Below are 962,343 nucleotides of genomic sequence, written 5' to 3' on the forward strand. Positions count from 1 at the left end.
GAGTGAGAAATTCATTGCACGGGGAAAGTACACAGAGGGCTCTTTTCACAAACGCGTTGAGAATCGTCAAGATGGTGGGATGTGGAGAAAAAAGGGGGCCAGAGGTGGAGGGAGGGGTGAAAAAAAGGATTTATCTTATATCCAATGTCTTTATCAATCTTGGAAGGATTTTCTGGATGACAAAAAATAACGTGGGCCGTGAGAAAGCCTTAAGAACATCATTCTGGATGGAGGGGGACTGGAAGGGAGGTTTTTTGTCTTTTTATTTGGGACAATATGTACCAGGGTATTATCGTTGTCCGCTTGAATTCTTGAAATAACAAGGGACATTCTCGAGATTCGTGCGCTGATGATAGGGGCGAGGAACTCAATTCGCGACTGCTCTTTCTGACCCTCTTTAGGGGATTATTTATTTGGTTTTTTTAGGCGTGCGATGCGGGGTTTTAATTATTTTTCCGGGGATGGAGTTGAGAATTTTCCCAGTTTAATTGAGGAATTTTGGGAGCTCTGGATGGAGTCTTTAAGATTTTACTCCTTTTTTTATACCGGTTTCCTAGTTTTAAAGCAGACATTTTACACTGGCCAGTCTGCTCGTCGTTTTCGACCCTCCGCGAGTGAGAAAAAGGGCCTTTGATAAGACCCCGAAAACGGGGATGATATTCTGTTTCTCTATTTGACATTCCATCTCTCGTAGAAATAATTTTTTCTAAGAAATTCATCGAGAAATTCAATAAGTGATATCCTGGGGGTTCATCCACCATTAGCAGTCTGATATATCCTGAGTTTAGTTTATCTTAAGTGTGCATACTGAAGGCTGTTAAATAGGGTTCCACCAAGGCCATGTGTATGATGGTATTAATTAATGGGACTGATATAGCACTCTTCAAGCCTTTACAACATTAGAGTCGCTTCATTAAATTTTATGCAGGAGCATCGAAGGTGAGAGCACAGCGTACACCATCTCCCCTGATAACGCGTTCACATATGATCGAATGTGGCACAGAATAATGAACGATTAGCAGTTAATTGACGGTCACATCGACATCCATTAAGTCATAATGCGATGATCTAGTGAGAATTTTCATGTGAAACCGCGACATCAACTCAATCGGTCCACTTTAGTTTCAGTTTATTGCGGACTGCAAGACCATTTGATATACTCTTATTAGTTATCAATCATTATTGAAAGCTCAATTATACAAATTACTGTTATATAAGCACATGAACCGTCAATTTAACAGTAAATGGAGCGGTGAAGGAGTAAATAACAACCGGAGCTTGCGGTGTTCACAATTCTCTTGCTGTTTTTTCAAAAAATCGATGAATTTACAGCAAAATTTCTCACCCCCTTATTCTTATTCCTATTGAAATATGGGAGTATTGCATTTACCCGTCATTTTTCGTACCGAATATGAAAATTTTCTCCCTTCTTTTTTCCTCGTGTAACATCCTCCCTGAAATCCCGTGGATATTTTCCGAACGAATTCAGTGATCGGGGTAAGATGAATGAACCCCATACTCAATGGCATTTTGAATATATCTCTGAACACATCGAGTTCAAGCGTCAATCATTTTACTCCTCTTAACCCCACACAGACTGAATATTCGATAAAAATGGCGTATCTTCTCCGTAATTTTGAAATGGGGTTGAGAAAATGTGAACGAATTTTTTTCCGATCGTCCTATAATCATTATCTGGCTTCTCGCATAAAGTCGTGATAATTCTGTCCCTTATCAATTGTCTTTCTGATATCGTCATTCCCACTTACCGGGAGCCCTTGACACCACGGAAAATAATTCCAAAGCTTCGGGTCTCGTTCAATCGAAAATAATCGAATCGAAGTTTCTTAAAAAAAAAGTTACATCTCAGAATAAGACGAGCGCTTCGAAGCCCAAGTTTAGTTGCACTCTTGACCTCTTCCGCGATACCATACCCAGCACCAAAGTAGACGATATTGCATCTCCTTTTTATTTCCTCGCATTTTCTCTCCGTTTGACGAATACTTGGATTGTGGGACTTTTTTCTCGTATCACCAAGTGCTTCTGTGGATAACAAACACTACAGAATATTTTATACATGCGGTGGAGGGAGAATACGAAATATAATAAAAAAGGCCAACGCGAAAGGGCCCTCGACAGCTGAGTTCACATATTCACGTACTGCAAAACATCAACGTGTTTTAAGTGGGTTACTAGCGCTTTCTCAGTTACATTTTGTTCGACATCAACTCCACTACGTTAAAAAAGCGGGATAAAGTGCACGGGTGACTCCTTCAAATGGACCAACACCTGTGTACAAACAAACGTCGTCGAGAAATGTCTATTTTATAATTCTGACACGAAACTTTGAACTTGAGTTATGAAGTAATGAGGATATTTCTGGCTTTGAAGCACTTGGGTATGATGTGAGCTTTACAGAATTGGTGATCTCGTATGTGTGATTGAGGATTCTGTTCACAATGTTGGATAGAAGTTGAAGCATAGAATTGAATTATTCGGGAAAAGGGATGAGGTGAGTCAACTGTGGTGGAGATGGTGTCTGGACGTTCGGACGATTTTGGCTGGGGGAAGCATTTCATCGGGGCGCTCGTTATTGGGGTGAACCCGACAAATTCTAGCACTAAGGCACTTTGGTGATTACACGGAAATTACACCGTCATTTTTCTCTTCCTGAAATCCTCGTGAAAATTTGGAATTTAGCCAGGAGAAATAATTTCATTTTGGGAGTTATGAAACTCTGGTATTGAGGCGGGTTAAATAATTTTTCAGTCAAATTAGAAAATTCAAAAGTTGAATCACTTCAATTCGCCCGTTGGAGAGGGGATTTTTTTTTAATGAAGCGAAAATTTCATGGACGATAAAATCCATTGTTCATTAATAAAACCATAATCTAGAAACTTTTCCCTGAAGTTTATCAACTTCTCCCCTTAGCGCTGTTTTCTCCCTAAAATCGGAAAATGAGGCACAAAATGATGAGCTCAGATGAGGTATTCTTTCGGAAAAATTCTTACGATACAGGAGACATCGGATCATTTAATCATTTCATTAGTTCTCATATGAGAGCTGCGGTATATTGACAATTCCATACTGAATAATGGCGACCAAGGATTTTTTAATACTCTTAATTGTGTCGGGATTGAATGCTGATCGACAAATTTTATGATGCTCTTGATAATTCACGAAAAATTCCTATTTGAAAGGACAATGATGAAATTGACAATGAAGATCCACAGACTAATCTGCTCACAACGAGCTCGACGTGTTATTGTGTTGAGAAATATCGAAAAATTATTATTCAACGATATATTTAATGAAAAGCTTCTGAATTATGGCAAAATAAACAATGATCTGTACTCGTGTTTCGAGATTCAACAATTGCCGTCGTGTTAATACAATAAATTCTTGAAAAACCCTGGGTGACGATATTTTCCTCACAGGGTAATCAATCTGGGGTTAATGAAAATTCGCATTTTCCATTCCAACACCAGAAAAGCATTTCGCTGGAGTAAAAATAGCCAAAATCCTCGAATATCCTTCATTTGCATTCAATGCCACTCTCCTGAAATTTACTACTCGGCAGTTCCTAAATTTCCCGTCTCCATTTTTACATTACATTCAAAGCCCGATAAATGGAGACATGAGAAAATACTGTAAATATGCAAAAAAATTTAAATACCGTCTGGATAATATTCAGTGCCACCCTAAATATAAAATTTTATGTTTCAGAAAAATCCGGCTAATTACGATGACCAATAATTCAACATGACCCGAATAAGCCCCGAGGAGCTCCTCAAAATCATTCTTCTCTCAAGTGCCTGAACAACTTCGCTAGGAAAAAAGAACCCCATCCATAAATTAAATTTGATGATCAATTTCCCTGCACATATTGATTCCACGAAAATTTATATTTTCACTTCTATGCACTGTCACGTGTGTCTGTAGGGCAAATGCATTGTCACGGAGTCAGACCGATCGATATAGGTAGGAAAAACCCGAGTCTCTCCAGCTGAATCTGCCGCACCTATATTTTTCAAACCCTCCAATGCCTTCACAATCTCCCCTAACAGCATCATTGTACCAATGTTGACACTCATGGCCCCTGAAAATGAGTATTTAATTTTTATAAAAATAAGGGGAAAGAATCCTCTCAACTATTGTCACCATCAATGAGATGTAAAATTAACGTAAAAATTCTAAAACTGTAACACAAAAAAGAAAATGTAATAAAATTTCAGAGATAACAGAATCTCTGGACAATCCAATGCAATTTCTATTTACGATCACATTTTTGGGGTAAATGGCTGCTCTCGTTATCCAGAGGCCCAAGTATTTCCGCTTTCTTCCCTCTGCAGTCGTTTAATATTACCATTTCCATTATACAACTGAGAATCTCTTTCCGGGAGGGAGTCTTCGCTATAATAACATTTTCATCCTTTTAGCATTGGTGAATTGCAACTACTCAAAGTAAGTAATAATGAAATTGTAGGAAATTCTCATTGAATTCATTCGTTAACGGTAATCGAATTAACATTTCAACAATTATTTTTATTTTTCAGTGGCTGTGTTTGAGTGTTAAGTGTTTTCCGAAATTGGACAATTTGATGTTTTATGCTGGCGACCTAATTATAGCCGAGCATGTCCTTGCTGTTTCACAGAGGCTGCGCTTTCGGTGGCCAGTTATTGACCTCGATGATACGCAATTATTCACCGAGCTGAGGTGCACGTATCTTTGGTTATTTCTGAATTAACTCATTATCTGCAGCATTGGGGCTTCTAACTTATGATTACACCGTATGTGTGATAAAGTTATCGCCCCGGAGGAGTAATATTCAATGAAAGCTACGTTAATTCCGTAATTCCGGAGTGAAATGTAGTCCGGGAGAATTTTACGGAATTATTACGGATTTTTTTTGGAGCGTTTCGTAATTTTTACTGAATGTTTATCTCTCTGGCTGCGTAGAGGGCACTTTTTTGGTAAATAGTCACGTCTACCCTGACATTTTGGAAAAATTAATATATCATTCTTGATTGTATTTCGTGTTGTCATAATAAAAGTTTCAGATAATTACAAATCATTGGGTGTCTTTAAATTCCTGTAAATTGTGTAGGCTGATGAACTATTGACGAATGCATCTTGATATACTCGAACTGATCGATTTAGCAGCTATAAATAAATCTTCCCATCTCTGTGTAATGCAGTCAGTGGTAGCAACACTGTAATTTTCGTCGAGTTCCAATATCATTAGTACTGCACACAGAGAGAAATATTCAGTAATAATTACAATTCACATTTCGCGTCGTCTGTAATGGAGAATTGCATTCCGCTCATTTTCACAATAATGGAAGCGTAGAAATAAAAAAATACTCAGTTATTTTCCCGGCGCAGGATGCCTTTTATTCAACGTCAGTTTCCGTAAGAGATCATTCCAAAATTGGAATTTTTTTAGAGAAAGAATGACGGATTGGCTGATCCTTTGAATATTTACTGCGCTCTTCGAGTTAAATCGGTTCTCATAATGAAGAAGAACACTCGAGTGGTGACTTGACACTGTTCAATGCATATATCAGTATTGGAAGTCTCTTATACCCTAACAATTGAATTAATTCCGATGATCGACGTAAATATCGAGTGGAGTTGGGAATTCGACTGCTCATGCACATTTGACATTCTATTAAATTCTGAGACATTACACTTCCAAGTCCATATTTAACTCATGAAGACGATATCTTGTTTATTAAAAACTCAATGTACTCTAGGGTCGAGAATATTCATGTTGAATGGAAAATTTAAGAATATTTTGGAATCAGAGACATCTAAAATATTCAGTATAAATAATGAATGAGTTAATATTCACAGTTATAAATGCCTAAAATTATAACCAGCATCTTTACTAATTTAAACTGAAATTATATCTCTAAGGTCACCAGTTGAAATCACTATATTATTCGCATAAAAAGGCGACGAAGACGTCAATATTTAACTTAAAATTTAATCCACAATTTCCAGCCGAAGAAGTTGACTATTTTACAGGTAATTATAGCGCGGCTATTTCGTTATAACCATAACCTGAACGTTCCAGTCGATTATCAATTAACATCACATTTATAATGTGCCTTAACTTGATCTAGAAAGTACGTTCCAACAATTGCAAAAGACGATTTTCCATAGGAAATTTATCTTCAGATATTTGTGTGGAGGCACGTTTCCATCTCTTTGCAATTAAATACTGAATGATCCAAATTATTAAAAATTACCGTTCACTTCTCGTTAGTAGTCCCCGTCCCATTAAACTCCCAACACCATCATAAACAATTCCATGCTCACCCAGACTGAATCCCCAATTATCACCGAAAATCCCGGAAAGCATCAACAATAGTGGAGATTGAGAGATCAACGTCCCTCTATAAATATCATTTCCGACATTCCCAGAATGTTGAAAAATAACGTTGACGTACGAAAAACGATCCGCGTCTTTAATCTCCATTTAACGTAGCCCGAGGTTTCCCCAAAGATAGATAAGAAAAAATTGAACTCGGTCTCACTGTAATATCTATATACAGAGCCAGATCAATAACACGTATAGAAGGATCCTCGCAGTTACACCATAAAAAAAAACAGAGATAAAACAAACGAAATGCCCCCTATGCGGTTTCATATACAATGTTTATATAAAACAGCCTCTCCATTAAATCGTTTATGATGACAATATACACAACGATTCCGTGAATTTTCACAGTTTTATGTGTATTTACTTTCACACTTTTATATTTTGGATGGCGAGTTTCGTCGGTTTAATTGTGCACATTTCTCGTGAGCTACGGTAAAAAAAACAAGTCAGGATTCAAGTACACATGGAAAATAATAGTCGATGTGTAAATGACATTCACAAATGAAGAGTCAGTGAATTAAAGCCGTGGAATTAGTCTACGCTGTCAATCTGGATTTTAATCCCTTTTATTGAGTTTTAGCTCGACTAGTCCATTAACGTACGTGACGATAAGAGGAAACAAAGGGGACATTGATCAATTGTAATTCGTTTAGTTCGTATCGAGCATGACCAAACTGTTATTCTGCATTGAGATACACAATAGATAGGGAAAGGACTGGAGAGACTGAACACCGGGCATCAAACATACGGAGTAACGAATTTTCTCGGGGACAAAAGCCTCTCTGTACACGTGTAGTTGGATCTCATTTATTTCGTTGAAAACATTTCGAACAACAGTGGATTGTGTTGGAGCTATCTATTATCCCATTCTCTCGAAATATCGGGGATAAATACTGAATCTGTCGTTTGTGAGATAACAGTGAGATGGCGGAATCCACGGGATCAGCCCTGGTGTGAGGGGTGAGGTGGGTGAAATGGGAGGTAAAGAGGGAGTGAGTCTGTAAATTCTGAGGAATGTACGAGGGTTGTTTTGGGGTTGAAGGGAGGATCAGGGAAAATGTCGTGGATGAATCAATTATTTAGGTCTGGGGGTCAACATTTAGGGGATTGAGTGGTGTTCGAAGACAATATCATACCATTTGCTTCTGCAGGGGAGAAAGTTTTCAGGGTAAAAGTTCTCATGATTTTTTGTTGAATCACTCGGGAGATTTATGTATAGGACATGATTTTTGGTAAACCAATAAGGATGGTTTATTTGGATTGTATAAATGGATTTAGCTCGTAATAAAGTTTCCATCCCCATGAGTTTGATTTTTGTTTGGGCTCGGGCACGAATCGAGTAGTTTTCTGAAAATCGAAAAAATATCCGGAAAAATATTTTATCGTACAAAAGAGGATTTTCCGGTTCCATAGAACAACCCTATTGACGTGGGACAATTCCTTATTCATTTCGTATCCAGATTTTGTCAAATAGATGATCATTTGTTTTGTAGGAAGGGGTGGAATTATCGAACACGAATATTAATCCAATAAAACGGAAAATTTTACAGGAAAAAATCTCTTCTGCACTCTCCACCGAGACCAGAATGACACGATGGGAATTTATACTTCGTCGATTACATAACAGCCTCCTAATATAATTTCCTCTCATTACATATTTTTAGTCTTTCATTACCATCAATTAACGGACCCGAAATGGAAGTACGTCTCGTAAAGAAGTCATTACCGGAGAATTTCCCAAAGAGTAAAAATCTCCAATAATTCCCAACAGCGCTAACAATAATATATTAACTGACATGTGTTACGGTCCGATGATTAACCCAGAGCCTTCCAAGATAGCCATTCATTATCATTGAATTTCGTTTCGAATAATGAATCGTCAGAGCACCCCGAGAGCCAAAGCCCCGTCTCCCGTAAATAAATGTTACTCCACTCACCCAGCGATTTATTTACAGTTGTCGATTTTCCTCTCAATCATATTCCCCCCGATTTAATGTGGATCTCTCCGTGTCCCTAAGGTTCTCAAAATTCTCCAATGAAACATATACATTGCATAAGTTCCAACTGATGTTATTCATCGTATTACGGATTCAATTTCCCGTTCCATCGTTTTCGCTCAATGTATCACTGATTGCATTGCTGCCAACGGATGTTCCATTGTGATACATCAACGTATTATTCGTTCCACTTCCTCTTTGCCTCTTCCCCTCTCTTCCTTCCCACCCCCTTCTCCTCTACCGCCATTACCCCTTTGATTCCCCTTTACGTTTTCACCCTTTGTGTACATTCCTCTCTCGCTCATTCCCTGTAGCTCTTTCTCTCTCGGTCTGTATCCACTTTTGGGTATGTATTGCCTTTTCCCCTTTTGCATTTCGATTCCGGTCAATGCATTATCGATTTCCAACCTTACTACGTCATTGTTTCCGCTCAATTGAATAAACCAACCACTTTAACATATCGTGGAGTTTTAAGAGGATCGTGCAGGGGTGGGTGGAGAGGTGGTGGAGATGTTGGAGAAGATGTGGAGAAATGGGGGGATTAAAAAAATATGTTAATGCTATCGGTTGAACGGATTTCTTTATCAAATTTCACGGAGTAAGCTGGATTTTTTATTCATGAAGTGGATCGTAGGGAAATACTGTGTAATATAATCAATTTCGGTGGTTAGAGAATTGAGGTGCGGTTGTTGGATTTTTATTTGGCCAATATGCCATCGGTTCGAGGGGTTTAACCGGTGAAATTGGGGAATTGGGGGGAGGGGATGATTGGGCCAGGGTTGAGGTGAGTTCAACCCGTTTTATGGGGGTTTCATGTCACGACATTATGAGAAAATCAATCTGATTCGTGGGACATTCACTTTACAGCATCCCACCAGAGAGATGATCCAGTGAGATGATAAAATTAGATCTGTTGAAAAGTATATCAAGTATTTAATGATAAATGAGGCAACTGTCACGTTGAGTAGATGGTTATTCTCATTAGTTGGGGGGACGAGTTAAGGTTATAATTACTAACAGCTTAACTGGAGAATGACGTTGGTTAATAAGTTACATGGCATTGGGTATGGAATTGGTGATGTGGTGTGCCTGTTACAAGAATAGGGAGTGACTAGGAATCCATTCGGGAACTCACTACCAATGGAGTACCAGGAATAGGCAGTGACAACGAGTCCATTCAGGTGGCTGCCTTTGGAAGTGGTAGAAATGAAGGAAAGAAATTCATGTCGCGGAAAGGTGAGTTCATATGACTTTTGTTGGACGATCTTCAACGTCTACTTGTTGTACCTTCTTCACTAGTCATATTGCAACAGTTTGCAACTTTCTCTTTACTTGTACTTTGGGTAAATAATAATTTCTGAGCAATATATCACATGAAAATGTTCTGCTGAAAAGCCCCCGGCGACCAACAGCTGTACGTTCTGAGGTGGACTCGCAACGTATATCGTTGAAAAATTCCCAAGTGGAAAGTCCCGAGTGGGGTCAGACGACTCCTGGGTACAAATCAAGATTTTAGTCAGCAAAAAAAATTATTTTATTTTATCGAAATTGGGGAAAATATAGAGTAATAGATACAGAGAGATGTAGAGTGTTTTTTCGAGTTTTTTCTTCAGTGGTTTGATTGACAAATTTGTGGTGGGCGTTCGACACCAAATATGTGAAGTCCTTTTGAAAATTGATGGTGGGTTTTTCTATCATTGAACCGATTGGAGAACTACCTCTCAATTTTCTTCAATTTTTTTCGATCGTTCAGGCGACGAATGAATTTTATTGAAATTCAAAACTTTATTCGAATTGAAAGTCTCCTCACGTATTGCCAAAGCGCAACGAACGAATTTTATTTTATCCGATTTTTATCTCTCTTTCCTTCAGATAAACTCGTTTTCCTCTGAAATATACCCATTAAATATTTTTTCTCGAAAAAAAATTCCAGTTAAACATTTTTATATGATATAAATTTGTTTTTTGAGTCGACAATCAGGACAAAGATTGGGGAGCCATGAAAGAGCCTCACCAGACTCCAAAATTCCCTGATAATTCAATTCCATGCCCTAAAGATCGATTCAAATCAAAGTGCTGGCATCTGAACAGCTTCTCAAGAAAAAAGTTAGTATCATCGGATTCCGAATATTGCTTTCCCCTTTGAATAAGGTACTCTCTCCCTTCCAGATATATCCACATACCGTAAGGGAAAGACAATAGCAACAGGAATGTGAGAAGCGAACAAAAGTAACGTTGGAAAAAGACATTGGGAAAAATATAGTCCCCGAAGACTCGGGAAAGGCACTCCCCTGGCATTAAATAAATCTCGATGAAACGCACATAGTCGGCTTTGGAGAAGAAAAAATAAAGAGAATTCCGAACCAAAACAAAGCAAGAAAAAAAAAAACCAACTAACAACGAACGAAGAGTAGCCGAGATGAGAGGAACCTCTTGTTGCTTTTTCGTCTGACTGGACTCTTTTTTATTTTTTTCCCCTTTTTTTTTCATTTTTCGCCAACCCCCGCGCGCTCTCTCAACCAAAAACCCAGGCAAGCAACCAACAAACCACCAACTTTTCAATTTCTTGCCTTGGGCTTTACCCTTTTGCCACTCCTACACTCAGAGAATATCTTCAAACGAGGAAACTTTTTTACTTCTCCATCCTTCTCCATCTCCCCCCCCCTCCCCTCTCCTTGCGATTTGGCTCACTCACTCTAGATTTGTTACTCGTTTCGGTACACAATTTTTTTTTACCTCGTTTTTTTCCCGGTAGCGCATGCGCAAACAAAATGTAATTGTAAAGAGCCTTTTTCTGGGATGAAAAAAACACTGACCCCTTGAGTTTGCATTTTATTTACTTTGGGTGGTTTTGTTTTCGTTTTCTTGTTTGGCTAGGTTTCTGGATTTTTTGTAACGGCGGTATTTATACGGGTTTTGATGCGTGTGGCGGGGAGGAATGTCAAGGGAGTTTTTTCGGCGGAAGCAATACTTTGAATTAAAATGTGTTGAGAGTGGTTTTCATTACATTAATAATTTCTCAGAGTTGGGACGGGGAAAAGAGAGATTTGGGTGTACGAGTGAATATTTTTTATCGGTTCAATTGAACACACTCACTATAAAATTATTGATTTTTAATGTTGACGAAATCATTCATTACCACAGCAATCGAGTAAATAAAATCGACCCGTTGATGGAAAAAACGCTGATGCTCTCGACTTTGCATTTCATCTATATATTTTAATGTCTTTTTTCCCCCATTTTCATTTCTATTTTGCCTCCCCCAACTTTATTTATGCAGTTTTTCCTGCATGAATTTACGGTCAGCTATTCTCTCTCCGTTCGTCGAATAAATATGCAATATTCATTTTTTTTTTTCGTTTGTTTTGGAAAATTCGTGGAATTTTTTTTTCTCCCCCCTGAAATTTCGTATTCGTTGAATCACGGTGGATGAAAAAAGTTTTACGCGAGGTGGGAGGCAGGTGAGGGTGAGGTGTGTGGAAAAATGGGCAACAGAATTGAGGAAAAAATCGAGTAAAGGCCCATTTGTCTGTCAACTCCTGTGACCCATCAAGTGACGCAGATTTAACGTCTGTATATTTGTAAATTCAGTCTGACAGGGCATTCCGGGTGGAGGTTTTTGTACCGCCTCTTTGAAAACCCCTTTTATTGCTTGACAACGCTGAGCACGCTCCACCACACGACTTCCGGTTTGTACACTCATACGACGTGCCAGTTTATCAAAACGACAGTGGAATAAATACAATCATTTTTGGGGAGACGACTGGCGGAAAATGTTTGTGAATGAAAACGAGTTGAGTGATTTTTTTCACCGGTGTCTGCCATGGACTACATTTGGCGATGTAACCCAGTTATTACACAATTATATGAATATCGACCAATCATCCCCTCGCATTTTTACCTGACAGGTTTAACCGAGGGGATGTTTATTGCCGAAATAAATGATAAGAAAAAATTTCTCGGTCATTCACTTCAACTGGCGAAATCATGAGAACGGATTTTCATTATCGGAACAGCTCTCCATTAAACTTGTAAAAGTGACACTGAAACGAGTAAAAAATATCCAATTGAAGTTTTGCACGTCATTCAAGAATATTTGTGTTACCCATCAACGACTTTGTTTAATCGCTCCGAAAAATTTGATTATACAAACAACAATTCATTATATTTTCATGTATTGTCGTCCAGAATTCGGAATTGTTTTGTATTGTCCAGGAAACATTCGAGGAAGTACAACAAATAGATAAATAAAAATGTCAGTAATGGATGAGTAGTATGTGATTGTAGATTGAAAAAAATACAAAACAAACTGTTGATTCTGTTCGCTTACTCAGAACAATTCATTGATTGTCAGGTGATTTGCTTTGAAGTGGTAAAATATATCCGGAATTTGATCAACAATTACTGGCGAGTGTAAATAATTACTCAATGTCGAATTTTTGTGCAACGCTTATCGATTTTCCTCCCTGGACTGTGTACAGTAAATTTTCGCTTTGGTCCGTTTTCGTGTCATTCGCATCGTTGCCAAAAAAATACAGTACAGGTGTGGAAAATTTTATTGTACAGAGAATCATACGTTTGCTTTCACACATGAAGAGGAATTCCCTGAAAAAATCGTGTCGACACGGGAAAAACGGTGAAAAGTGCCGCACAGAGAGAATATAAAATTGAAAATTACTATGGGAGGAGAGGAATCGAGAACAATATCAGGAAAACTTGAAAATTTAATATTTTCACCAAGTAAGTGTCATATGAGATTGATTTGTTCCATTCAACACAGAAATTTTAAAAAATCTTAAAAAATGTGGAATAAAAAAATTTCCTACTCAATTTTTTTCTAAATGAGTTGAAATGTTGTACTATGTCTACACTATTCTATAGTAAACCCAAACTATTTTCTTTTCCATTGCCGAAGTGCTCATAAAAAAATCGAAACGAAAAAGAAAATGATTGAATGAAAATTTAATTAATGTGAATGCATTGGAGTGAACAATACCGACATTGGAGACAAAAGAAAGATTTAATTTCATGAAGTAATTAGCGTAGAAATGAATGAAAACTGCCACACGCACTCACACACCTGCATCCATAGAAGTGCAATCTAAAAATTCCATTTTTTGATGTTTGCGTGTCATAATGCATCACTATACGGCAATAAATCCAAAACTCGAATTTGGGAGACTACAAAGCTTTTATGTGAAATCAATATCGCAGTTTTTACGGAACTTTCATTATTGTATCCCCCGATGTTTATATCAACAAAGGATTTAATTGTTTTAATGTGACTTGTGACTGATTTCCGAAAGAACTTTTGATAAATGTTATCAGAAAAGATATTATAACAAATTATTCGCTAATGTTGGTCAAGACAAGAGTTTCATCCACTCATAACATTACTAATTTTATTAACAAACAGGAACAGACAACAAAATATTGATCTTGAATTATAGAAATATTTTTTAAAATACTTTGCATTTATAAAAATACTAATAAATAGTTAAATGTCTGGTAAGCAATAATCACAAAAGAATTTGAGGTAGATTTGGCTGCGATATTGGGGGGAGGGGGATAATTTAATAAAAGCCACATTAAATGGTACTTGAAAAAAGAGCATAAATGCATGTCATATAAAACAAGTGATAAAAACTTAATTGTTCAAACGTCAATTTATTCAACTTCGAACAATTCTATTATTTATTTTAAGAGAGTCTCGATCAGACGTTTTTTTAATGACAAAATATAAAAATCGTTAAATTCAATGCCTTCCATTCACACCCATGTAAAATATCCCTGTTTTGGAACCACGATTTCTTCCAAAAAACGTACCATTTCGCGCTTACGTGACTGTCTTATGTTGCTAACGATATCATAATTTTTCGTGATAAAGATCACAATTATCCACTTGGTTTTATTGGCCCCTCACGCATAGGGTCGATGCATGGTATTGACCCGTGCGAATGTGACCGTTGGTTATCACACTTGGTAATTTTGCAAATCCATGAAAAATAGCTGAATCATTTCTCAAAAAATACATATATCTCAGATCGTAAATAATTTCAAAAATATTAAAGTTCTGTCTCTTGAAAACCGATGAATAATAAATATTGTAAATAATTATTATCCTCCTATTAATTCAATTTTTCGCATTATTATCAAACAACTACTATTAGGGTGATTACTACAGGAAAAAATTGTTATACTCGTTCCCCATTGGTCGGCAGTTCTAACGCCTAACTCGATACCAGTAGAAATTAATGGCGCACCCTGGGGTGCCAGTGGTGCTAGTCAGACAAACGAAATTAGAAATTGGATGTCTCTATACTCAATTAGATATCAGTTATTTGATGTTCTATTTATTAGAATCAGTTGAATTTAAATTCTATTGACCGTATGATCTCCTTCGTAACAGAAGGACCCGTTACTGAAGAGTCAAATTTTATTTGGCTCGAAAATTATATTTCGCATGATAAAATATTTGTCAACAATTTTCAAAATTTGTAAAATTCCAATAATGAACGTACTCAGCATTAAATGACTTTTTCAGCTCGCCGAAGTGAATACTTTCTCACTCTAATATAAGTGAAATAATCCTCAGAATTTTGTCCCAGCTCTCTTGAAATTGTTTTTCTATTCAGTCCCACGATCCAGTTGAACCGGAATGGTTTATTCAGATGAAGTGGAGTGGGAAGGAGGGGGAGTTTTCACTTCTGATGAGTAAGTGCTTGGGCCATCGGAGCGTGAGAGATGCACAAGGGCAATAGTCTGGCCAATAACGGGGCATATTCACTCGAAGATGCTCTCTCCACTCACCAGTAGCTCTCGGCAGTAGTAAAATCCGAACAAGTGCCGCCGGAACGAGTCGCAATTTTTATCATTCAGAGATAATTAGTTTTCGAGTATAATTGACGCTGTAAAATACAAATTACTCGGAGGGGGAGGGAGGAGATGAAAGCATGAAAAACCTCATCGACCCTCATTATTCCTCTTCTTTTCTAACAATTAAAACTTTTCAATGGAAAGAACAAAAATGGGAGGAAGAATAAAAAATCCAGCGAATACACATATAAATTTCAGAAAAAAATAGAAGAATATCAAGTGAAGGACATGAAGGTAGAGAGGAAATATAACGCAGAGTTGAATGTGTAATTATTCTGAACTAAATAATGGAATATGCAAGTTTGAAATTTCCTCGTATCATAAACCATTGCCTTTAACTATTGGATTGAATTCGATGAATAAAAATTTTTTACAAATCCGGAAGAACATCGAGAAATGGAATCAGTGAGCAGATAATCGAGAAAAAATCACAAGAGCCAATAACAAAAATTGGAAAATTGATGGAACATTTGAAAAATTATGAACGATATTATAAGGCTCCAGAAATAGAAACAGAAAACAGGAGAAATCGTAGGAAAGTATCAAAGGGGCAAAAAAACAGAAATGAAAAATCGAAGGACCATCTGCGAACTGAATGAACGATCTCATGAGTGTCTGTCGTAAACGTCGAAGAGCCTTGAAAAAAGTATCCATCAAAACTCGACCTTCTATCCAGCAATCAAAACCATCATGAGACTCAAAAATTGAGGAGAAAAGTCTACATATGAAGATAAAAACTTGACTTAGCTTGAGAGAAAATTACGTACAAAGCCGACAAAATCAGACATGAAATGAATATTCACCCAAGCAAACATAACAATTAACATTTTAACGAAAAACTTGAGTCAATGACAGAATAAAACACCCGATTAAAAAACTATTCACCACAACATAAACCTGTAAAAAATATACCAAAAAATGAAAGACGTCATAAGTGTCCGTCATAAACGTCGAAAACGTTAAAGAATAATAAATCAAAATTCCCCTACGTCGCCCCAAAAGCCCCGAAATAACCTCCCCCATCTCCATAAAAATCCTCATAGACAAATTTCCCCCATTAACTCCCCTGATAAATGTATTTCCCCGTTGAGCCCTCCGGCGTGTCACATTACCTGGCAGTAGCCCATATCCTCCGAAAAGATGAGGGAAAGGTCGAGTCATAAAACCGGAGAGAAAAATGGCAAGTTCCCAACTCCCACCCCCGAGGTAAAAAAACATCTACCCCCAAAAATTTCCAGCCCCCAAAAAACCATCGTCATTTTCCCACCAAAATTCATCCAAAGCATCATCGCAAGCAGTACCTAGTACCTCAACCACCTAGGGGTACCCCATATCTAAAAGCCCCCGTCGACGGTTTTGCCGGGTGGCGGTGTAGAAACGCCGCTTTGAAAATCGATAGTGGCGCGTACGCGTACGGCCAATCGCCACGACCTTTCGGCACGTCCACGTACGGACCCAACTCTGGACCTCTGGCTCTGTATATGTCCGAATCCTCATCCACATCCTCACCCCCCTGCCCCTGGCATCGCCGCATTCTCACCCCTCCCTTTGCCCCTCGGGGAGGGATGGGAAAAAAAAATACGCGTGCTAAATCGCAAAATAAAATTGTCGCGAAATACCTGGGAATTAATACTAATCTCATATGCTGGATTTTGCCATGAGGAACATCCTTCCCTCACCTCCACCCCCACCCCCCTCGTTCATCCACCCCCGGCCCCCTCCTGCGCTTGACGTGAAATAAAATTAAAATGCGCATGCGTGCGGAGGGCGATAGCCCGCGTGTGCCAAAGAAGCATTTTCTCGTCAGTTTGAGTCCGTCGGTTGTAGCGCTAGCGCGAGGAGAGAACTCAGTGGGAAAAAAAAAAGAAAAAAGTAGAGGAGAAATAAAAAAAAAAGTTGCACCGATGCTGGCGGCTGGTTGGCCCACCTGAGGAAATATAAGCCGTTGTGGACTAGCGAGACAGACAGGGAGGGATTGAGGGAGATAGGGACGAGAAGAGGTAAAGGAACGCTCGTGCTGTGAGAGAGTGAGGATGATCCAAAGAAAGATGGAGATAAAAAGGGCTGTGGGTGGTGGGAGGGGTGGGAGGCGGGTGGGTGGAGGGCGCGGGGGGTTTATATAGCTGTGCAGCGCCACGGGATTCGCATCAGGTTGGGAGAGGATACGAGAGGAAAAGCCGCGCGTCAAAGTGTAGTTGTGCCGCCCTCGTCCGCGTGTGTATAGAAAAGAGAGGTAGTTTGTGAGAAGAAGATAGGAGTGTGTAATACTGTTCGGGGCACGCGCAGATAACAGGAGAGACTCCAACATACCTCGCACAGGGCCAGTAGTTCCTTTGACGTACCTTTCGTTTACCGGATCGCTAAACTAATTCATTTTTCTCTCCCACCGGTGTTGAAAAAAAAAAGGATAAGAGGGATTAATAACATTTTTAGTTTTAGAAAAAATAATAAATCCGAGAGTGAATGAATGGGGGAAAACGAACACGAAAGAGGGGAATAGTACATCAACTTAATATTCTCACCGGCTGTTCGATAATTTTTCATTCAATTTGCTTTTCGAATTCTGATCATTTATGAAGGCAAATTGGGATTCTTTGCACTCGAGTGTTGGCTCTGGTGTGTGAACGGGAGTGTCAGGGTTTGTATTTCAATGACATCAATTAGCATTCGGTACTCACACGATGATGTAATGCTGATGATTTTAAATCGAAAGCGGAAAAGTGATTTCATTATTTACAATCGAAAATTTAATCGATACTCGTGGTTTTTTTCCATCGATTCAGGGACTATCCCCCAATTTTGCACCCTCCCAAATCAAATTATTTAGATTAATCATCATCAAAATTCCCCCATAACAGTCCTCTCAAAACCAGGAACTCCCGACTCGCTTCCTCCGAGTCTATTGCCACTTATTGATTTCCACGAGGTTCGCGTTTTAAACCCCCCTTTCATCCCCCTTCGCTGGTGAAAATTTTCAGGAAAACCCCCGGGGTTTCACAATCCATCGATCTTTCACAAGTGCAGCACCAAGTGAATTCAAAATCATCATAACTCACCCTCACTCCGTCGAAAAACATTTCCAACCCCCAATGACTCGATTTTCCATGAAAACAAATCAATGCAAAAATCAATAGCCACAGCTGTCACAACGCGATTCTAATTGAATACGAAAACAATTCCCATAAATTACCAGGACATCCCCCGTTCCTCATTACCCCTCCCACCATCATCCATAAAGATAATTAATGACGGGGCGAAAGGGGTCGTGGCGGCGCCCTTATTTTTTCTTCTCACAGTTATTTCCCCCCCCTCCCCCACCCCCGTTGTATTCTCAAACCTGTCCTATCCCACATACCACCCACCCGTCTCCCACACATCCCCTATTTTTTTTTTTTTTTTTATCCACTAGCCCTTTCTACCCGTACATCGTCGAGGCTTATTCCAACGCTCTCCTTCGGTCGAGTGGCTTCCACCGCTGGAGGTACCACCGAATTGTATGGGAAAAGAGGAGGAGAGAATAGATAGAGAGAAAGAGAAGGAGGATAAAGAAAAAACCCAAGCCCCCGAGAGTGGGTGAGATCAGATCGATCGATCGACCTAAGCCTACTTGAGTTTTCCTAACCTAAGAATACACTGAGGGGCAGGGGGGGAGGAGGAGGAGGAGGGTCTGAAGTGGTGGGTGTTGGAGTGGGGTGAAGTGGCTTGCGGGGAATATATACAGTGGATGGGGATGGAAGGGGGTAAAACTAACCCATTCCGCCCTTCTTCAACTCCTTGCATCAAAAACCAACCGCCTCCCTTCCCCCGCCCAGACCCACTACACTCACTCTATCCCTCACCCCCTACCCCACCGACATCTCAGCGTTTTCCGGACGAAATAGTGAGGGCTCGGTATATACAACGAGCTGAAACACCCGATGACTTCATACACGTATATCTAATCCGGTGAGAGGGATAGGGGTGATGGGGGAGGCTTCTCAACAATCATTAACTCAGGACGATGGTATTATCACGAAACGTGCACCGTGAACGGTTTATCGGATCACTGCATAATTGATTCGTCAAAAGTTGAAACACGCTTGTGTTTGTGAGGGGAAGGGGGATGATATCGATATTTTCTCGTCGTAAATTTAGATCGCTAAATTTGGGGGTTGAAACGGTGGGCTGGGGGGGGGGGTAGGGGGGTAGGGAGGGAAGGGTGTGTGAGTTTATTTTTGGGGTGGGGAACGGGTAATTGCGGTGGAGGTGGGGAAACTGAGGGGATGAATATTTAGAATTTCTGATCGTCGGCGTGGGGAATTGGTTGCGAAAGTGGTGATCGGGTTGAGAAGGGAAAGGGGAAAAGGCCGGGATGGGCAGACGAGCTTTTTAATGGGGGCGTCTGAATCATTTTATTTTGTGTTGTTATTTGGTTTATTGCATTTAAATTTTTATTTTCTTCTATTTTCAATTTTTTTTCTGCTGATAATGGGAATGTTCTGGAGAGATTTCGAGGCAAACTCGTGGGGAAATTACTGGAGTATGGGATTCATATGATAATGCAATGTTTAGTTGATGGTTATTAGTAAAAATCAAAAAATTGGAGGGACCAATTGCGCGCCCCGCTTGAGGATAATTATTATTGTTATTCTATGGAAAACTAAAAAATTTGGTAATGGGGGAGTTATCTCCGCAATAATGAGGAGGTCGAAGGGGTAAAAGCTGAGAGCTTTTTTGAGTCCAAGAGGATACTCCGTGAAAATGCTCTCTGATGATTTCTCGTAGACCCACTCATTAGCGAGATAATCCCCAGCGAAGTGGAATGATTCCAGTGGGATAGAAGATTTATGTTGATCATGTAATTATCCCGAAAATCCATCATCTTATGGGAAGCAATATAACGGAGGACCTCTATTATACACCTAGAGGAATGTATGATAAAATTATTTTATCGATTTAGTACAGCTTATGAAAGCTTATCATGAGTATTCGGAAAATGTTCCTGGCGATCAAAAAATTCTTTAGAAGATCTGGGAAAGACAGTTTTATTTATACATTTGTTTGCAAGAGGATCACGTGTTTCTCCTCGATTGTCCATCAGCGTAGTATTGTTGAGGTAAAATTTCCGTCATGGGATATTGGACGAGGATATCCTGATCAGTGTGACATACGTCACACCCTATTCTAAAATTATCTCTGGGCAGAATCAGTTGTGTAACCTTTCCCAAAACCCCCTCGTTATGAAAATCAATTTTCCATCTTCTCGGAATCCCTGCTATCACTATTAATAACCAAGTCATTCTTCCATATTTCGCGATAGCCTCAAGAATTTTCAACTTTTTCAAGAGGATCTCGAGAAAAGTTTTCGTGACATTACCTTCTGCATCAATCAATCTCAACACTTTCAATAACTAAGTCACTCTTCGAAAATTTTGTTAAGACTGTCCGACTACTTTTGCTATTTTTTCCCCAGTGAGTGGCTTTGATACTTTTGTAGGTGAACGTGGAAAATGATTTTGAAAAAAAAAACTGCAATTGGAAGTGCGGAACTCACCTACCAAATGAGTCTCTTGATATCTCTCCTCCATCTCCTCATAACTCCGATAAATTCCCATCATTCCTAAAATCAATTCCTCACGAGTACCAAACAAGCAAATCCACTCCAACAGAATGAATTCTTCTCAGTAGTCGAGTGTGTCAAGGCGGATCATATTTATTTCCCGTGGGGGAATCGGATTTGGGGAAGAAAGAATAATGTGATAAATGATATATATTTCGTCTTTTAATGGTCAAAAAGGAGTTTGTGAAATTTAATTTCCGGTTGAAAGAGAACAAAATATATGTAAAAAATGCGAGGAATTTTTAGGAGGGAAATTGAATTTCGTTCACTACATTTTTTTGGATAGAATAATGTGAATGAATGCGCTGTAGCAATATCGAGAAAGCCATCTGAACGAAACGACAGGACATAAAGCTGTTTCATTCCCATTTACCTTTCAAAAAGCATTCGGTGGAGCCATTTTGGCTTGGAGCATGTTTCTACATACATATTTATGTATTGCTTCACATACTGTACATCCATATTTTCATTTTACTTGTTCTGGTTTTGCAGGTGAAGCCAACAGATGATGGTTAATTGACAGAGTAGATTCTCAATAGGAATGGCAACGTATAGCTCAGTATATTTGGGCATCTGGGGTGTGTTTATACTCATTTTGATTCAAGGTATATCAATTTGTTGTCGTGCACTTAGTGAATCCTGTCAATTTTTCACGTGAACTCAACACTGACTTTATTGAATATTTATTTTTACAGAATCGAGACCTGTCAGCTGGGAGGAGTGGTGGACGTACGATGGTATTTCAGGTAAATTCGCTAATTTGATTATTATCGACGGAATAGTTCTATTTAAAAATTCAGGGGTTAATGAGATTCTCCTAATTTCGGAGGAATCGAATGATCAGTTTTCGTTATTTAGTTACCCGAATCGATAGAGAAGATTGACATAGAATAAGATACTATTTTTTATTAATGCTGGAAAATGACAGGGGGAGGAATTTCGAGGAAAAATTCGCGGTTTGACACGGGGAACAGGCCCTGTATCAGAATTATCGATCGTTAAAAGTGTTCCTGCAAATTACATTACGTAAAAACAAATTTCCGCTCGGTAATTTCTTGATTATTATCTGATGAATTATGGCTTGAAAAATTCCGAGGTTGATGAGATTTTGGTAAGTTCGGAGAATTGCAATATCGAGGTTTTATTATTTTACGTCGAAAATTGGTATGACGGGTGGATATGGAAGGGGATATCCTTCAATATTTTTATGAATCCTTAAGGGTCATAAGAGCTGCGGAAATTCGGGAAAAATTTCGCAGGTGAGCCAATAAAATTTTAAATGCCAGCACCAGAATTGTTCGTAGAAATTTCTCTCTGCGTATGTGAAATTTCAGCTTTTCGTGAGTACAAATAAACAGTAAAACTGTATTTTATTGTATCGGCTGTACCACAACAATCGATAGTTGAAAGACCTCGTGCAAAGTGGTCTACCGGAGCGGGAATTGCACTCAAGCCACCTGATGTTGGATCAGAAATGGATCAGTTTGTAATCAAGTGCAACTGAGCAAATGAAACCTGATCAAGACGTGATCAAAGACTGATCCAGTGATTCTGGGGCTACGCGGCCTGAGATCACTTTGATAAAATTCGGATCTGTGTGCGAGTGTGTGAGTGTGTGTGTGGTCACCTTGATTTGAATTTGAGTAGAATTTCGGAGATAAATCGGGCCAGATTCAGACGTCAATTTGGGCCGGGCGCTTTCAAATAAAAAATAAAAGATGGGGATTTGATGACTGATCTCAATCTGATCATGGCGTCACTTGTTTGAAGAGAGACGTCTTGAGGGTCAAATGTGAGGGAAGATGAGAGGATATTTGGGGTTGAGCTTGTAAAGAGGGAGAATTTTTTTAAGACGGTGGAATTTTTAACAGAAAAGTAGAAAAATCTTCGCTATCTCACTGACTTTTTTTTTTTTTATTGTAAACTCTACTCACAGACAATATTTTTGGGACTTTATTTTCACTCGGGACTACGCAGCTCTCACGTAATTTTTATTGAACCTATTTCTCTCTCTAATTAAATTCGGATTTAAAATGGCGATAAATATTTAATCAGGGACCAATCGATTCACATCATCAGAGTTTGATGCGAAGTCAGGGTTGACCTGATCAAATCCTGATTGGAATCCCATCAAAATTTCCACTCGAGTATGCCGGATAAATACCCCTAAACATGAATCACCACAGCACTAAAAATTAAAAAGACTAGTCCCCGCCCACCGGTCGTTGAATTATTATCAGAAAAAATATCGATTAAAAACTTCAGAGGCCGATGAGATTTTACTAATTCCAGAGGAATGCCATATTGACTTTTTGTTATTCAATTACGCAAATTGGTCGAGCGGATCGATACGGAATGAGATATTTTTTAATGAATGCGGAAGAATCAGGAAACCACAGTGAAATCGTCAGGCGTTGGAGATACGGTAATTAAATTGTATAATATAAGTTTGAAGCGAAATAAAAGTGTGGAGAGCTCGAGAGTTCGAGACGTTGGAAGCTTGAAAAACGACACACAGTTAACAAATTAATAATTGCATTTTCTGTAAATGGAGGAGAGCAATTTCTGAGGGAAATTATCGTGCAGAGATGACAACCAGATAAGGAAGACAAATCAATGCTAATTATCGCTTTTGATCGTTCGATTATTCTCAGTCGATGATGGAAATCGTTTTGTGTCTTCAACAGAAAAGAAATGTAATAAACAATGAGGTTTTTATTTTTCAGGTCCCGCCTTTTGGGGCTTGATAAATCCAGAGTGGTCTCTGTGTAATAAAGGCCGCAGACAGTCACCAGTGAATCTCGAGCCGAAAAGACTTTTGTACGATCGAAATCTCCAGCCCCTTCAGCTCGATAAACACCGAGTCTCCGGTGTCCTATCGAATACAGGCCACGGTGTTGTATTTGCAGTAAACTACAACGACACTCGACATCCGGTCAACATCACCGGTGGACCCCTGAGTTATCGATATCAATTTCACGAAATTCATTTGCACTACGGAATGAAAAATGACATTGGGAGTGAGCACACGGTGGACGGTTATAACTTCCCCGCCGAGGTAACCCCGGATTTTTGTCATCTTTCTGATCTATATTTTCATGTCAGTGGTGGAGATGTGAGGGGATGGAGAACCATAACAAAAATTCTATCAAAAATACAGACTTCGAAATTGTTCGATGAGAACTCGAGTAAACACAGTTGTAATAATAGTTCAATACAATTTGAGAGTCAATACACTTTGACAATTGATTACTTTTGGTCAGTTAAGAAACTAGTTTTCAAAATGTTTAACTGAAAACTTTCATCCAACTGCCTCACGTATGCGAAATCAAAAAATTAGTCACTGAGTATTTTCCCCGAAGTTTTATAAAAAGTTTCCAAATTCCAAATTTATTATCTCGTTGAGGTGTAGATAGATTTTGTGGAACCCTCACTGATTAGATTTTTTAATTTTGATGTTTTTAATTATCTTTAGCCACTAAATGGGGCTCGAAGTCACACATTGTTTCAGGTTTTACCATTTAATGTTTTCTATTCTGTTCAATTCTCATTATCATGACATTATTCAATTTCATGAAAGGTGACAAAGGTAGTTACTCAGTTTGAAAGATTATGTGAATGTAAACAGGTAAAATACTGGTGATGTACTGGGTCGATGGATAGATCGATACGCGAAATCCTGTGATCATATTGGGTTACGTATGGAATTACCAAGGCGTGATGGGTTGTACGTACACATCTGTATAGTAACTATAGTTGTACACAACAATGTGAAACCCGACACTTTATGTGCATCCATACGCATATATGATATAAATTTCATTCCGACAAAAGCTGATATCTCGAGAATAATTAGGCTTCCGAAAAATGACGTAACTTACTACAGATTACTTACGGAGTGTTCCAAATTTTTACCGGACGTTCTGTAATTTTAAATTTTTTTTATTCTCCTTTGCGCCTTTTTGTATCGCATATAAATGCAGGAATTACGTTCCGCCTCAAGCACCTCCACTTCTTAAATTTAAGGGAGAGATTCGTTACTCTGGTGCCATCCACCCCTCCCCAAAACTGACATGAATGAAGAAATCTTCACCTTATAACTCAAAAAATAATAATTCCCACAGATTCAAATATTTGGCTTCAATTCCCATCTGTACAATAACTTCTCAGACGCCCTCAACCGACCCCAGGGAATAGTAGCAGTGTCTCTTCTACTCCAAGTACGTGTCCAATCTCCATTTTAATCTTTCACGTGAGATCAAACGAGAAACCTCTGGGTTACTAAAAATCTCGCGATAAGACACGAAAGATACACATTGAGAGATGAGAAGGGCGGGAAATGAAATCTCTAAATTTAATGGAATCATTTTTTCTTTTTCATCCCTTAGGTGGGAGATCTGTCTAACCCAGCCCTGAGACTTTTCACTGACAAACTCAACCACATTCAATACGCAGGTAAAGTATAACATTCAGCTACTAGATTATTCAACAGTAATTCGAGTTACCGAATATCGATGAAATTTCACTGGATAATTGTCGAATTTCCCAAATTCATTTGGCCTCAGTCTATCGAAAGAATATTTCAATTAAATATCTGATTTTCACTTTAGCTCGAGCAACTGAAATTATTGAATCCGATAAAATTTACTGGAGAATTATGGAATGGAAAAGTCGAACGTTTTTTTCCCTGGGGTAAATCTCCCCTTAACAGCACATGAAATAATAATTTTCCAAAGATAATGATCTACAAGAGAGGTCTTTTGAAATGTCCTCGTTACATCAGTCCTTATCCTGATCATTAAAAAATTAACGAAAAGACTTATCAAACACGAGATCTTTATTAATCACGTGATTATTTTGGAAATGAGCAATCCCACTTAAAGACTCATGATTATCTTGAAAATGAGTAATTTCATTTTAAAAAGTCACGGAACAATGTTTTATGGCTCGTAAATTTTCCGCAAAAAGCTCTCGCTCTAAAATGCGACAAACAGTCCCCTCCTTCGTACAAATGAGGAGATCCTTTGAAGTAGTTTTTTTTGCAATTTAATAGCACCTGAATTGTAATAAATATCAACAATGGAATCATAAAATCTACAAAGATTGTCCGAATAAGGATCACAACTATGAGATTAAGGATTACATGGGGTCATTAATATAAAAATAATTATTTTCATCGATTCTTAAAAAAATCAGTTCATTCCATTTTAAAATTATCATATCTTATCTTATCTTCAATAATTACCGAATGCAGTCCTAATCATCTCTGTTGACCCCGAAATAATAGGAGAACTCATTCTCTCGTTAACGCTCTGTTTCTCCGAATTTTCATTTGCGCAAAAATCGAAAAAACCCTCGGCAGTCGTCGCACCCCAAAATAAAGGGTGACACGTGGAAATTGATAATTATACTCCGCCCGTTAGACACGACACAATCAATCTGTTTTTGTCACATGTTATGTTACGTGTAAAATTGCATAGGTAAGTCAACTGGAATTCAGCATTTTGCTGTGCTAGAACTACTGCCGGACACGAAGCATTACATGACATACGAGGGCTCCACCACAATGCCAGCGTGTCACGAGACAACAACGTGGATTATTCTCAACAAACCAATATACATAACAAAGCAGCAGGTGAGAATGTACTTAGTATCGACATTTAATCGGCTATTTATTTTTCCAAACCACTTCCTCACTCAATTCAAAAACCATCTAAAAAAAAAATAATGTAACGTCTGAGTGTTATTCGTGCACGAAAAAGTCGTGTCACGAATAACATTAGAGAGAATTCCATGGCAATTACCTTGAGTACTGTGCGGGGGAAACTGACGACACGCAATCTCAATATCTTTACACTTAATCATTGCTTATTTCCATATTTCTCACTTGTCGCTTGTGAATGGGATTTGGTCGTTGTGATGCTTTTATCAATAAATAGGTCAATAAACGTAATTTAGAAAATTATAATGAAAGTTGAAAATACTTGGAGTGAGGGGGGAGGAGGGGGGTGTTACGATTATTAACTTGTAGAAGATCTGGGGGAGAGAACGATTGTCCGCAGGATTTTTGAAACGTTATAATAATAATGTTGATGACTGTGTGGGTATTTTTTCAATTTTCAGCTCATGGCATTGAGAACACTTGTACAAGGGGATGCTGAACATTCGAAAGGGCCTCTTGGTAATAATTTTAGACCTACGCAACCACTCCACCATCGTCCGGTGCGAACAAACATCAACTTCAATGTCCAGGTAAGCGATTGAATCACGATTGATGATGTTTTAGTAGACGTCACGTTTGATTTGTTGCTTTCATGATTTTTCAGGACCCGAAGAAGTGTCCAACCTCGTACCGTGATATCTACTATAAAGGTAAATGAATGAATCTCCAGTTTCTAATTTTCCACCCTTAGGGGTGGAAATTTTTATATATTTCTAGATTTATCTAAATCAGACGCACAAAAAATCTATTGTCAGTGTAGAAAGTTATCCGGTAATACGATGGTATGAACTAACTCATAGTTTCAGATTTACTGTTAAGGTAATTACTAAAGTTTACATGTTACAAGTTGGAGTATTTCGACATTAATTAAATCGTAGCCTGGTTTCTATAAATGAATTTAGCCTCTTTGAGACATCATACTTATTTAGTTGAGGTGCAGGTGGAGATGTACGGGATATGTCGTCTTCCGCTTTCCTTTTAAAAGCAATTTTAAGAAATTTAAACTTAGAAGGTGTTCATATAAATTCAGAGTGTAGTGAGACACTTGTTTAAAGTATCAAGGCTCACCAGCACTTAGCATTCCCCAGGGTATGCGACGAGGGCACAGCTGGTATATATGAGCGCCGCAAAAATTTAAAAAAATGATTTTTGACCCCTCCGGGGTCATCCCTTTCAAGTTGATCCCCTAATGATAACCCAAATTCCTTATTGCTTCATAATTTTTACTGAATATTTTTCGCCGTCCGGATGGTAGAAGGGGATGATGTGCAAAATACCCATTCGGAAGTAAATTGCTAATTGAACGGAAGTTATCTGAACTGAATAAATGGCTTCACGCAAATAGCTCATAATAATGAGTTTATTTCGAGTAAAACTCGACATTCACGCGCGCTTTTACTCACTATAAATTATTTTTAAATATACCAAATGTTCCCCAGGTGCAAATAAAAAATTTATTCAAGTATTCGGTAAGCAGGGGTTGGGGGAGAGATTCCAGGATTTCCAACAACGAGTGGGGTTGATATAAAAAATATGCTGACTAAGAGAATGGAGGGTCGAAATAGTCTAAAAGTTTGTTTACGTCATACTGAAGGGCCCTTATATTTGTTAGGTATGAAGTCATTATTTAAAGGGGTTGTCTCGCTCATTCTGATTAACAATTCCGATAACTCACGTGAATAGAAACACTAATATTATCTTTTATTTATTTGTTAAAATCTGATTTTCATTTCATTTCATTTCTTTTTTTGACTCTAAATTGTTCTCGGAGAATTCCCATTTAACCCAAAAATTTCCGGCGCCAGCACTGGAATTTTCTATGAGAATTTTTCTTATAAAATTTCTCCCCGCAAAAATGTCCCTCAACATTTTCCCTAGCGCTCATTCCCAAGATAATTGCACAATTACCGGGAAATTCCCCTTCTCCGCAGATTTCCGTTCACTTCCAAACGCTCCGTTAACGACCGATGTCAGCGTAAAATCATCAAGACAAAATTCTCAACTAAACCCCTCGTTACCCAGATAATTCAACAATTCAAGCTCTCCCTTAAAAAAAATTCTCCCCAACCGCACCCCAGACGCACAGGTGCATTTACCTTCGCCTCCCACACTCCTCAAACACTGACTTATTGAATTTCACAATTTTCAGCAAACAGTTGGGAATAGCCTGGCTGAACCACGAAATCTGCTTTCTCCATTCGAACTCCGCAGTACTACGCTTTTCCACGATGGGATTTGGAACATTGCTGTATAAAAAAAAAACCTTGACATATCAACGCGCGCGACGACACGTGGTGGAAAAATACCGCGAGAAGTGAAGTAAGATGTTGAACAAAAATACTAACTAAAGAAGATAAAAGTAAAAGAAAAAAGTAAAAAAAAATAATAATGTAACAGAAGAAAACAAAATCGCGCCACCGTAAGGTCAAAACTGCTTCGTTGTAAAACTCATTAGACGTGAATTGCCAAGTATGTTTTCAGTAAAGAAACAAACCAACAAAGAAAATGAAAAATAAACAATTATACTTAATAACAATGAGAAAAGCAAAACACAGAAACACATACACCATAAATTATAGTTACTCATAGTTAAGGACTAAAAATGAAAACTTATGGTAAGAGTATATTATACAATTATAAAGGATAAACTCATGAAAGCTATGACTATCGTGGCCTGGATGGGTGAGATTGCGACTTATGTATAAAAATTTAAAACAAAGAGGAAGTGAATTTTAAGAAAGAAACAAAAAAAATAACCCACACACATAACACGTACGCGCGTGTGCATATATGATTATCAATTGCAAAGTTTATACTATATTCTTGTAATAAAAATGCGAAAAATGTAAAAAATACTGTAATTCTATCTTTCCCTCAATCAATTTGAATATTTATTTTTATATTAATTGAGGTTGGCTGATGTATTATTCCTTTAATTGATTTCGATTGGTGTAATTTATCTACTGAATTATTTATACTATACAAGCTATATTACATTCACACAAAAAATCTGAACTTGAATTGCTCTTTGATCAATGTAATTTGCAAACAATTATGGAAGGGACTAAGAATAAGTGCAGAAGTTTCTTTTTTGCAAGTACTTTCTCCAAAATAACTCGGAGACATCACTCATCGGATTCTAATTACGTTTCAGTTTATTAAAATGTCCGCAATTAAAAAGGACGATTATCCTTTACAGTGAGACATCTCGAATTACGCCACACGTTTCGCCCTGATAATTCTAAACTAATTTAATGTGTATATCTTCCATTTTGGGGAAATGTGTGGCGTCAAGGAAAAAAATTAATAGAGCCATCGTGTGAATTAACTCGAAAATTCTAACACTCAAAAATTAAATACTCATGAGCCAACGGAGAAAGATTGATAATTACAAAATGCAGATCCTGAAAATAAAGAACAGCTCATGAAGAGCAGAACAAACAAATAAAAAAGATTTTGACAATTCTGAGTAAATGATTCAATAATCATTTTCGCATTCTCATTCTGCAAAAGTTCATTGAAAAATATAATTAGATTTTTTTTTCAAATAAATTAAATCATCTCAGTAATTGAGATACTTAACTCATCCAAGGAATTCATTAAACAAGTGATTGGGACAGCTCAGCAGGTAAGTGCCACAAAATCAGTCAAAATGCTTAACCCATCTAACGATTTTTCAGGGAGAGGGCGAAAAAAATATTCCCACCCTACTCATGAATTCAAACACGAGTAAGCATTCAACTTCGACGATTTGCCTGTTGCACTAAACGAAAATCCCCGAAATCTACCTGACGAAATCAGGGGATCCTCTGACGTCTCAAACCAATACGTACTTGATCCTTTTTATTCTGAATTTTTCATCACCGAGGGGTGGGAGTTATGTAGCTCAAGAGAAAGAGGGTATTGCTCTCAATGGGGTCGAACACCTTCAACCGATCGATCGCTGATATTTTCGATAGATAGTACTGCGTCAAATTCATTTCCCTTAAGAATTAATCCCCCAGGAATGGGGCGAATTTTACTACAGTCATTCCATCAAAGAAAATTGAACTAAAACTTTTTTCCATTATTCTCAAATTGTGAATCCGATGAGAGAAAATTGGTGTAATGTTTCCGAAAAGGGGGAATGGAAATTTTATGATTTTCCGATAATTTGTGAATTATATAGAAGTTTCTCTTCAGTTTTATGATATTTTCATCCAAAATATCATTCGATTGTTTCCATTATTATATACATTTCGTATATCTCATGTTTATATGTATATTAATCAACAAGAGACATGCGGTAATGTACTTTTTTACCTAGTGACCGAAAATGGGCAAGTTGTTTTCGATTTTAAAAATGGTAAATTCCTCTTGAAATTACCATTTGTTCCACAGAAATTGTTGGTATTTATCAGAGAAAGATATGTACCAACTTCATAAAATATTCACGTCATGAAACTGGAGACTCATGTAATTCTCCAGTAGAACGGATGTATTTACCCGAAAGACATATAAATGTCTCACTGAGTGTACGTTTGCCTAAGTAACTATCCGTAATTAACGAGGAAGAAAATAAAAGTTATTTCAACCGTAAAATACGATGTTTTTTCCGTAAATTACGCGAAAGTAAATTACGTTTCTATTAAAATTGTAATTTATGATTTCTTAAGCATAAAATACGCTTAAGCCGTAACTCACATTTATATTTTGACCGTGAAATGAACCTTTTTGAAGCTTAACAATCGATTTTTGCTGGAAAAAAAGCCATCACACATCATATTGGTGTTAAGCGTAAATTGCGTTTAGCGGATCGTAAATTACGCTTAGCTAGACGTAAAATTTACGCTGAGGAAAAAATACTTTTACCGTGGAATTATTTCGTTGGAATAAGCATTTATTTTATTGAGAATGTATTTCACCTCTCAGTCATTTTAAGGCGGTCCACATCTCCCAAATGTTGCTGATCTTTTCGAGTAATCTGCGTAAATAAATCGTGTTCTAGCGATTTTTTGGGAATAAAAAAGGAGAAATGTCAAACGTTGAGTAAATTCTTCGTTTTATCACCAGATCAAATTCCAAAATTGTCGCGTAATTTATTCCGAAAAACAAAAACTTAACATAAACTCCTAATTTATTACATCTTCAGAGATAAAAAGTCACAATCAATAAGTGAGAGCCCCCGATAATTCGTTCATCGATCGCTAATCCTCCGACTGAAGTCTTTCATTGTAAAAAATCCCTGATAACCCATCCGCTTCACTATCAATTCCTCCCCCGCCCCTAACAGAAGCTCTAAAACGCTGAACGGCATTTATTCCTCCCAAAAAACATGCACTCAAGACCGACTTTATTTTACGGTAATTTCATGGTACGAAGGATATAAAAATTCCCCTCACACCCCTTCGCCGACGGAAAAGAAGTGGGGGATATCCCGCACTCTCCGAGGGGATGGATTTCATTGAACGGTTGGGAACACGCCAGTGCTGCCACACCGGTGGAATATTTCTCCAGTGATTCCCTACCTTCCTGGGGTGTCCAACAGAGAGGGAAGAAGGACTCTCATGTTGCTCCAGGTCTCCCTCCGCCGCGGAAAAAAGAGAGGGAATGAGTGAGTGAAGCCAGTGGTTTTGGTTGCCTCGTCTACTCGCTGCGGCAAATCTGCAGGTCCAGTGCTGTCACGTTGTTCCTTTGTTTCACCCGACTTTAACATCAGTTTTCAAAACACAATTCCCGGTATTTCATCTCTCAATAATCACCATATCCATTGATATCAGTTGATAATTTACCCCAATAAATTAGGGAGAAATTTCAATGACAAAAATAGTGATATCGAGTGGACAAATATGGGGCGCTGCACCCGGCCTGGATTAGGGTGTCAGTCGCGCGTCCTCCGATGAATTTGGCCCACAGAGAAGAGCTATTTCTCCGCATAAAATTGTGATTTTGAGTTTCAAGATAATTCTTACCATCAACAAAATGGAGTTTATCGATTGCCGTGGGAATTTCGTGATTTTGCCGAGGGATATTCGGAGTAATTATCGACATTTCCGGGGGGTTGATACGGGGGAGATGGGACGAGTGAACGAATTTGTGGGGGAATTTTTTTATCAGTGATTATTACCAGGACAAATACGAGGGGGAGAGTGATTAGAATACGGACGGAAGAGAAAACTGTTGATTGAATTTTTTTTTGTACAATTTCATTTGATACTTTGACCAATGGATGGAGGTGGACCATTGTGCGGGATTGGCGCATTGGAGGCAAGTTGATTTTTATGGTTGAGAATAGAACACTTGACATCCTTTTGACGTCAGTCATTGGGAGTACTGTATTGACGATTGTGCAATAGTGATAGAATCTAGTTATGGAGCAAACACGTATAAACCACCCACCCACACGAGAACGACACAGTGTTCCACAGTCAGTACCAGATTTCATGTGAAATCGATAGCGAGGGCACATTGATATTTCGTGGCCAATGTCGCTTCATTTTTTATCGCCGATTCAGTTTTTTTTTTATTTGACAGAAAACACTGAGCAAATTGAAAACATCAAGTTGCTCATCATCTTTGGGATTTTTTTTATGTCACGTCGGGGATAAATAATGATGAAGGGGAGGTTTCTAATGCCAGCGTCGTCTTTACCAAAATTGAACTATTATTTTTTATTAAATAATTGGAGGTCTATACACCGGGTTTAATAGGTGGTTACTATGTGATTTTATTAGCTAAATTAATTAATACTTTGAATCATTTTTTTTCACTGATTTTAACATCATTCTGTGATCTCGTTATTTTTCATTGAAACGTTTGTGATCATGTGCTTGAATGACATATTATATTTATATTGCAGTTTATCATTTTTACAACTCCGAATATAATAACATATAAATTGCCGATTCAAGTATTCGATTGTTATTGTGCATGGAATTTTTTTGGTTATTTTTTTGCAGATGAAATTACCATTGAAATTTCTCTCACAAATAACAGTTTTATGTACCAGATATATAGCTGCTAAGTTTTATTATACATTTTATTATACATTACCAGATAATATGATCTATATCTTCCGGGGGATATCCACACTCACATGGAATGGGCACCATGTGTTCTGGTCTGTGAGGAATTCAGTAGGGAAGTGGTAAAACGATTTAAGGGGACGCACCGGTGAAATTTCAGCCTTTCCTGAGCCTTAGGACCCATTGAATAGTTTTTTACTTGATATACGGTATAATACGCGAATAAGTAAAAAAAGCGAGAACAAAACCAGAGAATTTTGGTAAATAAATCTTTGAATTTGACACTGAATGCTATTTAGGCGGGAAAAAATAATCAAATTGCATTTGATATCGAGCATTAGACATCCAAAATGTTCTCTCCACGTAATGATTACTGTACTATCATCAAAGGCGAGATGATTCACTCAATCATCTCCCCTCCGCAAATTGAAAATCCCCGAAAGCCCTATGGACCCATGAAAACGATGCCCTCATCATTCAGCAAATAATCAAAATCAATAAACCAGACCGAAAGAAAATAATCGGTTCTGCACGGTTTGTTGGAGTTCCCCCGAACATAAAAGCGATGTATGGCCAGCAACTTTTAATTTATCACCTGGATCAAGCCGTGGGGTTCGCGAGGGCGGGCATAAAGGGGTGATCAGGTGGCTGGAGGAGGGTGGTGAACAGAGGGGGAGGAGAACGCGGGTAGATATTTTTTGCGTGTCCTACAAACTCGTAGCCACAAGCTGCCAGCAATACCGCGGTGATCGATGCGCCAGAGGCTGTTACTGAGGTCCTCTTTTCCCGTCTTTGTCGCACTTCAGCCAGTGACAGACTCCACTTCAGCATTGAGATTTGTATGGCGATTAGCTCTTTGAAACAACGCCACCCCTCTCGGTAGTGCAATGCACCCTCTTCATTCTCTTTTTTTATCCTCCACTTATCACTCCCACCCCTTCTTCCCCATCAAACCAGTGACACGAGCATATTGCCATCCGAGTCATCACATTTCTGTTGAGGAGGTTCTCATCGGAGGGAAGATGGCATCAAATTAGTGGGGTAGTCCGGACACCTTGTTACCATGTCATTTTTTTTTTACGTCAATTTTTTTTTTTCACTTTGTTTTCAATTTTTTTCGTGAAGAGGTGACAGCGCAAGGGCCAATGGAAGATATTTTTTATAAACATTCCAGTACGAGTACCGTAAAAATGTCCCTAAAATTTCGGTATCTCGAATTGAGGTATCTAAACTATTGTCAAATGCTTTGAGATAACATTTTACCTCAGTCGTTAAGCATCTCGTTATTAATCCAATTTAATTAAATAACTCGAAAGCTAATTGTTGATCCGGCATTGTATTTGAAATCGAATGCACGCAATTGTGTCCTTGTTAGTTTGATTATCCGTTAGCGCGACAGATAATTTTATTTTATTCGGAATAATAACCTTCGCGCTTTTAATTGGCGTTTGTGAGTTATTGGTTCATCACACTCTTTCAATTTATATCATTTCATCCGCTCTAAATCGCCTGAAAATCCACCTTTGAATCGTCTCACTTTGGCGGTATATCTGATTGATATTTCTAAAAGATTTAATTATTACACTGCGTATGATTCTACCGAAACCCTCCTCATTATTTTCTAAATTTGAGATTCTCTTGTGTGAATTGTTACAAAGAAATATCAGATATCCCATCATAGCATATATTTTTGACAAAAATATTTTTTTTCGCTACTGATTCTCGGCCGGTTCGTTACACGTCTTTATCAGAATTGCGTTTTTTCATTGATATAAATTAGTTTGCACTAGTTGTATGTTTTGATTTACTCACGAAAGTTTCGCTGATAATCCAGTTTCCGGATATGTTTTTTTTCTTCCTAATTAAAAACTTCCCCAGCTTTAATGAGTGTTGCCTACTTTGTGGGAAAATATAATTCTAGTTATCGCAATTTGAAACTTTTAAGCGTGAAAAAATCGAGCGAACGGAGTGATTAACACCTCTGTTTCATTTTCAGACTGAGGATCCATGCGTGAGGACCGAGAGGAAGTTAATAAAATGGTTAGAAATGTGAAATGCGATACTTCAGTGGAAAAAGTTGAATTTTTCGTTGATGAACTCCGATAATGACGGCTGGATTGAGGATGGTACAATGAAAGCACGGATTAAACTGCGAGCTGATGTTGATGAGGGTCTGAAAGAGAGAGAGAAGACTGTGGGATTCATCAAACACACTGGGCACAATTAAAGTAAGTTGAATAATAAATGAGAACGAATCTCTACCTTCGATGTCAGCAGTTGAAATGAAAATTTTACCTCTATAAAATATCAATTGGAAGAGCTTTCCTACGGCTTTGTATATTTATTTAAGTTCATTATACCACTGACAGGGCGAACGGATTGTCAAATAGTAATGTTGCCGTTGCTGACCTATAATTTTCCCCTCGGAAAAACTACTGACCTTAATCGGTCAACGGCAACAACACCACTATTTTCCACAAGTTGTTTCCTTTCAATAGAGTTCAAGGAGATCCGTCAGCCCGCGCTATCCATTGTTAGTTCCTCATAACATCACCTATTACCAAAATATTTCAAGTATCATCAACAATGTGGTCCAAATACCACATTCTCTGTAGACTGATTGATCGCTTCACCTCCACGGTAATTCTGCCAAAGCCGTAAAGCGGCTATTCTCACAAACAATTATGTAACTAACAAAGAACCTCTCCTGACACCATCCGTAAACTTCCAACTCTCCAAACTTAATCAGCCAACTTCTCACCCTCATCATCACAAGAACTCATCATCAATTTTGCCCGCAGGTTTGGTGTTATGTTAGAGTCAGTAGTTCATCGTCTCCGAGGGCGTCATTTGCTCGCCCTCCTGCTGATAATATCCGCCCAAATTTTCCTGATACACTCAGCAGCCTTTCCAGACTGGACAGATTGTCCCGCAGTATGTCGTTGTCGTTGGACATCAGGAAAAAAATCGGCATTCTGTCCAGATGCGGGTCTCACCTCCCTCCCAGCCTCCCTCGATCCGGAGATGCAGGTGCTCGACCTCTCCGGTAACCAAATACCCGCATTGCAAGCCGAGATATTCAAGCGGGCTGGCCTCGTAAACCTTCAAAAGGTTTTCCTCCGCAATGCTGGCATCCATGAGATTCATCCAGACGCCTTCAGAGATATGAGAATTCTCGTGGAAGTTGATCTCTCCGACAACCACGTGACAAGCCTCGAACCAAACACCTTTCTTGGTAACGAGAGACTACGAATCTTGACCCTATCCGGAAATCCATTGAAAAGATTGAAATCCCGACAATTTCCGGAGCTCGGACACTTGAGAAATCTCGAGTTACAGCGATGTGGATTAACAGAAATCCATGGATTAGCTTTCACCGGTTTAACAGGCCTCGAATCTCTAAAACTGGATAACAATCAGCTCTTGTATCTCGAGTCAAGAACGCTATCAGTCCTCCCAAGCCTGAAGACCTTGACACTGGACCACAACAAGTGGTCCTGCGATTGCAGACTCAAGTCCTTCCGCAGTTGGTTGATTCCCGAGACCCCTCGCAAGCTCTACTCAGTCTCCCAAATCTGCAGCGGTCCCCCCCGGCTCCAAAAGCGCCGCTGGGAAGACACAAAACCAACGGAGTTCGCTTGCTCACCAGAAGTCCAACTCTTCGCCAGCAAAGTCCAGGAGGAGGTGAATGGAAACTTGAGTCTCTCCTGCTCAGTCTCCGGTGATCCAGAGCCCGAGCTCTGGTGGTTGTTCAATGGCTCACCCATAAACCTCACTCGTCCCGACAACCCAACCAGCAGCATCATCGTCACATCCAACTCCAATTTTTACAGATCTTCCGAGAGCGATGTTCCCAGAAAATGGAGCAACATTACGATCTACAATACAAGTGACTCCGACGCTGGCGAGTATTCCTGTCACGCGAAAAATCTAGCTGGTGCTGACCACGAAACTGTCAACATTGTGGTACCAAGAGTACTCACTGCCCCAACTCTATCCCAAACGGACAATTGGTTGTTATGGGTCAGTTTAGCTGGTGGTGGAGCTGTCGCACTGTGTGCGTTCATCCTGGCAGTTCTTCTGACCGTCTGCCTGTGCGGCAACTCGAGAAGACGAAGCAGAAGGGAAAAAGTCAAGCTGCAGGGAAGCACCAGCTTCGGCGATCAGGAGAAAAAGTTGTTGGATCTGTCTGTCACAACGACAACCCCAAACACCAATGACAGGGGCAGTGGTCAGGGTAGCCTTGCTGACACTTCCTGCAGCCCTGGAGACCTTGAACTTGCTGAAAGAGCTTCCATATGTGATGCTGCCACTGTCACAGTCGAGAGACTGAGACCTGACTGCGGCATTCAGACTGTCAGAACTGTTAACTGTCCAGCTGGCTTCCTACCACCACCACCCGAATTCACCGGTGGGGGTGTCCTTCCTTCCGGAATATTCGGTAATATATTCATATCGGTGTCAATGCCACAGGATGCTGAGAGGTGTTATCCTGATTTGCTGGACATTCCGGTTCATGCACCGGCGATCATTGATAAGTGTCATGTTTCGAGTGCATTGCCAACTGGATCAATTATATCCAGTTTTGCTACTTTACCGAGGAGAACTCTCAGGGCGGATAGTGGCTCACAGTATGATAACATGGGGCCACGTGTCACAGCTACTGGTAGCTCGACATTCTCATTGACCGATGATTTGAGGCTGTCGCCACCACCACCACCGCCGTGTTTTATTAAACCACCGATTGAATTTGTCTCGTTGTAAGGAGCGGAAGTGATTATGGAGGTCCTTGTGTGTTTGCTACTGTATGGGGTTTATAAGTATTTGAAACGAGACTCTATGTGGGTGTGAATATCACATGAAATTGGAGAATCCTGTGTACGAGAATGAAGAACAAGGTTGATAAAAGGCACACGTGGAGCTTCCAATCAACTTTGCCCCGTGAATTCATTTAAAAATTTAATTTTCATAGTCATATCGTTCAAACATATGAATTTTCGTTCAATGGATATTTTCCCCAAGTATAAGATATGCCATGATAAGGAAGACCTCTGGGTGAAATGGGTTTACAGGATTCTTCAATGCGTGATTATTGTGAATCTGGTGGGTTGTGTGGATGTATGTCTTCCTCAGTCGCAAGGAATATTTTGTTGTTATTGAGGAGTGAATGGGTAATTAACGGTGTCCAGTGGAATAATGTCAAGAGATTGAAAGGAACATCTGGAAGTGCGGGAGGGAAAATATCGAGGATAGGAGATTTTGGGAAAACACAGCAGGAGAATATTTCATAAATCATGTGCCAATTTTTTTCAGAATTACATTGAGGAAAAAATGAAAATTATATTCAGCAAATTTCGACGATATCGGTCCAATAAAAAAGTTATCAATTCATTCATTAAAAAAATTTCCTGTGAGAAATTACTGATGTAAGAAGACACAGAAAAAGACCCGACAACCCCCGTCACTCATCAATTTACAACAACAAATATTTCAGTGCGAAGTAGTCCCTTTAATTAGATCAATCTACTGATAAATTTCATCATATTGTAAATATTTCATGGATTAAAAAATACCTTTCTTCGTACTCTCACGTATTGCAAAAAAGAGAAAACATTAATAATACAATTTAAAGTATAATATTAAGGTTACCAGCAGAGATAAATTTGTGAGGTAATTTTAGATAAATCATCGGAACAATTAATAATTTAATTACTGGTTTTTTCCAATGTATCTTGTTCCATCTCCTTCATCTCACCCTTATCCTCTTCCCTATCCGTCAGAGCACATACTCACAGAAAACACACGAGGTGTATCATTAGTTTGTTAACACTACCTATGTAAATATTTGTTATGATATACCATAACGTATAAAAGGATAAATGAGATGAAAAAAAAATTTCAAAATGAATTAATGGTAATTTGCGTAGTAAATGAACAATCTTACGTGCCAGAATATTAAGTGCGTAATTAAGTGAAACATCAGTAAAATCGGTATTTATTATGAACGCTTTGTCAATTAATAAAATGATTGAAATTTTATCTTACAATTTGTTCATTTTTGTTAATTTTTTTTATCGATTTAAAATCAGGGTCTCCAGAGGTTGGAGAATCTAGGAAGATATCAACTTTCAATATTTTTTATTTATATTTTTTTTTACTTTTTTCTTTCAATTAAATTTTCTTATGCTTCTTTTTTTATTTATTCAATTTGTCTATTTGTCATTATTTATTCCCTGGGATAGCTGTCTCCCATCGTGATCTCTTGTGTCTCCTTTCTTCTATCGTTATTTCCTACATCGTGTCCTATTAACGGGAGTGATCCCCAGATGATCGGGGGTAGTTGTGCAGCAATTGGCGCTCCATCTTTTGATAATCTAGAATTTTATATTTTATTCATTTTCTAGTGAAATAAAGTACTTAACTTGGCGGATACGCTACCGCGCATCGTAATATATTTTGTACTTCCGACATTTTAATGAAGAATTAAAATAGCGTAGCGTAATATTGATTTTTATTAAATTCAATAAATCGTGATTGACTTTAACATTGCTTTAATGTTGATAGCCAACATGGCCCCAACCCTGGCAACCAACCTTGCATTGGAATAAAATCACTAACCTCGAGGTGTGACAATGAATATCCCAGCATTATCCATCTCATTTTCACACTGAGATCGCTGTTGATTTTTTCTCGGTCCATATCTCAGATTATCGACCCAAATTCCGTTACCCAGTCGCTTGTAGAAGTCCTCATCGAAATTTCCTAAATTGAAACGTCAATCATTTGATAATTACGAATATTCAGTGAAATCTCAGAGGAGTTTCCAGAAAAACTTGAAATTTTCCTCAATATGTTCTCATTAAATCGACTTCGCCATTTTTTTACCAAACGGAGAGACTAATAATTGTTTAAAAATGACGGAGGAACCAGTAAAATATTCTTCCGTAATTTTTATTGAATCGCTTCTCTCCAGACGGTAAATTTCGTAACACATCACTTCACAAGTAATTATCATCAACAGATCATCGAAATGTCCTTACGCTGGTCATTAAAATCCAGCGGATTGTCCGATCCCTGCCGATGATTCTTGACTTCTCCATCAGACTCCGGATATTTCAAATCATCGGTTAGTGCTGATGGCCCGGATCGTCCGACACGAGGATATTGCACGAGCCCGGCAACTCCATCCGGTCGTCCAAAACTGCCCATACCCGCGTTTCGTCCGATTCGCGGTTGTGCGAGAATTCCAGCAGCTCTTCGTTCATTGAATTTAGCGATCAAGTCGTTAATCCTTGCGCCCCCTGAACACACGCATTATCTAATAACATTTGTACTCGACTTGCTCCGTAAAAAATATCATAATAATAATTTTGGTATCTCTCCTAGAATTCGAGATATTCACAAAAAAACTGGTCAATAATGAAGAGTAACTTATTAAATATTTCCATTTCGACTAAGTTTTATTTTGTTCATTTATATTAATCGGCAGAGATAATTCTCTTCATTGATTATAACATAATCCTCTTCATCTAATATTGTATCTCGCGAATTAAGAAAAAGATGCAAAAAGAACTCGGGCCAGTAAAATTGAATAAATGAAACTGAGAAGCTTAAAAGGGCAGAGAACAAAATTAATTCAAGATGACGTACAATAAATTACAAGTGAATGAATAGACCCAATTCATCATCTAAGTAATAAATAATCTTCCCCCCAAGTATCATAAACTTGAAAGAAAACTTACGGTTGAGTGATGTACCAAAGACGAGAAAAATTAGCACAGTGAAGCGAAGATGATATTTCATTTCAGGAGTGATTTTTTAAAATAACAACAATTAATCTATTTATCTTCCCGAATCGCAGTGACTCAGCTGAAAAGATGAATTGTAAAGAGAGAATAACCGCGGATGAGTAATCGAACCGCCGGTTCTGGAGGAAAAAAGACGTTTGTATTATCTTCGCTTTCAAAATTTATGGTTCCACTGGCTGCGAGGAAGACGAAAATGTGGGATGTTCACGGTGTCCTAGCGATCGCGATACTGGATGCCGAATAATTCCCGCCGAAGGATTTTATACCTTCAGCAGGGTACAACGGGTGAGTTGCGCATCCTCCCTCGCCATTACAAAATTTTCCCGCTCCCCCTTGCTTTCCGAGCTAGTCTTCTCCTTACTTCTTCATTTCATCCACGCCGCCACCCACCTGGAGCTTGATGCCTCGCAGGAGCCCCCACCGCCCCCATTTGCGAAGAATGATGTATTTTAGCATCGGCTTTGCTGTTCAATTAATTTGGCAGGCAGAAAAGAAACAATTTATTCGCCGAGAAAAAAGCCGATCCCTGGTAATTGTTTTCTTTTGTGCAAGTGCAAGTGTTGTATTGGATAGATCGTGAATTTCCATTTTTTTTAATTAGAATAACTAAATTAGTGGCGAAGTGGGGGAACGAGATAAGTTGAATAATCTCTGAGTAATATCTCTGAATCTAAAAGAGATTTTTACATTTTTACGTTTGAGGAAGAATCATCGGAAGATCTTCGGAAGATCTCACCTAGTGAACGAACGGAAATTTTTCCAGATCTTTGGATGATAATTTTTGTTTAAAGATACGTTAGATCTTCCGAATATCTTTCCATGGTTCTTATTATTGTACTGATATCTCAAATGCTCGGTAAATTTATCCACCAATTAATTTGGCTAGAGATATTGTTGATTGAAAAATGCTCTGGCTTATTTTGAACTCACTGATCATTAGAGTCAGGGATGCGGATTGCTGGAGAAAAGCAGCTTTCAGTCACGTGGAAATAGAGGTCGTCCGATCGGAGGGCTAATCATGTTGAAGAGAACGGGAAGAAATTCCCATCAAGATTTTTTTGATTGAAGTATTGATCTCTCCAACTATTTTTCTTTTATATAAAACACGGTTCAATGAATTCTGCATGAGACTGGAGCCAAGAATAATGAAGGGGTAAGTAGCTTTCTTCAAGGAATAATTTCTTAAAAGTGAAGGAGATACAGTTGCATGGCAGTAATACAATTGTTGTCTTATTCGAGCACTAATTCCATTTTTCCACTCAATTTCATTCAATGTGGTCAATGAAGATGTTAATGGCAACATTCATTAAATATGTTCCTCAAACTTCCCTGCAAACCAATAAATTTTAGAGCTGTCAGGGCATTACTTCTGAATATTTCACTATTTTTTTGAAACAAAAGTTTTTTCTCTTCGTAGATATCAGTGTCGCCGTCTTTTACATTCAAATGAATTGGAATTACGAGGGTAACATACATAAACCGAATGAACATTGAATCGCACATAAATTACTCATTTCCCAGAATGAGCTTCTAAGCTGCATTGATTTTCTCGCCCTACTGTGTGTGAATTAATTTAGAGAGTTCGTTCATTGGAGCGTCAGAGAAATTCATTTGCTATAATGTAAATTTACCCAATATTAAGTTCTGCTTGGAATCGAAAAATAAAATTGTCTACAAATGAGTTGATCTTCGTCGCGCAATAATTACCTTAGAGGATATTTTTTTCACGTGAGGACATGGTAGGAATGCGGTAATGAATCAATAATTTACGCTGAATATGCAGTAATATGTGCTTCATTTTAGTTTTTCGTGGAGGAGTTTTTTCCATTTAATGTAGTGTTGAACAATAAAATGTTCCCAAAGGGGATCTCATGAAAAAAGTTAACATAACATCAGAATCAACCAAGTTTTTTGATTCACGTCCATGGTACCTCTGTCGAATCGACAACACAATGCCCATTCACGCACATTTTTCCAATGTCACAGTACGAACCATCGATAGAGTGATTGTAGCGACCCCACGTGCACGCCTTCACCTCTGGGATATCACAATATACTCGGCAATTTGGATTGTTTCTGTTACATTCCTCGTATTCCTCGCACTTGTCAGGTGATTCATGTGTTGGTATTTTCCCCGCAAGATATACCGGCAAGAAGTCTCTTTCTTTCGGTTTTTCGGTCAAGCAAAATGGCCTCAACCTGCAAAAAAAAATCCATAAATTTTCTAGATCAAATATGATTGGCTGTAGGGGGTATGCCTCTGTGTCCCACTTTCGTGTCCCAATTTTAAAAAATAAATTCTCATTAATAGAAATACGTTTCGGTTTTTATAGTATAATATAATTTTAAGCTTACTTCAAAAATCCCCGGAAACTTGCCACACTAATATTAGACCAGATTACATTGTTCGTTACAAATGAACTGGGCCCCATTACATAGCCATCAAAATCATCATGTCGCATACCAAATCTAGAAAAAAATGTAAAAACATTTTATACATTTCTTCTTTTTCACTTAGATAAACGATCGCCTTTAGACGTCATTTTTCGATGGAATCAATAATTTAATGTTAAATAACTTGATTTTTCCATACGTACAAGTGACCGATTTCATGTGCAGTGGCTGTGATGGAATGAAATAAGGTATCGTCCGAAACGAGAGCGACTTGTTGAACGGTTTTTTCGCAAATGGTGCATGCACCGACATATACTCCCACCCCTCCAAACATAACAATTCAATTCACAAGTTAGAAATACTAAATAATACAAATAATGAGAAAATATTTAGCATTCTATAGTCTTACCCCCAGCATACGCATCCAAAGGACAATATGCTGTATCTGTAGTCTCATTCCACGCATATCCACATATCTGTTTTCTGAAATGGGAAATAATCAAAAATTGACATATTCTAGAGGCACTATTTTATAAAATGACCTATAAAGTATTGAATTACTTACTTTGTCAGTGTCACTAATAAATCGTAGCTATCATATGAAATATCGTCATTCCGCGCATACCAGTATTCTGAAGCCAACACTAATGAATTAGCGTCAGACAGTGGTTGGCCAGGGGGACTTTGCATGTACTCCAGTGCGTTGCCATCCTACATCAATCAAACAATCGTAAGAAAGTGCACACAAACGACTTTTTAAACTATTCCCGAAATCTAAAACATTATTTGACAAAGTGTTGAAAAATTCTACGTTGTTCAAATCAATCTCACCTTAGCTAGCACTATACCAACGACATTCAGTCTGATCTGGGGATTCTTGAACAATCTGAATGGTAAGTCGACGTTGTTCCAAAATCCCAGCATATAAGTGATTATCTCGGTATCATTTTTGTTGAATGCCACGTCATAAGTATCATCAACAACAACCAGTACTCGAGGATATAGAGTTTCAGGGCGTAAGGGACATTTGGAGAAAATATCTTTCGCCATTCGTCGACAGGTGCCACATACTCCGGCTTCATTCTCAGGGATCATTGAGAGATCCCCGCAGTAGTCGACGCATCTCCTGTGATTTATAGAGCAATTACCAACGATTCTGCCTAGTGCATGGAGCTTTTTCTCGGGCCGTGAGTATGTGTCGTCTATTACCGATCCTGAAACATTGATAAATCATGAAAGTTATCAATAATAAAAGAGGAACTAAAACTTACCCCCTAGCCACGGACAATGATGTTCGCCGACCGGTACAGCTGGCTTTTCGTCAGCATCACGTTCAGGGATCGGTGTAGTCTCCGAAGCTGTTGTTGTTTCACTCTAAATTGCATTAACAAATAATATTCACGAATTACGCATTTTGATGATTGATCAGAGAGATTTCAAGTTCTATCCTATTTATGAAAGCACATAAATGTAGTAGGTACATAAGACATTTGCTAACTTTATGCGTAAGACTTGTTCCTCATTGGTCAACATGCTCGAGGCAAGGAATTCAATTATTTTGTTAATGGGCGTACAATATTTAGGTACATGTGTTTAAATATGTGGAGGCCCCAGTGGTGTATTCAGATGAATGTGTTCTATGAGTAATTGACTAATGAATCATTCAATCGTGATGGAATGTTTATCACTCAATGTCATGTGTTTTCTGTTTTACTTACTTGAGCCTGGGTCGTATCATTTCTTCGACGAGGCGACAGTGCCATTGCCTTTGGCAATAATAGGGATCCTTCTATTACTTCTCCCACCTATGAAAACATATCAACCGCATAAATAATTTTCGAAATATGTCAAATAAGGAAACAGCTTGGGATAATGCTTACAGTAGAATATTTAGTTAGAATTGGGCCGGAATTTCCCGATAGCAGCGAGTAAATTGGAGTGTTTTTTGAAAAGAGATAGGTGTCTTTCAGCCACATTTCCACGTTTTCTACAGAATTATCTAAGTATAGTCCCCTATAAGGCTTCGCTGGTACATTGTCAAAGTTTGGCCACTGAATCGTTGCCGGAAAGCTCAGGTCGTCATCTGCAGTTTCGGTTATTAATAATACAAAATGAAGTTATGAATAAAAAACATTGGAATCATTTTGCCAAATATTGTATGGGATTCAGTGGCTTTTTAGTACCTATATGTCAGGGGGGAGGGGGCACAATGCAATGTCCCATATTTAAATGATCATTTTCAACTTTACCGTAGTCATAATCTGTAACGGCCTCCGTTGTTTCCTCCGTTTCAGTGGTGACCATAGGCTCAGGTGTCTACAATTATAGGAAGGTATACCAGCATTTTATACACTTTAATTGTATTAACGAAAAAATAAAGCGTTGATAATTTATCGTTTATCATTAATTCATCACGCTAATTCATACATACGGTTTCTAATGGAACCCCATTCGCCACATAAAGGACGGCAAAGCTCCAAAGTAGCGATGCGAAACCTAAAAAATATGTTACCTCGTGTGAATTCTACTCTATTTTAACTTAAATGTTAAGGAGGAAGAAAATTCTATGTGTAAAAGATATACAGCTGCGTACAAACCTCGCATCTTTAGTTGATTGAGTTCGTTCTTCCAAATCTCACCAGCAACTGTCAAACAATCGCACCTGCTTCATTATAAAGGGGAGCTTCGATCACTCGTCGAAATTTGCAGGAGAAATAATTTCATGTGAATCATTAATGATCAGTGCTATCGTTATCAGGTCTGTTACAATTCGTCGTTCGTATGTCCATTGAAAAAATATTAAAATGTTGAAGGCCATTAGAATTCCTTTACAATCTTGTACCAGCCCACTGCCAGGTACCGGTCGCGTAAGGCGTGTATTTATTATAAAATAAAAATTAATGCATGCAAAGCATATATTAGTTCATCAGGCGTCTAATCTGCTGAAAACTAAAGAAGGATTTCAATGATTTATTCAAAGTACCGGATATGCAAATATGTATCCTTTATTCTACTCGTTCATGGAGGATTTCAATTTAACACAATGTTGAACCCTAAAATGGTCCCTAAAGTGAATCTCATTTAAGAATAAACATAATATGCCAATTCATGGAGTCATTTGATTCACATCAACGGGGCTACAGTCGGATCGTCAACGCATTTTCCATTTAAGCAAATTTTTTCGGTTGCACATGTTGATCCATCAGCAGCAGAGTAGAACTCTTTGGCGCAATGGCCCCTAGTACCGTATTTACACTTTAAGGACCGGCAGATTGAAGCGTCTATGTGACAGGCCCCGAGTGCTCTGTTTCTATGGCATTGCTCCTGAACGTCCAGAATTTTCCCAGGAAGATATACCGGCAGAATTTCTCGCCTGTCCATTTTATTGTTGAAGCAGGTTGGGTTCTCACTGCGAAAATAGGGTCAAACATTTCTTATCTCAAATTTTATCAATTTCCAGGCTACGCCGCTGATTTTTTCATCGGCTTCACGTGGACGAGTAAATGTGCACACGGCATTTTATTATGCATTCAAACCGGTGGAATCTGATCGCCATCATTATCTGACAGCGTTCAGGTACTCGGCAAACACAAATATTCAATAAAAACTCCATATCTCTTCCGCAATTTCGGAGCGAAATGCGAATAAAGATAATTTCTCGGAACTGATATGGACTTTTTTATGCAGTATCCCATAATTGTTATCGGAATGTTCCTTAAAAAGTTGTCACTCTACCACTAACTTTTCTTAGTCATGATAAATTCACTAGCTAATTTATGTTGTAACTTTCAAATATAAATTTTCCTTAACACGTATACAAAGTGAGGTGATTAGAACTTACTCGAGGAAAATTTGGAAATCTCGCAAACTGCAATTGGACCATAATGACTGATGTTCCGATAGACTGTCATCAGACGCCATTACGTACTCATTATCGAAGGAGCATCCATTTTCCCCGTTAATGCTGTCATGGTCAATACCAAATCTGAAAAAAATGATTAGAACGTTTTAAATTACTTTTTTATTCTGTGAAAGAAAACGATTATTCTCAATTGCCATCTTCAGTATGTCCGACTATAAAATCTGGACTAGCCTTGTCTATACATACGTATGACCAATTTTATGAGCCGCTGTCCTAATTCCCCTGAATTCGGCGTTGTCGTTAACGATAGCTAATTTTAAAAGACGATCATCGGAAGCCGCGCATGCTCCGCTCGATTCTCCAACCCCTTCAATCATAACGAAACAATTAAACTCCCAAGATAGAGACTCCATATGATCAAAATACAGAGAGAATATTTAGCTTTTTATATTTTTACCTTCAGAGAGATGTCGACAATATTTTCCCTTCGTGAAAGCAGAGGAAGCAAACTCACATAAATAGTTTCTGAAATTTGGAATAATTAAAAATTGGTGGAGATTGGAGAGTTGTTCATCACTGGAAGGAATCTGAATATTGCATTGCAGAACAACTGGTAAAGGATTGAATTATCTTACGATGTCATTGTCACAATCACATCGTAGCTGTCAATTGGAATATTAGCGTTCCGCGCATACCAATAGTGTCCACCTTGGTTCATTGCATCATCAATATCTACCCTCTGGCTAGAACGAGTTTTCATGTAATGCAGTGCCTCGGTATCCTATGTCAATGGAATAATTATCATAAGTTGCCTATTGATAGAAGAGAAAGTGTTGAAAATTCTTATCAACTGACAGTTGCAGAACACTTCCCACTTATTGATATTACGAATTCAGCATTTGATTTAGAAATAATGGCAGGAAATTTCATTTCAAATGTATTATTCCAAAGTCTAGAGAACTTTGGTGATTATGAGGATGACTTGGGTGATTATTTTTGCTGCAATGTTCTCACCTTAGTTAACACAATACCCACGATATTCATTCTGATCTTGGGATTCTCGAAAAATCTGTATTTCAAATCTACACCGTTCCAAAATCCCAGCAGGTAAGTGATGATGTCACTATCTCTTTTATTGAATTTTACGTAATAACTGTAATCAACGACGACCAATAGTCGAGGATATATAGTGCCAGGCCTCAAAGGACATTGAGAGAAGATATTGCTGGCCAGTCGCCGACAGACGCCACATTCTCCATCTGCATTCTCATCGATCATCGAAAGATCACCGCACTGATCAATGCATTCCCTATGATGCCTCGAGCATTCACCGACTCCTTGCCTTCCCGTCGATGCTGAAATATTTATGAATTATGGAAGTGATGAACAGCAGGCAAGAAAGTGGCTGCCTTGAACCAATTTCCAAAACGTACATAAATCAGAAGATTCATCACTCGTGGAAGGGTGTACGGTCGTCAGTTCGTCTGTAAGAGGTTCAGGAGTCCATGGGATTCCCCGAATTTTCGAGGAAACGCTTTCAGTCTAAATTTCATATCCCACGGATTTCAGTTATCAATGAATTCGTTATCAATGTAATGTGCTTCGTCTGTTTTACTTACTCCTGCCGAGCTGTTATCCCTTTCCTGACTAGATAATAGTACTGCACCCTTTTCGAAGTCTTTGGATCCTTCCAAGACTTCCACCAGCTATCCCACCATTATTACATTGTAAAATGAGTTTCGAAAAATAGAAAATGAGGAAGCAGCTTGGAATGATCTTTACCGTAGAATATTTTGTTATAATTGGACCGGAGTCTCCCGACACTAGTGAGTAAATTGGGGTGTCTTGTTTAAACAGACTGCTGTCTGTCAGCCATAGTGCAATGTTTTCTTCAGAAGTATCTAGGTACATTCCGGTGGCAGCATCCGCCGATCGGCTCTCAAAATTTGGCCATTGAATTGAGGGGGCTAGCGTAGAGCCCTCTTCTGAATCACCTGTTCTCAAAAATTACGATAAAGATTACAGGTCTTATTCTCACTTGGGAATTATGAAACTTCCGCGTAATTTTTATAGTAATTTTTGGACGTGCAAGAAAAACAGACTATAGTACTAGACAATGTTCTTTATTTACCGTCTTTCCCTGATTCGATAACGAATTCCACGGTGTCAGTGGTTGTTACATCCTCACTTATCTAGAATTATTGGAATTTGCAAAACAGTTGGCATAATCGATACATGAACGGCTGGATAATTTGTAAATGTTTCAAGGGATAACTTGTAGACTGTTCCCGACGGATTGAGTGTAAGAAAAGTACGAATTTGTGGTGATTGATGTACTTACTCCTTCTGAGTGGACCCCATTCGCCATATAAAGGGCAGCGAAGACCCAAATTAACAACTTAAAATCTGAAAGACATGTTCCCTGGCGTTAATCTTCATTTTTAAAAACAATTTGAACCATTCTTAATACTCCTTAGAATTCTAACGCTTCACAATCAAAGTATAGTTGCGTGATCCCGTACTTGTTGCAGTGGCCCCAGCGTTGATTGTACCGAACAATTATTTGAGGGATATACAACTGTGTACATACCTTGCATCTTCGATTGAATCAGTTCTCTTGCCCAATTACCGGCAACTGTCGAAAAATCACATCTGCTGGCATATAAATACCGGCTATTCTTGATAAGTTATTGAAATTTCAAGGGAAAAGTATTATGCAACTCAATGTTACTCATCACAGCAGAATACTATTTCTATCATTTCGTATTGATTCCTAATACTCATTACGTCCATTAAAACTCTATTAAAATTCAGAAGTCCATTAGAATTCCATTATAATCAATTAAGCGACTAAACAACTGCCCAATACTGGCCGCCTGATAATCAAAATAAAAAGTATACAACCTACATTTTCCATTTCATCTTTATATTTTCATTTTACATGAAAGCTATTACACAGGGTTAATGACTCGTGTATTTTTTTCAAAACTTAATTATCCAAATATTCTTTGTCCATTGTTAGTGAGAAAATATTAAATACTTCAATATTTAGACTCAAACGAACCTCCATAATAGCATAATAGTAGCATAATTACTAAATATCTCAGTATTTAATTATTAACATTTACTAAATATTTCCATTATTGTCCAATCTAACAATTCTCTCCTACTCCTTGTGGAGAACACCTCTGACTGCGTACTTGTACATCTCAGAATTGATTTTTCTTAATCTCTCAATTTCCGCTCTACTCTCGCTCAATTTCTTTTCCATTTCCCCATTCCCATGGCCCTCTCCACTCTCTTCAAAGAACTCCTGCGGATTAAGTAAATCGTCCTCCCCATGTTTTACAATCGCGAGGATATCATTGGCTCCCTCGTTATCAATCCTCTGCAGAGGTTTCACGAGAACTTTTGGATTCAGAAGGTTGACATCAAAATTCGAGTGGTGAGGGACCAGTAAGACATTGGTGATCCCGCCTTTGTGCTGAATGCTCCTGATAATCTGACGACTAGGAATATTCCAGATGTTGACCGTACCGTCAGCGCCGCCAGAGACAAGGGTGACGCAATCGATGGAGACTGATAGATTCGTGATTCCATTAGTGTGCCCCTTGAAAGTGTTTCCTTTTTCCTCTTTATCGCCTGGGACATGATGTTCTTGTCCTCGCGGTGGATTCCTCAAGTCAAATTGTCTGATGTGTCCATTGGTGCAGCCCACGAACATGTTGCATTCTCGTTTGTCTAGACAGACTGACGTCAGAGGTACGTCGAAGACCAAAGTCAGCAGTTGCACCTGTTGAGATCAGAGATTATATACTTTTTTGGCAAGTGAAGTACAGTCGGAAAGTTTGTTAAAAGTTAACTCACCCCAGAATTGGCGTCATAAATCCTCGCAGTTCGATCCAATGACACCGTGACAACTCTACACCTAGCTCCAAAGGCCCCAAAATAAATGCCCTTGACAGCGAGAGTGTGATCAGAGAATCCATGCAGAGGATTAGCTTCCTTGTAATTATTGATAACCCTTGCCACTGAATAAACAAAGACGAGACCGTCCTGTCCTCCGCTGGCCAGATGTGAGCTATCCAGCGAGAATTTGAGGCAGGTGACTGTCTGGTAATGACGAGCAAGAGTTCTCAGGAGCCTCCCCGTTGACGTCTGCCAGATGAAAACCTTTTCATCGACTGAAGCTGCTATGTACGTACCACAGGACGTGCAGGACATGGCGGAGACCTTACCTGGTGTTGTCAATCGAAGATTGGAGAGGGGAACCTGAGAATTCACAGGCCAGATATGGATCCTGGGCTTTGTGGCATCAGCTGCGAGAAGGTAGCTGACGTTCAGGAGTTGCATAGCGTTCGAGGCCAGAGGTGAGGCATTTCTGAACTGCGATAGCATAGATCCTGTCAAAGGATCCCACATTGCGGCACTCCAGGATTCCCCAGACGTGTCTGAGGTTAATAAAACTTCTCTGGTCTCTTTCATTTCTATTATTTATCACGAATACCTCTAGTTTACAGTTTTACGGAGAATGATTTGAGGTTAGGTTACTGAATTGTTGTTGTTTTTTTAAGGTTAGGTCACGTCTTTCTGACGTTAGGACGCGGAAATCGAGCTATTATTACATTCCATTTTGGGTTGAATCACTTTTAGAGGGTCGTTGAAGCTTTTTGCAAGTTTATGACGACTCATTCAAGTCATCTCACGATTTTATTGGTAATTCGTAATTTTTTTTTTGATTTCTTGTTGATCGACCAACACTAGCTTCTCCCAAACCCACGTGCGTAAAAAAATAACATGTGGAAACAGACTAAATGCGCAAGCGCAAGCAGCAGAAAAAAATACATTCGTACATAGATAGCCACAGGGAATTGCTCTTCACACAATCAACTAATTCTGTTGTTTGCATTAAGTTTAGGCCGCTTTGTGCTGAGCTTAAAATGTTACATTAGTTTTGCATTTATTTTTAAATAAATAATGTGAGTAGTGTCCTCTGTGTGCCACAAGGAGAACATATATACCGTACACAGCGCCCTGTACGGCGTCTCGACGTACTTGCCGACTGTTCTGACCTACGAGGTTAAACTATAGTAGAGGTGCACATCACTATTACTGGTACCCCCGGCGCTGGGTGGCACCACGGTACGATTTTGGCGGTCGATTTGGTCGACTTAATACAAACGATAGAACTAATTTTTGTGCTGGAATTAATTTCCATAGAATTGAACTGACAGAACTAATTTTTTTTTTAATTGTGATAAGCATTAAAGAAAACTTTGATTGAATTTCTCAAAAAATCGTCTATTATTTAATACTTTTTTTATAGGTTTCATTGAAATGGTCACTTACCTCTACATTGTCCAAAACGAATTACCGAAGCCCTCTGATAATCCCAAAAAAATATCGATAAGACTTTCCAACTATCTCACGATTATGGAACTAAACGACCTTGAGGCGTAGAGGTCAATTCAAATGCCTGGATCGGACAAACATCTTCCGATCCGGCCGTCCATTGAAAATGGCGCAGATGGTGAGGTGTAGAATTGGCTTCTTATCATTGAAATCCCTCAAAACTCCAGTGTCACGGATCATACTCCCCGAGAAATACCAAAGATTATGTTTTCACACGAGTTGGCTATTGAATGGTGAGTCGATAATGACATCCTGTTCTCTTGCATCGCCATGAGCACAATTGAGAGGTTAGAATTGTTATTGGAGCAATCATAGTCACAAACTGTTCACTATTCTCTCAAAAAATACTTGAACACTTTATCGCATGTGTTTTTAATCTCTCCAACATCTTCCTCCACTTCATAACCAGTAGAAAGTCTATTGTTTTGAAAATACATTTGTTATGCAACCAATTGTCAAAACGTTGAGCTCCATGTCATTGGGTCAGTTGGACGCTGATAGATGAATGAAAATGTGATTGATAATTTTCCAGTCAAGGGGAAGGAGGTGCTTATGCCCTCGCTCTCTCCTACGATGGAGACAGGGACAATCGTCAAGTGGATGAAGAAGGAGGGTGACCCTATTCAGCCTGGAGATGCCCTAGCAGACATACAGACTGATAAAGCTGTGATGACATTTGAAATGGACGACGAAGGAACATTGGCGAAAATCCTGGTACCCGAAGGCACGAAGGATATCAAAGTGGGAACTCTTATTGCTCTGACTGTCGAGGCAGATGAAGATTGGAAGTCTGTGGAGATGCCGGTAGGGGCAGGGGCACCTGAGGCACCTCCTGCAGCTCCTGCTGGGAGCAGTGGGCCTGTAGAAACCGAGGCAGAACCACCTACTGGCCAGTATGTCTCGAATTTCAATATTTGACGTTTTGTCTTCTGATTTTCATTGGGTCTACGGTGATGAGGTTTTTTTCATTTTTAGAGTGAATGTTGCTATGCCTGCTTTGTCACCAACCATGACATCAGGGACGATTGTCAAATGGCTGAAGAAAGAGGGGGATGAGATATCTCCTGGTGATGCTATTGCCGATATTCAAACGGACAAGGCTGTTATGACGTTTGAAATGGATGAGGAAGCAGTTCTGGCTAAAATTTTGGTAAGCACGGAGTAAATTAACGAAGGGAGTACATACTGGGAAAGTTGAAGAACACAAAGTAAATAATATCTACATATTTTGGAGATATATTTTACATTCAATGGTTGGAGATTTTCAAATCGTTCTCCCATTCACGTTAAAAAAAATAGAATTCGATGTCCAAAATCAAAAAAAAATCAACATTCTGCCGCAATATCCGTCACCCTTTGCTCTCCCCAGGTGGAGGAAGGCTCTCAAGTAGAAGTCGGCCAGCTGATAGCAGTGACAGTAGAAAGAGGAATGGATCCGAAAGCAATCGTCGTCCCGACAGCGACGAAGCCGTCTGCAAAACCCTCCGCCGCCTCTCCAAAACCGTCCTCAACCCCCTCATCAGCCCCGTCAGCGGCCCCCGCTGGTGACAAGCCACCCCCAAGTGGCCAAGTCTATGGATTAGCTGTGAAACGACTGCTCGAGGAGTACGGTCTCAGTTCAGGGTCTGTCAAAGGCACTGGCAGGCCGAATCGTCTGCTCAAGAGTGACGTCCTTGGTTATATTCAACAGAATAACATCCAGAGAGTCGACCCGGGAGCTGCACCAGCCCCTGCCAAAGCCGGAGCTCCCAGTGCTCCTTCAGCACAGTCCAGGGTCACAGCTCCTCGAAAATCTGGGCCATCTACCTACCGGGATGTGGAGATATCTAATATCAGGGCTGTTATCGCTAAAAGACTTGGGGAATCCAAGGTAATTTCTTCGGTTTATCATTGATAAGTCCAATCATTGAGTAGACTCATAGAATCAGATAATAGTTAAAAGGTTGCATAAGGCCGACTGCTTGAGTGATTACTTAGTTGCTTTATTGATTGGTCAAATGAATTAATCATTGAGTCATTTTTCAAAATTTATTTAATTTGATCATTTCAATTTATCTATTACATTTTTTAGCGGGGTATTCCTCATTCCTACGCAACAGTTGATGTTAGAATCGACAAACTCAATGAAGTTCGTGAAACGCTCAAAGGAGAAGGCATCAAAGTGTCAGTCAACGATTTTGTCACGAAAGCTGTGGCTTATGCTCTCCTGCAGTGCCCTGACATTAATTCTTTGTACAAAAATGGACAGGTAAGGGTAGCAGCTCCTTTGAAAATGTTAGAAGGTAGTCCTAGAAGAACAACTCACTCCTTTCGCTGAAAATTGGTTTTTAGATAGTGAGGGTGCAGAACGTCGATGTGTCTGTTGCTGTATCAACACCCGCAGGTCTCATCACGCCGATTGTGTTCGATGCCGCCAGCAAAAGTCTCAGTGATATTTCTAGTGACATCAGAACTCTTGCTGGAAAGGCGAGAGAGGGAACCCTGAAGCCTAATGAATTCCAGGGAGGGACTTTCACGTGAGTATTTTCATGTGATATTTTTTGTGGTATTTATTGGAAAATTTCAGAGAACATTTAATTAAGAATAAATCAGCAAAGCACTGAGAAGAATGTTTTTTCTATTTTGCAAAAATTTAATTTAATGTTTGTTTCAGGATATCAAACTTAGGAATGTTTGGAATAAAAGAGTTCTCAGCCATAATAAATCCCCCACAGACTGCGATCCTCGCTGTTGGAACTGGCCGTGAAGTACTGGGCAAGTAATTTAATGAGTTTCAAAAATCCTCATTGCAATTTGCTAATTATCAATCATGTATTATGAATTTCCAAAGTGTATATTTTACTTATCAATATTTAATTTAATGCTGGTCACAGTCGTCGATACGTCGGGTGAGAGAGCAACAGAAGGAGACATTGGTAAGAGATTAAATGACAAGTATTTGCACACTGATAAATTCATAATACATGAGTAATGGCACTTGGCTGAGGGCAGAAGCTATCGATGATCATTCGAAATGTTTGATGGATTGTTTTAACATTTTTTCATAGACACGACACTTAGAAAAGCGTCGGTAATGAGTGCAACACTGTCGTATGATAGTCGAGCTATCGATGAGGATCAGGCGGGAGACTTCCTGGCAGTTCTTAAATCAATTCTGGAAGATCCAGCTCTGCTGACTGTTGCGAGGGGCCAGCAAGCTATGAGACACAGACGTTAAACGTCAGTATTTCCAAACGTCGGAAATAATTCCTAAAAATTTCAGTGGGACTTTTCACAAAATTTCGAACAGTCTATGATGAATTTTGATGTATCATTCTATTTCAGACACATTTAAGTGGACTCGGGAGATACTGCCACATATGATCTTACCGATGAGCCAACCACAGAGATCATTATCCAAAGAACACGATTATGAGAATAACAACCTCAAGGGTTCAGGGAAATGGTTGAATAAATAAAACCACCGATTCTACGAAATGCGATGAAAAATCGAAAATATCAGAATAAAATGTTCTCATTCAACGATCTATGATTAATTTGCGCACTAGGTCCATACTGAATGATATCTAGTTGAATTGCTGTATAAAAATTAATTAATTGGGCAAATGGTGTTCATTTCTTCACTGATGTGATGAACGAGCAATTAGAGTGAAATCATTGGCTGCGTCAATGTAACTGTAAATAAAATATTTATTGACCCATAACCTTGTACGAATTTTCTCTCATTGGCACTTCCATTAGGTACCTGGAGCAGGCTCAGCCTACTTTATTTTTATCATTATTATTATTTTATCTTGTATTTTTCTTTCATCGTACATCACTTTTCGCTGTATTCCATCGTTGGTCAACTTATAAGAGGATTTCCCTAGCCAGGGGTTCAACAGATGGTGTCTGAATTTTTTTCCTCTTGTGGACATATCAGTAGTTCTGATAACATATCACTGAACGGAATTTGAAGTTTACTCTGATATCAGCATAGTCTTGAATTTTTTCGCCGCCGAAAGACAAAAATTATCTAATTTACATTCCAATTGATCTCGATTTTTTTGCAATTTATTTTAAAATATTTTACCACCAAAAAGTAAAAAAATGAAAATAACATGTTAAGGAGTGAAAAAAAAATTTATTGTATTCCGTAATTTTCTTTCAAATTATTGAAATACAGAATAAAGAAAAAAATTTCAAATTCACAAAAAATAGTCAGCGCCTCCTGTTATATTCAATGACTTGAGAATGGAAATCTGTTGCTTATCTCTTTCGTGGGATTGATTCACACGTCAGATGCCATTACCGTGTGTTTTATACGTCACAGAACGTATCCAGTGAGGAAGAGCATTGTATTGCATTCCAATTGAATATCTGTCCACGTTCATTACTTCCTTTTGCGAATTATTTTTAGCACCTCTCCGTTCTCTTCTGAACGACCCCAACGAATCTGATATTATCTCTAGGACGATAATGATTTTCTGGGAATTCATTGATAATGATTATCAAAACACATTTTTATATCAGTAAAATTTCGATAGAATTCAATACAAATGATCTCATACATATATACATACAATTTTAGGTAGTTACATACATAATGGTATTCAAAGTTGAGCAATATAGTGATGCTCTAGGCACGAGGGTCACGATGGAATATATTTTCGATAAAAATTTCTCTCAAAAACATTTGTTCGATATTTATATAGAAAAATACAGTCGATATGTTGCATTTGGTCCTTTCATCGCATTTAATACTCTGAATTAATACAAACATAATTCCTTAATTTGGATGGAAGCTTTAATCTCGTGAGGTCAAATGGACACTCGAAGTTTTTTTCATGAAATAAATCGTGAAATAGTTGTATTTTTGGTTGATAAAAGAATTATAAATGAGAAGCACTGTAATTGGTAATTCATAATAGAATTATTAATTCACTCAGTTCGAGGAGACTCATAAAAAATCAAGTGTGCATTTTAATGCAAGCCCTTCATTTAACTCATGTCGAATAAGAAATCGGGCTTTTTTCGAATAAGAAAAAAGTCATGTATCCCGGGAACCTCTGGAGACCGCACTTGTGCTAAAATATCCTTAAAATTATTTCAATAATCGCAAGACTTACTCAATGTCTACAATATTGTTTCAATATTTTATAATTGCCCACATATCGAGCCCCTCATTGACTCACAGTATCCATCCACATATGATTCACAAAAACAGATAATTAAAAATATTTATGCGAATGAATTAAACACGACGACGACATGTGAAATAAGTTTTTCAAAGACAACCTTTCAACCACCCACATAAAAAAATCTAAAATACTTTTTGCAATTGTATCTGTGCGACCTCTATGAGTCTCCTGAGACTGGACAATTCGGCGCAATTGTCCAGGAAAGGATGAGCCAGGAGTTCATCAGCAGTGGCTCGTTCTTCGACATTTACTGCTAGACAGCGTTCCAAAAAATTTTGAAATGCGGCACTGAGTGTATGCCATCGAGGTATCGATGGCTTGCCAATGGCAGCAATTAGATAGAGCGCTCTAAGTGGTGTCTCCTTCAAATAAGGCGGCTCACCCTCGATCATCTCAATAGCCATAATCCCAAGTGACCAGATATCAACCTTCTTGCCATACTGCTTCCTGGTGACGACCTCGGGTGCCATCCAGTAGGGAGTGCCTACCATAGTTTGTCTCTTCTCATCGCCGTCTATATTAGCACAAAATCCAAAGTCCGTAACTTTAACAGCACCATTCTTTCCCAACAAAACATTATCTGATTTGATGTCCCTGTGAATAATTCCCTTGGAGTGTAAAAAACTTATGGCCTTGAGAACTTCCCGACATACAGCAGCTATCTGCGCCTCCTTCATGATGGTCTCAGTGACAACATCAGTGAGTGGCCCTCCCTGGAGTAATTCCATAATAACCCAGAGATGATCACCAACGAGATAGGCATCCAAAAAATTCACCAAATTCGGATGATGGAATTCCTTCAGTACTTTGATCTCCATCAGTATGAGATCCTTCCTTGATTGTTTGGTCAGATCAATGTCCTTGATGGCAACCTTATCGTTATTCACGAGATCAGTCGCTATGAACACAACCCCAGAGGCACCAACTCCAACTTCCCTGCTACGTTCAAACCTTCGATTGGGATCTCCACACTGACAGATGCTTCTCAACTTCTCGTAGACCTCCTCATCGCTCATCTTGCCCTCTGACGAATCGGTTTTCCTTCTGAGGATTGGGCTCTCGCTGGGTGTGCTCGCCGCATTGTCCTTCATCAGGCTCTCAGCATTGAGAGTGTAGGAGTTGAGATCCTCCAGAATCTCTGTCAGAGTCTTTTCTGTTCGCTCCTGCTGCACCTGCTGGTGCTTCCTGGGGGCGGGTTTCGGTGGTTTATTCTGCTTGGGAGGGAGCTCCGGCAGCCGTTGGCTGTCCGTTGAACTCGCTGATGTTGATCCATCAGAATCACCAGACTGGTACTTCTTCTTGGCCAGGATTTTATCGATCTCTTGCCTCTCCTCCTCTATAAAATCCTCGGTCACAAATGGCTTGAACAGCTCCTGCTGGGGTTTCTTCTTTCTCGAATAATTGTAGAACGTGATAGCGTGCAAAGCCGCTGCGGGATGGGTATCCTGCTCATGTTTCGTTATCTGGGAATTCAATTGACGAATCCAAGAGTCCGGTAGGCCCTCCAATTTACCGGTTTCCGCATTTTTTATAACGTGAAATTTGTGCGCTACGTCCGTTGGCAGACCTATCTCACCGATGCTCTGATCGGTGTGGGTTTTCTTCTTTGAGAAGAATTTTGATATGCTGAGGCTCATTTTTCACTAGAATTTCTCACTTTTTAGTCTCGGTTTTTTTTTCTATTTTCACTTTCCCCGTTCCGGCTGGACTTTCTGAGGCACTACAATCTTCGCCGATTGTGGTTATCTTCAAGATGTACGATTGTTACCCTTGAACACACCCATTACTTCTCGCAGACGATTTTTTAAAACTCGTTTCACTGTTTCACGATCATCGAATTTGGGGGATTTTCAATAACTCACTTTTCACGCCCATTGACTGTCCTTTTCTCACTGCATTCAATTATTGATATCGATAGCAAGGAATAGCCTCTGGGGCGTTACATACTTGGTAATACTCAGTGTGTCCGCTTTTTCAATTGGTACACGAGTAATATCAACGAATTCAATGAAGGAGAGGGCTCATACTAGCTCGGAACACCAACAAACCCCTGGGGGTAACTCCTCTATTGTTATTTCCTCTTCTCACTTCTTTCATTGGACAGTTCTTTTTTATTCTTCTTATCGGTTCAACTCGCATGGAAATGAGCACAACACGAACACAAAGCAATACTGAACACACGAGTAATGCAACAAGCTCTTGGCTGACTGTTTTGCCAAGTGGGCGAAATGGGAAACAAGCGCGGCGGGGAGGCCGCCATCTTATGGAGGAATCATGAGTCATCGACGAATGATTCATCATCATTTTTCGGTTTATGTCATGTGTAGCGATGAGTTGAGGCTCTTGGAAGGATAATTAAAGTTAATTAGTTGGGAGTTTTATTCAATGTCGTGAGAGATTAGATAAGTGGGGGAAGAGTTACTACTTTATCGGCAGAGGGTTAGGAACTCTGGAGGGCGGGAAGGTTGCCGTCTGTTTGAAAATGGGGGGTAGGGAATGTGAAGTTCAAGGGGCAGGTTGATCCGTAATTTTATTGAATTTAATTGGTAAGTGAATTTTATTCTGTTTACAATATTTAGGGGACTTATTTGAAGAGAGAAATTATTTTTATTCCAGTGTTGAATAGATGATTTTTATGGTGTAAGTTTACAATAATTTTCAGTACAATAGTGAATTTCATTTCGCCTCAATTCCCCGTATTTATGCAAAATTCCCGCCGACGTTTTGTCCCGAATAATAATGCGCTGATTCAAGAGGATGGAATAAAAGCGGAGTAATGAACAAAGACGGAAGAATTGTTTCGTCGGGTGGTATCAAGGTGACGGAGATGACGATTTGACATGCAGACGTGCGCTCATCGTCAATGACACGCGGTTCTATATAACAATCGAACTGACAAGATGTGGTCCTTAGTTCATACTCAGCTGTCTCAACGCTCACCGGGAGTTCCCCCGCTGGTAGCCCGTTGAAAGTTGAAAATTTTTTCATTGTCTGTTGACATTCCTGATGGCCGACGATTAGTTATACTTACCGCGATAAGGAGCGAATTCGTTAACGCACTGTTATCGCCGTGTCCAGTTGTCGCTAAAGGAAGCCTTTGAGAACAAGTTTCGCGCAGTTGGATTCTTTGAAAGTTCACAGGTGCATCTTCAATCTCGCATTGACGTAAACTAGAAAGAGAGAGAGAAAGAGAAATGAGACAAACAATTGTGTAAATTCAGGCGTTTCTTTTGTTCAAAGCAATTTATATGAAAGATATGAGACGTTCTGGAAAGACTTTGATATTTTGAGCGAGAAATTCACGAAAAAGGTCAAAAATTTCGGGTGAATTCACCTCTTTGTATTTAACGGTAATTTTTTAATAATAGAGAATACATTTTTTTTTTAATTCGAAGCAGGAAGTGCGCTTGAAATTCATGGATAAAATTTCGAATGCTCTTGACATAGTGGACGACCTTGACATTAAGAAAAAAAAAATTGAACATCCGCGAAATTCAGTGGATAATTATCCGGAAGGAAGAGAATCTGAAATCCCTGTAATTTTTGAAAATTCCATTCTGACTGAAAGGCTCATAAAATTATGGTGCAATATCATAAATCATCGAGTTAGTATCATTTCGCTGGGCCCCACCAACACCGCGAGGATCGATCTGACAAAGCTATTCTCATTCTTATTCCCAAGAAAAGGAGAGAATTTTATAAATAACGAAGGACGATGCGAAAAGTCCTGAGCACGGTGGGGTGATGACTAAGGGATAGAGTGGCTTATCTGTTTTCACTGGGCATTGGACGCTAGTGGCTGGAGACCTGCAGATGCAGTGACAGTTTTGGATGTTCACTCAGACATTTTTTAAAATTCAAAAATAATTTTCCAAATCTCCAGTGCTCCATTTTGGAATTTTTCGGGTGTTCATTATGGAGAAAAAAAGGGTTTATATGATGTTGGTATTAACGTTAATGCCCTATCGAGTGTTATCCCTCTCGTTCCTGCGCGAATTAATTTTTCCCCGAGCACCAGAGTTAAATAGAGTACGGGCCCATACCGAGGGCCGATCTTTTGACCGAGACTATGCAGTGCTTGACTTTGTAAGTATCGATTACAATCTCAGTGATCTTAATTGCCATGCGAGGAGGATAATTAATGGCTGTTACGTGACAGGGTTAATTAAAAAATATTGAAAGGAATATTTGCTTGCCAGCCATATGTCACTCCGTTTCAGTAATTTATATGATTTTTTGGAATTCGTGATGGTGCATTCAGTGATTTCGATAGGAGACGAGTCATAAATAAAAAATTACGTGACTTTTCCATAATTTCAGATGTGAAATTTGGTAGGAAAATATTTTGGCAAATTGTCACGTAATTTTTTTCCGGAAAAGATCGGTAAACATCGTAGACGTCCACAGAAACTTGACAGATATTTCGAGAAATTTTCGGTTTTGACAGGACTGTAATTTATCTCTAATTTATCAGTCTCAATTACTCCACAATTTTTTAGGAAAATGTTTTCTTTATAATAGTTGACTCCTAAAAAAATTATTTCAAAATTCTGGACTTCAACGCTTTCGCAAATCAATCACTAAACTCAAATGATAATAAATTCAGATAATCGCGACTCTAGTCACGCTCCACTATCACCACTAGCAAATGATTGATTTCTAAAAATCAGGGACATGTTCCTGAAATTCAAGTGAAAAATCTCCGTCTGAATGAGACTGACCAAGTTCTTCAATTTCGCGTTAGAGATCAATCGGTACGACTAGATCAAGGATAACCAGTTCAATGTAGGCAAATGTCAATCTCGTTACATTTGCGCATTGTACCTGCACTTTATTAATTTATAATCATCACATTACGTTCGCGGGGCGATCATTTACTAGCGGAACAAAAAAATCTGTTTACACAGTCGTAAACATTATCCAATTATTTTTATGCGAGACGGGACTCGTGACAAAGTACGGCTACCCTGCGGAGGAGCACAAGATCGTCACCAGGGATGGGTACAACCTGCGAGTGCACAGGATCCCTGGCAGCCCGACATCGCCCCCCAGAGCTGGCAAGACCGTTGTTTTTCTCCAGCACGGAGTTTTCGGCTCATCGGACCACTGGGTCCTCATGGGGCCGAACAAAGATCTCGGTAGGAAATTTATTTGAAATATATATTTCCTCCATTCCCGAACCTGTTCTCACAATTTTTTTGGTCCTTGAGACTTCCTTCGAATTTTTATTAATCCGGGTTTCTCTGCATCGGTTTTCCTTGTTGATGTAATTTTGCATGTCATCGTATGATGCAATATTCAAATATAATATAATAAAGCTATTTTTTTCTGTTCATTTAAATTGATTTTTTGGAAATGAATTTTGGAATGATATAAAATGAGTAATTCATGCGCATCATATTATTCCTGCATTACAATGACAAAAAACTACTTATTCGAGAAGAAAAACCTAAATAGAGATTCCACGTCCGAGACTGGGGAAAAAAGTCATCGTCGATTTGTTCGATCCATATAAAGGATCATTACGAGTGGATCAAGTAGTTCTGGTCGCTTTCGAAATAATTATTTCCCTTGGAACTATTCAATTAATGTCAACAAAAAATTTAATTTCATACAAGAACAGTAATTCAATAGAAAAAAAGTTGATTCTAACTAAACTTGTTTGTTTGGATTGATTTTTAAAATAATTCCCTTGAAGCCTCTGGTCAAACTAAAGCCTCTCCCTGGGCGCAAGGGCTTTTAGATTGACCCCGAGAGATCATTATCCTCATGAAAGCAAAAATCCAGTCAATTTGATTGACAAGTTCACGTCAAGGCAAATGGGCTTCACCTTGGCTCGTTAATTTTGATTCTCTAGAGTTCTGTACCTGAAAATATCTCATATTAACATTCAGTTTAGTGATTCACGGATGATGGATCTAACTGTGCATTGCGTACTGAAAAAAACAATGAGATATTTATTGAATGATTATACTAAGAATGGGAACACACGAACCTTGGGAGGCTTAATCTCTGCATCTCCATTTCCTTTCACAGCATTCATGCTGGCTGATGGGGGATATGACGTGTGGATGGGCAATGTCAGGGGCAACACCTACAGCAGGGCTCATGAGGAATTGTCACCCTTGGACGAGCAGTTCTGGCAGTTCAGGTGAAATAGTACCTTCAACTCTAGCTCTCAGGGATATTCAATTAATTAGCAATCAACTAAATTAATATAGTCCCTATATTCTGCGGATAAATTCAGATGAATATATTTTCTACAGTCGGGTGACATTTCAAGGACTCATTCCTCCTCGAGGTGGATAAATCCAATCGATTTTTCTAATCACAAGAGATGTCGCGTTACGTTTTTCATACAAATTCTTCAGATTTTCAAGTGAATGATTTTCTGTGAATAACTCTAGTAGCAATAACTTGCGTAATCCATGTGCATTTGACAATAACAGCACATTTGCTCTATTTTCGTTATTGTCACTGATTTGTCTCTTAGAAACAATTAGATTTTGTTATTCCCTGGTTTCAAGAATCTATGGTGCAATTTACTGTGCAGCTACCATGAAATGTCGGTTTACGATCTGCCAGCTATGATAGATTACGCACTGGAGGTGTCCGGTGAGAAGGCGGTCCATTATGTGGGACATTCCATGGGTACAACCATGACCTACGTACTTCTATCAATGATGCCGGAGTACAATGAGAAAATTAAATTGTCGGTGAGTTTGGCACCGGTTGCCCTGTGGAAGGTTCACCCCATCATACCGATGGCCGTGCTGATGGACAGCAACTTCAATTTCCTGAAGGTATTGGACATACCTTGAATTAATTGACGAACAAATTTTGACCGGAATTATCAAAAAAACAAAAAACCTGAGGCGGTTTTTTCACTTTTTCTGCGAAAAAAGGGAGATTCCGTTATTTATGCGAATTCCATTGTTTATAATCCCCGGGATTTTTTGAATGTGCCGAATAAATTTATTAGTGATGACGTGGATAACAAGAGACTAATTTTCAGGGTCTTCTGGATATGAATAAAATCGCGGAAATATTTCCGCAAACTACTAACAACGCGAGATTGGCCAGGGGATTCTGCAGTGATGGCTCTGTTACTCAATCGGTTTGCCTGACGTTAATGTCCATACTTTCAGGACATGATCCCTATCAACTCAACTCTGTGAGTAGATTTTTCATCTCATTTACGCGTAATTCTTCCCGAATCTTCTTGTTTCCCTCGAGTTCTCTGATTCCAATTATAATTCTGAAAATCAAATTTTCCAGACGCTTTTGCCGTACTATTTTGCGTACTTCCCCGCCGGTGCATCGACGCGAACATTATACCATTATGCGCAGAATATAAGAACAGGTAAATAATAGATAATGAATTGCAATGAACTGAAAAAAATCAAAACAACAGGGACTTGTCCGAAATAATTCTTCCACTTAAGTGGAATTCGCTCGCTCTTCGATTGAATTTTTCCATTGAAAATTTCTAAACGAACCGATTAATTTTTACCTCAGGTGCTTTCGAGCAATACGATCACGGTTACATCCAGAATTTCAAATTCTACGGGAAGAAACGACCCCCGTCCTACGATGTAAAGAAAATAACAGCCCCATTTGCGTTGATCTACGGTGCTAATGACCCATTGACCAGAGAAGAGGTAGGCAAATTAAATTGCCAGTTCTCCAGTGCTCGGTTTAATTAATTGAATGGAAAAATACTTGCAGAATATCAATGAGCTTGCGAGACGACTGCAAAATGTTGTGACAGTGGAGAAGGTGCCGTACAAGTACTTCAATCATCTTGACTTTATATGGGCGCAAGACGCTAAAGAACTTTTGTACAATCGAATAATGGAGTTACTTGAAATGTATTGAAGCGACGAACGACTGATATTTTTATTTCCAGGTGTAAATAAATTGTGTACGTAATTTATGGCTTCCAGTCATTACAGCTGTTTGTTCATCACTCATCACTGGAGATATAATTTAATTTACGTCACTTTACCACTTGTCTTTAGAATTGTGAAAAAAATTGCGAAAAATTGGACTTATAATTTTCTTCATTCACTCCGCTCCTTTTTTTTTTGATAAATTTTATTGTAAACAATTGCAGTCTTTTGTGGTACTTCCTGGGAAGACGCGCGATAGAAAAAAATCTGTGCAATTATTAGTGACTAGTCACTTATGTTGTTTGCTCGCCACTCGAGAAACCATTAATTTTTATTAATTCATCGAAGTCAGAAAATGCATTCCTCTGATGTAACAGATTTCCACTTGGCGAACTTCAGTCGAAAAGCATAATTGTTTAGATTAATTAGTTGACGGAAAAACCCCAAGAGTTGTTAACAGGCTGCAGCATATCCTGAGACGTTCTATTCACCGTTCGAAAAAAAAAATCGCAAGGACAATTTTTTTTTTAAATATTGGCTAAAAAACAGGATAATAAGTGCGCACAAAAATTCCCATTACCGACAGTTTTGCGCCGGACATTAGTGCTTCGCATAAGACAAGGCATTATCCTTTGTTATAATCCTTCACTCTACGCAATTGTTTAATAATCTATCGCTCCAAAAACCGCTCATCTCCAATAATATTCAGAGGAAAAAAATCTTCGTCAAATAAAGATCTAAATTGAGTCATCGATTTTTGTTCTGTTCAAAATTTTCGAATCGAGCCTCTACTGGCCGATCTCTGAACGTCTCCGGAAGTTATCAACAGTTGATAAGATCCAATACTGCATCACCAAGATATTTTATTAAGTAAAACTATCAGGTGATTGAAAAAACTAAATATCTAAAACTAAAAAAATAATAGTAGCGCACCAATAAAATAAATTCCATAAATTTAGCGCGGGAATTAGCGACCTCTATGAAACAATTCAAACTAGTAATGACCTTACAACGACTCAAGCAAAGTTGTATCGCAAGAAATAATGAGATAAATGTACTACCTGCACAATTCAACAAAAAAAAATAAGACATGCGGGAGGCCAATCGGCAGCAGCTGCTGAGGAGTTAAAAAAACCCAGGAGAGGGGTTCGTGAACGGAGGGAAAGGCTCGAGTCAGGGCCGAGAGTGAGGGAATACATCAGAATGTAAGTGTGATTGTTAGTAACAAGAGTTCAGTGCGGTCCAATGACTCGTGCAAGTGGGTGTGGGTGTATTTGCGTTTGACAGTCGCTCGTGTCATGAGCCAGCTTGTTTTTGTTAATTTCTATCGTTTTTCTTAAGTAAAACGGCCTTGCTCATGGTTTTAACAAACAACTGCAGTGCATCAGCACAATATTCACTCGTACGTTCATTGAGTTTCTTGCATAAGTGACTTCTTCACGCGCTGCATCACCTATTCATTGTCTCAGTCATTCGGTCAATCAGAAGTAGCAACATACGGTGGTATGACACGCGCCGAACTTTGTGGATGCGACGAATCACCTGTGGAGCCAATTCATTATATATATCGTAGCGTTAGAAAAAGAAATTACAATTTATGGATACATTCTGCTCCAAATTTTCTAGAATTCCAAATTTTTGCGCTGAATAAAGACAAAAGTTATCCGATTTAAATATTATCTTGAATTTTTTAATATTTTTTGTTATATGTTCTATGAATATACATTAATATATTCATATTTATTTATATTTATTTATATTTAGATTTACTCGGAATTTTGTTTTGCCGAAAAAAGCGATGGATGCGACGAATTATAAACATTTAAAACACATTCAGATTTAGTGAGATGTTGTTCTAATTTTTTAAATATTTTAATATTGAAGAATGAAATTGGGAGGGAAAATTTAGACGCGTTTTGAGTATTTCTTTCTCCATATTCCTTTGGAAACTGAATTTCATCTCAGTGGAGCATTGGGATGAGTGTTGTTGATAGCGCACTGGGGAATCGTTCGGATTTTTAAAAAGATAACGGTACACTCCGAGGGAAACGAGAGTAGATTGTTCGCTCGTTGAATTCTCAGTCATAAAGAAACTTCGGTGTGAGTGGGCGCGTGGAAATCATTCGATTTCTTTATTAATTATCGCTTCGAGTTCCAGTCGACACAAATGACCGACTTGTTCTCTCAATTTTTCCCTCATTTACTGTGACCTCCATCGACACTGTGAGTACATTGAAACAACACGTGGCTCAGAATTCCTCCGCATTTGATAAGAATGAGCCAGGGGCGCATAAATCATCGGCATCATCGATTTGTTATTAATGATAATCGTGATGTTGGAATAATCGTGACTGATTAATTCGTTTACCAAAGCACTTTGCGGTTTCCCATGTCATTCCAGTTCATGTATTATGAGAGACCTGTCCATACATTCGCTCTGGCTATTTGATGAGACTGTACTCAGAAAACGTTGATTGTGCATTTGTTAATTCATTATCGCGTCTCCCATTAATCTCGCTTCATAGGTAACGGAAATAGAATATTCGGAAGATGCAACCGCGATTTGGAGGACTGAGGAGCACACGATTTCGATTATTTTTAATTTAATGAATTAAAATAAACGAGTGATCAGCAGAATTAATTAATTAATTAATTAATTAAACGAAGAGATCGTTATTGTCATTGATTCAGGCATTAAACATAAATATAATAATAATTGAATTTTGAATAAATAATAGTAAAATTATTGAATTTTGGTCAATGTTTTTCAGAAATGGACTGACAATGGCCAATGAATTACTCAGATGACGAATACTCTGGTGGAAATTGTACCTTGGAGCCTCATCATTAACCCGTGGTCATGATATTTTTCTTTTCACGCAAATGTGATACATATGCATGATCGGAAAACTGTGTCGGACTTCCGTCGTGGGGATTTAAAGACTAGGGAGTTGTAGCTTTTATTACGATGGAGTGCTTAAGAAAAGTACTTCCGAAGAGGTGAATACCATTACAAAAATCATTAATTTTTTATTTAAATCTTCACTTGATGTATCGTTGACAGAGATGACTGAGTGATAATGTTTCAGGGGGCCGAGGCCGATAGACAGCGATCTAGAGAGCCCTCAGGAGCAAAGAGAAAGATGGAAGAGCGTGTACATAATTTATTTCACAATGTTTCTCATGTCCCTCGGGTTCAGCATAATTCTGACAGGGGTCTGGCCATATTTGGATGGTGTAAGTTTTGTTGAACAAATTTTGTTACAACGTAGCAATAGAAAAAGTTATGGGAGCTGGATTGTCTTGTACAAGTGATAACAAGTTATTCATTGAAACGATAGTTTTCAAATTTAATTGAGTGTCGTATTACACTGGAGTTTTGAATTATTTAAAATTCAAAGATAAGATATCTGTGGAGAGATATCGGAGAATTTCGATACCAAAATTTTCCTGATATCTACTCGTTTTCGAGGGATAATTAAACCACAATTTAATGTTTCAATTGAATTTTCCTCAGCGATTTTTAATTTCAACCGACGAAAGTTCTCGAACGATGGAAATGATAAAACATTTAAAAATGATACCAGAACTATCAGTAAAATTTTTTAACATTGAATGTGGGGTTTTTCAGTTAGATCCAACAGCTGGAAAGAAATTTATGGGGTACGTTGTTGCAGCAAATCCACTTGGGCAAATGTTATTTTCACCGTTGGTCGGTTGGTGGGGAAATAAAAGAGGCTCTGTGCGATTACCATTGCTCGTAACTCTTGCACTTTTTGTTGCATCCTCTGCTGTTTATAGTTCGCTACAGATCATTCCAGGATCACCAAAAGTGTGGATGATTGTGGCCAGGTTTGGGGTGGGCGTTAGTTCCGGTAAGTTATAACCCTTTCCACTCGAAAAAAAAAATGCATTCGATAAGAGGGGAAAAAAATTGAATTGACTGGGCTTTTCGCTTGATTTGCAGCGAATATTGCTGTCACGAGGTCGTATCTTTCGGCAGCAACAACAGTAGCTGAGAGAACTCAGGCAGTTTCCATGGTATCTCTTGCTCAGGTGACTGGATTTTTTAATTTTTTAAAAAGCTCCACGAAATAAAAAAATATTTCAGCGTTAGATACTTTATCAGTGGAAAGCATTAATTATAGCCTGATGGGCGTGTATAAAAATTTATGATAAGTGTAGTTGACTTTAAAAAAAACTTCTCTATCGTGCGGACCTTGGAATATAAGAATATTAAACATAATTTTTTACGGGAATTATTTATGCAACTCAGGTCTTGGGGTTCGTAGTTGGGCCTGCACTTCAAGCTGCAGTTACCCCACTCGGTAAGGAAGGTTTCACACTGATGGGATTGCCGATAAACATGTACACGGCGGCCGGGTGGATAAATGTGTTCCTGGGAATCATAAATTTCGCCCTATTCTTGCCGCAATTTTTTAAGGAGCGAAAAATTGCGGCACGAGAGGCTATGAAGGACCAAGGAAAGGCGACTGGTAAAGGAATATAATTAATTTCACTTTGGGAAATGCGGAGAATTTTATTTTTACCGTCATTCGGACTTCCCTTGTTGATTGCAGAGAAAGAAGCGTGGAAAGCTATCAAACCAGATTATGTGGGAGCTTGGAGTCTGATCGCCGCTTTTGGAATTCTAGTCTACAATTTTGTTTTATTAGAAACGTAAGTAAAGGGAAATTCTCGGGGATTTTTCAGACTTTCCCTGAATTGTCAGGGGAACCGCAGTGTTATCTGTGAAATCGCTACATCCCTGTAAAAATTATTCTCTTCATCAGGCTCGGAACGCCGCTGATACTAGATAACTTTGGATGGTCCAAGAAAGACGCAGTTAGTACAATGGGGTTGATGATGAGCGTCGGTGCAGTATTCGCGTGCATTGCATTTGTGCTGATAGGGCCATTGTGTAGGAGGTACAGACAAAAATTAATTGATTATAAAATTTGTCCTGAGATTTTTCGAGATAATTAAAAAAATTCCCAAATAATTTTCGACTTTCAGGTTCGACGAACGGAGGGTGTTGATCTGGGGCGGATTCTTCTTGATGCTAGTGGGGAGGATAATCATGGTTCCATGGGGAAAAGAAACTCCAATAATTGCGGAACTAGACCGTGAGTAACTCTACGATCCTATTGATTTTTTTTTTTGGGGAAAAAACTTGATACAAGTAACGATGCACCCCTGAATATTTTTTTTCTGACTATACTCTGCAATATTGACCCTTCCTTATGTCTCCCTCAGCGATTACAAACACAACCACCACTGTAAATGGCACCGAAATTGTTGGATGCCCAGCAACTCAAGAGTGGTGTCGTTACACCCCCATGATGACTCCTGTCCAATATATGATTGGCTACGGTTTCACGACCATCGGCTATCCCATAGGGGTGACCCTGAGTCAAACGATATTCAGTAAAATTCTGGGTCCACGTCCTCAGGGCGTTTGGATGGGAATGCTAACTGGCACCGGTTGTGCCTCTCGTGTTCTGGGTCCAGTGTTCGTTGGCCATGTCTACACTGTCTGGGGGACTTATCACACATTCGGAATAACGGGAATAACATTAATTGTGGGGATAGTATGGCTGATCTGCGTTGACAAGCACTTAATTTCGAAAGCATCAGAATTAAAAGAGGAAATGAATAAAAATGGAACTGTTGAGGTGGAGGTACCACTTGTGAAGCCGGAGGGTCAGTCCAAGGAAATTGAAATGCAGAACTTGAATGAGAGTACTGTGCACGAGAAAGACTGATGTTATTTTATATTTTGTTGAAAATACGATTAGAAAGAACATGTACGTAATTATTTTTTAGAATTTCATCGCGTTGAGACAATATGAGAGCCATATTTTTGTAATTGATAAGTGAATATGAAGTGTTTTTTAATGATAATTTTTCTTATAACTGCGAACGAAACGAAATAAGGAATATGTACATAACTATTTTTTTAGAATTTTATAAGATGAAGTGCGACTATGAGCGATATTTTTCTATCTTTAATAGAGTGATTAAAAATCTTATCAATCGTTGTGGGATGAATATAAAATTTTGGTGGTTAAATATACGAGCAATTATGATGAACATGTGTTTCTCTTCAACCAACAAAATATTTTCGATTTTATTAACCTGAATGCAGTTGGTGCTATTGCCAAGAACGTGACAGCACACTGAAGACTTGAAATTAATTTTTCGTCTTGAATCTCTGGGAAACGCTGGAAATTCGGAAGAAAATTAGAAAGTCATCTCGGGGAGTTCTTCTGCGCTTGTGGGTCGTCTAGAATTCTTCATTTTCGTTCGATTATGGATCTCCATTTTTTAGGTGGGATAACAGTCTGCTCTGTTACTCAATCTCGAATTCTTGACTCAAACCACTCACACACGGATAATTTTTCTTGACGCATGAGCTGGACATGCCTAACATGTCACATCAGAAATTCATCAAGTTCAAGGTTCCATATTGAACACGTGAACAGATATCCCAGATAAATGACGTGTTTTATTGGGATAACAATCTTTATTTGAAATGTATCTATTAATATCATAAGTATTTTCTTTGAAACTTTTAAACTGATATTTATATTTATGGAAATTAATGAATTTTATGGAGTAAATAATTCATTCGATTCGAACGAATTCTTCAATCAGCATTTAAAACGTTAAATGAATAAAAATTTAGGTTGAAATTTCACGGAATTTCCTTATTTTGACCTTAAAATTTTATGACTAAACTGAAGGAATATAAATTTCAATTTAATGACTCCATAAAAATTGAAAAAAATAAGGCTAAAATATATCATTTTGAAAAATTGAAATTTTTAAGACACCAACGAGATACTCGATTTCATACTCATGATAAAAATGGACAATCATCGAAAGTGGAAAACTGCGGATGTTGTTATGACCGAGCGATGCGTATACAGACGAACCCTTCCCTTCACACTCCAAGAAGAACGCCCGGTTTTTTTTTCTATTGGAAAGGTAACTATGCGAAACCGCCTGATATCATCATCCGCTGTTGCGTTTTTCGCCAGTGATAGAGATGACCATAGCACTATTTTTCATCCTTCTGACTTCTCTCTTCTGACTAACATCCCCAGAATATCGAGGTGACGTCGCGCACACGAGAGTTTTATGCCAAACCCAGCAGGTTCACTGAAATCATTCCACAAAAAGATCTGCGCAGTTTAATTTTTCCACTCGATAGCTCCGTTGATGATGAACAATACATAGTAGAATATTCAATGGAGATTAGGCAAAAAAATGTCTTGCAAATTCGCCACAATTTTAATGACATTGTTTTTTGTTTCCGTCACGAAGCTCCTCCGACTCTATGAATTATTCCGTCCTCCAGTCAAACAGGATTTGCTTTCGCACAAAGATTTATTACTATTTCCATCATTATTATTATTACAAAATCATAAACATTGGGTAATAATTCTTCATCGCTCGATCCAGAGTTTTTGCGGAAAACACCGCAAGTGTACGTAATAAGTCATCTGATAGTATCAAATATCCCATGATATACTTCATAACTGATAATATATGCGCACGATAGTTCTTTTGGGGCTATCGAAACATTGAAAAATAGTGGACTAAGTTTGACTGGGAGTTGCTATCAAAATTCAGAGAAGGAAAAAAACGGAAATTCGGATGATAGATTTGAATTGGGAGGAAGTGAACGGTAGAATCTTCAACGGACGGGCCTTGAATCCCCACTTGCAGGTGTCCACACGCAGAGCTAAGGTTGTCCCTCTTCTTGGCCAACGGAATAGATTTCCCGGACAAGTATCAGTTAAACATTAGCTGGCGAATAGATAGGTTCACCCTTCGGACCCACAATGCGGGTCGGCTCGACATTTTTCGTGATTTTTGGTGAGTTGCAATTGATTTCAAATAAATATTTCGGGGATTTTTATCAAATAGTCAAGTGATCTAACGGGAACTTCAGGAATTTTTGGGTTTTCTGGAATGTTTAACAGAATTCCAATTCAAATAACAGTAGTTTTATGGAATTTTGAATTGACATCTGGTTTTAAATAAACTTTCCAAATTAGTTTGAATTTTCCGTCATTTGAAGCTTCGAAAATATATTTAGCGCAATTTCTATTGACAATGCGATGAAATTCTTTTTAAATCGAATCCAAGTGCTGAGTTTTAAATTGCGTAGAATTTTCAATTGGCGTAAATTCAAAAAATATATTCGTTTTCGTCGTCCCCCAATTATTCCACGAAATATTAAGTCTCCACTACAAAATTTTATTCGAAATCCCGTGGAACCGAATCGATAAATTAAAAAATATTCCCCCTGGAATTCGTGAATTCCCCCCAGGTCTTCTCCAGTTAACGCCGGCCGAGATCAACGAATTCCCCGACGAACATTCAATAACCCACATAGACGTGCAAAGATTGCGGCCAAGAAGTTGGAAGTCCCATCAATCGAGTGATGCAGGTGATATCGAGGGAGCATTTAAGATCCAGTGGACAGGAAATGGTGATTTTCGAGAGCACCATCAAGTGCCACAGTCGAGTCTCGAGACGGAATTGCCACCATGGGACTCCCAGCTCCAAACAGTCCAGGAGGACTCAATAGATGCAGACCGATCATCGCCTTCACCAGTGCTCCAGCCGCCATTTGAATTCTACTCCTCATCGATCCACAATTTTGCCAACGAGGATACGAGCCCAGAGTCGCCGAATGAGTCGAGCTCATCTGAGCAAAGTTCGACGATAAAGACATTGAGAATCTACGAAATAACAAAAACAAATTCATCATGGGGATATCGTAAGGAGAATGCACTGACAACTGGACGTTCATTCGCAATATCGGATCCAAGCAGTGAGACAAAGTCCTTCGACTCGTTGAGATCAGCTATTAGAAAAAAAAATACCACGAGATTGAACGGTGCCAATCGTACCAATGATAGTGGTGGGAATGATGGCCGAGCTAATGGACTGAATGACAGATCGGATGGAATAATACCCAGGACAAATGTAATAAGAGCCAATCCTGGGAAAGCCAATGCACTCAGGGGCAACCGCAAATATCAGTCTAGAGTTGGCAGTGACGAAACGTCTGTGAGAAGGAGCAGTTGGGGGAATACGTTTAGACACAATTGGAGGAGACCGGTTAGTCGGGCCAATCACTTCAGGTTCAGTGGTCAGTACTTTAATATCTATCATTATCGGGGAATTAAACGAATTATGATCATTGAATTAGCTGCACCTCGGGAAGTGCGCAATTTTATCGAAACTCTTTTTCGTAGCCCTTCTCCTTTTTGATGAAACAGTCAATCGAAGGTAATTAGAGCAAATGAATTTTATAATAACAGATTAACTGGATAATTTAATTGATTAACTTTGGACCGAATGAAAAATTTGTGGAGCCACCAAAATTCGGTCACATCGGGGCAAAAATATAATTCCATAAATTGAGGGAAACTATTCATCACAGGGTATAGCTAACAAAGGGGCGAAATAAAGATGAATCATGATAGATAGGCCTGCGGGTCATTTCGATCAACAATCGAATGAACTGACGAGCCAGATGTGAATGTGGGTACCAACGTTGGATTAATATAGCCTCTTCCTATTATTACACTTACGCTCTTTCACCGGCTAATAGATTCCGGTGAGAAAGTCGGCGCTGTGCCGGGGGTCCCCGGTCGTGATTACCCAGTGAACCAGGAGCACACCCACCATGAGCTACAAAACGTTGAGGGCAGGTTCCCATGCCCCAAAGATCCTGCCAAACATTTCTATCGCGCGGATCGCGCGTCTCGCTGTCAGGTAATGACGATATATTTATTGACATCATCAGACGTTCTTCTACGACCTTCCTATTGTTTATGACAATGTAGAATAATTTTCCCACGCGAAGGAAAAGGAAAATCGTATTTAACTCATTCACATGATTTCATTTTTTCAGATATTTTACGTGTGTTTTGGTGGAGAGACCGGAGTTCCAATGGTCTGTCCGAACGGAACCCTCTTCAACCAGGAAATTCAAGTTTGCGATTGGTGGTTCAACGTCGTATGTTGATTAATCGTAAGGAGACTCCATCGTATCCCTATCAAAAACAGCAGAATTATTCTCCAGAAAAATTGAGTCAAAAAAACTCAGGACTATTCCCCATTTTTCATCCCCTTTAATCGCCTTATTTATTCGACAAAAATTGGAAATTATTTTTCGCATGTGTTGATCCAATAAACTCATGAGCGAATATTTCAACGAACATTTTCGCGTCTCCGCAATAAATAAAAGACCGAAAATTTCATACCGAAGGGAGCACTTGCCCCACCGCTGTGGAGGGCTATAAAAAAATCCCCCAATATTTTTTTTGATTCATTAGCACAACCCCAAGGATTTCAAAACCGTTTCCCCCAACGCATTCGAAAATCCTATCTCTGGAGATGTTACGCGCTGGCGGTACAGCAGAGGGGGTTAATCTTGTATTTTGCTCCTCCGACTTTAACAACGCTTTGACTTTCTTTCCTACCACCCACTGGCGTTCGTAATCCCCTATATGTGAATATCTATAATGCATAGTTCAACATCAGCAATGCATTCCCCTGTTTGTCATGGGGGTTTGCGTTGACTGGGTACTCGGGGAAGGGTCGAAATTTCCAGACGAGGGGGCGGCTTATTTTTGGGGGGGATAACAAAGTGGTTTACTATATCTGACTGGCGATATCGCTTCAAATAACGGGGGCTTGAGAGTGTAACATGAGTGAGTCACGCCTAAACGGCATTGCAAATAGCAGAAGGCACGCAGGGCGGCTATTTAGTTACGAATAGACATTTTTCGGATGAGATAAGACACTGGGGGCATTCGTACTTTGCAGATTTGATACTATCGTGCGGGATTGTCTCACCCATGAGATAAGAATTGGTGTGGAGCAATTTTATAAAGTCAGTTGAGAAGGGATGAAATATAGGGGGGAGGAGGAAGGTTCTGATACTGAGGAAAAATTCGGTTGTGAAGTTGTAAAATGAAGTACATTAACTTATATTCACTTTGTTTTCTAATAAAATACTAGATTTTTAGATATTTATCAAAAACGAAAGCTGAAGATAAGTTTACTTATCTCGTTTTACAACTTCAGTACAGAATTAATCCTTCTTAAAAATTTTATTTTTCTTGAAAACAAAATTAAATTGCATTTTACGCTTTGTTGGAGTGGTCGCCTATTTGTTTTTGTATGTCATCATTGTTCTGGTGAGCTGTTTTATTAAATATTGTTTTATGTTTTTCATCTTTAAATGACATGAATGTGTGGAAACAAGACAAAGGGAATGACTATAAAAAAAATGCGTGTAATATTGACTAGATGTTCTTTTAGAAAGGGAGCTCCCCTAGCAGCTTCTGAAGAATAACAATGTACAGGATATGATGAAGAAAAAAAACATCCCCAGTTTAATAAAGTTGAGCGGATGCATTGACTCTTCGACAGCGGCTTCTTTATGACGAACCATGCAAAATTGATTGCCAATATGTGACAGATGATTTTGGGAAAAAAAAGTAGGAAATTTAGTCAGTCATAAAGTACGAGTGTTGCATATTGATGATGAGAGCAGATATATTTTTTGAGATCTTCAATTGGGGTAGACTGAGATTCATTGGGGGTTGTCTCCAGAGATAACGTGGTTATACCAAGTTTCTGGATTATTGAAGTCACCATTATGTATGACACGATCGAAAAAAAGGCATTATCGAAGCGATAATATGGCTGTAGAATTGTCAAGAGGATATAAAATATTTAACATTTTATTCCATGAAGATTTAACTCAATTTTCCATTTAGGGAAGATTTACAAAACCTTTTTGGAAGAAGTTCATTTTTTAGAGACACGTCAAAAATTATTGAGAATTTAATTTTTTTTTAATTACAGTCGTCATCCATAAAATAATAAAGAAAAAAAATAATTATAGTGATCATTAAAATTCATTAATTATCATGTTATGACTTATAAATAATCATCGCATCAGCACAAGAAAATTCGAGTACCTCCTCACACCTGAACTGCGTTATGTAAAAAAAAACTCACAAATTTTTCACTGAAAAATTTATTAACCTTCACTAATCTTCACAAATCAATTCTTCAAAGTCTGGAATCGTCAATCAGCCACTTTAATTTTTTTCACCCTCGACTTGGACTTCTTCTTAATCATGCCCTTCGTCAAAACCCCAGCAAGTGGATCTCGTGGTTTTAGTCCCGTGGGAAAAGGGACAGTGGTACTCTCCCCCTCGACTTTCAGAGAGGCCTTGGCAACCGCTGTGAGTCTCCTCCTCATAGTTATACTCCCCGAAGGCTTGATATTAACAATTTTGAAGGGTTTCTCTTCCTTCCCCGTCCCGAAGACACAGCTCAGGCAATCAGAAGAGTCGTGACTGGTCACTTGGTACTTCTCCTCTCCAATCTTCAACTTGGTCTTGTCCCCCAGGCGCAAGACCTGTCCCCTCAGCTCCCGAGGATCCACCGACTTCGGGATCTCGATAATCCAGAGCTCGTCCTCGGGGTCCACATCCTGAAGTGTGTAGGTATGCCTGGACGAATCCACCGTCACCTCCTCCATCGCCACAAACTCCTGGAGATTGTGGGGCCTGTCCACGACCTTCATGGAGTCATTTGCTTGCTGCTCAGGCTGCCACCCCGTTGATAAAAATGAATGGGCAGTGGGTGGGCTCTCATCACTTCTCTCCCTCTCAGGCCTCTTGAGGATGCTTTTGCGAATGGGATTCTGCTCCTGGAGCGGAGTACTCGTTGCTTTCACTGCTCCTGTGTTTATCGTTATTGACTTACGACTCCGTTTGTCCTTTGGTTTTGGCGTATTGCTGGCTGTGTCCTCCATCAACACCATGGATCGGTTCAGAGCTGTGTTTATCTGGGTCAATTTGTCCGCTGCATTACTCCTCACCATCGTTTAATTTTTTTTATATTCTAATTGTTATCATTGAAACTCACGTGTGTCACAAGGGTCTCGAGAGGTTATGGTTTTTCGAGGAAAGTGAGTTTTACCGACGGGGAGTGGATTCGCGAGACGACATACAGATGGCACCAGAATGGAATCTTGTTGCGATTGGGGGAGGCTCGACGAGGCGGAGGTTTCCCCAAATTTTTAATTAGTCAATTAATGTTGAGGAGGACCCCTCGACACCGAGTAATTTCCACCGGGGAAATTCTCTATATTTTTTCTGTTAAATATTTTGGAAAAATCCAGTAGAATATCCCAGGAAAATCGCTACGTTTTGTCGTAATTGTTTATAGTGCGAGTGAATTCTTTCTCTTTCTCAGTAATCGTTGATCAAAATGAAATTGAAACCAATTACCCGATAATTCCTGCCACCTGGTCTGCAGTATTTGCTATTCATATGATAAGACGAAACCCCTGGATACTTCAATTATCAAGAATATTGCTAACAGCTGAGAAGTGGGCTCAGTGTCGCAGTGTCCTATTACCCATTACCCCGTGCAACAGCAAAATTCGATATCTTTCACGGAATAATGGTATAGCTTGTATCAGAGTAATCACAGATTAAGGTTTAATCAGAGGAGGCTTACACAAACTACCACTGCCCCCCTGAATCGAATTTTAACAATACAAACAGTTCAGCGAGGTAATTGAGCGATACTTGGAAAATCAATTAACGTGAGAGGTAATCAAATTGACGGAGCCATGTTAATTAACTGTTACAATTTATTGTGGCGAGAGGGGATATGCAAACAATGTGAGATTGCATCTGTGATTAATTACGTTGGTCTGGACAATTCATTGGCGTAATAACCAATAAATAATTCGGTTTCTTTGCTCGGCTGCTTCGTAAAAGTTTATTTATTCAATTAATTTTTTTAAATTTCCACTACTAGTTCATTTTCTCAATGGACGCTGGATCAATTTTCCATCCATTTTCTTTTACTCAGATTGTCATTAGTGTCATGTCTGAATGTCATCGTCAGTTCGTCTCTGTATTTTTTCATGTCCATTATCTAATGAGTCCATCTCATTCAAGGATGTTATTCTTTGATGGGAATGAGCCTGCGGCTGAGCAGTACCAATCACTCTCAGTGAGAAGTCAATGAGTTTTGTGCGGCAAAGTCTGTCTACAATGTCATTACTCCTCGAGGTAACATTGACAGAAAAAGGTGGAATATGGCTTGATTCTCCTCTTTGTGCCGTTTCAAATGAAGACTGAATTCAATTCTCTTCGTCTTGGGATGAATATTATTACAGAGTGGTATGTACTTTTGGCTCATGTTCCTTTTGCCTGCGCAGTTTCCAATTAACGGGTGAACATTCTAATTAAACACTTCTGCCATTGGAAGGGGGCAAAAAGTTTTCATCAAGTTTCTGTTAGCATGTGGGAGAAATTAAATCTAATCGAATGAAGCTCGTTGAAATTTTTGAATTCTTTTCGAGAGCATTAATTTGCGAGAGGACAAATACTGTGGGGTTCGTACGTTTCATTATCGTCAAAGAGAAAATGAAAAGGTTACTGCAGAGGCCATTGAATATTTTTAGATGTTTCCTGTACCTAATGGAAAAATTTAATTGAATTAATAATAGTGTAATGGTGAGTGTATCGTTAATAATAACAGCAATTAGTAATATTATTGTTACTGTCAATGAAAAAATTCCACTAATTTTCTCGTCAAAATGTGATTTTAAGGACAATATTTCCTTGGAGTCCAGTAAAAACGTCATTTTCCTGAGGGAATTCCTGAGATCTGAAGGAATCTTATCTCGTAATTTTTTTCCATTGTCTCAGACCCCAGAATATCCCGTACAAATTGAATAAATATTTTCACGGTCATTAAATATTACATTACCGCCTCGCGTTTCAGGACCTACTTCACTCCAATGGTAAATCATGATCTCCATTAAACTGTCGTTAGTTCGGCACTTAAATTGTGATTAAAGGTTTCATTCCTCAGCGGTTAGTCACGCATTTTCATTCACACAATAGTCAAACTCTTTTGCTGTTATGGAGCCTTACGATCTGTATCTCGAGATCACTGAATTCAACATGTCCAACAAGTTGTTTTATTATTTATCCGCGGATATTGAGTGAGCGGTTTATGATTGAAAATTAACCACCTAATTTATTCATTTTCGATTACTCCCAGGACATCCCCTTATTTGCCTGTCGAAAGATGAAAATTTATCGCCGGTTATAATGAGAGGGTTACAATGTAAATATTTAACTTCAAAATATGATAGAAAGTGAAATAAAAAAGTTGGACGAGATGAACCGTTAGAGAAAAAGGTCGGGGGCTATTGAAGCGCCGAAAAATTCCTCTCTCACTATTCAGCGCGTTTTTTTTTCTCATGAGGAGGTGGAATAATTTAGCGACTGTGAGCGAGACTTCTGCACTAGTCATGCTGTCCCCTGTTAACAAATCGTTTGGGTAATTTAAAAAATCATAATTCAATAATAGAATGTCTGAAACCAGACAAAAATGTCAGTTGCAAATCGATATCGGTCAATAGTTTTATTGCATCGAGTAAAATCGGAATGAGGCAAAAAATAATAAGTGAGGTACTCATCACATCAGTCCCAGGACTGACCCCGTGGCAGTCACGACCCAAACGAGGGAGAAATCTGAGGTAATTTGGGGATGCCCCGGCGTAATTGGATCAATTATTGTCGAGACAAAGTGTCCCCACCACTAGAATGCAAATTCCGGACGCCGCCTGTTGCGCTTCGGGCTACTTACTCTGTACGCATTCCATCAACGGGTCGTTTCATTCTGTGTATATACATCCCGGCATTTTCCCTGCGGCTAATTATTTCGCTCGACGGGGTAACGATTGAACAATCTTGAGTTTGAATTTTTATAAAGTTGTAGATGAATAAATACACGGGAAGGTTTAACCAGTAATTTTAAGCGTTGACATTTTTCACGGGTTCATGAAGTTTTATGGATCTACACCCACGAGTTGACATTGTTGAAATAAAATTGATATTTCAGCGACATTTTATTATTTATCTCCACATTTGAAAATTTAAGTCTCTCGAGCACTCTCACCACAAAAATTATTTTATTTGGGTGAAATATTTCCTTTTTATTTGCAAATGAATTCGACAGCATTCCCTCGATTGAATAATTCATTGACATTAAAAAAAACTTGTGTTTATTTTACCCCAGTCGCCCCCTCATGCGGAATCGATTGCCAAATGTCCTATTTGTCAGTCGCCATTCAAGAATAAATCCCCGAGAGGTGAATTAAAAACATAGTTCGGGGATAAATAAAGGATGCGATCGTGCCACGAACACCGGATGCGGCTGGAAATATAAATAATAATTTCCATCTTCACGTCAGACACGATCTGAACCATCCGCTGTTAACTTCTCAAGCAATTTTTAATTAGTTTGTCGCGAGATTTTCTCATTATGTTACTAGCAAACCTGCCGGAAAAAAAAAGGGATGAAAACACTCTGGGAAACCAGAAAGGACTGGGGAGGGTTTCCATTAATGTACTTTTACGTGAAACTTTCTTAATTCAATGAAAAACTTATTCCATCTCTTCATATCCGTGTGCCAGTAGATGGACCGAAGCGTTTATCAAGATTCCAAGAGGGACAGGGTGGCCCTGGGGGGGGAGGCGAAAAGGGACACAGGAGGAAAAAGTTTTTCCAACGTCTTATATAAGTCGGTGAAACCCAAATGCTTCTGACTGCATATTTTTACGAAGTAGAGCAAAGGCACTGTGCATTTCTCTATTATAATTGAAGGAAGAAAAAATGCTCGACGATAATAACAGCATTTTTTTCTTTCCCTTCGAAAGTGGGGAAGACAATTCCGTCGTGATGAAACGAAGACACTTCATTAATTATTCAAAGTTATGAATATTTCAAAACAATCTGCCAACCACCGCCCCCTTCGCCCCATTCTGTTGTCATTTGTACAATTATTAATTGTGTTTTTAATTCTGAAGAGCTAAATCGATTTAGACATAATTGTCTCGGCATAACCCCGAGAATAGACAACTTAAAAATGCACCAAAGAATTCTCATCAAGCACAGCTCCCTCGAGCTTTCATCATTGATATGCTCATCTGTTACTCGATATTGGCTCAGCGATAATTATTTTTATCTCAACTACGTGCTACGATGGCACGTGTTCATGACTAATTCCCGTATTGATTTACCATTGTTCGTGGATGTAAAAATATTCCTGACTCTCGAAACGATTATCGCATTTCCTCTCGACTCATGTATTTTCCATTGACTTATGGGATACAAGCGAGCGAAATGTGATTAGCGACACTGTTCATCACATCCATATAAACCAGTAATACAGTTTCATTATAAATCCCCGATTATCTATCTCCGTCTTCGCCTCCGCCTGTCGTTATGATCCTTGTTAGCCGAGCTTTTATCATTATCCTGAAAGCCATGTTTAACGGAATTACAACCGAGATTTTTTTATTCCAGAATTTTATTTTTCACTCTAGTCTGGGGTGCAGCGAGCAACCGAATTTCAGGTACAATTACATTTACGATGTTCGTTATTTTCTATTTCCCCTCGTTATCAAATGTTTCGGATACAAAATTTCTCTTTGTTGCATTTTTTTTGGAATCTCCATATCCTGTACTAGGAACAAATTAAATTCCGATGGAGCTTCCCTAAAAAATCGAAAATCGCTGGAATTTGTCCTCGGGATAATTCACTCGTGAGTTGATTCAAACAGGTGTAAGAGCCGAAATTTTTCATCGAAGGAAGAGTCAACAATGTATTGTGTCTCGTTAACCAGCTGGCATCGTCAATTTCCTCACAATTAACTGCCTACCGGGTGTATAGGTGTGTGACCATTGACTCGTGATCAGGTCTCGAATAAAATATGCCTCGAGGTGAAAAACGCACGTGCGCTAGGTATGGACCGCACACCAGGATCGAATATGAAGCCCGCACCCGCTGTGCTCACTGGATCGTCACACCGATGACTTTCAGCCCCTTCACCCCCTCGTCTTCACCCTCCCAACGGGGCGTGCGCATGTGGCGGTCGGAATGTTTCTCCGGTTTTGGTATTTCAGCGGTATCATACCCTCGCCTCCTCTCCGCCCTTTTTTTTTTATTCCCGAAGAAAAGATGGGATAAAGCGGGTGGAGTCCATTCTGCTTCGGTAACGGTCAGACCAGCGTAACCACACGACTCGTTTATACCTCGGGCGTAAATGCAACTTGTATTGATGCATCTCTGGCTATATTTCTCTCTCTTCAGTCGATGCGCCTCTTTCTCCAGCGAATCTTCTCCTGACGTGCATTTTCCTCAAACTCCATCTCTTTGCCTTTTCAGTTTACGAATGGAAGACGTCATCCCTTTTTCGTGTACTAGTTCACTATTTATTCGAGTTGAAAATACTTCCGGTTTATTTTTTACACTTTTGCATTTTTATTTCAGGAGCGCGATGTCGTATCATCGATTATTGAATCTGCTGCATTTTAGTTTTTTTTATTGTTAGAGTTATGCTCTCGAGAATGGGGACAAACGAGTTTTTAAATGCAGAGTATTTGGAAAAATTGTCATTCTCGAATAAAATTGTTAAAAACAATTTTCTCGAGAAGAAAGAGAATCATTTTATTAAAAAATTCCGTTGTATTTTGAAATATAAAATATGGAAATAATTATTTATGATGAAAATTCATAATCGAGATGAGATGACACCGGATTTTGATAAGTCGATGTCTCAGGAATATATCCATATCCACCCCCATGAACAGAGGATGCAACTCCGTCTGCCATGGAAGACGAGGGAACTGTACTTGCCGCATCCTCCCCGGACCTGATAGAAGTTATTATAGGCTTGGAGTCACTCTCCAGAGGTTTTGCCATGTATTGTTGATAGCTGGGAATTGAAGAGGGTCCTGGGGCGATTTCCTGCGGATGTTCAACATGAGTCGACGTCGTTGGCAATTCTAATTTCACTTGAACGTTGCTCCAGGTGTCAGGTTGGGCATTCATCATTTTCACTCTCTGCGCTTTTTTACGGTTCGAGCAAACTTTGTTCACGTGCCTCACGAAGGCCTTTGTGGGGAGGATTGAACCCAATCTCATATTTACCAAATCTGGGAATGATATTCATCGGTTTTATTTGTTGGTAAAAATGAAGTCAAAATTATTGATAAGACCAAATAAAACTAGCCCATTAATTAGTGGAGTAAAGTGGACACTTGTGATTAGAAATATTCCGGATAAAGTGGAATTGTTGACGAAACAGAATTTCATTTTTCGGTTGAAAGAACAATTTCTTCTGTCTGTAATGACCCAATGCTCCTCTCAGTGGATAAATCTATGTTTGATTTATCAATATTTGACAGGGAATTCAAGTATCCATTTTACACCACCCGCCCCTCTCTAATTCTCGCAAAAGGGACCATTAAATTCACAGACTCATGGTATTAACGTACCGTAAATGGCACGATAGACAGCAGGATCGATGCCCTGCGCACCTCTGCTACCCTTAGCCGACAGGTGTGCTAATTGTTTACCATAAATTTGCACTAGTATATCAGTCGTTAGTTTCTTCCAATCCAGTCGATCCTGGCACCGATGAAATATTGCCGCTATCGTCATTGGAGGTAGAAATCCCTCGAGACTAGACTGCAGATCCATCTATTTTTGGAAAGGGACATTCAAATATTGAGTTGATTTGAATTGAACAATGGACAGTCTGTGCATATGAAATTGACTTTTCCGCATTTGATTGAAGTACGGAAACAGCCTCTATGAAATATTTCAAATCAAGTGGTGGGGAATTTTGTTCATTACCGGCTCGGGATCAATGATTGCAATGGGATCCGGTTCTGGCTCTTCAATAATTGTTTCCTGATGTCGGGAGGTCTTCTGTTGTTTCTTGTACGATAGCTCCATCAATGGAAGGAGTTTGCGGATAAATTTTATATTGTCTGGTGTCACTAAAAAATTACGACCACTGTTATTGCTGGAAGAAACATTCTCATTTATGAATAGTTTGTTTTTGTCAATTTTTTATATGTAAATTCGAGGTCTTAACAGTCCCTCTCACGTTTCAAAATGTTTTCTAACTGTTTGGAATGGAGAATGAAGTCTAGACGTCGAGGAATTTCAAGAGAAAAATAATTGTTAAGTTAAAAGAATCGTAAGGATATTTGCGATTTTTTAAGGATGAATATACCAGAGGAAAGTAAGGCTTTCACTGCTCTCAAGGCCTCCTCATCATCACTGTCATCTTGATTCTCATCATCTGACTCTTCTGAGCTCGAATCACTGCTGGATGAATCATCAGAATCGCTAGATTCATCAATGTGTTTGCACTTCTTCCGCTTCCCAGACTTTTTCTTCCTCTTTTTAGACTCTTTCTGTTTCAGTTTTTTCCCTAATTCGGATTTTTTTGTTGTTATCTTCGGGGGCTTGCCAGCTGTCATTTGCATTATTATTCCCGTATCCGGGTCTACCTGGATGTTATGCAAGTTCACTCTATTTTCTGGAATGAATATGAGGTGTGAAAAGTCAACTTCGAGGCGATAGCAGAAATAAAATTGCAACAAATTGACTCGAACGATTAATCAGGATATCGATTACTGACAAGATTAGAAATCAATCATCATCAGTATTGTAATTTTAGTTATCAATTTTTAATGAGAACAGAGGGTTCAGATGTATCACGACATTTACTCAGAACCGAAATTCAATTTTTAAAATTTCAAACAGCCGTTTCGCGCGCCTTTGCATTAAAGGAGACCATTCATTGGCTCTTCGTGTATCTACCACTGTGAACATGCATCTGTCCCAACTCAAGGCTTCTCTCGTTCCTGTCCCCCCGTGCATTGCAAACCAGTTTCATAAATGCTTCGGAATCAGCTGATTCACCCGACAGTGCTGCCGTTTAAGTACAAAATCCATTCTCCAAATCACCGATTCAAGTTATCCCATTGTTTATACAAAAATATTTATCCATACTTACGCTCAATTTTCACAATTTTCGCCAGACGAGCTTCGGATACACCAGACAACAAGTGGCGACACTTTAAATTCACAACAGCATTTTCACGACGATATTTCTCGGGTATCAATTCGCACTTGAGTATTTCCGTTCTTTTCGCCATAATCCAATGGACGAGGGCAAATCCTTTTCCCATTTTTTATGACTTTTTGAGGGCTTTCCACGGATTCGTTTTAATTCGGGATTTTTTTTTCGGATTGAGCTCAATGCGCAGGTAATTGCGTGGTGGCCTTGTGAGAGCCACAAGGCCGAATAGGTTTCAAGTAGGACAAAGACTTGGTAACACTGTGTGCGCCGTAAAACCTGCGTAGCAGCTGCCACCTCATCCCCACCCGTCTATCGACCGATGTAGGTACATTAGGGTTTCAGAAGGCTGCTAGTACCGACCTGGTGGCAGTTTAGGGTACTACCAATTTGTTATAAATAATTACCACCAATGAAGTAAAATATATTGCAATTTGTAGGGCTTAAATTTAAGCTCATTAAGGGCTTCATCGTCTTTAATTGAGTGGCAGAACAAAATTATGTGGTCCCCCAAATTTTTATTGTTCAATTTGAAGATAGATTTATCAATAAATGTCGGCAAGGAAATTCAGTGATAGAAATATTTTGATTTATTCATTTCGTTTTCCTGTTTATTAAGTTCATGTTGTTACCGGCTGTCAAAAACCTTGTCATGATATGTGTGGGTTCCTTTACGTTCCTGACTGCATGTCTCAGGTGTTATAGATGAACGGATAAACATGTCAAAATAAAATACCCACGTTTTTCCTTCAATAAAAAAATTCTTAATTCATTAGAAAATATTATAGATTCAATAATCTAGTAGAATCTCTCATAAGTTATACATACTGTCAAATATTATAACGTCGTGATAAGTTATACAAAATCACTGTTGTATATAAGGTGTACCTCTAGGCGACATTTGACAGTGGGAACACTTCCGGAGTTCCCGATTGGTCAGACGCATGATAACTTATGGGAGGGTCGACCGCGTTTCCAAGGGTATAGGATGATCTTTAGCTGAGTCTATCAAACCCACGAGAAGTGAACGAAAAATCGAGATTATCCAGATATGCTAAATGCATCGGGGGAATAAAATTAGTGACAAAGTGCCACAAATAAATAGTAAAGTAAATTAATGTACGCTCAACTGAGTTTTCTATATTTATTTTCTCACCGGCAGGGGAATTTCCGTCGTTTCCACTTCCGTTTAGAGTCATTAAAACCCGATTAGTCACTTGTTTAGACTAAAGCCGGCGCCGCCAGGCTATCACCCGCGCATGTTTACGAAAGCGTATCAAAGACTTCTTCGTATGAAGTTTTTATTAAAAAATTCTCGAATATGAAATTTCAAACATCTCACAGAAAGACATGTTATAGCGAGTGTTCAAGGCGTCGAGTGACTTCGTTACTAACTCGCATTGTCAGAAGTATAAATTTAAAGACGATAAATAATTTCAATTAATGCCCGACAACGCAAGATGGCACCGCGATGGCAACTCCGAACACGACGGTATCGTCACCTCGCGTTTTGAAATGTCCCTCAAAAATATTTCTCCTCTTCGAATGGCCTTCACGTCACTTCCTCCGATTTCTACAAAGTGAATAATTTTTTTAAGCCATTCTAAAAAAAAGTCCCTCTATTTTTGACGGATAATTTCTGGCGCAAAGTTTACCTCGTGATTCAATACTCGAGATTCTTATCAAATTGTCATGAACTGGCCAGTGAAATACGAGGGCGATTACGGCAACTCCCTGCATCGGCATTTACTTTAACAAATTCAAGCTGAATCGCAGGCGATTTTCCCAGGAATTACACGGAAGAGGGACGATTCTTGAATTTCAAGAGATCACATTTAATTCACCAACGGCCACTTCGGTATTCAGCATAGAGTCTCAAGACTCTTCACGATCAATTTCCAATAGCTCTCCGCTATCTCCTCCACGCCCTGGTACATATGCAAGCGAAAACCCCGGATATCTTTTTCTCCGTGTTTCCAGAGGGCCAGTGATATTTACTCTGAAAATTCTCTCTCCCTTTCTCCCCCTACCCCACCGATCCTCGCTGGTGAATTAATTATGCCGCAAGGAAGATTGCCCGACGAATCGGATTCTCCACGTTTCCGCACTACATTCAGGGTAACATGACTGCGATTGATTTCTCTCCATTCACTGATTACTTCACTCAACTGTTACGAATATCGGAGAAATTTGAAAAATCAATTTCAATTATTGTTTCATTGAATTACAAATTTTTTTGCTGGAATATTCATTCCCAATTTCGGACTAATTGAAACAATTTATTTGAGACTCGTGGGTAATTTATTCGGCACTCGATGTCGTAAAATCAAATAAGTGTAATTAAGGTGAACTTATTTTTCACTGTTCAACGTAGGGAACATTTAATTTTAATAATGGTTCGCCAGTGATTGCAATTAAACTGAGGAGTCGTTATTTTCATATTGCATTAACGTTAAAAGCTCGTAGTTGATGTTTCAGTTTGAATGCATTATTTTTCGGAGGTCATGAATTTAACAGTCGCATTGAGAGATCATTAAAATGCATAAAGTCATTATCTTCTGAAATTGAATAACGAAAAGCTCGTCAATAATCTCAGAATGCTGGATAATTTTAGCTGAATGGCGATGGATTACTTGAAACTTGTCGTTGAAATTGCCTGAACATTAAAAAAATAACCGACACCAATAAATTCGAGCCCCACGAATTGTTAAAAAAAAATTTTATCGCTCCGAAAAATGAAAAATGTGTTCCTCCATTCACATCCCCAATTTTCCGGGTGTGATGTGACACAGCGATCGTTGGAAATAACCTCGGGATTTGATCTATGCTGTTGCATAAAAAAAGGGACCAGCCCTTCACTTTTATAATCTTATAGGATTAACGTTTATGACTATAACGGCAATGGCACGAGGCAGTTCGTTGAAGAGCAAGCTCGTTACTTCCACAAACAACGGCCCTAATATTATACCTCCTCTTCGTTATTTTTTTTTTTTTTACCGAAGAGACTTTATAATTAGAATAAAATACACGCCTTTTTTATATCGAGGGGATATAAAGAGGAGCGAGCAATGATTTCGAATGGGCCTGACCAACAGTTGGTGTAATTGTGGCCATTTCTCTCTAGAAAATGAGGAGCTTCCGTTCTATTAGCCGTCTCATGATATACATCTGAATTTACAATTGTGAAGATTATCTAGAAGGAATTCCGTGGACCTTAGAAATTGAATACCGGTAGTTTAGATCAACCAGACAAGATTTAATGGCCAGCGATAAATCGAAATAAATCACTAACTATGGATCTGAATTTATGAGAAGAAGAGAAAAATGATCGAACAATTATAGTCACTATAATTACAACACGAGTCGCAATGGCCGTAATAATGAAATTATTTATTTACTTGCCATCGCCGTATTTTCTATCCTACTTTTAAAATTTCATCAAAAATTATAATGAAACTGATAAATGAGTGGACGTAAATATGGGATAAATAAAAAAATTGGCGAGAAAGAATCGAATGCTTCCGAAGCAAAACAATTCTCATCAACAGTAAAAAAATCGAAATAAATCATGAGCCACACACGTACATGAATAAAATAAAAAACGAATCAAAATTTATGAGTACGAAAAGTCCCCCGAGAGACTCCCTCAACTTTTCTGTCCCGTTATCTACCCGTGTATTGCCTCGTTGCCGAGTATTTTGCCAAGAATCTCACGAGAAAGCCGGGCTCCTCGAGCAGTAGTGTTTCTTCTCATCTTTCACATAATTTATAACTTTCAACCGAGAGACCCTCGTTTCTGTTACATTAAAGAGGGGCTTCTCGCCCAAGCACAGAAGTCTTCATTGTTCATGCACGAATCCATCAGTGCGATATGTACTCCCGTGTCGGTGGGAATCATCATTTTGAATCGTAATTGAGTTGTTATGATTTCTTATAGGATCATGCGATAGCCCATACCACGTCCGCGTGAAAAAAATGATTATGGTTTGTGTTTGTTGTGTGATTTGCGGTTGCACCGGGAAACTAAAATGGCGTGTGATAACCCAACATCCTGGGGACACGTGCCAAATTATCAATTTTTACTTCCCCCCCGAATAATATTTTTTTCCTGCGGAAATTACGACAGTCCGATGAATGAAGACACACACTACTCAATAGGAAGACCGGCGGCTCATGTAATTCTTGGTAGAACCCATGTATTTGCCCGAAAGACATGAGTCCATCTCACGAAAACAATTACTACTACGAAAATTATAATGTTCTGGTGGAAACACTGTTTTTCATCGGCGAGTAAATTGATTTAACACGACATCTCTTCAGGGCAGCCTCACTTAGTGTCTAATGCTGTGAATTAAGACATCCTGAAGACACTACTTTTGACAGTAAAATAACACGTCATAATGATAAAAAAATAATGACAGTTTGTTTTCTCGAAAATAAAGAAACGACAGGAAGTGCCTCGTGATATAGTCTGTATTTCCCTGGTTTTATCGAGCGGAGTCACGAAATGAAAATAAAAGCGTTGCATTTTTATTCTCTCAGACATATTTTTACCCTGGACCGCTCGAGGGAGCATTTCCCCTTTGTGAGATGGAGCTTTTTACGAATGCGTCAGTCTTCTTCAAAGTATGACGGAATAGCGGAGCCTTGGAAATGGAAAAATCCTGGCCAAGTAAATAGAGACCACGGATTATCTATTTTCTCGCTCAACTGGGCACCTTGACCTCTGGAAAATACTTGAATTCATCGTGGCATACCTTCAGAATGCGAACGAGATGGTTAGTGATGTCTCGGTTGTGTCCCCGGGTGGACACGTACGGACACAGGTCAGTCACGCGAGTCCTGTGCCCGGAAGAGCTTGCTTTTTTTGACATTTCACGAGGGCCAATGGGGGTAGAAAAAAAGCTCTCTCGACATTTATGCACTGTCGTGCCGTTCTCGAGATGTAAAATATAACGAATGCGGTGGGGACGAGAAATATGGGAGGTTATGAAAAAAATAATGTCTGCTTTGCGAGACTGAATGTTTAGAGGGGAATTTTCTTTTCTGGGAGATGTCGTGTCTTCAATTGCCGGAGAATTTCATATTGAATTCTAGGAAACGATGCGCTTCTTGAGAAAATAATTCACTGGGAAAATCATTAAATTTTACGTGAATTCAAATTTTTCAGGAGCAAATTGTCGCGTTCTCTCTAATTTTCCCCTAATGCATCATTATCTCGTAATTTATTCCATGTCATCATTATTTCAAACAAGGAGAATTCCTCGTAAATGACGAACATTGCCCTCGATTCCCGCACACCTTAATTAAGGGAAAAACATTCACTGGCATGAAAAATGTGATAGACTAAAATTTTAACAAACCAGCTCATCATTTCTTCCGAGCGAAGTCACGGAGACCCCGGAGAAGCTGAAGATTGGGGTCAGAAATAAGAGAAGTGAGTCTGTGGGCGTGGAAATATATCCACATTGTATTTCACCTGCATTATGCAATCCTCATAACGTAACAAAAATATGAGAGACAAAAAAATCATGTTTTTGGAGAAGGTACATGGTGTCCGATGCTCCCCAGCGTGGAATGCCAGATGAAAATTGTTCGGCTAGTCGAATGGAAAGGAAAACAGGAAAATATATAAACGTCATTACGTTAACCACTGACCACAAAGAACTTCCAGAAGCCAGTTGTTGGTAGAAAAAGCGTTTCTTGTAGGGGGGGACCAAAATGTAGGTGGAGAAGAGAGAGGAAGAAAAATTGTTGAACTGATCGTGGTAATAAGATACTGAATGTCTATCGAGTGAAGATCGAAACACGCCTCTTGGATATTTTCGTAGGCGTGAAAGCGACTCGTTGTGTCGTTAGTTAGGGACAAAATCGATTCTCAGCCGAGGAAGTTTCAAAGTTTAACGAGAAAAGCAACGAAACTCGTTGAAGAAGGTTACCTTGTTTAATTTCTCATTTGATTTCACCTCTTCGGTGAATATTTTTTATTTTATTTTCCATTTGTCTGGAGTTAACTCGGTACTGTTTGCCATTAAAGAGATAGTGAGATACGGATTTTATAAAATGAGGAAATGAAAAGGAAAAAATCAACAATGGAGTGCAACAATGGAGTGGAGAGGAGACCAATATGACTTGGCAGCGGAGCTGGCTTCATCCCCTGCAGTTTTTCCATTTATGTTCGACCAAACATTGTACCTGGGTCACCGGGCCGAGGGGCTTGGCGTGCTGTGAACTTTTGAAAAACTATTTTTCACGGCTATAATTCACTTTTCGATTTTTTTCCCCGCTTTGGCTTCTTGATTTTTGTGGGAATTGATGAGATAACGCGGGGAGCTTGGGACAAGCGTAGAGACATTGATTGCGGTATTGAGATTGGAATGTTATTTATTCGATATTTTTATAATAATAATCGGTGATGGTTGACATGCGGAGAGAAATTTTTGAGAGAGATTCTGGCACAAGTGCCGGCAGAAATCACAGAAAATTCTAGTGCTGTTGGAGTAAACTTTCTCAAAATTCTTGGTAAAATTTCAGATTTCCGTGAAGGTCAGCACTTTCGGCCCTTTTACTCTGCTTCAATTTTCCAGAGAAAATTCTGCCTGTGTATTAAACATGACCTCCTGAAGAGGTAAATAATCTTTGACTTTACCAGAATTTAGACAATTAAATTTCCCGTTAAATTTCCCTGTCACTGAACAAAAAGATATTTAGTACGAGAAATTTTGAAAAAACATTTCTCACAGACATGATTCCCCTTTCGATTTCATTTCCTCTGAATTATTTATTTATGTGGACATTGACGAAATAAGAAGAATGTAGGAGAACCCACGGAGAAGTTTCCCAGAATATTTAACAACAATTAATTTAGATAGAATTTCAATATATGAGGAGGTCACATGAGAAGGACCTATTTTGGAGGTATTCTCCGATAATCTTGATCAAATTCCTCACATTGTTGGACTGGAGTGACCCAAACCGGGTGGAAGAAAAATAATGTAATATTGGTTAAAACGTTAGATGCCTCGAGGGAATGCACGTCAACGTGTTTTGTTACTGAAATATCAATATTTGACTTTCAATTTATGGGCGACAAAAAATTTAATCGACAGTCATATTCTTCACTGTAAACAAGCAGGGAAATTTATTATCAAAATTATCCTACCGATCTACACAAGTGTATCATGAGTCGTTGTTTCCTCATTTCGATTTCGAAATTCCCGAAAAATCACACTCAATTCAAAAGAATATTTTTTAAAACAAAATTAAGTGTTGAAACATTCCCAAACTAATAATAATTACCGACTAGAATAACAACCGACTTAAGCAGAAATAAAAGCGATTATCAAAAAAAAATTATCTCAATTCATTGTCCCCCTCTGAGCGTAACTCAATGGAACAAATCGTTAGTCCGAAAAAATGAGTTTTCGGTAATTATTTAACCACCACAAGTGGTTTAATCTCGACCCACAGATAACGGTATTTTTTTTATACCCATCAAATTGACTCAGACCCCAATCGTTTAGTATTTACTCCTCTGAACGAGTCTAAGCACATACTACGAGAGGGAAAAAAAAAATTACCAACACGTGGGATAACGACTGCGGGCGATCAAGAGTACACGCCTGCAGATCGAGTCTGGTTCTCCTCCGTAATAAAAAAAAAAGCATAAATAAGCATCGTGTACACGGGTAATATAAACGATAAACTGAATTTTGCTGATGAGGAGAGACAGTGGTGGGCTTTGTTCGGAAATTCGAGAGATTATGTTTCGTTCGAGCGATTGAAAAATCTCACGATTCTCGATCGCATGTACCAATCATCGTGACAAATTAAATGAAAAAAAATTGTCAGAGGCAACAAAGAAACAGGGGGAGATGGAAATGAGGGCGCAAAATAAAAATTTCACGAGAAAATGGGAAAAATCTACTAAAATTGTTAATCCGTCCCGAGCTGTACGAGTTCAGGTAACGCAGGTAAAACAATTCCTGATAATTCACCCGATCATAGGTTCCCTGTTCGCCCTTAAATCGCATCATCCTTACGAACTTCCAATATTTAATCGCGTATCGCCTCGCCAACGCTCCCCAAATGTAAAACCCAATGAAATCGATATTTCAAAAAGCCTTCGTGTCCCAATAATAGGATTTCCCGACAAAAATCTACCGCAGGTATTGTGTCATAGGTACCTTATCCTCGAATCCCCCCACAATGATCCAGGTAGGTGGCTCACACACGCCAGGTTCCACAGGGCATTTGGCAGATTGCATTCAACATCGATACTTTGTGGATTCAATGACAATGCACCCCCTCCCCATACCTCCTGAAGTATCAACACGAGGCGCATTTGTACACTCCATAAACGTTTCCCCCACCGCGATCTCGATGCACAATAAAAAAAAAAAAAATACAATCTCTCTCAGGGGAAAAAGAAGAGAATAGTTGGGTCCGTCCCATCAATACTGGTATATTGTCAAAATATTGCTGCCGATCTATTCCTCAAGGTAGACAGTGGCTTTTGTCAAAGCCTTATGCCCTTAGGTGACTTTCCCAGTCGATTCACCATACATGAGAATGGAAAAAAGACCACCGGGACACTTCTCCAGTTGCCCCTGTACCCCAGTCCATCCGTCGTCTTCGTTCTTCCGAATCTTTTCTCCACGATTTTTCTGTAATTTTTTTTTCCCCCCTCCAGTTCTTACTAGATACTGCGGTTTTGGTAGTCACTGTGGTTTCAAAGAGGCCCGGGCCAGGGCTACGATCAATGGATCACCAACCTCGAGGCGAATTCTGACTCTTTTATTCCATTTACGGTTTTCAGGATGAAATGCCCGGTTTTTGATGAAACGGGGGATGGTTTATGTCAATCGGAGATGAAAAATCTTCGAGCGCGTGCGCTGGACATGTCTTCGAGGGACGAAGATGTCGTTGGATACAGCGGGGAGAAGAAAATTTTATTATTCTGGAAAATGTTATTATTTTTAGTTAATTACGTGTTGGTGCCTTAGTCGGGGCTGTGGTCATGTCGTCAGGTAAATGTTTCAGGAAAATTTTGAGGAATTTGGTGGGGACTAGGGGGAAAAATTGAATCTCCAGTGAAAGTTAGATATTTCATTCCGTCAAACGAAATTCAGTGTCACTCTTCTCAGAAATACCTAATGCCAATGAGACTCCATATTCTGCTAGACATTTCTCTACCTCTCGTTCTTTATCCCCGACTGTCAAACTTGTATCCAACTCCTGAAATTCCTCTTAAGCGTCAAGTGTCCACTTCACCCCCCCGGCCACCTCTCGAGACCCCAATTATCACCGACTCTTGAATTTACACACCGAGGAATTTCTGCATTTACACATTAAACATTGTCCATCGTTGAAAAATGGACAAAGAATTTTTTTTCCTCCCATTCCAATACAACTCCCTCCAACTGTGAAATTCAATTCACCCCTCTGTCTCCCCCTCCAGCAATCGATTCGTGATATCACATTCATTCAGTGCACCATAGCCGTTCGTCCGTGTTCAGTCATCCGTTAAACGTTATGCTTATTATTTCACCGAGTAAACAATTTAAAAAAAACATTTACATTTCCCCCTGAAAATTCTATCACCTCTTGTACAATTGAACATGTCTGTGCGCACTTACACGTGAGAGAGCGCGGTAAAGCGGTGGTAATGCCCACGAAACTGAACAAATCCGGATAAAAAGTATTGGTAGGTTGGGAGTGCGAGTAAAATCTCTCGGACAAGATTCATCCGTTGATGCAAGAGAGATACGTGAAAGCCACGAGTAGAAGTTGATTTGGAATTTGCTGGTTTCTCCCCTACTCACGGGGCCCCAACAAAAACGCCGCTCGTTCGATGGACTTATGGACGAGGGGTAGAACGTGAGTGGTGCGGGGTAAAGAGTCGAGATGGTAAAGTTCTTTCGTCGATGCACCAGCAAAAGGTGCCGCTAATATTTTCCACCATCTTTGAGATGCTCACTTGAATCCACAAACAGTTGAGGATAGCCAAGTACTTTGGCTATTTTTTACTCAGTGAAATACTCGTCTACTCTGGCCTCAGTCGAACACGAGAGCTTTCATTTGACCTCCATTTGACCCCAATTTTTTTACGTTATCGCAGTGATTTTGTCGATATTGGAGAGTCGAAAAAAGAGCGACAAAAGTGGATTCTGGGGGAAAATGGAGAAAACATTTGCAAAATTATATATTTTTTTTCGTATGTGCAGTTACTGTGATGAATTTTAGACACCAGAAAAGCTGATTTTCATGAAATTATTGTACAATCCATTTTTTAAAGGGAAAATACCTGGATATCCTTGAAGGCATGGGAAATAATTCCTCTGGCGTTGAACTTTCAGATCTAAATACCATTAAAATAATACTGCAAGAGGATTCCCACTGTCCACTTCTCCAGAAAAGTCGTACGGCTCAAGAGCTTTGTCTAGTAATCCCGTTATTGCTCCCAAAAAATCTAAATCACCATTTGATTTACGGATGGAGGATAAGACTCTTCAAAATGAGAGGCGTCTTTTGTGACGAATCTCGAGAGCGCCAGAGGCAAATGGCTCCAATCTCCACCACATAAAATGAAGAGATAACGTTAAAATCAACGTTTATTGCTTATTGGAATTATTTACTACGTATTATTTATTCACATAAACCAGCACAAACCAAACGCGTATTTTTTCGTGGAGGTCCCTCAGAAGGGGAGTCTCCCAAAATTTCTAGTTTCACCTGAAAATCCAGAGACTCCAGGAATGTCAAGGAAAAATTATAATTATAATTAATTAAAATATGAGACCTTTGCACACGACAATTGAACATTTTAACCTTTAAAAAACTGGCGAAATGTATTACTCCCAATTTTCGTAGTGGTTTTTTTTGAACAAGTATTTTTTTTTACCTCTCTTCTCATAGCAATCAACTCCCTAGCCGGGGTAATTGCCAACGATCACTTGAAGGCCGCTTGATGTGTGGTCGGGGGCGCCGCCGAGATTCCACAACGACTCTTGAGTGCATTGGCAAAAGTTTTACAAGAGCCCGAGCGAAACAAGCTCGAGCACAAGGAAGGGAAGGAGAAAAACCTCCAATTTATACAAGTCAAAATCGATTACTCGGTTTTACTCAATAACGACGGAGAAGGGGGATAACGAGGGGAGAGGGGAGGGGAAGGGGTGTAGGGGGGAATGATTAAAATGACTGCAGGAGCATTTTGAGTGTGGCCTACTCGGTTGAAATGTTTATGGTCACAAGTAGGCCATTAATCTGTTCTCAACGCTTTACCAGTCCTGTTCTCTCAAACTCGGTGTTTATCTAACGCCATCAACGGGTCAGGCTGGTGTGCATTAACCGTTAGATCTGGATTTTTTTTGTGCGGTACATTTGAGAAGAGGAGTTATTCAACGGGTGAAGAATGAGGTCGGGGAAGGTACCTAGATTGATCGAATATGTTGTTCAATTAAGAAAATAAATACGAATCTTCAGTTATCAATTTTGTGAGATCAATTGCGTGAGAGGGATTTTTTAAAAAGACGAATACTCGTCGTCAGTTGAATTAGACTCGACGTTGGGCACTGAAATTTAGAGTTTGAATAGATGTGATAAGAGTCTGACGAAATCATTTTAGAAAATTGATCGTTTACTGATAGAAAATGCTCATAATTTTTGGAAATTCTGATGTATCAATTGATCTGTATAGAAGTCCGGTCACCTCATAATAAATAAACTTTAAAAATATTTTTTTTCTGTTCTTAACAATACATACATTTACTATAAATCATGGATTCGGCCTGGTAATTTTCACGAGGCACATTTGAACCTGAGCAACAGGTTATATCACCGAACGAGGCGTTAACGAGTGCGCGTCACTCTTATTTCCTCCCGGCGTTCCAGCGATTTCGGGAACGTTAATGGAGGCAAAAAGCATATAGAGAGCACGTGTTCATCCATCAGAGGGCATAACAGTGCTAATTGTCTCCACTCGAGGAATTCAAGTTGGTTCAATGAGTCTGTTTCAAGCGAACGAAAAAACTTACAATGCTATGCGTCAGTGAGAGCCAAAGAAATAGAAGGGGTTGGGGGGGAGGGAGGATGGCGAATTATAAGAAGAGCGGGTTCGAGGACGAATAGTGGTGGTGGCTCGGGCATTTTGTGTTTATGACGAGAAGAAAGTTTTTCAGTCACTGCTGACGCGAGGGGAAGGCAAAGGGCTGGGGGAGGGGGACAATAAAAAATGATGGGACTAAAGTGGCTGGTAAAATAAAAATAATGAAGAAAAATAGAGAGAAAAAAGGTGACTCTGATTCGCAAAGCTTCTCGACAGTCCGTAAAATTGCTTTATGGTTCATCGAACACAAGGAAAACGGCTCTCTGGGCACGCTCGAGGGAACACCACCACTGGACTCGCCCTGTCTGGCGAACCACTGCTAACCTGCTTCACCGCAACTCTACGAATTACTCATGATATTGTATCGTGTGTATGTTGCTTTTTCTGATGATGTTTCCACTCTCGGCTCTGTCTGTTGTTGCTCCGGGTTATTCTTTTTTTCCCCGGTGGCATTATCGTTCAGTTCGTGCTGAAGGCACATCTGCTTTGCGCTTCTTACGCTGTCGAAAAAAAATTGCGAGAAACGGCGTTTTGATTGAAGAATTTTATCGAGTTCCTGATGAAATATTTTTTAGGAAAAATTGTACGAAAGTTACGGAGTTATCAGGGAGCGGACAGTAATTTTTTGCGGAATTTTTGTAGACACTTTCTGGTCAGAAACTTTTGCTTATCGCAAAATTATGAAATACTGTAGGTTTTACCGGAGGATAAAAATTCTTGGGTGTCTTTAAATTTTAATTGACCGTTCGATAATTAACGCTTGTGGTATTTCTAGTGATATCCACCCACAATCCCAAATTCACTGGCTCCCGGACTATCAGACTCTGTCTTGTAAATTATTAGGTCGCCCATCAGTTTTTGACATAATTCTCCGGTATTTTTGTGGCCTGTCGCTTATCCCATATCAAACATATCCAGCTTGTGGATTCACTTGGTGTTTGTCTCGCGCATTAGGGGTATTATAAACCCCAAAACTGGCCCACCTCATCTGCATGAACGTGTGACATACGGCAGACACGGGGATCGCACGACCCGTCTGTCCTCTGTGTGGTGCATCTGCCTCCTCTTCGGCTTTTATCTTCCTTTATTTTTTTTTTTCTTTCTTCTACCCCGTGCCCTGGCAAAAACCCTCCGGGGCACATCATGTAGCGCCACGCTTCAACGAGCAAAAGAACTCGAACTACGTAACTCTACACCCCGAGGACAAAATCGAGATTCAGCTGCAGTCCACAACTGTACGAGACATTGGAAAAAAAATCATCTGGATCATTGTGATGAAGGAATTCCGGGGAGTTGGAAACTGGTGAATATATTCGAGTGCCATCGGGCACTCGATAGAGTGGGCCTGAAAACTCGGAGAAAAGGGTCCGGTAAAAATCGGAATTCTAGATATGGGGCTTAACCTGATGTAAATGAATTGTTGAATATTTTCCACTAAAATCGGAGATAAAAATCCATCGCTGTTCCTTAAATACTTTTCCCAAAAATTCCCTCAACTTTGTCAAACAATGTCTCCACAGTTCAACTCTTCCATCACTGAACTTCAGACTTTTCCCCCAATATTATTCACAACTTTCTCATCTCCAAAAGCGCATCACCTGCGGCATAAATTAATACCGAATTAATCTGCAATGACTGACGCCAAAGTTCTCAACTCAAGAGCATCGATCCCTTCACAATCGTTTCGACAAAATCAAACCAATCGTCGTGCAGATTTTCCCCTGAAATTGATTCAACACGACCCTATTTAACCGGACAATACCCGTCAAACCCGCGATTTGTTTTTCCGCAAACCCACAGCACAATTGTTTTTTCCCACCGTGGTATATATTTTTTCGTCCAACTATATTGTTATTCTTGATTGAAAAAACGTTTCAATTTTTTTTTCTCAACGTAAATTGAATTTCATGCGTATCAATAACTCGTTTGAAACACCACATCGAAACGTTTAATTTGAAAAGTCACGATAACGGATCCTTCCAGCAATTGTCGAAGGACACACACACTTTCCCTTCAATCACGCGCTCTTTTGACCCGGCTATCAACAAATACTAGCATCACCCACTCTCCTTTTCACCCACTTTCCTAACCATGACAATTTTTTTCTCTCTCTTAGAGTCAGGAGAATGCATTGGATTTGATGGATGGACGCCAATGACATCACCTGAAGCCCCCGAAAATCGTTTCAAATGGGAAAATAGTATTTTTAATCGACGCCAAACAGCCGAGTTTGGGAGGATGAACTGACAAAAATTATCAGCCCTCAGGATCATTAAAGCCTCTGTCAACGGCAGGGCATCCGCATATCCCACGAAACATCGATCGCTATCATTTCATAAACACACACAACTGTTTGAGATCGAAGAGATTGATAAATACATATGGCCATTGTCGTTGGATATCGCTTTCACATCAAATCCACCCGAAAACTCGATAAAGTGTAACAATACCGTTTTTGACCGTTTCTGGAAAGCATTGGAATCAGGAAATAGTATCAATTTCTCGTTACTATTGTGAAATGAGACGGATGTACCGAGGTTATTTTGTCAAGCCTCGAGGGAGGTAGGGATGCGGTAAAATAACTATTTCCGCCCGAGAAATACGTGCTGCAGGTAGATAATATACCGCAGGAGCCAAGAAATTGAAGATATTTCACCAGAGACCTATTAAAATTCGAAAATTCAAAGATAGTAAATTCAAAAAGAAAAAAATTTCGTTTTACCCCAACCGCCGAACATTCTTACCGACTGAGCAAATGAATACCACCGAAATTCACTTTCACATTCAACAAAAACACCCCCCAATCTCCTCACGTAATATTAACATTTATTTTTGGGGAAAGATCTCGGTGAGATACTGAGGAACCAACAATTTCTGCATCTTTATTTATGGAACATCGATGTGGAAGTAATTGGCTATCGGATCGTTTCACTGGGTCAACAGTGTCGACATGCATTCCCAGGTGACATTGCTAAGAATCCCCAAACAACCTCCGAGTGAAAATCAAAGGCCGTCCCGGCTGGACCTCGTGACAAGGGTCTCAAAAGCTTCATTGTTTCGGATAGCACTTCATGCACAGTGATTTGTATCGAAGGGTGTACGAGGAGCGTGCAATCCACAATGTTTGAAATCGAGTAATACGAGAACTGGTAAATCCACAATCTCCAGTGCTTCGTGGATATTGTCGTGCACAATCTGGCACAGGTATATGCTGAAAGCTGATCAGTGAGGAGGCATTGTTGGGATATGTACTGTATAGTGTGTGTGTTCACCGTGTGCATTCAATCGGCGGATGCAAGGTGTTGCTAAACCCGAAACCAAATGACCCAGGCCAGTGTTCACGTTGATTTGAGAGGTAATCAGGCGAACAATCAGAATGTGAAACAATCGCTGTCGATCATTGGGCAATTGCTGAGTATGTGAAACGGATATAACCGACTAATTCCGAGTATATCAGATTGAGACAAAGGGGCGCTGAGGTTTTAATCAGGTTATGTACTGGGGTGATAGAGGAGTTTGAGAAATGGAATCAGCAAAAATTGGTAATTTTTGGATTTGCAAATGCTGCGACGGAGTGAGAGAGGGATAAGAATATGGGAGAGTGAGAAGATCGACTCTCGAGACGTAAAGGACCTATATAACTGTGGAATCCGAAGGAGGCGGTACCTGGACCGTTGATTCTTCACCGGTTGATGCCTCGTCTGGCCCAGCCCGAACTCTCGTATTTTAGCCTTCAGGGCGACTTTTTAGAGTTGAGGCCCGTCCGACCGATTGCCCTCTCTCGATTCATCGCTTTCTTTCTCTCTCACCCTCTGTGTTTACACAGGCCCTAACCGCATCGCTTGAGGGATGACATCGGGGCCTTCTACTAGATTCCGAGTCGAAGGCACGCATCGACTCGCATTTCAGCCCCACATGTGTATACGGACGGGTAAAAAATGTTCTGGTGGATGGAATCTAACGTTCGATCTGGAAATGTAGATTTTTTTTTTCTGAGTCATCGCTGGGTGAGGATCTTGAAGGACGTCGAGAGTTTTTCATTTATTACAACGAGAGAAATAGTTTATGGGGAATTTATTTTATTTCGATGGGAAATTTCTCTGGAGTGTTCAATATTTGAATTGATTTTGGTTAATTTTTTAATGTAGAAGTAAAATAGCCAGAAATTGAGGGACGTCGCACCCTAGTCGAGCGACAGTCTTGAGATATGTCCTCGAGTTCCAGGAAATCGCCACCCTGACATCCCCGAGTCGCTGATGATTGCCAGAAACTCGACGGGATATCGAAATATCTCGACTGAACCCGGGCGAGTCAGCGAGGCGACAGATGCGTTAGTGGTATTTTTCGCGACAATAGACATAATGCAGCCACGTTTTATTCTCGTTCACACCTTCGGTATTTTATACCCCAACGTTTGTAAACATTGAAAATGGTCGAACAGTCAGTAGGGGACGCCAGCCCTCGAAAGGGCCACCTATATATCCGGTATCTTGTGGGCTCGTGAACACATACCTTTAAGAGAGTTGATTGATGGAGTCACAACGAACATAGAATGCTCATTTTGGTGATTTTGAGGTTGGGGTGGTATTTTGGTAAATTGTCCGAGTTCCCAGATGCTCACTTTTGTCCACCTTTCGACTGACGTAAATTCTATTTTCTCAATTTATGGGATTAAAAAAATTTCGAGTTCATTTACCACGAAAAATATTCGTTGAAAATCATCCCCTTCATACCCGACTCTAAATTCCAAGTTTATCGTGAGTTAATCCAGACGATAAGACAGGAAATGAGTGGATCAAGAATTTATGAAATACCTCTCAAGAAATATTGCCCATATTCCGAGCTCCTTTTTTTCCATAATACTCCTGTCGAGTACATTAAGAATGATTGAGTCCCTCCCCCTAAAAAAAATCTGATACCATGTGTAAGCGTTGAATGTGTCTGATTAGATTAAAGGGTCCATGAAAGGGAAAAAAAGCCAATTCACATCCCTAAGTCCACCTAATAACCCCTGAAATAAAAATTCATGAAGTGGTATGGGAAGAGTGACGCTGTAGCTCTCACCAGGGGGGGAAAAATGATGTACCAGTGATAAACGCCGATGCAGAAGTAATTTGCTGGATGATAAAATATTCAAGGGCGGTGGGATGTCGGGTGTACGTGGACAGAGGAGTAGCAGAGGGAAAAGGAGAAGAATAGAATGTGTAGGGTTGGTGGCCGCAGTGGTTTTGAAAGCAACCACCCAATGGTAAATGGTAGGGTCACTGTAACGGGCGACGCCACAAAGGATACACCATGTGGCAGGTTGTTTCGCGGTAGACTGAATGAGCCTGATTAGATGGAAGGGTCGTCAATGGGGTTCTACTGAAAAATAGCCAATAGGGTTGTTGAGATACAGAGAGCGACTCTTCACGAAATATTATCGAGAGTCAGGACATGGGGAGGAATGAGATGACGGCGAAATTTTTTTCATCCCCCGTGATGTTAATGGATAAAAAATTTCGAAATATTTATTTCATCGTCTATATTAATCGTAAACTAAATTCATCGCGTTTTTATAATATAATTCAAGTTCGTTTGTTAACTTTTTCCCGACTAAAAGTCCACTTTAGAATTATCAAATGCCTCGAGTAATTTGTACCGAACTATTTTCTCGTTGTACATCGGCTCACCCCTCCCCTGTATCTCGCCTCAGTTCAACGTTACATAAGTGATAAACTGACGTTGAGTCGCGGCGATACCGGGTACAAACAATCGTTCATTGTCCGAACGAATGGAAGAATGAACGGAAAATTGAAGAACGGAAATACATCGTGAATAAATTATTGTAAGCAATAAATAACAATGATGATCAGTGATTTCCCGGAAATTATAAGCGATAGTCGAAACATAAGCTCTGATTAATTAATGTCAACATTGGCGAGAGGGGGTGGCATGTGCTTGCAGAGGACTACAATGGAGGTAACTATACCGCAACCCCTTTTATCCCCTTTCATATTTCGTACCAAGTACATAAAAGGTGGCGGGTGTCTGTTATAATGCGCGCATTGAATCGCCAACTGTTTGCAAATTATGCCGGCTATCCCCCAGTGGTTCTCCCCGACGTAGTGCCCCCCTATTTTCACCTTTTCACTGACAACTTTTAATGTCCCATCACCCCCTGCCACGGAACTCCATTTCTCCGCTGTCATTTAATGGCTGTACGCCCCTTTTATTCGTCACGGATGCCACCGAGTCCATTTTACCCGGGAGTTGACATATTTAATCAATATTATGACCTTATTAATGTGATCCAGTAGTCACCATATGTCTGGATGTGGGGGTTCCAGATCTTCCCTATATGTTTTGAATTTGAAATTTTGGTTTATGGCGGATTGTAAATCTCGTCAGTTGCGGGGAGAATTTATTGCCGGGATTTCTCCGCGTCTTCTCGATTCCGGAAGGGTTTTAGGTTTTTCTAGTCGACCTTTGGACTTCTGGGGGCGACCATAAATGCGGGTTTGCATAAAAAAAATTTTTTTTGAAGGATTTGCCGGTTCAGTTTGGAGGAGAGAAATTTCTTCATCGAGTTGTAAAACCCGGTGAGGGGGATTTGATGCCGGAGAAATTGTTCTATTCGAAAATTTACGCGATTGCGGAAGGTTTCAGGGGAATCTTATCTTTTTAGTGCCGAGGCTAATGTGTTTGGAAATAGTGAAATTTTTACCGAGCGCAAGAAGTTGGGGCATTTGTAGTTCATTCGTTGGATGTTTTGGAGAGAATAATTATTTCAGGCATCGGGTTCATGGTAATGAGCCCACAGTTATGAATAATTAGCAGGAAAGGGTCCCTAAGGGCTATTTAATGATTTAAAAAATGATAAAATGTCAGATTAGAGGGAGATTTTTATAAAATCGTGACAGGAAAATTTACGGAAATATCGAGTTAGACGCAAAGATTTGAAATTTTCTCTCGAAACTTTACGCTTCAGCGGAACCATAAATGCGGGTTTATATAAAAAAAACTAGAAGGATCCGTCGACTTTATGGGGTTGGCAAAAATTCCCATAGAGTTGTAAAATCCTGAGTTCCGGTAGAGTTGACATTCCCCTCCCGTCTATTCGTAAATTCACACGATTGCGAAATATTCGATTCCCTGAATGGAGCTCATCACCTTAATTGCCGTGGCTAATGTACCGTGGAATCTAAGAATTTTTATGATGCACAAAAATTCCTGGAGTTTATAGTTCACTTCCTACACTCGAAAATCTTTAAAATATGTTTTGGTGGCTTTGACAAAAGCTAACAGTGAAAAGACGACTCTCTCTCGACATTTACAACCCCCATAAAACCCAATTTTTTTTTCATTCAAAATTTTTGTCAACCAAAAGTGTCATTGAGGCCCCGAAAATCCGGTGGATTTACAACACCCGGAGAGTTAACAATTTCGGATATTTGAGACCTCAATTCCAGAAGGCAGAAACAGGGATTATTTTTTGCTCTCCATTGACAGTCTGAAGAAAATCTTGAAACGTGGAAAATCCCCTGGCCGGAAGGATTGGGTTTCCTATTTTTTTTTTGCTGGTGTAAACCCTTTGAGATGTTTTTACACCGAGAAACACTCGGCTTTTGGAATCAGGTATATAGTGCGAGTTAGGGCGACCTGAGCCGCACCGGCCCTGAAACGGGAAAGTGAAAATGCAAAAAAAAAAATGTAACTGTTCCGGGGGCTATTTTGACACATTTTGTGCCGTCACCGGGGGGTTTTTAGCCGCGTGGATCAGCGGGATATCGTACTGGTCACAGTGGGTCTTTGTAGGTGGCCATATAGCCGTTTTGTTCCCCAGGTTTGGCACAACTAAAACTCAAACTTGTGACTCGGAGACCGCGCTATGCAGATCATCAGCTCTCTCGCAGTCGTGATTCTTTGTTTTCGGCTTGCGGTTTAGAATGACAGTCAAATTATATTTGCGCACGGCGCAGATATTCTTGACAAAAAAATTTTGGAATCCGCAAGTCACTGGGATTGTTCTTGAGAGGATGTGGGCGGGGACAGGTACGCTGGCATTTTACTTGCGGTTCTTTTGTTTTAGGGACAGTGAATATTGGTTGTGAATTCATTGGAGGATAGGCGAGAGTGGATCGTCATTTTTCAGGGAACAATAGCCTCATCGAGAACTAAATTAAGAGCCTGGGAGACAGTTCATCAATTAGTTTTATTATTTTATGGAAAAGAAAAATCTCTAAAAAAAATTCCGCTTCAATTTCGGTAAAATTTCCCTTAACGACAGAATATTTATATTGACTATTGCTCTCCTTCTAGATCCCTCAAAATTACATAATTTCCAATTTCCCCAGAACCTAAATTATTTTACGGTCTGTTATTCAAGCTGTTATTATTACGGTTGTGCTCTTGAAGAGCAGTTTTCATGAAATAATAAATTAGTTTACCACCGAGCGGAACTATTGAGATGTTTGACATTTTTATGATTTTTTTATTCTCCTCATACCCCCCAGAGTGGCCCTACGGTATTATCCCCGAAGACTTTGTGACTCCTGGGGGCCCCTAACGAATCTTGCAACACCCGGACGAGGAGTGTCCTTGCGCAAACAAAGCGAGAAGGTTTGCATTGCTTGCGGAAGTTGCGAAAAATGAAGTTAAAATAGACAGATATATGAGCTGGTCACATTGTCGAGGACACCAATGGGTCTACCAATGATGGAGAATGACGAAGGTAAAAACAAACGATAATTTCACTTAATCGCAATTAGGATGGCTGAGTCAAGAGGACACTGTAATTGTGGAGTACTAATGCAATACAAAATTACACTCAATCATGAGGAATCCTAGGAGATTCTGAAGCTGAAGGAACGCTTGTAGCCACTCTACACGGTATATTCTCTCTTTTCGTAATGACATTTTGATGGCCAGTCATTATATTCAGAGGCCTCTGGCACCGTAATCAGTCCTTTGGATTCCCAACGTTTTCGTACAGACACATATCCGTCAAAACCGGATTTTCTTTTTGCTGAAAATAAAATCCCCGAGTTTTTGAAAGATAATGAAAAAATTACCAAAATTCTACTGCATGTGTGGATGTGGAGAACATATAATTGAATAATGGTAGGAAGAGAAGGGAAAAATCAATGAAAAAGACATGATCACAGGGCCAAAGAGCAGCCAATAGGAACCAAAAACACGTGAAACAAATGGGCGACAAAACTCCATCAGTCCCATCATTTTTTTTCTCACATAAAAAATTTCAACCGCACAATTTACCGATAAATAATCAATTACTCCTGACAAACCAGCATTTCCGCCAATTTTCCACTCCCCCTACTATCACATTTAATTCTCCGGACATTTATTTAGCACCGACGGCCACAACACGCAAAAAAAAAAAATCACCGACCCGAAGAAATTCAATGAAATGTTTGGTGAATAGAAGATGAAGATAAGAAATTTTCAATGCAGTATAAATTCAATGAACCCATAAAAGTCTCTGGTATGGGAAAACTCTCGGAAGATTTTCCACGAACTCATCTCCCCTCTCCCTCAACCACCACTTCCCCTCGTTCTCTTCAAAAAGATACGTGATATCACGCGTGCAATAAATCAGGTGATTCCATCGAGGCAGGAAGTTGCCCCCCCCCCTCCTGCCCCTCTTCATCCTCAACATTTTCTAATGAAAATCAATTCCGCAAGAATCGCTATAAATCGAATTGAGAGTAAGTTTGAAAGCCCCAGACTCCGTGTATACACGTAGACAGAATATATACACTGTTTGAAGCCGTGTTATCTGATAGATTTTGCCTTGCGGCCAGGGAATCACTTATCCACCGTCGTCTGCACCGCAAAATCGTGAATTGGGTAATCTCATTTGGACGAGTGGAATATTGGCACAAGGGGGATTCTCAAATATCCGTAAACTATTTCTGGAAATTCTCGTTTCAGGAAATTCACGATTCTGACTAACTGGGTTATACCAGTTTCCATGGTGCACTGTGATTGTCAATATTGCGTTATTATTTGGATGGAAAAAGGGCATGTAATTCGATGTGGTGGACGATAAAGTCAGATTTCATAGTCATCGGAGCTGTAGGATGGTGGATTAAACAATACGTTAACATGAAGGGGAAAGTTGAAAATTTTTAAACGTCAAAACGACCTCGAGGCCGACTGTTGGGAATTTGACAGACACTTTCGTCATTTTTTGATGGATGAATTTATCGGGTTTATGAGGAAATCATTTTTACGGTGCGGATTTTATTGGTATTGGTATTTAGTGTCGAAGTAAATGGATTATTGAATTTTTCAATTGATTACAATTCGATTTTTTGATGATCGAGTGATTGCTGAAGTGGGATTTTCAATGATATGAACTTGGATTCAATTTAAAGTGAAATTATTGAATGAAAAGAATGAGGAAATCGATTCAATTCAAGTCATCTTTTCACATCTTTTTGCAAATAAAATGTACAAACACTTTCAACCAAAAACCCAGTCTCCCTCCCCTCCTGAACCTCAGAGATAAGAGGTGCGTCCGAATGTCGATTAGAGAGTTCCAGAAGGGTCAATCCGGATGTGGTGCCCTTCCGGTCTTGACCAAAACCCGAGAGAGCATGTGGTCACCCGAAGAAAGTGCTCGCCGACATTCAGACGACACTTACCGGCACTCTCTGTTCCAAGACTACACTATTACTGGAGAATTTCGTGTTCTTCCTTATAACCAGGACAAGAGGATGTTCATGGGGTACATACTCTACACCCTCTGCTCTGTACAGTGAATATCTGCTATCGGGATCGGTTTTGGTTTGTTATATATTTTTTTCCTCACTCGAGGAAAACGTCTTTCCTAAATTGGATTGGAGGTATTATTGGAATAGTGTAACCTCCAGGGTGAAACATGGAACGATTCCAGCCCCCCTCCCATCCCTCTCGCCGCCAAGGAGTGGGTATGCAAGACAGAAGATAAAAGCCAGCACCATTTTACGATTCTCATTCATTTCAATCTACATGGATACAGCAACCGTGTACGTACGTATTGTACTGCGTTGAATTAATCTTTCAGAGGGGGATAAGAGGTATATGTAGGTGTAGAGGTGCTCAATAATTCCCACCACTACACCTACATATTGAGTAATTTTTTAGTTTGATTAAGATGCGGTGGAAAATTGGGGAGTTCGAGCTGTCAAGACCATAATTTTTTTCGAATCTAGAATTTTACCGGTTTCTCCGACGGTAAAAATTGCCTCAGGATTTTTTATTTGGGTAGAATTATTGAAAATGCAAATTTAGCAGCTGATCCGTTCTATTGTATATAAATAATCCTGAAAAAATATTTTTTTTTAATGGAAAAAAATCTGATAATCCGAAAATCGCGAGGAAGAGTTCTCATTGACGAATGTTCTTCGGTAAAAATATTGAGAATATTGAAAATTTATGATAAAATTCAATGGCCTCGATGAGTTTTACCCTCCCAAAATTTTCCACACCGTCGACTGAGGATTTAATGACTGAAAATCTCGAAAAACATTGAAAACTTTGATGTCCTCTCGGATTTCCTCAAACTAAATCCATTATTCATGCACAGTATCCCCTTCTGCGCTTCATAAATATTGAATTCGTCACTCTCACTCCAAAATCATTTGTTTACGGAAGCAGAGCATGAAAAAAAAAAAAGATGAGCGATTCAAACAACGATGTACAGGACGGTATATCGTTATTTATGTGATGAAAAAAATAGCAGCCGTGAATTAATGGTTTTTGGGCGTTGACTGCCACATGCCAGCAAACATAAACAAATTCAATACGTTTTCACCGTACCTTCCAGATTTCAAAACCGAAACGAATGTCGCCCTTCTGTCCCACCGAAAACACCACCCTTCTGTCGATTCGCGTGAGAAGACGTACCGCATTTTTCCGTTTCTCTTTTATGCCTGTAATACCTTGCCTGCACATCTTATTCTTTTTGTATGTTTTTAAATTGATTCTGCAGGCTTGAATCTCGCCTCAAGCTGTTATATGGGGGTCACGGACCTTATGGAGTTGGAAAACTTGGGTGCACGATGCACCCTATAAAGGAGAAAATTCTTTAAGAAAATATAGGACTTTAGTTACGCTTTTTATCCCAGCTCGGGGGGTTTTCGGAGGATTCTTGCGGGCTCTTTAATAATATTCGAAGAATACGAATTCGGGGGAAGGAATTTAAGGAGAAAAAGTAAACATTGGATAGACTTACTTCCCTAGGGGTACACCGTTGAAGATTTCTGAGGTTTCCAGCCATTGAAAACAGTTTCATGAAAAAATTAACGGTGGCTGGGACCGTCAATTCTATCAAGGAGTAATCCTTGAATTTTTCATAGTTAATTTTGCAAGAAAAATTATTAAATTCAAACGTTTCGATTTTTAAATAAATGAAGACTGGCAGCTCCAACATTCTTTACTTTTAATCATTTTTTTTGGTCATTGTTTTGGAGACTTGGAAATGTTTTCAATAAAATTCCCAACCTCCGCTAATTTAATCGTAATTCCAGGGGATTTAATTCACCTGCTGCGTTAATTTTTCATGCATGCACATACTTATTCATTCACTCACCAGCAAGATGCAACCAAGATCGTCCAATTCGCCCCGAGTGGAAGGAGAAATATGGGAACAAGAGGGAAGAGGAAAATAAAAGGGTTATTCGTGTTCTCGTTAGCACGCACGCGTTCCTCATGCATTCTTGGATTGAAAGGAAACCGGGGGAATCCCACGAGACGACCACGTGTACCACGCGATGTTTTGCAGAGCGAAAACTCCAGGGGCGGTCGTACACAAGGCGGTCTTATGATCGGTTAAAGCTCCGCCTGGTGCACGCCTTCATTTTCTTTGACTTACCTGCAACAGAATGAAAAAAAAAAACTAACATGAGAATTAAATTGGAGCGATGAAAAACTAGCTGATGTCGATGAGCTGTCGCTCGAGGGTCTCGCGAGCTCGAGCTAACGCTCCGGTAATTCTGCAATCTCGACTTTTAATAATTAGAAAAGAAAATGTTACTGTACTTTATTTTATCGCTGGTGGGAATTCATAAATTATTCAGCTGATAAAACGTGTTAAATATTTTTACCTGAAATTTCACTCTTTTGGGATGTTAAAAAATTTAAAGCAGATTTTGTTGAAACAGTGGGGTAAAATCTGTCACCAACAATTACCCCAGTAATTGTCCCCTCGCTGCAGGTTTCCCTCAACAATTCTCAACGACTAACAACTCAAATTAGCCCGTTAATTGATGAAAAAAGGTAGTTAGCCAAGATACACATGCGATTACCCCTGCGATGTTCTATAATGTGTTCAACGATATGTGCAAAATTCCACAGCCCGACATTTGTACCTCTAGCACTGGGCCACAATGTTTATAACCCGGGATATAATACTCACAGTGGTTTTATTATACTTATACTTTCAACTCAACGAAGAAGTCCGTTCGGTGAACTTGTCTGACCTCTCGACCGGCCAACGACGTAGACGCTGAGGTACGCGTGAATTTTTTAATAGGCCAAGAGAGCTACGAAACTCCACGGACAACACAAACTCCTGGTCAGTATCTAGCAACGGTCAAACAGTGTAGAGACTTGGAACCGCATACATCAAGGTACCTTCCAACGCTTTTTCATTAAATCTGCATAACGATGCATGTCACTTAGGCAAATTGCCCCCGAGGCCTGTTCTACCCTTTGTTTGGATTTCCCGTGGCTACCCTAATTGGATTTCTTTTTTTTTCCCCCTCTCTTAACAACTTTTTCGTCTTCCTATTTCGTTCTTACTTCAACGTTTACCACTGGAAGAAGTAAAATTTTTTCCCCCCCTCGCTGTGTAACTTTACTCGGAGTTTTTAATTACTCGTGTTGCACGGTGTAACTGCTCCTGAATAATATCAATTTTTTTTTACATTTTTTTCCTGTTTCTCAATGTGCATAGGGCGGAGGGGCGGAGGGGGGTATTGTTCAACGGGAACTTGAAAAGTGGAGCATATTAAAGTGGATGGGCATTTATGAAACCACTCTTAATATTAAATAATCATTAACTTTCAATTAGGTGGAAGTGCGATGGATTAATAAAATATAATCAGAGTATCGATGTACAGGAGAAAATAATGAAATTCGCTAATGGGGGTTTTATTATTTGATGAGGAGTTGAGGTCGAGGGATGCAGGAGGAGCCATTGGGATTGTTTTTTATGAATGACAATCAGCTATTCAGCATTCAATTTTGATTGATATCAATGCGGAGGAATTTAGCCGGAGGACGCAAACAGTGAAAATTTAATTTTCTTCTATTTTTCAGGGTGAAATGGAATTGCAGCATCTGGCAGATGTGACATCAAGGAAAATCGTAATTTATCCAAATTGAAGGTAAATCGTTTAATTTGATTGATGAAAATTTTACCAAGTTACAGTATCTAATTTTTATTTCATTTTATAATGTTATTTATCATGAAAAATGTAAAACAACGTAGAGAGAGTATTTTTTATGCATGAAAATCCTTCGTTTGAAATGAATTATTCATTCTACGCAGTTAAAAACATTTCGGTCAGATTGTTAGAGTGAAAAACAAATTGAAAAAAATATTTAATTCGAAAGTGGCTTCTTCTAAATATCAGAATGGCATTTTTGATATGAAAATCGCCATCAATGGATCTATGATCGTTGAAATTAGCCAGTCCCAAAGGTCACGAAACCCTCACATTGGAAAAAATTATTAAAAATCAAAAGTTGCAAGATCATTGGCCAACAGTGGTACCGTTGTGTCAGGGGCTAGTACAATCATTCCTCGACCCAATAAAAATACAATCGGATGGACAGAATAGGGGTCACGACAGAGAGCAACGATTCTACCGCAGAATGATGCCAGCGGTGACAGGAAATGATTTCTCCGCATTAAAAAAAAAAAGAACACTCCACCGAAAGATCGGAGTGCTGTAGCGAATTTTTTATCGACGCGTCGGCTCGCTGGTCACACAAAGAAAGTTGAGATAGTGGTGTATGCTAGACCAAAAGGTGGAGGGGACGTGGGGGGAAACGAACGGGATGCGTGCACGCGCACGCCTCTCTGTGCTTTATCATCGTGTCGCACACGCTCCGGTTGTCTCTCCGTTCGTGCGACGATACAGGCAGATGCAGGACTTCATTGGCTTTAATTCTCCTCTGACCGAGCCATGAGAATTTATCTCTCTCACTCTGACGACCCACAATTGTCGTTAGGTCATCTGGATAAATCTCGTTTCAATGTTCATTTTTCTTCGCTATTTTATCCGGTAAATGTAACTTGATAGGTTTGAGGAGAAATCAGCGAATCGCGTGCCAGATGTTTGAATTATATAATTTTTGCAGAAATATTTGATTTGTCATTTTCAGGCGATTTCCAGAAAACTTCTGGTTCCAATAATTTTCCAATTAGTTTGAAAATTAGAGTCCACTTATTGTGTGGAGAAAAAAAATGACGGAACACTCCGGAAAAATTTCCGATAATTTCCAGATAATTTTTATTGAACATTTCTCTTCGTGCGGAAAGTCAAAAGAAACCATTTTCCTCGAAATAATTACTCAACGAGATGTGCCATTCGTCACCCACATTTCTTGGAATATCTGTGAGTGATAAGAATCAATTCATTGTGCGTAATTACAGTCTGAAATCATTGATAACAAAAAAACTGAAACATCGCGGTATTCCACATAAAACCGGTTGATTCAGCGTTAAAATGCCTCAATGTTTTATACGTAGTATCTTTGACATCTATCTAAACACACCGCTGTTTGACTCGTGTGTGCTCGGAACTGACATTCAGATCGATAACACGATATCCGGCATATTATCATCGCCCAGAAATACATCAATGCGGACAAGACATCGGACAACGAAAAAAAAAAAGAGGGAAAAGAAAAATTGCGGCGACAATGGAGGAGATCTGAGTTTGCACTTAACAGTTCAGAGAAGTGGAGAATTCCGGCCACCAATTACTCAATCATTTTTTATTATTCATGTCGTGGATTTTGGATGGAAAAAAAAAATGACTCACAAAGTAGATACCGCGGTGTGTCGCGTGACGGATTGACTATGTGGGCCAGTGGCTTTTGTTCAGAACCCACTAAAAATCCAGGCTGGTCTTTTGTCAAGTCAAGTAATCCCAGGAAATATTTCACAACCGATGGACAAGGGAAGAATTCAATTGAGTGGAATGAAAAATTCTAACTAAATTGCGAAAGGAATGACAATTGTTCGAAAGTTGATATTCAGGCGAATTTATTCTGTTCCGAAGAAGGGGATTAATCGAATATATTTTTACGAATTGTATTTTTACTAATTTTCAACATTTGACGCACAAAAAAATGAATTGACAGCTGTGAATTCAAAAAAACTACACGTCTCCCAGAAAATTTATGAACCCAGTCACCCCTTCAGTCCAAAACTGTCCTCCCTCCGGGGTTAAACATCAAGAAAAAAAAATCATCAATAGCATAACAGCACATGCCCCCCAAAATGTCCCAAATTTATACCCCAAAAATAGGCGTAAACCTCTATCATAATTTCTCTCATCCAGCGAGCGCTCTTTCGAATGTCTTCAGTCTCGTCTTTTGGCATTGACTAAATCTTTGTCGTTGGCCCACTGTCTGGCCTCTCCTCAAGTTAATTCGCTGCCAGCTTGCCAACGCCAACCCTCTCCTACCCCCCTCACAACCCTGACAAATTATTCTGCCTACGAAGCAGAAAGAGAGTTGTTGGTTAAATGCGCCGTTGGCCACCTCTACCACCATCAACATCATTCTCCATCTCTTCTCCACTCTCTGTTCTACATCATCATGTTTGAGCGTTCCTTTTCCCTCCCTCTCTCCCCCTCCACCAACCCCCCCTCTCGGCCTCCACTACCCTCCTTTTTTATTCCAGAGTATCGCGCTTAGCTCTTCGCGTTTGCCACCCATGAAAAATTGATCCCATGTCGGCGGCTCGTAAATACTTAATGAAGTGTGGGAACTCGGTTGACCGTGTGGCTCTCCATGCGGGGATTCCGAAGAGTTGAAGACACGTTTCGATCGACAGCATCAAATTCACCAGATGCGATCGACACGTGCCTCCCGGTGCATGTGCATATTTTCCGATTATTTCTTTCATCCGGGCTATTCGTATATCTGATGGTGGGTTTAGTGAATTTTTTACAGAACGTGGGACATGGTGATAGCTTTAAAAATACTCTACTGGAGTTTTGCGAATATTTTTGTCATTGTTGGATGGAAAAAATTCATGATAACAGCTCTTGCGGTGATATTTTCTATTTGAAGAATTAATGCGTCGGTGGAAAATGGAATTTCAGCTGACGATTTTCAATGATTAAAATGTTTTCGATCAGTTGATGTGTTCGAGAATTTATTTTTTTCTCGGTCTAATAAAATTAAAGAAGGGTGGCAATAATTTTGTGATTAAAATGAGAAAATAAATTTTAATGAGGAAATATTCTTCGTGAGAATATCAGCTCCGAGCGTTGGAATAATTCTTATTATGTATTCATCAGAAGAAAGTAATTTCGGCAGTCCGCAGGAAACTGTTACAAAGTACTTACGTCTTTAACAACATTTATCATGTAAAAAAAATCACTACGCCATTTTATTTAAACCTAGTCCTCCCTTTTCACTATTTTTAGAAATTACAATTTTACACTCAACAATTCTATAAATACACGTATACGTCAGTGGTGTAGGTCGCGGATTTACCGCGTCTTATACCCGCAAGAATTTGTCCAATTAAGTATAGGAATGTGTAGGAACTTAATTGAGCGAATATCCCAATGAAGAGAACAATTTCCCGGGATGAAAGCGCCAGACGCTTATCTCAATAATTTCACTCCTCCTTTTTTTTCACAGCTTGGAGTGAAGTTTTTTCCCCCCCTCGGTATATTTTCGAGAGAATAATGTGAGAAAATGTTGTACGGTTAAAATCTCGACTGCAGGGGTGATGATGAGTGGATGTTACTACCACCTAAGGATCACACTGAGTCCTTGAGCCATCTGCTGGCCATCCGTGCCGCTTGGTACGTTACGAGGCCATAACACTGTAACTCCTCGAGATGCGTTATCCAATTCAAAAAAACACCGACATCTCGGCATTTGTACCGCACACGTGGGACCCCAGTTACACAGTAAAAGTGTGAAAAGCCTTTGGAGAGGGTCCCCGATAAGGAGATTAACACGAGAAACAAGAGTTGGAAAAAAATTTTAGAGCTTCGACTCGAAATTACTGATGTTGGAGTGGTAAACATAATGAGTCAATGTTTGATTGGTCTATGTTAACCTGTGCTGAGGAACACCTCGACTATTATTACTGATTTATTCATTTCAGTTCTTTCGACATTCGGCTGAACAAAATAAATAAGATAATTCTTTACCGAGGAATTGCTCTGTTGAAATATTTTTTTTTTCTCCAAGTCACTCATCAGGAGCTCTCGAGCTGCTAAATTCGAAAACTTCACAATTTTCCCTCTAAATCTCGATCAGTGTGACTCAAAAGAAGAACTTCTCCATCATTTGCGATTAAAAATACCTCAAATCGTTGATTTTTATCACCAAAAAAAAATTATTCTCTGAGCAATAGTTCCCCCCATGATGAGGATATTTTCATCGTATCTCAACGGTGATATTTTATCACCAAACTGCAGCGAATCAACCGTAAATTCCTAGGCCTTCTCCGTCGATTAGTAAATGTCTACATCGAAATAATAAATTGCCGGTTAAAATTTATTGTCTTGATTTTTCGGAGAATTGACTATTCGACTTGAAGATTCCTGAGACGCGTGCGGGTCATCTTGTTAAAGGTTTCTCGCAGAAACCAATGAATAAAGGGAAGAGAGAAGGACCAGACTGCAGGTATACAAGAAACCCGTGAAACAAAGTGAAAAAAAAAAACATCAACTGAAACTAAAAAAGTGAAAGAAATAAGGAGGTAGAGAAGGTGGAGGCGGATAGAAGGCCACACGAAAATACACGTGTGTATTGGCCTGACTGATTTATCGTTTCTCGTCGTTGAATCGTCGATCGTTGGGACGATAGCGAGGGGGAGGACCAGGAGACGATGCAGGACATAACAGAAGAAAAGAGGTGGATGAGGGGACTGAGGGGAAGAGAGCTTCCCCAGGCGCGTTGGGATGATCGAGAGGCCGCCGCCGATGCCGCAGCACAAACAGACGTGCTCAGACGTTGACGGGTACATCCACTCGAATCGCGATCAGGATGGGCTACAGAAGGAGTCGCATTAGCCTGATAGTTTCACGTTTTCGATTGGTTGAACACTGAATATTTCAAGACCCTACGTTTTTACCCCCTTTAAAATTTCCAATTTAATTTTTTTCTTCTTCTTTCTGGTGCCATTTTAAGAATAAAAAAGTTCAGATTTAATGCACTGCATTTAGTAATAATTTATATGTAATTTACTTGATTAGTCCATTAATTTAATTCCTCGATACTCTTCCAATCATTGAACCTCCACCAATAATTTCTCACACCCTCTGGATACCCCTTTACCCCTCGCGATCGGGTAAACGCACCTTCTAACCCCCGATTATCCCTCAAATAAATGAAATTCGTGTATGCAGCCACGAGTGAAGTAACCGCAATAAAAACACGTGGTTCGGATGCTTTTAAACGCACAAAGTGCACATACGCCAACAAGTCTACAATGGAAAAGGAGTTGGGGCTGTTTACCTAGTAAGTAGCGTTGTCAGTCAGCCGGTTCGTCGCGTTTCCCCCTCGGGCGCAAAAGCCCCTGTAACATCAAGCTAACCTGTCCCCCCCCCCCTCTATACATACCCATTGCCCGTGGGCTCTGAAGCAGCGGAACGAGTGATACAAGATGCAGGGCTGCATCCCGTGGGACAGTTACCACTGGAGGGGGAGAGAATGCACTGTGCAGTACACACATACACCCATATACACTGGGAGGGGATGAGCCCAAGTGGTGGAGGGGATAGAATTCGAACGGAGCGCAGAACCCGCTGGTAGTTTGACTGGTAAGTCAGTCGTCCAACGTCTCTCACCGGAGGCAGTTGTGAACAAATTTTAATAACAACTTTTTTTTCAACACGCGCGCAACAATCACCGTTGACTCTTAAAACCGGTAATAATGATTGAGCAAGCGACAGCAACAAAGTTCGCCCCAGTTGTAATCGAATATTAACAAAGAGTAAAAAGTTTGAACAATAGTAAGTGATAAAGTGAAATAATAAAAATGACTGTGAGTGCATGACGAAAGAGGATATACTGTCAGTGTAATTTTGTTTGCCGTAACTCGCCAGATAATTTTGAATAAATAAAAGCAATGGAGGTGCGTATTATAGTGTGGCTGACACTGCTGTCAATGTCAACGGTATTGTCACGGAGTATAACGAGTTTGGAAGCACCTCGTGGCTGCGAATGGAGGAAAGACTTTAATTCGGAGAAACAGAGCTTACTCTGTAGACTGAGAACCATAGCCAATGCCGTTGAACTAATTGGTAATTTATCGGCAATTCAGGCGGAATCTGTAACATCACTGATTCTCGAGTGCAATGATGCACTATTTTTTGAATCGCAGATTGAAGATCCCAGGGATTTTTTTACACCACTGAAACATCTACAAGAGCTGACTATTGAACGGTGTAAAATACGGTATTTGCCAGCGGGTGCATTTGCATCGGCCCGTAATTTACGGAGTCTCACTATAAGAACCCACAACAATGACTGGTCTGGTATGTCAATGGAGATCAATCGCGATGCACTCAGGGGGCTCGATAGACTACGCAATCTGGATCTTGGTGATAATAATGTGTGGTCATTGCCGACGGAACTGTTGTGCGCTGTGCCAGATCTAGTGAGTTTGAATCTAACGCGCAACAAGTTACAGGATGTTTTGTCACTCGATTTTTCCCAACCATTGTCAGTGTGTACACCTAAACTCGAAGTACTTGAACTTAGTGATAATGATTTGAATTCACTGTCCAACAGTTCATTCAGAGGCCTTGGAAAATTGAAGAGTCTCATGTTACAGGACAATGACATAGGATACATTGCCGATCATGCGTTAGCTGGATTATCGGATTTAACGAGATTAAATTTATCGAATAATAAACTTGTTGCACTGCCCCCGGATTTATTCTCGGATACACGTGAATTACGTGAACTCTTGCTGAGTAATAATTTACTGGATGTACTTGGGCCCGGATTGCTGGATAATTTGGATAAACTCCAGTCACTGGATCTCAGTAAAAATAATTTAACGAGTTATTGGGTGAATCGTGATACATTTTCTCGACTTGTGAGACTCGTAATTCTGGATTTGTCGTCCAATAATCTCACTAAAATAAGCAACAACGTGTTTAAGGGACTTTCTAGCCTTCAAATATTGTCCGTGGAGCACAATAAGATCGACACACTGGGTGATGGTTGCTTCAGTTCACTCAGGAATTTACATTCTTTGACTCTCTCGCACAATCGAATTTCACGTTTTGAGCCCGGTCACACGGTGGGTCTTGGCTCCCTCATACAGTTCTTCTTGGATGGTAATAAGCTCCACAATGTGCATCGTCATGCCTTTGTTAATGCCACAAGCTTACAAGAGCTCTCCATGAGCGGAAATTCATTTACCGATGTGCCGGAGGCGATACGTGAACTGCGCGTTTTAAAAACCCTCGATCTTGGCAACAACAGAATATCGAAAATCACTAGGGAGTCATTTGCTGGTCTTGATGAACTGTACGGACTACGTCTTGTTGATAATAAACTTGAGAATGTCACCAGAGAGGCATTTTCAAGTTTACCGGAGCTACAAGTACTGAATCTCGCCAGCAATTCAATAAGACACGTTGAACAAAGTGCATTCTCGAGTAATCCAAAATTACGTGCCATAAGACTCGATGATAATCAGTTGACTGAGATACGTGGGGCATTCACAAGTCTCAGTACTCTTCAGTTGCTCAATGTTTCGGATAATAAATTACTGTGGTTCGACTACAGTCATTTACCACCGAGTCTCGAGTGGCTGGACATACACAACAATCAGATCAGTGAATTGGGAAATTTTTACATGGTCCAGGGAAATCTTCGGATCAAAATGCTGGACGCTAGTTACAATCTCATCACTGAAGTATCTGATTCAAGTATACCCGATGGCATTGAAACACTCCGACTTAATAACAATAGAATACGTAGTGTTTCACCGGGTACATTTTTGCGAAAAACCAGTCTTGAGAAGGTTATTCTCTATGGTAATGAGATCAAGCACATTGATATTGCAGCATTGGCTATTCAGGAGGTGCCTGTTGAGCGTAATTTGCCAGAATTTCACATTGGTGATAATCCATTTTTGTGTGATTGCTCGATGGAGTGGTTACCCAAGATCAATGAGCAACCACGACCTCGAGAATATCCGAGGGTTATGGATCTTGATGCTGTAACGTGTGACATGGTACACATAAGGGCAACACCAAAACGTCCACTATTATCATTGAGAGCTAAGGACTTTCTCTGTCGTTACGAGGCACACTGTTTTGCACTGTGTCATTGTTGTGATTTTGATGCTTGTGATTGTGAAATGACATGTCCTGATAATTGCTCGTGCTATCATGACCACAGTTGGTCGAGTAATGTCGTTGATTGCTCCAATGGTGGTTATAAAAATGTGCCAGAGAGAATTCCCATGGATGCTACAGAAATATATCTTGATGGAAATGATCTTGGGGATTTGGGTAGTCACGTTTTTATTGGAAAACGACGACTCGAGGTATTGTATTTGAATAACAGTGCCATTTCCGCTCTCCATAATCGAACATTCAATGGTGCACCAGCATTACGTGTTTTACATCTTGAGGGTAATGCCCTACGAGAACTTCGTGGATTTGAGTTCGATCAACTGGAAACACTATCTGAACTGTATCTGGATCACAATGCTATTGCTGAAGTTGGCAATACGACTTTTAATAAAATGAAGAGTCTGGAAGTGTTGAGATTGGATAGCAATAGAATTGTCGATTTCCGTCCATGGGAAGCATTGGCTGGTACTGGGGCTGGTGCTAGAGTTGCACTTGAGGGTAATGCGTGGAACTGTGATTGCAGTAATACAGCTAAATTGCGATCTTGGCTGGGACAGCACGATGGTGATGCTGAGAAAATGTATTGCCGAGATGGAACTGAAACACTTGCCCAGGCACTACGCCGCTGTGGTGATCCATCGACCGAGGCTGTCTCCAGAGGTATACCAGATACAAATCTCACGGGTGGTAACTTTGTACCACTACTGGCTGGTGCACTTGTTGTGGTCATTGTCATTTGCCTGGTGGTTGCACTTGCTTTTGCATTCAGGCAAGATGTACGTCTGTGGATGCACTCAAAGTACGGCCTCAGACTTGGTAAAGTTGTAAATCCACCAGATGAAGAGCGTGACAGACTCTACGATGGCTATATCATCTACAATGAGAGAGATCAGGACTTTGTCTCAGGATGTTTGTCAGCTGAATTGGAGCAATCGGGCTTGAGTTTGTGCCTTCATTATCGTGATTTACCACCATCGAGATATCAGGAGGCATTACCACCAGCTGCAGCAGCAGCGAGGCGCATTGTGTTGATATTTTCACCGGTATTTTTCGCCAATGAGTGGCAGCATCCGGAATTTCGTGCTGCCCTTCGTTGTGTCCTTGATACTATTAGACCGAGCTCAAGGAGGCGCAGGGTTGTCATTCTTATGGCAACCGAAGCACCACGTAATCAGGATACCGAGCTTCAACTACTGCTTCAAACCTGCGAGGTCATCACATGGAGTGACAAGCGTTTCTGGGAAAAACTGAGATTCGCTATGCCAGATCCAGCGGACAAAAGGCGAGATGGAAAGAAGATCAATGGTGACAGATGTGGTGTGAGGGTACCGGCGCGTTACACAGCCGCACCCTCAGCACCAGCGGACCTATGGGCCAAACCAAATGGACTTTTGGTCGCTCCGGTTCATCATGCACCCACGCCAACCCCCACGCAGTCAACCTACGTTAGTTCCGCATCAAGCAGAACTGAGGACGAGGACAGCGGTGCTGAGCATCAACATCACGGTGGCTACAGTGCCCTTCACACTGCCAATGGTAGACCAGCAAGTCTTTCATCACGTGGTAGCCATCTTTACAGTACGATACCAGAACCACCATTGTCACAGGGGCATATTGGTGGTGTTGGTGGTATGCCTGTTAATCCTCGTACTTATTTCGTGTAGCTTACATCCGTGTATTTAAAGATATATCGTAAAATGTCGCCCAGATTGCTTTCATCAAATTTTATCCCTTCTCGTTTCTTCACTAAAACTCCCACGTGTTTGTACATAAGACATTTTTTTTTTCGTTTAAATATGTAAGGATGGAAGATGAAAATTTATTGTGAGGAAGTGCGGAGGGAGAGTTCTCTGGACGTTTCGTGTGAACCCTATTTTTCTAGGGTTACTCTGACTAAGACTGGATATGAATGGAATGCGAGGAGTTGTGTATGGTAATTGAATTGCAGTGAGAAGCGTGTAATTATTGGCTGTCAGGCGAGGGACAGACGTGAGTTACGAACTCGATGACGGTTAAGTCCGTGCATAAAGACTTATAGCAAACATTGATAATTTTTATATTGATTTCTATGTCTCTCTTTATTTATCTTAAAATACCACCAGTAGTTCCTTGAACTTGTTCGCATTAAACATTTTCCATGTTGATTTTTATATTGTTCGGTATGGGAAATAGAAAAAAAAATGTAAACAAGACTCACGTAATTTGAGGCAAAACTAGCGTCACGTTACCTCATTCTGTCCAATTGCCGACTGTGGCTTTTCTCGTGTCTGAGAAGCCACCCAACGCTTATTAGTCCATAAGTAAAGAAACCTCTGTAAATAATGTATCTACTTTTGTATATAGAACGAGAAAGAAAAACAATACAACGGGTTTGTTTGAGACAAATCTCCAAGGGCCCATCCTATAAATGTTCGTATTAATTATTTCTTAGAAATGAAAACTGTGAAAAAAAAATCCAAGATAAAAAACAAAAACTTAAACTTGTATTCTATTGTTGTAAATAGTGTTTCACGCGACGCATTTTATTCACCTGTTATACTAAATTAATTCATGATCGAGAGAGAAGAACCACTGAACGAATTTTTTTTCTAATAAAATGAGAAGAAAAAAGACTACGAATTATTGAAAATGGAAAACATATGTGTCTCGTCAATCTTTTTCGAAATACCTATTCCCATGGCATCGTTCACCACTGATAAAATCTACAAAATTGCTTTCACTTTCGAGGAGAAACTTGTACATTGTTCTTCGACGTTTCCATGAAGAAATCCATTGACAATAGTATTGTTCGTGTTTTATCTATTGGTATTTTCGCTGGATCTGGGTGAGTTGGAAAAAAAAGAATCATCGTGTTCCGGTTACATGCTAACAGGTAGCAAACTGCAGTGGCTTCTTTTCCTACCACATCGATCCTAGATTTTGTACTCCAACCAGTGTAGTTGTTTCTATAGCCAACAGTTCAACTATCGTTTGGTACAGTCATCACGTACATACTTATCTTTTGCTTCGCTTTCGATAACCACATTCTGGTCACTCCAACGTATGCTGTATGTCGCATATACAGTACATTTGATGCGAGCATCGAATCGAATATTTCCAACTGATCATGAGAAGTTGGTTGTGCCTGTCTGTGGACATTTTGTAGCTCATCATTCAGGTGGAAAGGAGAGAATTGGTTAAACGTGGTAAGAATTATTAGTCAGTACTTCACTCGATTATACTCTACTCTTGTGCACGAGGTGTCCCACAACTTTACAATTTTTCAATTTATTACCGTCAATTGGTCATTCGTTATTTTCATTGTTTGTACGATACCAATTTCAGATGATGTCAATTCATATGCCACTCCTCTATTGACAGTGAATTGGAGGGGGGGGGGAGGTGTTTCATTGTTATATGATCTTTATCAGTCTAGTCATAAAATTTGGCGGCGAGGTGATATCATGAGGTGTATTAAAATTTTTTCAGCCATCAGTCCTTGATGACGAACAATTAAATTATTTTACCAAGGTATCTTATCAGATTGTAGTCCGAAAATATCCTATGACGATAACTGTCAATATGACTCGCAAAGATGTAAAAACCTTTAATGAAAAAAAAGTAGAGCTTACTGGAGTTTATTTACAACCAAAAATTTTCATTCCCCCAATTAAGTCACGCTCATCAAGTCTCATTAGCCATGATCCACTTCATCTCCGAGTTTTCCAACTTTGGTTCCACCAACAGCACCATTTAAAAACTAACGTAAAACTAAGAATATCCCAGCGCGCCGAGCGACCATAACGATGATATCCCCGACAGCTAGAGATAAAAAGCTATGCAGACGTTAATTACCCAAATCGATGGGGCCCTGGAACCGAGGATAATTGCTTTTAAATGGATCACTCCTCAAAGCTGAAAAGTTCCCTTAAAAAGTGTCCTACTCAATGACGAGGTTAAACTAGATTAAAACATTTTCAGAATATCTTCAAACTTTTACAAGATCTTCTCCCAGCCCTGCAGAGGCTTATTCTCCAACACACATTATCATGTTCCACTCAATTGGATTTTCTTGGACATTAAGTCTAAGCCCCTCCCCCCCCCTCCCCCCATCAGTTTTATCCACCATTATGATGTAAATTTCCCAGATGGATTACGCTGTTCACTGCATGACCAATAACACGAGCGATAATTTGTTGGATCCCTGTCAGTCTGAATGGCCTCGTCGAAGTAAAGAGATAGAAAAATGTATGACAGACCGGGAGAAAAATATTTCTTTGAATCGTGGAAAATTCTCGTCAGCGAATTTCTGTACATTCAGTCGTCAAAATGCTCGCCGAGCCACGTAATTTTTTACATTTATTTTTCATCCCTTTCAGGTCTGATTTTCTACAGAAAACATATACGGCTGAGTATGCCAAATTCTCGTACAGATATCCCATGCTCTTCGGTATCATCGTTTTTTGATATAAAAAGAAAATAATATCACCCAGCATAAACGAAGAGGCGTCTCGTGGTCTTCCAGTGATATTCCAGGATGCCCATGATGCCATACCAGTATCAAAATCCCCCTCCTTGGGATTCGCCTGGTAGTGCGGATTCCATCTTCGGCTCGTTTCATTTCAACAAAAACTGAGGGAAAGGGGCAGTGGATGGAGAAAAACGAAAAATTGAGTTTAAATCCCTGGCGTTGGTATGGGAACGTTTGGTATCTCTTGGATTTTAAAGGGGAGGAGGAAGGGGCTCAGTTGGAATTCAAGAGACAGGATGAGATGAAGAAACACTACTCAACGTATTGCCTTGGATGATCTGTACTAAAGAAATACACATTGACTTTTGGAATTGAATAATCGCTGCGTGAGTGGATGAAAATTTTCACCTTGTTAGGTCGTTTCTGGGATGTGATTGGAGGTGAAAAAAAAATGAGGTGGGGGAATTAATTGAAAGAAATTTGAGGGGCTACATGTAGAAATGACGAGTGAAGATTTTAACAGATAGCGATAGAAATTCAAGGAGGGGAATTCGATAAATTTTTTTTTTATCATAAAAATGTCGAATACGTGTGTAAAAATCATCTTGCGTAGTGACCATCAGTGAATGAAGCGATGAAATGAACTAATTGAAAGAAATGTGATGCTGTCTGAAAGGTCTCGAGGCCTCGAAACAATTTGAAAAAGTGAAAGATACTGCTCTGTCTGTCGAACGGCAAACTAATTGCCCTGGCTACCATCTCGATAAGTTCGTACACCTCCAGTCTAACACAAAACCCGTTAGAATCAATTATAATGATGACGTGCCATAATGCGTCAAAACAATGTGTTACGGCCAATCAAAAAGCCTTTCCAATGCGAGCGATAAGTGTTAGTAGATTATTTTCCCCTCAACGTGATGAATGATTTCCGTTCAATAATTTGTATTTTATTTTTATCCAGTTATTTATTTTGTACTCTGATGAAGATTGAATTCATTTACAATTTATGGAACCAAAAACACCTCTGATAAATTGAAATATCACATTTTCGTGATGTTTAAAATACCGGAGTGGTCTATTTTGCCATGAATTATCGTTTTTCAGGTGTGCTTCGATTTCCATTAAATTCGAGAGCTGTTTGACCATGTGGATAATTTATTTATCGCTGAATAAATTTACTGGGCTCTGAGAGGGTGCAGTAGGTACTTCACTCGAATATTTATGTTTCAATGATTTAAATTTTGGTCACACTAAATAGAAAATATAATGAAAAAAAAAACAGACATTACATTTTGTGGACGCAATTGACTCCGCATTTTGTTGTCTGTGAAAATTTTTCCCCAGTGAAATTATATCGTTCACTAAATGCCGCGAGGTAAAGCACAATTTTTCAACAATATTGACGCAAAGGCTCTGGAATAACAATTAAATGCACTGAATTATTCATGCGTCTGCAGGGTAACGAGATTCATATTTTCAATAATCATAGTCTGGCCATTTCATAAACATGTCTGCTGAATACTTGAGGCGGTATTGGAGGTTTAGATAGCAGATTTTACTGAAAAATTGAAAAGGAGGAATAATTGATGAGCCTCAGAATGATCTGTCGCGTCTGTGAATTAGTTGCTTCTAAGTTCAGGCCAGGTCATGTGTCTGGTGAATCAATGATGCAAGCTGAATGAACAGCCGTCTCCTTATTGGCCGGGAATTCACCCGGGATTTGGTCCAACTGACCATTCGACGGGGAAAAACTATTTTCGTTAGATGTTGATGGCGCATGAGGATCCATTCGATTTCGTAAAATAGCTCCAATAAAGTGGAATATCGCCATCGCAATAATACGTTCCCCCGGGAAATTTTTCAAGACTAATCCGAAAGTATTACAAATTAGACAATCGCCTCCGTTATTTTTATCCGGAGTCCCAGTGAAAAATTTAATTTATTTTTATCAATGAATAGAATCTTTCAATGAAAATAGGGAGTAACAACACGGATGCGTTTGAGAAAGTGACCCTAAATGTCCCACTCCGGGTCATCGCACAAACAATGAATAATCCTAAACACTCTGAAGAAGATGAGAGACCCGAGAGAAAGAAGAAACAAATAAATAATATGCAGGAATTTGTCTGACAGGCGGCATCACTCTTCAAACGCAACCAGAAAGCGACTGAGAAAAGAAAGAATGAGCGTGGGTTGTGGTATAGAAAATTGGTGTGCTGCGTGCAGCATGAAACAAATTCTTACTATTCCGCTAGGAACAATGTTCCATCCTCCCTTCCTCTCTCCCTCCCCCATTCGTATGCAGATTCTCACCGGCAATGTGTGTGTATGTGTGTGTATGTATGTACCTGACTCATGAAATCAGTTGGGATAAAAAGCTACGTAAATGGTGGAATATTGAACGAATACGTGAAACTTTAAACCCATGCAGTCGGGCTCGATACATCACCAAGTCACCCAAAATAATGTGAGATTGAAAAAAAAAACTGAGGGACAATGTCTCATCATCACAATCGATTTAGGTTCGGGTGTCCAATTTTCATTCAACTATTTCTTTTTTCATCTTCCGGTGGGAATAAAAAAAAATATATACTGGCGAGAGAATTTCCCCGGATTGGTTTCAAGCTTGAAAAGTTTCTTGTGTTTCAGGGTTAAAAATTTATGTGTAAAATTTTCTATGCACATTTTTATCACACTGGAGTGCTACTGGAATTTCAAGAATTTTTCCATTAAAATGCAAAGCCTTATCCATGAACCAATAAAGGGGTTCAATTACGGTTTAATTATTTCGTGAAAATGAAATATGATTTCGGAAATAGTTTTGTATTTCTCAATAAAAATATGAGAAATGTCGGGTGACTGATAGCACCAAAGAATAGATTAACATCAGGTCTCGTGTCCAAACAATCTATGTTTCAATATACAATTATTATTATATTTTATATTTATTAGATTAGTATTAAAATATTCGAATGATAAGTTAATGCTCCGAAATTTCCTAATTGTTTCTCTCCAAAGTGATTAGTCAACTGTGCATGAAATTTCAATTTTCATCCACCACTTACAACATCGAACGAAACATTCAATGAAATGTTGAATATTATCGTGAATTAATCATACATCCAGTGAGAAATCCAAATTTCCGATGAGTCATTCTGTTTTTTTTTTATTTGTTCGTGTCATACATACACAAGCCGACAGGCCAGCATTGAATTAAAAATTCAAACCAAGAAATAACCAAACACGCGTTCACATTAGCTTAACAAATGCTCGAAGAAAATACAAAGAGGTAAATTGAAAGGACAAGTTATTAAAATGAATTTAAAACCGACATCATTCAGAGATGACAATGGTAGATACTAGTGACGGGATGAGGAGGAAGTTTTTGTGGCGAGGGAAACAGTGAAAAGGCCAGCAGTGGACGAGCAACCCTTGACTAATCCGTGTTCGTTTCGCTGGATCACGAGGGAGAAGGGGGATATACGAGGAAAAAAAAAAGCATGTGGCTGGTATGATACTGCTCTTGGAACTAAAATCTCACAGCAAAGGGCTTTCCACGGGTGAGTGGGTTGTCTGAAGAATCGAATGTACTGGTCTTTATTTCGCTAATTGACCGGCATTGAGCCTTTTTGATTTAGAATGTTTCGTTAGGGTCTCTTGTGAGGTTAATTTTCCGGGGGAGTAAATATATATCACTGATCGAGAATATTTTTATCCCGGAAATTCCCTCATTTAGAATATACAGACTCGAGCTAATGACAACGAAAATATTTCAATTACAAGAAATAAATTCATTGGCACCGATGAAAATTCCCATTAGAATTTCGATAAAGTTCACTTAATTAAAATAAATTATTCCCCCGAATTTAACATTCTGAAAGTCCAGTGTTCATTAATTCGAGAATGTTTGGTTTTTTAAATGAAACAGATAAGGAATTATTTATGGTCCCCAACGATTAGTTTGTATCCATTTTGAAGTGATTATAGTGTACTACATGATAAGAATACGGGTTTTTCATACGATCCACCGAGCCATGGGTTATCAGGGGCCTCGGCAAGTGTATTTCAAAATGTTTTGGGGATAATTGCTGAAGAAACTCGAGATTCACACGATAAACCCAACAAAACATTCGCAAATGGTACAGAACTTTTACCATCTTTCCATATACGCGAAAGAGCTGTCTGACATGATGGATTTCAACGAAAATTCTTATCCTGACGAATATCAAACTGAGATAGACGCGGGATAATTTAATTAGCCACCAATTGGGGAATGAAATTTCACTCGTGCAACCCTGTAACGTGTTCTGCTTGTTTAACATGTTTTCTAGAAATATTACCTCCGAGACTTAACGCTAGTCAAACACGTTGAAAACTGGATGATTATTAGAGACGAAGCATACACCGGAGTCTCATCGTTGCTGAACTATACATCTTCCTGGAAACTTCTCGTACGCATCGAATCGGCAAATTTTCCCGGGGCCTCAGCGTCACGCCAAATTTTACTTGGTCTTGCCAGGTAACTAGGGATACTCCTAAGTACTTTAGCTGTTTCAGTTGAAAAAGCAAATTCAATTCACTTTTTCAACGAGACCCAATAAAATTGGGAAGTTGTTTTTTATTTATTTAGTCGAGCGAGAGATTCTGCTTTTATAACGAGGAAATCTACTTGATTTTTTATTGAAGCGAAAATCGGAGGAATATATTTCTCGGTTTCGGTAATTTATTTATCGCATTCTGAATTTTCAGTTGATAAAAAATCGCCCGGACAATTTTTTGAGCAACGACTGAATATCGGAATGGGAATTTATAGTTTCAGGGTAGTACCAATCGCCTTCACAAATTTTGCGGGGTGATACAGGAACCATCAAGGCGGAATGATTTATCGGTTCAATTGATCGTGCCTATCGTTATTAATTTCAGCCAATTATTTCTAGACCATTGGAGCAACGAGGGACAGCATTATGGCCTTTTTCAATCCTCGACCTCAATAGTATCACTTATTTATTAAATTATTTACCTTCGATAATATATTAAAAAGTCTAGAATAAAAAATTCTGGACTTGAAAAAAATTGAATCTATTATTAAAGTCAAATTGACTATTCAGATCAATTCTCCAGATAAATTGACTATTGATTTTAAAGACTGCGGTGCTGCTTCGACTTTATATTCGCACATAAAAATTCCGGAAATGTCTCAACTCCCGAAAAATTAAAAAACCGATGAGTGAAGTTGTGTGGAAATTTTGGTGGAAAAACATAATGTTGAGAAACATTGAATTAACAATGTCTGACATATTTCAAGATCAACGGGGAATTAATTCTCCACGGATCTCCCGGCTTCTTCAGACCCTGAACAACCAAACTGCTGGCCCAGAACTTTAAACTCTGTATAAAACAATATTCGACTTACCCCCAAAAAGTTGTTTGGCTCCCGGTGCGGCCCTTGGAGTCGGCATACTTCAGAGTAAAATCCCCTGAAAAAGAAAAAAAAAACGGGGAAGTTATATAGTTACAATCCTACTCGTGTGGTGTGTGGGCTATTGTGGACTACAGGAGGTATTCAGATCTTTCAGGCTCGGCAATAGGGATTTTTCTGTGTGTGGGAAAAACGGGGTCGATTCGTCAAGGATAACGTTAAACACGTGCAGAGATCTGTGACGAATGCAACCGGATACTGTCTTATGACGTGTCTTGGGGATTCCTCAACCACCCGCGATACACGCATTGTTCATTTTCCAAAGTGAACAATCAATTTTTGTTCTCGATGAACGAGCATATGGTTGAATTTGCTTTTGACAGATTTAATTGAAAAATCACTCTGAACAGACAGAAAAATCCGTAAAGAATTATCCCTCATTTTAAAATATTTACCAAAAATCATTTTCAAAAATGCAACAAGTCCAATAAACTATCACATCTCCATTGTCCTGAATAATTTTACATTCTCATTCCACTGGACCGTCAACCCTAGCCCTACCCCCAAATACCCAGACCTAAAAAATTCCTAAAAGAAATAATAATAATTACACTAAAATATCTCCGGCTATCGCCATCAAAAAACTAACAGAACAAACGAGTTTTTAATTAATTTCAGTGGAAAAAAAAGTGTTAATTAATTGACTAATTGAAGGGGAGTATCGCAATCAGAATATAATAGCAGAGATGGAATCTCTTTTATTATTTTTTTTTTTTTCAAAGATCATGGAAACAACGGTGGTAAATATAAAAGGTGCATGCACCAGCGGGTGTGTTTGCCGTATAAAAACCATGCGTTATGGGTACGCATATTAAAATAATAGAGCTGGGAAAAGCACTCCTCCTCCTCCCCCCCCCCCGTGTAGGATTATATAGTCATGAGTTTATCGGTAAAAGCACGACAGGCCGCACCGCGAGTGCAACATGAACAAGGTACCCCTGGCAATTAGTTTAATGTCGGTATATACTAGAGGTAAAAATATAAACCAAATGTATCAAGAGAGATGGGCCAGTAAATTCTATTCCTGCTAATGAATTATTGAACTGCATTGAGCTTTTTTTTTCATCGACAAAGGCTTCGATTTCCCCGAATTTATTTATTATGTTGAAAATTTTGGGACATTACCGCTCACTGATTATTATCTGGCTCAGTCACTTTTCCTTTCACGGTGCGCATCATTTCATTTCGAATGTGGGATGACAGATGCGCTGGGGAGGGAAATGGATCAATTTGGATTTCCTCGCACGAGTGATTAATCAATCGGGACGGGAAATGACCGTGACATTCAGATAGATATAAACAGTCTGGTTGACTAATTCAAGCTGATCATTCTGTTTTGCTGACTAGTTGGCTCCAGCCAATCAACGAGAAAATTTGAAGGCGGCGGGACATGGCACCGAAAAATATAACAATCTCGATTTATGGTTTGTATTGTATTGTAAAGTATTGCAAAGAATCGTAAAATAATTTAATAAATGAATAGTTGATGCAATATCAAACTGAATTGAATTTTCAATACGGAAAATTCAACTGCATCTATTGTGGCAAGTTCCAAAAAATTCTAAAGTGTAATTTCTCATAAATCATAAAATAGGGAAAAAGAAAATACGGAAAACATCCCTGTTGTGTATTCAAATGAAGCCCTTCCGAAGGTAAAGTACGTCTGAAAGATTGCATCATCTTCATTCTATTTGCACCCCTGAATCATCCGAAATAAGGTGCTATTCCCCGGGAATATCCAGACCTGATAAATTTTCGTTACCCAAAGATTACGTGGGTAAAAAGAAATTCAATAAGTATATTGGTATGCTCCGATATAACTCAAAAACTTTTTAATCAATTACCTCGGAGTGATGCAACTTGATAATGTTGAACTTTTTCGCAACTCAACCACGAGCTTCCACGATATACTCGTTCATTTTTCACAAACAAATATCATGCAATATAGGAAGGAAAAACCGGCTAAATTGGTAGGAGGTAAAAGTTTTCAGCGTCTGGAGATACCGAGGGGTTGGAAAGGGAGGAGGAGATAAAATACATGATCCCGAGTGAAGAAAGTAAAAGAAGAAACTCACCCAGGATATATGATATTTATACGACTTTATATGACTCCGTGAATTTGAGTTTATCGGCAAATGCTCGGAAATTTGTGAGGGAAAAGCGTGAGCATTCGCTTGAGCTCATTTGTCATGATTAACGTCTGGGTTGGACGGTGCAGCCGGTGACCAGGACCACCCCGGATGGCACCCCTATCCATTAACGGCAATTAAATCAAAACCGACGCATTCACTTGGACTATATATTTCCAAAGCCAACATTATGGGGGGATGGCATTCGTGAGTATGAGTTCTGTTTACGAAAATTGTGGATTACGAGACACACCGGGAAATTATCATCAGTTGGAAAATTTGAAAATTTACACTGTTGTTTCATTGAAGGTGTAAGTGATTGTTTGCTGGGAATTGGCGGAATTGACTGTTGGGATGGGTAGTTGTGTGTCTTCGGGCGAGACTAATTGATTTGTAAATAGGGTAATTAGGGATGTCCCTCAATGGGGTATGGATCGTTTGATTTTTCGGGGAGGAGATGTGGTTCATGAATCGCGATCACGAGCGAAAAAAATGCCATTTTTTTTATCGCAAATATATTTAAACAGATAAATGATAATTCAATGAGAGATATCTTTATGGTTCGCTACCTTGAAAACTTGAATTTTCAATATTATGAGTTTGAATTTACATCGAAACGAAAATATTTTCCGAAATAATTCTAATTCCCTCTGAAAATTCAGGAAGACATACATTTTCATTAACAAAATGTACGTTTATAACCGTTATGGAACTTCAATAATTATCAATCAATCTATAAGATTCTCAAAATTCGCGAGAAAGCCCCAAAAAGAATTTTTTCACTCCATCGAATGCCCTGAGGATATTAAAAAAATGAGTGAGAAGGTGGGTGTTTTGCGCTCAGTGCGGGCCCGCTCATAAATCGAATATCAGGGCCTCCAGTCAAGTAGGCGGGCAAAAATACCCGAGAAACATACACTCCAGAAGAAGGCAAAACGTCGCGCCGAGGAGCACACGCAGTAAACGTGCGGGTGGTCTCCCCCGCGGCATCACTTCGACTTCTGGCCACGAGGGGCCCCGGAAAAAGGGGAGAGAAAAATTTCACCATGTGAACAGCCTTCGTCGTTTCCTTCAATGTGATCTCCCCTTCATTTCCCTCCATCCCGTCCTTTATCCTCCTCGTAAGTTATCCAGTTATACGATGGAATACAAAATTGGATCGTCACGCTCTTGTCAGAGGCAATCGCGCGCCTCACCACGGACAATCGTCACGCTTTCATTCCCCTCTACTCATCTTTTCATCCACAGTACAATTTCTTTTTCAATCCTTTCAACGTACAGCTCTTGGTAAATTGCCCTGGATACCTATGTCAATTCTCACACTTTCATATTTATCACTTGCCCGTTGAAATTCAACTGTTCTCAAAGAAATGCCTTAAGAATACATCGAACGATATTTTAACGAACAATTTGTGTTTATTAAGTAAATAAAAGTATTGGAGAATCATCAGGGATCAAGTAGACCGTCGATGAGTCGATGAGTCGATGACTCGATGACTCGAAAAGGCCAGTGACTGATGCCATGAAAGCGGGAGAAATTATTTTTTTAGAAAATGTGTGCACAGGTGATTGGGCGGATTGATGAATTTTTCCAAAATCGAGAGATGGAGGTAAATTATAAACGTGGGGGGAAGGGGGGTTGGAATGAGGGAGAGGGTACAAACAGGTGGTTGAAGTTGAGGAGAAAAATGGGAAAGACGAGCGACAGAAAAAAGAAATTTTAATTTAAAAAAATTCAAAAAACAAATTATAGCCACTAGAATGGAAATTCCGTTTTACCCCATGTCTCATTCTAATGTAGTTGAGAACATGCACGGACAGGGATGGAGCATTAGTCCTCGGTGTCGAGCCGGGTGGTCGTAAAAACGGTCAAAGCCCCGACTGAAACGTCGCTTCCGGATAAGTTGGATATCCGATCCTCATTTTCCATTTCCATACGAGACATTTCGGATGTCACCGATTGGTTCCTAAAATTCCCCCCACCCAGTCACTCCTCCCAGTCGCCGCTAGCAACGGATAAACACACCCAGGAATTATTTCCTGCTCGTTAACATGCCCTTATTTAACGAATCGTTGACTAAAATAGCATATCCTGTGGTTGGTCAGCATTGAATACACGAAAATAGTGAAATGCAAATGACGGCTGTATTCTGAAACGATTGAGCACAGATATAAACCGATGAAATCCATCCTCGATGGCTGTAAAATAATTGGAATTATAACTGATCCTGAATATAATGGCAGGTGCATTAGCCGATTCCGAAAGCGTAGAGGGTTGTTCAACGCTCTGACATTACTTAATTAAAGCCCTGAATTATTCACCGAAAATGTTCACTGAACAGTTGTTTTGGGGGGATAATGGAATATTAACAAACCACAGTGGCTGTCTAGAGGTCTACGAAATTTAATATAAACAGATTGGAATGTTATTTCTCAGATGGGAGCTTTGTATCAAAATTCTACAGCACATTTGGATTACTTTCGTAATTAAATTATTAATGTTGTGATGAATCTTGTTTTAATTAATAAGGTACATTAGTTACACCAGTGAATAGCATTTTGGTATTATTCACACGTTTGCGAGAAAATTTATTTAATTTTCCCGAAATATTAAAATTCCATATTTTTTTCGTCCCAAAGAAAAATAAATTTCCTTTCTCTAAAAATACATCCACAAACATGTAATTTATTTTTTTTTCAAACACGACAATCCACTGAATCAATTAGGACACCACCAGACATCATCATCAATCAGTAATTAAAAAATTCCTGAGCTCTCTCATAATTTATCAGAGAAAAAGTACCGGATTGTCCCGACAAATGTCTCTCGTTTCAATCAATGAGCTTTTTTAATATCCTCGTCCCCTGAAAATGGGAATTCCATTATTCTCATCCTCGATATTCTTTTATTACCAAACAAATTGTCAATAAATCCCGCGAAAATTGCAATTTCTCCGTTCGACTGAATTTTACGAGAGACAATTTCCATTTAAAGTTCAAGGACCATATTTACTTGGTGACTTAAATCGATAAAATGGATAAGGAGAGACTGGTGAGATGCGTTAGTTTTTTTTTTTATTTTTCTTATTTCTCCAGCAACAAATCAATGGGGCAAATAAATCGAGTTAAGGAAGATAAAGAGCTATCGACGTATGAGCTCTGACGAAATCGAAAAAAATGCATTGGTACAGGGATCGAGAGAATCCACTTGGAATTGCAATAGCCAGTGAAAGAGCTTTAACTCGAGATACCTAAAATGATTTATATACTCCCATATTTTCGTCAAGGTATACTTCGACATAACGTAATAACGTTTGCCAAAGAGGATGTGTGTATGTACAAGAGGGCGAACAGATTATTCCAACACCCAATTTACAGTTGAATAAATTATGGAATGTGAAATGGTTGAATTATAAAACAATCTTGTTATAACGAACGAGCCTGTCACAGACCGCCATTTCTTATGGCTCTGGGCTTTTCTCTTTTCTTGGTCTCGTGCGAGGGTATACCGTATCGCATCATTGAAATGCCAAGTGGACAATTGAGATTCATAGCTATGATGTCATCGATGTGAGTATGGCTTGTGGGTTGAATTGAATTTAATGTACTTAGTAAATGCATATATCATTCTAGGAAATTGTACATTAGTTGCGGGAGAATTTATCCTCGCGTCGTAAATAATAGAAATTAATATTCTGCGGTGGTAATGTCGTTTGGAAATTGTAATTATTCGATGCAATTGAATTTTTTAACGATGATGAGAATGACGAGGGAATTATTTGTTGATTAACTGAGTGGCTGGAGCTTTATGATTAATGGATTGCTTTTTTAAAATCGTTACTGTCGCGCGAGTCATCGCAGAGTTTTCCAATTTTTTTTACGTTTTCAGGATTTTTAGATAATTTTGTGAAGACTTTACCATACGATTTTTTTATAAATGAGTGAAAATGAAAATTCAGATTGTCAAATATGGAAAGAAAAAATAATGTTTGTCGTTGGAATAAAATAAAAAAGGAATATGTTCCTGAATTCCTATCATTATTTCCAGCTAATTCATTCAGATTCTTCGGCAGAGATGAAACGCTAGCGCAGCAATATTTTGTCATTCAGATGGGAATTCCCAAGTTGGAAAAGGGGAAACCATACGTTAACAATAGCACCACACTAAACTCATTGGTTATGTGTTGTGTCGGTGCGCTTGCGCATCCGGGCCTATTCACTCCCTCGATAAAGGCTTGAAATGCGTGTCCTTACAGAACGTATCGGTATTCCGGTGCGGGTACTTGGCAAATATGTGTACAGAAGTTCCTGTTGACCACGCTGAAGGCAAGCACAGATCAGCATCGTATGGCACCTGTGACCCAGCTGAGTGTAACCCTCCCTTGCCAACTAAAACCCCAATTTCATTCCCAAAGAGAATTTGTGATTTCGGCCCGCAGTTGCTGTATATGTATATGCTAACTTAGTCGGTGATGCTTAACTGGAATTGTTGATGAGACAAACAAAGCTTGTTTATTAGGTACATGGAATACATAATTTATATTCACTTCGGCTTGGGATATTCCCGAATTAAATGTGCATTGGAAATATCAGTTTGTTGGTCTTCGAAATTAAATGCAGGGAAATTTCTAGTGTTTTGAATCGATTGCTTATGCGGAGAGAAATATTCCGTAATAATTAGGGAACTCCCAGTTCGCTCAATGATTTTTATGATTTGCGAATTTTTTTGCCCGTGAAATTTTCGATTTTGTCTAGAATAACATGGAATTTTCGATTTCTTTGTTTATCGGTGACGAGGGATTTTCCACTGGAATTATCCAATTTTGGAATTATCCAAGTGGATGATTTTGCTGAAAATTCCCTCGAGACATAAAAATCATTAAAAATCACAAACGACACTGAACAGGAATGATCACGCACGTTCAATGAACAACTCCACAGCGGACAATTGGGATTAAAGGGTCAAATGATTGGCCAATAAGCAGGAGAGTCTCGAGAATCTTGAGTCCCTTTACTCTTCTCTCATTAAAGGTTCGTATCACGAAGAGGCCATGGGTTTCAATTCCTCCCAGTTCAGCAACGATTTATGAAACGTAATTACATGGAATCAGCTGGTATGCAATCACCAGTAAACATGATGATTACTTTCATCAGAGAATTACAAAGGAGTGCTCACGCTTTTTTTCGTGAATGTTGGGCTTGTTCAATTAAAAGGCCATTTGATTGGAGTTATTAAACATAACTCTAACGCATGACGTTCAATTGAAATGGAATCGTAAAAAAATAAATATATTATTTACTTCCTCCAGTGCATTTCAACGTGCACCACTTGAAAATGCACAATGGAAATTATTTCAATTCAAAAGGTTACAAACGAACCACTAGAATATCATCCCTAGAATTAATTCTAGACATCAAGTATCAATCATCTTGTGTGCTCAGTTATTCTACCGAGAAAATATCCTGGTGATGTTGAAGTGTGTCTGTCTATCAAACGTCTCATCACCAGACAAACAAATGGCTGATATTCAAAATTTCCGTCATCACGAAGTTATTGAATAAGACAATCGAGCATTTTTACGTCTCCCAAATTCTTCACTAAATAATTTATCTAGATTTCCATTCGTTCTCTTCCTTTCTAATAAAAATTCCCAGAAAATTATTCCCATCACGCGGATCATTCCGTAATTCTGACAATATTTCTCTTTCTATACTTCACCCCCCAAATATCGCACACAGCAAAAAATCATCGACTGAATTAATAACTGGAAATTTCCGGCAAGTCAAGTTGATTGAAACGAAAAAAATCCCATGAAAATGTAAAAGACCGTTGAAAATTAACGGAGCCGTGTAAATTAATTAACACTCTAGGGTTCCTGGTGCAGCACAAGCTCGCTAAACTTCATCAATGCACCCCCGAAGACTCGCTGATGCACCAAAAACTCCCTGGGCTGTGTAGCCAAACCAAATAGGTAGAAGACAGAACGGAAGGATGAACGTTGGAAAACTTGGGGGCAGTCTGCCATATTTTATTACTTAACCGTCATGCCCACAAGGTTACTCCGTCGGTTACACACAGAATTGATGCCCGTTGGGCAATCTATCATTACGCTGTACAAGCTGGGAATATCAACCGAGTTGTCTCTCAGCATCTTTTCACCGCAACATTATCTCTTCCTCTGATTCCTCAATTTTCTTTTTCATGATGTTTTTTCTTGCTGTCGGCTCATTCTCTACAGCAGGAAATGATGGAAGACACCTAGAGTCCACATTCTTAAGATGGTGAGTGGAAGTTTGTTTGCACACCGAGTTGACTTTATTTATTGCGGTCGTTTTGTAGGGATTGGCTCTTTGGGAAACGGGTACTCTGGATTATTGCACTCGGACTAGGGGGAAAAATGTAAATCTTGATATGTCGGATATTTCGATGTTTACTGTGGTCAAAATATTTTGGATGATCCAATGCATCATTTTGGGACTTTTCGGGGTGTTACCGGAATTGGATAAATGGCCCGAAGCTTGTTAAATATATAGGAATATTTTTCAAATTTATATGCGACGAAAATTGGTGAGCGTTTGCACTCATCATCAGCTAGTGATTTACGAATTTGATTCGTATCACTGGATATTCGTTTATACATTAAAAAACGCTAATGATTTTCTTTATTTTGAGATATGGGAAGGAATGTGGGACTGAGTCTTTCGATTTTTTTCTCCCGCGAAAAAATAAATCAATAAATTTCCGATAACATTTTTTTTTTCGTAAAATATTCATCCCCTTCTCCATTGCGTCTGGGGCATCCCAAGACCAGCCATCTTGTGGGTTATTAGCGCCACCCAATCCCTCAGACACCAATGAGAAACAAATATACCTTTGGAATACGCAATAGGAACATTCTATTGTTGCTTTGAGTTGTGCTCAAGCACTCTAGCGTATCTCCTGAGGGAATAAATCACAAAAGCTAAAGGCTGTCATGGTTGGCTCACGAGTGGCGCGACGGACAGCACGAGACACTGTCGGGAATGAGTGTTTGAGCGCGCGGGTTCGTGGGATGCACACTCGAGCATACAGTATTCCCCTCTCGTTTCACTGTTCCTCAGCAATCTACCCAGACTGTTGAACCCCCCTCAAGAGTCTTCCAACGTCGGACAGCAGACGACTAAGGTCAAACATAACACGCTGCGCCGAGTGCATTATGTTTGATCAAGTGGATTTGGCTCGGACTGAGAACAACCCTCTGGGCCGGATTCAATTCACTTAGTATTTCCCTTTAGTTCGGGCTTACCCTCAATCTTGGGGCTCAATGCTGTGTCAATGGATGTTTTTGTCGTTCAACGAGGATGAAATATTATTCTCAAATTTGGGATGAAAGAATTTTCATTCTTACTGAGGGATTTTTTTTGCTTGATTAACTCACGAAATATTGGGAACTTAAATTCTGCTTCCACGAAAAATTGCCGAGAATTTTGTCATTGAAATGTCCCATTGTGACGGAGAATCAATGCAAAAATATTCCATTCGAATTTAGAGAAATTACTTTGTTATTTTATTAATTTGTTTGAAGAAAATAAAAATATTTATGATTTTCAACAATTGTGTACGCAACTACCGCCCGTTAGTTTAAACTTTATGCCCTTTATTTGATATTTACCGACTACTCGAGATCGAAATTATTGTTTGTCTTGTTCACCGATATTTTTCAGTTTATTTCCATATTTTATTTTTCATGTTTGGCCCCCACTCGTTCTCTTGTTTACTCTTGATCTTGTTCTGAATGAGAAAAGAGTTGTGGACGCCCAAGGGACGGGAGTTCCATTCCCTCCTCTGTTCCGTGTTATTAACGAGATACCCGAAAATTGGGCGAGTATAAGGGGGAGGGTGTGTTCTAATTTGCCGACGGTTGGAGCTCGAGAGTGCGCGTGCGTACGAGTAGATTATTATGCGAAAAAGATCAAACAACCGCCGGTTGTATTTGCAAAAATGATGGAGAGGATGAGTGAATAAATGAAGATGGAAATTACCGAAGGTTCAACGGACTGAGTTAATTCAATTGGGTTGTACTTGATGAGACGAGCGTGCAATCAATCGCGTGGATAAATACACATTGCAATTGGTCTCGATGCATGACTAAAGGAAAGTGATTAGATTTCATTGAAAAGGGGGAAGTCAATGTCAATAAACGACTTATCATCGATTATTATTTCGATCAAACTCTCCCCTCCCAGTCTAATGTGTAGCGGACGCTCGGATCGTGTTCATCCCTTATTCAACTTTAGGCTCAAGTTTTCTTGAATTTACTTTTTTTTTTTGTCTCCATTCGCATAATTTTATCGCCAACCGGATCCGGGGGCTACCCTATAATTATGCCGAACCTAGTTGAGAGGCAAATGGCTCCGATGCAGCCCTCATAATCCCAAAATGGTTTTAATAAGATCGGCTGTGCTACGTTGCACACAGGGACCAATATAATTTTTGGGAAAATTGAGTGACTCGGGAGTTTTTCATTTCTGTTCCCGTGATAATGATATTTTTTCATAATTATGTTGTAACGAGAAAAATGTAATTCAGTAAAAATGTAAATGACAGTTCAGAATTTTCCACCATTTTTTACATTAGAGTCATGAATATATTAGTTAATTACGCTCTCCAGATACTCATCAACTGGCTTCATCCCGTTCCTACATGAAAAATAAATGTCTCCAAGAGCCATTGAACCCGTTCAACTTCCATTATTCAATTTTTTTAACGTTCCGCCATCTTGTTAACATTTCCGCGTAAAAAGATCCCCGAGTAATCTCAATTTTTTAAAGCACAGAAGAGGGTTTCGCATCGTTTATCCCTCAATTACCATCATCAGTCCCCATTTGTACGATATTTTGACAAGCGAGAGTAGCTTCCACATTTCCCCAAGCCCACCACTTAATTCCACTCGCAAAAGAAGATGACCAACAACTCGTGCAATTTTTTTTCCCTCCCCTTGGGTTGCATTTGAGGCCGAAAAACGAGGCTAAATGACACCCTGTCAATTGGTGAATTGGGAGGTCCACTGTTTTGTCCATGTCCAATGGCCTAACGAGTATTGGTGGAGGCAAGTGGGCATTATGCCCGGAATTTAGCCGGAGTCAGTTCCAATTTAATTGTTGAAAGTAAAATAGAGCACCTGCCCGAATGTGCAAGGGGCCTTAACAAGTCAGCAATAACACTGGGTCCCCCCCTCCAATACCCTGCCCACCTCACTCTCGCATTTTTTTTCTTTTCCTTCTCCCTTCTTTCCCCTTCGGTTAACTTTTCGACTTCGACCTGTTGCCCACCCCTCCTACTCCTCTCGTATTCCTCCTCCTCATCATCCTCCTCCTCTTCTCCATCTCTTCATCACTCGACTTTTTCTTGTTGTACATTCGATGTCTTACGTTCGCGCTGTCTCACTTCACCCTCGTCTCGCCGCCTCGTACCTGATTATATGTTAGATTTATAAACGAGGGGCTATCCGAGCCAGCGGACAGGTGCTTCCGTACCGGGGGTTTACCCCGGCCTGAAAGCGCGCGCCGATCTGAAAACTAAAATTCAAACGTCCACTCTAATTTCGTCATAACCACGACGCAACCCTTTTTCACGGCGATGACTCTATAACTATGAACGTGTGAAAAAGCTCCCGGCGATCTCCGCATGCCTGTTTGTTTTACCTGGAGGATTTTTTAGCCTCTTTGGGCCTCTCCCGCCAATCACCGAGAGATATATTCAGTAAAAATTACGATGGTGAGAATAGACGTCTGGTTGTGCAGAATTTTTTGATTTTACAACATTCCTCATGATTAATTTAGATTTTTTTTCTCTGGAAATATTTTTTAAAAGACCTGGTAGTGAGGGGGTGGAATTGAGGGGATTGAATTCCTATTCATTGGGAGAATGACCTCTGAAATTGAAACTCTGGGCCTATGGTTTCTTCCAGTTCAATAGTGGGCATTCTTGGGACTCGATGGTGTCCAGGGGAGACTGTTTTTAATGGTCGTAAAATTTTTGAAAACTCTTAGCCGGTGTTGGGAGTAGATGGAAAATTTTATTACACCGGGTATTTTGATAGAAGAACAGAGGATTTTTAATGGAGAACTAGAAATTTTTTTAGTTCTAATGGGGTTTTTACGGGCCCGGAAAAATTCCAACCAGTGCGAAAACATTCTTCGAGAACATGGACATTTCGACTTGGAGGGGGAAGAATCCTTAGATTTTTATGTCTCACTAAATATTCAGGGAACACGTAATTTTGTTGGTAGACAATCTCCATAATTTTCTAAATAAAATTCCGTATTTTCATCACAATTATTTGACGTTTCCGTGGATCTGTCGAAATACAAAATTTTTTTCTCTCTCTAATTCACTATATCTACCACTTCTCAAGTGAAATAACAAGCAGATTCATTGAAAACTCAACTGCTCATTTCGTTTGATCTCCACAAATTCTCAAGACGAGCCTCTGCGTTTAAGTAATTGGAATCCACGGATTTGTGATTAGTTAAATTGAAATTGAAATGAAAATACAGCTGTGAAAGGGGAAGAGGACAGGAGAATGGAATTTCACGGTATCAGACAATTTTGAGGCACTTTAATTTCGAGCATCATCTCAAGGAGAAAGAAATACGGTAGCAGTATTGGTCCTTGACGGGATAAACGAGGCGCATAACCCGTGGATATATACGAGCCCAGGGGGATTTTTCGAGATTAGTGTTTACCCTGGCCGGCGACCGAATGTCCGGCTAAGATACCAGACATCGCCTAGATTACATGCACTGAAGAAGATGAAATATTATAACATAAAAATCTGGAACGTTGAATTACACCATTTCTCTTGGATTTTCCCCACGTCTTTATAAATTAGTCAATCTTTCGTTGTTTACACATAGGCACCACCAACCCCGCTCCCCCCCTCCCCTCATCCGCACCCCCGACATTCCAGTTACTTCCAAACACCCCCCATTTCCCCCCAACCCTCTGGACTGCGAAAAATTTTCCCACTATCTTCCACCGATAGGATGACTCAACCGTCGGAAGTCCCGGGGGTCTCCCACCCTCTTCCTCCCTGATATCTCGTTTTGTCCTCTTCCACCCCCTCTCACAAGACACCTAATTGCACGTTCCACGTCCGGAGATAGCTTAGCAAAGTGGAGGTTATACGAAAAACTCCCAAGTAAATGAACTCCACGTCAATCTGTCTTACCGCAATCCTCTTTTTTCCTCATATTTCTTATTTACTTTTTGTACCCCCCCTCCCTCAACCCCCCTTATCACCATGAATAGCATGAGCACTGGGTGGGGAATGAACGCGTGCCCCCGATAGAGGGAAACGGGGCGGTCTGAAGAGACCAGGGGGAGGAGACCCAGGTCTTGTGGAACAAGTAAAGGAGTGCGTGAGAATGCTATCAAGCTCTACCTCTTTTTCCCCTTTTTCATGGTCTCTCTTTATCCCTCCTCCCCCTCCCCAAACCCACCGGCCCACCACCCTCTTGTTCTCTTCTCTTTGGTGCTCAAGGGGAAGAAGAAGGGGGGACCACACCGTGAGAGACCACCGTGTGTGCGTAGTGGCTCTTTCGGTATACAATCCACTTGACTTGAGACTCACATTGGCCCTGATTCCCCTCAACTCCTTCATAACCAATACTCCATGATCAAACATTGGTGTTTAGTAACCATACATAATAACTGAGACTCTTGAAGATGCTTTGGTTATTTATTTATTTATTTTTTGAGGCTCGAGGATTGATGGCAAATCAAATTCCCCGAGGCGGCCGTTTAACTCGGAGTTACGTTGTTTTCAGGGTGAATGAGTATCATCAGAGTGAAGAGGATGCTGGAGGATTGCGGTACCAGGGAGGGCCAATTGCAAAAGCTCGAGGTGAATTGTGGAGAGATCGGATTACTGGTGTATATCGACAATACTCGGCTCATGATAATTTCAAGTTTTTTTTTGGGTTTGGAGTGGGAGGGGTTCATTGAATAAATGAGGTATTGGAATTTTTGATGATGGCAGTGGCTGATGGGTCAGGCCAAGTATATTCTGCCATGTCAATATGGAGATTGATATTCCGGTTTACATAGTTTTAGTGATGGGGAAAATAAACTCAGGATAAATTCATTAATAAAATTTTTCCTTCCAGAAATCCTTGGAAATCGGAATAATTTTCATCCCCTCATGTTTCACCCAAGTCAAACATCTAGATTAAATCCCGAGTTTGGCACAGGGCCCAAGGACACTCGGTGGAAACTATCCCAATTTTTTTATGTCAGAAATGCTCACGATTTGTTGCCAAAGAATTGTGGCAATGTGTTGCAAAACTACTAATGCATAATTTCCCATTTTTCACCGACTGAAGTGACTTCGAATGTAGGAGTGGCGAGGAGTCATTTGACGTTATAACAGCAGTCGAAACGACTAACACGTGAAGATGTCCTCCACCACTAGATAGATAATCATCTTGGCGACGGGAAAAATCGTTGTCGCTGTGTCTGCCAAGAATTGCGTGTGCAAGTGTAATACCTTATTTTTCATCCATTTTTTTTTTGCATTATAGCATAAATTGCGGGAACGTAAAAAGGGAAGGCCTACGGTAACGGCCACTTTGCTCTTATTTATTCGAGACGAGAGCACTTCCCCAGACGTAGAACTGTCTTGACACCCGCAAGAAATTCACCCTCACCATTTCACTTGGACAAGATATAGATCTACCCAACCAACACCGAAACAGAATAATCTTGAAGATCACAATTTGCTGATATGAAAATTGGACTGCAAAAACCAACAAGCGGTTATCTGATTCTACTTTCGGAATAACACCATTCAATCAGGATTTCGTTGGTGGCTACTTGCGAAAAATTTATCGATCATTTTAGGAGATAATTCTAGTCGACGAGTTCACACATTCGGAAGCCACTTGTGGAAAAAATTATTCATTAAAACCATTCATTAACTATTTCTCTATAAATATTTTTAAAATCTCCAAAACTAAAAAACATATTAATTTAAAATTCCCTCTGGTCTTCACGGAAATTTCAATCGACAATTACCAATTCGAAGTTTGCACTCGGAAGTTAGAAGTTTAATGAAATAACCTTCAAGAGCACTTCGTAACGACCGACCGTGGGATTAAGATCAATTATCGATTATTCCCTGGAACTAGTGGAAAGTATTCATCCCCCAAATCTCCGACCACATCTCCAATCTCCTAGAAATGATTCAACCGTTCTAACTCCCTTTTTCCGGCGCCGAATGACTCAAATTCACCACAACCGTTTGTTTATGCAAATGGACGCCCAGATCGGACGAAGTTTCACGTGATGCAGCAATCCCGACTTCTGGATTTCACCGAACAGCTCGTCAAACATTTGGAATAATGAATGGGCACGCGATTTTGAAATATCGTGATCGAGTAGCTCAGAATACATATTTACGATCTTAAATTTATTAATTGGTGAGGAAGGAGAATAGTAAAAGCGAAATTTTTAAAATTACTAACCACAACCGATGGGAAAGAGGGTAATCAAAAACGAAATTCATGGTAATTGGTGCGTTCTCTCATTCCCTATTACGACATTCAAAAAATCGTGCCAACTGTCCCCGACCCTTCTATTTGCTGAGGGCGATGGGGTAAAACAGACACTTCTAATTTTTCAAAGATATTCATTCCCCTGAAATATTCTCATCAATTGATTTGATTCATGACAAAAGAGAATAATTGAATTGTTCACTAAGAAAATAGACTATTTGATTTTAAATAAAAGTCAAAGGGCCTTTTTTATTGTTTTTCTCTGAGTGTAACCTCGTGATCGAGCAGCTCATAATAGACATTTCCGATCTTGAATTTATTAATTGGAAAGAAAGGCGCCCAACAAGAGCAAAATCAATAGAATGACTAACCACAACCAGTGGGAAATAGGGTAGTCAGGGACGAAATGCACGGTAATTGGTTGATCCTCTCTTTCTCTATTGCAGCATTTGAAAAGAAAAAAAATGATACTGGGTGCCTCTGAGATAATGCATCCATCGAGGGGGAATAGAGAGAGAAGTACCATAATAGCGTCGTCACGAACTCCAACACGCCATCACACAAAACGAGACTGTGTTTGAACGTTAAACCAAGTCAAGAAAAGCCTCGTGGGCCCTTCTCTTTATAAATTCAAGCATATACACTCGCTGCATCGGTTTAGCGAGGTACTTTTGCCATGGCTTGATGTTTTGATGCATAAAACGAATGAAAGGCATCACGAAGTCCGGGTTACACTCGAAACATGAAACGACAACCCGTCATTACCCTCGTGGCTTTTTTTTTTTTTTTTCGTCTCTCTTGTTGCTGGTTTTCAATGGGTGCGAAAGGGAGAGAGAGAGAAAAATCGTGTTTTTCATTATCGATCAGTGAAATAAATTTCTCTTCTGGTTTGCGGACACTGGCATTTTCACTTCGTCACATCATTTGCGGGGAAAGACACGACGTGAGTGAATTATTTGAGATGGAGTGTCGAAGTATTGGGGCAATTTTTGATTTACGACGAAAGGGGGAAAAATATTGTAAATTACAGAATTTTAGAAGATATTTTTCAATTACGGATTGTTGGAAAATAATGGGGGAAATGAAAATACTATTCCCTCCAGAATGTCCTCAATCCACAGGAGCCTAAAGACAATTAAACCCGGAAAACCATTAGAACTCGTTGATAAAAAAAAAAACTACTCCCGTGCAAAAAGATCAATCCCAATGACTATTTAAACCCATTCCAACTTTTCCCGAATCACGTACCACCTGGGGGCACAGTGAACACAGCTCCGGGAGTAGCGAGACTGTTTGATTTCCTGCGGGAAATTTAAGTCGTTGAATTTTGAATTTTTCCAGCCGCAGGTCTCGGAATTACAAATTTTCGTGGTTGTTTCGTTGAGCTTTTAGGGATTGAACCGAAGGTAGGACCATTAATTTCAGAATTGCATGAATAAATGAACGATCCCCTAACAAGGAGATTGGAGCAGTTCAAATATCCGTCTTCATTCGCAAAATCACGAAATATTTCATTTTTTCGTGATTTAATACGTCAAACGATAAACGAGAATTGTCTCAGATTTTCGACTGATTTATCCTTTCATCCCCTATTCCTCATATTTCCCCTGACGATAGAGCACCTCTTTACGTATCCCAAGTATAAATAAACCGTCTGAGATTCGCTGATTGTTGTGTACAGGTGCATCCGTGTATTACCGGCGGCAAGACATTTCGTTCCATGTTTCACCGAGTTTACTACAGGTGGTCGTATCTCGTCGGAAACTTTGCTGATGGTGTATTAGGCACGTTCAGTAAACACCACAGCGAGAGAGGTTATCGTGGTTATTTTTATGCTACCACCCCGGCCTTTGCCATCTTCACTGGTGAGAATTGATTTTACCTCGTTATAGTCCCTTTAAATTACCTCACTTTCATTTTTACCCTGTTCCAGTTCCATAAGCAGATCTTTATTATCATCAGGTATTGTTTCCTACGGTCAATATTCCCAATCAACAACTGATTAATTAAATCAATCGATCATATTCACCGAAATTCGGTACCTAACCCTTGATCCCAAGACGCTATAAAGTTCGCGAATAATCGACGGGGAAATCTCCGGGCCCTTTAACGTGTTTTTATAGTAAAATCTCCACATCTCACCCCTCTAACTGCACCCTCCTCTCGCGCTTATCAAATCATTGTGATTATCGTATCCTTAAACATCCCAGATATCAGTAAAAAATCATGGCGTCATCAGAGGTACCACGAGGAACCGGAAAAGAGCCGTAACAACAATTTTTTAAATTATGATTAGTTTACATCGCTTTGATTGGTTTAAACAATTCCGCGATGAACCCCGATTGTTAACCAAAAATCCGTCAATACTTCAAGTCGCTCTCGACCCCCATTAATTCCCCAAAAAATCCACCCCCCAAAAATACCCTGTCAGGGCAATAAAAGTCCCACTATCGGCCCTTAACCCCTGCCCAATCTGGACACCCCATATAAAACTCCAACGAGAGATTTCCTCTATCTCTTAAACATCGTGTCCCTCAGCACACATATGCAACCACCTCAAGACCCACCTTTTTTTCACTCCCCCTTCCCATTAGATACACCATTGGTACCACAGCTGACTTGCACGGCGGTCCATAAAGCGATAAATCGTGCTAAACTCACAGCTCAGTACAATGTGGTTCAACTGGCACTTAATGATGCCCTACGAAAGCCCTTACCTCCACCTCACCTCATCCCATCTCCTCCTCATCCCTCCTTTCTTTCTCGCAAAATTCCCAATGATCTTTGTTTCTCTCACTTCAACTCTTCCCCACACCGTAAGGACAAAAAAAAAACTTATTTTCTCTGTTACTTTTCTCCTTCATCCTTTATAACCCTCCACTTTTTCCCTGTCCTGTGTGTGTCCGATGGAGAAGGAATTTCTAGACTCTTTTATTGTCTGCATCCACCGACAACTTCTCCTGCCCTCGAGGGATATAACAAAAGCCAGTTCGTGCCATCTCTCCCCCTTCCACCCTCCCACTTCAGCTTTATTTATTTTTGTACTTGGTTTTTTTTTTTCTTTTTCCTTTTATTCCATTTCTTTTACCTCTGCTTCTCCGTTGTGCACTTCTTTTTCTTCTTCATTGAATTAACGCGCATATCTAATTCGAGTATCGAGAACACGAGGGGGCCCACTGGGTGTATTTTTCAACGTTTATGCCATATCTGTGCACGGGGTATAATATTCTACCCTCGGCGATTTAATCGTTAGCGTGTACCCTTTTTTGACTCTTGGCTTTTGCCATCAGTTGTTGCTTTATATATATAGTTTTTTTTTTTTCATTTTTATTTCTCTCTTCACGTGGACTTTGAACAAAGGAATTTCTAAGTGGATGAGAATGAGGTGGAATATTTATATGGAAAAAAGGGAAAATAAAAGTATGGATGAAGGAGGGGGATGGGGGATGCTTTTTTTGTAAAATCTTGCCAGTGTGCACTGGAGCTGAATGAATTTATCTTTTTTTTTTCTACGGTATGAAATTCATTCTCAGAGAATTTGCGTTCAATTTCACCGGGATTTTTGATGAATTAATCATAGTCGGAATAACATCGTAATCAGTAGGAAATTCGCGCGTGAAAATACCACAGACAACATTCCGAGGTAGTTGGAGGGAACATCATAATTCACTGCAGACAACAACGAGTTGTACCGATCACGGAAAAGCAGTCATACGGTTCCTTATACCACGATGTCTCCCCCCGACCCCCCCCCCACCACTATCCAGTCCCCCCCCTAATTCCCCTCTCCGCGCCTCTTTGTTCTTTAGTATCGTCCCTGGAGGGATAAATTCTCCTAATAAAGGACGAGACAGGGTCGGGATCAGTGGGGGTAAAGGGGGGCAGGGAGGCAGAGAATATCTATAGCGCAGTAGCGCCTCGTTATCCGTTGCTGTGTGTACAACACAGCGTGTTTCGCAGCGTTTTGAGCACGGCACGGTATCGCTAAAGGCCGATAAATCTCGAGGTAAGAGAGGACCCGGTGAGGGCGCGACTGAATCCGATCTCGTGTGGCCTCTTCTTGCACTAGGGGCCAACATACACAGGTTATTCTTGCATGGCCACGTCACGGGAATCATAATTCATATTTGTTGAGAAAGACTTTTTCACGTGGTTGATTTAATGAGGATTTTTGAGAAAAAAAAGAATTTGATTTTTGAAATGGAAAGATTCAAATAATTTCTGAAAAAACTGGGACAAATGCTGACATTACGATTTAAATTATCCGATTGGGTATAGTTTTAATTAAACAGATGATTTAATTATTTTTACTGATCAGTTCCTCTAGCGCAGAATGATGAACTTGATAAAAAAAATTCCGTGATTTTTCAATTATTTTTCAACAGACGAATTGTTTGACCCCAGTCACCGAGCAGAGCCTGTATTTTTATCCAGAGTACGTGAGAAATTTTCTGCTGCACTTGTTGTTCACAGCTACCTCTGAGGTACACCAGGATTACGATTATAACCCGGTGAACTGCGGGTGGCTCTCCCTTTTTTCCTCATGATTTTTTTTTTTCTCAATTTTCAAAACTCCTCATCTTTATATAACCTCTCTACGTCGTGATGGGAGCCTCTTCCTCTTGCGAATCAGTGTCCATCTTAATTATCACCCTCGTGTACCCTCTGCAGAGAGAGAGAGAGTGACTTTTTTTTTTTTTAATACCGGTTCCCCCATGACTCTCTACCCACGGGGGACATGAGGCTGGATATTTTGCGATACGATATATCACCATAGGCACGTGATGTGTATTATAGAGATTTCACGAGATTCAGGGGGGAAAATTGCTGGGTTCAGTGGCAAGTTGGGTGGTCGGGGGGGTCATTCAGATGATTTTTCGTGGGTCAGCCCTGACTCGACTTGTAATTAAAGATAGATTTCACTTTTTGACGAATGAGATTCGTTAATTGTTATCATTCGGCAGGTGATCTTTCGGTGATTTATCGTCACTCTCATTCGGCCATTATAGCTTATAATTAATCTTTAATAATCGAGCAATTATTACATCACTGTCGCCAGATTAATGTCGTCACTGGATAACATCGAATTTATGTATTCACTATCATCATTTTAGTTCTATTTTTATTTTCAAAAATTGACTACCAATTCCATTATTAATGATCTAATTAAGCTGAATATTTATCTCCATTTTCACGTCCTACGACATGACTAATTGACCCATCCGCGTGAATTGTAGACGTATTAGTTATCGTTATTCATCAGTAACATTGACTTTCACGCGTGAAATCATCAGATTTATTCGATCATCCGATACATCCGTATTAAGCAACTCCCCATAATTGTTTCTTCATATCAACATTTTCGTGGCTCATGTGGAAAGACAGGAGATACTGCCAATTTGTCAAGACCAAGACGGAATTTTAATCGGCTTAGATTTATTAATGACTTGTTTTTTTTTTTCTTTCGGAGAAAATTTTTAGCGAGGTGTGTCCCACCAAAGATAATGATAGATATATGAGGGAGCACCCGTAGGCCTTCCGTTTCGTGAGTTCACTCACTCATGATCTGTCTCTCTCTCTCTCCTCCCCCCCTCCCCGCGGTCCCCACTACCTTGTTTGCCATAAACGATTTGCCAGCATAAGTGTAGCATACACAAATACAGTGAGTATGAAACGTTGATGTTGATAAGCGGTTTTATTACGGCCAATCATCAGACTCCACGGTCCCTTATATTGATCAATGGATGACTGTTGTTGTCTCTGTCGTTGGTCGGAGGATACGGTATCGTGGCTGTAATGCTGTCTGACAATATGACCGTCGGTATGACTTCAATGCTTCAAGAACTATTACATGAGGACAATTGGCTTGAGATTGTGCTCAATGGAAAGTTTTATTTTATCGAAAATGATTGGCGAACAATTGTTTGTATTTTGATAGGTAGGTAATTCATTAAAAGTGAACTGGGCTTGAGTAAATTCTCAGTTTTATAACCCAAGAGTCTAAGAAAAATATTAAAGAGACCTGGAGTGCTCAGTTCAACTATTTTTTAATATTTGATAGAAATAGGAGCGATTTATCTGAAGATATTCTGGAATTTTCAATTAGTTAGAAGCATTGCAGTAGTTTATTTTAAAAAATCTATCTTCTCCAAAAAAATAAAGACTACCATTTTTCTTTTTTTCAATAAAATTCAATATCACTTCTCTCAACTTTCTCGGTTATTTTCCCGCACCCCGTCTCGCCGCTATCCCAACGATTTTCAACCATATAATTGTCTAAATTTCAGGACCCACCAGCCGACACACACAACATGTATGGATTCACCTCGTTAATCTATGATGACCATAATGGATCAGCTGACGACCGACTAATAGAACGAAAATATTAATGTAAAAATACTGGAAGCATCCGGGTTTATTCTCCCAAAGTGAGTTCCGTTCGTTGAATCATTATTCGTAAGGCTGAGCCAACGAATAAACATGAGAAAATTATTAACCCGACAAATGCATGAAAAACGAAAAAAGAAAAAACCAAAGTGCCTCTATAATCATAAAAAAATGGCGTACAGTAATTTTCGAGTTAATATCTTAATTTGAATGTTAAATGAACGTCATTAAAGAGTAAATAACGAACAAAAATTGTGTATATGAGATTTTTAGTGGGATATATTAAAGGATACACGGGGGTGATTAAGAGCGTACGTTCGAAACTTCATAAAGACCAGTTTCCGGTCGCCGAGTGTGTGTATTAAATGTGGGTAAAGAGGGACCTGGTCTCGTTGAAGTAGGAGGAGATTTTATAAAGGTATTTTTTTTTCAATTTTTTTTTTTTTCAAGTCGTTATATACAACATGAGGAATGATTGAAGGCGGTGTGGTCGCTTTAGCTGGAGCGTGATCGCGATAAAGTCTCTGTTGGCTGCACGAGAGGCCAACCACCAAGAAGTGAAGACTCTCTTTGCCCATTGCCCTTTTACACAGCCACCTTGCTGAGGCCCTCTTCTTCACGACTTTTAGTCTCTACGTGTACGAGTGGACCCCCCCCCCAACCCCTTCCCATTTATTCTTATTTATTACTTCGTCTTTGGATTGCTACCACTTCCGGTCTCGGGTAATCATTTTTCTCGGAGCTAGTTATCGTGATGCTAATGTACATGCGCTAACGTATTTCGGTTTGGAGGGTTTGTTTTTTGTGCAGCGGGTTGAGATAGCAATCGTCAACGCCCAGTGATGAAATATTCAAATGGGAAAATGGAAATAAATTATAGGATTTTCGAAGGATGGAGAAGGGGACTTTTTCACTTTTTGAAGGTGAGAGGAGGAAAGGGAAATTTAATATTATTTATGTTTTGTGCAACTGAGCTATCGATTTCATTCTACTAAATTTTATGAACATATAAAAATTTGGGGGGTTGTACGTATATTATGGAATTAATCTAGTTAATTAAATTTTTTTTGTGGGCATCGGGGTAGCAAACCGGAAAATATTTATTAGTTACTCTGACAAACTCCTCAATGTTTTATAAATAATTTTCTGCCCTTCCAATATTTATTCCTCTCACTAATTTATTTTTTTCGGCTGTTTTTATTCCCCTGTCAAAAATCAATGAGGCCAAACGAAAAAAAAAAAAAATTAAGCAAGACCATTGAAATTCTCAAGTCGTGGGCGTACATGTATAATTATTCGAAATGACTTGCATCTGAGCAGTCAACACCATTCAAAGTGGCAAGATGTTAACCCACGCCCTCTCCTCGAAACTTCTCAAGGAATAGAATGAGGCCTTCCGTCACGCCAGTGTGTCACTGTAGTTGTCAACGACGCGTGCCACAATTCGCGGCTATTGGAGATGACTTACCTTCAAATTATGACCTCTGTTACTTCAAGACCCACCCATAATTTTCGTACTACACAGCAATAAGTCGTGCGCACTCCACTGAGACTTATCATTATGCCAATTTTCGAGTTTACGAGTCTTCCCTTAATTTCTCTCACAGGGCCATGCCTAACGAGCCTTGCTTAATTCAAAACCCATTGTGTCTAACCGATTGTTTTTTCTTTCTCTTTGTACTTCCTGATCCAATTAGACCTGACTTTGGTGGAATTATATTCTTAGAAGTTGAAGGAACTGGGAAGTTGACGGAGCCAATGGGAAATATTCAGAAGAATAAAATATTTCCCTTTCTTCCCTTGACCGTGATATTAAAAACTCTCCATAAATTTGAAAATTACAAACGGAGAGCTCCATAATTATTCCGAATGGGAATTTCCACAAAATTACGAATGAAAATACATTTGTTTAATTTTTTTTCCCTGTCCCTTTGCGGAAAAAATTCAGTGGGCACATAATAAAAATAATTGAAAAAACGGAGTTGGCAATACGGAACAGTAGTCCGACACTTCATCCGAGTGTTTCGTTGTCACGCTAGCAAAGGGGAGGGGGTGGTGAAAAATGGGGGGAAGAGCCGGTGAGTGCGATAGTCCGGGATGCATTCATTATTATATGCACCAGAGAGCATCCTCTTTACGCCAAGAGAATTGCATTTAATTATTTGCACCATGCCCTTTTGCGTACTCAATGCGATACCGACTTCCCTCGAGACGAAATGTCCCGGTTTGTATATCTCATGCTAATTTACCTTCATACTGAGACTGGGTTATTAATAAAAACTACGTTCTCCATGTCAAGAGGAAGAGAGTGAGAGTTGAGAAGTAGAGACACGTGTGTTGAAAATTATCAATAGTCAAATATTTTTTAGAATAAAAAATCATTCCAACCCTTCCCCCAGCAAGTACTCTCGTCCCTTTCCTCATGTAGACAGCTCCGGGAATAGTACATTCAGAAAGACAATAAATTCATAACTCCATCAATATAAATTTACGATGGAATTTGCTAAAATAGTCGATGAATTTCCTAGAATTCAGCCCCGGGGTACTGCTTAATTAGTCGTCTGAATAATAGCCTACGACGTTTCTTATTCGGGAATAACTCGGAAAATGGTAATGCCCGGGGTGGTGTGGGATGATGGGGGTAAGGGAGTAGATGGTATAAGTTGTGCAAAGGGGCGCTCGCGATTTAGCTCGAAATATCAGATGCATTCCCGTCGTGCTTTGCATTAATGCGACCGCGACAGGTTTAAGCCACAGTGATAAGCTCCACCGAGGAGTGATATTCTAAATTTATGATTCACCGGCGCCTACACAATACCCACAAACCGTTTCTCCACTTGTTCAATGCTGTGTTCCTGCAGCAATGTATATTCCCTCTCTCTCTCTCTCCCTCATTCTGTTTCCCCCTGGTGACTTCGGTGCTCTCATTTTCGTCACCACATAAATTTACCCTAATCTCGCCGACAGTACGAGAAATGTTCATATGCATTACGCATGCAAGAACCAATGGATTTTTGGAAATTTCCGGGGGGATGAGAGCACTCGAGGGAAATTCAATTATTTACTTGAATATTTTTACATTCGTCTGAACAATATTTTGAGACTATCATTAATTGAAAAAGAATTACTGAGCACATTGTTCCATTCAAAAGAACAATTGATTGTTCCTTTCATACCCCAACGTCTCCATTAATTTAAAAAATGGGAATAATGTGCCCAACAATGTGGCCTCTAAAATTTCCGTTAATTGCAGTCTGTGTCAGGTGAAGGGAAAAATTTTTTTTTCACCCCCGTTTACATTATTTTTCTCGAGCATCGACGGTCAGTCGTTCGTGCGTTATCGAAAAAATAAAAAGGCCAACTCCCGCCATTTTCATCGGCCATAAATGAGTGGGAAAAAAGGAGGCGGAGAAGAAATCAAAAGATTAGTGGTGGGAGTGAAAAAAAGTCGGAGAATAATACGGAAAAGTTAAAGAGCCATACCATTGGCATACTCCAGGCCGGCCCGTTAAGGCTATCGTGTCACCAAAAGAAATATCGCGATACGGTATTGTGGCACATGAGACCCGGTGAACCTGTGTCACGCGAATAACGAAGAAAAAAAAAAAAGCAGTCCAGGGGCTCGCGTTATTTCTCGTTATTATGATTGCCAGTGAGTTTTACGAAGTCACTTTAAATATTATACCCGCACATTGGTGACGACAGTCGAAAGCGTTTGCGAGTTACGCCGCTGGCAATTTTCTAACTACTTAATTTAATGACTAATTATTTGAACGACATTATAAACCACCCTGAGATGGGGAAAATTTTATACCTCGCGAGGGGTATAAACATTACGAACAAACAGATGAACCAAGTATAATAGAAAATTTGAGGTAATTTTACGTATTCTGGATTATCCTCTGGGCTATCAACTTCGGTCAAACCTTAGATATTTTTAAGGTATGAATTTTAATGGAAAGCAGAATAGCCCGAGGGATAAAATAGACTACGAAGATACCGGATGATTTAATTTATTTCTTTTGTTGAAGAAAATGTAGTCGGAAATTACTACTCAACTCACTACAAAATACCAGAGTTTTTCCAATATTATTTATGCACAGAGAGATTTTACCGAAGAATGGAAAATTAAAAATATTTCCAGCAAAGTATTTTCTTGAAATGACATCAAAAGAAATTCCGTTTGACACTTCCTGAAGTGGTACCACCGGGAGATGAGTATAGTCTTTCAGTGAAAAATTTACGTAGCAAGGTACCCGTGAGGGAAAAAAGAAAGCACAAGAGAGGGTGTTGGGTGGAGAGATGAGGGGGGAAATAAATAAAAACATTACCGTGGAAAAAGGAAGAGAGCACTTTTTCCCTCCCTTGTGACTTCGGATGGTACAGTGGCGGCTGACAAAATACACCGGCAATATCCGAGAATAGAATTCAAATATCTCCCGGACCCCTTTTACTAGTTGAGTCCCCCTCTACCGTTGAATAATACCGAGTGGTGAGAATGCCAGGTGTTTTGGCGTCTCTCTTGCATCCGTTTTTCGACGATGCTGCATTGAACTGATCATTCAGGACACGATCTACGTCGTGTCTTTCACGTGGTGCCCATGAGTATACCGGGTTTTACCCCCCCCCCCCCTCAGTAGATTTTCAGTTTTATTTTTCTTTCAAAAACGGAAATGATCCTTTCGAGCTGTAAAAACATCAGGGGCTTCCTCGAATTTATTTAATTATAAAAAAAATAATTAAGAAAAATCTATTGTGTAAACTACGTCGTGAAAAAATATATCTCCAATTAAATAAAGTGCCTTTTCTATTCGATAATTAAAAATTCTCTCTGATTGTAAAAATACAGAAGATGAATTCCTTCGTCTGGATCCTTCATAATTGCTTTCTACACTTGAAAAAAAAATTAAAAGCCTCTCACTTTGATCAAGTTAATATTTATTCCACAGACGAGAATATCAGAAAGATAAGAATTAAAAGTATAGTCTCTTCAATTATTCGCAATGCTTTTTGTAGCGTCTGAAAGCTTGAATTAATTTTTCTGTATCCCTTTTTTCCGGGGCTGACGTAAACTAAGATTATTCACTGTATGTCCACGAGCACTTCCTTCCTGGATTAGTGGTAGTAGTTTTCTACTATTCTATAATTTATCGTGAAAGGACATTCGTATTTTCAACTAAGATCGCGACTTGTTGAAACGAAAATAATTCTAAAAATACTAAAATTCATTCATTGAACTTTCGAACAAATTAATCTGAGAATAATTAATACCCAACAATTGAATATCCCCGATGATTTCGTAATTTCGATATAAATACACCGCATTCATAATCACCAATTGATTGTTCTCAGTCAAAACAATTCAACTCTGGCTTAATATAATCCAAAATCCGATGAATACGTAAAATCAATTTGATATGTAAATGATAAATTTAAAGTGAAAATTGAATATTTAAAAATGTCGTCAAAGATATGTTTGCGGCTGATGATTGCAGAGGCAAATGAATGATAAACAATGATTAAAATATCTACGAGGTCTCATTGGAAATGACGTAAAATTGGTAAATAAATCAAGATAAACAGCATGAATTTTACACACGCGTATCAACGCTGGATAAATTCAATTAACTATTGAAATAACATCAGCTGGGAATTGGGTATTGAGGGAAATGGGGAAATGATAAATTCAGGTTTGTGGAGGGGAAAAAAAACGAGGTGAGGATTTTTCCTGACTGTGCTTGGTGTTGCTGGAGCCTTGTGAGCCTAGGGTACCAAGCAGGAAAGCAACTAACTTATGTATACTGTGCACGAGGGCTTGCGGAAGTGGCCTACCGGGCTAAAGCCACGATAGTCCTGGGGGACGTGGAGACACTCTCTTTTGAAGACGGTAAAAAATTAAAAAATTCCACTGCCTGTACCTCGTTAACGATTGGAATTAATATTTTTTTTAATGACTTTATCATGAACACATGGAAATTTCCACGTAAAAATTCCCGAGAGTAACGAATGCCCTTCTAAAATTAATTTGATATAATTATGTTCTTAGATGAGTTGCTCCCTTGAGCGTGACTCCTAACCTAAATTTGAGAAAAAAAAATCCCAATGTCATTCATCAAATATTCGTGACTATTCTGCGACGAAAAGTATGCGATTTTATAAAAATAAATGAAAACTACTCTCCCTAAACGAGAATTGACGTTAAATGGTGATGTGCGTGTAGACTAGCGTAAGCATTTGGGTGTGGGTAGATTGGCCCTGGGGATTTTGATACCGATAAAGGTACCCCAACGGACGTTCTAGAGTTTATATCCTCCACCGGCCACTCTACCCTCCTGACATGTCCCAAACATCAGCACAATAAAACAAAGTTTCCAGGGGGTCTTGATTTACGAGCTTGCCAAGTGATTTGCCATCGAGTGTCTGCGTGTGAATTCGACGACAGACCAATTTGGCCCCATTGTAGATATTTTCCACATGCGACCATTTGCACGGTTTGAGAGCTTTTGAAATATCACCTGATTTGCGATAATGAGGTGATAAGTGTTTCACTGATGTAAGAAAAATTATTCCATTTGTTTCAATGAAACGTGGTCATTAAGTAAAGTAATTAAACCTTTCAAAATAAATTCTCAAAATTATCTGTGATAAATAAATAAAATGCCCCCTGATTTGCAATGCTACAATTTTTTTTTGTAAAATCAAATGTCACTCTCGAAAATCACTGGCCACCTGTCCCAAAAATTTCACTTCCTTCCTAACACATGACTCAAATCTCCTTAACGACAGATAAACCACTAAATCTCTCCTCAAAATTCTCGTCCCCGATTCACCCGGAATGTTCAAGTTCAAAAACAATATCATTCGTGGAATAAGAAAATCCCACAGATCAGTGTTACAAGTCTTTCCGGAAATAGTCTCACATTCGATGTCAGCCAGACTGCTGACACACAGTTCTCACTCACCCTCTCTCTCACCCCCTCATCTCTCAACTTCAATGTTACGCGAGCTCAGTGAAGCCATTTATCTCTCGCGCAAATCCGCTCTCACCCACATGAGACCGGGGGAAATGCGAGAGCCAGCTCTCCTCCACCTCCTTGTATCCACCCCACGTACCACGAAGATGAGATGCTACGGTGCGTGCACCTTTAGTGGATTAAGCCATCCGAATGACGGGAAACTTATGTACTACATCCGTAACGATGTAACGGCCCTTCTCGCCCTCACCGTGTCAAGTACCCGCGCACTCACACTTCTCAGAAGATTTAATCCACGCGCTTTAACCAACAACCTCCCTCGTACCACTCAACTTTCCCTCCTCATCTCCCTCTCTTGACTTGCCATCATGGCTTTGCACTTTATTTACGAGGGGCTATCAAGAAACTTCAACTTTCGAGGAGCTCAGGAGGTGGAGGGAATTTACAAATTATTCCCCCCACGGTGATTCTCAATTTCATACTGTGAATATTATGACGTTTATAATTTTGGTTGTGTGAGGGACTTCAGATGTTGAAGGCTTTCATTCTGGAGATTATAATGGAATGACGGAATTTGAACTGCAATTTTGTGATTCGTTTTCAATGAATTTATGACGCTAAATTGGTGGACAATTTTTAATAAAAATATATAAATTACTCATATCCTGAGAAACTTTGTGACCGATTTTCATATAATATTTGTCAACCACTTAATTGAATTTTATTTTCAATCGTCCTTTCCTTCCACCCACTCGGACATTTGACTTGTAATGTTTTTTCTCATATCCCCAAAGCGATTTCGTCCTAGAGTATTTTCCAATAAAGATAAAAGACGTAAAAATAAGCCTCGAATCTACGACGAGACTCGAGAGAACAGGCATTCTCAGCTCTTAATTCAAGTGAATTCCCCCTCACCCTCGAGTGCGTTGTAAAAACGAAAATAAATCTCAGATTCCTCGGTCGACCGGAAAATTAAGGCCCCTTTAAAATTCCTCCTCAACCCATTCCTCCCACTTTTTTTTTTTCATTTTTTTTTTTTTCACAAACTCCTTGGACAGGGCTCTGTGTCACGCCACCCACTAACTTATTCACATTTTCAACCCCGAGAGTCTCCAACTGGTAATGAATAATCCGATTATAATCACAGCTCACCTCTCTTTGTGTGTATTAATTGGACTCATTAATTACGCTCTTTTTTCCAGCCTTTATGGATTTAGCATAATGCTCCGTGCCAAGTTAAGTCTCTAATGATCGTCGCCGGTTCGCGAATCACTTATACCGTCCCTCATCCCTTTCAATCCTCACTCAGTCCCATTCCTTTCTCATTCTTATCACGACAATTCCATGGATCATTATATCTTATTTATCCGAATAATATTAAAAGTCTCGCTCTCTCGAGCTTTTAATTCATCAAAGACGCGTCATTATCGACTCCATTTACCTCTCCATTCGTTCAATTCTCATCGGATTTCTTTATTTATTTCACATCTGCCTCGTGCCCTCCCATCAGTGAGAGTCGATAACGAGTTTGCGCTATCCGGGATAAAAATGTTTTGTTTGACTTTTAATGAAACTCTTGAGCACACGATGAAAGTTTTCATTAAAATATTGCTTCACCCAGGAGATTTTTTTTTTTTCAACCTACTTTGACAAATATATTTTCAAAGGACAGAAAAGTTCGGAAAGTTGAAGGGAGGAAAAAAAAAAAGAGGTGAAATCGTTCTCTTGAGGTGGGCTATGAGGGTTCGGTGACAGTCAATTGACCCCTTAGTTCAGGGGAAGTTTTTGTTTCAATATGTTGAAGAGAGCTTTTTTGCTAGTTACGACTGCGGAAAAATCATCGGAAAAATTGCGGTACAGTGATGCCAACCATTTCGAAGTTTTCAGTGTAAATACCTAACCAAATTGACCCCCCCCCCTCCCCCAAGCCCTTGGAAATTCGATGATCCCACCAAAAGACGGTGTCAAATTACAAAGGACACACTACCGAGTCCCCCAATTTTTTCTCCACTCACCATTCACGGACGTCCTAACCCCGGGGAATGTCACCCAATGGGACATAGAACGAGAACAACAAGGGCCTCGTTCATTAGAACTACGCACCTTTTGTTCGTTTTGAATTACAAAAAAAAGAGGGACGACGGTAAAAAATTAAACGAGATCCCATTACTATTGAAAAAATATTGGAGAAACTCATGCTGAAGATTGTCAACCTACCTAGACATACAAATTGCCTGATTTACCCTTCGAGGTTGAACTGGGTATACGGAAATTCGAGGGGCCCTTCGCGATGGATAGGAACACGAGGAGAAATGAAATATGAAGAATTGAATGAGACACAACGCGGTTAATAATTCGGGCGCGTGGTACCTCTGAATGAAGTTGGGAGGATTTCATTGATTCGTGGTGACACCATCAATTCAGAAGGACAACAAGTAGTAATTAGGAGGATCCAGAGAAAAAAAATGAAGAATGATTGAGAAATTGAATGGAAATTCGTGTAATTTAATCGAGGGGTTTTCTCAAATTTTTTAAAAGTTTCTCTTGACCTTTTTCTGCAGGGAATTACTGGCAAAAAATTATTCAATTTATTTCAATAAACTGAGTACCAACAAGAGTTAATTCAGAAGAAAATTTTTCAACTCTTCCATTCACTCGAATGCACAAACGAGAATTTCAACAGTTTCCGACAAGTAGCTCTCCTAAAGAGAAATACACACTGTTGGCGTTTATATGGTTTTGGTCAAAGCACAACGATTGTTGAGTATATGAGGTACACAAGGGGGTTAAGCCATTGCCCCAAGGGCAGCAGGTATACCTGCTTAGTAAATGTAACGGATTTACGTTTGAAATGCCCTCTAACCAGCTACCGTTGTATAATATCTGCTTTCGTCTCCATTGTCTAAGTGGGAGGGCACCGCACATGTGCTCCGTTGACAAAGAGAATTCTCTCAAAAGGCTGGAAGAAACTCAAAAGAAATAAAAAAAAAAAAATTTATGAAACCATGTTGAATTATTCCGGATGAATTTTGAAATATCGTTGATCCTCATTGCTAACCCTCAGTGTCTCATTAATATTCAATTCCACGATTTTCCCTTTCTCCATTCATACACTAACCCTTTTGTTCGTAATGCCAATGAGAGGTTTGGGTGGCTTTTGAATCCGGATGCTTATACTTGTTCACGTGATTCGAATAATCACATGTGGTTTCTCGGACCTACCAGGGTGTCACTTGATCGCATTTATTTACGAAACTTATGATGAAATTATCCCTCAATACTGGGGTCAATTATTCACCCAAATATCTCTGATATTTCCACGAAATTTGCCTTTGAAAATGCAAAATATTTCGACTAATCAATGAAACATTTTCTCCAATTAACATGTACCTGAACATTTTAATTTTACAAAATAATTCTTTGAATCCTCGGAAACCCTTAATTCCCACTTCCCCCCAAGATCGTCTAAATTCAAGACCAAATTACAAATTCATTTCCGGTTGAAAAAAAAAACCATCTCATTACCCCAATCCCTCACTATTTCCGTACCGAATCCTCCGTACGAATGAAAGACAATTACACAACACAATTACATGATTTATGACCCCAACTTTCAAAAACAGGTGGTTGTTGAATTAGTATTGTTTACCCCTTCTCTCCGCCCACCTCATTAATTACAATGGTAAATTAAACAGACGCCTTGGTAACAGGGACTAGAAGGAATTGGTGAAGAAAAGAGAGGGGCGAGGAGGGGAGAGGGGGCTAGTGGTATAGGGGACCGAGGAATTCCGGACGAAAATTGGGACTTTGTGAAAGTACAGGTGACGTATCTGGGGAGCCCTTGATACTGAGTTCATACCCACCATCCTGAGGTAATCCCCAAACGCGTATCCATGTATATACACACAACTACATGTGCAACACACCGCTACCCCTCCCCCTCTCCTCCTCCACCATCACACACACACAGAAGCACGACTTTGCAAAACTTGTTATCGCTGTAACAAAGACGGTAACTCAACAGAGTTTCCCAATTTCATTGCTCAAACTAGTTGCAAACGTGGATTCTAATGTTCGCGTATATTTGTCAACGGCAGTTGGTAGACCTCGGTAAATTTATAAATAAATAATCAAAAAAAAAATTGGTTGTTTGTTGAGCTTCGATAGAGATAAACTTTTCATTCAGTTTCACGTGTGAGAGAGGGAATTTTATGTTCATTAAATGGCTTCGGCTTTTCCGAACTCCGGCATTTATACGACTGCAAACTACCCCGACTGCATCCACCTAAAGGATCATTCGGAGTCAACTTTTAAAAAATAAAACGTATAAAGTAATACGATCAAAGTAAAACTTTACAGACTCTGCATACGAAGTGATGATATTCACAACAGGTACAAAACTGTATGTCCATGTAAATGATGACCCGCAGTTGGGGAATTCAAAGTAGGATACCAGAAAATTGCTGTGAAATATTCGGAATCTACGGTTCAACTCTCAATGAAATTTTGCTACCTCTCCCCCCCTCCCAGGTCCCATCGAATTCTTAACCAAAATAAAATTATTTAAAACAAATGTGGACGAAAAGGATTTTTCGATTATTTTTTTTCTCACTGATATTCCAACAATTTTATAACCCGCCCCTGGCGATGACGTAAGTCAACCCAGTCATTCGCATTCGTCATTAAAAAATGATGAGGATCCTGTTCAAGTGTCCATTGACCGTTGGATCCCACGATAAATATGGAGTTACCATCGCAAAGAGAAGAATAAAATGACAAAAAAGGAAGCGACTGCGAAGAAAGTACGCGCTATTTGTCCCACCATTTACATCAATACAAACTGGAATAAAAACGTTGAACGGCGAGAAACATGTCCACTCGTGAATCATGAAGAGGCCGTGGGGCATACTTAACACTTTGAATAGGCTGTATAAAAAAAATCTAAAGTGACGAGTCGTGTGGTCTCATCACCCCTTGGACGTAGGAGAAGCATCGTGTCGTCTCTTTGCCCCAGATATTGTGTCCCATGGGCTATTATACGTCATCGTTCTCTCAGTGCCCCGAGTAATGAGCACCGTAATAATGGCTTCCAAGCTCTTTTTCTTTTATTTTCACCGTCGTATCTTTTTTTTATTCATTCCTCACGAAATGACAATTTCACTGATTCCCTGGGCTCTTTCAAGATTTATTATCGAGTCTTGGTTTTTGTTTTCTCTCTTTTTCGCTCTTTCGACCTATTTCTGACTGTCTTTGAAGCTCATTGATGCACACAGCAGACGATAACGACAAATCAACTGTTGTTTAGTTTTTTTCATCTATTTCCCTTCAATTTTTCACGTGGTCTCATGAGAAAAATGAGAATCCCCATCGTTGAACGAGAAAGGCATGACCATAAAATCTGGGAGTAGTGGAGATTCAGTAATAGAGACAACGTGTCAAATGGAATGCCAAAGACAATTTTCTATTTTAAAAAATTTCGAAAGCTGAATACCACAAGTTTCATATATTTTTTCATTAATTCGTGAAAAATCGATTCTCTCAAAATCCATTTCCGAGGCTGATATTTTTTCTATAATCCCCTGACCCATTTATAAAAGTCTTTGAAACTTTTTGACCCACGCGAATGACGACAACAACAGTCTGACTCTTGTCTACGCAATTTCATCCCCTTGAATTTTATTTATTATACGAACTGATGAGAGAAATGGGAATCTCTACCGTGGAATGAGAAAGGGATGATCATAAAATCAGGGAGCGATAGAAATACCGGGAAAAAAAATAACGCGTCAGATATCAGAATGCAAAAGCCAACGTTCCCCAACCCTTTTAAAAAAATTCCAAAACCCAAATACCAGAATTTATTGCTTTCTTCCACTTAATCACAAATTCTGAACTGAATATCTCTCACGACCTGGTACACCATTTTACCCGGAGCACCTCATCGATTTCAAACCGTGACTCATCGATTTTACACGTCCTCGTCATTGTTGCTGGAAAAGGAGGTAGAGGTGAAGCCATGCAATTATTATCGTTCGTGCGAAAGACACCGAATGAATTCGTTAAAGTTCATTCAACCACTTTAGAGCATCGTCGGGCATTTCAATACGTTTTATGATCATCGCTAGTTTTTTTTTTATACATTTTATTCCCTTCCCAGAAGGCATTGACGCATCGTCATTTCTATTATGATGACTTTTTCAAGTACTTTTTTCACCCTCTGATTTTATTTTCCACAGCCAAATGGAATGGAAAAGACTGGGAAGATCGCCAAGTTGCTCAAGCTTCAACAATGAAAACGTTATGCATTAGCATTTTTATCTTTCCTTTTTCAGGATAAAGAAAACTATCTCGACCTCCGACGATCGTGCAAATGCTATCTACTTTGCAATACTACTCACGCGTCATATGCTAATTTCCGGAGTTGGATGGTACGTGAAATTTTTCTATGTTTATTTCATGTTTAAATTACGTCTGTCGTATCACTTTTGAGGTTGAAAATCAGATATATATTGTAATATATTTTCAATTGTTCATTGTTTATCTTCACCAAAATTCGTTGCAATTTTCCGCGTAAAATTGCAACTGGTCATCGCCATTCTAAACTGACATTCAGCCACTTATTGACCTCTTGCATAGTCAATGATAATTTACATAAATAATAAGGCATTTGTTTACGATTTTGAGTGTCTCGTGGGGTGAAAATATCCGAATGAAAATATTTTTCGGATTCTTACTACATTTACGGCAAATTCTTCTGCATTGCGAATTTTAACACGACCCCCCTCCCCCCTCCCTTCCCCTGGTGCATTGACATGGCCTCAATTGCGATCGTTCATAACCTCAGTAGCATTTTCCAAAAGACCAAAAATAAAAAGAAACGAATGTGAAAATTTATTGAACCTATTCAGGCCACCGGAGGTCACTCTCAATTTGATTTTTTACAACATTTTTTTAACTCCGAAAATTGTGTACCGAGCAATTTCGAGATCAGGCAAATCCTCATTTTTTTATCACTCGCAAGCGCAACTTTTAACGACCAACAGCACAACATCATTAAACCTCTTAATTTAAAGAGGGATTCTATGTCATCATTCTCGCACGATACTCCACAACATATCCACCATAAAGATACACAACGAGGATACAGCAGTATTAGTGCTAAAGAGACAAAAATTTTCGAGCCAACGGTACCTGTGCCCTTCCTCTAAACCAGGAAAAAAAAGGCAAAATGGTTCAAAGAAAAGAAAAATAATCCAATAATAAACCTTGTATTTATGGAAGACCAACTCAGCAGGCGACGAATCCTCATCATTCTCAGCACGTAAACCCCTACGCACAGTTGAAATTCTAGTCTCGCATACGAAGAATGAAAACACCAAAAAGCTGAAAGAACAAGAGAACAAAATCAATAAATAAAAATAAAAAATAAAAACTAAAAACATGGTAACGACAAGGAGGAAAACGAGAACGGCAAATTGCGACTCTGTCGAAATTATCGCTTGACTAGATCGGATGAGAAAGAATGCGACACAATTGTTGGATGAAGACCGGACCCCAGGTTGAAGCTGTACCTCCCTTATACCTTTCATTGGCTCGTCGGTTTGCCCGTGGTACAGATAACATCTTCGGGATGTCGGTGTTGTATACAATCACGAAGAGGTAAAAAAAAAATATATATATATATATCCACCTTCCTCCCTCCCCATGTGGACAAGAGCAGCAAAATTCATACGTACAGCCCATGTACAATCCACCTTCCCCCCTTAAAAGTTTAAGAAAAACACACACCCTAGGAGTTCTCGACAATGTATGGTGATATATATAAATTCACTCAAGTACATCAGGGCCATTCGAAATAAATTGTCATTCGATACTCTGAGAATTCTATTTTGGAGCGCACATTGCTCTGGTGTATTCACTTGGTTGACATGAGTAGGTATACATTCTTTATTTTTCTTTTTCGAGTAGAACTTGTGATCGGATCAGGGCCACTGTCTCTATGTACCATCGATTGTATCAAATGTATACGTGAGCAATGTACGAAATAACGGAAACGCCTGTGGGAAGACAATCCCGAATGGCTCCATCAAAGGAAATAATCTTCGACAATGATACTTTGTGACGTATTGAATTCTTTGGATTTCGTTTTCCTACGACGGCTGAATTTTCCAGTATTTTACGGAATTGAAGGGTGGGGTGGATACTTGATTGGCAGAAAGGTTGTGCAGTAAAGACTGAGGGCTTCAATGTGGATTAATTTAAGATATTAGATTGAAAATTGTGACCTTGCGAACAAAATCTGAAGTGAGACGAGAAAAGAATTCAGTTCTGAATGTTCAGATGACTCCTCCCATCATCAACAAACAACTCTCATGATTTTCTAAACTAGTTTTTCGTGTAATCGTCACATAAAAAGGAGAGGGAACACTATTTTCTGAGACTGAGGGTGTTCCATCACCTCGATGAGGGGTAGAAGGTATATGAATTCACGAATGGTAACCGAGCGTTGACGAAAAGCTCCTCTGTAATTTACTCAGGTACCTTTCCACCCCTCGACAAAGACTTCACGTGAAAATTATCGTAGTACAGTCTCCGCGGTGAGAGCTTTTCAAGATGGCTACATTTCTCAAAGTCGTTCTAAGAATTTCATCACCAACTTCATGATTGGACTTTAATTAAAGTTCCAGCATGACGATTTCAATTTCATCCTGGTCTGTTCCCCTCTACATTTTTCATGCTTTTGTACAGAGCTAATATATAATCACTAAAAAACTAATCTAAATTACCCCGACTCAATTTTCCGAATTCTTCCCCAAAATTTTCCGATCCTCATCCTACACTTTATTTTACACAATAGAAAAGAAATATTGAATTATTATTTTATTCAATCTCTTCAAAATCAACTCTACAAACCACAAAACAGGAAACTCATTTTCCTTTTCTCACCGACATAAAAAGTAAATAATATTTATTTGAACGAATTTGTAAAGCTACAAGGGGGCAGGTGTCGACGCCAGGCATTAGCAAAAGTTGTGCGTTTAGGACTGTACACTCATCATTTCCGCGGTTCTCCAACAAATGAAGAATAAAAGATGGAAAAAGGAAAAAGAGAGAGAGAGAGATTCTGTCCTATATAAATACCACCAGAGTTTCTCGGCTGCGGGGGCCCTGTGAAAACACTTCTTTTAACATTGGGAGGGTGAGACGACTCGATTATACGACGTTTAAGCAACGAATATTTTTCCGGCGCATTGCCCCCCCCCCTTCCCTCCCCCCAACCCCCCTTTTATATCCTGGATTTTCATTCTTCTCAGACACAGAGAGTACTTTCAAGCGCACTCTATCCGTTTCCCCCTCAATATATCCTCCCAACCTCTCCCTCCATTTCTGTGTCTCTCTCATTTTCTCATTCTCCTTCGAAAAAATGTACAAGAAAATTCCACAGCGAGGGGTTTAAATCGAGCGGATTATAAACCAACCGAGTCAACTCATCTACTTCGGAGGCTATTACTCGAAAAAAATTTCAAGCAGTATTTGTAATTGCAAATTCCTGGACAGATATTCAAGTGCATCGAGTAAAGAAAACGATCGCTTAATCATAAAATTCAAGACGACAATATTATTAGACATCTTCCAGAAAATGTTAATCAATTTTTACTGGGACTGAGGATTGACGATATCCTTTGAATTCCAGTGTAGTATAAAAATAATAAAAAATCGCCAGAGTAACCACAAATATCAGCCAAAAGTTTCAGTAATGTCCCCAAGACTCTATCCCTCCGTGTACCTTGCAATAATGAAAAGTAATAATTTCTTCTTTCCCAGGAATGCATCTGTTACTCCCAAGGAAAAAACGAGCCTATCCACTCCCATGAAACTGTCAGGCTCGTCATCAATGGCACTTGGTCGCGAATTTGTTCAGATGCACTCTCGCCACACAGTGAAAAACAAATATTTGCTCCTTTCGTGTTTCAGGTAGGTGGCAGGAGATCGAAGGAGATACAGAGTGAGTGAGAAAGAGAGAGACATAAATATATCGGTAGAAGGAGAGATCGAATCCCCGAAGGGAAAGAGGAGCACGCCTGAAGGATCTTTCGAGAAAATTACTTACAATTGGTTCTACCCGTCTTAGACGAGTAAATATACACACAGAAAATACCTATCTACTGTGTACCACTTCACGTCTGTGGATTTCTTTGTTCATTCCATGAAAACGAAATAAAGATAACGAGAATTGGTTCTCGTAATATTCCGCGGATACTACAGTTACGAATCAATTCCGAAAACTCACGTTTTCCGAGAGGAGATAAAACAATTGTTATTTTTCTTTATCGAAATTTTTTTTTGTTGAGAAAGGGGAGAGAGATGCATTGATTGCTGGGAGATTTTTTTATGAGTCAACGGAAGTCTGTCAAGAATATTGATCCACATGACGAGGTGAGTTGGATAAAAATTGTAAAGAATTTTGCGACAATATTTCATCGATTGTAGAATCAAAAGAAATATTTCGTCGTCTCAAGAGAATAATTATTGATCAGAAAGAAAATTCTCAGTGTACGAGAGGTAATCGAAGAGTGAAATTGTAATTGACTCAAAGCTACTTTCTGCAAAGTATATTTTACCATCTACACCGACAGGGACCGAAAAGTGAATCCCACTCGGCGACTACTTGACCTGTTTGGCAATTTTTCACCAACTTTTTTTCTACCGTGCACCAATATCCTAATAGATTCGTCAAATTATTCCACTCTGCGCCCTTTATTATCCCAACGGTATTTCTGACCCTCGGCTCATTGACTCGTTAATAATCAGCCATCGGGATGATTCGATATCCTTCCCCTCTGACAAATTAAATTCTGGAATTGCTTCTGCTGTGATTAAAGATATCAATCGATGAGACTAGAAAATCCGTAATTGGAACTCTCAGTTTATGATTTCAGGTTGAAAATTGGATGGGTATTGGAGGTTGAAAAAAAAAATATATATACTCTTCGAGACATTGACTTCCAACGTCCGCACCTTTTGACGTCACGGTCTACCGAGAATCTTCGGTTATTAAAGTCTGGGGGCCACGGGCCAATCCTTTCGGGTAATAAGATATTTTATTGAACGAGAGAAAGAGAGATAAATGGAGTACGGGGTGAGGGGATACCGATGGCATCATAAATCGCAGGTGTGGTTAATTTTTGTTCCCTGAGAAGGTGTTGAGGTAGTCAATGAAGCTGAAAAGGAGGGCTTTAACCAAGTCGATTATGGGAAATGGAGCCAACGGGAAATGAGAAAAATTTTGCGTCGAGATTAGAAAGTCTCACGATTACAAACTTTTTTTTATTTTATTCCTTTTTTTTCGTGTATCAAAAATAGCGCACGCGTGTATAGATCACTTCAACTTGATAAGTGAATAGTTTAATATGAATAAAATTAAATTATCGAAATCTAAAGCAATCAATTCCAACCAATTACGACACGCGATGAAAATATCAACGAGAGAAAACGCTAAATTCCCCGGGAAATTAATTTTTTTTCCTGCAGCACCAATCAACGCCTAATAAATTCAAAAAATGAATAAATGAATACATAAATAAATAAATCAATCAATCAATTGCCGCTTCAAACCTGAAAAACCCGGAAAATATAATTGGAATATCGTTGTACCAAACAGACACCTGAAACTATTCCTCCAATTTTTCCACAACCTAATAGCCCAGAAGAAAGTGTCCGAGTGATTAATCTCCGATGACAGGGGATTCCCGACAACAAGTTCCATATGTCCAGTCTCCCGGTGTCATTCAACTTATCCACCCGAGACTGGCTCTCCCCCTGAGGCGGCCTTTGCCATACTCCAAATGAGTCAAAGCTTCTTTGGGGAGACCAGGGGGTGTGCTCCAGCCTATTCTCAACATAAAAAACTCGAAACATTTCCGTCTCATGGCTCAAAATATTTTTTTTACTCCACCAACTGATAACTGAAGAAGCTCAAGCCCTTATCCCTCATCTATCCACCTTCTAATGAATCGAATACAGTTTAAATGACTAAGAAGCGGATTAAACTGAAGACTGAACTGTTATAATTAATCCAACTGACTTATGAGTCTATGTAGATGAAATTGATGCACGTAAAAGCAGTGCATCCCATTGGGCCCCGGGTGTATTTGAAAGCCAACACGTTCTCAGTGCCCGCAAAGCCCAATGGAATGAGCCACCAGTGGCGAAAAAGGTGTGGGGTGAAGACGAGGTAAAAGGCAAAGACAGGAGGAGAATTGGTATGGATCAAGGGTGCAGTGGAAAAAGCAATGATCACTGACCTGGACTATTCAACCACCACCACCACCCCCCTCCTACCCCCCTCTCACTCTCATATGTCTGGCCATTTCCCTGAGGGGATCATGCAGCCGGTGTGGAACCTCTTTGGGCTGTTACGCAGCCGCCGGGTGAAACGCTTCTTGTAACGCCCCAAGTTCCGGAGCCGTTGTTACGGTAAGATAAAAGAGAATAAAAATATTGAAGAAAATAAAAGCTCCAGGGAGAATTCACCGGAGAAAAGATGTTTTGCGTTTGCTCCTGTGTTTCATCTCTTGTCCATTGGACATCATCCACTGTCTCTTGATTGATTGAAGGGTAATAATATGATATTCACTGGAAATACGCCCCCCCCCCCTCCAATGCGTTTTAATTTAATTTTTTAAGGCATAAAAAAACGTCATGATAAAAAATGGGTTTTATCAGAAACGTTTTATCCAAAAGTAAAATGTACAATGGATGTGCTTCACCTCATTATATGGTAAATTTACTGGGGAAAAGGGAAAGAAGATTACGATATTCTATTTCTATTCCCTGTGATGTATCCATAATAATGAAAACAGGTGAATAAAATGCCGCAGGTCCATGTGGAGTTGGCAAGCGATAACGTTAAAACACCCCGGAGATAAGCCCCAAGGGCTGAATGTGTAGACATACCATAATCAGAGTTTGGGTAACCGCAACAGTGAAAACAAAACAGTGAAAATTTATCCAATAGAATACGAATGATTTTCCATGTCTGGGATATATAGTATTCTTTACCAGGTATAGAGAATTGCGGTTCTAGGGTGTCGGTCTTCTTCAGTTCTTTATGGCTCTGTATACAGTTTCTTTTTGGATGATAGCACTGGTAGATAAGAGGGTGAGTGGTAACGTGTGAAGCAGCTGTGAGAGACTCTAGTTCTTTTCGGTTACCATAAGTTTATCTCGAATCATATATTTTCATGGCAATCGTTCCGGGTATTCTTAATCCCAGTGTTTCCATATGTCTAACCAAATTTTGGTCATAAAAAAAAAGGTGGGGACAAGTGAATGAAAAACCGGAAAATAGATATTGGACTGTTAGACATTTCTTGAAACACCATGGAATATTATCCATTGGAAAAACAGTGAAATAATTGATTAATTGGGAAAATAGTTTTCAGAATTTTAACTGACAGCGAAGCACGAGGGGAATTGAAGACGTGGTGAGAAGATCTTGGTTTTTGGGGTAAATTACTGACAGTTCCGTAATTATTAGAATATTTTTACGGGAATTCTGTCTACTTTCAGGGAGAAATGGAATGGTAATTTACAGTTCTGTTAGATTTTTCCACGAAATTCTGAATTTTTAATGCCAAAATGGTCTGAAATATCAGTTACTGCGTAAATGTCAGACAAAATTGTTCAACAGTCCAAGTAAAGGTTGGAGAAGCGTCAGAAATAAAGACAAACGTCAGGTAAAATATGGAGAACTACAAAAAAAGAAAATCCACCCAGAGATTCTCGGAGGGAATTTAAATTTTTAAGTGACAAATCTCGTTTAAAATTGATCGAACAATTTTTTCTCGCTTCTTCCCTTAATTTTTTTTTCCATCATTTTCAATTTAATCTCAGAGATTGAAAGATGATGAATGACGCAACGACTTCGATTTATCAGGAGGCGATTTGAGGATACAGTATATCGAGGTAGTGTAAACGAGAGAGACGATGGATAATAGAAAAGAGATAAATGTAACAAGAGAATCCCGAGGATGTCCATCCAATTTTGGTCGTTAGAAGAGTTCTCGTCTTCTATCCAGTATTGGATGGTGGCTGTGATGCCGATAACGAGACGTTGGCCGGAAACTGGCTACACGTGTTCATATTTATCTCTCACTCACTCATTTTTGACAGCCGGCATTTCCATTCATTTTACTATTCTCAATATTTCACAGAGTTATTGTTAATCGTTTATACAATATTATTTTTTTCAACACGAGGGGTTTCAATCGGTCTGGAACAACAATATTCTGACGGCTTAATAGCTCCTCAGACTTTCAGGCGACTAATTTCGAGGAGCCAAAAAACAGGGTAAAAAAAATCTCTAATTCTAGAGTTTGTTTTTTGGCGTGACATAAATGACAATGACATGTTTCAAGATTTATTGATGTACCTCAATTCGTGAGCCTCCCTCGACATTAAAAAATAATTCTACTATTTTGATTCATTCTTTCTAGAACAAAAATACCACAAGAAAAAAAAAACCGTGGAATTGATGGGCGCAATAAAGAAACAACTAATCTATTCCGAAACAAGCCATGAAATGAAAAATGTCTTCCGAAAAATTTCTCTAATTTTAAATCATGTTTTTCTGTTTGACATGAAACAACATGTTCGTAAATCTGTTAATGCCAGTGAAGACTAAATAATTTTGTAATCGTAATAAATATGTTCATCAAATCTCGCCTGTTTTACGGATTTATAGTCTCTTATTCCCCCACCACTGGCTAAATTTGAAGTAGAATGAGAACAAGTTGAACGTTGAAATAAAATCCGTGAAGCTGAAGAAAGAATTATCTCTAATCTAAGAGGAAAAACACCGGAGAATCGTTAAAACTTTCCTATAAAACAGCCAAAGAAAAAACACTCGAAATTCTCCCATAAAATCCAGCAATTCCATTCTCGATATATCGAGAATGTTGTCAGAGGACAGTTAAACCCTTGTTCCAAAGAGTGCTATGAAAACTTGGTCAAAAAAAAAAAATTTCCAAAAAATCACGACAACATCATGTCCCTGTAGACGATTTTTCGAAGTCACGAAAAAATCGAAGAATGAAAAACTCAACGTAAATGTACAACAGTTGGTTCTCCTTCGGATTTAGTGCTCCTCCGGAAGACGTAGAAGACCCTAAACCATTTTCTGTGACTTTTACTAGCCTCCTCATTTCCTTACGACTTGAAAAAAACCCCACAGATGAAGAAAAAAAAATGAAAACTCCACGGGGAGATAGGGGAAAAAAAATGTCCACCGGGAGTTCATCGTGGTGGTGAATTTATAACGATCTGCCGTTAGCTCCTGACTTTTTTTTTCCAACGATACGCAGTGTTTTTATAATGCACACCACGTGGACTGGGTGCAACTCCTGGCAAGATCGTGCATCGATAAGGAGCCGGCCTTAGGCCTCCACGTCGTTTAAATGCGTTTAGAGGTCCCCAGAGGGCAATTCGCTGTGCTGCGGAATTCAATGTCTATTCATAATCACCTTAAACACTTCCTCTTTTTTTTATGGACACGGTGGAAAATTCTATTCACGATGGTGCGGGTGAAAAAAAATTCTGGAAAAATTACATCACCGCACGAAGGTTTTGTTGTACGAACTAATAATTATAACGAAGCGTTTTATCATGCACGACCGGTCATCTGGCCGATAGAGTGGCGGAAAATTCCTTAAAAATTCAGTTGGACTAGAATACGATTAAAATTTCCCAAATATCATCGGGAGTATCAATCAAAAATTTGTGTAAATGGATTTTTTCACCGTATATGCAAAAATTGAAAAGAATAAAACAGTTCTGTCTCCCGTTGGAACCACTTTTCTGCTTTAGATAATCCCTAACGATGAGTTTCCACCTGCGTTTACATATTTTCCGTTCTACAAGAACCTCATACCCCCAACTATCATAAATAAACCCACTCCCTCCCCCCTTCAATCCTCTTTTTCCACCCAAGTAGAAAACGATCATGTTTCCCCGAAAATCCAAAAAGCTTTAAATACTTCTTAATAATCAATTAAGTCCAGTTAATTGAGTATTATGGATCGTTTCGAATAAATTAACTACCTGTAACGGTCATTGAATCCTAGTGGAGTGTTTATAGCCCTGAATTATGGCCTCGTTAGGAAATGCCTGGGCAGAATGAGTCGACACAATTAAATTGAAAATTTACTTCACTCGAGGTAATTTTTCCCCTCATGTTTGAATAATTTTCCAGGCAACATTGGCCGATAAATATCGTTTTGTACCGCCAAAAAGAACAATACACGAAGAATTTCGATGTAAAAAAAAGGAACAGACTTTCGACATGAGATCCTCCCATAAGGTCAAAAACTAAAAACGGCCTTCAAAAAGTTCTACGCCACGCCTAGCTTATTTTCTAACCCCGCAGACGAATGTTGATCTCATGGATGGCGCTCCCTTTACCCCTGCTCCACCCATAAATGTTTCTAATTACAGGCCGCTTCGTTTCCCTTTCCCCCCATCGTCTAGCTCTCCTGTTTTAGTCCCAAAAATATGAGCTCTAGACGGGCGAAACAAGGAAGTTTTTCAAAAGAGGTGGGGCACAACGGGAATTATCGATTTTTTATAGGTTAATCCAGCTGACGTTGTGTGCCATGCCTTTTATTTTACGATACTTCTCCAGTTTCTCTAGCTTTCCCAATACTCTCAACAACGAGCGAGGTTATTTTCATACAGTCACCCATTGTGGGATTCCGTTGGTTCTTCAATATTCCGAATACTCTAGTGCGTTGACACCGTTTAATATTTTTCTATTCAGTTTGTGAACGAATTAGTCACGATTTCGAGAGACTAACGATGTCAAGAATAAAAATTTACTCGTTACCTGAAGCTTTCTAATGTTTTCATTATGAAAAATTGTTGGAGCACTATTGACTTTTGATCAGTACCAGATATAGAAGAAATCTGGACTCCCTGAATATTCCCCAGAAGATATCTCCACATTAATGACTTTGCATTCACATCATACCACAACTTCCATCAATTCATCCCCCATTTTTGCATTTTTCTTCACACAAAATCGATCCTCGAAGATAAAATATTAATTATCAACTGTCAGTCAGCGTTCTTCTGGACGAGGTGTATGATTGACGTTCCTGGTGAGACTTTGGTTATCAGTACTTAGTTCACTTCGAAACAGGTGATGAGCGCAGTCCTGTATGCTCCACCATGCAATTAAAGATAAAGGCGTCTAGGCGCCTCTCATTCGCCATTGCCCTCTTTTTCATTTTGTTTTTTTTTTCTTCCGACATTCAGTTCTTTAACCACCAGCTTCTAAAAGCCCCTGTAACCTGCCATCACAGCCTCGTAACAGCAACAAGGAAGACTCCCGGGGCGGAGAACCTCTTCCACGATGTATTCGACAGCCAACAAAATTTGAATTATTATTATTAACCTCTCCTTTTTTTTTCAAGGCTCTCTCTTCTTTATTCTCGTCAATCACTTTTATTTCCAGACACGTGCCTCATTACTGGGATAGTTGAAAAGCGCAACCGAAAGCCCATTGTTTGTTTATGGATTTTATTTATGAGATGATGAAGAATGAGAGTTGCTGTGGGTGGAGTTCTTGTTGTGTATCGAAAACAGTCTAGGTTCCATTATTTTATGTTTCCCTTTCCCTCCCACTGGACTGAGAGGATGAGAGGAAATATTACAGGACACTATCGAAGTTCTAGTGAGGCGCCAGTCAAGTCGTTTAAAAACTTTTCACTTTTTCATTTAATTTCACTAGTTGAGTTGCTCACAATTTTCTTCAGCTTGCTTCAACCAACGAAATTTGTGGATGAATGCACACAAGCTCTTCTCGATGGACAACAGTCCCTCGTAATCCCCTCATTGATAGATCCTTTATAATCTGCGAATGGTGGAACGACAGGGATCGTGAAGAAATCATTGTGCGAATAATTATTTAAGAAGGCGCTCGCAACGGGAGAAAAAGTTTTTCTTTGAAAAAAAATTTAAGACTATTTTCCGAGCGATTCTTCCCCAGGAATGTGATGTTGTAAGTCTCAATTGTCTCCTGCCAGTCAAAAGTAAAAAATGTAGTTGTCGTGAACAGAAAAATGAAGTTCCCAAAAATCTCCAAAATATTTTATGATTTAAATAAATAGTAATCCATGATTTTTAACCATGAAAACTTATTTTCCTTCTTGATTAACAGGAGATAATTATGACTTTAAAAAATCAGGCTAATGAGGAAAGAATCGCCCCAGAAAAATGGTACTTAAAACTTTTTTCTTTGAAAAATGGGAAAAAAATTCCCAGGGTCACGCTCCCCTTGAATCTAACACTCGATATTTTTCAGTCAAAATAAATCGTGCAGTTGTCTGTCGTCCTTTCAATGTTTTATTCCATGTTCCTGTCGACTTCAGTTATCACTAGTGTCCCCTCATCATTCAATGACTGATGAAACAGAAGTTTGTTGTTCGTAGAATCATTAATGCCCTCGCGCCAGGGCTTCATCTCCTGTTTCTACTCAATTTCAGACCCTCAGCCAGCTGTGTCACGTTCTGACTGTAGTAGCTCAAGCACGAATGACTAACCTCAGCTACATTCTTACACCCTCAAATCCTCATGCCAAAGCTCTGCACCATCCCTGTCCCCCGTTGTCTCTCTCTCTCCCTCGCCGATGATTTTTGGAAAACAGCTGGGCACCGGCTTCGAGGGGGCACACGATGAAATTGATGCCACACAGCCGTTCATTATGTCCTCGGAGTTTACCTCGTTAGGAATATTTTCTAGAGGGTGAAATTATAGGGCCATGGGACCCAGTTAGCACCGGAAACATTTGTTTTTCATTTGATTGTTATGATGAATGTTTGGGTGACGATTATTGCATTGGAAGAGTCGTGAGATTATGGGGGACTTGATGAGCTTTAGCTCCTTCTGAACCCCATTTCGTGAGAGACCCCGTTATCGGACCAAGAAGAGTTCACTGCACAGTTCACAGACCATCCACAATGTTTTTTTCGGTAGAATGATATTTAATTTTCATTGAAATGTTTAAAAGTGTCGACGTGATCGAGAAAAACGTTATTTATCGGCCAATGTTGCTTTAATTCCCTTGGAATTAATTTTTTTAAATGATTTTCTAATTTTCTTATTAGAAAATATTCGTCTCCTGTTGCCACCTGACTCGGTGGGCTCAGGATGAAGATTCGGTAGTTTTAATTGAAAAAATTGTTTTTCGTAGTATTTTCATCGCAATCATGCACAACGATTTGTGCATTATCATGCACAATCGTTATTTACCAACTAGAACCTTATGTAAATAAATATTATAAAATTTTTAATGTACCTGTTGCTCTTTGATGGTGACGCTGCATCGTAGATGTTAACACTTCACTTTAACACTTATTGTCACCACATCCACTCACATATCAATTGTTTTCTTAACGATGTCCCGCATTCTTTCTATCGAAATTCACGTTTTTATAATTCTTTGGCGAATTTACCATGGGATTAACGTGAAAAAATCCAATGTTTTTTCATTTCGCCATTATTTATTAGCTCACGAAGTTTCAAAGTGGTGAGAAAATTTCCCTGCTTCCTTTCTAAATTAATAAAAAATACCAAACTAGAAAATAATGTATGAAATTATCTCACCACCATAAACGGGAGCCATAAAACAATGGCAAAACGCAAAAATCCATTTTTCTGCGTTAATCCGATCCATAATCGTCCAGAGAATCGCAAAAAAGCGTGAATTTTGGCTAAAAGGCTGCTGGAGACCCTTAATACTCCCCATAACTCGATAAAATATCGATAAATACCACGATTAACACGGAAAACAGTTACCCTCGAAATACACAAAAAAATGCGACACAATGCACGGTGGCCATTACACTGTTTTGGCGGGATAACGCTTCCCGAGGGGTCACGTGATCAGCATAATTTCTCTACCCAGCAAACAATAGGTGGGCCAATCGCTATAGCAACCGTTGTTCTCTGGGTAATTACAGATAAAATAATTTTTAGATTTCTAAGAAACTTACAGTACGCCGTGTTGTTACGATGCCCTCGGATCGGATTTCATAAAAATCAAAAAATTATGGTGTCTATAACTAGAAATTAATTATCAGGTAATTTTGTCACGCGAAGCCTGCGGGAAATCGCGCTAAATGCGCAATTGCGTCGTGAAAATGCTCCCTCCTCCTCCCCCCACCCATGGCTGCCGGCCGGCTACTTGATTCCGTACCGTAACTTCCAATCGATGTATTCGAATGATTCTACTTATTCTTTTTGATTGATAATTGCTGACGAGAGAGTTTAGCAATGTTCTCAAAGGAATCTATCAGAAAATAACGCTTATCACCAAAAAAACACGATCAACACAACGCGTTCACACTTGCACGACACAATGCTCGCGGAGCCTCGACCACTCGATGCCGCCATCTTGCATTCCTCGCGCCAACTAGGAACAACGGCGGTCAACACGATAAATATATTATTTCACAAAAGATTGAAAATACATTTTTCTAAAGACAAATTAATTACAATAAAAATAATTAAATCGAAGAAAATCCACAATTGGATCGAAATGCCGAGTTTATTCACTCCAATTAGTCACCGGTAATTCACTTCCTGCTCTACCGACGTCCGATCAAAATTTTTTATTTTCGAAATTTTATCACGTGACAAAAATGTGTAAATATGTAATTCATTTGACATTCGTTTCACATTGTTCTTCTAATTGCGAATGAAAATCTAAATGGAGCGATCGATGAGACCTCAGTGAATGAAAAATGAATCGTCGAAAAGTTGAAAAGTGGTGATAAATATAACCAGTAGTACGTGCTCATCACCAAATCCAGCTACATTCTCATCTTCATAGGTGAATCTAACCTCTCCCAGGTATCCCCAGTAGACATCAATTAAATTTATCCCCTAATCGTGGCGTACACTGACATAAAAATGAGGAGTCGAAGTAATTCAGGTGTTCGTCTGGACTACTACCAGCGAGTGGTCCAGAAAATAATAATGAATTACCAGAACCCAGTGACAGGGTTGTTCCCAGCAAGCAGTGACATTGATCATGCCTGGATAAGGGACAATATTTACTGCATCCTGGCTGTTTGGGGTCTGTCAATGGCGTACAAAAAAATTGCCGACGTCGATGAGGACCGAGCCAAGACGTACGAGCTGGAGCAGAGCTGTGTCAAGCTAATGAGAGGGCTGCTGATGGCGATGATGCAGCAGAAGGAGAAGGTCGAGAAATTTAAGATAACTCAGAATCCCCTGGACGCCCTTCACGCCAAGTACAGCTCAGCCACTGGACAATCAGTGGTGGGTGACAACGAATGGGGACACCTGCAGATCGACGCTGTGTCCCTGTACCTCCTGATCCTGGCGCAGATGACAGCCTCAGGACTGCAGATTGTCTTCAACCTCGACGAGGTTGCATTTATCCAGAATCTTGTCTTCTACATTGAGTCTGCGTACTGCACACCAGACTATGGGATATGGGAACGAGGAGACAAGACAAATCATGGTCTTCCAGAGCTAAATGCCAGCAGCATTGGCATGGCCAAGGCTGCGATGGAGGCGATGAATGAAATTGATCTTTTTGGGGCACGTGGTGGACCCACATCAGTCATCCATGTTCTCGCTGATGAGGCGCAGAAGTGTCAGGCTGTCCTCCAGTCAATGCTCCCGAGAGAGAGCAACTCCAAAGAACTTGACAGTGGATTGCTCTCGATCATCAGTTTTCCAGCTTTTGCGGTCGACGAACCCAATTTAATTCAACTAACGAGGGATGCCATCACCAAGAAGCTACAGGGCAAGTACGGCTGCAAAAGGTTTTTGAGGGATGGTTACAGAACACCCAGAGAAGATCCTAATAGACTCTACTATGAACCCTGGGAGCTCAGGATGTTTGAGAATATCGAGTGCGAGTGGCCTCTCTTCTTCTCATATCTCATTCTTGACTACTGCTTTCAAGGGAATAAGGAACTCGTCGCCGAGTACACTCAGGCCCTCGAGGATATCATGGTGAAGTCAGAGGATGGGATGAAACTTGTGCCGGAATTGTATGCAGTGGCGCAGGTGAATGTTGCTGCCGAGTATGCTGAGCCTGGGAGCCAGCCCAGGGAGGCTTTGGGAAGGTGCCCATTCAAGTGGGCGCAGTCACTCTATATTCTGGGAAAACTCCTGCAGGAGGGCTTCCTCGCTGTTGGCGAACTTGATCCGCTCAACAGGAGGCTGTGCAGTGAGAAGAAACCGGATGTTGTTGTCCAGGTGAAGAATAAGTTGATAAAACTATTTATTGCGATTTATCAGATGGTTATTAATTTGGAGGGTTGATTTCCAGGTTGTTATCCTTGCTGAAGATGCTGAGATTAGAGAAAAAATTGCACAACACGATATTCATGTTCAAACAATTGCTGAAGTCGCACCAATCGAAGTACAACCTGCGAAAGTACTGAGTCATTTATACACGTATTTAGGTAAGAATTACTGATTCCTATTCAAAGGTATTGTCCAATGAGTGGTATTAGTAATTATCGTAATACCTAATAATCATTTTGCTGAGTCCATCATGAAATATTCTCAAATAAACGTTTCGTGGTGCATTGTATGTTTTCAGGACGCAATAAGAAACTCGGCTTATCAGGACGAAAATCTCGAGACGTCGGAATTCTCAGTACAAGTAAACTGTACTCCCTCCACGATCGAATATTTGCCTTCACTCCACAGGTAATACAATCATAATTAGATATTAAATTCAATCAATTCGAAACTCTCATCGTCAATGGCAAAGCGCTCTAATTCTCTGGTGTATGTCAACTGTGTTATCAAAAAACAAATTCCCCCGTTGATATTAGTTAACAGATATGACTCGCTTCTACATCGCATCGGATTACGAGCTTATGATCGACATATTCAAAGGTGAAATTAATTTCTTGAAGTCTAGCTGGCAGAATATGTTAGGTCGTCCACTCGTGGTCATGCCACTCAAGAACATTCATCTAGGTAATTTGTTAAGATTGGATTTAATTATTTTCCCTTGGGTTTTTCTGCAGTTTTCGATGCAATTTAATAACATGAACATTAACATTGTCACTTCAATCCCAAGTTTGACCTCTCCTTTTCATCTTTTTATTCATCGTGATAACACTCATTCGCTTGCACGAGGTTCACATTTAAAATAGACAGACGTTTCTTCTTGAAAATTTTTTCATATTTCATTGCAACATTTTATGGACTTATATTAAAATTATTCAGCATGAAAGGGAAAAAATCATGGGCTTAGTGTTCATAAAAGATAAATGTAGCCCCATAGTCCAGGAGAATTGAAACATCGTGGGCAGTTGAGTAGTTTTTTGACCAATGTGACATCAAATTCGCTTCAGATGAAAAAACATTTTAAAAGATCATATTCGACTAAAAATTCAATGGAATGAAATTTTTTAGAGGTAATTTTCATAGAACAAATTTGAAAGGTATTATTTTTTAAATAAAATTTGGAACGTCCCTTGTAATTTCACTGCAGCTCAAATGTAACAGATATTTTTTAAAATTGTACCGAAAATTTCAGGCAAAAATTTTAAACAATGATCAATTAAATTCAAGATGATGAGTTTCGAGATATTTTTCCCAGGATATTTAGTCGTGTGTGTGTGTGCGTTATTTTTATGTGCATGATAGAACTTTGACGCTGATGAATTCTACGTGACGAATGACGCTGCCTTCCTCGCCGATACGTTTACCACCAATCTGGCCTTTCTCGGCATCAACTGGAAGCAAATGCTGGGAAGACCAACAGTGACACTCGTTGCTACCCATAATCACCTAGGTATGCCAAAACGAGGACTCATTACCTCTGGCAAAACCAGATCCACTAATGTATTAATATCTTTGAAGCTTCCCGCTGCATTTTTTTTTTCAATTAACAAAAGCCTCAAGATTCGTCGATTTTTCTCATCATTGAGTGTCTCTCATGGGTTGTAGATCAGGGAAAAATACCACTGGCCATGATTACCACGATGAAGAAGCTGAAGAGTGGATATATCAATGGAACTCGAGTTTCTTTGGGGAATATGAACGATTTTCTCAGCACCTCTTGTATAACGAACTTGAGCTTCTTGGGGAGTTCTGAGGATGGACGGCCGGATAAATTGAATCCTCAGGTAAATTCAGACTTTTCCATTACATTTAATCAATATATTAAAAAATACAGAATAGAAAACTCGAATCTAATTTTTTCCCCCCGAATCAGGTCCACCAATACCTAGAGGAACACCTCATGCGTGCCTTGCCTCACAGAGCAGGCCTCCTGCGAGGTCCAGGCGTCCGCACAGGTAAAAACTTACGTCGGAGGATGTCAGTTAAGGGGGCAATTAAAAAAACCAGGTCCATCGCAGTCGAACGTAAGTTTAAGACAACACAACAGCATGATTTGTAGTTGATCCATTACTGTTGGAATGATAGCATGTTGCCTGGACATTAGCCAATGACTAATCTGGATAACTAACTCATTTGCCATGTACCTGCAGCGGCAGTTCCTATCATTCTTCAAGAGCGTAAGTCCATTGAATGAATCATTCAATAAAATGAATCTAATCTAGGTTATTCCGCTCTAACATCTAGATTTCAATTTAATTGAAAATATGTGCGTTAAATTCTGGGTTAATCGGATTAATTATTTTTTCAAGTACATTAATTATTGGACCCATTGAAATTAATTTTCAGCTGAAATTTTGGGAATGGCAGGGGAAGATCGAAGACCCTCAGTCGTGCTGGCAACGAATCCCTTCATCGAAGTCACCGACACGGGTTCATTGTCACCAACTTCGCCAGTCAATATCCGGACAAATCGGACGCCCTCGCCGACCGAGGAAGTTATGCCCTGGAAGACGTCCCCAAAGCCATTGAGGAACAGAAATCCGTCAGAGACACAATACGCTGATACTGAAGTTGAAGAACTCATGGCGATGCTCAGGGAGACTGAGAGTCTCGAAGAGCAGGGTGATATCTTACAATATCTGGTAATAGTCACATTCACGACTAAAAGGGCCCCTTTGATTCATAAAAATTGTGTTCTTCATAAACTCTGCACTGATCAAAGATCCCTCTTGGCATTGCATGCAAAACGAATTTGATATGAACTGACTTTTCAAATCCCACAAAAAATTCTAGTTCAATCCATAGCAATAGATTTTCAGTTCAGTTTATTTAAAAGTTAAAAAATACTTGAAAACTGAAAATTTGGGCGATTTTTGATTGAATGTCGAAGTAGCTCTAAACTTCATTCAATGTTCAATCCTATTAATCTCCATTTCTTTCAATTCCTCCCACCATAATTCCAAAATTTATTAACAATTCAATTTTGAATCCAATGGACCTCCCCACCACTAGAAATCGGTACGTAACCATAAACTCAATATCCACAAAATCCCCGCCACCCTCTAACCACTAATGTCCCTTCAGGTTGACTCCCAGGGTCTCCAATTCCAAACAGGAATGATAGAAAACGGCCATCCCGTTCTGGTGAAAGATCTCCTGAAATCCCTCTACGAGCGAGCTTGCCAGCAAAAAATGTGGGGAATAGTTCGTCATACAGCAGGAATGTTGGGAAAGCGAGTTGAGGATCTAGCAAAAGCAGTGACTGATCTTCTGGTACGTCAGAAGCAAGTGACAGTGGGTATGCCACCAGTCAACGAGCACACGATAGTCGCACCCCTTCCCGAGAATGAACTACGAGCCCTCATTCACTTGGCTTATGGAGATGATGAGAGTACAGCAATGCTTACCCAGGAGTTGCTGGTGTATCTGGCGATGTTCATCAGAACAGAACCTCAACTCTTCCACGAGATGTTGCGACTCAGGGTTGGCTTGATAATCCAAGTAATGGCAACAGAACTGTCCAGAACGTTAATTTGCACTGGTGAGGAAGCTTCAGAGCATCTGCTGAATCTCTCCCCCTTTGAAATGAAGAATCTTCTCCATCACATTATGAGTGGCAAGGAATTTGCCATCAGCAGTGTGGGACGTGGAAATTTCTCAGTTATCTCTTGCAAATCCACGCGATTCAGTAAGAAGTCGCAGATAGGTGGACTTCTGAATGTCGATCAAACTGATGGCAATGAAATGGAACCTGACAGACAGGGCCAGTGGCTGAGGAGGAGGAGACTCGATGGAGCTCTCAACAGGGTCCCTCGAGACTTTTATCCGAGAGTCTGGCAGGTACTCGAGCGCTGCCAGGGACTCGTTATCGAAGGAAAACTTCTGCCCCAGAATTTGACGCAGGAGATGACCTCGGGGGAACTCAAGTTCGCCCTGGCTGTTGAGACTGTTCTCAATACTATTCCACAGCCTGAGTACAGGCAGCTCATTGTGGAGGCACTCATGGTACTGACTTTGGTTACTGAGTACAATGTGGTGGCTTCGCTTGGGGGACTCATTGCTGTGGAACATCTGGTGCACAAGGCCAATGCTATCTTCCTGGAGGACCAGGTGAGGATCATTGTTTCATCATTGTATTAAAATTTTGAGTGAACAGGTCAAAATACATTAAATATTCCTCGACAGATGAAAATTGATGGTGATGCCACACTTTGCTGTGCCAAACCCAAGGAACACCGTGAAACAACCCCCCTGGGGACGCTCCTGTGCGGTGGAGCTGCATATATTTGTCAACATTTTTACGACAGTGCACCAAGTGGTAGCTATGGTACAATGACGTACATAACAAGGGCCATCGCATCATTACTCAATTTTTTGCCCAAAGACGGGGACCTCGAGTGCAGTATTTCGTGAACATTTAGTTGAATTATCAATTAATCGTTAGAACAATTTATTTAGATCAATTTTTGCCGACTAATTCTGTTGTTAAAAAAATCATGTTTTGGGTGTAATTTGTTTATTATTTGGGATTCTTACTGCATAAAATCAGTATGAATAGATTGTTGATTTAATTATCAAACTGGTTTTAATTTTAGTTCGTTCGCTATTGTTTATTTACATTGGAGATGCAGAGCTTCATCACTCTGTCTTTGGGGTTTTTGAGAATGGATTAATCTTGGAGATCCACGAGTCACTGCAGGAAAAAAAAAATGAGTGACGATCAGTTGGAATAATGAATATTTATGAATCTAAAAATTTTTATTTACCTTGGTCGTTCAACTTCTGCATCAACAGCCTCTGCAACTTTAGCTGCTTTCAGTTCAGCAATTAATTCAGATCTATACCTAATCTTGAATGGCTCTGGCTCCAGAGTAGGTGCCTTCAATGCTATGAATTTCTTCACCGCATCCTTCCAGGACAAACCATACCACTCAATTTCCTCTCTCGTGTACTGGAATATATTTTTAAAATGACTTTATAAATTTGTGATTATATTTAGCCATTTATTCATTAGAATCTTACCGATAAGAATATTCTCCTACATTAAACTTAGAAATTTTGATCGAGTGAGTGCCGACTGACATTTTATTTCGACATGGCGACGAAATCTGGGTAATTAATCCGAACGATCAATAAGATTCTAATATTAAAGGTCAAAAAAATTAAATCCTCACCGCCGACAGATAGTCTTTATATGTGTTGTAAACTTCTTCACGCTTTTCAGGATCGTTTGGATACAGCGTCTTATCAGCCAATGCTATCAAAATTTCTCTCTTGAGTTTGACAGCTAATAGTGATCTCAAGTCGCAGGCCGGTGTCTACAGTAAACATTTAATATCATTTTGTGAGTAATAATGATGAAAGTTCATCGGTGTCTTGGAAAATACCTTCAGCAGATAATGATCGAAGCCATAATTTTCATGAATCAAATCAATAGTTCTCGTTGTCACAGTGGTCTTCATGTGTTTATCCAACACCTCGCTATAAACAACGGAATTTCTAAGCTTGGGCACCCAGAACTTGGCTACTCTCCTGCAGTATTTTCCCTTCTTGCGGAAGCCCTGGACAATTCCCTCACCACCCCAAAGTCCATAATCGAATTGTTTGGGGTACTTTAGAGGGAGAGGAATGTTCTGGACTGGCAACCTATGGATTCATAAATCATTCATAACTATTGAGCGAATGATGGAGTCGAGTCGAGTCGAGTGGAGATTGTTGAGGATCCTTACACAGTCTGACGATTTTCATCCCATTTATACTTTCCCTCCTCCGGGATGTAATGAATTGCTGTGGGCCTCTGGAGCTTCCACTCGCGCCAGAATTTTCTATACGCCTCTGGTAATTCAGCACCGACGCCTCTTTGCCAGCGGTTAGGTTTTGGGAAGTAGTACAACGGCTGAAAATATGCCAGGAAAATACTAGAAAAATAATCGGCTTGAGAGGTCTACACGAGGGTATAGTTTCATTGTTGATTCTAACTTAACTTTCTTGACAAATTAGTTATTTGATAATTTCTTCTTGGAGGTAATGCAAATATCCTTTGACTCAATTTCTTCGAAATTCCACAATGTTCAATGAACTCACAGATAGGTTAGATTCGTGTATCTCCAAGAATAAATTATAGTTAACACGTCAATGTGTTTACAATCGCATAAAGATTCGCTGACGATACTTACATTTGGTAATTTGGTGACTGACATGCCGATGTTGTTGCGGATAATCCAGTCAAATAAACAATAAACTGTCCAACCCTTCACAAAATACCCAATACAATGGTCGATTCCTGTCCTGCGCAGTGGGCAATCTCGCTACCGGAAGTACAAGGGTCTCGTCTTTCAGAGATTATAGGGGAGATTTCTGACGCTTATGGAGCGCCTGTTGGTAAGGCATTGACAGAGAGTACGTGACATGCCCTTCGGGCCAGTCCATTTCCGATTATGCTGGGGGAATCGTTTACAGTTCAATAATTTATTTGTTCACAAATTGGCTAGTAGAAAATGTGACACACAGATCACCGCTTACAAATACCCCGTCGTCATAAGGCTTGCGTCGGCGACATACAGAGGTCGCTAGGTGCCGTTCGTCAGAGTTACCGACGGTCGAGCTTCCACAGCCCCCACGCCTACAGGGTATCTTATACGCAGTTCATTCCGCTCAAAGCAATCACCCGACGACTGACCGTCGTAAGACTGCGGACTCTACTTCAAAGCAGCCGGAGTCAACAAACATTAATTACCACCACTCCTCGTCGGTTGTCTGCCTACGAATCCGTGAAGAGAAGTAATCACGGATTAGGCTCCGAAAAAACCGGGCGTTCCCCCCAACGAATGCAGATTCGTGGCAAGAAAACTCGAGAAATGGTGAGAAAGACTGTACATTATATTCTCCATTTTATGATCCTGACTGCATCCGGTATCAGGAGTCAAATTTTTCAGGACCTAAAGCCTTAATTTACTCCTTTAAAAATCCACTTCCTCTGCCATTGCGTCTCTATTGCGTCTAATTTTGTCTCATGCGAATAAACCACTGGAAGACAAGAAAATTATCGAACAATAATTTAGTTCACCCCAGCCACTGATCGTGGTTTTATTCTGAGTCGAAACTGCCCCTCACTAAATTCAGATTGTTCTCGTCAAGTGAGGACTTATTCCGTCTTAATTGGCCCCCCCCAGGTGCCAATAAAATCCTGAGAGTCGATACAGGTAGAAAGAAAAATAAAAATTGCATTTCCATCGGCTCCTGGAACCAGGGCCTCGTAGGCAGTCCGAGAACTTCCTCAATTTATTCTTAAATAAATAAGGAAGGGCGCAGTAATTGAACATGGTGGATTTATGAAGATGGCCGATTATTTCATTGCCATAATCGGTGGGTTTTTATTCGATTAGTGGGCACATGAAGAACTTTCTTGAGTGGCGGTACATGCAAAACAGCAACGCCGCGGCCGCGGTGGCGTTGGACACTAGTGGAAACAAGTGCGAGTGCAAGCAACTCAAAACGTAAATAAAAACACAAAAACACCCGTCAAGGTAATCAGAATAAACGAGACAGTATTTTCAATCCAATCGGAATTTGTCCAAACTCAGTGTTCAATAATCTCCATCGGAAAAAAAGTGGCGGGTACAATTGCGCCGGTCTCCTGCCAACGTCGAGAGTAACCCATAACCATCAATTACTCCCTCCGAAAGCCAAATAAAACCGAATAACCCAGTGTGCAAAAAACATCAGTAGGTAGTCGTCGAAACAGGCGGTGATCGGAAGAGGTGTTAAATCGTCCACTGGCGTATGAGCCAACACAAGCCCTCTAGAGACGTTAAATTAAAACAAACGTTAAGTATAGACGTGAAATGCCAACAGAAAAGTACAGGCTTTCTCTTTTCACCGAGTGCCTCAACATGCACTGTGTAATCACGATGATTTCTTGGTGATTTTTTAATCTTAATAAACCCCTTGGAGCCACCCAAACAACTCCACCCATTCCCTTCGCACCTTTTCAATGTTTTCTTTGGGCACATCTCTGGGAGTTCAATAGCCAGTGAATTTATTTCTCCTCTGATCCAGAGAGGTTTACCACAACGGTTGAGATTTTTTATTCTGGATAAGGTAATTGTTGCAGTTGAGTTATCAAATTTCTTTAGTTTGTTCAATCGAACAGTGCAGGGAGAGAAATATTCAGTGAAAATTACGAAACAAAAGTTCAATGAGATTCAATTTTTCTGGTCAATTATTTCTTGGAGTGACTCAAGTAAAGATATTGTAATTTTTCATAAAAAATTCAGACAAAAATTACGGCGAATCCCTCCGACATTTGGGATCAAATTTTTGGAATTCTTATTGAATATTTCTCTCTGTGTGCAGAATACATCGGATTTTTCCTCTCTAAAATCGTGGAAAAATTTGCGTGAATGATTGATGACAAAAAATCTCAAGATTTTGTACTTGAAATTTCTACCAGTGTAGTAGCCATTCGTAGAAGGGTCCAACCCTCGAAGTATTCACGATCGATATGCGTATAAATTAGCATTTAAGGCGTGAATCGACTCTCCGATCTTCCACTGGATGCGAGCCCTCGAAAAACACTTTAGCCGGCACCTCAAAAGCCTCCGAAAACTCCGCCTAAAAGCAACACTATCGTAGAAGTTTATACTGGGCCCATTCACCACGATGAATATCGAGAAACATCTACCAAAAATCTTCGAGGTATCTCAGCCTTCTCAATATTACCGACGTAACGAGAAAGCCCTACCGAAACGAGCGATTACAAATCGGATACCCTGGGATTCTCAGAATATTTTCGCTGGATGCTAAATTGAAGGAAAAAATTACCAACATTTCTGACCCAAAGCCGGGGTGGAATGAGACTGGACTACTTAGCACGTGGCAGTATATTTTATCACAACACCCTCGTGTGGGCGTGAAAGGGGCAATTTCGCACAGTGAAAGTAATATATCAGATGGCGATTATCCCGGGGGTTATCATCGAATTATCGTTGAAACGAGGGAAAAAGGGTATTGGGAGAGGTGATTTTTTTTGGGCAGCGGGAGCTGTCTTCCTCGAGCATCTGGCTTCTGCTCTGATTCATGGCAGCCAAATAGGCCGGTCGGGCGCTTTCATGATCGCTAAACGATGGAAATTGGGTTAGAAGGAGTCATCCATTTACTGCCCCTAAGACAGCTCACAATCAGAATTATCAAACGCTGCTTTCGGGTTATTTAAAATGCCGTAAATATTCCGCCAATTGTGCATGTCCTTTGGCAGTAGAGGGGTTCATGAAAATATATGTGAAAGTATATACATGAGTGCCTATCTTTATATATCTTTATAATTCACGACCCGAAGGGAGTAAGTTATCGTTACTAATCCGCAAATCGAAACAAAATTTATATTTGTAATCGAAATTTTAACGAACGAACGATAAATGTAGCTATATTTTTGTTGATTAAATTAGATCAATTCCAGATGCTTTCTAATATATTTTTGGCAATATAATTTTTTCCAGATGGCGGGACGTAGTGGAACGTGGAATATTGTTATTTCATGCGCTGTCTCTCTCGTACAAATTTTCATGAATAATGGATGAAGTGGAGTGTGTCCATTCCTTTTCTAAGGCACCAGACCAACGTAAATCGGAGGATTTGTAAGGCACCTGGGCAACAGCAGTGTTAACTACATCCTAACGCCAACTTTGGAGTGTGTAAAGAAAGGTGAGAAGAAGAGAGAAAATTTGAATCTGTTAAAGGATAATATACACTGTGAATACGGGAGTTCTGTAGTTGAGGCGGCGCAAGAACCTGTTGTAAACGACCAATTGTATTTAGATATCTTCGGCCTCTGCTTGACCACTTTTTTTTACTTCGTGAGGCATGTCAAAGAGTGCTACTGTGTCAATATGCAGTGGCACTGGAAAAAAATCGTGGCTTTGACTTTTAAATAAGAACACACGCGAGCTTTGGCATTGCAGTGTCAAGGAACAGGAAGGAGATGTACACTTGAATGACTGTCGTAAACATTTCTCTTCTTCGCTTGACTAAAAATCATTATTTTCGGGTACATTGTTCAATGCCCTGCAGATCAGTATTTGTGAAACTGCTTTTGATGGGGAGATGGACTTTTATTTTCGGGAGAAAAATGTCATTATTTAATTAATTTTCTAACTACGGGTGGGAACATAATTAGTGGTTTGAATTATCACCTGCGCGGAAGCGTGGTTAAATAACTGGTTGTCTACATTCTCTAGAGTTGCACACTTGGTGGAGAACGATCTAATGTCACAAGATGATTTGTTGAGTTTAAAAAAATATCACGTATCTGGGTTTGATTGAATGGTAGAAAATTACTTCTGCAACTTACCTAATCTATCTAATAGCTCACGAAGTTTTCTGCTGGTGTGATAATTTTCATGTCTTTTGCTACCGTTTTGTGATTCTTGTCATTAAATAATGACAAAACGGAAAAACATTATATTTTTTCACACCCCAGAATGTATTTTAGAATTTTTTTCTAAGTATTCTGTTATTTTGACAGAATATTTCTTTGCACTTGGGCTGTAAATAACACGTCGGTCACGAGAATTCACTTTTGTGACATTAAGTCGTTCTCTCAATCCATTACAAATTGCGATTAAGCATTCACGCAGCCCTGAATAACGATATTATCATCGTCGGTCCCACCAGAGAGCATTATTCCCAATGAATCTCCACGGGGAGTGATCGCAGACGGTTCCGGCAATAGCCGCCGACAGCGGCATCGTCAGTATTCTGAAGTTAATGTCTGTGTAGTTGAGGGATGCTAGGAGGAAGTTGGGCATTCTGTCGGAGATTATCCAGACCATTCCCCGTCGTATCTGGAATTTAATTAGCGAATAAAGAGAAACAATGGAGTTAGGAGATTTGTGACGTGGTATCTGTCCATTGATTGATTCTATTGACTTACTTTGACATCCGCTGGGAAGATGAGGGCTTCGTCGTGACGAGCGATTAGCGCGTGATTAGCTGGTGAATAGGGGAGGAGGGAGTTCCAACAGCCGACGGCATTCTGATCGACGAGATTGAATATTTGAAGGCCGTTCTCGTCCATCACTTCGGATGTTGAATGGCCCATGAATCTCTCGGCAAGGGGCTGACGTCGATAGGTATTAATAGAGTGAACGATGTGAAGACATATTTTATATATCTCATCGCATAGATTGGGCCAATCAAAAATATTGTTTGATGGATTTTCCCAATTATATTACCATTAAGTCTATGAAATTACCTGGAACTCGTGATAGCTATCGAGAGCAAGATCGGGATCCCTCAGGATTCTTGTGGACACAGCGAACTCTCGATTACTACTCAAGGGATGAAAGAACAGGGTTCTGAAGCCATCCAGGGCAATGGGTGATAAGCTCATTCCAAATATACCCTCCTCACCCCACTGAAAGTTGAGCCCACCAACGTTGTAATCACCAGCCAGTGGATCTGGCATAAAGTAGCTGTGCGTGACTCGCCAAGACGTGTTATTCTCCCAGGAGTAGACTATCAGACCGTAGCCCAGTTCGTCTGACATGTAGGCGAAAGCATCGTCGCAACCGTCTTTGCCGAGATCAACAGCAATATTCGCGATGAAAGTGTTCTGGAGAGTACGAGATACGTGCGTGAAGGTGAAATGCCCCCTCTCAGTGCACCTCGTCATCATTATTTATATTCGCGTGAATTTTCAGTAAGAAAAACATTGGCATTATCGAACGAGTGATTCTAATTACAATTGTCTCGAATAATTTACGGGGGAAAAAAACTGAAAAAAATCAAAGGGTCAAACCTTGACCAAAAATTTATCCGATTGGAGTGAAATCTCACTAATAACAATTTAACATTATTGTTATCATCGGGCTCTTTCTCTGTGGATTAATTATAATCCTTCCATTATGGTCTCAACCCAATGTCCCCCAGACATTCTCAGGAATCACGTCGCTAACTTTATCAACGAATTATTCCCATAAAAATCACCAGCTCATACCATATTAATATCATCTGGTCTCAGCTTGTACTGTCTGAGTATCTTGTCAGTTGTGAGATCAAATACATTAAGCGTATATGGACAAGCCTGCACAGTAGTATTTCCAATGCCAATGGTACCAGTGTCCAGTACCCAAAGTCTGTCGCACTCATCTGCATGAATTCTATAACACATACAAATCGGTCATAAAATCAAACTAACAGCATTGCTCCAGGGGTTACAAGTACACAAAACAGTATACTATATCTCATATCGTTTAATCAACGCATATTTGCATATAATTCTCTCACCTGTACGCTGTTGTAAGGCCACTGCCACAATCACCAGCTTTGTTCTGCGCCCAGTTTGGATAGGGCGATAGCTTTGGTGATCCACCACGATTGGTATCCAGTGATATGTAATTCAAGGTTGCTGGTATACCTGCAGCAGTTTACACCTTTTGTATTGGATTTTTTTTTTTGGCTTTTTCATGTCTTGTCGTGAAATACTGGTGCCATAAAGTTCAGTTTATTGGTAATCCTAAATTGCGTCAATTGTGGTTGAAAAAAAATTTGTTGACATTGCCTGCTTGGGTTGGGGTATCAACCGGATACGGACATTTTCACGCGATGGTAAATGTCACATCTCAATCGTATAAACTCGTTCTCACACGTGTGTTTAAGGATCATTAAATTTTTAAGGATCTATGCGTCATCGGAAACGCGGAATTAAGACATTCTCCTTGCTACGGGGCTGGTTTAATGCATAAGTTTAAATGAAAACAATGTTACCGGGTAGTTGGGTAAATTTGGAATTGCGAGAGACTTGATAATACTGTAATTATGCTAATTGTTTGGGAAATTGGAGTTTTGGTAATTATGAGGGGGAATTGAATTTTGTGGTGGGAATTGTTTAATTAATTTTTGGCTTTCAGGGAAGATTGAAGTGGAGGTGTGCGGTGGGAGAAGAATCCACTCGCGAATTTTTTTTTTCGTAGAAAGTGGAGATTTATTGCAGCACTCGGGATCGTAAAATCAATTAATTATCATTGATTTTATGGGAAGAGCCGCTACTGTCGTTAGAAATTTCTGTTAGGTTTCTCTTCGAAATTATGCTTGATTCGACTAATTCATTTGGAAAAGAGAAGTTTTTCACACTGGGGAAAAACTTTAGGAAAAATTACGTGACGAAACGTGAAAGCGAGAGGAAATGCTCTTTTGGGAATTTCGCGTGAGACTTTCTGCGAATGGGGAACGATGCATCGCAATTAAATTAAATAGGGCTATTTTTACGTCATTACTGTGATTATAATGGAAAGTATTCAACAGAAAAAATTTTAGTAATTTAAATGGAAGAATTCCTACGGAAAATATTCCAGCAGAGGGAGTTATATAATGAAAAAATTGGTTGAAAATGATTTTTTGGGGACAAAAAACCGTAAATAAATTCCCCAGAAAATCATTGGAATTTTGTAGAAAATTTCTTGACTTTGACTATGATTTTTTTGCTGCGAACGGTTATAAAGAAAATTGGGGAATAAAGCGAAGTATTTTTCATCGGTTTATGTAGAATGAATACATAAATTGCACCTGATAACTTAATTTACACCCAGAGGGTATGATTCTTCTACCCACACATCCCTCAGATGTGCACCGGCGCTCAAGTTTTTAAGAGCAGTTTATTTTTACGCTCGAGCATCACCATGAACCGAAAAAAAAATTTTTTCATCGTTGTTGTTCGTTTTATTCGGACAGAGTCGTAAAGGGTGGCTACATGCACAGGTGTAAAAAAATGTCACGTAACTGGAGGACACTTTGGGTTCTTGTTGGTGGAAAAAAACTTGTTCCTGGCCTTCCGACGACACAATCGTAATGCTTATCGACCCACAACAGTGCACTCATTTCTTCGGATCATCTCGTTCTTGAAAATTTGTTATTCATGAAAATTGTAGAACATTCGAAACTTTTCGCGTCGGTGTTTTTATCGTTTTATTATAAGTACCAGAGTTTTGTTAAATTGATCTGTAGAATATAATTTCTTGTATTACACCTGAGGTGAAAATACTCGGAAATTAATGGGAAATAATTCCGATTTGCAAGTGAAAAAATTGACAACTTTCATCACTGTCACAGACTTCAGGACCATTTTTCTCGAAATATCATATGCATATACACCACATTAAATAATATTTTGTTTCTCATTTACGTTGCAGGTATCTCTACTGGCTGTTTCTCCCAGCGAAAAATCTACCAAACTTCACGAGACTGACTTCATCTTCCCCTCGACGACCGTCACACCATGTCCCGCAAATTTTATGCTGAATTTTCGCCTAAATTCGTAAGTTTCCTTCTCACATTACACTCTAACGTCACACACCATCAATCTGCATCAGAAATTCAATAACCCAAAAAAACAAGTCGCCGAAAAAACTCCCCCAAAAAATCTGAACGGCAGAAAAACTGCAGGCGGCCCGTAAAAAAAAAAGATGAACCGACATAAAAAAAAAACATTCACCTTCGAGTTGAATAAAACCCCCATTCACACGAATTGGCGAATTCACAGGGCAGCGATGGTGGCATTCATTTCGTTTCACCCGGGCGACAAGAATTTTTTCGGCATTTCTTCGTACATCCATTTTTTTTTCTCCCTCTCGTCTCGCCAAGAGCCGGAAGTCTCCCAGACGAGATTCAAGAGTTTCGTACCCCCTCCCCCTCCCCCCAGAGTACATGAACTACAGTAGTAAAGGTCCAAGAAGGACCATTTCCGTTTCACCGTCTCATCTCCACCTTTTCGAATTTTTTTACATTCATCATAGCACATTCCCCCTTTCCACCCCAGCCCCCCAGCCCCTCTGCATCTGTAATCACCCACTGCTCGGTTTTTCTGCTGCGTTCACGCACTCGAAGGATTTGAATTAGAGAATAAAATGGGTGGGTGAAAGAGAAAAAAAAACGGGAAGAATTAGATTGGATAATGAGACTGACCATTCTTCCACCTTGGTACGGTAACGAAGAGTTTGTTCCGCCAAATTTCGATGCCGACAGGAAGCCCATTCTGGGGTATATAGTCACCGCTGGCAAGAGCAGCGTCGCGGCTCAATTGATCTGGATATGCCCAGTCCAACATATTCCACGAATATCGTTCGAGTATTGGTGCACGCCCAAAATTAGCGCCCCATCCATTTCCCTTTGAATCACTGACACCGTATTGCCCCAGTGACAATGTCCAGGCGGGCTTGAGACACAGGGAAATGAATAATATTACATGTGGTATATAATTCATGATTGATTTGTGGACGGTAACGCGGAGGGACGACAACTGAATTCAGAAGGTGCGCGAGGTGTATTTATGGGAGATTTTCGACCCCACGGTTTAATGGCAAATCTAGACCGCTGTTGGGTTGGGGAGTCAGCTGGGAGAAATTGCAATGGTGAAACGTGCACGGGGGAGATAGAGTTTATGGGGGGAGGTTCATTCTCCAGAAAATGTACTGAAGGTATCGTGGAGTTGGTCTTTCACTCGTGTGGTTTTTTTTCCAGTGTTCAATGCACTTTGTGTGGTGGGTTGTTTGGATTTTCAACTCAAGGTTGAAATAATTTGGTGGTGGAATTGGAAATGTGAAGGTGATAGATTGATAGCCTCGGAAAGACCGATGTGAAAAATTATTTGATTAGAATTTCTTCAGATTGAAACGAAAATTATTGACAGGGAATTTTTATTGATCCTGGTATTGATAAATCGGTCAATTTTCTTCGCGAAAAATTCCAGTGTAATTTGCATGTGGAGAAACGATCGAAATAATTTTTATCCCTCATTGTTTCAGCAATCGGACAAACATTGCTCAAACATAAAGTGTCTGCTTCTCCCTCCCACAATTAAATAAATTATTAATTACACATAATGTGGTAATTATACTCTCGGGTGGAATCAATTCGTTGAGTAACTGGGAATGGAAAAAGAATCAATTGATCTCAAATTGATAGAAAAAGAGGGAAGGTGAATTGAAAGGATTGATTACGATGGGGAACGCACGAGAATCGCGGAAGGATAATTATTTCAATTATCGAGAGAGGCTTGGGTAGCCCGTCGGGATAATCAGGGGCGTGCACTGTACACATGACTCGCGAGTCTACATGCGTGGACCCCCACGTTGTGAATATTTCCACACTAACTCTCTGGACTCGTCATGTATCACAGACTCTATGTGATTCCCTTCCACCTCTTAACAATGAATTAAATGCGACGTCATTTGAGGTAGAGAGATATTTTCAACCGCATAATTCCATTTCCACAGATGTAACTGGCACTTTCTCGCTTTCATGTGTTGAATGTTATAAATAATGTGGGATTTTACTCGGGGAAATGTAGAGCACAAGATTTCAATTTTTGAGGGTAAATTTGAAAGTGTAAATGGTTGTTTACACCTCTTGTTATTAAAAAAAGTAAAATATTTTTCGTGGAATAGAAAAAATTGAATTCAATCACGATAAAAATACAAATCATTTATTGTAATGATACACTTGTTAAGAACAATTGAAAGAATTCGATTACAAATTTAGATTTCATTATTTATACCTTTTTTATATCAATCAGACATGTCGTCACAAGCATGTGGGGGTGGAGGATCAATGAATAAATATCGATACTATAAATTTCTCAATTGGGGTGGATAAATTCCATGTATTAACGATTAGGTTAATCGTATTGATAAACCAGCAGCATGTTTCACATTATGTCATTACGCTTTTCGTTATCCGATGGTTGAACTGCGCGAATTGACAGGCATTACTTGCACAAGGGGATTTTTTGCACAAAAAAGGGGGAGAAGGTGATGCGAATTAGGAATTCATAATTAAAAAAGTCGCAGAGTTATAAAATAATTATAAATTGAATTTTATGAATGGGAAACACATGAGATGGGTTTAAATATATTTCTCGCGTATTTCTCACTCCAGCGAATTTATCAATTTCAATTAATTAATTGAAACCCCCGAAAGAGGGAGAAGCAAACAAAAAATACCTGGTGCGTGATTTACCCACCATAAAAGGTTATCCAAGTGGAAATTATTAAATCTCATACCTTTGAAAGTAGAACGTTGTCACAGCACTGCGCAACGTACAATTCGTCTTGATTAAATTTTCTTCATATATCCCTCGATAATTGAATTTTTCATGTTTGAAAAATGTTCTAATTGGCACTCACAGCCACCGAATCCCGAAGACATATATTTATTGTGAAATTCATCGGTGCTATACTCCATTATTTCACGATAAGAATTATCGAAAATTCGTGATATTGATTTAAATGTGAAAAAGGTAGGAAATAAATATTACCGCCGTCAATCAGGGTGCATTGTCCAACCAATTAGCCCAGAAAGTGGGTTTTCCGCCTCAAGACAACATCGTAAATTGTCTGTATATTTTTTGCTTGTCACTGGTAACGATATACAACTCTTATGGATCAAAATTACATGTAAAAACTACACTGGAATTACACATACATTTTAGATGATAGTGAAAGCAGTAATTTGTCGGAATGATGGCTGATTGAACGTTCAAATGATTCGGAATCCTCAATCAATTTCTCCGTTGATCGATACGGAATAACCTGGAAATCATTATCCCCTTTGGTGCGTGGTAATGTCGACGGATTTGCGATCTCTTTTGATTTTCTACCATAGGCACTGCTTCCTTCCGACGATTGTCTACAATTTATGGTTGTCATTGTATGATGGGTATTTAGGAGGCAACGGGACAACCTTTGTTTTTCTTTTACCGAGGAAGTTGGAAAAATATGGAAGAAATTGAAATCGTTATATCATTACAACTTTCTCGTTAAGAGGTGATGACAGTGCGTGAAACATTAGCACGCTTTTGCCCCTATTTATCCAGCTCAATCGAAAGTTCGTGACGTGTGATACCTTTTTGTTCGGTGTGTGAATAAATATTCATTCGGTTTAATTGTGTTCATTAGTAGGAACATCAGGTTTTTGTACGTGGATGAGGATGTGAATTCCTTGGGGGTTTTAGCATGAAAAAGAGGGCAAAAATTTGTAATAAAAAAAAATTAATGCTCATGCGGAGAAGGTAGGAAATTTTTCGTATTAGACGCTGGGACTCTCGCAACGGGTGGAGAAAGTCGATCCCTTGCGTTCGTGTAATTAGGTATGTGGACGTGACAGAGAGGTAAAAATGCGTATGTTATGCACTGGAATATCTCGGTGGAAGAATTTCCAGAGTAATTTGCGAAGTTTGCGTGAAGCTTTGGTGAAGTTTATTTAATCGGGAGGGAATGGTATTAAATTTTCGAAATTATGGATCAACAGATCAAATATTTTTATCGTCTTGTAATTATTTTCATTAATTAAAATTTGAATGATTTATGTGTATGTGTTGTGGTTAAAAGAGGGGTAGGTTTGCATCGGTCAGACGAAATTCGTAAATTTTTTATAATCGGTCAGGTGACTGAGTTGATGGGATGACGTGATAAATTATATTATTTAAATACGAACAAGAAACAAAGTAACACTAAGTACCCCCCATGCTGGGTAACAAGTGTATGAATAACGCAAAAGAGAAACATTTCCTCTATCACTTCTCTTATTTTCGTGATTACTGATATCTTATCTTATAAAGAAACTGACAGAATGATTAGACGTTGATATGAAAGGTGTAATACGACAGCCGTGAATACGGTGTGAGCTATAATTCACGTGTCAACCCTAGGGGTGTGTTCACCACGACTGTTTAGCCTATAAACTCAACAGTCAGGGCTCATAACCGGGCCCTGTTTTGAAGAGTGAATATCAAATCGACCTCACCTGGAATTTGTTCAATTCATCGAACGAATTCACAGCATTTACCTCACTATCAGTCCTCAAGGATCATCCAATTGGAAATATTAGACATTGCATGACAATCTTACGTACCTGTTGACAGTATCGTCGTGACATTTTTTCGCAATCGAATTGAGATATAAGTTTGCCCGCACGCAGGCGAAATCTCAAGCGTGACTGCAATTTTTTTTATAATCAGTATTCGGCACGAGAGATAAATCTGCGGATAAATTTAAAATTTTGCAATGAGCTTAAATTATCCAATGAGGGCGTGTGATTTCCAGAGTCGTTACAAATATTTTTATATATATTAATACCACCGCAAAGTTATGGACTTATAACTGGAAAATCCAGGCGACAAGTTCCGAGGTTTTTTTAGTGTATCAGCAAGTCAATCAAAGGAGTAAAAAAAAATTAATTAAATCCTGGTGGAACCTCCAGTGTTATTCCGTCAATTAAATCGTCAGAAATCGCCCCGTTGATGCTTGACATCTTCTTCAGGGCATGTTTTCTTGCACAAGCCGCGAAGAGGCCATTCAAATTCCAAGACTCCATTCAAGTCTTTATGTCTTAATAGTCATTACGGTCACCTTGAAATTGATGTCGGGGAGTTCGTCGTGATGCAGAACTAGTTATCACACATTTATCGAAGGACGCACCAGTATTCGAAGCGTAGAATCATTCAGACAGCTTGGACCTCACAAAGACAACCGGCTTCGTACGTTGATGGAGGTTCATTGATTCACGTTGTGAGGAAAAACCGGCTCTCTTCATCGTTGGAAAAAAATGTTATGCTATCGTTCGGTAGGTGACTGGGTCGGTGCGGAAACGTGGTCAGATATAAAAATTGCAATGCCGCTGTTACATATTTTTTTGATCGATGTTACTACACTCTTCTTATTTTACGGCTGAAATTCGTCGACATGTGCCTGGCGTAATTAGACAGCTGTTCGAAAGTGGTATTTTCATTGTGTAATTATTATTTCGCATTATTTTTATTTTTCAACTTTCAATGAATTATTATATCATTTAACCGGTCCATCGTTATGGGGCAAAATTTATATTTTCAACAGTGAATTGAAAATTGTTGAAATGGTCCAATTTAAATATTTATTATCATATTATCGCATCATGGTATCGACTACTTTATGGTATTGGGACCGAAAACTGAGACTTACCCGAGCGGAGCGGGGTCTGAATCGCGTTTTACTGCTTCTAACGACATAAAATCCTTTACGATAAATTCTGTTAATAATAATTGCTGTGGTGGTTAATGATGAGTGACGGTATGTGTGATTGAATTGCTAGATGGTGTCCTAATCACAGATATTTTTTTTTTCTTTCAGCTTTGGAAAGTGGAATATACCAGAATGGAGTCCGTCAAAAATCGTCGACCCGTTCTGGCAGCTCCAACGAATACCTGACAACAAATGCCCACCGATTGTACCGTAAGTCACACTAAATCCTCTATCATTATCGGCCATTTCAAATGATCAATTACCGGATACATTTCGCGTACCTGTTACCTTAACCCAGCGTTTGATTGCAACTTATCCCCCTGTCATGCATGATAATCCCCCAGCGCGTTCATTATCAGTCTCTCCAAGGCGTATGATTACAGAACTTCTTACTTCGTAATTTCGAAAAAGAAGTCATTGAATCGTGTCGTTACACGTGCTTTCCTTTTATGTTTGCACATTCGCGAGGATTAAACACGTTATCCTTGCCTCCCTTGATTGCATTCATCGTCGACGATTAAGCAATTGAATCCAAATCGATGGGTTGTTTTTGATGGCCATGCAATCAGAATCGAGTCCACATAATTACCGTACAACAGAATCCCATCAAGGGACGTGCAGCCAGGAATTTTCATGTCAATTTCGATGTGGTGGTGTGCAACAACGAACCGTGAAAATTATGGGATCATGTACTCGCGAATTTTATCGCGAATTTTCAGGATATCAGGCATCAAATTTCGATTATCGATAGAAGTGAAAATTCGATTTTATTCCTGATCGACCTTACTTCATGAGCATCTACCGTGGAGCTCTCATTATCATCAAAATACAACCAAACGATCACACCAATAGAAATAATAAATAAATATTCCGTTTTTTGCGGAATTTGGGGAGAAAGTGCGATTGTAGAAAATTCTACGCAATTTTCCGGACGTTTTTCCGTATCTTTCGTAATTATTATTTAAATCCTTTGATAAAGCAGACGATACTGTCGTGTAAAATCCCAATCGAGTTCCGTAATTTTTACCGAATATTTATCTCCGTGCACTTGCTATCTCTCGATCACAAACTGTCTCGTTTACTTTAATTATTTTTCCAAAATTGATTCTCATTAATTTCCTTTTTTTTTTCGATTCGTTGATTCATCTGGGCACGTGTTTTCACATCTCTCGGGGGGGAACATGAGCTCTTGTGCCCCTCCGCGCGTACGGTGGCACGCGCATGGATGTCCATCCGGGTGGGGGGAAGCCGTTTCTGGTTTATAACCTCGGGGGTATTTTTTTGCACAATCCTCTGGACTGTGATGCAAAGGAGGGGCAGAGGGGGAAGGGAATCAGGACTATCAGGCTCTCAGCATCCCAGACAGCATCGCGCTTCGGGATGATTCTAACGTGGCAGCCAGTATGAGAAAGCACCAGAAGGGGCTTCCTACGGGTTGTATTTTATTCGGGTTAATTTTCTTTTATTTTTTCTCCTGCACTCTCTGCACTTGGGATATGCATGCGATCGCCGAATTGGTGGGATCAGTCGGGAGGTAGGCAGAGGGTGATGCAGGGGGAATGGCCAAGACGAGGGCAGGTGCACAAGTTTCATTTGGTGTTTCAAACAGCGAGACTCTGGCTCGCGGCTTCCACACGACTACTATACGGCCACTGCAACTTCGCCACGCGTCTCCTGGAGTCTAGGGGCTTTTATCGTTTGGGGGAGAGTGAATTTTCGGTTTGGGGAATTTGATTATCTTAGTGAAGACATCACGACGGACCACCGAGACGAATCAATTTTCGCTTGGGGATTTTTCGGAATGTTTAAATGTTTTACGATTATTGGCAAGGGTAGGACTTTCAACCGTAACAGGTATCCGATGTTTATGGATTTCTATTTAGCCGGGAAATTTCCAAGAATTTTGTTTTTTTCATTTTCAAGGCAAAAATAAGGAGAACAGAGAATTCAAAAATCGTTGCATGGAATTTTTTCATTTATGAACTGGATTAAATACATTTTTTTTTTTTGGTAACTTGACGTAACCCATTATGTCATAATTTTTACGAATTTAGATCGTTTGAAGTAATATTGAAATCGTGATTTTCCATTGCTGATTAATATTCGAGTTTTTTTCAAATAAAATAATCCCTCAAGCAGTTGAGAAAAGTTCTAGTATTCTCCCACCATCACCAGCTAAAACTTCGGCCATCACCACTTCAAGAGCCTAAAGAAACGAAGTTTATCGGCTTCAAAAAGGTGGTGGAATGTCGTCGGTTGAAAATGTGACTTTGAACGAATTTAAAAAACCGAATGATGACAAAAAAAAAAGGGGGAAAAAAATATGGCAGAGAGGTAGAGCCCAGGAGACGAATGAAAAATTTGAGTCGGTAGAAGCGGTGCACAGGTGCACGGGCTAACGAGTGGCCCTCCTGGTCCTCCCTTCGTTTCATCTTGTGCGAGCGAAAAAGATGGACAGACGATAAATAAAAAAAAGCGTACAAGGTGACGGTGGTTGGAAAAAAAAAAAACTTAGATATTTGAAGATAAAAAACACAAGGGAAAATGAGGGCCGGGCGTTGGAGGCACGAGCGATGCGAAGGGGGTGAGAATGAGTCGAAATTATCATCAAGCCACTCTCGATCTGCTCATGATGGAGGATGATGTAAAAAGTGTTTTCGATTTGCTGAGAATGAGCTGAGACGTTAGTCAGAGGCGTCAATATCATCATCAGGGGCATCATATGCAATTGCTCCTGGGGCCGGCTGATGTATGATCGAGGATATCGTGTGTGTATTATAACTCACCACCAAATGTAGAATGAAAATGAGGGAGTATTGATATCGATGGAGGATGGGAGACTGAAGAGAAAAATAAAATAACGGAGGATAAAAATAAATCGAAAAATAAAGCAATTCAAGATGAAAATTATACGTTTGCCGGTGCTGGGCCCCTAGAATTATTCTCCATGGGAGAAAATAGAGGAATAAAATGTGAAACATCAGTCCACTCATCGCTGAGCACATTTTTTAGGTGAGGTGGCTTTATTAAGCTTCACCTTCTCTCGCAGACAATTTTTGACAATCATTCGATATTTTTTATCTATTTTCTTACTGGAAAATCATTGCTGCACATTGCTGAGTAAAATGATCTAAGAAAAATCATGTGCGTTGGAATATTGCATCGGTTGATTACAATCAATAATTTTAATCAGACATATTTTTTTATACGATTCAAATGAGGCATTAGGATGGGTGTTAGTCGTTCCAATTTCTATACTCCAATTTCTTGGAAATATTGACATATAATCCATAAATTATCTATAAATTACAATCTAGGAGCCACAAATGTCGCTGGCAAACTTATAAAAATGTTCGTTAGACTAGAATTCCGTCATCTATTCGTTAAACCGTCGCTCGTGACCACATCAATGGTTATTCAGGACGCGATTTTAATGCTTCTGTTGGTTCTTGAATTATAAAATATCGTGGCAATGAATGAATTCCCCGAGACGGAATATGGCACAGCTAATTAAGCTAAGATCGTCCCCTTTTTTCTTCAATATACTTCTCCCTCAAGTGGCGGAGGCTTTTTGAAACGACTTCATTAGACTAGCCATAAAATTCATCCTCTTCAGTTGTGAAATGTGTTGCCGGCTGGCTGTATCAAGGGACAGGTGCCCTCTTGTCATAGCTCGTAGATCAAGAACCTTTCGGCTTTGCTGATGGTATACGCGTGCCGGCCATCACGGAAAAACGTTAGGTATGTCGTTGAAATTGCGATTACTTTGCATGCAAGAGAGGGAACAAACAGAAATGTTTTAGCGAGTGATGAAATTGCCAACTGTTGTTTGAAAAAAAAAAATCCATCTGCTGAGTTATAATTTTTGCATTTCTAGGCCGAGAATTATTTTAATTAACGCTATTACACCCGGGGGAATTAAATCATATGCGAATTATTTAATGAATTGATTCAAGGATTTTAAGAATCGTGGAATTTTGTGAGAAATATCCGACGACTGGAAAGTATGTTGGGGTGAAAAGTCAAGGGGATATCAATAGTCAAGTGTAGATACATAAAGTCATGTATTTTTTTTTGCATTAAAAAAATATTATAGTTTTTAAATGGATTTGGAGGAGTTCTCTTTTGGTTGAAGATTTTCGTGAATAATATAATTCCCAGTGAAGACCAATATTTTTGATAAAAAAAAATCTAGAGGTTGGAAGAAATTTTGAACACGAAAGACCCCGAAACTCGCGAAGATAATTTTGTTTATCTTTTATTATTTTGACAGGAAGCACTCGGGCTTCCCACGTATGTTTATATTCTTAAACTTCACGCGATTCTCGAAGCCCCTAATTTGTGGTTTAGATTTCTAAGACTCAAAATCTCCACATGCACCCGAATTAAAAACAAACCGCGAAAAATCGAATAATGAAGCGATCTGGGTCCTCGGAATTGGCTTAAAAAAAATTCAGTGTAACGATTTTTAAAGCCTCCACCCCTTTATCCCTTATTCTATCAAATATATTGCCTGAATTTTTCCAAGAGCCAACTTCGCCCAAAAAAAGAAAATTTCTGCGCCTTCTGAATGGACTGAGAAAGTGTTTGTCCAAAAAAAAAGTGTTTACTCGAGAAAAAAAAAATCTCTCTCCCCCCCGAGAGTCCCCCCGTAGCTTGGGCGTGAGACATTCAACGCACGGAACCGCGAAAGTTATGATGGAAGAGAGTGCGATGACCAGGAGAGTTCGCTGTTCTCCACACGGGACAGAATATGGGAAACGACGGTGAGAAGAAGTGTAGAGTATATAATATACGAGATGAGAAAACTGGAGGTGGCCCCGATGGCCATTAGGCGGCAGCTCAACGGGAGAGAGAAACATCGAGGATCTAAAAACCACCACGGACCCCTCACTTACCTTAATTATTTCCACGTGACTCGTCGAAAAATCTCACGTGGGCCATCTAATTAACACTAATTTCAAAAACTTAACGAATACTAATTTTTATCTAGACCTGGGGTATAAATCGTCCGCCACGCGCACGTCGAATTTCCAAATAAACCCACGAGACAGAAAAATCCCCGGAAAATTTCCCATCCAAATGACATTCAATTCAATCCGACATTAATTATTATATTTTACAATTAATCAATTGGCCATTTTTTCACCACATTGATTATCCAGACTTCACCCCTTTGCCGTGAAATATTCGAGGCTCCCCTAGACACCCAAATATCGCGTAACGCAATATTTAAATCCCCCTTTAGCTGACCCACCTCAGATTTTGATAAATCAAATATGTAATTGGATCTTGCATACATATCACTCGCATGTTCACCTGTAATTTTTCTCCCGAGCCCTCCGGTGGCTGTACACCCCCCGCTACACCCTCACCCCCTCTCACCCCACCGCCCCTAAAATCATGCTCCACGGATATTTATAACATCGTTTCTTGCTCCACTTTAGGCATATCTTCGTGACGCCTTTGAAGCACAAGTACACTCATGCATCTCCTTAATCCCAACTACACGGGGCATGTTTGAGCGGAAAAAAAAAAATAATCACAAAAACCACCGCTGGTCCTTCTTTGAGTATAAAAAAGTAAGCCGGAGGGCGAGTGGGCACGAGAAACATGTAGCGTTGGGAGTCAGAAGTGGCCAGTGCTTGAGAAAATAAAAATAAAGATAAAATAAGAAAAAACCGCGAGGGCGCGATGCGGGATAATTATGCAAAATAAATAAAGGCACGTGCACATTCTCACCGCCCTCGGTGCCTCTCCCTGGCTCATCCTCTTCTTGGTCTACCCGTACCAACGTATGCTCTACTCTTCTCGACAATTTTTGTTACTCCCATTTTTCACTCATAAGCGAGGGGGAGAGTGCACGCAATTTTTTATTTTTTTTTTTTAACGAGAGACCTGGCAATTACCAATCTCACGCGGTAGGTAGATAGGGGAAGAAAATTTTTCGTTACTTTTTATCTCATACTGTAGCAATGCATCCTCAATCTTGTATAACTCGTCTCGCACGCCCGTGAAACACCCTGAGGGGTAGGGGGAGGGAGAGCAATGAAGTGAAAGAGGTAAAAAATATATCGTTTCTACTCGGGATTCGCAGAGAGAGAAAATATATTCGGTCTCGACCCCTCTTTTTTATTATTGGTCTCCACTTCATTTTCGAGATGAGGTTATCTGTGTTTGTATTTCGTCCAGCCCCTCATCTGATATAAAAAGTGCACTTACGCAGCGAGAATGTAAAATTAAGATTCGTGGGGGGAGGACTTTGAATCTGATGAATTTTTACCACACCGCATACGATATACGAAAAGATTATATATTGCACATTTTTATTTCTCGTTATTTCTTAATGTACTCTATTAAATTATTAATTTCCCGGAAAGGGGCTTTTTCCACATGATTTTCCCCTGCATCAGTGTTTTTTTTTTTTTTTCATTTTCTCTGTCAGTGAACAGGGAATGTGAGAAAGCGGGTGTAGTAGTGGTGGAGATATTGATAATTCTCCGATTGACGTAATGAATGATAAAAAACTCACCGGGATTATGATCGAAATTGCTTGTTGTGGTACTCGTAATTAGAACCAGGACGTTTATGAAGCGAAAGAGTTGGTAATTGAGAATCGAAGTAGTCTCGAAGTGGGTCATAAATCGTAAAGGAGAATCAATTCACATATCATTAGATATTTTTTACCATTCCCTATCAAGGCTGAGCCTATCACTTTATTATTTATCTCGTTATTTACCGAAGACGGAAACTTTCACTGTCAATATCTTACGTATTAATCTGTTGTTATTTTTCGTTCGGATGTACATGAATTTTTTATTGACGAGATCGAACGCGCGTGCTATGGGCCCGCTCTCTCGTCTGCTCGTACTCCTTCATCTCCTGGATCTTGCGCTTATGGTCATTCGAGATTTCGAGATATTTCGATATTTCGTTTCCTTTCTCCCTTTTTACTAGAGGATTCATTGGCATTCGCTCGATCACTGATTGAACATCAGTAAGTGATTGGGTAATTTCGTTTGTTAATCATTAACTGGAGGTAATCGGGAAACAAATTTTGAAAAATAAAAGACTAGTCGGGGGCCTCGTATTGACGTAAATGACCGGAATGATTCGTGCCGTCGAATGATGAGGAAGGAGTTGTGCAAATGTACCAATAAAACACGCCTTACGGAATTGCATTTCCAGTAGAAAGTTCACCACTTTTGCCTCGAGAATATCTCACATGCCGGATGCATTTGCGTGCACGTCATGTCCCACCTTCAGCCCAATCATTATCCAGTGAATTTGTGCTTAATTCTTTGAGTTTTCGGTGAATATTCTCTGATCAGTGATCACGCTTGCTGCCAGCTATTTGTTCACTCTCATTTTCTCGTGTTCAATGCCACATGATAAATGCCGATGAAGGCTTTGGAAATTTTTCATTCCATGAAATGAATTTTTAAATTAATGTTCGAACCAACTCCCGTGAATATACGAAAGTGATTTCTTTTTATTTTTGATGTATTCTATTTTTTGCAATTTTTTTTTGTCGGAGAAAGCACAAAAAATTGTCTAGGAAGCCATTTAACTCCGAGACTATCTAATTTTCTAATGCAGACTAACAGTTCTGGAGGGAATGGTTGAGAATAATAACAAGTTTCTATTCTCCCTCAAAGTGGCTGGCTTAATTAATTCCTTCGCAAATTACGCAACCGTTGGGCTCTCGAGGTCTGCAGAGGCGGTGAACTGGTCGCCAAATTCCATGTCATTTTGAGGTAGAGAAGAAAAGAAACCTGGGAGACGGCTAATCGATTTCCTCGGACGACCAGTGGCCTCGGTCAAATACATCCCGCAATTTTTGTAACCTGGTCATTGAGTGTTGGCGCACGCCTCAGTGACCACTCGACTGCCGTTGTTCATGCAGAGGACAGCGGGCGTACGCCCTAGATATATCGGTGTTAGGGTGTACAGGGGCTCAGGACAAAATTCATGGCTTTCGCGGAGGACTAAATGACAGGGAGCTGGACAGCCGCGATTAGGGGAATCTTTGAGGAAAAAAAGGGGAGGTGGACAAGGGCGCCAATGGAATTTGCACGATGCCCTGTTGAATTCCGGGAAAATTAACGGTCTGGCGAAAAGCAAACGCGGAAGTGTTGATTTTATTGCCGCCAATGGCTCCCAAAAATATTTCAACGTCACCCATTCTCCTTTGTCCGCAGGGGGAGGAAAGTGGTTAAAATTGTCCCGATGGACGGCACGACAATTACGGAATTAAATGTAATTGCGCTTTATTGTCGTGAATTAAAAAATGTCGGATAGTATTTGATTTTTTCGTTTTAATTCGAATGCGTTCACTGGGTCAAAATTATTATTTTACGTATCACATTTATTTCGGGTAAATAAATTCCTAAAGTTTCAGGTAAATCGATTATTCCGAGAGGAATTTAAACTGAACTTTTTTAAAGCGCTTCTTTAAATAATTTATTTCAAAAATTTTATTCAACTTTCGTAGGTGAAACACTCGCGATAAACTTTCGCTGGATATTGATCTCCCGATAATTTTTATTTATTGATATAAATTCAGGATTTTCTGAAGTGGGCCTGGTGCAACCGGGCCTATACTCATTTCCAATGAAAATATCGTTGCAGCGAAAAAATGAAATGGTTTTTTTAATGAGTCATCATTTTATTCACTCATATTTATCTGAAGTTTGTTGCCCAGGTAATTTTCAATAAGTACACATTGAGCTTGAAAGTTTATTAAGCAACAAACGGTTATAAATTTTTTTGAATAAATTTATCTCATCGTCTACATTTTTCTATCATCCACACACAGAAAATATCCCGGAAATGTATTCGGCCACACGTACACATACACACATTTTTGTCACCGTACAATTTACTACGTTAAACTGAATTGAGTTCTTGAATTTAGATATGAAATCGCGGGAGAAATTTGAATGTCAGCATTAAAAAAAAAATAACACGATTTTGCTCTTAAAATTCCTCACGAAATTCCGGAATTTTTCAAGCATATGAATTTCCATAATCCAAACGCTTGAGTTTGCGTATCGTATTTCGTTGTTAACGACATCTCTACATTTGTAGCTGCGGTGTATGCACATGGCGTTAACATAAATCCATATCATGTGCACATATTGGGTCTGAACGGGTGGGGAAAGAGAATATTATGCCAGTGCAAGGACAGTGGAACAACTTCTGTTTATGTTCAGCACGGGATCACACCTACGGGCTATCGTTGAATTTTTTTTTTTTCGGAAATAATCGATATGTACCGGTTTAATAAAATTGTGGGAATGAAAAATTTGGCGTGCCACGATCGGGTTAAATTAACTGGGATATATGAGTGGGTAACAGTGTTATGCTGGGGACTATAGGGGGGAGAGGGCTTAAGTTTAATAATTATTCATGCGCACTTGGAGTTAATAGCAAATTACTGATTCATAATGAGAACGATATTTTACTTTCTGGCGGGGGGTCAGCAAATTATTGCTGACGGAGGGAAAAATAATTCTGATAAAAATAGGGAAATTGTGTGTGTCAGACCGGTAAATTTATCGCTACTAGCAATATCTAAATTTCGAAAAACGTTTTGTTGATAATAAAATATGTCTCAATAAAGCAAAAATTTTTTATGAATTTTAAATAACCGCAGAAATGTTTGTTTTCGTATGATCATAGGACGTCACTAATTTCACAAGCGATAATATGCACTCACCACTGACAAGTACCAATAAACGTTAAACTAATGACATATGAAATTACTTGTCAATGAGTAGAAAGCGTTCTATTAGCTCATGCTGACTACCCGCAAATATTTGCAATTAAAACTGTAATTAAATTCCACCTTTTACTACTGGTGTCACGAGTTTCCTGATTCTCTCATCGTAAATTCATTCCCATCGACTTTCTTCATACTCGGGTTAAGCATCATGCGTATCATGACGATGATGCAATGATACACACGCGTAAATTCCAAAGCCACGCCATGATCGATCTGGCCGATAGTCTGTCGGCTCGAATCTTACGAGCACTGGAGCGCGCCAAACCGGATAACGAAGTGGAGCCGATGGGTTTTAAAAGACCACACACTATCGCCTTCAGCAGTTTTTACATTTTTTTCGCCGCAAGGGAAACTTTTTTTTTGATAAACATACTTCGATGTAGCGAGGGAAAAATTTGTTTGAATTGTGTAAACGTTACACCGAAGAAATCGTTGATATATTGTCAACAAAAAATCCCATAATTCAACGTACAAGACATTGTTTCAAGGGCGTTTTCCCCTGAAAATTGATTTTTGATTATAGACTAGGCTATTGACGACTCGTCAATCATGGGATTGGCGATACAGGGTGGAGAAGTGGTCCCCAAGGGGGTGGAGATCGGTTCACAAATCGCTCCGGAGTTGTTTTTAAATATCTGAGATGCACCTGTAACAGGCTCTCATCGTACCCCCAAATTTACCCTCCCAGTGACACATCGCTCGAGTTTTTCCCGCCTCAGGTTCATAATTTTCACGTTCCTCCGTCTCGTAATTGAATGTTTGAATTTTTTTTTTTCAAAATCCCCCGGGACGATGAATTCTTTCTTAAATGTTTTTTCTCCTCGCATAAATCACTGATCGATTTTCATTCCGATAAGATATTCTAATTAACGTGAATGCTCCACTCGTCACAATACTTTCATTCCGTGTAAAATTAAAAATTCATTCGACTTTCGTTTTGCCAATAAAAGGAAGCGCCGGAATTTGCTGGTAAAATTTGGCTTGCAAAGTGAGTCTTGGTATCAAAGAAGGTCCTGTTCCTTTTCGGACAAGTACGGAGAAAGGAAAAGAGCGGCTTGTTGTATTGAGGATGGTTTCGCCGTGAAGGGGTGGGTGTTTCGAAAACCAAAGGTAGAATTCAAAAGAGAAATAAAAGTATGTAAAAATGGATTTGAAAAAAAAAAAAAAATCCCTCGGGAGGAGGAGAAGAGAAAAGTGGAGAATGAGAGAAGCTGGTGGTGCAGTTGATGCAGCTGAGAGAGAGAGAGAGAGAGACTGAGTGTGCGCCGTCAGTTCGGTTGCCTCGCGGCCGCCCGCGGCAGCTTGGCAGCGACTAAATGATTTACCAAACAATAAATCCTTGCGAAGATACGATCGGACTCGGCAAACGGCCGAAGCCTGGGAACGTTATACGATGGGACCGCTTACTCCTTCAATACTCGCGATGTACCTGCCTCTCGGTACTTCTACGGACTACAGGGCTGTTATAAAGCTGTGTTGTTACACATGTGAAGAGGGAATTCGCATTTGACATCATTATGGCTTGGATTTTGGCCCATCAGCGAGGGCACTTCCGCGGGGTTGCTGAGGGCTCGGTGGTTGTTAACATGTGCCAACATATTTTTTTATGATTTTATGAATCAATGAAAAACAACGAAGTTAGTTTTAGGGATGTGCTGCGCCGTTGATCGACTGGATTTATTCAAAATAGAGATTATTTTTTTGAACGAGTACAGGGGGAGAAAAATTGTTTAAAAATCACGCGCGCGTATTTTTAGTGTCGGAAAAAGTGGGGAACGTTCAGGGAAGAAATGTGTAACTGTTCCGTAATCAAAAAAAAAATTCTTTTTCCATCAATTCCAAGATTTTCCGAAATTCCAGCGGATTTGGGGTGCGATAAAATTTTCCGAACGTTCCTCCCGAAAATTCCGACAAATGTTTTCAACAGTAACTCGGATGATTGGAAAAATAATTCAGACATCATCGATTTACTTTTCTCAATCGTTAAAATCTCATAAAAACCCATTCCCACCGAGACCTCACAATTCTCCTCTTTTTCCTCCCCCATGAATAAAAAAAAGTGCAGAGCCATTCGCGTATACGTACTGGAACTTCACAAAGCGTATTATGTACAAAGGCGTAAAGCGAAATGGGAGCGAGATATCCGACAGGGCTATTGCGGATGAATGGAGGAGAAGAGGGCTGGGTTGTGCGTCGGCAATGGCCCATAGTAGAAATCCCAGGACGATGAGGATGAGGAAGAAAGAGGTATCCAGGAAGGAGGATGGTGGAGGTGGACCTGCCCCGAGCTCTTCCAGATCCCATGGAGGCAAGTAATAAGAATGATAAAAGAGAGCAAAGTGAGAGAGAAAGAGAGGTAGGGAGAGACGAGTGATCCGGGGCGCAGGCACGCTGAGGGCGCGGTTTTACTATAGACGCCGCGAACGTACGGCAACCGACCAAACTTGATTTAATGCCTCCGGACTTTGGCGAGTTGGAGTGCTCTTTTCTATACTCGCCATCTCCTGCCTTTGTACGGAGAAGATACTTTTAACGCTCATTCATTCGTTGCAGGGGACGCTCAGCTCATTATATTATTTTATTTTCGGGTATTTTCCTCATTAAAAATTTTTTTTCCCTTTTTTCCATGAAATTACAAAAATCAACAATTATCATTTGTTCACTATTGAATCACTACTTCGAGGCCAAGTCAAAAAAAATCCCCCCCCCCTCCCATAAAAAAAAATAATGCTGAATATGTGGATGAATTTATTTCTTTGATCTCGATGTTTTCCTTCTGTTGACCTCAACTAATTTTATTTAACCACTCACCCATGAATGGATTTCCATCAGCAATGCCTAGAAATGTCCACCCAACAATAAACCACTTCGTGACAGCAGTAAAAGAGAGATACTCGACAGAAATTTTAGCACAATGGACCGTACAATCGTTCGAAAGTGTTAGGCCCTGTTTGAAACGTGTTTTCGGCACGCGCGGTGTCCTTTAGCGTGCGCGCGACACTTTTCTCACCCAGCGGTGAGGAGGGGGGAAAAGATCTGTCGTGGAATAGAAAACGTGAAAAAAAAAAACTGGTAAGGCCCGGTAAATGCGTCTAATCATGCTGGTAATCGCTCTCAGACCGACTGAATTCTCCAGCGATGCGGAAGAGGATGAGAATCCAAATTAACTCGAGTCGAACGGCCTCTTCATCTCGGCATGTCGCCCGTAGTGAAACATTCAGCATTGAATGAAAAAAAAAATCTCTGTCGTGGCATTTGAATTTGAGCTTAGGGTTCATTAGATGAGGCCCCACTGCGATGCAAAAGCCCCCGTTGAATTCACCCATTTTAGATGACGAGAGATTGGCGACTAGTCTCGTAATCTAGTTTTAATAGTTCTTAATCCCTAACGCCAGTTTTTTGAAATACTCGAGGAGCACTTTTCACCGACCAGTTCTCGCTGGTCATCCTGAAAATGACCCTTAATTTCTTCTCATTCGCATCGTTTTTTTTTGTCACACCCAAGGGGCAGTGGTCCGGAATCTGAGCGACAAAAAAAGGTGCCGGAAACGTATATTTTACCCAGCACGTTATTTCTACTATTCCAACGAAAGCGAGCGCCATTGTTCGGTAACAATGGCTGACTAGCTGGCAGTTTTTGCGATTGGACAGTCGCTCGATTTATTTTCAACGTCGTAACCCCCACATTTTTCATTCTCACGTTGACTTTGTGTCCCTCAGATTGTTAGGGTAATGAATGAAGAGGAAAATTCGGTGCTCGGGGGGAGGAGGACGTCCCAGCGAGTCACTGCAACCGAATGGATTTCCAAAAATTTTTTTGAGCTCTTCCCCATTGCGGAAAAATTCTCTGACAATCTGATTCACTGTTGAAAATTTTCACTTGAATTTTTTCAACGAAACCAGCAATTTTCTCATTAAAGAGAAGATAATGAATTCCCGAGATTAGAAATTATCGATTCTTTCCGCATCGCCTGAGAGAAAAAAAATCAAAATGTAATTTTTGGAGATCCATTTCCATTGCCAGCACTGCGCCACGTCTCTAGAAAATATTTCCAAGTCATCCCCACAAGCGATGGAGATGATTTACAAAGACATGAATCTTAAAAATATTTTTTTATCAGCTCTCGACTTCTGTTTGCATTCAATAGTCAAACGAATCATTTCCCGTGAGTAAAAAAAACAAACAACCGAGTCATTGTTTATGAAGGCCTTTTGTGCCTCCCCATTGTACAAAAAATAAGAGATCGACTGATGAAACAAGGCAGGGTGAAATTAAACCAGAAGCATACACGAATGTAAACGATACATGGATACCCGGGGAGCGATTAATATCCCGCTGCCACCCACCGTCCAACATTTTTTTTTTCTAAAAGAAGTGAAATTAGTTCCACTTCTCAATCATTGACCACTGGGGCTTCAATGGAAAATTGTGGATTTTCCAGGGGGGCGCGATATCCGAGACAAATCGGAGAGAAAGAGATGGTCGAGGCCCTCATTTCGATCCAAACATTTCACCAAATCCAAACATGAAAACTCAAACGAATATCGGAATCGATTAAAATCCCATTTCCGTACTTCTCCTTCCTTTTCGCGGGAATCAAAATTCCCCAAAAATTCCTGAATGCGAAGTCTTCATTAATTTAACGATTCAATCACCTCCGGATCAGCCAAAAAAAAAATGAAATATATTGCCTCCGTGCAATGAGTTATTTATAATTTTGCCCAACCGTCTCAGGTTAAAACGAAGAGGGCCTTAATTTTCTCATCCCCCTCATTACGCGTAATCCCACTGACCGGTTCCCCGATTTTCCACGGCTTCCCCTCCCCCATATTGCCATCGAACCCCGAAGATTCCTCACCACCAGTACTCGAAGACACCTAACGAGGCATACACAAGTGATGAGGATAATTCCGCACTGGCCAAACGCGACTTCCACCTTGCGCTCTTCCTCGTCGTTACGCATAACTGCCCGAAATTTCAGAGCAAATGTTCCGCGTGAGGCCACAGGCGATTGCCTCATGGTCCCCGATAAAGGAGCCCTTCCACCCCGAATGGACTCATGTAGTTACTCGCGTATTCACTCGGTGCCTCGTTGATCATATCACGACGAGACGCGAGTGTTCACTTATCAAAGAACCGTTTTGCTTTGCGCGAGTGGCGCGAGTCATGACAATAACGAAGGGACAGAAAAAAAAAGAGAGAGAGAGAGGTAATACTGAGTGAGCGCGAGAGGGCGGCACTTGATCATTTATCAACAGTGGCACTGGAGTCCCGCTATGCATGTGGATAGGGCCCTATAAATGATGAATGTTGCGTGAAGTTGTTTTACATCGTAATGCACTGGCAGAAAAAAAATATTAAATTTCATGGACAGCTGTCTCCCAATTAATTAAATTACCACATACCCAGTAATTTTTTTTTGATTTTTTTCCATTCCCAGAACAATAATTTCAATATTTTTGGCATCCTCTGGATAATACTTAGTAATTTAATAATTAATTGGGAGTGATCTCCGCCTTTCGCGACTCGACCATCGGCATCCCCTCATTTTTTTTTTCTTCGTCTCGTGGCCCACTCGCATCAAACCGTATCGAAATCCCGCGCCCCATTCGATCCACCGTCACCCGATGCTACCGGGAGAGGTTCACCCTAACGATATTCCATCACACCCCGGAATTTAGAAGAGAAATTGGTAGGGGAAGTATATATTTCGAATTTCGCTACGGCATTTTCACTTCCTGGTGGTCCTTCAGACAGAAGTTACCTTATGGACGTTAAATTCGTTGTTCCTGATCAGGGAGAGTTATTGGAGAGGAAATACTCTCGAGATTTTTCCACACTTTTCGAAAAAAATCCCACGCATTTGGGATTTTCCCGGACCCCTCGTCCCATCGTGCCTCCACGAGGACAGAATTCGTGTGAGCTCCGGGATTTTCCCTAGCGATTTCTCCCCACATAATTAATTAAATCAGTTATCACCAAAAAAATGTAGAAACAAAAAATTCACCATTTTCCCACGCGATTCTCCATCCCTTCCTCTCGCGTCCAGTTTCATCCTCTGAATCACCGCATCCCCCATTCGTCGTTTCCTCCTCAATGACCGACTGTAAAAAAAAACCCCACCTCCCAACAACCAAAAGGTAAATAAGAATGAAAACTACGCGCACATACTCAGTAGGAGATTGTACATAACCTCATCCTTTTATTTATTTACATTTTTAGTTTTATTCCCGGGGGTATTGCGGTCTTGAATCGAGTCAAGCCCCCTCGGATGGTATTTATCAACGTCCGGGATACGAATCAGCGAGGCTTCATTTACAAGACAAAGCTGATGCCGTGGTGGCCAAGGCTCAATCCCTCTGATTCTCATTCTCCCACTCTCTTTGCATTTGGACCTCACAGTTGAATTCAAACATTTAGCATCCAACAACCAACAACTCCCATCCATCCCTCCTCCGTCGTTCCAGTTGTTCCACCTCCCACCCGGGAGCTCATATAAACTTCCAAAGAGGTAGAATAATAAAAAAGAAAGAAAAATAAATAAAAGGGCCTCCTCCATGCGCCATTCGAAGAGTTTAAATCGTATATAAGGGAATAAAAAAACCTCCACCCACACGGAAAGAGGAGAAGGACTTAATTCGAACTGATCGGCAGATCCCATCGAAACACACTCGAAGAGATATTCGGTTTCCGAGACAATCGCTCGGGTCTTGGCGGAACGGCGTCTTAATTAGTAAAACTTCGGATCCATTGGGTATTGATGATCGTGAACCACCGGGAGAGACATCTCCTCAGCTGATTCTTCAGTGTCTTTGGAGCTTCCTTACAATCGAGGAGAATCCCACACCGGGTGGTGGGGGGTTGGGGGGTAGTTCATTCGAATTTAATTTATTTCGAGCAAATAAATCGGAGATTTTTCAGGTGCCCTGATGAGTGCCATTGTTAATGAATTCCGAAACATTTGGTAATTTATTACGACTCGATAATCAATGTTCATTGATTTTTATTACCAACGATAATTTTTTAGAAGATTTCACATTTTCGTTCTGGCTCTTTAATCGTATGGTCCGCAATTTCTCTCAATCTTCGGGTGGAATGAGAGTCAGAGGAGCATAAAAGAAATCGTAAAATAAAATTGATTGGTTCATTTAGATCGAAGGTAGGAGGACATGGAACAGATAGCTGGGAGATTAAAGGGATTTACACGGCGTTCTTTTTCCTATAATTAGTTAATCTTTATCGATTTATGAGTTTTTCCTGGGGCTGGAATTGCTGAGGCTATCGGAGGGACGCGTTTGTACCAGTGTTATCAGCTCTGAGTGCCGTAAAATTCGAGATTAGAATTGACTAGGGGAGACGGAAATGAAGCGATGATGACGGTAAAAAAGAGGAGCCAACACTCGTCGAGGACGAATACTATTTTTCATCGATCGGCGCGGTAAAGTATCGACTCCCTGGAGATATATCGGGAGGATAAGGTCGGCGTTAGCTGCTTACAGGGGCAAGTTTTAACCGAACCGAGTTAATCTATGTGCCTAGCACCTCGAGCGCACCTCTTAGGGCCCGTTAACAAGCCAGATTCCTCACTGATATAGTTTTAAATCTGTTGGGACTAGTCCTGCGGTTAATGAGAGCTGTGCCCTGTGGATACTGGTGCACAATCACTACCACCATCGGTGCATTTTGCCCGATCGGTCTTCCTCCCGGAGGTGGTGATTTTTTTTTTAAGATTTTTGGCGATTCACGAAACCGATTTGCAATCGATATCGCTCGTTGCTACGATTTTTTATCAGAATAATCGGAAATTCGAGCCCACGAGTTCATTACTAGTTTCAAACGATAAAATAAATTTTTATGGACACATTTGTTTAGTTGAATGTCATTTATTTGATTGAAAAAACTTTCCTGTTATGAAAGTTGATCTGAAGTGTTTAAACGAGTTTATTTATTATTACTGGTTAATTTATTACTGTTGGAAGCCCTCATATTAAGGGGGAACAGGTGTTTACACCGAATACATTAAAGGGATTGCGTAACATTAATAAAGCCAAATTGATTCCTCACGTACGATAATAGAAATGAAGTGAAATGATGATAAATTATGAGTGTCGCACTAATATTTACATAGTTCCATAAAATAGTTATTCGATTAAATTGACGTTTTACCGACAGTCAAAAAAATTGGGTGATTTTTTCAATAAATTTTTTTATTTGTTTCTCATGAGAAAAAAAATTCCAAGTGCGATTCAAAAATCACTAAGACTACTGTATACATCTTACCAGTTTAAAAGCTTCCCGAAAATCCTGTTCACTACACCTTTACCATCTGTGTAAAAATAATTGTCACAACATTCTTGGGTTCAAGTAATTCGTAATAAACTGCAAAAGGTATTCGGATATTCCCAATAAGGTGTGGATCTTTCCTTTCGAAATTTTTTTCCTCCGAATTATTTCTTCATTGAACACATTCTTGATCACGAACAGGAATTTACCTAACGTCATTGGCATTTGCAATGTCCTCAATGTAAATTTAATTTATGGTTCAATCGCTCCCATCGTCCCTCATTAATTTATCACAATAAAAAATTCATTTAAATTCAGACCATTGAATGACGTGAAGCACTTGTAGTCGAATTGTTAAATAAAATTTACTGTTCCCTTTTTCGGCAATTTTGTCAACAACAGCAGGAATTTTCCTCCACTTCAGTCAATGGTCTCATCTCTTTTTAACCGGAGGTAAAGTAAGTGTTAATGGTGCGTGTGAGATGAAAGAAAAATGCAAAAAAAAAAGTAGAATCAGCGATGAGGGGGGGGAGGGGGGAGGCAAGTTTGAAGTGCTCTCGAGGCAATGTCGAAGGCGTGTGGATTAATTAACGCCCTTGGCCACAACTTCCCGAGAAATCTTCAGTCTTGATCGGTTTTTCGTTCACAACTTGATGCAAATAAATACCCCCCTCCACCCCCTGCCCCACTGGGTGAGTTATTTATGTTGTACGTATCGCGCAATGGGTGACGATGGCTCTCGTCCCAACTGGTCCACTGAGAGAGTAGTACCATGGGACATTGAAGGGAAGGAGGCTGAAATATATTGATGCACCATTGAGAATGTTTTTTGGACTCGAATGGATAAAGTGAAACGAGCGGTGGCGGGAGTGAGGCACGCGCGAGATTCCCCCGCTGTTCGACGCTACATACGTCTTCCTTTGTCTTTGTCTTACACGTGGATGATGAGGAGGATGGTGAAACTATCTCGAGAGACACTTGGAGCAGGTGTATATGAAAAAACTACAGGTGCCACGATGTACACAGACACACTAATACTAGGGACTTCTGCCAATGGTCGAATGTACTTTGAGGGCAACTATATAGGTACACGCGCCGAGGGGTGTGTGTATGAATAAAAAATCACTTTGTGGTGTGTCAGGTGTACTTGGCTTGATAAACTTATTCTATCTGGATAATCTAACGTTGGCGACGATGTATCGAAATTTATCGAAATTGGTGGGACCATAAGTTTGGGGGAATGACGAAATATTTTAGAAAATACGTTTTAGGGAGAGACAAATACGCGAACAGTTGGGAACAGCGATCCGGCAGTTCAGGACAATTACTGGAGCGATTGCGAAAAAGTTCGGTAATTTTTCGGGTTTTTTACTCTGAGGGTAACACCGCACTTGGGAATAATAAGTAATTGGAAAAATTTTTGCGTTATTAGATAAAATTCCGGAATATTTTAGGGGTTCGATGATTTTTATCGAGTTTTCGTTTGAATTTTTTGAAGTAATGAATTTTCTGTCGCTTAATGAATGATTATCCATTCTTGGAAAATCAATTTTCGGGATTTTGAATTTTTTTCGACTAGGAAATGATGTCTGGACAGTTCCCACGGTGAGAAAAAAAGCGGGGGCGGAAAGAGAGATCACTTTAACGACGCACTGAAAAACCCTTCGGTTCATAATCGCTCTTGACTTATTTCGCGCTGAAGAGAAATCCATCATTTTTTTTTAGTGAGAATGCAGAGTGGACGGGAATATAAAGTTTGACGGGTGAATACAGGTTTTCACTGTGGAATTCCAGAGGTGGGACGTCTGATTCATAGAGAATATTTTTTTCCCTAAAATGGAAATTAAACTATAATCAAATATTACAAATAGATGAAGAGCCCTAATAACAGTTCGATAATTTGAAAAACTCATTTTTCAATGCACTAAGAAAATCCAATCTGACAATTGTCCGTATTTGACCAGGAAAATTGACTAAATAATTAATAACAACATGGAAATAGTTCAAACGTTAATTTTTTAATTACTCTCTTCTGAACCGACTGGTCGAGGGTTCGCTCTGCACATCGTAATATGCGATTAGTCGATGGTATCTCTAAGCCCGACGCCTGAAATGGAATCGCTGTGATCTTAAAAATTCACCCTCGACCCACTCTTCCCCCACCCCCCACCCACCCATTAATATCGGGTACTTTTATTTTTGTTGGCCGCTCTGGTTATTCCTAGTAGCCCTCCTCTTTTTTCCGGCTTCATCTCTTCGTCCTACACTAGTCCCACTTTCACACTCTCCTGCGGCGCAAAAAGTCGACCCATCATCGTTTTTCAATTAAAACTTTTCGCGCTCGTTATTAACAAGGTAGATTGAATGTATGATAATGGGAATGATGAGTTGAAATTGTGGTGAATATTTACGACCTCAATATATTGTTTTTATCAATATTGGAGGGGATTTTTTTTCTTCATCACTTTCATTTCATACATTAATAATCATAATCGCGATTTATTCTAAAAATTTTATCAATAATCAAATTAATTCATTTCGTCTAAAATATTAATAATATCGAGAGTGATAATTAGTAGTTAATTTTACATCTCTCGTGGATCGCTGTTCGAGTTGTATTTTTAAAAAATTATTTCCATTCAATTTTTCCCTCTGTAAATAAAAATCCAAGTTCATGTACTAATGCGACAGGTCACTGACGGGTGGAATAAAAAACCCGGATATGTTTGCTCCCCTCTCTATTCAATCGTCGAGGCGTGAATTTTTCATTAGAGATCTCCAAGTCCCCTCCCCCCCACCCTTACCCCCAACAATAGGGTTTGAGAATTTTGATGCTCGCATTATGGCAGAAAAAAACCTGCGAGCGCTGAAAAAGGGTTGAGTGTAAGAAGGAGCCAAGAAGGTTTGGGAAATTTTTTTCCTCAATGGGCTAGAGGATGGGGATGAAGAATGAAGCCTGGGAAAAATGAAGGGGTCGCCATCGTATTCATCAGTTTTTCAGGGTTTCGATGTTTGCCATTCGAGTACCTGTGCATTGGATGAGTCTGGGAGGAGTTTGAAAACTTTCTTGTCAATGGAAATCAGAGACTGGAAAGGAGTTGCCTGGACTCAATGGAGTCCTTGCAATTCTCCTCATCTGGGTGTATTCAATGTCGTTTGAAAACTGGTCAATAGCTGCATTGATATCAGAATAACACCCGAAAAATACAATTTTAGTTCAAGATTTGTTTGTCATTCTTTTTCAGAATTTTATCTTGAAGATTCTGAAATGAAATTGTCAAAATTATTTGGAAGGCACAAATGCATGAGTCCGTGCAATTTTGGAAAATTGATTTTGTCTTTGACGCGATTCGATCAACAATTATGATGATCGATACCTCATGGATTTACCCCCAACGTGGAGACAATAGCAGGGAAATCTAGTAGATTACTTTCTCCAGCATAAATTTCTACGAAACCCAGGTGTATCCCAAGTGTACGGTAGCTCGTGATTGTTCACTCATCAGATAGCGAAAAACTGCGTGTCCTATGCTCACAACACAAAGGTATACAAATTGCCACCTCTGGTGGGACAATGCGACATCGACGGGATGTTGTAAGGCACGCGGTAGCAGACTCCCCTGCGCGGCTGTGGGAAGACTCCCCTGGGATGCGTCGAGACGATTAAACCAAGTTTATCATACCGGAAAGTGAGATGATAATCTGTCATTTTTTATGGGGTCTTTTATGCCATTTGATTTATCCTCCAAATTGAAGAAAAAAAATTTCTATTGTTACATGTTTACCAATATTTTCTATTATTCACCGGACAAAAATATCCGAAGTCAACACAACAAGGCAAAATTATCAAATTGAAAAAATCGAACGAAAAAAAAAATACTCGATGAACATAATACAATAAAAATATTAATATTTTTTCTATGAATTTTTTCCACATTTTCAAAATACATATTTACTGTTTTAACACACTTCACCCAATATTGAGCTGGCAAACCCCTAATATAAAATAGCGGCTCTCAAAAATTTACCAAAAATCATGTTACGTCACTCGAACTCTCGAAGCGTTCTGAAAGGGTGCGGTATTCCCATTGAAAAGCAAATACTTGGTCCGAATGACTTTGAAAAATCGTCAGTCACTCTCCGAAAAATATTTCGAGACGAGAAAAAATTCAAAGGGAATTTCCCCGAAATTTCCCGGACTTTTGCCAGGAATTGTTGCGTGTCAATAGTGTCCTCCCCCCTTCACCAGACCATCTTGAATGAGTCTAGAGCACTTCATGAACCATGTAATATGCCAATAACCAAAGACCAACGAGTCTTCGCTCACTGGTAGTATATATTCTACAAAACGGCCGGCCCTACACTCAGTTTTTCAGAGCGGTATGTTTTCTCTGAAATACCACTCCATTACGGGCATTATGGTCATCCCGAGGATTGCATCGATACGAATAAGTTGGCAGTGGCTCACTCAAGCAGCAATAATGCGGCAAAGTGGAAACTCGAGGAGCCGTGAAATCGATTTCTGTCGATCGGATTTTCGTTCATGTTAGATTATACATTTTTTTTTTCTTCGTTGAGTTGCGTGTGGGCACAGTGTGTCCAGGGATTGGTGACATCTGTGTGGCACTGAGCCAGTGGATAGAACCGATCTTCTATGGATTTTGCGCACCGACTGATCGCCAGTCCACTCGGGGAGATTTTTTTAATGGGATTTTTTTTTCTCCTCGTGAAAGCCACTAATTCACCGCAGCTGGTTTTATAAGCGTTCGAGGTGCATTTGCACGCTGTTCCTGTGATAGGACGATAACAATCGTGGCTCGTGGACTTTTCACGGATTATCCATAGATTTTTGGTGATAAATTTCTGTTCAACGGTTGACAAAAAAAATAAAGAAAAAAATTTTGTTAGAGAGTGACATTTTGTTTGGACAGAATTAAATTGTAAAATATCAAATTTTACCCGGAAATCAAAAAGACTGTTCTGTATATTTATTATAAAATTTATTCCTTACATCGAGAAAACTATTCAGGTCATGATAATGAAATGAAAGAGCCTCAAAAATCCCCAGGATCAACGGCTCGTAAATTCAAAGAAAGCGGTAATCCTGACCAATAATCTTTACCTGAATAAACCACTGCGTTATTCACCCCAACGAGATCCTGTAATTAACTGTAATATCGACACAACGGCGAATAAAAGGGTTTCCCTAACCATATGTAGTGTTAATGGGTGAGATCACACGCGGGGGGCGCCAGTGTGTCCGGCACATCATGGGATACCGCGTATTATTATATCGTGGGCGTTGAAACTACATAAATCAATTCACGTCGATGCGTTATTGGATGTGTTCTATCCCTTTGTCCGTCTGTTCACCGGTGATTAGCGTCTGCTAGAAGTGTTAAAAGACGGGCCAGATGTTGGCGCACCTCTTCGCCTTCGATGATTCGTCGTTATTTCTTTTATTTATCGATTGGTGCGTCGAACAAAACAAATTTTGGTCGCGTGGCGCGTAATCCACCCTCGTACAATTGATCCCTGATTGCGGGTTAAAGGGTTTTCCACCCCGTGGACTTGTGTCACTCGTTGACTTTGATAGGTCCATTATTTTTTTCGAACTGTTAAATTTGAAAAAGAAGGTGTATCCATTGGTCTAATGGTCTTTTATTTTTCTTATAAGCAGTTTTTAACGTTAGGTAACTCACATGCCAGATATCATGGCACAGCTGTTCGCTCGCGGGGGCGCATCTGCGCACACCCAACATCATCCACTCCACCCTTAGTGGGTGAGAGTGAAAATGCGCCGTACATTTTCGGCGCCACATTTCTTTGTTTTGCCTCGGCATTTTTTTTTATGTTTGGAATCGTTAAGTTCGAAGGTATCGCGCGAGGATCTTCACTGTGGGCTATTAGAGAGAGGGGAGATCGATTGATCGATACGGGGGCTTTAAGGAGATAGAGGGGAACTCTGGAAATTTTGGGAAGTACTTTGGTCTGATTTTATGGAGGCTGCAGGGAGAATTTTTTTTAGAAAAAATTCTATTGGCCGCAAAATATTCTAGTGGTGTTTATTCTCTTCAAAAAGGGGTGGATACTGTTTGGAGAAATGTGATACTAGAAATTTTACTCAGCTATGAAAATAACGGAATTGCGTAAGAGTTTGCTTTGGAGGTGAGAAAAAGAGCTCGAGTGGCGGAAAAGCAAATGCAGTTTCTTGGAATCGACGTGCAATATTTATCACGAATGCTCACTTCTTCAACAAAATTTTCACTTTTTAATTACTAAACTTCCCAATTAAGGCGTAAAATTTCATTAAAAAAATTCACTTCAACACGAACGTTCTGAGAGCCGTCGGATTTCGATAGTTTTATTGAATTTCATTAGTCGGTAACGAGTGTTATTCAACTGCTGAATTTATTAACATCGAAATACAGCATAAATCGTTCGCCAACTGGGCAAAACAGTGACGGTATAAACGTTGTCAGAGGAGCTTTACAATATTTCTATGAATGAGCCTTGGCATCGGAGTATTCGTGTATCAATCACAATAAATCGATAGTATTGCCAGCTACTTACACAATGTACAGCGATCCTTGAGAGTGGGACTATAATGCACAACAAAAGCCCAATCAACTGATGGGACAATGGTTGCAGATGAAACGAAGGTCGTAAAATGGGGTCATAAGACGTCGGAGAAAACACGTTGACGATCGGCTGAGGTCAGAGGAGTATTCGAACTATAGGGGAATTCAATTTCTTTTTTTTTTTCCTTTGGTACTCACCGAGTCTGTCCTAAATAAATCGATGTAGACCGAGGACTTTTAGTCGGCTACAAATATTGTCGCATCAATTAAGCCACCGGCATTTTTTTTCTTCCCCCTATTTTATTGTGCTGCGATGTGTGCACAGGCAGCTTCAAAGCGCCAGCTTAAAGTGAAGACAGTCAGGGGGAGGGGGGTGACTGTGGGAAAAGTCCAGGGTAGTCCACTCTCGAGGCGCCATTTACTCAGAGTCCACTGAAAAATCTGTTTTTCGTCGCGGTGACAAAAATTTTAAGTCTCATGTTTCCCCTTGACCAGTTGCCTTTGACATTACTTTAGTTGTTCTCATGTGTCCCCTTCCGTTTGCTTTCAAATGCATCGGCAAATGGGGCTGAAGACTCCGAGGACTTCCGTTGGAAGGGACAGTAGTGTGTTTATGGACATGAAGTTTAATGGATCTCTGGGGATGGGCTCGGTGGAGGAGTGGACGAATACAGAGTCAATCATTTTTTTGTTTTCGAGGCGAGAGCGGTCGGGGTGGGGTGGAGTAGTTAAATTGGGAACACTTTGGACTAGTGACGGGTTTATGGGGTTGTAAGAAATAAATAAAATTGTGAGTGTCATTAACGACGCACGGGGTGTGATATTTAATAAAAATTACCTGTCACGAATTTTTAGGAAAATATTTCACCGTTTCGTGAAATTGTGTTGAAGATCCGTACGAGGAATTTACAAAAATAGAGATTTAATGTATGGATTACACTTCAGAAAATCGGAATTCATAAAAATGCGAGGAAATGGGAATATAATTTCTTGAGATTGGAAAAATTTTTTTTTTCATTCACTAAAAATGGGTAAAAAACGAAAATAAATTTGTTGACGACGTCCAGATCCGGAAGGGCCAATGAAAAAATAAAATCCCCGAACACTCGGTCGGTATCATTTTTTTGAGCTGTGCCACGCGACTTGGCATCCTCAGTCTCAGCTTACGACCTCGTAAATCCGAGTCTCGTACTTTCAGGCCCAACTCCCCTGCGGCACATCACTCCAAGTCGTTATAACACGAAAAATTTCAGTCGGTTAGAAACGAGGAGGTTACGTTTTGTAATGTGCGCACAGACCCACCTCGTAAACTATCCTCAAAATTCGAGGTGGTTGAAGGAGGGGAGAAACTTTCGTGTTCACACCACAGGGGTCCACATGCAAGCAGTGGGCCTTTCATTTGACAATTGTTTCCGGATTATCTGTTCAATGTGTAGTCGTTTAGTTCCGCGGATTTATCGATGACATATCCTCTGAAAAGTCGGTAAAAAAATTATTGGAAAGAATTAATGCTCCGAGGAACGCGTTCTGGAACTTCCAATCCATTCCATGTGTTCCGAATAATCTCTGAAATTTGTTTCTACAGATAGGACATTTTTTTACGGATTTCATCGTCAGGGAGAACGAAGAACAAATAGGAAATCGGTGTTTTATTTCCCATTACATTTTTTTTTCATAAATTGACAATATTTTATTAGATAACACCCGAATTCCCTTCAGTGTGAAGTAGAATTTTATTTATTTTAGTCTACATAAAATTGAATTTTAGTAAAAAAAATTTCTCCACGTCTTTGTACCCCATAAAATCGAAAACTTGAATTTTAATGCTTTCACAGCATCAATCTGAAAGCAAAAACCTTAAAAAAACGACGTATAACGGTTCTACCTGCTTTGCGACCTGCGTATTATATTTTCCTCCCCCTCTAAAATCCACGCATTTGGAGCACAGGATTTTTCCCTCTGCCATATCAATTCAACGACTTTCCTACCTGCTCCCAAGCAAGTCCCTGCGTCACAATGCAAAGGCACATTCACAATCGCCCTCTCGGCATAAAAAGAAGAAAAAAAGGAGAAAAACAGAGCGCGCGAGAGACGAGGAAAACGCACGAGCTCGTTGAGAATAAAAAGGAAAAAAAAATGTGATCGAGCAAGTAAAAATGAAATACACCGGGTGTGATGAGAAACTGGATCTAGGACTCGACTACGAACTGGCTCGTGACCCATTTTTTTTTTCTTCATCGAAGTCTTGGAGATTCGTAAGGGCACCCTTTATAGGGCCCAACCCTCGGGGGTTGGGTAACCCAAATTTTTCGGGGGCCTCTTTCTAGTTTAGTTTGTTTCGGGCCTCAGGTAAGATGAGCCGAGGCTGGAGAGGGACAGTGAGCACATCGAGGCTTGGAAAATAATTTCTCGAGTTGAAATCAGGGGTCTTGTCATTCTATATGCGCGACCGGCGCACGACTCGGTGGATGGAAAAGACGGAACAATGGACTGGATGAAATACTGAAAAAAAAATCGGTCCCAATTCAATGATGATTTTCCTACCTGCGGAGAATTTTTTATCAGCAATTCTGGACGGGAGTTTAATTATTCCGGCTTTTTATCGGCCCTCGAATTTACATCGGGGGTTTTGGGGCAGCTAAATGGGGTGAATTTCTGCACCGTAATTTCTCGATCATTTATTCAGTTTTTTTTCCAGGGGTCTAAATTGTGAGAAAATGTTGCAACGTTTATTCAGATTTTTTTTTTGAAATTTTTTCGGGGCATGGTGATTTTTTATTTACATTTTTGAGAACGGTTAATTCCTTTTCATATGGAAATTTCAAAGAAGAGAAGAATCAATTTGAAATTTGGGGGATATTTCAAGAATTTTTCGGAATTCTCCGATTTGAGGCCCTTTTGCGGTTCTGAAATTTTCAAATTCACCAGTTTGTCAATAATTTTTATACACACGTCCGAGCACAGGGACAAAACCCATAATTCCCTTCACCTCATTTGATTTTACCTCCCCTCGTTCCACCCCCGTCAGCAGTCGAAAAAAATATTTAAAAAACTATTGCATACAACTTTCAAAGCCGCCGCCCACTCCCAGAGTATCAATTTCTCCTCGTCCTCATTGTTTACATTCTCATCACACCCAATTACATACTCCCACAATGGCCGATTATCTCCTCCGACAAATCCGCACAGTATAAGTTTCCGATTTCCCTCGCGTCCACCGCAATTTTCCCCTAATCCCCAACACTCCTGCTAATCCCCATTCCCCAGTTGCGCATTTTTTTTTCCCGTAACACGATCCATCAAAACATTCCCCAAACACCAGTTGCATTCATTCTCTCCGCAAATCCGTAAACTGCCCAGCTGAGCTATCTTCACACTCGATGAAGAGATCGTAAATTTTCCCCTCGACAAAAAAAAAAACCTGGAAAAAAGAGGAATCAAGCACAAGCTCCCCATAATCGTTGGTGGAGTACTGGCAGAGCGTTGAAAAAAAAAAATAATAATTTTGAGAAACAGCTCTTCGAGGTAAGCAATCAGAGATGATTTGAGCGATCATAACGAGGCCGACACGTGAGGGGATACGAAATTGTAACTCTTGACTCTACGCACGAGATGGCCCACGTTACGTGGTAATAAGGGTTTCAGGGTATATGATGTTACGAGGACAACAAAAAAAAAAAAGAGCCGAGTGAAAAAGAGAAAAATCGAGAGGACGAGACGAAGCCCCGAGTGATGGTGCATAACTCGTGGTAAAAATAATGAGAGGTAGGGGGTAGGGTACGATAAGGTACTCGTTGTATTTACGCGACTCGTTGTCGTTGGCACCTGAAGAATTCGTGCTGGAGTTTAATCCCTTTTACATGAGTGGAAAAGGAGGGAGATGAGGCGAGTACTTGGAGGCAAGTCACCCGGATAATTTGAAAGTGATCCGATCTCCCTGCTGACCAGCTGCCTGCCTTACGCGTAAAATATTCAAGAACTGGTCCCACCAACCTCACCAACTCCCGCTGTTTGTCCCTTACACGTGAGGTAACCGGTGATGAAAAAAATAAATAATTAAAATTATTAGGGACGTTTTTTGGGGGAAATTGGCTGATTTTTCGCTGGTCGATCTAGGCGACACGATATTCGGAGCTAATTAATGACTCATAACTCATGGTATTTCGTCGTGTAATGGGGTATCTCATTAGTTTGGGCTTCTGATTATTATTAATAGCCATTTTATAACGCTTTTATTAGACGACGAGGTGGAAGTAAACGAAGAAAACCCCGGAATAATTAACAATGTCAATAAAGTGGCGGTTAGCTAATGGATTCCGAGTTGGTTCCTGGAAATTGTCCCTGGAATTTGGATTTTTGCTTAGGAAGTCGGTTATGGGAGCTGGAGAGATGACGGTTTTAGTGGATTTTTGATTGGGATGTCTCTGAGGTGATCTAAACGCCAATTCACTCAAAGTTTAAACTATTTATCGATTTATAATGCCTCTACAGCTGTTTTTCGATTTTTTATTCTCACATTATTAGTCTCAGACTGTTTATCAATTTCTAGTAATTTCACCGTTCGAGTTAAACTCACACATTCGAATTTAAAATGATGTAATCGATTTGGGCCCTCACATTCTTTCCATTTCCGCATTGTTTCCGCGGTAGAAATGAAATATTTCAAAAGGTCAATAACTCCCTTCGAATTCGTGCATTGTAATGGACACATGAATGACTGAAAAAAGGAAAATAATGGTAAATCGTCGTGCATGTAATCATCAATTTCGGGTAATAGCCACTGGCAATTGTCTGGCCACACAGGCGTCGAGAAGGGGAATTTCGCAGAAGCGTTGAACGTATCTCTCGTGATGAAGTGAATTAAAGAGGCACAGCTTGAAGAGATATAGGAACGTGGAGGAAAAAATTGTGGTCCTCGTTTGTTAAACTTCTGGGCCTCAAATAGCTTTATTCCCTCAATTTTCGCGGGAATAAAAATTTAATCGCTGATTAGCACTCAGAGAGAGAGAGAGAGAGAAATATTCAATATTAATTACTTATATTGAGTCTTATTCCGTTTCTAACTATTAATCTACAATAATTATTTTTATTTAAGCAACAAAGACTGTTTAGATTATTATTTGTTTATTTAATTTGGTTTGGTGGGGGAAAGTGTAATGGAGTGACTTCATGCAACAGCAATAAAAAAAAGTCTTTGGGTTGGCATCGTCCATCGGTTAATTAATTAAAAAATGAAAATCAAATGATAAAAGTAGTTGAAATTTGCCCAGACTGGCTGTAATTATGGGACAGACATGAGGCCCTCAGTATATCTCAGTGAATACTTTAAACTCTTACATCCTGTGACATGGAAACTCCACAGAGCAGATTAATTACCGCATTCCAACTCGGGGCCAATAGTGATTATCAATTAATTTCACCTGCATCCAGGTGTTTCATTTCAACTGGATCTCGTTCAATGTATTCACTGGCTACTGGATCGAATCAAGGCCAAATTTTCCCAACAATATTTCCAATCATTATCACGTCATCAATATCAATTATCGATTGACGTCTATTAAAATGACTTTCAGTCAATCTTTCACCGTGCGAGTGGATTAATGAGATTTAATGAATTCTCTTTAACGAGTTTGTTTTTGACTGGTCCGATTAATAGGGTGTAAATCATTCGGACACGAATTTTAATTTGAAATCCTCTTAATTGAGTTCTCATGTTAATGATTCTATTGGGCTTCGAATTTATTCCCGCGTTGTTTACCTTCGATTGTAAATTTCGTTATGTGGAGAGAGATACTACATAAAATTTTCTCTGGACCGTGAAATGAAGGCCTCAATTTTGCACGCGTTTTGTAAATTTTTTTCAGATATAAAATATTCTGATAACAAATATTCTACGAAATTAAATTCAAATTTACATTAATGAGATGGAAATTTGATTTAGTGAGTTTGAATAAATCATGTCACAGCGAATTTTTAAATTTTCGAACTTCTCTATTAAGTTTTATTGATTAATTCTTGCTGGCTACCCCCATTGCAAATATTATTATTTCGTCAATGTATAACCAAGTATCTCTCGACTCCTCTGTTATTACTGCACTTGAGACTCCCTCAATCTCAACAGGGTAAATAGAAAAAATAAAGGTGAACCCATTCACCATCTCGAGAACGTCACTCCACCGTACGAATCCATTTGTCCGTCTACTGGTCCACCTGGATCCATCAATTGGCAACCCTTTCGTCTATTCTTCACCGCGCCACCCTCACCCGTCACCGACAGCCTCTAGAATAGTCGAATTCAGATCAATGGATTTTTTTCCCCTCATTTTTCTTTTATTCAACTCCTTCCATTTCGAGAATTCGAATTGCACGGTTGGAATCGCCCGCCGGAGGAGTGAAAAATCGTGGAAAGCGTGGATTTTTCCATTCTAATGTTTTGTGAAAAATGAGGCCCCGGGTCATGACATTTTTTTTTTTTCATCCTTTGAATATTCATTTTCCTTTCATGCGCAGCGGTAATTTTAACCGCTGGGAGAGCGAAATTCATGGGGTGAATTAACTCGGGTATATCACCGCCTAATTCTCGAACACCAATCGCTCCTGGTGGGATCTCCCGGGCGGATTCAGCGGGTGAGCGACTCGCAGGATCACTGTTTTTAGAGCGATATACATTTTTTTTTTCACTCTGGACTCTCGGGGATTTACACTGTGGCGCCTGCAAAGACATTAGTTCTCGACCGAGTTCCTGTGTCGAGTGTAACTGACGGCTTTCCCGGGGTGTTTTGCATACATTTGATGAGGATTTACTGTCGTCGGGGGTTGATTAATTGCTTGTGAGAGATACGCCCCGTTGTGACACTATTTTCGGCGGCTTTTGTCACATGTCGACGCTTTTCCTTCATCTGATTAAGTTGATTGATCGTTTCAAAATATTCTCAGCTTGATAGCTCATTTGAAATAGAAGAATTATTGACTGAATTTTAATATTCCCTGTTCTAGAAAATTTATATATTTTTTTAATACAAAGAAAATACTTTGAATTGGGCCAACTCATGTAAGAGACAATTTTGTCTCAATTCAATCTCATTTCCACTGGAGTAAAAAATTATTTCGTCCTCCAACCGTTACTTTACCTCACCACTAAAAGCTTTCACACATTCCCCCGAAAAAAATAAAGATTTGACACGCTCGACAGCTAAAACTTGTGTAAAAAATTGCGTCAAAAAAAAAACTCGACAGAAGATGGATGCCAAAACGAAAAAAAAAGGGAATAGAGTTTCCCTCATTCGCTAAAGCTAAAAAACTCCCCATTTTTTACCTCGACCCCGGGGATCAGGTAGAATCCCCCGAAACCACGAGAAAGGGCGGAAAAGCGACAGAATAAAAAAAGAGTTTCATAAAAAAAAAATGAAAACCCAAACGCTTCCTTAGCAGCTGAGTGTGATCGAGCAATCTCGTGAAAATCCTTGTTTTTTCTCCCTATCTGATGAATCCGAACATCCTCGAAAATTCAAACCAACATTTCTCCACATATCGATGCAATCAGTCCCTCGAAAACTTTCCAAACCATTCGAAGATCCCGTCAACTCTGCAATCCGTCGCTTCCGGAAAAAAAATAACATTCCCGGGTCTCATCCTCATTTGCCATTCCCTTCAGAGTAGCACCATCCCCATAACTCCATGTAATATCCATCGTCACTTCAAATCTCCAATCACCGAAAGTGGAAACCCTGTGAAAAATTTCTCGAAAACTCGGGGGGGAAAAAATATGGGACCAGAAAATATGTTGAAAAGCCCATTACAGATAAGAATCCGCTACAGTTCATCAATGTCTCCACTTCTTCTGCTTCTCATTCACAACTGCATCCTAAGATCTCCGCGGACACCTAATGTATGCACTTGAGATTTCCTGATTTTCTGGAAAAAGGGAAATCCTTTTACTTCCAACACTCCCTCGGTCGCGCCAGGAGTGTCGCGCCAGTCAATTGATTATTTTTCCATTTTCCCTCCATTAAAGTCTCAGCAAAATTTCGAAAAAAATTGACATCACATTTCGAACTGTCTCAAACCCCTGCCAATGATAATATCCCCTAAAGTATCATAGTCAGCTGGATTTTCAAATTTTTATTCCGGCATTCCCGGTCGTGTATATCGCACCGGCCCCCGCGTTATGAGAAGCCCTTTATCTCTCTCACCGAAAGGGAGAACCCATCATAATCCAATAATCGTCCAAGTCTACCGATTACCCAGCCGCGCGTGCGCCAACAAAAAGATAGACGATGACAAGACCAAAATACACCCCCAGAAGTCCCCGAATGTCCACAGTCCCGGGGCTTTTCCTCGTCGCCAGAGTGTCGCGTGGGCCGATAACTCATCTATTTGCTCACGTTCCCAGCAGCAAAAGGCACTTGAGACGAGTGCAGAAGGTGAAGACAGTGAATTGGATCGTTGTTGGCACGTTCCTCAGTCTGACGAAAAAAAAAAATCAACAGGAAACGCTCCCCACACCCCACCTTATCGCCCACGTTATCCGGCATTCGGTATCGCTCACTATATAAACACAGAGACCCCTAGAATCGACTTATCATCGAGTTTATCCCTCTGGTAAAATTTTTTGTCTGAATTTTCCGCGACGAATTCCGGTAATTTTTATCCCACGTGAAAATTCCGGGAAATTCAGGGCATTTCCGTAATTTATCTCCGCAAAATTGTTGCTAGATATTTCAGAGATTATAACATTACTATTGGGAAGTGCCATTTATTTTACGACAATCGCATTCTCCCGATTTTGTCCACGTGCCCCTCCCCCGATTGAATAAAAAAAAGCCCCCGAATACCTCAGCTCGGATGCACCGAGAGGAGAATAAACTCCTTAACGAGTCGTCACGCAATGTCCTGGCGAATGCTGGGCACGCGATTTGCCGAAGATCAAAGACAACGATTGGTTATTAAACGAAGGAAATTGAGAGAGTCCAACCTCACTCGTGGTAATGAAAATAAAGAAGTGAGAGGGAACGAGAAAATTTTGAGGGAATAAATGGAGTAAATAAGTACCTCATTGGTGTTACGTTGCATTCACATGAGATGCAAATGAGGAGGAAGAGAGGAGACCGTTCAGGGTACATGCATATGTGCATCAGATGGCAACTGTGGCTGGTAGACTGGCATAAAGTTGGCGTTACGCCTGGCTAAGATGGATGAACAATAATTATTACATCACGAGGTTTTTTAATTTCACCTGTTGTCTCTTGACGGTTGGAAATTGCTCAATTAATGACTCCGATTAATTAAAAAATACCGGAGCAATTTTTCGTACGTCCACCGCTCGCAGAGCGAAATTGATTGTCAATGGGAGAATTAATTATTTTGGCTGTATTATTGAGTAATTATCTGTAATGATGGATCAGGGTAAATTATATACATAATTTATGAATAATTATGAGGCTGTCATTAGTCAGTCATAATCGCGGAGGTTTAATTTTGGTGCTCGTCGGTCAGTTGCAGATGATAAGAATTTAACTGGCCATTAAAAATATTGCGAGCTTGAGTGAATAAATACAGTGACACGAGGATAATGATTTTCCTGGAATGCAGACACCTTGTCTCAATGCCACATGCTAAACAGGATAGTGATACACCAATGATGCCGCCACTGTTGTTAATATCCTTCTGCAACGATTTATTTTTCACCGTCTACTTATGTACACGCTTTGAATTCAGGGAACACATCTTGTGTTGCGTTATTGGGTATTCGTCGCGTGGTGAGTGCAAACGGGAAAGGCCCCGGGGGGAGATGAGGATTTTCCTTTTTCCTGAAAATTAGTAAATCTCACACGCGTACGACTGGTGGACGGGGGCTCGGTTGGGGCAGATGACCGATGGGACGCGGGTTTGAATGTGAAACAGGGGATGCGGATGACTTGATGTACGGTAGCGGATTTTAATCTGTAATGGGTCTTTCGACATTTTTAGTGATCATATTTTTCATTGTTTTGGGACGTTTCCACGAGAGCCCGTGAAAAATGTCTGATGAACAATTGATATTTGCAATTAAAATTGATGTTAGAACACAGGAAAGGAATTTTTGAATTGGTTCATTTTATATTTAAAAAAATGTAAACAAATGTCTCGTGCAGGGATGTTACAGAAAAATTTTTAATCACTCCGACCACTTCTCAGCACTTAATTATGAATTATCTTGATCCTGTCATAAACTAGCGGCTGTCGCATCTCTGAAAACCGATGAAGATAAAACTTCGAGAGCAAACAAAACAAGAAATATCGGGGGATATCTGTGGGGATGTTGGAGTGATCGTGAGCATAAATAAAATCAAAATAAAGAAAGTTGGTATTTATGAGGCAAATTGGATGGAGATTAATTGACAATGCATAAATTGAGTCATTGCATCCCACTCGTGGTTTCAAATTAAATTACGAGACTGGGTTTTTCAATGCCGAAGTCGGGGTAAATTTTTTTTTTTTTTTCAATTTTTAGTCTTCGGTTTGGGAGTTGTCGAAATTAGTTCGCAGATTGGAATCGTGTCATTACTGGAGCTGGAACTGCCCATTTATTTACAAGGCTCCCACGCGTTTTAAGGGCAAATCCCCATTGGGTTTCTCTGTTCTCCACGGTGTGCGTGAGAACTGGCAATAACGATCCAACACCTACGCCATATGCGGTGTGTTCGGGGATCGGTACTTTAAGCCGAATGTCATGCTTGGGTAGCGCGTGAATACAAGATTTTGTGCGTTAACGATACGTTTAAGATTGTTAGTTGGTAATTGACGAAATGTTAATGTGGGAAATAAAATGTTCGGTAGACGAGAAATGAAAATTTGTGAGCTCGAAGAGCAAGCGATCTATTTTCATGATTTCGGGATGATCTTCGATGGAGATTTTTTGGGAGCCACTCGAGCGATTCCTGGCCCGTGTCCGAACAATCTCTGGACCCCCACGAATGATTATTTTACGGATGAACGGAGCGTTCGATACCCCCCCAAGTTACACGGATTTTACTGCCGGTTGTGGAGGGAAAAAAAAATTATTCCGAGGTGCTGTTATAAACCCAGCCTTTTACCTCAAGCAGGAAAACAATTTTTTAGGTTTTTTACTTACGAGAGCTGCGGCAATGGTTTAAATGAACGTTTTTGGGATTTTCGGTTTATGGGGGAGATAATTGATTGGGGAATTTAACATCTAGACGCGGAAAATTAGGGGAGTAGATGAACTAATCTAAATTGATTACTGAAATTAAATTAAGAAATTGAATAGAGTTTTTTTTAATTAGGAAAGTAGCTACAGAGATAATCGACTTTTGCGAAGTTTCGTGTTATCCTGAGGTAATTCATTCGTCATATTGTCACGTGCCACCACAATTCCCTATTGCTTACTTCATACCCAATTGCCCAGCCTCATTAGTTATTATCAAATATTCCCTGTAATTTTAGTAGAATCGACTCGACCAATGAAAATATCCGGTCATTATCCCAAAACATTGAACTTGGCACGCGTTTCCCGTGACAGATTCTCAGGGTTTTCATACAACAGACAATGAGAGCCACCGGTTCTATCGTAGCTCGTGGATTGTCGCTCGAGCAAAACGATCACCTGCCTTCACGCTGGAGTGGTGACTTGTAAATCACTCCACCAAAACCCAGTGGTACGTGCTGGCTTCAATCACGAATTGAGGAACGTGAAAATAAAAGGGGGGTCGGGGGGAAAGGGGTGAACTGAAAAAAAGAGTGAAACAATGACTGAGTCAAGTGGGTTGAGTTGCATGGGGGATCTCATGGGGGGGTATATTTGCTGGATTATTTCTTCTTGAGACGCTCGAGTCTCGTTATAAAACTCAACGTGCGGTTTGGCCTTTTATTTCCCCCGAGGCCAATGATGCTTCTTAGTTTGTCACGCTTCAATGAAAAATAATTCACGCTCGGGGATAGCGGGGTTATGCTTCGATTCTCCCGTTCGCCAATGTTGATTTCTCAACATCACCCGCGGATTAAGTATTTAAATACTTCCTGGAAATTATCATGTTGACGTGTGTGTGAAAATAGATTCGGGTGGAGCATTCGGGGATGGAAATTCGTCGGGGGAATGTCAGGGCCGGGGTCTCCGAGATATGACGATAGAAAAAAAAAATTGAATCGATTATATTTTATAGTTGATGTAGTTAATTATACTATTATTAATCGATTTACGGTTTTGGATTTTTTGTGTTCACAAGGCCATCGCGGATCATGTTTGTGATATCCTCTAAGTAGTAAAAAAAAAATTATTCTCTCCACCTTTGGAAACCAGTACATTTTCAGTTTAACTTTTTCGAAGAATCTTCAATTCTTACTCCAATTTTTTTTTCACCCCACTACTATTATTATTCCTCATTATCTCATCCTGTAATTATACTAAAAAATTGCGTTAACAAGCTATAAACCTAAGAAACAGTTGAACAGTGTAAAATATATCGCGGGTATTTCGCACAACTGAAGCATTCGTCCTTGACATCGGCCCCCTTCGACACATTATTTTCGTAACTTGGCTCTCGGTTGCAGCGGTACAACACATTGAAACAGAGGAAAAAATAAGGGCTCGAGAGAGTTGCAGGTACAGTTCGAGGAGAACGGGGGCAGAGCAGCGCGGCTGTTGCTGCTGGTTTTTTTTTTTCATTTTCACCAATTTCTTTTGTCGGTGTTTTATATATCCCCGAGTGTTATACACGCGTGCTGCACGTGCCCAAACCATGCAGACGTGACTCGTGCTGGACGCCAGTGTTATACTTATGGAGAAATTTTTTTCTCGGTTTTCTTGTTGAGGGGAGAAGCTAAGTTGAGTGTTGTAAAAATTCGAGACTTTTTAATTTGTAATAAATTTCAATTTTTATATTTTTCATTGGCTGTAAACAGAGGCATCGATATTGACCAATAGCCGTTGAATTCATTGGTCCCAAATATTTTTAACTCCAATGATTTGAAATTTTTCATGGGAAAAAAGGGGATAATCCACGGAAATCATCAAAAAAATATTTGGACTTGAAAAAAATTAAAAAATAGAAGATAATGAGATTCAAATATTAATTCAAATATTTCTGCAATTCTTTGTCTTATCCCCAGGATACGGTGAACATATTCACTCGTACATTGTGTCGCAGTAAAATGATTTTATGACTTCCAATAAAATGTATACGAATTGTACAACCGAAGAGAACACACCAATTGTCCTTTACCACACCATGTGCGTCGATATTGTATTCGAAATTTTATCTCTCGGTGCTGTCGCATAATGAAAAACCTACCCAACATATTCAATACCCCATCCCTCATGCCGCCCTGTCGATATTTTCGTACAATAAAATACCGGTTAAAGTGCACCGTTGATATGATACCGTTCAAACCCAGCGCACAACTGAATACTCTGGGGCGGAATTTTTTTGTTGTTGTTGGATCGATCGTAAAATCCAATAATGCATTTTTCGTGCACTTGGTTGATTCGTTACACACTACAGGATATCATGAACCATGAGGATCAATCGGAACAAGAGTTTTTACGCCTATCGAGCATCAAAACATATGCTATACGTTCCACATAATTTTTTCAATCTATATCACCCTAATGTTATCAATAATTTCGATCAAATCCAATCCCCTTTTTTCCAATTAACAACATTTATTATTTGTTAAACCCTTTTCTCGTAGATCCTCCCCAAAATGCGAAGCTCTTCATTAAAAAAATAATTGACTTCCAAAATGATTATCAACTACTAATTAAAAATGAATTCAATCCTCCACAACTTAAAAACCTTGTAAACCAAAATCTCCCTCCCCACGAGGCGTAATAACCCTCGGTTCTTAACCACCCAAAAACCCCAAAACCCATAAAAATCGCTGGCCCACCCCTCATTAAATTACCATACATCCCATGATAATTCCCGGCAAACACCGCGAAAAGCCCACTGGTGGAATGATAACTGGCCTCCCCAGGATGTTAACGACCATGCCACCTCCATTTTTGGTAAGTCGATTGAAAACCACCACGAGATACCGATAAACGGCTGCGAATTACCCTTAAGACGTTCACCCGCCTCTTACAAATTTTTCCCCACCATTTTTTTTTTTTTATTCTCACCATGCCGGGTCCTCACCCATTGCTTTTACGATTCTCCTCCCTCCCTCCACCCATCGTACTTGGTTGCCACAGCCAAGTATCGCGTACCCAAGTTTATAATGAAAGGATATGGGCTTCTGCCAACTACTCGGCTACAACTCGACGAAGAATGAGAGGCACCATGCGATAATGAAAGCGTTGGAAGCACTCGATACTTCAACGTACCGACTACTCCATTGCCAAGTAATTTGAGACATATACGGGAGCAAGTGGGATATCGATGGATTATGGGGCCAAGTGCGAGAAGGGAAATAACCTTCGTGAATTTCTCGTGAGGTGTGCTCTTGGAAGCTTGCACGCACACTATTTTGTCCATTAAGAAATGGAAAATATAATAATAATGACGGTGAAGGGCTTTGAAAGGCTGAATTCGCATTGGATTATCGCGGGAATAGGTAGAGGGGTGCGGTAGGGGAGGGGGATAGTAATAGCTCGGTCTATGGGAGCCCCGTGGGCCGTTAAATTGCACCGTAAAACCGCAACAATTTTACTCCCATGGTACTCACACTACGGACCCATAAGCCAACCGAACGCTAGACGATATATCTCATACATGAGTTCATAAATGACGGAGTTGAGGCATTTGACCCACACGTCTATCGCTCTTTCGGTATTCTCATCATTATTTCATGGTTTAGGTTGTTTATCTCGTGTTTTGGCATTTTCTGGCTCGAGAGCTCGCGGCCATTTATTTTTATCGACGTCAGTGCCTGGTTTGCGGATTGTTGATGACTCTGTGGTTTTTGCGGTTTCAATTCTTGTGGGGTGTCGAGCTGCGCGGGTTCGGGCGTATGACATTCTTTCGAAAATCAATTCAAAACAAGCGGGGGAGAGTGAGACGATGTTTGAAAATCGATATTGAAATAATTGGAGTTGAGATGACATTTTTGGAATTGAATTTTTTGGTGTATTTGGGTGAATGGAATATTTTCCCATGAATTTTGTTTTGATTTGTCAAATGAGGAACGCAATTAGTCATTTTGGAGAATGGTTCCCCTTGATGATCCAATTATTCCCCCTCCTCCCACGTCATTTGTAATCACGTAATAGAATTCACTCGTGAGAATGAAATTTTAGGAAAAAATATTTGAAAAACCGTTGTGGAGACCATATGCTCTCACATCGTTATTGAATTCAGTTGTCACCGCGTCGGGGTATCACGGGATTGCGTGGGGTTGACCCTCTAATTACGGCCCCTGAAATCACCCCCAGCATTGATATATCACCAATGGAGGGTGGCTAAAGAGGTACGGGTGCTAGGTGGTACCATGTCAGGACAGAAAACTTTGAAATAAAGAGTTGTAGTTTACCATGTAACGTGGGAATTATTCTGTCGTATCAATTCCTCATCTACTGGCTTAATCGCCGGATACCACATTGTGTCCACCAATAAAATCCATTATTATTCTATGAAAGCTCTCTACAACCCTCTTCATAAATCCTGTCCATAAAACCTGAAATTGGCGATTTTTTACGTATAAAAAAAAAAATATAATTCATAATTTTATAGAAAAATAATATCTGAAAAATTATGAAATTGTCAAGTGTTCACTAACCCTCAATTCTAATTGGTCACTTCATCAAGTGGAGGCTTCCTTCCAAAAAACCACAAATTTGATGACCAGAATTCTGAAATCATACCCCAAATATCGATTTATCCCCAAACGTCATTATTTCACTCGATAAAAAATAGAAAGTGAATCGTAAAAATTGCACCAATCTCTCCACCCTCTCCCCCTACTCCCCGATAAACCCACCCTTCACATGTGCCAAAAAAACAGGAGCAAAAAAAATTGATACAAGTGGTTACCGCCACAATAGCCAGTCCCAACAAAGGAGCGGAAGTTTTCTCGTTTTTCGGGTCCATCTGAAGATGATGATTTTGTTTTGACACGAGCCCGGCTGGTGGTCGAGCCTCCATTTTCCAAAGTAACCACTCTCAAATAGAAAGCGTGTGTTCCCATAGACACCAATATCCGGTGCTCAGTAAAGGGTTGATATTCACAACGCTATAGATCATCACGACCGAACAGATCTCCCCTCAGGATTTTTTTCATAATCTTTTTTTTACAAAGAAACATTTTTTTTGACATTTTCACGCATATCAAAATTCCGGCAATTCATCTCGAGAAATATCCACATATGCAGCATCCCTGAATTTCCAGAAATGCGAGAATCGGGGCCCTATCGGGGGGGAGGGAGATGGAAATGGAGATGAGGGCGCGTGCCCGCATCACCTGCACTCGCCGGTTGGAATCTCAGTGGAAAAGCGCGCGGGTGGAAACACACGACAGCAGCTGCTGGCGCTTTTCCATCTCTCATTTCTGATGCCCGATGTCTTATTCAAATAAAGTATCTCTCCCCCTCCCCCGCCCTTAGGAAGGGGTATGAATATATATACAGTTCTCATGACGGTCACGATGCTTTTTGTATGTACCTCAGGCGCAAAGAATAAACCGAGATGATTTCGCCTTTTTGAAGGAAAAAAAAAGGGTTATCCATTATTCCACTCTCGTGCCTCTCGCAGAACGAATGCAGACATCTGCCAATGATCGTTACCGTAGATTTTTCCCCCATTTCATTTTTATCCCTTTCTATCCATCAAATTCGCACGTCCATCTGTGATGACAATCGGCGTATGTGCACTGGGCTTTTTCTCCATTTTTTTTTTCCCCCGGGGGTTTTTGGTTTTGTCGGGGCATGTGTGCACAGTGTAGCGTTATGTGACAGGTAAAAGTTCGGGGAAAGGGGTAGAGAGTGCGGAAACGCGTGCTATGGCGCACCTGGCCCACCCCCGCGTGCACTTCCTCCGGGGTGAACTGGGGGGATAGATAGATGGTACCCGAGGAGAATTGTGTGCGAAGGGATATACGGGCCCATTGGTGTTGGTCAGTGATAGAGGGATTTTTCAACTTGTTGACATTGAGGGAAAAAACACCCGGATTTTTTTTTGTTTGTCGTGAGGATATTGAAGGTATGGTTTACTGTTTGGTACAGGCAATACTGCAATTGCAATAATTTCTGGGCATTTAATTTGTTGATTAAATTAGAGTGAGATTAATCGTTCGACTTAATTGCCTCTTCATTTATTTATTAATATGTGTAAAGGTTTGATTTATGTTGAAAGGGATTTTTTGGAATTGAACAATTACTTGATGGATTCCAAAATAAAATGGGATTTAAAATAGCGAGTGTTGGAAAAAAATCAAATAAATTCCTGTACATTAAAAAAAGTCCAGGGATATGAGTGCAACAAGAGGGATAAAATCCCGATACCCGTGGATATGCAACCACCTGCAGAGGGCAGGTGATGCGGAGTGTAATCAGGACAGGGCGCCAACCTCTGTCGTGCCACCCCCTTCTTCCTGTTCGCGCTATCCGGGAAAAAAAATATTCAAGGGTGAAAGCTCTTACCTCTCACTCTACTCCCCCACTGTCCACTTATGTCCTGTCCCTGGGGTTATGTCGCGCCTCGTCTCCGGTAACCATGATAAGGATAATTTCCAAGTTCACCAGGGACCGGGTGATAATCTGCAAACATATCGTCGATGGAATTGTCTGGAAATTTTATCATTTTCTTATTCACCTGAAGAACGAGGGGAAGATGAAGTATCGAGTGAATTAAAAGACATTTTGAAAAATATCGTACATGTAATTGGCAAGGTGTTGGATGAAACGAGAAATTCCACAATAAAAAATAGTAAGCAGATGTGAAAATCGAGGTGTAAAATGAACGATAAGAGGAGAAATAAAATGCAGCAGGTTGACTTGGTGGGCCGTTAAGCCGTGTGTCTTGGTGTAGGCCAGTGGGTACCATCGGTACCCGCATCCCATTGCCCCGTGAGGATGAGCAAATAGAGGAGTTTTATATTCCAAGTACCTTGAGCCATTGCAGACAGTATACTAACCCAGAGAGCGAATCAGACAAAAGGGAATAAAAGCGCAGGCAGGATGTGTCCCCACAGGTAATTCCCAAGTGCGTACACCGTGTTTAACAATTTCTTTTTTTTCTATCTCTCCTCAGCCTGTTTATGGGCTTTTTACTCAGCACGATACATGTGCCCAGCGACCGGTCTAGCCGCAGTGTCTAGCTCCAGTCTGGTGCACTCGCTTTTTTTTTTTATTGTCTGCGAAGATCGAGTTGATCGGGATCCACCGTATCTGATATCTCTGTAAGGAGGCGTGAGCCATTATCGATTTGCGCAACGATCTGCACTTTTATCGTGGCTTAATGCCGAGGGTGTTATTGCGGTGGTAAGTGCTTATTTGGTGTCCCCTGGAGTTGGGGGGGAATCCGAGAGCGGGTAATTCTGGGATTTCAATTTTTTTTCCTCGTCGAGGTACAAATTGGATAATTCTAGATCAATTGGGAATCAATGTAGTGTGTTCGTTGATGGATTTGCGGGGAAAACCGGATTTTTTTTCCCGGGAGAAGTACATTTTTTGTCAAATCTGACGAGAATCTCGTTGTCGACGCCACTTCAATTAATTAAAAGTCCATAAATAGATTTTTTTTAAATCATCGATGGATTTTTATGGCTTCCGGAGCACAGAGACTGTCTCGCCAGACAGGAAACGAGCTGTACTTCAACTTCAACGACACATCAATGTCATTTTTTGTCTTCAATCTTGACGATGAATTTGATAAAGTTGTTTCAAGTGTAACATCTTTTTAAGGAGGCGTCAGCCATTATGGGCTTGTGCGACGATTCCAGCTTTTATTACAGCTTATTTCCACGTGAAAAAGACAGGTAAGGGGTGTTATAGCGCCTCTCCCTACTTATCTGGTGTTCTTTGAAGTTGATGCGCCATTGAGACGCTATAATTACGGACTTTTCTCGTTTTATTATTTTTCCAAGAACAAAAATACTGACATTCCATCATCAATTATGAATCAATGTCACGTGCTCATGTTGCGGAATCACAGCTCACTCAAAGAATCAGCAGGTGAATTACCATCGGTTTGAAATAATTTTCCTTCGAGGCCGGTAAACATATTATCTGAAAATTAAATGATTATTGGGCCGGCAAAAAAAATAAATTCATTAACCCCTGACGATTTTAATTAGAGAAGAGAATTTTTCGGACTTCTCCGGGGGGACAAAGTGATAGGATACGAATGAAATTTTAAATTCGCGTCATTTGAAAAAACCCGTTTATCTGATCCCATTTTTATTACAAGGCTGAAACGACGATCGACGAACGGAAAAGAAAGGGAGGAGAAACAGCCCCTGAGGGCGTCTTTATAATTGTTTTGGGCTTATCAGCAATACGAGAGTATCTCTCCAGGCCAGTAGTTTCCCGACGTCAGCTGGATATTTCTAAATTTTTGATTCGCCGGGGAAAAAAAAAATATAAATTTAAACTTCAGTGACGTATCAATGCCACGGGCCCATGTAATGTAATTACAGTTCACTTACAGAAGCAGCAGGTGAATTATCATCGCTTCAAACCAATTTTTTCTCAAGGTTATTCAGGAGATGAAGTGCAACTGACAAGTATTTGCAATAACTGATAATGACGATAATGAACAAAGACTGATGATAGCGATAATGAAGTAACTATTGACATGGCAGTGTATTCACATTGAGGGGGGATGATTTAATACTCGAAAAATTCATCATTCTCGGGTATGAAAAGGTGGATGTGGGTATAGGGGCACCCCGTGGGCCATCTTCAACGTTAAACTGGCTGTTTCTCTCTTTCTCTCGGCGGGGCAGGTGCTTGGATCACATGAGTGTTTCGCGGCCGCGGCGTTGAGCCCTTATACCTCTACCGAGTGTATATAAACCATGAGGACGTTAAAGGAGTCGAGTCGAGAAAGAAGTACCCAATACATCTGCTCTCACTCGGCGGGTCGTCCAGCAACGTGCGCTGTTGTCGTTGCCAGGTACCTCCCTCTCCCTCACCACCGCTGACGCTGGGCCCCACGTTATGGGGACTCATGCGGAGGGAGGAGTGGGACTTGAGCCACGCGCCAACCCTCCCCACTACTTGCCACCATCGTACGTGCGTCCCGACGCGCGTGTCCTAAGCGCGACGCGGAGACACTTGATAAGAGATCGAGTTACGAAACTAGGTGGGATAATCGGATTAGTTTAGCCGGATTTAATGATGTGGTGATACCTCTTCACGTCGTTGATTCAATCTTCGAGTATTGGTTGGGATTGAATGGCTGCTGGGTTAAACAAAAAAATGAAATTTCGTTGATTGTTGACTGTTAATTGTCAAAATAGTGATATCGAATGGGATTTAAGGAAAAATACGTCAGGAACTTTGAGATTTTATTGTTCCATTCCTGTCAAGGATTTTTTGTTTTTATTTTTTGATGATTTCCAGTGAAACATCAGCCGCAATTTTACACTAGAGTTTTTGGAATATTTATATTATTATGTTTTTCAAGACTGACAGCTGCACAAAATAGTTTTTTTCTCTCACAAAAGAAACGTAATCAATCCAAAGTTCACTTTTTCATTGAAAAAATCGAAATTTTGGAATCGGAGCGTCTCCATTTCTTACCCACCCGCGAAACGAAATGAATGTCTCGTTACCAAGCCCCAGAATCGCCTTTGACTATCCTGAATCCACGAAACTGGGGTATACAAATGATGAAATATAATAATGTGGTTCCACCCTCGTTGCGCATTATTCCTACCCTGCATTATATTCGCGAGTTTCTTGAACGAAAACCGCCTTTTAATTCCAACATGCGAGGACTTATCCAGTCCGTAGGAGCGTGGGCTTATTATTTGCATTGACGAGGAACAATTCTCCAAGTGAACTGGAGAAAACTGAGGTATACACTCGATACCCGGTGCTCCATCTGCGCCGGGAAGCCAGGTTTCTCATTCATCTCTTGCCTCTCTCACTGTTCAATTTTTTTTTTCGCTTGTTCTTACAGTCACCGGGTATCTTTTGCCCGGTAGCTGGGTTACCTCGACACCGCCAAAATGCCGGTGAGTTATAGTCGAGGAAGTTGCCTCCAAATACCTTGAGGATATGCACGCGTCTCGACGTTGATACACGGCGTGTGCCAAGTGGCGAGAGTCGTCTCGTGATGAGAGAATGTTAAATTCGAAGGTTTGTTTCTTATCAGGAAAATCCTGAGGACATCAACACACTATTAAGCTCTGGGTATTACTCACCCCCGGGCGGGTGATCATGTCCTTTTCTAGTCGGCCGATTGCTAAAAAAATAGCGATTAATTATCGCGAAGGTGAGACTCTCGCCCCCGTACTATTAAACGACGATAAACCGCGGAATTATCATCAGTTACTCCAGAGTAAACAAATTAATTGCTATAAAATAATCAACGTTCATCTCGTGCGCGAGCCACCGTACCCCATTAACCACTTATAAAATATCCAGGAAAAGTGCATTTTATTGGTATAGGTGAGCCGTAGTTTCGCGTTAATGAGTCTTGGCGCGCGCCACAACAGTGATGTTGTATTGGTATAAAAACGTAAGACACATAAAGCCAGTATATACACACTTGTGTTATGCATAAGGCCCCTCGAGACCAGCAGCTGCAGCTGCCCCGTGTGCCACGCGCCCTCCGCCACTCTTGCGCACCGTAGTCCCCGGGGACTACTCCCCTCGATACAAAATTTTGCAAGTTAGGTCCACTGGGCCCTCTCCCTCGCACCTCACCCTCTCTCCCTTGGTCCCGAAAAAAAACAAAACGAATTACTTCACCGTACACGAGTATTAGTGCAAGAGACTGTCACACAGATTCGTCACATTAGTGTGTGTCGCGATTGTGTTGGTTACCTTTCGGTTTTACTTCGGCGATGGACCACCGGACTCGTCACCTGTAGTCCTCTTGCTGGTGCCCACAGACTCCAACTCGACACCTCTCCCTTCACCGTTTCACTTAAAATCCCTCTCCACTGGTTCATTTGCCGTTCCCTCATTCCGGACTGAATTGATTCTCAAAAATTTCACGAGAACGCATTTTACGCACATGGATGTCGCTGGAAGATCGTTTATTCCGATAATATAAAAATCGAATGTCATCATTGCACGAGTCCAACTGGTCCTCTCATTACTTCGTGTACTTTTTTATTTATTTTATTTTATTTTATTTTTTAATCCCCCTCTTCTTCTTTACTGGAGAAAAGGACGAGTTCTGGATTCATATTTCCAACGAGTACGCACCTGCCTACTAGTGTGCGCTCGTTTTTCGGGGGCTGTTACGTCAGTGTATGAGGCCCTGGAAAGGTGCAGTGGATGCGAAAGTTTGGTGGGATGTTTTTGGTTTTTTCATTGGTGGAGAGAGAGGTGATTAAAAATACCAATTGAGGGGATCTGTGAGAAGGGAATTAATGAGTTGAGTTGTGGTGGATTTTGTGGAGTTCTTCTCTGCGTATCCAGGTCTGCCGCAATATTGGATGTTTCCCTTGAAGACCTTTGTCGAAGGGAATTCAATTCATTTGCAAAGATGAATGAAAGTCTTCGACAAAGAAAATTCACGTAATTTGTTGAAAAATTTTTTAAAACCATTTCAATGACGTGAATTGAAAAAAATCACAATTTCCATTTTTGCTCCATTTTACCCCGAGATTGCGGCAGATACAGCTGATTGGGAGTTATTCTCAGCGACAGCTGTACGATCCCATAACTCATGAGGCCCGCATCGGACGTATGTCCTCGGTATCCTTGACAAAACAATCGAAAACCGGGTAAAATTGGAAAAAAATTTTGAAAATTGATGAAGCCGACGTTTGATCAATTTATATTTTTTTTTCAATCACTATAAATAAACAAATAAGTGGTTCACCTGCAGATTCTCCTCGGTCTTTCATTTTTTCGTTATTCCGTCGATCCTGTCAAGTGTCGGCAATGTGTAATGCCCGTTGACGAGTTTGAGAATTAAAGGGGCGGGAATTTTTTTCACAAGACAGTGGGTTCAAAGCTAAGGGACATTAAGGAGGCGCGGAAAAATTAGTGAAAGGAGGAAGTTTATGGGAGACGGCAGAAGAACGCAAAGAATCTCCCCAATGATGCCAAAAAATTCGGAGATTTTGTGGGAGGGAGACAGAGAAGATGGACAAGAGGCAGTTGACCGACAAAGAGAGGTAAATGACGGGGGAAGGGAGATTGCGAAGATAGGAACCACTTCGGGGCCCGAAAGATGTCTTACGGTAGTCCCTCATCCATCCCCTCTATTCTTACTCGTGATTTTTTCAGGGATCGTTAATTACCCCGGTGCTCCCAATCATAATTATCCCCCTGGCGAGTTAATAAGTCAAAACGATTATGGAATTGGGAGAGCGAGAGAGATCGAGGGAAGAGAGCGGCTGGCAATCAAAGACATTTTGCCCTTCGTCATCATCTTTTGGATTTTTTTTTTTTCGTAGAAATGTGCTTTGCTCATTGATTCATCAGGGTAAAAGCTTTTTGCATCGATTTCTACCGATTTCATCGATAAAACGACGTCAAATTATAGAGATATTTACTTGAATTATTAATACTTTATTATGAATTTCAATTTAAGGGAGAGTGGAGGTAAAAAGATCAATGATAAAAAATGGACTTGCATTTAAAAAAAATTTCGCAATTTCCGGATCGGAATTACCATCATTTAAATTTTTATTCAATTCACCAAATTACCAATCTCATTATACGAAAATTATCCACGCAAAGGACTTAAATTTTTCCTATAGTTTACTCCACCCGTAGATTATTAAATGATTGTTGATAAGATTGATACGATATCAAATGATTAATATGCAATTTTGCGAGACGCACGCGATATAATTAAAATTGAAATTGATTGGTTTCACGAGATGGATTTACTGATAAGCCCGGTAATTGGTTGGAATAAAACGACAGTCAACCTTCACCTCAATGGTCAGAATAACCAAAAATACTGGTGATTTTTTATTCACGGCGGTGTCTCTATCTCCCGTGGCTCCACCGCCGCAAAATCATCCGTGAAATCTCCTTCCGCCCCCAGGAATCACTAAAAGGGTGCACGAATACCCCCGGAATCTTATCTTATCCAGGAAAACCAGAACCTGAGACTGATTTGGCTCCCACAATACGCCTCTTTGATAGGTAGTCGTGATGCCGACAAAAAGAGTCCCTCCAATTTTTCCCAGCGGATCCATTTCGTGAACTGGAACTTGGGGAAAGTGGAAACGAATGAACCCTTTCAGCTGAAGAGCTGCAATTAAAATTCATTCAGGTGTAAAAGTTTGAGACTGAAATTCAGTAAAACTCCAGAAAGGATTGCATTTCTCCCCCAAAAAAAATCTTCTGCACCCAATACACCCAACAATTATTTACTCACTAATCAATCGATATTTTCATGTCATCAATAATTTTATTTCAATAGACTTTTCCTAAATACTTCATAACCAAAAATCGTAAATTGAAAAAAGGGATTGTCAGTTCCATCAGCTTGTATTCACCCCAAATTACATAATTAAGGTTCCGTTCATTAATTAAATCATTAATTCATCCCTCTCATATATCTCTGACCCGCAATGAAGTGCCATAAATATCCCCAATCAAAAGGAACAAAATATTCCAGCTAAATAACTAAAGACCGATCCCGGGGAGAATTCAGCGGTTGATTTTTAAGTGCAGTTCCTACCACCCGTCATTAATCGTGCCTTTACAACCCCTTACCGTTTCCCAGCGATAGCCATCTCCCGGGAATTCGGAAAACGCTCCCCAAAGAGCCTCACCCAGAGGAAAAATAAAAAAAAAAATCACCCAAGCACGAGATCTCGACCTGTCCGCATAACTGGTCAAGAATTCTATTCCAATAATCGCCGCTGGAATTCCACACGTTTGACTTCTTCAAAACCTCTTTCCAAAACATCAAGCGTCGCAGCATAAAGCGCGTGTTCGCGTTGATAACTCTGTTTCTCGGGTGGTCCTCGATCACCATACGCCGATGAACACGAGAAGGGGGCAGGGGGGACGGTGAGAAGAGAAAAAGATAATGGAAACAAACCTTTTAAAAGAGACGAGCAAAAATTAAAGCAACTTCCGCTGTGCGAAAGAACCAGATCCTGGTCATTAAAAACACCGCGCGGGCCCCAGACTCCGGACTTTTATTGAAATGAATAACAAGTCCTGGTGAAGGATAAGACGATTAAAAAAAAATTAATCCAAGAGAAAGACGCCCAATTTCGAGGGGGATATAGCTTTAATTGAAAGCAATATTCTCATCTTTATCAAAACCGACAGAGCGCATCTCATTAGCTGTTATTTATCAGAGTTAATCCGCCGGAGAAATGAGGGCGCTCGTCGACTAGTCCGAAAAAAGTGTAGGTGAACATCAGCGATGGAAAGAGGCACAAGGGTAATTTATTCATTGTCAGATGCGGGCGCGTAATTAATAAAATTTCAAATTAACAACACAGTCCTCAATTACTCGGATGAGAGAGAAAAAAAAAAGCGTCAAGGCTGCGTCTCTCCTCTGATTGGAAATAAAAGTGCTGAGCCGACATTCTTGGGAGGTGCGCGTGCCCGGGTAATGATGAAGAGGACGTGTGAGAGTGAAAATGAAATGGTGAGAGAGAGAGAAAAAAAAGCGAAATATTGAGGCAATGAATAAGATTTTCAAAAAGGTTGCATTGAGACCCCCGGGGTATTGTCCTTGACCCAGACGCAAGCCTTGACATCCCGCATCGCACAGCGGTTTTGACTGGTTCGCGTTTAATCCCGAGATTACTCCAGACGTGGGGGTTGAATTACACCTCTCGATTCTTAAATGCAAATTAATGACGCGAGGGAGTGAGGAAAACATTCGATAAGAAAAACGACAGTCTCGAGGCTTTTACGAGGTATTAATCTTGGAGGAGCGTTTGAATGCTGTTGTTACTGGTGGTAATGAAATTTATCTCTCGAGTACCTGGTGTACACCCTGAAACCGCCAAAGAGCTATTCATCAGGACTTTTTTTTTGCGGTGATGGCCCATTACGTCTTGAGATCCCTCAAGTATCACCCGAAATCGGCCTCTAGCTGTTGACAGGAAGTCGTAAACATTGCGAAAATAAATAGTTTCATTGATAATCTGTGCAGCGGAGGTTCAACAAGTGTTTTGGAGTTTTTTTTTCTCAGTGTTTACTTGACCGAAAGACACTCGGCTTTGAGAAATATATTTTTCGCTTTCATTCAGCATCTCCTGGCTTGAAAATTGTGAGGAAAAATATTTCTTGAGATGTAGCAAAATTAAATGAACGACAATTGAATTTTTTTATTTCAACTTACGACAATTTTCCTCCATTTTCCAGCAAATTCCATTTCTGCGACCCTTGGAAGGAGCACTTCGTGGAGATACGCCCGTACGCTCCCAAATCTCCGTCGAAATTCCTTCCCGTTCATTCCCAGGAAGTCGTAAAAATAGCAAAAATGAATAGTTTCATTGATAACCTCGAGATTGGAGATTCAGCAAGTGTTTTCAGACACTTGTGGATTTTTTTTTCTGAACCTCTCAGGTTTACTGGTGTTGCCCCAGGCTTTGGTGGCGAACCTTGACTCCCACCTCATTGAAACTCGATTTTTTTTTCGAGGAAACCCGACAAACATGGCCGTGCTGGGGTCTCTTTCATCGATCGATAGAGTAATCTCTCGGTTGAAGTTTGTCTTCGATAAGGGGCTCTTGAAACTCCACATCCTACCGGTATGAATGGATGCGTTGTCGGTCTTGGGGAATCAACGACTAAAGACTACATGGCTTTGTTCATAAAACCTAGGTAAAAAAATACTCCGGAGTCTGATAAATTAATTCCGTATACCGAGACAAATATTCACCAAAAATTACGACATTTTCCTCGAAGTCTACCAATATTCTGGCACAAATTACACTAATGTCACTCGAATTTTATGATCCCATCCGCTACGTGAACTGCGAATTCCGTAATTTTTACGGAGCATTGTTCTCCCCGGAGAAGACTGAAAAATTCTTAAACCCAAAAACATTAAACAGAGGATCCATAAAAGTGACAAAAAATACCAAAGGTTCTCTCATGATCCGAGATATTCCTCAAAATCTCAATTCCGAGGTGAATTGGCTCATCTCTTACCACATCTCTCCTGAAATAAATTGTTGATAAAAAAATCTAAGGAATTTGACATTTTCTATCGGATGCGGACAATTTCGACGCCGAAACCTCGGATTCTCCGGAGAAAAAAAATCGGAGGTGTTCAGTCAAGCGTTTACCTTTTGAAAAAAAAAATATATTCCAAGGATTCCCCTGGGGTCGAGTACAATAAAAAGTCAGATCACGAAACATTCTGGAAATGAAGACCCTTTCTCCATCCCGGAACCCAATGAAAAATGATTCCCGAGCACTTGTAAATGTTGAAACTCCTGAAACCATTCTCCCGATGATGTGTGAAAGTCATTAATCGTAGTTGCAACACGATGCGGCAAATTGAGAATAGGACAACGCATTACGATGACTCTCGAGGTCTTCATTAACTCCATTATTCCCTCCATTCTCACCATTATATATTTCTTTTATTATTCTTTTTATCTCACCAAATTGAACGTTAAATTGCAGACATCCACTGGGCATCGTGGATGGATCAATAATTAATCAGGACGTGATCAAGCAACAGTGGGAAAATAAAAGTGGTGAGACTCAGCGGTGGAGGCCGACAAGGTCGCTGACTGGACCATGTATCAGGCACCACTGGTGGATACATTATGGGGTCGCTCTCCGAGACGATGGGTGAGTACACAGCACGTGCGCTTGTTTTTCCTGCATGGGGGAGAGGTGTATCGTTAATCAGTATGGGTGCCAATGCGATGAAGCTGTACAATTATTATGCACCTCGGGTGTATCAAGTGATACATGCAGCGGGGATTAACGTGAAGATTGCAGACAGGGAGCTGTCGAAATTACGATTACCGATTATCTTGGCTTCCAGGGGGATTCTGCTATTTCTATCCCATCTTTTACACGTGAGGGAATTTTTCCGGAGAATTCCAGTGCGAAAACTGGAAAAAGTCCCAATTACTCTGATCCAACAAAATCCAATACTTCCACCAGCACAGTTGATACTTATAAATAAACACCAACAACACCACTAAACTGCGTGATAAATAACTATCATTATACTGCAACTTTGTGCTTAACAACGAGAAGACGTTAAAACTAGTTGATCCTTTGTCATTTAAAAGCCGAGAAAAAAAAAGCGTAAAAAAGGGGACAATGTGATACAACGAAGGCCAAGATCAAGTTTTGTTCGCACGACATTCAGCCAACCTGCGAGGAGGAACGACATTTCATGTATACCGAGGGGGGGCGAACATATGTTACACGTATTGGACACCCCATGTAGCAAACCCACATGGCTTTACTCGATTCACTGGCTGTACAGGCATTTAGAGTATGCACAGGGCTGAGCTGCTGTGCCTTGTTCTCCTTATTCTCCCCCATATATTTTTTTACTCCAGACATTTGCGCCCCATGTACTGAGAGCAGCTAACCTGCGCCCCCCCCCCTCTGCACCACCACTCAACAGATGTGTTTCGTATGTGACATGTGCAAATCGATATTTTGGGGTTAAACTGAGTGTAACAGGTATTCCAGTGTCTCACGAGGCGACACCCGGTGGTTCTATTTGCATGGAAACAGCTGATTGTCAGAAGTGTTGAGCCAGTCGATGGCTTTCCCCTGTTTCACATGGAGAACTCCCGATAATTTTAATTGTCGCTGTAATTTTTAATCAATTAAATGGCGAGTGAAAAAAATTATATTTTATTTTATAATTTTTCTCTCTTTCTTTGAAATAGAAAATAGAAAAAAGTATTTCGCATAATGTTGTCCATTACATTATGTTGTTATCCAATTATCGATATATATTGGTAGTCTATCGGGAATAAAACACTTTTTTCAGTAGCGGACTAGAATTTGTTTTTTTTCCGTATATTTTTTTTAACAACGAAAATCACACAATGCTCCACTTATCGCTGGAAACAACGAATTTACTCATTTAAGGCAACAAACAGAGTGGCAAAAAAACTCATTAAGATGAGGATGCAATGAGCGAGCACTTTCACCTACCGTAAAAAAAAGGGGAGGGACCACGTGTTACATATCGATGAGAAATCCATTTCGATCGTTTTGCGGTGAATGCGTGGGTATCATCGATACGGCCTCAATGTACATGGTGTACGTGCGTCAATTATCCGCCGGTTTTTCAAAGCCGCAGACCTCGTGCACTCCTCAGGGCGGGAGGGAGGGGAGGGAGGAGGAAAAGTTTTTGAAGTGAGAATAAGCGGCGAGGGACACAATCGTTTGGAGAATGAAAAAAAACTAAAAATAAATTGTTTCAAAAGAAAAAGTTTGTTAATTCTTAAATTACCGTCGAGATTGATTGAATTTATTACGAATTCAAATTATCGGTTGTTTTTATTGAATGAAATTTTGGTTTTGCAATATTTTTAATTAAATATCTACAGTTATTTATCGTAGAATATTTTTCATTGAATAAAACAGAAGTCCAAAGAGCCAAAATAAATCGAACATCGTACACACGATCATCAATTCCAATGAGCCCTCGTTCGTTGAAATGATCGACGTTCGACTGGTCAAAACCACCCCATTAAGATTCTAATCTCCATGATCAGGATTGCGGATTGGGTCCTGTGGGGATATATACGGCTGTTTTTGAGACACACGTGGCCCCGAGGGCAGCCTGAACAGTGCAACTTGGTGCCTCGTGGCCCAGCTCTTCACCATCTCTTTGTCCTTTCCCTCGGACTCGTACCCACAACAGCACATCCTTCCGGCTATCCACGGCTGAAATTTTGATAATAAAAAAAGGAGCTCTGTTGTGATACAGCAACGAGGAGGAGCTAGGGAGAAGAGAGCTCGGAATATTTTTAAACGGGAGTTTTGCACACGCGGTCTCATGGCGGCGAGCGCATCGCTCATCTCGCCACTCGGATGGTAATTAATTTCATGATAATTACCACAGTGGAGAGAGGCCCGAGATGGTGGTTGTTCTCTCGGTGCCGTTGTCTCACTCTAATTCACCTTCTGGCAATTGTAATTATTAGTATTAATTGTAGGCATTGGGGAGAAGGGCTAATGCACCAATTAATGTCCTCTACCGTTAAGAGTAAATGCACATCGAGGGTAGACGACTGTAATTTTTGGCGATCGATAATAACAGATTGTTTATTTTATTTCGTTAATTTTTGCTGATTAATTTGATGGTTAGATTCAAAAGTTCGATCACATGGAGGAGAAATATTAATTAATTATTTTATTCCGGTGGATTAATAAAGAGAAATGACAATATAAAAATTTATATTCTCATGTTATGATTTCTTTACTCATAAATAATTTAACAATTAGTATTTCTCCTATTGGAAATTCTTTCGGTGGTTGATTGACATTGAACACTGTTTCGCATGCAATTCCTTGGATATTTTTTACTGTTTAGATTGTGAATTTCACAAAGGAGGGATTTTAGTTTTGTAATCCCTCTGGATTTTCCACTTCCACTCGATAATTCTTGAAGGGCCTTTGCAACCGCCATCCACTAGTTTATTGTCCAAGCAGGGTACGCCAGCAGGGAATTAACGAAGCTCGAGGAATCCAACACCTTTGGGATATAGTTGCCATTAAGGGCACGTTCTGTTTTTGTCGATTCGGTGGATAGTCCGGGTTGCACCCCATGACGGACTCAACTTCTCGTAAAACTACTCAGTTGTATCTGTTTTAAACTTCAAATGCTTGACACAAACTTACCACCCGGGGGTTCAACTGTCACGGCCCCTTCCGACAAGTGTAACAGGGGTGAAGTACTAAATATTCAGCATAAACAAGTGGGGTTGATAATGGATCGGTAGGGAATTTAAATGCACAACATAACTCTTTCCGGTTGAGTCAAAAAATACAAATAAATAACGTTATTTCGGTCTGACTTAGGGGGTGGTTTTTTTAAATTTATGCAGAAAGTGTTTTCACTTTTCTTTTCAATTTGCCGCAGGATTTACGGACTTTTTGGGATATTTTTAGAGAAGAAGGTACGGGGACCTTTTTTGGGACTCCTCGCAGCGTAACAAATTCTTAACCGCAACGAACAGGTACTATTGTACATTTTGGCGAAGGTACGACACTCTCTCCGCATTTACATCGCTCCCTTCCATCCCCATCGTTGTAAAACTCGTGTAAAATTAGTGTAGTTTGGGGTAGATTTTTCTAAAATGTAAAATCATTTATTTTTGATGTTGAAAATTGTGAATCTCAGTAATTCTTTAAAAAAATATTTTCATTGTGCGATCACTCGCACCCCTTTGTCTACTATTGTCGTCGGGAGTCGTAACTGCTAAGACATTTCATCCACCGTTAAGAATCCCATAAATAAATGGTGATCGCGTATTGCCGATAAAACTTCTTCTCAGACGCCAATGTCGCCTCGTGTCTGACCGAACGTCTGTCTGTTTTAGCATCGCGACGAATCGCCGGCTGTCACGATCATGACTGCTCCATTGGCTCCTTGCCCCATTCCCCGATAAAAATAAGTAAAAAAAATAAATAATTCAAGTTAGATACACGAAGAGAGACAGCTGAAACAATGGTAAAATGAAACAGAGAGAAATAAACAGAGAAATTCAACGAGACAATTCGCTTCTCGGGGGGACTACCTGTTTCCACGATCGGTTTGTTCTTTTGCCATTGAGAAGTGCCATCCGATTTATTGCCACGTACCGATAGGCGGTGTTCTCTTTGGTCCCCAAAAACACGTTGCCAGCCCCATATATAGCGCCGTGAATGCAATCGAAAACAAGAGGGGAATAAAATCGAAGGGAATAATATACAAATGAAGGAAAATAAAGTGCTTACGAATTCCGGACGATTGTTGGCCTCACTCGCGGCATTTTTTCACATCAATCCCCCTCTATCCCCATATCTTCCCGGAAACTTCAGTACAACTGACCCCCAATATTCATATCATAACAATTAACTAAAATCATGGAACGATTTTTCACTGAAATTTAAAATTTCATGATTTTTCAACCCCTAAATCGCATTCCATACCACTGTCCGGAAAATCGACAGTCAACAGTGGATAAAATTTTCATTTCTAGTAGTTAATTAACCCGTCCTAATACCTAGTACTCAATCCCCTTAAAAATTCACTAAAGACCAGCCTAAAAAATACAAATAATTTCAAACAAACATCAAATTGAGAATAACATCAACGAAAAAATTGAGGAGTCACCGGTTACTTTCGCCGTGACAACCTACGCAATGAGTGCACTCTTCTTTTTTATTTTTACGATACAGAGAAGGGAACAGGGCATACCTGTTCCCCCCCTCCTCCTCCTCATCCTCCTCCCCCTTCCAATACGTATGTGATGGTGGCCAAAGTCGTTCGGCAGCCGGTACACCAATACACATCCAAAATATACGGATGTATAAAAAACGAAGCTAGTGGATGGGATGGCGCGCGAGCCGAGAGTATATATCGGAGATGCTCGCACGAACGCACGCGGTGTGCGCCCCGAGGCCGAATAAAATGTTGTGGAGGGGAAGGTCGGTGGCTGTGGTACGGCGCGCGCCAGGAGTCCAGGGAAGGGAGAACGGCTCGCGTCTCAGCTTCCCCCTTCGTATGTATGTATGTGTGTTACATGGTGAGCCATCATCCCCACCCACCACCATTGCACTGCACCTCGTACCCCCTCGAGGAGTATCAAAAAAATATTTTTCGTCCTTGTCTGTACATGGCTCCAGGCAATTCTCCAGCACAGACTCCTTTTTTTTCCATTCTCCGTCTCCGTTGCACGGTAACTGTTCAAATTTCGTTGCTTCACTGCCAGTGGGGATGATGCCGACTATGGACAGTGTTTCTCACATTGGGGAAGTAATTGTTGACTTGCAATTAATTTTTTCCATTAATTTTTCAAACTTGAAAATTAATTAAATCCGAAAATGCCGCTGGAAATTTTTTTTATTGGTAAAATCAATTGCTGTTGCTATTTTTATTGGGGGTATTGGGGATGATTTAATGTAATTTTATGTTGGAGAATTTTTTGGAGTTTATAGTTTTGGAGAATATAATTTTGGTAGAAAAAAAGTGGAAAAAGAGGTCGATAATTTTGTTGAAAAGATGAGAATCTCGATTCCTCTCAAAGGGCCCCTGTGCTTCCATCTCCAGCCCAAAGCCACGAGAAGAGTGAGAAAGAGTGAGAAGATGTTGCTGTAGGAGGGGCAAAGAAGAGGAATACAGTGCAGAGAAACGATATGAGGAAAGAGGGGGATGTGCCACAGGGTTTTTCTCCTCTTTCTCTCTTCAGTCCATACTACGGAGGGATGGAGAAGGGGGAGAGGGGATATGGCAGAGGGTTTAGGGCCCCGATGGAGTATGGGACCCCATGGTGGGGATGCGGCGCGTGCCCGACTGGCTTATATAAGGCCCCGTACCCTCCTCAGCAAGGCATTTCGGGAGCCAGAATCGTACAGTGAGCATCGAGGGTGCGCAAAACCACAGGTTTTTGGTACCTAAATATTTCAAAACAAACGTGTTTCGTTGAGTTCTATTAATTGTTGTTAACAACGTAAAAAATCGTACTAGCATCATCACAATTATCGCCTAACTTGTCGCTCGTGTCTAATAATCGCCGTTGAAGTTGTCAATTTAATCGTCGAAACGTTCGATACCGCGGGTTGATAAGACCAGATAACTGTGTAATGACCTTAGTGGGAGCTAACGACGAAAATACATTACCAATGATGTTGGGGGTACAGCAGCATCACCACCACAGTGGTTTACATACAAACAATATCACCAACAACACCGGCATCAATGTCCAACGTGGTAACGTGATTGTCTCGACAGTTGGTGTTACAACAAATGACTTGAAGATTCAGAATTGCAAGAGGAGCAAAGTGTACCAGGCAACCCCATATGGAACAGTACCACATCAGCCAGCATCAGTGGCACGTAGAAATGCAAGGGAGAGAAATCGAGTTAAACAAGTAAACAATGGATTTGCAACATTACGCCAGCACATACCCCAGAGTGTGGCACAGGCACTTGGTGGTAATACAGCTGGTACACACGGTGGTACCAGAGCTGGATCAAAGAAATTATCAAAAGTTGAGACCCTGAAGATGGCAGTTGAATACATAAGAAGTCTCCAACGTTTGTTGGACGACGATAGCTCGGACACAAGCAGTGCACCATCAACATCACCATCACCAGTGTCATCAAATTGTGGATCAACATCGAGAATTGATATGCACACAAATGAGCTGCATTCACCGCATGTTACGGATATACATCGACAACATCTTAGGCAGAATCCAAGCCCGTCGTCCTTCGTACCAGCGCCATGCTCCGAGGCATCCAGTTCACCGACCCCGAGTTTCATCTCCGAAACATCGTCCGCTGGTAGTCAGGGATATGGTAGTACATCAACAGCACTGTATCCATCCCACAACGATAGCTATGATAATTATGGTCCAATGAGTCCTGAGGATGAGGAGTTACTTGATGTCATCACCTGGTGGCAGCAGAGCCAATGAGAACCGAATATTCACGCTCCATCGAGCGTCGTCGATGATTCTCCAGGTTTGTAGCTATTATCAGTGATCAGTTATGTTGGACATGTTGGATGTGATAATCCATTGCATGATTCGGTTTAATGTCTGACCATTGTGGAGAGTTAGCGCGATTTTTGGGGGTATCCAGGACGCTTGAAAGACGTTCCTTCAGCTAGAATTTGTGACCTTGGCGTAGCTCACAATGGAAGCAGTGAGAGACCCCTCGTTGAAAAATATATATCCCCGTTGGGGTTCCTCCGTGCCATTCAAATCGCAGACTCCATTCAGCATTAAACCTCTCCTTCTCGCGATTGAACCCTCGGGATTTTTCGCTTTTGTTGGGGAGTTCTTTCATTTAACAAGACCCGGCCACTCGTTCCTTCTTCTTCATTATTTTCGTATTATTTTTGTCGCCAATCGAGGAAATTTATGTACTCTACCAATTACCGTAATAATATCGGTAATTATTTCAATGATTTTTCAATTAATTATTCGCCGAGTGGTTTTAGCCAGTTGTGTCGCGCGATATTGTTGATTATATTCATAACTTAATGCTCAGACGTACATTTTATGCAACAAGTATCCTTGCACTTCGCTCCTCGATACGCATCATCAGAAAAAAAAACCTAAAAATCCCGAGGACAATTTCGTCTCACGCGGTGCGTTTAACCTGAATGCGTCTTTCAGGATATACCAGTCCCCCCCCTTCTTTGTCGGTTTTTGAACCGGTATACACAATTCCTACCTCTCCTCTCCCCTCCGCCCCTCGCGCGTTAAAAAAAACCCGCCCTTACCTGAGAAATCATCCCCTCGTGTATTTTTTCATTCCACTCCCTTTTTTCTCCGTCTCTCTTCGCATTCATACCTGCAAGAGCTGATATACGAGGCATTGAACCCCGGTGAAAACGCGTTCCACCGAATCCTCGGTGAATTAAATTCACCCGTAGATGAATAATGAGACATTACTTTGCACCCAGACACTCGGCCATCTCTCCACAAACGTAATGAATTTAATCAATGAATTTATTAACCCTTTTCTTATTTTTTTTTTCTTGATAACAGAATTGTCTTTGGAGATGTCACTGACGGGGCTGAACCAGGTGGAGGTTAAACAAAATTCACTCGGGCTGTTCCATCAACTGTGATCTAGTCATGTACACTCTGTACAACAACCTCTATGTGCTTAACAAGAAGGGAAATAAAAAATGAGGGAGATGACGGGAGGTGCCTCGATACCCTGCTGAGAATATACCTTCCAACATTCACCAACTTTTTAGTTGAACTCGTTGAAACACCGAGTTTACGAGTCGTCGACAAATTTTTGTCCGTACAAGAATATTTTTTAACGAATTCAAAAAGAGACTATGTACATAAATTTTTTTTTAATTCTATAAATATTGTATATTACGTTAATGTTAAGATATTTTACGGAATTTAAATTGTAAGATAGAGCAGAGAGATAGAGCGGATGAACGAGTAGAATTATATCGATTCATGGATTTGCCGAAGGCAGTGAATAATAAATATTAATTCACTCGAAATTCCAATTCGCTCAGTTATTTATGAATGAATCGTTTATTTTAGTGAATCAGTTTCTCAATTCGTCGATGAAAAATTGAATCTTCATTAATTCGACTGAAATGCCAGTGCCTTATGTATGATTTTGTAATTTTATCGGCTGATAAAATCGTTAAATATATGAAATAATTTTATTCGAAGTATCGAAAATTGTCGACGATATTTTTACAAACCTTGAAATATCCCAGTCCTACGGCCCCTTTGGTCAGAGATTTTTCCTGGAGTGATGATTCTCCACGGCTCAGGTCTTTTGTGCGAAAATCACTGGTGTATCCTTGAATCTCTGGGCTGTGGCACTCAGTAGGGCGACAGTATATGGACCTTTGAGGTGCCCCAGGTAAACGGTGGGAGTCAAGTGTCTACGGCCAGAGAAATTTGGGAGAAAAAATCTTAAACTGCAGGAATATAACATCGTGTTTCTACAAATGAACCGTGTAACGCCGAGTGCTACAGGTGCAATTAAAATTTTCCTGGGAAGTGGTCAAAGCGCATGGTTTATTATGTCCAATGGGACAAGTGGGTGTTTGAGGGATTCACTTTAATAGCGAGGTGGACAGTTGTCATTCCTGGGCTCAACCTTTTTTTTCGAAGCTGAGAATAAAATCATTTCAAGGGACACCGAGCTGACCCAGGGTTTTAGGACAATAATTTGATTATTCGGGGTGCGTGCGAAGTGTTCTTATCGTGGGATATATTTTATCATATTAAATATTTTTGATTTGAATTTTTCAATTTTTTTCATACTAAAAACGATAGACAGTTCAGCTGCGAGGTGGTAAAGCGAGATGAGTTCATTTCTCATTGAGGAGAGTCTTTGAGAAATTTCTCCGAATCTAAGACAGATAGCGAAATTTTTGTCATAACATTTATTATAGTACTCGATTTACGCTACAAAAAAGGTTATAATAAAGGTTTTGCTATCTTCTCTAGATTTCGAGATATTCATTCGAGAAGAACTAGTCTATAGTGAACAGTGAGTTGTCTCGTTTGAGCATTCAGATACTGAATTATTCAAATCATATCCTCGAATTGTCATAAGCAGGAATTAATCAGGGTTTAAAAAATTAATAATAATACTCTCGTGACTCTCCCCGACAGCTATCAACTCCAATTTGTTTATATAAGAACAGAGAATATGCGAGTGAATTCAATATAAATCAATACTTGTATTTATCCATGCAAAACGCTCTTCGTCGCATGCAAATAGCCACATAAATTCCGGAGAAATACAGAAGCAATTAATATCACAAGAAGGTGGGGTAAAATGGTGGATTTATTACGATGACTAGGGGAGGCCAAAGCAGAACAGAACAGGAAAAGAGGATACTCGACACGCTTTACTTGATTACGCTGCGAGTTGATGACCGTAACTCCTAGCAGATCTCCTTGAAGTTTTCGTTATGACAAAAACTTTATTGGTGGAGAATTCAAATACCGCCACCCTCATTCTGTCATAAATAAAGTGCCCATTCCACTTGCAAAAGGAACGAAGGAATTTGTCAGAGTGCACATTTTAATTGCAGCGAATAATAATGCACACGTATTTTCGCGATTTCATCACTTGTTTATTCACAATAATTTCGGTTTTTATTTTCTCCATAATGGTTCTTTGATTCTCAATGTTGCAAGATGGGTAAAGTCGAATGTTTATTGCTGTTATACTTGAATACATCGCGTGGAACGAAGAAGTCAGGTGCACACAGGTTGTTTTCGAATATTCCTCAGGAAGTGGTGAAGATTTTTATTAATTCTTTTCATTCGTGACTCAAGTATTTATATTATTTTCATTTATAATGAATGGAGGTAATTCGAAAACTTATCAATTAAATAATCAAATAAATTTATTAGTTTATCGATTCAATTTGTGAATGAAACATTATTGGAGTTATGGGACACCCAGTGAAATGGCTATTTCCTAGGTCATGTGATAATGGAAATATCAAATGATTGGAAAATTCTGATTTTGGAAAATATTTGATGGAACAACGAGGTGGCCACTCATCTTTGTACATTGCCAATTGTCAAGTGGACAGGTAATTTCCACTTGTCTCAGAGGGATTACACGTTGAGTTTGGGATACTTACCTAGCTGAGCAGTTTATTTATGGACCATCCCAGTGAATGGGCAAATTTTCACGAGGATACTACAAATCCTGAAGTGGTGGTTGTGAGAGGACGAGTGCAAAAAAATACAGCCTCAGATACTCTGTACACCTGACTCACTGAAAGTCAGGTAAATCTTGGGTAAATGGGACAAACCCTCAGTGGGAATAGTGTATATTTTACCGTCTTGAAATCCGCTCAATTGTCCTTAAGTTTAACGGTACAACTCTGAGGGGTATCCTGAGGAGCCTCTCGCTAACGAAAATTTGTAGATTTTGGGCGAGAGTGAATGGGACACTTTACACTGGGATGAATCGATAAATTGCCGTTCCTGTGGATAGATATGAATTGTGAAATAGATGGGGGCTTGAGGGGAGTATCATCGGTTGAGCCCAGGTAGACGGATGGGGTTACTAACCTACCGTAAAAGGACCACAGTGTTGAGAGAATTTTCATCGGTAAATGTGACATTCTTCATTTCGAGAAACTGCGGAAGGTTTTCATTGATGAATTATTCCAGGAGGAAACTTCAAAGGACTTTTTTCAGGGCAGGAGGGGAGACGAATGATCGCTACGATGACTTGCGAATGACGCGAATGTTGGAATTACACGGGTGAGAGGAGATACATTTTTCAAATTTGTGGGAACGGTCGCAGAATAATTTCATTTTGTTCGGGAAATTTTTGCTTCAGCACTAGTAACAATTGAAGTATTTAAATTCCCTTGTATTTTTATTAATTAATAGTTTGTTCAGTTACGTGGAAATGAATTTTGCCCGTCATGTGAATTTGTGATTTTAATCCACCTGTTTCCATTCGCTCTCGTTACTGTTTTTCTGATCTTTCCTGTTGTTGTAAACCTCCGCAAACGAGATGTTTTTTCAAAGATACCGATCCTAGTGCCCATTGAGAAATGGACCGGAAGGGACCGGATTTAGATGTCGAAAAATCCGATGAAGAAACGGAATCGTTGGCCCATCAACTCGCCCTGAATTTTTCGTCGCGTTGATCTCGTTTGTTCTCCTCGCCGGGTTTGCGGTTCCATCACCCCCTTGGGGATCTTTTTTTCTTTTACCGAAGAAAGAATATGGAAAAAAAAAACTTGTGGAGGCACGTCAGCTCGCGATTACCGTGAATTTCGACCGGTTATTTACTCAAAAACCACAAGGACATTGACAGGGATAATGGCGGGAGGGGGACAGGCATCCCTCGTCAGTGCGGGGACATCGGATCGTTAACGATTTTTTGGCGGTGGACGGAGATATAACGTGCCATCCCTAAAACGTTTTTCCAGGCTCAACAATTTTCTAAGTCCACTCTATACTTATGTAGTTTCGACGTCATTTTCAAACTGACCCCAGAATTTTTTAAATTACAAAATTGCGAGGGAATTTTCACGAGTTGTGCGATACCTGATGATGACATTTGTTATGAGACGAGTGACGTGGACTATTTTAGGACGGGAATAAATAATTTGAATTATCTCATTAATCTGTTGGAGATATCCCACCAATTTAAATGACAGAAAATCCCTAATAATGAAAAAAAATCTTTTGATAATAAATTCCATCCCGTCTTATCTTTAATTTCCATTTTTTTTCGCTCGTTTAAAATCAAATTCATAAAAGGAGTAAAAGCAGTGTTTGGTCAGGCCCTAATTTTCTACTCCCATTGTGACAAATTTTGCCAAAAAACTTGTTTCCCTTCCATAAGAATAAAATATTAACCGAACTCTTTAATGAATTCCCCCCAAAAAAAGCCACGTTGAGGGAGATGAAAGAGAGAGTGCAAGAAAAAGAAGCCGGTGGAATAAGAAAAAAAGATGAAAAAAGTGGGGGATCAAGGAACGCGCCAGCCACGCGCGACCGTTGAAATCTCGGAGCAAGCCATGTCAGTAGCTTCCCCTACTTCTCCATCTTCCCCCCTAATTTTTTTTCCTGTCTCCATACCCTTGAAGAACCGCTCCTCCATTCACCCGTTCTAACGTCGATTTTTCACTTTCCTAGATGTCACATTATCTCACGAAACCCGTCAGCGTGCGAACGAGTGTGGAAGGTCGTGCTGTACAAACATCGCTCTCATCCCGATCTCGGGACAAATTTCGCACTTAGCTCGAGGGTAAAATGTGCGAGCACTTTATCAATTTTTTAATCAATCCGGGGTATTTTTCATCAGTCGTTCACTTACACTTTGTCCTTCCCTCAAATGATCATGAAATTGTTTATGTAAAATAAAAAGTGGGAAAATCCAATTGCAGTCGGATTATCCTGCCTCGATATTCGTCGTCAATAACCAAAAATTCCCAATCAAATTAAAAATCTGGGGACCGGACGTCATTTCGTTCGCGAATTTCTTTTCGTCCAGGAAAAAAAAATTTCTCTGTCGAGACGGTCCCAGACTGCGTCCCACCTGAAGCAGAGTAGAATATCCCCGAGGATGACGTTCATGCGTACTAACAGGAAACCGAGGAACACAGATAAACGGCAAGTCGAAGCGACGTTTTAATGGGAGCCCGGATCCGAGGGAACGAGTCTATAATGTATTCCACAGCCGCTGCTCTTGATCCTCGCGTTTTTTCCCCCCTCTACCCCCTGATTTTTTTTCTCGCATTTTCATTATTCCCCATGCCCCGGCGTTCGCGAAGCAATGAGAATTGCCCTCCAACATCTTCTGTTTCTCATTTTTCTACTCTTTTCATTTCACCGGGAGTCGCCACTTGAAGCACTCGCGACGCGCGTAACTGAAAACGAGGGAGAGAGGCTGGAACGAGACTACTTAGGCCCATGTGGGATAATTAGAAGCGAGTTTCTTCTTTCACTGTCTCCACCCTTGCCGGAATTCACTGACCGGACCCCATCAGTGCCACGGCCGTGCACATCGCCGACTTTGTTCCGTTACTCGTCTCTCTCTCTTTCCTCTCGGTGCTTTTTTCAAAAGTCGTATTTTTTTCGCTTTTTTCGAGGACTTCGTCTCGATACATGAATGGACCGGACGACACCCCGTGTCTCGCTGGCGACTCGCCGCGGTAATTAGCTCGCACAGGTCCCTTAATGAGGCGCTTCGCTCAAGGTTAAGTGTCTGCAGAGTCATGCAAATATTATTTGCGGCGAGAGTCTAAGCGTTTCGGGGAGAGCAACGCGGAATGGGGATATTGAATTAGTTCGTTAATTGCGGGAGTAATTACCGTAAAATTAGCCGATTATGGGGAGGGTGATTGTTGGGTGGGCCGATGAATTGAGATATTTTCGTTAATCATTGTTGGGAAATTTTTCCCACCGAATTCCCAGAAAATAATTCAATTCGAATTCACGTATTTGACGAGATTTTCTGAATTTCAGGAAAATAAAAATGAATACAATTCTTTTTATTGTTTTATGGGGTTCATAACACCTTCTGATTATTGAAGTCACGTGATGATACTTGAGAACACCAATATGAGCCACTCATTCCGAAATTTATGATTTTTGTCCCTGGGGAGCCATCATTTTTTATTTTTTATCGTATTATTGAGAGTCGAGTGTTTATTCGTAAAAGGTTTTCCCAAGTTTTCCGGACTTTTATGGACATTTTTCTTGTCAATAAAAGGTCAGGAACCTCACAGCCATGAGCGGACTGAATGGGCCGGAAATTTAAGATGGAAATTCTTCCTATTCTCAAGTTTTCGCGTTTATGAAAGAAGACGAGGGTAACGGCGGGTGGTCACGGTGAATGAGATGTTCCAACACCGCTGAATTTTCTTTTTTCTCACTTCATCGGCGGACTACGAACGCGTCAATGGCGTTTCCCCTCGTCTGAATACGAAGCCTATGGTGGTTGGCCTCGCGCGAAGAGTTGCGGGTGGTCCCCGTGGTAACACGGGAGGAAAATCGTATATTTGGATGGTGAGAGAGCAAAAGGGAAATTGATTTCAGCGGATACCCGATTTTCAGTGAATGGATCGGCTCCGATCGCGTTAATTTAGTGAAAATCTTTCGTTCAACGACTGAAAGATCTGGAGACGAAAAAATTTACGTCGCCCCGGACGCCAAATCTCAGTCAGAAAATATTTCTAATTAGTAGATGAGTTTGAAATAGAGATTTCACATTTGGAAAATCCAAAGGGGAATGTCATTTTCGTGAGTGACTCATCATCGGTCATATTCACTGTCTCTCGTCGTGTCTGCATACACAAATTTTGACACGATGGACTGTGGGTGGGCCGAAGATGTCCTCCGATTGGAAATGAAACCTGGTGATGCGAGACCGCAAAAAAGATGGGAGCAACGATATTATTTGACCACCAGCTGGGGAATGTCCAGGATCACAACGGGTAGGCGTCTATCCACCTTTTTTTTAAATCTACATTTCGATGTGTATGTGGGCCTTGTGTTCTTCTCGCCCGGTGACGTTTTACGACATTTTCGCTTGGAAATTATGAGACAGGGGTGAATCGGTAATCTCACCGTGATCGCTAGCTAAATGGCTTATTTTGTAGCTAAATTTCCGGGTGGTATTGGGTACAAAAAATTGATTGAACTTATTTATTGGACTTTAAAAGATGTCGACGAGAATTTTAACAATTTCATTGCCATTGGAACATGGGAATGGCGTGTTTACATATTTTTTTGTCATCCAAATTGGCGATTTGACTCATTGAGTACCCCGAAGAAGTTGAATAACTCAGCGAGTGGGGATTGAAAAAGAGCGGCTAAATATTTTGGGGAGTTTCAAGAACTACTGGAGATCGAATCGTGCTTTGTTGAGTATTTCTAATTGAATTTCGTTAATTGGAAATGGGAGCGGTGATTTAAATTCCTAGGAGATGTGGGAAATTGACTAAAATCTTGATGTTTATTAGATGCATTGCAATTTTTCTAGTACAATTACGTAACGCAGGAAAATCTGAATGCAAATGACGGTTAAGAAGTCATCTTTTACGCTTTCTGAAGCACTTGGCACTTGAAATTGAAGCGTAAATTACGCTGAAAATCGCTGTAAATTGCGATTAAGCTAGACATAAATTTTTAGCTCACAACAGAAAAAACCCACCCGTAAATTACATTTAGCCCGCCATAAAGACCACTCATCAGAATATAATTGACATTTAAATTTTTCGCGCGCTCTTCCTCAATCTATAATTCCATTAAAATCGTTTCCTGAGATTTTTATAAATAGAAATCAATTAAATAAACAACGAAAAATAAATTCAAATTTAGTATTCAACGAAAAATAAATTTTAAAGCATAAATTAACCCCCGAATTTTCCCGGAGATCAAAAATTATTTCCCCTCGAATTTTCAAAACAGATAAATATTGCGGGAGAATCTCTTGATTACCTGTGCGATAGCTCAGGGAATGGGGCATCCGAATGATGAGTTACCCCCGGAAAAATTAAAATACAACGCCACCCTTATACTTGTTCACGGTCTCCCACTTTTGTATGTTCTCGGCTGAATTTTATTCCCTCCACTGGAGAAAAAAAAACTGATCATCATCCTTTCGCGCTCGAGATTAAAATCTCGTGTGTCTCGAGGAGAGTTGGTCAGCGGTCTAACCGATGCAGAAGCAACGGTTTCACGCTAAGGGAGGTCGATCCCTGCGGGATGCAATCCCTTTCCCAGTGTTTCATCTTTCGTTGCCGTAGGGAGGGCGAGGGGTGGAGGGCCATCAGCAACTGGAGCATTAATCTAGAGAAAGTCTTGAGCGCAAACTGACCGTTCCCTTTACATTAAACGTCCCTAAAGTTCAGTGAGATATTTCGACGGTGAGATCGAGATAATGCGATGTGAGGACCCCCTGAAGCTGCATACACCGGTGGTCACCCTCGACTTCTTTACTCGTTGGCGAAGATTTTTTGGTGTAATTTAGCTATAAAAGAATTTCGGGTAAATTCCTTCGACGGGGTATCGTATTTTTGAAGATCAACAATTATCATCTACCGGCAATACGAACTATTATTATTTGTTATTATGTTAAATGAGCTCTCTTATAAATGGCGCATTCTCCATTACGGAAGAATTACCATATTTGTGCAAAAAAATTGAGGAATCATCATCATTCATCAGAGACCAATAAATTATGCATCGAAAATCGCGAACTCTGATATTTTCCATTTGAACGTCAACCGGTTTTTCCTCACCGCAGCTCGGGCCGACAACATAATTACGGATGATCCCCATACAGAAGGATATTCCCCGGGTGGTCTCCGTCACTGTTACATTATACACGTATTTTTTTCCCCCCTGAACTGATAAAATAACCCGAAAAATGATTATGGCAATCAAAACTCGCTTGATCATTCGGGGAAAAAAAATGAAATAAAATCCTCCCATTTGACGATGAGAGCCAGAGCGATCATCGTCACGAGGTACCTCTCACACTGGCGATGTAATCTTTTTGGCATTTCTACCATCGAGAGATCTCCAGGGTAGATGCATACGTGCGATTTTTACCTCGACCGGTGATTTTAAAACGACTCATTTAAAATTCCCCTGCCCTAACGAACTCATCCACCGAACGTCTCCATTAAATTATGGTGAGTTGCCCCTGGGGACCCTTGATCTACCCAGAATCACACTGTGATCGGTATCGATGACCTACCCAGGGCACCCGGAACAAATTGGAAAGACAAACCTCGGTTTACATCCAACTCGTCCAGGGACCTGCAGTATTTCATGTTCGTTTCCTCACCTTTTTCTTCCAATAAACAGCGCGCGTGGAGCGTGTTCCCCAAAATTTGCCATTCGCCTGAAACGAATCTGGAAACACGACGTGGAACATAAATTCCGCGGGATCTACCGATTTCATTATCTCAAAAGAATATCATAATGTAAACTGGGATATAAAAAAAAATAAAAATGAAGAATAGAACGAAAGAGAGGGAGAAGGAAAATTTTCTATTTTTACGACTACGATCCACGTGAAATAATGTGGATATTTAATGAAAAATTCTTAATTTTTTATGCACACACACAAAATTAATTGCAAAATTATTTCATTCGAGGGAGAAATGCTGGAAAAAAAACGTAATAATAGGAGTTGCATTTTGGGTAATGGGAATTTACCGAGAGCTTAATAAAATATTAGTCGATGTCAAGTCCCAAAAGATATAATGAGTAATTCATAAATAATTTATAAAGACATTTTTTATTTCTGTCCGCTCTCGATCATCGATGCAAAGTAACTTAATTCGAATGGTCAAGAGTGAATGGTCGAAGTGGGGACCGAGAGGACCGGGTCGCGTGGTGAGGGATCATGAGTGGCTCGTTTTTCTCGTCTCATTCGAGTTGTTGCATACATACATATAATAAGAAAGAGTCCCTCGGTGTAGACCCCACCAGGCGAGATAACGAAGACATCGAGAAGACACTTCCCCGGCGTTATACGACTCACTGCGAGCACTCTCACGCGCTCCCATCCACCCGGGTAATCTCGACCAAGTTGTATATATACACTGGCTGACGTTTTATATACGGACTAACTGGCGAGGGATATGATAATCGGTGAATACGTGAGCCAGGCGCGAAGAGGGCTTTTTGTACAAGAGCGCAAGGTGAATTAAGAGTGAGGGAGAAAGAGAGATATGTCGATGAACACGCCTACTCGTTGAATATACAACGATCCGCATAGTCAGGAACCTAACGAACCAAATGTCTTGGTCAAGTTCCTAAAGCCACTTTCATTCCAATATTTATCGCATTAACATTGGGTATAATGCAGTCAGGGGGAGCACAGGTGTGTGGGTGAATGGGGAGGGGAGAGTGCAGGGGGGGGGGGGAAAGAATTTTTTTTGTCAATATATTTTTCATTTCGATCAATCGAACCCTCGCAGGCCTGACCTCATTATCCGGATAGTCCGCAATTGAGTCTCACAAATGGCGACTATTGCGGGGTTGAGTGCGCCAAAATGGATCGACGGGGCAAAATGAACTGACTCTGAAGTCTGAACGAAGACCAAAGGACAGTATTGAGTCCCAGCGAAGGGCAGAAATGTCGACTCGGGAACTCCCTAATTCACATTGTCTCCATAAACCCGAGTTGACGACCTCATATTGCGCAATGTCCCTTGGAAAAAAATAAAATAAAATTGTCTACCCTCAATACACTTCCTCCAATGTTTCATTCTGCTGTTCACCCCCGTCGCGGTGTAGCATACAAGAACTGGTACAGTAACGACTCCAACCGAGCCATTGTCTGTCGCCGGGAGGTGCACATACTACGCCCCGTTTTTCCAACGCGAGAGGAAGCATTCATTGTCCAGGAGAGGATGCAGCACTCGTGAATGGCTGGGGTATCTCGTTTAACTTCAATTACCGGTCCTTCCCTTTCACCTTCCCTTCATGCATCACGGGGTATCTCTCTTCAGCTACTCCGGGACACTGCACGACGTCTCATACAGGGAATTGTACCTAGGGGGCGCAGTATCGTCCTCATTCTCTCTTTATCCTCTGCTTTTTGCATTGTTCGGGGAGGACGAAGAGGGAGAGAGAGAGAGATCGTGGTCTTTACACGGTGGCTTACCTGCTCAGCTCGTTAGATTCTCTTTTGGACACCAGACCGCTGTACCCTCAACCGCATCACAAAGTTCAAGAGCAGGAGAGAATGGATCTTTCCCATTCGTGTTTTTCTTTTTTTTTCTCACTTTTTGGGGGCCAACAACATCAGCTTCGCACTCAACTTCGTCATAAAAAAATGTGGGATTTTTGAACTCAAGTGAGGAGAGATGGGAAAAGAATTGAGTGAATTTTCTGGAAAATGAAATATTTTATCAGTGAGATATTTAATTTGTCAATGATAACGACAAAAATCAGGGGCTCACGCGAGATCGAGACTGGTCTTGGCTCTATTACATAATCAATACTATTAATTATGAATAAAGTTCCTGGGAGCTGATGACACCAACAAAAATATTTACAAGTAAACACGGAAGAGATATTTTTAATTAAATATTTTTTCTCGCATTAGTTCATTATTTCAACTCCCCGGAAATCCCTTGCTCCTCCATCCCATCAAATTTTCCCACCGTATCCGGTGTTTAACGAAGGGATGAGCCCACATATTACATCTAATCGTCCCTCAGCCTCATCGATGAGGCTAAAAAAAATCTGTGACGTTGCGAAGAAAAATTGAGAGGTGAAAAAAAACAGTAGGCGCTGACGGTACTGTACCCAATCGATAGTAATCACGGGCCACTGATATTAAACGTGCCAAGAAAGATGGTTAGAACGATTAAACGGATATTGAGGGAGTGACCCGGACCACCTGGTGAAATCCCTCCCGGGTTAGGGTTGATGCGTGCCACAAAAAAAATGATGAAACAGGCCCCCGGGGGCCCCTATTTTTTCATGAGTCCCCGAGAGAAAAAAAATATTCTAAAACAATGTTCATTAGGAAAAAAATCCATTCGGGGAGGTAAGAGTAAACTTTTTGTTTTATTAGTATTTTTTTTTCTCACTCGATAGAAATCGAAAATTGCCCAGGGGGTGAAGATCCTCTTTCGAGTACCAGATAAAACGTGAGAAATAGGGAGCTGCACTCAAGAGGCAGGAAGTGACTTTAAATATTTGAACGAGGGCCCATTTCCACTGGCACAAAGCTCCGTTAATTTCTCGAAGATCCTCTCTCCACTAAAATATCTTTTTTCTTTCACCATTTCCGGATGACAATCAGATGTTACGGAGAATCTGTCGTCTGATGGGGATGACGGAGTGTAATAATGGTAAGGAGATATTTTTCCTAATGTTGCTTCACAAAAAAAAAATGAAGATCCTGAACAAGGCAGCGGTGAGTCTCATGCAGAGGTTAATAAGCAAGCAATCTACCCTGGGACGAGCCTCTAATGCTCCCCTAAATATACAGAACGTGATTGGGATGGGGAGCGTTATGAAAAAAATGAGGGATAGAGAAAAAGTTTATGGAGCTTGTGGCAATGCTCGTGGGGAGTGAGTTTGATTAGTTCCACTATAATTTTGGGCCTTAATGCGAGTGATCTGGGACCATTTCGCCAGCTATTTTTGTAATTAATCCAATTCATTCGTCACATCAGATACGTAATGAAGAATTTGGTCGGTCATTCGGTTGATTTGCTCGAGAATGGGCTGAACTAATAACTTGGCAATTATTTTTTTTTCAAGGAAATGAAATAATAAAAACAAATTCATTTCATTATTTTCTTCAGGGAACACCAATATATCTTGATTAAATTATAATGTAAAAATGTTTGGATAAACTTTTCACTGGAAATTTCGACGTTGGAATTAAAAATTTGGAGTTGAAATGAAAATGGAAAAAATTAAATTAAAATTCTTTGACGTTTGTCCCGTGTCAAATGTCCGGAACTCCATCCCTCCCATCCTCCCCGAATTGAAAGGGAACCGCAGTAGATCATAGACATGATCAATGATATTTCTCCCCGAGAAATCATTGGCACGGGTGGAGCGTATCTCGAGTAAATCGTCTCCCCCATTGTTGTCATCCACATCCCCAGCTAACTCACCAAGAAAAGGGGGCGTGAATGGTTTCGCAAGTGGGCACACTGGGGTGTGTGTGGTGCCAACGATTCAGCATGTTGAAATGCCACTGATGCGCCAAAAAAATAAAATCCCATAAAATGCACTTCTGTTCCACGTGAAAGCCCCCATAAGGTAAAATGTCATGGAGACCAGGGCCTAATGCCATCGTCTCCTATTCAAGATACTGACCGCAAGAAATATCGTGCAGTGATTTCTCCGAAGGTTACAACCAAAACGTATCCTCTTGCTTCATTTTTCCAATGGTCAGGCTCTTTTATCCACTTTACCCCCACTGCATCCCCCATCTCCTATTTTTTTTTTATTCTTCGATGTGACAATGGGCCTGTGTCGAAGAGAATTGGAGCCAGTGAATGGTTGACGGTCAATGCCGAGGCGTGAGACCCCGGGGGAGAATATGGAATTGTCCAAGTGAAAATGCGAGACTCCGGGTGAATGGAATGAAAGAATGCCATCCAAACGAGCCACTGTTAGACAAGACCAGAATCAGTAGAGAGAAAAAAAAATGTAAAAAGATATACACGATTTAGTTTCGTGGGCCCAATGGCAAGTATGCATCTCTCGTGGAACAACAAACCCGAGGAAATTTCTACTGAATTGCATTGCGATGCTTCTGTGTATCTTTTCCATCACCCGAAGCCTCTCCAGCACTTGCGATAATATTTTCCTAGGGGTCCCGACCGAGCTCGAGACTAGGGTGCACCCCGAGCCGGATCACTTCAACTATTACCCAGATTTTTCAACTGCGGATTAACCGAAAAATCCCTTGCACTGAGGGGGAGGGTGAAAAAAAATCGGTAGATTTGGTGAATAAAATTTTTTCTCATCGCCCAGTTTTTTCGAATAATCCTCAGAGGGATTATTCATTTGATTTGAGGGTTGGTGGGAAATCCTCTTGGGAAAATGGCTCAATAAAAATATTTTCATTGCTTCAATAAATAAAAATTTATCTCAGAAAAAAAATTCCCAGCACTTTTAATATTTTATTCAACAATAAAAATATAATTTTCAAGATGAAATTCGATAAACGATTGTTTATTTACTCCAGACTCCTCAATTAAAAAGAACATTGATATTAAAGAATCTCGAAATGACGAGCAGAGGGTAAAAAGAAGAAAAGAGCACGTGCGCGTGTCTAAATCGCCAAGACGCACGCCAAGGCCCACGAGCCAAGGCTCGAAGGTGGTACCCAAAAGAGAGACCAAAGGGTCCCCTCAGAAATACCCAGAGAGCGAGAGAGACAGCCGAGTATCTGGTGTAGATCCAACTGATGCAGAAAGCTGAATGCACGAGGTCCACCTGCAATTACGTGAAGGAGAAGCTGCACTTGATGCGGATCTAACGTTCATCGGTGAATGCCCATTCCCCGGTGCCTCTCTCTTATTCTCCCGGCTCGGCTCCTGGACAATCACCCCGAATAAACCAGGACAGGTTTTTGGCATCGCCAGTTATTAATATGAGCGAGAGGGAGAGCTCAACAGACAGAGAAATGAATTCAAACCCTGTGGGATGCAACCGTGTGGTCCAGTGATTTTTTTTATTGGCCCTCGCCAATATCGCGTGCACTCCACATTTTTTTTTTACTATCCGAAAGGGGATAGATAATCAGCGTTACTCGAGCCTCCTTATCATCGTGGTTTTGCATTAATTCCACGCCGTTATAAACGTAAATGAGTACTCTGTCGGTATCTTTCACTCGTAATAAAAAGAAAATCGCAAAAAAGATTTGAGATATCTTATTTTGCACGGCTTAACCGAGACACAAGTTTATTCTCAATTTGGAGGTAAGTTTGGGGTGAGGTTTAATGGCATGGAAAATCGTGTTGAATTTATGGATTAATTATCGAAGTTTATTCGAGGACATGTTTACTGGGAGTGGGCGATTGTTTAATTGAAAAGAGAAGATGTTTCGGGGGGAGGTCTGATGACGTCGATTTGCATTAATGGGTTTATGTTTCGTGGATTTACAGTCGTGCACTGGCACTCGAAATTAATTGAGATTTTTTTTCCGAGTACTGCTAGGAAATTTGGAAAATATTGTTGAATGACGCATGATGAGATGCCTATTTTATATCGCGCTTGCCATTTTCCTCGGTCGGGTTCCTTATCACTATCGCTGAGGTGGAAGCAATTATTGCCACTTCGTCAAGGGGACAGTACTTGCAAAAGAGTCATAAAAAATACAAAGTATTTTCCGTTTATGAAGAATTTTATGTTCGTAAAAACTGATGCCGCGATTAACGTATCAAGCATTTCGCGGATCTACGATAAATCATTTGTCATAATTAAACGATCTCGATACAGTGGTTTGCATCCTTAGCTGCTTGCACATAGTCCTGGTCCTTCCAAAGGCACTTGTGAAACATCGCCGATTGGTCGCATCCTTTCACCTCATCACCAACTGCAAAGCAAATTATGCGCGATTTTTTGGGCGTCAGTACGAAATGGCGCGGAAAAATTATAAAATCTGTTTTTTTTCGAAAAATTTACTTTCTGAGAAGCAACGAGAGGCTGCTTTGTCTAAAGCTTCCTGCAATGGCGCTCCGTCAACCAATTTTCGGAAAACGTTGCGGATTATATCCTCCGAAAGTTCTCCAGCGTCATTCAACTGAAATGTATTCCATTAAAAAATTAAAAAAATATATCTACACAAACGTAATTTTTTTGCTGATATATATTTTGCACTCACCACGTGGATTTCGTCATGCGTGCACCGCCAAAAGCATTCATCGTCCATATCCACTGCATTCCAAATTTAAAATAAAATAAATAAATACCGTAACAATAGCGGTATCAACGATACTTACTCTCCTTTTGACATTCTTCTTTAGCGTCCCGCCATTCTTGACTGACCGTGCAGTCGTCCGGAGAACAACTCACTCCACCCACCACCAAAATTAATAAAAGCTGATGAATGCCGCTCATTTTTAACGTCAATATGTCAATCGAGGAGTCGTCTGTCTTGACCAAGTGTGACTCCAGAATTTCCCTCACATCGCACCCCAGGAGCTGCGCCATTATACGAACCAATTACCGATAGTCCATATCTATCGCTATTATCGTTTCGCGCGAGCTATTAACATTCTAACGATACAATGTATCGAACTTCTTCATAACTCAACTTCAGTCCTTTTATTTTTTAAAAATTCTCTCTAATTCACGATCGCCAATTTTTCCAAAGAACCTCTCTCCTTCAATAACTCCAAAATAAACCCCACCTCTGCACGCAGAACATTTCCCCGTCCGAAATCCCAGCCATAAATACACCTCATTGACCATCCACATAAAAAAAAAACCCATCCCGTTACATTCCGTTTACTCATCCCCGGGTGTCGCGAATTGTGAATCGTGCGTATCCCATCTCTCCCGCGTTCATCGTGGAAAAAGGTGGGGGTACTACGTTACCGGTACCTCACAAAGGTTCTTTTCTTCACCGGTGAGAAAAACGAGAGTGTATACTTGCACGTTCACCAAAAAAAAAAAAAAAAAACACCTCCCCAAAATAAGTGTGTAAACCGAGTTGCGGGCCAAATGTGGACCCAGTTTCAAATTAAAAACCAAGTGCGTGTGCGTATACAGCGCTCGCGAGAAGGTTGAAAACGAAGAAAAGAAGAGGGGCCCCCCAGTGGCCCCATGGCCCAGGAACCTACAAACCCCATCGTTTTCTTGGTCCCAATCGTGCTCCAAAAGTCGAGCAACCGTCTCCTCTTTCATTCCTCCATTTTTTTTTTATTCCAATTCCCTTCCATCCATTTAACTCTTTCATTTCTCCTCTCCCTTCCCCTCCCCCCTTCCTCCCTCTCCCCCCTTTTTTTTATCCACCAACTTCTTCACATCATCATATGCCTCATTTTCTTACTCGAAATTTTGGCGTCTCCGTTGCCGCTGGTGGAGGCAACATCGCCCTGTCCTTGTTACACTGAATATACCCGTAAACAATGCCGCGAAGCGTGTATAACGAGCCCTTTGGCTTCCACGAGAAAACATAGGGAACTCTCTCCTGCTCCTGGGTATATTATACGCACGCCGCGTCTCCCCGTTGGGCCACGGGAATGAGGTACCAGTAGTGGAGAAGTACGATAAAACCTCCGCTGCTGGTTTCCAATCCTCCTCGGTCTCACCCCATCGACCAAATAACAGGAGGAGTTGTATTCCACTAAATTGCTCGTTACAATCCATTTTTCGGCCCCTTCGAAATTTGAATGAATCTGCGATACAATTTTTTTGGCAATTTCGGGGAATACAGTCGGAGCGAATTGATTTTTGCAAATCCGTTAGGTCGTTAAGGTGATGCGATTGGGGCCGCGGGAGTTGGGGAAAGAAGGGACTTTATGGGGGAGATTGGGGGAATTGGAACTGTTGGGTTTTTTGGATTTGTTGCTCTGGCTTTTTGGGCCGACACGAGACGCTAAGAGCTAATGATTCCGGCTGCGTATGGGGATTTTCAGGATGTGTTACATTGAGTGAAAAAGATTTTGGGATTTTACAGTTATTAGTTAAGTTAAGTTAAGTTAAGTTAAGTTCGACTCCGCAGAATTTTCGTTAATTAGATTTCACTCCGGAATTACTGAAGGAATCGTAATTTTTATCGAATATTTCTCTCTGTGCTCCCCAGGTCCATCTCCCGGCCGATCTTTCATTGTAATTTTTTTCATGTACATAATGGGAAATACAGCAGCAAAGTAATTACGATGCGCAACTAATTACCAATTCATCGACGTTTAAGTAATAATGTCAACAGGCTCCATTAATTTGTTTTATCCTCATTTCAATATCACCCATGGCGAGGCCCTCCCGGTTTTTTTCCCCGGTAAATCGCAATTACCCGTCCTGTTTTCTCCTCATTCTCAGCCGTCGACTCTTGAATGTTTTTTAATTTGCCATTTATCGATTATTGGTTATAACCCAGCTGGAGCAAAAAAAAAGCCGAGTGAACCAATTCCAAACGAGATCTCTCCGATGTGCGTTTTGTCGTCACGTGGATTTTTATACTCGAGTGATTGTACTGTACGTTAGTGTTACGATTGTACGTAGTACACTCGATACCGTTCCTGGGGTACTCACGTACGATGGGCTGCATTAATGCACGCCACCGACTCGTTTCAAAACACTGGATTCACCAGCACCAAGTATGGGGCATTACGTCGGTTCACTTCGCTAATTCGAGGGAGATTTTTTATTATTTTGGGGTCCTGCGGACGACTCCCGGTGGTTAACAATTCAGGCGTAAACTTATTTAATTTTTCATTGGAAAACCTTCGACAAATGGACAATCGCGAACGTCGCGGGGGTCCCTAATTTCGAGTACACTTACAAGAGTCGATTTAACGAGAGAAAAGGGTCCGACTGCGAGAGCTGGGGGAATAAAATACACGAGAAATATCTTGATTGAAATTTTGAATTGAATTTTGGAATTTTTTCCTGCAAAAAAAATCTTCATGGGAGTCTTGAAAGTCACGGAAAACGCGAAACGCAAAATTTGAACTTTCCCCAGGTTCAATCGCTCATTAATAATACCTACAATATTTGCACGGATGAATCGCGTGCCCAGAGCGCATGCGCCAACGTGATATTGCCACGCGACCGACGTGTGCACCTCCTCAACTCTCCCTCAACCAGCTCAACATATCTCAAGACACTTTCTCTCCCCATCTCTCTTCCTCATCCAACAGTATATAACTGTCCTCATCACGTGTTGTTTTATTTTTTCAGCCCAACGTCGAGGCAAATGCATTCCCCCATATTGCCCCCACCGTCCCCTGGGTGCCCTGGTCATTCCGGTGTGAAAGAAGGAGGAAGAGAGTCTTCGGTTACTTCTGGTGCTTCCAAGTGCAACATCTCGAGTTGCCAGGTTCCCACCGTGCCACCCATATCCCATCAGTACTCCCACCAGCATCCATTGCCAGGGGCTACTGCACATGTGGTGATGTACAGCTCCAACATTTCTAACTGCCTCCTCATTCTCTTACAACTTCAGCAGTATTTTTTTTAACGCTCCTCTTTCGCTCAACCTGTTCCCTCGGTTAAAAGTTTATCTCGAGTTATTTATCTGGGGGTAGAGAACATCGACGTCATTTGAATTGAGATTTTTTGATAATTTTGCCAAATGGTTATGCTGCTGGAGAGTTTAAAATGTGTGTCTGACATTTTCGGAACAATTCTACTGAAATTCCAGAACATCTTGTCATGAGCTGTCAATGAGAGATGAGATGAAACAGTCCCTTTTAGGCAATTTATCGCGTTTTACCACTAGCAAAGTCGCAAATTAAAAAATTCCACTTTCAATTTTTTTGTTTAACAAAACGTGTAATTTTCTGGTACCCTTCGTTCACTTTTTTCTCTCGGTCTAGATGACTTTTAGTCATTTCTGGGAATATTCCCGGGGGTTTTTGTGGAAGACTTGAATACAACTTCTTGAGCACATGTGGAACCTGTTGAGAAGGGGAATAAAGGACTCACCTCGTAGGCCATCCAAAAGGTGTCACGATAATCGCGGATTGCTGATGTTTCATCCGTGAACGGGTGAGTGAAAGCCAAAAGGAACAGAGGATGAGTAACAATGGTGGGTGAAAAGCCTGGAAGGTGGAAAAGTAGTTGTAATCTCCCTCAGAAGAGCTATCTTCACATTTGACGCTGTAATCTCCCAGTTTTCATTGTGACACTTCCCTTAAAATTTTTTTGTTCGAGATTCCTTCTATCTGAATTATCGGAAGGTATGCGCTCGACTTTTGATGGAATTGGGTCGCAAATTGCGGAGTTTTTTTTGGGGGGGAAAAGCTGACAGGTAAAGGGATCAGGCGATTCTGATCAAACTGCGGGATTTCCGGTGAAATGCGGAAAAAAAATGTTCGGGAATCAATTTGAGGTAATATAGAAACCTTGGAGTGAGTATAACAATTTTTTTGTTGTCTGAGGATATTGCAGTACCGAGAATTTTTTTTATACAAATTCTTTCCACCAAAAATTCCCCCTTTTTACCAGAAGAATTTCGTTCACAAAAAAATCCAATTATATGATATGTCTCTCGCAGTTGAAATATATTTTTTTCAGCCCAATAATTTTTTAAATTCAATTCAATAAATGGTACTTCAAATCAAAAAGGCTCCCGACGAATCTTCCGAATGAAAATCCGTAGATTATAAGCCCCAGGTTCTGAGGAATTCCCATTATCTCAAAAACAGAAAAACATTCCCCCCTTGAGTAACTACTCACAATTAAAGACTCCCTCTTCCAATTTCCCTTATCAAATGAAAAATTCTCTGTTTTTAAGTACCCGAACAATCCAACAGATCCCAACACTTGTCCCCCAGACGTGTGTAAGGGCCTGTCCCGAAAAACACGAGGAAAAAAAAAATCACGAGATATGAAAAAAAAATCAAGCAAAATAAAGAAGACGAAGAACGTGCCTCAGCTCATGCACACACACGTAGCCATGCAGTATGTGTATCGGTCCAGCTCACACACATCGGGCCACCTCCACCTCCTCCTCATGTACCTCAGACGAGATGAGAATGACCGGGGGCAGCGCACGCGAGTCCATAATGATACACCTCTCGCTGAGGAAAGGAAGAGTTTTGATGAGTCCGCGCCACAATGTACGTGGAAAAATTCCACCTACAATAAACGGGAAAATACTTAATCCATTTTTATCCCGTCAACCCCCTGAGGAAAGATAATGACTAATATCAAGTACCAAGGAAGATACCATGGAACGAAAAACTGGCGATAATGACATCAAATCGATCTATTTCACTAATTAATAAGCAACGATATATTTTTTAAAAATAAATTATTCAATCTTGTCAGTCTTTGAAGACATTTGAAGAAGTTTTGATGTCGTATTTAGTCCACCACAGCCAACCATCAGTCTGCAACTCGAAAGAAAAAGCATTTCTCCCCTTTTTTTTAAGCTAATCCCTGAAATAAAATAAAAAATTCCCCATTTTATTATGATTTTCCGTGATTTTTCTCTCCACCTCATCCCCGGGTCTTTCATTCTCCCATCGCTACGGACGAATTAATCCCCGTACGCCGGGAAAGACCTAAAATAGAACCCGTCAGTTTAGAATCCCTCGGATCCTTGGATTTTCACAGAGTAACATTTCCCCCCACGTGGATTCATCATCTCGACAAAGGAGCTCGTGACACACGCTCCATCGAGACGTCCCGGTATATCCGAGAGGGGTTAGTGCATCGTACAAACGTAAAAACGAAACAAGATGATTTTTTCAAACGATAAGTTTTGCTGTGTCTTGTATTCTCTCCGTGGGGGTAGATGCCATCTACCGAAGTAACGCGATCTTGATAATAACACCCCGCTGTTGGACAATTTGACAACGGATTCGTCTTCAGACGTTCTTTTAGTCTCACCTACTGTTATAACTCGTATTATGTTTGGGTTGTAAAAAATATCAAAATTGCTCGTTGCTGAGGGGGTGGGACGACCGAGGGGGAGGAATAAAGGAATTGATAAATCAACTTTTACGTGGATCTGAACAAGGGACAAGAGGCAGTAATTTATACGGAGGATAATTCAGTAAAAAATTTCGAAATCGAATTCGCTCCTCGATTGTGAAAGGGCGTAGGGACACGGAGAGAAATTTCTAAGAAAAATCGACACAGGAAATTTTATCAAGTTAAACGTGAATTTTTCCCGAACTTATACCATCACTTATATCATACCATCGCTCTTAGATATCGAGATAACTCGTACAGTGAAAATTATCGAGTATTCCAAGAGAATAAAATTTACAAATAAATTCAACCGGGATTTACCGACTGGGGTATCTCTCCGCAGTGAGAGCCCTCGCCCGTGACTTCTCGGAACTTCCGTTAAATCTGAATGAAACCTCCCAATTAGATCGCTGGACTACATGCCCTCAAATGCCAATAAATCCCAGTTCTCGAGCACTAAAAAAAAATGAATGCGTATTTATCCGACCACCGAAAGTCCCCGGCTAATGAAGTTATTTCGTATACAGTCCACTGTCCCGAGTTTAATAATCGATTAGGTAATTCCAAAGGGACTCGAGATGAAAACGAGGCCCGAAGAGGAGTGATCACGAGTGTAACTCAATTAGGGAGAAATAAAATGACCAGTGGAGATGGTCAGACGCCGCCGAAACGTCGTAATCAAGCACCGCTCGATTAATCTCTCGCCCATTTCATTCTCAACGTGCAACACACACAGGTAACTCGAGGTCATCATCTCCGTCGATTTTTTTCTCACTCTTTACAGCTGAATTAAACGAGGTACAAACACACGCACTTGTTTTATCTCCAAAGTGGGCTACTCTCGAAATTGCATTTTCCATCATCAAACAACAGTCAACCACGTCGTTAACACGATAAATATATTTTTTTACTGTATAATTTTTACTTCGCTGACAAACAAGACAGAGCGAGTGAAAACATTTTTTTTTCTCTTCAGAATTCTGGAGAACCGGGGAAATAATAGGAAATCGCGCCTGCGATGTGTAATTCCATAAACTATATTTATTAATTTAAAACTTTTGAAGCTTCGGCGTAATTTTAGTCGGCGAACCATCATAAGTTTGAGTCTGGAAATTAAAATTAATAATCTGCCCACACTTTTGGGAAAAATACGTGGAGTAACGGGGCTGAGAGCAATCTCTTCGTTATCGTGATTTTTTCTTCTCCCTTTCAGGAGAAAAAAATAAACCGAAAGTTTGGCGGAAAGAATAAAAAATTGGCGGCGATGGGGGGAGGATCATCCGGAGCATAAAGGGATCAAGAGAGTAGCCGCCGGTGGAGACGTAAAATTCAAAACGATGGAGCTGTAAAATCGTAAGGTACGAGCAACTATCTCCTGTACTTGGGATGAGAATATTATTTTTGGGAAACCGGTCGCCACGCGCTCCCAGGGTGGCTTCCCAGTTGATTGTCCCCTCCAGCTTCAGAGTAATTACTATTTGCTATCAATATCGTATTCAGATGGCTCTGAGGCTGGAGGCCAGGGCCGATCATAACTTCTGGAGAGAAGGAGAGGGACAATCTGACAAAAAATTGCGATCTCGGTGACTTCTAATGTGATTCTACATATTGAAACTAGAGGAAAGGGTAAGGAAAATGATTGAAAATATCGGCCCGACATTGGGGAATGGGTGGCAGGAAGTTCTGAGAAAATTCCCATATTCCTCTTTTTTATGATCCCATTTATTTCTCAATAATTTTTTTATACTGCTATTTTTTGCTCAGTTTGTCCCTTCATTCGCTGGCTTTTAACTCGCTGCTCTCGTTCGTTTCATGTATCTCGGCTGATTTTTGTTCTTTCTGTTGACTTTTAGTTGAAAACTCTTTCACTCGGTGAGGATGTGAAATCGTAAAGAGAAGAAGCGACAACGATCCGGGCTGGTAACGACGAGCGTTACGACCGAGCGGCGCTGTGTTACCCGGAGCTTTTTATGAAATTATAAAGTCATAAAATCAAGCTACTTTACGTTCCCTTTGATTTCTTTCCTTTTTTTTGCCGATTTTTTTTTTCCTACTTTTTGTGGGATATTAAATGTGAATGGTAATTTGAATGGGTTTTGATGGCTTTATATTTAGAGTTGAAACAAAAAATAGGCTTTTATGGTGGAAAAATTTGTGAATGAGCACTCTAGGTGAAGAACAATTCACATGAAAATGTCATGAAATATTTATTGGAAATGCTATCAGTTTTTCAATATTTTTTTCACCTAAAAATCCCAGGAATTGATTTTAATGAGAACTGCATGATAATTCTTTAACAAAATTGATTTTTCTGTTTTAGAATGCGATCGGTAAGATACACATTCGGTATTTATAATACTTCGTCGTGTATCACCGCAATAACCCATACAATTTGGAATGCCTTCTGATCAAAGACCGTCAGCGATAAGATGAAGATGTAGGAAAGGGCAATTTGTTATCCCGCCTACGTTTAAACTAATTACCCAGCGAGGGACTGGTAAAAACAAGAAACACGAAACTGAGGTAATACGAAACAAACGGGGGAGACGTTGGGAAGCCATAAATAATTGAGTGTCGCAGGGAGAATTTTTATCGGTTACAATCGATCCTCCAGAGAGTATCCACTCCACATTAATCGCCTCGGTGTTATCGGAGGCGTTTTGCACCGGCAAAATTCTCCTCTCGGTTTTTAACTCAACACCGAATGTACGTTAACGAGTTGCGGAGCACATACTCGGTAATAATGCCCAGCAGACTCCAATCGCAGGTTACAATGTTTTCCCGTCGTGTTACTCGCTACACAACTACTCATCTCCTCTCTACGTCCACTCGGGCAATTCTGTTTATTTCTTTGATGCAATGCGACGATAAAAAGGGAAATTAATTATTCTAAAAAATGTTAAAGATTAGAAACTTTGATTTCAAACCTGGAGGTTCTTTTGGTCTTGAAATTTGTACTTTGAAAAGAATAAAATGAGTGAGGAAAATATAATTTGGCTAATTACTTGAGAGAAATATTGGTTTTGGTAAGTAAATACTAATGATTAAGGGATTGTAATAGAGAATGAATAAATGGTTTTCTAAAGTAATTGAATATTTGTCAAAAATATTTTTTTGTCCATTTATTTTCCCTGCAAACATCAAGAAAACATACGATATCCTCTTGTGCGTGTTAACCACCGTCATTCAACCGCGAAAAACTAATTACCCAAGATTTTAATTAACTCACCATCAGTAATTAAATTAAATTGAAATACTTTTTGAATTCACCCGAGTACATGGCCGAATGCGACCATTCCCCCGACAGTGAGAGGTAAAGAAATATAACTGGGAGGAGCATATAATACGGTTCAAGCGTTCACACGTCATTCTCCTGTCCTCTTGAATCGAGAAAACGATAGATCTTGCCGCCTGGTTTAATCGTCCGGATATCTCGCGAGGAGATGGAAAAACGAGTGATCAAAATCGAGGCGCCGTGTGTATGTGCCCTGTGAATATCCATTACCTTAATTTTTCGGCCCTTAATTTTTTCGGTGACAATTTCAGTCGTAAAACATCGGGAACCAAATGGCTTCCAAATTTGCGCTGATCCAGCTGATTTTATCTGACTCGATTCTGCGTTTGTCGTTAACGAAACACATTTTTCTTCATGAAATTATTTTTAGGATCAAATAATTAGCTAGGGGGAGGGCAATTACATAAATTGAAGTATTAATTATTTTATTTGTTGGTTGTGGAGCCATTCGTGAGTCACGATCCGCAAGTTTTAATTGAAATTTACAAGGTTTACAAGGTTCTTAGATGTGTGTCATTTTTCACGCCTCAGTACTCGAGTCCACCACAACTCTATTAATTTTGTAAAATTAATTTCAACAATTGCGGGCAAATGTTCGGATCTCTGAAGACAGGTCTTCTTTGTCTTTCAGTAACGGAACATCTGTTCATATTTAGAATAAAAAAATTATTCAATGTGAATGATAATTGTATTCGGTTAATTCAAATGAGGCATTCCATCACATCCAAAAAAATTTGAAAACGTCTTCCTAGTTTTCCCCAGTTGATCTGATATCATCACCCTCAACTTCTCATCCCCACCGTTAAGAAAACGTTAATTTCCATCTCCCAATGCCTTTGCAGGATGGAATAACGACTGTCAGGGCGGGGCATTGTAAATTAATGAATTAATTATTTTATCAGTAATCTCGCAATTGCTTTGTGGTGGTGAAACTGTTAAAATCGACTCCTTTAAAAGAGAAAGGAGTCATAACTCCCTGTGACATCTTTTTTTTCTTAAATCTCCCCGTTGAGATAAGACAAAACCATTTTCGTGCCACGTGCCATCCCCTTGTGTCCCTCAACTCTCGTTATCGTATGCAACTCGTCAAGGTATCTCTCAGGGACTCGAAGGTGATGGATAAAGACGGTAAGATGCCAGTGTCCAGCTAAGGAAGTGGGACACGTTGTGTCGTTGCACCTGTCGGTGTCGGTGCGATGGGCAAGGTGTCCACAGGTTACTCACATATACTAATATATAAAATTGTTCATATACGCGCACGCGCCAAACTGAATGCCGATCAAGTGCCGATAGTGGACTAATGAGTTATGGGCACGCCAGTGGATCGAGGGGAGAGGTAAATGCGATCATACTTTGAGTTTTAACGGATATGAAGACACGCAGATGTAAAAATAATATAATTTTAGTTTCTGCGGGAAGTTTTCACTTCAGTTTTTGCGAGAAAATTCATTCGACGATTTTCAACGATTAAAGAAGGACGAGACTCATTTTTAATTCAGAGTCTCGTTGGGTATCTCAGACTGAAAAAATGAACATTAATTTTTCAATCTAAATTGGAGTGTATTTCGTTCCGGTGAAGTGAACATGAATAATTGTTAATGAGGGTTTCTACGCGTACGCACTGGGAATTAATATTCTGTCAATTAAATTGCTCGCGGAATTCAATAATTTTTTTCCTGGAAGTTCAAACCCTGAATTTTCCTGATTGAAGTCATTCATTTTAATATTGCTCCATCGATTAATTCAATAACTGCGTATCGGCGAAACGACGAAAAATTGTTAGTATCGATGGCGAATACCCGAAAGCCGGTGTGCATCGTCAATAACTCGCTCCCGATCGTGTATTTCTTACCCTCCCCTCGCCGTCAAAACCCTCAATTAGAACGAAATTCGGAAGTGAATGGGATGAGACGGGGCCGTTTGCCCGAGTAACTGGGGGACGATGAAGAAGCACCAAATCTCCACCCCAAAAACCGATAGAAGACCAGAGGAGAATTTGATCGGTGAATTCTCATCCTCAGACTCATGAAGAGGTCGTGCACCTGCTGTTCGCACGCCACTCCTAACCCGTTCGTTTGTTGTACTCGGCCCTTCGATCGGAAAAAATATCAACTTTTCTCATCTCAACGTTTGTTAAAATCATTAACGAATTTTATCACCGAAGACAATTGAAATACTTTAGAATAATTCCATGCAACTAATAATGTTGGGAGGTGAATGTGAAACGTGGGATGAAAAGTTCATAATTTCTTGGGCAACATAATTTTTTACGGATAATTAAAGAGAAACATTCGCGCGATCTTCGGCCGATAATGAAGACTCCGGAAGTTTCGAAAATTTTCATGTACCAATTCGGGACGAAACAAGGACCAGAATCTACATCGTCGCTATCTCTACATCATGTCATCATGCAAATCGCCTTCAATTTTTCATCGCACTCGCTTTCACGTAATAAAGAGAAAAAAATACACGACGGCAATTAAGACAGAACATTATTATTCACGATTGAGTGAGCAAAAGTTACAGCTCGAATTGAATCGAACCAGGGCATACTGGAATATTTTTATCCTCAAAATTTAATTGTTATGAATATAAATTATTCCGTATGAAGATTAAACTTTCTTTTTAGGATAAAGGGGCTCTCCACTCCCTCCAACTGCAATTTGTTACATTTTGGGGAGTTGCAAAACATCTACATGAATTAAAAAGATATATCCTCTCACGTGGACATCACCACCTCGAATGTACTCATTTAAACATCAATGCGAGAGGTTTATTTTCAATTTAATTGGGTTCGCCCGAGTTGCCACTTTCACTTGGAAAAAGCTGTAAATTCCCAACTGAATCGAGCAACATAATTTTAGAAATAGTTTAATAAAAATTTCCCAAAGTTGTCTGATCCTCAACTGAGAACAAAAGTCGAATAAGAATTACGAATCGCGTTATGTTCGTCAACAATTGCGACAATTGTTATCGAATATTTCTCCCCCTTCGGGATTATCTCAAAGCCCCCAGAAAAACGCAACATGAATTGCGTTAGTTACACACGTGTTCCAAAAAAAAAAATCAACAACTCTACGCATAAAACTCTCTTTTCTCTGTTTCGGTACACGCCGCTCGTTTTTTATCCATCCGAAATATAATTGGCGGTGCGATGCACCTGTCTCCCCACTCTCCAGCCCTCAAGGAGCAGCCGCACGCCTAACCCCCCTTTTTATTTTCCACCTTTCCCCCCCCTCGAGCTGGCGCTCGTCTTCGCGTATACACACAGTGTTTTTGATCAGAAACTGCTCGGACGCGTGCCGCACCGAGCAACATCTCCACCTCCTCCAGGTCGACTCATATCATCGGCAAAAACATTCGTGGAAAAACAGGTGAAAGCCGCGTCAAGGCTGCAGCACATCCCGAGGTCGTTAAAAAATTGGAGGGATTGGTCACTGGTGAATAGGGTGACATCATCATTACAAGATGTTCGGTTTTTTAGTTTAATTTTATTTTAAACAACGAATGGAGTGAACTCCGGGAAAAATTACTCTGAGAATTTCTCCCTCAACTGTCAAACAATTTTGGATTAATTTTGTATTTCCATCGCAGGACATCCACCTCTCCTCAAATTTTATTTATCACTGAAAATTTATTTTATCCATATGTGTCCACAGCTATGTAAACGACGGATTCCTCTGGGAACAAACGGATGTCCCCCTGATGTGTCTCCCACCGAATCCGATACTCAAACAGTTGTCCATTGAAATACGGTAGCGTGAGGAGCCCCGTGGGATGTCTCTACTATGTTTACCTCTAACTGTGAGCCGTTAAATATACAGATATATTTTTTTCAATCGTGAGATTCGAATTTTTCAGGCTCACACCTGATAAATCATCGTTACTCCTGAACGTCATGGTGACTACTGAAAAATCCTGAGTCATTCGTCCGAAGATTATCGAAAAATCGACCGAAAAAATCGCGAGAGCTGAAATAAATGATCGAGTGACACGTGCATGGAGCAAATAACCCTGCACACTTGTCCACCCCCTTCCCCCTGGTATCACCCGGATTTTACGATGCCATGCAGGGTGAATAAAAAATCGACTAAAGAGACCGGAGATATTCTCCCATAAAAAATGTGAAGTCAAGCGAGTATCGTAAAGTGAACTTACGCATTTTCCTATTTCACGTTCCCATTATTCCAGGTCGTTGTCTCGTGATCCCAACGTCCCATGTCTTGAGGACTACCCCTCCCTATCTTGTTCCCTTACCGGTCTATTTTACCGGCGACCGCAAACCGCTGTTGCGCAAGAAATCGTGAACGACGTAGCGTGTAAAAGAAGAGGGCGAACCCGAGGAATAGAGAAGAGCCATTCGATGAAAAGGAGATGGATCGTCGAGAAATGGGTATCGGCATGACACGATCGATCCTGTAACAATGCTCATTCTTCTTTTTCTTCTTCTTCTTCTTTTCGTCGCTGGAATCTCCGATCGTAAGGAAAAATAAATCTCCATATCTGACGCGGCGAATAGTTGGCGTTTTCCCCCGCTCCACACACACCCCTCTGGGGGGGGAGGGAAACTTGAATGGAGCTCAAAGGAAACCCGATGATTTCTTTGCGGGGATGAAAGGAGCTCCTGGACGAGGGTGGAACCATCAAAGAACGGAGAATTTTTTTAAGAAATATCGGAAGGGCCCCGTGGCACGGGGACCGGGTCGAATTGTCCTGTTGTACATTTATTGCTTTCGTGGAGTTTAATATTTTTCGACGCACTGCGCCACCCATTCGGCCGATAATAAAATTTATTATTAAGAGTTTTTCGGAGAAACTGACGGGGGAGGAAAAGGGGGGTGGGAAATAACGGAATAGGCGCTGTTGTTGTCGTACTTGGATTATTTATATTTTATACCGCAGTCTCGAAAAAATTGGGACACATTAGACGTTTCATTTGGATATTTCAAAAGAGTTTAGTTTTAACTCTTTTCGGGCACCCTAGAAATGCCAATGGTAGCACTTCCTACGTATCCCTATGGTTTTTGTCTCGATAGATCACGGGAACTCTCCTATTCATCAAAATGCGTAAGCACGAAAGCCCTCGCCTCGCCTCGTCGCATCCCAATCATAATCCCAATTTGCATCAACACTAAAAACCAAGAGTGACTGTTCCAGGGATAAAAAAAAATATTTTCGAAATAACAGACTGAGAAGATCGCATACGCCGGGGAAATATTCAGTTCAATCGAGAAACCTGACTGCTGGGCCCCCGGGTTTTTCGGGCATTCAGGTGGCATATGTCGAGTCTGCCAAGCGTATGTCGAGGGGGGTAAGCACACCCAGTGGCACTATGAAGTGAAAAAAAAAACTTGGAGTATTGGACCGTGATCCAGCATAGCTCCACTCATCTCGCATATTCGCCCGGGCGAGTCGCCCAGTGGTTGTCATTTTTAATCACCAAAAAATTTTCATTAATTAGGAGGAATTCCCGAATGCCCCGATTATCCTCATTCATCATAAGCTGAGATTTTCGGGCTCGTTACGACCGATTGAATTATCTTCCACAAAGGGACACCGCTTGGTTGACGTGGCAGGGGTTGGAGATGCCGGGGTATCATACCATGAAATTATTGATGAAACAAAAATTCGATCGTATATAATGATAAAAATTGAAATAACCGACTCGTCCGATCCCCCTCGGCTATTTTATTTCCTCCCGTTTTTTTATCTTTTCTCTGGTGAAAGGGTACACTCGATGAATAGATACTGAATAAGGACTCGCGGATGTGTTCGTGGATAGGGGAGGAATACTTTAATAATGCGAACAAAAAACACTTTACTCGCGGGATTTTTAGAACGATTGAGAGTCACCGGGAATTGTCGTACGTGAGTTTCTCTTCTCTGATCTTTTTGAAATATTTCGAGGGGTACCCGGGGCCTTCAACCCCTCCCCGTGGACGCACGAGCCCGGGTGCATTGAACAGAGAGAATAGAAGAGACGGAGAAAGTGGAGAGGGAAAAAAATACATAAAGAGGGGGATTTTATGTGTTGAAACGAGTGCTCGGGGCACACGGGGTCGTAGCCATTTTTGCGAACAAAAGAAATATCGTCGCATGCCAGACCCCATCGCACCTTTTATTTCCCTTGGATTCAACCCCTGAATAAAACTCACCGTTCAACTGCGCGCGCAAGGTTGCCGTATCTCGAGGAATTTTTGAGTTTTTCCCCCGGGGGAGAGTGACCCCTCATGCAATTTTTCATTTTTATTCGTCAAAGCATTATTTTGTATTAGACATACAAGTGTTTGCCATACGATGTGATGGATCGTTTGGTATTTTCAGGGGTGTGTTCTCCAAGGGGAAATTTCATTAATATTGAAAGGCGATGGGACTTTCTCTGGTGAAAAAATTTTTAAACTATTTTTAAAAATATTTTTGCTTTATTATCATGGTTTTTTTTATTATTATCAATTGTGAACCGATCTACGTAATTTATTCTATTCGTGGAATCGGGAATTGCGAGTGGAATATGCAGTTCAACTGCTTGGGGAAGGTTGTTATTTGTGGAATGAAGTAATGCAGATTTTTCGGTTGACGTAAAACTGAACACAAATGGTCGATGGTTTGCGTTTAGTGACGGTAATAAAATTCACTGGAAACTGAGCTGGGTTATGAGCAATTCAATCTCAATGGCCTCTACTTGGAACCTGTGCCTAGGAAAATAATTTTTTGTAATCGAACAGTAATCGTTTTTTGGATTTTTATTACTTCTTTCAATCGATTTACTCAAAATGAGGAATTTTCTTATTGACAAAAATCTGTATATTTTTATATTCTTTGAAAAAGAATTTCGAAAGTGTGGGGTACCACCAGTCAGTGAAATCAGGATGATTTGAACTTTCTAGAATCGTTCTGGTGTAAGTTCTAATGGATTCTCTTTTATTTTCCCACGTGTTGAAAATAAAATTCGGAGAACAGTTGCAGGGAGTAAAGATAGGTCGAGGCCTGGAGGTACAACAAGTGGCGGAGGGTGGCCCACAAATGCAACTGGAGAGAAATGGTTGTGTACGAGAGGAGAATAATTGAGAAATGAAGAGAAATGCACTTGGGTCCACGTGGGGAACTTGTTCAGTGTTAAAATGAAATAAAATAAAACAGAGAGTGCGAGGGAGCGAGAGAAATGATGGAAAAAAAAAATATACGAGAGAAAATTTTGAAGGGTACGCCGGGGGCTCCCTCGAGGGGACCAGAGTGTGGATAAAAATTGGGGGAGCGTAACGAAGGGGGAAAACAGGAGGTCAAAAACCATCTGCCCGCATACGTTATCCCCCCGCACGGGGCGACACTGGCGTGTGCGCTCGTGCGTTAGTGCATATTGCACATGTAAAGGGAAAACCACTCGGTTGGATACACCAGAAACACTGGCAAATCGAAAAAAATCGGCCGCCGTGGGCGTAACCACTGCCCGAGACACTTACGCACATTTCAACCCCCTGAAAATAATGAACCCTCCGAGTGCGGAAGACAATGTTGTTCCTGTAATTACAGAGACGACGGGCTAATGGGGATTTTTTTTTCGATACAATTATCGAGGGAAATGTCGTGGAACGTAAACACTGGCTTAATCATTCTGAAACAATTAAGATTAATGAGTTCATTGATTTAACGAAAATTCGACGGACGGGACAAGACGATATTAAATTAATTCTGAAATCACGTTTCGGTCTCACCTCGAATTTTCGACGACGAAGATCGAGGTCAGGTCTCGATTTCGAGTGCAGTACTAAATTGGAAAATCCTCTGCAAGTTGGAAAGTCGATACTTCCCGAAGAAAAAAAATTCCCGAAAAATTCAAAGTCAAAATTCCAGACCCACTTGATAAATGGAAAATCCACCCAATCTGGGCCTGCCAAATGGGCTTTCCCTTTAACTTATTTGACGCTCCAAGGTCGTCGACAATTACGGTATTGTCGGTGTCTATATCTGCCTATGAAAGAGTGCGAGAGAGACTTTTTGAATTCAGCTCCAAACACTAACTGTACCCCAATAGAGTGGTATGAAAGGGGCAGCTGCTGTTTCATGTATACACTCTCTTCTCCATCACATGCACACGAGGGCACACGACTCACTCTCCATCTCCCTGGAACTCATATTCACCTTGATCTGTCCCTCTCGCACTGTTGCACGTTAGCTCCTGGTCTTCTGCCTCGTGTTTTCCGTACACCCCGTGTTCCCCGGGCACAGCCACACCTGTCCTCGTCTTCAATGTGCTCAGCGCAAGTTGAAGAAGGACACAACAGCCACGCTCCAGCCACGCGACTCTCTCCTACCCTCCCTCCCTCCCCCTTTCCTGAAAAAATGGAAAATCATTGAAAAAAAGTATCAGAATTTTTTTTTTCTCTTCCCCCAAAAAATGCAGGAGAAATTCTCGTTCGATATCAGGCGGAATTTCAGAAAGTCAACAAACCGGAATCTTGAAATGGTGTTTACACCCATTCCATGCATTTCTGGAGGCATTTTTTTCCACGTTTCCAGCACATTGGTACCATCCGGCGAAGAGTCATACAATTTTTTTTCTTCGAGGGGTTATAAAAAATGGAGGATCAGAGGTCGTTGGATGAGTGAGTCAATGGCTGTCGTCCCGGCGCCACCGAAATTCTTTGAGTATTCTCTCATCCTATCCAAGAGAGTTTTTTTCGGTAGTTTTATGGCGTCAAGGAGTGACACATAAATACAGGGAAAATGTAGTTTTGGCGGTGATAAAAAATCTACTCAATCTGTTAGAGAATAGCTGATGAAAAATTGCTAATTTGTCAAGATTTATTCATTTTCACCCCCTAAAATCTGCCTTCAACCGGCCCTTGCGTAGAGGGTAAAGACAGTGATTTTTTTCATAAGTGAAACAGATTGTCATTCATAACTACCCTCCGAGTATTTAAAAAAATGTTCAGATCAAATTCGAATTCAGAATATTCTGCATTCATCTGCATTCATTTCCCAAATTCCCTCTGCGATATAAATCAACAATTGACCTCCAGAAAAAAATTGTTGACTTGTACGATTAAACCCCCTCTCCCCCCGAAAATCATGCCATTCAACCCCCCACAAATGCAAAGCCTCGAATAAAAAAAATAAAATAAAGAAATGCGATTTGCGCACGTGCTCGTAGCGCTCAAAAAATATCCCAGTGGTATCGTTTCTCAATGGGATTTGCAATAAGGCTCTCATACGATCGGGTATAATTTAGTACATTGTGTTGCGGGGGGTCGCATAACGACACGCTGAAGCGAGTACGACGCGTCAATTTGACAGACGACACACAGTGAGTGACAGAGAGATGTATATCAGGAGCAAAAATAAAAAGAGAAAATGATGAAGGGGAGTAGAATTACCTTTTTCGAGATTGAATAGAGAGGCACCTACGACACGAACTCCTAGGGTTTTAGAGTGAGACGGGTATGCCCTGTGTGTATGTGTACATAAGCTCTCCGTGGATGGTGTCTAACAGAAATGCGTAGGCATTGGTCTTGCACACGTGCACGGGCACGCGCCCCAACAAAGGACCCGCACCGGCATCCACCCTCCCTCTCCTTTCCGTTTTTACCCCTCAGGCTCCCCAGATCGCCACCCCCCTTTATTTCTATTCACCCAAAAAGCTTTCCCATGCGACATTACGATGGCCCTTCGACTCCATCGGCATGTACATTATATTTCACCGTTTGGTCGATTAACTTTTTTATTCTTCACTATTACTTCTAGTCACTGGCCCCTAAAATTTTTCATCTGTACTTTTCGACACGAATTTTATAATTGTAAAATTGTAAATCAAGCAAAAACCTTCTCCTGCTACAGAAAACCTCCAAAAAAAAAATACAAATTCCATAATTTTCCATAATTTTCAGCTGGAAAATTTATCGTCGGCAATTTTTAATTTAATATTTAAATAAAATATAGGGTAAAACCATTTTCTCGTGGGATTAACACTCGACAGGGGGAGTGGGTGACAAGGGAAATAGAAGACAAATTTTTCCGGAATACTGGAAGTTTATGTATCCCTTGAAAAATTCTGGAAAGAGATTTAGTTTGAATTACTGTCACCGTAATAAGTCTCTCGGGGCTCTCACCACGATTCGGGGTTCATTTGACCCGATAGATAAAGTTCAGTCTGTTAAGACCGGAAAAAAAATCATGGCGTTTTGCATGTGGGAGAATGCGTAGCCCCACCGAGTGGCCAGCACGTGGTATTGGTTAGGATGAGATATTAACGGCCTTGCGGTGATTTATGAAATCGTCGTCGGGTATCACACGTGTTCATCTCCCTCACGCCGCCCGTGAACGCCTTTCTTTCAACTTTCATCGGTCGGTTTTTTTCTCTCAACGTCATTCGTGTCGATCCATTACTCATACATCACTTTACGCGTTTGCTTCCTCATTTCCTTTTTTTACTTCCACCTCTTTGGGGAGGGAAACAGGGAACGGTGTACGGTTTTTCCACTGGCATAATTATAACGAGGGGTGAAAATCAACTCAAGTGGGACTGAAAAATTCTGAATACTGGAAATTTACCGGGGCAGACGTGCGAGAGAATTTGAAAAAATAATATCTATGAGACACATGACATCTGTGCATGATCTCCCAGGAAAACCCCAAATCCACAATATCACCCCAATAATCCCAAAAAATCCCGCGACTGGTGTTTTTCGTAACGTCAAAAATCCCCTTCTCCCATTCTGTCAAAAACTGGGAGTATCCGGAGTCCGGTTATACCAGAAAGACGGAAAACCTACCCGAGGCACGTCTGAGTGTCATCATTCCACTTTTTGCGCACTCCACAAATTCCATATTATAAATTCGGTCGAGCCCTACTTTATATCAGACACAACCCCGATGTCCCAAATTTCGGCTTAGGTATATGTATACATCGGTTCCCTTTTCAATTTCTCACTCTCCATCGCGTCCAAAACTCCGGGCTTTTTCGAATGTTAATCGTAGGGGTGAAATTTTGATTTATGCACATCCTACCCCTCAGTCCCATCCCCATTGTCCCCTCGATGCTGATCTAATTAAAAAAAAAGGTTTGAAAATGAAAAGAGGAAGACCACATTATCGCAATGGCTCAGTGAATAAATTCTCGTTGAACCAGTTGCACCAGGCGAATATTCCTGATTTCATTTTGATCGTCCCTGAAAAACTCGTTCGAGTGTTTCGCTCTCTCTATTGTGATTTTTCTCTCGCTGAGAGTCGTTGCAGTTCGATTTATGGGTGAATAAATCTTTATAATCTTGTGTACTCTGTCGGTATTTTTTCTTAATTTAATAGACACTGTGATAGGATTAAAAAAATAATTGAAAATAATTCCAACTCCCCCGATACTTCGAAAACCGTTCAAACCATGAAAACTCAGTCATTAAAATAGAAAAGTCGCAAGCCCACAAATTAAATAAATACCCTAAACTACTAGAACCATTAAGAGACATAAGGTGGAAATGTTGCTCCCACGAAAAGCTGTAAAATCCATATTTTCCCACATCCACGCCCCCTAAACTCCCCCCATTAACACTCTGTTTCGCAACTCGCCAGCGTTCATTTTCCATCAATCGAAGAAAGCCGCCTCCGAGTGGTGTAAATTTTCCCCTCGGTAAATAACCACCGAGAGAAGAAGAAAAAAAACTGCATCAAACACACGTACAACACCGGAACTCATCTCCTACCTCAAGCCCTCTCTATCTCCGCCCCGAAACACGAAACTTCCGTGGCACACGGAATATTCCCTCCCCCCCGCCCATTTCGCGTTCGCTTTTACAAAGACCGAAATATAAAATAATGAATATGATGCATCGAGATTCACATGATATTTCTCGCCCATATTCCATCATATTTCATCCGTCGATATATTTCTTTATATCGATGAAAAAAAAAAATCATTGAGATCGAACACCTGGGGATCATCCTCCGGGATTTTATCGACAACGAAAAATCTTTTATAAACCCGTTGAATAGTCGTCTCTCTATTATCAATATAAATTCATTTATTCGTCTCGTATGTAATTAGAGTGCGGTAGGAGATCCCAGATGAATGAAATCCACTGGAATTAAACGTTTGGCGAATACCGTCCAGGGGTTGGGAATAAAAGATAAGGGGCTGATTCGTGCATGAAAAAATATGCAAATTGCAAAACACACGTTTTTATTTCACTCGTTTTCTTTTTTATCCCCGCTGAGCATCACCAGTAATCTTCGATCGATCCTTCCCGTAACAACCGACGAGATTTACCCAAACAAAATCTAAACTCCTCTCAACCCTTCGGGTATGATTTTTATTCTGCCCTTACTCCACGCGGGTGAACTGTCGAATTTATTTTACCGACTCGATGATAGCGGTGGAAAATATCGGGACGACAGTGGATATCACTGGGTCCCACTGGGCCCCACTGGGATATTTATTTATTTTTTCGGGAGAATAAAACCAAAGGCTTGAGGCAGTACTCATTTTACGGAGGACTGCAACTCCATGATTTGTTCTCCAGGGGTTTTCGGAGATGTTCCTGAGGCATGTTGTGATGTTGTTTATTCTAAAAACAATGTTTTGATTATATCTGGAAGGATTAATGCCCGGGAACGGCGGATAAGGATACTTATCCCTGCACTTTCGAGGGAACAACGAGAGAATCTTATCGATACCAATTTTCATGTCGCAGCTGTGTTAAAATCAATTGGGGGCATTGGAAACCGATGGAAAATCCGACCCAATGAACTAATTGGCTTCCAATGAGGACCACCCGATCAAACCTAATTACCATTTTAATCCATAAAAAAATCTTAATATCTCCCCTCGATAATTCTCTCCCACCAGATTCACCTCAGCGCACCAGGAGAAGCGAACTTTCCATGTTCGCCATATGGCTCGCGCCGAATGGGCCACACCACCCCGAATAGTTCCGGAGATGATCGTCGATGTGACAGAGAGAGCACCCCAGAGCTGAATGAGGAACCTCCAAATGTTAGACCGAGACAGCATCCCGTCCCTTTTAGTATGTGCACACAAGGGGGCTGGTATAGTTGGTCGGCGCGTGCTCGAAATCCCCCACCACCTATTCCTCCACAAGCCGTCCTTCCCCTAAAGTACAAACTCCGCACTTCTGTTATAACTTCGAATGTGTGCGTATACGAAAAACCCAACGCCATGGCACAACCTAAACCATCACTCCTATCGGATGTGTAAGAAGGAGCTCATTCCGAATGCGAACGCCATGCGGCGCGTAGCACGCGACGTGTGTTTAAAACATTGAAGTTGTTCCGATAATTTTATCCCCCCGAAAAAGTGAAAAAGCTCCTGGAGAATTAATGTGACAAAGGAAAAAAAAATTGTGAATTAATTAGTGCTTCCAAAGTCGTAGGAGTGTTGACCCGCGATTTCTAGTGAATTATCGTATTCAAAAGTCGACGACGGCTGAAACGAGTGACGAGTGATCTCATGAGGGCACTCAACGGCGCCCGAGTGACAATTGACATCCAGCATTTTACCAAGTTAGAATGAGGAGACAAGGCAGCAGTGATAATTACATGCATTGAATAAATATAAACAATTAGTGACTGTCGAGAACGCGATTGATCACAACTCGCTGAAGTCACATGAAATTCGCGACAAATCGATTGATGTACTGACAATCGTTTGATCACTCAGTGACGCTGTTTTTCCATTGTCATAATTCTCCCGGTTTTTTTTTTACTGCTCGTTCTATTACTCCCGACGTGCGTCGGAGCGTTTTATTTATAAAGCCCGGGGCATCAATTAGATTTGTCCTCGAGTGGTATTAGACTCGATGAGAATAATCGAGAAGTTTTCACCAACGGAATAAGTGGAGTTTATAGTTCTTTTGGCCTGAGTTTTAATCATCCCTGTCACCGCTGAAAATGACGACCATGGGGGTGACTGTGTACTGCAATAGGGTGCAACTGAACGGTGGAGATCAGGAGCAATTGATGTTGCTGAGAACTCTGCAGGACAACGAGAGCAATATCCTTGGAAATCAGCAGCATTTGATTGTCCAGAAGGGCATGAACAACAATTCGAATATTAACTCGAGTGTACTACCCCCCTACGACCCCACTAGACTGAAAAAACACGGCAAAAACGGCCAACCGCCGCCGGTTGCAGTTGCTAAGCGAAATGCGAGGGAGAGAAATCGAGTTAAACAAGTTAATAATGGCTTTGCAACCCTCAGACAACACATACCCAATCACATTGCCGCTGGCTATGGTGATAGGGGTAAAAAATTGTCCAAAGTCGAGACACTCAGAATGGCCGTTGAATATATACGGGGGTTGCAGAGACTACTCGCCGAGGCCGATGGTCTCGAGTACGATCCCAATGTGGCTATTGGAAATAATGTCCCATCACCCAGTAGCAGTATCGTCTCCTCGAGTCACAATGGCTCCGGGGAGAGACTTGCCCTTGAGGATGAGGTCAATGCTGAAGAGGATGATGGGGACAACCAACACGACGACGAGGAAGAGGATACCAAAAGAATTACTTTATTGACTCGGTGAGAATATCACATTCATCGATTCATTATTTCCCCCCGAAATTTATAAATAATTCTCACCATTTTTTTTACGAGGATTAAACACTGAAAAAACTACCCCAATTTTTCAGGAGATCAGTATCGTTCCCTAGCATACGCCGATGGTTAAAAAAAAAAGAAGATATTATTTATAAAATTCGTTTCACCCCGTTTTACCCTCCGTTAACAGTCTGACGTGTTTTTTACACGCTTCTTTCCACTCTCGAATTATAACTTGGCCCCAAATTAATTCACCGTTCTGGCCCTTTGGGTTCTCTCTCAAGAGACCTCTCCCCCCCTCTCACTGGTGCTGGATTCGCATATAACAAACGTGCGAGTGAAAAAAAAATAATCCTAAAGGAGGGTCTCTATCTCGGTTGTTGTACCGCGGGGTGGGATCAGTGCCACGAGAATGTAAAAGTCCCCAATGGCAAAAGCCCAGCATAATCATATTTTGTTCATGCATTAATTCTTTTCTGCCTCATTCTTTCATTTCACAATTTTTTTTTATCCTCTCGGCTTTTTTTCACCTCTACTTCTGGTGTTGTCCTCTCTCCACTCGACACAGAGGGCGAGATTTATGATAGACAATGTACAGGGACCTGTCTTGCCCCCTCTCATGAGACTGAAACCGAGACTCGTTAGAATTAAAATGTACCAGACCGAAGAAGGGAAATAAACGGACAAGAAGCAGTGATTAATTCTGACAATTAACGACTTTCTCACTAATCTAGATTTTTTTTCATTGAAGATTGTCTCCGAATCCTGCGACGACATCGATGTCTCCGAACGACTACTATCAGTCCACCGGCGACGAGGAGAATTTGGAGCCAGGAGTCCTTCAACGTACCACCAACATCAATCAGACATTTTCAAGGCTCTCCCCAACTTCCCTTGCATCACCTCAAACGGAATATTACACCCAGAACGAGGAGAATCTTGAGCCAAGAATAGTATCACCGTACAGTGGTGCTGGTGACAGTGAAGAGGGTGGTACTATTTATGCCGCCAGTCCTGAGGGATTTTCGGGTGCTCTTTACTACAAACAGGAGATCACGGAGACTGGGGAGTTCATGGATGTTGTTAGCTGGTGGGAACAGGAACAGGGAAGACTGGTGCATCACACTCAGCCACATGCCCAACGGCTTGCCCATGTCTGATACAACTCAAGAGAACCGGTAAGTCCCGGTTTTATTCTTCTCCTTTATCCTCTGGTTTTATTTATTGCAAATACATTGGCCCCCGGGGTAACGAATGGGGGTGATGTGAGAAAATGAGAGCGTTGATTTTATTTTCTTTTCAAAACGACTGTCTGCTTTTTGAAAATAAATTTGTCGATCATCGTCGAGGGAGTTGCTGGCTGACAGTGTCAGTGATGAGTACTTGGCACTGGTCTATGACGAGCGGATGGGTGACACGTGAGCCTGGTCTCCTTGTGGGAGGTGTAAAGGGGAAGACACCGAGTGGAAACTCGTGTTAACCGAATGTTTCTAATGGACACGTGGCGAGAGGCATCGTTGATGCTAAAATAAACTGCCACTGAGACCACTTGCAGAGGAAGCGCTTTGGCGGTAGTTATTTTTTCCATGAATTGCGGTGATGGGGTTATTGTTAATTTGAGGGCTGTGGATATGCGGGAAACTTTGCGTGATAATACTCCAGGGAAATTTCGAATAGCGGAGTTTTTCCTGCGCAAAAAATAATTAAATAAAATCCATAGGACCAAAGTTCTGCAGATAACACAGTTCCTCATGACTAAAAAATTACTTCCGGTGTAAATTGATGTCCTTGAAGGATGAAAAATGGATCCGACACAACACGTACCCATCAGAATTCATAAGAAACAGGGCGAAGACCCAACTTGTCCCCCGCAAACTGTCAAATCTTCGACGAACTCTTTAAATCTCCCTCTCGAGTTCTATTTCATCGCCATATGTTCATTTGTCTCACCACAAATGCCCTGAAATCCAAAGAATTGTACGAAACATCTGAATCAATGGCAAATTCCTCCTGACCTTGAAAATCCTTTGAACCTGAAATGCGAATTGCCGTGTGCGAAGGGAATGGGAATAGAAACGGAAGGATAAAGTACACCACACCGGCCAAAACCTCCGCCATGTGCCCGGAAATGGTGCGTCGAGATGTCTCTCATGGATCTCCTTCTCTCTTTCATATTTCTCATTGGAGCAATACCATGACCCCCCGAATCATGTGGTTTTCGCTTCTTCCTCTTTCTCTCTATTATTCCCCCGTCTTCCGTTTTGCGTGGCCCAACAACTGCCCCCGTGAGACTAATGCCTGGATGTTTATGAAAGGATAGGGTCAAAATTATTCACTCGATCAATCGAAATGCTCCCATATGGACGCCCGGATGAATGGAAAATCATTCTATTACCGACTCCTTATGAATTTTAAATAGCTCTCTCTTTGTTTCAGGAATTTTTTTTTCAATTTCTCCTCTCTCTCCCTCTAGCTCCTCGCATTTCGGGGGTGGGGCCGGGGGGTGAGAAGGCGCAGACAAAACCTCCAAGACTGTGTCGCACTCGTACGCCCCTACTCTGGGGACCGCAAATTACGACTGGCCGTATATATACTCCGCAAATAGAATCGTGGTTTTCTTTAGAAATATAAATGCCATGGTAGTTGGTAACGTTTGAAATGTTTTCCACCCGAGTGTGTGTTAGATGTATAATATTGGTTCTCGGAGGCAGAGACGGGGGAAAAAAAATAAAAGCCAGGGTAGAATACCAAGCCAAGAGTGGTTTTGTGCCATATGGACGGCATTGCGATACAACCAAAAGTCGGACGTCAGCGGTGCTTACCATATGCTACGATGGTGCTGGAGAGCAACAGACGGGAGACTCCTTCGGTTTTTGTATTTCTTCTTTTCGAATTTTGAGAGGAAGATTCTGGTCAATGGCATGATGAGGTTTCGATTCGTGGAGGTGAAGATCAAACTGCATTGAAAATAAATTATTACGGGGAGAAGGTGTTCTGGAACGAGCCCGAAAATTTGGAATTCATAAGACAATTGTTGTTGACGTTGAATGGAAACGTTGAACTGATATTAATGAAATCATTTCACTTTCTTGGAAACGAATTTCCCTGCTCTTTGTCTCACAAAATGGAGGTATTCATCATTATGCTGGTAATGTTTATTGATAAGATAGTCGAAGTAACGTTCGTGACATGCGGGCATCCACCAGCATAACATTCGGATTCACAACTCTTTCCTTTTGTGTTCCTAAACACTTTAACATTGAACTCGTCAATTTTTTTTCCTCCGTCAGTTTTTCCGTTGGCACGACCACTGTAATCTTCTTACGAGCATTTCTCATCCTCTGAATGGAATAAAGAGGGCCATCCACATCCCGCATGACCCAAAGCGCAATATCGAGTGAAGCGAGGGGTAAAAGAAAAAAATTAATGTCAGCGACACATCGCGTACATTTGAGCTCGAGTCAGGGGCTAAGAAAGGAATTTATTAAATTAATTTGCCGCGTCGACGCATCTCGTAAACTCCGTAGATGACCTCACTTTATAATTGTCATGAATTGACTCGACTGAGACGGTTGGCTTCCTTTTTGTCAGCCTCGTGAGACCATCTAAAATACTCAGAAATATCAGTTATGGAAAAAAAAATGTGACAGTCCACCTGAAATAATTTATTTTTCCCTCCCAACTCAGCCGAAGAACTTCCCCCCCGAGCTTGTCCCTCTCGATCACCATTAAAGTCGCGATATCATTACTCTTCTCCTCGCTATCTCCCCAAAAATTAGTCGGCACACGTTTGTGCCAGAGTCCTTGCGACCCAGAGCCCTCCAAAACGACGAGTGAAGCACTCTGATAAGCCGAAACTACCAGATGGGAAACTCCCATCCTCGTGTAACCGACACTCTCGAGGTGCCTCTCCCAAGCCCTCAAAAGCTCTTCAGTCAAAAGTGCATCCTCAAGATATGTCACTTTATCTCCTCATCCCCGCCTCCAATTGCTTTCATCATTCGCCGGGTTTCGAGCAGAAAAATTTACATTTTGAAGAGTATATAATTGAAAATTTGTTCAACTCATCTAATCAAGGACAAACGTTTCGAGGTAATATACATAATATATTACGAACTCGATATAAATTATCATGGGGTCCATACAGAAAATTAACAAAATGTTTAACACTGCAATTACTCATTTCCATTCCTGCGAATGAATAGTACAAAATGTTGATTTAAAACTGCCTCGGCCTCAGAAATTCCCACGACCTCCGTATCCCCTCGATTCATCGCAGTAGCATATGCGAAAAAATAGTATTTCTCGTCTTCCATGCGTTGGTAAGTCCCTGGCCTGGATTTAATTTTCCCCATATTTCAGGTAAAAAGCCCTCTATCCCGTCTTGAACTATAGATTGCTCCTGTACACACACGTGGGGAGAGAAATGTACGAAGAGTACTGGGTATTGATGTAGCTGGCTGGGACAATGGATCGACTGAACAATGAGTGAAAGGAGGAGGATTTATCCTTCAAAATGTATCTTTTCTACTCTCCGGAAGGACACACTCCCCGTGCGCATCTACCGTAGGGGAAAGGAGATATCGAAATTACAGTAAAAAGGGAGAAATTATTTTTGGGGTGAAAAATCGTAGGAAGTGAAATGTTCTGAGATTTTTCGATGGCGGATACATAACGGTTTCGCTTCCCCTTGGAAAAAAGGAAACCCTGATTTCTTGTGCCCATTGGAGACCTCCCCCCGGATCCCTCTTTCTCTCTCTCTCTGGGATTTCCCATATGGCTTCGATTCGCCTTGAGAATTTATTACCTTTCTAAAGCAACAGAGGGAGGAAAAAAAATATTAGGCATTAGTGAAAGTAAAAAATTAAATGGGCCTGACATGACTAACGAGAAACATTTGTTATATTTTTCCAGAGGATCCTGATCTCACCAAGATTTAGTCAATCACTGGGAGAAGATTAAAACTCAATGTTGAGACTACAGTACTTACTTCAGCTGGGGGAATTTGTGTATCTATTGGCCATCTCTGGAAGGTTTATTGTCAGTGAAAATGTCGTTGAGGCGAGTGCCTTTGAGATGTGATGGTAGTGGTAGAGATACATATGATGGGTTTAATGTAACCGCTGGGTAATGCGAAGCTTTTACATTTCAATGAGACTTCAATTCTGTGCCTTACGATGTAAGTTCAATCTCTTTTTCCAGTTAAATTTATATAGAATATATGTATACATGTGTATATTAAGAATTTGGGATACGAGAATTTTGAGAGATCATTGTTTTTTTCATTAAAAATGAGCCAAAAGTCGATATTTGTAGGGTTATTTAAATATATAATATGAGAGTGTCGTTTTGTGTGATTTGAATACAGCGGACTCTTAGTGCCTTGCGCAATGATTTGCGTTCCGCTTGATATGTATTTTTGTAGTACAACGATTACGACAATATCAGCGAAGATGCGTCACCGATGGAAAATATGTATACGAATAAAAGGGGGAACTAATTAGCGGGCAATGCTGAAAATTTAAGAATGAAAACGGTCTTAGTGGTACAATGTACTTATGCTTGCTCAAAATGTGCATTTCACGTCCGCAATAATTTCTCTGTTTTCTCTGTGAATATTCAACGATTGATTATTGATACAGATTTTAAATCTTGTGGATGACGCTTCAAAATCTTCGTGAGACACAATCAAAAATTGTATATACCAGTGCCTTAAATTGATTAAGAGAATTAATTACGTCGAGACTATTTTTTGTACTTGTAATTTTTGTCAATTTTGAATATTTAAAATACATTTATACTATTTATGATGATATCTGTGTAATTATTTCTATGGGTTCACCTGCTCACTCGTGTATTTGAGGGGGGAAGGTGAGTGCGCGTGTGTATGCGAATCAATTCTATTCCAGAAAGTATTTCCGTATTTTTAAACAATTTGTGGAAATCTTAATGATTTGCGCAATTATTCAAATAAAATCCCTAGTCATCAATGCCACGAGATAAATTAATAATTCACGGCTATTCACATTTTTCCTGTTTAAGAATTAATACACTCGATTCCACATTATTCTAATTCCTTCTTTTATCTATCTTTAATGCCCTTGTTTATCTTTAATGAGGAAATGGGGCGGGGTCGGCGACGTATAAAAAATGTTTAGGTAATCAAAATAAATTCGTTAGTGTTCCTACCCGATGAAAATTGGTTATGCCTGGGCGATAATCCAGCCACCCCCTTCACCCGTTGTTTTACCAATTTTTTTTTCTACATTTCTGCGGTGCACGAGGGTCGATTTCCGGTTAGACTCCTGCAGGGGGTAACACCACGATTGCCACGTCACTTCCGTTTGTCGAGTATTTCCGGCCGTTAGACAGCGACGTTTACTGACCTGCAATCTAACTGCCACCCCCTCACTCATATTCCACCCCATTTGAGGGACAGCACAAATGCAATCGATCCTCGAAATTCTATATTCAACGGGAAAATGACCGGTAATTTCCGAGTTTTTTTTTCTTTCGTGTCCATTTACATTGAATCGTTTTGTTTGTTTTTTTTTTATTTCTCCATGATGGAGACGTGACTAAAACAAATTGCAAAGAGATTGATTGATATACTGTATCGACCTCTCCGGGTAATCCACCGGATGCCCGTCAATTTTGAAAATAAATGAGATTCTGAATAGACAATCAGCTGTACAGTGGTGACCCCGTCACTTTTTGAAAATTACGGGTATATTGACCTTCGCCAAATTTTTCATCGATCTTGTATTTCATACCCGAAGAAATGAGGAAGTATGACTGGTTCATAATTGAGGTTCACTGAATAATTCAGGGGACTGAAAACAGCGAGAATGATACGATCGGAATAGACTACCAACAACAACGTCTACTTACCTACTGCAATGAAGACACTAGTGACCTAATCACACACAATTAATTATGATGCGAAGTCACTCTCGAATGAGTAAACCTGAGTGATGAGCAACTCCTGTGACAGTGATTTTTGGAATGTAAAAATATGGAGGAATATGAGAGCGACTTTTAAAATGTGAGGTCGAGTCAAGAGAAGTTCAGGCAGAAAATTCAATCGTTTATCAATAAAATTATTGGCGTCTTCTGACGGTCATGTTTGAATGTAAATATATTGAAGTATTAGGATACCTCTAGCCTTCATCAAGTCATATGAACCGATGACAGACAATCGTGTAAATAAACTTTAACTTAGACGACACACTTCTTTTCCTGACAATGTAATTACTCATTCGCCATCGTAAAATCGTCAATTTTTCCTATATTTTCGTTGGATTGAGCCGACACAGTGAAATTTGCGATGCAAAATGAATTCGTCGAGGGGCAAGGTTATTGCATACGTAAAAATTATACATATGGAATATTTTCGCAGACATACCGCGGTTATAAAAGTATCAAACAGATTCGAAAAAATTGCATTGTGCGTCGTGAACTCGGAGGGGTGACAAGTTGATAAAGTTTTGAATAACTGACGATTAACTAACGATTTCATCATCAACACTGGATAGCCAAAGTTCATTATCACCCCCCGAAAGAATCAAGAGACAGAGACGAGTCTGTCGTTGTTGCTCATTAGTGTACAAAGTTTTTCATAGTGTTTTTTATGCAATTAAAAAATGGATGCAGTACCTATTGCTGCTACCTCGTCCTACTTTACGGGCCTCTTTTACCCCCTTGTCTTCATCATCGCTGGTCTCTGGGCAATCCACTGGTACATCGAGAACTTGAGAATTGTGCGGATGGGTAACAAGCTCCCAGGTAAGTCAAAGCGGTCGGATGAAACTAGTGAAAACCTGGTGACATTCTCTCATTAAAATTAAGCAATCGCGATCAGCACGTAAGCTCATTAAATATGACGATGACTTCGCTGAATCATGAAGTGGAGGGTGAGAGTGTACCGTCATTTCCCCTGATATTAGGAAGGGATTAAAAATATCAATAATTCAAGGTCTCACCTTCTGTGAATTTAGGACCAAAAACTGTTCCTTTCTTTGGAAATGCTCTCCTCGCCTTTGGCGTTGCTCCGAAAGATGTGATGAGTGAGGTGATGAAGTACGTCCACTACGGTAGAGTTATCAGGGCTTTTCTGGGTACGAAATTAATTGTCTTTCTGATGGATCCGAGGGACGTTGAAATTATTCTTGGAAGTCACGTACATCTTGACAAGTCGGAAGAGTACAGGTACCGGTTAAATTTAGGGACTATTCCTTGGAGTTGGGTAATAATTTGGAGTTTGTGATTAATGATGTTTGTTGTAATTCACCAGATTCTTCAAGCCGTGGCTTGGCGAGGGTCTTCTCATCAGCACTGGTGAGAAGTGGAGGGCACACAGGAAAATAATCGCACCCACATTCCATCTCAATGTACTTAAAACCTTTGTCCCACTGTTTTACGAGAATAGCCTTGATTTGGTCAATAGACTGAAGTTGGAGGTTGGGAAGAAGTTTGATATTCATGATTATTTGTCAGCTGTGACTGTTGATATTCTCCTGGACACAGCCATGGGCGTGCGGGGGGGAAAGAGAGAAAAGACTGGATTCGATTATGCGATGGCTGTAATGAAGTACGAACTTCAGTTTTTACAAAATTATTTGAAGAACCAAATGGTTGTTTGATGGATGGATTTTCTTCTCAACAGGTTGTGTAATATCGTTCATCAAAGGCAGTACAATTTTATGCTTCGTATGGACCCAGTTTTCAAGTGGTCGAAGTTCGCTACTAAGCAGGAAAAACTCCTCAGCATTATCCATGGACTGACCAGAGGAATTATGGACAAAAGGAAAATGGATTATGCGGAAAAGGGAGAGGAGGCTTATCCCGAGGAGCTCAGACGAGGCAACACCATCGATGCGACAATGAAGGAACAGATTAAATCATCGAAGATGAGATATGTGAGGGATGATCTGGATGAGATCGATGAAAATGATGTCGGTTAGAGAAGTATTTATTAATTCCTGAGATATTATTTACACGAGGTGATTCGTTAACTGAACTCAAGAGACTGGAAAATGATTTTGTCACTTTCCGGTGATGCGTTAAAGGATTTTTTTGTTCCAGGCGAGAAGAGACGCTTGGCCTTCTTGGATCTCATGCTAGAGCTCTCGAGGAATGGAGCCAACATGAGCGAAGATGAGGTGCGAGAGGAGGTCGACACCATCATGTTCGAGGTTACTTGATATTCGATTACTTTTTCCTTTAATGAAGAGTCTGATTAATTTTTTCTAATGGTCCTCTATTTCCAGGGTCACGACACCACCGCTGCTGGCTCCAGCTTTACTCTCTGCGTCTTGGGCATCCATCAGGACATTCAGGTAATTCAAGATAAATTTATTTTAATGTTTTCAAGTAGGCAATTATGTCGCTCCGGTCATTCGCCTTTTTTAATCCAGCGAACACCATTTTCGTTCCTGGAACTGATTTCTTCGGCTGCTCGAGATATTCATCCAAAGTTGATTCATTCCAAGTCGCTCCTTTCTTCTTCATTGCGTCGGAGTAATTGAAACCAGTGGTGGCTATCATCGAGAAATCGAAGAATCTCATTGCTTCAGTTTGATTTTTTTATTATTTGTACGTAAAGTAGAATCACGAGAAGACTGAGAAAATTATTAACACGAAGTCAATGAAAAATAGACAACATTTATTGGATCACTCACTTCCAGCGGTCCTCCCTATAACACCAAATAAATTGGGCCCAATTTTATGCTTGCCGCCTGAAACAATCGTATGACAAGTCGCACACATCTTGACGAATAATTTCTGTCCATTCGCAGCATCGCCCATTTTTCTCTTTCAAAATTTAACCTCGTCCCATCAACTAGCAAATTTTCACCATCAACATTCTTTTATTTCATCCAACCTGAAAAAAGAAAGCTCAACAATTTCTCCTCAACAGGAACGTGTTATGGAGGAATTGGACAGTATATTCAAGGGATCGGATCGTCCCTGCACCTTTCAAGATACCCTTGAGATGAAGTACTTGGAGCGAGTGATTATGGAATCATTGAGAATGTTCCCGCCTGTCCCAGCAATCGCCCGACACCTCAACGAGGACGTCAAGCTTGGTAATGATATCAATAATAATAAAATCACTCTCGCACTTCTATATTTCACTCATAAATGAGAATAATCTGAATAATTATTACATTTAATTATTTCAGCGTCCGGTGATTATGTACTGCCGCGAGGTACCACAGTGATTATTGCACAATACCAGATACATCGTCTTGAGGAGTACTATCCGAATCCCGAGGTGTTCGATCCGGACAGATTTTTGCCGGAAAATACACAGAGCAGACATTATTATGCTTATGTTCCCTTCAGCGCTGGACCAAGGTAATTAAAGAAAATTCAAGTATTCTTTTTTTTCTACAAAAATTAAGCTCATTATTTTTTATTTATAATTTTTGTACATCTCTTTGGTCACATAACGCATATTCAGATTAAAATGGTGATTATTTCTTAACTCAACAAAATGATAAAATTGGAAAATCGAAAACTTACAGCTAGTGAAAAGAGGTCATCGTGACCTGACTATAATGGATGGATAGAATCTGTGGTTTTCATAAATAAAATGTTGAAAAATTAGGAAGGATAATTGAATAATTAATTAGTTTACATTTACGTTTAGATCCTGCGTCGGTCGTAAATACGCAATGTTGAAGCTGAAAGTACTCCTCTCTACAATACTGAGACACTACAAAATTCTCTCCGATCTGACTGAAGCGGATTTCCGGCTACAATTGGACATAATCCTCAAACGCGCAGATGGCTTTCCAATCTGGATCGAGCCACGAGCAAAAACCACGACTTCTATGTAAATGTTCATGATTGAAAATAATAAATTCTTAATGTTAGATTACGGAATTGGGTTTCTCTTGTTTTCTTTTATTCCGATAGTAAGCTGCCAATTCTATTCCCCATGGGAGAATAAACGCACAATTCAGGGCTATTAGAGCCAGCTGGCATACGGCAAAACTGCCCGTCGAGTCCTTGATGATACCTGCAAAGTTGTCGATTGAAATGAATTTTTTTCGTTCTATGTGATAGATAAATTTAAATAAATAATGTAGAGGAGTAATGAAAATTTCTCTTGTATTTTCCCTGAAGCAAAGACCATTTCATCGAATATGACCGATCATTTTTCATATATAAAATGAAGCAAATAATTAATTTGTAAAGCAATAGAAATAAATTTATTCGACCTACCGAAAATGGGATTTGTTATAACAAATGTCACTCCACTGACCAGCGAGTAGATTCCATAGCAAGCGGCATATTTGTGAACAGGATAATTTTCAACTACTACTAGTGATTGAGGAACAAATATAAAAACCCTAACAGCTCCAATTAGCGCCATAGACACCATGATCCCCATTAGGGTTGACTCTAGGTTGAAATACGCTGAGAAATTAATGAAAAATCAAATTAATTTAGCATAAAGCATCGGCGGTGTAACACTCAGCTGATTTTGTCTTTTCTCACCAATTTTAACGACTGCCATAGCTATCATGGCTAAAAACACTAATATTTTAGCCCTGCATTTGATGAAAATCGTCATTATCGTTAGAACAATTTTAGCAACCAACTCAGCGGCGCAAGAGATGGCCACAACATATGAAGCATCCCCAGTTGTGTATCCTCTGTTGAACATTGCCAAGGGCAACAATGAGGAGAATATTATGTCGCTAGAGATGGCACAACTCAGGCCCAAACACATAATGATGAAGGTACAGTCTTTCAGGATCGAAAAGTCAAACAGGTCGAGCATCGTTTCTCTAGAAAAGCCAGCGCAATTACAAGAAATTGTTTATTAAATTTCTAGGACGATTACTGAGAAGAATTCCAACTTTAGTTGATGTGAAAAAATGGAATGCTGTTGAGATAAAATTTCTGGGGATTTTAAACAATTTTTGCAGAAGTTCGGAAATAATTTCAGCAGTTAAATTTTTTTTCTTGAGGATTTTTTCCCTCGGGGGAGTTCGGATGGAAATAAAATCTTATTTTGTAATTGTTAATGCTGTTTTAAATTAATATCTTACATAAATCCCTGGTCTCCTTGATATTGGACCCTCCCATTCGTCTCGGCAATCAGACACTCCTTCTCTTTGACCATCGCTCCAGCCTTTTCGGTCTGAAAACCAGTCGCAGTTTTCACCGAATGTTTCTTTCGCAACTGCATTTCCGCCAGTGCAACCCCAAGGTTGCCTATGCTAGAACTGGGGGATGAGAGGACTGAGGGTCCCCGCATTGACGTTCTCGAGATCGAGTTTACTCGTGACCTGGGGTCTCTTATCAGTGCAACATCAGAACTCGATGCAACTTTTGCCTGAAAACGAATTTATTCAGAAAAGTGAGACACTGTTGAGGTGTCTAAATGGAAGATAACAGTGACATTTCCATTTAATTTCAAGAACATAAAAAAAATTATTTATTTTCTCTCTGGAAAGACTGAGTACCTTCAAGGTATCAGCGAGAACTGTGTGATTCCTTGAGCCTTCCGGAAGATTTCCGAGACTGCTCCATCGGCTGTGTTCAGTGCTTAATTTCTTCTCGTCAATCATTGAAGCTTTTGCATTAATTTCAATGTCTCTAGAGGATTCCCTCACTGGAGTTTTTTCGTGGGAGGATTTTTTCCGCATTTCCGCTCGCCTCTCGGCAAGGACCTCATTAGGATCCCTGAGGTACCATTCAACGGGATGCATTAGCATCATTCCGAAAACGCTGTGAAAACTTATGGCACCGGCTAGAGCTATTGTGCCTAAAAGTGTCCAAATATTATTTTACGGTTGATAAATGCATCAATTAATAATTCCGACAATAAAATTTTTCATTTTCCTGGACTGGGAAAAATAATAATTACAAAAAATAAATATCTACCGGGCGATAAGTTACGTAAATTTATCACGTAATTTCGACATTTTATTTCCTCAAAAGATCTAAAAATAAGAGCACAGATCTTCCGTACCTCGATACCCAAAGACTGGCATCATTTCCCCAATCATGATGGGATACAGAACGCCAAACAAGCTCATAATAATTTGGCTGGCGCTCATCACCTAAATTACAGATAAAATAACTGTGAAAACACTAGAAAAGCCTCAATATAAATCGAGACCTATAAAAATAAAGTTGAATTTTTACGGTGGCTCGTCTCTTGACAAAATATGCGTTGAAATTTGACTGACAGATCGTAGCCATAATGCCTAAGCCAATACCCTGAGCAAAGAAGGTAATTCCCAACTGATAAACATCCACTACCACAGCGGGGATCGTTGAAAAAACGGAGAATACCAGAGCACCGGAGATACCAATCAAACGCATTGGGAATTTTTTCAGTAATACGTTTGTGCAGAGCCCTGGGGACATTTCAGTCAATTAAATTAAGAATATTTTACTCGTGCGAGATAATTAATATTTTTCTACCTGATAATGACCAGCTTATTGTCCATATCATGTTGAGGATTGTCATCCATGCTCCAGGGGAGCCACTTGACTCCAACAATTCTCCGAACATTATGGGAATACAGGGAACAGTACTGAACATCACTGTCTGCGCAGGATTTTTTTCTTTGGTTAATTGACATTTTTTGAAAGGAATTTATTAAATGCACTATAAAATAAAATTCAGTTTTCGTCGAGATAGTTTTTCTTGGTGGACAATTCCACTGCAAAATTGTGCGTATCAGTCACGTCAATGTTTTCAATATAAATATAAAAATTTAAATAAAATGAATATTCCATGGAGAACATCCATAGAGTTCGATTTTATCTATTCAGAGATTATCTACGGAAATTCCTGGTTAGAAATTTTTTACATTCTTTTCTAAAGAGGAACAAAATACCCAGAAAAAATGGGAAATTTCTTATTCATAAATTGAAAATTTGCAATAGAAGTTCAATAAAGTATTTTCCAGTTCATGCTGACATTCAAAATCGAATTATCCTTTTTTTATTGGTCTGTCTCAGTTATTTATTTATTACTCACAAAAGTGACTGTCATTCCCACCGCAACCATCCACCCCCAGCCACCCTCTGGTGCCAGATCCTCTTGCGTCAACATCGGCTCATCATCGCTAGCTTTAGCGGTCATCAACTCACTCTTCAGTATTTTTCTCAAACTGTGTCGTCGCAACATCTCCTCGGGAGCATCGAATTCTCCATTACCAATGCTGTTGGCCATTGCCCACACCCGAGCTTGAATTGTCACTCAAACGTAAATAGTCACTGGGCTCCCATTCACTAATTCGAATGGTAATGAAATGACAATCTCTCCGCATTCAGCTCCGCGCTGAACATGAACACTCAACGTAAGGTAAATCACACGACTTGACAATTGACTAAACACAGTTCTTATCATATGTTGGGAGATTCTTGAGTCTCATTCTTTCTCGCTTTTTATTTGCTGATGGTATTATTGCTATCGGGATACCGAGAGGAAGACATTACTGTCAATCAAAAATTCCGATGTTACTTAACCGGTCGAAATCACTTCAGAAGGTGCAATTCGTTAAATTTAAACAGATCGACAATAATTAATGTCTGTCCAACAGTCAAAGGATAAATATTGGATACGTATTTTTGTTCCAAATGCAGACGAATTTATTTAATAAACTCTGTCCCCCCTTAACGATCAAAAGATCCCTCTGAATATACACAACAATCAAAATTGAGAAACAATTTTTTTCACTCGCAGCCAGACGTCAGATCATGGGTTCGTCTCAGAGTAAATCGCCTTCCGTCAAATTTGAATTTTCCCGCCAGTAAATCGACTCCCCAGAAGCCAATTAATTTCTCAGATTAATTTAAAATTCTAAGATTAATTCCCCAGTCTAAATTACGCACTTATGAATGATTCAAATTAGACACAAATTTAATTCAATAAATACACTTATTTCTGTACGTCAATAGGGTAAAGACTAATTAAGTTATTTTTTTGTTGCTGAATCTCTCTTCCAGAACTTCCTGATGAGTTCCATCCCCCAAGGGACAATGAGAAAGCAATTCGTGGCGATTAGGAATAATTGGCAGACTTTGAAGCTGCCCGTCATGTCCTTAACGAAACCTATCGACAAGTGTTTATTATCTTTAACAAGTCCTTATCAATGAATAAAAATTTCTATCAAAGTGCCTACCGAAGAGAGGGCCACCTGCGATCATAATGAATCCGCTGATTAATGAGAATATCCCATAGCAAGCTGCGTATTTCTCTACCGGGTGGTTCTCGACGATGACCAAGGGTTGTGGTACATACAACCAGGACCTCACTGTCCCTATCAGCACCGTCGACACCAGTATCCCCGTAAGTGTATTTTCCAGATGAAAATATGCTGTAAATAAATCGCTGATGAAGAGCCACTTCTATTTTTAAACAATAATTTAAATATTTTGTATCTCTAGTGATTCCCCAGGGAAGAGAGAAACCGCGATTGTTCAGAGGGCTCCTCAAAGATCACAGTTATCAATGAATAGCACAGTTTTCTTACCAATTTTGACTCCAGCCATTGCAATGGTCGCAAAAAAAAATATCGTCTTAGCTCGAGCCTTCACGAACAGTGTGAACACCACCAGTATTATCCTGGAGACCAATTCAGCAGTGGCCCCTACAGTGATTGTCATAGAAGTGTCAGCAGTCTTGTAGCCACCCTCCAACATAGCCAGGGGTAGCAAAGAGGAGAACGTGAAATCACTCACAAATACAAAACTCATTCCCAAGCTCATGATCATGAATGTTCGGTCTTTGAGGAGTGACAGTTCGAGCAGTTCAGACAGCATTTTCCTGAAAAATATTCCATACCAGAATTATCAGATGACGATCATACGAGTGAAGATAAAATCCGGAGTCTGCTGATCCTCTTACAGAGTTGAAAATTCTTCACGTTGAATTTTATTTTGATTCTTCTCCTTTGCTATCAGATCCCTTTCCTCCTCCAGTTTCTGCTCAGTCTTGTCATCGTGGTAGTCACTGATGTGCTTTGGTGGATGTTCCGTGCGTTGTTTGACATCCGCCAGAGCACCTGCGATGCTACCAATGCTGGAAGCCGATGTTGCTGAGAAGGTCTGCTGGAGCGGTAGCTTTGGCCTTCCAGAACCGGATTTTGAGCGCGGCCGGAAGTGTCCACCTTCGCCTGCAGAGTATGTTCTCTCTGCTTGTTCCTTAATATTTAATTTTCATAGTGAATATTTTTTATCCAGAGGGTAGGAAAAAAGAGGACGTACATCACAATGGATTTAACTGATAAAAAAAAATTGTAGTTCCAACAAATCATTTTTTAAAGACTTTTAAATAAATTATTGATGTTCAACTACCTTCAGGGTTTCTATTAAAATCGATGAATGATGTTGACCAGATTCCTTACACCTGAGATTCTCCAAACTGTACCATCTCCCGGTTTCCAGGCTCAAATTAATGTCCCCTAACGTACATCGTCGATCCTTCACCATCGAATGATTAAACTTATCACTGATACCAGAATCGTGAGAAAAATTTTCTGCCCGTCGCTGTCGTCTCTCCTCCCGCACCTCCTGGGGATCCCTCAGGTGCCACTCGACCGGGTGCATCAGCATCATTCCGAGAATGCTATTGAGACTCATCCCACCGACAAGAGCGGCAGTTCCTTTTAATTAATAATTTTCTTTATTATTAAATTCATAAGTTGCGAGACATTTCACTCGGTTCTGTTCAGTTCAAATCGATACCTCGAAATCCGTACGTCTCCATCATACGCCCTATCCAAATTGGATAAACTATCGATCCAATGCCAACCACCACTTGTGCTGCACTCATTACCTGGAGTGACAATGAAATTAAAATATTTTTAATGTTCTTGAATCCACAAGTGGTATGGGATCTCATTAAAAAAATTAAAAACTTACAATTGCTCTCTTTTTAACAAAATAAGCATAGAAATTGGCATTTAAAATTGTGTAAACAAAGCCGGCACCGGCTCCCTGAACAAAAGAAATGACAGCCATCTCATAAACATGAGTGACAAATGCCAACATGACATTGGGAACGGAGAACAACACAGCCCCCACAATACCGATACTCCTCATCGGATACTTTTTTAGTAGAACATTCGTCAGAAGCCCTAAATAACATTAGAAACATTTTTAGATTAACAAATCCCCAACAATTCTCCCTTCCGCATCATATGAGTTTGTTTATGGATTCAACGGAATTACCATGAGGATGGAGTAGATAAGACAGCGTTGTTGATTCAAATACTAGAGACCTTGTCTCGCTAATGTGAGGGTTATGAAGTTTAATAAAATGAAGTAAATAGGAATTCTTACCTGAGAATGAATAACTGATCATGAATACGGAATTGAGAAGTGTCATGACTGAGCCACCTTGGCCTGTTGACTCGAAAAATTCTCCAAACATAATAGCGAAGCATGGTGTTGAGCCAAACACCGTCACCTATTTCAAATTTTATTTTATGTGTTTACATGGGTCCAAAAAAAATGAAACTTCGTGCAAGAGCTGCCAGTAAGTTTCATATCAGTGACATTGAATTTAATTTACGCCGAAAAACAAATTAATTGTAATTTAAATTTACTGCGTCCGAGCGATCGTTCGGAATTTATCAAAGATTTTTACGATTTTTTAGTTATTTTATAATAACGAATGACTTCGCAGTGCCGTTGAATTCTGAAGCACTCGGAGTATTATCACTGACTAATTGAACAAAAATTTTCGGCATCAATTTATATTCGATGAATGACCGATAGAAAAAGTGGAACAATTTAATTGTTATTAACGAGCCTTCCGAATTGCTGATACCATTCTCGAATCATCAACGAATGATTTTTGTAGCTGAGAGGTCTCTTCGATACCACCGAAATCAGTCTAACAGCTTCCGTGAAAGTGAAAAGCCGTAAATAACATAATGAAATATAAAATGGAGTCTGTCATTCCCAGAAGTGTCAATTTTTGTTAATTAGTCATGAGTGTCTTTAAAAGTCTTTATATCGCCCATATTTCGTGGACAATTTTCCGAGATAACTTCTCTTTTCTCGATTGCACTGAAAATCGATAAAACCAAATGGGATGAGCATGATTATCGCAGTGCTATCAGTGTATTACGTTGATTCTGTGAGACCTACTTTTGCCATTGACCGTTATCATCTCAGATAGATAATTTTTCAGTGGAAAACAAATTGATGACAGGCGCATATCAAAACAAATCATTTTTCGCCGCGCGACGTGATCAAAAAAACAAAATGTCTGACTTTCCACTGATCTATAATTTCCATAATTGGCATGTGTAGAATTAAATACCAGATAAAATGAAACGTTGACTTTCTAATGCTTATTGACAATTCACAAAAAAACTTGAAATAGATAATCTGGTTCATCAAATGACAATGATAATTTCCCTCTTCAGTTCTACTCCGCAATAAAACTGTTGTATCACATTTAATTGTGATTGAAATTTGGTAAATTTATCACAAATTAAAAACAAAATGACAAAATAATTTACGAAAAAGTGTTTTTTTTAATTTCGTAAATTTTGCAAATTGAACTTCTCACGATTAATTCCCCGGAATCGAAATGAACTGAATAATTCCTTACAAGAACGAGAATCATCGCTAGTGCCACCATCCACCCCCATCCCCCATCAGGCGCCAGATCCTCGAGTGTCAGCTTCCCATCGTCATCACCCCCAAAATCCACATTTTTCCGTACCTTCTCCGGATTTCTGTTCTTCTGTTTATTGACATAATCTTCAGCACTTGCCGAAGATACTTCTACCATATTCACGCTCACAATATTTTGCCGACTTCCACAAAATAACTTAATGTTCTGATTTACATTCAACAACGGGCAAACCACCAGTCGATAATGACTCTGATTTCCACTTTGAGTCAATAGACATAGACTGATAATGAGAAGTCAGTACCTTAAGTATTATGGATGTACACTGTTGCGAGTGCGATGGGTAAGGTATGATGTGTGAATGATGGCGTTAGACGATTGACACGGATGGTGCCTTATCTGAGTGGTTGATATTTTAGGCGCTTGCTGGGTATTTGTTTCTTTTCACTGGCAGGATGAATTATTGCTATCATTTATGATCACTGAGCGTATCGTCAAGGGTGATGAGGTATCCTAAACATTCCACGCTTGGGTTTACAATTCATTGTTTTGTGTGATTCAATGATCAAGCAATAGTTTCACGCATTGTAAGTGGTTCATACGTTAGATAATTTTAATTAATGAGTTAAATGGGCTGCGACAGGCCTCAGCCTTCTGTCGACTAGAATTTTCGGGACTTTCGACGGGGGGAAGACACAATTACAATATTCCTTCATTATAATAATTATTTTATTATCTCATTAATACTTTGAATCGTGCATTAACTTCTTATGAATCAATATTAATTTTATTGTTCAGTTTATGTGTGAAAGGCATGTATAATACATGATTATAAACTATATAATTTATGTCGCAAAAAAAATTTTTACTTAAAAAAAAACTATTCAAAGTGGAAGAATCAGAAAAATTTTGTCAATAAAAAATTGAGATTAAACGAAGTGCAATGGAGAGAAATGTTCTTTTATTATATGTTCGACATAATTCCAATATCACTTCACTTTAAATTCATCATCTTTATCTATTAATCCCCCTGCGTTAGTGCTGAAAGTACCTCCAAGCTTCACTTGATACTCTTTCTGCTCACAAAGCAGTAAACATCCGAACAGTAGCCTCCGAGCTTGTTTCCGTATAAATGCTCATGTGACTCATTAAAACATTGTGATACTCAATGCCATTAGGATTCCGTTACTATAGTGGAACATCGTCGTGATAGACAAGAGTAAAAATTTTCCATCAATAACATTTTCCTGAAATTCAGAGAAAAATATTTATTTTCCGGGTTGCGGTATCTCGGCGTTTACAGGTAAAAAATCCTGGGAATCGCTCAGTCTAGGAATAACGTCCAGTCAACTCGAGACAAAAGAAAAATAATAATAAAAATTGCAGGGCATTTTGGAAAAATTGCGCGACAGATTTTTAAATTTCTCTGTCACATTTGGCTCCAAAATTACGAAGAGAAAACATAATTTATATTGACTATTGACCTTCGTGTATTGATCAAATCATTCCCCTCTATTAATTGTTGTATATATTTGGATTCATATAGTTCAAATATAATCACAAAAAGAATGAAATAAATAAATAAATTTTACTCTGGGTTTCTCCAATTGAAAAATTTATGAAAATATATATGAGATATATTTTTTCAATATAAATTATTCCGTCTGTGTTATTTTAATTAGCCCCTCATCTGAGGAGTTATCGACCCCGTGACATCTCGATAAACCCCCTAAAGTCAATCCCGATTGTCCCATGACCCAGAAAGTCCCGGTGGTCTAACCGTACCATATGTTAATGAAACCAGGAATTCCATAAACGTAATCATTGATAAGGTATCGTTGCTAATGATGGATTCTAGGTGATAAGTGGGCTCGACACTCGCGAGCCAGCATTCGATTACTCGGATTTGTTCATCGTGAATGACAGGAGGATCTTCACAACCTCCTCGCCATTCGATTTTTTCCCCGACACTCTGGCAGTCGATATAACGCGCTACCGGGGGAATTCATGTTGTCAGTGCGCGTGAAATTGTGAAATTCTGACGTTCAAACATGAAGAGAAAGAAGGAGACCGGAAGTGAGGACAAACCGGAGGCACCAGACGGTGGCTGGGGATGGTTTGCGTGCTTGGGAAGCAGCTTAATTACGGTAATTCATTCGATCTGTCTCAATAGTTCGAATGTTCGCAGAGACAAGGGTTTTGATTTTTGGGAGATGTCACTGATGTCCATTGACATCACCACTCATTATCAGGGATTTTTTAGTGAGTCACATTCGGTAAAAATGACGAAAGACTTCACTTCATTTTCAATTGACAATTTTCTCCTTTTTTCTGGTAATTTGTAGTGGATTTTATTATCAAACTGCGGTAATTGACTCAGTGATAATGAGGGTCAATTTATGTACTGCCAAATGTCATGAATTATTTTGAAAAATCATAAATAATTAATGACTAATTTCCGCAAATCAACAACATACCGGAAAATCAAACCGTTTTTTCTCTGCACTCACTTCATTACGTTGGAAAATGGATAAAATTTTTGCTGTGAAATTGTAGCTCTCGTTGAGGTCCTTGGACCCCTCGTTTGGACTTATCTTCGATGACCTTCTCACTGACCTCAAGATTGATTCGACCAAAGCCTCTGTCATTCTCAGTGTCTTGGACGCATTTTGCAATTTTTCAGGTGATTTCATTCTGCCATGACTCATATACAAAAAAATCCATTCTCATTACATAAATTCAAATTTGTTTATACTCTTCAGGATTATTTGTTGGACCTCTACTCACTAGATACTCATTTCGAACAGTGGCAGCATTCGGATGCAGCCTCTCCTGTGCTGGCTTGATGCTCACAGCATTCGCCAGTAGCTTCTTACATATTGTAATTACCTACAGTATTCTGACAGGTGAGAAATCTTTTTTTCCCTGACAAGGTTGTGATTCAACCCATCATCAAGTTATTAATTATCAATCCTTTGTTCAAAGGCGTTGGAACTGGTTTAGCTGTTGCAGCCTCATTTGTAGCGCTTAATTCGTATTTTTCTAAGAAACGCGGACAAGCCGTGAGTTTTTCCTCTGCTGGAACGGCACTCGCTATGATGGTAGTTCCACAAGTGAGTTAAGACATAAATAATACGATAAATATAAATATTTACGATGTGTACAATTATTTATATATTTTTTACATCATGTTTTCCATTGCGAAGGATTACAAGTTGATATTTCCACATCTTGTCGATCTAATATACCGCGGGCAATTGTTAATAAAAAATGTTTTTAGGCAGCACATTTTCTCCTCGGTTTGTACCAATTTCGCGGAACAATGTTAATCATTGGAGCGTGGTCAATGCACTCAATCGTTGGCGCCTGTTTACTGCGACCACTGATACCAAAAAAATCCCCGAGAAAAATGCCAATCATTAAGGTAGGCTTTCCGATTGCAGAGAATTTTATCAGTTCTTATCAGTAAAAGTGACAAAAAAGCGATCGACGCACACGTCGATTAATCTCATCATTTCATTAAGCAAAACTACTCTGTGTAATAGGTACTAGACAGAGATCACGTGGATCCGGAAAAAAAAGCGATCGAGGGTGAGGCATTGCTGGTCAAGCAATCAAATCAAATTGATGAGAGTCACGAGAGGCAGGAGAATGTAACTTCACCGTTCTGCAATGGGGACGAGGAGTCGAAGAAGACTGACAATTTTTTTCGAAAGTTGAGGGCACGCAACGAATATTTCAAAGTTGTTACCGATTTGTTCGATATCGATCTCCTGAAGAATTACTCTTATCTCAATGTTATTTTCGGACTGAGTTTGTTTAATATCGCTGAATCAAATTTCAAGTTGATGACACCATTTTTCCTCAGAAAACAAGTTGGTGAGATTTTTTTAAAATTTTTTCACCCACTAATTAATTTAATATCTCTTTATGTTGCATTCTTGAGTCAAAATTGAATTTTTGATACCAATTTTCACGTGGGGGACTCCTTCTTCAACTTCTCAATTTATTAAACGTTTAAGGATACATTAGATATTCAATATTGCCTGGATAGTCATCTACTGAAATATTTTTTATTAAGGACTGACCGAAGCTGAAGTCGCATTTTGTCTGTCTCTGATGGCGTTCACGGACATCGTAGCCCGACTGATTTTACCAGTGGTCTATGATAGGCTGGGCTTCAAGAAACGTCGCCTCTTCTGGATCAATGCTCTTTTTGTTGCAATGGGCCGCTCCAGTGAGTCTACGACAAGCATTTGTCATCCATTCGTAATACGACTCTCACAATCAAACAATACACCCCATTTATCCACAAGCTCAAATATTTGATTGTGTATTATCATCCTCGAGGCTCTCCCCCATAATTGACTCTTTCCTTTCCAGTTCTGGCTGAAATGTCACAGGGCATATTATTGTTTGTCGTGTTAGTCATCAATGGGTTCATTCGTGGTGCTGCCATTCAGAATCTCCAGTTGTCAGTGTCGGAGACTTGTTCGCTGAAGAGTTTACCGTATGCTTACGGGCTTTTTATGGTGTCCAAGGGCACTTTCTCACTTTGTTTCAGTCCTCTCATCGGTGAGTTGAAATTAGATATTTAAATTGTATTTTATGTGCGAAATTTCAATTTTTACGGACCCTTTTTCCGCAGGATATGTGAGAGATTACAGCGACAGTTACAGAATTTGCCTCCACGCAATGAGCATCCTCATCATCATATGCTTCATCACCTGGGGCGTTGAATTTTTTTTGAAAGCCATTCGTAAAAATTCGAATAAAGTACCTGAAGAAATTAAAATTCAAAGCAATTGAACGAGGAATAATTGCCGGGAATTATTCTCTCGTGCACACAGGTGAAATAATTTGATAGGAAATTATATTCCGGAAAAAATTACGGAAAAATAATTCATTTTTATTGAATTTATTCTCTCCGTCTAGCAAAATCTAGAATTTTTAAAAATATTATATTATTAAACCGTCTATTAGTTTTTTATATGCTCTAGTTAGTAGGGAGCTCGATGCGAAAAGCTACTTAAAACTTGCACAATTAATAAATCATATTATAATACTCGTTCATTGCTAGTGATTACTTTAATTAATTAGCGAAGATGTACATTTTTACGAACGAAAATATAATAATGGGCTGTGTCATTGGTGCGCCGTCCTGATACTACTGTAAATACAATTAATGTCAATATCAATTAAACAGATTGTACATAAACTTTTTAATGATTAAAGTGACACTGTTCGTAAAAATTTAATTTTGTCAGTTAATTCCGGGAGTCAAAAATGTCCATAAATTTTATTAGAAATTCGAATACCAGATTTTCTCCAGATATTTATTTTGTTTTTATACATAAAATATTCTTTTAAAAATTTTCATGAATGTTAAGGTTTCGAATACGATTCATTAGTCGCATAAGTTCTCCGCTCGATTACTACCATCAATTTAGCTAATGCAGAATAATCCCTCACCTCAGTTAATACAAAATCTAAAGGTAATTGTTTTTTTACTATTTGAAAATTACGCGAATACATGCATAAAAAAACTATCAACTGAATAATAATGTTTTTATAGAATATGAAGACTACAGTGGTAATTACGAAACCTGTTTCGCACAGATTTCTCATTTAATTTACTTTATTATTGCTAGCAGTATAGAATGTTATGAATTCCTCCAAGCTCTGTCCAACTATTGCTTAAAAGTGAGAGAATGCGTATTCGCAGTGGTGTAAATATTCAAAGACATACGGTCATGAAGGTGAACATATGTTATTATCACGAGCATTGTTCCCAGTGAAGTTGCTATCCCCATAAATAATTTATTTATTTCTGCACATGCTAAATGACATCTCAAGCAACGATTTATTATTTTCTACTAATGAATATTATTTTATTCTCTAATAAGAACAAGTCATAGTTGCAGATGTTATCTAAATAAAAATTGGTCCCATATTAAGATTATTTAAGATAATTTTTACTTTTAATTGAAAATATCAATAAATCAGTTCTCAAATAAATATTATAATTCATTCATTTAAGAGTACAACTGCCCTGCACGATCCGCCACAATATTATTATTATCAGATATCGATTTTTCCCCCAGATTAGAAATTTTAATGAGTATGGGATAACCAGAAAATGAACAATTGTTATAATGGACATTTTTCACGTCAAGAGACCGGCCAATATCACAATGATTAATCGCATTGAAGCCTTCGATTGCTGTTCCACTTCTGATAAGTCGAATCCAGCGAATGAGTCTTTAATTCTCTTCATTATGTTCAGTGCTTCAATGCCTTCATTAAAATTGTAATATAACAGTGAATATGTTACCTACATCCTGATCACTGAGGTTCAGAAAATAATTCCTCGCGCCTTTTTCCAATGACCCTGAAACCTGGTTTGCTACACTTGAAACCAGAAAACGCGCTTACCACGTCATAGTTTGGGTGTGAACTTGTTGGGATATCGCGCAATGCAGGAGTGGATAAACTCTCAAACCGCTGTCCAGTTGCTAATGTTCTTCCGTTGGTGGTCTATCGTGCAAGAGTGAGCATATCCCCGTGCAATGGGTGCCATGACGACCGAAGGTGACAATGTTAAAGACAAGGGAAAGAAAAGTACAGGAGAAGAGCTCAATACATTGACAGATGATTTTGTGGCGCCTGATGGGGGTTGGGGGTGTATTGTTGTACTTGCCGCTGGTTTTTCCAACGTGAGTGATACTCTCGTTAAATAATCAGACTCAAATGTTTCAGAGATTGTGAATTTATATTTTATTCGTTCTATATTCTTCCCGTGAAGCTTTGCGTGCTGGCTACAATACAAAATTTCAGCCTGATATTTAGGGACAAATTAGACCAACTTGGAATTACACCAACGGAAACAACGACCATTCTTAATGCTCATCTTGGTTTAACAGCTCTGATTGGTAAGTGCTAATTCACTATCTGCGTTTCACTTCTGCTGGCATCAAATCAATTCCACTTTCACTGGATTTGTACACGCGGTGCGTTTAGTTGGAGGGAAAATGTTTATTTTATTTGACGCATTAGTGGTGTAATAATTTGAAAGTGGTCGGTTGAGGGAAATAAATATCGAGGGGCCTAATAGGGAATTGCCTTGAATGACTAAAATTAACTGATGTGAACGAAAAAAATTAATTATTGACTCCCAATGAATAATTATGAAAACTCATTGCTGTCAAGGCAAATCAAAAGAGCAATATTCGCGATATTGATCAATGTTGGCCTAGCCTCGGCTCATGTGACTCTTCTGACCCGGCACCTCTTGCGAGAGATTCGAGAGCATAATCGAATAATGTCAGATAAACACGATCAGTTAATTTCCAATAAATATTTGATATCGATCAGCGGGGTTTGAGTGCACTCTGGTCTCTTTTTGCTGGAACAATGGAACGATTGACAACTCATTCACAAAATTACTTGGTCATCATCCCGTCAATTCGATGATGTAAATCAGTCCAAAAAATTGGCGCTGTGACTTTCTCCCTAACAGGCGCATGCCAAAATCGAGCCAAACACGAAAGCCCTGGGGCTATTGCTGTTTCATCGTTAAAAACTTTTTTTACGCTTAATTTTGAAAGCAGCAGGGGCCACGCAATCATCTCATTTCGTCATTAGCACGATCCGGTACTTTTATTTATGCTTTTTCCTCTGCATCTGCTAATAGTCGATGTCTCTGACAAAGCCACCTGGATGCGTGGCAATTTGAACCTTTCAAATTTTTTATTTATTAGATATACATACTCTTTCCACTAGTCTTCAAGATTATAGCTCATCTGAGCACTTGTACTGAGACTCCGACAAAGTTAATTATCCCGGTGATGGTCAGAAACTGATTTTCAAATCATCGACGTAAATATTCGTAAAAAAATACCAACTTCGTTGCAGTCACAGCCAGTTTTCTAAACAAAGACTAGAGATTTTTTAAATTATTAATCGACACAGTCAGACAGTTCCTTCCTTTCATTAATCATCTGACACATCATCCACTCGTAAACAAACTCATCAATTCTATAATCAATTATTTTCCATTATTTGCAAATGGCTCAGACTGATAGCAAATATTTCTAGTCATCATTCCCAATAAAATCTAGGTCGATCATTATCGAAAATCCTCACTCATCTTCAGTATTGTTAATCGAACCAAGTGCTTCTCGTTGATCGCCTACGTATCAAGTTGCATCACCAGTCACGGGATTATCTGCACAACAAGTATGCTAATTCTCACAATGCCGATTGATCCGATGTATTAGCGATCAGCTGTTGCCCACTCGATACGGAGGGAATCAATAAAAAACTGACCCTGAGCAGGCCAACTCATTATCTCTAATTGGAATTTCCAGGGGTTTTCTCATAGTCCGTTTATTTTCTGGGTTCTCTAGGTCTAGCGAATGGACCTCTCTTCAAGAAATTCAGCTTCAGGCAGTTGGCTCTGTGTGGGACAATTCTCTGTTCATCAGCGACGATACTGCTCTCTACAGCCAAGACATTCTATGAGATTCTCATTTATCTTGCTGTCTTCCACGGTGACAAATCAATTTTATTTATTTTCAAGTTATCGATTGATCGTGGCTATTTTTACCGAGTTTATCTAGCAAATGACATTTCATTCGTGAGAAAAATCGCTATCGATCGGTCTTGATAGATGTTGATCATTAAAATAGTGGTAATTTCTCAAGGACAATTCGAGACTTGTAAACTTTGAATTTGCGATTATTGAAAGCTGACTGGGAGTGTCAGTTGCTAATGGTCATTTGTAATTTCATATTCTGCGTTAGAGGGATTCCCTCAATGATAACTAGCGTTGGAATGCGATTGAGTGTTGGGTGGAAAAAAATACTTTGAATATTTCTAATTATTCGTTGACAATGTGCAGCTACTGGATCGGGAATATCAATGTCATCGAATGCTCTGGCTCTAAATACATACTTCAAGAAGAAAAGGAGGTTGGCAGTGGGCCTCAGCTGGACATGTACCGGCCTTGGACCCATCATTATGCCCCATGTAAAGTCACAGATGTTCAAACGATGACAGGAATCATCGATGCCGGTTATGATATTATGATTTTTCATTTCACAGATAATTACAGCTCTGATGCCCATATTCGGTGTCCCTGGGACTCTTTTGATTTTGGGTGGATTTGCAACCCACTCAATTGCTTGCTCTCTTTTACTTCATCCAGTTGCATGGCATGCCAAGAAAATTAATGCTATGGACGAACTGCGGGCTGAAGTAATCAAAGTATGTCGAGTCCTTCATTTTAGAGATAAAAAATTCAATGAAAAGTATGAAATTAATTGGATGGAATTAAAAGCCATTGGATAATTACAAATTAAGTGAAATAAAATTTTTCAAAACTGTTACGGAATTCCCTCGCAGTGTACCGTAATTTTTGCTTGAGTTTTCTGTACAAAATTACGAAACTGCCACTTAAATTCTCTGAGGCACTTTCGTAATCTCTGTATGTGCTAAATTGTCTAATATTTACATGGCTAAGCGAAATGTAAATTCTACTTTTTATTCAGGAAAAAAACGACGCAACCTTAAATAATGGTACGCGAAAGGATGTGAAAGCTCTATCGGTTGAGAACTTGAAGGAAAAATTATCGACAATTGCTGATGATCGTCAGGGATTTGGAAGTCAATACCTGTATTACGATGATGAAGAAGAGGGTGCGGCGGGTATCGATGTCGAAGGTGGAACTCCCATGATGTCGCGCGCCAACGATGGGTGGTAAATTAACAAATTAATATAACAAGGAGAAGAGACGTTTAGAAAAACATATTTAAAAATTAGTATACGTTAATTTACGATTATCCACGGAGAGGAATTCCCTGAAAAAATTTTGGTCTGACATTTCTGAAAAGATTTCACAGAAAATCAAGAAAAAATGGCGACCAAGCCAATAAAATGTCTTGTGCGAAGACAGAGCCAGAACTTTTCTTAATAATTTCTCTCCGCATTTTTCTCTCGTTCTTCTCAGGTTCTCAAAGAAAAATTCATCTACGATATCCCTCACCTCAAATCGCACAGTGAAGCATGAAAATCCCCAAGTGCGTTTACGAAACAAGTCGTTCAGTTTGAGCAGACCAGCGAGCATAACAGCATTGAGTCAAGGCCACTCTCTCAGAAATATTGCCAAGTAAAATAATTCCAAAAGCATTACCCAATCTTCAACTACAATCTCTCATGTCTATAAAATATTTATCAATCAGGGGCGTTAACGAGAGTGACAGCAAACGGCGAAAGCTATCTAATCAGATATCTGGAGCTACACCGCTGATAATCGTGAAGGAATCCTGCGAATCCACAAATTCCAACGAAAATAATTGCAAAACTGATGACTGTGAAAAATGCCAATTGGAAGGAGCTGCGAAGGAGCCTGTGGAGGTGAGAGAGTCCGGTAAGGGAGTTCTCGGTTTGCAAGAGGCCATCTCCACTCGCAAACGAGTAATTGAGGGAAAATTATTATTTTCTATTGCAGGAGCTTTCCCCTTCGCGCTTCAAACGCTTCATCCACGCTGTCGTCATCTTCTTCGATCTCAGCCTCCTGCGGGATAAGATCTTCGTTAATTTGATGCTGGGATTGAATTTTGCAAATTTTACGGAAATTAATTTTGCCCTTATCACTCCGTTCATTCTGGGTGATTATGGACTTACGATTAATCAGGTGGCTATGTTCATGTCGATACTGGCTGGGGTTGACATGACTGCCAGGGTTTTCATATCCTTCTTGGCTGCCAAGATTGGATTCAGCAATCGAACTTTCTTTCTCATTGGCGTTGCTTTCATGTCGTCAGGAAGACTGAGTAAGTTTTAATCACGAAACGTTGACCCATATACAGTCTCTAATTTAACGGTCATTAGTTGAATTCGGTTTGTCTTAAACTCTTGGATTTTTTCATAATATTTTACATTAAATATCTCAATAAAAAAATCACAGAACAATCAAGTTCCATCGGAGTTTGGTCATTGAATATTTTTTAAGAGAGAAGAAGAAGAAAATGAAATGAATGATAATGGGAATGTTTCAATGTTCTCGGATTATTGATGATTATACTTTGATTAATTAATTCCAGTTCTCGCACATACACTGGACTACACAGTAATCCTGCTGGTAGCAGTGTTAGTCGGCTTCGGAAAGAGCTTAAGAACGATCTTCATAGCACTAGTAATTCCCGCTCATGTACCATTATCTCGGCTACCAGCAGCCACAGGACTACAGTTAGTGACAAGTGGTCTAATTTCCATCAGTTTTGGTCCCCTCGTAGGGCAAATCAGAGTCCTCCTGGGAAGCTATGCCATGCTTCTGCATATTCTGAATATCTTTCCCTACTTGGTCATCATATCCTGGACTCTAGAAGCGTGGATTACATCGAGAAGAGGGAAAAGAACCGGAGATGAGTTAAACCCTGAAGTTTAATAATTTTTTTCACTATAATTCTTAATTTACTTAAGTTAAAAAATCCATATCACGCCCAAGAAAATCATTTATGTGAATTGAACACAATTTATTTGATTCAAAAAGTCGATATTCACTTCAAATAAATTAATTTTCTGACGGAAGTGACGTTGTGCATTTGAATTTTGAATTTAAGCAGATGAATTATCAAGTTCGTTATGAAATGTATTATTTCTTAGTTAATAAATCTAATTTCCCACATAAAATAGGAATAAAAATTTTTTTTCGTCGTTTTCTCGGAACTCAGTCACTAACAAAGTGGATGAAAATTATTAGTGATCACTCCCCAATAATTAATTAATTCTAAATCAATAAGTTATAAATTTCTGAGTGTAAGATCTTTAGTCGCGTTACCGTATTATTCTCGTCGTTTGTAGAACTGTTGAATCACTAAAAAACTTGAATATTAACCAGGAATCTTGACGAGTTAAGCACTACAAACACCCGAGGCATTATTAGTATCTCATTGATTAGATAAAAAAAACACTGTTCCGTATCTACCCATAACGGTACACCATTTCTCCCTCTCTCTCTCACTCTCCTCGACGGTTTCGTGGTTCGTTACCATATGAACCACCGAAGATCTCCGGCGTTCCATTCTCGAATGACAAGTCCATGTGATCTTTTATTGGCCGGAAACAGTGACTGAGAGATACGTAAGAAAGGCATCAGGCACCGAGCTGTGTCGGGCAATTAGTAGTGGGGAACTTTAGTTACTCCACGTTGTGCGTTTGACACACATTCGACGGATGTGCTCGTGTTAAATTTAAAAAATGTTGTGTTTTGCGGTGAAATAAATTGTCTTCAATGATTGACAGTACTCGTCTGTTATCACTTTTACAAATAATCATAGGAATTTGTGGAGATTTTGCTTGCGTGTCAGTTTAATTTTAACATAGGTTTGTTGCTTTTAACATGAGTGGAGAAAGGAGTGGAAGAAGAGGTCATGGGAATAAGAGAGAAAGTGAGAAATTCATTCCACCTGATGGTGGGTGGGGGTGGATGGTGGTTCTGGGATATGCATTGAATAATGTAAGTTTATTTATTTATTAAATTCCATTTGGGAGCTAGGGGGGCAATTCTTTTATCGTTTTGTCGCTTTGATTGTGGCGAGTGATAGAATGATTAAAGTTCAAAAGTACAAAAAACGTCAATTTAATCTGATTTTACCATCAAATTTCTAAAATTAAAAGGGACCTTTGTAGCTTCAATTTTTTTAATGAAAATTGTCAGAAAATTTATTGGAATTAATTTGTTGTAATTCTGGATAAGACGATTGACCAAATCCCTTCCTCTCTTTTCAGCTAGTGATGGTACCTTTGATAACAGGAATGGGACTGATCTTCAAAGATCTCTTCAAAAACCTGCACTTTGCGGATCGCGATGCATCGATCATCATGAGTATAAATATGTCCTTCGGAATGCTCATGGGTTTGACGCATGGCCCACTTCTGAGAATGTTTGGGTACAGAAAAATTGCACTCGCTGGATCAATCATGTTTGTTTCCGGCCTCATGATGACCGCAATATCCTACAAATTTACGCACTTCATAGTTTCTCATGGATTCATAACATGTAAGATTTTTTTTCAGTGAAAAATCTGCACAGATTATTTAAATATATGAAATGTCGACTGGGAAGTACATGAAATTTCCCCGTATTAAATATTTCTTTGATAAATTCTTCCTCGGGGTACATATGAGCAGAACTTGAAAGGGTTATTTTTTTTTTAAGCATTTGGAATCAGTTTAACGATGGCCGCCTTTTCTCTGGCGTTGAACACATACTTTTTGGAGAAAAGAGGTCCTGCTGTGGCTCTGGCAATGACGATAACTGGCCTGGGGCCAATAATAATGCCTCAAATAATTACAATTTTAGCAGACAATTATCCAACGCAGGTAAATACCCTTCTGACTGACGAACATCGATTCAAAGCGTTTCGAAATTAATTAATTATTCGAATTCCTTCGTCCCCTCTGCCCTTTCTCATCTTTTCAAAAATGAATATATCGATTTCGCATATTCCACTTTTGCACATCAGGTGATATTCGTTAAAATCACGTTTAATCGAATGACGTCGAGTGCTTATCAATGTGGGGCTTGTTTGGCTGCTCAAATACTCTCGAAATGTCTCGCATTCGTTTACATTGAAAAACATGGCTGTCCGATTGATGAAAACACAATTTTAACGATACACTCCAGACAACCGCGGCAACTGATAAGCGAGTGCACTGACACATAGTACATTAATATTTATATATTCTCGTTTCAGCACGCGATATTTATTCTTGGTGCGATAGGTCTGCACACAGTCGTGGCGTCTCTACTGCTTCAGCCGGTAAAGTGGCACTCAAAACGCACGAGATCCAAAAATGACACAGGTGAATCATTTGTAGGAATTATTATCAATATATTCTCAAATGGTTGTCAACATTTTTCCAGACAAATATCAGCTGCTTTTATTTTTTAGATGTTTTTTATCTTCACTGAGGAAAAAATATAATTATGTCAATTATACTTTGTCGATCAATGACGTCCCCGTAATTTTCATTTCAAAATTCTCATTAAATTCTCTTGACAAATATATTTTATTGACAGAATTATATTTTTCTCAGTGTTGACCACTGTTTTTTTATTCTTTTTCAATTGCATTGTCCTCGCAGATGCGGAACGAGAACTTGTCACTATCAATAATCTCAAGCCTGATTCAGTTATAACCGAGAAGTTCGAACGCAAAAGAACAATTTCCGTGTCAAGTGTGAATGGAGATCCTCACAACTCCGATCTTCAGAAGCTAGAGGTCACAGAGGAGACGAAGAAAACCCAAGTGATTTACGTTCGACGTGACTCTGGTAATTATTGCCATTCAATTACTTCTCTTTCTCCCTGCATTAATCTGATGTAATTAACGTGATGGAATAAATGAAGCCATGATTACCAGTCCCATCTCTGCGTAATGGAAATCCCAGCATTCGGCATTTTCAGTCCGTTCAGAATGTCCAATGTGCGCAGCCGGAGGGAAGTAGAACGAGCCGTCATCCGCAGAAATGGTCGAGTACAGGTCAGCCTCATCAGGGATTTTTGGAAATTCCGAGTCACTCAGAATTTTTAATTAATCGGAATCTAACAGTATAAATTTTCATTTAGGAATAAACCTCAATGCCACGATCAGTGGCAGCTGTCCCATGCTACTCGATGAGCCACTATTTTCTCATGCGATAACACCTCCCCCCAAATCAGTTGCGGAAAATGAAGAAAATTTGGACAAAAATGCTGAGGACGAAAAGAAAAATGATAATGACATTCACACAAATGGATTTTCCTCCTCAAATGTCAATACGACGGAACCGCACATCGTGTGGGTACTATAATATTAATTGAGCTGTATTAAAAAAAATTCAGACCCATTTTAGTTAACGACAGTCATAAAACAGACATTGAATTTATAAACATTTTTTTCATCTAGATCTTCCAACAAAAAGGAAACATTGACATCCAAAGGCGGTTGCTGTTCCTGTCTGAGTAAAATCGTCAAATTCTTCGATCTGACACTTCTCTGTGATCCCATCTACGTCAACATAATGTTGGGCATGTCGATAGCAACATTTGCAGAGATAAATTTCGCCATCCTCCTGCCATTCATATTAGAAGACATAAAATTTGAAACGAGCCAATCGGCAGCTGTGATGACGACAACAGCAGCTATTGACCTCCTGATGCGCAGTGTTGCTCCATTTGTGGGACAACGAGTACGTCAGACACCCAGAGTGATGTACCTGATCAGTCTAGCTATGCTGATTGGCAGTAGATCAAGTACTGTGACCGTGTTAATTAAATATCCAGACGTATTTTCAGTCCTTCAGATGCACTAATCTACTTTTGTTAATAATTTTAACCATTTCAGTTCTCGTTTATGCAAATAGTTTCACAGCGATGATCGTAATGGCAGTTGGAATTGGATTCGCCAAGGGATTCAGATCAGTTTTCATGACTCTGATTGTACCGAATTACATTCCGATTGAGAGACTGGCTGATGCTGTTGGCATTCAGATGGTAGTTAATGGGCTTGTGCTCATGATTCTGGGACCACTGATAGGTAAATTCCACCAGAATTCCATCAATATTTTCCATTTCGTCTGTTATGAAATTGCTGAACATTTTTTTTATCAATGACCTTTTGTAATTGCGTGCAGGTATCATCCGTGAATTGCGAGGAAGTTACGATTTGTGTATAGTCCTGATAAACAGCATGACAGCGCTCACAATAATCATGTGGAGCCTGGAGGCGCTGGTAATCCGAATGTTCAAGGGCCGTCGAAAAAACGATAAGGATTACCAAGAAGTTGCACTAGCCGAATAAATTAAATACTCATCGCAAAAATTATGAAACTCAACTTTGAACGAAAATATATTCTGTACAGAGAGGAAAGAAAAACAATGATCATGTCTTCATTTTGACATAAAACTCTTTGTACTAACAATGGAGTTAAAATTTCTCCTATCGTGTAAACGTCACTCCCTCATTAAGGTCACGTCCTTGTTTGGTCTCCTTGTCCCTGAAATGGATCGCTAATTATTCAACCGTTGTTATCTCGTTATGGAGTCAGTGTCGTATAATCATCGTTAGTACAGTTGAACCTTAGACAATAGAATGAATTTTCCCGAATACTTCCGGTATCCAGTGGTTTCACACAACTCAGTGTCAGCCAGTCTCGTTTCGAAAAAACCTCATCGACCCCAAAAATATCAGAGAATTCCTCCCATTATCGTCAATTTTTTCTCACCCCCAGTTTCATGGCTTCCGCTGTATCGATGAAATTTCAATGATGGGGTCATACGCTGCAGCACTGGGGGTCATAGTACATGAAAGTTGGAGCATCGGGTTAAATGGTATCCCGTATTTTTTTGCAGGTCAGAGGACATTTATCCCTTTCACCTGTTCAATCTTATTCCCAATTCACGTACTCATTCTCTTGGATTGAATACGAGACACGTCTGGGGCAGGTTGGACATCATCCAAAATGAATTTGCGAAATCGGGGGAAAGCCCACCAAAATCATCATCTCGACTCACGTATTTCGGATTTGTAACAAATGTTGGGACAAGTCTCGTTTGTGAATTCCATTTGAGACGATTTCACGTTCACTTTCCCATTTTCGGAGAAATTTATCGAGAAAATACCACCGGTTAAAACACGAATTGATTCTTTATTCTAGACGTGAGTCGCACAGACCCCACTTACGTACAACACTGGCCGTGGCTGGATCGACAGAGTCAATAGAGAATGTGTAATGATATTGTTCGTAAATGTACTTTTCTTCAAGAATCGTGAGATGAAAAAATTTCCATTGACTCTGTATCTAACCGTCTTGAGCTTTCAAATACTAGAATTAATTTTAATGATAATTATTTAGATTAGTTCAGTGTTCTGGATGCACATGGCGCGATGGGGAGAATTGTTTATAAATATTTTAGCAGTCTATTGAATTCGCGCACATGATGACCTTTGCACTTTTGTTGTTTGAATACTTCGTCATTGTCTCGTGTGTGACACCTGAAAAGAACAAAAAATTATCAGTTTTATTGAATTTCATAGGGAAACAGTCTCTTCTAGCTCTTTTAATAAATAACTATTAAATTACCTTCGAGTGACCTGAGTAGAGAATCGGCGTTTTTGGGGAAGTCGTAGTTCTATTGGAGGCTGCGTAGTCCTCGTGCTCCATTATTCCCCAGAGAGGAAGTGTTGCAGGTCCGGTTGATGCGACTGCCAGGTTATTCACCGCCTCTGGAAGAACCTGATATGCCCTCTCGATTGATGCAAACTGCCTTTTCGATTTACTCTCACCCTGAAATTTGTCTGTTGTCAACTTGGCTTTGGACTTCGACGGCTTCACCGCTGGCTGGGGCGTAACTATGTACACACGTTCCTTACTGACTGGAGAAATTGAGACCGGAAGTTGCTCCCATGAGAGATCCTCAGAGCTCGATGGAGACACTGACGAGGGCTTTGGGGATGAGGCTTCAGAATTCTCTGACGAGGAGACCTGAACAGCAATTTTTGAACGAAAAAAAATAAAATAATCTTGTCAAGATCACTTGTAACTTTGATTCATCCCCAATATGATAAATAAATCAGTGCTTTATCACTGGAGTCTTTAATAATTATCGCCCCTGTCACTTACACGAACGTGGGGGACCTCGACTCTGCTACTGGCCGAGCCCTCGTGCTCCAGATCATTGAAGCTGAAACCATTCAAAATATTTCCAAAGGCCTTCTCGGCCTCCCTGATAGTGACAACTGGTTCAGTCGTGGTGAAGTACTCCTCTGGAATTTTTTTTGACTGCTGGAGCCGATGTGGAGAACTGGGAACAGTGCTGGCTGTCGTTCCCTTGGAGTATTCCTACAGCGAAAAGGAGAAAAGCGGATGAGAAAACTTCTCGCTTTTGTCGTGGGTCATGAGCATAGGTAAGAGTCACTTTGCAAATATCCGTGCCACATCTGAAGCCTCATTTTTCTTCGTTTCAACGCTTCGTGGATTATTATAGCCAAACAATGTCACGTGTAAAAATGCATTTTCACACGTTGAATTAATGAATGTTTGTTAAGTGAATTATGCGTAAAGATTAAATTCCAGGGTTAATTATTATTATCTCATCTGTGAGAAAGAGAAACATGGTGAGGTAAATTATGAGTGTTTCCTGTATCGCTTTGAAACTCAACTAATTTCATAAATCCAATTATTTTCTTTCATTTTCTCCTGCGAACCCCGAAGAGATTTTTAATTACAATTCAATGCTGGACTCACTTGGATCGTCCAGTTGTCGATATTTTTTTGAAGCCTCAAGGGATCGATCGAGGTGTTAGTCTTGCTGAAGGCAAAGGGTCGCGTGAGTTTTTTCAACTTCGGAAGACTCTGCAAAGTCTGAAGAATATGAGACCTCTCCTCTTCGGTTATTTCTAGCGACTCCTTGGAGCGATCTCGAACGGACAAAACTGGAACTTTTCGAGGCTGGAGTCTCCCGGAATCTGTCCAAGTGATCGGGCTGTGGTGAAAAGGAATGGGAGTGTATTGAGAGGTGTAAGGAATTATTATCTGCACCTGTGAACAATCAGGACTAATTATTATCACCACATACCAATAAAAATAAATAAATATTAAAATCATTTTTTGTCTGATTCAACACGGAAATGTCTACTGTGCCTAACGACATTTCCAACTCCGCAAAAAAATATACCGACCTGTTTATTCCTTTTACCCCCTTGCTGCTGATCCTTCATATTCCTGGCAGTTCCGGAGGAGTGGGTAAACCCGGCGCCTTGGTGAATATCCTTAGGATCAATCCAGGGTGTTCCCTCCTGCTGTTCCCTCTGGAAATTCCTGTAAGACTTCATGATGGCCTCGAACAGAGGTTCCTCAGTTGTACTCTGGTTCCCCTCCTCCACACCCCCCGTCTCATCAGTCCCCTCACGAGGCTGTTCAGTCGTCGTAATCCTCTGTCCAAATTCCGAATTATTCGCCGACTGTCTCAGCACCTCCAGCAGCAGAGACGTGGTGTTATCATCCAGCTTCACCCGTTCAGCACTTCCTACAACTCCTCCCCTCTCAAGAACAACTTCCCCGCTCTCCCCCTGGGGGTGACCCTTCCCGGATGTCTGAATCGTTGCAGAAACCTCGACGTCTCTATCACCGGTTGTCGGCCAGGTTGTGTTGATACCGTACGTTCCGTCGGCATTCTGAAGGATCACTGGGGCTTCCTCCGCTTCTCGAGAGGAATTAGATGTCTCACAGTCAACAGTGTCCTCCGATAAATCGATGACAGGAGATTGCTGGATGTGAATGATGTGCTTGCCATCGGAGGACACCTTCGTCCCGAGTTCAGTGGGCTGATTGATAGCTGATTTATGATGCTCAGTGGCACTTGAACCCGGGCCCTGATGCTGACGAGGATCCACAACTGGAGGCAGTGACACAGAGGCCGTTTGATGCTCAACAGGTTGATGATCAGTTGGTCCATACCCGGGGTTGAAGGAGTCGGAATCAACGGGTTCCCCTGGAGGACTGGGTGGGACATTTGAATGTTCGGGGCCTGATGCAGTCTCCGCACCAGGTGGAAGAACATCTACGTAATCTCCACCCGTGTGGGAGGGACCCGATGGTGGGACCTGGGAATTGGCGGACTCTGGGGGGACATCTGCAGGGGTGGCCTCTCCGAATCCATATGCTGCATTACTCCTGAGTTGTTCGTTATGATCTGTTGCCGCTGGTGCTGAGTCCCAAGCAGCCGCTTTGAAGAGTGGAGGCATCGCCCCGGGGTAGAGGTGGGGATTTGGAATAGGTCCGGTCAGAGGAAACGGAAAGTCCGTGTTGAAGGTGTTGGAGATCTGCTGGGGAAGATCCGGGGGCGGTGCGGGCGGACGCTCCCAACCGAAATCCGGAATTTTCACCTCCTGGGATGGGGAGGGGACGTGGTAGTTGTTGGGGGCTGAGAGGTCCTGGTGGGGCTCATTCAGAGAAATTGCCGGTGCTCCTTCGGCGTATCTGGTGTTCAGGCTGAGGCCGTTGATCAGGGGGATCCAGGGGACTGTGTCGCAGGGGTGACAGTTGGTGCCAGACAGGGGTGGCAGCTGGGAGTGAACGGCCTTCGGGGAGGGCCCGTGGGGCAGCTGTTGAGGTGATTGACTGCAGGGGAAAGATCAGGGAGGAATTAGTATGGTTTCAGGTAATTTTGGAATTTGTTTATATTTTTAAAAATCTCTTCTTGTGTGTTCGAGTGTGATCAGAGGGTTGATTCAATTGTGATGCCATGGGGTGAGTATTTTATTTATTTTTTAAAATTAGGGATCATTTATTATTTTACAAAACACTACTCTCCAAATGAATCAGTATTTTCCCTCCGTATTTCACTGGCGAGGAATTAATATGCTTTCTACATGAATATAACAGAATTGATGAAGCGTTTTCATTCCATTCAAGTGTAGAAAGTAGCACTTCAAAAAGACATATTTCGATTGATCATCATTAGCATACGTGTGAAATTTCCATAATGTAATGGTACTTAATGATTCTCCGTGTGAGATAAACAGTCCCAATCACGCGATTTAATTATCTGTTGATGTGCAATCAAACTAGAAAATAGAGGGGTTAATTACGTGTCAATGGGTGGCACTTGTGGAGGTCCATAAGTTTCATGTTGCACTGAAGCTTGAAATCCAGGATGAGTGAGCTGGGGGGTGGGCGCTGCTGGTGGTGGTGGAGAGCCCCCGCTCCAGGGATTGAACCACCCCATGAACCTCGCAAAAAATCCTGGTGATTCGGGGAGCGGTGGGGGGGTTGAGTTCAAAATCTTCCCCTGACGAAATGGCGGTTGATGGGGAAATTGGGGGGGACGATTTCTTTGGAGTGGCGGGGGTGGCGGTGCGAGGAATTCACTGAGAGCCGCTGCTCTTCTGCGGTGGTGTCGGGGTGCTGGGGGTCGTGGGCCATTGCTCCTAGCCAGTGCCGTGCAGGATATACATACGAGCAGGATCAAGCACGACAGGCTCTAAAAAAAATACATTGTCAACTTGTGATTATTTACATCGAAAAAATAAATAATTTTGTCGGCCAAATATTTGTCTGACAAAAATTTAATGCGAGCGTCGTCCTATAATTGCATTTTTCCCCTTAAAATGTCTCATCCCGGTCCCTCAACAACGGAATCACCAAATTTCATTAAAAGCCTCTCTCAATTAGTCACAAATAATTAATTGCGATCATAAAATAGTCCGACAATTCATTCTCAATGAATAAACGCAGAAACAACTCAGACCCCTAATGAAATTATTTATGAACCCATTCCCGTCGACTTTATCTCCTTCATGATTAACCCCGACAATATAAAACTCGTAAAGCCCGTGCGCTCATCACAAGAGAAGTGCCCCTAATCGTCCAATCAATACCCACAATTTTTCCTCTAGTTTTCTCACTTCCCCCGTGTCCCTGAAACTGGATAATAATCTGATCCTGGGAGACAATGCTCACGCGATTTCTCTTCGTCGTGGAAACATGTGTGCTGTCACACGCGTGCGAAAGCCCGCGTAATATGACCGGAATACCGCCGGGAAGCCGAGAGTATAATACTTGTTCTTTCCGCTAATGAAGTAGCTCATTCTGAGCCTATGGGATTCCCCAGTGGAATCCTTTCACGTTAATGTGGAAAATTGATAGAAACGCGTAATTACGTTCAATCACATTGACGCAATTATCCTTTTTGCACGTCAATTTTAATGTAATTTCCTTTCCAATTGTTTGCGTGTCATAAATATTGGAAAATTATTTCTGAGATATGTTGCTACCCCAAATCATTGCCAATTTAAACAATAAAATACAGTGTCAAATAAATGTAAAAATTTCTCACGTCTTAAATTGACAAATTAACGCACAAGAATTTTTTTTCATTTCATTTCTTCAATTTTTAATAATTTCCTGTTTAATGTTACGCTATCCCTCTATGTTTATCCTTTCAAACCGTCAAATTGGTAAAATCTGCAGGATTATACCGCAGATCCTGTCAATCCCTTTCCCATGATCTAGAATCCGTCATTAATGTGTGCCATCACAGCCTCAAGTCACCGAAAATGAAAGAATCCTCTCCCTCTCCGATTCTGTCCCCAATCCTCTCCGTCCACTAACATATGCTCCAACTCTCTAGACACCACTCACCTCCCAGAAGATACTCTAACACCTCCCAATTCCCTCGACCATGCGTGAACCCTGTCGCCTCTCGATCGGTAATGTTGACAGTGCAAAAACATGGAATAAAATGTGTTGACTAGTTGCGTTTATAAATAGCATGAGGCTAATGCGCCGTGTGAATAATAAAAGTAGACGGTCGAGTAGTCGCTGTGGCACACAAGAGTGCAGTCAATGGCACGATGAGGATAATAGGTACGAGTGACGGTTTACGAGGAGGAGGAAGTGGGTCGACTCGTGAGAATCTCTTCGTTGGGCCTGAGAAGACGCCCCCATAAGCAATCTTACGTTCTGCTGATCACTGTTGTACAGTGTTGAAAATTCTTTGAAATTTCAATGAGAATATGACAGTAATTTTCGTAAAAAAACATTTGATTTAAGATAAAAATTATGATGAATGTGTTCCAGGTGAAGTGCCAGGAAATTTACTATTTTTCAACAGATAATTCATAATGATCTGGTCCAGGTATATTTTTCTTTATTTTTCCCAACCGTCTGTGCTTTCTAATTGCAGATAATATTTCAAAATAATAAATTTTCAGTGAACGATATAAGTAAACCATGTAAATTAAAAATTACAAGGCAGCAGTCGCATTAGAAACTCCGTTTGTAAGTAAATAAAATTTACGTGAAGGATTAACGTGGAGTAATGATTGGAATTGGTGATAAATAGGAGTTTTGCGTAATAATGTTGCTAATAAATTCCCAAACTCCTTGAACCACGTCGCCATATGCATAAGATCGCGGCCACAGGAGTAAACAGAGCACGTGGGGAATCCCATAAAAATTAAAAATTAAAACCACTCAACAACGTCACGAGTAATTACAATATAAATCCACCCGCCAGTGCCAGTAGTTCGAGTTTTAATTTTTCACGGCATTTTCCCCTTCGGGCGCGGGAGAAAAGCCCGGAGACAAAGAAACGGAGGGAAATACTTGTGGAGAATCGGATGGAACAATAATGAGCGGTAAATTTATCGTGCGATCGTCGTTGCGGTGTTTACTCGAAGTTGTCACGAACGGAAATACACGGTGAATGGCTGTTCCCTCTTTTCTTCACTTTCTTACGTTTTATACTCGTCTTCCGGCACCTTTATGCGAATATACTCGCCGGTAGTCTCGCTCGAGACGCGCCATCGGGACCCTAAGACCCGGATTCAGTCCCAAACCCGTTCACATAATTCATAAAATTAACGAGTTCATACGATTCGATGTACGATTCAATGTCTAACACAGACAAAGTTCCTGGCAAAACTGTTGGTCGGTAATTACTAGTTGTTCTACTTTGTTCATTTCCTTCTCGTATTTTATTTGAAAAAATAGTATGAAACCAGTGTTTAGCCAGAATATGAATCATTCTTTCATATTCATTTCTCAGTTTTATGGGTTGAGCATGACTTTTGTTGAGTGAAAAGCCAGTTTTTGTTTACTTTTTGTTGAAATTTCCAAACACTACGGCTACTTCATAATTTTCATTTCGCACGGGATAATTACGTTTTTGCATGAAAGTTATTCACGTTGATTAAGAAGTTATTGCCAATTAAAAGAATCCGAGAGAGAACTTTCATCACCAGATCTTTATTTTCACTCATCTGTAACAATAATGAGGACGTTTGATTTGTTTAATGTTAGAACAGTGAGCATCTGCAAATAGTTCCACTGTTTTACCCCTTCATTCCTGAAATTCCAGCTGAGTAGAGTCCTCATTATCACTGCCTGATTGAACTTAATCTCCAATTTCGAAACGAGGATTTAAAAACGGAGAAATCCAGACTTCCGACGCGTCTTCCTCGTGTCATTTTCAAACAATAAAAAAATTCAAGAGCTCCAGTTTAATTTATCGCATTAGGTTCGCACGTATTCCAATACTCTCCCTAAATTGTCAACCGTAGGGAAAAAAAAAATTCAGATCAAGGGCTCGAACTCAGACAAAAATCGAAATTGAACCGCTCCGATGTGAAATAAAAGAACGAACGCTGAAATCGTTACGGTTTTGGGTTAATGATATAAACGATCACTCACGAGCCCAATCACTGTGAATGTATGAGTTGAGTTGTCTGAAATGGTTGAGTGAGACGAACGTGCCAGCAATTTGTGGCAAATATGGACAATGGCGGACAAGAGGAGCAGAGCAGTGGAGCGAAGGCGGTAAGACACATGGAAGTCCTTCGGTACCACTGCCAACCTGGTTAATGTAGGTAAGTGGGCCTGTGGGGATTACGAGTCGAAGTACCGTGTGTTCCTACGACCCAGGATGCTCCGGAAGATGCTGTATCATCACTGGCAACGTACGTCACCACGCGCTTTCTGTAAACGTTCGCGAGATTGTGAGCTCGAGTGATTTTTCAAATTCCTCAGTCCAATAAAAAAAATTATTGAGTATTAATTGCTCATGAAAAAAGTAGAGAAGAATACAATTGGGGGGGGGGGAGAGGGATAGGATATCAATTTGTTTCTTTCAATTTTGACGCATTTTTGTTTTTTTTTTTAAATGAATAATTGCAAAGGATCGGCTTATGGGAAAACTGGTTTTACCACTCTCGATGATATCGATAGAAAGAGCGTACGGTTTAACGGAGACAAATCAGCGGTTTCTGGTTATCATCTGGAACAGTTGGTGCACTATCTCGGTGCTTCTGCGATTATTCATCAATAACAGAGTGACTGGAAGTCGTGAGTGATCCGACGATAGTATTCGTTGATTTCTCCAGGGAGATTGAGAAAGTCGGGGTTGCATTGTGTGGTGATTTTAATTCCATATTATCGATACATAATTCGATATTGGATGGATTAATTAATTATTCATGAACGTTCGCTTTCCTCCGATGAAATCGAAGAAATTATTTCTCGTGATGAAAAGCGGAATGAATTGGGAGGGGGAATTTTTAGAAATATAATTTATAATTCTCCAAGGTTTGGATAATTATGGAAATAAACACGAGGTGAGTAGATTATATACATCGTTGGATTAAATGGAAACTGAGTCTCAATACATAATATAAGTGCGAGGATGTTAGTTTAAAAAAAAAAATTATTAAGTTCGCAAAGAGCGACTGAAGCCCTTGAAATTTGACACACGTTGAAATTACTCATTAGTGTCGTGGGATGAGCCCAAATTAGTCGCTGAAGCACTGACTTTAAGAGGTCATCTAACGGCTTAAAACCGAAACTATCGTACCCGACATCCCAGGACAAGACAATGGACACTGAAGTCGGTGAGAAAATCGTAATCGAGAGGGTGCGAAATGGTTGAATAAGAGAAACTCTATTTATTCCCACAGATGAGAGGAAATAATTTTTTTTAATTTTAAGGTCCACGATTCAGGTCGACAGTAAAAATGAAAAGCGTCTTCTGGGGGAAATTAAAACGCTGAATGATGAATAAAAATACGGGTAATCCATGAGATATCAAAGTGGAACAGTCCCTGCAGTGAAATGAGGTGCTGAAAATTTCCATTTTCAAATTTTTTTTATGACAAAATGAAAGCGATTCCACTGACATTACAATTTCTATTTGTTGATAGAATAATTTCAATAATTCACAAGGCCTGCCCACACGGAAAAATTTATTGTTTATCGATATATAAAAAAAATTGAGCTGGCCCCCATCAAGTGTTTTGTCAAAAATATGAAATGTACGTCTCAGATATTAAAAAAAAATTATTCCAACTACGTAAATAGCAATGTTTAACACTTAACTCTGTTGTTCTTGTTATTGTAAAAAATTTTGAATTCCAAGACTCTCTGGAGTGTGAAAAGATCATCCAAAGAGGCTGCCGAAGAAAAGCTACATCATTCTCAATGACTTTGGCGATTCCAAGTCATAAAAACGTCTAAATAATTTTTCCCTCAACAATACTCTCTCACATTATCGCTCCAACAATCTCCGAGCTTTCATATCACTTCTCTGTCATATGTAAAATCTCAAATGGTCTAACTACAAACCATAGACTTAAAACTCTCAACAATTTACCGTCTCACGTGGTAGAAACTCAATGGAGTGCATCGTAAAATCTTGCATGCACGCCTAAACGTTTTCAGTCGAAGGTCTTTTCTCATTTTCGAAAAGAACGGGTTTCGCCTATAAAAATCTCAAAGTGATATTTTCACTCACCCATTTATCAAAAATAAAAAAAGAGAGACCGGATTGTGTATGAGTGACTTTTGAATTTGAAAAATTGTGTGTGACAGTCTTCGGTGTCTGTATCATTTTACAGTGAATATATTTGCAAGACATTCAATCTCGTTATTAGCATGACAAACTAGCCCGACCGCAGACCGGAATCGAGTTTCCTTAATTAATCGATTGAACCACCAAACTCCTTTCCCTGTGCACTTGACCATGAATTTAAAAACCACATGTCATTCAACTTTGTTGGAGTCATTTAATGTTACGTAAAAGTGGCGAGATCATTGTGGTATTTAGATCTGCGGTTGCGATAGATTAGGGGGTGGGAATCGATAGGGATCGCAATATCGAATTGACTGAGCTGCTGAGTATTGTCGAGGGGCGATTATCAATGATCGGAAGTCGAGTAAAAAGCGAAAAACTTGTAAATTAAATATTTATAAAATAAAGTCGACAATTAAATCGTAAATTGATCGAGTGGATTGAGGGGATGATTTGCATTGGATAATTAAATATTTATGAAATTACTCACAAATCGAAGGTACATCTCTCAACAATTTCCCTCAAGTAGCATCCCACCCTTTGCACACAAAAAATTATTCCAAACACCCGGGTAAATCACAACAGCAACAGCAGGGAACAGAAAATAAATCACTCCCTCCGCAAAACACGAATAAAAGAAAATTTATTCCACCATAAATTGTGAACCCATATCCATCACACAATTATCCTAAACACAGAACAATTTATTTATCACTGTTGTTTTACTGAACACGGAAGAGACGATGTGCACTTGACCAGGGTCAAAGAGAGAGTCCATTGGCGCACACAGTGCCCGGGTGACTTATATCCACAAGGCCTCATGCCTTGCATCCACCTCCTGGGACCATGAGCGCAGTAGTTGGGGACTGCTGATGCCTTTCCACTTTGTATACATTGGGGACTTGAGCCACTCAGGTAGAGGTGAGCGACTGTGTGGGTGAGCATTCCGATATTTTTTTTTTTTCGGAGTTACTCGAGGAGATGAGTCGCATTTTTTTGGAGGAGAACAATAGGACTACCTGCTAACCTGAGTATTACCTGCGGAACTGATGGCTCTTGGGATAAGGGAAACGTACACACTTTCAGTTTTAGACCCACATCGTGACTGGCTTTTATTCCAGGTCCTAACGACTTTTTAAATATTTTTGGGTTTTATCTGGTTCAATCGTATGACAGTTTACGGAGAAATGTGGTTTGATTCAGTTATTATTGTTTAGTGGAAATTTCTCCTTTTATTTCGATTTTTCTTTAAAATTTTTACTTATTCATGTTCCACAGATTTTGTTATATCAGTTGTCATTTAAAAAATTTTATTTTTATTAATTAATACAAATTTTTCTGACGTCACTTTTTTGACACTGACGAATGAGTCTGCATTCCCTCGAAAATCATAGAATACCTGCTGAGCCCTTTTTGGTACCTTGATGGATCCTGAGAAAAATCCACCCTCCAATGTATATTTTCCCTGTTCTCATGAAAGACAGCTGTCAAAGGTGGAGAAGTCCTGGAATATTTCAAAGATCTTTGAAAAATCTGAGATTAAAAAACCAACGAATTCTCATAAGTTTTCTAATCGGTGCCAGTAGAATTCCGTACTCGTCAATAGAATATCAATGGCATTTTGTCCAAGTGATGTTGCAACGAGTCTGTGGAAACTTTTTATTTAAAAGCGCGATGCATCGTCCCGCAGTCGAGAAACTGCCATAATTTATCAGTGACTTGCACTGGCTGGCGTTCAGTTTAGACTTGGCCAGTCTATCGTGCGTCCTTTCAATGATCCTCATGCTTCCTGTGCATAATTTCGGGGGAGGGAGGAACAGAAGGAAATCGAGGGTGAATCCACGGAATACAAAATGGCCTTGCAGAAAGCGACGTGAAAGTCCATATAACTGGGTTTAACGGCCGTGCGTGATGTCTTTTCTGTTTGATGTTCGATATTCCATGGGATATCTCAAACTGAAATGACACTGGAACTGTTCGCAAAGAATATTTTAGTTTCAAAGAAAGTCTTACTCTTTGAAATTCATCGTTCCAGGAAGTCGTGAATTCATTCCTTGCGATTCTATGGACAGCATGAAAATATAAAAAATTCTATATTTTATCTTGTCTTACAAGATATATAATTTTTTAAATATATTTCCCTCCCTCTGAAACGATTGTCATATGCGATCGTCTCTCCTCTTTATAACTATTCTTTTATCTTATTTTTAACTCTTTTTTTGCCTAAAATTCTTTTACTCTGGTGATGGGAAGTTTCCATATTGTTTTCTCCTGCCTCCTGCCTTTTTCAGAATGATATTATCCAGGGTAATGTGGAGGTATCTTCATCGTATACCGAAGGTAACGGTGAGAAGTGAACTGCGCCAATAAAACTGTATTTACGTTTTATCTCACTGATAAGGTCATGAAGCTATAAATATTCTAGAACAAGCCATCGTAATTTCCATTTTATTCATCCCGTAAGAATCAGTTTCAGGGAATTTATTGGAAAATATAATGGATCGTAAATCATAACTTACAGTTTGTTGCATTGGAATTATGATCCCCAGTTCTGAGAAGTGAAATTTACGGTGGGAAAAAGTGAATTGAGAGATGCATCAAACTGATCAAATTGGGCGGGTTTACGAGGGTTTTCCTGCCATTGGATTTTCAAGGTTGAGTTCAAGGTATAATGAAAGTCATCAGTTGACTGATTCTGACGTTCCTAGGAGTCTAATAAATATGCCACTGCACAGATCTCTTCAAATATACGTCAACGTCGTGATCAGCAACAACTCGGTATAAATTCAGTCGCAGTGATGCACATGAAGGCATCACGAGAAGTGAATTAACATTAAAAAATGAAGTTTTTTGGGTTCCATTGGAAGATACTCCACATTGTAGTATTATTTCTGGCCACCAGACCTCAAGTAATTACCCAAAGTGTCTCTTCTCCAGCGACGGAGGCGACAGACCCTCCGTCAAGTCCAACTGCTTCAGGTATTTCCAGCCAACAGGATATGATTTTTATTTATCTTATTTATTCCTCAACAACAAAAATTGTTCTTTTCTTTTCAAAGTGACTGTTTCCCCGTCAACCAGTAGTTCACCCATAACAACAACTACACTGGCGACTACAACAATAACAACAATAGGAACTACCCCTGCCTCTCTCTGCTTGGGACCAGGTCGTTTCCAAAACACCACTGACACAACCTGCAGGAGTTACGTCCTCTGCAGTCTGAACAGCGATAGAACCGCCTTCATCGCATACCCTCTGAAGTGTCCAAAAGATTATCTCTTCAAGCCCTTAGTCGCCACATGTGTGAGACCTACCCTATACACATGTTCAATAAAAAAATGAATCTCCAATGTGACCAGATTGATACAATTTTTTCTGTTAATTCTACCTAAACCTCTCCAGCGAATGATAAAAATTATCCATTTGAAGTTATTTATTCATCATTGTAAATATATATTCCCCCCGAAAAATCCTACGTTACGTTACAGAATGGAACAGATAATATTTAGACAAAAGAAATGCGAAGTCAATGATTGATTTATCGATCTAGACAACTTCGGAATTTTCAAGCACAACTAACTCCGTGAAGCTTCGGATATGTCCTCCATCTGAAGCTTCTCTAACTCTCTCATTGGACCACTGACTGATGGCCTCTCTATCCCCAGCACCTGCACTCCTTCGGGATCTCCTATGATCAGTCCTTTCCGTCCCGAAATTCGACGTCTTCGTCGGCACAACATCTCCAGTCTTCCCAACAACATCCCCACTACCACTTCTTGAAAGCTGGGATTTGATTTCCTTCAACCCCGTGGAGATATCAGCCCTAATGTCCGGAAGACACTGCTCCAGAATTTCCTGCTTCTCCGAAACGTTCTGAGACGCTGTAACCGGTAAACTCCGACTCCTGCGAGTCGCGTTGGGTTCCTCCGCTGAGTCTACGTAGCTCCAGATGATCGGGGACATTCCCTCGAAGGCCGAGCACTTCAGCAAGTCCCTTATGACCCCCAGATCGCTGACGGTGTGATTGAGAGCGTCTAGCAGATCCATGTACGTCCGGTTCTTGTGATTCAACGCCACTTCCTTCTTCAGGTTGACGAGGGTCTCCCTGTTGTCATTCTCATCGATCCTGTCCAGTACAACTTGGAGCTTCAAAGCATAACGCGGCTTGTGAACTGACTGCGCTTCTGTCCAGAGAGTTGTTGGAAATGTAGTCCTGATGGCAACTGGAACTGTCACGTTGTCACCCAGAAGAATCTCTTCTTCAGGTGACGTTGACTCTGTTTGCGTTGAAACCTCAAGGTCCTTCGGCTCCTCTGATGGTGTACTATCTCCCAAGACAGGCTGATCTTCTGATTGAGGGGGTGCTGATGTCACAGTTGCACTGGAGGTCGACCTTGTGGGACCACACGTCCCCATGGAGCGGTCACAAACAAGTTCCTCAGGGACTAGTGTCATCTTCGTTTTGTCTCCATCGATGTCAACAGTTGGAGGAGTCGTCTCTGATGTGTCTGGTGACGTTTCTGATGGTCTAGTTGTTGTACTGACAGACTTCAGGGCATTGCACGTACCGGCGATCAAGCAGTCCACCGAGATCGAAGAAACTTCATCAGAGACTGTCTCTTCGACAGGTGCTCCAGTGACAGTGTTCAAGGAAGGTCCCACTTTTACTTCCACTTGGATCAAGGAATTACCCGATATGTCCAGTCTCTCGTAGATGTTTTTCGTTATGAACGATCCCACCCCACATCTGATTGTTTTTTCCTCGATCACCGTGACGTTGCCCTCGTCGTCAATTATCTGGAACTGGGTATCTTTACTCTTTCGTGTGTCGCTTGCAAAGTACTCTTGGAAGGGTGATCCGGCGGCTTCTTCCTGGGTCGTGGGATAGACTTCTCCCTCGGCTCTGGGGCACCACAAGTATTCGTCCGGAATCAGAACCGAATTTTCAAATGTAATCGTGTACTCGCGAAGGACCAGTCGTTTTGGTGGACTCGTGGAGTTGTCTTCCTTTGTGGTGACGGTCTCGATCCAGCAGAGGGTCAATTCATTCTGCGAGTGGAGGGTTGTTCTGTGCTTTGGTTTTGCTGATGAATTTGTGGATGGAAAGCTCAAGCTGTAGAGCTGATTCTTGTCTGAGGAGCCGTTGCTGCATTGATCTTCTTTTGGAAGGGTCGAAGGGTCTTTCAACTCTTCTGATTTTAGTGGGAAATCTGGTGTTGTTTTTGGAAGATCCGTCAGCCTCGGAGATTCAGTTGATGTGTTAGAGTCTTCTGATACTTTTGGAGGTTCTTCCGATGACTTCGGAGGAACGGCTGTTGTTTTCGTAGGTTCGGGGGTCGCAGTCTCTGTCACTCGTTCCAGATGTTCTGTACTTGTTTTTGGAGAATCTTCCTGTGCTTTCGACACTTCTTTTACCGCTTTCGATGGCCCTATTATTATTTCCGGAGACTGCGTTGATAGTTCTGGAGATTCTTCTGGTGATTCTGGATGATCTGCTACCAATTTTGGAACTCCAGTTGTCGTTTCTGTATTTTCTGAAGATTCCACGGACTCTTTCGACGGATGTTTGGTCTTCGCCAATTCTTTTTCCAATTTTTCCATGATGTCTGGAACATCATCAGAATAATCCGGAACCTGGGGCGTGTCCGTGACTTGGAAAGTATTTATATTCTCATTCCAATGCCTGTTTCCCCTTTTCTCGGAGTAATCAGTGTCACTAGTAGCACCACTGGTGGCTTCATCCCTCACAGGACCTTTTGATTTTGGCGGGTCAAATGATCCCCATACATCGCGGTTATCGTGGACGTTGACGGTCTCCCTGTAACGCTCGGGGGTCTTTTCGTTAGATCTGCGAGAAAGTTTACGCGTCTGCAATGATTTAGTGCCAGGACGACTCTTGTCATTCTTCCCATCGTTTTCCGCAATTGACTTCTCCAGAGAATTGACAGATATGTCGACGTCTGTCGAGGACATTCGCGTCACTGGAGCCGATGGATATTCGTAGTTGTCGCTTTCCTCCAGGTCGTAATCATATTGAGGAATCTAATCTCGGAAAATATTTATTTAATAGAAATTTTGAATTTGTATTTTTTTATTTTTGGGTTTGAAGAAATTTTCTGTACCTCCGGTATCCTCCGCCCGTGATAGGGACCCGCGTGAGCGAATCCACAAGAAGCCTACGGAAATAATAAAAAAAATCCGTACTGAGATTAATAGCCATTATTTTCTCCTCCTTTTTTCGGAATTATAGCTCCGACGTGATTTTAAGGGCATTCGGCCGAGGCTCACGCACGAATATCTCATCGCCGGTTACGATCAATTGAAAATTCACGAGCGCACGCGCCTCCCGTGCAATTCCACGCGAGGACCATAAATATGGAAGTTTCAGCTACCGATACGTACATTGGAAAAAAATAATGATGCCGGGGGTAATCATCGTGATTCTGATAACGGCCACAGCGCGATTTAATTTCACGACGATAAGAAGTGCTTGTGGTATGAAATGCGCTAATTCAAAAACATAAAGAATCAGGTGACACATTGTGAAACGGAAATCATTGATTTTTCCAGCGATTTTATTGCTGAGTTTTAATAATCTGTTATTCGATTACGTTAGGTCGATAATTTTATGATTGCAGGGAATTTTTTATACATATTTTCAGTTCCAGGAACATATCACCTGTTTTAGAGAATTTATCACTAATTACTCGCGATGAAATTGATAGTTTTATGAAAAATTAACGACACCAGCACTAAATTCCAAAAAATTTCGTGTGGAAAGTCTTCAAATTCTAAACATTGTAATTTTATTACATGTAAAATTTAATTAAAGTTCAAATACAAAAAAAAATATGGGGGAATGCGCATTGGTTAAAAATTTTTCAATTTTTCATTCCAAATCGCAAGATTTAGTTTCTGACAATTCGTCCCGGGGTTATTTTATTTATATTTCCATAAATGAGGGATTAAAATTCAGAGGTAATTCATCGCGGTAATAATTAATCTGTATTTTACCGACGCCAGTGGGTCATGAAAATTGTGGAGCAATGGATTCCCAAACTAAAATAAAATTGCGGCTTACCACAATAATTAAAAGAATTGCAGACGACATTCCACTGCAATAAAATTTCCTCCCCAAGTTTCCCGTGGATCGTCTCTCGCTATACAAAATTTCTCAGCTCTCTTCTTCACTTCTGTCCAATTATCTCAGTCTGAACTCTCGTTTTTTTTTATTAATTCTCTGGTAGCCCAGTCGCAGCCTCCAAACGACGAGAACTGCGTGAAAGCGCGTCTCGCACGTTGATAAAGTGCAGAATTACGGGAGGCTGAGAGCTGAATTCTCTTTTGCGAGTCTTAATACTCCTGATCCCCACCATTTGGCTTTTCATATGCTATTAAACCCACGCCTGTGAATTGGAAGACCTATGACATTGTGAATTTTTAATTTTCGCCCCTTCATTTTCAGCTGTTAAGATTGTGATAATTATATGGTACCGGAGGCGGTGAGAGTGGGCTAAATACGACAGAATAGAAACGATTGGAATTGGGGTACCGGGTATTTTCAATTCGTGAGGTCGATTTTTTAAAAATTGTTCTTCACCGATCCCTTTGCGATAAAACCGGCTAGTGGCGCTGAACCCGCAGCCATCCTGGCCATTACTCAAATACACTAATCACTGACGATAGTATGCAATAATAAGCCCGATACGAGATGAATGGTGTGTGCGTGTGCACACAGCGAATCTTTGGAGGCAGTTAACCGTGATAGGGTGAACTCTTTACCAATATCTCGGGTGAAAGGAATTCATTCTGTTATGAAGTTCTCGCCACTGGTGAATTTTTCTGGGAGACAGTCTTGTTGTGACCGGCAACGAGACACAGTCGGGGCAGAAGAGATTGTTGAGATTGTGCGAAAAAAATTGACTCCTGTCTCCATCGGAGAGAAAGAGTCCAACAGAGAAGAATCTTTCCACATATAGTTGGAGGAATTGCGAATAAAATTGTTGTCATCATGTGGATTATTTCTGCAATTCTCATTGTTTGTGTGATTAAAGTTCTCATGGATTGGTACAGACCCAAAAATTTTCCCCCAGGTAATTCACATTTTCCGACTGTTCCTCAGGAAAAAGAAAATTTTGAAAATTCCAATTGCGTGATTTTCCAGGACCTCGTGGATTACCATTTGTTGGGAATATTCTGGACGTTCGGAATTTGGTAAAACAAACTGGTTCCCATGGAATCGCGTGGTGTCAGTTGGCAGAGCAATATGGCCCAGTCGTGGGACTACGTTTGGGCCTGGCAGATCCGCTGATCATCGTTTCCGGCCGGGAGGCCGTTATGGAGATGCTAAGCCGACAGGAGTTCGACGGCAGGCCAAATGGCTTCATATTTGCTCACAGAACTATGGGGGAGAGACGAGGGGTCCTATTTACTGATGGAAAAATTTGGAATGATCAGCGAAGGTAGGGAAAAAAAATATATATCCGCAGAAAATTGAAAATTGAATCGACCACATGAACTGACTTATGATTTCTCAGATTCTCTCTGAGAAATTTGAAGGACTTTGGATGGGGGACTCAGACCATGGAGGAACTGATATTGGAGGATGCGATGAACCTGGTAAAAGTCATCGCCGAAGCAGCAAATAATGGAGTCATCGAGAATTTAAGCCAATTCACGTCTTTAGCTGTTCTCAATAGCCTCTGGTCTTTGATTGGTGGCTTAAGGTAGTGCATTCGCTTATTTTTGGAAAGCGATGTGTAGATTCAAAGACGAATAATTTGTACCAAAAAATCTATACCACTTCACTGAACCAACTCAGAAGCGGAGGAGTTCAATTAAAAAATTTTATGCATTTCAATTTTTAGTTTACACGGGATGATTTTTTTTACTGTAATTATTCGTCTTTATACATCAAAGCATTCAGAAGCATGTGAAAGCACGTGGACAGATGGATTTTATTCACCCAGACAGAACGATTAATATTCCGTATGCAATGAAGGTACGATATATCAAAAGGCGACCCAAAATTAGTAGAAACCCTAAAGATGCTGAATGCGGCTGTGAAAGAATCCAGTGTCTCCGGGGGTTTGCTGAATCATCTCCCATTTCTGAGGCACATAGCACCCCAATTCTCGGGTTACAAAGCCATTACGGAAAGACTGCGTCTTATGTGGTCATTCTTTGCTGTAAGAATTGTTCAAAGAAAATCTCGAAACATCTAACTCGCTTTCATCCATCAATAGTTAGAAGAAGGCTTTTTTTAAGGATGAGGTAAGGTCACACAAAGAGACACGTCAATCCGGGGTTCACAGGGACTTGATCGATGTGTATCTGGAGGAAATCGAGGCGAGACACGGGGACCCCAACTCGACGTTCAACGGTAAAATTTCCGAATTAAATTTTACAGTTTACTTTGTAAGTCATTTATTTTATTTTTCATTGGTAAATGGTAATATATAGTCCACTGGGCCTTTTACAATTTTTTTGCGATATGAGAGGTAATTATTCTCTCACTCGAACGGACAACAAGTGAAGAAATATTGTAACAGGTCCTTATATTTTTCTAATGAGCTGGCAACTTATTTTCTGCTTTAGAAATGCAACTCGTGGCTCTCATAAAAGACATCTTCAGTGCAGGAGTCGATACAACGACCAATAGCATCGGTTTCGCCATCGGATATCTGGCGATTATACCGGAAGTGCAAGATAAAGTGCAGGAGGAGTTGGATAGAGTATTGGGAAGAGAAAATTTACCATCAGTAGCCGCTCGGCCCTCGTAAGACATTTCCCGTTCCTTCCTACGGGGAGAAAAATTCCTAGTTTGTACGGAAATTCTTCCCCGAACTTCTGGGAAAATTTCCCAGTCTAATTACTCTAGCACTTGCCCTAGTTATCTTCACGAAAATTCTTAGTGTAAAAGAAATTAAAAACTATTAGTTGCGAAAAGTTCTACTGTGAAGGTAAATTTTCAAGGAATGTCTGGAACAATTTCTAGTACCGGAATTTTTCCCTGAGTTTTCTCTTCGTGCACTTCCACTATTGAGGAGAGAGAATTGCGGAATTGTTTGCAATTCTCTTTCGAAATTTCGCTTGAGGGGGTAATTGGAATTTCAGGCTGCCTTATATGAATGCAACACTCGCGGAAGTTCTGCGATTGGCAAATATTGGGCCGACTTCGATTCCACACAGAGCTGTCGCTGACACTCAGCTCAAGGGCTACAATATCAAGAAGGATTCTATGATTCTAGCGAATTTAATGAGTGTCCACAAGGATAAGGATCACTGGGGAGATCCCGACGTGTTTAGGCCGGAGAGATTTATCGATGAAAATAATCAATTCATTGCTGATCCTTGGGTTGTGCCTTTCGGGGCAGGTTGGTAAAATTTCATGGCTCATTTCATAATTCCAATTAAAAATTTATCATTTTTTATGTCTCTGAGAACTTCCGACGAATAAATATTAAATATCCATTTCTCACTCTAGGTCGGAGAAAATGTTTGGGCGAAGGTCTAGCGAGAAATAGTCACTTCCTCTTTGTCTCGTGTTTACTTCAGAAATTCAAATTTTCACTCCCTCCGGGTCACAGAGCACCTCCAATGCAAGGAATGGACGGTTTCACACTCTCTCCCCCTATTTTTGATATCATCGTAACTCCCAGACCATTATAGCACTCAAACTTGTATATTTTATTTATTTTTAGGATTGTTACAAGAATCAAATAAAAATGTTGTTTTCATACGAATCAATGCCTCAATGCTAATAAAACTCTCAGGAACCCCCCACAAACAATTCACCATTAGAACCACTCCACAAAGTGTTCTCATCTTTATTTCAAATACAATAATATAATTCAAAAAATCGATCTTTGTACAACGGCGGCAATTGAAGCCCCAATATTCAACAAGGAATGTACAAAAATGCATCTAAACGTTTTGAAAAATAAAACACTGAAGGTATAAAACATTCACCTCTCTGACACTCCTTGCACGACCGGCTTAGCCCTGAATCTTCTCCTGGAGGAGTTTCTCAAGTTTCCTCATATCGACGGCGAACTTACGGATGCCATCACTGAGCTTGTCAGTGGCCATCTGGTCCTCATTCAGAAGCCATCTGAATTGCGCCTCTTTGAGGCTAATCTTCTGCAAATCGCACTTTTTAGCTGTCTCCACACTCAGTGCTTTCTTCAGGGGTTCCTGGCTCTTCTCGAGCTCCTCCAGGAGCTTCGGACTGATTGTCAAGAAGTCACAGCCAGCCAGCTCTTTGATTTCACCAATGTTGCGGAAGGATGCGCCCATGACGACTGTTTTGTACCCAAATTTCTTGTAGTAGTTGTAGATTTTTGTTACTGATATGACTCCGGGGTCTTCTTTTGATTCATATGCCTTCTTGTCTGTGTTTGCCACGTACCTAGAATGAAATTCCATCGTTTTTTAATTAATTCTTCAAGTAAAGTGAAGGATTAACTCACCAATCAAGGATACGTCCGACGAATGGTGAAATCAAAGTGACACCAGCCTCAGCACAAGCGACTGCTTGAGCGAAATTAAAAAGGAGTGTCAAATTGCAGTGAATCCCATACTTTTCCTCCAATTCCCTGAATAAGACAACCACACAGAACATGAGTAAATAGCATAATTGACAGGATAATTCGACTGGCTGCAATGGTACGAGTTCCTTACTTAGCCGCCTGGATGCCCTCCCAGGTAGATGCGAGCTTGATCAGAATCCTCTCCTTGCTAATTCCTGCCTCCTCGTACAGAGAAATCAACTTCTTGGCCTTCTCGATACTGGCTTCTTTGTCGAATGACAGTCGGGCATCTACTTCAGTCGAGACCCTCCCTGGGATTATGTTCAGAATCTCCTGACCGAAGAGGACGCAGGTCATGTCCATGGCAGCCTCCACTTGCTCAGCGAGAGTGCTATAAACAATCAGGATATCCAATCGATTGACTATCTATTTTATTAACATTTTTTCAATGAGAAAATTTCTCTCGCCGTCCAATTCCAAGGTTTTACTGAAGGTTTCTACATTCCTCAGCTCGTACCTTCTACAGAAACCGTTTCGTAGTGGAACGACAATTTCATGATTTCTCAGGTTCTCGTGAGTATCGACTCTCCTGTTCGCATTCATCGATCGATCGACCCAGGCAGAATGACCTGATCTAATCTCGTCGCTCTACTAGTGAATAATTTATTTGAAAACTACAATACCTTCCTGTTTTCTTTCCATATTGAACGGCCTTATCTAACAAATGAGCATATTTCTTCTGATTAGCGGCAGCCAGTATGAGTGAGGGATTTGTCGTGGCATCAGTCGGCTTAAATTGTTCCATAGCTGAAAAAAAAAGTGCATTTCATTACTTTGTTTTTCGTCAAGTGAAGGTTATCCCCTGTCTCGGACAAATCGCGTGTCCTCCGTCATCAATAAATTTTGCAATCGTCAGTTCGTCATGCGATGACATTACGGCTAATAGAAAAAACATAAGCAATTCAAATTAAACTAAATTTCATGGATTATTCCAATTTGAAAACTGTTCTGGATTTCCAATAATTATTGCACAATTAATTATTATCAATATTGCACAAATGACCTTTACAAAAATTGTAAAATTAATTCTAGTCGTCTATGAAGAAATGGATAGATTAAGGAAAGTTTAAATTATATTTTTCGGTCTAATGAGTGACTCCGAGGTGGCTCCATTATGCTGAATCATTCAAATTTGGCGGGTGACCATTTAAAATAACTCGATCAAGCGCATGGCGCTTGCAGTAATAATCGAACCGCAAAAAATCATAGCTCACGATCGAATGATCGTAAATAAAAAAAACATCGAGAAGTAAAAACGATACGTTGAAGGTCACCTCCCGCTCACGATAAAGCGTCAATGATAATCACCTTCGCCTATGACCCGTATCACTCGGCATTTCCCGCTCGAGAAAGCCAACAAAAATTTGAAGAATAGTCCCAAAACATTGTTATTTACCTTGAAAATCACCGGTATCAGCGACAACAGTTGTCAGTGATTTAAGTTGCTCCAAAGAATTGCTCATTTTCGCTTTTTTACACACTGGAGTAGTCATTTTTTGTGCGTCCTAACTCGTGTTCACGATCAAACTCACGCTATCGGCTGACTAGCACTGCATCGGCCTCGGCTGAGAAAATGGAAATAGAAGAAACCACGAGATACTTCAGTACTACCAACGTCCAAATAAATTCGAGGTCACTCCACTATCTACTTCCCCCCCGGGAGATTTTCAAACGGGAATTTAAAAGAATATGAGTGACAAAGTGAAAGGAAATGTGATTTTATTCAATGCCTTCAATAGTTCATACAAAATTAATCTTAAGTGCAATCGTGATAGTGTGTGGGACATTCCATCTCCAATAAGTCACCGAAACTGTTGAATTTCTGATCGAAATGATACAGCAATGAATCATTATTTTTACAATTTTAATACTTTGGGTTTTAAGTCTAAATTTGGGTGAATACCTAGTAACTATTGAGTACACGTCATCAGAGGTTCACGATGTAGAATCCCCTCGTCATTCAGTCAGTCGATTGCTCCGAGGAATTGGCAAATAAACTAAATAAGAAATGGAAATGATAAAAATTTTTCCCCCTCGGAATATACCATTTTTCAATAATTATTATACACGAATTCTAGTCTAAAAGTCTGTGAAAAATAGTCGGGTACATAATGCCTGTGACAACTTATTTATCTCATTATTATGCAAACGAATAAGTCCCGCGTTTACGCCAATAACCCATTATTGAATATAAAATATTGAGATAACTAAGTTGAATGGAATGTCCCATGTAATCGAGCCTAAGACCCATTGGAATGAACACCAGAAATACGCGGACCTAAAACCATAATTATTCTCACACAGATGGCCCATTCACTCACTCGTATAAAAATATTACACTGTGAAATTTCAACCTCCACAATAAAACATTAAATTTCACTGCACCGCATGTCTTAATAAAATATTATAAATTTTCTTTCATCTCTTGTCTATCTCCTCAACGTCTTGTAATACCATACTTTCGTAGTTGATTAACAAATATAAAATTTCCCTCAAATAAACAGAATTATTCATCTCAAATTTTCTCCAACAACGTATGCCTATCAATGATTTGTTTTGGCTTAGGCTGATGACTGTACATGAAAATAGAGCAAATAACGAGCACAGCGCCCGATGCAAATTGAAATGTGAGTTTAAAATTGAACAAATAAATTGACGCAATGCAGGAGATAATGATAGCTAGAGATGTGGCGAAACCTTTGAGTATGTTATCAGCGTGTTTGACTACCATTGCGACAATAAGTCCACCACCTGCTTGTAGGACAACCAAATAAGTGACGAACCAGTCATAGCCAAAGAAAAAGCCCTGCTTCACTATAACATCACGATCTGTCACGCAACAACTGATTAATCCAATTGGCACTGACAATAAACTCAACTGTACGTTTCTCATCCAAAGGGAGATGTCAGAACCTTTGAGGATTTTTTCGAAATATATTCCGGCAAAACCCGAGAGAAAACAGGCTATCAGCGCTGCTGAGAAGCCCAGAATACGATTCTGCTCGATTCCAGATGCAACCTTGGTGGGACCACTGTCGGCCAACTGAACGAGGACAACTCCTATCAGCAGTACGATTAATGCACTCCATTGAATTCTCAGAAGAGATCTCCGGAGAATTACGACAGCGAAGAAGGCTGTTGTCAAGATTTTCAACTGATAAGTTACCTAGAAATGCAAAGGAAGTGATGAGATCATTAGAATGTCCACTGAATTCCATTCTCAGTGAAAAAAAAACTTTGCAAGTCAAAATAAAAAATAGGATGAATATACCTGGTAGGTTGCTGCATCTAAATTCGATGCTGACAGGTACAGAAGATTGTTTTGCACTAAATAAACGAACGAAGGTACACAAACTTTGAGAGTATCAAGTGGTTCTTTTACAATCGTCGAATGCAGCACATTGATGAATTTTCGTAGACTCCCTTCTTCGAAAAACACTATGACGAGGCATGTGACACACTTCACAACTTCTGACATTACCACAGCTGGAATGAGAATATTGTCAATAAGATATGGCTGTTGACACAGCTTTGGATGGCCCAAAAAATTCAAAGGGTTTATATCCAAATAAAGAAAGAAGGAATTTTTAAATGTGACTGGTGGATAATTACCAGTGGATGCGAGGAACATATCACCAGATCTGGTCCTGGCGTATCGCATGCTGAGACCCACCAATGCATTTTGTAGCGTCAGAGTGACCAAGCTGATGTACTTCAGCGTCTGGGCATTGGCTTAAAAAAATGATAATTTAATTATCGGGAGTGAAGTCCTTTGTGTAGTGGTTCATAAATATTCCCTGAAGTATTTGATCTCTATGAAACCATAAAAAACTTGGAAACATTGTAAGAATATAATTTTTTAATTATTCTTCATAAATGTCTGAGAGTTTTTTGGAACTCATGGGCTACGGAGAATTGAATAGCTATTACAAATAGCTTCAGACAATGAAAATCATAAAACTACTTAAGATTCCATTTGATAGATTATAGCCAGCCGTTAATGATTGTTTAATTGCCTTCGAACTGATATCTATGATGAAGCTTTCGTACTCGTCAACTATTGCCTCTTCCCTGCTCCATAAAATCAATTGAATTCAACTGAGCAGTTGAATAAATTCAATTCGACTAAAAATAAAGTAAATTACAAGGTAATACTCACTGTTCTGATGCTTATTCATTTTGTCACAAATCTCTCAGTCTTACTAAAGTTGAGTGATCCTTCTGCTCCTCGAGACTTTCTAATTACATCATTTCTGAAGACCGCACGACATGAAAACAATTTTTTCAATATACAGATTGTAAATTTATTATTTTTGCTTGAAGTTGTGATTGAGACATATTGACTTAAAAATCGAGCTCTATTTTGATGACCTGTGCTCTATATGCTGAGAGAAAAATTATTCACGATTTCATTCTATCATTGATATTTATTTTTCTTGCATTGATCAATTCTGAGTGATGAATTGCGATGTTAATCGATATTCTAGCCGGTCCATGTTGCCCCACACATTCGAGGAATTTAATTCTCGCCGACGTACACATTTCTCAGTGGCATAAAAACCCAGTTAATAACTAATTTTACCGGTCAAATATGACAGTCATGAGATTCATAGGTTATGGCACATTCCAACGTGATGATAAATATGTATTCAATTTATTTACACTCACTTTTTGAAAAATTACTCGGTTAAATATCCACGTTGACAGGGGATCAACAACCAGGCAGTGTCTTGCGGAGTAACCAATCAACATTGACTCCAATATGTCGAAGCATAATGTCACATGTACCATAAAACTTCTGGTGAGGTGGCGATTGGAGGGGACATGAAGATTCGTATGTATTTAGCCGACAGGTATTACCTGCAGGGTATGAGGGTTTCGTCCGTGGTACACAGAGGTCAGTAGCTAGTCAACGTAAAAATGGCGGCTGCCTGCAGAGTCCGGCATGCGATAAAATTAGGAAAATTGTTTTCCAAGTCCATTAACTACAGCCACAGACTTGGAATCCTTGAAAGCCGACTGCTACGATCACCAGGTACGCGAATTTCGCAGGTTCATTCACTGTTAACGAACATCAACAATAATCTGTACAAAGACGAAGTCGTGTTTGAGGTTAACCATGCATATACTCGTAGGACTGTCGTCGTTATCGTTGAGAAATGCGAGATTCCTGTCCTCCCAAGCTGCTCCTGAGAGTGCCACAGACGTGGAGTACCATAACATTGTCAAAAACACCGAAAAACCGACAGGTGAAAGTGCACAACATGAGTTCCAATCAGAGACTCGAATGCTCTTGGAAATCGTCGCAAAATCCTTGTATTCCGATAAAGAGGTGTTTGTTCGTGAATTGATATCCAACGCCAGTGATGCCCTCGAGAAATTACGATACCTCAGGCTGAGTAAGAATTTATCCCCTGAGGAAGGTGGAGACAGAGAGCTGGAGATCCACATCGTAACTGACAAACAGAATCGGACATTGACAATTCAAGACACAGGAATTGGAATGACTCGAGAGGAGTTGGTGTCTAACCTGGGGACTATTGCACGATCTGGCTCGAAGGTACAGTTGTTTGGAGGATACTGAACAACGGTTTCCGTTCTTCATTTAATTATTTCCATTTAACACAGGCGTTCCTGGAACAGTTGAAGGAAAAACAGGCAGCAGGAGACTCTGCCAGTATCATTGGACAATTTGGAGTGGGATTTTACAGTGCATTCATGGTTGCTGACAAGGTTGAAGTATTCACAAAGTCTTATGAACAGAATGTCGAAGGTCTCCACTGGTCCTCTTCTGGGTGATTATTGATTATTGTTTTTTTTTGTTAATCCAAATATCAGGTTTGTGAAGGACGTATTTCATTCACAGGGCCGGCACTTACGATATATCTCAAGCAGATGGGGTTCAGCCAGGGACTAAAATCGTGATGCACCTGAAAGCCGACTCTAGGGAGTTCAGTGATGAAGAAACTATTAACCGTAAGAATCTAGTTCTTCATTAGGAATAAGCGTCAATAATTTTTCTGGAATTATTTATTACGTCCACTTATGCATTAATCCACTCCTTCCTTGATCATTCCACTCCAGGGATCATCAAGAAGTACAGCAACTTTGTGGGCAGTCCAATCTATGTGAATGGCAAACGTGTGAATGTAATCCAGCCAATTTGGATGCTTGATCCGAAGGAAGTGACAGCCGAGCAGCACGCCGAATTTTATCGCTTCATTTCAAACTCATACGATGCACCTAGATTTATCCTTCATTACACTGCTGACGTGCCTCTGAGTATTAGAGCACTGTTGTACTTCCCAGATGATAAGCCAGGGCTTTTTGAGCTCAGCAGAGATACATCAGTTGGGATATCTCTCTACAGCAGGAAAGTTTTAATCAAAAGCAAGGCTGATAATCTGTTACCAAAATGGTTGCGTTTCGTCAAAGGAGTTGTTGATTCCGAGGATATTCCCCTGAATTTGAGTCGTGAATTATTGCAAAATAGTGCTCTCATCAGTAAATTGAGGGCTGTTCTAACAGCAAGAATTTTGAAATATCTCAACGAAAGGTCGACGAAACAACCGGACGAATATAATGAATTTTACAAGGACTATGGACTATTCTTGAAGGAGGGAATTGTCACTAGTCATGATCAAAGCGAAAAAGAAGCCATTGGCAAACTCCTCCGATTCGAGTCGTCGGCGAAGCCAGCTGGAGAGCTGGTCAGCTTGCCCAAGTACTCCGAGGGGCTCTCACAAGATCAGAAACATATTTATTACCTGTCTGCTCCGAGTCGAACACTAGCAGAGCAATCCCCTTACTACGAGTCCTTCAAAAAACGAAATTATGAGGTCCTCTTCTGCTATGAGCCATACGACGAATTAGTTCTCATGCAATTGGGTCGTTTTGGCTCTCGTTCGCTCACATCAGTGGAAAAAGAAATGAGGGATGATGTGGAGTCTACGAAGGAGAGCACAATCGATGCGATAAATAAACAGGAAGTCGATACTCTCCTCGGTTATATGAAGAGCGTCCTCTCGAAGAAGGCGTCTGAGGTAAGAACGACAAATCGTCTTGAATCTCATCCCTGTGTCATCACAGTCCAGGACATGGCAAGTGCCAGACACTTCATCAGGACCCAGAGCCATCAGCTAAATGAGGAAACGAGGTATAATCTACTCCAGCCACGTCTCGAGATCAATCTCAATCATCCAATCATCAAGAAACTGACGACGCTGATTGATTCAGACCCTAAATTGGCCGAACTATTGACCCAACAGGTAATTTCATACATTTCAAAAAACCGCAGACTATTTTCATTTAAATATTTTTTATGTAGCTCTTCACGGCTGCTATGGTGGGAGCTGGACTCGTTGAAGACCCAAGAATCCTGCTGACATCCATGAACGAGTTATTGACAAAGGCATTGGAGAAGCACTAATTATTCGTCTTCATTTAGGTGAACATCTCATGTGAAAATGTAAGGGGATTCTGTTCTGTATATAAGTGTATTAAATAAATGGCGAATTTACTGGTCAGTAGTGAGTGTTTATTTTTATTGGCCTCAATATTTTTGTTCTGGAAAACGATGGGGCAAATTAACGTTTTATCATTTTTTTTGCGAATGAACTGAGCGCTACCAAAAATTGTACTACAAAAATTCGGTTAGCTCTCGTAGACTCGGGAATATCGGTCAAAAACTGGGCTGAGATGGGCGTCTCTGATCTCCCAGTGGACCAAGCAGTAATTGTCGAAACATTTTTCCACCTACATTGCGTTCCCGGCGTAACTCTGACTTTCTCTTTGATATTTCTCTCCACCTTTTTTTTTCAACCTTTATTTCTCTTTTTTCCCCGGAATTATACCGGCCATTACTTAAGCCGTTAATTTGTCGGTGATGATGTGGCCAGGGTTAAAAAAAAAGGGAGAAGGAAAAAAAGGCGCAATATAAAAAGTACAAGATCCTTTGTGCTCTCGTATTCCAGACTACCGACGATAAATTGTAACGCCGACTAAAACATTCTTGATTTCACGGGCAATTAACTCGTCGTGTCAGTGCTCCAGAGGGTGCGAGAAACAACTGATGCTCAAACGAGCTTCAGTCCAGAATTATTATTACTGTATATTTTATTCTCCTGGTTTTTTTGCTATCCGTTTCGAATTTCCACGCCGCTGATCATCTGACGTACATTCCGCCGAGTAAAAGTGTCATCAACTGTCGTTTCAGTTCGTTTTAGTCGGTAACTCGATGTGAAACCTTTTCGAGGTACTGGTGGAGTTTAATAAAGAAAATAAAGGACCACGACTGGATGTGCAACAAAGGGTACAATCTTTTGGGCATGACCACAGGGGACAGGTGTAATTTTTTTTCACGCTCAAGGTGAACCACCGGCCACCTGTTTCACCAGGAGAATCCTTTATTTCGGAGAAGTTTTTCAGGTGCACTGGGATAAAAAATTCGTTTATTTATGTTTTTATCTCAAAGGGTATTTCTCCTTCCTATTACCATTACGGTTTTATGGGCGCCTCTCGGAGTCATCATCTGATTGACATTTTTTTTATTTTGTGAGAGTCCCTGGAGCAATCGATAACATCCGGTTTACGCCCCGTCAATCACAAAATCAAAAAATCGAAAAAGATGAGGGAAAAATTCCAATTCAGTTAATAAATTCTGCATCGAAGGGTCAAAAAATTATCATAAATCTTTCTGTGTTTGAATATCTACGTAAAAGATGGATAAAAAAAATCCCGAGTCCGATAGAAAATTATTTCTCTCAGAGAATGCAAATAGAATGCAATTATGATCGTCCATGTCTCCTTCCCCCGAAAATCCCCTATCACCCAACCAGAATAATACCATGGGAAAACTACCGAAGGGGATGAGTGAGTTAACTCAATTCCAGCGGCAAAGTGACTATCCTTTGACTCCAACATACGACATTTGGCCTTGCACGAAGTATTCCTGAAACGAAGCGCACCGTTACGTGAATCCTGGCGAAATACAGCCGCTGGTGTATCAGTTTCGCTCGTTTGGTTGGCACATCGGTCTAACGGTTCAATGGGTATCGACAAGGCGAAACTCCAGCGATGCCTCATCCACAGTTATACAATTCTGCTTGTGCACATGATGAATGGAAACGAGACGGCGAATGTCGTCCCGAGAGGGAGAGAAAGACTTTCACCCGTTATCAAAGCAACGACATGTATATTCATTTAATTACGTTTGCATTGTGCACATATGCACGTACCGCAGCGATTATTATCGCATTTGAGAACGAGATATGATGAAGACACACGCTCAACTCCTGCCAAGCCCTCGCCTGGGATGCATTTAAATATTTCATGGTATCGGGCTTTGGATCGGAAATAAATGAACATACGAGGACTGAAAATCGCCCACTAACGAGAGACCCTGATAGGCAGCGCTGGATGCTGTTGAGACGATTATTTACGTACCGGAAAAAATTACAGACAATTTAAATCACTGCTATAAGAGCCGGTATCACTTATGGAATGTATTCTTATCATAAAAAATGAAGTCAAGGGTTTTATCCTGATACAATAATTTTGAGGGATTTTACGGAAAAAATGAAGACCCAATTATTTAGTTGGAGCAGCCTTAAAAAATTTAGAAGCTTGATAAACAAAAGTCCCAGATATTTAACAGCATTCTCTTGAATTTATAGAGAATCTCTGTTGTCGCATCAGAAATATAATTTTCCCGCAGCACCATAATATCAATAATTATCAGTATCTGCAATAAACGTCCAGCGCTCCCAGAATTTTATCAGCCTAATTATTCAATTACCCACCAATAAAAAAACCTCAACTCGGCATAATTGAGTCATATCACCCCATTATCCTTATTTTCTGTTTTAATCTCGTGATTTCCCCGCTGACAATAATCATCGCCCGAAAAAACCGTCACCTCCGTATTTACCTCCCCCTGCAAGCGCTGATTAATCCCCCTGAAAAATCACAGCTACATTTAATTACTTCGGGCATTAAACCATCGACGTAATCCCCTGCAATATTCACATCCCCCAATAAGCTAATAACCCATTGTCGGGGAATTAATTTCAAAAAAATTACTCAACCGACGTATTTCCGAGGGACGAAAGGGTTTAGGGTGATTCCATTAAAATATTCACATCAATTTTCAGTAAAAATTTACTAATACCCCGTACTATAGCCCACTTTTCACACCCACATTATTATTATATATTTTGCGAATACCCAGGGTGAGGGAGATTGTTCCGTGCGGCGATGCAAACCTCCGTGGTATTTCGATTTTACGCCTATTCGAGATATTTATGCGTCGGCCATATATTGACCGAAAATATGACGGTGAGAACGACGTACTCATACGGGGGTGGCTCTTCGCCAGTCGGTATTTGGAGCGGGCAGGAAGGGGTAGCAACTGAACTGTGAGTGCATGTGGGTAGGAGGGAAAAACCGATTTGTCGTGCGTCATGCAAATGAAAGGGATTTTTTTTTTCAGTTTTGGTTGTGTAATTTTTTTTATCCCCCTTTTTCACCCACGATTTTCATCCCCAAAACGCCTATATCGTCGATTACCGCATCTCTCCATTAATAACAAATCGGTTTGGGGTGGGATTTCGTCTATTCGTTCAGTAGGAAATCGTGAAAGAATTGCAAATTCTTTTGGGATGGGGTTTTGCGGAGTTATTGGCGGGTTAGGACCGTAGGATCGGTTTGGGGTTGTTTTCGGGGAAATGTGGAGGTGTACTCCGGTAGGTTGGGGGTTGTAATACATTTGTGGTCGAGGGAGAGGGGGTTTTGTCTGTTCGATGAGGGATAAATGGGGTAAGAGGTATAACTAAGTAGTTTGGACTCGTGTCACGTCAGACGGTCAACGTCACGCCGAATACTGGGGGTGGGGCAACACGTGCATTTTATCGTTTGACCCTTTTCAAGTAATGTGCGGGGGAGGGCTTGAGGGGGTTTATGAATTCCATGATTGCATGATACATTTATGGATGAGGAGGAAAATTTTTCGAGTGGAGATGAATTTTTTTCGCGATCATCGAACGTGTCTTCATTTTATTTCTTTAATCAACGTCTCTGCAGGTGATTGAAATTTTTTTATAAAAATCTCGCCGCTCGTGGCGTTTGTCTTCTTCCACCACGAGCCCTAATTAAAAAATCTGAAGTCACCAGATCCGATATTTGACAGTTAAATCTTGCCGTCAGGTCGTATATGGCGCAGTAACGACATTTATTGAGGATGTAGAACAATGCGGAATCGTTTCAACGATCAGCATGGCCAACTGTTATTGCCGTCGTTACTGTCGCTGATCTCTCCCTCTCCTGCCACTGCACCTTCATGATCAACTTCATGCATTCCCTCCCCTTCCCCTACCCCCTAACTGTGCACCGGCGACATAATGGCTGAGAGTATCTGGCTACCACTCCTTCAAGTGCACAATCAACAGAGTAAAATAGTTATTGATAATAGATTAATGGTAACACTATATCTCCTGTAACTTTCAGGACTTAATGCCCCAGCACGTAATTGTATCCTTGCGCCATGATCGTAAATGGGGGCCTCGGAAATAACTCAACAGCTGAGGAGAATTGGATCTTTCGGTTAAAGTTTACCGATCATAAAATCTGGTGGTCTCATTATTTTTTGTATCGCCCTCGATCCCCTTTTTTTCCCCTCAACTCGTTTTGATTTTTTTTTTTTCATTGGAAACCCTGGTACGAGTCGAGTGCATTTTAATGCCCCTCAAGTTTGTTACTTTGGAGAGTATTTTATGGGGTTGGGGATAATAATTTCGTAACGATCTTAGACATGTGGAGGCGCTGTAAAGCCGCGAAGATTGCTAGGCGAAGAATATTACGGGTTAATATTGACAATCAGTGGTCCACCTGCGTTCGGTATTAAGGCTATGCCAGCTCTCGGAAAATTTTTATTCGTGGGAAACATTCCTTTGGTCTTACGGGTGATACCTGGGTGACGTGGAGGCCTGAACTTTTGGGAATATTTTTTTATATTTGAACTTTTTAAAAGGGGATTTTTTGTGATTATAGATTTTCTCATTGAGTATCAAAAACATTTATACAATCGCTTTTTAAAAATTTTATTTATAAGGATTTTGTGAAATATAATTCTCGTAAGAGATTATTAATTATTGAAATTAATAGAGTGATGGGTTTTTCAATTTTTTGCTTAAAAACCCATAAATCAGTTTATGAAAATTTTCTGCATTTGTAAGAAATAGAAAGCGCTCGATGCTCAAGGCCCAGTATTTGCAAATAATGAGCGTGACCTTGGAGAATGGTGCGATCGATTGTATAACCATAATAAGTCGAGATTCAATTCGCATAATTGGAAGAATTAGAGAGCTGATCGGGATAATCAACAGATCTTGATGAATGTTATTTTCAGTATTTTCAAAGCTGTGATTGTGATTGATCGTTATTAATGATACATCATCACTCGTTCGATTGATTGATGTTCATCCAGATTCACAGATGTTACAGATATTGCCACAATAAATGTAGCAATAAATAAACAGTAACCGTTTACAGAACCCAATAATTTCAACCAAAAAGAGGTTTTAATTAATCAAATTAATGAATTGACCAGTTTGATGTGCCTCTCAATCATAATAACATATTAACAAATATTGGTATTTGTAGAGGAATAATTAAAAGGGAATTCCTGGGGATGACAGCGGTACCATTGGCATTTTGTCCCGACAAAAAAAAATCACAAACGAAGTTACAAGAATGACTCCCAACCCCTGGCTTTCAGGGCAATATTGACATGTTGACTACAGGGAAATTCCGAGGAATACATCACCCGAGAATCGAATATTAAATTCTACCACGGTCACTGGTCAAAGAGCCCAGGCAATGCCGACTCGCTGTCCATCTAATGGACATTTTCAGCGCTGATATAAAGCCCTCATCGGTGGGAATCCCTATTCCCTTCTGCTATGACGAAATATATTCACAGAAGCGAAGTGAACTTCCTATACTTTTAAAGTTTTATAATTCAACGACTTGAATTTTCCAATTTTTATTTCTTTTGCTAAATGGAGTCGAAGAGCTTCGAACGCCCATTTCATTCACTACAAAATCATTGATTTATTATAGTATTTCTATTATTTATAATATTGTTAAAATTATTTTGCTCATACGGTGAAATAGATCGATTTTAACCAAATTAATCACCCGAAAAACGTGAATTCCTTCCGTCAGTCATTTTTTTTTGTGTTTCACGTGCGGTCAAGCAAAATTTCCAATCTGATTTGCCATCCCACCCTCATTCCTCTCTGTTATGAAAAGCCACCAGGAAAAATTTGCATTTGAAAATTATCCGCACTGTTCCCCCTGGCCGTCTCTGGATTCATCAGAAAAATATATAAATCCGCTCTCCCGAGGATACATCACGCCAATCCGGCATTGATTCCCTATTTTTTCGCTGATATTTGATGAGCTCACAATGGAGAATAAATAATTGATGAGTTCTCCAGTGATTGCACATTAATATCCATGTTTATCTCCGGCAATTTCATCCGACTCTATTTGACAGGATATTTCTATTACTCGATTCATTCCTCAATCAGCTCCTCACGAAAAGGTTAGAGATCATTAACTGTACATGCTGGCTATGTACCAGCATTACCCAGTATTTTCTCAACCGGAAAAAATGGAAAAACCCCATTCAGGTACATCGTAATTCTCGTTTTTCCATCAGCGGCTGACGAAAATCCGACTGTCGTCAATATTATTGACCAGCCATCGAGGCTGATTCGAATTATTTTTTTATTCTAAAAAGATAATTCGAACAAACATTAAAAGTTCCAAATTTTACTTTAATTACTTTACTTTTAATTAAAGAATATTTTGACTATTTGGCATTCCCTAAAAAATCAGACCTGTCATTGTGCCTCGATCATCCCCCGGACATTAACTAGCGAATGAATTTTTTAATTAACTCCAAAATTGTAAATTAAATTATTTCTTATCGAAATTAAATTTTATCCGGTCGAGTTCAGCTGTTGTTTCAGTGCTACACCACAAAAGCCGAAACCCAGAGTTTTGATCGTCTTGTAAACCCATTAAGCAACCATTGGGACTGAGCCAGTGGTATACAGCTCGCATCCATGAATACATCTCTTTCGCTGTTCATATGAATTACCTTTTGACTATAACATAATAATTCTCGTAGCCTCTTTTGTGCTCAACTGTGTGTATTATGGCAGCATTTGAAAATTTAGTATTGGGCTTTAACGGTCCGACTGGTGGGCCACGCGTATGTGCTCCAGCACGTGGAATTATGGCAATTCCAAGCCCTGGAGTAACTGGATCTGGTGTTCTCTCCAAGTGGAACAAAGCCGTGGGGCACTCAGCAATACAACGAAAAGCTCAGGCACCGCAGGGGCGAAATTCAGGCGGTTGTAAAATCCATTGCACTGCAACGACCTTCCACCCCCGCCACTACCATCTTCTCACCCAGTAACTTCTGTTATAACTGTGAATTTGGAGTTTATACGCGTGATAATTGCAGTGCGTTTTCGGGGCGGGTCGAGGGGCTGTTATGACTTGCATTTTATTGCTATTTTGGTAGGAATTTTTGGACTGGTCAGAGCAGCTTTATAGCGATGCCCTCAGGCATGTAGGTCATCTCAGGTAAATTAAACATTCCCATTTCTAAATTAGAGATTTAATCTGTTTAATTTTTCTACTGGATTTTATTTCCAAGACTTTTTTTATGTCGTTAGAATTATCATTTGCATTGATTACATCAATTTTTTAGTTCTGATCTCAATTTTATGTAGACTGAAGGTTTATGTACTTTGGTAATTTTTATGTACCTCGAAGATATGAACTATCGCAATAATTTGAAAGTTCTCTGAACTCTAGTTTTCAATTGTATCTGTCACCGTGTTCTGCTCTCTTGTCTCAAGAATAAAGTTCTAATTTGCGAGTTGTCCTTTTCCATGTACTTTCTCGCAGGTTACTCATGTACTGGTTGAATTAACGAAGTATCCTATCTCTCCCGTCTCGTTCAGGACAGTTTCGAATTGTTGTATCGCCGATAAATGCAGAAAACGTGAAGTTTGTTACGTACATAAGACACGTTTTCGCATTTCGGTGCTTCACCATTTGCAATGGCGATAAAGACTATTCAACAAAGTTCGTGACGAAGAGGATGAGTTACTCGAGACAAGTTTTACTTGTGCTGGGAGCCAGTGTGCGCATTCAACTAATAAACTGTGTCGTTTCGATTCATTGTCAGTCGGTTCTATCTATAAATAGTCCGGTGATTTATCAAACTTGCCCCGCTGCACGGATGTAGGAGTGGATGGAGAAGACTCCGGGGGGGTAAAAATGCTGGGAGAATGTCCACGGGGGTGTCACATTAAGAGGGTAAAATAAAAAGTTTGAAATAAAAATCTACAGTGCTTTCAAGTACAGAAATGCATTACGTGTTATTCACATGAAGTAGCCAGTGGTGTAATTTTTTTTTTCCAACCCCCGTAAAAGTTTTGAGCCCCGGAAACTGATCCTTTTTTCTCTGCTCACACCACCGCTAAGCCCATCCGGTGAATGAGTGCTTTCAAGCACTATTGCAATTCCATTTGTATCTTTTTGGGATTCATTTTTTAAAAATAGGAATCCTTCGGGTCTTCTAGTTAGTTTTGATTCGAAATGGAATTTGTGGGGAATTTTATATGTTCAGGTGGGTAATTTTGAGCTTGCAAGTCTTCATATAATCCTTTAATAGAAGCACATCAATCTTTCTACTCGAAATTTCAGACTTTTTGGGTTAAGACGACTAATTTTTTCAAAAAATTAGTCAAAAAATAATTATTCAATTTCATTCACCCCAGGTTCGTCATTGAATTTTCGTTCTCCAGAAATCGCGAAAAATGTTCACTCGTCAGTGAAAAAATTCCCATAATATTTCTCCTTAACAAACAATAAAAGACATTCTCATTAATGAAAGAATAACTCATTATCGTAAACAAAATAAAAATTTGAAAGACTTGTTGTTCCCCATTTGTTACTTCGTGCTGCCTTTTGTATAAAAAAATATTTCAGTTCATCATCTCTCCGTTATCTTATTCTCTGAACACGAAAGCTTCGCCGTCTATTGTTCCACGAGGAACGAAGAACCTCATTGTTCCTCAGGAAATGTATGAAATAATCACGAACATGTGGACAAAGTGCAATTAAATTTTTCGCTTTGTTAACTGATACATTTTCTCAAGCCGACCGGAAGCTTTTCGAACCCTCCGCCAAACTCCTTGAGCTTGTTTGAAGAAATAACGCCCCTCAGCCGAGATTGCCACGCGAGAGCAAACGACCCAGCTCCTAATTACAATCCTTCCTTCAGACCTTGTGTATTATGCCCAGTGCAACATGAAATCTTTATCCGCTGAACTGAATATTTTTATTATGAACCTGGCGCTGCCGTTATCCGCAGTAATTACAATTACGGTAATAACGTCTCTCACATCTTCGATAACCGATCTCAGAGGGTGGACTACGGGATGCGATCCTACTGTCAGGGTCAAGTATTTCCACTGGTAACCGATGATTTACCCGATAATTTACAAAGATTATTTATTGACTATTTGCATTCTCCAATCTTGATCGAAACCTGAGCTTTCATTCCTCGAAAAATTTAGGGATTTCTTTGTGGTTTTAATTATTTCACTTTATCATATTCTTCCTAGGCGGGACGAAATATGGACAATGGCATCGGACACGTGAAAAAAAAATCGAGGAATCAGCTGCAAAGGGAAATACCCATTCGATTGGTTTCCCCTGCAAGTACCACAGAAAGCTGCCCATAGAGCCACTGAATACAGCTTCCGGCAGTGTTCTAGAATATTGTATTACGTTTAATGTCGATGCCTTGAGCTTGAGTTTGCCAGTGTACAGTGGTGGGGCCTCTCTCACTTTAATCGAGTTTCGTATTACAACACTTGGATCCATTTACTTCAGGTATCTTGCACTACTGTGTGTCGTCTCGTTTTCCAAAGTATCCGGCGTAAATCCTAGCGCAGATTGAAATTTCCAGGGATCGCGTGGAGCGTCTTTCCTGGGAACATGGGTTCTCGATGTTAATATTACAGTGAGGGGCATTACCTGGCGGAGTCCTGGCGATTGTACGATATTTTGTGGTGGAGAAAGGTGTAATTGTGAGATTATCCAGTAGAGACGACGTGTGTTCGGTTATTTATTCAATTACAGGGTTGAAAATTCATAACTGTTTGTGTAACTAAAAATGTTTAACTGAAAAGTCCATTACAAATTGCAATAAATTTAGTTTCCAATTTTAGGGAAATTTCTGTCCAATTATATTCTGAATGTTAATCAAAATGGAGATATTTAATTGTTAACTGTCGAAACTATTTACACATTTATTCATTTATTTATTCTATCCAACTTTATCGGGTTCTCACGACTGTTTTTTTCAAGGAATTCGGGGATCACAGGGATTCGATTCGCGACGGTGTCTTCCTCATGAAACGCGAATTTCCGCGTATCAAACTGGGAAGGAAAAATAGGTCAACTAATTACATAGCGCGCTCATGCTGCTCATCCGACTATGTATTTTTTAATAAATTTACGGATATCCACGCGTTGGGGGCGAAGCTCCGATGAAATCCAGGGAATTATTGGATCAACCTGGGGCAACACGAGGCGGATGAGTTTACATTGAAATACTTTTTACCCCCGGCGTCATTTTTTTTTATCACTTTTTGATTCGGTGGATCGTGTCTACCGTGAGTGATAAAGTGCTTCTTTACTGTTTACTTAACTTCGTTTAAAAACGAAAAGTATATCCGTGTCGATGATTTTTTTCTGCAAAATACTTTTCCATTTAAATATTGCGACCACAAAGAAAAACCCACTGATGTAAATTTTTTTAGTAAACAAAAGAAAGTGATTCATTTTGCATAAACAACTGGTGCGCGCAGAGAAGTGGTTTATATGAATTAAACAAATTTTGTTACCTGGAAAAAATAATTTTATTCGATGCAGAAATTTCGGAAAAATGGGGAAAATTCATTTGGGAAATTGATCTGCTTTTTATTAAATATTTACTGCGATAGTCCGGTGGAAATTTATTATTTAAACAAAGGAAGCGCATCCCCATGGAATGTAGGTCGAGTTGCGTGGTTTCTCCGGTCGGCGATGAAAAACCGGCGGTAGAAAAACTAATAATGGAAGAAGTACACGAGATTGCCAGCAATTCCGGGGGACAAAAATTCTATCAACAATCATGCGGTACAATCGCACGCGTCCATAACAGCGAGATGATGCCGCAATTGGTTAGCGGGGCCTGAGTGTATGCCGAGATAAACTCAGCGGAGGATATGGGGTGAGGGGATGGTGGGGAGGGATGGAAAATGATATTCGCAGACTGTTGTCCGTGCAGAATGTGCGGACAAAAGCAAAAAGCGTTGTGGGCATCCAGTGGAGGCCTGTTTGGCTCGATCGATTTGCCCGAGGTGAAAGAAACCTGTCAAAGAGCGCACGGCATTCACCACAACACTATCCTCCTGGATAAATTAATCAAGAGTTCTTCCTTTCCAAGCGCATCAATTGCAAATTTTACTGGGGTTGGCCGCGGTAAAAGTGAGATAAATTATATATTCTCGGAGGTATGATTGCGTGAAGTAGCGAGCGATGATGATGTATCAAATGATGGGGAGCAAAATCAATTAAACAAAGTTTCTTGGTATCAGGGGGAGGGGGATATTTGATAGATGTGTACGCTGCGATGAAAGAGTAATGGTCCCGATGGGATTGATACGTTCGTATCTAATTACTTTTTTTTGTCGTCAGTGATTGACATCGGGGAACGTAATTCATTTTTCAGTGGGAAATTATGGGATTTAAATCCAGGAAAACCCGGGGCATTCAACAATTTTTCTATCACGGGACATTTTTTTTATTATTTTAATGAGGACCGAAGCACTCACACGGACGAAACATTTGATTTCTCAATTGGAATGAAAAACAATGTACCAATTACGGTGCTCAATGGGAATATTTCTCCTCCATTTCCTCCTCCATCAGTGGATGCCACCAATTTTTCAGTCGAATCAATTAACGAAATGAGTTCCTTCGGGAGAAAATAATTGTCGCGGTGGATAAAAAAAAAATTCAACACGACTGGCTGGCATCTGTGGGTCATCCCGCCGAGTCTCGATGGCCTCCTTCGGAGCTTTTATGTTCACAAGAAAATACGTCGTAATAACGAAGATCGAGCGTAGTCACTCGGCACGTAAAGTCCACGACAACTACAACGACTGGTGTTCAAACGCACTCCGGTGCACCAAAGCCTCCGCAGAGTTGTGTTACGAACGCCTCGAATGCAATTAGGCCCAGTCGTAAATCTTCCCAGTGGCGTATCATTTTGTCCCGAGTAGAGATTAGGCATGACGCGCTCGTTGCAGTTGGAATTTGCATAACGGTCAAGCCGAGGGTTACCTCTTCTCACGGCGTGTCAACCCCAATAACGAGCGGGAAAATTCAAGAGGGAGTTGAATTCAATTTCAAGAATTTGATGGTAAACAATTTTTCGATTCAACTGAATTTTCCCCGATTTGTTGATAAATAATTTTTTCCATTTTTCATAGAATCAAAAATTGATACAACAGAAGTGAATTCCCTCAATAATTTCCCTTTCATCAATAATAATCATAATTGTGCTCGCAGTGGAAGAATTTATGGACGCGAAGACGCCGTCGACTTTTGTTGAATTTTCTTTTTCATTAGTTATCTTGTTATATCCACCGTCAGTAGCCTACCCGAGTAAACTCCAGTGGAGTCAACTTTTCCAAGGGGTTGCAACGACTTGATAATTCAAAAACCATTAACTCTATTCAAATACTGACGGTGAAGTTACACGCTCACAGTCCGTCCTGTCCCCCGTACTCTCTCACTTCAAACTCTCTAATGAATATGAAACGAAGGGATTCGCTTGAGCCATTAAGTCGACTCCACCCTGGGCCATACCCCAGTGAGAATCAAACTCAAAGAGTTACTGAATGACTCACTATTGTGGCAGAATAATTCTCAAGTTTGTTTAAGGTTTTCCCGAAGTAATTCTGTTGATCTTTGAATTGAAAAATAACGGACAGATGAGGGAGCGGCGAAATGTTGCGGTAAAAAATACAAAATTTCACCAGAAATCTTGACCTTTCGTTCCGGCAATTTTTATTGAATTTTTTTTTCCCTGCACACTGGGACAATCATCGTGAAAAGAAAAATCGACCCTCACTCCTGTCAACGCCTGGCGGTGAAAAATGAGAGGAGATTTAATACGTACTGGAGTTTGGGGTAAGTATGAAGAGTAAAATATTTCTTATGAAAAAAGTAGTATAAAACTGTGCGGAGTCACCGGGTTAGATGTGGCCCCGGTGCTATGCAGTTCTCATTATCTCGGACCGTTTTAATCTTCGCCCGACGGAGGCGAGAGACTTGTAAACACCGAGGAGATGGAAAAACCTGGGCACAAACTCATAGAAATGAAATGAGACCATAAATTATGCACTCCCATTTTTTTTTTTTTGGTATTGAAAATAAATTACGGAAAAAGTAATTTTCGTGAATTGGAAACGGATATTATTTTTTCAGGAGAACAATTATGGGAGATTGAGGTCATCAAATGAAGTGCGAACAGAGGGTGAGGAGAGTAAAGTTGTCCAATTGTTTGTAAATATAATTTATTCTCAATAAAATTTATCAAAATTTCGTGTGAACCACTGGCGACTGACAGCGTTGCCTTTTACCCTGAAATTACAGAAATAATTCGCAATAAAAAAATCATTAATCAATAGTTTTCTAATAAAAACAGAATAATCATTAAGAGGACTCCTTCACCGGTACCCCGAGCGCAATATCCTCACTTTGTGATTCTTTCCACTCTGTCATCTCGCACGATAATACCAGGATTCTCTCTTGGAAATAGAGCCTCTTAAACTTCATTTCTCAGTGACATAAACTTGAATCGTAATTAATACGCTTGAACCTCTCGGAGGAAGTGTCTACAGGGGATCAAAGAGAGCCCTGGAGAACGTTGAGAGGGGAGGAAGAGGGGCCGCCGAGGTGGAAGTAGAATCGTGTTGCCTCGGAGCGCATACACGTCGTGGATAAAATAGTCTTATCGACTTGGCCCCAATGGTATCTAATGACGAAGAAATCAATTATTTTACTATAACGGTATTGGCGAGACCGGGAAGAAAAGAGGAAGCGTATAAATGGGGATAGCGATGATGGAGATCGGGGGTAAAAGACTGGAATGGTTTGAAAAAAAAAAAAAACGTCCAGTCAATACAGCCTTACATTGGAAAACTAGTCTTCGAGTTTCAAAACGAGTCTGCAGCTGTGTGCGTTATATTCTATTCACACTGCAGTTGAATAAATCACTTTGGTATCGGTGAACGTGTGCAACGTATTAGCGGAACAACCTGCATTTCTCTTCGGGATTATGGGTTCAAACAAATGGATTATGAGGAGTTGGGATGACTGGTGCAGGTGCAGATCAAAGGATCGAGGGGGAGGGAAATGTTAGTGTTATTTGGTTTTGAGTTTTTTTGCAGAGACCTGAGGTCATCAGTCGGTGATACAGAAGAAAATATGCACCGACACTTGTGATATTGTTTTATGGGATTGTGCAATAAATATAAAAATACAAAATAAAAATTTAAAATTCCGGGAAATCTCGGATTATTGATGGAGTCCCGGTGGCATTGACGTGTCACATCACGTTTTCCCAATAACTCGACTACTGTTTCACGGCACTATCGCGTACCCTCGTGACGTATCGTCGAACAAACTTCATCCCTAACCGGCGAACTCGTGTGTCGCTCCTTTGAAATAGTCGACAGGAGTCTCTCGAGGTGAAGCATCCACTTCCCCGGGGGGAATTGTTTTCGGCAGACAACCCCCACTCGTCGCGGCCGTGTGCTTGGAAGCGTAGAGGGCTGAACTCCCTCGCATCACGAAACTTTGTCTTGCCACTCTTCTCCGAACTCTGCCATCGTGATAATTGATGACAAGGTCAAGATCGTTGAATTTCACTCCATCGATCCCAGGTTATTAACGATTGAATTTGAGTCGTATTAATTCACGACTTGGGAAAGTCCGGGGAAGCCCCCGGGGAACAGTTATCAGCGGAAAATCCCGACTCCTCGTTCTCACGTGCACCCGGACGTGTGGTACAGAGTGAACTACCTCAAATCCTGAAAGTTTGACTTTGCCCTGTTCTCCAAACTCCATCACGATAATTGATGGATAGGTCAAGATCAGTCATAGCCCAGTTGTATTTACGATGTTACATACTCGTGAAAGTTTCGTCAACCATGGAGAACCATTAAGTTTTCATTGAGACATTGCCCAGCTGCCCTAGTACCGTTTTGTGATGTAATATGCATATGCATACTCCGAGTTAATTGCCTAGCAAATATAGCCCGTATATGCACCTCGCTCACCAAGGTGAGGTACGCCGGTTAAACAGCCATTCTGTGTGCATTCGTGGGTTTAAATGTGTACTCTGAAGGTTCAGGAAAAAAAAAATCGGGAGAATATTACTTCCGCAGTGACGGCGCGATAAACAAGACAGGAGCGATTGATTTAGATTGAGATGATTCATTGAATGGAGATGATTCGGTTTTAATCACTCGGCTTTCGATATTTTTTTCTGTGCAGACTCCAAGATCGGATGATTACATTTTTTTATGGTGGAAGAAATATGGGAGAAAGGATGGTCTGTGCTTGGAACGGGAATAGTTGTTCTGAGGTTGAGAATTTCCGGCTATTGATTTAAGAGTTTCCTCCCGGATGTTACTTTTAATTTAGAGATAATTTGGCTTTTAATTAAATTTTATGAGCCGAGAATTTTTATCGGAGGACTGCCGCGATGGAATTTTAACGAATTTTGGGATTGAAAATTCTGGATTTGAGAGGTAAATTATTCAATCAATTGATTCCCCCTGATTTCAATAAATTAATCAATAGAATGAATTTTATATTTTTTTTTTCAATTGTCGTGGAATATTGACAAGAAAAAAATTATTTTTGAGGGAAAAAAATCATAATCACAAATCATTGGTCATTTATTGCCCAAAACAGTTAATCCCCTCCCCCCCCTTTGAAAAGCGTAATAAACTCCAGCAATCCAAGGAATATGAAAATTAAAATTCACCGAGTTTAGTACACGTACCGAGATTTAAATGTCATCCACTAAAATTCTCGAATGATATTCGGCATAAAACTTTCTCTACTTGGGGCGACGGTCTCTCCTGGTGTGTGTCGTACAAAACGTGGTGCACGAGGAAACGGTATATCTGGCCAACTATTAATCTTCATCCACTGGCAGGAAAGTTGAGGGAACTCGTATTCCGTCACACTGCAGAGTTTTCGGTGGCGGTATAGTGGTGAGGGAGAACTACATGGGCATGTGTATAACTGCATCTCTGTTATGAATTCAAAGCACGTTAATGGATCACCAGCCAAATGACTGGGTAACTGTATGCGATCGTCTCTCGCGAGGCAATTCAGTCCGGTGATATTGCACTTTGTGTTTCTACCGCTCGGTGATTCAGAAAGCTCAATCATTTTTATCCACAAGTCAATTTATTCGGATTTGTCGAGATATTGTTATGATTTTCGGAGATAACAGGTGACAAATGGCGACTCTAATATTCACTGATGTGATGAGGAAGAAATTAATTCTTGTCTGAGTGTGATATTCAATTTGATTTATTATTTTCATTTGAAATATCAATATTTAGGGTAAATAACGGTGAATGCATCCGAAGTTTAACATATGACGGAATTGAAAAATATTATTCTCGACTTGTTTCGTAATGTTTTGAATTTTTAAGTGAAAATTTTCAAGGACTTTCGCCCGAAATTCCCCCGGAAAGCCCGGCCATTGCTGTAATGGCGTGACAGAGGGAACGGGGGAACTAAAGAGGGTTTGAAGAAATGAGGAAAAAAAATAGACCGATAAAATCAGGTTTCTCGCGAGAAATTCACCCTCGGGTGAATTAAGCTGCACTTGGGCGTGCACCAGATATGCGAGAGCTGATAGGGGGGACTGGCCGATTATGGCTCTTTGACTCCGCAGGAGATAGCAGTCGTGAGTAAAAAAGGAGTTTGCGTACGGTGGCTATTGTAATGAGAGAATAATCAGGTATTTAATATGGGCGGTGGCTGGTGCTTTATTTTTTTTTTTCATCTCGAAATAACGATTAATTTTTTTTTCATGCTGTGGTGGGACAGGAAACTGCTCACTTGATTTAAATTCGAGTGTCATTATTTTTCGATTATGTGGGATGAAGACATTATTCTGAAATTATACGAATTGTTGTTTTTTTTGGGGATTTGTTGGCACTTTTTTCGAGAAATTAAATTTATTGGAGATTAAATATTTATCTTGATTTCATAATAATTGTTTATGGGAAATTATTAAAAAATCCTGAGATTCTCTTTCTCACGATTTGTCAAAAAATTATATTAATTGAAGCTGCATATTTTAGCTTTATTTTCGAATAATTAATTATGGAAAATTCCATCGTCCTGTCAACTGAAAAATTGTAACCTTCTCTTCTCCCACTGATAACAGCAATATTCATTGTGAAGAACAATAATTAAGGCTTTCATCATCAAAGAGATCGATCGCCTGCACTCAGAGTCGTCTCGCCTCTGCGACAATGAAGAGAGACCCTGGGATACCGGGGTTAATTTATGAAGGTCACAGCGAGTGTCGGTGACAACTATTAATTATTCCAGGTGGCGAGGCGCCAATGTACACCCAGCGTATCTCCTCCAGGTCCTCTGATGACACACTCATCGCAAGTTCGACTTTTGTTTCCCGACAAATACCAAATATCCCGGGAGAGCTAGTGTTTGCTTCCACCTCCTAGACTAACATCAATGCACACATCCGCCTGCGCGGGTATTTATTTTGGTGGTATTTGCATTTTAAATAAACATCAATTAATTTTTTATCCCCCAGGGGTAATTGAAATAAAGTCTCGCGTTCGATAAACTTTGAAAAAACGTGGGGGACATTGAGGGAAACGACAGAACACATTTTACGTCAAGGAAGGACCAACATTCTGGTTGGAACTCAACAAAATCCACAAAAAAATAATAACAAAAAGAAAGAGTAAGAGTAAGCACAGTGTACTCAAGGAGAAGGTGTATAAGCTCCCTGTTTTGTGGAGACAAACAATGAAAGGAGAGTGTATCTCCTCGTTTCTGAAGATGCTGGATTACTCAGTTTCCACTGTAAACTGTCGGTCACGATGAAAACGGAAGGAGAATGAAGGAAAAAAAAGGGTTTACCTCTGCTAGGGCAGACCCAGATTTGAGCTCTCTGTGCACAACAGTGGCATTTATTCGTGAGCTATTTCACTCATCCGGCCATCCACCACTCATTTTTTTCATCCAGTTCTCGTAAAAAAAAATAAACGCGAAAAGAAAAATTGTCATACCCCAATTTCATCGTGTGACTGTCGTTTCATAGACTGAAACGATTTTCAAGATGAGAATTCCAGTCTCACAACTAGAAAATCCATATTTTTTATATCAATCAATTTTTCCTTCTGCTGAACTCCACGTTATTTAATAGTAAATAAAATAATTGATAATTAAGGCTTCGTCCTCCCATTCAGTAAATGATTCCAAGTCTCCTCCACTACTTTTAGAATAAAAATTACAATTTTTAATTTCTTCCTCCACCTGTTTTCCCTCACCTTCATCAACTTCAGTATTTACTAATACAGAACTAAGACGTAATAATGTTTGAACCGGTTTTAATAGCCACATCCTCACGAATTTATCGGTGGCTCGCGACCCGTGTCTTTACGGCCCCATAAAGTGCTGGAGTTTGTACTGGCGTTTAACTACAATTATGTTTTTTGAGGTTAAAAGGGCCTGTCCGATAAAAAATCACGGGAGAAAATTCATTCCGTTTGTACCGGTAATAAAAAAAATACCGATTTCGTTGGAGACACGGGCAAATGTGAGCCATGAAATTTTTAAAAATGAATTGGCCCCATGGCTGTTTGTACGATATAAAAAGATAAATGAGACAATTTTTTTTTTTCGAATCGAGCGCAATTAATTCATCGACATGCATAACGCAAGGCTGGGAATGCATTGGGCGAGAGGGGCTTGTGTATTTTGGCTGACACGTTGTGGAGAGGGGAGAGGGAGGGGGGCGAGGAGGAACTTGACTATATTTTATCGTAAATAACGCACATGCGGTTCGTTTTGCTTCGAACGTTGATTAAAAGTACCGTCCGACCGATGAAAATTATTAGTGCTGTCCCGAGAGTCTAATAACTTGGCTACCCACCAGTGCCACCTCCTCCTTTGTCATGATCTCGGTGATGATTCCAATGGGCGAATATGGTAATAACATTAATGGATAATTGATGAACTGAATAAACATGTGGGGGAATGCATTCAGTGAAATTCAAAATTAATTCATTCGGTTGATTGATCTGGCTCGCCTGGACGTCGCAATAAATTATGATAATATGAAATAAAATATTAATTAAATAGAAGCAGTAATGATAATAAATGAATACATAGTTCAAATTAATTTAATCTAATTGCATTACATGGGATTTTTTTTTAATTTGTGTTATTAACTCAGTAACAAAGTGGTGAAACCAGATGATGGGGCGGGCTATCGATGAGTCGAGTTTTTGCGTGATATCTCCGAATCTAAGGGAGATAGGAAAATTTGTAGGATGACCTTTGTTGTAGCACTCGATTCGTTCTGTAAAAAAGGTTTAATGAAAATTTTGGTACCTTCCCTGGATTTGGAGATATTGAGGAAGAGCAAACGTTTTGGGTATTTCGATGCCGATATTTGAATTGGAATTAATTGAAGTGGATATCACGAATATTATTTCATCTCGTGTCGTTTTTATTAAAATATCTTGTAACAATTTGATATGCAGAGATTCTCTCATAATGTGACACTGCGGTTTTATTAATTTCGAGTCAGTCGCTTCAAACGGAATGAATGATGTGGAGCGAGATGATTGACGATGGAGTGGCTCGAAGCTTTGTACGAGTGCAGTTATTAGGGATAAACGGCCAATAAGTGCTCTCCGATTCAATTTTTTTTTTCATTTTACAATGCATATCGATAAGTCATTGCATCCGGTGAAAGTGACGGTAATGAATACGCGAACGAGTGGAGAATGATTATCGCGAAAAGTGGTGCAGATTTTTATTTTTTTCATTTTCTTGCAATCTTGACATCACTTCATAACATTTAATTAATTAACTTATTTTTAATTTTCCATTCTCACGGGCGGAGGCTCCAAAGGCTGACACTGAAGATTAAAAATCCCTTATCACTGAAATCGTCTTTTAAATAAAGTTAAATATAAATATTTTAGTTGCCTTTTCGCTGAAAAATCCGAAAGTTGAATCTCGCGATTTATCGTTCGGTGTCACATCAGACCTGGGAATTCAGCCGCGACTACCGTTCAGCATATGGTGAGTATTAAAACCTCACGTTTTCACGCGCACGGTGTAACCAACGAAAAGAATTTAATTAAGAACTCGTCCGTGTGATTCGTTAATTCGCTTGCGCACTGTAAAATCCGGTTCGAACCTTGTTTTCGCGTGTCCTTCGGTAGTTTATAACGAGACAAAATCTTGGTGGACAGGATTTCTGAAGGATTCCGAGACTTTCCAACCATTTCGTCATACCGTGAAAATCATAACAATTATTCAAGATTAAAATTCTTCGATTGTTTTTAATGTCTCATATTACACAAGACGGTTTACGAGATGTGCCTCGAGGACACCTGTGATTATCCAAATGGGTCAGCATTTACGTTAATTTTTTTTCTCTTAATTATCACGAGTGAGCGAAGCAAAAACTCTCTCTGAAAATCTTCAAAAATAATTTTATCAATGAAGAATTACTACTCAATTAATTAATAACATTTTGAGGCGGTGATTGAAGAAATCTCCTGAATCTATTGACACCAATCACACATAATACTTCTCCACAAAAAATATAGTATTAGAACTAACGAAAATAAATGTTATTCACAAGTTAACAAATATTTTTACGGAGAATAAAATCCACAACTCTTGATTTATTTATCGGAGTGCAACATCATCCACAAAACAATATTTCCAATGAATGTCATATATCACAAGGGGGTTAAAATTTTCACGCTCTGCGTGCGAGATTTCAGTATGATCGAATTACGATTATGTGATTGGCACACACCATCGGAGGATCGGAGTAAATCCCAGGGACATTGATTCACGGATCACGTATGGGGCTCAATTGGTTCGCGACTTGAGCTAATGACGAGAACCGTTGCTGCACACACGCAACACAAATGCTATTTCACCTAGTCCCCCTCCGCCCCCCCCCAGTCAACCCCTACACATACTCGGGAATTTCAATTCGCGGTGGTAAATCCAGGTGAGAGGAGGTAGCGTGCACGTACGGGAAAAGGGAGCCGTCATAGTGGCTGCGCGGATGGCAGTGGGCAAAGAGGGGGACGGGGGGGATATATATATGTACAGAGGGGGTCGTGGCAATCGTGCTAATTGCCACTGAAACTCGGGGGAAATCGAGATTTCCGTAGGTGCTCACTGCCACATTCCCCCAAACTGTTTGCAACGGGACGACACACGCCTGGGGAGATTAAGGCCCGGAACGCTAATGTCCTTGTGGATCAGTGATTTTTAACAATTCAGGGTTTCTATAAATACTGAATAGGGATCTGGTCTATTTGTAATCGCATTGAACTCGGGATAATGCAGAGATCGGGGAAATAACTTCTGGGGGAACGAGAAAATTCATTTTTCCTTCCAAAAAACTCAGTGAACTTGTCCATAAAAAAAAATCAGTGAAAATGATATATTGTTCAAAAATTCACAAACAGAGGCATTTTAAGTAGTTATTGCAATTAAAAACAACATCAATGGCCCTTTGATCCCCTAAAATGAAAACTTGAATTGCAAAAGAAAATCCCTCTAATTCTGATTTCCAAAATGTAAATGTCTCCCATAACGCTCACCCACCCGTCCTATCTTCCTCACAACCCTAATCGCCCTTACCCCTTAACAATACATTTCCCCGTTTTATCATCCCCGTAGAATGAACATACCCGAAGCCATGAAACCAAGTGACGTCGTACAATTCCAAGTTCCACGCCATTTCCACTCCCGCACGCGTACAATGTAGTTTATGCGCAACGAAGAAAATGCCAAGGTACCTGTCTCAGGGTTTACTACAACTAGACAACTACCACTGCCACCCTCCTGCCCCCCCCTACCGCTCCCTATCCACCCACAATCCCTGTCAAATGCACATACACCAATGACGAACCAGCAGAGCCATCACGAACGTAAAAGCCCACGCTGGTCTCCTTTCATCGCAAGCTACCTTGCAGAAATTACCGTTCCACAATATTCCCCCTCGCCCTCCCCCTTCCCCCTCTACCCTCCTGAATTTTTTTTACCTCTCCCCGGGTTTTTATTTTTTTTTTCTCACTTCCTCCCTCCTCACCCGCCGCCGTAAAACACCTTTACGATCCTCTCCCTGGGATTATGCAGAGAGCGTTGGCCAACGTAGGCCCAGTCCACCGACGGACGACATTCTTGAAAGGATGGGGCTGGGGTGAGGGGGGGCACTTATTGCATTGGCCGTAAGCCATACAGCCCTTGAGTTCGGTTACACGTCTCCAACGAAACTTTTAGCCTTTCAACGCTTCACTTACACCCTTGAGCTTTTTTTTACCCTTAAAACCCTCGTTATTAAGATAAAAAAGTCTCGTACAGAGGGAGGTAACACACATTTTAGTAAACAACCCCTAATTGGTTAGCGATTAAAGTTTAATTTGGAAAAAGCTCCCGGAAAAGTTTCACAATATTGGGGGCGGGGGGAGGGGGTAATGGAGGATATTTTCTGTTTAGGTTTTTTTAGGCTCGTGGGGGGAGATATACGGTGGGATAAGCTTTCCTCGTGAAAAAAAAGGGGCTGACTCTCGTTCACGATTCATTTCTGAGTAACATGTGCCACGAATGACTCTATCCCAGCGAGTAATCTCTTGAACGCATGCTGAAAGCCTGAGGAACACGGGGCTGTGGGTGTGGACAGACATTTTCTCTGGAGCATTGATCGCCGGTGGGTGGTTGAATCGAAATGATCACACAGGGTGCACGTGCTGGGGGTATCTTGTCTCGGTGTATTTTTCAGGATTTTTTCTTCGAAGATTGTGAGAGAGGAGGGGAATATGAAAAGCCGATTCTATTTAGAAGATTTTAAGTAGAAAATTTATTACAAATTAATTTTTACATTAATTTATTCTAGAACATGGAGACAATTTTTTCGGTAAAAGTCCAGTACAAGTACTGTAAAAGTGACAATGAATTTTTTGGGAGTAAAATTACCGGGAACAGCACTGGTATTTTCTCAGGCTGTGGTAATTTCTAGAAAAATTCCTTCTCAAATGATTTTTTTTCACTGTCGTTGTAAATATTTTTCAATAAATTAATTGAATATCATCATCCGATACAGTCATAGCTTGATAGATTCTTATGCATAACAGCCATTGTGGAGTAATTCATGGATTTCAATTCCCGATATTTCCGGAGCTAACAATTTTTCCAATAAATCCGCGCAGCGCGGTCTTGATAATTTTCTGACACTGACTGAACAGGTTTGCTCGCACTCTTCTCTGGTTTCAAAGTTGTTTTCATCGGGTATTATGCAGCCGCTATCTTTGACGCATGCTCTTTTATTGGAGTCGTAATACCACAAGTCAAAGTCCAGTCTATTACACAAAAGACTTCGTGACCGCAAGCAGATTGGGTCTGTGAGGAGAGAAGAAAAATTAGCGAAAATCCAATTGAATTCCACAGCAAATAACACACTAAACATTAATAAATAATTTATAGCAAAAAATTGATTGCCTTTTGTGATTCCCAAGCTGATCATTGACTAATAAAGACATTCGATTTTGCCCCGCTAGCCCCTTCTGCGTAATTAAATGCAATTCTGACGGTATTTCATATGTTTAAAAGCGCAAAAATCCCATAAAAAAATTAAATAATAATATTCTCACTCTGAGCTGGGCCTGCTAATATCCCTTGACAGGCAACAAGTAGAAGTACAACTATAGGGCCCAACATGATGCAGTTATACAGAAAATGCTACTAAACTTCCCAAAAATTCCCGTTCCTATTTATATACTGAACCTGGAGACTAGTTCTTCCTATATTTTTCGGCTGTCACTTGTGTAAAGACAGGTGCGACAGACTATGCGCATGAACTGGATCATTCATTAGAATTTTTAAATTTTATTTACTGATGAGCGAATAATATTTTATCTGCAATCAAAGGGGGACAAGTGAATTGTTTAACCACGGCTTTTACGACCCTTTGGCTCTGCGATAAACTGTTAATTTCATTAATTTTGAAACAATGTTTAACGATTGGTTTGCGATGAACATCTGTATCAATCTTTTGATATACTTATTAGACACCGTTATTAGACGTACAATAGATACTAGACGCGATCTATTGTGATCGTTTGGTGAAACCAAAAACACATGTGTCATCACTAGGTGGAAAGATACCGTAATTGGATTTTATTGTGTCTTTTCAATGAACCGTCACATTTTTCAATAACAAAGTGCGTGCAAAAAATTTTAACTGCTAATTTTATATTTATTATTTCCGCGAAATTTGGCTCGCGAGGACGTGCAACTGATCGTCGCTCGAATGTCTCCAGTCAATTTTATTTTTATTTTTAAATTACCGCATGAAAAAGGGTTTTGTAAATTTAATTTCGCGGATATATGGGGGATTACTGTCTCGTCATCCTTTAAAACTTGAATTATTTCCCCGCGAATACGAAAAAGGGGGAAAATGAAATGAAAGGAGAGCGAAAAAGAAATCAATGTGGGAAAGGAAAATACAACTGATAACGGGGCATTCCGAAAGGCGGATAATATTGGCAATAATGCCGTGACTCGAACGACGTCAACATTGGATATAAGCTAAATGAGATTCGCCAATCTCCACCGATATATCGGCGAAGCTGGATTACATCTGGAAATAAATATTTCATAAGTTTCATAAGTCTCGACTACGATATTGGAATTGTTGAATTATTCCTCTCTTCGATTCTTACCGGCGGCTCGACAATTATTTCCGCAGAATATAACGATGCAAAAACTGATCAGTCCCTTCTTAAGTACCCGAAGGACATAATACACCGAAAATTACCTAGAAAATTTACAAAAAAGCGACCAGTGATGTATTTTCACTAGAAAAAAAAATTCGCAAAATTTAATCCCTCGCAAAATTTGTGTTTTCAATAATTCGGGGTAAAAGACACCAGTTTACATGCGTCTGGTGGGTTATGACCGTTATGACCCCACTCGGAAAACCGGTTGAGGGTTAACGACATGAGTGTCGCTGCGCGAGAGAAGGGCTCGGGCGCAAAGTAGCCGCCCCCGGTGATTTAAAGCTCCTGCAAAGTAGGCAAAGTCCATTCACTGCATCCAAATATCTCATAAATCAACGGCTCGGATATACCTTGCTTACATGCATAATATCTCCCCCTCTCCCCCCCCCCCTCCCTCGACATAATTACCACCCAACCTTTTCGCCTCACTCATTGCCCGGTATGCTTTCTATTACCGAGGGATTATGGGACAAGTTGTTGTGCCAATATATTCACACCATCTGCCTTCGACAATCATCGAGTGTCTTGTTTACGATAGCCATCGTTTGTTTCATTGCTAATCTCATGGTGTGCGATAGGGGGACGATTAACCTTTCAGGACGGTGCGGGAGCTGTCAGTCTGTGATTTATTCTGGCGCTTGAATTGCCGAGATTTTGAAGATGATTGAGGAGAATATTTACCGTTGATAGCGATTAAAAAGTCTCTAAGGGCCGGTGGGATTTTTAAGACGATAGAGGTGAGTGTTTAAGACTGTTCCTTCTAATTAATTTAATTCATCAATTAAATAATTCATTTTTACGAGTAGTAAAAAATTTCACGGGCAATTTCATGCACTAATTTATTTAATTTTCAACCGTTGCAAATACTGACATATACATAACATTGTTAGTTAAGTTCTGATTTTTAAACCACTCACAATCCGTTTTGTTCCACCGTCAAATCCTGACAGTCTCCGTTTTTCATATTCACGATTGTGAAATGTGGGGAAAAGGGCACATTTCACTGTAGAAATTCATCAAAAATTCTATTATTTCATTTTTATTTTTTACCTTCTGCCCTTTCATTCCATTCCGAACCGATCGAGGCACATGTCTGACGAACAGTGGAACGTTTTCCCCGGGTTTACAGTAGAAACTGCCCGGAATTGATCAGACGACACTTGCATTCGTAGGAACCCGATAAAATTGCTGTTACCGTCTTCATCTGTTTATGGGATATGTATACGTGCTATTGCCGAATAGCCACTCGTGTTATAAGCAGTATACGGCTGATCGAAACGACGTGGAGCCGAAATGGCTGTCCTCCTCTGGAGGAATTTTATTATCCCAGTGTTACTGAGCTGGGCCTTTGAATTTTTCAATTTCCTCCGCAAGTACATCTGGAATTCGAAATCGTCCACCGCCTTAATCCCTTGATGGTGTTAATATTGAAGGTGGCGAGGGTGTAGCGAAATACTTCAAGTAAAAAAGTAAAAAGTTATCCGGGTCAACTCCATCAACTCCAGCAGAGATCGTAAGCTCGTGGTTCCAACCGAAAAATTGATATTTAAAAGCAAAAAAAAATATATAAAATATATCCTTATATTTTTAATAATAATAACGATACGATAATTGAAATGTGATCGTATCAATTCTTCCGATAAATAATAATTTACGAAATCCAGTAATTTTTTTATGGAACGAATTATTAATGAGGGACAATATTTTCGTACGAATTCCTCGGCTCTTGTTCAGTTAACAATTTTTAAGGGAATCAATATCACTGATTTAATTTAAAGAATTTTTCATGCAACTACTAGTTTTATTTACCCTATGGTCATCATACTTTCCGGAACTTTACGCTCATGCATGCGCTACTGAGTACTTGTTGAACTGCCTGGAAGCTCGTATTCTTTGTGGCCGGCGGTTTTCTTTGGAGGTTCACGGGGCACCACGGTGGTAATATCGCGAGTACCCTACGTGATGCGTTAAAGCAATTCTACACTGAATACGTATGTTCCGGGTGTATTCGTTTACGGCCCGAGGAAGAATTTTAAACCCTCGTTGAAATAAAAAAAAATCAGTGATGAAGGATGAAGAAGCAGGAGGAATTTGTTTCTGGAGGCAAATTCATAATTTAACCTGAATTGTTGGCGAGAATTTTGAAATGTGCAAATAGAGCATGTTTATTTGTGTATTTCAGTTCGATATGTAAACATAAAAAATAAAAATCGCAGGAATATCATGTGGCACCGAGTACACCTCAAGTATAATGGAATCTCCTGGACAAATCGTTGAAATTTCAGCTGGGTCCATTTATCAGGAGTAGTTGAGCCTCAGTCAGGACGAGACTTCAATGGGTTACGAAACGCACGTGGGAGAGATGAGGTGGAGAGTCAGGTTGACTGGCTATATGCATTCAGCATTGAGCTGGAAGATTGCAATCTTTCGCTGGGGTTGGAATTCACCGTAACATTATCACTCCTCAGTGTCTTGAATAGTTCGTGGATTTTATAGATTCTGTTTTATGGCGATGGTTATTTTTCCTCTCTCCTTATTTTTGCCGCAGCACCGACGGAAGTGAATTTCTAACGTTAATGCCCATCGAATACATCACAGCGACGAGAGAACATTTTATTCCCTCGTATAATTGATTTTACAAACGTTTAATTGGACTGTGTGCGCAGCACTCGATCGCATTTGTAGATCTTCCCGAGCGTCAGCTACTGTTTTCCGTTCACTTTATGCACGGGTTTGTGTATTTTATTGGAAACGGCAGTCTTAATTATGCAATTGATGCGTTACACGGTGGCAACGCGTGTATGGAGAGACGATTAAGGGAATCAAATGACTCTTGATCTGCAGAGGGAAATTTTAACAAAATAAAAACGGAAAAAAATAGAATCCGCAGGAGAAATTTCGTATGTTAGAAACAATAATAACAAATGTCACTAATATAACTGTGATATATGATAATTAATGAGGGAGTATTTTATATGGAATACGGTTTGAACCCAGAAGTAGATATTGGGACAGTCGCAACGATCCGGTCATTGACGGTACGCAAAGTTGGATTTGAATTAATCAGCGCGGGAAGAACTGCAGAGTCGAAGCCAATGGTTACAGGAGCATTCGGAGGCACGACTTTTCGACAGTTTGCTGACTCACACTTCCTCTATAAGTCGACGAATCCTTGGGTATTCATGGGAGAAGAAAACGCCGAGGGGGACTCAAGGAATTCAGGGCATTTGCGAAATTTTCAAGATCTTACACAACGACACGAATCCTATTCCGTCTTTAAACACTGTCGAACTTTTTATTTGATGACTGCGTTTGAATTTGTGATGTTGAGGATGTGAGACGTCATTTTATTGAGCCGGTGATGATAACAAAATTTTTCATAATCAAACGGAATGAAAATTTACTGAGAAAAACAAACTGAACAAGTCGTCGAAATATCGTAACCCCGATAAACTTCGGGTGTTGTTTAACAAGACCACAATTCCCGACTGTGGTACATACTGCTAATTTCCTTATCACCGGTACTTACTCGTTGAAACGTCCCACACGATGATTTAAAGGTAAAACCGTCCGGCCTCGTTCATGTCAGGTGGTCATTAATTAAAGCCGCAATCGCCCCCGCTGACTATATTCAACGCGCGAGGGGGGGGAGGTGAAGAGGGGCGGGGGTTTTCTCCTAAGGTGCAATAATTTAGACGGCAGAAGGGATTAGGGGTGAGGTTAAGAGGCAGTAGTCGTGGATGGGGTGTGGGTAAAGGTGGGAGGGGGAGGGGGGTTGGGTGGAGTGAGGGTGAGGGGGGTTTGGCTATACGTGAATCGATTTGAGATACTTTGCTGACGTTGCCCTCGATTATAAATTATTCCTCGGCTAGCCCCATCGCTGATGTCGACGCTGCACTTTCCTCCATAACTCGATGTTAATCAATTAAACTTTTAATCCTTAAAGTCGAGTGATTGAGGATGCTAAAGATTGCGATCTCAATGAATTATTAGGTTGAAAGGGAGACGACAGGACGATACTGATGACTCCGAGGAACTCACGTAGAACCATCCACTGTAACTTTAGATTGGAGTTGGGGTGTCATTTCATTCTGGACAGCATCACCTGGGTCACCACGTCGACGTCTAACAATTCCTTGGTACGGACAGTCTCATCAACACCTTTTGCTCCCGGTAGACTCGGCAAAAGTTTTCCTCTTGTCTCACCTGTAACGACTGTTCTTCCGACGTCGGTGAGCTGAGGGAAGAATGGATGGAGGTGGGAAAAAAAATATAATCGGAGGAGCATGTGGACAGAATGGTTAAGCTGAGAAGGAACTTTCGAGTTTTTTTTTACTGGGGGTTTAATATTTTAGGGATGTGCAGGGCGTAACGAGGGTTACAGACCTAATTTTTATTTATTGACGACGGAGTAGGGAATTTTTACTTTGAGGAGGGAGGGAATTTGTTAGAATTTTGTTTACGCTGGTCTGAAAGTTGGGATGAAATCTTAATGTCGGAAAAATCATTTGCCTTTCGGGGGTTCCGTTGGTCGAGGGTTTTTTCGGCGCATTCGTAGTGACACTTTACTGGGCGATAGGTCATGCCAGGAAAAAAATACTGGAAGGGCACTGTGCCGGCTGAAAAGGAACTTTGAACTTTCCAGCTCGACCTCACCAGGATATGGACGAATGTACATTAAATAATATGTTTTACATATTTCATGGAGGGACTGCTACCACTGATATTTCGACAAGAACCGGAGGAAGTGAATAATTTCCATACATTTTTTGTGCGAGGAGAATGTGAGCCGCACTCTCCCTTCACTAGGGGAGCGTTTAATATTTAGACACTCGTGGGCCTAAAATTTCCGGATTTGCAGTTAAAATGTACTGCGAGGATTCACCTACACTTGCATTGGTGGACCGTAATCCTAAAATAATTCTAAGGTGACATAAAAAATAATTATTATTAATAAAAAAATGATAATTACTTGTCGATTTTTTTCTCTTCAGAAAATCTTCGTTTCCCCAAATGCATTCAAAAATTACTGATATTTCAAGCATGACAAATGTTTTTGATGATAATGAACATCAGATGTGCTCAATCATTCATTCAACACTCATCACATTTGCAAAATTATTAATTATCAATTATGAACATGAAAAAAAACAGGGACTGTGGAAAATATCCCCGCGACATTGTAAATTGTCTCGTTATACAGAACATGTTTTAATTACCCCGTTGAATTCATGTTTAATAATGCCAGTACAAGCCATTAGCGAATATCCCGGGATCAATATCACGTGTTACATATGGCCATTGAACTCTCACAACTTCGTTATTCGGTGTATTTTTCTGCTCATTCAACTGGAAAATAAATGGAAATGTGCGCCGAGAGAAAAATTGACGAAAAATTACGAGAAATGGGAAGTGAGCGCATTATAAAGAGAAAAATTGAGGGGAATTTTTCAAAATAAAATTGGTAATGCGATCCCATGGGGGATGGTCCACAGCTAAATAAATCCTATTTATTAAAATGAAAATACACATTTACTGACAGATTTCGTTGAACAGACCAGAATTTTCAGGTATTTTTCCGGAATAATTAAGGAAATCACATCATTTTTAATAACAAAAGTCCTTGAAGTTTCACATTTTTCCCTTTGATTCCAAGCGAAAATTCCTGGAATTTATTTCTCTCTTTCATTACCTCAAATGTCCCGTCATTTTCCTCCAATTTTTTTCTCCCTCAGGATTTTCCGATCACCACGGATATCCCGGCAGCGCACATTGGGCTTCACATGGCGCCGTGAGCCGTGTGCAACATGAAACGCCGTATAATCCGAGTATAATTGCCCAGCACCTTGTGCACGGTTACCCAGTGACAAAGAGATGCAGAGACGGGGATGTAAGGAGGTAGACACTAGCAGCTGTTATTAGGATAATTATATGTCACTACTGGAATCGTTGCTTGAGCTTCTGCTGTCTGGTGTATCATTCACCAGAATCCGAGAAATTCTCGCTTCCCTCCAGTACTCGCTATTTCGCATTTCCTTTATTTTTCAACATCTGGATATTCTCACATCCGTTTATCGTTTTTTTAACGCACAGGATGAAATTGTTAGACACTCGCATTGAATGTTTGACCCCCCAGAAAATTTATTCCCTCAATTTTCCAAATAATTATGAAAAAAAATCAGAGTCCGAAGATGTGGGGCTCGATGTCGTGATTTTCCAGTGTCAAATCAGACAAAAATTACCGCATTATCAATTGAATAATGAATAACAATATTAATTTAATTGAATGGGGTATAGTGTCATGTAATGTCAAGTCTAGATTCGATCAAGTCAAAGGAGATTGGCAATGAGAAACGTTACCTACATTTTTTAATAGAGGACATTTCCCTCCGCCGACACATGCTCACATAAAGATTAATGCGACCGACTGGGGTTGCAGTAAACCTGAAGAATACCCGCGGGAAAGATGGCTATCACCCTGATGCCTGGGCCCTGGAAAACAATGACACAGGTGTGAGAGAGTAAATCGTCCTGTCAACGCTTCGCGCCAGTGACAGATCGGCCGACCCCCGGGGATGATCGGTGATCCTCCCGGTTTCGTACACCAACATTGCACCTGAAAAAATGATCACTCCAAGCGAAGGTAACACCGCTTGGCTCACAGAGACGATATGCCACCTGAATTAATGATGCCCACCCAGCTAATTCATCCCTGGAATCCAATAGGGTAAAAACCCGTGAACCCGGGGGATGTATTCGCGATGATGCGGGGAGATGAGCATCACCATCGCTGAAAGGATGTATTCCAGTGTGGATTTCCTCCCTCTAACGCGATGGTATGCCGACGGCATCGGTGCACACCGGGGTGAGCGGCCAGAATCGCCGGGGCTCATAAATCATAACGACATAATAACTCTGAACGTGTTCGCAAGAGCCACACGGCGCCTCCAGCCCGGCCAGTTAAAAGGGACCCGTGATTATTACCACGATGGGCATAAACACTCTTTCTCACGGAGCAATATGTTATGGTACGTAAGGAGTTGATGATCTAGTCGGTGAAGAGGATATCTGGGGCAGGAGGTTGATTAGGTGATGGATTTTTTGGGTGAGATTGGGTGCGGTAAAAAATATGAACATTTGAAGGTCTTCCAGAAACGTCTGAACGATTTTTTAATTTCACTTTCCCCTCGATGGACAAATTTTGTTAACATAATTTCCCAGGGAAATTAGGAATTTTCTTCATCAAAAACAAAATTAAATGTAAAATTCAACAAAAATAATGAACTTGTGACGTTCTGAACTGGATTTTTAATTGAAATGCACTAATTATTTTGACATTATGGAGCGCAACCTCAATTTTGAAAGACCATTGTGGGTTAAAAAAATTTTTTGAGTATTTTACAGCACCTGATTGATTTGATTTATTTTCTACTATTATTTACTTTGAAACTCGCTATTGAATTCCCCCATTTCACGATTATCATCGTGTGGGAATACGAATTTCCGCGGAGTTATGTTTGTTCACCATTCGCCAGTACTCATAAATTTCAATAAATTTTTAATGATACCCGTAGATGTTGCGATTAGTCCCCCCCCTCCCTCGTACATGGTGCAGGCACAGCCAATCGCCAATATGCGGATGTAAGGAGATCGTGATGACTGAAGGTTTCGCGTTCCACTTTGGCCTCAACCAACAGGCAATATTGGTATAACAGTCTTGTACGACTGATTTGGTTTAACCATAGATGCGGTGAAGAGGCATCTTCCCCGTTTCGTTTTCTTATCTGACCAGTCCAATCCTTTTCAATTTCCCCATTCCCGATACAATGAGGCACGGGTAAATAATAGATATGCTCCCACGAGTCGTCGGCTCCTATCGTGTCATTACAGTGTAGCTTTCACCCATTGGGATTTCTATTGAAAATCACGGTATAATGTGTAAGTACTATCATCCTTGGGCCTCTTCACCTCGATACATTCGCCTCTTTGGAATGATTTTTCCATTTATGTGGAGACCAGTGCTAAATTGTGGGTTTCAGCAATAAAATTGATTTGGCTGAGAGATAAATTATGCGGCCGTTTAATTTCTCCTGAATTTCCCCTAAATCATGTCCTCAAAAAAATGTATTCATCATTTACACTCCATAATCAATTCTATTATATAAACAATCGAACCGGACTTTAATTTCTCCTGTTTTTCCCTCGAAGTTCGGAATTTCCTGCGCCATAATATCCCGAACATCACAATTTTCATTACACTTCCTCCACCTCTCCCCGATAAATCAATAAAAATTTCCCGGCCCGTAGCCACAGCTCCTCATTCCAGTCTGTTGATTCGTTAAAACGAGATCATCCCACCGCAATCACCACTCAAAAGTCCGCGCGGGCAATCCCCGGATGTTGGGAGTTGCTGGAAACCAATGCAATGTTGTAAGGATTCTGCATACACCCAACACTCGTCGATACGTCCGGCGCCAGTTCCATCTCCTGCCCCCGCTGACCCTCATCGGGCGCCGTACGATGGATCTCCCATACGAGTACAACCACTGGACCCTGTTAGATCATGAGATCCCCCAAAGACGTTACGTGTCGTCAGCATGCCATCCTCCCAGGCATTACCAACTGCAGTTACGAATGTATCGGGCTTCGGGAAGTTGGTAACCGAGGGACTGACGGTGTACGAAGAGAGAGAGGGGGAATTAATTATGATCGTTAGCGCCGACAGGACTCGACCGGGCCACGCCCATGAATTACATGCCACTGTTGAGATTGGATCGATCGGCAAATAGGATATGTGGATCGATTCCTGTCTAGTGGGGATCATTAAAGAGATGGACAGCGGGATGATGCACTCCAGGTGTTGGAAAATAAACGATTCAACTGGGTGGAGGAAGAGAAATGGATTGTAAGTGGTATTAGAGGTCGCTAGAAGGGGGAGGGTGGGGGATTGTAACGGGAAAGAGTGGCATTTTCATAGTAATGTTTATCGCACGTGGAAAAAATATTTTAAATAAAATATTTCGTTGTGTTGGATCCAACGAGAATAATACACAATCAGAGAATGGGATTAAAAAGCGAATGGAACACACGCAAAGTTGGCTCGCGCCACTATAACGTTTCTATCGGGCGAACTTCCTCTCTAGGGAGATAAGGGCCAGCCCAGCAGGTATACGTATCTATTTACAAGCGTGTAATGCGATCCCTTCCATGCTGTTCGCCTGCTACAGACGGAGATGGAGACAGGGAAGAGAATGGTGTAAAAAATGAATGGACGAAGGGGCAAGGGGGAGGGAAAAAAATGATTGGGAAGGAGAAGGCGAGGGAATGATCGTTGGCCACGCTGATGCAAGATAAATGGTCGCCGATCGAACAGCCTGCACAACTCAACGCTCTCGACTAGGTACAATGCGAATCGACCTGTCTCCATCCACTCCATTTATAATATTTCAGGCATCATCTTGTTTTGCCGGGATCATAGTAATATCGGGGTGACGTTGACTGCAGGGAACGGGGGGATAATTCAGGGATGATTTGCCGTTGTAAAGGGGATTTTTCTCGAGTACGATGAAAAATGGGAGAGAGATAAGTTTGATAATGATGAAAAAAATGGTACGGTTTGCGCTGAAGGTATTTTTTTTCTTCCTGTGAAGTTTCATGTTTTTTTACTGGGATTTTTGGTAAAAAAATTGATGGAATTTTGATCTTCGAATATTTAAAAAAGGTAAATTACCCTATTGGAATGAATTCCAGTATTTTTTAAGGCAATTCCGGTTTTTTTAAGGTAAGTAAATGTCTTTTAATGATAATTGTAAAAATTATCAGTCATTAATTCTATGTAGTTGGGTTTTTGTCCCACCAGTGCCCGAACTTTGCTCATCTTTCAGCCCTTTTCATCAGCCTATCGGGACTGAGAGAAAGAAAAGGGCAATTAATTCCCGAAACATTCCCCCGAAAGCCGGGAAAAAAATTGAAATCCCGAAATGACTGAAATGGTACATTCTTTTTTCTTATCTCTCGCCGATTGGTTTAAATCGTGATCCATCGCACTTGATAATGCACACCGCGTACACACAGTGTGTGTACGCTGTTATGTGCACGCTCGGCGGTCCCTTGCACAAATTACAGACTTCGTTAGAAATCCCGGTTATCGTATTGGGCGATCTACACCGCTGGAGCCCTCGTAAAAAACAATTCGGATTTGTAACTGAGTCCATGTGTGTGTGAGTATGCGCCTTTGCTTATCGTGGACCGCTCTCCGTGGCGCAGGTTAAGTTACGTACTTTCATATGTATCCATACTGCACTTTTAAACTTCAACCGGAGAAGCAAATAAAACGGGAAAATTTGAGTTCAAGCTGTTCCAGAAAAATGCGGGCAGCGGGAAACTCCGCGGATTGGAGCCTCCATTGTTCTTGGGGTCTCGGGGGGTCACAGAGAAATGTAATACTCGCTGAACAGAGTGCATTAGATGCGATGATTGAAGGCAGATCGAGATTAGAGGGGTTAGACGAGTGAGCTCGGTGTTTTGCGAAATCTAACGGATAAAAATGAAATTTGAGAGAAATTATTTGAGTTGTCGATGATGGGAGTTCGACGTTAGTTTCGAATAAATACATTTTTCAATTTTTTATGGACATAAATAATGAATAGACTGAGTACTCCTGCCATGGCTCAAGAAATTAAGATATTGAGAATTTTTGGTGATTTTCATTTCAATAAAATCTGAATTCTGAATAAAAAATCGTCCAATTGAATTCAATTAAAGTGACTGCTTTTATTGGTTTCATTTAATTGGATAATAATTTATCCCGTGACAATAAATTCAATGAAATCCATAAATTTCCGTTCAATCATTGCCCAAAAATTCCTAAAAACTCGTAAATTTCATTGTTTTCCTTTGAAATCACTCAACCCGCCGCCCACCGGCAATTAAAGCCGAGATATCCATTAAATCAGAATTTTTCCACCACCGGGATCGTCCGTACCAGCGCAGCCTTCAATCGAATAAACTTCCTCTGCATGTGCCCACCGAAAAAATTTTGAAAGCCCATCCGAATCTCCCTGGCACGTCAGCCTCCCGAGCATAATTCACAATGAATATCTCTTTAAATCGCGGGGAAGCGTAAAAGGCCGCCTGCACCCGCACACCATATTCGCTTTAACAAACGCAGAATGTACCTCGGCGCATACACTTTATAATACCCCCAGCCTCCTTCAATCTCTCGAGTCTCATGGGGTGTCGTCTCCCGTCCAGGGTAACAACGTGACTTATCCTGAGGCGCGTGTACGCCCTTTCCTGACATACACTTGAGGAGCAGAGAGGACGCGAAGTGATCCTCGATGTTATTATTATTTTTTTTTTCATTTGTCAGTCGCGTGAGTGACGCTTGACACGAGACGTGTAATTTTAATGGAAAAAATGTTAAATCCAGCGGATTTATTCTGTTTATTTGAATTATTCTCCTTTGTTACTGGTAACACAGCCGGAATATAATACACATTATTATTAAAACGCAAAGGCTCAACGCTGGCAGTGAGCCCGGTCTCTGTGCTTGGGTTAAAATAAATAAATAGCACTGGCCACCCGCCATTGCAGTGGAGACAATCCTATTCTCCCAACCTCTTCGTCCTCTCCAGGGGGAGGGGAAGTGGGTCGACGATGGAGAGGGGTTGGCTATTGCACCGTGTGCGTACCCCGCATGCTTTAATCCTGATGAAAAAAAAAAATGTTGAATGTGAAGCCAAAACAACGGGAAAAAATTACTCGGCTGTGCGAATGTCCACTCTTCCGTTGTGAGATTTGAGTGTATAAAATAAAAGTTGATGAATCCATTGGTGACAAATGCTTATTTCCAGCGTTTTCATGCGGAGTCGTGCGTGAACATGCCGCGAAAAATTTTATCCCACTGTTTTTTTTATATTTGAAATTCAAATGGCCGGGGAATTAAGTGGAGTTTGTCCCAGTGGGACTAATTCGTTTCAATTGAGTTCATTTATGCGAATAATTAGGCGATCCGATTCCGGCGATGATTTTTTTTTTATTCAAAATTCATAAACGCGGGTGAGGGGATTTGAGGGCAACGGCCCAGGGGGTGGATCAATTTGTTTATTGGGGTTTCAATTTGTTTGAAGCGTTCGTCGGTATTCTGAGATGGGGAAATCTTGATATTTATGGTTTTTCATTCGGTAAAAAAATATTATTTGCTGGGGTGATTGCTCGATAATTAATTGATTAACTTCAGATCTTTGATTACATGATTAAATTGCCAAACTGTGCAGATAATTTTTATCTTCATGTACAAATACATAACAGAAAAATTATTCCTGTGAGGCTCAAGTACTCGAAATAATCCAGAACAATTGCACGACCCGCGGCTCATCACTAACCCGTCGACTAACGATGATTTTCAACAAGCCCCAGGTATTCCCCGGAGTGTAAACTGGAAATGACGGTATAAAGAATGATCTACCTTCAGCGAAAAATTGTAAATGTGCAGTAGATTACGTTGCCCCTGTACAGCACCAAGAGGAACAGAATAAAGAGCTGTAAAATAAGCCGGTGAGGGCATAAAACTGACAAAAAAAAAAGACGTACATCCCGGTGTCCCAAGCACAAAAAACTAATTATATTAAATGACGCAAAATTGCACAGGTGGGAGTCGGGGATCACGTGCTCTGGGGCTCGAGTCCACGAGGAAGAGAATAAATAAAATACCCAGGGCCAAATCTCTCCAGAAAGGAAAGACTAAATGGAAAACAAATCTCCAAAGGTACAATACTATTACTCCATGAATATTAACAAGAATTGTTGGGACGCGTTTTGAGTGCGGGATGCGCCATTTCCGGAAGAATATCAATGTAATAATTTCAAAGATGGCGATAAAGAATATTATGCAAATGCGTAGCTCGGAAAACGCTGCCAGAGGTAAAATGCTGGTATTAGATGTTACAGAATGGCTATTTGCACGGTGAAGATTGTCGTGAGATGGGGAGAAAAATGTTTCATCACACTTTTTCTTATTCTTAGCTCACGCAAATATCCATTATTCTTGGAAATAGCTACTCGTCCGGATATTCGACTATATCACGAGAAACAATGTTTTTCCCCCATTCAAGCAAACAATTTGATGATTTGACGCAACGATTACTGCGATTTCCTTTTATCAATCAAGAAACGGATCTCCCCGCGGGCCCAAAAATTAATTCTAATGTTCACATTTATCATTATCATATTTATGGTGTACTAGTAATGTGTTCTCCCCATAAAATATCCTCCCAGACAGGAAATATTTTCCCCAGTAAAAATTGTCCTATCGTGTTTCTCAAATCATCCAACTAAATCATAAAATCATTCATACATTTTCAATTTCTCTCAAACACCCCGCACTCACCTCTCCGACAATAAATAACTCGTGTTGATAAAACACGATGAAAAAAAGTCCGTCTGATGTCTTCATAAAGAACCCGAAGTGACGTTGAACTTGATAATGGCTTTGACATGACGATATTTCAATTCCGTATATGAGCGTCTTGGAATCCACCTCTCGTCCGTTGCACTCGAGGCGGTTAAGGGGATGGCTCTCGTATGCAGCCAGGCTTACACATAGGTAATCCTTTCCCCCGAATGACGATGAAATACGCCAACCGTTAAACTGCCTCTCGCTCTCCTCCCTCGTTAAGAAAACCCGCCCTTAATTCTTCAAAGCATTAAACCTCAACCTTATGGCCCCCCCTTTCTACCTCCTCCCCCTTTATCCCCTTACTCCACCACCCCACGACCCTCTCATTTCGGTTGCTTCAGACTCAACACTCACAGTCAAACGTCTTTTACCAAATTCAATGTAATTTCACCGAGAGAAATGAGACAACTCAACGTCAAACATTTTCCTTTTATCATCAGTTGTTACCTTTTATCTTCTTCGCTTTTTTATCACAGCGGTTCAGCGGTTGTGAGTACACATGACCTAAATCAGTGCAACATAGGAAGAGAAAAAAACAAATAAATAGTCCTACTGCATCGCCCGGGTGGTGTGCAGGGGGCGAACGGGAGGAGGGGGGAGAGAAGTTTCTTATAGTGCGGTTGGGCTATCTCACACGGGGGTTCAGTCAGGGGTCGATCCACACGGCCACAAATAAGAGATAAAGCCAGCCACGGCACCTAACTATCTACGATCTGGACCTACCCTATCTAGACCAGAGCCACCGATGGATAAGACTCACTGGCGCGCAAGGGAAAAGCCCTCTTCCTCCAATCGTTCAACATTGGGGAGATTGAATTATCACCTTCGATCGGGCGCACGTAATTCGGGAGGCTTTTTCAACATTTATCAATCGTATACGGGTTATCGGCGACGTTTCGGATTTCTTTATTCTGAATTCGGTGAGGCGAAGGGTTTATGTGGATGAGGAACACTTTATATTTTGAAATTTAATTTTTCAGTGGGAAAAACCCGGTGGTTTCGTGCTTTCGATGATGAGGAAATTGAAATTTCATGAATGAGGGGAGACATCGGAAATTTTTTTAATTAAAAATTGATCATTTAGAGATTTTTTATTTATGTTTGGGGATGTTTTCATTCTTTTATGGTACTGCAATTAATAGTTGCGTTTATCATTAACTCCGGAGTGGTCTCCATTCCTTAGTTTCAATTCAATTTAATTATGAAGTCCGATTAAAATTCAATTAAATTTTTCGTTGGTTAAACCGGAGTTGCAACAGTTCGAGGGAAAAACTCGGTTGCCGAGGCAGAGCAGGAATTTTCCCAACTGCTTTAATGAAACAAATTCTTCGGATTGAAGTGGTGGCGGTGGAGAAAATGAAAAAAATTTGAATTAAGACCAGTGGCTTCAGTCCACTAAAGCCTCAACTTTATCGAACTACCTTGAGGAGATAAACAAATGATAATTGGCCTCACCTGAAAGTCCTCTACAACCGCAGTCGGACTTTATCGATGTAATTTCGTGTAAAATGCACCGGTGAATTAGCTCGGTGTACGCTAATCCTAATAGGTTTATAATTGCATTTAAATGTAGTGGCGATTAGCTGAAAATCATTTACCCGTATATTATCCCACAGTGGTTGAGGCACTCCGTTAGCTACATACGTAAATGTCGATGGTATACAAGTATAAACTCCCCCTTCTATATCAGACAACTGGTTACCCCTTGCTGTATATTCATGTCTGGGCCTGCAATTATCGTCCTGCCGTTACCACCTGCGTGCAAGTGGGAGTTGGAGCACCTGCTGCTGTGATAATACGGCACACGCATTTTATCCTTGTAATGGGGGTAGTGAGGCCAAGTGGACCCTTGGGATGTGCTTTCTGTTGAGAAAGGTTATTTTTATTATCGAGATTATTTTTTTCATTCGCTGCGGCAAATTTATGCAACGGTGCGGCTGAGTCTTATCAACTCGTTTTTATTCAAATCCGGTAATGAGTTGGTTACTCGAATTTCTTCCCGTTCATTGGCATCGAAGATTGGACGGAAAAATTATTTAATCATTCGGTTACATTATTCTGCAGACGTGAATGTAAAATTGTAGATATGTAGGTGGAGTTCTGCTTCACTCTTGGATTTATTGGAATATATTTTGATGCTTGAACCGTAAATTTTTAGTTTCATTCGTGAAATACGTCGGAAGATGTGTTGCCAAACTTCAGTGGTTTGTTTTCGGCTCGAAATTGGATATGGATATGGTGGCGTTAATTTTCGCGTGCATTAACATTGATTTAACTGTCGTTAGTTTAACCCTCATCCCCCACGCCACGAAGACCCATAACAATTAAAACTTTGTGCATTGCTTTGCTGGGAGTTTGGAGCTGTAAGCACCTACTCTGTAACGAATGATGATATACGTCTATGTACAGAGAAAAAAAATTAACATTCAGATTTAACGTTTTGAGGGGGGAAATTTTTGGAGTTGTGGTGATGCAGTTTGAGAGCTTAATGATATTTAATATTGTTATAGCCTGGCATTCGTGCGATAAAAGTGGGTCAGAATTTATTATTTTGACTTTCATACGAAAAGTTTGTAAAAATTTAATTTCTGAAGAAATAAAAAGTGAGATCAGTTTTTTATAACGAGATAAAATTACGAAAGGTTTAACTAGTCCATTGACTATTCTATTTTATTTGATGAATTTTTTCCGCAAATAAAATTTAATGCTTTGATTCTAAAAATCATGAATGAATTATTTTTATAGTTAATAAAAGTTTAATTTAGTCGGACAGTCCTCGAAGAGATAAAAAATTACAGAATATATTTATCAGAATAGTCCGGCGCTGCGATGAATTTTAATGACAAGAAAATTTTCAAAAAAATATTTGATACCGTAAAAAAATTAATAAAAATGGCCGCTAGTGTTGGCACTGCCTGGCGCAGTAAATCGATCAATCAATTCCAATTTATCCTTCAAAATTTATTCTTCCGGTAAAAAAATCCGTTGACAATTGCCTGGCAGTTAAAATTACCATAGAAGTTTCTTCAGTTTCATTTGAATAATTTCCCCACCGAAAATAATTAGATATTAATTCACCAATTTCTCGCGGCACCTCTTCAGTTCCTAACTAGTTATTCCCTCGTCGTTTCCTCTCTCAGATTTTCGCGGATAAAATGAACAAACCGGGGGGAGCTCGACGTGCATCGTCTCCGAAAATCGTTCGTTAGATTTTATCGTTCTCAACACAAGGCGAGTAACGAAAGGAAAATCACGAAAAACCAATGTACGAAAACTGTTCGTATCGATTTGTCGTACAAATTTTCATCTACGTGTTGTGCTTTGGCAAGTCACAACAATAGGGTACGTCGAAGTCAGCGGAGAGGGAATGCGGACAGGTGGGGAAATATAGGGAGGATATGATGGCGAGAAAGGCAGAGACGGAGAGAAATATCTCCGATACGAAATACAATATTGGTGGGGGGGTGGGGTGGATAACACCTAGTCCACTAACCTCGTAGCCGAAGAGGGAGGAGGCGTTGGGCCTCGAGAGACGTACGACCAAATCGAATAAATCAAATGCCACAACAATAGCGTGAAAACATTCGCCGTTGGCTTGTATCGGCATTCTACCATTTTGTTTATTGAATGCAAATTCAGTAAATAGATTTCTATATCGGATTCGTTAAATATTACGTGGGGAATCGGTGTATCGCACCCCGGGGGGGCAATATCAAACGGGGATATATATTTTTTTTTAATCGTAGCGATTATTTTTTCACGATATTCCAGTCCATCAGGTATTGTTGTTGGGGAAGTGCTTGCTAATTTACGAGTTTGCAAAGACAGCCATTTCATCCTTTGATATACTGTACAATATCATATCATGGTACACGATTCGCCCTCGGGTACAGTCTCAGGATGAACGGGGTGAGGGGGAGAAGGGGGCGGAGATGGAAAAGTGAAACGTTTCACGCGATGTTGCCTCGTCACCTTGGCTGGAGATTGGCGAGTGTATGAGTGTCGATAAATTTTAATTGAAAATAGGGTAAAGAGGGGAGAATGAAAGGAAGGAAATCAATTGTTATTTTAGGAAGAAGCATTGAAAATATACTTAAAGAGAAAAAAAAATTGCTGCGGTTTTCTTTCGACTTTAGAAAAAAATTTTCCATTACTCATTTGGAAATCGTGAAAATGCACTGGATTTTTTTTTAATCGTTAAATTATCTTTTTACTTCGTCCTTGAACGTTCATAGAAGTAATTTAGTGGTGAAATTCCATATTCCGTAGTGAAATCTGATGTTTTCCGATTTTTTCTTCATCACTTTCCTGAAAATTACTCAATTAAATTATTCAATTTTTTCCAACGATGATCGGTTACCGCAAATTATCCTATCAAAATTGATTGATTTTGGCGTGTGATGCATGCGCCTGAGTCTCGAAATCTAGAGTTCACGCTATCACTCATTTGTGTGCTGTCATTAATCAATATCCCCGTTGTCTGCATGGTTTCATTCGCGAGATGCAATTTGCAGTGCAGGAAGTGAAGGAAAACATGAGGTCGTTATTGTAATTGAAGAATCGCGGGGTGACTGTTACTTCAGCACTAATCAATGGGAAAATGCACGAAGCTATCGATCAATTCATCTTTGATGACTCCAACGTTGTCTTGATGCATTCAACCGCCATGAATTGGCTATTTTCAGAGGACCGCAATGATTATTCACGTCTTTGCGAGTGTCAATTCTCCTCGATAGTCACCTCACAGGTGATAGAGATTTCTCTCTTTTGTTGTGGATTATTCTGCGTGACTGAACTGCTGAAATTTTTTTTTTCTGCTTCTTGATGTCTTTCCTTAATTTATTTTTAATGACATTAGAAAAAATCGGAGCTGCAAATATCCGTTTAATTTTTTAAAAAATGTACTCTCACCTGTATCATCCACCATTTTCTATGTGGCACGCTACATTGAGCAGGCAAAATCCCCAAAATGCAACGGTCAATTGCCCAGGATGCCAGCCATGAATGCAGATGGCAAAAGCACAATTAATAACTTTTTTAACAACCATTGTTGTCCCGATCATTGGCAATTACTCGCTCCATTTGGCTGGTGAAGCGATAATGTTTCACGTCTTTAGGAAATTCTGAGTGCTCACTGGAGCGTGCAAACGTCACCCAGATGATCCCGAGAATTTACAGGGTGGCCACCCCTCCCGAGTTGAGCAAGAGGACTCGGGTGAGAAGGGAGTTGGCCACCCCCATCTCCTGCGTGTGATGCATTCGTGTGATGGCACACAGAATGCGTGCCATACCATGAGCACATTGGAAGTATATTGAACTTTGTGGTATGCTGTTTGTGCTTGGTATGGGCGTGGTATTGCCTCTGCACCGCACACTGATCCATGGGGTTTTCAACTTGAGGGAGATATTGGGTGATAATGGGAAAACGCTAATATGGTGGATCACTTTGTCAACCGGGAATTATGACGCACAAATGACATTTCAGCCGGGGCCGAGGGTCCGCCGGGAGTCGCGCAGCGAATTTTTAGGAAAAAAAAGTGCTGACACATAAATTTTATTGAGGAAAAGGGGAATTTAACCCACATTTCTGTCAAAGTTGCACTTTTCCATCGACAAAATCCAAGATCTCGCTCCCAGTTCCGATGATTTTATTCTCAATTTATCCTTCGATTTCCAATTAATTCAAATCAATTCCCGTCTTTCAGTCCGCCCAACCCACCATTACTCTCCCAGAAATTACACTGGCCAACTCCACCAAATCCAATGGAATTTCATCAAACAAATTTTTCTTCCTAAATTCTAACCACTGAAGTATTGTTTACCACTCCCTAACTCCGTCTATTTGATCTGGTTTCGATTAGTTTGGTAAAATTAATTGAACATGTGGTAAATTCGATTCTCACTGCCCTGGAATATAATGAAGTAGTTAACTATGAATATCGCATTGCATATTGGTACTGCTGTGTCCCCCGTAGCATCAATAAACGATCCATGTAAACGTACGGAAGGAACTCACTCGAAATCACGAGGCAATTTTCACCAACAGTTTAGTTCAATGATCAACCGTGAACGCCATTCAGCCCTGATACCCATACAACTACCCTTAATACCTCGTGTGTGGAGGGGATGCAATTTTCAAACTTGGACAGTGCACGCAATCGTTATGTGCACTCAATCGATGAATAAACACGACTAGTTTTCGGAATGAGAAGGCATATTGAGCTTTCATGAATGCTGTTTGAGTTTTAAAATTCATTAGTGGACTTTGACCATCGTTCAGAGAGCTTTCGATAAAATTGTATCGTTTGATTCCCCGAGCATAACCAAAATCCCACGATCTATATTGCCCTCCGTTGGGCTGTAACTTTATCAGCGCTTCCACTGGGAGCTTCCCGGGGTTGTTGGGGGGGCCGGGGGAGGACGAGGAGAGGGGGAATCAATCCTTTGGCTCGGAGTTTGTCTACCTAAATTTCGTGAATAGGTTCCCGAGTATTTCCACAACTCAGTCAGTGAAATTTTAACTCGAGATTTTTTCCACTTCGACTCAGTTACAACGGGATTTGCCATTTACGGGGGATAAGAAAATTTCTAAATTGAAAATTATTAATTAATTGCCGTAACGGGCCAACGTCGTCTATCAGGTTGGAACGGAATTCCGGTGTCTCCTCAAAGACACCGCGAGCGAAGCATTCCGGGATGTCGAATGAAAATACCGAGAATATTTTTCTTGGTCATTTTTCATATCTTCAATTTTGGTGGGTCACAAATTTTGGGAAAATTGATGGTCAGTCGTGGCGAGACAGGAGATTTGTGTTCCCGAATGGGCTCTAGGGGATATTTCACAGGTGGACTGTTGCGGGAAATAAAAGTTTTAATAATTGGATCTCGAAATTTTCGAAATTTTTTATGTAAAATCACTTGTGTAGGAGCTATGGATTATCCCGAAAGACTTGACTAACAATTTCCCTTTTCCATCCTCGGATAAAATAAAAGTGCAGAACTCTTTAGAACGAAATCCACGAAATCGGATATTCCCCGAGTCCATACATCGCCCCCATTGAAAATCCCCATGGATGCTGGTCTGCGGTTTCCAATCGCGAATGGCCAACCAACTTGCATTACCATCGACGTATGTATCGCAAAATGCCCACAAAGAACGCAAAGCACCGTCGAAAATAGGTGGGCAATGAGTAACAGTGTTGGAGATTTGCAATGACCGCATGTTCCACAGTATCCAGTCGAACGCCTGGGAAACAAGGGATGAAAGCTCACCCCATACTTGTCAAACGTAAAATACATACCCAATGTTGGAATTGAAAACGGCATTTATTTAAATAGCAATATTGGAGGTAATTTCCATAATTGAAATTGCGGTTTCACTGATCATTTTCTGCAATAGAGTCATGACCAATGATGTATTTATTCATTCACATTTTATTTTCAGTGTACACACGATGCAAATAGCCGGTTATTTTAAAATCCCGGAGAATATGGAATCAAAATCCACTTACTGGAGGAGGTGTGTTATTTACATTGCGGTTTGGTATCGACAATTGCTGATTTTATCGACAGGAAGATGGAATTAGGTGGAGAAAACTGCAAATGTTTGTGAGTTTCATTGAAAAAAAAACGATTTCAATAAAAAGAACACAGAGGTGAGATGGACATCTTGAATAGTCGAAGATTGATAAGCACAGTCGGTGTTTCCGGAGGATTTCAACCGTGACTTCGAGTCGCAGATGCGCCGAGGGGGTGCGAGAGGGGACAAATGGGAAAATCACACCGTTATGCGACCCAGGACGCGCCACGACGCATCGTTCCCTCGCATTTGATTCGATTATCCCGGGCGGTCGATAATAGTTACGACATCTACAGCCCCACTCGAGCGTCGGACGAGGGGAAGACTGTGGATGTACACACGTTACGAAACTGATACTTGCCACTCGTGCTACTGTCTAATTAGCCGTTTGACCGCACATCTCACCGACGATGGAGATTCCCAAATAACCCACTTGTCCCGTTGCATGGGCGCTGACTAATTTGGCTTATCTCGGGAGATTGTCGGGGAATGGGCACAATTCAAACGGGGAGTTGTTTTGATTCTGAATGAGGTGATTACTTTTGTTAATTGATTTTCCCGTCAACTTAGTCGCTGATAGCAGTTCGGTTTTTATTTATTTGAAGAGGCTCCCGAGAGAAATGGGAATATTTAGTGGTGATTAACGTTGAATTTTTGTGATAACTGATCATTAATATTTCGGAAATAATTAATGTGATTTTATTGATAATCTGTTTGACGTGTGGTGAAGAATTTTAGGGAGTGGAATATCCGTCAGAATGTTTTAATAGCGCAATCAGGAAATCATTCATGTTTTTTGTCCACATTGGAACGATGAAAAACAAATCAAAAGCCCGGAGCCCGTGTGTTGTTGAGTCTAGATACATTTGACCATTGAGATCGATTGATGGCTGAAAGTATACCCAGTGGGTAACATTTTGCACTGGCCGTGGGCCAGTGTTCATACAATGGCTCTCCAGCTTAATCATCGTGCCTCTGACCGTAATTTGGCAAATGCCAATGTTTGATGTATAGAAATCACCGGTGAATGGGTCTCTTCGAGGCATAAATCTACCAATCGCTGTACAGATGGGCACATCTGTATGTATCTCATTGTCTGGACCATCATTAAGGAGGAAAATAGAATGGGGGAGGAGACAGACGGTGTTTGGAGGTCTAGGGGGACACCTGGTGAACTATCACAATTTTTTAAAATATCCTCTGAGCCGCAAAAAACATACATTTTTGTTTTTTGCAGCAGGACGATGAAAATTATTCTTTAAATAATGGTTTTATGTGTTTTTTAATGTCCCATGCAATCGTTGGAATATTTCCTGAAATTTTAACTCCCAGAAATGTTATTGAAGAACAAGAAATTGCAATTTAAAAATTAATTGAAGGATTTTCAACCGTATTAAAAATTTTACGAGCTTTCCCAGAATATTTGACGCTTTAATTTAACATTCTCAGGAATCCTCGTGCGTTTTCATTCACTCAAATCGTTTAAATAATTGTTTTATAGCTTACCATGAATTTCTTCCCGAAATTAATAAGTTTCTTACTTTCACGTTATTCAATCATAATTAAATTTTCGGTTTAATGGATGGAGCACGGGAAGTGAGGCTGAAAAATAAACGGTAAACCGCTTGTGGTATTGAATCTAAAAAATTGCCCGTTGACATGAGACACAAGCGGGCAACGAATTTTTATCTCCCCGTGTTGCCGAAAGGATAAAAAAAGAAACTAATGGAAATGACAAAATAAGAAAAGAGAGTGAGGGATAAAAAATTGAGGAAACTGAAATGCTTGAAATTCTCAACGGCGAGCATCAAAGGATTACACTTGCGAATGTATGACGCTGACAATCCTTTGTTAATGTCCGTAATTCCTTGTATTCCATGGGCCATCATTTATTAAGGTTCCTCCACTCGGTACCTCCTCGGAGCTCTTACGAATACTCCCGACGGGTAATTTGTTTGAAATTCTGTCGGGGCGATCAGCAGATGTGTAACGACTTGATTAATATGGAATTGTTTGGGTGAAAGTTGAGGGTATAAATAACGAGAGAGATTATATGAAGTGGGATTATTCAATAAGTCGAACTGACGAATCATATTCGTTACTCATTGATTGAACTGTTGAGTGCGAAAACGTTGTTTTATTATTATTATTGAAAGAATCAGGCGGATAGAAAATCAAATAATTCAGACTTTCTGAGCACTACGACACACAAATGCCTTCGTAGAACAATCGACTCAGCAGTAGTTTTGATCCAGATGAAAATTCAATCGCAATTAGTGCGTGTTCATGCACCTCATACGAGCGTTCATTTCATCTTCTGGGGATGGGTGGAGCTGCTGGTGAATCTCCATGAAATTTAATCTGTGGTGCGCATGTAAATAAATACTCGATCGAACTATATGATGCAGAGTGAATTTTACACATAATTGTAAAAATACGAGCTTCGTGCTCATGTAATAAGCAATTTCATCGTAAACTGTTGAATTTCCAATGCATTGGCGATTGGATTAATTAGTGTTTTTGTGTAATTTGAAGAATATATCCAACATGCCCCATCATCCGTAATTTTCCATTATAAAAAATTATTCGGAACGCAAGTACGCGGATGATAATTTATCTCGAATAAATCGAACTGACCTAGTAATTCTCGACGTAATTCAAAATGTGCGGTCAATATTACTCAATATTATAAATGAAACCACACCCGAGATAATCATAAAATCATTGATCTTTGTCGGGGCATTGGGAATATTTCTGGGAATTCGCGTAAAATTCAATCATTCGAAATTTGGAAAAATATTCGCACAACATAATGGACACCTCAAGACCACTTACCAATTTATTTAATATATGAAAATTATTTATACAGTAAAATAATTTATATAATAATTTTATCATTAATTGTTGATTAGTTCTTAGAGGTCTTTCGACCCATAAAAAAAGACAATTTTGTATGAATGTCAACCGAACAGGCGTTTCTTAATCGAAACAAATTCTCATTTTAATTGGACGTTTGTTAATATTTCAAAGTTGTTTACAAAAGGTGTGGGAAATTCAGACATTCGTTTCCTCTCTGAAATCTCGTAATACCGCGCGCCTTCATTCATAACAACTTTATTTGACGCGAGTTAATTTACACCTCTTGGTTACAGCAAATGTCATCACCATTGTAATTCATTCAGCGAAAACCGATAAATGCTGACGACTGCGTCCATTAATTTTGACTTAATTGGAAGCTACGGACCACCTTAGAGTGGCAGAATTTCTGTATTATTTGTTAAATAAATTTTAGGCCCCACGCGAATAACCTGGCAATCGGTCACGACTAAAATAAACTATTTTTAAATTCAGTAGTAATATAGTAATGGTAATGCAATTAGTGAATAATATTAATTTCATAATTTTCGGGATCAATTACACAGGCTAGAGGCCCTGGACATTCACTGGAATGTCTTCCACCTACATGAATGGAATTTCGAATTAATCTTCAATTATTTAGGACCAGGAAAGTTGATTAATGAACCACCTAATGTCTCAGTGCGGCAACGCCCATTTCACGGGTCACTCTAGGGTCCCACAGTTGAGGAATTTCTAACGGGCCCAATTTTTGAACGTGTAATTTGCCCGGACCATAACTGGGACTCGGTCCACCATACCAGCATCCACGGTGGTCCCTTTGTTCTCAGTCCAACCGCGGAAATCAAATAATAGAATAAATATTGCAATATCGATGAATTTTCGGCTGATGGCATTCGATATTGACGAGTTAAAAATAAAAATAACAGTAAAATATTCTGCACATAAATCCAGAGAATTTAATTAATTAACTTGATTGGACATTGATTAACTCCAAATAATGGCATAAAAATTTCGGCCCGAACTTGAAAAATATAACAAATTTAGTGGATTATGGCGGAGGTACTCCGGGGCGTAAGGTGAGCGTCATGATCCTCGAAAGTTTTCGGAAGGGCGCTCGAGCGTAATCGAACATTTCGAGTTTGTGGCGGCACCAGAGGTGAGTCCGTGAAGAGCTCCTCACCCATTTCCCGATCGACCTCGAATCCTCCAAGAGTCGCACTGCCCCTCCCCCGGCTCCTCAAACGCCTTAAACACCGCTCACCTCCCGGCCATTCCCAGTCGATCATTCCACAAATATAAAAAAGGCAGACTTCCGATTCCGATAAACAACGAAAAAAGATCCTCGCAATTAACTCTCAAATTATTAACAATGGGGATGACTAAACAATGCGAGACTGAAAAATATATATTATAATTGTAAAATAATATATCAGCCTTCAAAGAAAATGTTAGCAAATATTTTTGTATGAAATTTCCATTTTTGTGTGTAATTATTAAATATTTAAGCCCATGAAAAATGCAAGAACAATCATCTAATAAAAAAAGTTGAATTTTTCTACGGACATTGAAACAATAATTTTTCCATTATTGTTATTATCTCTTCAAGAACACGAGTTCCGAAGACATCCGTCGAACAGTGGCACCAAATGTCTCAAAATCGTCCCCGCATAAGACAAAAATAAATAAACCCCGCAGAGACAGAAACCGGAAGTTAATTCTTTATGAACTCAAATCCTTTTTTTACGATCTCTCCAGCACACAGCGATGACTGGAGATTTGCGAGGTTAAGCCAGGCTGAATCTCTGGAGGAGTCTTATCTGGTGAAGTGGAAGAACGACGTGCGGACAGGATCGAGGGACTCGTGGAAAAAGGCTCAGTTTAGTTTGTCGTGTGCATACGAGCGCTCCGCTTACTGGCAGGTAGTCCGGGGGTGGGGGGAGCGCGACGCCTTCGTACTCATTGGCCGCGGGAGGCAGGGGGGGGATAGGCTAAGCGCTCACTCGGCAGCCGCGCGACGCGTTAGTTTCGGCTTGCCGCTCCAACTGAACGGTCGAAGTTTCCGCGCTCGTCTGTTTCTTCCACGTGGAGGATTACACTTCGGTTTTTTTTTCCGGTATCAGTGGCATCTCGCGTTGCTCAGATAACTCCGTTATGGAAGTTTCTATTTACGTAATAAACGCATGTCGAGGTTAACGGGGATGATAAGTGATGAGCCATGTGTTTCTGTGAGTCTGAATAGCGATTGAACCGAGTTGTGTTGGAAGAACCAAGCGCTTACAGCGGCTCAGTGAGAGGCTTTCGTTCAGTGTAGTTTTTTCATTTTAGTTTTGTGAACAGTGAAGTATTTATTTTTCAAGCTGGTTTTTTGTTTGTTTACGTTGAATAAGTGGATTATTTTATTATTATTGGATTATTCGAGATTCGAGAGCTGCCGTGGAGGACGCACATGAGGTTAGCATTTTTAACTTTTTTTTTATTGTCAGCGGTGATTGTTTGTGTGACTTTCTTCGAGACCCTGTGGAGGGTTTTCTATTCGCGTTTGCGGGGATACGCCAATCTCGGTGGATTCGTTTACGTTAGCCGCATTGGCCATTGGAAGGGGAACGAAGATAAAAGAGAGAATCGTAAAACGCTCGTACAATTTTGGTTTGTTTATTTTGTTTATGGTGATTGGGAATTTTCCCTTTTTTTCACGTCGCGGTGGTAAATTGTCGGACCAACACGTGGGGGGTCGACGCTCGTAAAAACAAACTCGCGCGTTGCGCGAGGATTTTCTATCGCGTCGGGGAGATTATTGGGGGTTTTGAAAGATTTTCTGGGCAAAATTTTGGTTCAGTTATTTTTGCAGCGATTTTCTTACCACAAGGGGAGGATTAAATGAATTTAAAGCGAATATTTCGAGCTATTCGACTCGGCCAACTGCCGGCTGACCTCGGTGTTTGTTTACTTTCCGTCAGTTCTGAGAAAACTGAAATACTGGAAGAACAGGGCGAGCTAATTTTCACGAGAACAAAGAATTTGAATAGAAAGAAGAATATTCGATGTATTCATTCGAAACATCTCTTTAAAATTCTGGGATATCACTGAATTTCGAGTCAAACCGGAAATTTTATAATTTTCTAATCGGTACATCGCCTTCGCTGCCACTTTACGAACAATTCATTGTTAACTATCCTTGAAATTTCCTTTTTTTATTTAAAAGCGAAACCCAGAAAAAAATACCAATTTCCAATTGTTCTAACAATTACGGTTATAAATAATAAAAAAATAGAGAAGCTGAATTGATCCAATGAAAATCAATATTTCATCAATTTTTTATTCCGGCGAGAAGATATCTCGAATAAAAATTATGTTGACTACTTAAAAATATATCTTTCTCGGAAATAATGAATGAGCACATATCAGAATGATCAAAACCTCCGTACATGAATGAATAGAATCAGGTAGAATCGAACGGAATGCGACGGAATGGTAATGGATAGTGCGTTATCAATTTCAAACGGTTCACCCGGATTAAACGTGAGTTATATTACATCGGTGTTTAGAGTTACTGGGTGATACGGATTTGCTGTATGTATTGGGCTGAGTCTGTCCTAACCTATTTGTTCGTAACTATAGGGTTATGCAGTGGAGGACAACTGTAGAGGGGAGGGAATAATTAAATCGCAGTTCACTCCTCACTGGCTAACCACCATGGGATAATAATCGTCCCGCTTTGGGATGTAATGACGTTGACGATAACCTCAGTCTCGGGTAAACCGGTTTACTGTCCCTCTTTCGTGATTTTTTTTTTCCGCTTGTTTCCATGAAATACATTCACTCAACCGGGAATTTCGGCGTTCAGTGGATACAATTGAGTTTGTTGAGAGAATAGGATTCATTGTTTACGAGGAAATAGGAGATGGAAAATTGAGTTTTTTTTGTTTTGTTTAGGGGTGTATGGGGTTCATTTAGTTTTCGTAATTTTGGTATTCACTGTCAACTTGGTTTAATTTATTGCTTCAATGTGGAGATGATATACAACCGACGGGTTTGTTCCTGTTTCTATTGCTACTCGTCCGTCCTTGGATTTTTTCAATTTGTCCTTTAAAGGTGAACATTAGTCCGTTAGCTTAGAAGTGATTTAATGGTTCCGGCTTTCTCATTCGTCTACAGAACCATAATAACCCTTAATTTTTTGTGGAGAAATTTGTTTCTGTTTGTTTAGGGAATTGAATTGTTTATTTCTCTTCGGTTAATCTCCAAACCACTTCATCAATTATTTTGGTGTGAACAAAAATTTGAAAGAATACTCGTCTTGTGTTTATTTGAGTTATGCTTTACAAAATTGTACTTTTTTACTTCTACGAGTTTGTTATCAAATCAGCTGATTGTCAACTGACGTGAAGACGTACGGGTGTTTTAAAGTTCGTTGCATCTGTCCCCTATCCAGGAATAAAATGGAAACAAATTATTTTTCGTTCACCAACGGAATTGCCTTCATTTAGTTCTCATAATTCCCCTATTCCCTGTCACTTTCATTCAATTCATGTGTCGAAAATGGAGACGAGGCGCGTCTGGGGTGTTTCTTTCCGTAACTTTACGCTCTATTTTTACGACTGAACAACGAATTCTCCAGGTTTTATTTATTTTTTTTCCCTTGGTCGTCTGAACTCAATGGATATCTCCAAGTCTTTGTCGAGGGTTTCGGAGAAATACGGAATAGCCATCGACGATTGGTTGTTCGATTCATTCAATGATGAAAGTATTCGGAAAAAATATATACGAGTTGGGTATATCGTCCTAATTTCCCATGGACATCGGCCTGCGTTGGGAATTTCCCCGGAGGTAAAAAGATGGAGGAATATAAAAAATATGGATTACTATATATTCACTCTATTCTCACTCCATCCTCAGCGGTCCAGGGGGAAATACGGAATAAATATGATGGTGGGATTGGGTCAGGAAAATACAATGACTTTGTGCCAATGATATTTGCATTTTTTTCAATTTTTTACATTCGTATTTAATGCGAATTTTCTGGTCGAAATTTTTGTCTGTTCAATTATTAGATGGAAAAATTGAATTGTTAGTCACAAGTCATAGAATAATTCTTGATCAATCATTAGTTATTTATTAATCATTATCACTTATTCTTCATTAATTAAAAATTCAAGTTGATAGACATTAATAGTCGTTATGAATAAATTATTTGAAACATGACAGTTAAATAATTGCTCCAATTAATTTAACTTCCATAACATTTTCTTTACAACGAATTATTTTCCCTGTTTTCTTCTCTGCGTGATCACCTGTGAGCGAGACCCGTCAGTCCACTGTAGTTAACGGTGTTAATTACCCACCAACGATTACAAGGGCGACAGGTGGTCAGCATAACTTTATGTTGAAAATAAAGGGAAAAAAAGGTCCTCAACAAATCGTTACAAACAAAAATCGACAGTTGCTTGAGGAAGATGTATTGGTTACGAAAAATAATGAAAAATTGAGAGTAACTGGTGGATAAATGCGTCAATGAATAAACATTCGATGAGAGTAATTACGTGACCGATGAGAGTGGCATGCAATTCATCATGCGCGATGAATTTTTCATCACTTACGTTGATTTTTCATAGTCTGCGGCTCGTAAATGTTCAAACGTGACCATAAAAACGGGGGCTTGTTGAACGGGGGGGTGAGGGGGATGGGAACAGCTGCACTCTCGTGCTTTACACTCAGTGGACATCCTGCTGATCCTGCAGGATCATCTGATCGAATGGCGGTGAATGAAATTTCTCTCGTGTTACATCAATTTGAATGGGTCTAGGGCTTGAAAATTTCATGAATTTTATTTTATTTTTCTAGAGGAGTAATACGGTATTTTTTAAAATTAAAGTCATTATCTTTATATAATAATTTAAAATATTATCAATTTATTTACTATTTCGTGAATGAATATATTCCTTGAGTTAAATTATCTCACCGAAAAGCATAGAATGTTGGATACTCAGCTTTCGGTTGAAAATTAAAATAATTCGAGTTCACAAATGTTTCACTAAAGTTTAATATTTCATAATTTTTCCCCTTTAAATTAAATTCAACAATACTCTACTGAGGACTACTATCCAACTGTTCATGAATTTTCAATTTTTCACCAACATCGTATATGAGAGAATGAAAATTCCAATGAAAATAAAAGTTTTACTCTCCAGTTGTTGTCCATAACGTGGCCAAAAAAGTCGTTATGAAATAAAAGAATGAAAAACAATGGTTTTAATAAAAGTTGAAGATATTACTGAGGGGTTAGGAGCTACTGTTGAGCGTTAAACCAGTTGGTATGCATGACCCAAGTGCAAGCACGAATACTCTACCATCGTCGTGAACTGTAAACACTTCAAATCGCTTGAGTTTGCTTTATAACGCGTTGTGCGTATTACCAGCCAGTATAACCGGGAAAACACCTATCGTCTTGCGCGTGAACTCGCGAGACAAGTAGAGCATGAAAAAGTCGGGGTAGATACGAATGGATAAGACCAACAATTGAGACAGAGGGTGAAGAAATTTTTTTTATTTAATTCTGAATAAATGAAAAATCTATTCGCTAATTTTACGAGATTTTTTTTTTTTTTACCATCATCTTGATTGGCATTGTTACTTCACCCATTTTTTCTTTGCGATGTATCGAGGTCATTGGATAATAATTACGAGACTTTCGTTTTGCTGAAGGAATGTGTGAGCATTTAAAAAATTGTATTTAATTTAATGGGACTTGGACAGAAGAGGGGGGGGGGGGGGAATGCACAGAGATGGGGGGAGAGAACATATGAAAGAGGAATTTTAAATTCAGGCAGTACGAGCGGTATTTACACGATGCTCTCAGGCCCGTTATGCAAGAATTGAGGGTAACGCAAAAATGTCCTGATGCGCAAACTTACGATTAGCCGAGAATCTGCGCATCTCTTGTTTATTCTTACCAAGTGTCATTTACTTTATCGTGACTTTTAATGGTTAATAATATTTCTTTTTATCTTCATCTGCATATCTTTCTCACTTTTGCTGAGAATTTTGTTTTTCTTTTTTTTTATTAATCCCATTGCACTTTGAAGTTTAACCGAGCATTTTCCCAGACGTCTTCTCGTAAAATAAACAATCCAGGTGTAAAAATACTTGGGCGCCTGAGGAATTCGTTGACATTTCATTTTTTTTTTTCTTTTTATGAGTTTTTATTGTTAACTCATAAAACAGGAGGTCTTTCATTTCATTTCTTGATTTTTTATTTTTCGTCCTGGGGCCCCAGAGAGAGGGGGAAAAATTCTGGCAGGTATGCCAAGGCCTACAAGCCGGCGAATGAACATGAGGGGGAGAGAACGACTGTTTGAGTGAGATTCGTATGTTTTTCATAACTACCTGGGCGCCCCTGTTGGGCATTCTCCTCCAGGCAATGTCGGACCCCTGTTTCTCTCTTTCTATTGCTCTCGAGGTCTCCTCCATTGTTCTATTGCCCCTATAGTCCGTTGCTCGCACTGGACGGTGTTGAATTTCATCCGCTGAAGAGCGAAGTTATTAACCCACGGAAAACAACAGGCTACAGCCGGATAGTTATGATAAACTAATTCGAAGCGAACCGTAGAGTTGAAAAATTGGTCTGAATTTTTCTTCTACTCTTTATTTATTTTTTTAACGAAACTTCCGGGATTTTTTTGTTATTGTGCAGTCGCAAATCGAAGCTGAAATATCCTTTCGTAATTATTGATCACAATTTATTCTCTTATTATTCCAATTAATGAAAATAACTGAATAAATAACGATTAAAATTTTCTTGAACTTCGTTATTGCGGAGTAAAGTTATTAACATTTGAAGTATGAGGCTAGAAATAATTTGATACTAAACAAGCTCTGGTATGCAAGGGTCGGCCATGGATTTAATAGACATACCACCGTACGAGCTGCCTGCGGTCTCGGTCAGTAACAGGTCTCGACGTGCAGGACTAGGGTATATAGGCATGAATCCACCTCCATTCACCTGGAGGGCCTGCAATGTTGGGAACAAAGCGGTCCTTGAAAATTCCTACTGCTGGGTATATTTTGTGGGATATCAGATTTTTTTTGTAGAATTACTTGGGCTTTGCATAATTATCGAATAATTATATTTCCTGTCGATGGTATTAATCGACAGCTCAATGAAGAAAACCATTTAATATTCCCTTCGATGATTAATCGACGAGGTCTCATACAGATGACTGATAACATCCGTCATTTGTTCACGATTCATTTTCTAGGCTGATTAATTATCCTGTCATTTAATTAAAGATTATGTTCGTATTGATCAGTGCAATGGAATTAGCTGCTCGGTATTTTTTTATTTATTTCATTAATAGTTAATCAACTTTATTCGTTTATTCGCGTTAGGAATTCTAGGATTTTATAATAGAATTATTCAGTACCAATTATAGTCTAATGAATGTCTAAGTCTATGGTAGGCAAAATAGTTCGGTAACGAAAAATGTTGATATGGTTTTTGTGATAGAGGATATTAGGGTAATATTTTTTTTATATATTTTTTTTCTTTGAATAATCCTTTTAATGTAGTGGATAGCCGTATAATAATTCAGGGATCTCAACAAGTGTTTTTGCTGGGTTATGGTCTAACTAAGGACGGTTAACTCTCATTGTTTTGACAGCTAATTTTCCGTGTCTATGGGTTTCGCGTTCGCCGTTTAGCATATGCATTTCATATTCTGGGTGAGGGTTGTGTTGACGTCAGATTCGTTAGACCAGTGGGTAAACTACGGGTAGCTGACATGTCCGAGGAAAAATATTACAGCTACACTAGAAAAAAAAAATTAACACCACAGGCTCACTTTTGATAAAAGAAAGAAAACGAAAAAAATTTGGAAAAACTCCTTGATATATAAACGAGAATAAATTTCTGAAAATCAATGACACGTCTGGGAGAGTTAAACGATCTTTTTTTTTACAAAAAAATACTCTTGACAAAATCCAGTGGCTTTTTCAAAATTGTATGAACTTTTAAAAAATCGTTACACTGATTTATCTTTGAATTGAGTCTTATTCTCACACCCAAGTGACTCCTCCAGCAATCTATCGTGTACTAAATGTCCGTTTGGCGATTCGCCCGACACAGCTCTTACCAAAACAAGAGTAAAGAACAAGCTCGTGGAGAGGAGATCTCAAGTAAAAGAAGAGAGGGGTGGGTGAATCGTGTACAATTGGAATTGTGTAGAAGCATTGGTACGCCCAGTGCATCGGTAATAATCGGACGATTTCGAGTGAACTGTTTTTCCCTCTTTTGACGATCAAAGCAGTTGTTTCTTCCTGGCATACATCCAGCCACACCAACGATGGTACTCCATGCGTTTCTAATATTTTTTTTTTTTTCTTCATTCGATCATTGAGCTGGGTATAATCTTCGAGATAACTGGTCTAGCGTGAATAATATCGTAGAGGCTTGATATGGTACAGGAAATTGTTGGATTGAATTGGAGACAATGGGGATGTACGCGAGATTATGTCTGTTAATTTCAGAGTCTAGTTGAATTATTCTTTGGTTTGTTGGGTGTTATTTTTAGCTGTTGTTACTGTAATTTTCATTCGGTGTAGATTTTTATTTATTTCACTGTGAGATGATCGTTACAATTTTTTTATATTAACTTTATTGAAATTTCTAAACAAAAAAATCCTAATGGAATTTATTTTTCGTTATTGATGCTTTTTCCGGTGAAGTTTACCAGATTAAGTTTTGATTTATCAAACAAAATCCCACCACTCAATATTCCCAAAGTTATTACACTGAAAATATCCTTTAAAAAACTACTCAAAGCCCCGGAAAACCATTTTTCCCTCTCACCATAATAAAATGAAAACAACGAGTCTCTGTAACACACTGTGAAGCTCTGGATAGACGTAACGAATGGTATGCCTATACCCGACGTTACTTGTGACGATCGCCGGAGGCGAGCAAATACCCTTTCTCCCTCCCCCCCCCCCTCCTCCTCCTGTGAAGGAGAAAATAGTTGAGGACAGACGACAGTGGGAAAAGAAATAAAATAGTACCTTTGAAGTTTGAACGTCAGCTCGATATTCTTTCACCGACGATGAGGACCATTAAAGTCAGGACTTCGTCCATCGACTTTTGTCGAAAGGATTTTTTTTTTTCACCCCCTCCCGTTATAGAACAAAACGAGTGCAATATCAGAGTATTTATTCATCGGAAAAATCGGTTGAGACAGAATGAAAATTCTTTAAGGGAGAAAGTGGGCGGAAAATGGATTGTTGGGTGGGATAGCGACGGTGAGACATAAAGGAACAATAAAGTGAGCACGGGGGGGAGGGTGGAGGGATTTAAAAAAAATAATAATAACCTACGGTGGATAGGAATGAAGCCGTTGAAGGGCCTGAGGTGTATGAGACTCGGATGAAATCGCCTCCACACTTGGTGTACTTGTATATGACAGTTATATATAAAACGTGAAGACGTAACTGTACGTACTCGAGCCTCCGTGAATATAAATGAGACTAACGAGCTCTGTAATGCCGGTAATGACGCTAGATTGCCACAGTACTTTGCTCTAGTATTGCTGTTATATCCAACGGTCAACCTCAGTGTTGATCCACAGATTCCACACACGTGCTGTCACACTCTCGGTTTAAATTCAATGTATATGTTGCATGTACATTCAAAAGCCGAGAGCATCTCTTACACGAGTTTTGTAAAGAATACTTTTTAAAAAATTTTTTTTATTGTTTTCCCGAGTTTTCATTATACGCTGTAGGTCTTGGCTGTTTCATTTCCGCTGTCTCGCGCTCTGGTGGGCTCAGGTTACTTTTGGAATAGAGTTGTTTACTCGTTTTTATTCAAATTCTGCAGTATCGATTTACTCCGGTACTCGGTGGAGAGAAGATTTCTAAGTATTTTGTGTGCTCTTATGCTGCTGTGAATGGGGGAATTTAATATTTTTTTTTTGTGCGGGAACTACGGCGCCGGGGAACGATTACCTTTGGACTCTATCGGTTACTTCATTCTTGAGATAGTGGATGATGTCACGCATGAAACTGATCATTTTTTCAAATTATTTAGGAGAAATTACGGAATCATTTATGTAATGATGAATTTTTATAGAGGTGGGGAAATATTTCTAGTCTTTGAAGCACAATTAAATTTTTTATTTTGTTGAAAATATTGATTTATTGAATTTTTTGACAATGCAGTTGACGTAAAACTGAAGAAAATCCCTGGATCTAATATTGATGGATTTAATAACAAAGAATTTTGAAGATAATATCGATCGTTATTCTAGCCAATGAAATGCCTGTAATATCATCCCAGGGATTGGTGAAGAGTGAGTTTGAATTGGAGTGGGCAAAGGGATGAAGTGAAAAAAGATTAGGGACGGGATCACAGCCATTCAGGGGTACCTTTTCAGCTTCTCGATGGAATTCAATGGGTCACGTTTACTTGAGAATAAAAAATCAAAGATCAAGAGTTGCACCTTTTAAAGAAAAATTCACGTCCCTCTTTATGCGCCCAGTAATCACCGCATTTCAATTCTTTATCTTCATCTTTTTAGTTATTTTCTCGCTGGAGTTTGTGGCGAAGTGAAGGAATAACTGAGTACCGATAGTCTCTAAAAAATACTTTCATTGAAATTTTTCTCATCTATTGTTCTGCAGTGAAAAAAAAAAAAAAGGAAAAAAGAAAACCTGAATTACGTGAGATCTAAAAATACATTCACCTTCGTACCCAGTACCAACCATATACGTAACTGGATCTAGGTAAAAAGAGAACAAATACATCCATTGAGATCTCCTCACTGGTAATATTTTATATGCTCAAACAAACTTTCATTTTTCGCGTGTAAACTTGTAAACGTGTGTCTTCCCGCAAACATTTTTCCGTCATTTTTTTTTTATGATGTATAATAAAAATTGACGTTGAGTCGACGCTTTTTTTTGTCGTGTGGGGTGGGGTAGGAGGGCAGCTGGGAGAGACATTCCGGCGCTTTCTAGGAATATCGACAAAGTAAATTTCTCGTGAATTGATAGTAAAACTGACAATACAGAGTATCGCATGGAATTTCCATTTTTTTTTCCTCTAGTGGGTGGTAGAGGGGAGGGGGAATGGGAAATATCTACTTGTCAGCAAAAAGGTATCGATTCGATATGGCAGCGATAAAATATCGGCGTAAAAGCGAATAATATTCATTCCACCAGATGGAATTGATAACACCAATAAAGAGAACATTACGGTTGGGGTGACAAATTAAAATGACAGTTTATCCGCTATGAAATCTCGTTGGTGTACTCTTGTTCCCTCCTCCTCCACCACGTCGTTCATTTGACCTTGAGCAAATAATTCACGATGGTTTTCAATGAAAATATTGACGAGAGAAAAAATGGCTCAAAGTGATTGGACAAACACTGGTAGAGCGAACGATAAGAGTATGTGTTTGTACGTAAAATTATAGATGGCTATTGAGGGGTTAAAAAGTGGGTGTATACACACGGCATTTGTGTGTTCTTACGGACCACCACGTACCGTATTATGGAAGCTTATTAACGTACTAGCAGATGTGCCCCTCGTTTACATTAATCCCAACTGCATATTCAAAGTTTAATTTAACATTAACGCACGACTGCATTTGTCTTTTGCCAAAGGGAGAACTCTATATATATCAAGCCATACGACTAGTTATTTTTGGTGTGATTTTTTGAGTAAAGTTTGTTGGAAATTTGAATTGCCCTGGTTGTTCACCGTAATTGCAATTTCATCACGTGATAAAATATTTCAAACGATGAGTTTCGGTTCAATTATTTCATAAAAATTTATGGAAATCGAAGAAAGGGATGTAAATGTTTTTTTTTAGTAGAATTTTTTTTCGAAGAATAAAAAATACGGTTTATAAGGGAATAAAATTAACCTCGGGGTCGATTGCATCTCGACACTGAGTTCCTCATTTTCTTTGATAACCTCGCAAGTCTTCCATTAGAAGTCCGACAAAGTTCTTCGACCTCATCGGTCGATCCACGAATAAATTGAAAAAAAAATGTATATTAGTTTCCAGGGAAGGGAAAAATTACATCTCTCGGGAGATGGAAAATAATAAAATTACTCAATAGACCGATAGATCTTCGTGGATTGAATAGGTTCGACAAATTATTAAACCGACAAAGGGAAATATTTTTCATTTGTACTCGAATAGTCCAGCGCGTTGAAGTGCTTCAGCTGTAGACCACCGAATTACGCAGAACCAATAATTTTCCCCTTGTTCCCATTTTATGCACCCCTATAATTTCCTCCTGTGGCCTGTTCCAAGCATTTTCCATTGTAGTCAATTTACCCGACCCTCGTGAAGGTCATGCACAGACATATTTTTCTCCCTTTTCCTCCCTTTTATCCGTGGCAAAATCGTCGTTCAGTTGCAACTGCAGACCGGTTGTCTTTTACGGGATGCGGGGGAGGGTGTTGGGTTTATGGCCTGCGACCCTATCCTCTATTGGGACACGAGCCAATGCACCTTTACAGGGTGAGGGGATGGAGTAGAACGAATGGGAAGGGAAGCTTTCCAGTTGCTGGATGATGATTCACCCCCTCTCGCAGGGGCTGTAAACAACACTCTGCATTCTGTCCAAAGATCATATTCCACCCTCCAAGCCAGATCAATATGGGGTGGCCAACAGATTTATTAATTTGTCAAAAATTTTTCTTCACTTTCTTTTTTTATGAGACTAAGGGTAACTATTTTTTTTTTATCATCAAAGCGCAGGAATAATTCCATTTCATCCAAATTCACAGACGATTAGAAATAAAATTTAAAAGTTAAATACATTCCAAAATTATTTTACAGTTCAATTTTGTATCTCTTATTCTTTCGTTCTCCTATTTTTTATTCTGTGCAATGCTGGAGGGCGTCTATATCCAGAACATTATTATTCCTGCGTTAAAATAGGCTCATGGAATAGAATTCATGAGAGACAAAAAATTATGTTTACTCTCGATGAGATAAATTCACTCAGTCAAAAATAATCACAGTTTTCCGGTTCAACGAAATCCGATACTATTTTAGATAGAACATTTGAGTCAGCCCTATCATCTCGAATTAAGTTTACAATGCAAGTACCACGTGACAGCCAGCATGTGCGAAATATATTTTTAGATATTATCATCTTCGTATGGTTATGTCTCCATTCGTTGTGTTGGTCACTGGAGATATTGTATTACCGTCGCCAAAGACTCGTTACTCAGCAATATCCGGCGCCGGTAATATTGTCGTTTGTGCAAACGTCTTATCTTATCATTCCCCATAGGATATTTTTTTTTTATCAGTCTTGCTGTTAGTCGTCTTGAGCAATGGATTTGAAGTTTTCATGAGTTGAAAAATAATCTTCTCCTGTTGTATCTCTCTCTCTCTCTCTCTCTCTCTCTCTCTCTCACTCTCTCTCTCTCTCTCTCTCTCTCTCTCTCGATGTATCAGACTAAAAGGGAAAGTCATCAGAAGTTTTGGTGAAAAGTTTGTAAGGAGCATGCTCTCATTTAATCCAAATTGTTCAAGAGATTACACTTCAACTATCTTTGAGTTCCAATTTCCTGATCCACCATTCACCTGTCAGCTGTACTTACCCAAGGGTCAACAAAAAGTTTACCAACACGTTGTTTAACCATTGCAAAAACATGATCCAACAGATTGAATATTACAATACCAGCAAATTACACTGGTACAACTAGATTCAATCAGAGTTGATGGATTTGGGCCTCACTAATGGATAGATTATCTTGAAACATTTGAATGTACTCAACTCCAGGTGTACATCATTCTGTTGCTGAAAGTAATGGTGATGAACTTGTCGGATAAGAATACAACGCATCTGGACCCCTATTTTGAATGAGAAAGATTAATCTCTGAATGTGCGTGTAAAATTCCCATTCTGGAATTTGATTTTTAAAGTTTTGTTTGTGAAAAATGTTTTTTTCGTGTGTAGTTGTTACTGATGGTTGTATCAGAGTGTAAGTCAAAGACATCAAAAGTTTTGGTGAAAAGTTGTGTGAAATATTCTTACAATTTAAGCCAAAGTGTTCACAAGATCACACTTCAACTATCTTTGAGTACCAATTTCATGATCAAACATTTACCTGTCAGTTGGGTTCTTGTGAGGGAGGGGGAGGGGGGTCGAACAAAAAGTTTGCCGACATGTTGTTTAACCGTTGGAAATATGATCTACTAAATTGGGTTGTACAATACAAGGGAATTGCTTTGATACAACTGGACTCAATAAAAGCTGATGGATTTGGGGCTCGATAATAGGAAGATTATCTTGAAAAATTTTGATGTACACAACACCAGGTGAATAACATTGTGTTGGTGAATGTAATGGAGATGGACTTGTTGGATAAAGGTGCAACACAGCTGGACCCCTATTCCAAGAGGTAGATTGATCTTAGAATGTACGTGTAAACCCACATTTTCGGAGTTGCTGGCTTTTATCGTATGATGACGTGGACAAATGTCAAGATGTCAGACATGATAGACGTGAGAATTCCATCGTGTTTGGAGAAAGAATGATGAAATTTATATTTTCTGATTTTTTTTTTTTCTTTGCGAGTTGAAGTACAAGTTGGGACCTCTCACGTGTTGACTGTTGGTAGTTGTAATACCTCGATCTACTGGTTTTAATACTGTCCAGAGGGAAAATTTATCAGACCTCACGTCCTCATCAAACCAGTCCTTGACCGTCGTATACACCTGACGCTCGGATTACAGCAACAGAAAGTGACATTTTCTCATTCCCTCGGTGATGACTTGTCAAAGTATTCGCACATTTTCGAATAGAGGTGAAAAACATTGAGATTAAAAATTGCCGATAACTAATGTAACCGTCTATAATGATTATTAAATTATTAAATCGATTTTCGTGGAGGGAATTTTAAATCGTTCTCTTTATGTCTCATTCATCGCTCTCGAATAATCTACATGACAAAGAACAAAAACACGAAGGCCATTTCGTATTCTCTGAATTGAATGTTGAACTCAAATCCTGAAATCGTGGATTTATAAAAGGAGAATCAGTGGGCGAGGACAGCGCTACTACCTATGAGGTAGGCGTAAAGGAAATAAAAATGTGGGAGTGAGAAGGTGAGGTAGAGGTAGAGGAAAAAGCCCAGAAAACTCGTGGAATTGATGTGTGCATGCATAAAATATATTGAACGCAGAAAACGCAGTCTCCACGCATACTGCATACGAGGACATAATCTGAGAGTCACTGGGGGTCGGTTTTATTCATGAGCCAGAGACGTGGGTCCTCCTCTTGCATCCCCCTATATTCAGGAATACCCCTTGCTTGGCCTTCTCCATAATAGTGCCATCTATTATTTATATGGAGAAGGTTATCGGAAAACCTCGAGGACTATCCGGCAATGGAGGTGGAATAAAATTACACCATTGGCTATTACGATCGCGTCCGGAATTGGATGATAATTTCATCATTGATTATACATTGTGGTGAATGATGATGACGTGAGAATTTACTTCATCATTATTTCATGGTAATTTCGCTTGTTGAGAGTGATTTTATTGATGAGAATATTTCGCGTAACGGTGACAAAAATTAATGTATAATTTTTTTACTGTTAAACAATATTCGAATGACATGAATAATTATCGAAATTGTTAATGTCATGAGAATTTTTTTTGTCGTTTGTGGAATTAATGACATTTACGGTGGGGAAATAATTTAACACGTGCGGAAGTGCTATTGAGGAAATTCGGTAAATAATGAAATTAAAAAATTAACGTTGAAAATATCAAAGGGATTTACCGCCTCTCGGAACAGCCGACACATTCCACTGCTATCGTTACTTCGTCTACCCTAAATTAAGAGACCAAGTTACGAACACATCCCTGAAAATGATATCATCTGCGGTACAGGGTGACTGGGTTAATCCGCATTCGATGGTTTAAGCTCGTCAGGGAGATTTTGAAGTTGATAACAAAACCGTAGCTTTTGACGAGGGAACGAGAATGAGTCGGTCTTTTAGTAGGTATGTGTGAAAAGAAAAAAAAAAACCCCCCAAAGCCTTCTGTGGAAAATGAACTGGTCAAACAGGAAAAGTTGTCGTGGCTCTGGGTATGGGATGATTACCGCTGGGAATTAAACTTTATCACTCAGAAAATAACCAATGAGAATCGCTCTTTCTTGGTTTTATATCTCTCAACATTTGACGTTTCCATTAAATTTTTTCCGATAAAATGCACAATTTTATAATTATTTTTGCGTTATTACGGCTTCAGCTTAACAAATCTCTTTTCTTATCAACAAAAAATATTCTCCAACTTTGTAATATTTTTTTTAACGCTTCACATTTCCGTTGCAAAATCCAACTAAAAGTTGTAAAAGTGTTTTTGTTTGTTTTTTTGTTTTCAAATGAAAAATAAAACTGAATGAGTGCCTCGTTTAAATTTTCATTCCCAGGAGAGGTTGAATATCTTCTTCACAACCCCATGAATAAGCGAAATTAATTTATCTAACAACTCTGTGATTTTTCCCCCAGCGAAATGAATTATCCCTCTCTCATGTTGTTGCAAAATCTAGAGGGCGTCACCAGGGTGGGGGGTGGAAGGGGGGATGTACGCTCGCTTATTGCGTATTAAAGTGAGTGAGTTACGTTATGGTGTACGTTTAGGGGTAAAATTTACCCCTCATTCTGAGTACCCTCCCCCTTGTATCGTTCCCATGATACAGAAAACTGTATACACATTGAGAGGTGTAGAAGTGCGTTATGTTCCACTAGGGTAAATGTCTTGGTGGTTGAGTTCACTTTGGTATTTGTCGCCGCACACCCGGTATTTTTCAACGTACGAAAAACCGCATTGCGCGATTTTCACTCGTTCTTACGTCTCGTTGAATCTTTACCCCTCGCCCTCCCCCTCCCTCTCCGCACTACCCCACTGTTTTCTCCATTGTATACTAACGATCCCTATGGCTCTTTCTCCACTGTGTCCCGGAGAATGCTGAATGTGAGACGCAAAAGAGTAAAAAATGAAAATGGAGTTTCATAAATCGTGGGGCTTCTTTGAGAGATGGGGAGAATGAGACGGAGAGAGGGGGAAAAAAACTGAGGACTTTAGTTTCGTGATCCTGATACTTGATTCTCATCATTAGCCCATGTTCTTGTTTCTCCAACTGGAAAGATTCCTGATGCTTAAGATGGTTTTTAATATAAAAATGAAACTGTATTCTTGAGGTTAAAGGGGAACAAAGAAAATTCCGGGGACTTGAGCTTTGAAGATATTCTTGACTAATTATAATCTTGAAATACATTTCTTTTATGTTTGAGAGGAATCATTAAAACTATTAAAGTAACTTATTTAATGTATGAATTAAATTTAATAAATTGAATTTATTTTTTAAACTAAATTTTACTTTAAATCCGTCGTTTCATGTTGAAATATTTAAAAATCTCGGTTGCATCGTGAAAAATACTGTCAACGTGATTTATGAACCAACAATTACTCTTATTTATCGTTCCCCAAAACTTTTATGCACCGAAGTCAATATATTCTGTTCATTGTCAGTCACATGTTGTAACGTTTAATATACCGGTATGCATATGCACAAAATTGTCTTGACTATAGTTGGTCGTTCTATGGGTTTACTTAACGTGTCTACCGCCACCTTAACTTTGTCTTGGAGTTTTCTTCATGGGTAAAATGCCTCGTATCCAGCATTTGTTAGAGGCATTACATGGAGCGCACACATATATTCTACTCCCGGTTACAAACCCAACGTACCAATATAATGGCCTCTCGAAGGCTGACGGCACATCTACCCTGTACTGGCTTTTGCTTCTGACCTTCCCCCCTTCATGGTGGGTCACGTGTGTATACTTACACAAACTCACCTTGAAATTCACGGTGTATTCGTAGCGCCAGTGGTGCAATTATAACACCTACAACATTGTTAAAAAAAAAAATTGTGCATGATTTATGGGAGTTTGGGGGAGATAACAGACTATCCACCATTTGAATCACATAAAGTGGAGATTTTTTTTTTTCACTTGAAGAATTTTTTTATTTATTTATTTTAGACAACTACGTGTAAAAGTAAGGGTATTAACTATATAAAAAACATTAATCAACGTTTTATTAGGCAGAAACTATAATTTTTTTTCAACGTAAAAACTAGCTCACTTGAATTTTCAGTAAAAATACAAATAATTAGAAAATAAAAATTCAAATTTCCCACACAAACCCTAAAGTCCACCATCATCGACATAACAATACTCTCTATTTCCCTCATAAAAATACCATTCAAATAATTACAATAACCCAGTACCAGGAACTCGGTAGAAGTCGTCTCTTCATTTTTCGAATTTCCAAGAAAACATTGAGATTGCAATAAACATTACAAGTAACCTCAACCGTATACGCATTCCGCCCTTGAGCGGTAATTCAATCTCGTCACGGATCAACTGTTCCACATATACTTGCACATATCGTATTGGCCCTGTATTTCCATTACGTGGCACCCACAGTATGGGCCTTCCTTTTCCACTGCACCACATGTTTCTTCTTCCTCGTTGCCGACGGGAAGCCCCCGTTTTCCTCCTTCATCCTGTCCTCTCTCTTCGTCCTCTTCATCGCCCCCTCCTCTCCCACCTCCTCTCTCTCTCTCTCACTACCTCAGCGAGGGTCTCAGAACAATGCCCGGGCCTTCGAGAGGGTACCCTTCCACCATTTTTATCCCTCCCTTTCACCTACCCCTCTCACCAATGCTTCAGACTCTCGTACTCACTGAGATATGCTCGTTGCACCTCTTCGTGACTGCACCTCGAGTACATACGTATATATACGCGTGCACATTGCTCCAAGTTCCTCAATTTCGCCTCTTGGCATGAAAATACCAGCCACTCGGAAAATGATTCTTTACGATGGGGGTCTATAAGCCTCTCTCGCTACATATATACGTAACGAGCAAATTATCGTTATTTTCAACGGCTATTCAACTGCGAGGTATTTCTATATGATATTCTCTCTCTCCCTCTCTCTTTATACGCTGGTTTTTATTTTGGGTCAAGATTTTTATTACTTGTTATTATTGTGAATATCTCCTTCGTCCGGTAATCCCGGCAATGAGAGGTGAATTAAATTCTATGGATTTTTGTTGAATGGGGGAGGGGAAAAAATGTAAATTAAATAAAATAAAATCGTTTCATGGTTATCTTAGGTATTTTATGTACAATTTGGTACAGTTTCGTAGAGATGAGATGGATTTTTCTGGAGTTTAGGGCTCATTGTTCTACTCAGAATTTTATTATTAACATCATTTCTTGTGATGTCTGCATTCTTCGATTAGATTTTTCGCTTGAAAAATATCAAGTGGAAATTGTTCTCTTCAATTCATGGATAATTTCACCTGCTGGAGATAATTTGGAGAGTGAAATTTGCGAAAAAAAATGTGAATTCCATGTCACGGGCTTCGCGTTGTTTGCTTATGGGAGGAGGAGTAGGAGGGGGGGCAGTACCTCCAGACGCAGCGTTGCAAAATACACGAAGAAGATCGCAACAAACTTGTACACGCGCTAGGGCACTCTACTCTTTCTCTGTGTGTATACACTTACCACATCTCTGTATTCCCTGGCTCTATACGTCAGACCGACACGGGCGTAAATCCACGCGCTCTCGAGACGCTGGAGTTATTTACAGAGTGGATAACCCACGCCGTAAAGCGCTCCTGGCGCGCCGAGTGGCCAGTGTAAAGCCGAGGTAACGAGGGCTACATATTCGTGTTTTTCTCCTTCGATGGGTGATGAAAAAAAAAAACCAAAAAAAAATATATATTGTAAAAATCAACAGAAAAAATTGCTGTGATCCCACGCGTTTAAGGGCCCATAAGACTTTTAGTATTATTTGTATTTCATCGATCGTTCAATGGATGGTAAGAGGGAATAAATGTTCGAGTGTCTAATAAAATTGAATATTTTTATCTTCCTTTCCTTTACGGTAAAGAATTGTAATTTGACATTCATTAGGCTAGCTGGGGAATTTTTAAATTGCCTCAAATAGCCTCGGGTATATTTTCATTGGAGAAACAGGAGAAGAAATTAACAGAGAGTTTCTGGTATTTTTTTTTTCCAACTGGTAGCGTATCTGGGTGAAAATTACCTGGGTGGGTGATTCTGTACTTGCTCAGCGTTGCTTCATTTATCTTGGGGTGAATAAATTTTGGAGATAATTCTTAATTTTATTTTTTATCCCTTTTTTTTTTCATTGCTGGAAATAGAAAATTCAATCATCGAAAAAATTGCGTTTCCAAACGGTTCAGACTAGGGAATCAGGTTGAGGCAATTGATTAACAAATTAAATTCTTCATTAGTCGTTCAGAAGAAAAAAATACTGTTCACGTGTATTCATCTGGAATCGTAGTATCCACCAGAAATATATATCTCCGTTGCCACTGATAACAGCACGTCAGATAGCGGTGAGTGAGATAGAGAGGGACACCCTTTGAAAATAAAACGATTGAAATGGTGTATTTCTGTGGCAGCTCTAAGCTCACTCGTCTCGGTCTACTCAGAATCCTCAACTTCCGGTTGGATAAACTTTTTCACTCGGATTATCGAGAATCGTCAGTGAGGTGGATAGTGTAAATATATAAATAGGAAAATGGTACCAAGGAACAACTCGTGGACTCACTCAATGTTCAGGGGTATGAGGTGGACAGGCGGGGGAGGGGTGAAGAGGGGGCCAGATATGTCAGTTGCAGCTCAACATTGCCAGGGAGTGACATGGGCGCGGGTTGCGACCGTTAAAACGGGAATGAAAATTCTCCGGCTCCATGAAGTTGCTCCATCATTTCATTTTCATAAATGAATTGCTTTTTTCTTTTCTCATACGTACGTCAAATGAGGCGGTTTAATTATAAGAAATTCTAATGAACTTGTCTCGTCCAGATTTCTTAATTCTTGGCCTCCGGGAGGGGGAGGGGGGGGAGGAGAAGAAGGAAGAGACAGACCGGAGATTGTCGGATAATATTTGTGTATGAGGGACGTCTGGGTGGAACGATCGATGGAGGATCGTCAGAGGTTAATTGACACTGACGACGGGAGGATATCGTCGGCAACTGCTGCACAGTGGGGAATTAAAACTGACACGTCTGCGTCATTGTAAAATTGGTTAGACGGAGGAACGTTGAATAGATGAGAATATTTGGGCTAATTCCAGGGAGAGGAAATTAAATTTGAAAATTAATTTTTTTTTTGAGTTATTAATATCAATCGATTGAGGCAATTTAAATTTTAAGCCTCAACTTCCCACTCAGGCGTTTAGAATTTTCAGGTTTAGAATTTCTTTATTATTGTTCTCGATGCAGATTACAGATTTTTATAATGATAGATTTTTTAAGAATAATTTATACAATTAAGATTGAAAGTTATCGATGAATTTCCAATTTTTCCAACATCAGCTGACATTTCAACTCAATTAACTCGAAAATATTCTGTCCACTATTTGTCAGAACAGATGATAGAATTGACGTCACCTTTAGAATTAGAATAATTTGAAAAAAAAAAGTTAAACATTTGCATCATTTGGGTGACGATTGGCTCTCGAAAAGCCACACTTTCACTAGCTTTTACTCATGTTTAATCGGCCAATGTGAGCGAGAGCGTGGGATGTTTAGACAGGCGGTAACGTAAATAACGTTGACTAACTGGTGATAGAGAGGGATAAAATAGAGGTGAACAACTGATGTGAGTATGGGTGCTTATCGATAGTAACTAAATAATCCATGGATATGTGAGTTGACTTCATTGCAACAGAAAAGTTCACAATGGAATTCGATCAAACGATTTATTACGACACGATGGCTCCACATTTCCGTAACTCTCCTGAGGTTAAATGATCGAAAGATGGCTCGATTGTATTCTACAGTAGTTGCATTTGGGGTGGGTGGAATGGGGGGGGGGGATAGTCGCCCAAGGGGGGTATAGGAGGTAGAATGGGTGGTGAGGGGGTTACTGAACATCACCGTGGGCACTATTGGCCGGACAGGCCGGAAACGTGGCACGAATTGAATTCCACTTTGGTCGACGCTGTCCGTGAAGCAGACCGTAAAGTGCAATGGGGCGTTTGCGAGTCTACGGGGTGGTGTGTACGCGCGTGCTGCACTATCGTTTGGCTTCTTCTCGTACCTCTAACCCATTGATCGATGTTTCCCCTATTGTTGCATCAAGGGGAAAGGAAAAAAGCCAGTGGGGATTTTTATCTTGCGGAGTGATGGCCAATTGTTTCTTTTTTTTTTAACCACATTTCTCACAAAAATTGATAATAATTTTTTGTATGATAAAAACAAATTGTCCTCGTTCGATCTTGTCAAGATGAGGAACGAAAAAAAAATCACTTCTGTAAATTGCATTATAGAACTGATACTTTACGACAAATTTTTTCATTCTGAATATTCCCTGGAAATGGCCCTTTTATTCAAATCCATCCCAATTGCACATTGTCGGTGGGGGAGGTGATAGGGGGTAGGGTAGGATAGAGGGGGAAGAGAGAATTAAATTTGAAACGCAAAAGGAGGAGAGATGCTATTTATTGGAAAACAATAATGGGGAAAAAAAATGACGTAATGTTGAATTGAATGCAGTTGGTGGGATGTAAGCGATCGGTGTGCGTATGGGTACATCGTATCCAGGGACGAATCAAATACTGAAAGCATAGCGTTGGCCCTCGTCACCCAGGAACAATAGTCGACTGGTTTACGGTCCCCCGCAAATTTACATGACAACGCTCCAAGGCGTTTGATCCCATTGCGAGAACTGTGAGAGGTGATATGGTGTCTCTCCATCCTACTCTCACACTACTCCAATGCTAATTAATCGCTTTAACGAGTAATGCTCTCGAACAAATGGATCCCCCCTAGTCAATAGGTCCATTTCCTACCGACTATTTGTTTCGTATTGTGATGAGGATAAAAAAATCATTTGGCGATTTTACTGCGATTGTGTGATGGGATAATAAACAAATTGAAATGTCTTCATAAAATTTGTGGTGATAATTAGGAGATTAATTATTAAGGGGAACGAAACCTCAGTTCAGAATTTTGGATTATAATTCGTATTTGTGGAAGAATGAAATTATAAAAAATTGTGAGGGGAAGGAGGTTCTGTTTTCACTTAATGTTAATTTCCCTCATAATTATATAATACTATTTAATAATGGTTTGAAGCAAAATTTTACATTTTTCACTGACAAAGGATCTTATGGGAAATATTATGAAATCATTTCACACGGAAAAATTGATTATAGAGATAAGAATGAATCGTAAAAATTCATGAATTTTGTTCGCTCTTCTTTCAATAAAATCCCCGGAAATGTCGTAACTCTTATTTTTATCAGGCTCGCGAATTTCTCCCGGTGTCATCAAGAACCCGAGTAAAAAGCAATTTTTTAATGAACGAGAAGAGTAAAAAAATGAAGAAACAAACTATTGTTATTCCGTTTGCGTTTTAAGAGCCTTACACAGTGTCTCTGGTACCGAGATGTCGCGCGATGACTAAGATTTCTCGGGAATTACGGTAGGAACGCGACGATACACCCCGTCTACCACTCTGGAATTCCCCTTGTTGCGCTGCAAAAAAAAAATAAATAAAAAAATTGTACATAACGCAATTCGTCCGTCGCTCTTGTGTATTCATTCGTGTTTACGTAGAGTATCTTATGTACATGAAAACCGTTGGTGTATGACTCACGCGATAATTTTATGTGACTGAGTGTAAATGAAAAATTTAACTGTGAATTTATCCAGTTCACGATGTTTTATTAAATTTTTTTTATTCCATTTCTTCTCACTGACGGGAAATTTCAACGGATGAGAATCGCCGGTTGTCAAGGGGGCACATCTTGCACTCGTTGAAATTAAATTTTCTTTCTTGAAGGAATTAAAATAGAACAAGGGTGGAAGGGGGGGGAAAAAAAATTATTAAGTTTGCCATTTTGTCATGAATGAAGATCAGAAAGTGAAAGGATGTTCGTGACTCGGCAATGTCCGGGGGCTTAATTATCCGGGCTTGTCGTTGAATTAATTAAAGCAACGCAGAATTATTTAAATTCTCGACAGGTTGAGAAGTTTTCACGGGGACATATTCAGTTCAGAATAATTATGTTATCATTCGAATTGAATTGGGACGGCTCATTGGTATTTTCCAAGTTTACTAGTGCATTAGGAATGGAATGGGAAAATTTCTGTGCTAATGAAAAATTAAGAAATGTGGAGGCAATTAGAGACACTGCATGTATCCTAAGTCAATTCCCCTACCCCTTTGGAAAGTGTACTAATTGGTGTCTCCGTCGTTATCTGATATCCAGCGGAACCCGGTGGAGATCCCCCAGGTGAGACGGGAATGAGGGTAAAAGCTCATCTCTCCTTCCACAGTCATGACAGAATCATTTTCATAAAGAATACTCCTTGGGGTATATTTACGCTACTCTTGTTACCGTCAACTTTCGTTACTTTTAATTCACACCAACTGTGGTTATATTTCATCCAGTTAAGACGAATTTATGGGATCATCCCTTAACCTTTTTATCATTCTTATCTCTCGGGGGATGACGCGAGCATTATTTTTTACTCAGATGCATTTACTTCTGAATAACGCACAATTATTCTCCTATAATTATCGACTATTTCGCGAAAAAATCTCCACTCATACCTGAAAAATATTTCTTCTCTATTGGAACAACAAGGGATCCTAAATTTTTTATAACAAAATTTCTTAAAATTTCACAAGATCTAAAACACGAAAAAAAAATTTTTTTCTCGCACAAGTGTATGGTAAACACAAACGATGAATTTCAAACACCTGAAATATAAAACAGCTGCTTGTATTACACTGCAGGTCACTCCGTGGCCTGCATCATCTCCTCGAATAGAATTTTCGAAAGTGAAGACAAATGTCCAATGAATGATGGAAAATGTATTCCCATCGTGTATCCATTCTCAACGTGCAAACTGGGGACGATAATGGTGGGCTGCATAATTTCTGAATGCCTTTGAGTCACGAGAGAGTTGCAACGATGCTTTGAAATTTAAATCTACTACGTTATATTTTTTTTTTCACTCTCTCTCTCTCTCCCTCACGAATATCGATGGCCCTTCGAGCAAGTAACTTACGTCCATGACGATAACTCGTCACTGGAGCATTATCCAGTGACATGAAGCGTCAGTATTGAATTTCCAATGCCTCTACTCTCTGTTCCTTCATCCTGCCCTTCCCCCCCTAACACCTTCAACCAATTCTCGATGAGCACTGTGTGCATGGAGAATTATCAGGCTGTTTCGAAATTACCCTGGTCATATCTGCTCATGCGGTTGAAAAGCTGCACTCTGATACTCGCCAATGGCGAAACACAAAGGACTATTGTAAACTGGAATGCTGGATTACTACCGTATCAAATTAGCATTGGATTAGCCGAGTTACTTCGGTTGTCTGGTTGTAAAGGATTGAGCATTGTGGTTTTCGATGGAAACTCGGACTTTCGGTGACCGAGGAGAGGGGAGAATATCGGATGAAAATTATCATTTGAATTGGAAATTTTTAGGGGATTAATCAGTGGGTTTATTATTTTTGGAATTATTTCATCGTTATTTCCTGGTAATAATTTTTATGGTGGTAGGAAAGAGAAGAAATATTTAATTTGAAGGATCTTAATGATAGGGATGATATTTGCAAGTTCTGGAAATTTTTTTAAATAACAAATGTGACAATTCATGAAAAAATTTCTGATTTTTTCCTTTTCACTCCCATAAAAATTGCGGGAAAAATAATTTTTTATAAAGAATTACGTGAATAGTACCGTAATATTTACTGTAAATATCTCTTCGTGGATGAAAATAATAGCTGATAATATCCGTATCTCATATCCTCTCGAAGCAGACCGTGAAATTCCAAAATCAGGGAACCAGTAGACTTTATTAAACCTCCACCTCCTGAGTGTGCATTTACATCGTCCTCTCATCGTAGATGCTCGTAGGATGTGTAGGTGTCGTACATGGCACTTGAGTCTGCACAAACGGCTGTTATCTATGGGTGAGTTCCGGGCGTCCAGCTGTGCCAGTTACTATATGTGCAGGATGGAACCCCCTGTTGAGAAACGACATTTGACCATATAGGGTTGGAAGCTCGTGGTTACTCGATTTACTTCGTCCATGAACAACTGCTCTGATATCACAACTGACGGGTCAGACATATCAGCCTGGAATTTCATCGTAATTCTGTAAACAATTCTGGAGGATTGAGATTACAGTTGTGAATGATAATGTCGGATGACATATTGGAACGATGATAGAAGAAAAAATTTAGGGTGGAGTTGATTTTGATTCAGGGAATGTAATTAATGTAATTGTCGAAGATTGAGTTACAAAACTTTCGGGGATTTTCCTTTTAAAAAATTAAAAACTTTACTTGTTAATGATTTCAGAAATTCTTTCATTTTTTTTTATTTAATTACATGATGGTACATTACAAAATTATTTGATATTTTACTTAATTCATTTCACAAAAGAAATAATTAAATATAATGACAACAATCCGACAAATGCAGACCACAAATTTTCGTAAAAATTCTCACTCACTAGATGTCTTGCTAGCCTTGAAACATTCCTCGTATCAATCTTCGTCAATCTCTTCGATGTAAGACTCCCGAAGAGGTGGAGGAAGGGGGTTTATCATGAGGGGGTAAAGAAATTCTGGAAAACAGTGCACGCGAGAGGGGAATAGGATTTAACCAGAGAAGTCCTTTCGTAACTTGTTATCGTTGGGTGGGAGCTAATGGAAATTGCATTCTTACCATTCGTCTTGTACCTGAAGGCGTGCTTGAGCCTTTGGCACGCATATGTGCGTGATCCTTGGGCGTTTGTGCTTCGATAAATGTACCTCTAGGTGGTACAGATACATTGAAAAATCGTCTCGTCGTTCATCCAATGGAATTAAATATTTTTAACAATTTTTCAACCTCTGTATTCAACTCATCCGTTGAGATACACGTGTGGAATTTTAAATTTAATTATTCTGTTTACCAGTTTGTTGGTGAATTATTAACATTCCGTAACCACAAATTTATAACTTGCTACAGCTGCCACAGCAACACGTAAATACGAGTTTATTACGTGTCAGCGGTACGACAGGTTCACTACGTTTGCCTGGACCAGTAGTCCAGTTATTAGATTGGAGAACTGTACAATGTAACAATAGCATTTACCACTCTTCAACCGCAATTAATAATCAACATCATATAATTAATCTGATGTCTACGGGGGTATTACAGAGCGTTTGTAATATTGATAGTGTTATTGACCAGTGATGGAAAATTACCGAGTGCCTGTTGACAAATTCGAATGTATTCATGAATTTCAACAACAGTTTGTTGGTATTGGGGGGGAGGAGGGCAAGGGGTTTAGAAAAATATGATCAACGCTCGGTGAATACCACAATGGTCAATATAATTTTCAGGGAGGATATTTGGGTTTCCATGTTGTTTGGAACGATTTATGAAAGATTCATTGGGTTTGAGGGAAATTGATGGCTATTCTCCCAAAAAGCCACTTTGCCGGCTCAAATATTTGATAATTACCTTTCAATTAATTTATCCTCAAAATTATCTCTCATTGCGGCAAAATGGTAAGCAAAAACCATGTACCAATGGCGAAAAATATTGACATTTGCTAATTTAAAATTATTTGATATTCCATTGGTAATTAATTCAACTTCACGTCAGATACTGCACTCAATTGAGATCAATAAGAATTCAAGTATTTTCTCTTGATACCGATCTCAAAGGGGCGACACGAATCATCCCATACATGACGTCAGCGATTAGATAATTTACATCTGAAACTCCCACGTGCTGTTGCTCTGATAAAGTTTTCAAAGCAGTCCCCTCGGAAAAGCGGACCATTAGATTTTTCGTACGCGTTGTCACGTCTATCGGACCTCGACAGAGGGGAATTTCGTCACACCAAATTACCTCCGCTCAACCTGAAATCGATATAACCCCCCCCCCCCCTCACCGCCCCGCGCGATCGCATTTATAATATGTTAATGATCAATATTTTGTGGAACTTTGTTTGATACGTAACACATCGTGTTGCTGGCGGGCGTGGTCGATTTTATTTGAACGCTAGATCTTTATAGTGTGATTACATGAAGTGAAAACTTTAGAAATATAAAATATAAGTTACAGATATCTGAGTATCGGTTACAGTTTGATAGAGACTGCACTAGTACTTCCGGAGATTAAATTTGTTAATTAAATTGCGTGAGGAAGACACCGTGAGAAGAAAACAGAATAGAAAAGTTCAGACTATTTTTTATTAGTTGTTCATGAATAAATAATTAATAGTGTTTGGTCTATTAATTATTTATGGGAGATGCTCATAATCTAGAAAAAATGTAATTTCAAAATTATTTTATGAATTTTGTTTTGTAAACGTAAAATTTAGAATTTAATTTCTTTCAATCTCTGAACTATTTTGAAATAATTTAATTAAGTTGATGGAGTTTTTTTTATTAAAGTAGAAAACAATCAGAATATATTACTAAAAGTAAGACTTGATCACGGACTGTGGAATGCACAAAGCAATGCATCAATCAAATTTACCATCACTGAAATTCAAACCTCAACGCAATTGCCGTCCCTCCAATATTCGTATTGGCATTTCGATGTGTCATCCTTAATGAAACCTACGCTAATGCATCATGGTTGTCAAGCTATGGCAATATTCGCACACAGCCTCCTAGCCTCTTCAGCCTCTAACCCAATGTATGATACTCGGTAACAACGCTTTGGACTCCCTTGTGGAATGAGCCACGAAACTGGAAAGTTATGGTGGCACACGGGAAGGACTCAAGTAACAACGTCACTGGTGATATTAGCTCTGGTTATGTAATACCCTTTGCCGTGAATTTGGTGTTTAATTTTGAGGGCATTGTGGATCATTCATCGTCACAATTCAATTATCCCACTCCCTGTCTGATGTTTAAAGACCAAAATCCCTGAATTTTTTATTTTCCAAACTGAGAAATTTAATATTCTCTTCCACCTTATTTTTAACAGCCATTACACATTATTATTCCTACTAGTATTCACTCAGCCTATTTATTTATATATTTTTTAAACTGTAAATTTTTAATTGAAAGATAAATCTCAATTAAATTAAAAAAAAAAATACAAATAAAATCCTTCGAAATATTTTATATTATCTCAGAGCGAACAGGTTTACTCAATTGCCATCACATCCTGAACTTCTCAAGTCGCATCCTGTAGCTAATGAATGACCAATGAGCCACTAATTAATTCTTCAAACTTCTCGGAAAATTTAAATCATCGTAATTATCATTTAGTCGTTGATTAATTAATAATACGAATAATTAATCATTCTCGTATTGTTTTTCATTCGGCACTAAAAATAAATAAGTCCTGAGGACTTGGAGATGCCGGCTCACCGGGAGATTCCCCTTGCAATTTAATCCAATATTTATCCTCTCAAATAATAAAATGAACTGCAGCTGAAGTTTGTACGGTGAGAGTGAGAGAGAGAGAGAGAGATAGTGAGTAGTATAAGTCTGGATTTTGCATCGAGGCTACTCCACACCGTGAATCCGTACCTGTGTATACTGTAACGATCACCGCGGGGGCCAAGGTTTCCGGTGAAAGGGCGAGGGTAAGCAAATAAGGCGCCTTCGCAACTTGCGAACAATATCTTCCAAGATGCCGCAACCCTCCCGGCAACAGCTAAAACTTATACTCTCAGTGTCTTCCTGGAAAATTGGCCAAGTTCTTCTTTATTTTATCTTTTTTACTCTTTGCCTTTTTATGCATTAAGTTATATTCGCTCCATATTATCCTCCCCCCTCACCCCACCGTCTTACTGGTCGTTCGATGCAAGATCTTCGGTGGTTTCTTTCAAAAGACTCTCTCGGTGTTGTTTTCTCATTGGTTGTAGATTCTCATTGCAGATAATGGAATAAAACGAGATATAAAATTTCGACCTGAAACAAGACAAGACCCTAATTATCTACCAAATACTTGGGGAAGGGGGAGGGGGGATTTAATTGACGTTAGGAGAATATTTGACATTGCGAATCATCAGGGTTTTTAGAATCGCATTATCACAAGTACTTTTTTTTTTTAATTTATATTTTGCGTAAATTATTTAACTCGGAAAATTATGGCTCGATTTGATTAGCAAAATCATTAAATAAATCTCTTAAATTTTTAATTTTTGTAATGATAATAGTTCTCGAGGGTTAAAATATTAACCGCAGATGAAATAAACATTTAATTATGTGGTGACTTTAATATTGACAAAATCAGATTCGCGATGTTGTTATGGTCATCCTGACTTCCGCTTCTGTAATCGACTTCAGTTTCAGACTGCGACGTATCTACCAAGTTTTTCAGTTTCGTGGGGTCGACAAGAGGGGTTGGAAGGGGGTAGGAAGGGGTGTCACTTGAGAAGGACTTTGTCCCCTTTCCACTTTCAAGACAGGAGGAAAACGACGGGAAGTGTTCTTATTACCAAGTCCCATCGCCCTGTTCAACGCTGAAATCTTCCCTCGAATCTCATCTTGGCTCCTTAACACCGAGACACCGGCTTCACTGAAGTCGTTGAGTGTCCGTGAGAAATTCACCAAGCTAATGTCTTCGTTATATATCTGAAAGTAAATTGGACCGAGATGACGATTAAACTTGCTCTCAATCCGGTGTCAATTGTCACTCGATGATGAGAACGATGGAAAATTCATTGTTCGTTGACACTTCGACGGAATCTTATTGATTTGGGGGGGGGGGGGATTCTCGTGTTTTCTTGTCGGTCTGGTTGGGGAGAGGAAGGGGAGGAATGCTAATTGATGGTGAATTAAATTGAGGAAATGACGGTTGTGAGACGATAAAAATACTCGTCACGAGGAATCTACAGCTGTTTCGCTGCAATTTCCGCCGTCCCACGTGTCCTGGATCTACACCCACGTATTTTTTACTGATAGTTATTGATGTAAACTGATGCTAGGGGTGTTGACAGGTATCCCTGGGTGATATATTGGAGAAGGGGTATTTAAGAAGTCGTGAATTTCAAAAAAAATTCTGGAAAGTTTGGAATTTTTTGAAGGATGAGGTGAATTATTCGGTGAAAGTTCTGATACTTGAGGGACAGTCCTACTAAAATAACTCAAATTATTTATCTATTAATTAATGTGATTATTGATCTAATCCCCATATCATCTACACCTCTCGTGGAAGAAAATAATTTAATTGATGTCCTTTGGCATTATTTACCAAATTCAAAGTCATAACTCGTTTTAACGATCGGGTAATGAGAGATTATGTGCATTAGCTTTTTCTCTTGGTTTTTACGATCGTTAAATTCGTGGTTGTTCACTGATATACCTGTGTACTTTAACGATTCTTTAAAGTGGTACATAATAAAAGTGAGACAAAAGGGAAAATAGGGCGAAAAAAAAAATTGAGTAAGTAGGTAAGGAATAAAACAAGTTGAGGAATAATTTGCTTTGAGACAGAAAGAAAAGCCGTGAGTTGTAAAGCACTGGTACCTGGGGGATTTGGGGGATGGGGATAAGTATCGTAGCACTTCCGCCAGTCCCTTGTTAATCCGTCCAGGTGTTTCTGGGACACTGAGAAATTGCAAGTGAGACCGATCCCTAACTTGCGAAGACGGTATACTTTGGGGGGTATTACCTCAGGTAAACACAACGACTGGTCTTGAGCGAAATTGGTCGGGGTATAAATGCTTATTTACCGAGTAAAGCTCCCGTAACTTTGACAAGTTCTGGAAAAGTACAGCGTCCCGAGATTTTTCTCCCAGTTGAGAGTGAATTTCAAGTTTTATATGAAAAGATTTTTTTTTAACCGAATGGAGCTGCATTCTGATTTAATGTGGGGTTATTTTCACATGACAAATGCAAAAGTGGTTGTGTTGTTAGAAAAATAAAATACCTCTCCATAGACAGTTAAGGGAATCATAAAAATAATCATAAAAACCTCATGAAATTCCGAATTTCCGTGAAAGTCCAATGGATTTTCACAGTTCGAAGCTGAAGAGAAAGAAAATTTTCACAACTTTCTCCACATCTCCATCAAAATTACCACAAAAATCTCCCTTTTAAAAATAAAATCATTAAATAAGCAGAACCCTTTCCCCCCAAAAAAAACAGCTTTTCGAAATGATGACTCTGAAAATCTCAAGTATAATTGTACCAGAAGGCATTGGCCCTGAGTGGTACTGGTAAATCATATCTAATCAGTGAGTACAAGTACCGAGGGCCCGCTGACTCTGGAGTACCAAGCCTGTACACACCCTGAGACACCAAGAAGATTCAAGATAACACCACGATACCAAGGCAAACCGTGTGTGCTTATCAATGGCCCCTCTCTACCCGCCAGTCACCAAACACCGGATGAACGTTAAATTATTTATTTTTCAAATGTCTCTTATCGCGATTGGGTGTGTGCAATAGGGCATAAATGGAGGTACATCTGCCATTCATATTACTTCGTCTGTGATTTTTATTTTGTCCAGTGTGTTGGAGTACTCGTAGATGAAATTTGAAAAAAAAACAAAATTTTTCTGATGTACAATTGCCAGGGAATGGAAAAGAGAGGTGGAGAGAAACTTTTCAGCTGTCCCCAGTGGGTCGGCTTTTTCCCTCTGTCGGTGTGGATAGAGAGGCAACGAGGGGCGGGGGGGGCGTAGGGTGAGAGGTTCACCCAGTGTTGCACACGCGGAAACGAATTCCCCAGCTTCTACCAACGATACAATGGAATACCCATAGTGAACAAGAACCTGCGAATGAAAGAAATGCGGGAGTAACAGCTGGTTGTGACTTTCCAGGTTTTTCCTGTAGATGGGTAAAGGGCTTTTCCAGCTTCTCGTGAGTACGCCAGTGAAATGTGTGTCTAGATTTTTCAAGTACTTGCAAAGTGAATTGAGTACTACTAGAGGGTGAATGCATTCTTGAATAGTAATCGATGAGATGAGGAGATTCAAGGGCGAGTGAGAGACATGAGAAATTCAATTTATTCATCGAACTGAGGAGACCTTAAATGAAGTTGATTGATCGTTCGATCGTGATTAGGCAATCGTATGGTATCGTGACGTGGTGATTTAGATTTTTAAGAGTTTACGGGTAGTTTCATGGGAATGTCTCAGCCAGTTTAAATTGCCAATTAAATTTTAAATTGAGTTTAAATTACATTTAATTGAAATAAACAAATCTAAGCAAACACCTCTCCTCCCTCTCTCCCTCCTCCTTATCAACATAATTCACGAGGTCTTCTCCATTTTTACTGATATTCATTATTAAATTTTTTATATTTAAAGTCAAAGAACTCAATTTTCACGATTAGGTATCATTGGCCCCAAGCGATTCATCATCCTGAAAAGACAAAAACTGTCTGGTTACCGTGCCCCTGCGGCCCACGGGGAGGTGGGGAGGGGAGGAGAAACAGATCTACATCAAAGCCCGTGAATTTCATATACGATACCCAGAGTAAAGTTCGAATTGACTGTACCATACACCGAGAAATACCGTCAATGGCAGCTGGCCATACCTTTGTAATGCTCCTCCCTCCTGCCAAGCAGTTTTCGTACTTCTCCAGATCGATTTTAAACTTTAAATTAAATGCACTGAAGACGAGACCAGTGGAATTTCCCGGAAATAAAGAGAAAGAGGTAGAGGAAGAGGGTGGGTAAAGTGCAGAATGGTTTGTTTGATACCGGTGAATTGGTGTACCACAAACACTCGTGAACCTTGGCTTACTAATTCCAAAGTACCTGAGGGTAAGGGGGGGAGGGAGGGAGGAAGAGAGGGAGTTTATTAAAATGTGCTGCGATCGGCGTAGTCCGGTGATGCGTGAAAAATTAATTACATCGAGAGCAGTGAAGTGTTTCACAGCAACACCCATCGATAATTTGACGGTTCAGTCGCTTATAGACATTTATGAGAGGGGTGAGATAGGGAGGGGGTCGCAATTTTGTAATCACAACTCTCTGTAATTAATTGATCCTCGTGCGGGGAATCTGGCGGTGACGACGAAGCAAAAACAAAGTTTTGGGGAGTTTTAGGGGGAAATGCGTTCCTCGTATGCCATAAATAATTAATATATTATTATAATATGGTATCGTTAGGGTGATCATCTAAATTGTTCGTATGTTACCAAAAAAATTCTTTATCTTGATGGCGATGATATGTAGATAATGTGAAGTTGCAGTTTGTTGAGCCCCATTGAAGGGTTTGAACAATTCTGATTTTCTAATCACAACGTTTCGTAATTAATTGATCATGGTCCATGGGGTCTGGTCGAACTAAGCAAAAACTAACTTCTGGGGAATTTACGTTCAATGAAAAGTTTGGTGGTGATGGTGGTAGCAAGAGTAACCTAATACCCGGGTAGTTCCAGGGAGTTGGAGAAGGGATAGTATTTATGAACATGGGGTGGATGATATGTATGGTACATCTCACCTTGGATGATTCGTACGTGTTACTCGTGGAGAGTTGGCGTTAGTAAATCATAGGTAGTAACAAGCCGAGGAGAATATATGGTAACGGAGGACATCCAATAAATCGAAGGGGTGAATCGGCTTTGTGGAAGTGTATTCGTTCAGGTACTTTGGTACATGAACGTCTGCGACATTAATCTGTGAGGCATATGGTCGTCTTATCGTATATGACGAGATTATTCGAATTTATGCGGAAAAAGCGATTTTTACTCCAGCACTGATGCAACAGCTTTGTATATTTTTCATGATCAGGGGTGGGTGAATATACACTGATGCTTGGTTCATACTTGGGTGGATTTCTCGATCGTCTTTATCGTTGAGTTTTATCTTATTTCTTTTTCTGATTTTTTTTTTTCAATCGAAGAGGAGTGTTTATGTATTTTATATTAGACTTTGCCTCCTGTTTGCTTCACTCCTCCTTAATCTTCTGAGGTACATTCAGACACTCGTATTATGGAAAATAAAATTGCTGGAACGATTCATCTCTTATTGAAATATTGAAATATTTATTGCTCATAACCAAGATATTCTGGTTTTCAATAAATTTTTGTATTGATCGTCAGTTGTAATTTTTTTCTGAGAGAAAATAATTGTAGTAATAATTTTATTTTTCTTTAGTGATAATATTTTGACTACCCAATTTCGGGTTGTTATATAAATATTTGTTAGACCTCTGCTATTCTCGTACAGTAAAATACCGCATCAAATGATTTTTTTTTATTCGTGTACGTTTTAAATAATTCCATGTCCCCATGATTTCCATATAAATCTACACAGATGCGTCTGAACACACTAGAAAAATAGAGATAAAAATTTCCTTCCAAAAGTCCCATCTGGATCAGACTTAGGGTCACAATCCGAATCGGGGGCGCCTCATGAATTTTTAAACCTCCTTATTTTTTATTCTGCATAGACATTTCACATTATAGTCCACCGAATTACCAGCAATATCATTAGTCAGGTTAGAATTTTTTTTTTCTCCGTCTGAATACAAAAATGTTCGCGTTATTGTCTTTTACATTTGCCATCCGTGTCCGGTCTCAATTAACCTTATAACTAATTCCACATTTTTTTTTGTCTGTTGCAGGTAAGGCAGTACTGAATAGCCATGTAATTGCGTGTGAGAGACCACCAGTTATGGACAATAGTATGTATGTATGTATGTATATATGTGTGCGACGCCGCCTTGAGTCTACCTCGATCCTATCCATAATCGCATTTGTGATAAGAAGTAGGGAAAATTCACAGAGTCTCGGGTATTATGATGGCGCTCACAGGGGTTTATTGTGACGTATTGCCTTGATATAATACACATAGGTAACAAGGTCTCGATGTATTCTGGAATAATGGCCTGATTCACGCTTGGTCTATCTTTTGCGAATGTTTAAATTCCTGAGACTCCCCGTTTCGTGATAAATAGCATTCACTGGCCGCCGTTAACGCCGCTACGATGTGAATTGAAAAGCCAAAGGTATGAGTGTACACATTTGTGGGTGTGTATGAGTGACTGTCTGTGGGGAGTCAGGGTCTCTTCACACCGACAATCGTGATTAATAGGGGATAATATTGTGCAAACATGGCAGTATATAGCCCTCGAGGGATTTCACGGGAGAATTTTAATAAAATTGACAATAATTGCACCACTCGGGTAATTGATATTTCCAGTGATTTAAATCACTGAATTTATATTACAATTTCAAAATTATTTATTCATTTTTTTTCACAATTTTATAGACAATAATTTTCTTTTGTTCGCGTTATCTTTCCATTTTACTCTCGCAGTTGAAAAAAAATTGAATACCGTAATAAATCTTCGGGGGATAATATAAAAATTATGAAATTGCAAATTATGCGGAGTTTGAGGTGCAATTTTCATACTTTTCATGAATTGCACAAGTTCAAAAAATATTTAATGCAACGTCACATTAATTAATAGAAAATATTCAAACATTATGGCGCCATTAGCTCTCTAAAAATCGTGAAAAAAATGTTAGTGCAATTTGTTTCGAATTATTGAACGATTGATCCACCGATGATACCTTCTCCGTCCCGAAAATATGACATGACTCTATCGATAAAAATATCTGAGGAAGGATGACTATGAGACTGGTACAGCGTTACAGCGGATATTACGTTGCTCCTGGTGGATGGAAAAGGTCCGTTAACTGTACCAAGAAGATATTCTGCCGAGCTGGATCAGTCTAACGTCTCGACCTCGTCCGGATATTTTTATTCCATTAACGTCTCCATCCTGGTAAAATTCACCCTCCCCAAGTTTTGCACCGAAAACCTGACATTCACCGTTGATATCTCCTCGAAACTGCTCTCGGTCTACCCTCTTTCCTCCTGTCCATTAATCAACGGATAAATGAACCAGTGCTTTTGTGGGTGGACAGGGATGTGGATGGGGAGGGTGGGAGGGGGAGGGGAGGTCAGGAGGAAAAAAAAAAGCTCTCGCTAATATTGACTGTTGCATATTACTCAGCTGGTACTCCCTAAACTACTGAATTTTTCATCTCCACCCTCGTGAATTTCGTGGGAGTGACGTCAATTTGTTGTCTAGATTGCGGAAATTGTTAACAATGAAGGTATATTCGAATATATGGGGTAGTTTATTCAGTCAGACTCTGTGGCTCCGGACTTGCAATTCGTCAGTGCAACCGCAACAATGCATCCTTGTCCGTTGATTAGATGGGCTCCACAAGATAGGAAAGTGCACATATATTTTACCCAGTTATTTTCATTTATATATTTTTTTTTTTTACAAATCTGACAGGCACAATTTCACTCTTGTGTCGTCATTCGTCTGCACTGAAATACTCTTTTCCCAGTACTGGACCTTCAGTCTTATTAAATTTTTTTTTTTTTTTTTTGCACCTTCAAAGGAGGTATAACAGGATGAGATACTAGCTACCATTTGGCTGTAATGATTCTTGTTATACCTTCGATATACCTTGGAAAACCGTTTCCAGGTTATTTTGCTGAGGCACTCTGACACACATTCTGGCCCCGAGGGGGTGAATGCAATGATTGGACAGGACTCGATGAGAGACGACTTGGTGGCCTGTACCAAGTGCACAACATACCTGCTGTGTGCAAAGAGTAGCCTGTTGGGCGTCGCACGTATACTAGGGAGTTAACAGGAGGGATTGGGGGAGGAGGGGGTGGAGGGGCGAGGGGGTGAGGAGGAGGTAAAAAGCAGGGTTACACCCGTCAAACCAGTTTTATCGACTACTTCCTTTGGGATGTACGATGAAACAGGTAGAAGACGGCAGAAAATACAGACGCGCCGTTGGCAACGCTGGTCACCTTGTCCAGTCACTGTACAGGAGGGTGAAGTAAAATGGAAGGGTGATGGCAAAATAGTTTGAAAGAAAAAAAGAATTTTCTTCATTCTAAATTTTTTTTTATCTCATGGAGAATACGCGGAATGAAATTTTGGGTAAAAATTAGAAGTTTAGAGGGGGAAGGGTAGTTTTATCGCAAAAATTAGCCTCTGAAATGTAATTTTTTTTAACAAAAGTTGATGTAAAAAGTGGTTGATTGTCATTTCGTTCCACGTATCGGCCTCTAGGAGTCGAATTTTGATTGAAAATTTCGTTCCATGTAGTGTTCGAGTTGAATTAAGAGGAAAGCTCGAGGGAATTTCAAGTTTTTCTGCGCCTGAAAAAACAGTTTTCCTCATTCCAAGGAGAAGTGAATTTTTTTTTGTAGTTCCCGGAGTTCCATAAGGTCGAGAGTTCTTTGAATTTCTCGAATATCTCATGAAATCGTAAAAATTTGCAATTATTTATGGAGCTATGGAATTATCAGAGCGAGGCCTATAGAATTTTTACACGAGAACATAGGGTTGTCATCCCTGACAATATATCAACTGACCTTGACCAGTGATGCCTTATCCGGCATTACTCATGCCCTTTGACTCCCCCTGTAGTTGATGGAGTGTCCCTTGCTGATTTGAATTTTCTTTTTCCCGGTACATCGTGTTTGTTGGAAAGACGAATGAATCCGGTGGGGACATCCATGTACCCTCTCTTAGAGGATTCTTCATCTTTGTGATGGACAAAATGCACTGAGAGTCGACGAGTCGATCTACTTGATGCAGACCCTGTCTCGTTTTTATTCTGGGGATTCTTTTCAGAGCTTTTGTTGGTCAACCCTCGGTCTCGTGGGGAGAACGAAGTCGGGGTATTTTGAAAATTTACGCAACTGCATCCATGGTGTTGAGTCATTTACGATGGTGATGAGATTCCACCCATGATGGGCTTGTTTACTTTGGAATATTTCTTGAGTACTTCAGTTTATAGGGGGAGGCCAGGAAAATGAGATCCCTTTATTTTTGGTTTATTTTTCTCTGACGTAAATCGTAAATATTGGTCGAGAGTAAACTGTCAGAATGTTAAATATATACAAACTTTCATTGACGAATGGAAAATCTGAAATAGATATTTTGTCCCCGAATATTGAATTTCTATTTATCGCTTAACGCAAATTCACAGTTGTGCAATGCAATATGAACACGCTGGAGATATGATTGATGGCTTTCGTCGCTAGCAAACGCACAATCGATTGTGTAATACACTTGGTGTGCAGATATTTCAGGATGTCAATCATGATATTGAACGGATAACACACCTTTATCATACCCACAGCACTTCTGTCTTCTTTTTCCACTCTATACTTGACTGATGGGTGTTTTGAAGGCCCCTTTACTCCTCCTGGCAATCAGCTCTGTGTCTTTGATTGCAGAGCTGATGTTTTCTATTGATGTTGAACCGCTGACGTTGATTACACTGTCTGCTGTGTTTGTGACGGTTAATGCGTCAATCCTAAGTATCAACCTTTCATTATTAGTACTCAGGTGTTATTATTAACGTCTGGATAATTTTTTTTTTCCCCCGAGAACTTTGCAGAATATCGTGATTTCTTCAGATGTTTTTTCGTTGTAACGATGTAATCATGACTTTCCTAATAATTTTCGCAATTTATAAAATTTATTAGCATTATACGCACATAAAGGGACTGAAATGTCTGGATAATTTTTCTACTAATTTTTTTATATGTCCAAAAAATCCTGGAAATATTTTTTTTTTCTCTAACAGTCAATGGATCAGACATTTGCTCATGATAATGATAACACTTTTAATAAATTCACCAGTCAAGAGGATTAATGAGAATTATTCTGACACACAATAATTCGAACGCCTGATGAATGACGTTAACAATTGTAATTTCAAAAAGCTGAAAAATTGTAGAAAAATATTTTCACTTCCACCTGTCTATCCCCTCCAGCGTAATCCTGGCTGTTCCAATCTAATCGATTCTTCCACTATGGTGAAGCCGATATAAACACACCAGCGGGTACGAATGCCCACCGAAAGAATTGAAATTCACACGCCGTGATATGTGAGCATAATGAGAGCCAATGGCGACGTGATTGTCTGGACGGGTTAATGAGCCGCAGGCGTCACTATATTATACTCCTCTCCTTCATCATCATCATTCCCACTCCCTATCCATTGCCCTCCCACTCTTCCTTCTGGTCTTCTGTCCATGGGTTCCGTTTATAAACCCCTGTGTACTTCACCACTTAAAGGCGATTTTCATTTGCCTGACTTACCGTGGAGAGGTATCTTGAATCGATCGACTTTAGCCTGTCTCGTGGACATCCATGGCTCGAGCCAGTGAGACTGGATGACTCATTGTCAACGATGCGGAATGACGAAAGACCGGTTTTCAGCGACACTTGAAAAACATACGATCAGACGAGACCTCGAATTTTTAATTCTCTCAATTTCGTATCAACATTGAGAGAAAGACATGAATTTGGTTTAGACAAAAAAAAAATGAAAAATATTTTTACCTCTAGTTTTCTACAAAAATATTAGTAACAATTTACTTCTCAGTCCAATTTTATTTCTTAAAGTTTGAAAATAATTGTTTATGATGAGGTAAAACGTTGGAGATTAATTTGCAATCAGTTTTTTAATTTTTTGAATGAAAAGGGTCACCCACAACTCTCCATAAAATTGAAAAATATCTGGTCGTCGGGGCTGATTAATTTGTGACTTCACATGATGACTCATCGCACTGTTAAAATTCAAAGTTTATTGGGGCAGTGGTGGCGTAAATTTGAATGCGATATTTTTGGGGCGAGTGCGTTGACAAACTCTATACTAGAGTCACAACAATTCATCCGAAACTCATATTCTTCATATGTAAATTAATTCCTCTCGTATTACGGTTGGCAAATAACTTTTAATCATGTTCCTAACTAGAATGAAACTCTATGTGAGTGAGAATACAACGATGGGTATTTGTTTTTTACTCCGATTTGTGGGAAATCACATTAACATTCTATTTCACATGCACTGCACTTCAAAAGTCCATTACAAGTTCAATCGTGCCGGGACAATATGACTCGGAAAATTTTGTGCATAAATAGTGATGAAGAGGTACAAATTAACAAACAGAGAAGCTGGGTAAACATTGAAATTAAATTTTACGTGACTAGTGATGATTACAAAAAATTGATCCAAAATTCAGCCAAAAAATTTCTATAATCCAATGGGCACATTACACGTGACATCTATTAGACACTTAATTAACAATTTAGTAAATTACGCATTTTTTTTTAACTGCTGCTATTAGGTTCAGTACAACTTGTTTTGCAATTTTTCTTCAAATCTCTCTTCACTCAAAAAAAAAAAATCTGTAAAATTGGTATAAATGAATGAATGTTCTTTCGGTTGGGGGAATCGCGTGAGAATTGTTGTAATGAACGCATGCGCCACTACCTGACGGTAACTCTGACCCGGGGTATGGGTAAATAAATGTTTACGTTACCGGTGCGGTGCACTGATTAAATTCAATTGGGTTTGGTACCCTCTACACCCTCTCTCCTACTCTCTTCAGTTCGTAATAACGCGATATGTAAATCGCGGTCGTGTCGTCTAACCGCGCTGCACTCTACCAGCAATTCTCATCCTTTCTCTCTCTATTCTGGATCAAAATCACCGGCATTGCTTTTCCAAACCGTACAACAACGTTGTACCCGCACTAGGGTGTAGTTGGCACGGTTGCGTTAAGGCAAAGGGAGGCTTTAATTTCGAGGAGGCTGTCGTTTCAAATTACTGTCAGTGAAAATACTCCAGTGAGACCCTTTAGCCGCATTCCAAATAGCTAGGGTGGTATTCAAATGAAAATTTTCCACCTTGGTGCAATGTTAATTTACATTGTATTTGGACTAATGCTGGCCGACAAAATGGATTTTACAAAAATGATAATTGCCACCGACTTCTGTAACGTGATGAATTATTCAAAAGAATTTTTTTCCAATTGTTCAGTAATCGATGAATTTGCATAGTTTTTTATCTTTTTCTTTTTATCAATGTAAAACGTAACAGTTATTAAAAAGAATTTGCTGAATTTTATGTCGATTCTGACAGTTTCATTGGCCTTTTAGGGGTGACTTAAGACGACTTGGATTATGGGAAATAAATGATTATCACTTATTAAATGCCTCTTTAATTAATTTTATTAAATGGAAGAAGACACGTCTTTTCTTGATGATTTTCCGAGGAAAAACCTCTGGCTGGGGGTCGAAAAAATCATTTTTTTCGACGCCCAGTCTTATTGGCCTTTACGGGGTGATTCCAGATGACTTTGAATCTGGCAAAAGTCAATTGACAACTCTCGTTGTCAGTGAAAACCGCCAGTTTTTCCTATATTCAATTTAATCTCGATTTACTTGTTGATTAACCCCCCAACTCTTCGTCCATTCGTCATTTCCTCTCATTGAAATAAATTAGCAAACGAAATTTGTTGAATTTAATTAGAATATCGGTAGTTTTTAATTACCCACAGGTTGATTTAGTGGCAGTCTGGGCAAACGTTATTTTCGCGAGTGAATAATTTAGAGAGCGAGCCGGGCAACACAAACACGACGATACAAAGATCGAATCAATCGATCGATCTCGTACGTAAGAACTTGTCAGACTCGTTTTCATCGGGGCATGAGTCATTTTGCCGATGGGGTTGAGAGGGGTGGGGAAGGGAATGATGCCAGACTAGCATTTTTCAAGTGCCTTCCGGGCACCTCTGTTGGTTTTCGTACGTGAAATGTGCACTTCATCGTTCATTTCGAAGTTTCTGGAATATTCAAACTATTCAGTCGGTATTTTGTAAACTTCGGAGTAATGGGAAATATCGTGCTTCTCCATATTTACGAGAATATGAGTAATGGAAGAAGTGTGCCCAGACACGAGAAATTTTCGCAATGGGAACATTTTCAAACATGTGACAACAATATTGTGCAGAATTACAATAATTTATATTCACTTCACATATTAAATTTGCTATTCGAATTAATTTTTCAAAATTATTCCTCTCAACTGAATGTTTAATTAGACAAATGTATAAATATTTCATTAATTTGTGGAAAACCCTTTGATCGTAAAATTTAATTGCGTTCGTTGAAATTAAATATAATTAACATTGAATTAAATTAAGTTAACTTATTCGTAATCCAAGAGTATTATTAATTCCATCCTCACCAATTTCAGGAAATCATCGCCCTTTTTTAGTAATGAATTATTGAATTTGAAATTAAATATTCAACATTCCCTAATTATTCCATCTTCCAAAACAAAATCTTACAGAAACGAATAGAAACAATATTAACACTAATTAATGCTCACCATCAAATAACTGATGGTAAATCCCTTGAAATTGGGAATAGATATCTGCGAATGAAAAAAATCTCCATAAATGATGTTACAATTGAGTTATTGGGAGACTGTAACGAGCGTACGAACATTCTCCAAGATTTACAAGTTTTCTTGCCCCCATCTTTTTCCAATGGGTCACAATTCCAGGGATATGGAGCTACTGATCATGGTCCCCTGTGATATTCTGGAGTAAAAAAAAACATTACCAAGGAAAAAGAATTACCACAGGGCACCTGGTATCCTGGTGCAATTAACCCTCGAGCGTTGGCAGTTTGCCTGGGTTTTGTACGACTGGCCAGCGACATTTAAAGACAACTCTGTTCGGTTTTTTTTTTCTCTTGCTCTACTCCAAACCAATCGTAAACAATCTCCTATACTTGACAGACACACTGCGGTGTTATCTGGTGTTGGGGGAGGGGTGTGGGGGGTATGGAATTGGCATGAAAAACTCATGGCAGACGTGTGGGTGTCACCTCGCAGTCTCAGGCGACAAGTGAAAGCGTCGCAATGGGTTAATTCCATGCAAAACCGATTAAACTCGCGACATTTTTTCATTTTCAAATCCCACATAATTCCGTGGATTTGAATCCTTATAATTTTTCGGATTATCCCCGCATTTGTATCCTTTGCGCAATCACTTATGGAATAATAGAATAATTAATTCCACTGAGCTATTTTTTTTTTAATTGAGTTCACTGGTCTGGAATTCAAATCACTTCATTCATTTCATATAATATTATTTGATTAGATTAATTCCGGTGAATATATTTAGTATTAAACTTTGTTTCGAAATTTATAGAGTCATTTTCTCACTATAAATAAGGAAAAATCATGGTGAATCGTCTCCAACGGCATCAAAAACATTTGAATTCACTGGAGATGCGTAATTATGGGCGCGTTGTTGGCCGCGAATGCACCTGCCGCTGAGAGATGTTTCCCAGCATCTTTCTCCTCCTCTTCCAGTTGTATTTCTTCGTTCGCCTTTGTACGCCTTCTCTCGTCGATCGCCCTCTGATGGCACATAGACATGTACACTCAATCTCATTCTGTCCTTTTCTTTCTCACCATTCACACCGATTAACCCACTCTGTCGTTCACCTCCTCTCCTCACCCGTACCCAGTACTTGGTGGTTTTGCTTTTTCCATCTCTCTTTTCACCTCGTCTTTTATATACTGGCTGTATCCAAGAGTCCGAGAGAGGCAATGCACCGTCCAGAGAACATTGACCTGTGTTTGCCTCTTCGTGCCTTCTTGTGGTTGAGATAGCCCTTAACCGCCTCTCCCTTTTACCATTTTACTTGCTCGTTCCGTACTCATCGCGGCGAGTTTGCAATTGTATTCTTCACTGTGGGTTATTTCGTTTTCTCGAGATGCGACCGGTTGAATATTCGAAATATGGAGACGATAAAGAATCACTGAATATGATTTTTTATTATTTTATTTTATTTTTCATTGACAATTTCATGGAGAGTGATTTTTTATAAAAATTATCTCTTTTTCTTTCTCCTACATCTTTCTATTTAATATATTTATTTGTATAAATGATTAATTTGTTTTTGAAAAATTGAAAGAGCAGTGTCGAAGTGACACTCAACACTCCCACACATCAGCAATTAAAATTCTCAGTACCGGTGATTGGAAATAGCCTAGAAATGGCACAATTCTTTAGCGAGTGCATATCAAACTTCCCCTCCCCCTATAATCTAATGCCATTGTTCTCAGTGGCACATTGAGGCGCGCGTGAATAAAATTGGGTCAAGTAGCAATTAACCTCCTCCATGACAGGGGAGGGTGACTGTACTTATGGCCAAGCCTTCCGATGCACCGAACTGAAGGAGACGAAGTCTTGACGAGTCTCGTGTACGAGAAATCGGCGAGGGAGAAATGATGATGACACGGGAATTTCCAGTAATGGTTGGGGGAAAATACAAGGGAGGAAAAAAAAAAAAAAAACTATAGTGAGTAGAGAGTGTCAGACTGGCTGGGACAGATGCATACACTTGTGAAAATAATTACAAAGAAACATACGTCGTGTGTGTGTCGGTTGGTGGAATGAAAATTTTTCACATGGCAAAATGGAGACTTGTGATTAAAATCTTTTTTTTCCATTACGAGCACTTTTTTTTTTATTATTCTACATGATAGATGTCTAACGGCTGAGGAATGCAGATGTAGTACTCGGAAAAAACTACTATGGATGTATTCACATTGCTAGTGTCTGAGTAATTTTTTCAAATATTCCGTATTTCTGCTGATGCGGAAAGGAAAAAAAAAATATTTACCGAAGCCTTTCCCTTCTTTTCCTGGAGAATTGGTGAGCGTCAGGATTGGAGGAGGATTAAAGCTGGATATGGCTGGAGATACAACTGATGGCCATTGGACAAGCACGAGCGAGTACAGGAAAACAATGGGGCAAAATCATGTACACGAATGGATAATCTTTTACCAGTTTTCATGTACAATTGCGTCACGTACGGGCATCGGGTGCCTTATGAACATCTATGAAAAGAATCCTTGTTCACTGACTTGAACACGCCTTCGGAAGTCCCCCGTGTACGAGGAGCAATGGGAGTAACACAAGAGTTCATGAGTACAAACGTCCGTTTGGCGCCGCTTGTCAATACGGTGGACACACCTTGGAATATAAATATTCATTTGAGACAGGTGGATGACTGGAGGTAGACAATTTTTTTTTCATTTAGATTCGTGACATTGTCGGTAGAGGCGAGTGATTATTCCAAACATGTAGATTTTTTTCCCTCCGGATTTTTAATTTCTATGGATTTTTTTATTCCATACAAAAGGGCCCACCACTGAATAAAACTTCAATAAGAATCGATTCATCATTCGTTTGCATCGTTCCGTATATTATTGAACTTCTTGAAGAGACGAAAAAATAATTCGGTTGAAAATAAATCGTGAAATGAGAGCGATACTTTGAAAATTTACTCATTCAGTTTTCCATGAATATTGACATGCAAAAATTCACATCACTCGGTCTATTACATTCAGTCTCCATTTGGAATTTGTGTTTGAAAAATATAACCCCAGAAATGTCTGTCAATAATCACAAAAAGAAACAAAAGGTTAACGGTGCATTGCCGTCATAAGCTGAAGACATGCAATGTTACTCCGGCCATTGCATTCACATGGATAAACTTAACTGAGTCTGTGTGTGTCGTTCAACTTTCAAGTTCCAATCAAGATTGATTGCACGAGATGAATTGGAATTTGCCTCGCCAAATACCATCGTCACACCCCGCACACCCTCTCATCTATATATAAACATTGAAGAGCCATCGTGAAGTATATTCTGAATCTCCCTCATTCTAGATTTTGATGATCCTCGTTGAGAGACCAAAGGTTTTTAACGATCCACCTCCTTCACCATTTCTTTTTTTTTTTTTAAATTCATCTGCGAATCTTCCTAGTAATCGCTGGAATTCATTGCTTCTCAATTTCTTCTGTACCCTCTCCCCCATCTCTTTTCCATTCGGCACAGACTGCTGATGCTCGATTCAAATTCGTTAGCAGTCGATTTTCCATTCCCAGTTGTGAAGCATGTTCTTCATTCCTCTTGATGCCAAGCGTAGCGTAGCTAAGCAGGTTAAGCCCTGGAAGCTGAGGTGCCTGAGAAATTTCCATGACTCTCGCCCCGATGAATTCACCCAAAAGAGAATGAAAAAAAAAATAATAAAAAAAAAAATCCCCGTTATCACGAAACTCCACATTTTCCCTTTATCATATGCAAACTAAAATCAGAATTCTATTCGCACCAGGCAAGTGAAATAACTGTGTCACAACCATCAGACAAGTTTCCTCATCTCAGTTGAAAATAAACAAAAGTTGTTGGGGACCCAATTCCTAGACATTTATCAATAGCCTGAATATCATCAGAAAACTGCATAATAGATATTCATCTGACTACCCTGATGAAGTATAACACAACAGTGTTGATGCATATGGAGCATACTTGCAGCCGGTCTCTCGATATTTCATTGTTCTCTGGGCTTTCAGTCTGGCTCACGTATCCGGTGAAAACCTACAGTTTAGAACCCACCGACGTTATGCTGTTACAGTTCCTACTCACTCAGCCATTTGATGGTACAAAGTCATTTGTGAGTGAGAGCAGTACAACTGTAACCGTTCTGACGCCCCCTCATCCCTCTTTCTCCTACACTCATCCCCCCCACCCTTCCATCAAACCGACAGTATTATACATCACAAACGTCTGTAATGCTGCCTCGTCGGCTACTCGGTGGGATCAATGGACGTTCAGTGACAATACACCATCGTCTGCTCAGTTTGTAACAGTGGTGTTGTCAGTACTTGCCACGAAAATCGATCTTCACTCAGCGTTCAACGACTTGGATGTATCCTGCTGATATGCTTCAACCAAACCATCGTGTGTATTATGAAACGACTTTTATTGTGCATGAAAATGTGGTACAATGTTTCAGTGTCTTTCCATCACACCATCAGAAATACTGGTGAACTACTACTTTTAAATTACCCCATTACTGGCTTTACGATGTACTTCATGGACTTGTAACAATGAACTGAAATTCGATCAATCATGATTTTTGATGGACACCGAAATATCAGGTCCACTAAATTTCTGATACGAGCCAATTAATCTAACAAGCTATTAGTGGATAAATGAAGAAAAATATAAAGGCAACTGTAGCTTTGGTCTGATGTGTTATTGGCACATGTATTATATTATGAAACTATCAAGCTGTTGTACAACACCCATAATCGTCATACAGATGTTTCCAACATCTGCAAGGATAGAAAGTACAAAAATATTTGTCAAAGCATGTCTGACGTTTATTGAAAATGTTATACTGTTTGTGCTGTACCAATCAGTGTCAGAGTGCAACAGTATTGCGATGTCGTACAGTTGAATCAATAGAGACAGGTATATTTGTCAGTTACTGTTGTACATATGACGTTATATGCTCCATAATCGTGCGTTTAGTGTATGGGCCAGGCTCTTGGTACACTGTGTGATCAAACATAGATTTGTGTTTGTAGTACCATTCACCTCCATCTCGTCCGACAAATCTGTCTAAATGGATGAGTCCAATAATACATTTTCTGATTGTCTCTAATACACTGGATAACTGAGATATCATACAATAATATAATCCAACTTCACCCAGTTTTGGGTGATGAAAATGGTGATTGTTGAGGTAGAAATACTCATCAAACTGTTGCTAAACTGAATACGTCAATTTTACCATCTCACTTGGGTTGTTCAAACTGGCCAAAATCCACCTTCGAACTTTGCTCTTAGCTCACTCCAAAGAAGATTACCTCCCAGTGCACATTTACCGAGAATTTGATGGAAGTTTTGAGTTTATGTTTGTCGTTCAACTCTTCTCTTTAGTCAGCACCAGTTCTCGAATATTTTTCGACTAACGGTTGCTCAAGTTTTATGAGTAATTGAGTTATCATGATAATTACACTGACAGCAAATATCAGTGTCCTTGTGGTTGCTCTGGTGTTTCATATTTATTTGTTCAATCGTTTTTAATGAGAACAAGATAAGACCGGCCATTAGTTATCTCATTGATAATACAATTATTTATGAGCATTCGATTTAATTCGAGGGATGAACTAATCATGATTTTCACTCGACTTTATTATGTGTCCTCCCTTCAATCGTTTCTCCCCGATGGAATTAATGAGCCGATGAAATCGTGAATATACGAAGGCGACGACTTTCTCGCGGATAAGAGGCGAATCCTGTGTGCGCAGGAGCATAAATATTCATTACCAGAGAAATGTATGTTCAATCAGGGGTTTTCAGTCACGTGGTGAGAGAGAGAGATCTTACTTTCCATGGAAAATTGTCTATTTTCCGGCTCGGGTGGAGTAAAAATAAGGGTGAATGGAGAGGGGATGAGTGAAAAAGATAGAGATGGGAGATTGTACCATGTGAACGCTCGTAAATTGGTCCGTTTAATTAAAGCCTTGGTTCGAATAGAGACAAGGATTGTGGAGAGAAGAGCTGGAACATTGCAAAATGTCAATATCAAAATCGGATTCTCTATGGGTGGTAGGGTGAAAGGGGTAGGGGGAGGGAAATTTCGTGCTGTGATTTGCTCCTCTATGTGTAGAAAATTGCACATTAGTCTGTGTGACCGCATATCCACCTTCGTTATCCTGCGGATGTGATGGAGTGAAAACAGTGATGATAAACTCTATTTTCGTACACATGATTGGAGAATACGTTTCACGGATGATGGATTTGTCAGGTAAATTGGCACAACAAACTTTGATGTGCTTTATTGTTGAGTATGATTTTGTTGTAATGATATGGGATGATTTATAAGATGTAATTTATGCGGGATGTAAATATATGGTGGCATAATGGAGGCAATTCGAAATATTTGGGACATTGAGTTGTATCAAAAAACGCTTGGGCACACACGGCATTAGCATAATCGTACCACTCCACGCGTATTGAAGATGCCATGATTCTTGGCACCCTTTTCTCCTTGCCACAGTATTTTTCATGCTGAAGAATTATTATTACGAGCTGTTTGGTTGTAGCCAGACATCAGCAGAATTTTGAATATCCACTTCGGAAAAATCAATAACTGAGAAGTTATAAGTTGTGGTTGGAGAAAAAAAAGGCGTAACCTGCTGTTTGAATTATCTTAAAGAACCTGTGGGCACAAACAGTAAGTTTGGTGCCCCAGTTCTCCGAGGTAAAAGTAATTTCGTCTGTAAATCAATACCTCATTCTGAATATTCAAAGTTTTTCAAGTTGAAACGAAAATTAAACAAACCCCCAGGAGTAATTCCTTGAAATCTAACAGACAAAAAAGGTAAATTTAGTTCAGATTGTCCTTTCCCTTACTCTCAATTCTGAAATAATGAATTTACGACTCGAGGCCTCAAAAGTTTAATTTTCCCAAGTTTCTCCAACTGCTTGAACACTCAGTTATAAGAAATTCTGGGTAAAGTGTTACATCAAGTGGATTTTCACTACTGAAAATCTCCTTTTTCACATCTATATAAGACACTGGCAACACAGTTGTGATTAATTTTACCTGCAATCCAATTTTCTCCTTGTATTACGAATTCCTCGCGTGAACACGAAAAGTACTGCACCAGTTAGGGAATATACCATCCGGATATTCAGAGCGTGTTTGGCCAAACGAGACTCACTGAGGTGGAAGAAAGAAAGTTTTGAGGGTCGAAAAGTTGGAACGAAGTCAGAGGACATTAGGGCGTATACCTGTTCCCTTCTTATTTCCCTTATTCTTCCAAGAGTCAAGTGTTCCATAGCCATCCAATGAACACCTGCACGCGATGTTCACGTATATCCAACACGCCAATTCTCACTGTGTATTCAAGAATTCTTGAGAATAATTTATGATAAGAAAAAATATTTATTTCACGAGCAATTATATTTGCCGTGTATTCATCGTGATGATGGGATGATTCGTACGTTGGATGAGTTGGTGTATATTCACAGCGTCACATTCGTTGAATTTGCCATCTATTAAATATGGACCCTCGGATTATCCTGGAACCTTTTGGGAGGCCTCGCTTTTCAACTATTGTGTATCTCGCGCACGCGGAAACCGGTTAAATATTCAACGCACGCCCGCAGCTGCCGCTCTCACCTCCCCTTGTCCTCGCTTATCATGTTTTTGAAAGAAAAAAAAAATAAATAAAAAAATATCACACATTGAATGCACACGCGCATCCCCCTGGCGTATAATATTATTGTTATTTTGAGAGATAGTTTCACGGTTAAAAATTCAGTTGTAAATTTGTCGACTATTACCGGAGGTAATTCAAGCTGGAGTTAATTTTCACGGTATATTAATTATTCAATGTTTCGTGTTATTAATTTTAAATTTCACGGGTTTATGGAAACTTTGTTTGAAATTCAACAGCTACGGATTTCTCATTTGTCCGAGTGCGATGGGAGGAGGAGAATGAGGGGGAGGGTTAACATCTGACCATAAACTTTGCTTTAACCGTAACCGTGTGTAACATATTTTAGGGCTAAAACAAAAATACAGAGGTTAAAGGAAGAGCCACTCAAAGCTTAAACTCTCACTGTTGCCCCTCACTGAGGTTAGTGCACCTCCCTTTATCACAATCATATTTATATTTCACTCTCGACTGTGGCTTCAACAGGTGTGTGTCTACCCTCTTAACTCATACAGATACAACATCCATTCTTATGATGTAAACGTTTGAGATGCGATGGTTAGATTCGACTTAAGGCAATCGTTGTCATAAATATACTACCATCAAGCGGAGAAAAAAAAAATGGTAGAGAATGATTTTATTGAGCTGGAAATGACATCCATAAATAATGAGAGAATAAGGAGACTTTTCTTCCTTCGTGACAATGAAAAATAAACCATGAAAATGCCATCGTAGTCTCTCGGATTAAATGAATTGACTTGAAATTCACGGGTAACAATACCTATGGATAAAACGAGGTGGAATCTTTACGGCTTCACGACAATTGAATTTTCCAACGATTAATTGCTTCAATACGTCTATTCAGGATGATGACAAGGGGCGACTGGTCGTCTTTCGTTGAATTCCAAAACCAATTGTGTTCGCTCCTGAATAACATTCGAAGAAAATTGCCGGTGAGATTGAATGAAAAAGAATGGTCACTATCGTCAGACCGAGTGATTTAATTCTTTCTTCAGTTTCATCGGGCAGTTGGATAATTCCGAGCTTTTCTTTTTTTTTTAGAAGGGGGGGGGGAGGGAGGAGCTCATCGAGAGAGGCTGTACGTGAGCCTGCACCGTAGGTATGAAAGTGCAGTTCTGGGCCACTCGTAATTTACTGCTGACCCAGTTCCAACAGTAGATAAAAGCCTAGACATAAAGAGACGGTTAAAATGAAAAAAAAAAAATCACCTTGAAAATTATCAATTTGGAGATTTGGTAGAAAAAAATCTGATTTTCAAATTCCAGTTCTCTTTATGCATTCAAAAACCATTGAAACGTGGAGTAAACGATATGGGGAGGGAGGGGGAGGAGGAGAGGGAGAGCCTTGAACGCGCGAGGACACGCCGATCGTGCACTTACTCGTTCCATGTTCCACGAGTTAACGATCGCCGTAAAATATCGAAGCTCCCGTGTAACTCGTTTTCAGCCGACAGTCTCTCCTCATTCTCCATCTCTCTCTTCTCTATACCAGCAGTCCAGCTGCTGTGCACTCCTCCAATACCCCTACTATCCGAGTGGTTCTGTGCTAAATCGATTTATGGTTAAACAACAGAAAGAAACGAATGAGAAACTGAGAGAGGAGAAAAAAAAAAAGGAAAGATGAAACGAATTACCAAGCTCTCGAATCTGTCTGATTCACAGCGCCTGCAACAGAATTCAATGTAAGGGAATAAAAAATTGTTGGTGGTATAAAATCATGAGTCACTTTGGAAGCTTCTTTTCTTGAGAGAAAGCTCGTTGAGAAGCAATTACTCGAGAAATAGGCAAAGACGATTATCGGAAATTGCTGACGGGGATTTTGGGCTGAGGGGGGCGGGGAGGTGGAAAAAAAGGATAGAATGCATGTTTGCCAATTGGCGGAATTATGTAATGAAAGTTCACTAGGGCAAAATGTGATCGGTCAATCTGTTGAATAGACAAATGTGTGGAATTATACAGATATTGATAGACTAATGCAACTTGAATGATACAAGTCTGTGAATTTTATCGTATCCCTTTCGTGATTCGTTTCATTCATTAAACTCCCAGCGATTAATAATCTCGATGGATTTAATCGCTTTTCAGCGTCAGAGATTAGATGAAATGGGAGGGTAGAAAACTACTGCGATTACGCCAATTACTTGAGTCTCACGAACATATGCGAAACAAATCACTACATTAGGCGACATAAAAACCTGTTCGATAACGAACATTCCAAATGTGCCTGTCGCATTAGAGTGATAACGGCATTTGAACACTATCATTTACAGATATTTTTGTTCTTGTTATCGTTTCAGGTGAAAAGCCACGGAGGGTGGATAGAAAAGTCAGTGAGAAGGTGGTACTGAAGGAGGCGCATGGAGAGGATGAGCTAGCAACATGTGGAGGATGGAGTGGCGTGGCTTGTCTGCCTGGTCATGGATGTGGCTATGGCTGTGGTTTATAGCAGCCATACTCGGTTCAGCGTCTTCCGGTGGACATACATCATCAACACCACCACCGATAAACAGTCCTGTCGGTACATCAGTGTCCCAGGGATTGATAACTCAGGATTTTCATTTCACAAAACCCCTCTACAATGTTTCAATATCAGAGAATTCAATTGGCAAGACTTATGTCATGCCGGAAAATAAAATGGGAATACAGTTGTCATCATCGGCACTTGGATATATCGATATTAAATACAGAATAGTGGGTGGTGATCGTGATAAATTTTTCAAAGCTGAAGAACGTACAGTCGGTGATTTTTGTTTTCTCTTGATACGGACACGCACTGGTAATGTTGATGTTTTAAATCGTGAGCGTAAAGATCGTTATGTACTCGAAGTGCGTGCAACAACAGCGTTGAAAGACATTAGAAATAAGCAAACAGTACTTGAGACTGAAACAACAGTTGTTGTTACCGTATTGGATACAAATGACCTCAACCCATTATTTTTTCCAACTGAGTACAAAGAAACCGTGACAGAGGACACACCATTGCACCGAAGTATACTCAGGGTAGCAGCTGAGGATGCTGATCTAGGAAGAAATGGTGAAATATATTACAGCTTTGCGGAGGAGACTGAGCAGTTTGCTGTACATCCAGTCAGTGGGGTCATCACGCTCACCAGGCCACTGAGGTCAGATTTTATTATCATTTTACATTATCCAATGGCCATGTTGGTTAACTTGGTCGATGGTAGAAATTAGTCGTACCAGTAGGAAGTCCATGTTAAATATATCTTCCCTTAACTCGTCTATAATAACGTTAAATATTCAAGAATTACCATAGGATACATGACATGACTCTCAACTTGTTAATTTTTATTCACATGATAATAATTTGTTCCGCAGGTATGCTGAGAGAGCAATTCATGAGCTGGTGGTGTTTGCTGAGGACAGAGGTGCACTGTTCCGTGGAGTTGGTAAGAATCGTGCCAGTACAGCGAGGGTCACAATCAGGGTACAGCAGGTAAATCTTTATGCACCTGAGATATATGTGAATCATCTACCAGATATTGTGGAGAATTCAAATGCCGATGTATATGCAATTGTGCGTGTTGTTGATCGTGATGAGGGTGTACATGGTCAAATAGCGAGTTTGGATATTGTTGGAGGTGATCCAAATGGTCACTTCAGAATAAGGCCAGGACAAAGACCTGGTGAATACAGTATCGAAATACTTCATCTCTTGGACCGAGAGACAGCACGTCAGGGTTACAATCTATCACTGCGGGCCATTGACAGGGGTACACCTCAGCGTTTCAGTCACAAAATCGTGCCAGTTCATCTCACTGACGTTAACGACAATGCACCAGTATTCAGTCGTAAGATATACGATGTTAGTGTACCAGAAACAGCGCCAGTTAATACACCAGTTATCAAGCTTAAAGTTACGGATGCTGATGAGGGTAAAAATGCACTGGTATCGTTGGAAATTGTTGGTGGTAATGAGGGTGGTGAATTTTATGTTAATGCCGATACTGGTATGTTATATACTGCTGTATCACTTGATGCTGAAACTAAAGCCTTGTATACACTAACAGTATCAGCAGTTGATCAGGGAAATACTGGAACAAGGAAGCAATCATCAGCTAAAGTTAAGATTAACGTTATCGATGCTAATGACAACGATCCAACATTTGACGAGACAGAAATGACCATTGAAATGGATGAGAATAAACCAGCTGGAACAACTGTTGTTAAAGTAACCGCTAAAGATAAAGATTCTGGTGAAAATGCATACATATCTTACTCCATTGATAACATCGATGGTGTACCATTTGAAATTGATCCATTCACTGGTATTATTAAATTAAAACAGCTCATTGACTATGAAACAATGAAACGTGATTACGTATTGGCAGTTAGAGCCAGTGATTGGGGATTACCATACAGACGACAAACGGAGATGCAGTTGCGTATCAAAATTCGCGATGTCAATGACAATCGTCCCCAGTTTGAGAAGATCGATTGCCTGGTGCGTGTGCCACGTTATGTTTCAATTGGTTCAGAAATTATTACAGTATCAGCGATTGACCTCGATGCTGGCAACATCATTCATTATCGTTTGGAATCCACCAACGAGGACACATGTTTTTCACTCGATCCATCTACCGGTGTACTCTCAGTTGTTTGTGATCTCACCGATGTCACTGTCAATGATATGTTTGTCAATGTAACAGCTACAGATGGCACACACTTTGCTGATGTCAATGTCATTCATGTTCAATTGGTTAATGCCAAGAGAAATCTTGTTGCACAGGGAAAAGTACTTGATAATACCACTGCTGCAAGATGCACTGATACTGGTGTTGCTAAACGTCTTGCTGAAGCTATTGCCAGTGCCAAGAAAAATGATCAACATTCTCATGATGATACACAGTCCCTTACACCAAGACGATACGGTGGTAATGTTCATGCACCAGAATTCATTGATTTTCCAAATGAAATTAAAGTCAATGAGTCAGTTAAACTTGGTACAACACTCGTGAAAATACGCGCCAAAGATCGTGATCTAGATTACAATGGTAAACTCGTATACGGTATATCAAGTGGTGATAGAGACTCAGTATTCGGTATTGATCAGGAAACTGGTGATATAAATATCATCGGCTACTTGGATCGCGAGAGAGAAAGTGAATACTTTCTCAATATCAGTGTCTATGATCTCGGTAAACCACAAAAATCATCATCACGAATGTTACCAATTACAGTGCTAGATGTTAATGACAACGCTCCCAAGTTCGAGAAACCATTAGCCAGTTTCAAGATATCAGAAAATGCTATTAATGGTACACAGGTATTTCGTGCTAATGCAACTGATGCTGATCTTGGTGAAAATTCACGAGTGACTTACTCCCTGGTGACTGAAACTAAGGACTTTAAAGTTGATTCATTAACTGGTGTTCTCAGTGTTTTTGGAAAATTGGATCGCGAAAGACAGGAAATTTATGAACTAAGAATTCGGGCTAGTGACAATGGTGGACACAATGGTGATTTACCCTCACTTTATTCCGATGCTTTGGTCCGTGTTACGGTTGATGATATCAATGATAATCCACCAAAATTTGCACTATCAAGTTATTCAGTCAAGATACGGGAAGATGTTCCTGTATGGTGTGTTGTTGCTGTTGTCGAGGCAACTGATCCAGACGAGGGTTCTGGTGGTGAAATTGAATATTTCCTGTCCGATGCTATGGACAGTGAGGGTTATTTCAAGGTTGATCGTGTTTCTGGTACTGTACGTACAGCTCAACATCTTGATTTTGAACAACGTCAGGTACACACACTCACTATTATCGCCAAGGATCGTGGTGAGCCATCATTGTCAAGTGAAACAATGCTCATTATTGAAGTTGTTGACGTTAATGAAAATCTTCAAACACCGGTGTTCGATGATTTAATTGTGTCCGCGAGTGTTTTTGAGAATCAACCAGTTGGTACATTAGTGACAAGTGTTCGTGCTAAAGATGGTGATCCACCGGGTGCTGATTCAAAAATTGGATACACCGTACGAGGTGGAGATGGCATTGGACTTTTCACAATCGACGATGACGGTGAGTCATTATTACATTTTAATATCCATTATTTCTTTACTACTCAACGTCTTTGATAATAGTGCGCTTATCCGGCAAATATTGCCCCCCCCCCTCCCGCCGCCCTATTTTTTCATCTCTTCGCTTCGCTGTGACGTGTGAAAGCCCTTTCTTATTCCCTTCCTTTCACCAACGACCGGAGAAAATGCCCGTCACTCCTCTTAATGACTGCAAGGATGCATATTATAAAAAAAAAAATTCTGCATCCCTTTTTGCATAGAAATACCCTGTGCCAGAGCTGCTTAAATTATACGATCTTTGAAGCAAATTTTTGAATAGATGACGCACACACAAGAACTCCGGTATCAGTGGGGGTAGGTATTTGGGGAAAAAAAAAACGTGATTTCAATTTTTGTGTCGCTCACTAATGGTCATCGAGGAATAATGGGCCTTCGGAGAATACACGAACGATAAATTTTATCAGGCTGACGCCTCGATACCCCAGTCGTACATTTCAAGCGATAAAGCATGGGTTGAAAAAAAAAATGGCAAAAAAGGGGGTGGGAGGGCCCGGGTATATTTGAAAAACTAAAAAAATAGAGAGGTCCACGTAGAGAATGAGTGGACGAATGGAGGCGACGTAGACCACTAGCCCATCGTCCGCGAATCGGTCACCTCCGAGGGCGCATTTTTTTTTTTTTTGACTCCCTCTCTCTTTCTGTCCAATAGTTCACCGAAACCGTCGGCTCTGTCCACCGACGTTTGTTAGGAATACGTGGGTGTATAACAGCACATTTCAAAATATACAGGTATATCCGTGAAATATTGATCTTCCGTCGTGGAAAAATAATACATTGTCAGTTTGGTATGCATATTCAAACGAGCCTAAATATTCATAAGTCACTCGTGTATTATAGGGAACATATCGGTAACAGCTACACCCCCAGTACTCCACTACACCTCTTCACCCCGTTCCCTGTGTTGTACTCGCTTTGGTTACAAACTCCCTTCGTCGTTGCCCCTCCTGACTTTTATCCCTCTTCCTGGTTCTCTCTCACTTTGTGCAGCGGTATCCAATGGACTGGTGGGGATCCCTACGTACCTGTTCTCGTTAATTTACTTCACTTAGCTTAATCACCAAGATCTCCCGTTAGACTCAAACCCAATGAATCATTCATGAACCGTGAAAAAGACCTGTTTAATGCCGCAAATCGTCACGGAAATGCCGTAAGTCTTTTCAGTTTTTTTATTTCTCAATTCAATTTAAATCCTTTAATTTTCCACCTGAGAATTGAGGACTTCTCTGGGTGAATTTTCAACAGGTCAATTCAATTAATTAATGTATTGATTAATATACTCGACTGCTAATAAAATTCAATTCATTCTGGATAAAATGGACTGAGAAAAAACATTTTTTCGCAAAGCATTGATATTCTTTTATGCCTCGAATCGCATTTGGATCGCGTGGGAACCACCAAAATATATCAGATGAGATCAGAAAGCGTAACTTCCTAGTGAAAAAAAATTTTTTTCTCTGTTGTAATCGGCATTTATCGGTGGATATTTTTTATGGAAAAATTTGTACAATCGTTCATGGGCTCTTCATTCACCATTTACGACATTGAATTGAAATCCGTTTGAGCCACTGGCTCCTTTGTGCACCGTGTGTCAGCATCCACAACCCCATCGCATCATATCCCTCGGGGGAGTCGTATCGGACGCCGACAATCCTCCATTCCCCCCTCTCTTCTGGTGCTGCTCCACCATTGTATCCATTGAATTTCTTTCATTCTAACGTGTCTCAGAATCGTTACGTGATAGGCATTCACTATTCAACGCTTAACATCTATATTCGGTGTTATCGCACACATTTTCCAGCGGTTGAGCGGAAAATATCGAACGTCACGAAACGATTCATTTTCTCTCACCAACAATTTTTGGGATATTAACGAATGAAAAATATTGGGAGGCGTTGGGATGGGATAATTGCTTACTGACTCGAATAATAAATAAATCATTAGTAGCACGCGAAAAAAAATTGCTCGTTCGGGAATAAACCGCTTGATTAGGGCTTCAATTCTGTGGGAAATGAAAAAAAAAAGTACAGGTACTTGGTACTGTAATGGCGTGATAATTGCGAGTATACAGAGGTCTCTGAAATAAAAATGACAATGTGGTAAAAAAAAAAGTACTCAATACGTATTTCAACCTCAAGCCCTCTCCCCCCAGCCAAATGCATGGATTCTAATGGACCGTGAATCCGTTGCACGAGGGGAAAAAAACATTCCACGACAATAATGTTGCCAATCAATAAAAGAAGAAGCATAAAAATGAAAAAAAAAATATACAGCTCCAGGGAGAAGGTGAACACGAGGCAATATCGCTGTGCGGAAGTAGCACTATAACAGCAACTTCACAATGTTCAGAAAGAAAAAACACGAGAACGTAAAAACGAATATAAAAGTTAAGTGCAGTGTAATTGGCTTCTTCGGGGGCAATTCCAATTGTAAATCCATTAACATACGAGAAATAGATATTATTCAATTTTTGTTGAATCGATGATGTATTTTTCAGTTGAAAAAATCATGATATTCATAAACATCTTTGAACTTTCGTGTTTCTTGGAAAAATTAGTAATGAATAGATCCATATTTCATGGAACAATGAATATTCATGTTAAGTTGTTCTGAGAATGTAGAGTTCCCTTGTAATTTCCTGACGTGTCATAATTTTATGTTGAAAACTGAATATGTATGATTTCGTAAATCGAGAAAGTCATAAATGTCTTGAATATATCTCGAAATATTTCAATACTAAATTATCAACATCAGTGGCGAATCGAAATTGTCAAATGGAAGTCCTGATGTCGTTCCACTCTGTATTAAACTTGTGCTCGAGTCGAAGACTAAACATAAACATTATCCCACCCACTGCTGTGAACTGTATGCCACGTGCTCCCCTCACCCCAGAGACCTCGCCGAGGTAAGGGAGGAAAAGAAAAACGTACACTTTGCCCTCCTCACTTCGCCTCTCGCACCGTAAACTCAATTATTTACCGAGTTTACTCGTTGTAGATTCTCGCTTTCTCCAGTGTCTGAGTGAATAACTATGTGTTTCACATCAGCATTAACACGATGAAAAATTCACCCCGTGATATCATCGTGTCACTGAAATTTCACGTCATCCCCCTGGAGCCGTTTCATTTCACAGAAATTAAATTGGAAAACTCAATATTATTTTCATCAATGACCTCCCTATTTTCCAATCCCCCACCAACTAGTCAATCTACCATATCCCTCACGCTAATCATCCCCCAGTTAACCCTAAAATCCCGGAAAAAATCCCCAACAGTCACAGTCCTGTTGACACAAACTCTCAATTCCCCCTGAGGACTCCCCCTAAACACGATTCTACCCAAATATCCACCGTTGAATCCACACCTAGACGTAACTTAAGTCCTCTTGATCCCCAAACCTCATCCCAAAACATCCCCTGTAAATCTCAACATCGAAGACGATCGTGGTTTTTGGGCGTTAAATGCATGAACACCTCTTCACCGTAAAACCGACTACGAACATCGCACCACCATATCTCATGAATGCAATTCACATTGTCTTGGATTACATGTGAGCCCGTGTGTGTCGAGGGGCCTCTCTCATTTTGTACGTGACGTCACTTCCGCCGCCCCCGCCGTTCTGCCTCCATTACTGCAGAAAACCGGTATCACCTTTTAGTAAATTCCAGTCGAGTCGCGTAGGCAGTAATTTTTTATTACTCAATATCGAGGGGGGGGGAGGAGGAGGAGGAGGGTTGAAATAAAAGTGAGATATAGGCAGTGAGACACGGAGAGAGAGTCTGTATGTGTAAGGAAAGTGGAGACACTTGAAAATATTTATAAAAATGGCTGAATGGAGGGAAAGAGGAACAAAAAAAAAGTTTTTTTTTTTTTCAGACAGTTGGAAGTCTTTTGAAAGGCCGCAGTGATCGTTGAAGCGTGAATTAAATACGAGCCACTCTCTAGGGCATCCCTCCACCCCCCCCCCTTCCCTCTGGCTCTCTGTAACGTCGCCAAAGTGAAGTATCAGGGCAGATAAAGCCACATAGGGTCGAACCAACTCGCGTAGGGAATGTGTGGGAATGTGTGTTTGGCAATCGTGCTCGTGCAAAAGTTCAATCTCAAACGATATCAGAATTGGTATGTATGTGTATGTGTGCATCTTGAATCGACGGACCGGAAACTCAACTGTAGGAAAACACCACTTTTATCGCTCGAGAAGAGAGTGAGAGGCCTCGGCGTTTCTGATGGCGGAGAAAATACGGTGTGAATACTGCAAGAGCCAGGGAAAAGCTTCTTCCAAGACGAATGTACTTTTATCAGGCGAGAAGCATTTGCAAAAGAAGTGAAATAGAAAAAAAAAATAAAAATAATCGGTGAATTGAAATTTTCCAAGGGGTAAACTACGATATTCCGGGCTTTATATTTTTCATCCCCTCACGATCTCTCTTGTCATCTTGGTGTACCTCATATCAATTTTAATGGTTGCGTCGTGCTTGTCAGGGGGTAAATTCACGAGTGGATGAGGGGCTGGAAAATGAAGGAGGAAGGGAAAAAAAATGAAGGGTCTGTAGGGGTAAGGGGGGAATCCGGGACACATCCGTGAGTCACGGAAGTCCATAGAAGACGGAAAAAGAAACCCTTGGGTTCCTGCGGGCGTCTCTAGAGCGACTACCCGGATCCGATATGCCATACAGGTTCGTGGAACGATCGACGAACCGGTTTTAAATGCGTTCACTAACATCTACACAGGCTCACACGTGTCTATTCATGGTGGATGAAAATGTGAGGGTTGAGATAGAGCTCTTCCTTTTATTTTCTTCACATTTTTTTTTATTCAGTCCCAGACGAAGGTAATGCTGTGGTAAATTCTTCTACCTTCTTGCCAAACGCCGCAATCATTCTTTCGTCGTAAGAAGATCGGAAAGTATTTCATCGTGACCTGCGCACTATCAGGGCTATTTTTCGGGTCTTCCTGGGGTATTTGTTGTATTCACAAGTCCACCGAATTCACATAAAAATTATGCGTCGAATAGCAAATCATTTACTGTTGGAAAGAAATGAAAAAATCGGTAGAAAAATCAGTTGAAAATTCCTGAAATTATTTCGTGGATTTCCACAACTTTTTTATGAACCAGTTAAAGTGAAATATACTTTCTAATCTGGATGTGAAAGACCGAAAGGTCATACATTCCTGGATAAAACAATCTCCCAAGAGTTTGTTAATTTTTCAACCGCTGGATGTTACTAAACAGTTAACGCAGTTTATCAAATACTCCGGTAATTTCTTCTGATTTTTTCTTTCTTGGAATCCGATCAAATGTCTCGAATTTCATGAATTTTATTCGGCATAACCAATCAGTCTACCGTACTCCTCACTTCGAAAATATGTTTGGTACACCATCTGCATTATCCAGCAGTCCTGAAAACCTAGTAAACTGTTATAGAGCTGTGATGCCACTTCTGGCATTCGCTTTACCGCATGAACGCGTGAGAAATACCGTCGGTGTTCAAAAGTCTGGAGTTATATATCATCTGTGGATGATAGCATGAAAAATCATATTCAATGCGTGCATTCAAATGCAACCAAAAGCTCAGCATATCATTTTCCAGTCTGTCATTTTCCTAACCCCAACCACCCTTGGTTACTATTTTAAATATTATTTTTAATTGATCATTTGCGCACCTCATTACGTCCATTAGAATTGCTAATAACGAGAGATTGATATATTTATCAATCACTGGGTAGAGATATTTTTTTTTACAACCACTGTCGGCGTACCACTGGCCATAGTTAGTGGTTGGCAATGGACAATTGGGATGAGTTTATCTTTGGAATATCAGGCACAACTGGCCGAGGGGAAATAACGCTCACCGATAATTGTTATTTCCCAATTAACGATCTAGATGGACGCAGGTGAACATTTACGCTGACATTCGGGAATATTTATCCTCCAGCTGGGGATATATCTGGTGTAGTCGTACTATTATCGATCAGTTAAAATTCAAGTATTTGTTGTACTTGTTTTTTTACGACTAGAATAAATGTGGGAATTTCCCACAAATTTCACGCACCAGAACTAGACTTTTTTCGGAAATTTCTCGGGGAATACTATCGATTCCCTTCGATTCGAGCATTTCCAATCCATGTTTTTCACCGATTACTACGATTATCATTCGCTCGGTATCATTATCCTCCATTGTATTCACACTATAAACAACGTATAAGCCCTTTCGAATATCGTGGTGCAATCACCAATCATTTGTAAATAGAGATAAAACGCTGGAATTTCAGCAATTCACGGGTACATTCGCGAAACTAAAAGGGATTTCGAATGGTCCTGGGTACATTGGCCAAGTGGAGCCACTTGTGATCACTTGTAAGCGAAGTATTATTGAGTTTGATATCAAAAGCTTGTCATCGCTCCGCGATATCAAGTGCAAACGCTTGATAACTTCGATAATGTCACACGAGTATTAAACATTGTTGAATTCCTATCGATATGTGGAATTTCAAAATTAAGATAAATATCTCCAATTTATTGAAAAAATAATAATTCTGATAATTTTGTATTTTATTTCAACCCCTGAATATAGGGTACACTGAGAAAAATTTTTTTTTCAATCGGTTACAATTCTAATGAAGTTCGAATTGCACAACAACAAACAACAATTCGAATTCAACAATTTCATTTCAATTGTTCAATTGTTCGAATTGAACAATTTTTTGTCTCCGTGTATTGAATAAATATAACCTCTCCCCAGTTCAGTGTAATACTTTAAAATTATATTTCCATCGATTATAACTTCAGCTATAAAATATAACACATTAAATGGTGCGTCTGGTGCAATAACCGCCATTAGAAGCACTACATTCTCATCGACCCACATCATCAACCGACAAGAAAATCCCCCTAATGGTTCCCTCCTTGCAAATAAATGACTCCTTACTGGGCTCTTATTTCCTCTCGAAAGTGGATTGCCTCCCATACCCCTACATGACTCCTAAACACCCCTAAATTTTATCCTCTCATTGGTCACACCGTTCTCCCTTGTACCTCGAATATTTATTGAATCAACGCGGGGATAACCCGCATGTTCCAGGGGGAGGACTACATCCACCACGCCCTCTTCGAATTCGTCTCCTCTTCTCTCGCCCTCCCCCCTCAGCATCTTAGTAGCATCACTCGTGTCGGTCGGTTTTGCGGATTTTCCAAGGGATGGGGTGGACTGGGGGTGGAGTTGGCACTGGATAGTTACCTCAGAATTGGTATGCCAGCATGAACCAACACTCGTGAGGCTATATAACAGTATATTCAACCAACAATGCTCACTCTCTACTCACCACTCACTCCTCCTCATGTAGGGAGAACGCGTGTTAAGGTGTACTGTAGCAGGGCGTATGTAACGATACATACTTCACTCTCTCGATGCTGCTAGTCCGGACGGTTGAAACGAGTTGTAGAGGCGTCTCGGGGAGATGGCATTCGTACACTCTCTATCTTTCTCACTCGGTTATTCCAGTGCTAACACTGTTGGCCATGAACGAGCACCAGAGGCGAATGGGCTAGTGCTATTTCCCCGTTAGCGGGGTTTCGCGCTCACACTGAGAAACATTACGGAAATGCTTTCGAGTTATAGTGCCGGCTTAACGTAGAGGGTAAAATCGAGAGATGGCATTGACCACCCGAGAAGTCGTGATTAAAATTTTTTTTTTGGGGGAATTATTGAGGCGAAATTGGGGAATTGTGGTTGTGATTGTTTTCGGTGATTGGGGGAGAGGGAGGACTGGGAGGTTTGATTTTTTGAGAGGTTTTTATTTTTTATTTTGGTGTTTGTGGAGGGGAGGTTTTGATTTTCTACATTTTGCGGATATTTGGAGTTAGGAAATTTAATTATGACTGGGGTGGAGTAATAATATTGTTGGGGATCAGATTTAATGTAAATGTTGACTGGAATTGAGAGTAATTGGGTGACGAATTTGAAGAATTTGGATATTTTTAATCAATGAAATATTTCGAAATTTTTAAACAATGAGGGGAAAAAGGTGAGGTGCGGTAGTGAGTACTGGAGTGTCGATTTGTAGTAACAATTTATTGCAAAATTGGGATAAACTCGATGGAACGATTGTCTAAACCGTTGTTCATTTTCCACAGATAGGATTTCTCGTCGGCCTACGGAATTTTGAAACAAAATGGTGGAATAGTGGGTTTTGTGGTAGAGAAAATTAGTGCTTTTGGGATTATTGTGAAACACCATTGTATAATTCTCCCCTCATCATCGAGTAATAGGTCATTTACCCACTTCAGCTTCAAGTTAGTAATGGATATTGTTATTTTCGTTATTACCCTGGTCGATGGGGTTAGTTCTGTTGGAAACCCAACTTGAGTAAATGTTTAGGTTTCCACTGGGGGTAGATGTTCAGCGATAATTTACCAGAATTATTTAAAGGGGACCGCTCGTCATTTATCAAATTCGGCCTTTCGGTGATGTATCGTGGGACTGGGAGAAGAAATTGGTTACGGTCAGATGGACGTTCTAAATTATTTTCGAATTCTGGGAGAAATTCGGAGCAAGTCACCACCAAAAAATGGTCTCGGCAAAGTCAAGACACAAATAAAAATATTTTTCCAACAACTGCGATATTAAAATTTTAATTCCTGTTGATGTTATCGTAATCATTCCATCGACATTTTCATTTCTCAAACTCATCGATTTGTTGATCCAAATCGTTAATTTCCTCTCATTTCCAGTGGTTGAATTTTCCGGTATCTGGTGTATTCTCCACAACTCCAGTGGTATTTCAGTAATTCAAACTGACGTCAACCTGTCGACCCACCCAGGACGAATCACCCCGCAGAGGTGTTCATTCGTTCTACATTTCTATCGCAGATATCCAGACAGAGAGAATGAAGTAGGAACTATATATCCGCTGAAAACACTTTCGACACTCCAAGCGAGTCAGAGTGAATTGAAGATTTTTATCGTTTCACGATCTTGCGATGAAAAAAACATCCCTTTGTATTGTCTCTTGCTCCTCTATTTCTTAGAATTTTTGACCTTTTTTTCCCACTCCGGCGCTGAAGGTGAATCCTACCCGAGAATATTACCTACCTCGGTGCATCCTCGACTTTTCTTCGTCTCTGACGTACGAATCTTTTAAAGGAAAAAAACTTGTTTTTTTTTTCTCCCCCATCTCTGGCACAGCCAACTGGAATCCAACGATTCCACCGGGTTCCATAAATAAATTCGCATTTGGATTTATGGTGTCCGTGGAAGTTGGAGGATCTACTCAGTTCCTATGTCAAAGTATCGACGAGTTATGGTCGGGCACAGGAGTTTGGTACATCATTCGTGTAGTTAAAGTTTGAACCTATTTTTCAATCCATCATTTTTTTGTTCTTTACATATCTCCGATGACACCAATGACCCCTTTGTAGAGCTTTCATTTTCATGTTGTCGGGGTCATATAATTTTTTTTGTCGCTATCGAGGTCCATTTTATATTTCCAACACCACATACCACGGAAATCCCAACCACTCAGTCTTCAACCAAGTGGGCAATTTCACCCTAACTGCATATGGGATTCCAACTTATGTCTTATTTCTTCGTTCTCTAACGTCGTCGCTACTATTTTCTTTGAATCGGTGGTGATAAAGACCGCATTCTACCCTTTTATAACAAAATCGAAGTAGAAATTACCGTGATAAACTTAATATTTTTTCAAATTGAAAATTCAAACAATTTTTCTGGAATTTCCAACGATTTCATAATTGAAAAATTAAATTTTTCTTTTTTAAACGTGTCACGTCATGGTTAACGTCATTTGTTAACCTCCATTGCTAAAAATCTCCGTTTCCATCTCCAATAATCCACCGCTTCCTCCCCAAATCCCCTCACCCATCAGGTTAACTCGTCCCATCCCCGGCACCTGCACCTGATCTCCGATCTGCCAACCTCAGTTCACTTTCCTCACAAAGTTCAATCTCACCAGAGGCCGCTGCGAGCAAAAAAAAAATTACACTCAAAGCCATTAATGTTAATGAAAAGTTGCTCGGATAGGAAATTTTCCGGTCCTTTACTTTTTAAATGGAGGAATGAGAGCCTTTCATCCGAGAAGACTTTCTTTGGACTCCCCCCACTGCTCCCTGTCTTCCGGCACTTGAATTCAATTATATCGGCTTGCGTACGTCAAAGAGTAAAACACCCGGTAAGGTGTGTTGAATGCTCTTACTATGGGATATGAGCTCCAATGCCTCGAGGTGAAGTGAGTATGCAAATGCCCCGATAGGATTGGGGGAGGAAGGGGGAGGAGGGGTGCGCATTGATATGCAGGTGGGACACATCGACGCGAGAAGACTGGAAATGTAACTTGGACTTGTCTTTTTTTTTTTTATTAAAAGAACCAGAATCATTGTGTATAAACTTGAATGCCTAAATATTCCCGCGCATTCGAGATTACCCGACGAAATGCGAAGTAATTACTTCAAGAAGAGCCCTGAATTTTTGAAAAAATAATATCTCACTTATGTCAGTGGAGTAATTGTTATCTACTTATAACTGGAATTTTTCCCTAGTCATAACTTCGCGTTTGCCCTTTAACAAAATTTCACAAAAGTGAGACAATATTTATTCTCATCAGAATAATATTTCTCAAACGAAACGGAAATCATCTATTTACTTGAAAAAAATTCTAAAAATTAAGGGTTAGGAAGTAGACATTTGGGTAATATTTACCAAAAATCTCTCTTCATCAATCTCTACTAATTTTAATTAGGAGAGCAACCGTTAGGCCGTCTTAACAGCCCCTTTTACGGGACTCTTCATTACTCCCTCGTCACCGCTGAAGTTTAATCATTATCCAGGCGACAATAATAAGCTGTAAATGGAGTTATTGACGGTCGCTAATGATGCTTCGATATTCAATAGTATAAATTCAAAGGAGTTGAAAAGTTGGACTGAAGAAAATGCCGCTGAGAGCCTCCATTGGTGGGCTATCGCGATTTATCACGCGGATACGACATCGAGACGGAAAACGAATTATTCCCGAGAGCCGATGCGGGCACGTCTACTTTTACTTATGGTAAAATCTACAGCAGTCGGTGTTGGTGATGCTGCGATAGGATTTTTTCAATAAAAAAAATATAGGATATACACAAAAGAAATGAAAACCAATGTGTGTCAACGGCCGGATGAATTTAGAGCCGAGCTCTACTGTGGTTTATAGCCTGAGTTATGACGCCGTAGATCAAGTGTTTCCAGTAGTGCATATTTTGAAATATGCGTAATCAGGGGCGATGATTTATCGGGGCGATCGACCCGGTCTATATGTTGGCCCGCCGCTGGCATTTGTTCGGATCGAAAGTTTGTTTCAACTTTTTTAACGATTTCTCTTGCTCCTCGATTTTTTTCCCCAGCGCTGTTTCATTGAATACCGCATGGGGGGGGGGGGGGTGGGAGAGGAGGGGAGGGACATCAAAGGGCTGTAAAACTCCACGGGTGCCGACCCCGGGGAAGACTTGGAAACGATTAAAGTGTCATGGCGACTGCGAGCGGCACTTTAATTGAGCTTTCAAACGTTTTGCACAGTGTATCGATTGATTCGAGGGCTCAAGTCACTGGTGGTGAAAGGCGGAAGGGGAGACACGGTTAATTAGGACCACTGGGTGGATTAACGCGACACTGTGACACCGGTAAAGTTCATTAGATCCTTATTTTTGTGAGGTTTAATTATGGAGATGGGATTTTACAACAGAATTGGAGAATTATTTTTGCGGAATTTAAATTTCTGGTATCGCCGTTTTTAATTAATTTATTTTTATTTTTTTGAGAACTATTGATTTTTTGAACATGAGGGATTAAACCTTGATTCGATTGTTCCATTATTTGATTCAATGTTTTAGGTCTTTTGGAATTTTTAAAATAATTTCTCCGTCTTTTTTGCCGAATAGTCACCTCTGTGCGTTGACAACAACAGTTTAATGAAAGAAAATTATCATTTAATATTTAAAAATCGGTAAAACCATTTCAATACTTTGAGACTCAGACTTTCCTCCCCAACGCCCATTTTAAAACACGTGTTCTGAATGCACCTCTTGAGGTCCATTGCATCAGAAAATTCCCTCAACATTCCTCAGCGATTCTGTTCTCTCCACTGAAGAGGAAATTAAATGCCTCGCGGTGTTTCATTGTCACGTGTTGCGTTTTGATGTCAGACTGATAAAGCAACATCCCTCCACGTAACGGATACCTCCCCCTGGAGACATTGCCCGTTGCGAAACAATTCCCAGGAATGTCTGGTGTTCGTCTTCACGCGAATTCAAACGATCATTGACGACACTGATAAGTGATTCACGAAGGTAATGGCCCAGACAACTCTTCCCCAAGGGTTTTTCACCCTTCTTTACGGTCCAGAAGGTATCTACTCCCCCATTTCATCCCTCTACCCCCGGTCAGACGGGGAAAATCCATTGTTCCTCAATCCACGTAGCGTCAGTATCGGAATTCACCTGGCACGAAATTTCATATCTAGAGGAGCTGACGCCCGCGCCACCCCCTCGTATTTCTCGGTATTGGCAGAGAAAAAAATTTTTTTTTTCCTTTCAATGGAAGTATTTGATACCAACGAGCAATTTCAATAAAAATTTGCAATTTCCGATCGTGGAAAAGCCATTAAAAAAAAACTAGCGTATTTTTTTATCGATCTATTGAAATATTTCCACATGAGAATTCAACAATTTTTAAATTCCTTCGGCAAAGAATTTTGATGCGCCATTGAATTTTGATAATTATTGCCGGCTACTGATTATCCTCTCAAGGTCATCCACATCACGATAAGAACGAGTCCAAGTTTATGAATAAATTCCCAAACCCTCTTACCCAAACCATTGTTTCTCATCTGTTCCCTTTTCCCTGTAATTCTTCGTCTTTTCACGAAACACCAATTTTTGAATCTCGAAATCTCCGACAGCATCCCCTCCTCGCGGATCAACATTTGTTTTATGCTAATGCCACGCGAATCTCCAGGCAATATTCCCGAATGGCGAGCCGTATCGTGAGAGAACAATGGCTCGATAGAGGGTGGGGTTTTTAAGGAAAACCGCTGGAGAATACGCGTCAATGATTTTTATGATTCTTCGAATTATTTGCCAAGTTCTCTCGTGTCTATCGAGGCGTTGGATAATTCACCGGTAATTCATACAGCTCGAGGCGCTTTTTTGTGGGCCGAGTGTATGGGAAATGGATGGAATTGGAAAATATTGTTCTGGGCTGGGTACATTGAATTTCTAGTTGACGCTTGACAGGTGATTTAACGCTGGAAAAAGGTGCGCTGGAGAAATTCTGGGGAACAATGGGTTGAATAACGACGAGTGAAACCTTGGACAGGAAAATAATATCGATAGTTTTTTATTACTGACCTTTGGAGACTTGAGATACTTCAATTTATAGTTTTTTTTTGCGAATTTGACGGCTGTCTGTGGTGCAATGGATGCAACTGATGTGAAATCATTTGTTTTTTGCCTTTTGCGAATAGTTCGATTGACTCCAGGGGAGAAATCAAAACAGTCGTGAAACTCCTGGGGTTTTTTTTATCGCTGTCATCGGTGGGGTGCGGGGGCGAGTGGGGTTCACTCGTGCCACATTTTATGCGATTGTACGGCGAATCGTCAGCGATGGGGTATGTTTTACACTGCGGAAACGCGAAAAAGCCGGATTTTAGTTTCGAAAAAGAGGATAAAAGTTCCGGGGAAAAATCGTGAGTGGGAGGGCATTGACGGACTAGTGCGTTACCGAGTGACTCCAGGACTATGATCTACACTACCGGGTGGCCAATGCGGTGATCATTCGTTGAGATAGTTTGCGAATGAATGGAGTGCACAGTTGATGCATAGTAGTGTTGAAAAAATATAACGAAAGGATTTCGGAATTTTCGATTCTCTGGATCGGCAGAATTGTTGAGCGCTTGAATAACAGATCGATGTGGGGGAATTTGGAGAATTTACGGGAATTTGGAGCGATGAAAAATTTAAATATTTTGAGTCGTCAATATTTTAATCAATTTGTGGACCATCCCCGTAGTTTTAAATAAATATATGAGGTTTTTTAGTAGAAAAACCAAACTATAAATTCAACAGTTAGTCGACTAATTAAATATCACGTTGAAATCGTTTCAACGAAAGAGGAAATTTCTCAGACCACTCGGACATCTTTAATTCATCATAGACGATATTTGCCCCCTCTCCACAATTCAATGTATTCACAGAATAAATCCACTGAGTCTCGAAGTCACCCACCCCTCCACCCCCTCCAAAGCCAGGTGTATTTTAATGGAGATAATGGAGATTATAGCGATGCAAGTTTGATGTTCTCCATTATTCTCATCGCCAGTCTTTACATTCCTGTTTTGTCAAGTACAAGAATGCCTTGAGGCAATCGATCAAGCGTCAATGCAAAAGCCCAACTGCTAAAGACTCCGATAGTGCTCGAGTATTTTTAACAAGGCAACAGAGCCGATGTATCGATTCCCCTACTACTGCCCCAATTACTAGAAAATCCTCTTTGATCTTTCTTGGCGTCGATAAGCTGATAATAATCCAGTGGTAGAAGAAAAATAAAATCTCACTGAAGAGGTCCTTGGAATTTTTTTCCTGTACATTTCTTTGATAACAGCACGAACGAAAATAATTCGATAGAAAAATACGTGAAATATTTCATAATTCAAAGATATCAATAAAGATCAAGTAAAAATTACGCAACTCACTGGATATTATTTACAGATGATTTCGTATTTTTTTACTAGACATTTCACCATTTTTATTAAATCTTTTTTCTTCGTGAGGTGAATATTGTACCCTCTCATTCGCGGCGACATTTTTCTTCCACCCCCTTTATATCGGCTTTGTTCCATGTCTCGTATATAATAGAGCAACAAACCCTCTTTTCAAGGAACTAGTACACCTCTCGGTGTTCGTTTCTTTTGACCCCATTTCCGTTCTCTCAGTTTCCGATTTCTACATTTTTTTACCCCCCCCCCCTGTCCCGCCCCCTGTCCTCGTTATAACTTCACTCCAGATGCTTTCAATACTTCTACCACATTTATGCAGAAGTTGATGTCACATTATCAGAGGTTTTTTTCTTCTTCTCTCGACTGCTTCACTCCTTTTATATTTTCCGGTGGCTTGACATTTCATCTTGCAGCTTACCACGCATCGTAAAATATCCGGTTTATTCATGCAGTTATAGCAACTGTTGTTACCGGGCATTGTTGATGACACGCGATTGCTTTCTAACTTTTGTATAGTTGGACGGATACGAGGGGGTCAGGGGGAGAGGATCAACCAGATGGTGGAGATCCTCAGAATATGAACAAAAATATTTTCAATCGTTTGATGATAATTCCGGGCTCAGACCCCTCTCCTCTCCACAGTAATTTCCCTGGAATTCTTTCCATAAAATTAAATAGTGTAAAACTACCGGAAATCATTTGTCGTGTGATTTTAAAATTCTAAACTCCTCTTCTAAAATAAAATTCTCATGATTCACCCATCGACACACAATAGAATTCCAACAAAAATAATTAACCTGCCGTACAAAGGTCTCGTAATTTACCCCAACTAATGGCATTACTTAAACTTGAAAAGACGATGGCAGTCGATTCGTCGTTAATTCACCCCCTCATAATTCTCTATTTCACGAGTAATCAGCGGTAGGTCATTTCCGAAGTCTCCAATGGCTTCACCATTATGTTTTTTTTTAACCCACTACAAATGCCCGGGCATATTCCTCCCCTCACCCCCCATTCTCGTCAATAAATCCCGGATTCTCCGAAGAATTCAGTGGCTTTCATCGTCTCGGCGTGATGAAAAGTGATTCGAGCAGTCCCGCGGAAAATCTGTTTATCGTCGCAACCACAGCTTCAACGAGAATCTTAAAACTTTCAGCGTTGCTTGAATTAAATGCCACCCTGGGTAATACAGGCTTCTACGGTTAAATCAGGTTAAATGAAAATACCGCTGTCACTGAATATAAAGTGAGACTCAGTGTGTTAACTCTTCATTAAAATAATATATGAGTACGTAACAGTGCTTCATTTGAATTATCCTCCCCCCCCCCACTCACCCCACGACCCCATCCCCCCTCTCATAATTACGCCTGAAAATAAGTTCACTGCATAATTAATTCATTGGACTGTGTTTTAATACAAAAGTAGTTATATTTATATTTTTTTTTATTTCGTCGTTCGAATTTTACTACTTGGCAATTACCCGAACCAATTCACTCGCACATTTTTTTTTCCTCTCTCTCTCTCTCTATCTCTCAGCATTAGTTAATACTTTATCCATCCTGAACATGAAGTCAGTCACGGCTAGATGAAAATATACAGCTTAATTAAACTCCGCTTGGTGCATAAAAGAATTTTAATATTTTAGTAGCAGTTAATTTGAATATCAAGACAGTCGTAAACCTGAAATCATAAATTTCGTCACAGTTATGTGTCAAACTATCTCCTCATATCTACGCCTGCCACCCAGGTAGGAAATGCCAATGTCCACGAAACGGGCCAGGTCTGGCACGAGACTGGCTTGCCAGATCTGGGCCACCAAGCTTGGCCCGAGGCATGGCCAGACCGGCAAAGAGCATGGCTTGCCAGGCTTGGGTCACTAAGCTTGGCCCGTGGTATGGCCAGACTGGCAAAGAGCACGGTTTGCCGGGCTTGGGCAACCACGCTTGACCCGAGGTATGGCCAGACTGGTAAAGAGCATGGCTTGCCAGGCTTGGGTCACCAAGCTTGCCCCGAGACATGGCCAGGCAGACAAGGGGCATGGTTTGCCAGGCTTGGGTCCCATATGGAACAGCATTCCAAAAATTGAATTCTCATGGGGAATGTTCCTTCACTAAATTTTTCGTCCTTTGATTCTCCTTCTTCCGAAGGTACCATTATTTCTTCTGAACATACTATTTCAGGGGAAAATATGCGTGGATATCACCGTATACCACACATTCTATGACAACAGCCCGTAAGATGGCGTGTTGAGTAGTCTGATTGTGGCAGTAGACATGAGTGTCGTGTGCGGCAATTTATTATTTTAATATTACTCTTTTACTATTGTAATATGTCTCAGAGTTCATATTCACGGGTTAAAAAATACAGACATTTTCATCAACTGAAGAAAAAAGAATCTGTAAACGTAGAAGGCGCTAAAGAAAAAACTCCGGATTACAGTGAACGCAATAATGCCGATGAGGAAGAGGTTAGTTTGCCAACAGCCAATGAAATAACTATCCGTAGTGGATCTATTGTGGATCAAATTAGTGGAGATGTCGATGTTCGACATCTCGATGATAATGCTAGTGCTTGTGGTGATAGTTGGTCGGGTGGTGATGGTGATTGTGGCTCGTATAAGCATCTTAATGATTGCATCAGTGAATCCAATAGCAGCGTTGGAGACAGGGATGAACCAATTCTTGGGGGTTTATAGTTGATAATACTTCATTTTTCCGGGATAAATGGAATTGTAAAATCACTGTGTTAATATGACTCCATTAGTTCATTTTCGTAATTGTATTAGTTGTGATATTCTTGATAAAAGGTACGATTAATAGGAAAAGTTTATATTATCAATATATTTTTATCGCGAGGCGTTTCATTGGGCAGAATATATATTAATATATGAATATTGTTTAGTATTCGGCTGTCATTGAAGTATTAATTATATTTATTATATTTCTCCTGGCGAGGTCGGAAATCCAGAAGATGGAAATAACAATTGGAAAATGTGATGTATCTTAGCATAATAAAGTATTTTCTATGTCATTTCCTCATAAGTTAGATCACGGGAATAAATATCCGTTGTTGGTTCAGGGATTAAATATTATGTCCAAAAGTTTAAAGGGAAAAATAATAAGTGGATTTTTAATTTTTAAGAAAAATTCTAATGAAAGTAATTTCAGCCATTGAGAGCTGTTTTCAGTATTTGGTGATTCAAGTCAAATAATATTTATAAGGTTGAAGTTTCACAATCGGACTGCGTCCATATTCCCCAAAGATTTCAAATTTAAGGGTTGAAATTAATTAGTTATATGTAATCCTATCCAAGACTTTTTTATATTTCTAAGTTTGTTTGAAAGAGTGAATATAATAAGCAATATTATATAGAACTAGCACACAATCAATGCAACTAAATATCATTCTGTGTTCCGGAGTTGCAGATGGAGAAGACATTATTGTAAAAAAAGGACGTCTTTCCGAGATGAAAAAATAATTCTTATCAGGATAATTCGTATCAGCAATTGTCTATGGATATAAGAATTAATTCTTATCATCCATAGCGGAATAAATTATCCATAATATTGCTATTATAATGACTGTTTTCATGCTTGAATTGAAGCACGATAATTTATCAATTCTAAACTACTAATTTAAAAAATAACATTGGTGCGTTATTTTGTTGGATATTTTGTTAATACAATCTTCGAATTCTGAAGACTGACTGCTAATATTATTAGATTGTAAGAGAGAGTTTATTAAGACTTAATATGGTATGTCGTATTAAATTTCGGATTCAAATGATCTACGTAGATTATTTATTTTAAAAGCGGATGAAAATAATCCACAAAAGATTTTTCTACAATTTATACCTGCAATCATTTTTTTGAGTTTTCATATTCTGTTCGCGGAAAAATCTCATAGTTGTGATTATCTTTCATGAAAATTGGAGATACAAACACTGCATATCTTTAACTGTTCAACCAAAATCGGATGAAAACATGTACTATGTCGATAGGAGGAAAAAAGTTTTTGATTGGCTGAGTTTTTTTGTCAATAGATTTAATAAATTTAAATATAAGTTTTGTCACATAATAAAACTGTTTTCTGTATAATGTTGAAGGTAATAAATACATGTCTGCTTATCAGATATACCGTTCATATATTTATTGGTGATTCTGAACCCAATACAGGCAACGGTTGGAGCCTGGCCACAGCTCTGGTCGTAAATCTGGGCCAATTTCGGGCCGAATGGTCAGCCCAGAATGCGGCCAAAGTTCGGCAATAGGTCTGGGCCAATTTCGGGCCGAATGGTAAGCCCAGAGTGCGGCCAAAGTTCGGCAACAGGCCTGGGCCAATTTCGGGCCGAATGGTAAGCCCAGAGTGCGGCCAAAGTACGGCGACCGAAGTCTGGCCAAAGTTCGGTCCCAGGCCTGGCCCCGTGTTATCATCCCAGGGTCTAGCCAAGTTCGGCGCGAGTTTGGCTGGAGCCCGGGTGCCGAGCTACGGCAGCTCGGCGGCCGTGCTTGTACCAAGGTTGGCCCATTCGTTTTTTCCTACCTGGGCAGTTGGAATTGTTTCGCCAATGGTTTTCACTCCGCACTGACTGTATGAAACGAATCAAATCGGTGTAAGTGTGAAGGGGTGGCGGGGAGGGGGGGGGGGGTAAGAGGGGACGATTGAGGGACTTGGGAGTTCTAGGCGCAAGGTAGCCCCAGTGCTGGTGTGATTAAGCGATCCGAGGCAAACACTATTAATTCAACGGGTTCAGCTTCAACGAAGCTTGCCACCTCCTCTACGACTGGTCCACGGATGAATGAGAATATGCACAGCTATACCGTTGACGGTAAACGTACGCGGTAACAGAATGATTAATCTTACGAAAATGTTGGGGGAATATTTGTGGCTTGAGACAAACACGAGTTAAGGTTTTATTTCGAGTCGAGGAGTGCTCAGGATTTTTTTATTTATGGGGACAATTGTGTGGATGTGTCGCATTTGTCAGGTGTTCTGGGGGAAAATTGGGGAGAGTAGGGAAAAAAAATCAGGAGACATTATCGTGCCCGCAGGGGTCAATTGGTCAGTTTGGACTGAACCAGGAAAATTCAGGATTTTTTCCTGTATTGAAATTAGACGGAAAATGTTGGAAATCTATCAGCGAGTGATCAACATAGTTGTAGATACACATGATTCCCACAACCGGAAGTCATTAATTGTTTGGTGGGCTCGGGGTAGACAACGTCACACAGGCAATGGCAAGGAATGCAATTAAGTCGAGTTATCATCGCCTCGACGAGTTCGTTATAGCGTCGCGGACACGTCTCGTTACCTCACGCCAAAACCCGTCCAATGGCCCGTTTCAGGGAGCGTGTGTACCAAACAACTCTCAACTGAAATTATCTCGATCGTGTAAATTATTAAAGGCTAAATTACATACCGCGAGTCAAATTTCCGAGGGATCTGTCGCCAGTGGTTTTTTTCCCCTCCGTCAATGCGTGTAATGAGATTTACTCTTGTCGGATAATAATAAAATCTGGTTTATTTACTCCAGTTTTTTTTTTCTGTCAAAGGTATCGACATCACTCGGGTGTTGGTAATTAAAATTATGAAGATCGTTTGTCGTGAGTGGTGAGTGGGAGACGGAAATCGCAGTCATGCGACGAATTCTCGAACTACAGTTATCAGATGTTTCACTGTCACAGCAACATTTCAATTTTCATTCGTGTGAACAGTTTCTACATGTGATTTTTGAGAAATAAAACCACTCGAAGTTGCAATTAAAATGATAAAATCCCTGATACTTGTTAATGTTAAATAAAAATACGGGAGTGAGAGGGAGAGGGAGAGAGAGATCAGAATGAAGTCCCCCGGGTGCTTTGCACTTATCACAAGTGGAATTAACTGAACATGGAACGTGGTGTGGCGCCAGTGTCGTGGCCCAGGGTCTACACCATTGATGATTGTGGAATGTCACGCGAGAAGCAGGAGAAACTCTCAACGGTACAATATTTCCTGGTTGACAAGGAGGGGTTGGATTTTTTTTTCTGCGTGACAACGTCTGTGGTTTGGTTTCAATCCCAGTTGAGGGATCATTTTAGGAAATGACCCGGTGTTCAGGGCCAACTATAGGCCTTGTACGAAAACCTAGACACTCTCATACCATCCAAGGTCTTTTATCATCATCTATCACCAATTTTTCCGATTCCAAAAACCGCGGAAAAATCCAGGAAATTTGTAAAAATCGTGGGGAAGTTCAGGGAGGTTCTGAACACCTCTAGAGAGATCAGGGATTTTTTTTTTTAATCAGGGGATTGTCAGGTGCATGGAGGGTATGCAATACACCCTAGATGACGTAAATTTATTAAAGTTCACTCACAAAATCGCGAGACAGTCGTTTACAATTTTTTCCCAACTACCAGACTTGACGAAAAAATAAAATTCACAGGACTCAAAGGGCTATTTCTAAAACATCTTCGGGTGGCCGATCTCCTTTGTACCCGTCTCTGATGGCACAAGCTAATTACTATCTTCTGGTTGTTGCAAAATGCCATCGTTCGACGACAAAAAGCGAGACTTCATTAGACGACTATTAATAAACCTGATCTAACACCACTTGGAAATAACAAACGCCTCGTATAAACTTCCACGCATGTCACTCACCCCCCTCCAGCTCTCCCCCTTCACCCCCTGACTTATTTGAAGAGTTATAATTAGCTTCTCACTGACCTGTCAGATATTCCCCTCGTTCTGGATGAAATTTAATTCGCGAAAATTCACCGATGAAGTTATTTCATGGAGATGACGTTTTTTCACGGTTATTTAGTAAATTATTCTGTTAATGTCCATCAATTTATCCACGGTACAGAGGGAACGACGTGCTACGATACAATGAGTTTATCGGTAAATTCCCGTCGGAAGAAACGGTATCGAATATTCGTGCGTTGTAAATCGCATTCGTTTCGGTGCAATGTGTGTCCGATCGACAATATTTTTCTCACTCGCAATTATTAGCTTTCCGTACGCCTGGAAACGATTAACCCCGTTACGTGTCGAGACTATCGTATGACTGGCTCTCATTATATTCCCTGGAAAATGGTTTTGTGATTTAAAATATTGAGGGGGGTATGAGGGAGGTAAAAAAAGGGGTGAATGGGAACTTCATTGGCAGTTGAAAGTTGCCATTTCATTATGAAGATGGTACCGAGGGGAGGCTGAAATTATCGGTCGGGTTTCCAGGGGTTATACTCTGATGTTCACTCAAACATTGAACGTGACGAGCCTGCCGAACACTCCGTGACACAACACGTCAGTCTACTCTCAGGGACACGATAAAACTTCATTATGAATTCGTCGTATTTCCATAAAAGCGATTAACATTCGTACGTTTGGCGATTGAATAATTAGAGGAGATCTAGTTAATTAGTATACTCCATCGGTCATGAGAGAGAATGGGGGATGTGGAGTAATCGGAAATGGGTCGGTATTTAGATAGATAAAATGACAGGTTGGAAATTGGGGCATTTTGGTCCACGTCCGGAATGTATGTATGTGCCTGTTGCAGGAATAGATTATAAATTATCGTCAATTTTTGAACCGGATTTTTTTTTACCTACGTCAAGTACAAATTGGAGAGAAAATTGAAAGTCTGAAACAGTTTGATGACTCCGGTCTAGAAATATTGGAGCAAAATCGATGATAAAAGAATATAAAACCTTCAATTTTTTTTTTCAATATCCATCTCCCGTTGATTTCACATTTTTTTTGACAGAAATAAAACATATGTATTTCAATTGTGAAGTCACTATCGGAGTAACGAAGGTGCATCGAACCGTGGGCCTTCCCCAGTTGGAGCGCTTTTCATTTTCGTTTCGTACGAATCACAAAGCTTTACTCAATTTGTATTGAGCTACCAACACCCATTCTCTCGAGCTCATGTATTTGCCATTCATTCTCCCCTCTATTCTCCCACCCCCTCGTTTCCCTTCTTCGTTACATGCGAAATTCTTTCTTCTACTTGCCAATGCTTTTTTACTCTACCGGTTTTTGCATTGAGCCGATGGAGTAGGGAATTCAATGTTGGTACAACGTTTTTAATTTCAATTTTTTTTTTATTGTAGAGAGAGATATTTTTTACACGTTCACTCATGCCAAACGCCTGATTGCAGCGCACATATCCCCGTGGAAACAGCGAAAATAAATAATTGACGTTTGTTTTATGTAAATTGTAATGGAGTGTTTTTTTTTTTCGCTGTCGGATATAAAAATTTTATGTCCAACGGGCGGTTGGAGTATAGGGAGTCTGTAATGAACTGCAGATCGTGAAATTTGAGTTCGTTGAAGATGCGTTTGGCGCTATAACGGTTCAATATGATTGAAGAAGAAATCGGGACAAAAACTATTTCCCGATTGCGGACAATTTTCCGGGAAATTAGAATTTTACTGATAAAATTACTTGAGATTCACTGCGAATTAATTATGCTATTGTGAAACAATTATGGTACTCTCCTGATTTCAATCGCGGTATTAAATTAATTTCATTAATGCAATTTAAATTACTTTAATATTCCCTTATCGAGTGAATATTAATTGACATCATCGAAACAGTAAATTGCCCATCATCTAATTAATTAATTTCCCTCCAATGAATTTGATTCACTCCACCAATAATTTTAGACAGCGAAACCCATTGAATTTTCATTGAACCTTTAAATTTTCAACTGATTAAAAATGAAAAAGTAAACCGCGACTGATTAATTATATCCACTTTCTCTCATTCATCAACCGATGTAAAACAATTTCAGAATAAACGAAACATTTTTTATTCGCGGATGAGCCAGTTTTCCCCCACGTTCTCCATTTCTTCCAGAGACTGATTTTTTTTCTGTCAACGTAATGCGATGATTTCCAATTCAATTCCTCATTATTGAAGAAACCCATCGCCTCGAACAATTCAAATGCCCCCTTTGTCTTTCTATTTCGATATATCCATGATCGATCCAACTTCTTGATATGCATGAACCGTCTTGTACTCTTAGAGACAAACTTACCCTACCTCCCTCCCTCGTTGGATCAACGTCGGGGAAAGGTAATGGTACTGTAGTGTGTGCATAGCAAACAGTTCTCCGGCGATGTTGGCAATCACGTATGCCTCCACAGCCGCCCAGCCAAAGCCCAGAGTTACCAGCGGAGCCAGTAAATAAAAGGACTTCATGGATGCACTCTTCACCGGCGTTGACAATGAATCCTCCTCGGGCTGTGGTGTGCGCGTTAAAATGAAAAAAAAAAGTCATGAAAAAATACGACTTGAGCGCACCCGGTGGAAGTGCTGCGGTCCAACTCCATTTGTTCCCCCTGTCCCTCACTCTTCTCACCAAATTTCCGAGGCCTTCGTTTCCATTCCCTGAAAATTGCTCGATGGGAAGTGAAAAATTTACGCGCCCATCCAGAGGGAAAAAAAAACGACATCGAAACGTCAAACCGCGTTCCAAAGTCATACGACTGATTGAATCAATAATTCGGGTGGCCATTTCGAATATTTGGCATTCCTCATTCTGGTACAAAAAGCCAATTGAAAGAGCATTTTCATCAACGATCAATCCATGGAATTTCATGGATTGAACATACAATGAGAAGTACGTGAGTCGTTACAATTATTATAAATTGTTTAAATTGTTATATTATTTTTTCCAGAGACGGATTATGAAGCGATAAATTCAGTTTTTATTCCCTTAAAATTCAATTTTTTGAATCTCATGAATTTACTTTGACAATTGTCTCATTCAATTAATTTATTACACACTATTTCATTATTTATATCAGACAATTTTATAAGTAACATTCACTTGAGCTCATTCATCTCATTCACACGGTGGCACATGTAAGAATGATGGAGTGTTAAAAAGAAATTTGTTGCTTCAGATAAAAATGTCGGAAAAGTCCATAATTTTTATCGAATATTTCTCCTCATGTTGCCAGTGTTGGAAGGCTTTTCCTCCACCGCAGTCGGCCCTTTCCCTTCCTGAAATCCCCGAGTACTAGACATTCTGGTATACATCGCGGAATTGCTGTTAGCACACCGCAGCTCAATGTCGGAGGAACTTGGCAACTGGTCCCTGAGAGGAGGCATTTCCATTCATTCGCGTGTGCCCGACGTCTTATGCTCTTTTCCCGTGAATGGGATCTTCGGCCGTGGGCGAGCGAGGTCCGAAGAGAACAGCCACTCACTCGGGGGGCCACTCTCACCAAGAGCCGGATTCACATATTTTTTTTTTCTTCATCTCTATCTCACTCCCTCAATTTGCTCTTTTTTTGTGAGTGAATGAATTTACGCCCTCCTGTCATGTCTTTTCACGCTCAACGCTGTCTTGCTTGTTTTGTCTTTACGTCAAATACCGTTTGCCTTGTCTCGGTGATTTTCAGGTCGTCTAATGTCTTCTGAAAGGACACGGTTCCATTCACTAAATCGCGAATTTTTAAGCCCCTTTCAACTCGTCATTTGCAATTCTATTGTTTTCTCTTTTTGACGCCATTGCCGCGAGTTTTTTTCCCCCTGTGATTGAATATGTAAAAGGAAAATGGAGTTTGGAATGAATTTTTGGCGACACTGGAATTCCCAAATGGAGAAAAATGATCCGTAAAAATTACGGAAAAAATACGCCAGTTTTATTGAATATTCCCTTTCCCCGAGTGGACATGTACCTATTTATTATTCATGAATTCCTTGTAAATTCGGAAAATAGTTGGCATTGGCTGAAACGTATTTGATACTTTGGAAATCAATTTTTCAACGGTAGTGAAATATTCTCATCAAAAGTTGCCAAGTTTTTTCACAAAGTTTGGGAGCCTCTCGTGTTACAATGGCCTGAGGATATCCATCTCTCGGGAGAGCAAGGGCATCAGGAGATGTTTCGTTGTAAAGGATCGAGAGGATGTCCGGGAGCTGGGCGACCAGGGACCCAGCCGCTCGTAATACCGACTCCTCTGTTTGTTCCGTGAAGCCAGCCCTGTAATGAAACCTCCGGGGAACAACGCCTCCGGATACCTGCGGCCAAACGCCAATGTCACACTGTCTATCAGCCACTCACCGAGTGAATCGTAATTACGTCGTTTTATCCAAGTTTCGGGAATTGTTGTGAGAACTGGTGTTAACTGTTGCGTATATGTTTGGCACGTTTATTCACTAGTTTTGGCGAATTTGACCGTTGACCGGTGGACTTTCCAAGGGTAGGAAATTGATAGTCGTTAAGGAGTTGGAAAAAAAATTTGGTTTTTGGTGATTTCCTGAAGCAATTTGTTATTTCAAATTTATCAAGCAACAATTTCTTGTTATTTGTGAGCGAATATCCATTCGTCTGGCGCTCTGCAATTTTTAATTCAATTACTTATTCGATAGAACGTAAAATTCTCTTTTTTCCTTTTTAAATCGAATTCAACTGTCCATGAAATTTAATTTTCTCGTCTAATAATGCAATTGTAAACCACCCGGGGAACACAACTGCGTGGAAATTACCTCGAAACTCCCGGCGATTGTTACTTCCACGGACTGCAATCGTGAAGTGAACAGTAATTTAATTAAAAAATACTTGTGAATATTTTTCGAAGTTACCCTTCATTACGATAAAACATTCCACAAGATTTTTACAACGAACGGGTAATTTCATGCCCCACTTCATCACAAATTCACTCTTCAAATATCTATTTTTCCTGCAATAATTTTTTTTTTCCTGCTCTCCTCATTCTGAACGTCCCTATTTCAACCACCTCACGACCAAGTGATGTCTCATAAAATAATGAAACCCTTGAACTATAACCCCCGAGTACTTAAACGACTGTGTCATTGTATTTTTCAATATTTCACTCGCTGATATCCGACTTAACATGACCCTCTCCAGCACCACCGGCTGTAGAATATCTGGGTAATGTCATCGGGGACTTTTTTTTTTTTTCTGCTGGCACCTGGTCGTATACTCAGGATACCTCGGTATGCAGATCTCGTGTTCACAGATGGATTTAAGTACCGCGTAATTCAGAGCGCTCGTCTAGCATCTCCACAACCCTCGGCCTCTCTTCCGCCAAACCAAATGTCTATTTTCCCGCCTGTACCCTCTTCCACCCCCTGACTCACTCCACTATTGCCTGTTTTATCGTCACCCTCTTTGAGTCATGCCGTTGAGGATGAGTACGAGACGACCCTTTTTCCACACTCACGCACACGTAACGAAACTGTTGTACATTATGGGCCATCATTTGCGGGATTTTCTCGTCTCGAGCAGTTACAGGGTATCAGTGGGATACGGATATATACTCGTGTGTATTTTGTATCGCTCGACGAAGCGGCAAATAACATTGCTCGTGACACGTTTCCAACTAGCCAAGCGATGCTTGTATGACAAGCTTTCTGATCCTTGAAATTTAAGTCTCGAACAGATACTGGTAATGACCTAAAATAGGGAAATGAGGGTCGCAAAAAGAGATTTTTTTTACGGAAAAATTACGGAACGTTCCATACCTTTCGGGCAATTTTTACAGAATTTTTCTCTCATTGTTGAAGTAAATATTTTTTCACCGAAATTTTTCTTTACTTTTGAAACAATTATTCAATTGTTTTTGACTATCATTTGGATTTTGTTGGAGCAACTCGAAATCCTTCTGCTGAAAGTAAGAAGCCCTGTTACAAAGTTAATTATAACTCATCAAAAAATTTAAACTCCGACATAAGTCGGAACTTCCGTAAATGAAAACTTTCGATCGAAACTCAAGATATTCAAGGGGAAAAGGGTGTGATGATCAGACAGGAGAGACGAGAGATCCAGTAATAACAGCTAATCACAGCATTCCTTCACGAAATAATTTACTTTGAGGGAAAATCATTATTCTGACAAACTAGATATTTCCGAATTGAGGATAAATTTCTTGCGTAACCCTTTGTTACCACTCCTCCACGACATCGAGCAAGTGCTCCGTCAAAATCCAAATTTTTTTAATGGAATGACGCGACACATGCGGTACAGGGTAACCGCAAGACTAGTCAGCAACATTCCACCGAGATTCTAAAGTCTGAACTTGGAAACTGAGGTTGAAACTCCACTCGCAAGACATCATCCCTCCTCATCCAACTTTTTCAACTCGATTTTGTCGAGTTACCGCACTAAGCGACTAACAACATGTGTGCCGTCATGCACAGTTAATTCGTGTTATTAACGCTCCCAAATCGATCAAATTTCACCCCCTAACATGCCAAAAAAAAATTAATTCCACCTCAAGAACGTTCTTCACCCTTTCCGCAAAAAATCACGTCTTTATTTTCATTTCTCCGGCAGATTTACGATGCCTTAACGTGCGAAAAAATATGAACTTTCTTTGTTGGATCATTATTTGATAAACTAAACAATTTCCACTGCAATGCAAATAAAAATAATCGCACCACCTCTCACGCCCAAATGCGCAGTCGAGCCCTTCTAAATTAACAAAATATAATTATCCTACCCCTATTTCTTATTTTTTATTTATTTAACTCACCTAAACCCAACGCCACACCATTTTCTCACCCATGAGACAATAAAAAAACGAACAAACGTATTTCATCCCGTCAATCCGATCGATACTCTACCAGAAAAATAAAGAACCGTGAAATTGGGGTAGAAGGGTGTCGAATATGCTTAAGGGCGTTCAGTCTCAATCTTTTTATGATGAAGAAATGGGTCTTCGGAGTGGTTGCATTCAAAGAAATTTCGTCTGGCGCATGAGTCAATATACGCGCTGGAGACAGTTCTGGCAATCCCATGAGATTACATTTGGAGAGCTTTGACGATACCCCAGTGAAATCCATTTCTATTTCCTCACTCCTTCAGCCTCACTGGAGATCTTTATCTTTTCCATTCCAATTCGAGTTATTGGCATGCCACTGGCATTAATAGAGACGACTTAGCAAGACGAATTGAGTTAAACTCGATGGTAATAATCTCGGATTAACCGAGCCAATTGCGTATTGGTGGATGCCATAATCCAAAACCAGGGACATGATCGTGTCATTATTATTGCAATTCTCGAGTTATTGGAGGAGAAGATGATATCCAACCACCTTCAAAGCAATGTATTAATGACATGTGCCGTGATTGGAGATTTCTGAGTAGCTTTTGCTCGTTGTACTTTGATCAATGTATTCGTAATATCCCGGGAGTGGTGAAGTGGCGTGAGAATATTGGCGCATCGTTGGGCTTTGGTATTCCGGGCTGGTTGATGCCTGAGCTTGCGGGAGGAGATAAATCGTAAGAAGATTGTGCAGTTAGGGGCGTAGTTGAATGGTTGGGAGGAAATTAACCGGATGAAATCGGTCACCCGGGTGGAGAAAAACAGTCGAGAATAATTACCAAATTTTGGGGAATGTAGAGTTGAATATAATCAAAGGAATGGGCGTTGATAGTTGACGAATAGTGAAAGTCAGACCAAACAAAGTTTAAAATTTACATTCGCTAGATATTAATGAGTGAACGGACAAATCAAGAATTTTAATTAGTCGAAATAGACTAGTTTTAGGGGAAAAGAGTTTTTTCCACGATAATTGGACTTATATCGTTAGAAACGAATTTTCATGGAGTGAAAAAATTACATTCCACTACAGAAAATAGTCTCAAAGGTTCTCCACTGTTCTCAAGTGCTTTTTCGTCCACTTTGAATTTTTAGTTTCTTCAAAACTCCAAACAACTCGGAAGTGAGTGATAAATAAAAAAGTGCTTTGTAAAAATTCAAAGGTAAGCTTTAACTTACCAGTGAAGGAACGTAATACGAATGATGACAGGTGGATTTAAAGAAAAGAAGAAAAGGCTTGTTCTTCTTTGTGTCGTCTATCCAGCTGTGTTTGCCACACGCTATTCTCCCAGAGAAATTAACTGCTCTCTTTACACGCTTGGTATTCCACTCTGAGCTTGTATGCACGGACGAAAAATACATTTCCCTGGGTGCCAAGCACAATGTCGACAAACACCACAAACCACGTTAGTTGTGGTTGTCTCCGGGAGTAAATGAAGATATTTTGGCAGAAAGGGTGGAAATTTTTTCAACCATCTTGGAGACAAGTTCACAAGGTTAATCATCTGTGCAATTACCGTAGAATTCGGTGGAAAACATCTTCACACAATTTTCCCAAAATTTTTATTTTTTTTTCCCCTCGGAAAATGATAGAGAATTTTCATTAAATTTTTCTGTCCTTCAACTCGTTAAAAATTCTTGCAATCAGACACTCGGTATTCAACCAGATCTCCGGCATCACCAGCCGTCCCGAGGAGCCCAGAAGATGTCCACAACTCCACAAACTAGAAAAGTCCTAATTGCCGTACAATATAGCAGCCGAGGGAAGAAAATTTTAGACGATAGAAAAAAAAAGTTGTGAAGCCAGTTCATAAAGAAGGCATACTCGGATAATAAAGTACTCTAGTTTCTGGACGTGGTGTCTCCAAAGTACCATGAAGAACGAGAAATGAGCTCTACCCACAGTTACCCCGAGCGGGTGTGACACGATGGATTAACGATCCACAGGCTGTTCTGGGAAAGCGGGAAAAAAAAAAACTTTTAATTTATGCCGTAGAGGCGTCCGAACCAGAGTGTGCGGTATAGACACTGGGGATATTCAACCGTGGTACCTCTTTCTGCACTTGTTAAGACTAGGGTTTGTACCTGATACAAAGCATTGTCCTAACAAAAGTGCTCTGGTTTCTTCCTCTCAGTTGGCTGTTGTTGTTACCCAACTCTGGAGGGCCGAAAATAAACGACAAGTCGGAAAACAAGAGACGAAGAATTACCGGAAACTGGTGAGGTGCGTTTATACCTCGACATTGTACTCTCAATTTTATTCTGTGAATGCTATTTTTTATATTTTTCATGAATGCTGTATTGTCCTCGTTCAGCGTCAATTAAACCATTTATCTCGAGAGAGGGAAATTTAATACTCGAATGATTGATGCGATAAAAGTGCAAAACAAATATGTTTTTCGTCCGGTAATTTCTACCCAAACTGCGACATCTAGCAGACGTGAAATTAATGCTCAGCATCGCAAAATAAATTTTCTTTAATTGAGAGTAATTTTTTATTTCAATTCCCACTCGGAATCGGGAAAAATCACTAGTATACGAACGTGGTAAATTGTGCTAGGGATTATTATAAAAAAATTCCTCAGCGTTTGTGATTAAATTCTCCTCGACGATGACCCCTTGTCCAGTAAAATACCCCACGATTTATCCATCCCCAGTGCGAGCTCCAATCGACGATTAGAAAAAAATTTGAACTGATGTGCTATTGGCGGGGAAAACTGATTGTCCTCCTGGGCTTGAATGTCACGATATAATCTACCCGACTGTATCATTTCCGTGTCGATCATAATGCATTTAATGTCACCCCGAAAGTGCAATATATCAATAAGTGACACGACCGCTGTCGACAGTCACCAGGACTACTGTCCGCTACTCGATTGACCCGACACCGGTGGCCCACACTCCTTCCAATCCGCAACTGCAGTTCGCGAAGTTCATTCAAGGGAATATGAATTAATCGGATTTCATAATTCAGTGGTGGTTGGGACGCAGGCGTGGGCCGTTGAGTGTTGTTTCAACTCATAAAAGTGTCTTAGAATAGATGATTACGTTGGCGATCGATACGAGTAATTGACGCATGATATTAACCCCACGGGGTTAATCATTAGCATTTCTGGGCTAATCGATTGGACCTCCGCTGAGCAGTGGGTACCAATACCATTTTCTGCCATCTCACTGCTCATACGGACTCATTAGGGAGTCTCTTTCGCTAATTATCCTGATGGGAGATGCCCCTCCGCACGAACAGAAAAATAATTACATCTTGTTCGACATTTCTGACGTGAGATCTGGAAAATAGCGCGATTTTTCCGGCTCAGAGCATAATTATTTTGAAAATTCTACGTAGCTTTGACGATGGAATAAATTACGATGGAAATTAGTTGAAATTTTTTAAATACGGACGAAGTCAATGATAATAATTAAACGTTCCTTACTCATGGCAAATGTTCTCGTGACTTCCATGATTTCTGGAACCCTAATTACCTGTCATTCTGGCGAATTTTAAATAAAATTAGGACAATTGTTATCTCAGGAACAAATGTCATAACTAATTTTGTCAATCGATTTGGCACTTGACAATATAAGAAGGTAAAAAAATGAAAATTTTCCACGAACTTTACGCGAAAATTGAATTCTTTCCACGACGTGTTTTCTCCTGGAACCCCTCGCATCACTCGACTGGAAACCATCCAGAATCATTCGATATTGGGTTAAAGCTAGTGGATTTATTTGCATTGAGTGCAGGTAGCTCGAGTACATTCACTCAATTGTAAAAATCCATTCCCAATGTTCTCCTTGAATGATAATCGCAGTAACAAGACTAGACCGATTGTCAATTACCCTTTAGCTGTCAGGTAGAATTTTTTTCAATTTATAACAACAACATATTTTTATAAATTGTAAAGAAAAGCTTCAATTGTTAATGAGTCAGCATTTGTCCAATTTTTAATTCATAAAAAATCCAATGAAATTTATTCCTCAATTTCCACGATTAATCGGAAAATTCAAACTATCAAAATTTTAATTTCTTGTAATTACAAAAAAAATCTTTGAATGTCAAATAAATTACAAAAGCGGACAGGATGTACTCAGGATTGATTAGCGGCTCACAACTCGTTCACATCTTTCACCTGATCCTGAAAATTCATTGACAGCCAGTGTGTTACCGTTTGTTTTATCACTCGCGGATGAATGCTCACACGCATTGTCAGCATTTTTGATAAATTCGTCTCCATCAAAATATACACAGAGTGGATCTGACATTGTACACATGCACAGGTATCTTGATGTGTACATTTTGATGTAGCAATGGGCGAATGGAAACACCACCGCTCGTCTGTCGTATTCGCTGGGCGTCACCTGCCAAATTACACATAACAACGGATATCGATGGTACACGCGAATGTTATCGCATCAGCTTGGCTAGACGGTGAAAATACAGTTGTACCACCAACACACTGAGTTTTCCCGAAAACGAGCACGATTGTTGCATTTCAACGTGAATCTCTTGAATTTTTGACATTGAGTGAATAGTGGGAAATTGGTATTTTCATAGGTGAATAAACTATTCCCAGATTTTATCGGGAGAGCCATTTTTTACGGTTCCAGACAAATAATAAATTATCGACGAAGCGATTTTTCAAAAATCTCCTCCTCACTGCACATGAAAATTTTCGAAAATCCTTTCTCTTTTATGATTTTCCCCTAAATATTTCTAACAAAATCTCTTTTACACTTGCACTCGCATTCCCAATAAATTACCCAGTAAATCCTGAATGTTCCAATTCAACAATGAATTATTTTCTCATTACAATCGACATATTACACCGCCGTTCCCGCGAAATTCAAAATTGCTAAATTTTCTTCCCAATTTTTCCCCCAAAAAAATCTCGACGACCGAGTGAACGTTCTAACGTGTCTCGCTGGTGAAAGTGTACCATATTTATGACTGATAATTCATGGGGATAGGTTTCCGTTCAAGATGACGAAGACAGTGTCTTCACGTCCCACGGGGGACGCCTACAAGAGAATACTGAAACCTTGGCAGTGTTTCGCGTCTCCAGGGAGCACAGACTGTCACATGATCACATAGGTAGAATACACACCATATCACGTCCTCCACCGACAGTTTCACCCTGCATTGCAATTTCTGGGGACCACCTCAGTGTGCATTATACGGTACAGCATATCGCTCAACTCAAGTGATACTAACCTTCGTATTCTACGCGCAGCACACAAGCAATCTGTACCGCAGAATGTATTTATTGTCATGTCATTATTTCATCTCAATGAGATTTATTTGATGCATATCCCGGTGCTTTTTCCACTCCAAATGTTTCACTTTTTTCCCCCCGCCTCCTCCATCCTCCACCCCAAGGTACAGCGGTCCCAAACTCGATTTGCTGGTGTTGTAAAGCACTTTCCAATAACAGGTCATAAGTCACAGTTCAACTACGCACATATACACGCGAAATTTCGGTATTATCGTGAACTAATCGTTCAGATATGGTGTGCCAGAAAATGACAACGACCATAGTGTTGGAACGATATATGATGTGATACAAATGGCGTAGGGGTAGTCCATTAATCTAACGCCTTGTGGACTTTATCGAGAATTGAATCCTTATGAAATAGTACCGAGAGTGGTTAAAAAATTTATCTATATTTCTCAGGTTAAATAATGGAAAATCATTCAAAATATTGTTTGCAATATCGCTGTGAATTTTAATATTTGCACTGACAGTGGATTTTTTATTATGTTCCCATGAAGCTGTGGGGTTAGACTCCATAAAAATTCTAAGAAAAATTGCGAATTTTCGAGTAAACAAAAAAATTGAGTTATGGGGAATTTAATAATATTCATGGCTATAACATTTTTACTGCTGGTACTGCAAAAATTATTCGGAGAAGCGTAAATTTTTCCAGATTGCTGGGAAATTTCAGGAAAATCCCCAGGAGTTTGACATCAACGCAGGATTTTTTTTCCAGCTCCGCAATTATTATTACTGCGAGTAGTTTAATTAGATGTAGTGAAAACCGTTGACTGTCGTGAATTAATCGCGTTGTAATGATAAACATGATAATCAATGAACTTTTCGCAAAATGAAAATGAATATTCCCGTCAACTACGGAGACCGCACACCGTCACTAACCTTCACCAGACTATATTTACGAACTAATGACTGTCGACTCGTTAATTAAAAGTGAAAACACCCGTAAAAACGTTACTTCCATCAGCTTTCATTAGTCCTCCGTTAAAAATAATGAAATTTGTATGAAATAGTGTCATCTCTCGTATCTCAACCGAGCATATACAAGAATAAAACTGGACCGCGCCCACGAGTCCAGCATTAATCCAGCGCTATAACCCACTCCAAAACCTCACTCCGTGCAATTAAAAGGTTAAGCGAGGGTTAATTGCATTGACCCTTGCTACATACGATGGCCACAACCACTGGCAAATTATTTCATCTCCGAGGTGCTTGAAATTCGATGGTCCACGTTGTTACAACGACATTCATACCGAGAATACTTGCTGACTACCTGCAAATCGCCCATCTCCATGGGAATAAATTAACAATTTATTTTTCCTGGGCTTCAATTTCCGGGAATTTATCGCAAGTATTTGCCGTTGAGCCTTTGCCACTGCGCAGACGAATAATCACCCGTTGGTTCACGAATATTGCGATAATTTTGCTTAATTGCCTCTTCGTTATTTACGTCTCGTACACCCGGGGGTTTCAGGGCAAAATTTTTTTTTTCTTTCACTCGTTTTTGGCCCGCGAAGAAAAACCCAAAAAACGCAAACAATCTGCTGTAGTGACGGCGAGGTCAAATTGACTGATACTCCTTCGTCTCTCTGTTCTCGTCTCCTCTATTTTTGGTGTTAGGGGGGGGATGAAAAAAAAAACTAATGCAACCCGTCGATTCCATGCCCGATTGCTTGTTCACTAATTGGACTCTTTTTCTGTTCTGTCAGAGCAAAAAATCTCACAGACTGCAGTACAGTGAATTACGAGTTGTTAGAGCAGAGATTTTTCATGTTTTTTGAGAGAAAAAAAAAGGGAAATTGAGGGCGAGGAGGGGTAAGCAAATTATTAGAGCGAGGGGATTTTATTCTTCGCAGACAATGAACTTTTCTCTTATTTGTACTGTAATCGGCCTCTCTCGGATGAACATTCCTTCATTCATTCTTTTCATGAAGACATAATAAAGATTTATATTAAGACGATTTTTTCCGTTGGGAAGATGTGAAGGATATCAACGTCAAGTTTAATAATGTCTCCTTTTTATCCTTTGGAATATTGTTCTGTAAGTGGGGGAGATCGTGAAATGGAAGGGAAAATTCAATGGAAATTACCGGGAATGATGGAACGCAAAAATTACACTTTGAAATGAACTGGGAGAGAAAGTGACTTTGCACAATTAACGTTAAAAAAAAACATTAATTAGTTAATTGGGAATTAGTGTTGCATTAATGAGGATTAATCGAACAGTTGGGGAGTGTGTACAGAATATTTTTTAGGGTACGAATTTTCGTCCGGCTAAATGTCTTATGAATTCCGAAATTATTGAATCTTCCTCAAATTTACTGATCTTAACTCCCCTTCAATGGACCGTTTTGGTCACATTGTGGTGTTCGACGGTAAAGTTGGCGTAAATCCAAATGTATGCAGCCCCTCCTGCTGAGAATACTTGTACCAGTGAACGTATACCGAGCACTTCTTCTTCGTCCTCCTCTGTCACAATTTTTTTTTTTGCAAATCCCAGGGTAAAGCACGAGTGCTTCGGTTTTTACGAGGACCGTGATGGTTGCTCGTAAAATTTGCGGAATCACTGTGCCACATACCTCATATTTACTCCGCATATACTTCACGGATGTTACAAAATTACAAAATCGATAGCTACGCGGAATTCATTTGGGCGAATTGAATGGTGTTAACTGGATTCTTCGGACAATCCATTTCCACGCTCATCAGACTGAGGAAATTGATGCAATCGCGTGAACAATTACGATGAAAATCATTCTGGGAAATTTCAATGGTTCGGTAAAAGCCGAAAAATAGAGGAAATTTTTGTTCCTTTTTTTGTAAACGTTAAAAAATAAAAATACAAAATGATTCATGAAATGAAAATTTCAATCTGTAATTTGTTATTTCATGAATAAATCTCCTGAAAATTCCGATAAATTCTCTGTTAATTAACATTACTAATAATTTTAATTAATTGATAGTTATTGACTCGGATTACTAATCAAAAAATTTCACACATAACAGAGTTTCTTTCTCCACTTCTGGATAAATTTTTCGTCTCATTTTAAATGTGCAAACAAATTTCAAATTATGAAAATCATCCTTTCACAACCTCTTCTCCAACGGACAAACACCGTCGAAAGTTTACCCTCAATCATTTTCAAAAATATGTTTCCAGCTTTGTGGTAAGTTTTCAAAGAGATCTGCAGAAGTACGTCTACGAGGCCCACCCGTCGTGCACCTAGTGCACATATAAACGAGCGAAGAAGGAAGAGGGGACAGGGGGGAGGAGGGAGGAGGAGGATAAGGGGGGAGGGGTATATAGTAGTAGCAGACGCTTTTAAGTTGCCCGTAATTTCCAGGAATAAAGTTATAGCTTCAGTGAACGCGTACCCGTGGGTCGCCGCAAACTTTCCTAACTTATGACCCAAACGTGGTGCGTCCTGTACAGCATTCCGCGTCTCTCGCCCGCGATTCCTCGCGTTTTTTACATGAAAACCGTGGGCGCATTCCGGTTTCACCGGATAGAGTGTACGTGAAACTCGGGAAAATATGCCTAATGCGATTTATTCACTCTATGATAGTTTCAAAGTCTCAGTAACATTGCAATTTCATTGAATCTGGGCAATTTATTTTATCATTCTAACGAGTTTCCATTCATTTTCTGTTGCAGGTGAGTAAACGTCGGCTGATACAGCGCATGAGTGATAAGTAGATCTCTAATTTACGCTTAACAAATAATAAAATCGATTGAATGTGTGAAACGGAAAAAAAATGCCGTTCTGTCGGTCAAATTATTTCGGACAATTAAATGGCCGAAATTGCCAGTTCAAGCGCCACTTTTGATTCTTATTAGTGGACTATTTGATTGAGAGAGAAATAGCTCAATTAAAATTGCATGAAGGTCCCATAATTCCCAAGTGAGACTGAAAGTCCGATAAAAATTATGGAGGAACCGTAAAAAGTCCGGGATGATAAATATTTTTTTCACAGTGAAAAATTTTTTATTCTCTGAATTCTACTTCGCGAAAAAGTGGGGCAACAATTTCGTTGTTTATCCCGTTATTTTAACTGAATATTTTCCTCGGTGTTGAATTTTTCAACGGTGTAAATTTCTGCCAATTTTCGGAAAATATTATCCATCAAAACTTTTCAACATTTGACGTAAAAAAATTCTCGTATTTCATGAATCTTTTGTACACTCCCTCACGAATATTCAGTCCCTCACGAGACACTGCGGTAGTTACCGGTGAAGACCAGACAATTCAAATGTTTTATTCGAATTCCGAGGATTTTCTCCTGGGAATTTTCAACATAAACAGTCAACATTGCAGTTGTGACGGTGTCTGAATAATGGCAGACCAAGCAAGTGTAATTGTTGCGCAATTATCCGAAGTGAATTGAAAATAAACTCCCGAAACGAGGTCTAAAGGGAATTACAGTCCCTCAACTTCGCGGATAGTAACCCTGCACTAGCCCATTTTCGTTTGTTTTTTTTTGTTTTTTTTTGTATAATCTCTTGGAAATAATGCTGCCTTCGTGCGGGTCTCGCGCGTCTGCATAGGAGAACAAAGTACCGATCGTTAAGCCGAAACGAGCGGAAGTTGGCTAGATTGGGTTTATTGCTCGGGATGGACGAAAGGGAGAGGCGGGCCCATAATTTCCAGGAAACATCGCGGGGAATGCGCCTCTCGAGACTTACTATACGCTATAGTTTGATGCATCTTTCGTACTGATCAATGTTCTGCAATAATGGAGGAGGGGTTTGCGAGAAAGTACGTGTTACCGATTTATGCCGAGCTGCGTTCGAAAAAAAAATCCTGCGGGTTTTGCTGACCTTTAGGAGATTACCTGAGACCGAATAAACGCTCCCCTAGTGATAAAAATTCAAATTCAGTAGAAGAGAATTTTTTTCTGTTGCAAAATCTAAAATTATCTTTATTTATTTTGGTACGTTAATCGATTCTGAGTGAATCTCTTTCCACAAAATTACTCAGTCGGCGGAAAAATATACGGAATATTTCTCTTCGTCCATTTTTCATTGATTCTTTCATAAAGTCTGTGAATTTTTATTCGCTAAACTCCTTGAATTTTCCGGAAAATTGTGATGTGATAAAATTCCGAAAAAAGTGTAATGCCAGTTAAAAACTTTGAACTCATCTCGTTGGCCCTACAGTAATGTATATTTACGACTGAATGTCTAGTACCAGCGAATCGGTCTTTCATTATTGGAAAGAGCTATTTCATGGCTTACTTCGTCATGTTAACAGAAAAAAACGGGCTGGGTTGTAAAAGAACTTGCAGAGAATAAAAAGTCACTCGACGAAGCAATTCGCGATTGAGAGTGTGGCGCGTATCAGTTGAAGAAAAAGCATAAAATTCTTTTCAATGAGACCTTACTCCAATTCGCATTGATAGCCCGTAAGTACACAGTTGAGGGCCATAAATTTTTCGCTGGAAAAAAAAAAAAGAAAAAGAAAAGCCCGGGGGAAATGATTGCACCGAAGTCACAAATGTCATGGGAGGGCGCGGGAAAAAGTGGGAAATATAAGGGCGCCCTCCTAATTTGAATTATTGCTGTGGGACGATGTTGGCACACGTCTATGGGCCGACGACGGCAAGAAGCCGATTACCACCCCCCGAGACGTGGCGGCGTGAATTATTTCTGAGGGCAAGAAAAACATTGTTGGCGAGGACATGTGTACTGTTCGTATGCATTACGATGTTGCAAAAGTAGGGCGAAATGGGGTGGGAAAAACGGAGAATAATATATTTACTTGGGAGTAAAAATTGAGAGTCAAAGTATTGAATGATTCTTCATGCTAAAGCGATAATTTTTATTATTTTCCATTTGTTTAATACCGTTTTATTGCATTTTGCATTAATCACATTTTCATTTCACTGGAATCACAGGAAATTCGGTGATTGTAAATTTATAATTTTCCAATAATTAAAAATTCGCGAATATATACAGAACAATTTAATTAAAATTAATAACGTCTATCAATTTTCCCATAAACTAACAGTATTTAATTTCCAACAGAATTTTTTTTTCTAATGGAACCCAAATATAATTAAAAATCCCGCAAAATTGGATTTTCCTGAAATTCAATTTTTTCTCCCGCATTAATGTAATAAAATCACTCGAAAAATCGGGAAATCTCCCCGATATGTATCGACAGCGATTTAAAACAGGGAGAAATCCCCCGTCCTAAGATCGAAAGGTCCTGAAAAATTCCTCGGCCACGAGACAATGCATCGACTAAAGAACTACGAGTTTCGTAATTCACGTCCTCAATCAACAATGATCTAAACCCCCGATGTGACAATGCCTCATGATGGAAGACTGACACGAGCACGTAAACCCATCGGTATAAATCACGATTATAGTTGGGTATGCAGTGGCTGTCATACGGCAGTGTGCAAGGTTTGTTCACCGAGTCTGGCCCGATATTGCGTTCGTCTGTGGTGGCCCTCTTAACCTGATTTATCGATGCCCATGATGCAATCCGGAATTTATCATTGCTTCGCTGTCTTGGAGCAGGTGTCGCTCCCTCCCTGGATTTCCGGTTAGATGTTCCACAAGGAGCGGCTCCCTCCTTCACACCATCTTCCCCATCAGTATTTTTAATCGATGCATTACGAAAAAAATTATTTTTCAAAACCCGAAAAATTAATCTCCCCATAATTTAATTTTTTTTGCCAACGTCACATTGTTCCGAACAAGAAAGACTTTGTAAAAAAAATTATTAACTATTTTAAAATAATTACTGTGCAATAGCATTCACTTAAGCAAACCAAAGCCCCATAAATCCCCGTAGACCTCCTATATTTACCGAGAGACACATAAAAATGTCTTACGAGAGCAATTACTGCTCCGGAAATTATGATGTTTTGGTGGAAGCAACCTTTATCGTCCACAACTAAATTGACTCAATACGACACTGGGTTTCCTCCCCGTAACATATAATTTTCCAGAAGAACAATTTTTTGTCTCCTCAGTGCACTCCACACCGACTGTCTGACTACTGATGGCTCTTAGTTCGGCCTCTCCTGTGTCATCCATTAAGTTGAAACAAAAATAGCGAAACGTGGAATAGTTCAAAGGGCTTTAAACTCACTGGACGAGCCTCTTTCATACCTGAATTTTCATTTTGTTAATGTATAGTTTCAACAAATAGGACAAGTATGCACGTACCATAGAATGCCAAGCCAAGCTTTTCCTCCAACTCTCCAGTGTGCAGTTGCAAACATTCCAACTTGTTGATCCGACATTCCCTGAATGGCGTATAACCCTTCGTCGTTTGAAATCCCCGAGTCATTCTGGGGCCCTCTCTCTCCCTCTCCGCGTGCTTTTCAACGTTTCCCCGATTTTTTTTTTATCACAAAATGTGAAAATCCCTGACGAACTTGTCAGTACTTCATTCCGGGTCAATGGACGAGCGTACGGGGACTCGTTAATTTAATTAATGCCTGAAGTTTGGTAATTTTTTTTTCCACTGTTTATTTTCGATACTCGCGGATGAATTTCGAAGGGTAGCTTCAATATTGGCACAGCGAATCGCGGAAGAATGAATTCGGAGATGGAAAATAAATGGCAAGAGGCCGAGGAGAGCTCTCGAAGACTCAATAACTTAGTTGAATTGGAGTTACTTCAGGAGCAGTAAAATTTTCGAGTGGACAAATATTGAAGGTTACGGCGCCGTTCGATCATTTTCTAGTACAATGCATTTATGGAGCTATAAAGTTTATTGGTTGTAAAATTCATTCATTCGTGTGTGAATTTTTATTGACCAATTTCGCAATTTTCGTCTCGGTTATTAAGTCAATGTTTACGAAGGGATGAAGAAATATTTTATTGCACGATACGGTGGGGTATTTTTTGGTGATCTTATTCATCGGCTGTTGACGATACAATTTTCCCTTGAATTTTAATTTTTCAACGATTGAATTTATTTTATTTATTCAGTCAATCCATTGCTGATTGTATTCCAATATATCGCACCTCCACCCCCTTCACCGTAGGATAAATCAGTGATTTATTCGATTTATCGGTTGAAAATACTGGTCCGAAAGACGGGGAATCGATTTCACGTCTGTCTGATGCCTACGTGCACTGCCCTTTCGATTGTGCTGGATCTCGTTGGGCCTCAGGGGCCTCAGGGGGAACAGTGCACGTATAAGGTTCAACCGAGAAACCCGAGCACAAATCTCATAGGGGATTTCACCGAGTCACCGAGTCTTGAACGATAGTACAACCGAGTCTAAACACGATTCTGTCCTTTAACATTCTGCTTTTCAACGCCTCCGAGATTTATATCAAAACGAATAATATAAAACAATATAAAACACGTGAATTAACCTATTTCTACTGCAAGCAACTCTGGGAACAGGTTGCTGAATAAACACGTCTGGTGAATTTTTTTTCCCCCTCCCCCGGAGTCGTGGAGCACCTTCTCTAGTTGATTTTGAAACCGTCTGGGGAGTGCTGTGTTTGTGGAACTCCTAATATTTTTTTTTCATCCACCATCGTCTACGTGACCTTTTGCAATTTTCGAGTGATTAATACTCGTCGCAGAGTCTCCTTCATTTATCTCAACAGAACATGCCGCATGCGTTGAATTTTTTAATAATTTTTTCACTGATATTAATGAATTTCAAAGATTATAATCAACGGATAGGACACGTCCACTTATTGATAAGAACCGGGATACGTATTTTTAAAAATGAAACTCGGTGAACACTTGTCTTGATCGAGAGAAAGAAACAATTAAATTTCAAACTGTTGACCTTTACGAACGTGCAATTCACTTAATTTCAGGTTTAATTAAATAGATATTTAATATCACTTTCTCTCATTTCCTTCTAAACTTGTAAAAATCGTAAACAACATCGGGAGGATAAAAGATGTGGGAAAATTTTCGGAAATAAATGACAAAAATAAATTCAATAATTTCATGTTCGCTGGACTCGCGATATTTTATCAACTTGAATCAACTTATCCCGACAAGTTTATCCTCCACGAGAGTCCCAATTTTTCTGGAGTCTCCGCTTTACTTCGAAAAAAGAGGGAACACTCCAGAGCTTTCCCTGGAAGAGTGAAAATAATTTTAGGTTCAATTGAGCGTGGCATTTCACATAAAGACAGGGGGTGCGACTTAGGTGGACAAGGGAGAGGGGGCGGTGTCGTCTGACAAACCGTTTCACAATTCAACCGGACATGGGTGAAAGGAGTTGAGGCGAGAGAGGTCCTCTTCCATGATAGAGAGTGTGGTGCAGTGCAGTCCCGAGTGCAATCCTGAAACAGGAATTGCTCGGCAAATAACTCTTCGTCCGGTACCTATATCCCCTGAGCGAACTACTGGGGTGTTTTCACCCCCTTCTCACGGACCTCGTTGCCGTCCCCAGCAACTACCGTTCGTTTTGTTTTCGTCTATTTTTATTTGCACTCCTTCAGGACAAACCACCAACGATTTCACCCTCTCGCCTCTCCATCTCTATCTTTGGTCTCATCTACTTGAAACCGCCCATCGTAGTGAGGGTTTCAGGGCTCTATTATCTCTGGTGACGCCTTTATCCACCGGCCCTGGGTGGCTACATGTGTTGTCGAGGCGGAGGTTGACTTCTCGGAGGATTGCCTTGATGATGGGACTTTGGAATTGGGTCGGGATGAATGTCAATTTTTACCGCTGTTAGGGGAGGGAAGAGCATTCTAGGGAACGAGGAAAAATACTGTCAGCAAAAATTGAATTTCCTTTGACCATTTTTTTATTGTTTCAGGGGGGTGTAGCCCATGTTTGTGGGGGGAGGGTATTTACAACACATCATTTTTTTGTTTTATTCCGAGGACAGTTGACTGTCAATTTTTGGGGCAGTGCTTCCTCTCATTTTTCGAATGAAATTCACTCTCCAATGGAATTCTCACCCTTCGAATATGAAAAATTATTGTGACATTAAAAACTCTTCACATTGACTGATTGCTGACACTATCATTGCTCGTCGTTCTCACGATTCCGTAAAATTTATAACGGTACAGTTGGAAAAACGACAAGCATGCGGAGGCTCAAGCAGGAATTTTCCATTTTTCCTCCTCAAAGCTCAGGAAATGCTACATTTGCTGATGGCACAGTCTCACAATTGTTGTTTTTCTCCAGCGGCTGGATCTGTAAAGTAATCTATGATAATTTTTTCCCCGCATTACCCAGACGCCTGATGGAACCGGAATGTCACTCACCGATGCAATTAAATAGCAGAAATTGCCGCTGAATCAGGCAATAAATTTTCACCGCCGCGGACGTCAATTTCCTCTATTCAGTCCGGATGTGTATCAATGCCAAAGCCGATCAAAAATACTAAAAAATTCCTCACCTGAAGTCTTAAGATGCCTCAATGTCGCATCGTAATTTCCTTGAATTCTCCGTAAAATCAAAAATTTCGGCGCTTCCTCAAAATTTTTACCCCTCTCAACAATATACGAAGAGAAAAATTATTCGAAAAAAAAAATCATTTTCTGGAATGTTTTGGATTTATTCCTGAAAGTTCCCATGTAAATAAGTGGGTACCTCCTCCGTCATTTTTACCGAATACTGTCTTGACTGAGAGATTACTTAACAGGTGCGTAATTTTTCAAGAATTTTTCTCTCCCTGTGGAATTTTCCGGGGTAAAATCACGCGAAAATTAGAGAATGGAGAAATATACAAAGGGAGACTTCAGGTTTATGACGCGCAAGCTACTGCGGGACGCGTGTTGACACCTAGCACTCCTACCCCCCCTTTCTCCCAACAGTTATTACAAACTCGACAGGGTAATATCGGCTTTGATAGGCGCGTGTCATGGTTACAGAACAATAGCCCCACCAGACTAATATACATTCCCCCATTGCAGTCAGTTCGTTTGAAGTAAGTACGAGTTATGGATTTATGTAAAGTTCATTCGGATTACAACAATAACTTGTAAATCTGCGATAGTGCGATAAATTAACATTTGTGAGTTTTGAAAAAAACAGTGATTTCGTTGGTCGTTCAGGGGGTTACGTGACTTGTGAGTTGAAATCGCGTGAGCTCCGGGAGATATACCAAGAGGAATAAAACACGTCCAGAGAGACTTTGAACAGCGGAGTAGACAGGTATGAAAAAAGGGCCCGAGATGAGGTCTAACCGGAGGGCATTCCCTCTTGATTATTTTTTACGACTGATTCCTTTGAAAATTTCTCAAAAATTAGTAAAAAACCCCATTCGTCAAAGAACATTTATTTTATCACACCAGATACTCGAGTATTCCCCAATTAAAAATCAACTAATCTCAATATATTTACAAACATCCATTTTCATATTTTTTTTTAATTAAAAAATTAAATTTTTTATGGTAAAATTACATTCGCTTGAAATTGACTTTTAACGTCGTGAAGTAGAGAACAAACTTTCGCCCTTTGACAGTGATTTTTCGAATAAATTAACGACCCATTACCCGATGCCTTTCGTAGCCCTCGGTAAACCCATTATCCTCCGAATCCCTTCGTCGCTTTGTGTCCCGGTTATTGTTGTTCTACGTTTTGTCGAGAATTCTAATGATCCTCGGATAGAGTCCAAACGATTGTTTTCGACATTCCACTGAAAATAACCCTGGCCCCTGTTCAAGATCAAAGCCCGCGGTGGGAAGAATTCTAACGCGACTCCTTTTGTTTTCCATTACCTCTCTGTCATTTTTCCCTTTTTTTACCCGTCTGGAACATTCCGTAGGGCTCCTCCAGGCTTTACTCAGCATCAATTCAGTGGCTAATTTACCCTTCCAGCGTTTGTAGCCCAGACTGAGGACCAACAGTGATTCATTGTTTCTCCTTCTCGTCATTTCTTTTTCCTCCACGACGAGTGGGAAATAACATGACGTAACTGTCTGATGAGCTTGACAATTCGTTTCCTCTTGTACTTATTTTTCTTCCCAACCGATGGACAATAACTCGACTCCAGGGATTTTTTATTTTACGAGAATGTGAGCACTAGGATTTTTTCACTCATCTCCGGGCATTTGATTGCAATTCACTGATTTTATTCGCTCAATGAACTCGTGAAAAAATTAAAATTCCTCAAGTTTTATTGAAAATGTCACGTGCCCCCAATTTACAACTCAGAGAAAACATTCTCCCGTATCTATGGGACTCACCTCATTCCCTCACTAATGCCCCACCGACAACGCTAATTTATTCGTGCCCCTTCGTGGCAGACTAGTGCGTCTTGGCGTCAGTAGACGTTTAAAATTCGAAAAGGGAATAAACGTTTGACTCGATTCCCACGCGGATGATTCACAAACTGCACCCCTGCTAATTGGCAAATCATGAAAAAAAATCTCGACCGCTTTACCTCAATGCCACTGCAAAAATGTCCAATTAATAATTCGTCTGTTCATTTGAATGTGTGAAAAATCATCGGGCAGATGTCCATTGACGTCTCCATATCTCGTTTTCCTGAGATATGGAGACGAGAGATATATAATAGCCCAGTGTCCCTAATTAATCAACCCCCATGTAAATCCCAGGGACCTAAATACATCGAGACAATTAAAAATTAATTATTCTCCTGTGAATTTAATTTTAATTTAATTTATTTAATGAACGGACAAAAGCCGGTAAATTCACGATTTAAAGACGCGAAAAGGAAACCGAGTGGAACCGTCGGCCCTGCACTGGGGCTGACGTGCAAAATGTGCACATGCAAACGCTGAGAGGAATGTTCGAGGGCGCGTGGGCGCCTCCGTCCCCCCCCCCCCCTCTCTCCTCGTCCACCATGGACAGAGACATTGCAATGGGCAAAGAGGTTAAACAGCTCAACCCCGCGCGAGGTCTCAGCCCAGGTCAAATGCCTAAATTGCCGCGTCACACGAGCCAGGGACTTCACTTGGTGAAGACACATGGGTAAGACTTGTGGCGTTTATCTGAGTGTGGTATTAAAGAGCTCTTCGGCGAGGAGGTGAGGAGGTCGGACTGACGGCCCTCCCACCGTCCCTACGCCCTTCTGAATCTCGATTATGAAAGATCAGAGGGAGAAATGCTTGTTAGAGAGGATGGACATGACCTTGGAGTTGTTTTTCATTTTGAGAAGTAAAGAATTCGAGTGGAGTTTATTAATTTGTAATTTTTTTATTCTCGTGGGATAATTCAATTTAATTTTTCAGTTTCGACTGAACCCGCGATATCGGGAGACCCGGGTTCGATTCCCCGCTGAGCTAAAGCGGAAATTTTCTCTCTCTAATTTTAATTCTCTTCGAATTTTTCTTTTTTTTGTTTTTTTTTATTGTATGAATTTTTAAATTGTATAGATTTAAAAAATTCATGTGAAAATTAATATTCTGAAATTCTAAATGATTTCTTTACTGCAGGCAATCGGTTCTCCTCTATCCTGCAATTTTAACTCCAAAACCACCGCAAAAGTTATCATTAAGGAGGTTTCATAAATAATTTCCCCCCGCGATATGAATCACACGGGGAAGGGGGGAAAAAATCACCTCGATATTATAGAAAGGTGTTTTTCCAAGAAGTCGATACAGCGTGGCAGTTGCTCTCCTCGTTATGATATAAAACAACAGGGAGAGAAATGTTGTGTTACCACAAGGATAGTTTCACTCCTGCCCCCGGGAGCGTGTGGCACGTTTTATTACAGCCAACGGGCGCGCGAGAGTTGTAGATCGTAGACGAACGGGGACGAAGAGAGACCAAATGTATACGGTAAATCAATGGTCTGGTGCCCTCGTTCACTCTCAGCACATCAGACATACACATATTCCTCGGTGTATTATATACCCGGGATGAACGGTTTGTGCTCCGAGGATATCTCTAATGCAACCGGGATCGGATCTTCGCGCACGGGGACATCCGGTGAAAAAGATTTTGAAACTTCATGTGGAGGACTCGTGACATGTGCCGATTGTCACTTTTCAATGGCTTTTGACGTCAACTTGACGCACGATAAGTGACATCGTCGAGGTTCATCAGCATTTATCGAAATTTTTGAGGGCTCTCCGTTGAAATCGATTGAATGTCCGCAGGACGCGACAAAAAATGGGAAGTTAAGTCATGTTAAGACGATGTTAAGGAATAGTCCCTTGTTGCGATTGTTAATTGGGAATTAAATAGAATCTAAAAGTTTCTAAAAGTGACTGTGAATTTTTCTTTTCAAAAAAAAATCGAGGGACGATGATCCTCTTACAATCCTGAAATTTAAAGTTCACGATTTGAAGGGATTGGCATGAATTATGGGCATAATTTTTTATCAACTTGACGAGATAATTCAAGAGACTTCAATCTGAAGTGCATACAATCACTCGAACGTAAATCGAGTGATTTCCGGAGTAAAGTTGTTTCAAACTGACAGTCCTCGACCTCTTCACTTTTCTCTTTCTCCTTCAACTCCACCAACTTCCCCAGCACCCCTTTCTTGCAACATTGAATAATGCATAGACGAGAGTCTGGTAAGCCAATAATTTAATGCTATATATAATGCCAGAGGAGCATAAAGTTGCCGAATCGAGGGAAAATCTCGGCCCGAATCCTCGGTATTTTACATAGAATACTATCAGTAGATGGGAACAGTGGAAATTCATGGGATTCTACCTGTAAAACCTGAAAACCTCATTTTCACCTACTTCACCTGGATAACAATTAAACATTGTGTCATAATACGACTAATCAGACGCTGATAATAATTAACCATTTTCTCGTTGGCTACCTGTATTTACGAGTGAGTGGATAATTGAAGACAGGAGACTGGCTTTCACGTCATTAATCAGCCGCACTGGGGATTTTAAACAAAAAAATAGCCAAGTCGTGCCTCTTCGTGGCTTTCCCTTCGCAATTAATTTTTTATATCCTGATATTTCACTCTTTTTGTTCAACTCGACACCTTTTTTTTTGACTCACTTCTGTCATTCAGAATTTCGCGAAAATTTGACGATGTAAAATAAAAAGAAATTTATTGCTCGGTTTATTTATTGACTCTCACTGTATTCACGCTGATTATTGGAATTTTTGGCCGAAATTATAGTGCCCTTGAAATTTAACGGAATTTTTAAATTGAAAATCTGGAATTTTGCGAAATATCAGTGGACCACTGTTTTTTTTCGTTCATAAACCTGCAAATATATTTCGTATCTGTTGGACAACAATGTTAACCAATTTAATATTAACCGTTGCGTTGTGCCACCAGTTCGTTGTTTATTGGATAATTTTATTTAAAAAAAGAATCGGCCCAAACTATTTCCAATCCCCATGATTTAATCGATTCTCTATTTCTAATTTTCTATTTAAATCTGAACGGAGAGAAAAATTATTGAAAAATTACGTGTCTGAATAACGTGCCTGAAACCAGTAAAAAAATGCGTAACTGCTTCGTAATTATTACAGAGATTTCTAGTTTTGAAATCAATGATTTTGAAAAAAAATATATAAAGCCTATCAATGGGAAAAATTCTCAGTAGTAATACCCCAAGACCTTCAAAATTATCGGATATTTCCCGAGAGTTTCGTTGCGTAGCAACGAGAGGGATAAGGTTCGCAGGTTAAAAAACCCGAGCGCGAAGCGCGAGGGTTTTTCTGCGAATCTTATCCCGATCGGTGCTACGCAGGGAAACTGGAGGGAAATATCCGATTAATTTTGAAGGTCGAGGGGTATTTGGCTGGATTATTTTTTTCATTCCAATTTCAAACAATTAAATGTGTGGCATTTCACGTCATATAGTATGGTTGTTCACTCGTAGTCGTGGCTTCTCCAGCGTATATTTTTTGTCTGCACAAAATGCAGAGAATTATTTCCAAATTGTGGCTTTTGTCTTCACTGTATTATTAGGAACATTTTTAAAAATTTTTTGATCAATAATCTCCAAGGATTCCCGTCCAAATCTGCTCATGTCGAGGTAAAGTCTTTGAACTTGATTTTTTGTAATGACAGTTTTGGGGTTTGAAACGCGTACAAATTGTTTATCGGATATTTTCATTGCTTAGCAACAAACAGGGAAATATCCGAAAAATATCCGAAGTAAAACTCTCTTACTTGTACCACGTGACGGGAAATGCCACCATTTGATTGGTTGAAATTGGGATGAAAAAAATAATCAAGAAAAAATTCTAGAAATTCAAATATAAATATTCGTGTCATCCAGACGCCTCTACAGGTGCACGACGCCACAGTAATGTGAACGGAAAAGAGAACAATCGGCCTCCTCCCCACCGAAAAGACCGAAAGGGAAGTCACCCAGGGGAGGAAAGAGGTCGTCGGCCAAGAGGTGACATAAAAAGAAAAGACGGAATATTAAAAAAATGCGAGGCAAGATGTTTTCCATAGAAATAGTCTTCCTGAACGTATAATATTTTTTATATCGATGATCTATTTAATAATCCTAATAACTATCAATCCATCTTCTGTTACAGGTAAGTGCACATCAACTGATGCATTTTCCGGGAGGAATCCATATTCGTTCGGTATGACAGTAGTATGCACCCCCCTGAATGTCGGTAAGAAATTTTCCTAGTGCCACCAGAGGTGTCTTTCCGCGAAATATGAAATTCTTGACACAAAAGGATGTGCAGAATGAACGCGGGTGTGACTGTGTGAGTGCAGTAGATGCCTGTGACACAGTATACTCTTGTCTAGAGTGGATGAAGCTCCACGTAAGATGGAAGTGATGAAAATTCACGAGACAGACGTGGGGTGATGCGGTGAAAATACATTATCAAAGACTCGCGTCACGTCACCGCTGCGTAATCTGAAAAATTGAGGGGTAAACATGGGTGTGAGTTTGGGCCTCATCAGGCCGCCCCGGGAATAATTAAAATCCATTGAATTAAGGATGAGATTGTCATAATTGTACGAGTCCCAGGGCCATTGGAGAATCGAAGATTAGTTGTCTCTTTGACTAGCACTGGGTCAATGGTGGATGTACGTATGTGCGGGTGTGCACGTGTCGTTGTGGGTGGGCGGACAAATTGACACGCGCACACGATCAGACATTGTGTTCAGCGATATATGGAACGGTGGAAATCGTCCAGTTGGATGTGAACGACGATTTGCCGGATTAGCTCGACCACTCGGGAATTGAATCTCTTTACGGGCCCCTGAGGAAATCGGTACACATTTATCGTGACAGAATCGAAATGCTGCGAGAAAAATTACGCGTTTTTTTTATTTACAACTTTCACATCTTGTTTTCATGATCGCTGGATAACAATATCAATTTACACAGTTTTATTTCCACGTACGGTAGTGGGAATTTTTTTTATGAGTCTCCACTGGCGCGAAGAGAGATATCCAATGAAAATCATTTGTTTCTCCGCAATTTTTACGTTAAATTACGGAATCAACTGCCAGTGAATTAAAAATATTCATTTTCATTGAAAATTCACTCTCCCGCGAGTCTGGTTTTTTTTATAAACAATTCCTTCCCATAAATCACGATTTTTCATCGCAAATCCAAAGGTCAGGAGAGTTCGCACAAATTTTCTTGAAGCCCGTATAACTATTCTCCCCGTCTCATTCTTATTCACCGATTATCCGAATGTGGGAAACGTCAAGACTCATACGGCTGGGCCCAGGTGCTTCTCTACTCCCTTTGAAATTAGCAATAACACATATACGCAAAAGTAACCATACACGGGATGAAAGGCAAACTCGCTGGTCCCCGGTGACTCTTCTGTATGGTGGAAACGTAGGTGTACTGCCGGGGTTAATTACCCGCAGCGTTATACTCGTTCTCCACGCGTTTCCATGAGTAATGGATCCCGCGCGTTTCATCGGCCAACCGGAAGATCGCTCTCGGGACTCGAATAATCCTTTTTTTTTTCCCTCTCATTTCTAGTTTTTATTTTCATTTCCATCATTTCACATTTTTCCACCAATGAACCAACGACTCATTTATCACACGCGCTATTTCCCCTCAAACTCATACCCACGAATGCTATTTCACTGGTGGTTAAACCGCTAAGAGCAAGGATAAACTCGGGGAATAATTTTGTTTTTAATGATATAACGATAAGTGACAGAGCGTTAATCTATTGCCCAGGGGGAATTACAAGTTATAACCGACTATCCAGCGCAACCGAGAAACTCATGCGTTGAGCCTAACGGCCATACGTTGTAGTTGACTTTGACAGGGAATTTCATGCTAACGAGTTAAATTAATGAGGATGTGTGGGGATAATTACCATTGCCATGTGATCCGGAATTTTTAGACTCCAGGAATCAATCAGTTGATTAGGAAAATTATCGTCGAGTCTCGTTATCGAAGATTGAAATTTCCAAACGGTTTTTAGGATTTTTTTTCACGTCGTTTGTACCGTTAGAAGATAAAAATGGAGTTCCATGGAGTTATTCAATTTTTTATCTTCTTGTCTGCTTTCACAATTAGATGGTTGAATTATTGGGATTCATTTTTTATGTGGCAGTTGAAGAGATTGTGGATCCGATTTGTCTTCGTTTTTTGGGTATGATCACGTTGAAATCCCGGATTTTGTTGAGTTTTTTGATTATTTTTTGGATTTTTTAATGAGGAAATTGGGTGACATTCCCAATACTGCGGTTTGATTTCTCCTCAATTTCTTGGAAAGTAATCCCTTTTCATTCCCCGATGTTTTCTCGGTATATTCGCGAAACGTAGAGCCCAATCGACTTTTTCCAATCTCATAACTTCCAATAATGGCGCGGCACTGGCCGAAAAACCCAATGAGAAACCGGAGACGATGAGCTTTCGATGGAAGTAAGAAACAATCACGAAGGACGACCAATATAGCCAGTTAAAGTTCACTCGGCAAATAATTTTTTCCCGGGGATTATGGTCTGTTTAGTTTCACCACGTCTTTGTAACCATCCCCAGGTTACAATTGAAATTGACATTTATTACATTTCGCATGTGCACCTTCATATCGGATTTATAAAATGGCGGGGAGCGCTTAAAATAACGCGAAAGCCTCTCTCAATTTCCCCCCTCTCCCTCGATTTCCAACGATTCCCATTTTCCTCGGTTTACCCAAACGCCTTTGTACACCCACAAAGTGAAAATACGTATGATCAAACCGGAAATTCGAAAAATGTCACTGCAAACACAGACCAGAACTCGGGATATTTATTTATTTTTTATTTATTTTTTTTCCCCACTTCTGTGTACCGACGTACACTCATTTTTCGTGCTATTTCCCTCTGAAATTTCGCCGTCGAATCCACCCCATACCACAATTTTTATGTACACTATCGTACTACCAGCCATGTCAGGGTGCATTCGCAGTTTTCCACTAGTTCATCCCCACCTCTCGAAAGAAACATCAGTAGGAAATGCGGTAGCACGTCATTGCCGCACCATTTTTTTTTCCTCTTCGAGGGCAAATTTCTTCAGGATGAATTTTCATGTTCACGAACCAGGAATTTCTTTTTGCCGTTTCCTCAATTTTGAAATTTTTATTTGCGGGAGAATTCAAGCTGCTTTATCCTCTCCCTTAATTTCCAGCCGCTGTTACTCCTTCATCTTTATTCATTCATTATTTACATATCTTTGCTCTTGATACATAGAGTCATTTTGCATATCCAGTAATATCGAATAGAAAATTTTAATAAATAATGAATCTCTAGGTAATGGGGAATAAAAAAAGGGGCAACATAAACGCACTTTTACTTGCAATAAAATACTGCACATAAGGCAAATATTTAAGGCATATATATGCTTAGATTGTAGAATATTAACAATACATATTTGCTATAAAAAATATATCTCTAATGATTATAAATAATGTCTCACTTACGCTACCTTTTACATTAATTCTTATTTACCCTCATCAAACCAATATTTCTCAAACAAAAAATCAAACTGCATACTAATACCTAAAAAATCAAAGAAAATACACGTTTACCCACTACCCAGGGGCAATTTTAACCAAAAATATCTCCGTGTGTGGTCATCCCCCTATAAATGGCACTCAAACCACAAACGAGAATCGATAAATCCCATAAGCTCTACACTAGTATCGCGTGCCGTCGGGTCGTCAAGGTGTCCGCATTATTCTCGAAAAATCTCCCTCATCCTCCCCCATCAGCTCATCACGCCCCTTTTTTTTACCGAGATAAGTGCCGAAGACGGCCTCGAGGAAATAGTATTCACCACCAGTTGCAAATTTTCAAGGAGCAATAAAATTAATTGTAGACCGCGTACATTATTCCCCATCTTGAGAGGTATTTTTCCTCTCCCTCTGCCTGTACTCCCCCGTCATTCCAACCCTCACAATTTTCTCAGGGAGCCACTGCCCACGTATGTACCTCAACTGCCCCCCAACCCCCTCCCATTCACCCACCTCCCCCTCCTTATTCCTCTCTCTGTGGCATTCTGCGATTATTTAAATGAACAGTTTACCATAACTGCTCTCACATTGTTTCTGGTTCCTCGTATTCCCCTACTTCATCTTTATAACCTCCACCGCACGTTCGCGCTATTAAACGCAACCCCTCCTGTCTCCTCGCAACCCCTCCCCATCCATCCACCATCCCACCTATTTTCCGAGTGTATGTCTCGTGCACCAATTTTAAACGTTCGCGATTTCCATACGCTCATCGTCCGTTTCATTCGCACTCGGCAGGCGTGGCCAAGTATTTCACACTTTGGCTTCCCTCCAACATTTTCTTTTGTCTGATTATTTTTCTCTCTCACCCCACCTCGTGTCTCGGTCATAATTATTGTCGTTTTTTAATCGACAGAGAGTTCCATTGGGGGAGATATATTATTTCCAGAGTTATTGTGCGGCGGGAGAAATTCGATAGAATTTACTGGACAAAATCACGTCTGGAAATCACGAAAGGAAATTTTGGGGAAAAATTGGGCGTCTGGAGGGCCAAACGAGGTCAAGTGTTGTGGGAAATTTTAAAGTTGGAAGACGAATTTTTGGGATGAAAGTGACGTTTGCTCCGCGTGTCGCACTCTGGAGGTAGAATTTTGACCGCGATTTTTTTTTCGTGTGGGTGAAGGAAAATTTTTGCGAATATCAAACGCGAATTGAGGCAGTGGATAGACATGAATTATCGTAGCGTTTGGGTGTGTGTATTTTCTCGAATTTGGCTATCGGTTACACTCGGTGTAATTGATATTTATATGAATTTAATGTGCAGGGGAAATTGCTGATGGCTATTAACGATTTCAGATGGGACTTGATATACGCAAATATATGAATCGAGTGCGTTCGGAGTAACTGCATATTTGCAACAAATAAATTCATTAGTAACGTTTGCTTTGCATTAACATCGCTGGTGCGATGAATGGGTGAGGTTATTTTAACGTGTTAATTATCGGGTGCATTGATTATGATGCACACATGATATAATGACGGAAAAAATAATGGGTTCTGTTGAAAATTACCCTGTGCAATTATTAAGCAAATTGCGGCCCTTGATCTTCGTAAATTTTCGCCTCAGCTTTTCCGGAAAAATTCTCGAGTCAAGAACCATTCATTATGAGAATTTTAATTTTCTCAGCATAACGTGGATCACATAATTAGTTGTAAAAAGGATGCTATGACTTCGGATCCCCGAGAAATTGAAATAAACGTTGAAAGTAGAAAGAGTACGAGTTACGCGCGGCGGATGAAAAAACGTTGCGAGCCGGTGGGAACTGAGACTAGTCCAAACAAAGCCGTGGCCCTGGAAGACCGCGAAACTTAACACCGCGTGGAATTTTAAGGGGGCCTAGAGGTCTCAAAGAGCCCGAAGAATTTAAAGGAATGCAGGCAAATGGAAGCCAAGAAAATTCATTTCTCATTAAAAGTCAAAAAAGCCCAAAAATTACGGAAATGCGCATTAAATTTCAAATTATGGTGAATGCAGTACAAAAATTTGGATTAAATACTTGAAAAAAAAATACATTTGTCTCTGAAATTTTATAGTGAAGATTAATTCCCGAAGAATTGAAATTCCATTGACATTTAAATCACATTTTTCTTTATTGGAAAACTCCAATTTTTCAATATTTTAAATGAACGAAATAAAAAAAGACATTTACTTTCCAAATTTCATCAATTTCCACAGATCAATTAATTTAAAAATTCCGAACGCCGAATTTTTCCATAAAATGGCAAATACTCACTAACAATATTCCTCCAAACCATAAAAAAATGTCAGAGAAATGCATTGGAAATTCCCCACCAAAAAAAATTTGAATACCCCACTCTCGCTAGGCAAACCCCTAAAAAATACATCGAGTGGAGCTTTTACTCGTTAATGTCGTACGAGCTCTCCATGTTTTCGCTGTGTTCTCACGTTTTTTTATTAGAAACCCGAGAACCGGTATATTTCATGCGAAAAACAGATAACGACGAGCGGCAATTCGATGGAAAGAGGGAGGAGAGGATATGAGGATGGCTTCGCGGTCTCTCAGTCCAAGGGGCATAATACTCACTGTCAGAAGCGCCTTTGTTTTATTCCGTACACCCAGTCCGTTAGGAAACTCGGTACGATAGCTATTGTACGCTGGTTGTATTCATAAGTGTGTTTTACACAACGTCAACTCAACATTGTTAAAATCAAAGGAGCTCCGGAGAATCGTACGTTACGTTTCAACGAAAAAAAACTATTTATTTTCAATCATTCGCTATTTTTACCGTTGAATTTTTTGGAAAATCTTCGATGGACTATTCAAGGGCGGAGAAGTGAAAGGAGAAAATTGCGGGGAGTTGTATTTTTCTATTGATTCTCCCATAAACCACCAGACAAATTTATATTTAAACGGGCACTAGAGGAGTAAAGAACGGCGGTGAAACTCGCTCGCAGGAGTATATGAGATTTTTTTTTTCAACGAAGCTGTGTTTAAACCTGCATTAAAGCGAATCTAATCATTTTGTCGTAAAACCGAGTTTAATTTTGCAATTACGCTTTCCTTTTAACGAGGTTTAAAAAAAAAGGGGGGGGGCGGAGGGAGAGGGGGGCAAATAATCAAGTTTTTAGAGAGCTTTTTACTCACGCAGAAAGTGTCATTCTCCGTGAGCTGTGCGTACCCTTAATTTCTCAGTCGGGAGAATATTTGGGTTGAGGTGATGGACTAATCGATTCCACCGATGCTTCGAGAGTTTATGGGACTTTAATGGAGTTGATTTTCTCATAGATCTGTTTACATCACTGCCTGATGCAGAGTTCATCACGTTTTGTTGTGAAGTGATTTGTGGAGTGGGTTTTTTTATTCATTACAAATTTCTCACCCGACTGGGACTTTTTTGGTATTTAAAGTATTTAATGCCTTTTAAATTGAAATCGCAGTCCGAATCGTGTGTAGAATTGCTCATTTGTCATTGGAATCCAACTAAATCGAGGGCTTTTGCGTCGAGCCTTCGTTGAACTCTCAATGACAGCTGGAATTTTCAAATTTATTGTGATAATTGAACATTTCACTCAACTGGATGTTCAATAAACTGAGAATTTACAGTGATAGTTCCCTGTGCTTGACAATTTTCAATAATTTCCGATGTCCGATAAATCTAAACCAGAGTTTTCACTGAATATTATTGACAACCGCAACAGGAAAATTATGTTTATATTCATCACTAGAAATTTTGTTAAAAATTAAAAGGTACGTTTTATTTTTAAGAGTGTAAATGTCGTGGTGCGATAATGTGCCATTTAATTTTCGGTAAATCCTCTTTACATCACTGCCAGTCATTTTTTTCGATTGCAATCGGGCAGGGCTTCCCGAGAATTCAGTTACAAATGTCCAGAGAATTCAGTTGAGTCGCGGAAACTAAAAAAAATCGGATTTATCTCGGAAGTCGAGTGATTCTATGGTCTACCGAGTCCGACCCAAAGCCCCATGTGTGCAGAGCGAGTTATGAGCTTCAAACTGTGCGTAAAATCATTCGCACAATTTTCCCCCTTTTGTCATCTTTTTTTTTCGTCGCGTCTCCTCCCTGAAGTCTGGTGTTTCCCCGTAAAAAAAATAATTAGCCCTCGCCAATGTGTGAGGGACCCCCGGTGCCGTCTACATTCGCATAAAAAAAAAACTGTGTTGAGTTGGAAAATAAAAGGGCCGTCGGAGGCAACAAAGCGAGGCGCACGTACAGGTCGAATATACACGAGAATGTAATAATTATCCCCAGGTATTGTCGGATCAATTTCAAAAGCCACACGCGTTCGTAATGATCAACTGCTCACCCCTTGGGCACTTTAATTGATGAAGTCATTAAAAACTAATAGCACTCGGCAAAATTCTCAATTCACGAATCATCGAAACAATAAATTAACTTCCCAATGAAATCAGCACGCGAATAATCCCCCGCAACACTTTCAACACCATCAACTCGAGGACTTCATCCTCATTGGATGAACTAATCGCATAAACTGAGACCAACCTTCCCTCCCTCTCTATTTCAACGAGAGCCCTGAGAAATCGTGATGATACGCAACTGTCGGTTGGAATTTGCGCTTTAATCCCGAATGGCCGAGGGTACGAGATAGGGAGAAGTAGAAATTAAACATCAGACATCTGGCGTTTTATCGAGGTTTCTGACTCTCAATGAATTTATTGCTGCGTGAGCCCTTTTAAAGCTGAATTTCCGCAATTAATCGTTTTCCCTCCCCTTCGTCCCTGCATTCTTATCATGGACCAAGTGCACCGTAAAAATTATAAAATCATTCCAAAATTATTTAACCCAACGAGAAATTAAAAAAACGATCAATTTGTCATTCCGTAATTTTTATCGGAATTTTCTGTAAACAATACCATCCCCTAAACATTCTATTCCATTCCGTAATGTTACTAAATATGTCTCATTTGTGCCAGGAAAATTATGACGTAAAGGCTGTCGTGTATTCACAAATTTCCTCGGAAAAATGATGGAAATCTCCCCCCCCCCTCCCCGTACGGTAACGAGGCCATTTCGGGGATTACGATATCTCCAATACGTTAATTCCCCTTGAAATTGTTTGCGCGACATCGTAGGTAGCCTCACACAGAAAATATTATATTAGAGACTACAGATCCCATGAATAACACCCCTCGATTCTTAATACCCCTTCTCTCACCCCCTCCAGCTGCCTTTATCCCACCACTTATTGAAGTCACGAACGATGAAATTGCCTGCTGGGTTCCATATGCAAGCATTGAAAATGTTTTTCACCCTATCCACTTGAAAAGCTCGCGACACCAGAAAAAGGCATACATTCACATACTCAAACGTTATCACGAATGTGAATCACAGATTAAGTCAAGTGGGTGCATGTGCCACACTGTCGCGAAAACCGGCAAATGTTCAAAAAGACTATTTCCATGGAAAACATCTTGCCTCTCGCTTTTTTATATTCCGTCTTTTCTTTTTATGTCACCTCTTGGCCGACGACCTTTTCCCTCCCCCGGGGTGACTTCCATTTCGGTCTTTTCGGCGCGGAAAAGGCCGATTGTTCTCTTTTCCGGTCACATTACTATGGAGTACACCTGTGGAGGTGTCTGGGTGCCACAAATAGTTCCATTTGAATTACTAAAATTTTTTTCTGACAATTTTGAAAATCTCTACGAAAAGAATTTTTGGATTGAAATTAAAACTCTAGAGGGTGAAACGTGGAACGACATGACGATCAACTACTTTTTGGGTCAATTGTTTTTTTTTGGAAAAATTAGACGAGAGGCAATTTTTTTTTCATAAAATTAATCTTCATCCCTTCATTCGCCCCTTCAGGAACAGTTTTTCCCAGCATTTTTCCACTGAATTTTCCCCAGTTTGTCTGGAACGTTTTGGAAATTTTCCTGAACATTCACTAAAAAGTGCATAACTATTCCGTAATTTCTATTTAATATTTTGACTGACAGATTATGAAACGATCACGTAATTTTTAAAGAATTTTTCTCTCCGTACAATGATACCGTCAATTCCAGAATTTCTCTTCCTTTGTGGAATCCTTTGTCGCAAAGATGTTCGAGGCCATTCGCATCTCGCTCTTCCGTGTAGTCGAGTGAGGTGGAGGCTGACCGGTTGGTACTGAAACGAAAGAAAAAAAAACTTTTAATGGCCACAGCGTGGGCAGCGAGCGGAAACGTTGGTGCGGCGCCTCCCTTTAATTACGCTCTCTCTCAGGAAGGCGGTTGCGTTATACACTCGCACATTGAAAGGAAAAAGGAAGGCAGGAGACAATAATAATGCCAAGGGGAGGAGAGGCCAAAGGATACGACAGAGGAGTTTCGCGCCTTTTACGTTTGTTCACCAGAAATATGGTTTTGTCACATTGATCACGGGTTCTAACCGTAACGAGAGAGCTGCCAAGTTTCACGTTCATTTGTTTAAAGAAACTGGAAAATGATTAATTGCTGGGGTTCAGTCATTCCTTTGACCTGTCAATCCCTTCCCCCGTGGATTTTTCACCCCCAGTGGACGCACCCGGCAATTGGAAAATTTGATTTGACTGAATTTCTAGTGAACTTTGGAATTAAAGTTGGTAAAAATATTACATTACACACTGTCAGTTAAAACTTGAAATCCAATCAATATCTGGATTTATTAGGTTTCCAAAGAAAGCTCATTTGAATAAATTCGTTCGTCGAATGAATCCACTCGTCGCGGATATACTCCATGAATATGAATGATTAAGCTCAATGGCATTGCCAGCAATTCTTTTTGTTATGTTCCAAAAAGTTAGTCTAACAAAGTTTTTCCGTCACGGAATTCCTTCGGTAGCTGAAAATAAAAGAAAAAATCAAATGAGAGTCGAATCGCTATTTCCAACTGCGAAGTTCAGTATTAGAAAATTTATTGAAATAATGGTGAAAGATTAATAAAACGTAATTAATAATTTATTTGTAATTTACATAAGTAAATAAGGTTTTGTTTTAGAGATGAAAAATTTGGAAAAATTCACGTTTAGCACAGGGTAGGGTAATTTTTACCCCACACTCGGTCTCTCTATCGAAATCTTTCGGGGTTTGAGGGATTGAGAATCTCGATAAATTCGAAACGCGCCCCGTTCCTCCCCCTGTGCATTGAAACTTGTGGAAATAAGAGCTAAAATTCCCTGGGAAATGCACCCCCGAACATGAGACATCCGTTTTCATTTGCGGGGCATTTGAATTAGGTGGAATCTTCTCTGAACATTTCTCTCCAAACATTCCCTCGTATTTCAGCCCTCGAATATCCCCCAACAGTCCGGATTATCCCCTCATTGAGACGCACGTACGCGAGACACTCTGAATGGGCTTTTTCCACTTGAAGTAGATACCGCTTTTACGAGTCAGACGAGCCCAACTCGAGAGTAATTAATTAAGTGGAATATTTCTTCAGTAACACTAATTATTATTTGCCGGTGTCACTTTGAAGGAGATTTCTTTTCATAAGTGAAAGAACATATTTTTTTTTTCTTCATCCCTACTATTTTTTTTCGTTACTGCGAATGTAATTGAGAGAAGGTAATCAGCCGTGAGGACGAGATGTCGCTAATTTGCTCACTGAAATAGAAGGAGTGAACTTGTCTGGGTATGTGCGGAGGAGGGGGGGGGGGCTGGGCTTTGGGGGTATTCGAGGGAAAAAGCAGCTGGTGAAAGCGTCTACGTTGGTTTCCAAAGATTGAGCTGCTCCAGTGGAAAAATAAGAGTGAGGAAAAACCGTGAGGAAGGCTTTTGGTGGATGAATGCAGAAAAGAACTGGTGGAGAAGAGTGAGAGGGCTGAGGAGGAAATAAAAGACTTCGGTCACACCAACAGCCGACATTTTGACTCCTCACTATCTGAAGTACAGCCAAGAGAACTCGGGGAAAATTAATTTGCTTGGGTGGGGAAGACGGCTGGGAGGGAGGAGGGCTCGGTATTAATTAAAAGTTCATCTAAAAATTTCATGTACGATATAGCTCGTTTTTCTTTCTGTTGGATGGTTGATTATCATTTCAGGGATAATAATCTAATGAGCAAACTTTATTTTCATTACCAGCGTAACATCGGCTTCACTGGGCGCTTTCGTTATTATGGAGATATGCTAATTAATGCTCTCGTGGTAATTTTTGTGAGGATAAACAGAATTGAAATTGCGGGGTGGGGCGGGGGTCGTTGGAATGATGGGAGGAACTTGGGGTGAGGGAGACTGAGGGGGGGGGGAGAAAAAAATTTCGGTTATTATCGCGTTCATTCCGCTGGATTGTGTTATGTGGCGCACTGTTAACTGAAAATTGAAATTTCGGGGACAATTGAGTAGTTATTCTCGGGAGAGTGACGGCGAGCTCGATCGAGGGGGAAAAATTATTTAGCATTCGAAACACCGGGGCTTCTCTACGGGAATTTTCCATCAGAACATGAATATTCAGGAACAAAGTACTCTAAATTTATCGTAATTAACGATTAAAGGGAAAATTTGAGGGAATTTTTTTAGTCGCGAATTTTTTATTATTCAAATATTGAATTAAAGTTAACAGTTGAATTTTGTAATCTATATTTTGAGGAAATATTTGCAGAATCGAGGAACCAAAATCACGCATTTTCCAACAAAACCTCCCCCATATTTTTCTAGAAAAAATAAATTCATAATTTACAGAAAATTCAACAATGCAGCACTCAATTCAAACCCACAAATTACACAAATGTCCACCCCCTTCGAGAGATAGTTTATTACCGAAAAACCCTAGTGACTAAACTGAATGACACATCAATTAATTCTCTCACCCCACGAAAAAAAAAATCGATTTAAAAGGAAGACGCCAATAACGAGATAGAGTCGACCCATTCGGATTTATTTGCGGTCATCTCTTTGACATTCGCCCAGCGAATCGAAAAAATGTCCAGCGATACTTTTTAAAAACCCTCCTCCCCAATCATGCAAAAAATTCAGCAATGGAAATAGAAACAGCTGGCGTTAAAAGAGGACAATTTATGAAATTCACGCGGTCGTTCGTGAAATAGCAAATGTTTCTGTTGAAATCGACACATCATACATACATGAATGAAGAGAGGAGAAAAATCACAGCGTTTAACCCCCCGAGGGATGTGCACACCATCATGCGCTCACGCATGTGAATTCTCGGGATAAAAAAAAAGTAAAAATTCCATTAACGATTTTGTACACGAGTACTTTATTGAATCACGATCAACCGTACATTTGGGTTTTCACTCACCCCTGTATAACACGATTTATATCTTTCTCGGTGTGCTCACGCTTGGTTGCATATGCCGTTCCATTGTCAGATGCTCTTCGCGGATTCACCTACACATCGATTCCCCACAATAAAATTTCGATAGTGGGGGAAAGAGGGAATTGAAAATAATGCGAAAAAAAAACAACAATGAAATGGAGTGCTCTCTGTGTATCCTTTGTAGATGAAAATGTAGTTTATTGACTAGATTTTCGGGTATTTATAGTTGGCAAGGGGGGTGGGAGGAAGGGAGAGAAAGAGAGAGCTACCATAGTATTATACCTCAGTTTGGAATGAAAGTCGGCAAATATACACGGAAAACTACCGTTGAAATGCGATTACTGAGGCAGAATGTGCACACAGCTTTCTGAATATGATGTTGTTTCATACATTGTGAAATCATACGAGTCGCTGAGTTCCCAGAGAAGTGGTGAAAAAATCACAGCTCTCCAAAGTAATTCTGATTCGTGAATATTAATTAAATTTTTATTTTCACAATTCCAACAATATTCTTCACGATTTTTTTTCACCGAATAATTCAACTATAAACAATAGCGTTCGGGGAGTTTTTCATGGAATATTGATCGAATTTCCTGAAAATTTTATACATTTTCGTTGATTGCTTCCTGCGAATAAATAAATAATAATTAAAAGCTGTATTTGGCGTTGCCAAAAAGCCCAATATCGCTGGAACCATTTGCACAAATAGTTTTGGTTAATTCACCACTGGAGCACCGAAGAAATAACCCACCCACCCCCCACCTTCCCACCCCCTCTCACGGATTACTGCACAAGTCGAGAAAGTTCGTAATCCTTCGCCAGCCGCAAACTAAATGCATAAGTAAATTCAATACTTTGCCCCAACGAAATTTCCGGGGAAGAGTCGTTTCTAAGATGCAATTCACCGCATTCACCTCACTCCCTAGTGCACACACACACACACACACGTATTACACAGAGTCACTGATTATAAGGTAAATTATAATATAGGGGGCAGCGGCGAAAGCCCCAAACGAGAAATGAACAATGCAACGGGAGTGAGTGAATGCACGATGAATAAAATCTCAAAGGGTTTGTCTGCTGACTTTCCAGGATAGTTGGCTTGTACCTTGGCTCCTCTACTTGGCATACTAGCTAACATTCTGTGTGATCCAACTAACCCTCCGGTGGAATAGTTGAGTCAAGTGTAGAGGCAGTGTGTGGATAGTAGCATCGTCAAGGCCCCGGCAAAGTTCAGCATCACCTGCGGGAGGGAAATTGAGTTGTTGGCAATGGCTCGGGTTATGCTACTAGCTGCAATCAGTGCTTTTGATGCATCAATTATTCAAATTAATTATTGACAAACCAGTGATCCTATTTGTATCGCAAAATATCGAATTGTAAAACAGAGAAAATTTCAAATCGATTGCAATTGTCTGTAATAAATTGAAATTATTTGGGGACTTGGAACTGGTCGTTTTGACAGTTGAATTTTAGTTCTGTAATGCGGCCCAGGTAATAATTGATTGAATTAATTGAGTTGTTAACTGAAATTTCACGAGCATTTTGATTGAAATAACTCTGAAATTGTGAGTTTATTTTAGAAATTTTCAAGACTCCAACTCTACCGCAAGCTCATGAATAATTCGTTCTTCATTTCTTCGGAAAGCCACGAAAACGCATTCTCAATCCCAGCGAGTTATTTCCCCGGATCTCAAATAATGCAAAAACGATAAATAACCAAACAATCTTGACAAAACCCGGGGAAATAACTTCTTACATCCCATTTCCCCTCGACCAATCCCATACTCTCAATTGTTCGTGCTCAGATCTCCTAAATTTAAAAGCACAAGCACATAAGGACAAATTTCTGATAAAAATTACCTGTTATCATTTCCTTATTTCTACCCCAACATTCCTAAAAATTAATAACAACAATCAAATATTCTGAGTCTCTCTAACTCATCGCATTACATCCCCCCTCCCCCAACCGGCAATTTTTCTCCATTACTTCCCCTCTAAATACGGAAACAATGACTCACGACGCCTTTTTACACAACATTAGAAAAAATTTCCCCCCATGCATTTGCTGTCCAAACACCCCTTCCTCATGCGCAGCCCCTTCTCATAATATTTTTTAATTAAACGACGATTTAATTAAACAATTTAATTAAATCCCCGTAGTGTATTTCACCTCTCTCCCTTGAAATACCCGCGGAGTACCGCACACTTCGTCTGAGGAAAACAATGGTCCCTCCCATACCCCCCCCATCGAAATTTTCCCCGCAAGCCCTTATCAAAAAAAAAAAAAAAAACAAAAAATCGCTTGTTTGCCAGCAGTTAGGTTATGGCTGGCCGCTGAAAGCATCGACGGCAGATTGCGGCATTTTATAAAATCCTACAGGGCGGAGATACATTGGATAGTCGAGATCGTGGGGGTGGCAGTGGTGGGGGCAAGGGTGGTTCCAGCGGTTGGCGCGTTGCTGACCGCGTGTTCACCAGAGTTGAAAAGATGAAAGGTCTGGCTACCGCTGCACACACCCCAGGATGTTACAAGAAAATAACTGTGGGGTTTTGGTCAAGCTATAGGGATGAATGTGTGTGCCACGAATAGCTTTGTGTGTGCACCAACCAGCCAAATGGCTTGGTTTATGTACAAGTGGTGGGTACCCCCTGGTGAGGGGGGGGGGGGGATATGATCGTCGCTGGATCCCTAGATTTCCTGGCCAGGAGGTCTCGCTCAAGACCCTGCTATTACACGTTCTCCACCCATTCGCATTTTTTTTTTCACCCTTCCATCCCTTCCTGGGGACCTCTTGTCGTCGGTGTGCCCGGACAAACCACCGAAGGGACCATCTAATTTCATTAAAAAGCTTTGATGCTGCCACCAGTCGCGTTCAGAAGAGCCGCGAGCAAACGAAATCTCGTGGTTTATATTTTTCGCCTTTAGAATAATGAGTAAAATGTCCACTGCTAACGCTTGAGTTATCACAGAAAAAGCGCAGTGGAAAGAACACAGGGGTAGGTGGGGAAAAAAAGGTGGTGGGGGGGGGAGGAGTGAGGAAGGAGCGGGAGAATTAGACAAAAGGGGAGAAATTAATGCTGGAATATAATTTTACGGGAGGCCTCCGGGTCATCCTGGTGTCACTGCTGGTCTTGGCGGAAGGGTTAGGGGGTGGTGGGGGTGGAGGTCAGTGGAAAAGAATATGAGTGTTACCGGGCGAAACCAAACGACGCACTGCGGGGAGACAGTTGGCAAAATAACGGGAACAAAAATTGGGGGTATCTCTGGGGAAATTTCATTTTGGGGGTTTAGTGTGTGTTGGCCGACGGGGTGGGTTGTAAAGTTCGATGGTGGGAAGTAATGACATTGTACGCACGCAGGGAACCGTAGCCCTCGTAAAAATAGTGAAATACATAAATGGTACAGTGGGAGTGGGGCTTCGACATAGCCACGCAGTGGAATCTTATTTAATGGCTGGACACGGGGGTAGGGGGTAGGGGGTTGGGGTGTATGCCCATGTTTTATTGCTTCTATTGTATCAGAAGAAAGATAAAACGCAGGGAAATTTAGTGTCTAAATTTTTTAGAGAGATTTCAAAATATTTTTCTATTGAAAATTCATCACACGTGAATTTCAGTTCTTTATTTTGTTTAAAATATGGAAAAAATCGTGAAAATTTTCGCTGACAACTGAAGTAGAAAATAAATCGGGTAATTTAGTTGAAAATTGTCGCGGTTAAAAATCGTTTCACCTGCTAATTAATTTGGAAATAAAAAATGAAAAATTTAGTAGGCGAATTGCCTCGGGCGTTCATTATGTGAGATCTCATCAGCTGAATTATCCACTAATCACAGCGCGACCCAATTTCCCCAGAAGATAACGCTGCTAATCTCAGTTACAATTGTTTTCCACTTTTATCGGACTCGACTTAACAGCAGCGAACAACCACCGGTATCATAAACCTCAACAGTGCCCTCGGTGATAGTGGCAAGGGGCTTCTTCCCAGGACAATACAGGTATATTTTGGATTAAAGTATCCAATTGCACTTGTGGACTTTCAATATCCGCCTGTGGTCCCGAGTAATCCCCCCCCTCCCCCTTCCTCTCTTGCCCCGCATACACACACATTACTCAGATGTAACCCGATATCCAGCCCCCAGATTTTTACATACCCCATGCACAGATGTAGTAAACTGAGAATATATGCCCGGGCGTCGTCGAATCCGCTGCCAAAAATTCTTCCTACGCAGCGTTCCATTGCTTTATTGGCATATTTAATTGACCGTCCTCCGTACTCGTTAAGTATTTCATAAATTAAACAAATTAATTACCTAATGAAACTTCTTGCAGTTTTTATTTTCATTTCGTAACAAACGAAGTCATTAAAAATGAAGTCTTCATGCACAAAGAGGAAATTCTTTAATAAATTACGTGTCTGTTCTATAATCTGTCAGTCACAATGGTACTCGGTCAAAATTATGGAAGGAACAGATCTCGGATATTTTTATGGCGTAAAAAAATTGAAAAGAAAAATCATAAAATTTTCCTGAAAATATTTTTAATTCTTTGAAAATCCCTTGAAGCTTTAGGCCGATTGGCCACCTGCCCGGGGCATAATCCAAACAGCCGAATATTTTTCATTCACAACAATGTGTATTGCACGCACACGAATGCCAGATGGTGATTATTCCGGGCTCCAGTGCTCCAGTCTTGGGAATAATTCCAAAACCGGTCAACATTGATTCACCTAATGTATTGCAAGTGCCCTACAGTACCAATTTACTCGGTTATATCCAACAGCACTTTAATTTGTTTCAGAATGAATGAATAGGGGGGGGGGTCAGAAGGCCCCCTCCCCCCTGGACACCCTATTTTTTCTCAAAACACAATGACCCGTGACTTTGTACTCCAATAATGGAGAGCTGGGCTTACTTGTTTGCCAAAGCTCCAGCACGGTGGGCATTTGTGCATTTCTCGCACGTGGCTTTACTATTCTTCTATCCGTTAACCCCTCACCCCACCACCCCAGCAACGCTCCTGAATGAAAAGCTTTATTCACGGTATTTATCCAACCACTTATTGCACGGTACCCACGAATTTCGGGACTAGAATGCGGGAGAGATTAATCATTTTGTCTTGTTTTTCCCTTTTTCCCCTTTTCGAGGTTCACCAACGTCACGTTTTCCTGGCTCTCTGTATGACTGACGGCTGGGAGCTCATCTCTTTTGCTCGGGTAAAAAGTAAAACGCCACTTTAATGTCGTTGTAAAGCCCCCCCTGGCCGAGAAGACTTGGGGCATTTCCAACTGGGGGCTGAACAATATATGAGAAGTCTTTCTGGCTGAAGTAACTGAAAAATTTCTGGGGGATTTTGGGAAGAATTTCAGTTGAAGCCACGAGCTGAGACTGGAACGGGGAGGAAAGAAGTTGATGAGTATTGAATTGTTGAAAATATTTTTTTTCTGCAATTGTCGGTTCGGTAAATTCCATATATTTTTCAAACTAAATAATTTCTTTATTCAGGGACTTCACTGCGAAAATTTTCTCCCAAATTTACTACCCTCATATAAGACTCGAAACTACCCCTCTCCCCGGTCTCCGCATATCCCCACAATTTATTAAACTAAAGTATCATTAATATTTTTTCAACAGTCACACAAAGTCAGAACGTAGCAATAAAATTACCGTGATACACTCATCGTAAAGTTATTTCTCACATCTCCTGACGTCACGAGTGGAGAGAAACGGCATCTATAAAGGGTGTGTTACGTTTGATATGCAAATAGTCCGCTGTATACCCTCAGCGAGCTTGGCATGAAGCTGGGGGATTCTCCAAGAGTAGCTTGGCACCTTCATTGTAATTATTTTACATCTTTCATCCCCCCAGTCTCAGTCCCTCCTCTCCTCTCTCCTCCTCCTCCTCCTCCTCCTCCCCCACTTCCGGGCCCTTCTAGAGCTGACGCCTGTTTGAATTTGATCGTTGACACAGCCTCTCACCTCGGCATTCCCCCCGGGGTTCGTGTGTCACCTGAGGCATCCCCGGGGCTTTAATATTTTTTCTTGTCTCCAGAAATAACAAAATAAGGGGCGCACTCCTCAAAACACATTTCTCAATTCAATTTCACTTTTCTGTCGAGGGGATAGAGATACACTCGCGTGTATTGGGTATAAAAAAAAAAATTTTTCACGCCGAGTGATATCTTTTAAATGCGGGTTTTAACGAAATTGAAATTGAAAAATTGGAGGGAGATGGCATCGACTTAATTACATTTTTTACTCACGTTCATTATATAATCAATATTCAGGGGCGTTGCACGAATGCTGGAATGATTAAGCCGTATTAATTTCATTAGTCGTTCATCAAATAATGAAAATGTTTTTGCACACACTACGGAAATATTCCCATTTATTTCGATTAATTGGATGGAGCATTAAACCCACATTATCGGGATAATTCTGTTACTAATACCATCAGCTTGTTAATTAAGTCCGGTATTATTTAATATTATACCCAATTATGAGAGAAAAAATGGAGGGTGATATTTTTACAGAAGGAAAAATGGGAGAATCGTCGTTTTCGTTGAAGAAATATTTGATTTTTACGGTAACTCTCGACAATATCATCAACGTTATTCCATCTCGATATTTATTCTCTTTTATGCAAACAAAGAATTTTATTCTACAGGCGAAATTTCATGCATTAGTTCGGAAATAATTCATGCTCTCTGGCAGCCAAATATAAAAGAAGAAACGCACGCACAAGACCCGGAAGAAGATAATTCCGGGGGAGTTTTTTTTTTATCGGCAAAACTTAACGTCAAATTCTCGGTAGTTTAAAGGACAAATCTATTTATATTCCCGGGAACCGGAAGGGGTGCGGGCTCTAGCCCCTCGCTCAAATGGCCCTTGAGCAGTGGCTCCATCGTCGGTGGAGGGAGAGGGGGACAAAGGCGAGTTTTCCGTTAGCTCAGAGCTTCGGGTGGTAGTTAGGTAACGTGAGTATGGAAGGAATGGAATCTCGTCACGGACCGGATACGAGAGGACGCGGAAGGAGCCAAGCTCGGGGAATAGTACACGACCAAGGCGGATCCCAGGGACCCTCAACGTCGACATAACTCCAGGGTTTAAAAGCTTTTTGGTTTTTATCAACCTCCGGGCTTCATTTGACGGCCCTTCGTTGAGAGAATCCCTTGATTCGCAAATGTTTATGTAATTAAAATGCATTTTAATGTAATTAAAATGTATTTGGAATAGACAAATTTTGTTTCAAAAGAATTTTTTTTAAAGATATTGTTTGAATTTTATAAAACTTAACTTTTTGAAGGTGAAAATTTTCAATCATTTGATGTATAAAATCAATTTTTCCTTGTTAATTCCTTGAACTTAACAATTTCACCTGTTTTATCACCATCAGCAGGTGAAAATTATGGGCAACAAACTTCGCAAATCAGTGGATTAAGGGAGGGGTTTAATACAAGAAAAACAGTACCACCAGGTCCGGCGGGGAGGGGTGGAGGAGGTGAAAAAAAACGATGAAATGTGGGGGAAAAAAATTGAAACTTTTTCTCTGCACAACCGATTACCGCGATACAGAGGGCAAGTAAACCGCGGTCTGTACTTAATGCTCATGCACATAGCCAACATTGCAGATATATAATAGTTAAAGTTGTAGGTGGATTTATGCAGGCGATTCGATCGCTCTCCCGTGTGCACAGAGTCGCACACATGGTTATATCACAACAGCAACTATTTATCCAATGCTCTAGTGCATCGAGAAATTATTTATAGGCCACGGATATTTCCTACTGCGAGTTATTAATCCATGGTAAATGCTTCCCATCGAATTATGTATTTAACGTGTGAAAGTTTCATTCAAATTAGGTAACGCTATGTGAACACTGGGATCTATGGAATTTTAAAGGGGATATTTAATAATGCAAACCTTCATACTCCAGTCACATCAATTTTATTGTTTATGGGACGACTGTCAATAAAGTAGTCAGTTTAAGTTCATGCAATTAAAATAAAGTCACGCCTGAGCATTAGCGTCATTCTGAATTTATTTTTTTCTCACAGCGACAGCGTCTATTTCAAAAGGCTCTTTCATCGGGTTTTAAAAATTGAAAAGCGAATTTTTTTAATCGTTTTACAATGGAACACTCCACGTTAATTACAACAAACATTTTTTTAGATTTAATTAATAATTTACACAAATTTCTCGTTTTTTTCGACAACTCCCGTCAAATTTTACTCAAATTAACGTTCGAAAAATTTCGGAAAAAATTTGCTCTAAGAATTTTTTATGAGGGAATAAAAAATGAGACTCGATAACACGTCATCTGTCAGTACGAAAAATTTCCGGTAAAAATTGCAACGCGTCATCTCCATCCAATGCAGAACGCCAATCCTCTACTCAAATTCATCGCACAATAACATTTTTACAACCACTCTATAGATGTAGCACAAGGTGTTTATCGTTGATAAAACAAAGATCGAATAGTTGACGGCGGCGTTTCATCAGTAATCTCCGGGATCGTGTGAGTCGTAAAGCCAGCTTTCCTGATCCATCCCAACCCCACGAGGTATAAGTTGTGTTTGGAGTTTACCTGAGAATCAAGTTCAGCCAGGGCGGAATCAGAGCAGACTTAGCCGTCTACTCATAAAACAGCATCAAACTGGCATGAAAGTCACCCATCCCGCCGTAACGAAAGCTTTTTACATCTCCATAACTCTCTCGTGTTCCATTCCAACGTAATTAAAACCGACTAGTCAATATTCAAAAGTTGGGAGGGAACAAAAAATTATAATACCGTGAAATCGATATGCGATGTAGCGCGAGGAAATACAAATTTCCAATGAAGAACTCTAAACTGCCTCTAACAATACTTGAAGAAGAAACTCTCCGGGAACTTGGAATCTTGGCGGTGGGGGATGGAAAACTTTTTGGAAAAAAAAGGGCAATACTCATGTGTACCAAACATATGATGTGATTATCGTATTATAAAGAAAAGAATAGAAAAGGAAGTAACGAAAACTGAAAAGCTGGAGTTTTCAAAGAGGATAAAAACTTTTTCAACGACGAGTTTTCAAACTGATTTCATTTATCTTCAACGTGTCTGTTCTATGTAAGAACCAGCCGATAACTATTCCATGTCATTGCTGGGGGTGCCATCGGTATATCCATCCGTGAATCTCCTGTCGCAACTAATTTACGATAAAGCCGGCGCACGGAAAAGATGCGAATTTGCGGCGATAAATCGTTCATAATAACAATATAAAATTTTCCTCTGACATATCCGGGGGAAATTTTCATTTATTTCCGTCGACAATTTATAATTTCGTTCCAAATTATGTAACGGGGGAAATAAAAAATTTTTTGTGTCCGCATATTCGGGGTTTTTGATATCATTGACCTACCCCCACGTCACACCCTCTCCTCACAATCAAATAGCACTATCAACTGATAAAGAAACCTTCTGGTATTGACACGTTGCATTCCTCAAATTTTCCCCGACAAATTTCTCCCCAAACTTTTTAATTTTTCTCTCCGCGTAATAATCCCGTCATTAGACTCGTTGGAATAAAACTGCCGAGAGGATGAGAGTGGAAGTTACGAGTGGGGGACGACTGAAGGCCGTGAAATTAGTCCATTTTGCACACCGACCACTTTTTTTTCCCCTCCCGCTACAGTCATTATATCGAACTCTCCCAAATATTTCCTACACACGATTTTAAACCATTCACGCCGCCGGCTGTGCGCAAAAACCAGTGATGGAGTCGGTGGTTTTTTTTACTCTCGGGTTTATTAGCACAAATTGCTGGCGTAATAGTTGACATTACATTACGGTATTTCTGGGAAAAATTTCAGCTGTTGAATTCGGCGGAATCAATTTCTCCATTCGCGCATCATTTTTTGCGATATTTTTCAATTAACGAACAAAGACGACCTGCTAATGACATGTGATACACTTTTATGGAATGGTAGGGTGATTTTGACCGGAAATTTCTCTCCCCATTGACTTATAAAAAATCAGGACAATAGGAGGAATAATCTGAGTGAGATAAGAACAATTTTGTTCTCTTCAAGACTCGCGAAATACCAAAAATCATTAATGCAGTAGGAGAAAGAGTATTAATTAATTGCATTGTTCATCTGTTCCAGGAAATATTAAAACAAAAGCAGTCCTCGACGTGGAATCGAAAAATGGATATTGGTTGACTGTTTACGCTCAGGATCACGGCGTCGTACCCCTCAGCTCCCAACTTCAGGTGGGTTATTAAAATTTTACCAAAATAAATGAGTTTTCTGCAATGGAATAGCTTCATTTTAAATGGAATAATAACCGTGTGCAGTGGGGCTTCCAGCCATTGAAATGAAATAAATTAAATACACCTTTCCAATTGTTACGTTATTTGAACAGAATAATTGTTTTATACGGCTTCTCATTTAATTGAAAAACCCTTCTCCACCCGATTTTAACAGGTTTACGTGGAGGTACTCGATGAGAATGATAACACACCTCTGACCGAATATCCGGTTTACTATCCGTCTGTTCCGGAAAATTCACCCGCCGGTGTCAGTGTACTCCACATAAAGGCCTTCGATCGCGATGTCTCACCCCAAGAATTTTCATTCTCCATAACCAGCGGCAATCCCGAGGGCTACTTTCTCATCAACTCGACAACTGGTAAGTCTCTTAATCTCTTAACCTCATTCTACGGGGGTGGAAATATTTCCTTTTCACCCGGGGGTAATGAAAAATTTGTAACCCCGCCCTTCGACACCTCGGGGAATTTTGACGTTCCGCAAATGTTTGAGAATATTCATGCGTATAATGGAAAAATTTTTGTGGTAAGTTTTTTCAACTTAATTGAGTTAATAAAGATTCTAATGTACGAAGATAAATGCTCGGTAAAAATGACGAAACACTCCGGGAAAATGAATTTATTCTACTTCATCAATTTTAATCCAATTGAGGAAAAAATTTTTCAAGAGATTTTTGTTCCCAATAACTTGATTATTATGAAATATTTCCCAGGGTGGGACTGAAATAAAAATGGCCATGTTTAACCAGAAATATCCAAGACAATTTCAATAAAAAACAATGGGCGAAGTACTTGATTATCCCCCAACTCGTTCAAAAGAAACATCAAAAAGTCATGCCCTCTCATGAATGGAAATTGATGGCGCCAGTTAGCCGGTGCTTTCGGGAATGATTTCATTATTTTTAGAATGGTAGGAGGGTGTGCGGTGGTATTTTTTCCAATGGGGTATGGGCAATCGAGCGCGAATTTCATCTTTCATGTCCGATGACCTTTTAAAAACGGTAGAGAGAGGTGCACGGCTTTACTGGCGTGCTGCACGCTATCCTCTCGACGCAAATCAAGTACATTGAGTGTGTTGGAATGCATTTGCGGATTGGAAAATTTTACAGTTTATTGTGTTGCCCTATCTCATTACTTTTATCGTTATTTACATTTATGGGAGAATTCCGAGAAACGGAGAGGGATTAGTTTCTGTAATTTAAGGGCCTATTTGTTATTCATTCACACTCGCCACACGGAAATAAATTTTGGATAAAAATTAGACCTCAGGAGGGGGAAACGTGGCATAATGGGAGCGGGGGAGGGGGCATAATGACAATCAACCACTTTTTGTGTCAAGTTTTGTTGGTAAAATCAGACCTGGGCGGTTAATTTCTGTCATAAACCTGGAGATGTAATTTTTACCTAAAATTTCCTTCCGCCCAGACATCTCCTATTAAAAATTTCACTTTTATAAATAACAAATTATACTGATAATTAATGAATGAAAAATATCACTTCGTGAATACCTCCACAACGTGGGAATTAAATTTTAACTTCCATTGACGAGCAAAAAAAGATCTGTTTCACCCCAACGGTTGTTAACAAACGAATAAAAACCTCTCAACGGCTCTCAATATTTTCCCAATTAAAATAAAAAAATCGTGACTTTCAATTAATCCTCAATGATCAACCATTCCAATGGAATTACATCCTGATAATTAACGGAAAGATAACACTCGCCCGGTGGAAATACCCAACACATTGCACGAATACTTCGCCGTTGAGTCTCACTCGACATTGATCAGAGAAGAGCGGAATACTCATCGAAGGGGTTATTACACTTCGATCCGCGAATACCTGTCTATCCGGGGCATAATGCACGCCCGGGAACCCCTGAAAAGAGATTCCAATTCACTCTCCCCGTACACCCACAAGCACAACAATCCAAGGGTCTCAAACTGCAAATTATTCCGCGACTGGTGTTCCACGGTGTCTCATCCCCAAAATTCCTCGTTGATAAGAGAAAAAATATTAATCAAGGAATTGCGGGGTAAAAAGCGATCCCCTGTCATCATTATTATATTCATAAAATGAACGGGGAAAAATCCGATGCGGGGAGAATATTGCATGAGAATGTGGGACATGGCACTCTTCGGAAATATGAGAACGAGAAGGGAAAATGGAAAATGCTTTCCTTTGAGTGTTTTCCGCGGACCGAAAAATGCATGATTTCGACGTCATAATTCACAACGTTTGTGCAATTTCTCGGGCGGGTCTATTGTATTTTTCTGAGAAGGGGAGATATGCTTATCTGACAATTTTGCGATATTAAAAATTTAGAACTGAAGTTTGTCCCACAATTTTTTTATTCGATGCGATATAAATAATGATTTTCTTCAGAAGAAGAAAACATTTCGAAAAATCGAAGGGAAAGGGATTTCGGCCGAACGAGGGATGAAATAACAATCAACCCCTTTGTAGGTCACGTGGGGATGCACCTCATACCCTCCCCACTGCAACCCCTGTCGATTCCGAATTAAAATTAAATATTTCCTGCGCTATGATTGACAATAAAAAATTAATAAAAATGTGGTATCGCAACATCTTGATATTTCGAAACATCTCCCTATAATTTTCGTTATTTTCTAACAACCCCTCCATCACCCATCACGATAGAATGTAGGGATTCATTCTCGATGCAAATTGTTCACCTCATAGTTTTCCTCACACACCTTCAAACGCAAAAAAAATCCCTCCGAAGACCATTTCCCACGCCCTATTTTCTCTCTGCATATTTTATTTCTCAACTCCCACCCCCACACCCTCCAATCCCGTTGTTTTCAATCACAAGCGTACGAAGCAGATGGGTCGTTTGAGATGGGTATTTGGCCGATATGGTTTTCGCTGTTCGTGTGTCATGAACACAGAGTGAGCGCGAGTATGACCAGCCCTGAAGGGCGCGACAGAGGTAGACGTACATTCGAGAAAAGGTAAAAGAGGGGATTCCAACATCTGGCTATGGGAAACAACGCGAAATCGACGAGAAAATCCGATTTTAGTGACGATAAAACGAAATCTCGTTATTACGACCAAACGCGAACAAATCCGTGTGACCCTCCGCCCCCCTTTACTCCTTCTCCCCCTCCCCAGTTCCTCTTTTCATAGTTGGAATAGTGAATGCGGGATTCGCGCACGTCCGCCCAACCGTCTGCCCTTTGCCCTGCGTTAAATCGACCCTGGAAAGCTCGTACTATACATTTTTACCGTAAAACGATCCAACTAGAATGAAAAAGAAACCGCTGACGCCACTGTTCCAGGCGCCAATCGAGGAAAACACCCCCTCAGCCCTCTGGTGTATGATGGAGTGCCCATGACACGCCTTCCCGTCGTTTGAAGGGTTTCATCCATCAATTCTTTATTATGAAAATGCTGTTTGCCTTCAGATGAATTGGATTTATGGAAATTTTACATCTGTACTGACCAGCATTTGACAATTAAAAACAATTAATTCTCTCTCTTCACTCAAAACCCCCGAAATTTTCCTCAGAATAAAAAATAGAACTAGAAAACTCCCCTATTTTCAATTAAAAAAAACATAAAAATTTCCTCCATTTCGTTCATATTTTATCATTTTCTTTTCGTTCCCCTGGAATCTCTCTATTTTCTAATTGTAGATTTTCCCTGACATTTTACCCTTTCATTGTTAGATAATCACCGTTTGACGACGCCAGCAATAAACAAAATTTATTTGTCAACTTTGAATAAAATTGAGTACAGATGTTGTTACCTGCCATTTTACTTGTCTCCCAGAAGATGAAACGATGGGAATCGAGTGTCGCATTAGTTCGCAATGACTTTCTTTCATAAATTACTCAGAGGTAAACTTCCGCGATGTTATGGTACATCTGTATCTGCAGATGTTGAAATGTTCTTTCGTGCAGCATCCGGCGATGATGTAGACCAACTTCCCGTCTCACTTTTTCCCACAGAGACCTCGACAACTTTTTGATATCGCGTTATTAGTCCACAGACGTTTGAATAACTGATGTCTGGGGTATTGACACCGTCGCACGATTGGTCAGGAAGGGGGAGGAAGGGATGGGGGGAGGGGGGAGGGGAACTTTGCCAATTGCCAGGTAAACACGAGGTCTCCGTTATTCCGAGAGAAGTGCAATAATATTTGCCGAGTTTAGGGGGCGGTAGGGGGGAGGGAAATCGCGTGCTCTCCACATGCACTGACATGATGGCTCGGTTAATCCTGGAGTCAGTTGAATTCCCAATCTCCAGGCCCATTCCCCCGGCCAAACTAGTCCTAAAGTTAGTTTATTAATTTGAATGGTTGCTAATGGTCACGTCATGTTTCCAGGTCTGATCACAACCAGTGGAAGAAAACTCGATCGTGAGAATCAAGCTGAGCACGTGCTGGAGGTATGTAACTGATAAATGAATAATAATTACAGGACTTTCCGAGGTGATTGGAATTTATCGCGAGTGATTAATTATTCGGCTTGAGATATTTCATTGGTATATTTGTCGTGAGATAAAATTATGAGTGATGATAATTTTGTAATATTTATTTATTTTTTAAATTAACTAAAAATGTGGATAATTATTATTTCATTTGGTGGTTGGGTTCGTAGTTGTCTCATACCCTATTTATAAATTAAATTGAAAATATAGGGGGATTTATTATTTTAATTGTCCTTGAACATGATCAAGTGAATTCCTCGGAGTTCTTCTCTTCAGAAAATCAGATATTTAGTAAAATGAAAAATTGATTGATTGATGAATATTCAGTTTAAAGTTCTGCGCAACTCAATCACCTTCAAGAGTAATAATATTCTCATCAGCGAAAGGTAATTAAGTTCCTCTGGAACGACTCAATCCAAGGAACATCATTTTTGATAAATAAATACTTCTCTCAAGTAGATGAATATTTAACGGAGGTAATTGTTTTTGTCAGTGTGTAATCAATGAATTATCAAGACCGATTCATTCCGATTTTTCCCCTCTATGAAGTTTTATTCGATTTAACAGAGAAGCGTCTCTATGGATTCCCCGGGAACTGGCACAGAGCACTCGATATTTCGTAAAGTCATTAACAAGTCAGTCACCTATTTGATAATTGAGGTTTAAAGTCCCGGAGGGAATTGAGGTGAACTAAAAGGGCATATATGCGAAGCCATGTGAATATAATACGGCCATTGACGTCGAGGATATAGTTGTAGGCATAACGCCGGGGGTTGGGCGTTAGCTCATGTCGCACCGGAAGTACTATCGCCGACGTTGTGACAACGGGGGGTTTCGTTGATACAATTACCAACGGGGTGTCTTCACTATCCTCCTGCTCTGATACACACTCACGTGCGTATATACCGGTGGGTGTGTATCTTAAAGCTGAGGAAATTTCCTCCCTCTTTCCGTGACTTCCGCATTAACTTGGGGTGGTTGGGGAGAAGTATCAGTGAAGCACTCACCTAACGTGCCACTTGGAACTCGGTGAGTTGCACCTTTATACGATGCAACATGCATTATGCCATGCACCACCTGCTAAAGTGCTAACTACATGTGAGCAACGATTATGACGTGTGCAGGGAAATTAGTTTTATTGAGGCAAATGTCATGATTTGTTGGAGATGAGCGACAGGGAGAGAAGAGAATTTTTTGATAAAAATTGAAGGGTCAATGACATTTAAAATTATGCAGTGATGAAAAAAATAATAGAAATATATTAAAAATAATAAAAAATCATAATTGATAATCTTCGTATTCGTTTTGGGGACAGAAGACCCCGACTTATCCAGCAAATCCGAATGTCCTATTCCTCTAAGCGCTTCCGAAATAATCTCCACTTCTTGAAACATTTTATTCGTTTTATTACTAGTTCCTTCAACCATAAAAATAGCAATAAAATTTTTTAACGACCAATAAATACCGTTGAAACAACGCAAACGATGATATCAGAATTCACAACATTTTTAGTAACTCCGAATGACAGGATAATTGAATACACCACTTTGAGCTACTAAATTGCCCGTTAACTAACCCAGAGCGACACCTAGGCAGTTATAAATAATTAGGGAGTTTAAAGATGAGGATGAGAATTTACATGGAATTAAAGTTATCTCGGGTATTACCCAGCGGCATACTTAGCCGCGAGTTAAATAAACGAGAAATTGAATTTGTCTGCGGTTCGTGGATAACTGGGTAGTTAATAAGACGAGATATTTTCATCAGTCTGTAAATTTCATTCACTCAACTATTTTTCTCCCTGCACTCTGTACTCCACCCTCTCAATATTGCGGAAATACCGAGAAAATGAGAAAGAAAATCGCATCTTCCCGGGCACACACGGTAGGGAGATTGAAAAGTAAAATGTATGAGGGGCGAGGGTGAGGGAATGTTGAATGTGAGGATAGAAGAGTTGAGGCTCTTCTTTTCGTCACAGTGACGGAAGTGGATGAAATCAGTCCCCGGAGCTGTCGGGGTGGAGGAAGGGTGTGTCTCAAGATGGTTATACAGGGATTTTCAAGGGAATACGTAGATTCAGACTTTGAAAGTGCCACCGCTGACAGAGATGAGATACTTTTACCCGAACTTACTTTAAATATTGAAAGTCATAAAGCAAAGGAGTGGGGGAATGACACATTTTTGGCGGATGGAAAATTGAAATTTTTTTTGGCGCAGTTTCAAATAATAATTTGACCAAATATCGAGTAGATCGTAATTCAAAATTTTTATTTTCACTCGGACGTCTGTAAATTCTGCAAAAAATTTTGACACGAATTTGAAAAAAAATTGACGTCTCTAGAAATAAAAATTAAACAATTATTGTTCTTGACATATTGTTTTCGTCAGACTAGAGATTTCCGTAAACTCAACCTCATTTTTTTTTCTCTCATAATATAGTTAGAGTTTTAATTTATTAATTGGATTAAGCTCGGGGAAATAAAATAACAAGCGCACCATCTCACGGTGTAAATTAATATATGCGCATCACGAAATACGGTTAAAAGAGTATAAAAGTTCACGGGAAAAATGGCGGGTGGGTGGAAGTTGAGTCTTAATCGAGGTGACTTGGTACCCAACTTACCCCATACATAAGTTCTACCTCTCGACACCCTCAAACAGGGGGCGAGGGGGGAGGGTGGGTGAGTACCAGTTGATCAGAAAAGTTTTCTCGCGATGAAAACGATTCCCCGAGCGTTGCGACAGAATCCCTGATACTCGATACAAGATGGCGCACGTGAATTTTCCACTCAGTATTTTTTATCTCTCCTTTCCTCCCTTATTTTTCCTGTTCTCCACCGGCGCAAGAGGTTGAGGCGATCCTGGGCATAAATAGAACGGCGGAGGAGGGCTGTTGTGCCGGATCATTTTAAGGGGAAAAGCCCTCAGGCCCTCTTTCCACCCCTCCCCAGCTGTACATACTCTCCTGAGTATACGCTCATGGAAATTGGATTGCAGAAATGGCTTCTACGTAACGTTATACAGGGCGCTTGACCCTAGCGAGGTGAGAAGTATATTATCGGAGATAATGGTAATGATACGGGGTAAAATAGTCTCCGGTGGGATCAATTGTTGCGAATTCTCAGAGCTATGTCTTTGTGGAGGAACATTCGACGATCTACTTCACTTAGAATTTCAAATTTCCTGGTAAAAGACTTTCGCTTGCTTTCTTTTTTATTTCCTCAAAATAAAAAAAATATTAATGAACAAATTAGGAATTTTATCAAAGGATTATAATCTTCCTCTCATTGACAATATTTGAAGAAAAATTTCCACCGGAATTCTTCGAAATTTTCGTCAAAATGTCAAGTTACCCAAAAAAATAAAGAATAAAAATTTCTTGAATAATTACCGCCCCTCTAAAAATTGCAAAACAGTTATGCAACTTTCTATGAATTTTCAGGAAAAAATATGGCACCTCCCTAATTATTACTGATTTTTTTTTTTGACTAATTAATTTTTAAAGAATTTTTTTCTTCATGAAAAATATTTCGTGCAGATCTTTTCGATGCTTCTAACCCTCGAAATATCAATCTCAATGAAGAAAATGGCGGTTCTGCATAATGACGAGATCCTGAACTCCCCCGTTAATTGTCCATAAAACCAAATAAAATACCCCGGCATTCAGGGATCTCATTACCCCCATATTTATCCATCCCACGGTCATTTTCATAACACGCATATCACAGAGGGTAACGAGCGCTAAATTTTCCGGCATCCACCGTATGTGTTAAGTTTAAAGAGAAAGAAAGGGTGACTTCGGTGTGCCGAGAGGTAGTCGAGATAGAACTTAAATACACCGAGGTGGGGTAAAGTGGAAAAGCCAACAGTAGAAGTACCGCGGATGTACCCGTAATCCTTCCTAGGAACGAAGCGTGACGCAGGTTCACTACTCAACCCTTACCACCCTACCCCACACCCCTTATCTTCTTTCATCGTCTGGCTGTGTGCACTGGGATCTGACGCGAACTCAGTACAACTAGTGGTGGTGGTAGGGCAAGAAATATAGGTGCAACTTTATGCACCACTAGCTAACCACCGGGGCCTTTTACCCGGAGTCTTATTAATCGGCGCCTATTTTTCAAACATTCTTCCTGGATACCGACGTGCATATTTCAGAGACGCCACCAGGCGTTTCCAACTCCATTTCTTGAATATTAATGCTAGGGTCTCCTGGTTATACTTCACGAAACCCTTAAAAGCATCACCGCCGGTTCATCGGGTTTTCTTTCATTACTTTCACACAGGGAAAAAATCGCACAGTAATTGGGGGTGTTTTCTGTCGAGATGATATTTGCAATGGAATATCTGCCCTGTAAAGGGTCCGCATCCCTTAATAAACAGGCAGAAAACATTTTTCGAAAAAAAATCGACGTTCATAGGGCGAAATGGGGAAACGGGGGTCAGTTTTATCGCAAAAATTATATGGGAACAAATTTTAAGTGAAAATCAGACCTCCAGGGGGAAGGGAGGGATGAAGATCGGTTTTGTGATAAGAACGATCCGCCAAAGTCAAATTTTTCTAATAAAACTTGACCCAAAAGTATTTGATTGTCATTTTACCCCGGGTTCGCCCTCTAGAGGTCTATTTTTTATCAAAATTTATTTCTGCGCAGCCTGGAATCCTAATTTTTATCGACTCTATTCAAAGCCAATAATCTCTTGTTGAATATTACATCGATCCATATTGACCAGAATATCGTCCGAGGTTACGCGAATCGATAATCGGCACGTCCACACGACCAACTGAATATCGTTCGCGTCCATTACGTTGGTAAATCCGAGCTGTGCACCCCCAATCCCTCGTCAGTTACTTATGAAAAATCTCTCTCCCTGTATTCTAAATGCTTCGTAATCAATGAATCAGTATGAAACTACCAACTGCCCCGTCATCAACCAAATGGGCAAATAATTCACTGGAAATATTTATGATTCACCTCGACGGTTTACGCAACCGTAGTGAACATTTATGTAAACCTCTCTCCACCGAGTATTTGCATCCAACAATTTTTCCACCTCACGGTGAGTCCCTCCCCCGGGAATATTTCCATTTGCCCTTAAAATTTCAAATATGCCTCGGCTGTTACTTAGCCTCCTGGACGCATCCTACATCAAAAAAGCATCGCGTGCCCGAGATTATATGCATCCCACTTGCGTGAAGGAAAAACGCAAACTGAGAGAAGCTACCCCTACCGTAGTCGCAATCGCGATCACGTTACGCCTTTAATTTACAACGATTTTTCTTGCCAACTTCAACGTGTATAATTTTTCCTTGTTCCTTAGATTTTTTTATTATTTTTTTTTTGCAATGGTACCGGCAAAAAGTCTTGTGTATGTATCTCGACGGCCATCGTGAAACGACGGGTGTGCAGGACCTAGAGGCTATTCCCCTTGTACTCGGCTCTCTCTCCTTCGTGTGGGGACATAACGTTTATCTATAACCGCTTCAAATGGCATGCTTAGTCGACGGTAAGCGTTTTCCGATTCCTTCCGTGGTGCACGGCCAACCCCCCCGGGCCAACCCCATTGTTGGGAACACAAAAAAAAAAATTTTACGTCTTTGCACCCTCTGGTGTACTTGAAAAACCGTACGCACCGGGATTTCAAATGTCGGTGAATTGAGATTGAGGTGGTGATTGAAATTTTTATCGGCCGATTACAAGCCATGGGCAAGCCGGTAGTCCTCGATAATGGGGTGGATAGGCGACAGGGCTTCCTTCCGCTCAATAATTGAATGAAGGACGAGAGCAATGGACAAATACCGGGGGAAATGAGTTTCATCGGGTCTCGCTTGAGTCAGCTTTTTATCCCAGAATTTCTCTCTCTTTCTCTCCTTCAGAAATTCGGTTTTTCATTTCCCGGAGAAGAAATGAAACAAAGAAATTGGAGAGCATTGAAATAGGGGGGGAATTAATTTCACAAATTGAGAATATTGTTCTGCCTTCGAGGGTTATTCTTAGTGGATGAGAAATAGGGGGATGATTTGGGATTGTAAATTGTGTTGTCATCATAAAGTTCAAAGGGAGAAGTTCATAATGCGATTGTTGATTGCATATATATTTTTTTTATTTCAAATTTGTTTGAAATGGAATGGAAAGAAAATGCAGGATTATTTGCTCAATTATTTATAGTTGAAAATGGGGGCCGGTATTTTTTGCTGATAAAGATATTAACAATATTATGCCAATAAATGTTCGGTAAAAATTAATTTGCCAGGAGAATATTGAAATGGTGATGAGAGGGGAGGGAGGAGGAATTATCATTATATGGATCATTGCTGGGAGAAAGGGGGGTGGTTCAATGCATAACGAGGCACTTCAATTAATCGAAATGAAGGTATTAAAGTTAATTTTAAGATTATGGGATGTAATACATTAAACCACAAGCATCAGTTGGTAACAGCGTATTCACGGTTAAATCCTCCCGCACGTTGTCGTTAATGATGTGATCAAGTCAGGCAAAACGGTTTAATCTACCGCTCTACTTCTCAAATGCTCCCTGGAGATTTTGGAGATGTTCAGAACGACATTGGGTAAAAGTTTAAGCCCAAGCCGGCTCAAGCCTCCCGTATCGGCTCAACTTTCCAGCGTCGTATATAACGAAGACTAATACGCTCTCTGCATGAAGTTTCGGGGGGTGGAGGTGAGGGTGATCACCCTCTGTCTACTTGCCCAATGTACCCATCACGACAAACCATACCGCAGAAAGCACCCACCATGGAGAATAGACACTGGGATAAAACCGAGTTTGGTAGCCCTAATTTAGTGCAGGTGTTACACCGGCTGAGTGACGGCCCTCGTACGGCGAGGGCTCCTAGGAGACACTTCTAAATTTACGTCGTGGTCTACGATTCACGTTAGACTCTGATTCAACTGGGAATTGCCACTGGGATGTGTCAAGAAATAATTCCCCTCCGGAAAATTCTTTTCACGTAATACTTATCGGCCTCACGAACGAACAATGTCAATCACCCAAGGGTTTCCCTCCGAAATGTCTCTCCTGACACCCAGCAATTTTCATATCAATTGATTTTGCAATTGGGAAGAATTATTTATTCCTCAGAAAACAATTTTGATTGTCATTCGATGTATTTTTCAACCCCAAACAATCCCTGATAATTAAACCCACACGATTTATTTGATTTCAGGTGACTGTTAGAGATGATGGAATACCCCCCCTCTCCTCAACAACTCGAGTTGTTGTTCAAGTGGAAGATATCAACGATCATGGTCCGGAATTTGAGCAGAAGTTTTACACTGTTCGTATACCAGCCACGTCCGACATCGATAAGCCACTCTTTCAGGTACAAATTTTCATTTTCCAACTGGTATCATAAAAATTTGTCATTTTCTCAGTTCGTAGTTACAAGTTTTTGGGATTTTGGATTTATTGATTTTCTTTTACTCAAACTCACGTGCTACATACAGCCATGAAATTAACAGCCGAGTGATTCTCATGCATATCATAGCAACATTGGGTATAAAAAGCCTCTAGCCCTTCATTTTTCCAAAGACCCTTGATGGTGTGATGACCCTTCCATAGTAACGAACATTGATGTGGATTTGAAACAGTAGCTTTTGCTTTCCCCTCGCCTCTCATAAAAAAAAGCGTACAATAAAAGTGGATCCATAACCACCCACTGCCCCGAGCATTTCCTGTGTACAATATTACCTCCAAAAAAAAAAACATTAATTCATCGTGTACAAATGGAAGTTCCCATAAACGCACAAATTAATATGCACATTAAAACACGCTAGTTTTATGTTCACGGTAATACCACGTTATCACGTTAAAATCAATGGCAGTTAGTATTTTATTAGAGTCCATTAATCCAGCGTATTCATCACAATGATAGATGTCATAAAAATTAACGAATAGAGCATCAAACCAAAAATATTCTGAAAGACCAAACGTTGAAAAAAGTTGAAAAAAAAACTTTTTATTATGAAAGGCAGAAGGTTAAAAAGCCGTAACTCTTGATTTCCCGACAGAAATCGAAGAACCGCTCGAGGGCATACGACCTATCGAGTGATAGCGATACATTGCTCGAGAATGGAACATGGGAGACGTATAGCCCCGACACCCTATCTGGAGATCGTGTCTTCAGGGTAAGAGAAATGCATAAAGAGAAAGAAAAATAAATTATCGGTACATGCGGCACGTCATTATAAAATCAATCATTACAAAAATACTGATTATGTTTACAAGTAAATAACAATGAGAGAATATCGTATAATTCTATGTGGACGATTTAAAATCATCTGACGGCTGAACAAGTGCGCTTCAATTGTTCATTAATTAATTAATTTATTCATTCATCAAACGTTTCATGCCCGTGACTATTCGAGATATTTAAACAGAGGAAAATAACTTGACTAAAAATCATCAACAATAGTGTCCAGTTAAAAATTCCTCTGTGTAATAATCTCATGAGTAAATTTAATGTTCCCAACGCTGTTTTTAATACTCCATTAACCTTCTGGCATGTGAAATGAATATATACCCCGGGGGGAATTCATCTAAACATTGATTTTAAACTCAATTATCATGACAATAATGATAACTCTGGTCTGCATGATTGCATCTCACCCCAGAAGGTTGATATAAAAATTCATAGCACCGTCTACATTGTTGCACGTAATTGAATGTTGAATTTGGCTGGGTATGATTGGCATTAAATCACTGCCAGCCATCTCTCGTTGCACACAATCTTATCTCGTACAAATCGAAATGATTCAGTTGACACAAAATCCCAGTCCCATGTTATATCCCGGCATCCATCCAATGTGAATTTTCTTGTTTGTATGTACGTGTAACTCTTTATACGCCTGCTGGTTATAACCGTGCCCAAGAAACCCCGTCGTTGTTCAGTGTCAAAATGATAAGATCAAATGTCGCATGGCAAGCACACATTACTTTGATTTTTTTCCCTCCTCCTCAACCCCCTTCTACCTCTTTGCCAGCTCTCGCCTTCTCCTTTACCTCTCTGATTTATCATTTTTCTTTCATCAATTTTAGTTTGCCTTCCAGACCACTTTGCCCCCAGTGTCAGTGAGAGACCTCCAGGCTTTCGATTTATCTTTTAACGCTCAAAGAGCATGCTGAATGTGAATGCAATGCTTAATATACATTTTAATGAATATATCTTTGTGAAAGATATTAATACATGATTTACTAAATGCTGGTGAAGATATATCCGGGGGGGATATAAATTAATGACGAATTAACAAACAATTTTACAGCTAAATCAGTCATCAAGTTAATTTACATTCTGTGATTAAGTGGAGTGAGGAGATTAATGGACTTGCTGAAGTATTATTAACTTGGTGAATGTACCACTCTCACCAACGTTCATCAGAGTTATTTCACTACCGTGTAAAGATAACAGTTATCTCTCTCTCTTTCTCACTTCGGTTAACTACAGAATTCCGTAATAACTTGTACTCAATATTTTTAATGACAACAATTTATTCTGACAGGTCCTCGCCAATGACAGAGATGTCGGTGACAATGGAAAGATAACATACAGTATCAAGGGCGGTAGGAACAAGGGAAAGTTCAGGATTCATCCAACAACGGGAATGGTCTACTCCCAGAAGGGCTTCGAAGTTGGACAGGAGTACGAGATGCTGGTAAGCCACAAAAATCTACCCATCACATTTACCCCCTCTCGCCCCCCCCTTTTTTTTTACTGAATAATGACGCACTGTTTAAGATACGAGCGGCTGACAACGGTGAACCACAGAGGAGTCATCAGACTCGAGTCTCGGTGCAGGTTGTTGAGGCGCCAAAAGAATCCGAGTATGCTCCAGTCTTCAAGACAAACAATCAAACTGCTGCGGTGACAGAGAGCGATGAAGTTGGTTTTCTAGTGGCACTTGTTCAAGCAACAGACAAAGACGGCGATACCCTGTGGTACGATATCGTCGATGGTGACAAGAGAGATGAATTTTTCATTGGCCGTGACAATGGAAACGTATTATTAGCAAGAAAACTCGACTGGGAGACCCAGAATTTTTACAATTTGACAGTATCCGTGACTGATGGTGTGTTTACCGCAAAAACTCAGTTATTAGTAACAGTGATTGACATAAATGATCATCGTCCCGAGTTCTCAGAGAGTACGTATAGGGTTGAAATATCGGAGAATGTTGAGAAGGGTGAGAGAGTTCTCCAGCTCCATGCGACTGACAGGGATGAGGATAAAAAGGTATTTTACAGCCTCCATGCCGCCCAGAATCAGCAATCACTCGAGATATTTCACGTTGACTCAATAACTGGTACAATTACCCTCAATGATTATTTGGATCGTGAAGCCATTGAGGAGCACATACTCACAGTTATGGTCAGGGATCAGGGTACACCGGCTAAAAGAAATTATGCCAAAGTTGTTGTCACTGTTCACGATCACAATGATCATGTACCTGAGTTTATAAACGAAATAATTCAGGGCAAAGTTTACGAGACATCGCCGATTGGCACAGCTGTTGTACAGATCTGTGCTATTGATCGTGACAGAGGTGACAATGCTAGAATCACGTATTCCATTACATCCGGAAATGTTGGTAATGTATTTTCGATTGATCCTGACTTGGGTATAGTGAGGGTCGCACGTGATCTGGATCTCAGTGTCACTGCTGAGTATATTTTACTTGTGAAAGCAACGGATCATGGCTCACCACCACTAACAAATACTGTACCAGTTGATGTTGTTGTCACAATGGCTGACAATGCACCACCGAGATTTTTACAGCGTGAACTTGCTGCTGAAATTTATGAGAATCAACAGACTGGTACTTATGTTAAACATGTGGAAGCTAGAAGTACATCGTCTTTACAATTTGAGATAACTAGTGGTAACAAGGACGACATGTTCTTCGTGAATCCGAGTACTGGTGTTATAACAACGAAGAATCGATTGGATTACGAGAGAATTAAATTCTATAATCTGACTATTTCTGCAACAAATATGGCAGGTGCATCAGCAATGTGCAGTGTTATTGTTCATGTTTTGGATAGAAATGACAATCCACCCAAGTTCCTTCAGGCCATTTACAACGGCCAGATCAGCGAAGGCGCCAGTATCGGATCACTCGTCCTGACTAATTCAAGCTCACCCCTGGTTATCAAAGCCGAAGACGCTGACTCGGAATTAAATGCTCTACTCAGCTACGATATCGTGGAGGATCTGCCGAGGAAGTATTTCCATATTGACTCGAGTACAGGTGCTATAAGGACGATTATGATGTTGGACCACGAGACTATTCCCAATTTTGAGTTTCACGTCAAGGTCTCGGACTTGGGAAAGCCAAAATTATCGTCAGAAACCACTGCCAAAGTAATGATTACTGTCACTGACGTCAATGATTGTCCACCAAAATTCTCACAGACAAATTACAGTGCCACTGTTCTTCTACCGACTTACAGAAATGTCAAAGTTATTCAGGTGCACGCGGTGGATCCGGACAGTACCAAGGAGCCCCTGAGGTACGACGTAATAGATGGTAACAAGAACCAAACGTTTGAAATTGACTCCCAGAATGGTGTCATCACCATCAACGAACCCGACAGAATGAAGAAATTCTATCTTCTTCATGTACGTGTCTCGGACGACAAATACTCGGGTGTTGCACAAGTCTCCATTAATGTAGAGCAATCGGAAAATTCCGGTCTCGTGTTTCAACGTAACATCTACGAAGGGACAATAGAGGAGAATTCGACCAAAATAATGACCGTTGCCGTTGTTAATGTACTTGGCTCGGCATTGAACGAGCATATAATCTTCAGCATTCTCAATCCAACTGATATGTTTGAAATTGGCAGAACATCGGGGGCAATAAGAACAACTGGCAAACGCTTTGACAGAGAAACAACTGATCATTGTGAGCTCATTGTTGAGGCCATGAGTCCTGCACTAGATCGAGAAAAACCGAGGGTGGCACACGTCATAGTCAATGTTACCATTGTCGACATTAACGACAATTGCCCCATGTTCGTGAATCTTCCGTATTATGCAGTTGTTTCGGTTGATGCGCAGAAAGGGAGTGTCATCACGAAGGTAAGATAATTACACTTGTGAAAATTGAGTGAATTATTTTCCTCACCGCATGCAATGTTAATACTTAATTTCGCTCCTCATGTTTATCACGTGCCGAACCGTAAATCGATTCTCACGGAGTAAAATCTGAAGAAGAAACTTTAAAATATCGTTAAGGAAACAATCCTTATCTCTCTAAGTCCTGATATCCGTTCATTTTTTGGCCCAATTTATTCCCAGGGTGGGGTGTTATTGAAACTACTGTGACAATCCCCAATCTCCCCTCTAAAACTTTACTAATAAAACTTGGATCCGCGCCTAGGTCCACGCAATCGATATGGATAGCGGTGACAATGGCGAAGTGAGATACGAACTGAAGAAGGGTCACGGTGAACTCTTCAAGGTATCCCGGAAAACTGGTGAAATATCACTGAAACAGAATTTGGAGGGTCATAATCGAGAGTATCAGTTGACAATAGCTGCATATGACGGTGGTAAGTGCTTGACAAATTTATCACTGCTTTATCAATCGTCGAAGTCATTCATTTCACTCAGTAATTTTTTTCTTACCTTCCAAGGCCTGACACCTTGTTCCATCGAGGTACCAGTCAATGTTAAAGTGATTGATCGATCAATGCCAACATTCGACAAACAGTTCTACACGGACGATGTCTTTGAGAATATCGAGGTTGACACACCACTCTCACTGTCTATTCAAGCAAAGTCAGATCTCGATCGCAAACTTATCTACAGCATCACGAAGGGCAACGACTTCGAGGAGTTTGCCCTCAACTTTAACACTGGTGAGTGATAATCATATTGCAGATCAATTTAGAGATTATGAGACTGTATTTCCCTTCTGTCCTCGAATTCTTATCCACCCCCAGCTGCCCCCCCCCCCCAAAACCCATTAAAATAAATGCTTGACAAGTTTCGAAATTAAAGTATTGTTGTATCTACCTGTTTCGCAGCCCCCGACAATAACAATGGTCCCTGTGAGTATAAAAAAAAACAACAGACTCGTTAAATCAGCCTGCTATATGTGTTGCTGTAAATTTTATTTAGCTGTCGCCATCTATTACGCACAAATGACCTTTTTTTTTTATCTCAAAAAATTGAGAAGTTTGTTTTTATCAGGCACGCTATTTTATTTTATTTCTCTCTTTATAACAGCCCTCATTAACTACCATCAGCGTCACTAATATCCGTAGATAATCATCCACCATTGTGCATGCAAATGATTTTCGCATTAAGATGGGTACATAAATATCCTAAATTCAATTTTTCAATATATTTTTTTTTTTCACAAATGAACATCCAGAGGCGGTATTCACAGCTTTTGTGGTACAAAATTGTCGCTTTATTTGATCAATGCCTGGAAATTTCATGGAGTTTTATATTTTTCATTGGAGTGCATAAACACAAGATATTTGAGCACTCATGTAAATCCATTCCATTCACGGACCTCTCATTGTTTGTACAAAATACACCATACATATATCCAATCCCCTTTTCATCCATATTCGATAGTAAAAATATATACTCACATAGGCATTCATTAGTGCATTCAAAATGAACGAAAAGACCGACAATTCAATGGTCATTCACTGCTTACCTTTTCGGGTTTACAATGTGCTTTTCTTCCCAATCTCCGAAATAGGTACAATCTACGTTGTGGATGAGTTGGATTACGAGCTAAAGAAACAGTATGAACTAACAGTACGTGCTACAGACAGTGTATCGGGTGTTTACGCCGAAGTACTTGTCAGTATTCTCGTTCAGGATGTCAACGATTGCCCACCAGAGTTTACACAAGACTCGTATAACATATCAGTCTCGGAGGCAGCACCTTTTGGCACTTCAATTCTCACTGTCAGCACGAGAGACAACGACACTGGTAATAAGTCTATAAAAATACCTAATGTCTGAACAATAAATTTTCTATCGATTCTGAAATAATCCTTCGTAGTTGATAAATGTGGTTTTTTAGACGCGTGAAATCTGAATATTTGTTTTTCCCGTATCCTTGAAATGTCGATTATTTTTTATCATCAATTCCAACCGATTTCAAACCCAACCGAGAGATCATTTACCCATGAAATTAAATTCCCCCTTAATTTCTAATTACAGGCATCAATCAGGAGGTCGTTTATGCGATACAAAACGATACATTAAACAGCAACGATCTATTCCACATTGATCCAAAGGAGGGTGTACTCCTCCTAAAGAGATCACTCGACCATGAAACTCATGATTCTCATCACTTCACGGTAATTGCAACAGACCGTGGCATTCCCCCCCTCTCAAGCACTGCACATGTCTGGATCACTGTCATCGACATGAACGACAATCCCCCAAAATTCGAGCAGCCGTCGTACACGTGTTCACTGTCAGAGGATGCTGAACGCGGTCAATTTGTGACAGTTGTGACAGCAAGTGATCCAGATTTTGTCGATGAGAAGTTAACGTACACTATTGTTGGTGGCAATGAACAACAGACTTACAGTATTGATCAGACAACGGGAATCATAACGTTGATCAATATGCAGAACTTTGGTGATCAGAAATTGACAATGCTGAATGTATCGGTAACTGATGGCGTTTACACGAGTTTTACACGCGTTAAAATTGAAATACTACCAGCTAACAGGCACAATCCCAAATTTGCAAATCCTCTGATTGAGATCACAGTTATGGAAAATCAATTACCAGGAAGATTAGTTACCACTGTCCTCGCCACAGACGAAGATTTTGGCGATTATGGCCACGTGGTTTACTCAATTCCCTCAGCGATGATGCGCGATATATTCGACATTAATCGAGTTACGGGGGAGATTATGACGAAGAAGAAGTTGGATAGAGAGACAAAAAAATTCTACGAAATTCCAGTCATGGCGACTGACGACGGGGGACGATCAGGATTCGTCATTGTTAGAGTCAAAGTAGGGGATGAGAATGACAATCCTCCCGTATTTTTGCTCCGCGAGTACAAGACATCTGTACACAGCAATGTATCGAAAAATGTACCATTCGCCAAGGTGAAGGCACAGGATGTCGACGACGAGGAGTCGGCGAAGATCGAGTACTCGATTTACGAGCCCCAGAATTCAGAGATGAAGAAACTATTCGGAGTCGATCCAGACACAGGAGCTGTTTTTCTCCTGAAGAATGCAGCACCTCTGGAGAATCAATTGTTTGAATTTTTCATTCGTGCAACGGACAAGGGTATTAAGCCCCACCATGCAGACGTTCCCTTCAGTGTCTACGTAATGAGCCCTGTGGATGTACCACCTCTGTTCGAATGGAAGGAGGACAAGTTTTTTATATCCGAGGCATCACCGATAGGCACACCAATAACTCGTCTCAAAACATTGACAAATAATACCGTAAACTACAGAATTCTATCCGGTGATGATCAGACTCAGGAATTTGCCATAAACAAACAGGGACAAATAACACTGGTTAGAAATCTAGATCGAGAGCTGAAGGATAATCACTTGATTGCTGTACTAGCGGAAACCGATTCGAGTCCACCATTAACAGCCCTAGCGGAAATATCTCTCCAAGTGCTCGACGAGAACGATCATGCACCGAAGTTTGAGAGCAATCCTTACACAGTTACTCTTGCTGAAAACATCGAGGAAGGAACGTCAATTATCAAAGTCATAGCGCACGACGAGGATTTGGGAAATAATGGTGAAGTGAGGTACTCATTTGGCACTGACATCGGTGAATTGGCAAATGTATTTACAGTGGATGCTTACACCGGATGGATATCGACACTCGTACAACTCGACAAAGAAAAACAACCAGAATTTAAATTTCAGGTTGTTGCCACGGACAACGGTAATCCAAAACACTTTGCCAGAACATCGGTGCACGTCAAGTTGAAGGATTATAATGACAATTCACCGGCATTTGTGAATGATAGGTACGAGGCAACAGTCAAGGAAGATGCACTTCCTGGTACTGTTGTGGTTAAACTAGTGACGGTTGACAAAGATATTGATCTGTCCACGCCCGTTGAGTTTTACATCACCGGAGGAGATCCCCGATCTCAGTTTCAAGTGAGGGCAACTGGCGAAGTTTATGTGGCTAAGGCATTGGACAGAGAGACAATTGATAGATACGAATTGAGTGTTATTGGTACTGATGGAAAATTTGTATTCGATACCAAAGTTATAGTCCAAGTACTGGACGTTAATGACAATCCTCCGTATTGTCTGAGATACAGATACCGAGAAATTCTATCGGAGGGATCCCATCCGGGTACTTATGTACTGACTGTTCTTGCCACCGATTATGATGACGAGTCTAATGCAAAACTTCGGTTCTATCTGACAGACGACAACAATGGCAATCACAACGATAAATTCTCACTGGATAAGGACACTGGAGTACTCAAGACAATTGGACAATTGGATAGAGAGAGTCAGTCCAAATATTCCCTCACGGCACACGTACAGGACCGTGATAAATCCTACTGGGAGTGTTCATCGCAATTGGAAATTATTATCTCCGATCTCAATGATAATGCACCGCGATTCACAATGTCTTCCTACAGTACAGCACTTCCTGAGGACGTTAAAGTTGGTACACTCGTTACTAAAGTACACGCCACCGACGACGATATCGGTATCAATCGTAAAGTTAGGTATGAATTTGTGGATTCAGCGAATGGACACTTCTTGATCACGTCGGACAGTGGTATTGTGACACTGGCTAAACCCCTGGACAGAGAGACCAAAGAGATGTACAATTTAACAGTTAAAGCACTGGATCAGGGAACACCTCAGTTGTTCAGTACCGCAATATTAATTGTTAATGTTCAGGATATAAACGACAATCCCCCTGAGTTTGTTACCAAATTGTATTTCGCTAGTGTTCCTGAAATCGATCAAGTTGGCACTGAAGTGGCGCGAGTTATGGCTGTGTCGAAGGATACTGGTGTTAACGCCATGGTTTACTACTCAATAGTGGGCGGTAACGAGCATAAAAAGTTTCATATTGACAATAACACTGGTATTATATCCATTGCTGAGCAACTGGATTACGAGAGAGCTCGTGATTATTTTCTAACAATACAGGCGATTGATGGTGGCATACCACCACTTAGAAACTACGCAACAGTCAATATTACCGTGACTGATTGCAACGACAATGCACCAAATTTTAATCAACTGTCGTATCGTTCTGCGGTGAGAGAAGACGCCAAAGTTGGGGATGAAGTTACAAGAGTATCTGCCCACGATCTGGATAGCAATGAAAATGGTAATATCTCATATTCCATTGAACGGGGAGATCGGTTGAAACAATTTAAAATAGACAAACGCACGGGAATTATAACGGTCTCTGGTGAATTGGATCGTGAAGCAATATCTGGTTATGATCTAGAGGTGCATGCCAGAGACGGTGGTCAGCCTACACTTGAAACATCAGTCATCGTTAATATCGAAATAACTGATGCTAATGACAATCCACCATTGTTCAGTGAACTAAATTACACAGCTGTTGTGCAAGAGGATAAAAAATTAGGTCATACTATTCTTAAATTTGTGGTTACTGATGCTGATATTGCCCCCAATGGTGAACCATATACGTTTGATTTTCGCTCGGGGAATGAGGGTGACGCCTTCAGACTCGAGCAGGATGGAACTCTAAGGACAGCTATGAAATTTAATAGCCGAGTCAAGGATCGATATTTACTGCACATAAGGGTATTTGATAATGGCAGTCAGCCGTTGTACTCCGACGCATGGGTTTTAGTGAAGATAATCGAAGAGTCGCAATATCCACCGGTAATAATACCCCTCGATATCATGATAAATTCATACATTGATCAGTATCCCGGTGGTGTTATCGGACGAGTACATGCCAGTGATAGAGATCAATATGACACGCTTCATTACAGTTTAATTCCATCAGCCAGCAACGCCGATCTCTTCCAGATTGACAAGGAAGATGGAACACTGAGAGCATCACCAATGCCCGATGTCGGCGAGTATCGTATCAATGTCAGTGTTTCGGATGGTAAATTTCATTCCCACGCAATCGTCAAAGTAGACGTCGAACTCATCTCCCAGGAGATGCTCGACAATTCGGTGATTATAAGATTCCGCGACGTCAGCCCGGAGGATTTTATATTCAGTCATCGAAAGGGTTTCCTCCGGACCGTTAGGCATGCCATGAATTGCCGTCTCAAGGACATTGTTATCATTGGGGTGCAGGCCTCCACGGACGACAACGTAAATGTGATAAAGTCCCGAACGGTGCGTCAGGTCATTCACAATGATCTCGACCTACTCTTCGCTGTACGTAAATCAAATCCACTGCTCGGTGGGCCCGGTTACTACACCTCCGAGAGCGTACGCGAGGCTCTTAATCAGCATGTTGAGGAGCTCGAGTCGACGAAACTTGTGGTAGAGGAAATAGTGAGATTCAAGTGTAACAAGGGCCAGTGTATTTACGGCGAGTGTCACGAGAGGATAGTACTCGATCAGGGCGAGATAACACCGATATCCAGTGAGATTATGAGCTTTGTATCACCCAAACACAAACACAAAATCGAGTGCACATGCAAGGAGGGTTATGCTGGTGATCATTGTCAGATTGTTGTTAATGAGTGCGCACGTGATCCGTGTCAATCCTTCAAAGTTTGCACTCCCGATTCATCCGCCGTGGGTTATTCCTGCCTCTGTCCCGAGGGCTTTGCAGGGCCTACCTGCGACATCGATATGTCCAAGTGTCACGACGAGTCGTGTTATGTACCGAGAAATCCGATATCCTTCGGTGGCAAGAGTTATGCACGTTATAAAATCGATAAAGCCCAGATAAGACAGACAATTGAGGATCGTTTGAGCCTATCCCTGAGGGTGAGAACTGTCCAGCCAACTGGTAATCTCATGTATGCCTCGGGGAAGATCGATTACAATATCTTGGAGATTGTCAATGGAGCTGCACAGTATAAATTTGATTTGGGCAGTGGTGAGGGACTCGTGAGAGTCACCAGTGTTTTCATCAGTGATGGACAGTGGCATGAGATACAACTGGAGCGTGAAAGTAATTCGGCCCGACTCACTGTCGATGGTAAACACGTTGCCCATGGCTCGGCTCCTGGTATCAATGACATTCTGAATTTACAATCTGACGATTTGTATCTTGGTGCTGAGGTACGCAAGCATCCATCAATTCTGGGCTTTGAGGATGTTCAGAGGGGCTTTGTTGGATGTATGGATGACGTAAAGATATCAAAAGTACCAGTGCCCATGCACATGAGTGGAGCAAGCAGTGTTGCTGTACTCAAACGTTTTGCCAACGTTGAATTCAATTGTGATACTGCTACGATACTCATTCCACCTGGAATATGTGGCTCACAGCCCTGTCAGAATGGTGGAACCTGTAGAGAGACGGATGGTGACACATATGAATGCCAGTGTCACGGTAGATTCACGGGTTTAGCTTGTGAAATCGATACTGATCCGTGTGCATCATCGCCTTGTCTATATGGTGGACGATGTAAGCCACTGCCGGAAGGTGGTGATTACTCGTGTGATTGTGTTGGGCCGAGTTTGTCTGGTAAACGATGTGAATTTGGTAGATACTGCAGTCCAAATCCATGTATTCATGGGGGAATATGTGAGGAGGGTAACAGTGGGCCTATTTGCAAGTGTCAAGCATTCACTGGCGAAAGATGTGAGACCGATATCGATGAGTGTGAGAATAATCCGTGCAGCAGTGGTGGTATTTGTGTCAATGAGATTGGAAGTTACAGGTGTATATGTCCCCCTAATATGACAGGAATAAATTGCCTGAGTCCTGTTTTCTCCACATCAAGTATCTCGGAGCACTTTAACATCACCAGGGAACAGCTGATGTGGATTGGAATTGCCCTCGTTGCCAATATCTTTCTCATCATCATCGTCTTCATCACGTACAGGAAAATCCGGAATAAGAGGAGCAGAGCGAGGGCTAATAACATCAATAATGAGACGAGAAAACAGATTGTCTTGAATTCAGCGAGAACTAACGATCACGAGTTCAAGCGAAGCTCCAAATTGAGCAATTTGGAGGTCATACAGGTGATTATATGAATTTTAAATCATCATTGTGTGTCTAGAATTGTTTCGAGCATGTAATATCATCCATAATCATTGTCGCAGGATGCAGCTCGAGTCGTTTTAGTTGCAAATTATTCTTTGCTTTTTGTCGATTTATATTTTTCATCATTTTTCACAGACAATTTCTCTTCATTTCTTCAGTTTTTACTCTCTGATGATGGAGTTTGTGTGATTTGGTTTTTTGTTTCTAATATTTTTACAGAGAGAACCTCCCCAATGCCCTCCCCGACCCGCATCCTATACCCCAAGCTCCAACAACGAGCCAACGGCATACAGCAATTCAGCAGCAGTCGCTCTCAATAATCTCGATACACTGCGTAGTTATGGGAGCGCTGGGGATGAGTTAGAAAATTTTCCCCCCGATTATTTGAGAAATCTCAATCGAAGTACCCCAGTGCCCAATCCAACCCTTACACTAGCTAATCCAGTGGGTGGAAATGCAACTGGAGGTGATACGGATAGCCTTCACAAGCCATCTTGGCAGGAACAGATGCAGCTTGCATCGTTTATCACCGATACAGCTAAAATTAAAAATGGTAAGTAGAGTGATACATGAAAAAAAAATGTGATGAATAAACAATAATACGAGAGAAATTATACAAATGTACTAATCAACATTCTAGATTAATTTTTCACGAATACGCGGCTTCTTATTATACTTTTTTAATTTTGCTTGCGGCATGCATCGATCGTAGCTTTTCATTTCACTTTCATTTCATTCTGAAGAAATGTCATTCGTTCATCTCGCAGTATTATCTCAAGACAATTTTTTCAACATTTTATTCTCCATCTGAGATTATTCATTAAGTCTTATGTGCCTGGGTGTGGCAACAAGTACATTATTAACAATTAGGTGTGTCGTGTGTGTACTAACAGACCTGAAACGAGCGAGCCCAGTGGTACCAGAGCTGACCACTGGAGGACTTCTACTAAATTCAACACGACGGATACCTCACGGAGGTGGCACTTCAGTAGCTTCCCTATCGTCTGTTGAGGATGATCCTCGTATTGTCGGTGGTAAGTGGACCAAATGCAGAATGAAAACGTTTGGAAAATAAATGATCAACGGGGGAGATGAGTAGAAGGGCTTTTGTACTATTGCGCACATCGGTCGCTTTGCCTGTCGTTATCCAATGGATTCTGTGATTTTTTTTCTATCACTGTCTACTCAACTGTGCAATCTTTCTCTCTTTTTTTCTGTATATGCTGGCATGATTTTTGAGTGTTGGTGTACAGTTGGTCTGTTCAATTCGTTCTAGGGTATCACTGGGACTGCTCAGACTGGGTCAGGCCGAGTCAGAATCCTCTTCCTAATATCACAGAGGTACCTGGCAGCGAAGTTCCAGACTCGTCGAGCTTCCACAGCAATGAGAGTAACGAGTCCAATACTCATCAGCTACCGTCGAGTGAGTTGAGAAAAAAATAATACGAAAAAAATAAATAATTATTGATCTTTGTCGTCAAGCCTCATTGCCGACTGTATAATTTTTTTAATCGGTTTTTTTCCAAGGGAAATAAACCCTTCGACTGAATCATTATCTTATTCTTCCACCAGTGCATGGTCCAGTAGATCCAACCCGTGACATCTCAACTCTCAACGAAGACCAAGAATCAGAATACATCGGCGATTCAGAATGCGGTACAGAATTTTCCGAGCACTATAACTGCCCCGAAACACAACGACTTAATCCACTGGACAGTGGTGGTGAGGGTGAATACAAATACAAGGACACAGAGAGCTACCTCAGGCATCCAAACTCGTATCTACCACATTACAATATACACACGGACACGGAGAACGAGATTAATCCGCTCAATGGCCGCCTTAGTACACTGGAATCTGACGAGGAAGAAGACGACGTAGTGCCTTACGGTTTTCCAAGCATAAGACGTAACAGATGTAAAGGCGATGAGACAGACGAGATGGGCTCTGTCATAACAACACTCGAGGAGAGAAATTCACTGCTCGGTGGTACGAGTAACAGCGATCTGTCCACAAATCTCTGTGAAATTGATGACTCAGAGTATGAGATTAATGAGCAGAAGAGCAATGGACGTATCTGGTTATCAGGTAATGGTGTTACACAAACATCTGTGTGACAATTGCTAGTGTTTCATAGAAATATTCATAACACTATTGATTACATCGTGATGATGAAAATTTTTTCATCAGAGATTGTATTCGTCAATATGCAATTTTGTAAATATCAAATTTGATAATGACTGTAGGGTAGATTTATTATTGCTGGGCAGCTACTTCATGAGAGACTGAATTATTGAAACGACTCAATATACTGCCGATTAAACTCCCAAATTCATTTTTAACATTAATATTTTTTTCATGAAAACTGCGTGAGTTATTTTCCATGAGTGAGGAGGTACCGACACGTACTTAAACACGATAAAAATTTTGTTTATTCGGCTGTCGATGTGGAATCATTCGTTATTCAAAGGAAAAAAAATTCCATAGACCAATGACTATTGTTTAGTGTAACTATTGGTAATTTATTATTCTCTAGTTATTTTTCTGTTTTGGTGGATAACAAATTCAATGCAACGTGAATGGCAATTCCAATGGGGCGGGAAATTAGTACGAATATGGTGACTTTAATTGTATTTTTGCTAACAATTAACTTGACTTTATTTTCGATTGTGTGTAAATGAACCGATGGACTACTTAAACTATTACCAATAACAGAGTGAATAATTGGATTATTTATAGTGTAGTTATGCTTATAACTTGAATATATAATGAGAAAAATAATATGAGAGATGTGAGGAAAAAAACGCACCCGTTCTGTGCGATTGAACACGAGTTGATAGTTTGAAAGATATAAATAATGAGAGTAAATAAAAATATTTTTACTGTGATGATAATAATGTTTATACGATTATTGAAGAGGAAACTGAATATAACTTGTATCATAATAGTAATCGTAAAGCGTTAAGGTATTGCAAGGTTTTATATATTATAATAAAAAGGGCAAAAATCTAAATATCATGAAGCATCTAATAATTACACTATTACTGTCAAATTGACAATGAGTTCCTTCCAATATCAATTTTTTAATCATTACCCTTTACTAGCTGCCAGTGATATATTCATTATTGTTACATTATCGACCACGTTACTTCGAAAAAGAAAATCATTTATTAATGTACTTGTTCGATAAGACTGCATTGCAATCATTCTCTTAATTTTTCACATTTTTTATATCACTGCACCATCTGATGAATGAACGAACAAATGTCAACGTTGAACTGCCAATATTTTAAATGCCATAAAATAATGAGTTAAACACTGACTCCGTAGGCTACAATTTTTCTAATGCCCTTTTTTTATCGAAATATCGTTTTGCATAAGAGTAGGTGTAATTATTTCCCTAGGGGCAGCTTTAATTTCCTTCTCTCGAAGAGAGAATTCATGCGGTTTCAGACAGATATTTTTATTAACAATATTTTATGTTTCTACTTGATAGAAAAATCCGCTGAGAAGTAATGAATCTACCGGGTGGCAAGGGGAGGGAATGAGGGGTTGCATAATTGTGAAAACCGCATTAACATTAATCATAACAATGAGCAGGGTGAATTTTTATGTTGACCAATGTAGAGATGAGGTGAAATATGGTGTAGAGATGTTAATAGTCCGATGGTAAATGAGTAAAGTGCATGACCGTGCCTCTCTAACTGATTTTGCAGAGTGACACAGCAATTGTGGATGCAATTGAAACTCTAGATAATTTATTCTATATTAGAATGTGGCGAGGTGGGTGACAAGAAAAGAGAGAGAGTTGTATAGTTCTTATTTAACTGAGAAAATTATTGTATCAACGAGTCTGTCTGAACTGTGGAAAAATTCAGTGCCCAGTTGTGCGGTCAGATTTAATGAGAATAACATAAATTATTGTCAGAACGTGTTCGAGGATTATTATTTTGAGTGATTATATTGTGACGAATTGTTAAAAGAGAAAAAGTCTTCAGAATCATCTCACTTCCGAGGTATGAGTGAATGTGCCTCATATTCATTAATGAAAGAGTCGATGCTGTGCATTCTCGCTGTTTTCCAATGGTTTTGACAAATCATATAATCCCTGTTTCATGAATCACAACTTTTTTTATCGCATCGACTTGATCTATCATCTCATGGAATGTATTTATCATAAAGTCATTAGATTATGAACATGAATGGCAACAAAAATGGGTACAACTACTGAATACTCCTATTAATCATTCCGAGATAGACCTGAACATAGGATACATATCGATATTGAAAAATAATGAGAATGGAGATGAGGAATGTCAGTGAAGTTTCATTGTTTATTAAGGCTCTAAATTAATTTGTACAATATCAGACTATTGTAATAAACAAAGTGAATCTTGCCTATAGTGGGTGTTTTATTGATGGACTAAAGGTATTTAATGTTCCCCTGAACAATCAGAGAATTACGCATTTTTAATTTTTTTAAATTTCATATTCTAAAGTCGATTTTTCCGTTTTTCGCGTTTTTCTCGGCTCCTGGGCCTCCTAGAGCAAAACGGGCCCGGATTTGGGATCATACCGTTTCTCCTCCCCCCGCATGCTTGCCTTCCCTTCGCATGGTAAAGCAAATAAGGCATTGCCCGGAGAACGAGGTAATGCCTTACCGACAGGCACCTTCACCATCGTAGTTCATGCGCCACCGCTACTAACTTTTGCGGTGACCGCTCCATAGGCGTAGCAATCCCCTATACTCTTTGTCACTACTGCAAATGTTCTCAAGTGATATTCTATCAAGAAATTAATTAATAAAATTAACTGCATTGTTATTTAATTTTCAAAAAAGAATGAAATTCCCGCGTAAACTCCGTTTCCTAATTCGTCCAATCGGACCGCGTCTCTCCCCGCAGTCGTCCGCCATCTTGCCACGCCGCTTCGTGGAAACGCGACTCTAAATCAGGGAATAACGCCCGCAACTAAATGTTGCGTGAAACTGTTATTATTACGTAATTCCAAAAAAACAAAGTACAAAGTACTTCCCCATAATTCACCCCCCAATCGTTCATTATCACCTCACCAGTTGGAATCGCCCAAAAACAAAGATAACTCAGTCGTTTCCAATCGACAATGGAAATCGGCGTGATTACACCGAAGGTTATGCCGAACTAGCCAGAACACCGTAAAAGTCCACGACAATTGCCTCTCCCCTAGGTTGAAAAAAAAACGACGCTATGTGAAGCCCTGCAGATGCTTCTCCCCCAATCAATGAGTAAACTCCAGTGTCACAGCGAGAAAACTGCAAAATCATTGAAACCCCAAGGACAATATCAAGGTTAAAATTCTCCAAAATTCAATCAAACGTTTTGCCGGGCTACAGTGAAGCCCCCCCATCCCCCTTCTCGACTTCCGCCGGAACATAACCAAGTCCATAACACCCATTTGTGATTTGTCAGTGTGTGCAGTGGTAAATGATCACGTGATCGAAGTGATCGACTTCATCGCGTTCAGTGGCCACGAGGTTTTCTGTGGGTTGAAACATTTGATAAAAAAAAAATTGTGTGTATCTACGGTGATTTAATAGTCGTGGGTGTTTTTACAAAACAGTGTATTCACCTTCAATAATTGAATTATTGTACATTAGTGTGAAAAATGCCATCGAGCAATCCATTGCCACCAAAAGAGAATGCATTGTTTAAGCGAATTTTGGTGAGTAACCAAGCCAATGAAAATACATGTTTTTACACATCGCCCCACTCTCTCCAACACCATTGAAAAAATCCCGGTGTTCGGGGCATATTTGTGAAGGTCTAATGATGAAGCACTTCTATGGCTACAGATACAAAATAACATTTATGATTATTAATTTATTTGCAGAATAGTTCATCAAACTTTGAGAGAGAGAGATGCTTTTCAATTCTTAACCTAAATCATTAGCCTTCATACGTGAATCTTAATTCAATGATTGATGCTTGAGGTTTGAACACTGGGTTATCACCTTCAGACTGTTGTTGTGATGATTTTACATGGTTGTTTACTTTATTAGTAACTATGAAGCCCTATTTTCAGTACAAGAAGTGAATTAGGGGAAAAAATTGCCCTAAATCTTGTAGGAACTATTCTCGCCCTATATAACCTAGCTTCGGCATCCCGAAGTCTCCCACGAACTTTATTCCACGTCATGAATGATTATTCATGATGAATAACCAACTGAAATGCTCAACGAAGTGAGATTGAACATTTCGTTGAAGAAACAAATGAAAAATTGATGGTTGACTTGTAATTTTCTCGGGATTGACATAATTTCTACCCCTAACCTCTTAATTCCCATTTCTGAAGTATAAAAATACTGATTAATCGAGAATTTCAATTACAGAGATGCTACGAGCACAAACAGTACAAAAATGGGTTGAAATTTGCAAAGCAGATTCTGTCAAATCCAAAATTCGCAGAGCATGGGGAGACCCTGGCGATGAAGGGACTCACCCTCAATTGCTTAGGTAGAAAAGAGGAGGCTTATGATCATGTACGCAGGGGCTTGAGAAATGACCTACAGTCACACGTTTGTTGGCACGTCTACGGATTGCTACAGAGATCCGATAAGAAATACGATGAGGCCATCAAGTGTTATCGTAATGCACTCAAGTGGGATAAGGATAATTTACAGATCCTGAGGGATTTGTCGTTGCTTCAAATACAAATGAGGGATCTTGATGGTTATAAGGTAATTTTACATGTGTTTCAAAATATTTATTGATTGAAAAATAACTGGAATAAATATTGAACATAGTTTTACAAGTCGAGATTTTTCTGAGTTAGTGAAAAAATGGAACAATCAAACAAAAATTAGAAAAACAACTTCATCATAAATTCCAGGACACTAGATACCAGTTATTTATGCTCCGACCGACCCAGAGAGCCTCGTGGATCGGCTTCGCAATATCATATCACCTCCTGAAGGATTACGAGACAGCCTTGAAGATCCTGGACACGTTCCGTGACTCCCCAATGATCTGCTACGACTACGAGCACAGTGAGCTCCTACTGTACCAAAACCTGGTGATCCAGGAGTCAGGTGACAGTGAAGCTGCTCTCAAGCATTTGGACAAATACAGCGATCAAATATGTGACAAAATCACTGTAAAGGAGACGTACGGAAAACTCCGTCTGGAGCTAGCCCAGTACGCTGAGGCTGTCCAGGTGTACAAGGATCTTCTGACGATAAATCCGGAGAATACGAGTTACTATGCTAAACTGGCTGAAGCCGAGCAGCACGAGAAGCCCGAGGATACCCTCGAGATGCTCCAAAGATACGAAGAACTGTTTCCACGTGCACTAGCACCAAGAAGACTGCAATTAAACTACGCGAGTGGTGAACAATTCAAGAAATTAGTCGATCAATATTTACGAAGGAGTTTGCACAAAGGTGTACCACCACTGTTTGTCAATTTACGATCACTGTACACGGATCAGCAAAAAGTTGATACAATACAGTCACTCCTGCAGGAGTACAAAGCAGCATTGAACAAACATGGACACTTCAGTGACGCCGAGGAGGACAATCCACGTGAACCGGCATCAGCATTACTGTGGACATATTACTATCTTGCACAGCATTATGATTACCTGGGTGATCATGAGAAAGCACTCTATGACATTGATGCTGCATTGTCACATACACCCACTCTCATTGAACTTTTTGTTACCAAAGGACGCATTTACAAACACGCTGGCAATGTACAGGATGCATACAAGTGGCTTGATGAGGCTCAGGAGCTCGACACTGCCGATCGGTATATCAATTCCAAGTGTGCCAAGTACATGCTGCGTGCTAATTTAATTAAGGAGGCCGAGGAAACGTGTGGGAAATTTACCCGAGAGGGGGTACCACCTATGGAGAATCTTAATGAAATGCAGTGCATGTGGATACAGACTGAGGCTGCCAATGCTTATCAGAGATTGGGAAAGTATGGAGATGCCTTGAAAAAATGCCATGAAGTTGACAGAGTAAGTTCTTTCATTTTCCTTTGAAATTCAAACTATTTTATTATTTTTTTTAATGTCTAATTAATTAATATATTAATTCCTTTGAAACTGAGATATATTATTTTTCTAAATTTTTATTTTGCAGCATTTTTCGGAGATAATCGAAGATCAATTTGACTTCCACACGTACTGCATGAGGAAAATGACACTTCGCTCGTACATTGGCCTTCTGAGGTTAGAGGATGTACTTCGTTCACATCCATTCTACTTCAAAGCTGCCAAATGTGCAATAGACGTTTACCTCCGACTCCACGACAATCCTCTGCCCGACCCCACGCAGATCCAGGAAATCGACACCGGTGAGTAATTCAATTATTTCGTTATTTCCCCGAAGAGTTCGAATAGTACTCTCGTGGGCTCTTATTTTCGTGAGCGTCAAGGTGGTACGTGCCGAGTTAAAAATAGTTATGGAGACAACGTGCAGTGGATACGTGTCCTGTCCAAGTTTAAACCATGACACAGAAATGCGATCACATTTTGGATTAAGGGGATGAAAATAATTTCCGTTGCCTTCCACTGTGGTTTATTCTCGAGTAAATACGTGTTTATTTATTCAGGACATTGAGTCTTACATCGATTTAATTCTACTTACACTCAATAACGAAGAGAAAATAAGCAAGGACTCGAGCCTTTTAGATTTAAAACTTGGGAACATCGGTATTTCCTAAATTTTATATGGACAGCTATATATTTTTAAAGTAACTCGATGGAAGACATCGAGACGAATATTTTCTTACAAAGAAAAAATTCAATTTAATAGATAATTTTCGCGATATTTGACAGTTTAGTTTTATTTCCAGTTTAATAGCGAAATATTGGAGAATTACGAAAATTCCCAAAATTTTCTCATTAGAAATTTCAGGTTTTTAGCGATTATTTTAGCCTCTTCCGGATCGAAGATTTATAAATAAAAATCCCAGAATTTACGCGCACATACAAAAGTACATACAGACATTTTCTAAGTCGTGTCCAAGTAAAATTACAGAATCACAAAATCTATGGATTACAAGAATTCCATTTGGAAGTCTAAGAAAACAAATTGAATACAAATTTACAACGGCGAGCTTTAATTAATCATGAAATACCATAGTGGGACATAAATATTTTTACCCCTACAGTTGCGTCACATGTGTGCCTCGTATTATAAACGTAAAATCTAGGAAAAAAATCATTAATCACAGACGATACAAACACACAGGAGACAATGGGTATACTTCAACTGAAAATGGTTCCTTTATTCACTAATCATTAATCAATCGGTTATTCATAATTAAATTAGGTCATATTTACATGAATAAATACAAAGGGTGACGAAACATAATCCAGAGCAATTTGCTGATACAGCAGTCGCGTATGACACAGATTAATATGAAATTCATTGAAAAAACCATAGTATGGCATGTCTTCACTGTCAATCGAGTTATTCTCCCATCTTGACAGTTGAAAAACACCTAGATTTTTTTTTTCCTTCAGAATTCAGTGGATAAATGATGAAACAAGATAATTTATCTGACGAATTGACAAAAAAATTCAAGAGTTATTCTTTTTATATAGAGACACGAAGAAATCCATAAAAACTAGTCTTGAATTGTTTATCTCGTTTCTACACTTCTCGACTGATTGATTTTCTCAAAATTTTCATAAGAAACTCAAACCTTCCATTCTCAACCATTCCTAGACCCTCGTCCCTGTCTCGCTGAGGCGAATGAATTGCCCCCCTGTCTCCGCGATATAGCATGAGGCGTTAGAAAATAAAAATGACCTCCATCACCAGGTAATCTGTAAGAGAAATAAGAGCTCGGTTTACCCTGTCCTGCCTGATCATTGTTCACTGGATCAATGAACTCGGCGTCAGGATTGATGGGCGGTCTAGGATCCCGATAATTAACAGCAGTGTCACCACTTAGTGGTACCAGCCTGGTTGGAAACACTCTTTGTCTCTCTCTCTTGTCATCAAGGGGAACCAAACGAGTGGGTCCAGTGGGCTCTCGAAAATCCTCCCCAAAATCTTCCACCGGAATGTACTGTCTGATAGGTTTGGAAACCTTGAACCTATCGATCTCCTGCTCCCACTCGTTGTCTTTAGGTCCATATGCAGGTGAAAATTCAGCGTCAGGATTGATGGTTGGCCTGCTGTATGGGTAATTAAGGGTGGGTTCAGCGGTCTCACGAATTTCTCCACTGAACTCATCCACTGGGATGTACGGTCTGATGGGCTCGGAAGGCTTGAACCTCTCGATCAGCTGCTCCCTATCATTTGCCTTTTTGGGGCCATATCCGGGCAAAAATTCGGCGTCGGGATTCATGGGAGGCAGGGGCTCCTGGTAATTGACCCTCGTGTCACCCTCCAGTGAGAATGGCTTGTGCGTTTGACCTCCATAATGTACCTCGACTCTAGGGTTAGTGTGGGTTTTCTGTCTTTCATCGAATGAATTCGTTGAAACGGAATTAACAGTTGAGTAATTTGGTCTCTCAGTTACACTAGTCTTTCCGTAAATTGGTGTCGTTGTTTTCACTCTGTCTCGGTTTATTTTCCTACCGAAATTAGTGAAGTACTCCCTGGTAACGTCATCCAACAGCCTCTCATCCTGCTTAGTGTAATAAGCGTGCTGTGGATTTGGTGTTGTATCAACGATATTTGATCTAATCGTTGTTGTGGGATAACTAGGAGCTCTCATTCTGTAATGAGTTCGTTCTGGTTGTAATCTCTGCTCGGGTACGACCTCTGTGTTATAATCGTTATACTGGGGATCCACGTCCTCAATCTCCTCCTGCCACTCGTTAAACGTAACTTGTTTTCCTGGTTGTACTTCCTGGAGAGGTTTGTACAATTCTTTTTGTCTACCTCGTTGAGCATAATCTGCTGCTTCAAAACTGTACTGATAAACTGGTTTTGGTTTCAATTGTTGTTGATTATATCTCTTTGGAGGTGGTGTTATGAAGAAGGTGTTGAGATTCAATTTGGGACGATCGGTGATGTTTTTGAAGAAGACAGGGGAATTCGTTAGCATTCGCTGGGATTGGGATCTCGGTGAGACTGGAATAGTTGCAGATTCGTCTGTATCTGGGTATTGATATCTAGGAGGTGATGTCCTCATCACTTGTTCGATGACTTCTATCTCCACTTGATACTGGGCTGGTGGTCGGTGACTGGTGTCCACTTGATAGTACGGTTTCTTCGTCTCGGCTTCAGTCGCATAGTCAACAGCTCGTGTAGTCGTCTCCTGGAAGTAGATCGGGGTTGAGGTCGTACCAGACACATCGTCAGTCGCTTCCTCGTAGAAGTAGTAAGACGCTGAACTTGGAACTGATGGTGGAATCTTTCGAGCTTTCGTCCTTTTTCTGGATATATCAACAGCTTCGTCAATCGGTGATGGTGATGTACCGTAGTAGGCGACTATCGGAGATTTCAATGCAGAACCAGTCCAACGGGGCTTCTCAGTCTCACCTTCTGTACTCGTCTCGATAACCTGATTCGTTACTATCGGTCTCACTGTGCTTATTTCCGATATCTCTAATGTGCTTACTTTGTTAGGAGCTGATGTTGTCACTTCTACATATGGGAGAACCTGTTTTGATGGATTTGTAGTTTCCGTGGAGGAGCTCGTGGTATTTTTCAGCTTGAACTTGTTGAGAGGTTTCATGGTAAATGGTCTTGGCTCTTTAGTTGATGATGTGCTTGAACTTGATATGAATTTATGTGGTTTTGGATGGGATTTTCGGTGGAGATGGGCCGGTGGTTTTGATGTTGTAGTTGGACGTTTTGGATATTTAGTTATGTGAGATTTTGTTGTTTTCTTCTCCTCCAGTTGGGAGAAGAAGTCTGGGGGCGGTGGAAGGATTATTCCAGGGACTAGGGGACCTGGGGGAACAGCTGTTGAATTGTCCTGATTGTATTTGAAGCTGTAGGGAGGGGGATAGTAGATTGATTGATCGTCATCGTCGTAGTCTGATTGGTTACCAGGAGGCGGAAGGAAGACAGCCCCTGGGGGTAGTGATGGAAAAAATGGGCCGACAATTCCTCCCAATGAGAGACCTGATTTTGTCTTTCTATCGGTCTGGGGATTTTCCTTGGTTGTGTCGTTACGATCAGTGTAGAAAATCGTTTCGTTCGGTGAAATGAGTCCGTCAAACCATTGGGGCTTGTCGGTGTCGTTCGAACCTAGGACTGTTACTGGACCCCCTTCATTTAATTGGATCGGAAATGGCGGTGGAACTTGCGGCGATGATGGAATCTTGACCTGCCTTTTAGGCGCTTGGAAGTCATCGATCGGCGACCAGCCCCGCAAATCACCCGATGGTTGCTCTGTCTCATGCTCCGGAAAGTTTCCACCACGAAGCACCAGGACATGATTCTCCGCCAGCCAAATTTCATCCTCATCGAGACCACCCAGATTCTTCGACGTGTCCTTTGGGACTTCTGGATTGGATAGATAGCTCAGGATTCCTGGGCGCTTTGATTTTTTTGGGTATATTTCATCCTGAATCAGCCCGTATTTACCCTCCTTCACTTGCTGGGCCAGTGTCTTCTTCTCGTCGTCATCATCGTGGGGCTTCCTGTTCTCCTTTCCGTTGCCTGCTGAGGAGAGAATCAGGCCGTCATCCCATTGCGCCTCGTCCTCTTCTCGCGATGATGGAGTTGTCGTTATCTTCATGTGACCCCCCATTAGACTGGCGGCTCTCTGGTCCGGACTGTTGGTTACTTCGTTGGTGAGGATTGTGGAGAGTCTCACTGGGGCGCCATTTGGGTGCCCTCGAATCTCCCGGAGTGGCCGAGCAGCGTCGGATGACATTGCGTAGGCTGATAAAACCGCCAAGTAGACTAGGACAAGCTTCGGAGAAGCTTGCATCTGGAAGGAGAGAGGCGAGACCATTAGGAGAAATTCTTGATTGGTTTTCATGTACGGGAGATTAGGCACAACATTCGTCCCATTAGGAATGATGGATCCTGTGATTAGATAAAAATACTTCTAACACTCGGGTATATAATTTATTGAATTTTGATAGACGGGCGTCATTAGATACATGAAAGTTGGAAGGGACTTGAATTATCTAACGAGAGGAAAAACATTATCTGAATTTCAGATAAATAAGGCCCTGAACATCTCCATTTAATTATTTTATTTAGTTGGTTTTAAAATTTTTTTTTCTTTGTGAAATTTAGACATTTGTTTTTGCTGTTTGTGGATTGACCATTCAATCTCATTTCACGTCAATCAGTATTTACGGTAGCCGAGGAGAAATAAATCTTCATTAGTTTCAGAAAAAATATTCACCGCATAATTTGCAACGCAACATTTTGTCTCACGTGTCGTTGACTGTAAATTTATCTCAGTGATGAGTGACATGGGAAGAAAAAAAAAATATATGCTCCTTGGCATGTCACTCCCAGCTCGTTAATATCGATCATTTCAACATCTGTTTCTTATCGTTTCATTATAGATCTCAATCACAAACATAGTTTGACACATCAATGGTGAAAAAGTCTATCATAATTTATGAAATATCGAAAAATTTCTCTCCACCAGTTCATTACATTTCATCACACCAACATGAATTCAATTAATTTTTTTAATTGAACATTTAATTGATGAAATATCGGTCTTCCCTCTACCCCACCGTTTCTACGATAAATCTATCGATGTAGATCATTTTTGTCGATGATTCAGGCACTCATTGATCCATGATAACGGAATGTAACGTATAGAACAGCCACGCCTTTCGCCAGCCGGTGAACGTTTCTACCAGACATTCACAGGTCACTGGGAGGTATGGACCAACGTCGTCTGTTGGGTGGCTGAGGGTGGGGTGGGTAACGGGGAAGGTAGGGGAGTTAGCATAATGACGTTTGAGTATTTCAGTCTGAAAATTTCAAACCCATGAGATACCTGCAGGCGTGTTTGCACGTTTCTACGTGGGTCTATGTTTCGTGAGATGCATTAGACTAGAGGCAGTGATGTTTGCTATGGTTATTCGAGATACCGTATCACGGAAGTTGAATGGTCTCAATGAACGGCATTAATGTTTATTTGCCCTGGCTTCAGTTAACGTTAAATTGAATGCACAACGTCAAAATTGTGGATCAGAAATTAACGGAATAACTAATGAGAGAATTTTAATGGTCACGTAGTCTCTACTAATGAGGGCTTTCATTAATTTGTAAGATTGTGGGGGAGGAGCTGGTGATTGATTAGTGATGGGGATGGAAATTTGTTGCATCAGAACTTGAGTAACTTTGTTTTTTTAGTTAGAAAATTTTTTCACTCCATTTTTTCCAATCCGGGGAAATCGTGAAAATAAATCGTTGAAAACGTTCAAGTTGTGGTTAATTAATCTGGGAAATTCTTTGGAAAATTATCAGCAGACAATTGGCAAATAAATCAATGGTGGATTATTTTTTGTCTGGAAAAATATTACATTACACGGGGAGAACAGTTGATAAATAAAGCAGTAAAATCCCGAGTGAGGAAAATTAGATACGAGATCAGGCACGTGACTCTGCCACGTTTTCACCACCTTTCCCACCGCGTGAGGTCCCTTCAAGGACACCATGTACTTTTCCAATTCACATTTAACAATCATGGAGGAAGTCAAATGTTAAAGATTGATATGAAAAAAAAATATAGCGAAGCAGATCAAACCAGTCATAACTCAATAACTACAATCAACGAGTCGATGTTATTAAAAATAATCGCAACACTCGATCGATTGTACTTCCGGGGGTGTTTTCATTTTATCTCAATGACGATGGAAATTCTCTCGCACTTTCTCGGATGTACAACACACCTTTAATTTGAGTTTGGCTATTATTTCCGTATGTCCGCCCCTCATCTTTCTACCTCCTCCCCTGACCCCTCTTGGGAGTGTCAGGGTATTTTTCTTTATCAGTTTAAAAAGGAGGAACTGCTATTCTAATAACTTTCCAGTTGAATTCGACATACGCCGCTGGCATTTTTTCCCACGGGAATGGGAATTGCTTTCGGAAGAGCACTTGCATGTTTTCGCAAACATTGACATGAACTTTGTCCTCACCTCCCGGTCCAAAAAGAAAAAAAAAAACACGAACACGTGAGTACGTGGAATTTAAATGAGGAAGTGAGAATACGTGGAAAAAAAAAGGAATTATAAAAATGGGTTTTTAGGTGACTCTGGGGATATTCACGGTTCGTTTCACTTTTCCCATTTTGTCCACCCGCGGGGTCCAATCTCGGGACTGTCTCACGCGAGTTAGTGTGGTCCCAGTTAAAAGTATGTGCTCGGGGCGTGTTTGCTGGGTAGAAAAATAAAAATTGTTCATTGCAAAATCAGAATTGGTGGTTGGAATTGGGTTGGTCGGATTTAACAGAATTACTGTGTTTTTTTTATTGACTCAATGGACGTATGAACAATAAAATGTGGAAGGGAAAATACGTTGGAAATTGCTCTCGAATTTGTGGGAATTTTTATTGCAATCAATTTTCCTTTATTCCAACTGTCGAGGCAAATCAATTCCATTCAATAAAATTCCCTTAATTTTTTTTTCAACATGAACATGTGGAGCACTGGACATCTATTGTTACATTCGATCTTTCGTCATTTTTTTTCTCACTTCGTCAACGAAATCAATTCCTATTGATTCAAGATCAGTATTGTCCATTTCCATGGTTCATTTCTTAATGTCTTTCAATGATTGAGCGTATAATCGGTTAAATGCGATCACTTTTTTTTTTCGACTCCATTGTTCACTGTCCGTTTTAATCACTTCTAATAAATCCCTCGGGGGCGTATCCTTGGACCTTGCACTCTATTCGTTGCTGAGAAGACGGAAAAAATGAATGATAGTCAGGGAAAATAGAGGAGAAAAAGAACGAGACTGATTTATATGATCGGGACAGGAGCACATGAGAGTGAAAGGCCAGCGTGACCCAGGGTGTGTCTGGACAGTTTCAACACTTTTCACTTGCGCTACAATTTTTTTTTCTCCACACCCCCCCTCCCCTCCCCTCTCTCCTCCCCCTTTTGTACTCTACCCGCTTTTTGACATTAATTCTGGGATCTCTCCCACTTCACCCTCAACAAACTAACGATGAGATTATACCTATTATGGGCATGTGGAGCGTGGAAGCGAGTGACGAAAAATATTTGTTAGGTTTTACAACAAAATTTCCATTTCTAATGGTCAATAATTCCTGTACATTTTGTTACGCATAAATTGGGTGTTGCGAGTGAGTTATGTGGCTTTGAGAGCCCGACTGGTTTTCAATAGTAAATGGAGTTTACGAAATACTTCACTTCGTCTATTTATTTTTAAATTCTCATATTTGAGGGAAATACAACTGTCAAATTATGAAAAATTACGTCGAATGAAATTGTTTTTCGAAGAAAGTGAATTTTTTTCTTTTACGATCGTTGTAAAATGAATATAAATATATTTAGAATCTAGTAGTGGATCTGAAGAATGGATGGACCACCTACAACAGTTTTTTTTATCGAACCATTAAATAAGATCAGACTTAAATCGAGACGATAGTCCTAAACAGGCTCAGAAGATTTAAATACAATTTAAGATGTTGAAGAGTGAATTCAATGGCAAACGACATGATTCCTGGCAATTTTGTAATTTTATTTTCGACTTTCGTGTCTGTAACTACTTCCACCACTTAAATTCCACCTGTTATCGAGCTCTCATGTGATGATCAACCTGGTGAATCACGAGGGACTAATTGCACTGTTAATTACCCATATATCAGAATTTCAGTATCACGACCACGGAATTATGTCATCGTTTCGATTAAATCTGGCTAAATATATTTTTCTTCCCCTCAAATAATATTTCGTAAGCAGAAAATTAATCGGCGATGACGTAGGTTTGTTTGAAAAAAAAAAAATCAGTAAATGTCTCCACGTTGAGCCAAAAATAATTCTCTGTCTCGTGTGAATTTACAGATTTTTTTATACTCAACTTCATTGTGGAACTTGCAATAAATTAAACTGGAGGGCATTTACTTTCCTTGGCTAATCACCCATAACGGAAAATGCTCCAGCAGTTGTTGAAAATAACGACAAGTACAGGGGATTTAAAAGCCTCAATCAGGAATACTCCGTTACGGATGATTGAATATTGAAATTCAATCGATTTGTAAATTTCACATTCATTCTTCTAAATGCCTAGGCAATTGATATTCTCATTTCCGTTAGCATTTCAAGTGGAAAAAAATATCCTCAAATAGGATAAATCCAGTACCTTGTGTTTGACATTAAACTTTTAATGGAAATATCGTATGAATTGAGGGAAATAAGGATGATGAACCCAAGTGAATAAACTTGTAATCTTTATCACCAAGTTGAGTGCTTACATGTACTTTCGGACATCGTTGTGATCAGCATTTAGAAAATTTACACTCACCCATTCTACTCTTATATCATTGTTTATTGTATAACTTTCCCCACTCGATACACCTGATGCTACACTTTCTAGGTGGGTAACATGAGTCAACGACTAACGCGTCGTAAAAATATTAAGTTCCGTTTAAGGTACTTCCTATTGTAAGAACAAACTTGCGCAGTTGTTGGTGAAGTCACTTTTTATCAAATATCGAATATCAAATATGTTGTTCCGTTACTATTACGCAATAATCTCAAAATGATTAATTGATGTCGTCAATCTGGCATTAATAATTGATCCCTAATGACCAATGAAATTCACCAACAAAATTATCTCCTCTCCATAATCATTTGTACAACTTCTTCAACGTATAATCAGCGAAGCCACGGCTGACAATTGAGGTGTATTTCCCCTTGAAATATGAATGAAAAAAATTAACTACTAGACAATGGAGATGAAAAAAAAAATACCAACAATTCCAGCGTCAATTACTTGGAATAAACTTGTGGAGATGATGGAGTTGAATACCTTGGCATTGACCGGGTCTCACCAGCGCACTTTGACTTGCATAATGTGCTCGTCTTGTTTCATCCAGCGTGATAGTCCCCCACCTCAGGGTTCACCACATTCACCTCTTCTTCCTTCATTTGACTCACTCACTCTCACTTTCAATTGATCTGTCTCTGTTCAACTTCTCACTTCAATCACTCGACATACACCAAGATATCTCCAACCATCTCAAGCTGATGAGGCGAGTGGCCACTTGAACTCGAGTTAACAATCCAATTGCCACTTGCCAATCACTCAAACTCAATTATTCGAGTTATGTTTATGCAACTGTTGTTGTATTGAGAGGGAGTAATCATTGTTTTTGCATAATTTCAACGATTTCCCGGAATTTAAATGCAGTCGAGGTATTTCTGGGAATATTTCTGGAGATAGTGAGGCCAGAGGAATGAGAATTAAATTGCATTTTTTTTTCTTTTGCACGAAATATTTCAATATCTTCATATCTCAGATGCTGAGGAAGACCTTGAGAATTGATGGCACCTAGGGATTCACGTGGGTGGCTCACCATAGTTTATACCGATCATTAAGATTGTTTCATGCAAATGGGAATGAAAATGGAGTAGCATCGAAACCGGTTTTGATCAGTTGGTTTTTATCGAGACAAATTCTTATTTTATTTTTATTTCGGTTGATTTTTCATTGGATAGGGGACAGGCACAACAGGCTAGACAAGGTTAACGGCCCAATTTCTACTTCAGAGTAATTATTCCCCACCTTGCAATCGAACACTTACATTCCACAGGGCATTGCTAATGGAATGGGCTTTTGTCGACATATGTGTTTCTCATGTATTTCGTAAATCACATTCGCTAGATCATGTGAATAGCTCTATTAAACATTGTCGAGTCTACGTGACATTGTCAAGTTTTGTTTGACTAGTCGGTCTCGCCGTTTCCTTTCGCTAAAAATTTCCATTGACAGGATTGTTTTACTTGATCAATTGGAGAAGTCGAACGATGACAGGGCTTGTGATGTGATTTTATCAGAAATAATTTTTTAACTCCATTGTTATTTATCTGGATTAAATAATCAGTTAGTGAACTGATTAATTAAGAGCCATTAAATGATGGAGTAAAAATTTCAATTTAATTGATCAGATTAATTGATTTGTAGTCAAGCAGTGCTGGGTTACTTTTTTTCCCCTGAAAAAATTTGCCGCAGCATTTCTTTGATTCTTTCACTCAATTGATTCGTGACTTTGAAGGAATTCCGTGTTTTCCTCTCCATATCTGGCCTTCGTGATTTTTTTCTGGCGTGTTGCAACGAGCAACTACTGTAATTTTCACTCGGATGTTAATTCCACGAGTGTGCGACTGTACTCTGACAATAATGTAAAAATTAATGAAGAGGAGAGGGGGATTTTTTAAAAATTGTCTTGGTGAGGTGAAAGAACGGATTTTTACAAAATCTCGGTTCGTGTTTGGATGAAGAATAATATGGGAAAGCCAGTGGTGATAATCAGAGAAGAATGCAACATTGGATAGAGCCGAGGTTTTGCCGATTCCGTAAGATGTGAATGAACCTTTGACTATTCTTTTGTAGCACTGATAATCATAGAAATGATTTTCTACTCAGGAATTCGCATGCAGAGGAATAATTATTCCATAAATGTTTTTTTTCTACTTCATAAAATTTACCGTAAAAAAAAAGTCTCCCGACACTTTAGCCTCATAAATTACGTGATATCGGCAAAAGTAAAGTGTGAAGAAAAATTTTAATTCGTCTCCTTCAGAGGAATTTTCACTTCAAACTCTTCGTAAAATCCAATCGATGGTAAAATCATTTGCTTATCTCTTTACGACGATCGACATTTTCACGACATTTCTCATAAATATTCTTCAACTGAGACATGTGTTGATTGCTCTCAAATCCATTTTTTAAAATTCGCTAACGATTTTATTCATGATCCTGAGATTGACATAAATGCCACAATGAAATTTATAGTTTTGTTCCTCAATTGATACCGCCAGTTAAATTCACCATAGACACATTCCCACGCTCGCACTGACCCCCGTGGTTGGCCTGCAATGATTTAACAACCAACGACGAATGTCTCTCTATCCTCCAATCAAAACACTAAATTCACTGGGTAAGCATGAACTCAATGATACACCTCTAATGCATTTTGCGGTGGAGGTCGGAGCCAAGGTTTTATCGTTTCTCGCCTCTGTTCGCCTCGCCCTCAACGATAACCATAGCAACATTTATTATTATTACTAACCAGATACAACAGTTAAAGATCATTTACTTGGCTTTTTCATCTGATTGGTGAGTGTCGGGTTTTGAAGGAAAACTGGATTATTGTGTGCTAATTCTCATAACGCTGATTATAATTGCCAATGCTAGGAGAAAGATTAATAGAAAAAAATCCTAGACAAGTCTTATTGAATATCTCGACAATTACCGGGAATAAAAATAATTTTGCAGATTAATTAATTTTCACTGCATTCATCGTTGAAGATTTTCCCGCGAAAAATGTCGAAGTTATTTTTTACAAATTGATTCCCATCAATTCTTCACAAAAGCTGAATCACGCGAAGGCGATTGATACATAGGACTTGAATAGAATGAACACAATAGATTTTTTTTTTGTTCATAAAGAACAAATAAGAGACCGTGCGTGGACTTTCACTGTTTCGGAGAATGAAAAAATGAATTATGTAAGATTATGAATAACTGCTAACTTCCCCAGAAGCGCAATAATTCACTCTTCGAGTTTTTATTATTTTTTTTTTGTCACTCCCCCACCCGGATTTTCCGGTTTTAAACTGTCGAGAGGGTAATTATCGGGGGAATTAAAAGACTCATACATTCCTCGCAATCGTCTTCCTTTTAATCCTCAATTCTAGTCAGTTTTATCACAAATTATCCCCACTGGACAGTGTAATTGAAACAGGAGCGATTCTCGAGGAGAGTTAATGGTATAATTACTCGAGCGTCTGTTGTTGAATGACAATCAAAGGGGATATGGTGAATCGAGAGAAAAAACATGGATAATCACACGGATGGATGCAATTTGTACTCTATCTTCATTAAGTGGCTCGACAGGTGGTCTCACATGATTAAAAATAAATAGACTCGTACGAGAAAATTATTTTTGACCTCAAAGAAATTCATTTGGAATTGCAAATTAATTCTGCGGTTATCGAATACTCGAAATGAGATGGTGGGGAATTTTTTGGAATTAGTATTTTGGAAATATATATAGTAAAGACTTCGATAATATTTTTTCAACTTTCCGAAATATTTGTGGAACAATTACCAGCACTTCAAAGAACAATTGCCGGTACAATTACGATAACTTCGACATAATGCGTTGCAATTATTTACGTTTTATATTTTAGATCATTTCAAAAGCATAAAATTAGATTTTTACAGTCATTTTGATGATCTCATTAGTGATAGTAAATATTCATACCTCAGGTCTAAAAATAAATTCTTTAAAATCCCATTGAATTGTTTTTTTTTTCTTCTCGTTGTAATATTCAAGAATTTTACAATTGCAAGAGCCGTTTCCGTTTGTCCGAGTTATTCAGAATAGTCACTATGAAGTGAATTCAATTACACCGTCCACTTACCCTCTCCCTTTCATTCAAAGAAAAAAAAATTGCCGACAAGAGGGAAAGCATTGTGGGTAACTCACGACAGATGCAAATGAACAAGTCTCATTAAGAATGTTCAATCCTATTGATCATGAGTAATTAAATACGTGAATTTATCGAGATAAACAGACAAATGCGCGAAGCTGTTGGACGGAAGTCGGAGGGGAGGAAATTTGAAAAATGACTTTTCGCAATTGGTCCAGTTGTCTAATGGCAGCCGGAAATCAGGGATATTATTTTAACGAGGTGTACTAGAGATCGATCGACTCTGCAAATGTCTATTTTTTTTTTTATTTCCGTTACTTGTGGAGATATACGTGTACACGCGGTTAAATGTTCCTGATGTATCGTGAAAGCATTTTCCAATAGGCGCAACGACGACGCGTGCAGACTAAATGTTCAACTTCCGGCTGTGGACACGGAGATTATTTCAACAATATCGATAAACAACAGCTCTCTGGATTTTTTCATTAAAAAACGATTTTTCGCCGATTTTTCTGGATGAAACGATAAAAAAACTTCGAGAATTTCCATTTAAAAATTGGTTCCCTCGATACTTTCCTTAATCGAGTTATTTTCAAAATCAATTTCGATTAGAAAAACCATCACTGACATTTCTAGTCACCCATTTAATTCCCCTGAAAAAAATAAAACCCGAACTAAAACTAATAAATAAAAAAATATATCCAAAACTTGAGAAATTCACTCACGATTGATTGATCGATCGGTATCTGAACTGATCGATGGTATACCATCAGCTTGGGTCCCAGTGACCGATCACTTTAGTAAAAAAAAAAAATCCAAAATAATTTCCACTGACAGAAATTCCCTCGTACACGAGACAATTGTTACACCGGAGCTGATCCTCGGGGATTGTTTCTTCCTCGACTCGCTTCCATGATGCAACTGGTCAAGCGCAAAGATGCACCCACTACACTGGGTCTCTTCCACCGGCCCATGCGCAATCTCTACCTCCCCCAAGTCTCGTACAATCACATACACACGCACGTAAGGGAGAAAGAGGGGGAGAAGAGGAAAAACCAGGAGAAACAACGGATTTAAATGATTCTCCTCTTCTCTATATTTCGAGAGTGGACTCCACCAGCCCGACAAGTTCCTCGAGTTTGACTGAGTCGTGATACTCCGCGTGTTCTCCCGGTCTCCAGCTACCCCACCTCTCCCCTACCCCATTTCTATTCACATGATGTACCCCTTCCAGTTTGAGGAAAAGTCACGGCTCACACTAGACCCCAGCAAGTGCATTAATGATTTGTTTATTTTTATTGCTGACACACTGGAGGCTTTTTGGGTTAAAAAATTTTTTCCCACCAAATGAAAGCTCAACAGCTCAGACAAAAAAAATAATAGTTTTCAAGGCTCACGAGTGTTGGGAGCGGGAACATCAATTTATTTAATTCCTGACAGTTATAATTAGACTAATGTCATTGAGGGATCAATCAGCTGGCTTTTCATCAGCTGTCGAATATTTCAATAATCAATCTTCCCATTATATCTTGAAAAATAACACGTTTGGACGTAACTGATTAATGACTTTGTTTACAAGCCGTAAATATCCCATAAAAAATTATTTAACAATTGTTTGCAAACTCACCAGCTTCAGATATGAAGAAAATAATGAATACCTCGACGATTTCTCCCCCGTATCCGGTGCACCACAATTTTCGGTTCAGATACTATTAATAAAATCGTAAACAGTCAATATCACTTGTCCACTTGAAGCCAAATGCTTATTACCATGAGGCATTAACGTCAGTCGTAATGAATTTATCGGTTGGTAGAAAGTTGGTTGGGATATTCGAACACCAAATAAATGATTCTATTCCAGTAGTTCATCAATAATCGAGAGCGACGATCAATGCATAATTTTAATTAATGAGGATAGCACTGGATCGACGATTTGCAGTGAAATTGTCTCAGTCAAATTTCATGTATCAATGAAGAAATCACGAGATCGTTTAACTTAAAATACGTGTTTTCTGGCTGAATGGTGTTACGATAGTGCGACAGGAATAACTGGTATCCATCAATCAGTCTCACCACGCACATCAATGAATCACATCTGTGAATAGAAAATTCATTCATTGCGCTGCATCTCTCGAAGGACATAACCAAAACCCACACCTCCAGTGTGAATACTAAAAAAACTATTGGATCGATTGATTCCTATTTTCCGAGAAAGGCAACTCCTATCGTATGGAATTTCATTTACTTAGGATTCTTGGTATTTTCACATTGAATGGATGATTGACGTTCGTGGAAAAGTCGTTTGATGGCAACATATATTCTCTGTCTAAGAGGAAACTGAAAATTTTATGGAAAATTGGTTTCAAATATCACTCAAATTAATAAGTCCTCGATGAAAATTGTTATTCAATCCTGGGGTTCTCTGAATGATGGGATAAAATTCCACTTCCTCACTGTTGTCAGTATTTTCACGACAGAAGTGTTGAAAAAATATTCATTAATGCTAAATCCATCCTGCTAATTATTTTCTTTTGTAGAGATTATTTATTTCTCGACTTCCAGCTAGTGAATTGATGGAGAATCAGTTGGGATCGCGATCGGGATAAATTATTGGGCGCTTCCACGGGGATAAATGAGTATTTCGAATGGACCTGGAGGGAAAATCGATAGACAGATTAAATAAGGGAACATTGACACTGACAGTCCGTTGCATCCAGATTTAAAAGAATCCTCAGTAATTCCCAACGATGACGAGGTGGTTGACGCAGAGCTCTGGAAATTCTAGCTGAAGATTCTAGGAATCAATTTTCATTAATATTTTTTGCACAGATCCCTCGGATGGGAGAATTCAGCGGGGAATTCTACTTTGGTGGTAACGTTCGTTCATCTTGTGAGTATCAACAAGGTGAGCTGAGTCATCAGCAAGGTCGTAATGATCCTCCAATCTCAATTGGGTGTTCCTCGAAAATCAAAGATGAGAATCCAGCACAGTCACCATGTCGTCTACGTCCTGTGTTTATTTTCAGATTATGCGTATCCATTTTGGCGCAAATTCAGATTTTTTTATTCAGTTAGTGAAACCCCTGGGGGTATTTTTAATCGTGAATTGATTTTTCGGAGATTGCTGAGTAACCAAATGAACTCCACAGGGAAAATCAGACTTATAATTTCGTAGATGTTCTCTAAATATTTTTTCATTCACGAAAAAGCGTCTGATGAAGATGATGAAAATTAAATTTTACTCACCTGAACTCTGAAATATATTCTCGTACAAAAATATGCTCGTGAGACATCGTAAAAGGAGATTGAATTTAAAATGACACAGCTAGAAGAAAAATCTTCTCTCCGGATATCCGATTTTCTATAAAAATTCCATTTCCTCTCGATTCTCCAGTTTTTCACATGCAAAGTGCTCTCCTCCACTATCTGATAATCAATATTCTCTCAGGGATGGATACAAAGTATGTGTATTCACCAAAGACTAACAAAAAAGAAAAATTATGTCGTAGAACGTGAACATTTGTATTCCACTAAATGGATTTTGCTTAAATATTCACTGAAGTCGAGAATTTCAATTTTAAATGGCTTTTCCTCGTGGTCCTCTGGGATTTTTTTTTTCTGGTTGATGAATGAGTGAAAGCGCCGTGACAAATTCATAGCAAGGTGAAGGATCAGACGTTCACCCATTGTCTTCCCAGTCAGCGATGAAGAAAATGCAGTTTTTATTCCCTCCCCCGGCCCTCCCCTCGTCGCCAGTTAATTTTTTTCCTCAACACTACTCTTTAATTCGTCTCCAAGAGCAGTCGGTTGAGTTAATGCACTTAGTAATTAAGTGAATCTCAGCCATTCTCTTCGTGTGTATGAAACACCCATTGTGTTCAATTTGATATCCATTATAAAGGGACTCAGCCTTGCGAGTAATTCACACTTGCCGAGAGTGCAAGTGAAAAGACCAAAGTCATTTAGTATTTTTTTTTTTTATCTTCATGTGTTGTCTTTCTTCCTGTTAATTCAATGGTGAGAGAATTCCGGGGATTTTTTTTATTAAATGCGGGATTAATTAGAAAGAGCCGGGGGAATTGGAGAATCAGAGCGGGCAAATTTTCAAGATCATGGATTTTCAACGGTTCTTACTATCTGACGATCTCGATGTTATCCTGTGGCAAATGGTGTCTAGACCACAAGCTAGGGAAATTTCGCTCTCACCTGGAAAGGATTGAGGGAACTGTTGAATGGTTTTTTTATATTCAATCGGCGGAGTTCATGGAAATCAGTGGCTGGAGGATTTTTTATTCACGTAAATTCAATAGTTGGGAATCGCGGTAGCGTGTCGGTCAAGGATTTTTTCTGATCTGACTGACCGGAGTTGTGGAGGAGGAAATTAGTACCTTCAGGACTTGTATGAGTGTAATTCGGCGGTCGAACATTATTTTTGCGATGGAGCTAATCAAAATGGATATTTTGATTAGCTCCATGAAACGTTATCATAAACGAATAGTTTTTTAAGGATCATATTAATAGTTCCTGATAAAAATCATATTCCCATTATTTTTCTTAACAGTAATGGAGCTAAATGTGGTTTTTATTGCCTCTATATTGGATAATGCCAACAACATCAATTTTCATTACTCATATAATCACATATTCTAACAAACACCACTTCCTGTTTTGCTCTCCCAATAATATAGCCCCACCTTTCCGGCGACCCTTAGAAACCTTTTTTTATCGTAATTTCTGTCACTGAAAAATCTTTTTCTACAGAATGAAAAACAACTAACTGATACCACCGCATAAATAAATTATTCAAAATAATGCCATTAAAAATCAATACCTTCCGGTAACAAATGCATTTTCTGAGAGTCTATTCACATGATAAATTAATTTTTTAAATAAAAAAAAAATATTTAAACCGACTGAGCACTTCGCTACTGAATTCTCTAATTGACCGGCGCTACTTCCGCAATTTAACATCTCCTCAGCACAATGCAGTGTACGCATTTATCAAAATGAATCTCATTTATCCACTTTCCACGACTTTCCTCAACCTCTGTCTCTCCAACACTCATCCCATCCCACACCTCCCTCCTCCTCCCCCCCTCATCGTCATTAGAAATTTCAATCGGATCGACATTAGGTATTCCCCGCACCAGTTTCATGTCTCTTTTCCGTGCAATGACCTTGTACTCCATACATCCCACCGAGAACGCTATTCGCAATCTAAAATCAAAGGGAAAAAAAAAAACTGATGAAATGAAAGAGTTTCAGCGCATTACTATGGAACTCTTTCACATGGGGAAAGTGTCGCTCTGATAATGGTCGTACATACTCATCAGCGGGTGTAATAAAACCAACGGTACAACAATCACAAGTCAATGGGACAAATAAATGAGATTATTTATTGGAACATGAAAATAGAAATTCATGACTTCATAAATACTCAAATGTCTTCTTGATCGTGAGAGCTAACGTAATTTATCGATTATTTTATTATAGATTTATTATATATTTTCATTTGATTGCCTTATTGACGAAATTCTCGTCGACGCTCTCATTACCGTTGTCTTGGTGACGATGTCAATTTTATTTTTGCACGCGTGACCAACTTGAGTGGAAATAAAAAATAAGAAAAATGGTGAAAAGAAAAAATATGGGGGAAGATAACATTTCAAATAATTCACCGGATGTTTTGATCTCGAGACGTTGATTGAGTAGTTTCACCAATGTATCCCTCATTATCTTGGTGTTATTATTTTTATTATTTTATTTCACCAATCACAGACATTTGCCATTCGGTGTAACTTATCCCCTCAATCATCGTGAGATTTTTTTTCCTCGTGATTTTTATTATTTTTAGACTCATTAGGTTTTTTAATCCAACGGTGATTGTTAGAAAGGTATTTTCCCACTGATGATTAACGAAAACTTATGCTCTCTACGTCTTCTTTGCCTGTTTCACCGATGATAATCACCAATTCCGTTCTCATTATTTTTCCGATTTTTTATGTCGTCGGTTATTTGCAAAATTCTGCGGACAATTTTCATGAACGGTATTTCTACTCGAACGATCGTCAATCGATTCCTGCCGGATCATTCAACGCAGTTTCCACTCAAACTTGAGCATTTTTTTTTTATTTGAACGATTACAATTTTTCCTTCGGAAGCAAAAATACTCAGCTGAGTAAATAAAAGTCAGGGGATTTTTCCGGTTACAATATTGTTCCCAGGACAGATCGGTTACTGCTCCGACGTTGCCCTCGGGGTTGCTAACACAATCGACAAACACCAGTGAGTACTTATCTCCTTCATCGGTTTCCAACGCAATAAATTTGTTCGTCATTGTTGACAATTGATGGCCCCCAGGTCCATCCAGTTGGTCCGTCTCAAGATCAGGGAATCTCACGGAAGGTCAGAAATAACGTGATAAAACTGGGTAAATGAAAGACTACGTCCTTGGTGATTCCGGATCTTGGGTTTGCTTTATTTCACCAGAATTCTCAGGGCATAATTAAATTTTATTGCGTCGAAAAATTACTCTTCAATTATTCACTCATTTTTAGTACTTTGGAGGAGTTAAAAACAGCTCTGACCAAATTTTACGAGCGAGAAATTTTGGTTTTTCATGAATAAAAAAAAAAGGGGTTGGGATTTCATGAATTTAAAAAATTCAGTTGAATTTATTAATCTCCTTATTACTCATTAACTTAATTACATTTAATTTTAATATCTCCTTCACTGTCCAACCGAATAATAAATCAACGATAATATCTTTTTCCACGAGGCATTAAAAAACATTCTGGAGTTAAAATTATCCATAAAAATATATCTCATAAATACAATAATTGCATAATCACCCCCTTGCATACCCTATTTGTTTGTGTATTATCCACATTACCCCTATAGACAATTTATTTAGCTAACAATCGCCACCACACACGAATTATCATGGGAATTTAGCATTCCATGGCTGTCGTGCACTCTACATTTACCAAAAGTTCCCCTTTCCATCGATACAGTATGCAATTCTGGCATCATAATATACCTTTCCTTATTCTCCTACTCAGTTATGCCACGCCTTTTAGCCGTGCACTTTGTGGCCCCGGTAACACACGCTTTTTGTTGTACACACCCTTCACTGTATCCCCCCTCCTCCTCTTCCCCCTGCCTGCCACCCACCCCCTTCCAGATAACTCCAGACAACACTGATACACAGAGTTATAAACTCCAATGGATCCAGGAGACAAACTAAACGTGGGCGAGGAATATCGTGCCAGATCGAGAAACGATGCACTCAATTCCAGATCTCGACAAAGCAACCGCTTTAAACGATCGTTGTAGTATTTTTTTTTTTTCGAATTTTTACTCCACTTTCTTTCGGTATTTTTTCATGTTCTGCGATTTTTCACTCAGTGCTCGATAAACCCTTCTAAATACCGTAATTGGGGATTGCGATATGTTAGAAGTCGTTCAATGCCGCCTCTGATAATTGCCTGAGAAGTTTAGTTGTGTTGGATTTTATCGGTAATTGTATTGAAAGAGTGGTTGTGATTTTTTGGGATTTTGGGGATTATTTGAAGGGATTAGGAAGGGATTGAGGGAAATTAGAGAGAAGTTTTATTGAATTAAAAATATCCAGAAATTTTTCCACTCAAAAATATTTATCTGATATGATATTGTTGGAGTGGTTGTGGGTTTCCGGGATTTTGGGGATTATTTGGGGGATTACGAGGGATTATCGTATGTACTGGAGGGTAATTAAAATTTATGTGGAACTTGTGAATTTTTTTATTGAACAGAACTCTCTGCACATAATTTAGAAATAATTTCTCAATTCATCTCTCGTTCCACATTAATTTTTTATTCTTATACCAGGTTTCTAAATTACTATTTTTATTGATCTCCGACATCTGGAGAAATTGATACATCGATTGTCCCCGATCGTTCTCCTCTTATGGAATTTACCCACCATGACAACCACTTTTGATCCTTTTGGTGGATTTTAAACTGATGTATTTCTTTGTGCAGTTCAAAGTTTCAAGAGAAAATGTTTGTTACACCAGCAATACCCGGAGACTCGTTAGTGCAAACTGTCATCTTCATTCTCATATACTCTCGTTTTCAACTTTCCTACACGGCTCATTTACGAACTGCAGTTTTCTCCGGTTTACCCAGCTCGGTCATCCGCTGCAAATCATTATACATTATTTCCTTATATTTTTTTTCTCAAAATCATAAACAGAGTCTGCGGCCAGTTAAATTCTGTTGGCGATCCACCCGAGAGATTTTTAATGATAGTAATCGTTGGTGGACTCGTTAATTTGTGAAATTAATAATTAAATTATACATTCCCTTTCCTTTCACGAGTGCTGGTGAACTAGAAAATCGAAATGAGATTTTTCATTTAATTTTCTTCGACGTTTTAATCCCCTCATTTACCCCATACAAAATTATCGCGAATTGTTTCATTAATTAATATTTATCTGGACATAAGCCTTCATTCGTCATCTCCACGGGAATGATATGAAAATTGACAGATCGTTAATATTATCATTCCTTTGAATACCGAGAACTGCATCATCATCAATTTAATAAATTCCCCAGTTCCATATGCAATATGACGTAGCAATGTATTTTTAAAATTATTCTTGTGCTCCGTTAATCAATTAAATAGGTGAATAACGTATGAATGAAAATGGCAAATATCCAGCCGACTGTCGCAATTGTAAGCAGTATCGATTAACTAGATGTTCCTAATGAGAATCTGTTACAATGCATCACTGCTAACATGAGAATTCTCCCTCCCATTCTCGGTTATGTTGCACTTCTGCTCCTCCGCGATAAAAATAAAAACGTGACCGTTATTTTCACGGACGATGTTGCAAAACAGAAGTGGTGCACTTTTGCAGTTGTTGTGGGTGAATTGCAAGTACCATCGCAAATCGTACAAAGGAAAATTGTTGTGGTTGAAGGTGACGTGGGCCTTATCTCATTGCACGACCGCAACAATTACATGCGGGTGTTTGTATCGTACAATGTAGTTAATGGCCACTCCAATTCAATCCATAATGCAATTTATTTGTCTCAATGAATTAATTAGGAGCGAAAAAATTTTTTTTTTAATTAATCAAGAGCTATCAAATACGGAGAGCCATTTTTTTTTAATATACAGAGATATATCTTAAGGTGACTCCGTTTATTTAAAAAAAATTATTTCATGATATAATTAGAAGAATGAAATTAACGAAGGCGTAACAAAGAAACCGATACCTACGATTATAATTACGTAAACAATTGTGTTAATAAAAATGATAAGTGGCGCGTGATCCCACGCGAATAATCTTTAAACTATATTCAAATATTCTAATACCATCGTTCACGTTATTTCAATCCTTCAAACAAACCAATAGAATTTTCTCACGCAAATGACGTAATCCCGGAGCCGATAAAGTAAATCAGGAAATGGTTAGCACTCCCTCGCAAATACTAAACAAAAAACACAGTTGCATATTTGTTTTTTTTTTTATTTCTAAATTTAGCGAACTATCGCCCACACGTTCCCATAATTGATTAATTAATCCACGGAAAATAATGCCTATTTCGTTAATTCTACCATTCACCAATGACGCATCACCAGCGAAAATTCCGAACAAAGCGATGCCGGTGGGTTTTATTAGTCTCAGCAATAAATTCCCCTGCATCGTAATTACGATCATTAATTAATTATGTAGCAGTCACCTCAGAACTGGACGTCATTACGTCGCTACGGTATCTCCGGTGAAGTGCCCCCGGGCGTTTATCAGCGGTGACCGGACGACTTCCGCTTAATCCGCGCACGTGATGATAATTAATAACAATTGCAATGTGCAATTATTAATTGTTACGGGAATTCCCGAGCGATATTACTCAATAAAATTAAATTTTCTGATGCAACGGAGAATATCGTACTCCGTTCGATATATTAGTCATTATTTTCTTCCAATGTCGGCTCACCGATGGCTCAAGGTTGGCGCAACGTTGGCCTGATGTTGGCTGGCAGTATACTGGCGCTAATAAATTGGAAAAAAATATTGTACCATATGAAAGTGAGAGCAATAGCTGACTGGTAATGCAATTACGATTACATCTGCATTTCAGATTTAATCCACTTGTGTTCTACTTTGCGCTTCACTAGAGTTTATGCTTTTGTAATTACAAACGATGGCCCTCCGTGGCTTTGACAGTCGCCGGTCAAAGGCTGAGTGGGTCATTAAAATCATCTTTTCGATTTTTTTTCATGATCCTTCTTCTCCTGGTGGTTAATTACCGCAATTGACACCTTGTGAATTTTTACGGCCTTGTCCGGTGAATAATTTGTTGATGCAGATTCTCGTATTTTGCAAGCTTCAATTATATTATTTCGCTAGTCACCTTGGATTTTAACCGAAAATTATGTTTACTAATGAGGTAGACAGACGACCGGGGGAATGAATTTTGGTTGAAGGCTTTACTCTCGCCGCATTATTCTGAAGATGATTTTGCAGTTTCTGAGAACTATTGTATATTTTCTGACGCTTAAATCAATTAATGGGAAATCATTCATTTGAAAATTTTATTCATCGGGGAACGTTGGTCGCTTCTTCATATATTTATTATAAGTGATTTCACTTCGTAATAAATGCTCACTCATAGCAAGAATGTCTCTTCATTGACGTCAATCTGCTTCTCTCACAGTGAATGCATTTGCAGTTATTCATTTTTCACGTGAACAACTAATTCTATCGACAGTTCTAATATGACATCAGTTCTCTACCTGATCAATACAAGTCAACACATTGATCTCGTTCACCGTAAATCACTGGATTATCGATTGATCCTCCTGTTTTCATCTCGCAAATGCCGGAATTAATTTGACGGTTGAAGTTCAGATTTATGCGAGCGCTAATCACCGGGTATAATTTACAATCATTAATTATTTATTATATCGAAGGTGTCAGTTTAAGTCAGTTAAAGTTTAGATTAAAATTTAAACGCTCAATTCGCGTCTCGTTTAATTCATTCTGCTCCAGAATAAATGTCCAATCATATCAAGAGTGTCTCTTCATTGACGTCAATTCACTTCTCTCCCGTTGAATGCAGTTTATTCATTTTTCATTTGAACGAATAATCCAATCAACAATTCAAATATGACATCAGGTCTCTACCTGTCCCTAGAAATGAAAGACTCCACGATTAGAAGTCAATCAGGGAATTGATCTCGTCCACCGTTTGTTCACTGTAAAAGGTGCCATTGCGCAATTCACCAACGACTCACTGAAAGAAAAACCAAAACAAACCAGGGGAAAAAAAAAAGGTCGAAGTCACCTGGAAAAAGAAAGAGATCACATGGGTGCATGCGGGGACAGATTGAAGGTGTGGTCGACGATACAGCCGGTAACTGCGGTTTGTTTCGACCTGGGTGACTCCGCCCGCAGGACATTATGCGGAAGAAAGAAAAAAAAAAAAGGAAAGTTTAAAAAAATGAGAAATAACTTCTTTGATGTGGGACAATTGGTTGCGTTGGTTGGTTATTCAAAGCGTTAAATGTCACTTGAACATTCAGAACTCGATCATGAGAAATTTTTGAATTGAAAATGAGAGGAAAATTGACGGGGAAAATTGCAGGATTTATTTTTCTTTCTGAAAATTATCGGACGCAGGGGGGAATTGGGGAGACACCATAAATATCATAAATGCGCCCTCCAGTCTTCCGGATTGACTCGGGGATTCATTGCGCAATGAAAGTACATTGTATTCAGTCAATTGTTGGGTTACAAGGGGTTGAGAGGGGGATGAGATTAGCATAGAGTGCGATTATATGCGTATGCACTGTAACCAGGGCGTATTTACTCGGTAATCTGGCATTCACGCAAGCTAATGCTTGCACCGCCCCGTTGACCGCACATTCCACGGGTTTTATGAATTACCAATGGAAATGAAAAATCTTATCAATGCTCAGGATACCAATCCAGGATTAATAATCCAATGAGATTCGTTATTTGTTGGTAATTATTAAATGCTCACATTAGTCTAGTCTGGAACTGCATTCTTACACGAACGGGATTGTAATGAGGTATTGTAAATACCGGGGTTAATTAATTTCGCTTGATTTATTTTGATCGGGGGAATTCATATTTAATTACAGATTTCATCTTGATGTAATGGATATTTCATTTTTCTTGTCTTAATGGGCATACAATTATTTCAGTCATTAATTCTTTCCTGGTAACTTAATAAGATTTTTATCCAAACAACGAAAGTGTTTGGGTTGCCTAGAGGTAATTTCCTCGCAGTTCCTGACACATACGACGAAACCTCACTCGAAATGATTTTAAATATTCGTCAATGTATTTAAAGTATAACTTTGCTGACTAACGATGATTTGTATAAATTGCTTCATATATAGACACCGGACTTTGTCTGACTCATTCTCAATTCAAAGTTATCGATGGTCTAAGGAATTATAATTAATTTTTCATTTTTTATTCTTTGCGGGAAATTGAAACTAAAAAGATCTCCAAAATCGATCATTGTTTATTGCCCAATAATAACAATCTGCATAACAGGCATAGAATACCATAATAGCCTAGAAATGTACAATATCGATGTTTCTATTATAGATTTTTTTCGGTCAATTTTTACGAACGAAAATGTTATTGCTCATAAACAACGGAGATTGAGTTCAATTGCTCTCATTTTCGTAACATTTTACGCACCAATCGGATAAATCCTCTGAGCATTTTCTCCCACTGTATTTACGTAATAAAAAAATTACCTAGGAAGAGCTGAGTACTGGAATTCACTGGAGTATTGTATGAAGTGCATAAGTCCTTCAACTGAAGTGCAATGAATGCCCGAATTCACGGAGCATGGTCAGTAGTGAAGAGTGGTTTATATATTTTTTTTCCAACGGTATCACACTGGGAATATTGTCTTGCGCAATAATTGGAAAGTGAAGGAACCTAAATTATCATGTTATAATTTCTTTTTACGTATTAATGACTGTAGTAATTAAAATCGTTGATGCTCAGTGAACAGCGTGAATTTATTAACGCAATAATTTACGTATCGTTTGCTACAATTTTCTGAATTTTTTCCCTCTGGGAAGTTTACACAGGACTTGAAAAAATTCAGTGTAATTTCTCTTTGAAAAAATTTAGGACACCTTGGGAAGGAAAATTCTTTACGGAATCTCTTTTCTTCCCGGGATATTGCCCGAGTAATCTCCGTACGAATTTTAAAGTCATTTCTTGGAGCATTGAATTATGGGAATAATTATACATTTTTGAGCGGAACGAGAGGTTTCAGTATAAACTTTCAAGAAAGCTGTTCTCAAATTTGTTTAATTTTTCTTAAACCCCTCATTGGTTTGTTCATCTGTCTCTACAATCGAATAAAATTGATATTTGCTCGATCGAGAAGGTTTGTACGAATTATCAAAAATATTATTTCACTCTAGTTGCACTGAATGGCACGTGAATTGTCTGTGTACACGTGACACGTGTTAAAACACTTGTGAATTGCCTGTTTATCTTCAAAAATAAAAACCATTTAGATCGATTCTACAAAGCTTCAGATAAAGATCTTACGAAGTACATTTGAAACAAATAAAATTGTAATTGAGACGTCATAATAATTGAACATCAGTCAGTGTTGAGGTATAACTGGCGGTTCTGACGCATATCCACAGCGTTCACTGCAACCGAGTGTTGTCAATAGGATCCTCGGTTAGATCCACAGATTCTGATTTGATGCCGACGAAGTTAAACGGCTCCACTAGCTGGAATGCCGGCGCTTCAGTCTCCTCTTTTATCTCAGGCTGATCATCTAGAGCTAGGGGATCTACCTCTTTAACTGGTACTTCTCTTCTAATTTCACTGGAGCTCGTTGCAGGGCAGGGTGATATGTATGCAGCGGCAAATTTTGAAGTCGCTTGACAGGAGAAAAATCTGGGATATACACCCTCTCTCAACCTCTTACGACATCCCGTCATTTTCCATTCCATGTAATTCTCCAAATCTTCGTCTAGCTGTTAGATGGAGTGCAAAAAAAGTCTTTGAATACTCCGAATTTTTGTTAGCCCACTCCACGATGTCAGGACCGTTTCAAGAGCATTTACACGATTTACCTTTTGCAAAATTGACAATTATTGAACGGGTTATTTCTTCAAGATTTTTTGTAACGTCATTTCGTGATTGATTTGGTATTTTAATAGTATTGAAAAAATTGAGAGTGATGTCATTGAAATAATTGGCAGATTCGATTCAGAATTAAATAATTAGGGAACTTGAGGTGTTCATATTGTTAAAAAACCAAGTAAATGATGAAATGTCCAATGTTTAGAATATTGGTATTGAAAAAATTGAGAGGGGAATCGAGGGTGTATTTAATTATCTAAAAATATAAAGTATTTTAAATGAGCAATGGTACTAACAACAGGTATAGCTCCACGTTTGAGTCGTCTCTTCCCTGGATATAAATCCTGCAAATTTGAATAATCAACCGGCTGTCTGTAGCAATCGGGAAAACCTATTCTCACGTAACTTACCTGGTAGATGACATTTCCCTTTCCATCATTAACAGTGAAACCGAAATCAATACTTCTGAAGTGTCTTCCGCAGATGATAAATGTGTTAGTTACACGTAGGTTAGGATACACTTTACGAATTTCAATGATCCACTTCTCCCGAGCAATACAATTACTGGGTAATTTAAAGACGGTCTCGTTGGGTCCTGCTGGACAGTTTGGAATTCTACACTTGCGCATCATAAACGTTGTTCAATTACTAAATCCCCAAATTACGATATTTATTTTATTCTAATAGCGTTTAACATTTTCCTGGGGTTTTGACAATGTGAATTCTCGTGGATCAATTGGTGTGGGTAGGAATGATTTAGAGACACAACGGTAGGTGGCAGGACTGCATGAGGAAGTTTCTCACGAAAGTACCTCATGCTGACATATCCTTTGTCGGTCATATCTCCATAAATCATCGAAATTTCATCAAAATAATTCATTTCAATTTTTCAATGACATTACTCGCAATTATTCATAATTTAAGACCTTGAGGCTTAAATATTCTGCAGTTGGAATGACAGTTACCATTGGAGTTGATAATTGAATTCGATTTTTTTTTCGGGTGAAGAGACAATTGAGAAATTTTAATTCTCAGGCATTTTGGTCGAGAAGAGCTCAGATCGTTCAAACTAATTATTTGGCCTTAGAAAAATTTTGATTGAACATTTCTGCTCAGATGGTAATTGCCTTTGGGGTTACATGGCCAATTAAAAATAATTGTAACGTATGTCTGGGGGGAAAAACATAATCAATCCCGAGGATTGCATTAATTTCTGTAAAAATTATACTCACTTTGAAGTGATCCTCGCAAATAGCACTACTTAACCTCAATTTGCCAGTGTAAGCAGCTGCGATACACCAGAGCCTCCGAATTTCCGCGGATTTAGGAACACTTACGAATATTTTATGGGGTGTTTTTATTGTCGTATTTTTACAATTTGGTACAAAGCAATATTTATACGTCGGTGTTTTTATTTTCTTCTTTTCTTTTGACATTTTTGGAGAAATACAGAGCCGAGTATTTCCGCGAAGATCAGCTGTTGAACTGGTGGCGCCACTTGGCAAAAGCGTGTGGTGTAGTGACATCATAAGCTTTCGCGGGAGTTTCAAGCATTGAAAAATTCTTAATCCATCAGTAAGGGCTTCCTCGTGGGTTTTTATCGATAAAAAAATATACCATTGAAGTCGTAAACTGGGGGAAAACTCAATAGAAATGAGAGATCATAGAAATTTTCATCATAAACTTTCCCGTCAGCTGGAATACAAGTCACAGAAATATTATTCAACTCTCGTGGAATTTAATAACGGTACGTGAATCACACCATCACGTATAAGACGTGTTTCAAACCTGAATAGCTTACGTTTTCTCATAAACGAACGATATCCGTTTCATGATAGTCAGCACTGGGTCTGGCATGAAGGTTTTAAAGAATAGAATGTTTTGCGAAACACCCTGCGCTCAATTATCCAGCGGTATTGTCGCTGGTTCTGGATTAAAGTTGACCTTCGACTGGCAACTGCCTGCGGGAATGAAAAAAAAAAATGAATAAAACCCATTGTCTATTATGAAATTCCCAGTGATCAGCGTTTCTCAACAAAAAAGACGAACATCAAAAAGTCGATATGATTTTAAAAAATATTTTTTACTATTTAATTTCATAGTATTTATTTCATTTCCATTGAACTCTTGGCAATGACCTCAATACAATTTTATCTAGTTCCATTTTTATTTATTTATTTTTGTTTGCAAGAAAAATCCCTCCCGAATAAATTGTTTCTAATTATTTTATAAAATTAATGAAGACTTTATTTCTCTGAATGACAGAAAATTTGGCGCCATCGGAGCTGAAGAAAATGAGGAACAAGCAGCGCAAACAACGCAGGAAGGCCGAGCTTGAGAGGCAGCAGGCAGCCCACGCCCAGGAGAAGAGGGAACAGCACAATAAATCCCGACAACAGGCCGATCCTGACTTTGAGCAGCCAACGTTAGATGAATTGATACCCGAGAAACTTGAGAGGGTGAGTAATTCATGGAACACCCCCGCCTGGGTTTTTAGTCGAGTAAGACAAAGCGATGTGGTCTATAACTGTCGTTTACTTTATCTACCAGGTTGAGGATCCACTGGAGCAGGCGATCAAGTTTCTGCAACCCCTGCAGAATCTTGCCGCCGATCGAATAGAGACTCATTTGATGGCGTTTGAAATCTACTATCGCAAAGGTAACGATGTGCATTTATCTTTATTTCGAAAAAAAGTTTTGAAAGTATTGGAACCAAGTTCAGCAGTTTCATTTAACTTATTCAACAACTATAGGGAGACTTTTACCGAGAAATTTATAAAGATAATTGAACTGAAGAATTCTTAACGAATTTTTATCAGTTTCATTTAATTCGCGATGGAATTAACACGAACATAATTAATGCACTTCCAAATCAAATGAATTATCGTTTCGTGAATAGAAAAAAAATTGAATTTTGTTTCATTCAGGTCGAACTCTTCTGATGCTTCAATCAATAAAACGTGCGCATCGCTTGGACTCCAGTAACCCCGACCTCCACTCCTGTCTGGTGCGTTTTCTCCGGCACACAGCTGCCTCCCCCCTCGAGGGTCCAGTAGCCGAAGTTGTGCAGCACCAAACCCGCGAGATCTACCCCAATTCTGATGCAGTGCAATTCAACATCGAATTCCTCCAGAAAAACAAGACCTCCCTTCCTCACCTCCTCCAAGGCGCCAGAATGCTGTACCTCCTGGATCCCACATCTCAGTGGAAAGCTCTCTCACTCGCCACCGGCATCGACGACCTCACTGGGGTCACTCTGCCAATCTGCACGAGGGTGCTGGAAGCCCTTAGAGCCAATGATTTTGGCCCCTGTGATGCAGCGATAGACGACTACATGAACAAGTGTCACAAACGTTTTCCCTATGCAACTGCATTCAGACCACCAGAGGCTAAGCCACCAGTTCAGCTTAATGCAGCACTCAATCGTCAGGACAAGGAGAACTCAATTAAGAACTGATCGTCCATCACGATTAATCAACAATAATTAGCAAAAACCGAATAAGAATCAAGATTAAATAACTCAAACCACCGGATGGATGAAATAATTAACAAGATTTTCTTCCCTCTGGACAAAAATTAAAATGTGCATGAAACGTTTGTGGGGATGAGCCTAGGGGTGCTCCACCTGCCTGAGGAAAGGGAGGAGGGGAATTTAGAGCTGCTGGATAATGGATTTTAAGTGCGGATTATAGTGATCATATTGGAATAGTGTCGATAATCGAACGAAGAAAGTTGATGAAGATATGATGAGGAACAATCTTTATGAAATTAGACAACGCGGGGGGTCTTGGGGGTCGTTTATGGAATTTTTAATGTAATAGCAAGGACTTCAGGTATGTTCACTTGATAAGGTACGTGATAATGATGCACTTGGGGATAGGGGAGGGACGAGAATGCTTGTGAGTGGACTTGAAGTGCGCATTTGAAAGGTTTAAATAAAATGAAAATTATAAATACAGTATAATGTAAGACTCTTACGTTTCATACGCTCTGTCATCATTAAAGTGAAGTATCAACCGATTTATTGATAAATAGTCCATTAATTAAGAGGGAGGGGGAGTGAAAATTCATCAACGATTGCCTAGTACTGGGCACTCTACTGTGTAGAGTCACTGTGGAATTTATTTTATCATCGATGTGTCCTTCATCAGTCATTATGGACTTAAGATTGTGTAATTAATTTTTGTGTCATTAAATGGATGAGAATGGTTTGTTCATTTATTAAAACTTCATGGAGGTGAAAATTTTTGGGTGTTTTTTTTTCGAGAATCTGTCGATTTTTGTAGGATGAGTGCTGAAACACGTTGGTAGGAACTTTTTATAAATTTTCACTTCATTGATCTTCACGTCATTCATATGGTCAGTCAACATAAACAATGTTTAATTTTTATTCTGCCTTTGGGTCTTCGTGATGAGTGCTCAATTCAGTGATGTCTGCGATCTACATAGACTTACGTATTAACTTATACAGTTGAAGACAATTGGTTGTGATTTTTCTTTTTTTTTAGAAATTCTACAGTTGTCATTGTATCATAATCACTCATTAATTGAACTAACAATCATCAATCTTGCGATGGACGAAGGAATGCAGCTGCGGGGAAAAATGTATCATGAGATCTTTGAGAGAATTTTTGTAATAAATCTCATCGACAGACTCTTTCCAAACTCTTCGGGATGAAATGTGGCAGAGTAATTGCTACAGAGTCCCACGATATTTCTGCATCAATAATTAATAAATTTTTAGATAAATAATACGAGCGAAATCATTGTGATTCGAAAGATACTGTATGAATTCATTCGATAAAAGTGTGAACTATTCGCGATAAAAGTAATTTTGTACAGAAATATAATTAACAGAGGAGGAAAAAAAAATAATAATTGTATAGTAGTAATCATCCAGTCTTCACGGAAAAATCCATTACTTCAGCATTGAAAATCTAAATAAATTGTCGTTTCATGAATTTTTCATACATTAGGGAGTACAATAAATAAACTGTCTAATTATAGTAAATTCAAAAAATATCTTTTCTCATTTTTATTTCGAATTTCATCTCCAGTTAAATATCATTCATCCCTTCAATATTATCGTTCAAATGATAGCTGAACGATATGTGATAAAAACTGATAAAAAAATTTTGTATCTCAGACGAAGATATAAATAACGAATAAAAATAGACAAATATTCACCTAATTATCTCCCAATGACCAAATAATCGTCACGAGAATATTATAAATACAACAGGACTTTTGCCAAATGATAACTTCCTTGATTAATGCCAACCCGAAATATTTGTAAAATTCCTATTTATGATTTAATGCACCCTGGTAAATGTAGTTGCCTTGTCACTTATCTTAAATTGTACAAAACAACGCGTCCAATAAAGAATATAACGACTAAAGTACCATGATTTATCAATTCGTCAACGAACAATATAAATATTATTTAGTTATTTTCTCTATTATGGAATATTATGTTTTAGGTCAAATTTTTTGGTCTGCCCCTCAATCATCACTAAAATCGTTATAAAAACCTTCCTCTACATGATTGAATTCTCAATTCTTTTTCCTCTAAGTCTGGACGTCATCAATGTGGCTTTTTTACTGGCGTCTCGGGTAACTGACTCTGTGTACTCCAATCAATCTGCTTGAAGTTGATGGTGATTTGCTCACTCTTTGGTATGAATTGTCTATAATAATTCAATTACAAAGAATTTTTTCATTTCGAAAAATGAATTTTTGGAAGTCCTTTGGCAACTTCATCTCGAATTTTGATTTACGTATTTATTTAGGCTTTTCTCACCTGTACTCGACCTTAGCTGCGTCTAGCATCATCTTGGAGGCGGTATTTTTCGTCTTTCCGTTGTTCTTATCAGACATGTAAATGATTTTTTTAATTCCCGATTGAATTATTATTTTTGCGCACTCGTTGCAGGGAAACAACCCCACGTATATTGTGCAATTCCTCACGTCGCCAGAATTTTTATTCATGATTGCATTCATTTCTGCATGGCAGACTGCAAAAGTAAATTTGTAGGGGTGTGGAAAAAAATTTTTTATCACAAACGGAGCACAGAAAATGATGGGCTGTCTAGAGCCTCTCGAAAAATTATAATCAAACTGATGTCCGGCACAGGAGCAGTTGAATATAAAATAAAAACACATGAACAATCTATGACGTACCAAATAAAAATTTAGAGTCCAGTTTGTCCTCACTGTGTTTATTCCAGGAGAATCCATCATCATTGCAGCCTCTGGGCATTCCATTGTATCCAACAGCAACAATTCTGTTCATGTCATCAACAATGCATGCCCCCACCTGTGTGTCTGGATCTTTGCTTCTCTGGGCCGAGAGGAGGGCAATGCCCATGAAATACTCATCCCAGGAGATCACGTCAGTTCTGGCGTTCTTCCGTTTTCTGGAATTTGCAAATTTAGCTGATGACATTCAGCACCTTCTTAGTTTAATTATTGTTCACTCACCGAGTTGATGGAGATGCTTCTATTTCGATGTTATCCATTTTCAACTGTGACTATTCCCTGAATAGTCAATATCAATCAAAACACTGTGACGAGACCTTGCAGTCAATATAAAATCGAGGAAAATAAATTGGCAGTGATAGTGAATACTCCAGTGAGTTCTGGAGTTCTTATTGCGCCGTCAGAAGTCTAGGGACGGATAGATTATTATTATTACTATTAACATGATATTCAGCAGTGATTGCGCATGCGTGAACTATTATTCTGTCCATTTAAAAATTGTCCGTTATTCCTTTGCATTATTTTCCACTGCGTTATTCGTAGAAACTCTATCCTTAATTATCATTTATAATTTTCATTACAAAAATTATTATGAAACAATGAGTTTATCATGATGTAATGTAGTGTAATCTCCTCAATGCTCATTATTTTATTGAACCAAATGTGATTGTCCTCCTTTAGTTCCGACTCATAATTATTATAAACTAATTGGAATTTATTTATGAATCTATTGATGAGGTACAACACGATATAATGAGCTTTGTAATTCACAAAACGATACGAGGAATTTCTTTACCGACGAGTAAATATGGCGCCTATCAGTACATAAATTCCTCGCTCGATTGTAGTTCCAGGAATGCCCATTAGGGGGCCAGAGGATTCTCCCACCGTCATTTTCCCAACTGTGTATCACATAACCCCAGATGCCCCCTCCCTTACAGCCCCTCCATGAATTTTCGACGCTTTTCGTTTGACAGATTGGAGTTGCGCGCGCGGGCGCGCTGCACCATCATTCCACGTGAATTTTTTTGTTGTTTCTTGTACGTGAATGCCGGTCATACCACCGATAACAATTGTTTATGCAGAGTCGTTAACAACAGTAGTGTGCATGGTAAGTACGTGAAAATAATTCTAAAATCGGCCATTTTTACTGGCCATGTTTTTTTTTTAACGAGGACTTTTGCATTCTTTTTTTTTTTCGCCTCTTCGTCCTCACCGGATTCTTTTTATTTTCATTGCTGGCAGTGTTGTGTCTCTCGCTGGACGAGAGAAGCTACTGGACAGAACAATATGGTTTTATCGTTGGTGTATTCATCATCACCACGGAAGTGATGATAAACACATCCTGGATAACCACAAACTATTTATACGCCTTCTCGTTTCTGTTTCCCTTGGAAGATTGTTTTCGATAATTTTTTTTTTCTTCAACTCCCTGCATTTCTCTGGTGAGATGGATACCACAAGCCAGTGTTGTGTTTCTCATTTTGTTGCTTTTTAGTTGTTTTATGGGCCATTTTGTTTTTTTCGGTGAGACTAGGTATTAAAAAAAAATCTTCAGAATGCCGGTTTGTGCTTATTCTCCGAGACCACAAGGTATTTTAATAGCTCATAAAGTTCTCAACATTTTTTATTATTTAAACAGACGAGGAATTAATTTCATTGGCAATGAAATTCGTCGGTTTAGTCTGTACAAAGCATCACTTGATGCTAATTTCATATTAATACTGTAATTTTTCCTCTCATTATCAGTCCAATATTTGTTTACAGTTTCATCCCCACCTAACCTCAAACCCAATGAATCCCCTGGATTTGATAACAAACGCGGAGTAATTTATTCCGATAGGATTATCGTTTAATAGTCATACACGTTAATTGCTTTTTTTTTCGATAATAAATCCGGATTTCAATCCGCAAGGGGGAATCGAATGGCCTACACCACTACCAGTGCAGTATAAAACAGAACAAAACAAGTCGATAAAACAGTTATCCAATGATTTTGATTTATTGAAAATAGAACAGCCGAGTGAAAGATGTCAAAAATGTAAATTAAAATTTTTTTTATCTATTTTTTAGGCAGGGTATTCTCCGGTATGGCGGGGAAGGACGGGAAGGTGGAGTCGAAGGGTGATATTGTGAGACAGGGATTTATGGTGAAGCGTTCGCAAAATAAAAAACGCTTCACACCAATAAACTACAAACAACGATGGTTCGTACTGACACGTCGTTACCTCGTCTACTACGACAATGACAGTGAGGTAAATTGATTTTTGTTCTTCGTTCAATGTCTTTTGGATTTTTAAATTTAACACAAGAGAAAATTGGGAGAACAGCACAGGATCTCGTTTAAGTGGTTGGCATTATCCCATTAAAAACAAGTAAGGGGTTCCATTTTGCCCCACTGGCCCCTGAATGAAAAAAAACTGTCTCAGTTATTTATTTAGTCAATTAAAATACAAAGACTACAGATTCTTCCATTAGAATTAGTACCAGAGGTACTAATTTTAACTGTAACTGGAGCAACAAATTATGAACAATCCTCAAGACAAATCCAATGTGAGCTCTTCTCTCTGTTTTCCGCCTATAAAAATAAAATACTAACAAAAACGAATAAATATGTCAGAAGCATTATCATTCGCGTAATGTCTTCAGTCGTTCCTGGATAAATTTTATTACGTACGTCCTTGAGAATATGCGAAAGCTCTGTACGAACGTGAAAATGTTAATTGAATGTGTGGAGCCCAAGGAAACTGTCACGGCAATTCATGTCTCTTTATCGTTGGTAAGCCCATTTGGTGGTTTAGCACGCAAGCGCAGATTGATAGCAACCCCCTTTCTTTCGGCACAATCTCCACCATCCCCTCCGTTATTCTGCACATCCTGGCACATCTCCGGATTCACGAGTTCAGTTGGTTAGCCGTAGCCGCCGACGAATCGACTTGTCGTATGCGCGTTCAAGTCATCCATCGAGCGATCCAAGTTATTGAGAGAAAACGTTTGATTATTCGATTGAAAATTTTATGATAAATCGTTGAAAGCACTACGAGACTATTCAAATTCAACGATCCACTAATATTTACCACTGACTGGGCTCGAAGGGGGAGGACGGGATTGTTCAAGATCGCGACTGTTATTGGGGGTGAGGGACTTGATCTCTTGAATGAAATGTCTGAGGGATGATGAATAAAAATAAATAAAGCCAACAACAAAAGTGTTCACAGACGCGCGGGCGCACGTTCACGATCGATCTACGGGCGATCCCGGTTGTTCCACTCATGACAAACCTGCTTCCCAGATACGCTCGGTCCATTACAGCCACTGTCGTTCATCAGATTCAAGAGCCACCGCTGATCCCGACTCCCTCACCTCACAGCATTATTTTTTTTAATAATAAAAAAAATTGCTCCTCTCATAGTTGAATGAATCTATAAACTTCTTACGAGCTTTTCTCTCCTCATTGTCAGACTTTGACAAATGAGTTTGCAAGTTATTTAAGTTTAGAAGGGAAAAAGTTGAACGCTGGGGGACGGGAGAAAGCTTGAACAATCCACGTGGAACGTTGAGTAAAATTGATCGTCGCGTCGATTTTAACGAGTGCCGTTTTTCGTCTGAATTTGAAAGAAGAAGCCTCCGAGAGGAGAGATAAAACAGTGCGATTGTAATTCAAGTTGGACAACGTGGAGGTAAGCAACAGAAGGTGCAGGCGGGGTGGAAAAAAAAAGATGTTTAGAGAGGAGAGAATGGGTGGAAAAAAATAGACGAAAAGCTTTATTCATTTTTTTTTCACCCTCCGGTTGGACGAGTTTACTTTGACTTTCTTTGTTTTGAAAAAAACGTTGTATTTTTCGCCCCTTTTGTCATACCCCTCTGGTTTAAAATGAAAAATAATAAAAAAAATGATATGGATACAGGAGAGAATAAAAACTCACTGGGGTAAATGAAGGTGAAGAGTGCAGTAGCAAAAAATTCTTTGAAAAAAGATTTATCCGGTTAATTGCTGGATGCGTGTCTTTGAATATTAAATGTTGATGAAGAGGAGTGGAAAAAATATCGTAACTGACCAGAACTCGCGTCGTTGCATTTTTGCGAGGGATTTAGCCACAGTATTTTCAGACTTCATACCTCACACCTGTGTTGACCCGTTTTTAATAGGATTTGGGTGAATGGAAATGCATCTGTGTGCTGGGAAATTGCAAATCAAAATTATAAATTCATGGGATAAATTGAATTTCAAAATATGCTTTCGAATGTTTTTATTAAAATTGGAAAATACTCTGGAATATTTTGTGATAAGCCCAGAGAACATCCGGATGACAGAGAATAATTTTTGATGATATTGTGAGAATGGGAAAAACTGGAATATTTTAATTGAAAAATGGAAGATGTTTTGGAAATCAGCCGATAAAAACGGCTCTTCCATTTTTCACATACAAATCAGTCAAAATTAATTGGTTTTGCCTGCTTTCGGGAGAAATTTTCCAGTCCTTCCTGCCACATCTCTCGTGTCGGTCACTCTCGTCAATTTCCCGATCACGAGAAAATTATAATTAAATTGTTTAACACCTATTGACCTATCGCACTGCCCTGTTGATTGTTTGAATTTTTAATAAAATTTGCGTTCAGGGAAATATTCATGTAAATTCGGAAATCACAAATTTAATTGAATTCCAACTTATTGGAAATTATACATAATTAATTCACGAAAGAAATTGCTAAATTTGGGGTTTTCTGGGTAATGTCATGAGGGTTGAAAAGCCAGAAAAATTTAAATCGAAATCCAGCGGAGGATCTATTCTACATCAGCGGTTTTCCAGCCACCACAACATGAAATTTTATCAGATAGTGAATTTCCATCGATTTGTCAATCCCGAAACATTCAAAATGAATCACCTACTTTTAGAAGAAATTTTCCTGTCCTTTCCATTACACCTCTGGTGTCGTTCGATCTCGTCGATTCCCCAAACAACGGAAAATTGTCCTTGAATTGTACAGCACTGATTGAATTTTCCTAGTGCATTGTTGATTTTTTTTTTTGTTCACAAATACGTTCTATTATTCCCTCCTTTTTTTCCAGCGACGAAAGGAACGGGGTCGCATTGCCATTGAGAACGTGCACGTGGTGGAAACGGCTACCCTAGGCAACGTTGGTGGTGGCGTCGGCGACGTGGCTGCCGGAAGTGAAGCGGGTTCAGGGGGTGGTGGCGGTGGTGGCATACCCCCTGGCCTGCCATTTCAAGTTGGCTATCGTGAGGCAGGTCAGGAGTATACTCTTTATCTACTCGCGGCACGTGAGCAGGACCGAGCCGAGTGGATTCGTGCACTACGTGCAGGTAAGGAGGGACTTTTCTTCACGCCTCGATGGCCCATTCAACGCGTAGCCCCTTTTGTCATTCCATTCATTCGTTATTCCTTCGATATTCCATTCTGGTTTTCACCCTTATTCAGCCAGGACGTACCCGTTTTTTGTGGGCCAGTCATTGCGAAGGAAATTGGAAATCGAACACGTCTTTTTTTAGGTTTTAGGACGCGAGGTGGAGATGCAAAGATGGAATAACATTAATTTGCAATTGAGTTTTAGTTCTGCGGCTTTCGAGGCCATGAATTATATTTTTGCCTTCCGGATGGACATTTTTTCGCGAGTTACGTTTGTATTTAATGTCAAATAGAACAATCCGATGCAAAAGATTCCCAAATTGCGAAAATTCTAGGCAGTATTTTTCGAATAAATTTGGCTCTCGTTAGAATCAACATTCACAATGAAAAACAATACGAAACATGTAACATTTGGAAAATTTCGGGGGCGGACCAAACCAAACAGAATATCCTTAATCGACAAATGAAGCCCCGGGGTCCCTCAGTCAATAGTTTCAGAAGTGTTTGTGCAGCCTATCGAATGGAAAAACCTTCCAAAGTTTAATTTGACCTCAAAGGTTCAACGAAATTTCACGTACACTCGGCATCAGTGAATTTTTTTTTTGTCAATCGCTTCGGTATAGAATAGGAATTTTTATCATTTTTTTCCTTCTACCCGATTGATCAAAAGCTCTCCCGGTTGCACACACTGCTCTTGATTTTCATAAAAAAACGGGTAATGGAAAAAATGGACGCTGCCACATAGGAAAAAATAGCGTATGAGCAGAAATAGAATCGAGAGAAATTGTGCCGGTAAATTTTTACAGTCGTACACACCGCCGAGCTCTGGCAATTCACCGTACACAGTTCGAATAATGGAGTTTCGGTGCATACTAGAGTTTCGTTTGAATTTCCGGATGGGAAACGCGTCACGGAGTATTACACGACGTAGAACTGCATCCCCCTAAGTGAAACCGAGTCACTGTAGTACATTTGAATACTAAAGTGAATATTGTGATTTTTATCGGTTGACAGGACCTTTTGAGCTTGATATTTCACTGAGAAATAACTCCAATGATACGTAAATTATTATCAGATGCTAATAGGGAGCACTTTGCATTCCAGAACGAGGCAAAACGTGGAATGCTAATGCAAGGATATTGCATTAATTGTTTAGTTTGTTTTTCAAACCTGTGCCCTTCATGGTATTTATTTTTAGTTTTTAAACGGAATTGAATATCAGATAAGAATGTAATTTTCGCTGGTGCGAGAACTTTTAGCTACGGTGGTAGTTCTCGGTTGGAAAAATTGTTGTAGAGGAACAAAGTAAATATCGGGATTTTTATGACAAATAATATAAATGCTCCGATGTTGCGTCAATTGTTATCAGGGGCATATGGGCGACATTTTGCTGCATTCCGGAGGATAGGAAATGGGCGTTTGAAGAAGAGAAAAAATATTGTAGTGAAACGAGATTCCGTAATTAAATGAATGTTCGGTAATAGAATTTAATGGGGAAAAATGGAGCGATTGAAACTTTGGTGGACTGAAAACGAGATAAAAGAATAATAAGGAAAGAGACGATCGCGCATGAAGTTGATTTGGACGAGAGGAAAAGGGCAAATACCTAATAATATTTGAACAAGAGCTCCGACAGTCCACAAAAATATTGTGATTTTCGTTGGAATTCGATTGTTTTTTATGGGATGCAAATAGCGGATATTTTGTAGGAAAAAATTCTCAAACAAAAATAGATACTTTAAATTCTCGGAGAGTTAATTTGTAAAACTGTTTTAATTATTCGGTTTCAAAAAATATTTTATATCCTTGTGAATTCCAAATTTGCGGGTAAAATCTTTATTCTTTATTTTGTTTATTATTGTAATATTTTGAAGTAGAACTTTTATGTTCCACAAAAATAATGTGATTTCCGGTAGAGCTCGAGGACTTTTTCTAGACCGTTGGGTTAGTTTTTAACAAAAGTTTTTCACTGTAGAACACTAAAACGAATATCAGGATTTTTATGCCAGAAATAAAGGAAGAAACCGCTTCAATGCTTCGTAAATTATTATCAAATGCAAACAGTGGGGGCTGAATAAGCGACAATTTCGGAATAATCCATTGTAAGTTGAGCGGTCGACTTTGAAATTGACTGTTCACCCAGTTTAAATGAAAATTCAACTTTTTATTGATGTTTATGCAGCTCTGAAGTTCTCACCTTTAATTTTCCTTGACCCTTTTTTTTTCCTCATGAATTCAACCGCAAGAACATTAAATGCACTTTTAATGGGAGGGTAACATATAACATTTTTTTATCCAGCATTCTGTGAATTTAATTTGTGTCACAGGGTGTTTGGGGAAGATGAAAGATTTGATTTAGAGGCAAAAGTCCTGAGGGATTAAGAAAATTGCCGTACTTTTTATTCCCACTCTTCCTCCGTGTTTTTTTTTTCCTCGACTTCCTTCACTCGTTTTCTACTATCCCTGGGCTAATGCATATGAAAAAGAGAATCGCAAATCACGACTGAGGACCACCCCGAGGAGCTTACCTAAAAGTGCAATGTTAATGTGGACTTCGTGAGTGCACACTGCCATCATCTAGAGTTGTGGAAAAGTAATTACAAAGTTAATTAGACTCGACGGATTAGATTAAGAAAAACATAACTGCAGGGACTACTGGCTCACTACCTACTCTTTTCATCGCGAGAATGAGAAAAAAAAATATATGGCAAAACTGAATGGAGGGAAAAACACTATAGAGAATGAAGAAAAAAAAAATACATGACCAGAAGATAGATACTGAGAAGATAATTGGGAAGCGGAATATACTCCTGGCCGCCGGAAATACGGAGTTATTATATCCACCGAATGAAAAACGACTTGAAATGAATTAATTTATGTGAGCTTAATTATCAGAGCGAACAAAAAGGAAAGTATATAGCTGACAGACGTTCCATTTCTTCCCCTCGTCCATGAATTCAATGTAAAAAAAAAAAAATTGCCATTGAGAGCAAAAACTTTTGCTCAACACCATCAAAGATTCAACTTCATTTTCACAAAAGTTTGATTACACCGTAGGTCGATGGTTGGGCAGAAAAAAAAAAGTGGAGAAAAACTTTTGAAATTCAGTTGAGAATGGGAATAAAGTGGAGTGCAAATTCACCGGGTCAATTGAATCTCTAAAAATTGCAACAACGACCCGTTCGAGTCAATAATAACCAGTGTGAGGAAAAAAGTGGAGCATTATGCGAACGTCAGGTGCTTGGTTCTTCTATTTCTGACAGGATTGAAGACAGAACGGAAGTGTCAGTGGGATATCTATCATGACCAGTATTGGGAATTGTGGCCGAGGGAGAGCCTGTCAAGCCCTCCCCCCGATAACCAACGTAATTCAACTCCTGCCAATGAAGATCAAATCCCATTTTTTTTTTCTCCTCCTCTTGTGTCTTTACCAGGCTGATATTAGAGACCGATAGTGAAACAAAAGTACCTCAACGGGACGTAATAAGGAAAAAAGTGAATAAAAATAAACGGAATTGAAAAATGGAAGTGAAAAGAATAACAGTTGCGTTATCAGGTCGGCGAACACGCTAATGATAAACGGCACTACGTGGGTGTACTGTTGATGACGTCCTTCAAGACGAGTAAAAAGGTGTTCAACAGAGACTGAGTGGGGGAAATAAAAAGTGTCCACAAAGTTGAGGAAAAACTTGGTGGCTCTTATTCGTCGCATATTTTTGTGCTGCGTACACGAGAGTTACCGAGGTTTTTCAATTTATCAACGGAACAATGCGAGAAAGCGAATGGAAATAGGGGGGCGGAAGAAAAATTATCGAAGTAAAAAATTCAGTTTTGCAGGGGAATTGCATTAATCATTGATTAACGAGGAGACTATATTTTTCTCCAACACGTCCCAATTTTTTTTCTACATTCTGAAGGGCTTTTAAGCAGAACCAGAAATTAATAATGTTCTCCCTATATTTGGGAGCACAATTATCATTTTTTATTCAGATTAAAAATTTACTTTCTCCGTTGATGAGTCCTCCAAAACCAGAGAAATGATATTCCAACAAATATTTTCCCCTTCACATAATTTCTTACAATTTTTTTTTCGCATCATTTGTGGACCGTGAAAACCCATTTCACCTGGACAATGTTACCGCACGACAGTTTTTACGCCACCGTAACGAGACACCCCCAACGAAGTTACTGCATTTCCGTTTGTCAGTGGTGTTGTGCTTTGCGTATTGAATAGAAAAAACGAGTGATGAGAGACAGAGTGAGTGAAGGAGTGAAAAAAAAAGAAGAGAAATAAGCTAAAATATACAGGAGTACTCTTCGCCATGGAAGTGAACTCGAATGAGTAAAGAGGAACAAGCTTTGATGTGTCACTGCTGGCGAAAGGGAATGAGAGAGAGATGGAGTGGATTCAGGAAAATAACGATAGTGTCGGAAAGCATCGCAAATTATCCTGAAAGGCTCACTAGATATTATCCGTCGAGTTTTTCATTTTTATTTTCCACTACGTCAAGGACACTCATTCAAGCATCACAAGTCATTTGGAAGAAAAATTTTCCATCTTCAGTGAATGCCTCGAGGATTATTCCTATATTTTGTTAAAACTACGTTTAGATTCGATTCAATTTTCACGAGTTGATCTTTTGCAACGCATTTATGATGAATTGAGTAATAAAGTTCTGAGAGTCAGTTACGAGAAAAGCGAACATTCTGGTGATAAAATGCTGTTTCTTCTCTTGCATAAATTTATCCAGCCCAGAGTTGTAACTTTTTTTTTTACAAGGGCTAACAGTATAACATGCACCAACTGGTTTTTCCAGCATTCATTAGGGAATATAAAGCACAATGGGCAATTTCATAATTCACTGGTTCAAATGAAAAATTCAATTGTCATTGAAATGCATATTGTTGAATTTATGACTACTGTTGTTTGCAGTTTGCAGTGAAAATCCAGGCCTCTCTGGTAGATATCACGCTGGCCTCTGGAGCGGAAAACGCTGGTCCTGCTGTCGTCTGTCAACTCGGAGCGCTGAGGGCTGTGATACCTGCAGCTCGTGGTCATCGAAGCCACCGTCTAGTAACTCGACAAATTCCACAAACGCCTCACCATCAATTAACACAATAACCAACGCTTCTGGAGGTGAGGCAGATAGACGAATTCAACAGCAGCCGACAACGACAATAACAGCAACTACAATTACATCAACTACTAGTACAACTGGTAGTGCTGCTGAAACTAACAACAATCCAGTAGTTCAGTCCCAGGCACGCTCGACAATTGGTTCGTACACAATTCAATTAAATTCTTGTTTAATTCTGTCAATTGTTTTCACACTCTCCCCCCCCTGGCATTCATCTCTCTATTGGTTTGTCGGGATTTTTCTGCAGCTTTTCACGTCAATCAATTAGTTGACTCCACCGAGCGGATTTTTTTTTTCATTTTCTGGTGTTTCATTTTTTTTAAACATCAACTGAACGAGAGAAAATTACTGCCCAATCGCATGGGGATTAAACGGACATTAACTAAGACGCTCGGTTGAGCATAATTGCAGATAATAATTGGTAATTTGATAACGGGGCTCTGTTAAATCAGTCTTGCCCCTGGGTACCTGTAAATTTGAGTATTCGATGCAGCCACCAAACGAGTCGCATCGATAATTAACTGATAGCCTGTGAATTATGATGAATATATATGTGTATATATGTTTCTCAATTCCATGAAAATCCAAGGGTACCACTGGAAAATTGTCTACTGTCGACAGTTCCAATATTGTCACTGTGATAAATCGATTTTCCACGGGATCTGACATAACCCCCCCTGGGGGCATTCCGACAAAAAAAAAATCATCCCCATCCAATGTGAATTATCCTTTACTCTCTCTTTTTGCTATTGCGAGAGAAAGAGCTGGATCAAAGCGAGTATCTAACGATGTTAGGGGAAATTTTTTTTTCTCTCTCTCGCAAGTGGCTACCAAAACGTGAAACTGACAGAGCCGACGTGCTGCCCGTATTCCTTTTCGATCAGCATGTCCTCAAAGGGTGAGGGGGGTGATGGGAGAGACAAAAAAATGAACTTGGGAGGGAGGGAGGAAATAGAATAGGGGTAAAAAAAGGGAGAAGCCATCTGGGAAATTGCGGAAATTTAAACGAGGTCAATGGACTGGGGAAAATGAATCGTCACTGCATAAATTTTAACCATTTAACTTTTGTTCTTGCATGAGGACATTAAAGCCATTTAGCAAAGTTGAGCAACTTTTATTTTCTTTCTATATTTTTCTGCTTTTTCTTTTGGACTCTCATCCCTTCGTTGCAGAGTTTTACACTCCTGGGAGTCTCATGTTGAGATGCTACCTTGCCAGACGTTTCAAACTCCACCCCCTTCCCCATTTCCGTTTTTTTTTTTATTCAACTTTGACACAATGCCGATTCTTGGGAGGATAGGAATGAGCCCCTCACGACGGCAATGTGACGTTTTGAATTCTTTCTTTCTCGGTATTTGGAGAAATTCAGTGGTAAATCGTTTCCGTCAATGGCTCCGTTAAAAAATATGAGTGCAGAAAAAAATATTACAAAGCATGAGCGAAAAACAACGACGATAATGCTCGAGAAGTGAGTGTACCGTGGCTTTCTCGTATAAAATATGGGAATGTCAGAACACATAAATCCCTGACATTTTTTTTTATTCCACGTTTTTTTATTGATCGATAGTGCACGCGAGCAGAAAATATTTATGTGAAACATCGTGTTTGGTGGACGATTGACGATAACACGGTTAGCAATTTTATATTCCAGGTCAAGTGAATGGGAAGAGAGAGAGAGATAAAAAAAAAATCAGCTAATAATTTACGAAAGCTTCTCATTATTTTCACAATATTGGAGTGAATATTTTTCATGAATTCGCCACCACTGGGGAATAATGTTAAACACCTCGGGGGGCGCGTTTATATTCATTGACCCGTGAATATGTTAATCTCGTGTTCACGTTGAAGTGTTCTTTCGTGAAGCTCCTAGCACACGAGTTCTTGAACAATTTTCAACTCGGCTTTATTGCCAGAAAATCATTGGCTTTCGTATATCGAGGACTGAAAATTCTCCAATAAGTCTTTAAAGTTTTTCGATTCGTCATCTTGTCCTATGAATCACTCATTTTTTAATTGTCGTATTGGTTATCGTCTGCCACCATCTTTCGTCCCTTCGAACTTATCTCGGAATGGGAAAAATGAAATTGCAATTTTTGAAATCCTCTCTGGAACAGTCTATGAAAAGTTTTCAGTCGAGCAGAGAAAAAAAAAACTTGTCATTGCTTCCTTTATTTTCATCTCTTTTTCCTCTAGAGTTGAGTTGGTTCAGAGGAGTGATGCAAGGATGGGACGTAAAAGAGAGTGGAAGTTGGCTGGGATAGCCTGACGACGATGGAGAAGTAGAGTTGAGGTTTCAAAAGTTCCAGATCTCGAATATTCGAGGGGAAAAGACATTGCCGTAAGATACTCGAACGGATGGATACGATGAATTATGATAATAAATTCCGAAAGAACGAGGGGTTGGCAGAAGGGACGAGAGTTCTCGAGAGGAAATGTGACAAAATGAAAACTAATAAATTAAGACGTAGTTTGAGACTTTGATTAAATCCATTGAAAAATGTTGAAAGAAAAAGCAAGGAGTGAGAGAGGGAGAGGGGGGAGGGGGAGAAAAAAAAATGAGAACTTCAGTGAAAGAGTTTCTTTTCATTGTGAAAGTAATCTCTGGCAAAATCCAATCGTAGAGGCTTCTTGGACTCTCATGAAAAGCTCTGCAATTGTCCCTTGTATCCGCGTGAGTCTGGAGGATGGTGAATCTGAAGAAGGCTCCTCTCTGCTGATGAAAGACCCCTCTTCCAAGATATACATAGAGAAGTATCTTGATCGATTTATCTACAGACGAGTGAATCGCTGACGAATAATATAACCACCGTCTGCAACAATTCTCACTGTTTGAAAATTTCAGCCAACTCCACTAGTCTGTCTCATGCCAAGTTGTAATCACCATAATACTATTGAATGATACCATGAATTAGAGTTGAAATTTGACAAGCGGAGAAATCCCAAGATCCTACAGCATTTCATAATTGAATATATAAACTCAACAACAGTTAATTAGCTGAATCAGCAAAGTAAGGAACAGTGTTCACTGGAACACATGAGATTGTTAAATGATAGTGACCCAATTGCTACGTGATTAACCATGACGTTGCATTCATCCTAGAATTTGTCCCTGAGGCGTGTCTGTCCAAGTGCAAGACACGAATCCTCGGCAGTCGGGTGGATTTGTAATGAACAAACCCATTGAGACTGCGTGGCAGTTGATCTCAAGGTATTTTCAATGAGCTCAGCTACGATCGAACGTACACTAATTTACACTGACAACGCTGATACGTCCGAATACATTGGAGTCATTAGTGTTGATACAAGTTGCTTTGATCATCCACCTGCCTCACTCACTACCCTACAAATACAAATTTCTCTGTCTAGGTGTTGGTATCTTATTGCCTTACACTCTGTCAACCGACGACTGCTTTGATGTTGGAAAATCCTGATTCCAGATTAACTACCAGACCATCGCTGTCTGGAGATCAACATTATTATTCGATAAAAAAACTAATAATGCTGTCCTCATCAAAACAATTTTTATCCACAAAAAATCGATACTTCATTCCCTGAAATAAAATCGAAATCTGGATCGGTGAATCTCAGTGTTCAGTTCAATTAAATTCATCCACTATTGGCCCACCCCCAATCAATTATATTTTCGTTTAACTTTGGCAAATTATAATTTTTTTTTCCATTGAACACTTCACATCAAATCACCCACATTTCATACGTCTATCTCTGGGCTAACGGCTGGTGGGTGCTCTTGTGGTCTTTGTATCCCGCAAAGTATCTCCTCGACGAGCTACGTCCGACCTTACCCCATTCGGTCCTAGACCTCGTTAAAACTTGATGCATGCTCCACTCACAGAGTTGCCCCTCTCTTCCTTCACTCACCTCACTCTCTCCCTTTTCGGGCTCGTCTCGTGTCTTCACTCAGCTTCGTTTCTCTTTTTCTCTTTGCCTAGCTGGTTTTTTCTTTCATCCTTTTCTCCACTGGTGGTTTTTTTTTTTATTTCTTCACCATTCCGTTAATAGAAGCCAGGGCTTTCTCAACTCCGTATGAGAAGCCGAGATTTCTGATGTGAGGCTGAATTAAATTTCAATTATGCACATTCGCGTTATTATTAAAATTCTACTTTATGATTTTTCTCAACTTGTGAATTAAACTCGGTAAAGAGGAGGTAATTAAATTGAATTTTTCAGTTTCATGGGGCAGCGTTGGGAGTCTCGTTAGTATTTATTTGCTTCACCTTTTCAAAGGAACTCTCCATTCCTCCTCAATTACATTAATTCGTGTTTACTGTAGAATTTGAATTACTTTTTCACTCTCGCTGTTACTGGGCAAAGAAACTCTTCATTTATAAAAGTACACATTTATCATAGTTCGCATAGAAATGACGTATAGAGCAGACTTTAATGCATCTCTTCAATATTCAGTTGACTGTTGTTATTTTCTTCTTCAAAGACTGGTCAACCCCAAACAGAGAAACTTAGAAGGAGAGAAGAGACAACATTGTTGCATATCCACTCGAGGATTTAATAAGCAACTCCATGTAACATCCAGTTGTGAAGTTGGAAGAGTCCCTCGGGGGTATAACCAGAGATCTTTGTCGTATACGACTCCATATAAAGGTGGCTTAGACCCAGATTTATCATTGTGTTCACCTTACTCCACAGCTAACCCACTAAACTCCCGAAGAAAATACCAATTTCTTTCTTTTTAACCCCCTCCAGTTATTTAATCTTCTTTTTACTTTATATGGCCGAACCATATCCTGCTTTACTGCCTCCTGAGAAAAACAAATATCTATTATTATCCCCCCGGGTTCTATAACTTCTCGAGAATGACAAATAATTCAGGAAAAGGGAATGACAAAAACCGCATTCACTTGTACATTACAGTGGCTGCAGATGAAAATTAAAGAGGCGGAAGTTTGAGATATATTTTGTGGCTTGACATGATGTTTTACTCATTGTTTATGTATATATATTTTTTTTTTAGTCTGTTGTTCTGGTAAGGGGTACAAATTCAAAATACCACAGGCACATGGTTTCTCAAACTATTTCGAATGGCTTCTGCTTAATGGGATTTAACTTTTCCCGAGTTTAGTGAGCTTTATTTAACGAACTACGTACAATAGAAGACCAGGATATCCAACTTGAGGATTGGCAATGACAGTATAGGTGTTGGCAAACGCTGAATGGCTATTGGATTCAGAACTTTGCTTTAAAGACTTTCGAGTTTACTGTACAGATGGGTAAGAGTGAGGAGCTAGAAGCGTTTCAATATATTCTCACTGTTCAACGAGAAGTTTCATTGCCAACGTATCTGGATTTAAACGATCGAATTCCGTTTTCTCACTTACTCCATTTGCAATCTTAAATTCACGGGGGAAAATTTTACTTGAGTCAATGAATTTTCCCGGGGTAACAATGCCCCCTCGTTAGACGTTGAAGTGAATCAGCTGGTTTGAATTAGGTTTAAATTGTAGTTTTAGCTTCAGTTGACAGTGATAATTGGACGATTGCGTTCTCGTTGAAGTATTTCACTCCATAAATGATAAGAAGATGGAGATAAGTTGTTCTTCATCTTCCGGAGGAACGGGTACATAAATTTTTTTATTAAAAAACTTACTCATTCTTCTGATAAATGATTCAGCTTGAAGCTGACTCTTTGAAGTATTTAAAACTGTAATTTAACGCAAGGATTACATCGACTCGAAAGTAACTCAGGATTTAATTACTCGACGCCATTGAATCCCATCAGCTTGTTATTTGATTTTGTTCTTCACCAGAAAATCGTCACCGTCAATCCAATTACGATAAATTTTATTATCATTCTCAGGGCGAAATAAACTGGTTAGTGATGCTAATGCAATTATGAAAATCCAATCAGTTGGCTATGTTTGTTCATTGGAAAAACATGAGTCCTTTGAAACAACTGTGGGATGTGCACCTGCGTATACACTGTCCTTTCATCTGGGCACCTGATTAACCTGAACATGTGACGAAAAGTTTGTCACAGAAACTCCAGAGGATTTGACTAAAAACTTTTGATTCTAGTTGACTGTGACATTTACAGGGTTTGATAAGTAAATTCACAGATACGTATGTATCAAGTACAGTTTCATGTACAAATACACATGTAAAGTACATCCCCCAGGAGTTTTCTACCTCCGGAACTGGCCGAGACACACTAGTCAACATCCAAGGTTGCTACCACATAACTCTTGCCTCAGCGACACATTCCATAGTCACTTTGCTATCCGTTGAGACACAAACCGTATTTCACCACTACACGAGGAGAGAGAGTTTTGCTTATGGCGTAGTACAATATGGTTGGAAGATGGATTTCTATCACATTTATGGATTATCCAGGGAGAGGTATTCTCCATAAAAATGGATGTAAAATATTCTGAAGCAGGAAAATACCAGGGGACTATGCAACTCCTCTTTGTACTAAAAATTTTATTACCAATGTTGTTGTACGTCCAATTAAGGGATCGTGTTTTTCATATTGAAATTTCACAACTAAATTCAATGCGAAGGTAATTTACATCGAGCCTCAGCAGGATCTAGCATAACAGCACTCGGTGTAAACATCAAAAAGTCGAAAAAAATTCAGAATTGTCGACGAAGTCGTGCACTTGTGCGTTGAACAAGAGATTGTCCGTTTAAAAAAATTGAAACAATATTTACTGGAACAAAGGATGACAGAGAAATTCACTAAAAATTTCATCACCAATTTGGTAGCATGTATCCAATTAAGGGATCACGTATTTCCGTTGAATTTCCGTGTCTCCATTATTGAAATTTATCCACTGCATTGAAAGAGTGCAATTTTTATGACATGATAATAAATGTTCTATTCTAATTGTACATAATGCAGTGTACACCTGCATTGGAGCTGTTTGCAGTTGAAATAAATGATCGAGGAATAGAGTAAAAGCTATGGAAATGGTTAATGTTTAAACCGTGCGTTGCTTTCACGTTAATCATCTATGTGTTATGCCTTGAATCGTGTACATATTTACATGGCACAAACACATATGTCGGCCAAAGACCGGCTTCTCTGAGGGGAACTGGCTCGGTCAGTGAGCTGCCAAGTGAGGAGATGGCTGAAGAAGGATATACAAACGTAGCAGTGAGTGTATGTACACTGACAAGGCACGATAATGAAGAGCTCGGTGGATCAAAGTGATGTGAATTCATAATAATGCATGTGGTGTATATGTTAATGGTGATTGGAGGTGGATTAATAACAGTGAGCTGCTCGGGGAAGGCCATTTCGGGCTTGTTGAGAAGCGCCAAATTGTGGTGAAGCATGAGGGAACGTGAATTTATGAAGCTCTTTGGATGTCGGTGGTCCTTCTGGAAGTTCGCTGTGGGACTTGCTGCAGGTAATTGCACAGTTCGCTGGACAATTCTGATGGAGGGACTTTCTTTGCCTCAATAAACGACAAATTCCAGTTGACTGGAATTCATCAGATTTGGAGGAGCGTTGTTGAAATTAAATTCACCGATTCAATTGAAATATTCAATCTTGTTTCAGTTCACCGTCCGGGATTTTTTTTCACTGCTTTATCGTTTTATCGAGATTTCGGGGAATTTTATTTCACGGAAACTGCGAATTTCATGTCAATCGCTTCGTAAAGATCATAAATATGCGAAAAATCGTTGAAAAAACATTCTTGAAATTGCGAGTGAGGGAAAATTCATAAAAAGTTTAAATAAATGAAAAAATATCGTCATTCTGCTCTAAAATTTGGATTCAATCAAATTCTTGGAATTTCCCATGGAATGAAGTTCATGAGCAAAGTTACTGTTTCAAATCTAACATCGTCAACAATAACAATCAATATTAGTTGTTCCACTCGCTCCATCATCGAGAGGGAAAAATAACTCAAAAAGAAAATTCTTCAGACGCAATTTAATTGCCGAACCACGTGGATGTCCTTAAACTCTGAGCCATTAGAAATATCAGAAAAGTGTCGATATACGTCATGAGATGTGTACCTCGAGCTTTTCATTTCTAGTTATTTCTTCAGTTTCTCACTGGTAAACGATTTTTCACAAAAGTTTTCGACACTCGATGGATCTAATAAACGGAAGTTGGAGGTTGTAGAGTGGCAATTGCACTGGGATATTCGTGGGAATCACTGGGATAATTATCGATTATTGGATTGCGAATGCTGGTGAGTTGTGTAGGTGGATTTTCATCAGGTGGTTATGGTGGTTACCATGTAGATTGTGAACAGTGGCAGGTGGAGGCCCACGAAAAAAAAAATTATTTTTGCCAAAACTGTATTTAATTGTATTTAATTATTATCAAGGAGGACCCATGTAGGTTCAAGTTACACTAATACCATTACTCTAGAAGATGTGAATTTTCTACATGACCCTGAATGAACTCCATCAATAATTATTTAGCTTTTATAAATTTCTGATTTTTTTGAGGGAAAAATTTCAATGAATCAATGGTCAGGATTATTGCAGGAGTTCACTCAAAGTTATAAATAAGATGATCATTAAATTTAATTAGAGTTAGGGAGCTAGGGAGATATTTGGCAAAAATAATTATTTTTTCTCAGCGCAGTCACAATTATCCTGCAGTATCGTTTGAAATTCATCGATAAACATTGAAAAATAGCCAGATGAACAGTGGAAAACTGGAGTTCAAGTATCGAACATTGTATTGGGAAGCTCTACATATATCTGGACGATATGAATCCCTCTCGTTGTCATTCGCTACCCTGAGTCTGATTTTATGAAGCGTTTATGGATAATATACTGTTGCCACGTGTATACGCGCCTGTTTCGTGGATGACTTCAACGGGGATCCATCACCCTGTGGTTTCATTGGCTATTCAATATCCGGCTCGGTGTAGTTGGTCACTGTTATTATAAATTGATGCCCCCAGCTTCAGTCGATTATTGGATATTGGATATTTGCTCGGCCATTTCGTGGAACAAATGATATTTCCAGGGTGTTCTGTTGGATATTTCGAATGGGTGGAGTGATAAAATAGGATTTTTTTCAACGAGACGAGGTAGTTCGTGACTGGTGAGGAAGATGTTACTCAGTCTCATTACATTGAGAATCACTCGCAACAGCCCATTCACTGCGTTCATATATTTTTTTATGGGATCGTATTTGGGAATAAGTGCTTTGCACTCGGGGAAAATGATTTTCCGGCCAATATTTTCACCGTATTATGCTGACACTGTGTATCATCAATCACGAATTATATCCAGTGCATCTCTTCCTCAAAGACGTGAGTATACGTTCCAGGGATTAAGGTCACCCATGCACTAATATACCATAGTGTATGTTCAGGAGACTGTGTAATCTCATCTCATCAATTTCAGGAAGAATTTTCATGGTGTTAAGGGGGATAATACGCTAGGTTGAACCAAGACCCAATTCCATATTCAATACCAAGATAAATATTCAGTAAACGCAATGGAATTATTCGCATAATCCCTCGTAGGAAATTATTCTTCGGTTATTTGTAGGTGGAGGACAGATATTCTGGAAAAATTACGGAAATCTGTCGCATCGGTGATTACAGAATCCACTGGAAAACTTTACGTGACGGTAATGGCATTTTCCACACGCGATTGAGATTAAAATTACGGAACGGTCGGGAATAATTACGTGAAAGTTCCATAACATTTCCTGCGACTTGTTAATTTTTACGGAATAAATCTTAGAATTTACGTAGTGGCTCGGATATTTTCAGTTCTACCTCACATTATTTATTGAACTTAATTTTGTTCAGAGATTACGGCTAGAAACTTAATAATTTTCATATTTTTTTCTGGTGATTTTTATTGAATTTTGTTTCATTTATCTACTATTTTACAATTTCACCGATGAAAGTTTTCGTCGCAATGGCCCCCCGATCGATATCCATCAATTATTCAGATGCATTAAAACGTATTGCAAATATGTTCTGACGTTGAAATATTGGTTTACTCGTGTGTGCTCCATGAGGCATATCAATTAGTATTTAATATCCATTGGCAAACGACTTTCTGTGATCAATAGCTCGGTGAAATTCGTTTTGTTCGCCATGGGGGCTCTATCTACAATACCGAGATAAAACAATTAACAATATTCTGTTGTTTTTAACATCGGTAATTGTCGAAATTGGCTAATTGGCGTGAATGCACATTAAATAATTATTTCAAAAAAAATCCATCGATCTTTAGTTACAATATGATACGAAAAAAAAAGTCTTGACTGAAATCTCGTCCTTTTTCAATTCAAAACGAAAGTGTATCCACGAAGTGTCGAAATACAGACGTAATTTCTCTCTGGGGCGCTCATTTTTCACGAGATCCCGCGGTTGATTCTCACTTAAAGAACTTGTAAAACTTGCAACTCCTATACAAGATACAAATACATACACCTGTTTCACACAGACACTTGGGTGTTAAGGACCTTTGATTTTTATTTGTGCCTCTTTTCTTTACGTCTTAACGGCCGGACGACCTCGCCCTCTTTTTCTTTTTTTTTTTATTCGCCTTCTTTTTTTTTAATGGTTTTTAAACTCCCCCAGGCTGGTGTTGGCAACCTGGAGCAAAAGATCAGACTTTTTTGCCTAGTAAAACTGCCCAACCAAACTCATAAATAAAAGGAAAACTGTCTAGCGTGATTGGCCCTGCGGCCACTTTGCTCAATTTTTTATGCTCGTGCTGGCTTTTTTTTTTCTTCTTCATGCCATCGTCAGCATCAACGAATCTGATGGGATGAAAGGTTCAAGCTATTTAAAATGAGAAGAAAATCAATTCTTCATTAGCATTGTTCGATGATAAATTGGATAAAAAGAGGGTAAATTTTCATTGAATTTTTTTAGTCTCAATTAGCGAGTGTTCCATTAACCGAACAAAAGTGAATTAAATTCTATGTTTTCCTTTGACATTAACAATCCTGTGTGAAATGCCGTACATCTATTCATTTAACAACATCGCTAATACTCATTGCATTGTGAAGAAAAAAGGATGAAGGGACTTGTGCAATGATAAAAGTAAATGAAAATTGCAACAAAATTAGCGGTGAGGTTTTTGTTGAAGCGAGGTCGCTGGTTATGGCCTGGGAGAAGATAATGAGCTGGGCCGAGCCCCTGAGCACAACAGTGCACAAGAGCCAATGTTTCAGTTGATGCCGCGCCTCAGGAACTCATTGGCCCAAATATATATAACAACCTAATGCCTTATCCATTCTCGCCTCACCGCCCTCACTGTCATGTCATTTTCAACCAGTGACACCAACACAGCTATTCTGGGTGGAATCGAAAAGGACCCCCTGGGCGTACATTTAGAATTTCACTTGAGTCAACGACACAACAAAATTCACAATATGCTGGGAAATACTGGTGGTCTTGGAGAAATTCAATTCATCGAGAATATCGCATTGTTGTTGCCAGTGATGTTATTCAGAAAACGGTACATTTTCCACAAAAATCCAGGCCAGACAATTCAATGGGTTTCACCACTTGATAAATACATTTGTACTGAAAAATTCCCTGGAAATAGCTGTTGAACATTCTACCGATGTGATTTGTTATCATTCAGAGTGTTATTTAATACGTCTCATTAATCCAGAAATGATTGGAGTTGTACAGCAGGTTCAATGTGGAATGTTTTTAAAAAAACTATGTGAATTGCTCCGGATATTCACAATTTACGATTGTACATTAATGACGAAAGGTTTTTCCATAAATTTCCTGTCAATGGGCGAGTGAAAAAGGGGTAACGGGAAAAATATCCAAAGTTGGATACAGGGTAAACGTTGTAAAAGAGGTTTTTAAACGCGATTCGATAGTCCTGGCACGACCACCACCAACACCAGCCAGGGCCATTTCAGGAGTGTGTGCTTGGTGCTTTTCTCGATGCTCGCGCAGGCGATAAATTGGTCTCCCTTGAATTTTACCCAGGGATCGCTGCTATTCCAGCTATATGTCGTGCACTGTAGATGCGATATAAAACGTCGAAACTCGATAGCTCACTCCTATCCATGCTTTTATGAATTGCTTCGGAATATCGTGTATTTTGAGGGTGTAATCTCGCAGCGACTTTTTTCATTAGTTTTTGCCTGGTTATGAGACAATGGAAGGAAAAAAAAAAAGAATAGTTCGATGCACGAAGCTCGAGTTTATGAGCAATTGGGGATTATAAGTTTTCTGCTATTTGCTACATTATGTCATTCAGAGGGTTTAAGGGGCCCTTGGTGTGGGTTATTACACGTCAGTTATACTCGAACTTTAGTCGAACATTTGTCGATGATTTTTTTCCATTTCAACGGAAACTAGTCGAGTGATAAAACGAAATGGAAATGATCAAATCTGTTTTTTTAACTCGTTACCTGTTGAATTATTCCGATGATGAGTTATTTCAGGGGAAAATGTCAAGGGACCGTGTTTCATCGAAAATTTATTTCACAGTGAGAAAGGTCTGATAACTTTTACTCGTAAAATCACTCATTCTCCGCATAAAATTATGATTACAAAATGGGTTAAGTTCAGTTTGACATTAAAAGTTACACCACTTCACTACTGAATTTGCAAAATAATGGGAGTTTAATATTTTTGTTTTTAATTACTGTTATGTATTAACGTTTTTCATTATCTATCGTATTCAGTTCATCACTCAACGCTCTCTCGGGAGTGAAATAAATCAATTCACGATTGCATATAGAGTGCCCCCGGTACTCCAGCGTAAATATTAAATCGCAAATTCAATTAATCTATTCTCCATTCGCTATTATTGCGAAGATTTCATGAATTGTGGTACCATGTAATTGAGGTGAAAATTGTCGATGTAATCATTAACGATGGTTTTCCCTTCGTGTAATTCAACCATTGACGATTGAAAAAAAAATCTCCCTCAATTACTCATGAAAATTATCATCACGAGGGAGTTTAATTATCGAATATGAACTCATCGACAAATTAACAGAATGTTGAATTTTCCAGCTTTATCAATCGCCCTTCCATCTCATCAGCCTCTCAGACAATGAAAAAAAGAAAATTCCTCTTGAGTGCATCGTAATATCTTCAATTCATAAAGAATCCTCATCGCTGTACACCAGTCTTTTCAATCTCAGCTTTAATAAAAGCATTCTTCCAGAAATACGGACTCCTCTATCACAGGGAATCGTACAGCAGAGTGAAGTTGACAGTCCCCCAGTTCCCAACGAAGAAGAACATTCAGCTCTGCTCACCTCTCCCTCTTTCTCTCTCTCCTCTAACATTTAAAATTGTTTCTGGCAATTTATCTCAGCATAAAGACAGCATCATCACAAAAAGAAAAATACTGTCCCCCTTAATAGTTACACTCGTGAAACATTTTCCCCACTTCGCTATCTCCCTAGTTAAACCCGTTAGTCAGTCTCTCTCCATCTCTCTCCCACTCTCGTCTCTGTTCCCCAGGCCAAGATACCGATGCTATTACCTAGGGTCGATGAATATACCAGTGAAAATATCAGTCACGACTTTTATTCTCCATCGTAGGGTGGGAGTACCAGGGGGACAGGGTATCCAAGATGTTTTCATCCTTTTTCAAACCTCTCACCCCCTCACCCTGGCTCAGCATTCATTTTTATTTCTCCTGTTGTAGTTTGCATTATACGTGAGGGAAGAGAGGGCCTGGTGCAATGGATACTCTCGGGGCTTCAGTATTCCTGCCTCTCCTTTCCCTTCTCTTTTTTTCTCTCCATGAAAATAAAAAGAAGAGGAAAAAAAAATGTATAAATGCTCTTTCGACATTTAAAACCCAAGACAATCACAAGTGAATTGCAAGTGACGTTTTGCAAACAGGCTTCAACATTCCAATCCCGTACTCCAGAGACTCTTCCGTGTTGTCTCCGAAGGTACATTCTTTTTTCCATTCCTCGTCAGTTGGCGATTTTTTTATTCCACGAGTTTAGTGGAAAAATACTTGATATCAAGGTATGTGTCAATGGCACAATGTCGATATTGCCACGTGAAAAAAAAATTATTATTCTCATGGTGATGAGTATTTTTATTTTAACCAGTGGATACATCGGATGGAGTGTATTTTATCAATTTCCAGCCGGTGATAAAATTTCAATCGTCTCTTTAACGAGGTGGGGAAGTTCATCGATTGAGGAAACTCTTTTAACATTAAGTCTGATTATATTCTATTATTAAAAGCCTTTGGAAAGTAACATCTAGCCAGGTATATCCACGATAGAAGGTGAAACTTGGCTCCGACGAGGATAAATATCATGTGGAAGGGGAGAAAGAGCTGTGGAGAACAAGCTTGAAGAGTGGTGGAGGTGAAAAAAAAAAAGCCGGTGGAAGGACTTGAATTGAAACGATACGAGAGGGGGAAGGGACAAACTGTAAGACTGGTGTCGAGTTGGTTTCAGTGGTCGACGGCTGCTAGTGGTACCTAGACGTCGGCCAAACACTTGTTCATTCCGGGTGATACGTCAGTTTCATTTCCAAGTTCATCCCTGTTATCTTCTAATCGGTTATTGAATCATTGGATAGCCAAGTGGAAAGTGAGTTATACCCGAAGCTGAAGGGCCTCGGAGGAAGGACGGGTGAAATTCTGTTGATATTACTTGTGTAAATTTGAGTGGTTATCGAGGTGTAAAGCCCGAGGAAATTACAAATATGATGGTTATAAGTGCCCTCAAGCAGGTTGCCAATGCTGCCACCAATGCTGTACACTCGGCTACCGGTACTCATGGACACGTCACTTCCGGTAAAATATTGTACCATTTCCTCTCCACTTGGTTCAGTTTGTTCTTTAATTTTTATTTTATTTATTTCAAGTATTTTTTTGATACTTCATATACCGTTGCATCTGTCGAAACAATTTCTGGGGGAGGGGGAGGGGGTATTAAATTGCCCGGGTGTCGATTGCAATGGAGACCGTAATGAAAGAAAACACGCGGATGAAATAAAATGAAAAATATCAGTGAATTGATGATAGCACTTGTGCGCCTGAAGTTTTCTCCAAATTATGTGGGGTGGGGGTAATATAATCAATACATTAGTTTCCAGGGTTTATTATTCCGTGGATATTTTCCGAAAATTCCCTCGATCAAAGGGATCCAGTCAGTGGGTGGGTGGGAGTGAAAATGTTGAAACAAATTGATTACATTCTCCCGATGTTGTTTCGGATAATTCAAAATTTTCAGGCTTTACGGGTGTGTAGCTTTTGGTATCACTATGCATTGAGTTTTCAAACTGGAATGAATACCCAGTAGTGTACCCTTTGCCATCTCCCTATAGGGGGGTAATTGTCAGGATGCATGGAGCTCGGTTAGTTTGCCCTACGTACAGAGCAATCACGAAATGTCACAGCTGTTTGTTGCAAAAGTGAATGGAAAGTGACGGGGATTCCCAAAACATGGTGACATTCACTTTTTTACGGTATTACCATTTTTTTTTTTTTTCATTCGTTATTTCATTCTCCGGTCATTTTTATAACCGCACTCTGGTGTTATGGGGAGCTGTTGCGTGAGGTCATTGTTCGAATGATCATTCTTCGCGGTCTGATAAAAAAAACAATTCGTGCCGGTCGGAAAATGAGATGGAGAAATAGGAAGCGGGAGAGATGAATGTACTTTTCCAGGAATTTTAGCATTTTTGCGATAAAATGTCGTCGTCAGTCGTTGGTAATTGAAAGTAGAAATTGTTCTGAACTTTAGCGAAAGAAAAATAACTGAAAATTCATGGAAATTCCTGGAATTTCGGAAATTTTTAAAGAAAATCGACTGTTCTAGCTATTTTGGGAGAGTTTAATGTACTCTCCAATATTCTTCGGTTCTCTATATTTTCCGTTGCCTCTAATTTTGATTTTTTCTTCGAGTCATTGACGTGTTTCCATCTGTAAGTCATTAATCATCCGAACGTAAAAGCAAATGGCAGCTGAGGAGCCTGACAAGCGAGGCGTCCTGGCACATCAACTCAGTATGCTGTTTCACCAGGGTTTAGGCGGGGGCGGTTACATTGAAACTCCTTGCGCAAGCCACAACTTTGCTATGTAATCCCCTTGGTTTCATGCAGTGGGCGAAACCCACAAACTCGCTGAAAGAACGGGAGGAGCAGAGACGAATAAAATAAAAAAATAACCACCGACTCGTGTTTTGATTTTGACATTCAAACGCAATTGAAAAATTAAATAATAATTACTCCGATCATGGGGCTCACACCTCTCCCCTCCTCCGCCTCCTCGCATGTACCAATTAACCGAAATTAATGATCTTCATTTGAATTCACCGCGAAATATTCAATTGAAATGTACAACTGTACAGTTTTACCCAACTTCCCCTCGGAAAATATTAAATATTACCCAACGGCCGTATGAATATTCCGCGCAATATTATTTCAATAAGGACTTGTCAGCGAAATTCCATTATAAATTTATTGCCAACGTAAATAATAACGGTGTATTTAATCATCGAGCTGATTGCTGTCTTTATGGTTAATGATAATGTATAAATATTGGGTGGCGTTGATTATTGCGAATTATTCCCGTCGGTGGGTGCAACAGGACCTTTCCATGCTCTCCTCCCCAGGTACATCTGGTAACATCTGGACTAATAGGAATCGATGCACACGGATGACAGTATTCCCAACACTGTTGCTCCGGGTATTGTAATTTATATTCGGTCACGGCTGGCTGAGTCCGATGTTGCTCGTAAGACCCATACGTCTGCATAAATTTTTTTTTTTCTTAAACGTGTGGCAAGTATAACGGTAAAACTCTCTCTGGCAAGGTCGAGAACGACTGTCTTGGTAGAAGTGCTCAGCACTCGGTGTTCACTTGGCTGTATCAGATGTTGCGTTTTTTTAAACATTTTTTTTTACTCACATTTTTGCGACTTTTTAGGTCCCATTCTTTCATGTGACATAAAAACTGTACTATCGAAAAATGAAAAATACCGCTTTCCGCGGTTTTACTTCGTCCTACCGTTATATGGTGCCTTGGAACTGCTCTTTTATGAAGGATGTGATTTTCCATTTTGTGAAAGGGTGACGGGGAATAGCTGGGAGAGGGCTTCGTAATTATGATGAAATGAGATGACGCCGCAAAGGAGAAAACATCGCCGGATTGAAGATAATGTTATTAATTCAAGATGTTTTTTGAGAGATAATTTTATTCTCAATTTTTTGTGGACTAGTTTTTTTTAATGACTTGGAAATTGTACTGTCGATCAATGAGAAATACTGGTTTACGCACTCGTTACACTCCGGTTTATGGAAGAGAGACGGGAAATATGAAAGGAATAACCGGCGGGGTTCACTAATAATTATGAAATTATTATGATTTCGCGGCGCAGGTTTCGTACGATTGTTGAAGTCGTTTTCTCGTCGGGTGAGTGGGACAGGGGGTAGGTTCCATTAACCCGTGAGGGCTGGGAAGGGCCGGAATAAAAAAATATATCCTCTACCTACTTCAAAATCGTATCCAACAATAAGCTGTGACGTCAGAAGATGTGAAAAGCTGTATAAATTCTGGTCTCCTCCAGTTTATCCAGCGTCTTTTTAAATTAAAATTTTATTGAATTTTTACGTGACATTTTTCCACGTGACATGGGAACTACTATCGAAAAATGAAAACTGCGGGTTTTCCGCTTTTTCATGGACCCATTGCTCTCCTGAAATGGCTCTTTTATGAAGGATGTGGTTTTCCATTTTATGAAAGAGACGCGGAATATAAAAGCAAGTGGACAGGGCTTAATAACCCTGAGGAAACGAGACGATTTCGCACAGAAGAAAACACTAGTGAATTCAAAAAAAAAAAATCTTGTAAATTCAGTCTTTTTCTGGCCCAGAATACGACACCATTCAGGACCAAGAGAATAGGGAGATGGTCTTCCTTCGAATCGTGAATTTTTAGTAATTTCATTTCATTGAATTCGCTCGTTCTCCACTTTATTCACTCGCTCCGTTTCATCCAAAGAGCCCATTCTGTGAAGCAAAAAAAAAATTGCGATCCAATTGTACGGATATCATAGCATAGGCTTGCGATAGTCTAAAAACTTCAACATCTGCCGATATATCGGATCCCGGAATATATCTCCGAATGCTCCACCTGTACCCGAGGAATTTACATCACTCACTTGTCGACACATATCGTACTACCTTTGTAATATTGAAGATATCAGTCCTGATACGCTACGATTCGCTCCTATTTCCAGTTTCGCGAATTCACGTTATAGTCGACTAACATCTCGAATGGATTTCACATGACTTCCTGATCAATAGCTTCCGCACTCCGTTATTTAGTGCGTCGTCATTATTTTTGTTAATTAAAAAATCCTCACCCCTTCCTCTTTCATCCCAAAATGGAGTTATGCTCCATGGTTACTCTGTTTGCTTGAATATTTGATCATTTGCGTCATTCGACAATTGTGTGCAGTGTTACATTTCCCCTTTGTTTGATCGTCAGATATATTTTCGTGTATCAATATTTATTGGACCGCCCACAAGGAAAAATATCCCTGGGAAATATTTGAAATATTTTCTTTCTTCGGGGGACCGGTGATGGTGAGCTTCACGGACTTGAAACAATTTTTATAAATAAATAAATGAATAGATTGTCCTCCGAGTGTTGGAGACTCCCAGGAGATAATTCAAAGATTTTTTTTTAACGCGGAATAAGCACCGAAAGGGGGAAATTGTCTTTGTCATGGGCTTGCGTCACTGATCCATTGTTTCAATCTTCCATTTTGTCCCATGGTAACGTGAATCCACTACCAATCACATTAATAAGACATTCAATATGACGACGAATGGCGGAAAGTTGCCGCGGGGGCATAAAAATTTTCATCATTCAACTCTCAACTTTTACGGCTCTCTCAAAATTTGATCGAGTTCAATTCACTGAAATTCAGTTTCTCATCGCAGTTAAGCACTTTCAATGGCCCTCACCGGCTTCAATTACAGCTGATATATTCATCGAATGATATATTCAATGGCTTCCCAAGTAACTTGAACCATTATCGTCAATTTTAATGCGTGATAATGAACTTGGAATGAGGATGTTGATTCATGAGAATTTCTTTAAAGAGGAACAACGGTTTTAATGTTATGTCACAGACACGATGCACAGTAATTATGCCCTTCCCTCCTCGCCCCTCTCTCTTCAGCAATTACATCACACTGATCAAGCCGACATTCCTTTATCGGAATCAAATGGTTTTCCACAACAAACATGGGAACCTTGACAACAATAAATAATGGAACAAGACAAATGCAAGAATTTCATCCACAAAAGGTCGTTTCCTTCTTTACAATTCCAACACCTTTGGTACATTATCATTATTCAACACTTGTATTTTACATCAAGGACATTGGACATCGGCCTATCTTTTAACATGGCCAAACATCACGGGCACAACGCTACGTGGATCGTTGAATTCCACCTGTAATCACCAAGTACAAACGATTATCTCCGATCACCTGTGAGCAGTGACGTTGAAACATGTTTCCATATCAATGAGCCTATCAGTAATCCCTTAAGCCTGAAATATACCTCGTAAATAAATACCGAAATATCCGAATTCTCCACTGGATGAACAATTATTCAATTGCTGATCTGATGATGAACTACACTGTGGGCGAGTCAGGGGGAGAGTACACGGTATAAAGAAATTGCTGACGTTGCAACAAACGTTGTATCGAAGGGACCAACAAAAAAATTTCTCCCTTCCCCGAGATGAGCTCTGGATGATCCCAGATATAATGGAAAAGACTGGGGGGAGGAATTTTCTTCTGCAACCCCCATCCCCCCCTTTTGGGGCTTCGATCGGTGCTCTCTGGCTTGTTGCCAAAGACTGGCTATTACTAAATCCATCGAGAGGATGAACCATCACCTTGATGTGGTATTGGATGGTGTTGGTAGCTCCATTGACAGTCAGCCAAATCGTCAGCCGTCTCTGGACCCCGTCCCACCCCTCCTTACTTTCCAATTCACACCGACTTCAATGGCTGCAAAAATGCCCACGAATGCTTAATGAAACGTTGGTAAATCCCTGCCACCCTCTCATCCCCTTTGGCACGGGTATTCTCAAGATTATCCTTCAGAGATGAGATTTCTTCACACCCTCGGAGCACCCGGAACTCGGGATTGTGCATTTTTGCTGTTGTTGTTGCTCGGCGGATTTAATAAAATGGTAATGTTGTCGTCATTATGAAATACATTGGCATTGGTGGGTACAGAGTTGGAGTAAAAAAAGAAATATATGATAAGTTTTTCATTCAGTGGACTGTACTGGGGGAGTTCCTGCGTTTTGAGCACATCTCCGATATTCTGCTATTGAATTATTCAGAAACGAAATGTCTCTCGGAAATGTGGAGAGAGAATGAAGTGAGGTGAAACTCCTCGGCTACAACTTTGTTCCTACGATCCACTAAATTTGTAGCAAATCCACGGTTTTTCGTATCTAAAAATGTATCTCGGGTCTTCTTTAACGCAGGAGTTGGGTGGATTCCCGGAAAAAAATGATTTTATCAATTTTTTTGAAGAAATTTATGGCAGACTGAGGAAGTCTTCGGAAGATTTGTACAAATATTTTTGAAAGATCATTTTGAATGTTTAAAATATATAAAGTGAATTGAAGAGAGGATAGTAAAGTATGTAAATGGAGTATTTAACAAAATTATGTTTTTACCTAATAGTCAGGTACTCGACTGTATTTATTTTCCCTCAGGGAATTTATTTTTTTGTACTGAAGGGCCATCCATTACACCATTTAACTCGATAACGTCTATTAGCAAATATATATTGACGTTGATTTGGACAGTTTTAAAGTCGAGATTTTAGAACGATTTCAGGCCGTGGGATGGAATGGATGCGTTGGAGTAGTCGAGAGGGCACTTGTGGAGCACAAATTGCAACCCAATAATGACAAAGTGATCGAGTTTTGTCGTGTTTGCAGATCGATTACCGCCCATGTAGCCGTGATATCCCAGTAAATAACGCGTTTTGTTCAATCTCTCCCATTTCTCTTGCTTCGTTCACTCTCGACTTGTGCGGGAGAATCCTGAGATTGTTTCTCAGGAGCAATAACTCTCTGGGTCACATCACACCTTCGATTTTCCACTGGTGTAACATTTTTATCTGAAATTCTGATTAAACGATCCTTTGAATTTGGAGCGAGCGCGGACTGTCAGATTTTCGTTGAATATTCTTGCGAAATTATTCCGGGAAACAGAAGTTTCTCGGGTGCGTTGTTACATCATATCGTGAAATTGCGAGAAAAATTTTACATTTCCCCAACAATTTCACATGAATATTCTTCACGAGAATGTTGCAATAATCATGGAAAATTTTCCTCTATCGGTGGATAATTAACAATGATAACTTTGAAATTTTGAAAATTCCCATGAATTTAAAGGGCATCTTCTGTGAAAATTATCACAAACTTCGTAATTGTACTCAACAATTTTAATTAGTTAGAAACCCTCGCACTGTCTTCCACTTTCTCGAAGGAAATTGCAGATGTTCACGGAAACAACGTTATTCTCGAATTGCAATCGACTCTAACTGGTCATTTTCTTCCTCTTTTCAACTTAACAAGGAGAGCCCACTTCACCAGATGCCCATCGTTCATCATTGGCTTCTTTTTTTTTTTCAGTTCTTTTAATCGCAACTGCTGTACAGGTCCTGTTGCCCCTTCTGTTTCTCCGTGTGCTTTATACTTTTCGTTTTCCTTTCACCTTTATTGCCTCCACTGGAAAACGTTTCCTTTTATTTCCACTCGACATTTCACAGAGTTTTAATCTTTCTTTTATGTTTACCTGTTCTTTATTCAATCCTGTCTTTTCATCAGTGATAGCCCACCATTCATGGGAGAAGTTTATGAAACAGCTGAAGACAGCTTTGTGCTTTGGAGAAGAATGGAATTTTATATTCTGCTTGATATCGTGGATTAAGCTGGGGCCAATAGCCGATTATTAGGAATTCCCAGAGTCTCGTGGGTTTCAGAGGACTGGAAAATTTGGATTTTCAGATATCTGGCACCCAAATCTTGGACATTTACTAGACGAAAGATTTTTTATTTGTTGTTTTTTCAATTCTGTCCCTAGTGTTTTTGCTGGAAATAAATTATATCATTCAGTTCTGGAGATTTCATTGCATATTTGGTTCGGATAATGGTTTTCCTGGGTAAATTCCGGAAAATTAGCGACGTATGCCTGGAAATCAACAAGACATTCCGGAAAATCAAGACTTTTTTCCTCTCTACTGATTGACTATCACTCGTCCCCCTTTTTGTGCTGGTAGGGGCTGGAGATAAGGAAGTGATCAGTAGAAACGTTGACTTGGATATTCAATATTTGCATAATTTCTCGGGTACCCTTATCTCCCGGTTCAACAAAAAACGAAGTTTGTTGAATTGATTGCTCGTGTTTTAGTGAGTTACAACGTGCAATGAACGAGGCATTCACAGTTAAAGTTTAAACAATCATGTAGAACGTATAATTTTTTAATATTTTCCAAAAAATGGTCTTTTATGTGTTTACTAATTCCGAGAGCTGGTAGATAAGCTGAAAGCTGATTTTTATCATACACCGGAAATATCTTTGGAATTCTGAAGAAATAGAGAAACTATTCTTCACATGCTGAACTATTGAATATAAATTCTATTTCGTTCGTCTCTCCTACAAAAAAATGGGGATAGGAGCGAGGAAGGTCACTGACCTGTCCGATAAACTTCACGAAAGTAAAGCCATTTTTTTTTTCTCTCACTTCCTTCACTTTTCCATGTTGTGTCTGATAGTCCACGTTTCCAGTACATTTTAGGGCGATTCTCGTGTGACTTTTTGTGGAAATAAAATTCTGTGTAGGTGTGTGGAAAGAGTCAGACGAATAAAAAAAAATTCCTCTAAAAAAAAGAGATCATGCTGCGATCACGTGCTGGAATACGTGCGAGACCGTTACTCCATGTGGCCTTTTTCCAGAAATTCCTAGAAATGTTTTTTTGTGTCAAACAAATTCCACGTGATAGGGCTTCTAAAATTTTTCATTGACCGGTCGACTAGTATCGGTGGTATTGCGGATTTTGTCCGGAGAAAAAAAGCCGAGGGAAGTCCTTCCCACGCACGTCATCTCCATTTTCCTCGTGTTCAATTTTATTTATTGTGGGATATCTCAGGATCGAAGGGAGATATGGAATTTTTATGAGGACCTCTTTTGGATATCGCAATGTGCCTCGCCAAAAGCTCAGAAAAAAAATCGTTCTTAAGCTTGCTGATCTCGAGGCATTCAACAATAACGGGTTTTTCGAGTGAAATAGTGTTAGTTTGTCTGACCACTTTGGCAGGGAACGAGTTCATTTCAACACTCAGTAGTTAAATATTGATAATTGTTCTCGTATCTTTGGTCGCCCTCTGCATGCACGAACCACATCAATTCAGTAGTTGAGAGCTAAAATAATTTAACTCGCTATCACTCTGTCGGCATTTCGTTGGGTAGCCGTAAATTGCCGGGGGACAGCTATAATTTCCTCTTTTTTTACTTAAGTACGGGGGCGAACATCCATTTTTAATTTTATCTATATTTAAGCACAATTTTAAATGAGATGCAAATTTTCCGCAGATTTTCACTGTTATTTTTGAAAAAATACAAATATACATATATTTAATACATTACCATACATGAATATAACATGACATAAATAGTTTTTTTATATGCTAATTCTTCCCATTCCATTCTATAATTTTTCTACCAGATAAATTCGTTTATACTCCTGTACTTGCATATCAATCATCAAAGCTTTATAATTCAGCGCAACCACCAAGTAATGAGTCCCTTGCAGAATTCAATTTGTCACTCGTACACTTTCAGGCTTTTTTTTCCATTTTATTTCGGCTAATTATCATTAATTTTTAATTCCATCTCTGGATGAGAGTTTACGGCTCTGGAAATGTATTTATGCACATTATGCTTTGCTGAGAAGTTGACCTGTTTTTTTTTTCAACCCAAGCTCGTTCCAACTACTGACGAACGAGTGTGTACCTACGAAAATGCTGGGCAACACCAATTGCCCAATGACCTGCATTTTACTCGTTGAAGCAGTGAAATTTTTTTATTCCACATTTTTGTTACCTTTTTTCACGTTCGTTTAAAGCCCAGTTTTTGTCTGAAAATCCAATTGAGTCACTCCTGCATTTTTTTCCTCCTTTTTTTTTGGTCTATTTTTTCCCCCAACCTCTTGTGTCTACATTCCTCTTTGCTCTAGCTGTTGAATAACAATAATAAATCCTGGAATGGATTAAATTTCATCGTGTGCCTGGAGAAAATATTGGATTATTATGATCATCGGCGAGAACATTCTTATTCTCTCCCGGAAATGGAATTGGAATGAATGTCTCAATGAGATTGTGATTTATGGATGGGACGAGTTGAATGATAAAATTCAGGGCTTTAATCAGAATGGAGCTGCCTCAATATCCAGAGCAGAATCAGCCATACTGAGAAATTCTGTTGGACGTTTCCAGGGGTTGGAAAAGGGATAACGGGCTTAATTCACATGGTAATACAAGTTTCGAGGACTTGGAAGTACTCCAGGACTGAGCTCCTAGGCCAGCAATTTGATATAAAACCGTGACCCACCGACCCCATCATCGATGTGACTTTGATACACAAAAAATTGTGTGAAAAATTGTCAATTTATATTTCAATCCCATCAGCAATGAATAAAAACGAAATAACACCCACCTCTCACAGAAATTGAAACAATATTTCTCCATGAATGTCCAGAAATTGGACCCTCATTGTTGAAATCACTTGGAGCGTATCCCAGCAAAAGCAAAAACATCCCCTCGAAAATTCTCACTGCTTGAAACTTCAAAGCGTCTCGAAAAAATTTAATTTCTCGCTTTCATCCCGAATGGAAAGAGAAGAAAAAAAAAATAAAATTCTCACCTTTTAGTTTTCTTGTTCCCCGTGGTAGAGTAACAAGAGAGAAATGGACAATTGATTTATCTCAGTGTTGAAAACTTCATTTTCGTGTGGGTGTCCGCACGTTTAGTTGAATTAGGTGATCTCGTACACTGGCCTCGACCACCATGAGGAAATTCACTTGGACAGGGCCCTCATCCACTATTTAATGCATTTATTCTATCTCGATATAGTTCACATTGTTCAGCCATTGTGTCAGTGAGTTATATTAGCTCAGGGTATGTGCTCAGTGGATGTACATGGCCAACATGATTGCCTGAATGCCAAGATAACGGTGTTGGTACGGGGTGGGAGGACAGGAATGAGAAAAAAATTATGCATTGAAAAGTAGAGAAAATGGAAACTGCTTGAAAGATATGTTAATCCGCTTATGGCTTTAGATGTACTGGTGCGCCAGCTAAAATCTTTTATTTCCTGGGACGAGCAAGATAAAGAGGTATTTAGCTAATCGGCTTTAGCACTCGGCACATATTTTTTTTTTGTTAATCAGTGTAACAGTGTTTGGGGAAATAACGAAGGGGATTTTTCTTGGATCAGACAACTGTCAATAACTAACTCCACACGAGGAACAGATTCGCCTGGAATCCAGTGGAAAATGCCCATTTCACACAATGAATGCTGATCTATCAGCGCTTTCAATACGAATGGATTTATGTTCACTGGGGGATAAATGAACGGCCTGTCAATTGAGTTTGATAATAACAATGTTACGAGAGAGGAGAATTATTTTCGATTAGATGATGGTGGAATAGGTCTGGAAAAAATTGATATTTGGGGGGTTTTCAGGTGGCAAATGCAAAATTCTGGGTGACTGGAGGCTGGCGAGGTCATTTGAATGTATCACGACTATGAATAATCGATTGGTACGAGATTAATTGTCTCCTGCTGGCCTTGTTAAATAGCGGTAAAAATTCCGGCTGAAAACGTTCTAGATATGAATTTGATGGATTAATTAACTGAGTAGAATTTATTACTATTTACGAAATACTGAATTAATGAGTACGATGAAAATTGTGACCTCAAAACCGGAGCATTTGACCATTTCAACAAAGTCAATTCCCATATTTCACTTGGTGATCCCAAAATTTAAATCTTCGAAGAAACACGACTAGATGAATCGTCCATTTTGCTAGTAATTTCGCCCTTTCCATAATTAAAAATACCTCCTAATTAATATCCCATCGAATCCATTTCAACCAAAAATATCAACCTCAACAGCTCATATATCTGACGTCATTATTTGCATCAGGACAATGGCAATTAGAATGCACACTGCGACTGGCTGATATTTGTACAGTTCCAATGAAACTCTCATTAGGTACAAATTGATGGTCAGTGAATTTGCCATGGTTAATTCATCCGAACTTTCCAAGTTGAAACTTTAAACTGAGTCACATGGATTGATGTGTACACACGGAATGGAGGGAACTTGGAATTCACTGGGTACATTCAAAGTAGGTATTGAAACACAGTGGGGGAGATTGGCCGTTTCTGAAATCGATGTGGTATCGAACCCTCGCCCTCTCATCTCCCCTTGTCCATCGTACACACACAAGGAACCCTGTGGTTCCGTATCCAAGCTATCTATCTCTACCCTCTGGTTGCGACCAATTACCCGTAATCCTATCGAATATACAATTCGCGGACACGATGGCTGTGCACTGATAACCGAGGCATCGAATGACCAACCCTGACCCATAGATATAACCGTTGTACACATGGGCCAGTGCCTCAACCAATTGCTCATCTTATCATGTTGTAAGCAAGCCCCCAATGTGTAATTTCATCACTTCCATTTGGCCTGTCTGATCGAGGGAAAACATTGTCTCGTTGGGAAATCTCAGGGTTCGATGATTTATACGGTAAAAATAATCTGACCAATTAACTGATGCACGAAACTCCTGAGAAATATTTCTTATATAATCACAGGTACAGCATGCTCATCCATCCATCATTCAATAGTGTGGTTGGGCTCATTCCACTGGAGTTTGTGGGAATTTTCTTCAAACTGGTGGAGCCCAGGCACTGACGATGGATTTTAATAATATTTCAGGGTTTGTAAATAGTTAATAGTGGATGAATGGAACCGCTATAATTGCACGACTCGGCTGAATGTCTGCAATGAAGTGGAGCTGCAATTACCAGTGACTATTCTGGCATCATTTACGTGAGAAAATGTTTCAGAACTCGCCAGTCTCATGACAAATTCAAAATGTAATCTTCAAAGTAACCAATTTGGTAATGCCTCTGGCTCCTGGTGAATTTCACTCGACAATGGCAAGTTCTTGATCGATTTGTGGGTTCAGCCACAACATTGACTCCTTCATCCATCATTCAGCAGGTGCTTTGGTTTCATTATTCAGGAACTTGGGGGATTTCCTTTTATTTTTTAAGCCTGACTTCGATGGGATTAAAAATTCTAATGAAATTCACTGATAACATCAGTCAGCTGGACTTGGCCAGACTCTTAATTAATTCACGAGATAATCTTTCGAAAGAACTGGTTTGGTAATTCTCTCTTCTCTCAGCTAAATTTTCCTCCATAATTTTCATTTTTCAACTGAGACCCTCTGCATAATTTTTTTAATTTGTTGCTAATATATCCGGTGTAATTAGTCACACTTGGAGTCTGTAATTGAGCAGAAGGAGCACTGCCTCCAACAAATATCCTTCCACCATCATCTTCAGAAGCAAATGCTTCAGAACCTCCTGATCTCATGACAAATTCAGAACATAATCTTCAAAGTAACCAATTTGTTAATGCACCCCTTGGCCAGTGAATTTTCCAGCACAATCTTCAATTCTTGATTGATCTTGTGTACATTGTAGCAACATAGACTTCTTCATCCATCATTCAACAGCTGCCTTATTTCCAGTACTCAGAACATGTTAGAATTCTTATTGTTTTCCTCCACGATTTAAGACCATAAAAAATTCTACCGACATTTCAGTGTTTGTTAATTGGTAATTACCACTCTAATGTATCACTCCATTAGTAATTACCACTCCAATAAATTCTCAATATCATCTCCCAATTAGCTGTTTCATTGTAAACATCATTTTTTCATTTCAAATGCAAATTGAAGAATTTTTTAGTCTCGACATTTGAATAAATTAATTATACGTGTGAATGAATTCGATTACAAAAGCGACACCCACCCAAACATAATAATAAGTAATGATTGCCATCGAAGTTTCAAAATTGAAAATTATTTATTGCCTCCCAAATGAGCCCCATGTCCCCAACCCCACCCCACACTTTATCTATCACTTCTCAGTCCCTTCTCTTCCATCACTCAAAAAACTTCTGGAATTTTATTGAAAAATACCCCGGAAGTTCATTTTCTGGCTCCCCGACCCGAAAGTGCGGTCTTCCCGGCGCGATTTCGCTCCGGGAACAAGGCCTTTTGTGGCCCGCGTTACCCATATGTTTTTTCTGGCTCCCCGACCCGAAAGTGCGGTCTTCCCGAGGACTGTTGCGAGGACTGTACACAAATGTGACAGGTTCTCTGTTAGAATATAGCCTCAGTTTTCTGAGAATTAATTTTATGATTTAGTTTTACTAACATGCATCACGAACCTGAAAATATTTGATATTAATTCAGTAATTATTTGATGGATTAACGTCATTGTTTCGTTCGACTCTACTTGAATTCCAATGAATTTAAGTTCTAAACGAGAACATTTGGTTAAGTACATGATGCACCTCATGAAGTACATGATATTCCCATTGTTTGAAGAATGTAAAATGAAATTGAAATTATGTACGCGCATTAATTTAACCAATATCTGCAAGAGAATTTTCAGTCCCTGAACGACGTATAAGATTGTAACAAAGACATATCATAAAGAAAAATGAGAAAAAAAAATATTAGTAAAATTGCCTGACAATTTTACTAATATTTTTTTAGTATTTCTCGATGTGATTGTGATAAGGAGAATAATTAGCAAAATAAATGAAAAAATCATATATATTTATAAATAGTCATTTTCTGGATTTCACTTTTTCTGCAGCAATTATAGGAAATTTTTTGAATGCAATTCTCACTTTTCGCCCGCCCCGACCAGCAAAACCTCGGCTTCGCCTCGGTTTTGCAAAAGTCGGGCGGGCTCCCATTGATTGTGTTACCACTTATTAAATATTAAGATATTTATGGTCTACCGCACTTTCGGGTGGGGAGCAAGAAAAATAGTATACGACACACGGCCAGGAAGTCGGATTCACTGGCGTACGTGCTATGCGGGCCTCGGCTTCGCCTCGGCCCTCTATCACGCACGCCAGGAAATCCAACTTTCTGGCCTTGTGTCGTAATATACTATTTAAAATAATGAAAATCTCCAAGAATGCTGCTGGCTGGTGCATGAGCATAAAAAGAAACAATTTAAAAAGAAGAAGAAACTCATACCGTTAGTCAGCGTGCTGAACCGAGGGGTGGCTTTGAGGGTCGCATTGATTTTGTCTAGACAGGGTGGAGACTGGCCCCCGCGACGTATCGTCCCTGTCGCTTTGGCACACTCGACGCGCGCCCACCATACCGGCTACCACCCGGCTAAAGTCTTCCACATCCCCTATTTTTCCTTAAATTTTAATAACCAAACTGTGAATAATAAATTCTCATCATCATGTGACACTCCCAGACAATTATTTTGTGTTGTCAGGGAATTGTGATAGGTGTGAAATTGTAAATTTTCATCATGGAATGGATTACAATCTAGTGGCTGCTGAGTAAGTTTTTACCGAATAACAGGCCATTATCATAAATTTCCAATATCAACCGAGAAATTTGAATATCCCTCGGGTAACTGATACATCCATTATTGATTCAATTTAATGAATCCAGGTACGAATTTTTGAGTTTATTTTTGGGGACAGTTTGTGATATCTAGTACGAAAGTATTTGTGAAATTGATATTTCGTCAGTTGCATAGAACTACAGTAACAATCTCGTTATCTCATTTCCCTTCTTTTCATCAGCATTTTCTTCGGTTTTTCTCTGCCTTCCCTCCCCCTCACCCCCGCGATCCCCGGTTCCATCCCCGTGGCACTGCACCGTCCTCGGTACCTAGTTTTCATTATGATTATCGATAACGTTGTTTATTCTTTATAAAGGATGACAACGACAGGAACGGATGCACTGTCTCCATTATTTCCCCCAGTCATTCACCCATAGCTCAGCTCCTGAGTAGCAAAGGAGCGGCTTTTACATTTTTTTTTTTTTGTTGGTCTCCTTCCTCTGCTTTTTTCAGTACTTTTTTTTTCACTTCCGCCCGGGAGTGTCCCAGTACCTTTTTCCACCTTTCCGGTTCTCAACGCTTCTCACCCGCTGAGATGCACTCAAATGTCCTCTTCCAACTCCCTTGTTACTCATTTTTTTTTCTTCGTTTGTTATTAGCCAAGCGAGCGAGACAATCAGGGATATTATCATATTTGAATGGGAAAATTTATTCTGGTGATTTTGAGGGAGTTTCTTTCGTTGGTCTTGGGGTTCGTTGAACTCATATCAATTTTATCGCTATTGTGAATGTTTCAGGTGCGCCCTCGACGCCGATAATGCCGGGCGGGACGCCTGGGACGCCCTCCTCAAAAGCTAAGGTAAACTTTTCACTACGTTGAATATTATTTTTCACTAATGGAAAGAGAAGGTATTTTCACTGGGTACATCGAAGGTAGTTGTCCAATTATCTCACGAAAATAGAATGAAAATATAACTGTGCGGTAATCCAAGTGATGTTGGGAGTTTCAATTACTATTTCCCGGAAATTTGTTTGAAAAAATATTCGTTAGTCCGTGGTATTTTTAATTCAAAGAGAAATTAACGAGGATAAAGTGGATGGTGTGCTTGATCTATTTGTTAATTTTGTTTGAGAAAACACATTCTCGATGAATTCAGATTTTTTTTTAATATATGTTTAGTTCATTAATATTAATTTTCATTCGCCCTTGAGAATGATATTGCCATGTTCAGGCGGAATTTCTCGACAGTTATTTGATGAAAATATTAATTAACTCCGATTTTTTTATAATTTAAGGAGAAATTGATGCTGAGGACTAAAGTTGTCGTTGCACTCTATCCATTTAGGGCGATCGAGGGTGGTGACTTGTCACTGGAGAAGGTAAATATACCGGTGTATGTCCAGAAAATGGGGATTGCTATGTGCGTGTAATAGAACCCGAGTGGAGTAGTGAAAAAAAAAATGTTAAAGAGAAATGAAAAAAAAAATGAGAGACAGCAAAGCAAACCCGTGTGTTGAAAGCAACGTCGTTTGATATCAGTATTAAATTTTCAGGGCGCCGAATACGAGGTTCTCGACGACTCTCAGGAGCACTGGTGGAAGGTCAAGGATGAGCACGGGTACGGTTCTTTCATGAAACATTTTCTTGATGAATTTTCTTCCTTAATAAACAGGGAATTTTTTTTTAACTGTCTGAACATTTTCGTTTCATTTTGGCGAATAGATCCATTGGGTATATACCGAGTAACTACGTTAAAGAGAAGGAACTACTGGGACTGCAGAAGTATGAGTGAGTATCTTTTCATCATAAAGCCCGTGCTTTGCACGTCAAAGAGATCCGATCTGATCTCGAGATTTTATTTATAAAATCCAATGAAAGCCCCTCGCACTGAATACCAATACCAATTTTACCTTCAGCGTAAGCCCCTGTTTCCTCACGTTTTTTACCCATTATTTACACTTCAATGTTTTTCTTTTTAGGGTCGAAATATTTTTCATTCAATTCTCTACGAATGCAGGCATTAGTTTAATGAACGTTGAATGTTATTACTTTTTAGGAAAAAATCAGAAGAGTGGTATTTTTCATTTGTACATTGTCGACGATAAGTTCAAGGCTTTTTCACGAAAGTACTGCACTCGGTTTATCTCAATTAATCTCAGTACACTGTAATTAATAATTTTCTCCGTACAACACCGTGAAATTTGTGATATTTTACCAGCACATCCTCGACGAAAAGTCCCATTTTTTATGAATATGATACATTAATTCAACGAATATTAATTTTTACCGATTGGAAGCCCAATCGCTTTCAATAGTACTATATTTAGCTTATCTTGATTGATCTCCATTCCCTATAATTAATAATTCTCTCCGTAAAATCCGCGAAATTAATGATATTCACATTCTCGATGAAAATAATCACATTTTTCTCACGCATGTGATACATTAATTTGATGAAAATCGTGGGCGTTTTCAATGCACATCCAACTCATCTCAATTAATCTCAATTCCCTGCAATTCACAATTTTCCCCTTTAAATAAACGTGAAATTTGTAACATTTCACTTGCACATCCTCGACGAAAAGTTTAAAGTTCACAAGTGTACATCATTTTTTCGTAGAATAGAAAAATAGAGTGAGTAATCATGCAATGTATTACAGATGGTATGTGGGTGATATGTCACGGCAACGTGCCGAGTCTCTCCTGAAGCAGGAGGACAAAGAGGGTTGCTTCGTCGTTCGCAATTCATCCACCAAGGGCCTCTACACACTCTCACTCTACACTAAAGTGTGAGTAGTTACATTCGTTCTTTCTTTTTTTTTTATCCAGTCTTCCCTTCAAAACTTGAAGCATAAAAAAAAAGTGGAAAAAAAGCAGTTCTTGCATGGTGGGTTTATTACCGTGGTTGGAGAACTGCGGATGCTGTGAAATATTTATCATGCTTTTACGAGGGCCTCTCCAGTGCCAAACACACGTCACTGAAAATGAATAAAACGAGCAGTCGAAATGTTTCATGAATTTCCTTCCCTCCTTTTTTTTGTTTAAAACTCTCAACATTCCTCTCCCCCTTCGCTCCCACCCTCTCACTGTTTCACTCGTATTTTGATTATTCACATTTTTTTTCGACAGGCCCCATCCACACGTCAAGCACTATCACATCAAACAAAATACACGTGGTGAATTTTATCTGTCGGAGAAACACTGCTGTGGATCCATTCCTGATCTTGTGAATTATCATCGTCACAACAGCGGTGGTCTAGCGAGTCGTTTGAAAACTAGCCCCTGTGATCGACCAGTACCACCCACTGCTGGTCTCAGTCATGGTAAGGCTCACCAAAGCATGATGTCTCACATGATTCACTTTTTTATTGCCAGCCCTCTGATCAACGAGTTTAACACATTTTTTTTCTCTCTCCCCCCTATCGGATCTCTGTAATTCCCGGAACGACAATTTATCTTCCACTTTGATACCCCCTCCCTTGGATTTAAAATTTCTTCCTAAGATCCCGATGCGATAGCATTTCCCTGAAATTGGGATTCTTCTGCACAGCAACTTTTACGGCTTGGAGAAGCCGGGGAATTTCAATTTTCCATTGTACTTGGAAATTTTTTCTAGGGATTCTCAGATATAGTTTAAGCTCCATGTCTGCTAGAATTTTTTATTTGCATAAAGAGGCTTTAGACGCAAGTTTCTCAGTGGATAACATGTCATACAGATAAATGGGAGATTGATCCAGCTGAGCTTCTTCTACTGGAGGAACTTGGCTCTGGGCAATTTGGTGTAGTTAGACGTGGAAAATGGCGGGGCTCCATCGATGTCGCAGTTAAGATGATGAAGGAGGGCACCATGTCTGAGGATGATTTTATTGAAGAGGCTAAAGTCATGACGTAAGTCGAATCGAATAAATCGAAATTTATTGTCGCTAGTACTTGGACCAATACAACGGAACTTCAAAAAGTTTCTATATCTGCCATTATTTGGATTCAAAAGCCGATTTCAATTTACAAATTTGGCGAATAACATCGGAGAAATATATTTTTATCAAAAAAAAAACGAAAAGTCAATGTGGTATTCAAAACAGACGTGAAATTGGTCGACTGTTCAATTCGACAATTGGAAGTACTTTGATTTTGCGATTGGAATAGTTTTCCACCAACGATAGCAACAAATGTATATCTTTCCTCCATATCTAAACTCCAGGAAACTCCAGAACGGAAACCTAGTCCAGCTTTACGGAGTTTGCAGTAAAGATCGACCGATATACATAGTAACAGAGTACATGAAACACGGCTCCCTGCTGAACTACCTCCGTCGACACGAGGCCTCATTGTCGTCGAACGTTGGTCTCCTACTCGACATGTGCATACAGGTAAAGGAATAAAAGATAAATTTGTCCAGGGGATGATGATAAAAAGTAGCGTTAATTATCGTGGTATTTGTCGCAGGTTTGCAAGGGAATGGCATATCTCGAGAGGCACAACTACATACATCGTGATTTAGCAGCTCGCAATTGTCTCGTTGGCTCTGAGAATGTCGTTAAAGTTGCTGATTTTGGCTTGGCTAGGTATGTCCTCGATGATCAATACACGAGCAGCGGTGGAACAAAATTTCCGATAAAGTGGGCGCCACCGGAAGTGCTGAATTATACACGATTCAGTTCAAAGTCCGATGTCTGGGCATACGGTGTACTAATGTGGGAGGTATTCACGTGCGGCAAAATGCCCTACGGTCGTCTTAAGAATACGGAGGTTGTTGAGAGAGTTCAGCGGGGCATTATTCTCGAGAAACCTAAGGCATGCTACAAGGAAGTTTATGAGGTAAATGTTATGAATGTTTTAGGATCTTCTGGAGATTCTTGGAACTTGTATTCATAAGTTGACAACTATGAAAAACAAAATTCAACAAAAGCAATTATCGATATTTCTTTCCCGAGGGAATGAATTATTTATTGAACATTTCTACTTTATTTTGCTGAAATACTGAGTCCTCGGTAATAAAATTACTTAAAACGTTAAATAATTTCCCAAAACTACCGGGAGTTTCAGGGAAAATTTTCTAACAGTGGCACATTCTGTTCTACACCTCACCATTCAATTAAATCGCGGGGAAACTCAATGCAATTGCTCTCAGAGTCACTCGGCTGATGAGGGAGTGCTGGACGCAACGGTTCTAAGTACAGCCCATTAAGAGTAATTTCAAGTATTGAAGAAAGAGAGCATTTCACGTGTGAAATGAGATTGAATGGTGAGGTGGTAAAACGCGGTGAGTACACTTAACTTAACAATAAATAAATTTTTAATGAGTATCTTGGCATCCGTGGGAGAGGAAAATTTTCATGGCCCTTTTAAAGCAGTTCCATGAAAATTCTGGTACCTCTTCAATCACAAGGGATTGGAGGAAAATTGCAGACTCTTGGAATACTCGAGAGTAGCTCCTTCATCGATGTCTAGGAACTGCTCGACAAATATTTATGGCACACTAGGGAAAACAATTTTGGGAAAGGACTTTTTTATGATCGATTCCACTCCGAACTCGAGAGCGGTTCAATCTGAAACATGTGTTGAAATTTAGAGAAAAACCGTCCTCCAGTCATAAACTCCTTTAAATTCCTGAGTAGGGGTTTTTCTGTATTATAGCTCAGTCTTTCAACCCCTGTCCTATAGAACAGCCACGCCTTCCTCGCGCCAAAATAAAACCATCTTCTCCAAGAAATATTTCGTCCTTCAGTACATTTATTCATCAAATACAGATGAAAGTCTCTCTCGCCCTCACTTTTACCCAAAACTTTCCAAAAAAATGACCCCTATTTTTTTTCTCACCCCCAGGTTATGAGAAAATGCTGGGCTCACTGTCCCGAAGTGCGACCCTCCTTCCGAGTCCTCAAGGAGCAGCTGATAAACGTATCTCAGGGCTTAATTAATGATTGACTCAACCTTCTGCGGTGTTTGCGCCTCTCCTCATCACCAACAGGACGCACAATATTACCACCAAAATCACCGTCACTCGGACGCTCACCCTCAATAGTACCATCTCTAAGTTCATCATACAATTCATCAACTCTGCCAGTACGTGGCAAAGATAAAATACGTGAACCAGCATCATTACCAAATTCAATTGATTTTTTACATTTGTCATCGACGATACCAGTTGTCACTGGTAAATTAAAAAAAAACGAGGGTTCACCATCACCGAGCAAAGCTGGCAGTAAAAATGCTAGTCAACCATCCTCGAGTGGATCGTCGAATGTCTGTGAAATATGTAGTTCGTATGGTCATCCGTGGATTGAAATATGCAATGCCATTAGAGCTACCCGGGGCAAATGATTTGCATTCTTCGATACTTGAGGATCTGTCGCTGTCATTTACTCATCACTCGTTGTATTCATCGTATCGTCGTTATTTTTAATCTATCGTTTGATTGTTTTGAATCTCTTTTTTTTTCACTCTCTCTATCTCTATTTCGACATCCCACGATTATCGAATTACCACTGGTGGTACTCACTCGTGTCTGACATCTCATTAACTCACAATTCATCGCGGAAATACACATTCACGCATTATCAGGGGAAAAAGGCCAGAATTCACCGCTTATGGAAGTTACATGCAACGAAAAAATGTTAATTAATGAACGTAACAAGAGAAAGGAAAAAACAAAGGAAGGTTTAATCAATTGCGTCCATACAGCTACATTTTTTATGACAACTTCCTGAGTATGCAAAAACCTCACAGAAGGGATTAAAAAAATGAGAAGTACGCACGAATCGTGCATTCACAATTAATATTTTAAGAGAATAAAAAATTTACCTCATTTTCTAGGGTAAAAATCAGTAATTGCGCATATTGCGCCTGGTTAAGAATCAAAAAATGACGAATGTATTTTCATTTTGTCATCAAGGGATGCAGATGAAATACTTTCATTATCGAGCTCAATTTATTTCGGTAGTGAAGTGACGGCTGATGACAAAATTATTCAAATAAATTCATGAATAAATCACTTCACTGCTGATTTCTACTCTTCCTTTGCATTTTAACAACGAATGACAAATCTTGAAAGTCGTATAACTCAATAATTCTTCGTTTTTTTTTTAATTTAAAAAATGCACCAATAGCACTTGGACTCGCCTTGTGAGTAGACACTCATTGAAGCTCACTGGAAATCATCGTTCCTCTCGAAACATCTCAATTCATAAAACTTAATATTAATGACTCAATGGAAAATAATAAAAAAAAATAATAATATTTGACTAGTGTAAACGGTAAATCGAGTGAAAGAAAAATGACAAACCATAAATTTAGATTTTTGCCTTACTGAGAGTGTGAGACAATTTTTCGACAATTTCCACGGTAATACATTTGTAAATACTCAGCATGAGGAGACCTTCCGCGTCACACACGATGGGTACTGATAATTTTTTTCGTTCTATTATCAATAATTCTAAGATTATTTTCTCCTCAATTTCCCGATGAATTATGAAAACATAAATCGATGAATCTCAAATGAAAAATTGATGTTAGCTCACTCACAATAGCGATGAGATTGATAGTAAAATTATTAGACCAATCAACGTGTTGTTTATTGAAATTTTCAAAAATGTTTTTAAAGTTGTAAACATTGAGGATTATACGATTTTTAATCGTTTTTTATAGATTTAATATTTGGTTGGAGTAATTGAAAATTATTGAGATTTAATGTCGAGTAATTTTGTTAGATTAATGATACAAGGATTGAGTGGTTTTAACGTTAGTGTGTCCCTGAGATTAATCGAAACATAAGAATTTTTGCATTTTCAACAGTTGCATGATAGCAATGATGTTTATGCGTGTCAATGGAAAAAATGAAATAAACAACATTTGTAATACGGACCCTGTAAAGACAATATAATTATGTATGCAAGTCTTCAGACCATAAAACGTATTTTACAAAATTCCAGCGAAGAAAAAATAATGGAAAAAAAAATATATGAAGAACTAGTCCTCATTAACGATAGGAGAACATCCATTGGATAATTACCGAGACTGCTCCACGTGTCCCCTTCCCAACCATTACTCCTGAAAAAAAAAAAACAACAACAACCCTCTAACCACTTCTTGCATATCTCTTCCTCGCGTATGTGTCTCGACGAATTACTGTAATCCAATAGTTATTATCAATTATTAATGAATTAACAAGATATTAGAATAAAACCAGATGCATTATTTTCATGCATTTTATAGACACCTAGATGTAATAGATATTTTTTTCCTCCGTCGGCTGTACACGTATTATAATGTATACAATTTATTATATGACAAACAATGCAATTCAACATGATTTCTAGATGAAAATGGAATAAAAAAAGTGATAAGAAATCAAATGTGCGTTTGATTACATTTTTCTGCAGCTCCCACATTTGTTTATCAGCCTGTATTAATTTATTTTGTAAAGAGGAGGTGATATCTGTTTTATTATTTTTAAGTTTTGAAGCAATGGAAGGAATTCACGTGATTTTTCATTGAATGGGCCTTATTTTATTTATTTAGAAAAGAAAATAAATATTGCAATATTAATAATTTATTAGTGACTAGTTTTTTCCAACTTCGCAATGGCACCGCCTTTTCACTCAGTCGATAACAAAGGGGCCTTAAATGTGATTACATTTTATTCTCCACTTATTTCCACAGAATAAAATCCAATCACAATCAAAAATCCGAGGATTAATGACATAATTGCTTCAGTGATTCCTCTGTGAAAAAAAAAGAAACTGAAAAAAGTAAAAATAACTTGTGATTGGTGAACGACGTTACCCCTGGGATTTCCCATTGGCGGAGGTGCCCTGCACTGCTTCTCACATTATTCCCAACCTGTCTGGTTCTCCATCCCAATCCGGCTCTGAAAACGTCAGCTAGCCACGGCACCATACCTTTACCGTAATAAATCACTCGGGCCCATATTGTGTGACAAATAGTATCCCATCATCAGGACATTGTTGCAAGAATACCAGTGCAGAAGTGATCCATCGTTCGGTGCTAATCCATTGTTGAAATAAAGACAGAGTGGGGATTTTGGGGAACGTGGAAGGTAGAACATGGCAACCCTCTGATGACGTTTATACTCATCCGAAGGTTTTTTACAATCGAGGAAGAACACAGGAACAAATGTTCTTCATTAATACAACTGGCAGTTGACCAGTACAATTGATATTGTTCATCAAATATTCAAGTCATTTTTTGTTAACTCGTTGATTATTTGTCGTCGACAACAGTGAGTGGAATTTCTGCAAACATGATGAACATGTGGAAAGTGCGGGAACTCATGGACAAGGCGTGAGTTTCGAATTTATTTATTTATAACGTTATGTCCACCTTTAACCTCTCGCCCTTTGGGCCCAACATTATTTCATTTTTTTTGGATTTCAGGACTAATGTAGTCATGAACTACACTGAGACTGAAGCCAAAGTTCGAGAAGCTACCAATGATGATGCCTGGGGACCCACTGGTAATTGTTACACAGGAATTTTTGTAATCAGTCTTATCAAATAATTTTCAACAACAGACGATGAATTTCTGGGTCTTTCAAACGACCATGAAAACGTTCATGTGTTGAGTTTAATCGCCTACAAAGTCCATAAATATCTTATCTCAATGCTCGTTTACCCAGTGTTACCTGGATTGAAAGAAAAAAAAATTATTTCTGGATGTAAACTTCAAGAAGAATAATATTCACGATGAGTGTCAATATTTCAGCGCTCATTTTGGTTAACGTGCAAAGGAAAGTGCTGGGAACTGATCCCGCCCTCTCGCTCACTCTATGCTTTACAGTAATTTGCTTAATGAACATGAGAAAAAAGTAATTGAAGAGATAAAAATCAATTTCTGTTCTCGTTTTGTTTCGCTTCGATCGCACCTGGGGGGGAAGTGGGAGGGGGATAATGTATCGGCTTGTTTTCATGCACAAATGTATGTATCATTGACAGGTGCTATGATGCAAGAACTCGCCCAAGCGACATTCACGTACGAACAGTTTCCCGATGTTATGTCAATGCTTTGGAAAAGGATGTTGCAAGAGAATAAACGTAATTGGCGGCGTACGTACAAGGTAATAACCCCTCTGTGCCACCAAACTTGTTTTCGTTCGTTAAAAAAAATCTCCAGTACTTGAATTGTACAAAATTGAATATTGGGACCTCACTTTGCATATACTTCAGACTTTTTTGGAAACGAAGTGACATTTGTTTATTTATTGCTGCGATGTTCACTGCCCTATCGATTGATTATTCGTGGTATAATCATACACTTGGCTGTTAACGAATTTTTATATTTTTGGGTTCTATTATGATAAAGTTCAATAAGTAGAGTAAAAGTCAACAATTTTGTTTTAATTTTGCTCCTCTGTTTTTAAGGTTAGAAATATAAAAAAACATTCGATTAAAGAAGTGCCATTTCCCCCCACTCTCTCCTCATTATTTTGAAAGATTTATGATTTCCACATAATTCAATTGCGATTTATTGAGCCGTAAAAATTAGCCAGTTAATAGCCACGTAATAACCACGAAGTTCTGAGGCTCCCAGATCACCCGGGCAATTGTGCTGACGTAAATATTTTTAAATCTCTCTCGAAAGTTGATTCTATACACAAAAAACACAAAAAGTTTGATTCAATGTAGTAACACTTTTCCCTATCCTTTTGTTTAATTATTATTATCTGTATTCGAACAAATTAATGCCATCAATTCGACTACTGGAGAATTCTGGAGATTGCCCTGCTCGTAAAGTTCCCCTAAATAATAAACAATAATTTCAGGCTCTCCTCTTATTAAACTACCTCGTCCGAAACGGTTCTGAGCGCGTCGTAACCTCCTCACGTGAGCACATTTACGACCTCCGTTCCTTGGAAAATTACACGTACATTGACGAAATTGGCAAGGACCAGGGTATAAACGTTAGGCACAAAGTTCGTGAATTGATAGACTTTATTCAGGACGACGATAAACTTCGTGACGAGCGAAAAAAGGCAAAAAAGAACAAAGACAAGTACGTCGGGATGTCGAGTGATGCGATGGGAATGAATTTCGGTGGTACAGATCGATGGTCGGACAATCCAAAGTGGACAAAACCAACGACCGAGGGGTACAACGACTGGGAACGAGATACTCGGGGTCGTGGGGGCTTCGACGATGCTAACAACAGTGACGACGGGGAACGGGAGGACTCGGACAACGACAATCAGAGTCCAAAGAAGAGTGTCAAAGATATCAAGGAATCTCCCTTGGACAAACTCGAGAAGCTCTCAGTGGGGAACAGCAACTCTCCTCGAAGAAATGCTAGTCGTCCTGTGAAGAAGGTGGACCTGGGTGCTGCTGCCAATTATGGCAAAGATCAGAGTGCCAACAGTGATATTATCCAGGGGAATCTGATATCATCACCCATCAAGAATCAACCGAAGAAGAACAACGACATCTTGAATGATTTGTTCGACTCCAGCAACGACAATAGCAGAACAGCCATCGATAACGACGACGATTTCAATCCCAGGGAGAGTGACTACACTCCTGTTGCCAGTCAGAATGTCGCCAATGCAAATTTTGGTGACTTCACCAGTGCTTTTGGAGGTAGTAAGCAGGATAATGACGATCAATTTGCTGATTTCACCAGTGCTTTCAGTTCTGGGGTGACGATAGGGGGAAATGATAATAATTGGATTGGGGGTGGTACTGGAGTGGGGGGAAGACTGGATTCCTTGCAGAGTAATCAGGAGGGCTTGAGTGGGCAATCGAATACCGAAGATTTGATGGCTGGCAGTGGGCTGAGTGGGAATTTCATGAGCAGTGGACCTGCGGGACTGACGAATCAACCAGGTGCCACTAGGACTAATGGGAATAATAATACCGGTGAGGGGTTGATCGATTGGTTATGGTGAAGCTCAAGGAGGGGCTCTTGTTATCGGGATCTTTTTTTTCAGGGACTATGAGTGCTGACTTGCTGACTGATTTTGGTGGCTTCAACGCTTTCAATGCCAATTCCCAAATTGGAAATAATCCTAACTTTTTCAATGTAGCGAGTAATAATCAACCTGCGAGTGAGTTTTTCTTTTCATCTTTTTTGTGGTTTAACGAAATCATTGCACAGTAATCCTAGAATCATCAAGACCTCTCCTGACGAACCCATTTGCCTTTCAGGCACTGGCCTGCTAGCACCAACTCCAGTGAACACCAGAACACCTGGAGGACCGGCTGAAACGCCAACGACGCAAGTAGGTTCAACCTGGGCAGGAGCAGGACTCAAGATCGACCTTGATAATCTCCTGGGGAGCAAGTCAAAATCAAGTGGCCCTGCCCCCAGCATGAATCAGCTAGCTACCAACAGCCCCCAACATCAGCCTCGACCACTTGGTAAAGAATAGCAAGAATACCCCAACTTTTAGTTGCATGTCATCCACCGAAAGCCGCTTAATTCATCACTCCATCTAACTCATATGGTTATTACGTTCTCTTGACAGAGGATATTGTTTCAGCTCCCAGTATGAACATCGGCCCCCCGGTGCTGCAGTCCCCAGGTCCAACTAGCACCAATTTCTTTCCAACTTTTCCCTGAGATATCCACATCACAATGTCAGCAAGTCATGTAAAATGATGGATCAGACTGCAAAATTGTGAGTTTATTTATACCCCATCTTCGATATTTTTCCATTTTTTGGAAATTATGCAGCTGAACTAACATTAACAATTTTGCAACTGAGGAGAAACTCAAGATGCTTACGTAATAATATGAGACGTGATAAAAGGTTCAAGAATAGCTTTAGATATTTTTCAAGTCCGGTTGCACTGAATTGTCACCCTCACCTGTTCGTTTACATTCTGTATTTATGTACATAAATATGGCAGTAAATAATTTGGTGCAACCAGTCCAGTAGACCAACCACTGGTGCAACAATTTAATGCAACCAAGCGTCACCTGATAATTGATATTACTCCAGCGTTCTCCTCAGTTGCATCTTTTATTAGAAACATTTGACCTCAGTGTAATGATGGAAGAGTCTGTGAAAGGAGTTCGTTAAGATTTTCGGAGTTAAGTGTGAATGAATAAATAGCCAAATGTCATTTTTTATAAACGAAAATGTGAGAACAATCCATCACGTGGAGATGTCTTTCAATGAACGATAACGATGTGAACGAAAAAAACAATGTTGTTACATACATATATACTATTAATATACATGGATATATATAACATAGGTCTTACAATTAGTCGCTGTTGTACTACGCGACACAGAATAATTGACAATACGTGCTTCCCCATCACGAATTAAATTTTTGCACTGAGAGAAGAATTGGAGAGATTAGGAAATAGTTGTATGGAGGAGTGCATAAACGTGCACAACGATGGTGATCTCTGTGATCGAGAATCATGTGTGTAGGTGATCTGTGAGTGATCATTTGGGAATATATCGATAGGACGATTATAAATACTTAAATTTGCTGTCTCAGCACAAGAAAATGCGTCAGGGTCGAGATGATTCATTTTTATCCCAAAGATTCTTCTCTAATCAGTGAACGTGCATTTTAATGGAAAAAATAGGTTGAAAATTTATAATCGAATGAATGAATTTCTGGAGAATCATAATACAATGGCAATGAATTTTAATCGAGTTGTGAAGAGGCGCATATCTATAACGATGATCCTTAACATCTGTCACTATTAACGAAGATAATTATTAGCTGTTAAAATACTAACATAGGTGATAAACGTAATCAGTACTTGCAGTAAATTTTATAGAGCAAATGAGAGAAACGAACTTATTTTTCAAAAGTGAAGTTGCTCGAAAATTTTACGATATTTTCCTCCTCGAGATGACTAAATTCATGATAATGTGTTCGCTGGTACCTCACGAAAGAGTGAAACGTAATCATTCCAAAATTGATGATGAATAGAGTGTAATATATTGTAAAAAGAAGGGACGAGGAAATTATTTATCAGAATGTAACTGTCATTTATTGAAGAATTGGAACATATCCATCCTCTGATTCGAGTTCCCTTGGTTCAATAACTGCCGTTATTTGATATTATGTGCTCACAATTTATTAATTGAATCTGGTTCACTTCCATGTTGATTCTCCTGCCAATAAATTTACGTTTCCATTCCTCATTTCTTCAGTTCATTAAGGCGCATATGTTCGAAATTCAAATCCACTAATTGAGGGAATAATATTAATTGATCCATTCAATGGAATATTATTAGCAAATTTGTTTGGTTTTTTTCGTTGGTTAAATCAGCAAAACCGTTCATTTCACTGTACACTCCCCCCGGTCTCTTAATTTCCGTCTAATTCTGCATTTACAAAGTGCAAATGTTGCAAGATTCTTGATAGTATTAAGATGTAAACAAAAACATGTAAATAAATGCGCAGGATAAAGGGTGGTGCATGGCACACACGAGTGAATCACATGTGACACAGACGTTGAAACATAAAATTGAGGAAAATTTAATGATTGTGTCAATTTGTTTTTAAGATTAGAAAAAGAAAGTAGTAATAATTCTGCGTATTCTTGATAGTTCCTCTAGCCAAGGTGATTAACGAGAAAAAAGTACGAATATGTTTCTCCTCTTTCGTTAATGAATTGAACCGAACGATTATTATCGAAGTTGATTATGTGTATTCCTCTATCACTGTACATAGTATGAATGTTATAACGAGAAAGGGAATCATTGTGAATATTCGTACGAATCAGTGGTGAACATGCAACGATTAGCATGATTTTCCTCAATTGTACAATTACATTAAGAAAAGAAATACAAATTAATAATCATTAAAGGAATTTTATTTTTTCGTATCAATTGATGAAGACATTCTGTTTATATCATTGTATTCAATTTTATGGTTGTAGTTATGTTGTCGATAGTTTTTATTTTTTTTTTCTCATTAAAAATGCTCATTGGTGCTGGTGTTAAATGTCGTTTCATTTTATTTTCACCCTGAACTCCAGAACATTCACTTTTCTCGTAGAATAATAAAAAAAAAATCTGATTAACTGTTTATTATTTATTTATTAAATCTCCCCCAACCTCGGAGCGAGAAAAAAGTTATAATTACAAACTATATTTTTTACCGGAATCGAAGGAATAATTGAAGTCTTGTTTTCCACTTGCCTGTCAAGGTCTGTCTATTGTATTAATAAAGTCAAGAAATACCACGAAAGACAATTTTTTTATCGCAAAAAAAAATAACCACGAATTTTATAAAACCTCAATCAACTCCCCACGAAGGAAAAAAAAATTACTCAGTAATGCTCTTGGACTTTTTCTTCTTTTTCTTCTTGGGAGGTGCGCCGTCCGCCTCACCATTGGCCTCAACCTCTCCATTTGCCTCTCCAGCCCCGTTTGCCTCGCCATTAACCTCTCCATTTGTCTCCTCATTCTTCCTCTTCTTCGCCTTCTTCTTCTTCTTCTTGATGGACTCATCAGCCTCTGCAGTCTTCTCCTCCTCTGCCCCGACAATAATTGCAGCTTCCTCCAGTGCCTCCTTCATAACATCGATATTCTTCTTCGGAATATCCCCAGTTTCGTAAAACTTGAGTCTGTCCTCCACCTGTTGTCTGAGTTTCTCCCCAAACACAGTCGTCGGAATATCCGTGAAGCAATCGATTCTCGATGCAATCGAGCATTTATTCGCAAGATACCTGGATATCCTACCCTTGTTCTTCGTCCCCGCTCTGCCAATGAAAGTGGAGTGAAAGAGGAGTCCATATTTCGGAGTGTTTCCCTTGGTCTTGAGAGCCCTGAACAGCGCCTTCTCCGCCCCCAATATCTGCACAGTGGACGCCGGATATTTTGCTAGATTCGTCAACGATCCAGCGTGTGCAATCAGTCGAGCTCCAACCTGATCTCCAATCAGAGTCGCCAGATTTGGTGCCACTCCACTCATCTTCGTTCTGAGGTACTCAGCCAGCTGTTTTCGATAGTCAGCAAGGGCAATCACTCGCCCAGCGAACATATCGATGTTCAGGAGATCCACGGCCGATATATCCATTCCCATGGACGTTTTCGAGGCTGCTATGATCGCCTGGGCCCTTCCACTGTCCATCACAATCTCCTCGAGAGCCTCCAATTTGTCCTCGTTCAATTCCTTCCGGTCTTTTATCAGTTTCACGGCTTTAGCGTAGGTGTAATTCTCAGGGATAATTTTAACGAGCTCTGGGAAGTGATAGCTGTACCACTCACGGATCCTCATGCTGAAGGTGTTGACGTCCTTGTCCAGTTGATCCAAAAGGGCGATACTCTGAATTATCATGTTGTCGACACGATTGACGTTGAATTTGACTTTAGCTCGAGAGTAGCTGTGGCCAAGTCCCAATTGGGCGACCCCGGATGTCTGGGCTGTCAGGCCCTTCACCAAGTGGTGGAAGTGGAAACGAATCCCTCGAATTATCTCAGGAACTGCCCCTGTGTGGTCACATTTTATGTTCAGGGCCTCGGTTATACTGGCACCGAGCTTTGGGTCAGAGACTCCAAGGACGTACTTGGATTTCTTCTCGGATTTAGGAATGCAGGTGTCCAGGAAGAGCTTCAGGTCCTCGGGGACTATGCCCTCGGAGATGCTGTTGATGCTTTCTAACGCTGCGAGGGCGGTTTTGAAGGGAGAGAAGCCAGTTAACTTCACGATGGCGTTGAAACGAGACAGATCGGTCACTGATGCCTCCACCTGGGGGAGGAGCATACCGATTTCCTCGAATTCTTTTACGCCGAACACTGCATAGCCTGCAGCGTGCTCGTAGAGGATGAACAGCTTCGGCTGAAATTATTTAAATTTATAGAATTTTTTTGTTTTTAAATATTCGTGGAATATTTGTAAAAGAGGAATCTAAATCAATTGTTCAAATATTTGGATGGGAATCACCACTAAAGGTGAAAATATTTTTTAATAAATATGAAAAATAAAATATAGACAACAATATTCTCTTTGTTAAGGGATTGTGATTAAAAAAATGTTACGCAGAAAATTTGTTTTAAAATTCTATTCCCTCGAAGTTATTCTCTCTACTTCTGAATGATACAAAAAATCTGCATCCTTTCAGTACTGCGCATTTTACAATGTAAACAAACAATTGACTACGTCAAATATTCGTTATTAATTCCCCAACAATAATCATAGACGATAAATTAATCCAATGAATGAAAAAGGCGAAAGACTGCGTTTGAATTATTAGATTTGTTGTGATAATTGAGACACACTTAGTCCCTTAACCTCTCTACATGTGCACCACAATAAACTATTCTTTCATTATCAGAATAAATTTACAAATATGTACTCACCATGATGAAGGACTCTCCACACACTCAAGAGTAATAAAAAAATATGTATTTCACTCCGAAATTACAGCATTTGTTTGTTACCAATCAGACAAAATATTCACCAAGCACGTGAAGGTACACATGGGTCTGGTGTGCGTATCGGAAGTACCACGTGCCCCCTGAGAATCAAAATGTCCGCCACTTCACTTCCTCTCAAACCATCTGGTTTGCCATACCGACTGAGTGTTGTCCACTTAAAAATCAACTACGCATGCCCAACCCAGCTGGCACTGCGACAAAATTTGAACGTCAATCAATATGGCGGCTGTTGCCAGGAGCAGAATCCTTGCAGTTACAACCAACGTCAAATGTTTCAGTATATTATTCTGTTTACACGAGTGACAAGTTCGCCGAAGTGTGTGGCAGTTGACAATCCCAGGTATTTAATTGTATTACGAATGTTAAAAAATTAATTATGCATGACAATAGTGAGTTGTGAATCCGCCTAGTTCCTCGCAAGTCTTATGTCAAGTACTTGTACCATTGGATTTATTGTTCCCGCCCATTACAGTGAGCCTACGGCCTTCGATACAATTGTCGCGATTTGAGGACCTCTGTTTTTTTCACCCTAATTTATTCGGAGCACCCCCAGGCATCTGCGATTGTTTTCGCGCAAATGCTTTCACCGATGTAACAACAGTTGATACATTGTTTGGATCTCCTGTGAGAGGCAATAGCATGTGAGATAGATCTTTTCATTCTGGGAATGATTATTTTCGGCATCAAATTGAAATGTAATGAAAATCAGGGGCGAGTATTCAAGTTAAAACTAGATCCACCTGAGCTCTGAAAAGGGGCATATCGAGATGGTGAAAAGGGTCTCAATTAGTTGGTCCCAAGATGGGAAGGTCTATCGATGAGGCAGCAAGGCCACAGGGATCTTTATGACATAAAATTCCAGGGAAACAGGAAAATGATGTTAAGAGCTCGACTCAATGTGAATTGTCAACATTCTGGTGTTACATGAGATTCATTCAATGAAAACGATAAAGAAATATCAGTGAATAATGCCCAAGGACAAATAAAAATATTAATGTGTAAGTGCATGATTTCAATTCAATCATGTTGAAAAAACAAATGGTTGTAGCTAACAATTTTCTCTTTCTAGTGCTTGAAAAATGCACTTTATCAGTCGGAAGAGATCCTAATGCAGATTCGACAATGAAAAAGTAGAAAAATGACAACTTGAGACTAAGGTAATGCTGTTAAAACGGTTGTTGGAATGTGAAAATGATTTTTGAATACCCATCTGATTTTTCAGGACGATAACCCAGAAATTCAGTCATATTTTCAAGATGATATTCTATGGTTTTCGTCGAAATTTTCTTATCATCTCGTTAAGTCGAAGATTCGTTAATGACATTTATCATTAGAGAGCTTTTCTCGAAAAATAGGAAATGAATTCCTTTGAATTCAACCAGAATGACTTTTCCTTTATCATTAAGTTCTTCATTTGTTATTAAATATATGTTTCAACGAACGATGAAAGAAATCCATCGCTATTTCAAAATGCAGCGCAATGAACAAAATTTGGAACTCGGATCACCCATTTTTCTTTTCAATTTATACATTTATTTATTCGCGACAAATCAATAAGTAGAAAACTCGATGTTTTATCGACACCTCAAGACACCCTCCTGAAGATATAGAATGAAAAGGGGAATGATTTGTGTTATTTCTCTTTATTCCTCGAATTTATATACAATTTACCGTCACTGCACGGAAGATAAAATAAAACTTCAACGATATTTCAAAACTCAACCCTGAAGATATGGAATGATAGGGGAGCAAAATTCAATCTCCAATTCACCCTGAAGACGCAATATTTCGCATCTGTCGAACAGCAGCAACGACACGAGCATTACACCCTGAGCATCCAGACTGATAGTCCTCCGGTGATAACCTGAGTAACGTCGACATCTGCTGAAGATTCTCGGACAGAGAGAGCCCCAGCTCCTCGAGGACATTGCCCAGATAATCTGCAAAACAGACATATAAACCAAGACAAACCTAAAATTTACTCAACAGAAATTAATCATCATGAAGATTTTTACCAATATCAGTGGCAAGTTGTTTGCAAGCTCCAGAATTCAGTTCACAAATTCCCAGCGCCTGATCCTGGAACATCTGACAAGTTTCCTTGGCAACGATACCCAGGAGAGTCCCAGTGAATCCCCCCTCGGTGGTTCCCTGGGTGTACTGAGCATCAGCAGCCCTGAGGGCATGCACCAGACTGGGATTATCCCTGAGGAGAAATGGCTCCAGATGTTGAGGAAGGGTCATGAGGTACTGGCCGACCTGAGTGATGTACTCCTGAGGAGCGAAGCTGTAATCAGGCAGATCAGAGGACAGCCCCTGTACCTTTCCACCGTCTCCATACCAGGCTGGTGCTCTCTGAATGAGCAGCAGCTGCGTGAAGATGGGAGCGAAAATGACTTCATAAGTCGTGTGATGAAGATCAGAACAGAGTTTGTAAACAGATTCGATGACAGGCGCTAGAAGTGTCCTCTCGTCATTGTGATTCAACGACTTGACAAGTTTGTCAAACTCCTGACGCCCATTTGGATTCAATAGTAGAGTTTTGTACCTGTTGAAGGCACCTGTAGTGCCACTCAAGAACTTGTTATTCGTCTCGACAATGCTCACTACAAGAGTCTTCTCAAACTCCTCAATTTGCACCAACAGATTACCGATTATTTGCATCAGTGTCAGACACATTTGGAAGAGATTCCAGTCCTCGTGCTTTGTTTTCCTCTTATCGAGCTGTTTTACACAGCTTGAGAATCTGTCCAGATACTGGAGGAAGTAGGTGTTGAGGGATTTGAGGAGTTCTGGATATCCACAGCCCTCGGTGAAGAGCTTGCACCTCTTGTTAGCCTCATTAGCATGATCAATAGCCCTCGAAACACTTAGAGACAGGGAATTTATCGTGTCACTCAAGTCCTCGTGGTTTGTCTCGATGGAGCTGAGGTTGTCCGATAATTGTCCTGACTCATAAACAGAATACTTCGATACATGAGCGACATAGGGAGAGTAAATCGATTGGGCCAGGGCTAGCAGCTTGTCCTCAGACTTCTGTTGGCTTGAGAATATCTCCAGAGATGCGTTCAAGTTTCTCGCAAAGTTCTGAGTTATTCTTTTCAGCTCCAGGAGGAGATCTAGTTGGAGGGGAGGCGACAAGTACTTGAGAGCAATGGATATTGTGTCGTGGATACTGGGGTCCAATGCACACAGGACATCCGCGTAGATGTCTATGAGGGTCTCTGTGGAGGTACTGGGGAACACCTGGTTGCACCATTTCACCTGGTCCTGCCATTCCAACAACAATTTGTCGTAGAATGCATTCAACCAGGTGGTGACGGTATCGTCCATTGAGACTTCCCGTATTCTTCTCCACTCCTCGCACAGAGACACTTTCAGACAATTTTGGTAGTACTTCAGGAGCTGGGGAAGTCTGTCCATCTTGCTGAAGATACTTACGTACTGTTTAGCCTCATCTGTGACGACAAAAATATTTGCTAGTTTCGTTTTCATATTTTTATTGTCAAAATTTCCATGAATTTTAATCTCATCACCTGAATTTCGAACTGTAAATGCTTGGACCAATCTTGGGCTGGCAATGGCTTCAAGACGATTCTTCAATCCCTCGAGCTGCAATTTTTTGTCCTCGTAGTCCACAGCATTCGATAACATAGACAGTGATTTTTGCATAGAAAAGAGCTTTCCACCGATGCTGTCAATATCCCCCGACTCGAAGACCTAAAAAACAAGGAATAATTTTTTTAAATAGAGGGGAAAAGGAAATACGTGTTCTGAGGCATGAAGAAGTGCTGAGTTCACCTCTTCAAGATCATTAGCAAGAACACTCCAATTGTCGGCCTCATGAAGACTCTGTTTTGCAACTTGAAGCTCTGTTTTCACCCTGTCTATTTTTTCCAGAGCTGTCATGGACAGGGCTGTATCCTTCTCAACCTTGAACCAACATTCAATGGTAAATCAATCGAAAATGTATTGGTAATTCTGTGGCAATGTTAGTATTCACTAATTTTGACGTGATTACCTTTGCTATTTCCTGTTTGACAGTGACCATCTTGTCTCTGAGGGCCAATGCCTCCTGCTGGAGTAACTGGGTATCCCTGAGGATTCTGGGAAGGCTCGAGAGTACAGACTGGCTGGTTTCTTCAAGGGAACCGTTCACTTGTTGTACGTATAATTGAAGTTTCATTACCAGAGAAGCCACGAATGCCTTTGAGAATCATGCAACATAACTAAATTTAGACCAGTCTGGCAGTTGAAAAAAAAGGGCTTTCACAACTTCTCGGTACATTTTCTCGATCAATAATTGCTTTTAAGAAAAATAATTCCATGGTAAATACTCATTATCGTGGTTTTATTTAGAGAATTCTCTCACAATATGGTGATTTTGACGAAGCCACCGAAATAGCCCTTTTAACTGGAATTGTTTTGGGGAACCCACAGTGTCGTACGATTGTTGTCACTGTTTTCATTGTTGTCGATAATAGTGAAATTCGTGACAACATTCAAATTCCGTAATGAGAAATAACAAATGAAGAACGATAGTTTTATTTCACTTCGAGGCATTGGAATGTCATTTGGAGCACAATCACAACAAGAAGTTCTGACTAAAAATACAAGTCAATGGACGAAAGCAATTGTTATCGCTATTTTCATTACTGTTCAATGAAAAAACAAGAAAAATTTCGCCTTCCCTGACAATCAATGCTCGCACGATAATAAAAGCAAACAAAGAAAATCAGCCGGACAAAGTCAAAAAAATGAATGAAATAAAAAAAAAGTGAAGAAAATACGAGTTATCATTAAAAAAGGCGAGCGATGTCATTGACCGCAGTGTCAATGAGACGAGAGCCGCTTGGTCACTCGCTGAACTCGCAAATGCGCCGTTCAATTTCAAAAACACTTCATCAACTTAAAATTGCTACTCTCGTGTTTTTTTTTTAAACCCCGTGAAACAGAAATTTACAGTTACCACGTGAAATATTGAGTAACAATTGTTTATTGTGTTGTGACTCACATCTTTGTCTTCCAGTACATCAGTGGATTTAAAAGTTTTGTTTATCCACTCTTTGACATTGAAATCCTTCTCCGAGAATGCTGAAACGTCCTGTAAATACCGTTTTGAGGTTAGAATTGACGAATTGTTTCCAATTTTATTTTTAATCAGAATATTTCTCGTTATTCGTTCAACGGTGTCGTTTGTTATTATTTTCATGGCCTGCGATGAAGTTTTCATTAGCAGAGGGGAAAATAATTTCGGACTTTAATCATGACATACACGTAATTAATGATTCATACGTCAGAAATGATTTCTCCAATATTTTTCTCATAATTTTATAACTTTCTCATCCTGAAAAAAATACTCACCATATTTCTACCTCGACACTGATAATTCTCTACAGTTTGATATATTTTTCGTTATTTGATGACGTTTCGTAAGGACAACAGTCCGTAGGCAAGACACTTGGAACACGAGTGACGTCACAGACAGTTGGTAAAGTGGAAATCTGAATTTTCAGTTCACAACTTTTATTTTATCTTTATGAATTTTTTCTCTTTCGAGAAGCAGTTGAACTGTTTTTCGATCCTTCGTAATATTCGTTAAAATACTTCCTCGGTGATTTCAACCAATTTCCAATTTCCGCCTCGACATTATAAGGCAATAAATTATTTAGATTTATTTCCAATCTTATCCACAAGTTCCATAAAAATGCTATTGTTTCGGTCTGAAGTACCCGATAACGCCGGGGGAACATCCGCTTTCGTAGCCGTACGCCAATTTTTTTTCTTCATTTTTTTTTTTGAGTCGAAAAAACTATTCAGACCATGACGCTGTTATTTTTAATTATTTTTCATTTCGCAATTTATTTTATTCTCTTTCGTGGGGGGTGGAGGGAGTGGGGAGAATGAAACAAAATTCATTTTAACAGTTGAGCAACCGTGGCCACCAGCAAACAAAAATACATAAATTAAATTGAACGGCAGTGGGAGTGGAAGGAGATTTAAAATGCAATTTCAGGTGTGAGAAGGAGAGAGGTCTCGTAATTACTGAAGCTCTTGCATTAAACTTACCGGTCCTTGCGGCGTGTGCGCATTGGCGACTGTGCAACAGTTTGAATTTTCCCTAGATCTCGAAAAAATAAATGAAATGATAAAAATACGAACAGTTCAGGGTAGATCGAAAATCAGGGGTTGACGTATCAGCGGAAAAAAGCGTGTACCTAAAAAAATTGAGAGGAAAAGGGGAGAATTTAATTCTGAATAATTAACTAATAGGAAACTAATTAACGATTAATTTTGCGGTCGCCTCTTCCCATCGTGGGTAAAACCGATAGAGCAGAGTTTGCGCATAAAAAATGAGGAAAAAACAAATTTTTAATTATAATTGAATGGAGGAACTTGGAGCGTTGGAGCTCAGGAGCGGATTTTAATAAATTAAATTGTTAGCGTATTGGATTTATTGAATTTTCGTCCATAAATCACTGTCTACCGGTAAAAATCTGGTTTGGGCTCGTTGTGAGTTGTGATATTATTCGCAGAGCAATGGCAAAGACCCTTTAAAACGCCTTTAAATACGCGAGTTTAAAAAAAAAACAGTCGGGTTTTCAGCGCCCTTCGAGCGATTCCAAGTGTGCGAATACGAATACGTGTGCTCATGTGCGAAGGCCAGTTATGGAGGAGAAAGAGCCGATGCTGGCCTTCAGGATTCGAGAATTCGGAATACACTGGAGAATTGAAAATGTCATTTTAAAAAATTCCCATTGATTTTTTTTTCACTATCACTGAGCATGTTGTGGACCTAGTGGAATGATAATGATGTTATGGATGATGTTCGTCGATGTAGACGATTGTTCTGTTAATCTGTCATTTTAATAGACATTTTGTTCTCACATGGCTTCAGTATCAAGTGGAGTCCCATGGCGTTGGGACTCATGGCACAGACCCGACCTCGTTCAACGTGTTACCAACATAACTTCAGGTACTAAGGTAATCGGTGTGATTACCCAGATAAATTAGCATTCACGTTATCGAGGAGATCCTGGTATTTCAATTATTTTTCGTCGCACAATCATATGGTGAGTCATTTCTTCAAAATTCTGCACTGAGAAAAAAAAATTTAATGTGATGGAAATCCAACGATTTATCGAAGTCGTTGGTCGACTTTGGGAGTCGCTAAAAGTGAAAATTGCAACTAAATCCAATTTTTATTTGCAATCCAGATGAAAAAACGAGATCAGTCTGTGAAGTTTTTTCATCAACAAAATATCTGATTAATTCAGAACTGAATTCACAGGAGTAATTGAATATTTATTTATCACGTGAAGAATATATCGTTTCGTATCGATTAGTAGGAGATATTCGCAGCAAATGATCTTCTTTCGTGTCAAGCGAAACTCGTCAAAAATCATTTTATGAAATTGATTACGTGGAACAAACATATTTTCTCAATCCTAGAATTGGTTTTTCTCAGTGTTGTTTCTTTGCTGATAAAAAAAACATGAAACAAAATTATGGATTCAAAATTGCAGTTTTCACGTTTAAACTGATATCTGAAATTAAGGAACAATTGATTTATATATGTGGAATGACCAGAATCATTCGATTGCAAGAAACTCACACATGTAAGACCCATTAAAAATATTTTACATTTAAGATGCAATACTAAGGTCTTTTCATTGTAATCATTCATGTTCATCCTTATCCCTTCCGTGTTCACTTGGGCTCTCCTAGCGCTTTGGAGATAAACAAATGACTATTTCAATGGTTGCGATCAATGTTTATGGACCAGCCGTTGATTAATTGTTTTCATCCCTGAAATTTATCGATTTTATATTCTGCCAAAAAGCAAGGATTAGATATTTTGACTCTTGTACTCTCCTGTGCTAATATCGGCAGAATGACTGGAGGTATGGATGTATTCATGTCTTGATTAATGTTCATCGTACCCTTAACTGGAATCTCGTTGTATGTTGATGGGCACCAGGCACTCTTTCCCGATACTCAGGGCATCTCCATGGCTTTAACAATCTCTCATTTTCATTCGCAATAACAAAACTACTCATCAATGATTCAGACAATTTCAAGAGGGAAAAATTTATATTTTAAATAACAAATATAAAAAAGTTACATAGACCCGAGTTATATAAAAAATATATGTGGAATATATATCGCGTATATGTTTGTTATAGCTCCATAACTTTGGAAAATATGTGGGGTTGGTCCAAATTACATTTTACCATGCGGTGAAATTCCCAAATCAAATTATTCTATTTTTATATTATGAATTAATTTTCTTTGAATTGTAGGCGGAGGAAAATTGTAGGAAAATGGATAATTAGTTCCAAAAACGTTATTTGTTATTGTTAACAACAGTCTAAGTGTGGAAGGCATAGTAGTCTCCCCTTAATATCACATTATTTTATTTTCATTCTCCCTTTTGCCTCTTAAGTGCAGAATTTACCAAGAATAATTCGGAATCCGGGCTGAGCATGCAGAAACTCAGTCTTCAACGACAATCCGGCTTTCTTAATTCAAACTGAAACGTGTATCTAACCCCATTCAATTTGTAAGTACTGTTAGAAACTTTCGAAAAGACAATCAATAGATTCGCTCGCCAGCGATGGAATTACTCTCCACAGGATTTATAATTTCAATGAGAGTCAGAAATTTTATACTCTCAATATCGCAAACTCCAGTTCATTTAGTAATTTTTGTTTTGAAATACTTTTTTTTTTACGAGAGCAACAAAGAGAGACAGCACTGACGATAAAAAATGTGGATTAAATTTTTCTCCTCCGCTCAAATCCTATTATACCTGATCGATACTTCTCGAGCGTATCCGCGAGGGTCCTTGAACCCTATCCCATCGTTTCTTGATCCAATGAAACGTACAAAATCGAATGAAAAAGTGTAATAATTGTGATCGTCGCAGTAGAACGGATTCAGAGAACAAACATTCCACTTTTCCAAAAGTCTCATGAAATCATTGAGCTTGAAATTCCACAGCTCAAAGGCTTGCTGTATCCCAGCATAAATCAATTTCCCATGCATCAATGCAATTATTCCACTACATTTTATTTCCCACTTCCAAAATCTCCCAATCTTTCAAATCAAATGATTTTCCCTAATTTCCTAAATTAAAAAGCCCTCCTTTTCCCCGACAGTCCCCACTAATTTTCATTTTTTAAAATCAGCAAACAGCCAAACTATACAAAGAATCCGGATCGACCGGTAGATCTCCATCCCCTCTTCGTCATAACTTTTCCCATAATTCCGCAAGTATTGATTTTTTATGAATTCTTCAAACGGCACTATCCTCCTCGTACGGACTGCGGCATAAAACCGAAGAAAGACCCCTCAATCCCACCTCCTCGCAAATGGAAAAAGGCAAAGAAATGAAAAAAAAAAATTCCCCTCCCCCTCGCTCTCCGCCAAAGCCAAAAAAAAGCGTCCCCCCTCCTGACTCGAGTCAGAAAAAAAAAATTGAAAAAGAAATAAAAGCGATGTATATTTGCGCGGGTCGCCAGACGGAAGTGGCCGAAGTGCCCCGACAATTGCCGAGTGAAATGGCACAAGAGGGAGTGATAGAAATTTCCCCTCATCCGCTTTCTTCCATCGCCCCCTCCTCCCTCCCCCGCCTCGCGGTAATCTTCCGCCCCTCTTCTGCCCCACCCTTTCCGCCTTTAGCTTCTCACGTATAATATTCTCTCGGCATTTTTATTTTACCGCATCGCAAAATGCTCCGTCTCGTTTGCTCTCGGCAATTTCCTCCGGCTGATTCGCATCTCTGTCTTTTCATATTTTTCTTCTCCTCCTCTGCCACCCCCCCCCTCCCCCGCCACCAACCGCACCCCCTCCGCTGAACGCCAAGCACACCACCCCCTCGTCGCGCCGTCGCCCCCTCTCAGCGGCATTACCCCACCACTTATTTTTCCTCCCTCCATCCCCACTCCATTTCTCATCGGTTCACTTCTTAACGTCAAACCACTTAGGGCTGTGGAGCCTCTCGGCACACAACACGTTCGTGTTTTTCAGTTAAATCAAAATCTTTTTTCCGAATTCACATTCCGGCGATTTTCCACCTGATCGGGTGGCGAGGCAATTCAACACGCCATCTTGATTACTCCATATCTATATATCTGTACATAATTACATATGTCGTATTGATATTCGCAATAGAGCACGCGTTTTGTGTTGAACGTTATCGTTTAATTTTTTTTAGTTATTTTTATTTTTATTTTCGTGGATGTTGAGAGGTGAATACAAGTGTGTTGTTGTGAATTGTGTCTGTCGGAAAACCCCTCCCGGCATTCTGTGGTACGTGGAAAAACGAATAACAAACGTATTTAACCTCCGAGACAGTGGTTTACCCTGATATATATATATTTCTCGATATATTTTTTTTTTCTCACTTCTCGACTCCATCTTAGTGCTCCGAGAAATTTTGGCGGTGAGGGGGGGCTTTTTTGGGCCTCTTTTATGTACTAAATACCGATATGTGTCGTCGGTGTGAGTGCTGGCGAACTGTGAGTGTGTTCTGTGTGTTTACATCGGTACGTTAAGTTGATTCAGGGAATAAGGGACTGGATTAATTGAGCACTGTAAACACAAACGAGGGATTTCATTACCGTGGGGTCTAAGTGTGGAAGTAGAGACGTGTTACTCAGTGATTTTGGAGCTGTGGTGCTTCCTCAGAACAATATATTTTTTTTTTTCCATCAACTCGACACTTGAAAACACAATCTGTAAGTACTCCAAATTGAGAATATTTTTTTTCGTTCAAGTGATTATGTATCGATGGAAAAATTTAACTTTACTCGCTCCCCGGCGATTCCTGTCAATTAGTACTTTGCAACAGTCGACAAATACGAATATCGAAGTTGTAAAAAAAAATGTAAATATCATCGTGTTGTTTTTACTGTCATGCGAGAAGTTCTGGCGCGTTTCACTCTGTTTTTACGCGCGTGCGTCTCCACGTTTTATTCGAGTGTGCGCAGCAGAGGTAGCATGTATCTGTCTATGTGTGGCCGACCTGGGGATCATGTGTGAGGGCTAGAAAACGGCGTGTCCGTATTTCTTTGGAGTTGAAATGTTAAGAAAAAAAAAAAACCACCAGGCGTTCATTCGATTTTTCAAAGGAATTTTTGCCTTCATCATTTCTTTGGAATTGAAGGCCATCTTCGTACTCTTATTTTTTATTTTTATACTTTATTTTTCTTCATTTTTTTTTACTTCGCGATTTGCGCCTCCACTCTGCAATGCGTATCCAACGTTTTTTTTTTTTCAATGGGTCGCGAGCGAAAATAAAGGATGGCGAGTGGCCTTCTCTTTGAGGTTATGATGGCGGTTCACTTGAAAAGCCTATCTGTGTGTTTTTCCTCTCCTCCCTTTCTCTTGTTCTGTCTTGGACTTTTTTTTTTATTCTATTATCAATTTATGGTCTCTCGCTACTCCTATGGCTGGCGAGGGTAATCGCGCGCATGGGCAACGCCATGTAAGATGGGGTACTCCATACAGCCCCCCCCCCTCTATCCCCCTCTTTCCACCCCCTCTTTTCGAACCCTCCCCTTAATTTTATTTTTATGCTTTTTTAGATTTGATCCGGTCGCTTGTTTTCTTTCATTTTCGTTTTTTTCCCCCCCCTCGACGTTTACGATTTTTTTTCCCCTCTTTTGAGCGCCTCCATTTTTTTTTTTTATTGAAGACTCTTTTTTAGAAAAGGAGCACGACGCCTCGAATCGATATTAATTTCTAGATGCTCGACCCGACGGCTCGAAAGGAGAATAAGAATATTGTGTGGGTGGAGTGGGTGAGGGCGGGAGGAGGGGAGTTGTGATTTATTTCGGGCGCTCTTCGGAATCCTCGTGCCGATTTTTTGGCAATTGTTGGACATACTGATCTCCCGGGGCTTCGTTTTCATTTTAAAATTTGATTTTTTTTTCATTCTGAAAATTACTCGTGAGACACTCAAAATGGTATCTCTCGCTCCCACTCTCTCTAGGTCTGTCTCTGTTGTTGCTGACGTTTCCTCCTTCACTCTGTTTTCATCCGGACTTTGGCCGATTTTCATATTTATTTTTCAAGTGTGAGAAATTCCGTAGTTGTGAGTAACGTCTGCCACCTGTCTGTGAATGGTATTGGGCGGGCGTGAGATTCACATGGGTAGAGAGAAAACTGTGTTGGGGGAGGTGGGTCAGGTTATACTGGATCAGTCTGGGATGTGTGGAAATTTTCAGTGAATGAGAGGGATCCCAGTTTTATCGTTGCACGAGTATTTCAGAATTATCTCCAGTTTTCCTCTGGTTTTAGCAGCAATCGTATCCGAAAATATGATTACTCAGAATGATGCAATGGGAGCGACCGGATTCTACGGAATTCCAATATTGAATTTCGAATGGGGAAGTGACTATTTCGAGGGAATCTCAGGCTGAATTTTCCTCGATGTCGACTCTACCACGGAAATAAAAAAATTTGAAAATGAAATTCATGGGCTGATAAAATATGAAATAACGTGGCATATTTTTTTTTTGTTTTGGGTAACATATTCTACAGACTCGGATTTAACATGAAAAATCGAAAAATATTTCCACTTGGTTTTATCAATTGCCCCGATAAAACTTGGAAATGCATCGCATTGAATTATCACTGCCATTATCAGGAAAGTAATCTTCGATAAAATAGACGGTAGATTTTTTTTTTCTCAAAAATTGATACCAGAATTTTTGTTCCAACGCCGAATGAAAACAAAATTGGTGGGCGGGACCGGGGGAGGAGGGGGGGGGGACAAATTCCGCCGTTGAATGTGAAATTTGATATCTAATCGAAGTTATTCACCCCTAGCCAAACTGTCGAAAACAATAAATGTCATCTCTCTCGTGTGCGTTCTCTCCACAAATTCGAAAAAAAATAAATAAAAATCCCGAAATCGCACTCGGTCAACAGTTGAAACTGCTCTGATGTTTTTTTTCCCCCCCCGTGTGATACAAATACTGTCGCAATTTCCAATGCAATCATTTTTTTCATTTCCATTTGATTTTTCATGATATTCATTCGATAACTCGTTGCACACCGGTTGTCGTGATGTGTTGGTATGGAAGCCATCTCAAAATGCGAAAGGTAGAGAGGAGAAGGCAGATTGTTGCACCGGAAGTTGGGTGGGGGGGGGGGTTGAAGGGGGGGCCTCGCAAAAACTACTGACAAGGGGCAACATCACGCCAAGGTCGCCGCACTCGTGGAAATTCTCAAGTGCAATCCATCGCGTATTTATTCTCGTTATTCTACCATTTATTTCACTTGGTTTTTATATTATTTCTAACCCCCTCTTACCCATCCCCCCCTTCAGCCTCACGGATCCCTCACCGCAGTCTTGGTATTCTCAGCGGAAGTCTTATTTGCCCGGAGACTCGTGATGGGATTTTTTTTTTTTTTCAAACTAATTTATGGTAGAATTTTGCAAGATGCTTCGAAGGTAATTATGAGCTGAAAAACGTATTCCTTTTATTGTCTTTCGGTGAGAATTTAATTATTCTCCGACTTCTTCATTTACTTTTTAATGCGGCTAGAGGGAATTGTTTTGTTTTTTTTTTTTTTGAAAATATTTTTTACCTTTGGGTTTTGAAATTCTCATTTATAGTCGCGTTTTAAGACGCTGACGAAAATAAAAAGAATAATAATTCCACGAAGTATTTCACCAATTTTTTTCATTGTGAATATGTTTTTCGTGATTATCTGAAGAACTATTGAAGTGAACTGGGTCATCAAGTGCATTGCAGAAGCGGAAATTCTCCAGAGTTTCCAGTTAACCGATTTTATTTGAATTATTAATTTAACTTTCTTACTCCAATTATAATTTATTGATCCAGTATATTCGAAAAAAAATGGGGTATACTCGCTTGACAATTTGCGAATTACGTAATCAACGGGGAGAAATATTCACTCAAATTATTAGAAATATTCAATAGGGGAAACAAATTATAATTTTTATTGGATAAAAATGGGAATCGGGGGCTGACTAATTTTAATTAGCGAATTTTTGGCTCGAAAAATTATTGCAATGCGTCACACGCTTTGGCCAATCGTCTTGACGATTTTTGCAATGTTAAAAATCCTGGATTTGCCTGAACTTCGTTGATTTGAAAGAAAATTTTTTTTCTTCTCGCCGACTAACGAGCAATATTTGGTCCACGTTTGCATTCGTCATTATCGCTCATTATCCGAGAGGAGAGGAATCTTATCTGTTGTCCGCGGGAGCATTGACCAAACGTAGAACTGATTGGGGGAAAAAACGAAAATACATTTCCACACTGATATGGGTTTTTCGTTTTTAAAAGCAAATGCTTATATCTCGGTCAGTTATAGTAAGGATATTAATTATAGACACAACTCTCTTGTGAGCTCTATTCCACTGGTTTTGTAGATATACTACATTCGATTGACTTGACAGGCCATAGAGTGACTCGAGTGTGAGCGAACTCGACAAGTTCCGCTTCCTATAGTTTATACTTCTGAACAATTATTTTTCCCCCCTTTTCGTTGGTTTTTTTTTTCTCCCTCTCATTCTTTATTTATCCTGCTAGTTTTTCGCTACAAATGGATGCAGTCATAGTTTATAATGGGAAACTTTTAAATGGAATTTATGTCTGGAAGTAGTTGTTGCTTGAAGAAAATTAATAATAATTTTTTACGTTGATTCAGTGAGAAATTAACGTAAGAAAATTGACATATTTAAAAGTATTTATTCCCCTCTAAAATTATTTTCCTTATTTTCTTCGTATGTTTTTTTTTTTTTTCCTACGTTGGTTGGTTATTTATTCTGCTAGTTTTCACTGCAAATGAAGGCCGTCGAGGTTCATAATTGAAGACTTCCCACTGAAATTTATTTCTGTGTGTACTCTATGCTTTGAGAGAATTGATAATTTTTATTGTTGAAATCAGGTCGTTCAGAGATAAATCTAATGCAAATGGACACTTTCAAAAGTGTCTACTTCTCTCTACAATTATTGTTTACCCCATTTATTTCTATTTTTCTTCCGCGTTCTCCATTTACTCCACCAGTTTTCGCTACCAATAAAACCGTCTGACGTTTATAATTGGAAACTTCTAAACGAAATTTATTTCTGGAATTGTTCTTTGCCCCATGAGAACCGATAATTTCCGATTTTTATTTTTTTCAAAATTAATCCACCACGATCAGATGAATGCAATTCATCGAGACTTTCAAAAGTTCACTATTCCACTAGTTTTACATTGACAATGAGCGCATCATTTGAAACCAAAAATTTCTCCAGCTTTCCACTGGCTCAGGAAGAATTCACCTCTGATTAATTATTATTTATTTTTCTTTTCAAGACACTTGCAAAAATAGAAATCTGTGACACACATTTTTATCTGACTTGACGTGAGCCTTATATTTTGTTGTTACGACTGCTCAGTGTGCACACAGTGTGTGTATATCGACCAGTAACCGAACACATCCGATAATGAGCATTAACCGAGTCAACCAAGCGTGCGCGTCGCATTCCGGAAGTAATTGGGTTTTCAAATTCACCGAGTTCTAATTTATTCAATATTTTTTTTTTTATCGTATTCACAAAAAGTGATAGGAGAAAATAATAATAAAAAAAAAATTGTTGGCAGCCAGGGGGAGGGGAGGGGCGGGAGAATAGGGGGAGAGGGAAATTTTCCAATTTGTAATTAAACCCTGAATTTAATTGGCACTTTCAGTGCCTTTAAAGTGGTTTCAAAAAAAATTTTTTTTTTCATTTTTTTACCTACTGTTAATGGCTATTCGATCGTTGAGGCTCCACCCTTATGGGCACACGCAGAATAATTAGCATTATCCTCGTTACCGTCGTCCTTTAACCGATAAATGCCAGTAGTACTCGTGTGAATCTGCTGGGAAGGAGGGGGTGGGGAGAGGGGTAAAGGACAGAGTACCTGCAATTACGGAAAAGTGCCATACGTTTTAAACCACTTCTCGAGTACTTTACACATCTCTCTTTCCACCCACACCGACACTTTCTTTTCCATCGTTCTATTTATTTTTGTATTCAATGCAAAATTTTTTTTTGTTTTTTTATTTTCCTCATTTATTCAGCTGACGATTCTGTGAGTTGCCGAATATCTTCATCGATCTGTCCGTTATTCGTGACACCTTTTGCTCATTGGAATGACAGTGAGCTGTCAAAAAATTTTGGGAATTGGAATGTTTTTTCGGTAGGAACCTCACGTGGAAAAATCGATGGAAATTGGAAATTTTTGATTAATTAAACTGGGAAAATTTGCACGCATGAGGAAAATGCCGGTAAATATATTCTCGAATATTCAATTAATTGGAAATGCATTGTAATTCACTACTGAATATTCATAGTTAGTAAATTTGAACAAGTCAGTAAATTTTCATTTAAATGTTGTTGAAAAATGAATAATTTCATAGCAATTTTAGCAAATTTCCAATTATCAGGTTTCGCATAAAATCTCAGTGAATATCTCTCCCGAAAATTACTGGTCTTCTTCTTATGAGATATGATTACTTTTTCTCACCCTGTAAACGATAATTGAATGGAGAGAGAAAGAAACTGGGTAATCAATGAGGAAAATTATCGTTTGTGGATACTGTTTGAACGCAAACGATGTCAAACTGTTTGCAATTTCATGAAATAACTGGGTATTCAGTGTTTACCTGTTGTCGTTATTACATGTGGGTATCTCAACCTTCATTACACCCGTTCATTTGTACCATATCGTTGAAAAACTTCACTTACTATTTAAAAAACCGTCACTCAATCGTCTTATGCATGTTATGGTGTCCAGTGACAGATCGATTAGCGAGAAAAAAATAATAGCAATGAATTTATTGATTTTCAAGAAATGTGATTTTACATTGTTTACCAAGAACAAAAATATTGCAATTCCGTTTCCACAGCTGTTTGTATTGCCTAGTAATTACCCATCTGCAATAATATTCGTCTTAAAAAAAAAAAAAGCAAAACAATCGGGTGAAACACGTCAATTTTCTTAGCCGAAGTCTCGAAGACGGAATTACCATTGAAATTTTTTTTTGTAAGTTATTCACCAAGCATTTTTCGCTTGTCGTCTTTTTTTTTTTCCTCGTTTCTCCTTTACCTCCCACTCTTCTTCCTCATTCGCCGGTAAAAACTTAAAATTCCCCGGCACAGTCGAGACGCCGGAGGCGTAAGTCTTGGCTATGATTAATGGCCGATGGAGGCGAATGAACGTTGGAATTCCACGAGCGTGCGCGACGGAAAAGTCTTAGATATATCAAAAAAAAAAAGAAGTGGAGAATGAAAAAGAAGCGTTTAAAAAAAATGCGATGAAGAAGATGGCTGAAAGTTCGAAGGGAAAAATTCTTGGTGGTGCAATAACCCTCTTCTTAGTTTTTGTAGGGGTTCGTATGAAATAGATATTTTTTCTGGGCTATTTTGTTTTCACTTTTTTATACTTTTTTCAACTAAAATTACTTGCGCAATTACTTGTGAAAATTACGTCAGACGAGCGATATCTTTGGATGATAATTCCGGGTGTTATCACTGTGGAAAAACTTTTTGAACATTCAATACTTTAAAGTACGTCAGAATATTTGAAAACATATCGTTAATTTTTTTTCCATTGAATTGGGTGAATCATTCAGGTGGTGGAAATGACTTTTCTGCTTTCAAATTAGAATTTTTGGAATTTTTGAAAATTGTCAGCTGATATGGTATAAACGTCTTACGTATTTAATTACTAAAAAAATTATTCAAAGTTCGGAGTTTCAAATTAAATGGAAATTTAATTTTATGGGATATTCAATTTACTAAGTTAATTAAGACGTTGATAGCCTAATTTAAAAAATAGTTTTAATGATATAGCACATTTTTGAGTTCTTATGAATCGAGAGATTGGGAGAAATGTTTTGGGGGGTCGATATCGCTAGACAGAAGTGAAGAAAATCCACTAGACGCGATGGGGAATTGTCTCTTCGTTTTTACGAGGTAAAGAGAAGTAAGAATAGTTTTACAAAGGGAGAAAAAAAAAAGGAGCGAAGGGGATAAGGGCAGCGAGCGATCCCCTTTTCACCACTCCAGACACTTTTGCTCCATAGCACGTTACAAATACCTTCTTTATCCTTCTTGGATCCCTTCACCTCATCGCGACACCGATTTACAATTTTCCGACATACTTGTTGGCGACTTTTCCATGTTTATTACAGCTGTTTTCTCGTTTTATGATTCACTGTGTCAAGGCAAGACAGGAAATGAGGAAAATCCACAATATTTATCAACATTGACTGATTATAAAATTCAAATGACTTGAAATTTCCGGAAAAAGAAGATTAAATTCAGAGTCCAATAAACTCACTTGACAACTGAGTTAAACTAACGGCTTTTGCATAGGGAAAATGGAGTAATTAATCGTGATTTGTTTAAGAAGAAATCTACTTTAGGGCACAATCTACACGGACATTTTTTCACTTGAGTGAATTGAACATTGCGCGTAAATATTCGGTAGCAAATGGAGGTGAATTTTTTATAAAACTGTCACTTATTAAAGATCTCTGAGACGAGTGTCAGTAACTGGATTATAAATTTTGACGCTGTGCAGCGTTCTAGTCTACAAAAAATGACAAAATGGGATAATGAAAGAATTGGTAAATTGATGATGTCACTCGATGACGCTAGACGTGGCCTTTCCATCTCAACGTTGGTTTAAAAAAAAATTTTTGGAAGAGTTTAAATTGAGAACAAGTGTATTTCCGGGCTGCTTGAAAAGGTCGTATCAATGTTATTAAATGTCCGAGGATTTAGGAATTGAAACTGTACGTCATCCCCCACTCGGTATTTCAGGATTGAAGGCCTATTGAATGGGGTGAACAGGTCAATTTCTGGATGAGGATTTGTTGCCGAATGATTTCAACTGAATAATCTATAAATAATAAAATAAAAAATGCACTGATTGCTTCATCTCTCGATAAAATTACTCGTGAATGAGTGAGGTCGGGGTGAAATGGATATTTGACTGTTTGTTAATATCAATGACAGGTTCAATTGTTGATAAAATTATTATTGACTTTTCTTCTTCAATTTTGCCCGTTGTTGCGTTGTTTTCATAAACTGTTACTAAACTACAATTTCCCATAATTTTCTAATCACTGAGTTAATTATTAATTGCGTAGTTGAAAAATTTTTAGGATTAAAATTTCAGGTAGAATAATTGCTCGAATTTTAATAGAATTCCGGGAGATTTTGGGGTGCGGTGAAAATTTTCAAATGCCATCGAGCGATCGGAAATAATTGCTAAACCCTTTTGGTGGAGGCTGTACTGATCGGGCGACTCTTCCGTGTTCGTGGGAGGTTTAGGAGTATGATAAAATGGGGTAGAAACGCCTGGGGGGGGGGGGGGGGGTGGAGGGGTGGTATGAGGAGGTGGTGGAGGAGGAAATCAACGGGGTGGGAGATATGGCTCTAGACGAATCGGGGGAAGGGATGACCGGGGTGTCTGGGTGGTGAGAGGTGAAGGCTTCGATGGGCTATTGGCGGGACGACGAGCCGGGCCACTTTACTCTACTCTTCTTATTCTCTTCTCTCTTTGTTTTACCTTCTAGCTGACGTCACCAACTGGCATACACTTTTCAGGAAATAATGTAGATTGATTTTTCCTCATTCGCTTTGGCCATCTAATGCATTATTCCCTTTCATTCTCCTTCTCGGAGTCTAATGTTAAATTTTTATTTATCGAACATCTTCGAGGGGAAATATTTTCGATAAAAATTGCCCTATCGTTGTGTTAGAAGGTGTAATGAGCTATTGGTGTTGCATTTGTTGTCCGAAAGTAGGGGAACATTAATATGCGATAGTCAGAGTTTATTCTAAGTTGGAGGAATTTTATTCTGATGGTAATTACAATTAGTGCGATGGTGGGGGAAGTTTTACCAATTGTTCATGAATTTTTGTTATGTGCGCTAAAATTATTGGACTGGAAGGGTGAAATTTTTCTAATGTAGAAACAATTATTCAGGATATATTAATTTATACGAAATTTCGAGATAAAAATGAGGAAACAATGAGTCACTCTTATGGAACGGTAGGATAATTTTTATCAGAAATTTCCGTGTGGTTTTAGAGAATCGCAAATGGAATTCGTGGGAATAAAAATGACGTTTTGAAGTGAGCGAAGTACAATATTTTTTTATACAAATTTTCGGGGAAAGTTAAATGAAAATTTTAGTCTTTTTTTGGCGACAAAGCCCGGAAATCGCTGAACGTTGCAGATTTTTTTATCGTTGATTCCCATAAAAAATTCTGTAACACGATTCCCTATAGTAGATTACGTTAATTATTCCATAACTTGTGAATATTTACCTTCGTGTATTATATCTATATTTTATGCAATATTGTTGTTATTTCGGAGAATTTCCGATTTATCGACTGGAAGGAGGCAGGCGTCTAACGCACCTCGGCGTGATGATGCCCGAAGGGTGGGGCTAATTTGAATGGAGTTGTAATTACATCGTGTAGTCCCCAGTATCGATCGACACTGATATTGAAAGTACGAAAATTGCAATTCAACGATTAAACCGAGGAACTAATAATTCCCGCTACGGTAGGATAAAAAAAAAATAATAATAATGCGTCAACCTATTTCCACTTGTTCATCGACTTGCACAGATACATTAGATTTATTTTTCCCATTTAGTTCAGAGCACGGACTCAATGTTTGAAACATTGATTTTGTGTCCGTTGAGTTTTTCATGTCAGTCACAATTTTTTTTTCTCCACTTTTTTGTCTTTATTTTAGAGAATTCGTTTCTATTGTGCGATAGGCTGGGTACATCATTTTTTTTTTTGTCGTTCGGCTGCATTTGGGTGGGATTTTTTTTTTTTCATATGTAGTGAGACACAAATAAAATAGGGAAAAAGAAACGGATACTTGATATCCACCCCCGCATTTACATTTGAATATGCAGTATTGTTGAAAAAAATGCACAAACGAAAACTATTGAAATGAAAATAAATATGTGAATATTGGTGACTGGGGCTTTTATTCTCTGATACGTCATTACGAATCGAAAATCAGGGATTCTTAGGATTTTATTTTTACCCCATTTCTTTTCCGGACACAGCGACAACAAATAAAAAATATTTATCAGACCGGAAAAGATCAATGCTTTTCGGTATTTCAGTGTTTTCACAGAGCTCTCGGGTTTTTCGCTTCACTCGTGATTATTACTGTATTTCGCAAAAAAAAAAGTCGAGGGAGGAAAAAAAGCGGAAAAAAACGAGCCGTAAAATCTAATTTCGCGGAATAAACCCGGTAGGAGTTTGCGCAGTGTAGAGCTTCATCTGCGAGAGGGTCGACAGCCCTCCTCACCCCCTCCAGACGGAAGATTTATAATTCCCCTACTCTCTTCCGTCATATTCTTAATAAAAAAATTCCGATATCAATTTTTTTTTCTCCCCCATTTATTTTTAATTAAAAAATTTTTTTTTTCACCAACGAAATGTCGGCAAAATGTGAACAATGGCCTCGAGAATGGTGTGGATAAATCATTTGGAATTTATAAGTAGAAACTTCCTTCACTCGGAATTATATTTTTCAGAGTGGAAAAATTATGCCTGGACGATTGCTAAATTTTCAACTGGTGAATAAAAAAAAATTAAGATTTCACTCAACAGTAACATCGGTGAATTTCTTCCGTTTCTGGTGCCTTGGTGTAGTTTATAATCGGAATTAATTAATTGGCCGCAGAGACCAGGCAGTCAGGCGGCAGTGCCTTGGCGTCACGCCTCGTTCTTAATCCGTCGCTGGGAATTTAATCACTCGAGCGTATCCCCAAGTTATATCCTAATAAAAAAAATTTTTAAAAATTTTGTCCTCCATGAATTGTCAATAACAATCGATATTGCAATTTTCTAAATTCAGGGTAGTCTGTCGAGCGACAGAATGATAATTGAATTGGCCATTTTATATTCATCCAAACTCAATAATAAATAGCCATCAAAATTTCATTCTCTTCCGCTAATCTCCCTCCCAATTTCTTGAAAATCTCATTTGTAGTCTTCTCATCGATCCGCGCATCCCTTCCGTGCTCCTTGACGGTCGTTGAAAATAAAGTAAAAAAAGAATAACGGCTCGACGGGCGGTGGAAATCCCCTACCCCCCCTGTGAACCTCGCCCTCAACCTCGGTGGAAAAGCACAAGAGAAAAACATGAAAAAAAAAATAACAGAAAAATTGTGGAACCGAGTTAGCCACCCCCTTCTTCCCCTTCTCCAAGGAAGCCAAAGTAAAAAAGTACATATATATCTGAAAGACACGGAGAAGAAATTGTGGCTCACTCCCCTCTATGAAAAATGAATTCTTAGTCGCGAGGGAGGGTTTCTTAACTGGAAGAAAATGTCAAAGTGATGAGAAAAAAATTAGAAACAGAGATAAAAAAAAAACAACCTACCGCGCAGATAATGTTTTATCGCAGAATAATGTTGTCGGTGAAGTGGGGTAAAACGGAGAGGAGAAGAAGGGGTTGAAATTTTTTTTTTTAATTCCAAAACAAGGTCTTATCATTTTTTCCTCAGACGATATTGACATCAACCGCCTGTTTTATGCCACTCACCCCAATTTGCCCCGACACCCCGAATTCTAGTGCGTCGTTGAAGAGCACGAAATGATGATAAAACGGGCGGAGGGGGGAGGAGAAGCATAATTCTCAAAACAGGGGGTTGGGGGGGGGGTGCAAGACGCCACGAGAAATATACGTACCCTCGCCCTCTCTCACCCCACCCCCCGGGAACCCCACCCGCTTGTCTCCACCCCCCCCACTCAAGCCGTATTTTCATCCCCCACTTGGTCGCTTTTCCCCCACTTCTGGAATTTTCTACCCCCCACTTTACTTCATATCCCCCCACCACCGATCATGTTTCCCGCGCGTCTTCTTGTTCTTTCTCTCTCTCTCCCCGCTCGTCTCTCTCCCTCTGCCTCACTTTTTTACTCCTCTTTCTCTCCACCGACGCTCAGAGCCCGCCACTTTAATGTTACATTAATAAAAAGCAACAATCAATATCTTCCCGGCAAAAAATTTTAATCTATAACAGAATTCCCGAGGAAAGCGGCGCGCCGGTCGTGGCCAGGCCTCTTTGCGACGTTGCCAGTGTCGTACTCGAGTCTACACAGTACCCCACGTCTCCCTCAATTAACTTTTTCAATTTTCAATTTAATTTCTTACGTCCCCTTGTATTCGCGATTGATGAAAAAAAAAAAAAACGGAATTCATTTGCCAGGCTCACGAGACACGTTTGCCAACCGATTTTTTTTTTTTTTTTTTGTCACGAGTAACTGACTATTTTCCGATTCCGTCAGTGGATATTACTTTGATTTTGCAATGGATTTGTTTTGAGAGAAACTAAAGTGGGCTATATCACGTGTGTGAATTCGCAGGTGCGTGAGAGGCAATTGACCGAGGAGTGAGGGCGATGAGGGAATGAGGGAGAGAGGATTATCATACCAGTTGTGGGTAAGAGGGAGAGGAAAAACGCTTGACGGGTGGTGTTGTTGGCGTGTTACGTTTGGATTTCACGGTACGAGATATAACATAAATGCCAACTAGTATGATCGTAGGGTGATGATAAGACACGATGAAATTTGGGGGAGGGATTTTTTTTTTAAATAATGTATAAGCGCGGATTTTTTTTTTGTATTTTGTAATGATTTCTTGGGCATTAGCCATTTTGAAAAATACTCATTATCTTGGGGAATATGTATATTCTTCATTCGAATGAATCACTAGAAAAAATGTTTGTTATCTCCCCCTTGTGAGTCAATATAGTAAACAAGCATGTGGTAGCCTGGTTTTTTTTTTTTTAATTCTCCCCGGTTTTAATGCATGATGAGGCAGAAATAATGCTTTAATATTGCGGGGCTTTTTTCCTGGCCTTAATTTGATGTTCCGTGCAGCATATTGTTTCCAATGAAATGCAGCATAATGTTTTGCGGGGGTACACTCTTCGAGTCTTTGAAAATTGCGGAGGAGGGAATTAAATTACGGTTGGTCAGACTGCGATGGGATCTTGCGACGTTGCCAAAAATATGGTGAATGCTTCTGGGGGAGTGGGAGTAGAACAGACAACGCGGGAAACTTGAATATTTGAAATTGAGGAGTAGTGATGGTCATCTAGTCGAATGGAAAGTCAAAGTCCCTTAATTTTGAAGACATTTGTAGGTAAATTGGCGTAGGAATTCAGAGAAAAGGTGAAATAATGGCCGAAGGGGGTGGTGGTTACAATCTCCATCCAAATTCTAAAAAAATAGATTTTACTGTTTGAATTTTCAAAAATCATGAGTTGGCCCAATTTATTATCAAATAAACAAAAAATCCATGAGCCCATTCCAATAAAATCCCCATCAAATCGAAATTAATTAACGTCAATCATCGGAAAAACGTTTAATTTATTAGTTTCATATTCACGTGAACCTAAAAATTTTAATCGCCTCCAATACTCCAGAATGATATCACAAATCGGAAGGAAAAAACTAAAAGTTAAAATCCACACCACCGAGTTATAGAAAAAAATCTAAATCATCGTGTTGCAAAATCCGTTCATGTTGCGATGTGTAAGGTCAGGTTAGATACCTGTGTGAGCGTATACAAACATAACAGAAAGAGAGAGCGATACGTGATATAGAAGTACAAACTCAAACATGTAAAGTGTTTTCCATGTACGTGTTACGTTGGAGTATTCGTCGTAGCAGCGGCGTGGCACGTCGTACAAAAGGAGAGGTGCGGGTACAGAGCGCTGAATGGAATGGCCCTGGGTGGCGGTGGGGAGTTGACCGTCACTGCAATACATTGAGTCAAAGGGAAAAGGGGATGGGTGGGGATAAGGGGTGATGGTGGAGGGAGAGGGATAGTAGTTATGAGCGATGAAAGAGTAAAAGAGACAGAAAATTTTACACACGTGCGTTACGAACCTACGCTACGCGTACGATCGTTGCGTTTCATGGTACAACTAAAAGAGCATTTTCACTTCACTCGTGGTTGCCTCATTGATCCGTGTGTTAACGTATGTAAACAAGTAAACAAGTTCATTGTACGGGAGTAAAGAATTTGAAGAATGAATTGTTATCGAAAATTGATAACAAATAATTTTTACAAATGAAAAATTTATTTTAGTTTTCTGTTTCATTTGATCGTTGATGTTTTAATCAACTGATTTTTGCGGTGAATTTTTGAAGCTTTCGGACACTCGGAGTGTTTATCGCGGCGATTGTTATTGTTAATGGATTTTATTTAACTTTTTTTTTTCGCACGAATATTGAGGGGAGAAATAACCGCGGGGGGTGGCGCATCTCAATAAAAGACTCGAGGACAAAAGGAATAATTTGAATTAGAATTTCGATCGAGATTCCTCATTCTCATTTCGTCTATCTCCATTGTGTCACGTGTGCGCTGATGAACGACCTCGATGCATTCGTAGGATAACAATTTTTAGTCCCTTAATCCTCCCCCTTTTGTACCCTAATCTCCACCCTCTCAGCTCTTCTCGCTCGAGCGCCATCGAATAATGAATTCTAGCTGTCGTGACGTTTCTCCCCTATTTTGTTTTTTAACTCCTCTTTTTTTTTTTGGATTTTACACTGACGTTTTTGTTTCCCATGTGCCCTGAAGGAGATGGGGATAATTCATGATGTTGTTTGTGAGGGTTCATTGGTGATACTGGGGACCTTGGAATATTTTTATTTACGTAATTAATAATTTCACTAATTTTTTTCCTGTGGACGAATGAATTCGACATTCGATTCGCTGGCAATGACGTCTCTTGATCAAAAGAGCCTTTTCATTTCCATCAATTAAATTTTTTTTTCATATTCAGTACCATATGTGGACGATTAATATAATTTATGGTAATAGTATTCCGACTTCCGGTATTATTACACAATCTTTTTAGTTTCTATGATTAATTCATGTGGAAGTAATAGCTGTGAGGATTCACACGTGTAACAATAATTCCGTAGGAAATAAACTGCAGGAGAATTTTTTATCTTCCGTAGTGTGAGTAACGAGAAATAAAAAAAAAATGTTGAAAAGAAAATGGAAAGAGCAAAGGGGCATAAAAAAAATCGCGATTTAATGAAGCCCGGGAGGGAGGGGGTTAATTATTTGCGGAAGAGGACTGACGTACGTCATAATTGTTAAATGTATCATTGGAATAAGAGCATTTAATGCTGAAGATTTTTCCTTAATTAATTGTCGGATATTTTATTTTCAAACCGGAGATAATTTCCCTCGAATTATTGGCGTTAAAAAAATTATAAAATAATTTATGCTACTGTGAAATTTTACAACATGGTGTAAAATTGGTATTTGTCCATGAATATTCAATTGAAATCCATTAAAATTAAAAATAAAGTCAGTGATATGACGTTAACTTCCGGTGAGCACTCGAATCACCATCAATAATGCATTCTTCACCCATCGTCTGTCGCCGTTCGTTCACCTCACTCATAAACCTCTCCCTCAAGAATGAGGAATGAGGAGAAAAAGTCCAAAAATTCAACGGAAAAGGAGAAAACAATTCGCGTCGTCTTTTGAATGTTATATTCTGACATTGATCGTGCAGTTGAGGCCTCGGTAAGAGAAGAGAAAAAAAAAATAAGAGAGAAAATGAAGAAATGAACGAAGAGGCAACGAGCACGATCGAAATACCCTCCATTGCCATTATTCTCGATAGGTTCTTTGTTACAGAGGTCTATAACAATAATGGCAGCACAATTACACGTATCTATCCCTCCTCCCTCCCTTCCTCCCCATCTCCTCTTTCTTCCTGACCGATCAATCGAAAATTATCTCTGGAAAGGCTACACTCTCACGATATTAAATGTAAAAAATAAATTATGGAACATTGAGGGGGAGGGAGAACCACGAAATACGGAATTTCTAAGGGAACATTCCCGACTGAATTAAATAAATAAAAATAGAATCATTATTGATTCCACAATATTGAATTCAGATATGTCTCGAGTCTTGTATTGTAGTGAAAAGGATGCAGTTATAAATAAAACATGGAGTTGTGCAAATATCCAAAGACAAAATGCAAAACTTTAAAATACTTTTCTGTATTCATTTTAAAAGTCTTGGAATGCGAATTCTGTGCATAACTCAGTGGTCAAGAGCCGGAGTTCCTTTCTATAAATTTCTCAGTTCTGTTGGTGAATAAAAAATAATCATAGAGAAATTCCTCATGCAGGGTATAAACAAAAAAAAATAATACATTCCCTCCTCCTCCTTTTTCTCCCCCCCCCCTCCCCCTTTTTCTACTACACCACACCAACATCGGGCTATCTGCATCGTCACTCTCGTGATTCTTTTATTTTTCTTCCTCTTAATTTTCTCATTCTCTCCTTTATTTTTGCAACGAGTGCACGGGGGAGTCCCACGAGGTCTAGAAGACCCGGGAGGAGCGCTCCAACTAACAAAAGGAGATAAGAAAGGCGCGTGAACTCAGACCTTTTTTTTTTCACCATTCTATTTTTCCTCTCTTTTATTGTATGTACGTGTGGTTTGATATGAGTATGTGCATCAAGCCACTTAAACTCCAGTTCAAGTGCATCTGGGCTCTCCGACCTTCTTCATCAGCGAGGAAACAGAGGGGGGGAGGGCAGGAGAGAGATTGGATGGAATAAAGGGGGAGAGAGAGAGTGTATGTGTGGGGGGAATTTTCGAGACATAATTTGAATGCTCGTTGGAAAAATATTCGCGTCAATTTTAACCGAAAAAAAAAAAAAATTAGTGAAGTCTTTTACGTCTTGATTACGAGAACTATTGGAGCATACGAGGCATTGTGTTATCAATATCTTTGACTATTGGCTGATATTGTCGAAAAATAAACCCCCACCTTGGTATTTCTGGGGAACTTTGAAATGGCTTGTGTGCGGACAATAACGAGGTCTAGAGTAAAGTTGGAGTGAGAAAAAAAAAAAATTTAATAATAAAAAAGCCCAGTGGGGTCCTCTACCACCCCCCTTTCTACTCCCCACACCCACCACCCCCTTGCTCTCGCCTTTTCACCCCCCTTTTTCCGTATAAAACGTCCACCCAGTCTCTCCCTGGATTCGACCTCGACGATGATACGACAAAAAATCAGATGCACGGCCATTGGCTGTTCTCAATTCGAATTATTGGCTTCCCCCGGTCGCCGTTCGTCAGATCCTCCCCCTCGGTCTGTCGCCCACCTATTCCCCCCTTTAACCCACCCCACCCCCTTCTTCGCATCCCTCTTTTCCCTCCACTCATTTCTCTTCTCTTTCTGGATTTTTTCGTTTTTCCCTCTTTCTCCCTCTCACTCACTCACTCTCTCTCCCTCCCTCTTTTTTTTTTGCAGTATTTTTGTTTTATTTCTTCTTCCTCTCTCCCCTGCCTCTTCTCCTGGTGGAGGTACGGCCGCGCTGAGCCCCCAAGCCCCGAGGAGGACCGAAAAAACTTGGAAAAAAATCCAATTTCGTTGCCATGGCGATCGGCGTGCGTCGACTTTGATAAAGATCCCTCTCTTCTCTCTTCTCTCGGCTATTTCTCTTTCCATCCTGTGCGAGACCGACAAACGGTGTATATATTTCTTGGGTGTATACTTTTAGGGTTTTTTTTTTTTAAGTTGCTGCGGGTACCACACAGACTCTCCGCTCTTGGTTGATTTTTGACGTTTTGCTTTTCAGGGGGGGAAAAGTTTTTTTAATTCAATTCCTGGTAGCCGATGAGCTTTGGCAATGCTGGCTGAGTTTAATTATGAAAATTTCGGAATTCTCAGATTTCGAAGAACGTTTGGGATGTCGTTGAGACATTGCTAACGTATGGACGGTGGGGGGGGGATTTTTTTTATTTAGAATGTTTCTTTTTCAATCGCTCCCAACTTTTCTTCATCAATTTTCCATCTTTCGAAGGAGAAGATGGATGATGAGAAAATAGAATGGGTAAAAATGGAAAAATCTCATAAATTTTCGACAAACTTTTCCTCGACATTTATGCATAAAGTTGGTAAATTATTATAAAAAAAGAGAGGAGGGAAAAAATTTGTAATTTGGCGGTGAGTTTAATTTTTATTATTTCGAAAAAAGTTTTTTAATAAAAAAGTTGGTCCCGGGTGTATAATACTGGGTCCTGGGGTACAGATACTCGAGGAATACAGCACTAGATGTATATTTCGCTAGTCGTTGGGAGAGTACTGACTCGCATTAAAACTTTCAGTACGAAACGATATTTCATAACTTTTGTATTTTGAAAAAAAAAAAAATGTACAATGCTGGGAGCCCTCTTTTTTACCTTCTCTGGAGAATTTAATTTTTTTTTTTTAATTTCATTTTCAAACCTCCCTTTTTTGTCTCGTGTTACCCCTTGAAATGTCGCCCTACGGTGTACACACCGCACAACAGGAAGAGCAATATCCCAACTGCGTCTACAGCGTTCACTCCGTCCATTCGTATTTTGTAACTTTTTGTTAATTTTTTGTTTCCGTCAATTCTCCTCTTTTTTTTTTGCTCACCCCCTTTTAGACTTCGTTCCCTCTCCAATTTCCTTCTTTCCCTGTTCGTTTTTACTGTCCGATATATTACCCACCTTCATGTGCAGCTTTTATAACGAATATTTGAAATGTATCTGCGTCAAACGAACGAAACGAAGTTAAATTCTTCGTCTGGATGGAGTCCATTTTTCTTTCACTATTTTTTCCCCCCCGTATGATATATCGATTTTTTGTTCAAGTAACGATAGCAGCACTCAAGAAGAGAAATAAAAAAAAACATTTTCTCTCTGTTGCATTAATGAAAAAGGGATGGAGGGGTATGGAGGGCAAAAAAGGCCGCTAATCTTGCGTGGAAACGGGAATTATTTCATATTCACAAATGCCCGCGGTATTATAATTTTTTTTCTGTAATTTACGTCATTGATTCATCGCCGAAATATCGAGAAAAATTCTTCTGTAAGTGAGGGAGGAAAAAAAGCTGATTGAGCCTCTTGATCGTTCAATGGAAATATTTTTTTCCATTAACTCCCTTCGTTATATATTTTTTGTCTTAATTTTTTTCCCCCTCCTCCATTGGAATCCCCTGACTTCTTAACTGTATCCTCCTTTTATTTCTCTCGGATCCCTCTTGAGACTCAGCCTCTCGGTTTTATTTCACAGAAATTTCAATTCAATCTCCTCTGGTTTTTTGTCCCTCTCGTACTTTACCGGAAAAGGAAAACTTACAAAATTAAGGGGAAAAATCGTTGCGCCGAACAAAAAATTAAATCTGTCGAATGAAAAAAAAAAAAGCAATTTCAAATGATCCCTCGTGTTCGGTATATTTTCAATGTGTGGGTTACACACATGTGGAGGAGGGAGTGAGGAGGGCGATGGGGGAGGTGAGCCAGACGAACAAAGGGAAAGACACAGAATCCGCAGAAAAAGGGAGGATTGGAACGCAAGGGTAAGGGTCCGTTGTTGTGACGCGCTGAATTACAGGACCGAAATGTACGCGGGAATAATGCAATGCCGACTCAATTATTCTTTCCTTTATTCTCTGACATCTGTAGTCATCACGAAATTACCTCCCCCCCCCCCCATCCAACCACCCCATCTCCCTCACTCCTTCACTCCTCGTAGATCAGTAATCGTAAAGATTCTCACGATGCAACGATCAGATGCATGAAAAAATAATCAACGAATTGGCGAATAATGAATGAGACTTTTGACATGGAAAATTGGATAATTGGAGTAACCACTAACACTGAAAGCATCCAGTTATTGTAACGATCATAAATATTCCAATTAAATTTTCACGAGTTCATTTCGCCGTCTCCTCTAACAACCGTATGATAATTTTCTTCAATAAATCATGAACAGACGCACTCAGTGCTGATTATTTTCGCATGAAAAATAGCAAATTTGGAAACGAGATGAAAAATAAAAAGTGTTGGCCCACGAGGACGGAGATTTTCGAAAATTATTAATTATTTTCAACGTGAAAATCATTAATACATTAATCATTAATACAATTTTCATTCTCAAACGAAAAAAAAAATTTCTCTCCCAGCAAAACCTCAAAAGGTGCATTGAAATTAGCAAAACAAATTCTCGCGCGGCCGCAATTGTATTTGAGGATGTTCCGTGTGAGTGCAAAGACCGGATGCACTCGGTCGCATGGTTTTGCGCGGCAGCTAGAGCAACAACAACATACACACACATACACATATAAATATACACACGACTGTTGCGCGGGAGATTCGCTTGCCCCTCTCGCGAATGACCCCGGAGTACTAGTTTGCGCGCGCGCCATCCCACCGCACATACACACACATACACACATACACCCATACACATGACCGTAATAAACAAAAATAAAGATTCTCCCCGCTAGTTGAGAATCATAGGATCTAACGATTTCCAAGAATCTCGCGTTAGCGGCACGTTTACTTGCCTTCTATCCTCTTCTATCTACTCTTTCCCTCCCTCCCCCCTCCGTGTTCCCATCCCCCTTCTCCTCCTCCTCCTCCCCGCCATATATGTATAACCATTATTTTACTGTATCCTATGCATTGAAGAAAATAACACGATACACACATGCATAGATTCAAGACATTGAGGATGAGGGGGACCTCACAAGTTATGCCCCCGGAGGGCTTTTTAATGGTATGAGCTACTATATACCGTTGGATTTTCACTGCGGTATAACTACGACATACGAAACAACATTGACCCAGGCAATGTGCGGGTGTTCATCCGTGGGTACATCCTCACTTATTCCCAGGGTGGCTGATTAACCGACGCCTCATTTAACACACGAATCATCAATTATCCATCGTATTCGGGTTATTAAATTCATTTTCATGATGCTTTGTATGCATTTAATCTGATTGTGAGAGCTTTTCTGGGGTAATTGAAGTGGGAAAAATACTCAACTCCATCAATTTTGATTTTTTTTCTTTCCTCATTCAGACGGAATTATTAAATTCTGGTTATGTCGCCCAACGTCGGGGGTGCGATGATCGTGTTATTACGATGACAATGTTGCCAAATTTATTCTAGGGGAGCCGAGTGCGTGGGGGCCAGTACCCGGCAACGTCGCATCTCGGGTGCTTTCATATCGTGTGATATAATAAATAATTGGCCCCCCGGATATAGTTTTTTCAGGTGATTTTGGGAATTATCTTGATGTGGAGTCAGTTAAGGGTTTCAGATAGTTTGATTGATTTTTTTTCGATCTGATCATTCGTAGGAATTCCCGAAAAACGATCCGTCGGAGTTCACCCCATTAACTGACCAATCTACAGTTAATTGCGAATATTTCTCAATACTTCCTTCCGCGTTCTCTCATCCCGCAACTTCCCGACTTTATTTTTCGCTGCCCCTTGACATATCCACACTCGCCGTCACGCCGACCCCTGCATTATGGAAATTTTGAACCAATTCGAAAATCAATACCCATGCCTGTGCCAGCCTCCGGGGCTCGCAAAGAGTTCACCCCTCGAGTCTCCCCTCAACAATTTTTTTTTTTTCTTTTTCATTTTTCATTTCAACCGTCTCATATTTTTCTCAAGCTCGTATTTTGTGACTCAACGGGGAGAACGAGGGGGGTGGGGAGGGGATTTAGATTAGATTTTTTATTCTCCAACTGATGGTGGAATTATTTATGTAATTATTTTGCATTCCAAAGTTCCGGGATGAGAGTCGGAGTCTCCTCGTTCCCATGATGTTTATACTGGATTTAAAATTGTAGTGGGGCGCAGGAGTGAAAGAGCACTTTGAAAGATGTGTGTGTGTGAGAGAGAGAGAGAGAGAATGATGTTGGTGAGAGGGGAGCTTTTTTCATTTTACAAACTGGTTCAATTTTTTTCTAAAAATGCGGGTGAAACACAAGGCGAAAACCGGTTGTATCTATGGATGGACGGGGTTCTCGTTGTTCCCCCTTCTTTCCCCCCTCCCCCTCCCCCCTTTTTAGTTGAATAAAATAGTGGGGGAAATTGATGGAACACAAGAGACACTGGAAAAGAGAGGATGGCAAGGGGGGTAGGAAGAGGGGGGGAGAGAGAGAAGGAAAAAAAAAATTACACTTCTTCGTTGTGTACTCCCCGACATTTTGTTTTTATCTGCATTGATGTTTATGCTCTCGTAAATCTTTGGAATATTCTCGATTTATGTTTGAAAATTTTCTTGATAAATTAACGATAGCAGCTGCAGGAAAAAGCATTTACTTTTGTTCTTCTTCCTCCTCTTCCTGCCCCTCCCCCTCCCCCGGAGTCTTTTCCATTTATGTGGGAGGGACTGGTGTGGAATTGATGCACAAATATGAGTAATCTAACAATAAGATGAACGAGTGAAATTACTGCTGCGCTTTAGTCTATGAATTTCCGTCTGTAAAATGCCTGATAATGTCGACCTACCATAATGCGATATGCGAATAACAACTCGTACCAGTTACAAGTCAGTTTGAACTTGTTTGATTTTACCAATTTATTCCCATAATTATTTTATAGTGAATGCCAATTGGTACATCACACTGTTGTATCGCTCGATGACAATGGATATTAAATTACGTTAAAATCAACGAGAAACTTCATTATTTGGAGAGCTTCACACAAAGGAGTGAGAAAAAAAAAATTTTTTTTTTTTTCAAATACTATGGATTTACTTCATTTAATAACCGAAATTAAATTAATTAATTCCAATAATTACACGCTAAATTCTTCCCCGGATGATGAAATTTTAAACCACTGAGAGTAATTCACTGTATTTCATTCACCGGAAATTAATTAAAATTTAATATTTACCAACTAATTAATGTTAAAAGATTAAACTGAGAATAGGTGTAACACCGTTACGTTTGATCAACTTCCTCGGTACCGGTAGTGACGTCACATCTGGTTTTGTTTTCATCGGTTCGTGTGTAGAAAAGTGGTCGTGCGTCGTCTGCCTCACGTGCTTCACGCTCCCCCCTCCTCCTCCCCCCGCAACTTCCCCCACTTTTTTACACAGTAAAAAAAAAAACAGTGTTATATGCTCACACACCAACAAGTGGTCCTTGTACCGCACTTCCTAATCATTGCAATCGACTTGTTTAAAGTACCGGTGCATTATGCTGTAATAAATAAACAGTAAAGTGGAATCAAATATTCTGTGTCCACTGTAATTAAGTGACACATCAGCATTCTCGGGAATTGGATGTTTCAATGATTAATTAATGTCTGAGAAGCGGTAAATTATGAATCTGCGGTAATTCGGCTGCTGACGTGTGTCATATACCCGATTATTAAATAAATAAATATGTAGTATATCCGATTTCATAAAAAATTCAATGTGAATAAGAAAATTGAGCTCAAAAAATTTCAAATTTATGAAATTTCATTGTTCATTTCATTTTTTTTGTAAGAGAGCGTTTTGAAAATCGAAAAATCTAATGCAGTTGTCACTTGAGTGTAAAATAATCCTCATGAGGATAAAAGATATGGCTGGGGCCTAGATAATTAAGCTCAACTTTGTGGAAAAAAATTAAAACTCATTGAAAGTCGTCAGTAATTGTCGTCAGCTTCGGCGAACGCAAAAATGCACTTCGATCGTTTTTTTTACCCCAACGAAAGAGCGTTATGTGCTCGCACATCCCATGCGGTCCTTGTACCTCACTTCCTAATCATTACAATCGCCTCATAAACAAGGAAGTGTAATTAACCATTCTGTGTCTCTTATAATTAAGTGAATAGGAATTATTAACGAATGATAGATGTCTGAGGAGTGATAAATTATGTATTCGTCGTAATTCGATTGTTGACATTTTTCATATGTCATTAATTTCCATTCGTTTTTTTATTTCACTTTTATTTTTACAATGAGTTGATTTCCACCGTTTGTCCTCATGACCTATTGACATAGGATTTAACAGAATGGCAGCCATTGCCAAAAATATTACATACATTATTTTTAATTTAAATTATCAGGGGAAAAAAATAATGAAAATCCACCCACTCGAAAATGTAGAAGATCCTAAAACTGTATTCGATTGAAATGTCAGATTAAATTGACGTTACAAGAAGAGGGGTATTCATAGACGTCCCCCAATAATCGATTATCCAAAAGACCCCTGTTTATAGAATGCCTGCGAGTTCTCAAAGTTACATAGTCCTTATTTTATGCCCCTTGCATTTATATTCAGAACCTACTATTTCCGTTTTCAGAGCCATTTGCAATATTAATATTTAATTTTCTCACGGCCCTTATAATTTTATCGACTGCTATTTTCCACCAAATTCCTCGACTTTTGAATGTCACGGACATTTTTATACATTGGATATTATTAATGAATGAACCATCGCATTGATCCGTCAGAAGTACTTTTCACATTAAAAAAAATTCTTTTAAAATTCACAAGCCAAAAAAAATTGTTAAACAAAACCTCATCATTTTATTTCTCTCAACCATTTATTCTCCCCTCTCACATCCCAATTAACATCTTCAAAAATCGACTCCACCCCTAAGCTTCAATATCGCCGAAAATCATGTCTTCATATTCTCCCTCCCCCCTCCCCCCCTATTTTGCAAACGAGAAATAATCTCCCTCTCCATTCTCGCACCCCTCGGCGTCCATTAAAATTGATGGAGGCCATCTTCAATTTTTTTTAACAAATTCCTAGTAAAAAAAAGCTCCCCTTCCGATAGCGAAAAAATTTAATTAAAAAATAACGAAGAGAAAAAAAATTATCCCCGGCCCCCTGTCGGTCTTCAGCTACACCCCTGAGTGTCTCGGCGGGGGGAGAAAAAAAAAAATTAGTGGCGGGGTTTCCGAGTGAAGAGAGAAGAGGGAGAGAAAGTGGGAAAGCAAGACAGCGTGGACGATACAGTAATTGTGTGGGGAAAGAGTAGAAGAGAAGTTAAAGTTTAAAGTGAGATACAAGCTCTGTCGCGTCTAGAGGAGCGATGTAGCGGGGCAGGGTGGGGTAGTGATGCGATAGTGGGGGCGTACATTGGCCTAAGATGAAGGGAGGCCAGACGAGCTCGTGGTGGGGGGTGGAGGGGAATGAAGGTGAATAAAAAAAATTAAAAAAAAAAAAACATAGCGTCGTTGTCTGCGCGGGATAAAAAGCGGGTATGAGGCAAAAGCCAACAGAAGAGGAGGCCAGGGAGACTCGGCTGGACGATGGGTTCACTTTTTTTACGCCCCCCCCCCCCTCGACCTCCCTCCTCTCATCTCTCTCTCTTTTTTCGCGTACATGTGTATGTGCGAACGGTGGAGGCGGAATAGAATGAGACAAAAGATAAAGGAAAAGAAGGAAATAAAATGAGGGGAGGGTGAAAAGGCAGTTCCGAAGCATTTTGTAGCATTGTAGGTCGTTGCGTTTTATAACGTAACTTTTTAATTTTTACCCGGTTGAGGATTGATAGGACTGTGAAATTCTTTTTTTACCCAATTTTTTTTTTTTGTTAATTTATCATTCGCGCTCGGCAAATATATATTTTTTTTTTTGAAAATTCATGGTATAGAACACTTGACATTATTTGTATCGGGATAATATTGACGAGTCACATGGTATGTGATCCATTGATAACGAATTAGTCATCATCGGTTAATTGTTTGTGTGAATGATGAAGAACATTTGGCGGTATTAAAGTTGAAATTTTTTTTTTTACAGTTATTCTTCAGCTATTTGTAAATTGTATTTGGCCGAGTCGTATGTTTACATACGGAGTATTTTTTATTATTCATGTGTGGGCAAAACCATGTGCGTGCGGTTGATTTTGAACAGCGGCTAAACGGAGTGAAGTGGAGAGAGAGACAGAAAGAAAGAGAGGGAAGCGCCCGGTTGAGTTTGTGAATGGACGAGAGCTTCACGTTTCGACGTGAAAGATAACGCCTCGTGTTTATCGGTTGTGGAGTGAGTACAGGACAATCTCGTCGAGAGTAAGAGGGATTGTGCACGATTTGTTTGAGAATTTTCGGATTCAGGGAGCTATTGGTAGGCTTTAATTAATTTTTCCATTTTTTTTCCATCTGCTGTTTTTTTTTTTAAATCCACTCTTGTTGTCTGGGGGAGTGAGCCATGCGGGAAAGAGTGGAAAAAAGAGTATTTGTTAGCGATGGAAAGTTTTTTAATTTCCGATAAATCACGTTGTATTGGCGGCCTTCGTTTTTTTGAATTTTTTTAATTAATCGGAAGTGCGGAAACTCGAGTTTTTTTTTTTTTTTATTGTTGTTGTTGAGGGAACGGAGTAATTCTTCAGCGTTGAGTTCTCATTTTACGATGAAAATTTAGACCAGTCGATAACGGCGGGAGAGGGGGAGGGGGAAAGGGTTTTCATTGAATTCTGCTTGAGAAAAGCGCTTATCAAAGCCCAACACACGAACGATCGATGGCCAGTGATGGCCTGACTTATTCAACCAACGTGTGCTCAGACACCTCAACTGCTCTCACTCACCGCAGGTGAATGAGCTACAGGAGTCATCAAAAAAGAGATAAATAAATTACTATCGTTAATGACCCGAGCACTGCCACTGTCTCCGTAACTGACACTTTGAGTTGAGTATCAGTGAGATTTGTTTCTGGAAAGCTTAAGCGAAATGTCTAGCTTCAGTCCGTACTTCATGTACTCCACGTGAGAGTAAAAATAATCGTTATCGGACAAGTAGAAGTATTTTTAATGAAATGATAAAGTGTTGGCGGTGGCCCGAAATTTTTTTCAATTAAAATTAATTCGTTTATTCATTTATTTAAATGAATGCAAGTGCTGGTAGAATTTTTTTTTAATTACCCCGAACACTATTTGATTATTTATGCTGTACTCTCAGACAGTGAAATGAAAAATTTTCAAAATGCAATCGTCATTTTGATTGTAATGGAAGCTCTGGTGGTTTTATTTCTTAATGCTCATTATGACGCAACGTTTTTATCCAGAATGACTTATCAGCAACTTGAATGAGTCGTCTGAAATTGGAGTGATTTTTTGAAATAATGAAGGAAAGAATGCCAGAATGATAAGATGACTGAAAAACTGATTATCAAGGGAGCGGAACGATGAAATCATTTTCCGTGTCGCGAATATATATATTTTTTATGCCCGAGTGAGTACATAACTCCGTTCTTTTTTTTCGAAAATCTCCAAGTACAAACGCGAAGCAATTTGTGATAAAAAAAATTGTGGATATTTATTTATATTTATTTTCCGTAGTTATGGAATTTTAGAAAATTGGAAATTTACGAGAGATTTTCACTTCGAACAGCAGGCAACTGCAATCAGAACCTCCTTCGACATGATAGAAAGTAACTGTGAATCTAGGATAAATCGAGAGACTGTTCGCCAGTTTTTTTTTTTTTATTCACCAACCGACAGAATATAATTTCATCAGAGTTGACATTGCTTTCATGAATGTAATAATTTGAAACTCCATGAATCAGTGAGTGTGCTCGTATCTTCGAAAATTGCATTCAATAGTTAGTGGATAGTGATTGGATTGATTTCAATAAATATTTTAAATCCGGGTGAAATGCAAATGGAACATTTTTCATGCAACGCTCTGACGATTAAACTAAAAATCCCGGTGGCATCGATCAATATTACCAGTCAGTACACTCACCAAGTTTATTAAACTTAAAATTTTTTATGAATATATCAGCTTCAAAGTTTAATCAAGCTGTTACGTCTTCCTAGTGTCATTAAATTTTAATTCAAACTTCAATTTATATTTTTTTTCCCCCTTCCGATATGTCTCGAGAATTTTTATTTTACCCCAGTTTTGATGGGGACTCGTTAGCATTCACAAATAAAAATTTATACTTGCCCTCGTAAAATTTACGAGGCTCTTTCTTTCGAGTCCTAAAGATATAAATACATAAATATTTTTACGATAAAGTGACCGAGGGGTATTCTCCCTTCGTATCAACCAGTGAAAATTCTTTTTCCGTTCGATTTTCTTTCCATTTTAAAAATATTTCAGCATGAAATTGCCAGCAACCAACGATTGTGACCTTTCATCCTGAGGGTCTTCCTCAAAAAAAAAAAATAGTGAGTCAGGACTCGATCGATTTCATCCGGACACTCACCAGAAGGTGTATCTATTTTAACACTGAAAATTCAGTTACGATAGAATTTATCGACAGCCTAGATTCTCACCGGAGATTAATTGAATCACAGGAAGAATGAAATGTTCCGGGTTTATTCACGAAACAAATTTTCATCAATAATATCTCAAAATCTACTGCGTTTCAATCGGATAAGAGTGAATATTCAAATCAAGAGAAGAGAATTGCCTTAATCAAGAGACTCGAGGAAATGGACGGAGAAAAAAAAAATATTGTGGGTCATTTCGCGTCATCCAGTCGACGGAAATTGTCCACTCCAATTGTCTATTAGAGCTACATTCCTTTTTCTTCATAATATCTCGCCTTAATTTTTTCCTCCCCCCTCTACCCGGTCTCTCAGAATTCTATTTCACTAGCATACTCTGAAAAAGAATTAAATATTCATGCCAGGGACAGCGTTTGCATCTAATAAACGGTTGGAATTTTTTTTCGCATTGTTTTTGAATGAAGTTCTTATGCAAAATCCATACGAAGAGAATTAAATTTTTTTTTTTCATTAATTTTTTTTACAGATAAGGGATCTCGAGTGCAGACGATCGAGGCAAGCACAAGGAGGAAATTTCTAGGACCAAATCGATACGTGTAAGCAAGTGAAATAAATTCTTATTGATTTTATCAAGATGCTCATTAATTTTTTGTAATTATTTTCTCAGGTGCTACCAGCGCTCAAAAACGTGATACATTTTGTGATTAATCACGATTAATTGGACAACAATTCAGTGATTTTTGTATAAAAAAAAATTCGTATGCAACAGCAACGTAATTCCGGCGTTCCTTCAGCCTCAGTGACAACGCCACCATCAACAATGTCAAATATGTTTCCACAGCAGTACTGCCTTAGATGGAAGTACCATCACAGCAATCTGCAGACTATGTTCTCACAGTTGCTTGAGAGACAGGCGTACTGTGACGTCACACTAGCTTGTGAGGGCCAGACACTGAGGGCGCATAAGGTAAATAAACTCATTTCATCACGTCATCTCCTACTCCCATTCTGTACCCGCTTTTGTCAGCATTCGTCACCCCAATGCACCCCTGATTGTCCAAAAATATAAGTCGAGTTTATTTTTAATTATTAAAGTATAAAGTCAACTGAAGTATCTGGCATTCCATTGAAGTGAAACACTATCAATTATTATTTTTATAGTCATCAAACAACTCCCCGACTCAGCAATGCAATGATACAATCGATAAGGCAGTTCACCAAAATGCGGGGCACGTTATTCAGCTTCCAATAATTATAAAAAAATGAGAATTATTTTTTTATCAACTCTGCGGACTGATTTTTGATAGACTCAACAATATAGCCTTCCCCCCACAAACTTCAATATCTCCAAAACTAATCATCTGATTGCGTCCACCCGAAATACCAAACTTTGTTATCAGAAGACCCCCAAACTCCAGCCGCATTTGGAGTTTCTATCTCGACTTCGTAAGATACCTGTGTACAAGTGATTTCAGGGGGAAAAATCCGGACTCAATTTTACCTGAGCCCCTTCATTATTTTATCAAAAATATCTGAGCACCAATGACATCCCAATTCACTTCTAATATCTCAAATGCCTCTAATACCTGTCCTCTGGAAGGGAAATGAAAAAAAAAAAAAAAACTTAAGGTGGAATGCCGACCTCTGTCGAAGCCATAATGGATTCATTTCAAAAGCCAACACGATAAAATATCCTCATTTTTATTATAACCACTACCACAAAGCATAATCATACTCAAGACGAGTATAAAACTTGACAAACGATCAAATTTCTGGCTCTTTGTTTCGGGCAGGTGGAACAAGAAGCTGGAGGGGAGGGTTGGACAAAATGTGTAATTCACCTCCCTCTTCCACCACCCCCTCCCCTCTCTCATCCTTCTCTCGCCAATTTTTTCTCAGCCCAGACGTATTATATTTTTCATGTCTTGTGCGTTTTTTTTCCTCCCCTCCTCGGTCATTCTCTTTTCTGCCACGTTTCGCAACCGTTCTCGGACGCTCAGGTAGCGGGGAAAATGCGAAAAGGGGGTGAGGCGGTGGGTGGAGGTGGGGGGGAGGAGGTGAGGGAAGAGAAAGAGAAAAAAAAAGGGGGGGAGGGCAAATAGGTGGCACTCCATCAAAGTTGAGTATACATTTGGCTTGGTTTATTTTTTACTTTTGGTTGGACTCCAAATTGTAAAATCAATACTTAGTAGTAAATTTCAAATGGAGAAGAGTCGAGCCTTCTCGTCGCCGTTATAATGGTCGCGTGTATAAACTCGTGAAAAATAATAATAAAAATGATAGAAAAAAAAAAAAATTCAGGAAGAAGGAAGAGGAAGACATTAAGGCAGAAATGACGGAATTTTAAAGATAATAATTACACTTGATGAAGTCGGATGGTTGGACAAAAGTTTGTGGGTAAAATGGATAAAGATTTTGATGTATCGGAGGAGAATAATTATTTTGCTGTAGTGGGAATTTGGATTTGCAAAGTTGGAAGGATTGTTTTGGGGTCGAGGAAATTTTGGGGGAAATGTGTGACACTGCAGGGTGATTTTTCTACTGCGGGTTTTATGTCCATGCGCGGGGAGAAATCGAAATTTTGGAATTTTTTTTACCTCATCGTGTTATCAATATTTTAAACAAATTGGGAAAATATTTGAATGATTGAAAAACAAGGCATGTCTCTTAAGCTCATCGAAGAGAGTGGTAGTATAAACAATGGGGAGCTTATGATCGTGACGAAGTTCTGTCAGGGGGATGATTGAGGAAAATTGTCCTCAAGGGGTTGGGGGATGGTTAAAGAGGGAGGATTCGCACAGTGACAGCTGGCGATCTTTTAGCCACCTGCTCCCAGGTGTCGTTGGCTTTCCCCTTTGATGTCTCATTGACCTCTGAAGGTTTTGTTCCCCTGAATCGATAGTTACGGTAAGGGTTTAATCAAACTGGGGTCATAGCTGAAAGGGATAGTGCCTGTTCACATTGTAGGCACCACAAATGGGGTACATTTTGCATAAATTTATTTACAAAATTGGACCTGAGGCGAGAGAGGTTTTTGGAATGAGCCGGGGGGAATTGTTAATCTCATTCGCAATGCGATTAATTAAAAATTGAAATAAAATATAAAAATTTCCTCATTCCATTATGTGGGGGAATTTTTAAAAAGTGTAATGCAATTTTCGGAAATTACTGCGGTCGAAACTATTCCGCAGTGGATGATGAGACATTCCAGAAAGTTCTGTTTGCATCCAAGGGCCCAACTTCGGTAGATTAAATTGCAGACAACTGACTGGCGAAAAATTCCATCGCAAAATTCTCGATTAGTCCTTGGCCCGGTGGAACGTTGAAAATTTTTTGGAATTTCTAGACGGGGAACAATGAAACTAGACAGAATCATAAATCGATTTGAAATCATTCCAATGGTAATTAAGAATAAATTATTTTTAGTTTATCCTAAAATTCGGGCAACTGAGTGGCATTTTTCTCGACGAAGATGATACAGAATATTTTTTGGAATTTGTAGATTGGAAAGAATGGAACTAGGAGGAACCATAAACCGATTTGAAATCACACCGATGGAAATTAAGAGAAAATGTGAAGATAAAATATGCCTGATTAGCATAGGGGGTCGTTAAAGCCTTGGACATAGCGCAGATAAAACTCCCATGGTCTGCCATACCCCAACATAAAGCCAACTCTCATAAGCACTAGTTTTATTTATGCTAATTAATCCCGGGTTGGTAATTCAATCAGTCCCCTCAGAAATACAAAAACTTCGAGGAAGTTGAAAATTTTTATAGACTTTGGAATTTAAATTCAAGAAACTGTTGAGTTATTAGACATTTTGCAACTCAGCATTTCTAATGACTGAGATTAAGAATAAAATTTACTGTAAAGCCAAGTTCACATGAGCGGTAAGAGAGTGAGGAAATTAATTTATTTAAAAGTTCTAGAAGAGAGAGGAGTGGATTCTAACAAAATTAGCAACGTCATTGCGAATAAATTTTCGACATTTGAAATGTTTATTTTGTTGCTCTCCGATTTTTAAAAATTTCTCGCACCAACAGAACGTCTGACCTGGAACTTCAAACTAATATTACTCAACTTAATAAATAGTTCTGCTTCTTCCATCATCTTTGCGCATTGAGAAAGCGTCAAAACAATTTTTTCGAGTCATAATTTCATTGATATGACAGGTAATTCTTCGAGTGGATCATAAAAAATGGAGAATAATCCAGAAACATTATGAATAATTCAACTTTAATTAGCGACGATAAAAAAAACCATTAAAATTTGATCAAAAAATTTGAAACTCGACAGCAAACGTGATCGATTTTAATGAACGTTGATTACAGTTTTTCTCAGAGATGAAATAATTTAAAATACGCATCGCATATCACATACGTTCACGCCCTGTCCGTGGGATTAAGATTTAATTTTCTTGCATTAATATCAGCGCAGTGACGACCTTTTTCCGTACATGTATTTCCCACCTTCCTATTTCTCACTCAACTTCTCCCACTCAATCTAACACTCCTGTCTCTTTATCTTTCCCAGTTAAATATTCCACTTTTTTACGTCGTTGCAATTTCATGCAAAATTAAAAAACACTGACGTTTGTTCTCGGTATTTTTTTCTCTCTCATTTTTTTTTTTGTTGAAATCTCACGATTTCCTGTAACCCAATGAGTCATACGTGCATGAACGAAGCTCTTGAATTTCATCTCCTCAACGATTTCTTAAATATCCCGATAAGTCCAATCAATTGGAAAAATATAAATGAGAGTATAAAGCGGAAAAATAAGGTTGTTTTCTTATCACAACTTTTTTTTCTCCCTCTTTTGGAATATTTTCATCGTAAATCAGTCATTATCCGCAGCGAAACGTTTTTTTCCACGAAAAAAAAGGGGGGAAAAAAAAAACACTGAATACATTGTTTTTCTGTACATTTCCGTTTGACTTCACAGACGCAACATTTTTTTGTTCTCTTTCTTTTAGAATTTCAAAAATCCCAATGACTCGCCTTTTTTTTCCTTTTTCTAATCCTTACGTCACCGTCTACCGACTCAGCGATTTCTCAGAATTTTTCGAAATTCCTTCCCCCACCCGCCTTTTTGGTTTCTCATTCGCTTTTGATTGCGTCAGCACACGGAATTTTATTTTCTCGGGATTTTAATGAACCGAGTAATCTATCGCAACAGTTTCGTATTTTTTTTTCTTATTTCTGCAGTTGATGTTTCATCCCCCCTTCCCCACCTTAACTGAACAAATGTTTTATTGAATGATTGATTCGTTGCTTAATCTTCCGAGTGTTCTCTTGTTCCATAATTGACAAATAATCAGAGAGAAGTGATTGAGTTAAAATTTTAAAATGGAATTAAATTTTGAATGCCATTCTCACTCGACTTGTGCTATTTCTCTCTTTGTTTCGATCGCAAACTTTCGGAAGAATGTCAATAGCGCGTAGTTGAAGTCCTGTCTAGCTTTTGGAATCAATTTCAAAACTCATCTTCGGATGTTTCACCGACTATCGGCGGATATTTTCCTTTTATTCCCTTCTTTGAAGTTTTCTCTGAATCTCCAACGACTGTCACTCGCATTTACCTCATTCATTCATCGGACAGAAACCAATCATCGATAGAGACCGGAAAATTGCAATTGTAATTATCGAGAAAAATGCCCAGTCAAATCCCCCACTCAACCGTAAGAAATAAAAATATCAAAAACCATTCACAACTTGAATTTTTCAAGTGATTAATTCTAACAAAATTCCATCGAAAAACTGACTTCTCCATTTCAAACTTTCACCTCTCCCTTGTAATTTCTCACAATTCAATGCATTCGAATTGCCACTCGCGTTACCACGCGAAGCGCTAAATCAAAGGGAAAAGAATAAAGCACCGAAGTGCATAAAAAAAAACTCCCCGCAAAAAAAAAAACTAAATTAAAAAAATACATATCAGAATGAACCGAAAGAAAAAGAAGTGCGGCAAAGCATATTCATTATTTCCGCCCTCGTGAAAGATACAGCAAGAACGTTGGAAAAAGTAACTGCAGAAGTTGAAAAAAATGGGATATTAAAAACCAATGGAGAACAGGAAAAAAAAAAATCGTGTAAGGAAAAAAGAAGAGCCGATGAAAAACGAAGTACGAACGAACGCGCACCAAGCGTTAATTAATTCTCCGCCTGAAGGGACATACGTGAGTAGCAATTCTCCCTGTACGGTGCGTTCAGAGTGACTCATTCACGATAAGAAATTTAATCATAAAAGCGACAATGAAAAATGCACAAATTTTTAAAATCAAATAATTTTCATTCTACATTTTTATTCCGATGAAGCAGAAAATTAAATCATTGGAGCTGTAATAACATTCCACTATGAACACGAATTTTCAAATAACATAAAAACAATTCGACTATAAACTATAATATTTTATTTACCTCACCCAGAAGATATATCTCTCCCCTATGATGTCCCCAGATCACCTGACTCTTACTGACCAAAGTTCTTCGCTCTCCTGCCCCATTTAACAAAAGTCCCTTCTTTATCCACTCTCCCCTTATTCCACTCATTTAAACTATTCTAAAAATCTCGGTACTCTCCTAAGACCCACCATAAACGATCCACACAGACATACAATTAATTTTCGTCCACACATATCCATCGCTCTCAATAAACAATCACAGAAGACAACCAAGACCATTGAAATTGATACCATAGACCTGACACCTAGATGTAAAATCCCATTTCTGATTTTGAAAAAATTCCACTCGGAAAAATCCATCGAACGATTTTCACCCCAATATCCTTTTTTACGTCTCTCGTGCAACTCACCTCCCCTCAATCCTCCCACTCTCTGTCTTATATATATATATAAGATGGATCGCCGTTATACGGGAGATATATAGAGTTTATTACCGGGAAGACGTCGTGGAGGAAAAGAAAAAGGAGAAGTGAAAAAAGAAGCCAAGGGGTCGGGGGGAGGTGGTGGGGCGGGGGGGTAGAGAGAAGTAGATGGAAAAATTGTGCGCCTTGCCCAAGGCAGACTCGGAATGTTTCGATATGAAGCGGGGAGTATAATTTCAATTTTTACCCCTACCCCCTAGTCACTCCTCTCGTCCTCCTCCCTACCCCCCCCCTCCTCCCCTCCCGCCCCCTTTATCCTCTCATTCCAACCTTTTTTTATTGCTGTATTTCACCATAAAAGAGTCCGTGGATATAATAAAGAGATATATAGTGGTAGTCTAGGGGGAGTGAGGGGAGGGTAAAGGGAGGGGGGGGGTCGACGAAGTGATGGTGAAGGGAGGAAAGGGGGTGCTGAAGGCACTGCAAAGTTGACGGCCAGCAGGCGGCTTTTGCCCAAGCGCTTTCCTTTACGGCCTTATTTGCGGACGGCGTAAAATTCAAGGAAAATCAATACGGACTTCACTTGCCCATTAAATATTCAGGCTATTGACTGGCTGTCGTAGTTTGGGCGGGGCTCTGAGATAGACATATTTTTTTTTTTTTTTCAACTCTCAACTCCCCCCCTTTTTAAAATCACCCCTCTTCGCGTTTTTACGCCCCTTCAATATTTTTTTTTTCCTTTTCTCTTCGGGAGATTTTATTAAATTCACATTCACCATTTCGATGGAGTGAATTGGGGATGATTGTTTTTTGGGGATTTTGGTTTAGAGTTGAGATGAGAATTCTCTTCTCGGTGGTGAGAAGACGCCCTGGGGGATGAAATAATTTTGATGTAATAATTTCGTCGAGTTCACTCGTAAAAGTTTTTCCGAGGGTAAAATAGTTGATTTATTTTAATAAATGAAGAACGCTTTGTATTGTGGTTTTTTTTTTCAGGTTGTCCTGAGTGCGTGTAGTACATACTTCGATACAATATTGTCGCAGTATGAGGAGAAGGATCCAATAGTAATAATGCGTGACGTCAAATTCTCAGACATCAAAGTACTCGTTGAATTCATGTACAAGGGGGAGATCAATATCGATCACGTGAGTGTTTTTTTATTTACTCATTCGCATTTGCAATTTTTAGGTTGAATCATTCTGACTTTATGCCGTGTACGTGACGGAAGAATTAATCGGAGGCCTTGGAGGACAAGTTTTTTTTTATTTTTATTTTTCTCACTGGGGGGGAAAAAAAAAATGAAAAATACGATTTGTTCGATTATAGTTTCATTCAATCTAATAAAATATTCAATAATCTGCGTCTGCAGAGTCAATTTCCTGTGAAGTAGGACATGCCTGCATGAATAGCGCGATTTGAAAAAAAAAATGGTCATGAGCCAGTAAATAACAGAACAATTCACAGTTTAATGAAAAATAAAAATTCTCTTTGCCACTGGTTTTCCATTAAACGAAAGCGGAATTCTTTTCAAATATATATTTATTCAACACTGTGATCGTTTCAAGGCCCTGACCCACATTTGATTTTTTTTTTTCTACTTCCTCTATTTATTCATCTTTTTCCCCCTGTTATTTTCAATGCACGCTGGTAGAAAGCTGCATAGAAAGTCCCCCACTCTCCTAATTTCAACTATTTCAACTCGATATTACCGGTCGGATATATTAACCGACAATAATTGGATTTATTGTTCATCCTAACGCCTTCACCTCGACTCTGCTCTTTTTTTACCTACATTTTTTCACTGCATTTGTTTCTCTCAATTTTTTTTTCGACATTTGGACAACAAACAATTGGATATTTAATAGAATGCAATTGAGGCAATCTCGCATTTAGAATGCCATTAAACGGTGAAAGTTGGAGAATTATTTCAATTTCGAGATTGAAAATTCATGGTGACACAATTATACAATGACATACTTATTCGTGATATAATTGAAGATGGAGTGTTTGGATTCTCACTATTGGAAAATTATTTCTGAAATTCCGGATAATAATTGACTGAGTTTAAGTTCCCATGAGTAATTGACTTTGTAAAAATGGCATGACAAAAATAACTTCGAAGAAATGCGTATAACAATCGTTCTGCCAAATAATTCATATTTTTTAAAATGATTTCAGACAAGACTGTCATCTCTGCTGAAAACAGCCGAGGATTTACACATAAAAGGATTGGCGGAGGTGAGCTGGCGAAGTGATTCAACACAGAATGAACTGAACAACAGTGGGCACAGTCCGGGAGCTGGAACTCCCGGTGTTGAAACAGTACTGAGGGAAGGTGATCCAGACGAAACACCCCCTCCAAAACAAAAACGTCGTGGTAGACCACCCCTCGACGATCCACCATCAGCCCACGACGTATTCACACCTAAAGTTACATGCATCACTGGAAACGTACGAACATTTCCTGTAAGCCCCATTAACCCCCCCTTTAACGTGGCATATCCTATTTAGTCCTAGTGAGGAGACGCTGAGGGATGTCGAAATCCATTCTACGGTGCGAACCGGAAGAAAGCTCATTTACGGTGGGAGATTAAGGGGAAAGAGCACCCTTCTGTCCATACAAATTTCTAGAATTACTTTTTCCCCTGAAATTGTTAATTTTTAACTGCAAAACTGCTTTACCAACTCGACCATTCAACTGTTGAGTCAATGAACTAGTTTTGTAAATAAGAAATAATAATTGTAAGCGAGATCACAGTGAGTGCGAATATATTGCAGTGATGGAAAAGTCCGTGTGAACATTCCGGAAGTATTCAGCAACAGGCGATGAACGTGAAATTTTTATAGATTTTGCAAAGTAAAAATCTCAATTGCATTGAATTTGTTTTAAAATTCAGGTGGAAAAGAACGTTAATTCCAGAGTTGTAGAGTTGTTACACATGAACAACTGCAATTTCCTAGAATATTCAGGCGCATAAATCGAATAATCGTGAATAATTTGGTCTTGAATCATTTGGAATCATTTGGATGTGGAAATTATTGAAGAGTAGGGAGTAGGGAGACTAAATTGCACTGATGGAAAATTTCACGCCAGCATTCTTGAAATTTTAAACAACCGGCCATTTATGCTGAATTTTAATTGAAAATTAATTTACGTTTAATGTAGTGCTGGAAATGATGGAAATTGAAGGCTCGGGTCCCTTGAATTTTAATTTTATCTGAAATTCAATCAGAGAAAAACGTTAATTTTTAACCTGCGCACTTGTTACACATGAATAACTGCAGGTTCCTAAAATATTCAGCACATAAATCAAATAATCGTGAATAAGTTAGTGGTCAATTATTGGGAATCATTGAAATGCTGAAATTATCGAAGAAAATAGGAAGGGACGAGGATTGAATCTACTCGAGGAAATTTGACGTGAATATTCTTGAAATATTAAATAACGACCCATTTACTTAGAATTTCAATTGAAAATGAATTTATACGTGATATAATCCTGGAAATTACGGTAATTCAATCTACGAAAAGTATTAGTTATAAACATCAGTACTTGTTAACCATGAACAACTCCAATTCCCCAGAATGTTCAATCCCATAAATCAAACATTCACGAATAATTTTATCTTGAATCCAATTTCAAGTCACAAAACTGCAAATTGAAGTGTAACTGTTATTTCAACAAATATCTAACAGTGCGGTATAAACTTTTCGTTTTTCATCATAAACGGTTCACGATCTCGAAGAGAAGTAGGTTAATCGGTATTTTTGGGATCAATATTGGAAAGCTGGGGAAATTTCCAATTTGAAATGATATTGCTGAGCCTTTTTCGGTCCACTGACTTTTCGGTTTTTCCTTCATTGTTTCGTTCGTCAAAGAGATTTTATCTGTACATGTAACATTGAGCAGGAGGACAATCCCCACCCACTGGCGAACTTCCCAAATAAAATATCTGGCTCTCGGAAGGATGAAATATTTCAATGATATATTTTTCTAATACAGGAGGAAATGATGAGTGAGGGCGATCACGAGAGCTGGGACGATGATATAATGATGAACGAGAACAATGAGCCACCGCTACCCGTGGTAAATTATTCTTTCCTAAATAACTCACGATATTTCAATCCCTCTGTTACTTCAATAATTGATTATTAAATTTTCAGTTGTCCTACTTATCCAAGGAAGACGTCAACTCAGACCAAGAAAAAAAATGTAAGTGACCTCATTCAATCTCGAATTATTTCTGTTGTCGACTGAAACAAGTGGATGATCGCAATTTTATATATAAGGCCAGTTGATGTTGCTAACAAATTATTCATGTGCTTGGATATACTGTTATTTCCAACATTTTTATTTTACTCATCATTGATGTAAAAAAAAAATACTCGTATGAAATTTCGATAAAAAAAATCTCGCGAATTACGTCGCGATAATTTATCATATTTTTTTTTTATTCGTATGAAATTAAAAATTTGTCTACTTGTATAGCATCCACAGCTCCCAGCACTCCGTCAAACTCAAATGCAACGAACCCAGCGATTCCCGAACAATTCCGTGACGTTGTAAAAATGAATGACTACCTAACAACAGGCAGACGACAGGAATTCTGGGAGGAGCCATTCACGAGACGCGTTATGGATGCTATCAAGAGTAAAGAACTGGAGATGAAGACTGCCGCCGAGATACTTGGTGTATCCTATGGAACACTATACGGAAGATATCGAGACAGTTATGGTTGCCTTAAACACCCTTACAGGTAATTAAAACAGCATTGCCAATATCCCGAGTCCTTACAATCCTATGATTGAGTAGAATGACAACTGATGGGTGTTTACGATGCCAACGAGTTGACAGAATGGGTCAATGATTAATTAAAAAAATAATAATAATAATTATAATGCAGTTAACTTGACAGATTCTGGTAAATATTCTACTCAATCATAACATTTTTTAGGATAATATATCAACGTAAGAATAATGTTCAGTCTGAACTACATGTTTCTAGAGTCCGAGACTTTTGGTCAGAGCCAGGACCTGCCGAAGTCCTATCAAAACTTCGAAGGAAAGAAATAACCCTATTCCGCGCAGCCGAATTTCTCAATGTCACCGTCCACACACTTGCGACGTATCTATCAACGTTACAAGGCCCCGACAGAATTTCATTGGCCGGTGAATTGAGTGCTGCAAGCCCATTGGATAGCAATGACGGTGATCCAACAAATGATTCAGTTAATGAAATATTGCAAAAATTCAATGCCACTGGTGCAACAGCAACGATACCAACAACATCAGCATCGATAAAAAGAGAGGGAGGTGGTTACATTGAACTTGCCAGTGCAATGCCAAAAGCAGCGAGCTCAGTGTTGGAAAATAATCCAGACATAACAATTGTTAAAACAGAGAGTATTCAACGCAAGAGGGAATACTCGAAAGTGTCAAATACGGAAAATAATAATGCTAAATTAATGAGTGGTGGAGCGGTCAGTGAATTGCAACAGAAAATAACAGATCCATTGTCGTTAAACAATGATCACAATAAACCATAACTGTTCAGGCCTTATTTGACACCGAATATTCCTAGATTTGTACAAAATCATGGCTACAGGAGGGAGCTCTGCCCTAGGAGATTTTATTCTAATTTGTTCAGTAGATTTCTCACAAATTTTCAGTTGAAATAGTTTTGTTGTTTGTTTTTTTTAAATTATTTTTTTAATTGAAGATGAACTCTCAATCATTTTAGGGCTATAGGAAATTAAGACAGGGGAAATTTTCCCTCTATTTCCTCCGTCAAAAACACTTTTCAGTTGACTATTGGAAATTTGTGGGATAATCTCTCGGGAGATGTACAGAGGCTTTGAAGTTGGAAATATTCTTCAGACCGTCTTACCAACTCGTCAATGTGAATAAAATACAATGTGTGACAATATCTTCAACTCTAGGGCAGAGACACGGTAGTCGTTGAGATATTCATTCCTTTTCTATAATTTTTTTTCATCATTTTCAATAGAAAGAGAGGTGTCTGTTGATTTTTAGGATGTCCTTGTATTTGAAATTTTTTATTTCAATTGTTTCGAGTGATATTTATAGACGGGTGTTGAGCCTTTTTCAATTTTTATATCCACTTGGGTTTTCAAGATTTATTGCGACAAACAACAGACGAATCACTCGATAATATCTGTGACCCCGAAATCAGCAGAAGTTTCATTTCTTTCGTACAATGAAAAATTATAAAAAAAAATTATTTATGCCACGTGAATGCATACTCACGAGTGATTGATTACAGTATGAATCTGTAATGCAATGGAAATGTTCATGGCTTGAACGAAAATTGAATAACTAGTTTTGTTTTTATCGTCTGAGAAAATGGAATTTTGAGATGGACTGACGTACGATATAGTGAAAAAAATGAATATAAATAATAAATAAATAAATAGAAGAATCGAGGAGCAAATGAAGATACACGCATAGCAACTAAATAAATATTTAACATACTATTGCCTATGTGAACATTTAGAAAACGATAAATGAAGAATTATATTTTTTTCTCTTTTTATATAAACAAAAACATTGGTATAGAAATAAAATATGCACTCGTAGATGTTTTAGAGACGTTAATAGGTGTTACATTTAATGCGAGCTTTTTTATAAAAATTTTAAGTGAACTTTTTTTTTATTTAAGAATTATTAAAGATAAATTAAACTATTGGAAAACATTACTTGATTGTATATCAAAGACGTTTCATTAATTATATTGAATATTAGTTATTATTTCCTATTCTTTGAGACAAAAATAAATAAATCATAAACGTCCATTTGTAAATATCGGAGCAATAGAGATTTCTGGAGGATGAATTTATGTTATTTCTCAGAACTAAGTGGCTTTTTTTACGAAAAATGAAAATTAAATCATGGTATGCCTGAATATGATGACTTGTTCGTATTTGGATTAGCTTCGTGAGTTGTTTGGAAATTTGCTCAAATCGAGTAGAATTTTTTCCTTGAAAAATGTACCCACAGACTTGTTTAGCAATTGCTGTGGATGTATTTGTCAACGGAAAGGTCTCCCATGAATTTTAACAACAGCTTAAAAATCTCCCTTTCTCCAAATCTCCAAAATATTCACGCAACTAATTACAATAATAATTTCTACTCAATCCCTGCTTCATCATTATGAATAATACGAATTACATATTCAGGTAAACGAATTGCTTTTTATGCTTATTCACACCTTATGACAATTGTATTTTTTTTCGATTATACAAAATTATTTGTTCTTTTCTCGAGCTAGACACAAAATTGTGAGGCAAGAGTGAATAATTGAATGTGAAAAAGAAATAAAATATTGAAATTTCCCTAAATGAAAAAAAAAATAATAATAATAATGACTGGATAAACCGAGTATTCCTGTTTGCTGATTGTAAAATTAAGTAGAAATTTAAGAAGTATAAATAATAGGTATTTTTCATTGAATATTTTTCGATGATAAACAACAACAAAAAAAATAAATAAGACTTAGTTCCCTTCGACTTCATCATGTCTGGACACTTGTGGAGGTGTTTGAATAATTGTTTTATTTTTTCTGTTTCGAAAAATACGCAAATGAATATTCTTTTGCATTTCTTGTGATATGTATATACCGTGTATTTATTATTCTTGGATTAGATGGCTTTCAGGAGTGAAATTAGCCACTTCATCTGGATACGGAGACGAGTTTTATTTTGTCCCCCCGAGGGAGCCAAACGATCATTTCAAATTAATTTTTGATCATAAAAAAAAATAGTTTTTATAAAAGAGACTAATTATGTTCTCAAAGACTGCAAGATGAACTAAATTTATGCATAGAAAAGAAAAAACTGAAATAGATAAAAAAAAATATCGAGAGTCTGGTCATTCGCTCATCCCCCACAAGTGTCTTACGATTTCCACAGATCGATTTTAATATAAGTACTCATCAGCTACGATTTCTCATTTACGTTCATCCACAACTGTTTCATAAATTTTTTAAATATGATTTTCAAAAATAATGGATCTACTCATTTTTTTCTTCATAAAAACTCGTCTCGTTTAATTGAAAATAATAATTTTGTGATTAAGTAAAATAAGGAGATGTGTATTGCATTTATATTCCCACAGTTTTTAATTTGCTCTTCATTCAAACTGATGTCTCTCAGGAACAAGTGGTCGACGGCCAATGCGACTGGGGCAGTTGCAAAGCCAGGAATTTTTTTTGATGCCCTGCTATCGATTCTCATTGATTAATGATCACCAAAAACATATTCCGTCAATCTCCTGCCAATGGCCAACACCACAATATTCTTGTAGTTTAACAAATAGTTAACACTTGTCCATAGAAAAACAAAACTAGATATCCCATCCCCACTACTCTTAAGATTCTCTTTCTTTTAATTGATCACAAAATTTCAAACTTCCGATGAACTCATAATGCCTCACCGTTCAGTGGGTCAAGTAAAACGAAATAATTGATAGATAATCGTTTATTTTATCATAATAAAAATAAGACTAAGACATACCAAATGAGAAGCGTAAGAACTTTTTTTTTAGATTTAGTATTGTATCGCATATCAAGAGAGCAAATGCAGAAAAAAAATAAATAAATGAATTAAATACATGCTGAAAGCACTCTGTATTGCCTGTAAAAGCGTCCTAGTGTGATGGGAGAGAGAGAGAGAGATAGAATCAAGTATCAAAAGAGCAGTTACAAATCAAGTTTGAGCCGATGAGAATGGAAAAAAGCCTTTTGAAAATATTCGGAAAATCAAATAAAATTTTCAATGTCATACTAGGACGCAAAAGACCACTACTCTAGCAAGGGTATACGACTAGAAGTATTAAAACAAAAAAAAAAATATTTAACGTTAATTAAACAATTATATACGGTCCAAAATGAGTGGCCATATTTTTGAGACAGCAATTACCGGTCGCGCACTCGTCTTACATTATAATCATTATTTTCCATTTTATATTATTTAATTTTTATCAGTTGTATTTAAGACACCCTACACGCATATACTATATATATATATATCTATACATATATATATAGCAAAATATAAATAAATGGATTTGAAGTGAAAGAGAGATGATACAAAAACATAGATCATGGAACAATTTCTCAAATAATTTCATTTTGTACAAATTTGTAAGTTTAATTTTCATTAAATTGAGGGGACGATGGAAAACATGTGAAATTGACGTAGACAACACTGAAACATGTGGGTACTAATTAGAATTATGATGAAAATATGAATCAAGTGACTATGAGCAAGGAAAGGACTTTAATCCCAGTATAGCCGTTTTATTATTAAAGAAAGAATAATAATAATAATCATTGAAAAAAAAAATCTTGTTGGCCATTCATTTGAACCTACTTTATGTCGTGATCACAGATTATTCATCGTTGCACTTTGTTTGTAAAAAAAACGTATTTGCAAGAGGTAATTTTATCGTGTGGGAGGTGAAAGTGATGGAAATTAATTTTTTTTTATTGACTCATTTCCCTTCGAGGAGACTGGAAGCGGAGTGACTGAGATTGTGGCAATTAATGCTATTTCCAGTGAGTGAAAAAGAACAAGCAGGTAAATTTTCATGTGCATGCATGACCGCAGGCATAACATGTTTGAATGAAAAAAATAAAGACTATTCAAAGCTGATGGAGCTTTATAAAAAAACCGACAGTACTCTATTGATGCTGTCGTCTACTCATGAGACTAAAAAATTGATATCATAATTATGTGTCATTTGATATTAACGAGATGAACAAAAAGCAATTAATCTGACGATTAAAGTGAATAAATTAATTAATTAATAGTATGTATCATCGTTTTATACTAAAGAAAACTTGAATATAAAACGTACGCGCGTGTACATTCATAGGTATACACGTGAACAATTTTTCGTACACATTTGCATAAACAATTGCATTTCGAAACTGAGTTAAATGGAGGGGGAAAACAATTAGTAATGCTGAGAACGAACCACCGGGTGACTGAAAACACATGGAGAACTTTCCTAATTCCATTTGATCCATTAATCATTTGACATGATTTGCGTATTATCTTGAAAATTTGTGTAACGATATACAAAAGTGAAAAACAAAAATCTATTTGTGTGAAGTTGGGGAAAATTTAGCTTTAGTAGTTGAGTGGAACGAGAGAATTAATTTATCATTAGAAGAAAAACATCGAGTGCTGCACGTGAATCAAAAATTCGTTTTTCTAATAAACAATGGAGAGAATAAAAATATTTCTCATTTCTCACCTCCATTTATTCATCAGAGTGTCCACGGGAATTACCGGGTCTCAGTTCCACTCGGCTACAAAATAATCTAATAATTTTGAGACTTGAAACTCAATTGTAACTTCTGAAACTACCGAAATTAAGGTTTAGGAATAATCTTGTGGTTTCTTTTTCGTCGCACGTCACCATCTGTCACCGATTAAAATTATTATCTCGGTAATTTGTTAGCGAGAAGAATTAAAAAATCGATGAAGATGACATTAAATGTTGAATGTACAAAATCCTTTGATAATTCCTTTGTATATTTTATTCCGAAAAAAAATAGACAGGAAATAAAATAAAATGAATATCACCATCATAGAAACATCTCTGTAAGAAACGTTAAATTAGCCAAAGTTAGTGAATTTTCATTTTAAAATACTCGCAGTAATTTAGCTACTTCCTGAAGAATTCCGAGCAATTAAACTCACTCAACATTATCATCACGACGGATGATAACTAAATAATCCTGAACTGTTACGAGTATTTTTTTAATTTTCAGCGGGATATACATAAGTTAATGAAATTTAATCGTGGTAAGTTGATAGACTAGGATTATGTTAGGAGTATAGATATTTGAAGAAAATGTACACACACTAATGATATAAATAAAGAATATATATTGATGGAATAACGAGACCGCAATTAGAGATTTGGAGATAAATTACACTGAAATAAATGCATGGAAATGACACTAATACTATTGTTCAGTAAAGTTGAGGGCTTGCATTTCAACTGTGTAAATGGCTGTCGAGCTGAACAGAGAATCGACGTTGGGTGCAATGAAAATGGAAAACAAATATGATCAGTACGTGTAAATGTTTGTAAACAAATTATGAAACATTATTTGTTCAGTGCCTATATATTTACACAATAATAAATGAAGAATAGTCAACCAAAAGTGAAACCTCTCATACAATTTTTTCAATCCTTTCTCCCAGTTGAGCAGGGATATTTACAATACAATACCAAAATTTCTAATTTTTGGGGTCGAGTGTACCGCCCACGCCATGGGCCCGGAGGCGGGGGTTAACTTTTTACCACCAAAATTTCTATTTTGGGGTAGGCGTTCCTTAAATAGTGTCTGCAATTCTCATCCCTCAGTATGTATTCATTATTTACGTAAAACAATAATGGTTAAATTCAGAAAAACATCTTGTATATCGTCCATTGTCTGGAGGGAGGACGCAGGCATGCGGAGGGCTGAGATTTGCACCCAATCTCTTTCCCCTAATTATCCCAAAAATTTGCCAATCCCACATAATCCAATTTAAATTGATTCAGTTATAACAATAAGCCATTAACGAGCCAGAAATGGAACTCAGATGTCTTACATTATCTTTGCCAACTTCACGTACCTATTTTATCGTGTCCTTCCATCTCCGAGACGAATTGCACTTCACCACTGAACATCACCACTCCACATCGAAACCACCAATTGCTTTTCACAATTTCACTGTTCACAATGTTTCACTGCACATTAATTACAAAGTAAAAAAATCGACAAATAATCCTCAGATTTATGAATTTTTTATGTGAATAACACACTGTTGAAGAATTCGAAAGATGAGGCGTCATACGCCCGCCCTCCATTAGGCCCTCGAGCTGCCCCACAATGGCCAATGGTAGCCATCTTCTACCCCCACTCCATCAACCCCTTCTACCGTCCCGAGCTCTCCTTGGCTACGATTTCTCGAAGATTGTTCTTCTCAGTTCACTCGACAGCCCTCAGCCCCTCAGTTTTCGTTGGAAAATCACAAAGTGATAAACAGGCCATCCCTTGGACGAACATTGTCACCAACAAGTGGACATTAATTTATTCACCAATATACTTCCACTCTCTTCTAATGAGAATACCAGTCACCAATCATCACTAGTTTTTTGGACGTTTGTGGCGGAAGTTAGTGAAAGACACGACAAGAAGATAAAGCTCAGAAGGACCACTCCGAGGACATATCAGGATGAAGTTCTATCGCGCCGGCAAACTTATCTTCACCGACGAGGTCAAGCACGAGCTCATCATGCCGGACTTCGCTAATTCTCTGTACCCTCTCAACATGAGCCTCGAAGACGAGATCAAACGCCTCTTTGACTTCAGAATTGAGAATTATCAGTGGCTACGACCAACACCCTCATGTAAGTCATCAAATTCGATATTTTCTGTTAAAAAAATGTCTTCCGCAGGTTCTTTCTGCGTTCAATTTTGAGTTTTCAGGTGATTGCATTTTTTTCACGAGCTGTACCTCGAGATGAACTGAAATTGCGTTCCTCGGTGACACTTTGTTTATCCACAGATTTCTCACGATTTTTCGGGCTTTCATTGCATTAATTAATTATTGGTCGTATTGGCACCTGTCCTGAAATACTCTGGAAGCATTTCCGCATTCAAAACGTCTATTTTTTCTCGAGCTACCGGTGATGTGACCGTTCAGCCGCGTAGACTCTTATCACCTCGGTCTCAGGTTTCCATTTGCCTGACGGACGATATCCGGTGGATTTTTTTAGCGAGAGGATTCTTCATCACGTAGTTGGCTTCGCAATGGACCTCGTTTCATTCAATTCTCCACTGCGTTTCAATGGATGAGGATTAATTCGGGGGAGTAAATGAGCTGCTGGGGGAGACAAGGGTTTGGTGCACCGTGATGAAATGTTTGTTTTGGAAAACTAGCGAATGTTGAATTAGTCGCTAAAAATTTTGAGTACAACCTGACATTTCATAATTTTATAATCTCCAAATCATATGCAGTGTCACTCCACTGAATTGACAGTGAGTTGTCTATGAGATTTCATTTTTTTAAACAATGCGCCCAATAAATATCGCGTGTCTCCAAAATTAGCAGAGAAAGTAGTTACAAATTACCATCTGGTAATTCTTCTGAATGATTAGATCAGTAGATATGGATTAACGTGGCTTGATTGATTTTAGGTGAACATGTCCGGGCTTTAATTGAAATTTTGTCAATTTTCTAGTAACTTTGTCACTCAATACTTCGATAATAGATATTTTAACGATCGCCAATTTCATCAGGAGCAACCTGAACTCCTTTGCCCCCTAATACCTAGATAATTAAACTGTCAACGACAACATGGAATTAATTGACGGACAATTTTTCCTTGGTGTTACCCAGAATTCTATAATGACCCAAAAGTACCATTCGAGACAATCAACATTCCAGTGTATTAAACCATTGCTTATACTTTTGACAGTTGAAGGATTTATTTTTCAACCAACTAAGCACAACACAATCTCTCAAAGGCCATCTTTGTTTTCGAAAAATTTTCTCAGCTTTATATTTCTCGAAAAATTTGTGCTGTCCGCGCCCATAAATATCAGGGGCCCACCAAAAGAAAGGAAAGGAAAGATGGAAAAAATGCGTTCAATTTGACGCCTCGTGTCTGGCCCCCCTTCCCCCTTTCACCCCCTTTTGTGTCGACACATGAAAATTTTACACAAAGAGGGAAATGGGGATTGAAAAAATTGAGGAAAAGGATTTCTGGGATTTTAGCATTTTACGATGCTTTTCCCAAAATCATGAAAATTTATTGCTCACTTGAACCACATCTGCAATAGCTCAAACGTGGCACGCGTGAGGTGTCTGGTACGACAAAAATTCACAAAAAAAAGTGGAAAGAGACCTTTTTGGGCGCCTTCCTCTCTCCAATAAAGAAACAACCATTTGGGACAGAACAGAGAAATGTTGAACAGTTTTTTTTTTTTGCTCTACCTAAGAGGACTTTCGACCCCGCTACGTTTGTTTATAAACTGAATCCCCAGGCTAGAAGAGAAGAAGGAGTGATCGGGCTCACGCTGGGCTGCGGGTCTTCAGACGTTTCAATATATCAAATAAAACGTCAAATATCACCGAACCAAGATATCCTAGAGAAATACGAGAGCTGTGATTACGATTGTAATTTTATGGTCTCCTTTGTTTTGTAAATACTTTGTAGGAAACGATTTTTGTTCTAGGAGATGGAGCATCAGGTTTCTTATGCACTTCCAGCTCAAATATTGAAATCATGATTTACAAAATATCTCTCTCTCTCTCTCCTTCGATAAAGATGTAATTTTTTCAACAAATTTCCCAGAATCTCGTGTACAAATTCCCAGAAATGAATCGTCGCGCGGTATCCGATCAAAGCACACGGTGAAGAAAAGAGTAGGGGATTAACGCAGCTCGGTTTGTTTACATTCTTCGTCGAGGTTTCATTCGCCACTACGTTTTATTGAGTGGTCGAGCCGCATCCATTTTGCTGTGCTTAGTTTTAATGACAAGGGATTTTTGTTTACATTACCAGCGTTCCACTCTATTGAATGTGAATTTATTCTAGACTCTGATGTAAATATTTCCTACATTTTTTTTGGTCAGGTCCAACTTGTCCTTTGGTATCGGTCGCTCATTGTTGAATATGTTCATGAAAATTTTCAAGACATTATTTTGTTTCTTGAACTTATTGGCATGGGAAATGCTTGCGGTATAATTAATTTCTGTTATTCTCATTTCACACATTTCATGGGCCAATTAGCTGAGGAAATAATGGACGAGTTCAGGCGAAATGGCAGGGACTTCGAGTACTGTCCAGAGCTGGAGAGGGGAGAGATACCTGCACACAACATTCGCCGCAAAAAAACCAAGAGGCCATTACCAACGGAGTGCGTATTCTGCAAGAATAACGGAGAACAGGAGTCTTACTACAAGAGCCACCTTCTCAAGGACGTTAATGGCAAGACGACCTGCCCCGTTCTGAAGTAATTATTTTAGTTGTCATAAAAATTAGAACTACAACAATCAATTATTTCGTAGCAATAATTCCATTAAATTTCTATTCCCCAAGTCTTCTCCGATTGCTCATCAAATGTCGTTTTTTTTCAGAGCTTACACTTGCCCAATCTGCGGTGCGAAGGGAGAGGATTCTCATACTGTCAAGTATTGTCCATTGAACAAAAATGGAGAGACAATGCCAACATTTAACACCATGAAACTTCTGAGAAATTCCACAGGCAAGCGTCGTTACAGTAAATAAAAAAAAACGACATTTTTACTATTCTAACGGCGATGACCTCTCCCCAAAGTTTAACCAAAAACCTTACGAGATCGAAGCGTACATTCCCAAAGAGTCGAAAGCTTCTGGTAAGCTCTTATCATGCGTTGATACTTATAAAATAATGCGAGAGAGATAATCACGAGAAATGTTGAGTATACATCATGTTTTTTGATAGAAAGATTTTACAAGTCCTGTTCTCCACGTTGATTTTGCATTCCTCATCAAATGTTGATTAATTATGCGTAAGAATTTTAGTGTTATGATGAGATTATTGGTTGAATGATGATGTCAGCCCTGATGGCTTGCCAATCTAAGAAAATAATGATTTTCTTATTAGACTCAATGTTTACAGGGAACATTAATAATTGTGTGAGTAATTTTATCATTAATTCGGTAATTATTAAGTATAGATATCCTCAGGGGTGATTAATGACTAATTAAGGCATTCCGATAATTATATACAATCCTTTGGGGATTTTACAGTTTTTAGGATTAACATTCGACACTCCTCGATAGATATTAGTGTGTGTACTGCATTGCAGTTTTGATATAATTAAGAAATTAAGATTGAAGGCGAAAATTGAAGAAGATCTTGATAATTAATTAATGGACTTTTATTGCGGTAGTCAGATATAATTTCTTTGCCTCATCCACATCCGGAATATTAAATGAAGATGTTCTAGGAACAAACATTTTTTATTGAGATATGTGGTGTGATAAGAGACAAAATAGACCCTTTTTACTTCATCAAGAATTTAAATTCTTCGAAGCAAAATTATATTTGCTAATTCTCAAATGAAATTTCGTAGATTTTCATCTCAGCTAATGTACGTTTAAGTGGTTGAATGTTCCATGATATTCTAGCCTTATTCTTTGGACTGTTCAGCGGACTTTAACGACATTTTTGAAGAAAACGCGATTTTTGGAATTTGGTAAAATGCTGACTGCAATAGTACTAAAATGGAATAATGAAATTTTGTCAATTTCTTCTTCTCTTTTCCCCTTCGAATTGCGAACGACTAGATTAATGAAATACTGCAGGTATATCGTTAGTACAAACAAGTACTCAGTACAAATTAAGTTTAAATGAAAAATACACTTAATTTTTTTTCGTAAGCTTTATCTGAATGAAATGGATTTCACGTGAAACGACAACGGGGGTGGCTTACAAAAGAACAAAATAATCATAATAAAGTTCTCCGTTTGCTTATTGAATTGTCTATTCCCAACAGCGAAAGATCGAAAATCAATAGCCTTTATATTTTGTCGGTAAAATTGAATTCAGAATATGGATTAGCACATTTTTACGCAATTGTACAAACGTTTTCTTCACAATAATTTACATTTTGCTTCTTTATCACGTCTTAACGACTTTACTAATTAATCGATGAACTGACAAATTATTGACGTGAATAAATGGGAAATGGATTGATTACTGATGATAGTGAAACAAAAATAAAAAATCAATATTTTATTTTTACGAGCTGTAAATTGTTGCTCGACGCGCTATTGCTTCACGCATCTTATGTATAGTTTTTAATTTTGTTTTTCTGATTGCAAATACAAATTTATCATCGTCTACGATGATAACTCCCAATTAGGATGAAATGCCGCCCGCCGTAAACTCATTAATTCAATCGTATCACTATCGTATTATTATCTATGGTTTAATCAATTAAATGTAATAATATTTTGTAACGGTGTTTTTTAATATAGCACAAATGCAGCATAAAATCCGAATGGTCTTTTTTTTTATCGAATTGAAGGATTTATCCAATTTTTAGTTGTCATAAAACGAGTGTGAAGTGCCGTTTTACTATCGCTGTGGGTGATCGACGTCTGAATTATTGAATTTTCGCGTGACACGAACATACTATTCAATCGTTTGACATTTCACTCCCCCCGTTTAATCGGATCCCAATCTCTTTCTGCATCGGATGCAGCATTGACCCACATGTTGGAAATAATTTCTCCGAAAAATTGCTTGTCCACTATTTTTTCCTCCCACTCGCGTTTTGAATTATTCAATTTAATTCTAGAAGTTTTTTCTCTTGAGAACAATTTAGAGAAAAGAAATAGTGCACGCGGTTTATTCCACCAAAAAATGACATGATATTAAAAAAAATATGTAGACACGATACATAAAAAAGTAAGGCGATAAACTTTGTTATTAATAACTCCTGGAAGAAATTTCCTAGGAAAGAAGGGGCCTTCCAACCGGGGAATTCATTCCAACAAATATCCGCCTGAATTAATTGCTTCTAATTTGGGGCAGAATGAGGGGATGACAGTGCAAGCATCCGAGTTCGATATTCATTATTCCAAATGGCAATTTCGAAAAATTTTGATCGTAATTCCCCATAGAAATTAGTGGTCAAGCACTCGGAACTCGCCATTACACAATGTGTTACCACTTTTCCTGTCACCTCTTCGCAAAAGTGGGTCACACCAGTTTTATAACATGATTATGAAAAAAACCCATATGATCCGTGTTTTATGAGTCATGGGGCAGTGACATTAGTTATAACCGCTTTCATCCGAAATAAAAAAAATGGCAAAAAGATAAATGGGATTCCATTGACTAGTGATTTAAAATGTCGTCACAGGACTTGCAGGCGATAAACGATTCTGATGGAATCAATTATGAAATTAAGTTCATTAACCTACTATTGAGTGGCACTTCGACATGAAACAGCAAATGGACATGAATAAATTTTCTGATAAATTTTTGATGATTAACGAACAATAGAAAAATGGTTACGCCAGTTAACCATCAAACGATTGATCGCTGACTCGTAACGAAGCCACTGTTGTTGACCTGTTCCTGCTTACTAGCAGTGTAGTATTCAGTGTTTCTCTTGACACCTACATCCTGGCTACATAAATGAGTCCCCACTCGCTATTCTCTCACTTCGGTATTTTTCATCAGCGAAAACGGATCCCCAAGGGAGGAACTTATCATGCGTTCCATACTGGCAATCATTTGCCTGATTTTATCGGGTGTTTTTGGCAGTTCACCTCGCGCTGGGCACGTCTCGTTCCCAGTATCGGGCTGGAGAACATCTGGATCACCTTGGAGATGGCCCAACGAGGCTAGAACAATTGGGGGCTTCGAGCAGCCGCACATATTTCATCTGCTGAAGCATAAAATTAAAATTCAAGTGATCGACAAGATTCCAACGACGACGGCGGCACCCTCGGATTGCATTTGTGTACCCTATTACCAGTGTGATAATAATAATACGATTATAACGAATGGAATTGGACTCATCGACGTCAGGTACATGTCTTTAATAGTAGAATTAATTTACAAAAGCGCTTTTTCACCAGTTTTCAATGAAAGTTTCGGAACCCAAGGAAAATAGCCAAATGTTTATAATGACAATTTTTTTTGGAGCCAAGCTGAGGTCTCGAGGATCTTCGTCAACAATTGAATTGGACTTTCTCGTTTCAGAATTCGTCGATGTACAGGTGACCTCGAGGTCTGCTGCAGACCCCCCAACACAACCAGAATGCCACCGACAATGCAACCAATAGTAACACCAACAATGCCTCCTACAAGACCTCCAACAATTCCACCAACAGTACCACCAACTCAACCTCCAACAGTTCCACCAACAATTCCACCAACAATACGACCCACTCAACCCCCAACAATTCCACCAACAATACCCCCCACACAGCCACCAACTCTCCCCACATCTCCTCCGACTTATCCAACATTACCTCCAACTCTTCCTCCAACCATAGTCCCAACACTTCCTCCTTTCCCAACCCTACCACCTTTCCCTACCCTTCCTCCAGACTGCATATGTGCATTTCCCAGTCAGTGTGATGCAAACGGTGTTCTCTTAGTCTCTGGAGAAGGTATTATTAATCCCAGACAGACTCTCTATCCCTGCGGAGGCAACATGATCTGCTGTCGTTTACCAACAACCACTGTCGTCTTTCCAACCCCCCCAAGGACAACTGTCCAGCCGCCAATCGTGGGGTCGTGCACCTGTGTGAAAATTCCTCAGTGCGATGCGAATGGTTTCATCATCGTTTCGGGCGCGGGCAGCATCAGCCCAAGATTCCCAGCGGGTAGACAGAGCCAAATAGTCAATGTCTGCGCTGGGGACGAAGTGTGCTGCAGGTTTCCACCTAATGGACAGGACTCCATAGCCCCGCCGGTCCTCCCAGCACCGATTCCTCCAGTTCAATATCCTCAAATCTCCTTCGATCCCCGAGTCAACGCCACTGGAGTCATCAGAAATGCAGGGACACCCCAGCAATGCAGATGCGTCCAAGCTTCGACCTGTGATCCAGACTTTATCGTGACTATTGATGGCGCTGGCATCATCGACCCTCGATTCGGATTGTGCATGGTATCTGATGAAGTCTGCTGTCGATCGAATGGAATTATCAGCAACAGGAGAGGAAACAGTGATCCCTCGGCAGATTCTGCTACATATATCGTTAATCTTCCTCTGCCTAGTTATGGAAATGTTGTTTGTGGTGTCAGGGGCCCCGCGTGCTCGTCAGGTAATAATTAACTAAATTTAATTGATAGGGAATTTAAAAGAAAAATTGCTATCTTCTTCAGCAAAGGTCCAGTCCTGGAATTGTTTCTCGTTGTTTCATTTTTTCTCTCTTAATATCCAGCAAAACCCAATGAAATTAATTTCTCAAATTCCCCTACAATCACTCACTCGCATGTTCCTTTCAGGGATGTGCACAGCCGCCTTTGGAAATACGAGTTTTGCAGAATTTCCTTGGATGGTGGCCCTGCTCATCAGAGAGCCCGGGGGATCCAATGTTTTCCTCTGTGGTGCATCGATGATTAATTCTAGGGCTGTTTTGACAGCCGCTCATTGCGTCTTAAAGTGAGTTCCCCTCGTCTTGACTTTATTCATTATGAACAATATAATTAAGACGATTTAATTCCGTTTTCACGCAGTCGCCAACCGGGACTCTTAGTGGCTCGCTTTGGCGAATGGAACACAGCTAACAATGACGAGCCTTCGCCGTTTCAAGAAGCTGATGTACAATCGATCGTTACGCATCCTAATTATTACTCTGGAGGATTATATCACGATGTTGCTGTTTTAATTCTCGCAACTCCGGTTATTTACGCAGTTAATGTAGTGCCCATTTGTCTACCTCAACAGGCAGTGCTTTTTATGCCCGGAACGCGGTGTCTGGCGTCTGGATGGGGAAGAAGTGGTTTTGGTTCGTACATCGTAATATTTGTCGAATTAATTTCCTAATCTTTTTAGTTTAACATCTGGTAATTTTATCACAAAAGACTAAAATGATTAGAAACCGTTTGCGATAAAGATTTCCTTTTGGATTATGTAGAGGGACAGTTCCAGACTATCCTGAAAAAAGTAGATTTACCCTTAGTGGAGAAACAGGAATGCGAGTCACGTTTGAGGGCTACGAAGCTCGGGCCGTACTTCCAGCTCCACAAGAGCTTCAGATGCGCAGGTGGAGAGCCCGGTAAAGACACTTGTACTGGCGATGGCGGGGGTCCTCTAGTTTGTCCAACGTCTACAGGACAATTTATTCAAGTACGTGAAACAGAATAAAAAGGAATAAAAAACACGGAAGACATTTGAAATTCCGCAGTGAAGACGATCAAGTCTCAAGTTAAAAATACAAAAATATTTTTAATTTGAAAACTTTACTGCTCTCTTCAAAAAAATTGAGCCTCCATTCGTCTCATATTTTTCCTTGCCACTTCTTGGTTTCACTACAGTGAAACCAACGCGATGACATTGAAATCATTAAGACGCGAACGGCTCTGTAGCATAACTAATAGCTGTGGAAAACCTCACGCGTCATTCTGTCCAATAAATAAAACTAATCATTTTCATTTTTTTTTTTCATACCTGAAGGTGGGAATCGTATCTTGGGGAATTGGCTGTGGCCAGACCAACGTGCCAGCAGTGTACGTTGATGTGATACAACATCGTCAGTGGATTGAGCAACAACTAGCTAATTACGGTGTTTCTTGATGCTAATTATAACGGTGGAACTGTCCGCTAATTCCCTAAATTAAATTAAAAGAATAGAAAAAAAATTGAGGCTCTTCTGACTTAAATAATATCAACGAGATACATGTCACATTCAAGCTGACGAAAATTTCGTTCAACAAGTCTTACATAATCGAGTCAGAAGTCAACGAAGATAAAGCAAATGTCACGCTCTTCATGATCATTAATAAAATAACGAACTGGTAGACATCATTGTAAATATAGGACACAAACAGAGATTATCTTTCACTCGAGGGAAGGAAAACCGTAATGTTTATATTTTCATGCGAGCAATTGCCATTCTAATAAGTAAAGTACATTATTTATTCTCCCCTCCTCGTCAGGATCAAACGATCAAGAAGACTATTGTCTTATGAATGAAAATCATCACAATAAAAACATAACAAATTGAGAAAAGTGTTTGAGGAAAAATTGTTAATTTCCGAGAATTTAATCAGTTCTATCACATCGAGGATATGGAGTATTATAAAGTGCTGCAGTTAATGTACATTCAACAGAAATCATTACTCCATTTGATGTTGTTCGTGTGCGTAATTAATTATATCTGGAATGAAAATAAATACCTCCATTCAAGCTGGTGTCTCCTGTCATTACCGCCAGCCACTCACGTCATTTATCGGAGCGATAAAATCCTTGGAAAATCCTGATGAATACCTGTCCCCTCGGGAGGCATTTCGACACTCATTAGTTTGATAAAATATTTCAATGGAATTCGCAGATTTGCATTAGATTCTGCCTTCGTCATGAATCCGAGAATTTCTCAAAAGGGGACTTGGGTTTCCCAATCTCGTCTCAAGGCTGCTGATGATTTAAATTTGAAATGGAGGCAGTCGAAAATTTTCTACACGATCTCCGTCGTCCGGGGGGGCATTGGACAACACTCCCGGGATTTCTGAGGGTCGTTGGAAACGAAAGCGAGTCATACGCTTCGGGGATTCCCAAATATGTGGTATGAAACTGATCATCTATTTAATTGTTTATAAGACTAGGTAATTATTTTCTCCACCGTCTCTTTATTTTTTAGTCACGACTGTTCATTTGAGAAACGCATTTCTCCTTAGAAAATTGTTTTCCTCAGTTTTCCTGCTGGTTTTGCTTAATCTACAGATTCGTGACCTATTTTGGTGCTCCTGATGTCAAAGAGATCGGTGTGATAATCGCTGACCAGAATTAGGGAGATAATGACCTAGAATATGTGCAATCAAGTGGATTCGATTCTCAATGATGTCGAAAGTCCCACCAAAGTCACAGTGGGGAGTAGCATGAAATTATGACTGGAGTAGGGACGACCAGTAGTGAATACTCGAGGATTGCCAGCCGCAGTCAGGGTCGCGTTAATCGCGAGTCGTCATTCGAACAAGAAGGTGATCGTCTCGAGTATAAGCACATCAGATTTAACAGTGAGTTCTACTATGCAATCAAACTATTCTTGATTCTCTCTGTCGCTTAGAAATAATAATATTTATTTCTGTTAGTTGTTCCTGCTTTCGTAGTAATATTTATACACAACATTTTCCGACTGCTAATTTAGCGAAAATTTTGGGAGCTATAGTTTCTGTTTTTCGATGTAACCATTCACTTGACTTCATGTTTACCAGCTTCTGTGACTCAACGAAAATATGTAATCATGTGTATTCTCGAGCTTATATTTTATTCATAAGTCCTTAAGATCTCAGAAATAACTCTAATGGATGTTCGACTAGTTTTTCGGATAACGTGACATAATATTTTCACAATTTTTTTTTGAAGCGTTAAAAAATTCGAACGTTTGCAAGAATTTTTCTTGAGTTTTATCGAATTGGTTGAAAACACGTTGCATTATTATTTTTTTTTACTACATGAGATTATTTACACAGCGATAATGTTCATATTTCCTATTTTGACAAACCCCTTGCGTCTTGAACAACTCGTTTCATACAAGTTGAGAGTTCAACTCCATGAATATTCTATTCGCCAGTGAAATACCTGATTTTTCAAAATATCCTCGGAATGGAGCGAACAGGATTAATCCACGCATTTAATTTATGTTGTCGATGAACTCCGACATTCAGATATCCTCACCAATACTAAGATCATTGTTTAATGTGCCACGCAGAGCAAAAAAAAGTAAATTGCTATTTGCTCATAAATTCCCTCACATTCTCAGAATGAAAATAAAGTCGATAAGAGCAAAATAACAATAACCACGTCTATGTACGTATTTATATTCGCAATAATTGACCATGAGTCATCCGAAGAATCTGATGGTTTCTGGAATCATTGAGTACTCTGTGGTTATACAGTCGGGAATTCCTCTACGTCACAAATTAACACATAGCCGATGGGGACTCCTTGAAACGTAGTATTGAGTTAAGGCCACTGTTTGCTTTCTAATCATTAATCCTGTGGCTGGCAAAGCCCAAATATTTATTCCACTGAAACTAATGAATCTTATCCTAGCACTGTGAATAATTCATCACGTGTCGTACTGGACCTACGGGTAAACAGTATTTCTGCTGAAGTAATGTAACCACAAAGTGTCTTGCTTTTTTATTTCTAAAAATCTCCAGTTTGCTATTTTCTCTTCTCCCATAGTTGCGATTTCATGAGACCTCCAGCCCTTAAAAATTCAGCCAACAATTACTGGGTTATATTTACACATTTTAATTCGAATTCTTTCCTTTTGCCATCATAATCTCCATCCAGTTATGCAAATTATCCACGATATAACAGAATGGAGACTCCAGGAAGAACGGAAAATCAGAGAAAAACATGAAACGAATTACGGGGGAAGAAAAAAAGTGACAACTCAGAGGTCCAACGTTCAAGTGAAATTAATATATTTTTCTTGTTTTTCCCCAGATGTGGAAGTTAACTGTGATGTTGTTGGGGGCTAGCCTGGCCCTGGCCTCGCCCCAAGTGTCGAACTTGGACGTACTGATTGACAAGGCTTTTCCAAATAGCAACAATCAGAATAATAACGATCCAATTTCCCCATCAAGACCGCAGACTACACAGTCCCCTAAAAATCTTGATGTGTTGATTGACGAAGTGTTCGGTCAACAAGGCAATAACGATCAACGTAATGAAAACAACAATATGAATAACATTCAAGTTAAAAATCTTGGTGATACTTTTTTAGGTGTTGATAATCAGAAGAATAATGATAATAATGGTGACTGCGAGTGTGTACCTTACTACCAGTGTCAGAATGGATCTATCGTTGATGATGGAGTGGGGCTCATTGACATCAGGTAATTGAGACAGAGAGGAGAGTAGGGAGTCCCCAAAATTAGTTAAACTGAAGAAAAAATATCATTTTGGAGAATAGGATATGCAAAGGAAAATACAGGATTGTTTTGATGTTTTACTCCTTCCCAAGACGTATTTCTTGTAATTTCGATGACACATTTCAGGTTACAGGCCCCTGGCTGCGAGAGTTACCTCGACATCTGCTGTAAGCGTCCGGACATCATTCGGAACCCAGACCCCACCCCACGACCAGTGCCTGTACGCAGAGGCTGCGGATGGCGAAATCCCCAGGGTGTTGGATTCAGAATCACTGGAGATCGAGACAACGAAGCCCAATTCGGTGAATTTCCGTGGATGGTGGCCATTTTGAGGGAGGAGGACATCAACAATACGAAGATGAATGTTTATCAGTGCGGAGGGTCTCTTATCCATCCCAGAGTCGTCCTCACAGCTGCCCACTGCGTCGTTGGGTGAGGATTTCTCCCAGAAGGGATCAAGAGTGTTGCAGTAAGTGGGAATGATTGGAATTGATATTTTATTGCAGCAAAACTCCACAACAATTGAGGGTTCGTGCGGGTGAGTGGGACACACAAACGAAGTCGGAAATATATCCTCATCAGGATCGCAATGTGGCTAACTACGTCGTCCATGAGAATTATCACGGTGGGGCACTTCGCAATGACTATGCTCTTCTGTTCCTGTCTCAACCAGTCGATATCATTGAGAGTATTAATGTTGCATGTCTTCCTGAATCTGGTGATATCTTCGATGGAGCTAAGTGCCTCGCCAGTGGGTGGGGCAGAGATGTTTTTGGTAGGATTTCATATTAATTAATTTAGTTGTTCAAAATAGCAGAGTTAAAATACAGAGAAAAAATAATCTCGCTGTAACATCTCCAGGAAAAGAAGGTCATTATCAAGTAATCCTCAAGAAGGTGGAACTCCCAGTAGTCAACCGTGAAATATGCCAGATTAGTCTCCGTACCACACGTTTGGGAAAATACTTCGCTCTTGACCAGAGCTTCATCTGCGCTGGAGGCGAACCTGGAAAAGATACTTGCAGGGTATGCTCTTCCCCCAATTCCCCTTCATGGATTACTCCCACTGAGGAATTGCCTCTCGTCTCAATTTTCGATTTTTTTTCTAAATTTTATGATTCACTCTAGGGCGATGGAGGAAGTCCACTAGTCTGCCCACTTCGAAGTGATCCTTCTCGGTATGTTCAGGCTGGTATCGTTGCCTGGGGCATTGGCTGTGGTGAGAACGGTGTTCCTGGTGTCTATGCCAACATTGCTGCTGCTCGCAACTGGATCGATCAGCAACTCGCTTATAACAATCTAGATATCACGACTTACGTACCACAATAGTCGATATCTGTATTATGTATCTGTATAAAATCGTACTTTTAATTCGTGTAATGATTGTTATTATCAGATACAAAATAAAAATGTTAAAATTAGGAAGAAATTATATTCATTAGGAGATTAATAAATAAGAGATTGGTTTTTATTTTGAAAATTTTGTTTATGGTTTTTTCACCTCATCCCTGAACGTGCAAGATATTTATGAGATAAAATAAGTTTTTCTAATATTTACATTATAATTATTTCTCTCAGAAACAAAGTTAACATACGAAAATTATCGAGAATTTTCCGTAGCAGAGGGAGCGCTCGTTCGGGTGTTTTCCCCACTCGTACCGAAATAAACCAATTCCCTTCAAAATATGAGAAATTAATTTTTTATTTATATCATCCAGGCCTGCACCCAACCCCCTCACAATAAACAAAAAAATATTGTCCCTTCCTCGGGAATATAATATTCACACGAGCTCATGCAAATGCCAATGGCGCGAACATTCAAAACCCCCTGAGCTTAAATCAAAGCTCATCTGAGGCAGCACTGTCGCCGGAATTGAGGAATGCTCCCTCCCTCGCCCCCCATAAAATAATAAAACGCGGTTCTTTGTTCCCTCTTCTTCCTCCCGATGACAAAATTGGACCCTCAGTAGCGTGGGTCGTTCTAAGCTAGGGACAATGGTTGTAAAAACCCTTGTTCAAATTTTACTTTAAGAAACACGACCCTAAAAGTATCCATCAAGTTCTCGGTTATTTTTGAGATAAATCGTGGTGGAGCATCACTTAGAGAGGATCAGCCTTTGCGATATTTGGATTTTCGTGGCGATCGTCTCGGGACCCCGGGTAGTCTGATACCAGAGCTCAACCGGCCGGTGGATTCCATTGTCTGCCGAACATCGTCGTCCTGTGAGTATTCGTTCGAAGTATTCTTCGATTTTTCAGACAATGTGAGTTATGGTGAATCGTTGAGGTCCGATTTTTTGATAATTAGAACAGCTCAAGAGGATCGTGAAGTGTCTCGGTGGTTGGCGTAGTCGTGGGGAGTGTCATGAGCCGTTCGAGGTTCCATCATCGAGCGACATTATTATGAATCTGTTCAACGGCGCCAACGTAAGTGTATACATTTTTTCACATCCTTTGAGTGATTCAAGGTTATTCATTATTCTGACAAAAAAATACAGCTTTTTCTCTCGGTAACACTCTGCCCTGTATATGTCTACCTTGTGGTGATGTCGGTGAGATGAATTCCCAGGTGGCAATTCATCTCGACTTTTCGTGAATGATAATTTATGTGGTGATTGAGGTTTGGTCCAATTCTCAATGCGATGGGATGATTTGGTTTCACTCTCTGTATGGGAGAGAAACCATACACGAGGGAGGAGGAGGGCAGGTGAATCACGAATGTTGAAGGAACGTCGAGCAGCGTGTTCGTTATAGCCTCAGTGAATATGTTCAATAATTCACTGGTGACGATGTACTGATAATAATCAATGTTTTTTGGCACATTGTTGTCGAAATTCGTTGATAATTTTGATAATTGAAGAACACTGACAACAAATTATTATTGTCCAGTAGTCATTTAGTTCGCAGAAGTATTTGTTTCTTTCAAAATCATATTTCTTCAGAAAGTGAGATTATTTACGTGCCTGCAGGACTCGTACGTGAAACAACAAAATTAAGACGTGACGAATCTAAAGTAGCAGACAGATTTTATTGTAAAATAAGTTAAACTAATTCCTCGTTTATGTTGTCCATCCTCTCAATAAACCGACTAACAGCCCTACACCTACGCGCTAACGAAGCTAATATTAAATCAAAAGAAGTAAATTATAAAATCAATGTAGAGGATCTCTTAGGGTTCTTTTGTGTTCAAAAAACGATAAAAATCGGGTTGTTCTTAGTTAACCCCACAGATCACTTCAGTTACGAAGATGAAGAGGAGAAGCTGTGGTCGAGACAATTCGTCCACCTCGTCATCACGTGTAACGGGGATTGACATTTTGCAGAGGATATCAAATGGCGAAAGTTTGAAGACTCCTGGGAAAAGCGATAGCGAGAATTCCTTACCTCGTGATGTTATATCATCATGGACCCAACAAGTGAATTCAGCAATAATTCCGGTTTCTAGTTCAGATCCAGAGGAGAGTACATCACTGAAGAGAGATGCAGGTAATCATACTCCCGATCCCAAGGAAAAACGGAAGGTTCGAAAATCCCTGCAATTCACATTATCCCGAGAGCCTCAAGAGAAATTCGGTGATCCCCCAAAGCAGTGGAAATACCGGAGATCAAGTCCTCGAGGGACTCCCTCCCAGCCCCTGTCCCCCAAATCCCGATCAGTGGAGAGGAGTATATCCAAAGCAGTTCATCGTATGCGGAAAATTCGCGCGAAAAATAACTTGGATAACAAAGAGGATCTGGAAAAGGGTTCCTTCACGATCCCTACAACGCCAACAAACCGACGAACTGCCCTCCACGATGATCCAATCATTCACACGAGTGATGATGACATAATCGTGGACAAGGATGAGACGTCACCTGAGATGTCTAACACCCCCACATGTGACTTAGCCTCACAATTTTCATCTTCCAATCTCTCACCAGCTCCCTCATCAGCTTTTATCGATGTGTCTGATGATGAGAGCTCTTTGCCACTTGCTAAGCTCTTAATTCATGATCGAAATGACGATAATGTCAGTGACATCCAGACCATCGAGAGCAGTGAGAACGAATTGGACAATAAGATGCCGATCACTTCGCATGTGAAGACTATGCCACGAACAAGGAGTCAAAGACATAGAAATACATCAGACAGAGACGATGACTGCGTTATCGTGGAAGTTTTACCACGAACAGCAGAGATTCCCAAAATGAATGCTTCTCTTCAGGAGCAGGAAGATCGGCCGGGCATTGAGACGTTTGATCAACCGAAACGCTTCCGCCAGCATATTCCTGGGGGAAGTGAGAAAGACGTCTGTGGGGTGGATCAACAGATGTTGAAGCTAGAAGACCGAGCTCGAGAGGATCAAGTCTCTTCAGATTTGGACATCAAACCGCACAAGGAACACCTGATTAAGCCGTGCTGGGTGAATCTTGGAGCTGATAAGAAGGACATTGAACAGCATTTTTTGCAGAAAAAAAGAGATAAAGAGTTGAAAGAAGTTGAGCGGATTGAGGATAGTCCCCTGGAGCATCAAGATGTGCCTGAGGTGCCGAATGAAGAGGCCACATCAGCTAGTGTCGATAGTAGCAGTCATAAGACAGTAGAGAAGAGGGAGGAGGACGAGGAGATTGTTCCTAAGGTGGAGAAGCAACTCAGTGTGGAGAAGAAAAAACGAGGGAGGAAAGCTGGGGTTCAGCTGACTTTGACGGTTGCGAAGAGCAGCAGTAGCAGTGATAAACCACCTGAGGACGGTGATAAAATGAAGGTTGAGGAGCCTGGAGTGGAGAGCCAGGTCAGTGGGGAGAAGAAGAAACGTGGGAGAAAACCTGGGTTCAAGCTGAAACCCAAGGTGAAAAACAAACCGCAGATGCCTATTCCACCGCCTCAAATATCTTATCAGCACTCCAGTATTGTTGGTGGAATTATTTTTAATACTATGTCGAAGACTCAGGCCGATGCCAAGGCCTTGAAATCAGGGGAATCTCGACCCGTTGAGAAGAAGAAACGGGGGAGAAAACCTGGGGGAAAGAATAAACCGAAAGTTGACCGCGGGAGAGACTTGAAGACCATCGTTAAGAGACCGAAGAGACAGAACCATTGGAAATCCAAACTGAATATTAATAACAACGAAATTGTGGTGCCACAGTGCTGCTTTGAGAGAACCTGCTGTCACGTGGCTGGTTGCTCTCATGGAAATAATCACAAGAAATTGGGAAGACTTCCTTCATTGCCGGAAAATACTGATTTCTTTTTCGTTGAGCAGTTGTATCAGGATAATGTTCAAAAAATCAAGGAGAGAATGCTGGCGGAGGGGAGCAATGGTGGGACTGCGGCTGAAACGTCTGAGGGGAACGATCGAAACGGTGAGTAAAAAAATTGTTTATAGAATGATTCCTCATTCAAAATTTCGAAATTTTCAATAAAAAAAATCCCTAGGATAATCAATCCTTCCTCAATTTTTTTCTAAAAAAAAATTTCATTCCTCCAGCATGCCATTTTTTTCTTCATTATTTTTTAGCTGACGAAGTACCGAAAGCAATAATTCAATTCCCCCTGGAGGTGGTTGCAAACGGAGAAAAATCGACTGGAAAAGAAGTCCTGGGTTTTACAGTCCCTTTACAGCCTTGTCTGTCCAAAGTGGACGTTCCAAATTCGGAAAATCTTCAAGTAGAGAGTCCCAAGCCTAAGATTGTCCAGGACGAGATGTTACCGAAGGGAACGATCAACCACGTGCGCCCAAAGCAACTGAATGCCGTGATTCCCCCTTCCACCGACTCCCCCGGTCCTTCAAAGCGTGAGAACTTTGGAATAAGATCGACAATACCTTCACGAAGGTGTCTCAACCCCTCAGCAGACACCAAGGCCATCAATGAAAAAATCTTGTCAACTTTTTCCAAAATTTGGAGCAAGATTCCTGAGATAGCAGCTCTCATGGAATCTCCATTGAAGGATATTTGTCCTGACGAATCTTCTGATGCAGGCACCATGGAGCACGTCGAGGAACTCGTGGAGATGAGGCCCTCAGAGAGACGTAAATCGCATTTGTCTGATTCCATCAACAACACTGATCTAAAAAACGGCCATGTGAAGACATCGGCGGTGTTAAATGGGCTTTTTAGTGACCCTCACCTGCTCCTGTCTTCGGGAAAAGGCCATCAGGAGTCCGACAGATCAGAAACCACTCAACAAACCAGTGGGAAAGCACTCGAAAAAAAATTGAAGAACAAACCGACGACTATGTCACGTCTATCGAAGGAGAAAGTGGCGCTGATGGACAAGTCCACAGATGCCCAGGATGGTATTGACGTCATGTCCCATATCATGAGACAGATGCAGATGCCGGGGAAGCCGGTCTTTCCCCCGCTGGCTCCGGTAAGTCCTCCAAAAGTGTCTAAAAAATCCTCCGAAGTCTCGAACAAGCGCGAGAACTCCCTCACAAGTGTCAACAGTCGCAAGAGAGTCGCCGAGACGAGTGTCGAGAGTCTGGAGACGAAGAAGAAGAAGGTGGGGGGCCAGTGGAGTCTGAATGACCCCGACACTCAGTCAGCGACGTCCCTTGAAACTCGTCTCTCGGACTTCGCCAGCCATCCCAGTCGTTCTAGCTATCTCCTGAGCATTATCGACAGAAAGACTCCTACCGGAAAGGAAGAGCTCATCCAGGCCTGGCTCAGCAAGGATGCTGGAGACTCAAAGGACTCTGAGGACTCCACGTCCATCGAGAATGCGCACTCTCCGCACTCGGCGAAGACGTGCGTGAGAACTCCCAAGAGGGACGATGATACTGATAGGGAGGAGACTGTGGACGTGTCTATGGAGCGCCCCAACGATTCTCAGGAGGGAATTGACGAGTGCGGAAGGGACTCGGAGAAAGACGAGCTTACTCGCGCCATTGGAGCAACTGATCTCTGCTCGGCCTCATCCTCTTCTAACACGGTTTCAAATTCTCTGGTCAGCTCATCTGGTATTGGAACTGAGCAGGAGAAACAGAGCTCCGTCGAAGCTGGCGATGGAGACGATGAGGCTCAGGTCTCGACGGCATCAGTATCTCAGGGGGTCGAGGGTAACAATAACAGTGATGATGATGGTAAGGAAGACGAGGACGCCCTCTTCCTGGATGTTGACGATGACGATTATATGATGGAGGAACCCCCGGAAAAAAAAGAGTGAGTTTTTGATTCTCTTCGGATAATTCTATAAATTTTCTTTATTTAATCTAATGAAATTGCAGCAACAAAGGGGTCAAGGTGAGGCAGCCTCCAAAGATGTCCTCCCCAATCCGCGCAGATCCTCCAGCTGTAATAAATCCGAACGAGTCCCCGAGGAGGAGGACCGCTAGTTTGAAAATTCCCGTCGTGGACTCCAGTAGAAAATCATCACAAGCACCAGCCAAACTCACTGACTGGGACGAGGACGATGCAGCGACATCTGGTCTCTACGAGATGTCCAATGTCGACCGATACTGCAGTCAAACTCGTCGTGAATTCAGCATTGAATATTCAAGAGTAGATGATCCTGATGCATACGACCCCGGCGATGTTGACGATGTTTACGAGCCAGTGCAGTCACAGGGGGAGCGTATATTGTTTCCCAAGGATGCAGCTCAATTTTTCCGAGGTCTCTGCTATGCCTATTTAAAGAAGGGCACATGCACCAGACTGGACTGTCCCTTCGACAACAATAAATATTCTTATTACCTGCAGAATCTCCCGAAGGCCCCACCTGCTATCATAGAAATAGTCCTCAATTATGCTATCAAACAACAGTATTATCACGCCCTCTCGGACATCTACCCAGAGGCGGTTAAAGCACTGCCACTGCAACCAATTCAACGAGTCTGCGCAAAAATTCGCGTTGATGCCGAAAATCACAAGACGAAGGCCCAAATAAATTATCAGGCTTACAGATTCTATCAGGAATCTATGAAGCCGACTGTGGCAGCTCTCTCCGAGAAAAATCACTCCCCAGCTACGATAATCGATATACTGTCCAAGGGATATCTCCTCCGGGACGACGATGACATGAAAAAATTAATGAGAGTTCTGATTGCTTCGAAGAAAATTCCCCCTGGGCATCACTGGGATACTTTCAAGGATTTGATAAAGTTATTGAAGTCAAGTCCACCCCAGTTTTTGGTCAGTTTGATCCTGGATGACTGCATAAGGTTTGACAAGTCCAGGGAGTACTTGGCGAATGTGTACGAGCACGTCATCAAGAGAATTCCAGAGCCAACGCTTCAGGGAATTGATGCAGGACTTTTGAGGCCTTTCAGGCAGTTCTCGGAGGCGCTGGACAAGTCGCTCAACAGGGCGACTGTCGCCAAGGAAACTAGCAGGGGGAATACGACACCAATGCCTGATGTCGAGATGGGTTTTCATGAGGAACAGCATTGCCCACAAATTGCCTCCCCTGACGATGTTCCCCGGGATGATCACTATCTGGGAAAGAAGGAGAAGGAGATGACGATCTCAGATCCTCGAAGGAGGAGTGTTAAAGACAGATTGGGAACCAGAGACGCCTTAATCAGGCCGAGGACGGGCCCGACGCGGGAGCGTCTAGATTTGATCCCCATAGGTGAGGTAAATACGAATCTTTCTTTCAGTTGAGCAAAGGGATTTGTCTGTGTTATTTATAGCAGCGACCGGGTGAAATTTTATAGAATTAATTCAATTCACATGGAATATTTTTATCGATGTTTACAGATCGGATCAGCAGGCCCAACTCTCTCTACAGGGAATTCCTCTGGCCCCTCCACTGCGATCTCAAGACAATTCAACTGAGCTTGAAGCATAGAGCCTACGATAGGGTCATTGAAACTCTCAGCAGCGCTAAAAAACGAATATCAATTGGGACTCAACCATTTGCCAAAGGATTCTATCACATACTGTGCAAAGAAATCATTACGTCGGCTGATCATTTGGAGGCAATTATCAAACGTTCAGGTAATAAATTTTTTGAACTGTCCGATACTGGTCGCTGTCGAATCAAGAGCTACTAGTATTACAATAATTGTTATTGAGATGGATGAAAAGCAATCGATGCTTTTCAACGACCACAGATTACTAGAAGTTTATACCTTTCTTTATCAGAGAATATATCTAAGTTTCTCAGGTCTGAAACAGCAACTCTTCGGATTTTTCAGTGGAGCTTTTTCTTGTTTTACTTATGTAGGAGAATATTAGTTGCATTTGTTGATCTTTTTTTTTTTTTTTGAAAATCATCTGGTTCATTGTGGTTCAAAGAATTCAGTGCCATAAGTGATGTATTTTTTCAACGCATTTGATACGAATCTTTAAAAGTTTTGAGGAAAACCAAAGGAAAGATGGAATTTTATTTTATTTAAAAAAAAAAAACAAACCAAAGTGGAGAAAAACATTCACAAATCGTCGGTGACGAAAAGTGAGTACGTGAAAAGTATGTGTGAATATTTTTTACGAAGACCCAAAGAGTCTATTAAAACATATGTATGTTAATGAGCGAATAAAGTTTATTATCCAAATAGATTTGACCTTTCATTACTCTTTTGCCTCTAGAATTCTTCTGAACGACTTATGTCACTTTCTCATCGCTTCCATTTATTTTTTTTTTCTCCATCTTTTTCCAGTTCAGACCAGACGTTACAAAGTCCTTCCTGTATTGTTCGAAGTGGGAACGTACTTATTAATCAAATTAACTAATGATGGACTGTGGATAATTGCTTATCGTTTGTTGAGAATCTTGCGGCGATTGTATGGAATCAAAGAGGCCCCCAAATATTATTTTTTCATTGCTGATATTTTCATTGGCAATCGTCGACCGTTGCAGGCACTTGCTCTGTTGAATCGTGAGTGTTAACGACAGTAGAAGAGTAGATTAGAGTAGTTGAAGGGGTTCAAAGTGTAATCAGGGTGTAACAAGGAGAGAGAGCTTAATTAACAATTACATCTAATTTTTTTATGGAATTTTCGACAAGGAAAAATTATTCTATACGATTTTTAGTGTTAATTGACTTGAATAAATTGTTAATAAAATTGTCTTATCTCCTTATTGCCCCTAAGACCTCTGTTTCGCCATGATTGTTTAAAATAAAACGTGACAGTCTGAAGAACATTAGTTGTATAATTTCGAGAGTAAGTAAAAATCTCAAGGTATGTTTACGAAATTAAAATTGTCCTGGTGCTGTGTCAATTTATTTTTGTATTTTAATCTTCCATAATTTATTTTGACTAACATTCAATTCCAATGATTTTTTATTTCGCTCCCACACTGCAGTAATTAGTTAATGCTCTTGACTTGAAACAAAAATACGGAGAAATATTTTGCCAACAGAATATAAACTGATCTCCAAGCATCGAAATAAATGGACTCTCAGGAGTCACTCACAGGACAAATCCCTGAGGATATTGGTCCTGGGGAATTTGATAACGAGTTTATGCCGAGAATGTCCTCGTGACGCATTCAAATTATTTAAGAAGGTCCTGCAACAACAGATCACCTCCTATGAACCCATCGGTAAAATAAATATTGTTTTTTGGGAATCATTTTGACGAAAAATAGTCCCGTCAATTGACAGTACTCACGCTGTAATTTCTTTTCAGATTTATCGAAGTGCGCCGATGAAATATGTAAATCATTGCTAGTAGCCAATAAAACAGAAGAATTAATTAAAATGGCGAATTTAATCGTTCAACGGAATTTGAATATTCGACGAGCAACACTGCGAACACTCATTGCGACAGTATTTCACTCGGACATTTGTTTATCTCGACAGTTGCATCAATATGCAACATTGATCGGTTTATATCCAGTAATCAATATTCACCCTCTCACCTGCAGTCGTGTCGATTGCGGTTGGACCGAGGAGGAGATGTTTCTCCAAATTTTTTCTCTCTTTAGAAATATCAGAGACAGTCTTGGTTCCGCGGTTGACCGTATCATTCCAGAGAGAATGCTTATTTATTTAAATTTTGAAATAACTGCGGATTTCGGCGGCCGTCGAATTATTACTCATGAATACAATGGAATCATTTTGACTCGTGCCAAGGAGAGAATGGACCGGGCTCTAAAACGTTTCAATTCGCCCATCAATATTGCCCAGGACCTTGAGAGGATCCTGAAACTTTCCAGTGAAACTGTTGCCACTTTAATCAATTCAGAGGATTTTATTCGCTTGGCGGAAACGAGAAGATAATTGAATTTTCATTTTACGTTTTAAAATACGGATGAACTGTTTTCATCAGTCTTTTTTCATTTTTGTTAAAATTTGCAATGAACTTGGAGAGATTCGGATTTTTAAAACATTTCATTAATCACTTCATCACTTTTATGAACTTTTATTACATCAATCAAACCAGATTTTTTTCCAATAATAGTAATTCATCTCCTCAAGGACATAATTTTTTTTCTGCGTCCCTTTCTATTTTAATGTCAACAGGTTGTGTTCTTATTTTTTTTAATTTTCAGTCATTTAATGGGAACAACGTTTTCAGAAGTTTTATTCCACTTATTTAATTTCTATCATTATTATTCTTAACGAAGTAATCACTCGCACTGCTATTTACTTATTTTACCGTTCTCATTTATGAACACTACGTATCATTTTTTTTTTCTATTATGTTCTATTATCTGAAGTGAACACTTTCATAATTTTTATGTGCCAAATTACGACCATTTTTCTAATTACACATTTTAATTCGTAGAACGAATGATACCTATTCATTTTTATTCATGGAAAATCAATCCTTTGTCTCTCACACTTCTAATAGAAAATAATTAACAATTCATCTGTACTCTTATAATTTAATTATGAAGATAAATAAACAGCTTGAAAGCTTGTGTCGTTCATTTGATATCACAGTTTAATCCAGCTCTCATACATATTCCTCATTACACACTTTATTTTCAATAACAATAATAATACGAAAAATATTGAAATGCAGGAGAATCGATGCAGAGGAAGAAGGATAAATTGAATTGTCGTAGGTACTCGATAAAAAATAGAAAAAAAGCTGATCAGAAATATGAGAATTAATACTTGTGTTACGTCTGTTGAAATGCTTCTTCTTCGTAGTGATTATTTCTTCTTGAATAGAGACGAAAAAGCACGTTGTGGCATCGCTTATGTACAATCAATATCCTTACGATTAATCAACTTAGTGGAAAAATTATATTCTCTTTTTTATTGCGCAAGTATCAATCAAACTCTGGAATATCGTCGAATGAATAACCAGGAACTTTGTTGTATGCCATGAGGGCTACTCGAACGTGATAGGCACCTGGGATGAACATTAAGGCACCCAAAATTATCATCGGCCACATTCGGTCCTTGTACTGGAATTTAAGGAAATAATAACTAGCCAAATAGATCAGCTAAAATAATTATAAAACGAATAACCCATTTAATTGACTACGTTAATTATTAATCGAAAAAATATATATATTTTCGATTGGTGGAGCACAAATCGATCTGAGTGGCTTTTCCTCCTCAGTTGCGAGGAGGCTGTGTCTCTCTCTCTCTTATGGGAAAATCATCTCACCTTGGAATCAATGTGGCCACTGACAATAAGACTGCCTATGATAAGCATAACTGTGCCTCCAACGAACAGAAGGGCTGCCAAACCAATAGCCTTCCATGGAATCTTCACTGGAGGAGTTACAAACTGCAGCAAAAGGGACAAAATCATGAGATACAAATCCTCTTTACCTGATAAAATAGAAAAGTAGAAAGCTATTCACCTGTGAATCAACGAAACCATTGTCGGTTTCGGTCAGCTGGGTGTAATCCACGTTGTCGAATTGTCTTTCAACCCTTCCTTGCACGTTTTTCCTTCTTGACATACTCAGCCTGTAAATCGAATCTACAAGAAAAAATAGCCCATTGTGATAATCGATTAAATCTCACTGACTAAGAAAATTGTGTCAATCACAGCTGGAGGGGATTATTTATCTTCTAAAATAAACGTCTGTTATCTGTGCATTACTCGAATGACAGTCGGCTGTGTTTTGTGTTTAATGGGACCGATTGGATGCAAAAATGAGAGCATTCGTGTACGGAAATAGAACTCGCCTTGCGCAGTGGAATATCAAGTCGATAATAAAATTTTTCACTTATTACTTGAGGATATTTTACGGAATTCCTCTAGGAGTTGACGATTTGTACTCAATTTTTTACCGAGACACACGTCACGACGAACAGACCATTGTTTATTCGGTTACATAATTTCCAAGAATTTGTGCACTTCATGACAGAGACAATGACGACACTAGCAAAATCGATCGATCCAGTTTTAGTTTGCAAACAACAATCATGCTGTCTTCCCCACAAAGGAACAAACTCCACGAGATTCTGAGCTCGAATGACAATCTGACCGTCAGATCACCTGATCCCGCAGTCAATTATCCCCCTTCAGCCACAAAATTCTCCCCCATTGTCACCGAAACGTCTATTACATTCTCAGAACTTCGCTCTGTTTTACCCACTTCCCGGCTTTGAAAGCAGATGGCGGAAGGGCTGCGAATGTCGGTAACGTACTCCGATAAAAGCGGGAAAGTCCCAATTTTCGTACTAATTAAAATTCTCTGGACATAAATATCCCGACGTTGTTCCTTCCTCACTCGTACTGGACAACGATCGTGCGATAAATATCCCCCAGCGTGATGAGCTCCCTGAGAACTGTCCGATGCCCGGAAAATTCTCCTGTTAATCAATAAAACGCGAACACCAGGAAAAAAAATTTTTTCATGCGACGAAAATGAAAGTTGGAACGAGCGGTGTCTCATTACCTGTGTTGAACCACCTCTTCCACATCTCCACGCAATGTCAACTCAACACGCCAGGGTAATTCAATCCCAGCGTCGTTCACGACACGATTAAATTAATCTGATTATCCCTGAGCACGACATTTGGCAAATACTTTCGTCGCACAGATTCACAGATGTTCGACGGTGGCTCCGTGACAATGCCGTCAATTATTCAATAAATTATTCATTAAAGGGGGTAACGAGTCGATGACAATACGAATAAATCCCTGATACGATGTATCATATAATTGAAAGGACAGATTCCGCGTGAATACTCGGTGGAAACATCGTCGGAACGTCTGGGGCGCGCCGTCCAAGGAGTGTTGCGTGCACCCCTTGAATCGATCTGCGGATGATGCGGTTCTCTTTCTCCCTCGCTCGGGCTGATTATTCTTCCCCTCACGGCGACGCCGCCGAAAGGGGAAAGCGGGGAGTGGAGCAACCCCCTTCAAAGATCCCCAATCTCTCCCCGAATTCTTTTTTTTTTTTTTTTCAATAGAATTAACGATCCCAATCCGTCGTACGTTCGTATTTTTGACCTTGAATGTGCTTTATCACTGTTTGGAGAAATGCACCGGATCTCGGACAAACCAGCCCCCAGGAAGGAAAATTTGTTATAAAAATTCTCGCACGATTTTTAAAAAAATTTCCATCTCCCGGTTGTGAAATAATTCTAGTTCTAATTGCTATTGAGCGTTCACAGAATTTTCGAAAAACAAATTAACATTAATCCAGGGAATTTTGTTTCCTGAGTGCGAATCTTCCCCGGAATCTCGTCATTGGAGGGGATGATGAATGCGAATGACGACGCAAATTTCCTCGTTTCGTTCTCGCGAATTTAATTAGGTAAATTAAAATTTCACGAACGTTATTTGCTCGAACTGTCGGAGCCCTTCATCTCGTGGGTCATAATTTTTAATGTTTAACGATTTGTCGGTTCGCGAAATGCAGGCACTTCTGGTGACGATTCCCATAGTCCTTGAATTCTGCAACACTTTGTTCAAAAATCTCGGTTTTTTTCGTGCCAATCGGCCAGCACGCGCAGGTGCGGATATCCTTCCCAACCACCTGGAGAGGGGGACCCCTGCGCGCATGCGCATATCGACCATTTGATACAAAAAAAAAATTGTATTTCGAAAACTAGTGACACCGAGTGACTCAAGAGGATCAAAAAAATCGTCCGAATTAGGAAGTGACCTTTTCCATTTCCCCCCGATTTTTCAACCATCAATTTTTCCAAATAACCTCAACTACTCACCAATTTATTTCAAAAAAGACCTGGGAATGTACTAAATATCCTCGTAATATTCCCTAGGCCTCTCAGGAACGCGACCGTATCCATATCTGTAGATACCATCGTTCGAACTACGACGTACCGATTCCTCATAAAAAAAAACTATTCCATCGTTTAAAAATTTCCATTATTCAGATTTTAATCCAAAAAAAAATCCTTTCATCGCGCTGTCAAGGCCAACTCTCCCCTCTCCCCCCTCTCCCCGAAAAACCTCGGAAATCCATTAATTTTTGGTGATTGAAATGTAGCGTGGCACGCACCGAAATAGTAGAGAACCGCCGGTTGGTGGCGCATTGATAAAACCGTCTGCCCTCGGGTGGCCAGAGGGGTGGCGGTACCCGTGGCGTGGTTCAGTGCGGGTTCTGGGGGCGGCGCGGGCGGGTCTGCCTCCGTTCGAAACGAGCCCTTCGCCACAGCAGTCGCACATACAAGGGAGCCCGGCTAGTCAACAAAAATAAATTATAAATTTCCACAAAACGTATTGAATTGTACCGGGCTCACCTTTACTTCCTCATCACAAGTATTTATTATACGTCAAGGGCCGTTAGACTCTGGCCCTTCGGAGCCCTTCGTAACAGCAGTTGGATCAAAGTTGAGGGAGAATTGAGAAGGATTCTGCTGAGGAACAGGGTTAAAACATTCAACGAGAAGCAACCCGTCGTGATCGTCCCCGACTCGTTGCAGGTGAATCGATAAAATTATTAATTACTTTTCATAATATTTAACGCCTCGTTGAGAGGTATAATTGGTGACTGGCAATTGTCAAAATTCAACTTTTCACTCCATCCAATGATTTTTGTTGTGTTCAGTAATCGTGAGGGAGGGGAAGAGAGGGAGAGGGGGGAGGAGGGAGGGAGGAGTGTAGGTACACCACTGGACAAAATATTTAATTTCCGTTGGTAATTAAATCTTCACGGTGATGAGGTTAATCGGATTAACATCGCTTACGTGGAATGAAAAATATTTCATTGACATGCCATTTCGCCGCTGGGGAAAATGAAAATTTACCGGAATATCGTTTCATTACGAAACAAAATTCCATTGGAATTGCGTAAGTTTGCTTGCAAACAAAACGCTTGAAGGGCTCAATGTGGATGAGGTGAACGGTACTACGATAATGCGGTTTACTTTGACCCTGGCTTCTCAATTTCTTTGTAAATTAACAATAGCTTATTTCAGTGATGTTATTGGGTTTGTCATGTTACGAGGTTGGTTTAATTAAAGTGATGGAATTGATTAGGATTGGAAATTAGTTGTTGATAAAGGGCTGTTGAAGGGTCAGTGAAAAAGTACAACAGGGGGTGTATAATTAATAATTAGGGGATTAGATTAAAGGGGAAAATGGGGAGTAAATTACCCAAACAAGGGGAGAAAGTATTTTGAAAATGATTCATTTGTTTATAAATTCATATGGTACATTAGAATTTTATTAGCCTGAATCAAGATAAACTGAGAATTAATATACTGTATGAGTCAGTGATATAATATGATATATGATAATATTGGAATCAAAATGAAATTTTAATGGCTCTCATCATTTTATAAACTATTTGTCAACAAACATTCATTAATTTGTCACTACAACGGATAATGATTCCCCATTTTCGGGAAAGAAATGAAAAAATAGTTTGGCATTGCAACATGGACTGCATAATTAATGATTCAGAGATTAGGGTGAATACGAAAATTGGGTGAAAATTGCCCAACCAGTGGGAAGGAAGTATTTTGCAAGTTCGATGGAGCTTTAATGAGACTCATTGACATCCCACTGACGTACTCTTTCCCACTGAACATACACAAATTAGAAACCTTAGTTGCTTCAACTAACGTCGTATGACCCACATTGAATACTACAAAGAGGCACGTGGTCATCACCAATCAATTAAACTTGAAAATGCTAATTGGACTGTTTAACTGCAAACTTATGTAAAAAACTTACGCGAAAAGTTTTCCAGAGTTTTCTCAGCATTGCCATTAGAACTCGATAATCGAGATGGAACATCTTTGCAGCTCATTGTTAGAGTAGTTTACACAACAATCCAGTATCAGTGCATTTAATTGGGCGAACGTTGAGGAATTTCCCTGGAAAGAAAATTGATTTTGTTCAAAGGTATCAATATCGTAAATTTGTTTGGAAATATCAAGGACTCGATCACATTCTGTGATCCCCTAAAGAGTCAGACAATTTTCCAAAGTGAAAAACAACTCCTGTCAAAAGGTACCGATATGTTCACAAATCAGCTCATCGATCTCCAGGAGACGATGGCTCAGATCAATTCGCTTGTGGTTTAAAGGATATTGACGTTGAACGAAGAATTTTTAGGAACCGGTGACCTTTTGTTGTCCTTTAATAGAATTTTCCATTCACTGGACCTGCTCCACGTTATCCCAAGACGGAGAATTTTTTTTTTGGGGAGAAGGAATGATGGAGCTTCGGTGGGAGCAGCACAGAGGGTTGAATCGATCGTATTTTCTCCCTTGTTAAATTCCCTACGTGAACCATTAAAAAATCGTTTGGCTTTGTCCAGTCAACTTATTTGTCTGATCAAAATCGCGGCTGCACTACTCATTAACCTGATATGATTATATTTTTATCCGGGATTGCGTTTGCCGAAAAGTTATGGTATAAATTCTATCCTCGACCTCGGTGTTCTCTGAATATTCATGTCAGAATGCTAAATGCTAAATCGCACGATGATCCTCTTGAGGACGAATAGATTCAGAAGTTATTCATACTAACCTGATCGCACTTGCGACAACTCCACAACTTTGAGTGAAAAATTATGAGCAATGCAACTGACATCTCTGGATTAATTAGTTTTCAGTATGGAGGGCCCCGGACCGGTAGAAAGGGGCAGAAACTTTCGTCTACTTGTGAATGAGGAGCTTCCACTACTCTTAGAATTTCTCGCTGGATACTTACCTGAGTCACTCAAGGTAAGTAAATCTACTTGAAGAAGTACTTAGGCTACTTGGGATACAATGTTTTAACGTGGGTTCACGTCTTCCTGAGACTTTAGCACTGAAATTTGATTTTTTGGGAATTTTTCCCGAGTACTATTACAATTTCCCGATTCCTGAACAATTTACGCAATTTTTCGTTTGCTGCAAATTAATGCTGCATATGAACTCATTCTCCTTCACATTAACAAGAATTTTTTTTAATTTAAAAAATATTTCCTTTTGTTTAGAGTTGCTTCAGAATAAAAGTCACGAAATGTAAAAAAGTGACGCATTTCATCTCCTGTGAATTGATATTGTATATTAATTAACTATTTTTGAAATTCTCAGTATTTTTTTTAACTCAAAAAATGGTTTTTGTCCTCCAGTGCTGAAAGTTCTGTCCAAAAAAATGGCAAAATATAAGAAAATGGCGTATTCCAGTCACATTAAATATCCATTTATCCTAAAATCACCCTTTTAAATTCCTAATTTTTTTACATCGAATAAAAAACATGTCTTGCAGAAGTTACCTCTGAAAAAGATATCTGTCACTCTTATCAATGCACCGACAGTCATAATGAGATGTCTTGAGGATCGGAGAGTAGTCTCTACAACAAAGAACTACAATGTTTTCTCCTCAAGCCCATAGAATCACCATCGACATAAGATGCATGGTTATGCGTTATTTTTCTTCTGCCGCGTAAGGTCAAGGTCAGTCATGAACCACTGCAGTGCCGTGACCCTTGGTGAATTCCCATTTCCTACAAATTCCCTGGAATTTCAAAATAGTCGTATAATAACGTTGAACAACAGTGTTGGCCTCAACAAACTGGAATATTTCATGTTGAAAATCACTGGTTCCATATTGTATTGATTTTCAAATGATAAAATAGCCCCAGAATTGGGGAGGGAGGACTCACTGGTCGATGGAAATTGGCGGGAAAGCACAGGCCCGTTGAACTTGGTACGATATTGTTCGTCGGTGAGGCAAGATATGAGACATGCAAAGTTCATCGATTCACGGAAAGGATATGGGGACGAATGCTTTCGTTTTTAGATGAGTGAGAGAGAGAGAGAGGAAGGGGCTGTGTGTACGATGGTAGGAAAGTATGCGTCAGCAAGTGGCCTTGACCGTTTGATGATTTGCCTTTCCGTTGGCATGTTAACCGCATAACGGATATTTTTGAGGGTACGATTACAATAATGGTCACTTTAAGAGAGACATACTGTTGATACACCATCCTTATGAGACACTCCTTACCACCATCATTATTCAATGTGCCCCTTTATTCTTCACTTTTTCAGTTTCATCAGACAGTTTTGACGTACATGAGAAACAAAGTATGGGAGTTTCATTTTTATGTTGCTGACGGCTGGCCGGATGTCCCCATTTGTTTACACTTTCCAGGAATGACTTTGTCCGTAAGTACAAATGTTTTTATTATGAACAATAATCTAGATATTCCATACCCCTGGAAAATTACTTCCCATTCAAGAAAATTCAAGAAGATTCACAATTTACGTACGTTAATTAAATGGGGCTAATTGGTGATGGGTCAGGGCATGAATATTTGATCAATCGAAACCTTTGAGTAATTTCCGAACTTGAGTTGAAAAAGTCCATGCAAAACCCTTTTCTCTCTCTGTTCAAAAATTCAGATTTTTCTTATTTTCCTCGGGGCATTTCAGAAATTTTGAGAAATGACAGATTGAGGCCACAATCGCTAGCAATTAATTTACCTCTTCGGACCCATAGACAAGTCCGCATAAAAATACTGTAATTTAGAACGATACGAAGAGTTTATAGATTTCAAAGAACAGCTAGAGACATTACGACTATGGGTCGTGCGGTCTTTCATTAGATATATCGGAGTGCATAGACCTCTGGGGGCAATGACAATAGGCGACGCTTCGATATTATGTTATTAATGATGTCTGATTCTAATGCTTCAGCGGTGTTGGCCATGAAAGCAAATGGTCTATTTGGTGGTAATACCAGCAGTAGATAAATGCTTACAAATTTTCTTAATTTGTTAAAACCACAGAAAAGTAAAATCTACTGTTATATTTTGATTTGATGATTCCCTACACGAAGAAAAAATTGTTGATCAAGATTAAAGAACTTTGAACAATACATTTTGCAGTGTAATTAATATCCATTGGCATGTTCAGCCGCACGGTTTTCTGTACGAGAGCTTCGGGGTATTCTGTCCAAACAAGAGCCTGGATCACCTTCACCTGCTGCGTGACGAAGATATCCTGATTGACTGGGAGAAACCACTGTACATTAATTTCGTCCACCACGAGATTGCCGGTGAGTTGTTCGATCTTTACAACGGAACTGGGACAATTGAACGTGTCCTGGGTGATGTATGGGCGAGTGAAGAGCCAGGAAATACCATACAAATTGAGGATGAGACAATCGAGGGTGAACCAGAGGTCCAGGTACTCCCTCTATGTCCAGAACATGCTGAAGGAATACACGAATTATATCCAGCCAATGATATGGAGTGTCACGAGCTCTTTCTTCGTTTGATAAGAATATTACCAGCAGCTGGGGTTTTTGTCGATGGAAAATTGGCTGCTTGGATGATACAGTCGTACTATGGTGCCATGTTCTCCATGCAGACCAAGCCCGAGTACAGGAGGAAAGGATATGGCACGAGACTTGCGAGGTGATTGGCTCATTATTACAGAATTTATTTTCATTTTCCTGTATTTGAGGCCTTGGAAGTAGAAAATTATTTTTTGTTTTATTTAAACGGTCGTTGTTGCCCTCATCAACGACTCGTAGGGATATAAAAATCCTCCAAAGGTCAATATCGAATTGTTAATTTTCTTTTCAGGTACCTGACAAAAACAGTAGCGGACAGGGGTTACACTCCCTTCGTCGTAATACGTCCGGAAAACGAGGCCAGCCAGAGTCTTTATAAAAAACTTGGATTTAGAAGACTTTACCAAACAGTTCGAGCAACATTTACCCCTTACAACTGTCAAAAAATATTGGACGATGATGAATCAAGCCAGAATAATGATTTTTCCAACACAGTGAGAAAATTTCAGATTGAACAACGGGTTATTGATACACTGCAGAGTGACGAAGACACTACTGTCATGGCTGATAATGATGACAATGGGGGTGAAGATACAATACGTGATCCAATGGATTCGCCGAAAGACGATGACGAGGATGAAATTGAGGAGAATGGCTTCACGAGGAATGCCGAGTGTCTTCAACCGATTGAAGAACAGCCTGAGGACAGAATAGACTCGGTTGACGATGGTCAGTGTGAAAATAATGGTACCATGCAGGATGTGGTTAGCACTGATGAGAATGATTGTCCTGATAGCGTTGAGGATGAATAGAGTTTTAAGTAAAGAAATGACTTTTTTTTAGCTAGGGAATCATTTCAATGTACGAGGAATGGTCCATTAGTCACAGTTTATGTTATTTTTTTCATGAAAAAAAAATTCAGAACATCTGGCCGTCAATAGAAACAAAAAATCAAGTAATTTTGTGGTGACGTGTAAGACGAGGTAAGTTAATTTATTCCCAGGTTTGTTTATCGATGGATATCTCAAAACTGACGGGAAATTTCGGAATTTTCATGATAAACTTTTTTGTTGAGAAAAATGAGTTCTAAAAAGAAAGTCTACATGAACATTTTTCCATTGCTCATGGATTTCGAGATATTTATTGAAAAACGAGGCTGGAAATGAGTTAGTCCACCTTGTTTTATCACTTCGCCGCAAAAATAGTATCTATTACGCAATAAATGATATGTATTGAACAATTGAGTGTTCCTCGGGCATTGAACTATGAGAGAAACAAATGGTGTTTTTGTGGGACAATTAAATGGGAAAATTGAAAATAGAGAAGAGAAATGCTTCAGTTTCATTCCACAAAAGAATTAATAATTTAGCTTCCCAATGGCAGCTTCAAACATTCCAAGTTGCTGAATATCAATTTCTCTATTTAACGAAAACCCTAAAAGCACAAAAGTTATCACAACTGGAGAAGTAAAAGTAAAATATTTTAACGAAATTTTCAAAAGCCAGAACAAACTTAACTCAGCGATGAATTTGTCAATTCGCTCGAGGTCCCAGTTTGTAAATGCACGTGCGGAGATATCCGGCCTCTCTGTGCGTATACCTCATATCATATTTTTCAGATGAAAATGAATGAAAATTGATGCGATGTAGAGACCGCCTAGCAGGCTCAGGACCAAAGGAAATAAGGGGTAGAATGTACTCGGCGGGTTTCGCTCATTGAAGCAATCAAGATTATTTTCGATTTTATTGAACCCTTACTCTACGTTTTTTTAAACAATCGCTCTCTCATTCCCTGAACAGTTGGGGTTCTGTAGAATTTTTTTTGAGTCGCATTTCGCTTTTTTCCTTTTTTACATTTTCACATTTCATTTTCTTTCTCATTTTCCTTTTCATCAGTTTTGCCAATGAAACAACCGCGAAACTAGTTAATGATTCGCGAAATACAAACGAAATGCCGGGAAAATAATTGATCAACTGTTAATTCTTGATTGCAACGGGGAGCTGAGTATACAGGCGAATGTAGAAATCATCGAGCAGAAGAAAAAGTTGAAAAAATTAACCGAGCCTTTCCTTGATAGTATGCTGACGAGACATGTGGAGTCATTGGTCGGTGAAAGCAATCTGTGATTATTATTTCTCTGTATAAAGTATGTAGGAACGTAAACGTCTTGTAAGAATATGAAAATTAAAAGAAATAAGAATAAAAGTGAAACTCCTGGGACCTTGAGCGAAAATAATGAAGCTAAAAATAGTGAAAACGATAAAGAAAAATGATAATTAACATAAAGCCCTGAATAATCTAAATTTCAGGATAACATTATTGACGCAGTCTTTGACTCATTGACGAAAAATATTGAATGACATTTTCAATGTCTGTGACATAGTGTCCTTGCAATGATTAAGGAGACAGGTGGATCAAGCTCGAGCCTCAGAGGTATAAAAAAAAACAAATAGTCACCTCAGATAGATAGGTTACTTGTATAATTTTTTCTACGTTTAATAGGTGATAATCAAATCAATTGTATACAGATAGGACGATAATAAGAATAATGAAGATTGACAATTGAGAGTTGGGGCTTAAGTTGGAGTCACCTGGATTTTATTCCTGGATATGTAAAAATATGTATTATTATTATTAATTTTCTGTGCAGGTGTGAGAGATGAGAAGTATAAAGGGCTAAGAAATTTTCGTACTATTCGAATTTTTCAGGGAAAATCATTTTTACTCGAAATTGATAGATTGAAAGATAATGCGTGTGGCCCAATGAGAAGAGTAGGAATTTTTCCTCATCTTTCATTGGTTCCAACTAAGTATTGTTGAGGACATTGACAGAGTAAATAACGGGAGAAAACCGAACTACTTGTTTATCTGTTCATTTAAATTCTCTGTTATTCTTTCCTGAATTACTCGTTTCGTAGGTGAAAGGGGGCAAGCTGTGATACTTTATCCAATGCATTGTATTATTCTCTGTTAGTCTCCGTATGTTTAGTCTACACACGAAAAAAAAAAAAGGAAAGTCACTCATATTTTTTCCGTTCAATTCGAATATCTCTCAGTATTTTAGCATTTTTATATTATTTTGTGATTACGAAACAGAGAATGACGATAATGAAGGTGATAATCTCTCAGGGATTATCAAGTCAATTAGATTTGGCCCTCAAGTCGCACTCGATGAGATTTAAGATTTTGAAAATTAAGGGAAATTAATAATAACCAGTTGACATTCTCATCCACCTCATCAACCACGCCAATGCCTGAAATTAATATTCCTATTATAATGAATAACAATTAAAGACGCGAAAATGAGAGAGGATTTTTCCAGTGATCAAGCACATTTCCTTCGTTGGCCCAATTATTTTTCACCGCTTTGAGCTCTAATTTAACTAAAATATTTCTTTAAATAAATTTCACGCGAATGTGCGAGGGGTTTCGATCGAATTCCTGTCCAATAGGGGGCCAGGAGAATCGATAAATTCATTCAAAAGCTTGTGACAACGAATCCAGCTTTCAAAAAATAATATGCCATCTTAGTGAACGGCTTGCTAGCCCTGTTTTAAGAGTGAAATTTATATCTAGGGGCCTAACAATGACAAAGGAAGAAGATTACTCAGTTTTTTCAATTCTCTGTTGTAAATCGGTTGTATACGAGGGGAAAAAAAATCAATCTCTTGCTGACCAATCTGTTAGAAATAAAATCTAACTCTTCGATTGAACAATTTTGGGCGAATAAAATAATACTCTTTTCATTGCTCTCTCTCTCTCTTTCTTCCTCTTGCACATTTCGCTTGTCAATGACAGCAATGTTTCTCCGCCTGTCAATACTACCGATAAAGACAGAAGGTGTATTAAAAGTGGTGAATAACAAACAAATATAACACTCGACTGAATGAATAAATACGAGATAACATATGTACAGATGGAATGTCTTATACGTAAGAAGAGTGAAATGAGTATTTGTTGAGTCGAGGGAGAGTGCGAAGTGAGAAAATATTGAAGTGATGGTCTCTTTCGGACAATGAAATTTCATGTTTTGGAATAGTAAAAAAAATATATAAAAATTTTTATCATCTCGATATTTTTATTGACCTTTCCCCGATCTATTGCTTCAGCAACAAGAAAATGAGTTTGAATTTTCCACCGCAGTTTGCGGTGAGTTATCGTCACGGGGTAAACCAGTTGGAAAATGAAGACACATGAACCGACTGTTGACAAGTCTCATGTTGATCTTGATATTAATTTTATCATTGGCTTCAGCACTTGTCCACCAGTGTTGCACCTTCTGCTATTTTCTTCGTGTGGATAAACAAATTAATTGTTAGATTTCAGGGGAATTATCGGGAATTTCATCGACTGAGACCAAGTGACGGACAAATTCTCCCCACAAACAATTATATCCCATAAATTAAATAAATTAATTATCATTGACATAATTGATGCTAAAATGCAAAATTGGATATTCATTAAAATTTGGGGTTTTCCAGTGATTAAGATGAGGATTTCGCGTATGATTTTAGTAATAATTTGTCTCTACTCGGAAAAAGGGAACTCCCCGGTTTCAATTAAAATTTAATAGGGACTGCTGTGTGCGCGAGAAATGACCATAAAAAATAACGATAGAAAAAAAAGTAGAAAAATTCCAAACAATTCGAGATGTTTGCAGGGTAAGAGGATCTGGTCGACTGGTTGACGGCATGCGCATTGGTCACGACACCAACTATACTGTTATTCGGTAATTTTCGTTCATTTCCGTCGCCTTCCGTGAAAACGAAATGCCGAAATAGTGGGGGTACACCGAGCCAGTGTATCCGTGACGTCACATAATTAGAGTAAATACAAAGTAGTCTCGATGGGACAGTGGCGTGCGCCGCACCGTGGAGCCGTAGATTTTGTGTGCGTGTGTCAAAAAAAAAAAATCTATTGACTAGTGTTAATTAAATTTAATTAAACAATCGGACTGGATTATTGGAAGCCGGAGTAACTTTGTGCTTTTACTGTGCATAGAATTGTGAGTGATTTCCGTTGTATTTTTAACAACTGGCGGACTCCTGCCAATTTGTTTATAAAAAATTATAGATAAATTAAATTCATCGTTTTGAGTGATCACTGTGAATTTCAACGAATTGGAATAGATTTTTCTAAATAATCTAGATGAACGTGAAGAGAGTGTGTGATATTAGGGTGCATAGAAAATGGATAAAATAGAGGTGAGTTATTTATGAGGAAATATTTTAATGAATGGGACTAATTATAATTGAGGGATTTTTTTGAAAATTAATCGCACTATTTAATTGCCTCTCCCCCCCTCCCCCTCTCCCTTCCACCGTCACCAGATAATGTTTTGATTGAAAAATTTAAAAAAAGGGGGGTAATTGCGTTTGGTTAGACATCTGGCAATATCTTGGTCTGGGGTGGGGGTATGCGATTAGATGGTCTCGTAATGCTGTCTCTCTCGCTCGCACTCAATTTTTCGTATGCCCTTCTATTCTGGCCTCGCTCCCGCAGTGCCATCTTCGTTTCCACGATATTATTTTTTAAAAATTCTATCGCCTCCTTTTCTTCCATCTATTTTCTCTCTCCACTTCACTCCAATGCTCACGCATTTTCCGTCTCATTTTATTCTCTTCTCCCGCTTATTGGGATATTTATAGATCTGCTTTAATCCGATTTAATGTCATTCTGACTTTGGTATTGTTTTCATCAGGAATTTATGAAAATTTAATACACTGTTATATTCATGAGCCTCATTCAATTATGGTCTAATATATATATATATTTTTTTTTATCGATAATAACCTACTCTTCGTCTGCCCGGGGAAACTACGTGACGATCGCAACGATTGATTAATTATTCATTGGACTCAATTAATTGCAACATTTTGGTGACTTTTAATTCGCATAATTCTCCGATGAAAATTCTCGACTTCGCGTTGATCGAGTGCAGAGTGGAAAAAATAAGAGTTGAGCAAGATATTTTCACGAATTCCAATTCACAACATTCTATTACGTTGAAGTTGAGACAATGGTAGTGAAATTGACGCAAAGCTTTCGCGACTCAATTATTTAATAATTTTTGTTTTCAGTATTTACTTTTTATTTCTGGGAATTTTCGATTAATTTTATCCCCTTTTTCCTGTCCTCTCGGTGTGCATTAAACACATGCTAATGAGACTGATGATTCATCGGCCGAATTCCTATCGCGGAAAAAATCAATCGATTTTAATGGAAAATGGAATTTGTTATCCTCTCACTCAGGGGGAAAAAAAATCATGTTCGTAAATTTATTGCAGCGTAAGATTCGCAATTTTTTTCTTTTCAATTTAATTCAACTGGTAATCACGGTGGAAAACTATTTCAACTGCATTCGTAATGCAACCTCCTGTTCGTGTAATGCGCACATCTGTGTGTGTGTGTTGGTCAAGTGTCTCGGGTTGATTTGTGTTTGTGAGAGCGCGAACGAGTTTCAACTTGATTCCAACACCAACAGAGAAACAGAGACACGTGCATTATCATACGTTGGCTCGCAGTTGTTCTTGCATTATTCGTTGTTCATTTTTTTTTCCCCCCTTTAATTTTCAAAATTATTCATCTCGCATTTCCCATCCCCCTCCCTCACTGATTTTCATTTGTCACTCTTGTTTCCGGATTTTGTTACATTTATTCTGCAGATGAAACACGATATCAGAATGGGAACGAGTTTTGAAAATGGAGTGTGAAAAAAAATATTATTCATGGAATTGAAACGAATGAAATTGTGGATAATAAAATATTGAAAAAGAAGTGGGAGGAATTTTTTTTTATGGGGTAAATTGGGCAATACAGAGAGGTGGGCGAATTTTTCTACAGTCGAATGTACGGAATTTTATTCTAAAAATTCTAATCGGCAAAATTAGTCAGGTCAGTACAGTCACTGTGGAAAGTCTCGTTGACCGCGATTCACTCGGATAGGAAAGTTATGAAATCCAATCACACGACTACAAATGAAAGAATTAACGATACGTTTTATAATCATTTTTATTCTCATATTTTCCGCTGTTTGAATGAAAATGATTAATTTGTATTTTCACTTACATCCGGAAAATCATTAATTCTATGAATTTGCTAATTACGAAATCATAAAATTTATCTCTCATGACGTCATGGCAATAATAAATCAGCTGTTTTATCTCAATTGATAACGATGCTCTATAAAATAGTTTCACTAATTTCAATCTCTATTGACGTTTTTGGTGATTTAACATTGAAAATTCAATTTTTAATAACCGAATAACCTCATAAATCCTGAAAATCATGAATTTTTCGATTCGTCACGAGCCCTTCCTGCACATTTCTCACATGTTTTCCATTCGGTTTCTCATTTTCTCCCCTTCTACTTTTTGCTCCCTCAGAATCGTCGAGTGTCTCTCTCTCTCTCGCTCTTCCGATCTCTTTCCCTCGAAAAATCCCCGGAGTTATACACCATAAAAGCCGTTATTATCCCCAGAGCCATAGTAGCCCCATAAATATTTCAGAGAATAAGAAGGAGAGGAGGAGAAAATCGGTAGAGGGGAGGGGAGGCTAATAGTATTTCCCAAAATTTTCACAAACTCATTTTCCCAAGGTTTGTCACCTTTGGACGACATATTTATCAGTACAATTGCATTTATCCCCTCTCCACCCCACAGTTTTCTGCGGGAGTTGCATTAACAAAACGATTACGATTACGTAATCCTGGCTAGAAGCCCCCCCTTCCCCTCTCACCGTCCCCACCATGCCAATCCGAGCGTTTATGATTAAATACAATTCTCGAATTCAATTACAGTCACGTACCAAAAATGTAGCACTCGACCGAGTTTATTAAATTCATTTAATTATTTTTATAATGCCAACTTGATTAGCTGTGACGTAGAAAATTAATTGGACACCGAGGCAAACTGTTGTTTTGTAAAGAAAAAAAAATAAAAATAAAACAGACAAATGGAAGGAATGAATCGAAGAGAGTTTAGCGATTAATTCTAATCTTTGACGTGTCATTAATCGAATACGTCGGTTCTAAAAGAAAAATATTGAGACGGAAAATAATGAGACAGAGGAGAGAAAAAAAAACTTGAGAATGCAGAAGCCAGCATGAGTCCCCGCTGGTTTATAACACGATGGTCAAAGTGATACGGGGCATTTAACAACAGTCACAAAATGAATGTTGTAACTGAGTTCACATGCGAATGAGGAGCACTGGGAGGTGGAGGGGAGCATCAAATACACCGAAATATTTGCCGTAAATTGGTGTTAGTTTGGCTTTTTTTTTAAAACTGCCTCCAGTGGGAGAAATTACCAAGGACACACCAAGGCGAGTTTCGCGTATCCATAACGGACAACAATAATAATTAAATAAATTTTCAACGTGTCTGGTGCACGCTATAATCGTATATTGAAATAAACGACAATTTTTAATGAAAATAATTATTTCATCGTGCCATATTCAGAGGGAAATTAGGGAGATAATTAAATAATGACCTCTGGTATTTAATTTTATTATATAGTTTTTTCGGAGATAATGCGCTTTTTTGATTTTGTAATTGTAAAATAATATTTTACGGTTTTAATGAGTTTTATCTTTTTTCTGGGAATATACAGATGAATACAATCGTCCCAGGCAATTTCTAAGTTGAGAGGGGTGGGGGAATATGAAGAGTATGTATTGGGGTGGAGGGGGTGGTAGTGCTGAAGTGAAGTGAAATTGAGTGGGGGAAATGTGTGTGGCGGAGTGGGGCACGCATGCTAGGGCCGAGTGGAGGGGGGTTTGACAAGGAGAGAAATGTTGATAAAGCTGGAAACGCCGATAGCGAGGCTCGATGTAATTACCAGTGGGAATTGGACAAATGGAAAATGCATTCTATTATTTGATATAATATTTTGAAGACATGTACGATAACGCGGAACTTGAGGAATTAATTCTTGCGGAAATCACATCATTATGAGAAAGTTCGACATTGGATATACATATAGGTTTCCAATGAGAAGGAATAAATATTTGTGTTTTATTTGGAGGAAAAGGAGATGTTAAAATGATAAGGGAACTTCGGTGAATTATCGTGGTGATATTTGAATTTTTTTTTTCATTTTGGAGACGGATTTATTTCCGTAGTATTTATTTACCGTCGAACATAATTCTGGGGAATGGAGAAATGAGTTATGTTCGGCTGCAGAAACATCGCTTGAAATTTTTTGAATGAAAAAATTGGTTAAATAATCATGCGGAGAGGCGAAAACATTGGTATCACAGCTGTGTCACAGAAGAACTGATAAGCCATTTTTTTTTATCATTAGCAGCCATTGGAGATACTCTCTCCCCACCGTTATTATTTTCTACTTTTTTTTGTTCCTCCAATCGGTCATTGATGGAACATAGAAAATATTGAGCAGTCTTTTGACACAATACGGGACTCGGGAATTAATTTAAATGAGAAACTTTGGCGGAATAGAAAATTTTCAGTCAATTTCCGATCCATGTGAATAAGAATTTTTTTTTTAACAGAATGGAGAGCAATAATTTTTTAAAGACTAAATTCTTTCATCGGCTTCTTTTCCTCGTAGATACAGGAATCGCTGAGAATCGACGAAATATCTCACAGTTCGTGACTCACGAATACCAAATTTCTAGAAATAAATTTCGTATCAGAGCCAAACGAAACAGTTGAGAATTTCTTTGTCTTGGATTAAATATTTATCTGATTTTGATGTCGTGTTTTTTTTTATTAAAAAAATTTCATAATAAATTCGTTGATGTATATAAGGCTCTTTAAATGATTCCAACGGAAATGAACAAATCGATAGTTCACGTTCGCTTTATTCGAATTAATTAGGGGTCATTAATTGTGCATGCGGTATTAAATGGAAATAGCATTAACAATTTCCGAAATAATGAGGCCGCTTCCCATGTGCAATTGCAAATATTGTTTCATAACTGAATTATTGAAATTGATGGAGTGCCGCAAAAATTGATAAAATTTTCATTTGTTATATCTGGAAATTTTGCAGATTGTGGTCATTTAGTTATTGACTTTCATTCGAACGAGAGAAGTTCCGAGAGTTGAATTCATAAACGTTCATTCACAAACATTTTCCACTGAACGAAAGGCATAAAACCCCTTTCCACTTCCATTTTTTACTCTCACCTGATAATAATAATTCCATGATAATGCTTATTATTTATAATAATTAATTTAATATTCACCATATTCACGATAGCCTCATATATAAAGTGAAATCTGGGTACAATTTTTTTCAATAATAAACTTTTACTATTTATCCATAAACTTTCATCAGTTCGTTCACTCCGATAAAGAACTCCGTTAATTAATTCAACAATTTGTTCGCATGGCTGACGTGGTGGGTATATTGACCGCATGGCAATTGGGTTTTTGCATGATTATTATTTTTTTTTATCGCAACACATGAACATTGGGAAAAACATAAAACACGTATTTTCACATCCTGGGGTCAGTGGAATTTATTTTTTCAAAATATGAAAATATTGTTTGTTGAATTCTCGCTTGTCGTACTCCTTATCTTTATCCACTTTTATAAAAAATTCAGTGTAACGTTTTTTAAAGTCTCTATTCCGCTTATCAAGCAGTTGAATATCTGCGTATATGTTTCTATGTACTGCGATATTCACATAGAAAACAGTAATTAATTTTCCACCGCAATAATATACGTTTTAAACAAAATAATGATAATTTTTCCGCACACAATGGAATGAATATCTCTTATTTACCTGTTCCTATGTTATTTATACTATTTTTCCCACGAAAAAAAACATTACAACATGCACCGAAAAGTATCCATTACTCCACAAATACCGAATACTCCAGGCAAGACATCTACCCCCCCCCCCTTCAAACCCCATTTTTTTTCAATGACACTGCACGTGGCCAAACATCTACTTCACCTCACCGCTTCATAAAATACCCCATTACCCACCAAGTGCGGTAAAAAAACCTCCCACAAGTCCTCAAACTTCAGGACAAATATCACACGAATTTTATAATCCCAACCGTCATAAAATCTATATCCCACCTAATTCCTCCATTATTCCTCATTACGGTGTACGTAAATCCCCGTTTACCGCATTCAGTCAACTTAAAATTGATAAAAATCATATTTCTATCTGCTTTGACAATTCAATCTTTCTCCAGCTTTACGTAAATATTACAATGAACATCCTCGTTGTGAAGTAGCCTTGAGGTGGTTAGTTCGAGCTCTGTGATAATAGCCCAAGGGACAAGTGCGGGGGAGGGAGAAGGGTGAAAGCTAACGATAGGAGAGGGGGGAAGGAGGAGGAGGGGAGGGCGTGCGGCATGGTGAGGGGTCAGAGGGGGAAATTGTTTGGAATGGTGGTGGAAGGCCGAGTGAGGTTGTTCTCCAGATTCTTGGAGTGCAGGAGGGGTTATACACACCGGGTATGATTTCAGGGGGGGCGGCGGGGAGGGGGAGGGGGGGGGAGAGGATAGGATACACGGGTGCGACGGAGATGACGAGCTATTTCGTCGACAAGCACAGCCCAACATTGGGGAAGAAAGACAGATGGGCATGAATCGGAGAAGGAGGGAAAATTTGTTGAAGGAAAGAGAAGGAAAGAGAGAGAGAGAGAGAAGAAAAAAAAATAGTGTGGATCGTCTCCTCTTGTACTACGTGACATAGCGAGGGGGATAGAGAAGGGAGGAAAGAGAAACAGAGACAGACGAGTTTGGTGTATATACGTGATTACGAACGACAGTCACAGTCGAGGCGGTAGAGAGGGGCCATTGCCCCATATATAATTCTGTCCACTTGGAGTATTTTTTTTTTTCGCTCATTTGATTATCACTGGTATATTCACACTCGGGAATATTCAAAATTCCGGTTGATTGTGAGGGAAATTGAGATTAGAAATTTTTTTTTGGGAAATTAGTGGGCGTAGAAATTATGAGTTTTACCTGTGTTCGAATTGTCAAATTCAATATCTTTCAGTACTGAGGAGATTTTAATGGAACCTAACGACCTGGGAAATGAACGTAAATCGATAAATCTTCATTACGTGAACATGAGAGCTAGTGATATTGAAAATACGGTGAAATAATTGTTTTTTAATTTTTAGTAGAATTGTATTCTATATGGAGATGGAAGTTTAATAAAAATTATGAGAAAAATTGAAATGTTAGGGTTTGGGGGCTTCGGGGAAGAGTGGGACTTTGAATTTTACAATTTATTGTTTTAGCGTTAATGGCCTGTTGGGTGAGTCACAGTTGGGACGACAGAACATTAAGTAATTTTTGCCCTAACGACTGGGAAAGTGTACGGAACGAAACCTAGAAATATCTGATCGATTTTGGAATTTATTTCCGAGGGGAAATACGGGATAATTTACAGTCGTATTAATGTTACCGGAAGAATTTGTCCCGAAATTTTTACTGAAGATTTCTCTCGACCTATCGTCACACGTGCGCGTTTTCTCACGACGGATGTTATTTGTTATCTCGAGAAAATATTTTTGCGGTAATTGTAGGGACTTTTTGGAAATTTACAATGCATACGCCACTGTGATTGCGCACGTTCCATGGAATGATTCATCAGAAAATGAGTATACACTTGATACGGTTAGCTCTCAACTGCAGAAAAAAAATAAATCTAAAATAACCCATACAAAAAGGCAATAATGATAGTCATCAAATCATTTCCTTCTCGATGGAAAGTGTGATTAATTGTGAATGATTTGCCCCCGGGGGCAAAAACTCGCGCGAGAATAATGGACTATTACCATTATTGTTAATATTTTTTAAATCATTGGACGTGTCATTTTCGATAAATTAAAAAATCAGGTAAATAGAAATTATTGAAGCATTTAGGCTATCAATGGCGGAGGGTGCAGAGAGTGCAGCTGCCGCAAAACCAGATTAACTCTATAAATACACCTCCGCTCACTAACACACAGAAACGTCCAAAAACATGTCTGTACCCAACGACGTAACGATCGGAGTTACTGAAGATAAGAAAATAAATAAAGAGGATTTTTTTAGCATTGACTGTACCTCTAAAACATTGGGAATAGTTATGGCAGGGGTTCTCATTCACTCCTCCAAATTAATTAGCAATTTAATTAAATTTTTTAATGGCCAACTGTTTATGTTATTTCTTCCCATAATTAACAGTAAATTTTATTAATTATTTGGGCCTCAATTACTTGATCAAATTTGGGAAAATTTTTCTAAGCCCAGAAAATGGCCATTTTTTGAAGATATTTTTTGAAGTATTTTTGGAACATTGTTGACATAATTTGAAAATTTTTGTGATCGACGCGGATAAAAAAATTTTGGTATTTTTTTTTCAACTTCGTCATTCCCGCGTGCTTGGAAATCCGTTGAATTTCAAATAGCTGGTGAATAAAAGGAATGAGTATGCTGGAGAAAAAAAAAGGAGCGCAAAATTGGGAGTCGGAATAGGGGGGTGGCAAGAGGGGGAAAGCTGTAAAGTAGAGGGGATAAAGTTGCCTGCGAAGCAGAGACGCGTACAGTCCCCGAGAAAAAGAGGTCAAATGATATTTATCCACGGTATTCATATTGTATGAGTGAATAAACTAACACAAACAAGTGAATTTATGTTTTCGCAGTAAGAAATTAACTTTAAATCATTGCAATGAATTTTTAAAAAATACATCAATTGTGAAATGCTTATTGCGATTTATTGCGTTACGATAATTGGAGAGGAAAAATAATTTTTCCCCAATTTTCCTAGAGAATTAATTTTTTTTTCTGTATCCAAACTTTCGAGGAGGGTTTTCAATGAATTGAAAAAAAGTCAAAAGTACCGTTTAAGAAATTTAGATAATTAATAACACAAAGAGAACTATCTAAAGATAAATCCAGATTGACACTCGAATTGTCATTCACAAAAACAACTTCTCCCCTCATTCGTAAAAATATTTTTCTGAATTAATTTTTGTTCTGCCCTTTTCACCGACAAATTACGATTGATTAAGATCGGAAAATTTTCAAAATTCGGAAATTCAATGAATTCCAGCCGGTATCAATATTCACCTTAATAAAATAGCTAACGGTATTCTCCCTTCCTCTCCCCCTTCATCCACCCGCTTCGGTGGAAAGAGAGAGATGGGAGAGGAGCCTGGGTCATCCCGCAAATACCCAGACCTCACCCTCGGGTTTTCCACGCGCGCTGCACGCCCTCCTCCACCCCCTCCGCACCCCCGTCATCGCTGTGTCTGTGACTCTCACCCACTCCTTGCATGCAATGCACTCTGTCCCTCCCTCCCCCCTTTCCATCCCCCCTGCACGCAAATTCCACTTTTGCTTATCCAATTTGAATCCCGTGGAATTTTCTCGATAGTTCGTAGTAATTTGGGGAGCTGTCACGTAAAATTTAATTTCAATAGTTTTTATTTTCCGCACCGCCTTCCTGGTAACTCAGTACTGTTGGTGGAGGTCAGTAAATTAAATAGATCGAACGAATCAATACGTATAGTTTAGAATTAAAATCAATAGGCCCTGTACTTCACGGAATTAATAATCAAATAATTTCAGTCTCGTTGAGACTAAAAATAAATCATAAATTTGCATTTGATAGGTTGATGATTATTTTTATAAATAATTTTCTGTTTCAGTTATTGGGCGGTGCCTGCTTCAGTCATGGCCCATACACATTTTACAAAGCAGTGAGAATCGGCAATGGACGTGTCCTACGACTCGGTAGTTTCTTTCTAACAAAATTATGGACCGACGCCGATTTAGTTAGTATCGGTGAATTACAACTGCTGTGGATAGATAGTAGGGGCTCAAATCAGCCATTAGCATCGTTGAGGCTCTACTTCCTGCCTGAAAATACTCCGGATGGACGACGTGATACTCACGGTGAAGTAAGTTTATTCTCTGACCTTTAACTTTCACCCCAAAACAAATCAAATTTGATAAATCAAGTAGCTGCAAACGGAATGTTCATTAAGAATGAGAGACGGCATTTCAGCGGCATTACGAGTGAATGGACCCGGTAATTAATGCCTAGGTAAATTCCTCCTCTGATATTCAACGTAATTGTCAGTACGCCAAATTATCTAAGAATGAAAAACTCGTTTTTTTCAAATCGAACCGGAAGATAAGTCGAGGCAGAAAGATCTGTGGTGAAGTTGTAAAACGAGTTGAGTCAACTTATCTCTAGCCTTGGCTTTTTATTGATATCTCAAAATCTATTGACAATCGAAAAATTTGTCTGTAAACTTTTTTGTAGAACTCATTTCTATCTACAAAATAGGTCATTATGAAAAATTCACAATTTTCAGTATTTTTTGAGATATTCATGAGACAACAAATTTGCGCTGATCGCATGATTTATTTACTCCGAACGCGATTCGTCAACTATAACCGAATTCTACAGTTAAATATAAACAAATAAATAATCGTACGGTCTTTTCAAAATCTTTAGAGTGATGCAGCCCATGTGATGGGTGATTTACACTCCCATTAATATTCTAAAATAACAGACCTAAACGAACAATTGAAAATAACGATTAAGTCGTTAATGAGGTCAATTACGTGGGAATCTGAGCAGCTCGGATATTCATTAAAAAAAAATATATATGAAAATTATATTTGCCGAGTGAAAATTTCAATAAATAATCCGTCGACTGATGGAATAATGAAATGCCCATATTTTACGTAATTTGTTGAATATATGTATGCGTACATTGGAGGCTGAAAAGAGGGAGTTAAAGTTGTCTAATAATTCGCCAGATTGGCGCCACTGGTGAGCATGCGCGACAAAAACCAATAACACCGACTCGCCGGTTTACCCATACACATCCGCCCTCTTCCATCTCCATTCTCCTCATCCACCGAGCGATCGTTTCACCTACCCTCCATACCGTTCATTCTTTCCAACCAATGTATATAATACATGTACATGAAAAGACCCACCCATTGCCAAAACCACCCTCCTCGAGCCTCAGTCCCTCAACCCCCTGTATCACCCACCCCCCCCAACCCCGTTGGTACAGACTCCATACCTTACTCCAATCCTCCACCAGATATGTATTATGTATATAGGTATGTGTAAGGGGTCATGTACGTTTTCTAACGTAAACTGGAATTTATCGCTACGTATAATCTCATTCCGATTTTCCCAAAAGGAATTACAACGGCGACGTTAGCTTTATCGTGATTCACATTATATTATGAATTATCATTTTCTACGACTTTGGGACTGATTGAGTGGGTCTAGAATTTAATTCACCGATTTTTTATTGTATTGAAAAATTATGGAGTTTAGTGAATTGCTGAAATGGTTTTTTATTAATGTAAATTCATTAATTTTATTATAATTGTAATTTACGAAAATTAAACTCCCGGAAAAATTCATATTTGAAAATAATTGAGTGTTCATGACTATATTTTTTTAATACATTCTTTATTAATATTATTTTTAATCGTAATGACAAATATATATTCAGGAAATTGTCACGTAGTTTTTCTCGAAGAAGTTAAAAAGACTTTCCAATTTATTGTGCCTCGGAAATAAAAATTTCTTGACTCTTCAATAAATTTTACGAACCTGGTGGGTTATTTTTACGTGTCATTCTCCAAAATTTCTCAATGGTGGAGAAAATCTCACAGATAAAACTCGAATTTACATACTTTTCATTGATTCTATTTAAATTTCCTTTTTTCTGGAAATTGTGATTGAATTCCTCTCACTGGGCATTCGCCCAACTCCGTGAATTAAAAAAAAAAATCACTAGTCAGAAGGCGAGTCGAGAGGGTGAACGGTGGGACGAAACGACAATTAACCACTTTTTAGGTCAAGTTTTGTTGGAAAAATTAAACATCGGAGGCTAATTTTTGTTATGAAACTAATCTTTGTCCCTCGTTTCGCCTCCGGAGGTCTAATTTTTCCCAAAAATTTCTTTTCCTCTGAGTATCAAAATCTCTCCAAATCGTTTCGATTGACAAATTACCAGGGAAATTCAGTTATCTAGAATTATGAGACTGAGACATGCCTCAAGCATTAGCTACAACCACTGTGCATCACCAGGTTGACTCCCCTCAACCGCAGTAGAACCGGATAATTCTAATACACACAGAGAATCCCAATGCAACTTGCAGTCTTATCATAGTGTACGTGTAGCCTTTGAACTGAGTTCAGAGCATTTAGCCCAATGAACTAATCCTCTTTATTGTGATTCATCAATGGCAATGATGGACGTCAAGCCCATTTGGATATTTCCCGCTCTTAAATGTTTATCAACAATTTTCCAACGTTTTTCCCCTTAATTTCGTAAGATGCTGTGGTAAAGCCTTCGCCTCTAATTATCTCAATTTATCGCCGTGAAAACAAAAGCGCAGATTGTTGTTCACTCATTTTTTTTTTCATTTCTCTCCATTGACACGTGAAAGGATTTCAATTTCGAAATTTATTCGACCCCGACACTCAGACATACACAATAGAGGCACCCAACACGTAAAACTTTGTGCGCCTGGCCTTGGTACTCACCGGGACGAGCTGCAATAAAGTTCACGCACACATGAAAATTACCTGACACACACACACACAGACACAGCCTCATCGATCGTCGCTTCCTACGCTTTTTCGCTCTTTTTGGTTCCTCTTCGTGGCTTTTTTTATGGAATTTTTAATTTTTAATGGATATTAGTTTTCTCGGTGTGGTGAGTTTATAAATAGGATGAAAATGGATTTGCGGAGTGTGAATGTGTTGAAATTATATTTTAGTTTTCTTATTGTCACGATTGGTCGATACAGATGACGATTAATTTTTTTTCATTGATAAGAAAATCATTTGATCTACTAGCTGTCCTTCGACACAACATTATCGCAAGAAACTACTGATTAACAATTGACTGTTAATCGTGGATCAAAGCAAATAATAATTTGAATAAAATAACTCTGCATTATTTATGAATTCACCCAATTATTTGAAAGTCTGTTGTCAGTTAAGAAATTATAGAATTTTTCTGCAAAACAAATAATGTCTGAGAATCGATATAATAATTTCCATAATTTTCCTAATTTTGAGATGAGAATCAGGGGGTTGGCAGGTACAGTAAAATTCCAAAATAGCCAAAAATTATTTAACAATAAATATCGCTATCTTTCACTGTCGGTGAAGATGAAATTTAATAAACCCGATGACTCTCAAATTGGACAATTGAATTCCAATAAAGATAGGTTAAATAAAAAAAAACTCGTTTCACGCGGCGCCAATGGCCTGCCTTGACGTCCATTAAGGGATACCCATACCTTGTCCTCTCCTGCCAGTTTTAGTAGACACACACAAAAAACCAGAAAACGTAAAAGGCAAAAGGTATATACGTTCCGGTGGGAGAGACTCGAAAACCAGTTCACGCGGGGTGACGGGGGTATGCGAGATACATGTCCCTTTGGTGTTCTCCGTTCTTCTTATAATTTTCCTTTTTTTTTTTTGTTGTTTGAATACCTACGCCATTGCGCCCTCCTGGAGTCCCTCACGGTGAGTAAGTATTTCTAAAGTGTGCCTCATTGACTCGCGATATTGTGGACTTTAACATGCGTAGAGTCTCTTCTGCGGCAATTCTTTTTTTATGTTACCATGCACTCCGCGTGGTTTCAAACCCTGTGCTTTATTTTTTTAGTCGTATCAAGAGGCGATATAGGGGAATCACAAGCACAATGATTATAATTCTGTTCACGGGGAAATATATTCGGTAAAAATGACGGAACTGTTCACGTAATCGGGGATAAAAAATTGTTTTCCGGTGATTTTTAGGGGAGGGGAAGACATTTTAACTGCTGAGGGAATGAAATCGATTAACGAATAAAGGACGAAATTGTCACGTGGTTTTTTCCGGAGAAGGAAAATTTAACGAAAAATTCCCAATTTATTGTGCCGGAGAAAACATGAGTTAACGCTCAACCATTTTTGGGGACATTGTGATTTATTGCTATGGTATGTTCCCTAAAATTTCGAAATTACTGGGGACAAATTACCGAACGACTTGTCCTTACGGCGGTGAGTCATCAAACGTCTGGTTAAATTTGACGGAATAAATTGGAGAATTTATGGGGCGATTTGGAGAATTTTAGTTTCGACTCACATTTTTTATTGAATTTCAATTCGCTCGCGAATTACTTTTCAAAGATAATTCTTGAATTCACGGAGAGAAATTCTAGGGATAAATTAGACCTTCAGGGTCTCCTTCGAAACGAGGGACAAAGTTCAGTCTCATCCCAAAAATTATCCTCCCAAGTCAAATTTTTCTAACAAAACTTGACCTAAAAAGTGATTGATTATCATTTTATCCCACGTTTCCCCTCTAAACATCTAATTTTTATCAAAAATTAATTTCCATGTGTTATTAAAAACAAATTCCATCAATACTCTGTTATGTCTCCATTTCATTCCATAAAATTTCTCAATCGTCTCCCACTTTTTCTTAAATTTTACTTCCCTCGCAGATAACCTTTCGAACCGTCATTTTTTTTTATCCTGCTAATTTTTACTGAATTTATTGTACAAAATATTTGTCTCTATCGGAAGCGCAGTTGCAATCATTTTGTGCTATTCGCAAAAAAACCAGATCAGACGGAACATTTACAATATTAAGGAAATTCTCCTGCAAATTAAAAAAAAAATGATGGTACGAGATATTAAAACTCGATGATTGATTGAGCAATATGAAAATACATAAGTCAACTACGCAAACATTCGTGAGATAGCTGTACACAACAAATGTATACAGTCTGTGTGCAGCTATAATTGTGGCTTATGTTTATATGGGTATATGTTGGTATACACACACTTTAACGTCCAAGTGACTGCGGGGGAGAGATGCGTATCCATGGTAACCTCCTGTCCCCCTCCCCTCTATTTTAACACTCCCCTCTCTCCCTCCCCCCTGGCCCCTTGTGACCCCCGCCCCCCTGCCGCCTCCCCCCTCGCTAGCAAGGAACTATTCACATTGTTAATACACGAATTCTTGGCTGTACTAGTCAACAAAGTTTCAACTGTCCGCCAGTTATTCCAGATTGCTATTTTTGTTGGAAAAGTTTTGAAGTTCCACTGTTAAAAATTTTCTGCTGAATTTCCCAAACGAAATCCGGCCATTTTTGTTGGTGCATAATTTTTTATTATATTTCTCGAAATTCTGACGTTGGAATTTATTTTTAAATTGTTTGTGGAATAGTTGAAATTGGAATTAAGACTTCTAATTGCCTAATTACATTTTTCCAAATGGAATCGAATGTAGTTTTGACGAAAATAATTATCCAAATTTCGAGGAAGTGATAAAAAAAATATCTGACTCGTTCAAAATGTGTTTAGACACAAGAATATTTTTTTTTTTAGTTGAAAAAAAAATTTGTTGGTTGTCCCTTTAATTAATTAACATGCGAACCTTCGATAAAAAAAAAGGGGTTTTCAAACTCCCGGGCGGCCACCCTCGACGAAAATTCTTCCACCCCACATTGACCGGTTTTTACCCCCACCACATACAATATCCGCACTCACTCTCACTTATCTCTCTTCCTCTCTACACGTACACTATGCGGGCTTCTAGATGCACCAAGTTCATAATCCAATGCAGGAAAACGCTGGATATAATCTGCCGCACCTCGACAAGAGTGAGAAATATTTTAGATGATTTTTTATTTCGTAAAATGTTGGCATTTTCTCGAAACCCAATTTTCATGGGAATTGAGAGCATTAGACTAATCAGTTGAATCATCCCGAATCATTGTGAATTAATCGAATGATGAAGTAATTGATGAGTCACGTGTGAGGTTGTTCTAATGGGCCATGAAGTTGTGGATCGTGAAACGACAAAAGTTGAAAATAATCCGGACAAATGAATCATTCGGAAATGACACGAGTTGTTAGTTCCATCAGAAAGTTTTTGATTGAATTTGCGAGGGCCTTGTAATTCACACCAACAAATTGCAACGGAATTGCTGTGAAATATGAACAGTAGTAATGGAGGAAATAAAAAACGAGTGATTATTTTAATTGCGATTCAATAAATTATTAGATGAGATAACTGTGATTAGTTTCGGTACGCCAATGCCTCTGGGGCACTAGCTCGACGCTTTAAATCCAACGGCGTCGGCACGAGAATGAACCATTATCTATTTACTTGCAGTCATTATTTTTTACTCAGTGGTTTGAATTTTTCAATTTAAAAATTTTTCATAATTATTGTAGCGAAACCTTCAGCCGCGGAAAATATTCAGAATTTTTTTTCCATCATTCTAAAATTCATTTATTCCATACTCTGTTCCAATAAATATTTTTCAATGAAAACAACAAGAAAAAATTCTTGTTAATCATCGAAAAATTAAATAAATCCCATCATTGTTGGAACGCGCATGAATTTTACCTTTTACTCTCACAGACGGAGATAAAACCAGAAATAATGGAGGAAAAAATTCGAGTGACTATTTAAACAACGATTTAATAAATTATTCGACAAGATAGCTGTGATTAGTTTTGGTACGCCAATGCCTCTGGCAATCTAGTCCAACATTTTAAATCCCACCGGCGTCAGCATCGACTCTGGATATTCCCCAAAAAAAAATCTAATTCCAACCGCAGCCCACGTTTCAAATTTTTGCCAATAATTTTTTCGACGTCTTCCATTCACACAAACTACACAACTGAATTAAACCCTATCATCGTATCCCTGAAATATCGAACGATATTTCTCTCAACAAATGCTGTTTCACACACCACAACTTCAAGGAAAGATTTATCAATGACCGCTGTAAATTGCCTGATGAATATTCCTCCCCATTTTATTTAAAAACCGTGATAATTGCAACAAGACAAAAAGATGAAGCAGACCAGAGCCACTGATACTGGCGCCTATGGTACGTCCTTGGCACTCGTCGAATGGAAAAATCGTTGTCCGCCTCTTAAACGATCAACTTGCTAAATTGACGACAAAACATATTCCGGCATTTCGAAGGCGAGGGTTTCCCAATAATAGGAAAAAAGTCGTGCGTTCTTTTCATCCCCCCTCGCCCTCCCCCATTACACCGCCAACCCACCCGCACCATCTCATATTATTTTTTCTGTTATCCTTCTTCGTCCTCGTTCGTTGGCACCCATTCATGCCTAAAGCGTCTATTCCTCCTTATAATTTCATAGTGCCATATATTTTGATAACCTTGCACAGCTGACTATTTTTCAACTTCCGATAAAATAAATAATTTTGCGTTAACTCGTCGTAAGGCACCGTATCTGCGTGACATTATTGATAAACCCTCGGGTACTCTAAATAAAATTATATTGAGTAGTCTATGGATTGTTAAAAACATCGTATTGGTCCTTATTAAAAATGAAAAGTGTAGGTAATTGTTAAAATTATTTTTTATTGATAAAAAGAATTTTTTTTAATGAGAACCGAGGACTCTAGGGTGCTGTGGGGAGCCCGAGTGGAGATTAAAATTTTATGCCTGTAACCTCGTGGGTTTATTTATTGAAAATAATGCAGCGAATAATTGTTTAAAATTGGAAATGTGTAAAATCATTGTTTGTGGTATGTTTCCCCGTTATCGTTGTTCGGCCTCATTCGTTGATACCTATTCATGCTTAAAGTGTTTATAACTTGTTATAATTTCATAGTATCATATATTTTGATAACCTTGCGCGACTGAATATTTTTTAACTTGCGATAAAATGAATAGTTTTTGCATTAACTCGGTGTAATGCGCCGCATCTGCGTGACGTTATTGACAATCCCTCTGGTGCTCTACATAAAATTAAATGGAGTAATGTATTGATTTATTAAAACAGAATTTTCGTCCTCATTAAAAGGGAAAATATTATGTTGTTAAAAATATTCTCTATTAACACAATTTTTTTTAATACAACCCCAGTTAATTGAGGTGCCGTAAGGGGTATCGAAAGAGGATTATTCATTAATTACAAATAATATATTGACTAATTAAAAAAATTTTTAAAAAATAAAAAAACACAATAACCAACAGACGAATGTAATGTTTTAATTTTCAATCAATCAATTCAGTCCAAAAAATCGCAGTTTGATGCTAAAAAAATCCAGTTTCGATTAATCGATATGTACAGCCCATCCCTAAAGCTACGTACACGTGCCTGGAGTCAATCTATGCGTCTCGTCCAGCAGCCGAGACTCGAGAGGATTTTATAAATTCAAATTTGATGAATGATTCAGTTAATTCCGGATTTACCGCAATGAAGAAATAATTAATCTCATGACGACTTCATGAGACTTGTGGGAATGAAATAATCATCGGCGGTTAATAAAGAAGACGAATTAGTTATTGGCTGATCGATTTCGTACTTGAAGCTATACATAATAGAGAAGAACTGATAGGACGATGGGGAATGGGAGTGAACTCACTTTGCGCGATGAGAGGAGGGCGATATGCTGTCCGGATATGGCCCTCGTATCGATCCCTGCATTTCGTATCCCTCTTCCCTTCTGGTATGGATATACCAAGCAATTTACGTATAAATATAATTCAATTTCATCGTTATTTAGTCGGGAAAATTTATGGGTAACCGGTAAACTATTAAAAAATTTACGCGTAAACTTCTACCGTGATGTCTAATTTATTATTGAACGTTTGATAATTTGAATTTGATAGGGTCGTTGGCCGTGAGCTATTTGGTTATCATTGCAAGTGAACAAAGAGTCGAAAATAGATTGAAAATTGAAGGAAAAATGAGGAATGAGCGATCAGTGAATAAAAACAAATCGTTCGTTGAAGCGTAATTATTTAAAATTAAATTATTATCCACGTGTTTCTGTTAATTTCTGATGAACTTCGATGATCAATTAATCAATCAATGCTCTGATTCTCTCGCTACAATTGTCCTGAATTTTTTTCACGGAAGTGTTTTATATTTAACCGACGGAGGGATTGAAAATTCATTTGCGTTACGTCACCTGCACATACGCTACATTTTTATAGCATCGAGAAGCTCGTGATCAAAGTGATGTTTAGCGATTCCGTCACTTAAAAAAATTGAGAAAATAGTTCAACGATTGTGCGCCAACACGATGACATGGTTGGAAATCGATAACCGTTATGAGAGTCGGGTCATGCGGAGCCAACCTCTGTATCCTATCGAAATTCACCCATTTTCCTTCGTACCTCACTCCCTCTTATTATATTTTGCTCTCCACAAAATCACCCCTGTCATCGGTTAATGAAAATCGGTTCTTAATGCATTTAACCGGTCTGCAAATGAACGCTTTGTTGTTGCATTTAGCCTCTCAAAAAGTCCCATAATTTTCCCATCGGTGGACTTTTTAATCCCTCGATGAAAAATCGCCAAAAAATTTTTTCACCCAACTTTTTTATCCGGAAAATTTTGCTCGAGGAGATATTCAATCAGACAAGTGTTCAATAGCAGTTAAAGTAATTTAAATAGTTTGAGAGAAGTTTCCCGAGTACATTATAATCCGGTACTAGAATTTATCTACTTTGGAAAAACCTGGTAAGAGGAAGAATATTTCATCGGAAAAATCCACCGGGGAAAAACCTTCGAATGCAGATGAGAAACGTCAAATTCAAAAACTCGTTGAACATGAATAAATGCCATTTCACAGTGACATTAATTTCTCCTTTCTTTTATCATTTAAAATATTTCACGATAAAAAATAGAATGTTACCAGCATTTGTCGGAATTTCACGAGTCAGTGTGCGTAATAGTTACCTATAAATAGGCCTCGTAAAAAATAAAATAATAATGATTATTGGAATAAAAGCGGAATGCGTTTATCGTATTAGGCTCAACTGTGGTCTAGAAATAATACTTGGCACTCACATACCGAACCGTTGATTTTTTATCACTCAAATTAAAATGTCTCCACTCATTTCGCCTAAATTTCATTCCCCAGAACTTCGATTTGCCAAACGCCACCGAAGTATTCACTTTCATTTTGTACAGAGCATAAATAACCTGACGTGTGTTATTTTTTTTTTTTGACCGTTCGAGGGGAAGGGAAGGGGACAGAAAATTAAATATCATTCTAGAATGAGTTTGGTGGAGTTGAGGCTGGAGAACGGAACGAGAAAGTAATTTTATAGGATTTCTTCTTCCTGCAATTTATTACAGAATCATTTTGCTCTACGGAATTTCAAGAGATCATTGGAAAATATTATTTTCGCTGAATGAGCCACACAGAGAGAAATATTCCGTGAACGTGATGGAACTATTGGCGTAATCCGCAATAAGACCTCATTTTCCGAGGATTTTTTGTTCAGGGAATTGAATATTTGACAGATACATCCCGATTCATCGTATCTCCAAAAACAAAAATTCTTGAGACCAACAATTTTTATAGAGCTCGTGATTTATTTCAGTAGTGAAGTGATAAAACAAGATAAGTCACTTTCGACTAGTGACAAGTTCATCGTGAATATCTCTAAATCCAGGGCAGATACAAAAATTGTCATTATGACCTTTTTTGTGGAACGCATTGAGTACTACAACAAATGTTATTTCAAAAATTCCGCTATCTCTCTTCGATTCCGAGATATTGCTCAAAAATCGGCTCAGAGATAACGCGAGTTATCTCGTTTTACCACTTCACCACTGATTTCTTCGCTCTGTTTCGTCAAATTTCCCAATCCCAGGGTAAAAATTACGGACCCACTTTCTGTCTCCACAGCGATGACTCATCAGATGTGGTAAAATTTTACGGAACGAATGGCACAATTTATTGTTCCAACTAACATTTATTATTTGATTTTCTTTCATTCGCAAATTTGGGTGAATTTTGGGTGATTTTTATCGAAATATTGAAATTTTCTTTTCGCACGCTGGTGGAAATATTGAAATTTGAATTTTCACTGTATCACGCGTTATAGAAATTTTAATATCTGAAGTGTACTTCGTCGTGTGAGATATGACATTATAAATTATATTTCACGGACGACGGCGAGAAGATAAGGCTCCGCTGCCGAGTTCGAAAAGTTATTATCATCGTATACCACCATACCGTTGGACTCAGACCGCAGCGGCTTTATTCAATAAACCAATGCGTCGTTTATTCCTCAAGTCTCTCGGTTACTTGACTCTATCGTCTCATATGCAGTGCTGAAACCCCACAATGTATTCCAGACGAAGGAAATTATTAATTTACTGTAATCGTACGATCGCTGAATCGTTTTTTTTTTCATTTAAAATTGTATTCGGCTCGAGAATGAGCAAAATGATAATATATAATCATAAACTACTTCTGCAATGACTCATTGCTGTTTTTGATTTGCAAATTATCTTCATTACAGTTTATTTTTGTAACTTGCGGCGTCTGAAAAAATATTAACGTCAAATGACCGACGTTTTACTCTATAAATATTATTTTTTTTTCAATTTTTTTGATGCAGGTTCGACTTATCTCTGTGAGTAATCAGATAAGGAGTGTAGAAATGTGGTGAGGTAAAGCTTACTTCATTTACAAGTCTCAAACGCAAGCGCATACTTTAATGACTTCAACTCTCTGATCATAAAGTGTTGACGATTTTATCTGACTTAAAAAATTATTTATTGCTAATGTTTCAAGTAATTTTGAAGAACTTCCAAAAATGAACGAATTACAAGAGGGAACTTCTGCGCTAGGACTTCCAATTAATAAAAATAATTCAGAAAAATTATTCCACAGTTAATTAATTTTTCTGAAACGCTCAATAACTGCAGGGAAAATTTTTTTTGGATAGAGTAGACCTCTAGAGGGCGAAACGTGGGACGAAATGACAATCCACCATTTTTTAGGTCAAGTTCTGTTGGAAAAACAAGAATTAGAAGGCTAATTTTTGTGATAAAATTCACCTTCGTCCCCTGGAGGTCTAATTTTTCCCTAAAATTCGTCTCTGTATCAAGTATTGATTTTGTAAAAAACTGAAATATTGATTTTGTCAAAAGATCTGGTTTTTTTCGATGCTGTACATGTTAATGGAAATTATTACGAGGCCCAATGAGTCGTGAGAATAAAAAAAAGTACAAAACTGTCAGTCCCCGGCGAGTTTTTGAAGGCAAACGGGTTAAGAAAAAGACTTTGCGCGGTGCGACACGCCGGGGGCCCGGAAATATTGGATTCTTTGTTCACGATAGAATCTGTCTAGGGTGATAAACTACTTTGCGACAAATGGAAATCCGCTCCGCAACTTATTCTCAAGATTTCATTTGAAAAATTTGAAGTGGCACTTGGTTAAACTTGAATAAAAAAATAACTTCGCCGTACGCTCGTGGCTGAATTCATTGGACAGAAATATTCACTCGCGGAAAAATTTGCGATAACGACGATGCTCAGCATAATTTTCATTTTTATCCTGTCTGAAAAGGTAATGGATTACCACGAGATGATTATTAATTAATATCAATTAGCATTATTGCTACGTGTGAATTTTTTTAATTCACTTGCCGGAGAGTTGAGAACGACTGTTCAAAATGAAATGAAAACACCGCATGCAAGACGCCCAATGCTGGCTGAACACGTCGCAGTGGTAAAGGGTCTAATTGGAGAAAATTATAGAAGTTGGGACTGGACGATTTTTTAAAAATACAGGTGCTCTGTCAAACGATTTTTTAAGACCTCAATTACCAGAAAATCCAATTATTTCATTTTATGGAAAATTATGTATTAAAAAATGCAACGCTAATAGCACGTGTTTCAATGATAAGCCCTGATAAAGAATTAAATTTTGTACCTCGAAACACAGCTGTTAATTAACACAAATATATCGCATATTCCCCGCGGTTGAACGTTACCTCCAATAATTATTTAAACGTCAAGCTGAAAAGAGTTGATTTAAACTAAATAAACACTGGACTTTATTTTGACAATTTCGATTTCAATGAATTAATGAAAATTCATTCAAATGGATTTGAATATCGAATAATAAATAGAGAATCTGTCACCCAAAAAACTGCCCCCTCCCCCTCCCACTCTCACTGTCATAAAAAAATTCGGATAAATAAAATTTAAAAAATACCAGATATAAAAATCAACAGACAAATTTCGGTGCATTGATCGCTATTTTCATTGATAATTTGAAGATGAGTTATTTTCCGCGATGACAACAGATTTTAAATAATACCTCATAAGTGTTCACCTCATTTTCTCATCTCTCATCCGCCGACCTCCGGCAGTTATGCACACGCATGTACATAGCCACCAGAAAACCAAAGTAGAGAGAGATGAAGAAATGCAGAAGTGCAAGAAAAGGAGATGAGAGTGGGAGAGATGGAAGAAAGCAAGGGACCCGAGCGTATCCGGTCGTTGCCTCGTCCCAGGGCTCGTTCACTTGCTTTTTCTCTCTTCCTCCGATTATTTCTCTCTCTCTCTTCCCCATCCCCTCGGCCCCTCTTTACTGTCTGCCTCCCCCCCTCCTCAGATGTCGCCACGCATATCGGAAGGGTGCATTCGCATACTTCCTCAGGGGGAATCGGGAAATGAGCGGAGAATTTTTGGACAAATATCAAAGTTTACCGCCATATATTTTAATTAATGGAGTCTGTAGTCTACGAGATATTCCAGAAGAAAAATTTCCCAGAAAATCGTCTGGGCATTTTGCAATAATTAATTTAAAATATTTTCTTTGACATCGTGACGTCAATACACCGGAATTCAGTTCGGCGATCAGTGGTAGCGCTGATGGACTGATAAACCGCTGGATGGCGCCACTCAAAAATTATAAATCTCCGGTGAACTGACGTCACAGCACTCGTTAGAAAGTTTAAATATACAATTTTTAAAGGCAAACATTAATGATTACTATTATCCGCGGATTTCCTTATTGAATACCGGTCCTTAAGAGGATATATTTACAGGAAAAAAATAAAAACCTGCAAATTTTCCATTAAGTCATTTTTTACGTCGTCACCAAGGAGTCAATGAGCCCAATGAAATGCAACTGAATAATTTGAAGAAAATATCTCCGAATACAAAAAACATTCCTTTCGCTACGTTACCATTTTATTATCGCGGTTCCGTGGGGATTACATATTTGTCGATTTTACGGCGTCGATCGGTTCCACAGAATTTCCATTTACCGACTGCGTTGTATGTCTTTAAGAATTTTAACAGTCGTATTATACCATTCATTAAAAAACCATGCATGAGGAAGTGTCATGACTGCGTGCACGCAGGCATTTGTATTTGAACGAGTAATGCGAATTCTCAGGCGCATTCTCACGTGAAAAATATTCGCGTTGATTTGCAGTAGTAAAACTTCATCAATGCAACGGTGAAAAGGAGAATGAAAAATTCAATTGAAATATGTAAATACGAAGTGAATGAGAATATGTAAATGATGGTTGCATTGAATAGATTTATTTTACCGGTAGATCTGGAGTAATTCGCGTAATTTTATTTTCATTATACGAACAATTTATGAATTTGTGGTAAATTTTTTTCTCGAATGAAGATAATTTTTTCGGAAGAAGTTTTTATGTGAATTGTGCTGGGTAAAGGGGTACTATACGCTGTGGTTTCATAAATATTCTCGGCCTCTCTGGGTATCCCCACCTATTCACCCCTCTCCCACCCCCTATTTCTCTTCATGGTCTCTACTGCCCCTCCATTGCACACTTGGACAATATTTCACCGGTTTCCACGTTACTATAGCAACTAACACAAGCCTCCAAAGTCTCTGTTTGCCATGTACTGTATGATTATTCTTTTTCCCATTCCCCAAATTCACGTATCACACATGTGTAATTCAATGGTTATGTCATTATTAGTGGAAATTACCAGGTTTTGTTTCTTTCATTTCGTTTGAGGTAATGAACCATTGGTCTACAATCACATGACTCAATAGATAAAATTTGTAGGATTTAAAAATCCTTCACGTCAGGTTTTCTAGAAAGCGATGAGGAATTCTGGAGATTATTTATCATTGTTTCACTTTGAAGTGCTGAGAGGAGCTTGACAGCTCGTGTATTTGTCCAGTGAAGATAGAATTAAAATTATCAATCATCAAATTCTTGAAAAATGATTTTTTTTACATGACAACTTTGATTACCCTGTTCTCTATCGATTCTTCAAATACTGCACTTCAACAACTCCCCAACAAGACAGCGGAATAAATCATATTATCATCTGGTTTTCAATTAATGAAAAATATTTCTTCAATTAATTTACGTTCACCAAAAATGCATTATCTGCTTAGTTCGCAGGTCGAAATGTTCCTTTGGCTGAAATACGAACGTCTATTCTTATTCACTCGAGCCCATTATATCCTAATTCACGGAGCATTTGTATTTTATCTCCCCTCTTCCATTCAGATCCTTATCAAATGAATTTCCGTAATTATTCTTGCAGCGCATTCCCCTGGATTCAGTGATTTTTCACGTTTAAACGGAAATCTACTGAACTTTCTTTTCTACTTCCATTACGCCTGGACTCGCCCAAAGAGTCTTCTTCCCATTAGGTTTGTCTGGTATGAATCACTTCGGTTGGTTCACGAAAAAATATTAAGGAGAAAAAAAAACAAAAAGAAAAGAAAAAAAGCCGAGAAAACCCGTTTTAAATCAGTCAAGACAATCAATTCTTCCCGTTCCAACCGATTGATTTATCATTCCCTATATTATTATTCCCTTATGTTATATAATAAAATGGAATTTTGATTTCGAAACTTTTTGTTGAATACACAAAAAAAAAATTTTGAAATTGAAATAAATGAAACATTGTAAAGCAATTTTGTCTTCTCGCAAAACGCTATTGTTCAATCAAATCAAATCAAATATCTCTATCAATATTGAACAATTATAAGGCTTCTACTCGCAATCCAAAAAAAAAATGCAATCAAATATTTTTAGTTGATGTGGGAGAAAATAGAGGGCATTGAAACTCAACTAATAGATGCCGTCGTTTGCACAAAGCCATTGCCAACCGTGGCCAGCGAATTTTTGGAATTGATTTCGAGGTAGCCAGAATCGCTGGTTATATTGAGTGTGCGCGTGAAACACAATGCCCATCCCCTCTCCACCGTAAAATTCCCCCTCTCCTGGTGTAAAAAAAGAGAAGAAATCTCCCATTGGAATGCTATCAACCGAGAATCGTTATCCTTCACAAGCAACGGTGCATGCGATAATTTGTCGACGATAATTAATATCACAAATGCTGCCTGAATGAACGTGTTATGAAAATATTTTTGGAAAGAACTGGAAGGGAGAAAATTCCAAATCTTTGCCGCTTACCAGCAATCGATAGACTCAGTCTCTAGCACATTTACCCCAATATATGTGAATATTAAGATCCTTTTTTTTTCTATTTTCTATTTATGAAATTCCAGGGATTTTATTGGATTATCGCTGAGAACGCACTTCAATATTTTTCCTCGAAAATCAGTTCATGATATTTAAATATTATTTACCGTCTGGAAAATGGATTCGTCGAATCTGTCGGGTAAATTGAGTGCAGTAAATCGAACAAAATCAAATTCAAACAGCTAAAGTCCTGGATTATTTTTCCAGTGGAAAAATGATAAAATAAAAAATAAAAATATTTAAATCTTTTCTGAGGAGTAAAAAGACATTATCATACCACGTCAAGCAAATTTCAATCATTAATTTTTCAATTACCCCACGGAAATCTTTTCCGGAAGGAGAACGGACATGAAATCCTGAACATGTAAACAAATTTTACGAGAAAACTTTACGACAACTGTCGACAGATTATTTCATTTACCTTGCAATGTAAATTGGAAAAAATATGGAGACTTCCTATTAATGTGCGAGTATATGTCACAGTTTTTTTCCTCACCGCGTTTATTTTTCAATCCCGAAGAATGACTGTTTACGTAATCAATGTAAAAATAATTGAATGCCACGCGATGAGCGAAAAAAAAAATTAAAACAAGGAATCTCTCACCATCGAAGCCCTCCCCTCCCCCCCCCCCCCACCGCACACGATTAATTTATTTTAAAATTTATCAGATAAAAATATTTTATCTCCAAATCATATTATGCCGTCCGGGAGTCAACAATGCAGACATCCTCTTTATCATCACACGTATTCAGCCTCTAGGGCGTGTTGTCAAAAATAAAAACAAATCAATTAATTTCTCTGGCCCCAATTATTAATAAAAATCATTTAGTCCGTATTTATACTGTTCTCGATTGTGTCACCAAGTTCCGATCTAAACAACTGTGACCTTATAAACTGCGAGCAAACCAAATAAAACAATATAACGTCAATTATTATTTTTTAACTAAAAAAATTGCTTCGAAACGTCTGAATTGTTAATCCACGTACCAACGATTGAGGAATAAAACTAGATTGCAACGAAATTTTAATTGATTGAGCAGCTAAGCGTGCATTTATTTCCCAGAATACACCGCCGCTTGTGACCTCAATTATGATCAACTGTTGTAGTGTTAATTCCCATCGTTTAAACTGAAATCATTGCATCACCCAGAAATCCAATTACAACGAAATTTCAATTTTCCCTCCCGGAAAATCGATTATCCATTGACAAACTGAAATGGTAGATCTGAGATATCCAAAGGAAATGATTCCACCGTAACTTCATCGATTATATAAAAACGACGCCTCGAATCACACCCCTCCCCCCATGCTTCCCACCTCACCCTCCTTCAATCGTCGTTTCAATACTCCCCCCCTTTGCTCCTCTGTAATCCGGTACGATCGCTCGATGGCAATGTTCCAAAGCTCTACGTGTACACACAGTAAAACCCGGGCATTCATGAAATTCCACTGGATATTATTAATAATAATTATCATGCGGAATTAAAAGAATTTTTTTAATGATTTATTCAATCGTTCGACTGGGCCTCTATATGTTCAGTAATTGTTTCATGGCCCCTATTGGATTAGAAATTCAGAGGTGAATCGAATCGAATACACACCCATTGCAATTCTGGGGAAAGCGATGAAGTTAAATATTTACGGTATAATATTTGCACATGTTCGTTATCGAGTATTCGACACATTGAATTTAACGCATGCAAAGTTCGCGATTAAGAATTCAATGTTTCCTCGACCGTCAACTTTTCCGGATTTTCACAAAATTAAACCTATTCAGAGTGGAAATGTGAAGTTAGAAAAAATGGGATTTTCGTTAATTTTTTATCGCGACCCTCATTGAGAATTTTTGTTCGCGACGTTAGGAGCAGAAGAAATCTGAACCGCTCAGGAAATTCGCAGTTTCCCCACGGAAAAAATTACAAAATTTATAATTTTTTCTGATGTGCACTTCTTGTGCTTCGAAATAAAAAAATCTGGAACACTCAACAATTTGTATTTTTTAGTGCGAAGAGTTAATCTCTACAAAACAATTGCTTTTTTTATCAGTTATTATAGAATTTATCGCTCTATTTAAAAAAGGAATTTTTATGTTTTTTTTTGCTGGTAATTTATATTGAAAAAAATTTCCGCGTATCGTTCGCAAATCGAACAATTTGTTCTATCGAATGGTGCACTTTTGCAGAAAACATTTTGACGTACGGCTACTCTATAGGTATATGTTTTAGTAAATTGATAGCTTATCGATGAGTTCGGAGGCCCCATTGGTGCAATTGCTATGGCAACCAGCCACCACGAATGCATTTTCACTTTGATTTCAATTATTCAGTCCATATGTGTATCTTTCAGAGATCTCTTGGAACCTCTCTCAAACGCCGATCAATTTATTTTTGCATTTCCCCTATTTAAATGTAATATTCGCAAAGTTTCGCTTCCGAGGATGCGACGATGCGTTCGTATAGAAACGAAAGAGAAACGAAAATAAATTTTGCCAAACAATGAGCCAATGCTCATATAATAGATAAATTAATACAAATTAAATAACTGTAACTCATCTATTGCAGGACGAAGTTCTAACAATATCCGAAAAAGTAGTAGTTCGAGTCCACGACCTTGTGACATGGTTGGCCCCATCCCTAGAATGGTCATGGGGACGGGAGGTATCCTTTCCAACGAGTTCCAGTGTATCAGGGGAAAAAATAGACGAAAAATTTCAACCGCAGCCACAAGTGTTGACCGATCCTGGTATAGATTTTTCGGACGTTGAGAAACAACAGAAGGACATCGAGAGCAGCGTAAATAATGGTAAAAAGAGTGAGGAGATTATACAAACGAGAGTCGTGGTGCTGTCCTATCCCAGGTACTGCAGGTACCGAGCACTATTGAGAAGGCTTGAGGGTGCTGAGCCGGCCTGGCTCTACTCATCCATCGCCGCAGCACTGGGAGGCTTTACAGCATTACCTGGTACCCGAGTGCTATTTTGCAGGGACACCTTCGATTATCCCGATTTGGAGACCCACGAATTACTGTGCAATCATCTAGGTGAGGTGACACTCGTCGTATTATTCTTTCTTTTTGTTTCACAACTGTTGATCTTTTCGCGAAGCCATTGTCATCCCACGATGCACAATAACACTGTCTGTGTCGGTAATTTACCGACACAAAGCTCGATCCGTTGAAAGGCACGCGATTTTTTTGATAAAAAAAAAAACAATGGTTATTTGATGCTATTCAGTCTCGAGGAGACACGACAGTACTTGATCCCTTCCAATCTATAACCTCAAAATAATTGAAATTTTTTCTTGTCTGACGGGCAGTGATGGCACCAGCGTTAACGAATACATTACCCCACACCAGAAAACCCGACACTTATACACTTGTACGAACCGGCAAGGTTGGCGCACTCACTCGTCAACCGTCAGTTGGTTTCGTCGTACATTTGTAATCACGTGTTTCCTATTTTTCATATCTATGAAACAATTACTTTTATCACTGACAGCTATTGAGGTGAAGAAAAAAAAGCCACAAAAGTGTAGTTAAACCATTGAACTAAAACTAGAAACGTTTCAATTCTTTTTCACTTGATTTTTTTTTACCCACAAGAGAAAAATCATTTACACATTCGTTATGGCCATTGTCATGAAGATTCGGAACAATCAAGTCGTCTATCTCAACATTTTGGGTTAGTTTAGATCATATTATTGTTTTTTTTTAATGTCTCTAACATTTGGCACGACTGAGATTTTTTTTTTCACATTTGTCTGGTGAAAGGCTTTTTCATCAACGGATCATTCCTTTGTCGCCACGTGTGGTCTCTTGTTTTGATCCAGTGCCGGTGCGCACTCAGAGGGCCAAAGGTGTGATGTCAATACATTCCTGTTCTTTGGACGAACAATTACGTTTATCTCTCTGACAATAATATCATAATAAAAACGAATGCTTTTTTTTCTATTTGAATTGCTTTCATTTCACAATTATTCTGTGGTCGCCAGTTGTCCCTTAACTGATGTTTGATCATCAGGCAAATTTTCATTTCATTCCGACGATTATCAGGACCTGAAGAATGTCTCCAAAATATGTTGGGACTTTTAAAAAATCGTTTCTACTCGTGATATATTGTTTACAACACTTTGAGATATAAAAAGATGGGAATTTATATTTTATGTTCCATTTTCTGTGCCCGTAGCTCCCAAATTGAAAGGTCGACCTCGAAGGAAACGTAAAAAGCGCAGTGCTTCACCAGGCGAATCAAGCAATGAAAGTGAGGCCTCGGTTGCTTCGACTTCACGAAGTACAACGTCAAATTCAAACATGTTGGCCAAAGGACCCTCTAATACCGTTCGGCGAAGTGAGCGGAAGGCCAGCGTCGAGGAGAAAAAATTTCTCGCTGATGTACAGAACTTCATGAGCTCACGTGGAACCCCAGTTACAAAAATGCCATTGCTCGGATACAGACAGAGTGAGTTACTGCACATACAGACAATTTCCTTTCCACAACATTTCAGAAAAGAACTGTCTTTTTTCCATTATTGTCTCGATGAATCATAAACTTGTGGATTTAAATAAATAAATAAGTAAATGTCTCATTTTTCAGTTGATTTGTACGTATTCTATACAAAAGTCCAGAAACTGGGTGGTTACGATTCAGTGAGTGCCGGACGTTTGTGGAAATCTATTTATGACGATATGGGTGGTCATACTGGATCAACAAGTGCAGCGACAATAACACGTCGACATTATGAAAGGTAAATAGTTTTATCCAATTATTTTTCGAACAAAACAAATCAGTTATTAATAGATTAACTGAACGAGTTGTTCTCCTCCATAGGCTTCTTCTACCCTACGAGAGACATCAGAAAGGTTCGGAGACAAAAGTAAGGCCAGCCGGTAGAAGAACTAAATCAACATCGGACGAGCCAATCATTATAAAAACCGAAGCAACCCCTTCTCCTCCACGCACCCCTTCCTCAACGCCACCAATGCAAAAGCTCTTCACAACAACGTCACACTTGCCAGACAGTGACAAACCAAAGACTGAGGTTAAGACTTCTTCCTTACGTAGTGTTCGAGTGAAACCAGAACGCCTAAAATCTCTCAACACAATAATATCGTCGATGCCCTCATCGAATCCCCCAACACCTCCACCCTCATCGAATGCCTCAAATACCTCATCGACTAGTATAACACCATCAACAACCCCAACGGAGAGTCAAAGTGTTTTAGAAAGACAATTGAATAGCCCACTCATTAACAATCAACAATCACCCCCAACGCCACCAGCTCAAGGCCACCAAATTACTCAGAATCCAAGTACAGTGGTGACCCTGACCCCACCACCAGAGAAGGATCTCAAGGAATTAAAATTGGAGACTCAAAATTCAAAACAAACGACTTTGATGGCTCAAGGTAAAGAGAACATTCCTCTCTTCGGTGAGAGAGCCCAATTTATCACAACAGAGAGAATCAATCCTCCAAAATCACCAGAAGTCATTGATCTGGAACTGGAGAGTGATTCGAGTCGTGATAAAATTATTATTCCATCCTTCAAGAAGAGAAAACTAGAGATATTGAGGGAGGGTGGATTGGAGGTGACAGCCGTTGAATTGGATTCAAGGCCGAGTGTGATTCAGGCAACGATAACACCGGTAACAGTGCCCATAATCCCAAAACGAGATGACGATATATGCTCCTCTCCAACGAGACTGAGTAACAGTACTGTACCAAAGTTGATTTCCGTAACAGTGACACCTGACATTGGTCACATGCTACCATCACCCGGTGACAACGAGCCTCAGGTGCGTTCTTCAAAGACTCATAACAATAATAATTCAAGTGTCAGTAATAACAACAGAGTTATTAACCTTGGAGCATCCAATAATTCAAATCTTCTTCAGCTTTACGCTAGTTCTGGCTCAGTACCAACGTCTCCAATATCTCCAGGGAGGTACAACAGTTCTGGTGAGAGAATTTTACCCCCAAAGGTCACACAGTCCAAGTCAATATTCGGTTACACCGAGCGAATGGTTTATGGAAATCCAAAGGACGTTTTGGCCCATCAGAAATATCAGCAGACAGCTGTTGTTCCACCTCCAACAACGATTATAAATCATGCTGGTGGTGTGTTAGATCTCACTGCCAAACAGTTGGACAAAAGTCAGTCCTTTAATCGGCCAAATTTGGAGATTGTTCGTGTACCAGTTGTCCCCAGACCAAATCCTATGAATTTGGAGCTCAAGTCTGTGACGATTAAAGAGAAAATTGTCGATTCATCGAGAAAGAGTCCCTTCAACTATCCAATGCTCGACAGTCGTACAATGGCATCTAACAATCTCGAAATAACTCTGGTGAGTCCAAAAACCAAGCCACAAGCACAATTACCTAGTCCAGTGAGAAATGGCAATTCCATTTCAACCGTAAATAATGTTAACTTGAATCTGCAAAATCAGAGGATGAGAATGCAGAATGGAAAATTATCGGTAAGACCGGTTGATGGTGTCTCTCCATACACATCAAGGAAGCCACCTCAACAGGTTATTCCAAATATTCCAAATCTCAATCATCTCACCACCTATCCACTGAGAGGAACAAATTCTCATCAGATAGCTGCTGAAAAAAGGAAAAATGACACGAGAGAGCAACAATTGAGCATTGAAAATGCCCAAAAAGCCCAACGACAGGATCGACGACACAGTATGCCAAATATATCATCTGGATTTCCTCCAAGTGTTTCCCATAATTCTGGTTACGTTAATCAACTGCCAAATGCTGGAAAGTATCTGCCAGGGGGTATGGGTATGCTGGATCCTGTTTATTACTCAGCCATCTGCAGTGGACTCTTTCCACCACCAATGTCACCAGCTAGTCCCTACCTACCGCCTGAGTTCAATGCTTATTACAAGGAACTACTTGGAGGACAGGCAAGGGTAACAGCCATGGGACAGCCCACTATTCCCACCTCCAAATAAACCAGTTGAGGAATAAATCCAGAGGGCAATGTATTATGTGCAATCAGAACTCTCAGATTGTCCATGGGAGTTCGTAAAAGTGGATTGAAATTCACAAATCCACATTCAAAAAGGCATCATGAAATATTCATTTCCTTCATCTTCAAGACTCGATTTTCTATTGTTCAATTTAAATATTTTTACAAATTCATTATATTTTAATCAATCAACCATCGTGTTCTCCTGATGATTCACTCTGGTTTACAAGATTGGCATTATATTGTGCACGATGGACTATTCATTATCATTTACATAATACGAACAATGCGATTTTTCAAGGTTGAAAATACTTCAGAATCTGTTAGAGCAGAGTGATTATTCAATTGATACCAAACACTAAAAAAAAAGAGGACAAAAAGCATGTCGTTACGAAAATGTGCAGATGCACTGAGTTTTTATGAGGATAATTCATGATTTTTCATCCTTGCCTTCTTATGCGAGCCTGTGATTGGCGAATTGAGGAGACGAGAACTCTCAATGTCCTCCTCACTCCGCATTTTTCCCCCCCCCCTCGTTCCTATTCTTTGAAATAATATTTTTCTTTTGTTACTATTATTGAAGGATATTCTGTTTGCGTGTATTTTTTAACGAATGAGATGAAAAAACAATCCGACTGGATGTTTACGTACCAAAAGATGTAAATAAAACTGTAGGCGAACGGTATGAAAATGTTGAATAAACAAAATTTTAGATTATAACTGGTACAAAAGGGCGATGTAACTGTGCATTTTTCAATACACTGTAGAAGGGTAATTGTCTTGCGACACACGAGTGAAGGACTCAGTGATGTTTTTTTTTTTTTCATAAAGTATTTTTTGGACAAAAAATTATTATTTCAACTACCCAGTAAATTAGTTTTCCTTCTCTCGTGTACATGAAAAGCCTAGAACCCTCAGAATGCACTCAATGTTCCCTATGCAATCGTGGAAATCATCGTTGAAACCCAGTAAAAACGAGTCTCCAAGCGAGTGAAAAATAATTACTGTTCAATTTTGTGTTTTGTTTAAGAAAAAAAAACAACACTTGTCAGTTTGCACGCAAGCAACGCAATAGTGGGAGGAAAAGAAGAAAACAGCAATGTACATACTGTATATATCATCATCCAACCAATATAAGTGGATTAGTTAGAAGAAAAACCAACTACAAGCCTGTACTTGGATAAAAAAAAAACGATTGCAAAATTAAAACTAGTATAGAGAAGTGTACAGAATGTTTGACCGAGTGTAGCGCGCGCCTCTGCATCGTAGAAGTATTTTCTAGGAAATTACCGATTAAAAAACCGTCCACAAGAACGAAAAAAATCCCTTTCGGTTCGGTTTATGTGGAAAATTATTTTACCAATAACATGGAAATTTTTTTTTTTTGTGATTTATAGTGTTTTCTATAATGTTTCATTTTTATATTAATAGAAAGCATAAGGAAATGGGTGATCGTCGACGCGCGCTGCCAAAATGTTCATGAATCTTAGACATATTAGCGAATATGGTCGTTTTAGGATACTCTTATCGACAAGAACTCGTGGAGAGCACGTGAGAAAATCACACAAGTAAACTTGGAAAAGTACATAAATGAATAAAAGTTGTTCATTGAATCTAAAGTGACTTTGTCTATTTTCTTTTTTTTTTTCATTTACTTTAATAAAACCAAAATTGTCCGTTTGAAGAGAGGAAAGATTTTGCTGTCCCGCGAAATTCAAACTCGTTGCAACGGCAGACGGAAACCTGTTAAACCGGTTCCATAAACGGGGAGGTGAAGAGACTGGAGGTTCGCGTCGCATAATCATTCCGTCTTGATTTTTTCCCGTTGTCGTTTTTCACCGATTGATTTATTTATTTTTTCTCCCTACGCCTGTGATGAACGGTACAATAACAGGTCTAGGAATAGATGTTTTTATTGTGTGGTACTCCCATGGCAATAATTCAGCGGTGCAATAAAGCGAAATTGATTTCCGTTTTTTTTCCAAATAATTCTAGTTTTTTAAGCTTTTGAAAAATTTTTTTAAACGTAAATATTCTCTCTCCTCAGTCTAATGATAAATATCTTCATTATGTCGTGCTAGAATGTCAATAATTAACCATTGCAACCGGGAAATTTTTTTTAATTGATATTTCTTCGATTAGTTGAATAAATCATTTAAATAAACCTCCCTCCCCCGTCCGCTATTCCATCGAAAGAAATTATCAAATAAACGCTCATGATTCCCCGAGTGAGAAAAAAAATTTCACCCTCTCATTGGACATAATGAAAAAGAGTGGGGTGAAAAGGGCCGTGGCTGAATCTTATTGATTTTTAGGGTGACACTACTGTCAACCACTGGGACCCTAGCCCCGCTCTCACCCCCTGCGATCATATTAAAAAAATAATCGTCGAAACCCGCCCCAATGAGACATTCCCCCTTTCCCTTCAGAATTTCGAAAAAGGGCCGTGGCAGTGCTCCAGCCATCATAAGGGCACATCTCCACCTCTTTTTTACCAACTCTGGAAAAAAATTAACCCCCTCATCAACCACGAGACGGCGCAGTGTGTCTCATTTTCAGTATTTTTCATTTTTTTCACCCAAACTAGAGAAGAAAGGAAAAAAAAGGGCTCGTGCAGGAGTGACGGTGAAAGCGTAACTGACACACACACACAGATACAGGCTAGGGGTGCCACCTCTGTCTGTCTCTCTCACCCCCTCCCCACTGTGAAAATACCTCTTTATCCCTGCGGCGTCTCTGACGTTTTATACATACGCCAGAGACTTTGACAGTGCCGTACATAGTTGACTAACGCGTCACGCGCACAACTTCGGATGTTTCACCTGCGTTTGATGAACTTTGTTCTTCCCGACATCCAATGTCATTGGACAAATGGCGAATTGAATCATCAAGACCGTTCCTCAGAGGGATCACATGACTAAACTGACTCTTCTAATTACAGCACAAATAATTTCTTGATTTTTATGGCACCAAACTTCCGAAATGTGCACAGAAAAAAAACGAGATCTTCCTGAAATTCATGACCTGTCCCTTGGACAATTTTTCTCAAATTGATGAATAAATTTTATCAAGCAGTTGACAAATTTTACTGAGGGAAATCTCAATTTGTTCATGTGATCCCTGTAGGCGACTCCCCTTGACATGTCTCACCTCTTGTCCTTTTTTGGGAGATGCATTTCGCACTCATGCAGTTATCGATCGTGAGGTATGAACCAATCGATGAAAAACGTCGGCATTTTTTTGTAGCTTTTGTTAGTGCATTAAAAACTCACCGGTGAAGACCCTTGAGAGATGCAGAATACCAGCACTGAGATGCACATTCACGAGGATGGCTCGACGGTTGCTTCAACTTCGGCCTCAGCTGTCCCACTTCTTTTGTAGCTTTCGCAGGCTCACTTCTTAGCGTCCTTCAGAGCAGGACGATCACTGCTTGCGTTTGGAAGCCATCACACGATAAACGTGATGTTTTGGGCTGTAAAATGCGAGTATTGTACTTGTCTGTTTTTTCTTTTGTGAGGGAGATGTTGCAGATTTTTGTGGCAGGATTCCACTGAATTCATGAGTTATCAGTGATTCTCGAGGATATTTCTATGCACTTGATACTTAATTTGTGCCCCTTACCTCGCTTTCTTCGGAAACCTGGCGGTGTCCAGTCCTCGACGTATAAAATATCGTATGCTCAAGGCAGTTGAAGGATTTTTTGATCTCGCCATCAGCTCGTGATGTAGCGTCACATTCGTCAGGCCATTTTGTTCCTTAAAATGGCGGATGGCACTACATTATTTTATCAGCAATGAAAGACGAGGGAATCCAAGCAGAGGGGGCATGTCCACCCGGAGACTGAATATTTCGTTAACTTCAATTAAAATTGGCACTTCACTCAAACTTTTTAACGAAATGGTTCGGTTCTTGCACGAAATTCCCTCTTATGTGTAATTACAAAAGGCACATATTTAGAGAGGAAAATATTTACGTTATGGGCACGCGAAACCTCGGAGCTCCGAGCGTAATGGCGGCCAGATGGCCGTACGCCGTTGGGGGCCCGTACGGTGAAGGGACGAATTAATGGCGCTACGTGACTGCTCGTCACGTAAAAGGAGTTTATGTCTACGTGGACTGCAAACTACTCATTTGGTTATGACGGGATAAAATATAACATTCGTAAGAAAATCACCCTTTACGTATAAAAAATTGAGATTTTTTTTTATCCAAAAAAATTGAGAAAGTGTCTGATGGGAGAATTGGGGGGAACGAATAATTGAAGCAGTAGCTGCTGCATCGTGTGACCCGAAGTCTTCGAAATAAAGGACCTACCGGTGACCCTCAAGGTCATCTCAATGCACTTAGAATTTTTTTTTCACCACGGGAAAAGTCTGAGTGGATTTTTAAAGGATTTTTGTCTGACAAATAAATTGAATGGACCGTTGGATTTGCGATAAAAATGCTCCTTTTGTGAGCCTCGCGTGTGAGAATAGTGTAGAATAAACTTTCAATATTTTTGTAACGAAAAAAAAGAAATTGTAAAGTTTCACCTTTTAAAGTCAGTTATTTTCATAAAAGAGAAAAGTTGGGGCACCGCCATTTGCCTCAGACGCACCTGAAAAAAAGCAGTCCTTTGACTCCCGTTGTACAACCTCCATCTCTCTCCCACACTGTGAAGCGGATCATTTGTGGTGTTTGTGTGATATCGTGAAAAAGGTGGAAAAAAAAATTGTTTTACTTTCCACGGTCCAATCCGATGCAAAAATAAATGGAATGGGGGGTGTGTATGCTTCTGGACTATAAACGGAGGTGAAAAAAGTGATTCAAGTTCATCAATACTCTTACAGCATCGAAATAATTGTGAAAAATGCCGGCGTTGATGTACACAATTTATTCCGAATTGTTGACGACTGAAATTGTGAGTTTTTGTGATACCAGGATGAAGAAAAAATGAAGAAGCCCGTTATAGGCCAAGTAAGATTATTCGCTGGGATGAAGAGTGTAATAAAAAGTTGAAAATAATACGAGAAAATATTGTGTGGTTGTGGGACTCGCGTTAACGCGTTTACAGGGACTTTTCTAGGTTAGGTCGCCGGTACATAACCTGAGTGTGGCATCTTGGAGTGATTACGGGGAAACAAAAGTTTTGCAAGTTCAAAAATTGAATATTGTGCCCCAAGTTTTGTCGATTAATTTTTTTGCTTCCACATTACAGTGTTTTTTCTTTCATTTTCAATAATTTTTCATCAGTGCAAAAGTTTTTAAAAAAAAGGTGAAATTTATGAGTGATTGGTTTTTTTTGGGGCTGCGCGATGGGTGAGGTGGAGTGAGGATTTTTTTTGTGAAAAAAAAACGATGAAGGCCAATGGAACTAATAATGGTAATTTTCATAAATTTTCACACTTCATTCTATTCCTGAGCTGTCCTATGAATTATATCCACAAAGTAAAGATGTCGTCATATGTCTGGAGGCCCCTTGTTTACTGAAAACAAAATTATAACCTCTCCTAGCGTCAAGTTCCACGACATTGCTCAACTAATATTTTTTTCTCGTCGATGTTCCCCTGTTGACCCCCCAATGACACGATAATTTTTTTGCTTGAAGGCTGTAGCCGCTTGAATACTCCACTAGCAGCTACAACCACACTGGAGGATCCAGGTACCCCAGCGTCATGGAAGGGTCCACCGCCAGGCTCGGAGGCGTCTCCATTTACGCCAAATTCCGTTGGCCAAGGTGGTGGACCTGGTGGTGGCCCTTACAACAGTGCTGGCGGCCCTCCAAGCAATGCCGGTGGCTTTCAGGGGCCTTCACCCTTTCCCGGTGGTGCTGGTAGCCCGGCAAGTGCCCCACCTTATCAGGGACCACCTCCGGGCTCAGCAACACCTCAGTACACAGCCTCACCAGCACCAAGTGGCTCATCAACACCTGGGCCTGGTCCACCCCAGAATCAGAGTGGTTTTCCACCACCACCGAATAATACAGGGCCCCCTTACAATGGGCCAGGGCCCAGTCCCTTTGGATCACCATCGAGTGGCCCTCCCCAATTTGTTGGGAGGCCTGGCTCTTCGGGGCCACCTTTTGTGCCTCCTGGAGCTGGGAATCCTCATTTTCCCTCTCCTGGACAACCTTTTGGGGGTCCACAGTATGGAATGCCACCGGGAAGCCCTTTTGGAGGTGGAGGAGGACATCCCATGTCTGGACCAATGGGACCTGGACATCCTATGATGGGACCTGGAGGACCTGTTGATAGATTGGATCAGGGGTATGTTTAAAACTATTTATTATTCTTCTGTGAAACAGATGGGTGAATAGTACTGCTCACTTAATGCAAAAAATTTCCATGGCTTCCTGAGTACGCGAGGCTGGGGTAAAATGGGCAGTTAAAAATTTTTCAAGAGATTTATCATAGATCAAAAGAAAAATAACTCCTAATAATTGACTTATCGAATTGTGTGATTAGTCTAATCCCATTTGAACAGATAAATCGATTTCAAGTTGATGCATTTATTAATTTTGTTAATGTCACATTTTTTTAATTTGATTTAAAACGTCTCATTTTGCTTTACCCTCCCATCCAATTAGTTAAATTGAAGAATCCATCTGTTTCAACTTTTTAATACACGAACAAGATGATCACGAGGTACAATTTTTCCCAACGTAATTCTGCTCGAAAATTTCATGATCGACTAGCTAATTTCCCTCAACTGGATCATTGACTCAATAATTAAGCAAATAATATTTTCTGTACGTGGCTCAATACCGAGAAAGAGCTCCAGATATTTTTGCGATAACAGGCTCACTGGAATTCCACGATACGTAAAACATTTTCCAAGAGCTGCCCGCTATCAGTTAGAGTTTAGTGGTAGCCACATTTATTTATTGCTGGTGCATCCTGGTCAAGCAGTCTCTCACTGATAATCTGAACTGCCTCGGAATTCTCGAATTGCATGAGTGAAACCAAGGCACTCTTTCATGTGAAATTTCCCCTTATTTTCTCTCTTAAATTTTAAAACCTCCTCGCGAATCAATAATCACCAAGAACTTGATAGTTTATCCATGTAAATACTGACATGCATTTTGTGTTTACAAATCTCAATGTTTGACTTTAAAAAAAAAAGGTAACAGATGTAGACTCGTGAATTTGATGTGAACAAGTATGTGATACCGATATTCTGACCCAACTTGTATTTGTTTTTGGCGCGAGAAACTTTTTGAGATGGTTGTACAGTCGAGATATCAAACGTAATGCGAGGAGAGCTGATGGAGACGAAGGGTAGGCTTGTCATGCGACTTTTGTACGAGTTTGTACGCAACTCATCTCTTTTCCCCCCCCTTATACCCTCCCTCACCGCCACCTCTCCAAAACGCTCTTATAGTCACCCCGTGTTACGAGCGGCCCGCAAAGTAGGGGAAGTAACGTGGTTCTCATTTTTCTGTTAACGTTCCATCCATCTTTTTCATTCAATAATTGAGTATTCTTGTTTATTGATTGTTCTCCTTCCTAAATTCTAAACACCTATTTTTCCACCTGAATGGGAGCATTATGATTCTCCTCAATTTTTTTTTCGAAATTGCATAATCTAAAAAGTCTTAAAATGCAATAGAATATATTTTTCTTTAATTGTTCGATAACGAACAGGGGGAAGGGGGAGGGGAAGGAGTGGTCTAGTTTTTTTATCTGCGCTCGAATAGGATTTATTGCACGCTGAACAGTTCTTCACTTAGAGAAAAAAATCGATTTTTGCGAATGTCGATTTTCCCTGAGATAATATCGAAGATTTGAAGTTTCGTTGCTGGTGAAGAAAAATTATTTCGGTATTTTTTTCAGTTCTGAGGGGTTTATTGACTTCTGGGGGGTCGAAATAAACCTTCACAGGTCGATTAAATATATTGTGTCATATATTGTGCCCTACGAAGGACCTTTTTGGAAAATAAGAACATGATTCAGAGTGAGAACTACATGAAACTGTCTCACCCCCGTTTCTCCGTCATCTCCTTTGGGTGGAAAGAGTACTCCCCTTTCGGTGTCCCCATGAGTATGATACGCTTGAGGTACACCAAGTTCGCAATGCGCGTCTGCCACCTCTGTTCACACTACCACTTCCACGTGAAGCTGAAGGAGACGACGTTCGAACATTAATGGACCTCCCACCCCCCCAAAGAATTTACATGCTCCTAATTTTACTGCTGCTTAGAATATTTCGCTGTTTCGCTGTTAGAAAAATTCCCCATTTCTACCTGAAGGAAATAATGACTCATGGTCTATCTTCTGGTGGAGATCTACTTACCCTGAGGATGCCCGTTATCATCAGGATGGTGCGTCATATCAGCCTGCTTGATGATCAACGTGATCAACTGTCGACACTAGCGTTCGGGACACGAACGGAATTCCTTCTTTATCAACCAGTTTTGCCTGTTCAATTTTTTATTAAAAAATGGAGAAATTGGGGAACAGATTTTCAACTCGATTCTCTGGGTAATTAAGAACTCAAACGATTCCAAAATTTTTTCGAGAAAAATCGATAACATGTGGAGGAAGAAATTTGCAAAAAAAATAATTGGTGGGATTGGAGGGAGGGGAATATTCAATAAAAATGACGTACCTTTTTCGAAAATCCGGAGTGAAATGTGGGGATAAAAAATTTTACAGTAGCGTCACGTAATTTTTTATTGAAGCTCCACAAGCTTTCGAAAGCAGTTGGGAATTTTTCTTCGATGATTGAAAAATTTTACGGAATGAAATGTAGAAATATTGCGAATTCGATAAAAATTATTGCGCATAATTTTAATAGAATATTTCTCTTTTGTAAACTCGGCAGAACTCGGGTCGATTTACAATCTATATGTAATCACTGTGTACTAACACATGATAACGATGATACAGGATTTTTTTTTCATAAGGCAAAAAGGAAAAATTCACTTCCATTCTCGATTATTTAGTTCAGTCATGATGTTACGAATGTACATACCGATGTGTGGGTGCTTCCCGGAAGAAGATAGTATTGATTTTTACCGATATTTAGCTCAGGAATTATCCCCTCCTCCATTGACTTTTCAGTTCCGCTGATTTTGTTACTTCAATCCGTCGTTTTCTTGACTCAGCATATTACTCGCACCAATATCACATTTTCAATTGTTATCGAAATGTTCGAGGGCCAATGAAAAAATCAATGGGAGTACAATCGAATTGTCCCGAACAATTAGGGACGAATAGTTAATTAAGGCTGACACGGGAAAAGGGAAAAATGTGATGACTGAACGGATGAAACGAATATATGAATTTCCTAGGGACAGTCAGTGTGATTGGTTTGTCATCAGTAAGATGTTTGTGCCCATTGACCGAACAAATTAGTTACTATTAACAACCAATTCTTTAAAATTCTCAATTGTGACTTTTACCGTTGGACAATGAGCTGATCTTGTTCATGAAAATGCAACAGATTTTCGTGTCTCGATGATGCGATGTAAGAAGATGAAATAGCCCTTTGAGTCACTGTCGTGAGCGATGAATGCGTCGCGAGCCATTAGCGCTTGGGGGTCATGGCGTTATTAAAGACAATGAAGCAAACTTTATACGGGACTAGGGGGTATGGGGCCAATTACTTGGCAATTAGTCGAGCGAGCAACAAGTGAGCGTCGTTGCCACGCCTGAGAGTGAGAGTGAGAGAGACGACACGTCGTCTTTCCACTACCCTCAAGGCACCAAGGTGGTGAGGGGAGAGAAAGGAGGGACTGGCCTCCTACGCCTCTTCCAACTGCCCCCCTTTCAACTTGATTTGCTCGTACGGCTGCTCACGATAAAGAATTAAATGGTCAAGAAACAACTTGATGAGGAAAATCACGTTTCATTGATCTTTGAGGAAGTTTTTGAAGAGGAAGGAAGACTGCATCGTTAGCTGAATGGAAAATTCTAATTATCGGGCAAATTTTTGACTGATAGCTACTGAATCTTCGCCGACAAAGTTTGAGTACGAGATTTTTCGAAAATTCCTCGGGTAGAAAAATATTTGTCTTTAGAATATCCTCCAGACATCTCCAGAAGTGTCTTCCAGAGATCACAGTGATGACCCAGATGTTCAGAAGACCAATTCCTCTAGACAAAAATTTATTTTTTCAAATGATTATTTCTATTTCCCTAGTCTGATGGTATTTTCAACGTACGTCATTGATTTTCAAAATTAAAATGCTTAAAATTTTCGATTTTATTGTAGTTCTTCTGTGAGTGTTACTTATCAAACTGGTAGACATGTCTGCATCAAAGTAACTGGGTTAGTTTCATTGGTCAATGACATTTAATTAACGGATTGAAACTTGGAAACTGTCAAAGTGGCTTGAAGTGATCTCGGTCAAGTCAGGACCTTCTCTTCTCAATGAAGTAGCATAACACTAGTGTGAGATCGGTCCACGAGCCGACCACCTGTGGCGGTTACTTCTCCTTTGAATGTTTGAGGGAACTATCAACAGAATGTCCTCCTTTTGCAAATAATAATAATAATAATAATAATCCTACATCAACTGCTGTTTAATCCACAAAATTATTGAATAAAATTGCTGGTGAACTTTTTCCAACGTATGCTCGTATGTTCTGTGGAGATTACGATATCTTAATTCGTCATACCAGGGATTTATCAGAGGTGTTATTGCCCTATCGGTGTTAATCTTAACTCTTGAGGTCACTACAATAGTCTAGAACAATGTCCTCATTGAAAAATCTGACTGCTAACTTTTTACCTACAACACCATGAAATTCTTGATTCATTGTGATCAGTAAAATATTGTAAACAGTTGTTTGTCAAATTATTCCAACTGACGTGAGTTCATTGATTCAATTTAACGATTTCCTAGCAATCGATCCATAAGATAGGCATCAAGATCATCAAGGAAAACGTTTCGATGATGTTTATCAATGTTATATTTATTATTTATTATTCGTGAGTCGTCGGTGGTGGTTAGGAATGAAGTGAAAAATTCCCATGAACCCGTGATATGTGATTGTGTTGGCAGTAGTCCATCGCTATTCATCTTTTAGAAAAATAACTCCAGCAATCGAATGTTCATTTATCTACACAAATGACCATATGATGCTGGTGTTTTTCTTTGGCATTCTTTCGATTTCTCAGAATAAGAAACTTGAAGGAATAATGGATTGATAGATAACGTGAAAAACCAGGGGATTAATGGTATCCAGGAGGTTGGTCCTTTACCAAGATCTTTAACATCAATTTGATGAAAATAAATTATCTCGATATTCATCACTGGTGGAAAATTTTCTACTCATCTCACTTCATATTTCTTCCGAATAGCCAGAAAACTAGAGTAGCCTGTTGCATCGCTATTCTCCTTCGTCGTATCACCAGAACTTTGTGCAAATAATTTATAGAGTATTTACATTACTATACACACGAACTGGAATAATAAATGAAGTAAATTTTCGTTTCACTTTGGTATTTGGATGTTACGTCTGGATGTGACTGTTAATCCTACGTTATCATAAAAAATGTCATTGAAGTTTGGAACAATCATCGTTTAATTTCATGTTCATTTACCGTGACATTTGTCTTCTGAAAATTTTGGTAAAAAATCAAAAGTTGGTGCGGAAAAATGTGGAGAAGAAGTTGGAAAGGAGTGAAACGAAGAGCAACGGTTTTTCCTCTTCTCGCTTTGGACAATACTATTTCTGCTGAGTCGCAGTTTATAGCTGATCATTCGACCCTGGGAAAGCCATGTATCTATAGTATCTGTATAGTATATAAGCAGATCCAACCTGCCTATATCTACGTATTGTACATGCAGATAGATATAGGAATTTGTATGTGAAAGAGAGGGAAGGTGTGTTACAGGGACAGAGAAGTCGATATTACCTGTACCGTATTTCAAGTTCTTTGGTCTTTGTATAGATGTGTTTTGTCCATATGCACAGTATCTACTGTTTTATATGCACTGAGATGGGCCATGAGGATATTTGAGGGAGGAGAAAGCGAGTGGTGTATACATAGGGTACGATCGAAGCGGACTTTGGATGTATCAATGCTCTCGGTGTATTGGAATACTAGTTACGTTTATGTATTAGCCCTATATTGGACTGTATATGTATTCCTATTTGACACATAACTCGCGTAAATATGCATACACTGGCCAATGTATCGTCAATTGATATTTGGGGGAGATACAATTTTTTTTTAACCGAATGAATGTTTATTTTTTTAATACCAAGGATTTGGACAGTTAAGTCATGTTGATGTGGTTATCATTGAGTTTAAATTATGTCAATTACCTGGGGAATTTTTTTTTTAAACAAATTCGGATGTAGATAAAGAGAGTGACCTGAGCTGATCGGAAAAAAAATTGGAACTGACGATGGAAATTTTTATTCGTCTGTAAAATGAATAGAAATTTATCAAATTATTTGTGGTTTGTGTCTAAGATTTGATGGAGTAATTAGCCGAGGGGATAATGCATATGGGATAATGCATATGGGATATTACAGGAGCTGTAATAATCCTCACATTACTTTCAATTGAAGGTCAACCTGAAATTAATCAAGTTCAAACTTAAATTGGCATCATCTGGCTATCGTGTAGAGCTCAACAAATTAATTATTCAATTAGCTTCATTGACGATAATTTGTAAATTTTTGTTGTTTTTAACTTATGCCGTGACCTACACCAGTTGTTTAATTGACATACAGGGGATTATCAGAACAAGTTGTTTACAGTCATGTTATATCCACGAGTGAGGATTTTTGCATGGTGGTACTCACTTGACTGACATGCCATTCACTAATTCTCCACTACACGCGCAAAATAACCTTTCCCATCCCCACGACACAACTTTGTCATGACTCCCTTGAATTCAGTAGCGATGTGATAAAACGAGATAAATCACTTGTGACTATTGACCAGTTTTTTATCGATATCTCAGAATCTATCGAAGATATCAAAATTATTGTTATAATCTTTTTTATAGAGCGAATCGAGTTCTACAACAAATGTAATAACAAAAATTCCGCCATCTCCCTTAGATTCGAAGATATTAACTAGACATTACGTGTAGATTGGTCATCCCCTTAGGGGGCACCGCCACGCGTCGCGTTTCTTTAATTACTATCAAATACTGATTAGGAAAATTTCGAAAAAAAATTTAACTTCTCCGGTTGAAGTGTTTGAAAAGTTATAGCGCTCCCAGAAACCCATAATTTTAAAAATTAATGAAGAAAACAAATTATTACCGAGACAAGAATGATTTTTTCTCGTTCTAAATGGAAGTACCTTAAATGCAACGTTGCCGGATACTCATTCCACGCACTTAGACCTTGTAGAGTCCATTTGGCAACGTTTTTGTTGAAATAACATCGTCGGCATTTTCCCGCGGTGGTGACCAAACTCATCGTATCCCAGCGAATGACCAAACTAGGGTTAAATAAAAAATAGTTAGTAGCGAAGTGGAGGATCTTCGTACAGGTTAGACAAACATTTCACCTCTAATTCAACTCCCCATTCTCCTTTATACCTTTCCTCTCACTCATTCACCTCGAATTTTCCTCTACTTGTATTTTCTTTTTTTTTTTTAACTGCACTTTTTTCCCTTCTTTTTCTCTCTTCATTTCTTGGTCTCGGTTATTTTTTTTTTTTTTAATTTCTTTTTCTCTTCCATTCTTTGCTTTTTTTTTTTCACCATCTCCACATCACAGGACAATTCCATTGCGCTTGGGGTGAGATATTTTTACCCTGGGGAACGACTAGTTGCCAGGGGCAACCCTGGACTTCGGGGGTGGAAGTATTGTCCTCCGGGAAAGTGGTGGAATGGGGGAGGAGGGGGGGGGGGGGGGGGTAGTTTGCCGGGCGTAGGCGGGTGGATTCAAGGGGTTTGTGGTAGGGGGAGGGGGGGGTGGGTGAGAGCTTGCGCGCTCAGTGCCATGAGTTCTGCGTCGAGGAAAAATTCAATCCACCAGTTAAAGGGGAAACCCTCATTGCGATCTGTAGTATTTCATCCCTTTCTCTTGTAGCTCAGTCGTACGGAATTATTTATAACATTGAAATGGTAAAATAGGGGGTTGAGGGGGCGGATTGATTGAGGGAATGCGAGACACTCGAACATTTCTGGTTCAATTTTTTTTTTTTACTGATTTTTAAGAATTTTTTATCGTTTCATTTTCATGAAAAGTTTATGGATTTTTGGGGCTGGAAAATCAAATATTTTTTTGTTTTAAAGGACGATTTTTTATTTGACGTCACGTTGATGTGTCTTGGGAATTTCTATTCCCTGAAATTGAAAAAAATTTTAATTGTTCTGGGGTATAAATAGTATGAAAATCCGATTGTTTCTTTCAAAGGGCGGGATGATTCAATGCGTGGGTTGTTCTCTTGATTGGAAAACGAAAGAATCGAGAAGAAATGCATAAGTCACATAATGTCAAAGGGATCTTTTTCGATGACTCGTTTCACTTTCATCCAACGCTCGGTAAATTATATTTGAAATTTATTTTTTAATGAAATGTGAGTACGCTCGTTTTATCGTGACTTTGATGGTACGATGTGCTTTGATCTTCCTGAATTAGACTTTATGCATTTTTATTACGAAGGCCGAAAGCGATGCTACATTATTATCGATTTTTCCGTAACGTTTTCATTCATTGCGCGTCATAAAGGGTTTTAGGATGCGCTGGTGAAAAATTTTCGTCTTAATTTTCCGCACCACATTCCGCGAGTTTTTCACGGCTTCAATTTTGAATAATTGAATATTTATCGCACCCTCTTAGGAACATGATTGGGGGTTGGATAATTTAATTAATTGGTATTTTGGTATTGACGGAATTGCATAGGATATGTACGATCTGCTGAGATGTTCGTGAGCCTGTCCGTGAAAAAAATCGGGCGGGGGAATTGGCGCGCAAGAGCTGTCGAAGGGCGAAATACATATGCGAAGCAAAAAGGCGAATAAAAAATACCTACACTCGGCAAACCGGTAGAATAATAGCCCAAGAAACCTCGTCCAAACCAATGTGAACAAATAAAAGAAAGTGCGTAAAACAAAAGGGAGAGAGGAAAGACGTGGCGTGAGGTGAAAAAATGTGGCTAAATGGAAATTCATAAGAACAAAAAGGTCCATTCAAAAGTTGAAAAAAATCAATTCAAAGTTACAAATAAAATTGGAAAATATTTTTGAATCTAGGCTGATCATTACTGTCTTATTCTACTGAAGACATCCGAACCGGAATATTAAAAAATCACCTCTACGTTACACTGAAGACAAGAATATTCTCTAATCAAGACTGATCACAGCTGTCTTATTCTACTGAAAAATCCATCTCCCAAAAATTTCTAAAAATACGAAAAATCGATTCACTACTTCAAGAAAAATTGAACATATCTCTAAATATAGGCTTATCCCCTCTGTCTTATTCAACAAGAAAAAATCCCAAATCCAACCGAAAATTTTCAAAAATAAAAAGTCAATTCAAGACTCAGTCCATCAAAAGTTGCAGAAAAGCATTAGAAATATAGGCTCGTCACCTCACTCCTCTTTTTCCCCTCATATCTTCCAAGTCCTTCACTAACTTCCTTCTCCCTCGTATTTCACGGAAAAACCCGGCTTGTCGCGGACTTCTCTCCCGTCCATTGGCGCCAAACAACTCGTTCAGCCTCACACAAATACAACCCACCGTCAAGTCACGCTTGTGTCATTGTTTTTACCCCTCGTAGGGTAAAAATCTCTGTATTTGTACCTCACACCCATTGGACCGTTCCCCACAAAACACCAATCAAAATCATTCCATCATTCACCCAGAAGATGATGATGAACCCAGTGACCAAAACTTGAAACAGTTTCGAAAATGAGAAATTAACAGTCAAATCCTCTAGGTGCACCTGTGTGTGGGTTCATAGGGAGGAATTCTTCGGTGGAGATGAGCCTCTCTCTCACCTCCAGAGTTGTTTTTTCTCCAGGAGGGCGCGCGAAGGGGGGGGGGAGGGAGAGGGAGAAGACAAGAACAGGACAGAGCACGCAGTGAAAAGAAAAAAAAAATCAAAGCCGGGAGAAATAAAAAGTCGAACAAAAAAAAAAAAGGAGCGATTGGACCTATAAGTCGTGGAGGGGATGGTGATGGGGACAAAACAAGTGGAGTTCACCTCCGTTGGAAAGGGGAGGGTGGAGAGGGAAGACGCCGTAGAGACACACGCGGCAAACAATGGCAACGCGTGCACATCTCCCTCTTTTCCTCTCTCACCCTGTCTTTGTTACTCATCTGGTATTTTACTATCATGGCGCCCTCTCACTCGTTTCTTGTCACAAATACATGGAGAGAGGGTACGAAGGAGAGAAGAAAGAAAAATAAAAATAAAGTACCGAAAGAACGAAGGGGACGAGGAAGAACGCTCGAGAACAGGTTCCCCTCCCCCCTACCGCCCCCTCCCCCGCCATCCAACGCCATTCCCTTTACCCCACTGTTTGAAATGGGGGGGGGATTGGGAGGGCCTTAGAGGGGAGGCATAGCCCGACGATGCGACGTTAAAGGGGGAAGTTGGAGGAAAGGGCAAAGTGGTGGGGAAAACTGGAATCCTGAGTAGCAACGGCGTAGCTGCGAAAGAACCTCTGTTAACTTAAAGCGATAGATCACTTCTACACGAGATACTGGGGAAGATTTTTTTTTTGGGGGATGAAATTATTTCATTGAAATTAAATCATTAATTTTGGGGAATAATTGTAATTGGAGGGAGTGACGGTGGGGGCATGGGAACGATGTATTGATAGTTGTCGATTTGTCTGTCTTCGTCCCTTGTTTCGGACATGGGGGTAGGTGAATGATCATTGGCCCTCGAGTCGCAGCATGTTTGAGATTTTAGTCTTTCCGATTTGATGGATTTAGCAGGTTTTTTTTCAATGGCCGCGGGGTCATGGATATTTGAAAACTTCAAATGACATCACGTGAATTTTTCTGGTGTAATTAGAAAATTAATAGATTATCGACATTCGGCGATAGTCGCCGCCTCCAGGGGTTGAGAATACCATCTGTGAGGAGGGATGTGAATGGTTTGATAATGTGACGGTTCTTTTATAGCCGGAGCAGCTCTTTGAGTTGACACATCAGAGTAAAAAAGATCTCTAAATTTTATACTACTTTTGTCTACTATTTTTTTTTCACACAAACGTCTGAATTAAATTTGAATTTGGGGGAGGTTCAGGCGAACAGGTGCCTTCAATCTAAATCCATATTAAAAATTGGAATTCTCGTCTCTTTCAGGCACTTTTCAGTTCCTCAAAAATATCTGCAAACAGCACCCACAGTTCACCCCTTTTTATATGAAAAATTTTGCAAACTGAATCATGGAATATTTTCCAATTTCCAATCATCTCATTGCAAATTCAAAAAATAAATAAAAAATACGCAAAACAATGAATAATACACTATTGCATTTTTTTCATAAACAAAATGCAGATTATCTCGTTTCAATATTTCATATTTAATTTTTTTTAATGAAAAGTCTTTCTCCAGTGACAAAAAATATTTTGAAAAAAAAAAAATCATACGTGAGGTTTATTCAATCTATACCAAATCTACAGTATAGTTTTGGTTATTCATGGTGGTTGGACGATGGTGGTGAATGGGGGGTCGGTGGGAGGAGGGGGAGGAGGAGGTACATGGTGTTCTTCCATGAAGGGTGAGGTGGGGGACGAGATATTGATCAAAACCTACCCTGGCACCAACCATCCCCCTTCCTTCATGCCCTCTCACTCGCTCTTGCTTTCGGCTCCCGTACAGCCACCCTCACCCGTACCACCCTACGTTCCTCTAGCCCGGACGAGCGTACTCAGTGGTTCTCATTTTATTTTCCATCATAAACTTATAAATAATGAAAATAATAATTTATCCCGGAAAAACAAATTTGACATTGCTATTTCGGATAATCATTCATTCGCGTGAATTCGGGAAATTCAATGATATTTTTAAATTGGTGAAAAGGGGGATGAAATTAGTTGTCTTGGTCGAATGCGGGGGTGTAGGGGGGGGCGGTTATTTTGCGGTGATTGAAACATTTAGGTGATGATGTTGAATGGTATGAGATTGTTGGATAAGATCACGCTGAAATCTTCCCTGACTTTTTGCGTGCACTAGATGGTTATGATGAGGGTACATTGTCCGCAGTTATTATCGAGGGTATGAACGAGTAAATCATCATTGAGAGCCTCATCTTTTAGCCCTATTTCGAGAATTCTCGAAGTGTCATTACATTTCATCATGAAATGCAATAATTTCAATGGAATAATTAACTTATGAACATTCGAATTCTCCAGTTGAGTAAGTAAACTTGATTTTCAGCTGTTTCCAGGAATAACACAGTATCTGAGGGGACTAGCGGAATTTATGTCATAACCTTTTTTGTAGGTCTCCACCTACTCGACAAAAAAGGTTATTACGAAATTTTTTCTATCTCCCATATATTTCGAGTTATTCCCTGAAACACAGCTGAGGGATGTGGTAGCTGTTTTACTACTCCATTAGAATTGTGCTTTTCTTTCAATTCGAATTGAGAATTTTTTTTCTTTATTATGTTTTGGTCTCTATGAACAACGAGGGGGTGTTTTTTTGGCACATTATTTTTTCGTGTACCTTTTGCTCTAGATAAACATTAGACACAAGTAACAACACTCGTTCATTTTGCCTCTCTTCACATGACACTCACCGTGTAATTTGTGTGGTGACAAGTAGAAGAAAAATCATTCGCGGAGTCTCACTCAGTTTCTCTCACTTCCTCCCAGTGTTTTTCTTGATCTTTTCAATCTCCACGACAGCTTGACCGCATAAACGACACAATTTGTATCTGTAGACATAAACGTACGTGTCTGCAGGTTAATAAATCCACGACGCCAAGTGGCGTGAAATCCCACGTGGGGGTCTCTATATCCACTCGTTTCATCTTCATCTCTCTCACTCGTGCTTCTGTGTAGAGTTTACCCGCCTCCAACGTGTTACATGCGAGTTAGCTACGGATCAGTGTTCCAAACGTTCGAAGAAATTGTACACTATTACAATGCCTTTGATTATGGAAAAAATGTCGGCTTCTGATACCAGGGTGAAACGGGAATTTCAGAAAGGGGAGAATTATTCAGTGAAATTTGAGGAGTAATTTACGTTACCCACCTGAGGACATGGCTATTGATAAGTGCAAAATTATCGGGCAAATTTTTTCTGAGTTAAAAAAAAATGTGGAAAAATTTACCGACTGCGAAAGTTCATTAAAAATTTTCTGGGCTCATTTAGGGATTTTATCGGAAGTCATTGACAATTTCCGGAGAAAATTAGTACTTAATAAATTATGTAAATGCAAATTAAATATTGATGTAAAATTTTCTAGAATGGAAGACTATCCATCGATATCTCTTTCCATTTAAATTTCTATCCGTCAAAAGACGCCCACGCGATTCTCTTGACGAATGTCTTTATTATTAATTTTTTTTAATTTCAAGAATGACTGGCAACCGCTTCCTCGTGTCTTCATTCAACCCCAGATGTGCACATAGTCCCACCCTCCCCTATAATTTTCAAATAATCGCAATTTTAATATTTTGCCAGAATAATGCGTCGAGTTAAAAATATGAAAAATTAATGAACCCCGTAGAATTGAAATCAGCGGTTTATCGCATAATCCCAAACAGATTTTCATTTGACTACCGGGTACAGGATGATGGAGGATCGTTTGGGAGCCCACTTGTCTTCCTACATTCAACCTTGTATGCCCAGGTTTAGTACAGCGGGCTCCAATACACAGCTGTGTTTACAATTCGCCACGATAATTCAATCGTATGTCAGCGAATACACTCGATCCAGGCGTTCATTGTCCTGTACTACTGTCTCTTCAATCGTACACACCCTCAATTGATCGTTATCCGGAATCCTTTGCATTTTCTTCTGATTAATTATGTTCTTCTAATTGAAAAAAAATTATTCTGCCATTACAACTGTTCTTTCAAAGTAAATCTCATGCCCTCTTGACAATTGGGACTAAACTTTCGCGATTTTTACACAATTTATTAATCTGAAATTTCTCTTGATTGATTTGGTGAATTATTGACAACATTAAATATATTAAAAAATATATAAAATATGTGATGTATGAGTCTGATATATTTTTTTAATATATTGTTATCAATTTTTCCCGGGGACTGGATCGTTGGGGCAGTGGAAATTTTCTTCGTTGTCATTAGAGGTATTTTATTTATGTTAATTAATTAATTACTTAATTTTTTTTTTGGAAATGATTTATACTTGCTTGGGATTAGTCTCACAAGGAGGTTGAGGTTTCGAAATCCCAACGGAGTCCTCGGGCATCGCTCGAGGGCCTTTCCCCTCCTACTCACCCCCTCATCATTCCATCCTTTTCACTTCTCACTCTTTTGTACACTGTTTTAAAGGTGGGGAAAGAAAAAGGAACATACGCGAAGGAACGGTGAGTAAATGGTTCTTCTACCGCTGGGGGTCAATGTACAGGCAGTACGCCGTGACCGAAATCACACACGCGCTCATTGTAAAACCACTCAACTGTGACTTTTTGACTTGCCTTGTTTATTTATTTATTCCTTAATCGCTTTAATTCTCATTGTCACGGTTTTTTTTTTGGGGTCGAAAAGGAATTTTTTGGGAACTACCGGAGCGACCGGTGGAAGTAATTTTTTTTTTAAATATTCACTCCGGAGTTTTCAGCCTTTCTCGCAGCCGAATTAAAATTAATAATTATTGGAATTCACGTACGGTTAGGGCCCCGATGATGCCCGATCAGTCGCGAATTTCGGCACAATTTTACCTTTTCGGAGTCAGGAAAAATGACGTGACGTTTTCGTGCTTTGTTCGAGGACGAACGTGAGAATTCACGGAACGCTCCAGATTTCTTCTCTATAAAATGGATTGTTAGGAAAATATGGAATTTCATGGGCTGTTGACTATCAATTTTTAAACAGTTCCCCTGAATGTGATTTCAGGGGTTTAAAAATCAGGAAATTACAGATTTACCTGAAAGTTCAGTAAAAAAAACTGGTATCACTATTCCCCAAAATCTAAAAAGAATTTGCAAAAATTTTCTGGTTTTCCGTTTAATTTCCTGAAAAAAATCGAACGAATATTCCATTTTCACCTGATTATCCCCCGAATCTTTGACTTTTCAATGCCAGGATCATCCGAACTTGAAGAGAAATTGTGACACGAAGTATTTCATCATTTTTACGGAATATTATCTCCGGCAAATAATTTGAGGACGGGATGTCACGAGGAGTAATAGAAATGGTGAAACAATGTGCTATATTTCACACTGAGCCTGCTATTCTCTGGGTCAATGGCCTTGTGACAGTAACAAAGACACACGGGGGAAAAAAAAATAAATGAGAGAATAATCAAAATTGGCAGGAGCATTGATATTTCTATCCGCTTTCCCTTTCGACCTACTTTAACGCTTGAATCGTGGCATTCTTTCGTTTTCTTTTTGTTCGTCCCTCATCTCGGTTCTGTGCTCTATGAAGCAATCATCATTCGACTCGTACATGATGTCTAGATGTCTGGATGTCACCACACCCGCCAGGGACGGCTGTCTCTTAAATATTTGAGAAACCGCAGTGGCCACATTGACTGCTAGAAAGCCTCGTATAGTCATTTTTATTTCATGTTAAACAATCGGTCATTCCCGGTGTTCATCACACTTCGCAGATGTTTGATGATCCTACCCTTTGGGATATTATCGCATTCGCGTCACCACATTATGTTGTGATTTAACTACACGAGTATGGTGATGCTACTGAATGGAAGCTTTGTAATCGTTCGCAATATTATTCTCTGATATTATTCATTTAGTGTTGAAATTCATACGTAAGATTTATTTACGCTTGCGGCAGTGAAACGTCGGTGTAATGTGCGTTTATCGAAGGATTTAGGTGGGGAAGGGCGGGGGAAAATGGAGCGGGTGGGCCAGGTATTTCGCCTCATGTGCCAAATTAAACATCAACGGGCAGATAATTAGAGGAATTTATTCCTTTAATTGAACAATGATTTAATAACATTTTGGTGATAAGAATCTGATGATTCTGACTTCATTGAACGCTCCAGAATTCAGATTTTTCAGTAACAAAATCTATGGAATTATGCAAATGAGTGATTTGCTAATTTTTTTTTACCTAAAATTTAAAAATGAGTTTTTTTTCTAAATTTTCTGGATTAATTTTCTATTTCATTTGAATTAATTGACAAAATTATTTTTTCAACACTGACCCAATTCTCCTCGAGAAAATTTGATTGAATTTCTGAGGAGGACTTATCAAGTTAATATTCACGGTGAAAATTTAATAAATCTAAAAATGGAGTAATTTTAAACGTGAACATTGAAAATATATCAGCAGTGCAATGATCCACTCGTTGCTCTCTGTCCATAGTACCCATTTTCCCATTCTCTGAATCAAGTTGAGACCCCAAAAGACGAACGAATATTATATTGTATACCTGAGGGGGCCCCAACAGACGAGGGCGGCCCCACGGGTGTCGCAGAGACTAAATTAATGGTATACCCAGGGAATTCTTGGTAGTCTACGCGCTCAGGCTCTAAACCGGCCCCAGTTGTACAGGTTTATGTGTGTCTGTGTACGCGGCAAATCCGTCGCCCACAAGAGCAACTACAGAAGGTCGAACGTGATGATCCTATGAGCAGTAATGTGAGGTGAAGAAAAAAAAAAGATAAATAAGTAATTCATTCAAAATTACGGAAATAATTAGCGCTGGATTATTTCAGGGCCTAAAATACATTTTTTATAATTAATTAAATAGAGGTAACTGTATTTTTATTTGAAATAAATAAGTCATTACGGTCATAAGCAAATTTATTTGGAAGGTTAGTCAAAAGAAGGGCTTACCCTTCACTAATCCATCCCCAAAGGTGGGAGAATTTGTCCCTTATTTTAGGGGCAATATACAGTTTTCAAGTTTGAAATAGGCCACTCGACGATTTCCAATGGACACTTCTGCATTTTCATGTCTTCCAGGAATTTAATTTTCCATCTCTGTCTCACCTTTCTCTCTCTTTCTGGGCCTTTTCCCTCACTGACAGAGAGGGAGAGAGAAAGAGACAAAAAAATACTGTGTGTAGTGTCTCAGGTATGTATCTGTGCAGTAGATGTGTACGTCACCACTACCCACAGTTTTCAATCCCCCTACTGTGCACCCTGGAAACGGTACAAAAGCAATAACGAGGCCTTAACCGCGACCTAAGACGCACACTCAGGTCTAACGTGCCAGGAAAAGCGTATTCTCGGTTCATATTCATTCAAAATTGTACGAAAGTTGACGACAATTTGGTAATTAGGGGCGGGGAGAGGGGTCATTTCGGTCGGAAATACATTCCCCATATTTTGAGGATTAGTCATTCATAGATGAGTGGAATCGAACGATATTTTGATGATTTTCAGGCAAAATATTTTGGATTTTTTGCCGTAATTATTACATAAATATTGTCTACCCAAAAATCAAGATTTTTCTTGGAATTTTTCACTGCGGTTGTTCTGCAATTTATTCAAGTTCATCATTGTAAATAAAATATCTGGAGGGACACTCTTCTAGTACCTCACACATCGATGATAAGTTATATTAGAAAGGCTCGTGTATGGTGTACACACATTTATCGAAGTGGCGTGTGTCGCCGTTGTGGGATTCAGCCGAGCGTACAAATCTATGTTTCATCGGCTTGGAAAATCATTTCGTCGATTCCGATCTATCCATCCACTGTTCAATGAAATTTTCAATGTAAATATGGAAATAAAATAACAGTCCAACATAACAATCTATTAAAAAAAAATCTCATTTTGCCGCTGGAACTTCCGGAAATTTTTATCTCTCATTCTTCCACCGAAATTTCACACCATCTTCCGTTCAAAAATTCAAAATTTGGTGGTAAAATAAACGCGCCAATTATCATTATGGAAATAATTAGCTGAAGTCATTCGGGCGTAGAAATTATCGTACCCTTTTGGTAATTCTCTTGTACTTTGGCCGACTATTTCGCAAAAATTACTCTCCATTGCAACACAACTGATCCACCAGTTGACTAATTGTCCCTGAACACCCAGATAGTTATTCCCAAAATATTTGACGAATTTTTCAAGACACTAGGGATTTTCCCCGATTAACCAAACGCAAATACGATTACCAGACAGTACGGTAATTTCAATGGAATATTTGTCTCTGTGCGCATGGTGTTATCCCAGTGGAAAAAATATAATTTCAGGTAAAACTGGCCGAATCCCTGAAATTCGAAGGCATCTTTGACTCACGTGGCATTGCCCCCTCCCCCTGCACCGCTCAGTAGACCCTCCCCCCCACCCCACAGTGGTCTTGCGCTTGCTTTTTCCCTTTCCCCCACTTCTCCAAAGTCCACCGAGAGCGACTGTAGCGCCGCCACGACTCCTGCTCCGCAGTAACGCGACCGCTTTCGTGGAGTGTAGTCGTTTTTTGTGTTATGTTAACTGTCAATAAATGTTCCGCAACAAAACTCGTGTAGATCATTGTTCAATTGTCAAAAGTTATGATTTAAAATTGTTTTGAATAATGATATGGAATAGTCATCCATGTGTAAGGGTTGTTATTTATACGTTATACCCCGTAATTGATAACTATTGACGATAAATTCATTCATGAGTTTGAGGATACTCTAGGGGTTGTATGTTTCTCTAGTCCGGAAATGTCGAAGTGTTGGTTGTGTGACGCGCATTTACGCAGCTTACGGAGACATTGCAGAACGCCCAGCGGCGATTGATTAAATTTCCACCGATTCTTCATAAATAATATAAATAAGAGGAAGGGAATTGTGGCTGATCTGGAATAACAGGATGGTTCAGTGTAAAAAGAAAAAATTGTAATAGCAATTCACGTGGAGAAAAACCCCCAGCGGCTGTCGTTTATTTGATTATTCAACAGGAGTAAATGTATGAACGAAAAAATGATAAAAGCCGGGAAATTGTCAGTAGGAAAGAGTGTAATGACGGAGGACGTCTCAGTGATGGCGACGTGATAGCCACGTGCTCTCGAGGATGTTGTGCCGGTCATCGTTGTTAAACAAAAATAGTGGGAAAACTAGTTGTCATTAAAAAAAAAAAAAAAAACAAGTGATATAAACACGTGAATTTTGTGATTACAAGTGATTGCGTGTGTGTATATTTTGTAAAGCAATAAGTGATATATACTGGGCGATGTGCAATTAATTACTTATGATAATCAGAAGTATCGGAATAGTATCGAGTTGATTGATGTCACCGAACTAGTGTCGATTCAACGGAGTTAAAGTACAAACAAACATTGATTGTTGCTGGTGAATAAATATACCAACAACACCAACAAATCGAAGTATCGTCGAGGTATCCACCGAATTGGTGACGTCGTGGAGGGGGGAGTGATGCCGGTAAGGGTGGCACAGCGCCCCCCAAGTGGTCTACTCCACTCCGGCCCAGTATCGGTTGTAGCAAGTACAGGACCAAATAATCAAATATCCTCGGGCCGTTGCCTCGGGGGCCCCAGTGGCTCCCCACCACTGGCGCCGGCACTGAGCCAACTTGCCGGCAATAATAGCAACAACAATTTGAGTAACAATAATCATCTCAATAGCAATCAAAATTCTAGTATTATAACAGGGCCGAACGCTACAAATCCATTGCAGGCTATGGCATCGGCTGCTGCATCATTAACACAACTTAATAATATGGCCAATGGCCCATTACCACCATTGAATAGTGGACAAACTGGTCCAAATTTACCACCACCACAACCAGCAACAACACCAACTCATGGGCCACCAACACCACATGGTGCACCAACACCACATATTACTGGCCCAGGGCCTCATCTTAATGGTGCATCACCAAGTCCACATCCAATGCCACCACATGGTATGATGACTGGTTCACCTCATGCACCACATCCACATATGGGAGGTGGTGGCCCATCACCTCATCCACATCATCCTGGTCCACATATGGTTGGCTCACCTCATCATCCAGGCTCTCATATGGGCCCGGGTATGATGGGACCCACAATGCAACCACAACCTGGACCTGGTATGTGCCCACCAAATAGTGGACCACCAATGCCACCTCATCCACATTCCCAGGGACCTGGAGTACCTGGACAACCACATATGCACAATGATCCCTTTTACTGTTCACCATTTGGTACACCGTATTACAGGTAAACTTTTGGATTTGTTGAGATTGTAAATTTAATGGTACGCGAGAGCGAGGTACAATTTGATGGTTTCACGTGAAAATATTCAGTAATAAATGATGGAAGTATTTGGATTATTTGGAGTAAAAAATCATTGATCAATGGCCGGAAATGCTATTCCATTAACGAATTTTATTAAAATCGATTGATCGCATTGCCAAAGGGAGAGGGAGGGTATATTGTTGTACCATTTTTGTACGCATTTCAACCCTTAACATAAAAAATAACGTTTCTGGTAATAAATCCTGAAGTAACGTTTTACCTGAAGGTCTAGTCAATTGACTAACGATTTAAATTTTGTCACTTTTTATTCGAAGTTGTGTCTTTCATTGTGAGAATATTTAGGCTATTGATGAGCTCGCTTCGGGGAAAATATTTTGTTTTGTTTTGGTTACCGTCTCGGAAGGCGCCAAGTCGGTGGTAGATTGTTTATGATGATGAATCTGACTCCTTTCTGCTCCTGCCGAATGTATTTACTCATTTCGTTGTGTTGTGCACCAAGTTTACTGTGACCTCGAGACGCAAATACAATAGGAAGTTGCCAAGTTGGTGTCCCAATGGTGTTGTTATCTTATCGTTATTCTATACTCTCTCGCTAGGATAAAAAAAACCTTGATATCCCCTCTTTCGTTCAGCTAGTTCCGATAAACAATGACCAAAATCTAATTAAGGATATATGGCGATTCCAACTATTTTTCATTCGTGTGAGCTTTGTTTTATCCATTTCGGTTCCTGTACATTTTACAGTTATTTCATCAATTATGAAATTTTTGTTATTCAACAAAAAATTTTTTTCGGCACTTCGGGAGGTTTTTTTATATTCAAAATTTTTGGAAGAATATTCCTGACTATTGCGATGAAATTCTAGTTGAAATAGTGACGTTTGCACGTAGTCCCTGTGGGTCCTCAGGTATATCGGTTGAGCCGAAAATTGCAAGACTTTATTGAATGTGCTTGACCGTGGTTAACCGGAAATACCTCGCTAGGGTCAAACAGGATAAGTAATTGTCGAAGTATTGGTGCACCTCTGAGTCATTACTGGGAAAAATTTGAAATGCAGGTGTCTCAGAGGGCAGCTGTAGTGCGACAAACTGAGAGCTTTACATTGGAAATAATATATCCAAATTACATGAGGAAAAATAAATGTGAAAAGCCCACAAAATTTTCATTATTTGCATTTAATCTCTGAGTTAAATGTGAATGAATAAAATAATAAATTATCGAACAAATTAGTCACCATCAAATTCATTTATTGTTTATTTTTACCGGAATTTTCCATCTGCGGAGAACACAAAATCTATTTTGGATTTTTAAAAATTCATTATTATCAACAATACTCAACTGCCAATTGAGCACAAACCGCAACCTCAATTTTTGCCTTCATATAAATTTGGCTTTTGAATTTATTTGATATTTTCATTTGCAAAATTAAGACTTCAGATAGTGCACTTTGAGTCTCCTATGAAAACGTAAAAATATCCAGTATCATGAGACATTGAAATATCTATGATTTCTACTTGTGGCTCGATTACACTGGTTATGACATATATAATAAGACGCGCTGAGTTTTCCTATGTCTCCTCGGGTCTGGGGTACACCGGGAATGTGCGCGCGCGCGTCTGCCGTATTGCTCGTGGTCGAAGTGCATTCTCACGGAGTCCGCCTCAGAAATGTACAACAGCAACTGAGCTCATAAGACCTTGAAACTTTTCACGTGGTATCTCACAAACTTCACTATCTAGCGATTTTACATTTTAATTTTCTTATCACTATTATGACGGTATGCAGTTTGTGGATGATTGTGATTAATCAAAATTGATTGTTCATTGGATGATCGGTCTCAATAGACTCGAAATATTAATTTATGAATCTTCAATCGTTACTCATTGACACGAAATTTTTATTTGTGTCGCGCGGTGCAATTTTCAGGTCCACCTGACTCCCAAAAACTTGATCAGTAAATAATTTAGATAATTTGAGATATAATTTTGGCGAGCGGTTGCATCGACTGACATTTTTTGTAAATGAAAAAAATTTCAATTCCTGATATTTAATTTTGAAAAAAATCCAATATCGTATCAATGACATTGTCTTTTCTTTGAAAAACTACAGTCGCATCGCTCTTATCATTACACTGGTCAACTTTTTACGTCGATAAGATCCAAGATATTGCTCACAGAAATTTCGCAAGGACATCGAATATCAAATATGTTTAATAATTCCGCTGGTGGTTCCCAGGATGGTTGAGCATGGCTTATCAGGAATCTACGATAACCATGTATGGGTTATCATCATTTGGACGATACCTGATACCGTGTAATCATCCTACGGAATCTAAAGAACATTTTTAAAAACCTTGACATCGAATAAAAAAATTTCTCGTGTTTATAGGTGCGGAGAACCTTTGCAATTCTCCACGAAAATTCCAAATTTACCATTTACATTTCGATTTTTTCATTCACGCATTGAAAGAATATTTATTTGATCACTCGATTTTCGTGAATCGAATCGTTGCCTCATTTAAAAAATTGATCGATGAAGCAGTCAAAATAAACTCAGACCGTTCACTCCTCATCGATCTTCCTCATTAATTCTCGAGTCGACGAAATTTCATAGATCTCAGGGCAAAAGGTCAGCGCGCCTTCGCTCTGATCTATTTAATTAATTTTAACTCTCCGTTATACCACCAACGACAAATGGGAATTTTAATTTGTGATGTTGATTGACGTCTCATCCAGCTCTCATTTACTCTGCATTTGTTTTTACTCAATGGAATATGTGTATCCGACATATCGTACATGATGTCCATAAATATTAAAATTAGTGGTGCACGTCTGAATGCAGAAGCACGTGACCTCGCGAACCTCGCCAAGTGTCTGTATATTCCATGTAGTCGAACTTACACACCTCAACCTACCTGCGTATACGCTGTGCCAGCACAAGTCAGTGGTTCTCAATTATCTTGGCTACGATATGTCATCAATTGAATCACAATTTTTAAATATTCTTTTTCTATCGTTTCCCTTTATTTTTATGAAAAATCCAATGAAGTCATTTTATCGACTGGAGAAAACCTGTTCCAGGATAATCGTTGCGTTTCTCAGGTAAAATTTCTGGACAATCTCAGTGACGAAGGATAAATCAATCATTATTTTTTTTTTGCGTAATCAACTCTGATCATTCGTAGGAAAGTAATCGCGGGGGGAGAGGAGGGGGTGGGATGGGGAGAAGCCTTGAAATTATTTTTCGGTGATAGGAAAAGAGTTGAGTCTCCTCCAGAGAATTTTTGCCATCACTCGAATGCTCTGGGAAATTTTCGGTGCGTTAATTGACTGGTTAATTTTATATTACCCAGTAATTATGGAAATATGAAATATGAATAAAATGAGAACCACAATCCATTCGCTAGTGAAGCAGTTCGTTGGCGTTGTACTTGGCTGTAGCTGTACTGTCCGCTTGTGTTGTGGGCCTCTGTGGTCCGTCTTCTCAAGGCCGCCTCCTCGAATCCACCTCAGTCTCAACCTCCCTCCCTCCTACCTCACCATCTCATTCTCTTCCTGCCTCGATCGTGTATATAGAAACCCAAGGCATCTCCCTTCTCTCGATTCTTTTCTTCTCTACCTCCCAATCACCTTTACCGCCTCCACCAACTCACCTCCAGTTTGGATGCTTCAGCTCTTCTCGACACTGTGAGAAATTGTAGCCGAGATCAATCTCGAGTATAGACAGTGTCTCGGGATTTTCAATGGAACATTCATGTTGAGAGTGAAAAATTTATATTCAGATGTTTGTCATTTGGGGGATCGAATTTTTAGGAAATTATTTGGATTGGAGAAACAAGAAATTTTTTGAAATTTCTTCACGTTCAATTTTAATTTTTGTTTATGATCAGGATTTTTGCCTGATGATCAGGATTTTTTCTTGATGATCAGGGCTCGTCTCAAGAGTCAAATAAGATTTTCAGACGATCATTTCGGTTATAAAAAAAAATTGAGACAATTGATTTATTTCATATCTATTGACTCCCCAAATTGATTTAACCTGAGTCACGTAAAAATGTTGACATGTTACCTATAATAACGGCGTATGAAATCATTTGGATTTTCATGTTAGTATGAAATTGTCATGACAGGAAGAATATCATATGAGTGACTCGCTGTACCGAATCCTATATTTCATCGTCGGTTTTCGTTTCCCCTAATTTCCGGTGAATTACCTCAACACTTGTGGATCTATATATACTATGTTGCCATACTTTTGAAACTTGGGCAAAATACTAAAAATAGTATTTCAATGAATTATACGTCTGAACATTCATAGAGGAAGAGAGAGGGGCAGAGGCCCTCCCTCCCTCTCCTCTCCTGTGCTATAAAAAGAAGAGTGGAAAAGATTCCAACAGACTTCCGGAAAGTCATCGTATCTCCATGATGATTGAAAAACTCAAGTCAGTGAGCAGAATTTTCTCGATGGTTGGACACAAAGAACAATACTGATTGTAATTCTTTGATGACAGTTCGTGAAACTGATAGTTCAATGTTTTTACCGTTAGTCCACCGACGCTCTTGCACTGAGAGTAAAAAAATATTCTCTCAGAAGGATTTTATGATTTGAAAATGTTTAAACTCACGGTACGTCACACCTGGAAAACTATATTTTCAGGGAGATCCTTCGACGAATCGTAAAAAAATTTTCGAACACGAGTTAGATGGCAATCTGGGTGATATTGGACGTCGTGGCACATTGGGATCGCGACTTTCAACCTCAGCTCAAATGATTTATCGTTACTTTCTCGTGGTCACGCGTACCTCGATATCTCGAACTTTTCTTCTCTGACCGTTGTTGATTATACAGCAGCATTTGCCGAGAATTTTGATGATTCTCGGGTCATTTTTCCATTCTCTAGGATTTTTCTCGTGCAATGATATTAATCGCAATTGCTCCCTACATTTTTACGCACTTACACTATGTTCCTTCAGGAAAATTTTTAATTTCATAATATTTCATAATATGTAATGAGCTATTTCTCTCCATCAAGTGGGCGCACTTCGCAGCTAATCTCAGGAATAAAAATTGTTGGTCATCGAAGAAGTGTCTAGTTGATAACGTGATTCGTGATGTTATTAACCGGCAATTAACCTATTCATAGGATTTATCTTCTACAATTCTTCTTCTATAGTATCGTGGTATGGCTTTCTGTACAGCATTGCTTTTACTATATTTAGACCGATAAAAATACCATCCGTGCCTCCCGCATGACGGCCTCCTGGCCCGCCATTCCCGATTTAAACTACTATATTGCCCCACGAAATCCCAAAGCAAACTGACTTAACACGGACTACGTCCGATATTCCTCGATGTCAGACAAATTTTGGTTAAAAATTGTCTTCCTCAGTTTCCAGAAATATCTCCAAACATTAGGGAGGTACCAAAATTTTTATCATAATTTTATTTTACCCTCCCCCCTCCTGCCCCACTCCATAGAAAACGTAATTACCGACGATTGATGATAAATTCGTGTGATGACTGGATCGAATCCTGATCAGTCATGTAACGAAATTTTCCTTTCACTTCCCAGAAAATTTTATTCCAATTTGTTGTTCACATCAGGAAGATCAATAACACGAAATCTTCACAGCAAGTTAACTGTCATTGGACAATGCAACAAATGACGTTAATTATATTAAATTACGTTCTAATTGTACGTGAAAAGTTTTAACTCTTAATAAGGCAATTAATGACTCAATTAGAATCAGGTTTGATTGACTTCTTTATAAGTACATCATGGTGCATACGTGGCTGGACTTGGAAAGTTGGACAAATGAATGCCATTTGTATTCACAGTAAATGCCGACAGTTTACTTGTACTCACGATATTTGTTGATGAATTGAGATGCTCATGATCACCACACATTCACCTCATATTTCCGTCTTTATTAAGTTGTAAGGAGAAAATCCCTCTATTCATGACTGTTTCAAAGTTGGATGTGTACCATGTGGGGTGGAGAATCAATCGCCGCTAGATTCGGATCTCCTCTAAATCACCCGCCAGAGTGAACATGCAAGTGAAAGAGAGAGAGAGAGAGAGGGAGAGGGAGAGAAATGAGACTGGGGTGAACAGAACAGGGGGTTGCAATCGAGGGGTTGACTTGAGGGCACCCAACACCTACGGACAAACCCCAACACTTGGACATTCTACCAAATGGACTGGCGATACTCAACTTGCTCACGATACTATTGTACCTTCTGTCAGACTTTTATTTTTAGAATTAATATTCTTCGATATGAGATTATTTTTGTTATTATAAAAATTTAGTGGACATAATCTGCCAGTGAAAATAATATTCAGTAAAAATTGTTGAATGGTTACACACTTTTTCAGTGAACTTTTAGGAAAAATCTAGAATTTTTGAGAAAAATTGTGGAACGTTCAGTGAAAAATGACGTAAATGTTCTGTAATTTTTAAACAATTTGTTCTCGCTCGTGGAAGGTTTTACGTATTGGACTGGCTGTTGGTCAATGGAAGGACCAACGTCAAAGTACACGAACCATTATGAGTGGATAACTCCAAAATCATTCATCCTTCATTGCAAATGATAATTGTTTTCCTTCTGAATACCCAAAATTTTGAAAATGCGTTGTCAATGTCAGTTATCGTTTGAAAAATATCTCCTGAAATGCCCGGAATCAAAGGTTGCGAATGTGAAATCATCGTTAGATAGTATTAATCGTTGTCCAAAGGTCAAAAATCACACCTCGTTTCATTGACTCCTTCGCTTGAATGATGAATGTCGATGAGACGGGTAAACAAATAAACAAACGTAGTAGAACCACTGGCGATATATATTTTCGTTGATTTTACTGGGGAAAAAGAAAAGTAGCTATTTCCAAGTTATTTTTATGCGATATCGTTGCCTCCGGCACAATCCGTTCACTTTCTTTCACCATCACAAATTGTAAAACATAGTTCTGTATCTTTGCAAAGGCTATAGACATGTCTGAAGAAATTTTCAAAGTTATCCACGATAGCCAACTGGGACAGTCTCTCCTTTCATTCGATCGCATGATGATCGATGGGAATAAATTATAATCGAAGACAAGGCGAGAGCCTCATTAATAATTTAACAAATTATTCCCCCGAATAATTATTATTTCAACGGAGGATTTACAATCCTTCGCGAGAAGAGAAAAATCCTTCAAAAATAACGTACCCCTTCATATTCGGTACCAACTTCGGTGAATTTTCCGGAAAAAGTCCTGAACCTCCAAAAAAAAATTATGGAACATTCGATAAAAAATGCGTTACGGTTCCGTAATGTTTAAACAATTTTTCTCTCTGTGTACAATTTTTTTTTTATCGTATCGAATTTATTGGGGAAATTACGACCGATGAAAAATTACTATCGTTATGTTTTCTTCTCGATGACGTGCCAAGATGATGAAAACACTCTAACAATTTACAAGAGAATTTTTATTTAATATGATTAATCATTTTGGGGCCCCAGGACTCAATAAGTTTGAATGACCACACCACCAGTAGATATACGTAACAAATATGATACAGACAGCAATGGTCCATCCACATCCCGCCCCATATATTGCACTTTTCACAGATACATATAAATGTGGTGTACCTTGATACATATCCCCGAGCTCGTGTGTAGTACACACGTGGCTATACCGAGACTTCCAGGGGTTACTAGCATGACTCCCTGGCATTGATCGCACTACCACCCTATGAGCGACCCCTAATAACACCCCCTCACCCCCTTCACTTTCCTTCTCTTTCTGTCACTTGGACTCTGTCTCTTCTCAACGCACACAACCAACCGACCTTTTGCTAACCCAATCTGAGATCCCTGCGGAGACAGTGGTGCTCATTTGAAATTTGTAATGGACAGTGTCAAAAATACCCAACTGTTTATTGTGTACACGATTCTAGGGAAACTCAGCTGGGCGTCAGCTGATTGCTACCCCTTTCCCCTGACTTATAAACTTGACTAAATTGTACTGATACGGTCGTTACCACTAGCAAACTAGAGCCATTAACAGTAGTTTGATAAATAATTTTCATGAAAAGGCGATTTGATTTTTTTGTCTTCACGTAATTAGTTCAATTCCAATTTATTTGGAATGAGATATGTTTGTTGGCATTTTATTTTGTTCGTGGAAGACAGGTCAATAGCATCGCCATATGTTCATAGTCGAGGCGGGAAATTCAAATAGAACACACCGAGGGGTCAGTAAATCTCGTGAGCTAAAGTATTTTTCTCCAAAAAATCAGTTGTCTCAGGGGAATTTGACAGTTAATTTTATGTTAAAAACAGAACATCTGAAATTGATTTATCGAAAATGGCGGAAAATGTAATGAAACGTTGTCAGGTGACAGGGAAAGTGACCTGCTGTCAGGAGCTGGTATTTTGTAGATAAAATATACTTGTTTTAGATAGTCCTTCATTACCGTACACTTGTTCAGACTATCAATGTTATTAATTAGCCTCTTCTTTATCCTCTTAATCACCCTTTTACCTCTAGTACATACATCCTCGTGGATCCATTCAACAGTTTCTTATACCTGTATGTGCCTGAAATATGTATGAAATTTACATGTCTTGTTGGCTCCTTCCAATATCCATTACTTACGTCTCAAGCGCTTCTCTAAGTACCCAAGTCATACGAATCTGACACTAATTGACAGTGGGTCAAGTGACGTTTAACCTTCCCTTCCTTTTTAGCTCCCGAATTTGACCTGTCTTCATTAGTGTTTCTCTGCTGTCTGTGAGAGACTATTTTTCTAAATTCTATAATTACAATTAACAACAAATGATTGTTCGTTCTCTTGTGGTTCATTGTTTTTCGAGCGATTCCTGTAACTTGAAGGGAATTATTTGTGTCAGTCATTACGATCAAAGTACAGCACTCGGTTGTCATGATTTTTATGGAGATCTCTGGAAAATTGTACCTCGCATTATTCGCAATATTAGAAAATTAACTACAATTGTAATCAAAATTAACACACGTCAAACACAATTTACACAATAATATGAGATACAGTAATACACGCACCTTAACATGACCCATCGGTCTGCACTGACAGATCGTTGCCTGTCCCCAGGAGGCATACACCGTACTTCCAACAGCCGGACATCCGACTCTACGAGCTCAATAAGAGGTTACAGCACCGGACTGAGGTGAGTTATTCAAATATTTATTTTTTATCCCTTAGCAAACATAATCTGATGGATAAATTTTTAAGTCAATTTCCTAGACTAACAAAAATGATCTGAACTTGAACGAAATTTTTTAAGCTGTCCATGAGACACAGGAGGACATCAAGATGTTGTTCTCTGTCATAATATTTTTGCCTCCAAATGGAACCTATTAATCATGAAGATTTAATTTTTTAATTTGTCTGAGAATTAATTTTTTCCGAATAACAAAAAAAATCAAATGCGTTAGATAACGATCCAAAAAAATTGTTTCTCGCAATTTGTCAGGCTATTAGCCTCATTAGGCCTCATTAGCTCGTCCAATGATGTTGATGACTCGTCAATCGCCAGTTTCAGATAGTGCTCCCAATATTTTTATTTCGCGATTTCCAATGGAAACTGGGAGAATTATTGAATTAAGAGTGTGGGCGGTAGAGTATTATACGGCGTGTCGCGTGTCGCATAACGATAAATCATCTGGTTTCGTTTGCTTATATCTTCTTGAGATCACTCCTGACCCTCCAGTACGTCTGGCGAGATCTCTCTGTTCGTGGTGGAACCCTTTATCGTTCCTCTTTTCCTAGTGTAACGTTTCTCCTCTTACTTGGCACGTTCAAGCCGATTCCCTTTTCTCAACATGTTTTCCCGAGATCATGCCCTCGAAAATTTGTAATTCTTCGCACTGGTGCACAATACATCACTACGGACATGTGGTACCGTTCAATATTATCGAATTGAATATTTCCGTGAAGATTTTTCAGTATTTATATATATATAAAACTTCCAATGAGATATAAAAATATATATTTTTATTGATAAATATATACAATTTTTTCACAATTCCCAATTTTTTCCAATTTTCAACGAACAAAAACAAATCTTTTATTTTTGATTAATTTGTACAGATATATACCTTTTGTTTAATTGTTATTTTGTGCAATATATTCAAATTTGAGCTGGAAATCGTCAGTCATTCAGAACGGAATGAATTTCCCACAATAAATTTTCCATTTTTTTAAAATTTTCTGCATGAGATTTTTACACTCCCTATTAGAAGTAGATAACGCACTCGTTATCTCCTCAGTATTGAGCCTGTAATTTTCAGTTAATATTCTAAAATTACACACTCGATGGTGAAAATACTGAAATTTGTAAATGTCGAAGGGACTTGGATTTTCTCGAGTCAGGGCGCCAACGAGCAGTAATTATGTTCAGAAAAAGAAGTATTACAGCCTTTCTTCGTCTCATTGTTTTTTTTTTATATGAGTTTTTTTATAGTACATGTATGAGCCGTAATAATAGACACAACGTCCCCATAGTCTCCATAGCGTTACGAGGCCATTAAACGGATTATTAATAGTGGAACGTTGCAATATCCACGTATTTAGGTTAGTTGAGTACGTTGATATACGAAGACCAGTCGATGTGGTCTCGCATTGTCATTTTGAATTTCCTCGGGAGATGCGAAGATGTTTATTATTTGCATATCAATATTTTCTCTGTCACTTGTACCAGAGCTGTTACACTTTCTGTCGTGTAATGGTGGTGAATTTTTTTTATTCTCTCTGGTACCACCCTAGGCGGGGGTTGATTTGCTTGGAGGGATAAAAAATATTTTCAGCCCTTCACAGGGTTTTTTTTCTAAATTTCCCAATTCCTGGAGACACGTTCTTCTCCCCAGTCAAAGGGCCAACAAATTTTTAATAAATAACAATTAATGATCAAGGCAGTTTCATTTGAGTTCCAATACGATCATCTTCTAGACCCACCTATTATCGTAATTAAAACTCAATGATTATATCTCCAAAAAATTAATACTCCAGATGGAAAGACAATTTTTGTTCTCTCTTCTCGGGCACTTCTTGATCTCTTCCATAACATTTTGAATTTTCCCTGTAATAATTAGGTAAACAATGAGGTATAAAAATCCTTCAACATTGAATTTAGCCCCAGGTACCTCATCAACCGATAAAAAAAAATCGTAAAAATCATCGTTCTCCAGTGCTTGAACGAATATTAAGACTGATAACTTCTTTTTCCCAATCGAAGAGCCAAATAAATGACAATAACCCAGTGATATCCTTGACCACGGTCAGTGCCCGAGACTGTCGACTGTTACCAATGAGTTTATAGAGGACACGAGAGGAGTAGAGGCACAGAAAAGCAAACTATTCAACCACGACGATGCTCCGAAGTGCACTGTACAGCGGAGACTGGGTGATGCCATGGAGCGGGGGGGGGTTTTGCAGAGGGGCTGGGGGTGAGGATGGTAACACGAGGGGAGAGAGACGAAAAGTCTTGTTTACACGACATAATCCGCATGCTGAAAGTTTTGTGAAAGTTGAGAGCCACGGATGGGAGCCTGGGTAATAAAATGAGGGCCCCTGGCTTCCCTCGGGGGTGGGCCGTCTCCCTGTATCCTCCTCCCTCTTCCCCACTCCTCGATAACCCATATTGTACCCCCACCTCTTGCTACTCTTCTCTCTCCCCCCCTTTCCCCCCATGTCTCTCGCTCTCTCTCTCTTCTCTCCTGCTGCCGCCGCCGCCGCCGCCACCGCCGCCCCATTCGACGTATATACTCAACTGAACCGGGCGAGTTTTGTCCACCACCTTGTACACCAGAGACAAATCATCCAACATCATTTTTTACCCCTCGAATTAATCCAAAATTAACCAAAATTGATGGTCACCTTGGCGAGATTTTTCCAAACATTTACGTATTTTTATCAGATTATTATAATTTATTCTTTGATATTTTAACGATTTTCCAATGAAAATTCGAGAGATAGAACGCTGAGACAATAGTTTTCCTGGCGGGTATATACACGATCATATACCACCCCTAGGTCTCCCCCCCTTATACTTCCATCTTTCTCGCTCACTTTTCCCCCCTTATACCCACCCCATTCCAACAACAGTGGGGTGGTACAGTCGGTGAAAAAGACGGGAGGTACAGAAAATGCAAGAATATTGGGTTTAATTATTGTTTTTAGGTGGTTTTTTTTTTATTTTTTTAATGCACAGGAAATATCAGTTTTTTGAATTGTTCGATGGTCATTGTTCGTGGAGTCTTTTCGGTAATTGTTGGGCTGTGAGGGACGTTTATTTTCACGTGAAATTTTGAATGAAAATTTGCCAGAAGGATTTTACAGATGGGTTTGGTGAAATAATGAAAATGTATTGGTAGAAAATTCCTATGGAAATAAAAAATGAATAAGTCCCATATTTTTAACGAAGAGAGAGTTGCACGAAGTTTCTATATTTTTCCATTAACTAAATTAATCAATTTTTTCAAATATTCGAGGAATTTTCGATTTTTAATATTCGTAAAGTCGAGGTAACAGGTTTTTTAAATTTCTAATTTGTTGACAAGTACATTTTAACAATTATAAAAAAAATGTCAAATGAAAGACTTAATTATTCTGAGAATTTTTAAAAAATACTTTGAGCGAATAGAAAAATTTCTAAATATACCAAAATAATTACAACTGCTAGTCCGTTTCCTCCCTTCACTAAGGGTGAAAATTTTCAAGCCCCTGTTCGTATCTGTGCACTCCCTCAAAAGATTATCACAAATCATGAAACTTGAGAAAAGACATAATCATCAATTATGGGACAGTTTTTATTTCTCTTAAAAAAACCCACTGGATGAAAATGCAGAGAACATAGTAAGTGGAAAAATACTTTTTACCCGTCCGCCCCCAACAACCCGCAAGCGGGGATGCAGCTATAATTCCAAGCCAGACAGTCATGCGTTATTCAGTCCATACTGACTTACCCAATCCCTTCCTTCACCCTGCTTCACTCTCCCCAAAATAGCAAATCATAATTCATCACGAGAAATTGATTGAAATGTGAACTTAATAGTAGATGAACTTTTTACACTGGTAAATAATTTCTTGGGTTCATGGGAGTTTATCGTCTAGGAGAGGCCTCTTCGAGGACACTTACACCATTTATTATTTTATTTATTTACAGAGATAGAACAATTTTAGTTGATATCTTGTTGTAGCTCAGGAGGATTCCGAGGAATCTATAAAAAACTGGCGAAAAGGCAAAATTGACATAATATAGTTTATCGACTCATTACTTCGAAAAATTTATCTAAGAAATTTTTGGAAAGCGAAGAAAATTAGTTCGCATTAAGAAAATTAATTCTCAGAACAGTTCAAATGATGTTTGCATTAAAATATTCTTGGGGAGCTCTAGAACTTTCGTTGTTTAGATCAAGCCCTTCTCAATTTTGACATTTTTTTTTCAGGAAAGTGACAATCTTTGGTGGGATGCCTTTGCGACTGAATTTTTTGAGGACGATGCCACCCTCACCCTCGCATTTTGCCTCGAGGATGGACCCAAGAGATACAGTAAGTAACATTGACGAGATTTTTTATAAAACGAAAGTCCACCGTTTTGTATTGAGAGCATTGAGTAACCGAAAAATCTATAATTCCAGCAATAGGAAGGACGTTAATACCGAGGTACTTTCGTTCAATATTCGAGGGAGGTGTTACAGAACTTTATTACCACATGAAGCATCCAAAGGAGTCATTTCACAATACGAGTATAACGTTGGATTGTGAAAATTGTGTGATGGTAACGCATCATGGGAAGCCACCATTTATGAAGGTAAAATTTTTTACTCATTCTGATAGCGCAGATTTTTTTATATTTGCGCTGTACATTCAACAATTGAGGGAAATGGAGGAAAGAAAAATTGAAGAAATTTAGGATTTCCTGTTTCAGGTGTGTACAGAAGGTAGGCTAATATTAGAATTCACCTTCGATGACTTGATGAGGATAAAATCGTGGCATATGACGGTGAGACAGCATCGGGAACTGGTACCCAGATCAGTTGTCAGTATGCACACAGCCCAGCAAGATCCATCGATGCTCGAACAATTGAGCAAAAACATTACTAGACAAGGCATCACAAATTCTACTCTTAATTATCTTAGGGTGAGTGTTGTTGAATTAAATTGAGGGATGCTGGTACAATGTGGGCACCCGTTAAAAATGATTCTATTCGTTTCTTAGTTCTCTAATTCTTTAACGAACGTAAATACAAAAATTAACTGTTTGACAATTGCTGGATTGATAGACAAATCTTTCCAGATTTGATGATATGCCAGTTTTCAATTTATCGACGACTGAAGACGTACCATTTTGCTTCATTCTCTCCTTAATGATTAAAAAAAAATAGTGACTCTAGTGAAAATATAAAAATAATAACTCGTTTATTGTTTCCGATAATCATTCTGTGGTCCGGGAAAAACATTCAACAATTTTAATTGCCCTCACACCAAATTTAATGACCAGGTGCCCATATTAGCTCGCCTGCACGTGTATCGAAAATATATTTTCTGATTCATTTACTGGATATTTATTATTTATAGTTATGTGTCATTTTGGAGCCAATGCAGGAGCTTATGTCGAGGCACAAGGCGTACGCACTGTCGCCGCGCGACTGCCTGAAGACAACCCTTTTTCAGAAGTGGCAGAGGATGGTTGCCCCGCCGGGTAAGAGAGGTAGACAGACAGTTGCTTTACATGAAAATCCATCAATCAGTGGATTCAGGATCAGAAAAATCATTATTTCAATTCCACCGAGAGATCTTCGTTGATGCATCAAAGTTTCGACTGACAGTTGGGTTGTTGCATGATTTTTTAACTGAACAAAACCGACAAAAGAGGAAAATGGGATCAAAAAGATTAGCTACGTATTTTTTATTTTGAAAAGAAAATCACGAAATGAACACTCGTTAATTTTTTATTACTTTTGAAATAAAAAATCGTGCTTATTTATTTTTATTTGACTTTCATTTAGCACTAGAAAATTTCATGCAAAAACCCAATTTTTCATATGACAAAAATTTTTAACAAAAGTTGTGTGCAACTTTCCTACGATGGCTCTGATTGTACCTGGCTCCTTGGGATTATTTTGTCGTTTGTTAGTGAACAGTTGGAAGAATTTTTTTTTTACAAGTCAATCGTTTAGCGTTGAATCCCCTCAATTCTGTTACAATTAAATTTTTCTGTTATTTTTTCCCTCTTGACCAGACGTGTTGTAATTAACATTTATTGTGGATTCGACTGTGGGGCTTCCTTCACGGTGATTCCTGCATGAGTGACTCTTTACACACTCTATGGCCTGTATGTGCACACAAGCTTATCGCACCTCACTTCCGTTTCTCAAGAGGAGCAAGTAAGAAAAAAAAAAAAAGAAATGAAAATTTTAACATTTTTGTGCCAACGAGACCGTGTTTCCTTTGCCAGGTCGACAGAGCCTCGGAACAATGCACAACTTTTCTTCTTTTATCGTTCAAAACATTGAGAATCAATCGACTCGCTGACTCTTGTCGAAATTATTAGTTGTATTTCATTAAAAGAAGACAATGACGTAAAGTATCTGTCTATTTGTACATATGTGGTGTGCCTGCATGCCTGAGTGAAAAACTTTTTGCCATAATGTTTATCAGAGACCTTTGATGACAATAAAGGTCCCCAGCTGGATAGAATTTGCTTTTATTTCAACAATAAATTTTTTTTCTTCTCAATTTTCTGGCATATTTTTCCTTATCAAATTCACTCGATGATTGTCAGACTAATGGCGGGGGTTATGATATTTGCAGAATCTCAGCGACCTGCGAGTAAAAGGAGAAAGCGAAAGGGGAGTGCATCGGGGCCTGGTAATAATGCACCACCAGCCCCAAGTAAAAAGCGATCACCAGGGCCCAATTTTTCCCTAGCATCACAGGTAATTTCCTCATTATGGAATTAGCAATATCCAAAGTACTTGGATAGTCTCGACCATTAGCAATAAATATCAATGATCTTATAGATTAACCGATTTATCTGTCAACAGGATGTGATGGTAGTGGGCGAGCCATCGCTGATGGGTGGTGAATTTGGTGATGAGGATGAACGATTGATAACAAGGCTTGAGAACGCGCAGTACGATGCTGCTAATAGTCTCGATCCCCATAGTCACGATACCTCAGGTGGTCCACCACCTCATCCCCATCAATTTCATACGGAACCTACACCCGGTAATTCCTGGCCACCTGATCGCGGTGGAGGACCACCCCAAGGAGGTCCCGGAAGTCAGGTAAAACAGGAAAAACTTGATTTCGACACAGAACCTCGAAAATCTCCTAAACCACACAACCGAAAAAAATCTCATCAGGATCATTAGAAAGTACGACAAATTTTTCGATCCAATTCTCGATGCACGTCATTTACGGAGTTTCGTTGGAATGAGGAGAGGATAATTCATTATTATCTTGATAATAATCCAATGATACTTGGTGACTTTAATCAATATCAATACCAATTGGCTATTTCTTTGAATAAATACTTGTTGTTATTTATGTAATAATAATGAGTCTAATGTAAAATTGTAGATATATTTGATAATGCAACATTTAATTACGCAAAATGTAACAAAAGTAGACATTAAAAAATCAAAATTTTTCCTCACCCTTGGCGAAACATTTTGTATTGTATTGAGAAAAGCGCCCTATCCCACTCCACAAATTATTTTCACTAACGGAAATTGGACATGAAAAATAAACGGACAAATTTTTTTGCCAAATAAACTCGACTAAAACTCTTGAATTTATTTTAATCTCCTAATTCCACAAAACTCTAGATAATTTTGTAAAAGTCGATAGCCTTCTCCTCGGCGCAAAATTTGTCATTTGTAGAGGTAAATTAATTATTGATAACACAGGCTGGAGTCGCTGGGGAGAAGTGTTATGGAAAATTGGGAGAAAGAGAGCGTGAGAGAGTGACAGTGAGATCCATATGGAAACATTTATTTCATTTATTTTTGATTTTTTTTAATGTGGAAAAAATATTTCCATATGGTCTTATTTATACCCTATTTTTGTCTCCTTGTGAAACCAAATCGATTAATTTTTCGGTCATCTCTACAGCAACATAATTGATGACTTAATTTTCGATTCTTTATTGTTCGTAAACCCGACAAAAAATTACTAACATCAGAATTCCGCGTGAGAACAATTGATATAACTTTTCATTCAGTAGTCGATTGGCGAAATAATTAATGAAACAAATAGTTCTCAGAAGTAACTGAATCTTCAGCGAAACTAATTGTTAATCTCTCAGAAAAAAATTTGAAAAATTGAATTTGTGCACAAGACCGAAAGGACGCAGTAAAGGAAGTTGAACTTGAATTTGTAGGGTGTCCAGGGTGCTGGCGGTGGTGGAGGAGGTAGTGTACAGGGCTCGCAAGACGGTAGCCAACAGCAGCAAGACAAAAAGAGCCCCGCAGTGAGCCAGTGAGGCCAGGAGTCCCCGCGCCCACCCACCAGGGGGCGTCGGGGGCGCAGGCCCAAAAATGTGGCTCCCTAGCGGGGCGAGAACACGGTGTTATCAACGAGCTCATATCTGACCTCATCAACCGCCTCGTCGCGTTATCATGGACAGTTAACTGGTATGATACCGCAGCTACCAATATCTGAGCCAACATCCATATCCATGGAGAGCAATGACATTGGACTGTCTAATACCGTTACAACTGCTCAACCTACTGGTGGAGGTGTTACGCAAACAAATCAGGGTCAAGATCCACTACAAAGTATTGTACAGCAGTTACTATACCTTCAACAACTAGATTACATCTTTGCACAGCATGGACACATGTGACCCAGTAAACAAGGAGGCTGGTCATCAATTCACTAAACATTCAGAGGAAATAATAAATAATAACGAAATGCCACTCGAACATTGATAACATTATCTGAGAATCAATGACTCAGGGGATTAATGAAAAATAATGAAAACCGAATGACAAGTTAAACTTGGTTGAGGGTTGAAACTTGAATAAATTCAAAGACGATTAAATTAATGAAAGTCAAATTTTAATTATGAAATTTCTTCATCGAAATTTTTTAAAATAGAATATAAATTCTACGATACCCGGTTTTTTAGGGGCTCGAGTGATACGCGATAAATAGTTGGCAATGTGAAATAATAATGTTCTTTTTTTTATATCAAAAGTGGAGTGAGGGTGAGGGAGTGAGGGTTTATGGGGACGAATGAATGTTCAGTTAAATTATTTCTATGAGGTGGAATGTCGTGAAGATTTATCGGCTTTTTTGTTTTCCCTCTGATCGAAGGTCATGTACATCATCCGCGCACAAAAATGGACAATTTCTAGTTTTTGGGGTTTTTCTTTTCTAATTTACGCTCGATTAGACGTGCGCGAGCTGTGAATGAATCTCTATCCGTCAACAGTATTGATATAATTATAGAATAAATGAATATAATATTCTAAGAGGTTTTTAGACTGTAAGTACGTACAGTGCAAGCGAATTCTGAGTGTTCTGCGGATGAGTGAGTTTTATTTTCTTTCGTTTCATGGCTATTGGTCATGTGAAATTGTCTTAACGCACACCTTTATTTCTTCAATTCAGATGGGCATTGCACAACATAAAGTGGCGCATTATTTGTTCACAACTTAATTTATTGACTTCACACCCAAGTTATTTTTTTGCAATTTTTACTGCACGTTTTAACTCAAAATACATTAGGTTCATCACGAATGTAATCATTTTAAACACACAATTACTACGAAACAAGTGGTAAAATTCAATTGCAAGTTATATCGGTGTAACTTTTCATTGGGTATGCTGAGGCAAGACTCGAGGAAGGCCTATGCCCGTTAAATCAGCTAAAAAAATAAACTCGAGATGAGAACCTGAAATGACACAAGTGTAACATAAAAGACATCTCATTATTAAATTATTTGGTAAAGCCACTAGTGCAGCCAGTAAGTCGCCCCAAAAGTGTGATTTCACGTAGAAACTAATGAAATCGATGAGTAACATGAAAAAATCTATGATTTTGTGTAATTATAATATTAAGTGCGCAAGATATGAGTGAGTATACAATGAAACTGAATTTGTGAGAGCGCTGAGGTTTAGAATAAATGATTTATTGACAAATGTTGTATATTATTACGAATTATAATGATACTATAATAATTAATTAATTATTATACCATAATAATGTGAATTGACCTTAACAGAAGATTAAAAAAACTACATGAATGATAAATAATAGGGAATTTTTAATTGTTAGTAAAAGGTGAAAATAATAAAGTGGTGAAATGAAAGATGAACTCAAGTGCACATGAGGCAGTCGTTTTGACAGCTATTAGGTCTGAACTCGATAGCAGAAACCGATCCGCTCAATGCATCGAAATTATTTAACACAATTGCGAGCTCTTATATTTTCAACATTGTTATTTTTTTTTTTATTCATCTGTGAATTTTTTGGGAGATGTACTTTGACGTTAAGACGCAGTACGAACCATCATTTTCTCTAGAACTTTAATAAGCTTCTCGCTCTTTGGATGTAAATACAGTGGTAAATTATTCATATAGACTTTATTATTTATCGAACAGGCGTAAAATGATCAAAGTACAGTCTCAAACTCGTTCATCAATGATTGTATTATTTTAACAATGAGAGAGATGAAATTATGGCCCTCGAAAATTTTCAGTTCATGAGGAACTTGACTTAATCTCAAAAATGCAGAATCAAAGAACAGATAGTTTCTAACTGTTAGGAAGATTAATAACAATGAAAAGTGACCCACTTTCACACAGAGACGTCCAACAACACGAATTGAGACAGAAAAGGGGCATGTTAACGAGTTCTGTTGTACATTGTAAATGGATTTGATGTCGAAAAAAAATAATGATGAACAATTATGAATTGAAACAAAGGAAAAAAATAAGTAGCATCATTTTTTAAAGTGATTAATTAATATTATGAATTATCTTTAACTATTATTACATGTTTCTGAGGCAGTGTACAAATAAAATTATCAATCACTTGATAAAGCAAATGATTCTTGTAATTTTGTACTCATTCTCTTAATCATTATCTCTTCTATCATTTCCAAAACGTTCATCGACGTCTTTGACTTCTACACGATTGAAATTATGTTTTTTTTTTCTTGCAGATACATTTGAGGGAAATGTAAATAGCGATCTCTTCTGAACTTTCAGTCAATTGATTTTGATAAAAATGACGAAATCGTTGGAGGGAAGTGCAGAAAATTAACAAAAAAAAATCGTCATCACAATTTGTTACTGATCGATTACCTGTGATTCCTAAAGTGATTGTACGAAAAAAAAAAAATTAATCGAGAGAGAAAAGTGTTGAACTACTTGGAGAAGTAGTCAGAATGAAGCAGCTCACACTGGACCAGTTTATTAACGACTAATGTGCACATTTTAATGTAAAGAAAAAAAAATGAGTGAAATTCCGAGACAAAAAATCACTTGGGAGTGATCAAATGCGTTGTAATGAAAATTTTAAAGATAATTAATTTATCCACTTGCGATGGATTATAGTCAGCCGGTATATTACATTAATATACAATCAGAGTTGGCTTATACCATGACCAATGCAATTATTGAATGAATGATAGCAAAATAAATCTTTGATTCTCATTCAACAAATTTCTACGCACTTCACAGACAGAAAAAAATCATTTCCGAAGATGAATAGAGAATGGTAAATTTTTATCCTCGTCATTTGTATGATAATATTGACACGTTCAACCTTTTAAATGAGAGAAGAGTAAATAATTCAATAAAACAAACGAAGAACAATGGAAAACCATGCAAATTCACATTATATGTATGTAATCAAAATTGTAATAAACAACAAACAAATGAAGAACGTTAATAAAAAAAAGTAATGATAATCAGACAATTTGATTTGAGAATATTCGGAGATATGATTTATCGGTTTTATTTGCCATCCTTCCGTAAAAAAACAGCAATGACGTCTGGAATCGCGTCGCCGGTGTCAGTGGATCTAGTATTCGAATTATTCGAAATATCTCAACTACGATAGAACATTCGGGATCATTCTAACGAGATAAAATCGCACCCGATCCGTAAACCCTCTCCCCATTGGCCCGACCCACTGGAAAGCCAGTGGCCCCATTGGTCGAATCTAGTTAAAATGGCTCCCTCATGGAAACTCGCGCGTGCGCCCTACGCACTCTTCGGCCAACTAAAAGCTTCGCACAATTACTAGTCGACGGGATTGCATCACTACACGTGAAGTGGTACAGGCATTCGGCTCGTTTCCGGTCGTGCACATCGGTGCTTTTTTTTCATAATTTATTATTGTAATATTGGAAAAGTTGGTGGTCAATTGCATTGCGTCAGAATACAGCCAAAATGTTGGGAGCTTCGAAATCGTTCATCCGCAACTGCAACGGACTTGCTCAGGATCTTGGAAGACGAAGGCAGTTCAGTACAATAATCAAAAACGTAAGTTTTACGCAGTTTCTTGATATCAATTTTCTTGCACCCCTGACACCGAGATTTGGTTCCCCCTTGGGGTTGTCGGTCCTAACCTGTGTATTTTTTTCACTCGTTCACGGTTACCGCGAGCATTTTTTGGAGTCTGAACTACTCCATCGAATTGGGCGTCCATGCTCTCGACCGGCAGCACGTGAGGGCGCATGCAGGTTCCGATTGCTTATCAAAATCCCCGGAATGAGAGATTCTCTTGGTTTTCTCGCTATATTTGGCCATTTTTCACGGATCTTCTGATTGTCAAATTTTTATCGGGAGTTGTCAACAATTTATTTGAGGTGGAGAAGCTCATGACTCTAGAGGACAGAGAACACACCCGGTAGCACGTGGGGTATGAAGAAATTCGGCAATTGCCAACGTGAGGACCTGACTCCAGGAAGGGCAAATAATTGAAGATCAATCGGTCCTCTCAGCTCCCCAATCTTTTTTAGTCCGATCATCAGATGATTCATAATTTGAGTTCCAAAGATGGGGTGTTACATAACCCTCAATCCTAATCAGAACTATTTAATGAATTCGAAGGCAATAGTTGTGACTTTCATTATTATCATAGCACTAATGGCCCTGTCGTTGCCATTATTTGGTCTCCAGGCCACGCCGGACGATGCTATGAATGTTTTTCTTAGGTTAAGTGGAGAATTCCACCCACTGAATAAAGTAGCATAAAATTATGTTGACTGTAATACGCAAATTCAATTTCATCATGTGACTCGGCTGAAGTACAATTCGCTTAAACTTTAGGGAAACAGTTCTCACTGATATTTATGTTCTGTAATTTTTTTTTCAGTCGATAGCACCCACCCTTTACGCTCCCCAGAAGGAATATGAGGTTAACCAGTACCGATACAAGTGAGTAAAAATCCAGGTTGTCGTGATAGATAATTGCATTGTTTTTGTTTCCAAGTAAAACAGTACTGAACCGTCAGATAATTTTTTTGCTTATTGTGCAGGTCGGATGGGGTTAAAGGAGCTGTCATCGGTATTGACTTGGGTACGACATTCTCATGTGTGGCTGTGATGGAAGGAAAACAGGCTAAAGTTATCGAGAATGCCGAAGGATCTAGGACTACACCCTCATACGTGGCATTCACCAAAGGTCAGTTTTCTCCTGATCAATTAGAATATTTACAATACTATTTTTTATTTACAAGATAATAATTTAGAAGATATTTAGTTAAAAAACTCATGATTAAAAATATTCGGCGATCACTACAGATGGAGAACGACTCGTGGGTATGCCAGCTAAGCGTCAGGCCGTTACAAACTCATCAAATACGTTTTATGCTACGAAACGTTTAATCGGCAGAAAGTTCGAAGATCCAGAAGTGAAGAAAGACATGTAAGTCTGCTTCAGTGTCAATCTATAGTCTTTCGTTCCCTCTGGGAAATATTGTATTCCCATTTCTACTTTCAATTTTACAATTCGCAGGAAGACAGTGTCGTACAAAATAGTTCGTGCATCCAACGGTGACGCCTGGGTTCAGGGTGGAGATGGGAAGATGTACTCGCCGAGTCAAATTGGTGCTTTTGTGCTGATGAAAATGAGGGAAACTGCCGAGGGCTATATGAACACACCCGTCAAGAACGCAGTTGTGACAGTGCCAGCTTATTTCAATGATTCTCAGAGGCAAGCGACCAAAGACGCTGGTCAAATTGCTGGTCTCAATGTCCTCCGAGTGATCAACGAACCGACAGCTGCTGCACTCGCTTATGGAATGGACAAAACCGACGATAAAATAATTGCAGTTTATGATCTCGGCGGGGGTACCTTCGACATATCCATTCTCGAAATTCAGAAAGGTGTTTTCGAGGTGAAATCGACGAACGGAGATACTTTCCTGGGTGGAGAAGACTTCGACAATGCTCTTGTAACATATTTAGCTAATGAATTCAAGAAGGATCAGGGAATTGACGTAGCTAAGGATGCGATGGCGATGCAGAGACTGAAAGAGGCGGCGGAGAAAGCAAAAATTGAACTTTCCAGCTCCTCACAGACTGATATCAATCTCCCTTATCTGACAATGGACGCCAGTGGGCCAAAGCACTTGAATCTCAAACTGTCTCGCAGTAAATTCGAGAGTTTAGTTGGTGATCTCATCAAGAGGACGATTCAACCATGCCAGAAGGCTCTTTCAGACGCTGAGGTAGCTAAATCCGAAATTGGAGAAGTTCTTCTTGTTGGTGGAATGACTAGGGTACCCAAGGTTCAACAAACAGTCCAGGAGATCTTCGGAAGAACGCCATCGAGAGCAGTCAATCCTGATGAAGCTGTTGCTGTGGGAGCCGCTGTGCAGGGAGGTGTTCTTGCTGGTGATGTCACTGATGTTCTGTTGCTCGATGTCACTCCATTATCTCTAGGTAAGTTAATTAAATTCACTGGGGGAAATCCTGGTGTCAAAGTCATTGACAAGATCAAGTTGGCTCTACTTTTCTATACATCTGGGAATCAAAGCGGGCGTTTCGACTTATTTATCACTTGACTCTGGTTTTTCCTTTTTAATTTTCGTCTTTGGACCGTGATGTATTAGTACTAATCTTCTCTCTGATAATTAAATCCTGAAGAAGACGAATTGACAAGCTGAGTTTATATTTCTGTGCTCTATTACTGACGGCGATGTGACGAATGAAAGATAATGAATGGATAATTTTTGCTTGTTCTTGAAAGGTATTGAAACACTTGGTGGTGTGTTCACAAGATTAATCGGTAGAAATACAACAATTCCAACGAAGAAGAGCCAAGTATTTTCAACGGCAGCTGATGGACAGACCCAGGTGGAGATTAAAGTTCACCAGGGTGAGCGTGAAATGGCCAATGACAATAAACTACTTGGACAGTTCACACTTGTTGGTATTCCACCAGCTCCACGTGGAGTTCCACAGATCGAAGTCACATTTGATATTGATGCCAATGGAATTGTTCACGTGTCAGCGAGGGATAAGGGAACTGGCAAAGAACAGCAAATTATTATTCAATCGAGTGGTGGTCTGAGCAAGGACGAAATTGAGAACATGGTGAAGAATGCCGAACAGTATGCGAAGGAGGACAGGATCAAGAAGGAACGTGTTGAGGCTGTAAATCAGGCAGAGGGTATCGTCCATGATACTGAGGCTAAGATCGACGAATTCAAGGCTCAGTTACCACAGGAGGAGTGCGACAAATTGAGGGAACTCATCGCTAAAGTGAGAGAAGTTCTTGCTAAGAAAGATGAAATGGACCCAGAGGAGATCAAGAAACAGAGCAATGAGCTCCAGCAGGCGAGTCTCAAGCTCTTCGAAATGGCATACAAAAAGATGGCTGCTGAGCGTGAGGGCAATCAGGCAGGTTCACAGCAGCAGGAGCAGCAGCCGGAGGGTGAGAAAAAGGAGGAGAAAAATTAAGCGCACTTCTTATTGTTACATAACTTGAAATTTATTGAATGCAGAATGCCTCTGAATGACTCCTTCCACTGTGAAAAATTATTTTTTTTTAAATGTTTTTCTCTCGAGAATTAATATGTAAAAAAAAAATTTTCTCAGTGTTTCGCTCGGCTGAGCCGATGAATGCCCTCAGGTTTTCACGTTCATTCCTATTTTCGAACGATCGAACAAGATACTTCAATAAGTGATTCATTTCAATCTCATGTGAATTCAACGAATGTTGTTTTTATATTTTTTTACGGGAATTTGACGACAAATCATTAATTTTCACGAGAAGAAAGGGAAAATAAAGGGCCAGAAATTCTACGGAGTTGAAATTGCCAATGGAAATACTATTTTCGTAAATAATACGAAAGGAATTTATTCTTGATAATTTGTTGTGCATTTCCCAGCAATGAAGTTGAAATGATTCATTCTGAGTGCGAATTAACTTGAGCAGTTAAAATTTAGAGTCCACTGTTAATTAACAGAGTAAAACATACGAGTCAGGAGACCATAATGAACGCGAATACCTTATTTTATCGCAATGCTAAATAAGATCGGCTTAATTAGCCAAAGAATGAATTCAAAAATTTTCTCAAATTCATGTGTGTGAAGAATCGGAATGTGTGGGTGGATGTGACGTGTGACTGAAAATAAATGGTTAGGTAGATTAAGGATTAAATAGAAAAGTCTATAGATTACGGAAATACTGAGTAACAGAAAAATATTAGCAATAATAATGATATGAGGATAATATTGTTATAATATAACAGTAGTATCTCCATTTTTTATTGTCCGTAGATTTAGAAGAACATGGCTCGTTCCAGGTGTTTTTCTTTCCCTTTCGTTGTATTGTTTCAATAAAAAAATTGTGTAAAATAACTATGCAACCATTTTCTTTATAATTTTGGCTCTATAACTTCGAGTCTTGAATCAGATTATAAAAGATATAATTGATGTTTACGGAGCGGCTCTGCCTGCAGCAGACAGAGGTCGCCATTGACAAATTCCCTGCAAGCACACCTCACATTATTTATTTAAAAATAAATGTGAAACCAACGAAATATTTGGCTCCAAATATCCCAAAATTGAAGGACTCCAGCGAAATTTTCGTTATGATCTTATATGTAGATCTCTTCTCGCTCCACAAAGAAGGTCTTCACCACAGCTCTCCCCCTCAGCCTCGAATATATCAACTGGACAGGCTTGACACAGCTTAACTGGCGTTTGTTCGCGTCTACCGACGATTCGTAACTGAAAGTTCCAGCTCTCCAGGAAACACTACGTCCCTGGATGTCACGTGGCTTTCGGGTTGACCCGAAACCCCCCTCACACGCATGACACATCAATAACATCAATTGTTATCGTCTAGTGCATACAATAAATCCAAACCCAACAGCAGTTTTATCCTGCCATTGGCATAAAAGAACTGATACTAATGAAAATTTGTTTCTGACCAAACGATCGGAATAAAAATAATCAATGGAATGAGAAGCCCCAATTGACATTAACAATGTCCCCGAAGGTTCGATCCTGCCACCTTGAATTTACAAAATTGCCATTAACAAGTGCTACACGATCACCAGGCAATAACATTTTCCAGAATACAGTGGAATTCTGAAGAATGCATTGGTCCAGTTGCTTTGGTGGTACATCTGTACCACGTATCCTCACAAAATAATTTCAACCTTGAGCTCGAAGTATGAAACGCTGGAAGTGCTGGTCAAAGTCCATTACTCTCACTCAGCTGTAATTTATTTTAAACGCCCGAGAGTAATGCTTGAGTGAACATTATCAGTTGTCCTCTGAGCCTCGTGACACGAGGTTGATCCATTCAGATACTGTGATAACATCGATCTGGCCGACTATCACTGAGTGGATTAAATTATCAGCTGATCAGATGGTTAACGAGTTCCACGTTGAATTTTTGCGATAAATCAGTTGATTATTTATATTTTTGATCGAGAATAAATCAATGTTCCTCTGAATCAATCAGTCTGACTTTTGGTCTCCGAGGTATGGATAAATCATCGAACGACATATACTTGAACATAACAATCGATGAAAATGATGTTTTTGAAGGGGCAAAGGAAATTATCAAACGATTGAGACCGGATTGGTCCACAGGGGAACTGAAATTCAAGGTAAATAATTTTTTTGATCTTCAATATTTATGTTACATTGTAAATTATGATTATTTAACATAATAACAATTAATTTTTGCATAATAAATTGTCTCTTCTGCTAGATTTTCACCGATGGAATTACAAATAGACTCCTTGGAGTTTATTTTGATGATTATTACAGAATGGTGTTGATTAGAATTTATGGTAAGAAGACGAATTTGCTGGTGGACAGACAGGCTGAAATAAGAAACATCAGGGTGAGTGCCAAAAGCGTATTTGTCGATCAATATGATCCTGATTAATTTTTTCCAATCAATTGATCAGATACTGCACAAAGCAGGATATACACATTCCCTGTACGCAACATTCAACAACGGCCTCGTCTACGAGTTCTTACCAGGGGAAATTCTGACAGTGGAGGCGGTCAGACAACCAGAAATTTACAAACTCGTTGCAAAACGTATGGCCCAAATGCACAGACTCGATCCCCAAGATCCCATGATGGTGAAAGAGCCAATGATTTGGGACAAAATAGACTGTTTCATGAGCCTTATGCCGAGGCGGTTCGAAGATCCCATCAAACAGGCCAAGTAAGCCCCACTTAACGTACCAGTAATTAGTACAGTTAATTATAATTGCGATGGAACAGTGATAATCCCGAAAACTCACTGGAAAAGGGATTTTTGTCGTGCAATAAATATGAGAAAAATAATATATTTATATTTCGGAATAGTTTACATGATATTTCATAATATGTAATATATAACACGGTATTATATATGTTTTTTTTATTATCGTAGGTACGAAAAAAAGATAAAACCATTCGATATCTTGGAGCAAGAGTACAAACTACTGAAGGAACAGCTGTCAAAATTGGACAGTCCAGTTGTATATTGTCACAACGACCTTTTGCTTGCTAATATTCTTTATGATAAGAGGGATAAATCAGTTGTCTTCATTGACTTCGAATACACAGCTTTCAATTATCAAGCATTTGATATTGCCAATCATTTTGCTGAATTTGCCGGTACTTCTCCGTCTTTTTCGTATTCTCAAAATTTTTTCCAATGTAATTATGTTCCACTATTTTTATTCAACAATTATTAATATTTATTATTCTCTAAGGGGTTGAAAATATAGACTATTCCCTCTATCCCGATGAAACTCTGCAGAGATCGTGGCTCAGAATGTATCTTCAGGTTTACAATAAATGCAGCAATGTATCTGAAGATGAAGTAACAAAGGTCTACAAACAAGTGGAAAAATTTGTTCTCGCAGCACATTTTCTCTGGGGCTGTTGGGCAATTGTTCAGTATGATAATTCATCCATTGATTTCGACTTTTTACAGTAAGTTTTAAATATTTGATTAGTTCTTATTACAAAAAAATACAATTTATTCTTTTTTCATGAAGAATTATAAGTGAATTTGAGTGAAGTGGGCGTCAATAACAAATCGTCACAGACTCAGTAATGATAAATACAGAGATTAATAATAATTGATCTGTTTTCTAGATTTTCTGCAGATCGATTCAACGAATACTTCAGGCGAAAAGCTGTTCTTGGCGATAAATAAGTGAAATAATTTTTCTCTTTGCGATTTGGAAAAAAAAATGTCCCACGCATTGAACATCTCAATCCTTTGTCAAAATGAATGCAGTGCATTTAATATTTATAGTATTACCACAAGATCCTCCGTTACATTCCCGTAAGATAATAGTATTTACCCGTTGAAATGGACTCGAATTGATATGTGTGATTGACAGTGGCAAAGCTGGTCTTTATCAATTTTATTCGTCACGAAGACGAGAATTTGTTATATTACTGTAAGAATGTTATTGAATAAAAATTTTATCAGCCACTTCTCTCGACCATGAATTTCCACCACGAATACGATTGTTTATTCATCATCAAATTACTGGAACTGAAGTTATTATTCAAACTGCCCACCTACCGGAATGTCCCTAGATCCATCCTAGGGAATTTACTTGGCCTAACCTAACCCTACTCTCTGCCAGTCATCAGAGCAACATTTGAAATGATTAAGTCCCGGAGCAACAAATTCACCAGTCCAACGCATTCCGAAATTTAATAAATAATTTATCAACGTCCATCTGCATCAATCACCTGGCAAATTATCAACCCAACAAAATGGACAGATAAAATGTTTTTCCTTTGAGTCACGCAGTATGTTTTTGTCCTCTCACGACTTCACGTACTTACGACGGCCCATAAATCAGTGTTTATTTTTAGCGCAAGTAACACAGAGCGGCGATTTCGTGATATTTTTTATACATGTTTGTGGAAAAATAGTGAAACTGTGAACAAACAGCAGATAAATTGATAATAAAAAAAGGTAAACCGACTGGTGCCGGTAGACTGACGACATCTAATCGTTCGGGGGACCTTGAAAATTCTCAAAAACCACTGGTGAGGTTCAAAATCAACAATCGAAGCAGGGGAGAACGATCATCGGCCAGCATCGTTGAGAACTTCACCTTGAGAAGCTCGAACTGTTCGAGTGAAGCAACAACACGATTCCAGTTGTTGAAGATGATACAGTGAAGTTTACTTGATCGAATTCTCGTCAATTAACAGTGCTATTTCATCAGTTTGGCTCATTGTCGTTGTTACGAATGCTCTGATTTCTTCAATGGGAGAACAATAAACGAAATAATAAAAAATAAACCGGTGCTGATGCTGATTGTTGACTCGGATCGAGTGTGAATGAGTCTTGAAGATCGCTGATTTCCGCAGAAGGGAAATAGTCGACTGTGTCAGGGAGAAATGTAAATTTCTTGTTTGTGGAATATCAGCTGGAAGAGTTTCGGGTGATCCATGAGCAAGTAACGTTTCGTCACCTCTACCGGCATTCGTTCGTTCTTGTGGTATAATTAATCGAAGACTTATAAACAATCTTCTGAGAAAGAATCTAAAGGGACTGAAAAACCCTTCTTCAGTATTCAACGACATTTACCCTTGTGAAGACAATTGTTATTGATAATTGAATATTGTGTGAGGGAATTTTTCATCGACTAATCGGCTGGACAACGAATTTTGGCATTCGGTTTGCACTTTTGTTGCTCGTGACAGGGAACGAAAATATTAACGTGATTTTTCATCATGTATATAACGTGCAAGTGTCTTAATGTCTCGATTAAAACGAGGCTCAACCAACTGGGGGACTTCACTCAGGAAATTCGGGACTTTGAGAAGTCTCATCCATTCTTTCAACAAGTGAGGAATCGATTCATCAAAAGAAAATACAATTCTCTGTTTTTTTTTAAAGTCAAGTCTACAGTTACAAACAATTTTTTTTGTTTTATGCTCTATGTATAGGGCTAGTAATTGTCGTGATAACTCTATTACAACTTTCTGAAGTGGATGAGACTGACCGTTCGGAAATTTCAGAATTTGGCGACTGCTGTCGAGCTCGAGGGCATCAGCAAGGAACAATCAGGCCTCGTTGAAAGCACAAATGTTGGCTCTTGGATCGTCAATCGTTGTCTAAATTGCTCTATATATACCCACGCCGTTCATCGAGAACACGGAGCTGCCTTGGTTGTCATCAACACTGACATGGTGGTGAGTTCGTAATAATTCTCTACAGAAAATCTACATTCGTTTATGTACTATTCAACATGCCGCGTGATCGATAACTATTTTTCCAGATGTCTCAGGAGGAGATTGAGAAACTGAAAACTAGTCCAACCTACAGTTCAATATTCAGAGTAGTGATAGATCGTGGTCTTGATACTGGCGATCTTCTGCAAGTACCTACAAAATATTCCGTCTCTCAGCTGTCGAACAATTTGCAATTAGCACTAACGAATCTTCAGCAGCAATTGGAGCAGGTTGTTCACAGGAAGGCAACGGAGATTGAGGAAAAAATTCGTGCTTTCACAGCTGAACAGCACCAGCTGCTGGAGCAATTTCGGGAGGAGGCACATTACGAGCATCGACTTCTTGCTAGAATAATCTGTGATCAACAAAAAAATAAAACGACGAGCGATGTTAAGAGTGATCCTGCTGTGACTGATGTGACCCCAAATTTCATTGCGTCACCCTTGAAATTTAATAATCCTGAGACACATGGCGCACCTCACAGGGCCGGAGTAACGAGCGATAGTCTTAGACATGAGGCTGCTACGAAACATCCAGCTCATATTCATTTGGTAATTTTTTAAACGGATATTCAAGTCTTATGCAGTTTTTGAAGATTTGCGGATTTTTGGCATTTGAAATTTTCAATTAATTCTGTGTTTTTTTGTTTCTATTTTTAAATCAGTTGTTGATAAAATGTTTATACTAGAATGGAGATGCGGTTGGAAAGGATAGGAGACTCCGTGCATTCCAGACACAACCGAGTAGCTACGATGCTGAGGCACTCTTCCCTCTGGAGGGAATGGATGACACAGTATATTTGGAACTTTCACACCCCTCAGAGGACGAATCAGATACGGATGGTAGGAATCCTATAAAAAAATCTAGCCCCTGTCATGTCCACATAAATAACTTTATGGTTATCCGTATTATGATTCAAGGTCAAGAGGAAGGGATTCACATTCCGAGAGCACTCAGGGGTGGCCATCCAACGCTGGCTAAATCATTACCCGTCAGTGTACCCAACTTCTCGACCTATGTCCGTCGAACTATGCAGGATCAGGATGATGATCAGGTATTGAATCAATTAGTAGTGGTGATCGGGTTATTGTTTACCGTTCCATAAAAATTTAAGGAGATTAAGGATCTTCTGGGGTTGAAGGACTGAATGCAATAAGAAATTTAGACAAAAATCAGAATGACTAATTACTAAGTCATGTTGATATAAAAATATTTCAGATGCCGAAAGACTCATTTGATCCTCATAATATTCGAGCCTCCATAAAAGCCCTTGCCAAGAGCGTCCACGGTGACACAGTCTTCGGTGATCTGCCTCGTCCAAGATTTTCAACTCAGATCTGACTCAGAAAAGGTCAGTTCTCCCACGATAAAATCACTTATCACTATCTCGATATCCGCAAAAAAAACTTTAAAATTTGTCATTAATCATTGAGAGTCATCGATGAACCCTGAACACCAATGAATGCTGCGATTTGATCGAGACGTTAAAGAGTCTTGAATTCCAACTTTGTGGTCTGCTCATTTTTCCTTCATTAATAGATACAAAGAGAGGAGCAGATATAGTCGTTGAAGAGATATCGTACGGTTACACTTTCTTGCATATTTTTACACGCGTAATACCCATTTTTTCGATCGATCCAAGTGATAATTATAATGACACTCCTAATAACGTGACTGGATTGAGGCCAGAAACAAGAGGGAAAGTGATTTTTTTCAGTTACAATTTTTTTTTTCACTCAATGAAAATCAACATATGACTGCTAATTATAATTTTTGTTTCCATTTCTCATAATGAAGTTAAATGCGGATGAATGAATTTGTTTTGTTAATAATTATAAGCAATTTTTTGAAATGTGGAATGAAGGCAAATTAATGGGGTCTTTCGAAATAATGTGACTTGTTAATTTGCCGATTCGCACTCGTGATGATTCAATTATAAATTGTTATTAAGTAGTTGAAAATCGATATGACTCCATTAATTACAGAATTATTTTTTCATTTCTCAGTGATATCGGCGTCATAGAAATCGTACATTTAATGGGAATGAATGAATTTCATTTCTTAATGATCATGAAAGGCATTCTTTTTTTAAATTTCCATTCACAGATTTTTGGATTACAAATGTTCGCTCGGTCGTTAAAAAATAATTCATGGTTATCTGTTAATCACAAAATATATATTTTTTTCATTTTATATTGGTGTTTACATCATATTTATATAAACGATTAAATTATCATGAATGAATTAATGTACCTAGAAGTACCTATTTAATCTCTTAATGATCATGAGATATATAATTTTTTTTTAATTGCTTGATGACGGCTAAACAACTTTTGACAGCAGTCAAAATCGAAAAACTAATTGATAAGAACTTTAGGACATAAATAAACGTGACTAAGAATAAGATTTTGTGATTTTTGAATCACAAAAATTTTTGCTGTTCACTGATTTATTTTTTAAATTTCATTGATATTTCTATCATTTTCGGAGAAATGATTTAATTAATTTGAGCCAATCAATGTACTAGGAAGTACACATTTAATTTCCTAATAATCGTAAGTTTTCTTAAATTTGCTGGCAATGGCTAGATAACGTTAAGACCAGATTAATAAGGCCTCGTGAAGTGATGTGAGTTGTCTATTGTCACAACTCAATTCGCCCTTAACTCTAGAAATTTTTTTTATGAAGAGGAGCAATTCTACCCTTGAACTACACAACAAAATAATAAAAAAAAATAAAAATTAGGGAACATTGTTGTTTACCTAATCAAAAACGATCTCTCCAACAATTTCAACCAGATGAAGAGAAATGCAAGTCAGACAATGAAGAAATTCATATCGAAATGAAGTCTTTCAATCTCTCTGAGAAATAAAATAACGAGAAAAGCATAATAGTCGGGTTTTTATAAATTTGTACTTGCTCTATATTAATCGAGTAATAGCAGAATGGTCAGCTCAAGCACATGAGACACGATAATGAATTCAACAATTGAAATTAAAAATTAATTGAATTAAAGTTCAACTTGTGAAGGTTTGCTCGTGAGCAGAGGAAGTGTGGGAACGACTGAACTCAGATATCATCATGTATTATAAAAAAACAATTTATTGAGAAAATTAATAATAAAGAGAATACGACAACGGAGTGAGAATTACGATGTCAATTAAAAATACCATAATGTACTAGTTTTTGGTGATATAACATCATGTAAAAATTAAATATTATAACATTTAACCTCCCGAGGACAGCGAGTGCTACAGCAGGTGAATTTCAGGGAGAAAAATCCACCACACGATATCACCACATCATATTGGTGGCGTTTTGATGTCTTGCCATCGGATTTAAACAGAGATTCAACAAGACATCAGCAGCTTCATTGCCGCCATCTTTGGCATACAGAGTCGATCTCTTGATGTTCCACCCACTTGGTGATCGTCTCAACAAGGAATTACTTTCCCTCAAAGGTTTAGCCCTTCTTCTGGATCCCCTTTCGAATGACGAACGAATGGCTCCCTTCACCTCCAAATGAGAAGATTTTCCTAATGACTTAGGACACGTACGTTGATTTTTTCTTCTCACGTCAACTCTGGAACTCCTGGCAGATTTTGTCAACTCTCTAGAACGTTGAATCGACCTTGAACTCACTCCTCGAGGTGTTCCTGGTAGTGAGGCACCTGCTGGGGTCGACCAGGATGCGATTATGGGGAGACCACAGGCGTTGTGCATTCCCACGAGAGGGACTCCAAACATTTGACGTTTGGTGTTGTCCTGATCTAGAGATTTTTGGTATTCGCTTGTGTGTTTACTGCTGGATCTTGAATTGCCTTCGTAAACCGAGATTTTTTGCATGACGTTACTGCCTGATAAATCATACGTCATTCCGTTGGGGTCTTTCCCAGATTCTTCAACGTTTTGCTGAATGTTTGAGCCTCCGAGATAATCTTCTTTGTTGATTAATCTGAATGCTGGGGTCAATTGGTCATTTGAAGGAGAATACGATAACTTCTTAGGGTTCGATAAAGAAGAGCACTTCCGGTGGTGATTATGATGGCTGTGATATTTTCGAGAAAATCCCCCTGAGGAACTGTGATTTTTTTTTTTATTTCTCTTATTACAATAGTGAAGAGGAGCTAAATGCTCTGATTGTCGATGAGGTGGACTCGATCTACGAATTGTTCCCACATTTTGAATGAGTGAGGTGCGAGAATTTGAAAATTGTTTGAGCTTCCTGTTGTTGTTAATCTCTTGGGGTGTTTTTGAATGACCGAGCAAAATAAAATTTGATGGGGATTCGTTAGGCACGTCAATGGCACGTTCCTCATAAAATTCATCATTGGCAAGGATCTCCGGATGGTGATTGTTATTGTGACTGTGCCAAGCAGTGTTGAGGGTGCGGCTGTCTGACAAACTCCCTGGTGAGGGCTTTTTTGGCGATGGGCCCGAAATTCGTCGGTAATTATTCGTTGAATTTGAGGTGTTTTGTCTCTCACTGTCCTCCAACCACTTTCAAGACTTGCCGCAGAAGGTGGAGCCGTCTGTGTGGTTTCGTGTATTCTCCATTCCTGTAAATTGAAGTAGTTGGGGCAAACAGATGGGCGAAGTTGAGGAAAAATTCGAATTTGCCAAAAATCAATGGAATCATTGAACAAATTGCTCACCAAAGTTGTGATTAGGCTCAATGGTGAATGCAGGAGATTGAGTCAATGTTTGAGTCGACGTGAATGTCGATAAATTTGTTTTCCTCTTCGGACTTGACTTCGACCAAGCTAATATTGTACTCAATAGAGCGCTTATTTCAATCAACATCACGATAAGACCAATCACCAAAAAAATTAACGCCTGATCCTGCGTCCATTTTTCTATCATATCCAGACAGCCCTGATTAAATACAAATAAAATATTTTCAACTCATTAGTTTTTACCGAAATTAAGAATACTAAGAAATTAAACCAGTGACTGATCATAAAATACACCTCTTACCGTAGTGTGTCGTGCACGCTGATGCTCGAGAGGATTCAGGGTCTGACACAATCGAAGATGTGCAGGTTGTGGATTTAGAAAAGCATCCGGCGATTGGGTGTTGTTGAGGGTGCAGCAGGTAAGGGGTACGACCAGGTCCCGGCGCCCGACTTCCTGCAGTCGCCACCACGAGGTACCGTAATTACTGCTTCCGTTGATACCGCAGCAGGAAAACTGTTCAGCGATTCCATTAAATTACACCACATGACTATATTGAATTTGAACATTGCTACAAATATTTACGCAGTAAAGTAGTCAAAGGAGATGGACTGACTAAACTCGAGTCTTGGTTTTTGATAAATATCTCGAAACTGGATGAAACGGAGAAATTGCCAGAGATTTTTTTGTAGAATTTTCTGTTGTCTACAACAAAATATTGTCATGAACATTTCCCCGTTTCCTACCGTTGGAGATGAGCTGATTTACCCCACCACTTCCCTATAATTTTTACGTACAGCTGTTTGTGCGAGGTCCAGAGCTGCAGTGAACTGTTCACGTCCAGGTAGTGCGTAATTCCGTTGAAGAGCGCGGACTAATTTGCTGGAGCGAATTTCTATGCCCAGTAAATGGGGCCAAAATACTGCTATGACACAACATGAAAATTCTCCCAATAAAAGAAGAATCAGTGACATCACGTACTGAAAATCATTCATTAATTGTTCACTTTTAATTGAATAATATTAATCAACGAATCAATAAACAAAATTGACCTAAAAACTACTTTTAAACTATTCTCATTCTTTTATTTATTTTTTTAACGAGACGAACTAATTTTTTATAATAACTGTAAATCAAACATTACGGTATATTGAACAATACGTTGGGGGTTCAAAAACCATAACACAGAATTTGAAAAAAAATGAATTTAAAAGTAGATTTTTTCATCCACTCAAATTATACCAGCGGGGACTCCCCCTCCCGTGTGTTTGGTAACGCAACGGCGCGTATCACCTCTCTCTATTCAAATAAATTTCAAACACGTTCCAAATTCCTCAACAAACTCACCCAAGTAGTGACGCATCTGCTGGTGAAACAAGAGGCCCAGTAGCCCAAGAGTCCTGTGACAGATATGACAAAACCCATTCCTACCATCACAAAGGAGAGATAGTAGAACAGGGGCTGATCCGTGTGGATGTCGCTGGATCCAACGAGCCTCGACAGGAGAATTCGTTCGCTGTCAATGAGAAGCAAAACCCCAAGGGACATGACAGCAAATCCTGACATCTAAAATTAATTACAATAAATCATTAACAAACTCGTAAACCGTGATAATCAAATATAATACGAACTATTAGTCAATCGCTTTAGTAAAAGTCGAAAGGCGAAAATATGAAATTATCTTTCGTGGAGGACTTACCAAAAACAGAAGATTTGAGCAGTAGACAAAAGTCCTGGATCTCAACCTCTTCTTCTCCATCTTCTTCCAAGCAATAAACAAACCATGTGAAAATTGTTGATTCTAGATGTACTATTTCCAGACACAAACATGTGAACAGTCCGAGGTGATCTCCAGGAGTGAACTGACACCAAATGCTCCCCCGCGAGTCGTAGTCTAGTATCGAGGAATGACCAGGTAAACACGCTGTAACACGCGTTAAATCCTCTCATGCGAATCGACCCACCGGACAAAACCGGAAGGAAACACACGTAGAGGTGCGGAAGGCTCGTTCGGAAAAGAGGGTGAGGTGAAAAGTTTAATTACGTTTGTTCATGGTCGAGTGACCCAGTGCATATCTCTTTTATTCACATTTGTCCATGAGTTTTACCGATGTTGAGAATAACAATTGGGTGTTGCTGGATTTTTTAGTATAAAACATCGTGAAAAAACAATCCGTGAAAAAAATTCAAAAATAAAAGATATTAATCCACGAATTCAATTTTAATTGATGGTAAAAGATAAGGCCCGATGATATCTACATTTGAAAAAAAATATTCAATCTCATTAAGTCGTTGGGGAGCACTCGAAGAAGATCGCAAAAAAATCATGAAAAAACCCAATTGATATATTTTCGTGGAGATAATTTTTTTATGAGCTTTTGATAACTCATCTTGAGTTTATAAGGCCATATGTACATATATCTATATATAATTATATCTGCTGTTTATTCAGTGTGCGTTGAGCTTATTTCCTGTCTCTCAGCATGAGTTCCCCGCCGATGGGTCACGCACTTGGTGTTAAGTGGGTCTCAAATCAGAGTCACAGTAACTTCATTTTAATTGAATCAAAAATCCAGTAATTTATTGCCAATTTGGCCGCAAGTGGTTGCTTGAATGCTGTCATCTTGTTCGCGTTGACTCGAGTCACCCAATTCTGGTGGTAAATGGAGAATCTAAAGGGAAAATCAAAGTCTCGATTATCAAAGACTGACTATCAGTCATTTATGATGATGAGTTTCTATTCAATAATCATTCAGAATTACTTGACTGCAGTAACACAGTGAACTCACCTCAATGAGAAATTTTTTTCGTCGTAACTTGAAGGCAAGATCAAAGGACTCTGGACAATGAGCGGCGAGAGTGTTTATAGCGGATAATTTTTTAATATGAAGGAGGCCGTGGTAGTCTCTGAAAACGGGATTCGTCTCTTTCGGTGAACCCGCGAACGATTCCAAGGATACCGCAGTGTCCGCCAGATGCTCCATTCGTTGCACAATATCGTCCTTAACGTAATTAATCAAATAGAAAGACATGAATATTTTTAAAACGATGAATAACAACATCATCTCTTCAAGAATTGATAAATCGTCGTGAAATTAAAAATATCAGTCAACTGCTTACATGGCCCTGAAAACACTGTACTGGTACAGTAATAACAGCAACGGCAAAAGCCCCTCTCAACAGTGCCCTCAAGCAGTAGAAAAATTTAAGAAAATCCTGGTGCATAAGTTCTTCGGTATCACACAGCCAGAGCCTTGACCCCACCGAATGTAGACCTACTCTCAAAATATTTCTCTTTTCAGGGCTGGCAGTGATGTAGAATTCTCCCTTTTTCAGCGTCTCCTGGACAGTCTTAAGTAAATCAACGTACGCATTATTCATGAATCCACTTGCCTCGTACGCAATGTCCTCCCCATCCCAGAGAGCTGTGTCAATATTCTCGATAACATTTTTATCCATTTTCTTGGTAAGATCGTAGAAATGGCCGAACGTTTGGCCACTCTTGGGTGATGAATCCATTATTTTCATGTTCTGATATCGCCAGGCTATTTGCATTCTCTCGTCTGAGGTGATTGGTGGTGCTACTGGTGACTCTGTCACAACAGCAGGCATCTCCGATATCAGTTGATCTGGTTTTACGTCTTGGGATGCCACGAAGAGGGAATGAGACGATACAGCTCCCTCCGCGAGGAAATATTTCAGCATGACTTTGGCATAGTTTCCGTATGTGTCTTCCTCTGAAACACATCAGAGGCAATTGGAGAATTTTCTTATCTTGTTAGTTGGCGTAGCGACAGAACCAATTATTACCTCATGTTTACCTTATTTTATGAGCAATAAAGATTTATTTTTCATATTTTTAAATATAAAATATAAAAAATAGTGATAATCAATGTATGCCCTACCTATCAGAAGAATCGAACCAATAGGTAAACCTCCCCCTGGAACAGAACAAATCATGTCGTGAGTATTGACACACGTAAACCAATTAGAAAATTGGTTTAATGAATATTAATTATTCATACCGATAATATTGTCGAGTGATGGAATCCCCGTTGATACGAGTAACTGGGCATTTTTAAGCGAAGGCTTAGTTCCTGGTATTGATGGAATTTTCAGTTTTCTTTGTCCAGTGTTTGTCGCCATTGCACATTTGTGTCAAATAGTATTAATCGAGGTAATACAGTTAATCCTGATATTGTTTTCATTCGCCTCACTTGAATAAATCTGCACTTTTGTTGGTGTCAGAAACACATGGAAAAGTCGTTCACAACAGAAACAATAAACATAACCTCAAAGGTGTCAGATATTATTGGGGAGCCTGGTGACGTTTATGGAACGGTTTCAACGGCAAAATATCGTAGCGGTTGCGCATGAACTATGATGGTGAATGTGCCTGTTGGCAAGACATTCCTGTGCCTGGGGGAGGGGGGCTGGAGAGACATGTTTCAACTTTTCAGGAAATAAACAGCTGTCAGTGACGATGGCGAGGATGCACTGAGTGTTGAGGGCCTTCTGTTTCGTGCAAAATTAGAAATTGTCAGGTCAATGTACAAGTGCAGCCATTTTTCATGAAAAAAATCTACTGTTGCAATATTTTTGAATTGATTCAGTAATTAATTTATTGAGGCATTGATTATTGTGCTTGATGATTTTCTGACAATCTGGAAGCGGGCAGTTGGGTTCTTCGGGGGATCAGAATTGTGTAGCCTCGAGGGATCGACATTCCTCGGAGTTCAGGTAATGATAATTTTATTTCTTTAAATTGATGCATCTCGATGTTGCGCAAGTGTCATTAATTTTTCACGTCTCTTGGTTACTCCTGGGAATTAGCAACAATTTTCATGTTCTAGTGATTTTTTGAGGGTACTGACAATAAGATTTCTGCCAAATTTATTTATTTATGATTTATTTATAATTTCATTTCTCGGATTAAATTGTAAGGACAATTGTAATACTGCCCTTCGAAGGAAACAATTCCTTCTTTGATTTCACGCAGGAGGAGAAGATTGCAAGGTAATTCATTCAATTCCTTTATAACATTAATTTCCAGGTATTGTTTATGAGCAGCTCTTGATAACGATACAATGGCAGAAATGAAAGGCCCAACCGCAGCCCAACATATGGACGAGATGAGGATCTGTGGGATCGAGGGGTAATTAAATAACGAAACACTCATTCTGTCCAATATTTAATAACATAAAAAATTACATACACTATTTTGCAAACTAGAGGACATACCCAACAATGACTGACTCTCAAGCTTATCTAATCTTGAGCCTTTGAAATCAGGAAGATAAGACTCGAAAAACAACGGGGTTGAATTAATTTCCATAAACTGTTAAGAAATAAAATTCCTGTATCGTATAAAATATATGAAATCTATTTACAAAGGAAAATTGAACAGAGAATTTTGTTCTTTGATTTCATTCATCATTTCTTCATTTTTTTCTAAAGGGGATGTACGCACTCTTTGTTGATTGTAATGGACGGCAATGGCAAACGATTGGTGGAGGTGCCCGGACCTGGTACAAACCACTGGGTAATTGAATCATCCAAATGACTGCTTTCCATTAATTTCCGTCAAAAAAATTATTCGGTCGCCTGTTTCTAATCAATTGAGTTCTCACCGAATGTACTCTTCATGACCTCTTGCTTCCTGTCCTCCCAGGGCCTGGGGATGGAGGAAACCACTACCAGAATCAACAGTATGATAGACAAAGCGAAAGAAGCCCTGGGGATACCGTTATCACAGCCAATGGACTGCACAGTACGTCTTGAATAAATTAGAGAGATTCATGAATTATTTTTCACTTTTTTATTGATGAGTTCGATATCAGACCCAGACACCTGATGACGAGAAAAAAAAAATCTTCTGCTAAAAAAATCCGTGTGACAGCGAATTGGAATTTTGTAACGATATGTCAAGTTAATTTGATGAAATCATTGAGATTCTTAATTCAGGGCCTGTGCTTGAGTGGCTGCGAGGAGGAGGAGACAAATCAAAAGCTCGTGGAGATTCTGTCGAATAATTTTCCAAATGCCAGTAGAGATTACGTTGTGGGAAGTGACTCACTGGGAAGCCTGAAGACAGGATCGGACTCTGGGGGAATTGTATTGATTGCTGGTACTGGAAGCAATGCAGTCCTGGGTAATTCTGATGGGAGTATTCACGGTTGTGGGGGATGGGGTCACATGATGGGGGATGAGGGAGGAGGTAATTGTTCTTTGTTTTACTCTCTCGTATTTTTCGAGTCGATTTTATTCAAAGCAATTGACTTGTCAATAATCAAAATTATTTTAGCATTTTGGATTGCTCACAAAGCGGCGAAATACGTCTTTGACGACCTAGATGGTCTCCAGAAGGCTCCACATCCTATCAGCTATGTCTGGCCGGCAATGAGGAGCTTCTTCCATGTGCCAAACAGAAAGGCAATGCTCCCTCACCTGTATAATAATTTCGACAAGAGCAAGTTCGCCATGTTCACGAAGGAATTGGCCACTGGGTGTGAAAACAACGATCCTCTGTGTCTATTGCTATTCAACTCTGCTGGAAAAATGCTGGCCAAGCATATAAATGCAGTGGCACCAAAGGCACACAACGTAAGTTTGTTTTTTCTCTCGAAAAATAAAAAATCTCATCATTCATCCGATTTCCCTCGATTTTCACTCAAATAAATTCTAATTAATTAATGAATATTAACTAATTAGAATTCATTGACTGACTTTTTAAAATCCCTCTCGTTTCCACCAAAAGGATATAAAGCTGGGGAGAGGTGGCCTCAAAATCATCTGCGTCGGTTCCGTTTGGAAGTCCTGGGACTACATGAAGAAGGGCTTCACTCAGAAAATCCAAGAGGCCAAGCTCGTCGATGAACTCACCCTTCTGGAATTGATAGCACCCTCGGCGATTGGTGCCTGTTACCTTGCTGCTGATAAAATCAAGTGCGAGGGGCTGGTGAGGGCCTACAACGAACATACAAACGCGTTTTACCACTATAAACGTGAGAACATTCCCACGGGTGGAGTTTCGACGGTTGACCCTTGCTACGAGGCATGTGTTGTCTCTTCCTCATAGAGGACCAACTGCTCTATTATCAATTACTCCGTACTGATACCGTGTGCCTTGGAAAATTCAAATCGTACTGTCATCAGAGAATTATTTTTGTATTTTTGTCTACATGGAAGAAAAAAATTAAATTTATGGAATGAAAGATGTTTAGAAATTTTCGTCAGAAAAATTGACAGTCGACGAAAGGATTTAACCCTTTTGGATGGTAAATTATGGGTGTCCTGGCCCCAGTCAAGTGGATCTGGGACTGGCTTAGTTGGTTCATCCTGAAAATCTTAAATTTTATTGGATATCTCGTCGTTCTAATCGTCTCGACAAGTTTTTTCTTCCTCGCTGTACCTGTCATGATTTTTCTGGTCCTCTGGGGACTCGGCATTGTCTGGAGTGACGAGGATGATAGCAGGTGATAGCGCTAGGGTGAAATATGATTTTCTCAGAATATTCAGCAATTTCGCGAGAATTTGGAATAAATTAGTGAATTACATAATAAAAATTGAAGTCGAAATTCTGAAACAATTAATTTTTTCAATAGACCTCAAGACAGACTGTGAAACGTATGGCTCCTTTCGATTCCTGACGCCCTGGGCACTTGCCATTCAAAAAATTCAAAAGGAGATTTTTTTCGTTGCATTAATACGTCAAGATAATAAATAAACACGTTTTTCGTTATTTGTAAAAATATATTTACATGAAGTGTATCACAATTTCTCGATTTCTTTCTCATCTGGCACTTTCGTAATTCATTCTCAGTGTGGGGACGTCCACAGAGTATCTAGTAAAAAACATAGGTCCAACATATCTCGATTTGATGAATTAATTAGGATGAGAATAAAAATCGTAATTCACAGTTTTACAGCAGACAAAATCGCCTCCAGAATAATCACGCAGTGATTATTTGTAGGTGTGAATGTCAATAAAAAATTTTTTGGGGGAAAAAAATAAGATTTTTGCGAAACATCTAAAAAATTAATACCAAATAATATTTACAAAACTCAGACCCTGTGATGAGTGAAAGCCCAAGAATACAATTTCAAGGCACGATCAACTCAATTTTCCAAGTAATTATAAACTTTCTGTTTTTTACTTTACGTTTGACAACCAATCTTCGTGGTTTTGATTTCTTTTCCCAACTTACAAGGACTCAAATTTGATACTCCATTCGAAAAATTAAATTATTAAAGTCCATTGCACTCTACCCTTCTCCGATTCAAATATTGCCCAGCCCTGGTAACAATGACAACGGTAACACCCTTATTGACTCAAATTGATCTACTTTACAACTACACCAGTGAGTATTATGAACCTGATATGACGTTCAACTGATCGTCGCTAACTGACAAGGCGCCTGAGTCAAAAGGATAAACTACCCAGTGAATCACCCCCTCAAATTTAACGTAATTAATCAAAAAGAAAAAAAAAAGAATTAGTACTATCACTGGAGGAAATCCTCGTCAAAAATTGTCGAGTAGAGCATCTACTGGGCAGCGCCTCCCAATTTACAGACAAAAGCTTCGCTTCGTAGTTGAAATGATCTAAAAATTCCCTACACTATTTATACAGTTTCTATGATTAACAATTTCTATGATTTAAACCTGTGTACAGTGATACTGACATATCTCGTCAACTGCTAACATTCATCTGCATAAAGTCGCAACAATTGATTCCCTCAATTTTTCAAGTCAAATATTTCGATCAGCAGTGGCTCAACACTGGAGGGATTGACGTTTAGGTAAACCCCGACGACTTCCTTGTTTAACCGGTGAAGATCCGATATCTTTCTGATTAGCCTCAGAAACATGGATTTCGACTCGCAACCTGGGTAAATGCTCTCCAAATATCTTCGCAGAAGGTAATAATAAGAATTCTGGAAAAAGAAATAAAAAGCATTGACGCAATCTCAGTTTAAGTCTTGTTGTCAAATTATGATGGACTAGTTCTATTTATTCCAATTTATTTCGGAAATTCACCTGTTCCAACTTGATAACATCGCTGTGAACGACCCGGGGTCTATCCGGAGTAAATAAAGCAATGGCACTCAAAATCAGGATGACATTCTCATCCCTCCACTTTGGATCAAAGTCTTTGACGAATCTCGCGTGTTCCGCATAAATATTCCCCTTAGCCTGCTTCAGCACATCGGTTTTAATCATGGACATGCTCTCCTGAGAATGCGGAATCTTCCACAGATCCTTTTCAAAATCGTAGGTGAGGGCTGACCTGAGAATCAGCATCTCCGTGCATCCCCCCTTCAGTAACGCTAGCTGATCCTCCTGACACATATTTTTAAATGCATTTATCTTCTTGGCCATTTTGATCAGCCTCCTTATCGCCACTGCTGTCAAGTTTATGAGGTTGAGAAGAGTTCCACTGGATTCTCCCGAATTTCCCTGGAGGGAAACGAAAGAATAAAAGTTCACACTGATTAAAATGTTTTGAAGATATTTAAATCCGCAGAACGAGTCTCCTCATTTACTTTAAGACCCAAATAAACCAATTTTTATCTTCAACAATGTAATAATTCATAGCGAAACAAATCAAAATTTTTATTTACCCCAAGTGAACACTCCTCTCCCAGCAAAGTCGTGATATCGTCATCGAGCGGTGCCTGAAGTGCCTTATTAGCGACAATTAGTTCATTCAGCTTCGCCCTCTCGGCGTCATTCAGCTCCCTATTACTCTGATTGTTCCCTAGGCAGGAGTAAGCCGAGAACTCTAGCTTGATAGCTTCACATAGAATAGACTCGATGGAATTACTGGTAATGGGAGTGCTACCCACATCCTGCATGACCTTGGTCACGTCGTTAGTGTCCTTATCGTTTTCCAGAAGTATCTGTCCACTAGAGGTGGCCTGGTCGACGTCATCGTCCCCTTCTTTACATTCTCCAATCAAATCAGCCAGAATGGGATTGTTGACGTGGCCAACCTCTGGAGCAGTCTCCAACATGTCTCTGATCAGATCCTCAGATACTCCATTGTTAGCAAGGGGCTGACTGGAGGGTTCTGGTGTTGTCGCTCGCTCGTTCCCTAGAAATTTAGTGATCTTGGGATTACTCGCTAGCTTCGACAGCAAGGCTTCATCCTGAAAAATCTCCATGATCAGGTCAGGCCGTCGTATTAATCTAAAGATAAAACTGGGGCTCTGAAGTTTTTCGAGAATCTCTGCAGTCTTGGCGGGCAGTCTCAGAGATTTTTCACAGGAATTCGTCGCATCAGATGTGGAGCTCTCTATGTGACTGCTCTGAGGACTGCAGGGGCTCGAGGTGGAGTCCTGGAGGCTCTCTGAGCCACGACTCCCCTCTTCGGTAATCTGCACCTCCCGGGAGAAATCGTGCACTTGGTACGCCTTCTCAGCTCCTTCTGGGGAAGCGTATTGCGGGCTCGAGGTGGGTGGCGACTCCTTCAACATCTCCAGCGTCTTTGAACCTATTATGTCCCTGCTCTCTGGAGATGAGGGACTCGGGACACTTGCTGCGGTCACTGGGCTCATACCCTCGGTGGTAGATGAGCCCTTGCCATCCAGGTCTGTGTACTTTCTGTCTGATTCCCAGAAGTAAGTCTCCGAGACTGATGAGGCCACTGATGCCACTGATACTGACGTATCGTCGCAGCTGGCCTCATCGAGAATTTCACGCTTCATTTTTCGGACCTTTGGAGGGTCTGACGTTGGACGCTTCTTCGCTCTGTTCTGCTCGATCTTCTTGCGTTTCAGTTCCTTGTCCTGCTCAGTCATTATGTACTCTTTTCTCATTCCAACAGTCAGACACTTGTCCAGACGACATTTTTGACAGAATCTACGCGTCACTGGGGTCACTTTGCAGTTCTCTGTGAAGGGGCATCTAAAATCCTGGAATTAATTAGTTGATTTTATTGATTATGTAATTGGTATGAGGAACGTCAGGTTTAACATGCGAAATTTTTCGAGCATCCTCAGAACTTTATTATCAATTTTTATGGAGGGAAGTAACAGGTGCCTTATCTAACTTCTATCGCCACATGTCGATAACAGGAGAATGGAATTACAGATTTGAAGATAAATCCACGTACGTGATCAATCTTGATTCACTGATTTATGAATACAAATGTTCCGGTAGGACATTTCACATAAAATGTGAATGCACTAATGGTAATGTCGCGGACTCCAATTTTAATGAACAGTGATCAGAACTTCGATGGCAATGAGTTGTCATTCAGAAAAAATGAATAGTTTCATTTTCGCTTGAAATTGTAATTTTTGTAATCATTTTTTATTGAACAAATTCGTTACAATTGACTATTAGCATTCAGTCTGTGATTAGATCATCAACTACTAATCTCAAAGTTCCTGGAAAATTTCTGAGTCGTCACGAGCACTTCCTGGAAGTACCCAAGTACCAATTTTCCAATGAAATCAAATCCAATAAATCGTTAGACACGAATTCAATGAAGTTCTCCTCAAAATCCCTCCCAAAGCCCCTGACCCATGCAGTGAAGCACGTAACACTAACCTTATTCTTGAGGGCATTCCTCCTGAAGAATGCCTTGCAGCTTTCGCAGGAGATAGCGTTGAAATTGTAGCCAAGGGCCCGGTCGCCGCAAACCTCGCAGATCTTGTTAGCACCCCTTGCTGGGTGTTCATCATCCATGTCGTTTTTGCGGAAATTAACGGGCCCTTTCACTTGTACTTCACATTATCCAGCCCGATGGTTGTCATCATTCTGCGATGACTCACACTGTCACACACTGTCATACACTGTCATCCACAAAGTAGTGTCTTGACAGGCAGCATCGACAATCAGCACACGACAGGACAGTAGTGTATTTCCTGTTGTCGATTCATTTGATTTTTTTGTCTCACTGGTCGATGCAATTCTTGGGTAAAGGTTCAACAGTCCTGCAGCAATGATCTTAACTGACGAGATAAAACGTTCAATTGGCGAGGCACTTATCAACACTTAACGAGATCCAAACAGAATCGTGTTGTGCGTTGTGGGACACCTTTTGAGAAGTGTTTTTGTTCTTTTTTGTTGTGCCCTTTTTTCACACTGGGTTGTCACGTTGGTAGGGAACCTTTTCGAGGGCGCTGTTTGAAGTTGGTAGTGACAACCCGGGCTATTCAATACTTTCGCACCCGAACATGGTACAAGAACTTTAGAAGGAACCCAAAGATAATTTATATCAGCACGGAAACTCCAGGAATAGTAATTATGCCTCCAATAATTTTTTCATCAATGGTATCATGATTTTAATTGCTCACAAGCCTTCACACCATGAACATCTAGGTTATGAAATTTACTACCATTTATTTTTCATTTTATTCCCTACCTCTTGAAATTCTAAAATGGCGGACGGATACTAGTGACAGCATTGCAGTTTGTTGCACTTTTCCTCGTCTGGTCTTCATTAAATCGTTTTCAGTGGTTCATTAGAATAAACTCACTCAAAAAGTGAATTAATAAATCATCTTCAGCTCGATAATCTTCATATTCGAAAAGCTGTAGATCAGGAAGACAATTCAGCAATCATCGAAGTGCTTCAGTTTTCTAACCTCACTTCTCTGTTTTCATTGTGCAAACGATCCAAGGGGAAATACCGGTTGAAAACCTCAGGAGCGAACGGAATCATCAAAAAATGGCAAGTGCAGAGTCTGTGCAGGTGAGCTCCCTGCCATTGCCACCAATTCAGTACATAAATTTGTACACTGATGAGAATGTCAGGCGAGGCAGAGCGCCCAGACCACCTCCACCTGTTCACGATAGCTACTCGATGTTTGGGAATGTCTTCAACGCTGATGACACGATTATCAGGCCCCTAGAGGCACAAGGAATCAAGAGACTCTATCCTCAGCATTTTGATCGGCGTAGGGAGCTGAAGAAACTCAATCACTCACTTCTGGTCAACTTCCTGGACCTCATTGATTTGCTGGTGCAGTGTCCTGACAGTCCCAGACGTGCAGAAAAGGTTAGTGTGATTTTTGCAATAATAAATATTCCTAAAATGAAAGACGAGTTTTCTCCTTCTCACGAACAATATTTTGAGAGTAAAAATGCCCACAGGGACCTCCCCCATACGCGAAAAATAATGAGACTCATTTGAAAATTGAAAAAAAATTATTTTCATTAGGTGGAAGATCTCAGTCTTCTCTTTATCCACATTCATCACCTCCTGAACGAATTTCGTCCCCATCAAGCCAGAGAAACCCTACGAGTGATGATGGAACTTCAAAGACGCCAGAGGATTGAAACAGCCCTGAGGTTTCAGAAGCACCTGGAGAAGGTCCAAGAGATCCTCCAGCACGCCCTTCAGATGCTCCCCGATACAGCAGAACTAGACTCAAAATTGGCCATCAACACCGAGGCAATGGAGTGCTCAGACAGTCTGAACTCGGATAGTCAGAATGTTGACCCTTGCTGCCCCAGCGACCGAATAATGTGCAAACTGATAGACGAAATGGTCTCATCCAACGCAGCATTCTAAGCTGATTTCCCTCATTACTAATTACCAACTGGTTAAACTAATTATTCGTTAAGTTGTACATAATGATCTCGCCGTGAACTTTAATTGTAGTTTTTGCTATGGAAATATATTGTGATTGTGAAAATAATGGTGAATGAATTTTAGACGATTGGTTCAATATATCTGGTTTTTATTGAGACAATTAGGATTTTTCACTACAGAGTGGATCAAGATGATGACTCGATTATGTCAAGGTGAGGTGGGAGGAAGAGGAGGAGGAGGAGAAGGTGAACAAAATAACGGTTTTTTTACATTGATGAAACTCACCTTGTGATTCCTAAGATAAAAAAAATAAACGGAATACAAGGGAAGCAAACGAATATGGGGAAATGAGACGAGTGAACTGGCTGATCTGAAAGAATTAGAGTTTACACAAATGTTGAAAGCTCCTTGGAGCATCCAGGTATCCAGGCAATTCCATCGACAATTCTGAAAAGAATTAATCAATTATTTAATCGCTTCTTCCTGCTGGCGGATGATAACCCGGTGTTTGCCATCATCAGAGCCTGAAAAGTGAATTGATATTTTATTTTACATGTGACTTCCTAAAATCAAAGAAGCCCTGTTTTCCCTGGTATTGAAGGCTCAAATCATTAGTTTGAAATCAGTTAAGACGTTTTGTTTTGAGAGAATCGAAGCAATGGAAAAAAAAAATGAGTGATCAATCATCTAGTGATAAGTAAATAGGTGTTATTTATTCAATAAAAATTTAGAAAAATATGGAAAACAGTTTCTTTGATTTGAGAAATGGTAATCAAAAAAATAATGGTGACTCCAACTGCTAGTCCACAGTACAATTGGTGCCCCTGTCAACATACAAAAAATGTTCAGACTGAGGATTACATTGAGGGAGGAAATGTGAAAGGGAGAACTTGGAAAACTCGGAGTGATCTACGCTGGGAGAGAAGGGGTTTTGATTTAGGAAATACATATTGGTAGCCCACTTGTTCTCTTGAACAGTTTGTCGATGGAATAATCTCCTTCAACGTATTTTCACTCGCACTTCACCATTGGTTTTTTCAATGTATCAAGTTTGTACTGATCCGTCTCATCGCCCACTATTCATAAGCTTCGTCCTACGCCCTCGACAAAATGAAAACTCATTTCATTCACTCTACAGACGATTCAGTTATTAATTCAAAGTCCTCGAGGGGCAATATATAACAAAATAATTATCACTCGCGAAATTTTCACACGAACAAAATAAAACAATATGGAGAAATCGTTAATTGTCCTCCGGCGCGTCTCGTGTCTCAAATGAAGTTCACGTCACTTTTTTTCCATGTTGTTAAACAGTTCTTGACGCATCCACACAATTTCAACCAAAACCATCCACTTGTCCTCGTTCCCAGGTCAGTTTTTGTTTATTTTTTTATGTAGAACGATGAATAAACTGACATTAGTAGGAGTTTTTTCTCCAACCACCTCGCCCTCGAGGTCGGAAACCCCCACGTCCACCTGTTCGATTCCCCCTGAATCTTCCTCGATTTCCTAGAGAAAAAAGAAAAAATCATGAATCAATAAATAAATAATCAAATAATAACTGATTGAATACTCTATGAAATTAAAGAGGTTCTCTGAACATATTTAAGTCTTTCTGAAGACGGAAAACTTACCGTAATTTCCTGATGAAATATTGGCACTGTATTTTCCACTTGGCGGTGTGTAAATCTCCCTCTTGCCTCCCGGCTTGTCGTCCTTATGGCGTTTGGGTGGGCCTCCACCATTGCCGTATGTGATGGGCGTGTGTCGTTTCTGAATTGACGATGTCTTTTCCACCTAATGAAAACATGAATCCCAAATCCAATTAAATTCCCCAATAAAAGATAAATAAAGGAAGGAAACTATTTGGATTAATTATCCAGGATTCTTCCTATTAACAAATTTTAGTCCCTCACCTTCTTAGCATCGACCACTGGAGTTTTCCAGGAAAGATGAATAACGCTCTTGAAACTCGGTGGTGAGTGGAACAGGTCCTTGATGAGTGTATTGATATTATTCGTGGTCTTGAGGGCAACCACTTTCAGTTGATTCTCTTGGGATTTTAGCTCCTCCTCAGTTTTACCACCAATGGCTTCACGCAGCTTCTTAATGTACCCTTGTATCCCCCTTGCGAAATACTGTAGCCTCAGCCTGAACTCTTTCAGCTGCTCTGGATCCTTGATCAAAAATTCTGGAGTTTGCTTGCACAGCTTGTGGAACGCATACATGAGGCACTCGACATGACTGAATTCTAATTTTGGAACTTCGGTTATGTCCGTGTCTGGGGGTAGTGGCATGTAGACAATCAGTGCATTGTACAACTGCTGAACTTTCTCCTCCGGTTTCTCCACATTTCCACAGAATGTTATCAGCTCAGCTAGCAGTTTCAGAATGATGAGCTGGGCATCCCGACCGTCAGGGGCTGATATCAGAGACAGATGAGGTAGAACTTGGATGCAAATGTAGGAGACGTACTTTGAAGAGTTGATTTGGGCACTGAAGTGCGGAAGAGCGTGCTTTATACACTGTATCAGTCTGTCCAATTGCTCGATACTGCTGTGTTTGAAAGGCACTGACAATTCTGCTTGTTCAACAGTGATGTCTACGAGCTCCTGCTGTCCTGCGACTGTCGATCCCAACCTTGTCCAGCTGAGAACGTCCATTATTCCGTGAAATTCACTGGCTGTCACGTCCTACAAGCGAACAAATTAATTTAACAAATTATGAATGAAAGATTTATCAGTTAACATCAGATGTTTCTGTTGTTCTTTGTCTTGTAAATTTGGAGACTTACGTTAAGTATTTTTTTACACTCAGCAATCAATAAATCTTCAGATTCTTTTGTTATAACATCGTGTCCAATGGATTTCAACTTTGAGGCTAGAAATTTAATACAAGACTCGCGTTCCCCATCACGTTCACCATCGTCGTTGAGGATGTGACTGAAAAATCCATTGAATGTTCCTAAAACAGATGAAAATGCGGTGAAATACAGTTCAACACACTTCCAATTTTCCATTGGCTTTCATTGGATATTACATTATCCATTTGTTATTATTGAAAATTCGAGCAGCTAGCTTTTTCGCAATTTCACGAGGTTATAATCAAGTAATTTACCTTTGGAATCATTTTTCAACAGTGACATAATACTATTATGAACCACTGCAAGCTCTGTGGGATCCTCGGCCTGCAGTAACTGCGCCAAAATGTCTGCAATTCTCGGTGTGTGCTCCTTGTTATCCTTGCAAAGGGATGGTAAATCCTTGATCGCTTGTTTTCGAATCTGAAACAGTAGGGCAAGATTTGAAATTCACTCCCAATCATTAACTATCAACCATTTTCGCTATTTGTCGGTTTCTAACCTCAATGGAAATGTTCGCAAAGATTATAGTTAATCCGCTAGTTCATAGAAATTCATAATTACAAGTATTTCAAAATTAATTGCATTCGTCCGGTAAATGAGTAAAAAATAATCATTTCTCAACTGTTTGGATGTCAATGGACATTCAAAACCGACGCCTGATTTATAATAATACGTACAGCAATATCCTCGTCCTCACAGAGATCTAGATGTGCTTCAATGGCCTTATCCGCAAGCTTTGGAAAATGTTTGAAGAACCGAGCGATGAACTGGGACGCCAGACGCTTCTCCTTCGGGCTCCCCTTCACAGCCTTCAGGATTTCCAAGTACTCCTTCTCATGCTGAACAATAAAACAACACAAAAAATTGATATTGTGAACGATAACGTGCACTATCACACCTTCACGATTCAACACTCACCTCGGGGAGTTTGTCTTTGGCGTCGGCTAAAATGCCAAAATGTTTGTACAACTTCTCAATACTATCGGTGCTCATTTTCACAAGCGATATGTTGTATTTTCCGTCAACGGAAATGACTCTTCCCTATTTCAGGGGGTATTCAGTATGGTTATATCAACTTTTGCGTAAAGATTAGAGTCGGAGACCGGCGAACCTCTTCACAGGAATGTCGAAATAAAAATGGTGGAGAGGAGATGGAGACGAATGAAAAATACGTAGTACAACAGCTTGCATTGCAGGCTTCGACGATGCGGATTGGTCGATACCAGCGCCAGTGCGGATAAGTTACCGTAAGGTACTTCCGGTTTTAGGTTATATCCGGATAATTTGTTGAAAACAATAATAAAATAAATCGTTGTGAGTGTTTTTGTGGTGAAAATGTCGTCGAGATGGTGAGGATTTTATCAACAGTTGCGATTAGTCAATTTCGTTAATTATTTCTCATGTTGATTGTCTATGGAAAATATACTATAAATTTAATTCTGATAGCAGCTGACAAATCTCATTAATTACAGAAAATTAAATAATAAATCGTTGCTGATTTTCTAGGTATCCAATCTACCAAAAAGGAAATCCTCAACTCCGTGTATTCCTCCCAAATTTCTGGATGAAACTGGTCAAGAGTGACCACAAGTCACCACAGAATACTGTTGAGTTTCACTGCTCGATGGAGATGACTAAATACGACGTTAAAAATTATCTGGAGAAAATATACAAAATACCAGTGATTGATGTGAGGACGAGGATAAAAATGGGAAAGTTTAAATATGCTGCCACTGGTGGATATGTCGTCCAGGAAGATGATATCAAAGTTGCATATGCTATTTTAGTAAGTTTCCTTCATGATTTCCTTGCTAATTGATTAAACATGATTATCAATCGTCAATGACTTGGGATGGTTGGGATGATTCTGGATTATTGACCATTTAACGATACGTATCATTTTGCCCCCTTCTCAATAAGAGCTAAAGGATTTTTTTTTAACTTGCTTTCATACTGTGAATTCGTCCAACAACAGCCCAAAGATCACAAATTTGTGTTTCCTGAGCTCTTCGATAAAGAGCAAAAGGAGGAAGCTGAGAAGGAGGAGAAGAAGAGCTTAAAGGACATGGAGGCTGGTTTCAAGAAGTTCTTGCAAGCCAACAATAAGCCTGACGTTCCAGGCTGGTTTTCGATATAAACATGTAGATACTAATGTAAAAATAGCTAAAAATTTATCAGTAAGCCATAAAAATAAATTGTTTTATGTGAAAATAGAACGTTTATTGGAAATTGGTTGAGAGTTGGGTTTTTAACAATTTTTTTACAATAGAACTATCACGATACGAATATTTATATAAATAAACAAAGATATCTGTATAAGATTCCTCTGGTTTGGTATAATATTCGTCATGTTGCTTCATGGTGATAAGAGGTCCCTCGAATCTTCAGTATTCATGGAGCATAAATGCGTGGACTTTACAAATTGGGCACTGACTGAAGTCATTGATAAAAGTCACCTGCACATAGAATACAAATAAAGTTATTTAATTTTACTCATTAATAATTGATAACTGCCTCCATGGGCGGAAACTACTGCATATCATCTCAAAATGAAAGAATGGTTGAGCAGAAATGCACAACAAGGCCTGAACTCCCCCAGCAGGCGAACATACTAACATTGGTATGTTTAACACAAGGATACTTGATCCTCCCTTGTCCCACGTAACCGCAGCACGTGCAGAAGAATCGAGTTTTGGGCCTCAAACATGGACAAGTCCCCTCGGGGCTCTGATCACCATTTGTCCTCAAGGGTGGGACGATCTTCTCCATCGTTCTGAATTTCGAGTTGCTCTCAGACTCAAACATCTTGTCTTTGATCTGCAAACTGATAGGAGAACGTCATGATGAGGTGACAACTCAAAGAACAAAGGGGAACCCCTTTCCCATGCATGTAATAAAATACAGAAAAATTTAACTGTAGATACGACCCCCACTGGGTTGACAGCCCCAGAAGATGGACGATATTTACAACTGCGTAATAAATTTGTTTTTGTTTCCTTTGTCACTGTTGTCTCGTTATTTTTTAAGCAAAATTCAATCAAGGTAAAGTCCACCTCCGAGGGGTCGTCCCCATGCCCTGATGATGCTATTCTAATCCCATTGTTCTCATCACCAACCGAATGTTCGACTGTCTCTCGTGAAACTACACATGAAGTGAAAAGTGTCACAATACGGTGCCCCATCGCAATTCAGAACACGTGAATATTCGCATTGAAATACCGGTCGCCTTCGTGAATATGAATCACAAATAAATTTCCCCGGATGTTCAATGCACTAATGACAATAATAAAAGGACTGGGGAGTATCATTACCAGTGCCCCTACTTACCAAGTAATGAGCCAATGCTGGAGTTGAGGTGCTAAATCCCCAATTGTACAATGTTGAGCTCAATAAAACCGATTAGAGTTCTTTTGTTCGGATTTAATGCATATTGGGTTGGAAGGAAACTGTCACCCAGCGGAGGTAAATAACCACAGGATAATAGCCAATCAGAGGCCTGGGAATGGGGTATGAATGAATTGGAGACCCTAGAGTATTCCAGGACTAATTACTTTCCAAGAATGTGGAGATCATGTGGTTGTTTATTGCTCTGGGGAAAATCTACTTTCTTAAAGCACCAGAATAATTTTGGAAACGAAGCCAGTGAAGGGTATTGTATAAGAGAAAAGAGTGTCAATGGTCACACGTGACAATCCATCGAGAATTTGCTTTCGTCGTTTCGGTGATCGATCAAACATCACGTTTTCAAGATTAAAAAAATGGCGAGTGGAACGGTTAATCCTGACAACAAGAGAACCGGAAATAATTTGTCAACGATTTATGGCAGGTAGGTTTTACGAGTGTAATAACTGTTTACATAATTTTTTATAACAATATTTGAATTTGTTCTGCCAGAGTACCCACCGTGGGCACTGACAAAATGAAGGTAACCTTCTGCACAGACATGGACAAGTCCGTGATTGTTTACAATTTTGAGAAACGAGGGTGGGCTCAGGTAGGACCTGAGGACGACTGGAATTTTTATTGGTAATTAATGTGGAATTCCGCATCAGACCCATTAGGGCTCATTCTTCATTTTACTTCAGGAGATAATCCTTGAGACTAAGAATTATTGCATTTCTAGGGCAGTAACACAGTCATGTCGGAACATATTCAGCGTGGAGACAGGATACCGAATGGGTGACAATCAGTAATAACTTAAAGTTCCATAATTACGCCATAAATACTCAATTTACATAAATCCTCCAGGTTCTTCACTTTAATTTTTCTTTAATTACAAAAAATCCCCAAGCTAAATGATTAATTATAAATTATTATTCAATTTTTGTCTTTAAATCGTCAATAGACAAACTAATCTCATAACTTCCTTCATACTAATCATCAATCCTCCAGTCTCGGTGAAGAGACATACCATCGTCCTCACCCCTCCTCCTTTTCAGGACGATAAATCATTTTCCAAATCACTATGAACTGACTCGAAAGGATTTACTTGTGAAAAACATAAAGAGGTACCGAAAGGACCTCGAGCGAGAGGGAAGCCCCTTGGCAGAGCGTGGGGATGGCCCTGGCAAGTATCTGCACCTAGACTTCATCCCTGTGACGTTCGTGCTACCCGCGGACTACAATATGTTCGTAGAGGAATACCGGAAATCTCCGCAGAGCACTTGGATTATGAAGCCCTGTGGGAAATCCCAAGGAGCAGGAATTTTTCTCATCAATAAACTCAGTAAATTGAAAAAATGGTCCCGAGAGGCAAAGAATCCTTTTAATCCGAATTTATCAAAGGAATCTTACGTCATATCCAGGTAAAGTTGAATGTTATATATTCATAATTGCATCGATCGTTAGAATTACTTGATTATTCAGTTATTCAAGGATCGTCTCAAATTCTTTCACAGGTACATTGACAATCCCCTTCTGATCGGTGGTAAGAAATTCGACCTCAGGTTGTACGTCCTAATAACATCCTTCCGTCCCCTGAAAGCCTATCTCTTCAAGCTCGGCTTCTGTAGATTCTGCACAGTCAAGTATGACACGAGCATACAGGAGCTTGACAATATGTACGTTCATCTCACGAATGTCTCCGTCCAAAAACACGGGGTGAGTGGTACCCACTTAACCGCCCACTCGTCGTATACAAAAAAAAATAGAATTCAAAAAAATCTTCTCAACCAGGACGAGTACAATAGCCTCCACGGGGGCAAACTGAGCGTTCAAAATCTTCGTCTGTATCTGGAGAGCACTCGGGGAAAAGCTGTGACTGAGAAACTTTTTTCAAATATTTCCTGGTGCATTGTTCACTCCCTGAAAGCTGTCGCTCCAGTTATGGCCAACGACAGGCACTGCTTTGAATGCTACGGATATGACATCATCATTGATAATAAGTTGAAGCCCTGGTTGATTGAAGTGAGTCAAAAAACGTGAATAATTTTTTTCAAACATTGATTTTATCGTCTCTGTGCCTCTGGCGCACCCCAGAATAATTCTCAATTCATTGTTTCGAAAGCTCATCCCAGTTTCCCTTAATTAAAACTCGTCCCAATCAACTCGAACAATTTTCGCGTAAAACTCGGGTTCCAGGTCAATGCCTCACCCTCTTTGACATCGACAACCGTGAACGATCGCATATTGAAGTACAAGCTGATAGACAATATCGTATCCGTGGTACTACCACCGGATGGTGTGCCAGAGTAAGTGCGACAATCAGCAGAATTGCCTTGAGCAACATTTCATTATTGTCATTCACTTTTTTATTCAATAGTGTTAGATGGAACAAGTGCCCAACGCCCGAGGCGATGGGCAATTTCGAGCTTCTCCTCGACGAGGAGCTCTCCGCTCAAGAGGAGAAGGACGGGTACTCCGGAAAATACAGGAGCTCCTCAAATAAATGGAAATGATCCAAGTAGTGAGGGAGTAAACCACTCAGGAATATTTGAAAAGAATGTGATGAGTACATGATGAATGAGAATTTATTAATTTTTAAAATACCAACTTCTATTGTAAATTTTCCATAATCATAAATAAAAATAATCGATCAAGGGGGAATAGCGGAGGTGATGGAGGAAAGAAACCACTCAGACATGTTTAAAATACAACAAAAAAATTATTATTAGTCGTCCTTGCCTTCTTTTTTTGTACAAATATTATACATAAACAGAATACGATACATACATTACGAATTAAAAGAAAAATCTGTCGTCTGTGGTCGTGGAATTATTTTCATATTTCTTAATAATACTTTTTGCATTCATGAGCCGAATTTCATAAAAATTGGCAGTGCGAAATAATTTGATTAATGGCGATTAATATTTTTAGGGGAGAGAATTATTTTTCTATCCTAGAATGATTAATGGTTATGGCACCCTGTAGTCTTTAATTAATTTACGTAATTCGATTGAAAAGTGTTGCAACAGGATAAGTCCGACTTCAGAGAATTATTTTCCTCTCGAAGAGGATTGTGTTGAACACCCTTTGACTCCTTTATTCCTATTTATTTTTAATAATAAGGTCTAAAAAAATTCGAAAATTCAGATTTATAATGTAGCAATGAATCAATAGTTGATAAATACCTCTAATAGCCTTATCCTGTTCAACGAATGCGTTTTTGGGATCAAAAACTTTGATACAAATTGCACAGGAATCTCAACGCTCCTTCATGTCGCGTACAAAATCAGCGATATATATTTTTTCGTCAAGAGGAGACCGCGATTGAAATCTAAAATTCCTATAGACTATTTATTGTTTTCATGAGGCTGGATATCGCGTCAGAGGACCCACTTCAACATTTTACCTCTCTAAGACTTCTTTTTCATGACTAAAAAAATAAAAATTAAATTTTTTCCCACCAAGTGAGACAAAAAAATTAACGAAATCGATTCCAAATTCCACTGCGGTCACCTCTTATCTCAGAATGTGCGTATAAAATATCTCGATGTATAGCACAATCGAGCGATACAAATCGATGAAAAAAATTAATATTAATCCTATTATAATCGTGGAAGCAGCCTTTGGTTAAATGCCACATTCAGGTAAAAAACCACAAAGTCCATGTGTAATCTTCTCTCCATTCTCTCTTCAGAGACAAATAACGAGAATATAATGTAATACGATATATCTTTATCACAATTAACAGAGTATACATAGACGTAATTAATGGCCTTTGTGCAGACACTGGAGATGAGACTATTTCCTTGAAACGCTGTGTGGGCTGTCTTAAAAATTATTTCGAAAGTGGAAACAAACTGTCATGTACATTTTTACACGTTTTTTTTTTGTTCACTGTACTGTGGTGAAAACTATTCGTTTGATCGTCACCATTTTTTATTTACACGCTAATTATTTACAATGCATCATGCTGCATTATTCTGTTTTTTTATAAACTACTCGCAGAATGTGCGGCATGATCACTAGGCACTTGAGGCACAACTTCTTCTTCCCTTTGTACAAAACTCTAATTCAACTATAAAACAGATATTTGCACTTTTCTAAATGCGTTTTGTTTGATAGACCTGTCGTATCTTTGTACGAAGGTCATAAGTATGAAAAAATTTAATGGGAAAAAGTTTCGAGGTCTGTGGAATTTTTTTTTCGAGTTCTGAAGTGCAGAACTCCAATTTTTTGAAGTTCCAATTTTTCGGCTGAATAATTCCCCTCATTAAATTTTTTCACACTCAATGTAGCACCGATTCTGATTAAAATAAAACTTAAAGCTAATGGAGGCCCTCATTTAAATATCGAATAATTGAATTTTTGCGTGATTTTTTCTTTTAAATTGGTGAACATTAAAAATTTGATGAAACCCATTAGACACGATTTTCTTTCCCACAAAAATCCGTCAGTTCTAGTGTAGTTTATTTTCCATTGTTTGAAAAATGAGAACAACGTATCTAATATTGTTCATTGAATCTTCACATCGAATACTAAGAAATCCCCAATTCATTATTTTGATTCACTTAATACTTTCTCGCGAGGAAGAGCAAAACGAAAATTAAATTTCGATGGTTTTTTATGCGTTAATAAAATCCTACCCGATCATCGTACATCCCTTACGGCGCTGGAGATGGTGGAGGTGGAAGTGGACTGAAGTATGTCGAAGACCTCGAGCTCGGAGATGGTGGACAGCTGTAGGCTGTGTCACTGTGGTACACAGATCTCGGCGTTGGTGGTGGTGGGCCTGGCTCACTTTCGTACCTGTACCGAGCTAGCTGAGGATAATTGCTGTCTGACTCGTCGCAGACGTCGGTACTACAGGGGGTGGGAGGTGGGGGCTGATTTATACTGCGGTAGTAGCGATAGGGGCGATAACGAGAGGCATTGCTGCTCGAGCAACGAGTCGAGTTTGCGGTGGTTGCTGGACTTGGTGGGGGATTGAGAGTCTCCTGAGGGTAACCCCCAGCTGAACTACCCCTAGTTGAACTTGACGCACCTATAAAAATCAAGAGAAACTGATGTTTTTTCGAGGGGGAAAATAAATTCTTTTTCGCGGTATTAAAAAAAACTATTTAATAAATTAGTTTAGATCCTCCCCTAAAATCGAAAGATCATTCCAAAAAATTACCTGTAATGTGACTGCGATCATAGCTGGAGCCAATGCTACTAGCCGTGAGGGAAGACATCCTCATGGTTTTGAGTCCAGCCTTGAGATCCTTCACTCCGTTCTTGTGCATCAAAACTGGTTTACCAGACCTCCCAGGTTTGGGTGACAGTGGATCTCCAGCGGAGTCATGAAGACATATATCCGGTAGTTCATCATTCCCCGCAATCTTCTTCCTACAGTAGTAATACCCGAGTACCGCAGTAGACAGTACTCCAACGAGTACCAACACAACAATAAGATAAGCCGATTTCCCCGTCTCCACAGCAGCGCCAATCTCCTGTCTTCGATTATTCGTGGATGTGCATGCATGGGCTGATTCATCGCTTCCATCAGCGCAATTCTCCCACCCATCGCACAATGCACTCCCAGCAATACACGCCAGAGTAACAGCGCACTTAAATTGTCCAGGTTGACAGCAGTGAGCCTCGTCAAAGCCATCTTGACATTGTGGTGTGCCATCGCACACCCAGGAGACATCGATGCACTGTCCACTCTGGCATCTGAACTGATCCTGTCCACAAGCAGGACAGCCAAGCTCATCACTACCATCAGAACAATCAGGCTGTCCATCGCACTTCCACGTCGCTGGTATGCAATCCTTGGCAAGGGCTGATGCGGAGTCAGCGCAAGTGAAGTGATCAGCACCGCAAGCTGGTGCTGCCCTGCAGGTTCTACCGTCCTCGGCGAGAACGAGAAACAGAGGACAAGAACATCTGACACTGGCTCCACTGCCGATGCAAAAGTGGGAGCACCCACCGTAATCCCTGAAGGGGCTGCAGACATGAGACTCCATAACGTGATCGTCAGGTGTTCTCACTGTCACAAGATCAGAAAGTGGTTTGTTCATCATCATTCGTCTGTTGGCCCCTGTGCTCTTGTTCACTCTTTCCACCACTTGATTCTCACGATTGAACCAGTAGAGATGATCATTCAGGGTCGCCAGGTAGGCGATTGAACCCTGTTCCTCAACGGAAACGAGTGCACGACGATTTTTACCATCGATATCGCAAAATTCTATTTGTCTACCATGTGCCCAGAAAATTTGATCTGTCGCTGTGTCAACGACCAGCGCCGTTGGTTGGCTCAAATCCGTAGCGATTATTATTCGATCTTTTCCATCCATACTACTCTGCATGACTTTCATCTTACCACCGATGTCCGTCCAGAAGAGAAGACGTTTCTCAGGATGAACAGCTATATTTCTGGGCTTCTCACCGTCTCCCTGAACGACAACACCCAGAGACGAGCCATTGTCCAATCGGGTGACATTTATAGCGTCACACTCTGAGCACGACCAAAAAAGAAGACGACCAAGGGGATCGAGAGCAAGATCAAAGGGATGTGAACCCGTACCACCCGGAATTACTACTGATGCGTGTGTTCGATTTTCTAAGGCTTTACGGACTGACATTGTACGTCCGTCTATCCAGTAGATGTGTTGGGTTATTGGATCGAATTCTATTGATCTTACATTACGTATACCTTGAACACGGAGGACAACGTCCGGGCAATCGTCAATGTCGGGAAGAAGGCGGCCCATTACATTGCGCAGACTGTAGACCATAAAGTTCCGAGGGGCTAAAAGAGAAATTTTCATTACTTTATAAATGAAGACCTTTGAAAGATGTTTTATTTATGTTTTTTATTATAAGGAACCCTCTGGTTTCAGAATTGACTACTAGAATATTTTAATAAATAAATCTAACATTTCTCTATCTTCAGTATCAGAGTATTTTAGAAACATTTGTCTGCAATGCATTCGTCAGATGAAAAAATAAAACAATAATGCCTCTAGATAACGTCTGGCTCTCTTCATACAAGAAAAACCCCCCTTTCTCTCTCCTGAATTTACCCCCAAGATTAAACAATAGCAGTAGAAAAACCAACTCTCCCCTGAATGGCCATTAAAATAACTCCAGTGCCTGAAAGAACTCACCAATACATGTTTTATTATCCGCTGCGAGGTTGTAGTGAGTCGGGCAGGTGCACCTGTGCGATTGAGAAGGATTGCCGTTGGAGTCAGGCAGTGCAATGCAAATATCACTGCACTCGCCATTATTAACAGCACAAGGATTCCATCCAGCCTGTCTCGAAGCATGAAACACGAGAATATCAGTGACGGATTCGAGTTTATTATGAATTTTCGTACGATTGGCCCCAGTTGTCTTATTCGCCCTCTCAATATCCCCAGTATTCCAATCAGTCCAGTAGATGTAATCCAAATACTGAGTGATACCAAATGGATATACAATATCCTGCTTGATGACAGCTCGTCTCTTAGACGTTTTCAGGTCAAAAGAATCGATGGCCGGAGTGAACAGATCCGCCCAATACAATTTATTGGCTGAATGATCAATGGTTAATCCATGAGTCCTCCCAATATTGGAGATCATCACTTGTCTTGCAGTTCCATCCAATCCAGCCCTCTCAATACTTCCCGACTTTCCCCACTCACTCCAGTACATGTGCCCCCTGCCAGGATCAAGTGTCAGACATCTGGGCTCCACGAGATCCTGCCAGATGAGGACTTTTCTGCTGGAGCCCTCGAGCCTGATCACCTCAATTCTCCTGGTTCCAGTATCACTCCAGTAAAGATTATGAGATATCCAGTCAACTGCCAGTCCCTCAGGTGTCTCCAGTCCCAGATCGACAATTCTCTCCACCTCTGATCCATTGATAAAAGCCCTGGTGATAGCCTTCGCCTTAACATCAGTCCAATATATTCTATTCTGTGATATATCAAAGTCCAGTGCACTCGCCTCCTTCACCCCAGTCACCGGAATGATGTTATCATTGTTAGCGTTTTCGATGCTGATCCTTCCGATATTATCCTTTCTGGAGAACAATAGAAAAGCATCAGGAACAACGCAGGTCCTCTTGTCCTTCGTCAGCTCGTACCCAATCTGACAAGCACAAACATAATTGTCCCCAGGTCTGTTCAGGCACAAGTGGCTACAACCCCCATTGTCCCTTGCGCAAGGATTACTCCCCTCGATGTTCCCCAGATGGACAGCCTTAACGCCCATGACATTGGGCACCTGTTCAACAATCACTTCACGATCGGATCCAGTCAATTTATGCGCCCGATCGATGCTTCGCCTCTGCCAATCTGTCCAGTAAAGATAATCCCCGAGAAGACTCAAGCCAAACAGATGAGGGAGATTATCAGTGATGACTTCTCGTCTGTCAGAGCCATCCATATTGCACACCTCGATTTTATCCATCTTCGCATCGCACCAGTAAATCTTCCTCCGTTCAAGATCAAGGGCTATACCATTCGGCCAGACGATGTCTTTGCTGATGAGAAGAGTGCGTTCACTTCCATCAAGATTACTTCGCTCGATTTTCGGTCTCTTCTCATTCCAATCTGTCCAAAACATCCAGCCGAGCTGGGGCGCCAGTGCAATAGCCCTCGGTTCTAACAGATCCTCATTGATCAGTACTTTTCTACTGGTGCCATTCAGCCTGGCCACCTCAATCCTATCTGTTCCTGTATCCGTCCAATACATGTTCCTCGCAATCCAATCAATGGCGATTCCATCAGGATTAGTCACCTCAGTCGTTACGATGTCCTCCTGTCCCGATCCATCCAGGAAGGCTCGTCTGATTGCTCGTGCCTTCTCATCCGTCCAATACAGCATCTCATCAACGGGATCAAAGTCAATGGCAATGGCGTGCTTTATTCCACTCAATGGTAAAACAAAATTCGTGTAATCAGGTGAATCGAGTGACAATCGACAGATCTCATTGCGTTGAACGATGAGTAAAAGTTCCTCAGGTCTCTTGGCACACGTGTAGTTGTCAATGAGTTTGACTCCAGTTGGGCAGGCACAACTATAACCAGATGCATCAGTGCTGAGTAAGCACAGATCTGAACAATTACCATTGTTGTGTCGACAGGGATTATCAGAGTACGGTTGTCTCCGTGGATCCCAGACTTCGATGTCCCCTGGTATGTACTCACCATTCATGAGTTCACGTGGTGATGACTGGCTTGTACTGGACCTTATCTCATGCGAATGAATGCAGAATGTCTTCCAGTCTGTCCAGTAGAGTTTCTGATCAAAAAAAGATATAGCAAATGGATAGGCCAATCCCTCTGTCACAATTTTCCTTCTGTTTTTCCCGTTGTAATCCATCACTGCTATGAACTTGAGCTTTCCATCAGCCCAATAGACAAGCTCATTGTCGTAATCTATCGTCAAACCATTCGGCCAAATTATGTCATCAGAAACAATGACCCTGCGACTGCTGGGATTACCGTCCATCGAGGATCTCTCGATTTTCGGCACATCCCCCCAGTCAGTCCAGAACATTATGCTTCTCATGGGGACTAGGGCAATAGCTCTAGGTTCTGATATGTCGGTCCAGAACAAGACCTTTCTTTGCTTATCATCATCGATGCTCGTCACCTCGATTCTGTTCTTCTCACCATCGGTCCAGTAGAGTTTACCGGTGTACCAGTCACAGGCTAGACCATCTGGTGATATCAGACTTGAGTTTGCCACTGTTATTCGCTCACCCGAGTGGGTACCGTTGGTCTTAACACATTGGATCATCTCGAGCCCACTGTCTGACCAGCACACGAGTCTTCTCTCCCAGAAGAAGTCCAGTGCAGCACCTTGATTAAGATCCTTCACTACTGTTATTACCTTGTTACCTCGCGATGTGTTCGCCACGCGGATGTCCTTCGTCGTGGTGAACAATAAGGTTGGTGAGCCTGAAAATTGGAAGGGAGGGTTACTGGGTTTATTGGAAGCTGGGGATCGATCGATTCCATTGGTCGACAGTGATTTACTTATATTATTGCCACTCCATTCATAAAAAAGAACAAACACCGACAAATAACTGAGTCGTAAATTATTCGAGTGAATCTAATCATCAGCTCCCAACTGTCAAATCGTCTCTAATAAATCAATCAATTAATAAATGTCTAAAAAAATTATTCCCTCTTCAGACAAGTGGACAATCATCACCAACGTCCAATTTTACTCCTACGGTTCACCACTTCATACTGATGCCATTTATTTCCCCCACCTAATTGTAAAAGAAGAGGTGAGGCTCGCTCGGCAGATTAATGAATGGCACTTTGTACCGAAGTAACACTTTTCATCCCTCGCCTTTGAGCGCCCATTACAAAAATTCTTTGAAGCTCCTGGCAACTGAGCCAACAAGCTCCTTCGCCTCATTATGCCCTCAAACGCATTATTCCCTCTCGTCATATCACCAGAGAGAGCCCCCAAGATAAAGGAAAAAAACATTACCTCAAAGACACTCCTCCACCCTAAATCACTCAATTCCCCATACTTCACGCATTTTCATTTTCAATTATCCACTCCTCCTCTCCCCCTCAACCCCCTCATCACCTCACCCAGAATCTCCCTCAACCCCATGACAATTGTCAAGGCGAGAAACTCCCACGGATTATCAGGGATGGAGAAGGGAGGGAGGAAGTGCCCAGAGCAGGTGACGAGGCGTGAGATTAAACGAGCAGCGAGACAAGAGTGCAAAAAACCAAATGAGAAACCCATAAAAAAAAAATACATCCCTCCCCCACCACCCTCACCCTCGGAAGGTCCAAATTACACAAGTGGATATAGACTTTCAACTCTACCAGAAAACATACACATTTTTTTTTTGTTAATTAAAAATAATGACCATAGAAAATATTTTCCCCGACTGGGTGGGTGAGTAGGGTCGGTTGGAGGGATGAAGGGGGAGGGAGGGAGGGGGTCAGAAAAAAAAAAATATTCAGAGTCGAGAGGGGAAAAAGCCGGCTAAATATTTTTTTATATTCTTCTGCATGCCTACGCCAATGTGGAGCAGGGAATGAGAGAGAGAGAGAGATCTCGTTTTCAGTCCCGTGAAGCTGAAGTCCTTGTCGGTTTTGTATCCTGGTTAGAGTGTATTCGTATGGTTGAGAGCCATCGAGTAAAGAAGAGGTGGAAGAGAAGCCCAGGGAGAGAGAGGTAAAAAGGCGACGGCAGTTAGCACGCCCCAACTTGGTTCACCATCTCCTTCTCATTCTTATTCACTCACTATTTCTCTCTTTCACCCCCCTCCCCCACCACCCCTGTACCTTGTTAGCAGCCGTTAGTCTTCCGTCGACCTTATGCACACATGTGAGCATTAAATGTACATATTCCATCCTTTGTTTTTCACTTGTTCATCGAAAATGAAAAAAAAAAAATGCCATGTTCCAGGTAAAGATGAAGAAGGTGAGGATAATACGAGTGGAAATGTTGAATTGAATCCACGTCTAGACGTGATTCAATTGTAAATTAATGGCTGTCGGGAATAATAACACCGAAGTGGTGGGTAATGGAAAGCAGGTTGTGACGAATAGGGTGGTCAGGGTGTTGAGGGGAAGGGGGTATTTTTTTGTTTGACCGAGTTTTTATTATTTAATTGAATAGTCGGTGTATCACATGTGGGCATATGTGTATGTAGCTGACTGATAAAATAGTATTAAAATTTTTTTAATTGCTAAAACGAATCACAACGTAATTTGCAAAAAATTGGGTAAATCGAGTCTTCAATATTTAAACAATTGGTTTTTGTCGATAATACTTTTGAGGAGATCGATAGTGGTTTTCATAGCAACAATTTTGAGTTTCATTTTTCATCGTTTGTTTAAACATTTATTCCCAGATTTTCCACTCCCCCATATGTTTATCTTTATCGTAGGGAGAAATGGCCCCTGAAGGGAGTCCATGTGCTGATTACAGGAGCTACCGAGGAACCTGAACACTAAAGCCACCCTAACCACCACTCGACTCGTCGGGGTGAACCTGCTAGAATCGCGAATAAGAGTGGGCGGTTCGGTGAGGGGGCTGGAGGGTGAAAAAGGGGTTGAAACCATCGTTGATCGCTTTTCATCACGCAGGTACATCAGTTCCGTATTCACCCCGCTGTTGCATGCGCAATTCAATTGAATTCTCCACGGAACTTGCATAGACTCTTGGCTTGAATGGGTTATTCTCGGGTAGGCTAATCTTACTCGTGCTTTTTCGTTATTATCTGACGGGGTATCGATTTCCCTGGCATTCCTCGTGTCTGCACATTGATCTGCCTACAAAGGGATGTGGAATGCAAAAAAAAAAAATGGGCGGTTGGAAGTAGAAGAAAAGAGTAATGTGAAAAATGATCGGAACGAGAAACTCGTAAAATAGAGGGGGGAAAGATGCCTGCGGCGTTGACATTTATTTGGTCTCTGGGTGTTTTTTTTTTTATGGAGATGGGTAGCATCGCCGGAAGATGAGCGACTTCAGGTTTGATTGAATATTACGAAAAACAACGAGATATCTGAACTCTCATCAATTTTGACGTCCTCCAACGAGTGTGGAATTTATTATGGGACATCTCGATAAAGAAATATTTTTGAGTTTAAAAAATTCGGAAATCATTCGATTTTTATGGTTTTTTATTATCATTTATTTAGGTAAATTCTACTGACGATTATTATAATATACTATCATTGTCATCGGGGTATGCTATTCTAATTTCGAAGGGGAACTCAAATTGTTGGCAATCAATGACATGTTTCCAAAAATCGCCTTCTTCATCAAATTTTCCCGCAAATATAAGGGCTTCAAAATTTAATTGCAATACTGCAGAAACGAGTGATATCTCATCTAAAAAAAATTATTCCAGCTGCATCGAGAGTTGTTTCGCAAAGATGAAAGTCCCCCTGTACCACCAATTCCACAAAAACAAGTAATGTGGAAAGCCGATATAACCGAGAAACTCGTGAAAAACAAAGGGAATAAAAACCCCTGCGGCTTTGACTTTAATTCCACCATCTCCAGCTTTTCTTCCATCACATCATCCTCGGAAAATAAGACGTACAAAGGCCGCTGTGGTGAAGCACAGGCGGTGAGAAACAATGAATAAAAACGAAAGACGAACCGAGACAAATAGAAAAAACGTGTATGCCACGAATAAATTATTTTCCGGATATCAAGATACCCAGAAGATTAAAGAAATCCTTTGGAAGGTGTCTGTGACTAGTGTCAACAGTACAAAAAAAACCTGGATGAGGGCTGATGATGAATAAAAAAAAATGGATGATGAAAGAGGTGAAATACCCAAGAAATGACTTTACCCACTTTGATTCACGTGAAAACGCATGCACCTCAGAATATTATTTATATTGTGGCTTGTTAAGTGGACTGACAGTGCAAAAGGGAGATGGGGAGGCCCCATGGATGACTGCTGTGGGATGAAACGAGCCGGAAAATACACTGAAAAATAAGGGGAACGAAGACAGAGGGAGGGTCTACATTCCTGAGGTGAAGGTTCGGTTCCCTTCTGGCTCTCTTGCCCCTGCCTAGTTCCATCCTCCTTCAACAATGCAAGTGTAACAGCGAGGGAACTAACCCCGATACAGCCTTCGTATCCACTCCCATTGTATTCCCCATCGCTCCTTATATTTCATCTTGCCCCCCGACCGACTTCTCCGGCTCTCTTCTTTCATTCGATTTTCGGCACTCAATCTGCTCTTGTTCTGCTCGCCTTGGATTTTCTATGCTGAGCGTTGGTGGTGTGGGCGTTAGGAGGATGCATGGGATTTTTAATGGATTATTTAGCTGCTTTTGCTGGAAATTCATTGGATTTCACTGGCAATTTTCATGGAATTACAAAAGTTCGGGGATGCATCTTAGTTTTTTAAATTTATTGGTAAATTTAAGGTTTATAATTATAGGGAAATACGATCGAATATTTATATTTATACGGATGTGAGACTGTTATTCGTGCAGAATTGATGTTTGGTATTTATTTATTTAATTGAAAATTTTGTTCAATAAAGTTTGATGAGGGTCCATGGTATTTCATTTACATAATTTGATGCTGTCAGGATCTGCCCTAAATTGATTTGTTGTGAAGCATCATTATTATTAGGATTATAAATTCTGTCTCAATCTCAATTTGTTGCTAATTAAGACCACTAAATTCTATTTATATCCCACTGCTGATGAAAATTGTTAGACATAATAATTCTAATTGAAAAATTAACATTTCACCTAAAAAAATGGAAATCATTCTGGAATGTCCCTCTCTAATTTCCCCAGTATCTCGATCATCACCGAGGTTTTTTGTGACATAAACCTGATTCCCCGAGTGAAGAAACAATGAATGAAACGCAAGAATAGCGTAACGTAAACAAGACCATCCAGTATAGAAAGGGTAGAGGGGGGAAGAGGAGGGAACAGTATCATCAAAACAAATAAAGTTGTTATTTACAGCCCTGACTCTCACCCCCTGTGGACCTCAAATGCAATAGTCTAGTATTCGAGGAAATCCTCGAGTTGTCGAAACCCAGTGGGAAAATAAAGATGACAAAAAAAAATCCTTACCATGGGCAAAAGATGCGGCGAGAGTGCACAAGATGCAGGCAGCGAGGGCGCCCCTAAATCTCCTCAGTGCCATCATAAAACTGGCGTCGAGTGCATTAATAGTTACTTCACTCACTCACATTCACATTTTATCAACATTATCGTTATTCACTTCACTGCATCAATGAGTTTTTTTTATGGGGTCCCCCCCCAACAGGATTGGTTTTATTCCACGTGAAGTGACCACTGCTCACCACAGACTGAGAACGAAACAGAGACGAAGCCACGCTGATGGAACAAGGCGAAGTTTGCGGGGTCCTGTTGGTGCCAACATGGCAGCCAAACACTCGGAATGGTCTGTTCGGTTGGCTACGAGCAGCTGATCATGTCGTTGGTGGAGGAAGGGGTGAGGGGAACAGCACGGACTATTGTAAACGCGTCATTAGTCATCCGAGACCTGTTATTTTCCTTATGCATTCTGCGTAGACAGGAGTTCTGGGGCCTCTGGGTGTGTTTTTTTTATCAAAGAGTAGTCAATTGTTATTGGAGAACTCGTATCTTCTTGTTGGCGTGTTCGAGGGGTCATTCATCTTGTTTCAACTGCTGTGTTGGGTTCATAGGTGAGATATGGAGGCTGCCGGCAGTTCGGGGCAGCATGATGAGTGGAAAAAGAGGGTATGTATTTTTAATTGGTTTAGGGAACGTCATGATTCTGCTGGGATGCGAAATTCCATGAGACTGCGGTTTCACTTGCCACTTGGGGGTGATGAGGATGAATGCAAATTTTATTTACGTAGCAATTTTTGGACTTGTTTAAGAATGTTTTTTTTTATTTAATGGGAATTTTCAGGCATTTTTGGGGCCTCTTCCTCCAGGGTTTCTGAGGCTGGAGGAACACTTGACACCCCAACAGCAACAGGAGGCTGCTGATCAACAAGCCGCCCTTGCACTGCAACAACTTCAAGGAGTACCAGCTGCTGCTGCTCCTGGCTTGGGGAGACTCAGTATTACTATTGTCCAGGTACGCCCAAGAATTGGATTATCGAAATTTATTGTGAAATAAATTGCATGTGCAAATTTTTTTAAGTGGATCCCCTTTCATCCCATTGTCCTCACAAAAATCAATAGAAACTGACGATAAATTAGGTCTTAGCCCTTCCAGAATTGTGGTTGCAGTGTCCATTTTCTCGTTGCAGGCGAAATTAGTTAAAAATTACGGTATGACGAGGATGGATCCATACGTGAGATTGCGAGTTGGTCACGCGATTTACGAGACCCAGACTGCAACCAATGGAGGGAAAATTCCACACTGGAATAAAGTCATTCAGTGGTAATTATCGCAATGGGATCAGAATTTTTCACTCCGGTCAGCAGTAGAAATAGCCTTTTATCGTTATTAGTTGGCTACCAGCTGGTGTGGACAGGATATACGTGGAGATTTACGATGAGTGTTCTTTCACGATGGACGAGTTGATTGCCTGGGGACACATAGAAATTCCGCCGCAGGTCATCCAGAGGGGTGAGACCCACGAGGATTGGTACATGCTGAGTGGAAAACAGGGTGATAATCAAGAGGGCATGATTGATTTAGTCTTCAGCTACACGGTAAAGTTCATACTGCCATTTCTAGTCCAACAGGTTTTTTGGATATTTTTTTTGAGGGGAAATGGATAGGTTTTTTCGCCAATTTTTTTAGTGCTAAAAACACTAATACAAACTGCGCGAATAATTTCATTATTTTGTCAGCGAATAATGAAATTAACTCCTGCAGACTAAATGTCAGCCCTACATGACTGGTCCTCCAATGGTGATGGTACCGAATGCCACATCAAACCTGATGTTTGGAATGCCAGGATATTCTCCGGTCAATGTTTACACAGCACCACCAGTGGCTGCAGTTCAACAGCCCACCGTTGTTGCTAGTGCCAGGCCAGAAGCAGAGACTGAATTGCAGCAGGTAAATTTAATTTTTCACTTTCTCGGTATAAACATCAAGTTTTTCTTTTGCCAAAAAGATTCTAGTTTTTTTAAATGAGAAATACGTAATGCAAACCATTTTATGGAACGAAAAAAAAAATGCAAAAAATTGCATGCGAGCTAGAAAAATGAACATGAATGTAGAAACGTTAACTTGCATTCACAGATCGCTGAAATGTTCCCAAACGTTGACAAAGAGGTGATAAAATCCGTGTACGATGCCAACAACGGTAAGAAAGACACCACCATAAACTCGCTACTTCAAATGTGCGAATAATTATCATTCCTAAACGGCGTAAAAAAAATTCTAATCTCCAGAACTATTTGTATTTTCTTCAAAACAGAGCAAATGTATCCTATATTAATGATGTAATATATTTGTAAATTATGAAACGCATCGTTGATGTTTTGTGGATAACTGTGAAGTGAAAGAAGCGTTTTTGCATTTCCAAGTCATGAAAATCCGCATTAAATTTATTTTTAATCAACTTAAACGTAAATAGCAAAAGACTCCTCGATTTTTTTCCACGCCAATAACCCATAATGCACGTGACTGTCATTATAAATCCTTTATTACAAAATATTCAAAAGGAAATTAAACAAACCAGTTTACAAAGTGCATGTATATCAACACTTTTTCCAATCCTGAACGAAAAAAATATACCATTTCACCTGGAATGTAATCTAATTCTATAAAAATGTTTCATTCAACTCCTCTAGTTCATTTTCTTGACTGATCAAGCGTCTGCAGAGCACATCGAAATATATAGACATTTTATTTGATTTGTTTCAAGGCGAATCTTCCGTGTGATTAAACATTTTACATTTTCCGATACTGCACATGATCACAAAATTTATTTTCAGTGATTTACCTCCTGATGTCATGTGCAAAAAAACTAAGGGGAATTTAGTGAAAAAAATCTAAGGGTAATTTTCCCACGAATGCACTAAGTAGTTATACCGGATGAAAATCATTCAGTTATCGACAAAAAGGTAGAAAAACCACTTTCCCAACACCAAAATTCCACAACAAGTCTCACCTGTTATCAGCATGACAAAAATATCGAGTTAAACGTGAATTCATCTAAAATCAATGAGACCACATGTAGAAATAAGTTTTCTGCCAGTGTGGCAGGTACTTAGAAATGGGGTCGGCCAGAAATCGCGCCAAGGGGACGTTACTTGACAGTCCATTGAGGAGGGAGAGAATCCTGTCTTTGCTGCAATTTTCGTAGAAAGGTGAACGCAGAATGTACAGGAGCAGATTTAGTCTGCGTCTCGTTATCTCCTCCCTCTCCTCCTTCGTGTAGACTGCGTGCTTAGTTTCCTTGTTTAGCATGTGGAGGCTGACTAGGTCGAGGGCGAGGGCCGTTGTCCAGGGAATCCAGTTCTTCCTTCCTTTCATTATGAAAACTGTGAGGTGAATCATTGGCTTCAGGATGTACAATGTCTGTGGATGATCACATGACGTTGCATTACATAATTAGACTGCGGATTTCATCCTCAGGATTTTTATGAATAATACGAACTTTGTTATTTACAAAAAAAAGCTAAAAAAATTACCTCAGCAATCAATAGATTTCGTTTAGTGAGAGGAGACTCAACCGTCGAGATATCTTCATTATTTAGCTTGAGTGGAGACCATATCCTGGACTGAATGGGTCCAGACGCATTAACACTCCTGACGATGGTTCCCGATCGTCCCAAGCGAAATCCTGCAGGATTCTGGAAGCCCCCTCCAGCATTGTTCATCCCCGATAGACTCAATTTTTCTCGATTCAAGGGGGGGATGGGTGGAGTTTGAGTGATCCTCTCTTTGTCGTGATGGACTAGAATAAGTCGCATGACAGACCTGCAACAGTCAACCCATAAAGGACATTCCCGAGGCAATCAGATTGGAATGTCAGAGAAAATTCTGACGCACTCACTTGAAAAGCTGTACTAAAAATATCACGAGCCATTTTCCTCTCTCGTCCCAGAACCTTTTAGCTCCAACTTCGATCAATGCCTCTGTGTATTCAATTATTGTCAGCCATATCTTGATTTGCGACTGGAACTGCGGCAGATTGAGGTGAGCATACTTGGCGGTGTATAACAAGTGATCGTTGAAGAGCGTGAAGAGATTTGGCATGGAGTAGACGAGCTCGGAGGACAACGAAGAGCTGTCGAAACGACCTGGAGACAATTTTCGATGAGAATTGGTTCGAGTGAGGGGAGTACTCCAGGTCAGTCGTTGAGTATGGCAAGAGAGAATTAATTAGACATAAAAATGGCTCATTGTGGGTCATTGTTCCCTAAATCTTTAATTTCACGACTTTCGATTTCTCACGAACCTGCGATAAAATACGACAAACACCGCACAGTGCTTTCAATGTCCAAAATAACCTGGGGTTTGCTGGTTGCCCACTGCTTGTAGGCCTCGAGATAACGTGCCACAGAGGCAGGTAACGACTGTATCACCATTGTCCAGCTGTTTACTTGTTCCAATATCTCTCAGAAACATTAACGTCCACCAAATTCCTACCGAAGTTTCGCGGTTACGTGGAAAAATCTCGCATTTAACCTCTACCCCGGGGGGACGTTTTAAAGGTTAAGCCCACATTAAGGGGCATCTCCAACCGATAACAGGCGGTAAGATCTCCACAAATATTGGTCATTCAATCAACATCTTTCAGCACTCTTTGTGGAACTACTCTGAAGAGATTTTGCCCAATTCAATCTCGATAACATGCAGAAATTCACCTGCTCCATGCACCCCCTCCCAGACAACTGTTTTTTTTTCGTGACTGTACACTTCCACTATCGAGCAATTGTCTCCCCCACCACTTGGCCGACCACAATGTTTTTTTATGCACTTGCGGGAACGATAGAAACAGCAGTAGAGACATGACTGCGATAGCAGACGTTCTACGGTGCTAAGTGCAGTTGCACTTGTGTTATTGACGTCGGAGTGCTTCGAAGCGACTAATCCCCCATAATACTAATCCACAAATTTTTAATTCTGTTCAACCAATTGCCCTCGAGAATTTCCGGGCGCCAATAAAATATTTAAAATGTCGTCTCCAACCCAAGTGGTGAGTCCTCTGTTCAATCGATTGATGGGTCGTTTTTAATGCTCTGTTGTTCATTCTTGTCAAGTTTTTGTTGTCCATTGTCACACGCTAAACATGAATTAAAGTGATAAAAGGAGGAATGAGAAAGAGTTCTACATGGCTGGTGGAATCATTTGTCATGTTTACTCACTCTAAATTGCGTTTAGATTAAATCACTGAGTCTATTGTTTAGAGGAGATTATTCAGGGGATTCTGTCAAGGTTTCCATGCAATTTATGGAAAACCCGAGGAACTTTTTTATTTTAGTCATTAAAAGTTCAGAATTTGATGGAAAGTCGATAAAGACTGAATTACAGTTCGATTACTTCATGACAATTGATTTATATGGGAGACCTTCAGGTGTATAAATTCAGTTATTTGAATAAAAAGGGAATTTTCATTTTTTGATTAGTTTTAATTTAATTCTGTGGAGAAATTCTTGGGTTTATGAAATTGCAATTTTCATGAAGTTTCAGGGCAGTTTCAAATTTAATAACTTCTTCTGCGAGCCCTCACGAAATATCACTTTAAATCCATGAAGTTCAGGGAAATGGGAATTTTTATTTCAACACTACAAATGAAAGAATTTTTTTTTTCAGCTGAAAAGCATCGGTCCGAAGCTCGTGCCGTTCTTCAAAAGTGTCTGCGTGTATTTCGTGCTTTTGGCAGAACAACCGTCGTTACTCACAGTGTGTTTCAAATGTTTGCCAATAATCAGTCTTATCATATTTGTACTCCTACACGGAATGAATTTATCGGAAGAGTGAGTTGCATAGCAGGATGCGTGAGACGAATATCCAGTAACACTTTTGGCTTTTCTTCTTCGGGGGAAAAGCAACCCCCGTGTCTGGTCAATTTTTTTTTATTGTTTTACTAACTGCGCCGGCAATGATTCATTTTTATCTACGAAACTACGTTATCGAGTCGGTCATTGCGTTGTTGACTCAGCGAGGCAGTTTCATAAATAAATAAAAAACCTCATTGCAAAGGCAAATACAGATATTCGTTCTTTTTTTTTGTAGAACGAATTGTCTACTAAAATAAATGTTATTACAATAATTTTGCTATCTCTCTGAGATTTGGAGATATTGTTGAAAAACTCAACTCAGAGATAAGCCCATTTATCTCGCTTTACCATTTTGCTACTGAGCTCTTCCATTTCTTCTAGATCTTGAGATATTTTTTAAAAAATAAGACTGCCAGTGAATTAACATAACTTGTTTTACAACGTCAATCATCAGATGTTCCAAGAACTCCCCACAACTCAACAAAAAGTCAAAAGTGTTCTTGTTGCTCATGTACCTCCCATACTGAACATGTTGTTTTCCAGGTACACTTACTCGAGAAGGATATTAACAGGTCTTGTATTCAGCTGTCTGGGTGATGCCTTTATCGTGTGGCCGCATTTCTTTTTACTCGGAATGGGAATGTTCGCTATTGCCCAGATCATGTACATCACGGCATTTGGTTTCAAGCCGCTGAACCCATCCCTGGGGATTTTCATTTTCTCCCTCTCACTACTGGGTAACTGAATGGGGCCTATCAATATGGAAATCCTCATGCAGGGGGAACAATGGCTCTTCTTTGACATTTCAGTTCTCTACACGCTGATGCCGGGACTGAGTGGGGTGCTGACAATAGGGGTACCGATATACACGTTTCTACTCGTAACTATGTCATGGCGAGCTGTGTCCAGAGTGCTGTTCTTCAAAGTATGGAAAGTTTGTCACTTTGAAGTAAAGTAATTCTCAATATTCTTGACATCCCCGTTTGTTCAAGGAACCCTGGACATGGACGAAGCTCTGCAGCTGCATCGGCAGTATATTTTTCGTTGTATCGGACACACTTCTGGGTCTTCACCACTGGTACCACCCGATGCCGTACGCAACGGTAAGACTCAATCCCCGTTACTCCCGATTAAATGAGCCCCTGTTTCATGCATTATGATCTCCCAAAGGTGTCAATAATGCTGACCTACTACGCGGCGCAGCTTGGAATAGCCCTCAGTGCTGTCGACTCGAGGGAAAATGCCAAATCAGCTGGTAAACAGCGATAATTATTCAATTCTAATGACCTGAGAGTTGCGAGAAACGTCTCTTGTATTGTTCTCTTCTGTATTAGAAAATTCCTGAGGGAAAAAAATTATTTGTTGACACTGCCACTATCTCTAGGCAGAAACTGCACTGAAGGGTATAATTGGTACCGAGTTAGGGGGCAATCAAACTGGCAATGATCTCTGACGTCGAGAGGCCTTTTCATTGTTGTTGACGTGAAAAACTAATGGGTTGGCTAACGTTTGAGTTAGTTTGATTTTAAATAGGACAAGGGATTCTCCATTCTCTCCTTTTTCGTCATTCACTGGTGAATTTTTTGGCAATTCAAGTCTTTGCTGCATTTGCATTATGAGTTTTGTGAATTTTTATGCTTTTTATGATCTAATCGTTTGGGAATTTGTTATGCGTTTTGGAGACTTGATAATATTTATTATTTCCTGGAGAGGTTTCAATTGCAACTTCGGAAATCATTGGATTGGAGAACGTGATCTCAAGTGTCTTAGTTTGGTATGTTGTGTCATCCATTTTCGCAATTTTGAATAATTTCTGCAGTTGAAAACTTGAAGAATTGAAATTATAGGAACAATTTAACAAGACTCGTTCGAGAACACGTTCACGTGAGACCCTCGAGACATTAGATTCAGATGACGAATGTCACATCTGGTTATCGTCTGGATCGGACACGGTAATGGCCCAGTGATTGACAGAATAACTGGGTAGATACAAAAATAAAAGAATTATGCAGACTTGCGGGTGCATCACGAGATGAAACCTGACCGGAAAATCAGTGCAAAAGGAAACCGAGACCTGTTTATGTAATAATTCAGTATTTTTCCTGTTTTTCATTGAGTTTTGATTTTTTTTTGTTCAACTTTTCGCAAAGAAAAATCTCCATCGAAATTGGGCACTGACAACGTTAATTCCACGTTTGTGATGTTTAATCTCATGTAATATAAAGTAAAAATTCATTGTATGGTTAGAGAAAAAAATGTACCACAAACACGCGACCTTCGGTACCTTTAAATCCAGATGAGAATCTATTATTAGTAATGAGAGGCGGAGGGATGGCGTGACGCTGTGAACGATGTAGATTTGGTTTGAGTGTTAGTTGAAGCCGGCTATTTAGTCTATTATTCAAGGGCTTCACTCTTAATCTCCATGAAATTCAGGAAGGAAATTGTTAGTCGCAAATTCAGGGTCTGTAATTCATCCACGATGATTGATTAATTCCTCTTTCATGGAGATGTGGAGGTGATTCGAGTGGAAATGATATTGAACTGATAATACGAGTAAATAATAACATTTTTTGCAATAGACTGATGGACACACTGGAGAGTAATAACTTCAATTAGATGCAGAGAATGTAAATAGATTATTTTTAAATATACTTTCTGATCCTGAAAGTGGCATAATGTTGAATTAAATGTTCAAAATGTAGAGAAAAGTATATTTATTCAACTGTACATTACTTCTAGTTCTCTATGAGCTCCTGCAACTCGTTGAGTTGTTGAAAAATGTATTATCATTCTCTGTTGACTGAAAAAACTCCAATTGTAAGGCTCAATTTTTAATTCTTCGATAGACAAGGGTGTGCACGTAGTGGAAAGAAATAGAGAAATATTTTGTCGTTGTGTAGACCCACAGGGACCGGTAACATTCAATGTTCAAGTTTAAATAAATATATGGATAAATATTATAAGCAATCAGTGGTCTTTTGATTCTTAATAACTGTTTGAAATAAAAAACTCTTCATTAGCTGTTGGAAACGTTTCCGTGCAGGATTATTTTTTTCAATAGACTGACGGCTGCACTGGAGGATGCAAATAGACTATTTTTAATGCATTTTTTATCCGGAAAGTGGCATGATGATGAATTAAAAGGTCAAATTGTAGAAAAAGTAGAAATTTATTCAACTCCACGTCTTAACCAGATCTCCATGAATAATCACAACTCATTGCGGAAGGACATAATCGTCCTCTATTAATGTAAATAATCCAAGTCTGACACTGAATCTCTAATTCTGTACTTGAACAAAAATGGATGAATATGTTTTCATTATGTAGACGTGCACGAACCGTCAACACGAAACGTTGAAGTTTAAATAAATATATAGACAGAACACTGGAAACAATCAACGGTCTTGCGCTTCATAACAACAATTGGAAGCAATTTTCCTGCTTATCAGCTGCCACATTCTCACTAGTAACAATACTGGTACAAAATATCACGCAATTGCTCGGCAATCATGAAAAAATCATTGGGGTTCAGCTTACGTTTTCTTGGTTTTCTTCGGTGGTTTCTTGTCGCCTTTCTGCTTTCGTTTGGCAGGTGGCTCTGAAGCCTCACCCCCTCCTCCCTCCTCATCATCATCATCAGCTTTAAATTCGTACTTAGCTGCCAATCGCTCCCTGATCATCACTCCTCGAATTAATTTCCTCCAATTTCCCCAGATTCGTTTGTCTCGCTTCTCCCTCGCTCGTTTAGCAGCGAGCACTTGCTCCTCCTCCCAGGCTTCTCTGAGGGTGTCCTCGTGTTCTTCTGGTACGATGAAACCCTCGAAAGCCGGGAGGGCTCCTCTGCAACCAAAGTTGAATCCCACACAAGCTGGTGCACAATCAATCTTCAGCTTTCTGGCTATTCTGTTCAATCCTGGCACTAAAAAACAATTAAAATTATTATCGTCGAATGTTTTTATCATACATCATCATTAATTAGATTTGATTAGTCATTATTAACTGCTGAGGTATCTTCAAGAATTTTTTTTAATGCAGATATAAACAAAATTTAAGCACATCGTGAAAAATAGAAATATTTAAAATGGAAATTGTTGACTGATGACTAAATATTGTCATACTAAAGTGACATGCATTAAATATTCATGCTCAATGTTATAACCGGAGTGCATTGCTGTGTCTATTTACGTGAAAATCAATTTGAAATAGGCAGTAACTTACGATCGATGTGAACAGCACCTTTAGGCAGCATACACTGTTTGAACAGATCAACATTACCATATTCATTACGTGGTATAATGCCGTCTTTGACTTCAGGGGGTATGTAGGGGGACGTTTGCCATTGTCCAAATAATTCGAGGGGCTCGGGGGGTCGTTTTTGTCCTGTGAACTGAACCATCAAATCAATTTAGTGAAACAAGTCCCTCTGGAGATTGTTTTTACAACAGCATCGTTAATTGTTTATAGATCTGACCTTAATTAAATTCGTTACAAGGCAAACTAAAATGAATAATACCTTATCCCACTTTGGCATGGCCTTAACAACTTTATAAGCCTCGGACCCAGGCTTAACAACTCTAGCCTCCTTGTGCCAAGTCTCCCGCGATCGAAGTGTGTGCACGCAGTGACGAGAGTAAATGGCATCTCCAGTCTTCAGATGGCCCAGAGGAACGCAGTCCGGGGGATAAAGTGCCTCGAACTTGAGCAAGTGCCTCTGAACCACGTAGAGAGGATGTCCTTTGCACTCAGCGAGAGACTTCGGCAGCGGCTGTTCGAGCTCTCGTTGGAGAAGCATCTCATCCTCAGCCCTGGACATGGCAGTGGCTTTCTCAGCCCAGGGGGCTAGACTCTCACTCCACCATTTTTCATCCACCCTCTGCTTCCTCGTGTCCGTCAACCAGTGGGGGCAGTACCTTCTCGTAATGTCCTTTAGGGAACCCGAAGAGTTCCAGCCAATTATGTAAAGAACTGGCCGGGGGATTTTTTTGAAAATCTCGGAGACACAGTGAATCTTGTCGTCGGGAATCGAAACGCTTATCCAACTCTCCTCGGACTCAACGTAGACCTCAACCCATAGGTATCTGGAATCCCTCGCATCGAACTTCTCGACTTGCTCTTCCTCGTCTGAAGATAAAACTCGACGATCGATACTCGAATCTCTGGAGGTAGAAGCTTTAGGATTCGACTTAGTCCCTGATTTAGGTTTCCTGCCCACATTTTTGCTCGATGTCACAGTCTTTGTATCCTTTACAGTGACTTTTCTTTTCTTGGGGGGACTGAAGTCCTCCAGGGAGTCACATTCAGAGTCTGAATCAGTGCCCAAGTAGCTCTCGTCACTCTCCGTCCTCTCAACTTTAGCACTCGTTGACACAGCAGCCTCAGCTGTCTTCTTACTACTTCTCTGAGGAATTTTTCGGAGATTCAACTTTCCTTTGACGGTTCTGGATGATTTTATTGACTCTTCGGCTGCAGTTGATTTTGCTGGCTCTTTGACTGCTGATGATTTTGCTGACTCTTTCGATGTAGACGATTTTGTTGATGTCTTAGATCCAGACGATTTCGTTGATTCCTTGGAAGCTGCCACAACTGTCGCTGTCCCACCAGTTCTGGACCTCAGTCTTCTAACCATAGGAGTAGGTTCTTTCACCTCTTCCACTTCCTCACCCTCTGTCGACTTCTCCTGATCATCCATGGCATTTTCAGACTGATTTTTCGAAAATTTCGACAAGAAAACTTTCACCGCCTTCTTCTTAGCGACTTCCTTGGCAGCAGCCGTTCCAGCACTGCTGTTCTCAGGAATGATCTTTAACGGTGACGTCACTCGATCCTGCGAGCCTCTCTTCTTGCTCGAGTTCCCCTGTCTTTTCTTCACCACTTCCACAGGCTTTTTCTTGGTCTCTGTCTTGACCTTACCCTCCAATTTCACTATCGTCTTCGACTCGGCCTTCCCCTCGTTCTTCGTAGGATCAGGCACCTGAAAGAGCTGATCCTTGTGTGGTTTCATGGCTGCAGGGCACAGAGACAAGACCAATCTGCAGTTAATTCCAATAGCTCTCAGTGTCGCCAGGTAAACGAGGACTAGTTCTCTGTTATTATGAACTATCTTCTTCCTGATTCTCTCTAGAAGTGTCTCTTTAGTGATCCTCACATCCTCCTTAGTGAATTCAACCTTGATGATCTTCCTAAACCACTTGGTGAAGCCCTCCAGATACTTCAGATCGACTCTTCCATCTGGACAGTACGTTTGAGGCACCAGACTCATCGCAGTCGACAGAACCTCTGAATCGTTGACCTGAACATTCAGGTGGAATCCGTGGGCCAGCCAACAGAGCAGTCCAACCTTGTGAATGTACAATTGTTTAGATCTCAGGCTCCGATTCATTTTCTTAATGAGTTCAACTTGCAGATCGACCCTTCGTTTCTTTCTCCGACCGAAGAGCATTTCTGTCCCTGGGAGGGTGATGGCAATGCCCTCCTGAGGGATCGTATACTTGGAGGCCTCCTCTGGGGGTTTAACGTCGTCATCCTCGTCGGTTTGAGGGTCCAAACTCCCCAGGCCGCTCTCACCTGCTAGCAAATCATTTATCTCATCCGCCAGGTCTTGTTTAGACTTCTTACTTGGGGATGGGATCTTTTGGGACTGAATAGCCGCCTCAGGATTGTTTTTGGCATTCTCCAGGTTCTTCAGAACCTCGGCCAACAACTCCGAAGAATCCTTCTTGTCTTCCTCGATGAAATCGTCGTCTGATGAGTCATTTGAGGATATGTAGTCTGTGGGTGCTTTGTTTGGGTTTGATTTTGAGGTTGTCTGTGAAAAGAACTCGCTGCTCAGATCGATTTTGTCCGGAGAAACCAGGTAATCGTCACTACTATCCGAACTCTCGTCGTCACTCATTTTTTAAAGGATTAGAATCACTGACAGGTGATTTTTTGACTTCAGGAGGAATTGTTTTTGTGATGGAGATAATTTTCCGCCTCTGGCGCACGATGGCCAAGAGATTCTGGTAATCTCCTGACCCAAACAGTGCGAATTATCGTGGCAATGAAAAGACACCTTTATTATAACATTAGGGGAGAAATAGGTAAACTCCTCAACCCTGGGTAGCAACCCTTGTTCAATCGAATACGAACAATGGACAAGATAATGATAACTATTTAGAATTTCCATAATGTTTCTATGAACAGTTAATAATGCATTCACACTTTGACATTCCATTTCAATGCCAATAATCCTAAATTATCTCCGTTGTCCTGTCTGTTCTGTCGCTGTGCAGGTTATGTTTCCTCCAATAGCTGTCATATCTGCACATCACGCCATAGGAAAGCATGACACTAGGTTATAAATACAACACTCGTCGGACAATACCTCGCAAATAATGACTCTCCTGAAATACTTGAGCAGAGAATTACTCCGACGAAGCAATAAAAATGGCATTCAGGAGTTCTCTACAAGTGTCTACAAGCAAAATCAAACTGAAAGTCATTCACAAAATGAGAAGGAAAGAACGACTCACTTTGGTTTTGAGACTGTGAAGGAAAGTGAAAAAGAGAAGAAAGGTATGCAGTCAGGTTTTTGTAATAAAATCATCATGAATTATTGTAATAGTTCTGCAGGTTGTCTTTTATTAATAATTAAACTCTCAGTAAATAATTTTAAAAAACATTCACAGTGCACACAGTCTTCGAGGAAGTGGCCAGCTCCTACGACAAGATGAACGACGCGATGAGCCTGGGAATCCACAGGATATGGAAAGATATCTTCATTCAAGAGCTAGCACCAACCCATGGCAGCAAACTGCTGGACATGGCCGGTGGCACTGGAGATATCACGTTCAGGTACCTCCACTATTTGGACAATCGTAAGAATCCAAAGGGCTTGAAGAGTCACGTCACAGTGTCTGATATCAATCAGAATATGTTGGACGTTGGTAAAAGCAGAGCTGAACGTCAGGGCTACACTTCAGAGAAGGGATACGATATTGCTTGGGTTCAGGCAGATGCTGAGCAACTGCCTTTTGACGATGAGTCGTATGCTGCCTATACTATTGCCTTTGGAATCAGGAATTGTACTCGAATTGATAAGGTGAGGAACTCAAGGGATGTACACATTCTAGCAACTCCCTATTAATTAAATTAACAACTGAAAATAATTTAATATTTCCTCAATTTATTATTTTTTTATTTGATAACCTTTCAGGTCATCGAAGAGGCTTACAGGGTCCTGCAACCTGGGGGACGGTTCATGTGCTTGGAGTTTAGTCATTTGACTAACAATACACTCCAATGGTAGATAGAAACATGAAGATTAAAAATAAAAGATTGATCTTTTAGGAAATTTTGAAAAGTTGAGGACAAAAATTCTCCTGAGTAACTAAATGGAAAAAATTTCAGGGCATACGATCAATACTCCTTCCAAATGATTCCCGTGATGGGAATGCTGCTCGCAGGCAAGTGGCAGCCGTACCAATACCTAGTGGAAAGTATTCGTCGATTTCCAAAGCAAGAAGACTTCAAAGTAAGTGATTATCTCCTACCTGTGTCCCTAAACCGTTCAAAATTCAACTGATAAATCACTTTTAGGGAATGATCGAAGACGCAGGTTTCAGACACGTGACATACCGCAACCTGACGTTCGGAGTCGTGGCGATCCACTCCGGCTTCAAAATCTAACAAAAACGTCAAAACTGTCTCAAAATTGTTGGCCCATCGATGTCGAAAACATCGAATGATTTTCAACCGTTCGGTACGTTAAAGAGCTGAGTATTTAGAGCCAGACAAATTACATTTCGCTCAAAAAAAAAATTTAATACTTATTGTTGATAAATAAACAACTACAACTGTTTACCCTTCGGAAAAATTCATTTTTAGGCAGGAAAATTATTATTATATAATAAAAGAATTAGAATTTATTATTGAATTGATTTACTATCTCCAATAATTTACGGGAAATCGAATTGAAGTACCTTAACGTCCCCAAATTGAAAGAGACATACATCATTAAAGTAAAGGGACAAATAACGATGAAGGATGCTTTCGTTTAGAGACAACTGTATTAGTATTTAGTATTGAGGAATGCAGCTTTAGACAGAGCAGTTTAAATATACACACAGGTTACAGTCCATCCAAAGGTTTCACAAACATTAAATTAATACGGTCCCTCTAATTAAAAAATGATTATTTCAAGGTGTGTCTCAATCGACTGAATCCAAAGCCCCTCCCCCCCTATTTCCCTGAATTTTCATTGCTAATAGCCTACTACTTTCGAAGAGATGTGGACCGTTCTTACCTTCGATGGAAGCAATTTTCTAGAGGTACATTCGTATTCTCCCTTCGAAATTTAATGCCCATTAGTAGTTCCAATTTAATAAATTTCAAAAATCCCCCCCCCATCCCATTTCAAATATTAATTTTATTTTTAAAAAATGCAATGAAAACTCTCTCGCATTGTTGAGACACGCCGTGAGTTATTTTGTCATGGCATCTAGGCCACATTGTTGATTTATTTAATTTTATCATCTTCTTTTTGGGTGCAAAAGACTTTAAAATTGGAGAATGCAACGAGCCTCGAGAGATGTGAAGCTCGGCATATTATAAATTTTTCTAAGTGTTATATATTTTCATTTTTCATCATAAAAATTACAGCTACACCATGTATGGAGATTTGAAATAAGTTTGTCGACCATCAAACGCCTCAACAGAACGTACAAACCATGAAGCAGCTACAGAGGAGAATTTTGTCGAAACATGAATATTTAAAATTTCTAAATACCGAAATTCCATTGCCCTGACAGGTTCTGTGTCAATAAATTGGATGATGCAGCCCACAAGCAATATAACTTCATGTAAAAATTTAAACGAGTAAAAAAAAATAGGGAAAAAATAAACATTACAATAGTGGACTTCATTCAACAGATATTTTCATCTATAGTTCTTTAAATTCGATGGGTCGTTGATAATTATCGTTATTTCTTTTTCAATTACACATTATAAAATACTAGACTTCTTTTCTACCCCTGTTTGAATATATTCTTCTATCCTTTTTTTCATTTTATGATCCAATGACTTCGTTCAAGCGTTCACATATCGAGTGGTGTGCAAATAATATACATATTTTATAAATCATCTATATAAGGACTTTGAATACTTAGTCTAGATTTTTCTTAGATAATACCGTGGCCTTCTGTTATGCAGTATTATTTTTACTAATTTTTGTAATTAAAAATTTTTCCTTAAAAGTTTTTTTTTTTAATTTTTCCACAGTGGAATGGGCACAGCTCAAAAATCAAAGTGAACTTGACTTACGAATTACTCCAATCTCCGTGAATATTTTTTTTCACACGACGAATGAATCGTATTAAAGATCAACAGAGAATGCATTAGCCATAACTCGTAACGAATATGATGATTTAAGTATGCAACGCCATATCGAGATAAAAAGCTGAGGATTTGTCTCATTAAAATTTCCACATTCACATCCTTTCTTGTGCCAATCACAAATTACAACGACGGTAACGGATATTGATTTAATATTATGATATAATATTTAATCTTAAACACTATTCACTATTGATATTCCGTTTTTTTTGTTATGCAAGTAATAGCCGAGTGCATAATAATTGAATCATTAAATCAAAGAGTAGAAAATCAAAGTTGAACAGTCATACAATAAAGTGAATGCCACATTGAGTTGATGTAATGAACGTTTTTTTAATATTTGTTAGCACTGAACAAACAAAAATTCAATAAAACCGAGTGAGAAAAAAAATGACAGAGATGAATAAAAGTACATTGGTGAATCAGAATGATAAATTTTGATCGAGGGACTGTTATTCCGGATAAGTCGATATAATAGCTGTTCACTCCATCAGTATTTTGTTGTTTTGTAAATGAAAAAAAAAAGAAAAAAAAATACAGGCTTGCGTTCATCATTGGCGACTGGTTATTCACACGTGCAATTTCAATTAATAATCCCCTCCATAATGACGACAATTCAACGATTTTTTTCACGAATTGCCAGTTGTTGTCGCTTTGTACATAAACTATAAGTAATTTTTCATCTTCAAAATTTTTAAATTATGAATTAAAAACCGCCAGCATTGAACCCAACCGTAGATATACCTAATATAAAACAAGAACACAACAAAGTTTTTTTTTTCTGCATACGTTTGTTACATTTGAACATGTACATTGGCATGCTTTTTTTCGTTTTTTTTTTTCAGAGTAAGTCCCCCTACCCTTAGATTTCAGTTATTATTTTTCTACACATCATTTATACTCGATCTCACGAGTAACCATTTAACAACATCAGGATGATACCATCGATATTTAGTCTCTTATTACATTTGTCTTGATGCTAGGACTCTCTCTCTTTCTCTCTCAAAAACAATGAGCTATCAGACATTTGGGGAAATTTATTTCAAGGAATTACGAATCTCGAGGTGGACAGAATGGAGGAGGGAGGGGGTAGTTGCTTTTTTTTTCCTGTTTTCGTTTGGGTACAGAGAAGTTGATGATTTTGTTATTATGCAGCTTATCCACTCTTGAAGAGGAGAATCGCCACCTGACCCAGGTAGAAGTAGATGAAATGTCTTGTTTCATGCGTTACGTAGCTGCCGAAGTTACGTCCAACGATGCAGTGCCACGTGGGGTTGTACTTTTTGTCGAATTCTTTCTTGATAAATGCGGCAATATCCTGGAAGGTTTTTAATTCATGGAAATGAACATCAAATGAATCCCATTTTTTTTAGCGTCAATGCTGGACCATTTTTTTGTAGTTCAGCAGGGCATATTCTTTTTTGACTTCAACCAATACGAAAAAAACAATAATTTCCGATAAAAATGTAAATTTCCAATGGTCCAACTCGAGAAGAAAATAATCGATTCCCCAGAATTATTCCAAGCAAATTGAAAATAATCTGGAGATAATTCTAGCTCCCCATAGCAGTCGAAAATTCCTCCCCGTGATTGCCCTTGACATTTTCTCCAGCAATAGCTTTCGCAAAATATCCTGCGGTGTACCAGCCTCCCACAGGTTTCTCGATAACGTTGTTTACATTAAAAAAAAAAAGACTAAACTTTTCCCTCCGGGTCGTCACCCACCAGCCCACCCCCAATGAAATTACCCTGCAACTGATAGCGCAATTACCTTCTCGATATTGTATTTTTCCAGTGCCTGGGTTGCACAATCGACAGCATCCTGCTGCATCTCCTCCGACATATCAGCATTTTTAATAACAGCTTTACGGTCCGTCATATTGTATGGCCTAAACCGAGAAAAAAATTCAAGCAAGAAACATTAATTATCACAGCAATTAATATCGTCCTTATCACACATTATCACCCATCAACTCAAGAAAAAAAACATGGACCTGTCCAAGTCGTACCAAATAAAATATCAAGAGTGAATAAGTGACAACCGTTGGGGCCCAAATAGTCAGGAAAAATTCAAGTTGAATAAATTTTAAGGCAACCACGACATGGAAATCACCATTGACACACAAAAAATGACGGCCAGTCGAGGGAGTACGAAACAATTCAGTCTTTTCTAATAAACGTAACGGTTGTTATGGCAACATCATTCAATTCTCGAATCGAACGCAAATGCCCCAGGAATTTTGTTGTCGATAACAAACAAAATATTACCGAATCTGGTAACATGAAATTCCTAAGAATAGACTCCCAACATAATGTACACCATTGATTTAACAATTTTCAAGGCCTTGAAATTATTCAAATATCGACTGGCAATGGCACAAAATTTTCACATGAATATCAATTCTCGTGACAGACAATTCCCCCACCCCCTGTACTTCACATTGCACCACAAATTTTCATTAATAACGTCCATACAAATACCCCTCAAGCCAATCGATTCACAAAGTATTAAAAAAAAAAACTTCACAGACCCCATAAATACGGAAGTATCGGTGGGATCGAGAGGCCGACGACGATGGAACTCGTGCGGAAGTAAAAAAAAATTATATATAAATACATCGGCTTGTGCATAAAAGTCACTGAATGAACCTGATTACTCGTGATATCTTAACAGTGGCGTGGACATCAAATGCCGGCATTACGAACGATAATTATCCACCAGTATCAACAAATAACTCAGACGATGGTCTTGTTAATACAGGTGTAGCACAATACTGATGACTGACTAATTAGCAATAAGTCCTGGAGGCACTGAAATACGAGTGAAAAAAATAATATCGAAATTGGCGAGGGGGTTGGGAGGGAGATAGAGAGGGGCCTTCGAGAAACGCGGGAGGATAGCTCGTTTTGTCGATAGGTGGAAAAATAAAAATAGAAATTAGATCGCACGCGATCGACAAACTAGGTCGATTAATTAACCGAGCTGATTGGTTAGTAATTTGGAAAAAAAATATAATTAGTCACCTCCCTCCTCTTTAGCAAGTTTTGGCGAAATTGTGGCAGTCCACCCAACGGGTGTGTGTGTATGTGTGCGTGTGTGTCCCCCCCGCGCTCCTGTTGTGTGAGGTTTTTGACGTACATGGATATAGGTCCCCGGCAAAAGACTCCGGAGGTAAGTGCAGAAAAAAAAAAGTGATAATGTTGAGAGATTTTTATAACACGTTTTTACAACTCACCTCTCTTTGGTTATTCACTGGGAGTTATTTAAATTCGTTCGCCCAGGATATTGTGATTATTTAGCGATTAATTGGCCTCGGGGATCAGCGATTTGACGATGATAAAACTTGGGTTTAACTGAGAACAAATTTTTCACGTACACGAGCCGACACCGAAAATTTGTCGTATGGACTGAAGATTGAAGCGCCTGGGTATCGTTGAAAAACCACCGTTTACGGCCCTCTGATTGGACGAAGCTTAGGGTCTTCTATCAGGGGCTTCTATCGTACCACAATGCAGTGCGACGACGATCGCGGGAAAAAACAAAAGCGGTGAGAGTATCCGCAGATTTTTGTTTCTTCGGAGAGACGATTTTCACTGTTTCAACAGTTGCAAGAATTTATATCTTCCATTAACTACTAGGGTTTCAGATATATTTCTTTTAACAATTTTTTTCTATCACATTGGGGAAGAAATAATTTCTTTGGGAGCTGGAAGTATCGTTGATCAGGTCAGGATGAACCCAAACTGATATTTTAATTAATCTTCGAATCTCCCAATTTGAAAAATTTATTTTACATTTTACAAACTCGAAAATTGGCGAATTTGAAAATATTCTGATCTCTGCACCGGCCACTAAAAATTCGGAAGCGAGTGTTTGCGGTTGTGGCAGCACTGTAGCCCGCCATTTTCCATACTTTGTCTCCCTACCCACCGGTTGTTCCGCCATCTTGCATTTATTTCCCACGATAGAGTCGTTGATGGTGCATCGAGGTGAAATTTTTACATCCTGAGAAAACAAAACATTCGGCAAAGCTTTCCCCGTGGGTCCCTTGGACAACCTTATTTTATATTTCAAGGCCAACAAAGAGTCATTGATAATGTCGCACGGTGGTAGAAATGAGTGTAGAATATACGTTGGTAATTTGCCACCAGATATAAGGACCAAGGATATACAGGACTTGTTCTATAAATTTGGTAAAGTAACATTCGTGGACTTGAAGAATCGCAGGGGACCACCATTCGCATTCGTGGAATTCGACGATCCAAGGTAAGTTATTTCATCATTCTGCAACGTCACTAGTGCCATAACTATTCCCTCTGATAAGAAATCGTGTGGAGGCATCGTGTGACCTCCACAAGCACCAGAGAGAGGCAAAAAAAAATATTGTCTACTCTTTTTTTTCTCCATTTTATGGCTCCGATAATGAAGGAGATACGCATGCGCCTGGGAGCCCTCGCAATTTGTTTTTCTTTATTGTGGTCAGGGTGCAATAAAAGTAGGTAAAGTACAGGAGAGTTGTTGGAAATTTTCAGGGACGCTGAGGATGCTGTACACGCCCGGGATGGCTATGATTACGATGGGTACAGGCTGAGAGTTGAGTTCCCCAGGGGTGGGGGGCCCAGTAATAATTTCAGGGGTGGACGGGGAGCTGGGGACAGTGGGCGTGGAGGTCGTGGCGATGTGGGAAACTCGAGGGGAAGAGGACCACCTGCTCGGAGGTCACAGTACAGGGTTCTTGTCACTGGGCTGCCTCCGTCTGGTAGCTGGCAGGATCTCAAGGATCATATGAGAGAGGCTGGTGATGTCTGCTTTGCCGATGTCTACAAGGATGGAACAGGAGTGGTGGAGTTCCTGCGGTATGAGGATATGAAGTATGCGGTGAAGAAACTCGATGACTCGAGATTCAGATCACATGAGGTGTGTATGGGCTCATTTTGTTGAGGGGGAGTTGGGCTGAATGAAGACTAGGGTGGGGAACTACTGTGAGGAGTAGAGAGATGGTTTTTTTCTTCAAGTTGACGTATTGAACTACAGTTTTAATTTCGATGCTTTCAGGGAGAAGTGGCCTATATAAGAGTCAAAGAAGACCACACAACGGGTGAGCGAGGACGCAGTGAAGATCGTGAGAGAGGTGGTGGACGCAGTCGTTCACGTAGCTACAGTCCACGTCGTCGTGGCTCGCCAACCTATTCCCCACTGCGACGTAACTACTCGCGCTCACGATCACGCTCGAGGTCTCGTTCTTACGACTAAGTGTGTACGTATATACCCATATATGTCTCACATTTGATAACAATAACCGAAACACGTTGATTTGCTTTTGACACGATTTCATGGTTTTCTAATTTTAGAAGAAAAAGAAATGATAAAAATTGCTGAGGAGATATTAAACTTATTGCTTGGCTTTCCAATCCAACAATTGTGACTGGCAATTGAGCGCTACCAATTTGATATTCTTGTCAATATGTTTCCTTTTTTTCATCGCAATTGTTGTATGAAGGGCTGGAAGAAGAGATGGATATTTTTCAAAGGCAGAATTGGAGTTAAATTTTTATAATTTTTATTGCAACGTTGATTTTCTGAGTGTTAAAATTTACTGATTCTTCGATTCTGCACATTTCAGTTGAACATTCCGTTATGAATCTGTTTTTTTTTTTCTCTTCAGACGCTGACACAAAAATTGTTTGATGAAAAAATGAATGCAAAAAGCTCAATAATCATGAAACTCTCGATTCGATGACTGCCCAGATCAAGAATCATTAACAATCACATTTATAATTTTCCAAAAGTCTCCCTTACGACCATATTATAGAGAAAACAACATCATTTTCATCGTCTTGAATATGAAACCTAGATGCCAGAGATTAAGAACTGCGACTTGAGTGGCCTTGATAAAAAAAAAAAAGTGTCGTTGAAGAATTTATTTTTACTCTTGTGCTTGACAATTGCGTTATTCATTCTCTTTCTCAGACACTTCCGACACTTCATTCAGACTGTAGAAAAAAAAATAATATTGAATTCAGTAGTCAAAAGTGCAAGCTAACAGATTATTTTGTCAAATAAAATGGAGAAAAGTGGAAGAATTGTAGACCATAAATATTCTATAAGCGTACAAAATTCAATCTAAACAAATTGAATTTTTGTTTTCCTTTTGCTGAAATTCAATTGTCTTTGAAAATTCTCATAAATTTTCAAAATTATCAAATCAAAAGGGAAACAAAAATAATGTCTTGACCATATTTTCTGTGATTTTACTTAATACATTTTGTCCATACAAATCGATGAAAAGATCACAGAAAATTTTGTTATGAATAAGTTTATAAAACAACAAAAATGAAACTATTTAATCCAAAAATCACACGTCTGTAATCAAGAAACTAATGTATTTTTTCTTCTTTTGTATATTGGATTGGATTGTAACACAATGAATGAAAAACTGAACCCCACACGATCGTTGATTCTTCGATGGATAATTGAGAGATGGACCCGCGCGTTTTGGATGGATTATTTTATCGTCGAATAATAATAATTATTAATAATGATATATTCATTATCATAAAGTCAGGAATAATGGGACAGGATTGCATTAACCAAGAGGAAAGATTTTAAATTGCGGATTAAGGAATTTAAAAAAAAAATATTTTCACGAATGGAATTTCATCGAGACTAAAGCACACAAAAGGCCACAATTTATCAGAGGACCCCCTGACTGTTCTTATCAATTTATCACTTTACATTCGTTCACTACTCTGTCCAGTATCCACTGTGGAGAACAATAGTGTATCAGTGATCAATTAACTATCGACTTTGTTTAACTGTCATTTTATCGATTGAACATTTGTTTTGAATAATTCCGAGGATCGATCGAGGAACAATCGTGATGAAAAATTTGCCATGAGAGGGAATGAGAAATTTTTTGCAATCATCAGTGTAACCGTTTAGTGCGTCGTAATGAAAAAAAAGGAGCTACGAGGAATCAGAAAGCTCCAAGAGGACTTTTAAATCGTTTAAAATCATTCGATATAATCGTTATAATCGGCCTTGCGTCTCGATGGGATCTGACTGGATGTTTTTAGAGGATTGAAACAGGAGAGGATTATAAAATTGGGATTAGGATATCTTCGCGGGATATTGTTAAATGCGGATTTATCCATTGGAGTTATGGAGTATATTTGGAAACACAGGATGTGGGATTAAATAATGTAAGAGATATGGGAATTGTCAATTGTGCGGATCAGAGGCTTGTCGCCTTCTAGGGCTCATGGATCGCTTCGATGCTAGGTTGGAGCGATTGGATTATTGGAGAACTGTTGGATTATCGGGATTTTCGTGGATTATCAGTGGATCGGATGCCTGAGGTATTTGGACACCGATTTCAATTCTCCTTTTTTTATATTCTCGTTTCAATTATTCTCACAGTAAGGTACTTGTTCCTTTACTCTTGCATGTGTTATTATTTTTTTGCTTAATTAATAACTCTGAACACTTGGAGAGCACTTGGAAGACATTAATAATAGATGAGTCAGATTAATGAGGAGCACTCGGATGTACTCTGTTTTCCCTCAATTGACGAAATTCGTTGACGTGATGAAAGTCATTGGTCACCCCTCACCCTGAGTAGTTCTCTGTGTGCAATCGTGCTTTAACATTTTTATTTACCTCCATTTTAGTGATTTTGTGCTTATAAATTTTAGATTTTTTTTCTTGAAATCGTTGGGATTATTTCTACAATCTTTCCTTTTTACTTTTAGTTCTTTCATTGAATTTATATTTTTTTAATGGAAGTTTGCCGAGAACAGGTAGATTGGTTTGCAGGTTCGTGGGACGTCACTGGACTATCGCTGTATGTTTATTTATTCATTCAATAAATACGGAGAACAAGAGCATCTGAGTCTTGAAGTATTTTATTTAATTACATGTAGTATATTGACAAGTGGTATTTTATTTCGTCGTGAGTGGAGATTTTCGTGAAGTGTAAAGCCAGAAAAAATTACCAGGATTCACCCACTGGACGCAGGATGATCTCTTGCACCTGAAACAAGACAACGTGTATTTTTCGAGTTAAGTGCAAGTGGGATTAATTAAATGATTTGATTATGTACTGAAACGTGTGCTGGTGTGGACAAGACATAGATTATTGCAGCCGCAATATCGTCAGGTTTTAACGAGGGCATTGCGTTCAGAATTTCCCTGGAGAATGATGAATATTCCGACATCAGATCTGTGGCTACCAGACCTGGAGTAATTGACTAGAAGAAAAATGAATTTTACACTGAAAAAGGGCTCAAAATATATTCTTTTGAATATATTAAATCATTTCTTCTTGGCATGATTTAATAAATTGTTTTTTAAATTTCTTGAAATTAATAACAATAATGAATCATCACCGTGATACGAATTTTAGATCCGGTTAGTTCATTCCTCAGAGATTGTGCCAGCGCGGTTATAGCTCGCTTCGAGGCGGGATAAACACTGAAACCCGGAACAGCAGGGACTCGATCACCAGCAAGACTGTTCACGTGAACGATGAGACCCTCGTCCTCACTTTCCCTCATGATTTTCAATCCCTCTCGGGTAGCTAGACACAGCCCCAGTACATTGACATCGAAAACTGCTTTCCAGTCCTCCAAGCGGCCTTCTGGAATAATTAATTAATCGTTCGTGCATAATCATTCAATCAGGCCTGTTTGAGTAATTGCTTGGTCAATCAGGGAAGATTAATATTAGTTAGTGGAGACAGCAAGTGGTCTGGGTTCCTTGGGCGTTTCTGATTGAATATTTTCGAATAGATCTTGACCATAATATATTCATCATTGATTATTAAATCAGGTAATTAATAGATTGATGAAGTGGGGAAGTAATGAATTATAGTATTTTCCACTATTCACCACTCAGCGTTGTCTCGATTGTAATTCCTGCGTTATTGACAAGCACGTCGATCCTCCCCAGGTGCTCCTTCACCCATGCGAACGCGAGGATGACACTCTCCTCCCGGGATACATCGCACTCGACTGCGTGCAATTTTCCTGGCTTTTCTCCCAGGGAAGAGGCCAGCTCTTCGATTTTATCAACTCTTCGGGCTAGCCCCGCGACAATCAATCCTATTGAACGGACAAAAAGATATGATTTCTTGTTGCAAAATGATTTGAAAGATTTGAACGTGGAATGTTTTGTCTGACGCGAAAAATTATAACAACAAATCAGGACATTTCTCCATTTGGCAAATCGCACAATCAATTATTTTGGAATAATAAAAATCTCGATTCGTACCATTGCGCACAAGTTCCCTGGCAATAGCGGCGCCAATTCCACCGCTCGCACCAGTCACGACCGCGACTTTACTCGACCAACGATTCATCCTGAACTGCGTTCAGTCAAATCTCCCGCAATCGCCGTAGATCGAATAGGGGAACCCCAGTGTAATCGATCTCACCTGTTATGAGTATTGAAATTGATATTTTTGTAAACATGGAAATTAAAAAATTGAGAGAAACCGGATAAAGCGGATCGGATCATCATCTGGGTGACCTTACTCCAACATATCCGAAGATATTGAATTCATTCTCGAGAAGGTATCAAAGACGTTTTTTCATATACAAATGTCAATCCGTAATTCTTCGGTGAACAATCTAGAAACTCTCAGGGTGAAAAGTCACTCCCTCCTCCAATAAAACAAACTAAATTAAAAATTTTAATTTCACATGATTCAAATCTTCCCGGCGTTCTCACTCGGTAAAAAGAACGCTCTGCTTTGCCGGTCTCGTTTGGCGCAAAAATTTAAATTGAGAAACAATTTTTTTTCTATTGATTACTTTTCTTGAGAATTTTCTCAGTCGTCCCGAGGTACTTATTCACCGCTTTGGCAACGAGAAAAGACTAATGATCTCGTGGGTCGAACGCAATGCATTGAGCTTTGAATGTTTCGAAAATTTCACATTTATTCTTAAATAAATAATGTCGGTAGTGACCTCTGTATGCGATGGGCGGAACCCTCACGCCTGCAGGACAGGAAGTAGTCACCTCTCTGTGCCACATTTTCCACTATTCAATTGTTGGACATATAAATTATTGACCTACGAACGATTCTTTATCGTTGTGCTGTGAGATTATTGAATAATATTAAGTTTTACTCATCTGTCGGTCAAACTCGTTGGATCTTCAATTAATCATTTAAAAATCAATCGGTGACTAACGAAGCATTTTAACCTCAGTACAAACGAGTACAAACCTGGGACAAACGACATAATTAATTCATTTGACGAAAAGTAATCACCTGTGGTTATCTACACACGAACGGCCCCTTGATTGTGATTATTTGTTGATGTAGTGGGTAAATGTCAGTTCTAATAATACATTCCCCGAAAGAAATCTCGGAAATAAATTGAAAGCATTGTGCAATCGACCGTAGCCTGCCACGTGCATTCTCAGTGAATATCATAAGTTCTGGATGCAGACTGGAATAAACAGACTTTTCAGTGATATGTGCTCGTGTACGTCTGTCAGAGATACGAGTTGGTGGGTGTAGTGTCGCATTACTCAGCCCAGGAAAAGGTGATTTTGGGTGGTCAGCAGAATTCGATGCCAAAGAACGGTAAATACCATTAATTATTCAGCTCATTAACATTCTGGGGGGGACCTGGGGCCAGTGGTGTCAGAAACATGTGTCATTTTCGGTACCAAAAAATCAGTTGTACGAAATTTGTCTAGTTGTTTACCACGGAAAAATTATCGATATCTGTTTTTGTGAGTCATTTTTAGTCAAAATTACTCAGATTAATTGGTTTATCAGTGTCCAGGGACTTTGATAGCCCATCAGAATTATCGGTTATGGGTCATTTCACACGCCTCCTCGCGATAATTGTTTCATCGTTGATAGATGAAAGAGCTCCAGACGGTGAGGAGAAAAAAAAAACACGAGAGCAATTTAACCCAATTGACGAGTTCTGTTTGACGTTAAACTAGTGACCTCACTGCGCCATCAGTCCTCCCCGCCATAAAATGATATAAATAAGGAAATAAATAAGTTTTTTGAGGAAAATTTCAGCGATGGTGGATCATAAAATACGTCGACTAAATAAATAAAACGATAACGAAAGTTAATTGATTGTCAATCAAGCAAATTCCGGTGATATTTCATTTTAAATGACGATTATGTCTTTTTAATTGCAATTGAGTGACAAGTGGGGCACGACGGGTATTTTTAACCTATTGTTTATAATGACTTAACAAATTATTAGTGAAACGCCATTTTTAAGGCGAATTGCAGCTTTCAATTGGCAATTTTGTTATTGATATATCAACACTGAAAACATTAATCGGATCCATTTTGGCTCATCCTCCTGTGATAATTAACATGACAGTTAATTTATTTGTAATTTCTATCCTCAAGGCATATCAGACTAATGAAACAAATTCCATTCGCCAATTATTGTTGCATTGGGAGTAATGAAAAGCTGAAAGGGAAATTGTGGGTTTAGAACAAGTGGGATTATCCTACAATGGTTTATTGCATAAGTGAAAGGTTCGTTTGTGGGTAATTCCCTGAATTAATTCTTCTGGTGGTGCAGGTGGTGTAGGAAGATGCTATGGCGGCCTCGGAGTCACGCAATAACGAGGAGGATATGAATGGGGAGTCTGAGTCAGAGGGTAGCAGTATTTATCAGTGTGGATCGGTCATATCAACAGTACCTGACAGGCATGGCTTCCTGGGTGGAGCGCAGTACAGTCCTGAGAGGTTTTACCACAATAGTTTACAATAAAATTTGTCTACCATTTTTTTTACAAATTTATCATTTATACATTTTTTTATGATTACTGTTATCTCAGGAAACAAGCAATATCTCCAGAGGTGATTTTAAGAAGAGAAAGAAAATGGATTCGAATGCTGAACAATTGGAGTTCATTTATGACAAATAATTATCGTAAAGTACGTGAGAGATGTCGAAAAGGAATACCTCCGTCGGTGAGGCTTCGTGCCTGGCTGAATCTCTGTGGTGGTCAACTCTTGATGACCGAGAATCCAAATTTGTACGAGGAGTTGTTAAAACGTCCTGGGGATCCAAAGTATCTCGAGGATATAAAGAAGGATCTGCACAGACAGTTTCCACATCACGAGATGTTCGTAGAGAATGGTCCTGGTCAGCAGCAGTTGTTCCTAGTGCTCAAGGCTTACTCGATATTAAACAGTAAAGTTGGATACTGCCAGGCGCAAGCTCCCATCGCTGCTTTTTTGTTGATGCACATGCCGTCAGTCCAGGCTTTCTGGTGTCTCGTGGCGGTTTGTGATAAATATCTTGTAGGCTACTACAGCCAAGGGATGGAGACACTCCAGAGGGATGGGGACATACTCTTTGCATTGTTGAAGAGAGTTTCTCCAGTTGCTTATAAACATCTGGTGAGTTATTTCCTCGTATCACTTGACGACCATTTTTAAAAATCAAGTTTTATTTCTCTCAATCACTTTGACTAGTTGTTTTGTAGGTGAGATGCATTTCTCACTAAATGAAACCTGATTTATTCGAGTCGAACTATTTAACTTTCACTTCACCCGGAAAGTAATTGGATTTGTCATTGAAATTTCAGAAAAAACAGAAAATGGAACCGATTTTGTACATGACTGAATGGTTCCTCTGTGTCTACACGAGGACCCTCCCTTGGGAGAGCATTCTCAGGGTTTGGGATATGTTCTTGTGTGAAGGAGTGAAGATAATATTCAAAGTTGGTCTTGTGCTGCTCAAAGGATCACTGGGACGCTCGTCCCTCACCAAACAATGTCCTACCATGTATGAAACCCTCCAATTATTAAGAAACCCTCCACCAGAGATAATGGAAGAAGAAGCACTAGTTAATCAGGTGAGAATTCCCTCATTAATTCATCCAAACATCCAATTTCCCAAAATTCGTAAAAACAAAATTAAAATTAAATGAAATATATTTTCTCATTTTTTATTAAATAATATTTTCTATTTTTTTTTTCAGATCATGAGACTGAATTTGAGTGAAGAGGATTTCGAGTACGAGCACCAGAGACAGATTCGAAAGAGGAGTAAAATGAAGGATCAAACTTCTCATGCCACTGCCAACGGCCTAGACTGAATCTACCGACAAACTGGACATTGAGAAACCTCAAAAAAATTTCCAAAAAAAAATCAATATCCTAATCCTCAGTCAACAGGTGTGCCTTTCTCACAAGTAATATCCTCAATTAAACAAAAAGAGAATTAATCATACATTTTCTAAGGCTAGTTAGGCAATTAAAGACAGACAAACATAATAATCAAATCGAATAATCGAAGTATCTTGCGCACATTCCCGTGAATAATCCCACGAATACCCATTGTATTTTCTCATGTAAAAAACCCTCAAATGTCATTGGCAACAAAAAATGATTGCACAATTCCTATATTTTTCCTCAATATAAAAAATTCCCATGCAATTACTATTCATAATATTCATAACTGAGATAAATGGGGGAATTGTTATTAAAATTTATGTTCTTCAGTTAATATTAGTATTTATGTACAAAACTTAGGTGTTTCCACAATCAGTCGTATTTTTTAATAATAAAAGATAATGCTTATTATGGTATGTAATAATATAGAATGAAAGATTATTTAATTTCGTTGAATTGGTGAATAAATAATACATTTGATTGAGTTTAAATAAAAATTCTGTTATTCATTGATTGAGGTAAAATCTGTCTTCCATATTTTCGCTTGATTATGACAATTTTAATTCAAATCAGTGTTTTCGATTTCTTCGCGTACGAGATTTGGGAGTCGCTGTGGAGCTCTCGGGGACGATTATTGTACCTCCAGCTATGTCGTCTTTATCCGTTAAATTTTCGATCTGCTTCTGCGCCTCCAAGAAGAACATCAGGTCTCGTATTTGCTCTTTAAGGTCCTGGATTTCCTTGTCTCTGGTATTTTTGCTCTCTTTCAGTTCGTCCTGCAGTTGCTTGTGCTTCGTTTGCCACGAGGTCTGATTCAACTGGAGGGCCTGCCGAAGCTCCCTCTCCTCAGATAATTCAGATTGTGACTGATTCAATTTTGTCGTCGACGTCTGCAATCGCTTTTCCAACGATAATTTCTCTTTTGTCAGAGCTATTATTTTCTCCTGAAATGGAAATTTATGCAAAAATTTCTAAAATTGTAAATCCCAGTTATTTCAATAAATTTTACCTTGATATGTGAATTTTCGTCTGATATTGAATTCAATTTTTCCCTCAATTCCCCAATTTCCGAGGAGGATCGTTGTTCAATGCGATTTAACCGATCCTCGAAGTACTGTCTCTGTGTCTCCAACTGAGAAGTAAGTAAGTACGTAAATTCCAGTTGCACAGCATCAACTTTTTCATCAACAGCTGCACCCTCGCCCTTCGTGGGCTCTTGTCCACCCTCGACCATCTTGCCATCCTTATCCTGAAGCAGACGATGGACGAAATTGTCACCGACATAATCCCAGACACGATTGTTTCCTAGTTGCATTGCGTAGCAGTGATGTGTGTCACGATAATGCTCAAATGCATGACCTTGGTGGTAGCGGGAGCAACCAATATGACCGCAGATCAGGCAAATCCACAGGGCCTCGTTGCTTGTGCCTGCAGCACATTCCATGCAGTGGCTGTCTGCCACAGGCTCAGGAGTCTGTGCATAACGACATACTGGGCACGATATGTCACCCCATTTGACTAAACAGCTCGAGTGAAACGTGTGATTGCACAATATCGTGAGTATTCCATCCACACTCTCGTCCATTCTCTCCAAACAGACCGGACAAGAAGGCAGTTCTATGTGACCAGCGAGTGCCATTCCATTGTCAGCAACCTCAACTCTCGAGACAAAAACCATGTGACAAACAACGTCGGGTTCGAGAGAATTGTAAGGGGCACCATTGAACGTCTCGTAGAACTCGTTCGCTGCAGCCTAGACATTGAAAAAAAATCCTCTTCAAGTTCATCTGATTTTTACGTTACGTCAATGTTCATTTCTCTGGACTAGTTTTGACTGAACTCACGTACAGACGAACGCATTGTGATGAGGGCCATGTACTGGTTGGGACTGTTATCTCGGAGAATCCGGAAATGCTGAATGTCCTGGTGACAAGCTGCTGTGAATGTCAGCAAGTCGTGACAGGTCATTGTCGCTGGGACTGACAGGATGCATATTGTGTGACTACGATCGGCTGCTGAATGTTTCTCAGTTAACTTTCTAGAGAAAGATTTAATAATAGTTTTGTTAGATGGGGGCGGAAGAAATGTTTAATTGATTGTTGGAAATTGTTGCACTTTGCAATGGACTTTCAATCAAGTAATCAAGTGTTAAAAATCTCGAGCATTTTTTTTTCGAGACTCCAGCAGTAATTTTTGACCCCTAACCCCACTAATTTCCAATCTTATTGTAAACTAGGCCATACTCTTCCTTATAAAGATGCAAAATCCCTTTGGTGACCTCTACGAAGGGATTCCCAGATATAAAATTGATCTGATCCGTTGACGATGTGTTCGCTGGAGCTCCTTCAACAGTTGCTGCATTAATCTGATTCGACGAGGACGAGGACTCCTCCGAGTTTGGCCTTGAGTGGGGTTTACTCGATCCCTGAGAGGACAACAAAGGAACTGGGCCCTCAGTGACACTTGCGTAACTCTCCACTGTGATGTCACGAGGCTCTCGTCTTCCTCGCATTTTCCTAGCTGCCATTGTACCTGTTCACAATAATTCAATAAATCAAAATGAGTTTGAGCTGAGCACAGCAGAAAATTGTAATTATGACATGTTATTTGGGGTCTACTGATAGTGTTGTCACATACTTGCTGTCTCTTCTGCCTCCGGGTCTACGATTTCAATGCGAATGACGCAGAGTGACACCAGTATTGTTGAAGACATCACACAATAAGCCAGAGGCTCATTTTATTTTACTATTGATGGACACGACGACTTGATTTTTCTGAATTATCGAACGAGATTTTCTGTTTACTTTTCTTGTTGTCTGTGAAGAACAGTACACATCCTTGTGACCTTCTCTGTTGTTTTGATGGGAAATCAGATGGTCACTAAGCAGGTGGACAATTTCAGGGGAAAATTCCCTAGATTGTGAATCACATAGCTCGGGGAATTTAGTTTTCATAAACGAACCGTTTTGTGGTGCAATCATTTCCCCTGTGGCACCAAGAGGTCGCATCTACATGCGAATTAGGACCTTAAATAATTTTTTACATGAATCTGGTACAAGAATAAGATTTGCTTTGTGTTTGATAAGACGTTTATTACACTGAAAAATTATAATTTTAAAATAACAACAAATCTCAAGCTCGTAGTCTTTCCCTGGGGGCTTCCTCAGTTTCATATTCAATTTCGACTTTAGGTCTTTTGGACTTTCCTTTCTTTCCGTTATTCAATTTCAATTTCGATTTGCTCATTGGAGGTGTGATATCCTGGAAACGTCAATGAATGCATTATTTTAATAAAATTAGCGTCTAAAATTATTTAATTATAAAATACTAACCTCGATATCACTTGTGTCACTTTCGAAACTGTCAGACAAATCGACCCGTTCTCTCTGCCCGGAATCACTCTCCATCTGATGAATCAATTATTAATGTCATGAGGATTTGCAAATAATTGTTATTATAGTTATAATAATAATATTGTTTCACTCTTCGAATACCAGACTTCAATGACACTAAAAAAATTACCTCTTCTTCATAATTATCATCGTCGTCCTCGTCACTGTCACTAGCAGCTTCCACGAACCTCCCTCCGTTTCTCTCAAATTGATTTTCATCAGCTTCTAACTCGATTTCCACTTCCTTATCAATTTCCTGTTCACTCTCCTCCTGAATTGAAATCAGATCGATCATTAAAATCATGAATAATTACTCCCCCGATCACTTTTTACGAAATATACAAGTGGAATCTTTGGAATAATGACTCAGTGATTATTAGTTTATGTTTACCTCAGCTTCACTCTCTCTCTCGCTATCGCCTTCAACTTCAACAGCCTCCACTGCCTTGTCGAACACCCTCTGTGGGAAGTTGTAGATATCCTGGTACTGCAAACATAAACGATCAAGTGAATGAATCAAAATACTGGAGCAATTAATTTGGAAATTGACTGATATTATCAATTTATTATTAATAAAAATATTTCACGAGAATATCTTACCATTCCTTGTTTCAACCTATCCATCAACTGCTTCTCAATAGCAGTATCAAGCTTCGCAGCAATGAGAGCCTTTTCCTCCCTTCGTCTCTCCCTTCTCTCGATCTTCCTCTGTAATGGGACAATTTTTTTCTGGCGCCTCAGCTTCATTTTTCTCGTACGAATGAGGTACTGAGTGATCTTCACAAATCTCTGTTTGCATTTTGCTTTGATGAAACCCGGCCAGTACAGTAAGTTCTCGTTTATCTGGTGGATGGCCTTCTCGAAGTTTCTGGATAATTTGACCTTTTCCCACTGATTTTTGGGTTCATGAATTCTGTGATGAAGATGGGAATCTCATTAATGAATAGATAATTCATTGGATCGCGAATAACCAGAAGATTTGACTTGTCACGAGGTTTATTACTTCAAAGCTGAATTTTCTTGGAATGTTCGTAGTCTAGAATCATGTCAGGAATAAAAATATGCCATCACCTTTCAGCTGTTCTCATAAACAGGTAAATTATTCCATTCTCCTCCCTGACGGTGGCATATTGACTGTTGGCCAGCGGACACGACGCCCGACTGCACAATCCTGTCAAATTGTACTCGTTCCTGCAGAACCTCTGGCCCTTGGTGCTACAAGCAATTAAACCCCAGTCAGCTTCAATGTCTCCTCAAGAAAGATAATACAAAAACTCCACTTACTTGACTTTGAACGAGCAGAACGATTTATTGATGATGCTCCAGACAACCTGAAACAAAATTTTGAGGTTATCCCCTAAATCGTAGCTCATATCTCCCCTGAATAAATCAGACTTACATCGTCGTGCTGCATTTTTTTAAGTAAATCCTGTCACTTGTGCTTTCTAACCTCAAACCCACTTTACTTCATTAAACTGAGCACTTCTGAATAAATAAATTGCACCCGGAGAACTACCACGTGTGTTCGTGCGTGCAACAATACAACTGGACTCGTATTCCCGAGACCGAGACTTCTCAGCCAGTTTTAAAACCCAGGATCGATAAGGAAGGAAAACGAGGGCAGTCTGCACACACTTTCCCTTTCTTTTCGTCAATAAGTCAGCGAGACTAATTTATTAGTCTGATATCAATCAGATGTATGAAAAATTCAGTGGTGCGACTGGAACTCTCAACCCATCAATTAATTTTTTTCAGTCTGGGAATTAAAATTTTTTTCCTCCTCCTCGTGGTCAATTGATCTATTTTTCAGACCAGATTGAACGCGTGGTGTATTTGTGTGGGTCCCCAGTCCCCCCTGCAGCCAACTTCGCGCGCCTCTACCAGTAAAGATCAATTATTTGCAGCAGTACGAGATATGCCCTGTTTGAGTCAACATCAACCACCATCAGCTGTTGTTTCACTCGTCCACACGTGAAATGACAGTTATTAAAAAATACTGAAAAATGTGGCTAAATGTGTCACCAACAGAGCGTCACATCTGAAACAGTGTTGTTCGAGTTGCAAATATTCATGTGTTTGGTGAAGTTTTATTGAGTTATTTTTTTTTCAACTGATAAAATGAACGGAAGCCTGGGGCTGCTTCGCGGTGGTCCTGATCAACATCCAACGAGATTTGCGGATTATTTTGTCATCTGTGGATTGGACAAGGACTCTGGACTCGAGCCAGACAAGTATTTTGGTGAGTCCAATGATTTTCTTGACAATTTTTTGGAACAATTTCTCAGTTTGATTGTTGCAGTTCACTGGTGCTGTGAATTTTCGGAGCCTTTCACTTCTATTTGATAGGGAGGGGGGAGAGGGGGATTTATTGTGAGTGATATGACCCCAGTGCTCTCGATTTCACAATGAACAGTGGTTGAGATGTTGCTGTCATGGAAATTCTTATTTGTTCGTATTTTAGGGGGATATTAATGAAAATAGACATTTCGTAATTTTGCACGTCACCATTTCTAATCAATATACATTTAATATCCCATTTGAGAGGAGATTAGTCAGTTTACTGAGCTGCCGTAAATTACTTCTTTTCATATATTTTCTGAAATCATTTGAATCAATTGACACATTGAAATCTCATGTTCATTTCAGTCAATGACAATGTTGTGTCAATAAAATAGAAAATATGGATTTTCAATGTCGCTTCTCTACTTCGTTTATTTTGTAAATAAATAGTCGTGGACAGCAGTCTCGTGAGAATTGACTGATCTCTATTATTAATTAGGAAATTTAATCTAATTATTATTAATATGAAAATTTCTCGAGACTAGTTATCCTCGGAATGCTTCATTGTTGAAAACCAAACATCCTTCCGTTCCGGGGGAACAATGTCTTTCGCAGGAAGTGAACAGATCCTCGAGTGTAAAAAGAATACCACCCGCTTGCCAGGATCAGCTGCACAGATTTTTCTCAGAACACATGTTCAAAGGAGTCCTCTTACATCTCCCATCTCTCATTTTCCGTTGCTTCCTCACCGAAGAGCTCTAATTCCCCTTTCTATGACAGCTCCATTTCAATGACGATAGAGTATTCAGTTTCTGTAGTACTTTGAATACTTTACGATATATTTACTGCCATGAATCATCTTTAATTAACGATATCTCGAGAAGAGATGAGGCGAGTTTAGTCCGGAAGGCGATTTCGTGTTATTGCAGGCTTTACCCCAGCTTCCAGTGGCCAATATTTTATCTCAAGTTTCCTGAGAAAGGCATTCCACGTTTGTCATCGGCTGTTCCCGCCAGTTTGAGAAAAGTTCAATGGAGAATAAATAATAAAAGGAGACGTGACGAGTCCCGAGGACTAGCGAGTCCCCGGAGATCGTATCCCCCTCTCTTTGGACTGAACAGCAGCTGTTCGGACCCTTCTATTATGCCCCTGGACTGGCTATTGTATCAGCTAAAGATAGACTTATCACAAACACCGAAATTGCTTCATTTGGTGATACAGGGAACCAGCTGATACAGGCAGAGCTCGTGTAGTTTTATAGTTCTCGAAAATTCTACCTTTTGCATAATTTATTCTTAATTATTTTGCTACTTCTGGAGGAAAAAACACTATTGGGAGCCCTCGAAGCCACCCTGACGTAAAAAAACAGAGGGAATGGTTCTGTACCAGTCATAATATTCTTCATTCTTCATCAACAAAACTCTGGCTAATTCTTTCAATTCGTCGCAGTTTCCCAGGACAATTTGTAAATTTCCCTACACTTCACGTACTCAGATATTTTCGATGGGGAATTAATTACTGTTTCATTGAGAAGCTACGTGAATGGATCATCAATTAATCTGTACTGTACTGAGACCTGATATAGCTATGAGTGTAATTGAGGAACTGATTAGAGAGAAACAGTCTTTATAGAAGCGACAGTATCTCCCATAGCTTCCTCCACTTTATTTTTTGTTCTTTGTAGTTTGGGCTCGTGGTGAGGCCTCACAAAGAGTCTCCTCAGGAATTCGTATCTCATGATATAATTGATAAAGCTTCAGTAACGTAATTGAATTTCTCTTCCTAGGATCGTATGTTTGATAGGGCATCGGACGCAGAGGAATGTTTATTTGGATCTTATGAACTTTGCTCCTGTCGAAAAATGTGTCTATTGACAGACTCCTCGATAAGAATTTTGTTCTTCGTCGGAAACGATGTTTGTTTGCGTTTTTATTCGGTTAAATTTTGCAATTTTACTTCCCGATGATTCCATAAAATTCGATAAACAATTTTCTCAACAGACATTTGATCTAAATGAAACTCTGATTGCTTTTTATTAATAGAACAAATCGATTAACAGTTAATAATCCTCAGTTTGGATAAAATAAATCGTTTATTTGATTTAAACGCACGATTTCTTAAATTCTGAGGCCTTCGGTGCTCGAACAAATGAAATTCCGTATCATTTGAATATCAAAAGTTTCCCATCGTCTCATTGAATTAATGAACGCTGTTTTTTCAACGATATATTACTGAATCAATTGTCTCTCAGGAATAAATTCAAGTGGTTCGATCAAAGAACATTTTTTCGACTGGAAAAAATCAGTCTCAACCTCATTTCCGGTGATAAAAAAATGTCACGCTGATTGTCTTTATTCGTTTCATTGGTATATTACCAAAAATTTCGTTGTCCCATTGATACCCAAATGAATTGCATCTGTGAATTCTATTGTGCGGTCTCTGAGTGTATAACATGCACTCGAGGGTTACTTCCATTCGTGTACTGCTTCAGAAAACCCGACGACAAAGGGGGTTGCGAGGGTGGCCAAGGGGAAGGGCTAGGGAACCCCATGTCCGTGTGAGTCACTGAGGGATTCACGCGTAATCGTTTTTACATCAGAGAAAACGGAAAAAGTTGAAATCCCCTGTTAAAAAAAAAAATGCCCAGACAATTCACCTCAGCTGTTTGAATGAATTTGAATGTGTAATCGGGGTGAGTCCCGTCGATGAGGATCAGCAAGAGTTCGAGGCGATTTTTGTTTTTATTTTCAATGATCTCCTTCATTCGCAAGGGAATCGTTTCATTTCCTATGACAGTTCCACTTAATGTTATTCAATATTCCCGATAGATCGATCTGCCCCCAGACAACCTTCAGTAAACTACCTCCTCATCTTTAACAAATACATTCTCTGAACGAGACTATTTAAATCGTCTCAGTCATGTGTACTACCACCTAACTCGTCGCCGTTCAATGGCCCATTGCAGACTTGGGTCAAAATACTCGTCTACGAGTGCGTGCATTGACCAAATCAATAGTATTCTCACGCTACCGACGAATTATTGTTTCACGAAGTAGATAAACTTCCCCTCGTCGAAGGGAGGAGGGATTTTATGGATGGGTTTTCTGCGCATTAAACAGACGTATATTTTTAGCTTCTGAATGTATCTCGTGACCTCTTCTCAGGGACAACAAAGAACTCCCTGATAACTCCCAGCTTCAAACATCTCCTACATTCGCTCGCAAGAACGTAAAATACGTCGGTGTTCACAGACACCAGATCCCTCTCCTGCATTCGCACGCGAGAAAGAAATTCAGAGGGAATTATCATACCATTTGGTGATCGCGTTGGGTTTCAGCTCCTCCGGGAGAATAATCGGTTGATAAAAATTGCCTGATCGTTTGAAAAAATTACCTAGCAGTCAATTAAGTGTTATCGAACGTCTGGATAAGTCTTACTAAGCAGTTGACAAATTCTGGTGAACTGCAGGGTAATTTTTCGTGGAGAAACCAAACGATACGATTTTTACTATTTTTATATCTGTACTTGAAATAAATTTGCAAAAGCTCTTTCATCCAGTCTCGCTATATTTTATTCGGGTGGAGCTAGGAACATAAACCTTCCGGCAAATAGATTTGCTCCTAATCAATCATTGTCATTGTTCAATACCTCCTCAATGCCAAGTCCCTCACTGTGGCCAAGCCTTTGTCTTCTTAAGTATTATACATCAAATTTTTTTTTTGTTCTCCGTGTGCTCGGACTCTAACTGAGAAATAGCGTTTGCAATTGTCCACGGTCAATTAACCACTCTGACAATCGTTGAGCACGCAATTTTACCCCATCCCCACACCCCTCGAGGAGGAAGAAGCGCCAGTATGTCTGCACACGCGTCTGTACAGCTCGTTTCACCTTCAATGTACCAATGTTTGTGCACTCGTTACGGTGCCAAACCGAAACGGTAATGAAAAAGGGGGATTTGTGGGGGAGGGGACACGGGATGGGGAAATGACTACTTGATTATTGGTGGAATTCGACGTGAGGTCATCTTTTCATAGAGAGCATGCTTGCTCAATTTCTTTTGATGCCTGTGGACAGACGTTCTTAGACCAACGGAAACGATGAATTTTGGTTCATTAAGTTCGGGAGAATTGGGAAAAGTCCGGAAAATATTTTTTTGAAGTTTCAATGAGTCGAATGAAAATTCATGATTGAGTTGTATCACCAGCGGCTCCCCAATAGTTAATCAATTGCATTTTTAATTAAATATTGGATGAAAATATCCATCGACTGTCGCTATCACCTCAATTAGCCGATTGTTCATTAAAATTGAAATAAGTTGGGATTACCGTCTTCCTGCTGCGCAGATATGGGGGATTCCCGTGAAATATAATTTCCAATGGTTTTGTATTCAAAACGATAATGAAAGAGACGAAGAGTGGGGGTGGATAACAGGTTGAGATAAAACTAGGAGAAAAATATCAACAGAAATTGCCTAATCTCGTTCGGTGGAAGGCAATTTCTCATTCGGAGATTGGACTCGAGTTTCCCAATCAGACCCAACATGATTGAAACGTACGTTGGGAAGACCCTTCCACGGTATTCTGTACGTCACATTGTTTCTATTTTCGTCCCTGAGCTTGGAATAACGTCTCTGGTTTATCGCAACACATGGAGTTAAACGTAGTTAAAATAAAATGTAAAGTACTTATTGTGTGTGTGGTGAGAGGGCTGTGGAAAGGCTTCCGTTTACTATGCGGTCAAGTTGACGCTGCGCTGTCACTCGTGCGTGCAAAGTACATTCTGATTAACCTTTAACCGTACTTCTTAATTAATTAATTTTTATTCTCGTTTTTATTGCAGGAGATTCGCTGCAATGTACGCCCTTGGACAGGGCTTACAAGAGCAAAGTTCTTGGACACTACCCGGACAGTGTGCCCTGGAATCCATTCGATGAGCATGCAGTATGCATGGTAAATATAAATGAAAATTATATGGAGATGGATGTTCAGACTGATGAAGAAATCCTTTGCAAATATCTCCACTTTAATCTAACCGATCAGTGATCCCCAACTCACCGAAATCCTTGAAATTCCAGCTCTGCCTCCCCAGCGGTTTGCGCTTTCGCACCCAAAAGCACTCAGTGGAGCCATCATTTCACTCCTTCGTCCTGACAAAGGAAGATGGCAGGCGAACGTACGGTTTCAGCCTGGTCTTCTACGAGGAATGCCGAAACCGTAAGATCTGCGCTGCCATGCAGACCCTCCAAGCGATGTTCATAACTGAGCTCAGCAGCGGTCAGAATGGCACTCCACCCGCTCCAAGACGTGGTCAAGAAGCTCATAACACGCGCTCACTCCCCCGTCACTTCAAACTTTCGGCTCACTCGCCAGGAGCAGCTCTCGCCTACTACGACTCAACCAAAGACAAACTTCTCGTAACAAAATCAATCTCCTTGATATGCCAGCAGCCTTACTTGAACGCAGCCAAAACCTTCCTCACGAATCTCTACAAATGTGTTCCACGTCATCCAGGTCCTGGTCTTAGTCTGGAGTCGTATGTGTACAACTTGTTGTACAATGTACCCGTCCCACTGCCAGGCAAATCCCTGAAGTTCTTCGTACCAAACGACGAGCCAGCGAAATCACCCCTAGAGCTCTTTCTCCTGTACCCAAATCTCAGCACAGATCTCCCTCTCCTGGACTACTCCATCAAGGACATGTTCACGTGGCTGGGACCTGAGTGCGTTCTTCAGCTGTTCACGTGCGTCCTCCTGGAGAATCAAGTTCTCTTGAGGAGCACAGATTTTCACAAACTTATGGTAGTCGCCGAATGCATAACAGCACTACTCTTTCCCTTCTCCTGGCAGCATGTCTATGTGCCAATTCTACCAGTAAGCCTCCATCATTTTCTCGATGCACCAGTACCTTTCATAATGGGCCTTCATGCACAGACCGAGGGCAGTCATCTAAAAATAGCCAGCGAAGCGAATCTCTGTTACGTTGATATCGACAAACAGACGAGTCAATTCCCGGAGGAATTGCCAGTTTTTCCGAGAAAGATGCAGTTCCTCGCGGAGATAAGGACACTATTGAATAAGTACAAAGTACCACACAATGATAAGACTGAGAGTATGGTAATTAATTACTTGAGTGGTGATATCATGACAAGTAGTTTGACACTTCCACCTGGCTCTGGTTTTCATATACCCAGAAGAAAACATTCGCTTCATGATGTGCTTGACTGGGACAGGGATGAGATTGCACCGAATTCTGATGCACTACAGAGGATTGTGGACATTGTGAAGAGAACGGGTATCAGTCTGGATGATATTGATTCAGTGGAGAACATGACTAAGGATAAGGACAAGGTGTTGAGCCCCCAGGAGGAATACAGGGAGACATTGATCTTCAATAATGCTGTGAGGGAGATTTTTCTGAATCGATTTGTTCATCTGTTCTCGGGGTACGATCACTTTGTCATTCATCCCAGTCAGGACAAGGACGAGTGGATGAACAATCGGGACAGTATGCATGTCTTTGATAAGGCCACCTTCTTGTCTGATCAACCTGCACAGCATCTGCCCTTTCTGTCGAGGTTTTTAGAGACGCAGATGTTCGCGTCACTTGTGGATAATAAAGTTATGTCCTCGTGGAATGAACTAGATTGCAATATCAAAGTGTTCGATCAGAGGATCTCGCAGATAAAGTGAGTGATTAATTTTTTGGGAGAGTTGAGGGATTATTAGCATATCATTTCCATAAAAATGTCCACAATAAAAGTCAATGCCCTCCTGCAAATCTTAAGACATTCGCGATCCAAAATCACATTCCCTCATCTAGTTTTAGCGTTTCTTTTCTGATTCATATCTGTACCCAATTCAACTTTACGACTTCGTATCGTAGGAAAAAAGGAGGCGAAGGAATTCTGAGGACAACAACCTACGAAGTGACGACTACGGTAGGAGAGACTCAAAAGCTATTGGAGCATAAACTGAATAACGTGGATTTCGAAGCAACTCCTCCAACGGAGATCGTACCTCATCGAGCTGCATACTTTAGGAGTTTTCCATTGCTGGACGCAACGGCGCTCAATAAGGAGCCGGCTCAGAGGTAGCTACTTATTACTTGATATTATTTAATCGTCACGAATGTGTTTAACCAGCTCATTAACTCATTTTATCAATTCAATCACTGCTTCCAACATCAGTATACTCCGGTAAGCTCTAATGATTCCGTTAAATTTGCTGTGAATTTTCTGTTATGGGTGTAGGGCTATATTCCTCTTGAAAATATTTATTTTGAATATTTCGTTTATTAATGCATTTTATGACGATATATTTGGAATGAAATTTGTAAAGAAGAAATACCACCCGGAAATATTCGTAATCACCATTGTCATTCGAAAATTGAAATTCGTTATGTGTTCACAGCAGTAGAAAAGGCCAAACTCAGTGGAAATACAAGATGAAATCGATCGAGACGAATGGCAAACCACCCACGGCCCCCCACCAGGAGACCCAATCCCCAAGACCGCAGACGAAATTGTCGGCAGACATGAGTCCAGCACTGATTGCCCAAGCAAATTGGACATTTGTCGAAAAATTGCTCAAGGTAAATTCATCTATGAAATTTTCCTTCGGGGATAGGCAACAAGCGACGACTGCTTGATACCCTGGCAGAATTTCCAGATAAAGATAACAATATAAACTATTTAATTAATTAATTTTCTGGATTAATTGTCGATCAATGCAGGACTGCAAGTCAAAAACCAAGAGAATGCTGGTGGAGAAGATGGGGTCTGAGGCAGTGGCACTTGGTCATGGAACTGAATCCCTCGTAGATGTCGAGGAGAATACACTCGTTGCTAGTCTCTGTGATTTACTCGAGAGGGTTTGGAGTCATGGACTCCAGAACAAACAGGGAAAGAGTGCACTCTGGACACATTTGTCGATGTACCAGGAACTCGAGGAGTGTAATGACTCGGCTAAGTCCATTGATCCGCACTTTTTATCACCTGGTAAGTGTCGAAATAATTCTCCAGTAATTCATGACCGTCATTTATCAACTGAGACTGATGCATTCAGGAATAATAAGCATGTTTCAATGTCCACTCATTATTTTTTTTATTTATTTATGAAACGCGTTGAAGCAAAATAAAAAAATCCAAAAATATTCCTAAATGGAGAATCAGTTCTCACGCACATCCAGCCCTCCAGTAACAAATAATTAACTCCCATAAAAATGTTCAGCCAAAAATGATCGTCAGTACGAAAGAAGAGAGTAAACATGTAACTAATCGCAATGTTGTATGCATTTCGGAAACGCAGCGCTAGCTTGGTGCGTGCTACGGAAGCGGCTTGACTGTACGTCAATTATGCAAATTCAAGAGAGAAATATGTTATTTACGTTATAGTAGCACGGAACGAGTGATATTTACCAGCACAACAGTCGTTTTTTTCTTCGTGCTCACCCGTTGGTAGTTTATTAGCAGACATGTAGTGCTTTCTAATTGCACAATTCGTTTTATTTTTTACAACTGTACTCCATGTATTCAGTGTCTATATTGCGTTGAAATTTTGAGTTTATTATTCGATTGGTTTATTTTTCTGTTATTATTTTCTTTATTTTCATGAATAGCACCGAAAACATCTTCCAATAAAACGCCGACTAAAGCGTACAGCTTAAGGGACCGACTGGTATCAACGATTAAAACGAGAAATATTTACGAAATAGCTTCCTATATCAAGGAAAATCTTAATGGTAAGCCGTTTACTTGGCTTGCCAGAAAACTGGATTAATCATATCAGGAAGGGAAAAGTTGTCTTTATTGCATTTGAGTTTATCTGATTGTCACCCGTTTTATTTCCTCTTGTTGAGTTTCTATTTTTTGTCTTTATTTTTTTGCTACGATACAGGGGAAGAGAGACTCATTCCATCATCCACATCACTGAGACTTGCTCTGTCCGTAAAAGTTTTGAAAGCTCTCGAAAGTTAGATTTGGTCGATAAAAAGCACATGGGATTTTATATTTTTTTCAAGTCCTGTATCAGTCAATTAGTGTTTTGATTCATTTTAGGACAGAGAAAAAGTTGGAAAATTATATCGGGCTCGAATAATAATAATTGATATGATTTGTAGTTTTTGTGATATTGAAGATGGAAGGGCTTCCTCTTTCGAGCTATTTGACTTATAGTGCAGTTCTAGTTTTATGATATTTTGGTATGTAAATTTCCATTGAATGCGAAAATTGCACGAGGCATGTTGTGTGTGTGTATTTTGTGATTTTTGCCTGTGAATGCGATCTCAAAAGAGGCTGTTGACACACTGACATTTTCAGATTAATATACGTGAGCTTCATACATTCAATCTCCCAGAATTCTGTACTGTACAAGAAGGGCAATTTCGAATGATAATGCTCTGTATAGAGTTGACTTGCACATGAAAAAGGGATAACATTTTTATGTGGTACCATTTCAAGCAACGTGATGAATTTCACGCACTTGCGGGTAACTACATGCTTGTGAATTACACGAAATATTCATCAGTCATGAAATTTACATTGAATTTGTGACGCAAGACCGAGTAACAGGTCCTGGGAAAAAAACGTTTCCGACGAGCGAAAGAATTTCAAATTAGTCCAATTATTACATCATTGTTCACACAATTGTATTTATTGTTGTTCTATCATGTGTTACATGTCGGAAATTATGTGGGTAATGTCTTCAACGAGGTGCTTCCTAGCGAGTAATTTATATGCATTTTATACGTATAACGAATCTTATCAGGAATGTATGATACTCATGTATACAAATGTCAGAATTTCTAAGTGTGTCCAACTCCTCCGAGAGTATTGACGACATTGAATTACAAAAATTTTTTCCATTGAAAAAATCTAGATCTATCAAATCTGGCTTTGGAGACAGACGTGTCACCCACTCGGGGAGGCAGTGACCGGCGTTCCACCGGTGAGAGAAAATCCATTGGCCCTGAACATCTCCGTCCACTGCCGGACTCTCTGACCTTCGACATTCGAAATATCCAAGCCATGACTGAGATTAAAACGCACATTGGATATGCACGTGCCTGGGTTCGTCTCGCTCTTGAAAAAAAATTGCTATCGCGACATCTGAAGACCCTGTTATCGGACACAGCGCTGCTTAGGTAAGACATCATTTTCCTTCTCATGTCCTTCATTGTGTAACTCAAGAGGGGAATGTCGGAAGAGATAACAGAGTGATTCACACGCAGATTGTTTCGTGAATGAGAAAAATGTCAATCTTTTTAAATTAAATTACTTGCATATCGTGTTGATACGAAATAATCAGCAGATTTTACAGACAGGCTTGAATTATCAGTGTTTAATTCACATACCAATGATTTCTCAATGTGAAGAACTAAATCTTCTCACAAATTATGATAAGATTATACAATTCCTTTGAATATTTAATGGTGAATTTATATTCACCTCATGACCTTGAAAATTCATAATTTATGGAGACTCCATGCCTCGTCATACTCCAGACATTAACAAAAGCCAATTCCAATTATAGAAGTCAATACAAACGTTCTGCATTTCTCCGCTGTGAAGAAGAGAAGGAGCAATTTCTGTATCATCTCCTGACGTTGAACGCAGTCGATTACTTCTGCTTCACAAATAACTACCCAACGACGAAGCTCCCCTACCGAGTGGTGATATTTCCAAGCAGAAAGGCAAGTGCTGCGACGACATCTGCCAACAGTTGGGTGGCGATGTCGGGAACGCTGTGCGAGACAAACCCAGTGCCAATTCCCAAGGGCGCCCTTGAGTTTGTTTTTCATCATAAGAACCTGGGGGTGCTCTCCACTCTTCGAATAGGACACGACAACACCGGGCTATCGCCCAAATGGATGGTGGAGCATGTGGTGGTGAGGAACGAGGTGACAGGTCACACTTTCAAGTTCCCCTGTGGTCGTTGGTTGGGTCGAGGGATCGACGATGGGTCGACTGAAAGGCTTCTGGTAGGTGCACTGGTACCCAGGAGCATAGACAGTGATGAGCTTGTCGAGACATGCTCAACACCTCCTAGATGTCGATCTCCAAGCATTCCAAGGCGTCCAACTCTGTCACCTGATGAGCTCCAACACATGCTCGGCGAGGCTGTCAATGCAATCGTCAAGTTTCATTACAGGAGAGACCCTCAGGACGGCTCTCTCACTGCTCTCCTGTGTGGAGAGGGTGGACTGGTGCCCTCTCTGGAGCAGACCTTTCTGTATGGCTTCAAAAACCAGCGGATTTTCGGAAGGAATTTTTATGTCTGGGATTATCTGCTGAGAGTTAAGGAGAACTTTGAAATGTCTCTCCTGGAGGAAATGGATGAGTACTCGAAGAGAATCAACAGGGACAGGAGGCTTCATCATGCTGAGAACAATCAGAGGTTCACTATTCTCAGGTGCTATTGCCATTTGATTGATCAGATCAATACGTTCAGTCAGACACTGGGGAAAGATGGAAAGTTTCAACTGTTTATTTGTCTGTCTGCTAGGTAAGTTAAGCTTCTTCGTTGAGTTTATTTGAGAGACGTTTTTGTAATGGGATTTCAACATTTTTTGGTCTGACTAGGGAACAACTGCTCCATCCAATGCTTCGCCCAATGAGTGAAGCTCGTTCAACAGCCGAAATGTATGAGGAAACGTCGTTCCTGAGGAACCCAAGTCTCTTGCACTTCGTCATTCACATTTTGGAGCCTCTAAGTGAATTTCACATTGTTCTTGAAAAGAGTCTGACTCATGGAATCTCGAGTATATGTTAAAGTTTGTACAATAATCATCTCACCTAGTTTAACGTGATTTTTAACGAGTTACCTGATGAAATAACTCGGGTTAACGAGATTAACTCGAGTCATGAGATTCTTGCCGCATTTTTCGATGAGTTGGAGCGAAAATGTTGTCTTAGAGAAATGAGAAATTAAATGTTTGTAGATGAGGTTGAAATTGTAGTTTCTTATAAATTGTATGAGAGTTGTGGTGAAAGATTTCGTGAATTTTTTAAATTCATTATTTAACTGTTGAGTCTCAAGAGCAGAAATGGTAGAGATTGTTCGAGCTATTCCATTAACAATTCTCCACCACAACCCTCGCAAATATACAAAGACGTATAAATTCTACCAAAGATATTTATAATGCTATTATTCCATTAATTGTTAGAACTTGTTTCAATCGTTTCTATTTAGTTTTTTCATTGTCAAAAATCTCATTTGTGATTTATCATGGTTCGTATGACATTACATGATATTTTTTGTGCTTCTATGTTAATGTACATATGTACGTTATGTGAAATTTAAGCAATCACTTGATTTTTAATTTTTCATTGCCTCAAAAAATTGGTAATGTTACTTTTCAGTCGTTTTAAAATCAATTTATTCTGTGATGTACCATCCTCGAGAATTTCATTCATCATAATGTCTAATACCTTTAATTTCTCTCTCGTAATTGAAGTGTTCAATCGACAAATACTAAATACCTCTCGAATATTTATTATCGATAAAGACAAAAACGATGAAATAATGAAATTTTTATCTGCCATACTACGTGACTTTTTTTTCTTTTTAAATGTACTAGTGAGAGTTAGATTGTAATGCAATTACTGAGTTGCGTGTCGTAGGTTTATAACAGAGAAATTATTTCACTAGGGTGGAATAGTAGAATTGGAGAAGTCAGTTGAGCAAGTTATTGATGAATATCTTCAAATCCAGAAGAGATTGAACAAGTTTTTGGAAAATGAGTTGTAAATAAAAAAGAAGACGTGAAACCCTCGATATCTCTTCTACTCAACAATTTTACTCGCTAGTTTTTAGTTCAATCGGTAATTCCGATTTTAATTGACTTCTCGACGAACAGATGAATTCACTCAGCAACCCAAAGAAATACGATTACTCAAAGAGATGAAGACCCTCCAAGTCATCAAAACAATAATTAGACCAAAGTAAAGCTATTGTTTAGATCTCCAGCGAAACCATGTCACTAGTTGCTTCAAATGTATATAAATACTGCAGACAGATTACTAGAATAAGCGGTGCGCACACCCTCCAAAGCTGAATGTTCCAGAAGTATGGAATGCCAAATAATAATGAAGAAATTATATATGCCCTATCTGAATAAATCCTCGTCCATTCGATAAATCATTCAGGACCAAACAAGAAAATTTTCAATCACCCAAATTGACTCGCCGTTCCACTATCATTATAGAATGTACATAAATAAAATCTCAGATATTTGAAGTTGATGTAACCATTTCGGAGGATAAAGACGTATTGTGTTATGTATATATAAGAATTTAATATGTAAGTACCTATTGTACAGTCAAAATATACCAGAAATAAATGATGAATTGAAAACGGGTACTGGTGCATGCAAATATATATTTTCCTTTTCACAATTTCAATCAACTGATAATAAATGGACATAATGGGAGAATTTTAATGAACAAGAATATTTTTGGTTGTATAAAATACCAATACTTTATTTTCAATCGACTATGCGTAAATCGTTAACGCACATTGATATGTACAAAAGTGTTTGGGGTTCTACATATTACAAGTTTGTGGTTATCATTAAAAATAATAATAATAATAAAGTATGCTACATAAAAAAAGTTATTGTGATTCCGGTGGCTAAAATCGTTTTTTCACGATCAGACGATAATTGGGAATCTTGTGAACATTTTTTTGTGCGAGTTTTGAGGTATATCTGTGGTTCTATTGCATGGTTAACTGATTTGTTTTTACAACAGCAGAGACTGAACAAAAGCACTAGTGACAGTATTGTATTGTCGAATTTCAAGTTGAAAAATAGAAAAAAAATTTATTCAACGTTAACCATTGAAATATGTTTAGAGTATGAGTGAGTGTAGTACGACTGAAGTAGGAGAAACTAAACAAAATTCTAATGAATATTAAATTCAGCTTTGCATTGACGAAAGTCGATGAAGTCTTTAATGTTGTATCTTTTAAACTGTGAGTTTTGAAAAAAATACACCTTTCACTCAACCTTTTTGGCAAACAAATAATGCATAACATTGTTTCATGAAGTTTTCTACGGGAAATGCATTTTTATAATTATATAAAGATGATTGTTTCAAGCAGAAAGTCCCCCACGGCTCAGCCAATTCAAAGGTATCAATCAAATGATCAAACTCATCTTTTATCATTCCTCGTGGAATTGACCAAAACCGTCGAAGAAATTATAAGAAGAAAAATAAAAAAACAATCTCCGTTCGTACCGCATCCTCATTTTTATAAAAATGATTATAAATGCAAAAAAAAATACAGTTGAAATTAGTAAATTACATAACACGTAAATGCATTGTTTCGCATCTCTCCGGGTTGCTAATCAAACAGGCAGTGCTCGATCGAACATCTCCAGGATTTTAACATTACTCGCGCCTAGATTGTACTACAATTTGGTTATTGACAATGTAATCTACCTTAAAGAAAATCATCCATGAATGCAGGGACACGCAGACGACGTATTCCATTGACTAAAAAAAAAGTAATAAGAAAGCGTTCAACCCACCATTCCACTCTATTTTACACTTTTTATAAAATTCGTCGTCCACATTTTTCTTTCTTATTAAGTACTAACCAGTTTTATCAGACATTGGGCTATTATTGTGCTCAATGAGCCAAGAAAACCCTTCAGATCTTGCGGGCGTAATTATTCCCCATGCACACTCTCCAAATTCATCTTACATACTTAAAAAACGAGAAAAAGATTTTTTTTTTCCAATAAGAACATTTCTATATACTATAAATATTTACAAAACGGCAACTACCGATTTTCAACACGACAAAAGAAACTGAATTTGTTTATCTCTCTTCTTTACAAAAATATAATATATATTTAACGTGGATGTGAACTGCGAACTTTCCACGGACTTTCTTCACAAAACAAGAAGTAAAAAAAAATATATATATATAAATCCGCAGACAATTTTAAACTTCTTCCCCTGGTTCAACGTTCATTTACTTTATTTTCACTGTTTCGTTCGGCTTATGATTTTAATGAAACACTCATTCACACGCACTCCTCCACACACTAAATCGAATAATTTTTTTCCGGACACTTATTGATACCAATCGACCTCTACAATCGATATCAAACTAGATGGAGAAATGGAACTATGCATTAATAACTAAACATTAGCAGTTTGTGTGAATATAAAAAATCCTGTCTCTCTCTCTCACACATATTTACAAAACGCTATATGACTCGGGTATGACTATATTTATTCATTCTTATGATTGTTGATCTCATCTCATTACACCTATAAACATTTACCGCTCCATATCTCGCTCAAATCGTCGATTAATTCGTGACGTGAAATAATTACAATCGTTTCTCCCCTTCTGGATTTATTCGTAAAATGTAATCATTCGTTATTGCTAAAAATTAAGTGTATTCAACTAATACGTAAAGCGTATTGTATTGCCTTCCCCCAGAACGTCTCCCGACTTGACTCTCAGCGATTAAATAATCCAAAGAGAGATAATTATGTTCGATAAAAGAGAATAATTTGTCAATTTTACTCTAGAAAATTCAGGAGACGTTGCAATCCTCATCTAGACACTGTAGAGTCCCTCGGGGTCCCTTGTGCACCTCTCCAAATCCTCCCCAGATCCTTCCACTCGGCAGGAGTGCTGTTATCCTCGTGGTGAATCAAAATTAATGTGAAAAAAGCGTCAACTTGATAACGAGCCAGGGCTCAAAAGTGGACATCTCTGACGTCAGTTGGAGTGCCCGCTTTTTCATGTTCCATCATTTTGTCCTGGCTCGTGTTCTGTTCCCCCAACGGCCTTGTTGGTGCACTCGCTCCGATTGTGTTTGTCGTTGATGATTGGTAATTCGTATTTCTCGCCTGGGCGACCATCTCCTCGATCTGTTCGAAGCATCCTTGGAGATAATCCTGAAAAAAAAAAATAATTTCAAATTTATTTTCATCTTACCCTGAGATTTGTTTATTCTTTGTCGAAAGTCCGTCGGAAATTCATATTTTTAAATGTTTTGTTCTGAATAGTCTATACTTTTTTCAATTACTCACCTAATTTTATCATTTTTGTTAATTTTCATTTAAAGAATTTGAATTATTAGAGTACTATGAGTAATCCTCATTTAGCACACTATCATGACTTCGTCAATTTTAGTGGCATTTACTCCAGAAATTTCTTGCTCGAATAAGCGAGATATTGATACAATTATAGTCATTTATAAATTGTCGAGACAGTATTCCAATTCCAATAATTTAAAATGAAGGATGTTGAAAAAAGTTGAGATCAATAACGAGAAGGGTAATAATCAACTTTGTAGGGAGAAAATTAAACAAACCTGTTCAATGGCAGTGATGCGGGTGAGCTCATCGAGCAGTCCAGAGAGTCCATAACCACTTTTTCCCGTCCAATCGAGCCCATGAAGAGCCGCCGCAACGCTTGCTGCTGCAATCATGCTGGGTGTGTACATGGAAAACTTGTACTCTGAAAATAAAACCAATGGAAAATCGTTAAAATCATGAATGCTAATGGGTTTAAAGGTACAGAGGAGGAGGCATTGACCGAGTCGTGACGAAATAAAAAAATTACACTCGCCCGTCTGGTGCAAGTGAACGGTGGAAAGATAAGAGAGGAATGTGATAAGACAATTTAGGGTAGCCTTGAAATTTTTTATTTACTTTTCTTTATAACCCGGATTATTTTAATTCTCCACACACAAGATTTAACGAATAAATGACACAACTCGAGAAAATACTTGACTTTTAAATTTTAAATTACATCAGTAACAGACACTGGTTAATGATAATGTTAAATCATCTTCTGCTAAGACATTCCATTCTTGTGAATAAAATTACAGCCACAGAAAGTTAATGTATCGTTTATATCTCAGCAAAGAACTGAATTTAACAGATATTTTTTAATAATTGAAAATTTTCCTAAATTCAAGTCATCAAGAGATAATTAATGATGTTTAAAAATTTAAAAAGACAGTTTCTGTCAGCAATGAATCATTCACAATTCAATTGTTCAAAACCCCGTCATTATCGGCACGAAGACGTGAAAAATTCCCAATGTGCAGAAAATAATTCTCACCTCTGGCACTGAGAGCGATGAAGGTTTGTGCGTGTCTTCTGACCATGAGTGAGTCCCACGCTAGTGAATCAATGGGCAGACGACTCAGTATGTGAAGAAGAAAGTCACCGGGTGTAACTGCCGACAATTCCCACTTGAGTTTTGACACGACGAGTTGTTCCCACCTCTGAAAAAACACCAAACATGAATATCTAATTAGTTCCCAATTAATTGATACTCTCCGATGATTTTTCCGTACGATTTTGCTAAAACCGTGACACTTGAAAATAGTATAGAACATCCTCAAGGCGCGGGTTTCCTCTTTTCCTTGGATAATTGAATTTTCCTCCCCCTGGGAGAGGATATGGGGGAGGGGATATTACAACGTCGTTAACACATTCATGAAGAGGAAAAACTAACGAAGATTGTGGATATAATACCCCAGTGCCCTCAAGGTGTATCGTCAATTCGAGTTAAGATCTCGGGGATGTTACTCGAGCGTGTACGCAGCGTACCGTGCACTACGTACTCCATGAGAGAAAGCTAATGAGTAAAAAGTGTAAGTAAGGAAAGACGAAGAATGACGAAGAGGAAGGCACCGTTGCTTCATGAGCGTGACTTCCACATCGTCCCCCACCTTTTGTTTCATTCACTCAACCGCTCTATTTGCACAGAGGACATATGGACTACGTGTGGGCACACAATTTCATACGTATTACCACTGCGAAAACTAAAAATAATAATAATAATAATCGTTCAGGGGAAGCATTGATATGCCGAGAAAAGTAATGGTACGTGCTTGTCATGTAATGCGCAGGATAAGCATCGAATTAGGAATCAATTTCGTGTGAGATAATTTTCGCGATTAAAAGTCGATTAATTGGACGAAATATCGATACGATAGTCTTCAGTTTTGTATTTTTTAATAACGAAATATATATGTTTCTCAATTTTTTATTTAATCAAAGGGCTGAATGATTGAAAATCTCCTTCACAGGGGGACGCATTCGAGGCTAATCAACAATGCTCGGTCTGATCAAGACCGAAAAATCTCCTGCACTTCATAATTCCCAATATTCACCGAAAAAAAAACCGTCAAATCGTCCCAACTAAGGCCCCAAATCGAGAATAAAAAGGCCCGCAATCTCATCCTGCGAAAGACAATGTAAAAATTCCCAGAAACTGGGTCCCCTCGATTTATCAGGCTCCACATGTCGTTGAGGAATCTATACCTGCGAATATACACCATATCCAGAGGTGGGGTAGAGGAAGAAACAAGGTATAAAGAAAACGAGGCGATGTGAAACGAGGATAAAAAGACTGAAGAGAGATAGGGGGGCGGCGCCTGTGTGAGCAAGGTGTTTACCATTCTGGCCGAAAATTAAGTACAATGCCGAAGCCGAAGCGGAATGCCTAGTCCCCACGAGAAGAAAGAAACTCCAAAAAAAAAGATGGGAAGAAGAGGGGGGAATCCATAGGCGGAGACCAATGGGTGTCGAAGTTTCTTTTTCCACGTGCAGGAGAGACCTGGCGCTACTGGGAGCGTTCTCGCCCCCACTGGCCCTCACCAGTGGAGATCCTTCCTTCCTGGAAACTACCTTTCCGGCACATCTGCTCTACCTTCATACCTTCTTCGAAAAAAAAAGAAAAGGAAATTAATAACTTTCGGTGGATTGAGGATTTCCTGGACGATTTATGATGGTACCAGACCTGGGAAGTTTGCGAAACTCACCTTCAGGTGATTAGGGCCAGGGGTGACCTGGATAGTTTCATTAGTTTATGTTGGGAGGAGGCAGGTGATGAGTGATGATCGAGGGTGTGGGATGAAGGAAGAAATCAGAGAATTCCACGAGGATTTTGGATTTATCGACTGACTGCTGACGAAATTTCAACCCATCGTTCCACTCCACTGTCCACTAATTAAACAAAATGATTTAAGTTCATTATGAGAAGTCCTACAACCCCATCAATTCCGAGTTATCGATGTTCCCACGAATCGGATGACATGAATAGCAATAGAGTAATTTTTCACCACGTCACATCCGCAACGTTCGTCAGGGCCAAATAAAAAGAAAACTGAAATTGTTAGAAAGCTCTTTTCATCTAGCACCGCGTTTGTTCGTATACAGCATGGGTTTTAGAACGATGGCCTCGGAGCCGGTCGACGGCCCCACCTCTTCCACACCGAAGGCCTCATGGTCAAACTATTTCTAATGCCACTGCGAATATTTCTTCCGCCACGTTTCGTGCTCACAGACAGCAAAAGAATAAAATGAATGAAATTGAGGATTAATTTCATTAATTCGGGAATTTTTTCAACCCGCTGAAGAATCTACGTAATTGATTCAGCGAGTCATCTCGCCGATCGTTGTGTTCTTATTAAATGAATGAATCAGCCAAACGATTTCGCTAATTAATTTCGTAAGAACGTTTGCGAAAGACTTTTATACACGTGGAGCTACTTTCGATGAGCGCTGCCAGACGTTGGTGGAATTATCTACTTGCTGATTAGTATTTTTTACAGTATGAAATTGTATTTACACAGTTTTAGGGGCACACGGACGAATGTCCTATATAACTGACAAAATCTGTACTATTTATTAAATATTTATTTCTTTAAAAAATTATTCCATTGCAAATGTCAAAAGGATTCGACCGAAAAAATTGTGGACCAGACGAATATAATATTATCGAATAAAAAGGGGCGAATGGGCAACAATGAGATTAATTTGAAAATTTTATTCCAAATATGACCGACATGAAAGTGTTCCACATGCGAATTGAGGTGCCCAATTGTAAGAAATCGAGGCCAGTTAGAAATTTGAGGAATTATCTCACGCGTGTTGTTGATGTAACACAAAAGTCCTGCTCTTCCTTTTCCTGTCTCGGGGTTTTTGTGAGGGACCTCCCTCGCCCCCTACGAAAGAAAAGAAAATGCAGTTCCGGACGCCATATGTCATGATGTACTCGATCTTTTACTCGATCAACGAGGCAAGGTGAATGCACGCCACTGTGCACAGGTGTTTCTTTACGCATTTACGTTTTACTATCTTGGAAGTTTCTTGCAACCACATGGAAGACCCAATTAATTTATTTCGGAGGATTTTCTCACTGTGTTGATGGATAAATATTTGCTGTTTTCACATTGTGCATTGGGAGCAGTTTCTGTGAGCAAATGGTGACATTAATCTGCTGCTGAAGTGAAAAGTTGATTTACCTGATTCAGATCATTCGAATTATTTCGAGTTTTTGTGAAATTATTTCCTCAGATACTGAAAGGGATTTTCAATTTACGATCCTGATAAATAATTTGACAGGTCCTGGGGTCTTCAACTGATAGTAAAATTGATTTTCCAGTTTCAAGACATTTTTTTAATCTTCGAAATTCGCCCCAACTCATCCAAATCATTGAAAATTCATTCAGTAATTTAAATTAAATAAACAATTTCACTCGGATTGGACGACAGACAAATAGAAACATTACAGGATATTATGTTGACAGGATAACAATTTCTTGGAATGTTTATGGAGTGAATTTCACATGCAGTTTATTCTGACGATCGTGGGTTCAACTTCCAAAAGTTGTAGTGCGCCTGCAGCTTATGCATCAGCGGTGTGTTTATTTTCATTGTTATTGGGGTTTATTACCGCGCCGATGGACGGATGTGCATGGAGAATTGAGGGAAGGGTGAAGACAAAGGTAAAAAAAAGGTGAAGGTATCCAGAAATGAGCAGGTGGAGGGCGAAGCCAGACGACTGGGTAAATTAGAACTCCGTAGACTGGAGGTATTACCGCTGTTTGGAGTCACGTGCGGGGGTTTAATTGCGGGGGCAGGTGGTTAAAACATCCCTCTTTACCCCCTCTTGCCCCATAGTAACACGTCAAAGGTACAGCGACAATTATCCGCGGGGTTGATTGACATTTCATCGATTATGAAATTAAAATTCTGCAGAAAACTCAATCAAGTTCTTAGTTCAAATTGTTTAATATTTTTTAACAGTAAAACTCGTATTATTTAATACAAAAATTGCATGTTTGCAATTCATCATTCGATTATTTCTCGAGCCTCGGAAAATTGAGTAACAATTAATTATCCAGGACAAAAAAAAATTATTGTCAATCGTAATAAATTTTCAATCACCAAAAGTTGATATCAAATATCATCGCAGCTCCCATAAAATCACTTAAAATTATTCTCCCGAATAAAACCAGCTGCTATGCGATTTCGACGTGTCTCTGACTCCTCACTCTTACTTGTCGTCTCTCTAGTGGTGCATAAAGAAAGAGACCTCGAAGGAAAAAACCACATAGAAGGAATAATAAAAGAAAAAGAATATGACGAGAAGAAACGATATAAAGAAGGGGTGCAACAGGCTGTTAGATGCAGCTGGCGTTGAGGCACGGGCCCGGTGCACCCTTCCAGGGACACCACCTGGCTATCACCTGCTCTCCATGGCTCCTGTGGATCCAGGGACCCACCCGGCCGGAATTCAACAGCGGAGATACAACGCGACACATTGCTTCATCCAATTCGATAATGCACGGTGTGTAACAACTACTTGGGGGGAAAATGGGCCGAAACACCCCTCCTTCGCATATCCTACTTGTGCACCCTTACGCGCGGATTTGTTGTGATTGCGATTTACAGGCGCCTTGTGCGTACACCACTTGAAAAATAATTTTTATTGCAATTTTCTAAATTATAAAAAAATAAACTTCACGTAATTCGTTTGTCTCATGAACCCCCCCCCCTCCCCCTATTCATGGAAGAGAGCAATGAATTTTTAAATAAATTGTGGGCTCAGTGAACTATTGATGATTATGAGTAAATGAATGGTACCTTTTTCTGCAGCTTTTATTACTCATTTACGGATTAAAATTTTCAAATGAACCGGGTTACGTAGATTGTCATAGACCCATCTCTTCGATATTAAATAATTCCTCATATCAGCGGCGTTATCTATTTAGGCTTGCTCAGGCTATCAACTTGTTTGCCAGAAACCCCGACTTGCTCTTCAGAGTTGTCAAAAAAAAATTAAAAAAAAAACCTCATGATCTCCAGTTGCATCACTCCACTCGAAACGCGGATTATTCCACGTTCCAAATCAACCCGACACATGAATTTGCGTGGCATTCGCCTCTCATGGGGCGCAAAAAAAAACGAGTATCATGACACGAAACAGACGAAAAATGAAAAATAAATGCACGAGGAACGAGAAGAGAATTATCTCCGGATGGGTTCTAACTCGCGAATTCGCCGGTGTGGAAGTAACGGACGGGTGATAACCAGACGTATCGCACCGCCCTGTGCCTAGAGAACAGATAAAAAACTGTCTCGGGAGGATTTTAAATTACAAAAATTCATCTCTCGGAATAAAGGAGGAGTTAGAATAAATGAATATCATTTTATTTCGTAAATATTTTGATGGTATGGGCAATAGATGCGAATCGCGTTACGTATTTTACATTTGAAGCGGTGGATTTGGCGGATCCAAACGGTATTCGATCTTCACCGTTAACAATTATTCAATATAAACATAGGAAATTCGATTGACATCTGCAAGATCCAGACACAATGAAATTTTGACGATTTATTTAATGATCCCTCCAGTGATTTTCCAACAACAAATTCTACGAATCATTATTTTATTGCATTCATGAGTCCTTGAACATGACTCAAAAATATTTCCCCACACGATCCCCTTTTCAAATTACAATCCCTTTCGAATTTCTGGGGCGTTTTAATCCTTAACTCCTTGAGGGTAGTCTGAACTAGGGATCTAGCGGTACTTCTAGGTCGAAATTCCAGACCATTTTGAATTCAAAGCTTCCCCTGAATGCAAAATGGCCTTGAAAATTAAAAAAATATCACAAATGCAACCTCCACCGCTACATTGATATTAAAACTCATCAACTCACCCATAAATCATCAAGTGTGATGGAGTTGTCGGTGTAGAACACAAGAATCTCAGCTGTAACTGGTCTCGTTTCTCGTAGTTTAGACGCCAGTAGAAGACATGCGGTACCAAGTAATTGTAATTGTGACTTTCTGATTGGGCAGATTGATAAAAATCTGTCCAAATAATTCATCGACAGGGGAAACACTTCAGCCTGGCATTTTTGTTCCTCACACACCTGAACATGAAAATATCAAAAAATTGTTAGCTTTCATTTCAACAGAAGAATGCTAAAGTTACACATAAAGAATAATTCTAACTCAGAAATTATTTCGCAAGAATATTCGACACACGCCGACATTCTTTTCCGTTCCCACATTTTTTCTATTGAATATACGTAAGCCTTAGAAGTTTGCAGACATCATGACATGAGGTGAGAGAAAGGACTTTAAATATTTGCGCAAATTCTATTGATCTCCAACTTTCTAATCGCATTGATTTTATTTTTCTTCTTGACTAAACTTTTCGCGTTTTGCGAGCATAAGTATAATTGATCTATTCTATTCATTAAATGTCCAACGAATGAACTAGAAAAATAAAACCGTTGGGAGCCATGTTTACTCAAAAAAAGGTATTTTCTAATCTATTCATTACCAAATTTCTCTAATAATTTCTCAGCTATCTCGATAACACATGATGTCTGAACACATCCTCATAAAAGTTCGTTACTCGGCTATAAAAAATGTCTCGTCATTGTGAATTTTGCTGAGCCTAGTAGATAATTCTTCAAGATATACCCCTTAACCCCTTTATATTCCTAAAATAGCTTCTGATTATCATTTACACATGAAGGAGTAATTCGATCATTTGCACATACCCTCGGCCACCATAACGAGCCCCGAAGGAAGTAAACATCATACAATAAATCTATCCTCATCTGAAAGTCTACCCACCGTGTCAGTCGCCATTTTTGCAGTTAACACGCAATGAAGAGCACGAGAGATCTTCAAAATTTATCAATCGAACAATTCAATTGTTCGTAGCATCAAATTACCCGACAACTAGATAACGCCTGTCTGACTTGTCGGTGACAAAAAATCACGATACCTCGTTTTATCATAATTTTCATGAAAAAGAATGAGAGGGTACGTTAAATTGTCGAGGGGGCGTCAGTAATCGCTTGATAGCGTTGAAAAAAGGGGGCTTAATGAGCGGAACGAAGTCTACCCTAGGTGCCCTTTTATTCCAGCAATTATAATCGCTCTACGATGGAGAAGAAATAACAATAATAATGAGGGGACAATTAAAAGGAGCAGTCAGGATTTGCGATTTCCTCGGAATCCAGTCTAGTGGCACGAGAATTATAGGTAAAATGAGGAATTCAACCGGGTAATTATTCACTTCTATGGTATCTAAATGAGGAATAAATTATCATCGGTCGGATTATCAATGCAGCATGAACCCGAAGCTAATGGAATACTCGTCAGCGAGAAATCCAATTCGTAGGTGACTTTTGCAGACGTGCACTGATACATCGAATTTGTTATTAGTAACGAATGGATATTCATTGCGATAAGGATCGATATTATTGCGACAAGTGCTGTTGGAATTTTCATTGATAACAATTGAATAATACAATAATCTGTATCACAATGTGATAGAGTCAACTCTACATAGATTTTCCCACATGACATTGTTGATATTTCCATTCGATATTCCAGTCAATTGATTGATTCACGAAACCATCGTCGTGAATGGTTTTAAAATAAAATTTAAAGGGAATATTGTCGTTTGAATCGTTCATTAGGGAGATAAGTGGATGATTAAGAGAGATTATTGTATCGTTTGGCTCCCTGGGATTGACCAGAAGGAATTCAAAAATTCTGATACCTAAATAAATGAGAATATTTTCAAAAGTGTCAGTTTAAAACGTAAACACTTCAAGCATATCAAATGCGACTTATGCTCATGGGTTTCTCGGTGAGTACTAGAATTTATCAATACGAGAAAATATTTGTCGTTAAATGGTTTATTACCGAGATAACAACAATTACAAAACACTGTATTATCTCAGTTGGTTACACAAGACAGAATAAAAAAGAAATTCGAACAAGTTTGATAGATTCCTTGGGAATTCTCCTCTTCCACCATCAGCATAACAATATGCAATAGGTGGAGATGATGAATAATGTCACTGAGATTTTCAGTCATCCCAGTGAATTCGATTGGTCGTCCCCAGACCCCAGAGATGAGGGAATTGAAGCCAATAAACTTGGCAGACGTTCGACGAGTCCAGTCACGTTTTTTTTTATCCACATCTCTTGCATTCCCCTCCACCAGGTCTTCACCCCAGCCAAGGTCACTCTTACAAATTCCCCCTCGACTCAAGATGACTGCAATTATACTCAATGCATCACTGCATTAACACGATTCAGATAGACTCATTACCAGCACCGTTGTCCTCTCGGAAATGACAATTATTCCCTTTTGTTTCATCATGTTCAAGTGTCTCGTCTTCACCTTCTCTTATTTCCATTCGTTTTAAACTCGTGGATACATTGTCGACCAGGAAACGTATGCAGAGAGAGTTATTACCATAGTTGAATGAAAGAGGAAGTCAAGACTGATTGTGTACGTCGAATGAAAAAAAAAAAAGAAGAAAAAAAATACCTGAAAAAAAAAAAACTCCATTTGCCTCGTGTGCGGAATTTCATTCTCAACACGACGGGGTCTGATATACCTGAGACCCTGACTACTCGTTCTCGTGTAAAAAAATTTACCGATGGTCAACGAAATGCCTGAACTAACGAATCGTCCGATTCTCCCCCCTCCCCCTCCCCCCTCACCGCCCAACGTCAAAAGTGACATTCGCAGGAATTCCCCCGTGGGGTAAAAAAACAAACAAAAAATAAAATCGGTGAGAAGGAAAAAATTGAAAGACTCTACTGTCTCCATCTTCACAGATGTCGCCGTGGCACTCGTTACGTCACTGTATAGATTTCCATCTGCGAGTGTTCAACAAGTATTGACTCCTCTCTTTCTCACAAAAATCCAAAAATAGAAACTCAATAAGAGTGACTAATACTACTCTGTAAATACTTCGGACACCACGAGGTTTATCCAAAAATGTGAGAAGACACGTTTTTGGGGGAATTCAGTGGGCGAGAGTAAAGGGGTTTTGATAAATTTCTGGAGATCCATTTCTGATTGTTGCATTCCACGAAATGTTCATTCTAAGATTTGTATGCATTTTGCGTTGGAAGTGTAGCTAAAGCTGGATTGGGCCTTTAAAAAATTGACAGTCTATCTTGGGTTACAAATGATAACATTTTTCAACGTAAAAATAATTTTTTTGGAACCGTGAACCACGCGGAATCCATTTTTTCTAAAATACCTGACGATTTCGATGATTTATCTATAAAAAAAAATTCTAAACCAATAATTCTGTGGGATAAAAAACAATTGACTTCCGCCAAATAAATATCGTCTACACATTAGTCCATTGTCCTCGCAGCATGTACCCTCACCCCTTCGATCATCAAAGCCATAAAACTGTAACTAATCATCACCCCTGATTATCAGAACTCCTCCGTAATTAATTTTCCCTCAAATGTTCCCATACCCATCTCGAAAATAGAAACTCCATGACAACTCCCCACAACCTTCCAAACCAGCCTCGAATTTCCATTTTCCCAACCCATATCTCAGACCTAAATTTCCTCTCGAAGATCCCCTCCCTCTCCCCGACCTCCACCACCAGGAACCGCCTGGTAAGCCTCCATTTTGCCCCATCATCCGAACAAACCCAAAAATCTTCCCCCAACCGTGACACCCGAAGTATTACGAGAGTCGTTCGTAATCAAATATGAGCCGGATGTCAAGGCGAATGGCACCGAGGGACTAGAATGAGCTGGGATCGGCGACCTCGAGAAATATTCGCGCACGTGTGGGTCCTAGAGTCACCTCCACCTCATCACCAGGAATACCAGGATTCCAATCACCCCAAAACTCCAATTAAAAAAAAAACCCCCCTCCAGATACCGGGGATACCTCTGAGGCCGCTGGCCACAAGTCCCAAAGTCCAACCGTAAAAGGACATTTAAATGCCCCCCTCCCCGCACCCACTGATTTAAATATCCCCGTCTCCACGTGCATCGCAAACACCGGAAGTCGTGTATTCTACCATTGCTGAAAAAAATAAATGATAACTCACCTCCAACATCCACTCAGCGACAATTTTGCGCATGAGCGGTGAAATGTCCCTCTGGACACACTCAAAGTACGAGCTACTAGGGGCGTAACGTTCCTCGGTCTTCAGAAGATTCTGAAGTACTCTCTCATCACCAAGCAATGCTGGATCAGCATAAGCCCTGCACTCTGTTTCCGTGGTCTCACAGCACAGAAGATCCATTTTCCAATGAAAATGCCAAAATGTTCTTAAAGGGGGGACTTGCGTCGGACGGAGATGGCTCGTTGGGAGATCTCCACGTGGCGAGCGTTAGAAATTTCTCCTCCAACACTTGCGATTCCCCAGCTGTCCTCTCAATTTATCAACCAATGAGCTTCACTGACATGGAATTTTAAACTTTAAAATCCCCCGATTATCACGATAACCACTTGTACACTATTTATCCACTGGTGAATATACAATAACAAACTTGGAATATCACCTCTGCTGTTCAGCTGTGACGATTGCCTGTGGCTTTAATAATAAAATCGACCTCGTGGGCACCTCGTGCACAGACACTTTATTTAATTTTTTTTTTCCCTTCCAAACGGACTCTGCATCGGTCGATAAATGATAGATATAATTCGTTTATCGAGTGGGCCCCGTCCTGGAAGCACTCTTTGGATTAACTTAAATATCGTTCACTTGGGTTACTACTGGGCTAATCAATAATCACTAGATAATAATTTAATTACAGGGCCTTTTAACCGTTTCATAAGCGTAGTGTGGGGCCTTTGGAGAGGGAGTACTTGTTCCGTCGGTATTTTACTGTTTCCTTTCTTCCACAACTCGATGCCTGATTTCCGTCTGACTGTTCATTACCCTCCGTTAATTTGGTTATCAAGGGTTCCCTTGTCCCTCCGATCTACGGTAAACTATGATAACTGGATGAGGGTCTACCGATTCTTTCACTTGTTCACGATCCGACACTGGCGACTTACCAGGTCAGAATGCCGGACGGAGGTCTCGTTGGACGCTGAGGGACTTCTGCGGACTCACAACCCGACACCCCCACCAGTTTCGGCGCCAAGCGATGTGCCACGCAAAGATCTGGCACTGTACCCCCTCTCCCCCACGTAATCCCCACCGCGGGGACCGAACTTCGGCTCTTTGGGCGCCTGCTGTGGCCTCTCTCTCTCTCTCTCTCTCTCTCTCTCTCGCGTTCTCTCACTCCTCGAAGCCGCTCTCACTCGTCGTTGTGCGTTGAGATCGGCTCAACGTGGACTCCACGAGGGAACATTACACGCAGGCTGTACGCTCGCTGCGCATTCCCTTCGATCGGTGAGTAGACCGAGCCGAGGAGCAGCAACACCACCGGTCGACCCCCACCTCGGGCGATCACCACTTGTGGCTGTTACCCTCACTCCCAATACGTGAAGTACATTTTTCGCGAGGACGAGGTGTAACAGGCATGCGAACGTGGAGAGAACGGGCCGATACGACGGTGTAACCGACCGGCTTCGGGGCCAGTTGGGGGTGGGGGGAGGGGGGCGCTAGCCTCGTGTCGGGGACTAGTCGGGGATTTAATTCGGTTTTTTAAAGGGAATTCAGTAGATTGGGGACGAGATTTTTTGCATGCGGATTCGGCTGCAATAGGGGATTTGTGATAAGGGTTAATCTAACCCCTATTTACCCAGTAGTAATACGAATATGTAGAGCCTCATTAGAAGGTGGGGTTCGGTTGCCCTTTAAAGAGAGGTTGGTGATTATTTAAGTTCAATTACTGCTAAATATAGGGGTAATTAGTGTACTTTGGAAGAGAGCTTTTTAGGTCACAGGAAAGATTTTTTTTTGAAGGGAATGAACCCTTTTCCGTGGAAGTGTCAGGTATTCCCATACTCCATATGCACGTATGAAGTATTACCATGTGGATCCAGTAAACTTTCCCATAGAAAATAATAAACATTCCTGTAGGATGTGCTAGACACTCCAGAAGAAATGGTAAACATTCCCACAGGAAGGGAAATATTCTATCAGAAGTACGACAACGAGTCGCGTAATTTGCAATGGGGAATCGTCATTTTTATTGCATCTTTCAGTGAAATAAATATATAGTGCTTCGACTTGGCGAAACTAATTTGCGAATCTCAGTTTTTTATGTGGGAACGATAAAACCGTTAAACTGAGTATCTGGAATCAAGATAATCAGAAATAAGTAATGCTCATGAGGAATAGTTTCGGAGAAAGTGACAGTTGATAATACTGAAAAATAATTTCATTGATAATGAACTCATTCATATTTTTGTAGAGCATGAATGAAGTTTTTAACTGAATCAAAGCGATAAAAATTCAAAAAAAAAGAGTATAAAAAGAAGTTGGAAATTTACACATAGAGATTAGAAATAAGCTAACGGTTCTCAATTATCATTATCTCGTGAAGATGAAGAAAGAAGTTGGCCTCCGATCCTCGGCATCAAACGAATTAACCAACGGTGGAGAAGACGTTTGATAGAATTTTACGAACTAAAATTGCTGATGAAAATGTCGAAGTTCCCTTGAGTCTTCATGAAGAGACGACGAATGAACTTCAAACAGGTTCGTCGGCGGTGGTGTAGAATTTTCAACAGAACAAAAATTGTCCAGTTTGTTATGCCAAGAATAGAAGACACCGAAACTTCCAAAAAAAGCCCCAAATATCCTGCTCCAAAGTCCAGAGGATCAGGCCTGTTTCTTTCTCCTCCGGAGGAAGTACCTTCGGCACTTGAAGGACTTCGTGGAACCATTAGAAATATTCTCATCTCAACAACCCCTGATTTTTTTTTTCAAAGGACAAACAGAAAAATAGACCAAAGGAAGACCTCCCTCGACGGGACGGCTCTTTAAATGCCCTCAGGGCTGGAAAATAACGGTTTTTAAATTTCTCTACTTCTTCCAGAAGCCCCAGCACCGCAGTGAACAATGCTGAGCAACGAATTATGTCGTCTGCAACTTGAGATGACGACGGCGCCAACACTTGCCGATTCCTGGTGATAGAATTGTTATCAGTTACCATATGGTGAGGATGGGAAGAACCGTTGGGAGAAGATTTGAAATTTTGAGGACTAGGGGAGGACTTCGGAGGTTCGAGGGGAGTGGGGTATTAGCAAAAAAATGATTATTTATAAATCAATTCATATTTTTTTCCTTCTAAGTGAACCTAACTGCGCTCTTTTAATTAGTTAATTTGTACTTTTCACTCTGCGATCATGCAATTGTGTAGATAGCATCGCGAAACCCTTTCCATACTAATTAACACTTCACGAATATAATCCCCGAGGTCTCGCGAAGTCTACGACTTCAGTCTTCATGAAATTTTCATTTTTTCCGAACAGTGAACAGTGTTTTTTAATAATAACTTCCTGATAGCCATTGCATATCTCATGATAATCAATTTTTAAAGTACTCATGGCCTCATGAACTATAAATAATAGGAAATTAATAATAAATAATAGGCCCTTTGAACTGTAAATGGAAAATACAAAATTTTTATTGTCAAAGATTAACGAAACAGAAATTTCCATTCACAACAGTAACTTTTTTCCAACTATTCGTGGAAATTCATTGAAACGTTCAAGATTCGAGTGACTGCAACGGAGGCGGTAGCTCAGGATTTCCGTCAGATAAATTTTCGTCGTCAAGATTGAAAGGAGAAAAAAATTTTTTTAATTTAAAATTCCCTGCCTTGTTACACCCTTTAACTCAACAATTTTTAGATACGAATAAATTCATAATTTCACGATGTATTTATACGATGAGGGGGAAGAAC

At 39.5% G+C, this 962,343-nt stretch overlaps 78 protein-coding genes and 5 long non-coding RNA genes across 169 annotated transcripts; 44 read left to right on the top strand and 39 right to left on the bottom strand.

Annotated features, from left to right (window-relative positions):
* Positions 1–3,860: 3,860 nt before the first annotated feature.
* Positions 3,861–29,438, top strand: LOC135168917 (carbonic anhydrase-related protein 10). Of its 6 annotated transcripts, XM_064133530.1 has the most exons (11): positions 3,861–4,464; positions 4,557–6,031; positions 21,354–21,466; positions 21,557–21,607; positions 23,588–23,919; positions 24,986–25,081; positions 25,250–25,316; positions 26,342–26,496; positions 26,985–27,113; positions 27,188–27,233; positions 28,733–29,438. In XM_064133530.1, exons 3-11 carry the CDS (start codon positions 21,403–21,405, stop codon positions 28,747–28,749), a joined length of 957 nt encoding a protein of 318 aa, XP_063989600.1. In that variant the 5' UTR covers positions 3,861–4,464; positions 4,557–6,031; positions 21,354–21,402; the 3' UTR covers positions 28,750–29,438. The 6 variants fall into 6 exon arrangements, with proteins under 6 accessions (XP_063989600.1, XP_063989603.1, XP_063989601.1 ...); XM_064133533.1 differs by lacking the exons at positions 3,861–4,464; positions 4,557–6,031 and adding an exon at positions 9,148–9,622; XM_064133531.1 differs by lacking the exons at positions 3,861–4,464; positions 4,557–6,031 and adding an exon at positions 15,547–17,262.
* Positions 29,439–31,877: 2,439 nt separating this feature from the next.
* LOC135168605 (leucine-rich repeat, immunoglobulin-like domain and transmembrane domain-containing protein 3) lies at positions 31,878–39,431 on the top strand. Of its 2 annotated transcripts, XM_064132981.1 has the most exons (4): positions 31,878–32,829; positions 35,584–35,815; positions 36,389–36,496; positions 36,566–39,431. In XM_064132981.1, exons 3-4 carry the CDS (start codon positions 36,399–36,401, stop codon positions 38,349–38,351), a joined length of 1,884 nt encoding a protein of 627 aa, XP_063989051.1. In that variant the 5' UTR covers positions 31,878–32,829; positions 35,584–35,815; positions 36,389–36,398; the 3' UTR covers positions 38,352–39,431. The 2 variants fall into 2 exon arrangements, with proteins under 2 accessions (XP_063989051.1, XP_063989050.1); XM_064132980.1 differs by having other exon boundaries at positions 31,879–32,829; positions 36,389–39,431.
* A 150-nt stretch (positions 39,432–39,581) lies between these two features.
* LOC135168617 (CAPA peptides-like) lies at positions 39,582–41,752 on the bottom strand. The gene is made up of 4 exons (XM_064132997.1): positions 41,330–41,752; positions 40,628–40,888; positions 40,206–40,349; positions 39,582–39,961 (listed from the first exon to the last, which is right to left on the bottom strand). The coding sequence occupies exons 1-4, from the start codon at positions 41,388–41,390 to the stop codon at positions 39,894–39,896; spliced, it is 534 nt and encodes a 177-aa protein (XP_063989067.1). The 5' UTR covers positions 41,391–41,752; the 3' UTR covers positions 39,582–39,893.
* Positions 41,753–43,173: 1,421 nt separating this feature from the next.
* Positions 43,174–46,539, bottom strand: LOC135168608 (A disintegrin and metalloproteinase with thrombospondin motifs like). Its single transcript, XM_064132984.1, has 12 exons — positions 46,387–46,539; positions 46,221–46,285; positions 46,039–46,105; positions 45,670–45,872; positions 45,508–45,594; positions 45,061–45,163; positions 44,621–45,003; positions 44,355–44,500; positions 44,199–44,272; positions 43,993–44,113; positions 43,751–43,864; positions 43,174–43,594 (listed from the first exon to the last, which is right to left on the bottom strand). Exons 1-12 carry the CDS (start codon positions 46,391–46,393, stop codon positions 43,312–43,314), a joined length of 1,653 nt encoding a protein of 550 aa, XP_063989054.1. The 5' UTR covers positions 46,394–46,539; the 3' UTR covers positions 43,174–43,311.
* A 237-nt stretch (positions 46,540–46,776) lies between these two features.
* On the bottom strand, positions 46,777–50,331 carry LOC135168609 (A disintegrin and metalloproteinase with thrombospondin motifs like). The gene is made up of 12 exons (XM_064132985.1): positions 50,242–50,331; positions 49,993–50,057; positions 49,783–49,843; positions 49,434–49,645; positions 49,271–49,357; positions 49,085–49,193; positions 48,666–49,006; positions 48,287–48,432; positions 48,109–48,176; positions 47,898–48,018; positions 47,631–47,774; positions 46,777–47,198 (listed from the first exon to the last, which is right to left on the bottom strand). The coding sequence occupies exons 1-12, from the start codon at positions 50,246–50,248 to the stop codon at positions 46,913–46,915; spliced, it is 1,647 nt and encodes a 548-aa protein (XP_063989055.1). The 5' UTR covers positions 50,249–50,331; the 3' UTR covers positions 46,777–46,912.
* Positions 50,332–50,560: 229 nt separating this feature from the next.
* LOC135168614 (WD repeat-containing protein 18) lies at positions 50,561–52,594 on the bottom strand. The gene is made up of 2 exons (XM_064132994.1): positions 51,519–52,594; positions 50,561–51,444 (listed from the first exon to the last, which is right to left on the bottom strand). Exons 1-2 carry the CDS (start codon positions 52,134–52,136, stop codon positions 50,818–50,820), a joined length of 1,245 nt encoding a protein of 414 aa, XP_063989064.1. The 5' UTR covers positions 52,137–52,594; the 3' UTR covers positions 50,561–50,817.
* A 540-nt stretch (positions 52,595–53,134) lies between these two features.
* On the top strand, positions 53,135–56,767 carry LOC135168606 (dihydrolipoyllysine-residue acetyltransferase component of pyruvate dehydrogenase complex, mitochondrial-like). 2 transcript variants are annotated; one of them, XM_064132982.1, is made up of 10 exons: positions 53,135–53,296; positions 53,596–53,956; positions 54,039–54,213; positions 54,433–54,933; positions 55,135–55,311; positions 55,395–55,579; positions 55,717–55,817; positions 55,937–55,978; positions 56,111–56,282; positions 56,388–56,767. In XM_064132982.1, the coding sequence occupies exons 1-9, from the start codon at positions 53,170–53,172 to the stop codon at positions 56,278–56,280; spliced, it is 1,839 nt and encodes a 612-aa protein (XP_063989052.1). In that variant the 5' UTR covers positions 53,135–53,169; the 3' UTR covers positions 56,281–56,282; positions 56,388–56,767. The 2 variants fall into 2 exon arrangements, with proteins under 2 accessions (XP_063989052.1, XP_063989053.1); XM_064132983.1 differs by lacking the exon at positions 55,937–55,978 and having other exon boundaries at positions 53,136–53,296.
* Positions 56,768–57,544: 777 nt separating this feature from the next.
* On the bottom strand, positions 57,545–60,543 carry LOC135168611 (serine/threonine-protein kinase PAK 1). The gene has a single exon (XM_064132990.1). The coding sequence runs from the start codon at positions 59,878–59,880 to the stop codon at positions 58,366–58,368; it is 1,515 nt and encodes a 504-aa protein (XP_063989060.1). The 5' UTR covers positions 59,881–60,543; the 3' UTR covers positions 57,545–58,365.
* Positions 60,544–61,191: 648 nt separating this feature from the next.
* Positions 61,192–66,177, top strand: LOC135168612 (lipase 3-like). 2 transcript variants are annotated; one of them, XM_064132992.1, is made up of 9 exons: positions 61,192–61,384; positions 61,642–62,329; positions 63,183–63,381; positions 64,280–64,394; positions 64,797–65,046; positions 65,259–65,417; positions 65,522–65,606; positions 65,762–65,904; positions 65,972–66,177. In XM_064132992.1, exons 2-9 carry the CDS (start codon positions 62,159–62,161, stop codon positions 66,119–66,121), a joined length of 1,272 nt encoding a protein of 423 aa, XP_063989062.1. In that variant the 5' UTR covers positions 61,192–61,384; positions 61,642–62,158; the 3' UTR covers positions 66,122–66,177. The 2 variants fall into 2 exon arrangements, with proteins under 2 accessions (XP_063989062.1, XP_063989061.1); XM_064132991.1 differs by lacking the exon at positions 61,192–61,384 and adding an exon at positions 61,409–61,553.
* Positions 66,178–67,321: 1,144 nt separating this feature from the next.
* On the top strand, positions 67,322–72,228 carry LOC135168610 (major facilitator superfamily domain-containing protein 8). 3 transcript variants are annotated; one of them, XM_064132989.1, is made up of 10 exons: positions 67,322–67,340; positions 68,907–69,135; positions 69,225–69,372; positions 69,767–70,010; positions 70,103–70,191; positions 70,412–70,631; positions 70,716–70,815; positions 70,929–71,063; positions 71,152–71,261; positions 71,392–72,228. In XM_064132989.1, the coding sequence occupies exons 2-10, from the start codon at positions 69,104–69,106 to the stop codon at positions 71,898–71,900; spliced, it is 1,587 nt and encodes a 528-aa protein (XP_063989059.1). In that variant the 5' UTR covers positions 67,322–67,340; positions 68,907–69,103; the 3' UTR covers positions 71,901–72,228. The 3 variants fall into 3 exon arrangements, with proteins under 3 accessions (XP_063989059.1, XP_063989056.1, XP_063989058.1); XM_064132986.1 differs by lacking the exon at positions 67,322–67,340 and adding an exon at positions 67,352–67,537; XM_064132988.1 differs by lacking the exon at positions 67,322–67,340 and adding an exon at positions 68,171–68,358.
* Positions 72,229–73,686: 1,458 nt separating this feature from the next.
* On the top strand, positions 73,687–77,592 carry LOC135168615 (uncharacterized). Its single transcript, XM_064132995.1, has 4 exons — positions 73,687–74,019; positions 74,477–75,304; positions 75,770–75,933; positions 76,073–77,592. The coding sequence occupies exons 1-4, from the start codon at positions 73,986–73,988 to the stop codon at positions 76,184–76,186; spliced, it is 1,140 nt and encodes a 379-aa protein (XP_063989065.1). The 5' UTR covers positions 73,687–73,985; the 3' UTR covers positions 76,187–77,592.
* Positions 77,593–77,896: 304 nt separating this feature from the next.
* Positions 77,897–79,157, bottom strand: LOC135168616 (uncharacterized). The gene has a single exon (XM_064132996.1). It carries the CDS (start codon positions 79,064–79,066, stop codon positions 78,263–78,265), a length of 804 nt encoding a protein of 267 aa, XP_063989066.1. The 5' UTR covers positions 79,067–79,157; the 3' UTR covers positions 77,897–78,262.
* Positions 79,158–81,727: 2,570 nt separating this feature from the next.
* On the bottom strand, positions 81,728–87,559 carry LOC135168613 (uncharacterized). The gene is made up of 5 exons (XM_064132993.1): positions 87,093–87,559; positions 86,304–86,612; positions 85,919–86,064; positions 85,558–85,762; positions 81,728–85,215 (listed from the first exon to the last, which is right to left on the bottom strand). The coding sequence occupies exons 1-5, from the start codon at positions 87,265–87,267 to the stop codon at positions 84,779–84,781; spliced, it is 1,272 nt and encodes a 423-aa protein (XP_063989063.1). The 5' UTR covers positions 87,268–87,559; the 3' UTR covers positions 81,728–84,778.
* Positions 87,560–112,499: 24,940 nt separating this feature from the next.
* Positions 112,500–154,102, top strand: LOC135168618 (uncharacterized). Its single transcript, XR_010300063.1, has 3 exons — positions 112,500–112,877; positions 113,569–113,636; positions 153,714–154,102. It is a non-coding gene; the product is annotated as an uncharacterized LOC135168618 (long non-coding RNA).
* Positions 119,275–124,468, top strand: LOC135168604 (toll-like receptor Tollo). The gene has a single exon (XM_064132979.1). It carries the CDS (start codon positions 119,585–119,587, stop codon positions 123,494–123,496), a length of 3,912 nt encoding a protein of 1,303 aa, XP_063989049.1. The 5' UTR covers positions 119,275–119,584; the 3' UTR covers positions 123,497–124,468.
* Positions 154,103–181,481: 27,379 nt separating the features above from the next.
* Positions 181,482–187,767, top strand: LOC135168734 (probable phosphorylase b kinase regulatory subunit alpha). Of its 4 annotated transcripts, none has more exons than XM_064133203.1 (10): positions 181,482–183,080; positions 183,154–183,289; positions 183,430–183,539; positions 183,668–183,815; positions 184,794–184,972; positions 185,062–185,212; positions 185,339–185,365; positions 185,535–185,830; positions 186,273–187,298; positions 187,374–187,767. In XM_064133203.1, exons 1-10 carry the CDS (start codon positions 181,758–181,760, stop codon positions 187,599–187,601), a joined length of 3,624 nt encoding a protein of 1,207 aa, XP_063989273.1. In that variant the 5' UTR covers positions 181,482–181,757; the 3' UTR covers positions 187,602–187,767. The 4 variants fall into 4 exon arrangements, with proteins under 4 accessions (XP_063989273.1, XP_063989272.1, XP_063989275.1 ...); XM_064133202.1 differs by lacking the exon at positions 183,668–183,815 and adding an exon at positions 184,491–184,638; XM_064133205.1 differs by lacking the exon at positions 185,339–185,365 and having other exon boundaries at positions 181,483–183,080.
* On the bottom strand, positions 187,688–189,531 carry LOC135168737 (large ribosomal subunit protein bL28m). 3 transcript variants are annotated; one of them, XM_064133208.1, is made up of 7 exons: positions 189,365–189,531; positions 188,918–189,084; positions 188,576–188,834; positions 188,363–188,506; positions 188,211–188,296; positions 187,955–188,161; positions 187,688–187,881 (listed from the first exon to the last, which is right to left on the bottom strand). In XM_064133208.1, exons 1-7 carry the CDS (start codon positions 189,386–189,388, stop codon positions 187,827–187,829), a joined length of 942 nt encoding a protein of 313 aa, XP_063989278.1. In that variant the 5' UTR covers positions 189,389–189,531; the 3' UTR covers positions 187,688–187,826. The 3 variants fall into 3 exon arrangements, with proteins under 3 accessions (XP_063989278.1, XP_063989279.1, XP_063989280.1); XM_064133209.1 differs by lacking the exon at positions 188,211–188,296 and having other exon boundaries at positions 187,955–188,139; XM_064133210.1 differs by lacking the exon at positions 187,688–187,881 and having other exon boundaries at positions 187,956–188,139.
* Positions 189,532–189,685: 154 nt separating this feature from the next.
* Positions 189,686–288,244, top strand: LOC135168740 (uncharacterized). 14 transcript variants are annotated; one of them, XM_064133219.1, is made up of 9 exons: positions 189,690–190,048; positions 192,686–192,890; positions 197,375–197,499; positions 203,345–203,446; positions 255,571–255,741; positions 282,475–282,685; positions 283,113–283,284; positions 284,052–286,574; positions 287,070–288,244. In XM_064133219.1, the coding sequence occupies exons 3-7, from the start codon at positions 197,477–197,479 to the stop codon at positions 283,164–283,166; spliced, it is 561 nt and encodes a 186-aa protein (XP_063989289.1). In that variant the 5' UTR covers positions 189,690–190,048; positions 192,686–192,890; positions 197,375–197,476; the 3' UTR covers positions 283,167–283,284; positions 284,052–286,574; positions 287,070–288,244. The 14 variants fall into 14 exon arrangements, with proteins under 14 accessions (XP_063989294.1, XP_063989289.1, XP_063989290.1 ...); XM_064133220.1 differs by having other exon boundaries at positions 285,786–286,574; XM_064133221.1 differs by having other exon boundaries at positions 189,691–190,048; positions 286,430–286,574.
* On the bottom strand, positions 193,185–198,489 carry LOC135168735 (protein yellow-like). Its single transcript, XM_064133206.1, has 6 exons — positions 198,147–198,489; positions 195,474–195,603; positions 195,184–195,346; positions 194,440–194,799; positions 194,119–194,304; positions 193,185–194,029 (listed from the first exon to the last, which is right to left on the bottom strand). The coding sequence occupies exons 1-6, from the start codon at positions 198,442–198,444 to the stop codon at positions 193,841–193,843; spliced, it is 1,326 nt and encodes a 441-aa protein (XP_063989276.1). The 5' UTR covers positions 198,445–198,489; the 3' UTR covers positions 193,185–193,840.
* Positions 261,721–264,273, top strand: LOC135168739 (achaete-scute complex protein T3-like). The gene is made up of 2 exons (XM_064133211.1): positions 261,721–262,603; positions 263,638–264,273. Exon 1 carries the CDS (start codon positions 261,721–261,723, stop codon positions 262,555–262,557), a length of 837 nt encoding a protein of 278 aa, XP_063989281.1. The 3' UTR covers positions 262,558–262,603; positions 263,638–264,273.
* Positions 278,953–280,678, bottom strand: LOC135168742 (uncharacterized). The gene is made up of 5 exons (XM_064133227.1): positions 280,622–280,678; positions 279,570–279,771; positions 279,452–279,504; positions 279,253–279,370; positions 278,953–279,163 (listed from the first exon to the last, which is right to left on the bottom strand). The coding sequence occupies exons 1-5, from the start codon at positions 280,661–280,663 to the stop codon at positions 279,048–279,050; spliced, it is 531 nt and encodes a 176-aa protein (XP_063989297.1). The 5' UTR covers positions 280,664–280,678; the 3' UTR covers positions 278,953–279,047.
* A 12,458-nt stretch (positions 288,245–300,702) lies between the features above and the next one.
* LOC135168736 (uncharacterized) lies at positions 300,703–308,821 on the top strand. Its single transcript, XM_064133207.1, has 3 exons — positions 300,703–303,039; positions 303,809–304,235; positions 307,972–308,821. The coding sequence occupies exons 1-2, from the start codon at positions 302,408–302,410 to the stop codon at positions 304,215–304,217; spliced, it is 1,041 nt and encodes a 346-aa protein (XP_063989277.1). The 5' UTR covers positions 300,703–302,407; the 3' UTR covers positions 304,218–304,235; positions 307,972–308,821.
* A 1,673-nt stretch (positions 308,822–310,494) lies between these two features.
* LOC135168640 (cytochrome P450 4g15-like) lies at positions 310,495–313,947 on the top strand. Its single transcript, XM_064133024.1, has 9 exons — positions 310,495–310,842; positions 311,055–311,265; positions 311,351–311,647; positions 311,723–312,015; positions 312,142–312,251; positions 312,327–312,395; positions 312,977–313,145; positions 313,242–313,416; positions 313,712–313,947. The coding sequence occupies exons 1-9, from the start codon at positions 310,701–310,703 to the stop codon at positions 313,899–313,901; spliced, it is 1,656 nt and encodes a 551-aa protein (XP_063989094.1). The 5' UTR covers positions 310,495–310,700; the 3' UTR covers positions 313,902–313,947.
* Positions 312,246–312,912, bottom strand: LOC135168645 (cytochrome c-like). Its single transcript, XM_064133030.1, has 2 exons — positions 312,738–312,912; positions 312,246–312,596 (listed from the first exon to the last, which is right to left on the bottom strand). Exons 1-2 carry the CDS (start codon positions 312,862–312,864, stop codon positions 312,412–312,414), a joined length of 312 nt encoding a protein of 103 aa, XP_063989100.1. The 5' UTR covers positions 312,865–312,912; the 3' UTR covers positions 312,246–312,411.
* Positions 313,723–317,413, bottom strand: LOC135168638 (uncharacterized). The gene is made up of 9 exons (XM_064133022.1): positions 317,069–317,413; positions 316,507–316,633; positions 316,225–316,439; positions 316,049–316,139; positions 315,540–315,841; positions 315,123–315,409; positions 314,566–314,858; positions 314,290–314,484; positions 313,723–314,083 (listed from the first exon to the last, which is right to left on the bottom strand). Exons 1-9 carry the CDS (start codon positions 317,261–317,263, stop codon positions 313,935–313,937), a joined length of 1,854 nt encoding a protein of 617 aa, XP_063989092.1. The 5' UTR covers positions 317,264–317,413; the 3' UTR covers positions 313,723–313,934.
* Positions 317,414–317,935: 522 nt separating this feature from the next.
* Positions 317,936–322,049, bottom strand: LOC135168639 (monocarboxylate transporter 5-like). Its single transcript, XM_064133023.1, has 9 exons — positions 321,659–322,049; positions 320,377–320,503; positions 319,957–320,171; positions 319,780–319,870; positions 319,390–319,697; positions 318,941–319,236; positions 318,567–318,859; positions 318,216–318,410; positions 317,936–318,145 (listed from the first exon to the last, which is right to left on the bottom strand). Exons 1-9 carry the CDS (start codon positions 321,839–321,841, stop codon positions 318,009–318,011), a joined length of 1,845 nt encoding a protein of 614 aa, XP_063989093.1. The 5' UTR covers positions 321,842–322,049; the 3' UTR covers positions 317,936–318,008.
* A 727-nt stretch (positions 322,050–322,776) lies between these two features.
* On the top strand, positions 322,777–333,389 carry LOC135168314 (uncharacterized). The gene is made up of 24 exons (XM_064132347.1): positions 322,777–322,985; positions 323,541–323,829; positions 324,239–324,365; positions 324,445–324,588; positions 324,668–324,795; positions 324,963–325,106; positions 325,228–325,561; positions 325,764–325,919; positions 326,066–326,257; positions 326,331–326,483; positions 326,889–326,891; positions 327,160–327,177; positions 327,258–327,385; positions 327,859–327,967; positions 328,238–328,398; positions 328,488–328,614; positions 330,091–330,234; positions 330,585–330,712; positions 330,788–330,949; positions 331,234–331,442; positions 331,693–331,851; positions 331,925–332,099; positions 332,194–332,518; positions 332,789–333,389. Exons 2-24 carry the CDS (start codon positions 323,734–323,736, stop codon positions 333,130–333,132), a joined length of 3,666 nt encoding a protein of 1,221 aa, XP_063988417.1. The 5' UTR covers positions 322,777–322,985; positions 323,541–323,733; the 3' UTR covers positions 333,133–333,389.
* Positions 333,390–333,501: 112 nt separating this feature from the next.
* Positions 333,502–337,609, top strand: LOC135168637 (uncharacterized). 2 transcript variants are annotated; one of them, XM_064133019.1, is made up of 10 exons: positions 333,502–334,203; positions 334,476–334,746; positions 334,906–335,069; positions 335,444–335,552; positions 335,835–336,023; positions 336,113–336,232; positions 336,319–336,529; positions 336,638–336,984; positions 337,076–337,267; positions 337,365–337,609. In XM_064133019.1, the coding sequence occupies exons 1-10, from the start codon at positions 334,087–334,089 to the stop codon at positions 337,529–337,531; spliced, it is 1,887 nt and encodes a 628-aa protein (XP_063989089.1). In that variant the 5' UTR covers positions 333,502–334,086; the 3' UTR covers positions 337,532–337,609. The 2 variants fall into 2 exon arrangements, with proteins under 2 accessions (XP_063989089.1, XP_063989091.1); XM_064133021.1 differs by having other exon boundaries at positions 334,080–334,203; positions 334,480–334,746.
* Positions 337,610–337,697: 88 nt separating this feature from the next.
* On the bottom strand, positions 337,698–350,428 carry LOC135168633 (uncharacterized). Of its 4 annotated transcripts, none has more exons than XM_064133014.1 (8): positions 350,314–350,428; positions 348,566–350,137; positions 342,323–342,714; positions 340,412–341,852; positions 339,978–340,271; positions 339,354–339,572; positions 338,814–339,215; positions 337,698–338,725 (listed from the first exon to the last, which is right to left on the bottom strand). In XM_064133014.1, the coding sequence occupies exons 2-8, from the start codon at positions 348,578–348,580 to the stop codon at positions 338,705–338,707; spliced, it is 2,784 nt and encodes a 927-aa protein (XP_063989084.1). In that variant the 5' UTR covers positions 348,581–350,137; positions 350,314–350,428; the 3' UTR covers positions 337,698–338,704. The 4 variants fall into 4 exon arrangements, with proteins under 4 accessions (XP_063989084.1, XP_063989085.1, XP_063989083.1 ...); XM_064133015.1 differs by having other exon boundaries at positions 348,566–349,579; positions 349,672–350,427; XM_064133013.1 differs by having other exon boundaries at positions 348,566–350,427.
* On the top strand, positions 346,616–347,677 carry LOC135168646 (uncharacterized). Its single transcript, XR_010300064.1, has 3 exons — positions 346,616–346,846; positions 347,001–347,119; positions 347,217–347,677. It is a non-coding gene; the product is annotated as an uncharacterized LOC135168646 (long non-coding RNA).
* Positions 350,429–350,612: 184 nt separating the features above from the next.
* Positions 350,613–351,428, top strand: LOC135168644 (mucin-5AC-like). The gene is made up of 3 exons (XM_064133029.1): positions 350,613–350,741; positions 350,811–351,054; positions 351,135–351,428. The coding sequence occupies exons 2-3, from the start codon at positions 350,916–350,918 to the stop codon at positions 351,416–351,418; spliced, it is 423 nt and encodes a 140-aa protein (XP_063989099.1). The 5' UTR covers positions 350,613–350,741; positions 350,811–350,915; the 3' UTR covers positions 351,419–351,428.
* A 63-nt stretch (positions 351,429–351,491) lies between these two features.
* LOC135168635 (zonadhesin-like) lies at positions 351,492–355,422 on the bottom strand. Its single transcript, XM_064133017.1, has 3 exons — positions 355,158–355,422; positions 354,199–354,252; positions 351,492–354,118 (listed from the first exon to the last, which is right to left on the bottom strand). The coding sequence occupies exons 1-3, from the start codon at positions 355,185–355,187 to the stop codon at positions 351,623–351,625; spliced, it is 2,580 nt and encodes an 859-aa protein (XP_063989087.1). The 5' UTR covers positions 355,188–355,422; the 3' UTR covers positions 351,492–351,622.
* Positions 355,423–355,622: 200 nt separating this feature from the next.
* On the top strand, positions 355,623–358,808 carry LOC135168641 (methyl farnesoate epoxidase-like). The gene is made up of 8 exons (XM_064133025.1): positions 355,623–356,169; positions 356,241–356,538; positions 356,614–356,802; positions 357,078–357,264; positions 357,344–357,458; positions 357,674–357,854; positions 358,193–358,452; positions 358,563–358,808. The coding sequence occupies exons 1-8, from the start codon at positions 356,088–356,090 to the stop codon at positions 358,745–358,747; spliced, it is 1,497 nt and encodes a 498-aa protein (XP_063989095.1). The 5' UTR covers positions 355,623–356,087; the 3' UTR covers positions 358,748–358,808.
* Positions 358,809–358,875: 67 nt separating this feature from the next.
* Positions 358,876–361,239, bottom strand: LOC135168643 (transaldolase). Its single transcript, XM_064133027.1, has 5 exons — positions 361,064–361,239; positions 360,291–360,414; positions 359,759–359,998; positions 359,548–359,673; positions 358,876–359,486 (listed from the first exon to the last, which is right to left on the bottom strand). Exons 1-5 carry the CDS (start codon positions 361,158–361,160, stop codon positions 359,075–359,077), a joined length of 999 nt encoding a protein of 332 aa, XP_063989097.1. The 5' UTR covers positions 361,161–361,239; the 3' UTR covers positions 358,876–359,074.
* Positions 361,240–361,369: 130 nt separating this feature from the next.
* LOC135168642 (UDP-galactose translocator) lies at positions 361,370–364,492 on the bottom strand. Its single transcript, XM_064133026.1, has 5 exons — positions 364,336–364,492; positions 363,827–363,920; positions 363,280–363,399; positions 362,939–363,153; positions 361,370–362,833 (listed from the first exon to the last, which is right to left on the bottom strand). Exons 2-5 carry the CDS (start codon positions 363,843–363,845, stop codon positions 362,183–362,185), a joined length of 1,005 nt encoding a protein of 334 aa, XP_063989096.1. The 5' UTR covers positions 363,846–363,920; positions 364,336–364,492; the 3' UTR covers positions 361,370–362,182.
* Positions 364,493–364,544: 52 nt separating this feature from the next.
* On the top strand, positions 364,545–367,193 carry LOC135168636 (heat shock protein 75 kDa, mitochondrial). Its single transcript, XM_064133018.1, has 6 exons — positions 364,545–364,702; positions 364,803–365,227; positions 365,296–365,462; positions 365,534–365,643; positions 365,752–366,935; positions 366,995–367,193. The coding sequence occupies exons 1-6, from the start codon at positions 364,588–364,590 to the stop codon at positions 367,094–367,096; spliced, it is 2,103 nt and encodes a 700-aa protein (XP_063989088.1). The 5' UTR covers positions 364,545–364,587; the 3' UTR covers positions 367,097–367,193.
* A 22,981-nt stretch (positions 367,194–390,174) lies between these two features.
* Positions 390,175–394,989, bottom strand: LOC135168438 (uncharacterized). The gene is made up of 3 exons (XR_010300041.1): positions 393,726–394,989; positions 392,967–393,295; positions 390,175–390,537 (listed from the first exon to the last, which is right to left on the bottom strand). It is a non-coding gene; the product is annotated as an uncharacterized LOC135168438 (long non-coding RNA).
* A 22,864-nt stretch (positions 394,990–417,853) lies between these two features.
* Positions 417,854–575,918, top strand: Kug (kugelei). Of its 5 annotated transcripts, XM_064132427.1 has the most exons (19): positions 417,854–418,264; positions 470,102–470,926; positions 471,141–473,845; positions 546,726–546,832; positions 547,047–547,251; positions 551,238–551,299; positions 558,528–558,683; positions 559,372–559,488; positions 560,860–561,012; positions 561,096–563,438; positions 563,740–563,911; positions 563,996–564,220; positions 564,389–564,412; positions 565,078–565,314; positions 565,548–571,495; positions 571,737–572,070; positions 572,411–572,551; positions 572,794–572,940; positions 573,090–575,918. In XM_064132427.1, the coding sequence occupies exons 2-19, from the start codon at positions 470,184–470,186 to the stop codon at positions 573,632–573,634; spliced, it is 14,364 nt and encodes a 4,787-aa protein (XP_063988497.1). In that variant the 5' UTR covers positions 417,854–418,264; positions 470,102–470,183; the 3' UTR covers positions 573,635–575,918. The 5 variants fall into 5 exon arrangements, with proteins under 5 accessions (XP_063988497.1, XP_063988501.1, XP_063988498.1 ...); XM_064132431.1 differs by lacking the exon at positions 572,411–572,551; XM_064132428.1 differs by lacking the exon at positions 564,389–564,412.
* Positions 575,919–576,470: 552 nt separating this feature from the next.
* LOC135168359 (N-alpha-acetyltransferase 15, NatA auxiliary subunit) lies at positions 576,471–611,469 on the top strand. 2 transcript variants are annotated; one of them, XM_064132436.1, is made up of 8 exons: positions 576,471–577,217; positions 577,386–577,537; positions 577,885–578,232; positions 578,385–579,515; positions 579,640–579,853; positions 609,491–609,684; positions 609,776–609,884; positions 610,153–611,469. In XM_064132436.1, exons 2-8 carry the CDS (start codon positions 577,535–577,537, stop codon positions 610,680–610,682), a joined length of 2,529 nt encoding a protein of 842 aa, XP_063988506.1. In that variant the 5' UTR covers positions 576,471–577,217; positions 577,386–577,534; the 3' UTR covers positions 610,683–611,469. The 2 variants fall into 2 exon arrangements, with proteins under 2 accessions (XP_063988506.1, XP_063988505.1); XM_064132435.1 differs by lacking the exon at positions 577,386–577,537.
* On the bottom strand, positions 580,077–595,089 carry LOC135168358 (adhesive plaque matrix protein). 2 transcript variants are annotated; one of them, XM_064132434.1, is made up of 2 exons: positions 594,703–595,089; positions 580,077–584,404 (listed from the first exon to the last, which is right to left on the bottom strand). In XM_064132434.1, the coding sequence occupies exon 2, from the start codon at positions 584,402–584,404 to the stop codon at positions 581,219–581,221; it is 3,186 nt and encodes a 1,061-aa protein (XP_063988504.1). In that variant the 5' UTR covers positions 594,703–595,089; the 3' UTR covers positions 580,077–581,218. The 2 variants fall into 2 exon arrangements, with proteins under 2 accessions (XP_063988504.1, XP_063988503.1); XM_064132433.1 differs by lacking the exon at positions 594,703–595,089 and adding an exon at positions 593,801–594,223.
* On the bottom strand, positions 605,604–608,737 carry LOC135168365 (uncharacterized). 2 transcript variants are annotated; one of them, XM_064132460.1, is made up of 3 exons: positions 607,636–608,363; positions 607,522–607,569; positions 605,604–607,116 (listed from the first exon to the last, which is right to left on the bottom strand). In XM_064132460.1, the coding sequence occupies exons 1-3, from the start codon at positions 607,855–607,857 to the stop codon at positions 606,781–606,783; spliced, it is 606 nt and encodes a 201-aa protein (XP_063988530.1). In that variant the 5' UTR covers positions 607,858–608,363; the 3' UTR covers positions 605,604–606,780. The 2 variants fall into 2 exon arrangements, with proteins under 2 accessions (XP_063988530.1, XP_063988529.1); XM_064132459.1 differs by lacking the exons at positions 607,522–607,569; positions 607,636–608,363 and adding an exon at positions 608,458–608,737.
* Positions 611,470–612,226: 757 nt separating the features above from the next.
* Positions 612,227–613,909, bottom strand: LOC135168367 (deoxycytidylate deaminase). The gene is made up of 4 exons (XM_064132461.1): positions 613,706–613,909; positions 613,406–613,641; positions 613,026–613,239; positions 612,227–612,912 (listed from the first exon to the last, which is right to left on the bottom strand). Exons 1-4 carry the CDS (start codon positions 613,741–613,743, stop codon positions 612,810–612,812), a joined length of 591 nt encoding a protein of 196 aa, XP_063988531.1. The 5' UTR covers positions 613,744–613,909; the 3' UTR covers positions 612,227–612,809.
* A 507-nt stretch (positions 613,910–614,416) lies between these two features.
* Positions 614,417–661,741, top strand: LOC135168360 (tyrosine-protein kinase Btk). Of its 7 annotated transcripts, XM_064132438.1 has the most exons (15): positions 614,808–614,928; positions 615,021–615,076; positions 615,557–615,738; positions 618,555–618,810; positions 623,787–624,131; positions 654,462–654,523; positions 654,961–655,044; positions 655,219–655,283; positions 655,388–655,453; positions 656,326–656,454; positions 656,795–656,988; positions 657,382–657,553; positions 657,867–658,035; positions 658,112–658,483; positions 659,492–661,741. In XM_064132438.1, the coding sequence occupies exons 2-15, from the start codon at positions 615,043–615,045 to the stop codon at positions 659,591–659,593; spliced, it is 2,232 nt and encodes a 743-aa protein (XP_063988508.1). In that variant the 5' UTR covers positions 614,808–614,928; positions 615,021–615,042; the 3' UTR covers positions 659,594–661,741. The 7 variants fall into 7 exon arrangements, with proteins under 7 accessions (XP_063988507.1, XP_063988508.1, XP_063988509.1 ...); XM_064132437.1 differs by lacking the exons at positions 614,808–614,928; positions 615,021–615,076 and adding an exon at positions 614,417–614,594; XM_064132439.1 differs by lacking the exon at positions 615,021–615,076 and having other exon boundaries at positions 614,820–614,928.
* On the bottom strand, positions 660,777–662,583 carry LOC135168369 (uncharacterized). The gene is made up of 2 exons (XR_010300031.1): positions 662,450–662,583; positions 660,777–662,388 (listed from the first exon to the last, which is right to left on the bottom strand). It is a non-coding gene; the product is annotated as an uncharacterized LOC135168369 (long non-coding RNA).
* Positions 662,523–668,593, top strand: Lqfr (liquid facets-Related). 2 transcript variants are annotated; one of them, XM_064132446.1, is made up of 7 exons: positions 662,523–662,968; positions 663,062–663,141; positions 663,620–663,741; positions 664,447–665,533; positions 665,605–665,721; positions 665,822–666,034; positions 666,142–668,593. In XM_064132446.1, the coding sequence occupies exons 1-7, from the start codon at positions 662,928–662,930 to the stop codon at positions 666,234–666,236; spliced, it is 1,755 nt and encodes a 584-aa protein (XP_063988516.1). In that variant the 5' UTR covers positions 662,523–662,927; the 3' UTR covers positions 666,237–668,593. The 2 variants fall into 2 exon arrangements, with proteins under 2 accessions (XP_063988516.1, XP_063988517.1); XM_064132447.1 differs by having other exon boundaries at positions 662,525–662,968; positions 666,157–668,593.
* On the bottom strand, positions 668,445–671,114 carry LOC135168364 (nucleolar protein 56). Its single transcript, XM_064132458.1, has 2 exons — positions 670,954–671,114; positions 668,445–670,432 (listed from the first exon to the last, which is right to left on the bottom strand). The coding sequence occupies exons 1-2, from the start codon at positions 670,954–670,956 to the stop codon at positions 668,918–668,920; spliced, it is 1,518 nt and encodes a 505-aa protein (XP_063988528.1). The 5' UTR covers positions 670,957–671,114; the 3' UTR covers positions 668,445–668,917.
* Positions 671,115–672,658: 1,544 nt separating this feature from the next.
* On the bottom strand, positions 672,659–676,769 carry LOC135168361 (conserved oligomeric Golgi complex subunit 7). Its single transcript, XM_064132445.1, has 7 exons — positions 676,396–676,769; positions 676,046–676,135; positions 675,053–675,238; positions 674,833–674,964; positions 674,568–674,751; positions 673,047–674,489; positions 672,659–672,971 (listed from the first exon to the last, which is right to left on the bottom strand). Exons 1-7 carry the CDS (start codon positions 676,396–676,398, stop codon positions 672,799–672,801), a joined length of 2,211 nt encoding a protein of 736 aa, XP_063988515.1. The 5' UTR covers positions 676,399–676,769; the 3' UTR covers positions 672,659–672,798.
* On the top strand, positions 675,073–725,556 carry LOC135168363 (zinc finger and BTB domain-containing protein 24). 9 transcript variants are annotated; one of them, XM_064132454.1, is made up of 10 exons: positions 681,003–681,773; positions 694,461–694,600; positions 710,625–710,694; positions 710,766–711,065; positions 717,921–718,070; positions 719,104–719,391; positions 720,930–721,013; positions 721,091–721,139; positions 721,416–721,683; positions 721,933–725,556. In XM_064132454.1, exons 4-10 carry the CDS (start codon positions 710,859–710,861, stop codon positions 722,471–722,473), a joined length of 1,587 nt encoding a protein of 528 aa, XP_063988524.1. In that variant the 5' UTR covers positions 681,003–681,773; positions 694,461–694,600; positions 710,625–710,694; positions 710,766–710,858; the 3' UTR covers positions 722,474–725,556. The 9 variants fall into 9 exon arrangements, with proteins under 9 accessions (XP_063988523.1, XP_063988522.1, XP_063988520.1 ...); XM_064132453.1 differs by lacking the exons at positions 681,003–681,773; positions 694,461–694,600 and adding an exon at positions 675,073–675,195; XM_064132452.1 differs by lacking the exons at positions 681,003–681,773; positions 694,461–694,600 and adding an exon at positions 675,242–676,154.
* A 3,363-nt stretch (positions 725,557–728,919) lies between these two features.
* On the top strand, positions 728,920–734,000 carry LOC135168368 (nanos homolog 3). The gene is made up of 3 exons (XM_064132462.1): positions 728,920–729,359; positions 731,748–731,970; positions 732,095–734,000. Exons 1-3 carry the CDS (start codon positions 729,185–729,187, stop codon positions 732,243–732,245), a joined length of 549 nt encoding a protein of 182 aa, XP_063988532.1. The 5' UTR covers positions 728,920–729,184; the 3' UTR covers positions 732,246–734,000.
* Positions 734,001–734,521: 521 nt separating this feature from the next.
* LOC135168959 (uncharacterized) lies at positions 734,522–738,922 on the top strand. The gene is made up of 6 exons (XM_064133614.1): positions 734,522–735,546; positions 735,721–736,790; positions 736,975–737,131; positions 737,206–737,477; positions 737,607–737,818; positions 738,146–738,922. The coding sequence occupies exons 1-6, from the start codon at positions 735,227–735,229 to the stop codon at positions 738,263–738,265; spliced, it is 2,151 nt and encodes a 716-aa protein (XP_063989684.1). The 5' UTR covers positions 734,522–735,226; the 3' UTR covers positions 738,266–738,922.
* On the bottom strand, positions 736,559–739,008 carry LOC135168961 (uncharacterized). Its single transcript, XR_010300124.1, has 4 exons — positions 738,868–739,008; positions 738,140–738,300; positions 737,646–737,798; positions 736,559–737,453 (listed from the first exon to the last, which is right to left on the bottom strand). It is a non-coding gene; the product is annotated as an uncharacterized LOC135168961 (long non-coding RNA).
* A 546-nt stretch (positions 739,009–739,554) lies between these two features.
* LOC135168960 (phenoloxidase-activating factor 2-like) lies at positions 739,555–743,043 on the top strand. 2 transcript variants are annotated; one of them, XM_064133616.1, is made up of 7 exons: positions 739,556–739,704; positions 741,146–741,365; positions 741,426–741,537; positions 741,700–742,005; positions 742,080–742,348; positions 742,435–742,598; positions 742,701–743,043. In XM_064133616.1, the coding sequence occupies exons 2-7, from the start codon at positions 741,146–741,148 to the stop codon at positions 742,899–742,901; spliced, it is 1,272 nt and encodes a 423-aa protein (XP_063989686.1). In that variant the 5' UTR covers positions 739,556–739,704; the 3' UTR covers positions 742,902–743,043. The 2 variants fall into 2 exon arrangements, with proteins under 2 accessions (XP_063989685.1, XP_063989686.1); XM_064133615.1 differs by having other exon boundaries at positions 739,555–739,704; positions 741,146–741,537.
* A 467-nt stretch (positions 743,044–743,510) lies between these two features.
* On the top strand, positions 743,511–753,055 carry LOC135168696 (uncharacterized). 3 transcript variants are annotated; one of them, XM_064133134.1, is made up of 9 exons: positions 743,511–743,795; positions 743,881–743,999; positions 744,791–746,915; positions 747,071–748,715; positions 748,781–750,123; positions 750,252–750,491; positions 751,154–751,372; positions 751,858–752,040; positions 752,127–753,055. In XM_064133134.1, exons 2-9 carry the CDS (start codon positions 743,976–743,978, stop codon positions 752,717–752,719), a joined length of 6,372 nt encoding a protein of 2,123 aa, XP_063989204.1. In that variant the 5' UTR covers positions 743,511–743,795; positions 743,881–743,975; the 3' UTR covers positions 752,720–753,055. The 3 variants fall into 3 exon arrangements, with proteins under 3 accessions (XP_063989204.1, XP_063989205.1, XP_063989206.1); XM_064133135.1 differs by having other exon boundaries at positions 744,896–746,915; XM_064133136.1 differs by lacking the exons at positions 751,154–751,372; positions 751,858–752,040; positions 752,127–753,055 and having other exon boundaries at positions 748,781–750,128; positions 750,252–750,471.
* A 313-nt stretch (positions 753,056–753,368) lies between these two features.
* Positions 753,369–760,234, bottom strand: LOC135168729 (transmembrane protein 230). 4 transcript variants are annotated; one of them, XM_064133189.1, is made up of 5 exons: positions 760,096–760,234; positions 758,562–758,704; positions 754,264–754,385; positions 754,065–754,187; positions 753,369–753,858 (listed from the first exon to the last, which is right to left on the bottom strand). In XM_064133189.1, the coding sequence occupies exons 2-5, from the start codon at positions 758,635–758,637 to the stop codon at positions 753,721–753,723; spliced, it is 459 nt and encodes a 152-aa protein (XP_063989259.1). In that variant the 5' UTR covers positions 758,638–758,704; positions 760,096–760,234; the 3' UTR covers positions 753,369–753,720. The 4 variants fall into 4 exon arrangements, with proteins under 4 accessions (XP_063989259.1, XP_063989260.1, XP_063989262.1 ...); XM_064133190.1 differs by lacking the exons at positions 758,562–758,704; positions 760,096–760,234 and adding an exon at positions 755,311–755,588; XM_064133192.1 differs by lacking the exons at positions 758,562–758,704; positions 760,096–760,234 and adding an exon at positions 754,643–754,991.
* Positions 756,913–766,186, top strand: LOC135168711 (uncharacterized). Of its 2 annotated transcripts, XM_064133161.1 has the most exons (5): positions 756,913–757,306; positions 759,441–759,559; positions 760,871–760,987; positions 761,738–762,240; positions 762,412–766,186. In XM_064133161.1, exons 2-5 carry the CDS (start codon positions 759,449–759,451, stop codon positions 762,929–762,931), a joined length of 1,251 nt encoding a protein of 416 aa, XP_063989231.1. In that variant the 5' UTR covers positions 756,913–757,306; positions 759,441–759,448; the 3' UTR covers positions 762,932–766,186. The 2 variants fall into 2 exon arrangements, with proteins under 2 accessions (XP_063989231.1, XP_063989233.1); XM_064133163.1 differs by lacking the exons at positions 756,913–757,306; positions 759,441–759,559 and adding an exon at positions 760,612–760,754.
* Positions 766,187–766,949: 763 nt separating this feature from the next.
* Positions 766,950–801,982, top strand: LOC135168700 (AT-rich interactive domain-containing protein 5B-like). Of its 4 annotated transcripts, XM_064133146.1 has the most exons (7): positions 773,632–774,207; positions 776,752–777,003; positions 795,952–796,429; positions 797,574–797,846; positions 797,982–798,132; positions 798,216–799,182; positions 799,282–801,982. In XM_064133146.1, the coding sequence occupies exons 1-7, from the start codon at positions 774,124–774,126 to the stop codon at positions 800,350–800,352; spliced, it is 3,276 nt and encodes a 1,091-aa protein (XP_063989216.1). In that variant the 5' UTR covers positions 773,632–774,123; the 3' UTR covers positions 800,353–801,982. The 4 variants fall into 4 exon arrangements, with proteins under 4 accessions (XP_063989215.1, XP_063989214.1, XP_063989216.1 ...); XM_064133145.1 differs by lacking the exon at positions 773,632–774,207 and adding an exon at positions 766,950–767,323 and having other exon boundaries at positions 798,216–801,982; XM_064133144.1 differs by lacking the exon at positions 773,632–774,207 and adding an exon at positions 770,896–770,949 and having other exon boundaries at positions 798,216–801,982.
* A 3,033-nt stretch (positions 801,983–805,015) lies between these two features.
* On the top strand, positions 805,016–846,674 carry LOC135168705 (LIM domain-binding protein 2). Of its 7 annotated transcripts, none has more exons than XM_064133156.1 (10): positions 805,016–805,731; positions 805,957–806,614; positions 835,687–835,780; positions 840,060–840,162; positions 840,252–840,424; positions 840,527–840,754; positions 841,192–841,324; positions 842,428–842,552; positions 842,661–842,903; positions 844,001–846,674. In XM_064133156.1, exons 1-10 carry the CDS (start codon positions 805,707–805,709, stop codon positions 844,100–844,102), a joined length of 1,884 nt encoding a protein of 627 aa, XP_063989226.1. In that variant the 5' UTR covers positions 805,016–805,706; the 3' UTR covers positions 844,103–846,674. The 7 variants fall into 7 exon arrangements, with proteins under 7 accessions (XP_063989226.1, XP_063989227.1, XP_063989221.1 ...); XM_064133157.1 differs by having other exon boundaries at positions 835,705–835,780; XM_064133151.1 differs by lacking the exons at positions 805,016–805,731; positions 805,957–806,614 and adding an exon at positions 824,785–826,555.
* A 1,193-nt stretch (positions 846,675–847,867) lies between these two features.
* On the top strand, positions 847,868–852,447 carry LOC135168703 (heat shock 70 kDa protein cognate 5). The gene is made up of 6 exons (XM_064133148.1): positions 847,868–848,118; positions 848,954–849,015; positions 849,117–849,262; positions 849,382–849,505; positions 849,596–850,524; positions 850,832–852,447. The coding sequence occupies exons 1-6, from the start codon at positions 848,026–848,028 to the stop codon at positions 851,542–851,544; spliced, it is 2,067 nt and encodes a 688-aa protein (XP_063989218.1). The 5' UTR covers positions 847,868–848,025; the 3' UTR covers positions 851,545–852,447.
* Positions 852,448–852,917: 470 nt separating this feature from the next.
* On the top strand, positions 852,918–855,550 carry LOC135168717 (ethanolamine kinase). Of its 2 annotated transcripts, XM_064133173.1 has the most exons (7): positions 852,919–853,581; positions 853,648–853,709; positions 853,814–853,948; positions 854,016–854,281; positions 854,492–854,718; positions 854,817–855,039; positions 855,205–855,550. In XM_064133173.1, the coding sequence occupies exons 3-7, from the start codon at positions 853,874–853,876 to the stop codon at positions 855,263–855,265; spliced, it is 852 nt and encodes a 283-aa protein (XP_063989243.1). In that variant the 5' UTR covers positions 852,919–853,581; positions 853,648–853,709; positions 853,814–853,873; the 3' UTR covers positions 855,266–855,550. The 2 variants fall into 2 exon arrangements, with proteins under 2 accessions (XP_063989242.1, XP_063989243.1); XM_064133172.1 differs by having other exon boundaries at positions 852,918–853,709.
* Positions 855,551–855,806: 256 nt separating this feature from the next.
* Positions 855,807–863,944, top strand: Pras40 (Proline-rich Akt substrate 40 kDa). Of its 3 annotated transcripts, none has more exons than XM_064133166.1 (7): positions 855,807–856,926; positions 857,101–857,274; positions 857,361–857,864; positions 858,002–858,155; positions 858,234–858,367; positions 858,532–858,664; positions 863,808–863,944. In XM_064133166.1, the coding sequence occupies exons 1-6, from the start codon at positions 856,813–856,815 to the stop codon at positions 858,652–858,654; spliced, it is 1,203 nt and encodes a 400-aa protein (XP_063989236.1). In that variant the 5' UTR covers positions 855,807–856,812; the 3' UTR covers positions 858,655–858,664; positions 863,808–863,944. The 3 variants fall into 3 exon arrangements, with proteins under 3 accessions (XP_063989236.1, XP_063989235.1, XP_063989234.1); XM_064133165.1 differs by lacking the exon at positions 863,808–863,944 and adding an exon at positions 862,296–862,433; XM_064133164.1 differs by lacking the exon at positions 863,808–863,944 and having other exon boundaries at positions 855,813–856,926; positions 858,532–860,454.
* On the bottom strand, positions 861,732–863,828 carry LOC135168720 (tetraspanin-11-like). The gene is made up of 6 exons (XM_064133177.1): positions 863,687–863,828; positions 863,335–863,553; positions 862,785–862,967; positions 862,291–862,503; positions 861,969–862,188; positions 861,732–861,872 (listed from the first exon to the last, which is right to left on the bottom strand). The coding sequence occupies exons 1-6, from the start codon at positions 863,744–863,746 to the stop codon at positions 861,817–861,819; spliced, it is 951 nt and encodes a 316-aa protein (XP_063989247.1). The 5' UTR covers positions 863,747–863,828; the 3' UTR covers positions 861,732–861,816.
* Positions 863,945–864,051: 107 nt separating the features above from the next.
* LOC135168715 (elongator complex protein 4) lies at positions 864,052–866,287 on the bottom strand. 2 transcript variants are annotated; one of them, XM_064133170.1, is made up of 5 exons: positions 866,013–866,287; positions 865,893–865,928; positions 865,108–865,724; positions 864,777–864,989; positions 864,052–864,659 (listed from the first exon to the last, which is right to left on the bottom strand). In XM_064133170.1, exons 1-5 carry the CDS (start codon positions 866,131–866,133, stop codon positions 864,552–864,554), a joined length of 1,095 nt encoding a protein of 364 aa, XP_063989240.1. In that variant the 5' UTR covers positions 866,134–866,287; the 3' UTR covers positions 864,052–864,551. The 2 variants fall into 2 exon arrangements, with proteins under 2 accessions (XP_063989240.1, XP_063989241.1); XM_064133171.1 differs by lacking the exon at positions 866,013–866,287 and having other exon boundaries at positions 865,809–865,927.
* A 175-nt stretch (positions 866,288–866,462) lies between these two features.
* On the top strand, positions 866,463–869,201 carry LOC135168713 (N-acetyl-D-glucosamine kinase). Its single transcript, XM_064133167.1, has 7 exons — positions 866,463–866,727; positions 867,041–867,142; positions 867,445–867,529; positions 867,659–867,757; positions 867,952–868,204; positions 868,292–868,590; positions 868,745–869,201. Exons 2-7 carry the CDS (start codon positions 867,075–867,077, stop codon positions 869,063–869,065), a joined length of 1,125 nt encoding a protein of 374 aa, XP_063989237.1. The 5' UTR covers positions 866,463–866,727; positions 867,041–867,074; the 3' UTR covers positions 869,066–869,201.
* Positions 869,202–869,747: 546 nt separating this feature from the next.
* LOC135168704 (nuclear hormone receptor HR96) lies at positions 869,748–873,681 on the bottom strand. Its single transcript, XM_064133150.1, has 4 exons — positions 873,544–873,681; positions 871,611–872,903; positions 871,027–871,446; positions 869,748–870,923 (listed from the first exon to the last, which is right to left on the bottom strand). The coding sequence occupies exons 1-4, from the start codon at positions 873,679–873,681 to the stop codon at positions 870,726–870,728; spliced, it is 2,049 nt and encodes a 682-aa protein (XP_063989220.1). The 3' UTR covers positions 869,748–870,725.
* Positions 873,682–874,666: 985 nt separating this feature from the next.
* Positions 874,667–875,639, top strand: LOC135168728 (mediator of RNA polymerase II transcription subunit 7). Its single transcript, XM_064133188.1, has 2 exons — positions 874,667–874,996; positions 875,159–875,639. Exons 1-2 carry the CDS (start codon positions 874,667–874,669, stop codon positions 875,510–875,512), a joined length of 684 nt encoding a protein of 227 aa, XP_063989258.1. The 3' UTR covers positions 875,513–875,639.
* A 582-nt stretch (positions 875,640–876,221) lies between these two features.
* Positions 876,222–879,532, bottom strand: Cass (cassowary). The gene is made up of 7 exons (XM_064133159.1): positions 879,315–879,532; positions 879,074–879,235; positions 878,651–878,816; positions 878,328–878,497; positions 877,450–878,226; positions 877,168–877,330; positions 876,222–877,042 (listed from the first exon to the last, which is right to left on the bottom strand). Exons 1-7 carry the CDS (start codon positions 879,387–879,389, stop codon positions 876,951–876,953), a joined length of 1,605 nt encoding a protein of 534 aa, XP_063989229.1. The 5' UTR covers positions 879,390–879,532; the 3' UTR covers positions 876,222–876,950.
* A 63-nt stretch (positions 879,533–879,595) lies between these two features.
* On the top strand, positions 879,596–880,625 carry LOC135168730 (large ribosomal subunit protein uL23m). The gene is made up of 3 exons (XM_064133193.1): positions 879,596–879,745; positions 879,903–880,182; positions 880,372–880,625. Exons 1-3 carry the CDS (start codon positions 879,732–879,734, stop codon positions 880,531–880,533), a joined length of 456 nt encoding a protein of 151 aa, XP_063989263.1. The 5' UTR covers positions 879,596–879,731; the 3' UTR covers positions 880,534–880,625.
* Positions 880,626–880,714: 89 nt separating this feature from the next.
* Positions 880,715–883,594, bottom strand: LOC135168731 (uncharacterized protein CG13380). Of its 5 annotated transcripts, none has more exons than XM_064133198.1 (3): positions 883,251–883,594; positions 881,013–881,220; positions 880,715–880,852 (listed from the first exon to the last, which is right to left on the bottom strand). In XM_064133198.1, the coding sequence occupies exons 2-3, from the start codon at positions 881,199–881,201 to the stop codon at positions 880,781–880,783; spliced, it is 261 nt and encodes an 86-aa protein (XP_063989268.1). In that variant the 5' UTR covers positions 881,202–881,220; positions 883,251–883,594; the 3' UTR covers positions 880,715–880,780. The 5 variants fall into 5 exon arrangements, with proteins under 5 accessions (XP_063989268.1, XP_063989265.1, XP_063989266.1 ...); XM_064133195.1 differs by lacking the exon at positions 883,251–883,594 and adding an exon at positions 881,724–881,864; XM_064133196.1 differs by lacking the exon at positions 883,251–883,594 and adding an exon at positions 881,513–881,654.
* On the top strand, positions 882,081–885,719 carry LOC135168710 (polyglutamylase complex subunit TTLL1). Its single transcript, XM_064133160.1, has 8 exons — positions 882,081–882,222; positions 882,291–882,422; positions 882,520–882,585; positions 882,836–883,201; positions 883,295–883,496; positions 883,572–883,802; positions 883,977–884,086; positions 884,158–885,719. Exons 1-8 carry the CDS (start codon positions 882,155–882,157, stop codon positions 884,291–884,293), a joined length of 1,311 nt encoding a protein of 436 aa, XP_063989230.1. The 5' UTR covers positions 882,081–882,154; the 3' UTR covers positions 884,294–885,719.
* LOC135168698 (low-density lipoprotein receptor-related protein 6) lies at positions 884,480–896,630 on the bottom strand. Its single transcript, XM_064133137.1, has 4 exons — positions 896,349–896,630; positions 888,929–891,712; positions 886,954–888,570; positions 884,480–886,821 (listed from the first exon to the last, which is right to left on the bottom strand). Exons 1-4 carry the CDS (start codon positions 896,422–896,424, stop codon positions 886,442–886,444), a joined length of 4,857 nt encoding a protein of 1,618 aa, XP_063989207.1. The 5' UTR covers positions 896,425–896,630; the 3' UTR covers positions 884,480–886,441.
* A 175-nt stretch (positions 896,631–896,805) lies between these two features.
* Positions 896,806–899,015, top strand: LOC135168723 (toll-interacting protein-like). The gene is made up of 6 exons (XM_064133183.1): positions 896,806–897,002; positions 897,178–897,348; positions 897,524–897,657; positions 897,728–897,932; positions 898,099–898,284; positions 898,471–899,015. The coding sequence occupies exons 1-6, from the start codon at positions 896,955–896,957 to the stop codon at positions 898,579–898,581; spliced, it is 855 nt and encodes a 284-aa protein (XP_063989253.1). The 5' UTR covers positions 896,806–896,954; the 3' UTR covers positions 898,582–899,015.
* Positions 898,859–901,068, bottom strand: LOC135168718 (peroxisomal membrane protein PEX16). Its single transcript, XM_064133174.1, has 4 exons — positions 900,638–901,068; positions 900,233–900,479; positions 899,868–900,156; positions 898,859–899,754 (listed from the first exon to the last, which is right to left on the bottom strand). Exons 1-4 carry the CDS (start codon positions 900,765–900,767, stop codon positions 899,395–899,397), a joined length of 1,026 nt encoding a protein of 341 aa, XP_063989244.1. The 5' UTR covers positions 900,768–901,068; the 3' UTR covers positions 898,859–899,394.
* A 122-nt stretch (positions 901,069–901,190) lies between these two features.
* Positions 901,191–905,153, top strand: LOC135168727 (lysoplasmalogenase TMEM86A). The gene is made up of 6 exons (XM_064133186.1): positions 901,191–901,378; positions 901,996–902,159; positions 902,727–902,920; positions 902,993–903,108; positions 903,176–903,286; positions 903,354–905,153. Exons 1-6 carry the CDS (start codon positions 901,358–901,360, stop codon positions 903,450–903,452), a joined length of 705 nt encoding a protein of 234 aa, XP_063989256.1. The 5' UTR covers positions 901,191–901,357; the 3' UTR covers positions 903,453–905,153.
* LOC135168722 (2-methoxy-6-polyprenyl-1,4-benzoquinol methylase, mitochondrial) lies at positions 903,354–912,067 on the top strand. Of its 4 annotated transcripts, none has more exons than XM_064133182.1 (6): positions 903,354–903,438; positions 909,458–909,740; positions 909,854–910,266; positions 910,381–910,469; positions 910,575–910,698; positions 910,764–912,067. In XM_064133182.1, exons 2-6 carry the CDS (start codon positions 909,560–909,562, stop codon positions 910,851–910,853), a joined length of 897 nt encoding a protein of 298 aa, XP_063989252.1. In that variant the 5' UTR covers positions 903,354–903,438; positions 909,458–909,559; the 3' UTR covers positions 910,854–912,067. The 4 variants fall into 4 exon arrangements, with proteins under 4 accessions (XP_063989252.1, XP_063989251.1, XP_063989250.1 ...); XM_064133181.1 differs by lacking the exon at positions 903,354–903,438 and adding an exon at positions 907,216–907,348; XM_064133180.1 differs by lacking the exon at positions 903,354–903,438 and adding an exon at positions 908,917–909,039.
* Positions 905,506–909,127, bottom strand: LOC135168702 (DNA repair protein complementing XP-C cells homolog). The gene is made up of 3 exons (XM_064133147.1): positions 906,700–909,127; positions 906,405–906,573; positions 905,506–906,105 (listed from the first exon to the last, which is right to left on the bottom strand). The coding sequence occupies exons 1-3, from the start codon at positions 909,076–909,078 to the stop codon at positions 905,720–905,722; spliced, it is 2,934 nt and encodes a 977-aa protein (XP_063989217.1). The 5' UTR covers positions 909,079–909,127; the 3' UTR covers positions 905,506–905,719.
* An 803-nt stretch (positions 912,068–912,870) lies between the features above and the next one.
* On the bottom strand, positions 912,871–915,985 carry LOC135168733 (dynein light chain 2, cytoplasmic). The gene is made up of 3 exons (XM_064133199.1): positions 915,794–915,985; positions 914,329–914,446; positions 912,871–913,875 (listed from the first exon to the last, which is right to left on the bottom strand). The coding sequence occupies exons 2-3, from the start codon at positions 914,434–914,436 to the stop codon at positions 913,714–913,716; spliced, it is 270 nt and encodes an 89-aa protein (XP_063989269.1). The 5' UTR covers positions 914,437–914,446; positions 915,794–915,985; the 3' UTR covers positions 912,871–913,713.
* A 515-nt stretch (positions 915,986–916,500) lies between these two features.
* Positions 916,501–917,815, top strand: Sf2 (Splicing factor 2). The gene is made up of 3 exons (XM_064133184.1): positions 916,501–916,824; positions 917,091–917,475; positions 917,614–917,815. Exons 1-3 carry the CDS (start codon positions 916,655–916,657, stop codon positions 917,809–917,811), a joined length of 753 nt encoding a protein of 250 aa, XP_063989254.1. The 5' UTR covers positions 916,501–916,654; the 3' UTR covers positions 917,812–917,815.
* Positions 917,816–920,446: 2,631 nt separating this feature from the next.
* Positions 920,447–921,982, bottom strand: LOC135168726 (farnesol dehydrogenase-like). The gene is made up of 5 exons (XM_064133185.1): positions 921,829–921,982; positions 921,447–921,659; positions 920,946–921,196; positions 920,661–920,807; positions 920,447–920,590 (listed from the first exon to the last, which is right to left on the bottom strand). The coding sequence occupies exons 1-5, from the start codon at positions 921,914–921,916 to the stop codon at positions 920,549–920,551; spliced, it is 741 nt and encodes a 246-aa protein (XP_063989255.1). The 5' UTR covers positions 921,917–921,982; the 3' UTR covers positions 920,447–920,548.
* A 618-nt stretch (positions 921,983–922,600) lies between these two features.
* LOC135168714 (TBC1 domain family member whacked) lies at positions 922,601–926,226 on the top strand. 2 transcript variants are annotated; one of them, XM_064133168.1, is made up of 5 exons: positions 922,601–923,149; positions 924,126–924,292; positions 924,385–924,952; positions 925,141–925,410; positions 925,537–926,226. In XM_064133168.1, exons 2-5 carry the CDS (start codon positions 924,144–924,146, stop codon positions 925,651–925,653), a joined length of 1,104 nt encoding a protein of 367 aa, XP_063989238.1. In that variant the 5' UTR covers positions 922,601–923,149; positions 924,126–924,143; the 3' UTR covers positions 925,654–926,226. The 2 variants fall into 2 exon arrangements, with proteins under 2 accessions (XP_063989238.1, XP_063989239.1); XM_064133169.1 differs by lacking the exon at positions 922,601–923,149 and adding an exon at positions 923,224–923,752.
* Positions 926,205–928,607, bottom strand: LOC135168706 (BRCA1-associated protein). The gene is made up of 5 exons (XM_064133158.1): positions 928,367–928,607; positions 927,973–928,261; positions 927,578–927,767; positions 926,739–927,482; positions 926,205–926,673 (listed from the first exon to the last, which is right to left on the bottom strand). Exons 1-5 carry the CDS (start codon positions 928,440–928,442, stop codon positions 926,299–926,301), a joined length of 1,674 nt encoding a protein of 557 aa, XP_063989228.1. The 5' UTR covers positions 928,443–928,607; the 3' UTR covers positions 926,205–926,298.
* A 188-nt stretch (positions 928,608–928,795) lies between these two features.
* On the bottom strand, positions 928,796–930,744 carry LOC135168719 (protein MAK16 homolog A). The gene is made up of 8 exons (XM_064133176.1): positions 930,521–930,744; positions 930,406–930,452; positions 930,193–930,336; positions 929,722–930,034; positions 929,513–929,608; positions 929,252–929,392; positions 929,062–929,136; positions 928,796–928,990 (listed from the first exon to the last, which is right to left on the bottom strand). The coding sequence occupies exons 1-8, from the start codon at positions 930,533–930,535 to the stop codon at positions 928,862–928,864; spliced, it is 960 nt and encodes a 319-aa protein (XP_063989246.1). The 5' UTR covers positions 930,536–930,744; the 3' UTR covers positions 928,796–928,861.
* A 155-nt stretch (positions 930,745–930,899) lies between these two features.
* Positions 930,900–944,758, top strand: LOC135168699 (DENN domain-containing protein 5B). Of its 5 annotated transcripts, none has more exons than XM_064133139.1 (10): positions 930,900–931,360; positions 936,241–936,350; positions 936,476–938,085; positions 938,283–938,489; positions 938,813–938,990; positions 939,132–939,396; positions 940,017–940,139; positions 941,276–941,540; positions 941,930–942,901; positions 942,979–944,758. In XM_064133139.1, the coding sequence occupies exons 1-10, from the start codon at positions 931,240–931,242 to the stop codon at positions 943,166–943,168; spliced, it is 4,041 nt and encodes a 1,346-aa protein (XP_063989209.1). In that variant the 5' UTR covers positions 930,900–931,239; the 3' UTR covers positions 943,169–944,758. The 5 variants fall into 5 exon arrangements, with proteins under 5 accessions (XP_063989209.1, XP_063989210.1, XP_063989208.1 ...); XM_064133140.1 differs by lacking the exon at positions 940,017–940,139 and adding an exon at positions 939,707–939,742 and having other exon boundaries at positions 930,907–931,360; positions 938,810–938,990; XM_064133138.1 differs by having other exon boundaries at positions 930,907–931,360; positions 938,810–938,990.
* A 91-nt stretch (positions 944,759–944,849) lies between these two features.
* LOC135168721 (G1/S-specific cyclin-D2) lies at positions 944,850–959,584 on the bottom strand. The gene is made up of 5 exons (XM_064133178.1): positions 958,584–959,584; positions 954,393–954,608; positions 948,494–948,659; positions 947,739–947,884; positions 944,850–947,319 (listed from the first exon to the last, which is right to left on the bottom strand). The coding sequence occupies exons 1-5, from the start codon at positions 958,779–958,781 to the stop codon at positions 947,119–947,121; spliced, it is 927 nt and encodes a 308-aa protein (XP_063989248.1). The 5' UTR covers positions 958,782–959,584; the 3' UTR covers positions 944,850–947,118.
* Positions 959,585–962,343: the final 2,759 nt, after the last annotated feature.

The sequence above is a fragment of the Diachasmimorpha longicaudata genome, chromosome 13 (genome assembly GCF_034640455.1).
Source record: "Diachasmimorpha longicaudata isolate KC_UGA_2023 chromosome 13, iyDiaLong2, whole genome shotgun sequence".
Lineage (NCBI taxonomy): Eukaryota > Metazoa > Arthropoda > Insecta > Hymenoptera > Braconidae > Diachasmimorpha > Diachasmimorpha longicaudata.

What these genes read in the sequence shown, in the direction of transcription:
- LOC135168360 (XM_064132437.1), top strand. Translation starts at nt 614,432, where the DNA reads ATGAATTTTCGACGCTTTTCGTTTGACAGATTGGAGTTGCGCGCGCGG. An exon ending in ACTACGACAATGACAGTGAG is followed by an intron (nt 615,739 to 618,554) that starts GTAAATTGATTT and finishes CTTTTTTTCCAG; the next exon opens with CGACGAAAGGAACGGGGTCG. An exon ending in TACTCGACATGTGCATACAG is followed by an intron (nt 658,036 to 658,111) that starts GTAAAGGAATAA and finishes TATTTGTCGCAG; the next exon opens with GTTTGCAAGGGAATGGCATA.
- Pras40 (XM_064133166.1), top strand. Translation starts at nt 856,813, where the DNA reads ATGTATATAACGTGCAAGTGTCTTAATGTCTCGATTAAAACGAGGCTC. An exon ending in ATCCAGCTCATATTCATTTG is followed by an intron (nt 857,865 to 858,001) that starts GTAATTTTTTAA and finishes TGTTTATACTAG; the next exon opens with AATGGAGATGCGGTTGGAAA. An exon ending in AGGATCAGGATGATGATCAG is followed by an intron (nt 858,368 to 858,531) that starts GTATTGAATCAA and finishes AAAATATTTCAG; the next exon opens with ATGCCGAAAGACTCATTTGA.
- Lqfr (XM_064132446.1), top strand. Translation starts at nt 662,928, where the DNA reads ATGATGAACATGTGGAAAGTGCGGGAACTCATGGACAAGGC. An exon ending in GAGTAATAATCAACCTGCGA is followed by an intron (nt 665,722 to 665,821) that starts GTGAGTTTTTCT and finishes TTTGCCTTTCAG; the next exon opens with GCACTGGCCTGCTAGCACCA. An exon ending in ACATCAGCCTCGACCACTTG is followed by an intron (nt 666,035 to 666,141) that starts GTAAAGAATAGC and finishes TTCTCTTGACAG; the next exon opens with AGGATATTGTTTCAGCTCCC.
- LOC135168737 (XM_064133208.1), bottom strand. Translation starts at nt 189,388, where the DNA reads ATGTCAGTCACCAAATTACCAAAT. An exon ending in ATAAAGACTATCTGTCGGCG is followed by an intron (nt 188,297 to 188,362) that starts GTGAGGATTTAA and finishes TTAATTACCCAG; the next exon opens with ATTTCGTCGCCATGTCGAAA. An exon ending in GCAGAAGTTGAACGACCAAG is followed by an intron (nt 187,882 to 187,954) that starts GTAAATAAAAAT and finishes TTTTTCCTGCAG; the next exon opens with TGACTCGTGGATCTCCAAGA.
- LOC135168710 (XM_064133160.1), top strand. Translation starts at nt 882,155, where the DNA reads ATGGCGAGTGGAACGGTTAATCCTGACAACAAGAGAACCGGAAATAAT. An exon ending in TTGTCAACGATTTATGGCAG is followed by an intron (nt 882,223 to 882,290) that starts GTAGGTTTTACG and finishes TTGTTCTGCCAG; the next exon opens with AGTACCCACCGTGGGCACTG. An exon ending in TCTCCGTCCAAAAACACGGG is followed by an intron (nt 883,497 to 883,571) that starts GTGAGTGGTACC and finishes CTTCTCAACCAG; the next exon opens with GACGAGTACAATAGCCTCCA.
- LOC135168616 (XM_064132996.1), bottom strand. Translation starts at nt 79,066, where the DNA reads ATGGTGAGGAGTAATGCAGCGGACAAATTGACCCAGATAAACACAGCT.
- LOC135168367 (XM_064132461.1), bottom strand. Translation starts at nt 613,743, where the DNA reads ATGGATAACATCGAAATAGAAGCATCTCCATCAACTCG. An exon ending in GAAGCATCTCCATCAACTCG is followed by an intron (nt 613,642 to 613,705) that starts GTGAGTGAACAA and finishes TGCAAATTCCAG; the next exon opens with AAAACGGAAGAACGCCAGAA. An exon ending in GCAGCTAAGGTCGAGTACAG is followed by an intron (nt 612,913 to 613,025) that starts GTGAGAAAAGCC and finishes GAATTATTATAG; the next exon opens with ACAATTCATACCAAAGAGTG.
- LOC135168635 (XM_064133017.1), bottom strand. Translation starts at nt 355,187, where the DNA reads ATGTCGTCTGCAATTCTTTTAATTATTGTG. An exon ending in CAATTCTTTTAATTATTGTG is followed by an intron (nt 354,253 to 355,157) that starts GTAAGCCGCAAT and finishes TTATTTCCGTAG; the next exon opens with GCTTCTTGTGGATTCGCTCA. An exon ending in ACGGGCGGAGGATACCGGAG is followed by an intron (nt 354,119 to 354,198) that starts GTACAGAAAATT and finishes TTCCGAGATTAG; the next exon opens with ATTCCTCAATATGATTACGA.
- LOC135168610 (XM_064132989.1), top strand. Translation starts at nt 69,104, where the DNA reads ATGGAGTGCTTAAGAAAAGTACTTCCGAAGAG. An exon ending in TGGGGTGGGCGTTAGTTCCG is followed by an intron (nt 70,011 to 70,102) that starts GTAAGTTATAAC and finishes CTTGATTTGCAG; the next exon opens with CGAATATTGCTGTCACGAGG. An exon ending in CCATGGTATCTCTTGCTCAG is followed by an intron (nt 70,192 to 70,411) that starts GTGACTGGATTT and finishes TATGCAACTCAG; the next exon opens with GTCTTGGGGTTCGTAGTTGG.
- LOC135168614 (XM_064132994.1), bottom strand. Translation starts at nt 52,136, where the DNA reads ATGAAAGAGACCAGAGAAGTTTTATTAACCTCAGACACGTCTGGGGAA. An exon ending in TTTATGACGCCAATTCTGGG is followed by an intron (nt 51,445 to 51,518) that starts GTGAGTTAACTT and finishes TGATCTCAACAG; the next exon opens with GTGCAACTGCTGACTTTGGT.
- LOC135168643 (XM_064133027.1), bottom strand. Translation starts at nt 361,160, where the DNA reads ATGACTACTCCAGTGTGTAAAAAAGCGAAAATGAGCAATTCTTTGGAG. An exon ending in GAGGGCATCCAGGCGGCTAA is followed by an intron (nt 359,674 to 359,758) that starts GTAAGGAACTCG and finishes TGTCTTATTCAG; the next exon opens with GGAATTGGAGGAAAAGTATG. An exon ending in GTCGGACGTATCCTTGATTG is followed by an intron (nt 359,487 to 359,547) that starts GTGAGTTAATCC and finishes ATTTCATTCTAG; the next exon opens with GTACGTGGCAAACACAGACA.
- LOC135168717 (XM_064133172.1), top strand. Translation starts at nt 853,584, where the DNA reads ATGGATAAATCATCGAACGACATATACTTGAACATAACAATCGATGAA. An exon ending in CTGAAATAAGAAACATCAGG is followed by an intron (nt 853,949 to 854,015) that starts GTGAGTGCCAAA and finishes TCAATTGATCAG; the next exon opens with ATACTGCACAAAGCAGGATA. An exon ending in ATTGATTTCGACTTTTTACA is followed by an intron (nt 855,040 to 855,204) that starts GTAAGTTTTAAA and finishes TCTGTTTTCTAG; the next exon opens with ATTTTCTGCAGATCGATTCA.
- LOC135168711 (XM_064133161.1), top strand. Translation starts at nt 759,449, where the DNA reads ATGGAGGGCCCCGGACCGGTAGAAAGGGGCAGAAACTTTCGTCTACTT. An exon ending in ACTTACCTGAGTCACTCAAG is followed by an intron (nt 759,560 to 760,870) that starts GTAAGTAAATCT and finishes TCACTTTTTCAG; the next exon opens with TTTCATCAGACAGTTTTGAC. An exon ending in TATGGCACGAGACTTGCGAG is followed by an intron (nt 762,241 to 762,411) that starts GTGATTGGCTCA and finishes TTTTCTTTTCAG; the next exon opens with GTACCTGACAAAAACAGTAG.
- LOC135168719 (XM_064133176.1), bottom strand. An exon ending in TTTATGAGAACAGCTGAAAG is followed by an intron (nt 930,035 to 930,192) that starts GTGATGGCATAT and finishes TCTTCATCACAG; the next exon opens with AATTCATGAACCCAAAAATC. An exon ending in AGAGAGAGAGTGAAGCTGAG is followed by an intron (nt 929,393 to 929,512) that starts GTAAACATAAAC and finishes ATTTCAATTCAG; the next exon opens with GAGGAGAGTGAACAGGAAAT.
- LOC135168734 (XM_064133203.1), top strand. Translation starts at nt 181,758, where the DNA reads ATGAGGAGTCGAAGTAATTCAGGTGTTCGTCTGGACTACTACCAGCGA. An exon ending in TCATTTATACACGTATTTAG is followed by an intron (nt 183,290 to 183,429) that starts GTAAGAATTACT and finishes GTATGTTTTCAG; the next exon opens with GACGCAATAAGAAACTCGGC. An exon ending in CGGATAAATTGAATCCTCAG is followed by an intron (nt 184,973 to 185,061) that starts GTAAATTCAGAC and finishes CCCCCGAATCAG; the next exon opens with GTCCACCAATACCTAGAGGA.
- Cass (XM_064133159.1), bottom strand. Translation starts at nt 879,389, where the DNA reads ATGAGCACCGATAGTATTGAGAAGTTGTACAAACATTTTGGCATTTTA. An exon ending in AGTGTAAAAAAATACTTAAC is followed by an intron (nt 878,227 to 878,327) that starts GTAAGTCTCCAA and finishes GTTCGCTTGTAG; the next exon opens with GACGTGACAGCCAGTGAATT. An exon ending in CAGTGGTCGATGCTAAGAAG is followed by an intron (nt 877,331 to 877,449) that starts GTGAGGGACTAA and finishes TGTTTTCATTAG; the next exon opens with GTGGAAAAGACATCGTCAAT.
- LOC135168729 (XM_064133189.1), bottom strand. Translation starts at nt 758,637, where the DNA reads ATGAGCTGCAAAGATGTTCCATCTCGATTATCGAGTTCTAATGGCAAT. An exon ending in AACTCTGGAAAACTTTTCGC is followed by an intron (nt 754,386 to 758,561) that starts GTAAGTTTTTTA and finishes TTTTTCTTGTAG; the next exon opens with ATTCGATTTACAGGCTGAGT. An exon ending in ATGGTTTCGTTGATTCACAG is followed by an intron (nt 754,188 to 754,263) that starts GTGAATAGCTTT and finishes CTTTTGCTGCAG; the next exon opens with TTTGTAACTCCTCCAGTGAA.
- LOC135168726 (XM_064133185.1), bottom strand. Translation starts at nt 921,916, where the DNA reads ATGAATCGTTGGTCGAGTAAAGTCGCGGTCGTGACTGGTGCGAGCGGT. An exon ending in CAGGGAACTTGTGCGCAATG is followed by an intron (nt 921,660 to 921,828) that starts GTACGAATCGAG and finishes TCCGTTCAATAG; the next exon opens with GATTGATTGTCGCGGGGCTA. An exon ending in AATCGAGACAACGCTGAGTG is followed by an intron (nt 921,197 to 921,446) that starts GTGAATAGTGGA and finishes TAATTATTCCAG; the next exon opens with AAGGCCGCTTGGAGGACTGG.
- LOC135168718 (XM_064133174.1), bottom strand. Translation starts at nt 900,767, where the DNA reads ATGGTGATACAGTCGTTACCTGCCTCTGTGGCACGTTATCTCGAGGCC. An exon ending in TTTTTAGTACAGCTTTTCAA is followed by an intron (nt 900,157 to 900,232) that starts GTGAGTGCGTCA and finishes TGACTGTTGCAG; the next exon opens with GTCTGTCATGCGACTTATTC. An exon ending in GAAATCTATTGATTGCTGAG is followed by an intron (nt 899,755 to 899,867) that starts GTAATTTTTTTA and finishes GATCATCCACAG; the next exon opens with ACATTGTACATCCTGAAGCC.
- LOC135168358 (XM_064132433.1), bottom strand. Translation starts at nt 593,845, where the DNA reads ATGGTATACCATCGATCAGTTCAGATACCGATCGATCAATCAATC. An exon ending in TACCGATCGATCAATCAATC is followed by an intron (nt 584,405 to 593,800) that starts GTGAGTGAATTT and finishes CTCTCCTTCCAG; the next exon opens with ATGCAAGCTTCTCCGAAGCT.
- LOC135168704 (XM_064133150.1), bottom strand. Translation starts at nt 873,681, where the DNA reads ATGGATGATGAACACCCAGCAAGGGGTGCTAACAAGATCTGCGAGGTT. An exon ending in GAGAGGAGTGTTCACTTGGG is followed by an intron (nt 871,447 to 871,610) that starts GTAAATAAAAAT and finishes GTTTCCCTCCAG; the next exon opens with GGAAATTCGGGAGAATCCAG. An exon ending in ATGTTATCAAGTTGGAACAG is followed by an intron (nt 870,924 to 871,026) that starts GTGAATTTCCGA and finishes TTCTTTTTCCAG; the next exon opens with AATTCTTATTATTACCTTCT.
- LOC135168604 (XM_064132979.1), top strand. Translation starts at nt 119,585, where the DNA reads ATGGAGGTGCGTATTATAGTGTGGCTGACACTGCTGTCAATGTCAACG.
- LOC135168612 (XM_064132992.1), top strand. Translation starts at nt 62,159, where the DNA reads ATGGAGAAAAAAAGGGTTTATATGATGTTGGTATTAACGTTAATGCCC. An exon ending in GGGGCCGAACAAAGATCTCG is followed by an intron (nt 63,382 to 64,279) that starts GTAGGAAATTTA and finishes TTCCTTTCACAG; the next exon opens with CATTCATGCTGGCTGATGGG. An exon ending in GCAACTTCAATTTCCTGAAG is followed by an intron (nt 65,047 to 65,258) that starts GTATTGGACATA and finishes ACTAATTTTCAG; the next exon opens with GGTCTTCTGGATATGAATAA.
- LOC135168740 (XM_064133212.1), top strand. Translation starts at nt 197,477, where the DNA reads ATGCTGAATTTTCGCCTAAATTC. An exon ending in CTGAATTTTCGCCTAAATTC is followed by an intron (nt 197,500 to 203,344) that starts GTAAGTTTCCTT and finishes TTTTTCTTTCAG; the next exon opens with CTTTGGAAAGTGGAATATAC. An exon ending in GTCGCTCTCCGAGACGATGG is followed by an intron (nt 255,742 to 282,474) that starts GTGAGTACACAG and finishes TTATTTTTTCAG; the next exon opens with CCCAACGTCGAGGCAAATGC.
- LOC135168723 (XM_064133183.1), top strand. Translation starts at nt 896,955, where the DNA reads ATGGAGGCTGCCGGCAGTTCGGGGCAGCATGATGAGTGGAAAAAGAGG. An exon ending in TCAGTATTACTATTGTCCAG is followed by an intron (nt 897,349 to 897,523) that starts GTACGCCCAAGA and finishes TTCTCGTTGCAG; the next exon opens with GCGAAATTAGTTAAAAATTA. An exon ending in ATTTAGTCTTCAGCTACACG is followed by an intron (nt 897,933 to 898,098) that starts GTAAAGTTCATA and finishes TAACTCCTGCAG; the next exon opens with ACTAAATGTCAGCCCTACAT.
- LOC135168703 (XM_064133148.1), top strand. Translation starts at nt 848,026, where the DNA reads ATGTTGGGAGCTTCGAAATCGTTCATCCGCAACTGCAACGGACTTGCT. An exon ending in GTTAACCAGTACCGATACAA is followed by an intron (nt 849,016 to 849,116) that starts GTGAGTAAAAAT and finishes CTTATTGTGCAG; the next exon opens with GTCGGATGGGGTTAAAGGAG. An exon ending in CCAGAAGTGAAGAAAGACAT is followed by an intron (nt 849,506 to 849,595) that starts GTAAGTCTGCTT and finishes TACAATTCGCAG; the next exon opens with GAAGACAGTGTCGTACAAAA.
- LOC135168706 (XM_064133158.1), bottom strand. Translation starts at nt 928,442, where the DNA reads ATGTCTTCAACAATACTGGTGTCACTCTGCGTCATTCGCATTGAAATC. An exon ending in GGAGGCAGAAGAGACAGCAA is followed by an intron (nt 928,262 to 928,366) that starts GTATGTGACAAC and finishes TATTGTGAACAG; the next exon opens with GTACAATGGCAGCTAGGAAA. An exon ending in TTGCATCTTTATAAGGAAGA is followed by an intron (nt 927,768 to 927,972) that starts GTATGGCCTAGT and finishes ATCTTTCTCTAG; the next exon opens with AAAGTTAACTGAGAAACATT.
- LOC135168609 (XM_064132985.1), bottom strand. An exon ending in TTATAACAAAATATTCTACG is followed by an intron (nt 49,358 to 49,433) that starts GTAAAGATCATT and finishes ATGGTGGGATAG; the next exon opens with CTGGTGGAAGTCTTGGAAGG. An exon ending in GCTCATAAAATTGGTCATAC is followed by an intron (nt 47,775 to 47,897) that starts GTATGTATAGAC and finishes CATTTTTTTCAG; the next exon opens with ATTTGGTATTGACCATGACA.
- LOC135168365 (XM_064132460.1), bottom strand. Translation starts at nt 607,857, where the DNA reads ATGATGCGCAAGTGTAGAATTCCAAACTGTCCAGCAGGACCCAACGAG. An exon ending in AGGGAAATGTCATCTACCAG is followed by an intron (nt 607,570 to 607,635) that starts GTAAGTTACGTG and finishes TCAAATTTGCAG; the next exon opens with GATTTATATCCAGGGAAGAG. An exon ending in AACGTGGAGCTATACCTGTT is followed by an intron (nt 607,117 to 607,521) that starts GTTAGTACCATT and finishes TCCATCTAACAG; the next exon opens with CTAGACGAAGATTTGGAGAA.
- LOC135168615 (XM_064132995.1), top strand. Translation starts at nt 73,986, where the DNA reads ATGCGGGTCGGCTCGACATTTTTCGTGATTTTTG. An exon ending in GACATTTTTCGTGATTTTTG is followed by an intron (nt 74,020 to 74,476) that starts GTGAGTTGCAAT and finishes AATTCCCCCCAG; the next exon opens with GTCTTCTCCAGTTAACGCCG. An exon ending in CAATCACTTCAGGTTCAGTG is followed by an intron (nt 75,305 to 75,769) that starts GTCAGTACTTTA and finishes ACCGGCTAATAG; the next exon opens with ATTCCGGTGAGAAAGTCGGC.
- LOC135168633 (XM_064133014.1), bottom strand. An exon ending in CAAGTGCCACCCATTGACAC is followed by an intron (nt 341,853 to 342,322) that starts GTAATTAACCCC and finishes TTTCCCCTGCAG; the next exon opens with TCAATCACCTCAACAGCTGC. An exon ending in TCGAGGTCCCCCACGTTCGT is followed by an intron (nt 339,216 to 339,353) that starts GTAAGTGACAGG and finishes ATTGCTGTTCAG; the next exon opens with GTCTCCTCGTCAGAGAATTC.
- Kug (XM_064132427.1), top strand. Translation starts at nt 470,184, where the DNA reads ATGTGGAGGATGGAGTGGCGTGGCTTGTCTGCCTGGTCATGGATGTGG. An exon ending in AAGCTGAGCACGTGCTGGAG is followed by an intron (nt 551,300 to 558,527) that starts GTATGTAACTGA and finishes ATTTGATTTCAG; the next exon opens with GTGACTGTTAGAGATGATGG. An exon ending in CTGGAGATCGTGTCTTCAGG is followed by an intron (nt 559,489 to 560,859) that starts GTAAGAGAAATG and finishes TTATTCTGACAG; the next exon opens with GTCCTCGCCAATGACAGAGA.
- LOC135168363 (XM_064132453.1), top strand. Translation starts at nt 710,859, where the DNA reads ATGCAACAGCAACGTAATTCCGGCGTTCCTTCAGCCTCAGTGACAACG. An exon ending in ATGAGCCACCGCTACCCGTG is followed by an intron (nt 721,014 to 721,090) that starts GTAAATTATTCT and finishes TTAAATTTTCAG; the next exon opens with TTGTCCTACTTATCCAAGGA. An exon ending in TGCCTTAAACACCCTTACAG is followed by an intron (nt 721,684 to 721,932) that starts GTAATTAAAACA and finishes ACATGTTTCTAG; the next exon opens with AGTCCGAGACTTTTGGTCAG.
- LOC135168645 (XM_064133030.1), bottom strand. Translation starts at nt 312,864, where the DNA reads ATGGGCGATGCTGCGAATGGACAGAAATTATTCGTCAAGATGTGTGCG. An exon ending in TATAGGGAGGACCGCTGGAA is followed by an intron (nt 312,597 to 312,737) that starts GTGAGTGATCCA and finishes TCTCGATGATAG; the next exon opens with CCACCACTGGTTTCAATTAC.
- LOC135168640 (XM_064133024.1), top strand. Translation starts at nt 310,701, where the DNA reads ATGGATGCAGTACCTATTGCTGCTACCTCGTCCTACTTTACGGGCCTC. An exon ending in GATGGGTAACAAGCTCCCAG is followed by an intron (nt 310,843 to 311,054) that starts GTAAGTCAAAGC and finishes CTGTGAATTTAG; the next exon opens with GACCAAAAACTGTTCCTTTC. An exon ending in GCATCCATCAGGACATTCAG is followed by an intron (nt 312,396 to 312,976) that starts GTAATTCAAGAT and finishes TCTCCTCAACAG; the next exon opens with GAACGTGTTATGGAGGAATT.
- LOC135168608 (XM_064132984.1), bottom strand. An exon ending in TCATTGTCCGTGGCTAGGGG is followed by an intron (nt 45,004 to 45,060) that starts GTAAGTTTTAGT and finishes TCAATGTTTCAG; the next exon opens with GATCGGTAATAGACGACACA. An exon ending in TTATTAGTGACACTGACAAA is followed by an intron (nt 44,273 to 44,354) that starts GTAAGTAATTCA and finishes TTCCCATTTCAG; the next exon opens with AAAACAGATATGTGGATATG.
- LOC135168730 (XM_064133193.1), top strand. An exon ending in AAGTTGCATATGCTATTTTA is followed by an intron (nt 880,183 to 880,371) that starts GTAAGTTTCCTT and finishes GTCCAACAACAG; the next exon opens with CCCAAAGATCACAAATTTGT.
- LOC135168636 (XM_064133018.1), top strand. Translation starts at nt 364,588, where the DNA reads ATGGCGGCTGCCTGCAGAGTCCGGCATGCGATAAAATTAGGAAAATTG. An exon ending in CCGACTGCTACGATCACCAG is followed by an intron (nt 364,703 to 364,802) that starts GTACGCGAATTT and finishes ATATACTCGTAG; the next exon opens with GACTGTCGTCGTTATCGTTG. An exon ending in TTGCACGATCTGGCTCGAAG is followed by an intron (nt 365,228 to 365,295) that starts GTACAGTTGTTT and finishes CATTTAACACAG; the next exon opens with GCGTTCCTGGAACAGTTGAA.
- LOC135168731 (XM_064133194.1), bottom strand. Translation starts at nt 881,469, where the DNA reads ATGGGGACGACCCCTCGGAG. An exon ending in ATGGGGACGACCCCTCGGAG is followed by an intron (nt 881,221 to 881,449) that starts GTGGACTTTACC and finishes TTCTCCTATCAG; the next exon opens with TTTGCAGATCAAAGACAAGA. An exon ending in CTTGTGTTAAACATACCAAT is followed by an intron (nt 880,853 to 881,012) that starts GTTAGTATGTTC and finishes TTCTATGTGCAG; the next exon opens with GTGACTTTTATCAATGACTT.
- LOC135168641 (XM_064133025.1), top strand. Translation starts at nt 356,088, where the DNA reads ATGTGGATTATTTCTGCAATTCTCATTGTTTGTGTGATTAAAGTTCTC. An exon ending in ACCCAAAAATTTTCCCCCAG is followed by an intron (nt 356,170 to 356,240) that starts GTAATTCACATT and finishes GTGATTTTCCAG; the next exon opens with GACCTCGTGGATTACCATTT. An exon ending in TCAGTAGCCGCTCGGCCCTC is followed by an intron (nt 357,855 to 358,192) that starts GTAAGACATTTC and finishes TTGGAATTTCAG; the next exon opens with GCTGCCTTATATGAATGCAA.
- LOC135168611 (XM_064132990.1), bottom strand. Translation starts at nt 59,880, where the DNA reads ATGAGCCTCAGCATATCAAAATTCTTCTCAAAGAAGAAAACCCACACC.
- LOC135168722 (XM_064133182.1), top strand. Translation starts at nt 909,560, where the DNA reads ATGACTCTCCTGAAATACTTGAGCAGAGAATTACTCCGACGAAGCAAT. An exon ending in AAGTGAAAAAGAGAAGAAAG is followed by an intron (nt 909,741 to 909,853) that starts GTATGCAGTCAG and finishes AAACATTCACAG; the next exon opens with TGCACACAGTCTTCGAGGAA. An exon ending in CAAAGCAAGAAGACTTCAAA is followed by an intron (nt 910,699 to 910,763) that starts GTAAGTGATTAT and finishes AATCACTTTTAG; the next exon opens with GGAATGATCGAAGACGCAGG.
- LOC135168728 (XM_064133188.1), top strand. Translation starts at nt 874,667, where the DNA reads ATGGCAAGTGCAGAGTCTGTGCAGGTGAGCTCCCTGCCATTGCCACCA. An exon ending in GTCCCAGACGTGCAGAAAAG is followed by an intron (nt 874,997 to 875,158) that starts GTTAGTGTGATT and finishes TATTTTCATTAG; the next exon opens with GTGGAAGATCTCAGTCTTCT.
- LOC135168736 (XM_064133207.1), top strand. Translation starts at nt 302,408, where the DNA reads ATGACGACCATGGGGGTGACTGTGTACTGCAATAGGGTGCAACTGAAC. An exon ending in AGAATTACTTTATTGACTCG is followed by an intron (nt 303,040 to 303,808) that starts GTGAGAATATCA and finishes TTTTCATTGAAG; the next exon opens with ATTGTCTCCGAATCCTGCGA.
- LOC135168721 (XM_064133178.1), bottom strand. Translation starts at nt 958,781, where the DNA reads ATGGATCTTCTGTGCTGTGAGACCACGGAAACAGAGTGCAGGGCTTAT. An exon ending in TCGCTGAGTGGATGTTGGAG is followed by an intron (nt 954,609 to 958,583) that starts GTGAGTTATCAT and finishes TTTCATGTTCAG; the next exon opens with GTGTGTGAGGAACAAAAATG. An exon ending in GCATCACTGCCATTGAACAG is followed by an intron (nt 947,320 to 947,738) that starts GTTTGTTTAATT and finishes TTTTTTTTTCAG; the next exon opens with GATTATCTCCAAGGATGCTT.
- LOC135168699 (XM_064133138.1), top strand. Translation starts at nt 931,240, where the DNA reads ATGAACGGAAGCCTGGGGCTGCTTCGCGGTGGTCCTGATCAACATCCA. An exon ending in CAGAGGATCTCGCAGATAAA is followed by an intron (nt 938,086 to 938,282) that starts GTGAGTGATTAA and finishes TTCGTATCGTAG; the next exon opens with GAAAAAAGGAGGCGAAGGAA. An exon ending in TTGTCGAAAAATTGCTCAAG is followed by an intron (nt 938,991 to 939,131) that starts GTAAATTCATCT and finishes CGATCAATGCAG; the next exon opens with GACTGCAAGTCAAAAACCAA.
- LOC135168696 (XM_064133134.1), top strand. Translation starts at nt 743,976, where the DNA reads ATGAATCTGTTCAACGGCGCCAAC. An exon ending in GGCACTTGCTCTGTTGAATC is followed by an intron (nt 751,373 to 751,857) that starts GTGAGTGTTAAC and finishes TTTTGCCAACAG; the next exon opens with AATATAAACTGATCTCCAAG. An exon ending in CACCTCCTATGAACCCATCG is followed by an intron (nt 752,041 to 752,126) that starts GTAAAATAAATA and finishes ATTTCTTTTCAG; the next exon opens with ATTTATCGAAGTGCGCCGAT.
- LOC135168733 (XM_064133199.1), bottom strand. Translation starts at nt 914,436, where the DNA reads ATGACGGACCGTAAAGCTGTTATTAAAAATGCTGATATGTCGGAGGAG. An exon ending in AAAAATACAATATCGAGAAG is followed by an intron (nt 913,876 to 914,328) that starts GTAATTGCGCTA and finishes AAAACCTTCCAG; the next exon opens with GATATTGCCGCATTTATCAA.
- LOC135168739 (XM_064133211.1), top strand. Translation starts at nt 261,721, where the DNA reads ATGACCTTAGTGGGAGCTAACGACGAAAATACATTACCAATGATGTTG.
- LOC135168727 (XM_064133186.1), top strand. Translation starts at nt 901,358, where the DNA reads ATGTCGTCTCCAACCCAAGTG. An exon ending in TGTCGTCTCCAACCCAAGTG is followed by an intron (nt 901,379 to 901,995) that starts GTGAGTCCTCTG and finishes TTTTTTTTTCAG; the next exon opens with CTGAAAAGCATCGGTCCGAA. An exon ending in GGAATGAATTTATCGGAAGA is followed by an intron (nt 902,160 to 902,726) that starts GTGAGTTGCATA and finishes GTTGTTTTCCAG; the next exon opens with GTACACTTACTCGAGAAGGA.
- Sf2 (XM_064133184.1), top strand. Translation starts at nt 916,655, where the DNA reads ATGTCGCACGGTGGTAGAAATGAGTGTAGAATATACGTTGGTAATTTG. An exon ending in GTGGAATTCGACGATCCAAG is followed by an intron (nt 916,825 to 917,090) that starts GTAAGTTATTTC and finishes GGAAATTTTCAG; the next exon opens with GGACGCTGAGGATGCTGTAC. An exon ending in CGAGATTCAGATCACATGAG is followed by an intron (nt 917,476 to 917,613) that starts GTGTGTATGGGC and finishes CGATGCTTTCAG; the next exon opens with GGAGAAGTGGCCTATATAAG.
- LOC135168720 (XM_064133177.1), bottom strand. Translation starts at nt 863,746, where the DNA reads ATGGAGAAGAAGAGGTTGAGATCCAGGACTTTTGTCTACTGCTCAAAT. An exon ending in GCAGATGCGTCACTACTTGG is followed by an intron (nt 862,968 to 863,334) that starts GTGAGTTTGTTG and finishes AATGATTTTCAG; the next exon opens with TACGTGATGTCACTGATTCT. An exon ending in AGCGTGCACGACACACTACG is followed by an intron (nt 862,189 to 862,290) that starts GTAAGAGGTGTA and finishes GTATTTAATCAG; the next exon opens with GGCTGTCTGGATATGATAGA.
- LOC135168917 (XM_064133530.1), top strand. Translation starts at nt 21,403, where the DNA reads ATGGCAACGTATAGCTCAGTATATTTGGGCATCTGGGGTGTGTTTATA. An exon ending in GTTATAACTTCCCCGCCGAG is followed by an intron (nt 23,920 to 24,985) that starts GTAACCCCGGAT and finishes TAATTCCCACAG; the next exon opens with ATTCAAATATTTGGCTTCAA. An exon ending in CAACCACATTCAATACGCAG is followed by an intron (nt 25,317 to 26,341) that starts GTAAAGTATAAC and finishes AAAATTGCATAG; the next exon opens with GTAAGTCAACTGGAATTCAG.
- LOC135168613 (XM_064132993.1), bottom strand. Translation starts at nt 87,267, where the DNA reads ATGGGAAAAGGATTTGCCCTCGTCCATTGGATTATGGCGAAAAGAACG. An exon ending in GAAAGCCTTACTTTCCTCTG is followed by an intron (nt 86,065 to 86,303) that starts GTATATTCATCC and finishes GTAATTTTTTAG; the next exon opens with TGACACCAGACAATATAAAA. An exon ending in CAATCATTGATCCCGAGCCG is followed by an intron (nt 85,763 to 85,918) that starts GTAATGAACAAA and finishes TTCCAAAAATAG; the next exon opens with ATGGATCTGCAGTCTAGTCT.
- LOC135168742 (XM_064133227.1), bottom strand. Translation starts at nt 280,663, where the DNA reads ATGTTGCCTCCACCAGCGGCAACGGAGACGCCAAAATTTCGA. An exon ending in CGGAGACGCCAAAATTTCGA is followed by an intron (nt 279,772 to 280,621) that starts GTAAGAAAATGA and finishes ATAATGGCGCAG; the next exon opens with CTCCTGGGGTGCGATGTGAG. An exon ending in CGCATGACGAAATCCACGTG is followed by an intron (nt 279,371 to 279,451) that starts GTGAGTGCAAAA and finishes AATACATTTCAG; the next exon opens with TTGAATGACGCTGGAGAACT.
- LOC135168714 (XM_064133168.1), top strand. Translation starts at nt 924,144, where the DNA reads ATGGCGGCCTCGGAGTCACGCAATAACGAGGAGGATATGAATGGGGAG. An exon ending in GCGCAGTACAGTCCTGAGAG is followed by an intron (nt 924,293 to 924,384) that starts GTTTTACCACAA and finishes CTGTTATCTCAG; the next exon opens with GAAACAAGCAATATCTCCAG. An exon ending in CAGTTGCTTATAAACATCTG is followed by an intron (nt 924,953 to 925,140) that starts GTGAGTTATTTC and finishes TTGAAATTTCAG; the next exon opens with AAAAAACAGAAAATGGAACC.
- LOC135168361 (XM_064132445.1), bottom strand. An exon ending in ATGTACTGGAAGACAAAGAT is followed by an intron (nt 675,239 to 676,045) that starts GTGAGTCACAAC and finishes TGATTCTCAAAG; the next exon opens with GCATTCGTGGCTTCTCTGGT. An exon ending in TTGCTAATGATCTTGAAGAG is followed by an intron (nt 674,752 to 674,832) that starts GTGAACTCAGCA and finishes CTTGTTTTTTAG; the next exon opens with GTCTTCGAGTCGGGGGATAT.
- LOC135168702 (XM_064133147.1), bottom strand. Translation starts at nt 909,078, where the DNA reads ATGAGTGACGACGAGAGTTCGGATAGTAGTGACGATTACCTGGTTTCT. An exon ending in CCATGCCAAAGTGGGATAAG is followed by an intron (nt 906,574 to 906,699) that starts GTATTATTCATT and finishes TTGATGGTTCAG; the next exon opens with TTCACAGGACAAAAACGACC. An exon ending in AGGTGCTGTTCACATCGATC is followed by an intron (nt 906,106 to 906,404) that starts GTAAGTTACTGC and finishes ATTGTTTTTTAG; the next exon opens with TGCCAGGATTGAACAGAATA.
- LOC135168698 (XM_064133137.1), bottom strand. Translation starts at nt 896,424, where the DNA reads ATGATGGCACTGAGGAGATTTAGGGGCGCCCTCGCTGCCTGCATCTTG. An exon ending in CGCCGCATCTTTTGCCCATG is followed by an intron (nt 891,713 to 896,348) that starts GTAAGGATTTTT and finishes TCCAATTTTCAG; the next exon opens with GCTCACCAACCTTATTGTTC. An exon ending in GGATAATAAAACATGTATTG is followed by an intron (nt 888,571 to 888,928) that starts GTGAGTTCTTTC and finishes TTTCTCTTTTAG; the next exon opens with CCCCTCGGAACTTTATGGTC.
- LOC135168705 (XM_064133151.1), top strand. Translation starts at nt 825,768, where the DNA reads ATGCCGGTAAGGGTGGCACAGCGCCCCCCAAGTGGTCTACTCCACTCC. An exon ending in GGAAGCCACCATTTATGAAG is followed by an intron (nt 840,425 to 840,526) that starts GTAAAATTTTTT and finishes GAAGAAATTTAG; the next exon opens with GATTTCCTGTTTCAGGTGTG. An exon ending in TGCCCCGCCGGGTAAGAGAG is followed by an intron (nt 841,325 to 842,427) that starts GTAGACAGACAG and finishes TGATATTTGCAG; the next exon opens with AATCTCAGCGACCTGCGAGT.
- LOC135168359 (XM_064132435.1), top strand. Translation starts at nt 577,161, where the DNA reads ATGCCATCGAGCAATCCATTGCCACCAAAAGAGAATGCATTGTTTAAG. An exon ending in CATTGTTTAAGCGAATTTTG is followed by an intron (nt 577,218 to 577,884) that starts GTGAGTAACCAA and finishes TTTCAATTACAG; the next exon opens with AGATGCTACGAGCACAAACA. An exon ending in GATCCAGGAAATCGACACCG is followed by an intron (nt 579,854 to 609,490) that starts GTGAGTAATTCA and finishes TCTGAATGACAG; the next exon opens with AAAATTTGGCGCCATCGGAG.
- LOC135168606 (XM_064132982.1), top strand. Translation starts at nt 53,170, where the DNA reads ATGGCGCAGATGGTGAGGTGTAGAATTGGCTTCTTATCATTGAAATCC. An exon ending in CACGAGTTGGCTATTGAATG is followed by an intron (nt 53,297 to 53,595) that starts GTGAGTCGATAA and finishes ATAATTTTCCAG; the next exon opens with TCAAGGGGAAGGAGGTGCTT. An exon ending in AGCAACAGAAGGAGACATTG is followed by an intron (nt 55,979 to 56,110) that starts GTAAGAGATTAA and finishes ATTTTTTCATAG; the next exon opens with ACACGACACTTAGAAAAGCG.
- LOC135168639 (XM_064133023.1), bottom strand. Translation starts at nt 321,841, where the DNA reads ATGGTAGAAGTATCTTCGGCAAGTGCTGAAGATTATGTCAATAAACAG. An exon ending in TAGCGATGATTCTCGTTCTT is followed by an intron (nt 320,504 to 321,658) that starts GTAAGGAATTAT and finishes AATTTGAAATAG; the next exon opens with GTGACGGTGTTTGGCTCAAC. An exon ending in GATCAGTTATTCATTCTCAG is followed by an intron (nt 320,172 to 320,376) that starts GTAAGAATTCCT and finishes AATGTTATTTAG; the next exon opens with GGCTTCTGACGAATGTTCTA.
- LOC135168644 (XM_064133029.1), top strand. Translation starts at nt 350,916, where the DNA reads ATGAAGTTTTTTGGGTTCCATTGGAAGATACTCCACATTGTAGTATTA. An exon ending in GTCAAGTCCAACTGCTTCAG is followed by an intron (nt 351,055 to 351,134) that starts GTATTTCCAGCC and finishes TTCTTTTCAAAG; the next exon opens with TGACTGTTTCCCCGTCAACC.
- LOC135168637 (XM_064133019.1), top strand. Translation starts at nt 334,087, where the DNA reads ATGAGTGGAGAAAGGAGTGGAAGAAGAGGTCATGGGAATAAGAGAGAA. An exon ending in TTCTCATGGATTCATAACAT is followed by an intron (nt 334,747 to 334,905) that starts GTAAGATTTTTT and finishes TTTTTTTTTAAG; the next exon opens with CATTTGGAATCAGTTTAACG. An exon ending in TTACGTTCGACGTGACTCTG is followed by an intron (nt 336,024 to 336,112) that starts GTAATTATTGCC and finishes CATGATTACCAG; the next exon opens with TCCCATCTCTGCGTAATGGA.
- LOC135168642 (XM_064133026.1), bottom strand. An exon ending in TATGTTCCTCGCATCCACTG is followed by an intron (nt 363,154 to 363,279) that starts GTAATTATCCAC and finishes TTCTCATTCCAG; the next exon opens with CTGTGGTAATGTCAGAAGTT. An exon ending in TAGATGCAGCAACCTACCAG is followed by an intron (nt 362,834 to 362,938) that starts GTATATTCATCC and finishes TTGCATTTCTAG; the next exon opens with GTAACTTATCAGTTGAAAAT.
- LOC135168715 (XM_064133170.1), bottom strand. Translation starts at nt 866,133, where the DNA reads ATGGCGACAAACACTGGACAAAGAAAACTGAAAATTCCATCAATACCA. An exon ending in ATCACTCGACAATATTATCG is followed by an intron (nt 865,929 to 866,012) that starts GTATGAATAATT and finishes GTTCTGTTCCAG; the next exon opens with GGGGAGGTTTACCTATTGGT. An exon ending in TGGTTCGATTCTTCTGATAG is followed by an intron (nt 865,725 to 865,892) that starts GTAGGGCATACA and finishes GATGTGTTTCAG; the next exon opens with AGGAAGACACATACGGAAAC.
- LOC135168605 (XM_064132980.1), top strand. Translation starts at nt 36,399, where the DNA reads ATGTTAGAGTCAGTAGTTCATCGTCTCCGAGGGCGTCATTTGCTCGCC.
- LOC135168959 (XM_064133614.1), top strand. Translation starts at nt 735,227, where the DNA reads ATGCGTTCCATACTGGCAATCATTTGCCTGATTTTATCGGGTGTTTTT. An exon ending in ATTGGACTCATCGACGTCAG is followed by an intron (nt 735,547 to 735,720) that starts GTACATGTCTTT and finishes TTCTCGTTTCAG; the next exon opens with AATTCGTCGATGTACAGGTG. An exon ending in ATGGGGAAGAAGTGGTTTTG is followed by an intron (nt 737,478 to 737,606) that starts GTTCGTACATCG and finishes TGGATTATGTAG; the next exon opens with AGGGACAGTTCCAGACTATC.
- LOC135168735 (XM_064133206.1), bottom strand. Translation starts at nt 198,444, where the DNA reads ATGAATTATATACCACATGTAATATTATTCATTTCCCTGTGTCTCAAG. An exon ending in GGCCTTACAACAGCGTACAG is followed by an intron (nt 195,347 to 195,473) that starts GTGAGAGAATTA and finishes TATGTGTTATAG; the next exon opens with AATTCATGCAGATGAGTGCG. An exon ending in ATAGCTATCACGAGTTCCAG is followed by an intron (nt 194,305 to 194,439) that starts GTAATTTCATAG and finishes TATCGACGTCAG; the next exon opens with CCCCTTGCCGAGAGATTCAT.
- LOC135168700 (XM_064133143.1), top strand. Translation starts at nt 774,124, where the DNA reads ATGGAACCTAACGACCTGGGAAATGAACGTAAATCGATAAATCTTCAT. An exon ending in ATTGCTCGGATACAGACAGA is followed by an intron (nt 797,847 to 797,981) that starts GTGAGTTACTGC and finishes CTCATTTTTCAG; the next exon opens with TTGATTTGTACGTATTCTAT. An exon ending in ACACGTCGACATTATGAAAG is followed by an intron (nt 798,133 to 798,215) that starts GTAAATAGTTTT and finishes TCTCCTCCATAG; the next exon opens with GCTTCTTCTACCCTACGAGA.
- LOC135168638 (XM_064133022.1), bottom strand. Translation starts at nt 317,263, where the DNA reads ATGGCCAACAGCATTGGTAATGGAGAATTCGATGCTCCCGAGGAGATG. An exon ending in AATAAGCTGGTCATTATCAG is followed by an intron (nt 316,440 to 316,506) that starts GTAGAAAAATAT and finishes AAATGTCCCCAG; the next exon opens with GGCTCTGCACAAACGTATTA. An exon ending in TTCTCGCTGATACCTTGAAG is followed by an intron (nt 315,410 to 315,539) that starts GTACTCAGTCTT and finishes ATTCGTTTTCAG; the next exon opens with GCAAAAGTTGCATCGAGTTC.
- LOC135168617 (XM_064132997.1), bottom strand. Translation starts at nt 41,390, where the DNA reads ATGAAATATCATCTTCGCTTCACTGTGCTAATTTTTCTCGTCTTTGGT. An exon ending in GCTGGATTTTAATGACCAGC is followed by an intron (nt 40,350 to 40,627) that starts GTAAGGACATTT and finishes GTTTCAATTTAG; the next exon opens with GAAATTTCGATGAGGACTTC. An exon ending in ATTCATTGTCACACCTCGAG is followed by an intron (nt 39,962 to 40,205) that starts GTTAGTGATTTT and finishes ATAAAATTCTAG; the next exon opens with ATTATCAAAAGATGGAGCGC.
- LOC135168713 (XM_064133167.1), top strand. Translation starts at nt 867,075, where the DNA reads ATGGCAGAAATGAAAGGCCCAACCGCAGCCCAACATATGGACGAGATG. An exon ending in GACCTGGTACAAACCACTGG is followed by an intron (nt 867,530 to 867,658) that starts GTAATTGAATCA and finishes CTGTCCTCCCAG; the next exon opens with GGCCTGGGGATGGAGGAAAC. An exon ending in GATGGGGGATGAGGGAGGAG is followed by an intron (nt 868,205 to 868,291) that starts GTAATTGTTCTT and finishes AAATTATTTTAG; the next exon opens with CATTTTGGATTGCTCACAAA.
- LOC135168314 (XM_064132347.1), top strand. Translation starts at nt 323,734, where the DNA reads ATGAAGAGAAAGAAGGAGACCGGAAGTGAGGACAAACCGGAGGCACCA. An exon ending in CTATGATGGTAGTTCCACAA is followed by an intron (nt 324,796 to 324,962) that starts GTGAGTTAAGAC and finishes AAATGTTTTTAG; the next exon opens with GCAGCACATTTTCTCCTCGG. An exon ending in GAAAAATGCCAATCATTAAG is followed by an intron (nt 325,107 to 325,227) that starts GTAGGCTTTCCG and finishes TCTGTGTAATAG; the next exon opens with GTACTAGACAGAGATCACGT.
- LOC135168368 (XM_064132462.1), top strand. Translation starts at nt 729,185, where the DNA reads ATGAAGTTCTATCGCGCCGGCAAACTTATCTTCACCGACGAGGTCAAG. An exon ending in GCTACGACCAACACCCTCAT is followed by an intron (nt 729,360 to 731,747) that starts GTAAGTCATCAA and finishes TGGGCCAATTAG; the next exon opens with CTGAGGAAATAATGGACGAG. An exon ending in ACGACCTGCCCCGTTCTGAA is followed by an intron (nt 731,971 to 732,094) that starts GTAATTATTTTA and finishes GTTTTTTTTCAG; the next exon opens with AGCTTACACTTGCCCAATCT.
- LOC135168960 (XM_064133615.1), top strand. Translation starts at nt 741,146, where the DNA reads ATGTGGAAGTTAACTGTGATGTTGTTGGGGGCTAGCCTGGCCCTGGCC. An exon ending in GTGGGGCTCATTGACATCAG is followed by an intron (nt 741,538 to 741,699) that starts GTAATTGAGACA and finishes GACACATTTCAG; the next exon opens with GTTACAGGCCCCTGGCTGCG. An exon ending in GTGGGGCAGAGATGTTTTTG is followed by an intron (nt 742,349 to 742,434) that starts GTAGGATTTCAT and finishes TAACATCTCCAG; the next exon opens with GAAAAGAAGGTCATTATCAA.